At 40.5% G+C, this 1,135,407-nt stretch overlaps 5 protein-coding genes and 2 pseudogenes across 10 annotated transcripts; 4 read left to right on the plus strand and 3 right to left on the minus strand.

Moving 5' to 3' along the window:
* Positions 1-62,143: 62,143 nt before the first annotated feature.
* On the minus strand, positions 62,144-277,060 carry JAKMIP1 (janus kinase and microtubule interacting protein 1). 2 transcript variants are annotated; one of them, XM_036764632.1, is made up of 15 exons: positions 276,666-277,040; positions 226,703-226,799; positions 148,405-148,467; positions 138,940-139,212; positions 120,148-120,642; positions 109,192-109,401; positions 107,303-107,422; positions 96,863-97,009; positions 95,393-95,533; positions 92,905-92,961; positions 76,717-76,845; positions 74,454-74,582; positions 70,667-70,750; positions 65,892-65,954; positions 62,144-62,512 (listed from the first exon to the last, which is right to left on the minus strand). In XM_036764632.1, exons 4-15 carry the CDS (start codon positions 139,066-139,068, stop codon positions 62,339-62,341), a joined length of 1,878 nt encoding a protein of 625 aa, XP_036620527.1. In that variant the 5' UTR covers positions 139,069-139,212; positions 148,405-148,467; positions 226,703-226,799; positions 276,666-277,040; the 3' UTR covers positions 62,144-62,338. The 2 variants fall into 2 exon arrangements, with proteins under 2 accessions (XP_036620527.1, XP_036620528.1); XM_036764633.1 differs by lacking the exon at positions 148,405-148,467 and having other exon boundaries at positions 276,666-277,060.
* Positions 277,061-298,714: 21,654 nt separating this feature from the next.
* On the minus strand, positions 298,715-307,371 carry LOC118854887 (annotated as a pseudogene).
* Positions 307,372-358,207: 50,836 nt separating this feature from the next.
* Positions 358,208-413,705, plus strand: WFS1 (wolframin ER transmembrane glycoprotein). 3 transcript variants are annotated; one of them, XM_036764521.1, is made up of 9 exons: positions 376,350-376,354; positions 388,130-388,136; positions 388,678-388,679; positions 395,847-395,929; positions 400,219-400,363; positions 400,738-400,908; positions 402,539-402,619; positions 408,413-408,558; positions 411,075-413,705. In XM_036764521.1, exons 4-9 carry the CDS (start codon positions 395,852-395,854, stop codon positions 412,878-412,880), a joined length of 2,427 nt encoding a protein of 808 aa, XP_036620416.1. In that variant the 5' UTR covers positions 376,350-376,354; positions 388,130-388,136; positions 388,678-388,679; positions 395,847-395,851; the 3' UTR covers positions 412,881-413,705. The 3 variants fall into 3 exon arrangements, with proteins under 3 accessions (XP_036620413.1, XP_036620414.1, XP_036620416.1); XM_036764518.1 differs by lacking the exons at positions 376,350-376,354; positions 388,130-388,136; positions 388,678-388,679 and adding exons at positions 358,208-358,541; positions 366,995-367,207; XM_036764519.1 differs by lacking the exons at positions 376,350-376,354; positions 388,130-388,136; positions 388,678-388,679 and adding exons at positions 358,374-358,541; positions 366,999-367,207.
* Positions 413,706-433,800: 20,095 nt separating this feature from the next.
* Positions 433,801-827,516, minus strand: PPP2R2C (protein phosphatase 2 regulatory subunit Bgamma). Of its 3 annotated transcripts, XM_036763511.1 has the most exons (11): positions 827,189-827,516; positions 826,894-826,974; positions 612,427-612,578; positions 532,511-532,608; positions 526,455-526,620; positions 524,454-524,566; positions 519,566-519,743; positions 479,131-479,295; positions 456,682-456,851; positions 450,208-450,299; positions 433,801-436,988 (listed from the first exon to the last, which is right to left on the minus strand). In XM_036763511.1, exons 3-11 carry the CDS (start codon positions 612,473-612,475, stop codon positions 436,697-436,699), a joined length of 1,323 nt encoding a protein of 440 aa, XP_036619406.1. In that variant the 5' UTR covers positions 612,476-612,578; positions 826,894-826,974; positions 827,189-827,516; the 3' UTR covers positions 433,801-436,696. The 3 variants fall into 3 exon arrangements, with proteins under 3 accessions (XP_036619406.1, XP_036619404.1, XP_036619405.1); XM_036763509.1 differs by lacking the exon at positions 612,427-612,578 and having other exon boundaries at positions 827,189-827,338; XM_036763510.1 differs by lacking the exons at positions 826,894-826,974; positions 827,189-827,516 and adding an exon at positions 686,087-686,854.
* On the plus strand, positions 767,049-767,922 carry LOC118853425 (annotated as a pseudogene).
* Positions 827,517-843,153: 15,637 nt separating the features above from the next.
* MAN2B2 (mannosidase alpha class 2B member 2) lies at positions 843,154-927,842 on the plus strand. The gene is made up of 19 exons (XM_036762848.1): positions 843,154-843,557; positions 857,678-857,824; positions 860,932-861,037; positions 871,372-871,544; positions 873,500-873,615; positions 884,259-884,436; positions 888,500-888,698; positions 894,041-894,231; positions 898,618-898,804; positions 901,413-901,543; positions 905,325-905,596; positions 911,342-911,533; positions 913,155-913,407; positions 915,930-916,040; positions 916,132-916,324; positions 918,320-918,457; positions 920,934-921,046; positions 926,150-926,267; positions 927,597-927,842. Exons 1-19 carry the CDS (start codon positions 843,399-843,401, stop codon positions 927,692-927,694), a joined length of 3,075 nt encoding a protein of 1,024 aa, XP_036618743.1. The 5' UTR covers positions 843,154-843,398; the 3' UTR covers positions 927,695-927,842.
* Positions 927,843-972,865: 45,023 nt separating this feature from the next.
* LOC118854057 (S100 calcium binding protein P) lies at positions 972,866-979,425 on the plus strand. Its single transcript, XM_036764364.1, has 2 exons — positions 972,866-973,030; positions 979,194-979,425. Exons 1-2 carry the CDS (start codon positions 972,893-972,895, stop codon positions 979,341-979,343), a joined length of 288 nt encoding a protein of 95 aa, XP_036620259.1. The 5' UTR covers positions 972,866-972,892; the 3' UTR covers positions 979,344-979,425.
* The last annotated feature ends 155,982 nt before the right edge of the window (positions 979,426-1,135,407 follow it).

A 1,135,407-nucleotide genomic window follows, 5' to 3' on the forward strand; every position in this document is an offset into this window, starting at 1 on the left:
TAAGCTCTAGGACTTCCTTCTCTGCTGAAACCAATAAGTTCTCCACATTGTCCAAGATATGTTTTTAATAGGCTCATCCCCCACCCAAAGGCACTCTTTTGTCTCCTTTGGGCACACTGTAAATGTCTAATAAATTCGTGTTGAATTAAGTTGTTGAATTAAACCATAGATTTAGAGTTGTAGGTATCCAAAACGTAACTATTCTGGCATAGCCAAGAAACTCTGATTTTATTTCAAAATATGGACAGGGAGGAATTAAAGGAAAACCATTCAAACTTTTAAGAAATAGCAGGAGTTAGATGCATGTTGTCTTTGCTTTTTTGCCAAATATTTCTTCAAGTGAGAATGAGAACCCTATGAGTCTGGTAGTATAATTATTATCCCCATTTTACAGATAGAGAAGTTGAGTCACAAGGTGGTTCAGTGACTCGGGCACTAATTTTCACTACTAAGTGATGTTGGCTCTCTAGGGTAAAATCTCATGATTTTTCTTCTAATGAAATCAGGAGAAAGGTCCCCTACAGAGATATCTTCATTTTCTACAGCAAGGCTCACCTTTGGGTGCAACAAATAGCTGCTTCTTACTTGCAAGGATTTGAGAGGCATGGGGCTGGATGGCTATCCCCAAAATTCTGTCATTTGTTTTTCCATCTCTTTTGACCTCTTTTCTGTATGTCATGGGTCATAGATTTAGAACAAGAAGGGACCTTAGTGGTCATTAGTTCAACCCCATTGTTTTACAGGTGAGAACAATGAGGCCCACAGAGATGTGGGTGTTGTACCCAATATAAGATAGGTAGTAAGTGGCAGAGTGGGATCATAAAGGCTCCTCTGCTGTCAAAGTCTTTCCAAATACAAATAGTCCTGAGAAAGAGGGTACCTCTTCAGGCTGTGATCATAAGATTTAGGGCTGTATAGGACCTGATAAAAAGGAAGTAGGCTACACATAATAGATCCTCTCCAATATATCTTCAAGTACCCAAAATAACAAAAGAGGATGCAATTCATTGAAAGAATCTCTAGGAAATCAGAATGTCATGGGCCCTTGTGTCTAATTTTGAGATTTGTCTCATGTAGCTTAAAGTTAGAAAGGGGGAGAAAAAAGGAAAGCTAAGGTGCATTAAAAAGGGTCAAAAATAAGAAAAGTGAGGCTGCCAGAGTGATGGAAAAAATAGAAATAGACATGCAATATGTGGGCTGCAGCTAGAATAGCGATACAGCAGAGGGAGGCCACAGAATGGATAGCCATAGCATCTCTGATCCCCAGAATATCATAAAAATCATAATCATGCTAGAGCCAGACTGAGAGGGTTTCACAGATTCTATAATGCCATGTGAGGTTAGCAGACCCATTCTTCCCTGAAGGTCTCCCACAGAATTCCACAAAGCAGACACCACTGGGGTTATGAGTACTGAATGCTGGGAGGGTTATCAGGAAGCAGTGTGGACTTAATGCTGTCATCTCCCTCGAGCCAAGACAGGGTTTCATCTACTTGTACGTGGGTGGCAGAAATGACTCTACAAATGCATTCCGTCTTTTGTTTACCTTACTTTTATGCTCTAATTGGCTTCTCTTATTGGATTGCTGCCCCTTACATGGTTTGTAATAGAGAATATTGCAGAGGAGATGAGTTCCAGCCACGATTGGAATAAGTAATTAGACAAAATGGCCACAGCAAACCTCAGAAAAGAGGCAAGTGGATCCCAAGCCAATGTTGTCAATTTTCAGGGTCCCACTTGCTACACTTATAATCCAGACCATATTACTTAGACATGGAAGAGAATTTAAAATATAAGATTCCCAAGTTGGAAGGAAACTTTGAGGTGATCCAGATGCGGAAATTGAGATGAGGAGAAATGAATTGTCCAAAGAGTTAGTAAATAGCAGTGTCAAATTTGGAGCCTGGGTCCCCCAATTCTACAGTCAGTGCTCTTTTAGTAGAGATGCAAGGGTGGAAAGCTAAGAAACCCAGATGGGAATCAAAATGACCACCTAGAGTTTTGTTCATGTCAGGGATGGAGCCTTCTTCATCCTTCTTCCCTTCCCTCATCTCTATTTTCCTCTCCATAAGGTGGGAGAGGCTCGGGATAAAGCCCAGGAGGAGGTAAATGTGTATGCCAGGGCAAGTGGGAGGGCAAAAACAGTGCCTCATCTACTCCACAAATCTGTCCAGGGCTAGCCTAAGCTCTCAGTTTGGGATTGGGGTACCTATCCAAATGGGTTAGAACATAGTTCTAAAAGTTGGAGCAGTTCTCACATAAAAACCAACATGCAGTCACATGACTCACCCAAACCAGACTACTTCCTATCCCTACATGTGTCCTGAATTCTTCTGCCTTCTTACCTCTGGTCTGAGTTTTCCGTGCCTGCACTGTTCCTCCACTCACATTCATCCTCCAACCATCCTACCCATCCTTCAAGGCCTACCTCAAATACCGTTTCCCCCATGAAGCTTTTCTGAATTATTCAAAACCAGAAAAGATCAATTCCTCTTCTGACCTTTCTACCCCTTTAATGTACTTTATATATTTTGTTAAAGTAAGGATTACATTCACATATGGGTTGGACTAAATGACTGCAGAGGTCATTTACAACTCTCAAATTCTGTGATTCCAGTTACTGTTTTTATCTGTATATGTCACCCAATTTCCTAATCATGTTGTAAACTGTGTAAGTCCAGAAGCCCTTTCTTTTTATATATCTTTTTCTCTCCTTTGGCACTTGGCATACAGTAAATTGCACACAGAAGGTGCTTAAACAACGTTGGTCAGGTACATGAATCAGAGACATTATTGGTCAAGTCATGCTCTCCTTGTCTATATGTAAATAGTACAGGATTATACACATAACATAATACTAATTATAACACGTTTTATGGTAGTAATGAGTTAGAAACAAAGTATGTGCCCATCAACTGGGGAATGGCTAAAGAAATTGCACATAAATGTCATGGAGTGTCATTGAATCACAAAAAATAACAAATATAAATTGAGAAACAGGAGGATTTTCATATGAACTGATGTAGAATGAAGTAAGAACAATCAGAAAACCAATATAAACAATGATCACAACCATGAAAAGGGAAAGAACAATGGTTGAGGTGAGAAAATGCTTCTCAAAACCCATGTTCAGGTCCCATATTTGATGCTTACTACATGGTGACAAGTGATGACCTCCCTGCAGCTCAGTTTTCTAATATTTAAAGCAAGGGTATTCGTCTAAATGACATCTGAAGCCTTTTCCATCTCTAGATTGGTGAACTACAATCTCTTCATTATATAGGTGGGGAATTAGTGGTGCAGAATAATTCATGTACTGTCAGACTTGGTCAACGTGTTGTCTGGTTTTGCTAAGCTATGTGGGTTTTTTTTCCATTTTTAAATTCTTTGTTTTAAGATATTAGTTGCTGAGTAAAGGAAATGGAAGGAATATACTCAGGAAATGAATGTAACATTAAAAATAAAAGGCAGCAATAAAAATGTAACAACAGCAAGAATAGTGCAGGGTTAGTCATGTTGCCACAGCAAAGTACTAAACACCATTTATTGCCTACTGGGTACAGACCACTAGGCTCACTGCTGAAGAAAGAGAGAATGGGGAAGGGAGGAAGAGGGTACAGAGTTCAAATAAGAAAGGGTCTCAGCTCTCAAGGAGCTCACAGTATAACAGGAGGATGAACTATGAAGAAGACAACTTTAATGAATATACATTTTGGCATTTCTCCAATACTTCTAGTGTCTAGTTCTTTGCCAATTTGGAATTTTTTCATATTGCATTGGTTTGATTATGTCATCCAAGCATGTGGGCTGTTGTACCCTGAAAAGAAGATCTCTCTGGAAGTAGAAATGTGTATACATTGAATAATAATTACACAATATTAACATGTAAATGGAAGTGTGTTCACTGAGGAAAATATTTTTAAAAATTGTTTAGTATGATGTTTTGTTCATTTTTGTCTTCGTTCCCTTCTTTGCTATAGCTGTTTTCCTCTACAACACATCTTCTTTGTACCAACACTACACTTACTTCTGACTATTTGTCTTTGGCAGCAAGACTGATAACTGCTATTTACAAAGGCATATCTTCATTGACTCTCAACCCCTGACTGAGAGAATTGGGCTCCTTGACTGTTTTTCACCAATATGGTTACACGTATGCTTCCAATCTAAAAATCAGAGCCAAACTTTGGACTTGTCTCACAATGCACAATCATCAGGCACCTGGAGATACCTCTGGGCAGAGCAGGGCATCCTGCCAGGAAAACTCCGGATGTTCCACACAGCTTCTGATATGTCATCATAAATCACACGCTTGACCTGTATTCTCAGCTCTTCAAACACCCCTAAACCTTCTATTTCTCAGGCTTAACAGCCCCAGTTCAGATTCTTGAGCCATTATACTCCACGCTGAGGTTTTGTACAAAACTTGATTTGGGAAGGAAGAGGTTCTATATTCTAATTAATATATTGATCTTTTTAAGACTGAGTTCCAAGAGTAGTAAATTAGGGGACTACTGTAACTACAGTTTTTTTATGTTTTAGCAAAGTATTTTTCAAAGTCTCTTGTGCTATTCTTATGGTTAATGTGGAGAGGCATGGGCTACAAGACAGTACAGCTAGGTGGCTTTGGAACAGACTGAATAGCCACAGTCACAGAAAAATCCCTAATGGTTCAAACATAGAAGAAAAGCTATAGTTGCAAGCCTCGTGGATCTACCCTTGACTTTGACTTAATGTGACCTGGATAAAGGCATAGACGGCATGCTAATCAAATTTACAGATTATCCAGAACAGAAAGGGAGAATTAATGCATTGAATGATAGCATAGGGACATGAAAAGACAAGTTAAAATATTGAGATTAATTTAATAGGATGAAATTTTAATCTAATAGTAATACATGTAAACTCTTAGATGAGTTTTTTAAAAAAACTGAACTTCACAAGTTCAAAATATGAGAGATGTGTCTAGACAGCAGTACATATTAAAAAAAAATCTGAGGGATCTTAACCAACTGTATGCTCAACATGAGCCAGCAGTGTAGTATGACAGCCAGAAAAAGTTAATACAACCTTAGGCTTCATTAAGAAAGGTATAATATCTAGATGAGAGGAACTGATTATCCCATGGTGTTCTTCCCCAGATGGATGACCTGAAAGTTATACTTCTTCCCTAGAAAAGGTAAAAAGTCCCAGAAAGCACATCTAGCTTGTCGAATGGTTTTTTTGTGATGCTCCAGGGAAGAATTGGTACAAAAACACATTGATAAGAATTTAGAATGGGTGGAGATCTGCATTGCTGGGGAGAATGCCCACATCAAGGAGAATAGCAATCCTTTGAAATATTTAAGTGTAAGAAATATCACTTATTTATAGTCAAAATAATTTGGAACTTGGAGAATTTATGTGGGATATTGGGTCATGCACCTATGATTTCACCAATACTCACTCCGAGGAAACTCCTTTTGCTAATTCAGGTTGGTATTTTCCTACAACTTATGAACTTAGGGAATTGCCTAAAGCACCCAGAGGTTAAATGCCTTTTCAGGTTTTAGGTAGTCTTAAATGCCTTTACCTAGGATCACACAGCCAGTATGTTTTAGAATGGGTCTTCCTAGCTCAGAGGCCAATTTTTCTATCCACTGTGCTCCACATGCCTCCTTAAATATTCATGTAACTTTAAAATTATTTCTTATCTTAGAGTTGGAAGAGACCTTAGAGTTTAACTGAAACCACCATTTTCAGGGGAAGAAATTCTGGCCCAAAGGAGGGAATTCAGCTGCTCCAAATTCACCAGTCATTAGGAGCATAAAGATGACTAAATCTGGGATCACTACTACTAGCTCGTTGCTTTTTTCTGCATCACTGCACAATTTTCTCAGCAAATAATTTATTAAAAATATACCTACTTAATTTTCTAATGATAACCCCAAATCATAACAAAATTAATAATTTGTATTACCCATTATTTAATAATACTAACTAATAAAGTCTCAAAAACACAGCAGCAGCAGTTTTTCAGTTCTCTTTCTCACTGCATTTTGTCCCATAGCAGTACTTGAACCATCATTCATGTGAGACTCAGTTGGGTCTTTTTTATAGCTCACTCTAGGTACCATTAGTATCTGTGTATGCTGAAGGTCAGGCTGCTATACTCTGTAGAGACTAAGGACAAGTTAAACTCTCCAGATTACTATCACATTGGAAGGTGAAAACAGAAATTTCTCATGTAAAAGGAGAATTGACTTGACATGAGTTCAGCACACTGTACTTTCATTCCATCCCCTGAACAAGCACACCATCAGATGGAATTAAGCAATTCTGGCTAATTCACCTAAGGTCTCAGATTGCAAGGAAGCTTCTAGTTGCACTAGAAAAACCTAAGCGTATGAAGAAAAGTTCAATTTAAACTTCTGACATTGTGCATTATATATTTTAGCAAATGTGTGAACATATAATATGCACAGATACATAAAATGAAGCTTCTGGTACATGCATTGCTTTTCTGCTTAATTGCTCCTCTCTCAAACCTAAAGAGTAAAGTTCAAATTTGCTTAGTAGGGCGTTAAGGCCCTCCCTTATCTGCCTCTGCCACCTGACAACCCCTCCCCATTGCTCTTCTGTGTTACCCTCTTCTCCTCTAGACATGGCAGTTGTCTACTCCCTGTTCCCACTATTCCATATACACATATACACATGTATGTACACACATATGTATGAATATGTGTGTGTTATATGTATATATACACGTGTACATATTTAATATAAGATCAAGTAGAGAAAACTGACCTGAGGCCTAAAATTTAGGAGCAAATTCGAAGGGTTAGTGGGGTCATATCTCACCTAAACTCAGCATCCCCCCACCCCCTGCACTGAACAAGTACAATGTGCTATCTGCCATAGGCACACTTAAATGCTTAATGAGTGAATAATGAACAATGAGAGAGGAAAAAAATGGGTCAGGAGCATAAAGGCCAGTCACCAAGGCCTCGAAAGTCAAGAGTTTAGACTTGATCTAGTAAAATGTAAAGAATCATCATCCATACCTATAAAAAAGGCCAGATTTGCATGCCTTAAATCCGCTTGCTATTAGGAAGAACAAAAGAAGGATGATTACAAACCTGCTTCCTGTTTTCTGCCTTTTTTCCCCCAGGAGGTCATCATGCACACTGATAGTGCATGTATGGTGTTGAGATATTAAGAGAAAATCAGTTTCTGTGTACAATAATTGTGCTTTTTTTCTCCCCTAAGGTTTACTGACAAGAGTTTGAATCAATAAAGCCCTTTTGATACCCCAGCTTCTGAAATACACAGTCAAAGTTTATTTTCTCTCACTGCTCTTCCCAGTATTTCTTTCAGGCTTCATGGGTCTGATTTTCCAACAAAGACATTGGTTTTCCCCAGTTTCCCTACTGAGGTCTGTGATTAAAAAGTGCACTTATGTTGGGATTTGTGTGTATTTGTGTATGTGTGTATGTATGACCTTTACTTTCATAAAAACATTTACTTAGAAATCACTAAAGTATTTCATTGCCTAGTCTTTTTTCAACCCTTTCCCATCTGGATACTGTCGATGCTTCTGTGAGACTGAATTATAAGTTTTTAATAATCGTTGGTTTTTTCTTTCTTTGACTCTTTATAGTACAAATATTGGCCTCCTGACATCTTCCACAAAGCTGTTTTTCATGCGAGATCACATTCTTTACCTTTGACGATTTCTGTATTGCTTTCTCCCTTATGATCACAAACCTTCCAACATCACTAGTTTTTGCCTTGAGCTTTTTCCTTTTCCCCCAAGCATTTAAAGGATTGTGGAGATCATCTTGTGTTCTTCCACCAACAGCATTTTATAGAAGAGGAAGCTGAAGCCCAGAAAGGTGAAGTGATGTGCCCAATATTGCACAAAACAGAGCCAAGGTCCAAAATGTGATTGATCTCCATCAGAGACTGGTCCCTGAACCTGATAACATCTGACTCTTCACTAACTCTTTGCTGGAAAAAATGTTTCCCATTGTTTCATGTGTTTCCTTTGCTATCACTGCCTTGCCCACCCTCGCCAGTAGTGCTAGAAGAATAATGTTCTCTTCTCTGCGAATGCTTTCCTGCACTTGTCTTATATTCATCAACAACACAATCCTTCTTCTGAAGCTTCCGACTACTTTAAGACATCCAAATGCATTCGTAGTATGTCTTGGGGCTACTTTCTAGCCTTCAATGAGCAACATGAGGGTTAATTTTTAGATATTTGTCATCTACTTCCTCTTAACCCCTAAGTGTATTCTTTAAAGTTTTGTCCTTGGCCTTCATCTCTTCTTTTTCTATATTTGACACCATGTACATATCATATCCACACTACTGGACCGTAAGCTCCTTGAGGACAGGAATGGTTTCATTTTTCATGCTTGTATGTCCATTTCCTTGATTAATAGGTATTTTATTGAATTGAGTTTAATTACGATAGAATGAATTGCACTGCAGCCAAAATGTTGTTTTTTTCATAAACATTTAGTTAAATATTTAATTCTTTGCCCCATCTCCTCACCTGACCCTTTATTCTGTAGCTCAACCTCTGATGCAACTCTCCACCCTTCCCCCTTCAAATCTGACTTGAGTCCTGTGGGAGGCATAGATGTTATAGAATATTTTTACATATTGTCTCCTTTCCACCTCCTCTATTACAATGCTCCAATGATGCCTTCTTGGACATTTTCCCTGGCTCTGAAGAGACTTTCCTTTGAATCACTGACATAGCCCTTGCATAGTCATGTTAAACTCTGATTGACAACTCTTATGAAGGCCAGGGGATCCAAGGTCTTTCTCTGTGACTGGCTGCTCCTGAAAGCAGCAAAGACCAACCTGCTTACCACCATCTCTGTTTCTACCAGAGTCTTGCCTTATCTTTCCAGGAACTCAATCCAGAGGCACCTGCGTGATTGCAAATTTGTTAACTGGGGGTTGTGAAATGTGAATTTCATTTTTGATTCCTGGAGTCCTCTTCAAAGAATTCCTCTAGACTTCAGTGTTAACATTTAGCTAGTCAATGATAAATATATACAGATCTCAGAGAGTTTGTATCCAGTGGTAAAACTGCAAACCACATTGGTCGGAAGCATGCAGGATGGAAACCAATGCAGGGACTTCTCTTGGTAGACCATTGCTCATTCCCTTCATCCCTTATAATTGCACTTAATTTTTCTTTATTCAGTCCATTGTTTTTTTTAATGTTTATGAAGGGTGTGTCCTTATCTGAAACATGATGTAGTCTGGTATAAAAATGTTGCTTATCATTATAAAATCCCCACTTGCAATTTCCATCTTATAGTTTGAAAAGCGGCATGTACTGTTTCATCATCAAAATTCATCACTTTAAAGCTGTGTCCAGTCAACATTCATTCACTGCTTGAAGGGGTTGACTTTGAAGGGCTTTGTCTTTGGATGAGGGGGTTGAGCTGCAGTAACACTTAGGCGTTCACTCCACAAGCTCTTTTTCGATTCTGTGGGATAAAGAGAACAATGTTGAATTCCTATAACAATTCAGGGCTAATAAACATGGATCAGGTTCATTTGTGATATTAACTGGCAGAAATATCAAAAGAGTGCTGTTTTCTACTAGTGGCAATAGCAGGAATGGAAAGGCACCTCCATTGGGCGGCCATGAGCTGAATCACATTAAAATTACACAGAAGTGATATAAAGGATATCATCGGAGAATGACACATATGATCAGAAAGGAAAATCGAATCTGACACATAGCAAGAATGATTGCTAACTAGTGGAAAACCTTCATGTTCCACTGATATCCACACAATATCAAGATATCTAGAACATGGTGCCCCATGATACATTTTTGAGAGGACATGACCAGGAGCTTCACAGGATGGAATGGACCAAGTCTTACCATTGTGGCAAAGAAAATAATACACTTGACAAAACATTAAATTTTGAGATTGAAATGTAGTATCAGACATGCCAGGTCAACAAAATTTACCATTTTTGCTTTAAATGATCTTTTGACCATCACAATTTAGATGGAGAAATTCCCCTGTCATCTCAGGATATATCTACCCCAACCTCCCTATAATTCTACCTTACATGATATAGTCACCTTCTTAGTAAAAGTAACTAGAAATAGGAAAATACAATATGAATTTTTAAAAGGCCTTTAAAAAAGATTTTCCACAAATGGAAGAGAATACCAACCCAATTTCTTGGCTCACTGGAGTCATCAAGGCCACAGAATGAATGCTAGAGAGAAAAACAAAAAAAGGAACAAAAACTATAAAATAAGATCAAAAGAAAATGAGAGAAAAAAAGAAAAGAAAAATGTAAGAGATGTAACATGGAATTCAATGACATCATCATAAAAGATTTGTGACATTGAAACTGATTTCCACAAAAAGAAAAGAGTTAGATTTTCAGATCTCATCTCACAAGGCAACAAGCTTTTGTTAGATATCTACTGTGTGCCAGGCGGAGAATCTTATAAATGAAACAGACTGACCACACATAATTACAAAAGCGTCATTATTGATAATAATATTATCCATAATATTTTAATAAAAAACACATTTAGTGTTTTAAGGTTTACAAAGAGTTTCTTCACAGCAAGCTTATAGATAAGGCTCTTTGGGGTTTTTTATTCGTTTGTTTTCCTTTGCTTTGTTTGTACCAGAGTGATTCCATAGGTGTAGGAAAAACCCAGGAAAGAAAACTCACTCTACAATAGATCAGCACCTGCTCTGAAACTTATAGAAAGTTTCCAGGAACACTGAGATAGTGTGACTTACCCCAGATTATGTAGAAGGTATATGTAAGAGTTAAGACTTGAACCCAGGCCTTATAGACTCAAGAATACAACTGCAACTGACATACAACTGCAAAAATTGTCGGCACCGGTTTATTAATAAATCTGAGGCTCAATGAGTTGCCCAGGGTGAGCTAGTCATAGCTAGCAAGTGTCAGGGCTAGGACTGGAGCCAAGTCTCCTAAATCTAACTTTTCCCCTGTTATATCATACAAGTTAATTCAACTACTTCAGTCAAGAGTTCAGATCACCCAAATGCTTTCCATTAGAGTACGCAAAACAAGTGAAATTTTTACTAGGCTGTCCCACTGTTTGTACATTGCAGAGATATCATCACAATGAATGTATCACAAGACTTAAAATCAGGGTTTCTTTTACTTTAACTGGGAACAAAATTTTGATCACAATGCTAAAATGGAAGAGGTATTTCTTGCTAATACATTAAGAGATTTGAACAACGCAAATGTTAGCCTAACAAGGACATATTCCCTGATGTCACCTTTTACTGTGTTTTCATTTTGTTAATGAACATTTACTATGTGCCAACTGTGAATGAAGCACTGTATTGGTACTTGGAGAAATAGAAAGATAAGAATGCTTTCCCTCATGAAGCTTATAGTCTAGTGAGTAGATTAAACATGAACTCAGAGGTGACAAATACACTAAAGAGCTAGAAAGTAGTTCTTTGAGGTCCAAGGGGAAAGACTTAGTCATAAAAAAGTCTTCAAAAAGTAGATGGCATTGAGTTTGTCTTCAAAATACTAGCAAGAATTAAAAAGCCAAAAAGAAAGGGGAATATTACACTCATACAGGAGACTAAGAGCAAAAACTAGGAGGCAGGATTTATTTGGAGGGCAAAGAGTAATCTATTTTGACTGAAACATAGAGTTGATGAAAGATAAGGCTGGAAATGCAGAGAAGAGTCAGGCCAGGGAGCAGCTTAAATTTTGCTTCAATGACCAGATTTGATCCACAAGGCAATAGGAAGCCACTGAGGATTTCTGAGGGAAGAAGTGGCATGACCACTTCTGTAAATTCAACAAACATTTATGCCCTAAGATTAATTTAACATTGTTATGAAGAGTGAAACAGGAAGGGAAGACATTAGAGGCAAGAAGACCTATCTATTGAAGTAATTCTGGGCAAATGGTGATGTAACCTTAAACTATACGTCATCCTGGTATCGTCAAAAGAGCACCTGCTTTTTAGTCAGAGTCTCAGGGTTCAAAGCCTTTTTTTGATGCTCACTATCTGTGTCATCCTGGCCAAGTCACTGAACCTCCTTGGATATTCCATTATCTCTAAAATGGTAGGAGAGAATTGGACAAGATGGTCTCTGAGGTACCTTCTACCTCTAAGCTGATGATCCTAGAATTCTATGGTAGTAGCAGTGGGGCTAGAGACTTGGGGACAGACATAATATCCCATTGGAGCTGAGTACATAGAATTCAACAAATACCAATACCTGCAATATAGGATGTTTCCCATAGCTGAAAGTATATATGATATAGTCCAATACCCTTAATTTATATATAGTGGAAATGAGGTTTAGCAAAATTAAGAGAATTATCCAAGATCACAAAACTAGTATGACACCACAGCTAGTGACACAGACAGGAACCTATGACCTAAGTCTCTTGGTTCCCCATTCTGTTCTCTCTCCCTTGCAACTTGTTAAGGCTCCATTCTGTCAAAACCGGAAGGTTTACTAAAGTAGTTTAGAGCACAGGGCAGTGGAAGCTACTTTGGTTATTCGCAGAGTCCATCGTCATAGAACTGGGGTGCAGGGTGGGGTGAAGATGGGAAGTTGAGGAAAGGAGAAATTTCCTCCTAAATAATAAGGTATTTACGTACCTAGAATTTATATAAAATTTTAAGGTTAGCAAATTATTTGACATGTGTTAATTTCATTTATCATCACAACAACCCTGTAAGTGCTATCATGATCAATATTTTAAAAATAAGGAAAATGAGGCTGAAAGCTTGAGTAAATGACTTGCCTAGCTCACACAGCTAGGAAGAGTCTGGGACAGGAATAGAAAGCAAGGCGGCTTCCTACTTCCAGATCCCGCCCCACTCTCCTGCCTAAAACAATGCTGAAAACCCTCTGATATAAATCAGAGGGTTCCCCCACAGATCAAGGACTTGTTTCCTATGTAGGATCTAGAAAAAAGGAACAGAGCTGGGATCTTTTAGGCATGTAAACTCTTCCCTCACATGCTTGATTTACTCAGAGATCCATGGTCATTTTGGAGAAGCAGTGTTAGTATTTCAAGAGCAATAGTGCCTCATCCAAAAATAAGTGCTGTGAGTGACAATATTTGATATTGCATGAGCTACATATTTCTAACTGTGCATCTGTAAGCCTGTGCAGGCATGTCAGCCAGGTTGAAACCTTATCCTTTCATATCCATCCTCCTTCCTGGAAATCTTCCCCATACACCTCCAATCTGAGACCTTTATTTTGACATTCAGCCAAATCTACAGCTGGCCAACATCACCTGGGTGAAATGAAGAGCAGGTGATTTGTGTCAGTTGCTGGAAGCCTTTGTCACAAGAGCCCCTGGCATAGTTGGCTGTACCAGACTCAGATACAGGGAAGATGATGAGAAGGATAACAGCTGATGTTTACATGTAGAGTGACTCAGGGTTTATGAAACCCTTTACAAATGTGCTTTTATTTGAATGTCACAACAATTCTGGGAAATAGGAACTGTGATTATACCCATTTTACAAATAAGTAAATTGAGGATCAGAGTGGTGAAGTTATTTGCCTATGACGATGTGGCTAGTAAGTTTCAGAGTCAGGATGTCAGACCAGGTCTTTTGACTCTAACAGCGACACTCTATCCACTTAAGCCATGATACCTCTCAGTCCTGCCAGATGAGAAAACAAAGGTTCATGGGGTGAAGTCATTTGCCCATGACTACACAGCTAGTGGCAGGATTTGAACTAAGGTCTTCTTGACTCTAAGACTAACACTCGAAATGCTCAAGTCAGGCTACCTCTTAGTTTTGTTTTTACAAGCTTAACTAGCCATCAAAATGGTCATGTTGTATTTGAAGTGTATGATGTAACGGACTTTGACTCAGATGATCTGAATTCAGGCAGTAGTCTTTGACTCATTAGCTATGTGACCTCGGGCAAGTTACTTCATCTCTCATACCTCAGTTTCCTCCTCTGTAGAATGGGAATAAAATATTTCGCACTACTTATCTCATAGGGTTCATGTACGCTAAGTGCTAGTTAAACATGAAAACTGTCATAATTATTTATTATTATTATTCAATCATTAAGATGAAAACACATTGCTACAGCATAATAAGGAGGAATCTTGCTTTATTTACTTTTTCCTATTTTACAAATATTCAATTTTCACCACAAACTATATAAAAATTAAAAAAAAATTACCAATTAGAGAAGGATTTGGGGTAAAGGCGAAGTTGCCTTACAGGTTCTAAAGTAATATGTCTTCAGGGTCAGCGTGGTTGTACCTACGCTTTTTCTCTCTGCTATAACTTTATTTCAGGTGAGGTATTTTTAAAAAATATTTTCTAAATGTGCTGGCAACATTGGCAGAGGACTGTTTCTGTTTTCATTTTGGAAAAATGTTCTACTGTGAAAGCCAGCAGGCTGTTGGCACACAAGCTGGAACGGGAGGTAGTGTGAGATAATGGAAAGGTAATGTGGGGCCATATTTCGAAGGGTCTTGAATGCCAAGATAAGGAGCTCATTACTTATTCAATAGGCAATGAGGAGCCACCTCAGGTGCCTAAAGCCAGAGGTGTCAAACTCCCCTACAAAACCAAATTAAAATGTAATTGGGAAATATTTAATGAAATAGTTAAAAATACGATGCAGACAATGCTGGTTTCCGGTTTTCTAAAAATTTGCAGGGGTAGGGATCCATTTCTGTTTGAGTTAACAACGCTGCCTAAGACCATACAGCTGACAAATTGGAACCCTTTGCTGAGATAAATAAATAGGTTGTTGATAAAAATCAGCCACGTGCCAACAGGTATAGCTTTCTGTATAGCTCTATTCAGATTCTTATTGAAGACATCTTCTAGATTCAAGATCATTCCCCATACTTTAAAAATAAAGGAGGTTATTACTTGGCTCACAGTCTTCCACTTTACCTCAATTCTTGCCTTCAACTTTGGGGACTTCAATATTCATACGAATGTCTTTTCAAGCACTTTGGTCATGAAGTTCATAATTTTATGTCTCCACCATACCTCAGTCATCACAGGGTTATCATCCCTTTGAGTTCACACTCACCTAAGACTCTTCTGCTTACATGTACATAAGCTCTGAAATGCCTCACTTTGATCATAATCTGTCTTTCCATCATCCTAAACCTATTCTTCATCTTCATCTGAAAATCTAGTTCTTCCATTCTTCTCCGTTCTCCCCATCCATCATCCCTACTCTGCTTTTACCTTCCTCTCTTCCTCTTATTACTAACCATTTCAACTCTACACTATTCTCTAACCTCAAACCCCTTGGCTCTTCTTCCTTTCCCTTCCAGTCCCTATCTCTTTCCCATCCTGTAATGTTAAACACAACAGGTACAAAGGGGAATTCTTTGTCTTTCATCCTCAGCATCACCTTCTCTGAACTACCCTGTTTCTATTGAGGATGCCAATTTTTGGCCCAGTCATTGAGGTTAAGAACCACAGGTTCATCCCTGACTCCTTCTAATCTACTGCCATCCCCTTATTCTGATAATTAATCAGTTGCTGAGGTTTCTTGATTTAATTTCCTTAAAAATTTAAGATTAAGTCTCCCCAACTCATCCAGGCTGGAACGCTATGGCTGTAACTCATGGGTCCAAAACCAGTACTAATTGGCATGGGAGCTTTGACCTGCTCTCTTTCCAACTAGATCCAGTTTGTCCCTTCTTAGGCAACTTGGAGGGACCACCAGCATCATCACCACTAACTCTTGAGACCTCACCATATTAATACTTAACAGTACCAAGTAATAGTACCAACACCCCATCAGCACAGTCCATTGTAATTCAAGAGTTCCACCAGGCTCAGTCTCTTGATGATTGGAGTTACAGGCATGCACCATTCTCAGCTTGTCTCAATCTCTACAACATTTGTCTTTTCTCTACTTACAATCCAGCTACCACAGGTCAGGCCCTCATCTCTTTTCTATGAACTATAGTAAAGCTCTCCAAATTAGTCTCCCTGCTTCTCTTTTTGTCTCTGATAGCTGCCAAAATAATCTCTATGGCACAGGTGTTCACTTGCTTAAAGTGCTTCAGTCCTTGGCCTAGCATTTTAGGCCCTTCACAGTCTGGCTCCCGTTTATCTTTCCAACCTTATCTCATATTACTTTCCTTCCAAGACTCTATGTTCCAGTTGACCTCGACTATTTGAGGTTCCCACATCTCAACATTCCATCTCCCATCTATAAGTATTCACACTGGGTGTCTAACTTGCCTGAAATATCCTTCCTCATCTTCAGTTTCTGATCCCTGTATTCCTACAAGGCTCATTCAATGCCACCTTCTCCAAGAAGCCTTCCTTAATCTCTCTGGTTATTAATGCTCTCTCTCCTTTCAAATTTGTTGTTGTTGTTATGTAGTTGTGTTGTTGTTTGGTCGTTTCAGTCATCTCCAGCTCTTTGTGACCCCATTTAGGGTTTTCTTGGTAAAGATACTGGAACGGTTTGCCATTTCCTTCTCCAGCATATTTTACAGATGAGGAACCTGAGGATAACTGAGGGTTAAGTTACTTGCCAAGGGTGACACAGCTAGTAAGTGTCTGAGGCCAGATTTGAACTCAGGAAGATGACCCTTCTGACTCCAGGCCTGATGCTGTATCCCTTGAGTCAGCTAGCTGTCTTGGGGTCAGGAAGACATGAGTTCGAATTGAGCCTCAGACACTTGCTAGCTGTGTGACTCTGGCCTGACTCATTTAAACTCTCCTGGCTTCCTCAATTGTAAATGTGGACAATAATAGTATTTACCTTCCTGGCTTGTTGTGAGGCTCAAATGAAATAATACTGGCAAAATGCTTGGGACAGTTCCTGGCACATAATAGGAACTCTATAGATGCTTATTCCATTCCTTCTTTTTACTGTGTTAACAGTCCCCATCAAATGCTAATAGCCTCTCCAGCTAGAGTTCTTGACCTCTTGTGCACTGTGGATCCCTGTGGCAGTCTGGGGAAACCTGTGGACCCCTTCTCAGAATAAAGTGTTTAAACACATGAACTAAATTTCAGAGAATTACTAAAGAAACATTATATGGAAATAATTAACAAAAATTTTAAGTTCAGAGATACCAAGTTAAGAACACTTGCTCCAGAATTTATATGCTCAGTAAACATACCATTGGGATGGGACTAGAGAGTCAACAGGGACACGATTTGTGCTGTCCTTGGTGGCTCCCAGCACCATGACCTTCAAAGCCAAATGGACAGATCTTTGGTATAACATCTGGTTCTGACTGTGACCTACGTTTGTTGTTGAAAGTCATGCAACTTGCCTGCAAGTGACAGCAAGGGATTTGCCACAAAGTCTTTTTTGGTGTTGTTTGTTTTATCCTATAGATGTGCAGACTGATTGGAATGAAAGCTGCATGTTTTTTCATCTCCCGCCTGCTCTGACTGAAGCCTTTCACTGGCCACTGACACCGGTTGAGTGTAACCTGGGAACAATATTCACAAAAAACCAGCCCCACACAGTGACCACATGTTGATGGCTGATAAAAAATGGCAGCCCACCAGTGGCTTCTATATGGTACCACTTGTCGATGACCTGCCCCTTGACAAAAGTTATGAAAGCCAAAATAAAAATGACAGAATTATGAAGAAGAAACTAGTGGTCATCATGCTTACCTTTTCCTCTATTTCTTTCAGTTGTCGTTTCTGAAGTTCTATTTTATCCTCCAGGTCCCGAATCCTCTGAAACATAAAACATATTTATCAATAGGTGAATGAATAAATAACAATTAATGTTCATATACTTCCTTGACATTTGCAAAGCACTTTACATATATTATCTTATTTTATTCTCACAATAACCCTGGAAGGTAGGTGCTGTTATTATCCCCATTTTATAGATAAAGAAACTGAGGCAGACAGAGGTTAAATGACTTGCCGAGGGTCACACAGCTAGTAAGTGTCTGAATCTGGATTTGAACTCAGGTCTTCCTGACTAGGCTCCATGTTCTATCTGCTATGCCACCTACATTTTCTCCTCTACAAAATGGAAGCAACCTTTGCCTTATTCTGCCAACCTCACAGCCAGGTTGGGAGGATCCAGCGAACCCAGGCTCCAGAAAATCACAAAATCACAGAAACTCAGGGTTGGAAGAGAACTCAACCACCATCTAGTCCAACCCATGCATCCAAAGAATCCTCTCTACATCATACTCATGATACCAAATCCCTGCTAGTCTTTAAAAAAGCTGTATTTGCCTCCTATTTCCTTTTTTATGCATAGGGTAGTAGCTTATTTTAAAACCAAGCATCTCTTTCCTACTTTATGGTCTACTAAGTACTTTACATGTACTCTCTCTCATGGACCACCCAATTGCCTAGAGGATAAGATGACAATAGGGAATATGATCCCCATTTTACAGATAAAGAAGCTGAGGCTTCAAGGGATTAAGTGACATGGATGTGATTAACCAGCTATTAAGTGTCAGAGGAAGAACATGAAGATATGAGACTCTATCCACTATACCATACTTCCTTCCAGAACTCCAAATGCCACAAATTAAATTTCAAAACCCGTTTAACACATCTCATTGACTTGACTTGAATAATCCTAAAATTATAAGTGATCTTTGAGTTCAACTATTACAATCCCTTGGTTAAAGTGGGAATCTCCCCTAAAATATTCCCAATATATGCACAATCTAATTACTGCTTAAACACCTCCAGTGAAGGAAAAACACATTACCTCAAAAGGCATCCCATTCCACTGCCAAGTAACTGTAGGGACATTTTTTCTCATGTTGAGTGGAAATCTATCCTTTGTGACTCTCACTTGCTACTGTTCCATCCCTTTACAGTTACTACCACTACTACTAATAACTAATATATGTATATATGATTATTTCCATTTTTCAGATGAGAAAAGGTTAAACGATTTGCCCAGGGTCACACAACTCTGACAGTAAGTGTCAGAGGTTGGATTTGTAAGTCTTCCTGACTCTGGTCCTGCCCTCTATCCACCATACCAGAACAAGACTAATCCCTCTCCAAATAATTTATTCTTTCAACAAACATTTATTAAGTTACTATTGCATACAGAACACTAGGCTAAGTACAGATTCAACATATAAAGTTTCAATAAGATACAATCTTATTATTATGCCTTCATTAAGTATAAGCTTGGATGCTGACTCCTGGTTGATTCCCATGTGCCAGTCTTTCTGATGAAGAAAGATTGGATTCATAACTTACAGGGTTCAAACTCAGTATGGTGAAGCATTCACATTCTATGTGTGAGATATGAGGTAGGCCACGGATACACAGAGACAAAAACAAAACAGTTCCCACCCTCAAGGAGCTTACATTCACCTGGGAGGCTATACAACATATACACCCAAAAATAAATATTTCATGAGATAATTTGGGGAAGAAAACACTAGGAACTTAGAGAGAAGGGGATCCCTTCATGGAGGAGGGGATAAACGAGTTGCACCTTGAAGGGAGACAAGACTGATGAAGATTGTGACAGACAAAGATAAAGAGGAAGTATAATACAGGACTGGGGGAAGCCTATTATAATGAATAGAAATGGGAAATGGAACACAGTTCAGAGGAACAGTTGATAATGCCATCTGGCTGCTATGTAAAGTACACAAAAGGGAATAATGGAAAGTAAATGCTAAATTGTGGAAATCCTTAAATGTCAGGTTTGGGGTAGGGTGAGTGGGGGGGGGCTCAGTCTATTAATCTTAGAGGCAATAGGGAATAACCACAGGTTTTTGAGAAAAAGACTAACTGATCTATGTCTTAAAGGGCTATAGGGTGGAGGAGGAAGGGATGGGCATATAACATGGATGCAAACAACCTAAGAGAGAATGTGATAGGAATAAAGAAAGGATCCAGTGAAAGTGCTCCAAGAAAACTAGAGGGAGAGGGATCCAGGAAGAGAATCATAGAGGAAGTCATGAATGAGCATGACTCTGAAGGATGAGGATTTCAGTGTTTCACCATTGCCTAATGGTTCACTTTTGATAAGTCTTTTATCCACTTCCAGATTGAAAACGACCTGAGGACAAGGACCTTGGCTTCATTTTTAGGAGATGAGAGGGTAACACAAAAGAAAGCACATAATATAGCAGTCAGAGATGGGGAACCAGCATCCTCAAGGCCACATGTAGCCCTCTAGGTCCTCAAGTGTGGTCATTTGGTTGAATCCAGTTTGGATTCAAAGGGCCACACTTGAGGACCCAGAGGACCCCATGTGGCCTTGATGTCATAGGTTCCCCACCCCTGCCTTTAGATACTAATATTTTATATAGCATGTCACATGTAGCACACAGTCAGTCAATTTTTAGTTCCTCTCATGGTCAGATGTTAGAATGTTTGTATGAATGCCAGTCAGGCTATATGAAATAAAATAAATAAGATCAGAGTGTAGAAATTTCTAATCCTAGATGCTTAGCTAATGGTTTAGACCTTTAGAGCATAACTCTAGAGCTGAAAGGAACCATGTAGTACACCTCCTTCTTTTTATAGATGAGGCTGTGAAGGTTAAATGACTTCTCCAAGGCCACATGGGTTGTACCTGCAAAGGGAGAATCTGAACCCACATCCCCTGGTGTTGTTTTGAACTGAATCATCCCAAGCAAAAGATTCTTCTAAAATGATTATAACTTCAGTATGCATTATTCATTTCTTGCATGGTTCAACAGAACTAATAACTCATATGCTATATAAAATATAGCATGTATGGCACTTTGTAGTTTAAGGGATGCTTTCACATATATTATTTCATATGACAATGGCAACAATCCTGTAGTTTGGAAGGGTAGAGATTATTGTCTTTATTCTACAGATAAGGGTATTGAGGCATAGATAAGGGAAACAGCTTGCTGACAATTATACCCAGTGAGAAAATATCCTGTACCCTTTCCTCTACATCCTGTTTCTTTTCTTTAAAAAATATGTATGGTGACAAGGGGGGTGGAGCCAAGATGGCGGCTGGAAAGCAGGGACTAGCGTGAGCTCCCCGCGAAGTCCTTCAAAAAAACCTATTAAAAAATGGCTCTGAACCAATTCTAGAACTGCAGAACCCACAAAACAGTAGTGGGGAGCAGGGCTCCAGCCCAGGACAGCCTGGATGGTCTCTGGGTGAGGTCTATCCCTCACGGAGTTGGGAGCAGAGCAGAGCCCAGCATGAGTGGCGTGGACCAACTAGACCAGGAGCCAGGAGGAGCATGCCCTAGCACCCTGAATCAGTGAGCTGCAGCAGTTACCAGTCTTGTCAACCCACAAACACCAAAGACAACAGAGAAGGTTAGTGGGAAAAGCTGTGGGAGTGGAAGGAGGTCAGAGTTCGGCTACCACCTCAGGGGCAGCGGAGGTGGGGCAGCTACAAAAGTACAGCTGCAGTTGCTTCTGGCCCCAGGCCCACCTGGTGGGAGGAATTAAGTGGTGGATCAGAGCAGGAGTGAAGAGCCTGCTGAAGATCTAAGTCCAGTCCGGGTTGGGGGTTCTTGGGAAAGGAGGAGTGCTGGTGTGGCAGAGCTGGCGCATCCCCCCAAGTGTGGAACATAGTTCTCTTAACTCCACAAGCAGTCATACCCCGCTGAAAAACTCAAGGGTCAAGTTAGTTGACTGGGAATGTGGCCAGGCAGCGAAAATGCACCCAGATTCAGTCTCAGACTTTGGATTCTTTCTTTGGTGACAAAGAAGACCAAAACATACAGACAGAAGAAGTTAACAAAGTCAAAGAGCCTACAACAAAAGCCTCCAAGAAAAACATGAACTGGTCTCAGGCCATGGAAGAGCTCAAAAAGGATTTGGAAAAGCAAGTTAGAGAAGTAGAGGAAAAATTGGGAAGAAAAATGAGAAGGATGCAAGAAAACCATGAAAAACAAGTCAATGACTTGCTAAAGGAGGCCCAAAAAACAATGAAAAATATGCTGAAGAAAACAACACCTTAAAAAATAGACTAACTCAAATGGTAAAAGAGCTCCAAAAAGCCAATGAGGAGAAGAATGTCTTGAAAGGCAGAATTAGCCAAATGGAAAAGGAGTTCCAAAAGACCACTGAAGAAAATACTACCTTAAAAATTAGATTGGAGCAAGTGAAAGCTAGTGACTTCATGAGAAATCAAGATATTATAAAACAGAAGCAAAGGAATGAAAAAATAGAAGACAATGTGAAATATCTCATTGGAAAAACCACTGACCTAGAAAATAGATCCAGGAGAGATAATTTAAAAACATATTGGACTACCTGAAAGCCATGATCAAAAAAAGAGCCTAGATATTATCTTTCAAGAATTTATCAAGGAGAACTGCCCTGATATTCTAGAGCCACAGGGCAAAATAGAAGTTGAAAGAATCCATCGATCGCCTCCTCAAATAGATCCCAAAAAGAAAACTCCTAGGAATATTGTCGCCAAATTCCAGAGCTCCCAGATCAAGGAGAAAATACTTCAAGCAGCCAGAAAGAAACAATTTGAGTATTGTGGAAACACAATCAGAATAACCAAAGATCTGGCAGCTTCTACATTAAGAGATCAAAGGGCTAGGAATACGATATTCCGGAGGTCAATGGAGCTAGGATTAAACCCAAGAATCACCTACCCAGCAAAACTGAGTATCATGCTCCAAGGCAAAATATGGATTTTCAATAAAATAGAGGACTTTCAAGCTTTCTCAGTGAAAAGACCAGAGCTGAATAGAAAATTTGACTTTCAAACACAAGAATCAAGAGAAGCATGAAAAGGTAATCAAGAAAAAGAACAAGAAAAAGAAATTGCAAGGGACTTACTAAAGTTGAACTGTTTTGTTTACATTCCTACACGGAAAGATGATGTGTATGATTCATGAGACCTCAGTATTAGGGTAGCTGAAGGGAATATGCATATATATATACACATATATATATATATATATATACACACACACATATAATATATATATGTTTATGTGTATATATATATAAGTGAATGTGTATGTATGTATATATGTATGTGTATGTATATATAGATATAGATATAGATAGATAGAGAGAGAGAGAGAGAGAGAGGACACAGGGTGAGTTGAAGATGAAGGGAAGATATCTAAAAGAAATAAAATCAAATTAAGGGATGAGAGAGGAATATATTGAGAGAGGGAGATAGGGAGAGATAGAATGGGGTGGATTATCTCGCATAAAGGTGGCAAGAGGAAGCAGTTCTGTGGGAGGAGGGGAGAGGGCAGGTGAGGGTGGAATGAGTGAATCTTGCTCTCATCAGATTTTGCCTGAGGAGGAAGTACCATACATACCCAATTGGGTATCTTACCGCACAGGAAAGAAGAGGGAAGAAGATAAAAAAGGGGGGATGATGGAGGGGAGGACAGATGGGGGTGGAGGTAATCAAAAACAAACACTTTCAAAAGGGGACAGGGTCAAGGGAGAAAACTGGATAAAGGGGGATGGGTTGGGAAGGGGCAAAATATAGTTAGTCTTTCACAACATGAGTATTGTGGAAGGGTTATACATAATGATACACATGTGGCCTATGTTGAATTGTTTGACTTCTTAGGGAGGATGTGTGGGAAGGGAAGAGGGAATTGAATTTGGAACTCAAAGTTTTAAATATGGATGTTCAAAAACAAAAAAAAAAGAGTTTTTGCATGCAACTAGAAAATAAGATACACAGGCAAGGGGGCGTAGAAATTTATCTAGCCCTACAAGAAAGGAAGGGAAAAGGGGATGGGAGGGGAGTCGGGTAGCAGAAGGGAGGGCTGACTGGGGAAAAGGGCAACCAGAATATACGCCATCTTGCAGTGGGGAGGAGGGTAGAAATGGGGAGAAAATTTGTAATTCAAACTCTTGTGAAAATCAATGCTGAAAACTAAATATATTAAATAAATAATTTTTTTAAAAAAAGATATGCGTATAGTGATAGTCAATCAGAGAATTTAGAAGAAATAATTATCTATAAAATATAAATTACTATGATAGACATGACAGTAAATTAATAATTTATATAGATAACTCTAAGAGGAAGAAATGACAAGGTTTTTAAAATTACCCAGGAAAAAACACCCACACAACATTTCTTATAGTTTTGTTTGAGACTGCCTTCACACCTCCATTTATTGTAATTACAAGATGACGACCATCCCTCAGTCTCCTTTGCTGGCTCTTCATCCATATCATGCTCTCCTACTGAGAGTTTTCCCCAAGATTCTCTTCCAGGTACCCCACTTTTCTGTCTCCATAGTCTCTCTATTCGTGACCGATCAGAACCTGTGGATAATTATCTCTATAGAAGTGACTCAGATCTACATAATCGGCGTAAGTCTCTCCCTTGAACTTCAATGCCAGTTGCTTATTGGACATTTCAAACCAGATATCCTGGAGACATCTCAAATTCAACATGCCCAAAACAGAACTCACTGTCTTTCTCCCTACTCCTTGTGAAGACAAAACAAAACAAACAAACAAAATCCCACTTACTCCTATTCCATATAATTCCTATTTCTGTTAAAGGCATCACCATCCTTTCAGTTTCTCAAGTCCATGAGCTTGCTATTATTCTTAGTTATCCTGACTTTCCATCTCCCTGTACATCCAATCAGTTGCCAAATCTTGTTATTTCTACCACAACACCTCTCACTTCAGACCCTTTATATCTGCTCACCTGCTCACTTCATCTTAGTTCACGTCCTCCTCACCTCCCACTTGGACTATTTCATAATCTTCCCATTGGTGCCTAGCCTTAAATCTCTCCCTACTTCAGTCCATCCTACTAACAAAATGGGTGTCCTTAAAAGCAGATATGACCATGTGACTTCCCTGATTCACTCATCTCCTCCAGTGGTTCCCCATCACCTCTAGAATAAATACAATCTTGTTTTTAGCTTTAAAATTCCCTCACAACCTTTCTCCAATCATCACCGGACACTATTATTACCCCTTCTACAATCTGCAATGCGGCCAAATTTGGCTCTCTCTATACCTTAACTGTAAGCATATTTCTTAATTCATTTAATTTTTGTGCTCTTAAAAACATGTTCTATGCACAAGTATAATAGTAGCCTTTACAGTAATGATATGTTCACAAGGATGCCATCTCTGACTGCCAAAAGCTCCCACACAGTGAAGCCCTTATTGCCATCTCTATGATTCTGTCATTGAGTTATGTGAATCACAAGCATCCTAGAACCACACATCAAATCTCTACCCTGTGCTCTTATCATTCTACTGATATCAGGTCATGACTCTATATGCGTTACAACCAATGGACCTTAAAATTTTAAATGCTTTCTCTTAAACGCTTCTCATTGGGTCACTTCACTCACCCAAACTGCATGTAGCTTTACAGACCCTTGGTGTAACTTCTTCCTCATTATTATGTCTCATGAAAACTAATTACAAAGGAATTCCAAGTCAAGCTATACCATGAACACACAGTATCTAAGTAACTTTACCACAAACTAGTGCTCGCTGGCTACTAACCAAACTGGTCAACCTAGAATTTATCCCTACAATTGATTTACTAGAAATTATGCTCATCCTCCTATCCTTCTTACGAACAAATTTCTCTCCTACAATTCTAATCATTGTTAATGCCATCATTGCAGTCTTATACTCTCTGCATATGCAAAATGGAGGAAAATCAATATGCTATATTATCCTAATTCTATCATGTACATGGGAACGTATATAAATTATCCTCCATATATTGCCTTATAGTTTCAACAAATTCAAAATACAGGTTAGGCAAATTATGTTGCTACTGTTGTGTTATTGTTTCATGTCTGACTCTTTGTGACCCCATTTGGGGTTTTCTTGGCAAAGATACTTGAGTGGTTTGCCATTTCCTTCTCCAGCTCATTTTACAGATGAAGAAACTGAGGCAAACAGCATTAAATGACTTGCCCAGTGTCACGCGGCTAATAAGATTCAAACTCATAAAGAGGAGTCTTCCTGATTTTAAGCCCAATGTTCTACCCCCTGAGCCACCTGGCTGTCCCTAGGCAAATTACAAATATAGTTTAAATAAAATATTGGATTGTGAGTCTAAACCAAGAAGCCTAAACCTTTTTCTATGCTGGGAGAGATAACAAAACCTGCTAATTTCTATAATTATTGCAGTATATTGAATAGTGGGGTGACATAGTCAGACCTATACTTTAGGAATATCATTTTGGCAGTTGTGTGGAAGACAAAGAAGAAGGAAGAAACTTGAGACGCATCAATTAGGAGGCTGTTGCCACAGTCCAGGCAAGAGGTGATGAATCCATAAACTATAGTAGTGGCTACTAGCCTAGTAGAGGAAAGAAGGAAGGGATGGAGGGAAGGAAAAAAGAACAATGGAAGAAAGGGAAGGAGGGAGGAGGAAAGGAAAAATTATTAAGTGCCTACTGTGTTCCAGGCACTGTGCTAAGTCCTTTAGAAACATTTTTTCATTTAATCTTCACAACAACCCTGGGGGATAGGGGCCATTATTATCTCCAATTTACATTAAAGAAATTAAAGCAGACAGAGATTAAGTGACTTGCTCACGTTCACACAGTTAGTAAGTGTCTATTTTGCACTCAGGTCTTCCTGGATCCCAGACCCAGTTTCATGCACTACACCACCCAGCTACCTCTGGATGCACATGTAAGAAATGTTATGGAATTAGAAACAAGAAAATGCAGCAATTGATTGGAAATGCAAGCTGAGGGAAAGTGAGGAGGCTAACAGATAACTTTTCATCCTCTGCAAACATGGAGCCACTTATCCAGGGTATCCTGAATGAGTTAGTTCAGTTTTAAGCTCTTATAGCTTAAGCTCAGATGGCTAATGCTTATATAGTTTTTTCCTCTTCTCCAGCCATCACTGAATCAGCAGTATTGAAAGTGATTTGTCAACATTTTAAAAAATGAGACTTTAAAAATGGCCCCATTTGTTTTTCAATAAGTCATTACTTCCAGGTGTGATGGAAAAGGCCAAAATGACAATGATTGATTCCTTCTCAAAATATTTATCTCAGAGGAAAAGATCCACAGCCGGGTGTATTATAGACTAAAACAGATGAGCGCAGAATGAAACAGCAAAAAGTCCTTTACTGGCAACCAGAGCTGGGCCCTGAGGATGGGGAAGAGGCACAGACCGCAGATGAGTTAGAATAAGGAGAAACAAACTCCAGGTCTCATCACTGACCGCAGATAGCTATGGACTTGTCTTATGTCCTGGAACAGACAATCGCAGAATCCCAGAGATGGAAGGCATACCAAGGGCCAGGGACTAATCCAGGGAACAACTTATCTCTGGACAAAAATAATTTCTTCTCCATAAGATCCCGAGTGAGTAGTCATGCAACCACTGCTTGGAGACTTTGGGTGAAAAGGAAAAATTACGGGGAAGTCCATTTCACTTTGGAACTGCTCTAATTATTAAGTGTGAGTTTCTTAGAGCAAGAACTATATTATTTTATGATTTTGTATCCCCGGTGTCTAGCCTGGCACATGATAGACATAATAAATGCCTAATAATACATTGATTAGAAAGTCCAATTCAATTCAAAATGCCTTACTAAATACTTTCTAAATGCAAAGTACTATGGTTGATACGAAGCTGAAGATGCAATCCCTGTTCAGAAGAAGTTTAGAATAGAAGGACAATAGCAAGAGATGAGGCTGAAAATGCAATAAGGTAAGTTAGAACCATACACTAGAGGGCCTCTAGTGCCAGCTTCTCCATTTCCTCTCCGTACTTCTCTCTTCTTTCTCTCTCCTTCTCTCCCCTCCTTTTCTTTTTTTAAATTTTTTATTGTGCATTTATTTATTCACTTATCTATCTATATATCTGTCTATTAACCTATTTTTGGGAGGGGGGAGGGCCAGGCAACTGGGGTTAAGTGACTTGCCCAAGGTTACGTGGCTAGTAAGTGTGTCAAGTGTCCGAGGCCGGATTTGAACTCAGGTCCTTCTGACTCCAGACCCAGTGCTTTACTCACTGTTCCACCTAGCTGCCCCTCTCCCCTCCTTTTCATCCCATTCTCTCCTCTGTGCATGTCCCCTACAGAATTGTTGTTGTTATTTGTCCTTCATTCTTGAAGAAGACCATGACATCAGGAAGATGATGCCATGACTTGCTGTGAGGAAGGGAGGGCTGTGTAATGTCACCAGCCTCAGTTTCTCCTCCAGAGTCACCTGGGTTCAATGGCAAGATATAGATCAGGATATCTGGAGATGCCCCACATAGCATTAACTATAACTAAATAACCATGTCCCCTACAGAATTAACTATAGCTGAATAATACTACCATGTTTCCTTTAAAGTTTGCAAATGTGTTGGCATCCAGGTGGTACAGTAGCATAGCACTTGGCATCACAATGACCCAAATTCAAATCCTGCCATATACATTCCCTAGCTGTGTGATCCTGGCCAAGTCATTTAAATTCTCTCAAATTCAGTTTTCTCATCTGTAAAATGGGGATAATAATAGCACCTCCTTCACAGGATTATCGTGAGGACGAAATGAGATACAATTTGCAAAATGCTTTGCAAACCTGGAGGCTCTCTGCAAATGCTAGCTATCGTCATCATCATTGTCGTCATCATCGTAGTCATTCACACCAATACTGAGGTAGATGGTGCTGGCATTATTATCTCATTTTATATACAAGGAGAATTATGTCTAGAAATGTTAAGTCCCTTGTCTAACATCATACAAATAAAGCTGAAGAACCAGGATTTGAGCAAAGGTCTTTTGGGTTCCAAATCGAGACCACTTTCCCCTAGGGTGGTAGAAAGTAATTTGCCCAGGGCTATGCAAAAAGCAAGCACCAGAGTCAAGATTCTTTTCTACATCTCATGTGGTCTTAAGCTGGTATTGAACTGTTCATGCCCATATGCCCATTCACTACTCCAAGTATATTGCTCGCTCCTCATGTTTCATACTCTACTTGTAGTGCCTAATACAGGGCTGGGTACACAGGAGGGACTCAAGGAAAGCTTGCTGATTGACTTACATTTCTGGACCACAAGAGTAACTTTAGACTCAGAAACTCCCCTGGGACTGCCTAGGCACCTGAAGCCTAGAGAGTTTCAAGCTTATGACCTAGAAAGCAATTTCAGGAGAAGCAAGAGGAGGATGAGGAAGAAGAGGAAGTGAAGCCAACAACAAAGAAGGCTCTTTCTCTTTGTGTTGTTGTCAGTCTTATCTGACTCTCATAACACCATTTGGGGTTTTCTTGGTAAAGATACTGGAGTGGTTGGCCATTTCCTTTCCAAGTTCATTTTACAGTTGAGGAACTAAAGCAGATGAGGTTAAGTGACTTGCCTAGGGTCACACAGCTACTAAGTATCTGAAGCTGGATTCGAAGTCAGGAAGATGAGTCTTCTTGCTTCCAAGCCCAGCGCTCTATCCTCTCTGCCACCTAGCCACCTTCCTTTTTCTACCTTTACTCCACATCTCCCTATACTGATATCACCACAATATCAGAGGAATGTAATGAAGGCCTCAGGTTTGTTGGGTGGATGCCCTGTGAGAAATTCATGGGAGATCAGATAAGAGTTCACACAAACTGGGCAGGCACGAAGAGGGTGGCACTGTGGATAGTGGTGGAGTTGCAATCAAGAAGACTGGAGTCCAAATTTGGCCTGAGACACTTACAAGCTGTATGACCCTGGGGAAGTCATATAACCTCTGTTTGTCTCAGTTTCCATAACTGTAAAATGGGGATAAAAACAGCACTTACCTCTCACAGCTGTGAGAATTAAATGAGATAATATTCGTAAAGCACTTAGCACAGTGCCTGGCACATAGTAGGTACTTAAATGCTTTTCTTCTTTCTATCCTTCCTTCCTGGCTTCCTTCCTTTCTTTCCTCCCTCCTTTCCTTTCTTCTTTCATTCCTTCTTACATAACTGGAGGGAACAATGCCATCAGTGAAGTCATAGATCCATCCTAAAAGAGGCCTGGCAAATATCAACATTTCACTCCTTTCATCAAATCTGAGTTTGAATTTGAAGAAAGTCCTAGATTTTCCTACAATTAAATATAAAAAGTAGAGCTACTTAGAAACTAAATAAAACACATTCTAAGGCATACAATATTTTATATACAACTATGATCACAATTAAGAATATTTTCAGGGGGAAAAGCAGGCAAAATGTCTTCCCACTCTAAAGGGACAGGAGTCCTTCATAAACAAACAAAAAATAAACAAAACTATTCCTGTGTCTATAGCATCAATTAGTCAGTCAGTTAACATTCATTAAGTGCCTGCTATATGCCAGGCACTGTGCTAAGCACTGGGGATACAAAGAAAATACTCTCTGCTCTCAATGGACTCACCATTTAATGAGACAACAAGCAAACAATCTGTGGACAAGCAAGATATATACGTTGGATAAGCAGAAGATGATCTCAAAGAGAAAGCACTAAGATTAAGAAGGACTGGCAAAGGCTTCCTGAAGGGCTTTCCTTACAGCATGCTTATAAAGGAGGTGGGGCCCGCCATATGTATATAATAGCTATAAATAAATGGATTAATATAGCATGATGATAGAACAGAACATAGCACAATATAATATGATATATGCAATACAGATTTAGCTGAACCTGAGATTCCATCAGCATAGGGAGCCCTTGATTTCTCTAGCAATGCAGATCAGCAGCCATTTTTATCATTTATAGAGAGTCATCCCAGGTGCCGTGAGGTATAGGGACTTGCTTGCCCAGGATTGCAGATGCAGCATCTGTCAGCCACGGGACTAAAACCAAGTTCTTCCTGACTTAGTTTTCAATACACCATTATGTCATGCTGAAGACAAATACTATTGTCCTAATTTTACAGATGGAGAAACTGAGGCTCAGGGAGTTGAAATGACTTAGCCACGGTTCCATGGGTCTTAAGTCCTAATCTTCTGATTTCCAATGTTCTTTTAACTTCTGCCTTGCAACTTGGCAGTTGCGGGGCATGGGGTAGGGGTGGACAGAGTACACATGCATACATACATATATACACATGCTCACACCAAATAAAACACTGCTACTGTTTAAGTCCCCAGTATTCCCAGAAGATGTCTCCTCAGGTCAATTTGTGTGGGGAACTGTCAGCATAATCAATTGAAATGCTATTGATTGGAGAGGAATATGAAGAATGAGATTTGCTTAAAGGGTTTAACCTTTAGGCTTCACAGGGGTACACCTTTTGTAATTGTGGAGAATCATTCATCTGTGACAGATTTCATTCCCTAATTAAATTTTTTTCACATTCTTTTTTGTTCACCATCTGATGCTTCATTTTATCTTTATAGCAGATGATTCTCTATTGAATTAATATAAAGATTGGGGTCAAAAAATGGATGTGAGTCAGTACAATAGAATCTGCTCATTTGAAAACTGGCCCATCCATCTACTAATGGACAGACTGGATCTGATCTAATATGTAGAAAACTTTGATTCCAGATTTACTAGCGAACAATTCTTTTTATGGTCTAAGTCAAATTTCTCTACACTTGAATAACCTCTGTCTGCTAATTTGTTGATAGACTGATCCGGGTGCAAGTAGGTTCATTTTTGCCTAATGCAGTACATATTTTCCCCGATGCTTTAGTATTGAGTCTTTATAAAGAGATCTGGAGTAAAATAACAAAACGAGTGTTCCCTAAAGCTGTATTCTTGAATTACTGACTCTTCAGACCCTGCTGAGATTCAGCAAAGAGAAACAGCAAACCTTTGAGATGCAGAGGCAGGCATAAGCAAAATTTAGGTGGGGTGACTGGGTTTTTGTCAGAGGGCACTGAACTTAGTATCCAATTAATAAGAATAATTCGTTAAAATAGGAAGCCACAAAATAGCTCACTTCTACCTTTTCCCCTAAGATAATCTCTTCCTCAGCTCTCCTCTCTTTCTTCCCTCTCCTGCCTTCACCCCCATCCTCTCTAGTTGTCTCAGTGGATCGAACAGTGGACTTGAAGTTATGAAAACCTGAATTCAAATTCTGCCTCAGACATTGAGTAGTTGTATGATCCTGGGCAAGTCACTTAAAGTTGTGTGCCTCAGTTTCCTTATTATGCAAAATGGGGATAATAACAGCAGCTACTTCACAGGGTTGTTGTTAGTGACAAATGAAATATTTGTAAAATGCTCTGCAAACCATTAATACTAGGTAAAAGCTAGCTATTTCTTGTTATTACTGTAGTTATCATCATCATCACCATCATCATCATCATTATCATCATCATTAGCCTTGTGATGTCCTGGGACTCTCCCATAAGGAGTTTTATACCCCCATTTTCTGAAAAAAGAAAAGCCAACAACTGAATGTCTTCAAAAGTTGACTTGTAGGAGAATTTCATGCATCTGGCTGGAGGTGCATTGTGAAGCTTGCCAAAGTTGCTGTTTCTAGATCTTGTATAAAGTATTTATTTAATTCCTTAGATTGATTCTCACTTTGGTACTCTTCCTACCTAACTGCACCTTTTCCATCTCCTTTCCTGATTCACCATCCATCTCATGCCCTCTAACTGGGGTTGTTTTTCTAAACTAGGACTCCTACTTTCTTTACTCTCCCTCATCATCATCATCATAGTTGTCGTCATCATCATCCAGGAGTTCATTTATTAGTATTCTAGCCCTTACTCTTGGATCTACATTATTCAGCCTGAACTTTAGCCTTCCATTGCAAAGTGCCTTTTGTGCATCTCAAATTAGATGTCCGGTAGACATTTGAAACTGGATCTAACAAAAACAGAACTTTTGATATTTCTCCCTAAACTTCCCCCTCTTCCAAACTCCTCTTATCCTGTCAAAGACACTCCTGTCCTAATCTCCTAGGTTCATAACCTTCACGTTATTCTTGACTCCTTAACCCACATATCCAATGAGTTGACAAATCTTGCCATTTCTCTCACATCTCACCCCTTTTCTCCCCCACACAGCTGCCATTTTGGTTCAGGCCTTCATCACCTCTTTCCTGGATCTCTGCAGCAGCCTTACGATTTTTGTCCTTCCCCCAAATCTCTTCCTACTCCAATCTGTCCTCCACACTGCTACTCCTTAGGAGCCTATCTGACCATGTCACTCTCCTCCTCAATCAAGTTCAGTGAGACCCCATTCCCTCTAAATACAAAATATAAACTTCCCTTGTTAGATTTTAGAGCCCTTTATGACCTGGCCCTAATCTACCTTTCCAGTATCATTGCACATTACGCTCAGTGGTATGCTCTTCACTATTCCTGGAAAACGAAGAGATTGGAGTGGAATAAGATAAGGCTGGAAAAGTGGTCCTGGATTAGAAAGGACCTTGATTTCTAGGCAAAGAAGTTTGACCCTTTTTTGGATGGCAATAGGGAGCTATTGAAGATTTTTGAATACAGATGTGACTAGCCAGATATATGGTAAGAAAGATTATCTTGGAAGAAGAATCTGTAGTCAATAGATGGGACAATTCTTATTTCATTTTGTAAGATTTTAAACTATAGGTATCAATTTTAACTAGGAGACATTTAGGAACTCAGTGATTCCAAAGTATGGACTATGTCTTATTCATCCCTCTATGCTCCATAAATGCTTATTAAATTAACGTTTGTTAGGTGAAAACAATAGACTTATTTTTCAATACAAACTTTGCATTATCCTAATTGACATTGTCAACTGGGCACATTTTGGCTATCTGGCATACAATATTCAGGGTTTGTCTCTATTTCATTCTACATCATATCTTGTTCAGATCAAAAGGAACAGTTTCTTGCTTATACTCGACTACTTCTAAGTCAAGCCTGCCAACACATGTATCACAGTTACCTTTGTGATGAATAAACTTAGGGGGTTTGGAGGAATAAAGAAAACCTATCAATCCTAACAAAGTGACCACCTAAGACAACTAGAGATTGCTTCCCAAGAAGCTACTATGAGGCTATGATTCAGTTTAATGTCATATAGGCTTCCTCTTCTTTGGAGCAAGGCAATGCTAGAGGCCTTTTGGAGAGTAGAAGAATCATTGGTCTCAAGGTTAGAGAACTAAGTTAGAATTCTAATTTCAATTTTTAAATAGCTCTGTGACGCTTGTAAAGTTATTTTAGTTTTATTGGCCTCATTTTTCTTATCTGTAAAATGGGATGGGGTGTCATGAAGCCGACCTGTAATCCCTGCTACCAAGAAGGTGAAGGCTAGTGTGTCACTTAAACTCATAAATTGTGGGTTATAGTGAGATAAGTCAATTGTTCGAACCCACTAAACCTGGTTCCAACATAATGAACCCCTAAAAGCAGGGACCATTAGGCTGCTTAAGAAGGAGTGAACTGACATAGGATGGAAACAGAGCAGGCCAAAACTCCCCCTGATGATCAGCCATGGCATTGAGCCCATGAAAGGCCATTGTGTTTCCAGCCTAAGCAAGACAGGAAGACCCAATCTCACAATACAATAAAGTAAAATAAAATGTAGATAATAACATTTATACCATCCACTTCATAAAGATGTTGAGAGTAAAGGACTTTGTAAACTATGAGCAACATAACCCAAGTCATTTGGCTGAAGGGTAAAGAAGGCTGAGAAAGACTGGGGTTGATATCACATCTCTAGAACTTATTAGATTGTGATCACGAACATTACCTCTCTGAGCTTCAATTTTCTCATGTATCACATGGAAATAAGGATCTTTCTACTATTCATGGGCCTTGTAGGATTGTTGTGAGAAAGTGCATCATAAACCTTAAAGTACTGTATAAATCAAAGTACTTATAATTAAATTATTGTATAAATTAAAGTACTGTATAAATTCAAGCTGTCATTCAAGAGGCAGCATGGTGGCACAGTAGGTACAGTGACAGACTTGTAATCAGGAAGTGATGAGTTCCATACCTGCTTCAAAAGTTTACTTGGCTGTATGGCCCTGGGCAACTCATCTAATCTCTTAGCCTCAGTTTCCTCATTTGCAAAATAGTGATAATGGCTGTTGTGAGGATCAGAGGATACAACATTTATAAGGTGCCTTGCAAGCCTGTATGAATATCAGCTGTTATATAAATATGAATTGTTATGAGTATGTGTTTGGCCAATGTAGTTTATCTTATTAACCAGATCGAAGCTTTCTTTCATTTGATCATTACTTCTGTAAAGAAACTTCCTAAGATAACTGAATATTAGGGTTCAGCAAGCATCTTGTCCAACTCACGCACCTTATGGTTGAGAAAACTAAGGCCTGGAGAAATCTGGTGACTTTCCCATGATCGTGCAGCTAATGTTAGAGGTAAGATCAGATCTGAGATTAAGTCCTAATCCATGATGCTCATGTCCACTGATATTTCAACTGGAACTTAATTATGAAAATTTAGATTTTAGATGTTGAAGGCTTTTGCATTTATTTTTAATTTTCAAAAACAGGTCAGTTAGTTCCATAACTAGTAAATACACCATTAGTAGTCTATGTAATTTTTCAACCAGTGTGAATGAGTGTTTTTGTCAAGAAGCAATTTAGTGAAATTGTAACTTTTTCAATAGTTATGGGGGAAGTGTTAGCCAGTATTCAAGATAATTACATGTTTCCCTGAGTTTATTTACCACTCTACATAAAACTAAACAAAACACAGTTTAGCTCCAGAGTAATTTTGCTTTTAAATATTTCATGGATTTGTCCTCAAACCAGTCAGCAACATTTTAGCAACAGACATCAACTCGAACTCATTTTAAAGAGCTGGGGACATTTAGCCTTGAGGAATGCAGACCCAGGGGTGACATGGCAGGTGTCTGAAGGGTTGCCATGTGAAGGGAGGCATTGGACTTGTGCTTTGTGGCCCCAAGAGGGCAGACCCAGAAGCAATGGGGTGTAAATTACAAAGAGGCACATTCAGGCTATGTGCTAGGAAAAATATCCTAACCATTATGGCTGTCCAAAAGTGAAATGAGGTGATAGGTTATCCCTCCTTGGCTGACAGCTTGTTGGGTCTGTTACAATGGGGTTTCCTTTATAGGTATAAGTTGAGCTCCTCTCCAAGTTGGAATTTCTTGCTTCACATTTGCACAGCACTTTAAGGTTTCCAAAGGATTAACCACCACAACTCAATGAGGGAGATTGTCAAAGCAGTACTATCACCATTTTACAGATGAGTAAACTGAGGGCTCAAAGAAGTGATACAACTTGACCATGGTAACATGGACAGAAAATGTTGGAGTCAGGATATGACTTCAGCTCTTTTGACTCAAAGTCCAGTGCTCTTGTCACTTCACCAAGAAGCCTCTCCACTCTTACGGCTCAAGAAATGCCTGTATTGGGGACATTTGCCTTGTGGTGATCCTATTCCTTGGATTACTCAAATAGTTTCTAAGGGATTTCTAATTTCTGTATCTCACCATCTGTTTGATGGGTCACTCTGATCCCAGGCTGTTGCCTGCCACCAGTACCCATTTTTTAAACATCATTAGTCTCTGGGCAATACAATAAGACCCCAAATCATGGACCAATACACTCTCAAAAGAATGTCAACTGAAGGTGATACAGAAGCCTACTTGCTAATCCTAGCAGGTAACACTCCATATTCCAACTCCGTGTCTTTTTACTGCCTGTCCCTTCTCATCTCAGCCTCCTGGCTTCCTTGGCTTCTTTAAGACTCGGTACAAAGCCAACTTTTGAAAAGGCATTCCCCCCTAACCCCAAAACTTTCTTCTGAGATTACCTCCCAACTTATATGTCCATAGTTGTTTTCATGTTGTCACACCCCACCATTCGAATATGAGCTTTTTGAGGGTAGAGATCATTATTTTACCTTTCTTTGTATCCCTAATGCTCAGTAGAGTGCCTGGCATATAGTAAATGCTTAATAAACATAGTTTAACTGACTGACTAATACATGATGACAGGTGTAAGTAGGTTGTAACATATTAACCAATGATAAATTGTCCATCAGAAGTAGCATAAAAGACATTATCAAGTACTTGTCTGATTGGAAGAGGAGGTGGGCAAGCCATAGAGAAAGAATGAGGGGGGTGGAGAAAGAACTGGTGGAGTCTGAATACAGAATAAAGCATACTTTTTTTTTACTTTCTTGATTTTTCCTGAGTTTTTTTGGGGGGTCTATGTTTTCTTTTACAACACGACTAATGTAGAAATATATTGTAACTGACTACACATGTATAATATATATCAAATTGTTTGCCATCTCAATGAGGCGAGTGGGGAGGGAGGGAGAAAATCTGGAACCCAAAATTTTTAAAATGAAGATTAAAAATTCTTTTTACATGTAACTGGGGAAAAATAAAATACTAGATAAAACTTAAGCTTTTTAAAAAAAAGAATGAGGGGTAACAGAGCCTAAAAGCAATGCTGAGATTTGAGAATTATCCAGAGCAGAGGAAAACAAGAAGACCATTATGTAACTCCTCAATGAAGACTACGTAAAAAACAAGGACAAGAAATACTATGGAGAGGTAGAAGGAATATCCCCTCTGATAAGCTCACAAATCCACTAAAATGCTGGAATAGGGAATAGGCCAGTGACTTCATGGAGGAACTCTTTGATGAGGATGCTTCCTCTACAATGTAGGTCAGCACCTTCTTTACTACTTATAGTTTAGAGAGTTACCTTGGGCATCAAGAAGTTAGAGGACTTGCCCAGAGTCACACAACAGTCTCCATCAGAGGGAGGACTTAATCTTAGATTTTCTTGGCTCCAAGCAAGGCTTTTCTCCATTACACCATGCTGCCTCTCAAAGTGTATATTTTTCAATCAACATACAATTGATTCATCAATAGCTTTTTGTTTTGCTCTTTGAAATTTAATATGAGCACTGTAAATCAAGACAGTCAAATCTGATTTTTCTTATGTGGTCACAGTTCATCTAAAGGCAGAGAAATGCAATTTTTGCAATTAGCTCCTAATAGGAAGTAGCATTATGTAAATCCTCATACATTCATATGGAATTAGATCCTTCTAGGTACTACCATAAAATCATGCCAACTGCTTGTCCATTTTATCTCCATTTCTACATCACTGTTATTTCAAAACAATTCTTCAGGAAACTATCTTTCATCCAGAAAAAAAGACTTATTCTAAATTCCCAAATTCAAGACAATGAGGGCCACCCCAAACGTTCTTTCACCAAATTAGTACATAATGATACAGCCTCATTATTGAGTGTAGCAATTTACAGTTTCCAAGATATCAGAAGTGGGAGGAAATTTAGTATTCATCCTTCAAAAGACATAGGAACCAAAGAAGCAAACTGCTATTCTGGATCTAATTGCTGACAGCATGGAGAAACTGGTTTCTGGGATAGTGACAATGAGAACTTTGAAGAAAAGTTTTGCACTATTTCTGGATGTGATAGATAAGAAAGGAAAAACCAGGTACAGTGTGACATGAATGCTAGATTTTGGAAGAGCAAAATACAAAAGGTTCAGAGAAAAAAGAAAAGATAAGTAGGCTCGCATAGACTAAAATACTATAGAAGAAGTCAATTCTGGTAAGACAGGAAGCTCTCAAGAATGAAATTCTGAAGACACAAAGAAAACCTATTTCAGTAAAGAGGAAAAAGAAGAGATACCTAAGCAATTGACGTGAATGCACAGGGAACTAATTCATCAACCAACTCTTATTTTAAAAAGACATGTATAGATTGTGGCAACAAGGACAGGTGATAAGAGACTGAATGTGAATGTGTCACAGTCCTATCCAAGTTCACAGACCCCCTGAAATCTAGCTATGGATCCCATGGTGAATCTCTGAACCTACCCAGGTTCTTAACCTCTGGTATAGAGGATCCATGATCTATATTAAAGGAAGCAGCCATTCTGATGATTCTATAGATCTTTAAATATTGAAGTATATGAATACAATAATGAGTAAAAATGAATCTGCTAACATTAGGAAGCCATGATGGTCACCACTACTCCTTTCTTCTTACAAGTTGTATTTTTCTTAACATCCCCTTTCTCTGCAGTCAGCACAGTGTAGCTTACCTCATAAAGAGCCTACCCCAAAACCAGAAAGACCCAGGTTCAAGTTCTGCCTTTGATATAATAGCAGCTGTAGAATACTAGACAAGTCTCTTGTAACCTCTCAGGACTCCAAGTCTATAAATTGCCAAGAAGGTACCAACCTCCAATGATAGGATTTTTCTCAACAGGGATTTTCTTAAATCAGAGAAATCCCAGGGTTTGGTCCCTATCATTATGATTTTATTTCCAAGTTCAAGTGAATATCTGTAGACTATGCCCACGAAGGGAGAAACCACTTGATGCTCCTGGCTTAGTGGACTAATTTTGGAGGAGGCTCCGAGTGGTAACATCTAGTTTATTTTTGTTTCTGCCCTGCTCTGTGAAAGTGTTCTTGGGAATACCTAGGTATCATTCACTCAAGATCAATGCCAAAAGAGGGACCCCAAGTGATTGCCTGAAATAAATATGTAACATAGCTTTGTCGTGGGTTACTGCAACTATAGTTAGGTCAGACCCTACGGATTAATCTATATGGTACTGAAGCAGTCTGATGCTACCATTTACAAACATACCCCAGAAATGGGACAGAATTTCACTCTAACCCTATAAACTTGCAATCATTATTATCCTGCATTTATACTTTGCTTATAGACCTTGACTTTGGCCAAGAGCAACAAGGCCCACCCTTCATGCACAAGTCTTTATCCATACATGGTAACATCTGAGAGTATGCATTTATAACAGCTAAAATCCAAGGTTTAAGCGGTTCTTCAGAATGACTCAAGGGGAAATGGTAGAAAATAGTGGAAATGAAGGCCCTTTGCCAAAAGATAGGGATTCCATTTACTCTATAGGTTGTAATCTCTCTAGGCTATGAAGTGTCCTCTAATCCCCCCTAGTTAGTAATAAGCTTTCTGTATTAAGGCCTCATGTGGCCTGGGCAAATCTCACTTACTCTAGCTCCCTTACTTCAAAAATGAGGCACTGGACTAGATAATCATTGCCATCCTTTACAATGCTGACTTTGGATTGGTTATATTTCTTCTACAGCACATTATTTTAGAGCCCAGTTCTTGCTCCTCTCTCCACTTTCACATTTTCATTTGTACTTTGGTTTTCACTGTATTGTCTTATCTGATGACTATCCTGTAACTCCAGAGGCACAGAGACTTTTATCTCCTTTGGCTAGACCAAAATCTTTGCCTATTAAATGCCAAATCACATTGAAATTAATTATTGCCTCAATGGAGAGAGTGAATCACATCAATGCAATCATGTCTGCCAAAGGACCAAAAGTACCAAGAGCCTTGGAGTCTGTGTGAAAATAGTTTCTTTTTTAAAAAACAACAGCAAACTCTACCTAATAGAAGTCCAATTTCTTATAAAAATAGTCCTCCTTGTTCCCTATGCATCACAACATTTGTATTTGCTGATGATTGTCAGATTCACAATAAAATGACACGAATAACAATGCCAAGGTTAAAATAGTGAGCATTTGTGTAGCATTTGAAGGTTTGCAAAGCACTTTACATGTTACTTCATTTACTCTTCACACCAACCCTGGAAGGTAGGTGCTATCATTATTTCTGTACACAGAGGAAACAGGGTTTGGTCGACATTGAATGACTTGCCCAGAGTCATATGACTAGTAAGTGTCTCAGAGGCAGAATTGGAACTCAGATCATCGTGAGTCCAAGTACAGTGAGTGCTCTATTCTCTGCATCACTATTAAAAAAAATGAGGACTGGTTTAGTGGAAGTATTGACAGTATCTCCGGTCCCACCAACAAGACAATTGCCTCTCTTCAAACTCTGGTTTCTCACTTTGCTTTTATAATCAAATCCTTCTACCCAGAACATGCCTTTTTATCAAATTAAAGTTTCCCCTTTTGTTACCTGTCCATGCCCATTTAATTTTAATGAACATTTATTAGGTGCCTACTATATGCAAAGCACTGGGCTTAGGATAGACAAGTTATTATTTTCATTATAAGTAATAACAGAAGCTGGCATTTACATAGCATTTTAAGGTTTTCAAGATGCTTTAACATGCACTTTTTTTCTTTGATAACTAACACCACTAGAACTTACCATCTAAAAGAGGGGAAAGATAATTAGGATAGAAGGGACTGTGAGATAAGTGTAATACCACTCTTACAAATTGTAAAGTAGAAGAAAAGGCAGACAGCATGAGCCTACACAATTAGCCAATATCATCAAAAAAATGGACCTCCAAGCTCAGAGGTAGTTTCCAAGTGACCTTGGCTAATGCCTTAAAAAATAGTTGCAAGCAAGGCATGGAGACAGAGTTGGGGAAAAAAAAGGTAGTTGGGCCTGGACTTAGAAATACATTTTTTAGAAAGATTTTCAGGAGATCATTATGATCTCCTTCTGGTCACACTCTTGGCCTTTAGGTACAAAGGGAATTTGATGACTTGACTTATGCTGCTGGCAGGAGATGAGAATGTTCTAAAGACTGATCACTCAACATCACACAGGATCACAGAATTTCCAAGATGGTGGGGGAGGCTCACAGGCCATGTAGGCCAACTTGTACCCAAGTAGAAATTCCCTCCCAAACCATCTCCAACATTGCACAGTTCAATCTCTGCTGAAAGGTCTCTCATGTGAACAATCCAAAGAAGATTCTCCATTCCTGACTCTCTTCACTTCAGATCAGTGTTTTAACCTAAGCAAGCACAGATTATTTGATTTTATGACTACAGGTGTAAGCCCACTTAAAGGAATAAGAGCAAAGATCATTCTCATTTCTAGGATACTTTAAGGTCTGCAAAGGATTTCCCAAAAACAGTCCTGTTAGACAGATAATACAAGTCCTAATGCCTTCCTCTCTAAGATTGACCGGAGTTCCAAAAACTTTGGTGGTTTTTTTTTTTTACCTATTAAAGCTTTAAAATGTACTAAGACTTCTGGGACACTGTGTATCTTGACTGTCCCTAGTTCTTTGTATATTATCTCCTCCACAAGAATCTAAGGTCCTATGGACTATTTTTGCCTTTCTTTGCCTCCTCAGAGATTAGCACATAGAAAGCACTAGATAAATGCTTTTGATAAACTAAATATCATCTCTACCTTTCAAAAGAGAAAATTGAAACCCAGAGGGATGAAGTGACTTGCTAAGGGTTAAATAAATATCTGAATCAAGATTTGAACCCAGGACTCCTCATTCTAAGTCCCATACTGTTTGTACTACCCTTCCCAATTTGTAAAAATCTGTTTATGTAAATGATTCTTTTAAAACTGTTGGCAGCTTAAAAATGCAAGCTTGTGGTTCATAAGCTTCTCAGGTTCAAAATTATTTTTAAAAAACTTCAATAGTGCACGATATCAAGCAAACACCTTTTAATATGTGAATTGCTTAAACAAAGGCAATAGTAAAAGTATTTTAATTAGCCTTGCTCATATTCTAAAATTTAAAAAAATTAAAACTAACATTTTCTTATTAGATGAGAATTTTTTTAAAAAATTAAATTCTTTTCAAAAAGAGAATTTTAAATCCATATTTTGGATAAAGGAAGAACTGTGGAATAGACTCTCCTAGGTAGATTCAAGTTCTAAAGAGGGCTTGAGTTTTTAAATATTTTGAGCATTTTAACATATTTCCAGGCTATTACTATTTTCCTTTAAACAGATGATGTAAAGAAAAGTTTGCTGCATGAGTTTTATCACATCAAGATTGTAGTCCCACTTCTTCCCCGCTTTTTTTTCTTCCAACCCTCTGGAAACATATCCTTCTTTTTATAAGGAAGGCAATAGGGAAATATGACTTGATTCCTAGTAATCTGCTTAACAGATAATTCGTCAAGAAGGCGTCGATTCCACAAAGTGAGGTACACCTGTATTCTAATCAAATCTCTAGTTAAGCATCAGTGGCGAGGCAGATTACTGAGCAGGCTGTGGAGTGTGGCATGATAAGAGCAATGACCGTGGTAATTTGAGGGGTAACCCATCAGGTGTGCGCACCAAGGGACGTCCCCTCGCCTATTACCTGCTGGGCCTGCTGCAGCAGCTCCATCCTCTCATGCAAGATCTGGCTGTCAAATTCCCGGCTCTGCCTCATGATCTGCCTCCGCACCTTCTCCACGGCCGCACGCAGGTCCTCCCGCTGGGCCTCGCTCAGCGCCTCGCTGGCCCGCCTGCCGGGCTCCTGCTGCAGAGCACTGTACAGTGTGGCTTCCAGGTCCTGGATTTTCTGAGCAACCCAAATCATACAGACAGTTGCACGTTGGAAACAAGTGATGAAGGACCAACCCAGCAGGCCCTGGGGCAGCAAAGCTGAGGGAGTCAGGGAGAGGAGGCAAAGGTGTGTGGGTGGTTAAGCTGAGGAGCAAGCAGCTGTGGGTGGGGTGAGGGGTAGGGGTGGGGATGCAAAATAGACTCTCGTCCCCTAGTGCACGTGAGGTAGGAACCAAGTCACTCCCCCCATGAGGCTCAGGCTTTAGGCAAGAGATGAGTGCTGAGTGCTGGGGGAAGCAGTGCTTGTTCCCTTTGTTAAAAAGGACAAGGGACTGAGCCTACATTAGCAACGTGGAAGAAGAGATGAGCCCCCATCTAGAGACTCCCATGTACAGTATAGAGTCATAAAGCAGTGCCACTGGTTGATTTTTTTAACTCAGGAAATAAATATAGAAATATTGACATCTGATAGAAACTTTAAGAACAAAAAGCAGAAAACCATTTTATTATCTCTATTTTCCTCTGCTCCACCATCCTAACAAAGTCTGGAGACTAAAATACTGCCTGAAATTTCAAGTGAAACTTCCACCAAGTTTGTTTTTAAAGACAGTATCAAAAGAAATTTAGTAACAGAAATAGTGACTCTTGGAATGATTGGACAGTCAACTTTTCAAATCATGCTTTACTTATGAACATGGTATGAAAAAATTCCTAGCAGCCAATGTAAAAACTATAAATTACCCCTGGGACACGACTCTCTCTCTCTCTCTCTCTCTCTCTCTCTCTCTCTCCCTCTCTCTCTCTCTCTCACACACACACACACACACACACACACACACAGAGGTAAGCTTTAAACCTACATCCTTGGATAGCTTCTTATTTACTCACAAATAAATAATAACCCACTGAGGCCCACATGTACTTCATTAAGAAATAGAAGTTATTAAGTTTGCTTTTGTTCCTATGACATTTCCTAGGATTTAAAACTGGAAATGGTAATAAAGATCATCTTCTCTCAGCACCATTATTTTACAAATAAGGCAGTCAACTATGATAGCAGTGACTTTTACAAAGTCACACAGCTAAGGAATAGTAGAGTCAGGATTTGCGTAGAGATTATCTGACTTCAAAATCCTATGTTCTTTGGAGTACACTGCTCCCATACCCCTCTCCTCAGTTTTCTCTCATATGTTAGATAGCTAAGATAAATGAACTAGGAAGGTTACTATCTTATATGGCTCCAACCAGGATCCTGTTTATTTATTCTCCAACCCACAAATTAACTATAGCATTCAATCACTCAACCTTGCATTTCCCTATGCTGAGTAGGGCCTCAGAATGAATTTTTAAATGCTCCTACGAAGACCAAACTCTACACATCAATATAAAGTCACGTCCACCCTTGACACTAGTCTGCTCCAGAAATTTATAGTAGATAAACAAAATGTCTTTTCCACAAATACCTAGGATTTGGTTTCACACCATGATTTCCTGTGCCACATTTTACAAACCATGTAAGAAGTACATTAGAACTGTGGATAGAAAATAGTGGCTAGTCATGATTTCACTGGTCTAAGGAATCTGGGGTGAAGCTCTCTCTACCCATGAAACCTGGCACTTTCTCTTATAGTCCTGAAGAATTGACTAGACCACTAAGTGGTTAAGTAACTTGCCCAGAGACATACAACCAGCATGTGTCAGAGTCAGGACTTTCTCAATTTTGAGGCCAATTCTCTGGCCACTACTTCCTATAGAGAAGTTTGAGGAATAGTCTAAAAGGGTCCAAGAGAGTAAAGTGGTTTTTTACATCTCAAGGACTCAGATTAACCAGCAGGCACTTTAGCTGCCCCCTTGTAGTCATGTAAAATTTTAAATTTGGAGGAGTAAAGTCTAGCATTCCTGATCATCTCTGGAAGGCTCACTTCATCCTCAGAGACACATTTCAAGGCCACCTCTTCCCTGCCTCCTGTTTCATAGCCTTAAGAGCTGGACAACACTATGAAAGCACAGAGCAAGATGGAAATTGAGAAAGTTATCAAATTAATTACACAACTTTTGCCAAATACAAGCCTATACCAGTTTTCTGTTTTCTTCCTGTCCTGATTGAGATTGTCCTTAAACATTTGTTTTTTTTTAATAACTGATGCTTTTACTTCTAAGAGGTATCAAAATGGGTCACAGAAAGTTCTACATTCATTTAAAAATAAATAGAGAGTTTAAGATATACAAATATATGTTTTTTTCTTTTAGTTCAATCATTGAATTCCTTGGTTATCAAATATCATAATTTCCATCAGAATATTGCCAATTTATAGATGTATTAAAAAGGCAAAACTCACTTTGAGTCCTTCAGAAACTCATATTTGGAACAAAAATAAAAGAAAAATATTTCTTTTCATTGTCTAATCTTTAACTAGGAATCATAACAATGCTAATCTGTAAAGACAGTTGCATGGAATAGTTATCTTCATAACCAAACCCTAACCTAAAGCAACAATAACATTGTGTACTAGGTAAAGAATAAGAAGTACTGAGGATGCTTTTTACGTTACCAGGTAAGCTTGATCCAAGGCTTGTTTCCTATAGTCCAGTTCTTCTTCTAGGTAACCCTTCTGCTTACTGAAGAGGTCCTGGAAAAAGTAAAAATGAAGAGTAATTCAGGAATGAAAACAAATAATAATCTTTAAAAACCACAGTATTTTGGAGAATTGGTTCTCATGTTTAAGTCACAATGCTTCCCTGTGATGAAAATAAACCAATAAGTATTTGTTAATTACACGTAAATAGTATCACTTACTATGTATACCGTGATAAGCACGGATTTAATAAAGAAGAGTAATAATGATCATTACCTTCAAGAAGCTTACATTCTAATGGGGGAGGCTAATGCTAACAACCCTCCACTAAATGATTCCTTCAGTGCGTCATCTAGATGCAAATATGGATCCTGTTCTCATCGTAAATGGAAAAGCAGATCACAAGCTCTGGTAATTTCAACCAAGCTAAGAGAGGCTTTGAAAACAGGCCTTCCAATGAACTGTGTATCCACCACATAAAGATTAGCGTAGCTAAGTGTTGAGGGCCTCATTGGCAGAAGGCTTACCCTCAGGAGTTGAATATTTCAGACCCAGAAACTTGGGGAAGACCATTTGAAAAGGGGAAAGGAAGTAGAAGATCCCATCAATGGATGAAATTTGCACATCTTTTAAAGTTGTGACACAACCTTAATAATTAGAATGAGGAAGATAACTAGTGGCTTATATTTGAATAATACTTCAAAGTTTATAAAGTCCTGTACTCATACCATCACAGTGAGGGAAGTGGTGCAAGTATTATCATCTGCTTTTTACACATATGGGGACTATCTAAACGATCATTCACTCCGTAGCTGCCATATTCAAGGCACTATCTAGGTGCTGGGGGTACAGCATGGCAAAACAATCCTAGCCTTCAAAGAGCTTACATTCTTTTAGGCTATGGAGATATAACCTATTAATAAGTAAGCAACTGCAAAGCTTATATAAAGAGATTTGAAAAAAGATAAGATACTAGTAAGTTTGAGAAAGGGGCAGTGAGAAGGAAACTCTGTAAAATGTGGTACCTGAGCTGTACTTGTAAAGAAGCTAGTGATTATTGGGGGTGGAGGTGAGAGGGAGAAGGAACGATAAAAGAAAGGATAGAATCTGCCTAGGGTGTATGGAATTATGATGATAGACTTCAGAGAGTTAACATTCTGCTAATGTTTCTTAATGGAAACATTAATTAAGTAATTGAACCTGGCTAAGTCCCTTAAATTCTACTAGCCTATTTCCTCATGTGTAAAATGGAGTTGGACTAGATTACCTCTCAGGTCCATTCCAGCTCTAAATCTATGATACTATGAAGGCTGAAAACTGTCTTTCAGTGCACAGCTGGTTTTCTATAAGCATAAACCTACTTTGAGCCCTGAGAATAAGCTCTCTTCATGCCTCATTTACACAAAGGATGAGGATCATTATCATTCTTAATTTCCCTGAAATTTCCATGTGAAAAAGGATATTTTTAAAAATTAAATATGTTAGTCAAGAATAATCTGGACTTGTAAAGACTCACTTTCGTGAATTAATGGACAACCTTTAAAATCAAAGATTCATTGCTCAAATTGAATGGTCAACACATTAAACAAAGTTCCAGTTCTGAAGCACAGAACTGGAAATCTCCTTAGGGCCATTAAACCCCTCATTTTCTAAACAAGGAAAATAAAGCCTAGCTGGGGGAAATAATTTGTCCAGGATCACATAAGCTAATAGTTCTGGTAGGAACTGATCCTGGGTTTCCTAATTGTCAGAACACATGGAGTTACAGTTCTTAGATGCCAATGCCCAAAGCTTTCTTACTCCACTCAAAAAGTACACTACACGTTCATATTTGCTAGATGGCTCCTTATTTAAAGGGGCACTGAATTCAGAAGACCCATGATCATCCTCAGCTTCCCCTTTGCTAATTTTTTGATGTTGGGAAAACCACTTCCTCTCGCTATTCCGTTTTGTCTTCTATAAAACTGGGATAACAATAGTTTCGCTTCCCACTTTACAGGGTTGCTATATTTTTTTAAAAAAAGGACTATAAAGTACTATAGATATTTGAGCTAATGTTCTTGTTATTCATTTTATTCAGAATTGTGCAAGTGCATTAATTAATTATTGCAAAGACACTAATTAATATCTAAATAACATACTTATTAATTAATTATCATATATTTTAGTAAAAGCACAAAGACCATCGCTAATGAAATAACTAAGTTTCAAAATATATTAAAAGACTTTCCTTAGAAATGAATTATGTCTTTAAAAGTCACCTCCAGAATTTTAGGTTCTTTACCTTTTCATTCTCCAGATCTATCATCTTCTGTGTTAGTGCTGCTTCTGTTCCTTCAATTTGTTTCAACCACTGGAAAGCACCAGGAAAAAATAAAAGGGACATCGCAAGATGAAGAGAGGCAATGATAAGAAGAATTTCAGCCAAATGTATATAACAGTGATTTGTCTGCAGAAGATCCAACAGAAGAAAAACACTCATGGACATCAACTGAGTTCAAAGGAATCCAAACATCTTATAGCTTACAAATGGGAGCCTAATTTTATATTCCACAATTATTTACACATTAAAAATTATGACATCAGGCTCAATAAATATTGGCTGGTTGATGAAGTTCTTCTCTCACACACAGGCATTTATATTCTTGGGATATTAGAGTTGGAATGAATCTTTAAGAATGGAACATAAAAGGATAGAACTGATACGGAATATTGGTTCTAGAAAACACCTTAAATCACCTTAGAAGTCAACACTTTCATTTTATAGATGAGGAAAATGGAGACAAGTGATGTCATATGACATGCTCAAAGCCACATAAGTTAGTAGCAGAATGCTTTCCAACACTGTAAATTGTTGTGTATGCATAAGGAGCATAAAGAAAGTGCAACATACTACTCTTGGTGCATTGCAAACTCAATATGAATCAGCACTCTGATGTGGTAGCAAAATAAGCTAATGTGGCTATATTAAGAAAATCATGGTAGACAATAATTTAATAAACATTTATTATGTACCTACTATGTGCCAGGCACTGCTAAGAACTGGGGATATAAAGAAAGGCAGAAGATAGTCCCTGCTCTCAAGGAGTTCACACTCTAGTAGGAGGAGACAAAATGGAAGTAACTATGAATTTAAAAAAAAAAAGATATACAAGATGAATTGGATAAATCAACAGAAGGAAGTATTAAGGGAGAGCAGAAAACACTTATAGAAAATGGGGTTTTAGCTGAGGTTTGAAGGAAGCAAGGGAAGCCAGGAGGTAGACACGAGGAGGCAGAGAATTCCAGGCATGGGGATTGGATAGGAAAATTGATAGATGATTATTGTGGGAAGAACAACAAGGATGCCTGTGTTACCGCATCATAGAGTACATGGAAGTATGGAATAAGAAAACTGAGAAGGTAGTATGGGGCCATGTTATGAAGGGCTTTGAAAACCAAATAGAGGGTTTTATATCTGATCCTGGAGGTGACAGAGAGCCACTGGAGTTTAATGAATGGAAATCCAGTGTGGAAATGGTATGGTCTGATCTTTGCTTTAGGAAGTTTGATTTGCCAGCCAAGTGAAGGAATATCTAGAATAGGCAGGGAGACCAACCAGAAAGCTACAGAAATGGTACAGGCACAAGGTGATCGGGGAGTGCACCAGGGGGATAGCAGTCTCAGATGAAAGAGATGCTATAAAGGTAAAAGTCATAGGACTTGGCAACAGATTGGATATGGGAAGTGAGAGAGTATGAGGAGTTAAGGATGACACCTAAGACGTGAACCCAAGGATGGTGGTACTTTCAAAGGCATTAGGTAAGTTCTGAAGAGGGAAAAGTTTGAAGAGAAAAATTATGAGCTCAGTTTTGAACATGTTGACTTTGAGATGCATTTGAATAATCTAGTTTAAAATAAGAGACTGGAGGTCAGGACAAGTTAGGGCTCGATAAGTAGATGTGAAAATCATTAGCATAGGGATAAAAATTTAATTAACAAAGAATTAATGAGATCAATAAATGAAATAGTATAGATAAGAATTCTCAAAGTGTGGTTCCAGGACCCTGATAGTTCCCAAGACCTTTTCATGGGGTCTGCAAAGTCAAAACTATTTTGTTAATCATTATGTTTTGATACTTAATATGATAAACATCAATAGATATGACCCATAGAAACAAAAGATCTTTGGGGGTACTCAATAATTTTAAAGTATAATCGGGTTTTGAAACCAAAAACTTTGAGAATAGTATACAGGGAGAAAAGAGGAGGGCCCAGGACTGAGCCTTGAGGGACAGCCATTGAGCATGATGAAGGAGATTGTACTTCTGTCTTCTCTGGATATGGTCACTTTAGACTATATCCAGAATATTTTTCTCATCATTCTGGGTGCCACATTTAATTTTTTGTAAATAGTATCTTATTTTTCCAATTAAATGTAAAGATATTTTCAACATCCATTTTTATAAGATTTTGAATTCCAAATTTTTCTCCCTTCCTCCCTTCTCCCCTCCCCAAGACAATAAGCCATCTGATATAGGTTATACATGTGCAGTCATGTTAAACATATTTCCACATATTGTGAAAGGAGAATCAAAATCAAATAGAAAAATCACAAGAAAGGAAAAAGTGAAAATAGTATGCTTCGATGTGCATTCAGATTGCATAGTTCTTTCTCTCGATGTAGACAGCATTTTCCATCATGAGTCTTTTGGAATCGACTTGAATCATTGTGTATTGCTGAGAAGAGATAAGTCTGTCATAGTGGATCATCACACAATCTTGCTATTGCTGTGTACAATGTTCTCCTGGTTCTGCTCCCTTCTGGATGCCATATTTTAAAGAAGACAGAAGACCACTTCATACAAAGAATGATTGAATAAACTGGGGCTATTTAGCTTGAAGAATACAAGACTTACAGGAGACACGACAGCTCTCTCCAAGTATTTAAAGGGCTGCCATGGTTAGTAAAGCTTGTTCTGTTTAGCCCCAGAGTAAAGAACTGGGAACAGTGGGTGCATGTTGCAGAGTGGCAAGCTTGGGTACCATGTAAGGATAAGCACTTGTAAGGAATATTGTAGAGAGAATTTCTGTTCAGGCATAGGTAGGGTATACTAGTGAATATTTAATAGCATCCATACAGGATATGACACACATTTAAGTGGAATCTTCAAAATTGACATTTATACTCCATCATTTCTTAAGTCTAGAAATCAACGCAACAATAAGTTAAGCTCTGATTTGTAGAGCTTTCCAATTTCAGAGGTGTAAATTTGACAACTGGTTCTCTGAAGCTGGATCCAGCACACCCCTGGGTACTGCTGGGCTCAATAACTTCTGAAGTCTCTTTTTGTCTTCATTAAACAATCAGCGATGCCCCAAAGTAGAATGGCCTCGAGACATAGTAAATTCCTATCACTGGCAATCTTCTAGTGGAAGATGGATGATGACATGTCAGGAATGTTGTATAGGAAATTTCTGTTCAGATAGAACTTACCCTACATTTTTCTGAGGGAATTCTCAGCTTGGGCATGCAGCGACACCAAAGACTAATATGTATAGTTGACTTTTATTTATATTTAAATATAATTTGGCTCACAGGAGAGTGTGAATCAATTTGTCATACGAATGATTTCATCTTTTTAAAGGTGGAGAAAAAGTAGTGAATAAATGAATAGATAAGTGAATGAGAACGTGTATGTTAAAGATTTGCTGTGTGCCAGGATAAATGCTGGTGATGTGGATAAAACCAGGCAAAACAGTTCTTTACCTCAAGATGTTTGCATTCTAATGAATATACAAAGGTGAGCTGTAAAGCTTCAGGGGGTAGGGAGAGAACATGCATGGCAATATGGTTTGGAAATGACCAGGAATTGAAATGGAGGCCTGATTCTAGACAAGATAAGGCAAAAGCTCACCAAGAGTTAGGGTCTTGAGACGGAGTTTAAGTTTTCAGTGGGAAGTAGATGGGGAAGTTGGCCAAAATGTAGCTGTAATGGTTTAGAAATGGCCAGAAATGAGGGCAACAATTATCCTGGGCATGACTCTGATCAATAAGGAGAGACGAGCATTTGAGGTAGAAATGGTGGGAACCTTTGAAGAAAATCATCTTAGATTTCAAAGAGCTCAGAGGAAGGGTGGAAAGGATGCAAAAGCATAAGATTGTATGAGGCAAAGTTAATAACTTTGAGATGGATGGGATGATATCAGGAATAAAAATCTAATGATATAGACAAATTATTCTAATAAAGAGAAACAGGGGGAATGACTTAAGCAAATCGAGGTGACTAGACAAGGACCAACTCACAAAGGACATGTTAGAGATGGAAGAAAGAGAACTAAAGATGAATAAAAACAAATAGAGAAATTTAGCTTGATCCCATCAGAACAATGTCTAAAGTCTAAATGAGCTAAAATTGGTGTTTAATGCTACAAGGGTGGCAAAGAGATGAAAGAAGAGTTAGGGCTAGTGTATAGGGTGGAGGGGATGATGATCACAGGTAATAGAGAGAAGGCAAAAATATGCACCTTCTTTTTTTTCCTTCTGTTTCCTCTGCCAAGGTATTATGAAGTATCTTTTAAGAGGCACTGTGCTAGTTGCTTGGGGTATAAAGGCGGAAATAGAAAACAATCCCTATACTGAAGGAACTTATACCGTAAAGAGGGGATACAACATGCAAACAGAGAAGTAAATAGAATATAATTTAAGAAAAGAGAACACACTAACCACAATGAGAATGAGGTAAGGCTTTGCATAAGGCACAGTGTATGATCGCTGAGTGTTCTGGTAGAAAATGAATGATAATAATTCAGGAGGATGATGATGATTTCTAATGCCTTAAGTTTTGCAAAGCACTTTACAAATATTATCCCATTTAATCTTCGTAATCCTAGGAGGTAGGGGCTATTATTATCTCTAGTTTGTAGATAACGAAACGGAAGCAGACAGAGATGAAGTAACTTTCCCAGGGTCACACAACTGGTAAGTATCTGAGTCAGCATGTGAATTCAAGTCTTCCTGATTGTTCGATGCTCTATTCACTGCACTACCTAACTTCTCTTAAGGGGAAAAGGTGAGGAAGGTAAGCATTGCAGGGATGGGAGATGCAACATAGAATTAAAGAGACGGGTGATGACATACTGAGCTAAAGGAAGAGCAAGTCAGCTGGTTTGGCTGGCACCCTCAGACTTAAGTAGGAGGTTTAATATAATGGATACAGGAACAGGTAGGTGGGGCCAAGTCAGCTGACATGTTTGTATTATATCTGTGAAGCAAGAAAGTTCTTATACAGAAGAGTAGTAGCTCTTGGTAGCAGTGGACAGATTTCATGTTCTATGCACATCACCTTCCAGAACCCACTGTCAACTCCGTGACATGATGAGGCCTTAAAGGAAACTTTTGGTACAGAACTGGTAAATACATAAAGAGAAAAAGATCCTATTTTGAGATGCAGCATATTTAGTGCCAGTGACTGGCTACTTTTCCACTTTAGTCTCTTTATAAAGTGCTTAAAAATAAATCCTTCTCAAGTCATTTCTGTTCACAATAGTAGATGTGTAAGCCTAAGTTGCTTTTTATGTTCTAAACCAACAGAAGATAAAAATGTCAGTCCACCACTCTAATTTAATGAAACATAATATAGCTCTTCTGTTTAGAATTGTTCTCTGGACATTCAAAAACCATCTCCATTATCCATCAGAGGATGACAGTATTCACTTAAACTGAACGTGACCTTGGCTGTGGCTAGATACTTGTAGGGGAAAAGTGACTTGTAATAGTTTGTATACATAAACCCCTTGTTTGGCTGTGAGGTGACCAAAGCTTCACTACCATCAGTGGGTGAGTATGACAATAATATTTGATATTTTAAATAGCATTTTAAGGTTTCCAAAGCATTTCATGTAAATTACATCCTTATCACAAGAGGTAAATTGGTAGTGAAAAGATATTTTTTTTCCATTTTACAGGTAAGGAAACAGAAGGCCTGAACAGTTAAGTGACTTCTCCAATGACACCCAGTTGGGAAATGGAAGAATTGATACTGAGATCAGGAGGGCTTCTTACATCAAAACCAGACAGAATGATATCATAGGAAAATCTCTAGATTTGAAGTCAGAAAACCTACACTTGATCATAAAGGTCTTTGTAAAGTGAAAAGTGCTATGTAAATGCTAGCTACCATCATCATCATCATCATCGTTGTCATGCTGAATTCTACCCACTTCCTATCTGCTTAACCCTGGTAAGTCAAACCACCTTTCTGTAGGTGCAGAATGAGGGCAACAGTCCTTTATCTGCCTGTTTTAGAGGGCTTTTGTGAGGAAAATGCTTTGTAAGCCTAAAAGCCATATAATCAGGCATTATCATCATCATTACTATATTGTTGCTGCCTTCCTTGGAGCAGCGGAGTCAGGCAAGCCAAAGTCAGCAAGGGCACGACAGTCTAGGAAGAACCAGTCTGTGACCTCATTATTTTATTTTATTTTATTTTATTTTGAGAGGGGAAGGCAGGACAATTGGAGTTAAGTGACTTGCCCAAGGTCACACAGCTAGTAAGTGTGTCAAGTATCTGAGGTCAGATTTGAACTCAATTCCTCCTGACTTCAGCGTCAGTGCTCTGCTCACGGCGCCACCTAGCTGCCCCTACCTCATTATTTTAAAGACACATTTTGTATGTTTCACCAAAAATAAATCCATGGATTTATTTTTAAATTTATATGGATTGTAAGATAGATACTTCTTTGGAAAGACAGTAAGTCAAGAACTTATGAAACATTAGGTAAAGGTAAAGTTTAAACTTTAACTCTTTTAACCATTTAATTCTTTCAGTTTCAATTGTTTAATGTAGGAGTTCTTAAGGTAGGGTTCTTGAATTTCTTAAAAAATATTTTGATAACTGTCATTTCAATGTAATTTATGTCCTTTGTAGTACTATATATTTTGTTTTATTCATTTAAAAACACTCCTTCTGAGGAGGGGTCCATAGGCTTCATCAAACTGCCAAAGGAGTCACGACACAAAAACATTTATGAGCCCCTAGCTTAGAAGATCCATTATTGCGTTGGTTGTGGGCATTCTCTACACTTTCCCAGTCCATGAGTTCACAAAAAAAATCATCATAGGGCTTAGAGCTGGAGAGAACCATATCATCACCTTGTCCAATTTCCTCTTTTGCAGAAGAAGAGTCTCAGACCCAGAGAGAGGTGGCACGTCCAAATTCATATAAGTATGTGGCAGAGTCAGAATTTGAACTTAGGTTTTCTGTCTCCAAATCTAATAGTTTTTCAACAATACTATACTACCTCTTCCTGGTGGCCCATTTTCCGGTGAGGAACCTCTTTACACTTAGCTATGCTGGCCCTGTGATAAGCAGATAAATTATGTGACCCCTCTTCTACTCACAGTCTTCCCAGCTTAATAAGGCCCGGCAAAAAATGATACTTCACTGACATGGACTTCAGGAGCCCAGGATCACCTCCACAGTCCAATGAGGCATGAGGAAGCCTTAGTGAAGGCATTGCCTCAATCTCTCTCACACTGTTTTGTTTTCCAAGCAGAACTCTGTTAAAAATTGAATTGTCACCTCTCACCTAGTAGTGACTTCAAGTAAAAAGCCCTTACAATTAAAACAAGATGAAGCTGATTTAAATAATGTATTTGCCAACAGTATTTTCTGAAATATTTGCCAAAGGAAGTAAAGGAATTTTAAAAGTATTTTTTTAGAACCATTCATTGCTTTGTACATATAAAGACAATCAATCAACAATCATTTATTAAGCCCTTACTATGCCCTAAGCACTGCATTGGGAGCATGGGATAGGAAAGCAGAAATAAAATGATCCTTCCCTCATAGTGAACACATGCTATCCCACTCATTAAAAGTTATGCATGCTGACAAATTGGTAAGAACTATCATTCCCATTTCCCATAAATTTACAGTTCACAAAGTACTTTCCTTATAACAACCCATTGAGGGAGGCAATTCAAGTATTATTTTCATCATCACACTGTCTTTCAACATAATTATAAACAATAAGATGTCATTTTTCAAAAGAGAGAAGTAATAAAGATCTATAATTGAACATTTACATAAAATGCTTTGTAACCATATGGATCTCTCCATATGTGACATAATTAAACCTGTATTTTCCTTACTAAAATAAGGTTTACAGGAAGACAAAGACACATGACACATGGGACAGGCAGGTTGGGATGGGTTTTGATGAGCATCACTGGTAGGGGTCACCACATCAGTGAGATCCTGGACCTAGAGCGGTATTTCCATATTATGGCATATTAGATGGAGGGGCAAAATGTAGGTATCCATAAAAAATACAGATGATACCTTTTTAAAGAATAGTTATCTTTTAATTCAATTCAGCAACCATTTACTTAACACCTACTATGCGCAAGGTACTAACACTGTTTCACATAGTTTCCATTTTTCAGATCACTCTGAACACTCTGGAAAGAATCCTGTGGCATTATGATCAGGACCTGAAATAATACAGTTAGAAGCTAAATACCATTGAAGTCAAGAAAGAAAATGAGCACATGCACATGCCCATATAGATAGACCAACAGCAGAAATGCATGCTGCCACAACAAACAAACAACAAACACAAACTCAATGTACAGTTTCTTGTATGGTACTGTGAAAATTTGATGGATAGATGGACAAAAATTTGATTGAATTCTACCTTTTCACACAGAGAAAGGACAGTTCCAGCTTGGATTATTGCAACCTGTTCTTCATTTCTCAAATTCTAAAACACAAAAATGGGCAATCACATTTTACACTGGATTCCAGATCCATACGCACATAGTTATTGTCAGACAAGCACAAAAAGTTCTCATCAGGCTGCATCATGAAGCAACTTTCTCTAAATATTTTTAAAAATTAAAAAAAAACTAATTTGGGGCAAATTGCTGAAATATTACTGTCCCAAAGTTTAGAACACTTTACTTTGTGCTTATCAAGACTTATACACAATGAAGCCTCTATCAAGGCAAATATATGTACATATATTTAAAAGTGCAAAGCAGCAAACATCTTATATGTCAGTAAAAGATATAATATATTTATTGGGACAGATAGGGAAGCACAGAAGTTCTACTCTATTCCTGGGTATTCATTTTTGTCTCTAGTTTTCCTATTTCTTTTAAAAACAAAAGGATGGTAAGAGCAAGGCCTATCCTTTATGTCTTTAAGAATAAATGTTGACGTAGCATGCTATCCAGGAAAATGGCCATACAAAAGTCTTACATTGTATCTATTCAACTAGCTCTAATAGGAAAATAAACCACAGCAGACACCCCATTTAAAACAAGAATACAAAACCAAAAACAGATTGTTCATAGTTACCCCATTATCTCCAAGGATATCTAATTTCTTCATAAGATCAGAAATATTCACATCCTAAAAAAGATTTCCAACATACATATTTTGTGAGCTACATGGTATATAACAAACTCATTTATGAGCCATATTCTTCCACTTTTCAGTAGAACGGCCAAAGACAAAAAAAAGTCAATTAAATTTTTATACATGTTATAATGCTTTAGAGATGCCTGGTTTGTGGAAAACTTGATATTCGCTTTTTTCCCCACCAACATCTATTCCTTTTAATTGCATGTCATAGCTTAGAAGTCCCAATTATAGTCTGAATAAGGCGCATGATGAAAAGCTCACAGGGTCATATATTAAGAGCCAAAAGGGAACTTTGCAGTCACCTCATTTTCACAAATAAAAAAATGTAGATGCAAAGAGGTGAAGGGGTTTCTTCAAGATCACAGAGGTAGAAAGTGATAGAGATAGGAAATGAAGCCAGGTCCTCTGTCTCTAAACCCTGTTTTCTTGGACCTAACATTGTACCATGCTGCTTCTGCAGAATGTAGGGCTAATCATATCTGGGAACAACCAATGTTTCCCAGTTATTTCTTTCTCCCTTTCAGACTTGTGATGATGTCAGTGTGGACAACACCCCACTCCACTGTGAAGGAAAATCTCCCTACCAATGCAAACTGGCCACTGTTCTGCAATTTATAGACTTAGATACTTGCTTGGGGGTACTGCAAAAGTTAGTCGACTTGCCCAGGGTAACCCAGCAAGTATGTGCCAAAGGCAGAATTTAAACATAGGGTATCCAGACTCTGAGGCTATCTCTCTATCCATGTTGCCTTTCTACCTAGTGAATATATAGAAGAAAACATGCTAAGTTAATAAATTATTTCTAAAACATATGGAGAAAGCCAGATATATCTCTCTCCTTAAAAAATGAAATGCTATCATCCCATCTTTTCAAGAGACTAAGAATCAATAGTCAACCCTATTCTTAGGACAAAATTTAGTATCCCATAGCAATGGGGGACAAACACTAGATATAGTATGAGGACAAAAAGACCCATACACGGTCACTGAGACTTTACTTGCAAAGGTAGGCAACCACGAATGATACGACGAGTATGCCACTGGCCTACCCAGATTGAAATGGCATCAAATAAGAGGTTCATAGGATTTATCACTGGAGGAGACCTTAGAGACGAGGCAAAGAGAGTTTGAGACTTGCCTAAACATACACAGGTTATAAGTAGGAGAGGCAGGTTCTCTAACTCCAAATCCACTGCTCTTTCCACTACGCCAAATAGTTGGATTGTAAAAGTGAGATACAGACACATATGGAAAAAAAAATGATACAATTAACTTCTGATAAAATCCATGGGGACCGTTATGGGGATCATAGGCCTACAATATAGTCTCTTTCTGAGAAGCTGAATATATTATGACTATTCCAGCATATGAACATGCCCTTCAGGTGATACTAAGTCAGCTAAGTGCATTCTGTTCACGTAGGTACCTGCATTACAAAGGAAGCATGTAATATTGATAACAGCAATAATGATAGCTAGCATCGTATAGCACTTTAAGGATTGCAAAGCACTTTACACCTGGTATCTCATCTGAGCCTCACAACAACCCTATGAGATAGGTGCTATTATCCTCATTTTACAGATGGGGAAACTGAGGGGGAAAAAGATTAAATGGCCTGCCCAAGGTCATATAGTATCTAAGACAGGATTTGAATTCAGGGCTTCTTGACTCTAAGCCCTATGTTCTATCCCACTGTGCCAACTAGCTGCCTGTAAAGTATAATTATATTATCCACTCGTTTATCAACTTGGTATTCATCAATAGTTAAATTCCTATTAAAGTAACCAGAAGCATTTTCAATAAAGGCAACCTACTAGCCATAAAAATAATAGTAATGAATCCTATTTCTTGATCACATTATGGCTTACCAAGTGCTTGCCTCACAGAAACCCAGTGAAGTAGGGAGTATAACTACTGTTACTGTCCCATTGTACAGATAACTTAATCAAGGTGGCCAAAGAAGGTCAAGTAGTTTGGCCAGGCTCCCGTAGCTGCTTAAGTTCAGAAGCTGTGAATGAACCTCAGGTTTTCTGACCCTGCTCCTTTCGCTAATCCTTCTTCTTCTCACATGCACCAAGGATTCTCATGTCACACTTCATAGAAGACAGTTTGTAGGGCTGAACTTCTTTGGAAAACCACTACGCTGACATTAGAATCATGGTGTCACCAAATACCATAGCCTTGGAGAAATGGAAAGTCTTAGGGTTGGGAGCTCTAACTGTACCTTTCTTTTCCCAGAAAGGAAACTCAGAAGATTTAGAATAGGAAGGAAAGTTAGAGGTCATCAAATCTAACCCTCTCATGTTACAAAGGATGAAACTGAGACCCAGAGAGGGGAAGTGACTTAATTGTGACCACATTGGGAAAATTGAGGGAGACGAGATTTGAATCCAGCACTTTTCACCCTTTCTGCTATATCCTGAAATATGATTTAAGTACTGTGACTTCTCCCATAAAAATATTCCTAGGATTTGCTCTTTGCTCTACCCCACACCCCACAGTGGAACTTGACATTTGGACCATTCTCATTGCCATCAAGCCATCAGGAGCCAACAAAGGCGCATCTACCTTTATTCCTTCTTGGTGACAGAACAGCTGAAGGGCACTTCCGTTGTTTTCCGGGAAGGTGGTTATGTGAAGATTAAATGCCGGGGACCTTCGTTCTCTCTCCTGAGAAAAAGATTTTGTTTAAAAACAACTTTATTTGATTATGGATTGTTTTCCTTTTTTGACATACATTCAAAATAAAAGCCATGAATTCTAGTCAGTGAAGAGCTTACTAAAAGCAAACACATTCATACTGTTGTATTCTTGCCCTTCAAAAAACCATGGTGTTTTCATGCCTCTCCAATCCATTAAATGTTCTTTTCAAAATTTATTGACATCTCAAGTGCCTCCAGTTTCACCCATTTAACTAGGAAGGAACAGTAATCATAGATTAAACATTGCTCATTGACACTTTAAAATTTGCTGAGTTATACTATTTTAATGTAAGCTCCTTATGGTAAGGGACTGTGTCTTATTTATCTTTGTACCTCATCCAGTGCCTGGTTCATTGCTCAGTACACAGTAAGTGCTTAATAAATGGTTGATGAATGAATGGATGGATGATGAAAACATCAGGAACTACTAATAAATTAAATTTCAATAAATTTTTCCACTAACATTTTCAAACACACTGCCATAAATAAACTTGTTGCGAACAATACAATGAAAGCAAACGCACCTTTTGTTAAGTTTACAAATTCAGAACTTATTCCCCAAGAAGTGTTTTTCAATCCTACATACAAGTGGTGGAAGGTAAAAAACCAAAAACAAGCAAACAAAAGGCAGGATCAGATTAAAGCATGAGTTATGGAGGTTAAATTATGCTATCTGATCCCCTCGGGAAAGATACTTGGCACTTTGTATGATTTGCATTTGATATCGCCATCTTAGACAGATCTGAGGAAGGTGATGTTGAGGTCAGCATCGACAAAGACAAGTTCTTAAAACTGCCTTGAAAACAAGTATTGATTAACAGAAGAATAATATTCTAATGTTAAAATTATTGTTTTTGTCCTCTCCAATTAAATCAAGCCAAGAAATCAGTGGAACGCTTCAGAAATCTGTCAAATGAACAAATTTATCCAAAACAAATCCTACATTTGGAGGTCAAGTTCAAAACCTGCAATAGCTTGAAAGGAAGCATCATGATTTCATTTTATAGAAGCCCAAAATGGACTAATCTGAATTTGAACATCTAACTGAGGGAGGGGGGGAATGTCCCTATTACCACGAAGAACAAAGATTTTTGACTCTTCCATTCTCATCTGACATCCCACTGAAATGATCAGCTATAGAGGAAAACAGCATGATAAAAGAATGAACACATTTTGTACAAATAAACTTTAAAAAATAATTTGGACTGATTTCTAAAAACTTTAAAAGACAGTAGGGAAAGATAAAAACCTCGATACCGGTAGGTTTTACAATCATAGTTACCTAAGTGTATTTTTTTTAAAAACTTGGGGAAAAATCTCCAAGCATAGGAGGTACCTTTTTTAAGAATAGGTTCTTAGCAAATTCTACAAGTAGTAAGTGTTATCCTGTTTTTATTTTCAATGGAGGTTTTCTTAATTAAATTAAGTGCATAATTTAATCTGTGTCCAAAGTAGCCAAGTGACACATTAAAATTTAATAGTCAACAATAAGATCGGGACACATTCCATGACAGCGTAAAATAAAAGATGTTAAAGGATGGAAAAACCATAATTGTGACAGGAATCAAGGCTACAGAGTGGAAGCAGGAAGAATGACAGATGGTATCCACTAATATAGTAGACAATAGATGGAAAAGAAAGGTTTGATTGAAAGACATTAGAGAAAGGTCTATGGGACAGCATCACTATGAGTATTTTAGAAAATATGCAAACATATATAGAGATGGTACTAGAGGTGATAATGATGTTTTCAGAGAGAAAGGGGCATCATTCCAGCGAATCTGCATGAGCATCAACAGTAGCTGGTGAACATGAATGTGCCAATGTAGCACAAAGCAACACAGCCTGAGGGAACATCCAAATATAATTCAACAGAAAGACCACTTATCGCACTGGATAAAACAAACATTGTTTCTCAAGGCTGTTGGGAAAGTCTAGGAGAAACAGGGCTTCCATGCTTGAGTATTCTGCACATTGCATCCCCTCTCCACTTGTATGAGCACATCGTAGCTTTACGTGTTACTGACAATTTCGGATCCATCAAGGTCTCTATTCGCTTGACTAAAGCAGCAGCAGTTTGGAAGAGCTACTGCACAAATCAGCCCTTTATAAAGCATCTCTACTTACCTTGCATTAGTGAAGACAAATAGAAAACTGGCTGTAATTGACACTAAACACAGTACAGATTCAGGTGCTGGCTGGTGTCATAGCCTAACACTGCAAAATGTGATATTCGCTGCATGCAAGATCACTTCCAAAAGTGTGTTATTAATTGAAAAAGTGCTACTCTCCGAGTCTGTAGTTGGCATACCAGGTGATCATACATGCAGGAAAGGAGTAGTTATGGAAATGAAACACAAATAAAAAAGGCAAAATATTGCAAAAACAAATTATTTTATTAAGTGCAAAACAAGCTATACGCAATAAATAGATTAGCTCTTTTACATCCTCGGATACTTCTATGAGCATTCTCTCCAAAACATATTAAGGCAGTGAAATTATTCTGAACATACAGAGGAAAGAAAAAAAAGGATAACATTTCCCCTTTACACATGCTTTAGATAGCAGAGAACTTTACATGAATTTCAGTTTGGGTTCAAACAGAATTTCTGCTCCGTTTGAGAGTTTACAACAGATAGAATCTCTTACTTCCAGTTCTAGTACTCTGAATTCTAACAGCTCATTCTGGTCTTTTGCATCCTGCATCTCATTCTTCAGCTGACTCGTCTCCATTTCCATCCTGTAAATCTGAAGGAAAATACGAGACATTAGTCTTAATGAGCATTATGATCAGTGAAGGCCACTGGACATTTTCTCCTTTGAGAGATGATGAAAGCCCAAGGGGTAAAAATAATTGCCGATAAAATGGGCTCAGGCCACAGATGGGAAGCATTAGCTAGTTCACTACCTCTGTTAAGTTGGGGAATAGAGATCTAGGGAATCAAATAAGCCAGAAGACGCAAGTCGACTTGACTCAGATAGAAGGCTCCAGCAAATACAGCAGGGATTCAGGGAGGGGAATTATGACCACTAAGTAACCTTGCAGAGGCTTCTGACTAATTCACGGAAAATAAATACTGGTGCGTGGGCACAGGAAGAATGGGTAGTATATAGGTAGAGTAACTCACATGGGATGGATCAGAGAATTTAGACCTGTAAGGAACTTCAGTGTGAAGAATATTGAATTTAGAGAATGGTGACTTGGATTCAAATACTAGCTATTCCATTGCTATCTATGTTGGGTTTTTTGGGGAGAGCATAGTTTCCTCATCTGTGAAATGATGAGGTTGGACTATATAACTTTGCAGATCCAAAAACCTATGATCCTACAGCCATCTAAATCAACTCCCTCATTATACAGTGGAAGGAAGAGAATAAACATTCATAAAATACCTACTATGCCCCAGGCACTGCAATAAGCACTTCATAAGTAACATCTCCTCTGATCCTCACAACAACCTTGGGAGATGGGAGCGATCAATATCCCCATTTTGCAGATGATGAAACTGAGGCAGATGGAGGCTATGACTTATCCAAGGCCACATAGGTACTAAGTGGCTGGATTTGAGCTAAGGTCTACTTGACTCCAGCCCCACAGCTCTGTCCACTGGGCTGTCTACTGGGCCCAAGAAGCTAAGGCCTTGAAAAGAAAATGAATAGGTGACTCGTTGAAATGAAGATGAATAGTTGGTAAAGCCCATTACTGAAATAGATTCTCCCCCTCATAGTTTTGAGTAGAGAGTGTTCAAAACTATACACTCAAAAAGCAACTTACTAAATTCCTGCAAGAGCTTTCCCTCTTCCTTTTACTTAAAATTTATGATTCTATAAACTAGAATTAAAAAGATAAACATACCACTATAAATATAAAAGATAAACAAAGAAGTCCATTATCCAAGGACTTGCCAAAGCATAGAGAGACTCATCATCAGAGGGTTGGATATTAAGTGATGACTTTTTTGGCTATGACTTAAAAAATGCTGTCTAATCGAGGCCCAGAGGGTCTGAGAACAGTGGCAGTGAAGGGACACAAGAAAAATGTAACCTCAGTTCTTGTGAAGCACTAAAATAGGTGTGTACACACACACACTCACACACACACACACACACACACACACAAACATAGGAAGATTTGATGTTAATCCTTCATCCTCAGTGAAAACTGCCTTTAAAAAACTTATTAAATTCCTACATCTCATTTTCTGGGTCCTTTAAGGAATTCTAGTCAAGTTAGTTATAGCTCAAAAAAGCATCCTGGTTTATTTATGACCTAAAACCCCACTCTGTAAAAAGTTGCAATGCCATGTTATTTCATATGTGGCCCAAAGATTGAAGCCTTCATTTCCAAGGCCTGACTGATTATCCAAGAATAAGTTATCACCTATAGAAAGCCCATGCTTCTTTAAGGACATTATCGACCTGTATTAAATGAGATTCCTATCACCTAAAAGGCTAATATATCACTATGATTCTTAGTTCATGTATTTCCTGAGAAAGTGGAATTTACCACTCACAGAAAATGGTTCTTCCATCAATTTAAAGGAGGAAGAAAGTAAATTGCCAGATGAGTGTATTGTTATGTGTTTAAATCACCGAGTTTCTGATACGACATGATCCTAGTGTGTTTTTTTTTATTCCTCTGGTTGGAGCTTGCACTTTCATTGTTCAGCAACCTAAGGCCTAAGTGAGGCCAAGATTAGAGCTTTTGATCTGATCTCAGCCTTTGTGGAAGAGAGCTGGGGATGGGCAAGGGAGAAGGGGAAGGTAAGCAAGATATGCCACTGTTGGGAAATCTTTTCATTTAAAGCCTTGAAGCTATTAACCCAAGTTATCCAGGGTTGTACAGTAAAAGAATATTGGATTTGAACTCAGCAGATTTTGGTATGAATCCTGGTTCAGTCACCTATATATAAATTCCTTCTAGGTCTCAGTTTTCTCCTATGGAGAATGACAGGGTTGAACTGGAGATTTAAGGAAATCCACATCTATCTCTAAATCCTATCTCTTGCTGGCCTTGATTTCACCCCTGCTTCTTCTAGGATCATAGAACCACAGACCCTCAGAGGCTCACTAAAAAAGAAGTGTCTGAACAAAAACCTCTTGTACATTATCGTTCACAAGTGGCCATGCAGTCTATCAGTCTGTAGCAGCCTTTGATCACCTTCAGTTAATGACTATCGATCATTGAAGACCTTCAGTTATGGGGAGCTCACTCTCTCACTCACTCACTCTCTCCCAAGCTGATGCCTTTCAGTTTGGGATACTTCTAATTATTAGGAAATTTTTTTTTCTTTTCCTAAATCTTCCTTTCTGTAACTTTCACTCATAGCATCTAGGTCTGTTCTCTGGAGCCAAGTAGCACAAGCCTGAACTTTCTTCTGTGTAATAATCCTTCAAATGCTTTAAGACTGAACTATTGTGTTCCCTGACTCTTCTCTTCCCTAGGCTAAGCATTTCTGTGCTCCTCCAACTGACTGACATATGTGCGGTTTTCAGTCCCACCCCTCACCTGTCTGGTTGCACTACTTTGGAAGTATTCCAGCTCATCAGCAGCTTAAATATAATCAAAGGAGAGATTATTCCTATGGGATGCACTGACATAACTGAGATCAGCACCCTGTAGCACTTAGCATGGTGCCTGGCAGATAGTAGGTGTTTGGTAAATGTGAGTTGAATGGTAGTAGAAATAGCAGCAATTTGCCAAGAACAAGAACAAAAAGGGTATAAAGCAATCGAGGTGATCTTTGCAAAGGAAGACAAGCACAGTAAATTTATAAACCTATAGAATTCAGATCTGGAAAGGACCATCCAGGTCACCTATCTCAATCCATTATTTTACAAATGAGGAAACTGAGTCCCCTGGAGAGGAGGTGACTTACCTACAAAGAGTAAGGAGCAGAGGCAGAGAACAGAAGAGAGGGCTTCCAGATTTCAGCCCAGTACTCCTTCATTCTCATCTGGAGAAGCTGCTGTCCCTGACTTCTTCCAGTTTCTGCTCAACGATTCCTCCCCTCCCTTGAATTTCTCTGTACATGGCTTTCTGTGTTTCCTTAGTTACTACAGATCAGAGTAAACCCTTTATAAATAATAGAGCTGATTCAATGGATGTAGGATTCTGAAAACATACCTTTTCTAACAGATCTTGGTTTGTCCTAATTAGCAGCTGCTTCTCTTCAACCCATTTTGAGTCCTAAGGGGGAAAAAGATTAAATATGCTCACCCTTGTTTAAACAAACTATTCAAATGTCATTATAATTTACATAAAAAACAGTAAGACAATAAGACATAACAGACCCAGATTTAGCCTCAGCATCGGGGAGAGCAAAGTTCTCTAACATACTGGTTATGTGACTGACCAAAGTCATTTAAACTCTCAGTGCCTCAGGAACACTTGGCAGAACCACAGCTGACTTGCCTTAGTAAAGGGAGTTTCCTCTCTAGGGGATCCTTTCAGTGGTGAAATCAAATGTGTGAAAAAATTATAAACATAGTAGCAGCTACATGGGGTTCAAGTCCCAAAAACCTTTTATAAAAGAGAGTCATTTGCTGGGCTTTCCTTCCGGTCTTTGCTCAGCTCTTAACTTTGACATATCCATGATTCTAACAATGTAGGCACTCTCTCTCATGATGCAAATTGACACATATCCATACCTACTGTCTTATGAGATTCTGATCTGTAGCTTTCCACAAATACTCCACTGAAGAACTACCCAATGTATCTGGAGGCCTTATGGCTCATTCAGTATTTAATGTGTATGAAGACAGCACTCAAGCTGTCCTTCCTTCATCCCTCATTCTTGCTTCATGACTGGCCCACTGCCTGTTACCCTGTTACCCTCTTTTGGTTTGGTTATTCAACCAGTTTGGATTCCCCCCAACTGTCTGGTTGTCTACTCTTCCATCTTGTCCTTAGAACATTATGAGAGACTTTTTTCAAATGCCTTGTTTTAAATTATTACACTGCACAATACCTGTACCACTGCTGACCTACACTCCTCCTATGCTTCCTCTAGGATGACTTAGAAAGGGGAAAAGTTGCAGACTATAGTAAAGTTGAGCAGAGATTTGAGATTGGAAGGTAAATTATGGAAGTGTGGAAGATGGAATATGGTTGGAAGATGACAAATTCGGATAAAGGATGAATTTGAGTTTTTGATCACCCATCAGCTGTCACAGACGACCAGCACCTTCTTCTTGCTCCCTGGCTGCTTAGGGATCTTCACACCAAAACCTTTTGCCTGCTAACTGGCATGGAACCTCCTTTGATTCCATGGAAACTCCCTTGATTCTTTCCACACCCCTGAAATAATATTTCTTTCTTTTCCTCGGAAGGTGTTCATGGCACTTATGTCATCCTACTTTGATAGCAGAATTATTTGTGTAGGTCTTTGCTCACCCTCTCCCTCCTAGATTGTAAATGACCTGAAACACAGGTATTCCATCTTAAGCATCTTTGTATCTCACATATCTAGGACATTACATATCATTTTATTCACGTTCACAATTCATTTTATTCTCATAGTAGCCCTAGGAAGTAGATGCTTATGTCTATTGTACAGCAGAGGAAAATGAGTGACATAAAGTGACTTGCCCAGGGTCAAACAGCTAAGAGATATTTGAGGCAGGATTTAAACAGAGGTCATATCTTGACTCTTGAGTCCAACACCAACCACCGGGTCACCTAACTACCTCAGACACAGCACATATTATTTGATGAGGAATTAATATTTTTCCTTTCAAATCTAAATTTAAAATATTTGATCACTGCCTTTCTTGTGAGAAGGTCTTATATGTTTATCCAATTGGTAAATAAAGGAAAATGATAATGGAATACTATAAAAAATTAAAAACAAATTATATGCAAAGAGAGCTACATGCTTTCAACTAGACCTGATATGAGTTTTGTGTATATATATATATATATATATATATATATATATATATATATATATATATATTTATAGATAGATAGATATAGTTATAGATATAGATATAGATAGATAGATGGATAGAGATATATAGATAGATAGATAGATATAGATGGATGGATAGATAGAGATAGATAGATAGATAGATAGATAGATAGTGCAGAATCACAGAACATCAGAGCCAGAAGGAATCTTAGCAACTACCCAATTCATTTTACAGTTGAGGAACCTGAAACCCAGAGGAGGGAAAGAATTTGCCCAAGATGACAACAAGATTCTTCTTAGCCATGAGAGTGCTTCATCCATTGGTAGATACAACCATTTGTGCCTTCTCATCTGGTACAGTGAAAAAGAATGCTGGTTCTAAAGTCAAAAGACCTGGATTCAAGTTATGCTTCTGAAACTTAATGCCTGTGTGATACTAGACAATAATTTTATCACCTTGAGAATCAGTTTCTACATACATAAAATGAGGGGTTGTAATAGATGGTACACGTGAGGTACTTTCTCACTCTAAATCTGGTTCTATGATTCTCTGGTGAAATACTTAATGGGAAATTATCTAGCTCTCACTAACAAGTAGGAACTAGTTGGTTTTGTGGAAATGATGCGGGTCTTCAGGGAAGATCCCAACTCCAAATGTAGGCATTACATGCATCCTGGATTCTGGGACAGCAAATTTCAAAGGATTCAAAGGAAAGATAGGCAAGATTCCATGGACTAAAATGATTCAGGAGAAGTCAACTGAGGAGGGGAGAGAGATTATCAGGAAGGAAATTTTATAGACACAAAGAAAACAATTCTAGTGAGGAAGAAAAATGGCATTTGTCTGAAGAGAGCAACGCAAAGGCACAGAGAACACAAAAACCAACTTAGATTTTAAAAAATGTACAGTTGATGGAAGCAAGATTGTGTAACAGAATATTAAACAAAGAGAAAAGTAGAAAAAAGAAGTAGCATTGAGAATGCTAAATCTCAGGATGAGCTAAGGCAGGTGAGGGAAGCCAAGGAAAACAAAAAAAAAATACTTATATTGGGAAAAGAGGAAGTTCAAAGAACCAACAGACCCTTTGCTTGATGCAGATGGGATGATAAAAGAAGGAAGAAATACTTAATCTTTATTTATTTTGTTTTCTCTGCAAAGAACAACTACCTTCAAGTTGAAAAAAAAGAACAAAAATGACTAACATAGAGTTTATTCTGAAGTAAAGAAGCAGTAAGAAAACACATAGCTGCTCCTAATGAACACACATTTTCTGGCTCATCTGAACTACTTACTCACGTCTTGAAAGAATGAACAGATGGGATTGTCTAGCCAGTGTTAGTGATATTTAATAGACCCTGAAGACAAAATAAACCTACAAGATTGGAAAAGGTAAATGTGTCCCAATGCTCAAAAATGGGAAAGAAGAGAATCTATTAACTACAAAGCCAGTGGACTTGACTTAAATTACTGCAAAAATTCTAGAAAGAATCATTAATTAATCAATCAATAAATATTTATTAATCATCTACTATGTGCTACACACTATGCTAAGTGTTGGTGATGACTGGTGAATATATAGAAAGGGAAACAGTGATTACAATGAGCTAGCATGGCTTCATCAAATCATACTAAACTAACCTCCCTCCCTCACCATTTTCTGACAGGATAAATATAGTACATAAGAGAATTGCTATGGATGTGGTTGACCTAGATTTTAGCAAGGCTTTTGACAAAACACCTCCTAAGAGTTCTTGTGGAAAAAATGAAGAAATATGGATAAGATGATAATACAATTAAATGGACACAGAACCGTGTGGATGGCTAAACTCAAAGAGTAATTCTTAATGTCCTAGAATTAATGCAACAGGAGGTCCAGTGGAGTACCCCATGAATCTTTACTTGCTTAACATTTTTATCAGTGACTTGGATAAAAGGCATAGATGGTATGTTCCTACAATAAGCAAATGACACAAAAGTGGGAAACAGAGCTAACCCACTAGATTTAAGTCAGGAGCCAAAAAGATCTTGACAGCCTTAAACACTGACTAAAACCTTTTAAGATTAAATTCATAGGGATAAATGTGAAGTCTTAAACTCAAGTACCAAAAGAAAATCAACATCATAGGTATAATATGGGGAAGGCTTTAGAACACTTGTTCTAAAAAGATTTTGGAATTTTAATGGACTGCAATCAGAGTCAGCAGTGTGATGTGGCAGCCAAAAAAGCAAATGCCATCTTGGGCTTCACTAAAAGTGGCACAGGTTCCAGGAATAGGGAGGTGAGAGTTCCACTGCAATATGCTCCTGTCACTCCTTCTCTGGAGTATTGTGTTTAGTGCCGGACACCAGAGTTTAAGAAGGGCGTAGATAAGTTGGAGAGTGGGAAGAAGGGATGGTGAAGGGCCTTGAGTCAATGCAAATTAGGGATATTAATCTGAGGAAGAGAAGATTCAGGAGGGACATTATAACTGTGTTCAAGAAATGATCATCATCATGAAAAGAATTCATATTGGTCTTTAAGATTCTGCAAAGGAACTGAAGGGCTGTCACATGTAGGAAGAATTTTGTTAGTTCTGTTTGGCTCCCGAGGACAAAGCCAAAAGCAATGGGTAGAAATCACCAAAAAAGGCCAATTTGGTGTTGACATCATGGAAAAAAAATCCTAAAAATTAGAGCTGTCTAAAAGTGGAATGGGCAGCCTTGAGTGATCGTGGGCTTCCGGTCCACAGAGGTCTCTGAGCAGAGACTAGATGACCGCTTATTGTGTACAGTATAATAAGATTCTTTTTTGTATTGAGTTGGACCAGATAACTACTGTGGTTGGTTCCAACTCTTTGATTCTGTGAATCTGCATATTAAATCAATATTAAACCACATCAGTAATACCATTCTACCAGGTAGCTATGAGTACTTTTGAAATATGAGGAAAATACAAAACACAGAGAAACACACACACACACACACACACACACACACACAACATTTTACCTGTCCTTTCTCAATTAGGGACTTCTCCAAATCTTCAATTTTGGCCTGACACCTGATTAGATCAGCTTGTAGCTGCTCACGAGTCTGGAATAACAAAACAGAACATGAGTAGTCCCATTAACATGACGCAAATCAGGGAAGGAACAATGTATATAAAAGCAAGAGTGCTGATATGTTTTTTTTTAAATGTAGGCATAGTATTAAAATAGGGTTGCAAATTGGTTCATTTACAAGCTAAATTTATATCAGCTTTACTAGTATTTAATATTCCCTTCTGTCCTCCATTATGAGTAACCCCATTAAAAAAGATAAGATTCTTATCTTAGGGCACAAAAAGAATCAAAATCGATCTAATGAATGAGTGTTAGACTTTTTCATTTCTGCAACAATGATTAAAGTTCAAATGGTGTTCTATTATGCCCCCTGAACCTTTTTCTGCCCTACTCATTATATAGATAAATATTCATCCTCTCACATTTGTAAGATTGCTTTGTTTTATATTTTTAATAGTCTCCCACCTCTCATTTGAATGGTAAGATGTCATTCTTACCTTGATAGGGCTCAGGCCTACGCCGCAGTTCCTAGCATGGCAACCCTCACCACATCATATCCCTACCCACAAAAATAAGTACCCTCTCCCTTCCCATCTTTGTTCAACTCCCTTTTATGTGTTTTCTCTGTTAGAATGTAATCTCTTCAAGCACAGGGACAATCTTGCTTGCTTGTATTTACCTCCCTGGTACTTAGCACTTGAAAAATGCTCACTCTGTCTATCTATCTATCTATCTATCTATCTATCTATCTATCTATCTATGTCTCTCTCTCTTTATACTTCCCTCTAGGGGTTAATAGGTGTGCAGGATGGTAGCGACTAATGAACATGGCATATACTAAATCTAGACAACCATCTGATGAAAACACCTCTTTAATGCAGTCATCATGGAACACTGTACATTAGAGATATCTGTGTTAGTGTCTTATCCCCCTGCTAGGCTATAAGCTCTATGAGGGCAGGGACTGCATCTGAGCTAAATTTATTAGGAATGTTGTAAAAGGGATTTCTATTTTGATAGAAGCTAGTCTAGATGATGTGGGAGGTCTCTTTTCTATGAAAATATTCACATATACTTGACTGACTGAAGCTCGGATTTTCAAGTCATATTAACAAAGCCCTTCTTATAGGACCGTATGGTAAAGGAGAGAACCAAAAACAAAGCAGATCTATCTCAAACTCCATTAGAGGAGATGTAGTTACTGAGCGAACAAAACACTAAATACATAAGGGAGTATCACAGCAAAGATCACTAGCAAAAGGCTTCCAGGTACCTTCAATATGGTTAAAGAACAAATGGCATTAAGCAGAAAGAAAATTTCCTGCCAGCCCATAGATGATCCTTTCTGATTTTTGTCAGTTCCAAATGCTTTTTTGCTTTTTAGTTTGAACACATGTGAGTACAGTGTCATGAACATGGGACTTAGAGCTAAGAGACCTCAATCCCAGTCCTGACTCTGCAGCTTATTAGCTACATGATCTTGAGCACACTGCAAACTCTCTAACCTTCAGTTATATCCCTTAGAAAATGGAGATGATCCCTGCAATATCTATGTAACAGACATTTTGAGAAATGTGCTTTGTAAAAAGTAAAGCACTACTCTAAGCATCCTGGAGCCTTCATGAAGGTAAGTAATTAATTATTGGATAATAAATTCCATCAGGAAAGGGGCTGTCTCAGTGCTCAAGTTGGAGTCAGGAATGCTGCAGCAAGAAAATTATTAGTAGTGGGACTATATGACACTCCCATTCCCTAAAAGTCACTTGACCTCTCTGAATCTGTATACACATACACACACACACACACACACACACACACATATATATATATAATATATATAATATGTATTTTTGTATACATATACATATAAATGGGAAGAATAATAAACATTCATGTTGTGTTTTAAGTTTTGCAAAGCATATTTTGTATATACATATACATGTGTGTATGTATGTGTTCATTGTCTGACTTTCATCAGAGCTGTGAGAGTGAGATGGGATAATGTGTGTAAAGTGACTTGCAAACCTTAAAGCATTATAAAATGCCAGATATTACTATTACTATTACAGTCTTCATTATTATTAATCTTATTATTTCCAATTCTTTACAAAGTCGGTAAATAATAATAACTAACATTTACTATGTGCCGTACACTGTGCTAAGCACTTTATAGATATCTCATTTAAATCAGGGAGACGGGTACTATTATTATGCCCATTTTCAAGTTCAGAAAATTGAGTCAAACAGGAGTTAAATGACTTTTCCAGGTCATATAGCTAGTAAGCAGCTGAGGCAGGATTTGAATTCAGGTCTTCATGCATTTTAAGCACTGTGGATCAACGAACTTGGATTGGAAAAAAAATACATCTACATTTTTACTAACCTCTAACTGAAATTCAGCATTTTCTTCAATTATTTCAAAACATTATTATGAGAAGGGCTCCATTGGCTTCACTAGACAGTCAAAGGGGTCTATGACACACCAAAGGTCGAAGAATCCCTGGTCTGGGTGATCTCTTTATCTCAGACAACATGCTGAATGCACATTTGGAAAGCCAAGTAACTATGGGCCCCATATTAAAATGGATGTTGATAAATTGGAATCTATGCAGGTAAGGGATACCAGGATGGTAAGTAATATGAAAAACAGGGCATACAAGGAATTAAGACAATTGGCCCTAAAAGGAAAAATAGTGTTCAGGGACACATGATGGGACAAGAGATATTCTAGGGACTATTGGAGGGAGTAGACTTGATTTTGGTTGCTCTTGTGTGGAGAACTGGGATCAACGGGTAGAAGTTACATGAAGGCTAAGTGGACATCAATATAACAAAGACCTTAAAGCAATTGAAGTTGACAGTTATTGAAACGAAATGAATTGTTGAATAATGGAACATGATGTGTAGCAAACAGCCCAAGACTGGTGATATTCAATCAGAGGGTCGAGAACCCTCTTTCAGGAATGCTGTAGAAAGCATTGCGGATAGGAGTTTGAACTAGATGTGACATAATGTCCCTTTCAATGCTAAGATTGCATTATATTTCACACGATTTTTTTCAATTATGTAATTTTTTTAACAAATAAACATGTAGGATTCACACATTTATGATGTAGTAGGCGTTTAAATGATCAATTATGTGCCAGTTATGTACACATAAGATTATCATGTTACTCTCTATGTTGGGGAAATTTTTTAATCAGTTCTGTATATTCTAAATTATTTCTATGTTAAGTATCAGTAATGCTTTAAGGTTTACAAATCACTTTAGATGTATTAGAGATTAAAGGCCATCTCGTGATATGAGTCTTCTGGTAGAAGGAACTCTAGCTCTGGAGACTGAAGACCTAACTTTGAATCCAGCATCAATTGTCTATGTCATCTGTTGGAAGTCATTTCTCTCTGGATTTTAATTTCCTCATCTATGAAACCGGATGCTCTTTAAAGGGTCCCAGATTTAGAATACTAAAATCTTTTCATGTCCTCTTTATAACCACCATCAACACACTCAGGATAATGAAGGTATTAGAATTCAATTTCCATCGGAACTGGATGAATAACATTACCGCCACCCACAAAACAACATGGGGCTCTGCACATGGTAAGTGTTTTTCATTGCTTGTTGGATGAATGCTGATAGCCACTAGTGGGAGGATATCCCACTCACCTGAAAATTCCGATTTTCCCTCATGGTCATCCATGATCCAACTGTTACAAAACACTTCCCCACTTACCCTGGCTTCTCTCTCTGCATCCAGGGTTCCGCCCACTTGTTCCTGAAGCAAAGCATAGGCTCTCTGCAAAGCCTGGTATTCTCTAGTCAGCTGACAAAATCTTAAGTCTGCCTCTTCTCTGGTTGTGGTCTTAAAATAACAAAGAGGAAAAGGGGGAGAAAGTGTTACTTAGTACTAACAATTTCAATGGGTCTTAGTTTCCTCATCTATAAAACGGGATGAATAAATAAAAAAAAAACATGAAAAAAAAGAAAAAATGATAATTAAATGGGATGGAGGTTATCCTGGAGAACCTATGAATTATTTTCCAATTATATGAACCTATCATTTAGTCTGGCTGCAGATGTCAGTATTTGCTTAAGATATAAGTAAAATTCTAATCACATTTACCTACCTTTTGGCACTTCCCTTTAAGAAGCCTTGCAGAGACACTGGTAGATTTGTTCCCTTTCTGTATGTATAGGGGGCTTAAAGCCCCATGCAATGAGGAAAATCCACCACTTTAAGTGGGAGAGACTTCGTTTAATAAACTACTTGTGAGCAGATCAAAACTTGGATGCTACAGCGTTAGTTAATATTCTAGAACGTGGTGCAATGGAGACAGTATTGTACTTTCAAGTCAGGAGACCTGAGTGGGAACCCCTGATCCCTGCTAGCCATGCAATGTTGAGCAATGCGCTTCATTTCTCTGCATCTCAGTTTCCTCCATTAAAGTAAAATGAAGGTGCTGCTACTTGTGCTATATTCTTCACAGAGTTACTCTGGGAAACATCCTCTGAGAGGCCTGCTGACATAGTGGAGGTACCCTGGACCTGTGGTCAGGAGGCACAGTTTGGAATGCTGGCTCCAATATTTACCAGCTGTGCAACCCTGGGCAAAACCCTAAAACACTGTTTGCCTCAGTTTCTTCAACAATAAAATGTGGGTAACAACTGGATCGATCTCCTAGAATTTTGAGGATTGAATATTTCTAAAGCTCTTTGCAAACATTTAATAAATGCTAGATATCATTACTGTTGGGGGCAGCTAAATGGCACAGTAGCTAGAACGCTGCAAAGATCTGAGTTCAAATCCAGCCTCAGACACTTACTAGCTGTTTGACCCTGGTCAAGTCATTTATCCCCAACTTGCCTCAGTTACTCATCTGTAAAAAGGGAACATACTGGAGAAAGAAAGGGCAAACCACTTCAATATCTTTGCCAAGAAAACCCCATGGAAAGTCCACAGGGTCATGTGGAATTAGACATGAATGAACAACAACTACCATCAATACTATTACCATTGTTAAGCCCATAACTCTCTTTTGGAGAATGGACTCTTCGATTTTAAAGCTCCGGAGAATGGTGAGTTATCATCGTTTCTCAACAACTGTGGTTTAAGTATCAGACGTGGGAAGGAGATCTGTAGTTTAATGTTAAATGCCAAGGCAAAAGTGAAAACTGAAACCAAATAGGTAAATCTCATTTTATCTACCGTAGCTTCTATAGGTCTTGGAAATACATGCTAACTCACAGATAATAAACTGAAGATACCTCCACCACCAACACCACCCCAAAATAAGGAGAAGATTGAGTCTCCCTTTCTCCCCCAGGCTGGAAATAAAGCTGCCCCTCATGGGGTCCAATCCTGCTGCTGATCAGAGTGGAAGCTTTAACCTGTTCTGTTCTTCTGACCTGGACTGGTTTGCCTCACCTTAGGCAACCAGGTGGCCCTCCACTCCCAGAGCCTCTCCATAAATTAATCCTAGGCTTAGTGTGGATTGCATCCCAGACTCTCAAACTAACAGCCTTAGCCTCCTCGGCAGTAGATGGTGTAGGCACAGGCAGCCACACCAAGCTACGTATTCTCCACTCTTGAAACATTGCCCTCACTGTACAAACAATCTGGGTTATTTAATAATCCACAAAATGGAAATGCTTTATTTTAAAGTATTAAGCACTCGATTATAAAAATAAATAAAACCCCTCAATGAGCAGTGAGGATTTTTCAATATAGTAAATTGGTAGCTAGCTGTTGTGTATTTAAATCTTTTAGCAGGAGAAGAGAAACTTTTTTAATGGCAACAATAAGAAATAGGAATGAGTCATTCCCTTGACTGATCTCATGGATAAGGAGAGGGGGGGCAGGGAGGAAGGAAGAGAGTGAGAGAGGGAGAGAGAGAGAGAGAGAGAGAGACAGAAACAGAGACAGACAGAGAGACAGAGAGAGAGAGAGAGAGAGAGAGAGAGAGAGAGAGAGAGAGAGAGAGAGAGAGACTACTTACATCATCCAGGTCTTCCTCTGGAGTTGCTGGTGTCCTGTCTGTTCTGTCTGTATTATAGGAGGTTTCAGATAACGTTTCTGAGTCAACAGATTCTTCATCAAATCCAAAAAATGTCTCCACAACATGCTTCTGCAAAATTAAAATCGCATTTTCTTATTAACAAAGCACTGCCCACAAGAGAGGTAGTAAAGTTGAGGGTGCTGGTTTTAGAACCAGAAGGCACGGGTTCAACTGTCACCTCAGACATGGATAAGCTGTAGGTTTGTGGGCAAATCCTTTACTTTCTAGGTGCATTAAGTCCCACTTCTGCAAAACATGAATAAGAATGTGTATACTATTCACCTCATAAGTGCATGGCAAGGAAGGGCCTTTGGCAAACCTTAAAGTGCTATGTAAAAGTGTCCTGTGCTGGCATAGATGATAGAGAGTTGGCCTGGAGGCCCAGAAGATCTGTGTTCAAGTCCTACCCTAACACATGTTGGCTTGATCCAGAACAAGTCAATTGAGCCCCCCGTGCTTCCACACAATTCTCTAAGATTAAAAATAGCAGAGAAGGTACTGACTTTCTCCATGTTCCCTCCCCAGAAACTCACTAATACTAATAAAGTCACAGGCCCAAAGCCTCTTTCTATTATTATAATAAAAGGCCACCTAGCACTATCATCAGACTTCACTGTATGAACTAAGGTTTTGATCTCGAACATTTTAAAAAACTGGGTAGGCTCCCTCTTATTTGGAGCATTATCTCACTTGATCTTCACAATCCCCCTGAGAGGTAAGTGCTATTATTGTCCTCCCTGTTTAACAAATGAGGAAACTGAGGCAGACAGAGGACAAATGACTTCCTGGCATATAACAATTAGTAATTGTCTGAAGCTAGATTTGAACTCAGATCTTCCTCATTGACTAGCTGTGTGACCCTGGGCAAGTCACTTTGCCTCAGTTTCCTCATTTGTAAAATGAGCTGGAGAATGAAATAGGAAACCACTCTAGTATCTCTGCCAAGAAAACCCCAAAATGGAGGTCACAGAGAGTTGGACAGGACTGAAGCGATTCGACAACAAGAACAACAACTTCTGACCCTAGGCCCATGCTTGGTCCACTCTACCACCCAGCTAGCGGGGTATAAATATCTTTATTCTAGCTTCAGACAGGAAACAAGCATCAGACAGATTTCTCATGTTGAAAAATAAAGTTATTTTTGTTTGCTGAACATGTCCCACCTGCCCTGTTTCCCCAGTCTGTCTCCTAACATGTCACTGATCATTCCAGGTCCTGCTGTGCCTCTGCTAAGCTTCTTGAGAGCCCTTGGCTGCACTGACGTTAGGTACAGAGCCAGAAAGACCCGAGTTCAATATCTGCCCCAGACGCTTGTGAGCTAGGCAAGCCACGTCATCTCTCTGAGTCTCAGTGTCCTCGTCAGTAAAATGGAGTTAAGAGCAATGACCTCAAAGAGGTTTAGTAAGGATCAAACAAGGTAACGTGAAATGCACTTTGCAAAACTTAAAGCGCCATACAAATACTAGTGAGTATTATTATGAAAACACTTTTGAGTCCTTTTGTTGCAGTCTATGGATCTATGATCCTTACACTTCTCAATCACTGTATATGTTAGTAGATGCCCTTCGTGGCTTGCTGGATCCAAAGAAAACCACTTGGTGTCCAAACATCTAATGATGAGCTTCCCCCATGCCCCCAAAAGTGCATTTCATAAGTGTTAGTGACCAGTTTTATTAGTCTAGTTTGCAGACAGCTAAGACATAAGGGATTTAAGTGACTTCCTCAAAATCTAAAAAATCCAGAAAGCCTGAGATAAAGATCATTTCAGGTAGCTTCTAAATTACTAAAGATTATTTTCTTCTGTCTCTAGCTCCATTTAAACCCTCGATGATTCAAGTACAAGCTAGAGAAAGATAAATACATCTGATCAATAACATTAACAAAGTTATAGAATATGAATTGGAAGAGACCTATAATGGAACATGATGTGCCCTATAATAGCCCAGACAGTGACTTCTGGGAGCCAAGATGGCAGATTGAGCAGTAAATTGCTGTAATTCTCCCATATTCACCCCCAAACAACCATAAAATAGCATCCAAAAACAAATCCTGAAACAGCAGAACTAGCAAAGAAGAAGCCCAAGAAAAATCGGCAGAAAAGGTCTTTCTCACTTGGGTAAAAGGGAAGTACAGTACAGGACAGGGAAGCATCCCAGCAAACCAGCAGCAATCCCCACCTCAGCAAACCACTGGGAGATCTTCAGCCCCAGTGTGGTGCAGTAGGCAAACACCAATATCAGGACCCCCCCCCACCCCATATGCCTCAACATAGGCAGGGGAATGGGCAGACTCCAGCTACAAGAACTGCCACATGCTTCAATGTAGCTCCAGGCAAACAGGCAACCTCCAGAGGCCAGACATCTTTCAAGAAATTATCAAGGAAAAATGCCCTGATATCCTAGAACCAGAGAGCAAAACAGACATTGATCTATGTCGGTGAATTCCACCGATCACTTCAGGAAAGAGATCCCAAAATAAAAACACTACAATGATCATTACAGTCAGAAATATCAGGACAAGGGGAAAATACTGTGAGCAGCCAAAAAGAAACAATTCAAATACTGTGGAGCCACAATCAGTATTACACAGGACTTAGCAGCTGGAATATTAAAGGACTGGAGGTCATGGAACATGATATTCCAGAAGGCAAAGGAGCTGGGACTACAACCAAGAATCACCTACCCAGTGAAATTAAGCATAATACTTCAAGGGGGAAAATGGTCATTCAACAAAATGGGAGGATTTTAAGCTTTCATAAAGAGAAGATCAGAACTAAACAAAAATTTGATCTCCAATACCAAGAACCAAAAGAAACCTGAAAAGGTAAAAAGGTGAAAGAAAATATTAGGGATTCAATGGAGCTTAACTGTTTACATCCCTATATGGGAAGAAGGTACATAGAACTCTTAAAAATCGTGCCACTGATCATGTGCCTAGAAGGAATATGCATAGACAGAGAGTACAAGTATAAGGCAAATTTGAGAGAATGGCATAAAACATTAAGGGATAAGAAAGAGGAGTACACTGGGTGCAGAAGGAAGGGAGAGGTAGAATGGGGTAAATTATTTCACATGAAGAAAGGCAAAAAAATTCTATTACAGTGGAGAGAAAGATAGGAGGGTGGGCAATGGCATTGCTTGAACTTCACTCTCATTAGTACTAGCTCAGGGAGGGAATAATATACACAACCAGTTGAATATCTATTTTACTGGACAGGAAAGTAGGAAGGGAGGAGATCAAGTAAAGGGGGGAAGGGGACTGACAGAAGAGAGGGCAGACTGGGAGAGGCAGCAGACAGAAGCAAAACATTGTCAAGGAGGGAAAAGATGAAAGGAGAGAGAGGACAAACAGGAGTAAAAATAGGATGGAGAAAAATTCACAGTAATCCTAACTGTGAATATGAATGGGAAGAACTCTCCCATAAAACAGAAGCAGATAGCAGACTGCATCAAAAACCAGGATCTTACAATATGTTGTTTACAAGAGACATACTTAAAGCAGAATGACACACAGAGTAAAAGTAAGAGACTGGAGCAGAATTTATTACATTTCAGCTGAAGTAAAATTTAAAAAAAAGCAAGCAGTAGCAATCCGGATCTCAGACAAAGGAAAAGCAAAAACAGACCTAATTAAGAGATAAGGAAGAAAACTGTATCTTGCTAAAAGATAGCACAGACAATGAAGTGATACCAATACCAAACAAATATGCACCAAGTAGTATAGCATTCAAATTCTTAAAGGAGAAGTTAAGTGAGTTACAGGTTCATGACCAAACAAGAGACAGAGAGCATTATGAAGTGTAAAATATATAATTTTGATTATATTAAATTAAAAAGCTTATGCATAAAGAAGACCAATGCAACCAAGATTGGAAGGAAAGCAGAAAGCTGGGAAACAATCTTTACAGCAAGTATCTCTGACAAAGGCCTCATTTCTCAAATAGAGTATTGAGTCAAATTTATAAGAATACAAGCCATTCCCCAGTTGATAAATGGTCAAATGTCACAGGCAACTATCAGATAAAATCAAAGCCATCTATAGGCATGTGAAGAAGTGTTCTTAATCACATTTGATTAGAAAAATGCAAATTAAAACAACTTTGAGGTACTACCTCACACCTATCAGATTGGCTAATATGACAAAAAAGGAAAATGATAAATAGTGGAGATGATGTGGGAAAGTTGAGACACTAATGCACTGTTGGTGGAGTTGTGAACTAATTTAACCATTCTGGAGAGCATTGGAACTATGCCCAAAGGGAAAACAAACTGCGCAAACCCTTTGATCCAGCAATACCCTTACTAGGTCTATATCCCAAAGAAGGCATTAAAAAAGGGAAAAGACCTACATGTGCAAAAATATTTATAGCAACTCTTCTTGTGGTGGCAAAATACTGGAAATTGAGGGGATACCCATCAATTGGGGAATGGCTGAACAAGCTGTGGTATATGTATGTAATGAAATACTATTGTGCAATAAGAAATGATGAACAGGCAGATTTCAGAAAAGTCTGGAAAGACTTGTACACAGAACCACAAAAACATTGTACACAGTACAGCAACATTGTGTGATGATCAACTATGAATGACTCAGCTTTCCTCAGTAACACAATAATCCAAAATAAGTACAAAGGACTCACAAAGGAAAATGCTATACACATCCAGATAAAGAACTGATGGACTCTGAATCTGGATCAAGCATACTTTTTTCACCTACTTTATTCTTTTTCATATTTGTCCCCTTTTATGTTTCTCCTTTCACAACTATGACTAATATGTAAACATGATATACATATATATCCTATATCAAATTGTCTGCTACTTTAGGAAGAGGGGAGGGGAGGAGGGAGGGAGAAAATTTGGAATGCAAAATCTTGTAAAAATGAATGCTAAAAATAGTCTTGACATGTAATTGGGAGAAAATAAAATACTATTATAATACCACAGACACGTAGGCATTCAGCCATTGGGTTCACAGTTCAAATCCTGCTTCTGATGTGACCTGCTTCTACCTGTGTGACCTTGGGCTAATCACTCAACATCCCTGACTGAGCTATAGTTTCCTCATCTGAAAAAGATGAAGGGTTCAGACAAGATCGACTAGTTCCTGATGCATTCATTATTGCTTGTAGCCTTGTCCTATGTTATCATGGTTGGGGATATCCAGGTTGAAGAGTAAGACTTTTTTAAACCATCTCTACCTTTATTTCTTCCCACTCTCAACTTTCTAAGTCCCTCTAGTATATTCTACTATGCTTCTAAACCAATTATCTTTTTTTATCTCCTTCAAAATCCTCTTCACCAGTTTCAATCTTACTCCTTCTTCCAAGAGGCCCATCTTGAACCATCTGAAGTTCCCAAATATGAAGAAATCAAACACTCCTGATCAAGGACTCTCTGTATTTCCAACCTTTGTCTTATGAATTGAGGAATTAGATCTAAAATTAGGTTTCACATGGCACTTAGCATTTGCCTAGAATGGAAATGTATAATAAGTACATGCTAAGACATTTACAATGCTTCTGAAACATGACTGATTATTCCACAACTAAGTGGGTATGCTTCTGTCTTCAAAGAGATAAAAAATATTAGATGGCAACTAAAAAGGTAAAATGGAAAATGCTCTGAATCGGGAGTCAAGAGGCATGGGTTCCCACTCCAGTAATGCTACTATTTCACTGCAAGACCTTATTCAGTCACTGCTCCTCTGAGCCTAATTTCATTCATGTGTAAGATGAGGGTGTCATATCAGATAGCCTCTAATGGCCCTTCCAAAACTATGACTCTGCGTTCCCAGGTCCCTACCAGATCTGCCATTGTATATTCTAAGATCCCTTCTGTCTCTCAAAGACTATGTTACATGATCCTTCTTGGCTTTAACACTCTACATTTCATGTCCCATTCTAACTGCCATATCCCACATTCTATGCTTTGAGGTCACCTCTTCCTCTAACATTCGATGCCCTGAGATTTCTCCCAGTATTAACATTCTAAAATTCTAGTCTAAGATGAACACTATTCTGGGAAACACCAGTTCTCTCTCTTGCCAGGAGAACACCATCTCTATACTCCCTACTCGTAGAATCTTTAAATCTCAGCTCAAGCATCGTCTTCTACACAAAGACTTTCCTACCCCCAACAACTGCTAGAGTCCTCTTTAATTGCCTTGTATTGATTTTGTATCGATAACATATACTTATATGTGAATTTGTTGTCTCCCACAATAGAATGGAAATTCCTTGAAGACAGAGACTTTTTTCCCATTGTTTCCTTTCTATCCCCAGCTCTCAGCACAATGTAATAGGGTCACAGATTTAAAGCCAGAAAGGACCAGGAGACCATCAAGTACAATTCCCTTATTTTATACATGAGGGAGCTGAGGCTTAGTTACATTAGATAACTTGTTCAGAGTCACACAGTTAGTAAGTGCAAACACCTAATTTATTATAAGGCATAATTTGAACATAAGTCTTTCTGATTCCAGAGCAAGTACTTTCTCCATTATTTTATGTGTCTCTTTCAGTATCTACATACCTGATCTTCAATAAATGTGCTAATTGTTGCCTTAAGTTCAAAATTTCCATTCACATTCACTACATGTGAAATACAAGCTCCCTTTTGCCTTCAAACAAACACTGGTACTGTATTTGTGGGGTTGAGAGGGTGGGATTGTCTACTGGAAATGCATCAAACATGACAGTCACAAGTTAAAATAAACTATATGTTTTCCTTTTAATAGGAGAGAAAAATTCACATACAAAAAAAAAACCTATCTGTGGCCATATATCCTGCAGGTAGCAAATCCAATAGCATTCTCTGAAGTAACCCTAGGGAATCAAAGCATTTTAATTTGACTTAAGCTAATGAGTATTCATTCTAGCAAATGTGTCTTCTGCTGATGAGCTTGAGGCAAGTCATTTTTCCAGCCACAAATATTTTAAGGGTTCCCTCCCCACATTCTCAAAATGTAAAGTGTATAACAAAAAAGGGATCTTGTTCATATGGTGAATTATATATTGCCAATTTTTTATCTCTTTAACAATTATAGGAAAAGTATGGATATGTATGTACACATGAAACTCTTTATGAAAATAAAAAAAATCAAATGGGCTTCAAATATATCCAAATCATGAAAATATATGAATTTCATATGTAAAATAGATTTTTAAAATGAGGAACACAATATAACTTATCACTGGTTGCCAAACAACAAAGACACTGCTTTTCTAAGACTTCAACATGCAATAATAAATTGTAATTTACATGAATATAAAATAGTGCTATTCTGTAGAATAAAATTGGTAGTTCAGCAATTGTATGCTAATATAATCAATATTTTTACTGAAAACTGCATAACCTTGGAATACAGCATCTTTTTTTGACACTGAAGTGCTCTGGGTATTTTATTTCTTGTAAACACCACTAATTGCTGTGTCTCAAAGGACCATTTCCCTGTTTGTTGTTCCACTGACTGGTTGTCAGGCTGCAGGAGGATAGCTACATTCATTAATGACAACCTTATGAATCATTGTCAAGGAACACACTTTCCAACCCATTACTGCATGTTGGCTCCCCTCATAACCATCAATTACACCTCTATCAACCATGCTGGGTGTTAAAGGTTAAGTACTCAATTACCAAGAAGTAAAAGCTACTGTTTTTAACTTCTAGGACTAAGACAAGGAGATTTAAATATGTGTGTATATGTATCTATGTACACATATACACACGTGTATATACATATTTTACATGTGCATATAATACATATTTATGTGTATATCTCTCTGTGTACATGATATATATATAAACATGTATGTGTATATGTATATACATATACAATATATATCACTGAGACAGCATAACTATAAAATAAAATGAAACACAATTATGCAACATGGACTCACACATTTTAAAGATCATATTATGTTCATTAAAATAATAGACCTTCAAAGATAAAGTTAAATCCTTAACAAAAATGAACTCACTTTCCAGGTACACTGCAATATTAAATCAATGTATAATATACATACATAAACTCTCAACAAAAGTTACATGTTAATAATCGTTTTCATAAATGAGATTTGGATATTATTATGACATGAATATTTGCAATTCTCTTTTCATATAAGCTGAACACAAAGTCAGCAGAGAGCTCCCCAGTTTCTTTATAGGCTTAGAGGATTAAGAGCTGGGAAGAATCCCCTCATTTTATAGAAAGGGGGACAGGGACAAATCAAACTGAACTGGCAACAAATACTGGTTCATGGAATTTACATCTTGAAGGAATCTAAGGCCCATCTAGTCCAACCTCTTAATTTTACAGATATGGAAAATGAGAATCAGAGAGCCTAAGGAATTTACCTAATGTCACACAGGTATTAAGTTCCAGGGCCAGGATATGAATTCAAGTCTTATGACTCCAAATTCAATGTTCTTCCTACAAAGAAAGCTGAAATATAAACTAAGCAATTTCCTTTGGCCACTCCTATGAATTGAGCATATCACAATGTTCTTCAATGCCCTTCAACTGCAAAGTAACTTTTGCCTCATCTTGATTTTCCAAATAGAAATAACGTACGTTAAAATTTGCAAATGGTGTTTGAAAGTAAAGCTCTCCCCAAAAAATCCTCTTTAAAGGGGCAAACAACTAAGTAATGTTTGAAAGTCCAATTTATACTTACAAATTATTTGAACATTAATCTAATTCTTGGCACATTCAATAAATATTTGTCCTCTGATCTTTGTAAATAGACTACTAGATCTTTCCCACAGTATTAAGAATAATATCATCTGAACCTTAATTTTCTTTAAACATTTCAGGCCATAAATCACTGTCTTGTCCTAGATTTGTTCCCATTTTTAAAAATGAACATTAGTAAAAAAAATTGTAAATGGCTGACAAAGATGTTTTCCCTCACCATCCATGCTTGACATGTATTGATGCAAAAATTCTTAGAACTGTAAGTGGACAAAGAGGCAGGCATACAACACATGAACAATAAAAATTCTTCATTTCTCTTGAGCTCATTTGTGTCCTCTCTTCTCTTGTGCATCCTGTATCAACAAAGTCCGTCTTAATGGGAAAAGCTGCCGCATCAAATTAATACCATTTCACTGAAACACAAAAAGCACACACATACCCCACCCACCAACCCCAACCATCTGCGTAGGGTTCCTTACCTTCGTGTTTATAGGTCATTTCTTGGCAGCCAGAAAAATACAGACACACCAGGGCACACAGACAAAGGAAAAACGAGAAGTACAATACAAATAGGATATATTCCATAGTGCAAAGATGTTTGAGAAGCACTTGTTAATTTAGTGTGTGCTCTTTTCTAAAAGCCACATAATTGGATCAAATCTTCTTTCAATTCTTTCCTGGTCAAGTTAGAAGAAACTAATCCACAAACTCCAGTCTCTCCCCCCAATTCCTTATCATTGTTTCTTTATCATATAATATGCATTCCTTGCAATTTTGCTTGCTTAGTGGTCTGCTCTAAAGTTCTGGGAACTGATGCAAATGGCTGAAGGTATACTTGAATCAGAAAAGATGCTTGCTCATGGAATGTCTGGCATACAGTGAGTTCAGCGTGGCATGCGATTAGCCAATTTGCATGGTCTTGCTGCTGGCCGGATTGTCATAAGGAAGAACACCCAGGCTTATCCCTTGCAAGGGTCTTTTTCTCCGTTAGGTGCCTTTTCACATGGAGGTCTCTGAGCTCCTCCCCAACCTTCATCTCACAAAGACCAGAGCAGGTCGTCAGCAGTAATACTCCATACTCTGAAACCTCCTTATGGGGATTACAGATAGGTGCCACGGGGAGCAGCTCTAGCAACAGTAACCTGCTTAGGGTGTTCTGTCTCCATTAGATACTGAAGGAAAAAATGAGGGGCTTTGTTTGCTTATTTATTTGTGCCAGAGGAGAAGGAGACAAGAGGGGGATGGAGATTTTAAAATATGTGTTTCTCTGTAAACCTTTTCTGTGTCTATGCACCTGACATAACTGGGAATTTTTCATCCTGTTTAACTTTAGGCAGGTCCTTAAGCAAACAAATCTTAGAAGAGAAAATAACTTTTCTTAAAAGTAACCTTAAGAGACAGTGAGAGATAATGAATAGGGAGCTGGCTTTGGAGTCAGGATCATCTGAGTTCAAATGCCATCTTTGGCACATTCTGTATGAGTGACCTTGGGCAAGTCACAGGCTTTCAGAATAATCATTCTGATTATAAATTGAAGAACAAGTGCTGACCTACATTTAAGGAAGCGGTAATCTCTCCAAGGAATACTTTACAACAATAAATCCCAGGTCAACACCAAACCAAACCAAATAAACAAAAGCAATTGCCAAGGGAGCCATTGCTGAACCTTATTAAGAGGAAATAGAGAATTAAGTTGGAAAATACTTTAAGCGTGCTGGAAAGGATCTCAGTGGCCATCCAGTATCACCCCCTAGATGTAAAGGGGACACTGAAGTCTGGAGAGGTAAATGAGTTGTCCAAGGTCATGCAGCTAGCAATTGGCAAGTCTAGGATTCGAACCCAGATCTTTTGATCCCAGAGTCACTCCCTGAGGAGTAGTCATTAGTTTGGGCTGGAACAACTATTACATGAAAAAGTCAATCTCATTTCGGGGTTCGCTCTGATTGGTGGCAAGCTGTTCCCTAGATTGAGTGGCATATTTCTCTTAGTAAATTTGGCTTAGTGGTTCTAAGTTACTACTCACTGTCTACGCAACATTGGGAAACGGCTTTTCTTCTCTGGACCTCAGTTTCTTAATCTGCAAAATGAGGGGATTAGACTCTCCACCTCCAGAGAGAGAACTGATGAACTCTGAGTGAAGATTGAAGAATGTTTTTTAAACTTTTAAAAAAGTTTTCTTGTGTGTGTATTTTCTTTTGTGACATGGCTAACACAGAAATATGTTTTGCATGCCTTCACAGCTTAAGCGACATCATTTTCCTTTGCCTTCTTGAGAGGTGAGGGAGGGTGGGAGGGAAGGAGAGAATTTGGAACTCAAATTTTTAAAGTGAATATTAAAAAATTTTAATGCAATTTGGAAATATTTAATAAAATATATGATGAAATAGTAATTAAGTTAATATATAATTAAATATAAGATTTTTAATTAATAATAAAGTAATGAAATATGTTAAAAAAATCTATGATCCAAGTGAAATATTACTATGTCATAAGGAATGATGAACATGAAAAATTCAGAGAAATGGGGAAGACTAACATAAAGCAATATGGAGTGAACAGAACAAGACTATACACTTTGACCACAGCAATATAATCAAAGCCAACATAGAATGGCAAAAAACCTGGCCAAAGACAATCATCAATGTTAGTACCATACAGCCAAAAGTAAGGAATACACTGCTGCTTTCTGGTAACCATCAGTAAACCATGGAATTTGCTCTCCCCACAACCCCACTGACCCCCAATTATTTTTGGCTTTTTGCATATCCTTTGCATTTATTTATCCCATGTCAGAATACAATTGCTTCTCCTGATCAGGGACCAGCTCACTTTAGTTTCTGTATTCAGAGGCTTAGCATAGTGCCTAGCACATAACAAGTATTAGATAAGTGCCTGTGATTTTATTGATTGATTTGTTGCCTTTCCCTAACATGGTGTCTGACATAAAGATGACAATTAAGAAATGCTTATTGAACTGATTCAAACTGAAATTCAGAGAATGTATCTCTGAATGTATAAATGTATATACAAAAATGTATAAATGGTTTGTTTCAATATTTCTTGGGAATATCTGCCACATCAAAGTGTTTGCTGTAACAAAACAAAATTATCTACTTTGAAAGAATATATGAATACATAAATGAATGGCTTGGAAACAAAATAAAACAAGAACGGTGATGTTTTCATTACAATCTTGCGGGGCTCTGGGGATCTAACTAAATTACGTATGTGCATCACAATTTAAGAAGTGAGTTAGCAGCAGCAGTAAGAGTATTACCATCTTTTCTTATCTTCTAAATTCTTTCAGTTCGGTGGGGATAACTTTTTATATCCTTCAAGATGCCTTGCACAAAGATATGCAGAGTGGAGGGTCAATAAGTAGCTGCTGAATTAAAAGACAAGCATGATTCAGAACCAGATTTCACCTCAGTATCAACAAGGAAGATGCTTGGCTTCATTGCTGAGTTTCCCAGTTACATTCTGGCATGTGGTCTTGGTTTTCTTCAGAGCATCAGAGAGCAATTCTGATTCTGTATGTGCTGGTTTTGCTTTGAAGTTGGGGGGAGGGCTTTTTGCATTTTTTTCTAAGTGGCAAGGATTTCTGGGAGAATTCTACAAGTCTCATATATATAAAAGTGTATAGTAACTCTTTTATGGTAGCAAAAAACATGGAAACTATGGAAGTGTTTATTGGAGCTTAGAACCAGGAAGAAACATAATCATGAGTTAAAATCCAGCCTCAGACACTTACTAACTGTGTCACCCTGGGCAAGTCACTTAACCCTGGATTGCCTCAGATCTTAATTTGTAAAATGTACTGGAGAAGGAAATGGCAAAAAAAAAATTCTCCAAAAAAACACTCTAGTATCTTTGCCAAGAAAACCCCAAATGGGGTCATGAAGACTCAGAAATGACTGAAACAACCAACAACAACAAAAACTGGGTAATGGCTAAACAATTTGTGCTATATGAATGTAATTTAATATTATTGCACCATAAGAAGTGATGAAATAGGTGGTTTCAGAGAAAACAGAGATTTAAATGAACTAAGGAAGAGTGAATTACCAAAACTAGGATAAAACAATTTATTACAATGATATTATAAAGAAAAACAATTTTGAAAGACTCAAGAGTTCCGAACAATAAAATTATAAAACATACTTTCAGAGGGCCTTAGATAAAGCTACTTACCTCCTGATAAAGAAGTGATAGACACATATTTAGAGTAAGGCATATTTTTGGATATGGCTAATGTTAGAATTTGCTTTGCTTGATTATGTATATTTGTCAGAAGAGTCTTCTTTTTTCCTAAATTGGGGGGATTATGGGGAGCTATGTGGGGAATAAATTAAAAACTAAAAAACTATAATAAAAAAGGAATAGTAGAGATCTTTCAATGATCCCTGATACAAATATTTTTTGCAAGTTCAATATTTTGCTAAATGGCTGTCAATCAGAGAATAACACAATTTTTAAAAAAATCAAATTCCTGTGTCATCCAAAGAGAACTGGGGAGACACATAATGGTATAGTGTCCCCTCTGTTCAGTGCTCCCCCCAATACAATGGACAAAAGCTTGTTACAGCATGTTATTAATGTTGAACTATATTCATGAAATGTCCTTCGGGACATTTATGATCAGAAAATGAGGTGGGCTGTTCCTGTAGGAAGTTTGAAGGATAACAGATGTTGATTCCAAGTGTTAGACTAGTCACGAAGTATTCAAAGATGGACAGGAAGGCCTCCAAAACATTGAGCAGATAAATATATTCTGAAGAAGCTTACTGAGGACACAGACAAAAAAAATCTCTCCAGTGTGTAGAATAACCACATGATGGCCTCCCTGTTTCATCAAAGTATCAAATGTAAGTATTCTCAAATGGCAAATAGTAAAGCAAATTCATATTCAAATAAAATGTGTCTGTCCACAATAAGGAAAGCATTATCCTGGGTTCAAGGCTACAAAGATAAAAAGAAATGCAGCCCCTGGCCAAAAGGAGCTTACAGCTTAGGAGTGATGAAAATGGGGTTATGACAGACCACCCCTATGATAGCCGCCATCTTGCTAGGAAACCAGGAGGCTTTCTCATGGCCTGAGAGAGAAGGATTTGAGGGTGGGGCTAGGCTGCTAGGGACTTAAGTGGAAATTTAGAAGACACAACATGAAGAATGTGTCAGAGAGTAAATAAATGATAATGACCATCATTGCTAGGAGCAGCTAGATGGATAGTGCAGTGGATAGAGCACCGGGCTTGGAGTCAGGAAGATTTGAGTTTAAATCCAGTCTCAGACACTAACTAGTTGTGTGACCCCGGGCAAGTCACTTAACCTTGTTTGCCTCAATTTCCTCATCTATCAAAATCTGGAGAAGTAAATGACAAACTACTGCAGTGTCTTTGCTAAGAAAATCCCAAATGGTGCCATGAAGAGTCAGACATGACTGAAAACAACTGGACAACCATTGCTGTGCAGCAGTGAGAGCCTAGTTGAGGTTAAATAACAGAAATTTGTCCTTGATTCAATCCACAATGCCTCTCAATTGATTGTCAAGTCCTTCAGATGATAAACATAGATCAATATATTTCTCATATAGCTAGAAACACTGCCTGACACCAACTTTTTTCCTTGCATCTTAGAATTTATCTTCATAAAATAGATTTTATAAATGATCTAAACACAAGTGTTCTTGACCTTGTGTTATGCATTTTAAAATATTATAAGGTGAAGGGGGCTATCACAAATTGCCAAAGAGACAGAAACAAGATTAAGAATCCCTACTCTTCCAAAAAAAGAATCCCTGCTCTAGAAGAATGTCTATTGGATATCCCAGAAGCATCAACCAAAACCTTCCATAGGCAACCTTGAAGCATCCTATCCAGTCAAAGAGGCTAAAGAAACAGTGTTTAGATGGCTTCTGCTTCTTTGGGAGTCTACACCAGCATCTTGTTAGTTTAGGATCTTCCAAGTACTAACTTCACGCTATCAACAAAGGCCTGTAAGATAAGAGCCTGGCTGGGTAGGCAAAAATGATTTGTATACCCACCCCTCCCAAGGTGTTCTATTAGCTGGGACTTTGTTGCTAAGAGATGAGCTTCAGGAGAATAGAAGGAGGGTATTTTCCAGAAAAATTCTGTCTCCTACTAGATCTATCTCTTCTTCCTTTTCTTTTTCCTCCTCCTCCTCCTCTTCCTCCTCTTCCTCCTCCTTCTTTTTGTCCTTCTCCTCCTCCTCCTCCTCCTCCTCCTCCTCCTCCTCCTCCTCCTCCTACTACTACTACTACTACACACACACACACCTCATTTTTAAGGAATAGTAGGGCTCATTCTGGCCATCCTATTTCATGACATAAAATTGAAGGAATAAAATTTTAATCACTTTAAAATATCACTGATTTAAGTTCTGAATTTAAATTTATATACCCTGAGGCTTAAAGATAGAACATTTAAGTAAGATTTTCATCAGTAGATAACAACTAGGTCACATAACACAACAAAATAATTTGTGTTTATTTCTGACATCTTGAACTGTCCGACAGATGCAGAAATTTGCTTATTAGGCCTTTTCTAAGACTATTTCATTTCTTTCTTAGCATAAAGACATAATAATTTCTATCCATGTTATAAAACTGAAGGCAGAAGGCAAGCCCCAACACGAGACTAACCAAATCACCTCTCTTAGAAACCCCAAAGACTGTGAAGATATCTGTGTCTGTAATATACCCTTAGCACAAAAAGATGGTAAATCTGAATTCAAAAGCTATAAAGTGGGTAGATTGCAATATTTTATCTCTCATGAGAACCTGTGTGTCTGGACCTGTAGCGGTAAAGATAAAGCTGAGTGAGGAGGCAGAGTGGATAGGATTGCCAATGTCAACATGCCATTCTATCAAACCACCTTTCCCCAACCTCCCCCACCCCCATCCCCCCGCAAAAAGCAGCAGTGTCTGATAGAGATTACGTGTCAGGCAAACTATAATCTGAGGACAGTGTGTGCTTCTCTCTCCATGTCTCTTTCCTGAACTTACTCTAGACAGAATGTTCCCTCTCTCTCCCCTCCCCACACTGCCACTGCTCCTCCCTGGCCTCCTCTGCACTCCACGCTGCCAACTTTGGAGCTGCAGCCCTGAGCTTTCTTTTATGGTTCCCTGTATAATCCTTCAGTGTAGATACCTTATTGTAGTGAACGTAGGGGATGTTTGGCCTACTCTTTGGATAACAGATCCAACTACAATCTAAACCTTGTTCCTTGCTTCTTCTTCCTCTCTCCACACCTAGATGTGCCCCTAAACACCAATACCCTATTTATTTTTGCCTCCCTCCACACAGGGCTGAGATGTGAGCACAGCTTCAGCTGGCAGTATACATCCAGGTGGCTGATATTTCAGGATTGACCCCCACTAATGTATGGTCAAGGCATGTCATATCTCACCTTTGGCAGTTTTGACAGTCTTTTGTGTCTCTTCGAGCGCAATAAACGTTCTCTTTCCTAGAAGTAAATAAAATGAATGTCATTTTTTAGCTTGAGTTAAATAATGCAAAAGAAAAATCAAGCTTATTTTGCCTTGAGGCAAATCTGGCCTCAAGATTCTCTAAATGTTTCTCACTTCAGTATCTGACCAGGCACAGTGAAGTGATTCCATTTCTCTCAGAATGGACAACAAAATCATCCTGTGACTTTGCTGCATGTGCTTGTCTAAAATGTTGGTAACTTAACATGTTTTGCATGATTTCACATGTATAATTGAGATCATATTATTTACCTTCTCAGTAGGTAGGGGAATGGGAGAGACAGAGAGAATCTGGTACTCAAAATTTAAGAAGAGAAAAATGTTAAAAATAAATGGCTTTTTTAAAAATTAATAAAAAGGAATAAATAAATACAATTTTGGTACCTAGTAAATTGCCTAATTTTTTTCCATAATCTCTTCAAAATTAATTCATGAAAAAATTCCCCAACCAAATCCTAACCCCTGACAGAGAAACAATAATGTTCTAGTAACATTAGCTTGAGGGTCAACATAGATATGTCTTGAAGACAAATGTTCTCCCTCATGGTCTCAGACTTATTTTATGCAAAGCCAGAGATATGCAGGGCCCTATCTGTGAAACAGCAAAACCAAATAAGATGCTCACATCCACACTAACTCAGTACTATTTATCTTCTGAAGGCAAAAACATCACAAAAACACACACTTGCTTAGTGAATTTTCAATATTCAGCTTGAAAAAAAAAGATTCGAAATCCTTGGTATGAAGTATGAACCTTAAACATTCAAGATTAAAAAGCAATGCAAGGGTCTCAAAAGCACATATGATCTATTTTTCTTTAAAAAGGCAAAATGAAAGAATAATGATGTCTCACATTTCCATTTTAATCATAATAGCTAGCACGTAGATAGAACTTTAAGGTTTGCAAAGAAATTTACAGGTATTAACTCTTTTTATCATCACGAGAAGCCCTGCAAGGTAGGTGCTTTTATTATTATCTCCACTTTACAGATGAGGAAACTGAGGCTAAGAGGCATTGAGCAACTTGCCCAAGATCACATAGTTAGCAAGTGTTGGAGGCAGGATTTGAATTTAGGTCTAAGTTCAGTATGCTAGCTTACTACACAAGACTGCCATCAGTAGCACTAATGAGCTTCAGCTTCACATAGCACTCTGCTTGCAACAATTCTTTGATAAAGATAGCATACATATCCCCATTTTACAATTAATCAAGGCTTAGAAAAATGGAGTGACTTGCCTATATTCTATCAGTGTCCAGTTCCGCATTTGAACTCAGGTCCCTAAATTGATTCTAAATCCAGCTACCTTTCCATTACACCTGATAGCCACCATGATATAGACTCATTTGCAGTTAGAAGAGAGATGCTATTTCAGAAAGAATTATAAGAGAAACATGAAAATAAGTTGTTTTTTTTCCTTCTGTGGCCTAGGTATCGTTAAGTCATAGGGACGTACGATTTCATGATAATGGGAAATGTGAGGTGAAGAAACACCCTCTGCTAATGCAGACCCAGTACAAGTTCTGAAATTTAAAATCCCACATCAGGAGGTTCTAAACCTTTTTGATGTTATAGATCTTTCTGACCATCTGGTGAAACCTATGGACTCAGAATAATGTTTTTGAAGGCATAAAATACGTAAGATTCTCAGAGTAGTATTTTTGAATGCATAAATCAAAATATATCAGATTACAAAGGAAACCAGTTTCATTAAAATATGGTTATAAAAATCTAAAAAGAAAGAAAGAAAAGAAGGAAGAAAGAAAGAAAGAAATACAGAATCCAGGTTAAGAACCTCTGTCTTAGATAATTATCTGGGGCCTTTAGGGGATAAATGACTTGCCTAAGGTCACACATTCAGTAAATGCCAAAGATGGCACTTTAATCCATTACTTTCACATCTTCATAACTTCAAAGCCACATTGCTGCTATCATTTAGTCATAAAATTATGGAAATTACCCATTATCATACTAAATTTAGTGTAACTTTTATGAAAAATCAAAGAACAATGTGCCCTCAAATGTTCTGATTTCATTCGTTCCTAAGAAAAGGATTCTGAGGACAATGAGATTTGTGTTTTATTGTCACTACCCACTAGCACAGCAGTTCTCAAAGTGTAGTTCAGGGTCCCCAGGTCATCCTCAAGACTTTTAGGAAATCCACAAGGACAAAACTATTCTTATGATGATACTGACACACATTTTATTTCCTAATATAGTAACTATTGATGGATATAACCCACATAAACAAAAGCTCCTGCAGTGAGTGGAGGGAAGGTCATCAATAACTTCCAAGAATATAAAAGGTTCCTGAGACCAAAAAGTATAAGAACCCCTCTACTAGCACATTCTCTTCCAAGTTTGAAAGTTTTTGGATCAGTTTACAAAAAAACAGCAATGTGGCCAGTACCATGGAGAGATCATCAATCACTAGCTGTTGTTCCATGACCTGAAGCCTCAAGAATTCAATTTCTTGTTCATCGCGGGTAAGGCTGAGATCATTCAAAGAAGTGTGACGTTTCAAAGAAGCCTGGGCAGACAACTTTTCTTTCTGGAAAAAAAATAAATTATAAGTTGAACCAGATTTAACTTTTGGACATGTTGGTACTACCTTTCATTACACATTTTCATTTCACTACTGCAAGTGCCCGTAGTTGTTGAGGTTCAATAGGTCACTATATTTATGTCCTAAAAAAAAACTGCATTTCTACGTGATGGTCTCCTTAAGCCATCATTGCCTGATGCAGCCATGCAAATTAATGGCAGATAAGGAATGCATAATAGCTTATATTTTGCATACTATAGTAGTCCATATATTAAGAATCCATAATTCTGTTCAAGAATAAATTCTTTTCCTAATGATGAACACAACCTCTCTATAAATTATACTCTTCAGTATATGTGGCATGCTGTGAATTATAAAATGCTGTCCTCATACCTATCCCTTAAAGCAAGTAGTGTTAAACATTATCATCTCCATATGATAGTTGAAGAAATAGTGTCAGAGAAATTAAGCAACATGTACAGTTGCTAATAATTATCAGACTCAGCTCTTGAAGCCAGGTCTCCTAACTCAAACTCCTAAACTCTATAAAACCATATTGACTCGCTATGTTGTTGTTCAGTTGTTTCAGTTGGGTCCAACTTTTCATGACTCCATTTGGGAATTTCTTGGCAAAGATGCTAGGGTGGCTTGACATTTCCTTCTCCAGCTCATTTTACAGATAAAGAAACTGAGGCAAAGAGGGTTAAATGACTTGCCCAGGGTCACACAGCTAGTAAGCGTCTGAGGACAGATTTAAATGCAGGAAGATGAGTCTTCCTAATTCCAAGCCCAGTGCTCTATCCACTGTGCCACCTAGCTGCCTCTCTATAATAATACTAAACTCACCTTTTTAATATTTGTATACCCTAGGAATGGTAGATAGTGTTTTATAATGGAAAAAAGTATTTATTACACATCTTACATGTGTCCAGCATTTATTAAAGCTCTTGTGTGAGCTCAAATCAGAAAAGGGCACAGAGGAGGTAATATGCATGCTTCATACCCTTGAAAATCTTGAAGTTGTATAGGGATAAAAGTGTTACATGTATGAAATGACTAGAGAGCAATACTCAGTCATATAGATCCAATAACTAAATTGTATGGAGAAGGAGATCGCATGTACCACCAGACTTTAGAGAAGGAAGAGGTCCTCATAGGCTAAAAATATTCATGAAAGTCTTCCTGAACAAGGAGGAAGTAGTTTAGGCCCTGAAAGATGTGATATGGGAAGAGAACAAAATAATCCCCACACAGAATGCTTAGCATTCTCAACATAGCAGATACATAAAAAATATGTGCTGAAATGGAACTATATACATGTTTATAAGGACTTACCATTTCTACATTTTCCCTTGTGAGATTTTTAATTTTTTCTTCCATCCTTTGTATACTCTGCAACAAGTCATCATTTTTCTTCATCATTCTCTTATTTTTTTCAACAAGAGGCTTCAATTGAACTTCCGTTTCACGAGAGCGTTTTAACTAGGGTTTTTAAAAAAATAGAGAAAAATGAACAAATGAACTTAAGTCCTAAAAATTTAGACTGACGGGCTTTTAAAAATTTGTAAGAGAGGGGGCAGAGCCAAGATGGCAGCTGGAAAGCAGGGACTTGCTTAAGCTCTCCCCCAGGTCCCTCCAAACATCTATAAAAATGGCTCTGAACAAATTATAGAACTTCAGAACCCACAAAATAGCAGAGGGAAGCAGGGCTCCAGCCCAGGACAGCCTGGATGGTCACTGGGTAAGGTCTATCGCAGGGAACTGGGAGCGGAGTGGAGCAGAGCCCAGCATGAGACACGCCTGGACCAACCAGACCAGAGGCCAGGCAGAACAGGCCCTAGAGCCTTGAATCAGTGGGCTCTGGCAGTTACCAGATTTCTCAACCCACAAACACCAAAGATAACAGAGAAGGTTAGTGGGAAAAGCTGCTGGGACAGAGTGAAAGGATTTTGCAGTTCAGCCTACACCCAGGGGGCAGCGGAGGTGATGCACCTCTGAGGCTGCTTACAGAGCTAAAGCTGCAGTTGCTTCCAGCCCCAGGCCCACCTTGTGGGAGGAATTAAGTGGCAGATCAGAGCAGGAGTGCAGAGCCTGCTTAGATCTGAGTCCAGTCCGGGTTGGTGGTTCTTGGGGGAGGAGTAGCACTGGTGTGGCAGGGCTTGCTGTGTAGAAATAGCTGTGAAAACAAGAGCACAGCCCCTCAAGCTTGGGACAAAGTACTCTATACTCTACAAGCAGTCATACCCCGACGAAAAACTCAAGGGTCAAGTAAGTTGGCTGGGAACGTGGCCAGGCAGCGGAAACACATCCAGATTTAGTCTCAGACTTTGGAATCTTTCTTTGGTGACAAAGAACACCAAAACATACAGCCAGAAGAAGTCAACAAAGTCAAAGAACCTACATCAAAAGCCTCAAACATGAACTGGTCACAGGGCCATGGAAGAGCTCAAAAAGGATTTGGAAAAGCAAGTTAGAGAAGTAGAGGAAAAATTGGGAAGAGAAATGAGAAGGATGAGAGAAAACCATGAAAAACAAGGCAATGACTGGCTAAAGGAGATAAAAATACTGAAAAAAATACCGCCTTAAAAATATACTAACTCAAATGGCAAAAGAGCTCCAAAAAGCCAATGAGGACAAGGATGCCTTGAAAGGCAGAATTAGCCAAATGGAAAAGGAGGTCCAAAAGACCACTGAAGAAATACTACCTTAAACATTAGATTGGAGCAAGTGGAAGCTAGTGACTTTATGAGAAATCAAGATATTATAAAACAGAACCAAAGGAATGAAAAAATGGAAGACAATGTGAAATATCTCATTGGAAAAACCACTGACCTAGAAAATAGATCCAGAAGAGATAATTTAAAAATTTATTGGACTACCTGAAAGCTATGATCAAAAAAAGAGCCTAGATATCATCTTTCAAGAAATTATCAAGGAGAATTGCCCTGATATAGTAGAGCCAGAGGGTAAAATAGAAATTGAAAGAATCCACCAATTGCCTCCTCAAAAACATTCCAAAAAGAAAACTCCTAGGAATATTGTCGCCAAATTCCAGAGCTCCCAGATCAAGGAGAAAATACTGCAAGCAGCCAGAAAGAAACAATTTGAGTATTGTGGAAACACAATCAGAATAACACAAGATCTAGCAGCTTCTACATTAAGGGATAGAGAGGCTTGGAATATGATATTCCAGAGGTCAATGGAGCTAGGATTAAAACCAAGAATCATCTACCCAACCAAACTGAGTATCATGCTCCAAGGCAAAATATGGATTTTCAATAAAATAGAGGACTTTCAAGCTTTCTCAGTGAAAAGACCAGAGCTGAATAGAAAATTTGACTTATAAACACAAGAATCAAGAGAAGCATGAAAAGGTAAATAAGAAAGAGAAATCATAAGAGACCCACTAAAGTGGAATAGTTTTGTTTACATTCGTACACAGAAAGATGATGTGTATAATTCATGAGACCTCAATATTGGGGTATCTGAAGGAAATATACATATATATATATATATATATATACATATATGTATGTATATATATATACATATATATATGTATATATATATATATATAGACAGAGAGAGAGAGAGAGAGAGAGAGAGAGAGAGGAGAGAGGTGGGGCACAGGGTGAGTTGCATATGAAGGGATGATATCTAAAAAAATAAAATCAAATTAAGGGATGAGAGAGGTATATATTGAGAGAAGGAGATAGGGAGAGATAGAATGGGGTAAATTATCTCACATAAAAGTGGCAAGAAAAAGCAGTTCTGTAGGAAGGGAAGAGGGGGCAGGTGAGGGGGAATGAGTGAACCTTGCTCTCATCAGATTTGGCCTGAGGAGGGAATAACATACACACTCAGTAGGCTATCTTACTGTGTTGGCAACCAAAAATGGGCTCCTTAGCACTTAGTCAACAAGTGCCCTTGACTAGTTTGGCTTTTTCCTCTGAACTGGATGCTGTTTGTATATTGGACTGGAGTAAGCTTGTTGGCCCCTTCACCTTGCTTCCCTTGCTTAAGCTGATGGAAAGAACCTGTGCTTTCCCCGGCGTACCTTACACCCCCACAGAAGCCGGATGGTTAAAAACAGCTTCCGTTGGAGCCAGAGGCTGCTATAGCTACAGCCACAGCCGAAGCTGAAGCAGCAGCTGCCAGTAGCAGAGCTGACCTACGGGAGGAAGCTGAACAAGGACTTGAAGCCAGTGGGTAATCTTTTTACCATAGAGGGGGAAGCATGATTTTGTTTTACATCATCATGCTTCTCTGTAGCCTCCTGGTTACTCTTGTAAGGCGTACTTATTGGGCCTGGAAGCTTTTGATCAATATGTCAAAATGGGGATACTAGTTCATGGGTTGGTTACTATGGAGCCTAAATATATGCTTTGATTCTTCTGCCTCCTACTTTGAGAGTTTCTTATATCCGGCGGTTCCGAACCTTTCAGACATATATATGATCCTCTTTGAGATTATAAACTCTGCCCTCCTAATACACTTATCCCACAGGAAAGAAGGAAGAAGGAGATAAAAAGGGGGTACAATAGAAGGGAGGGAAGATAGGGGAGGGGGTAATCAAAAAGAAACACTTTTGAAAAGGGACAGGGTCAAGGAAGAAAACTGAATTAAGGGGGATAGGATAGGAAGGAGCAAAATATAGTTAGTCTTTCACAACATGAGTATTGTGGAAGGGTTTTACATAATGATACATATGTGACCTATGTTGAATTGCTTGCCTTCTTAGGGAGGGTGGGTGGGGAGGGAAGAGGGGAGAGAATTTGGAACTCAAAATTTTAAAAACAGATGTTAAAAAAAAAGTTTTTGCATGCAACTAGGAAATAAGATATACAGGCAATGGGGCATAGAAATTTATCTTGCCCCACATGAAAGTAAGGGAAAAGGGGATGGAGGGGGAGTGAGGTGACAGAAGTGAGGGCTGACTGGGGAATCGGGCAAGCAGAATATATGCCATCTTGGAGAGGGTGGAGGGTAGAAATATGGAGAAAATTTGTAATTCAAACTCTTGTGAAAATCAATGCTGAAAACTAAAAATATTAAATAAATAAATTTTTAAAATGTATTAGAGAAATACTAAGAGAATCATATTATTTGAGATGTAGAAGGAAATTTGGGGATTATCTATGTCTATACACTCATTTGATAGGGAACGAAATAAAGAGACAGTGACTTATCTAACCACCTAGCTAGCTGAGTACTGTGTACAAATCACAATGAACCAAACAGTATACTGAACTTATGACTGGGGCTCAATTGGCACCATGTTCTAGACATTTGAGCAAACCAGTCAAAAATGACCCATCAACATCTGCCATGCATGGAAGAACAAGGTCCATGGGATTTTGCCACACTTAACCCTACTTATATCCTTTGTCTTTTTACTTTTCCTGATCCCACCAGTGAAGGAAATCTGAAAATTTTATTTTGTTTTTCTGAAAGCCTAAGAGTTAATTTTTTGATTACCTTTTTTGGCATGCATGTGTATATATGGCGTGGGCAGGGAGGTGTACTGACTCAAATGTCCACGCTTATTTCATCAATGTCAGGAATTCTCAGTGGAGAAATTCCCTGCTCCTCTGCAGATAAGTAACTCATCTGTAACTTATGATTTTTAAAAAGTTGCGTGGGGAAATTTAAAGTTAAATGACCTGCCCAAACAGCTAGTATGCATCAGAGATGAAACTTGAACTTAGAACATGATTATAAAGGCTGGCCCTTCAGCCACATTATTGCGCCTGCCTCTATCTGATTACTTAGAACAGGGCTTCTTAAACTTTCTACACTCATGACCCCTTTTCACATTTCATCAGAATTCCCTGGCAGGGTACAGCCTGATGGCATGCACAGGACAAAGTCTGCATGCTTTGTGTTCAGAATCAAGGCTGCAGTGAGATCGCCTGATTCAACATGAGCAAGCACTTCCAGAAACACCTCAGATTCATTGCACATTTGATTTTGAATTTTTTTTTCATTGTGCATTCAGAAACCTTTTACTATTGCCAAATTTTTCTCAGCCCCATTTGGGGACATGATACACAGTTTAAGAAGCACTGATTAGAAGACAGAAAGCAACTGAAAATGATGAAATGAAATCAGCTATCGTCCAGTTGTTATCAGAGTACCTATGATTTACTCCAATAATGGTTTGGATTCAGCCATAGAAATGTGTGTGTGCGCGTGCGTGTGTGTGTGGGGAGGGGTGTGTGGCATATGTATATGTGTGTGTATATACTTATATACACACACATATAAATACATATATACACACATACATATACACAGTAAGAGAGGTATATATGTGTATGTGTGTGTATATATATATATGTACATATATATCTCACACATACACACACATACATATATCCTTACCTATGGCATGTTGGTTCTCCAGTTCCATACATCAGAAATTACAGTAACATTTCCACTTCCCTGTACCACCCCACTGATCTTTCATATAATGGTGCTCCTTTTTCTCTGTCTTACTCCTAACTTCCTTAACCTAAGAGTATAGAGGTATTTCACCTTCAAGCCTGTGGAGAAACTGAGGCTATCTTGTAAGTTTCCTGGTCTTCCTCTTTAGAGATCAAAGATGCTTAAACCTCAAACTAGAAAGAAAGACTCAGATTGTCAGGTATGAGCAGGTAAAGGAGAAAGTAATGTTCAGACACTATACATATCTACTTCCCTCTTTCTTTCCCTTAAAGCCTCAGTTCTGCTTAAAGCAGTCTTTCCGTAAAAGCAGCCTTTTAAAAAGCCCCAGGAAGCTCCGATAGAAGAAATGTATAGAGCATAAGATTTAGAAAAAATGGATCAGGAATTGGCAAATGCAAAATCTGGTCCCAGGTCTATCACCTACTAACTTCTACAAACCTAGAAAAAACCTTCTAACTCCCGAGAGCTTCAATTTCCACATCAATTAAAAATAAAAGTAATAATCTCCAACTTCATGGATCTCTTATAATAATCAAATGATCTAACATATGTAAAAATGCTTTGTAATGGCAAAAATCTTCATACACATGGAAAGTATCATTCCATGGTTGAGATAATTGGCATGATATTCTCTAATGACAAATCATATCATAGATTTTGAGCTAGAAGAGAATTAAGAAGTTATCTGCACTAGTTCTGCCTGCTCATTTTACAGATGAGGAAACTGGAATCCAAAGAAGTTTGGTGACTTGGCCAAGTAACACAAGGGAAGTACCAGATTGGATTTGAGTCAGAGTTGTTGGCCTTCACATTCTGTGCCATTTCTTCTACACCAAAATGTTTCTCCTTCCTCTCTATATATAAATATTCTAGGAGAGTACTCCTCATCCTAAAAAATTATCATATCAATTCTTATGGTTCTGTTACTCTCTAGAACTATCATTTCCTCCCTCTCCTCCCCTTCATTGTCCAATTGCTCCAAAAATACTTTTCACTCCCTCCCTTTACCTTCTCACTACCCACTCATCCCTTAGCACCTTCAGTCTTTACCCACCTCATCACTAAAAGAGAATGTGCAGTATCTAGCACATGGATTTAAACACATTAGTTAAAAATAATTATTTGTTTAAGTGATCTCTTACAAAGAAAACTAAATAATAATTTCATTTTTATTTACACCATTTATCGTATCAAATAGCAATATTATATATTCTTCTTAATCACTGTGTGTTGAATAAAGGAATAAATATCCTTCCCATCCTTTCCCCATTATAATATTCCAAACTTCTTGTGAACAGCTCAATTAACATTTTGTTAACACTAAGGCCAAATGATAAATTGTGCACAGTAATCACTTAACAAATATTTGTTGAAATGCATTGAACTGTACGCCCTTCAGTATCCATGACACCTTAATGAAATAACTGAGGCTTTGCAGAGCCCACCATTAAAAAATAACTGACAGAAAGAGAGGAGCTTAGACAAAGAAAGGGATCAGAGAGAAACTGTAAGCTTGACAATGACCTTCTTCTCCTATGGTGATTAAAATACTTTTAACTTGTCTTTTCACCACACAAAAGCTGGCAGCCTACTCATTTTTATTTACAGGTGCTGTAAAGTGGGAGTGTGAGTCCTATTGGTATACACATTGTTTTAAAAAAATTATTTCATTTTCAGTTCTCATTTCCCTTCTCCCCCCCCCGCTTAAGTCTCTGCTCCATCCATTGAGAAGGCAAAAAACACAATGGCCATTATAAATAAGAAGTCATGCAAAATGTATTTCTACTAATTCATTGTTGGTGGAGTTGTGAACTGATGCAGCTATTCTGGAGAGCAACTTAGAACTATGCCCAAAGGGCTACAAAAATGAGCATACCCTTTGACCCAGCAATACCGTTTCTAGGGCTATATCCCAAAGAGATCATAAAAATGGGGAAAAGACCCTACATGTACAAAAATATTTAAAGCAGCTCTTTTTGTGGTGGCCAAGAACTGGAAATTTAGGGGATGTCCATCAATTAGGGAATGGCTAAACAAGTTGTGGTATATGAATGTAATGGAATACTATTGTGCTATAAGAAATGATGAACAGGCAGACTTCAGAAAAACCTGGAAAGACTTATATGAACTGATGCTCAGTGAAGTGAGAAGAACCAGGAGAACATTGTACATAGTTACAGACACAGTGTGTGAAGACCGACTTTGATAGATTCAGCTCTTCTTAGCAATGCAATGACCTAAAACAATTCCAAAAGACTCACGGTGCAAAATGCCATCCACATCCAGAAAAAAAAAATGTGGAGTCTGAATACAGATCAAAGCAAACTATTTTCTTTTTTAATTTTATTTTATATTTTTCTTTCTCATGGTTACTCTTATTCATTCTAATTCTTCTATATGACATGACTAATGTGAAAATATGTTTAATAGGAATGTATGTGTAGAGCCTATATCAGATTGCATGCCATCTTGGGGAGGTGGAGAGGGAGGAAATTTAAAACTTATAGAAGTGAATGCCGAAATCTAAAAACAAATAAATTAACTTATTATTAAAAAAATAAGTTGCATCTCTTGGATCAACCATAAAAAAAGATAATACTGGCTGTTGGTTTTAAATAGATAATATTTATCATTTTAAGAAAGGATTCATTTATTTCTATGCTTCCTAGCATTTTTAACAGGAATAGGTATTGCATTTTTTTTTCAAAACCTTTTTCCCATCTATTGATACAATCAGATGCTTTTAGCTGGTTCTGTTATTACTTTGGTCAATTATACTTATGGTTTTCCTAATCCTGAATCAGCCCTCCATTTGTGGTATAAATCCAGGCTAGTTTGGATTATATGATCTTTGTGATATATTGCTATAATATCCTTGCTAGTATTTTCTTTTAAAATATTCACTAGGGAAATTGGTCTATAGCTTTCTTTTTCTGTTTTTGCTCACCCTGGTCATATTTGTGTTATAGGAGGAATTTCACAGGATCTCTTCTTTACCTATTTTTTTTCTATTAGTGTATATAATAATGGAATTAATAGCTCTTTGAAATAGAATTCATCTAGTAGTCATCTCTAGGGTAGGAGTGGAGGAAAGAAAAAAAGAAATTTACACTATAATTTTGTTGTATAATGAAAGGAATAGCAAATGGTGCATGGTAGATTTTCAGTTTCATGTGCAGTCCTCTTTTATTGTACTATGTCATGAAAATGCTCATTTTATTCCATAAATTAAAAATAAGATAAAATTTACGTGTCGAATTTGCTTCTAAGTCCATCTGGTCCTGGGGATATTTTCTTAGGGAGCTCACTGATGGCTTGTTCAATTCTTTTTTTTCTAAAATTGGATTATTTAAGTGTTCTATTTCTTCTTCTGTTAATCTGAGCAATTTATGTTTTTTGGTAACTATTCATATATTTCCTTTACATTGTCAGTTTTATTTGCATATAGTTGGGCAAAAGAGCTCCTAATAATTGCTTTAGTTAAATCTTCACTGGTTGTACATTCATCCTTTTCATTTTTGATATTAGTAATTTGGTTTTCTTTTTTTAAAAATCAAATTAACCAATTATTTATTTATTTGTCATTGTTTTTCATAAAACCAGCTCCTAGATTTACTTAAAAGTTGATTTTTTTTCACTTCCTTTTTTAAATTTCTCCTTTGATTTTCAGGATTTTTATTTTGGTACTTAATGGTGGATTTTTAATGTGCTGTTTTTTAGGTTTTTTTAGTTATATGCTTAATTTGTCTGCTTTTTCTCTTTTATTGATGTACACATTTAAAGATATACATTTTCCCCTAAGAATTGCTTTGGCTGCATCACAAACATTTTGGTATATTGTCTCATTATTTTCATTGGTGCACACATTTTTTCAATAAAACTGAAATCAACAGCAAAAAACCTTTTTTTAGAAATTAGAATTTTTTAGAATGTCTAAAAATGACATTCTAAAAATGTCATTTTAAGAAGAAAAATATTAAATGTATTTCACTACTCCAAAAAAGAAAGACTATGTTATTTTCATTGGAACATTCAAAATAATCCCTATATTTCTTCTAAATCACGTCAATTCTGGCCAGCCTACTTCTCTCCTGGTTCTGTTGCAGACCCTCTGCACTTTTCCCCCCTCTTTCCCGGTGAATTTTTCACCCTGGTGATGCCTTTGCCCCTCTAGACCCCCTCTTCTGACTGGTGATTCCTACCTTGAACAACCATTTAAAGAAGGCCCAGGCCAGTCATTTTCACTCTTTCTTTTCTCTGCTCTTAAATTCCTAGGCTTTGCCATTTTGTCCGATGTGGGTACCTCTATCTGTGTTTTCTTTCACAGCATGACTTACATGGAAATATGTTTTGCATGACAGCACTTATATAACCTATGTAAAATTGCTTTCCTCCTCAGTGAGGGAAAGGTTGGAGGAAGGGAGGAAGGGAATGTAGAACTCAGAATGTTAAAATTGTTTTTACATGTAATTGGGGGGAATATTAAATTATTAAAAAATAAGTCTATAATTCTTACTAAAACATGTATGCATAACTTCAAACTAACTACAATATATTTAGGGTAAATTTTTTAACCAACTCCCAGTGAAAGATAGAAGAAAACAAACTAAGTCTATAAAATGAGGAAACTAGACTAGGAGTCAGGCATGGGACCTAGGTCCTATTTATTATTACCTATTATTATCCAATTTTGGATTTATTGGATCACTGAACCAATTTCAGCTTTAGCTTCCCATCTCCAAAATAAGGAGAAGTAGATTGGTATTTTAAAACTGGAATCTGTGAAGTTGGTCTTCTTAAAAAAAAGTTTTGCTAACTATATTTCTATATAGTTGGTTTCCTTTGTAATTCTCTATAATTTGTTTTATGCATTTAAAAACATTACTCTGATAAGGAGTCTAAAGGCTTCTGTAGAATACTAAAGCAGTGTATGATATAAAAAATGGTCAAGAATCCCTGGACTAAATGGTATCATTAAAGTCCCTTCCAGTTTTAACATTTTATATTCTATGTTCCTAAGTTCCTTTCAACTGTCACATTCTAGGTCCAATGTTCAAGGAATCATAGGATCTCAGACATGAAAGGGACCTCAGAGGATATCTAAGCGTACCGTGTCCCAGATCAAGACTCTTCTCTACATTATCTTTTGGTGTGGACATTTAATCTTTGCTTGATAATGTTCCCAGGTCACTTACTGTTCTAATAATTCCTAAGATTTACAATAAACATATTTTCATTGAACTATTTTCTGGGAAAAGCTGACTACCACTAAGTGCCCCTAATTTCTGCCCAGTAAAATGCCATCTGTATTGGCAGAAATTGATTTACCAGTTCATTTCTCTCATCTGCTAACAGGGTATTTCTGTCTTCTAGCTTCCGGATTACTGCATTGAGCTCAGCAATTTTTAGTTGAAACCTCCGCACATCTCGTTCATCCATATGCTGCTCCTAGGGAAAAAGAGTAACAGATTTTAAAGAAGAAAAAAAAGTACTGAAAACTCCCCATATTTCAAAGCGATTAAAAAAACCATTATAAATTAGCCTTCAAAATGATTTCCCTATTGGTCCTACCCTAATCTATCCTATACACCACTACCAGAGACATTTTTTACTAAAGCACAACTCCAACTGTGTCACTGTCCTGTTTAAAATTCTTCAACTACACCCTACAGAATAAAATTAAAATTCCTCAGTCTGGCATTCAAGTTCCTTCCACAATCTGGCTCCAAATTTGCCTTTCCAGCCTCTTTTCAGACTTGGCTCCTGCCAAAAAGCACTCTTCTCCATTCCTTGAAATTCTCTCTTAATTTCTCATCTGGGAGCTTTTGGCATCCTCCCCTCTGTCCCTGAAATATTCTTCCCTTCTCTACCTGCTGAAATCTTTACCCCAGCCTTGAAGGTTCAACTCAGAGGACACATTCTCCATGATGCCTTTTTCCTAATGCTCCCAAACAAAAGTAATCTTTACATCCTCAGATCTTTCATGGCACATCGGGCCTCTCCAAGGAAATTATAGTAGTCTAAAATGTCATGGAAAAGGCCTGATTCCACCATTTATTCATTTTGTGACCTTGAACAAGTCATTGCCTCTCAGTAAGTCCTGGTTCTTCATCTGTAAAATAACAGTGATAATTCTTGAGCTGCTTAATTATATATGTATGGTATACAATTATGTATATATTACACCACATAATTACATATATATTTATATATAAATATAAAGGCACTTTAAATTTGGCAAAGTGCCTCACAAGAACCTTATAAGGTGGATGCTATTATTATCCCCACTTTATAGAAGAGACATCTGAGGCTGAAAGAGATTCAGTGACTTCCTCAGTGTCACACACACAGCTAGGAAGTTTTTGAAGGAGGTTTCAAACATGGGTGTTATTGAGTTGCAGGTTACTAGGTGGTGCAATGTATAGAGTGCTTAGCCATGAAGTCCGGAAGGCCTGAGTTCAAATCCAGCCTCAGACACTTACTGTGTGACCCTGGGCAAATCTTCTCATGTTTAACTGCCTCAGTTTTGCTACCTCCCAGGGTTGTTGTGAGGATCAAATGAGGTATTGGTAAAGCACTTAGCACAGGGCCTGGAACACACTAGGCTCTTAATTAAATTCTTGTTTCCTTTCTTTCTAATTTATTGATTCCAACCGAGTCCAACACTCTATCCACTATGCCACCTACCTGTTTCAGAGCAGTTGTAAGACTCAAAAGTTTATTATATAGATGACTTTGTAGCAATAAAGTGCCATATAAACGTGAGTTATTACTACGACTACCATACTATTACTAATCTGTTTTAGTTATTTTTATACCTGTCTTATTTCTCCAAATAAACTGTGTGCTCGTTGAGGGCAGGGGCCATGTCTTCTTCATCTTTGTATCTTCCCCAGCACCTAGTATGGTGCCTTGGACTTATGAGGTGCTCAGTAAATGTTTGTTGGATGAATGCAAGAATGAATGAAATAATTAGAAGACTAACAATAAATGTAATGGGCAGTGCCTGGCAAACAATAAGTGCTACATAAATGCTTGTTCCTTCCCAACTCCCAAAGTCCCCATGACTCGCTAAACACTCATACACATAAATACACACACAGAGACATGCGCACACACACACACATATACACAATACCTTGCACATAACAGATGTTTAATTAAAAAGCTCGGAGGAATGATGAAAGATCAAGTCCTATCAGACCACACAACCTTACCGAGAAGCCCATCAACTCGGAGATGTCTCCAATTCCCGCTGGAAGCTCCTTCTTGGGGCTACTGTGGTAACGCTCAGCTTCTCTCACTTGTACCAGTTGCTCATCTAATGCCTCTTTCTGAAGAAGCAACTTCTGGGTGTGGCCTGCCTGCACACCCAGATCCTTTTCCAAGGCCAGGATCACTCTGTCTTTGCCTTTTATCTCATCCATCTAGGGAAGAAAGAAAACTAGATTAGAGTTGTGATCACAAAGGGGGCATCTTGTGTCTTGGTTGGTGTCTTAGATCTGGGCAAAGGTGACTTACGTGGTGAGCTGAGTACGTTAATGTTCTTCAGCTATTGGAACATGAAACAATGGTGGTTTCACTCCTAGAGTGAAGAACCTGAAGCCTAAAATTAGATACCTAGCTCCACTATTCAACAGTTACATTGTCTTGGAGAAAAGAGAGCTTTAATTATTATAAATATGTGTTTAAGGCAGGTTACATTTAGAAGACATTCTTACCAACAATATTAACTGATATTCATGAAAAGCATAGTAGAGCTGTTTATAAATTCTTTTTCTCTGATCTTTGAGATAATGATGATGATGACAATAATAGCATTTATACAGCATTTTAAGATTTCCATAATGCTTTACAAATATTTTACCCTCAAAATACCCCCTAGGAAGCAGGTGCTATTATTATCTACATTTTACAGATGGGGAAACTGAGGCAAACAGAGTTTGAGTGGCTTCTCCAGGGTCACACAGCTAGTCTCTGAGTCCAGATTTGAACTCATGTCTTCCTGACTCCAGACCCAGCATTCCAGCCACTGTGGAACAACAGTTTATTAGGAGATTACTTATCATCAAGTAAGTCTCCTTCAGTCAACCTGAGAGGTTTTCAGGGCATAGACCTTTCCTGGAAGGGGCACCTCTCATCAAATTGAAAATGCACCCTACCTAAACTCTTGTTGAGAGGACACTGGGAGCTGTTCTGGTTGGGGCCCCATGACTAAAGCTGATATTGATCTCCTGCAGCTCAGGAGAGGAGATTGTTGTTGGAGAAACCACCCTCCCTGTGGTCTACAAGAAAAGCTGAGAGAACGTCAAAGTACTGGCTATTAGTCTAGACATTAGACTTCTGGCAATGAGCCTCATTGCACATAGACTGGTCCTTGAACAAGAGACATGCAGCCATGCCCACAACTGAAGTGTGGCCAGCTTAGCAGAACTGGCAGGATTGCCTTCTGTGAAAGCTATTTTCCAGAACCAAACTCCAAAGAGCCTTCGGAGCTCCCCTTCTGCTCTCACAGTGGTAGTGGTTGAGTGGAACAAAGTGAGTAGGGAATGCTAAAACTTTACAGAACATCAATAACAATGATTTAACTGTCTGCTCTACTAATATGCAGTCTGCCCGATGCATATCTGCCATGTTACAGAAAGAATTTTGGCTTTGGAGTCAAAGAATGTAGGCTTGAATACCTTCTCTTATTTACCACATAAGTGGCCTTGGAAAAGGAACATCACCTTTTCCAAGATGTAGCATGGAGTACTGGTCAGACTTGGAGTCAAGAGACATGAATTCAAATCTCAACTTCACACCACACTCAACCCTGCCACAGTTACAGCTACAAGGGCAAGTGATGTCTAGATGTATGGGCGACTTGCTTTGCCATTGTGCTTTAGTTTTCTCATTTGTGAAATGGACATGATAATACTTTCACTTCCTACTTTACATGGTTGCTGTGAGAAGCCTAAAATGCTACATAAAAGTGAGCTTTTATTATTATAAACACATTCACCTCTCCAGGTCTCAGTGTCCTAGTCTGTGAAATGATGAAGTTGGATGCAATTGCTCTTAATTTCCCTTCCAGCTTTAAAGACCATGATTATATCAACATAAATTGATAAAATGTGGTCCTATGATTGGTGGGGATTTTGTGAACAGATCTACTAAATTTCCTATAATTCCTTTTTAAGAATTTAATATTACTAGAAAGTCTAATATAATCTGCCTTATCTATCCTTTACAGTACACAGTTATTCTTTGCCTAAGAAGCAGTGTGCCATAATGGAGAGAGCGCATGAGTTAACATGTCTTGAAATATATAGTATTTGGGCAAATTGTCTAACTACTTAGTACCCCAGGTGACTCCCTAAGACTATAAAACACAAAGTAAGCACTACATAAATGATAGCTATTTATTGTTGTTGTTGTTGTTGTTATATGGGGCTGTGAGTGGAAATGGCTTCTCTACACCAATGAAATCTCACACACACACACACACACACACACACACACACATGCGCACTCTCTCTCTGTCTCTGTCTCTCTGTCTCTCTTTGTCTCTCTCTGTCTCTGTCTCTCTCTCGTATACTGTACAGAGAATGATACTGACGTGCCATTAACAAAGCATCTACTTGCAATTGAATCTCTGAGTAGAATGGATTTGCATGCTGTCGCCAGCACCCTCTTGTGGTGAACAGCCTACATATAGTAACTACTGCAGTTCATGGCTGCACAATAGCATAAAATTAATTGGCTTATGAAGAGTCTGACCCGGGACCTTGGCTTCTTTAGTACCCTTCCCAAAGAATTTAGGGTTATCTAGGCATGAAGGATCAATTCAACATTTTTCAAAGTTTTGCCTTGAAAGTTCTACTTTATATTTTTAAAAGTCTATATTTTATAGAAGGAAATAACATTTATAATAGCACCTACTAAGTGCAGGAACTGTGAGAAATACTTTGCAAATATTATCTCATTTGATCTTCATAACAGTCCTGGGAGGTAGGTGCTGTTATAATCCCCATTTTGCAGTTAAGAAAATGGAGGCAGACAGAGGTTAAGTAACTTGCCTGAGTCAAACAGCTAGTCTAAGGCCAGATTGGAACTCAAGTCTTCCTGACTCCAGGCTCAGCGCTCTATTCATTGTGCTGCCTAAGTGGACCAATGTGGAGACTGTCCACACGTGAAGTCTGGTTCTGGAGTCAGTGAAAAGATCTCTGGTGTAGGAGTCAGGAGAGTTGAGTTCAAGCAGCACCTCTGTTACTAACTAAATGACCATTGTAGGGAAGGTGAGGCTCAGAGAGACTGTCCAACAACAAACAGGTAGCATCAGAAGAGAAATCTGAACCCCAGTGCCCTGTCTCCCAAACCAGTGGTATTTCCACTGTTCCATACTGCCTCCTTTCAAAGTCAGTTCACAAAATACGGTTTTTTCCAGCTTACCACAGTTTTCACTTTATCATACTTGTTCATTTGTCCTTAAGTAAGATGAACTGAATATGTTAGAGGAAATTTGAACTCCTTCTTGTCTTCCTAATCCAATATAAACAGTCAAAGAAAGAAAAGAGTGGCATAGCAACTGATAATGTACACAGAACCCTGTGTTGCCATGGGCTACTGTCTCATCCTGTTACAAAGGAAACTGGCCTTTATCTAAAGGGAATATAATCAGGAAATAAAATTTCATTTTCTCCAAGGAGCATCATAGGTTTAGGGAATGCTTTCGTTTTAAACATTCATTAGGGAAACTCATATTTAGACTTTTCCCCCCATAGGCATCTTCCATAGGATCTGAATTGAAGCCAAGTCCTTGAAAATGATGAGGGTGAGGGATCATTTCTTTGCTATATCTATTCTATTACCAATTATATGAAAACAAATTACTTCACCTTTCTTAGCCTCAGTTTCTGCTTCTGAAATAAGGAAGAAATTCTTTGTAGTGTGTATTAACTAGTTCATTGTGAGGAAAGACCTTTGCAAAGGGACATTATGATTAAGAGAAAGCACTGTTGTGCTTGGAAGCCCTGGGTTTATGTTCAGGCTCTGACACTTATAAGATTTTTAACAGTGGTTGAATGATTTGCCCTCCAAGCTTCAGCTTGCTTATCTGCTAAATGGGAATAATGTTAAGACAGATGGAAATATATCCAATCCTGAGATCCAGATGTTCTGGTGGATAGCTGGATGAGATTTCTACTTTCTCAGATCACACATCAGAGACTATGATATTAAAATCCCAATATGGAAATTCTACTGTCATTGATTCATTGGTGGTGATATTTAAATGGTAATCTAATATTTCCATTTAACATTTTTAGACATGGCCAATATGAGAATTTGTTTTGCTTGACTATAAATGTTTTTTTTTTAACAAGAGTTTGATTTTTTCTTCTTTTTGTCCATTGGTAGGAGAAAAATGAAAGCTTGGTGATTTAAAAAGTAAATATAATTTAAGTTTATAGAAATTCCACTGAACTTTATATATACATATATATATACACACATATATATACACATATATATATAAAAACTAAAAGGTGAAAAATAATAGGCATTTGATATGAACTTAAGAAGAAGATAAAGGACAGAATGCTGCAGAAAAGTCAACACTGAAATATACTTAGATTGTCCAGTAACAGGAATCTGAAACCTGACCATTAATCTGCCTTTTAAGAGCACTGTACTTTTGGAATGCCCATTAATACATTTCTACTGACTCGCTGTGTCACTTTCGGCAATTTACCTCCTTTCTCTGGGCCGGTTTTCCCTTATGAGTGATCTCTAAAACACTTTCTACATTCACATTCTAGGTTTCCATGGGAAAAGAAGACAGAATTCAATAAAAGCTCACTAGATACTTCTCACATCCTTCTTGATGCAGGAAATCTATGAACCTATCTTGGACTCTCTCCTTACTTATCTTCCAAGTAGCCCAGAGAATACTGACAAAAGGTTTCTATTGTAATTTGGTTATCATCCTTCTTATTATTTGATATTGAGGTCCTTGGATATTTAAATCACTAACTCTCATTTTGACAGAGCTCTGAAATTTATAAAGCTCTCACAAGCAAGAGAGATGTGTAGTCATGCAAGGATCTTTCTCCTCATTTAACAGAGAAGTGAACTACAGCTATGAAAGGTTAAATCACTTGTCTGTGGTCAACCAGATCATATGACTTAAAATCAGGGTTCGAATTCAAGTCTCTTGGCTCAAAATCTAGTGCTCTTTCCACAGTATCATCCTAGAAATCCGTTTTGAAGAGATTACTAGAACTGTTTCAAATCTAATGGTAAAATAATTTTAAAATGAATAATAAACATGAAAATAAGAAAAATTCCAATGATATAAAATGGCATCACTGCAGATCCTCCTTAATTCTATCTATTTTAAGTAATTTTACTAGGAAGCAAATTGATTTCCTTTAGATACATAACGTTGTTAGTTTAGTTAATATTGTTTTATTGCATAATTGATCTATTGCAAAGACAAATAATATCATTGGATTTCAGTTAATTTTTTACTCCAAGATTGGAGCATCATTAAATGAAAAGAAATTTTAAAATATATGAGATGTTATTTTTAAAGGCAGATGAGGCAAACTCTCCCCCTGAGACTAATGAAACTAGGACTACTTAACACATACAACTTCTCATGTTACTTGTTATTATCCCTAAATATGTTAAAACCTAGTGTCATTGCTCAAGAGGCGATTTAATATAGTGAACACAAGGCTATGTTTGGGGTCAGAAAGATCTAGGTTCAAATCTCACCTCTGACACTGTACAGAAGATAACCCTAGCATGTCTGAGTCTTAGGAGACTCCCAGTAATCCATCAACTGAGGCACAAACAGCAATCGCCATTTTGTTAGAATGAGGTTAGGGCTTTGGAAATCATCAATTATCTCCCATCCACAGTCACTACTCTCAAAACTTGCTCAAATCATTCATTAGCCTAAGAATTATTGCATCATTATTTTGTTTGAACCCCAGAACTGTCTTCTAGTGAGGATATTGACTACAATCATAGAAAGAAAGGAATAATCTATTTTTTAAAAACCAACCATACTGATTTCCTAGGAAAATCTGAACAACCCATAATATTTGTTATGCACTTAACGCAGCTCCTGGCACATAGTAGGTGCTTTATGAATGTTTATTCCCTTCCCTTTCCCCCTTTCTATTCATATCAGCTCTGAATTTTCTTCCTCTTAGAATTTATACTTCAATAGTATGTCTGAAATTCCTTGGAAGAAAGCAGTTTCCTGAAGGAGAAAATATAGATTTGAAAGTTGCAAACCACTTCCAATTTGCCATATGTTTTGCTTGTGCAGCAAACTTCCTAATGCAGTATCTTCTAGGAGTTAACTGTCTCAGGAATGAGAATGCTGCATCAGCAAGGATAGAGCCTAACTGGCTCCAGCAGTGTCTACAGAGAGAGATGAAAGCTTGATTCATTTGTCAAGGATTTATACCCTTACCTACTTCCTAAAAAGACTGTAGTTGGCATACAAAACTATAGCGAGCCAATTAAAAATAACAGAACAGAAAGGTTAAAAGGAGCAGAGAAATAGATGTCACTAGGTTCATGGGATGATCTCATCCATGCAGTTAAGCAGTGAATTTGGCATTGAGTGGTGTGGTGGCATCTAAGGCAAAAAGACAAATACTTTAATACATGATTTTTAAAAATTATTTGATAAAAATAAATTCTGATAAAAGGGGAAAGTCCTTTAACATGATTGTTATTCATTCATATATTTCTATTTCATGTTTCTCTAGAGGAAGTTTCTATCCTCCAGTGACATTGGCCTTCATGCTGTCCCTGCCACAAGGCAATCCATCTCTTGACTCCATGCATCTTCACTGGCTTTCTCACATGGCTGGAATGATTGTCTTCCCTATCTCTGGATTCCTGCAAATTTCAGTCAAAATGCCTCCTACAAGAAGCTGTACCCAGTTCCCTTTAATGACAGTTCTTTCTCTTGAAGATCATCCCCAATTTATCCCTTATATAACTTGCTTGTACGTAGTTATTTACATGTTATCTCCCCCATTTGATCACAAACCCCTTGAAGTCAGGGTTTGTTTTCTACTTCTTTGTATCCCCAGAACATATCAGTGTCAGCGCATAGTAGGTGCTTAATAAATACTTGTCGAGTTGACTTGACAAAATGCTTCTAGCACTCCTCAACAGCAAAACTCCTAAAATATTTCCCAATTTTTCTACCCACTTTTTTGACCTATGCAAGGTGTAAGCCTGGTAACTAGGTGGCACAGTAGACAGAGAACTGGTCTTAAAGTCAGGAAGACTTCCCTTCATAAGTTCAAATCTGGCCTCAGATACTTACTAGCCATGTGACCCTGGGCAAGTCACTTCACCCTGTTTGCCTCAGAGGTTCCTCATCTGTAAAATGAGCTGAGGAAAGAAATGGCAAACAACTCTAGTACCTTTTCCTAAGAAAACCCCAAATGGGGTCATGAAGAGTAGGACATGAGTGGAATGACCAAACAGCAAAGTATAAACAACCCATAAGCCATATTCTCTTGAAGTTCTTCCCCTTCAGTGGTTTATATTATTTATATTAACAGGCTTTTGCTTATTAAGTCAGAGATAGGGCCCAGGTATTTATTGACTCCTGGATAGCTTCTTTACTTGTGATATTTTGGGCAAGGGGGCAACTATGTTCTCCATATTATTTTTTAAAAAGCCACACCACAATGCAGGAGTAGAATGCACTTATGGGGAAAGGTAGAATAGGCATTCAACCCATCAAGTCGGAGTGGAGCCTGGAACAACCAGGTGTGGAAGAGCAGAAGACTCCTTTTCAGGAGGATGACTGCTGAGCAGCTGCCCTCTTCCTCCTCCTTCCTAAAGATGAGTTGCTGAATTTCTAATGACTAATCGCTTTGGAGATTGAGAAGTGTATGTTGCCAACCCCTCCAAAAACTTAGGCCCTCTTTTTCCCTCTCCCTCTAGTTCGAACTCCATTTTCTACAGGAGGTCCTTTCTCTCCCTTCTGTCTCCTTCTTAATGACTTCCCTAAGACTGCCTTGTAATATCTTGTATGCACAAATATTTGTATGCTGTCACTATCATTATAATATTAGCTTCTTGAGGGCAGAGACTATGTTTTTGCCTTCTTTGAATCCCTAATGCTTAGTACAGTGCCTGGCACATAGTAAATGGTTAGTCTGTTAGCTAATGGCTCTGTGCAACTTCCTAAAACCATGAGTTGCAGAAAAGGTACTAACCTGCATTGGTGAAAAGTTTCCTCTCCTGGGAGTTCCCTATTCCAATGAAGTCACATGTTGAGTTCCAATACCTACAATGCTCTGGCTTCATAAGTATAATAATAATAATGATACATATGTACTTTAGCATTTATAACTAGAAAAGATGGTACAGTTATTTATTAGTGTAATGAGGCTGAGAAATTCATTCTTTTGGAAGGGGGTGGATTAGATTCTAAGGAATTCTCAGTTCCCTTCTAACTCTGTCTCTCTCTCTTGCCATATATATATATATATGTGTGTGTGTGTGGTGTGTGTGTGTGTATGTATGCATACATATTATATATATGGTGTAATGCATAGTAAGATAATATGGTATTTGCACTGTCATGGAAACCAGCAATTTTTAAATCTTGTCTGTAAGCCTCATTGGGGGTATTTATTTTTCCTTTCTGCTTCCCCTCAATGAGTCAGTAGCCTCAGTAGCCTAGGATAGAAAGACGATTCTCAAACTGCTTTAATCTATGAAATGGGCACTGTGATCCTATAACCTATCTCAAAGACCCCATAGAATCCCTCTATGTGGAACTCATGAATTTGACTTTATTTTGCGATTGTAAATGCAAAGGTCTTAATCAGAATTACGGTTTCTTGAGTGAGGTCTTCTACTTTCTCCTTCACTATTTCTCTCCCACTCTCACTTTTCTTTCTCTGCAAATTGTCTAGTTTAATTTAAAGAGGTTCTTCTGAGGACAAGAGCCCCTGGAAGGGAGGCAAAGCCATTCTAGCATCAACTGTTTCAACACAGCAGGAGGTGCCACATTGGAAACCACAGTCACACACAAGGGTAAAAGGAGTTAATAGTGGATCACCTGGAGAGGTATGGACACAAAGCCATGTTCTGGGCCACTGGGGTAGATCAGAATGGGAAGCAGAGAAAAGTCTTAGAGTTATGATCTCAAACCTACAATGAGCTGCTCAGAATACCAACAGTATAGCTCAGCAGCCTTTTGTTTCCTTATTCAGAGGAATATATAATTGGATTGAAATGTCTTTATACAAATAGTCCAACTAGATGAGTACTAGAAAGCTAAGACAAATAGGAGTTTGAGTATAAGACCACTTAGGTTTATGCAAGTGGAACTCGCTGAAAAGTTGTTTTCCATTCCTGATCAGTTTGGGGAAATAGGTCCGTCTATTTATTAATTAAACAAGGCCCTTTGTGTTTGGTTGACAAGGTGCTGGTGTGGTGTTGTACTTTACTCTCACATCTCAGCTTCCTCTACCGTACCCCCTTCAAAAGGCTATTCCTGAACTGCCCGTAGACCTTGAACTACAAGGGACCTTAATGGTCATTTAGTCCAACTCCCTCATTTTACAAATAAAGGAACTGGGGTCTAGGGAAGCTTGTTAGTTCTCTCACCAAATCATTATATATTCACATGTTTTAGTGTGTATGCACATGTAAATGTATGTGTATATATATATATATATATATTATGTGTGTATATGTTTATGTATATATATATGTGTATATATATATATGCATTTTGTTGTTGTTGTTCATTCATTTCAGTTATGTCTGACTATTTGCGTCCCATTTGGGGTTTTCTTGACAAAGATACTGGAGTGATTTGCCATTTCCTTCCCCAGGTCATTTTACAGATAAGGAAACTGAGGCAAACAGGGTTAAGTGACTTTCCCTGTTCATACAGCTAGTAAGTGTCTGAGGCCAGACTGAACTCATGAAGAACCTTCCCGACTCCAAACCCAGTGATTTATCCACTGTGCCATCTAGCTGCCCCGTGTGTGTGTATATATATATTTATATGTAATTATATTTCATATATATTAAATTATATTAGTACATATATTAATTAGTATGTATATATGTGAATATATATGTATACACATATATACACACTTGATATATAACTTAAGAGGGCAAAGCACACTAACAACTAAGGGTACAAGGAAGGGCTTCCCACAGAGAGTGGCACATAGATTGACTCTTGAATGAAGGGGACAGGTACAGAAGAGGAAGGAATGAGGGTCTTCCAGGCAGAATGGCCATGACTTATGCAAATGCACAGAGCTAGAAGACAGAATGCTGAGTATGGAAAATAGCAAGTAGGACAATGCAAAAGGAATCAGAATGTGGGAAGGGGAATAACATCTAAGACGCCTGGAAAGGGAATGCTGGGGGGAAATCATACAAAGCTTAAAAGTTCAACAGAGCAATTTGGATATTATCCTGGAGGCAGCAATGAGTCACTAAGGTTACTTGGCAGAGGACTGACATGGTCAGACATGTGTTTGAGATGCATTATTTTGGCAGCTATTTGAAGGATTGATCAGAGAATAGGGAGAATTGAAACCAAGACTCCAATTAGGAGAGTTTGTTGATATAGTCCAGACAAGAGGTGATGGGAACATGAACTAGGGACAAAATTTATTTGATTTACTAGAGGAAATGTATCCTGGCTTGAATGGATAATACAGTGGCATGATGTAGGATAAGTTGGTTGGCTGTTTTCAAATATTAAAAAAAGACAATAAAACGCTTTCTTTTGAAGAACAAAAGAAAGCTAAAAATAAGTCATAAGGAAAATAAAACTGACTGATTCCGGGATTTTGAGTTGGAAGGGATCTTAAGGAGAAGTAACTAGTACAATCTCTTGCTTTAGAGATAAAAATTAAGGGTCAGAGGGAACTTACCCCCTAGGTTACACAGACAGTAAAGAAGCAGAGGTAGGATTTGAACTCAGTTTCTCCAACTCCAGATCCAATACTCTTCCACTACATGATGCTACCTCTCTGGAGGTCTTCATTTAACTTAATCTTTTTGGCTACTACAAGTCTTAGAAAAACAAATGGCATTACCATGTTCCTCCCAGACCTGGGATTCAATGAACCTGATACCAACCCAACTGCCACTAACTCACTTACCAGTCTGCGGATATCTCGCTCACATTCCCTTTTTATTCGATTGATCTCATCTTGGTGAGACTGATAAGCCATGCGTAGGTCGGCAGCCTTCATCTTATCCGCTTGCATAAAATTGTTCAAAGCCTCCTCAACCTGCTTCTTCCCAGATTTCAGCTCTAATATTTCCTGTTGCAGTTTTAAGCGTTCCCCATCAAATGATTTCCGGGCTTCTTCTCGGACCTCATTCAATAAGGCGGTTTTCACTTTGTCGGCTGCACCATCTCTCAAAACGTTCACCGTGGTCTGCAGGCGTTGCACCTCCCCATCCTTGATCTTGACCATCCTGGCAACTTCCTGCTCATGCTGCCGGATGAGAGCCTCCCTGAGGGCCTGTAGCTCCTTCATCTTCTCTTCATGCAGTTTTGCCTTCAGCTCAGAGATATAGGCAGTGTGTTTGTGCTGCTCCTGTTCCCTCTCCTGCTTGACTTCTTGGATTTTCTCCCGTAGCTTTCCCACCTGCAGCAACAAAGCACAGCATGGGTTAATGGATAATCATGGTCAATACAATGGCCAAAGTCAAATGCCTGGGATACCAAGAAAAAGTTTCAGAACTGCAACCCTCCCCTCTCCTTTAGCATTACCTGTCAGGCAAAGACAATCTTAAGAGAGGCATCCATTAGATGAGGCTATTTGGAAAGTATTTCCACACATGTAAAAATGTCCTTGTCTTAATATAATAAAACCTATAGTGAATGGATTTCTGTGAGTTGTTAGCCTATAGTTAAGGCCTTAAGAGTCCAAGAAAGGGTTAAGAAACAGGTTTCTGAGCCCTTCACTAAACTCAGAAGTAATCAATAGTCATATCAAGCCTCTCAAACATCCTCTGAAAACTACTCTCTTCTGTGAAACCTACTATGAGTGAGTAGAAGTCAAGTATATTTAAAACTTCATTTCCACTTTCTTTCCAAAGGAGAATGTCTACAAAACCCAACCTACTGCAAATCATAAATCAAAATTTAAAAATTCACATAAATGAGATAACTTTTATTACCTAGATTTTAATCAGTGTGCAATAAGATCACCAACTCAGTTTAAAAGGGTCTTGAGATCATCTAATCTAACCCTATCATTTTACAGAGGAAGAAAGTTAGACTCAGAAGAGTGAAAAAGCTTACCAAAGTTCCAGAACTAATAAGGGATATGGCTGGGACTTAAACTGGGACCCTCTGGGTGCAAATCCAGCACTCTCTCTCCAACAGGATGTTGCTTTTCTACATTTGTTGAGAAGACATATGTGCGTCTGTGTGCCAGAAGCAAGACTTTCTGAAGTGCCTTAAATATAATAAAGATCCATCCCACACATACTAGATGTCCAAAACTATGGTTTAATACTTTAGAGACTAGAAGGAAGTTTAAGCTATAGGTCTTGTCCTCAAGGAGCTTTTCAGGTACCTGGAGAGATTTTGGATGTCATTCAGCGCAGTGGACAGAGCACTGGACTTGGAGTCAGGAAAAAATGGATTCAAATTCCACCTTCAACATTAGTCAAGTAACTCTGGCCAATTCACTTAACCTCTCTGGATCTCAGTTTCATCATTTGAAAAATTAAAAAGTTGAACTCAATGGCCTCTAAATTCCCTTCTAGCACTAAATCTATAAATATATGATAAACATACTTTGGTACTTTAGGGAACTATTATTTCATTGGGGTTGGTCTATCCTCCACTGATATACCTCCTTTAATTCAAGGAGCAGTGTTTGAGAATGGCTGTAACCAAAGATGTTACCATCTTTCAGGCAATCTGGTGATGAGCCACATTGAAATGAGCTAAGAGATAAACTTCAAAGAGATCAAAGAAAAAGGAAAAACATCCAAATGCACATTTAAAACTTTTCTTTTTGTAGAGATGAAAATCTGGAAACTCAGGGACATATCCATAATTTGGGAATGGATGAACAAATTACATTACATGTATGTGAAGGAATTACATTGTGCTGTATGAAATGAAAGGATTAGTTCCTGAGAAATTTGGGAAGAGTTATATGAACTGATACAATCTATACCATAAAAACAAAATGGATAAAAATATGCATATTAGACAGATAATGCCATGCACCTGGACAAGCAGCACATTGGGTTATTCTATTAATATATGTATCTTGGACATGTGCTGCAGATGGATAATGAATTAGGTACAGAACTGAATGAGACTTCAAGTTAAAATAAATTTAGGAAACTTCCTAGCGCTTTTCATACTTCCCATACTTTTGGTAACAGAAGCCCATCTCTTTAACAATAACATTCTCCCAGTGATACTGAGTTGATGTAAATCATGGAACACCACTCTTTCGGAAGAATTAAAATTATAAATTACCCAAAGAACAATGGAAATACACACAGTGAACATAAGGATGTGACAGAGAGCTTCCCATAAGCATTTGTATATGAGAAGTAACATAAATGGCATTATATAAGACCACTAATGGAGGAGGACCCATCATCACATATTAATAATAAAAAATGATAATAGCAACACCCGGCGTTCTGTGTCACTTTAAGGATTCCAAAGCACTTTACGAATATTATATCATTTGATCCTTAGGACAACCCTGATGAGAGGTGCTATTAGACAGACATAACACTAATAGCAGAGTCGGGACTAAGATCCTAGGGCTTGTGACTCCTGTTTACAAGCTCCTTCCATTACCTATTAGGGATAAGAACACAAAACAAAAAAGTCATCGCCCTCAAAGAGCTTATACTCTACGGGGAATGATGCAACATGTCAGCATACAAACAAATATACAATTGTTTAAGGATGGAGTCAACACTGAAATTTAAGGGGATCAGAAGAAGGGCCTTAGAGATTATCCAGGTTAACTCCTTAATTTTTAAGAAGCAGAAACTAAAGCTCAGAAAAGTTCAATGACTTGCCCAGAGCAGACATAACATTAATAGCAGAGTCGGGACTAAGATCCTAGGGCTTGTGACTCCTGTTTACAAGCTCCTTCCATTACCTATATTTTTTCTTTCCATAGCTGGTTCTCGCTGTGCTACTGGTAGTGAGTTCCCTTGTCTTACTGTGAATGAGAAAGTGAGAATAGTTAATTAAAAGTTAATAGGTACCATTGGCCTACCTCTGTATGTATTGAGTGCTGGATAAATGTTAATTCTATCATCATCATCATCATCATCGAGTGAAGTACAGCCTTCACTTACATGCTAAGATGGCCTGTATCAAGAACCAGCCTACACTCCAGGAAGAAGGACCTCTGTGATCCCTGTATGTAGGCTGCCAGGAGAAATGCGTTTGCATTTGCTTGCTCTAAGTAATTAGCTGTCCATAATGCCAGCAATGGTGCTGGTAGCTTTAATGGGGCACTGAGCTTTGGTGGTCAAGTGATCCAACAAATAAATTTCTTTTTGTATCCCCCCGCACTTAGTACAGTGTCTCAAATGTTCATTGATTGAGTGATAGGTGTAAAGTTAGAGAAGTTGGAGCTAGATACCTTACTTTCATATATGTTGGATGTCATTTTTATTGGTGAAGGTCTCCAGTGGGTTTAAGCCAGAAGTGGGAAAAGAGTAGAGCAGAGGTGTCAGACAGACTCCTCACTGGCAGGCTGCAATTCCCCAGTCTTGCCAGAACCATAAAATATAATTAAAATATAAATGTAAAATATAACAAAATAAATAAAAATGCAACACAGATTGTGTCAATTTGAAGCCTTTAGGGATCTATTTCTATTTGAACTTGACAGTCCTAAACTAGAGGACAATTTATTCTATCCCATAGGGCAAAGACCAAGAGATAATAGGCACATTTATTTATATTTTTCTCCAGTATATCCTACATGTATCTCGTTTGTATATAGCTATTTATTCTCATGCTGTCTTGCCATTAGACTGTGTGTTTCCTGAGAACAGGTATGTTTTTGCCCCTTTTTTGTATCTCTAGTGCCCAAAGTTGGTGCTTAATACATGGTCATTGACTGACCAACTGACTGACATTTATTGGAGTTGCTGAAGTTGAGAAGACTTGGATTTATGGCACTGGTAAGTTAGAACTAGCCAACAGCCAATTGTTACATTTTCAGTGTGAGCATTTAAACCTTAGTGATCTACAAATACTGCAAATCAGGGGATGATTTATTGATTTGTTGATTGTCTAGACTTAAGAAAACAATGGGAAAAATGTTAATAATATATATTAAAAATATGCGTGTATATTTGGGTAGGAGTGCAGTGGGATTGGAACCATTTGTTAAACATTTACCAGCACACTACTGGCTTAAGCTATATATGGACTATGACATTAGGAGCAAGTTAATGAAGTTGTTAATCTACATTTATATATTTTTTCTATAAAAATTTCATCAACCAATGAAGTTAGACATTAGAAAAGAGCAACAACAAAAAAGAGCATCGCTGAAAGAGCAGCAATGCCCTAGAAAGCCCTAAAATAGGAATCTCAAGTCACAAGCATTTCATAGTGTGTCTGTGTCAGCCTTTGTCTCTTGTGAGTGTCTGGGTCTCCATACGGATCTCTGTATCTCTCTGTCCAACTCTGTCGATTTCTGTATCATTCCTTATGTCCCCCTCTCTTCTCCTTTTCTTCCCCCTTCTCCTTTCTCCTCTCTGTTTCCCACTTTTAAATGTAAATCTTTTAATTAGTCATACAATTGAGATAAAAGTATATTTTTCTGGTTCTGATTAGTTATAATTTTATTCTTTTTTACATAATCCAGGTTCAAATCTAGAGCATTTGAACAATACTCTCCTCTTTGGAGAGACTGATGAATCTGTGCCCTGGACCTGTGTGAGGGATGGAGTTGGCAGGAGAATTGTGGAGAAGAGAAGCCTTCTTTCTTCCTGCTTAAAGAGGGAAAACACCCAGTTCCAGATTTTGTTCAGAAAGAGACCCAGAGAGAGAGAATAGATTTTGGAAGTACGATTTATAGGAGAAAGCCAGTTCCTCAGCATTTCCCTAATTTCCAGCTTCTCTTCCTAGATACTTCAGGGTATTTCTGCTTGAGGGAGATCCAGGCCTCCCTCTCTCCTGATTAGGCTAAGATATCTCACTCCCAGTGGGACAGTTCATTCACTCTGTATTTATCTGGTATATTTTAATCCATATAACTTGTCTGATTTTTGTTTGTTATCTGCTTAGATAAATGGGTTTATTCTCTGTTCATTACATGTAATGAATGTCTTTTGTATTAATAGCATTTGATGAGCAGGGATCAGCCTTAGGATATAAACATGGTTTATTCTCTCATCTTCAGGGGTTAGCAACTGGTAAATTGGCTTGAAAATGAGGAAAAAAAGAATTCTCCTCAACTAACAATATTTAAGGAAACAGATAAATATAATTCTAGTCCAGCACCCCCTTTCTGAGAAAAACATATTGGTAATCCTTGTGACCCTTTTGTTCCTCTCCAGTCAGGCATCAAAGTCTCCCTTGGAGAGAAGTGGGCATCACTGAAGTATCTATCAAAGTCTCTCATTTAGACAAACCTCTGTCAACATATACATACCTAAATGGGCAATATACACACACAATGTTTATTTTTATGTTATTTACTTGTATATGCACTGATCCTTACATCTTCAATGTCTCCCTCTTTGCTGCCTCCTCCTTTGTATAAAAGATGAGTCAAAAATATTAATTAAAGGCTTACTGTGTTCCAGCCAGCATGCCTCAAGTATTGCAAATATATAGACAAAAAACAATTCCTTTCCCCAAGGAGCTCATGGACTAATGGAGGAGGCAACATGTAAACAACTATGTTCAAACCAGATATATGCAAGATAAACAGACATAATCTCAGAAGGGAGGCACTACAATTAAGGGGAATAGAGAGAGATTTGGTAGATATGTTATGGGAAACACACACAAAGCTTTTTAAATTATATAACCCTCTTCCTTTGATACCACTTCACTATTCCCTTTGACTAATAGTATGAAAAAGCCATTTTCTCTCCATTTTATGACATGTGGCTTGCATAATTCACCAATAATATTAAATATTCCAATCTAATTTCAAATATCAAATCCTGCATCCCTCAATGTATGAACACAATAAAGAAATCATCCATTTTAAAAATTGAACTGAATCTGTGTCCTCAACAGAAAATGCCACTATTAAAATGAAAGAAAATATAGAAGCAAAGTATCTTAAAGCTGTTTTTTTTTAAAGTTACTCTTCTGAAAGCACCAGTCAAATGAATGCAATGAGTTGAACAAGTACTGTCTGAAATTGAACAACTTTGTAATCACCAAGAAATGGTCCTCCCAAATTATATTTGAGGGACTCAGGAAGTGATGTGTTTTGATAAGATAAATGCTACAACAAAAGCCTCCACTTACACCTGAGGCTTCGACTTAGAGTGGGATTCATATCTGAAGTAGGCATGGGCCACATAGTAGATAGGATCCCTCAGGGAACAGCCACTCTACCGATTCATAGGAAAAAAACAGACAGACTATATGCTCGGACCTGTCACTCCTTAAGGCCATCACTGTTTAAAGATAGCCATGATGTTGCTATAGTCAATCAACAATTATTTATTAATTGCCTACTATATTCCAGGAACTGGAGATACAAAAAATAAAAATTAAATAGTCTCTACCCTCAAAGAGCTTACAGCTAATAGAGGAGGCAACGTGCAAACAAATCTATACCAAGAAGCTATATATGTGATAAATAGGAAATAATTAACAGAAGGAAGGCAAATTGTATATAGGAATCTTAAAAATGTTTGTTGACTGTTGCCTAATTAAATTACAGTGGTGGTGGTGGTGATGGTGGTGGTGGTGGTGATGGTGGTGGTGGTGGTACTATGAATGGAGATAAGGGGACAAAGGCAAGGAGTCCTCCAACTTTAAATTTATAATCCTATGATCTGAATGATGATCTGGGAAAGGAGACTGAAGAAATGCCTAAATAACTAGAAGGAGAATCAAGAGATTGTGTCATGAAAAACTAGAGAAGAAAGAATATTCCAGGAGATGTTGGTCAGCAATATCAAGAAGAGGGATCAAGAAGAATGAAAACTGAGGCCATCAGGGTTAGAAATTAAGAAATCATTAGTAACTTTGTAAAGGATCCATTTTAAATGAGTAATGAGGTTCAGCACCAGAATTCTAGGGGTTTAAAAGTGAGAAGTGGAAGGGGGTTAATATGGACAGTTTTTGTCCAGGATTTTGGCTGTGAAAGAGGATAGATAATATATCAGCTTGAGGGGATGTTAGGACCAAGAGAGGGTCTTTAAATGAGTAAAATGTGGGTGTGTTTACATGCTTACAAATACGAGTCATTGAATAGGACGAGACTGACTTTGGCAAGCCATGGGGCCAAATTTTATATATACCTGAGTAAAAGAAGAAAACTTCCTTCCAACCCTAAGATTCCATAAAATTTGACTTATTAAGCTTTCCCTGAGCTACTGAATTACCTTTGCTTCCTAAGAATTCTTACATTTGTTTGTACCTTTTCTATGCACTTATCTTTTATATTGTATGCGATTTTCATAGCTTATCTCCCCACTAGACTATAAGCCCTTTGAGGGCAAAAACGTTATCTTGCAAAGTCATAGTTACAAATCTTTCAGCGCCAAGGACAGAGCACTTAGTAATAGAGTTGCTTAATACATTTTCACAGGACTTTGAGTTGGAAGAGACTTTAGCAATCATATAGTCCAGGGGTTCTTCATCTTTTTTGTGTTATAGGCTCCTCAGAATTGGCGAGTATTTTTCTAATGGAATTATAAATTTACGATTTTTAAATAATGGAAGGGAATGTAAACTTCAGTTAGAGGTTAGTGAAAATAAAGGCGTATTTTTTCCCCATACCAATTCATTGACCCTTTGAAATCCATCCACAGACCTCTTGGGGGTCCATGGGTCCCAAATTAAAAATCTGAGATCTATCCCAACTTCCTTTTTTCTACAGAAGAGAGAAGTTTAAATGACTTGCCCCTTGTAGTACAGAGTCCCTGTCCTGATTTGCACTGGTAGTAAGGGGCAATGCCAGAATTTAAACCTAAATCTTCTGACTACAGAACAAGGGTTCTTTCCACAAATATTTGATTTCACTATTTACTTTCCTTTCTGTCTTTTAATGTATCTTCCTGCTGAGGATCATGTTTTCCAAATGGAATTATCATTACAAACACATGCTGGGAGAAGGCAATTACAACATTACCAGACAAAAGATGCCACAGGCAGACATATAATGTGACTTCATGATCATTATCAATGCAGAAAATAGATTTCAACAAAATGAGGTTTTCATGACTCCAAAGCAACTGGGTGAGTTAATTTTTTCTCTGTTTTTAAATAAGCCAATTCAGTTAAAAATTTAAACTGGCATTATAGATATACCCCATAACTCCAAATGACGATTTTCCTGTTTTGAACAGATTGTATTGGTGTTACTTAAGACAAAATGGACTGGATGGTTTCAAAGTTTCTTAAAGCCCAAAAGTACACCAAAAATAAGCTTTCCTAAAGCTATAAATCAATTCCATTTTAAACACTTAACTTAGGTATTAGGGGAATACAGAGTAAGTAGAAGGCACAATCAGGCCCTTAAGGAACTTACAATCTGCCTGTACACTAAATACTCAGAAAACTTTGATGGGCAATTGATGCTCAAGTGCCCATATGGGTCTGTAGTACATATTAGAATCTAAGTATTTTAAGAGTTCAATGAAGAGTGAAATCAGCAATGTCAAAACAAGAATGGAGTTGCCAGGGCTGCCTCTCAAATGCTGACATTCTGGGGGTTAGTTCTCCTTCTGGACCTATTGCCAGTGCCTCCCTCTTCCAGACCCTAGCCCCAGGGTTCACTGGCTATCCGGCCTCTTGCAGGTGTCTTCCCACCAGGTTACGGTGGGCTTTCCGCTACCTGGCTTGAAGACCCATGAAGAGTGAAACTCCAAGGACCATAGAGGAGAATGTTGCATGGACTGATTTGATTAGCCATCACTCCCTTCCTCCCCACATTTTCCTCTCCTCCATAATAAACTCAGTTCTAGCTTTCCCCAGTCCCTATCCTTCTCTGCCATCTATTAATTCTGTGCACTCTAGCACCCTTCCCTCTTATGGTTTACAACACTGGATTTAAAGTCAGAGGAGCTTGTTGGAATCCAAGCCCTGCTACATACTAGTTGTGTACCCTTAGACAACTCTTGGACAAGTCATTTCACCTTTATATTGGTGGGGGGAAGAGAGGTACAGAGCTTAGTACCAGAGTCGTGTCGAGACTCTCTCCCTACCAATATAGAGGTGAAATGACTTGTCTAAGGGTGTGTCTTTAGTTACTTTGCAGGTACAAAAAATAGGCTTATCACATACAACAAAGCATTACGAAGGGATTTATCACTGAGTCCATAGAGATTTAATTGTGCGTCCTGTTTTGATGAGGTCCACCCTCTCCAGGGACCTCTACAGTAGTTCTAAACCTTCAAGATTGAAACAGGGTCTATATGAGCCCAACTATTCAATAATGAGCCACAGATGAAAATAATGGGCCACAGATGACAATGACCTCTAGCTGTATCTCTGTCACTTTCTCTATCTCTATTTGTCTTGCCTTCTCTGTCTCTCTGTCTCTTTTCTCTCTGTGTCTTTCTCTCCCCCTCATCTTCCAAAGATGAGGGGCATTATAATAATCTGCTGAAAAGAACATTGAGATGGGAGGTGGCATAGAGGATAGCATCTTGGACTTGGAAGCAGGAAGAATCGTGTTTGAATCTCACTTCTGGTACTTATTAGTTGTTTCACTAGGAGCACATAATTTCAACTCTCTGAGCCTGTTCCCTTATCTACGTGGGGGAATGATAACAATACCTATAGTACCTACTTCCCAGGATTTGTGTGAGGCTAAATGTTATAAAGTACATAAAGTGCTTTGCAAACATTAAAGAACTCAATAAATGTCAACTATTATTATTAGATACACACACACACACACACACACACACACACACGTCCAGCCAAACTGGCCTTCTTTCTGTTCCCCATACACAATATTCCACTTCCACCTATATGGTCATGCGCTCTCTTGCAAAAGACGTTAACTCCTTTAGGACAGGACTATTTTGCTTTTATTCTTTGTATCACAAGAGTTCAGCACAGTGCCTGGAACATGGAAGGTGCTTAATAAACGCTTGCTCATTGATTGACTATTGATGGTATTTCAATTGTCTCATCTTTGTTTTTGATGTAGATCAGATTGAAACAATCCCAAAAACAACTTGATATCTTGCTATTATTCTTTTATTTTTGCTTAATATTCAGTGAACCACTTTGTCGACTAATGAAATGATTGATTTATGCAACCAAAATATTGGGGTATAGGCTCCTCCTGGGGACACTCACTGAAAACATCTTAAGGATGACTCAAACAGTAGACAAGTTGACATGGATTGTATGTAATTCATCCTTATTCCACAAGTTTTTGATTTTTATGGCTAGATTTCATGTTTGAGATAAAGATGATATTGATGATAAATGGCTATTCTACCTCTACTTTTCTCACATTCATCCCTTTGCATGTCACAGACTCACCAGACTTACTTAGAATCTCCTCCCTCCCTTGAATAGATGACTGCAAGAGTCAAAATACAGAGATGTACCAGATCCTAGTACCAAGTACTTATTTGTACCAAGTACAAATAAGACACAAATGCTGCCTTCATGTGACAGTCAATCTAGTAAAGAAGACATGGCAAGTACACATTGACCAGAATCCACAATATTGCACGGCAAGTTCACTGAAGGAGTGTAAAACAAAAAGCTATAAGAGGTCCAATGGTAGAAAATGTAACTAATAGCTTAATAGCCATTATTTCTAAGTGTCCTTTGCAAATTGGGGCCAAAAAAAACCTTTAATAACTTTCTCTTGTCAAAGGACCAAGTAAACATTTACAGAAAAATGTTAATAGAATACCTTTACAAGTTTTAAAAGCAGATGCTTAAAAAAAGTTTTAAAAGTTTTTTGCATGTATCTGGGAAATAAGATACATAGGGAATGGGGCGTAGAAATCTATCCTGCCCTACAAGAGAGTAAGGGGAAAGGGGATGGGGGGGGGGAGTGGGGAGACAGAAGGGAGGGCTGACTGGGGAATGAGACAATCAGAATATATGCCATCTTGGAAAGGGGGGAAGGTAGAAATGGGGAGAAAATTTGTAACTCAAAATCTTGTGGAAATCAATGTTGAAAACTAAAATATTAAATAAAATGTATACAGTTAAAAATATATACAGTAAAAAAAATTGACAGAATACCTTCATAACTCAAGAATTATGAAACACGAATAATGTTTGGCACACACTTAAATTCTTTTTTTATTATTTCAAAGGATCCTTCTTGGCAGTCATAAAGTATATGGCCCATGAAGGTAAAGTATTCTTGTTTGTTTCCAAATGGCTTTTTCTGTTTATTGCACAATGACATGTTAAGTAAATTTTATATCAAGATTGTGACAGTGTCACCTGGAGTTGAAATAAATCCTTTCAGTGCATTGCAAACTATTAAATAAAACCATTCAGGGGGTAAAGGGGAATATAGGATTGCTTGCCTCAATTGCTTGTCTCATACTTGATATGAAATAAAAAACCTGGGTTGAAATCGCAGGACTATTACTTAGAACCTATAGGATTTTGGAAAAAAAATCATTTATTTTCCTGAACCTCAGTTCCCTAGCCCATAAAATAATGGAATTAAACTAGATTATCTCTAACCTTCCTTTCCAAATCTCAGTCTTATGCCTATTATATGAATTACAGCTAAAATCCAAACTTGTTTCATGTCCTCATTAGTTAGGAAAATATATTGGACAATAGTAGAAAATCTTGAGACAAAAGAGGAATATGTAAATTCATTGTTAGATTAACACCATAAAAATCAGTCCCTAAATAGTATGGATCAGGGGTAGGGAATCTACAGCCTCATGGCCTTCTAGGTCCTTGGGTACTGCCTTTTGACTGAGTCCAAGTTTTACAAAACAAATCCTTTTATTAAGGGGATTTGTTCTATGAAGTTTGGATTCAGTCAGAGGGCCACACTTGAAGGCCTAGAGGCCCACATGTGCCCTCAAGGCCACAAGTTCCCCACCCCTGGTGTGGATGATTTGTCTCAAAGCCCGGACTGTCAGCAGTGGCCATGTATGCATCAAGTTGATTAAACTAATCAGTGAATATGAAGTAAATTTTTTAATGGGAAAATGTTTTATCAGAGGAATAATGTCACTCAGAGATGGCATTAAGGAAGGTAAGTAAGAGGCTGGCATAGAGCACCGGACTTGGAGTTGGGAATACTTGGGTTCAGATCCTGCCTCTGATATTTATCAGCTTTGTGACCCAGGCAAGTGGTTTAAACTCTTTTTGCTTCAAATTTCTGCAAACGTAAAATAAGGGAGTTGGACTCAGTGGCCCCTAAAGTCTCTTTCAGATCTAAATCTACAACACCATTATGACGTAATAATATAGCAAGGTTTCTCATTACTTTGTATACATAAAAGACAGAAATGCGGGGGAATGTGTGTTAAGTCTAGCATCTACAGGCAAACAAACTTAGATTTGAATCCTGGATCTGCTATTTACCACTTAGGGTATAATCCTCAGCAAGTCATATACCCTCTCTTAGAATCAATTTCCTCACCTGAAAAAAGGAAGACTTATAAAAATGGCCTCTTAAGGGTCTTCCACATTTAAATCTAGCTATGAAAACTACCTTTTTCTTGTATCACTGCTTCTTTATACAAATAGTCTGAAACATGACTGTTGACTAACCAACTATTTTTACTCATATCTTATAACACATTAGTATGATCAAAGAGGCAGTGCTACAATGTATACTGGAAAGATGGGAGAGAGAAAGTTTTTTTTTTTCTAAACCCGGCTCTTAACCACCCTCAAAGGAAGAAATTGATTAAATGAAATAAAATAATGACAAAATAGTAGAAGGAAAATAAATTCTTATAAGACAATCTTCCCCTTCCACCAGATCCTGCTGCATACTTTTTGCCACAAGCTATGCATGATGGTAGTTTCAGGGGCTTCAGAATCAAGAGATAGAACTAGCAGCATATGGGAAAGAAAACAAAACACCAGAAGATTATTCTTGCTCCCAAGTATTTATATGAGCTCTGTGACTGGTGTTCAAAACCTGGGCCTTGTGATTTGGGCTCAGCATGGTAACAGATCAAGACAAGATCAAGTTCAGTGTCAAGAGAATCCAAGGATCATAAATATAGAGCTAGAACAGATGTTAGAGTTCATGGAGTCCAACCCCCAATTTCACAGATGAGGACACTGAGGTGGAGAAAATTTCAGTGACTTGTTCAGTGTCACAAAGTTAGCAAGTCTCAGAAGTGGGATTTGAATCTAGATCTCCCTGACTCCAAATTGAGTGAGTTTGGAACTACTAGAATATGGAATAGATAAACATTAAGAGTCATCAAGAGCCAGCCCTAGCAGAACCTCCCTGTGGTTGGTGATTGAAGGGGTCTTCTACCCCTTTGAAGGAAGCAAATATAGGAGTTAAGCTTCCCTTATAAGGTAGAGAGGGAACTGGAGAGAAATGAAGAAAATTAGCAAGCAAATAAAATCTCCTAATGCTAAGGATAAAGAAAACGGTAGGATAAAATTGCAAGAGTATAATTCAGCAAAAATTACAATTCAAATCCAAAAAAGGAGACTAGATTGGCCATAATAAAGCTCAGATTGACTGAAATGTCTAATTTTGTAAGTGAAGCAATAAAAAGAAAAATTAAAGCATGATAAAATAAGCCTCAAAAGGAAAAAAAATAGAATGAAATAGATTCTAGAAAACAGAATGAAACAGATGCTACATCAATGGATGCCCTAGGGGAAAAGGAGTAGGAAAAATAACTAATAAATTTGTTAATTCAATAAGAAATATAGAAAGAGAATACAAAGAAAGAAAAATAAAAATAGGCAAAAAATCTACTATCAAAAGCAAATTATCTGGGAAAAAAGGTGCAGAGAGATAACTGAATAATCACTGAGCTCCAAAAGGCAAAATAAAAGAAAAATCTTGACTATCTTATTTCAAGAGATCATAAAATTAAATTGCCAAGAAGAACTGAAATCAGAAGACAAAGAGCTGACAAGTCTTTGTCAGCTTTATGGGTAAAGCAAAACCTTAAGTATAAGATAACAAGAAATGTGATTGGTAAACTACAGAACTGCCAAGACAAAGGAAAAGAGTGTGTGTGTGTGTGTGTGTGTGTGTGTGTGTGTGTGCGTGTTCAAAATAGCTGGATCACATAATAAGGAAATACAGGCAGTGCAAGTGAAGGAAAATGTCTTAAACCAAGAAACAGCTTTTTCTACAAAGCTGAAAGTGCTAGATGAAGATAAAAGTGGACTGTTCATGGAATTAATGACATCCAAATATCCCTATGGAGAAAACCTGAACTGGTCAGTCTTTCAAAAACAAATATTGTAGGCAAATCATATTTTCTTGATTATTACTTGGCCCTTTCAACTTATTCAAATGTCGTTGCTTTTCTAAGCAGGAGAACATACCACTATCCCACTGTCTCGAAGAATCAGTAAGGGAATGAAGGGAGGCAAACTATGAGCTTGAGTATTGAAAAAGTTAGGGGGAAAGGAAAGAGAATGAAGATGGAACTTAGTTTTCCTTCTAACTTAAGTGCCACAGGAGATATTCAAATTTAGAAGCAGCCATAAAAGAAATGGAGTGCTCATGAACTTCATATTTATCTGGGCTGGGCAAGATAAGATTTAAATATAAAGATTGAAGTGTTTGGAATGCAATAAATTAGTTAGTAATTGACCTGGGACATGGAGGGGAGGAAGGATAGATTTTGGGAGGAGATCCACAACCAATATAAACTACGGTTCCTGGAGGTTGATGAGGAAAGGGGACAATAAGAAAAGTGTTGGTGATTTGGGTTTGGGCAATGAAAGAAAGCAAAGAAAGTTGGGGTTGGATTGTTCCAAGCTATATAAAAACTATAGGTGCCTAGTGCTGGTTTTATTCTACTCCATTCATTTGGGGGGGGTTGTTGTTCTTTGATGGGAGAAGGTGAAACATAAGCATATTATGACATAATTTAATATAAATGAAATGTTAATTGGATTACCTTTGTTCATAAAAGGAAAAGGGCATCAGAATGGATTAGAAAGCAAAATTCAAAAAGATGTGGTACACAAAGAAAACACTTAAGAGAAAATGTTATAGTTAGCATGAGGAGTTGGAGTAGAATTTATTTATGCCCCAGCTGAATCTAAATAAGTAAGAATGGTAATTAAGAATCTCAGACAAGGTCACACTAGAATTAAATTTGCTTAGAAGAAACAAATATGGAAACTACTACTTAAAAACACCACAGATAATGAAATAATATCAAATTTTACTAAATACATACCAAATAGCATAGTAGCTACTTCACATAAAAGCTAACAGGAGAATTAACATAATAAGACCATAACTGCTAGGGAATTAAATTTGCCTCTTTCAAACTTGAACGAGTCTAAAAGAATGATAAAAATGGAGGAACTAAAAGATCTGAACAAGATATTGGAGGAAAAACCACACAATCAACTTTTGGCAATTAGTGAACAGGAATCTTAAGGAGTTTTTACAGTTTTATTGACTTCCTGGCACCTTTACAAAAATTGGCCACACATTAGGGCACAAAAATAATAAATAAATATAGGAAGTCAGAAATATTAAACATATCACTTACATAGCAGTGGTATAAAATTAAAAGGGTCAATAAAACAGTTTAAAAAGGAACACACATAGGAGAGAATGCAGCAAGACAAGCATACTAATATACTTCTAGTGGAATTGTATAGTCCAAAATATCTAGAAAATAATTTGGAACTCTAGTAATACAGTGACTAAAATGTCTATACCCACAGACCAATATATCCTAATGCTAGTCCTATATCCCAAGGAAGTCAAAGATAAGAAAACGGATCCAATATAAAGAAAAATATTCATAGTAGCCCTCTCTGTGGTCACAAAACAAAAGAAATGGTCATTGAGAATGGCTAATAAACTGTGATACATGACTACAATGGAATATTATTTTATTATAAGAAATTATGAATATGATGAATACAAAGAAATATATAAACACTTATAAACTTACACAGAGTGAAATAAGCAAAACCAGTAAAACAATATAATCACTATAAGAATGGAAAGGGAAAGAACCCCAAAACTCACAACTGAATATTATGTAATTATAGGTGCCAAGTTTAGAGATGAAAAATGTATATCCTTCATTGATTTGTGGGGATGAGGGGAGGTTAAGAAGGGAACTGTAGCTATAGAACATAGGATATACAGTCAGATTTGGTTGATGTGTTGGTTAGTTTTTCTGAACTCCTTTTTTCTCTCTATTTTATTATACTCTGTTATAGGGAAGGCTCACTGGGTAGGAGATGGAATATAAAAACAAAAGATATGAATAAAATGTTCAAAAATTTATTTAAGTAAAACCCACTGGCTCTGGAGTTAGAAGATCTTGTTTCAAATCCTAGCTCTATGTGACTCTCTCTAGCATAGTCTGTTCTTAGCTTCTTACAATATACGTATTCAACCTTGAAGCATTGTAATAACATCTCTGGGAGTGTTCTATTTGCAGTTTCTCTTTGGTAGTGACTTGTTAACATGACTATCTGTTCCATGCCCTCTGGCTTCAATACTTCCTGGCAATTTTCTTTTATGATTTATTTAAACATGAAATTCAAGATTTTGGTTTCTTTGGGGAGTGAAACAATACTTAAATTATCTCTCTGCACCTTATAAAATGAAAATGGCCTAGAAGAAAATTAGTAAGCTATCAATGGGAAACACCAGGTAGATCAGTTGAATAGAACATACATTACTACTTCATAGTTTTCTAACTGAAACACCTTATTATTTTATGGCAAATTCTACCAAACCAGCAGAGGTAGTATTTCTATAGTACCTCTGAAGTATGGCATAGTACAAAGTGGAGCATAGTTTGGTACAAAAAACATTGAATTAACAGTCGGACGACTTATCCCAACTCTTATGCTTACTTCCCATGAGACCTTTGTATGTAACTTCAATTCCCTAAACTTCAGTTAGGATCCTCTTCTATAAAATAAATATTAGATTTCTAATACCTATCTCATAGAGTTCAGATATGGGAAAAAAACTTTACTAAAATGTTTAGTAAACCCAGATGATTGTTATCAGAATAATTTTCTTTGTATTCTTTTGTTAACATCCTGATCTGAAGCCTTTTTTATGACATAGAAGTAGCCCTAAATTACTTTCAAACTCCAATAAACTCTATCAAACTTGAAGGGCTTTGAACATGGCCCAGGGATATTCAAATTTTATGTCTGTTGTCCAAGAATAACCCTTAATGGATTCAGCAGCACAGCAAAAGAGGAGTGCCTATGTAACGATAAATTTTTCTGTCCATGGTGATACATTAAAACTAAGGATCTGCATAAGCTGAGGGCAGATCCATAGTGATGAAATCACTGAGCCTTGATTTTTTTTTTCTTTTTACTGCATAATATGACTGTCTACCATCATATATAAACACACCATAAACTGCAATATATACCTGAAAGCCTCCTTCTCTCCTAATATATTTGAATTTATATTTGTATAAAAACAGAAGGCTACTGCTTGCAAAATCCATTAACTTTCATGATGTACCCCTAAGCCATTTTAAATACAGATAAAATATTTAACTACATTCATTCTTTGGTGCAAGAAAATTCATCCAAGGAACTGGTAATAAAGTGATCGCCATTGCCTTGTGTTTATGAAGTCACCAATCAAACGTGGCAGTCTGAGTTTTATATTAACAAACAATAAAATATTATGAGTCAGACCAACCAGGTATTAAGAAAGTTTTAAGGTGTTAATAGACAAGAGGATGATGAATAAACTATAAGAGGTGGTTATAAAAGTGATACTTGTGTTTTTATTACGGGTTAATAAACATGTCTATTAAATTCACTGGAAATTAGCATTCTCCCACAAGGTCAGGTTTGAACTAAGCATTTCACAAAGTGGTTTCCCTGAGCTACATTCGAAACCTGAACCTGGCTAGAGAATGAAATGCCACTATCTTTCATTCAAAGAAAATGTCCATGTGTTAATAATGGGTCACCAAAAATCTTTAGTTTTGATATTTGTTTGATTTGCGTTCACTCATCCTAGAGAGTATCCAACAGAACTGATTACGGTTTGAGCTTGAGAGGGATAGAATAGACCTAGAATAATGTGGTGTTGAGTACAAGCAGAATAGGACAAAAAAAAGAGAGAATAGGAAAGACAGTATGGTCCAGGGAAAAGATTGCTCAATCTGAAATCATGAGACCTAAGTTCATATGGCCACAGATTTAGAACTACAATGAACTTTAGAGGCCATCTAGTCAAAACCAATCTCTTTCCAGGGTGGATGAGTGAGGCCCACAGAAGTTATTTGCTCAAGACTATCCAGGTAATAAGTGGGAGATTTGAGATTCAAACCCTGATTTTCTGACTCCAAAATACATTGTACTACATTGCCTTTCACAAATTCTAACATGGCTACTATGGACCTTGGGGCAAATCACTTTAGTCTCTCTGGGCCTCAGTTACTTCTCCAAAATGAAGGGTTTGGGCAAATGACCTCTAGGATCTAGACCCAAAGTCCTCTATTCTAGTTGCTACAGCAAGTCTACTCCAGAATTTTCCATTGGCTATTTAAATATCAATAAGGAATTTTTTCCCCTTGAAACCCAAATGTTTAAGTACCATTCGTACCTTACTCTTCTCTTGTTGAAATTCTATCTGAATGTTGGTCAGCTTAGCCCGAAGCTCTTCATTGGCCGCCTGCACCGCTTCTATTTCCATTTCAGGCTTTTCGCCCTTGTTGCGGCTCTTTTTGGACATGTTTCCTGTAATGTTGGTGAAAGAAAGGTCCTAATAGTCTGCACAGCACCGAGAGACACTTTGTGCTTTTTATGCAACATTAACCAAAAAAGCAGTCCTCAGCATCGTCCTCCCGACAACCCCTGACCACCATTGCTTCTGATCCTGGAAGAGAAGAAAAAAGATAAAGGTTAGGATGTGGCATACTTTCAATTCCATTCCATTCAGTTCACCAACATCTATTGGGTAAGGCCCTGTGCAACCATTTGCAAAGCCTTTTACTTGAGAACAGAGAGAAATATCCCATCACAGACACTTGGAGAAGGAAGAAAGAGAGGAAAAGAGAGAAGGGGAGTGAGAGAGCACCTACTATGTTCCAGGCACTGTATTAAGTGCTTTATAAATGTGATCTCATTTGATCCTCACAACAACCCTGGGAGGTAGGTGCTATTAATTATACTTATTTTGCAGCTGAGGAAACTGAGGAAGACAGGGATTAAGTGACTTGTTAGGATCACACAGCTAGCATCTGAAGCTGGATTTGAAGTTATATCTTCCATACTCTACGCCCAGTGCTCTATCCACTATGCCATGCAGCTGCTTCAAAAGAGATTAAATAAAGAGGAAAAGGTGTTTCATATCAAAAAATATTTACAGCACTTCTTTTTTTGGTGGCAAAAAACATGGAAAATAAATGGATTTCTATTGATTGAAGAATGGCTGTATAAGGTGCGGTATAGGGGTGTGATTGAATACTACTGTGCTTTAAGAAATAAAAAATAAATAATTTCAAAAAAGACACAGAAAGACTTATATGAACTGATCTACAATCAAGTAAGCAGAACCAGGAGAACAATTTATACAACAACACTTTAAAAGCAAACAACTTTGAAAGCTGTAAAAACTACTTATGATCAAAACAATGCCCTCATGCTCTGAGAGAACCAAGGCTATACATTGGTCCAAAAGGACCAATGCTATCCAAATATGTTATGCATTAGAGAAAAATAATAGATTTAGGGCATAGAATGAGACATCCACATTTTTGTGTAGAGACATTGGGGGATTTTTTGTCTGATTATGCCTATTTTTACAAGAAATTTATTTTTACTTTCTTTTTTAATTGGAGTGTGTGTGAAAGGGATAGAAAATATATTTCTGCTCAGTTTATTTTTAAATAGGGGGGTGCTACAGTTGTGAGACATTGCATGCATTTTAAGATATTAATTAACTGCTTTACTTTGTTACAAGAGCCCTCTCCAGACATAGTAGTCATCTGCAAATGTTTGCAATGTAAAACAAAACTCATCAATAAAACTTTAAAATTTAATTTTTTCAAAAGTGAATAGAGTAAAATCAGACTAAAAAAGTAGATGGAGGTAGATCATGGATGACCTTGAATGCCATGCTAATAAGTATGTTATTAATAAGTATATTAACCAATAAGCATATTAACCAATCAGCACAAGGGAACTAAAGACCTTTGTACAGGAGAGTGACAAGATCAGGCCAGTGTTTTATGAGTATTTTGGCAGCTACATGAAGAATAACACACATTAATATACTGCTTTAAGCTTTACCGAATGCTTTCCACACAATAATCGTCAAAGATTGATCCCACATCATCATCATCCCCATTTAAAAATGATGAAAAGGATACTCCCCATATGTTAAACTATTTGCCTGGAGTCCTAGGCCAGAGTAGAAAGTCAAGTGTCTCCACTCAAAGTCCAGGTTACTTTGTACTACACCCCATTGCCTCTTGCAAGATGCATTAGCCAAGGGAGAATCTGAACATTGATCAATACAGTAGGCATGGGCAATACTGCTTTTGGTCAAAAACAGTTTCCCAGAAAGCACACTGGGCACAAGAGAGTACAGTCATGGACAGATGCCAATTATCCTTTGATGCTAACAGGAAACCACACACACACACACACACACACACACTCATGCACCACAGCTACTGATATGAATGACCTTGAAACCCTTCCTGCTATAATCTGAAACTTACTGCAATAAATCCCTTTTGTAAGCACTCCTACTCCAAGGTTCTTTCCCAACTTTTCATCATGGCATGAAGGTGACTCTGGGTTTCTGGAATTTTGCCAGGAGAACACAAGTTCTGGAAAGTCCTGTTAAGCTCTAAAGTCTCATAGGCATATAAATTTAGAACTAGAAGGCATCATAGAAGCCATCAAGTCTGACCTCTGCATTTTACATTTGAGGAAACTGAGGCACAGAGAGGTTGATTTCCTCGAGATTCCACTAGTGATAAGTGTCTCCCTAATTCCAAGTTCAGTACACTATATATGGCTCCAGCTGAATTATCCACAGCAGGGCACTGATGAACTGGGGACAACTCTTAAGAATTTTTTCTTGCAGCTACCCATTTCCTTTTACACAAAAATGGTCACCCTAGGCTGATTAAAGGTTCTCTTAATAACATTTAAATTACCACTCTAGCAGATATAGTGAGAGGAACTAGGAGAGCCTTAAGGGAAAAAACGTGAAGGAGGTGAACTTTGTCATCTGTAATATCTCAGCCTTTTCATATTTCCACCCTAACTAAGGCCTGACTTCCAACTTGCCTGGACCATTGCCTCTTAAAAGTCATTTCCTTCCACCCTTTTCCTCTTCCAATGCATCCTCCAAAGTCACTGTCTGAATAACCTTGCTTAGGAAGGCCTGCCTGTGTGGGAAGATGGGCACACTAATGAGCTATTGACTGAGCTTGTGAATTTATCCAACCATTCTGGAAAAAGAACACAGAACTATACAGGAAAAGACACTAAATTGTGGCAATGCCAATACTGGGTACAGAATCTAAAGAGGTCTAAGATCAAGGGAGAGAAATTACATATACAAGAAGTTATTATCACAGCTCTTTTTTGTAAAAGAAAAAAAATGGAAATAAAGTAGATGGCCCCATCATCTAGGAAATGGCTCAAAAACCTGTGGTATATGAATGCAATGGAATATGACTGTTTAATAAAAAATGACTGAGGAATGCAGAAAAATTTGGAAGGATGTTTATAATTCACGATCAACTACTGTAGAACAAATTGAACAGAAGGATCACTTACACGATAATGTCATCAGAACTCTGATCAATACAGGGATCGGTTTTGACTCTGGCAGACTGAGAGCAAAACATGCTTCGTTATCTATGGCAAGTTATAGGTCCAGGATGAGGCATACATTTTCAGATAGAGTCAAAGAACTGGTTTGTTTTATGAAACCATATTTCTTTGATAAGAGGTATTCATTTAGGGGAGGGAAAATTAGGAAGTGACAGTGATGTTTTAAAAAGCACGTAGAATACATTTATGTAAAAAGCAATCTTCCTTATATTCATCAATTTAGTCATTTCATGGCCCTGCTGAGAAATCTTCAGTAGCTCCATGTTCTTCAGCATGTTATATTAATATTCAAATTGTTTCGCCTGGAATTCAAGGCCCTCTACAATTTCGCGGGTCCTATCTTCCTAGCTTTATCTCACATTACTCTCCTTTACATACTCTGCGCTCTAGTCAAACTGGAGCATCCATTCAAGGTGACCTTCGTTCTTCGGCCTCTGTTGGTGATTTTCCCTATGCCTAAAAGGCCCTTCTTTCCCTTTTTCACCCACTTATATCTTCCCCAGGCTTTACAGAATAGCTCAGAATATGTTTCCCCTATGCCTGAGTGCCTCCTATTTCTAAGCCATCCTTTACAAAACTGAAGAAAAGATAAAAGGAAAGAAAAGGAAAAAAACAATAAACATCATTTCCATTCTGTATTCTAGCTTCATGGTTTACATGCTTAATATTTTAAATCAAATCTGTATTGTGACCTAAAAGTAACCTGGAAAATTAGGTTTCAGTCTATAATTTGAGCCTGCTTCAATTACATGATAAATTCTCATTAGAGTAAAGGAAGTAATTAAAATGGGTCAGAGACAGACGATACACACACACACACACACACTCTTGTTGTTTTACAGAGTAGAAATCTTCTCTGAGAGACTAAACCAGATGTCTCAGATACAATAAAATGCCCTAAACAGTGAGACAGTGAGGGGCTCATACTTAGTTCATATTAAGCTTCAGACGCTTTCTATTTGTGTGACTCTGATTATATAATTTCCCTTCTCTCTGCTTTAATTTCCTCATCTGTAATATGAGAGGGTTGGATTTAATGGCCTTTAAGGTCAGGGCAACTACAGTGGATAGACTGTCCTACCTGGAGTCAGGAAGATTCATCTTATTATGTTCAAATCTGGCCTCAGATACTTACTAACTGTGTGACCCTTGGCAAATCAATTAACCATTTTGCCTCAGTTTCTTCATCTGTAAAATGAACTGGAGAAGGAAATGGCAAATCACTCCAGTATCTTTGCCGAGGAAACCCCAAATGGGGTCATGAAGAGTCAGACATGCTTGAAAAATGAATTTCCAAGGTCCTTTTAAGCTCTAAATCCATGATCCTATGATTTTTTTCATAAGTCTTAAAATAGACAATTAGTATTTAAGCACCATCTCTATTCCTAGCATGGTGGCTAGCTGCTATAAAGAATAAAGTAATAGCAGTGGAGTTCTATACTTGCATCCCAGTTTTTGCTCTGCTATTTACTAAGTGGGCCTGGTAAAGTCATTTCATTGTACTTGGCCTCAGTTTCTCCTCATATTTGAAATGGAGAGAAAAGATATTCATATCCTTCTCTTCACAAGGTTCTATGATTTCCAATGCTTTGTAAGGAGTAAGGCAGGTACTAAAAAAATGTGAAGAGACAGCCCCAAGAGCGAAGCACGCAGAGCATGAGACAGAGGACTAGGAGATCTGAGTTCTAGCACCAGTTATGGGTAATATTGGGAAAATCATCACTCCCTTCTGGGCTTTAATGTATAGTAGAAGTTTGTATGGTTTTTTTTTTCTTCTCATGATGTAACTGAAGGCAGCGACTCTTTTCTTTTTAGCTTTGAATCTCTAAAACCTAGTTTGCTTTAAATATAAGTCACATTAAAATTCTTATTGACGGATCAATTAATTAGATAGTCTCTAAGGTTCATTTCTAGCTCTAACGTCCTATAGGCCTATGAATTAGAGACATTCAATCCTTTTATTTGAATTCATTGGAAAATATCATATGACTTATTCCAATTATCCACCCAACATTTATTTGGCACATCCTGTGTTGAAGACATTGTGTTAGGGGTTGAAGATACAGAGGGGAAAAAAGTGTAGGCATGAACTTCTCCATTATATAACCATATCAGTCTTCAAAAATCTTCTGCCTCTAAAACATGTTCTGTGTCAATCTATCAAGTGTGGGCAGAAACAGGGCTTTTTTCACTCCAAGTTAAAATCATAGAGTGAGAGAATTTTAAAACAGGAGAGAAGCTTAGAAATCACTGAGCATATTTACCAATAAGGAAATGGAGGCCCATAAAAAGGAGGAAGTAATCCAAAGTCACTTTAGAGTAAGCAGCAAACCTGGGCCTTCAACTTAGGTCCTTAACTGTGGGTTAGGATTAGGCTCCCTGAATTAAATCCTACATGCTGCCTCTAGAGTTGAGCAACTAAAAAAGCAGCATGGCTCTGCTCCCATTTCAAAAATTCCAGCTCCCTATGAAAATACCTAGGAGTTGTTGAAAGAAACATAGAAATAAAATGAAATATTGAAAGAAATGGATCAAATAATGAGAAATGCTTTGTCTTATGCTTAAAAACATTCTACTTGTAATTAGTTGAAAACAGTAACTGGAAATGCATTACTAGGGAATTTAATTCCATAAGCAGTCCAAGGAAAAGAAAACAGATTTTCCCAAAGGAGGAAGATGTAAGAAGAATTAATATCCTACAGGAATCTTGTATTTTTAAGACACCTGTTCTGTTTTCTTATATTCAACATTGTTGTGGATATGAAGAGGCAATTTTGTGAAGTCAGTATGAACGATCTATCAGATTTCCATGAAGGTGAGAGTATTCACGTCGGTATCAAAAAAAGGACCAGAGCAGTTCAAAATTCAGAAAGTCACAAATTAATAGCTGAACAGGACCTCTGAGTCCATCAAGGTCAGATCCTTCATTTTACAGATGAAGAAAATGAAGCCTAGAAAGATGCATGGATTTGGTCAGTATCATAAGACCAGTGAACTAAAAAGGATTCAAACACAGGTCCTCATAGCATCTGCCACTGAGAGGGGATAAAATGGCTTAACTGTGCAATGCTTTGGTTTGGTTTTTCAGCAACCCAGCATCAAGTGGAATCATATCTGCCACTTTTGTTGCTTTCTTGTCTCTCCCACTAATTGATGAATGCCAGGACTGGAAGAGACCTCAGGTACCATCTAGACCAGCCCGTAATTTAATAGAATTCCCTCTGGCATATCCCTGACAAGTAGATAATTGGCTCCTTAAACTGATCCCTGTAATTTCAACATGTTGGTCCCAGGTTAGCCTTGTAAAGAAACAAAGAATGAATCCTTTCCCTCTACCACATGGTGGCGCTTCAAATATTTGAAGACAGTTTTCAGTCACAGAGAGGATGTAACAATAGCACTAGCTGGCATTTATGTCACGGTTTAAGGCTTTGCAAAACACCATAGGCACATAATTTCATTTGAACATCACAAAAACCCTGTGAGGTAGGAAATATAGGCATTATTTATTTCACATTTTGCAGATGAGGAAACTGAGGCCTCATGAGATTTTAGTCACACAAGCTAAAAAGAGTCACAAGCCAGATTTGAGTTTTTCTGACTCCCAAGTCCAATCCTTTCCTTCTCAAAGCAAAGCCCAGATAAATTTTCCCCTGGAGAATCAATCAGACTAGAATGTTAATGATAGGGGGCAAGGAGAGGAGGGGATTTAGCACTCTCATCAAGTGTTTGCCTAATGAAAAATGATGAAAAAGTCCTAGGAAGCAACTCTGGAGTATAAACTGATTTCCTAGCTCACTGCCATAAATGTTCATATTATACTTTTTTTATTTTTAATGTGGCTCTTCATTCAACAAAAATTAATTAAGTGCTTAATATGTGCAAGCTAGGGGGCAGTTAGATGGCACAGTGGATAGAGCACTGGACTTGGAGTCAGAAAGACTCATCTTTGTGGGTTCAAAGCCAGTCTCAGACACTTACTAGCTGTGTGATCTTGGGCAAGTCACTTAACCCTGTTTGCCTCAGTTTCCTCATCTGTAAAAGGAGCTGGAGAAGGGAATGGCAAACCACTCCAGTATCTTTGCCAAGAAAACCCCAAATGGGGTCATGAAATGTTGGATACATCTGAACTATGTGCAAATGTCAGTGCTGCAGATAAAACAAATAATAAAACCATTCCTGCCTTGTATTTTATTGCCTGTCCTATCATATGACTCATTTGGATGGCATGAAATTTCCCAAACTTATTTTTTTCCCTCACACAAACCATTGTCTAGCTATATCTCCCTTGGCCTTATTTATTCAATTTATAATTAGAACCAGTATAGTCTGGGCCCTTACATTTAACCCAGTCAAATTTTATCTTATTAGATTTGGACAAACACACCAACTTATCCAGATCTTTCAGGATCCTGATTCTATCGTCCAACATGTTATCAGTGATAGCTCTGGGTTTCTAACTTGATCCTGTATCTTTGGCTTTCCTTTGGCTCAACTTGACACTTGGTTCTTTCTTGTCGTAGCCCACATTTATGGGGCTGCCATACATTAAATCAGGTCACTATTTTTTGCTGCCTTGATTAGTATGGTGATTGCATACTCTTCTACTCTGTTTTTGAACTTGGTCTCACTCTGAACACTGCTTTTTGCCTCTCTATCAGTTTACTCAGGAGATGGGACAATGTAAGAGAATGAGTGATGGATTTGCAGTCAGAGAACCTGGATTCGAATCCCACCTCTACCACTTCTAGGCAGTATGACTTTTGATAATTTATTAACCTCTCTATCACTCACTTTCTTCCTCCATAAAATGAAGAAATTGGATTTGATGATCTCTAAAGCCTAATCCATCTCTGAGAAGCCATGTAGTAGATCCCAAAGGTCATTCTACCTCTGATATTCTATTTCTGTTTCATTCATTAATCTGAATATTTAAGTATTCATGATGAGAAAGAATACATCATAACCTTGGTCAATGAGAAGATTGTGAACAGTGAACAGGAAACAAAACAAGTCGATAAAATCTAAAGTCAAAGGGAAAAAAAAGAAATGTTACAAGGAGAAACTGAAACTTTAGAACTGATGGCAGTTATTGGGGAAAGGACAAAAATAAGTCAACCACACTAATATCTAACAATTATAAGAAGAAAGACCCAGGTTGAGGAAGACACTATCAGACCTCAAGGCTCCAAAGGAACCACAGGCCTTAGAGGTAAGTGGGGCAACCAAGCATTTCTCAAAAAGAGAGGTAGCATTGGGCATAGCGGATAGAGAGATGGATTTGGCATCCTGACATCTAGGTATCTTGACTTCAAGTCCAGTCTTCTTTCCACCATACTTCACTGCCTCTAGCTCTACTCATTTTCTTTTCCAAAGCACTAGTTAACCAAATTATCTTGAATTCAGGGGTGGGGACCCTGAAGCCTCCAGGCCACATGTGGCCCTCTAGGTCCTCAGGTGTAGCCCTTTGACTGAACCCAAACTTCACAGAATAAATCCCCTTAACAAAAGGATTTGTTTAGTAAAACTTGAATTCAGTGAAAAAGCTGCACCCAAGGCCCTAGAAGGCCACATGTGGCCTCCAGGGTGCAGGGTTCCCACCCCTGCCTTGATACTGTCATTCACTGATCACCTGTCTTCCTTCACTTATCATCTGTTTTATTGTGCTAAGTTAGGGGGGTTTTTTTCTGATTATATGCTAAAATATTGTTATTCAGCCCAAGGCCAAAGTCAACTTCCTATTATTTAAGCCAACATCTTTTGCAAGGTTTCAGCACTGGGTTTTGTTGTTGTTGTTTTGTTTATTTGCTTTGCCTGATTTGCCTATGCTGGGAATTATCTGTTGCTTTGGATCACTGTTGTCAGGTTTTGCCTATGATGGCCCTGAATAATCAAGATTTAGAGACAAGAGGAGCTTGGTGGCAGGAGCTGCTTCCAAATGCGCAGGGCCAGAATTCATTGAAATGATTTGAGGGCCTCCAATAACTCCTCTTCTATTGTCTCTTGAAAAGGACTGTTGCAGGGTCAGGGGTATAAGCCTTATAAAATGTTTTACTAGTCAGCTTTCACTTAAGTTCCGTTTCTTCATTTCATCTACCCTGATCTAAACTGCTCTATTCAGCCCACCATTTATAGGTCATCCACTATATATAAGGAAGGCATAGTGGCCCTGGTTATTCTCTTCCCCTTCTAAAGCTCCTAGTTTTCCACTTACCAAATCCAGTAACATCCCATTTATTAGGAGTCCAATTCTGCCCTCTGGATCAAGATTGGATAACTAGAAATAAGAAGAAAAAACCTATAAGCAGCAGCTAAAATAGTTTTCTAAGGACTACCTACTAAAACCCAAGTAATTTATCAGATAAGCCCATCAGGACTTCACTCAGAGCCTTACTTTATATAGGATTCTACTAAATTTAGTTATCTGGCTTGCCAGTACAAAAAAAAAGGTAGGGGTTAGGGTGGGGAGGATGGCTAATAATAGTCAGATGTAACAATTGACCATTTATGTTCATCTAGAAATACAGAGATGCCTGCTGTCACGTTAAAAAGCACTCTATACTTTACAGGATGCTTTTATCATTAAAATATTTTCAAAGCAACTGTGCAGAATGGTTAGTCAAATCTTACTTTCCTTCTCTTACATGGAAGAAAATGTAGAATTCTGGTGGTTAACTGACTTGCACATGACCATAAGATTCCAAACTGGAATAGAATTTGGAGGGCATTTGCTCTGAGCCCTTGACTTTACAAAGGAAGGAACTAATGGCAGAAAGCTGGGGCTTCAGCCCTGATTCTAAGTCCAGAGCTCTTTTATTCTTTCCCTAGAAAAAACCTTCCATCCCCAAATGGCCACATCTCAGCCAGTTTGGGAAGCAGAGAGGAAGGTTCCTAAGCCTCACTTATCTCACCAAAACACAGGTATGTGGAAAAAAGCCCATTCCCCAATGAAATCAGAGAAGCAAGAAAAACTCTAGGGCAATCTTCTTCTTTATCTTTCTCATTTCCTTTTCTTCTTAACTTCTGTCTTCCTGCCCTTGACTTTCTAATCCTTACTTCCCTAAAATCTATCTTAAAAGGTCACAGATCTCTCCAGACATTACTGAATAACCTTTGCAAATTCAGGAGCAGGAGCCATTGGGAACTGGAGTTTTTCTAGTTGAATGGAAAGACTGGAGCAGCTTCTTATATCTTAGTAGACCATCATATATTTGTGAATCTTGAATTTATTTCAATTTTCATAGAAGAGACTTATATTTTCAACCTATAGCACTATTTGTTGGGAAAGGGCAAGAATTTTGTAAGTTTTCAAATCCCTGTTCCCCAATTCTTTTTTTCCCATTATCATTATCATCATTTGCATTTATATAGTCTTGTAAGGTTTTTTGCAAATTTCTTGAATATCTTATTTGATCCTCACAACAAAATGTTGATCACACAACAACTGTGAGGTAGGTACTCTTATTCTCCCCACTTTACAGATGAGGAAACTGAGTCTGGAATTGGTTGAATAACTTGTCCAGGGCCACAGAGGTAGTAAGTGTCAGAAAGGGAATTTGAACTCTAAGTCCCAAACTCTATCCACCATTTGCTGCCACTGTGGCAACTGCTTAACTCATCCCCAGTGCCTGGAATAATAATTATTCAAATTTCCATAGCATGTTAAGGGTTACAAAGTGCCTTTCTCACAGCCAGCTTTACCACTGTCCACATACTTGCCAATGGTCACCTAGCTTGGAAATTACAAAGTCAGTACTCAAACCCAGACGTTCTGGCACCGACACCAGTGCTCCTTCCCCATGCCAAAAATTGCCCTCCAACTCCATCATTCACTTGTTGAAATCCTGCCAAGGGATTTCAAGACCTACCTTACCTCAAGGCCTAGTTCAAGTGCCACATACTACAAGAGGCTGCTGTGATTCCTAATAATTAACAATCCTTTCCTACCTCAGACTTCACAAAGCATTTTGTTTAACTTCATCTTTTACGTATTCATCACATATCACAGTTATGAGAGTAAATCTCATGTGTATCCCTCCCTTCCCCACTAGACTGCTGTGGTTGTTCAGTCATTTTCAATCGAGTCTGACTCTTTGTGACCCCATTTAGGGTTTTCTTGGAAAAGATACTGAAGTGGTTTGCCATTTCCTTATCCAGCTCATTTGACAGATGAGGAAACTGAGGCACACAAGGTTATGTGACTTGTCCAGAGTCACATAACTAGTAAGTATCTGATGCTACATTTGAACTCAAGTCTTCCTGACTCCAAGCCTGGCACTCTATCTACTGTACCACCTAGCTGTCCCTGCTAGACTATTAGCTTCATAAAAGGGAGAAACTGTAACTTACCTAAAATGTGTGTGTCCCTAAGTATCTAGCATAAAATTCTACATATAGTAGGGGATTAAAAATTTAATAAAATTTAATAAAGCTTAATAAACTTTGTTGAAGTTAAATCCATGTAAGAAATAGAGATCTCTCCTTTGGAATAGCTGTTTTTTTCAATTATGAGGGTATAGGGCAATATGATACTATGCAGCAGAATTAGACTTCCTACACATCAAAGTTGGCTTGATCTGAAGATTATTATACAGTTTGATATGTATTTACAGAATTCAGTTGTCTGAACCAAAAGTCAGCTGAATGAACTTCCAGTGACATCTCTGTATTTATCGATCCATTTGGACAATGGAATATGTCTGATCAGAGAACTTATCCCCGTATGACTCTGCCCATCTTCCTGAAATAAAAACACATCAGCTTATTTGTAAATGCCAATGTCAGGTCAGAGGAGCCATTGCTATGTTCACCAGAAGCAGGGATGACTAAGCAAACAGACGCAGAACACAGGAATTAATTTTGTCTGCAGGAGACAGGATGTCATTTTCCAAATCTCTCCCCAAAAAATGAATGTACTATTTGCCCTAGAGAATGAAAAAGCTTAAAGTGACTTTGAGAGCTCCTATGGCCAATGTCTTTATGTATGAAGTAAGACCTGTATCACCTTATGTAGATGAGGGCCTCGTGATTTATAAAAACAATAATAGAATCATAGAATGTCAAAGCCGAAAAATATCTTAGAACAGAGAAAACTGGAGCTGAAAGAAGCCTTAGAATATAGCATGTCTGAGCTAAAAAGGACACAGAATGTCACAGTTTTAGGGGACTTTAAGATAGAAAAAGAAAGAATCAGAGCAAGAAGGGACCTTAGAAGATAAACTTCAGAGACAACTAGATGGTAAAATGGATAGAGCACAGGACTTGGAGTTAGGACAGCCAGCACTCATTCTACTATCCCCCAGATGCCCTTCTTCTTCTCCACTCTTTAGCAAATTAAAAATAGCATATTATAAATGGGGAAAAGTATTGTTAAAACTCTACACAGTGATAGGAGAGAGAGAGACAGAGACAGAGAGACAGAAAGAGAGAAAGACAAAGAGACAGAGAGTGACAGAGAGAGAAGGGGTGGAGGGAAGGAGGGAGGGAACAGATACAGTGGAAAGATGAGATTAATGAGCAAGAAACAAAGTCAACAATGTAGGACAGTATAGGACAGGTATGATGCCCACATCACAGCTATGGTACAATGGAAGAAAAGAAATTTGCACAGTCACTTATGAAGGTACTATTTGCTGCAAGTGAAGTATACTGAATTGGTTTTGAAAATTGCAAAGATTCAAATGCAACACAGTTCCAAAGGAAATTGTGAGAGTTAACAGGCAGAATATCTCATCTCATGGAGACTGTAAAGAGACTCAGAGAAGACAGCATGACAGGGAGAGTGAAGAAGAGGTCAGGATCCTGATCCCATCTTCCTCAAAGCTTTGTCTGACCTACATTTTCTGCCACATTTCCAATTATCGCAGTGATGGAGTGCAATAGCAACGAAAACTCAATGAAGTTGATTCTCCTCTAAGAACCACACATTAATCAAAGTCGTGGGAAGCATTTCCTGTATTCCAGGCTCAGGAATCTGTGATTTCTTTGGCACAGGTGATCCCTTCACCAATTCAAATCCCAGCCCCTCTGTAACTTAGGCCATGGTCTTGGAGGTTTGTCTGGCCAATTCATGCCCTACAGCCAAACTGGTGATGAGTCTCTCCAAACTTAGCTAGACTGGTCCTCAGATGATGGACACAGAGTGCATCAATAGGTCCAGAATAACAACAAAAATAAGTGGCCCTTATGTAGTGCTTTAGATTTTGCCAAATGCTTTACATATTTTACATCATTTGGATCTCATAGCAACTCTGTGAAATGGGTATGATTGTTTATTCTCCCCATTTTACAGATGAGGAAACAGGCTCAGAGAGGAGAAATGACTTATCCAACTAGTTCTGAGTCAGCATTCAGACACAGATCTTCCTGAATACAAGTCTAGCACTCTACCCAGCATGCTATGCTGCCTTTATTTGAACCTGGTGTCTAGGTTGGTTGGACCTCCCAGATTGAATATTCTACTGATATAGCCCTTGAGAAGCCAGAGTCACCTCCAGGCCACAAGGAGGAATCAGATGATGACCTTGCTAGAAGTCAGTGGTGAAATGATCCATTTGCTTTTATTAATCCAAACATCTTTATTATTTTAGTTATTTGATGCCATGAATTTGTACGGGATGGATTCCAGTAACTCAGGTTTCCTGCCATTAGTTCTGGCAAATTATGTTTCTTCGGAAGGGAAGCAGGCTGATGCTTCAGTTGAATCCAATAGCCTTTTGTCTTTGGCTGCCCCCTTCAGATCATTTTCCTTCATACACATCAGAAAGCTATCTCTGTTCTTACAGTGTTTGATATGCACAATAACTATCATTTTTCTCTTAACCTGTTTGTTCACAATGTCTACACATGCTGAGTAACATTATAGACCCATCCCGTCTTGCCATGGTAACATTTATGAGATATTCCCCAGAGAACTCTGCCCAGACCATTAAAATCTATAGCATTTCCCTTTTTTGCAGACTCACATATACGCAACCAAAATGACAATGTTGTGTGTGCAAAAGGTACTAGAGATCACATATTGGGCCCTTCTCCTCTTTCATTTTGCCAAGTTAAGATGGTAGTGCTGACTGAAAGGTCATTCACTTTTAATTGTAGTTTGTTCTCCCCTGATAGAGGGACCTATCAAGAAAACCTGGGTTCAAGTCATTCCACTGATAAACCCTGGCTCTGTGAGCCTGGGCAAATCACTTGGCCTCTTAGTGCTCTAGGCAACCTTCTCAAACTATATATATTGAAGAGAAGGTATCAACCTTCATTCATAGAGGGAATTTCCTCACAGGGGAATTCTCTGTAATAATGAGTTCACAGAGTCAGTGCCTATCCCTAGCCTACTTCTTCCCCCTCCTCCTCTCCCCCCAAAAATAGTCCTACAACTTTCTAGGAGCCTCTTGACATTTAAGGCATGTAGAAGAGAAAGGCATTCAAACAACCAACTGTATTTTTAATTGTCTTTTTTCTCACTTATTTTTATGTCACATTCATTTCTGAATACATTTCTAACTCCCCCTGTCCTGAAAGATATTCCATGTAACAAATATTTTTAAAGAGGACAAAAGAATCAGTTTAGTAAAACTAATACAACAATCTGGTCTGACAAGACATGCAATATTCCATACCCATATTCCCCTATATTTCAATAAAGGAAGAAGGATGTATTTTCTCATCTCTTCTTTGGGACCAAACTTAGCCATTATAATTATACAGAGCTCAGTTTCTTTTAATTTTCTTTCCATTCATATTGCTGTTGCCATTATGCATATTATTTTAATCATCTCTATTTTCAAAAACTTTTTTTACTTATGTGGCAATCTATTCACTTTATCCTACGAAAATGTTGGTGCCTCCACACAAATTAATGAGTCTGTTGCTATATGCGGAAAGGATGTTTTTCCTGTCTTCCAACTCTAAATCCTAATAAGTGTCTACTGTGGTGGATTGCCTTTCAACTTCATAAGGAACTTTAAAGACGATTTAGTCCAGGGGTGGGAACCTGTTACCTTAAGGCCACATGTTGCCCTCTAGGTCCTCAAGTGCAGCCCTTTGACTGAATCAAACTTCACAAAACAAATCCTTTTATTGAAGGGATTTGTTCTGTGAAGTTCGGATTCAGGCAAAGACCCACACTTGAGGATGTAAAGGGCCACATGTGGTGGCTTTGAGGCTGCAGGTTCCCCACCCTTGATTTAGTCCATGATTATTCAGCTTCTCCTTTAATAATGCCAATAGTCCCAGGGGTAAGAATGGGGGGTTGACTGCTGCTGAGACAAAGATATGGAACAAATCAATTCCATTCCCTACAAGAAAGTCTTTCAAATATTTGACAATTGTCCATTCTCCTAGTGGTAGTATGTTCTTACTCAACTCATGATATAGATAAGGCTGCAAGGGACTTTAGAAGTCATATAATACAGCACATTCACATTTTAGATGTGGAAACTAAGGCCCAGGGGGTTTGTGATTTTTTTCAAGATCACACAGCTAATAAATATTTGATTCCAAAACTGGGGTTCTTTCTACTGTACCCCAACAAACTTTTTTTTCTTTTCTTTTTCCCCCACTTAATAGTATTTTCTTTTTTCCAATCATATGTAAATACAGTTTTCAATATTCATTTTTGTAAGATTTTGAGTTCCAAAATTTTCTGCCCTCCCTCCCCTCTCCACCCCCTTCGTCAAGATGGCAAACAATCTGATATAGGCTAGAGATGTACAATCATGTTAAACATATTTCCACATTAGTAATGTTGTGAAAAAAAGAATCAGAATAAAAGAGAAAAACCATGAGAAAGAAAAAAACAAAAAAGAGAAAATAGTATGCTTCAATCTGCATTCAGACTCCAAAATTCTTTCTCTGGATATGGATATATGGATAGCATTTTCCATCGTGAGTCTTTTGGAATTGTCTTAGATCATTGTATTTCTGAGAAGAGCCAAGTCTATCAACGTTGGTCGTTGTACAATCCAACAAACTTTTCTTAAGCAACTGCTATGTGAAAAGTATCCCCACCTCAAGGAACTGACCTCTTACTAAATGGATATAACAGATAAATAAATAATACAAGGCAGGGCATAGAGAGAGCAAAGATGGGATGAAACAGCTCTAAGAAAATTTAGGGAGGGGAAACACTCACAACCGTGGTAGCCAGGAAAGTCTTTAAGGAGAATGTACCACTTAAGCTGAGCAACTACAGACATGAAGACTATTTATGTAAATGCATGGAGAATGGCATATCAAACTTGGTAAAAACCTAATAGCATCATTTGGCTGGAACATTGATAGTATAATGGAGAATAATGTAAGGTAAAAGAGGTTAGAGTCAGATTGAAGAAGACCTTAAATTCCAGGTTAAGGAATTTGTATTTTATCTTAAAGCCAACATGTAGTCATTCTAAAGAGGTTTTTGTTTGTTTGTTTGTTTTGTTTTTTTTTTAATTTGAGGTTTTTTTTCTTTTGGTTTTTTGAAAGAGAGTGATGTGGTCAGGCCTGTGGCTTAGGAAGCTCACCTGGGCAACTGTGCACAGAGAAGATTAAGGAGTTAGGATCTGTAGGGAAGAGACCAAACCAAAGACTTTGAATAGTCGAAGAGAAGTGACTTGAATGTCATGACTGTAGAGAAAAGAAGATAGATGCCAGAGATGGTTCAGAGCTATAATCAACAGGGCTGATAAGATGTGAGCTAGAGGGAAACAGAAAAGTCAAAACGATTAATGTGCTGAATCTAGGTAACTAGAGGAAGGGGAGGAGAGGTGGGAATGGTGCTGCTCTCAACAGATACAGGGAAGTGGGAAAGAGAGAAAGATTTGGGGAGAAGAGATGAGTTCAGTTTTGGAAATGTTAATTTTGAGGCACCAACAGGACAATTACTTAGAAAAATCCAGGAAATAGTTGGAGATGCAGGACAAAAATTCAGGAGAATGATTAGGATTTGTTATATAAATTTTGGGAGTCTTGATTTCTCAATAATAACTTCTAGGAGTATATATAATCACCAGTCACTGGAGTGGAGAGATAGAGAAGAGGGCCTGGGAAGGAGGCTTTGGAAGCCATTCATGTAGGCAGGAGATGGATGCTGATATGGCAAAGGAGACCTAAGGAGGGTTGGGAAAAGAGAAAGCAAGTGAACCATGAAAGAACCATAGAGTCCACAGAAGCCAAGAGAACAGCCTTTGAGTCTTTCTAATCTAGAGTTTCTCATTAATGCCCTCTGTGACCTTTAGCAAGTGACTTTCTCTCTATAGCCTCAGAAAATAAAAGACAGAGTTTTATAAAATTAAGAATTTGAGATTTAGAATCCAAAGATCTGGGTTTGAGTCTTGAGTCTAACAATTAATAACCATATGATATTTTGTAGTATCAATCTCCTCATATGTAAAAAAAGGATCATAATATTCAGCATTACATATCTAATTGGGTTACTGTTGGGAAAGTACCAAAATGAAGTGAATCCCAATGACCCCAATATTCCAGGTCCAAAATTCTATGATTTTATGAAGTAATAGCTGGCATCAACAAAGCAAATGAGAAAACAAAAGAAAGCAGATGCAATACATCTAAAAGAATACCAGCCTCGGAATATTTAGACCAGAGATAAAAATAGCCTTCTACCCATGATATCCTTGAGGGTATAAATGCATTACAATCCAGAAGTATACTAACTCTGAGTCATCAAAAACAGGCTAAATCTTATTTAATATGCTCTGTTTTAGAATTATGAAATGTGTAGTACATTTTAGAAAGATCCACAGCCCTAAGAGACTAAAATGAAGTGTTACTGCTTACCAGAGGAAAGCCTCAATTAATAGGATTTAAACTAGTAGGGACTTTGAGATTATCTAATCTAATCCTTTCATTTTACAGATAAGACTTAGAGTGATTGTTGATTCTGTTCCCCGCTATTTTTGCACCCAGAATAATGTAGGACATAAGTGCTAGAGCTGAGATTGAAACTCAAGTTTTCCCACTCCAAAATTTACCTGTTATCAGGAAAATTCATTTGCCTTCTAAAATGAGGAAATCATTTTTTAAATGCCACTTTAATGGAAGAAAATGAGGAAGAAAGAATCAAAAGAGAGAATCCTTAACTAAACTATGGACATAGTCTCATATAGCCAGGGGGAAAGGGCTTTTTGTACGAAGATGTTTCTGCCAATATCTGCTTTCCCTTTACTTTGCTTCCTGGTCATTTGCTGACCCATTCAATGGCTGTGCACAGCTTCCTGGTTCCCATTGCCACAATGCCCATTTCCAAGGACCACTCCCCTCAACATCAACACGGGTGAGAGCAAGATTTGTCCCTCCTTTTGCCTGACTGTCCCTGAGACCACACCTTCCTATATGTACTACTAACTTTTTTTTTTTGCCCTAAAAGAAAAATGCAGATTTTTAGGCCTAGTCATGGCCTAATAACATTGACATATAGAACATTCAGCCTTCAGCAGGAAATCAGTCTGGTTGTTGAACAGGCTACTTCAAGCAGGGGGGAGGAAATGAATGAGTAGATTGTTTGCTTGAACAAATCTCAGAAAAAGGTCAATCATAGTGCCTACACTTGGATAAATCCAGGCTTGTTTTCAATTCCTCAGAGAACACTTTTCCCCTGCAAAATGTTTATCTGAAGTGAATGTTGTATGGCCATTATGTTACTCTGTTAAACAAACAACTGACTGAATTTTGCTCCCATACTTAACTACATATTATCTTTAAACACTATGTAAATGTCAAGACTACCACAAATCTTTGTGCTAAAATGGTTCATTTACACTTGCCTCCTACACTCGTATCTAACTGTCAAAATCCACTCCATCCTTCAAGGCCCAGCTTAAATACCCCTTCCTTCAGGAAGTCTCTGCTGATCTCTTACACATCTAGACAAATTTTCACCCTCTTCAAAACCCCCACCATCGGTTTGTACCTAATTTATGAAGCTGATCACATTCTGCCTCTGATCACAGAGTGTGGCCATAGAAATGGAACCATTCCTATTTGTCCTTTCAGCAATCTATTTTATTTATAGGTAATAAATAGAAGATTGAAGTATACTTTTACTTAGGACTTAGGTAAATTCATCCTTTAATTCTTCACCTTAAACTGGAGATTTCTCATTTTTGAAGACTTGTAGTTAGTTGTTCAATCCTTTTTCAGTTATGTCTTACTCTTCGTGATCCCTTTTGGGGTTTTCTTGGCAGAAATATTGGAATGGTTTGTCACTTTCTTCTCCAGTTTATTTTACAGATGAGGCAAACACGGTTAAATGACTTGCCCAGGGTCACACAGCTAGTCTCAGGTCACATTTGAACTCAGGAGCATGAGCCTTCCTGATTGCCAGCCCAGGGCTCTATGCTCTATGGCGCCACCTAGCTACCCTGCTTGAAGATTACACCTAAAGAACACAATCCGGAAGGGCATGCCAAGCTGGATTGGCTTAGTATGATGAGAAAACACCCACAAAAGTAATGCTCCTTACATATATCTGTGAAGAAACAGGAAAGCCAATGTTTTGAAGTGAAATTAGACATACTGGAAAAAAATCCTAACAACCTCTTTATTTCTTGAAGGTTCCCAGAAGCCCTCTATAGAAACTCTCTAAAATGCTATATTTATCTCCTTGCCTTCTTTGAAATTTGGGGCTCTTGGCCATTTTGCAAGTCAAAGACCGTTCTGGCAGTATGGTGAAGCTTATGGACCCCTTCTCAGAATAATGTTATCGTATGCATAAAATTAAAGGTACAGGATTGCCAAGGGAAACCAATTATATTGAAATACAATTATGAAAATGTTAAAAATTAAGGATAAACAAGATATGGAACCCTCAGTTAAGAACTACTGCTCTAGATAAACATGCTTTCCCTCAAATACTTGCATTCAAGTTAAATAAAAATGTATTTCTTACTCAAAAAAATAAAATTAAAATACTCACAAAATCACTACAATTTAAAAAAAAAAAGGAACGAATAACTAAAAAAGAGTTGCTGCTCTCAAGACCCTCAATGGTCCAGTGACATGCTGACTCTACAGTCAGAGAAACTGAGTTCATATCCAATCTCCAAACTTGCCAACTGTGAGACTTTAGGTAAGTCATTTAACTTCTTTGGGCCTCAGTTTGTGGAAATCCTGGCTTTGCCATTTATTTGCTATCTGACCTTGGTAAAAGCTTTCTGGGCCTCAATTTCTTCAACTGTAAAAAGACAGGTTGAGCTAGATAGCCTCTGAGGCCTCTGCCAGCTCTAGTTCTATCTATGATCTTTATTCATTGTCTAGGAATGGATGATCAGTACATCAAAGTATCACACTCAAAATCAGATTTTCAGGGAGAGAAAACCACTTCTGATAACGGTAAATTACTAAAACAAGTATCTCAAAAGTTGTGTTAACAGGCTTTAGGAACCTAACACCTCAAACAAGTTCAAGTGGGCAGTTAGGTGGCACAGTGGATAGAATGCGGAGCCTAGATCCAGGAAGACTTACTTCCTGAGTTCAAATCTGACCTAATTCACGTCCTAGCTGTGTGACCCTGGGCAAGTCACTTAAGCCTATTTGCCTCAGTTTCCTCATTTGCAGAATGAGCTGGAGAAGGAAATGGAAAATCACTCCAGTTTCTTTGCCAAGAAAACCCAAAATGGGGTCATGAAAAGGTAGACATAACTGAAACAATACCATCAACTAAAGAAAAACCCCAATTAAATTCCTTTTGCCTTAATGTACTCCACAGCCACTTTGCTGACTATGAGAGAATGAAAAGGCAAACGTATGTTCAGCAGAAAGAAAGAGAAACAGTAAAGATAATATGGGATCATCTGCTACTGAATAATTCAGAGCTGCCTGTCCAAAGCTAGACCAATGTCAGATAATTCAAGATTCTATAAGAAGAATTAGAAATCATTTCATTCAAATGCAACGTTTGACAGATGAGGAAACTAAGGCACAGAGAGGCAAGGTGAATTGATTTAGGTCACAGAGCCAATAAGTGACAGAGCCAGGAAATTGAATTCATTTTCCTAAAACCCCAAGTCTAGAGTGTTTTCCCACCACACCACAATTTTGAATTGACTCTCAATCCTGAAATAAAAAAAAGCAAACCACACTTTGTTATCAAGAAGATCCTTGATTTAAAGTCAGTAACAGAACTGACATTACAAAAGATGGAATTTGAAGGATGTGACATCATATTCTAGTATGATCTAAAGGAAAGTAATTTGGCTCAACAAACAAGTGGCTTGCTTCATTCAGGGTGCAGAGCTCAGCAACACTTACACTGAAACGAACAAGAAAAAGAAAAAAAATCATGCTGGAGGGGTTCCCATTCAATGGCTACTCAATTCAACATTTATTAAGTACCTAATATGTGCAAGGTCCCAAATTCTTTGCTTGATATAGAAAGATGAAAAAATGATAGCCCCTGCCCTCAAGAAGGTTCCAATTTAATAAGAAGGATAGAATACATATACAAAAAGCACAATGAAGGAAAAGATACAATAAGTGCAAAGGAAAAATCTGGGGAAATTGTTCTAAAAAAACCTGAGGGAAGGAAAGATTGTCTTCATTTGGTGGGGAGGGGGGATCATGGTAGGTTTGATAGAACAGGCAGCTTTGGAACTAAGACTCGAGAGAGAAGGCTTTCACCGGGCAGAAAAGGAAGAGGGTGTAGTTAGAGTTAAACATAGTTAGAGGCATGGGAGCTGAGGGGCATGAATGCTTGCCTACATGTGAAGTATTTTCAGAATTTGTGTATTGAAATGATGTAGAAATATAGATCACATTTCTTCTTCACTACAAATATAGACGTCATGCCAGAAGAATGGGAAAATAAATTCTCACCCTCCAATTGTAAGCCTTTTAAGTAGGCCAATGATGTGAAAGTTCATTTCTATGTCTGTGTCTGTCTCCCTACCTTTCTCTCTCTCTCTGTCTCTGTCTCTCTCTCTCTTTCTTTCTCTCTCTCTCTCTCTCTCTCTCTCTCTCTCTCTCTCTCTCTCTCTGTCTCCCTTTCTTTCTTTCAATACTCGTTACTTTTTAGTTATATTTGGAAAGATAGAGAAGTATGCAAGATTTGAATGAATTCCTAGGGAAAAATATTTTAAGTATAAAAAATCTCCCACTCTAAGAACAGTGTTACTTCTCTCATACTTCTTGAAATATGCCAATTACTACTCTTGTGACCTTGAACAAGTATTATGTATTATTATTTCCAGGCATATTACATCAATCTACCTCACACACTCTGCCTTTTGATCAAACTGTGCTGTTGCCCATACACAACACCAACATGCCTTGGAACAGACTGCAAACCTCTGAGAATGAAATGCATCCCATTACATATAACTCTTGTGGTGTCTCACTTCCTTTAAGGTATGGCTCAGGTGACATTTCCCATAGTAGGCCTATCCTAATCCCTTCAGGATGATTGATGCTCTCCTATCTTCTCCCTAAATGGAATAATTTTGTATTCATTTGAATATGCTTTATATTGGCTTATCTACATAATTGTGGTATCTCTCCATTAAGCCTCTTGAGGTCAGGCGTTATTTTGCTTTGTTTGCTTATATTCCACTAGACTTCTCTACTTAATAGATACTGTTTAAACTGATTTACTTTGCTATTTTTAGATCACCATAATTTCTCTCCCAGTGTCTTTATTCTTACCCATCCCAAAAGGCCATCCATTTAACAAATAGTATTTTAACTCAAAAGAGAAAGAAAAAAAAAGGCAGGGGGGATGGAGGCGGGTGGGAACCAACATAACTGATCAATATTCTGAATACACCTGAAAATACATGCAATGTACAACTTTTATAGACCTCCCAGCTTGGCAAAAAGTTGGAGGGGATGTTTTTCTCATCGTCTTTCCCTTGTTCTTTATAACTTTGTAACATTCACTCTTGATTTGTGTGTGTGTTTGTTCTTTTGTTTACATTGTTGTACCTTTTGTATACATTGTTTTCTTGGTTCTGCTTACTTCACTCTGCAGGTTAACAATTCACATCTGTTGTCTGCCAATTTACAGGCTGTGGTGTGAAAACTTAGGGCTGTCTTGATTTGCCTTTATCCTACTACAACGAGTGATTTTGAGCATTCTTTCAGTTGGCTGTTGACAGCTTGCACTTCTTTTTATAGCTGTTCATATCCTTCTTTTGGTTTTTGATTACCAGGATGATAGTAAACACAAAGTTCTATTGGTAACTGAAAGGATTCGATTAATTATTTTTTTTAAAAAATTCATCATAGTGAAGTTTTTTGCCGTATTTCTGCTGAGAAGATGAAATCACTACTGTGATTACACGAGAAATAAAAATCCATAATTCACCTACACAGAATGAAGCTTCTAAGCCAGAAGAGACTTTAGAGGTCTTCTACTCCTTGCTATGCCTTTCACTCTCAATGGGATCCTGAAGAAGTTGCTTTTCCTCTCTGACTCTCAGTTGACTTATATAGTATTTATTCCCCCTACCTGACAAGGTTACTGTGAGGATCAAGTAAGATTAAGGCTCAAAAGTGTTTAAAGTCCTAGGTAGTCCCCAATTGAGAAATGGTCAAAGGATATGAACAGGCAGTTTTCAGAGGAAGAAATTAAAGCTATCTACAGGCATATGGAAAAATGCTCTGGATCGCTGCTGATTAGAGAAATGCAAATCAAAACAACTCTTAGATACCACATCTCTCCTGTCAGATTGGCTAAAATAACAAATCAGGAGAATGATAAATGCTGGAAAGGATGTGGGGAAATTGGAACATTGTTGCATTGCTGGTGGAGTTGTGAGCTGATCCAGCCATTTTGGAGGGTGGTTTGGAACTATGCCCAAAGGGCCATAGAAATGTTCATACCCTTTGACCCAGTAATACCACTTCTAGGGTTGTATCCCAAAGAAATCACGCAAGCGGGAAAAGGAAACATATGTACAAGAATATTTATAGCAGCTCTCTTTGTGGTAGCCAAGAATTGGAAATCAAAGGGATGCCCATCAATTGGGGAATGGCTGAACAAGCTGTGGTATACGAAGGTGATGGAATACTATTGTGCCATAAGAAATGGGGATTATGCAGACTTCATAACAACCTGGAAAAACCTACACGACATAATGCTGAGTGAGCGGAGCAGAGCCAGGAGAACGTTGTGCACAGCCACAGATATATGGATTCCGTGAGGACCAACCCTGACATACTGCGCTTTTCTCAGCAACCTAAAGGGCAAGGACAACTCCAGGGGACTCACGATGGAGAATGCTATCTTCATCGAGACAAAGAAATGCGAAGTTTGAATACAGACTGAGGCACACTACATGCTCGCCTTTTCTGCTTCTCTTTTGTTTTTGTTTTTGGGTTTTTTGGGTTTTTTTTGGTTCTGTTTCTTCTTTCTCATGATTCATTCCATTGATCAAAATTCTTCTCCACGACTTGACTAGTGCATAAATTAATTCAATGCGAATTATACATGACAGTTATATGATACTTCATGCCGTCTTGGGGAGGAAGGGGGGAGGGAGGGGAGAAAAACTGGAACTCAAAACTATGTAGAACTGTGTGTGGTAAACTAAAAATAAATAAAGAAATTTATTAAAAAAAAAAGTCCTAGGTAGGCATCAGCTGACTACTGCAATATCTGGTGTGAAAATCTAGAACCTGAGGAAATGCCTAAATCATTTCATTAAGAGGTAGTGGTCTACCACTTCCCCATTCAAAGGGCTTCTCATGGTCATAGGATCATCTAGTTCACCCCTCTCATTTTGCCAGTGAGGAAACTAAGGCCTAGAGACACAGGCATATGCCTAAGTCACCAATGGCCCAAGGACTCACAGGTAGTGATTCTGACCCCAGATGTAGGATTTGAACCCAAGTCCTCTGACTCCAGATCTAGGGCTCTTTCCACTCTACCTTGAAGTCAGATATCAGAGTCATCAGGTATCAGCTGATATCTGATGACTCTACCAGTTTCATCGGATATTAACACTTTTGTCTCACAAAATCTTTTACCTGATGCACTGGCAGCAGACAATCCATGTAAATGGGACCACTTATTGCCCATATGGAATCTCAGTATGATACAGTCAACTAAAAATACCCTGGGATTCCAGTGGATCTATGATCTCATCAATGTATACACTCCTTCCAGTAACATACATCCATAATGTAGACCATAATCCATTCTTTCCCATCTATCCTTTGCGACTTTCTTCCATGCCCTCCCATAAGCCAACCCAATGTACCAGGGACTAGCCTTGCATTTTCTTAGCATCATGTATGAACAAAGCATGTATCATGCAGTTACTATGTGAAAAGCAGTCTTCTAAGCATTGGATATACAAAGAGAAAAGCAAAACCATCCCTACTCTCAAGATGTTTAAATCCTAATGGGAGAGACAACAAATATGGAAAGTTTCAGCTGCAAGTCATTTGGAAAAATCTCATGGTTCTTAGAATTCTGCAGCAAAGCAGATGATCGTGCTTCTCCTTTAATGTCATTTCCACTGATAAAAGTCTATCAGTTTCTGATGTTGAACCACGTGACAAAGCCAAGGGCTTGGGGTGCAAGAACTTTCTTTTCTGTGTCTTCAGTAGCTATGTCTGCAGCATCTGCAGGAGCTGGGGTAGATAGCAATGTAGCACAGAGGCTGTCCGTTTGTTGTCTACTCATCTTTTTCCTAGTCATGCATTTGCATATTTAGTTCCTTTACACTTGTCAAAATATGTGTCACTTGAGGGGGCGGGGCCAAGATGGCGGCTGGTAAGCACGGACTAGAGTGAGCTCCGTACCCGAGTCCCTCCAAAAACCTATAAAAATGGCTCTGAACCAATTCTAGAACGGCAGAACCCACAGAACAGCAGAGGGAAGCAGGGCTCCAGCCCAGGACAGCCCGGATGGTCTCTGGGTGAGCTCTATTCCACACGGAGCTGGGAGCGGGGAGCTGGGAGCTGGGAGCGGGGAGCTGGGAGCTGGGAACGGAGTGGAGCAGAGCCCAGCCTGAGCGGCGTGGACGATCCAGAGCAGAAGCCGGGCGGAGGGGGCCCTAGCGCCCTGAATACGTGAGCAGTTACCAGACCCCTCGACCCACAAACACCAAAGACTGCGGAGAAGGTTAGTGGGAAAAGCTGCAGGAGTGGAAGGAGTTCGCGGTTCGGCTTCCAGCCCCGGGGGCAGCGGAGGTGGGGCAGCTACAGCTGTTGTTACTTCCGGCCCCAGGCCCACCTGGTGGGGGGAATTAAGTGGCGGATCACAGCAGGGGTGCACAGCCTGCCGAAGATCTGAGCCCAGTCTGGACTGGGGGTCCTTGGGGAAGGAGGAGTGCGGCTCTGACAGAGCTGGCACCTCCCCCCCAAACGTAGAACATAGAACTCGTTAGTCTACAAGCAGTCATACCCCACTGAAAAACTCAAGGGTCAAGTTAGTTGGTTGGGAATATGGCCAGGCAGCGAAAACACACCCAGATTCAGTCTCAGACTTTGGATTCTTTCTTTGGTGACAAAGAAGACCAAAACATACAGCCTAAAGAAGACAGCAAAGTCATAGAGCCTACAACCAAAGCCTCCAAGAAAAACATGAACTGGCCCCAGACCATAGAAGAACTCAAAAAGGATTTGGAAAAGCAAGTTAGAGAAGTAGAGGAAAAATTGGGAAGAGAAATAAGAAGGATGCGAGAAAACCATAAAAAACAAGTCAATGACTTGCTAAAGGAGACCCAAAAAAATACTGAAAAATACACTGAAGAAAACAACACCTTACAAAATAGACTAACTCAAATGGCAAAAGAGCTCCAAAAAGCCAATGAGGAGAAGAATTCCTTGAAAGGCAGAATTAGCCAAATGGAAAAGGAGGTCCAAAAGACCACTGAAGAAAATACTACCTTCAAAATTAGATTGGAGCAAGTGGAAGCTAGTGACTTTATGAGAAATCAGGATATTATAAAACAGAACCAGAGGAATGAAAAAATGGAAGACAATGTGAAATATCTCCTTGGAAAAACCACTGACCTGGAAAATAGATCCAGGAGAGATAATTTAAAAATTATTGGAAGACCTGAAAGCCATGATCAAAAAAAGAGCCTAGATACCATCTTTCAGGAAATTATCAAGGAGAACTGCCCTGATATTCTAGAGCCACAGGGCAAAATAGAAATTGAAAGAATCCATCGATCGCCTCCGCAAATAGATCCCAAAAAGAAATCTCCTAGGAATATTGTTGCCAAATTCCAGAGCTCCCAGATCAAGGAGAAAATACTGCAACCAGCCAGAAAGAAACAATTTGAATATTGTGGAAACCCAATCAGAATAACCCAAGACCTGGCAGCTTCTACATTAAGAGATCGAAGGGCTTGGAATGCGATATTCCGGAGGTCAATGGAGCTAGGATTAAAACCTAGAATCACCTACCCAGCAAAACTGAGTATCATGTTCCAAGGCAAAATATGGACTTTCAATAAAATGGAGGACTTTCAAGCTTTCTCAGTGAAAAGACCAGAACTGAATAGAAAATTTGACTTTCAGACACAAGAATCAAGAGAAGCATGAAAAGGTAAACAAGAAAGAGAAATCATAAGGGACTTACTAAAGTTGAACTGTTTTGTTTACATTCCTACATGGAAAGATGATGAGTATGATTCATGAGACCTCAGTATTAGGGTAGTTGAAGGGAATATGCATATATATATATGCATATATATATATGTTTATGTATATATATAAGTGAATGTGTATGTATGCATGTATCTATGTGTATATGTATGTATGTGTATGTATGTGTATATATATATATATATGTAAAAGAAAGAGAGCAGACACAGGGTGAGTTGAGGATGAAGGGAAGATAGCTAAAAGAAATAAAATGAAATTAAGGGATGAGAGAGTAACTTACTGAGAGAGGGAGATAGGGAGAGATAGAATGGGGTGGATTATCTCCCATAAAGGTGGCAAGAGGAAGCAGTTCTAGGAGAGGAGGGGAGTGGGCAGGTGAGGGGGGAATGAGTGAACCTTGCTCTCATCAGATTTGGCCTGAGGGGGAATACCATACATACTCAGTTGGGTATCTTATCCCACAGGAAAGAAGAGGGAGGAAGATAAAAAAAAAAAAAATAAAAGGCAGGGGGATGATGGAGTGGAGGGCAGATGGGGGTGGAGGTAATCAAAACAAACACTTTGGAAAGGGGACAGGGTCAAGGAAGAAAATTCAATAAAGCGGGATGGGTTGGGAAGGAGCAAAATGTAGTTAGCCTTTCACAACATGAATATTGTGGAAGGGTTATACATAATAATACATGTGTGGCCTAGGTGGAATTGCTCAACTTCTTAGGGAGGGTGGGTGGGAAGTGAAGAGGGAAGGGAATTTGGAACTCAAAGTTTTAAAATCAGATGTTCAAAAACAAAAAAACTTTTTGTATGCAACTAAAAAATAAGATACACAGGCAATGGGGCGTAGAAATTTATCTTGCCCTACAAGAAAGGAAGGGAAAAGGGGATGAGAGGGGAGGGGGGTGATAGAGGGGAGGGCTGACTGGGGAACAGGGCAACCAGAATATACGCCATCTTGGAGTGGGGGGGGAGGGCAGAAATGGGGAGAAAATTTGTAATTCAAACTGTTGTGAAAAGCAATGCTGAAAACCAAATATGTTAAATAAACAAATTGCATTAAAAAAAAAAAAAGAATTTCAAAAAAAAAAAAATATGTGTCACTTAAAAAACTTCAGTGAGGATCATCCCTTGACATCCCTGGATATGTTTCATTTTCCTTCTAATAGCCAAGGAACCTCCTCTTGGTCACAAAAGATAAACAGTTTCAATGTTGCAGCCACATAGAAAAGTGGATTGTTGGCGTTACAAAGGACTCATGGTGCTCATAAAGACAAATTGCAATAGAATGTAACAGAATGATGGCATCATAAACATAAATCTAGGAGGGACCTGAGAGCCCAGTCCTATATACTTTTTAATGTTTATTGAAATCTATTGTTTTTATATCACCTTAACTTCTGACTGTAAGTCCCATCCTCTATCCACTTCATGTAACCTTTTTTTTAAAGCAAGAGGGGGGAAAATGTAGCTCACTCCATCTTTGTACAGAAGGGAGGAAGGTGTATTTTTTCACCTCTTTTGTGGGGGGGGGGGGTAACCTTGGTCCTTCCTTGTATACTGAATTCAGTTTCCTTTTTGTTGTTCCATTTCCACCATAGTCATCGTATATTTGGTTTTCCTCTGGATCCCAGGCCCGCGACTCAGAGGAGAGAAAATAGCTTGCCAAAATCACAAAGGTGATAAGTTGCAGAATCAGGATCAAAGTCTCCTGACTCTAAATTTGACTCTTAAAGTTATTTTGCCTGGTTAGAGACAGAAGACATTTGCTCCTCAAAGATGCAGAAAAGAAAGTTCTTGTACCCCAAGTCCTTTGTATTGTCACATGGTTCAACATCAGAGGCTGATAGACTTTTATCAGTGGAAATGACATTAAAGGAGAAGCATCATCATCTGCTTTGCTGCTGAATTCTAAGAACCATGAGATTTTTCCAAATGATTTGCAGCTGAAACTTTCCATATTTGTTGTCTCCCCCATTAGAATTTAAACCTCTTGAGAATCGGGATGGTTTTGCTTTTTTCTTTGTATATCCAATGGTTAGATTTGCACATAGTAAGTGCATAGTACATGCTTCATTCATATATGATGTTAAGAAAATGCAAGGCTAGTGAATGTCTTCTGTCTCTGTCCAACATAAACACCTCCAGTTTTTCCATGAACTGGAAAAGCATCTACAAATTGTGATTATTTACCCCTAGTAGGTATGAAACAATGGTGGGAGGCCTTTATATTTTCTTTTTCAAAAATAGAGATAAGGTAGCCAAAGCCATCTTGTACTGAAAATTGTCATCTAATGCTCACAACTACAGCACAGTCTTCTGTTAGTAATCTGTGCTATACACACGCAAGGAGTTTCCCATTATTTCATTTGATTCCCCCAAATGAAGAAGGGTTGGTACATTTTATCCTCTGTTCTCTTTCCTGGTAGCCATGTACATCCTGCACCTTCTGTCAGACGCAAGGTAACTTAAACCCTTTGCAACAGAAGCTTTTCACATAGCTCTTATTCAGCCTTCATTTGCACCTTGGTTCACTGGGTGACAGCATGCATTCTCCAACTTGCTCAGCTCTTCTGGCCCTCTATGTGTCATAAGTAACCACCCACAAGCACAAAGATACAGTCTTTTTTTCTTGCATCTATTACCCTCCCACCTTTAGTTAGATAAGTTCTTTCTGTTTAAGTCTGCATAATAATTCATTAACATAGGCACATGCCTAAGCACAGAAAAATCCCAAGGTAGGAGGCTGAACTCTCTGGATCTCCCATGTTCCTTCTCTACTACAGATCCTATGGGCATAATACAAACATAACAGTGACCTAGAAAAGTCCATTCCTTTCTTAAAGAATTGTGAATTCATCAAAAAATCATCATGGATTTAGATCTCAAAGGGACCTTGGAGGTTTTGAGGTCCAAGTGTCCAGTTAACAGATGAAGCTACTAGGGCTGAGGGATATACAGCGATTTGCTCAGGGTCACTCCCAACCTCAAACCCTTCCAAAAAATATCTTCCAAACCAACAGTGCACTATCAGTGTCACAAAGGGCCCTATTCTACATATGCTATAGTTTTATCATATGCTTATTACCTTGAACAAGTCACAAACTCCACAAACCTCAGTGTCCCAACTGGTACACACCTAAATTTAATTCCTCCTAGGTGTCTTTGAAAGCATGCTTCCTTGGAAGTATGTAGTTCTCAACCAAAGATGGTGTGCTACCTGGCTATTTACATTGGTTATATATCCATTGCAAACTCATGTGCCCACTGGACCCACCTGATCTTGTCACATGTTAACGTATTAAACATTTCACCCAAGCCTGAAGTGTTTTCATGCTGTTAACTCCGAGTTGGTGCAGAGGATGTTCACTCAAGTTTTTGGACATGAGTCTTAGGCAGAATTGGTAGCACAGCTTCCAAAGAGACACTCTTGGTTACAGGTATTGTTTGGGCAGACTCCAGATGAAATTAAAGACATGGAAGCTATAGAGATAAAGAGAAAGCCCAGTCCTCAACACATCACTGATTTTCAGTTTGTTACCCTAGAGACATGAGAGAGATTACTGTACATGGGATGATATAAGAGTCTTTCTTGAGTCAAGCTCGTATCAGCTCATTCACATCAGAAATGTTATTCATTTTGTGTATTTTCTTGTATATGCCAACCTGCATAAATTATACAATTTCTCTTTGCTGTTTTGCTTGGATATATAGGTTAATTTGCATATTCTCTATTATTGAGTCTGTTTCATCACGTGCATTTGGTAGGAAGTGACCAAGCCAGGAACTTGAAGCTTGGGGCTACCCTTCCCTCTTAAAGGCTACTGACCATCAAAGTGGCTTGTACTGTGAATGTCTAAAAATAATCATATTCTTAAACCTGAAAATTTTGACAGGGGGAACATATAAATGTAATCCCGATTAGGTAGTCTTCTCAAAGACTTGAATAAAAGAGCTCCTGATCTTGTAGTTCTTCTGCAGCTCCTCTCAAGGTAGGAATCATAGACTTTCTTGGTGAATTAGGGGCAATATTCCAGAAATAACTATGAATGCCTTTTGCAAGTTACATTTAAACAACCCTTGTGGGCATTCATACCCACATGAGTAGCACACAATCATATGTGAATAAATATTTTCTACATTTTGCAGATGAGGAAACTGAAAATGACAAGTTAAATAACCCTGCTCAGAGTCACATAGATGGGATTCAAGCACAGGCCTTTTGAATCCAGGTCTAACACTCTTTTCACTACACCACATTGCCCATACTTCCATAATACTTTAAGGTTCACAAAGTATTTTCCTGATAATCAATAGCCCACAGCATTGCATAATACAAGTATCATCTTCCCCATATTACAGATTAAAGCACAAGACATAAGAGGTTGGATGGTTTGGCTAGCAGTTACAAATCTAATAGTCTTATTCTATCTAGTGTTATGACTCCATCTTCAAATTTATAGAGCTGCAGGAATGAGTAAATTTAAGAATTTTTATTTTGACTTTCCAAAGTACAGCTCTGTGAGGTTGCTAGGAGCATATAGCTCTCTCCCACACTAGACTATTCTTAATCAGACTGCTTTTAGGAGGCAGACTATTCATGGCATGAGAAATTAGGTATCACAAATAATTCTAGGCTTTTAAGTTATAGAACATTAACTTCTGCTTTGTACACAATGTCATAATGCCTTTATACATGGCTATTCATTCAACTAACCAAGCAACAAACCTCTAGTAAGCGAAATTATCCATGACTTTCAAGCCCTCTGTGTAATGCTTTCTGACAGGCTCCACAAACTTTCTCACCAGAGGCAGTGAACAGTTTCTAAGGATTTCCTCTTAAATATTAAAAGGAAGATACAAGCAGGGAGGATAAATCAGCTGAGCTGATCGTGGGAGAGGAAAGAACCAAATCTCTTCTTCCATACCATGCTGTCTCTCGCTGTCAAACCCAAGACCAAATGAAGGCCTAGTATATGTGAGTTCAAATGGTTTTCCTGTTTGGTGCCCTCCAGTTTTTTGAAAGAAAAATGTTAGATTGTCCACCATCTTACCTTCCTGCAATCCTTTCTTTTCTTTTGTTGCATTTTTGTACTAAAATACTATACAACTATTGAACTTTACTAACTCAAACATATTTTTAGTACAGTAGGAATGAATTTATGCTAAAGAATGGTTTTTGTTGTTATTTCAGTCATGTTCAACTTATCATGACCTCATTTGGGGGTTTCTTGGCAAAGATACTACCGGGTGTCCCTAAAGTTTGGACCTATAGGCAAAATGCGTATTTTGAAATATTTGGAATATTAACAGACCTTAGGCCCCTTGACTTCTTTTTCTGGGGTGTGCTAAAGGAGAAGGTGTACTCAATGAAAATCACAGATGCAATACACTTGATTGACCACATAAAGAGTGAATGTGCTAAAATTGATGGCAATCTGGAGTTATTGTATCAAGTTCATGTGAATCTCGCAAAGCACATCAACTTTTGCATCACAAATTATGGAAATCATATTGAAGATATTATTTGTTAATATTCCAATTAAATAAAATGTTATTGAACATTTCATTCATTTCTAGAAAATATGCATTTTTGCCTATGTGTCCAGACTTTAGGAACACCTTGTAGAGTGGTTTGCCATTTCCTTCTCTAGATCAGTTTACTGATGAGGAAACTGAGGTAAATAGGGTTAAGTGACTTGCCCAGGGTCACACAACTAGGAAGTGTTTCTGGCTAGTGTTGAACTCAGGAAGATGAATGAGTCTTCTGACTTCAGGCCTGGCACTCTATCCACTGAGCCACCCAGCTGCCCCAAAGAATGGTTTCATAAGACATAAATCATAAAACAACAAGATATTTTCCAGAGGTCCAAGTCATCTTCAGTATGGCTCGACGCTTATTGTCCATGCTCTAAATCTGAATGCATGCACAGACACACACATGCCACTCAGGAAGGACAAAAAAATGTCTCCACACTGTACAGAAAATAATTCCAGCAGCCTTGAAAATAACAACACTGTCCTAGACAAGCATTAATGGGAAAATAGTTCCATTATTTAAAGCCAGGGAGGGATAATTATTAAATGATGTGGGATTCATCTAAAATAGGTACACAGGAATTTTTTATTCACTCTGTACTTTCACATAATCATGTTTTTTTCCTGATCACTAATTTCTTTAATTGTTCTTCAATAGATTTTATTCTTTAGAAAGAACACTTTGTAAATTTGCCATTCTTTTAATGGAAAACAACCTTAGAATAGGTAGCAAGAAACCTTTTCCAATGTGATCCCCCTTAATGCTAGTGCCTTCCTTCCAAGAGCATCTCCAATTAATTCAGCTATATCTTATATGCATTTAGTTATTTGCATGTTGCCCTGCCAGAAGCTGGTTTTGCAATTCGTTAGAACAGGTGTGGGGAACCTGCATCTTTGAGGCCACACGTGGCCTGCCAGGTCTTCAAGTGTGGCCTCGAATCCAAATGGATTCAGTACTTGAGGACTTATAGGGCCACGTGTGGCCTCAAGGCCACAGGTTCCCCACTCCTGCTTTATAACCTCAGTTTTTAGCCTGGCGCAGCGTAAATATTTAATATGCTTCTTCTCTTGACTCTTGTTTGGGAATGATAGAGGTTTTGGAGATTTTCACTTAAAGCATTTTTGTTACCATTTTTACTCTTTTTGGTCTTAAAAAAGGCAGTTGGTAGAAAATGTGTACAGGTGAAACATTCTTTTGTCTATTTCTCTGTTGAACACTTATGGGCATTATTCAGTTTTCCTTCCAGACATTCACCTTCCCGTGCTTTATGTTGGTATTTCTGAATAGCCCCCCAAAAGCTTTCTTTGGAGGTTTGAAAAAAAATGTTAGATGGTCTATCATCCTACTGATTTAACAAAAAAAAACCCAAAAGGTTTTATTTTCATTTTTCCCTTCTAGGCATTTTCTGAGTACTCTTTAACACAGACACAGAACCTCAGAGTCAGAAGGGAATATAAGGCTCAGCTCATAAAATATGCCAGTCTTTCCTTAAGAATATGCAAATAAAGAACCCTGGAAATGAAAATCTCCATTTCCGTTCACCATGTTCCCATATCACTTTAAATCTGTAAACCTCACATGTCTGTTAAGCCAAGTAAGAGTAAACTGGATTGTCTATGTCAACTGTATATCATTTGAGAAAGGTCAAATGCCACTAAGTCTAATTCTCACTCCTTCCCACTTTGGCTACACTAGCAGGCTCTTAGACACATAAATAAAACAAAAACATTAGCCCCAAAAGTTATTTTTTTCTCTACCATGCAATCTTTTATTTCAATGAAGGAAGAAAAAAACCATCTCATTTGTTTCCACCTCAACTCAATCTTTTTTGGGGGAAAATTAATTTAAACCAAAAGGGAACCATAATAGGTTGTTTTGCAAAAGGAACCCCCTTCATTATCAGCCCTTTCTTTTCCAAGTAGGAGCAAAGTAGAACAATTCAGGAATAAATGGTTTCACAGTGGGTGGAGTTACTTTAACTCTTCAATTTCCTTTTCAATTTAATTGAAAACATATCTTACTCAACATAAGTTCCAGAGAGGCAGATTTTAGCAAAGTTCCTGACTGAAATGATATCTGGCCCAAAGTTCAATGGACCAACTAGAGAGGTGATGAGCTCCCTAAGAGCCCACGAAAGTTTGTGGTGGGGAATCCTATCCAGAAAAAGGTGTAAATAGTAGAGGCAGTGGAATGAGTACTGAATTTAGAGTTGGGGGACCTGCCTGGCTTCAGTTCCTAGTTCTTAGACTCTCAGTGACCTGGGGTAAGTCACTTCATCACTCAGCCTCAGTTTCCCTAGCTGTAAAATGCAGGGTGGACTAGAAGATTCTTAAGGTCCTTTCCGGCTTGAAATTCTATGATCCTAAGCTCTTGCCTGCAGCTGCATATCCTACAACTCTGATTTTGGTGAATTCCACTGCTTCCAGGTATCTCCTATCTTCCTTTAATTTCTAACCTTTTAGAAAAAGCAGTTTATACCCTTCCCTTACTTCTCCATCACCTATTTTCTCATATTATAATCAAACTTCCACCCACTCTAATGAAATTTCTCTCTCCAATGTCACCCAAGACCTCCAAATCACCAGCTCTAGTGGCCCTTTTTACAGCCATCATCCTCAATGACCTTCTGCAGTACTTGACACTTTTGATGGCCCCATTCTTGGTATTTTCTCCTGCCTCTGCTTCTAATAAAGCAAACTCCCCCAGCTGATCTTCCTCCTAACTCTTTGCACTGCCTATATTCTTTGCTGATTCCCCTTCCTCCCACAACCTCCTTTAATGTAAGACATTTCCCAGGACTCATTCCTCAACACTCTTCCCTCTTGACACTTTTCTGAGAAATTTCATCCTTCTCCTGGCTTCAACATCAGAGACAAGTCCCAAATCCATGGCTCCTGTCTAAACCTCTCTCTGGGCCCCTAGGCTACTTTGCTAATTGCCTGCATGAAATCTTTGTCTTGATACTTCAGCAGTACCTCAACATCGACATGTTCAGAACTGAACTTACCATCTTTTCCCCAATAGCTGCTCCTCCACATGACTCCCTGATTTCCATTAACTGAATTCCTAGCCACTCAAGCCAAAAATGTTAGTGTGATCTTTGACTGCTTGCCCTTCTCAACACCCAGCCAACAAACATAATCTTATATCCATTCCCTCCTCCCCATTCCCACTATCAGCACCTTACACCAGACCTTCAACTTGGACTCTTACTACTTCCTGTTCTCTGGTCTCCCCAATTCTAGTTTCTCCCCTATTCAATCTCCCTTATACACAATTGGAAGGTTAATCTTTCTAAATCAAATCTCTGAACATGTTGTTCCTGCCCTCTGATACCACCCAATCATGTACTAAATGAAATCTGCAACCTCTTAAACCTAGCACTGAGGATCTTCCACCATCCAGCTCCACTTGACGTCTCTAACCTTATCTCCCACTACTATCAAGGCTCCAAAGATCTGGTCAAACTGGACCACTTGTAATTTACTCATTAATTGATTTCTTTTGTCATGCCATTTCCCCATAATTGGAATTCACTCTCCAGACCCATCATCACCTATTCAAATTCTACTTATCTTCAAGACCCAGCTCAAATGCCACCTCATTCATGAAGACTTTCCTTATCCTCTTGGATAACTGACTTTCTCTTCTTGTGAGCACTCACAGTACCATGCACATCTTTTGTATACATATCTCATTCTAACTTGTATTGTAATTTTTGTGGGCATGTAATATTGTAAGAGCTTTATAAGTGGTCTATCAATCCTTCCATCTCTCCTAATAGATTCTAAGTTTCTTGAAGGCAGAGACTATTTCTTATTCTAAGGCAACTAGGTGGTACAGTAGATGGAATACTGGACCTGGAGCTATGAAGACCTGAGTTCAAATATGGTCTCAGAAATTTATTAGCTGTGTGATCATGGGCTGGTCAATTAACCTCTGTCTGCCTCAGTTTCCTCAACTGTAAAATGGGCATAATTATAGCATCTACCTCAATCAAATGATATAATATTTGTAAAATGTTTACCATAATGCCTGGCACATAGTAGGTACTTAATAAATGGCTGTTTTCTTCCTTTTTTCCTTATTTATCTTTGAGTCTTTGCATATAACAGGTACTTACATATTTGAACTATCTGAATGAATGTACAAATGAATGGCATGATTAAGTAAAAGTTAAAGACAATAAATGCTTCAGGAACTCAGAGAACGGCACAATTTCTAAGCGACAGGAAGATGAGTAAGGTTGCATTGAACAATAATTCGAACTAGGCCTTAAGGCTAGGATAGGAATTAGATAAGCAGGGAAAATGTTGTAAGCAAAGATGAGAAGATGTATAAACCAATGCAATTAAATAAGAGAAATAGAAAATAGACTTCCGGGGGCGGAGCCAAGATGGCGGCTGAAAAGCAGGGACTTCCATGAGCTCCCTGCCAGTTCCCTCCAAAAAACTATAAAAAATGGCTCTGAAAAAATTCTAGAACTGCAGAACCAACAAAATAGTAGAAGGAAGCAGGGATCTAGCCCAGGACAGCCTGGATGGTCACTAGATGAGGTCTATCACGCATGGAGCAAAGGGGAGTGGAGCTCAGTGTGGGCGGCAGCAGGACCAACAAGACCAGCAGTAGGCTGGAATAGGCCCTAGCTCCCTGAATCAATGAGCTGTGGCAGTTACCAGACTTCTTAAACCACAAACACCAAAGACAACAGAGAAGGTTAGTGGGAAAAAACTGCGGGGGACAGAGTTCTTGGTTGGGCCATTGCCCCAAGGGCAGCGGGGGAGGTGCAGCTGCAGAACTACACCTGCAGTTACTTCCGGCCCCAGGCCCATGTGGTGGGAGGAATTAAGTGGTGGATCAGAGCAGGAGTGCAGAGCCAACTGAAGATTTGGTCAGGTCCGGGTTGGTGGTTCTTGAGGAAGGAGGAATGCTGGTGTGGCAGATCTGGCTGTATAGAAATAACTCTGAAATCAATGGCACATCCCCTCAAGCTTGGAACAAAGTACTCTTTGCTCTACAAGCAGTCATACCCCAAAGAAAAACTCAAGGGTCAAGTTAGTTGGCTGGGAACGTGGCCAGGCAGCAAAAACGCACTCAGATTCAGTCTCAGACTTTGGAATCTTTCTTTAGTGACAAAGAAGACCAAAACATACAGACAGAAGAAGTCAACAAAGTCAAAGAGCCTACACCAAAAGCCACCAAGAAAAACATGAATTGGTCTCAGGCCATGGAAGAGCTCAAAAAGGATTTGGAAAAGCAAGTTAGAGAAGTAGGGGAAAAATTGGGAAGAGAAATGAGAAAGATGCAAGAAAACCATGAAAAACAAGTCAATGACTTGCTAAAGGAGACCTAAAAAATACTGAAAAAATATTGAAGAAAACAACACTTTAAAAAATAGACTAACTCAAATGGCAAAAGAGCTCCAAAAAGCCAATGAGGAGAAGAATTCCTTGAAAGGCAGAATTAGCCAAATGGAAAAGGAGGTCCAAAAGACCACTGAAGAAAATACTACCTTCAAAATTAGATTGGAGCAAGTGGAAGCTAGTGATTTGATGAGAAATCAAGATATTATAAAACATAAGCAAAGGAATGAAAAAATGGAAGACAATGTGAAATATCTCATTGGAAAAATCACTGACCTGGAAAATAGATCCAGGAGAGATAATTTAAAAATTACTGGACTACCTGAAAGCCATGATCAAAAAAAGAGCCTAGATATCATCTTTCAAGAAATTATCACGGAGAACTGCCCTGATATTCTAGAGCCAGAGGGTAAAATAGAAATTGAAAGAATCCACCAATCACCTCCCCAAATAGATCCCAAAAAGAAAACCCCTAGGAACATTGTTGCCAAATTCCAGAGCTCCCAGGTCAAGGAGAAAATACTACAAGCAGCCAGAAAGAAACAATTTGTGTACTGTGGAAAAACAATCAAGATAATACGGGATCTGGCAGCTTCCACATTAAGGGACTTAAGGGATTGGAATACAATATTCCGGAGGTCAATGGAGCTAGGATTAAAACCAAGAATCACCTACCCAGCAAAACTGAGTATCATGCTTCAAGGCAAAATATGGATTTTCAATAAAATAGAGGACTTTCAAGTTTTCTCAGTGAAAGGCCAGAGCTGAATAGAAAATTTGACTTTCAAACACAAGAATCAAGAGAAGCATGAAAAGGTAAACAAGAAAGAGAAATCATAAGGGACTTACTAAAGTTGAACTGTTTTGTTTACATTCCTGCGTGGAAAGATGATCTGTATGATTCATGAGACCTCAATATCATAGTAGCTGAAAGGAATATGCATATATATATACATATATATATATATGTATATATATATATGTGTGTGTGGGTGTGGGTGTGGGTGTGGGTGTGTGTGTATATACATATATATACGTGTGTGTCTATGTATGTATATATGTAGGTGTGTGTATATATATGTGTGTATACACGCACACACACACACACACACACAGGGGGTACAGGGTGAGTTGAATATGAAGGGATGATAACTAAAAAAATAAAATCAAATTAAGGGATAAGAGAGGAATATATTGAGAGAGGGAGAAAGGGAGAGATAGAATGGGGTAAATTATCTCACATAAAAGTGGCAAGAAAAAGCGGTTCTCTAGGAAGGGAAGAGGGGGCAGGTGACGAGGAATGAGTAAATCTTGCTCTCATCAGATTTGACCTAAGGAGGGAATACCATACACACTCAATTGGGTATCTTACCCCATAGGAAAGAAGGAGGAAGAAGATAAAAAAGGGGGGATGATAGAAGGGAGGGTAGATGGGGGGAGGAGGCAATAAAAAACAAACACTTTCGAAAAGGGACAGGGTCAAGGGAGAAAACTCAATAAAGGGGGATAGGTTAGGAAGGAGCAAAACATAGTTAATCTTTCAAAACATGAGTATAGTGGAAGGGTTTTACATAATGATACACATGTGGCCTATGTTGAATTGCTTGCCTTCTTAGGCAGGGTGGGTGGGGAGGGAAGAGGGGAGAGAATTTGGAACTCAAAGTTTTAAAAACAGGCATTCAAAAACAACAACAAAGAAAAAAGTTTTTGCATGCAACTAGGAAATAAGATACTCAGGCAATGGGGCATAGAAATTTATCTTGCCCTACAAGAGAAGAAGGGAAAGGGGGATGGGAGGGTAGTGGGGTGACAGATGGGAGGGCTGACTGTGGAATGGCGCAACCAGAATATATGCCATCTTGGAGTCGGCGGGAGGGTAGAAATAGGAAGAAAATTTGTAATTCAAACTCTTGTGAAAATCAATGCTGAAAACTAAACATATTAAATAAATTAAATAAAAAAAGAAATAGAAAATAACAATGAAGAGGGTGATAGGTACTAAAACAAGGTGATACCAATTATTCCAAAACCTAGTGTTTTGTATAAGGAAACAGATCACCTCCTACAAGGCTCGGAGCAATCTTAATCATCAATTTATTAATGAATATGAAGGTTAACAAACAAAATAATCAATCATTGAGCCATTGTAGAAAGAAGAGGAAAGGGCAAAGGACCTCTAGAATGGCTAGCATCAAGAGAATCCATATGGTTTAGTAGAAGAAGGAATGGGCTAGATTTTAAGTCGGAAGACTTGAATTCACATCCTGGCTAGGTGTGTTATCTTGGATATGTCACTCTACCACTTTGAGGCTCAGCCAGTCAATAAACATTTACTATACTCTTCCTATGTGCCTCAATCTCTAAAATGAGGATAGTACCACCATACTATTTGCCACTAAGCATTATTATAAGGAAAGTACTTTGTAAATGTCAAATCACTATACCAAATGTGAGCTATTATTATTATATAGCAGCAAGACATGTATAATCTAATATCCACAGCTCTCCTCAATCTTGCAAGTCTATCTAAACAGACTTTCTGTGGTCTGATGATAGGTACTACGTACTGGAAAATATCTACGCACAGAAGGGAATAAAAACCAGGCCAATTACCAGTAGCCATCTCCTGAAGATTCAAATTACATTATAAAAATGTGACTTTTTGGAAATCATATTCTCTGAAATAAAGGTGGCAAGATTCAAGGCTTAAGCCTACATCCCTTTCTTGTTTTCCATTTTTGTCCCAGTGTGGGAGGGAAGGTAGGAAGGAGGAGGAGAGGGATAGGATTGCAGAAAGAAAAATGAGAGCATCTTTTTTTAACTTATTGAACTAAAGATCCCATGACAATAGGAGAAATTGTTGCCTTTAACATTGGAGCAAGGAAAATTCCACTAGGTCTTAAAAATTCATGAAAGGGCAAGATGGCAAGATCTTCTTTGTGACATGAATGTCCTACCTAGCACTGAGGACCACTAAAAGAGGACTTTTGCTTGTTTACTACTACTATTAGCCCTTTCCAAATGATTAAAGCTTAGAAGAAATCATTCCAAAGTTTTGGGCTTGAAAATGTAGCTGCCACATGTTCATCCACAACATATCATCAAAGAAGTCCAGAGACAACATAACCAATCACCTTTCTTCTTAAGGTTCCCCCTGCCCTTAATTTTTCTATTAGTGTTCAAAGTACCACCTTTCTTGAAGTCATCCAGCTGAGATTCATCTTTGCTTTTTTTTCTGCCTCATCTACTGTAGCTAATGAATTGCTAAGAATAAACAGTGAATATTGCCCACATCTGGTCCCCTCTTCTTCACTCCCACCACAACTACTCTAGTTCAAGCCCATAATTTCTTCTCTGCTTCACTACTATTAGAACCATCTAACCTTCCTGTCTCTCTGCCACACCCAGTTTATTCTTCATATTGTTTTCCAAATTATCTTCCTAAAAATACATCATTATGACCCTACTGATGCACCACTCAAGGGTGGATGGATGGATAGACAGATAGAAAGATGATAGAGGGATGGATAGATAGATAGACAGATAGATGATAGATGAGTGGATGGATAGATAGATAAATATTGGATAGACAGATACTAGATAGATATATAGATAGGCAGACGGACGGAAGAGAAAGAGGGAGGAGGGGAGAGAGAAAGAATGGAAGAAAAAGAGAGAGAAGAGAGGGCAGGGAGGGAGTGAGAAGAAAAGAAAGAAAGAAGGAAATTAGGTGAGACCTCAGAGGATTTTATATTCACTTCTTATTTTGAATAGATATTAAAAAAATCATCTTTGAATGAGATTCTCCCTCCCCCCCCCACTATTATCGTTTCATATCTATTTCTAAAAGGGCTATACTTGAAATCATGCACATGCAAAAAAATGTTTTAATGCTGAGTAAATATCAAGATCTTAGGCTAATGGATGTTCTTGATTAGATTAGCCACTCTAACACTTGAGATTGTTTTGATAAGCTAAGAGATTTAAAAAAAAAAAAAGCACAGATTGCTGCCAGCCTGAAAAAAAAATCCTTCTCTTTAACACCACAGAGGCTTCATGAGCTGTCTTCAAATTTAACCATTATCACAATGGTAAAATTTTATGGCTCTGGTGAATTTACTTCAAATTGATGAGCCACAATTTGATTTTTGGTGTCCTCTAAATGCACTGGGTTGCAGGCGATTGAAGTTCCCTGAGAGATGCAAAATTCATGTAAAGTACCCTTTGTAACAAAAGGCTGCATTATCCTGCAGTAGGAACTGAAACCTATCAGACTTACCCAGGAGAGGTCTCTGCATTTATGTCTTCCTAAGCAGCAAACTATGTTACCTTAGAATCATTCTCTCTCCCTCCCTCCCTCTCTCTCTCTCTCCCTCTCTCCCTCTCTCTCTCTCTCTCTCTCTCTCTCTCTCTCTCTCTCTCTCTCTCTCTCTCTCTCTCCCCCTCTCTCTCTCTCCCTCTTCCTCTCTCCCCCTCTCCCCCTACCCCTACCCCTCCCCCCCCCTCTCCCTCTCTCTCTGTCTCTCTCTCTCTCTCTCTCTCTCTCTCTCTCTCTCTCTCTCTCCCTCTGTCCTCCATTTATAAGACTAAAATATTGGACTAAATGACTTTTTAGTTGTGGATCCTATTGTCTTTAAGATTCGTAGTAATAATCCCTAGGGCCTTTTTACCTTTTCTGTGCCATGGACAACACTTTGCAAATCTTTTAAAGCATATGATACCTTTCTCATAAAAAAAAAAAAATGTTAAATGAACAAATCAAAGTACATTAGATTACAAGGGAACCCAATTGTATTGAAATACATTTATAAAATACATTTATAAAAACAAGCTCACAGACTTCAGATTACAAAACCTCAGCTAAATGTAAAAAAAAAAATTAAAAGACCAGAAACCAAATGTTTTTTAAGGATACAATATTGGTGATTAATTCTGTACTTCCAAGACTGTTTAAAATTATCTCATGCAAATTAAGCTCAGTTTCATAGACTGCCAGAGTTGAAGGGGGACTTAGAAATCATCTTACTTTGTAGATTATGAAGCTGTATCCCAGAGGGGTAAAGTAGCTTCCCCAAGATATCAGTGGCTCATCCAGAATCCCAGTCTCCTAAAGGCCAGTATGGTATTATTTCCATCATACATAACATATTCTATTCCAATCTGCAGAGAAATCAAAAAAGTAAGGATGCTTTTTCACATAACTTCCTTAGATTTGGTCAACTAGAAGGCCTACATAGAGTTAGAGAGTACTAAAGATTTTTAGATCATTTTTACCTAGGAAAAATCCACAATCTCTGAGCTCCTTACTTTATTAGAATGCTCTGTGATATTGCATACTACTTAAAAAGTTTTGTGTTCTAACAGAAGCATTTCTACATGGAAGGCACTAAATAAATGTTTTTGAAAGAATCATGGACTATTTGGGTTCAAAATATAAACTTCACATAAACCACATCATCCATTGGCATCCTCAGGATGTCCAGAGGATGCAAGAAAAAACACTACTATGTTTGGGTGGACCTCCTGTGACTGATTTGGAAGAGAATACAAATAAAAGTTGCAAAGAATAGTCAGAAATGGATGATTTCTTCATCATCACAAGATGGAAACCTCAAGTCTCTAGTGCTCAAAAGTCTATTACTGAACAAAGTGACCAGTCCTCAACATTGTACTACCAGGGTGCCACACTCTGGGAGGTGATCATTATCTAGAAGCCATATTCACTGTGTATCTGTTTTAAAGTCAATTTGATGTCAATGAAAAGGGAAGGCAGCCTCCCCAAAAAGGGTCTGCACATGACAAATATTGTAGAAACAAAGGGAAGTAACAGTAGTCATAATAATCATTTCCCCTTTTGTGTATGCACCATTTCTCCCAAACCATGCTGTAAGTTTTTTGAGAGCAAGGGAATGCCCGTTTTTCTTGTATGTCCCAATATACTTAGAATGGTGCCAGACAGAGATTGATATTTAATAAATTCTTGTTGATTCATTGAAAGAGGGAAGATAGAAGACAGGAGAATTTTTTGGCCAGGATGGGCCCTAAATTCAAAAGGAAACGGGGGGAATACCTGGCATCTTCTACACACATTTAAAATAGAATTTAAAAAAAAACTTGATAGGTAGAATGTTGTTACTAAACCGGAATTCAGAGAAACATGAGACTTATATGAAACAGATGCAAAACAAACAAAATAGAACCAAGAGAAAAATACACATGATTCCATGTTTGTTTAAGGAGACAACACTAAAAAGCAGCTGGACTCACATTAAATGCAATGGTCAACATTGGTTCCAGAGAGCAGATGAAGAGACATACGTACCTCCTTGGTTGGGGGGAGGGATGGGAAGGTAAGGAAGTCAGTATGGATTTCAGATGCCAAATATTGCATACACGGACAGATGAAGTCCCTGTGTCCAGTTTGGTTTTGCTTAATTGCATTTCTTTGTTGTAAGTTTGGGATGGAGGGAGTATACAGGGTGTCCCAAAGGTCTTAGAGCAGTTTAAGCTTGAATAAACTTAAAACTACACTAAAACTTTTGAGACACCCTGCATTCAGAAATGACTGCGGTACAAAATAAAAGGCAACAAAAAGATAATTTTAAAAACCCAGAAGGAAAAGAACAAGAAGACTAGCAGAAAGAACACTGCATTTGAATTCAGAAGATCTGGACTAGAATTCTGACTCCTCTGTTTACTCTCTCTGATCCTTACCAGCTATGTGACCCTGATTATCTCAAGTATATGCTAGACAACTTATTAGCCCTTATATAAACTCAGATTTCTCAGTTGAGAGACAAGAATCCTAATACCCAGAGTGCCTCCCTGCCCATAGTAACACAGCTGATGGATTTCCTAGGTAGGATCTGAACCCAGGTGTTTTCTATTCCAAGTAAAGCACACAATCACCCATTGGTCCTATTTCCTATGTTTGGAGACAGAAATAATAAGTCTACTTCATCTAACAAATGGCAACCTTCCTGATATGTTAATAATCATCGTATCTCCCCTAAATCTTCTCCAGTCTCGGACTTGGTAGAATCTCAGAGTTTGAAGGGATTATTCTAATCTGTACCAGGGCAGGAATTTCATCTACAAAATTCTTGACAAATGACTTCAGGGATGAGGAAACCCACCACCCCATAAAGGAGAAAATTCTACTTTAAGACATCTCTAATGGTCAGGAAGTTTTTATTTCCAATGTGCCATTTCACATCAAAGATTAAAGAATACGTAACTCACTAAAATCTATGTGGTAGTCCATATAAGTATTACAGTAGCTGCATACCCCTTTGGCCTATCCACAGTGGTGGTAGTAAACTAGTCCATAAAGAACCCAAGTCTGGTTGATTACTAGTCAGCAGGAATTTACCCACATTTAACTCCCATTTACAAGGCTTGAGTAAAACCACACCCACCCTCCCCCTCCCTTATTTGATCAGAGATTTGAGAATCCGGAGTTAAAAGCTGTAAGCAGCCTTAGAAATACCTTTTCAATAGAAATCTTCTAGTCTAATCCCCAATATTCCTGTTCCCTTCTTTGTAAAAATGTTATATTAATACCAGTCTGGAGGTAGCTAAGTGGCATAGAAGACAGAACATTGGAATTGGAGTCAGAAAGACTCATGATTAAAACCTGCCTCAGATACTTACTAGCTTTGTAATCATGGCAAAGTCACCTACCTTCTCTAAGCCTCAGTTTCCTCATCTGTAAGATGGAGAAAATAATGGTGCCTTCCATATATAAGGATATTATAATCAAATATGTAAATCATTTTGCAAACCTTAAAGTGGCATATGAATGGTTATTATTAATATTATTATTACTATTACCACCTTCTATCACACAGTAGTGTTATAAGGAAAGAATTTTGTAAATAATAAAGTGTCATACCAAAGATTTCTCTCTCTCCCATAGCTAGGGAAAAAATAGCAACAAGATGGGGGGGCGGAGCCAAGATGGAGGCTGGAAAGCAGGGACTTGCCTAGGGCTCTCCCCCAGGACCCTCCAAACACCCATAAAAATGGCTCTGAACAAATTCTAGAACTGCAGAGCCCACAAAATAGGACATCCTGGATGGTCGCTGGGTAAGGTCCATCACACAGAACTGGGAGCAGAGCAGAGCCCAACGTGGGACCAACCAGATCGGGAGCCAGGTGGAACAGGCCCTAGTTCCCTGAATCAGTGAGCTGTGGCAGTTACCAGACTTCTCAACCCACAAACACCAAAGACAACAGAGAAGGTTAATGGGAAAAGTTGCTGGGACAGAGTAAAAGGAGTTTCAGCCACTGCCCCAGGGGCAGTGGAGGAGGTGCAGCTACAGAACTACAACTGCAGTTGCTTCTGGCCTCAGGCCTACCTGGTGGGAGGAATTAAGTGACAGATCAGAGCAGGAGTGCAGAGCCTGCTTAGATCTGAGTCCAGTCTGAGTTGGCTGTTCTTGTGGGAGGAGGAGCACTGGTGTGGCAGAGCTTGTGTGTAGAAATAGCTCTGAAAACAACAGCACAACCCCTCAAGCTTGGGACAAAGTACTCTCTACTCTACAAGCAGTCATACCCCAAAGAAAAACTCAAGGGTCAAGTTAGTTGGCTGGGAATGCGGCCAGGCAGCAAAAACGCACTCAGATTCAGTCTCAGACTTTGGAATCTTTCTTTAGTGACAAAGAAGACTAAAACATACAGCGTAAAGAAGTCAACAAAGTCAAAGAGCCTACATCAAAAGTCACCAAGAAAAACATGAACTGGTCTCAGGCCATGGAAGAGCTCAAAAAGGATTTGGAAAAGCAAGTTAGAGAAGTAGAGAAAAAACTGGGAAGAGAAATGAGACTGATGCAAGAAAACCATGAAAAACAAGTCAATGACTTGCTAAAGGAGACCCAAAAAAATACTGAAGAAAATAACACCTTAAAAACTAGACTAACTCAAATGGCAAAAGAGCTCCAAAAAGCCAATGAGGAGAAGAATGCCTTGAAAGGCACAATTAGTCAAAAGACCACTGAAGAAAATACTACCTTAAAACTTAGATTGTAGCAAGTGGAAGCTAGTGACTTTATGAGAAATCAAGATATTATAAAACAGAACTAAAGGAATGAAAAAATGGAAGACAATGTGGAATTTCTTATTGGAAAAACCACTGACCTGGAAAATAGATCCAGCAGAGATAATTTAAAAATTATTGGACTACCTGAAAGCCATGATTAAAAAAAGAGCCTAGATATCATTATCGAGGAGAACTGCCCTGATATTCTAGAGCCAGAGGGTAAAATAGAAATTGAAAGAATCCACCGAAAAGATCCCAAAAAGAAAACTCCTAGGAATATTGTTGTCAAACTCTAGAGCTCCCAGGTCAAGGAGAAAATACTGCAAGTGGCCAGAAAGAAACAATTTGAGTATTGTGGAAAAACAGTCAGGATAACACAAGATCTAGCAGCTTCTACATTAAGGAATCGAAGGGCTTGGAATATGATATTCCAGCAGTCAATGGAGCTAGGATTAAAACCAAGAATCACCTACCCAGCAAAACTGAGTATCATGCTCCAAGGCAAAATATTGACTTTCAATAAAATAGAGGACTTTCAAGCTTTCTCAGTGAAAAGACCAGAGCTGAACAGAAAATTTGACTTTCAAACACAAGAATCAAGAGAAGCATGAAAAGTTAAACAAGAAAGAGAAATCACAAGGGCCTTACTAAAGTTGAACTGTTTTGTTTACATTCCTACATGGAAAGATGATGTGTATAATTCATGAGACCTCAGTATTAGGGTAGCTTAAGGGAATGTGTGTATATATATATGTATATGTGTGTGTGTGTATATTATATATATATACACACATACATACATATATGTATACATATATATATAATATATATATAATATATATAGACAGAGGGCACAGGGTGAATTAAATATGAAGGGATGATACCTAAAAAATAAAATCAAATTAAGGGATGAGAGGGGAATATATTGAGAGAGGGAGAAAGTGAGAGATAGAATGGAGTAAATTATCTCACATAAAAGTGGGAAGAAAAAGCAGTTCTGTTGGAAGGGAAGAGGGGGCAGGTGAGGTGGAATGAGTGAATCTTGCTCTCATCAGATTTGACTGACGAGGGAATACCATACACACTCAATTGGGTATCTTACCCCACAGGAAAGAAGGAAGAAGGAGATAAAAATGTGGGAAGGGCAATAGAAGGGAGGAGGAAATCAAAAGCAAACACTTTCAAAAAGGGACAGGGTCAAGGAAGAAAACTGAATAAAGGGGGATAGGATAGGAAGGAGCAAAATATAGTTAGTCTTTCACAACATGAGTATTGTGGAAGGGTTTTACATAATGATACACATGTGGCCTATGTTGAATTGCTTGCCTTCTTAGGCAGGGTGGGTGAGGAGGGAAGAGGGGAGAGAATTTGGAACTCAAAGTTTTAAGAGCAGATGTTCAAAAAGAGTTTTTGCATGCAACTAGGAAATAAGATATACAGGCAATGGGGCATAGAAATCTATCTTGCCCTACAAGAAAGTAAGGGAAAAGGGGTTGGGAGGAGTGGGGTGACAGATGGGAGGGCTGACTGGGGAATGGGGCAATAAGAATATATGCCATCTTGGAGTGGGGGGAGGGTGGAAATGTGGAGAAAATTTGTAATTTAAACTCTTGTGAAAATCAATGCTGAAAACTAAGAATATTAAATAAATAAATAAATAAATAGCAGCAAGATACAAAATACTACTGTTAAGCTGTGACCTGAAAATCAGGGCTTTTTTTTGAATTTTAGTATTTTTTTTCATATTACCATATCACCCTCCAAAATCAACAATACAAAGCAAAGGAAAACACTCACAACAAATATGCAGGGTCAAGCGAAACAAATCCCTGCATTGATTATGTATGAAAATATATTTCTCATTCTACAATTCTGGCCAGAGTTGTAGAGCATGCTTCATCCTTGGTCCTCTGGAATTATGGTTTATTACTGCTCAGTCTTTACATCTTTCGAAGTTTTCTTTATAATGTTGTCACTGTATATATTGTTCTCCTGGTTCTCATTTTATTCTAAATCAATTCAAAGATCTATATGGCTTTTTCTGAAACTGTGCATTTCATCATTTCTTATGGTACAACAAAATTCCATTACATTCATAATGGCTAGGACTATTATCAGTGGGTCAACAGGTATTCACAGTTTGCTTACTTTGGGAGCATAGTTCCAAGTTAGAGAATAGCAGATTTAGACATTCCAGATTTCTAGTATAACAAGGGCAACCAGGAGGTGCCCCTCAGATCTGTTGGGCTGGGGCACTTCTCATGGAGCTGAGCATGTGTTCTGTCCCCTTTCCCTAGACCACAGGCTCTGGGCCTTTGCTGAAAGTGAGCCAACAGCACTTACTAAATGGTCCAACTATGTCCCACTGACTAGAGGTTGTATTGAAGATAAGTGGTGACTGAGCCAGAAAGAGCTATCCTTCAGCAGTCTATAGAAATACCCATAGACAAGCTCCACCTCCTTCTCCAGGGCTGGGCCCAAATGCATATCTCCCTTGAACTACCAAGAGGGATGGAGAGGGAAAACTATGAAGATGATGAGTGGGGGATTTCTCCTCTCTTTTCCTCTCTAGCAGCTACAAAAACTATAAGCAAAAGGCAATGAGGTCATGTGCGTGTCACCTAAGCAAACCTGACATGGAACTTTAAGTCCTTGGCTACCTCTTCTCTTTCATTTCTTTCCTCGAGCTCAGGTCAGTCAGTGGGCCAAATAGATTCAGGAAGCATTTGTTATGTGCCAAGCACTATCACTGATAAGCAATCCAGAGAAACCCATGTTTTCCAACCTGGAGATAACCTTGAGAACCAGAGAAGTCAGGAGTTCTCATATGGATGCCAGTTGCCGAACAAGAGATGACTTTTAAAAAATATCTCTTACAAAAGAAAAGCACCACCTTCAGAAGGATTCTTAATCCAAGAAATTACAACCAGCACCATGTTAAGCTAGCTAATAGATGTGCACCTTGTGAGTCTCTTGGCCTGTGTAGACCTGATATGAATGCGAACAACTATTCAGAAGCCCTGCGAAGTTCTTATCTTCCAGAAGCCAGGCAAAAGACGATGAATTATTGTTCTATGTCTTAAACATTTGCAAATGTATAATTATGAGTTTTTTGTGTTTTAAGCATTTTTTGGGCCAAGGAAATAAATATCTTATACCCAATACTTTGTATACAGAATATTTTTTTTTCTAGAAAGGATCTGTTAAATCACTTTTAGAGGTGATCATATATATAAACCATACCTACGCTTTGTTTTAGATATTTTCCCCCAGAGTTCTAGAGTGGAAATATAGCAAATCATGGGAAATGAACAATTATGATTTCTTATCTTTGGGGTCAGGTTTCCCCATGATTGAATACACGTCTACTTGATGCCAGAGCCCACTGTCAGAGTGGACACACTTTGGGTCACAAGTGACACTAAGGTAGAGCCATAACCTGGGTCTGGCACCATTCTTTATTACAAATCACAATTCTGGGCAGCCAGTAGACACTTAATAGGATTGAGTTTTATAGCAGCTTAACATCTCTGTTGCTAACTATAACTCACAATTAATCTCAATCTATTGGTTAAAAACAGGACCTGGCTTTGCCCATCCATGACCCCAGACATCAGACCTACACCATTTCACAGAGGCAGAGCTCTTTTGATCTAACTTATCTCATAGGTAATAGAGATTCTGTGATACTTCATTAATTTGCTTTCCAGAAATCTGAAAAGTCTGGTCTAAAGCCAAGTCATAGTCTCAGGGATAGAGATCCAACCCAAGCTGGTTACATCAGGCCCCCTTCAAAGACAGCATGCAAGTAGTATAACCCCATAGACAGTGTTTGTTTGAGGTGTGGGGCAGGGAGAGGAAACTAGGATGGAAAATGGTTTAATCTGCAACATTCACTGGCTTTGGAGGAAGGGTCCTCAGAGATTATTTGGTCCACCTAGTCATTTTACAGATGAGAAAACTGAGGCCCAAAGAGGAAAAGAGACTTGCCCAGAGTCAAACAGATGGTAAAGATCAGAGATAAGATTTAAATATCTTTCCTCAATCTACATTCAGTGCTCCTCCCCCCATGGCATGCTGCCTTGGAAACAGTACTAGAATGGGAATGAGAAGATGTCTATTGAAGTCTTGGCTCTGTCACTAGCTGGTTTTCTGACTGCAGGCAAGTAACCTGTGTTTTTGAGCTTCAGACTCCTCACCTGCAAAATGGAGGATTATTAGATGATCTTCAAGCATCTCCTTCCAGTTTTAACAGTCTAACCTCTGTACTCTAATGTTTTTTCCAGCTCTAATGTTGGGTAATTTCAGCCCCGCCAACCCAAATCAGTCTTATTTAGACCAACCCAAAAGCCAGGTTCCAGAGCTAGTCCAGAGCAGCCACATTCATTTAGGCATTCTACTCTATGTCTGCCTTTCATGAAAAGTTCCTCAGTTGCCTTCTAAGGTAGTGAGTTTCCCTCCACTGAAAGTTTCCCGTCAAAGACTAGATGATTACCAACTGTGGACATTGAAGAGCAATATTATGAACTGAACAACATGACCTCTGAGAACCTTCGTAACTCTGAGATTCTAAGTTGTAACTAAACATGTTACAGCTTCTACTTTTCCTGGCTCTTCCTTTAGTTGTAATGAAGATCTGACTCAACATTCTAAAGTACTTGGGTGTTTAGGAAGAGAAAGCCCAAAACCATCTTTAATCACTCCAATCCACACTTTCATTTCCTTTCTCTGAGCTCCTATAGAACATATCTGTTCCAAATAACTGAACACATGATTTTAAACTTCATTGTCCTCTCATTTCTTCAAGTATATGATTCTTGTCTTCTTACACTATAAGCCTCTCAAGAGCAAAGGCTGGGTTCTAGGCATATAGCAAGCAGTCAGTATTTGCTGTCTCACCAAAATGACTGCTCAGCAGAGATGACTCTCCTAATCTTTTCAAATCATCCCTGGAAGCCTGTCTGGCATTGCTAAAAGCCCCTATCCAAAAGAATCCTTATCTTATAGTCTTCAAATGAGATTAATACAAAGCAATATTACAAAAAATCACTGAGAATGGATCACACAAGACATTACATGTAATGTATTTTATATGTGTGTATGTTACATACATGTATGTGTGTATACATATATGGATGTATATGTACATACACCAAGAGAGGAAAGGAAAATAGGTTGTGTTTTAGAAGCAACTGTCCCAATTCTTGCACATTAGGACATTAGATGGCTTTAAATTATTAAAATTATTAAATTATTAAAACCACTATTTTCCCAGAGATGTGATAGGGAGTTGAATCATGGCACACCACTCTGCTCATCTGCACTTACAACAGACCTGAACTTGAATACCACAGTCTCAGAGAATCCGAATTGCAGATGATCTGAAGGGCAATGGAAAGACACGGCATCATGTAGGCAGACTTCACACATTGCCAAAGAAGACTTATCCACGAGAAGTAACCAAAAAAAAAAGATGTCAAAGATAAGTTAACATATGAATGGAAAAGGAGATGGGCCAGTTATAAATCATGAGTCGGGGATACAGATGGGCAGCCCTGGTGTAACGCTTGTATCCACAAAATATTACTTAACTCGCAGAAAGCTCTCCAAAATGGTGGACATATCTTTTGTGGAAGATTTCTAGGACATATGGACAGGAATATCATAAGCTATGAAGGTATGAATGGGTAATAATCTGTACCAGTGGAGGTGATATCCACATCCATAGGATTATAGATCCATCAACATATAAATGAATGGTAATTCTGTCATTTTGTTGCCCAAAACTCCCTCGTTGTTTAGTGAAAGGTGTGTAATATTTTGCCTGCTTTCCCAAAAGGATTGGGAAATTTAGTATTCTCATCATGACAAAAATGAAATCCTAAGATGCTTTCCTTCTGAGCCTTAGTTTCACTATATTTTAAAAAACTTAATAAAAATCTCAAAAGGATTCAGACTTCTCAGGTAACTACTTAGAACTTTTGTTGTTGTCAGGATCTGTGATGTCATCAATGTAGGGAGCACCCTAATGAGGAATTTCAGATTCATTTCAGATCAGCACCTTTTCTGCAACTTAAGGTTCAAGAGTTACCTGAAACTCCTGACCTGAGAGAAGTTGCCTGGTACAGTAAGAGGCTTAGAGCCCACGAGTCATCCAGTCAGTATGTTTCAGATCCAGGTCTTGAATTCAGGCCATCTTGACTTCAAGGATGGCTTTCTATCCCTAATGCCATGCTGCCTCTTTAAAAGCAATGTGCATACCCTGTGACCTAGCAATACCACTTCTAGGGCTGTATCCCAAAAAGATCACACAAGTGGGAAAGGGACTTGTATGTACAAAAATATTTATAGCAGCTCTTTTTGTGGTAGCAAAGAATTGGAAATCAAGGGGATGCCCACCAATTAGGGAATGGCTAAACAAGTTGTGGTATATGAATGTAATGGAATACTATTGTGTTATAAGAAATGGGGAACATAGGGAAAGACCTACATGATATGATGCTGAGTGAGGGGAGCAGAACCGGAAGAACGTTGTACACAACCACAGACATATTGCTTCTGTGATGACTAACTTTGATAGACTTGGCTCTTCTCAGCAATACAAGGTTCAAAGACAACTCCAAAGGACCCATGATGGACAGACCTCTCTACATCTAGAGAAAGAATTACAGAATCTGAATGCAGATTGAGGCAAACTATTTGCTCTTTTTTTCTCTCCTCTTTTTTGGTTTTGTTTCTTCTTTCTCATGATTCATTCCATTGGTCATAATTCTTCTTTACAACTTGACTATTGTGCAAATAATTTTAATACAAAGGTATATGTAGAACATATATCAGCTTCCATGCCATCTTGGGGGGAGGGGGAAGGGAGGGAAGGGAAGAAAATTTGGAACTCAAAAATTTGTGGAACTGAGTGTTGTAAACTAAAAATAAAAAATCTAAAAAAAATTTTAAATAAAATTAAATTTAAAAAAAGCAAGGATTAGATATGGCATTTTCACACATGGCCATTTTTGAATTTTGTTATTTTGTTTTATAATATTCATTTGCTACAGGGAAGAGAATTTTTTGGGAGTGGGAAAACTCATGGAGGAAATATGAAACTTACATGCAGTTTGTGTGTGTTTAAGCATATAAATAATTTAACCTAGAAAAGGGTAGGAATAGTAATATAAAAAAATCAATGAAACATTTAAAATACACGTACAAGAGCAGAAGGAAATACACAAGGGAGAACAGACAAGCAGGGAAATGATGCACTGCCATGTTAAATTTATCATAGGCTTTTTAAAAAAAGCTAAGCTATACATAATAGAAATATACTGTTTTATATACCATCCTCTTTTCTTGTTCAGCTTTGTATATGGAAATGTTCATGCTTGTTTCTATCTTTTTAAGTTAACAATAATATATATTAAGGAATCTAAAATGAAATTGGAATGGGGTGAGGGAAAACAAAGAAAGGCCCTCAACATTTCTTTCCAAAGAATAACAAAGCTAAATGACCATTCTGCTCATTTATGACTGCAATTGACTTGAGCTTGAGCTTGAGCACATAAAGAAACTTCATACAAATACAAAAAATATTATCCCCTGCATGAAATCAAATAGCTGCTGCCCAAAAACAGAATTAAAACAGATACACAATTAAATCTCTATGATTCTGACACTCTATATCCATAAACTCTCATACTTTGGGGATTTTGATGAATAAGAAATTAGAGAATAGAAATGTGTAGAATTTTTAAAATTTCAAAACACTTTCACAATATTACTGCTTACCTCATCTGATACTCAATAATAACCCTGTGAGGAAGGTAATGCAAAATAATTGGCCCCATTTTATAGATGAGTAAAGTGATCCCCAGAGAGGATTCCACCATTTTCCGTTATCACAGAGCTAATATGAAGAACCAATATTTAACTTGGAGTTGAATCAGATCTTCTGATTCCAAATCCACTGTACCTTCCATTACCCTGATAGCTATGTTGAAAGTAAAAATGATGAAAATGGGGCAGCTAGGTGGTGCAATGAGTAGAGCACCAGCCCTGGAGTCAGAAGGACCTGAGTTCAAAACTGGCTTCAGACACTTGACACACTTACTAGTTGTGTGACCTTGGGCAAGTCATTTAACCCCAATTGCCCTGCCTTCCCCCCTCCAAAAAACATGATGAAAATTGAAAAATAGAACTTGTTCTTCATTGTCTTGCCAGAGCTGTCTTCTCTAACCTTTACCCCAATTCCATACAATATTTCACAAACCATCACTTCACATGTCAACAACATGAAGAACAAAAATCTTACATATTTTTTCTAACTTTCAGTCTTTCGACTTTGCTTTAATATTTCTTGTGGACTCATGTAATCGTTGAGGCCTGTTTGTTCCATTCTATTTCTCCCTGAGAGTACTAATTTCATTTTAATTTCATTTCATTATTTCCATCAACTCCCTTGGAAACTTTGTGGTCATTTTTTTCTGCATTCCTACTTGCATTTATTGCATAGTTACTCTATTTTTCTGGGTTTGCTTCTTATCTTAAACCATATTGTTTTATATTGTATTCAGTTTCCTTTTGCTTACTCATGTCTCTACCCTCAGTTTTGTTTTTTTTTAATTGAGAATTTGTGCCAGGTCCATGAATAGTCCCCTTCCTGAATTCTTGGATAGAGTAACCAGGCCTTGGTCTTGTCCCTGCTATATTATAGATGATAGTGCTGCTATCCCACTATAATTGTAGCAGGGTGTGTGGGTCATAGAACACTACCTTGCCTTCTTCAAAAATGGGACTGGGGCTCTTCTTCTCCCTCCACCTCCTGGGTCACATTGTAGGGAGTTAGTGCCGACCCCAGGGCTGCTCGGACCCTAGCACTTGGCCTGTTTCCTGGGTAATACCAGACAGGCTTAGTAGGAGTTGGAATGGTAGGTGCCCGGAGGAAAGACTTCCGTCCCTAGCAGCCCCCCTAACAGCACCCCCCTCTTGCCCTGATAGCCATCCTTTCTCATGCAGGCAGAGTCCATTCACCAAGGACTCACAAGCCCAGTAGGAGGAACATAGCTGGCCACTACCTAATGCTCTTGAACCAGTGCCTAACACAAACATGCTTTAATTAATGGGAACTTCTTGGATACTTTACAAGGGCATCCTGCCCCGTGCCTCACATAGCTCATACAGTATTGATACCAGCTTGTATCCTGCCCGAGCCTTCCCATGCCTCTTCAGATACTGTAGAACAGCACTCCCCTCCTGTTCCCATACTCCTATGGAAACTATCTTACCACAACCCTAGTTTTCCCACATGCTTGTAGGCAACATAATTTACAATAATCCAGATTCTTCCTACCAGATATCGATCTTCCCATGCTCTCATCCACTTACCCCTTGAACACCTGCTTCTGCTTATGTAGTGCACAAACCTATAAATATGGATAATGGCTTCCAATAACTGGGAGTTATAACTATCGTTGCTCCCCCCTCATCATTGCGTACTGAGATAGGGCAACTTGCTGGTCAAGACCCTAACATCACATAATGTAGATTCTGGCCTCAACTCATTTCTATCACCTTACACAATTATCTCTGGGATAATTTTGTATCCTGGTGCAATTCTGACAGCCCCTGAATGGATACTGAAAATTGACAGCTTTAGAGTTTCTGAAGAGCCCTATAACATGTGAAGCCTGGATGTCTCTTCCCAATTTTCATCTACTCTGTCAGTCACCCACTGAGAATCTGCTTTATCCCTTGCTGTGCCTTCAACAGGCCAAGATCTAGATCTCACTGGCTTTAGAACCTGTCTACCAGAAATCATGCTGGGTTTGGAACCCCTTGAAGGGACTCTGACAAGAACGCCCACAGATTTCTGAGAGTTTTATTGTCAGACTTGGACTGAATAGAGAAATTTAATAGGTTTTTTGGTGTGTTTTATTGAATCTTTGTTTCATCTGGTACCTTTTTTCATCTTTCATGGGGTATTTTTCAGATCATGTCTTGCCTGGAGTCTTTCACATTGCCATCTGTGCCAGAAGTCCCATTTTATCAGTAAAAGAACTGAGGTTCAAGGAGACACAATTATTTGCCCATGTGTCATGCAAGGAGTCACAAAGGCAAGATTTCCATCCAAGTGCTCTGACTCTACTGCCAGTTCTCTTTATTGTACCATGTTGCCTCTGAGATTAAGGGTTAAATGTTTGGGAAAAGTCCTATACTAATTGGATAAACATTACCTGCTAGGAACTAAATGCACCTTCCATTACTATCTATTTGCATACAGGCAGAATATGAACTTAAGAACATAGGATTAGCAAAATCCTAGGAAAGAGGCTGCTGTCCAAGTCCTCACCGAGACTCAGAGAGAAGACTGTGTAAGTAGGGAAGACCAATGTAGTGGTGGAAGAGTATTGGCTTGGACTAAACCTCTGCCATGAACTATTTGTAAGACTGCTGAATAATCAGTCAATTTAACATTTGGATGTAGCTCACCCATCTCAAAGACCATGCATGGTATTTGAAGCTGGAAAGGGTTCAACCCTCTTATTTTGCAGATTAGGGAGTTCAGGTCCAGAAAGGCCAAGCACTTGGCTCAAGGCCATCCAGTTAGTAAGTAGGAGTAGGCATATGAGATAAGTTCCTCGAGGACAGATATTATGTTATTTTCCATCTCCACACCCTCAGCCCATTAACTACTTTGAACATGTTGAAATGGATTGAATTAAATCATATACACAGCAATCTGTATGGCTTCTAGCACATGGCAGCACTTCCCTTTTCTGTACCATAAGGAAGACTGGCTGGCACCTGCAAAGCCAGCTTTGAAGAACACCCTGACAGAGCACCGCACGAGTCAAAGTCGTCAATCAGCTGTCAGTCTACCCCCTGCTTAGTTTGCTTTTCCTTGGCTTCCTTAACCCCTTCGCTGCTCCAGGGAATGTCAAACTTGGCTCCTGCTCCTATGTGTTATTGATCCAGTCTGCTTTTTTGATGCTCCAACTACTGCTCCATCTCTTGGCACGATGTCCCTGCTTTCAATCCTTTGTTTCATTGAATTTCAAAATCTTGCCCCTACCATGACTCTGCCTCCTTCTAATATATTTTAGAGGCCCCCTAAATTCCTCAATGTGGAAAATCCTAGTCCAACTCCTTCATTTCAAAGATGAGGAAGCTAAGGCCCAGAAAGGTAAAGAGATTTACCCCAGGTTATGCAGTCAGTTTTTGGTAGTACCAGGATTCAAACCTATATCTTCTGTATTAATCATATGTTCTTTCTACCACACTTTATGCTGCTTCCTAGCTCCATCCCCATGAAAAGTGTCAAACTTCATGGTCATCTCCATTTAACAATTAATAATAAGAATGATAATAATTATAATAGCAGTAAGAGCAGTTCTCATTTCTAATAGCACTTTTTGGTTCACAAATTAATTCACTCACCCCTCCCCCACAAATACACACACTCACTCATATTCAACAGAGATATAATTAGGAGTTCCAGCACCCTGGATAAATTCAGGAAGGGCAGAGGTCAAGCATCTAAGGTATGACTACTCCCATGAGAGAGAAGATAAAATGGAAACAAAACTCATGGGAATTAGGAAGGCTGTGAAATTCAGAAGCCATAGTATTAAAAGGGAGTAGAGGCTGGGGTAGAAAAAAGACTTTAAGCTAGATAATGAACTGACCAGGGAGGAGGGAGAGTGATCAGGAGGGTCATGGATGGCAGCAACAATAATTTGGAAAGGACAAAAGAAATTCTAAAGGAGGAGGGATAATGGCTGAGTGCTGACATCAGAAGGAAGGCCTGAATGTGTCAGTGTGGAACAAGGAGTCCAATTCCTTGTGTTTCAGGGATGTGAAAAAAAAGCAACCAGCCATGGAGAGGATGCCAGGAGATATAATGTTTTCAAGGGAAGACTAGGTTTCCATGAGCAACAGATGATGAAAAGAATGTGAGAAGAAGAGATCTAAGAGGCAGCTGAGTCTTAACAATAGAAGAATATTCCAAAGGTCATAGTCAATAGAGAGTATGGGAAATGGATAGAGAGTGGGGAGGAGCTGAGTTTGTCATGTGAAGGCAATCTACTCTGATAAGAAAGCTGCCCCTGAGAGTCAGCAAACATGAATTCTTAAGCACTTAGTGCTAAGCACTGATACAGGAAAAGGATGAGCTTAGATTAAATAGTAGTGACAACATGTAAATAAATAGTTGTACATACATTACATATAGATCTTGCCCCAGGATAGGGACATGATAACCATAGGATCCTGGAGAAACGGTGAGGTAGCTCCAGGCTAAACCATGGAGTGGTATGATCAAATGGCCAGTCTTCTGAAAGTAGGAGCCAGGGAGGAATACTAAGGTAAAGAAGTTTCCTCTTCCTCCACTGCAACAAGGTAAGTAACAAGTCTAAAACTCTAGGTACAATGTCCTGATGCAATGCAATGCCTAATTACTCCCACATCCTTGTATCTCAGACACAATAAAATCAGTGAATTTAACACCAAAATCATTTCTTGAAAGAATACCAGATATAGACCAGCAAACTCCAGCCTGTGATTCACAACCTTTAGAAAGTCAAGGGCTCATTTCAAAGCACCCATAAATTTGTAAGCATAACATGTATTATCATTCTGATCTTCATTACAGGATTATAGAATCTGAGAGTTGGAGGGAATCTCAGCAACCACTGAGTCAATATATTCATCAAAGGAACCACAACTCTTACACACACACTTGAGAGTAGTCATCTGGCTCAGGGTTTTTTTTTTAACACAATCACTATGTGGATTCGCTTTTTTTGATTATTCTTATTTGTTACAATATGATTATTTTTTCTGCTTTTAGTTAAGTGGGGGAAGGATTGAGTGGATTGAAGGATTAATTTTTTAAAAAGTTAAGAGAGGAGGCTCATTGAATTTTATATTGCCCAGACTGGAAGTGTTGTGGCCAATCACAGGTCTGATCCCAATACTAGTCATAAGCCAGTTCATCCCCTCCTTAAACAGCCTAGTTGGAAACTGGGGGCAGAGCCAAGATGGCAGCTGGACAAAAGGGACTAGCATGAGCTCCCTGCCGATGCCTTCCAAAAACCTATAAAAAATGGCTCTGAACCAATTCCAGAACTGCAGAACCCACAAAACAGCAGAGGGAAGCAGGGCTCCAGCCCAGGACAGCCTGGATGGTCTCTGGGTAAGGTCTATCCCACATGGAGCTGGGAGCTGGGAGCTGGGAGCGGAGCATAGCAGAGCCCAGCATGAGCAGCTCGGACCAACCAGACCAGGAGCTGGGCGGAGCAGGCCCTACCACCCTGAATCAGTGAGCTGAGGCAGTTACCAGAATTCTCAACCCACAAACACCAAAGACAACAGAGAAGGTTAGTGGGAAAAGCTGTGGAAGTAGAAGGACTTCGTGGTTCGGCCACCAACCCCGGGGCAGCAGAGGTGGGGCAGTTACAGCTGCAGTTGCTTCCGGCCCCAGGCCCACCTGGTAGGAGGAACTAAGTGGTGGATCAGAGCAGGAGTGCACAGCCTGCTGAAGATCTAAGCCCAGTCCGGGTTGGGGGTTCTTGGGGAAGTAGGAATGCTGGTGTGGCAGAGCTGGTGCATCCCCCCCAAACGTGGAACATAGAACTCTTTAGTCTACAAGCAGTCATATCCCGCTGAAAACCTCAAGGGTCAAGTTAGTTGGTTGGGAATATTGCTAAACATCAAAAACTCACCCGGATTCTGTCTCAGACTTTGGATTCTTTCTTTGGTGACAAAGAAGACCAAAACATACAGCCTAAAGAAGTCAACAAAGTGCAAGAGCCTACACCAAAAGCCTCCAAGAAAAACATGAACTGGTCCCAGGCCATTGAAGAGCTCAAAAAGGATTTGGAAAAGCAAGTTAGAGAAGTAGAGGAAAAATTGGGAAGAGAAATGAGAAGGATGCGAGGAAACCATGAAAAATGAGTCAATGACTTGCTAAAGGAAACCCAAAAAAATACTGAAAAATACACTGAAGAAAACAACACCTTAAAAAAATAGACTAACTCGAATGGCAAAAGAGCTCCAAAAAGCCAATGAGGAGAAGAATGCCTTGAAAGGCAGAATTAGCCAAATGGAAAAGGAGGTCCAATGGACCACTGAAGAAGATTCTACCTTAAAAATTAGATTGGAGCAAGTGGAAGCTAGTGACTTGATGAGAAATCAAGATATTATAAAACAGAACCAAAGGAATGAAAAAATGGAAGACAATGTGAAATATCTCATTGGAAAAACCACTAACCTGGAAAATAGATCCAGGAGAGATAATTTAAAAATTATTGGACTACCTGAAAGCCATGATCAAAAAAAGAGCCTAGATATCATCTTTCAAGAAATTATTAAGGAGAACTGCCCCGATATTCTAGAGCCACAGGGCAAAATAGAAATTGAAAGAATCCATCGATCACCTCCTCAAATAGATCCCAAAAAGAAATCTCCAAGGAATATTGTTGCCAAATTCCAGAGCTCCCAGATCAAGGAGAAAATACTGCAAGCAGCCAGAAAGAAACAATTTGAGTATTGTGGAAACACAATCAGAATAACCCAAGATCTGGCAGCTTCTACATTAAGAGATCGAAGGACTTGGAATACGATATTCTGGAGGCCAATGGAGCTAGGATTGAAACCAAGAATCACCTACCCAGCAAAACTGAGTATCATGGTCCAAGGCAAAACATGGATTTTCAATAAAATAGAGGACTTTCAAGCTTTCTCAGTGAAAAGACCAGAGCTGAATAGAAAATTTGACTTTCAAACACAAGAATCAAGAGAAGCATGAAAAGGGCAGCTAGGTGGCACGGAGGATAGAGTGTCAGATCTGAAATCAAGAAGAGTCGTCTTCCTAAGTTCACATCTGGCCTTAGACGCTTACTAGCTGTGTAACCCTGGGCAAGTCACTTCACCCGTTTGCCTCAGTTTCCTCATCTGTAAAATGAGCTGGAGAAAAAAATGGCAAAACCACTTCAGTATCTCTGCCAAGAAAACCCCAAATGGGATCACAAGGAGTCAGAGACAACTAAAACAACTCAACAACAACAATTTGGTTCAGGTCAAGGAGTGTTTATTAAATACTAACTATGTACAAATGGGGACAGCTAGGTGGCACCATGGATAGAGTGCCAGGCTTGGAGTTAAGACCTCTCATCTTCCTGAGTTTAAATCTGGTCTCAAACATATACTAGATATATGACCTTTGGCAAGTCACTTCATCCTGTTGGCCTCAGTTTCCTCATCTGTCAAATGAGCTGGAGAAGGAAATGGCAAACCACTCCAGTATCTCTGCCAAGAAAATTCCAAATGCAGTCACAGAGAGTCAGACATGACTGAAATGTCAACAACATGAGCAAATGGAGAGGGAGTGTTTTATATTGGATAGCACAATCTGTCCTTGGAGTCAAGAAGACTTAGGTTGAAATCCCACTCTGACACGTGATAGTCACGTGACTGTGCCAAGTCAGTGATATCTAATTCAAATAGAAACAAGGGCCACCAAACTGTCCCTGAGGATCCCTGTGGGTCTCATGTTGACTTAGAAAACCACATATCTTTATATATTTCTTTCAAAAATTTTTTATTAATACACCGACACATTAAAATCAGATGAGAATTACATTTTAATCTGGTTCAGCCACACTTGGGAGTGTTGAGGGCCGAGTCAGCTCGGTGTCTGACCCCTCTGTCCTGAGCAGATATCTAGCACTATGGGTGTCAGGTGGATGGCCAATCTGCCTCCCCCTTCTTCCCCTCCCCCGCCCCCCCAATGAAATCAAGAGACTGGACAAAAATGAAAGAGCTAGAAAAGATTTTAGGCCTTATTGAGCTCAACACCTTTAGTTTTCACATAAGGAGATCAAGGCACAGAAAAATTAAGTGATTCATTCTCGGATCATATGGGTAATAAAGAATAAAGCAGCAACAGCTTCTTCTTTAATGTCATTACCACTAATAAAAATCATCTGTTTCTGATACTGAACCATTTGATAGAAGCAAGAACTTGGATAGTGAGAACTTTCTTTCCTGTGGCTCCATTCACAGTGCCAGACCATTTGGGGGGCGGGGGTAGGGGTTGAATGATAGCTTCAGAGAACTGGGGGGATCTGAGAGGCTTGCCTTGGTCAGAGATCATCTGGAGGGCATGGGTACCATAGTTTAAGAAAAGCATTCATAAGTTGGATAGTATCCAAAGGAGGGCTTGATTTACATCCTGGAGTCTAAGTCATACCTGGGCCATCTCCAGTTGTCCTGATCTATATCTGGCCACTGGACCCAGACAGCTCCAGAGGAGAAAGTGAGACTGGTGCAGTCCTCCATCACTTAAATCCAATTCATTTGCAAGTCATGAAATCACCTCCCTGATGGCATGGTCCTCTTAGAGAATGAAGGACAAACCACTAAGTCATATGAGGATTGTGGAAGGAACTTGGACTAGGCATCTTCTGCAGAAGTAGCAGACTCAGGCCCAGACACTGCGACTGTCTTCAGGTATGAGAAGGGCTATCTGTTCTATCTGGCTACAGAAGGCAGAACCAGCAACCATAGATTAAAGTTCCAAACAGGGAAATTTAGGCTTGATGTCACTGAAAACTTCCTCTCCAAAAGGGGAATGGGCCGTCTCAAGAGATGGTGGGCTCCTCCTCATTGGATGTCTTCTAGCAGAGGCTGAATGATGCCATGTTGGTTGGGTTAGCCTGAGGATTCTTTTCCCTGGATGGGTTAGACTAGGTGGCTGCTGAGGCCCCTTCCCTCTTTAAGATCTCGTGACTCCGTATAGCAGTGAGTGGTGGACTTGAATAATGGGCAGCTCACTTCAAATAACACCTTGGAAACTTACGAATTGTCTGATCGTGGGCAAACCATGATCACAACCTCAGTGTTCTAATGAGAAATGGGCATAATAGGATTTGTACTACACCAATCCAATACAATTCTGGAGGACTTACGATGAAGGGTCCTGTGGAGCTTGAATGTAGATTGAAGATACTTTTTCTTTACTTTCTTCATTGGGACTTACATGGAAATGTATTTTGCATGGCTACATATGTATAACCTATGTCAAATTGCTTGCCTTCTCAATGGGGGGGGGGGAACGAGGGAGGGAGAGAATTTGGAACTCAAAATTTGAAAAAAAGAATGTTAAAATTGTTTTTATATGCCATTGGGGTAAATAAAAAAAAATATTTGTACTACTTACCCTACAGGGTTATTGGGAATAAAGTTCTTTTTAAACCTTAAAAAAAAGACAGCCTAGTTGGCATCCAAATATGGAGGCTCACCATATTGGTTCTGGACCTAATGCTGACATCCAATAGACTTTCTTCCTACTTCATAGAACTCCCAAACTCAAGTGATCACTGGCTCAGCCTCTGTAGTATCAGGGACTATAGGCATGTTCCACTGCTGCTGGCTTAAAATATTTTTAAAGTGCATAGAGGAATACAGGAGAAAGTTCAGAAGGAAGAACAGACATGGAGGAAAAAACAACCTGAATTTTTATACTTTTTTAAAAGCAGTATGGAATAAAAATTCACAGTTTTATATGATTCTTTTTTGTCCTCTCTATATAGAAGTGCACATTTTGAGGTGTTTCTTCAAAGTTCAAATTTTTAAAAATATTAAATACAAAACACAAGGCCACCTAGACTCACTTGAAACCCTCCAAGAAGAAGAACTCACCACCTTATTTAACTCCAAACACACACACACACACACACACACACATATATAAACATACACATACATACATACGTATAATGAGTACAACAACATGTAGGAGTCTCTGAATTTTTTTTTAAATATTGAAGAGCAGTCCTCATATTTTTTAAATGGAAATCACCAATATAGTTGTTCCATTTTCTTTTTATGCAGAGAGTTAAACAAGCAGAAATTAGATAAAAGAAGAGCTCATCCCATAAAATCTGTTATTCATGCACTAGTGTATATATTTTACAGCCTGTCCTTCCACCATGACAATGAGTATACGTGAATTAAACAATACACTTGTATTTAGCCCTTTAAGGTATTAACTTTAAGGTATTCAACAACAAGCCAGCTGTGAAAACTAAGACACAAAGAAGATCATAAATTTAGTACTGGTAGGCACCTCAGAGATCCTTCAGTACAGTCCCTTTATTTCACAAATGGGGAAACTGAGTCACAGAACTATGAAGTCAGGGTCAAGTCTCAGGACTTCAGATCCAGGTCTCTTTCCACTGCATTATGCTTCCTCCCAAGTCCAATAGGTGGATGACCTGCCTAGAGTTACAAGGCAGGTAAATTAATTACAGCGTGCAGGAAGGAAGCTAGTACCACTGTTGTTTGCTAGTTATGTGACCTTTGGCAAACCACCTCCCTTCTCTAGCCCTCACTTTTCTGTTGTGATCCATGAAGGATCTAGAGCAGATTTCCAATTTGCTTTCTAGATCTGATTCTGTGGTACCTCACAGGGGTACAAATTATCCTCATATAGCCAAGGTAACGCTAATGAGCAAAGACAATTAATACTTGGCTCCGAGAAATCCAGATCAGATGCTGACACAGCTTTAGCAGACTGTTCTACATTCCCTTTCCTGACTGAGACTTACAAAAATCAGCCAAATACTGTCTATTCTAAACATTTGCAGCCCTGGTTATTAAAGCCTTGCTTTTCCTAGTGTAACCAATGTGAAGCTGAATGGATGACTGAGTTACATTTTTAATTTTAGAAACTCTTAACAATGTCAACCTTTCCTTTTCACACAGGATATGTGCACATAACCCCACAGTACACTCAGGCATCCTAAAATATATATATATATATAAAATGATCAATCCAGGGAGAGCAGTGGAATAGGGACAATTCACTGTCAAACATTAGGATTGCTCCAGAAATATAGATAGATACATAGATAGACAGATGGATAAATAGATGGATATGTATATATGTATACATATACATACATATATACATAAATATTTCTCACACTGAAATCTCTTCATTTATATCTAATGTTACATGTACTCATTCAGAACCTCAGTTATTCACTGAATATTTCCTCTAGTCATTGTTCTGTGGATAAAACAAATTTTTATGATGGAAGTATGGGAAAGAAGACTGGACAATCACGTTTGATATATTATAGAGATTCGTGTTATATGTTGTTGCATGGAGGTTGTTGTAGGATTCTATGATGCAGGATTCTTGTTCATCCAAAGCTAAGATTGAGAAATTAGATTTTGTTGAGTCTTTCCTTCTGCAGAAAGCTTTTCCTATCCTCTCATAGTTCTAGTGCCTTCCATCTGTAAATTATTTCTATTCATCCTATATATAACTTGTATGTAGATTTTTTCCTTGTTTTTACCCTTCCCCACATTGGATTGTGAGCTCCTTGAGGGCAGGGACTATCTTTTGCCTCCTTTTATATTCCTAACCCTTAGCATAGTGTCAGGCACATAGTAGGCACTGAATAACTGTTTATTGACTTACTAAGATACCATTTTTTCCCTGACGATATATTATAGTTGATGTTCTTGATAATTCCCATTAATACTCTTTTTACAACTTTATTTAGCTGAGTTCTTTTAATATTAGATTGTAAATTGCTATTAGATTGCAAGCTCCTTGGGAGCAAGGACTGTCTTTTGCCACTTTCTGTATCTCCAGCACTTAGCACAATACTTGGCACATAGTAGGTACTTAAGAAATGTTTATTGAGTTATTGATGCTATGGCTACCAATGTGGATAGTATTTCTTAAGGTTCTGTCCCAGGCTCTCTTCCCTTCTCCCTCTACATACTCTTTACTGAGAGTAATTCACTAGCTCCTGTGGGTTTAATTATCATCACTACATAGAACACACAAGGATTTTTGGGGGGACATCATGTGTGTCCATTTGTGTCTGTGTGTCTATGCTAATCTATGGCCAGTAACTCGCCTTAGCCTCTTCTTCCAAACCTTCCAATTTCTGTCAAAGGTACCACCATTCTTCTAGTCTCCCAGATTCAAAATCTCAGCATTATTCTCAACTCCTTATTCCCTCTCATTTGATATATTCGATCAATTGCCAAATCTCACCATCTTAATCTTCATAATATATCTTGCATCATATCCTTTTCTTTCCATTCATATAGTTGCCACCTAAATTCTGGACCATATTACCTCTTGCCTAAACTATTATATCAGCCTTCATGTCTGTTCCCACTCTAATACTTTCTACACATTGTTGCCAAAGCAAATTTCCTTAAGCACAGAACCGACAATGTGACTCCCTGAGTTGGTTGACTTTAATGGAAAAGAGAAGCCCTTCAATTAAGCTTGTACAAACTAGCTCCGAGGTATCTCACCAGCTATATTGGACTCGACTACTCCTCTTACACTCTATAATCCAATTGGAGTATTTTTTCTCTCTGTCCCTCACACATGATACTCTTAACTCCAATCTCCCTGCCTTTGAACTGCTCATCCATTCATGCCTGAAACACACTTTCTCCTTTTACTATGAAGTTCAAACACCATCTTAGGGATAAAATCTTTCCTGATCTTCCAAATTGCTATTGCCTTCTATCCCAAGATACCTTATACTTAACTGCTTTGTATTTATTCACTTTTATCTATGCTATATATACTTACATATGTACTTATTGTCTCTTCTATTAGAATCTAATCCTAAGCGCCTGGCACAGTTCCTGGCACATAGCTGGTGCTTAATAAATGTTTGTTGATTGTCTATCGATTGTCTTTCATTGTGGCTATGTGAACAGCCCATAATCTTTTCTGGTCAGAGTTGTCTTAGGAGGTGTCCATGATGATTTCTCTACCAATACATAATGTAGCAGAAAGAGTAACCTGACCACTATTCAGTCAATGGAATTGGATGCTTCTTTTGGTTGGAGACTTCAGAGGCTGGACAGCTCCCAAAGAGAAGACCAGACGGAGAAGAGGGAAAGAGCACAGAGCAAGAATGCCAGTGAGGAACCACTGTTTTGGCAAAACCCATAGTAAAGGGTGTGAGTGGTAGAAAAGGACTTCTCAGGAAAGATGAGGTATCAAAGGGGAGATATTTAAGTGTTCCTGATTTGGGGGCTTCCTGCACAACATAGATCTTACATCCTTCTCTTACAGTCTATCAAGTGCCTGACCCAAAGACAATATTCAATATTACTTATCAACTACACTAACCTAGAGTCTTAATTCCACTAACAAAGGGTAAAACTAGTTATCTTCATTTGCACAGGCCAAAATAAGTGAAATATTCTATCAATATATTTTGAAAACACGATATTCAAAATATCTGACGACAAGGGGGTGGTGCTGTTTTAGTGAACTGATGGGTCACTGCAATCAAAGATTTGATACTACATAGAATTTGATGTAGTTGCTGCCAAAAATTCTCAATCAGTTTCTGATTCATCTGGAAGCTCCTTGATGGCTGGGATCATTGTCTTAGACATCTTGTGATATCATCTCCCCATCACTTAACAAAACACCTTACACAAAATAAGTGCTCAGATGGGAGTGGAGGGATGGAGGGGATAAAATTGAGTGGCCCTGAATCAAAAATCTGAAAACAAGTCTGAAAGATTTCAGGTAAGACTATACTAAGAGACCTGGTGGTGGTTTTATCAGACCTGGAGATTATCTCCTACAAACTCCTGCTTCACAATTAATTTCATGCATTCCATTTGTTCTATATCAATTTAAAATCATTTCCTTCAATGATTAAAAATAAGAGACAGCTAACTATTCAGTGATCATGAAATTATACTGTCCAATTCAATTCCTTGGATGGAAGCCTGTAAAACTCCCACTATAAAAAGCAAGCATAATATTATGTAGGTATACTGAGGCTAGAGTACTGGCCTTGGAGCGAGGAAAAGCTAACGTCACATTCTGTCTCTGTCATATACTGGCTACATGACCCCAGGTCTATTATTTAACCTCTTGGTGCTTTAGGCAATATCCTAAAACCATAAGTCTCACAAAAGATGTCACTGTGAATTAGTAAAGGGCATTTCCTAATCCCAGAGTAGACTTTTACTAATGAAATGACAAATCTAGTTCCTATCCCTATCTAAACATATAAATCATATCTATTATTTGGTATATGTAAATTATTTATATGCATCATATAAATGTATATACATATATGCTAATATGTGTGTGAATGTGTATACAAGGAGAGTGTGTTTATCTGTGTGCATGCACAAGTATATATACACAAATGTATATGTGTATATATGCATGTATATATGTTAATGCACACATATGCATGTATACAATGCATATATGTCTATATATAAATATACCCTTTACCTGCACACTTTCACCTGTAGCAAATTTCTGGTATAATTTTGCCAGGTTTGTACTTGAAACCTTTATTGTTAGGAGGAGAATTACAGTGGATGCCATATATGTATGATTTAATATATATGTATATACAGACTGAAGCAAACTATTTTTGACATTCTTTTTTCTTCCTTTTTTTCATTCAAGTCTTCTTATACAAAATGACTAATATGGAAATGTTTTACATGATTGTCTGTGTATAACTATATCAGATTGCTTACCACCTCAGGGATGGAGGAGGGGAGGGAAGAATAGAATTTGGAACTCAAAACTTTTTAAAAAGAACCAACAAATGTTGAAAATTGTTTTTACATGTAATTAGGGGAAATAAACTATTATTTTAATATGTATATAGATATAGATCTCTGGATACACACTGATAATAGTGAATTCTAATCAAATCTGGATATCTAGCTCAGCATTATCTAAAGCAAACAGTAAATAGATAGTTAGCTTGAGAGAAGTAACACTTACTTGTCTGGATGTCATTGAACTGTTGCCAAAGAGCTGCTGGTTAAAAGAAGCATTTGGAAAAAAACATAGTAAGATATGATCTTGAAGAGATCATCTACTAAGGACTTTGCATTCTTCACTTTAAGTGAGTTGCTTCAATTAAAACAACTCTGAGGTACTACCTCAAAGTCGTCAGATTGACTAAGATAACAGAAAACAAAAAAAGATAAATACTGGAGAAAATGTGGTAAAATAGGTACACAAATGCACTGTTGGTGGAACTATGAACTTGTTCAACCATTCTCGATAACAATTTGGAACTTTGCCCAAAGGGCTGTAAAACTGTGCATAACTTTGACCTAACAATACTGCTACTAGGACTATACTCCAAGGATATTAAATGAAAAGGAAATAAAAATCTATATGTGCAAAAATATTTATAGCAAAGAACCAGAGTAATGTCCATGAGTCAGGGAATGATTGAACATATTATGGTATATGGATGTGATAGAATACTATTGTGCTGTAAGAAATGATGAAGGGGATGGTTTCAGAAAAGAAAACAACTGGGAAAATTTATATGAATTGATAGAAAGTGAAGTGAGCAGAACCAGAAGAATAATCTATACAGTAATATCAATATTGTAAAACTACTAGATTGTGAAAGATTTAGCAACTTATCACTACAATGATCTACCACAACTCAGAAGGCTGCAAAATGATGTAAAAATGTTCTCCACCTCCACATAGAGAACTGATGGATTCAGAATGCAGACTGAGGCATATTTTTTGTCTCTTTTTCTTACTTTTTTTTTCCAGAATACAGCTAATCATGAAATATGTGTGGCAAAACTTCATATTATAATGAATATGTTGCGTTTCTTGCCTTCTCAATGGGTGAGAGGCTAGAGAGAGAGAGAATTTGGAACTGAAAATAAAATTTAAAAAATTAGATATTTGTCTCCTCATCATTCCAGGAAAGGAAAGAGCTCTGGGCTGGGGGTTTTAACAGTGTTATAGGTCTGGCACTAAATTCCTGTATGACCTAGCATAAGTCACTTTACTTAACTGGGCCTTTGTTTCTTGCTCAATAAAACTAGGAAATTGGACTAGATTCTCTCAAAAGCTTCTAGCTCTAGAATTCATCCACTCAGCTCCAAAAGCAGTTGTGACATAGCACAAAGAGCTTTTGTAGGTCTTAGTTCTCCTCCTTGATACTTGTGTGATCTTGGTAATTCACTTAATTTTCTGTATCTCAATTTCCTCATCTGTCAAATGCATCTAACAGCACTTTCATTACCTACCCCAGAACTCTGTTGTAAGAATTAAAAAAGATGGGTGTGGAGCCAAGATGGTGGCTGGAAAGCAGGGACTTGCATGAGCTCCCCACTAGGTCCCTCCAAAAACCTATAAAATATGGATCTGAACAAATTCTAGAACTGTAGAACCCACAAAATAGCAGAGGGAAGCAGGGATTCAGCCCAGGACAGCCTGGATGGTTGCTGGATGAGGTCTATCGTGCATGCAGCTGGGAGCAGAGCTCAGCATGGGCAGTGGCAGGACCAACCAGACCAGGAGCCAGGCGGAACAGGCCCTAGCACCCTGAATCAGTGAGCTGCAGCAGTTACCAGACTTCTCAACCCACAAACACCAAAGACAACAGAGAAGGTTAGTGGGAAAAGCTTCAGGGACAGAGTGAAAAGAGTTCGTGGTTCGGCCACCACCCTGGGGGAGCATGGGTGGTGCAGCTACAGAACTACAGCTGCAGTTGCTTCCAGCCTCAGGCCCACCTGGTGGGAGGAATTAAGTGGCAGATCAGAGCAGGAGTGCAGAGCCTGCTGAAGATCTAAGTCCAGTCCGGGCTGGGGGTTCTTGGGGAAGGAGGAGTGCTGGTGTGGCAGAACTGGCTCTGAAATCAACAGTGCATCCCCCCAAGCTTGGAACATAGTACTCTTTACTCTACAAGCAGTCATACCCCGCTGAAAAACTCAAGGCTCAAGTAAGTTGGCTGGGAATATGGCCAGGCAGCAAAAATGCACTAAGATTCAGTCTCAGACTTTGGAATCTTTCTTTGGGGACAAAGAAGACCAAAACATACAGCCTAAAGAAGTCAACAAAGTCAAAGAGCCTACATCAAAAGCCTCCAAGAAAAACATGAACTGGTCTCAGGCCATGGAAGAGCTCAAAAAGGATTTAGAAAAGCAAGTTAGAGAAGTAGAGGAAAAATTGGGAAGAGAAATGAGAAGGATGCAAGAAAACCATGAAAAACAAGTCAATGACTTGCTAAAAGAGACCCAAAAAAATACTGAAAAAAATATTGAAGGAAACAACACCTTAAAAATAGACTAACTCAAATGGCAAAAGAGCTCCAAAAAGCCAATGAGGAGAAGAATGCCTTGAAAGGCAGAATTAGCCAAATGGAAAAGGAGGTCCAAAAGACCACTGAAGAAAATACTACCTTCAAAATTAGATTGGAGCAAGTGGAAGCTAGTGGCTTTATGAGAAATCAAGATATTATAAAATAGAACCAAAGGAATGAAAAAGTGGAAGGCAATGTGAAATATCTCATTGGAAAAACCACTGACCTGGAAAATAGATCCAGGAGAGATAATTTAAAAATTATTGAATTACCTGAAAGCTATGATCAAAAAAGAGCCTAGATATCATCTTTCAAGAAATTATCAAAGAGAACAGCCCTGATATTCTAGAGCCAGAGGGTAAAATAGAAATTGAAAGAATCCACAGATCGCCTCCTCAAAAAGATCCCAAAAAGAAAACTCCTAGGAATACTGTTGCCAAATTCCAGAGCTCCCAGGCCAGGGAGAAATACTGCAAGCAGCCAGAAAGAAATAATTTGAGTATTGTGGAAAAACAATCAGGATAACACAGGATCTGGCAGCTTCTACCTTAAGGGATCGAAAGACTTGGAATACGATATTCCGGAGGTCAGTGGAGCTAGGATTAAAACCAAGAATCACCTAGCCAGCAAAACTGAGTATCATGCAAGGCAAAATATGGATTTTCAATAAAATAGAGGCCTTTCAAGCTTTCTCAGTGAAAAGACCAGAGCTGAATAGAAAATTTAACTTTCAAACACAAGAATCAAGAGAAGCATGAAAAAGTAAACAAGAAAGAGAAATCATAAGGGACTTACTAAAGTTGAACTGTTTTGTTTACATTCCTACATGGAAAGATGATGGGTATGATTCATGAGACCTCAGTAGCAGAGTAGCTGAAAGGAATGTGCATATATATATGTGTGTGTGTGTGTGTGTGTGTGTATGTATGTATATATATATACATATGTGTGTATGTATGTATATATGTATGTGTGTATATACATATGTGTGTATGTATATATGTGTGTGTGTGTGTATATATATATATATAGACAGAGGGCACAGGGTGAGTTGAATATGAAGGGATGATATCTAAAAAAAATAAAATCAAATTAAGGAATGAGAGGAATATATTGAGAGAGGGAGAAATGAAGAGATAGAATGGGGTAAATTATCTTGCATAAAAGCGGCAAGAAAAAGTGGTTCTGTAGGAAGGGAAGAGGGGGGCAGGTGAGGAGGATGAGTAAATCTTGCTCTCATCGGATTTGACCTGAGGAGGGAATACCATACACACTCAATTGGGTATCTTACCCCACAGGAAAGAAGAAGGAAGAAGATAAAAAAAAATTGGGATGAGAGAAGGGAGGGCAGACAGGGGGAGGAGGTAATCAAAAACAAATACTTTCGAAAAGGGACAGGGTCACGGGAGAAAATTCAATAAAGGGGGAGTAGGTTAGGAAAGCGCAAAACATAGTTAGTCTTTTACAACATGAGTATTGTGAAAGGGTTTTACATAATGATACGCATGTGGCCAATGTTGAATTGCTTGCCTTCTTAGGGAGGGTGGGCGGGGAGGGAAGAGGGGAGAGAATTTGGAACTCAAAGTTTTAAAAAGAGATGTTCAAAAGCAAACAAAAAAAGTTTTTGCATGCAACTAGGAAATAAGATTCACAGGCAATGGGGCATAGAAATTTATCTTGCCCTACAAGAGAAGAAGGGAAAGGGGGATAGGAGGGGAGTGGGGTGACAGAAGGGAAGGCTGACTGGGGAACGGGGCAATCAGAATATATGCCATCTTGGAGAGGGCAGGAGGGTAGAAATGGGGAGAAAATTCGTAATTCAAACTAATGTGAAAATCAATGCTGAAAACTAAATACATTAAATAAACTAAAAAAAAAGAATGAAAAAAAGAATTAAAAAAGATAAAGTATATGGGGCACTGTATAAACTGTAAAACTCTATACTAAATAAATAGCAGGCTACTATTCAATCTCTCCTCTCTTTTGATCAAAGATTAGATTAAAGGGAAATAGTTGCCTTCACTGAAGTTTAAGCCAAAAGTAAAGGGGTAGGAGTGGAGGGTGGGGGAACAGAACTGTCCTGAATGAAGAAATAGTACCAGCCCAGAAAAGACACTGAAAATGGTCTTTTTTTAAAAAAATAGGAAAAAAAACATTTTTTTTTGGTAAATCATGCAGAATCATTTAACAGGAATTTATTAAGCACCTACTATTTTAGTGCCATTTTACATAAATAAAATTAATTTTAAAAAACCCTCTACTTATAAGAAGTTGGGATTGAAAGGTGGAAAGGATCTTTTAAGATCACCATAAAAATAGCAATAATTAGGTGTCTACTGTGAACGGAGCACTGTACGAGAATCTACGGAGAAGAAAAATTTACACAAAAGCAAAGTTCTTAACCTAGGTGAAGCTTACAGTCTAAAGAGGGGATAAGGTACCCACCTAGATATCTAAATGTCAAATTGTAGGTTTATTAAAGATATGTGAACAGATAGAAAGTGATTGACATCACAATCTGAGTCTAAAAGGTTTCAGCACAGTCTGGTACATTCTTTGGTCATTAAGTTCCCTTACCTTGTTCCATATCTCATCTTCCCACCACATTGTGCCACATGAAACCTTCCCTGATTACCTTTCTCTTCCTCTCAGGAAACCATGTGTTTTTTTTCCTATGAATTCACATACTTTATTACCAGCAGGAAGTGTGATAAATGAAGTGGAAAGAGAGTTAGATATAACGATGATAATGATGATGATGATGATGATATAATAATAACATTTATATAGCACTTACTACGTGCCAGGCACTGTGCTAAGTACTTTCCAATTATAATCTCATTTATTATGTCCTTGCAACAACCCTGGGAGGTGGGTGCTATTATCATCTCATTTTACAGATGCAGAAACTGAGGCGAATAGGGCTAAGTGAGTTGGCCAGAGTCACACAACTAGTAGGTGTCTGAGATCAGACTCAATTCAGGTCTACCTGTCTCCAAGCCCAGCACTCTATCCACTGCACCTTAGAAGACCAGAGGACCTCAGTGAAAATCCTGGATCTTCTACTTACTAGCTATATTCCCTTGGGCAACTTGCTTTTGTCTTTCTGAGGGACAGTTTCACCTCCATAAAATGAGATTATAATAGCTGACTCTTCAGTTCCCTTCTAGCTCCAAATCTGTGCTCCTATAACCCTTTATTATGCACTTTTCGTGATCTGTTTTGAATTATAGTTGCGTATACCTCTTACCTCTTCTACTAGACTGTAAGCTCCCATAAGGCCAGGGACTGTAACTTGTGTCTCATCATCTCCCTCAGGGCTGAGCTATAATTTGAGCAGAGAAGGCATGGCAATTTGTTGAATGATGATCTCTCTCTCCACATCAGTTAATTAGACGCAGGGAATTTCCTCCTTCTTCTGTTTCTCTGACTCTCACTTCTATAGCATTTTAACATATATAAAGGACTGCATCCCAACAAGCCTGTGAAGTGGGCTATTAGTTCCCTTTTTGACAGATGATGAAACAGAAGCCTCAAGTTAGCAAGTCATCTGCCTGAGGTCACAATGGCCTGCAAAGGTCAGAACTGGGATTTGAACCATGATCTCCAGACTACAAATTCAATTCTCTCTCTACTATACTGCATAGATTCTTAACCGCGCTCTCATGAAATGTCCCTTATGGATACTGTTAAACACTGAATCCTAGGCTGGATGAGCCAGTCTGACATTTAAAATATTCCTAGGACCAAGAAATGATGGGTTTCTTATCCAGCACTACTTTTAAAAGACCTCAATTTCACTTTGTGTCATCGTTACTAACTCATCCATCAACTTCTGACAAGTCTCTGGGAAAATGGTAGAATGTGATTCAGTCGGCATTTTGTCAGATATAAAGGTGATGCCGGCGCAAAAAGGGAGTGCATCTATAAAATGACCATAATGATGCCTGCCTTACATGGCTGTTTGTGAGCAAAGTGCTTCAGAAAGCCTAGAATCTCATCAAAATTGTGGTAATCATCATCATTATGGGTCACAGCAAACAGCTGACAATCATGGGTCATGTAGCAAAACCACTGGGAAAAAATTCTAGAATCTCATTTTTTTCTAAACAGGCTCTTTCAACTTTCTCCTAAAAGGAAATGATTTCTAGTGCCACAAAGCCCACCCAGTCTAATTTGTTTTCAAAGGATCTATGGATATTCAAAAACTTGCAAAGGCCCACCTATAATGTTAAGGGTTCGAAATGCTTCTGAAATTGCTGAATTCTGACATATGCCATTTACAGAATAAAAAAAGAAGCCTCTCAGGATGAGAAATCCACTGTCCGTGAGCTTAAGATCCTCTTAGTTACCAGATTCATCTATTCAGCCTATTATTGCATTTGTTAAAGTATAAAAGAGACATTTTACATGAGAGAACATTTTTAAGTAATCTTTGGGATGATTTTCTACTTTGGGAAATATTGTTCAGGACTATAGACAGAGAAAAAGAATAAAGAATGCTTGCTTATATCCATTGCTCTTCCCCTACCTGTGCATTTTTGCTGGTTTATTTTTCAGGCAATCAACTAAACAAGTATCTATTAAATATTGGTGGAGCACTGAAGAAGGCCATGGAAAGATACAAAAAAAGAATAGAATATCTCTGCCTTCATGTATCTTCCAATATCCTAGGGAGCTATAAACCTGTACTCGAATACCCATTATACAAAATGGAAAGTGATGAATATATAAGCGGGGGACAGTGTTTGATGCAAGATTCAAGGAAGGAAAGATCATTCCCAAATGAGAAAGATCCGAATTTCTGACACTAGAATACAAGTTATGTAAGGAGATTAAAGGAAAACAGATCTGTCATCAATTTTTCGTTCCCTTAAGGGGACAAAACAAAGTCTAGAGAATTCCTTATGTCAAACATATTGCAAAAGTATCCAGAGAGATTTTTTTAAACCAGTTCAGCAGCATCCTTGCCATCAGATATGAAGGTTAAACTTCTATGCCCAGAACTATGGAAAGACATATGAATTGATACAAAGTGAAGTAAGCAGAAGCATGAAAATTACACACAGTGACTATAGCAATGTCAGTGGAGAGATCAACAACAAATCAAACATGAATACTATGAAATTATACTGATCAAGCTTGGTCCCAAAAAAGAGATGGGAGAATCCATCTCCATCCCTTCTTTGGGGACTAAAGTTGTGAAACATCATATTTACTGTCAGACTTAATTGATATGTTGGGTAGTTTTGCTGAACTGTCTTTTTTCCTCTTTTTTAAATTCTTTGTTATAAGGGAAGGTTCTTTGGGAGCGGGAGGAAGAAGAGTAGGAATGTATTGGGAAATTGGGATGCAAAAACAAAGGATAAATAAAAATTTAAGTAAATAAATCACTTTTATACCATTGAAAAGACAAAGTATTTTATTAACTAGGAGCAAATTAAGTAGAACACTTACTGCGTTATGTACAGTCAAAGTCCTGTACTATGTTTTCTATCCTTAACTTGGAGTATAAGAAGTCACGAAAATCTTACATCAGAAATAAAGTAGGGGGGAAAGCTCTGCTTGCATCTCGGAGTCAAGACAGACTTCGCTCTATCTGCTATACCTTCTTCATCTATTCTACAATCAAAGAAGGAGATAATTTATTCAGAAATTATTTTTTTGAGGTACTACCAGATTCTTAGTGATAAATTCAGTTGAGTTCATTAGAATCTATGTCTTAAGGCAGAACTAAAGATAACTTGGAAAAAAACGTTAGCAGCTTGGAAAAGGGTTAACTAGAAAATTCATCAGAACACACCTTCCCCCAATTCTCTGAGTGCTCTAGTTTACATAGTTTGTTTACTGTAATTTCCTGTGTTTATCCATTCAAAGCTACCCTTGGCTATATTATGCACCTTGCCCACTTTCATTTCCAAACTCTTTTAACGATAAGAAATTTACTTTATCCCAAATGCCCCACAAAAGTACTGTAGCTCAAATCTGCTAGTCACTTTGATTAAAATGGAATGCTACTTAGCAAAAGTGAATGGCCAGGTCAAATAAAAAATATTATGTCCTTTAAAGCTGATCAAGATTTCAAAATGGTTTCAGAGTCACAACAAATGTGCTTATTAATAATTGCTGATCTACACTCTTATTAATAATTAATATATTAAATGTTCATTAATCCAAATTGGGGAAAAGTCTTACATCAGAAAATAGGAGGCACCAATGTGTCCTAGAAAGAGCAATGGATTTGAGGTCAGAAGCCATGGCTTCAAATTCCAGCTCTACTACTAATTATTACTTGTATGATATCGGACATCCCTCTCCTCTCTTCCCCTCTCCTCTCCTCCCTCCCAACTGTTTCTCTTCACCTCTGTCCGTCGCCCTCTCTCTCCATTTAATAATAATCCTTCTGTCTTTTCAAATGTCTCCCCTTCTCCCCCATTCCCCTCCATTCTTCTCTCTCTCCTCCTCCTCTTCCCTCCTTCTGCTTCCTCTTCTCTCCCAGTTATAAAATTAAGCGGTAGGACTCAAACTATCTTTAGAGTCCCTCCCACATCCTATACACAATCATATTATCCTGTAGTGTCTTAGATTTGGAAAGGAACTCTGGGGTCATCAAATCCAGCCCTCTCCATATCCACTTCAGGAATCCCTTTCACAACAACATGGATAAGTGGTTATATACTCTCTGTGACAGGGAGCTCATTCCTTCAGAAAGCAGTCAGTGCCACTTTGGGTTAGTTTTCATTGTTAGAATTCTTCCATAGATGGAGCTAAAAATCTTCATCCTTGTAATTTCCATTTGATTTAACAAAAGATCAAATACTTAATGCATAGTACTGTCACTGGTCCTCAGAGACATATAAAGATTGAAGAGGCATGGTTTCTGCCATAGAGCTTGCAATTGATCCTTCTTTTGCCCTCTAAAACAACACAGAATCAGTCTAATCTTAATGGACAGCTGGTGACAAATATCCTATGCCTTTTTTTTACTTAGGCTAACTATATCTAATTGCTTTAGGTGATTGACTTCTGTCATGATTTTGGGCACCTTTGACATCCTAACTGCCCTCCTTTGGATGTGTTCCAATTTATCAATGCCCTTCCTAAAATGTGGCACCCAGAGCTCAACACGGTATTCCAATTATTAGGATCACATAGCTAGAGCTGGAATCTAATACATTCCCTCATTTTAAAGATGAGAAACTTAGCCTTAGGCACATATTAAGCAACTTTATACCAATGCAAGTAATATATGTCAAAGGCAGCATATGAATACCTAGGTCTTCTTACTGTATGACTAGTACTAGTGGTACTACACCACAGGCTGCTAAACTGATGAAGGGAGGGGACAATGGAACTATCACCTCCCTTGTTCTGAACAACCTAAGAATACATTACTACAATTTATAAAGCAAATCTGAAGTAGAAACAAACAAAGTAGAAACAACAATGGACTGCTAAGCACATCTGTTTACCCACTAGAGCTGAGATAACTCTGCATGGGCAAAACAAAACAAAAAATCCCAAACAACCCTCATTCAACCCTTTCTTAATGATTAGATGACTAACAGAAGACAGAAATCTTAGTCAATGGACTAACTCTCAATTTCTTCTATATCTAAGCATAGAAACAATTTCATTCCTCTCTTTGGCCAGTACTGGGTGCTACTTAACACACAGTATTAGGGATATGGAGCAAAATAGCATAGTCTTTGCCCTCTAAGTAATTTATGATACTATTAAGAAATTGAAATGTGAACATGAAGTGACAAGAATGCAAGCTGATTTAGCAAATGTCTTTGTATAGGTATATATTATATGCAAAGGACAAGTTCAATAATTAATGCAAGGTAACGGAGGCTTTGTCTCAGGAAATATAGAGAAGACATACATTTCCTCCCTATTGTGATTGTCATCCCTGTGTCTGATCTCATAGCTTTCCACCATCCTGTAGGGCACTCTACACAGAGTTCCATGGCATTTCTCTTCCAAAGATCCCCTCCTTAACTCCCATGGGGGACAGCGGACTAGGGAACAAACATTTATTAAGTACCCTCTAAGCACACTATGGAATGAGATATCTTCTCTTCAGTCATGCCCATGACCACAGTTAGACTGTCCTCTGTGTATATACTTATGTATATCTGCTGGAAACCACTTTTGTCCCAAGTAAAAGAAATCTGAGTTATATTTCTGCAAAGACATAGTATGAAATTGGTCTGAGTGGATCAAGTGCAAAATCTTAGGGAGAACCAAAGAGGTGATATTGGCAAGTGTAGAGGAGCCAGCTCTTAAAGAGTCTAAAATTTTCAATTTCGGGGTTCAGAGTTGATCAAAGAAAGAAACACTCAGAGTTGTGACATGCTTTCAAACAGAAAGTGCCACCCTGGAGATGGAGTTTCTTTGACGAAGACCACCCCAACTGCTGCATGGAGAGAACAGCTAGAATCTCAACTGGGAGACCTTTGCAGGAATTCAGACTTCTTGATCACAGCCAAATGACCAAAGCTCAAAATTCACTGGTCTCAAATGTCAGATGAGTCATGTCAAACTCAAAAAAGCAGTGGCAGATGCTAATAAATATTGAAAAGCTGCATTAGTTGAAGCACCCACTGGCTGATAGCAAACAGCACCACAGGTGGAGACTGGAAGGGGTGACTTCAAAGGTCCTTCTCAAAGCTCAAAATCTTTGAACAGGAGGCTGACTCATCCCTCATCTCAGCTTTTGCTGCCATTATAATTCTTTATTATATTTTTTTTCTTCTCTTGGCCTTTCTCCCACTTCCCAAACACCATGAAAAATTCTTATAGTCTTACAATCAAGGCTTGTCATAGCTGGACTGGACCTTGACAAGCATGCTAAAATACATTTAAAGTTAGGAGGGATTTTAGAGGTCTGCTAGTCCAGAGGTGTCAAACTTGCAGTCAGATGGCCAAAAGTGGCCAGTAAAACTTCCAAGTGTTGTTGTTGGAACCAGATTAAAATGTAATCAGGAAGTGTTTAACAAGATAAATAAAAATGCAATAAAACTTAGGTAAAGTTAATTTGTGATTTTCTAAGTCAACATGCTCTGCAGGGATCCATTTCTAGATGAGTTTGACACCATGGCCCTAGTCCCACCCAGTCATTGTATAGATGAGAAAACAGAAGCCCTAAGGAAGGTAACTTACTTGCCCAAGGTCAAATAGCAAGTATGTAGAAAAACTAGAATTTGAAAAACTAGAATTTGAACCCAGACTGTCTGACTCCAAACTTAGCCCTTATAGGCTTATTGGATCATAAATCTAGAGTTGAAAGGGATCCGAGAGGCCATCTCTAGACCAACCTCATAGAGGTCCATAGAGGTGGGTTGCCCAAGATCACACTGGTGATAAACTTTAGAGGCAGGATTCGAACCCTTGACTCCAGAGTCAAGGCCCTTTCTATTATTTCGCACTGCCTCAAATTACAGCTTTAAGGGACCTTAGAAATTACCTCTTCTAAGCCTCTAATATTAAAACAAAGAAAAAAGATTCAGGGAAATAAATATCTAAGGCAACAGGGCTAAATGATGTCTGTGAATTGAGTGCATGTTATTTTTTGCTTCTTCCCCCAGCTGCAAAATAAAAAGTACTAGTTATGACTCAGTCTAAATGTTACCCATGAGAAAACTAAACTTCCAATCTCCTAGTACCATTGTGAAGACTGAGTAAGCTAATGATGCCTAGTGTAGAGCTAGCTCTTAGGAACATTTGTTGAACTGAATGAATGTGCAAGTCTTTTGAGAGCTGAGAACTGCTAAATTTAGGTTTTCTTATTAACACTAACTCTCATTAAGGCATCCATGAAGAGTTCATTAGTGCTCTCCTCAGAATACTCAAATAAGATTTAATCATCAGTCCTCAGATCCACTGATGGCTCCAAAGATTGGAGCCAGTGACCCCCCTCCAGGCAGTGTCAGACCACAGTTCTCACCCCTACATGTATACACCTCTTCATCCTGTCGATTTATTGTCCATATCCTTCTGTAAATCTTTTTAAAATCCTTCACCATAAAACTTCAATCATGGTCTCATCTAAAAATCAGAGATATCAAGGGGGGAAAGCTTTATTTTCCATCTGTATGTATATTTTAAAATGCTATCTTTAATTATTCCATTAAATTCCTTTGTTTCAGAGGGGAATAAAATTAAGCTCAGTTAATTTAATCATTAGGCAGCTAGGTGGCACAATGGTGGGCTGGAGTCAGGAAAGACATCTTCTTGAGTTCAAATCTGGACTCAGATACTTACTAGCTGTGTGAGCCTAGGCAATTCATTTAATCCTGTATTCCTCAGTTTCTTCATCTGTAAAATGATCTGGAGAAGGAAATGGCAAACCACTCCAGTATCTTTGCCAAGAAAACCCCAAATGGGGTCATGGAAAGTCAGACATGACTGAATGAAACTTAATCACTAGTTCATCAGAATTAGCAGCATCTGTCCCCTGACATTTCCAAAGACATGAGCATACTTCTAACATCAAGGTAACTTAGAAAGAACATTACCACATTTATCATTTACAAATTCAGAGACAATTTAAATCACGAGTGGTTTCCAGGGAGGCAAAGTCCTGGAATGAAGGGACTCTTATTTTTGTCTTTGTACCTCCAGCACTTAATTCAGTACCTAGCACATAGAATGCACTGAATAAATCCTTACTGGAAGTGTGGAAAGAGCACTAGCTTTGAAGTGAGTAGATTCAAATCCTGCATCTGACACTTACTACCTCTATGGCCTTAGGCAAGTCACTTAACCTTAAAGGGTTAAATTAGATTGCTGCTGAGATACTATCCAGCTTTAGTTCTATTATCCTATGATTTTTTATTAACTAATAAAATCATGATTTTAAATAGTTTTGAAAATTGAGTCACACTTCCAATGTAAATAAATGAATAAAGCAACAAGGTCTGCTATGAGCTCAGCCCTGAGCAAGGTGCTATGTGGAATCATAGAACCACAGAGTGAGAGCTGGAAGGGAATTCTGAGGCCATTTATTTGAACCCTCTCCTTTTACAGATGAGGAGCTGAATCCAAAAGACATTAGTGATTTGCCCAAGGTTGTCCAGGTACTAAGTGAAAGGGACAGGATTCAAACCCATACCTTCTGGTTGAGAGTCTAATGTTCACTCTATCACTACCAGACTAGGAAACAGGAGAAAATGTTCCTGTCCTCAAGGAGATATAATGTAGTTAGATACATGACTAGAAGTCATGAAAACCAGAGTGTAATAAAGAATGACATCTATTCAAATACTGGGCTCAGACATACTTTGAGGGTCACTAATTCAAAGATGCTGAGTTCAAAACTTCCCTCCAATAATGGAGATCACAACCTTTGCCTTCCATCCCATGGTAGAAGGTCTTCATGCTGTGGCTGAAAACTTCTCTCAAATAGTAGTCATACTACACTGGTCCCAGGAAAGGTACACTGTCCTTCCTTCTCCAGGTCAATACTTGTAGTCACTCCCACTTCAGAAGACCTGCCAGAATCTGAACTACCTTGGCATAGCCTGCAAGAACCCAGGGTCACTTTCCTGCCACTGTGAGTCACTCTAGTGGAAGTAGATCCTCTCAGTCCAACACGAGTTCAGAGAAGGAAGGGAGAACTAAGACAAGAACAGACAGGGAAGGCTACAGAGGGAAGGTAGGACTTTGGCGAGGCCTTTAGGTTTTAATCGGTGAACCTGGTGGGGATCGAAAGTGGGTAAACAGACTAAGATTGAACACGATGCCTTGCCTTTGCCCCGCTGTCCTCCATATCTGCAATGCTCTCCCTCCTCACCTCCCCTTTTTAGTTTTCCTGTCTCCCTTCACAACTCAGCTCAAATCCCATCTTCTGCAGGAAGCTCTCCAATCAGCTAGTGCCTGCTTTTCTGAGATTACATTCTCCCTGTTCTGCATATATCTAGTATGTCTCCAGTTATCAAATGGTCTCCCTCCACGAGAATACCAGTTTGTTGATAGCAGGAATCACTTTTTTTTCCTTTCTTTGTATCCCCAGCACTTCACCCATGGCCTAAAACATAATAAATGCTATATTGAGTGGCTGACCTCACTGCTTCCTATCTACTAAAGAGGAAGATGTTTGATGAACTTGTGGAATTATTAAAGGGGCAATGGTCACCAGAATGATACACCATTGTTCAAAAACTTACATTTCACAGTTGGCATTGATAACCTGGTACTGATACCGGATAAAATTCTAACATGGATTTTTTAAAGATTTTTACAGGAACTTTGAAAAGGGAGAAATAATTGATCCTCAGAAATTAACATTGGTTCACAAAGAAGTCATGCCAAACTAAACTGATTTCATTATTTGATAGGGTGGTCAAGCTTGTGGGAGAAGGGCATGCTTTAGCATTATGTATCTGTATTCTTTTGTCAAATCTTCAAAGGTCTTCTGATCTCATCAATTCAGGTATTCCCTTTATCAATAGAGAGTGTAACCCATCCATGCCTTTTCATTTTGGGCAATCCTTGCCAATGTTCACCCATGGAGTGTTCCAAAAGACTGGAGGCCATTTAAATTTCATGGCTACCAGTACATCATTGGATTTTCCACCTAAAAGTCTTTGTCTTACTCTGAACTAATAGCAGCATCTTCACAAACAGAGAAGTACCAGCTTGCTTTTTGTGAATCATTTGCACAGCTTCACCCAACCAGCATATGATAATCTCTCATGCTCAATCTGCCTTTTTAGATTGACATTCTTCTTCCTTGGTGACTACCTCCCCAATTTGCCTAATATCTGTGTTGGGTTGAGTAAATTCTTTCAACTTCCATCATTCCCCTGGCAGCTGGCCCTGAGGTTATGAAAGTTGTTCAAGACCTTCATTTGGAGGAGAATGGGATGGAGTTAGAGACTTCTCTCCAGAATTCCTGCAACTATACTCATAATTAGCCTGGTCCAGACCCCAACCTCTACAAACACACACATATATACACACACACAGTTGTACTTTGTCATCTTTATTACATTCTCTCACATTCCTACATTCTCCTGAAGTCCATCCTCTTCCATTCTCTGACTGCTACCTCCCATCAGCACTCCAGCTTCATCTAGAGCCCTGGGATTCTGGTTGGTATTTACCATAACTATCCTGAACCAGACTCACCAGGCTGGTACTCCCTGGCTACTTCCTAGCATGCTACTACATGTATACGCATCCACCTCCACCTTTCTACCTCTTGCTTTGGCAAGGTAATCAAATCTACACTACCATTCTTGAAAAGGATAAATCAAAGGAGTTCTATGGCTCCATTCACCAGCACTTTGACTTCCCTGACCAAAACACCTCATCCGGGACATGACTGCTCTATAAATTTTGTCTTCTCCCATGAGAGTGTAAGGTCCTCAAATCCAGGAATTACCTTCTTTTTGTATTTGATTCCCAAAATTTAATACAATGCATGGCACATAGCAGAGTTTAATAAATGCTTTTTTATTCATTCCAGTCATTCAGATTAGTGCTCTCCTATAAGAGGCCTATTCAATAGTGAGGCTTTGCCTCACTCAAAGTGAGAACCTGAAAAGGCCTTAGCCTGAAAGGGCCAGGTTCTCCCACTGTATCCTGGACCACCTCCAGTCATTTTGAGACCTTGCACAGCCCTTCCTCACTCAAATAGACATCAACTGCAAGTCATGTCATCATTTTCTTGATGTCATGGGGTCCTCTTCGAAAACAAAGGATGAACACAAAAACAACAACCTTTTATATATCCTAGGCAGAGGGTCAACAGCAAGAACCCTCAGAATACTTCAGCATCTGCAACCATATTAAAAAATAGCCATAAGTGCAAGATGGAGGTATCAATAATTGATAAAAAAAAATCTTCCACAATCTCTTCCCAGGAGAACTGTTGCCAAAGTTGTAAGGTTGCCATGCATTTAGTATTACCTAGTCATTCATCACCAGAAGCTGCATTATGAATACACAGTAAGTCTCCTTGTCAGAAAATTTCCTATCAAACCAAGTAAAAGAACAGGTGCGCTCACACCTGGGAATCATATAATCCTAGAATTTAAGGTTGAAAAGAATCTCAAATGTTACCTAGTTTAACCCTCAACCTAAGTAAAAACCCATTCCTACAAAATCCCTGATAAATGGTTGTCCAGTTCTTAGATAGAAAATTCACTACTTACTGAGGCTGTCTATTCCACTGTGGGACAATTCTATATTACCACCAAGTTTTTTTTCCTTATAATAGAACAAAATTTGTCTCTCTGCCAATGGGTGTCGACCCATATCCTATTACAGCTAGCAGAAAAATTCATCATTATTCTCCACAATAGCCCTTCAAAATTTAAACACTACTCATACCCCTTCTCCTTCCCCTGCCCGGTCTCCATTGCGTTAAGATAAACATCTCAAGGATCTTCAACCAAGCCTAATATACCAGGCTTTAGAGTCCTTTCACTACTCTCTGGCACCTTTCTTAACCAGTTACCAATGAATATGATATGATACACATCACTATATTTCAATATAATTGGTTTCCTTTGCAATCCTGCATATTTAATTTCATGCATTTAACAAAATGATTCCAAGAGGGGATCAATAGGTTTCACCAGCCCACCATAAGGGTCCATGACACAAAAAGGTTAAGAAACCCTGTTCTAAATCCCTTCTATCTCATCAAAGTGATTTCTAAAATGCAGTACCTAGAAGTGGACACCAGATATTCATTCATCCCTTTCTCTACCCATAGCTCAACTACAGAAAAGCCCATTGATTTTACAGGGTTTCCCTGAAGAACCAGGAGTTTACAGAAGACATCCAGTACCATTCCATCACAAACCAGCAACGATTAAAACCAAAAACATATCACTTGGGTTACTTACCTCAATACTCAAAGTTTCCACAATTTCATCAGGGCATGTACTTCTATCAATGCATATTGCAACCATTCCATGCCTTAGTAAATGGTTTGATGAGTCACTGTGGCCAAAAGAAAAAATAAATTACCCGGCGGCTAAGTCTCTGGTCATATGTAAAGCTTCTTTACAACTCAGCTAGTCTGGCCTTCAGCAAGAAACATATAGTCCTTTGCCAAAATCGTGCTTAGGACCTTTTAAACTTGTCATAAACAGACTGAGTTTATGCACCCCTCGAATAGCCTTTAGAGAACCAGGGATACCTCCCTGGTGTGGCAAAGCAACACCGCAGGACTTTCATGAAAAGCCTTTGGTTATATAAAGTAAAAAAAAAATGGAAGAGCTGGAGCACACACTCAAACAAGTTACCCTAGACTCAACTCCATGGACTAGTTTTGACTACAACCTAATACTAAACTAAGGAGAAAGAAATACCATGCTAAGGGGTCAGCAGGCAAACGTAGAGCATGCATAATGAACGTAAGAATCAGAGATTAAGAGCTGGAAGAAACCTAGGAGGCCATCTGGACCAACTTCTTCATTTTACAGATAAGGAAACTGAGGCCCTGAATAATTAAGTGCTTTGCTCAAGCTCATAAGGCTAATAAATGTCTCAAGATAGGATTTGAACCCATCTTCCTGATTATAAGTCCAAAGCCCTATCTACCACACCAAGGAAACTGTCCCATTAAAAAGAGTTTGTATATTGTGAAGAAAGGTCATTGGAGATGTTTTTGTAATGATATGTGGGATAGTGGAAAGATTCGGTATCAGAATATCAGGGTGAAAATTCTTCCACTTACTATCGGTGTAATCTTGCACAAATCACTTCCACTTCTCTAGGTCTCTTTCCTCATCTGTAAAATATGGGTGTAAAATATTAAACGAACTCTGAGGTTCCCTATAGCTATCGACCTATGATTCTATGACCTGGGTTCAAATCTTGCCTCCAACATTTGCTCTCTGTATCCTTGGACACCTCTTTCCCACCTGTAAAAAGGAGGGGTAGGTGGCCTAGGTGACCCCTGTACAGCCCCTTCAAAGTCTAGACCATGCAACTTAGATTAACCTCATACTTAAGGTTTGTTTGTTTTTTAACTCCTGAAGCAATTATACCTCCTCCTCCTCTTTTGACTCCACCTTGGTTGTCTATTACAAAGCACAATTTATCTCCCTCCCCTATCCCTCTTCTTCCAAGTACTTCATGCAGTATGTTGAACATTACAGGCTTTTAATGCTCATCAATTAACAGAGGAATGGCTCCAGCTCTTCCTCTAATTCACTTTGACCTCAGAACACAGGAGATCTGGAGTCAGAAAATGGTTTCACATGCTGGCCCTGCTCCTCACTACCTGTGGGACTATGGGTAAGTCATTTAAATTCTCTGATCCTCACTTTCCTCATCTGTACAATGAGTAAGTTAGAATAATTAATAATAATAATAATAATGGCATTTATATCTCACTTCAAAGTTTGTACCTCATCGATCCTGACAACAACCCCGTGATGAAAGGGTGAGAGAGGTTTACTTGCCCAGGGTCACACCGCTTGCTAGTCAGTTTCTGAGGCAAGAATAGAACACAGGTCTTCCTAACTCCAAGCCTAGCACTCCATCTGCTATGCCACTAAGACCGTCTCTATGTTCCCTTTCAGCTCCAAACTCTATGATTCCATTGGTCCTCAACACAGTAGTTCCCTATCAGAAAAACTCATTGATCAACCAGATTCCCTTCATCTATATCTTTAGAGAATTCTCCTTAGGACAGCCTTCTATGTCAAATGGGATCATATGTGTAAAGCACTTTTCAAATCTCGAAGCACTACATAAAATGTTAGCTGTCAATATTATCATCATCGTCAGCATCGTCATCAATCATCATCATCATCATCATTATCACCACCACTTCTGGTCAATTCAGTCCTAAAATGAAGAGAAAGAGAAGGAGAAAGAGAAAGCAGGGAGGCTTCTTTTGTGGGCAGCACAGACGACTCATTGTTTCCCAAGTCTCTTTAGGAAAAAAAAAAAAGCCTTATTCTCTCCTTAGCTAAGGAACATTTCCAAAAGACAGGGGTATTGAGAGAAAGGCAGAGAACAGTTCAAAGTCTTGACTGCCTGCTGGCAACCACGGCAACAAAAGTAAGAGTGAACCTGACTCTTCCCCCACCCACTCCTTACATAACTACCCTTCCCAGAGAGCAATCTCTTTGTAGTTTCTTTTATTTCTTTGATCAAAACAAAATGAAATCTTTTTTGCATTTGATTTTTTTAAACACCTCTTAAAATGATTTATTTGCTCCAGTAAAAGTTACACCAAATGGCCTCCCCTTGACTCCCCTTCCAACTCAGGAATTCAGTGCAAAGAGCCAAGATCAGTGCAGCATTTTTGATCTCATCAGTAGCAAACTTCCTCCTTTGGAGCTCCCATTGCCCTTTGTTCTCCTTCTCTCTAATGAGCTTAGAAAGTATATCTCACTTAACTAGATGGATTCCGATATTGCCAGACTGTAAGCTCAAAGAGGTCTGGTATTGTTTATCTCTTCCAGGACACAGTGGGTCAAATGAATGGACCTCAGGGTCTGGTCATTTTTAAGTTGCTCCTTCATAACAAGAAAGGTCTACTCTTACAATCACTTACCCCATAAAGCTAGGTCTTCTCATTTAAAGCCAAGAGAATGTTAATGATACAGTACTACCTCATTAGGTAACATCGTCATGGAATCTGACGCTTCACCTGAATAGATTTGCCAGATATATGAAGCTTATTCTTTATTTATGAAGCTCATTCTTTAAGAGTCAATGTCTTATGCAACTATTCATCTCTCCTCGTGAGACCCCATGCTTTCCTTCCTATTATTCCCTCTGCCTTGGAAGACTTTCTCCCTGCTCCTCCAACCCCAAGTTGTTGAATGCATAACCACACCTTAAGGTCCAATCAGAGCCATGAGTAAGATAGTGTGACCAAAGTTTTCTCAGGCATTGATTTAGAAGTGCTACTACTTCATTCTACAGACCACAGCAGCCTGGTGCCTCACATCTCATGATCTACTGGACCGTAGTCTGGGGGAAGGGAGAGAGGCAAGAGGATGAAGTTAGGCAGACCATAGAAGAGGGAAAGGGAGTAACATCATAGGCCAGAAGGGAGTGAGGAGAACAAGCCACCACTTCGACCAGTGCAACTGTACTAATGACGTATAGCACCCCATTATCACTCCATTCCCTGTCATCTTTTGTGCTTGCCACTACACACTTATAATTTGTTTTTCTCATGTGAAAAAGGCATGGTTTCAAGCCTGACCTCTAAGACCCATCCAGGTGCCACCTTGACCATGAAACCTTAGACTCATAGAAACATAGGTTTCCAGAGCTAGAAAGTAACTCAGGAGCCATCTGATCAAAATCCCTCCAAGAAGTACTCATCCAGGTCTTCTTTAAATACTTTCAGGAACAGGAAACTCATCACTTCCCAAGGCAATCCATTCAACTTTTGGACAGCTGTAATGATTTTCCTTCTATGAAGCTCAAATTGGTCTTTCTGTCTCACCCTGATATTCTGTTGATAAATGATCTCTTCTTCCTCTGAACTCCCCTGTTCATATCCATCTTCTGATAAATTCATCACACTCTGCTTTTAATTCTGCCTACTTGTGAATAGGCATACTTAGCGATCTGCTGGTTGAATTAATAAATACATACATGTGACAAAAACTATCTTCAAATATCCTAACCACCCTACTCATGTTCAGAATGGCAGCTGCTTTGACTAGGTACGGAGTCATTCAAAAGACTATCTGCCACCAATCCTTGCCTCAGCCTCCTGGGAGACTTTAGTGATTCTGCCCATGGAGACTAGTGAAGGGAGTCGAGTTACTTGAGTTATTTTTTCAGTAGTGTCTGACTCTCCATGACTCTATTTGGGGTCTTCTTGGCAAAGATATTGAAGTGGTTTGTCATTTCCTTCTCCAGCTCATTTTACACATGAGGAAACTGAGGCAAACAGAGTTGAGTGATTTTTCCAGGGTCACATAACGAGCAAGTGTCTGAGGCCAGATTTGAATTCAGGAGGATGAGTCTTCCTGATTCCATGTCTAGTGCTCTAACCACTGTGCAAACCTAGCTTCCCCTAGTGAAGGGAGTAAATTTAAAAAGTCAGGAATCCCGGTGTTCCAGAATTCATGTTTGAAGCCAATGTAGCACTGATGCCCCAAGAAACATGAAGTGACCTTCACAGCTCTAGCCCAGAGACAAAGACTAATCTTAAAGCAACGCTACTTTTGCACACAGACTTGGTGGGACTGATATTATGTACAAACTAAGTAAAATTGTGCCTACTTTCCTCAGAGATTAAGGTGGTGTAGGGGAGAGACTACTCTCCCCTTCCCAAAGTATTGAGAAAAATATTTATATTTTGTTTTTCTATACCTTTGAAGCAAATACCCCTTTGTAAAAGCTACCTGGTGTTGAGTTTAAATGGACCTGGGGCACTGGTCACTAGTCCTGAATGGTGGGGGTGGGGGACACAGATGCTGGGGACTCAAGCCCATATTATTAGAGAAAAGACACACCCAAACTGCTCAATCTAGAACACTGAAGGGAGATATGTAGCAGCCTGGCTCTAGGAGAGTGGGCCCAGGCACACACACTACACAGAGTTTAAAATGGTTTTACTTAAATGGCATTATTTAAGAAGGAACACAGAATTTGAGGAAAGGTGAGGGAAGACTTCTTGTTGGGCTTCTATGAGTCTATAATTCAAATAAAAGCCTTCAAAAAGAAATAAAGATATATATGTATATATTCTATATAGGGGGGTGTGGGTATGGAAGTGTATTTATGTGTATATATAATATATGTAAATATATACACACCAACACATATATACACATATATGTATGTCTGTATGTACACATGCATTGCATATACATATAAATATACACATACATTTCTAGATATAGACAGATGTCTTGCCGGTGCCAAGCATTAGCTTTCTAGCATAGAATCACTGGCTAACTTTAGAGATCAGTTCTAATGCATGTATTGCTAACAGGTGGAGAGGCCAGATAACTCAGGTCATAGTACTGACCTTAGGCCTTGGATAGGCTACTTCCCATCATAGGTGTGAGAATAAGAAGTCATGGAGATGGTATCAAGGGCCTTTCCTGATTAGAAAAGGGTAAGCTCAAGGATTTAATGCTATGGTACTTTTCTCCTAGGGTACGCAAATTTGAATAAACCATGTCCTTGTGAAAGGGGACAAGAGCCAGGACTTAGTAGTCTGAGAGCTGGGCAATGGTTGGAGCCCACAGCTGTGCCAGGAACAAACTTACTTGTCCAATTTTAGATGAGTGTGTCTGTCACTTGTGTTCTGTCAATGAGTAGAGATCTCAGATGGAAAGCAGCCAGGGGGGCAACAGGGAGGAGAGAGAGCCAAAAGCTCTGGTTACACAGGAACCTTGAACTGGAAGCAGGGGGGTGATAACAGACTGGGGTGGAGGAGAACAGAAGGAGGATCATGAAGGCGCTTCCTATGTGGCCTCTAGAGAGGAGGGAAACCAAAATGCTAGGCTGGGACAGGACAGAGAGCAAACTCCACAAAGGTCAGAGCCTGGCATTACAATATAACTAGAATATTGGTTTTCAAAACCATAAAATATCAGATCTGGAAGGGACCTTAGAATCTAGGACTCAATACATTAGAGCCAGAAGGAATCTGAGAATATGAAACAGAATGTTTGGGCTACAAGAGACCTAATCACATAGACTGAGAACTAGAAAAGGTGGCTTGGTGGTGTAGTGAATAGCAGAATGAACTTAAATTCAAGAAAGCATAGGTTCACCCCTGGCTTCAGACACTTACTAGCTGTGTGACTCTGACCAAGCCATTTAACTTCTATCTGCCTCAGTTTCCTTATCTGAAAATCAGAGGTGATAATAGCATTCCTCTCCCAGGGATATTGTGAGGATCAAGTGATGTAATGTGTGTAGTGCTCTGCAAATACTAAAACACTATAAATCCTAGCTGTTGTTGTCATCATCATCATCATTATTATTTGCTGGATCCTGGGAAACCAAAAACTTATCAAACAAGGATCAAATAAAATATGTGCGAGGCATTTTTCAAACTTCAAAGCACCATAAAATTCATCATCATCATCATCATCATTGTTGAAGTCATTGTAGTTGTTGCTGCTGTTATTAATGGAATGCTCATCAAATTTGTGATTTACCCAAATCTAGATGGCATCGCCAATGTACTCAGTCACAATCAGGATCTGAAAGGATCTTGACAGTCCACCAAGTACTGGAAAACTACAGTTCAAGGGCAAAATCTGGCCCCGTAAAACTTTCTGAATCATTCTTAACTGACATCTATACAAAAACAGACCGCAGTGCAAAAACAGGTAGAGGTCTTTATTTAGCTCACAGGTCATAGTTTGCTGACCCTTGGATTCTAGAGCATTGGGTGAAATCTAATAAAAAGGAGTCTGATAGATATAAAATCTTACAAAACATCAGCTTCAGAAGTACAAAATAGAGGAAAAATGGTTAAACAGCAATCTATTCAAAAAAAGATCTTGGGGTTTTCTTTACTTGAAAACTCAATGTTACTCAGCAGTATGATCTAGGAGATTTCCCCCTCCCCTCCCAAAAAAACCAATATACCTTATATGGCATTTTAAAGTTTGCAAAGCCCTTTACAAATATTATCTCACTTGATCCTCACAATTACCCTAGGAGGTAGGTGCTATTATTATCCCCATTTTACAGATGAGAAAGCTGAGGCAGATAGAGGTTAAATGACTTGCTCAGGGACATTCAGGTAGTAAGTGTCTGAGGCTGAACTTGAACTCAGGTCCTCTTGACTTCAATCCCAGAGTTCTATCCATTGACTTATCCATTTGCCTCTAATATGTTCTTGGTGTGCACTAACAAAATCATAACTTCCTAGAACAAGGAGGTGATTTTCTGTCAGATGACACTTGGAATTTTACATTTAGTTCTAAGAGCCAAAGTTTAGGAAGAAACTAGATAAATTGTTGAAATGTCCTGAGGAGTGCCACCAGGATAGTGAAGGGCCTTGAGTCCGTATCATATGAGGATTCATTGAAGTAGGGATGTTTAGCCTGGAGAAAAGAAGTCAAAGGTAGACATGGCAGCCATCTCCAAGTATTTAAAGGGCTACCATGTCAAAGCAGAATTAGAATTGTTTCATTCGTACCAAAGAACCAGGAGCACTGGTGGAAGTTGCAAAAAGATCAATTTCAGCATGGCATCTGGGTAAATTTCCTAACAATTAGAATTAGCCAAAAGTGGGATGGGCTGTCTCAAGAAGTAGTGGGGTCTCCTGTCCTTGGAAGATGCTCAGTGAACACATGTTGAGTATATTCAAATGGAAACTCATTTGGTTATGAGTGGACTAGCTGTCAGTTAAGCTTCTTTCCAACTCTAAAAATTCTCTGACTATGAAAAGTTTAGGAGACTGGGTCAATATACAGTCAGGACAGAAATGGTCACAGGCAGTTATTTTTTATAACAAGTTTCTGATAGCCACTTGTCCTTTTATCATTTTGTCTCATAAAAGTTGAAGGCACACTATGAAAAAAATGGTTACTTGCTTTCTTGTTGTGTGTAGTTTAATATGTTTAAACATTATTACCTTTGGTTCCATCTCATAACTTAGCTTCTGGTTATTATTCAGGTTTCTTGAAGAGCTCTTATTAAAATATTATTATTTAATTAATATTTTAAATCAATACTTTAATTTATCCTTTTATTTCTATTCATTAAGCTACTTGTAAGCATTCCAAAAGTGGCTCATTTAGCAACATTTTGGCTATTAAGAAGTTCTCAAAATGGGAAAAGGACAGAGTGTGCTGTGTGTATAAATGACAGCCTGATTTCAGCCAAAGATCGCACTGAGGCATTCAGCAGCTTTTCCCACACTGCTTCTGCATGCAAATAAATTCTGCCCGATAACACAACTACAATTCCTGCCCAGACCCCATTTTGGCCACAAGTTATTAACAGCTTAGGGACCAAGCAAACGTATGAGTAAATGGACTATTCAGTTGGTTTTCTTTCATGATAGTAATTAAAACGATTTGCTATCTTTCCCGAAGTGTTTGCAAAAAAAAAAGTATAAATAAAATGTTAGATGTGAATAGAGCTTTAGAACATTGCATGTTAAAACTAGGCAGGGGCTAGATCTGGAAGGGAAATTTCATTCTAATAAACAAATAAGTGTGTATTATGAAGTCAGAGACAAGAATAAGTACATAATTGGGACTGGGATAAGAGAAAGTAGATACGGGGTTTCCATTTCCATACTGAGATATACAAGGGGAAGTAGCCAGCCCAATTCAATTCAACAAATATTCAGCACTAGAGAACACAAAAGCAAAACTGAAACTGGTCCAAGCCTTCAAGAGCATACATGCTACTTTGAGGATGCAATATGGACACAGTAAGGAGGGAGCATTAGAGAGAGAGCTCAATTAGATGGATCTGGCAGGACTTCCTAAAGGAGATGACAACCAAACTAAGCTTTGAAGGTAAAGTTTTCTATGGAGCAGAGCCAAAGAGGGAATCAATTCTAGCTCTGTGGCACAGCCAACAGAAAGACAAAAAGTTTGGAGACAGAAAGTCAAGTTCAGATGACAGTGAGCAGGCCAGTGTAAAGGACTTTATGGAGATTAGGAGAAGAGAGGGAAATATAAAAGGTGTTTATTGGCACAGAGAATATGGCAAGCAAATTACATAGTACACGTAAAATATGCTGTTTGTAAATTTACTGCACATGATGACTATGTTATCTATTATGTCTTTTATGTGAATGGATTTTAGCCCTTTTTATAAGGGCTAAAATACACTGTAAAATATGCCAATATATTATATTTACATTTATAGCCCATGAAGATTTTCCTGCTGAAAACCTGCTTCCCTGTATTTCAGAAAGTGCCACTCCCCTAACATGACAGGTGCAATAAGAACAGTGGAGGTGTCTCCCACATGGGGCCTGGGGGCATGAGGAGAATGCAAACCTTGTTATCACTCATCACCAACACCTGCCAGGTGATCAGCCATAATAAGGAAACTCTAAAGGGATCTTAACTCGTTCCTCGCAGCTGGTAAGCAGACAGGACTGATGAAAAATGTGACAAAGGGAAAGGTAATATAACATCAGAGAGGGTGAAATCTTTTTAAATTAAAAAATAGAAACAAACTTGATCCAAGGTGATACTGATTTCATTGAGCACTGTCAATTAGCCTGATCATTCAAAAGTAGTATTTCCTTGACACTCAGTCCAATTTAAAAAAAAAACAGACTACATCAACCAGATACAGTCCCATTTCCTTCATGAAATCTTTGTGGACTGATCCAAGGCTGAGGGACCCTTTTACCTCCCTCAGTTCCTGTAGTACTTATCTTTTGTTCCATTGAGCATACACTCTTTATCCAGTGCTTCTTAAACTGTGGGTCACAACCCTTTATGGGGTCACAAAAGATTTGTCAATAGTAAAAGGTTTCTGAAGCGCAATGACCAAAAGTTAGTTAAAAATCAAACATGTAATGGATCCGAGGTGTTTCTGGCAGTGCCTGCCTGTGTTGCATGGCTCAATTCACTGCAGTCTTGGTTCTGAACACAAAGCATGCACACTTTGTACTGTGTATGCCCTTGGGCCTCACAAGGAACAATGCCAAAACAGGAGAAGGGCTGCAGGTGGAAAAAGTTTAAGAAGCCCTGCCTATACAACATCAACTCCTTACCTACAGCCACTTCTGGGGAGGGACTGAGTGTTATGAGTCTTTAGTTCCCTGTGGCATTTAAATTATTTTTAAAGTTTGCAAAGCATTTTATAAATACTATCTCATTTGATCCTCACAACATTCCTCAGAAGTAGGTGTTATTATTATGCCAATTTTTTGGATGGGGAAACTGAGGCAGACAGAGGCTAAGTGATTTGTCCAGAGTCACACATCTAGGAAGAGTCTTGAGGCCATATTTGAACCCAGGTTTTACTAACTCAAAGTCCAGTGCTATACACTCTACCACCTAGCCGCCTACACACAGGAGGCATTCAATAAATATTTGTTGATAACAATTATTATTATTTGTTTATTCATTCAGCAAACATATGATGAGTGCCTATTAGGTGCAGGGCACTGGCACTAGCAGAGATAGATATAAGATTCTTACATTCTAGTTGGGAGATACCAACATACAGGTACGAACACCGATTTGCACACCAGGGCCATCCAATCTCTGCCCTGGTCCTATGCAACTGACTTACTAGTCGTGGGAGGATGAGAGTTGGAAGAGTTCTATGTGGAGCCAGCAAAGTAAGGTGCACACCACTGCTAGTCGGGTTACTTGGATAGAGAGGCTAGACTCCCTAACATAGATGGAGTATGCCACAGAAGGTACCAAGTTCTAACAAGGCCTTTAAGAAAGCAGGATGACCTCCACACCACTAGGGGGACTCCCATGGGGTAACTATTGATGCATGTGTTTAAAAAAAAAGTTGTTCTTAAAACCACAACTAGTTCAATAGGAAGCAAATGCTTTGAAGGCAACAATCACAGTTCTTAAACTTAGCAAACAGAAATAAGCAACCATGATTTCCAGTTAATTTGGAGAAATAAGATTTTGCACCCTCCACAAAGATCTTCTCAATACCCCATCCTAATTATGTGGTCACCTGTGCTCTCAAAAGCTAAAGTAGCAGAATATAAGTTTTAGCCCAGAAAGGCTTTGAATACGGCTTCCATTATGGACTGTGTATTGAACACCAACTACTATGGCTAAGTAGAGAAAGATTCACCCTTTCTGTAGAGTAGGCCATAAGAGAATGAACTATTTTGGCCACAGTAACTCAAGAAATTATTTACTAAAGAACAGAGGGGCCACAATCTATATTAAACAAACGAGGGAGCTCTCTCACACTGGCAGAACTACAGATCTTCTGATTTACTTACATGTGTCCATATTGATTCTCCAGATCAAAGGTAAGCTTCTAAAAGGGACTGTTCCATTTTGGTCTTTATTTTAGTGCCTAGCATAGCACCTAGCACAACATCACTTATTCAGCACTTAATAAATGCTTGTTGATGGACTGATTGTTTCTGAAGAATGGAATTAACCAATTAATCCATCAGTAAACACTTCTTAAGTACCTACTATGTGCCAGGCGCAGTGCTACATAATAGACACAAGATTTTGCAAGTAAAACACTCAAGGAATTCATTCAGACCAAACAGAGATTCTCAGTCTTATCAGAAACTGATATAACTTTGTCTGGAGGCCACCTCTGGTAAGCTGAGGCTTGGTTCAGATAAGGGGCTGATATGAAGAAACAGAGATTCAGAATTCTTAAAGCATAAATCCAGAGTCCTAGGATCCTACACCCATTCCTGCTGAGCCAAGCCAAGGTTACCTTCTGAAAAGAGAACATGCAGCATTACAGTGCAGTCTGAAAGGATCCTATGATCTCCCTTAGATGAGGTAATTATATATATATATATAATTATTATTATTATTATTATTATTATACATATATATATTATACACACACACACACACACACACACACACACCATAGAAGGCTCAATCTGACATATCACTAAAGGGGGAGGAGAGAGAGGTGTAGCTCAGTTTAATGATCCAAAACTTGTTAAACTCCTACCACATACAAAGTCCAGTGTGAAAATATACACACATATATATTTACTCACATGGGTGTATACACATGTGTATATGTATAGGTATGTGTATATTTATACATTTATATATGTATATATGTATACACACACATATGATCTTCACATTTCCAAAACTTACAATCTAATTGGAAGGGGTTCCATTTTAATGAGCCAGATCTCTTCCCCCCCACCCCCGAGACTATATGGTTTTTGCATAGCCAACCCAGTAGCTGAGTGACTTCTATGTAATAAGTACTTAACCAACATTTGTTGAATTGAATGACAGAATATAGCTACCCAAAAGATTCACCATCACAAAGCAATCTGTTACATGTCCAACATGACTAACAACTTTCAATTTACAGTTTACAAAATCATTATCCATTAGCTTATCTGAGCCTCACAACAATTTTGTGATGTACAATGTCAGTCCTGGGTTCAAATTCCACCTTGGTCTGTATCTGACCACAGGCAAATCACTTCACCAATGAGCCTCAACTTCTTCATCTCCAAAATGATGATAACATCACCTGTAATAACTACCTGAGAGAATAGAAAGGTTCAAATGAGATAATGTGATGTCAGCTACTTATTATTATCACTAAGTAAGATATTATTAACCCATTTTATATTTGATGAAACCAGGACTCAGAGAGTGATTTGCCCAGGGACAAACAGTAGCAAAGCCAAGACCCAAACCCAGGTTTTCTGGTTCTCTTCGCTCTATCAATATCTTTCTGCACCTTGTTTAATTGGAATATACAGCCATTGTTGATGTGCATGATACAGAAATCAGTCCAAAGAGAAATCTGCCCATCTATTCTCCCCTTTGGTCTATTTTTCAATTAAGGCAATAACTTTTAGCAACTGTGGATGTGAGAGAATCGCAATAGATTACCGCTGAAGGAAGCCTCTGCTCCAGTGAGGTCCCACCCCATGCCACCACCATGGGACTCTCATTCTTTCTTAAATCTTCCCCTAAGTTATGACCAGAACCTGAAAAACTCACAAGGTATACCTACAAAGCTTGTGTCGAAAACCCTAAAAAGCAAAGCGAATCACTCACCCACAGTCTCCCTATTCTTGTCTATGAAAGGGGTGTAAGTAAACTTATTGTTTCCCAAATAAAACAGGGAAGAGAGAACAACCAGGAAACCATAAGATCATGGATTTGGATGCAGGAAAAACTTTAAATATCAACTAGTTCAACCCCTTTATTTTATAGATGGAGAAACTGAAGCCCCTAAAAGAAAAGTCACTTAATTGCTCCAGGGGACACAACTGGGCTCTTTTTAATCCCTCTTTAATTAAAGCAGGGGAGAGAAGGGAAAGATTTCAGCAAATAAGCAAACCAGTATGAATCACTGGTGTGTCACCTTGAGTGCTCAGTCACCGTTGTAGTCTGGAAAAAAAATGGGCTTAGTCTTTCTATATCCAACTCACTGTCTGTGCCTTGGCCACATCTTCTCCTTCTGCTGAGTACCTCTTCTTTCTGCCCGAGCTTCTTCTGAAACCTCTCCCCCGAATTGGATATTCTATGCCCAAACGCTTACAGGCTAAAAACTCCCTGTGTCCTGCATGAATGGAATTTCCCTTCCTATAACCTCGGAGATAGGAAATCAATCAAATATACATAAATGAGTTCCCACTTTAACCTATAAACCCCAGAATTGTCTTGATCTGAGACCTGCCTTTATGTGTGAAATAAAGATGGACCTAGGACTTTCAAGAAAAACAGGGTGTAATGAATGGCCTAATCCTGGGAGGAGTCCCTCACAAGACCAAGGTTATCTCCCTTCCACCACACCTTGAGGACCATAAAGTCTGAGTCTCCATGGCAATTTATTCCTTACCTGCCCTTCCCTGTCCTGCTCTGGAGGTGTGTTTTGTTTTTTCCAAGTGAACCTTTAATCTCTCCTAGGGATGGACAGACTTTGGCAACCTAAGAGTCTTCTAATTTAGAAATGTCAACATCTGCCCCAGTTTACATTGTGGAGGTGGAGAGGGTCATTCAGCAGACTGCCTTGATACCTTGCTTTTTGTTTCTTCTGCCTCCCCTTCCACAAATCCATGGGTGACTCTTAGCAGCCAGATACAGCAGAGAATGTGCTGAATTTGGAGCCAGACCACGTGGGTTCAAATCACAGTTGTGCCATTGAATAGTTGGATGACCAGATGGAGTTATTTAACCTTGATGGGACTCAATTTCCTTATCTGTAAAAATGAGGCCTCTAAGTTCCTTCCAGATCTAAATCCATGATTCTATAATCAGAAAGCATGTGAACTTCCTTCAAAAATAGAAAACCAAAAGATCTGTTGAGGTCAGCATTGATTGACTGACTCATTTGTTTCTTTAAGGATAAGTGACTTGACCATAATCACACAACTGAGAAATAGCGTTGTAGGGTGGATTTGAAGTCAGAGGACTTAACACTCCTGTCTCTGTCACTTAGCTTTGTGACCTTGGGCAAATCCCTTGTCTTCTTTATACCCAATTTCCTCCTCTGTATAAGATGAGGTAGGATTGGACTAGATGACCTCACAAGTCCTTTCCAGTTCTAATTCTAGAATCCTAAGTGGTTGAGGTAGAATTTGAACGGAGGTCTCTCCTAACTCCTAATATAGTCCTCTCCCTCCATTATTTCTCTGGGGCAGAAATGATATGTTGCTTTATCAGAGCAAAAAGCTCATATAGAGAGTAATGAGAGCTAAGATTGAAAATATGGGTCTACCTCTCCCCCACCCCTTTGCAAAGGTGGTGAATCCAGACTGCCAGATTTTTTTAATGCACTGATTGGTTTTGCTGATTTTCAAATTAAAGAACAATTTGTTTTATAGAATGATTTTGGGAGGAGAAAGGAAGGGATACAAGGGAAAATTTAGGCAACACAAAAATAGATCTCAACACAAATTTATTGGGAAAAAAAGAAAAAAGAAGATGTTTGTGTGAATTAGGTTTTTCAGGGCTGAGAACTAAGTTAAGGAATCTAGACTGTGTACTCTAGGATAATGAGTGGGATGGTAGTATGGTGAAAAGAATGTCTTAGAACATCTTAGAAAGATTCATCTGATGGTGAATAGAGCCCAACTTTAACATAAAGTTTCAAATCAAGACATAAAGTGGAAAAGTGAACAAATAACATAAAAAGAATCTGACCATAAAAAGCTACTATAACAACAAGAAAGATCAAGACACAAATAAGACCATGAAGTTGAAAGAGCTAAAACAAAGTCTCAAAGAGTAAACAGAGATTGGACACAATGCACAACAAGAATTCTAGGAAAAGCTTAAAATTTATTTTCAAAATCAAATAAGAGTGATAGAGGAAAAATTAGACAACGAAATTAAAGCAAAAGAAGAATTATGAAAATTATGAAAAAATTATGAAAAGACAATTAACAGTTTGGTAAAAGAGTTACCTCCCAAAATGAAGAAAACATCTTAAAAACAGAATGGGCCAAATGGAAAAAGAGGTACAAAAATTCACTGGTGAAAATAACTCCTTAAAAAAATAAGATTTGGCTAAATAGAAAAAGAGGTACAAAAGTTTACTGAAGAAAATAATTCCTTAGAAATTAGAATTGAGTGAGTGAAAGCTAATGACTCCATGAGACATCAAAAAACAATATAGTCAAAGTCACCTCCTGGAAGAGATTCCAAAATTAATGTTCCTAGGAACATGATAGTGAAATTCCAGAGCTCTCAAGTCAAAGAGAAAATATTGCAATCAGCAAGAAAGAAACCATTCAAATACCATGGAGCCACAACTATAACATTAGAGGAACTTAGGAGGCTTGGAATGTGATATTCTAGAAGGCAAAAAAGTTGAGACTGCAATCAAGAATAACCTACCCAACAAAAACTGAGCATAATTCTTCAAGGGAAAGTGGATATTTAATAAATAGAGGACTTTCAAGCATTTCTGATGAAAAGACCAGAGCTGAATATAAAATTTGACTTTCAAATACAAGACTCAAGAGAAGCATAAAAATAAACGTGAAAGAGAAATCATAAGGAACTCAATAAGTTAAACTGGACACGTTTCTATATGGGAAGATGAAACATGTATCTTCCAAGAATGTAATCATTATTAGGGTAGTTAGAAGGATTCTACATAGAAAGAGAGTGAGGGGATGAGTTGATTTTGTTGGGATGATGTAAAAAAATGGATAGGTGAGAAAGAGAGACGCCCCAGGAGAAGGGAGAAGGGAGAGAAAAAAATGGGTGAAATCTCACGTAAATGAGGCACTAAAGGATGGGTTTTTACAGTGGAGAGGAAAATGGAAGGAAGGATTTATGTTACTAATTGAGTCACTCAATTAGTAACATAAGTTGATCTCACCCAACAGGGAAGTAGGAGGTGAAGGGGGTAAGATTCGAAAAGGGAGGTGACAGAAGGGAGGGCAGATAAAAGAAGGCAATGGTCAGAAGCAAATCAGAGTTTAGAGGAGGGACAGGAAAAAAGAGAAGGATAAACAAAAGAAAATAGGATGGAAAGAGATGCACCATTAGTAATTGTGGCTGTGAATGTGAATGGCATGAACTCTCCCATAAAACAGAAGTAGATAGCAGAATGGATTAGAAACTAGAATCCAATAATATGTTGTTTACAGGAAACACACTTAAAACAGAGGGACACACAGGGTAAAAATAAGGGGCTGGAGAAAAATCTATTATGCTTAGCTGAAGTAAAAAAAGGGAGGAGCAACAATCATGATCTCCCACAAAGCAAAAGTAAAAATAAGCCTAATTAAAAGGGATAAGCATGGAAACTACATTTTATTAAAATGTACCCTAGACAATGAAGTAATATCAATACTAAACATACATGCACCAAGTGGCATAGCACCCAAATTCTTAAAGTAAAAGTTTAATTAATTACAGGAGAAAATAGCAAAACTCTACTAATGGGGTATCTCAAATTTCTCCTCTCAGATCTAGATAAATCAAACCATAAAAAACAGAAAAGAAGATAAGGAGATAAATAAAATTTTAGAAAAGTTAGATATGATAGACCTCTGGAGAAAACTAAATGGGAATAGAAAGGAGCAGACCTTTTTTGTCAGCAGTACATGGCACCTTCACAAAAACTGACCATGTTTTAGGGCATAAAAACCTCACAACCAAATGCAAAAAGCAGAAATATTAAATGCAGCCTCTTGAACATAATGCAATAACAATTACATTCAATAAAAGGCAGTGGAAACGTAGATTAAAAACTAATTATAAACCAAACAATCTAATCCCAAAGAATGAGGGAATTGAAGAACAAATCATAGAAATCACAAATAATTTCATTAAAGAGAATGACAAAAATGAAACAAAATACTACTATTTACGAGATGCAGCCAAAGCAGTACTTAGGAGGAAAATGTGTATCTCTGAATGCTTACACCAATAAAATAGAGAAAAAGCAGATCAATAAATTGGGTGTGCAGCTAAAAAATGAATAAATTCAAAACCCCCAATTATACACCAAAATGAAAATCCTGAAAATCAAAGGAGAGATTAATAAAATTGAAGGTTAAAAAACCCCTTGAACTAATAAATAGAAGCTGGATTTATGAAAAAACCAATTAAATAAATCATTGGCTTAGTTGAGCTAATAAAATAAAGAAGACAAATTATTAGTATCAAAAATGAAAAGGGAGAATATACCACCAATGAAGATGAAATTAAAGCAATTAGTAGGAGTTATTTTGCCCAATTATATGTCAGTAAAACTGACAATGTAAGTGAAATGAGGGGAGTGACTCTTCATGACCCCATTTGGGGTTTTCTTGGCAAAGATACTAAAGTGCTTGCTATTTCCTTCTCCAGCTCATTTTGTAGATGAGGAAACTGACGCAAACAGGGTTAAGTGATTTGTCAAGGGTCACACAACTAATAAGTGTCTGAGGGCAGATTTGTACTCAAGAAGATGAGTCTTCCTGACTCTAGGCCTGACACTTTATCCACTGTACCATCTAACTGCCCAAATGAAATGGGTAAATACTTATAAAAATATAAACTGTCCAGATTAACAGAAAATGAAACAGAATACTTAAATAACTCTTAGAAAAAGAAATTGAACAAACCATCAATGAGTTCCCTAAGAAAAAATCCCCAGAACCAGATGAATTCACAAGTAAATTCTACCAAACATTTAAGAACAATTAGTCCCAACAACAAGTAAACTATTTGAAAAAAATAGGTAAAGAAGGAGTTCTACACAATTCCCTTTAGGACATAAATATGGTTTTGATACCTAAACCAGGGAGGACAAAGACAAAGAAAGACAATTATAGACCAATTGTTTTACTAGATATCAATGCAAAAAAAAATTTAAATAAAAAACTAGCAAGGAAACTACAACAATATCATACAATACGACCAGATGGGATTTATAACAGGAGTAAAGGGCTAGTTCAATATTAGCAAAGCTATCAGCATAATTGACCACATAAATAACAATATATGATTATATCAATAGATGCAGAAAAAGCCTTTGACAAAATACAGCACTCGCTCCTATTAAGAACACTAGAAAACAGGAATCAATTTTGCCTCTTTTAAAATGATAACTTGTATCTAACTAAAACCATCAGCAAGCATTATTTGTAATGGGAATAAGCTAGAAGCCTTTCTGTTAAGATCAGGCATCAAGCAAGGATGTCCATTATCACCACTATTATCCAATATTGTATTAGAAATGCTAGCTACAGCAATAAGCCAAAAAAAACTGAAGAAATTAGAATAGGCAATGAAAAAAGGAAACCATCACTATTTACAGATGACACGTTGGTATACTTAGAGAACCCTACAGAATCAACTTAAAAATTAGGTGAAACAATTAACAATTTCACCAAAGTTGCAGGATGTAAATAAACCCATGGAAATCATCGACCTTTCTGTATACTACCAACAAACCCCAGCAGGAAAACATAGAAAGAGAAATTCCATTTAAAATAACTGCATACAACATAAAATACTTGGGAGTCTACCCGCCTAGACAAACTCAAGGATTATATGACCAATTACAAGATACTTTCCACACAAATAAAGACAGATCTAAACAATTAGAAAAATATTAATTGCTACCAGGTAGGCTGAGCTGATATAATAAAAACAACAATTCTACCTAAGCCAATTGATTTATTCAATGTCATACCAATCAAGCTACCCCAGAATTATTTTATAGAACTAGAAAAAATAGTAACAAAATTCATCTGGAAGAACAAAAGGCAAGGAATATAAGGGGAATTAATGGGAGGGGGGAGTATGAAGGAGGGCAGCCTAGCCATCCCAGATCTCAAATTATATTATAAAGGAGAATCATCAAAACAATCTGGTACTGGCTAAGAAATAGAGTGGTGGATCAATGAAAAGATTAGGTACATAATACACAGAAGTAAGTGACTATAGTCATTTAGTGTTTAGTAAACCCAAAGAATCAAGCTTTTAAGGTAAGAACTCACCATTTGAGAAAAATGCTAGAAAACTGGAAAGCAGTTTGGAAGAAACTAGGCATAGACCAACATTTCGCCTTATATACCAAGATAAGGTCAAAATGGATAAATGATTTAGAGAAATAAAGGGTAATAGAAGTACATTAAATAAATACTAAATAATGAATAATAAGGCAAAATGAGTACATGGAAAAATGTACCTGTCAGTTCTATGGATAAGGGAAAAGTGTATGACCAAAGAAGAAATAGAGAAGATTGGATGAAGATAGATAATTTTGATTACATTAAATTAAAAAGCTTTTGCAAAAACAAAATTTTGCAGCCAAAATTAGAAGGAAAACAGAAAACTGCCAAAAAGTGTTTGCAAAAAGTTTCTCTGATAAAGGTCTCATTTCTTAAACATATAGGGAACTGAGCCAAATTTTTTAAAAATGAGAGCCATTCCCCAGTTGATAAATGATCAAAGGATATGAACAGGCAGTTTCCATAAGAAGAAGACAATAATCACATTTTTAAAATGTTCTAAATCACTACGGATTAGATAAATGCAAATTAAAACAACTCTGGAATACCACCTCATACCTATCAGATTGGCTAAATGAGAGAAAAGGAAAATGACAAATGCTAGAGAGAAGATAGAAAAATTGGGACAATATTGCATTGTTGGTGGAGTTGTGAACTCGACCAACCATTCTGTAGAACAATTTGGAGCTTCCACTTAAGTATAACACCCTTTGACTCAGAAATACCACTACTAGGTCTGAATCCCAAAGAGATCAAAATAAAGAGAAAAGAACCTATTTCTACAAAAATAATTATAGTAGCTCTTTTTTTATAACAAATAATTGGGAATTGAGGGGATTACCATCAACTGGGGAACGGCTGAACAAGCTGTGGTACATAATTGTGACGGAATGCTACAATGTTATAAGAAATGATGAGCAAACCCTGGGAAGTTTTATATGAATTGATGCAAAGTGAAAAGAGCAGAACCAGAAGAACATTGTACATAGTAACAGCAATATTTTTAGGATGACCAACTGTGAAAGACTTAGCTACTCTGATCAAGACAATGATTCAAGACAATTCCAAAAGACCCATGATGAAAAATGCTGTCCACCTCCACAGAGAGAACTAATGAATTCTGAATGAAGAATGAAGCATACTTTCTTTATTTTTACTATCTTATTTTGTTTGTGGGGTGTTTATTTTGCCTGACTTTACATGTATGGTCCAAATCAAAATGCTTGCCTTCTTAAAGAGGATGGGGAGGGGAGAGAAAGGAAGAGAACTTGGAACTCAAAAGTTTAAAAAATTATTGTTAAACATTTTTACATGTAATTGGGAATTATTTTTTCTATTTATTTAGTATCTAATTTTCCCCAGTTACATATAAACAACAATTTTTAACATTTGTTTTTAAAACTTTGAATTCCACATTTTCTCCCTGGCTTCTTCCCATCCTCCCTCATTGAGAAGGCAAGCAATTCCATATAGGCTATATATATGTAGTCATGTAAAACATATCTATAATAGTCATGTTGTGAAAGAAAACACAGGCAAAATAACTCAAGAAAAATAAAGAAAGTAAAAAAAAAACCCTAATCTGTATTCAGATACCATCAGTTCTTTGGGGATGGATAACATTTTTCATCCTAAGTCCTTTAGCGTTGTCATGGATCGTTGTATTGCTGAGAATAACTAAGTCATTCACAGCTGATCATCCTACAATATTGCTGTTACTTTGTACCCATAATTGGGAATTATTTAATGAAATAAAAAATATATGTGGAGAGAGGGGGGGAGGGGAGGGGCAAAAAGTGGCAGCAACCATGATACTAAAGAGTCATAAGTGGTTCCAAAGCTTCAAGCCTGGGTAACTGGGAAAATTTAAGGCATCAAACATGTATCACGCTCCTACTATTTATGAGAGACTGTGCTAATGCTGAATCGTTGATTTTGCTTGATGCTGGGGAAAAAAAGCAGTCCTCCCTTCCACCAAAACTGTAATGAACTCTGGATACAATATACTTATTTCAACTCAAGGTCAGGCTTTAAAACCCAGACACAAATGTAGCTAAAACTAGGGAGCCAGGGTGAGGAAAGAACACTGAACTGGGAATGTGGAAATCTAGCTTCTAGTCCTGGATGTGTTCATAATTCAGTTCAATTTTTTACAAAAAAAAATGTTAATAGCCCACTAGGCAAAGCACTGTGCTAGTCAAGTGTGTGTTCTTGGCTGGGTAAATCATTTTAGTAGTCTGGTCTTCAGCCTCCTCATCCGTAAAATAGAGGACAGAGGGCAGCTAGGAGATGCAGTGGATTGAGTGCTGGGTCTGGAGTCAGACTCATCTTTCTGAGTTTAAATCCAGCCTCAGACACTTTTAGTTGTGCAACCCTGGGCAAGTCACTTACACCTGTTTGCTTCAGCTTCCTCACCTATAAAATGAGCTGGAGGAGGACATGGTAAACCACTCCAGTATCTTTGCCAAGAAAACCCCAAAAGGGGTCATGGAGAGTTGGACACAACTGAAAAATAATTGACAACCACAAAACAGGGGAGAGCATTGGATTCAGGGATTCACCCCTGGATTAGATAACGATTAAGGACCCTTATAGCTCTGAAACTGCACAAATCTGTGATTCTAGCAGTCCTAGTGAAAGGGGTGGAAAGAGTCTATTTAAATTGAACTAAAGAAGGGAAGACAGAATTTTAACATTTATGAATGGCAAAAGACACACATGGAAGTACAGAAAAAGCAAAGAGTAACCACTGGCATTTTTGGAGCCAAAGAATGATGCGATGAAGACAATGAATACCAGGATAATAAAATGAAGTTCACTTCCATTGAATGAGCACCTACCTGGTACAAGATACTGTTCTATGCACCAAGGATACAAAAAAAATTTATATATATATATATATATATATATATATATATGTATATATACACACACACACATATATATACACACACATATGTGTGTGTGTGTGTGTGTGTGTATGACAGTCTCTCCCCCATCAAAAAGTTTATAATCTATTGGAGGGGAGGAAGGAAACACGATTTCAAATAAGTAAATGTAAAATATACGTATACATATATGTATACATATACATACATATACACATACACATATATACATACACACAAAGTACTTTGGATGGGAGGGAGGAGAGAGCTAACAGTTAGAAAGGATCAGGAAAGGCCATGTAGAGGTGACACTCAAGTTATGGCCTGAAGGGAAAGAGGGATTTCAAGAGACAGAAGTGAGGAAGGAAAGAGTTCCAGGTATGGGTCTGTGCAAAAGCAAAGGTGAGAAATGGAATGGTCTGTACGGCAGGAGCATTTGGCCAGAAGGCCAAGAGAGTGAAGGGCAGTCATTTGAAGTCTAGAAAGGCAGACTGGCTGTGACTTGAAAATAATGAAGAAATGAAAGGATACTAGAAGACGGTTAAGCACTAGCTCTGGCTATATAACAGAAGAACGATCACACTGTTTCTAGGAGATGGCAGTCACCACTCTAGTCCTTCCTGGGAGATGGAGTACTACCAGGCCTTACTATCTTCCTTCCCACTGCTGACTCTCATCTCTTATAAGCAATGTGGTCAATCTCCTATTATACAAGTTGAGTTGGAGCTTCACTTTCTTCCAGTATTCATTCCTTTCTTCCTTCCTTCTTTCCTTCCTTTCCTTCTTTCTTCCTTCCTTCTTTCCTTCCTTCCTTTAGCAGGTTTAGGCCTCACTTTTGTAAAAGGAACATGCAGCCTAGCTTTTCCATCCTCCAGGCCTTCCCATCTGCCCTGCTTCCATGCCCTCCCTACTCTTGGCACTGTCCTCTGACCTGATGGTGCAATGTAAGGTCCTCTGGGCTTTGTCACAAACCTGGCAGCTAAGCCCTTTAGACCCGAGACTTTCCATTCATCCTACAGCCACTTTCTTTTAGGTGTCTTCTCTCCCAATTAAGAGTGTTAGCTCCTTGAGAGCAGGGAATGTCTTTTTCTATTTGTACCCCTTGCACTTAGCACAATGCTTGGCACATAGTAAACACTTGATAATGTTTTTTCATTCATTCCTTAAGAAGAAGAGCAATTAAACAGTTTACCTGGCAAGCTTCCCTCCCCCAGAAGCAGCATGTTGAATTCTACTTCCTGGACCTTGCTTATCAAAGTTATGCAAATGGAGTGTCACAGAAGGCACACTTCCTGAGTCTATTACCAAGCATGAGCAGTAGAAGGGAGGCTAACACACATTGGTTTCGACATTCGGGGACTCTGAAGCATTGCTATTCATCCTTGGCCAGCAGCCTGCTGCACTGTCAGAAACGACTGACAGGCCCATATGTCTGTTTATTGGACTTGGCTCTGGGCTGATTCTGAATGCAGTAGCGTCTGCTCACACATTCCTTTTATGGCCAGTAAAGGACTCGATTCCTTCCAGCCTCCCAGAAATATCAATACTTCTTTTAGGTTCCTTCTCTTCCTGCAATATCCGGTTTAAGTGGCACCTCTTCCACGAAGCAGCCCTGATCCACCCAGCTAGATTCCAGTGGTTTTTATTTCCCTCAAATCTTGACCTACATCTATTTAAACATCTCCTCTGCATGTATTGCTATTTTACCTTATTTTTAACATTATTTTGTATCCAATTACAATCTTTAATACTACACAGTAAGCACCTCAAGGACACAGAACATGTTTTTCACCTGTCTTCTTGCTATGGAGCCTTATTTAATAAATATTTAGGTGAAGAGCTCAAATAAATGTAACTGGTAACTCCATAAAAATGCCTTCGGTTTCTGCTGTTCCCAATTCATCTTCCGTATACTGCCGCACAAGAAATCTTCTTAATTACCATTCTGATGAGGTTACTCTGCTACTCAAACACCTTCTGTGGTCCCCTACTACCTAATTAATAAAGTATCAGCTCCTCATCTGGCATTCAAGGCCTTCTATAATCTGGCTGCAATACTCTATTCTCTGTAGACAGCTAGGTGGTGCAATGGTTAGAGTGTCAGGCCTGGAGTCAGAAGACTCATCTTATTGAGTTCAAATCCGGCCTCAGACACCTACTACCTGCATGACCCTGGGCAAGTCACTTAACCTTGTGTGCTCGGGCTCCTCATCTGTAAAATAAACCAAAGAAGGACATGGCAAACTACTCCAGTAACTTTGCCAAGAAAACTCTAAATGGAGCCACAAAGAATCAGACACAACTAAAAATGACTAACGAACAACAAATATCCTACTCTAGCCTAATATTATTCCTCTTTACCTCAAAAACCAGAATATTCACTATCACATATTCACACTCTGCCCTCTCCCACCTCTTTCTTTGCTCATACTGTCTTACCCCTTACCACCACCACCCCATCCCATACTTGGAATGGATTCCCTGCCATCTAAAACTTTTGAAGCCCCTTCGTTCCTCCAGGCCCCAATTCTTGTGACATTTCCTCCATGAAACCTTGCCTGATATATCCATTACCACTCCCACCCCTTGACCCTCCCACTCATGTAAAATTCACCATTCTCTCCTTAAATATACAATGCCCGCATCTGCTTTTTACACTTTTCACTCTCCTCTGCATTAGAACTATTTATATACATAGGGGAATGCGTGATTCTATATCCTGTCCCTATCACCGCCACCAATTAGCTTGTCAGCTCTTTGAGAGTCTGTATCAGATCTAACCCTTATCCCTGAGCTGCCTTATTTATGCTCAGAAGGTACTAAAGAAATTCCTCTTGCCTAAAAGCATCATCCCCTCAACAGAACATCAAATATGCTCAAAGTTCTTAAAAAGCTTTCAGAAAAAGGCAAAAACAAAAAACAACCACAAAAAATACAAACTAACTACTTTACCACACACCCCCCCGAAAAATAAGATTCCTGATAAAAATTCATTCTTCAAAACACACAGTATTGCTTCCAAAATCTTTTTGTGATATCACCCATATTTTATCACTTTCCAAAGGAACATTGTGAAGTTTTCTAGTAAACATTTTGGTCTGTGAAATTTTCACTCTTTACTCCTGATTATAAAAATTTAGCCAGTAATGAAAGAAAGCCTAACAGATAAAATCCTCTGAACTATAGCTACTGCTCTACTATATCAATGTCTAGAGGGGGCAGCTAGGTGGTGCAGTGAGTAGAGCACCGGCCCTGGAGTCAGAAGGACCTGAGTTCAAATCTGACCTCAGACACTTGACTGACACACTGACTAGCTGTGTGACCTTGGGCAAGTCACTTAACCCCGACTGCCCTGCCAAAAAGCAAAAATAAGAAAATAAAAATAAATTTAAAATGTCTAGAATTTCACTGGATGAGAGATTCAGAGCTTAAAGAGACTTCAGAAACTAGTCCAATCACCTCATTTTACAGATGAGGAAACTGAGGCCCAGAGAGGGAAATGGTTTGCCCAAGGTCACACAAGGAGTAACAAAAGTGATATTTGAACCCTGGTCTTTTAACTCCAAAACTGATTCTCTTGCACTACACCACATTGTCTCTAAAGAGGCAGCATTCTGATGTACCAAACAGTTCACTTCCATTAGAACAAACTGAATATATGCGTGTGTGTACAAAATCTATTTTTCTCTTACCCATACATTTCACATCTCTTCACCTACGTGCACAGACACCCCAGGTTCACATGGAAAGGCCTCCAAATCCTACAGCAGACTGAGTCAGAGGAGTCTATACAGATGAGAACCAGGCCAAGTTGATCACATTGTCTCTTCCTCTCAACCACATCCTTGTTTCATAACTGACTGAGGGGCACACAGTGGTTTCCAGTATGTTCCGGTGTACAGAGACTTAAGGTAATATGACTTTTTTCCCCGTTCCTTCTTTCCATGGACTTTTAAGTGGTAGAAAAGATATTAGGGGGTTGAAGTGTGTTCATATGATCGTCCTTTTACTAAAAAGATACCAAGACTACAGTTATCCCTTGGGCAGAGCTGAATCTAAGAATTGTTGTGCCTAGAGCAAGCAGCGTGAGTCATGGGAGAGGGGGAAATCATCACCCTGAAAGGGAGACAGAGACACTGGTACAGGGCTCCAGCTGAGAGACTGCCAAGTGGGAGGAAGAAACAAGAAACAAACACGGGAGATAATAAATAGCATTTATATCTCATGCTGTCTTACATTTGAAAAAAAAAAAACCTTTACAAATATTACCTTATTTGATCCTCACCACAACCCTGGACTCTAGGTGCTATTTTATATATGGAAATTAAGGCAGACAGAGGTTAAGTAGATTTGTCCACGGTTCATACTTATCGTTTCTGTTGTCCTTGCAATCAAGTTGTTTCTGACTCTTAATGACCCTGTATGGGGTTTTCTTGGCAAAGATACTGGAGTGGTTTGTCATAAACTTCTCCAGTGTATTAAGGCAAATGGAGGTTAAATGACTTACCCAGAGTCACACAGCTAGTGAGTGTCTGCAGTCAGATTTGAACCCAGGTCTTCCTGACTCCAGGTTCAGTGCTCTACCCATTGAGCCACCTAGTTGCCTCCAAGGCAGAGATTAAGTAACTTTCCCAGGATCACCCAGCTAGTAAGTGCCTGAGACCAGATTTGAACTCAGGTCATCCTGATTCTGGGTCTACTTTTCCATCCACTGTACCACCTAGATATCTCTAGACCGAGGTAAAAGTTCACCCAAGTCCACCTCTGGTAGCTTCCTCTTTTAATTAACTAGTCTTGCTAAGTAGGGACAAAGCTTGTTGTTTCTAGACTGCTGATGAACTGCATGCAGATTCTATCATGGTCCCCAAAATTGCATACCTTCTGGGATAGCTCTGGTTTCCCCTACCCTATTTATATTTATTTTTTAAGATTTAATATAGTTAATATTTTATAGTGATATAATATGAATAATATTATATATATAAAATATATATTTAATATTTTATTTTTTTCCCCTAGTACATGTAAAAATAATTTTAACATTCATTTTTGAAAATTCTGAGTTCCATATTCTCTCCCTCTCTCCTTCCCCTCCCCACTCATTGAGAAGGCAAACAATTTAGTATAGGTTATTCATGTGGAGACATGGAAAACATATTTCCATATTAGTCATGTTGCAAATGCTCTTCAGTGAGCTTTTGTATTTCTTTTTCCATTTGGCTAATTCTGCTTCTTAAGGAGTTCTTCTCTTCAGTAGATTTTTGTGCCTCTTTTACCATTTGGCCTATTCTGTTTTTTAAGGTGTTATTTTCTTCAATATTTTTGTGCCTCCTTTACCAAGGTATTGACTTTTGTTCATTATTTTCTTGCATTACTCTCATTTCTTTTCTCTAATTTTTCTCTACCTCTCTTGTTTACTTTCTAAAATCCTCTTTGAGGTCATCTAGAAATACTTTTTTGGGCCCAAGACCAATTCACATTTTTCTTTGAGGCTTTGAATGTAGCAATTTTGACTTTGTTGTCTTCTTCTGAATTTGTTTTGAGCTTTCCTGTAACCATAGTAACTTTCTAAGATCAGGCTATTTTTTGTTTTCTCGTTTTCCCAGCCTATTTCTTGACTTTTAACTTGATGTTTAAGTTGAACTCTATTTACAGGGCAGAAGAGGCACTGTCCCAAGCTTCATATTTTTATGCAGCTGTTTTCAAAGACAGTTCAAGGGGTGGGGGTGAAGGTCCTATAAGTTTTCATTTCTCCCAAGGTGGTATGATCTAAGTTTAGGTGTATTTACTACTCTCTTGGCCTGTGCTCTGGTCTTTGAGCAAGCACAGACACTCTTTTCTGCCCTGGAACTGTGACCGGGGTTCCCACTCCCCTGGGACAACAAACTCTGGTGTGTAAGTATTCCTCCTCACCCTGGGACTGAGACCAAGGACTGCAACCTAGATCCATGTACGGGCAATGCAACAAAGTCCTGCAACCAGTACCAATAAAGGGACCCCTGTAATCTCCTTCTGACCAGTTGTCTGACCCCTTTACCATCTGTGGGCTGAGAGTTCTGGAAGTCGTGCTGTCACTGCTGACTCAGTAGTCCCCAAAGCCTGCTGCTCATTTGCTAAGTCCTGGCCTGCACTAGCACAGCGTGCACTGCCCTGTGCTCCACTCTCACCCCAGTGAGAGAGACCTTTCCTGCTGACCTTACGAGTTGTATTGGGCTGGAAAATTGTTTCACCCCATCCTTATGGGTTCTTCCACTACAGAATTCATTTTGAGAAGTTATTTAAAGTTGTTTTGAGGGGAATTTGGGAGAATTCAGGAGAGTCCCTGCCTTTTCTCTGCCATCTCGCCTTATCAATATTTCTTACAATTACAATCACATATCTCCCTCCCATACCTCACTTTCCTTATCTATAAAAAGGGGATGATGAGAACTATAGTACTTCCCTCACTGGTTTTTGAGGAAAGCATTTGTATAAACTTAAAGCACTATATGAAGGATAGTTATTGTTCCTTCAAATCATTGGCTGGCAAGGTTTGAACATCAATCACTTGGCTATTTGACTGAAGCTGGTCTTAATCAGGCTGATCCACAGTGGACCGTGATCTTGGTAGCTCCTGGTCTACCCCAAACTCTCCCCAGTCCTATGACTGAATGACCCTGAAAGGTTAGGTTCAATCTAGGTAACTGTCCTTTTACCCATACCTACGTAGATGGTTGCTCATGCTTTAAATTCCAGAAACAAAGTTTGCAAACAGCAGTAAGACCCTAGAATAAGCACGTGCAACAGAACTTCCTTTCGTTATTAGCACTAAACCTTCACCAGATGTCATGTACAGGAAACATTATTCATTTCTTATTGTGAATTTTAACTCATTGCCATTTCAACAAGGTTGGGCTCACAATACATAGTTTGAATTAAAAGGTGCCTCAGAGTTTCTCTAGGGCCAATGTTCTTAATCTAGGATCCAAGGATCCCCAAGTAGATTGTAGATAGATTTCAAGATAGTCTGTGAACTTGGCTAGAGAAAAAAAATACACCTTTATTTTCAGTACCTTTCAGTTTTCTTAGTAATTCTTATCTACTGGTTCCTTTCTTACTATCTGCAAAGATGCCCAAGTCTCACTCTTTCCAAACAAATCAGTAGATTCTACCATCCCCTCAAGATATCTTTCTGTATCTTTCCTTCCCTTTGGCAGCCAAACACTTGAAAAAGCTGTCAGCCCTCACTTGCCTCTATTTCTCTTTCTGATTTCATCACTCAACTGAGGATGCTCTCTCCAAAGTCACCAATGATTTCATAATCGACAAATCTGATGGCCTGTTAACATTCCTCACCCTTCTTGACCTATCTGCTACTTTTGACATTGTATATCACCCTCTCCTCTCTGGGTTTTCATGATGTCACTCTTCCCTGTTTTCCTGCTAAGGGTCCAACTGCTCCTTCTCATTCTCCTTTCCTGACTCACCATCCATATCATACTCTTCATGTGGCGGGGTTCTCCAGAGTTCTGTCTTCAGCCTCTTCTCTTTTCCCTCAACACTGTTTCTTCATAGTTTCATTAGCATCTAACTTTCATCTTCATGCAGAGGACTCACTAATAGATAAGCATATGCATATGTAAGACATATGTAGTATGTGTAAGTATATATATATGTGTGTGTGTGTATGTAATCTATCCCATCAGCCTCAATCCTGAAGTTAACTGTTGGAATTTTCAAACTGGATGCAAAACTCAACAGGTCCAAAGAAAAACTCATTGTCTATTCCCCCAAACCCTCCCCTCTTCCACATATCTTTATTTCTGCCAAAGACATTACAAGCCTTCCAGTCACCCAGGCTCATAACTTCTGCCTTATCCTCATCCTTCACTCTCTTCATCCCACACATCTAATCAGTTGCCAAACCTGCCATTTTTACCTTCCCAACATCTCTTACACCCAACCCCTCCTCTCCACTCCCATAACCATCACCTTAGTTCAGGTATTCATCATCACTCTTCTAGATTGTCACAATAGCCTCCTAATTGTTCTGCCTGGCTCCAGGCTCTCACTACCCCAGTATCTGTACACTGTTCCTGAAGTTAATTTTCCTTAAGCACAGATCTGACCAAGTGATTCCCCGACTCAATCCACTCCAGTGGCTTTGGATTGCCTCTAAGATAAAGTATAAACCTTTCTGCTTAGCCTGCAAAAAACCTGCATTATCTGATTTTAACCTATCTTTCCAGATATGACAGACATGATTACTCTCCTTTCTGCATTTTATCTCTTTATATCTTGTTTTATCTCTGTATTCACCCATTCATCTCCCATCTCAGTGTCTTTGCACTGACCCTCACCCACAACTGGAATTTGCTCCCTGCTTACCCACACCTCATAGAGTGATCTCTTCCTTTAAAACACAAGTAAATCATTATTTTACACAGTCATGAACCCTTTCCTGATTCAAATATATCCATATATGTGTAGGTATAAATTATATACACATATGTATTGTAGCCATATATATAATATACACATATGTATTTATATATGTGTGTATGTGTGTACATATATATATATATGATTCAAAGAGAGAGAGGGGAGAGAGAGAGAGAAGACAGAGAGGTATATATATGTGTGTGTGTGTGTGTGTGTGTGTGTGTATGTGTTATTGTCTCCCCCATTAGAATGTAACCTCAGATCATTTCATTCTTTGTACTTGTAGCCACAGTACCTAGCACACTGCCAGCCGCATAACAAGTATTTTAAAAATACTTGTTCATTGATATAAGTGGCACATTAACACTTTTCATTATTCTGGTAAAATGCTAAAGAGACTCCTCTTTTAAAGAAGGCCAGGTTGTATAGGTTTTTAAAAACTATGCAGAAATGGTTTATATTTTATCCTAGAAGCACTAGGAAGTAACTGTAGTTAATTGACTCTCTTAAAGAAATGAAGCAGGTCCTCTTCACTATCATACTATTGGCTTGCTTAGAAAGAACTTGTGAGCAAATATAAACCACAAGCCCAGTGGTAGTGTCACAAATGCAGAATTAGTCAAATCTAAACCAATGTAGTCTATCAGAGCCTTCCTCTGAAGCCCCACTTTGGCCATGAAGTGACCCTAGAGTCCCAAAAGCTCGGCTACTAGAATGCAGGTTCTTGCAGGCCCTACCAAATTGGAAGGGATTTTCGGTATAAATTCAATAGAGTACTATGTATTTTTCACCCAAGGACTAACCAATCTGTGTGTGTGTGTGTGTGTGTGTGTGTGTGTGTGTGTGCGTGCACACACACTCATCACCCAAAGATTGGCTATCAGACAATGTTTTTGGTTTTGGTTTTTGGTCAACCACAACTCATGAAGACTACCGGCTAAGGTGTAGTGGGGCCACGATCTGCAACAGTCAAGAGAATAAGGACACCAACGAAGTCAGGAATCCTTCCTTTTATGTATCTGAAAATAAGTGTAGTTCTCTAGAGAGGGAGAGGTGCAGGTCTTCTTTTGAATTGTGTTGCTGTGGCCTTAAAAGTTTAATATTGGGCATTTTGCATTAGAAAACTCAAAAGAAAAAATGAAAGAAAGTGAAAAATAGCATGCTTCAGTCTGTAATAAAATACTATCAGTCTTTCTCTGGAGGTGAGTAGTATGCTTCATCACTAGTCCTTTGGGATGGTCTTGGGTCATTGCATTCCTGAGAATAGCTGTCATTCACAGTTCTTCATCAAACAATATTGCTGTTACTGTGTACAATGTCCTCCTGGTTCTGTTCATTTCATTATGCATCAGTTCATGCAAGTCTTTCCCAGTTTTTCTGAAATCATCCTGCTTGTCATTTCTTATAGCACCATCGTATTCCATCACAATCATATGCCACCATTTATTCAGCCATTCTCCAATTAATAGTCATCCCCTCAATTTCCAATTCTTTGCCACCACAAAAAGAGCTGCCATAAATATTTTTGCATAAATAGATCCTTTTCCCTTTTTTGAATGTCTTTGAGATTCTTGTACAAAATGACTAATATGGAAATGTTTTACATAATTGCACATGTATAACATATCTAATTGCTTACCATCTCAGGGAGGGAGGGAAGGGATAGAATTTGGAACTCAAAACTTTAAATAAAAATGTTTTTCAAATTGTAAAAAAATTTTTAAAAAAGAAAAATGTTTAATATTGGGAAATTAGAGAGGCTGCAAAATACATAAGCTCCCATAAAAGCTACTAACACCATGGAGCTGGAAGGTTTTAGAAGAAAAAAGTACTTTGTATCAATAATTCTGCATTTCCCTGCAAGGTTTCAATAGATTAGCCAGAGCCCTGAGGTATCTAATACTTTTGTTTAAAAAAAAATAAATAAATAAGGTATCAGGTGTGCTGGAGGAAAATGGGCCAGAGACTGAAAGGCACCAGGGTTTCTCAATGGAAAAAAACAATTACTGTGTGGCTTTGTTACATCCTCATCCACGGCCACCACTCATAATGACCATTCCAAGACTGCTTTTCAAACTCAGCTGATGAACAAATATAAATTAAGCACTTGCTGTATTTCAGTGACTGGGGTAGGCACTGGGTGGCAGGGGCGGGGGGGGGGGGGAGGGGAGTCAAAAATTAAATAAAAGTTAAAATTTAAATTTAAAAGTAATAAATAGTCCCTGTCCTTGAAAAGCTTACATTCTATTGGGGGAAACAACATATACACACATAGATATAGATATAGAAATAAAGGGTGCTTAAGGGAGAGGCCAGAAGGACCAGGAAAGGTCTCATGTAGAAGGAAGCATTGGAACTGAGCTTGGAAGGAAACTTGGGACTTAAGGAGGTAGAAGTAGGGCAAGGGGGCAAGTTAGGCATGGGGAAGGGGCAATGGATTTTTAAAAGTAGAGAAAGCAGTCACTAACATCTTACTATCTCAACAAAGCCTGGAAATAAATTGTAGCAATCTGTGGCCACCAAATGATGAATCTGGAGGCAACGCTGTATCCAGTGAAAAGAGTGTTGGATATGGAGTCAGGACGAGCTAGATTCAGATACAAGCAACAACATTTACTAGCTGTGGGACCTTTGGGTAACCCACTTGGTCCTCATTTTCCTTATATGTAAAATAGACGCTTAATCCATGCACTGCCCACTTCCTGGGGCTTCAGAGATTTTAATACACTTTATAAAAGGGAGTACGTATCATCATCACGACAACTTAGGAAAATGTTTACCACCGCATGAAGTACTTTTTTACATCAGAGGAGAAAGTGCTTATCCTGGGGAAACTAAGGAATTTCTAAGGCACTGGAGGAAGACAATCACTCCACTTAATAAGGAAGCTTAGAGTCCAATTTAACTTTCCTTAAACATTGTTATCAAAGCGCTGTGCTTTTGTTTAGGCGAGAGAGCCCTGGAGGAGAGAATAAAATAGGGGTTGTTACCAGAATGAGGAACTCCTTGTGTAGAAATTCCTTCCATTAAAGCAGATCAACAAGTTTTCAGTAACTTAAACTCTTAGAAGAGTTGCCAGAGGCACTGAGAGGTTAGGTGATTTCCCCAGGGTCACACAGCCAGTAAATGTCAGAGGAAGACTGACTCCCAGGCTGTCTATCTACTATACTATGCTGCCTCTCAGTTATTTCTTTATATTGCTATATTTATACTCAAGGGAGAATGGAAATAGAGTACAAGAGTAGTATTAATGGTTGTTGTTCAGTGGTTCTCAGTCATGTCCAACTCTCCATGACCCCATTTGGGATTTTCTTGGCAAAGATATGGGAGTGGTTTGCCATTTCCTTCTCCAGCTAATTTTACAGATGAGGAAACTGAGGCAAACAGGGTTAAGTGACTTGCCCAAGATCACACAGCTAGGAAGTATCTGAGACCAAATGTAAACTTAGGAAGAGGAGTCTTCCTGACTCTAGGCCTGGAGCTCTGCCCGCTGCACCACCTAACTGCCACAAATATTAATAGAGTACTTTTTTAATCACAGAAACTCCTGACATTCATTATTCCATTTAATCCACACAATATGTGGTCACCAAGTGACAAATTTTTTTTTAAACATTTTATTACGCTCCCCGAGAGAGCGGGTGTAGTGCTCACGGGAACACTCACCACCAAGTGACGGATTTTGAGGCATATCCAGTGAGAAGACTGCTGGATATGGAGTCAGGCCACCCTGAGTTCAGATACAAGCAACAGCATCTACTAGTTATGGAACCTTTGGGCAATTTGAAGTTAAGTAATTTCCACTTCCTGGACCACAGTTTACTCATCTGTAAAAATGTGAATTGGACTACATGATTTCTGAGGGTACTGCCGGCTCTAAATTACTCTGTCCTATTCTCCAAATAACAATTTCCATAAACGGGAGGAGCTCCTATCAATTCAAACTAAGCTTTCAATTCTCCAGCCTAGATCATCCACAGAATATAAAATCAGTAGCTCTTGGAGGTAGAAACCAGGGAAGGGGAGAGCAGAGAACTAGTCTTACTTTTTTTTTCCATGTCTTAATGTTCCCCAGCACTTAGCTTAATTTTGGTGGCATAACCCACTCAAACACATGTCGACTGACCATTACCAGATAGCAACATAATTCTAATTACTGAGTTCATTTAAATCCGTGCCAAGTAACCATTTCTAGGCTTGTTGGAAAAAAATGAAGCCAAGTAAATTCTTCTGTCCTGCTCATCCTTTAAAAGAAGCAACGAAATGTTGGTAGATAGTGGGCCAGCGTTGGAATCGGGAAAAAACTGTGTTCAAGCCCTGCCTTTATCACATTCTAGATGTGTGTCCATAGGCCAGTGACAACTTCTCAGTGCACCAGAGATTTTCCAAGACTATAAATGATAATAATAATAATAATAATAATATAATGATGGTAGTAATAGTAATGATGATTGCATTTGTATGGCACTTTATGGTCTGCGAAACGTTTTATAAGTATTCTTTCATGTGATCCTCATAACAACCCTGGTAGGCAGGTGCTATGATTATCCCCTTTGTATAGCTGAAGAAACTGAGACAGACAGAAGTTAACAGTCTTGCTCAGAGCCATACTGCTAATGAGTGTCTGAGGGCAGATTTGAATGCAGACTCTGGGTCCTATGCTTTATCCATTACTCCACCTAGCTGCCTGATATTGATCTGACTTGATGGAAGGAGTTCCCATCCAGGGAATTCCCTATGCTGATGAAATCACAGCTCCAGAACCCTCAAAGAAAAAGAAAAGCATTTGTTAAATGAAGGTGAAACAAGAATGGAAAAATATCATTGTCCAAATGTCCGCCCTCAGTAACTTTAAAAGTAAACTGCCAATTCCCACTCATCAAAACTAGGACTAAGGTGAGGAAGAAATCCAGTAGCCTCCTCTCCAACAGCAAATAGCTTGTATTTATGTGGTACTTTAAGTTTTACAAAGTGCTTTTGGCCCAAAAGCCCAGTGAGGTAAATAGGGCAAATATTGATTCCATTTTTTACAGAAAAGTACAGAAAAGGGACAGGGCTTGATTATTTACTCACAAGCACACATTTAGGTGACACAAACACAGAACTTCTGACTCCCATGACACAGTTAGCACTGTCTAGTAAAGAAAGAGCTGCTTGGAGAGGTGTCAGTTTGTTTACCCCTCCCTGGAGGTCTTTGAGCAAAGATTCACATAAATGATTTCGATTAGGCTGCTTCTAAGATCGCTTCCAACTCCCAAAGTCTATGATTATGGGAATATATGATTTCTGACCTCCATTCCGCATCTGTGATTCAACAAGATTTTTCCTACTACATTAGGCTGCCCAGCTGATGGCTGAAATATATTTGTGTTAGATAGACTACATTCTGTCTAAGAGGAAAAAAAACAGACACCAAACAGGAAATGGTGGCCTAAAAACAACAAAAACTAATGGGGCCATTATCTGAATAAAGGGGATAGGGATGGGAAGGATAAAGGACCTGAATATATTTATCCGTGACAAATCTATCATTCCCCTTGGTAGACTGAATCATCTTTACTCAGCTATAATTCCAGCTATGTTGCATTTTTTCTAGCAATAAGGAATTCTCATGAGTCTTAATATAGAACCAATAAACCAGTGGTTTATTCCTTTAATTAAAATGGTCTGGGGCTGAAAAAAATGTAGGTTCTTCCATACCCAGGCATCTACAATGCTTCTTGGACAAGAGCCAATCAACTAGAGTTAGTGTATGATAAAAAGAGCATCAAGATGGCACAATTAAAAAGAAACAAAAAGACAGTAATGGCCAATCTAGAAAATGCCAAGTGTGAATCACTTAAATAAGTCAGAAAGTGGAAAAGCAATTGCTTGAGGTTCTTTTTTTTTTTAAAGAAAATAGTGTTGGTGTTGCAAGAAAGATGATAGAGCAAGGTTTTAAGGATTTAAGATCACACAATCACAGAATGTGATAGTTGGAAGAGACCTCAGAGGCCATCTAGCACAAGAAAGGCACAACCTAGGCCACTGTAACACGCCCAGCAAGTGATCCAGCTCCTGCTTGAAGACCTCCAAGGAAGAGGAAACCTACTCCTTCCCAGGCAGCCCATTGCAGTATGGGACAGCTCTCATTGCAAGGATGTCCTTCCTAATATCAAGCTTAAATTGGTCTTGCTGGAACTTTACTCCCTGCTCCTTGGTTCTGCCTTCCCAGACCAAACTGAATAAGCCTCATGTCTCTTCCCTATGAAAAGCCTTCAAATACTTGAACAAAGTATTTGTTCTCCTCTCCAGGCTGAATATGCCCAGCTTTTTTCATTCATAGTCATAAGACAACATAAACTGAAAGCCCTTTACCATTGTGTCTGTCCTACTCTGGACACTCTTCAGTTCAGCAATGTCTTTCTTAAAAGATGGCACTCAGAACGAGATGAAATATTCCATATGAGGTCTGGTGAGGCCAGAGTACAGTGGGAGTGTCACCTCCCCATAACCGGCAGCTGTGTGCCCCTCTTAATGCCACCCAAGATTATATTAGCTTTTTTGATTGCCATGTCACTCTGCTGACGCAGATTGAGCTGGTAGTTCACTAAAACCCCCAGATCTTTTTCAATCCAACTGCTGTCTAACCATACCTCTCCCAACTCCTAAAGCTGAATTTTGTACCCAAGCGCAAGGCTTTACATTTATCCCTATTGGATTTCATCTTATTAGATTCAGCCTAACGCTCTAGCCTGCCAAGATCCTTTTGGCTCCTGATTCTATCATCTGGTATATTAGCTACCCTTCTCAGTTCTATGCCACCTGAAAATTTGATGAGCAGACCATCCATGCCTCTATCCAAGTCACTGATAAAAATGTTCAATAGCATAGGGCCAAGCACAGATCCCAGAGATACTCCACTGAAGACTTCCTGCCATGCTGACAAGGAGCCATTGACCACTATTTATTGTATCCAGTCATCCAACCAGTTCTGAATCCATCTGGCTGTCCCATCCATAATCTCTCCATCTTCTTCCCAAGAATTGTATGCAGTATTTTAGCAAGAGCTTGTCCAACAAACAAACAAACAAAAAACAGCCAGGTAGTTCAGTGGATCTGGAGTCAGGAAGATCTGAATTCAAATATACCCTCAGATACTTTATTAGCAGAGGAATCCTGGGCAATTCACTTAACCTCAATCTGCCTTAACTTCCTCAACTGAAAAATGGGGATAATGACAGCACCTACTTTCCAGGGTTGTTGTGAGGATCAAATGAGATAATATTTGTAAAGTGCTTGACACAGTGCCTGGGACATTATAGGCACTTAATAAATGCGAGTTTCCTTCCTTCCTTCCTTCCTTCCTTCCTTCCTTCCTTCTTTCCTTTCTTCCTTTTTCCTTCCTTCCTTCCTAAAACATAGGTAAACTATACCAACAGCATTCCCCTCACCTACAAATTTAGTTATCTGGTCCAAAAAAAGTAAGTGTCCTATAAAAAAACACCTATACTTATTGAATATTAGAGAAGGAAAGGCTTAACCTAGAACATAGAATATCAGAGCAGGAAGGGAGTCTACAACCTATAACATAGAATGCCCATACAAGAAGGAAACAGACAACCTAAAACAATACGTAGAGTATCAGAGCAGGACCTACAAGGCCCTACAAGCCAGAACATAGAATGTCAGTGCAGGAAAGGACCCTATAGCATAGGACATGCAATCTCAGCCCAGGAAGGAACCTCAAAGATTATTGTTTAACTTCCTTTATCCTACAGGTGAGGAAAATGATGCTAAGAGAAGGAAAATGGCTTGTCCAAGATCATATACTAATTGGCCACAACGTCAATGTCTAATCTCCTCTTTCTGTATTCATTTTCTAAGCCTTTCTCACTTCTAATGGCTGGGAAGGAAAAGAAAGGAAAAAGAAGGAAGGAAGCAAAGGAGGGATGTTATTATATCAAGGAGTTTATGTTTCTATATCACTCTGCAATTACAAAGGATTTTATGTATATTATCTATAGTCCAAGGATTTTTGTCCTCATTTTGCATATGATCACCCATCTCTACAGCAGCTGTTGAGAGACCTGAATCCAGGTTTCCTGACTCAACGTCCTATGTCCTTCCATTATCCCATATGTCTCTTCACCCAAACTCAGCCCTGAGCAATCAGAGTCATCAAGCTTAATCGTACCAAATCAAAATGCAGCACAGGTCAGTAAAGTTTCCAGCAGAGAGCTGGGTCAGTCTTTCTCCTCAAAAAGCAGAGAAATCACTCCAGACAATTAGCACCCTCCTGGCAGTCTCAGCAGAGCCTTGGCTGAACATCAAAACTGTTTTCGTTCCTAAAAGAGTCTTTAGGACAAGTTTAAGGCAGATCATCTAATTTTTGCCCTCCTGATGAATTGAGTTGATATATTTAAAATAAGGGCTTATCCTTGTGACATTTCCTGGCTTTCCAATGGACTCTTTTAATGTCTATCTTGGCATGGAACGGGCCCTAAATTCTTAAAGATGGTGCCAGTAAAGCATGAATTCTGGCAGATCCTCCAACTAAGTTGGAAAGAATTTGAGTACAGGCTTCATGGTGAAACCTTAAGGTACTGGAAGTCACATGTGCAAGGCGAGTCTAATGGAGGTGACTTTAATCCCTAAGTACTATACTACACATTGGGAAATTGTCAGTAGGTCAATGGAAATAATAAAGTAATGATGTAACAAATTATCTAGTCACCTGTACATTAAAAATATCAAGAGAAAAGAACTTACATGGTAAGTTTTCCTTTGGGAAACTGAACAGGTTGTTTTTTTTTAATAATCCCAAATTTCTCCCCAAAACAAAGGCTCCACCTTTTTACAGCAATATTCCTCCAGTATCATCATATTGGCTATGAGTTATAGATCCTAAGATCTCCGAAGAGTTAAGATGGAGGAGCACCCAAAGAACAACTGAGAGGTACACAGACGAATGTATTACAAAATGAGGAAATAGATATGAAAGGATGTCATCACGGAAATATGTTGACCAGAACAAAAGGCCACACTTATAGCAAGAATGAGAGATGAATGGCAGATAGCCCTCTTTGTTCCTTTTCTACCTACACAATATCAAGAAAATATGAGGAAAGTCCCTGTAGCCCCTGGGGAAGATTTGCAGGAGGAGGATATGGACAGGGACAGTGACACAGGACAGACATTCATGAAGAGGTGTCTATCACTCATTAATCAGATCACATATGTACTGGATACACATACATACATAAAATCTATATGGCCAGTAGAATACTAGCTCCCAAGGGCAAGGACTGTGCCTTTTTAAAAATCCATTATCTAGCACATAGTAGGTGTTTAATAAATGTTTGTTGACATAAATTGAATGAGAGGCAGCTCTGCCTAACACAGAGATCCATGAATTTGGAGGTAGAACCTTTCTAGCCCACTTCACTTAATGGCTGTGAGACTGAGCAAATCACTTCATTTATGGCTCAGTTTTCTCATCCATAAAATGGGGGTAACAGTTGCACTCCCAGTTGATAATTTATTTAATACTGTGCTATAGAAATTGGAGGCAGGGTATCAGTAAATAAACAACTTAGGGAAACCTAGGGTCTGGTTCCACTTTTGATGCAGGTGGGCTGTTTAACCCTGGGCAAGCCAACTTCTCATCATCTCAGGCAACTTTCTAAGACTTTCTGTTGCAGAGCAGTAATATGCCTGCATTCAGAGAGGGAGTTTTCGCTCTATTAAAGAAACCAATACTGTCTGTCTGTCTGTATATATGTATGCATGCATGTATACACACCCATTGTGGTTGTTGTTGTTGTAGTGTCTGACTTTTTGTGACCCCATGGACCACACTATACATGGGTTTTTCTTGGGCAAAGGCAATGGAGTAGTTTGACATTTTTTTCTCCACTGGATTAAAGCAAACAGAGATTAAGTGACTTGTCCAGGGTCATACAGCTAGTAAACATCTAAGACTGGATTTGAACTCAGGTCTTCCTGACTCCAAGCCCACTGCTCTATCCATTGAGCCATCCATATACACACACATACAGATATACATATATAGACAAACTATTATTAAGCTATTCTTCCACAGTCTTGTTTTATGCAAACTGTTATCTCATCTCAATATGGATACGATATGATATGAAGTCTGCAGCCAATCCACACTTCAACCTATGTGATTCTTATCCCCATCTTTCCATAAACTCTCTATAGACAACCTGCTCAACCTGCTGAAAGCTTTCTTCCTCTTCCTTTAATATTTCTTGGATACACACGACTAATGTGAAAATATGTTTAATATGAATGCGTATGTAGAGCCTGTATCAGATTGCATGCTGTCTTGGGAGGGGGAGAAAATTTAAAACTCAAAAGTTTATGGCAGTGAATGTCGAAAACTAAAAATTAATTAATTAATAAATTAGATTTAATAAATTTAATTTTATTAATAGAATCAATAAAAAAGATTTCTTAGATACTAGTACAACACTAGAGATGACCATCTGTTGCTCCTCATTCCCCCTATGTGACCAGATTACTTCCTTTTCCAGTCACATATGTCTTGGTTAATATCTTTTCTATTACCTCTCCCATCACTGGTATTGAGTTAACACCTAATTCCACCTACCATGGATGAGCTATTACCTTGCCCTTTGGGATATGTGAAATTTTGATTCTTCTGAGATCATGGGGGCCCATGGTTTGTCTGTATATAGCAGTACCAGGAGACACTGGTATTTTTTTTAAAATTAGCTTCCATAACAGACGACAAGTTGGGATCATTAACAGTATTGCACAGTTGTTATAAGCTCTTCTTATAAGCAGCACAATATACCATTTAGAACAAATACAAACAAACAAAAAAAACCAACTACCTTTATAGTCACTTAAATGTTTACATTGGCAATACTTCTATCAGTTGTTTTCCCTTGCACCATGAAGCCTGCTATCTCTCATTTCCAGAGCTAACCCAGGATCTTTTCACAAATCCAGGCCCCATCTGTTCCACCTGGTTTCTGGCTGGTACTTAGAGGAATAGTGTTAATTACCTCCTTGACAGTAAGCATTTCTACATAGTAAGCACTAATTATTATTCATTTCTTTTCCCCCAAATCATCCTTGGTCTGTCTATCATCCAGATTTTCTTACCCCTTGTGAAGGCTTTCTCTCTGATATATAACTATGAATTTATGATAAGGGATTTATGGTCCTCCTCTCATCAGTAGAGCTAGATCACAACTCATCCACACCTTTGCGTCTTGAGTGACTCCTATCCTTAGCCTTCCACAAATCTTTCATAGAAGATCTATCTACTCAAGGTGCTAGAGGCCTTTCTCCCAGGCTTCTTAATTCTTTGGATATTAGTGTGTCATTAGTGTGTCATTCAGCATCTGTTTGCCCTTACCCTCTATATGAACAGCCCACCTCCTTTTCTAGTGCTACAAGGTCTTCATAGTATCTTTTACACCTCTCCTCATATATGATATGAACTGGGCAATGGAAACTACCTTTTGCAAAATGGCCTCATGATATAGCTTTCAGTCACTTTTCAGTCATGTCTGACTCTCTGTGACCCCATTTGGTTATTTCTCATGAAAGATATTAGAGTGGTTTGCTATTTCCTTCTCTAGTTCATTTTATAGATGAGGAAAATGAGGCAAACAGGGTTAAGTGACTTGCCCAGGGTCACATAGCTAAGAAGTGTATAAGACCAGATTTAAACTCAGGAAGATGAGTCTTCCTGACCCCAGGCCCTACATTCTATCCACTGTGCCACCTAGCTGCCTCATGTGACATCCCTATGGCTTCAAAAGTGGGCAACAGGTGCATGGTGCCAAAAACAGCTCACTAAGGAGAGCCCATTGTTAAATTTTCAGTGCAAGCATTTACACTTCAGAAACTGGCTTAGAATCAAGGCTTGATTCATTGTTTTGTTGATAGTCTAGACTTAATAAAGCGATGGAGGAAATGTCAGTCCTTCACATTAACCTTAAAAGGATGTCATGCATCCTTTTTTTTTCAGGGAGCCAGTTGTTAAACATTTACCAACACACTCCTGATTGGATCTCTCTGAATCTTTGTTGCAATACGTGCCATAGAGTATTACACTAAATCTCCCCGGACCTCAGCATCTGTAAAAGGAAGGGGTTTCACTTGATGCCTTGTGAGGTCTCTTCCAGCCATAGGGCTATGATCCTAATCTCCTTAACTCATGATTCCATTTTACAACCTGGCTTCTTAAAGAGGCCAAACAATCCCTAAAGAGAGAGAAAATACTCTAGGTGAGAAAAAGCATACTCCTGGCCTAGGGGAAGCAATCTGGACTATACTCCTAATTCACTTTGTGACCCTTTTCTGGACCTCAGTTTTTAATATGTTTATAAGAAAGACAATGACCTTGGACAAGTAGCCAACCATAAAATAAAAGGGTTCAATTAGATGATCTCCAAAGTCCCATCCTTCTCTGAAGCCTATGAAACTATGTCAGCCACGTTACTGCTCAGTTTTATGAGTGTGAGAAAGTGCTTTGTAAATAACACTGAGGACCTCCTATTGAAATGCCCTGAACTTCTCCACTTAAGAAAAAAGAAAGCAAACCCTCAAAAATAAAGGCACAGAGGTACTTGTACTTGCCTAGGTACTGTGACTTAGCATTTAAGCTAAGCATGCCAGCTTAATGTTCATTTTTATTTATCTTCTCCCACAACAACCTTTCTGGAATGAATGTTAATTGAATTTGCAGCCACCTGTCATCTTATTTTATTTATGTGCATTGGATGGATTCATCACATTGTACCTTCTGGAGCATTTACAACCACAAAGGAAAAAAATGCCCATGATTCCAGTTTTCCCTCCATGGCACCTGACATAAATTCAAGGCCAGAAAAAACACCCACATCACACATAGGCAGCTGACCACAACTTCCCAACATCCCAGAGTTCTTAAAATCAAGAGTATGTCGCTCATCAGTGGCAGGATGCTAAAGAAAAAAGAGGGGGGAATGGTGTCACACTACCTTTACCACCATGTAGACAAAAACACACAGAAATAAAAGGAGCAAATGTCAGCTCACTTAAGAATGAAATTACCAAAAAAAAAAATTAAAAAAACAAAAAAAACCTAAAAATTAAAAAAATAAAAAAGAATGAAATTAACCATACAGGAAGAACTGTTGGAAAGATATTAATTCTTGCCTGCCCAAAATATAACTTTCCCCTGAATCCTCACAAGGCACTGTGGTTAGTACCTCTCTGATGACCTTATCACAGTGGTTACAGTTATCTGGTTTGGTGCCTCAACCCCTGGCTAGACTGGAAGATCCATGAGGACAGGAAGCGAGTTTTCTTAAGCATCTATATTTTCTTTAAAACATAGCATGGTGTTCAGTACATGTTGCTGTTCAGTTGTTTCAGTTGTGTCCGACTCTCTGTGACCCTATTTGGGGTTTTCTTGGCAAAGATACTGGAGTGGTTTGCCATTTCCTTGTCCAGCTCATTTTATAGATGAGAAAACTGAGGCAAACTGAGTTAAGAGACTTGCCCAGAGTCACACGGCTGGATTTGAACTCAGGTCTTCCTGACTCCAGGCCTAGGATTCTACCCACCGAGCCACCTCAGTGTTATTTCTTTTGGTCCTCACAACAACCCTGCAAGATGTCACCCCCAGTTTTCAGACAAAGAAACTGAGTCCAACAAAAAGCAAATAAATAACTTGGAGGATCATAAATTTGGAGCTACATAAGACCTTAGAGATCATTGAGTCCAACTGCCTTATTTTACAGATGAGAAATGGAAGAATAGCCATGTTAAGTGACTTGTTCAGGGTCGCACAGTTGGTAAGTGTCCAAAGAAGGATTTGAACCCAGTTCCAACAAGTGATCCACTACACCACACTGTCTCTCCTATACCACACAGGATCAGAGAGCCAGTAAATATCAGAGGCAGAATAAGAGCTCTGATCTTCTCAACTCCCAGTCAAAGGGTTCTATCCATTATAGCATATTTCCTTTACAGGGCACTTACACGTTTCAGACAAAGTCTAAAAATTGCATTCCCCGCATGTCGCTGTCTATGGGAGGTTTTGAGCCTTCTCTGCAGCACATGTAATTTGATTTTTCCAAATCAATCTCTACGTGCCAGGGAGAACAGATTTGCTGGCATTCCAAAATGTGCATTTATAAAAAGTCATATCAAAAAAAATCCTTCATTGCAGCCCCTTTAAAGCTATACCCTGGCCTGCTGCTCATCTTGGCTAGGCCTTGTCTTGGCTCTAGTTACAGACAATCCAACAACAGCATTGACAGAGGGGTGCAGGATGGCTGTCGGTTACTGACAAAACTGGATGCAAAGCCCTTGTTTCCTGACTCCTAATCTGGTCCTGTCACAGACAAAACAGTGATCAAGGCATGATAATGAAATACATTTTAAACTCAAAAGATTATATGAGAAAAATAAATATAGCTCCTCTCCACCTTGATGGAGGAATAATGGGGGAGGGATGGAAAAGGTCCTTCTGTTCTTATAGAAACTAAGGAGGATGCAGACAGCTCAGTATGAGAATTGGTTTTGTCCAACAAGGTAAAGCACTGCCTTGGGAGACAGTGGGAGCCCCACCCTTGGAAACATACAAGCAAAGGCTAAATGATCATTTATCAAGGGTGTTGTAAAGAAGATTCCTGCATGAAGTGAGAGTTTGTGCTAGGTGGCCTCTGAAGTCTCTTCTGAGAGATATTCTATTCTACAGACATCTTTCTTTAAAAGGGATATGGCCAGCATGCCAGCAAACCCTGCCACTGGGGAGGCTGAGGTTGATGGATTACTTGACCTCAGGAGTCCAAAGCTGCAGACCAAGCTTGGCACCAATATAATAAGCTCTCTGGAGGGAGGGGAGGCATTAGTCTGCCAAAAAGGGGCAAACCAACCCAGGTCAGAAACAATTGATCAGTCCTACTTTACATCTCTCACATCTGTCCCCTTCTCTCAAGTCCAGGCCCACATCACCTCTCACCTGTACTATTTGAAAGTCTGATTGCTTTCCTTACCTATGGCCTTGTCCCTCTCCAATCTACCCTTCACAAAGCTGTTAAAGTAATATTCCAAAAAGAAGCTCCAATGGATCAAATACAAAATTTTGATAGTCAAAGCCCTTCACCTTCTGTCTCCAGCCTCCTCCACGTCCTCCCCACCTTTATTGGCTCTACCTTCCAGCCATACTGACTTTCTTATTGTCCCTCACATACAACATTCCATCTCCTCTCTCTATGCCCACATGAGGTCTTTCCTGATCCTCTAGTTCCAGTGTTCCTCCACCCCAAATTACCTTGTACCTTTATATCTATTTATATGTGCACATTATCCTCTTCTATAGAATGTAAACCCTTGAGGGCAGACAGATTCTTCTTCTCCTTCTTTTCTTTCTTCTCCTCTTCCGCCTACTCCTCCTCCTTCTTATTCTCTTCCGCTTCTTCCTCCTTTTCCTCCTTCTCCTTCTCCTCCTCCTCCTCTTTAGAACCTACCACGGCACCTGACACATAAAGGCTTATAGATTGGTGTCTAGCACCAACAATAATATTATCTTCACAGGACTACAAAAATGATTTTTTCTACCTCTGAACTCAGGGTTGAAAAACAGAAAAACTCCATATTAAAAACTAGAAACCCAAAACCTATCTTCTGATGATCTTGGTAAAAATACTAATATAAACATATATTCATATATAAAGGTGCTTAATAAGACTTGTGCAATTAATTTGCCTGTCTTATCACCAGAATGGTGACCATTGAGTGCTAATTTTTTTCACCCATTGACTCATGCACAGCATCTATGGAAGCATAGATATGTCATCATTTATGATGGTAGAAGGAATATCCAATTCTAATGAAATTACAAATCTTTTTTGACAAGATAGTAGAAACCTAGTATCTAGATATTTTGATATCTAAATGACAGATATCCACTTATCTTTGCTTCTCAGGATACAATAGATAAGAAGACTATGAAGAAGCATCTTGCCACTTGGCTAGAGAACAAGCCTTGAGTCTAAGAAGACCTGGTTGGAAGTCCAGTCTCTTATATATACTGACTGTGTGATCCCAGGCACGTCATAGACTCCCAATGCTATGGGTTACTCTCTAAATCTATAAATTGCAGCAAAGTTGCTGATTTGCATTAGAAGAAGGACTTTCCTCACCTGAAAGTTCCCTATATGAATGCAATCACAGGTCTAGTTCCAATCCTTATATATGTATACATATATAAAACATATACACATATACATACTTCATGTTTATATAGTTCCCTATTGTTACAAAGCACTTTTGCAATTTGTGTGACTTTGAGCAAATAATTTCTCTTCCCTTGTTGTCAGTTTCCTACTCGACAAAACAAGTAAGCTGGTCTAATTGATCTCTAAGCTTCATTTCAGTCCTAAATGCTATGAACATAACCACACTGTTTCCTTAAAATCACCCTAGGAGGTAGAGAGAACAAGCGCTGTTACTAGGCATATGGAGCTCAGATGCCTACAATACCAACAGTTTACAGAGCACTTTCCTCACAACAACACAGGCGGGGCACGAGCTATGTAGATGTTGTGGTTATCCTCATTTGAGCATTGAGGAAATGGAAGTTTAGAGAGAGAAACTGGTAGAGACTGAATTGACTCCAATCAGATCTTCCAACTCTAATGCTTAATTTAAGAAACAATGGCCTTGAAGTTTTGTTTCTATTGCTCTCTCTCTCTCTCTCTCTCTCTCTTTCTCTCTCTTCCTCGTTCTCTCCTCTTCTCTGTCTCTCTGTCTCTGTCTCTCTCTCCCTCTCTCTGTCTCTGTCTTTCTCTGTCTCTCTCTCTGTCTCTCTCTCTCTCTCTCTTTCTCTCTCTCTCTCTCCTATATAGATAGATATGCATATATATGCATATTAATTTCATTGTTAATTATTCATATTAAGTACTAGTTATTAATTTACGCCACTGGTTCTGCTTTGTTTGGTCTATATCACTTCATATATTTCCTCGTATTTCAATTAAACACTAAATAAGCCCCTACATGCCAAATACTCTGCATACATCCTCATTCATTTCAAAAGTCCATTTTTCACTTCACAGTAACTTCTGTCCATTGGTCTCATAAATATGCATTTTATAGTACTTTCTAATAGACAAGTAACAGGGTTGACCTAAAAATAAAGCTTTTAGGTTAAACGTGGGTTCATATCAGTCATAAGCAGGCAGCCAGCCTTAGTGCAGGTTAACCTTTGCTCTGGGGCTAAGGTCCAAGATCTGCTACCTATAGCCATCCCTTATACAAAGATATGGAGGCAGCTACGTGGAACAGTGGATAGAGTGGCAACTCTTGAGTCAGGAAGATTCATCTTCCTGAATTCAAATCTGGCCTCAGACATTTACTACCTTTGTAACTCTGGGCAAGTCACTTCACCCTGTTTGCCTCAGTTTCCTCATCTGTAAAATGAGCTGGAGAAGGAAATGACAAACCACAATATACAAACATAAAAATAATACATCTAAAAAGATTTTTAAAAGAGCAATTCCCAACCACAGTCATGTAGAAACAGGCCCACCACCAATGCTTCATTAAATTATCTTTACCATGGTACATAATCTGGAAGGAGAAACTCAAGAGGAAAGGGTTCAGGGTAGGGGTGGTGAGCCTGTGGCCTCAAGGCCACATGTGGCCCTCTAGGTCTTCAAGTGCAGCCCTTTGATTGAATCTAAATTTGTTCTGTAAAATTTGGACTCAGTCAAAAAGCCACACCCAAGGACCTAGAAGGCCACATGTGGCCTGGAGGTAGCAGATTCCCCAGCCCTGGGTTAGAGGTTAGGGGCAGGGGGAAGGGGAGGAGAGAGGAGGGGAAGACATGCTTCCTAACAGGATCAGGAGAAGTAGATGTAAAAGGTCCCACTCCATAAAGCAAGTTTAAGCCAGCTGAGATGAATACTCTGCCACTTGCTAGCTGTTTGTCCTTAAGCCAGCCCCTAAGTCTCTTAGTGCCTCAGAACCCGCACCTCAAGCTGGCAAACTAAACATTCCCTAAGGTTCCTGGTGCCTGTGACATTGTATCCTAAGGGCTCTTTTCCAGCTCTAAACGTGTTGTGTTTCTGTAAAAGAAAGCACCGTATTCCAGGTAAGAGGCCTAGGGGAAAGATCACAGCCCTTAAAAATCATTGTGTTTAGTTGGTTTTAAGCCGATAAAACATATTCGCAAAGGAAATGTGGAGCACAGTCTTAACTGAAGGGGGGAGCTTTAATATCCCCTTGTCTCTTTCCTCAAAGAGAAATGCTGAAAATAGAAGAATGAAGGCTAGATTATATAAAAATTCTCTCTCTCTCTCTCTCTCTCTCTCACACACACACACACACACACACACACACACACTCAGCTTCCTCAGCATGTGTGGGCAAAGAGAAGTCCTGGAAAATGGGGGAAGAGGAAGAGAAGGGGGTGGTGAGGGGACAGATTTAGAAATTCGAGCTACGGTGGAGATCGTTTAGTCCAATCATCTACTTTACAGAAGGGGGAAACTGAGGCCCAGAGAAGGAAAGTGACTTGCCCAAGGTCACCCAAGTAGTAAATAGCATAATCCAGGTCTTCAGACTCCACGTTCACTGCTCTTTCCACTACCCATTCATTCTAACTACCCCGAGGGGCTGCAATCCACCCCACCGCCAGGCAGGCAAAAATAGGTCTCTGCAGAGATCGGCCCTCCCAGGGTGGGGACTGAGTCCTCTCCCCTTAGACACTGGTCTCTCGGATTGCTGGGACAGTCGCCTCAGGAACCCCGAGGGCAATCAGGGGAAGGATGCTCAAAACCCCCATGGCCAATGTGGACACCAGTGACACGCCTCCAACCCCGATCCTCCTCCGTCCTTCCTCTGGCCCCGCCTGCCCACGCTAAGTCCCCTTCCCCGCATAGCGCAGTGGAGAAGCCCCAGCCCTTCCGAGGAAAGCAGGGTGGGGTTCCCTTTTCCTCACCTCAGCCTGAGGATGGAGGAGAAAGAAAGAGGCATTACAGCACGACCAAAGGAGGACCTGGGCCAGACCGGCGTGAGGGAGGTGTGGGCATTGAAAAAGCATAACTCCTTTCCTCCAGCCCTTTTCGAAAGGTCCCCCCCCCCCCCGGAATCTAGATTTGAAAGAGACCTTCGCAATCATCTAGTCCGCTCCCCTCCCCCACCTCATTTTACAGAAGACAAAATTGAGGTTCTGCGAGGTAAATGACTCGCCCAAGGTCATCTAGGTAGCAAGTAGCAGAGGAGGGATTCGAACCCAAAGCCTCAGACTAGAAATCCAACTCTGCCTCTGGAGACCGCTCCACCTGCCAACCGGCGAGGGGTGGGATGCACCGTGCGAACTCTCTCTGCTGCCACATTTCTCCCCTCACCCACCGCCCCACGAATCCCAGTCCTTTTCTGGAGGCTGTCAATGTACTTGTTACTCACCAGCCTTACACTTGTGCAATGTCAGGTCTGTAGTCATCTCCACGCCTGCAGCCCAGATCAGCATCCTGCCTCCCGCGCGTTCCCGAAGCCAACAGCTTCTTTTCAGCCACTGTCAACGCAATTCATCCTCCTCCCTAGCCTTATTGGAGCGAAATAAAATTAAACACAGGGTGTGCAAAGGGGTGGGGTGAAAAAGGAAAGAAAGAAAGGCTGAGGGGTGAGCTGCCGCGAAGATCTCAGCAGACTCCCTTTAAAGTTGGCGCAGCAGCGCTTTCCCTGGGAGCCTCGGCACAGCTAGTGCATCACGCCAGCTCCTCTGGCCGGCCGGCCTGCCTGTCGCCCGGGCTCTAGGCTCCCAGGACACCGCCCATTCTCTCCAGCTTTAGATGGGGACCAAAAACCTGGAGATGCGAAGCCTCGCTCCCATTGGTCCGCTCCCCTGCCGGTCACCGGAGGGTAGGCGGTGTCCCCTCCACATCTCCCCACCCGCAACCCAGACTCAGGCACAGAATTGGAAGGGACTTGCAGAAATAAGCCTTGAGCGTGCGCAGTTGCGGCTGCTGGTGACCCAGGTAGGTAGGCTGTCCTTAATGAAAGAAATCCACTTGTCCGGGATTTCTCAGAATCCCCATCCTCCTCTCCCTTTTAAAGGGATTCAGGCTTTTCATAGATTCTCAGCAGGGGAAATTATCAAAAATCCCTTTGAGGTCTTTGAAATTTATTGGGAACACAATCATAATAGCCTCCACACGCAAAGCCTTCAATTTAATTCAATTCAATTAAGCACCTAAACCAGGGCTATAGGGGACAAAGCTCATGGTTCTTGCAATCAAGTTCATGGTCTCTCAATAAGATCTTCATAGAATGTTAGAGCTGCAAGAGACTTTAGAAATTATCCAGGTCAACTCTCTCCTTGTAACAGAAAGGGAAACTGAGGCTCAAGATTAGTTTGCATCAAAACCAAAAATAGAATCCAGAATTTTCAGAGCCAGGTCAAAATTCTTTCTTTAATACATATGCATACATTTGTATGACTCACTTTTTTTTTAAGTTACTGTCACTTCCCAGTGACATCTTTAATGTTAGATCACATCAAAGCCAGGACCAAGATCCAGGTATGGAAAAAATGTTAATTAGGTAGATTTCCATTTTTTATGTAGAAATCCAATAAATTATATCGAAATCCAAGATTTCAGCTCTAGGTCAGTGTTCTTTTAGTAATAATAAATGCCTTTTTCCACTACTCTTTTTCTCTAATGACCCCCCCTCCAAAAACTGTCACCTTTATTTTTTACAAAGAAATACATATTAAAGAATTTAAAACAAATGAACATATCTATCTGTCACATTTTAAAACATATGTTCTACCTGTATCTACAATCTACTGTGTCTCTGCTGAGAGATAATGGAGAAGAAATGCTTATCACTGATCCTTTCAATGTTCTCCCCATACCATCACAGCTTTTGTTAGGGGTGAAAGTACCACAGGACACTAAGAAACAATATACTCTGTGTTCGTAATAAAGTGCTGGAATGCACAGTGTTAGTGCTAGGTCAAGAACAGAGAAATCAATATAGGGCAAAAAAGTTGGGGAAGTGTGGAAGAGGTGGCACTTTAGATGAATTGTAAAAGATGGATAGATGAGGGATGAAGAGGACAGAAGATAGTATTATAGAAAGTGGAAGCAGCATGAATAAAGTAGGAGAAATGGAAATTAGTGTGATGTGGACAAGGGCACCAAGGAAATGGGCAGCTAAATGGAAGGGTTTAGTCTGGGGAGGAAGTCAGAGGAGATGCTCAAGTACCTTGTATTTTTTTTTTCAAAAGGACCATCTAGAGAGAAGTCCTTTGTTGTCTTGCCCAAAGGTAGGAATTTCAGGCCTGGTAAATGAGTACTATAGCAGATTGAATGAAAAAAAGTATAACATGGCTTGGATTACACACACAGAGGCAGTTATAGTCTGGGGTGTAGTAGAAAGAAAATTGTTGATAGACAGAGGGAGCAGCTGCCTGTCAGAGTTAAAGAGTAGCCGTAGCTGCCCAAAGTGGCTGTTAACTCCCTTGGGCTATAAGAGCATAAAGATATTTTCCTCCTGTTGATAATTATGGTGCTATAATTGTGATTGGAAGTTGACCCTGGATGTTTGCGAAGAATGTTAATAGGGTACAAGCAGGGATATGCTAGTAAATGTTTAATAACCAACTCTCCAAGGGAAAAAAAACTTTTAAGTTTAATCTACATAATTTGCATAATTAACATTTTCTCCATACTTTTTTAAAATCCTAGACTAGGGGTGGGGAACCTGCTACAGCAGGTTGTGGTCCAATCTATGAGCTTCAGAGTGAACTGGGTTTAAGGTTTTGTGAAAGAAGGAAAGAAAGAAAGAAAGAAAGAAAGAAAGAAAGAAAGAAAGAAAGAAAGAAAGAAAGAAAGAAAGAAAGAAAGAAAGAAAGAAAGAAAGAAAGAAATAAAGAAAGAAAGAAAGAAAGAAAGAAAGAAAGAAAGAAAGAAAGAAAGAAAGAAAGAAAGGAAGGAAGGAAGGAAGGAAGGAAGGAAGGAAGGAAGGAAGGAAGAAAGAAAGGAAGGAAGGAAGGAAGGAAGGAAGGAAGGAAGGAAGGAAGGAAGGAAGGAAAGAAGGACGAAAAGAAGGAAGGAAGGAAGGAAAGAAGGAAGGAAAGAAGGAAGGAGAAAGAAAGAGAGATCTGATAACAAGCAAAGCCTAGAATGGGGAGGTGTATATAGTCTCAAAAGGATGGCTAATGCAGAGGTCATATAGAGCTACAGCAGGTTCCCCACCCCTGTCCTAGACAATCAACAAAGCAATAAATTAAGCTCTGATTGGTCATGTTTGAGGATGTCCAGGATGTAGATATTCATGTTGAAAAGTTTACAATCAGCTCACCAGAACCAGTTCAAAACAGCCCCTGCACACCCTTAGGTGCAAGTTGATGCTTGTGGAAGCAGTATGTGTCTTCCAGACAACTTAAGGGTGTGTTACATGTGTAAATCCCTGGAGACATGGAGAGGGTGGGTAATGTGCCTAGCTAGAGACCATCTCAAGATTTAATATGTACTGGCTCGCAGTGCCGATTCCCATAATGCAATATTAGCTTCCTAGAGGCTATGATGACAAAGCTACAGTAGATAAGGATATCTGATTGGCATAGATCTGAGTCCCACATGGTTACCACTTATTTGATACTTATGACTATTCTACACTCTAGTTTCTTTCTTATTCTTTTACACTTGTTCCACATCACTCAAATAAACTTACTCATGTTTTCTTGCAAACACACTCAGATTCGATTTCCTATAGATCATATACATGTATAGATTCTATAATCTTGGCTTTATGGCTAGAAGGGACCTTAGATGTTGTCTAGTCCAACTCCTCATTTTACAGATGAGGAAACTGAAACCTAGAGAGATTAAATGAATTTCCTAAGGTCACTTGGCCAGAGTCTTCTGGGTAGGATTTGAAGACATGGCTACCTGATTCTAAATCTAGTGATCTATTTACTACATCACCCTCCATCTTTTTTCTGTTGTTGTTGTTCAGCTGTTTCAGTCATGTCTGATTCTGTGACCCCATCTGGGGTTTTCTTGGCAAAGACACTGGAGGGTTTTGCTGTTTCCTTCTCCAGCTCATTTTACAGATGAAGAAACTGAGACAAACAGGGTTAAGTGACTTGCCCAGGATCACACAGCTAGTGTCTGAGGCCATTTGAACTCAGGAAGATGAGCCCTTCTGATCCCAGGCCCAGCAGTTCTATCCATTGTGTCAACTATCTACTTGTTATAACATACATAGTTCTAGTATATTTTACAATTGAGGAAACTGAGGCTTAGAAAATGAAATTACTTTCCCATAGTTGCACACCTAATAAATATGTAAGGTAAGACTTGAATCTAGGTCTGCTTGTTTGGTTTTTTCCCCATGAAATCATTCAGTGAGATCTTCCTGTAGCCATCTTCCCTAGGAGTATCTTGTTCCTAGTCCCCATTCAACCTGTTCTAAAAATGTTTGCCATCTTTAGAGTTCTGCATTCGGGGTCCCTTTCCCCATACTTGTGACTCTCCCTTGCACTGAGATCTCTGTCTTGAAATGGTGCCATTTGTATAAGCCAAGCATATGTAGGCACCTTTTGCCTTTAGTCCCCTAACAAGGTAGAAGCCTGTGGATCATACTTTTGGCTCTTGCAGATAGCCTTACAAAAGAAATATCTATGCCAATTCTGTATTTAGAGACTCAACATGGCTCAGAGAAAATGCATTGCTCTGGGAGCCAGAACACCTGGGCTCTAGTCCCAGCTCTATCATTGAGAATAAAAGCTCAGATTTTTATGGCACTTTACAGCTTGTGATGTGTTTTGCATATATTATCTTATTTGAGACTTACAGCAGCCATGCCAATAGGTATCCCAAATATTCTCTATCCAATTTGAAAAAAAGTATTAAGTACTTAACATGCACAAGGTACTATTCATTTAAAGATAAAATAATGAATAAGTAAGATATAGTTCTTGTCCTCAAGGAGCTTATAATATTGCATGAGAGACAGGATAAAAATACAAAATACCTATTATATAAATTAGCATAAAGGGCAGCTAGATGGCACAGTAGATAGAGTGGCAGGCCTGGAGTCAGCAAAACCTGAGTTCAAATCCAGCCTCGGACACTTAGTAGCTATGTGACCCTGGGCAAGTCACCTAACCCTATTTGCCTTAGTTTCCTCATCTGTAAAATGGACTGGAAAAGGAAATAGAAAAAGATTGAAGTTTCTTTGCCAAGAAAATCCCAAATGGGGTCATGAAGAGTAGGACATGACTGAACATCAACAAAACAACCAAAAAAATTAGAATATGGTACATTCCAAAAGAAATGCAATATTACTTTGTAAGTAAAGAGCTGGCCTTGAAGTCAGGAAGTTCCAAGTTCAAGTCTTGCCTCTGAAACATACTTGTTGGGTGACTTGTTGGGTTCTGATCTGCACTCATAAAGTTTCCTAGGACACTGAGAGTTCCCTGTACCAGTGAAATCACGGACCTAGAGCAGGAGGAGAGACTGGGAGCCTGAGAATAGGTACAAACTGCTATTAGAGACATGAGATAGGAAAGCTGATTCTGGGCGGGAGAGGGGAAGGACAAAGTTCAGAGAAAGTGACACCTAAAGAAACCTTTAAAGGATTTCAATAATATTGTAATCCCCATTTTCCAGACAGAGAAAATGAGGGTCAGAGTGACTTGACTGGCCAATCCTATGACCTATAAAGTTGAAACGTCTATTTATCTTGTTTCTATGACAAATTCAGAAATGAACTTTATAGGCTAAAAGTTTTATAGAAATTGCTTGAAGTTTGAGATCACTCTCCCAAGATACTGATGTAGTGCAGGGAAGTGTAGTTTGTGTTCTTGCTATATCTTCTCAGTAGATATTCTTTAGTTATCGCTAATCAATGTTAATTGGTTAAATGATAGTGACATAATAATCACTGAAGATTGGTTTGAGAGAGAAAATGTTGGAGTGGGGGCTTGAATCAGTTGCATTGAGAATAATCACTTATAAAGGGAAATCCCAAAGATCCAACAGTTGGCAAGTGGTTGAGGAGAGATTTGCATCTCAGCTCCTGGTCCAATACTCTATTCATTACACCATTCTATATACAAACTCTAAGTAATGACAATTCACTAGATTTGTGACCTTGGACAAGTTACTTGTATCATATGAAGTCCTAAGTAAATATAAAATATTATTCTAAATCACAAGATAGCAAGCTATTGGTGGTACATGCCTTCTGGCCCTTAGGTATGTCTTGCCATCTACTCTCAATACTGTTAACACTGATTCTTGGAGAAGATCCCTGTTTTGTCACTTGCCAATGCCCCTAATGCTACACTATGTTCCTAATGGACATTGGGTGAACTTGAGCTGACAATAAGCATGGACCCCACACACACACACACACACACATGATCCCTTCCTTTGTTAAACTAGGGATAACAATGCATGTACCTCATGGGATTTGTTGAGACTTAAATGAGATCAAAGGAACATAAATTTAGAGCTGGAAGAGATCTTAGATGTCTAGTCTAACCTCCTAATTGTACAGGTGAGAAAACTGAGACCCTATCCGCTTTAAAGGATTAGTTTGAGGACCTACTACTAGTAAGAGGCAGAGCTGGGACTTGAACCCAAGTCATTTTTATCAAGTGTTATTCTGTAAAGTGCTATGTAAATATAATATATTATTATTTTCTAACTTCCCATTAGTACAAGATCCCAGAAGATTTCACTTTTATTTATTTATTTGTTCAGTAAGCTCTGACTTAGTGCCTAGCATGATGCTTTGACCTTCCAGTGCTCATGGAAATAAATTTCATTGTAATAATAATGACTCACATTTATATAGGATATTATAGTTTACCAACTACTTGCAACTCTATAAGGTAAACGGTGCAAGGAGTATTATCTCCATTGAAAAGAGGAGGAAAGCCCAGAGAGATGAAATGATATGCTCATGATTATATAGGTAAGCAGTGTCAACACTGGGACTGAAACCTTTGGAGTCCTATGGTCTTTCCAACACAACCAACGTGGTCAGCACCATATTAGTGTTGACAAACATGACAATGATGATGATTGATTGATTGACTATAATCATGATAGTGATGTAATGATCACTTCTATGTTGAGTTTTAGGTATTCTAGCTGCCCCCACCCCCGCCACCAAAACCTGAAGTTTAAAGCGAAGACATTGAGTCAGTTCTTGCCTACTTTGTTCTTCCTGGATTTCAGTGGTGTTACCCCAAAGTCATAAGTGGGGAAACCAGATGGATGGCCTGACTGTTGCTTGCCTTTTCTATTTGAGCAGATCCTTACCTAAATTGTTATATAGCAGAAAGGCAACTGGTCTTGGAGTCAGATTACCCACCTTCAGTTTGAATTTGGGATTTTTCTATTTAACTAGCTCTTATCTCCTGGACAAATCACATGACCACATTGAACCTGAGTGTTCTCATCTGTAAATACAGAGTTGAAAGTGGCCTTGAAGATCATTCTGGATAATCACAACATATACAGAGAGTCCCAAAAGTCTTGGCACAGTTTTAAGCTTTTAATAATAGAAAAATCACACTAAGACTTTTGGGACTCTCAACGTGTATGTTTCAAGCTGGACGAGACCTTAGGAGTCTAGTCCAATCCCTATATTTCACATATGGAGAAACAGAGATTCAGAAAAATCCACCGTCTTGCTCAGTGTAGTTAAATAGCAAAGGTGAAATTGGTGTTCAGGTCTCCTTGCTCCAAATCTTGTCTGCTCTCACTGTACTTCAGGCTTCCTGAACCGCTATCAAAACAAAAACAAAAATTATACATACACATATATACCTATATGTATACGTGTCTATATCTGTGTATATATACATATACATAGATATGTGTGTATATCTACTATTCTATGCTGTGTCTTAGGCTGTATGTGTGTATATGTGCATGAGTGTGTGTATGTGCATAAGTGTATGCATATCCACATCCTAAGAGACAGCATGGAATAGATGGCTCTGGAGGACAAAGTGAGGCTGGTGACCTTGCACAGACCTCCCTCACTCAAATCAAAGTCAACTGCAAGTCATGTCATCATTTCCCTGATGTCATGGGCCTCTTTGAGCTGAAGGACAAACACAACCTGTGAGTAGCCTCTCCTCTCCTCTCTTCTCCTCTCCTCTGCTCCCGTCCCCTCCCTTCCCCTTCCCTCCCCTCCCCTCTTCTCCCTTTCCCTCCCCTCCCTTCCTCTCCTCTCCTCTCCTCTCCTCTCCTCTCCTCTCCTCTCCTCTCCTCTCCTCTCCTCTCCTCTCCTCTCTTCTCTCTCCTCTCTTCACTTGAGGGTGGTTTGCCCAAAGAAAGTAGATAGCTGAACTCAAGACCAAGAAATCATGGGTTCATTTCCTACCTCTGACACATACTGCAACGTTAGGCAAATTATTTAATCTTTCAATGCCCCTTACCCAGATTTCTAGGACTCTAAATTGCAGGGTTGCTATCTGCGTTGATAGAGAGAATTTCCTCACCTGGAGTCCCTAACTCTACCAATGAAATGTTCCCTACACCAATGAAATCACAGGTCTGCCCCACCCCTATTCCACCAAAAAATTGTCTCTGCATGTTTAGAATGTCAGCTCCCAGAGAGTAGGGATTATGGCATTCTTTACATTGGTAACTCCAGCACCTAGCACACCTGTGTTGTAGGTGCTTAATGAACTAACTGTTTGATCGCTGATTTTGTACAGTGAAATCAGATCCCTGACACTACCTGTGTGTCCTTTTGCACCATATTTAGCCTCTCTCGGTTTCCTCATCTATAAAATGAGGCTGTTGGAGTGAGAAGCATGTCGCTAAGGTCCAATCTAGTTTTTAACATATGATCACATATGTATATATGCATATATGTGCTATGCTTATTCAGAATGTGAGTCTCATTACATCTTAGAAGGAGGGAAGTTTTGTTGTTGTTTTAATAGAAAAATACAAAACAAGAAGCTGGTAAAAAAAAAATAATTATTGTATCTGATTACCAGGCTGCAGTGCCTTACTAATTAATAACTATCACTCTTCAAACCGTCATTGAAGTCAGACTCCATCAGAATAGACTGTGACCCTACAGAGGTGACACCAGCGTCACCAGTGGGGATTCTCTGGATCAACCCCTTACTGGGCCCTTGGGTGAGACGTGATCTAATTATCTCCAGACTATGACTGCAGTCCCGAGGAGCAAGAAAGATCCACAAACCCTTGCAAGGTGGTAATGTTCCAGAGCTATCTTCCTACCCTAATTCTTACTTTTTCTTCCGTCCACCCGCCACTACTAAAACCAGAAGCGCGGAATCTCTCCACGGCCCCTAGGAATTGCTACGCTGCTGAGGCCGGTGACCAAGGCATCGGCCAAGGCAGGGCCAGGTCCCTCTAGCCACCTCTGCCAAAGGAGCATGGGTCCTTCTCCATGCTTCCGAGGCGCACGCAGAGCGTGGGTGTGCGGAGGGGGGGGGGGGGGGCGCGCACATCTGGGGAAGAAGCCCGAGTGGGCGGAGAGCCGCATCTGCTGCAGTGGGCGGGCTGTCGCAGGAAGGAGCCCCCGCAGCCGCCACCGCCACCTCGAGACTTTGCTGGGCCAGTGCAGTAACTATGCAGCATGACTGTGGACAGTGCGTAGGTCAGTGCGTAGAGCTGCTCTGTGTGCCGTCTCCTCTTCTCGTACTGCCCTCGCTTCTCCTGCCGCGGCTGTCCTTTTCCTCTCCCTCTCCCTCTCTGCGTTTTCATACCGCTGACAGGTTCTGGGGCTTGGGCAAAGTGGGAAGGGGAGGGGGCGACGCTGGGACTGCGCGTTGGGGAGGGGGTGGGCTTGGGCTTGGGCTTGGGAAGTGACGTTCTCTTTAGGTAGCCCCAGGCAACCCCCTCAGACATTCCAGTCAGTTTGGGGAGCTTTGAGGTGCCAGGGGGGTGACAGAGAAGGGGAGAAGGGGAGAAGGGGAAGGGGATGGCAGTGTCATCTGCTTTGCATTCGAGTTTAAGGACCAACCTTGTAAATGTCTTGGTGTAAATGTCCAGTCTCCATAAGTGTTACTGGGATTTGACCTTTCCAGCTACTGACTCTAATGACTTGGAGTTATTTTTTAGTGTATGTCTGGGGCTTTGGTTTGCCCTTTTCCTGCTTGTTATGGCCCTTTGGGGCTGTATCTTCTATGTCATGATAAGGATTCCTTCCCATCCTTGCCCTCCTCCAGACAGCATGAATAATGTAGCATCTTTCTCCTATTTGGTTTCTTTTCCTTCTTCTTGGCACACGATAAGGTGATGGAAAGAAAACAAGATCTAGGAATTATGTTTATAGTTACTATGTATGAAAAGAGGCAAGTGTTGGTTGGTACAATTGGAGAAAAACTTAGAGTGGGACTTGAAACCTGGTTGTAAGCAAACCATTTCACCTTCACAGGCCTCAGTTTCCACTTCTGTAATAATGAAAAGCTTCCTAGGAAAGGAATGATAGGGAGTAAAAGGAGAGTTAAATTTTAACATCTCAAAAGGACCTTCCAGCCCTGATGATACAGGAATCTAATGTGATTGGAGAATCATCCTTCTAGGATCATCATAGATTTAGAGCTGAAAGGAACTGAGAGGGTATCTAGTCCAATCCCTCTCATTTTTAGCAATGAAGAAATAAGCCCAGAGTTATTAAGCAATTTGCCCAAGGTCACACAGGTAGTAAGGTCAGTGGTAGAATTCGAACCCAGTCATCTGACGTCATATGCAATGTTCTTCCTGCTGCATTCAGTGGTTTAATAAACACCTTAACATCTTAAATTCAGATACAAAACAACAAGAATCACTGGGTTTTGGTTTTTGCATGTAACTGACTTGTTTAGGAATGGAGGGTCTACCATTCTCTTCATATTTGCACTGAAGACTTTAACCAGTTTGTTTCCTTCTCAGCCAAAGGAAAAGAGACATCTTTACTTCAACTGATAGATTACTTCCTGAGTATGTTCAGCATCATGCCACTTACCATGTTGTCTCTGGTCAGTCAAGATCCAAAAAGATTACAGCAGAATAGATTGATGACAAAAATTTAATAAGATCAAATATAATAGGTGGGAAATGTAAAGTCCTTCATTTGGGTTTTAAAAATTCAGCTGTCTAAGCACATGGGGAGGGAAAGGACAGAAAACACCTTGTGTGGTTAAAAAAATGGTAAGTGCCAGATGAATCAAAGGCATGACGTGGCAGGCAAAATGTTAATTCTCCCCTAAACTGCATTGAGAGGAGTGAACTGTCCATTATTCTGGAATTGGATCACGAACTTAGAGGTGATATAGTCTAACCCCTTGATTTTGTAAAATTCATTCTTTCAATCAAGAAAAATCTATTTTCTCTCCTTCCAGCCTACTCCTGATTAAAAAAAAAAAGAAAAAAATAACAAAAACCTTGTAAGAAACAAGTAGTCAAGTAAAACAAATTCCTGGCTTGTTCATGTCCTAAAATGTATTTTTCATTTGGCCACCTAAATTCATCACTTCCCCATGAGGAAGTAAGGAGCAGGTTTCATCATCAGCCCTCTTATTTTACAGACAAGGACACTTAGACCCAGAGAGCTTAATTGGGAATTCACATAGGTGGTAAGCCAAAGAGCTGAGATGCAAAACCAGGCCTCTTAGCTCCAAATTCAAACCTCTTTTCTTTGTACCCTACTGCTTACTTTCCCTAAACTCATGGGCTCATAATTTAAAGCCAGCAAAAGGCCTTGGAAGTCATTTAGTACTATTCTCTTCATTTTTAAGAGATGAAGAAACTGAGACCCAAAGAATTTAATTGACTTAGCCAAGGTCACAGAGCCAGTAAATGATGCAGCTAGACTTTGAACCAGCTCCTCTACCTCCCAATCCCATGCCCTTTTCACTACAGTCTGCTGCCTGCTTTCCCTTCCCTTCCTCTTCCCTGGTCAGATCGCATTGATTTCGGGGGATTACATTTTAGAAGAGGTGTAGATAGGGAAGAGCACATGAAAAGAAGGATGACCGATGGAGAGATAATTCAAAATCGTCTTAAAATGACATGGGTAAAATGAAAGAATGGGCATGTCTAGCCTGCAGAAGATAAGTCTTGTGGAAAACCTAGTAGCTAGCTTCATGAGTTTGAAGGGGTATTATGTGGAAGAGTCATTAGATTTGACATACTAGATCCTATAGATGAGAACTTGGACATGTTGGCAAAAGTCAAAAAGATAGATTTAATATGAAAAATTTCCTTACTGAATTGAGCTGTCCAAAAGTAGAAAGGGCTGCCTCGGAGTTTGTGGCTCACTGTAAATCTTCGCCTGGAAGCCAAAAGATCATTTGTTGGGGATATAATATTGAGGATGGAATTTCTGTTCCAGAATGGAAAGGACACAGGACTTAGTCAAAAGACCTGGATTTGAATCTTTGATCTGCCACTTACTACTCATGTATATGACCTTGGATAAATCATTTCTCTTTTGTGGGGCTCAGTTTCTTCATCTGTATGATGAGGACATTGGATGAGTTTATGCAATTTAGATCTTGAAGGGATGTTAGGGGTAATTTTTCTCCCATCTCTTTTGTAGCTTAAGAAACTGAGGCTCCCAAGAGTTCAAATGATTTTCTCAAGGTCATAGAAGTGTAAATGGCAGAGGCATGATTTGAACCCAGGACTGCTGATGCCAGATCCAGGGCTCTTTCAAGCACATTGTCTGTTGCCACTTCTGGCTCTAAAGCCTCTGGTTCTTTTATAATAGTTTGCTTCAGTGATGCTAGCATTGTTTTTAATCTTGAATCTATATAAGCTAGCACCAACTGGTAGTTTCATGTTCAGACATATGAAATAAGATTGCTTTGTTGGATTTAAAGCAGCCACAAAAACGGAATAAAATTGAGAAGTAAAATTACCACTGTGTAGTAGCAAAATGAAATTAAGTTATATTTTTATAACTAACAATAATAATGTGGATTCACAAACTCTTTTCATACAAAACCTATTTGGGCGCTCTGTAAAATATGAGTTGCCTTTTCACTTTTCCTTCTATACCTAGAACAGAGTACTAATAAACAGTAACTAGAATTAAACATTCCCCAAGCCAAGACCTTTTTAATGGTGATAACTAGCCTTGGAGAGTGGTGGTATAAATGTATAGGTGGTCTGTATATTGGGAAGTCGGACTTTCCCATCTGCAAATAAATATAATCAAATTTAAAATGAAACTCCTTCCCTTCCACCCCACCCTAGGCTTGGGGAAAGTCTTTGTTGTATAATTGTAAATAGTAAATTTCCTCAAAATGGGCTCTACCAAACACATGGAATATCATCATGGTTTAGTTCATCATTGATCAACATGGTTCCTACTTTTAAAAAAATGTTTATTGAATCTTGACAAATATTATAGCCTGTTTGAGGTTTGGTTTGGTTTTTAAAGCAACTTGATTTCATGTAGGAGATGGAGGTTAGTCTAATGTATTGAAGGCCAGTCTTTGAAGGTTTAAATGTTGCTTCTGACATAGACTCAGCTATGCACAAGTCACTTTCCAAGTCTATGCCTTAGGTCACTCTCTAAGACTGAGTTCCCAAAGAATTGCTGACCTCTTTTATTTTTTTTTGCTGGAGGAAAGGCAGGATTATTGGGGGTAAGTGACTTGCCCAAGGTCACACAGCTAGTAAGTGTGTCAAGTGTCTGAGGTCACATTTGAACTCAGGTCCTCCTAACTCCAGGGCTGGTGCTCTACTCACTGCACCATCTAGCTGCCCCACTGACCTCTTTTAATGGGAGGTATCATGGTACAGTTCTGGAGTCAGAAGCTCTGGGTTTAAATCCTGCTTCCATGCATTACTATCTGTTAGCCTTGGGCAAGTCACTTTAATTTCCCAGGGCCTCAATTTGCTCCATGTTGGGCTAGATAGCTTAAGTCCCTTAGTAGAGCTCTGATTTTTATATGAAATTTCTACAGAGGGAGTTCCCCACCTTGATGAAATCACAGTTCCAGATCAAAATAAACATAAAAACCAAAATATAAAAATAAAAAATGCTTCACCTACAATAATATACGCTGCTACTTCTGCTTTGTTTGTTCTATATCACTTCATTTTTGCCTACATGTCCAGACTTCAGGAACACCCTGTGTAATATTTTGTCTTATGAAAATAGGGTCAAGCATTCTTCTTTTTACGGTTATTATTATTTGTGTCTTTTATGTCACAATTATTTCCCTATATATTCATCCCTTCCATGCCCTTCCCCAAGCCTTCCTTTTAACAAAGAAAAATAATGAAGCAAAATCATAGATCAGACAGACATTTTTAAGTACTTTAGAAGCAACACGTAAGTGGCAGAGTGGATAAAAAACTGGACTTAGAGTTCGAATCCTGCTTCTGACACTTACTAGTTCAACAAATTGCCTTAAGCTCTTTCAGCCTCAGCTCCCCATCAATAAAAATGAGGATAATAATAGTGCTTGACTCATAGGGTTGTCCTGAGAATCTCAGAAGATAATATGTGTAAAGCACTTTGCAAATATGAATGTTCTATACAAATGCTAGCCAATGGTAGTGTTATCTATGATTTCATCTCTGTGGTTATCCTTCCACTGATGGAGATGGCAACCATCCCACACCTAGGTGGACTTTTGTGAGTTGCTGTGGTCAGAAAAATTCATTTCATTGTGGTCAGCCTTCTTGAGTGGAGCCTTTTTACCACTTTGCTAAACTGTCAGGGAATAGACACATACTCAGCTTAGTAGGACCTGCAGACCTTGCAAGATCACTGACTGAGCTTTTAAGAACAGGGGTTGCCTTCACAACACACTAGGACATATAGAGCAAGACTGTAGTGGGGTGGGTTGGAGAATGTGTAACACAATCTTTCTCAAAACATATTAGATCAAGGTGGTGTTTTTCTTTCTTTCTTCTTTTTAACAGATGGTATATTTTTTAAACTGTTCCTTGGGGCAAACATAACCTCACAAAAGGCTGGATTCTATCCATAGGCCATCTAAGCCATTCTTGCCTTATGGGGCACATTGCATTTAAACAAAATGAAACCATCATTCTCTTTTATGCACTTGACATAAATTGTTACTTACTCTCAGGCAAGTAGCTGTTTACAACAGTTTGGGGACAGGAGGGAAGAAATATATTAGGCATATTTTATGGATTGGGGCATTTCATGATAAGTACCTTCATTAGATTATCTCTTCCTGCATCTTAGAAAATGCATAATTTGTCCTCTTAAGTCATCATCTATGTTGCCCTGTATACTACATCACATGCATAGAATTGCATTATGTATGTGTGTGTATACTATATATAATGTGTGTATACATGTGCATTCTATGTAATGTATTTTGTGTGTGTTGGGGGGGAATAGTAAATATAGCTAATTCCACTGAAGTCCTCCCCCGATGCTTCATCATTGAGTGGCAATGACCCTGGATTTTCAAAGGTTATATCATCAAAATGCCACTCTGACCATTCTTAGAAGAGTCTATATGTTTGGGTCTATATATGTACTGTTTGTGTGTGTGTGCCCTGAGAACAGAAACTCATCACCAAAAGGTTGACCACAGATGCTTTTATTTTTAGCCACAGAAATTGATCAAGGCACAGAAGGACTCTGATTTTTCCACTTCTAATGGAAGAAAGATTCATATGGATGAAATCATGGCTCTATCTTATATATTGATAGAAGTGAATCACTAGATACTGAGACAAAAAAGGTTAAGCTTGATTAGGACATTTCCTGTTGTTTTAGCATCGCCCACTCCCTCCCTCCTCCTCATGGCATTAGAGAGTGCACCATGAAAAGTCCAGTCTTTGAGATCACTGTCAGAGACTTGCCATCTATCTATGCATCATGTTGTACTAGAAGAACAATTAGACATGAAGAGACAAGACAGTGAGGTACCAAAGGCAAAACTGAATGTTTATTCAAAATTTTTTGTTACTGATAATAAAGCTGGTCATTATCCTTGAGCTACTGATGATAGCCCCATAGCTCCTCTGAATTCATTTCATCACACTTAGTTTTTGCATGCTAAGAACTGGGGGAAGCTATACACATGGTTATTGGGAAAGCTCCATTGTAAAGAGCCAGAGCACCACAGTGAGAAAGAAACATGTGGATTTGGGTCTGGGCACAGTTGTATCTACTGTAGAGAGACAAACCACTGTGAAAGGTGTGTCAGAATAGTCCTTCCCATGCTGTGGATTTAATCACCAGGTATTTGTTAATGGGGTGAAAATAATTGTGCTAAATATGATACATGAAATTTTGCTTTACAGATTTTTATCAGGAATTCATATCCAGAGCTGCAGCAAAAATACTGGTGTCTGTCAAGCAAGGTTTGAAAATTGTATCTCTTCTGTATTACTGTCTATTGGAGATTCTGAGCCTTCACTGAAACACATGAAAATTGGCTTATTACAAAATCAATCACTGTGTGTCATGGGGAGTCAGAATGTGCATTCATTTTTTGATAAGTCATATTCAAAGGGGTTGTTCCCCACCCCCAACCCCTGCCACATAGGTTCTCATGTTGTTCACTAGACAGCTACCTATCCTTACCCAGCATTGCTGGTCAAAATGGAGAGATGGAGGAGCCAACCTACTGGATGACAGTAACAATGAATTCCAGTTTCCTTCCCTGGCTCCCTACCCCAGGAAAAAAAACCTGCTGGTTTTACTCTTTGTTTTTTCATAAAAGGAAATTAACTAAAATGCCCTACTATTATCTATGTTTTGTTTTCTAGTTAGTAGAGACAATTTTTGCTATTCCCTTTTTTAACTTTTTACAATGCCCTGCCTAGCACCATGTGTGGGCATTTAATAAAACTTATTCTGCTATTTTCAAATACATAGGAAAACTGCTTTAGCAGAGTGGATTTTTACAATTGCAAAACTTCTTAGAGGTCAAAAGCCATTATCGTCTCTTCCTCCCTTCTTCATCATCAACAGCATCATCATTATGCTTGGTGCTTTGGTTCTATTCCTATATGAATAATATAATAATAAGATGCAGCTATTAAAATCCTGTTTTCTCATATGAGGCTTATTACAGTGTATTTTAAGTCATATCCCTGATGGCTCAGGATCTTTATGGATTTTTTTCAATGCTGTCTGAAAGGAGCACCATGTTCTTCTAAAAGGACATTCCTGAAAAAAAAATGTCACTTGTAACTTGTGGGAAACAGCATTAGGACAGCTGAGAATCCTAATTGGGTTGATTTATGAGCAGAAAATTGCCACTCAGCCGGGTTTTCGCCACTCTTTGTGGCTTCCTGCGGTCTTTTGTTGATGTGGATTTTTTTAGGAACTAGTGCACTGTATGGCATGAATAGAAATTTAAGTAGTAATGCTCAGATCCAATTATTAATTCACAGTACAAGTGGATCTATTTAGAGGGCAGTTTGTGCTTTACACAACCTAATGTATCCTCATAAGCTTGAGGAATTCACTGAGAACAAAAAGGTTCAGTGAAAAATGTCCCTGAAGCCTTCTCATCTCCCTTTGTCTCAGTAACTATGGTTTCTGTGCAAGTTAAAAACATACATACAAAATGAGGGTGGAGATTTTTTTTCCTTTTTTAGTTAACAAAGAGACTTATGTAAGACCATCAGAACTGAGGATAACAATACAGTTTATTTATTTTAAATAATAGCTTAAAGACTCTTAGACTAAGACATTTATCTTGGTTTGCAATTCATAATTTAAAAAATTGTTAAAATTTATAAAGAAGAAAAGGTATTGTGTTTTCCTTCTCTACAAAAGAAGGGAATTGGACTAGAAACTATCTAAGGTCCCTTCTAGTTCTAAATCCCATCCATTATCCCCAAATAGTTTGTGCTCCTCCATGCAATGTTTATTATAGTTAGCCTCTATACTATAATATAAGCATTTTTCTCCCTTAGTATACTATAAACTTCATGAGGGGGAGGGCTCAATCTAATCTATATTTTGTATAATCTGAATGTCTAAAATGCTCTGCAAAAAATAGGAGCTTAAATATTTGATGAATGTGATCGAATTATTCCCTTCAGTCCATTCCAAATATTTTTATCGTCTGGGTTTCAGTTGTATTGGAACGGAGAAGATGGGAGAAGGTGGAGCAGGACAAAGCTGTACAGCTAAAGGGTTACCAGCCTTTAGCCACAGCAGACTTTACTTGTCTTTTGCCACATTAGACAATACATGCTCTTCGTTTTGTACTATAATACTTCAGTTTCTTCATTTGTAAAATGATAGGTCCTGACTAGATGATCTCTAATGTTCTTTCCAGCTCAAAATCTTATGAACCTATGAGTTCCTCCAAAGAGAAATTGCCAATTGGGTATGTACTCTGAGTACAAAAGGACTTAGTAGCCCTTAACTTTTGATCAACACAATGGCTTTACCTGGGAACTATCCAGGGTACTGAACACCTTTGACTGAAGTTTTCTCTGATCCACTAAATCAAAACCCTCTGATGTTTTGTCAGACTTTTGTTTCTGCTGGCCTCTAGCTTTATTCACCTGAGGAAGAAACATGATGTAGTGGAAAGAGCAATAGATCAGAAGATTTGGGTTCAGACTATGGCTTTGCTATTTTCTTACTTCTTCTGTGACCTTGGGCAAATCACCTACCTATTCTGGGCCTGATGTTCATTGTCTCTCAAATGATGGAGTAAACAGTCAACTTCTTGCATCCACTGCATTGAGTACCAACAAGGGTTTGACTCAAGATCTTATTGTAGAGATCCTTCATGACAATGAAGCTACCCAAATCTCATGTTGACCCCAAAAGAATCATCAGACACTGATTCTTTCCACTCATGTAAAGGAAAGGAGGAAGAAAAGGGTAAGTATTGGGCAGAGCAGAAGACGTACTATATACCGAATTCAAAGCTACAAAACAGACAGAAACAGAGCATTGGATCTGAGGAATGGAGGGTTAGCTGTAACAGAAAAGGGAATGGAAAGCCAGCTGAAGCTAGTCATTTCTTGATAGGTGTTAAAGGATCTGGGTCCAGCCAACATCCTTGCCCATAATGTAAAGAGGCTAAATTAGTTGCTAATGTCCTATTCGAAGAGTTTTTTCTTTCTAATCATTTGAGAAGTTCTTGCTATTGATCCATGATCTATGGCAAGTCCACAGTATTGTCTTTCATTTGGTTAAATTGATTCATACATTGAATATGCCTTGGTTTTCTTTTTCAAGTTTTACTCTTCTTTTTGTCTGTATGATCCTCTCTCTTGCTTAGTCTGCTAATTGGATGTTTTTTTAAATACAGGTTCTCTATTGGCCTTTCAGCTTTTCTCTTGCATTTCAGGTCACTCATATTTGGGAAGCTACCAAGTAGCCCAGCCTTGGGGAAATCTGTATAGCAGTAGAAGGAGGAACTGGAAATGGTGGAGGATTCCCAAATGTTAATCATGAGGAATTCATCAGAAAAGATGAAATACCATAATATCAAAAGAGAACCTGAGTAAAAACTCAGCCCACAAGCAGATTAACCAACAGAGAGTATCATAAAGGCAAAAGGAAGAATGATTGCAACTTCAAAGAAAAAAAACACATTGAAAAAATAGTATAATATGAAAGAAAAATGAACCAATGTGACCACATGCAAAAGAGAATCCTGTGGACTATCCATTGATCATGAGACAATGCAAGACATTCCAGAATTGTTTTTTTTAGTAAACAAAACTATTAGAAGAAGGAATTGGAAATGATTAGATGTCAGAGTGATCAACACAAAACTTAAAAACACAAATAGCAGAATAGTAAAATTTGAATGTATAATGGAGAATGCTTTCCAAGAAGTAGAAGGTCAGAGAGAGAATAACAGATTTGAAATAGAAAAATACCAAAGTGGAGGAAAATTTGTCAGGAGAGGCAAAAAAACAATAGTCTAAAGATCATGGGTCTCCTAGAGGAATATGACAAATAAAAAAATCTGGATACCATAATTCAGGACATAATACTAGAATATTATCCAGGACTTCTGAATACAAAATATTGATTTTGAGAGTATCCATAAAGCACTACCATTAAAAACAACAACAACATCCTTCAAATTCAAAGGTATATAAGGGTTAAACTTCACTATTTCAGTAACAAATTTTATAAGGAGGAAAGAAAAATACCTTCAAATATAAAGGAAAGGCAATTCAAATCACACAGGATTATTTCACATTCACAAAGAAAAAACCACTGGAGAGAATGGAATAGTATATTCTAAAGGGGGGAGGGATAAGTCCATTTAAAAAAAACACATTTTATGAACCTGATTTTAATCATCAGTTTTTAAAAGATGAGAAATTTGCCAACATAAGCATTTCTACAAAAAAACAAAGATGAGCAGATTTTTTCTTTCCAAATACATTCAACAACAGAAGTATGAGGAAAATAAATGAACATAATTATCAAGAAAAATAAAAACAATTATCTCATGTTTAAATTATTTTCCAAAGGAAAAATTAATCTATGGATTAAAAGAAAGAATAGAAAGGACCATCAAGGCTTAGAAAGGGTGTGAGGGACTAAGAATTTAAAGGGGGAGGGATAGAATCAAGAATAAAGAAGGAGAGAGTTGATATAATCCTCCACAGATTAAATCTCCCCACTTAAGTATCTTTCACGGGAAGGGATAACAGAATGGGAAGTTGTGTGATGGGGATGTGGGAGGTAAAGGATAAAAAATGGAAGGATGATTAATCTCTACTAAATCCATAGGTAAATAGGGAAAGGAAAAAGAATCCCTATAAACTTCAACTAAGTAGGGAAGTGCTATATTAGAATAGGAACAATAAAGGGAAAGGACTGAGACAGTGGGGGCAGAATGGGCTGTCTTATCCCAGTAGGGAGAAGGAAAGTTTTCCACTGCAAAGCATTCCCATGACAGAAGAGGTATAGTCTGCAGTAAGAGACCTTATGATGGATTTCATCAGGGAGAAATTTTTTTCACTGGAAGACTGTGTTCTCTGAGATATTATTATATCTCCCCTCCAGAACATTTTATCCTCAAGGGACAGGATGGTTAAGTTCCCAAGGGTAATAAGCACCAAAAATAGTAGAAAGGGCATAAAACTAGAACAATGGTAAATTACCTTGTGAATGGAGACTAATCATAGGAAAGGCAAAGAGGAAAACTAGGTCTCATTGTTTGGAACACAGAGGGACTTCTACTACACAACACTGCATCCATCTGACGTTGCTTTCCTCATGAGTTGATATTTGCAAGGCTGACATACAAGTGGAAAAAGGGAGAACAGGGTGAGATCTTCGAAGGTAATAATACAAAATTTTCACAGAAGTGGAATTTGCACAGAGGAAACTCAAACTGGTGACTGCAAAAGATTTACTTCCATAAGGAACACAGAATAAAGAAGGAACAAGTAAGAGTACTATAACCTATTATTCAGAAAATAAAATTCAAAATATATTGAAAGAGAAAAATGAAGGAACAAAGCAAAGAAAAACTTCTTGGAAAAAGTATAGTAAAAGGGTTACTAAAAACAAAAGGTTGAAGGGGAGAGAAGCTATTGAACTATTTGCTTAACTTGGCAGACAAAGTGAATAATAAAGGGAAAAGAGAAATAAATAAAAGAAAGAATAAGAGAAAAATTAATTATATAAATGAATTAGGACAATTTGAAATAGGGCAGGCAAATGGGGCAATAGAGAGCCTGTGGAAAATAGATAAGCATCAAAGTAGTGTACATAACAATAATCACGTAATAAATGTAGGAATGGCATACTCTCTTAAAAGAGAAAGGGATAAAAATAAATGAAAAAGAAATAAATGGAAAGGAACACAATCTTAACAATAATAATATTGAACATGAGTAAATTGAATAATTCAATGAAGTGGAAAAGTGACAATAGATAAAAAAGAAAACACAATATATCTAAAGAAATATATCATAATAAACATATCTTTTAAAAAAGATATATACAGAATGGAAATGAGAAATTAGTATGCCAAGTGAATCCCCAAAAGTGGGAATTAAAATCCTAATATTAGACAAATCAAAAATAAAAATTTGCAGTATCAAGAGAGAGGAACATAAAAACTGTATTCTGCTTAATGCAACCACAGACAATGAACCAATAGCAAAACTAAATACATATTTACTAAATGACATAGCATATCAATTCATAAAAGAAAATTTAGCTGAATTGCAAAAACATATGGATAATTGCAAAGTAATTATAGGAAAGTTTAATGTTCTACTCACAGAGTTGGACATACCTAACAGAAAGACAAAACCTATTTATATCTGTGATTAGTGGTTTGGTCTTACATTTCTACAGAAGAGAGAATCATGATTAAGGCAATTAAATGCCCCCAAATTATCTTAGACTTTGGCAGATGATCAAAATCTAATTTTTAACCTAATTTTAAAGAATCAATTCATAGGATTATGGAAATTGGAGCTGGAAGGGACTTCCTTATTTTTTTCTTAGTCCAATAAGTTTATTTTTGAAAATGTACGCAAAAATGTTGAACCATTTTATGCATCTTCAGCAGCTAGAGCATCTCCACCCTTGGTATTCCTGGTATATATCACTTGTGCTCTGTGTTTGGAAACCAGCTTTACTAAGCAGTTCCTGGAGGGCCACTTGGGCTAGAGAATTCTGGATCTTCATTCTCTCTGAGACTACTGCAGGGGTGGTAAGTTTATAGTTGGGGACCTCCTTGCAGAGTTTGTCATAGGTTGCTTTGTCAAACAGAATCTGATTGTTGAACTTGTCTTGAACTTTTCCTTTAGACCACTTCTTCTTCTTAGCTCTGCCCCCAGACTTGTTCACAGGATCTTTGTCCTTCTTGGCCAACTTGCTGGCATCTTTCTTCTTCCTACCATTCTTGGGCGGCGTGGAGAGGCTTCAGGAACTCCTGGTGCTGCCGCCTCCAAGCTAAGATGTCATACAGAAAGGCCAACTCCCTTATTTTTATGGAGGAGGAAATGTAGACCTAAAGAAAGGATGGCCATATGGACTCAAAAACACCCAGAGAGATTGTGATAGAGCTCAGATTTGAACCCCAGTTCTCTGACTCCCAATTCATTAGTATTTCCAGTACTAATCCACGCTACCATATTACCTTTTGAGTGTGTTGAGCCAGAGCTGATTATAATGAGATTTCCCAATATGATGTGGCTTTTGTATACTGAGCTATTGATGTTTATATTTCAGGAAAGGAAAGGTGGATGGCCTCAAGGCAAGAAAAGGAAAACCCTCCAAAGGATTTTTCTGTCCCTTGATCACCTTCAACAGGGTAAAATTAAAATGATGAAGGGCTTTTACATTCATTTCAATTTATTAAGCACCCACTATTTTCAAGTCTAAGTTCTGTGAGTGGACCCAACAATGAACAAGATGGAGTCCCTACCTTAATCAAGTCTAGTGGGGAAGATAAGACATATACACAAATAACATACTTTCAGACTACATTGAATTTTACAGAAGGGAAGGATCACTGTTGACTGGGAAATCAGGGAATCTTAATGGGGGAGGTGGCAGTACAGTAGGCCTTAAAAGTGGCATAGGATTTTAGTAAATGGAAAGGAAGGAGGAATGGGAAATTCAGATGTAGGAAATAATAGCGGTAAAGGCATAGAGAGATTAAGAAAATGAATTGAATTTGTTTTCAAATTCCAAATTAGCTTTCTTTATTATCCATACTCTTGGGTGAAGAAACTACACAGTAACAGAAATATTATAAAGATAATCATCTTTGAAAGTCTTAATAACGCTGACCAATACAATGACATCTCACCATTCCAAAGGACTCATGATGAAACATTCTATCCACCTTCAAGTAAACAGGCAATGTACTCAGAGTGCAGAATGAAGTATATTTCTTTTTCTCTTTCTTTTTCTTTTTAACATGCCTAATGTGGAACTTTGTTTTGCATGACTACATATTTTAATGGATTTTGTTTTTCTTGCCTTCTTGTGGGTTAGAGGAGGAGAATAGGGAAGGGAGAGAATTTGAAACTGAAGAAAAAAAATAATTTTAAAAATTGTACCTGGAGGGGAAAAAACCCCAATGATTCTTATTGGGATTTTTGCCATAAAGTTGATTAATTCTATTTGTTGATTATTTGTTGATCAACTCCTTTTTTATTAAATCAAAGTTAAATTAATTTTCACAATTGCATTTCAGCCACAACAAGTAGGGATAACAATTTATTATTGAAAATCATGATTTTTTAAAATCAGAAGACCTATGCACTGTTTTTTAAATGAGAAAAGGGTTGTTTTAAGGCTAAATACCCTGATTTGTCTTTTACAGAAATTACAAATATTCTGGCTACTCAGCAGCCTCACCTTTCTCAAAAAGAAAAGCAAGTAAGAAATTTCCCTTCCCAAAGATCCTATCTAGTTAGACCTAGAAAGAAGTACAAGATGTAGAATCAGATGGGTGGGACTAGAATCCCAGCTCTGCCAGGAACTTGCTATTTGGCACATGGTAGACACTTAATACAGTTTATCAGCCAACTGAATATTTGAACCTAGATGAGTCATTCACTCTCTTTAGTCCTCATTTTTCTCATCTGAATATGAGGGAAAGGACCAGATACTCTTTCAACTCTAAAAATCTATGAGTTAAGCAAACCCAAATTCCAATTAATTGGACCTTTCCTCCTTCAATCCACAATGAAGAAACAGTCAACTCCTCTATGTACGTATGTGTATTTGTATATATGTGTATATATGTATATATAGTGTGTGTGTAAATACATACATATACTTCATTCTGCACTCTGAGTACATTGCCTGTTTACACATATATGAGGACTTTGGTTTAAAAAAGTTAACTTCCTGGGTTTAGTACATATTATCCAAATCACCAACCCCTTCAGCACCTGTATCCCTGGATGATATGAAAACTGATATTAACAACCACAATGGCCATGCAGTAGCCAAAAAAGTTAAAAGTGACTTTAGGCAACATCAATAGGGACCTTGCTCCAGAACAAAGATGTTGGTAATATCAGCATTCTTTTCTCTGGTCAGATCAAGTTGAGAGTACTGTGAGGAAGTCTAGCAACTATATTTTTACGAAAGAGATTGGCCTGCTGGTTCACAGGCAGAGGGCAGTATCCAGACTGATGAGATGACTGGAGATCATACCAAATAAAAAGTACCATCAAAGCAGCTGGAAGGGTTAACCTGGAGAAATACTCAAAGATTACTATAATGAGGAACTGTGATTAGGCTTGTTCTTTTTGGTCCCAGAAGGTAGAACTAAGCAATGAGTGGATATTAGAGGAAAGTAGATTTTGGCTTGACATGAGAAAAAACTTTCTAAAAATTAGATATATAGCATTCAAATATGCCAAAGGCAGATGTGTTCCCTGTCCCTGGAGATCTTTAGATCATGACTGTATGACTGCTTCTCAGGGATATCATAAAGGATTATCATACTGCAGGTAGGAAGACTAGCTAACCTTGAAGGTTCCTTTCAGCTTTGAGATTCTGAAATGGTACTCACGTTGTGATGGTGGTCACATTGGTTGTGGAATCATTAGATATACCCATAAATCCAACAAAGTAACAACAGTTGAAAGCAACAAGGTCTTCTGCTTAATCTTGACTAGGAAGTTCAGTTAACTAGAATCCTTATTTTCCCAAGTGCTGTGGTTTATTGCAATTTTTTGTGTATGTATGTGTATATGTTCTCATATGTATACATACGTATATTATATGTACAGTAAGTACTCTTACATGGTAAGAATAAAATTGCACCAATGAATCTTCATTCAGTTTAATACATGTATTTATAGCTGTTAGAGCTCCACTAAGACCTTCAGAACACCTTGTGTGTTTCTATATTTATCTATTTATACATACATCTCTATGTATATAGAGATATAATTTCATATATGTAAAGAGATCTATGCATATCTCTTTACACAGAGACAGACAGATACTCAGAGACAGAGGCACCGACAGAATGTCAGAGCTAGACAGAACCTTAGACCATATAACATAGGATGTCAGCACTAGAAGGAGCCTTAGAATATAGAGCATGGAATATCTGTATTGAAAGGAACCTTTAGAGGTCATGAAGTCTAATTCTCTCTCTTCATAGATGAGTAAGTTGAGGCCCAGAGAGAGATAGTGACTCGACCAAAGCCAAACTGCCAGGAAGTGGCAGAGCCAACATTCAAAATGGGATCCTCTATAATGCTTTGCCCAAAGTTATTCAGCCAGTAAATGACAGAACTAAGACTCAAAGCCAGGTCTTCTGTCTCCAGATTTGGTACTTTCTAAATATTAGAGGTTATTGTTATTGTTGTTTTCTTTCAAAGACTCGGAAATTCAATTCTAATTCTTTTCCCTTTCCCTCAAGTCATTGTTCAAAAAGCAAGATTGATTTTTCTTGATCATACAGAGTGGATTAGAAAAAAAGTCTGTCTCTGGCCATCGTTGGCATTTCAGGTATTATCTCCCTTCACATCCCAGTTGTAACCAAATTGACTTATTCTGTATCTTCTTTTCTCATCCTTCCCTCTCCTGACTTCATGTCTTTTTATTATACTATCCTTCATGCTGTGAATCAGCTCCCTTCTTGATCTTTGTCTGCTGAAGATGCCGGTTCCACCACGAAGTTTTCCCTGATAGAAGGACCAGTTTTCATCATATCAGGTGCACCAATTGATAAAAAAAGGTTTTACTTTTACCCTATACTCTACATTTTATCATGATAACTTTGTACATTTTATATCTCCTCTTTTCCCATTAAACCATAAGTTCCTTGAGGACAGGGACTGTGTAATTTTTCATCTTTGTCTTTGTCTCCTTATCTCTATGCCTAGTGATTTCACATAGTAGGCACTTAATAAATGTTTGCTTAAATTGAATTTTTTGTTGAGCTCTCCAAAAACTAAGGTAGTTAATATAGCAAAGTAAAGATAACATTTTAGGGTAGGGTTGGACTAGATGAAACTTTGAAGTCACTTCCTACTCAAGGATTCTTTGGTCTGGGATTCTATGATCAGTGGCTTTGTGGAGGAAGAACGGAATTATTTCTTTCTTTTTTTTTTTTTTTTGCTTTTTGGCAGGGCAATTGGGGTTAAGTGACTAGCCCAAGGTCACACAGCTAGTAAATGTGTCAAGTGTCTGAGGCCGGATTTGAACTCAGGTCCTCCTGACTCCAGGGCCGGTGCTCTACTCACTACGCCACCTAGCTTCCACAGAACGGAATTATTTCTAATAATAAAATAAAATGATTATGCTACTTACAGGTATTTTAGTCAATACAGTTATTATTGTCTTGATTTTTAGAAAGCCTAATGTGTTTTAAAATGTATGTCATAAAAAGGAATTTTTTTCCTTCTGGAAAAAAGGGAGTATAGATTGGGATTTTCCCAACCAGTTCGAACTGTTAATATAAGTCAGTAATAGATGGAGACACCATGGGTATCGGCATCTAAAAGTTAACTTCAAAGTTTCACAAGTAACTTTGGAATCTATAAATTATGTGTGAATTGGAAATAATATGTTCACTTTCCTCTACTATGACCTCCATTAAGAAATAATATCAATTTGATTTTTCCATCAGGAATAGTGTCCTTGGGAAGTGAACTGGAGAGTGAGGCTCTTGATTTTTCAGTGATCAATGTAAGTATTTGGAGAAAATATAGATTTAAAATGAATATTCACCATTTGGGGTAAGAGCATTGTTTCATAATAAACTAAAAAATCTTCTTTGGGGGAAAATTTTGGAATTCTTTACTGGAGTTTACCAGATTTTTCCATCTTAATTAAGAGATTAAGGAACTTTTAATTATGCTTTCATATACACTTAATACATACATATGCTCACACACACATTTTATATATATATATATATAATATATGTACATATTATATATATATATATATATACATACACATGTATATACAGATAAAGATAATCGAGCTAGAGTCAAGCCCTTCACTTGGGTCTCTTATATTTAGGTTATTGATATATGGTTCTGACTGGCCTTCTTTCTTCCTGAATCTTGTCTCACCCCACCTCCCCAGTCCAGATTATATAACTGCCACATTTATCTTCCTAAGATACCATTTTCATTGTGTTATTCTTCTGTTGAAAAATCTTTAGTGACTCCCCATTATTACTAAGTATGCTGCTTATCCTGGCATTCAAGATCTTCTACAATTTTAACCATTAACATCCTTTTTGCCTTTCCTTTCTACTATGTCCTAACCCTCTAATCCAGCTAGTCATCCATTCATTGTACCACCAACATGATAGTCTCATTCTCGCCTCATACCCTTGTTTGTAGTCTTCCCTGAGCCTAGAAATCTGTCTTCCTTATCTACAGTTTTTAAGGCCTAGCTTGAACTCTAACTGCTTCCTAAAATTTCCTCACATGAGCAAGGCCCTTGCTTTTTTAGTGATCCATATGTAAGTATTTGGAGAGAATGTAGATATAAAATGGATAGTCACCATTTGTGGTCATTTGTAAGTTACTTAGGCCTTTCCTTAACTTAAGGGAATATGACTAATCGAAGGAAATGGTATCAGAACTTATATTAGGGAAAATGGGAGAATCTGCTAACAAACTAGGGGGAGATCAGGGAGAGACTATGTCCTAATTGACCTGACCCTGTTCATGTGGGATACAAGGAGCAGATCCTCTGACTTAAGAGCCAGTGATCTTTCTATTCTATGGCACCAGTGAGGCATAAGGAGGAAGCATTTAAGTGGATAAAGATAATTGGGCTTCAAGCCTCAACTCTGTTGCCAATTCACTGTGAAGTGGCCTTGGGGAAAATCACTTAACATTTTTGTACCTTGGTCTCACTTGTAAAATGAAGGAATTTGGAAATCTATTTCTAAATTCTGCAGTCTATGAGCTTCCCTGAAAATGAAGAATCATGGCTCGTGTTTAGAGAATTCTTTGCAGTTTCTTAAGAGTTCTCACATACATTACTTCATGTGATGTCCCCAACAACTTTGGAGGTAGTTGTTATCTCCATTCTATAAATAAGACAGCCAAGAATCAAAGAGTTATTTGCCCAAGGCCTTACAGCAAAAGTGCACAGGCACAAAAATGGGAATGGTAAGATTCAAACCTGGGTCTTCTGACACTGAGATTAATGTTTTTGTCTTCTTCATTCTTTGCTGCATTGTCTTATAAAAACCCTCCATGTTTACTTTTGACTTCCTTTAGAAACTTGTAGAGGATTTTAAAAGGGGTTAATAATGTAGAAGTATACTAATTAATAACCAGCTTTCTTATTCCCTTTCCAAATGGATAAATAATTTAAATACTCCCTTTGCCTTGACATCAGTCAATAAGCACATATTAAGCACCGACTATGTGCTAGCATTGTGCTAGGTGCTGGTGACACAAATTCAAAATCGAGGCAGTCTCTGACCTCAAAGAACTTCCTTTTTACTGGGAAGTCATATTCTATAGCTCTTTATTTTTTTCCTATTTGGAAAAGTTCAAATTAGACCAGGATAAGGATTTTGTATTTTTATTCTCAAGACAAGAGGGAGCAACTGAAGGCTTTTGTGTTGTGAAGGCACAGAGTTGGACATGGTCTATCAATTTAACAGACATGTGGAAGATAGACTGGAGAGGAGGGAGATTGGACACCAGGAGACCAGTTAGGACATTACTGCAGTAGTTCAGATGAGAGGGCCTAAGGACAACAGGTAGAGTTGATGAGGAAGTAGAATTGACAAAACTTGGCAAGATATGGGGAAGAATGTATTAGAATAAAGAAGTGAGGATGTCTACCAGGTTGGGATCTGGGCAACTGGAAGAATGCTCATCTTTTGACAAAGTTATGGAAGTTAGGAAGACAAATGGGTTTAGAAAATAAATATAATGAGTTCAGTTTTGGACATTGTTTTTGAGATTCCTATGGAACATGCAGGTGGAAGTGTTAAGCAGGCAGTTGTGGTTGTGGATCTGAACTTCCATATTTAGGTATGGAGGTCATCTTCATAGAACTAGTACTTACATCTTTGGTAACTGATGTGTTCACCAAGAGATAGGAAGTATAGAGAAGAGAAATCTTAGAACAGAATTTTGGGAGTGTATCCAAGGCATAGGGGTTGTAGGTACATGGATGATTATCCTGCGAAGGAAATCAGAAAACATTAGGCAGGCAGAAAAACTATGACGGGGTAGGGTCATGAAAACTCTAAAAGAAGACAATATACAGAAGGAGGGGCTGGTCAACAATATCAAATGCTACATAGAGTTTTAGAAAGATAAGAAAGTATGGTGGCAAAGAACTAGAAATTTAGGGGATGCCTGTCAATTGGGGAATGGCTAAAAAAGTTGTGGTCTATGATTATGATGGAATATTGCTGCACTATAAAAAAATGACGAGCTGGCTGATTTTAGAAAAACATGGAACGACTTGCATGAAATAATGAAAGGTGAAATGAGCAGAACCAAGAGAACACTGTATATAGTAACAGCAATATTGTTCTGAGAATAACTTTGAGTAAATGAGTCATTTTGAATATTACAAATACTCAAATCAACTACAAGGGACCTATGAAGGAAGATGCTATCTACATCCAGGGAAAGAACTAATAAATGAAAGAACTTAAAACAAAGTTTTTGGCTTCTGTCTAGAGTCTTCCCAAAACAGGAAGTAGAAAGCTACTAAATATACAGATTATGTAGAGGACTGCTGTTTATTTCCTCTACACACAAAAAAAAATACCTAACACACACAAGACCCCTCCTGTTGATGGAGAATTTAATAAAGAGGCTATAGTAACATGACTACTATTATCCTCTTCTGGGAGGCTGATACTTAAAGCATTAGACAAGACACAGTTTTCAGGCCCATGAAATTTTCATTTTACATTTCACTTCAGGTCTGCACTACCCAAGTTCCTCTAGGTCCATGACTTCTGGCAAGCCAGGCTAAGACTTGGATTTGCCCTCTGGCTGGTGGGCATCCCCTCCTCCAAGAAGCACCATAGTAGACAGAGAGAGGGCATCTTTTGTGGAGCTGCTGACGTCAAGATCTTTTGAACTCTTGACTGCCTCAAAAGATGGACATGTCCATCTTGGAATTAATATTCTATCACCTACAATCCATAAAGAAACAAACAAAAAAGGAAGCTGGAGGCCCAGTCTCAAACTTACCTAGCTAGGCCTCCTTCTCTGGCTGCCATGTTGGAACAAGGGATGCTGCTCCTCTATCACCCCTTTGGGTAAAATGTAGGGAGGCATAGAGACTTGGCACACTCATGAGGTAAAGAAACAGAGAGACAGAGGGCAAAGCAGTTCTGGTTTTAAGCCCACTCAGTGGGCTTAGCAGCCAATTCTACCTGATGAAGTTTTGACACAGCCTACTCCCAGCTCCTCTGCAGCCATGACAGAATAGGGGACCAAAAGACTACCAGGGTCTGCTGTGTCATCCCAACATGAATGCAACCTCCATTACATCCTCAACAAGTATCCATAAAGAACTGCCCAGAGCACTGACTACAAAGCTAAGTGACTCAGCCAAGGTCTCACAGCCAAAACGTGTCAGAGATGGGACTTGAACCCAATCTTTCTGACTCTGAAGCCAGGTCACTACCAATTATGCCATACTTCCAGAATGTTAATATTAAAGAAGACAGGTTTTATAGCAGGCAGCAATTTGGTGTCACTGAAAGCCCAACTGTATAATCTCCAAAATAAGATCCAATCCCATCTCTTCCTTTTCAACTCTATGCTCTGCTTATTATCTACCTGTGGTACTAATGAAATAACTCCATGGACAGACCACCCAACAGTATGTCATTTAAAAAAAAAAAAGATGAGATATGTTAATTCAAAGTCCATTACAGTGATAAATTTGCTTTCTAAATTTGACCAGGGTTTTAACTTTGTGTTAATCACTTATTTTATTCAGAAAGAAATCAAATATTTTCTCTAGCATGTTATATAAGGAGATTACACAACCATTGAGGCTAAAATGCATTTTGTTAACTGTTAAGGTAAAAATAAATGTGATCGATGTGGGCTTATATAACTTAAAATAGCATAGTGGGCTGGCTTAGAGGGGTTGCCATCTGCTTCAGGCAAGGGGCATCTACACTGACAAAATCATTGATCTTTTGAAACATGGAAGTCCTAGGGTGGAAGGGAGCCTAATTTTCAAAATCTATGACTTCTAGATTGCTCGTTCTGAATGTTTTTGATGACTTGTGAGGGCTATAATTATATGTAATTATAAACCTGTCATCTAAATTCCATTTTTTTAAATGAATTTAAATTTCAGATTTGAAATCTGCAAACATTGCTTTCTCATTGCTTTCTATCTATAATACATTTGATAATATAATCGTATGATCTCAGAGAATGGGAACTTTACATTTGGAAAAGATTTTTGGGCTCATCTCTCCTTACTCAACTCAACACACAGTCATTCTCTTTCCCTGTTATTCCTGATTGGATTTGGGTGTGTGACACCTGTGAACTGGGTACAAAGTGCATCCCGGTTCAATTCGATTCAACATTTATTAAGCACCTTCGGTTGACAGGGTGCTGTGCAGTGTGCTGGACATACAGAGACAAAGACTGTTCTTACCCTCAAGGAGCTTACATTCTATTGCTAAGGGAAGGGAGAGGGGAAGGGGCAGGAGGAGGAGGAGTTAGAGGAAGCTCGGTATATGTCGTTTGTACAAATAGTAAAGCCACGGTAATTTAAGAAGAAAAAGAAGCTCTAACGCAGCATATTCTAAGGTCCCTTCCAGCTCTGACATTCTATGATCTACGTACACAGGATCAAAGGATTCAGAACTGGATAGGATCTTAGGGAGAGCATCCAGTTCAACCCTCTTGTTTTACAGAGGAGAAGACTGAGAAGCAGAGAAGTGAAGGCATCTACCCAAGGTCACACAGGCTAGTAAGTAGCAAATACAGGATTCAAACTCAGAAACTTTGAGTCTCTTTATCTGTTGCTTCTTACATTTTACCACTCTGCCAGGTTCCTTCCAGTTCTGGCCTTTTTCGTTCTGTGTTCTAAAGTTCCCTCCAGCTTTGACCTTCTGATTCAATTCTGTTGTGATTCTAATGATTATTTATATCATAATGGCACTTTTGAGTGCATTTGGGGGCTGCAGATGTGAAGTATTTGATAATGCCATAATCCTTTGTCCACACGCCAATTCTAGTGAACATTGTAGAGAGCTGCAGATGATAAGTAGCAAATGGACAGGCTTGGAAGGCCTGACTCCATAATCTCCAGTGTGGCCGGCATGTATTATGCATACTCAGCTCCTGCAGATCCATCCCAGAGGAAAGGTAAGTCAAGTTTCTCTCAGTCCTTTGCTTCCCCTTAAGGGACCTTGCATAAGACTGTTGCAAAAGAATTCATGAAGGCACACCCACAAATGTGAAAGACTCAGCTACTCTGATCAAGACAATGATCCAAGACAATTCCAAAGGACTTGTGATGGAAAATGCTATCCACCTCCAGAGAGAGAAATGATGAACTCTGAGTGCAAATTGAAGCATACTTTCTAAACCTTCTTTATTTTTCTTGTTTCTGTGTGTGTTTTCTTTTGTAACATGGCTAATACAGAAACTTCACATATAATTAATGTCATGTTGCTTGCCTTCTCAAGGGGAAAGGGAAGGGTGGGAGGCAAGGAATTTGGAACTCAAAATTTTTAAAAACTGTCAAAAAATTTACTTGTAATTTAGAAATAGTGAAACAAATATATATATATATATATATATATATATATATATATATATATATTTTAAATTATTTTCCTATCCAGCCTTCCTTTGAATTATAGAACCCTTTAAAAGAGGAAGGGGAAGTTAGATCAGTTCTACAGTGGGGTTTAACTCTCACTGTACTAACATACACTATATCAGTGGTGCCCAAAGCATTCCTCAGAGGCTCAGGCCTAACTATGTTGAAATGAGTTTCCAAAAATGGCCGGTAGGGCTTGTTGATTTCCACTTGGTTTTGTGGACCCTTCATCAAATATCCCTAGCCTTTTAAGTCTTTCGTGTAAATAAATCTTTTCTAGCAACGTAGAATTCTAATTCAAGTACTGATCAGCTGTTCCATCAGGCAACACAAACGTAAGTCATAGGAAAGTAGATTTTTAAAAAGAAAAATGTGGATGCACTATATATCAATTCTTTAGAAATTTGAAACTGTCAAAAGATAGGTTAGTTGTTTGCCATAGACTTAAGTATAAAAGTGTTATTTGACAAGACATAGTTGGAGCATTTTATCGTGTTTTTTATTTTAGGAAAATTTTAAAAAGATACCGCAGCATCCTCCAAGTACCAATAATCCCAAGAGAAAGAGGAAGATCAAAATTTGAACAAAGAAGAATAAGATGAAGAAACATAATCCCTTGACATCCTTCCGTTAGGGTTTTAAATCTTCAAAAGAATCTTACATTGCTTCACCTCTGGTTTCTTTGGCAAGAATTTATCTTTAACCTGATGAAATGTAAGTAACCAAATGGAAGGACACTCCCAGTAACTTGTTTTCAGTGTTTATGGTTTTTACAAGAGTTCTGTCTTCCGTCATTCTCTTCTCACATCACTCAGATACCTTCTTCCAGTATCTACTCCTTCACCTCTGTCTCACAGAAAGAGGTGATCATGTCCTTACCAAGCCAAACCCCTCTACATTTTTCCCATAAAAATGATCATAATCCTACTTTTCTGTACCCATATTACATTACTCTGAGTACTCAGAAGGGTTCAAATGTTTAGGTGTGATTTCCAGATCCAGCAACGGAAAATAAAAACAGATCTGACAAGATTGAGGGCCTATGAAGGAGGAATACTAGAGAAAGAATTTGAGAGCTTAAACACAGTGCCCATGCTTTTCCACTTTGCTGTGCAGGTGATGAATGCTGGTAAGTTTCCTGTAAGGAGTCTTCTCACTCCTAGTGTTCTGTGAGAATTGTGTTTTGAGCACCCACATGTGATTTTGCTTGTTAAAAACCCAAAGTTACTACTTCCCAAATTGCCATCCAAGTTGCCCAACTGCTTAAAAATAAAGGCATCCCAATTTAGATCATTTCAAAGAGGGAAACCTGGCAAATGAAATTTTCAAGATTAATACTAACTTCTATAAAAGCAAATGAATACATATTCTTATACAAAAGAAACATTTCATCTATTATAAAAATGCTTAATTTCTAAAAAAAAGACCACGAACAGTGGTGAAAAGACGATCCAGTAAATACTAGATTTGTAAAAATTATGCATCATCTTCTTAAATTGTTTATGGAATTCCAATTGCCTTACAGACTTCCTACTGCTTAAGTCTAGACATTTCCCTCTTCTGCTTAAAAAAAATCTTCAATTGTTTCCTTTTTCCTATAGGATCTATGGTAACCCTTCTTAGCCTGGTACTTACAGACCTCAATACACTGGCTTCAACATACCTTTCTAGCCTTATTTCTGACTATGAGACTACTGGTTATTCCCAGTCTTGACTTGCTATCTTTCATCTTGGGATATTCAGGAAGATGAATCCCTATACCCACCAAAAACATGTCACTCTCAGTCATGGAAAATTCATTTCAAACTTCTGGGTGTCTCAGTTTTCTCATCTGGGAAACTAAATCCATAGGACTTGGAGCCGGAAAAAACCTTAACGGTGTTCTAGTCAGAATAACCAGATTTGAGAGTTGGACCTCAACAGCCTGGAATCTTTTCCAACCCATACCACACAGGAATCCTCACTATCGCCTGCCCAGCAAGTGGTCCAATTTGTTCTTGAAAATCTACAAAGGAGAGCGCACCACCTCTCAAGGCAGCCCCTGCCACTTTGACCCAGTTCTAACTGTTGTTTTCCTTGATATCAAATCTAATTATGCCTCTTTACACCTTCTAACCTCTGCTTCACATTCTGACCCCTCAGGCCAAAAAGAACTATTACAAAACAAAAATTACAAAAAACACAATCTCCTTTGTTTTTCCATTTGTAACCGTAACACTTAGTATAATGCCTGACACACTTAATAAATGCATTTTCATACATTGATTTGTTTCACTGCCATGGTAAGGAGATAGGGAAGAATAATTGGTATAGCCCCTTTCCCCATTCCCACCTAGGATCATGGGGGATTATTATGGCAGGTAGCAGGGTTAGAGGAAAAGAAACCTGAAGAAGAGGAGAGGGACCAAGAGATTAAGCATGATGCCTTGTTGGGTCATACCAGGGATCACGAGATAACAGAATGCAAAGAAGCTACCCAGGAGCTGAGAAAGGGTTCTTGGCAACAGTTTGAAGCAAGGAAATCTGGGGGGCAAACTACAAAGGGATAGTATGGGGAAGTATGTTTCACAAAATTTGGCTAGAAGGTGGGGAAAGGGTTGTTTCATTTTTTTTTTAAAACCTAAGCACTATGTATGTCAGCATGAGATTAAGTGATTTATTCTTATTCTGCTCCTAAATTTGACAATAGCTACCTCAGCCTTCAACTTTCATCATTCCTAAAATGGATCAGTTTTCTGTGCATTTACTGCCTTTCTCCTGGGGCTTTATTCCATAGAACGCTGGTCTGGAAGAATAGCCATTTCCCTTAAGGCCACTATCTCCTTTCAGCAAAACTATTGAATTCCTCTGACTTTTGTGGGGTGGGTGTAGGAGACAGACTACTGGGGTCAAGTGAAGTGAGTCCTATAGCTTCAGACATCTTGAATCATCTTTGGTTTAGGGAAAAGCAGTGTGAATGATCATAAAATTAGTTTCACACCCACCCCTCCCCAGCTCAGGTTCTAGTATCTAAACTCTAGTACCTAATCTACTATCTAAACTGAATTAGTATCTAAATCTAGTATCTAGTATCACCCCCAATGTACACATCTGCTCTTAGTTATACCCAGCTGAATACTTCAATGGGTCTATGATTTCCAAGGAATAGATGGAAAGGGAGGAGGGGTGATGACTCCCATCACTCACTGCAGCAGAGGACAACCCCTTCACTCCCCATCTTCTGTGTCTTTAAACAAATCCTTCATAGAAAAACTATCCCCATAGGCTAGAAGCCTGTCTCTTGTTCTTTGAATATTGTATGGCGGTGGAGTTACTATGGTTGTTTATGTTAATGGTAAGTCATTTCAGTCGTATTCAACTCCCCATGACCCCATTTGGGGTTTTCTTGGCAAAGATGCTAGAGCAGTTTATTACTTCCTTCTCCATCTCATTTTACAGATGAGGAAACTGAGGCAAACAGGATTAAGTGACTTGTTCTGAGTCACATAGCTAGTAAGTGTCTGAGGCCAGATTTGAACTCAGGTCTTCCTGTCTCCAGTGGGCACTCTATCCACTGTACCACCTAACTGCCCATTGTGTTGATACCAGGATCAAATACAAATTCCTCTGTTTGGCTTTTGAAAAACAAAAAGTTCTTTAAAACCGGGCCCTTTCCTACCTTTCCAGACTTCCTACACCTTCCTCCTCCCCACGTTCTCTGCAATCCAGTAACAATGACCTCCTTGCTGATCCTCACACATGACACTCCATCTACTATCTTTTCAGTGACCAAATCTATCCCTGGAACTCTATCCCTGGTAGCCTCCTGGCTTCCCAGGCTTCTACCAGGTCTCAGCTAAAATCCCACCTGAAGAAGACTTTGCTGATCCACCTCAATGCTTTGGTCTTCTTGTGCCATTATCTATTCACCCTGTGTATGTCTTCTCTCTGTTTAGATGTCGGCTCCCCCATCAGACTGTGAGCTCCTTGAGAGCAGGGATCCGTTTGTTGTCGTTGGCATCATTGTTCTTGTTTTTCCTTTCTCTTTGTCCACAGCACTTTGCACAGTGCCTGGCATATAGTAGGTGCTTAATAAATACTTGTTGACTTGACAACAAAGATAAAAAATATAGTCAGGACAAAGTAAAATAATAAAAACTTCTTTTTTCTAATTCATCACCATTCTATGTGATCCATGTTGTCTAAAACTAGCTTTTGTTTGGTCAGCTGTGCTACCCTGGGAATGAAGGGCTGGCTATGATCGCTTTTTTTCCTGAATATTTGAAGGAACCCTTGAAGCAACAAACAATATCCCATTTCAGCGGTAAAATAATACCCATGGCATTAATGCACAAAGCTCTGTACCAGATCTGCAAGAGAGAAGTGGCTGAGAGGGCATGATCCCTAAAGGGATAATCTTGACAATGAAAATTGACATTCCAAATGAAATAAATTATAATTTTATTTAGTGAAGAAAATGACATTCATCGTACATTGTGCCCACCTGGTTAAACTAATTTATTACTTGTTTGGGCTGTGGAACAGACCTATGATTTCACAGGTATGGAGAATGTTCAGGTGAGGAATACCTTCCAGTGCTGGCCAGCACTTTTTCTGCCAAAATACCCAGAGCTTTGAGAAATTCAATGACTTGCTCAGAGTCACGGAGTAGGCATCAGAGGTAGGGTTTGCATCCAGGTCTTCCTGGTTTCAGGACAAGTTCTCTAACCACCATGCCATTGTACCTCTCATTACATGTTAAGAAGAGTAAATGTTTAGAGAATCAGAGAATTTCAGACTCAAAAGAACCCAAAAATCCTTCTAGTCCAACCAGTATCTGTTCAGGAATTTCCTCCACAGCATCCTCAACAAATAACCATCTACCTTCCATTTGAAGACCTCCATTTATTAGAACTTATGACTTCCCAAACTAGTATTCCCTTCCACTTTTGGAAAGCTCTTATTTTTAGGAAAATAGACCTAAAATCTGCCTCTGCACCTTCCATCTATTACTCCTTGTTCTGCTTTCTGGGGAAAAACAGAACAAGCGAATTGCTAGTCCAAATGGCATCTCTTTAAGCACTTGAAGACCACTGATCAAATCTTCCTTTAAGTCTAATTTTCTCTAACCTAAATAGCTTCAGTTCCTTAAATTAATTCTGACATGGTATGGCTTCTAGTCTTCTTGTTATCCTGGTTGAATCCTAGAATTATATATGACCTTAGACTAATCTAATCCAAACCAATAACTGAATGAGAATCTCCTTCGAAATATCTCTGACAAATGGTCATCTAGCCTCCACTTATGCACTCCCCAGGAAAGCATTTTACATCTGTATTTTGAAATATAGGTTATGGATTTGAAGGATTTTCTTTGTATTAGTAAATGGGTTCAACATGTGGACACTTTGGTTTTTCCATATCTGTTACAAGTCTAACACAGAGCTGCCAGAAGAGGGCAACATTTCTGCAGAAAACATCTCTGACCTAGTTTTTGTTTTGTTTTGTTTTAATACCATTTGAAGAACAAGACAAGAAAAGATACATCAAAACATTAATTTTTAGGATGGATTATTCTCCATGAAAAAACTGAAAAATGTCCATATTTTATGAAGTATCCAGTTGTGTAGACCAGTGATATCAAACTGATATAGAAACAGGAGTCACAAAACCATACTTAAGGATTCCTGGGGGCCATGTATTGACTCGGAAAATGCGAATTAACATTATCTATATTCCATTGTATTTTTATCTTGTTAAATATTTCCCAATTACACTTTAATCTGATTTTCTCTGCACTTGAATGTAGCCTGTAGGTGGTGTATTTGATAACCTTTGGTGTAGAGGGCCCAGCCTCATTTGCAGAGAAAAGACTGCTCTTAACAATCTATGTTATACAGTGTTGGAGCGTCCAGATTTCTAAATTGATACTTGGTGGCAAAGCTGACCTTTGACAATTCATATTTTTGGATCAAAGGAAAACCATCTAATCTTCTAAATGTGTAAAACGTCATTGTTTTCAATTACCTAGTACTTTTTAAAGCTGTTGAAATCTTGTTGTCTGGTCTGTCCTATCTCTCTTTCTTTTTTTTAGACAGGACATCAACAAACTGGAATACAACCAAAGGAGGGTTACTAGGATGATAAAGGAATGGAAATTATGTGTATGAGACCCCATAAAAGGAAAGGAGGATACTTAGCTGGAAAAAGACATAATGTAAAAGGGACAGAGGTTAAAAAGCTGCAAGGGACCAGACAATCTATCTTCTCCACCTCTCCTACTTATTTTACAAAGAAGGAAACTGGACCTATTATGATGCAGCTGGGTGGCTCAGTGGATAGAGCCTGGAGTCAAGAAGATCTGAATTCAAATGTGACCTCAGACATTTACCAGCTAGGTAACCTGGGGCAAGTCTGCCTCGACTTCCATCTTAACTTAACTTCTGTCTGCCTTAGTTTCTTCAACTGTAAAATGAGAATAATCATAAGCACCCACTTTATGAAGATAAACTGAGATAATACTGGTAAAGCACTTGGCATGATGCCTGGCATGTGGCAAATCTTAATAAATACCTATTTCCTTCCTTCCCATACAGGTAAAGGAACTTGGCCCAAGTTCACGGAGCTAATTAGTAGCAAAGAACCAAATCTGACTCTGGTGCTCTTTCCAACAGACCATGCTGATATTTCATAATAGTTGTCACGTCAAACCAACAAGCGCTTGCTAAATGCTTGCTATGAGCCAGGCACCATGCTAAGTGCTGGAGGTTCAGAGAAAATGGTGTTGATTAGAAGAAGAATTAAACCAATTCTGTGTAGCTCTAGAGGGCAGAACTAGAGTCAATCAGCGAAAGTTACAGGATTTCTGCTTAAGGACAGCTAGAGCCCCCCAGCAATGGCATGAACTAATTTGGTAGGTATGGAGTTTGATAGAAAAACATAGACACTTGATTTGACTGTTAATAAGGGGTTCCTTTATGCAGCCAACCTGCTAACCCCTCCTTGACTCCCATCCCTGTGCCCCTTTAATTTCTCTCCACTGTGAGGTCAGCCCTGGGGGTGGATCTAGCAGTTTACACAGCCCTAGAATCATTCAGTTTGCAACTCCCGTCCAACATGGACTCAGGAACTTCCCCTCTCCCAAATACAGAGCACCACTTTGACTTGGGGGAAGAGATAAAATAATTGGGCCACTGAGAAAAGAGGCGTATTCAGAGCAGAATTTGACTCCACCAAGGAAATCTTTATTAGCAGAGGCCCTGCTCAGCTAGAGAGGAATGATGATGATGGTGATGATGGTGATGATGGTGATGATGATGATGATGGTGATGATGATGGTGGTGGTGATGATGATGATGATGGTGGTGGTGATGATGATGATGGTGATGATGATGATAATGAAGATGATGATGATGATGGTGATGATGATGGTGATGATGATGATGATGATGGTGATGATGGTGGTGATGATGATGATGATGATGATAGCATTTTTATAATGCTTTAAGGTTTCCAAAGTGCCTTACAAATATCTCATTTTGTCCTCACAACAGATGGCAGGTGCTATTATTATCCCCATTTTATAGAGGAGGAAACCAAGGAATAGGAAGGTTAAGTCCCTTGCCCAAAGTCATACTAGTTAGTAAGTATCTGAGTCCAGATTTGAACTCAGGTCTTCCTGACTCCAGGCCCAGGTTCTTTCCACTTTGTCATCTAGCCGCCTCGCTGATTCTGTTAAGTATCTGAATCCAAACCAGAAATACCAAGTGCAAAAAGAAATCTTGGCAGGATCTGGGATGGGGAAACATCTTGGAGCCATTTAAGAAGAGATCATATCACCATTCATCAGGGCTGTTGTGAAGGAGAATTGTACTTCAAATAGATGACCTTGGTTAGGCAACTTGATATAGGAGAAAGAACATTGCATTTGGAATTAGAGGAAGACCCAGTTCTGAATCTCAGCTCTACTCCTTACTGCCTTGTGACTCTCCCCTCTTTGGGCATCCATTTCCTCTTCTATAAAATGAAGACATTGAACCTGATGGCTTCTAAAGGCCCTTCATATCTCTAAATTTATGATTTTAATATCTCTTACTCTAAGATGTTTCGATTTTATTAAGATATGAAAGAAGATAGGATGGGGACAAGGAGACAAAGAAAAATTCAATTATAGGACACAGCAGTTTTCGGTAGGTTAAGGATTTACAGAAATGCTTTCAGAACCAACAGACACCATTTCACAGAGCTGAAGTTAAAGGCTGATAATAGGTATCTGCCACTGGATTAGTTGGATATAACCAAAATTAGTTTACCTCTACATGGAGTCTACAAGATGGCAGGATCCACAGACGTAATCAGAAGGCCCCCCATGAATGAAAGCAAACTGACCTCAACCAACAAAATGTCAATAAAGAAATTTTGAACAACGGCTGCCATGCCAGTTTGGTTATAGAATTAGTATGGATGGTGATTCAAGACTAGATCATCACTGCCATTACAGAAAGGCTACCTTTATAAATATCATATCATTGGCCAATTGCAGATTATTCAAGGAAACAATAGAAGTCATGCAATTATAACAGTGCATGCAACAAAAATTCAGCATCTACCAAGACACAGTCTGGTGGCCAGTGTCATACATCAAAGACTGCCTATATAGATGCTAAATAGAAAATTTATATTTTACTGTCTTTATTTTTCAAATAAGAAAACCAGAGCTCAGAAAAGTTTATAGGACAATAGATGTAGAGCTTGACAGGGCCATGGGGGTGATCTAGCCTAGTGCCCATCGTTTTGTAGATGAAACACTAAGTCCCAGATGGGTTGAATAATTTGACTAAAGTCACACAGTAATGAAGAGGCAGATCCAGGAAATAAAGCCAGTCAGACTCCAGTCAGCATGCTTTCCACTGTGCTACATAATGCCTCTCAAAAGTGAGCTTCCCAGTATCCTAGAGATAGCAAGGATTAGAGCCTGGATTCAAATCCAGACCTTTTGACTCTAAGGTGAATGCATATTTAATCCACATAATATAAGATTCAGATCCAATATGGAGGATGCAAACAATAAGGTTGCCTATCAACAAGTTTGATTCAAGCATTACCCAGACTTTAGGGGAATTTCAACACCTCCAAGGACCCCAGACACTTGTTGGGATAGTAGGGGGCAGAGAATATATCTACTTTACCTATTTTTTCTTTTTTATGAATTACATGCAAAAAAGAAAAAGGAGATGAGTAAGGATTTGCTACCCTATGAAACTGCTCCAGAGCCTGGCATCCTGGGAGACAGATAGGCTTCCTCTCTGGATGCAGTTCAATTTGTATTGCCAGCCTCACCTAACCCATTTCTCCAAGTCCTATGTGCCCCCCTATACTCCCAACCTTTGTCTAGCTATCTCTGGCCACCATGAGTGACGCCAATCTGCCATGGAAAAAATGGCATGGTCTCTAGTTTCTTGGTAATAATAATAATTAGCATTTATATTACACTTACAAATTACAAATTACAATTACAATTACAAATATTTTATTCTCACAACAGCTCTGCAAGGTGGGTGATATTGTGACTCCCATTTTACAAATGAAGAAACTGAGGTTCACAGAGGTTACAGATCAGAAACTGAGATACATGCAACAATAGAGATGATAAGCCGAAATTTGAATCCAGGTCTTCTAACTCCAAATCTAGCACTTCTCTTGAGAACTGTCCTACCAGATGACTTCTGGACATTCCTAATTTTTTTCATGTGGGGACAACTGTTCACTAGGAGTCTAGAAGGTGACAAATTTGACTTTCTAAAGTATTACTAAGATTCAGTAGGATGAAACCAATAACTGAAATTTGGCCAGGAATGGGAATATTTCATTCAAAAGAACCAGAGAAGAAACAAAGATGTAGGGGTAGCAATGTTGGAGAAGCTTCAGAGAAGTTGGAATAGAATTTCAGAGACCTGGTAGGGAGTAGGGCAATAGAGGGTAGACATTATTGTTGTAGGGACAACCTAAAAACCACTTGGGCAGAAACCAGGAATTAGATGACAAGTCTGGGAAAGAAAAAGTCCCAGGTCTGTCAAGGAAGTATAATTGTAGTGATGGAGAACTGCAGATATCCAGCTGTGGCTGCATGGATGGAAGAATCTGGCACAGGCATGGGAGACACTTTGTTGGAGGAGAGGCAGGAAAGCTATACTTTCCTCTACTGAGCCAGAAGCTTTTTGATGATCAGTCATAAATGCATCAATTGTGTGAAGACAGGGCATGAAAATCTTTGGACAAAGATGTCATGTTTGGGTTATTCACAGGTGAATGAATATGTCTAGATGGTCTAAAAAACATGATTCATAGCAGCCTCTGACTCTTTTTTTGCCCTTCTACCCCTACCACAGGTAAAGCCCAGGAAGGGCCAAAGGTCCTTTTGAATTCTGTTTGGATTCATAGGAACACAGATTTAGAGTTGGAAGAGATCCTAGAAGCCATCTGACTCAAGTCACGAATTTAAGGGGTGAAGAAACTGAGTCCTAGAGAGAGAAGAAGTGATTTACCCAAGGCATTAAGCGGAAAAGCTGGAATTTGAACCCAGGCCCCTTGATTCCAACTCCCATGTTCTTCACACTGTATCACATTGCTTCCTTAGTTAATCACCTATTGGTTAACTTAGAGGTGATGGGCCTCTCTCTACTTAGCCAGTCAGTCAATCACCAAACATTTATTAAGCACTTAATATCTACCAGGAGCTGGGCTAAGGGTTAGAAGGTACAAAGAAAGACAAAAGCATGGTGTCTGCTCTACAAGGAGCTTACATTCTAATGAGGAACAGGAGGGAACAATTTGTAAGCAAATATGCATATACAAGATCTATAATAGGTAAATTGGAGTTAATCTCTGAGGGAAGGGACTAGCATGGGAAGGAGGAGGAGGAGGAGGAGGAAAATAAATAAATAAATGGCTTCTGGCAGAAAGTGGAATTTGAACTGGCTCTTGAAGGAAGCAAGAGAAGCCAAGAGGCAGAGGAGGAGGATGTGCATCTCCAGGATGGGGAGAGGCACAGTCAAGAGAAAGAATCCATGTTGTGTTTGAGGAACCACAAGGAGGCCAGAGTTGCTGAATCATCATAAAATATGAGGAAAGTAGTAACATGTACGGAGACTAAAAAGAGAAGAAGGGCCAAGGTGGTGAAGGTCTTTAAAAATCCAAATAGAGGGTTTTATATTTGATCCTGGAGGCAATTGGGAGCCATTGGATTTATTGAGTGGGGGAGTAACATGGTCAGACCTGAACTTTGGGTTCAATCTAGACTTTGGCTAGTTTGTTTCTTGCGCAGACGAATCCAGTCAGTCTCCCAAACCTATCTATCTTGGTAGGACGTTGGTAGAACCCTACCTGAACTTGTGTTCCAATGGTAGTCACCTTTGAAAATCCAGACTTGTCTTTATACCACCTCAAAGTGCCCTACTTTGGATGGCACAGCTGCCCAACATGGCAAAAGAGTATGAGTTTCTCCAAGTCAAGGCTGGCCCTGGCCTTCTAAGTTCTGAACTTTCAACTTTATAATCAGCTTTCAAGCTTTATAATCTCTCTGTTTTATTACAAAAAGAAAAAAAAATCCCCCAAAATACAATAGGGGGAAAATCTTTTTTGTACCTACCAAACAACTTTCCAGGGATGGTCAAAATTTCTCCAGCCAGAGGTTTCATCTCCATCTTACCAAGGATTTTTTAAAAGGCCCAACCTTTATTTTTGCTTGAATGTTATTTTTATTTATGTTATATTTATTTTTTCTGTGAATCCTTTCAAAAACTAAATAAGGTTTTTAAAACAATGCCATATAGTGATTTCTAACCACACAGGCAAATATTTTTATTTTTATATTTCCGCTTTTGAGAAGGTTTGTGGCCACTGCTACCATCATTTTACAGGCACTAAAATTATATCACAAAAGTTGGTTTTTAAATGTAATTATTTTTTAAAAATCTAACCCACAAATAATTTTAAAAGCACATTAAAACAGACTTTTGAAGACTGTGAAAATCAAAATAAACTTTCATTTTTGTACTATATACTATGACATTTTTGTTCCTATTGTTTTGGGCCAAGTTGTACATCTACTGTTTTTTTTCCTCTGTCCAGAAATATATATTAACCATTTACAATGTACCTGCCCCAATTCTAAGAAGGGAGGGGAATACAGAACAGCATGGGGCTCTACATGGGGCTCTACCTACAACCCAACATTCAGTTGAGGAGAAAAGAAGCTCACCCAGTGGGACATAGAGGGAAAAATGCTGGGTTGGAAGTCAAGAGATCAGAATTCTAGTCCTTGGCTTTTCCATGTAAATGATCACATTTAAATGGTGCTTTATGACTACAAGCACTTTCTTCCCACCAACAGCCTTATGGGGTAGATAGTGCAAGGATTCTTATGGTCATTTTTCACAGTAGGAAACTGAGGTTCAAAGAGGAAAATTATTTTTGCCTACATCATTAGTGGCAGAGCCTGAACACAAACCCAGGCCTTTATTGGGCTTTTCACTGCACCAGTCCCTACCTTAATCCTAACTAAATATGTGACCCTGGGTATGAAATACATTCTCTGAACCCTGACATCATTGCCATCACTGGTCTCTCTTAAAATAAGCCCATCAACTGCAGGAGATAAGGAAGAAATCTTCCCACTGAAGGATAAGAGAATCATGATCTCAGATCTCTCTATGTTCAATCCTCCCATTTTAGAGATAAGTAAACTGAAGATTTGGAGAGGTTATGTGACCTGCCCAAGTAGTATACAAGTAGTAAAGGTCAGAGGCAGGCTTCAAACCCAGGTCTTCTAACTCTAGTGTTCTTTCCCCTGTACCACACTCCCACTTCCCTTTGTCCTGCTATCGGCCCTACATCCTCCAAGCACCTGACACTCCAGTGGTCATCCAGCATCTACTTGAAGACCTCTAATGATAGAGAACACATTATCTCCCAAAGTCACCAACCCCATTTTCCTTTCTGTAGCTACCACCCATTGTCCTTAGTTCAGTCCTCTGTGACCAAGCGGAACAAACATAATCCTTCTTCCACATAGATTAGATTGGAGAGAGCAACTGGGTATTTCCTAAGTCTTCTCTTCTCCCTACTGAACAATCTTAGTTCTTCTCACCAGCCTATTCACCTCCTCTAGATGTGTCCCACTTGGTCAATGTCTTTCTGCAAACGTGGCACCTGAAATAGAACATGATATTCCAAATGTGTTCTGACGATGGCAAGGATAACCTTGTTCTGGGAGACACAGCTTCTGTTAATGCAGCGGCCTAAGATTGCATTGGTGATGGGGGACTGCCAAAAAATGGCAGTGACCTCAGACATGAAAGAAAACTTGCCAAAAGAAACCAGTGCAGCACACTTAAGGGAAGCTATCCTGGGAAAATGGGGTGTCAGGTGGTAGGAGTGAGCGTTCAGGTCTTGGAGTCAGAGACTGGCCTGTGCTCAAGTCTCAGAGGTGACACTTCTGGGCTGTGTGACCAGGGGAAAATCATTCAATACATTTTTGTTTCTTAGTTTCCTCACCTTTCAAATGTGGATAAAAAATAATACCCAACTTACTTCCCAAGGTTGTCGAGAAAAGAGAATTTGGTAAACAAATCTTAAAAAGGCATGTCATTGTCACTGTTGTTATCAACAGAGTGGACAGAGCAGGACTGAGAACAACAGAATCCTCTGAACACTGTTCATGGCAATGGGACATTGTGGATAGAAAGCCTAACCTGGAATTGAGAAGATTGGTTCAAAACCTGCCTTAGGCACTTAGTACCTGTGTGCCCTGGGTAAGTCGCTTAACCTGTCTCAGCCTCAGTTTTGTCAGCTATAAAATAGCTTCCTTCACAGGATTGTTGTGAGGATCAAATGATACAATACACTAAGGGCTTTGCAAGCCGTAAGTCAATATAGTTGTTGTTTGTTGTTATCATTATTAGCTTGTGATCCTGAGCAAATCACAACCCCTATGAGCCTCGCTTCCCTCATCTTTAAAATGAGGGGACTGGACTAAATGACCTCTAAGACCCCTTCCAGATGTAAATCTTTGGCCCCATGATTCTCCAGGTCCTTCATACTACAAAGCCCCCAAGCCAATTTCCATCCGAACTGGGGTTCGCATTTTACAAACATGAACTATTCTTGCTGTGTTTGGAATGGCCTCATGCTTATTCAGCAACGAGGAAAGCTTTCAGACTAGAGATTTCTACATGTGGGTTAGTGGGGGAAGCACCAAGCTTAGAGTTGGGAGGACCCAGGTCCTTCTTCTGGTCCTTCCTTTGAACCTAGGCAAGTGTTTCTCTCTCCTGCTCAGGTTCATTCTCTGTAAAATGAAGGGATGGATGAAATGACCTTCAAGGACCCTTCCAGCTCTGACACATACCATCCTTTATTCTAAGGTTCCTTCTAAGTATGACATTCTATGTTCTATGGCCAAAGTACAAACATATTTTCATCCCACCCTATTCAGCTCTGAAACTCAGTGAGAACATGGAGTAGTGAAAAGAATACTATTGGTCTTTGGGTCCGAGTCTGAACACTGATTCTGCTGATCACAAACTACATGACCCTGGGCAAATTACTTCACCTATGTAAGCCTCAGTCTCTTCATTTGTAAAATAGGTATGATGATAATATTTATAACATTTGTCTCATAGTACTACTGTAGGAAAATTGCCTTGTTAATCTTAAGTGTTATAAAATGCGAGTTGTTATGATTTGAGGGCAAAATACTTTTTTTTAGCCGGGTGGCCCAGTGCATAGAGCACTGGATATGAGTCAGGAAGACCTGAAATCAAAATCCAGTCTTAGACATTTAATTAGCTATGTAACCCTGGGCAAGTCACATAACCTGTTTGCCTCAGTTTCCTCAGTTGTAAAATGAGAATGATAATAACATGTTCCTAGGGTTGTTGTGAGGATCGAGTGCTTAGCACAATGGCTAGCACATAGTAGGTGCTTAATAAATGCTTGTTTCTTTCTTTTACTTTTTTCCTCAGAGCTCACTCAGTGTTTTATACATATCTGCTCAACCAACTTTTGACGAGAGCCAAATTTTAGCACATATTTTTATTTACTTTTCATGTTAGTAATATTGTTAGCATTCTGTCCTACTACTAAGATTACTTAGTATGCCCTATTCTTAAGTTATTGCTACTTTGTGGTAGCTCCAAGACTTAAATGACTAGAGAAAAGATTCTGATGGAATCCTATGTGGAGGATTTGCAGAAAGATAAAGACACGAAAGACATAGATGAGAAGGAACGAGTGGGTTATCCCCTGTAGCTGGAAAGAAAGGGTCCGGATTAATGGGAGCATGGATCCATTAGAGGATAAAATATTAAGTTATGAATTTTATTTTCTTTAAAATATAACTTTTCTATAACCATTCCCAACCAAAGTGAACCTCTTTTTGAAATGGGTACAGTAGAATAGGAACTGTATTTGGAACTAGAGAGCCTGAGTTTAAATTCTGGCTCTGCTACTTAACCACCTTTGTAAATTCAGGCCAATGGCTTTAACTCACTGGGCTTCAATTTCTTCATCTATAATAGGTATGGGTTATATTAAATAATGAATAATAAAATTAAGTTAAAATAAATAAATTAAATTAAATAATTAAATTGTTTCTATAGTCCCTTTCAGTTCTCAGTCCTATGATCCTAGAGGCAGCATGGTATAATAGAAAGAATCTTAGACCCAGAGTCACAAAGACCCCAGTTTGAATCCCGGTTCCATAGCCTATTAGCTATGGGCCCCCCATCAAATCTTTTTAATCTCTCTGAGACCCAGTTTCCTCATCTGTTTACTGGGCACCATGATATTTTCACTAACTATCTCACAGTGTTGTTCAATTCATTTCAACAAACAGTTATTAAGCTTCTACTTTGTGTAAGGCACAATTCTATATCCCAGGGACACTAAAACAAAAAATGAGAAAACATCCTGCCTTCCAGTAGCTTCATTCTACTGGGATATACCATATATAAAGTTAAGTAAATATAAGGTAATTTCAAGAGGGAGAGGATACTACTTGCTAGTGGGATCAGAAAAGGCTTTCCCAAGCAAGTGGTACATGAGCAGAGCCTTGAAGGAAATTAAAGATTCCAAAAAGCAATGGTGATGAGGCAGTGCATTCCTGGTTTGTGCAAAGTTATGGAGCTGAGAGAATGCCAAGTTGAGAAATAGCAACGTAGACCAGTTGTAAACTTTAAAACTCTAGAGAAATAATAGTTTTTGTCCTGTCTTTGATTCTTAACCCATGAAAAGATAACCTGTGGAACTGAATGTTGTAAACTAAAAATTTAAAAAAAAAATTTATAAAATAAAAAAAAAAGAAAAGATAATTTAGCCTCCACAGAATTCTCTTCAAGACAAAATCAGGCGCCATCTGGTGGGCACTTTTTTGTGTTCAAATAATTTGAATTGATCAGACTGGCAATTGCTTAGAATGAATGTAGATATTGAGAGAGTATCCGGAAAGAAGGAGCAGTAGCTTGGTGTCTTCTGAAGTGTTACTAAATATCTCCTTACCCATTACAGCCTTCGCTGAAACTGGACACCCAACAGGTGCGGTCATTGCTCTTTGCTGCTGTCTTGGGCAAATAAGCCCAGGCCTTTCTGTGAACATTTAAAAGCTATTGGTTGCTTTTCTCTCTCTCTCCTTTCAGGATGTTTAAAATGACATTTTGGAAAACTTACAAGCAACTCCTCACAGAGAACAAAAGATCCGCAAACAGGTATACTAGGCATACCTTGAATAAGGAATGATGTATTAACTCTTTCAAGTCTTGGCTCAAAGCCTACCTTCTGCAGGAAGCCTTTCCGTCCCTCCCTATCTGCTAGTGCCTTCCCTTCTGAGATTACCTCTCACCTACTCTGTATATATATCTTGCATGTGTTTTGTTATTTACATGTTATTTTCCCCATTACAAAGTTAGTTCCTTAAGGCTGGGGATGGTTTTTGCCTGTCTTTGTAATCCCAGTGCTTAGCAAAGTGGCTGGCATATAATAAGTTTTGGTAGATCAATTGTTGAAGTTTGGTGTACTAAAATGGGTACTGGATTTATAAATGAGGAGATATGGAAAGGGGAGGCGGAGAGAGAGAGAGGATTTATTATGTTGGAGGTGGAGGAGGAGGCAGAGAAGGGCTGTGGAAATCCAGAACTGGGCAAGATAAGGTCAAAGGTGTTCTATCAGACCAAGAATGCTCCAGGGCTCTGGAACAAGAGTCCAATTTTCTGGTGGGGAGGAGGTGGAGCTGATGGTCAGAGTGGAGTGATGGCAGGACAACCCAGAAGAGATGTCCAGAAGGAGTAACAGACTGGACAATATGAAACCCAGCCCTGAGTCAGGACTCCATTTGTAATATTGATCAGTTCAAATGAGGCAGCAAGGTGGATGTAACATGGTGGCCTTGAATTCAGAAAGAAAGACAAGTTTGAGTCCTGCCTTAAACACTTACTAGCTATGGAGCCCTGGGCAAAGTCCCTTACCCTCTGTCAACCTCAACCTTGGTTTTCTCATCTATATTATTTGGTGATAATAATGGCAACTAGTTCACAGGGTGAGGATCAAATGTGAAAAAATATGGAAGGTACTTTGAAAACCTTGAAAATGCTATGGAATGTGAACCACCATTTTCAATTATTAACAATATTAAGCAAATATGAACAATAACTCCCATTTCTACATCATTTTAAGGTTCTCAGAATGTTTTCCTCCAAATACTACTGATGAGATAGATGGTACAAGAATCTTAACTGAGACTTTGGAGAAGCAAAGTGATTGACTTGCCCCACTGCCACATAGACAGGGCCAGAGCTTGAGCCCAGGCACCCAGACTCCAAGTCCAAGGCCTTTTTCAGCATATTGTTCCGAGTACCTGTTACTTGCAAAGCATCGTGACAAATATCAGAGAAGGGCTAACCACTACATCTGTTTGGACCTGTTTCCTCACTGGCAAAATGAGGGCCTTAGACTAGTTATTCTCCAAATTCTCTTCCAGACTAAATTTCAGTGCAAGGTCGATAAATCTGACCAGACTAGGTTTTTAAGATTCTTCAGCACTCCAGAACCATTTGTGACTAGCAGGAGAGTAACCTTTTCCCAGCTTGGAGTCAAGGACTGTACCTGCTATGAAAACTGAATGTGACTATTGCCAAGAGTGCCACTAGATGGAACCATACACAAACTGTTATTTTGAGGATTTGCCAAACATGAATCATCGGATTTAGAACTGGAAGGGGCTTGAGAGACCACATAGTCTGCCCCACTCATTTTACAGAAGAAAAAACTGAGGCACACACTAGCCCAACTAACCTTGCAAAGCTATCAGTAGAGGCATAGAAGGGGAAAATGCTTCTCCTAGATGATCCTGGCAGTCTAGGGTATCCAGGGGCTTCAAGTTAAGAGTAAACTATTAGAACAAGCTAGGCAGTGCAATAGATTGAGTGCCAGGGATCTCAGTCAATCCAGCCTCACGTACCAGCTGTGTGACCTTGGGTAAGTCACCCCTGTTTGCCTCAGTTTCCTTGTCTGTAAAATGAGCTGGAAAAGGAAATGGCAAAGCACTCCACTGTCTGTGCTAAGAAAACCCCAAATGGGGTCACGAAGAGTCGTACATGACTGAAAATGACTCAACAACTGGAATAAAAGTTAGATTTATAAGCATTCAAGAATCCTCTACTAGAAGTTAGGTTTACACGTATCCAAAAATCCTCAACGAAAAAGCAAATAAGGAGTAATGTCTTAATCCAGCATCTCTCCTCTCATCCCTAAAAACCTTAAGTACGTTAGCTAGGATGAACACAGTATTAATTCTCCTTGAAAGGGAGGAAAAGAGGGTAGATGGAGGACTTAGTCTAGCAACAAAGGACCAGTTTCACCTACTTCATAATTCTGCCTAGGGTGCCTATATGCACATCTTCCTCAACTCATGTGGCACACATATAGGGCACAAGTTATGAACTACAGCTATAAATTATTATGTTTTATTCTTTTAATAAAAAAGAAGTTTATATTAATAGTATGAATTCTGCAAGATTCTGCCAAAATGATTTAGATACAGTGAAATTAAAATTCTAAGTAGTTCCATTTTCCCATTGGCAAAAGAAAGAATTATACACAAACCTCCCAAATCAGACTTCTCAGCTAGGCATTTAAAATCCTTGATGAGCTGATAGAAAAACCCAGCAGATATGTTATTGTGTTTATCAGTTACACGGATTGCTGGAAAGAGTACTTTTCTCAGCTTGAAGAAAAGACTGAAGGGTCACTAGAAATGGAAATGAGACAGAAGAGTCAACTAATGTCAGAACTTTGCTGAGAAAGTCAATTGCAAATTGTCATTTGCAAACGGATGGCGCTGCTACCCTGGGCTGACTAAAATTGTGAACAATGGAAGCCTTGCTTGTCCTGTGGATCTGCTCATGAAGTAATCTGTCTGAGCAGAACATGCAGTTTGCCTGAATGTGCCTGCATCTCAGCAGGGAGGGGAATTTAACCACTCTCAACTCCCTACCTCCCACCCCACCCTATCACTGGATAGTGAACAAGTATTGCTTATCCTTGGGAAGTGCTAGGTTTTTTTAAGCTTTGTTTATCTGTAAGTTGTGCTTTTATAATGGATTTTTGTCTCTAGATAAAATGACTGTTAATGTGCTCCAAATAAAGTTTGCAAGAGAAATGGGTCAACACTGTGTCTAGTGGAGATTTTTTTTTTCATAGCGTACCCTAGAAGTGGAGAAGGGGACCAATCTGTATTCGGTAGCTAGGCAAAAGAAAAGATTTATCCTCTAGTCTGAGGGCTGTAAGCTTACTGATTTACATTAATATTTGGCATAAACAACTCCGCAAAATAGCAAGGGGACAGGACAGGTGTGAAACCATGAGACCAATTGTTTGGACCTTAATTTAAAAAACAAATGAGAGCCTGTATTAAACTCTAATGACACAGCCTTGGGGTCAGAAAACCATAAAAGGTCAGTTTTTTCATTTTGCCTGTGTGACCTTGAGAAAGTCATTTCTTTCCTATCTCTGGGCCACAGAATCCTCTTCCATACATTGATGAGTTCAATTAGATCCCGTCAATTCCCTTCCAACTCTAGATTTCCAAGATTCTGTGACCACAGTCCTCTCTGAATTTGGCTCCTCACTCTCTTGGTCTCCAATCTTCCACTCTCCTATGCAGAAGTCAATACCTAATTTGAGCTGTACCTCCTCCATGAAGCCTTGTCTGTCTACTTATTACAGGCCACAGTGATCTCCCCCTCCCATGACTCCTGTAGCTCAGAGTCTGTGATTAGACTGTATACTAATTGTTCTCTCCCTTACCAGGCCATAAACTACTCAAGCCTTAGACTTTTCTCCCTACCATGGAGCCTATCCCTGAGAACTGATCACTCAATAAATATTTGTTTTATTTATTGCATGGCTTTAAAAGTCCTCCCAAGAGAGTTCAAATGACCTGAATAGCTCCCTTCCAAGTTAGTTTATTACAAAAAGGGACAGCTCACTCAGGGCACAGCTGTACTGAGGACATGCTGCAACAGGGGATAAAGAAATACAATTAAGGGCTGAATCTCTGAGTTTAAGGATGGCTGCTGGCACTTTCTGTGGTAGAAAATAATTGGAAACAAAGATTTACAAAATGGCTAAACAAACTGGGGTACACAGATGTTAGGAAATATTACTGTACTATAAACAAATGATGAATTCAGAGAATCTTGGGAAGACATAGAAATTGATGCTTTGCAATAATATTATAATATATAAGAATAAAATATGTAATGTGTATAATATCAGAACCAAGAAAAAATATACAATTGACTATAATAGTATAAATGAAAAAAATTTAAAAAGAAATGAAACTATTTAAATGGATAATGACAAAGTTTGGCCCTGGAGAAGAGTTTTTTAAAATGTACCTCCTTCTCTTTTTTTGGAGAAGTGTGGGCCTATGGTTACAGAATGTTGCATTTACTGTCCAAAATACTTAATACATTCATTGGCTTTACTGAATCCTTTTTTTCTCTTTCTGCTTTATTTTTTGTTACAAGGGAAAGTTCTCTGAGTAGGGAAAGGAGAAGGGAAAATTTGGAAAGAAGGGATAACAGAAAAAAGAAAACTAACAATTTTTTTTTAAATCAACGATGACAGTAGAAGCTATCCCTGGCCTTAATCCTGATCCCCACTCACCTAGAAAGCAATAACAACGTAGGTTTACAGTTTCTCAAGATCAGTTTGCAAAGTTTTTTCCTGCAACAACACTACAAGGTAGGTACTACAGGTATCTTTAGGCCCATTTTATAGATGGGGAAACTGAGGCTCCAGAGGGAAAGTTATTGCTCCCATGGTCACACTGCAGGTGACCTTCTCTGCTAGTAAGTAGAAGAGCCAGAATTCGAACCCAAACTTCCAAACTCCAGTTCCAGCAGGGGACTTCCTTGGGATACCTGCGGTAAAGCTTAAAACTCCAATGTCAATACGAGAATTGCACCAGCATAGGCTTTGTCAGAACAGTCCTATTATCGCAGGTTTAGACCATATTGGAACACAACCCCATTCTGTTAAGACAAATACTGAAGCACAGCCATAGCATACAAACCACCCCCGCCCCAACCCAGGGAAGGAAAAGACGAAAACCAAAAACCCATCTCCCCATTATGGTTTCACTCTAGGGAAAGATACCTGGGAATGTACCTAGGCAGACATTCTTTCATCAGGGGAACTTTCCAGACTGGGGTCATCATTTCCTGAACCCCAAGAGACTACACCCAGACTCATTAGGAACTGGGCAACCATGTCAGTCCTTAACACTCCTGACAGCTAGGCGGCAAAGTAGGTGGAGCACTAAGCCTGGAGGCAAGAAGACATGAGTTCAAATCTAGCCTCAGATGCTTACTAGCTCTATGACCTTGGGCAAGTCACTTAACTTTTATCTGCTTCAGTTTCCTCATCTTCGAAATAGGGAATATAATGGCACCTACCTCCTAGGCCTGCTATGAGGATCAAAAGAGAGAATATTTGTAAAGCACTTAGCGTAGTGCCCTGCATATCATAATTATTACATAAGCGATACCTAATTATAGCTAATGATATTAGGTAACATTTATATAACTACTATATATTATTATTATATAGCTATTATACATATATATTACATAGCTATTATTAGTACACAACTCTTATTACTATTATTCCTGGTATACCCCAGATAATGCTGCCTCTACTTGTTGCAGTTCCTCACAAGGTAATACCAATAATATTTTGCATTTATATAGCTTTTTCTTTTTTTTTTTTTTTTTTTTGGCGCAAGGCAATTGGGGTTGGCCAGGGTCACACAGCTAGTAAGTATCAAGTGTCTGAGCCTGGATTTGAACTCAGGTCCTGCTGACTCCAGGGCCCGTGCTCTCTCCACCACAACACCTAGCTGGCCCTCGTTTACATAGCCTTTTAAAGTTTGCAAAGTACCTTATACACATTTAAGACTTACAACAACCCTTTGAACTGGGTGTTTGTTGTTAACCAGATGAAGAAACTGAGGCTTGAAGGTTTAGTGAATTGCACAGGATCACACAGATGTTAAGGGTACGAGGCAGGATTTGGAGTGGCTTCCTGACATTGTCTAGCTAAGGAGTCTCTAACTTCAATGCTAACAGACCATTCTTTCCACTATGCCTGTCCTATTACAAAGTTTAAAACAGAAGAAGGGAACCGCTGGAGACCATCACTTCCTTTCCTCTCATCCTCTCCCATGAGGTTGGAGAATGAAACCTCCCAGTACCAAAGATATTCAACCTTCTTCATTTCCTGTGACCTGCAGAAGACCTGCGGCTCCGTGGCTTCCTTCTGGCCACACATATGCTTACATTTATGGTCAGTATCTTGGAGTCTCAAGTTTCATCATCCTTCAAAGAAAGCTGTGGTTTCCAGCCGTTGCTCTGTGGAATGGCGCTCTGCCCTGAAGGGCACTAAGTTATCCCTAAACATCCTGTATAAATAGTCACCAGGGCTTGGGGTCTATTTGCTTGTTTTAGGTCAGGGAGAGAGAAGAGAAGCCTACTAGGTGATACTGAACAAAGCAACTGCCTCTGGCAGTTATGACCTGGCCAATTTTCCATCCTGCTCCAGTGGAAATTGACTCATCAACATTTAAACCCCTCTAGACTTGGCTTTCCCTTCTCTTCCTCTTTCTGCTCCTATTGGTCATTATGTGCAAAAATATGGGAGTTCCCTTTTTGAGGGACAAACACACCAATGGGGGAACAGAAAGCACTCAAACTCGGTAAATAAACAAAGTGATGGATCCTGCCCCAAGAGATGGTTTTATGTCGTGGTGGAGAGAGCTTTGGAATTAGAAACCTGGAACACAAAAATTTGGGTAATGAAACTGGCCTGATAATAATCTGGTGGTGTTCCAAGTTCTAAATTCCTCCTGATATTTGCCCCTTTCCCATGATCAGAATTACCATTGGGAGTTAGGGACAATTCAATTCAAATCAATTCATTTCACTCAGGAATTTTTTCTGAGTGCTTCCTGCATACTTAGCTCTGTGGAAGTGGTATGAAAAACAAAAACAGGAACAAAACCCATTCCCTACCCACAAGATGCTTAGATTCCCCTTGAGGAGACAATAATAGTAGTAGTTTATATGTATACATAACTTTAGTGGTAGGAAAACACTTTCATTAAATCATTTGATTCTTAAAACAGTCCTATGAGGCAGAAAACATATTATCCCCATTTGACAAATGAGGAACTTCTAGCTCTATGTCCCTTGTTTTTCTCCTCCCCCCCCTTTTCCACCCCATACCAGCTGCCTCCTTTCAGGCACATACACGTGAAGGAGTGAACTGGATGGGGCATCATCAGAATTTTAGGTAGGAAAGGATCACTTTACCTTTCAAGCTCCTAGTTTCCTCAAGATCCTTTCCAGCACTAACATTGAGCCAACACATTAGATAGAATCAGTACTTTAGAGGACATAGCTGTGCTTGGAGCATCCATAAGCATACTTAGAAAAGATCAGAGAATGCTATGGTAGGATCAGAACTCAGGGGTCATCATCTCCAATAAGAGGTTGGAAACCTTAGCATGAATATCTCCAGGAATTGAAAAACCCCTCATGGGGAAGCCCTTTTCATTTTTAGAATAGTTTGGTTTAAATATTCTTTCAATAGTAAACCAAGATCTGTCTCCCCATAATATCTATCCACTCATCTAAATTCTGCCTTCTGGAATAATATCAAAGTTGTCCCCAAAACCCTACAATGCTCACCATTCTAAACATCCTTCTAGGAGCGAGCTCCAACTTATCAATGAATGTCCTTCCTTAAAGATGGAACCCAGAATCAATACTCAAGATGTGGCCTCACTAGGATAACAAATGATGGGTTTATCATCATGCATGTTCTTGATGCTGGCAAAATGTAAAAGAGCTTAATACACAACTGAATGGAGAATTTTGAGAAGGAGGGAGAAAGGTTTTACATTTGAATGATCACAAAAGATCTTTTTGGATGCTTCATCATGGCGTGGAACTGACCTCGGCCTCTCAAAGGTTCTGTCAGTAGAATAAAAGTGTGGGTAAGTTTTATCAACAGAAAAGGCTTTGAGTATATTTCAAATATCATCTCTGTTTTCTGAAAACAAGCTTAGCTACATATAGAACAACGTAACCACTAGGCTGGCCATTTGGTGGTGAATTCTTTGTTTAAGGCAACTCATAAAACAGGTAAAAATACAAAATGGCCCCAAGTCCAGTACAATTCCTTTTGCTTGCATAGTCATGATGGCAGAGTAGTGGAAAAGCAGACAGAGTTAAGAATCACACAGTTTTTTGAGCACCTTCAAACATTAATCTAACTATGTGTACTCTAAATTCAAGATCTTTGTCCTGCAACTAAAGAATTGATACAGTATTTGAGGAATTCAATCACATCAATATTGGCAGTCTTCCTACAAATGGAATATGTAAATAAAAAAGACATAAAAATGGTTCTTCATGAAGAGTCAACCATTCAATCATTCATTAATTTGACAATCATTTGTCTACTATATGGTAGGTGCTGAGGATAGAGAAATAAAAATGAACAGAACCTTCCCTCAAAAAGCTTATATTCTGATCCAGGGGAGCCAAGATGGCCACATGAAGGCAGCATCTTACCGGAGCTCACTCACAGGGTCTGTCAGATTCCTATAAAAAAGTGAATTTGAGCAGTTTTGAGAGAGTCAGAAACCATGAGCAGGCTGTGTGGGGCAAATTTCCTAGCCGGGAGAGTCTGAAAGGCCGAAGGCACGAATCTGTAGGCTCAGAGAGTGCTTGGCTGCGGAGCTGCTCCAGACCAAAGTGGAAGTGGCCAGCTGGGAAATCCATGTGGGAGACAGGCTGGGAGAAAGCTGGGAGCCCAAAACCAGCGGAGATCCCCAGACCTCCCAACACAGGACAGCAGTCTGTGGAAGCGAGGAAAGGTAGCGCAAGGCCACGGGCCTGGAAAATACCTATCCCTGAGGCTTGCAGCCCAAAGGAATGAAACATGGCTTCTCAAACTTCTGGGAGATATAATGGCCAGGTAAATAGCTCTAATCCCTCCCCCCCTCACCCAGAGAATTCCTCAGGGGAAAAAAAAGAACGCTGGAACAGAGGAGAAAGAAGTGGGGCTTCAGTGGTCAAATAGTAGAAGTTCATTAGTCCCAGAGGGGCAGAGTCGGCAGGGGTCAACACCAGGAGCCCAGACGTAATCTTGCTCCCCCAGGGGAAGTGCCAGAGATCAGCTCAAACAACAAACAGCTGAGACCATTGCTGAAAAGCAACAGTGCTGGAGAGCACCCATAGGGAGTGAGAAGTCAGGGAGCCAGACCCCTCCCCCACACCTCAGGAAACTGAAGGCTATAATTCTAGACTCACAACCCCCAGAATAAGAAAGCTGGGACAGAGAGCCCTGAGCCCCAAAGGCAGAATTTGTTCTAAAGCCAGGAAAAGGCAAACCAATATGAAGAAGAACACAAAAAAACCGAGGACAATAGATTCTTTTTATGGAGACAGGCATGATCAAAAAACCAATTTGGAAGAGGACAGCAGTGACACTATAAATCCATTGGATACCTCAAAAGATAATGTGAACTGATCTCCAGCCCAAAAAGCATTGCTGGAAGAGCTAAAGGAGGACTTTAACAAACAAATTAGGGAGGTAAAAGAAAAAGTGGGAAAAAAATGGAAATCAAGTCCCTAAAGAATAAGATTGGCGAAATGGCCATGGAGATCCAGAATCTAAATAGAGAAAATGACACCCTGAGAGGCAAAATCAACCAACTGGAAAAGGAGACTCAAAAGCAAAATGAAAACACTAACTCATTAAAAGTTAGAGTTGAGCAAGTGGAAGCTAATGAATCTATGAGGCACCAAGAAGTAGTAAAACAAAATGTAAAAAATGAAAAAATAGAAAAAAATGTGAAATATCTGATTGGGAAAACAACTGACCTGGAAAATAGATCCAGGAGAGACAATTTAAGAGTTATTGGTCTACCGGAAATCCACAATGAAAAAAAGAGCCTTTACAGTATCTTCAAAGAAATTATCAAAGACAACTGCCCAGAGGTCCTAGAACCAGAGGGCAAAATAGCCATTGAAAGACTCCACCGATCACCCCCTGAAAGAGATCCCAAACTGAAAACACCAAGAAATATTATAGCCAAATTTCAGAACTATAAACTGAAGGAGAAAATACTGCAAGCAGCCAAAAAGAAGCAATTCAAATATCGTGGAACTACAGTAAGGATCACATAGGATCTCTCAGCTTCCACATTAAAAGACAGGAGAAATTGGAATATGATATTCCGAAGGGCAAAGGAGCTGGGAATACAACCAAGGATCAACTACCCAACAAAACTAAGCATAATTTTTCAGGCAAGGACATTCAACGAAATAAGGGAATTCCAGACCTTCCTGATGAAAAGGCCAGAACTCAATGGAAAATTTGATCTCCAAATACAACACTCAAGAGAGACACAAAAAGGTAACCAGGGGGGAAAACCCCCACAAACCTTATTAACCAATAAGGTCAGGTTGTCTGCATCTTTATGTGGGATTATATCATCATATGTATGTTATATATATATATATATATATATATATATATATATATATATATATATATGTATGTATGTCAGTCTTGAGAATGGTACAGTTATTATGACACTTGAAAGGGATACACACAGATTGTGAATGCCTGTATAAATTAACTGTTGTAAAGATAAAAAACATAAGTAAGAGATGTAAAGGGAGGGCTATGAGAGAAGAGGTAAGGAGGTAGTAGAAAAGGGTAAATTACACCAAATGAAGAGGCACAAAAACATATTATAGTAGAGGGAAAGAAGGGAGGGAGAAGAGCAGTATTTGAGCTTTACTGATATCTGATCTGGTTCAAGAAGGGAATAACATACCCTGATAAGTTTAGAAATCTAACTTGACCTACGGGAAGTAGGAAGGGAAGGGGGGAAAAAGGAGGGGGGTGGTCAGAAGGGAGGGGAGAAGTAGCAAGTGGGAAACGGTAAGATAAGGGAGGGGAATAAAGAGGGATGGTAAACTGAGGAAGGCGGCAGTCAAAAGCAAAACTTTGTTGAGGAGGAGAAGGGGAAAGGGAGAAATAAAAGCATAAACAGGGGGAAATAGGATGGAGAAAAAGACACAGATAGAAATCATAACTCTGAACGTGAAGGGGATGAACACTCTCATAAAACAGAAGTGGATAGCAGAATGGATTAAAAACCATAATCCTACAATATGCTATTTACAAGAAACACATCTGAAACAGGGGGATACACACAGGGTAAAGGTAAAAGGATGGAGTAAAATATATTGTGCCTCAGCTAAAGTAAAAAAAGCAGGTGTAGCAATCCTAATCTCAGACAAAGCAAAAGTAAAGATAGATTTAATTAAAAGAGATAAGGAAGGACATTATATCCTGCTAAAAGGCACCATAAACAATGAAGCAATATCATTGTTTAACATATATGCACCAAGTGGTAAGGCATACAAATTCTTAGAGGAGAGGTTAAGGGAGTTACAGGAAGAAATAGACAGCAAAACCATAATATTGGGAGACCTCAACCTCCCCCTTTCTGAACTTCATAAATCTAACCTCAAAATAAATAAGAAAAAAGTTAAGGAGGTAAACAGAATTTTAGAAAAGGCAGATATGATAGACCTCTGGAGAAAACTGAATGGGGAAAAAAAGTAATATACTTTCTTCTCAGCGGTACATGGCACATACTCAAAAATTGACCATGTACTAGGGCATAAAAACCTCACAATCCAGTGCAGAAAGGCAGAAGTAGTCAAAGCATCCTTTTCAGATCATGATGCAATAAGAATTATTTGTAATTTGTAATAATAAGAATTATTTGGAAAAATAAGCTAAAAACTAATTGGAAACTAAATAATCTAATTCTAAAGAATGAGTGGGCAAAAGAACAAATCAGAGAAACAATTAATAACTTCATTCAAGAGAATGACAATAATGAAACAACATACCAAAACTTATGGGATGCAGCAAAAGCAGTTCTTAGCGGAAATTTTATATCCCTAAATGCTTACATGAATAAAATAGGGAAAAAGGAGATCAATGATCTGGGCACACAGGTGAAAAAGCTGGAAAAAGAGCAAATTGAAAATCCCCAATTAAATACCAAATTAGAAATTCTGAAAATCAAAAGAGAGATTAATAAAATTGAAACCAAGAAAACTATTGAATTAATAAATAAAACAAAGAGCTGGTTTTATGAAAAAACCAATAAAATTGATAAACCTTTGGTCAATTTAATTAAAAAAAAGAAAGAAGAAAATCAAATTACCAGTATCAAAAATGAAAAGGGTGAGTTCACCTCTAATGAAGAGGAAATCAAAACAATAATTAGGAACTATTTTGCCCAACTGTATGCCCATAAATTCGACAATCTTAGAGATATGGATGAATATCTACAAAAACATAAACTGCCCAGGTTAACAGAAAAGGAAGTAAAATTTCTAAATAACCCCATCTCAGAAAAAGAAATTGACCAGGCCATCAATGAACTCCCTAGGAAAAAATCTCCAGGGCCAGATTGTTTTACATGTGAATTCTATCAAACATTTAAAGAACAACTAATTCCAATACTTTGTAGACTATTTGGGAAAATAGGTGAAGAAGGAGTCCTACCAAATTCTTTTTATGACACAAATATGGTACTAATACCCAAACCAGGTAGAGTGAAAACAGAGAAAGAAAATTATAGACCAATTTCCCTAATGAATATTGATGCAAAGATTTTAAATAAAATATTAGCAAAAAGATTGCAGCAAATCATCACGAGAATAATACACTATGACCAGGTAGGATTTATTCCAGGAATGCAAGGCTGGTTCAATATTAGGAAAACTATTAGCATAATTGACCATATCAACAACAAAACTAGCAGAAACCATATGATCATCTCAATAGACGCAGAAAAAGCCTTTGACAAAGTACAACACCCATTCCTATTAAAAACACTAGAAAGCATAGGAATAAATGGAACCTTCCTTAAAATTATAAATAGCATCTACCTAAAGCCATCAACAAGCATTATTTGTAATGGGGATAAGCTAGATGCATTCCCAGTAAGATCAGGGGTGAAACAAGGATGTCCATTATCACCCCTACTATTCAATTTGGTACTAGAAACATTAGCTGTAGCAATAAGAGAAGAAAAAGAAATTGAAGGAATTAGAATACGAAAAGAAGAAACTAAATTATCACTTTTTGCAGATGATATGATAATTTATTTGGAGAATCCTAGAGAATCAAGTAAAAAACTACTTGAAATAAACAACTTCAGCAAAGTTGCAGGATATAAAATAAACCCACATAAATCCTCAGCATTCCTATACATTACTGACAAAGCCCAACAGCAAGAGATAGAAAGAGAAATTTCATTCAAAGTTACTGTAGACACTATAAAATATTTGGGAGTCTATTTGCCAAGACAAACCCAGGGCCTATATGAACATAACTATGAAACACTTTTCACGCGAATAAATTCAGAACTGAATAAATGGAAAAATATCAGTTGCTCATGGTTAGGCCGAGCTAATATAATAAAAATGTCAATTTTACCTAAATTAATCTATCTATTCAGTGCCATACCAATCGAACTACCAAAAAATTATTTTACTGAGCTGGACAAAATTATAACAAAATTCATCTGGAAAAACAAAAGGTCTAGAATATCTAGGGTATTAATGAAAAGAAATGCTAGAGAAGGTGGCCTAGCCATACCAGATATTAAACTGTACTACAGAGCAGCAGTCATCAAAACTACCTGGTACTGGCTAAGAAACAGAGGTGCGGATCAGTGGAATAGGATAGAAATACAAGATAGAGAAGTCAAGAACTATAGCAATCTACTCTTTGATAAACCCGGAGAGGCCAGCTTCTTGGCTAATAATTCACTATTTCACAAAAACTGTTGGGAAAATTGGAAAATGGTAGGGCAGAAACTGGGCATAGACCAATATCTTACACCATATACCAGAATAAAGTCAAAATGGGTTCATGATTTAGGAGTAAAAGCTGATACTATAAGTAATTTGGGAAAGCAAGGAATAGTTTACTTATCAGATTTATGGAAAAGTAAAGAATTCATGACCCAACAAGAGATGGAGAGCATTACAAAATGCAAAATGGATAATTTTGATTATGTCAAATTGAAATGTTTTTGTACAAAAAAAGCCAATGCAACAAAAATTAGGAGGGAAGCAGAAAATTGGGAGAAAATCTTTACAACTAGTATCTCTGATAAAGGCCTTATTTCTAAAATGTACAGGGAACTGAGCCAAATATATAGGAATACAAGCCATTTCCCCAATTGAGAAATGGTCAAAGGATATGAACAGGCAGTTTTCAGAGGAAGAAATTAAAGCTATCTATAGGCATATGAAAAAATGCTCTGGATCACTACTGATTATAGAGAAATGCAAATCAAAACAACTCTTAGATACCACATCTCTCCTGTCAGATTGGCTAAAATAACAAAGCAGGAGGATGATAAATGCTGGAGAAGATGTGGGAAAATTGGAACATTGTTACATTGCTGGTGGAGGTGTGAGATGATCCAGCCATTTTGGAGAATAATTTGGAACTACGCTCAAAGGGCCATAGAAATGTTCATACCCTTTGACCCAGCAATACCACTTCTAGGGTTGTATCCCAAACAAATCACAAAAGAGGGAAAGGGACCCATATGTACAAAAATATTTATAGCAGCTCTTTTTGTGGTAGCCAAGAATTGGAAATCAAAGGGATGCCCATCAATTGGGGAATGGCTGAACAAGCTGTGGTATATGAAGGTAATGGAATACTATTGTGCCATAAGAAATGGGGATGATACGGACGGACTTCATAACAACCTGGAGAAACCTACACGACATAATGCTGAGTGAGCAGAGCAGAGCCAGGAGAACACTGTACACAACCACAGATATATGGATTCCGTGAGGACAAACCCTGACAGACTTCGCTCTTCTCAGCAACACAAGGTGCAGGCACAACTCCAAAGGACTCACGATGGAGAATGCTATCTACATCCAGAGAAAGAACTGTGAAGTATGAATGCAGATTGAGGCATACTTCATGCTTGCCTTTTTCTCTTTTTTGTTTTTGTTTTGGGGGTGTTTTTTTTTTGGTTCTGTTTCTTCTTTCTCATGATTCATTCCATTGGTCATAATTCTTCTCCACAACTTGTCTAGTGTATAAATTAATTCAATGCAAAGTTATACATGGTAGTTATATGAGATTCCATGCCATCTTGGGGAGGGAGGGGGGAGGGAGGGGAGAAAATCTGGAACTCAAAATTATGTAGAACCGTGTGCTGTAAACTAAAAATAAAAAATTTTTAAAAAATTTAAAAAATTTTAAAAAAAGCTTATATTCTACTGGGGAGGGGGATGGAATGGAAAATACTTATATCTGTAAATAAATTGAAAGAAACTTACTCAGTCTCAACATAGTTATATGATTCCTGGGAAACACCAGTAACTGATGATGATCAGGAAAGCCATGTCAAAAGAGATGACGGATGCTCAAAGACCATAAAAAGTACCATTTTGTATGATACATGGTCATCTTACCTTGCAGTGCTCCTGACAACCATAAATAAAAAGACTCATGAAAAGAACTGCAGTTTATATGCTAATTTCTCTTCAAGAGGTTGAGGAGGTAGAGAAATTCTTTAGTCAAGTCTGCTCCAAAGCCATGAAGAAGCATTTTTGTGCCCTATAAAGGTTGGAAAATTATGCCTTCCCTGAGACTTTGCTATAAAACAAGCGACTTGATATAAAACAAAAGAAATCCCTGTAGACCAAGGAGAGTGGGAATTTTCTGGCAATAAGAATATTGACACTTAGTGAAAGTCATGTTTAAAAGTTTAAAAGGAAAGCAATCATGAAAGACTTAAGCTCTGTAATAAACACAATAATTAATCAGGGCTCCAGAAAGCTGATGACAATCCTGCCTTCCATTTATTGGCAGAGAGGTAACAGACTAGAGGTGCCAGATGAGACTTGGCCAAAGTGTGGTTTAATTTTGCTTACCTATACCTTTCCCTTACAAGGGAGGGATTTTATTTTTTGAGAAGTTGGAGTTAGAGTGTAGTGATATCGATAAGAAAGAGAAAGAAAGAGAAGAACATTGATAAATTATTTAAAAAATAAACATAAAGAGCAAAAGGAAATTTAGAAGGGGTACAGATAAGCTGAGCAATGTTGGAAATATTGGATGGATTAAGTTTGAAATAAATCTCCCCTCAAAAATCCAAGTTGTAGCAAATGATTTAGTTACTCACATCAATGCAAGACTCAAAGACAGTTCTGAAGGACTTAGATGAAAAATGCCATCCACCTCCAGAGAAAGAAACTATGGAGTCTGAAAACAGATTGAAGCATACTTTTTCTTTCTTTTTCTTGGGGTCTTTTTTTGGTCTGTGTTTTCTTTCACATGACTAACATGGAAATATGTTTTGCATAACTATACATATATAACTTAGATCAAATTGCTTGCCTTCTCAATGAGAGGGAGAGCAAGGAGAGAGAGAAAGAATTTGGAACTCAAAATTTTTTAAATTAATATTGAAACTGTTTTATATGTGTTGGGGAAAAGCAAAATGTTAAACAAAATGATTCTAGTTATATATGGGAGAGATTCGTGGTGCTAGAGCCAATCTTTCTAAAAAATTATTTTAATGCTACAAAAAAGGACTTTTCCATATACAAAATAGTATAAAAATGATTATATATTAAAACACAAATTTCTATTATGTATAGACTTCATATATATGTATGTGTGTGTATAAATTATATATACATAAATTTAGTGAGTGAATTCAGCATGTCTTGTTTCCTTCTGAACTTCCTTATGTTCTCTTCTATGCATTTTAAAAATGCTTCTTTTCTTTCTTTTCTTCTTTTTTTGGTAACATTATTGCTAGCTTCTCTCTCTTCCTAAGTTCCCCCTCCCCAAACATGAAAAGAGAAAGGAAAGACACAGTCCTTGTAGCAAATAAACATATTCCAGCAAAACAAATCCACGTTTGCCAATTCCAAAATTGTATGTCTCCTTTTGTACACTGGGTCCACTACCCTTCTGTGGAGAGATGAGTAGCACACTTTATCAATGATGCTCTGAAATGGAGTTGGTCATTGCACTCATCAGAGTTCTTGAGTCTTGCAATATTGTTTTTTTGACTCAATGTTGTCATTCATAAATTATTCTCCTGGATCTGTTTACTTTACATTGCATCAATTCAAATTCTCATTTTCTTTTTTTCTTCCTGTTTGTTAATGTTTGCCATGTTCATAAAATAAAAAAATTTTAAAAGAATTTTTAAATGTCCCTTGATGTGATACTCTTGAATAGTGCACCCTAGGTGACCACTTATCTTTTCTACCCTTAGTCTTACCTCTACTCAGTTCTCCCCAATATCACTTATGCAAAGCATCTGTGAAAGAGACTAACTAGCACATTATTTGAGCTAAGGATAGTTTTAGGGTTTTTTTCCTCCTAGGAGAGTTATTTCAACATGCTTTTAAGTTGTCATTTTCATTACACCCAAAGTGCATTATCTAAGATAGATATCTGGGGGAGAATATTCATCTGATTGCTTTAGCAATCTCTGAAAGAAGAAAGAAAAGGAAAAAAAAATATCAAATGAGTTAATCTGCCTAGATTGGATTCAGCCATTATTTTTAAAAGTTGGGGGTGGAGGAGGGGGCCAAACATTTCAAAAGAGAACTTTTTTTGTCCAAACTACTGAGGAAAAGCCCCAAATAGGTACGGATAGCTTCCCAATCACAGCACCCATTATGAGTTCTCATACTGCAAAATGGTACTTGAGTCAACCAATAAATATTCCTCTTATGTGTCAGCCAATGTGAAGCAAGTGCAAAGAATCCTTTCACTTCAATATGCCAGAAGTCCAATTTCACATTACCAACTGCCTCCTAGACATCTTGGTCTGAATTTCCCGCAAACATCCCAAACACATTATGTCTGAAATAGAATTCATGATCTTCCTCTAAAACGTATCCTTTTTCCTAACTTCTTTACTTCAGTAAAGGGCTCTATCATCCGTCCTTTGGGTCACCCAGGTTCACGACCTTGGGACTAATGTTGACTCTTTCCTCTCCTTTCCTCTCCATGCTGAGGTTGTTCTCCATTCTCACTTCTGCCTTGTAGACTCTCTAGCTGCCTTCAGAGCACTGCTCAGTTGTCATCTCTTATAAGTGGCCTTTGCTAATCTCCCTGGGCTCTCCTTCTTTCTGACCCTCAGGAAATCATTTCGTATTTTCTATGTATATATTTAGAATATACTTTAACACTTTAATGGGTCTATGATCTTCAAGATGATAGAGTTTAAACTATATTATTTGAGGAGCTCATATATTGTAGGCTTTAATTCACTGATATCAATAAATATCATAATTTAATTTTTTTTAAATATCATAAAATAATCAATAAAGGAGGACAGGAGCCAGCAGGAATACAATGTTTATAAAGTTAATTTATATGGCTCTGGCACTAGTTGCTATATAGAAATTAAATTTACTCACCCCAACTTAATTATCATGTGAGAATGAGGAACTTTCCAGTCAACAAACATTTATTAAGTACCTGCTATGTGCCAGGTGCTGTGCTCAGGGCACTAAGCATGCACCAAGGGTGGTGGAAGTGGAAAGTACTTGATACCTTTCTGGGAGGCATTTTTTGTTCTAGCTGTGTGTGGCTGTGGGCCTGACTGAAGAGCTGAAAGTTTGTTGATGTGCACAAAAGGAGAAGCCCAAAAGTAGGGATCCTCTCAGTCACCCAAGCTCCCAACCTACATGTCATCCTCCACTCCCCACTCCCTCTTACCCCTCGTATATGATTTGTTGCCAAAGTCTATCCTAGCTCCGTAACATTTCTTGCACATGCCCCCTTCTCTCCTTTTTTTAATGTCTAGCTGCCTGGTACAGGTCCTCGTCACTTCACATTTGGACTATTGCAATAACCTGGTGCTTGGTCTTCCTGTCTCAAATCTCTCCCTACTCCAGTCCATCCTCCACTTATCTGTCAAAGTGATCTTCCTAAAGGGCAGATCTGATCATGTCACTCCCTACACTACACACACACACACACACACACACACACACACACACACACACACACAAACTCAAGAGGCTCGCTATCACCTCTAAGATCAAATATAAAATACCCTATTACTCAAAAGCCATCATAACCTGTCCCTCCCCCACCTTTCCAGTCTTTTTATACTTTTTTAAATGTCTCTTCAATTTTTTATTTATTTAAATTTTTTTATTTATTTTTAGCTTATAACATTCAGTTCCACAAGCTTTTGAGTTCCAAATATTCTTCACTTCCCTCAACACCCCCTCCCCAAGATAGCATGCAATCCGATATAGGCTCTACATATACATTAAACACATTAAACACATTTTCACATTAGTCATGTTGCAAAGAAGAATTATAACCAATGGAATGAACCACTAGAAAGAAGAAACAAAACCAAAAAGAGAGAAAGCAAATAGTCTGCTTTGATCTGCATTCATACTCCATAATTCTTTCTCTGGATGTGGATAGGCTTTTTTGTTTCCATCTTGAATCTTTTGGTGTTGTCTTAGAACCTTGCATTGCTGAGAAGAGCCAAGTCTAGCAAAGTTAGTCATTGCACAATGTGGCTGTAACTGTGTTCTCCTGGTTCTGCTCCCTAGTCTTCTTATACTTTATATTTCATCCCTCCCCCACATACTCTATGATCCAGTGACATTGGCCACCTTGCTGCTCCTCTCTCTCAAGACACAACTCTTGGTGTTTTCACTAGTCTCAAATCTAGAATATGTATATACAAGTGTATACAAGTATAGATATGTATACATATGTATAGATACATATACATATTTATGTGTATAAACATATTGCAGAATTATCCATAAAATATGTATGTATAGGTATATATGCCCGTATATATCCCTTGAAACTCTGTAAGAATGCTAGATTTTTAATGTATTTTTAATGTAATGCATTTAATGTATTTTTAATGTATTTGACCAGTAGGGGACACTGCTGACTAGTTGCCTGATCCTGCTCAGTACTAAGGATCAAACATTAGCAGCGGAATGCTTGCCCTCAGAGGTTAGGTGATCTAATTAACATCAGAAGTAGGTCTCTGACTCTCAGTGAGCTGGGCACCTACCTTACCTGGCTCTGCCACTTTTTGTAGGTGGGTGGCAATGATCATCTAAGGAGTTAGTGTGGATTTCTTTAATCAAGATTCCTGGCTCAACCTTCATTCCTACACAAAGAAAACTTGTCCATTTGCCCAGCCCCTGCGGCATTTCTTCTTTGCCAGCTTGAAACCGTGCTGTACCATTTGCCCCTGCTTTCTTTATCTCCTGCTCCTACATGTTTTATCTTACCCTATAAGAAAAGAGGTTCTTCAGATGGACTTCATAAGAACCTGGAAAGACTTATATGAACTGATGCTGAGTGAGGGGAGCAGAACCAGGAGATCATTATACACGATTACAGACACATGGTATCTGTAAGGACTAAATTTGATAGACTTGACTCCTCTCATCAAAGCAAGGTTCAAAGACAGCTCCAAAAGACTCATGATGGAAAAAGCTACACACACCCAGAGAAAAAATTATGAAATCTGAAACCAGATTGAGACAAATTTTTTGCTCTCTCTCTTTTTTTTCCTTCTATTTTTGGTTTCATTTCTCCTTTCTCATGATTCATTCCATTGGTTATAATTCTTCTTTACACCTGGACTATTATGTAAATAAGTTCAGTGTGAAGGTATATGTAGAATCTACATTGGATAACATGGAGTCTTGCAGGGGAGGGGGAAGGGAGGAGGAGGGGAAGGGAGAGAAAATTTGGAACCCAGAAACTTGTGGAACTGAGTGTTATAAACTAAAAATTAAAAAATTCATATTATTTTAAAAAAAGAAAAGAGGCTCTTAAAGGACAGGGACTGGCTTGCGTGTTTGTATTGGTAACCCCAGCACTTCAAAGAGCACCAGGCACATGGTAAGTGTCTCATAAAGGGTTTTTATTCATTCATTTTAATTGGAGTTTTATAGTGTATCATATGTAATTGAAGCTACATTTGATATATCTTTGGCTGGAAGGATATGTCTGCAGTCATATCCTTCCAGCCAAAGATCAGGCAGGTTTCCTCCTTAGTCTGTAGGCAAGAGAAAACTGGAAAGCTTAGTCCCTCTTCTCAGAAACTCCCACAGAGAACTAGCGTTCATCCTCCCTAGGGTTTTCCCATTGATGGCAAATTCTAAATTTTTGGAGACCAGCCAATGGAGGCGGCTCAGGAACTCAGAGTTCTTCAGTTAGTCTCTCTCTCTCTCTCTCTCTCTCTCTCTCTCTCTCTCTCTCTCTCTCTCTCTGTCTCACCCCTTCCCTCCCTCCTTCAATTTGGAGAAGACAACAATACCCTCCTCCAGGAGACCTTGTGTCTATTTGCTAGATTCTTCAAGCATTTACCACTTGTCTTTTGGCCTGTTTCATGTCCAAAGATCACCTGGCCTTCCTATTTAAGTCTTTTCATAGATTAAAGAGTTATAGGACCAGAATCAGGTTAGCTCTCTGTCAAGAGCCATTTGGTTTCCATCCCCCAATTCACCTTCCTAAGTGGTTGTACCATCCCATTTCACTAACCCTGGGTATCTCTCCATCTAAGCTTGTTCCCTGAAGGCAAATCAGTGAAGGGAATGGAAGAATAACCATACACCCCACTACATCTGAATTTTTAATTAAGGAGTAGTCTTAATATTTTAAAGTTCCTTGTTATTCCCGCAGAAGTTCTATTCTGATCTCTTAGTATTGCATAGAGGTGCCTCTTGGTTATTACAGGCTAAGCTAACAGCTTGCAAGCTCTAGAAGACCCTACCAAACTGCAAAGACTTTGAGTATAGCTATATATCTGCTATCCAAGGACTAGTCAAGCTAAGTTTGGAGATACTCATTGGCAGGTTAGTCAAAGGCAGATGTCCACCATGTTTGTTTGTTTGGGTTTTTTTGGGGGGGGCGGGGTTCTTTCTGGCATCGCTTTAAGACCATCTGTTAAGTTACAGAAAGGCTTCATTCAATCTATGAATTTCTATTCCTTGAAATATTGAAACAAGTCATAGTTTGATATCTAGATTAACCAAAGAATATTTTATTAATGGAGAGTTACTACATATCCCATATACAGATGATCAACTTTCGAGGCCTTAGAATAAAATAGAATATATTCAAATCATTCTGAAGAGAGGCCATGCAGTATATTTAATAGAATGAGCCCTGGGCTGGGAGTCAGGAGATGTGGGTTCTGGTCCTGGTTCTGCCAAATCTTTGCTGTATAGATTTAAGCAAGTCACCTTATTGCTGTGGGTTTCAGTTTCCTTGTTTGTTAAAACAAAAGACTTGACTAAGATGACGTCCACATGTCTCCTCCACTCTAACATGAATGATTCACAGATCTTTCTTTGATGACTCAAAGGGCACTTGGAGGATTTCCACACAATTGTCACTGTCCTGTAACTGAGGGGAAGTGCTATCTAATTAATCATGGATAGGCACCTGGTGTGTGTGGGGGGGGGGGTGGCACGGGTGGGAGGGGAAGGCATTGGATTTGGATTCAGAAGACCTGGGCTAGAATCTTGACTATAATACTTACTGGCTTGGTGCCTCATTTTTTTTCCTCATCATTAAAATGGCGATCATAATATTCTCACAGCCTACATCATATAGCTTTTGTGGAGAAAGTGCTGGGTAAATTTTAAGGTTCTATCTAAATGTGAGGTACTATTATTATTATAGACAAGCCAGATGAATTTTAGCTGTTACTATGAAGATCATAGTAACCAGTCAAAGCTAGAAATGGAAAGGGAAAGAAATGAAAAATTAATAAGAAAGAAAAGAAAACATTAACATGGCAATAAAAGGGATAAAGGCAGAAGCAAGAAGGAATAATTGAGGAAATTCCACACGGACCTCATTACTCATCACCCCCAGAAATATTAGATTATGGAAATAACAGACTATGGTAATCATAGTGCAGCTCATATTTATGTAGCATTTTGCAACAGCCTTGTGAAGGACCTACAGTAAGTATTATTTATTATCACAATGTTATAGTAGAAAAAAATGGAAGCTCAGAGAGGTGAATTATTTATGAAGTAATCAGAAGCTTGGAGGCTTGCCCACAGGAACATGGCTAGTAAACAAGAGCTTGAACTCAAGTCTTTTCGCTCCAGTCCATGGCACTTTCTACCATATTAAAATGCTCTGGCATAGCCAGGTGGCCTTGGAGTCAGGAAGACCTGCCTCAGACATTTACTGGCAATATGATCCTGAGCAAGTCACTTAAATACTCTGTGCCTCGGTTTCCTCATCTGTAAAATAGGGATAATCATAGCAACTACCTTGCAAGGTTGTTGTAACGATCAAAGGAGATATTATAAAGCACTTTGAAAATCTTAGTTTTATATATGTTCTAGCTATTATTATTAATCTAAATGTTCATTTTTAAAAGAAGAAACTAAAACCCAAAGTGGGAACTCATTTGCCCCCATTCATGCAACCATTGAGTTATAGGATGAGGATTACGACCCAAGTCTAATTTTCACTTCTCTATGTCATCCTGGTTTGTAAGGACTCTGTATTTTGTAAGAACAGGTTTTAGCTTGAGTCAAGGAAACACTTCTTAATAATTAGAGTTGTTTTTAAGCGGAATGGGCTGCCTCTGGAGGTCTCCAATCAGAGGCTGGGTAGCTACTTGTTAGAGTCATTGTCAAAAAGATTCTTGGGCTTCCCAGGTTAGATGAGATGGCCTTTCAGGTCCCATCCAACTCTGAGTCTCCGTGCTTACCTGAGTGTTCACTTGATTCTTCTCTGTCATCATTAAATGCAACATCATGGATGCTGTGGAGGAAGCACTGAATTACAAGACCTGCAGTCAAAATCCACCTCTTCCATTTGCTCCTTTCTTGATGGCTCTAGGCAAGGCAATTTCCCCTCTCCAGATCTCATTTTTCTCATCTGTAAAACAGATTAGTTTAACTAGAACAAGAGTTCTTTTTAAAAAAAAAATTCAGTCACAAATTTTCCAGTCATAAATTTTCCCCTTTCTTCCCACCTCCTCCCCCTCTCATTGAGAAGGCAAGAAACATGATACCCATCACACATATTTAGTCATGCTAAACATATTTCTGCGTTAGCCATGTTGTGAAAAATAAACTAAAACAAAGAAGTGAAAAAAATATGCTTCAATCTGAAATTTGAGTCCATCAGTTCTCTATTTGGAGGTGGATAGCATTTTTCATCATGAGTCCTTTGTGGTGGCTCATTGTGTTGATTAGAGTTGCTAAGTCTTTCACAGTTGATTAGCTCTACAATGTTGCTGTTACTACATACGTTGGTATCCTGCTTCTGCTCACTTCACTTTGCATTAGTTCATATAAATCTTCTTAGGTTTTTCTGAAACCATCCTGTTCCTCATTTCTTAGAACACAATAGTATTCCATCACAATCACATACCGTAATTTGTTCAGCTATGTCCCCCAATGGATGGGCATCCTTTCAGTTTCCAATTCTTTACCACCTCAAAAAGAGCTGCAATAAATATTTTTCTACCTATGGGTCCTTCTCCTTTTTCTTTGATTTCTTTAGGGCATAGGCTAAATAACAGTATTGTTGGGTCAAAGGGTTTGCATGGTTTTATAGCCCTTTGGGCATATTTCCAAATTGTTCTCCAGAATGGGTGCACTAATCCACAGCTTCACCAGCAATGTATTTGTGTATGTATTTTTCCACATCCCCTCGAGCATTTGTCATTTTCCTTTTCTGTCACCTAAGCAATCTGGTGGGTATGAAGTGGTACTTCAAATGGTTGAGGCAAGGTGGCTGTTTTAATTTATATTCCTCTAATTATTAGTGATTTAGAATACATCAAGGGTTCTCAATTTTTCAATGTCATGGATTCCTTCAGCAGCCTAATGAAACTTACGGACCCCTTCTCAAAATCATGGTTATTTTTTTAAACAATTGAAGAAAATACTAAATTTCAGCTAAAGGTTAGTGAACATAAAGATGTGATTTTTTTCCTATCCATGTTCACAGACTGCCTGAAATCTAATCTCATGCCTATAGGGATTTGGGAGCTCGTGAACTCCAGGTTAAGAATCCTTGGACTAGAGGCTCTATAAAATCTCTTCCAGCTCAAAGATGCTATGACCCTATACTGATTATCCATCATCTCACTAAACTAAGGTTCCCATATCATTTCCAAAATTGTCTCTTCAGCTGCATTTCACACACACACACACACACACACACACACATACACACACACACACATATACACACACCCACACAAGAAAAAGAGAAGAGAAAAGAAAAGAAAAGGGAAGAGAAGAGAATCTTTTGCACTCCACAAAGAAATTTGAGACTGTAGCTTGACATGTTCAATTGTATCTGAATTTCAGGAAAACAAGTATTCAGCATCACCAATTTAGGCTTTCAGGCTAATTTACATTTCCAGATTGTGTCAAAAAAAAATAGTACCACATTCTTCAGAGTCTAAATTGCACCTAACAAAAATCAGATTGCTTCTGCCAATCTCCAGCAGAAAAACACGGAGTTGTCATTTTCACCTAAGACAAAGGTTATTCAGGAAGTTCGAGGTAGGGTGTTGAATTTGGTAATTTGGCTTCCTCCTGGCTATTTCCAAGTGCTTCACTGAAATAACCAACGTTCGATGCCATTGTCTTTTGCTTAGTTGAACATAAAGTCCTCCTTTCCTCCCCTTATTCTTTTAGTTTTCAAAAGACGTGAGGAACATGTCATTTGAATACACTTCAAAAAAAGCATTAAAACAATTGCAAGCCTGGTAACAAAGAGACTCTACACCCTATGGTTTTCCATAAAACAGGCTTTCAATCATAGGTTCTTATGATTTTCATTAGTTGTTGTCGTTCAGTCAGTTTTCAGTCATGTCTGACTCTCCATGACCTCATTTGGGGTTTTCTTGGCAGAGATACTGAAGTAGTTTTCCATTTTCTTCTCCAGCTCATTTTAAAGATGAGCAAACTAAGGTAAACAGGATTAAGTGACTTGCCTAGGGTCACACAGCTGTTTGAGGCTGTATTTCAGTTCAGGTCTTCCTAACTCCCAAGTTTTATGCTCTATCCACTGTGCTATTAGGGGGCAAATGAAATCCACTTTGAAAATTCTGAAATGTCAGCCTCTTGCATATGCACTTAAAAATGGAATGTCAGGGTTGAAAGGGAAGAAAGAACACAGAATATAGAAGGTGAGAGCTCGAAGAGACCTTAGAACATAAGAACATAAACTGTTAGAAGGGAAGAAACCTGAGAATTTACAGTGTTAGAGCTGGAAGGGCCTTTAGATCATAGAACAAAGGATGTTAGTGCTATAAAGGATCTTGGATCCCAAAATATAGAATGTTAGAACTGGAAGAGACCATAGGGATCATTTAATCCTTACTTTACTGGTGAAGAAGCTGAAACTCAGAGAGGATAGGTGATTTTGCCAAACTCACAAGCAGAGCTGTTGGCAGAATGCAGATTAAAACCCAGGCCTTCAGATTCCTATTCCAGTGCACTTTTCACTACATTGGGCTGATCTTATGTCCTTGGTAAATATTATACCATGTATTCAATTCTCTGATTTGCAAGACACACTTCTTCCGTGAACCCTGTCCACATTAGTCCATGTTGATTTCTCATTCTTTAAACTACTCTAATCTTTATTGTCTCTACTACTATAATATTTTATTTTTCTACTTTTTTTTCTTGTATGTGTCTTCATCTTGACTTCACAACCAGACCACAACATTCCCAATATCTATAGGATATATGGCTTTGGTAATCCCTGTAGTAGTTGCTTCAGTGTTAGGCACATCATAGGTACTCGAATACCTCTTAATAGGAATGTCAAATGACTATTAATTATTTAAAGGTATCATATTACCAATATTTACATGCATCCCAATCCTGAAATGCATGCAAAACCGCTATAGCTAGGTGTTAATTACTGTGGACAGTGAATCCCATGAAGTGGCTGCATTATTCAAATTCACAGTATTTGAAGTACAGTGAATCCCATGAAGTGGCTGCATTATTCAAATTCACAGTATTTGAAGTTATATATGTAAAATCTGGCAAGTGGTTCTGGCCTAGTGGAAACAGGTAGTGTGAATTCAAATAATAAGACCACTTCATGGGATTCATTATTTGCACTAATCAAGACCTAGCTATAACTGGTAATAACTGATGACAGGTTACCCCAAATAGGTTCAGGGTCATGCAGGGGAAAGGGGGAAAAGTGATGCTGACTTTAGGTCCCTATCCCCAAGGCAGGTGCCCCAGCACAGATTGAGATCTTGCCCTAAGGATTATTTAGGGCATGTGCAGTGAATTATCCCTTCTTGAGGGCAGAGCCTCTTTTTGGTATCCCTAGTCTATCCTTAGGTATCCCTAGTATCCCTAGCACAATGCCTGGCACATCATAGATACTTAATAAATATTTATTGATTGACTGCTGTATTTAAGCAGAGGACAGGTGACCACTTCCAGGGCTTATGGCGGGGATGATGCGAGCATCAGAGAAGCCATTGTGGCCCAATAGAAAATCATTCTGGATTCAGGCTAAGGACACCTGGGTTCAAATTCTGTCAGATATTTAGTTATTAACTGTGCAAGCACGAGCAAATCAATCAGCCTTTTAGATCCTCACTGCCCTCATTTGTAAAACAGGAATAATGATATTACCTATTTTACAAGATTGTGGTGAGGACAGAGCTTCACAAACCTTAAATTTGATAGATAGAGAGATAGAGAGACAGACAGACAGACAGATAGATAAGTAGACAGGTGTATAGATAGAGATAGATAAATATAGACATATAGATAATATATAGATAAAAATATAGACATAAATATACAAACGTATAGATGGACAGATAGAAATAAATATATATGCATATATAGTTATATATGATACATACATGTAATATAACATATATGTATATAAATGCAAGGTATTATTCAGGGAAGTACCCAACTACTCAGCTTCTAGCAAGGAGAAGCTAGGAGGTTATGAAAGAATTGGGGTTCTTTGGAGTATCTCCTTTATCCTATAGATGTAGTTGTCCTTCTTCCAGCTCAAAGTTCCATTAGTACAAATTCTTGTGTTTTTTGGGTTTTTTCCCCCAACCGAAAGTACTTAGTGAATCATCTCTCCAGGCAGGTAAATGTCATCGCTCCTGCCTACTCTGATGAGTAAATGAAGACACCCTCACATTATCCAGAAAAAAACAGATTCCAACTGATTTGGGGAAGGACACCTGAAATAGCAGCGAGCCAAGATGATACACAGTCCCATGAGCCGCGACCACTCGTCATACGATCTTTGGTCTCCATAGTTCTACACTAAGTCTATGACTCACCAGCTGTGTGACCTTAACCAAGTTATTTAATTTCTCTGGGTCCTGGTTACCTCATCTGTGAAGTAAGATAATAACCCTTGTACTGCATACCTCACAAGCCTGTGACCATGAAATGATGCCAGCTTTAGGTACTTAGCTAACGTAGGCAAAGGCCTGGGTTTAATTCCAGCCCTGCCTCTAATTGGCTAAACAACTTTAGGCACTTCACTGAACACATAATTCACATTTCTATAACCTCGAGGTTTACAAAGCATTTTCTCACAACAAACCTGGGAAGATGGCTATTGTTAATCCCATTCATGGAACAGGAAGTTGAGGCTCAGACAAATTAAGTAATCTGCCCATGGTCACACAGCTAGTGTCAGAACTGGGATTGGGATTAGAACCCAGATCTCCCAATTCTTCCCAATACAATATGATGCCTCTTTAGGCCTTCACTTCCTCAGCTGAAAAATGAGAGTGATGGGCTGGAAGATCTCTCTTAGGATAACAGTTTCAGAGTCAAAAGGGACTTCAAAAACCATCTAGTCCAACTCATTTTGTAAAGAGAGAAATGAGAGTCCCAAGGAAACTTATCTGTTCACGCAGTGACAGAGGTGGGATTTGAACCCAGGACAACCAATCTTTCAGGCCCCCTACAACTCTAACATTTATGATGATGCTATTATTACCATTCTTATTTTTCCAAGGAGACTGCCTTTCAAATGTTTAATCCAGGGGTGGAGAACCTGTGGCCTTGAGGCCACATGTGGCCTTCTAGGTCCTCGGGTACAACCTTTTGACTGAGTCCAAGTTTTACAGTACAAATCCTTTTATTAAGGGGATTTGTTCTGTGAAGTTTGGATTCAGTCAAAGGGCCGCACTTGAGGCCAAAAGTTCCCCACCCCCTGGTTTAATCAATCAGTCAATGAATCAAAAAGACCCTTATTAAGAACCTGCTACATGAAAGATGGCATTATGGGAAATATAGATAAATACAAAGAATGATGACCTTGGCCTCAGGGAGCTTACAATCTAGTTGAATTTTGAGAATATTCTGAATAAACACTCTAAGAATCCATGATTTTATCATAGCTCCAGTCATTTCCCTACAAGGTCCTACTTTGATTCATCATGCTATGGACATGGGGATAGAGTTCAGAGAACTAGCTGAAGGCTGTAGCGGTGCAATTCAGTCTCCACTATGCTGGAAAGGAGTGAAATACCGCCCTGGCAAAGCACAAAGAATCACACATCACCAGTAGGCTAGTCACTTGGAAAGTAATGATTTGTCTATAGTCACTCCTGAACAAAGAAAATGTATAAAATGGGCTTCAGTCCTATGCGATTTCACTCCCCTAAATGAGAGAAGCAGATTGGTGGGAAAAGGGACAGCGTGTTAATATTCATATTAAAAAAATAAACACGGAGCACTTCTGAAATCCTTGTGCAATGAAGATTAAATAGACATACTATTGAAAGGAGTGAGTTGTATGAATCTTCACATTCTCGCCATGAAACCAGAAGACAAAAGGAATACGCAGCTAAATGTAGGGATGGTTCACAGGTTCTCATTGGAGAGGCAACTAAAGGAACTGACAGAATTAATTTTATCATGCAACCAAACCTGTTTATAAAGTCTAACAGAGAAGGAAGTTGAAGAAAGCTTGAGGAGATACCCAACTAATTAAAGTCAACTCAGGAACATTTAGGGATGAAATTGGAAAGTCAACAAATGGACCAAAAAATGGGAAAGGTCGACAAATACTTTTACAGCAAAAACTTTTCACTATTGAGAACGGTTGACTTGGACTAGGATGTCACAATCCTAGATTCTTCACAGAAATAAATCTAAGGGACACTGAAGAAAACAAAAATGGATAGAGTGATACACGGAAGTGAGGCTACAATCCCATCACCACCATTTGATACCTGAGTAGCTGTGGGCAAGGTCACTTTCCCTTTCTGGGATCCAGTTTTCTCCTCTGTAAATAGAGGATAATAGCTAAACAATCTGTCTCACTCCTTATTGTCATGTGTGTGATTTCTCAGCTTTAAAATTTTGTCGAAATAAAACTTGTTCTGAGTGTTCTAGCCTAGAGGCTAACGGACCAGCAGCTTTTGCTGCAATCTCAGTTCTCTAGTGGCAGGACCAAAATACTGCAGAACTTTGTTTTCCTTAATCACCAGGGACGAAAGGGGAGAGGTGATAAGGAAGGAGACAGTGAGGAGGGGGTGCTGAAGAGAAAATGACAGGGAGGGTGAGGAAGGAACGGGGAGGCAGAGATGGAAAGGATGATGGGGTGGGGAAGAAAGAATGTGAAGAGGAAGGGATGAGAGGGTGAAGTGGGAGTGAGGAGGAAGGGATGGAGTGACTTATGAGGAAGTAAAGAGGAAAAAGGAAAGGAGAGGACAGAACAGAACAATGGCAGAGAGAGAGAGAGAGAGAGAGAGAAACAGAGACAGAGAGAGAGAGAGAGAGAGAGAGAGAGAGAAACAGAGACAGAGAGAGAGAGAGAGAGAGAGAGAGAGACAGAGACAGAGACAGAGACAGAGACAGAGACAGAGACAGAGACAGAGCGAGCGCTAAACGGAGCATTAGGTACAGAACTCCAGAGTTCCAGAGCTGCTGCCACAGACCTGCTGTGTCTGAAGAAGGGGGACATTGCACAGCCATACTGATTAGGATTATGTACTTTTCAGAAGTTTAATAAGAGGGAGCAGGAGAAACTCACAGAAAAGCATAGGATTTAGAGGCATATTTGCAGGGAATACAACAGTACTCTGTGGCTATTAGGAAGCCTTACTCTATTCCCGAGGTTAATTAACTTGTTAGGTTGAATTCAGAATCTAAGAGCAAGTTGCATTAGCAAGGGATCTTAGTGGTCAGCTGGTCAAACCCTCTATTTTACAGAAGAGGAAAACGGAACCCGGAGACTTTCATGGGGCTGAACAAGGTTCCTGGTGGCACACCTGGACTCCACCACCCGCTCGCCCTCTGGGCCTCTGTAAAAGGATGGGGCAGACAAGACGATCTCTAGGGTCCCCTCTGGCTCCAGCTCTCAACCAACCCGAGCCTCTGAAGCAGCGCGGAAGGAGGAGCCACAAGGGAAGCCCGTGGTCGGCGAATCAGAAACTTTTGCCCAACGCTGACTCGAGCTTCCTGAGCAATCTGGCTCCCAGGCCGCTGAGTGGTGGAGGCTGCGGGGGGGGGGGGGGCGGGGCGTAACCTGACGGACGGCCGGATCGGGCCTCTCGGCACGCGGCGCTCTGTTGCAGCGTTCGGAAAGCCGGCTCTGAATGGAACGTTGAGGCAGGGCGGGGCGGGGCGGGGTCTCCAGAGCGCCGGGGTAGATTGTGCCTCTAGGCTGTTCGCCGGCCAGTCTGCGTTCAGTCGCGCTCCGGGTTCCGGCTGCTGCTGCTGCTGCTGCTCCTGCTGCTGCTCCCGCCGGCTCGGGCCGCGGCTGCGTGCGGCCGGGCGCAAGCAAGCACAGCTCAGGCTCCCGAGCCAAACCTCGCGGGAGAGCCGGGCTTCCCTGGGAGGCTGACTCCTCCCGCTGGCCTGGGTAAGTTTCGTCCCGCGGGGAGAGAAGGTAATAATCGTGGAGGGCACCTCGTTGGAAGCACTTGGAGGGGCTAGTCCCCTTACACTTTGGCACCAATTACTTCTACTTCTGTAGCGCTTTCAGGACTACAAAGCTCTTGCCTCTCAGTAGCCCCGTGAGATAAGCGGTGGATTTATGTTTGGCCCCACTTTACAGATGAGTAAACTGAGGCTGAGAGAGGTGATTGTGATCTGCGGGCAGCCACACCGGCACAGTTTACATCAAGCCCGGCCCCCTTTCCGGCATCATAGCATTAAAGCTAGAAGTGACCTTAAAGATCACTTTGTATTTTTAGGACCAAGCCTGGCACTTAATAGGTGCTTAATAGATGCTTGTTGAATTGAACCCCTCCGTTTTGCAGAGGCGTTGCCAAAGATGCCTAAGTCACTCTTTGGCTGTCAGGTCCGGGTTTGGGAATTGCATCTGTCTGTGACTCCCTCCCACTAAGGGCATTTTCTAAGCGGGCAAGTCCGAAGACTGCTTCTGGTTTGTGTCTATGCCGGAGGTATGCATGGCTTTCAGTCGGGGAGGGGGGCAAAGAGGGAGGGAGAGCAGGAATCTCTCCCGGGTCTGTGCACCCCTTCTCTAAAACAGCCTCCGAACTGTCGGAGCTGCTCTAAGCTGTACTCCCTTAAGGTCTCTCTTGTGTTGGAGAGGGGGAGGGGGAGAGAGATTCTCCATCCTTCTATTTCTGTCCCGATGTAAGGATGTAAGTAAGGGCTATGGGTTAGCCTTAAAATTTAGAACAGGTTCTTGCGGACCAAGTTGAAGGGCTTTCGACCATACATACCTCTCCTCTCAGCCATTTGATCCATGACCCGTTTAACTACCCGAGGGAGTGGCAGGAGGGGGTGGCTGCTTTGCTACTTGTCCTGTAAGTAATGGTGGCCTTAGTAAAGGAAGAGTGGAAAACAGAAAGCTAGAAAACTGGTTGCTGTTGTTAGTTGCATTTTGGAGACTGGAAATCATAGGAGCGGGACCCTGGGGTACCCAAAAGAACCATTCTGGGTAGGTTCATCCTCTCCCTGCCCCTTCCCAAACATCCTTGGCAACACCTCTGCAATTCAACAAGCATCCATTAAGCACCTATTAAGTGCCAGGCACTGTGCTTGGTCCTAAAGATACAAAGTGGTCTTCAAGGTCACTTCCAACTCTAAGTTCCTGGGAACTTCGCTGGGAAGGGGGCCAGGCTTGATGTAAACAGTGCCAGTGTGTTTGCCTGCAGATCACAAAGTTCTCAAATTAATTCCAGGGCCTTCCCTTTGTTAATTATATCCTTTTTATCCTGTGTATACCTTGCTTTGTATATTTTTGTTTTGCATGCGTCTGACCCATTAGATTGTAAGCTCCATAAGGGCAGGATCTGTCTTTTGCCTCTTTTTGCATCCCCAGCACTTAGCAAAGTGCCTGGCACAATAGTAGGTGCTTTAAAAAGAAAAGTTTATTCAATTGAATTGATGCTGAATTTCCCAGAATGGAGAGTAATAGAGACACCCTCAGTTTCCCTAACTGTAAAACAAGAGAATTATACCCAGTGGTCTAGAACTTAACTACTTCTGAATCCTATAAACAGTAATTGAGGAGGTTATACTGTATTTTCTCTCCAGTCTCCTTTCTTTTAAGGTATCCCCTCCTCCAGCATTTTAAATTCAACCTAATGAACGTAGTGTTACCAGGACTTTCTCCCTGCTCTGTCTTTGTCTCAGATTTTTCTGAGTGTTTTTTTGAGCAGACGCTAAACTATTTTCTGTTGCTTTCCTGCCCAAACTAACGTATTAGGGCTCAGAACAGAAAACATGCCCAAGTATTGCTTGATTCTATTCCTGCTTTGTCAGTGATGGTTTAGGGTTTCATTGGGTTGACTTTTTCCATGATAAAGCTTCTGCTTTGGTGGGGGAAGGGGAGTGAGAGGGCATCATTATGCAGTGGGAAGCCCTGCTATGGGACTCAAAGCACGTGCTTTCATATCCCATCTCTGCCACTGGCTGCCTAGGTTACCTTGGACCAATCATTTCATTTCCCTGGGCCTCAGTTTCCTAGATGATTCCTACAATCCCTCCTAGCTCTAAATGTATGTTTCTGTGATCAGAAAATCCCTATTTATCAATGCATGCTCTCTTTTGGTCTATACCTGTGATTCATAGGATCATAGACTTTACAGAGGAAAAAACCGAGGCCCTGAGAGATTAAGTACCTCGCTCAAGTCCACAGAGTTACTAAATAGCAGAGGCAGGTTTTGCAGTCAGGTCCTCTGACTGCAAGTCAGTGTTTTCTTTTGTTTCGTTTCATTTTTCCCCCTTCTTCCACACCACCTCTTCCTTATTTCATGTACTTTTACCAAACTAGGGTAGATAGCTTCCTCCTCTGTAAAATGAGGGGATAGGAGTCAATGATCTTGAAAGCTCTTTCCTGTTCTTGAATTCCAAGGGTCTCATTTTTGGTTCCCTGTGAGTGACTTCCATTTGGTTTAACTGTCCTACCCTGTCCCCTGCCTAAGCTCTTCATACTTGAGGGCAAAAATAAGCAACTCGGATCCACCAAGGACATTGTAACCTTTTCTTATAGAGAAACAAGTCAGAGATCAGAGCACAAGTACGGTGTCCTGTTCCTTGGAAGGACCCTCTGAATGTACAAAATAGGCTCTCACAGGGGTTCTTCAAAATGAAGCCTTTTTTCCCTTGACCACTACACAGCGCATTGGTCAGTGAGTGCTCCCTATGTCCTAACGCAGAGAAACTGATGACAGCATGACATCAATTGTTATATACCAAGATACATTATTATATCTTGGGTATGTTATAAATTATGTTATATATATTATATTTATATTATATTAATTACATTAATTACATTATATTATATCATATATTACAGGATATTATCTCCCTAGGGAAGGAGAGACATAAAATCCTAGAGGTAATCTTTGAGAATGTGTCAATTTCCATAGTATCCCGGGGTATGTTATTTTTGATGTTCAGATGACATCACAGTATGCCTGTTGGTTTCCTGGGAAAGACTTTCACCTCTTTGCCTCTCTCACTAGTACCAGCCTGGTTACAGACAGTATTTCTGTCCTCCAGGGCCTAGCCTGGTGAAGCTGCAGAGACTTCTCACTAGCTGGACCTCAAGTTAAGGATGTCTTCCGCCAGGATTTCTGTGGCATCTCAGGTCCATCTGTTAAGACAGGATGGGGGAGAAAAGGATGTGCATTGGTAGAAAGGATACCAGCACGGGCCAAATCACAGCTGCCCCAAATACTCAGCTTCCTCTCTTGCTAGATTAGGTTCAGGAATGCATTAATTGCCCACACCCCAGAACCTGTAGTTAGCCTCACTCATTTATTGTGGTTGTTGTTCCTCTTCCCCATTTAAGACAAGCTAGACACAAGGACATTAGCCACAAACTGGACCTTAAATAAAAATCAAGCTGGCCAGGAAAGGGGGTGTCCATTCACCCCTGTTAGACTGTAGGCTCCTTGAGGGCAGGGACTGCCTCTTGCCTTTTTATGTGTCCCCTGCACTTAGCATAGTACCTGGCACATAGTTGGTGCTTAACAAATGTCTATTCATTGAACCCAGTTTCCTACTCCTCCTGAATTCACATTCCTGAATCAGATGATGATAGCAATAAACAATAATAATATTAATAAAGTTTGCAAAGCTTTTTTTTTCCAGATGATATCTCTCTTGAGGGCGGCTAGGGACTAGGAGGCTCAGTGGGTAGGACCCTAGGCTTGGAGTAGAAAGACTCATCTTTCTGAGTTCAAATCTGGTCTCAGGCACTCATAACTGTGTGACTGGGCAAGTTACTTAACCCTGTTTGCCTCAGTTTCCTCATCTGTAAAAATGAGCTGGAGAAGGAAATGGTAAACCACTCCAGTATCTTTTTCAAGAGAACCCCAAATAGGGGCATGAAGAGTCAGACACCACTGAAAGGACTCCACTACAGATCTTTCTTGGTCCTCACAATAACCCTAAAATGTAGGTGTTATTATCTCCATCTTATAGATAAGGAAGCTCAGTTTGAGAGTTTAAGTGACTTGCTCAAGATCATACACCTAGTGAATGTTTGTTGTGGGATTCAAATTCACGTCTTCTTGACTCTGAATCTAGAACACTATATACTCTGCCACCTAGCCGTCTCCATGTTGGGATTGCATTCTCTGTTCTTAGATGAAATTCTAGAATTGGAAGGAATGTTAGAAATCATGTAGTCCAACCCTGTCTTTTCACAGAGGAGGAAGCTTTGGCCCAGGGAAAGTGACTTGCCAAGGGTCATACAGATGGTCAATGTCAGAGGCAGGATTTGAACCTGGGCCCTCTGACTCCAGTTCACCTTCCTTATTTCTTTCAAGGTTTAACATGGGTGCTATGACCTCTACTTTCCTAGTCCCCTAGATTTTCCTAGAGGAAATGGGCTGGATTTCTTCTTTGTCTTATCATGTTGTACCTTGTAACACACTTAAGGGTATGTGGTATTTTTCTCTACTCACACTCCAAGTCCTTTGTTCTTTCCTCTATGTCACAATGACTCAACGATTTAATTTTTAAAAAATCAAAATCGTAAGTCTATGCCACGGTATTTAAGTCAATGCACTAAGTTTGATGTGAAATAAAAATATAAATAAAACAGAGAATAGGAAGGCCCTGGTAATGCATTCTAGTTCAGGGTTAACACAGACACACTTTTTTTCTGAGTTTGTTGTTTCGGGCAACTCACTTAACCTCTTTTTGCCTCATTTTCCTTATCTGTAAAATGAAGATTATAATAGTGCCTACCTCCCATGGTTGTTGTGAGAATCAAATAAGACAATATTTGCAAAGTTCTTAGCATAGTGCCCGACACAGAGTAAGTGTTGCAGAAATAATGATGATGATGATGCTGGTGATGCTTGTGTTTGTACCATCATTGTTCTCTCCTATCTCTGACTCATCCTTCACATGTTAGATAAGTTGCATCCCCTCTCTAGGACTCAGTTTCCTTATCTGTAAAATATGAGAATTGGATCAAATCGAACCAAATTTCTTAACCATGCCAGAATGGTGTAGATTTGCCAATTTAGGTAGAGTGTGTTAAAGGAAATGAACAGTAAATAAGGTTGGAAAAATAGATTAGAGCCAGATTACAGGGAGGACTAAGGAGTTCACATTTTAGGCATTAGTCATTAAAGGACCATGTGTGGTTTTTTGAGTAGGGTAGTATATTAGTCAGGTTTGGAGATTTGGGGAAACAGCCATTTTTCTGTCTTTTAAAATCCTGTGTGTCTGTGTGAACATGCTCACTAACCACAAGCTTGTGGACACTCCTGCGTTGTAGTGATCCTGAGTCCTTCTTTTGACCTTTGAAGCACACATGGGCATGGGGGATTCTCAGATTTCCCCACAGATGTGGGGTTTTATATTGAGGAATACAAAGCATGAGCAAACCCAAGCCATCTTTGGATGTGGATAGGTCAGATAAGAATAAATACAGGAGTTATTAGGATTCCTTTGGAATCAAAGATTATGGTCATGGATGTTCATTAGTCACTCTCTAGCTGTTACTGTGTGCGATTTGATTCCCTCTACCTTCCTTGAGTGAAGGGTCTGATATAATCAGCCCGCATTAGGGAGCATGGTACTGTTGTTGTTTGGTCATATCCAAGTCATTGTGACCCCATTTGGGATTTTCTTGCAAAGGTACCAGAGAGGTTTGCCATTTCCTTCTGCAGCTCATCTTACAGATGAGGAAACTGAGGCAAACAGGGTCGCACAGGAGCTAGTAAGTGTCCAAGGCAGGATTTGAACTTAGGAAGATGAGTCTTTCTGACTCCAGGCTGGGTGCTCTATGCACCACCTAGATGCCCATGGTACTAGGAAGATTCTATTGGTAAGTAGTTAAGATTGTGGTATTTTAAAGCTGAAAGGGACTAGAGAAGTCATCTAGTGCACAGATTCTTAACCTTTTGTTATGGATTTCTCTTTAGGGCAGTCTAGTAAAGCCTATGAACCCGTTCTCTGTGTTTTTAAATCCATAAAACAAAATGTATAGGAAACGTCCTATGTGCAGTGCATAGTGTTATGTATCAAGGGAGATACAAAGATTGATAAACTGTAGTCCCAGCCTTCATGGGGCATATATTCAGGGAGTGCTCGCTTCTCAGGGCACTTAAAAACCTCAGTTTTTGTCTTTATTTGTGAAATTACCATTCGGATGATCATTTCTGCCTTTTTAGAAAAATAGTTTTTGAGCTGTTTCTCCTGAATGCCATGTACAGTTTAAATTTGTACTAATAGCTCACATTCTAGTCAGATTAGATATTGAACTGTTCCTGGTACTTGAAACACTGTCTCCTCCCTTCATGTTGACACAACCAATCTCCCATCCCCAAGAGACAGTGTGTTTGGGTGGAAAGATTGGCTTCAGAAACAGAGGACTTGGGGGGTCAGTTCCTGGCTCATTCCCAAGGAATTTACACACCCCCATGGCCTTGGAGTTGGCTGGGACACTGATGTAAGGTGGTTTGCCTTAGAGTTACAGATTTGAACACAGGTCTTTCTGCCTCTAAGGCTGATCTTGTACCCATGACACTATGCTAACCTTTCTAATTTATAAAAGAGAGAGGAAGTAAATTATACAAGTTCACAAATTAAGAGTAGAGGACTAGAACCCAAGTCTTCTGATTTCATGTGGAACCATACTATCCATGGTCAATTTTTATTGAACGCAACCAGTTGTCTTTGCCTGGGTAGGCAGTGACAGTACACCACTGCCATGCTTATTTTTATCTTCGAAACAGCTGGGTGCGTGTTTTCTGAAATTATTTGGTTAGTAAATATAGTTTCACATTGATTTCTGTAGAAGTTGCTTCTGCATGTGGCTGACATTCTTCCAGGACTTGAATCCATTTAAAGGTTGCGAATAGCTTCTTCCCTCAGCGTCCAAGTCTGGCCTCCAGGGCCTACATTCCATATGGTCCCTTTAAAAAATATATCATGGTGTACATAGGAGTAATTTTCCACTGTTGTTGTTGTTGGTAGGAGTAGTATTTTCTAAGATTAAGTGAACTTATTTGCATGGTAGTCTCATAAAAGGGGGTAAATTTGGATGGGAGGTGATTTCTATTGGAAATCACAGAGACTCCTATGGAAAACAGGGAATTGAGGACAATTTTCAAGGTTATATATTGTGGTGGAAAGACAACGGGTTAACTCCATTGTGGCAATGTGGTAGAGTGGAAGAATGTGCCATAGACGTAGAACCAGAGGAGCTAGAGTCCAATCCTGTCTCTAGTTCTTGCCTTCTGTGTGACCTTGTATCAAGGTGTGATATAAAGAGTGCTGAATTTAGACCGAGAGGACCTCACTATGATTCTTGGTGCTGATGCTTGTTGCTGTTTGTCCTTCATTCCTCAAAGAGAACCGTGACATCGGGGAGGTGATGCCATGACATGCAAGTGAATTGGATTTAAGTGAGGCAGGACTGTGCAAAGTCATCAGCCTCACTTTCTCCTCTGGAACCATTTGGGTCTAGTGGCAAGACATAGGTCAGGACAACTGGAGACCCTACCCCCACCCCAACACTTACCTGTGTAACCAAAGACAAGTCATTCAACCTCTCTGAGCCTGTTTTCTTCATTATAAAATGAGGCAGTTGAACTAGACGATGTTGGAGGTGCCTTCCAGCTCTACTGAGGTCTATGATCCTGAGTGACCAAAGTGCTCTTCCTAAAGCATAGATGTGAACATGTCACCCCTCCCCACCTCAATAACCTCCAGTGACTCCCTAATTAAATATAAAATCCCCTCTTTGGCTTTTAAAGTCCTTCACAACCTGGCCCATTCCTACCTTTCCAGTCTCTTTACACTTTACCTCTCTTCATGTATTTGACAGTCTAGCAACACTGGCCTTCTGGCATGCATTTCCATCTGGAGAATGCATGCCTTTTTATAGTCTGGCCCGCTTCCCTCCAATATTCTCCCTGCTCCCTTCCACCTCCTAGCTTCCTTCAAGATTCAGCTCAAATCCCACCTTCTGCAAGAAGCCTTTTCTAATCCCCTTCCCATTGCTAGTGTCTTCCCTCTGAGATGACCACCCATTTATATGGTGTATATCTTGTCTGTGTACAGTTGGTTGTTTGTTTCTATTAGAATGTGAGATCCTTGGTCGAAGAATGGTTTTGCCTTTCTATGTATCCCCAGCACGTAACACAGTGCATGGCACATAGTAAATGCCTTGTTGGCTCCTTGGCTTAATCTGAGGTTCTGTGATCTCAAATTCAGCTTTTTTCTGTTTTATAAATGAGTTACTTTGATTGTCATGGATATAATATGTGTATATGGACTTTTTTAAGAAGGGAGAAAAACTCCAAATAGAGTAAGAGAGTTGGGGGACGGTGGTTTTGTCTCACTTAGACTCTTGTTTGTCTGTTTCAGGTAGCATGGAGCCAGACCCGTCTCCACCGAGTCCATCTCACCTCCAGCCACAACATGGGAGGTCCCAGCTCAATGCAGCTGCTTCTTCAGAGCCAAGAGAAGAGGCTAAAGATCAGAGGCCCGGACCTCTGTCAGGAGACAGCCTGTCCTCATCAACCCCGGCTGCTCCAGCTGCTAGGCATCCCACTAACCAGGAGAGAGGAGAGAAAAATGGTAAGAAAACTACTAAGCTGATTTTTGTTTTGTCTTAAGTTTGCTCCCTTACTCTGAAATCTTCCCTTCTAACTTTGAACCCTTCTCTCTGCATTGTAGGATGATAACTGACTAATTTGATAAATTAGCCCATGCCAGTGTCACTGGGTTTGCAACTGAGAGGACTTTAGAAATCATTGTATACAATATCCTGATCTTACATATGGGGAAACTGAGACTCAGAGAGGGATAGTGATTTGTCTCAGGTCACGAAGGTGGCAAATAGCAGTCAGTATTTGGACTCAGGTCTCCTGCTGCCATATTCAATGAGCGTTCTTACAAAGCCACCAAGATAATTTACCTTTATAATGTGAACTTTGACCCCCTAGAAAACCTAACTTTTTAATCCTGAGGAGTAACCCTTTGAGGGGTTAAGTTCAAGGACTGTGGCAGGCTGGCTTGGTATGAATGAAGATGATTTTTAGGGTATAGACCCATCAGATCCTGCTGCCCTACACGTAGAGTCTGCTGTCCTATTGAAGAATAATTGTGATATGTACAGGTTGTCTCAAAAGCCTTAGTGCAGTTTTAACAGCTTGCCATCCTCCTTGTCACCAAGGCAGGCCACTCATTGTCATCCCCTACCGCTCACTTGTGCTCCCCTCACATTTCCAGTCTGCTGTCCAGTCTTGTCATGTCTGTATTCTGTATGTATCTCCTCTTCTTTCTAATCACGCAGCCACCGGCCACCCTGATATAGAGAGACCCTCCTCATCTCACCTTCTGGTTGGTTTTCCTGCCTAAAATCTCTTCTCCACTCTAGTCTGTCTTCCTCCCAGCTACTGAGTCTAAGCTATTAAAGCTTAAAATTGCACTGAGACTTTTGGGACACTCTGAATATTGGTAGAAGTTAAGAAGGGAGCATTGTATGGCCTTAAGATTTCTGAGGCGTGGGTATGATCTGTAAAAATGGAAAGCATGCTGAATTTGGAGTCTGAGCACCCAGGTCTGAATCCCACCTAACCCTGCCAGCTGGGCAACCTTAGGGCAAAACATTTCCCCTTTTACCTGAGGGTGGATTAAATAGGAATGACAGCAATAACCAACAGTTCTGTGAAACTTTGAGGCTTGAAAAATGCCTCAGACGTGATTTCATCTGAGCCTCACGGTTTTGGGAAGTAGGTACGGCAGATCTCCTTGTTCTGTTTTATCCAGAAGCTGAGGCTTAGAAGTTAAGGGGCCTGCCCTTGGTCACACGGTTAAATCCTGAAGGTCTAAATTCTGTGATCTCTCTGTATTATTGTGAGGCTAGACTGAGACAATGTGAAAACAGCTCTCACATCCAACTGCTTTCCACTCACACAGCATCAATTCCTCATTCTTTACCTATTTCCTAGAGTCTTCCAACAGCCTGTGACTGTGGTGTTTCTGCCTCACCTCCTCTCACCACTCCAGGCTCTCCTATACACTGTTGCCAAAATGATTTTCCTGAAATGCGGAATTGACCATGGGACTTCCCTTCTTTACTGACTCTAGTGGCTTCCTTTTTGCCTCTAGAATAAAATATAAAGTCCTATATTTGTGTTTTAAAGTTTTACACAGTCTGACACCAACCTAATTTGCCTATCTTGTTAGACATAACTCCCCTTTCCACACTCTGCATGCCAGCTAGACTTCTCTCTGTTCTTAACATCATACATCTTTTTTAAGTCACTTCGAAGTCTTCGGGACCCTATTTTGGGTTTTCTAGGCAAAGATACTTGAGTGGTTTGCCATTTCCTTCTCCAGCTCATTTTACAGATGAGGAAACTGAAGCAAACAGGTTAAGTGACTTGCCCAGGGTCACACAGCTACTACATATCTGAAGCTGGATTTGAACTCAAGAAGATGACTTCATCTCCTATCCATGTCCTAATTTACCTTCCATGCCTGGAGGACATCTCCAGTTGTCCTGATCTATATCTTTGCCATTGGACCCAGATGGCTTCAGAGGATAAAGTGAATCTGGTGACTTTGCACAGCCCTTCGTCACTTAAATCCAATTCACTTTCATGTCATGGCATCACCTTCCTGATGTCATGGTCCTCTTGGAGAACAAAGGACAAACAACATGCCTGGAATGCCTTCTGTCTTTCCCTCTGCCTCATAGGGTCCTTTTCTTCCTTCTTGATGCAGTTAAGTCCTTATCTTCTTCATGAAGCCTTTCCTCACCCTCCCCACCATCCACCACTACCTCCTGAGCTACCTCATACTAAACTACTCAGTTTATGTTGGTATTTATTCATTTTATATTCACATTGCCTGTATTTTTGTATATACTTGTTGTCTCCCTCATTAGATTAGAATGTAAGCTTCTTACCAGGAAGGATTGTTTTAATCTTTGTACTTGTATCCGTAGCACCTGGAACATGATAGGCACTTCAACCATACTTACTGATTAATGAAAAAAGTTGTGCAAGCATCCTGCAAAAGTAGGGTCATGTTAATTCCCCCTTGTTTGGACCCACTAGCTGTAAGAAGAAATGCTGAGGTTGTAGCACGAAAGTCTTGCCAAAGATGGTTTCTTTGCCTTTGGGATGAATTCAAATTTTCATTTTCATGGAAGGGGATTATCAGATTGATCTTTGGCCACTCTCCTCTCTGTCATATCTTGTTTTTTTAATCATCTGGTTTTCATGAGCTGTTGTCTCAGGATTGTGATGTGGAAAAGAACCTTTTCTTTTTTATTTTGGTAGGAGGAAGCCATATCCTTTGATGCCAAGCCTCTGGTCATGGTGACCTCTTATTGAGTGAGATCAAAATGATACAAGCAAGCATTGGCCAATTGAGTTCAGTTATGCCCTCACACTTAGTCCTGTAGCCAGTCATCATTGTTATAGTTACATAAACAAATCCTCCTCCTCTTAATATTTAGCAGTGTACTATGATCAAGACCAGAGGATTGTGGGATTCAAGGGTCCGAAGGAACCTTGGCAAATATCTTACACCTTTCTCCTTCCTTAGAGAAGACCTCATGGCAGAGTCCTTAATAAGGATTTCTGCCCTGAAGAAAAGAGTACACTGGATGCCTTCCAAGGCCCATTATTAGGCCAGCAATTCTCAATGAATTTTTTATTTCAGTTTCAGGGAAGGGATAGGAAGGCATTACCGAAGATTAGAAATGAGCCTTGGAGAAACATAGTTTTGAACATGGTAAGCAAGTTAGCCCAACTGGATGAGAGAGGTCATTTGGTGGAGAGTCAAAGAAATTAGGATGAGAGACCTTGGAGCTCATCCAGACCAATCCTTTCATTTTATAAATGACAAAAACAAAGTCAGAGAGGTTAATTGACTTGTTATACAGGTTTACACAGGTAATTAAATATCAGGGCTACAATTTGAACTCAGATCTTTTCCTCTTAAATTCATAGCTCCTTTCCCTTCCCCACCCTTTTTCTGTCAGATGACCAGGGTAGACTGATTGTAGATGATGACCAATAAATAAAACACAGCTGACTTGAAATTCATGGTGGTGGGTATAATATTAATTCACGTTTAATTTATGGTTAATAAGCCACATGATTATGGTTAGGCATTATGTTGGGCAATTCCGGGTTCACCACATCACAGTTGGTCCCCTTGACGGTGCTGCCACAACTGCCCAACAAAGTGTATCTAATAATATGACTTTATTGTGTGTAATACACCGGTAATTAATCCTTTAAACTTGATTTTAAAAACACTATTGTACTTTGTAAATATTGTACATACCCTGTGTAGGTGTGTGAGGAAGGAAAGGAAAGGGAGAGAAGGAGTGGGGGTGGGGACAAAGAGAGAGAGAGAGGTGGAAAGGGACAGAGAGATATGGAGAGAGGCAGAGAAATGGGGGAAGGGGGATGAGAGGGACAGAGGGCAAAGAGTGTTGGACTTGAAGATACAAGACACTTAAAATCATTGCTTCAGTACCAACCAGCTGTAACTTACTTTCTGATTGTCACTTTTCTCCTCTCTTATCAAATAGTTTAATAATACTTGCAAGATGGAGAGTGCTTTCTAAATCTTAAAGTGAGAGCTCTTATTACAATGTCTGCCTTCATAGAACTTACTTTAGATGAAATATAAACTCCTTCAGAGTAGGAATTGTTTCTTTTCACTTTTTCCGCTCCCTCTTTCCTTCTCCTCTTCCCTCCTTCCTTTCTTCCTTCCTTTCTCTCTCTTTCTTTCTCTCTTTCTTTCCCTCTACCTTCCCCCTCCCTTTCTTCCCCCCCAGCAAATAATGAGCACCTAATAATGTTTGTTAATTGGCTGTTAAATTGAAATCAAGTAGGTCCCTTTCTCCACTCTGGACCTCAGCTTCCTGCTTGACTATAAGGAGCCTTTGTATGTCAGGAAAAGGAGTTGAAATTTTATTTGGTAATGATAAGGATTGCTAACATTTGTGCAATACCCTAAGCTTTGCAAAACACTTTATCCCCATTGTACAAATGAGGAAACTGAGACTGACAAGTGATTTGCCCAGGGTCACACAGCTAATAAGTGTCTGAGGCAGGGTTTGAACTCAGGTCTTTCTGACCCCAAGTCCAGCACCCTAATAGGGAGCCATGAAAAGGGATTGAGCAGAGAAGTAACACGGCCACTCTTTTGTATTAGAGATTCTCCTGGCAGCGGTGGGGTGCCAGCATGGGGTGGAGGCGGGAAGGCCTGTTAGGACGCTCTTGAAGACATCCAGAGAAGTGACGTAATGAGCACCTGTACCGGGGTGGCAACAGCAGGAAGAGCGAGGAGGGGAAGGAGAAGAAAAATGTTGTGGAGGGGGAAGCAAAGACTGGCTAAGACATCAGATGGGAGGTAGAGTTAGTGTCCGAAGCAATTCCAAAGGTATGGACCTCAGAGACTGGGTGAATCCTGAAGTCACTGACAGAAAGAGGGGAGTCAGAAGCAGGTTCAGGGGGAAAGATAAGAAGGATGATTTGGGACAATTTTTCAGTGCCAGCAGGAAATCCTGGGGCAGATTGCTTGATGGTCCTTGGACAGGGACATCTGGAGCTCAGGAGGATATTCAGGGAAGAGGATTTGGAGGCTTTAAAGAGCACCTTGCCTGTTTGTTGAAGGATAAGAGAAATTCAACTGGTGGAATGGGTATATGGAAGGATGAGAATAGCAATGGAACTGTAGGGAACAGAGCAAGCAGAGGCTTGGAGGAAAGTCACAGTACCTCCAGAGTCTCCCAGTAGTCAAAGAAGGACATAGATGCAAGAGATTTTAGGTTCAAAATTTTTCTCTATTCTGTCTCCTTCTGATAATAAAACTCCTCCTAACCAATGCCTGACACCCTGATCTCAAGAGGAATCCAGTGAAAGCAAACCATTGCCAAGGGAACATCTCTCTTCTGTTTTAAGTGTGAAGTAATAAGACTAGTTTCCTCTGTGGCTTGTGGAAGGAAGTCTTTCATTGTACTGTGGTCAGCCTTATATATTCACATCCTTGGTCTTTCCCTACCTTCTGTACATTTTCCTATCATTTTGTAAAGGAATGGGAAATGGGCCTGTATTTTTCTCAGCAAACTCTGGCTTTCAAACTACATGTTGCCTATTTCTTAGCACCATGTGGAATTTTTACAAAAATTAATCATGTATGGTATTAGGGAGCAGAGATAATTGCAAATAAATGTAAAAAGACAGAAATAGTAAACACAGCTTTCCAAACCATAATGCAATAAAAATAGTCATCTGGGCAGGGAGCACAAACCAAAATCATTAACCGCGCCCCCCACCCCCACCACCAAAAAAAAAATAAAAATAAAGAAAAATATGAGCTAGTTAGATCGAAGTCCTAAAGTGATGCTTTAAATAGGGGGGAATATGAAATTTCCCTTTCATCCCATTTATAAATTTCCTAAGACAGGAACATGGGTGTATATCTCTTCTGCCTTCCCATTTTATTTGCAGCGTCCTTTCCAAGGCATCCAGTCAATCCCTTTGCAGTTCATTCATCAGTGCGTACATGACGGTGATGCTGAGCAAGCTGACAGCCATTATCTACACCTGTCACCAAGGCTGTTTTGTGGAGAACTCTGGCCTCCAAAAGCCTTGTTTCCTCCTGTTGTAATACTACATCTCTGACGAGTCCAGTTACTTATGACCTCCAGCTTAGCATTTCCATGGCATCTTTGACAGCATGAGGCCCTTCGTTTCCTCCTGGTTTAGAACCTTCAGGATCTGGGTGACTCACACACCCCCTTCCATCCACCAGGAATTTTGACTTCCTTGGAACAAACTACATAAACATTCTTCTCTTAATTCCTAAGTAAATAGTCTCTTCTAAGTTGCTTATTAACCTTCTACTTGGGAGATAAGAGCTCAGGTCTTCCTGTCTTCAGGCCCAATGCTGGATCCACTGAGCCACTTAGCTGCCTCCATATTTATAGAAAGATAGATGTAGATAGTTTATACATATATATATATATGATGCATATATAATTTTCATATTTTTCATATGTGTGTATATGTATAGATGTATACACACAAGAAATATATTATGAGAAATCTAAATAATAGATAAATGGATAGATAGATACACACATACACACACATATATGCACACATGTATTTTAAAAATATATACTTATTTGTTTCCTTACTGTGCCTATGGGGCAGGCAGGAAGACATGTGCTAGACTCCATTTTATTAATTGACCAAACAGAAGTAAAGACATCTGTGACCTTGTACCAGCAATAAACTGGTGAACCAAGACCACATGCCAGATTTGCCCTGGGTCAAAGTGCCACACACGTGAGTTGTTCGTTTCGTGCCTCCAACAAGTCGGGTAATGTTGAAAATAGTAATGAAAGTGTTTTGTAAACCCCTAACGGGCTACTCGAGTCGGTAATTCAACGTATTTAATTTAATATAACCGTTAAGGTTTATGAAGCAGTTTTATTATCACCATTATTAACTTGTATTTATTCAGCTCCCACTTGTGCTTTGGCATAGAGGAAGATGTAAAAGACTGAAATTTTCTTTTCTAATTTCCCTCGTGCCTTCTTCACAACCACCCCGTCTGGCAGGTAGTACAAGCATTACTATTTCTGAGGAAAACAAGGGTCAGAGAATTAAAGGAGTTGCCCACAGTCACACAGCTAGTAAGAGCTAGAACTGAGATTTGAACCCAGGTCTTTTGATTCCCAGGCCCACTGGAATAGTCTCTGACAATGAGGAGTTTACATTCCAAGACTCTAGCCACTAAAATGGCCGTCTGTTTGTGTAGAAGTAGGGACTTTGTGTTCAGTGGATCCTTAAGTGCTTGTTGAGTTAGCTTGTCAAATGAACGTATAGCTTCGTTTTCAAGATTAAAGTATAAGTCTTTGATCTTAGCTCTTAAACAGATCACTGTACCTCCTTCCTGACGCCCTGTCTTGCTCATCAGTACAAGGAGAGGGGCTCGTATGAGTGGCCTCTGAGGCCCTGTCCAGTTTGGCTCTACATTTCTTTCTCTGAGCCTCTTACAAAGCAATGTTACAACATGTGCTAAGGTTGGGGGTGGGGGAGGTGGGGGGGGGGGACATGAAGAGAGGTAAAAAGTACTTTCTTAAAAATACAACAGATGGGACTGATACTTCATTGTCTGGTAGCACAACTACTTTAAGGACAGCTTTCTCCAGATGGTGCAGAATAATTAAAAGCAATCCTGGTTGTTCACTTTACCTGGTCAATCTTAACCTTTCCCAGAGCCCCCACAGCGCAGCACTCCATCCAAAAACAGGCCCACGCTACAACAAGATGAGCTGCTTCTGCTGTTACAATTATTATAATTACCACCGCACAGAGCTTCATAGAATGCAGAGTTATTTGCTGTACCTTCTACAAGACAGAGATTTGGACATTGACTGTCTGCATAATCAAGTCCATTTTGCTGAATTCAGTTTGAAAAATAAAAACATTTAAACACCCAAGAGAATTTAGCTAACTGTTCTGTGTGTGTGTGTGTGTGTGTGTGTGTGTCTGTGTGTGTGTGTGAAAGAGAGGGAGAGAAGCAGAGAGAGAGAAAGGGATGGGGGAGAGAGAAGGAGGGAGAAAGGGGCAGTGGGGGGAGAGAGAAGGGGAGGGGGGAGAGGGAGATAGGGAGCAATGGGGAGAGAAAGAAGGAGGGAGGGAGGGAGAGAAAGGGAGAGGGAGGGAAGGAGAGGGAGAGAGAGATGTGGAGGACTGGCCAAATTGACTTGAAATTTTTTTGAACATTTTTTATTTAGACAACATAGGCTTGGTGGTCAGGGACTCATGAGATTGCCCAGATAAATGTTAACTCCTTTCCCTTTGGCGTGGATCCTTCGAGACTCCTAGAACCTCACTTGGAAGGGACAGGTAGATAAACAGACAGGAAGTATTTATTATGACCTTAGTTTCCGTCAGGTACTGTGCTAAGAATCAGGGATACAGTGAAAGGCAAAAACCAGTCCCTGCCTTCAAGGAGGTCATATTCTAAAGGGGCAGTCATGTAAAGAAGTACATATTTATGCACAAGATATATATGCAGAGTAGATGGAAGGTCATGTTGGAGGAGAGGGCACTAGCACCTGGAAGGATATGAAAGGCTTCCTGCCAAAGGTGTTGGAATTCCTCAGGCTGTCTCATCTAGCCCATCCCTAAGCAAGAATCTTTCCTACAGCCTGCCTGAGAAGTGCTCATCCTCCTTTGCTTAAAGAGCTTTAGGGAGGGAGACTCTCCCAGCTCCCAAGGCAGCCTGTTCTCCATGGGGATAACCCTCATTTTCAGAAGCTTTTCCTTTGTTCAGATCGTACCCATTGCTCCTATTTCTGCCCTGTTGAACTGAGAAGAGTAAGTGTAATCCTTATTCCATGTAATAGTCTGTACTATGGGCCAGATAGGCTGCCCTCGCCCTTCCCCAAAGGCTTCAGTTGAGTGTAATATAACCAGCATTGGCACTTATTGAACCCAGACACAGACTGGCATTGAGTGGAGCTCAAAACCAGAGAGACTTGGGTTCAGGTCTCACCTCTGACACTTCCTGGCCCAGTGATCCTGGGCAACTATCTAACACCGTATTTGAGGCGGTAGCACCGTCCCAAATTGATAATTTCTGCACCCAGGAATTCCCTGTGCCAACAAAATTATTGCTGCCTGTACATTTATGTGTTTCCTGTGTTTGTGGCATTGTGTGGGGAGAGAGGAGGTGACATGAGGAGAACAAAAGCGAAGCTGCCCTTGCTCTCCGGAGGTTTACCTTCTGTAGGATATGCAGCCCTCAGGGGGCATGATATCAAGACTCGGCTATTCTCCAAGCTGATGGCTTCCACGGCCAAACGGAGAATTCCAAATAATCTCTGTCCAGCTCTTCCTAGTCCTGGCCACTGGGATCGATATTTAGAGCTGGAGGGGGAATCTTAGAGTTCAGCTATCCAACCTCCGCATTTCACACAAGAGGAAAACTAAGGCCCAGAGACTTGCACAGGATCACAGAGCAAGGGAGTGACAAAGGAAAGAGAGAGCCCCTGGACACCACTTCCCCTTCTGAGCAATACATTGTTTTTTCATTCAGTCTGACTCTTCATAATAACCCCAGGGACTCTAGCACTCCAATATTGTCCATGGGTTTTTTTGGCAAAGATACTGGAGTGGTCTGCCATTTCCTTCTCCAGTGGATTAAGGCAAACAGAGGTTAAGTGATTGGCCCAGGGTCACACAGCTAGTAAGTGTCTCCGAGTCTGGATTTGAACTCAGGTCTTCCTGACTTCAGGCCCAGTGCTCTATCCCCTGAGCCACCTAGCTGCCTCAATACAACTAGTACCCTCTTTGGCAGCCACAGGGCAGACCAGATTACTGAATGACCTAGGAGTTCCAGGGGTGGGGAACCTGTGGCCTCTAAGTCCTCAAATGCAGCCCTTTGACTGAATCCAAACTTCACAGAACAAATCCCCTTAATAAAAGGATTTGGTCTAACCATTAGACCAGAGTCAACCATGCCTTCAAAGAGCCTTTTGTAAGAACTTCAGAGTAAGGAGGGACTTGAGACACCATCAACTCCAGCCCTCTCATTTTAAAGAGGAGGAAACCCAGTTCCGTATAGGATATGACTCGGACGATATCACTTTGAGTTTTCTCTACAGAGCGCACCTTATTCACTCAGGTCTCCTTGATTGCTGGTGCATTGCTCTTCCAAATACACCACCTGTTTCTCCCTGCAAGGCAGCATCCCGGTCTGCTTGGGAGTGTCTCTTTAAAGAACTCAGTTATGAAAATCAGCAGCAGGCTTTGAACCACCATTGTATGTGTTTTCAAAAAGACAGCCCCCTCCCAAGTGGCTTTTAAAATGCTCATTGTGCAGCAGTGAGCACAATGGGGGAAAAAAGTGCAGATTGCTGCCAAAATGCTTGTTTTAAAAATTCCTCCTCCATTCTTTCTTGTGACTTGTAGAAAAATCATTATTAAATAGTTGGGCAATTCCACAAGTCTCATCACACCTACACTGTATGTGACTTAGCCTTGTCTCGTGGTAGGGAGGGAGGAGAGCTGCCAATGGTGGGACTTGATGCACTTAAACCTTATGTGGGCCCAGCAACAGGCAGATTGCCATCTGTAACAAAGCACTGAATAGGACTGAGCCCTTGGGGTTTGCTTAGAATCTGTGCCCCACTGAATGTCAGAGCTGGAAAGGCCCTGAAGAGACAGAAAGTGTAAAGGATGGAACGTAGTCTGATGTTCCTAGAACAGAGAAGATCAGTGATCTTACCCATCCACCTCATTTCACAAAGGGATCAGGACACATAATAGGGGTTTTTTCATTCCTTTTCTCCTTCACTGCTTTACTCTGTGACTTTGTCCAAGTTGCTTCTACTTCCTGGGCTTCACTTTCCTCCTAGTAGGATTTATTTATCACTTTCAGCATTGCAGAGGGCTTTTCATATGTTCTCTCATTTAATCCTCCTTACAGCCCTGTAAGTTAGGTGCTATTAATATCCTTTTTTTACAGATAAGGAAACTGAGGCACCAAGAGGTCAAGTGATTTGCTTAGGGTCACACTTCTAGGACTTGTCTGAAGCAGGATTAGAATTGAGGTCTTCTCCATTCCAAGTCTAACACTCGCCCATTTAGCTACCTCTTGTAAAATGAAGGGGTTGGATTAAATTGGCTCTGAGGTCCCTTTTAGCTATAAGATTTTGGGGGGGGTTCTTTTAAAAAATAATTTTTAACATACATTTTTTAAAATTTTGAGTTCCAAGTTCCCTCCCCTAGCTCCTTCTCCCCACATATTAAGAGGGCAACACTGTAATACCCATTACATGTGTGAAGTCATGCAAAACATATTTCCACATTTGCCATGTTTGCTATAAGATTTCTTAGCTGTGTTTCCATGTGGACCTCTGCTCTCATACCTTAATGCCCTCAGTCAAGCTATATACCTGGAATGCTCCCACACCTACTATGTTCAGAGGGCCCTTCTAAGCCCTCCCATTCCAGTGCTTAGCATAGTGCCTGGCATGTGGGTGTTGCCTGATAGATATTCTTTGCCCTAAGAGCCCTTCTAGCCTACAAAGCTTGGATCTGTTCATGGGATTGATACCAATTTAAGCATGCCACATTACAGCTAGGTCCAGATTATTTCAAATGATGAAACCTCTGAAGTGGTTGCATTATTTGAATTTTCACTGTGTATTTCCATTGGGCTGTGACCATTTACCATAGCTGACATAATTATAACTTCAAACAGTGTGAATGTTAATACCCACAACCATTTTAAGGGCTTCATTGTTCGGACCGATCAAAACTTTGATGTTATGGAACTCAGGAAACTTCTGGAATAAGAGTAGGAGGGCTCCTCTTGGGAGGTTGAAATTGGTTCCTCAGAAAATCAAATGCAAAATAATGCAATCAGATGACATTAAAAGCTATTAGAATGCTATTTCTTTTCTGTTATACAATGAATATAATCAAGGTTTCCTTTTCTTTCTTTCTTTCTTTTCTTTTTTAAAGTACATTAGTGTGGCAGGTCAGGCTGCTCCACAGTAAATGTTGTGAATCAATTCTTAGTAATTCCTCCCTCTTCTTCAGGAGCAAATCTAGTCCCTGATGACTTTGACACTTAGCTTTGTTCTATTTTCTGCCTCCATCCCACTTCCTTCCTCCATTTCCCTCAACTGCTATGAGTTTTATGAAGAGAATGAATTTATTTTTATGTCCTTCTGAGTATATGACCGCTAGTCCTTTCTAGCGCTAACATTCTGTGTCTCCAATGTGTATGAAAAAAATGAGTATATATACCATATCTGGACATGTCTTTCATCTGCTCAAAAATCCTCAATGCTTCCCGATTGCCTCCTGAATAAAATGCAGATTCTAATGCCTGACATTCAGGGCTTTCAGCAACTCAATGCTCCATTGCCTTTCTGGCTTCCTGTAAGACGGGTAAACTAGCATACAGGAAGGCTGCTAGCACAGGTTCACTCTTGATCTGGTCAGACAGGAAGGACAAGAAGACAGCTTCAAAGGGGTTAATAATCTTACTTTATTCTAGTCTAGTCTTCTCAAGAGGGTTTGCTGATAATGGGAGCACCAACTCCTGCGGCATTCCCTAAGCACCCTTCTTGCAGGGGCTAGCAAGAAGAGGGGGCAACTACCCCTAAGTGTCCATGAGACAGGCGCAGCTTGTGTACTCTGCTAAATCCCCTCAAGCCTAAATGGGGGCCAACTGAGGCAAATACAGATTCCCTCCAAGCCTTGATGGGGGCTGATCAAGGCTCAAACAGCATTTCAGCTTGTACATTCAACCCTAAGGGTTCCCCACTCACTGACCAGTGACAACCTGCTTCATAGGGCAACAGACAAAGAAGGCATATTGCCAGCAATAGCCTGGCAATATGTTTACATTATCTCACTGTTATATTTCACAATGCAGTCGCAGTGGATATTTACAATTTAAGCACATGTTTATATTATTTATCATTATATAATGCTGCGTGAGTGTGTTGGAGATGTTTACAAGTCATGAGCCTGGGAAATAGAGATTATTATGGCCATGGATCCTGGGAAATTAAACTCTAAGAAAGGATAACAAAAATCCACCTTACACAGTAATACCTGCCTTACTTACACCTCCTTGCCCATTTCTCCTCTCCATACCCAACTTGCTGCTGGATGGCCAGCTTGGACTGGTCTCTGTTCCCCTGATCACAGCCTCTGCTCTCAGCTTAAGCTGATTCAGTACACCTGGAATGTTTACCTTCTTTGCCTCTTGAATCCCTACACATCCCTTAAAGCCCAACTTAGCATCACCTTCTCTGATCTCCTCCAGGTGACAATGACCTTGCTCCTAAGCCTTCATCCAGCACTTTGTCTTACAGTTTTCTAATGCATTTATCACATAGTATGATCATTCCTAGTTTGTGAGAAGTCTTATCTAATCTGTTGGTCTTTGTGCTGGCCATGGTCCTGACTCTTAGCTAGACTTTGTATCCCCCCAACAGCTAGCATCTCATGATCTTCACTTCCAAATAAACTGTAGGCCTCTTGAGGAAAAAGACCATGTCTTTTCAATCCTTTTTATTACCCTGACACCCCCCAGGGTGCCTAACACAGTGCTTTGTACAAAGTAAGTAACAACATATTTGCCATTTATTGAAAACCAAAAGTACTTCCACCCCTGGAGCTCTTTGTCTTCGGGAACAGAAGCACACGTCTTTCTTGAGCATCCCTATTGGTTCAGGTGACCCCCACTCATCCAAGGTGACCTCTGCCAGCCACCAGCATGACTTCAGTGTGCCATTATTGAAGGAATTCACTGGTGGCTATTGTGCCTGTAGTTTCAATGAAATCTTTAGGTTGTGAACAGGATTTCCTTGGATGTAGCTTGTGGTGTGACCTCTTACAAATCCCTGGACTGGGGTTGTGTCTTAAGAGGCCTCATCAGGATCATTCCACAGAGACCCACTTTGGCCCATCCTTAGTCCCATCACTATGAACAGGATATCTTTCTTCTCAGACTAACATTCACAAAAGTTCAAAATGGCCTCTTCTTCCAGCCAAATATGCATACTGTTTCTCATATAGGATACTCTGTCCCCTGCCATGGTGCTTTTTGTCTCCCATGCCTGGAATGCTATCATCCCTACTTTACCTTTTGGAACTCATTTCTCCCTTCTTCTTGGTTACACTTCTAGGCCTCTTCCTCCAAGAGCCCTTTCCAAATGACCCCAGATGTTGGTTACCACTCCCCCAAATCCTTATGCATTTTTATATAGCCTTATGTTTATCTGTGAACATGTTGCATCCCAGCAGAATTTAAGTTCCATGAAGACATAGGCTGTCCCTTTTCTATTTCTGTCACTAATGCCTACCTTTGCATCCTGAGAGGTTATAGGATTTGCCCAGGATCACAAGGCAGTCTGTGTTATTGTTACTGATACTATTATCATCATAAATATGAAATGCTTAAATATAAAATTAATGTATAAAGTATATAATGTAAAATACTAGGCATTAATAAAAATTGTAATAATAATAATAGCTAGCATATACATAGAACTTTAAGGTTTGCAAAGGACTTTATATGTTAACTCCTAGAGGCATGACTTAAACCCAGGCTTTCCTTGCTCTCAGGCCAACTCCCTATCCACTAACAAGCCACCTTTCCAGGGGGACTTGTATAGGGACTATGTTTTAATACTAGTTCACCATTTCCTGGCACTTTTCAGTTTATACAGGCCTTTCCTCTCAATAGGTCTGGGCCATAAGTAAGGAAATCAGATTTACCCCCATTTTACAGATGAAGAAACTGATACCTGATGAGGGGTTACTATGTCTCCACCAGAAAGGACCATAGACATCATTTGGTTAAACATCCCCATTTTACAGATGAGAAAACCAAGGCCAGGTAAAGTGACTTGCCCAAGGTAAAAGTGGGCGGAGCACTTAACACTAAAATCATCTGACTCCTAGCTAGTGCTATTTCCACTACAATTCAGATGCTAGCCCCTTCTTTAAAAAAAGCCATTCCAGTCAGATTTTATAATGGCCGTTTCCCCACCCACCAACCCAAGCTGATGCATTCGACTAGATTTCTCTTCATTGAAGTTTTTGGTTTTACTTTATCAAGTATGTTCATAAGTCTTTTCCCTTAGCATCTCAGCTTGTCTCTCACTTTCTAATCCCCCCTTTCCTCTCAGCATCTCTTTTTCGTTACCCACATGAAGCAACAGTCGTGATCAGGGAGCATAGACACACCACCCAGGCTCCTAGCAGATCCTTAATATCTGTGGGTGTTCTTTTTCTCTAGTATTGTGCCCTGAAATTTTTCCTGAGTAATCCTCATTTTTGCTCTCACGCTTTTTAAAGACTTGTTTTTTCCTTGATGTTTGAAAACTGAACTAATTTAAAAAGGAGGGGAGAGAGAGGGGGATCATCTTACCTGCAAATAGAAAAAGAAATGCTCCTCCTCTCTAAATACTTAGGGTATTCTTTATCTGTAGCCATCAGTGCTAAATGCGTATGGTTCATTGGCTCTTAGACTCTTAGACGATTGGGCATGACTAAAACCACTGAATAACAATAGCAGATATTTTAATCTGGTTTGGTCCCACCCAGGAATGTTGGGGGCCACGTACGACCAGTGGGCCATGAGTTTGACACCTCTGGTCTAGACAGTAGTGCCAAGTAGGTGGATTTGGAACCAACTGAATGACTAGACCCAAAGATTGTCATTAATGGATCCATATCAACTTGGGAAGAGGTTGCCAGTAGAATACCCCAGGAGTCTGCCTTTGCTGCTGTGACATTCAACATTTTTATCAATGACTTGGACAAAGGCATAAGTAAAGTGTTTATTATATGTGCAGATGATACAAGCACAGCCAGCCCACTGGATGACAGGATCAAAATCTAAAAATGATCTCAACCAGCTAGAATGATGGGCCAAATTTAAGAAGATGAAATCCAATAAAGATAAATATAAAGTCTTGCACTTGATGTTCAGAAAATAAACTTCACAAGTACAAGATGGAGGAGGTGCGGCTAGCAGTTTATGGTTTTGCTTTGTTTTGTTTTTTGAAGACTGCAGGTCCAACATGAGTCAACAGTGTGGATTGACAGCCAATTAAAAAAAAATTGAGATGTTAGGCAGCATTGAGAAACATGGTATCCAGAACCCAGAAGCTCATGGGTTCTGCTGTATTTGGCTTTAATGAGCCAACACCTTGAGTAGAGCGTGGAGCTCTGGGTGCCACATTTTAGAAAGAACATTGACAACTGGATCGTATCCAGAGGGGATTAACAAGGGTGGCAAGAGAAATGGAAACCATGCCTTACAAGGATTGGGTTGTCATCGTGGCAAAGGGATTAAGGTTGTCCTACTTGGCCCACGCAGACAGAAAGAACTACGAACAATCTAAGGCAAGTGCAGAGAAACACACTTTAGCTTAATGTAGGGAATAACTTCAAAAGCATGCAAACAGTCTAGAACTGGAATAGGTAGCCTGAGAGGTGGTGGGTACCTCCCCACTGGAGTACTTCAAGCAAAGGCTGGACAACCGTTTGTCTGCAACCCTGTGGAGGGGATCTCCTTTCAGAAATGAGACTCTATGACCTTAGAAGGCCCTTCTAATTCTGAGATTCTATTCAAAGTTTGCACCACACAATTTGATGGTAGAGTGGAAAATCATTAGGCTTAGAGTTGGAAGCTCTGGGATCAAGTCCTGGCTCTCCTACCTAATAGCCATGTGACCCTGGGCAAATCACTTAACCTGTCTCAACCTCAGTTTTTTCATCTATAAAATGGAGAAAATAATTACACCTCATTGGGTTGTTGTGAGGATCAAGTGAGATCATGTCTGTGAAACATTTTACAATCTTTAAAGGGCTATATAAATGCTATTTGTTATGATTATTATTATATTATTACAGTTCTGACTCTACTACTAAATGTATGACCTAGGGCAAGTCATTTTAACCCCTTCAGGACCTCACTTTTCTCATCGATAAAATGAGGGGCTCAGACGGAATGATCTCTAAGGATTCTTCCAATTTTTAATCTTTTGAAATTTTAGAAGCCCTCTCTTCCCATTGATTCTGGATGGAATGAGTTGTCCCTCTGTGCTCCTATGCTTATCATGATCGGTAGTCTCCACTAGCCCGTGAAAACCGTTCAACTGCTCAGATCAGTGCTTAACCAGATGAATTAGGGAATAATAATAGAACCTCTTTAGTTGTATCAAAATACTCCATTCAACACAAGAACCCATTGCCTGACAGTTATCTGTTGTCTGCTTGAATACTTCCAGTGATAAAGAGTTCACTATTTTGTGAAATAGCTATTTTGTGAAAGAACTATGAACAGTTCTTTAAGTTAGAAAAGACCTCCCTTAGATTGTGCTGAATTCTGCCTCCTTGTAGGCAGAATCTGCTGCCATTTCTGCCCTCTGGGGCCGTATAGGGTTCAGTCCAACATTACGAGAGCCCTTCAAATGCTTGAAGATGTTGACCTGGCCTTCTCTGTCTTCTTTTCTCATGATTGAATATTCCTAGGGGTTGCAACAGATCCCCTTCTGCCATGGTATGCAGATCCTTTGCCACCCCCTCAGTCAAACTCCTTTAAGGGTTACTACTGTTTGTCAGTATCCCTCCTAAAATATGGCCCCAATACATAATACAGTGCTTCATGTGTGCTCTCACAGATGCTCAGATACTTGTTTCTGTATTTCATAGTGTGTATTGGTATAGATGCTTGTAAATGTGTGTGCATAATATATTTGTATGCGTATGTATGTATGATATGTTTTAATATGCTTCAAATTCAGCATGAATCAGATGTGTGATATGGCAGCCAATCTTAGAGTACATTAAGAGAAACATAATGGCAAAGACTAGGAAGGTAGTGGTCTTTCTCTCCTCTGTCCCGGTCAGACTATCTGGAGCACCCTCTTCAGTTCTTTGCTAACATTTTAGGAAGGGCAGTGATAGACCCAGAAAGCATCCCAGAGAAGGCAGCCAAGATGGTGAAAAGTCTTGAGTTCATCATGACAAGTGAGTGTCAGTTGAAGGAACCAAGATGTTTCATCTGGAGAAGAGAAGACTTGCAGGTGGGGGAGAGGACATAATGACCATAGTAGGGAATTAGAAGGGCCTTAATAAGAATGCTTCATTCTGAGAGAAAGGAAGATTTAGGCCCAAGGTAAGCAAAAGCTTCCCAACGTGTAGAACTGTCCTTAAGCAAAGACCTGTTGGGGAAGGTATAGAGGTGATTCTCAGTCGAATTGGACTTACTAGGTGTCTTTATTAGATTCCTTCTGTTATTCTCTGAGTCTGTCAAATTGGGAAATGGGTGTTATCAATCAGAGGGTAATACGGAGTTGGGGGGTGGGGATCCAGGAAAGCTACTTGGACAAAACATGATTTGAGTTGGCCTTTAAAGATGAGCATCAATTCAGGTAAAGAGACTGGGAGGGCAACTACTCTTGGGACAACCCACATTGTCCATTCAATGACTGTGGTCTTAACTCTAACTGATAGCATCTATTTTGTTCTGATAAATTCTGCCATTCATTGATTTTTCTTCAGTAATAAAGAGATAGGATGCTATTTTATGGGTCATTTGAAGAGTCCTATTCAACTGAAATGTACTACAGTTTGTTAGTTTGATAACAGTATCATACAATAAAAATAGTTGACTGTGATCTTCCCTTTGACCTTCTTGGCTTGTAGCAAATCTCTTCTGTCCAGAAAGAGCCATCTACATTTATTGTGTAGATGCTTTCTTGTCACCCACACACTTTTCAATTTCCACCACTTACTGCTTTCCCAGAGGTCACTGCTGACCTCATCACTAACTCCGGTGGACTTTTCCAATCTTCATGCTCAGTCATTCCATTGAACCTGACACTGTTAACCAGTCCCGCCTTAATACTCTGTCCTCCAGTCTTCCATGATACTGCTTGTCTTTTGTCTATGCCCCTACCTCTGTGACCACTTTATCTCTTTCTCTGGGCTGTTCTGGCTTCCCCGTCCACCCAAAGTTTAGTCATCCCAGACCCTGCCATTGGCTTTCTTCTCTCTCCATATTTTCATCTATCCTGATCTAATCTGTTACCCTGGCTTTAGTTATCTCCATGTAGATGATTCTCAGATCTGAACCTTTAGCCCAGATCTTCCCTAAACTGCAGTCTCACCTTTCTAACCACCAGCTTTGATATCTCTACCTGGTTGGCCCAGCACCGTCAAATTCAACATATCAGAAACAGAACTTATCTACTTTGTGGAGGGGACATGGGGACAGGAGGCTGTAGAGGGAGTGGATTCAGTCATTTGTCTAACCCTGTCAATCTGACTTCCAAATATTTCTACAATCCCTTCTCCTCCCCTCCACCTCCACTGTCAGCACCCTACTCCAACCCCTCATTATCTCTTTCTAGGCTACTATTAATCACCTTCTAACTGGTCTTCTTACACCTATCACTTCCCTCTCTATTCTTTCTATGGTTGCTAATGTAGTCTTCTTAATAAATAGGTGTGATTTTCTCATACTCCTGCCAAAAAAAAAAACCCCAAAAAAACTGGCAATGGTTTCTTATTGTCCCACAATAAAATAGAGCCACCTTTGCCTGGTATTCTAGACCCTGGACGGTCTGGTTCCGCCTTACCCAAGCAGCTTGTTTAACTTTGCTTCCCTCATGCACTCTATGGACCACCAAAACTAGATGGGCAGGTAGGTGGCAAAGTGCGTAGAACACTGGATGGTCAGGAAGACCCAAGTTCAAATCCAGCCTCACACACTTACTAGTTGTGTGACCCTTGGGCAAGTCCCTTGATACAAGTTACCTCAGTTTCCTGATCTGTAAAATGAGGATAATAATATCACCTACTTCCCAGGGTTGTGAGGAGCAAGTGAGATAATTCTAAAGAACTTCACACAATGCCTGCTATGTAGTAAGCATTGCATAAATCTTGACTATTATGTTATTATTATGAGAAGCTATTTCCTGATCTCATCCTTACCTTCTTTTTCTCTGCCTTTGCACATTCGTCTGCTTTGATCGGGAATAGACTTCTTCCACTTCTCAGGCATTTGAAGTCCTCTTCCTCCGAGGCCCAGGGAGAAGGTGCCACTTTTTTCATGGTCTTCCCTGGCTTCCTCTTCTCTCTCTCCTCTGCAGGCTGGATATCACATCATTTCTGCCCCCAGATCTCCCCTTGCTGCTTTTTTTTTTTTGTTCCGAATCTACAGTGATACCAGGGTACAATATTCTTGGTGTGGAAATTTCTCCTCCAAAAGAGATCTATAACTAATACAGATAATTCTAGGTTCATAGATTTCTGAGCTACAAGTCTGGTTGGCTTGTGTTGAAGGTGAGGAAACAGACAAAGAGAGGCCACGTGATTTGCCCAGGGTTGCATAGCTAGTAAGTAGCAAAGCCAGGACTCAAACCCAGGTTTTCTGGTTCTCTTAGCTCTATCAACATCTTTATTTATCTTTTTTAATTGGAATATATAGCCCTTGCTGATATGCAAGGAACAAAAAATCAGTCCAAAGAGGAATCTCCCCATCTATTCTCCCCTTTGTTCTGTTTTTCAGTTAAGGCACTAGCTTTTAGCAACTGTGAATGTGGGAGTGTCACAGTAGATTGTCTATGAAGGAAGCCTCTGCTCCAATGAGGTCCCACCCCACACTACCACTGTAAGATTCTCATTCTTTCTAAAATCTCCCCGAAGTTATCACCAGAACCTGAAGAATTCACAGGATACACCTGCAAAGCTTGTATCCAAAACCCTAAGAAACAAAACAGAGTCACTCATCCACAGTACCCCTATGCTTGGCTATGAAAGGCATATAAGTAAATGTAATGTTTCACAAATAAAACAAGGAAACAAAATCAGCCAGGAAATCATAAGATCCTAGATTTGGAGCAGGGAGAAACCTTGATGATCAACCCCTTTATTTTATAGATGGAGAAACAGAGGCCCCTAGAGAAAAAGTCACTCACTTGCCCAAGGGGACACAGCTGGGCTCTGTTTAATCCTTCAATAACTAAAGCAGGGGAGAGAAGGCAGATTTCAGCAAATAAGCAAACATGAATCACAGGTGTGTAGCCTTGATTGCTCAGATTGCTGGGAGGGGGGGAGGGTCTAGTCTTTCTATATCCAACTTGCTATCCATGCCTTGGCCACACCCTCTCCTGCTGGGTGCCTCTTCCTTCTTCAAGACCTGAGTCAGGTGACACCTCTTTCCACTGAAGCTTACCAACTTCACTTGAATCTGTCTCTCTAATACCTCTGCTCAATTATAAGAGCTTTGAGGCCACACAGCAGGGGTGGGAACCTGCGGCCTCAAGGCCACATGTGGCCTCTAGGTCCTCAAGTACAGCCCTCTGACTGAATCCAGAGCAAATATTTGTTCTGTGAAGTTTGGATTCAGTCAAAGGGCTGCACTTGAGGACCTAGAGGGCCACATGTGGCCTCGAGGTTGCAGGTTCCCCATCTCTGCCCCAGTGCATAGCACTGCAGCTAGTGCATCAGTGGTGCTTAATAAAAGCTGAATTTTAATTTACGAGTAAGATTCAGCTGTGGCCTTTTCCCTCTTTTGTTCATATTATACATATGTGAAGGATACCAAAGGATATTATCTTGGGATCTCTGAAGGATGGAGTTAAATGTCTATTTCTGAGAACCCAGCTTGATGAAAGGCTTTTAAGCCAGTCTGTTTACCTAGCTTGGGAGAATCATTATGCCATTCCGGCATGACTCAGGTAATGATTATGACAATTTTAAGTGACGTCTCCGTGGTGAAGGACTTAAACATGCCCTTTGTTCTTTACCTAAAAGTGGTGAAGCTAACTTTAGCAATTTTGCTTCAGGAGTCAACTTAATGAATCTCAGTGTAGAAAAGTACTTCTCGTACTAGCCTGAAAGTAATTGTTATATAGATTTATATAGATTGCTATATTAGAGTCTGGCATCATAGGCGTGTTAGGTGATGACAATATGTGCAAGTCAACAAACTTTTATGGAGCACCTACTATGTGCCAGGTTCAATACTAAGGGCTAGGGATATAAAGAAAGTCAAAAACAGTCCTTGCCCTCAGGGAGCTCACTATGTAATGAGGGAGTAAACATGCAAGAAACAATGTACAAACAGGATAATTATAGGATAAATTGGAGATCATCTCAAAAGGAAGGCTAGCTAAGTAGAATATGGATTGGAATGGGGAGAGACTTGAGGGAGGCCAACCAGCAAGGCATTGCAATAGGCCAGTTGTGAGGTGATGAGGCCTGCACCAAGGTGCAGCGTTAGAGCATAGAAGTGGGCATGTGTGGGAGCTTGACTTGACAGATCTTGACCAAAAATTGGATATGGGGGAGTGAGAGAGTGAGGAGTTGAACAATGCCTGGATTTTGAGTCTGGGTGATGAGGAAGATGGTTGTACCCTTTCAGTATGGGAATAAATAATAGGGATGTTAGGAAGATGGGAGAATTTGGAAAGCATGATAAATAAGTTCAATTTTAGACATGTTGAGTGTAAGGTGTTTTCAGGACATCAAGTTTGAGATTTCCAGTAAGCATTTGGAGATGCAAGACTAGAGGTCAAGAGAGAGGTGGTTGTTGAGCCGCTTCAGTCGTGTCTGACTTTTCATGACCCCATTTGTAGTTTTATTGGCAGAGATACTGCAGTGGTTTGCCATTTCCTTCTCCAGCTCATTTTACAGAGGAGGAAACTGAAGCAAACAGGGTGAAGTGACTTGTCCAGGATCACACAGCTAGTAAGTGTCTGAGGCCAGAATTGAACTCAGGAAGATGAGTCTTCCTGACTCCAGGTCTGGAACTCTATCGACTTCACCCACCTAGTTATCCAAGAGAATGATTAGAGCTGGATAAGTAGATGTGAGAGTTATCTGCATGAGAATGGCAACTAAATCCACTTGATGAGATCACCAAATGAAATATAGAGTGAAAAGAGAAATGGGCACAGCTAGGGTTAGCAGGTACAACCTAAATAAAGACCCAGCACAGGTAATTGAGAAAGAACAGGCAGGAGGATTACAAAGTATTGTGTACTCTACTTGGTCTTTGGAATTACAACCTGATGGAATGATAATGCAAGAAATCAATTGCTTGTTTTATCTCTAGCCTGAATAGGATTGGAGGGCATACCAACAGGTTAGGAGGCTGAGGACCAGAAGCCTAGAGCCCTAGGCTAGCCAGGAGCAGCGGAGCTGCAGCTAGATCTCAGGTCTCCTAACATCTAGTCTTGTACTCTTTCTCCTCCCTTCCTCCTGATGAAATTTGAAAGCGAACGCCCACCATGTATATTTATTAGAACTATAAAATTACATGCTTTTGCTGGAAGCCTTTGGCATGAGCCCAGCCTCACTTTAAGAAATTTAAATGTATTGACAGCAGCAAGAATGTTAATGGGGAAACAGCACAAAAAATATGTCTTACCGTACCCCTGCCATCTGCACTGGGATTTGAATAGTGCGCTAAAGACAGATCAGTGAGAGTGCCACTAGATTAGATTTGGCAGGAAGTGCCAAAGGTGATACCCCTTCAGAAGAGACACCTTGTCTCTTTCTGTATCTGTCTGTCGTCATGGTTTGTAAATCAGAACAGGAACACACTGGTCCATCCCAACAAGGATGCTGTTTAAAGGAGAAAGCTGTTCTATAAAATTATTCTTTGTAACTCCCTTAAAAGAAAATTCATGTCAGCATCATCTTCTGCTGAATTCAGTAGGTGTTCTTGGAGTGTCTGTACAGTGCTTAGCCGTATGCTGTCCTGGGTGCCAAATTTCATTAGGGACATTGACAAGCTAGAAGGCAGCCGGGCTGTTAAGGCGACTCAGAGTTTTGTCCTAGGAAGATTGGTGGAAGGAACTGGGAATATTTAGATTAGAGTAGAGAGGACTTAAAGGGAATGGTAGCCTTTGTGTTCAGCTATCTAGATTGTTGTTGATGGTTCTTGGTTCTTGAAGACCAACAAAATTGGCAGGGTGATGTTTTGACTTGCAAATGAATCAGACTTAAGTGCCTCAGTACTGTGCAAAGTCATCAGCCTTGCTCTCTTCTCCAGAGTCATCAGAGTCCAGTTGCAAGACATAGGTCAGGACAATTGGTGATGGCCCCAGATGCCGTGGGAAACCTCAGCCTTAAGGCATTTCCCAGGTTTCAGTTTGTCTGAGGCAATACCCATTCAGTAGTTAAAGGCTAAGTAACAATTGAGGTAAAAGATGGTCTTTGCCTTCACAAAAGAATCTAATCTAATCGGGGAGGGATGATTGAACCAGCAGTATTGTATATCCACTGGTTAGGAGCTGTTGTAGTGGAGGATTTACATGTGGGATAGAGTGTAGACTAGATGACCTCCCAGGGTTTTTCTAACTCCAAAATTCTGTGAGCATCTATAGGGAATTGTGAAAAGATGGCCAGCCATTTGGATGTGTCTATCCAATAATGCTGTTTACTCCTTCCTCAGCTCTGAGGAAACTTTCTGTCTCAAGAAGGAAGAGATGAAGTTTAAAAAGACATTTAGCTGATCCTTTCCTGACCATCTCCTGCCCCCATCCATGACAGCTGGCCGCCATAGGGATTGAGGTTAGGATTTTTCCTGACCAAAAGCCAACATATTGGCAAATGCCCCAGCTTTGCCTGGACAGCCCTTATTAACCCTTGATTCTGTCATGCTTCCAAGTGTGTTCACTATTCATGCTGTCCTAGCCTTGGCTTCCTTTGCCTAGTTGCTAATGTTGGCATCATTAGCGCTTGTATTTTTCCTGGGCCCCTTCTGGATACTGCTCCAACCCCATAAGACATTCCTGCTCTAAAGTCAGTGAATGCCATGCCGCTGGCTGAGCTTCTAAGCAATCCTTTCCAACCTTTCTGATGTAACATTTTGAAATAAAAACTGTGTAATTGGTTGTCATTTCTTCCAGTAACCTGACTTCTTTTTTCCCCTCCTGTTTAACAACTGACCGTCTTTGGGTCAAGGGTCGAAAGACCTGGCTTCTGATCCTATCCCAGCCACGCTTAATAGCTACATGGCCATGGGCTCAAAATTTTGCCGGTGGGGTGGGGAGAGAAGGGGGTGTCTCAGTTTCCTCAACCTTAATTAAAATGAGAGGGAATGAACCGGATGGCCCCAGAGGGTACTTTCAGCTCTAAATCTGTGACCTCGGAATATCCAAGTTTGCACCCTTATCACTGGACTACCCTGTCTGCAAGTTACTTAGTTACCGCTACTGTGAGAGGAGGAAATTGGGCCCAATAATCTTTAAGATCCTTTCTGCTCTACCATTCTGTGATTCTCATTTCTTGTTTTTGTTGTAAAGCAATCAACACAGACTGGTGTTTCCCCAACTCTTCCTTCAGTGGAAGAGCTGGAACTGATCTCAAATATTAGTTCATCTTTGCTAAAATATTTTGACTTGTCAAATTGAAGCCAAAGTCATTTAAAGTGTTTTGTGTATAGTTTGATTTTTGTCTTTCGTTTTTAACTACACTGTATTAAGGCAATCATGGAAATGCCATGCTATGAATAATTAACTGATAAAAATTAATCATGAACTAGAACCATTGTTTCAGCCAACAGATCTTTCTAAAGAATCATTTTAATGCCCCTGCCCCGGCTTTTTTTAAGACAGGAACCTGAAATCATGTCTGAGGCCAATTATAGCTTACTCTACAGTGTGTAAAGTACTGTACACCTTAACTTATTTGATTCTCACAATAACCCTTTGAGGTAGGCACTTTAAGTACTTATCCCCATTTTACATAGAAGGAAACTGAGACTCAAGCTTGAGACACTTGCCCCTGGGCACAAATAGCTTGGAAGTAGGATTTGAACCTAGGTCTTTCCTGACTCTAGGTTCAGATTCTTTCTATCATACCATGTTGAGTTCATCATCCATGATTCAAGTGAAACTTAGGGTTACAAAATAGAATTCTAGTCTTATCCTTGGCGACCTTGGAAAAGTCCTTTTTTTGATAATAAATTTATTTTTATTTTTAGTTTACAACACTCAGTTCCACAAGTTTTTCAGTTCCAAATTTTCTCTCCCTACCTCTCCTCCCCCTTTCCCCCCAAGACGGCATGTAATCCAATGTAGCTTCTACATATACCTTCACATTGAACTTATTTACATAATTGTCCAGTTGTAAAGAAGAATTATAACCAATGGAATGAATCATGAGAGAGGAGAAACGAAACCGAAAAAGAAGGAAAAAAAAAAAAGAGCAAATAGTTTGCCTCACTCAATCTCCGTTCAGACTCTCTAATTCTTCCTCTGGATGTGAATAGGTTTTTCCATCATGAGTCTTTTGGAGCTGTCTTTGAACCTTATGTTGATGAGAAGAGCCAAGTGTATCAAAGTTAGTCCTTACAGATACCGTGTGTCTGTAATCATGTATAAAGTTCTCCTGGTTCTGCTCCTCTCAGCATCAGATCATATAGGTCTTTCCAGGTTATTATGAAGTCCGTATCTTCCCCATTTCTTATAGCACAATAGTATTCCATTACATTCATATACCACAGTTTGTTTAGCCATTACCCAATCGATGGGCATCCCCTAGATTTCCGATTCTTTGCCACCACAAAAAGAGCTGCTATAAATATTTTTGTACATACCAGTCCCTTTCCCACTTGTGTGATCTCTTTGGGGTACAGCCCTAGAAATGATATTGCTAGGTGAAAGGGTATGAACATTTTTAAAGCCCTTTGGGCATGGTTCCAAATTGCTCTCCAGAATGGCTGGATCAGTTCACAACTCCACCAACAATGTAACAATGTTCCAATTTTCCCGCATCCTCTCCAGCATTTATCATTTTCCTGTTTCGTCATGTTAGCCAATCTGACAGGAGAGATGTGGTGCCTGAGAGTTGATTTGATTTGCTTTTCTCTAATCAATAGTGATTTAGAGCATTTTTTCATATGACTATAGATATCTTTAATTTCTTCCTCTGAAAATTGCCTGTTCATATCCTTTGACCATTTCTCAATTGTGGAATGACTTGTATTCCTATAAATTTGACTCAGTGCCTTGTATATTTGAGATATAAGGCCTTTATCAGAGACACTGGTTATAAAGATTCTTTCCCAGTTTTCTGCTTCCCTCCTGATCTTTGTTACATTGGCTTTGTTTGTCATCTCTGGGCCTCCGTTTCCTCATGTGTAAAATGAAAGTGTTGGACTAAATTCCCTGAGTAAAATATCAGTGTCTTGAGGGTGGGGACTGTGTCATTTTCTTCTCTGTATTTCTAGTACCCACCCTATAGGCTGATAGATTTAGATTTGGAAGCTACCTTCTAGATTGCATGGGCCTTAGGCCCTCTTATTTTACAGGTGAGGAAGCTGAGGCAAGAGAGTTTTTTTTATCTTTCCCAAAATCATACAAGTAGTAAGGAGCAGAGGAGAGATTTGAACCCACATCTTCTAACTCCAAATCCAGCATGCTTTCCACTGTGCCAAACTTATTTTCCATCCTGGACATTTTATTCAGTGTTAACCTTGTAAAACTGACCTTATGGTGGGACAGCTCTAACCTCCCACAGGGTCCCCATCCCGTATTTCCCCTGTCAGAGACAAAATCCTGAACTGGATAGACACAGACCAGACTCCCAAAAGTAATTCCAAGTCCTTCAGACATAGTCCAGTGAAAATGACCTTTACAGACACTAAGGTTCCTCAATCACGGTAACTCATATTTAGGATTCTGTTCATTCCCCTGGCAGGCTTGGGCCCATTGAAGAGAAAGCTTAGTCAAGTGTGAGGCATGATTTCCCAAATCCATATGTGTAGGAGCCCATTTCCAAAGCAAGTGCTGAGAAGGAAAAAAATTATGTATATTTATATGTATACATGTATTCTTTAGCAAAAAAGACATGTCTGTATGTTGTGTATATATACATATTTTATTGTAGAAAATTATATTGTATGTGATATGTATGTATATATTTTATTATATTGTATATATTGATATATGCTACATCTATAAAATATATATTATATATATATTTACCATTATATATACATACAATACAATTATATATACATATATGTGTGTGTGTTCACACACATACATATAAATAAGGTGACTCTCTTTTTACTGTTCCTTGGTGAGTCTGGTTCTTGCCACATTTCATGCAGTAAATCCTACAATTTTTGTAAGAACAGATACAGTGGAAACAAAAAAGTCAGCTTGTCTTCCCCAGGTTGACGTTTTTTGTTTCCATTGTATCTGTTCTTGTAATATCCTGCCTGATATTACAAAGAAAAAGCAGGATTTTTCTCCCACTGGGAAGATACTTTGATCAGCCCTCTATTTGCAGAGATATTTAAAGGTAGTCATACTGAAAGATCACTGAATTTGAGGGTTAAATGGCCAGGGTTCTAATAACTGGTTCTAGCAGCAAAGAAAGGTGGAAAGAGCACTGAATTTGGGGTCAGAGGACCTGAGTTCAAATCCCATCTCTGACTATACTAGATTATATGCTTCTTGGGAGCAAGAATTTATCCTCTTAGTCTTTAAAGCATCCACTCACAGTCCCCAGCCAAAGGGCCTCGAAAGTCCTAATTGTACCATGTAAACAGGACATTCCTTGGTAAATGTTAGTTGAATGAATCAGTGAATGGAAACTGGTTTTACTTTTAAAGTTCTGACCTGTGCTTTGTATCTGTTTTTTTTTTCCTTTTAAAGAGACAATGAAAGAAGAAATAGAAATATCCTTTGAAGACATTCTGGAAAGGGCCAAGGCAGGAGACCCCAAGGCACAGACAGAGGTAAGCCCATTAGATGTCTTGTTTTGATTGTAGTTTCAGCATTTTAATTATTTTTATTATACAAACAAAAAAAGGGTGAATCTTAGAACAGGATCACTTGGCCCTTTCCTTTCTCTCCTCCCAGTTCAAAATACTTAATCCACTGAATGACCACTAGCATCCTCCTGGAATTGCACTTGGGCTCAATGCATTCAGGCCATGGATCAGTCTTCCCTGCGGTCTTGGCCAGGGTGGAGAACTTGCAGCCTCAAAGCCACAAAGCAGAGAAATTAGCACAAAGACCAAGAGACAGGGCTCCAGCTGCCTGAATCGAAGCAGTATTGCTGTACCCTTTACATACACCACTGGGTCGAGGAAGCACAGACATCTGGGTGGTTCTCTAGATCAGATTCGGCCCTTTGACTGAATCCAAACTTCACAGAACATTGGATTCAGTCAAAGGGCTGCACTTGAGGACCTGGAGGGCTGTATGTGACCTCGAGGCTGCAGGTTTCCCACCCTTGGCCAAGACCACTCCCCCTCCCAGTCTTGGTGTTTTTTGAGAACATCAGCCATATTGGCCCTCTTTTTACTGTGTTACTTTGTGAGATCAGTGCTTGCCACACTTCTTGCAGCAAGTCTGACAATTTTACGGACATTTGCCATCTCACCTGGAGTGATATCAGCCCAAAGAGAACTTATCCATTGTTAACCTTGTTGCTTCCTTTTTATAAGTCCATTTTCCCTCCCAAATACTAAATATAGAAGACAATGCCATTATTCTACCATAGTGGGATAAGATAAAAAGCCAGATCTTTGCTATTGCCATTTTGATGAAAGGACAAGGGACTGACCATACCGAAAGACAAGTAAGAATTTGGGAGTCTCAAAGGGAAGGCCGTAAGGGTAGGTGTGTGCTTGTTTGTCATTTTGAGATGCTGTCGTCCCAGTGGGGTAAGACCGGTGTTGATGGCTTCTGACATTGGCTGGCAAAATCACTACCTGTAATACAGTTGAAGCTAAATTACTGTCTAAAGTTTCCTTAGAATTAGGTAAATTACTGTGTTCATACTTTAACTAGGACTATGCCAGAGGGTTCCAAGCTTTACTTAGTTATCGATCATGGTTCAGGTGACTGCCTACCAACTCTTGGGAGCTTTTTCCTTCAATATCATTCATTCATTCACCAAGTATTTATTAAGCACCTACTACATGCAGAGCACTGTACTAGGCTCTGAGGGGATACAGAACTGAAGATACATAGACTTCCAGTAGCTGAAGTCTTTTCTTTGTAAACTGGCTGAATGTTAGTCAACTTCTGTTAGACCAGTATTGTATTTGGAGTACCTTGTTCTTTTTCAATGTTCTCTGAACTTTAAAGACGGTCATATTGAAAGATCACTGAATTTGTGGGTTAAATGGCCAGGGTTCTAATAACTGGTTCTAGCAGCAGAAAAAGGTGGAAAGAGCACTGAGTTTGGGGTCAGAGGACCTGGGTTCAAATCCCATCTCTGACTCATGCTACTTGTGTGTGACCATGGGCAAGTCATTTTAACCCTCTAAGCCTCAATTTCCTTATCCATGAAATGAAAAGGGTGGCATCACTGTCTTGGATCCCATTGCTTATAGTCAATCTCCCTCTTCCCTGATGGAGTACAACTGGAAAAGAACATGGTACTCATGGGAAAACAAACTTGATTGAATTTAAGAGAAAGAATGGGTTGTTCAGAATTCTTTATGGAATGAAATAGAATTTCTGTGATATTCATTCTCTCCATTTTCAGGTAACCAAAAGGCAATCCATTTTTATTTTTGTTTTTATATTTTATTTGCCTAGTGAGGATTTCTAGTAACAAGTTGGAAGGCCTAGCTTGAAAGTCTAACTTGCTACCTTCTGCTCTTGTGGTTTTATACCAGTCTGTTCCCTTGCCTGGGCCTTAGCTATAAAATAAAGAGATAGGATTAGGAAGCTGATCCCTAAGTTCTTCCCAGCTCTAAATCCCATGGTCTGGAGGAGCTTCAAGACAAATTACTGCCATTTAAAACAGTTGGTGCCCTTTACTATACCTTCCCTTCAAAGGTGATGCCAACGTATTTAAAATTGGGCACCTGGTTAGTAAGTGGCCCAAGGCTAGGAAGAAGTGGTGAGAATATTGCAAAACCTTCATTAAAAGCCCTGCTTAGCTCCTTAAAGGCCCAAGAAACACATTTTGAGTAGGCTAACAAGCTGGACTCTGTGAAAGCAGATGGTGGGATTTATCATTTAAAAAAAAATAAGTGAACCTGCTTGTAAAAAAGCATAAATACTTAGAGTATAGCTCCCACACTCTGACTTTCATTAGTCATTTTCACAGGGCACAAGCAGATGTGGCAGAAGGGAGAATGTAAGGTAGTGACTGGGTGGGGGGTGGGGGAGGTGATGAGGAGAAAAGCAAAATTGTGTAGGCCTGGGCTTGCTTTTAGTCTCAGAAGAGGGAATTAAATAGCAAAAGTTCCCGTTTATTGTAAAATATTTGATTGACTCAACAAAGAAAGAATGTGAAATTTTGTTGTACTTACACAGTCCTAAGTTTAGAGCACAAATCATGTGAGGATTTTACCTGAGCATGTATAGTTATATTGTGACAACATCAGGTCATATTTCTATAATAGCACGGCATAGTGGATAGAGATCTGGTCTTATAAGCAAGAAGACTTGGGTTTGAATTCTGCCGCTGACACATAATGACTGTGTGACCTTTGGCAAATCACTTTGACTTCTCTGGACCCCAGTTTCCTCATCTGTAAAGTGAAAGACTTAAAATCATTTCCAAGGTTCTTTTCAGCTTTAATTCTATGATTGTTGATTCTCTGATTCTGTGTCTAGATGTTTTTCATTTATATTGTCTTATTTTTATATTGTCTTAATTTAAAAACTGTAATTTTCCTTATATGTATAAAATTCTCCAAGGATTTTTTTTTTCATTCTGTGATGTTAAGTCTGGTGCCCCAAATGTTTTCAGAAGAACACATCTCCATTTTCATAATGTAAGGCATTGGGAAAATGAGATTTAGCATCAGAAATTTCCTTTGTAGTTTGTGTAGAGAAGAATCTGTTTTTATGAAATTAGACATTTGCCCTTAATGTACATCTTGTGATGCTAAACTCCAAGTTTCCAGAAATTTTTAATTTGGGAATTAACCGTGTTCTAAAGAAATAAGTAGTTCTCCCATGAACTGTGGGACTTTGAGTTGTTCCCTCTTTTCTGTATTTGTTGTTTTTTGTTGTTCTACCATTTCAGTCTGAGTCTTTGTGACCCCATTTGGGGTTTTCTTGCCAAAGACATTGCAGTGATTTGCCATTTCCTTCTCCAGATCATTTTACAGATGAGGAAACTGAGGTAAACAGAGTTAAATTACTTGCCCAGGGTCACACAGCTAGTGAGTGTCTGAGGCTGTAATGTTAATGAAATAGGAAGATCTTCCCCATCCATTAATAGGCTTGCTGCTTTGAGCTCCGGCCCAACTCACAGCTGTGATACATCCTGAGTCACACAGAGACCCCTCCAACCACCCAGATGTCTGTGCTTCCTTGATCCAGTGGTGTATGTAAAGCGTATAGCAATATTGCTTTGATTCAGGCAGCTGGAGCCCTGTCTCTTGGTCGTTGTGCTAATTTCTCTGCTTGTATTTTCTCTGACTGTTCAGGGCACTGACCTTTCCCCCAAACTAGTGAATGTAATTAACAGTAGGATTGTTAACCCCTTTTTGAGAAGTCTTTCCTAGACAAGCAAATCTAAGAACCTAAGCTAGCAGCTATCCTGGGTGTGCCAGTGTGGTTGCTGTTACAGAGGCCAGATTTGGACTCACAAAGATGAGTCTTCCTGACTCCAGGCCCTGCATTCTGTCCACTGTGCCTCCCTAAAATGAAGAGATTTGACTATGTATGGTCTCCAAAGTCCCTTTTACTGTATGAGATTCTCTTCTAACTTTCTCTGACTCTGACTTTGAGGTCCCAGGAGATGGATGAACTGAACTACTTGAATTTTCAGCCAATACAGAGATAGACATTGGGACATAGCAGGATGAAAGCATGACAGGGACATTCAGTGGGTAGATGGAATCCAGGGGGCTGAAAGGAGACTGAGCAGGGACTAGGGGCAGGAGATTAGAATATGTGGAGTAGGAATAGGGACAGGGACTTGGCAGGTGATTGGTCATCAGGGTAAGGTGGTGGGCCAGAAAGCTCATGGAAAATGATGAGCTTGGTGTATAAGCCGAGGATTATGTTAATTTGGGGACTGTGCATCATCTTCTGTTGGGGTTCCTAGGTGGGGAAACACTACCTGAAACTAGCAGATGATGGGGATGAAGAACTCAATAACTGCAGCGCTGTTGATTGGCTAATTCTTGCTGCAAAGCAAGGCCGGAGAGAGGCTGTCAAGCTGCTACGTCGATGCCTAGCAGACAGAAGAGGTGAGTGTGGGGTCACTTTATTTAAGAAGCATCATGTGGACCTGGGGAAAGTTTTTTGTTTAATTTTAGAGAAGAAACTTCAACTAGACGCCCACAATTTATTGAAGTATTTTCCCCAGTGTTTTCTGATAGCTATTGAAACTAAGTAAAAATATGGATGGTCTCTTAGTAAGTGTTCATCTGGTTGGTGGGAGGAGGGGGACGTTTTGGAGTGGGGGGGTAGAGAAGGAGCTTATCTTTGCTCGGAGGCATAAATCACCTTGGCCAAGGACTTTGAAACTAAATGATGGAGTAATAAATTGTCAGCTTTTGTCTAATGACTTCCTGGCAATGTGGGATAATGGTGGTTAATGTTCTTCATTGTCTTTTTCTAGGCATCACTTCGGAAAATGAGCAGGAAGTGAAAAAATTGTCCTCAGAGACCGATTTAGAGAGGGCTGTGCGAAAGGCTGCCTTAGTCATGTACTGGAAACTCAACCCAAAGAAGAAAAAACAGGTGGCAGTTTCCGAGCTTCTGGAGAATGTTGGCCAAGTCAATGAACAAGGTAAATGGGTACCAGGAACGATTTCCTAAGGAAAGCACTGTATACAGTAGTGGCAAAAGAACTGGGTTTCAAGTCAGACCTGGGTTCTAGTCCCAGCTTTGGGACAGTGAGTTCAGTTTTTGATAGCTATTTCCTCATATGTAAAATAGAGGCAGTAGTACCACCTACTTCAGCAGATTGTTCTGAGAGTCAGATACCCATGGGAAAGTGCTTTATAACATGAATGTCAAGGCAGGAAGGATCTTTGAACAAAGAATGTCTTAAGATAGGGTTGGGGTGAGGTGGGGTGGGGAAGTGATCTTAGAACATAGGATGCAGAGATAAGAGTTCTTTAGGCCATAGATTTTGAACTAGGAGGGTCCTTGGAACTAGAATTTCAGAGGTGAGAGAGAACTTTGATCGTAGAAAATTCAGAACTTGAACGTTACTTAGAACATAGAATTTCAGAGCTGGGTGGGTCCTTAGGACATTGAATATCAGAACTGGGAAGGTTCTTAAAACATAGAATTCAGAGTTCAAAGGGTCCTAAGAACATAGAATTTCAGATCACATGGTATTAGAGTTGAGTGGTACCTTAAAACATAATATTGAAACTGAGAAGGTCCTTAGAACATAGAATGTTGGAGCTGGAAAGGTCCTTAAAACATAGAATTCAGAGAAAGAGAACTTAATACACAGAATTTCAGAGTTGGGAGGGACATTAGATCATAGAGTTTTAGAGTTAGGTGGGACTTTGGAACATAGAATGTTGGATATAGGAGGGTCCTTAAGTTGGAATTCAGAGCTCAAAGGGTTCTTAGAACATAGAATTTCAGAGCCAGGGGGAACATTAGAACACGGAGTTAGGTAGAGCCTTAGAACATACAGTGTCAGAGCTAAGAGGGCCCTTAGGATATTGAATGTTGGAGCTGAGAGACTCCTTAAAATATGGATTTCAGAGCTCAAAAGATCCTGAGAACGTAGAATTTCAGAGCTGGAAGAAAACCTCAAAGCATAGAGTTGAGTAGAACCTTAGAACTTAGAATGTCAGTGCTAGTCAGACCCTAGAATTCATTTAATCCTTCCTATCTATATACACATATATACACACAGGTATATATGCATGTATACGTATATATATATATGCATATATGATATATGAAACATCTCTGTAACAGACTGCATAAAATATATACTCAAGAGCCACAATACAAAAGGTTAAACAAGAAGTATTAATCTGTTGTGTTATTAATAATCTCATCACATTACATTTGTCTGATACTTTGCAGTGATAGGGCACCTTCCCTTCTATCATCTCTTTTGGCCCTCACTTTGAAGTAGATAGAATTATCCCCATCTTCAGGGGAGAACAGTAAAGCTCCGAGGTTAACTTTGACTCTCCAAGTGTTAGAGGAGTTCCCCGGAAATCGAAATCAAAGTGAGTAGTCAGGGAAGTCTCCATGGAGAAGGGGAGGAATTTAGCTGGGCCTTGCCGTGAACTGTAGGAATTTTTATGGTAAGTGGAGGTGGGGACCTGGAGGCGCGTTCCTTGTATTTGTGCTTTGTGGAACTGCTTGCAGACCTTCTTGCTCAGGTATTTGTTCACTGGATGACTGATTCTGATTTTCATTAAACTCTTCTTGTCCTGCAGATGGTGGAAAGCAGCCTGGCCCCATTCCAAAATCAATCCAGAAGCAGAGAAGAATGCTGGAGCGGTTAGTCAGCAGTGAATGTAAGCACGGACTTCTTGTTTGCCCTCCCTCTTTTAATTTAAGCACCATTTAGACGCACACACGCACATACGACACTTCTCTGAGGCCTGGTCCCCTTACTTCACCCTCGTCTCTCTTTCTGTAAGGAAGGCCTTGACCTTTCATCCATTCTAATTATTTCCAGAGATGACTGAAGGATTCATAGTATCTTCTGTTTGGAATGATTCAGCTTGTTTGTCTTATCTGGGTCCTTTGAAAAGAGCTAAATTCAAAAGCCCCTTCTAGCTCTGGCCTTTCTTTTGAGGTACATTCCAGCTCTGAAATCCCATGTTCTAAGATTTTTCCCAGCTCAAGCTCAGAAGCAATCAATGCTGTCTACATTATGTCACCCTTTAAAGAGAGATATTCAAAGAATCTAAAGCCCTTTGGAACCAGAGTCACCTTTACATCATTTTAAGAGAAAAATTGTGTTCATGAGTGAAAGCCTGATCTTGTCAAAAAGCTACAGTCTGAAGATACTATGGATTGTTCATAAATAGTAATGACTGATCCTACTTCTATAGCGCCTTAAGAGTTAGAAAGCGCTTTTCCTCATAACAGCCTACTGAGGTGGGTAGGGTAATTATTCCCGTTTTATAGATCAAGAAACTAAGGGCCAGAGACACGAACTTAACTACCCAGAGGCATATAGCTCGTGAATGTTAGAAACAGAATTCCAACCCAAGTATCCTGACGCCCCATACACTTTGGAGGATGTGAGGCTGATAACCTCTGCACAGCTCGGCCTCACTTAGGTCCAGTGCACGAGCAAGTCAAGACATCACCCTCATGATGTCATTGGTCCTCTTGGAGAACAAAGGATGAACACAACAGCAAATGGCAAAGGGCCTCAGGGACCATCTAATCCACTCGATACCTGATCAAGCCATATTCTCTGCAACATACCTGGAAAACCTTTAACGGCTTGAAAGCCTCCATGGAGAGGAGCCCACTAACTCCTAAGTCAGCTCATATTCCACTGCTGATGAGCTTGGATTAGGAAGTGTTTCTCTCTCTTAAGTTTTATCCGTCAATCCTGATTTCTACACAGTGCTCCTTATTGTCGCTGGGGGTAAACAGGGCAGCATAGTGTAATACCGATGGTGGTGATGGTGATGGTGATGATGATGATGGTGGTGGTGGTGATGAAGATGATGATGATGGTGGTGGTGGTGGTGGTGATGATGGTGGTGATGGTGATGGTGGTGGTGATGGTGGTGGTGATGGTGGTGGTGGTGATGGTGGTGGTGATGATGATGATGATGGTGGTGGTGATGGTGGTGATGATGATGATGGTGGTGGTGGTGATGGTGGTGATGGTGGTGGTGATGGTGGTGGTGGTGGTGATGAAGATGATGATGATGGTGGTGGTGGTGGTGGTGATGATGGTGGTGATGATGATGCTTTTACATAGCACTTTAAGGTGTGTAGAGTGCCTTGCAAATATTATCTCATTTGATTCTCACAACAACCCTGGGCAGTAGGTGCTATTTTTATCCCTATTTTATAGATAAGGAAACTGAGGCAGGCAGAAGTTAGGTGATTTGCCCAAAGTTACATAGCAAATAAGCATCTGAGACTGGCTTTGAATTTGGGTCTTCCCAACTCCAGGTCTGTTGCTCTGTCTCCTGAGCTATTGAATGTTGGACTCGGAAGACCAGGGTTCAGATCCTGCCTCTGAGACTTACTAAGCATGTGACTTTCAGCAAGACATTTAACCACCTTTTGCCTCAGTTTCTTCATTTAAAAACATGAGGGGATTGGACTGACCTCTAAGGCCTCATCCAACTCTGAATCTATAATTAATTCTGTGATATGATCTTAACCACATCCCTGTGAAGTTACTGGGCAATAACATTATGTCCATCTTACACATTCAAAAACCACTAGAAAGGGAGACATTGATTTTAATTCAGCACAAAAATGCTAAATTTTATACTTATGATTAATTAGTATGATTAATATACTGATTAACTAGTATGATTCATTTATTCTGGTGATTAATTAGTATTAGTAATGATTAATTAAATTCATATATACTAATGCTCTACTATTTATTGTTTAGTGAAGGGAGACGTGGGAATACCATGGGGGGAGGCCTCAAGCACAGAAAGGAGAGTCTGTGCTGGTTGGAAAGAACCTCGCCGACAGCTTGATGATGTCTCCGGTCCCTTTCAGCTCTGACATTCTCTATAAACTGCAGTTTTCCCCAAGAACCATCCCCACCTTTATCCCCTGGGTGATCCCTCACCAGAGCTTGCGGCTCATGGCCTGGTTGCCTAACGCCTCTCTTGCCGCTATTTTTCCTGCTCTTGGTCACTCCCCCTTGCCCCATAAAAAACCCTTTTCTCAGAAAGAAAGCCATCATGCTCAGCAGATCTCTGCAGCCTTGATTCCTCTGGCCCAGCTTCTTAGGGGACTGTGAGGGAATTTGGCCAGGAATTTTACTGCATGTTTAAGTGACACCTGAAGTAACAGAATAGTGAATGAATCGACACATTCCTGTGGGCATGCATTGGTCCACCCTTTAAAAAATGTGGGGGATGTGGGGGAAAATTTATCATCAAAAAAGTGGGGGGAAAATCTAGAGAATCTCGCAAATTTCAATTTTAAATAAAAAAAAAACCCTTTTTGGTGTCAGGTGCTTAATGGCATTCCGAACAGAAAAGTTTCTGTAAGACACTTAGAGTAGGAGGTTATTAACTCTTCCTGACAAGAGAATTGGAGAGAGACAGTAGAGATTACTGGAAATAATTCCTGCCATTCCATTCAGCTTTGACTTCCAAACGAGATGTGATTTGTATTTTGTTAATGGAGTCTTATAGGCAGCTATTTTCTGGACCTGCTACCAACTAGCTGTGTAACCCTGGGCAAGTCACTTTCCTCCTCCCTAAAGAGAGCTAGATTGCTCAGTGGTTAGAGCACTGACTGGACCCAGAGTCAAGAAGCTCAAATCTGGCCTCAGACACCAGCTGTGCAGCCCTGGGCAGGTCACTTCGCCTCTGCCTCAGTTTCCTCATTTGTAAAATGAACTGGAGACAGAAATGCCCAACCACTGTAGTATCTCTGCTAAGAAAACTGCAAATGGGGTCATGAAGAGTTGGACATGACTGAAAAAATGAAACAACAAACAAAAGATAGATTTTTGCATGTATACACACACACACACATATATACACATATACACACAGACATATTTATATTTTATATATGTTATATATATGTGTTATATTTATGTTATATATTTATTATATATAAAATATTAAATACATATTTATGTATAGACATGTATATACATATGTGGTATGTGTATTACATGGGTACATGTATGTGTATAGTGTGTGTGTCTTTGTATGTGTGTACACATAGATGCATGTGTTCCTGTGTGCTGGCAGCATATACTAATTACTACATGAATGTTACAAATTCTCTGGCTCCAGCCCATCTTTCCAGCCTTACCTCCCTCTACCCTGTTCCTCCGACAGTGCTTGCCCTGTGTGCCAGGCAGTGTGCTAAGTGTTGGGTGTACAAAGAAAGGCAAAAACACCATCATTACCTCCAAGAAGCCTACATTCTAATGGGGAGATATCATATGCAAACACTATGTAAATGGGAAGAAATCTCAGAGGGAAGGTAGCTTGGGTAGAGGGACTGGAAAGGGTCTCCTGCAGAAGGTAAGATTGGAATTGAATCTTTTAGGACACCAGGAGGCAGAGGTGAGGAGGATGGTGTTCCAGGTACAGGGCACAGCCAGTGAAGGCAGAGTTGGCAGATGAATTGCCATGAGCAAAAACAACATTACCGGAGTGTAAAGCACATGGAAAGGAGTTATGTGTAAGAAGACTGAAAGGGTAGGAAGGGGTTAGGTATGAAGGTCCTTAGAAGCCAAACAGAGGATTTGATACTTAACCCTGGAGGTAATAGGGAGCCACTGAAGTTTATTGCAAAGGGAGGTCAGGTCATGGAAGATCTTTAGGAAGACCGCTTGGCAGCTGAGTGGGAGGTAGGCTGAAGTGGAGGAGAGTCTTGAGGCAGGACAGGCACCAGCCTCCAGGTTACTGCAGTAGTCCAGATGTGAGGAGATGAGGGTCTGCATAGAATGACAGCTCATTAGCCCAAAGGTCTCCTTTTAGAAGGAAGTTAATCATTTGTATGTTGTTTGTTCAGTCGTTTCAGTCATGTCTGACTCTTCATGACCCTGTTTGGGATTTTCTTAGCAAAGATACTGGAGTGCTTTGCCATTTCTTTCTCCAGCTCATTTTATAGCTGAAGAAATGGAGGCAAACAGGGTTAAGTGACTTGCCCAGGGTCACATAGCTAGTAAGTGTTGGAGGTCGTATTTGAACTTGGGTCTTCCTGACTCCAGGTCTGGCACTCTCTCCACTGTGCCAGCTAGTTGCCTGGTCATTTGTACACCTCCTGGTAGAGGTACAACTGTTACCACTAGTGGTCAGGGTGTTCTTGCCCTTTCTGTCACTGCATTTTGTAAGGAAATAGATTTAGCTGGTACCCGGGGCTGACGGGCCTCTCCAGTTGCTGCTCACTGCCTTAGACGAGACAGTACTAGGATCTCAAAGCAACTCCCACCACCACATGGCTCGGAGGCAGCCATTAGTGACTCTCCATTTCACCTTCCCGTGTATCATTTTCTTTTCCCTGTCTCTTCTTACAAAACTTTTGCCTCCCACTCTTCTCTGTATGCTTTTCCCAGCCCCTTGTAAAGTTGAGGTTCCAGCAAGCATTTATTAGAATAACTGCATCAGCTGACACAGAGATAAGCTCTTCACATACACTATCTCATTGGATCCCTGTGACAGCCCTCTGTGGTAGGTACTACAGGGATCATTATCCTCCCTATAGGGCGTAGGAAGCAGTCTTAGAGCTAGTAACTGTTGAAGGCAGGATTCGAAGCCAGGGCTCTCTGACTCCAGGTCCGGTTGTCTCCATTCCCCTCCCCAGACGTTGGCTACGATGCTCTGGAAACACATTAGATGGCGATATGGATGGAGTACTGGCCCCTGAGTCAGGAGGACCCGAATTCAAATCCAGCCTCAGATACTACCTGTGTGACTCTGGCAAGTCACTTAACCCTGATTGTTTCCCCCAACCCTTCAAAAAAAAAAAAGAAATTCCCCTCCACACCTGTAGCCTCTCCCTCTGATTGCCTAGTTCTACCCAGAACCTCCATTTTTAGGAGGATGCCCAGTCCAGCCACATCTTCATTTATCTTCAGGCTGCATGCCTTAACCTCTAGCTCTTGCTCTTCATTGTCTCTGCTCTAGTACCTTCATTTCTTACCCTACCCCAAATTTTCAGCTTCCTTTTATGTGTTGTCTTCTTCCATTAGAGTGTAATCTCCTTGAGGGCAGAAGACTTTCTGCTTGTATTTGTTTTACCATGCTTAGCACATAGTAGGTGTTTAATAAATACTTGTCGACTTGGCTTGACTCTGCCAAGGCATCATACTTCATTTAAGTGTTGTTTACAGAGCACTGTTCTAAGCCCTAGGATAGACACAAAGTTTAGGGAGGACCCAGTCCCTGCCTGCATGGAGCTCATAAGCTAGTAGGGAAGATCAACATGGACAGAAATAATAATACAAAAGATCTGCTAAGTGCTAGCTATCGAGAGGTACAGACCAGGTGCTATGACAGGGTCAGGGGCCTTCTTTAGCTTCCCATGTTCCCTTTCTGTTCTGGGGATGGCTTGCCCATGGTGTCTGTAAAGGGAACACTTCGGTTTATTTGCTTGTGTGGTCTTTTCTCCTAACCTAGCTAAGAACTACGTCGCCCTGGACGACTTTGTCGAAATAACCAAGAAGTATGCCAAGGGAATCATCCCCAGCAGTCTTTTTCTGCAGGACGACGATGATGATGAGCTGGCAGGGAAGAGCCCAGAAGACCTCCCCTTGCGCCTGAAGGTCAGTGAGAACTTGGGTCCCCTCCCCACAAGGAAACGTCAGGCACAACAGTCTTCCCCTTTGTAAAAAGAAGACGGTGGTGGTGGATGGGGTGACTATACTGAGGCTCTGGAACTATGACCCTTATTAAAATAACCGGGAGGAAGGAGGATCACTGGGCACATGTGTAACATGGCTGCATGTATGTATTAATAATTCCCCCAATAGTAATGATAACAATGGACCCAGATAGAGAACTTTACAATTGGAAAAGAGTTTTGCATACGTTATCTCATTCGAGCCACAGGACCCTTCAAAGGAAGTACTGTGGATATCATCCCCATTCTGAAGAAGAGGAAACTGAGTCTTAGTGGGGTGAATTGAATTGACCGTGTTCACACACAAGCTGGATTTGAATTTGGATCTTCCTGATACTGGTGTGCTACCTAATAGCATCCACATGGGCTCTGAGCCTTAAAAGCTCCCTTGTGGCTAATGTAGAAAGGGGAGTAATGAATGATGAGGTTGGAAAGATAGATTGGAGCTAAATCGTGAAGGGCTTTAAAAGCCCCAAATCCTCATTTATCCAGCATCTTCCTTAGTGCTGTCTGGAGCCATTAAAACTGAGATGTTTATTGAGGAAGGGAGTGACATGGTGGGATCTACACAAAAAGGAATAACATACTTAAATAGGACTTCCTTTTGCTAGGGAATCAGTCTCTTCCCAGAACTAAGCCAGGGCAACGCTGCCCCTTTGACCTGGGGGTTCCTCTTCGTCTTGTCCAAACCTTGCTAATCTCTGAACTCTAGCTTGAGACACAGGGCTCTAATCTTGGTCCCCAGAACCGGGGTTCCAAGGCTGTCATTTGGTCACTTGTTCCCCATTTCTTTCACCTCCTCCTCTGTCCCTTGGATGCCTGGGGTGCCCTGGCACAAGCACAGCACCATCCTTGGGCTATGGCGGGCACAGTGCTGAGCTTGGCCATCAGAAGCCCGGGTCAGATCCCAGCTCTGTAACTTCATACCCATCCAAGTCACTCAGCATCTGGGAGCTCGGGCCCCATCAGTACAATGGGAATTATAATTCTTAACCTTACCCATTGTATGGGGTTAAAAAGAAGGAACAAGAAGCCTCATGTGTTAGTTACTGGTATTATAGCACTCGGGCTGACTCTACCCAAGTTATTAGATTGGAGCACTAGAGGACTTTGTAAACCTTAAAACACACTATGGAAATGTGGGTCATGGTTATCACTGTTAATAGCAACCTCAAAATTCCAGACTACAAAAATATAGTTTAGTTTAGTCATATAGGGTTTGGTCATAAGGAAAAAGAACATATAACTCAGCAATATACAAGCATCAGGCAATCAGAAGCATGCATCAAACAATTCTGGCCCTTATCCCTCCTAGGGTAACTTCTGACTCTTACTAAGTTATCCTGAAACTTATCTCATTTATCCCAACTCGGTCCTTTGTGCCCTCGATCTCCTCTAAGGCTCTGGCACCTCGTCTTTCCACTTCTCCTCCAAAAGATAAATAGAAATGATAGTAATGATAATTAGCAGTTAGTGCTTTAAAATTTGCCAAGCAATTTACACATATTGTCTCATTTTATCCTCACAGCAGCCCTGAGACAGAGGTACCATAATTACCCCCATTTTGCAGATAGGGAAACTGATGCAGGCAGACATGACTTCTCAAGGGTCATTCAGGTTAGTGACTGAGGCAGGCTCTGAGTTCAGGTGTTCCTAACTCCAAGTCAGCCACTCTATCCATGGCAACAGCTAGCTGCCTCTTTATCCCCTGAACATCTTCCATGTCATTTTGGGATTTGCTTCCCCACCCAGGGTTTCTGGAAAGAATTCATTTGTCCATTCTGCCATTGCAGGCTCATTCTTTGCCTATCAGGAAGGTTTTTGACTATTAGCTGGCTTCTGGTGCTTTAATCACAAAGATTTTATTAAGTGTTTTCTATGTGCCAAGCACTGCACTTGATGCTGAGGATAGAAGGAAAAAGACAGAGAGACTGACAGACAGACATCCTCCTCTCAAGGAGCTCACATTCTAGTAGAGGGAGAAAACATAGAAAGGCCCAAGAATCCTAAAGTATCTAATGGCAGACTGATGAAGAGACCCAGGCATCCTTAAGATGTATCTGTAGGTCAGACAGTAATGCCTGGGGCTCTGGGAAGTGTAAAAGCAGAACAGCCAGTAAGGCCCAGAGGAATCTGTGCCCAGAGGGACCCTAGAAAGAGATTCACTTTTCACAAATGCTCCGTTCAATAGAAGGCTTTGTTTGACTTTCTAGAAAGCTTTGGAAGTACCAACAAAGTGCAGTACAATGGATTGTACTGAATCATTTAAATGTCTGAAAGTGTTTTGTTACGGTTTTTAGAAGCAGAATGGGAGGAAATGGCTCTTACGACATACCATCTCCAACTTGGGTTCATACACATACACACACACACACACACTCTCTCTCTTTCTCTCTGTCTCTCTCTCTCTCTCTGATTTTCATTTTCTTCCTTCCTTAGGTGGTGAAATACCCACTTCATGCCATCATGGAAATCAAAGAGTATCTGATCGACATGGCTTCTAAAGCAGGCATGCACTGGCTCTCCACCATAATCCCAACCCATCACATCAACGCCCTCATCTTTTTCTTCATCATAAGCAACCTGACAATCGATTTTTTTGCATTTTTCATCCCATTAGTCATCTTCTACCTGTCTTTCATTTCCATGGTGATCTGCACTTTGAAGGTTTTTCAAGATAGTAAGGCCTGGGAAAACTTCCGGACCCTCACTGACTTATTGCTGCGCTTTGAGCCCAATTTGGATGTCGAGCAAGCCGAGGTTAACTTTGGCTGGAATCACTTAGAACCCTACGTCCACTTCCTGTTGTCTGTGTTCTTTGTCATTTTCTCTTTCCCCATAGCCAGCAAAGAGTGGATCCCTTGCTCAGAGCTGGCCATCATTTCCATTTTCTTCACCGTGACAAGTTACATGAGTTTGAGTACTTCGGCTGAGCCTTACACCAGAAGAGCATTGGTGGTTGAAGTCACTGCTGGCCTGCTGTCCGTATTGAAGACTTTGCCTGTCGACTGGCACTACCTGAAATTTCTTGGTCAAACGTTTTTTACTGTGCCCATAGGCCACTTTGTCATACTGAATGTGAGTGTCCCGTGTTTCCTATTTATGTATCTCTTTTACCTCTTCTTTAGGATGGCACAGCTGAGGAATTTCAAAGGCACTTATTGCTACTTGGTCCCTTACTTGGTGTGTTTCATGTGGTGTGAACTCTCTGTCGTCATCCTGCTTGAGTCTTCTGGTCTTGGTCTTATCCGCGCATCAATTGGCTATTTTCTCTTCCTCTTTGCCCTCCCAATTCTGGTAGTTGGCATTGCCTTGATGTGCATCGTCCAGTTTTCTAGATGGTTTGTCTCTTTGGAGCTCACCAAAATCATGGTCACTATGGTGCTGTGCAGCATACCCCTGCTCTTACGCTGGTGGACAAAAGCCAACTTCTCTGTGGTTGAGATGGTGAAGTCCTTAACCAAGAGCTCCATCGTCAAGCTTATCCTTGTGTGGATCACAGCCATCGTGCTCTTCTGTTGGTTCTACGTCTACCGATCAGAAGGAATGAAAGTCTACAACTCCACTTTGACCTGGCAACAGTATGGCTTCCTGTGTGGACCCCGGGCCTGGAAGGAAACCAACATGGCACGCACGCAGATTTTGTGCAGCCACCTGGAAGGACACAGGGTCACATGGACAGGGCGGTTCAAATACGTCAGGGTTACCGATATTGATAACAGTGCCGAGTCTGCGATAAACATGCTCCCATTTTTCATTGGAGACTGGATGAGGTGCTTATATGGCGAGGCCTACCCCAACTGCCTTCCTGGAAACATTAGCACCGCAGAAGAAGAGCTCTGTCGTCTCAAGTATCTTGCCAAACATGAGTGTCACATTAAAAAGTTTGATAGGTATAAATTTGAAATAACAGTGGGCATGCCCTACAGCAAAATTGGAAACAAGACCATCGAGGAAGACGACATTACCAAAGATATTGTACTGAGGGCCAGCAGTGAGTTCAAAAACATCTTGCTGAACCTGAGACAGGGCAGTGTTATTGAGTTTAGCACCATTCTAGAAGGTCGGCTTGGCAGCAAGTGGCCAGTCTTTGAATTGAAGGCGATCAGCTGTCTCAACTGCATGGCCCAACTTGCCCCTGCAAAGCGGCATGTGAAGATTGAACATGACTGGAGAAGCACTGTACACAGTGCCATTAAGTTTGCATTTGATTTTTTCTTCTCTCCCTTCTTATCAGCAGCTTGATAGGGTCACAGCCTATCCAATGGGTAGTGTCATTCAATATACCTAGATTACGCTGTTCCCATTACCCTTAAGCTTGACTTCTTCACCGGGCTGGCTGTAACATTACATTTAGAAGTGTGTGTTAATTCAGTGTGTTGATTCTGTACTATACCACTGGTATTTACATAGCCCCAAGCCCTAATGAACTTCATAAAAAAAAAAAAACTAACTTTTTCTGTTTACGAATGCAGACTATCATTGGAAATTGCATGCACACAGGCTTATCTAAAGCTCAACGTTTGCTGTGGTCATTGGAATAAAAAAAAATGCTTGTTATTAAAAGCACTTTATAGGTGACACCACCTCCCCTGTTATATACCTTTGGATTTATTGTTGTTATTATTTAAAAATATGAGCAGAAAGTATCTGGTGTATAAGGGAAGTTATATTAATTTGTATTTATTCAGTTGTTAACACTAGTTTTAACTGTATTTTGAGCATGGTGACATAGAACTAACTGATCTCGGGTGGGTTTAGAACTCATCTCTGGGCTGTTTCACAGGCCAGAGTTTTCAGATGCCGTGGGACACAATGTTGAGAATGTATTCCATGCCAGATTTCAGTGTACATACAGTGTAGTGCCTTGAATGGTTTCAGAATGCTGTATAAAATGACTACTGTGCGTGGGAATGTGCCAAGTCTAATCCATATTGATTTGTGAAATACACCTCAGCGCTGGGCGCTCTGCCCCAAGTATTCACAAAGGTTTGGTGATCTTTAATGCTGTACAGCAGAAAAATCAGGGGCCAGAAGAGGCTGAAATAAAACATTTGTAGTCATATCCTTGGTTGGTGTGATTTGAAAACTTTCTTGCGGCAAACGAGCACAAAGAATAGAAACTGATTTCGCCAGAAATTAGAACACTGTAACAATGTTACTAGCAGCTGCTGTGGAGGTGTAAGACCAACAACACCAGCACAAGGGAGGGCTGCTAGCATAGGTTCTTTGATCTGCTTTTATAAGGAAAGCAACTTTAAGGGGTTTACAAAATTACTTTAATTGAACGTAAATCTATCATTCACTCAGTTCAGGGAGGAAAGTCAGCATCCTGAACTTAAAAGAAAACACAAACAGAAATTACATAAAGCAAATAACACAAATCAGCAGACAGAGCTTATATCCATCTGTCCATACCAATACATACATAATTACCAGAGAAAGAAGCACCAAGATCTGGGTTTTCAAAGCCAGGGGGCTCCTTAACAGCTACCCAGAGTCTTGTCTGGCCAAATCACAGGAACACTTCCAATGAGTGAGCCCCCAAAAGCAAAATGCTCACCTCCGACCATATATACACTTCTTCGTGGTCAGAGGGCATCACAACCATGTGACTCAAACCCATGTGATTTAGGCTTTCCCATAACTTAAGCAGGTCCTCAAAGACTCTTGATTCAATCAAAGACTTTTGAATGAAACAAAGGCAAGACTCAATCAAAGGCACTTGATTGCCTTAGTGCTGAGAAGCACTCCAAAAGAAAAAAACACCCTGCTTGCCACCACAGACACTTGGTTTTAAATATTAACAACTTAAGTAGTTTTGTCCATAAACCCTTTTTGTTCTTGGAAAAAATGAGCACCAAGTTAAAAGTACCCAAAGTTAATCAATGAAACAACAAGCATTCATTAAGCTTTCTATGTACTGGGGATACAAGAAAAGACAAAAACAGCCACGGCCTTCTAGGAGCTTACATCCCAGTAGTGGAAGTAACATATACATATACAGGTATAAATGAGATGCATTCAAATTAAATACAAAGTAATCTTAGAGGGAAGATTATCCTAGTAGCTTGGAGGACCAGGAAATGGCTCTTGGAGAAGGTAACTCTTGAGTTGGGAAAACCAGGAAAAGTAAAAGATGGTGGTGAGTAGGGAAGACACCCTTTTCACCCTGTTATAGACACAGGGATAAGAGAGGGAGAGTCATGCATGAGGAACAGCAAGTACGCCAGGCTGGGTGGTACAGTGTATAGAGGAAGTATTGCACAAGAAAACTAGAAAATTGGAAAGGGACCAGATTGTAAAGAGCTTTATTTATATATGATCCTAGAGGTAATAATGGAAAAGCCCACTGGGCTGTGAGTAATAGGATGACATTCTCATTTAACATATTTTTGGAATATGACCATAGTGGCCTGAAAGAAGTGTGTCATGAGTATACTCTGTGTGTGTATTCAAGTTTAATTTTAACAAACATTTATTAAGTGCCTACTATGATGTACGCACTATGCTGAAATAAAACATCTGAGGAACTTGAGTCTCTCTGACTATAACGCTTAGAAATGAATATAAACAAAGTAATTTCAAAAGGACAAAGCAGGAAAAGCCTTGTGTAGGAGGTGGTGCCAGAGATGTGTTTTAAAGGAAGCTAGGGACTGAGACGGAAATGAGAAAGTACATTCCAGACATGGGGGACCACTTTTGCAATGCCATGAAGGCAGGAGATTAAAAGTTAATGTATTGGGAACTGACATTTGAGACAGAATTTGAAGACAGAAATAAGGGCAGAAAGTTAAGTAGGAAACATCATGGATTTTGGAGATATATATATATATATATATATATATATATATATATATATATATATATATATTTACATAAATATACACATATGCATACATACACATATTTTATGTATGTGTGTATACTCTCCTTCAATATTGTAACCCTTCCTTATCTTAGTAAAGAGTCACTGTAGCTAAAATTCACCACCATGTGGCCAGCATCCCACTCATTAACCACATATGGACAGCTAGGTGGTGCAGTTGATAGAGTGCCAGGCCTGGAGTCAGGAAGGCCAGAGTTTGAATCTGGCCTCAGACACTTACTAGCGGTGTGAACTTGGGCAAGTCACTTAACCCTGTTTGCCTCAGTTTCCTCATCTGTAAAATGAGCTGGAGAAGGAAATGGCAAACCACTTTAATGTCTTTGCCAAGAAAACTCCCAATGGGGTCATGAAGAGTCAGACATGACTGAAACAACTAAACAACAACAAACATAGCCTGGCTCTCAAATGAAAGCCACACCTCTCATTCCTTGGTCCACATGCAAACCTTTTTTCGGCTTAATTAACCTGTCTGTGCTTGCGTTCTGATTGTGTGGACTTCCAAAATCCAGGATCACTAACAGGCCACAAAAATGTCAAGGATATACATGTATACTATGGTTTGCATGCAGATAGCATATAGCTATGCCTTTTTTTAGACCCCTCATGGCATCTAAATTTCATACCTTTAATTCAATGCATTAGAAAACATGGGTGCTTTATCATTTCATCCACAAGTAGAAAGGGATCTTAGAATCTAGTCCAAAGTCCTCATATTACCATATTACCACCTCCTATTCAGTAAACTCCAGTGATTTCCTGTTATCTACAGAATTAAATATAACATCTTCTATTTGGCTTTTAAAGCCCTGCACATCCTGTTCCCTTCCAGTCTCCTTACACCCCTCTTTTCTCCACCGATTATAAGATCCAGAGACTCTGGCCTCCTTGCTGTTCCTCACTCGATACTCTAGCAGTTTCACTGGCTGTCCCTGTGCCCAGAATGCCCTCCCTCTTCATCATTCAAGCCCCAGCTAAAACTCTAGCTTCTGCAAGAAGTCTTCCTTAATCTCGCTTCCTTTCCTCTGTTGATTATCTCCAATTTATCCTGTAAACATCTTGTTTTTATGTAGTTGCTTGCATGTTGTTTCTCCTCATTAGAATGAGAGGTCATTAAACAACAGGAACTATAGTAAATGCTTAAATGCATTAACTGACTGAGGTCGCAAGAATCTAAGTGACTTGTCCAGTCATACAGAACCAAACTTTGAGCCTATGTCCTTGAATTCCCAAATCTTAATCTAATACACTTGGCTTCCTCATGATGAGAAAATGAGACAGCTGCCCTTTGTCTCAGAGCATTTACACTAGTGTTCTCAAGGTCACTGTAGCTCCCAATTTATAATGGCATTGGTAAATTCTGGAATGTGATTAGCATTGTCTCTTTCTCCCCCTTAGTGGCAAACCCACCGACCAATGTGTCCTTCTTTGCACTGCATTTTGCAATAGAGAATTCTTACAGCTGATGAAAATCAAGTCTAAACCAAATTAAAGTCTCCCCACTTGACCTTTTAATCGTGTCCACAGTTCACTATTAGATGTCTCTGTTGTCCCTAACTTTCTAGTTTATCCACAGCCCAGCCTTCTGTTGGTCCACACCTGGGACTTAGCTCTTTCTTTTCCTGTTACAGCCTAAATTGAGGCCCAGTTGTTACAAATACTACATCCCCAAATGCGATATAACCCTTTCATTTCTGAGGAGTGTTTAACATAAAAGAAATGGCTACTTTGCTGGATATTTAGGGACTTCTTCAGACACAGAATAGAAAGTTCTATGGATGTGAGTGGCCCATACCATCTTGCATTTGTTCAGTTATGAGTAGATGTTGGAATGTGACCTTTGAAAACTGTTTTGCTTAGTCTGCTTTTTGTTTCGTGACCCAGCCTCCAAAGTCATAGGATCATAGAAAGCCCTAGAAAGAACCATAGGATCATTTCAGTTCCTAGAAAGGACCATGGGATCATTTCAGTCCCTAGAAAGGACCATGGGATCATTTCAATCAGGAGTTCATAATGTGGGGACTCTTGCTTGGGCAACGTAGATGGGGAAAGTGCATCTTTATTTTCACTAATCTTTAAATGAAATTTACCATTTCCTTCGATTGTCCATGGCATGCGAAAGGCTAAAAATCAAGGATCCAGACTATCTTTGTTTCTCTGCTCCTATTTTATTGATGAGAAGCATTGAGGCTCAAATTGATTAATAAATGCTTTGACTCAAGCCACTTGGGTAGTGACAGAATTTGGAATCCAAGCCCAGGCCTTCCTATTCCAATTCCGTTAATTAGCTTTAACAAATTGCTTCCATTCTCTGAGCCTCAGTTTCCTCACGTGTAAAATTGGGGTGACAATACTTGCCTGCCTCACCGGGTAAGCCTTAAAGAGCTATGAAGCCAACTGTGACCTCTCGTGTTGGGTTATTCAACATAGATGATGCTAGCCTTAGACTCTTGGGTTGTCAGATACCGATAAACCTCAGCATCTTAGCACTAGAAGGGACCTTAGAAGATCTTTTTTTTACCCAACCTCTTTAAAGTGCTAGCTCATGCTTTACACATTTCTGGAGTACTTTCCTCACAACTAGAGTGTTAGGCAGGTAGTTCATCCCCTCCATTTTACAGGTAAAGAAACTGAGGATTCTGTTAACTGACTTGCCCTCAATAATGGGCTGCTCAGCGGTGGAAGAGGAACTCAAAACACAGGCCTCTTGGCTTCAGGGTGAGTGTTCTCTCATTCTGTCTTTTGGCTTCATGGAATAGAGGTATTGATAGGAACCCTAAAAGCTAATATCTTGGTAAGCAGGATTTAAAAAGCCCAACAACAAACCACAGACCCCTCCCTCCAGAAATTTCATCATTTTGTTTTTCTCACATACTGTAACCATGGTCTATGTCCTCTCCCTTCCCCTTCCCCCTACACACACACACACACACACACACACACACACACACACACACGTACACCTTCCCATGATATACATGAGCTTTGCTGGTGTGGCAGTCTGACTCATTTATCATGTGCTCCTGCACAAGGGAGCTTCCTTTCTCCCTCTGTCTTTCTCTCTTCAGCTCACAGCCCAATTTTTCTCTGCCAAAGGGGAAGTTTGGTACTTCTCTGCCTGCATTTGTCCCTGCTCCAAAGAAGACCCCTCTTCTTAGGAAAACCCTCTCACTGATTGCCTCATATTTAAGGGCTGTGGAAGGTCTGTTTTAGGCTCCACTCATTGGCTGGGCAAGGTATAATAAGCCTTGTTCAATAATTCTTCCTACCCAATCATGTCACTAGGGTGGACGTGGCAGATTATTAGCACTGAAAGGCACCTTAGAAGTCATCCAACAATGATCAATCAGTAAGCATTTATTAAGCACCTACTATGTGCCAGGCACTATGCGGTGCCAGAATCTCCTGCACCTGGCCTCCCTCATAGGGCTGTCCAGGCTCCAATTAAACACCCCCACCCCCAGTTTTGAGAAGCTCATTCTCTTATTAAACACCCATTACATTGTTAGTTCTAAGCATATGACATCCTCTCATATATTAAACTGTTTTCCTATAACATCTGTCCACATGAGACTGTGGCATAGGAGTCAGAAAGACCCGGATTCAAGTACCGAGTCTGGTACTAACAATGTAAACATTGACATGTCATAACCTCTCTGCTCCCAGCCAATGAAGACTATCAGGAACAGATCAGTTGGCTTCAATGGGAGTTCCCTTAGCAGATCAAACCACAAGTCCTAAACAAAAGGGGGGGGGCAATCTTCTACCCAGCTCCCCAGAGGGAGAGGCCAGAATTAATATTTGTTGAACTAATGGAAGCCAGGCAGAATAAATCTAATCTCTTTTCCACATGGCAGCCCTCAGATAACTATCATATTCCTCTCAAACTTGTAGTGCTCTAGGCTAAGAGCCTCAATGACTTTATGATTTAAAGGATGATATGGTTTCCTGATCCAAGCATGGTGTCAGAGAGAGAGCATCAGATTGGGAGTCAGATTGCCTAAGGGGCTTGAGTTCAGGGTCCCCCATTCCTAGACTATGTGTGACCTTCTACTCCTCACCTTTAGGGTCCTCATCTGTAAAATGAGGGGTGGTGGCAGAAGGAAGGGTCTGGAATGTTCTTCCCAGCCCTGTTATTAGTCTCTGATCCTGTGGGTCCATCAAACACCAGCGTGGCCTGGAGAGCCTTAGAGGAAAAGAGGTTGACGTGGGAGTGGGAAGATCACCGTGGACATGCTTTATACAGTTTACAACTTGTTTCAGTTCTTGTTCAGTTGTTTTTCAGTCATGTCCAACTCTTTGTGACCCTATTTGGCATTTTCTTGGCAAAGATACTGGAGTGGTTTGCCATTTCCTTTTCCAGCTCATTTACAGATGAGGAAACTGAGGCAAACAAGGTTAAATGACCTCCCCAGGGTCACATAGCTAGTAAGTGTCTGAGGCTAGATTTGAACTCAAGAAGATGAGCCTTCCTAAATCTAGGCCCAGCACTTTACCCACTATGCCATCTAGCTGCCCACAATTTGTACCTGAGGCCTATTGATTTCAGAAAGCTTCAGAAGAAATCCAGAAACTGCAAAAGGTCCTCAGCTTAGGGTCAACTTTAACATTAAAACACTCACATTTCCCCAGCAACTTAAAGTTTACAAAACATTTTTATCACTATTTGATGAGATAAGGAGGGCATGGGTTTTTTGCTTTATTGGATCTGAATTTCCATATATGTCAGGAGTGTCCAGGAAGGAAGTCCTCCTATCAATGCAGACCAGCATCTTCTCTGTAATTTATAGTCTTTTTAAAAATATTTTTGTTTTCCTCCCATTACAAATTTTAACATTCATTTTTTTTAAATGTTCACATTCCAAATCCCATCCCCACCTCCTTCACCTCCCCTCTCCCTGAGATGGTAAGCAATTTGATATAGGTTTTAAATGTTCAATCATGCAAAACATGAGAGAGAGAGAGAGAGAAAGAGAAAAAGAGACATAGACAAGAAAGGGAGAGAGGGAGAGAGAGAAGGAGAGGGAGAAGGAGAAAGAAAGAGAGAGAGAGAGAGAGAGAGAGAGAAGATCCCAAGAACCCTGGGGATACTCACAGTTAGGGGGTGATGCAGGGATGATCCAGACCAGGTGACTGAGAAGGAATGATCCAACAGGCAGGAGGAGAACCAAAGAAGAACAATGTCAGAAACTCACTGAGGTGAGAAGTTTACAGAGGAGAGGATGGTTTACAGTACCACATGCTGCAGAGACATTAGAGAATGTAGACTGATCAAAAGGCCAATGGAATTTGATGTCTTTCTCTTGACTGTCTCTCTCCAACCACTTTCTTAGCCTCAAAGACCAACAATTACTTTTAATTACCTAGAACAGAATTGGACAAAGGTCCAATGAGCTCGCTCCCTTTGGGCCTCTAAAGCCTTTTATCCTATTTTTAGGAGAGCAGAATAATGACCCTCTGCTCCATCAGGTGGCACTCAAAGCCTGCTCTTGGTCTCATTCACAGACATACACAGAGATACCCAAGTCTTAGTATGATGTTGGCGGGGGCCAGTTCAGGATTTCTAGGCATTCAACAGCAGTTAGGTCATTGAAAATAGAGAGCCCTGGTAAGCTTTCCCACTGTGGCCCAGGAAATCTGTTTAGTCCTGTCTATCCAGTGTGTCTGAAAACTGACTGCTTCAGTGAGAATTATTGAAACATAGCTCCCAATTTGGGTCACTATTAGCAAGGTGGTTTATCTGTTCAGGTCTGAACAAAGGCCCTGAGTTCAAAGGGGAAGGAAAAAGGCAATGAGGGCTGCCAGAGCTTTAGAAAAGTGTTCAAGTGGTAGGACTCTGGAACATCCTTAGAACAAAGGGAATAGTACATTACAGTTGGAAAAGCCCTTAAACATAAAATGGCTGACCTGGAAGAGACAACAGAACACAGAATATGTGAGCTGGAAAGGACCTTAGAACACAACATGTCTGAGCTAGAAAAGACCTTAGAACACAGAATATCTGAGCTAGAAGGAACCTTAGAACATAGAATGTCTGATCTAAAAGAGACCTTAGAATAGAATATCTGAATTGGAAGTGACCTTAGAACATAGACTGAGCAAGAATGGGTTTTAGAACATAGAATGTCTAATCTAAAAGAGACCTTAGAACAGAGAATATCTGAACTGGAAGGGCCTTTAGAACATATATTATCTACTGAAACGGACCTTAGAACATAGACTAAGCAAAAATGTGTCTTAGAACATAGAAAGTCTGAGCTAGAAGGGACACAGAATGTCACAGGTGGATGACATCTTGGAATAGACTGTGCTCAATTCAATTATTTTTAAAAGTATATTATATGTTCAGGGGGCCCTATATTATGAGCAGTGGGAAGTACAGAAATAAGCTGTAACTCCTACCCTCAATGGAACTTTTAGACTAGGAGAAATGTAAGTTTTACAAGATTTTACAAGAAATGTACTTCTACAAGATTTGTGTTTTCTTTGGGATAGAGAACTCCCAATGCAGAAACTCCTTCTAACAATCCACACTTTATCAATCAGATCTTATAGTCTATGAGAACTTGCCTAGAGGATTGATAGATTGATGCCTTGCCTAGGGTCACCCTGCCAGTGAGTCAGAGAGCAGACTTGAACCCAGGGCTTCCAGGCTCCAAGGGTAGCATTCTATCTTCTAGTCTAGAGCAAGGTGGCCTGTATCTTTCTAAGAAGTTTCATTTAAAAAGGGTGGTTCATTGAGCCCAACTTTGTTGGTTGCACCCTGAGAGTCTATCTGTCTTGCCAACCCCTACGTAAAGCTCTATTCTGAGCCACTGTAAAGGATTTAGAAAACGGTCTAAGGCTCAACCTAGAGGCCATTATTAGAGAATTCAGGTCTTTATCACCTTTCTCTCTAGGACTATTTCAGCAGCCTCCTAAATTCCCTAATTGGAGTTTTCTTGACTCTGGAATAAAATCTTTATCTCATCATTTTTAATTTTTATTTTGTATGTTTTATATTGTATATAGTTATTAACTGAGTAAACACATGCATAATTTATAAATAAGTAAATTATGCATGAGAGGTTTTGCTCAAGCATCTTTTACTGATCAAAATAGTTTGGAAACTAATGATCTAGAAGCAAGATTAGGACCCTATTAGAAGTGTCATTGGGGTTAATTGTCAATGTCAATAGCAGTTTTGATGTGTAGAGGTTCCAATCATGGCTATGCCACTAACTTATTGTTTAAGCCTTAAAACACTATACAAATCCAGGTTATGGTTACTATAATTTTCTTTTTAAAATTAATTTTATTGGTTTTTTATTAACAATCATTTGTTTCTTCTTCTTCCTACTTCTTCCTCCCTTCCTTTGGAACAAAAGAAGAAAAAAAAAAAGAAAAATGAAACCCTTGTAATAAATATACACAGGTTGGCAAAATAAATTCCCATTTTGCCCAGGTCCGAAAATGTGTCTTCTTCTGCATCAAGTCCATCAGTTTTCTGTTGGGTGTTGGGTAACATATTTTATCATTGGTCCTCTGGAATCATGGTTGGAAGATAATGGAATATTATTGTGCCATAAGATTACTACAATTTAGCTCTGAATGAAGTTCCAGGCAAGCCCGATGATGACTGTCTCATTCCCAGATCCTATTCTGCCCTCTCCTGGCTTGCTCACACCATCCTGTTAGTGATTTGATCTGTCCTTTCTAGTCTCAAGATTATTCTCCAAGGCAGGGAAAACACAAGTAAAAATAAGTCTATTCTTTCTGCCTTCTCTCTCTCATCCAGTCATCCTTTGTTCTCGAAGAGGACCAATGACATCATGAGGGCACACCTTTTCAAAGGGAAGATCTTAGAATATAAAAGATAAAATCCCAAAAGTAGGATCCCATTAGCTGACAATTTATATATAGCCCTTTATATTTTGCAAAGCACCCTTTACCTGTATCGTCTCATGTCTTCTTTGCTCTAAAAGAGAGGTGCTATCATCAATCCCATTTTACAGACAATGGAACTGAAGCCCAGAAAGGTTACACCACTTGCCTAGGGTCACATAGTTAGCTAGTATCAGAGGCAGAATTGAAACCCAGCTTTCAAAAGTCCAGTGCTCCATCCATGATTCCATGATGCCTTTCTAGAAGGGCATCTAGAGTTCATCTTGTTCAACCTGGTCATTTTATAGATGGGCACACAGGCCTGAGAGAAGGGGGGTGACTTCTCTGAAATGATGGGACTGTCAAGCAGCAAAGCTGAACTCCAGCCCAGGCCTTCTGTCTTTGAGGCAAGCACTCTCTCCACTCTACCGCATTTCTTGGCGGCTTGGGCCAAACCTTGTCATTCAGATGACATTGAGACTAAGAAAACTGCTTGGCGAAGATGCTTCCCTTCCTAGGAAAGGGCTGTCACTGTTAGACACGAATCACTGAAGCTTGGCATTCTCCCCCCAGGTTCCAAGAGCTTCTATGGTTGCTAGGAGACAGTTCTGGAAATCTTCCAGAGAAGATTTGTTCACCTGCAAGAAAGTATAACTTCCAAACCTAGAGAAGGTGCAATTAAAACAAAGATTCAGTGGTCTTTCTCCTTTTCTTTTCCAGGGGTGCTCGAGAGAAGTAATTGAGGAAGTACACAGGTGTTCCCACTACATCAAAGTAATTCCATCTTGTTTTCCTTTCACTGATAGACCATTTGCTTTTGATTTAAAAATTTAGCCAGAAGGACCATAACCGTCCCACCTGTCAACAAATGTTTTTCAAAGCTTCCTAGAAACAGAGAATTGGTTCACCACCCAATTTGTTTTCTGCTCGTGGAAGATGTCCTAACATTCCTTCTTGATGGAATCATCCCAGGGAGGGATACCACTCTGCAAAGGCCATTTGTTTTGTCCATTTATTTCTTATCTCTTTGGGCCATGTTGAAGGTATTTGGATCTAGAATCAGAAGATCTGGGTTCAAATTCCGGCATAATTTTAAATGAGTCACTTCAACTTTCTGGGTCTCAGTTTCTTACTCTGTAAAAAAAAAAAAAAAAAGGAGCCAGATTCATGGTCTTTAAGCCTTTTCTAACACAAAAGTATAGCTTTAGCATACAACCCTAAGCAAATTGGCTCCTGGGCTTTGGAGGGGTATTGTCTGGGCAGAATTTGAGAAAGAGGAAGGTGGGGAAACGAAGACCTCTTCTGATCCCTCCCATAATTTTGCCCCCAAAGATAATTTCTCATTCTCCCTTCTTCCCTTTCTCTCCTCCTCCATCTTTAATGATCACCTTCTCTCTCAAACACCTTTAACCTCCTCCTCTCCACTAGCTGGTAACAAACAGTCTGTTTCTCTGTGAACTGTGTGAGGAATGATTCCTATTTGATAACTGAAGGGAAAGTGTTATCACTTTCGTTAGAACCTTCCTGTTTCTTTCCTGGGAGGGGGGCAGTGACTCAGAAAGTTAGTGATTCAAAGGAATGTGTAGGTAGAATGCCAAACACTCTCCCTCCCCTCTTAGAAAATGGAAGGCTTCCTCTTTAGCTGATTTCTAAAAAAACAAGTGACCTCTGTTTTGAGATAGATAGATCCCCAAAACTGGGCTGGCATGGGATGTGTTTGCAAAAAAAAAAAAAAGCCTTCTAGGCTTTGAAAAGAGCTAAGGATGGAAGTGGAAACAGAAAATTATGGGGAGCCATTAGGAGATGAAGGTGGGAATGAGAGACCCAGAAGGATGCCTTGTGCCATGATAAGAGAACTGGAAAATCTCATCTCTGCCAAGTGTGTGAACTTGGGCAATTAATTTTACCTCTGTAGGTCTCAGTTGCCTCATTTGTAAAATGAGAGAATTGGACCAGATAACCTCTAAGGTCTCCAGCTTTAAATCAAAGGATTTAGATTTTCTCATTTGCAAGAAGGAAGAATTACACTACAAGATTTTACAAACAAAAAAATTGAGAGATTAAACAATCTTGCCTAAAGTCAAACAGTGAACAGGTGATAGGATTTGAACCCAGGTCCTCCAGCACCCTTCCACTGTACCACAACCACACTGCTTCCCCCACCCCAAATCTATGAAAATTCTATGACACAGCTGCTCAGCTCCATCTGGGTAAATTTCTTTTACACACTTTAAAATGATGTATTATAAATAAGATTAAACAGTAATAACATTAAACTTGCTTGACAACTATTTATATTTGAATAAATGAATTTCAATATACAGAATGCCTATAACAACTTGTCAGTATCTCTAAGTCTCCTCTGAATTATGCATTCGCCTTCACTGTTCCTTTTACGTGGTTGTCTTGGTCCTACACATACTTCTAATTATCTGTAATCACATGTTGATACTTCTGAAATTACTCTTTTCCTTGTAAATACTTCTTTGGTATTTCACAAATGCCATGATTTAGCAATAATATAAATTAGGCTTCAGAAATACCAACTATAGTCAGGCCGTACTAGGCTCTTTGTCATGACTTCTTCCCCTCTGCCTCCAAATATAGTTAATTCTGCTATCAACACAAGGGTATGCATTCCCAAAAGGCGCTTTGCTATGCAAAATCACACAATAATAAAAAATAATAAAAACCACAAGGTTTATGGGAAAAATTGGGGTAAGAAGGAGCATAAAACTCAAAAACTTTTTCAGTGACACAAAAAAGTAGGGACTGAATTTAAAAAGGTAGCACAGTTTTGTACATGTCTAACTGTTAGGGAATATATACGTATCACAACAAATAGTAGTCTGTGATCTTTTTCCCACGGGCTGGGCGGGCAAAGTCTCAAGGAAAGTGGCCATGGCTCCCACAGCTCCTACTGCTGAAAACTATCCTCCTAGCTTACTGGCACTGTACCTTGACAAAGACCTGAAATTTGCTTATGGTAGGGGGCATCAGAGAAGTAACAGCTTGGGGGTTGTTGTAAAGTGGTGCTGTGTTTTGCATAAAAAGTCAGGCATGAGACAACTTGAAACTTGAGCTCCACTAAAAATGTTCCCTAATGAATTAATCATGTTGAAACAAATTTGTGCTTTTGAAACAAACATAACAGAAGTGACTATGTGTTCAAGTCACCACATCCTTAAAAACTCTTCATTTGGGGCAGCTAGGTGGTGCAGTGAGTAGAGTACTGGCCCTGGAGTCAGGAGGACCTGAGTTCAAATCCAGCCTCAGACACTTGACACACTTACTAGCTGTGTGACCTTGGGCAAGTCACTTAACCCCAACTGCCCTGCCAAAAAAACAAAACAAAACAAAAAAAAACTTCACTTGACCCTATTCTATCCAAAACAAAGCTATAGTTCTTTGACTACTCAGCTTTTCCAAAGGCATCATGGTGGAGTGGAAAGAAGTAGTGGTCTTGGGAGTCTGAAGACCTGGCTCTTTGTAACTATCATAGCTAATATTAAAAGTGCTCTATAAATATTATGCATTTAGTCCTTACAATTGTGAGGTAGGTGCTATTACTACCCCCATGTCACAGATGAGGAAAATGAGGCAGAGGTTAAATGTCTTGCCCAGGGTCACACAGCTGGTCTTCCTGACTTCAGTTCACAGCACCATCCACTGTGGTACCTAACTTCCTCTGGCTAATGCAGGAATACAGCTTTCACATGACAAGCAGAAGCATCGAGAGGTATAGTGGACAGAAGTCCTCCCCCTGACTATTGGCAAGTCACTTAACCTTTTAATATCCAGAAAACTTTCTAAGACTATAAACTGCAGAGAAGTAGCCTAGCTGTTTTAATGGGAGGAAGCAGGGAGGGAACAGAGTATCTAAGTATCTATCAAAGAGAGAGAAATCGTCAGGTCAAAACTCTTCTGGTCTTCTGTAACACACTCAGAGGAACCAGGCTCATTCTTTTGCACCTTGGGAGCTAGCTTTCCTGAGTTGGTCCCACCTCTCCTATCATTCCAAGTGGATAGAGTCTTATCTTTTCTGTTAGGGGTGGTCTGGGAGAGCATCAGACAGGTGGCTTTCTCCTCAGGGTGTTACAAGTTCTAGGTCTGGTAAACCTGACAGATTTGTCCACTGCCACTAAGGGCTGCTCTGAGAAATTTTGTTCTGTCTGAGAAATTATTCTGAGGCTCAAAGCTCCATATCTCAAGGCAGCTCTTGTTGTCTGGGTGAGTAACAGAGAGCCCAGTGAGTGAGAGGGAACAGACCCACAGGGATAGGCACAGCAGATTTATCTGTAGCAGAATTACAAAGCTAGGAGGGTGAGGTCTCCAGGAAACCATACCCTAATCAGGAACTGATATTTGTATGTTAGTTTAAAGAATGTGAAGCACTTGTCCTATATTAACTCATTTGAGCCTCACCACTCTGATATAGGTAATAAGGTTTTATTTCCATTTTAAAGAGGGAGAGATTGAGGCTTGGACAAGCTAAGTGACTTGCCTGTAATCATACAGGTAGTTTGTAAACATCAGAAGCAATATTGGAACCTGGAACTTCCTGGCTTGGCACCCTTTACAACATCATACTTTATTTCACTACAACAGCTCTGATCATACCCAGGGTAGAACTAGCGAGGCATACAGTGTGACCTTGGGCAAGTCTCTTAGCCTCTCTGGGCCTCAGTTTCCCTCACTGGACTAGATGACATCCAGTGTCCCTCACAGCTCTAGCCAAACTGAATTAGGAGCTGTTCCCTGAAGTTCCCTCTATCTCTTGCCTCTGTACATTCTCCTGCCTTTCCCTATGCTTGGAATGGACTCCTTTCACCCTTCTAGGTTTTCCTTCACTTTAACTTATGTGCTACATTCTTCATGAAGCCTCCTGTGCTCCTGTGAACAAAATATATTTTCTCTTGCCTCAGCTTTTCCCAGAGCACTTTGTCTAGGAGTGTAACATATTACCTAGAGTCCCGGACTTGGAGCCTGGAAAACATAGGTTTGAATCCTACCTTAGACATTTACTAGCTACATGACCCTGCATAAGTCACATTATTCCCCTGAGCCTCAGTTTATACATTCATAAAATAGGGAAATATCCATCTCACAGGGTTGTAGGGGGCAGAGATAACGTACATAACAGGATGTGAAAACCTTAAACTTAAATCTATAAACATGAGCTATTACTGATGCAAAATCTACTGTTTATGATACTTATTTTTGTCTATGTCATATCTATATCCCTTTCTCTGCCCTTCCAGACTATAATCTTTCTGGGAATAAAGATTATACCATTTTTCATCTTTGTATCCCCAGTGTCAAATTTGGTGCCTCACACATGAATAATAAATATTTATTATAAATAAATATTGAATATGAATGATGTTAATAAATTAATAATTATATAATAGGCAATGTATACATTCATAGTAATATATAATAAATTATTAACCGTTGTATATTATTATTTAATAATTAGTAGTATTACATAATCATAAATTAATAATATTAATGAATATTTGTTGAATCAAATTTATGCTGGTGCCAGTTGGTAAATAAGTCCTACAAATATAAAGGAAATCCTTTCTGGGGAGAGGAAATTATGGCTCTAATTTCCTCACCATTGAGTGTTTTCCTCATCATAACCCTCTCAAAGCAGGGAGGACAAGTATTATCTGTTGTTAAGGAGTCCCCAGAACTTGTCTTCTTGAGTTGGCATATTTTCCAGAAACACTGGGCCCAGACTGGTATGGAGGAGGCCCTAATAGTGTCAAGGATATAAAGTATTTCCATTTTACAGACCCAGAATTGAGGCTGAGATTGAATGACTTTCCTAGGTCATGCCAATAGTAAGCATCCACAGGATCTGATCTGAGCTTGTCTAGCAAAGTTGGCACGGGAGGGTGGTTGCCCAATGATCATGGAAAGATGATTTAAACAACAACAACACACGGTGAAGTTGAACCTTGGAGCTAAAATGAGCCAACAACGAGATCCCCAGGACGAAGCCTCTAGAGCAGACATGGCTTTGGGAGGGCTATGAAATGTTCAACAGGTTCTCTGAAAATCGTATGCACAATTCACTTGTACATTGAATCAGCATTATGAATATTCTCTCACTCACTTTCTTAAATCTAGACAAACAAAACAATAAGCCAAATCCTAATTTGTAGTGTTTGCGAATTTCCAAGGCATCCATGCTCATGTTTAAAATTTAACAACCAAATCTCCAGCCATTTTGAGCTGACTCCAGCACCTCTCTGGGCCTGGATTACAGTATCGGTGTAAGTTTATTACATACTTAGTTCCAGTTGTTTACCCAGGGAAGAAGACCTTAAGAGATCCGTGTCTGATGGCTCCTGTCACATCTGCTTGCCCTCCTCCTAGCCGATCAATTTAACAGATTTGGTACATAAGGAAATGCCACTTAATCTCTATACTCTCGTTCTCTCATCTGAAAAATGTGGATAATAATGCTTGCATTACACACCCCGCAGGGTTTGTATGAGAAGGAAACATAGAACTGGAAATGACCACCATCATTATTATTATTATTAATATTCAAAGTCTCTGAGGCCACAGAATACACAAGCACCCGATGAAAAGGAGGCTCCCAGTCCCTCCGAATGCTTTACCCCCTGAATTCCCTTTATGAGCACCCCCAAAACGAGCCCCATATTTCTTCCTGTTGTCCAAATGACTTTTTTTTTTCCATTTAAGAAGTCCTAGCACTCATGACTCAGTTCTTTTGAGTGAAGATGATATCAAGTTCAATTATTTTTGAAAATGTCCCTGCCCACAGAATGGGTGGATTGGGTTAAGAGCCACTGACAGTTTCTCAAAGTCTTCTGAAGCTAAGTTAGTTAATGAGATTTCGTGCACATTATCTATGCAGATTCATCATACACCTGGATAAATATTATGTTGATGCTATAATCGCATTTGTCTTCTGATCAAAAACACATGATTAAAGGGATCCAGCAGGAAGATGCACTAAAGCTGAGCATAGAATTAGAGAACGTCACATGGTAAAGAGGCCTTAGAGAATGCTAGAGCTGGGAGGACCCCTTATATCTAGTCCAACTATCTCCATTTTACAGATGAGAAACATGAGACTGGGAAAAAGAAAGTGACACTGCTTCCTTCAAACTATTTAACTTCTCTCATTGAGCAACAATTTTTCCTCCAGGTCGCTCTGGCCAAACCAGCGTGTTCTCAATCATGTAATTAATGAGCAATTTAAAACATCAGAAACTATACAAAAAAAATATTTCACAGAACATAGAGATCTCATTATTTCACAGAAAATGAGCTTTACCCACATGAAACTATCAAGATGAAAAAAAAATTTAAAATAAAATAAAACCTCTGTTCTCATTTTCATCTAGGATGACAGGTGGGATTAACTCTGAAGCCAAATCTATGACCAAACTAGAGATCTTTTTATTCTTCTGATAAGGAGTTCAGAATTTGGTAATCAATTCAGCAAACATTAAACACCTACTGTGTACAGCAATGGAATATGTATAACATGTGGATGAGAGACAGACAGTTTTTGGCTGTATGGAGCTTATAATTTAGTGGAAGATGCTACGGGACAGGGAAAGCTTCCTGGAGAAGGTGGCATTTGAGATTGGCTCTTTATACTCATAAAGGGAAGGGACCTATCTGAGGCCCTGGGGGAAAGGGAGGGGCAGAGCTCATTTTGTACAGTTTCTGATGTTTCTTTCTCTGGGGCACTATTTGTCCTGGTGAAGCCAAAGGACTTACTATCCTGCTCATGCTTGTGAACTTCTAACACACAGGTACGGATCCTCCCTCAAATATCCTACGTTTCCAGTTCATCATCTTACTGATTTCCTATTCTTCCACTTTACCTCAGCTATACTTGGAGATAGTCACACTCTTGATCTTGCCATCACCCATGAGTGGTTCACAACCATGGTCATGAACTTGGAAATGCCTTCGATTATAACCTTTTATACTATCTTTCCCTCTGCCTTACAATTCGCAATCCTGTTCATCTTCACTGAGAACTCCAATCCCTCACCTCCTCAATCCTTTTCCATCACCCCTGTACTGGTTACCCCCTTCTCCCTTCCCCATCTTGACTGCTTAGTGAACCAGTCCAAATCTACACCGAACTCTACCTGGAGTCCCTCATCCTTACCTCATTGATGATCATGCCCTGCCAAGTCCCAACCTTGGGTTGCTCCCCTCTGATCTACAACTGTTGCTTTTGCTCCTGTGTGCCTGCTGTTGAATGGAACTGGAGAAGACTACCAAGTGGGGTTTACTAGGTCCACTACAAATTTATGTTGCCTCACGATGATGGAGAGCAACTTGTAAATCAAAGCTATGCTTAACATAACATATTTATATCTATCAGCTATTGCGCTCATCATTAGGCCATATGGAAGGCAAGGAAATAAGTATTTATTAAGTGTTTGCTGTTGAGAGAATGATTATGAGTAACTAATGATTTGGAGAGATCCAGAGTTCCCCCTATTTCTATTTGTAACACCTCAGTCTCTGAAAGTGGAGTTAACCTTCTCCTTTATCCAACCCCGCCCAACCTTACAAGGACTCTCTAGTCTGAAGTGAATTCCATTCAATCAAGCTTGGGTGGAAACAGACCCTTTTGTCTAAATTGCCCAAGTCTGGGAATGGTCTAGTTATAGATACAGTCTCTGTCCAAGGGTGACATGATGTCACTCTCAGTATGTCATTATAATATTCACTCTTTCATTAATTGTTAACCAATCAGGGTTCATTCCCACCCTAGGGAACACCTACTCTTTGAAGGGTATATAAACTGTGAGCCTGCTGCCATGACTGTCTTTGATCTAAAAGAGACAGTCTAATGACTATCCTTTTATTAACAAATGTGCTGGCATTATTAATAAAATGATTAAATTACCTAGAAATTCTGTCTCTTGAATCTTCTAAAATTGCCACTTTGTATCAGGACTTGGAACAAGAAGTCTTAGAGATCCTTTCATTTTACAGTTAAAGAAATAAAGGTCTGGAAAGGAAGTGTGACTTACCCAAGGTACCACAACTGATAAACGTCAGAGCAGGGATTTGAATCCAAGTCCCCTGATTCCAAATCCAGTGCTTTTCCTACTAAGCCAGAGAATATTTGGTAACCAGAAATCCCTGCACATATGGGAGCCATTTTTATTTTCATCATTATTCATCTAGAACAGGAGGTAAAGTGCATACAGGTGGAAAAACACAAAGCCAATTAAGAGCAACAAAGTCAAAGTGACCTTCCAAATGGTTGGTTACTGACAGGACCGAGTCAGGGTTAGTGATTGGCCACCACTAACACAGCTGCCTCCCATTCTGGATGATTTTCTTCCACGATGGCAACCATTAGAGAAACTGGGTGTCTTCTAATTCTAAACTCACAGGTGCTTTCAGCTGGGTGTAACAAATTAGGGCAAAACCTTGAATGGATACTAGTCTCTGTCCACAGAATAGGCCTTCTCTCTCCCCTCCCCGCCCCTCCCCGCCCCACCCCTCCCTCCCTCCCTTTCTCTCTCTCCCTCCCCCTCCCTCCCCCCCCCCCCCCCTCTCTCTCTCTCTCTCTCTCTCTCTCTCTCTCTCTCTCTCTCTCTCTCTCTCTCTCTCTCTCTCTCTCTCTCTCTCTCTCCCTCTCTCCCTCTCTCTCTCTCTCTCTCTCTCTCTCTCTCTCTCTCTCTCTCTGTCTTTCTCTCTCTCTCTCTCTTCCTCTCCCTCCTCCCTCCCCCTCCCCCCCCTCTCCCTCTCTCTCTCTCTCTCTCACACACACACACACACACACACACAACATAAACCCAGATAGACAGATAGATACATACAGAAAGCCATCCAGGTAACCAGAATTGTCCTCCTCTGCCATAGGTTTAACCAGGCATTGTGGCTCTCCCTCCTAATAACAGTATCAAACTAGCCAAGAAGCCTGGGGTAACTCCCGTCTTTTAGGCATTCTCAGAAAGGAAGAAAGGCTGGTGCCCATGTCAGGATTATTGGCAGCAGTGTTGCTTTTTCAGCAGAAGACATCAGATGCTGACTTCCTGATGGCGGTAACATTGGCCTCCCAGCACAGTAAGGCTTGTTCCGATATACTGGGGACTTGATTCCCAAACTCTTAGGCAATGCCCCTCCCCCCCACCATGGGAAACCTCTCCAGAAAAACCTCTCCAGACAGTAGTATTCATTAATTTGGGTTACTAGGCTAAATCAGACAAATGAACAAAAGCTCTCTGACGACAGGCTCCACTTTTTTTTTTTGGTCTCTGTATCTTTAGTATCTAGTACAGTGCCTAGCATGGAACAGGTACTTAATGCGGGGTGAATAAAACTGAATTGAATCCTTAGCTCTTCCCATAGAGTCTTCAGACAGAAAGAAGAACACTCTAGAGACTTTTGTGTCTGTCATTTTTGTTGTCCTTTTATTGGAAAAAGCTGGTATTAACATATTTATATTTTTATCCAACAACAGTTAGCTAGTTTGTGAAACACAAAGAAAGAATGCAGCCATGAACTACAGCTTTCAAAACAATCAGCTTGACCAACTTTACCACCACTTACTCTACATCACCGAAAGCTTAATCCCCAAAGAAAGTTGTTGTTAAAAAACAAAATGGAAAAAAAAACCAACCAGAAAATAAACAAAAAACCCTCACAATGACAATGTTACCTCTCATACGTTCAAGAAGACCAGAAAACTGAATCACAGTAAGAATGCAAAGTTTATGAATAACATACTGGTCCTTACTTTTTTCTCTAGTTCTTTTCCCTCCTATACTTTCTGCACTTGACTCATGATGAGAGCATGCTTCTGTCTGGAAATTAGGAATTTCCCAGAGTTCCAGAGACACGTTTTCCTTCAAAGAAGAGCTTTTTTTTGTACCTAAATTTTAAAAATGGAATTAAGGTACAAGAAATCCAAATGATAACTGTTGTGTTAAGACCTGCTTTATAATACCTTATCTATAGACTCATACTTTGAAGATGTTGAAAGTTAAGTATATGGTTTGACAGTATTTTTAGTAAATGCAAGTAAGAGCTGTTAGCCATTTGAGCCAAAAGGGGAAATGGGTAAATGGAAAAATGTCCAAATAATTGTGTGAGGCCCTCAAAGCTTTAGTTTAGATCTAACAAGATTTCTATACAATTTACCACATTCTTAAACCTTTTTACAAGGAAAACAAAACCAAAACCAAAACCAACCCCAAACCAACCCTCTGATTGTTAAATTTAATTAGAATAAATATGTACATATAATACTGTCCAAGTCATTTAGAGTATACAGTGATTTATAAACAAACATTCCTCATTCCCTTTGATTCTTTAAAAAAAAATGTAACGTACACATTTCATAGTGTCTGTATAGTATGGCTGGAAGTGGGTGCACATGCGTTTGTGCTTTTAAATACACAAAAATAGTTATTGGTCGAGAAAACTTCAGCTGGACAATATTTCCTGGGTCATGTCAAGACATCATTATAAAAAAAGTTGGATCCTGTTGGTAATCTGTGTAAGCCATGGTCATGTTTCTCTGCTTTCTAAAACAAAATACGAAATGCTGCAGGATCATTTCACTTTCTGTTTGCTGATGGGGGAATGGTGAATGTGGACTTTCTCAAGGGACTGATGAGTTTTGCTTTAAGACACAGATGGGCTCATGAAATCAGTGATCTGTCTCAACCACAGTTTGCAAATGTGTTTGCTGACTTTGGGAGAGTCAGAGCTCTCAACTCCATATGTGCAGTAAAATACCCTTAAAGGAGAAGAAATCTGCCATTTGTTTTCTTGGCCTAGTTGTGTTAATTATTCCCCTCCCCCAAAAATAGATTTTAAATGGGCTTTTTAAAAATTTTTAGAGACAGCTCAATCATCCAAGGACAAGAGCCACTGGGTAATGAGCTGCTTATGCACACAGAGGGCAAAGCTCATAACCCTTAAACATGGCGGAGCAAACTTGGGATCGTAGGCAGCATGGTGTGGGGGCAATGAGTGAGCACTGGCTTCAGAGACAGAGGACCTGAGTGAGAATGCCAGCTCCGCTACTGACTACCTGCATGTGTTACTTTCCTTTTCCGTCCTTGGGCCTTATTTTCTTCATCTGGAAAATGGGAACTAGATAATCCTCCTAAAATCCTATGATCCCATTTACAGAAGGAAGAGACCCTAGGAATCATCATGTCTAACCACATCATTTTGCACATTGGGGAAAGTAAGGCTCATGGAGATGGGATGACTTGCCCAAGATAACATACAACAGAGATAGTATCTAACCCAGGTCATCTCCCTCCCAATCCAGGGTTCTTTCCACTACTCCTTGTATCAGCCATGGAAGACGATGTTTTTAACAGGCTACCTCCTACCTTCTGAGATCTGTATGACATGAGTCAAACTAAATTTGCTTCTGTCTCTCCCAGGATGCATAAAAATGTCCTATAGAGATGAAAAAGTCACCTTAAAGCCAGGTCTCAGGGACTGCTAGCGGTCACATAAGTCACCATTTCTTTTCCTCCAGAAATTGAAATAAACCTGGATTATTTAAGGAGGGGAAAGGAAAACTGAACTTGGCAAATATGTTTGTGGAGTTGCTTTCTGATGTGAGGGAGGCGGGTGGGAGAAAAAGAGAGAATGAATATTAGTCCTGAAACAATGAGACCTAGAAAGGACCTTAGAGATCATTCAGTCAAACTTCCTCTCATGTTACAGAGGAAGAAATTGAGCCCCCCTCCCCCCAAAAAAAGAGAAGTGACTTGCCCAAGGTCACAGAGCAAATAAATAGCAAGGCCAGGCTTTGAACCTGGGTTCTTTCCAGGCTAACCATAAGAGCTGGTCTCAGGTTCACCAGCTGTCTCCAGAGCCATGGTGATGGAGCAACGTCTCTCCACCACTCATGCTAAATCTGTAAAGAAACCAAAGTGCTGAGAGAAGCTTGAAGTGGAAACTTAACTTGTGGATGTAAAAAAGCTCTAATAATGTGGTAAACACTAAAGACCTAGGAAGAGAGTGTGTAATGGACCCTAATTGTTAAAAAACTGACAAGCCTGCCACCTTGCCGGAGTGCCTTTTGCCCCTTAGTTGCAGTGAATTCTGGGTTTCCGCTTTATTAAATGGCCATCATCATCATCATCTTGGGGAATTCTGGGGAGTTGGGAAGGTGAGGTGGCGGTGGCAGCTGGGACAGAGAAGGACAAATTCCACCACCACGGCCACTTTTCTTTTGCTCTGTTTCTCTCTCTGATGGTCACCTCGTACCATCTGCAAAAGGCTGGTTGATAAATACAGAGGATTATTGATAAACCTAGTGCATCTCTGAGTTCACTTTATCCTGGAATATGTAAAGATTGTTTGTCGCTGCGATGGCAATGATGTTCTCGGCGGGATGCCAGGCCGTGTGAAGTATCTTCTTGGTAAAGTCCAAGCTGTCCACGCTGATGTCATCTTTCCGGCGCTTGCCACCCACGCAGACACGGCGCGGCTTGAGGATGGCCCTGGGCTTGCTGCTCTCCCTAGAGGCCTCCAGGGTGACATCACGCTTGGTGTTCCGGTCAAACATTCTGAAGAAATTATTGTAGGCACCGGTCATGATGACACTGTAAAGGGAGAAGGAAAACAGTTTAGTTGGGGGACTGGCCAGAGTCTTGATTGCACATGCTCCTGCTGGCCCTAGGTTTGGTCTTGTCAACATGAGGCTGCTTCCCTGGCCCAATGAAGTGGGGGTCTTTCTCTACCTGTAATCACTATATGTTAAACCCTGCTTCCCTTCAGCTTACCCAGAAACGTAATTTGTTGTTGTTCATTCATTTCATTCATGTCCAAATCTTCATGCTCTCCCCCCTCCCACTTTAGGGCTTTCTTGGAAAAGATATTGGAGTGGCTTGCTATCTCCTCCTCCAGATGAGGAAACTGAGGCAAACAGGGTTAAGTGCCCTGCCCAAGGTCACACAGCTACTAAGTATCTGAGGCTGTACTTAAAATCATGAAGATGAGTCTTCCTGATTCCAAGCCCAATGCTCTATCTGCTGTACCACCATATATAATGAGGATCTTCAAATGACTTTACTAGCAATGTGTATAAAGTATGTAAATGATAGGGAGGCAGAGTGGCATTATAGCTAGAGAACTTAGAGCCCTAGAGCCAGGAAGACCTGGGTTCAAGTCCCTCTTCTGACACAGTCTGGTTATGTGACCCTCAGCCAAGCAACTCAACCTTTCAGTCCTCCAGGCACTTCCCTAAGACTACAACATTGCAAAGAATCTTTTTATTGTCATGGACCCCTTTGGAAGTCTGGTGAAGCCTATAGACCCCTTCTCAGACTAATGTTTTTTACATACATAAAATAAAATGTGGGATTTTACAGAAGAAACCAATATATTGAAATAGTCATCAAAATATTTTAAAACAAAAAGTTCACAGACCCCAGGTTAAGAACTTTGGAGTTAGGCGTTTTCTCACCTGTGAGTTCCATAGCATCAGAGATCCAATCTCTATTCATATATAATTCTATTCTGAAAAAGTCCCTTCTATCTCTGAAAGTCTGTGATTCTGTGAAATACTGGGTTACAGATCTAACGCATGCTCTTCTTGGAATCTCTCACTTCCAAACTGGTCAGAAAATGACCAGTGCAGACAATGGTTAAACCGACCCCTAGCTCCATCTGGGGTTCCCTAGACCCAATGTGGGGTTTAGTGTCTTCCTCTTATGAAGTTTGCCCAATTTGTGACTCTGCCAGTGTGCTAGGCCCTCGAGTCACAATGCTTTCATTTATATGACTTTATTAATATACTTGTCGCTGTTTCCAGAATTCATTCACTTATTCATTCAAGAAATTTACCATATTCCCACTACGTATCAAACTGGAAGATACAACAGGAAATAGTTCCTCATCTATAGGAGCTTAGAATAAATGCAACTGTTAATTAACAATGCATGGGATTAAAAGGACAGTAAATCACAGAGATGATGCCAAGTGTCCTGAAAATCTTAGTGTGGTTTTAAGCCACTAGCTTTGTGGCTTTTAAGCTTTTAAACAACTAATAGCTTAAGACCACCTTAAGACTTTTGTACCACCCTGCATATTCAATGATCCGCACCAGTTAGTGGACTCCCCACCTCTTCAAAGGAGTAGCATTAGGAAAAGGTGCTTCTATACTTTCCTGGCAGAGGTGGAAGGGGATGGGTGTTTGCTGTTATTCAGTCATTCAGTCATGTCTGACTCTACATAACCCCATGGACAAAAGTCCATGGGGTTTTCTTGGCAAAGATGATGACGTCGTTTGCCATTTCCTCCTCTGGTGTGTGCCCGTTTTACAGATGAGGAACTGAGGCAAATAGGGGTTAAGTGACTTGCCCAGGATCCCACAGGTAGTTAAGTGTCTGAAGTCGGATTTGAGCTCCGATCTTCCTGACTCCAAGCCCAATCCTCTACCCGTTGTGCCACCTAGCTGCCCCACTATGGGTATAGAACCCTGCAAATAATGTCAGCCTTTTTCAAAGTGGTCTTAATCTTGCTAAACTGTTTTTCCCCCTTCCATTTGATTCTTTGTCATAAGGGATTGTTACCTGAGAAAGGGAGAGGAGAAATGTAGGTGATATAAAATCAAAAGATATCAATAAAATTTTATTTTAAAATAAATATGAATGCAAAAAAAACCATAGAAAGGCATGCCTAGAAGGTACCCTGGGGCACAGAATATTAGAACTAGAGTGAACATTAGACAATACAGTATCGGACTTTAGAGGTCATCTAGTCCAAGCAGATGCAGGATGTGAGGCCCAGAGAGGTTAAGGGGCTTGCTCAAATTACCTAGTTACTAAGTGGCAGAGTCATGAGCTCCTGATTCTAGTCCAATGATCTTTTCACCTTGCTTTGGCTGCCTGTCTTCTCTTTGCTGATTACCTATTGGCCTACTTTGATCCTTTGGGAGAGCCATGATTTCATGAGAATGGACACTCCCTGCACTGATACAATCTGTGAGAGTTGCCAGGATAGGGCCTAAAAACTCATTCTCTGACACCTTGGATGTCCATGGGGAGAGAGGCCCTAACAACGTAAAGGGAGCTGGAGAAGGACAGGGCAGACCACTGCAGTATCTTTGCCAAGAAAACCCCAAAGAGGGTCACAAAGAGTTGGACACGACCAAAACAACTGAACAATAACACCCACCTCAAATGATGCTCAGTCTCTGGAGGCTTGGTTTGTTTGCTTCTTTAGAAAATGAGGGTGTTAGGACCAGGTGTTCACTAAAGTCCTTTCTAGAACCAATTTTCATCAATTGCCCTTACGATTCAGAGTTAACTGAAGTCTGGTTCTTCATACCTGAGGATTCTTTTTTCATTTGAATCTCTACCTAGGTTTGAAGTTGATTTTCTCTGAGAAGAATGCAGGCGTCATTTTCTTGTTCTGTCATAATCCCTTATGGAAAGTCTAGAATGGCAGTTCAAGCCTATAATCCTGGGAAGGCTGAGGCTGGGGGTTCTAAGCTACAGTAGGGCTAAAGCCAATCTGGTGTCTACAACAAGTCCAGCACCGATATGGTGAGTCCATGGAAGTGGGGGTGGGGAGCCACCAGGCCACCTAAGGAGAGGCAACCCATCCCAGGTTGGAAATACAATGGATAAAACTTTGGTGCCAATGAGCAGTGGGATCAAGCCCATCAGTAATGGCTGCATTGCCAACATGGCTGAGATAAGGAGAAACTAGAGATTTGTGTTCAAGGATGGATTGGATTAGAAATTTTTTTGAAGTTCCTTCCCGTTCTAAGATTAATGTTATTCTGGAAGTGGGGTGGAAAGATGGAAATCACCTGGTTTTTAATTCTGATTATAATGTAAACGACACACAGGTGCAAAAACAAAGCATTTTTTCCCTCTACATATGTACCTAGCTGGGCTTTGGTGGTTCTGTGTGTTGGGGTGACAGTCAGTTGAAACCTGCAGAAAGGCTTTGCTGGGTGCATCCTGCACCCTTCTCTTGTCCAAGTACACAATGATTAATGTGCCCTTTTGCAAATGAGATCAGTTCTGTCTGACAGCATTAGTTCTTGTTCCCTGGAGTTCCCAAGCATCAATCCCGGGCTAATCAGAGCAAGCGCATATTGATTTGCTAGGCAGCCTCTGCAATGGGTCTGGATTAACTCCTTATTGGTGGCCCAAAGCCACCTCGAACAGTGTGACAGCAGTGTCTGGAAATGAATGGATATAAAGGGAGTTTTCACTTTCTACTAGGAGTGAAGTTTCAGGTGGCAAGGGATCACATTAGCCTAATTCATTCATGCTTTTGTAACAAGGACTAACATTCCTCTAGGACTAACTTTCTTCAAAATAACTATATGAGGCAAGGCAATACACGTGTCATTATGCCCATCTGACCGAAGAAGAAATTAAGGCTCCTAGAGGTGAGATGGAGGAAGGCAGCAATGGCACAATGTTAAATAACAATGGATTTGGAATCAGAGGATGTGTCTGGGCCTCAGTTTCCTCATCTGTAAAATGAGGAGTCTGGACTAGATCAAGGGTATCACAAACTCAAATAGAAATAGATCCCTGCAGAATGACTTAGAAAACCACAAATTAGCATTGTCTACTTTCTGTTATATTTTATTTTGTTAAGACATTTCCCAATTACATCTTAATCTGGCTCAGCAGCACTAGAAAATCTGGCCTACTGCTTGGGGCCCACTATGATCCTATGACTTGAGTGAGCAGTTATACAACGTGTAAGCTTTAAAGCTGGGATTTGAACCCAGGCCTCTCCTGACTTTAGATCAAACACTCCTGTCATATCACGCTGAATCTGTTCAATGTCAACAATTTTATATTTATTAAACACTACTGGACATAGAACCTCATATTGGGGTATAAAGTTTATATAAGACAATGTTTATATAAATCCCCTGTTCTTATGGGACTCACATGCCAGTAAGGGAATGAAACACCCAAAGATGGAGACATTGCACATTATTACATGAGTACAGGAGAAAGTTACAAAGAGAGAGATGCCAGATTGCGGTGGGCCTTCAATTCCAGGCCCTGAACTTTAAACTCCACCTGAAAGGCAAAAGGGAAGATTTTTCTCTCTCACTACTCTCTATTCAGCCATAACATTTAATACTGGGACAAAACATTCTCTTAAAGTCCCTTCCAACTACAAGATTCTATGAGCCTGTGTACTTCCTTGTGACTGTTCCTACAAGGTTCCATTAAACTACTGATTAATCATTTTGACCAAGAGTTCATATGACAGGGATGTGGTGATGAATAAATGAGATGATGCATGTAAAAAGGTTTTTATAAATTCTAAGCTCCTACATAAATGTAAGCTATTATTATTTACTACTGCTGCCACTAATATTAAAATGCTTTATAACCTGACGTGCTATAAACATATAATTCTTACCCAATACTTAGAATGGTCTATATCATTTCATTATTTCATATATTCTATCCACTAATGGAGGGCAAAGGCTCTCTGTAGATGACCACTTTTGTCAGGTATATTATAGTATATGGGGTATTCAAGGAGGACTAATACCTCTGGTGTGAGGGCTGCAGGGCCCTTTTCAGGGCTGCTCATCCACCTTGGGTGTCTACCTGATTCACCTAATTCTCACCTGTGGCTCCAAGAAGCTGTAGCATGCACAGTGGCTACACTCCAGTAAACCATCTTGGCAGATGGGCTAAACCATGTTGGAAGTCACCAATGGGCCTCAAACCTGTCGGTGAATGAAGGGGATGTATACCCCAAACATGTGAAGACCTCCCCCAGAAGAATGGGTAGATGAGAACAATTTGTTCCAATGGCCATAAAGGTGGCTGAAGCAGGTGCCATGGAGCACTTAGAGCTTGATAAAACATTGAAGATGCCAACATCATCCACTGCATCCCGGGCCATTGCCAGTCATCTTGACTTTTGTCCTGCCACTGGACTTTGATGAATCAAGAAGAGAGAATGAGGCTGATGACTTTGTGCAACTCTGTCTCACTCAAATCTAATTCATGCTTAAGACATCACCCCATGGTGTCATTGGTCCTCTTCAAAAACGAGGGATAAATAACAAGCGTAGATTTCTTTCATCTATGTATTGGCCTAGATGACTACTGAGGTCCCTTCCAACTCTCAAATGACTCTGAAACAATTCTCAAGAGTTATCATGGCCAACAATAATTTATTGCCTGGTTGGCATTCCTCTGATGATGAGCTGCTCTAAGATTACCTCAAGCTGAGCTCAGTTTAAGCTTAAGCTCAGCTCTAAACTTGGCTAGACTGATATTTCAGATGACCATCTATCACTGGGCCCGACTCAAAGCCTTTCCAGCTATAAAGACCCTGCTGGAGCTAGTACTCTGCCAATGTAGCCTTCTAGAAACTAGGACAAGACATAGAAGGAGAGAGCTTTAGCGCAGCATGTTGGGTATTTTTCTAATGAGATATATGTATGGTATTATCTAATGATAAGAGATGGCATATCAGAGTGGATAGAGAGCTGTTGTTAGAGTCAGGAAGACCAGAGTTCAAATCCTACCTCTTATACATATTGGCTGGTTGACACTGAGCAAGTTATCTAACCCCTTAATGCCCCCAGGCAATTGTTTTGATCTGCATTAGTAAGGGGAACTTCCCCTCTGCAGAGGAAATCACAGATCTGGTCCCTTCCCCTTCCCCATCAAGAAAAAAAAAAGCATCATCATTAAATTTAGACATAGAAAAAGAGCATATCTGATGACCTAGACTTTGCTCCCAGATTTGGAATGCTGAATTAAGAGGCAGCTCTTCTCCTGCCTAATACTCCAGCTATGGCCATACCAAGGGAAGTGAGACTACTTTTAGACCATGACCCACTAGGGGATGGGGCAGCCACAGTCAATCTGGGCCATCAAAAAGCTCAGGAGTGGGAATGAAGGCCCTTGGGTCCAAGGATACTCAGGGTGCAAAATGGATAATAGATAATGCAGAATTGGTAAGACTATCTGGCCAATCACCAAGATTATGCTCCAAGGATAAGAGGTGAAGAAAATATTCAAGTAGACAAATGATGGATGCCCAGGGGGTGGAGTATATATTACAATACACACTTTGCATACTAACCCAATAAGTGATGTTATGACTTCTGTATTTGTTCTGCTCTAGTCAATCCTGATTTATGATGTCACGTGACCTATTACAAGCAACTCTAACTTGGATTTTATGACTTATGTGCCTGTATGGGGCCTGTATATCTCAAATAATTGTTTCTAATCCTATGTACAAATTAATGAATGTATTATGACATGTTCCCAGAGATGGACTTGTATACTCAGTAGGATCTTTAGGGATTGCTAAATTTTTACTGGAGGGAAGGATATAATGAGAAGAGGCATAAATGAGTGGGTCCATGACAGCTGGAACCATACTGAAAGTCTTTCTAACTCAGCAGAACCAGCTGGAGAGATGTTGTAATCCATGATTGCTTCCATGAAGTACAAGAGTTTGACCCTTCAATGCCCTTCATAAAATATGGCATTCAGAACTGAATACAATACTCCAATATTGGTGTAATGAATAAAATACTCCAGATGTGTCCTGATCAAGGCAAAAGCCAGAGACAAGAATGAGATTGTTTCTGCTCACACCAGAAAGTATGCTTCTAATAATACTAAGATCACAAAACCATATCCATGCCACTATATGGCATCAGAGTATAACTTTTGCAGGGAATGTTATGCATTTATCATGACATGTTATGTGTAACAATATGAGGTCCATGTAGCAGGAACAGGGTCATACATACTTTTTCTCCCTTAGTGATGATGAGCATGGTAATTTCCAAATAGTGATTAATGAGTATTATTTTAAAGTAGAATTTCTATTATTTTTATCCAATCAAAAGGGTCTAATAATTAGGTGGTTGCTGTAGTTTGGATTTTAATAGGAAAATAAAAATTTCACTTGGGGCTCACTTTCCCTCTTTAAAAAAAAAAGGCTGGTTGCCTGAGGCTGACCTCAAAAACATAAAGGAAAAATAAGAGAGTTGGAAGGTACTTCAGAGGTCATCACTATGTGATATGATCCTCCCATCCACCAACCCAGGGCTGCTCTAACCCCAGTTAAAAGTGGGTGACAGCCCAACCCATGGGATCAGAGTGAGTAGATGAGGTAGTCACATGGGCAATTCCATTTCTGGCCATTGTGTGAGGCTCTGCCAAAGAATAAAGAGAGACGTTAAAGCAGTAAACTACTCTTGCCTTAATTCAATAAGTATTTATTAAATAACTATCATGTTGCAGGCACTGGCTTAGCTCTGGGAATACACAGAGAAAAATGTAAAATAGTTCCTGCCTTTAAAAGCCTGCATTTTCCAGGGGGAAATAATATGGACACAGATAAATTGATATAAAGCTTATACAAAGTAAACAAAACCTGATTTGGGGAAGGACCAACAACCAACATCTGGTGAGGGGTAATGAAAGACCTCAGTGAGGAGGTAACACTTCAGCTTAGCTTTGAATGAAGCTAAGGATTTGATGATGGAGAGGTGAGTAGGGACTATATTCCAGTTATGGAGGTGAGAGACAGAATATCAGATGCGGAGAATAGCACATAGGAGTGCATGAAGGAGAATGATGCGAAATTAAGTCTGCAAACATAGGTTGGAACAAAACTGGCGAAGGGCTTTCAATGCCACCCAGAGGATTTTGGGTCTTGTCCTGGAGACAATGGGCAGCCACGAAGCTTCTGGAGCAAGGCTGTGACATGGTCAGGCCTATGCTTTGGGAATATTAATTTGGTAGCTGTGTAGAGAAAAGGACAGACTTGAGGTAGGAAGATAGGAGACTACAATTACAGCCTTATGGTTAAGGAACAATGAGATTCTGAACTAGAATGATGGCCAAATGGGTGGAGAGGAGGGACTGATGTTCCTTCTGTGAGGAACAGGACAAGGTACTGAGATGAAAAATGGAATTAGGAATTACGAATATAGCAATCTTCCCAGGAGAATCAGAGGGAGAGGTACCATGCCACGGACTCAAAGGCCATCAAAGTTGAGGGCCACTTTGAGGTTAGGACATTGAAGTAAACAGATAAGAATAGACCTGGGAAAGATACAGAGAACCAAGATTGGGAATGGGGCTGAAAATGCCAGAGAAGGCAGTTAAGGCTATGGTGACTGTGGGTCATCGCTATGTTCTCTGAACAGGGATGACATAGCCAAGTCCTTCCCATTCTGTCACTTAATGGGGCACATCAGCTCCAATTCTTGATGCTGACCCTGTAAGGACACAGTTTGGACAAAATACAATGTCCCCTACTTGAGGTTAAGTTCATTTGGGATTCATAAGAGATAATAATGCTAAAGTATTGGTATGGAGCCTGGGAACTGGGGTTGAGTCCTGCTCAGAGGCTCATTGTGAGACAGCTATAAAATAAGACAGTTGGATTAGATGATCCCACCTGATTACCCATGTGACCTTGGGCAAGTCACTCAACCGTTTTTATTTGTGAGAATGAAGGGGTTGGATTAGATGGATCTTAGGTCCCTTCCAGCTCTACAGCTATGATTGTATGGGCATATCTTTAAGGTCCCTTCCAGTGCTAAATCCTAATAAAGCTATGAGTGGAATAAAAAAAAAGTAAGGCTAAACACAAAGTACTTATTTCATTTCTCTTTTATAGGACATAGTCAAAAGGCAGCAAGTACTATGCTTGGCATTTCATCTTCTTCCATTCTGATATGTTTCCGTGGGAAGTGATGGTTTCTGTCACCATTCCAAAAACAACCTAACCTTGCCTCCTACACTCAGGGAGTGGGATGAATGGAGTGATGTTTTTTTTTTTAAAGGAAATGTTGCAAGCTTAATGGAGACCAGTTGATTTCATACAAAGCTAACTCCTCAGATCTGTCAAGAGGTGATTGGAGCAAGATGATTAAAGTCATTTTAAACCCACACAGTTAATAATCCTTCTATTAAGGCTCAGATATCAAGCTATTTTTCCCACTTACTTCCTGGAGGAAAAAAATCTCACAAAAGACAAGCTATTTGGAGTGGTTTGGGGAGGCTGAGGGTGTTGGGGTCTATCCTGCCATTTAGCACCAAGATCTGAGCTGGGCTAGAGTTAACTAGTTTACAAGTTGATACCAAAGTGGGAGAGTTGGTTTCTTTGCTAGAAGTCCTGTTATGGGTAGGCTGTATGCATTGGAGTTGTCTTAATGATGAGGAAGGTCCCTCACAGGAAAAGAGGCTGATGGAATTTCCCTCGTTCAAATGACCTGAAGATCCGCTTGGAAGGACTTAGGAATACATTGTTTTTTTCTCACTTCTGGCAATTCTAGCTCCCCAGATGTATGACCCTGAGATACAATGAGGATCTTAGGAGGAGAAGTGTAAAGCACTTCAGAAGCTTTCTGATGCACGCTCCTTATTCTATAATAAAGAAAGAGATGTATGGAGAGATTAAGGGTTTTGTCCAAGGTTATTCGATGACAAGGATTCGAACACTGGTCTGGTCTTCTGACTCTAGAGACAATGCTCCCTGCAAATGCTTCCTATCCTTCTAAGCCTCTGTTTTCTCATCTGTAAAATGAGACTAAAACACTTGCATTACGTACCTCATGGTCATCGTAAACCTTAAAAGTGCTATATAAATGTTAATCCTAGCTATTATTAAAGCATTACATAGACATGACTTCCTGATAACCTGTTATTGATAACTTTCAGGAAATATCATCTTCAAAAACCTCCTCGTGGCATGGTTTCTGAGTGACTATGTCAGTGAAGCTCAAACCCTGCCAGGTTGGATGCCCAACTGGAAAATGACAAGGGCTGTCATCCAAGGATTGGTTACATTCATGAAGGTTCTTTACCAGGTTGGTTGCACAGCAAAGAATTTTGGAGCCATGGCAACCCCATGAAGAACACAAACTAAGTTGTAGTGGAGGGAACACTGATCTTGACAAAACTCCCCATCCTTAAAGTAAGAATGAACCCCTTGGACCAACAAAAATAACCACAACATGCTCTATCGGCTTACTCGGTTCTAACGTCTATGGACATAGATGGGGGTCCATGGAATCTTCTATATTCTTGAATGAAGGTATGTTTTCAACTCACTGTGCCTCAAATAATTACATGAAGAGATGTCAGAAGACACCCTCAACCTACACCCCTTGGTAGAGGTGGGAGGTTCACAAGTCTTACACATTGTACGAGTTTTCAGACTTTTTGCACATTATGGATGTGTTGTGCTGACTTTTTTAACTCTCTGTTTGCTCTACTATATTCATTATGGCTCCAAGGGAAGAGGAAAGAGACATGGGATACTATGGCAATGTAAGAAACAGAAAATATCAATGATTTTTTAAAAATCAAATAATCTGGGAGACCAAACTCATCACAGCCTTTTAACTTTCCTTTGACAAGATAAAGACCCTTTTCTGAGGACCTTCAACCCTCCACAGCACATAGAAACAATCAAAGTCCTACAATCTATCGTGTCCACAGGGACACATCTCAACAGACTACAGAAGCAAAGAACAGTAGAGCTGGGGGGGATGATAGAGACCATCTAATTCTGAGACCCAGAGAGGTGTAGATATTTGCCCAAAATGCCAGAGCTGGGTTACATCACAGGTCTCTTGACTTGTTAGACATCTGCACGCCTTGGCGATCCTTCTTGTAGTTCTTGCTCAGTTGTGTCTGACTTCATGACCCATTTGGGGTTTTCTTGGCAAAAATATTAGAATAGTTTGCCTTTTCCCTTCTCCTTTCCATTTTACAGATGTGGAAACTGAGACAAACAAGCTTAAGTGATTTGCCCAGGGTCACAGAGCTAGTAAGTGTCTGAGGCTGGATTTTTAACTCAGGAAGATGAGTCTGACTCCAGGCCTGGCATTCTGTCCAACCATCTAGTTGCCCCTAGCTATCCTTAGCAATATCCCAATTATCAAAGGATATCTAGTTTACCTTACCACTATTTGGAATGGGGGAGCATTAACAATCACCCCTCTTTCACTTGGCTCCATCCAGAGCCATAGTTCTTATGAAATTGGGTCCCAATGAATCATACGACTGGCTTGAGGAGGCAGCTTTCCATTGTTAGGTGAGAGGGGCCTCCTTGATTCAAAAATACCTGATCCCTTGAGAGCTCCCAGATCAGGGTCAAGGACCATAAACTTTCTCCACAGAGAAAGAAGGCTAAGATCACTGATAGGTATGCAGACAGCGTCCTCTGAGTGATGTACTCCTGGCCAGCTACGAACTCCATACAAATAGATCAGAGTATCCACGGTATACAGACAGGTAACACTAAAACCCACATTTCTGTAAAAACTTAAAATTCGAAGGGTGCTTTTTGCATAGCATGCCTGTGCAGTTATTAGGTGCAGATGTTAGTTGTTCGGTTTTTTTTTCTTTTATAAATGAGAAAACAACGGTCTTGGGGACTTCCCCCAAGGCCGCAGAGCTGGGAAGTCAGTAACAAAGCCAAAACTTGTGTTTTTCAAATCTACTGCTCCATTCCCTACATGAAACAACCTCAGCTTGCTAAGGCAGCTGGGAGTCATGAGAAATGATAACCAGCAATGTGTGGGAGCCACCTGCTGGCTACTTGACAAGCTTTTTCCTCCTCCCTAAAGCTCAGCACTAACATATATATATATATATATATATGTATGTATGTATGTATGTATGTATGAATGTATGTGTGTGTGTGTCTATCTGTATGTGTCTGTGTTTGTGCATCTGTGTGTCTATCTGTATATGTGTGTGTGTGTGTGTGTGTGTGTGTGTGTGTGACCCGGGGGGGATCAGGTTCTGGGCAGAGCTGCTTTCGGCATCAGATCAAACATGGGCCTGATGGTGAGTGAACATTCCTGTTTTACTGAATGCTCCCCTAAGTTATACCCACTCGCCAGTCCCTCACCAGACTGGTGATGCAATGAAAGAGATATCCCTCACCAGAACAGTGGCACAATAACCACCACAATTGCCTTAAAGTGAACAGTGAGTATCAGAGTATCACCCACCGGTCCCTCCTTATCCACATACTTATTTCATTGTTCAGTGAACTAAGCAAGCATTATTGGTTTGCTCATCAGTGAAGAATATGTTTCAGTTTTCTCCAGCATGCCTAAAACACACACACACACATGCACATGCACACACATGCACATTCACTTGTGCACACCCTTATCAGTTAGTAATAGGCACTCGGTCAGTCCATCTCACCATGTAACATTTATAATCAGAGGACAGAGTCATACGCAAAGTCGATAAACAAACAGTATTTACAGAACGGCTTAGTGACATGTGTTCTTTTCATCTTGTGGATGTTAGTATGAACAATACTGCCTTCCGCATAGTAAGAACTCAACAGATAATTTATCCATTAGCCCCTGTTTGATCTGCTGTCATACTATCTGACTACCTGATTTGTTGGTGTTGGTGGTTTGTTTGTTTTGTTTGTTTTGAACACACAATGAGAATGATGAATGTCATCACAGACCTCACTTGGTTACTGTTCTAATAGCTTGTTGCAGCATCCACATTGTGTTACTGAGCTCCCGGTTAAGATCATAAGAAACTCAGTCATGACTTAACTCAGGAGTTTGGATTGTGTGATAAGGTCAGTGGGAATAATGGAAGCCTTTGAGGAAAGATCTGGCATCTTAAACTTTCGCTGGAGGTCATGAGCAACAAGAACAGAACCTCTTAAGAGGCAGCTAAAACCTTGGTAATAAAGACTCCCGAGAGGTGGTCTCTGCTGACATAAAGAGGAGGTCCTGCAGTGGGCCAATTCTGGGTCAAACTCATCACAGGATGGAGTCAGAGTTACCTGTCAGATCCATTCCAGGCACATTCAAACTTGTCAAAAATGCAGTCATTTTCATACAGGGAACACAGCTTGCTCCTAAGGTAATCGTGAACCTGTTAAGAGGAAATGAAGCTTATTATTCTCCAGTGGAATGTAGATAACTTGCTATAATTCACCATCCCTAACATCTGTAGAGTGATTTCTTATCCAAGTGTTTTCCTTTACCATGACTGCTGGATAGGTAGCGCAGCTAACATGTCCCCCATTTTACAGATGAGGTAAACTGAGTCAAAGAAGGGTGCCCCAGTTGGAGGGGATTTGTCCCTTTTCAGATTTTTCATAGCTCTGAGTTTGAAGTTCTGGATCTAGAACCAGAGATGGAAGGAGCTTCAGAGGCTTATTTGGCCCAATCCCTCATATTGCAGATAAAGAAACTAAGTCCTATAGAAACTGACTCGTCCACGGTGACACTTCTTTTTTTATTACATTCTAACCTGCATTACAGTTATTTGTATACATGTGCGTACTGATGTCTTTCCATCTGTAAGAGTTCATAGTTTTAAAAGCCTTTGAGTTTAAGATGCTATGATTGAATAATTCTATGATTCTGGCAGGGCTTACTAATAAGCAAGTCTCTCTGACCTCCCTCGAGCTAAATTCAGTTCAATAGAGCGCATCACAATGGAAAGAGCATTGGATTCTAGAGTTTTCTATGACTTTATAAGCCTTTGCTCTGTGATTTTATGGTTCTGAATTTCCAAGATCTTAAGATTTTATAACTCTAAGATTTTTAAACTTTCTATGATTCTAAGATCCCGTGAAGGCAATGGCACCAGTTTATGACAATAGCATCTGGTTCTTGAACTTGACTCCTGTCTCTGTTCACAGAAGACTTACATGAGAAAGGATCATTGTGTTCACTTACACCAAGACCCTAAATGGAAGCCTAGTCTGATAGAAAGGCATTTGCAAATTGATTAATTACAACTCAGCAAATAGATCAGTAGTTAATTAGATATCTAATGAAAATGACCATGGAAATAAATTATATCTTGGTGTCCTATTTCTGTGTGGACGCGCCATTATCCTAAGACACAGTGTATCACACTAGCTTATCCCTCTCCAAAAATACGTGCCCAGGATAACAGAGCTGAGAGCCAAATTACTTGGCATGCATTGGATGCATAGAGGACACCATAGGCAGTGTGGGATAGTGGAAATAACCCAAGATTAAGGGTCATCGTCATAGAATGTTAGACTCAAAGTCCCCCCCAGTGGTCAAGTCCAACTCCATTTTACAGAAGAGAAAATGGAGGATATCATAGGCAGTGTGGGATAGTGGAAATAACCCAAGATTAAGGGTCATGGTCACAGAATGTTAGACCTCAAAGTCCCCCCAGTGGTCAAGTCCAACTCCATTTTACAGAAGAGAAAATGGAGGCTCAAAAGATGGAAAATGACTCGCCCATCACCACATAGTGAGTCAGCAGTAGTACTGCTAGCAGTCTTTTTGACTCTAGTTCTTTCCGTTATGCCAGGCTCTGTGCAACTGAGTTTGAACTTGAGAGAAGTTAAAGGGACTTGCTTAGGAAGCCCTGCCATTGATTAGGGGTGTCATTATAACTTCGCTGAGCCTTAATTTCCTCATCCATAAAATCGGTATGATGATACCTACCCTGTTGACATCATGGTCTGTTTAAAGCATCAGATAAGATAAAATATGTAATAAAAAACACCATTGTAAATGAAAAGTGCTATCAGATAAATGTAAACTGCTGCTACTCCTGTCATTGTTTGGATTCTATGTGCTGTATCTACTGATCTGGAAGGACTTTGAGTATATATATGTGTGTGTGTGTGTGCGTGTGTGCGCGCGCGCGTGTGTGTGTGTGTGTGTGTGTGTGTGTGCGCATATCCAGAGATAGACTGTATACCTAGCATCCCACTACCACTTGTCAAGAATATTAGGGAGGAGTTTTCCTTTCAAGCTGAGGGCAGGAATATTTTATTTTTTTATTTCTTTTATTTTTCTTTTTTGCTTTATATTCTTTTATTTTTATTCTAGCACTGCAGGGCCTTACACACTGCAGGTGTTTAATATATGTTTGCTGACCAAAAGACTCATGATGGAAAATGCTATCCACATCCAGAGAAAGAACTACAAAGTCTGAATGCAGATTGAAGCAGACTATCTGCTCACTCGTGCTCAATCAATCTCTCTCTCTCTCTCTCTCTCTTCCCCTCTCCCTCTCCTTTTTCTGTTTTGTATTGTTTTGTTTCTTCTTTCTCATGGTTCATCCCATCGGTTCGAATTCTTTACAACATGACTAATGTGAAGATACGTTTAATATGAATGTATAGGTAGAGCCTATATCGGATTGTATGCTGTCTTGGGGAGGGGGAGGGGAGGGAGGCAGAGAACATTTAAAACCCAAAAGCTTATGTGAAATGAATGCTGGAAACTAAAAATTAATTAATTAATTAAAAATTTGAAAAAAAAGTGGGACTAGAACCCAAGTAAAATAAATAAATGAATATTTGCTGAATTAAAGGTAAAGTTGGATTGGATGACCTCAGAGGTCACTGCCAACTCTGGGATTCTATGTCAAGCCTAGATAAATTTAGAAGACATATTGAGAATGAGCCTGTAATAGCTAATGCTTATATAGAACTTACTATGTGCCAGGCGCTGTGGTAAGTGCTTTACAATTACTGTTACATTTGATCTTCACAACAACCCTGGGATGTAGGTGCTATTACTTTCCTCATTTTACAGATGAGGAAACTGAGGCAAATAGGGGTTAAGCAAAATGCTCAGGGTCACACACAGATAGTTAAATGTCTGAGGCCAGATTTGAACTCAGGTCTTCTAGACTCCAGACCCAGTGCTCTATCCACTGTGCTAACTTGCTGCCTGTATCCAGGTGGATGTCATTTTTTTTATCCCTAGCTATTCGGAAAACTCCCCCAAGACGAGCCGTGAACTGTATCAACAAGAGAGTACCCACACCAATCCTCAAAATACTGTGGCACTGATATCACCATGATAGCAAAAGGGACTTTTTCAAAAGATGAACACAAAACCATGGTTTATAAGAAGCAATCCCATCTCTGGCCTTCCCTTCAGAAAATCCTGCTTTCTACAGATTCTGTCTCTGGAAAGACTCCTCGTTACTCCCCAATTACAACGGTAAACATCCCTTTCTAGAGAGGACACCTTTACCATCTGAATTTCCTTCTTTATAGAGAATAGGACATCCTTCAAGGACCGGCCAGTCAAGGCACTCTCGCCACTACTTTGAGGGCAGACCCTTGGCGAGGCTGAGAGCTCTCTGCCTTCCCTGATTCCTCCTCCCCTGATGAGGGGTCTCTTTTTCCTTTGAACCCCCAGGGCACTCCTCCCCCCATGCTGCCAGTTTGTTCTATTTACTCCGTATGAGTCTTGTATGTGTCTGTTTATGTACAGGTGCACTCCCCCTCAGAAGCATGTCAAAAGTGAATTTTTTCAGTCCTGCTCCCTGTTGGTCCTGAGGAATGAACAGACTGCTGCCTAATGGATCTAAGGCAGCCAGGAGGCACGGAGCATAGAGGGTTGGACTTGGAGTGAAGAAGACCTAAGTTAAAATCCTGCCTCAGAATTTTATGAGCTATGTGATCCCGGACAAGTCACTTAAGGTCTATCAGCCTCAATTTCTTCATCTTTAAAATGGGGATTTTACATATATAATATATATAAAATATATGGTAATACATTACATATTGTACATAATATATAATAGCATAATATAATATAATGTAATATAATAATATATAATGTAATATAACATAACTATGTTATATTACATTATGTTATATTACGTTCTATTCTATTCTATTCTATTCTATTCTATTCTATTCTATTCTATTCTATTATATATAGTTGTTGTGAAGATCAAATAGGCTAGTACTTTCAAAGCACTCTGGAAACCCTAAAGCATTATATTCATTCTTATTTTCTGAAATGTCAAACTGAAACTTTCAAATCCACAAAGTACATACAATATCTGGGCTATTTCCACGTTTGATCAAGGTTTCTCCATTGCTCAGAACCCTTCGATGGTTCCCCACTGCTTGGCATTCAAGGCCCCTCAAAATCTCGTGACACTCTACTTTTTCAGTTTACTTCCACTTGTGTTCACTGCACCCCAGACAAACTGGACTATGCGCCCTTCACGTCCCTTCCCTATCCTGCCATTTCCTACATCTCTATCTTAGATTGTGCCCTTCCAAGGTAGCTGGGTGGTGCAGTGCAGAGAGTTCTGGGCCTTAAATCAGGGAGATGTGAGTTCAAGCCAGGCATCAGACACTTACTATCTGTGACCCTGAGCATTTGCCTCAGTTACCCCAACTGTGAAGTGGCAGTAACAGCACCAATCTGGCAGTCTTGTTGTGAGGCTCAAATGAGATGATATTTGTAAAACACTAAGCATGGTGCTTGGCGCGTAGTAGGTGCTATATCAATGCTTGGTCCCCTTCCCCTCATTCCTTATGCCTGACATGTACTCAGTCCTCTCCCCACACCATCTCTGCCTGTTAAAATCCCACCCATTCTTCAAGGTCCGGGTCAGATTCTCTGAGATACAGGCCAGAAACAATCATTTCCTCTTCAGACCTCGGTATCTGTTATAGACTCATTATGTTCCATGTTACATGACAGTTATCACATCTGCGCAGACTGTGGACTCCAGGGGCATTTCTCCCAGTTCCTAGGACCATGTAGCCATTTGATGAGGGCTTATTGAACTGAACTGTGGCATCATGTTCCAGCCAAACTGGAATATTCACCATTCTTCATACTTTCTTTCCTCACCTGCTCACTTTCTCAACCTGGAATAACCTTCTTCCCATCTGCACCTGCATCCAAATCCTATCCCATTCCTATGGTCAAGATCTATAAGGGACATTAGAGAACATGCAGCCCAACCTCATTATTTTATGCACGAGGAAACGGAGGCCCAGAAGGAAGAAGGGATTTGTCGTGGCTGACCTGGGGATGGCGACTCAAGCACATAACACTATTAGAATGCCTCCTTTGAAAGCCAAGGACAAATACCACGACATCGTGAAGCCTTCTCCTAAACCAGGGGTGGCCACATGTGGTCCTCTAGGTCCCTCAGGTACCTAGGGCTGCACTTGGGGACCTAGAGGACCACATGTGGCCTCGGGGCTGTTGGTTCCCCACCCCTGCCCTAAATCCTTTAGCCAGAAGTGAATTTTCTTTCTCCTCTGAATTACCAGAGAACTTCCTGGTCCCCTCCTTCCCTGCCCTGTAGTACTTTCCCCTCTAAGGTTACCTCCCATATGCTCTGCATGTGCCTTACATGTACCTATTTATGTCTATAATGTCTCTGCCATCAGAATGAGGACAGGGCTAATTTCACTTTTTTCCCCTATATACCCAGGGATATGTTGGCTCATAGGAAGCCCTTACTAAGTGCTCCTTGATTGATTGCACTTGATACATTTTGCCCCATATCATACTTACCTGTTTCATCTTCCTACTCAACTATGAACTCCTTAAGGTTGAGGGAGTTATTATTTAATTTTATATCCCCCCAAAGTGCCAAACTCAGTGTTCTATATACAGTAGAAGCTTAATAAATGATTGGTGAATTTGAATTACACTGAATGGAGAAGGGGATTCTCTTTCCATGGGGTGATGTTTCTAGGTTTACTGAAGGAGTCCCTCCTGCATCAGTTATCTATAGGAACGAAAGCACCTCCCCAAACTGAGGATCATATGATTTAGAGCTAGAAAGGACTTTTGTTGCTCTTGTTTACTTGTACCTGACTCTTGGGGTTCTTGGCAAAAAGTGGAGTGGTTTGCCCTTTCTTTTTCCAGCTTATTTTACCCATGAGGAAACTGAGGCAAATAACATTAAGTGACTTGCCCAGGGTCACCCAGCTAGTAAGTGCCTAAGGTCAGATTTGAACTCATGAAGATGAGTCTTCCTGACTCCAGCCCTGTGCCACCCTAGCTGCCCTTGGAAGGGACCACAGAAATCACCCAACCTAATCTCCACTTGAAACACGAGTCCTCTCTACCACATCCACAGGATTCTGCCTAAAAGATTCCAGCGATGGGGAGATCACTTCCCAACAATGCAGGCCATTCCATTACAGGTCCATTCTAAAGGATGGGTTCTCATACTGAGCTGAACCCCGACGCTCTATGATTCCCTCTCAGTGGCCCTAGTTCTGTCCATTAGAGTTGTCTGATCCCCTAGGTTCATCACAGCACAGAATTTAAAGCTGGGAGAGCTTAGAGTTAACACCTGGTCTAAGTTTTGCATCTTATAGATGAGGAAACCAAAGCTGAGTGAAGTGAAGGGGACTTGATCAAAGCAGGTTCTCTGCCTCCAGATTCGGAGTTCTTTCTCCTACACCACCACACCTCTGACACCATCTGACACTAGGGGCACCTTTGAAAGGAAGAAATGGCTGCTTCCTACCTACCTGGTATGTTTCTATAGGCTTTGTTTCCATATTCAGATCCCAAACTTTGACTGTGAGGTAATCCCTGGTGAGCATGAACCGGCCGCTGTGGCTGAATTTGACATCTGACACTGAGGAGATGATTTCAGAGAAGAAGGATCTATTACTGGGGTCTTCGGGTTCTTCGAAAACTGCAGAGGCAAAGAAATAAAGAACACATGACCTTAGAAAGTAAGCTCCATGAGGTTGGTAGGGGACAGATTTTATTCAAATATTACCTTCTCCAGGAAGCCTTCCCAGGTCCCTGGAGTCAATGATTTTTCGGTTGTTCTCAGAGTTCACAGAGTGTTATTGAGCTCAGAAGTAAAACGGTAAGCAAAGTTAGGATCTGTCACTCCTCGGATCTGCCGATGTACTCTGCTTTCACTCTTTGCTCAGTTATCATGGAATATTGTCATAGTCGAGATGATTTGGGAGACCCCTGGTTTGTAGGACAGGGGCACCTCTCCTGGAGGGGGTCACGTTTTCTGGCTCCTTGCTGAACGGCATGTGCGTTGCTGGAATGACGTCACAGACCAAACAGGAGTTCCTTGTGTCATCAAGGCAAGGTATATGTGCCTCATCAAAGGACCTAAATGCCCGTTCAGATCTGTAGGAGGTGACCCTGTCCAGCAAATCAGGGGTTCCCCTGATCACCCCTCCATTACACCATACAGTTTAATTATCTTCATTCTATCTATCTTCTATCTATCTATGTATCTACATATCTACATATCTATCTCTGTATCTTTTTAGCTGTCTATCTGTCTATGTATCTATCTATCTGTCTATCTATCTTTCCTATACCCTGTTAGACTGTAACCTCCATGATGGTAAGAACTGTGTTTTCTCTCCAAGCTGTATCTCCCTCAGTGTCTGGCACAGTACCTTGCACACAACAGGGGCTTAATAAATGTATTGAATGGCTAGGCCTAATCCCTATGGTCTTTGTCAGTGACCTAAGGCTTACCATCCTACAAAGGCATCCTAAGAGAGTCGTCCAAAAATGAAATGGACTGACTCCAGGAGTAATAAGTTTCCCATCATTAGAGGTCTTTAACTAGAGGACATTATCTAGATGATATTATCCTCTTGCACATGGTTTATGATTCTCCTAAGAACTGCCTCTTTGGATCCTCTCCTTGAGAAGGAAGGGCAGGTTAACATAGCATCTCAGAGCTAGAAGGGACCTCGGAGGTGATCTAGGCCAATGTCCTCATCTGACAGATGGGGAAAATGTGGGGCTCACATTCAGGGATTCCAAAGTCTAGTTCAGCACTCCTTCCATTACACACATGACATAATCCAGGAACCCGAGGAATGGCAGTGGACTAATTTCCCCCAGACTCTTGACCTTCCTTCCATCTTTGCTCACCATACCCTTCCTCCTGACACTCATCTGGGGAAGCAGTCCTTGTGGAGATAAGACATGACAACTGTCCCTGCAGGTGCTGAGGACCTCCTTGGTAGCCACAGCTACTGAAAGCCTGGAGATGAAAGCTCTTACCACCAAAGTTCTTGGCACCATCAAATGACTCAGCATCAGAAATAGATATGGTGTTATGGATGGAGGTAACACTGTATTCTAATGACCAGGCCATTTTCCAGACTTGTAGATCAAAGCTCCTCTCTGTGTTTGTCTCCCCAGTTAGAATGTGAGCTCCTTTACAGCAGAAACTGGCTTATTTTTCTCCTTACATCTCCAGTCCTTAGCATGGTGCTTTGCACACAGCAAACACTTAATAAATGCTTGTTTCTTTCATTCATTTAAGAGAGGAAACAAAAAAAATTAATTTCCTAGAAGGAATGAAACCTCCTAAATTGATAACTTTTGAGAATACTTTTTATTAAAGCCCAGATAATTTAGATAAGAGCTTCCAGAAAGTATTACATGTAGGATTACATGGGCCAGGAGCTGGAGGAGATATCAAAATGAATAAGACAGAGTTCTAGGCTCATGGAGTACTAAACATGAATGACTTTGACGGTGCTGGATACCTAATAGACATCCAATAAATACTCATAGAATGATGATAACGATAGCTTGTATTTATATAGAGCTTGAAGATTTGCATGGTGTTTTACAAACATCTCTCTTAACCTCACGATAACCCTGGGAGGAAGGTTCCATTACTTTATTTTTTTAATTTTAATTTTTTTTCCTTGTATCAATTTTATGTATATCTAGATGTATGATCATGTTGTCTCTCCCCTCAGCTAGACTGTGGATCCTCGAGGCCAGGGATCATTTCACATTTGTCTTTGCCCCTACACTGGCCCCTACAGATGAGGAAACTGAAAAGGTTAAGTGACTGGTCCAGGGCCACTCAGCCAGAAAATGTCTGAGGCAGGATTTAAACTCAGAGCTTCCCATGTCCAGTCCCGCACTCTACCCACTGCACCACCTAGCCACCTCTAACTACTAATTTGTTGACAAAGGGTGTGTGAATCTATCTTCTTCCATCTTCACTCATCATACCCTTCCTCCTGACACTCATCCAGGGAAGCGGCCCTTGTGGAGATAAGACAGGACAACAAGGCAGGTAGTGGAGGTCTTATTCTCATTTTACAGCTGAAGAAACAAAGGCTCTGAGATAAAGACTCACCCGGTTAATAAGGAAAGAGGGTAGGATTTGAATCCAGGTCTCATGAATCCAACTCCCAAAGTCTTGGAACATGGAGAAGCTAGATAATGACAAGACCATTTGATGCAGATGATAAACATGAAGGAGGCCTAGTGTGGCTGAGCACACCCCGCTAAATATGGCACAGAGGAAAACGAACTACTTCAAAGAGAACAACTTCTCATCTTTTGCCAGACGTTTAAACAAATGCTTTTAAATAGCTCTTTTAAAATTCCCTGAGATGTTCAGCGGGACAGATATCGGGTAATTATCTTGTCAGGTTTTCAATAGGAGACTGATGAGCGCCACGTAATTATCATCTCTCACACCTCTTCCCTTGGATCTGTCCAAACTGTGTATTACAAATGGCAGAAATTCCATCCTCCTAATTATGATGTGAAGGCCCTTTTAAAGGATGGGGAGAAGGACCCGACAAGGTTTTCTTATTTATAGCTATGAAGAGTTTTCGACTCACTTCTGAATTTCAAGGCTGTCAGGGAGTTGGCTTTTTAAATCCATCACAGTTGGCAGATGGAAAACATTTTAGTTCTCCCTTTATAGGGGGGAAAAAACCCTACCATAGCATATGTTCTTAAATCATTTTTCCCTTGAGTCCCAGGTCATAGGCACTTAGGGTGGGAGAGACGGGGGAGGGGGGACTAAGAACTGGAACTTGAAGACCAGGGCTGGGGCTAAGGCGAATGCAAGCAGTTGTAGTGTGGACTGCCATGAACATCACTGGGCAGCCTTGGTTACTTTCCCCCAGGGATGACTGTGACCTTCAGAATTTGTCATTGTTGTTTTGAAACATGAGATGCTTGAAAATAGGCCCTAGGTACAATGAAAAGTACACTGGGCTTAAAGTCAGAGTTCCTGGCCTAGACACTGCCTGGCTGTGTGACTCAGGCAAGCACCTTCCCCTCTCAGGAGCCTCTGTTTCCTTATCTAAAAATGAGGAGAGTTACTTGTATTCCCTCCCTAATTCCAGGATTGGTGTCAGGAAAGTGATTCATAAATCCTAAAGCATTATATAAATGGGATCTATTACATGTGACGATAACTACAAACTCCAAGCTTTTCTAGATTCTCCACCTGATGGTGCCTTCCCCACTAAATGACCTGGTTGCTGTTGGTTATATTTTGCTTTAAACCTGGTTCCATGGCTTTATTTTTTAATTAAATTTTTATTTTTTCCCTTATATCAATTTTGTGCATATCTAGATGTGTGATCTTTTATCTCTCCCCTCAGCTAGATTGTGGATCCTCGAGGCCAAGGATCATTTCACATTTATCTTTGCATCACTGGCCCCTTGAATAATGTTTGGGACACAGTAGATATTGCTTGATAGATTCTAACTCTAAGACTCTTTGACCATCAAAATAGTGAGATTGTTCACAATCCTACAACTCTAGGGTTTGTTTGAAATTCTAGTCAGGTAAGTTCATGATTAATGACAACAACAACACCTAGAATGAGTATAGTGCTTTAAGGTTTATAAAGAACATATCAAAATGATCTCATTTTATCCTCAGAACAACTCTGAGAGGTAAGTTCCATTATATAATCTTTATTTTACGTAAGGGGAAACTGAGGCAGGCAGCAGTTAAGTGACTTTCCCAGGATGACATAACTAACCAGTGTCTAAGGCCAGATCTGAATTCAGGTCTTCCTAACTCCAGGCCCTATGTACTGTGCCACTTGGCCACCTCTAGGTCATCTAGACACCTGACTCCATAGGGTGAGCAATGAACTTTAAAGAATCTCTTAAATCCCAACAGAGAGGGAAAAGAAGGAAGGTTGTACTGTGAGGGTCATCTGTGAGTTAAAATGAGAAAAGAGGAGGTCTTGGGGAAGAGGAAAAGGCTAGAAACTGGCAGGAAACTTCCTTTTACCTGGAGATCTCAGGCTCTGTGGCTTATGGGCTTACTTTGGCTTTTCTCTTTAATGAACCTTGGGGCAAAGGATGATTTAGTTCATAAACACAACAGAGCCAGGCCCGCCTGTGACTGGGAAGCTGACCAGACAAACCACCTCTTGATTCATTAGACTTCTGGACCAGCTCAAGGGCACCACAGGTTACTTCCACCCCCTCTTATTTCCCCCCCATCCCTGTGATACTTAACTCTCAGCTACAGATGAAAAAACCCTGCCCTCCAAACTCTGGTTTTGACTCCCTCATTCCTATCCCCCTCAACCCTCTCCCTCCTCTTAATGCAAAATTTCCGACTCCAGATTTGCCCACCTCCTCCACCGTAGAGCACCTGCTCCATAATTAACAAGCTTGCATTCATATTAAACCTCATCCTTTTTCATTCCTTCCATCTTTCAGTAGGTACTATAGCTATCAGTTCCATTTTGCAGATGAAGAATCTGAGGCTCAGAGAAATTAAGTGATTAGCCCATGGTCACACAACTAGTAAATGTCAAAGGAAAGATTTGAACCTAGATGTCTCCTGTTCCAAAATCAGTAGAGACAATTATTCTTTCTGCTGAACCATCCTGCATTGCTGCATTCTAGAAGCTTATGTCTAGTAAGGACGGAGATAAAACAAATAATGATAAAGATTATGCCAATTAAAATAGAATCAGAGCATAGGAAGAAAAAAAATCTCTTAGACCAGAAGAAGGAGAGGTCCCATTTAGCTTCTGGGAAAAAAGGAATAGAATAAGAAAAAGCATGGTCATTGGTTTCCCTTCATCCTCAAAGCTCTTTTCACACTCTCTCCAGGAAAACCTAGCTCTCTCCAAAGTGAACGCATCACTGGCCACTGTTCCAGTACTGGGTGCACTTCTTTCCTATGTCTCCCCAGACAGGAGTCTAGGATAAAAAACCTGGCATAGCCCTTGCCCCCCACAGCCACTTCTGGACCCTCCATCTGCTGCAATCACCAGCAATCTCTCCTCCTCTGAGGTTCACTCCATCTGTCTGTTTCACCCTGTCCAGATCTGGTAGAAGTTATCTGCCAGCTCCTGCTTCATTCTCACTATTTTCTCGAGGAGTTCAGGACCTAGCTGACAGTCTTTCTTTCCAAGCCAACCCCTACTCTCTTACTTAAGGCCTTCAATAGATATCTCAACGTTCACTCAAATTCTCTGGCCTCTCAACTTATCAACCCACACAACTTCTATAGCTAGCCGTTTCACTCTGTGTCGGCCACCCATAGGGTGGCACACTGCATTTTGTATTAGACTTACTTTATATTATACTTACTAAACTATCTGTTCTTTCTGCCCTTCACCCCCCTGCCCTCCATTAGAGTAGAAGCTCCTTTGAACCAAAGACTTTGCTTTAAACATACACACACATACATATATAGTATATATGTATACATATGCATATTTGCATATGCATGTATATACACATATACATTTACACACACACAGTTTCCATGTTCATTTGTAATTATTTCAAGTCTTTGGCAGTGAACAAAAAAACTTGTTTTGGTTTAGCTTTTTTTCCCCCTACTCAACTTTATCCAAAATGATCTAAATAGGCATGTCTATAGATTTCTGGGACATTTGCAAAAAAAAAAAAAAGCATGGCAGCAATGGGCTTTGGGGAAGCTAGGCAGCACAATGGATTGAGCACCCAGATTGGAGTCCAGGAAGACCTGAGTTCAAATCCAGCCAGACATTTACTAGGGCAAATAAATTCCTTAGCACTTCTTGACTCAGTTTCCTCCTCTGTAAAATGATCAGGAGAAGGTCATGCAAATCATTGCAGTATCTTTGCTAAGAAAACCCCAAATGGAGTCACAAAGAGTTAGACATGACTGAAATAACTGAACCACAACAAAGGCTTCCTTGCCATGAGTTTAGGAAAGCATTTAAACCTCCCCTACTTGTCAAAGGTGACTATGAATCACACAATTGTTTTTCTTTCTAAACCATTAAAGCCATATCTATTTGAGCAGGGCCTACCATCATGCCTTGTATGTGGCAAAATACCCATATCTGTTCAATTTGGACGCCATTGTTCCAAGTCGGGTTCTGCTGGGAATGGGGCATAAAGACCTAGAGCTGGAAGGTCAGCTAGGCCAGGACCTTCAACTTATGGAGATCCACTAGACTGATTAAGTGATTTGGCTATGAACACCAAGGTACTAAGCAGCGAAGCCAAAGATTCAAACCCAGGTCATACTTTATATTGGGAGTGGATGGGCATAAGAGAAAATAAATGCTTGTTAACTGAAAAAATAAAAAAGGAAGAATCCGTAGGCCATGGGAAGAGTCAAATCCATAGCTAAGGATCAACAGAAATATGTCACTAGACTGACTTGTGTTAAAACTGATATATTTGTCTGTGTCAGAATATTTCTTCATTTTAAGGACTGAAAAATCAAATTAAAGGTACCATAGCATCAGAAGATGTGGCCATAGGTTCTTAACCTCTTTTGAGTCAAAGACCCTCCCCCACTTTGGTCATCTGGTGAAAGCTATGGACTCCTCCAAATAATGTTTTTAAATGAGGAAAATAAAATACATAGGATTACAGATGAAGCCAATTACATTGAAACACAGTCATACAGTTATCATAATAGTTGTACATTTAAAACATCAAAATTTTTAGAAAGCAAAGTTCACAGTCCTCAGGTCAAAAAACCCTGGATTGGGTGAAAAAACTGTTAAAGAACATGATAACAATAATCACTGATCTTTATACAGTGCTTTACCAACGTAGTCAACGACATGACACTGCTACACAGACATCGTCTCATCTAGAGTCATTTTTACCAATGAGGAAACTGAGCACCACCAAGGTTAAAGTAACTTGGTCAGGTTCACAAAGCAGCATGGCGCTAGGGCAAGAGGACCTCTGTGGACCAGAGGACCTAGGTTTGAAATCAGTCTCTTCTACTTACTATCTACATGACCTTCCAGAAGTCGCCCAACATCTCTGGTCTTTAGTTTCCTCATACGTAAGGTAAGAGATTTGCAAGCTTGGGGTCAGAGCTAAGATTCCAACCCAGATCTCTTGTTTCCAAGTCTAGTTTTTTTTCTAGGTTGCTTTGTGAAATGGTTATAAAGGGATGTTTAGGGGAACTATATACATATACATATATATATATACATATATATATATATACACGCACACACACACGTGTGTATACATATATATTTACACATACATACGTATATATTTATATTTTATACTATATTTCTGTGAAATGTTTGGTAGAAAAAATTCATTTTCCGAAAGACAATGAAAGAGCATTCTTTTTTGAGCCCCCTAACCCCCTACTCCCCCAGCCTGGCTATTTATAAAAGATAACAAGGTCTCTGCAATAATTGATTAAATAATGAAGAGAATTTTGCAGTAATTATTTGCTGCCAAGAGTTTAAAGAAACACCTTTAAGAATCATATATCATTTGTGACTGATTCAATTGTATGATTTTTCCCTCTAATTATTTGAAAGTTGTTAGGATATGAATCAGCAGGACTCTTCCTCTGATTAAATTTGAATGATTTTTGCATAATTAAGGAGTGCATGACACTCTCTATTTCCTTGGCAACAGTTCCTTGTTCTCATTAGGCATTTTATAGCACCACCATCTCTGAGGGCTGGAGAGCAAGAGTCTTGCTCCACTCCCTGGGTGGGTGTGAAATGGTCCTCATACATCTTTAGCAATGGCTATGATTAAAGAATGGGGGAAAAAAGGGAAGATTATAGGGGGTGGGCTCCAGGGGGTCAGGATGAATTTCTGGATGACTGTAGTTTAAGGTTTCCTCAATCAAGCTCCTACTTCTATTTCCAGCCTCATCTCCCACTACTCCCCGAAGTATAATCTATATTCCAGCTATACTGAGCCCCTGATGTTTTCTGAATGAAATCGCACTAATGGGCCTTTGGCTCTGTATGCCTGTAATGGCCTCCTTCTGCCTCCTTGCCTGTTGAATTCCTTCCCTTTCTTTTGAAGTCCAATATAAATGCCACCTCTTACTGGAAACCTTGCTTTGCTCTCCCTTAATTTATTTATCATACATATAACATTGTGTTTGTTGTCTTATGCTACTAGACTGTATGCTTCATGAGAGCAGAGGTGGTATCATCTATTTCTTTATATCTTGAGTATAGAACCTGGGTTCAAATCCCTGCTTTACTACTGACTGCCTGTGTGTTTACTTCCTAGAACTTAGAACCACCCCCTAAGTAACAATAATTAATTCTGCTCTAGAACAATTGCATTAATTAAATAATAATGACTAAAGTCCTCCCCAACCCCCATGCCTCACCCTCTGGACATCTACTGCCGCTCTCTCAATAGCAACTGTACCTTTTCCCTAGTCCTAGGGTGGCCACCCTTCTGGTGCAACTCCTCAAATGGCCCTAAAACACTTCTGCGATCTATAGCTATGTGTCTCCTTGCCATTACTAGAGGGCAGGCGAGCCCCCACCAGAATTCTTCCATGAAACTTGCCAAGGGACTTTGCAGAGTAGCTCAACTCAGGCCAATGTAGCAGTAGTAGAAGTCATGGCCTCCTCACTTGTCCTTCGAAGACTTCCTACTTACCTTCAAGCTCCTTGGCTCAAGGGTAACCTAGATGAATGAAACCTTTCCTGACCCCTACCTCCTCACACACAAAATCTCATTTCTACTTTGTATAGTCCTATGTAAGTATATGTTATCTCTCTTGATGGGATAAAACCTCCTTGAGGACAGGGAGTGGTTTTGTTTTGTTTTTTTCTCTGTATCCCTAGAGCCTAGAACAACTGACACACAGCACTTAACACATGGACTGATTGATGGAAATAACAGAGCTAGGAGGCATAGGTCACGATTATAGCTGGAAGGAACCTTGGAAATGACCTAGTCCATTTCCATCATCTTATAGACGAGGTTCAGAAATTTGAAGGGATTCGTTCAAGGTCACCGAGCAAAAGAACAAGAATCCAGTGCTTTTGCCACTAGTCTAAGATCCAGGCTCCACATGATCCAAGAAAAATCACTGAATAATCTCTCTGAGTCTCAGTTTTCTCATCCATAACATGGGGCTAATAATACCCACACCACCAATCTTTCAGTGCTTTTATACAGAAAGGGCTCTAAATTGCGACACTAAATCTATTATTATTGTCACTAAGCACACCTCTGGAGGAAGATCACGTGGAAGAGGGACAAGGAGTCATACTTTTTTAATATAACTTTTCCTACCTGCCACCTATTTGTAATGCCAGAAAACCCCACTTTCCCTAACACATAGGAACTTACTTTGTAATAAGTCAAGCCTGAGATAGGATTTAAAGCTGGAAGGCACCTTAGAGATCAAACCCCTTCATTTTATCTATTTTTGTATCTATTTGCGTTTGTTTATTGTTAAAATATTTATTTAACAATACGATTGTTTTGCATGCCTTATTTGCATATATATCTGTTAATACTGTGTGGTTTGGGACTTGAATAAATTTGTCACAATGCTTTTTAAAGTCAGTTCAAATTATATAAAACAAATGTCTCTTGTCAGTTTACACATAAAATAGTTTTCTAAAACCTAATCCATATTGTAAAAAAAAAACATTGCCAATATAAAATTTGTGGGTGAGCACATAAAATTTAATCAATTTTTAAGATCACCTGATTAGTCAGGACAGTTCTTTACCACAAGCGGATAAATGCATTGGCAACCCCTTAATTTTACCTGGTAGTGAAACTGAACCCTGGAGAGGAAAGGAGATTTGCCCAAAGTCACAATGTGACTTAGTATCAGAGCCACTGACTCTACCACTGCAGAAATCAAGACCTTCGGCAGACAGGCCCAGGGGGTGTGCAGGGGTTTTCAGACCTAAATTCACTTCTTTCTGCCTGCCTGCCTTCCAAATGGCCAGCAGCCTGGACACTGACCCTGCACAATGAGGCTGGAGTTTCCTTATCCTTTTTCAGGCTTCTCTGTGTTATCGATCTCCAATATTTACTTCGATATTCTGTTTGTCCGTAGCTGTTTGCACATTGTCTCTCCTATTAGAATGTCAGCTCTTTTTGCCATCCCTTGTACCCTTCCTCCCACACCTCTGCCTGTTGAAATGCTCTTCCTTTAAATCTAGCTCAGATGCCAGCTCAAAGTCTTCTTTGAGCACCCTCATTGTCCAGTTGGCCTGTCTATCCTTGATTTGTATTTTTACTGGAAAACTTTTTATTGTAGGTGAAGTGGGGTACTTGCACACAGTTTAGATGATTCCAATTTTGTTGGCAACATCTAAACCATCATAATCTGGAGCAAGTGGACATGGGCCAGATTAGTATGTTGACCTTGGCCATGTCAATGTCATATAGCTTCTTTACCGCCTGCTTGATCTGATGCTTCCTGACTTTGCTATCCACAATGAAGATTAGGTGTTGTTGTCTTCAGTCTTCTTCATAGCAGACCCAGTGGTCTATGGGGAACTTAATGATGGCATGGTGATCGAGCATGTTTCTCTGAGGGGCACTTTTCCGAGGGTATTTAGGCTGCCTTCAAGGTCTTAGTGTCTTGGGTGGTCGGAAGGTGGGGGATGTTCAGATCTTCTTCTTCTTTTTTGTGGCTATGGACACCCTTCAACACCACCTTCAAGGCCTTGGACTTGGCTTCTGTCTTGAGCAGGACAATGGCTTCCTTCTTCGTCTCCGGCGCCATCTTGGGGGAAAGGCTCTCCTTGATTTTTCTTAAGAGCATTTTTCTTGGCCCTACTATACTCTGTCTAGTGCCATATTTATTATGCACATGTAGCATCTCTCTAGGAGATGGTAAACGCTTTGAGAGAAGAGGCTGTCATTTTTCATCTTTGCATACCTTCCATCAGGGTAGGGTGTCGTACAGAGTAGGTCTTAAATATTTAATTGAATTTCTTGTTCAACGTTATCAAAGACCCTTTGCTAAGTGGAGTTATTCTACGAGTAGCACTGAACTTGAGTTCAGGTCCTACACTCCTTCCCTTATTAGCTGAATGCCACTGGACAAGTCCTTAACTTCTCTTTAGCCTCAGTTTCCCCATCTATAAAATGAAGGAATTAGACCAGATAAAGTTTAGAGTCCACTTGACTCCTAACATTCTATGTTCTAAGGTCCCTTTGAGCTTTAACCTTCAATAGATAAACAGAGCAATTATTAAGCACTTACTATATACAGAGCTCTTTGCTATATGGGCTGAGGAGCAGCTACAAGAAAGCAAAAGTCATTGCCCTCAGGGAGCTTACCTTCTAGTGGAGGAAATGAACAAAGGGGAGCTGGAATGGGGGAGGGGGCAGTGTACTCTAGGTGGCAGGGTTTGCAGCTGGTGACCAGGAAGTGAGGCAGAGACTGATCCCCTATCAGAGCCCAGGGTGGTTTCCCTGTGAGTCAATGATCAAATGAGCCGGTTCCAAATCCCCATTTAATTACAAAAATATCCCTTCTTCACTGTGCCCTTTCTCTCCTACTGCCTTTCCTTCAATTCCAATCTCTTTTGTTCTAGCCACGGAATGAAAACACCTGTGTGAGGATGGAGACAGGAATTCGAGGCAAGATTCTTACATGGAAAGACAAGGTTTCCTTCCTCCTCTGCCACCCCACAATAGCTGTCATTCATACTGAAAGGTCAATATTAATTAGCAAAACCAGCCCAGGACCATCTGTCACAGGCTTTTTTGTGTGTCTGGCAACTCTTTGTTTGAATGGCAGAATAATCTTTATCAGTTACTGAGAGTACAGGACTCTGGCTTGCTCCCTAGGTCCCACGGGAAACAGGCTGGATTGAGACAGGATGACTGGGGAACTACATGTTTTCAGTATGGTGCAAGATTCACCCTGAACTTAGTTCTAGATGCCTAGTTACTGACGAGAGACAGTTTGCTGTGGTGCTCTTTGTACGGATGGAGGCATGGGAATGGTGTCCTAATGAATCCACTACTGTTCAGCCATAACCATCCTTTGGGATGCTGCCTCCACCATTCATAGGATCAGGGGATCATAGATAGAAAGCTGAAGGGATCACAGAAGCCATCTGGTCCTAATTCTTCTTTTTATAGATTAGAGCCCTGAGGTTCTCCTGAAGAGACTCATTCAAGATTGACACAGTTAATAAAGATCAGCTAGACCTTCTCTTCTGGACTATTGTCCCTAATGGTTAAAACTCTTCCCAGATTGCCTTCTACATGACACTGAACTTCCAGGGTTCCTTCTATTATACTAAACTGACTACTTATGGGAAGAGTCTGGTTCTTTAGGAGTACTCACTAATTCTCAAGGTTTTGTTTGTGTTTTTTTTTCCTCAAGTTGAGCTCTAAGAACTCCTATTCATGTTTTTCAAAGAAATATAAAGGTCACCAATGGAGAAAAAGAATACAGATCAATTTTTTTTTCAACAGCCGAGATGACAATTTTTTAAATAGCTACCCTGAGGCAAAACAGCTTTTAGGCACTTGCTGTGAGCATATGGGAGGAATGAGATTTTATTCAAATGCCACCTGTTTAGGGACAATTAAAGGGAAGAGAAAAGTAGGCAATTCCATAGACACAGTAATGTAGTTGCCTTGGTTGTCTGCTCAGATTCACTCCATGCCCACCAAGTGTAAAGTGCTATGCTTGGTATGGAATTAGAACTGGTCCTAGCTCCTGCCTAAATTCAAACAGAATGCCAATGTCTCCTGCATAAGGAACAGACCACATTCCAGGAGCCATCATAGGATCATGGTTTTGAGCTGGAAGGGACCTTGGGTATCAGCTATTCATATTACAGATGACAAAATGGAGGTGGTCATGGGACTTTGGTTCTAGGCTTAGGTAAGCTCAGACGCAGCCTCCTTCCTCTTGCTCTGACCTCCAGGAGAAGGAAAGAGAAAGGAAGGGAGAAAAAGCAGAAGGATTGCTCATGTAAGCAAAGTTTGAGCAGCCCAATTTCAGACAAATAGGATCGTGGCTAAAAGGGACCTTGATATCCATTGAGTCTAACCCTCTTGTTTTACAGTTGAGGAAACTATGGGAGTAGGTTAAGTGACTTGCCTAAGGTCACACAGCTAGTAAGCATCTGAGGCAGGATTTTAATCTAGGTTTTCCTGATGCCAAGCCCAGTGCTGTATCCACTATACAATGTTATCTGGAAGATGATACTCTTTCACCTGTAGAGGTGTGCCTGTAAAATGTATGGAAAATGCATGACTCACAGCATCCCTCCCAGAATGCTCCTCTTCCTCCCAGACTCAGATCAAGTTATCATCTTCCTGACTGTACCCCTCCCCCAATGGCTGGTGCCCTCTTTTATTAACTACTTCATATTTATGCTCTGAATTAATCCTGTGTATATTTATACATTTCTTTGTTGTCTTCTCTCATCAGAAGGCAAACTCCATAGGAGTAAAGATTGTTTCATTCTTTGAACTTGCATCCCCAATGCCCAGCATAGTGTCTGATGCATAGAAGGTACTTAATAAATGTCTGTTGATTGACTTTTGATCCCAGGAGGTGGTACAGGCTTATATCAGAAACAACTCTTTATCTAGCCTTACTAACTAGGGATTGAGGTAACTCTTCAGGAAACCAAAGCATCCTCTTTTAAATACCCTTGGATGGAAGTCCTTAATGTATCAGTACTTCTTCACTATATATCAAGGAACTTATGTAGAATCTTGACATTTTAAAGCTTGGGGTGGGAATGGGGGGTGGTGATTTCAGAGTTTGTCACAACCAACCTTCTAATTTGAGACTTGTCTAAGGTCACATATCATTAATAAATGGTGGCTCTGGCCCAAGAAGCAAAGCATTCCAATTTGCAATCCACTGCTTCAACTCTCAGATCCCTACTGCTTCACCTTTTTTCCCATCCTTTTTCCCTCGCAATTCATAAGTCCACTTTCCTTTTCTCTCTTCTTTCTTCAATTTAATGCAAGTCTTTCTTGCATTAAGATGGATCATTCAGAACAACAACAGTAAAAAGATGGAAAACATTTTCTGCTTAAAGAATAAAGCCCACTTCTGGGGTAATGTAAGTGCCCATGCCACCAGAAGGCAAGTACAGGCTCCCAGACCCATGGTATAGGGCTAACAAGTAAGGAAGCTGAACTGAGTAACCTTCTCCAGGTACCACTACAATCATGTGATTGCTCTATTCCAAAACCTTCAGTGGCTCTCTATTGCTTTTCATCTAGAGGTAAATTTGGTGAGATCAATACTATGTAGGAACTAAGTTATAAACCTAATTCTCCCCGATCTATCCCTACAAAGACTGAGAATGAGGCAGTATGTGTGTATGCCCCAGAGGTGTTGGAAGGATGTTTATACATTTATTTTTGCAATATCTTTGAAGTAAATAGCCCTTTTTAAAAGTGAATTGACGTGGTTAAGTGGAACTTGGGGTACTAGTCACTGTCCCCAAACAAGTCTTGCCACTGGACTCCCATGACTCTGGAGGAGAACACGAGACTTTGCTCTGTCCCATTACCCAATTCATGCACAAGTCAAGACGTCACCCTCATGATGCCATCGGGTCTCTTCAAGAATAAAGGATGGACAACGAATGGGGAAACACAGCTAACGGGGGCTTAAACTGATGGCAGTAGAGAAGAAGAAGCCCCTCAGGCTCTGCTAGAACCCTGAAAGGAAGATGTAATAGCTTGGCTCACATAGAGAGGACCAGAGTGTGTCTGCCCTACAATAGCATTTTATGAAAAAGAAGTGGGGAAATGGCTGTTTTTCAAATACTGTTGACCCAAAGCAATACCCTAAACCACTTCTAGGCATGCTGAAAACATTTCCTAATGGGGAACTGTGCAGTCTCTGTTCAGGTGTCCCTTTGAAAACCACAAGGTCGAGCCAACATGCAACATCCAAGACAGGGTTGATCAATGGCTCTATTAACCCAAACCATTAATTAGTGAGGAGATTGATTCCTCTATTTCTCATCTCCTCAACTGACACTTGACTTTCTTACTTGGACAGTGGCATCCTGTGGGAATTGCCACACTCAATTCTTTTGAAATCTCTGGCTTGGAGGTGACTCTCCCGCCTCTTTATCACCTAGCTTTTCAGCGACTATGCTCTGCCTCCCCCTGATAATTTGCCTCCCCCCTCCACTGATTCAGCATGCTTAGAAGATACTCAATCACCCTAGTGGTGTCTTACCTGCCCCATCCCAAACAGTATTACCATAGGTTTGGAGAGCAAAAGGCATGGCAGGCAATATCAGAAAGCTGAGCTTCTTTAAGACAGTATCAGGAACTGACATAATGAGTCTGAGTTTTTTCAATATATTGGACCACAAGATTTTTTTTATAGTTTGAGATGTTTCCTCTGGAGGTCCACTTGACAGTAAGGCAGACATTGCAAACGATTCAGCATTGAAAGGGCAGATCCTCTTATTTCTGTTCCCTTTTTGCCAGTCTTCCACTCTGAGTGGAGGTGAGAGACAATGTCAACTGGGTCTACCCAAAGGCAACCCAAGGTTGCCAGCAAGGTCCGGAGGAGTTTGGAAGATTTAAAGGCAAACAAATCATCCACAAAGTAATAAGCAAATTGATTCCTGCTATTTTTTGTTTTATCTAAACTGTTCTGGGAAAGACATAGAGAATGCTCAAAGGATGATGATGATGGTGATGATAATGATGATCCAATAAAGAGCACCAATAACACCTTTTTAAGATTTAGAAAGCACCTTATAGATATCATTTGATCTTTACAGCAACAATCACAAGTTAGATGTTACCACTCTCCTCATTTTAAAGATGAAGAAATTGAAGCTGAGAGAGGTTAAAAATTTTCCCTGGTTCACATAGCTAAGAAATGCTCAATTATTCCTAACTCCAAGTCCAGAGTCCTATACATTAAGCTACCTTGCTGCATTGATCAGCAAAACCAAGGAAAGAGTATGTTTTGGGGGGAGACTTTGAGCGTTAATGGCTGGCTGCTCAGTGGGTATGAGTGAAAAGAGAAGTGTAGAAACAAACACTGCCTAAGAAACCAAAGATAAGTATGAGGGAAGGAGAGGCTGTCTATGATTACAGGGAAACCTCCCACCAAAGGGACCTCCTAGTCTAAGAAAGGATAGAACAAATAGGAACATCAGTACCCTTGTCCTTCCAACTAGAGGAAAGACTAAAAATTCCCCTTTTTATATCAGGCATTTTCCAGTTGATAAAATGCTTTGCTCAGGATGTTGGTAATGCAAGTATAATTATTTCTACTTCACAGATAATCTGAGGCCCAAGGAAATGATGGGATTAGCAAAGGGTCATAAAGCTGAAAGTGTCAGAATCCGGAAATGAAATCAAAGTCTTCAGAATCCAAGTTTCTTTCCTCATCACCAAGGTGTTTTAAGAATAGGAAATATGTTTTTAACTTCTATATACTCCTCATAATTCCCTGTATGTTATAGGTGCTTAATATATAGTCACTGACTGATAGAAAATGGTGCTAACCAAGTAGTAACAAAGTACTTTATACTTTTGCCAAAACACTTGCACATCAAAAGTCTCCATCGAGACTCACAACAATCTCATGACATGATCAGGGCAAGTTTCATTACACCCATTTCAGAACAGGAAACTGAGGCTTAGAATGTCACTAGCCTGCAGTCACACAAAAGTCCATTTGCCTTGATTCCAAGTTCATAGAAGAAGGAGGACTTCAGCTATGCCTTGAAGGATAGGGTAGCGTCTGGAGATGTCTGGCTCAAGCCAAAATAAAGAGCTCAACCAGTCGTGGGCTGTATTGCAGTGGTGACACTTTGCGGGGCAAAGTTTAGACCAGATGGCAAGTCAAGTCCTTTGCACCTGAAATTGTGTGGGATCCTGTGACTTCAGAATGGCTTTTCGCTTTTCTTTTTTTTTTTTGCTTACGCTTTATTCATGGTCCCATAGATTCCCTGCTTATCACAGCACATGCCTCTTGGTGGGTTCAGCTGAGCCAGCATGTTCAATCTCTCTCCCTATTATGTCCTCCAGGTTCTATAAACTGACCTTATCAGTGCTTATCGAGCTCAAAGTGCCTGACTCCAGGTCCAAGTAGCCTTGTTACATTAAATGGCTATTTTCTAACTCATGGGTCTGGAAAATGGGGTTTAATCAATATCCATCAGGCCCTGCTTTCCCTCCAGGCATAAAATGCTTTCTCTTCCTTGCAAGAGAGCCAAGAATTTTACCTCCCATCCCCATCAGTTGTGATCAGAGGTTGGCTCTGAGTCAGAGAGAAAAAGGCCTGGCTTTGGAGAAGAGGCAAAGATGTGCAGTGAGAAGAACCACAGTCAAGAATATTCAGTTTTGTTCAATGACAGGAGTTCATGGATCATGGATTTAGAGCTTTAAAGGACCATGGGGTCGTCTAGTCCAACCCCCTCATTTTATATCTGAGGAAGCTGAGATTAAATGACTTGATCAGCCCTTTGACTGAATCCAAACTTCACAGAACAAATCCCCTTAATAAAAGGATTTCTTCTGTAAAACTTGGATTCAGTCAAAAGATCATTGATTCTGGTGCATGCTGTCTATGGGCTCTGGAACCAAAGAGTGATTCTGGACTGGCCTAGATAGGCTCTTGTGCCACAACCATGACACAAGGGGAGAAAGGTATTGAAGTTAAGACTGCAGGCCCAAACCTCAGAGAGTTAGCTGGGCTCTCTGACTTCACTCTACTTCACTACCACACACTGGCAGACTGGCCCATCAGAGTCTGAAAGACCAAAATATAATGGTGAGGCTATAAGCCTAAGGGCATGTGCTGGAGGTAGATTATACCAATTCAACCCACTGATACTGGGAGTTTCAGCACAGTAGAGATATCCCTACACTGTGGAGGGCACCTCAATACCCTGTTGTACCCCATTTCCCTGATTCTACCTCCAATTCAACCCATTGACCCCAACACTGCCAGATGGGGTGGTAATAGTACTAGCATTCCATGAAGTAGGTTGTTTCTGTGATGTGAATGGATGGGTTTTTACACACACGCATACATACCCCAAACTAGAACTTTCCCTCACTGTGCCTGGCTCTCCACAGAAAGAGGTACATATCTCTGTGTCCTGGAGGGCCTGAGGTCTGAGATTCAGTCCAATCCTTTTATTTCTTTAGGCCACTAGAAATTCTGAAGTTTGGGGTTCAACAAGTTAACAGCTTAGGTACCTCCTAAATCTGAAGGTCTATGAATCTGTGAGTGATTGATCAGCAACCACACTCTAACACTTTAGTCGGGAGAAATGCTGAAAAACTAGGATAGGGTGGGGAATCTGCAGCCTTGAAGCCACATGTGGCCTTTTAGGTCCTTGGATGTGGTCTTTTGACTGAACCCAAGTTTTACACAACAAACCCTTTTATTAAGGGGATTTGTTCTGTGAAATTTGGATTCAGTCAAAAGGTTACACTTGAAGACCTAGAGGGCTACATATGGCCTCAAGGCTTCAGGTTCCCCACCCCTGAACTAGGTATCAGAAAACATGCCCCAGGTCCACACAGGCTGTCTTGGGTCCACTTATTGCCCTAATATCTATTTCAGCAGTGATATGATACTTGACTACTTTGCAAAACCTGTAATTTTCTTGGTGTGGATACTCTCTCCATTGATGTGTATTACAATCCTACTACCCACCCCTTCTTCTCCTGTGAGATTCTTTTTCTCCAAAGTACCTCAGCAGGATGAGCTAGAAGGGACCTTAGGAATCACTTCATCCTATCCCTTCTTTTACAACTACAAGGTGGGGAAACCTGAAGCCTAGAGAGAAGTGACTTTGAGGTTGCTCAAGTAATAAGAACTGGGTGTCTAGGTCCCCTAACTCTAAAAATGTCATTCCTGCACTAGACCATGCTGGCCCCTCTAAGCTTTCTTAGTAAAAGATCTTCATAGGGTGCTCTTACAAAACAAATTCATCCATCCCCTCCTGGTGGACAGCCCTCTGGTGAGGTACACCTCTGAACTCCACTTTACTGCACCCGGGGTAGCAAAAAGATCATTTGTCAACTGACTCACACCTTAGTCATAAGGCAGCTAGGTGGCATAGTGGATATAGAGTCAGGAAAACTTGAGTGTAAATTCTACCTCCCATATTCATTGGCTGTGTGATCATGAGCAAATGACTTAATCTCTTTAGGCTTCAGTTTTCATGATGGTGATGGTGATGATGATGGTGATGATGATGATGATATTACCTTCCATCCTTCCATCATAGGGTTGTTGTGAGGACAAAGTGAGGTAATATTGGTAAAGTGCTTTGCAAACACTTACAGTGTAATTTTCTTGCTGTTTAGTCCTTTAGTCATGTCTGACTTGACAAAGATAATAGAATGGTTTGCCATTTCTGTCTCAAGTGTGTCCCCACTTTATAGATGAGGAACTGAGGTAAATAGGGGTTAAATGACTTGCCCAGGGTCACACAGCTAGTAAGCATTTGAGGCCATATTTGAACTCAGATTCTCCTGCCTCTAGGCCTGGCACTCTCTCTGCTGCACCACCTAGCTGCCCAAAGTGCTATCTAAATGCTAGCTACTTTTATTGTTGTTATCTTTGTGGATAGTTCTTCTTGGTAGGACTTTCTAGAGTTTTATACTCTATTGACATGGCTTCTGAAAAACCAAAGCCTCCTTCCATGCCATGATGAGGCTACTGGTAGAAGATTTTAACGAAGGCACACATATCTATTTTACACAGACAAGTGTCCTCTTGAGTAGGACAAGTTGACTGATATACAGATAGCACTTAGATCACCTCTTTCCCAGACACTGATTGAAAACAATTTAAATTTGCATATACCCCCTTCTCTGAACGCTAGTGGGCTGATTGCACTTGACTATATTATCAAACTGTCTCTCTTCATTGTCCTTTCCTGTCCATTTCTTAAACGATGAAGGGTAAGAAACAACAAACAAACAGAAAAAACCCTCAAAATGTTCCACTGCCCCTAAGGTTTCACCCACTGGGGTTCCCCGATTCCTACTTCACAGGGCCTATGCAGAAAAGGAGGCAATTGGGCTGGTGGTGTATAATGATTCCGACAAGCAGAAGGCTAGGAAGGATATGGCTCTTACTAGAGACCAGCTAGTGTTACGGAGGACTTGAAACTCACATAAAGCACTGTATTGATGAGTGGTGTGATCAGTGCCCAAGTTTGACAATCTCATTCCCTGCTCAAAAAATTGCAGCAGTTCCTGATTACCTGATGGATAAAATACCAGCTCCTCTTTTGGTATTTAAAATCCTTCACAATATGATTCCACCCTTTCTTTCTCACCCACCACGTTCCAGTCAATATAGGCAATGCCCCCCTTGATATCATAATAGCTAGCATTTATATAGTGCTTTAAGGTTTCCAAAGCACCTTACAAATATTATCTCACAACAACCCAGCAGGGTAGGTACTATTACTGTATTCATTTTATAGATGAGGAAATGGAGGCAAATAGCAGACAAGTGACTTGCCCAGGGTCACACAGCTAATATATGTCAGGTCTTCCTGCCTCCAAGCCCAGTACTCTATCCACTATACTATCTAAATGCCCTAGCTGTATCAGTATAATAATTATATTACCTACCACAAAGGGTTTGTGCGAAGGAAAGTACTGTACGAGCTATTATAGTCATTAATATAGTATCCTTAGTTATTATGTAACTATTGAAGTATAATATAATTTATTTTTTAATTATTATAATTAATAGCTTATATTTACTCAGAATTGGAGGCATGGTGTGGTAGATAAGATAGCTGGCTTCAAAGCCAGGAAGATCTGGATTCAAGTCCTGCCTCTGACAAAAACTATTGGGTGGCCCCAGGCAAGTCCCCTAACCTCTTCAGTGCCCCAGACAACTCTGTAAGACTATAGGCTAAGGAGAAGGTGATGATCTGCATAAGTAAAGAAAATTTCCCCACTTGGGAGCTCCTTATACCAATGAAATCACAGTCCTATACCTAACTCTATGTGACTGATCTTTCACTTTTAAGATACTATTTATTCATTCATGTAGTATGATGAATCCTTTCTGATATAAACCTTATTTGTTGGGTTATATAAATATTATTATCCCCGTTTTTTAAGACCGGAGCCACGCTTTCATTTGTACAGGGAATACCTGAAGAGGAAACTTCTTCACCCAGTGTAGCTCAGCAATTTGCCACCATCCACTGTGGTAGATACTGTACACTATAGTAGACCTCTTCTCCCACTTTTACAGGCAAGATAAATTGAATCTCAAAGCCCCAGTGAATTGCCCTTCCCCTCTATTCCCCATGTACATCATCTAAATAAAAGTCTAAGCTGGCACCTAAAGCAAAGTTTTCTGAATTGACTTTCATGGGTCTTTCCATTAGATCATTCTGCTGCCCTTATAAATGTGGGTTATTGCTGGTGATGCCACTTTCGTTGTAGTCGTTTCAAGAGCTAGAAGTACCTTGTGGGGGGGGGGAGGGGTCACGCTGCCATTGCTGTGAGCAATGAGGAGAAGCACTAGTTAGTACCGTACCCGCCATCAGGGTTAGGGGACAGGGGAAGGGTCTAGGGTCAGTGATCTCTCAAGTCAGTTTGAGCAGCAACACTCTATGGTTCTTCAGAATGCTAGATAATAAAGACTGTGTGTTTCCATGGATACAAGGTAACTGGCAAAGTCTTGGCCCTACCCATCCTCACAGTACAGACACCTGTGCTACAGCCATGTACTAACATCAAGATCTTGGGGGCAACACAAGGAACAAAGGTGTCTACGAACTCTCCCTTCTGCACACAAGGAAGATCTAATTATGGTTTGGTATCTGTGCTGTAGCTGCGAAGTCTTCCCAGACTAAGATCATGCCATCCCTGGGACCCCTAAGACCCTGGCCGCCATCCCTGCAGGCAAGAGGACAAAGACCACTGGAGCAATGTCGCAAGGGGCAGCCACTTACGCTTGGAGTGCTTGTCACAGAGGGCCGATGCTCTCATGTCGCACAATCTCAGGGATCCTTTACTGCTGCTGTAGACGAAGAGGTTACAGTGGTGGGGATGGAACTCTGAGGCCGTGATCACTTCAGTCAGGTCCTCCATGTTGGCTGGCTTGATGTCAACGATGTCTGGAGAGAAACTGGGTTAAGGGGTAGGCGTACCATCTGGAAGCCAAGGATGACCTTGGGCTATTCTGTAAACCCAGGACCATCAGGAAGGGAGAAAACAGAAAATAAATAGTCCCTGGCATTTGCATAACGCCGTCCAAAAAAGTCTGGTACTTTTCAAAGATTATCAACTTCTGAGGCATTGAAATACCCTCAGATCCTAGAGTTAGAGGGGGAAGGAAACTTAATGTAAGCTATTAATTTGACAGATAAGGGAAGTGGGGGCCTGTGTAGAGGGTCATAGATCCTGCCGCCGTATTTAGAGCTAGATAGCATCTGCTCTTACTACCTCATTTTGTGGATGGGGAAGTGGAGGTTTCCTCACTGGAGGTTTTTAAATATAGGTTAGATGACCACTTTTTGGCCATGTTGTTGCAGGGATGTTTTGGTTTGACTAAATGACTCTTCTCATATTCCTTCTAAATCTAAGATTATGTAGATGAGGAAGTGAAGTGGTTTGTCTGAGATTACACAGCCACTGAGCAGCACTAACTCGAATTTAAACTTATGTTTATGTCATCTAGTTCAGGGTTCTTGGTACTTCTCCATGCTGCCTCCAACAATCTACTCAGGTTCCCATCTTCAGGCATTAGAAAGGAAATATGATATAGCAGAAAGATCTCTGGATGCCTTTGGAGTCAGAGCACCTGAATTCCAGGCCTGGTTTTGCCACTAATAACCTTGGGCAAATCCTTTAATCTCTATTTCTCCATATGTAAAAAGGGAATAATACTGGCTTTGCCCTACAAGGTTATTGTGAGGATCAAATGAGATGATCATAAATATAATATACTTTCTAAATTGGCAAGTAACACATACAACAGATTACCATTATGTTTCATTGAAAGATATTTGATTTTACAGTTCTCAAGAGATATTGGTTCCCTCCACCAATGAAGGATTTATATTTGTGATAAAGATACAAATACTGGATGCTATGGAACTTGATAGTTCTCACTACCAATCCCCTACTCTTTTCACTCATTCAACATATATTCAACAAATATGGAATGAGCACTATGTTCAAATTAGGTCCCACGGCTGTAATGGTAGCTACAACATAAATGAAAGGAAAGATGTATGACCAAATAGCTATGATATAACAGAGAAATAAAACCAAAAGAGATATCTGGGCAAAGCACCATGAGAATCTGGAGAAGAGAGAAATGACATTTACATTAAGGGAGTGAAAGAAGGCTTATGAAAAGGTGGTATCTGATCTAGGCCTTGAAGGAAGAGGCTTCAACAGATGGAAGCTGTAGGTGGGGAGTCCATTCCATGTATGGTGGGAGGTGGGGAAAGGGAAGCATGAGCAAAATTATGGAGATGGAAGAAGGCAGACAATAAATGAGGGGCCAGAAGCACAGGGTATCCCAAAAGCCTCCGGGGCATTTTAAGCTATAGTACTAAAACTTTTGGGATACTCTATATTTGAGTTTGGCTATGTTTTTCTTATACATCATCTCAGTGAATTATCACAGAAATTTCTTGAGATATGCAGTACAATTGGAAATGAACTAACTAAAGCCCAGAAAACTGAAAGGACCTGTATTTTTCTACTAGTGAGATCGTGGTGTGATATGTGTTCAGTTCTAGGTGCTAAGATTTTAGAAGTACATTGACAAATTGGAACATGTTTTGGAGTAGTAGCTACACCAAGCTGCAAGATGTTGATGACCTTCTAAAACAGGCCACATATTAACTTAGAAAACCACAAATTAACATTACATATGTTGTACTATATTTTTATTTATTTTGTTAAACATTTTCTAATTACAATTTAGCCCGATGCTACTTTGGAGTTTTGCAAGCTGTATGTTTGATATCTCTGTTCTAAACTATGTTTATGTAGAAGAAGAAAAGACTTAAGAGAAGATGCAACAGATGTTTTCAAATATCTGAAGATCTGTCATTCAGAAGAGAGATCAGACATGTTCTGTATGACTTGAGCAGGCAGAACTAGAAAGAATGGGTAAATGTTACAGAGAGGCAGACTTCTGTTCAGTAGAAGGATTAGAGCTATGCAAAAAGAGAAACAGATTTCCTTCTCCAGTAGAGAATTCCCTGTTAGGGCAAGTGTTCAAGTAGCTTTCTTGTCCTGTTTTAGCCAAAACTGAGTATCAGTCCAAGCTACATCACTAAATTAAATAAACTAAGTTAAGACTGTCAAAATAATTACTGCAGTGTCCAATCTGTCATCAAACTGAAGATGACTCTTTAGAGAGTTAGGGAGATAACTGGCCTAATGCGTGCTTATAATTCAATGGGTCTCCAGAAGTGTGGTACCCTAACATCAGTCAACATTTAACACTGTGCTCAGTGTCATGCTAGGCACTTTTGAAGATACATACTATATAATACCTTTTTCTCTGAATCTTAGTTTCCATATCTGTAAAATGAGGAAGATGGACCACATGAGGCCTTCATTCCTAAGAGATAAGCGATAATAACTGGTTCTGTGAGTTGTCCTGTAAAAAAAGCAATTCCGTGTTGGGATGTAGTTTCCTAAGGCTGCCACAGCAAGTCTTAATAGATATCATTATCATTATCACCACCACCAAAAGCTCACATTTACCTGAGATGCAGCACTGTGTGTATTTCCATATGTTCAATTATTACTCCGTAATAACTAAATCTTGTTCTCTTGACACCTGTAAAGCCAACTTGGTGCCCTGGGCAGGGCATTGACTATAGAGTGAGAAGACCAGTCTTTGACTCATTTGCTGTCTGTGTGACCCTGGGTGAGTCACTTCCCCTGTATGGACTTCAATTTCTTCCGATGTTACATGAGGGCGGTGTCAATTGTTGAACTAGATGGCCTCTAAGATATGTTTCTGCTATAGGTATTACGATCTCTATATGATACAGTGCAGACTGTTACAAAGTGCTTTACATACATCACAGTGGATTATCACAGAACCTGGGACAATCTGTGAAATGAGGATAATAACATTTATCCTACATATCTCAAAGGATGGACAGATGTTGAAAGTGGTTAGTAATCAGTAAAGTGCCATAAAATAATGAGCTATTGGGGATAGGATTAGGAGAAAAGTCACAGCAGCAGCAGGAGGAGGAGGAAGAGGGGGAGGAGCAGAAGAAGAAGAGAGAAGGAAGAAGAGGAGGAGGGAGGAGGAAGAAGAGGAAGAAGAAGAACAACAACCACCACCACCACCACCTTCTGGTGATGAGCTCTTGGCACTGAGTTAGGCTGGTCCTTGAATAACAGCTACATTCCACTGAGAAGCCTGGACTCAAAGCCTTTCCATCTTGGTAGGGCCTGCCATTTCTCATGCTCTGTTGGCGCTGCTCTCAACAATGGATGGCCAGCTCCAGGCCAGAATGAGTCAATGGAGTAAGGCATTAGTGAAGGAACAGTCTCAACAAAATACCCAAATGACCATACAAGGAATCCTGTGATAAAGACCAAATGAAGAACATAAATGCTAAGTGCCACAAGAGTTCAATAGAGGAACAGATAGTGAACAACCAGAGAAATTGTGGAAAATTTCATGGAGCAGGCGACATTTGAAAAGGGTCTTGAAATCTAGGTTAAGAGTTGGATGAGCAGGAGGGTGGGTCCAGGATGTCCTAGGTTGAGGGTCTAAAGCACTTTGGGTATGAGAGGTTCCCGATTCACATCCTCGATGAGCCCACATTATTTTGTTCCTTCTTGAGAAATATGGTATGGTGGAAAGCACACTGGATTTGGAGTCAGAGAACCTAGTCTGAAATCCTACCTCTGCCATTTGGATAAGTCATTTACTCTTTATGTGCCTCAGTTTCCTCACTTATGAAATGAAAGAGGTGGGCTAGATAACCTCTGAGATCCCTTTCAGCTCTGGATCTATGATCCTATTAGCTAAGGGATGGAGAGAGGAATAAGCAAGGCAAATTTGAGGGTCAGCCCAACTGGTGCCTAGATTTGGGGATCATGGGGATGGATGCCATTTGAACTGTACAATTACAAAAGAGGTGCTGTAAAAAATTTCTTCATAAAGATAATTTCCAAAACCATGCCTGAGCCCCTCCTGGTGTTTGTTTCTTAGCTTTCCTTCCATTTTCCTTTGGAAAGCCATTGCTTTTTGGTGATTCCAGTGGGTTCTGAAGACCCAACAAAATTGGTCACGCTGTCTGCACATTGGGAGAGATGGAGAATTGATCAGACATTAAGTAATGAAGAAGACATCAAATATAAACAGAGCACATGGAACAGTAGGAGAAAATGCCTTCTTTTGTGAGCTGCTGATGACAGGAAGACTTGATGGATTCTCTGGGCTATGGCCAATAAAGAACCATCCCTGATGAATGATCAAATGAGCCAATTAATATTCCATTTCCTAACAGAAATACAAAAAGAGAAAAAAGAAAAGAACTAATTTTTTCAAGGTAATGGCTTGAATTACTTGAGATATGTGAATTTTTGGCCCTCTCTGTAGTGTGCATGTTGCTCCAGCCCAGATCACAGAATCTCAGAGCTGGAAGGGATCTCAAAAGTTATCAGAGATATAACCTTCATCTGATTAGAAAATTCCCCTGCAATATCTCTCACAAATAAACTTCTCTGAAAGACCATCTACTGATGGTGAGCTTAGTAGGCCCAAAGTGGTCCAATTTAGTGTTGGACAACTCTGATCTGGAACTTCCACACAATTCTTTCTCCTCTAAGGACCAAGCAGAACACGTTTAATCCCTTTTCCTTATGAAGGCTGTTTAAACATTTAAAGACAGAGGTATTCTTAGTGTCATAAATCTTAGTGTAGTAAAAACCAGTACTCAACCTGGACCCAGGAAACTTCTGGGTAAAAATATAATCTCCAACATTTATGTGACATTGGTCAAGTTCACTTAACCATTCTAAGCAATCTGTAAAATGTACCACCTAAGTACCAAACTTTATAGAGCTATTTGAGAATCAAATGAGACAATGTGTGGAAAGAACCTTGCAAAATGTGAAGCACTGTAATTGTGTCATTACTATCATCATTATTACTTTCCTAGCTAATCATCTCCAATGCCTTCATTCAGTTCTTTTGTGGAATGGTTTCAAGTATATATCCTACCCTGGCCACACTTCTCTGTATTTCCCCGCCTATCAATTTCCTTTCTAATATGCATAGGCCAAAACTGAAAAACATATTTTAGATGTGGTCTGAGCACCTCTGTTCCCAGTGAGTCTGAATAAAGCCCAATCTCCTTAGCTGAGTATCCAAAGCTTTCCCTGGTCTGGTTCTAACCTTAATTTATCAGTCTTTATTCCTCATACATGTGTGTCCTGCTCTACCCACTGTTCAGCCTCTGAACCCATCCCACACTTTCCTGTCTTCCTAACTTTGTCCATATTATTCATTGTCTCCGGAATGGTCTACCTCATCTGCACCCTCTCTTCAATCAAATCCCTCTCATCTGCCAAAGTTCAGTTTGTGTCGCCTCCTTCAGTAAAATCTTGCTTGATTATTGCACACATTCCCTGAGCTGTTACTCCCAGGCTTTATAACCCTTGGTTTTCTGATCATTTTCAATGTTTGTTTTGACCTTAGCTAGACTACACATGCCTTGAGGGAAGATATAGGTCAAAGAAGAGCAGGATTTGAACTATAAGGGACCCTTCCAGGGCATCCAACCAGTCCGTGTAACTATCTGAGCAGGAAAGTACTCTGCAGTGTCCTTGGCTAGGCGGTCCTTCTGGCACTGCCTGAAGGCTTCTAGTGAGAAGGATTTCACTAGCTCTTGAGGTTACCCATTCCATTTGGGGGTTGTTTTAGCTATTAAGAATTTTTCCTGACTTCTGGGTGTGGAGCCAAGATGGCGGCTGGAAAGCAGGGAATTGAGTGAGCTCCCCACCACATCCCTCCAAAAACCTATAAAAATGGCTTGGAACAAATTCTAGAACTGCAGAACCCACAAAATAACAGAAGGAAGCAGGGATCCAGCCCAGGACAGCCTGGACGGTCGATGGATGAGGTCTATCACGCATGGAGCGGAGGGGAACAGAGCTCAGCGTGGGAGGCAGCAGGACCAACCAGACCAGGAGCCGGGCAGGACAGGCCCTAGCACCCTGAATCAGTGAGCTGTGGCAGTTATCAGACCTCTCAACCCACAAACACCAAAGACAACAGAGAAGGTTAGTGGGAAAAGCTGCGGGGGACAGAGTTTTCGGTTCAGCCACTGCCCCAGGGGCAGCAGGGGAGGTGCAGCTACAGAACTACAGCTGCAGTTACTTCCAGCCCCAGGCCCATGTGGTGGCAGGAATTAAGTGGCGGATCAGAGCAGGAGTGCAGAGCCTGTTAAAGATTTGCGTCAGGTCCAGGCTGGTGGTTCTTGAGGAAGGAGGAGTGCTGGGGTGGCAGAGCTGGCTGTATAGAAATAGCTCTGAAATCAATGGCGTATCCCCTCAAGCCTGGAACAAAGTACTCTTTGCTCTACAAGCAGTCATACCCCGACGAATAACTCAAGGGTCAAGTAAGTTGGCTGGGAACATGGCCAGGCAGTGAAAACACACCCAGATTCATCCTCAGACTTTGGAATCCTTCTTTGGTGCAAAGGAAGACCAAAACATACAGCCTAAAGAAGTCAACAAAGTGCAAGAGCCTACATCAAAAGCCTCCAAGAAAAACATGGAAGAGCTCAAAAAGGAGTTGGAAAAGCAAGTTAGAGAAGTAGAGGAAAAATGGGGACGAGAAATGAGAATGATGCAAGAAAACCATGAAAAACAAGTCAATGACTTGCTAAAGGAGACCCAAAAAAAAAAAACTGAAAAAAATATTGAAGAAAACAACACTTTAAAAAATAGACTAACTCAAATGACAAAAGAGCTCCAAAAAGTCAATGAGGAGAAGAATGCCTTGAAAGGTAGAATTAGCCAAATGGAAAAGGAGGTCCAAAAGACCACTGAAGAAAATACTACCTTAAAAATGATATTGGAGCTAGTAGAAGCTAGTGACTTTATGAGAAATCAAGATATTATAAAACAGAACCAAAGGAATGAAAAAATGGAAGACGATGTCAAATATCTCATTGGAAAAACCACTGACCTGGAAAATAGATTCAGGAGAGATAATTTAAAAATTATTGGACTACCTGAAAGCCATGATCAAAAAAAGAGCCTAGATATCCTCTTTCAAGAAATTATCAAGGAGAATTGCCCTGATATTCTAGAACCAGAGGGTAAAATAGAAAATGAAAGAATCCACAGATCGCCTCCTCAAATAGATCCCAAAAAGAAAACTCCAAGGAACATTGTCACCAAATTCCAGAGCTCCCAGGTCAAGGAGAAAATACCGCAAGCAGCCAGAAAGAAACAATTTGAATATTGTGGAAAAACAATCAGGATAACACAGGATCTGGCAGCTTCCACATTAAGGGATCGAAGGGCTTAGAATACGATATTCCAGAGGTCAATGGAGCTAGGATTAAAACCAAGAATCACCTACCCAGCAAAACTGAGTATCATGCTCCAAGGCAAAATATGGACTTTCAGTAAAACACAGGACTTTCAAGCTTTCTCAGTGAAAAGACCAGAGCTGAACAGAAAATTTGACTTTCAAACACAAAAATCAAGAGAAGCATGAAAAGGTAAACAAGAAAGAGAAATCATAAGGGACTTACTAAAGTTGAACTGTTTTGTTTACATTCCTACATAGAAAGATGATGTGTATTATTCATGAGACCTCAATATCATAGTAGCTGAAAGGAATATGCATATATATATACATATATAATGTGTGTGTGTAAACATATAAATACATATGTGTGTGTCTATGTGTGTAAATGTAGGTATATATACATATATGTGTATACACACACACACACACACACACACACACACACAAAGGGCACAGGGTGAGTTGAATATGAAGGGATGATATCTAAAAAAAATAAAATCAATTTAAGGGATAAGAGAGGAATATATTGAGAAAGGGAGAAAGAGAGAGATAGAATGGGGTAAATTATCTCTCATAAAAGTGGCAAGAAAAAGTGGTTCTGTAGGAAGGGAAGAGGGGGCAGGTGAGGGGGAATGAATAAATCTTGCTCTCATCGGATCTGACCTGAGGAGGGAATACCATACATACTCAATTGGGTATCTTACCCCACAGGAAAGGAGGAGGAAGAAGATAAAAAAGGGGGGGACGATAGAAGGGAGGACAGACAGGGGGAGGAGGTAATAAAAACAAACATTTTCGAAAAGGGACAGGGTCAAGGGAGAAAATTCAATAAAAGAGAATAGGTTAGGAAGGATCAAAATATAGTTAATCTTTCACAACATGAGTATTGTGGAAGGGTTTTACAGAATGATATGCATGTGGCCTATGTTGAATTGCTTGCCTTCTTAGGGAGGGTGGGTGGGGAGGGAAGAGGGGAGAGAATTTGGAACTCAAAGTTTTAAAAACAGACATTCAAAAACAACAACAACAACAAAAATTTTTTTTCATGCAACTAGGAAATAAGATACACAGGCAATGGGGCGTAGAGATTTATCTTGCCCTACAAGAGAAGAAGGGAAAGGGGGATGGGAGGGGAGTGGGGTGACAGATGGGAGGGCTGACTGGGGAATGGGGCAACCAGAATACATGCCATCTTGGAGTGGGGGGAGGGTAGAAATGGGGAAAGAATTTTTAATTCAAACTTGTGAAAATCAATGCTGAAAACTAAATATATATTTAAAAAAAAAGAATTTTTCCTTAAATACGGGGCAGGGAGGAATGGAGCTAGAAGGGTTATCTAGGTTAACTCTTTTACTTAAAAGAGAAGGAGGCTGAATCTCAGAGAAGGGAAATCAATTGCCCCAAATCACGTCCCTTTCTACTTAATCCTGCTTTAATATTTAAGAAGATCTTCCTTATATTTAACCAGCTCTGACCTACTACCTAAGTAACCTTGGGTACTTCATAGTTCTCTGTATGTCCCTTAATAATGATAATAATAATATTCCTTTAATAATCTATAAGAACAGAAGCAAAGTCTTATCTAAATGTTTTATGTTCTCTGGCACAAATCACAATGTTCTGAACACCATATGTCTTTAATGAATACTTATTACCTATCTGAATGATTTGGAAGGAGAAAAGAGTTGATAGCATAGTGTAGGGACAACTAATCCATACATAAGGATCCCTGCAGCCCAAAATTTGACATAGCTTTAAAATGTAATGCTATCTGTGTTTTATTGCATTTTTATTTCTTTTGTTAAATATCTCCCAACTACATTTTAATCTGGTTTGGTCCAAATTTGGGAGAACTGCATGCTGGACACCTCTGGTGTATGGAAATTGGCACTCTGGAAGCCAGAGGAGCTGGCTTCGAATTCTGACTCTGATACTTATAATGTATGTGCCCAATTTCACCTCTATTTACCTGGTTCCTTGTAGGTAAAATGAAGGGGAGGAGGAAGAGGAGGAGGAGGAGGAAGAGGAAGAGGAGGAGGTTTCTTCCACCCCTAAAATTCCATGTTTTAATATCCTTTCCAACTCTAAATCTTAGGGAGTGCCTTTTAAGGTTAATATATTTAGTTCTAATTTCACATGTAACAGGAAGAAGTAAGCAGAGGATGCTGAAGAATTCTGGACCGGCTGGAACAGAGGGTGCATGGAAGGGAAAAGAATAAAAGGCAGTAGGCTTGAAGTGAAGAGGCTCTGGACTGGGGTGGCCAGAGCTCTAGACCAAGACTTAAAAGACCTAAGTTGAATCCCAGCTTTTCTACTTTCTAGTTGTGTGACTGGGGGCAACTTACTTTGCGTCTACAGGCCTCAGTTTCCTCATATCTAAAATAGGGATAATGTATGCTATACTTCACAGGATATTGTGTGGAAGGCATTTTTAACCTTTAAAATGTTACATAAATATAATATTTAACAATTATCATTACCAATACAGTCTACTGAATAAGATCTAATCTTGCATGGATGATAAAGTATTGCTTCTACTTCTGGAAAAAGACAATAAGATATACTAGCAGAGTGTACCTATTGGATTTCAGCATAAAGGCCAAGCTGAGTAGGTCTCACAAGGATTCAAGTCCCTAGTGACATATTGTTATGTGTATAAATATCAAGCACATGTTTTTCAGCCAATTGGCTGTTAAAGTTGTGATTCTGTGAAATGGTTTTTGTTCTCTTAACATTTCACTGAAATAAAAATTGTTGTTCTGTTAAAAACAAAACGAGGCCCTCCACAAGCTGGCTCCCACCTACCTTTCCATCTTGATTTTGTCTCTCTCCTCCCTTCCCTCCCATCCCACTCCTTGACAATCTTTACATTGCAGTCAAACCAGACTAAGGAGGTTTCTGGCAAATTTGGCATTCCATCTCCCCACCTCCATTCACTTGCACGAGCTGGTCCTCATTCCTGATCTTCCCTTCCATCTCATCATTGCCTCTTCAAAACCACATCTTCTTTCGAGTCCAAATGCAGATCCATGAGGCCTTCCCTTATTTCTCCCACCTCAGTTGTTAGTACTCCATGCCACCTAAATATTCCCTTATTTCTTTGTGTCTGTTAAAACTCTTGGTATAAGGAACCTAAGTTCCTTGAAACCAGATACTGTTTTGTCTTGGTTCTAGCATAATAGATAGAGCTCTGGACCTAGAATTAGGAAGACCTGAGATCAAACATGGCCTCAGACAATAATTAGTTATATGACACTGGGTGAGTCATTTACAATTGTATACCTCAGTTTCCTCATCTATAAACTGGGGTAATAATCACGCCTAACCCTCCCACTCCCGAGTTGTTATGAGGATTAAATAGCAGTCTCCTTACGTTTCCAATCTCATTTTACTCACTCAACAGCCTTATGGTAGATGCGACGTTGTCTATTTTATAGATGAAGAGGAAATGAACTTGGAGATACTAAGTGACTTTACCACAGCATATGGTAGAATTTGAGCCCAACTCCTGACTCCACGTCCAAGTGTGTAAAACATTTTCTAACTATAAAGCACAAGACAGATGTCAACTGCTATTATAAGGATTAGTAGATATCACCTTATTTTTATTTTATTTTGGTTTTTTGTTGATGTTGTTTTCCTAAACACAGGAGCACAAGAAAAACAACGGATAAGTCATGCTTTCGATTAATCAGAATGCTATGTTGTTAATCCTTTGCTATGTTAAAAATGGATTCAGAGGATAGGATTACACAGAGAGCCCCTCATAGACACAGGGCAGTATTCAAGCAAAGAGAGGCAGTTTGGTGCAATGGATGGAGTCCTAGACTTGGAATCCAAAGATCTGAGTTTGTGTACTGGTTGGGCATGCCACTTCCCCTCTCTAGTCTCAGTTTCCTCATCTGTAAAATAAGACGGTTGGCCAAGATGATCTGTAAGGCTCCTTCAGACTCTAAAAGTCTATGAGTCAATTAATCCATTCTGAATTCAATGACACGCATGGCATGTCGATGCCATAACGACCTATCTCTCCGAAGTAAGAAGGCAGATAGCCAGATGTTAAGAGTCCAATAAGAGAGCAATTTTCTGCATCTTTTATCTTGGAAGCCTGCTGTTCAAAGGCACTGGTTTGAGAATGGATTATCAATAGGTTAATGGACTTGGCCTTTCGGCTTGATTACAGGGTGTTTCCAGAGGCAAAATGATGGCCTGCCTGTAGGTTTTAACCACTCTCATTGCCATTATGACAATTATGGGCAATTGCTCCATCTTCAACCACTTCGATGGCTGTAAGCACGGGGCAATGCATTCTTCTGGAGACCTAGAGCACCCCAATTATAGCTGCAACCTCTATGAACCCATCTGAAGCCCAGCAGCACAGATAGAGGCAGAAGGCTCATGCTACTCAAGGCCTGGCTACCTCTAATTGCTGCTAATGTGAGGTTGTATTGATCCAGTGCTTCTGATTACAAGTCTGTGGGCCTGGTAATGCAGTGTATTCCCCATTGCCAGCTGACATGGATGGCCTTTGGGACTGCAATTCTTCCACTGGATCAGTACCTAAAATCCCTGGGGCTCTCTCTCCATGAACTGTTTCTTATATCCTAACCCTATCTTTTCAGATGACCTATGATTTCATTGGCAGAGGCAAATTGTAGTGTGCAAACTCTATCCACCTCTGTGCAACTTAAAGAGTTGGAAAGTTGCCTGGGGGGCTCTGAAAGGTTAACTAACTTGCTGAGGGTCATGAAGCCAGCATGTATCAAAAGCACTACTTGAGTCCAAGTCATCTTGACTCTGTTTACTACACCATACTGCCTCTTAAAAATTCTCAAATCGTTCAAAAGATGTGGTCATTTTGTATTTCGAACTTAGGAATAAAACATGGAGATTGGATAATGGGATTGGTATTTTAGCAATCTGACTCAAACAACCATTTCAAGGGGCATCTTTTCTCTTTAAAAGGGGGACATTATTTTTACCAGCATGGAAAGTCAATGTGACCAAAACTGCATTCATCATTTTCCACTGACGACTCTCCACTTTCTCCAGACTTTTCTATTTCTGTTTATTAGCCCCACCTCCATAAAAGTACAATCCTGATGCCTCACTACAGCGTGGGGGTCACTCAGGGTTCCTAAAGGCTATCGCCATGAGTGATAAGCTTTGGCAGGTTCTACCACACTGACAAAGATTCTGACCTTTTCTGCTACCCAAGGTCCAGCTTAGCTCAGGATGAAAAAACTTGTTAATACAAGGCGAGCCATTGGGAGACAAATCCTTTGGCAATGGTGACCTAAGAAAAATGAAAAATAACCTCCAGTCCTGGAGTTTTCAGTCCCCTTCTGCTTCTATCAGGATGCTGATAGAGTAGAGGGGACATAGGCAGGCATAATGTTTAGACTGCCTGTAAACATTAACTATTGGTATTCTAAAGATGACACTCTGGTCCAATGTCCAACAACTCAACACCTTACCAGAGCAACTGATTCATATCTAATTTGAACATTTTTGCTATAAATGAAACCAAAAGATATAAAGATGTTGTAGCTAAGGAGGTAGACATGTCTCTCCATCTTGAGAAACTTTTGAAAAATATCTCAATCACATCCAGATTGTCCATATCTACGGAACAGACATCTTCTAACCTACCAATTTTGGGTTGGGGTAAGTGGGGGAGGTTGGAGAAAGGGGACATGAGGGTTCCAGACCCATTACTTTATCAATATGAACAACTCCTGGTATGAGAACCCTTTCCACTGACATAGACCAGAAACTCCCCTGTGACTTTTAACCTAAGGACTTTGAGAGATTAAACAGTTTGTCCAGGCTTGCACAACTGTTAGAGGTCAGAAGGAGGATTTGAACCTAAGTCTTCCTACCTCCAAGGCTGGTCCTCCGTCCACTAAGCCACACTGCCTTCCCCAGTTTAGGCACTGCCAAAATGAAATCATTCTGAAATGTCTTCTTATTAATGAATCCATGTTATCTCATGACACTACAAGATTGTAGATATAGAATTAAAAGTGAATTTACTTTATAGATGAGGAAATTGAAACCCATGGAGTTTAAGTGACTGGTCTCAAGTCACAATCAGTCATTGGCACAGTCATGATTCACATCCAGATCCTCTGACCACAAATATAGCTCTCCTCCCATTACACCACACTTCCCTCTTTAAGCACTCACCAAGTATCCCTTTAATAAACCACCAGACAAATCATCCAAGAGAAAGTGGTGAGGAATCAAAGATCACAAACTTAGTCGAGAATCCACTTTTTTCACCCTTTCTGGAGATTGGGACCATCTGCCTCTAGCCATGCAGCACCCCCTCCTCTTCCCCAGGATCTTTTGAAAAATCACACACAGCTGGTCAACTCTTGGATATGCAGTTTCTCTCAGTGTCCTGGGATATCCCTCAAGCTGGGAGAATAGAACTCAAATATGGTAGGTAGGTGTTCTTGGTGTGCTAACTTTTATAAAATATCAAGCACATTTTGCTTAAAGAATCAACTGTCGTTTATAAATGTATCCCAGCTGGTTGCAATTAATTATCTTTTCTAATTTACTTAGGGGGAAGTTTAATTACTTCCAAAGACTAATTTCATGCACCACGTTTGGCCCTCGAATACACAACACAGCTCTCGAGGGCTGAAGCAACTATCCCTGGCTCACAGCACATGGAATTAAAGCAACAAAAACGAGGTTTAAAAAGTATTTGGGAATTTCATCTCTAGAGAAAATGATGCTCTTCTCTGTTATATTGGAAACTGATTTGGGAGTTATTAACAACTAGGCAGCTAGGTGGAACAGTGGATAGCGCACCAGCCCTAGAGTCAGGAGGATCTGAGTTCAAGTCCAGCCTCAGACACTTGACTAGTAAGTAGTTGTGTGACCCTGGGCAAGTCACTTGACCCTGATCACCTTGCCAAAAAAAACAACTATGGAGAGAAGGCATTCATACAACGTCTTAAGAAATGGGTGACATGTTGTTCCCCACTTGCACTCCTTCCATTCAAGTATTAATTGAGGATCTCTTAGCTGCAAAGCACTCCATGGAGGAGACAATTATGAGATGGTTGCTGCCCTTAAGAATCTTAGTCTGGCAAGACACTGTACGTATAACTGTAATACATAACAGTCTATGAAAATACAGTAAGAGATACAAAATGTGTGGAAGTTCAGAGTGGGAAGAAATCAGTTCTGGGGTGGGAGGAGGGAAATCAGGGAATGCTTCATGGAGGAGGGGGTAGCTAGGCTGGCCTTTGAAGAATGGCTGAGAATCTCACAAATGGAGGAAACATATTCCTCTTTACAGGTGGAATTTGCTAATTAAATGAAATTTGTAGAAGAAAAAACACAGAGCTGATTTCTAAGTCCCTGCAGCCATCTGCCCACAACAGACTCATTTCACAACACTGTCAAAAAGTCACTGAATATGTGATCGTTTCCCTCCCAGTTCCATAGATCATACTCTAAACTCTAGTTAGTAACATTTTAGTTTATAGGCCCAAGTTATTCCTCCCGCTACCCCCTTTACCTCCTTTTATGTTTGTTGTGATGCATTTAACTCATAAAACTGCACTTTACAAGGCTGATTTTCAGACTGTGATCACTTGGGAATGAGAATTAGACTCATTTAAGAGAATCCCTCCCCCTGGAAAAGCAGACTGAATTATTCATGTACTATTGTTCCATCTATTTGTGCTAACACTGTCCAACAAGCTCTTTCTGTTTAACCTTCAATCATTTTGAAGTCCATAGTCTCCTAGCAGCTTGGATGCATCTCCTCTGTCCACAAAGTTCATAAAACCATTCCAATTCACCACCATTGGGGGTGCTATTGTTATCATCACCACTAATAATAACTGTAGCTGAAATCCAGAGGGCATGTTATAGATTACAAAGCACTCTCGGATACATGTTCTTATTCTTTTATTTCATATTTCCCATTTTACAGATTCAGGAATAGTGTGTCAGAGAGGAAAAGAGTCTTTGCCCGAAGCCACCTGACTAGCAAGAGGTGGAGATGAGATTCGAACCTTCATTTTCTTGACTCTCAGACTCTCCTCATATTCTTCCCTGTGTTAGTAACTGCAGCAGTGATTATCATGGGACTGAAGAGGAAACTAATATAGTACATATCAGACCGGGATTCTTCCTAACTTCAATGAAGCTCTAATATTTGCAGGAGCTGGCTGCTCGCAATGAGTCTGGGTACTTGTGTTTCTGTCCTGGACCCACATTTCTCTTCTTCCTGCACTGTCTCATTTGACAATCTCATCAGCCCGCATGAGTTCAGTTACCATCTATACACAAACGTCTCCCAGATGTCTCTCTATATATCTAGCTCTAGACTTTCCCCTGAGCTCCAGCCTGGCGTAACCTAATTTGCCTTCTGGATATCTCAAACTGGACATCTGTAGGCATCTCAGACTCCACATATTCAAAAACAGAACCTTCCCCTCTTCAGAATTTCCCTATTAGTGTTAGAGAGCTGGGCCTGGAGTCAGGAAGATTCATTTTCCTGAGTTCAAATCTGGCCTCAGATACTTCCCAGTTGTATGACCCTGGGCAAGTCACTTAACCCTGTTTGCCTCAGTTTCCTCATCTGTAAAATGAGCTGGAAAAGGAAATGGCAACCCACTCCAGTATCTCTGCCAAGAAATCCCAAAATGGGGTCATCAAGAGTTGGATACAATTGAAAAACAACTGAATCTGAAATAACTCTCCTGGTCACCCCAAGTTTGCAACTGGTTCCATCCTTGATTCCTCACTCTCCATCACCCCACATATCCAATCCATTCTTAGATCTTATTGTTTCTACCTTCACAACATCTCCTGTACACATCCTGTTGTCTCCATTCATTTGGCCACCACTCCAGTTCTTATCACCTCTTAATAATGTTACTAGCCTCTTAACTGGTCTCCCTTCCTTCCTCAAGGCTCACCCTGATCTAATTCATTCTTCATTTACCTGCCAATGTGATTTTTCCAAAAGGTTGGTCTATATCAGCCCCTTGCTCAGTGAGCTCCAATCATTCCCTAACATCTCCAGGATAAAATATGAAGTCCTATGTTGTTGCTAAGTCGTTTTTCAGCTGTGTCCAACTCTCCATGATCCCATTTGGGGTTCTTGGCAAAGATGCTGGAGTGGTTTGCCATTTCCTTTTCCAGCTCATTTTACAGATGAAGAAACTGAGGCAAACAAGGGTTTAGTGACTTGCCCAGGGTCACACAGCTAGGAAGTGTCTGAGGCTGGATTTGAACTCAGGAAGATGAGTCTTCCTAACTTTGGGCCTGGCACTCTGTCCATTGTACCACATGGCTGCCCAAAAAGCTCTTCATAACCTAGCCCTTTCCTATCTTTAGAGTCTTACACTTTATGGCTGCTTCCCATATTGTATGATCCAACTACACAGCTCTACTTACTCTTCTTCACAAACGTTTCTACATGTTAGCTGGCTGACTGACCATATCCCTGACACATTTTCTGTCTCTTTGTGTGTATACGGGCCATCCTCCCCATGCCTTGAATGCCTCTTAAAGACTCAGCTCAAATACCACTTTCTGCAGGAGGCCTTTCCTGATGCCTCAATTACTAGTGTTTTCTCCTTTCAGATTATATTCCATGTAATCTGCAGATGGCTTGTAGGTATCCAGTTATTTACAAGCTGTCTCCCCACTAAAATGTGTGGTTCTTGAGGGGCAGGGACTAGTTTTTGTCTTTCTTTGTATTTTCAGTGTTTAGCACAGTGCCTAACACATAGTAAATACTTAATAAATTCTTCTTCCCTTCCCCTTCTTGGGCAAGAAAATGCTCTCATGGATTTGATCAAGATTTCCACTAATGAGAGTTAGAAAAAGCAAAAAGAGTATCTTGTTAACCCTAAGTTACAGGGCAAATCAAATTGACCCAAAAGGCCCCTTTTTTAACACTATAGTTGGTCAGTGTTTTACTATTATGGCAGCTAGGTCTATATCAGAATAGTAAAGCAGACAATTCAGTCAATTATGTACTCAGTTAATATGACTTTTTTAGAATCAACAACCTTTGTATTGATTATCTCAGGGGAAAAGTGATTGTTGTCCTGGATAATCTAAGTACGTTCGTGGAACTATTGCATTTGACCTGGAAATGACCTTAGATATGAGCCAATCCAGTGTCTTCATCTTAGACTACTTCCCCTGTCAGAAGACTTTCATATACTCTATATGTACCTTGTACATATATTGTTTAGTCAATTCTGCAGAAATGGCTTTTTAAAGTCAAATTCTATTTCTAAAAGAAATAATCATGTAAAATTTAGAAATCTAAATAGTTACGTGTCTGATTTTCTAAATTTTGGATTACTATTAGATTAATATTATTAATATTAGTATTACATTAGTATTTCTTTTAGGAATGGAATTTTGCTTTTAAAGAGCTGACTAAAACAACTACCTAGGGATATTTCAGCAGTTAAGCATCATGTGAGGTACTGCAAAGAATTTCCCACGTCTGAACAGCCATGACAAAGAAAGAGTGCAGGAGGATTGTAGGCGAATTCCGAGGTTCATGGATGGAATCCTATCATGTTAAAGCCAGAAGGGCCCTTCAAGGTCATGAAGTTCAACCCCGTCATTTTACAAAACAGATACCTGCCCTCAGAGAAGGTCACGATCAAACAATTACAGTGCGAGACTCATTAGGAAAGAAAGGCCCTGAGAGATCGGTTCTTCTCACTTTCTCCTTCATTCATCCATTAATTCACTCATCTACCACACATTTAACGAATGCTTTCTCCATGTGTATCGCTGTGTATGACGCTAGGAGGAAAATCGTGGCCCTCAGATGTTAAGGCCAGGGTGCTTTTCACTACATACGCTGCCCTGCCTCAATTCATCTGGAGTGATGCTATTTCCAGCAATTACTAAGGGAATTCTGGATGATGTTTGCCCTATTGCGAAGCATTGCCATAATGTGGGGCCACCCTCTGCCAGCATCATTATGTCTCTCATATCTTACCTGCTTCACACTCCATTAATTTACTCTAAACCACCATATAGGGGAATGCTTATAGTGCTGAGATTAAATATAACATATACGAGACAAAGATATTGCTAGATTTTTTAAAATGTGCTTCCATAAATAGCAATCATCCCCAGGCAGTTCTGAGCATCATATAGATTTTAAGGTCTCCTGCTACCCTGCAGACCCCGCTCTGTCAGACAGTGTCACAGGCTCACTCGTGGGCAGCTCAATTACAAGCACGTGACCTGATAGAACATGAGGAAGGGGATGTATGAAAAGAATCCCTCCACTGTGTCCCTAGTTCAGGTAGCCTGGGGTTCAATAGGACAATTCAGTGCTTGCTTTGCTCAATCGTGCTTTCAGAAATATCTGCTTCTTGTTAGTCAATTCTGTGCTCTAGTCAGACCATCTAAAACCAGGAAGGTCATGCGCCCAAACTTGGGTTATGGGCCTAGCCCCCTGCTCACTCTGATCCTGCTGAAGCAGCTGGATGTACAAGCAGGAGCTGAGTTGAGGGCAGGGAGGGGAGAACGGAGGCTAATCTCCAGTCTGCCAAGAACTAGCAAGTCACACACATCACCAACACGTCCCTCAGTTTTTTGTTTTTTTTTTTATCGGTCAAGTGGGGATAATGATACCAGCCCTGCTCAGTTCACAGGGTTGTGAGGAATACACGAAATGCGACGTATGTTGACAGACCCCCAAAACTAGCATATACTCTCTGAGTATGAGGAATTATGATTTAACCTTAAGTTAAAGGCAGCCTGGATAAAAAGTTGGTCTCAAGACCAGGGAACCTGAGTTCAAGTGCAGCCTCCAGCACATACAGATATACGACCCTTGGCAAATTGTTGAATATCTCAGTACTTGGGGCCAATGGTGGCAATCTCAGATAGAAATAGATCCCTTTGGCAGCATATTGACTTGGAAAACCACAAATTGACATTACCTATGTTTTATTGTATTTTTATTTATTTTGTTAAACATTTCCCAACGACATTTTAATCTTGGAAGTGGAGGCTACAGCCCCCCAGTGAGTTTGACCCCTTTACTCTAGGTAACCCTATATGACTAAAAATTCAAAGAAAGTGCCAACCTGCATTAGTTGAGGGGAGTTTCCTTACATGGGAGTTCCCTATAATACTATCAGTCAATCGATAAACATTTATTAAATGCCTACTATGTGACAGGCACTATGCTAAGTGCTGTGGATACAAAAAGAAGCACTATTACTACTATCACTACTACCACTACTACTACCACTACTACCTAACATTATATAGTGCTTTAAGGTTTACAAAGCTCTTTACCACCTTTTACTGGAAGCTTATCTCCTTACATCTCCTTTGATTTTAGTTCCTCCCCTTTGTTGATTATCTCCAATTTATCTCGCATATAGCTTGTTTGTATGTAGTTGTTGGCATAGTGTCTCTCTCCCTTGCACTGAGTTCCTCAAGAGAAGAGACTGCCTTTTGTCTTTCTTTGTATCCCTAGCACTTAAGCACATAGTAGGCTGCTAGTAAAAGTTTATCAACTGAACCTATGATTATTATTATACAGATTTTACAGATAAGGAAACTAAAGCTGAGTTAGTAAGGATTTGAGGCAAGATTCAAATTCAGACTTTCTGACTCCAAGCCCAACGCTCTATCCAGTTTTCCCTCCATTCTTCTCCAGCCTTTCATCTCCTGACTTCTTTTTCCATCATTCAGCAACAACTCTTAAAGGTCCTTCTATCTCTGTGGCCCTGGAAGATGCCTCAACCACCATTCCCCAGCAGCTTTCTCACCCTGGAAGATCTCTCTACCTCAGTGGTCTCTTCCTTCTGCTTCATGATCTCCCTCCTCATCTGACTCCTGGATTTCCTGGCTTCCTGAAAGTCTCAGCTCCTTCCACAGGGAGCTCTTTTCCACCCCACCCCCTAATAATGCCTTGCTCTGCTGATTATCTGGAATTTATCCCGTATATAGTTTGTACATGGTTGTTGGGATGTTGTCTCCCCTCTTGGACTATGATTTCCTCCAGAGCAGGGACTGTCTTTGCCTGTCTTTGTATGCCCAGCACTTAGTGCAGTGGCTGACACGTAGTAGGTCCTTAATGTTTGTTGACTGACTAGTAGGACTTAGCAGACCCTTTGTGAAGCAACGGCCACCCTTCTACCATTTTGAGTATCTGAGGAGGACTCAAGAGACTGATTGAAGTTTCGAAAAAAGCTATTGGGTGTGAGTGTGTGTGTGTGTGTGTGTATATCTGTGCATGCATCTCATGCTCCACTGATTGACATTCCTAATTTCATCATTATCCTGGTCTCCCTATTCTCCCTCATCCCACAGATCTGACCAGATGCTAAATTTTGCTCTTTCTACCTTTATAATATCTCTTGCATCTGACTTCTCTCCACTCATACAGCCACCACTGTACATGAGGATCTTATCACCTCTCACTTAGACCTCTTTGGTCTCCCTGCCTCAGGTCTCTTCCCTACTCCAGTCCATTTATATGATCTACTGCCAAAGTGATTTTTCTCAAGCAAACATAGGACTCCTCTCTCAACCAACTCCAGTGGCTTCCTATTGTGTTGAGAAGAAAATAAAGATTCCTCTGTTTAGTTTTAAAAGTCCCATACAATCTGGCCCCAACCTACCATTCCAGTCTCAGTGGACAGCATTCCCCTTTTTCACACTCAGCAAATTGATATTACTCCATCCCATTTCATCTCTATGCCATTGGCTTGGCCATCCCTCGTGCATAGAATGTGCTCCCTGCCAGCTTCTGCCTCACAGTGTCCCTTTCTTCTTAAGATGATGCCATCTTTGGCATGAAAACTTTCTTGATTCCCCCCAACCTCAATTATTCTTCCTCCCATAATGCCTTGTATTTAACTACTTTTATATGTATATATTGTCTCCCTCATTGGACTATGAGTTCCTCAAGAGAAGGGATTGCCTTTTGCCTTTCTTTGTATCCCTAGCACTTAAGGTAATGCCTGGCACATAGTAGGCCCCTAATAAATGTTTATCAACTGAACCTATGATATTACACTCATTTTACAGATAAGGAAACTAAAGTTGGTAATAACCTTGTATTTATTATATATGTATATACACATATGTATGTACATTATATATATAGATATATATAGATATATATATGTAAAATTTATGTTCTCATGCTCTTGTCCAGGCTGGACGTATAGCCATGAGCAAGCCTGTCTTACTCATGGGCCTGAACCCACTGCTGATCAGCATGGAAGCTGTGACACAATCCATTACTGACTGAGCCAGTTCAATCCGTCTTAGGTGGCCTGGTAGCCCCCGGCTCACAGGCGCTCATTGGTGCCAGGCAGTACAGACATATAATTGGCTTTAACCCTACTGCAGTTCAGAGTTCTCAAATTCAAGTGATCCACCAGCCTCAGCCTCCCCTATTAGCCAGGATTACCATGCACAGCCTAAATATGTTTGTATATGTACTTGTCATCTCCTCCTTTAAAATATAAGCTGATTGCACATTGTTTCATTCTTTGTATTTGTAAATATGCCCCGTTAGCATAGTACCTTGGGTGCTTAATAAACATTTGTTGATTGAGGGAATGTGTGTGGTCCAGGAATGATTATTAGGGATGAAACCTCTACAAGGCATTGGCTCACAGACTCTTAGAATTTAAAAGGACCTTACAGAACATTTACTCCAACATCCTTATTTTACAAATGAGGAAACTGAAACCCAGAGGTAATAAGGTACTTGCCCAAGGTCACCCAAGTAGTGAATAGCAAACGGTCCTTTGCCGAAATTCAGTTATCTTCCCATCTCACTGAACAGCGTCTCATCTCTTATGTAAAAATACTTTAGATCTGCACAGATCCTGAGGTCTTATCTGAAATCACAGCTTTTTTACCTAGGGCTCTAAGAAGGTGATTAAAAGTCTAGCTTGAGTTTTTCACAAGTCCTCTATAAAGTAGAGATAATGATACTTAACTACCCATCTCACAGGCTTGTTTTCAGGCAAGTACTTTGTAGAAAATGAAGTGATGCAGAAATGTAGGCCATAATTGTCATTAGCTTTTGCCAGAAGAATAAACAAAATTTTAATGACATTGAGTTCATGTGATATAGTGAAACAATCCTGAGTTTTGAGTTAGAAGACACGGATTTCAATCCTGACTCTCTTCCTCAGTGCCATTGTGACTTCCGGCTAGTCCCTTCCCTTTTCTGGGGCTTGGATTGGATAATCCCTGAGATCTCTTTCCCAGCTCTAAATGCTATGATCCTATGACCCCCCTGCAGGGTATGGAAGTTGATGGAAACAGTAGCACCTACTGCCAAAGATGTAAAATCAGCAAAAGGTACAAGAACCCTGTGTGTTTGCTATAGGCTTAATATCCCTGAATGTCATACAAGAAAAATCCATTTGGGGGTAGGGATTCTTGCTCAACAGTGAGGACCCTGTGGTGGGTAAACACAAGAAAACTAACAATAATCTCAGAGTCCTCTGGGCTATGTCATGCAGTGTGGTTTGGATTTCTTTCTTTCTAGAGAAAATTAATTCCCATTGGACACATAGGCCTAATGATATGGCCACTCACCCCTGGGCTCCAGGTGCTGAGATGCATCAGATTTTTATGGGCACCTGGAGGGATAGACTAATTAGCTTAACTGGATAAGGGCTTTTTAGGGAGGGATGTTTATCAAGGCAGGACAACAGAGCCGAGGCCGGCTGAGTAAGTCAAGATGTATAGCGAGACAGGCACAATCCAGAAAGGAAGATACTGTTACCATAACTACCACAGCTGTCTCTGGAGTGTGCTACCAAGGGAACGCCCAGTGTTGTGAGCTGTGGGCATATCTGATAAGGTCTCATAAAGAAGATTTAGGATTTAGGACTTGTTAAAATGAAGTATGGCAGAAAGAGCACTGGATTTCAAGTCAGAGAACCTGGGTTCAAATCCCAATCCTGCTCTCTATTATCTGTGTGACTCCTTGGGCAAGTCACTTCCACACACTAGGTCTCATTTTCCTTCTCTGTAAAATGAAATGGCCAGTCTCAGTGATGACAATAACACCAAAGTCTAGCATTTATATAGTTCATTAAGGTTTATAGAATGCTTTGTTGTATTATCTCATCCGATCTTCACAATTCTGTGAAGCACTATTATCATCTTCATTTTACCAAAAAAAAATTGAGGCTGAGAACTTGGCTGGGGAAAAAAAATCACATCTTTATTTTTACTAACCTCTATTTGGAATTTTCCCTAATTAAAAATGTAGACAATATACCCCATTCCACAGACTTTGCCAGAGTGCCAAAAAAAATTCGTGATAACCAAAAAAAAATTAAGAACCCCAATCCCAAATCCTCAGTATCCCTAGGGGCAGAAGCATGATACAATGGAAAGAACACTAGACCTGGAGTCAGAACAATGGAAATCAAGCTCCAGCTCTGTTACTTACTGTCATTCCACCACCTTCACCTCAATTTCATCCTCTCTACAATGACATGTTTAGAGGAGCTGATCTCTAAGCTCTATCCCAATGGTAGCCTTCTCTGACCTCGTGATGTGCTATGGATGACTGTCAGTGTGAAGGTAGCTGCTCTATCAGGATAACCCCAGTGACAGTGGCTCTAATGGTCTCTGTAGTTAAAAGTAAACTAGTTTCTTGCTAGCCCTCTCTATCATCTGTCCTTAGAGCGACAATCCTATGTGGCATATAAAGCCCCTCACAATCTAGCTCCAGCCTACATTACCAGGTTTATTTCAATCTCCTCTCTCCTTCTTGCACTCTATGGGCCAGCCAAACTTGGTTACTTGCCGGTCCCTACATACAGCTTTCCATCTCCATTCTCTGTGCCTTTGCCAAGGCCATCCCTCATGCCTGAGATGCTCTCTCTCCTCACCTCCTTGAGTCTATAGCTTCTTCAAAGTTCAGCTTCCAAGGGTCACCTTCTACAAGAAGCCTAAGCTGATTCCCTTAAGTTGTTAGTGCCTTTCTCCTGAAATCCCTATGTGTATACATATTGGTTGATTGATGGGTTATTGTCCTTCATTTCCAAAGAGGACCAAAATGACATTAGTATATCAGAGTCAAGTACACATGCACACAATTTAGTTTGCCTCTAAGTATTCATATTGTTCTCTGCCTCCTACCCCCTACCCTAACCATGGAATGTAGGATTCTTGAGGGCAGTGACTATTTCAAATTTAATCTTTGTACAAGCAGACCTCATTTTATTGTGCTTCACAGCTATTGTGGTTTTTTGTTGTTACTGGGTTTTTTTTTTTCCTTTACAAATTGAAGGTTTGTGGCAACCTTGCATTAAGCAAGTCCACCGGCACTATTTTTCCAACAGCATATGCTTACGTCATGTCTCTGTGTCACATTTCGGTATTTCTCACAATATCTCAAACTTCTTCATTATTATATCTATCATGGTGATCTGCGATCAGTGATCTTTGACGTCGTTATCATAACTGTTTTGGAGTTCCACAAACCATACCCACATAACACATAGAATTCAATCGATAAATGTTGTGTGTGTTCTGACCGCTCCTCCAATTGGTCATTCCCCCATTTCTATCCCTCTCTCCTTGGACCTCCCTATTCCCTGAGACACAATAATATTGAAATTAGGCCAACTGATAACCCTACAATGATCTCTGAGCCTCCAAGTGAAAGGAAAAGTCAATCCATAGGACAAACTCCATTGTTGTCTTATTTTAAGAAACTGCCACAGCCACTCTAGCCTTTGGCAACCACCACCCTGATCAGTCAGCAGCCATCAACATCGAGGCAAGATCCTCCACCAGCAAAAACATTACGATGTGCTTGAGGCTCAGATGATGGTTAGCATTAATTTTTAGCAACAAAGTATTTTTAAATTAAGGTATGTACATTGTTTTTCTAGACATAATACTATCATACACTTAATAGAATACAGTATAGTATAAACATAACTTTTATGTGCACTGAGAAACCAAAAAATTTGTGTGACTCACTTTATTGAGATATTGGCTTTATTGCAGTGGTCAGGGACCAAACCCACAAATATCTCTGAGGTATGCCTATATCTCTAGGATCTAACACAGGGCCTGACACATAGTAAATATTTAAGAAGTACTTTTTGAGTGAATGAATGAATAAAAGACCACCTATAGCCAAAGACGCAATGCCCCTCTTGCATAACCAGCCCAAATCATTAGGTCTTTAAGCACTGGAGGAAAGGTTCTCTGCAGAGGCTGACGAGGGAGCACAGACTAGTTTTCTTTCTCCCTCAGTGACGAACAAAGTCATCAATAGTACATCAATAGAACAAGCTAGTTTATGGGGTTGCTAAAAGACATCAAACAGAGACACTGATTTTTATCTTCCACCTTCTCCTCCCTCTGGAGACTGGGGATGGGGTGGGGGGGAGGGGCGGAGAGAAGAGGAAGTTGTAACCAATGCCTGGTTCACTTGCTAGAAGAAAATCAGTTACTTATGTTAGGGATAAGGACTGACACTGGGACTGACATTGAGAACTCTAGATAAGAAAACACCCCCTACCATCGCAGGATGCGACCCTTCTATAGCTTATAGTCTTAGAAAGTTACCTGAACCTAAAACAACTCCAAAGGACTCATGATGGAAAATGTCATCCACATCCAGAGAAGGAACTATGGAGTCTCAATACAGAGTGAAGCAGACTATTTTCTTTTTTGTTTTGTTTTTCTTTCTCATGGTTTCTCCCATTCATTATGATTCTCCTATGCAATATGACTAATGTGAAAACATAGTTTAATAGGAATGTGTGTCTAGAGCCCATAGCAGATTGCAGGCCATCTTGGGGAGGGAAGGGGAGAAAATTTAAAACTTATGGAAGTGAATGTTGAAAACTAAAAATAAATTAATTAATTTTTAAAAAAGAAAGTTACCTGAGAGGTTAAATTACTAAGCCCAGAGTGACTTTCCCTCTCCAAGCCCCAGTTTCTTTCTTTTTTTTTTTTAAATAAGCAAAGCTGAACTAGATGACTTCTCAGGTCCTTTCTCTAGCTATAAGAGTCATGATATTTGTCCTTCGTTCTCAAAGAAGACCATGACATCAGGGAAATGATGACATGACTTGCAGTTGACTTTGATTTGAGTGCAGGAGGGCTGTGCAAGTGTAATACAACTTTAAAGCACGTTAGTCATGAGGAATTAGAAATTCAAAGTCAGAAACCCAGTTCCACCATTTTATAGCTTATTTTCAAATCCAACATTCCTAAAACTGAATGCATCATCCTCCTTTCTAAGCCTATGTCTCCTGACTTCAATACCACCATCCTTCCAGTCACCCAAGGCGAAACTTGGGGACTCTTCCCTTTCCCTGAGCCCCATGTCCAATCAATTGTTAGGTCTCGTCAATTATACCTCTACACTCTCCAATCTCTCTTGCGCCCCTCTTCTCTAGCTCAGACTGCCTTTGTTTTCTTCCCTGTGCCGCTGTAATCACCTCCATTTTCTCCCCTCTTTAATCCATCCTTCACACTGTTGGACATCTATCTACTTAAACAATGAATTTTCATGAGTAATACTCTCTTTGCATTCTAGTTATTCGGAGGTGTGTACTGTATTTTTTTAAGAAATATGTATGTGAATAAGATTTATTGGGACAAAGTAGCATAAAATATCCTGTGTCTAAAGACTAGATTCCCAGAGTTTTAGATTTAGTGGGGACAAAGAAGCATTGAAACATCCTGTATCTAAAGACTAGATTCCCAGAGTTTTAGGGGACTGGCTCTTAGGAGGACTTGAGATACAATCTTATTAAGAGATGGGCTTTGTCCCCACCTCAAGCAATCCTTTTAACAGCACCCTGCCAAATTAATCTACCTAAAGTTTGGCTTGGATGATTTCACTACTGTATTGAAATATCTTCATTCACTTCCTAGAGTTTACTAAAAATGAAATCAAAACGTCTAGGTGGTGCAGTGAATAGAATGCTGGACTTGGGAATCAGGAAGACCTGAATTCAAATCCTGCCTCAGACACTGGCTGTGTCACCCCAACCAAGTCACTTAAACTCTCTGGGCTTCAGTTTTGTCATTGGCAAAATAAGGGGGTTGAACTTGATGGGCTCTAAGGTCCCTTTCAGCTTTAAATGGAAGATGCTCCCAATGGAACTTTCTAGGCTTTCCTCTCGCTTCTCTCTTCCACTTACTCTATGCTCTGGCCAAACCATAAAATTCCCCAAATACACTTTACAAGCTTCCCTTCTTTCTGTCTAATCACACCATTTCTTAAAACTCAAATGCCTTCACCTGACCCCCAACCACTCTTGTAGAAATCCTATCTATCCTTCCCTGCATGTCCTTCCCTGATTCTCCCAACTCGAAATGATTCCTCCTCAATCCAAGGGCTTACAGAATTTTGCTAATCCTTTTCTTCTCTACTTACCATTTCCCCACTGATATGAGCAATATCTATTTAGATCTTTCGTCCCCCTTCCACTGACCAACTCTCAACAAAAGATTGTAAGCTCCTTGAGAGCAAGAACTATCTTTTTTTTTTAATTTCCCCTTGCACTGAACGTTGAGTTCTGTACTAGGTACTCAATGAATGTTTGCTGAATTTCCATCATATCCTGCTGCCCCCTCTCTTGGAACATTAAGCTTTGCAAAGCAGAAAGGACTTCATCTATACTTCAGCTTCGGCTATAGTTTGGCTTTATATTTTCAGTCTATACTTCAGCTTTCACCATGAGAAATTTTTGATTCGGTATTTTAAGGCTCTATTATTCCACCAAGGCATCCTTTACGGCCACAAGTTATAACTCCTTCAAGCTCTAGTTTTGTTGTCTATAAAGTGAGGGCTGGGCCTCCTGGAAGGTCCTGATATGACTACAAGGAGGATATGCCATATTCTCAATCATGTGTGATTAAACATTTGGAGGGTGGGAAGATGTGTCACGTTCCTCCTTTGCTGAGAGCTTATTTCGAATTCAGTCACACCTATTTACCCGCTCTTAGAATCTAGTATTCCTCCAGCTCCCCTGCTTCCCACTGTTGCTGATCCATTTCCTGACCTCTCTTCTGAGTCAAGTGTTAACTGTGACTCAGGCCTCCAAAAAGCTAAGCAAGTGCCACTGGCAAAATCCACATCCTCCCCCTTCCTCAAAGTATATTTTTAAAAATTTACTGACATGATCAAAAAAGTAGATGTCTTCATTAGGGCACCTAGGTGGTACAGTGGATAGTGCCAGGCTTGGCGTTGGGCATATATGAATTTGAAAACCAGCCTCAGACATTCACTAGCTGTGTGACCCTGGGCAAGTCACTTAACTCTATTTTCCTCAATTTTCTCATCTGTAAAATGTAGATAGTAACAGCACCTACCTCACAGGGTTGTTATGAGGACCAGATCAGATAATGATTATAAAGGGCTTAGCACGGTGCTCGGCACACAGTAAGTGCTACATAAATGTTATCTATTACTATTGGCTATGACTATTACTAGCTGTGTGACCCGAGCAAGTCATTTAGCCTTTTTGCCTCAATTTCTTCATCTGTAAAATGGAGATAATAATAAGCATCTAATTCCCAGAGCTGTTGTGAGGACCAGATGAGATAATAACTGTGAAGGGCTTAGCCTAGTGCCTGGCATGTAGTAAGTGCTGTATTAATGTTAGCTGCTGCTGCTACTACTACCACTACTACCACCACTACTACCACTACCACCACCACCACTACCACTACTACTACCACCACTACTATTACTACTACCACTACCACCACTACCACCACCACCACCACCACCACTACTACCACCACTACTATGACCACTACCACCACCACCACTACTATTACCACTACCACTGCTACTGCTGCTACTACTACTACTACTACTAGCGTGTCACTGTGGCGAAAAAGAATTATACTCATTAGGTGACTATCTTTTGGTATTAACCTAATCCTTGGCTGAGAGGTACCTAGTCTGTCACTAGACTGAAACTTTATATAGCTTAATAAGGCTTGCTAGAGTTTAAACCCTGAGAGTAAAGCCTTCCAGAACCCATGGTGAGTCCTTAGAATATTACTCTAGCAGAGGCTTAATAAATATCTCTTGAATTGAAAGTTATTTTAGAGGAAGAAAAAAACACATTGAATAATCTTTAAATTCTACAGGTAATAAAGATGAACTGAAGGTCAGTGTAGCATGGACTTCTTTGAAATATATGACCTTTAAGATGCCTTGAATTTGTAAGGTTCAGGCATAAATGAGTCTCAAGATGTTGGTGTTTAAACATCTGAAATTTTTGAAAACCATAAAGATGGTTCAGAGAATAAGAGAGACAAAATGATTAAAGAGATCGAAACTGTGTCCTATGAAGGCAGATTGAAAAGCCAAAACCTCGGGGCAGCTAGGTGGCGCAGTGAGTAGAGCACCCGCCCTGGAGTCAGGAGGACCTGACCTGAAAAGCCAAAATCTTTAAACAGAAGAAAAGATCAGTCGTGTAGTGTGGGGGTAGTGGGAGTTTGGAGGGAGGGGATTGCTACCTGTCCTTGGAAGAACTGTCACATGGAAGAGGGATTAAACTTGGTACGCTTGGACCCAGAGCAATAGAGAGACACAAAAGGAAATCAGATTTTTTTTTTATATGATTAAGAGCTACTAAACATTTATATTTGTTTGGAAATGAGGCAGGCCCCCTTGTTAGGTAGTGAGGTTTCCATTACAGGAAGTGTGTCAGAAGGGATTGGCTGATGGTCTTTCAGCGATGATACAGAAGAAGGTTCAGACTTCAGGAAGGTATTGGTCTACACTGGGGGTCCCTTAACTTTTTTGTGTCCTGGACCCCTTTGGCAATCTGATGAAACCTATGGACCCCTTCTCAGGATTATGTTTTAATTAATAATCAAATGAAATGTTAGTGAAAATAAAGATGCAATTTTTTCCCATTCAAGTTTGTGAATCCCCTGAAATCTACCTTTGGGTCCTTTTAAGAGTCTGTAGGCCCCAGGTTAAGAACATCTGGTCCCTTACAGTACTATGAGATTCTTATTCTGATTTTATTTCTTGCAATAAAACCGCTGTCCCCAAGTCACTGAGAGTGGAAAGCTCTGAGTCGTTTCAGATTTCTACCTTTCTCTCACCCCTCCCCTAATGAATCAATCACCGACTGTTTCAGTGACTCTACAAACTGTCTTTCCCATTTCCATTCTCACCCTACCATCCTCGTCCAGGACTTCAGCATCTCTTACACCAGTATAACTGCATCCTGAGTGCTCTCTTGGCCTCATGTCTCTTCCCCTTCCAATATCATCTCTCACAGCACTGCTTGAGTAATCTTGCTAAGATATACTTCTGAAAATCAACGGCTTCCCCAAAGTCCAGATTCCTACAGAACGATCTGATATACCACTCCCTTGATGCACCCTGCGCTCCAGCCAGGCTGTATTGTTCACACAACTAAATATACATTCTCATTCTTGCTTCTTTGTATTTGCTAACATTGCTTCACTCGCCTAAAATGATTACCTTTTGATCATCTTCCTCAGCACTTTTTTTTTTTTTTTGCAATTCTCTAATGAAGCCTATTCAATGTCTTAAGTTTGCTGTTTTTCTGTCTTATCCCTAGAATTACACTGTAATCCCCTTGAGGGCAGGAAGGGGTCTTGTCTTATCTCCACTTCATACCTCACTCAATGCCTGCACATACTATGTGCTTAATAAGTGATTATTGAATTTTTATTATACATAGGATTATAAATTTGGTCTTAGGTGTTATTTACTCCAACCCTTTCATTTTACAGATGAAGAAATTTGGGCTCAGAGAGTCCTCATTTGTCTGAGTTCACACATATAGGAAGGGACAGAAGCAAGATACTAATACAAATCCCCCAACTCCAAATCCAGCATTTCTACACTATATACATGCCAGATTTTTAACAGAAGAATCCCTGGTGGTAGTAGGTGAAGAGGAGAGGTTTTTATTTTTGTTTTGGTTTGTTTTGTGAAACAGACATTCATTTGTAAACTACAGTGCTATACATACACCAGGGATCTGGGGATCTGTTGCTAAGCTGTCACTTCCTTCTATATAAAGCCAGTTACTCCTCTTGAACCTGAAAGCCAATTTCATTTGGCTCACTGGTGCCCTCTTCTGGATCTTATCTGCCACCATGTTCCTCTCTATTCTAGAAAATCCTCTAATCTCATGTACTGGAAGATTCCAGGTTTTTTCCTTTCCCAAGACACCTTAAGACACTCATCTCCAGTCATCCTGATTTATATCTTGCCACTGGACCCAGACGGTTGCGGAGGAAAGTTGGTGACTTTGCACAGCCCTCCTTCACTTAAATCCAATTCACTTGCAAGTCATGGAATCGCCGTCTGGATGCCATGGTCCTCTTTGAAAATGAAGGACAAACAAGAAAAAGACACTCATCTAAAGTATTTTTAAGGGTGAAGTCAATGAGACAAATTAATAAGCATTGATTAGGCACCTACTACGACTACGCTAAATGCCAGGGATACGAAAGAGTAACTTAAAGCACTATAAGGGAAAGAAACAGGGATACAGTAACAAGTAACAGGGTGGAGTCAAAGGGATGGTTAGATCGCTTGGTTAATCATAGCTTTCTAAACATGTAGCAATACTGATAACTAGTTTTTACGTAGTGTGTTATGGTTTGCAAAGCACTTTACCTATGTTATCTCATTTAAGAAGTAATTACAGCTAGCTCTTTTCGTCCCTTACCTTTCCTCTCGTATTTGTTGGACTCCTAATTCTCCTAGATATTATTTCCAGATGGAGCTCCCAGATGTTCATTCAAACATCTTTCTCAAGCCAAGGAATTTGATTTAGCACAGCTAAATCAAATGAAGTACAAGGACTGAACAATATGTAATTGAATTTGACCAAATTTTCAAAGAATAAATCATTTTTATATAATAGAGACTGTCTCTAAGCTTAGAAAATGACAAGTAAGGTACCTAGTTCTCGTTATGAAGCAAATATATGTTATATTAATCCAAGGTGACAAGCATTTATACATCACCTACCATAAACTAGGCACTGTGCTAGATGCCAGAGATACAAAAAAATAAAAATGAAAGTCCCTGCCCTGGAGTTTACGTTCTAATCATTCTCTCTGGAAAATAACCCCTTTGAGGACAGGAACCACACAGCTTGTTCTCTGTATTACCCACAGTGCTAGCACATGTGCTCTAACTTCTGTTTTATTAAATTGAATCTGTGATCTTGAAGAAGAGAACCCTAATGGCCTGGGACATAGTAGATGCTTAATAAATGTTAGCTGACTACCTTTAGATAGTACCAAAACATCTTTGTGAAGAGGAAAAAGTTAAACCATATAATTTTTGCAACTATAGGAGGCCAAACAACCACATACTTATAAAACTCATTATTTTTGCTGAATGTTTACCCACAGATCCTCGGTAGATCAGCAAATTTGTTTTTGAGCTAAAATGTCTCTAAGGTGGTAATAACGGTAGCAATTTTACAGTAAAGGTTAACAAAACCTTTTCTTTATGACAATCCTGTAAGGCTGGTAGTGTAAATGTTATTACCCTTATTGTAACAACAAATTATTTTCTTTCTGTATCATAAATACACTCTCTTGCTGTCAAAAGAGAAATCTGTGTGATATATTGGGCTTGACTTGTCAAGACATACTATTATTAATTGGCAAAAATCCTTGCATTTATAAGACTCCTGTCGTAGAACATGGAGAGCAGCCCTTGTAACAGCTATAACTAAGAACGTGGTTACTGCTGGCAGTCTTAGGGAATAAGTTTCTGGGGAGAGTCTGCAGGGGAGCAGTGATGATGGAGTTCATGCCATGTGAAGATTGGCTGAAGCAACTGAGGCAAAGAAAAAGCTGAGAAGGGTCACAGAGCTTAGATCATGTATTGAAAGGATATCACGTGAAAGACAGATTTGTTCTGCATAGCCCCAGAGGTCTGAACTAGAAGCAAATGTTGCAAAAGGACAGATTTTGGCTTGACAATGAAGGCTGTTCAAGAATAGAATGGGCTGCCTCAGAAGGTGGTGGGTTCCATCTCATGGAGATATTCTAGCAAAAGCTGGATGACCACTGTATTGCAGAGGGGCTCTGTGGGAGGGGAGGGGCAGTGTTAGAGGGGAACTGGGGGTCCTTCTAGGTAAGAAATTTTGTGATACTGGGAAGGCCTCTATCTAGCTCTATGACAAGAATTGTAAAATATTTTGCCTTTCAGTGCAAGTGTCTCTTCTGCCTAAAGCTAATGATTATTGCATCCTGCAGAGCTAGAATGACCTTGTGTCTATTATTTATCTAGATATACTGGTAAATCATCTGGCTGCTGCTATGTTGTTCAGCCTCTTACTGACCTAGAGAGCTCTAGAAATTGGCTTTTTGATTTCCAGCCAGTACAAAGCATCAATCTACTAATCCCTACTGGTGCATATCCTAATCTAATCCAAACAGAGGATTTGCTTTCTTGGAGAGAGGAGGGGACATGGGTGGAGGGGAGGTGGTGTCAGATCTTTGGTTCACAAAAGTTTTGAAATAATGGTGGTTTCATGGGTTTGTTGATTATTAAAGCTAAGAGGGATTGTTCCTAATTCAACCCACTTATTATATAGATTTTTAAAAACCTTTTTTGTGGACAGTTAGGTGGTACCGTGGATAGACTGTCAGGCCTGGAGTCAGGAAGATCTGAGTTCAAATCCAGCCTTAGAGACTTGTTAGCTGTGTGAGCCTAGGCAAGTCACTTAACCTCTGTTTGCCTCAGTTTCCCCACTGCAAAACAGAGGTAATAATAGGACCTACCTCCCAGGGCTGTTCTGAGGCTCTGATAAAATAATAATTGCAAAGCGCTTAGCACATGGTAAGTGCTATTATTAGGTAATCGGCAGCAGTTCCAGGACTCAGATACTGGTCTCTTGAGATCCAATGCTCTCAGTTTGGTGGTCTTTCCATCATAACCTGATGGTTCTCCTATCTAAGTAAACATCCACTAAAAATAGATCTGCAGAAGAAGACCAGGGGAATCTAGAAGACCAGCACAATGAAAAAACTATTAGTTAATTTGCTACTAATTAATAAGGCATGGAGAAAATATGGTATATTAAAAGGAGCTTTGTTGTTGGATCCAGGAGGTCTGGGTTGAGTCTTGGCTCTGACACCTCTTAGCTAGGTGGCTTTGGGCAAGTCATTTTATTTTCCTCAGCTTTTTGCCTCATTTGCAAAATAGGGACTTCTACCGGATTGTTGGGAGGAAAGTCTTAAAGTGCTCTGGAAATAGGATTTATGATTAGCCAGATTTTTTTTTTTAACTAAGCACATTCTTCCTAAAACTTCTAATAAAAAATGCCTACACTGTAATTCTGTATGCCAACAGCCTAACAAGGTCAGACATTTCCCATCATGCCACAGCTTTGCTGAGTCAGCTCAATTACTGAAGCTGATGATAATCTCCCAGGAGCTTTTCCTGCTATTCTTGTCACTGTCCCCAGCTAAATGGTTGTGCTTTGAAAACCAGAAAGCAGAATGCAAGGCTGAGGTCCACAAAAAGGGATGACAATAATTCTCCACAAAGTCACAGGATCATAGATTTTGAGCATAGAAGCCATCTATGTCCAAATTTCTCATTTTACATATGAGGAAACTGAGGCCCATAAAAGTTAAGTGATTTATCTAAAGTCCCTCCCCTATTAATGGGTAGAACTAGGATATGCATTCCAACTCTCTGCATCAAATCCAGGACCCTTTTCACCATTCCATGCTATTTCTCCAAGTCTTCTTTTGTTGTATCATGATGGTGTTGACCCTGAGTTCTCAAAGGCTATACCAGTAGTGACTCACCTATAAGGGAATGGCTAGAGTGCTGGACTTGGAATCAGGAAGATCTACACTCAAATCCCGCTTCAGATCCTTACTGGCTGTATGACCCTGGGTAACTCACTTAACCTCTGTGCGGCAGTTTCTTCATCTATAAAATGAGGTCTTGGAATCCATGGCCTCTATGGTACCTTCAGTTCTAAATCTATGGCACTCTGATCCTATATTCTCTGGAAGGTTCTCCAATGGCAGAAAAGCTTAAAATGGTCAGGAGAAAGGCTAAGTCTGAGGCAAAATATCAACCTAGCTCCAAGTACAGAGATCAGTTATTGTCAGCTCCCTTCCACTTCTTGATTGACTGGTGGAGTGGTAGAAAAAGAGTCTGGGAACCATTTATAAAATTAACTGTTGCTACGCTAAATGTGTGATCTTTGTCCAAGGACCAATGAATCTATGCTCTGCTGGAAGAACTGAACTATACTGATAGTGACATTCTCATGATAAAACTAGAAGACCAAAAGCAGTTGGAGCTAAGATGGATCATAGGTTCTGAGACAGATAAAGGAATTTTTGTTGTTGTTCAGTCCTGTCCAACTCTTTATAACCCCACTTGGTGATTTGCTTAGCAAAGATACTGGAGTGGTTCGCCATTTCCTTCTCTAGCTCATTTTACAGATGAACAAACTGAGACAAAGAGGGTTAAGTGACTTACCTAGGGTCACATAGCCTGTAAGTGTCTGAAGTCAGATTTGAACTCAGGAAAATGAATCTCCTTGACTCTAGGGCCAGCACTCTATCCACACTGTACCAACTAACTGCCCTAATAGAAGAGTTAGTGATGTTGAATTAATTATGTGCCAAAGGTGGTAAGAAACATTATTTTTATGGGACACTGGATCATTTTCTTTCATAGCATTCACAGGGAACATAAGCAAGTAGATTTCCATGAAGATAATTGCAGTTTATGCATTGGTATCTATTACAGAAGATGAAGGCATAGAAAAATGCTGTGAAGAACTGGAAAAGATGCTCCAGACCAAAGCACTATATATTTTGACACTCAGTCACATCAAAGTGAAGATTGCACAGGATAGGATGATGAAAATTATTTTGAATAATATAGCTCAGGTCTAAGAATCAAAAGTGCTCAAAGACTTTTATCCTACTCCTCCTAAGTCCTACAGATACATGTGTGTGCACACACTGAAAGTTCAGCTGATGTAAAGTCACTGGCATTATGAGGAGAGCAAAAGAGACCACGAACTGCCTCATCCAGCAAGCGCAATCTCTTTGGCAAGAGGAGAGGCATAGCAGCTAAGTCTACAATGCAAATACATTTGGAAAACACTGTAGAGAAGGATGGTGGAAGTTGCCTCCCAAAGCAAAAAAAAAGTCATTAAAATGAACATGAGACTATCAGAAGGTTGACATGAGATCAAAATGACTCTTGGTATTCCGAGAGCTTTCATGCTGAAATTTTCAGGAAGGGAAAGGCACATAAAATGGAACAGATCTTGCAACATTTCTATAATGATTTCTTTTCATCAATGCCTGTGGAACTCTGATACTTGGGTCCTAATACTTTAGCCCCTGGTGTGTTATATCTAAGCAAGTAGAAAGAAAATATGCTTGGGAAGAATTGCCGTACATGATCAATTACACAAAGAAGAAATCAGTGCTGGAGGGGACCGAATGTAAAAAGCATGGATGAATCATTTTGTAAGATAACAAATTTTTTTTTCAAAGTCATGGACTCCACTATTAGTACCAAACAGTTGAGAGAACACCTGACCCATATATCTATTTTCTCATCTGTATCAAATCTTTATGAACTTGTAATAAAAACGAGAAAGAAACCAGGAGGCTCTACCAATGATCTTCTACATATTCATAAGTCATACAATTAAATTAAATTGAAAGGTAAAAATAACACAAGTCTCTCAGGAATGTAGAGGAGCAGTTGGCTTTTGGTTTGAAACCAGCTTCTGACACTTAATAGTTATATGACCTTGAGCAAGTCACTTAATCTCAAATGGGGAAAATATTAGCACCTACCCCACAGAGTTGCTGTGAGGTTAGATAACGTATGTAAAGCTCTGTTTAAAAACCTTAAAGTGCTACATAAATGCTGGTTATGATTATTATTATTAATTATTATTATTAACTCATTTTATCATCTTTTTAAATGGAGTTCATATAGAAACAGTCCAGAGGCAGCTAGTTATAGTTGAATGAAAGAATTAGGCAGGAAGCCTATCCTGTGTCAGCTCAATGGAAGTATCCTTGGCACACTGCCAGTGGCCTACTGGACAATGGAAATGGTATGCATTTCATCCTGCTCCCATAAGATTTTAATCTCTTCTGCTTGGTCTCTTCATTTTGAAAGCTTTTCATTCCATATCGTTTGGAGATTAGGGGTATTTGGTATGACCACTTCGACTTAAAAATGCTGTTCTTAATGTATCATTGTTCTGTTTGGGTGATCATGGGAAATGTTAAAGTCCGTGAAAATTCCCTGATTCCAGTATAGTTTCTTCTTGGTTGAACTCTCTGGGGTATTCTGAGGTCTGTATTTGGCTTATGGAATACAGAGAAATATATGACGAGAGAGGTCCCTCTTCTCAAGAAAGAGGCTGATGTATATTAAAACATCACATCTGGAATCATACAACCTGGATTGAATCTGGGCTTCACTACTTTGTACAATTATTGCTCAGGTAAATAACTTTACCTCTCTGAGCCTCAGTTTCCCTACCTATAAAATTGAGGTCAGGGGAGGTTGGAGTCAATTAATTCTAAATTCTCTTCTAATCCTAACATTCTTACATTCTCAGTTCCTATGGAATCTAAGAAATCATACAGTTCAACCTCGCCCTGAACAAGATTCTTCTCAACAATATTCCCAAGTGGTCATCCAACCTGGAAGTGAAACCTCTAGAGATTAAAAAAAACCTTACAATATTCTAGGCTACTCCTAGAACTCGTGGACAGCTTTTATCATTGGTTAGTTTTTCCTCATGTTGAGCCTAAATCTGCCCCCTGTATGTACTTCAAACACCTGAGCATGATGATATTAAGTCTCCTATTAGGTCTTCTCTTCTCTAGGCAAAAAAATCTCCAATTCCTTCAAATGATCTTCAGATGGTATGGTTCCCTGCCTCCTTATTTAGATGGGTTCTAGTTGACCTTAAGAAAGCCTGTGCCCAGAATTGGGTGTTCTATATTTTTTGTTCTAGCTTTTAAAGTCCCTTCTGACTCTAACATCCCTTTTGGTTCTCATATTCTATGTTCTAAGGTCTTTTCCAGTTCTACCATTTGGAAAATGTTTTGTAAACTTTTTAGAGCTACATAAATGTGAATTATTTTTTTCAGTCATATTCTATGTCTCCAGATGCCTTCGAGCCAGGACATTCTATACTCTATGGTTTTACTTCCAAGAAATAAACCAAGCATTGAGGAAAAATTGCTGCTTGGTAATTGGATGGGCTAGAGAGGAGAAGAAGAACCTTGATACAAAAAAAAATCCTCCATTTGTGCAGCATTAACAACCTAGTAACCAAACAGAGCAATCAGCATTTCCCTTCACACAATGACAGGATCTTGTCAGAAAAGGGCCATAAGACTATATTCTCCTGCTTTTGCAGAGAGCAAACTGTTTTCTTAATGAAGCCTATGAAGGTACTTAAACCCATTTTCCCCTCAGAGCCTTCTCACCCCAGAGACTGCTCCTAGGGAGAATTAGAGGTATTTTGACCTACCTTTTACCTTTTAATGTCAAGAGAAATTCAGTTGAAGTCACCTAAATTCTCAAGAGTATTCTTGAAGCCTTGAGCAACCCATACCCTTTGCTGAATTGCACAGAATTAAACCCTCCAGTTCTGGGAAGGTGGTGGTTTTCATTACTTGAAAAATATACAGAGAATTTTGAGAAATAAATCTGCTTTGCATTCTAAGGCAAATTTGTGTGTGAGGATGTAATGCTTGACAAACTGGAGTATGTTCAGAGGCTAAAAACCAGGCTGATGAGAAGGCTCAAAATCATGTCATAAAAGTTATAGTTGGAAAAGTAGGGCTGTTTAGCCTAGAGAAAAGAAGACTTACTGGAGGAAAATAACTGACTTCGTACACTTGGAGACATTTATGTGGAAAAATAAAAGACATAATAGATCATAATTTTAGGATTAGAAGGGACACCAGAGATCATTAAGGCCAGGGGTTCTTAACCTGGGGTCCATGAAATCATTTAAAAAAATTTTGGTAACAGTACTTCCATATAAGTGATTTCCTTTGTAATGCTATGAATTTTGTTTTCCGCATTTAAAAACACAATTCTCACAAAGTGTCCATATGCCTAAGAGGTCTGTGACACAAAAAAAGTTTAAGGAGTTTTGTTCTAGTTCAACCCATATCTAAGTAATAATTCAATATACAGTGGTCATTAGCAAGAGCTCATACAACATCTCCTTGCAGACTTAGTGTCAGCATTGGGCTCTACATACATACAGTAAGTGCTTCATAAATGTGGTGCTGTATTGTTATAACTGATCCTCATTATGGTATGGTTACTAAGCCCCTCACCATGCCCTCCTCTGAATATGCTCCAGGTTACCAATGTCCCTTCTAAAATTGTATATAAATTTTATATTCTTATATGTGTGCATATTGTCTCCCTCCTTTAGAATGTAAGCTTTTTGAGGGCAAAGACTATTTCACATCTGTTACTATGTCTCCGGTGCTTAGCATAGTGGCTGGCAAAGGGCAGGTGCCAAGAAATACTTACTGATTGATTGACTGATAGATAAAATGCTCTGTCCAGAACTGAGGCATGCAAGAGCTTTGAGAGGGCAAGTATTGCTGAATTGGAAGGAGAATATTGGCCATTGAAATCAGCTAGACTTTAAGCGGGTTAAAAGCAAAACCTCCCTCTGTGAGATAAAATGCTTTTTAGCATCAGGGTCAGTGTCCAACTGGTTTTGAGCCTGAATCATTTCACTCATGCTTGTATAGGCAACCATCACAAAGGATACTGAAGCTCCTATCTGTGATTGCTAAGTGCCAGAGGTTAATTCGGAGGTCATCCGCAGACATGTAAGTCTCACAGTCGCTGTTGACAGAAATGGAGTTGATGTGATAGGTATGACCATTGGCAAAGATTCTCCGGGGGCTGACCTCCACCATCAGATCCATGGGCTTCAGCACAGGCACCTGTCCCAGGGAATAAGCACAGAGAAGTGTCAGAGAGAAGGATGCAGTAGGAGGAACTTTGGGCTTGGAGAAAATGAACTGGGTTTGAATCCTGACTCTGGCTCAGAGCCTCTGTTTTCAGAGGGATGAGGAGGAGGGGTGAGTTATTTCTAAAATTCTTAGATCTTATGTTGCTTTACTGAGTACCAGTGAGGCATCAAGCATGGGGACCAATGCTAGCCCTTGACTAAAATGTTAGCCTTCCCTGATCTCCAAGCTGCATGTTTGTACTTCCGTCCCAGTTACCAAAAAAAAAAAAACCAAAAACAGGTTGGAAACTCAATGTAGGAAGGTACCATCTACATTTTATTCATTTAATTATTCCTTTTATTTGTCTCTATCCCTCGGACCTCTGTTTTCTTTGCTAAAGAATTATTCCAGTGTCTCATGGGGGCATGGAAGCTTTCAAGGGGAAACTTTAGTAGGTCCTAGCAAGATGGAAAGACTTTGAGGATAGGAGCAGCCTAGCTGAACTGGGAATCACCAGAAAGTTAGCCACCAAGTGATGAATTTCTTTGGCTGCAGCACCTGGTAGACAGGTCTCCCCACTTAAAATATGCTCCTAGAGGGTGGGAATATTTTCTTATTATGGTATGAAAATGTGAATAGATAATATAGTAGCTAATAACTTTACTGGGGCAGTGTTTGCCACTTTTGACCTAGGATGTACATGGGGGAAACACATTTTTACAGCTACTCTAAAAGCAGCAAGATGGTTTTCAGCCACATGTGAGACTGATGAAATGCTTCACAGGCATGGAAAAGGGAGAAAGTGTGGTGGCACTGTGGATAGAGCAAAGGAGTTCTCATGCAGAGCCTGGACAAGGCCTTTGTGCATATTAGCCAAGGTTTGAAAACTGCCACCTTCTACCCTTTCTGTCAATGTCTGTGGGGACTTTGAGCCTTCTCTGTGATACCATGAGCACTGAAGTACTGTTTTCCACAAACTCAGAAGCCATCTGCTCCATGATGGTCTTCAAGAGTTTCTGTGGCCAAAATATTTATTTCCTGGTGGCCAGTTTCTTGGAGATGGGCTGGTTAGGTAGAAGACAATATTAGATGGTGTTTCACCAAGCTTATAATTACAACTTTTTTATCACATTCAGTAGGCACAGTGTCTGGTGCATAGTAAATGCTTACTTTACTTATTCATATGTTGTTTGGTCTGTGAGAATCCAAGCTCACTTCCAAATTACAACGAGGTGTTGAAGAAGGACAACAATGGAAAACAACTAGATTTATCATAAAATAAATGCTATTTTTCTATGGCGAGAATTTTGGGGGGCATAAAAGGTATCTTTATTTATAAACAGCCCTATTTAGAAGCTTCCTTTATTATGCCTTGCCAAACACCTCTCCCATCTGTGTACTAGCAAACTGTGCTTTATCTTGGACCTCACCTTCACTTAGAACTAATCCAATTCATAGAAATTGAAATCTGCAATTCCTCTTGTTATTGATAGACATAGGGATTGGCCCAGTGATTTCATTCATATAGGGAGCTCACAAGGAAGGAAACTCTACCAACGCAGGCTAGCCCCTTCTCTAGAATTTTTAGTCTTAGAGTTGCTTGGGGCATTGAGAGGTTAAGTGACTTGCCCTGGGTCATAGAGTCATTGTGGATTAGAGGGGAATCTTGAACCCAAGTTTTCATAGTTTAGAGAACAGCTCTTTAACCACAACTCTAGGCTATCTTCTTGTAAGGGTAATTCCTAAAACAGCTAGCCCTTATTTGGCTTTGATTGTTAACTAAAAAGGTTACAGGGACCTTAAACACTGGCGTGTCTTTCTCTATTCCTGCTTTGCTGAAAGGGAGGGGACATGGGTAGAAGATTCCTACTTCAGAAAGGGAAAGGGAAGACATTATTCAGGAAAGGTTGGCTAAGCTTTCAGGTACTTGCTCTCACAAGAAAGGGCTGATGCCAAATCTCTTTCCCTCTCTAATCATTACACACAAGATAATATTTCTAAAGTACTTAGCACAGTACCTGGCACTGGAAGGTGCTTAATAAATGCTTGCTCCCTTTCCCTTCCCTTGAAGCTCAGACTGTGAAATTGTGAAATAAATGAAGTGTCTGTGGTTATGTAGGAGGACTGTTAGGAGGCAGGGAGCTCTGGAGATTGGGGGTGCCACTCCAACAGCCCCAACCCTATACACGATTATCACCGTGGCATTGCATTGGGCTAGTAGGTGCTAAATGATAAAACTTCCAGCGTCTGGGACACCCATTCATGCTGCCCTCAGACTTTTCAAGCTGGCTTCCTGGCCCTACAAACACCCATCTTCCACTTCCCCCGCTCCTTCACTCCTATCAAATTCACTGTCTCTATCACTATGACCTCCAGTCCTTCTACCCTCCCTTCTCTTGTAGTCCATTCACTAGCCTCCTACTGACTCAGCCTGGACCCCCATCACTCCCCCATGACCTTGTCCTTTTACCAAACCTGCCTAATCCTAACTTAAAATGAGTTATGCAACTGTGCCAATTAGTGTCATTATATATTCATGCCATTCATCCCCAGAGAGGTCTCGGACAGCTACTTTTTACTACCTTTTATTCATTTCCAATGGCCTCACTACCAAATTAACCCCAGGAACTAAGTCCTTTTCAAGGCCTAGTTTTACACTTCCCTTGATCAATATTAGCTGGTTACTTTACTGATACATTTCCACTTGTAGATTTAAAAAATCCATGAAAGGAGAGACAAGTCTAATTCTTTATAGACCTTATAATGCCTAGAACTGGGTCTTCCACCAGGGGTTAGGTGACTGTGATTACTCAACTTGTCAAAGGCTGGATTTGAACCCAGATTTTCTCACTCTATGGCCTGTTTTCTAGCCACTAGGCCATCCTGCTATCATGATCATTTGCATTGGTGTACTAGTTTTGTGGGTTATTTTTTCAGCCAACATGCTTAAACATGGATTTCACTTTTCCAAGGACAATATTGAATACAGTTTTATGTTTATGATCACTCATACTTATCCCATCTTAGCCTAAGAATGTGCATAGTCTTAAGACTCAACACAAAAACTGGGCTCCTAATTAGATTATGATTTCTCCATGGAGGATATAAGTGGCATCTCAATGGCCTGCTAAAGTGCTTCTCCACAAAAGAAGTCTGTCAATAAACAGAGATTTAATCTCTGCTTCTCTACAGGGAACAGAACCGGCTCATTAAATCACTCCTCTAGTCTTATATATCATCAAAGCAGAGCAAGTAGTGTTATTTGAGGCACCTCAGCAAACCTTCTGCCATAAATTTCTCTTTTAACACACCTAAGATTCTATCCCTACTCCTACCTTCAGGTAAAGACAATGACCAGTCCTTTTCACGTAAAAGGACACGTAGTCCGTATTGCCTCAGTAAGAAGCAGCTACTAGAACAATTAGCCTGGCAGGCTCCCAAGGTTATGGAGACTGTGTTTTATGGTCAAGAAGGCAGTGTACTGGAATCTAGCCTAGGCTTCACTAGCTATGCGACTTTACTCATCACTTCCTTTCTCTGGTCCTTGGTTTCCTCATCTATAATATAAAGAAACCAGATGGTTTTTCTAAGTTTCCAAGATCTACGTCTGATGAGCTCTGAATGGAATATAGAGAAGGCAAATTTTAATAGGTATAATGATGGGCAGGGAAGGTCCAGAATAGCATGGGGCTAGCTAGGTAAGAGAATTCAAGCAACCTAAAATCATTAAGTATCTTGGAGATGGGAGGAAATTAAGAGGTCCTGAAGACAGACTTTCCTCCTTTGCAACGCAACCTAAAATAAAGCTGATTTAGTTTAGAGAAAAAGGAGTTCAGCACAGCATCTGGAACCTGGGTTTACGGCCTGGCTCTGGCACTCATTAGTGATGTGACCACAGACAAGTTAGATTTTTGTTCTTTATTTGCTTGGTTTTTTTTAATGGAGACTTTTCTGTTCCTTCAATTGCCTATTTACTGATTTAATTCATAATTTTCTAACCTTTTAAAAAAATTTTGAGTCCCAGTTTTTCCCTCCCTCCTTCCTCTCCCCTCTTCTTGAGAAAGCAAGCAATTTGATGTAGATTATACATGTGCAGTCATGCAAAACATATTTCCATATTAGCCATGTTGGCAAGTTAGTTAATTTCTCTAAACCTTGGGGTATTTTTGGTCTATAAATCAGAAAAAAAATATTTATACTGTCAACCTCACAGGGTTATCATGAGGAAAATTCTTTGGAAACCTTAAAATGTCATGAAATGGGAAAGTCCATTGTTGTCATTATATGAATTGTCAAACAAGATGGAGTCTTGCATCTAACTCAGCACTATTAAGATAAAAAGCAGGGCCACATCTGTAAGTGGGGATGGACCATGAGTACAAGAAAACTGCATTTTAATTAAACAACAAAATGAACAGAAGATTACCAGTTATCAAGCTCCTCTATTGGATTCATACTGCATACTCATTGGATAAATTCTAATTTAACTAATTGTGACCTTGGATACGTTACTTCCCTGTTCTTGGCCTTAGTTGCTTGCTGTGGGTAATGAAGGGTTAAGCGTAGCAGGTAATCTTTACAGTCCTTCAAAGCTCTGAATTTCCTACTACATTCCAAGGTCCCTTTCAGCTCTAGCTTTCTAAGAGAGAAGGATGTGGACATCCCTTCTCTCTCCTGGAGTACTTGGGTCCCATACCTTACCTGTAGTGATGTCACTGTAGACAGGTCTTTGAGTTTTCCTTCTTCATCTTTTAAGTTATATCCCTCAGGCCTCTTATCACGTTCAGTAACCTTCCATAATTTGATAGTTTTATCTGAAAAAAAGTCATTAGCCTCAGCATTTAAATATCCATCTTTCACTTCTATTAGATAATCTTTCAACAATTTACGATCATGGATTTAGAGCTAGAGGGACTACAGAGATCACTGAATCTAATGCGCTCAATTTACAGATGAGGAAACAAGGCCACATGAGGTAAATGACACCCCAGGATTGTACAGGTAACATATTAAGGATTCAAAGCTAGGTCCTCTGACTCGAATTCTGGCATCCTTTCCCCAATACAATGATGGGTGTCACTATTTCTCAGTTGGTTTCATGGATGCCTCCAAGCCAATCATATTATTTATTTCATCTATTAAACAGTATCTTACTTTTCAATACATTAAGGATTTGTGACCTTATTTGCCTGAAGGCTCCCTTTAACAATGAAAATCATGATCCTTACCTGTATGTACAAAAATACTTATAGAATCTCTTTTTGTGGTGGCAAAGAATTGGAAATCAAGGGGATGTCCATCAATTGGGGAATGGCTAAACAAATTGTGGTATATGAATGTAATGCAATACTACTGTGCTATAAGAAATGAAGAGCAGACAGACTTCATTACAACCTGGAATGACTTATATGAACTGATGCTGAGTGAGGGGAGCAGAACCAGGAGATCATTATACATGATTACAGACACATGGTATCTGTAAGGACTAACTTTGATCAACTTGACTCCTCTCATCAATGAAAGGTTCAAAGACAGCTCCAAAAGACTCATGATGGAAAAAGCTATGCACATCCAGAGAAAAAATTATGGAGTCTGAGTGCAGACTGAGGCAAACTTTTTGCTCTCTCTCTTTTTCCTTCTTTTTTAGTTTCGTTTTTCCTTTCTCATTATTCATTCCACTGGTTATAATTCTTCCTTACAACTGGACTATTATGTAAACAAGTTTAGGGTGAAGGTATATGTAGAAGCTACATTGGATTACATGCCATCTTAGGGAGGGGAGAGGGGAGAAGAGAGGGAGAGAAAATTTGAAACCCCAAAACTTGTGGAACTGAGTGTTATTAACTAAAAATAAAAATAAATTTATTATTTAAAAAAAGAAAATCATAACCCTTCTATACATTGGTAGGTGATTTCATAAATTTCTGGGGCCCAAACCATTCATCTCCTGATGGCCAAGCTCTTAGGAGATGAGTTTTTCCACTGTCCAGCTAGGCTGTTCCTGGGCCATACTCAAAGTTTTTTCTAGCTTAGAGGGTCTATAGAATTTCCACTGTGCTAGTATATCTTCTGTGAATCCAGAGCCCTACCTCCTATACTCCAAAGAAGCAAAGAAGGACAAATTTCATGGAGGTTACCAAAATCAACTGGCTTTATTCACTTTGCATAGTGTGTTCTCTGTCCTTGCTCTCCAAAATATAATTCAATATTTTCAAATTTTGTATGTCATGATTAATATCCGCACAAGCTATCCCTAGTGATGCCCACAAGAGCTTTGTGTAGGTGTGGCAATGAAGTCTCAACCAGAGGACTCTCCTTCTAGAGTATAGAGAAATATTGCACTGACAGGGTATGATGGCCAGACAAGAGATGATAAGGATAATCCTTCCCCTAATTACACTCCGACCTTCCAGCCACTCTCCCAATACTAAAGTTCTGAAGGTCAAGGATTATTACATTTTTTTTTATCTTCGTATCTGTCTCTACGGTATCACATTATCTCTGACAAATGCAGAAGCATCAACATAGGAAATCATTTATTTACTAATTACTGGTGGATATTAGGGGTATACAGACTACATAACAATCCAAGAACCAGTTTCAAATTAACATTGCCAGCTATGAAGAGTAGCAGTAACATTACAGACTATGAAGAAGTAAGGGAACCAGCTGATAATTTGCATGGCAGTTCCCTGGCCTTACCATTTGTGGACAAGAGAGAATGGGCTGCATTCTGCTGGGGGAGCCATTTAATCTTGTTAATTTTCTCTTCTATCTCCAAGCTCTTCAGATAGTCAAACTCCGGCTCATGGCTCTGGAAAGTGCTGTAAACATTGTACTCGCCCTGGCTGTGAGGTTCATTCTTACTCTGAGAAGAAGGAAACACCAGAAAAATAAAAGGTCTCTGAGGCCATCAGGACAACTAAGCATTTAGGGACATAGGTCCACGAAAAGTTATCATCATGAAGCACATGATATTGTCAAACATGCAATTTGGTGCAGTTTTCCACATGGTGCAATTATACAAATCAGAATTTCAAAAGATTTTTAAAATAGAGCATCACAGCTTTAGCTTCAGAAATGGAGGAGACTTCAAAGATGGTCTAGTCTAACCTCCTTATCTGTAAAATGAGGAATAAGGTACAGAGACCTCAAGTGACTTGCCTGTTAGGATGTAACTTCCTTAGGAGAGTTTTCTTTTTTTCTTTATTTGGTGTTATTCTGGACTCCTCCCTCTCACATTACTCACATACATGACCCTTTGCCACATCTTACTATTCTCATATGTGTTACCTTCTCTCCACTCATGCAGCCACAAGCCTAATTCAAGGCTGTAGCACCTCTCACTCAGACGATGGCAACGGCCTTCTAAATATTCTCCCTGACTCAAATCTCTCCCCTCCCCAATCCATTCTCCATTCACCTGTTGAAATGATTTTCCCAAAGCACAGGTCTGACTGTGTCACTCCCGTGATTAAAGAGCTCTTATTCCTTCTAGGATCAAACCTAAAATCCTCTGTTTGTAATTTAAAGCTGTTCACAACCTGACTGCTTCCTAGGTATCTGGTCTCCTTACACTTCATTTATTCCCTTTCACCCACTCACTCCATGATCCATCTACAACAGCCTATTTGCCATTCCGTGAACACCCCATTTCCCATCCCTTTGCATTATTATCCCCCCTGCCTGTAATGCTCTTGCCCCCTCATCTCTGCCTCTTAGCTTTCCTGACTTCCTTCAAGGCTTAGCTCAGATCCCCCAGACCCCCCAGCCGCTAGTTCCGCCTCCCCCAAAATCACCTTCCTAGATCTGTCTACTCTGTATATATCTTACACATAACTAGTTCTTTACATACTGCCTCCCCACATGAATGTGATGTCTGTGGGGGAAAGGAATAGGTTTGCTTCTCTGTGTTCCCAGCACTTAGCCCAGCATCTGGCATATAGTAAGCACTTAATGCTTGTTCACTGACTGACTGCATCCCCAAAGCTTAGCACACTACATGGCACTTAGTAAGTGCTTAGTAAATACCTCTTGACTGACTGATTGCTCAAGGTCACATTGATCCTAAGCCCAAGGTACTAAGTGACAGAACCAAAATTTGAACCCAGACCCTCTCACTAAATCCAGTACACTTTCCACTACACCAACATTTTAAATTATACTTGTTACACCCGATTATAAGAGCTTCAAAACGAAGCAAAATTTTATGGAACAAACTTCCACATCAGATTTTAAATTGGCAAAGAACCTCAAAGGATCTAATAGCTAGGATAGGAAGTTCTTTCATGAAAGTTTGAAGGCATATGTGGAAACCATCCTATCTATAAATTAGCCCATGGGAGTTACCCCAAATGTACAGATCAATTAAATTTTGGGATAAAAAAACAATTTACTTAATTTTTTTCCTTGAGTTGAAAAATAGTGATTTCAAAAAATTGCTAAATCAATTGAATAGCCTTGAGAGTGTGTATGTAGATCAGATGGAGTGGGTTTTCCTTCCTGTGGCAGAGTAGAATGTGCATGGGGACAAAAGGCAGGAGAACTGATTTCTAGTTCTCACTCAAGAGATGTGCACAACTTTTGGCTAGTCTCTGAACCACTACGAGCTTCCTCTCAAAAATAAGGGGATTGGATTTGGTGACGTTTAAGATATTTTCTAGATTCCATTTTCTATAAGATTTGCAAAGATATAGATTTGTCCCATCTATTTCACCCTGTACTTGAAACTTCATCATAACAGTCAGAGCACATATGGCAAATGATGTCCTTTTGGACTTCAGGATCTAAATTCCCAGGATGAGGGCTAAGGGGGTCCTGTCTCATTTTGTTTTCTCCCTGAATGCAGCATGCATAATTAGCTCTATGGTAAATACTGTTACAGAGATGTTCTAGTGTCATATCAAATATCATCCGCGTCCCAGCCTGTCTTACTTGGCTGACAAGCAATCATGATGACTGGAAAAGAGCAAAATTATCATTATCTTCACTGGGAAATAACTCTCCTTTAGAAAATGCAATCCACATGTGATCTCAGGTAGTTGCAGAAACCATCCTGTCTGTAAATTGACACAGAAGAGCTGTCCTAGAAGAGCTAAAATTAGAATGCAAAGAGGATGGAGCCAATGAATATTAGAGGTGGAAGGAACCTTAGAATATAGAAGGTCAAAACTGGAAGGGATTCAAGGTCATTTCACCCAACATCTTTATTATATAGAAGATGAAGTGAAAGCCCAAGGGAAGGGAAATGACATGCCTACAGGCACCCAAGTAGTTATCAGATCAATGAGGTTTATTCAATCAAATCCATCCATTTAAATGAGTGAGTTAAAAAGAAATTAATGTTTAAACAATAATTGTTTTAAAACTTTTGTTTTCAGTCTTTTCAGTCATATCTGACTCTTCGTGACCCCATCTGGGATTTTCTTGGCAAAGACACGGGAGTGGTTTACCATTTCCTTCTCCAGCTCATTTTACAGATTAGGAAACTGAGGCAAACAGGTTAAGTGACTTGCCCAGGGTCACATAGCTAGGAAGTGTCTAAGGACAGATTTGAATTAGGCAGATAAATCTTCTGACTTCAGGCCCAGCACTCTATCCACCGTGGGAAAAGCACAGGATTCAGAGTTTAAAAACCTGTGTTCAAATTTTTGTTTTCCCCCTTATGTGCGATCCTGGCCAAATCACTTCAAAATTCCAGGCTTCAATTTCCTCATCTGTAAAAAGAGGGGTTGGCACCAGTTGATTTCTAAAGGACCTTCCAGTTTTAATATCATTTGATTCCTTTTTGTAAGTCATCTTTTGTTCTTTTCCTCTGAGATTACCCCCAAGTTATCCTAAATATCTTTCCTGTACATACTTGTTTTCATGTTGTCTGCTACCATTAGATTGTGAGCTCCTTGTGGGCAGGCACTGTATGTAAATTTATTTGCATTCCTAGTAACCACCATAGTGCCTGGCACACGCTAGGCATTTAAAAAATGATTGTTGGCTAGATTCGTTAACTAGCTACACATTTAAGTACACAAGTGTATTCACAGATATATAGATAGGCATATTTGCAAATATATGGAAGATCTGTGATTTTCCAACCACTGACTCAGAATATATCCATCTATGACTTAGTAGATACATCCTAGGGAGTTGTCTGAGGCACCAGGGTCACATAGCTAAGAAGTGTCAGAGGTGGAATCTGAGTTTTAAGAAAAAAAACAAATTAAGAAAATTATATTTAATTTTTTTCTTGACCAGGTCCCATATAACAACCTGCAAGTAGGTAAAGCCATATTAAAATTGTCTCATTTCATGAAAATCCCAGGATACTGAGCTTAAGGGGATTTTAAGGATCACCAATATTGACTCTCTCATTTTACAGATGGAAAAATCGAGGCCTAATGAAGTAAAGTGACTTACTCAAAATCGTATGGTAAGTAGTGCAGGTGGGATTAGCATCCAGGTCCTGTGACTCTAAGTCCAGTGCTCAAGCCATCATGCCATATGTCACCTATTGGGAGGCTTTAACATATATATTAAAGAGGCTCTCCTAAGAATCCAAAGGGTCCTACCCAAAGGGATTGAGGTAGAGAGTAGAAGTCACCTGGTGATTTCCTTGCATACAAAGGAGAAATAATATTGCACAGACCTTGGGGCATGGCGGGGGGTGGAATATTTACCATATGTTGAAGAATACAAGTCAACCATCTGAGATTTTCCAAGTCTTATCCTAAATGGAAGTTGACTGAAATACCAAGCATGTGGGCAGCAGTATTTTCCTGGTTTGCTATTTTAATAGGGGTTGAGGTTAACAACAGCACTAGATTGATACTAGGTCCATTGGCTGAATATTCATTCAGGTAATGATTCAACAATATTTCTCATGCTAGCCACAGGCATACAAAGATAAAAAAAAATTACAGTCTCTGTCATCAAGGAGTTGTGATATAGTTTGTGGAAAAGAAATAGGCCACATTTACAAATATGTATGATTCGATGCAAAACATTATAAGAACAAAGGAGAAGTCTAGTCATAGGTTCCCTAAGTGGGTGATACTACTCCCTGAGGGGCACTGGAAGATTCCAGGGGGGCAGTAGTAGCCTCAAGTGCAATTGGGGGGCACTGAACAAAAATAAGGAGGTGGTAAAAGCATAAGGAAAGAAAAGAAAATTTTGAAAAACTGTTCATACATGTTTCATCTGTTGTGTAAGAGAATTAAAGTTGTAGTGATTACACTATTTTCCAAATAAACACACAAAATGCAAGTTATAACTGATCAGCGGTCAAGTCCACCAACAGGTCTTAACAAGCAAGTGTTGGCAGGGGAAGGTGTAGCGCATTGTTGGGAAGCCCAGCATGCATCTGCACGACTTGTTTACAATACGATACTATACAGTTACATGACACATCAAAATTTCAATGTAGGAAAAACTCATAAACATACAATAAATTATTCAATTTAAGATGCATCATTTAAAAAATGCTTTATAATTTTTTTGAAATGATACAAATTTCAAAGAAATTGTAAAAGGGTTAAAATAGATTTCCAGAAGGCACTGGATAATTTTTTTTGAAAAGGCCATGTAAGTTTGGGAACCTCTGGAGTAGATAAAAAGCTATAGGAAATATGAAGATGAGAAGGTCATGTTTGCCAGAGGGTGTCATTGAAGGCTTCATGAACAGGTGGCATCAGAGATGGGTCTTAAAGGAAGGGAGGATTTCAACAGGCAGAGTAGAAAATTATGGTTGCCGCATCAGGGAAAGCAGTCAGCACCACTCTGTGTGGGTGTAGGAAAGCTCAGACTGTCATTTGTGCCAAGTGGCTGATTCAGCGGTGGAGTGGTAGAGATCAGAAGGGCTATTTTAGTTAGGTTATAGTACACTGCTGTTGTGGTGAGCAGCGTGGGAAGGTGTGATCTGGGAAGTGTAAGCATGAGGAAGGGCTTGGTACCAGGGCCAGTGGATTTAACTATGCTGGCCGAAGGGGTCGGTATTCTGGTAAAGGCTAAATCTGTCATGGACTTGCAGAAATAACTTTGACTCGATTGAGGTTAACAGTGCTGGCACCAAGACTCTGTTCCTTCACCCTAAGGATATGTTTGGGGACCCAGCTGTATTGATCCCACAACAGACAGGGAAACGTATGCCAAGCTCCATTGTCAACCCTTTTGTTTACCAATTTTAACGTTTTTTCACTTTGTTTTTGTTTTATTCTACTAACATCCCAGTGACATAGTGAGGGGCAGGTATTATTATCCTTATTTCAGAGGTTTAAGAAAACTGCGGGTAATTCCGGCAGAGCCAGGACTTCTGACTCAACTACCCCAATCTTGCCTCACCAAAAAAGTAGGAAAGGACAGGTATTAATATCCCTGATTTAGAGTTAGAAAAATTGTGGTGGCAGCTAGGTGGCACAGTGAGTAGAGCACTGGCGCTGGAGTCAGGAGGAACTGAGTTCAAATCTGGCCTCAGACACTTGACACATTTACTAACTGTATGACCTTAGGCAAGTCACTTAACTCCAACTGCCCTGCCTTCCCCCCTAAAAGAAAAGGAAAACTTGTGGCAGAGACGGGGGGAAGGAACTTGACCAAGTCACGGGGGGGTGGGGGTGGAAAGAGGGCTTTAAGAAATGAATATTCTGCAGAAGCCTAAGCATTCCTCTGCATGACAAGAAGAACTGGACTGTATACTTCTTCCACACACTCCCCTTCCAACCCCAATCAAAATCCCCAAATACCTGACTAAGCCCCAAGCTACATACCTCTGGTTCCCTTTGGAATATGACAACCCGGCCCCCCTTGTCTCCAGTAGCCAGCAGTTCTCCCGTGTGGTTGAACTCGACTGTAGAAATAATATCAGCTGTGGACAGAAAAACAAAGAAGAAATTCCTTCATTAAAATAGTGACATGTCAAATTGTCAAAAAATTACTTTTTACAGAGCTAGAAAAAATAATTACAAAATTCATCTGGAAGAACAAAATGTCAAGAATATCAAGGCAATTAATGAAAAAAATGCAAAGGAAGGTAGCCTAGCCATACCTGATCTAAAACTATATTATAAAGCAGCAATCATCAAAACTATGTGGTACTAGCTAAGAAATAGAGTGCTAGGTCAGTGGAATAGGTTAGATACACAAGATACAATAGTCAATGATTATAGTAATCTACTCTTTGATAAACCCAAAGACTTCAGCCTCTGGGATGAGAACTGAGTATGTGACAAAAACTGCTGGGAAAACTGGAAAAGAGTATGGCAGAAACTATGCATAGACCTATATCTCACACCATATACCAAGATAAGATCAAAATGGGTACACAATTTAGACTTTAAGGGTGATACAATAAGCAAATTAGGAGAGCAAGGAGTAGTTTACCTGTCAGATCTATGGAGAGGGGAAAATTTTATGCCAAACAAAAGACAGGGAACATTATGAAATGCAAAATGGATAATTGTGATTACATTAAATTAAAAAGGTTTTACACAAACAAAACTAACACAACCAACATTGGAAAACAGAAAGATAGGAAACAATTTTTACAGCCAATGCTTCTTACAGAGGTCTCACTTCTCAATATATAGAGAGAATGGATTCAAATTTATAAGAATACAAGTCATTACCCAATTGATAAATGGTCAAAAGATATAAACAGGGAGTGTTCAGATGAAGAAATTGAAGCTATCAATAGTCATATGAAAAAATGCTCTAAATAATTATTGATTAAAGAAATGCAAATCAAAACAACCCTGAGGTACCACCTCACACCCATCTGATTGGCTAATATGACAGAAAAGGAAAATGATAAATGTTGGGAAAGATGTGGGAAAATTGGGACATTAATGCACTGTCAGTGGAGTTGTGAACTGATCCAACCATTCTGGAGAGCAATCTGGAACTAGCCCAAAGAGCTATAAAACTCTGCTTATCATTTGATCTAGCAATACCACTACTAGGTCTGTATCCCAAAGAGGTCATAAAAAGGGAAAAGGACCTACATGTACAAAAATATTTATAGCAGTTCTTTTTGTGGTAGCAAAGAACTAGATATTGGAATGCCCATCAACTGGGGAGTGACTGAAGAAGTTGTGGTATATGAATGTAATGGAATACTATTGTGCTATAAGAAATAATGAGCAGGAAGATTGCAGAAAAACCTGGAAAGATTTAATGAACTGATGCTGAGTGAAGCAAGCAGAATCAGGACAACATTGTACACAGTAACAGCAACATTGTGTGCTGATCAACTTTGATAGACTTAGCTCTTCTGAGCAATACAATGATCCAAAACAATTCCAAAAGACTCATGATGGAAAATGCTATCTATATCCAGAGAAAGAACTATGGGGTCTGAATGCAGATCGAAGCACGCTATTTTCACTTTTTTGTGGCTTTTCTCTTTTGTTCTGTTTTACAACGTGACTTTCTATTTGGTACTGACTAAAAAATAGAGTGTTGGATCAGTGGAATAGGTTAGGTACACAAGACCTAGTAAATGATTGTAGTAATCTACTCTTTGATAAACCTAAAGAACCCAGTCTCTGGCACAAGAATTCAGTGTTTGACAAAAACTGCTGGAAAAACTGAAAAATAGTATGGCAGAAACTCGGCATAGACCAACATTCAGCATGACATGACTAATGTGGAAATATGTTTCCATGATTGTATATGTATAACCTATATCAGAATGCATGCAGTCTTGGGGAGGGGAGAGGGGAGGGAAGGAAGGAGAAAAAATTTGAATCTCAACATCTTATAAAAAATCAATGTTGAAAACTATCTTTACATGTAATTGGAAAAAATAAAATACTATTTACCAAAAAAAATAAATGGTGACATGGTACATTAGAGGCTTCCATTTTGTTTTCTTTCTCCCTCCCAAACCATTTTCACACAAGGTTGTGTGTGAGTCTTTGGGCCTGTGCAAATGCTTAGCCCTAAACAGGACCACAGTTTGGCCCTAATAATAAAAGTGCCCATTATTCTAGTGCTCTCATGAGCTACAAAGGGGTCTCCTCACTGTAGCTCTGTGAGAGAGGGCGGTCACAAGCACAGTGTCATTTCCTCCTTCCCCCTTTGCATGTGAGGAACCTGAAGGTCAGAGAGGCAAAATGATCTTCCAAAGCTGAGGGGGAAATCGTGGGGGGGGGCCATGACAGATTAGGCTCCAGATAGGGAAAATTATTCTTTAATATCCACAATATCCTGCAAATTAGAGCTGTCCAAAATGAATTTGCCAGCTTTAGGAGGCAATGGGCTCTTTCTTCTCCCTAGAGTGACCACCGGTTAGGAGTGCAGAGAGATCACCTGTAATAGAAAACTTAGACTCTACAGCCTCTGTGAGCAGTTCCACCTCTAAGATGCTGTGACCTCTAAGGCTCCTTCCACATCTAAATGTCCTTAATTGTTTTATTATAAGATACTCAATTATAAATAGCAACGAAAAAGAACATGAAAATGCCAGAGAGAATAGGTACATCTCGGGCATAAATATGACATGGCGCCTTAAGCCATTATCATGGGACCAAACACATAAGGAAGAGAGACAGTCAATCCCAGTCAATCACCCTTTAACTCAGAACTGATGAAAATTCTATTTCTAGTCTCTAGGTTCCCTGTCTGTGCCTATCAGTTTTCCTCATGGTCTCTAGGTAATTTGGTGTGGAAAGGCCATTAGTCATCCATCTGTCTTTTTTCAGACACAGACACACACAGATCACGAACACCACCAACAGTAAGACCTTTCAATGCAGATGTTAAAAACGCTCATACTTTGCTCAGAGCAGGGAGTCAGAAGGGTCCCAGTCCACAGAGTTGTGATGTCATAGATAAAGTGTTGGAAGAAATCTTTAGAAGTCACCTAGTCCAACCCCCTCACTGTACAGATGAGAAAACTAAGGCCCAGTGAGCTTCCGTGACATTCAAGGTTACACAGTAATAAGTGGCAAAGATAGCTTTTAAATTCAGGTCCTCTGGTCCAAATCCAATTATCTTTCCACTGCAGAAGATTACAGCACTAAATCAAAGATGTTCGTTTTATAGAAAAGTTTTTTATTGCTATACAATCCTGTAATGTGCCAGTGACTCACTATTTAACTTCCCTTCTCTGCTCTACAGCTTCCTCATTTATATACTGAAGGGATTAGAACAAATGATCTCCTGGAGCCCACCCAGCTCTCACATTAAATGATTATACACATATATGCATAATAATAGTAATAGTGACAATAATGATGATAATAACAGCTGGGATTTATGTACTTTAAAGACTGGGACATGTTTTACAAATATCTCATTTGATCTTTGCAACAATTTTAGGAGTTAGGTGCTATTATCCACATTTTACAGAAGGGGAAACTGAGGCAGATTGCGGCTAAGCGACTTGCCCAGGGTCAGGCAGCTAATAACTGAAGCCAAAACTGAACTCAAGTCTTCCTGACTCTACGACCAGTGCTCTATCCACCATGCTCCAGATGCCTATTTAATTCAATTTAATTCAACAAAACATTTACATATTGAGCATCTACTGCTTGATAGTTCCTATGCTAAGTCCACAAAATGCAAAGACGAAAAATGACAGTCCCTGTCCTCAAGGAGCTTTCAGTCCGATGGATAAGGACACAAATAGCACATCAGAGAAAGTGAGAAAGATAAAGAAGAATTTCAAGCAAAATGCCCCATGGAAACCTGGTGACAGAGCAATTTTAGGTGGAGGGGAATCACATATACATAATAAACACACAAGTACATAGACATATCCCTATACACCCATATAGTGACAGCATGGTGGATCCTGGACATGGACTCAGGAAGACCTGACTCTGAAATGTACTAGCTATGGGACCCTAGGCAAGTCATAAAACTCCTCTTGGCCTGTTTCTTCATCTGTAACATGGGGACAGGTGTGAGAATGAGGTGAAATAAAATGTATAAAGTGCTTTGCAAACCTTAAAGCCATATATAAATGTTGGCTATTAAAGCTACCTGCACATATATGCACATATATACCAAATATATAGATATATATACATATATGTGTGTATAGAGAGAGATTCTAGCAAGTGTACACACAATGTAATTACAGCTACACACATTCAACAGAAATTCATCGTACATATTTTAGCATTCTTTTTGTATTTTCTTAAAAAAAAGAAAGCACCTAGGTGACACAGTGGATAGAACACTAGCTGGAGTCCAGAAGACCTGAGTTCAACTTTGACCTGTGAGATTTACTAGTTGTGTGTCTTTGAGCAAGTCACTTTACCTGTCTGCCTCAGTTTTCTCATTTGTCAAATGGGAATAAGGACACCTACCTTCCCGGGTTTTTTTGAGAATAGAATGAGATATTTATAAAAATCCTCTGTAGGTTCTATTTGAAGAGTACCAGACTTTTGTAAATGAGTAAAAACAAAGTACAGACAAAGTTGCTTCCAGAGGGAGAAAGTGCTAACCATCAAGAGCAATTAGGAAAGACCACTTGTAGGAGGTGGCCTTTGGGCTATGCTTTGAAGGGAGTCAGAAACTCTGCAAGATGGGGGTGAAGAGAGAGAGTGCTCTACTGACATTGGCAAACATCGATACAAAAGGCGAGAGATAGATAGAATGTCTTATGTAAAGTACAGCTGATGTGCCGACTTAGATGTTACTCCAGACACTAACAAACCTACATAGATACATAGATTCATTGTTACTTATAGGGGAAGTCAATCTGGGAAAGATTTTATTAGACATTGAACTTTCCAGGAAGGCTACCAAAAAAAGAGTTCAACGATTAAAATGAAGACAAAGATTTTTTTTCAGATAACAAAAACAAAAAGTTAGGGGAGGGATGAGGAAGGACAAGAATCCAAAGCTTGCTCTTTGGCAGCACCTTGCTGTGTAAACATAAATCACGCGGACTTCTCTAGGGAGCCCCTAAGGGGCCCTCTTCAGTGAAGGTTGAGACTTCTGCTCTAGAAATGCAAGCAGTGTGGTAGCCAGGAGAAAGAATAATTAGGCCACATTCAATGGAGACATAATGGGGCCAGAGAATTTGAATCTTACCATGGGTGAACTCTGAGCTGGGAAAAAGTTAGGCACTTGAGAAAACAGTCCCCTCTTCCCTTTTTTTTAGGATATTAATGAGAAGGAAGATAACCACAGAATCTCGGAACTGGAAAGGACTTCAAAGAACATTAAGTCCAACCAAAATGTGAATAAGAAACATAACTACATCATGTCCAGCAAGTGGGCATTTAACCCTTTGCATTAAGACCTCCAGTGAGGGGTACTTCACTACCTAATGATAACTACCATTTATCGAGTATTTTATGGCTAGAATGGATATCTCATTTGGTCCTTATGGAATCCCCAAGAGGTAGACATTTTTACTTCCATTTTATAGATTAGAAAGATGAGGCTCATGGTGACATGTCTTCTGACTGGTAGTCCTTTCCGCCACTCCATGCTGCCTCCATTAGAATACTATTTGGCAAACTACAGTGAGAATTTATCATTTCAAAGGTAGCCTAATATAAAAGGAAAAAAAAAGTCAAAGCACTGGGAACTGGGTTGGAATTCCAGCTCCAAACTCTCCATATCTCCTCATTTTCTTGAATAAGACTTGGGTTTGTGCCTGTAATTTTAGTAGTTCAGGGAAGTCTCAGTGAGGAAATTCCCTCCCCTAGTCTAGCTGGCCACCCACCTACCCTGCAATTTATAATCTAGTCTTAAAGATTCACTTCTTGCTAGGAGTACTAAGAGGTTGAATGACTTGCCCAAGGTCACACAGCTCACATGCATTTGAGGAAAGACTTGAACCCTGAAGCTGAGGGAAGCTCTCTTATAAATTCCAACATTAAATAACTCTCCTTTCTGCTGATGAGTTCTTACTGGAGGAAAAGTAGGTAAGAGTAATGCATCCAGGGTCAGGAAGATCTGAGTTCAAATCTGGCCTCAGACATTTATTAGCGGAATGACCCTGGGCAAGTCACTTCACCTCTGTTTGCCTCAGTTTTTTCAAGTGTAAGATGGGGATAATAATATCAACTGTCTCTCAGGGTTGTTGTGAGGTTAAAATGAGATGCTTGTAAAGTGGTTTGCAAACTTTAAAACACTATATGAATGCTAGCTAAGTGGTCTGCAAACTTTAAAGCTATTATTATTATTATTAATTATTACTGCAGAGCTGGCACCAAAACAGTCCATAAGCATTTAAGTAATGTAGCCTCTCCAAGTTTTGCCTTTTGGGCTCTAGAAATGTTCCTAACCTCCTTCAGATATTTCTAACAGCACATCAATTGAAGACAGCTGTTTCATTTTTTCCTCATTGGATTTAACAGCATCAATGGACAGGGAAAACTCTCCTTCTTCCTCCTCAATCCCATTCCTCCCAGCACTTCTAAGTGGCATGTCTTTTTTATTAATAAATTAATTTATTTTTAGTTTTCAACATTCACTTCCATAAGTTTTAAATTTTCTCCGCCTCCCTCCCCTCCCTCCCCTCATCCCCAAGACAGCATGCAATATGATATAGGCTCTACATATACAATCCTATTAAACATATTTTCACATTAGTCATGTTGTATAGAAGAATTAGAATGAATGGGAGGAACCATGAGAAACAAAACAAAACAAAACAAAAAAAGAAAATAGTCTGCTTTGTTCTGCATTCAGAGTCTATATTTCTTTCTCTGGATGTGGATAGCATTTTTCATCATGAGTCTTTTGGAACTGTTTTAGGTCCTTGAATTGCTGAGAAGAGCTAAATCTATAAAAGGCAGCCATCACACACTGTGGCTATAACTGCACAGTGTTCTTCTGGTTCTGCTCACTTCACTCAGCATCAGCTCATATAAGTCTTTCCAGGTTTTTCTGAAGTCCACCTCTTAATTTCCTATAGCACAATAGTGTTCCATTACATTCACATACCACAACTTGTTCAGCCATTCCCCAATTGATGGGCCATCCCCTTAATTTACAATTCTTGGCCACCACAAAAAGAGCTGCTATAAATATTTTTGTACATGCGGTTGCTTTTTTCTTTTTTATAATCTTTTTGGGATACAAACCTAACAGTGGCATTGCTGGATCAAAGGGTATGTGTAATTTTATAGCTTTTTGGGAGAGTTCAAATTGTTCTCCGGAATGGTTGGATCAGTTCACAACTCTCCCAACAATGCATTAGTGTCCCAATTTTCCCACATTTCCTTCAACGTTTATCATTTTCCTGTTGTGTCATGTTAGCCAATCTGATAGGTGTGATGTGGCACCTCAGAGTTGTTTTGATTTGCATTTATCTAATCAATAGTGATTTAGAATATTTTTTCATATGACTATAGATAGCTTTAATTTCTTCATCTGAAAACTGCCTGTTCACAACTGTTGACCATTTATCAGTTGAGGAATGACTTGTATTCTTTTAGATTTCTACCTTTCTTTGTATCCCTAATATTCAGCACAGTGCTTGGCACATAGTAGGCCCTTAATTATGGACTTTGAATAAGTGAATAAAGGCATGACAGAATGGAAATAATGGTAACTTGGCACATAACAAGCACTTAGTAAATGTTTGTTGACTGACTGTTTAAAATACATTTTCTCATTTGATCCTCACAATGATTCTCAGAAGTAGGTAGGGTCTATAATCTAATAATAATCCAATAATCTATAATCTAATCTTCATTTTACATATGGAAAAAACTGAAACCATAAATGGTCGTAGAGCCTGACAAAGGCCACTAAGCAGAGACTGGAAGTCATATTTGGACTCTTTCTATTCCTTTCACCTGTCTGCCATGGAAGATAATATAAAGTAGATATACTGACAGCACAGGTTATGACTCAGGTTCAAACCAAATTGGAACAAATGTCAGTGCCGTGTCTGGTTCCAAACCCTGCTTTAGTGTGTGTGTCTGGGTCACAGCTACTGCTAGGGGCTCAGCAGAATCCAAACACCAGGAGGTGTGAAGGCCCTGTCCAGTACGTGGCTCCTTCTTCTGACTAGCCCTGGCAACTGAAGCATTCACCCTTTGGGCAGGGGAGGGCTTGGGGAAGGAGCATTTCCCAGCGTTTGGATTTCTGCTGAACCAACGGATAAATGTTGAAATTAGTCTGTTGTTGAATATGAGAAAGGACATATAACACACACACACACACACACACACACAACATTACGGCTTTCAACTCTACTAAAAGTTAGCACCTAATCATTTCTATGGTTTTTGAAAGTGCATCCTAACACATCTTCAATGTAAAAGCATCTGGGGAGGGGAAGGGAAGCCAGAAGACCTGGAATTGAATCGTAATTCTGACACCTTCTAGCTATGTGAATACAAAATTACTTCACTCCTGAACCTCAGTTTAACCATCCACAAAACGGGAATATTTGAATTGCCTATTTTACAGGACTGTTATTAGGAAAGCCTTTTGGAAAATGTTAAGTTCTTTAGAAATGCCATTATTACTATTGTCTATGGGCACTATTTAATAATTATAATTATTTAGCATGAAGAGGTGGATCAGAGTGCTGGGCTTGGAATCAGGAACCTGGGTTTAGGTCTGGCCCTAAGTCAAAGAGGAGTGAGTCAATCTGCTTTAGTGCATAGAAATGACTTCTCCTACTCCGCTCCTAAGCTGATCTACTCAAATGCTTCATCTCGATATGACTTATTTACCAATAAAATGCAGTATTCTAACACATTGATGCAGTATTTCATAATATCCAAAGCATCTTTGCATACATTAGACAATTTCCTCTTCCAAATAACCTGATGAGATAATGTGTTACCTCTATTTTACAGAAGAGGAACCTTGAGGCTGAGCGAGGTCTAATAGCTCACCCAAGGTCACACAATTCTTAAGTGTCAGATTTATGACAAGGATTCTCATAAGGCTCAAAAAATAATAGAAACAGAAGAGATGGACTGCCTCTGCACTTGAGACACATATATACTATATGCATCCTCCGTCACATGAGGTCACCTGCTAGCTTTTCCTTTATTTCTTAAAAACTGGCTTTGTGTTCGGGCCAGCATTGGGCTGGGGAGAGAAATCACTTTTATTGATCCACTGAATAAATGTTGAAATTACTTGCCAATGAAAACCACCAGATGCAACTGGCCGTCAGGCAAACATTAGTCATGTTTTCTTTTATCTGAGCTCTATCATGGAAACCTTTCCCAATTCCTTTGCTGCTAAATAAGCTCTTTTGGAACATTCATCCATTCATCAATGCATCAGGAGCAGAATCTATTGTACTAATGCTCCATGAACCAATCTACTGGGTAATAGGACCCACAACAGGTCATGCCAATGGCCAGGTTTCTAGGTTGAGTCAATTTTTCAGGTCAATGGAGCTCAGTCTGTCGTAATAATGCTTCCAGGAGCAAGGAGCCAGAAACAAGAGAAGCCACTTTCAAAAGACAATGCAATATAAGAAATATCACTAAGTGTGCCAAGCAACATGCAACAAGGTTCTCACAATGCAATGAGGGGGATGGGCTAGAGGCAAGCATCATATCTGCAGTACAGAAATCCAGATGGGTATTGAAGAACCACAAAAGGACCAAAGACAAAATTGAAAAGGGTGATTTAAAGGCCAGGCGAGAATCCAAGGAACTCAGTTTTGAAATGAGTTTGATCCAACCCAAAAACATTTATTAAGCAATCTGTGGGGCAGAGTTAAGTACTCTGTTAGGGTACTAGGTGGCGCAGTAAAAAGAGTGCTGGGCCTGGAGTCACAAAGACTCATCTTCCTGAGTTCAAATATGGCCTCATATACTTACTAGCTATGTGACTCTGAGCAAGTCACTTAACCCTGTTTGCCTCAGTTTCCTCATCTGTAAAATGAGCAAATGGTAAAAATGCAAACTACTTCAGTATCTTTGCCAAGAAAACCCCAAATTGGGTCATGGAAAGTCAGACACAACTGAAAAATGATTGAACAACAAGTGAACTGTGGGGGAAAATCTGGTGCATTGCGCAGGGTGAGACACAAAGTCTGGGACCAGGTGGAAAATCCTCTGGCTTTGTTGTTTAAGGACCTGAGTTTGAATCACAACCTTACTGCTTAGGATTTGTACAAGGTTGGGCAATCCAATTCACTTCTCTGGGTCTCCGTTCATCTGCAAAATAAAGACGTGAGACTGGATAATTGCTCTGGTCTCCCTCATCCCAGGTACCTCCCAGCTGTTGATTCAATGAGTCTAAGTGTCATAATGAGGTTAAGGTGTCATTAATTTAGAGGGAGATTTAAAAAAAATGGGAAGCAGAAGCTTTGTGAAGGAGGTAACATTTGAGGTGGGCTTTAAAGGATAGGAAGAAAATTTACCAGAGGAGAGGATGGAGCTCATCCCAAGCCCCATAGTATGACAAGGCCAGAGAGGCAGGAAAATAGAAGCTTGTTCCAGAGGCAGAGAAGAGAGTCCTTTGGCTAACCTGGAGTTCTTAACCCTGAAGCCCGGGAACTTTTCAAAAAATATTTATTTGGTTGACTATTTTAACATCATTGGTTTTCAAAAGGAAAAGGGGTCCATGACACAAAAAAGTTTAGAGTGCAAAGACAAGAGTCATAGTAGACAAGACAGGACAGAATGTGGAGGACTTTGAATGCCAGGCCATGGAATATGAACTTTATTCCTTAAACCATAGGGATCCAAGGAAGATTGCTAAGCAGAAGAGTAATAGGGCCAGATCACAGATGTACAGCATGAAAAAGATTATTCTGGTAGCAGAAGGAAGCATGTCTTAGAGCGAAGAGAGAGTGCAGATGGGGAGGACATTGAGGAGGCTGGAACAATCCAGACCCAATGGTAGCAGTTGGACTAGAGAGGGAGGAAAGAATGCAAAAGATTCTGCAGAGGAAGCAGCAGAGGGACTTGGTAACTGAGATACACACACACACACACACACACACACACACACACACACACACCCCTATATGCATACACATTTGCATGTATATGTATACAAGTATGTGGATACACACATACATGCATGTAAATATAAATAGATACAGTTATTTTCCACACATAAATATATTTGTATGTTGTGTGTATGTATGTAATACATACTTGCTAGATTGAACTGAGCATCTCAGATTATATGGTCCTCTCTTTTATTCTTTTCCTTTCAATTCAATGAGTATTTATTAAGAACCTACTATGTGAAAGAGACTAGCAATACAGTCCTTAATCTATGGCTGTTAATATGTACACAGATAACTAAATATAAAATATATTCAAGATAATTATCTGGTGCAAGGGAGAGAACTAGTAACTGGAGGAACCCAGAGAGCTGATATGGAGGTGGTAATCAAGCTGAGTCTTTCCTTCTCATTCCAATGGCATACAGTCCAATTAAACAAACTTATTGGGCAGTCATCCCATGCAAGGGCATGGATTACGTCAGTCAATCCATCAACATGCATATATGAAGCCCAGCCTTCAGTATGTCTACATTCTAATGGGGGAGACAACAAAGAAATAAGTAGGCACATATGAGATACATGAGACCTCTAGATGGAAAGTAATCTGAAAGGAAATGTACTTTCCAGCAGCTGGAGGGACCAGGAAAACTCCTGCAGAAGGTGACATTTCAGCTAAGTCTTAAAGCCAGGGAAACTAAAAGTCAGACATGAGGGAGCAGAGCATCCCAGACATGGAGGATTGTCCATGCAAAGAAAGGCATGGCGATAGAAGATGCAGTGTTATGCTTATGGAATTACAAGTAGGTCAGTGTAGCTAAATTGTGGTGAGGCAGAGTACAAGAAAACTCGAAAGTTAGGAAGTGGCCATGTTACTGAGAGCTTTAAATAACAAACAGAAGACTTTAGATTTAATCCTGGAAGTAATAGGGAACTCCTGTAGCACTCGAAGTAGGGAGGGTAAACACGGTCATATCTATACTTTAGAAAAATCCCCTTGAAAGCTGAATGGAGGAAAGACTCAAGTGGGGAGAGAAGAATGGAGTAAGGATTGATTGGAGGCTATTGTAACAGTCCAGGAGAGAGGTGACCTCCATTGCAGATGTATATGGAAGAGAAGGGGACTTATATAAGATATGTTGTAAATGCTATTATCTGGCAGCAACTGATATATATGGGGTGAGCAGGAGAAAGGAATCACCAGGGAGACCACCAGGGTACCAAGGATGTAAATATGAAAAACAATATAAGTTCTGTCCTCAAGCATTATAATCTAATGGGAAGACATAACATGTACCCACAAAAAAGCATGATACAAGACAGAATGTGATAGAGACAAAGGAAAGATTCTAGTTTGCAACGGTGTGTGGCAACATTGAACTATTGGTTTTATAAACAAGCAAAGTAGAATTTATTATGACCCTGACGGAAGCAGTTTTAAAATAAAACACAAAAATAGTCAAAAGTTACCCTGTTCATGAAAAAAATAACAAAGACATTTTGGTGTCTACAACTTTGCAAACAGTTTCACCTCTGGAATGCTGGGACGACTTTTAAATATTATTTTTTAATATAATGGAAACAATTTAGAGCAGGAGTCAACACTAAGAATAAATTATGTAAACATTTCAAATGGGTCTAGTATTGATTATTTTTAAATGCTGAGGGACAAATAATTCAATTATCCAAGCTGCCCTAATAATAGCCACTATGTGAAATTGAATATTGGGGCCTTTGGCCATATGGCTAAAGCAATCCATTTCCTATATGCTAAAGACAATCATAGACAATGACACTGTAATCAGTAATAAAGTCAGCTTCCTTAATATTTCAAAATAGCCATGTTTTCATGCACATGGGGACTCTCTCCACATGTTAAGAGATGGTTTCATGATTTATTCTACACAAGGAATTGAAAGCCTGGTGGCCAGCTCTTTAGTGGTGAGTCTTTTCATCCCAGCCATGCTAGTCCTGGGAGGAAAGACTCATTACTGACTCTATACTCAAAGTCTTTCAAACTTGGCTGGATCTTCTAGAACTCATACTTCATTAGCACAGCCTTCAAAGATCCTGAGTCACCTCTCCACTATGATGAAAAGCTTACCTATAGCCTTTACAAACAGCAGCCAACAAAAATGTACTCCCTAGGATTAATGATCAAATGGATCCGTGGTCACATCAGTTTCTATGTTCCTTCCACTAATAAAGACCACAACCCTTTTTATGCCTGCCCATCTGGTGTAATTCTTGTCCACAACCTCCCATAAGATTGCCATGATGGGGGGAGGGTGGGGTGAGGGAAGTTCATCCAAAATGCTAGAGGCAACCCATGAAATTTAGGAACCATAAGGTAGTTATCTTTCCTACCCTAATAGTTCACATGGCCCCAAAGAAGGTCCTCTACTCAGACATAACTTGAGAGAAATGGAGGACAGAATGAAATAGAAACTTGAACAACTATACCTTTGACCTATATCATGAAGCCAGTTCATTAATACACTACAATCAAATCCTACTGGAACACCATAAAATTGTGCAAGCAAGATGATGGCTGTTTCTTCTGGCTCTTTGTGGACAGCTCCTTCCACTTTCTGATGAACAGTGAGAGGACAAGTAGCTTGCTTGGGACCCTTTAACATTCATGCCAGTCAGAGAATGATTGTTTGCCATATGTGGGATGTTACCTACGCATTAAAAAAGGGCAAATTATATGGGAAGGTATTTCATTCTCTGTTCCACACATGCCCTGCCTTTTTAATGTGATTTTCAGCCTATCTTCAAACATCTGAAGGGCAGTCATTTAAAAGATGAGATCTTATCTGTTCTACTAGTGCAGACATAGTAGCACTTTGTAGACGCTCAATGCTCATATCAAAGAGAAAATGTCAACAACCAAATATGACCAAAAGTGAACATGAGGTAGTGAGTTTCCTATCACTGGAGATTTTCAAGTAGGAGAGGGATATCAGAATCAATGACAATAACTGCCACATACAGTACTTTAAGGATTGAAAAGCACTTTGTGCATATTCTATCCTTTGATTCTTTTTTTTAAATTTAGTTATTTTATTTTGAATTTAAGAAATAAAACAAGCATTTCCATAGCATAGTAGAACAGAAAAAAAAGGTGATTGTATCTGATACTGCAAATCTATTGTGTACAACTTGCTACTCCTTTTAAATATATAATAAATTTATCGGGTAACTTTCTTTTTTTTTTCTTTTATTTTTACTTCCCTCTACTCCCCACTGCCCTAGAGATGACTCTTAAAACCAGTTATGTGTAACTGCCTATCTTCCCTCAGAGATTACCTTCCACTGATTCCAAACACATACTTCATGTACCTAATTATTTCTATGTTGTCTCCCTCATTAAAATGTGAGCTCTTAAGGGCAGGGACTATTTTTGCCTTTATTTTTCCACCTTCACCCCTTAGCACAGTTTCTGGCACATAGTAAGCCTTTAATAAATGTTTATTAACTGATTAAATGTAAGATCAGATAGGAAGTAAGGAGAATTGTGGTTTAGTCCCAGATTTGTCACACACACAATTTGCTGTATGACTTTGTGAGTCACTTTCCAACTCTGGGACTCAGTTTCCTAAGGCGGTGCGGGGGCGGGGGGATGCCATATTTTGAATTAAACAGTCTGAAGTTCAAGTCTAACGTGCTTACCTAGCACAGTGCCTAGAAGACAGTAGTTGCTTGGTAAACGACTGTTGACTTCACTTGACTTTTGGAGTGCCTTCCTGCTCCAAGATTCTGTTTCCTATATTTTAAGATCTCTCCCACCCTTAACACTGCATGGTTCTATACTGCCCCTGAAATTATATCATTCAGTGTCTTTCCTGCTTTCTTTCCCCAACAGGAGGAATATCAGAAAAAAACTAATCGAATTTAAGTTGTCCTTTTCACTATGCTTTTTATCTTTTCCCATCTCCGGATTGGCCGCAGTGCCACTGAGAATGGATGGCTAGCAAGATTCCCAGCAGGCAGGCAGGCAGTGTGCTTGTCATCACTCATTATCTGGCCCATCCGCAGAGGCGCGTGTCCCGCCTGCTGCAGGGCCAGTGGCATATTTATTACCAGAGTTTCCCTGAGAGCACCAAGTGTGACCTGCCTTCAAAGCCATTTCTGTTTAGATTTTCAAATCAGAAAGAGACAGAGACAGAGAGACAGAGATGGAGAGATAGAGAAGAGGAGAAAGAGAGAGAGATGGAGAGGGAAGGAGAGAATAGAAAGAAAAAGAGAAAGTTGAAACATCCCTGGATCTAGAATCTGGAAACTTAGGTAGTTAATCCAGACTGCCTACCACCGTGTGACCTTGAGTAAGTCATCTGCCCCTGTCTAAGCCTCTCCTTCCTCACATGTCAAATAAAAATAGTCCTTGCCTATCCCACAGGGCTGCTAAGGGGGATGCATGTAAAGTGGTTTGAAACCTTAGTGAGCTGTATAAACAGGAACCGTAATAATAAAAAATTATTTTTCCTCCTTTCTTTCTTGAGTGTTTCCAGCAGAGCAAGGCCAGCATGTAAGATCACATATGGGATTTTCTGGCTCTGAAAGAAGCATGATCCCAAGCTGAGCAAGCTCCTAGCCTAGTGTTAACATCTGCCTGCTTGGCGGACTCCCAAGGTGGAGGGAGCTAACACAAATGGATTTGCCTGTGGGTCTGCCATGAAATTATAAGGCTGCTGGCCATGGAGGCAGGGCCCAATTTCCCTCTGGTGAGCAGCACAGAAATTATTACACGGCACTTCCCAATGAAATCTTCCCCACTTTTGTCATGAAGTCATAACACACATGCCCTTTTCTAATTGCCCACATGGAGTGAATGAAATACCTGACTTGGAAGCATGTTTAGGGGCAAACAAGAAACATTTCCTATAGAAAGCAACAACTCTCACAGGTATAAACTTGCTGGTCTGTTCCTGGTAACCTGGACATATTCTATACTTTAATTACTAGGCCTAATAAGATCCTTAATAGTATTTAAATTTTTTCTAATTACATGTAAAGATAGTTTTTGACATTCATCTGTGTAAAATTTTGAGTTCCAAATTTTTCTCCCTCCCTTTCTCTCCCCGCCTCCCTGAGGCAGCAAGCAATCTAAGTTATACATGTACAATCATGTTAAATATATTTCCACATTCGTCATGTTGTGAAAGAAGAATCAGAACAAAAGGGAAAAACTATGAGGAAGAAAAAACAAAAAACAGTGAAAATAGTGTGCTTCCACTGGCATTCAGACTCCGTAGTTCTTTCTCTGGATGTGGTTAGCATTTTCATCACGAGTCTTTTGGAATTGTCCTGGATTGTTGCATTGCTGAAAAGAGCTAAGTCTATCAGAGTTAATCATCACACAACGTTGCTATTGCTACATACAATGTTCTGCTAGTTCTGCTCACTTCACTCAGCATCGGTTCATATAAGTCTTTCCAGGTTTTTCTGAAATCTACCTGCTCATCATTTCTTATAGCCCAACAGTATTCCACTACATATATCACAACTTGTTCAGCCATTCCCCAGTTGATGCCCCAATTGAGGGCATCCCCTCCATTTCCAATTATTTTAGGCCTAATAAGATCAAAGAAAGAAGAAAAGGATCCATATAGACAAAATTATTTATAATAGCTCTTTTCTGTAGTGGCAAAGAACTGGAAATTAAAGGGGTGCCCGCCAATTGGGGAGTGGCTGAACAAATTATCACTATAATGGAATTGTTTTATTTGAGTCATTTCATTCATATCCAACTCTCTGTAACCTCATTTTGGATTCTCTCGGCAAAGATAATAGAATGGTTTGCCATTTCCTTCTCCAGCTCATTTTACAGATGAGGAATTGAGGCAAACAGTGTTAAATGACTTTCCCAGGGTCACATAGCTACTGTGCAATAAGAAATAACAAAAAGGATGGTTTCAGAGAATCCTGGGAAGACTAGGCATAAACTGACTTGGAGAGAAGTGAGCAGAACCAGGAGAACAACTTACACAGTGACAATAACATTATAAAGACAAACAATTTGAAAGAATTAAGAACTGTGATTGATGTTGTGACCAATTACAATTCCAGAAGACTAATGATGTTCTAAGTTACCCATCTCTTGACAAAGTGATGATGGTATTTAAGATGTACAACGATATGTATGTTTTAAAATACAAACAATGCATAAATTTGTATCATTTGACTATGCACAATTGTTAAAAGGGTTTTATTTTTCTTTTTTCCAACTGGAAGGGGATGGGAGAGGAAAAAGTTAAATGTGTGCAAACAGAGAAGTAAAAATTTTTAACATGTCCCATGCTTTCTCTAATCTCTACCTTCACTCCTGCTATTTCTAGCATATGCAGTACTCTGTTCCCTTATCATATCTAGCTGTTGAAATCTTACCCAATCAATCAAGTGCCACTATAATGCCACCTCTCCCAGAAGACCTTCTCTGGGTCTTAGCCAAAAGTAATTTCATCCTCCTCCAAATTCTTATAACAGATACTGTGTGCTAAAGTCAGGCGGGCAATAAGAAGTTAGTGAGCACCTACTATGTTCCTGGCACTGTACCAAGCACTGGTGATACAGATACAAGTACAAAGAGAGGTAGCCACTGCCTTCAATCTTACATTCTAATGGAATACCACATATTAAAGGGGAGCTGAAAACCAGGGTAGGAGGAGAGGAGGTGGTGCACACTGGTGACATAGAGAATGAGGGAGAGCTGGTCTGGGGCCCTTCCCTAAAATGGAGGTTTCTGAGAAGAAATCACCAATGGGAGAAAGGCACCCTACAGGAGCCTAAGCAGGAGGCAGCTGAGGCATGATGGAAAGCACCACATCTGGAGTTAGAGGAACCAAGTTCAAATCTCACCTCTTTCATTGACTACCTAGGAGACCTTAGGCAAATCACCCAGCTTCTTGTACCTTTGTCTCCTGAATTAAAAAATGAGGGAGTTGGATTAGATGGTTTCTAAAGTCCATTCTTTGTGAGTTCAAATATGGCCTCAGACACTGTGTGACCCTGGGCAAGTCACTTAAACTTGCTTGCCTCAGTTTCTTCACCTGCAAAATGAGTTGGAGAAGGAAATGGCAAACCACTCTAGGTTCTTTGCCAAGTAAAACCCAAATCATATCACAAGGAGTCCAAAATGACTGAAAAGTGACTGGGGGCATCTGGGTGGCACAGTAGATAGAGCACTTAGCTTAGAATCAGGAAGACTCATCTTCACGAGTTCAAATCTGGCCCTAGACACTTACTGGTTGTGTGAGTCTGGGCAAGTCACTTAAGCCTTTTTGCCCCAGTTTCTTCATCTGTAAAATGAGCTGAAGAAGGAAATAGCAAACCACATCCAGTATCCAAATGGGTCACAGAGTTGGAAACAACTCAACAACCAAAGATCCATTCTAACTCTGAATCTGTTATTCTATAATTTTGTACCTCTCTTATTCACTTATATTTGATTTTTTATAATAAATAAGTCTTATATTTATTCTATACACACACACACAGACACACACACTCAGACACACACACACACACACACACACACACACACACACACACACACACACACACCCTCGATACAATGTGAGTTTTCTAAGCACACATACCATCTCATCTTTTGTCTTTCTATCTCTAGTGTCAAGCGAATTACCTGGCACATAATAGGGGCTTAATGAATGCTTCTTGACTGCTGATTATTCTGGTACGATCCATTAATTTTTACCTCCAACTACTTCCACCTAATAAAATTTACTAAGAAAGGCTTTGCATAGTAATAAAGATCTATCTGGATTGAAGATGACACAGAAGGAAGGAACAGGAAAAGAAAATTATAGAAATCTGTGACTGCTCCATTAGCAGATGATAGGACCAAGGAAACTGAGGCCAAGTCCCTGGGCCAATATGACTGCATCAAGACAGAAAGCTAAAGGGCAACTCGGACCTTCACTTTTATGGGAGTGTCACCATAGCAAGGAGAGGTGATTTTGTCCTTGTGGGAACTCTCCCCCCTCCCCCAACTAAAGCAACCGAACTATAACTTACTAGATGTCTTAGGCTCTAAGATACCTTCACAGACAAACTTCACAGAACAAATCCCCTTAATAACTTGGACTGAGTCAAAAGACCTAGAAGGCCTCAAGTGGCCTTGAGGCCACAGATTTCCCCACTCCTGTCATAGGGAGTTGCTTAAGGTGAAGGAGACCAAGTGAACTGCCCAGGGTCACACTTTTTTTGGGCAACTGTCAGAGGTGGGATTTGAATTCAGGTTTTCCTGACTCCAAGTTCAAATTTCTTCCCACTATTATGCACTGTCTCTTGGACAGGAGTTTTTAATCTGGGGTCTGTGAACTTGTTTTCACATACACACACGTGCGTGCACACACACGTGTGTGTATGTATTTGTGAACATATGTGTATTACAAAGATGAATATATAGACAATAGATTAGGTACAGACAGATAATACAGATGTATATATAGATATATCTAATACAGATAATATAGAGATAGTTTTTCAATATAATCAATATCCTTTGCAATTCAATGTATTTTTTATACATTTAAAAACATTATTCTGAAAAGAGGCCCAAGGCTTTAGCAGACTTCTAAAGATTAAATGACATAATAGAGAAGCCCTATGGGGACATCATCATAAAAATTCAAGTCATCTCTCTAGATAATATTGTAAGATGCTCGCCTGAGGAATCTGCTGAGTAAGAAGATATGCTGGGTTCTCACTGGTGGGAAAGGTGAGGGTGGTCATCTGAAAGGCAGAGGGGAAAGGCCTCAACCCTTCAGAAGCCAGAGTATTCAAATATTTCATTTCTATCACAGTTATCATCTCTTATGAAATTCTCAGAATCATAAACTATGAGTTAGTGATCTTCACATCCTGGAGGAGATTCAAACCAAGGCTCCATTCTGCCAGGCTCTATCTATGACCTTGATATTTTAAACAGTCATCAAATTTGAGAGAACATTCTAACTATCCCAAGAGGCAGAGTATTATAGTGGATAGAGAATTCCACTTGGATTTCAGCAAGGCCAGGAGGCTGCCTGGTTTGATTTTCCTGATTCACAAATGTACCTGAGTACACCTGGATCTGTCTCTGCTTTGTAAGGCGTGTCTGACTGAGAAAGGTTGTCAGAGTCAAGGGACCCAAAAGAGGGTAAGGGCATCATAATCACTGTCTCTCACAGCAGGCATTGCCTGCCGGCTATTACGTGACCATTCTGGTCAGTGTTTTATCACAGAAGTTGGTTGCTTCTGGCATAGTGGATTCATCACTGAACCTACAGGGAGAGAAAGCCTGGGTGTGAATCCAGCCTCAGACACTTACTTACTAGCTCTGTGACTCCCAACAAGTCACAACCTTTCTCAGACTACATTTCTGCATCTATAATATGGGGATAAGAATAGCATATACTTCTCAGAGTTGTTGTAAGGATCAAATGAAACAATCTATATAAAACACTTGGTACACCTAAAAGTGGAATACAAATTCCAGCTATCATTACTACATTAATATTGTAATCATTGTACTGTTGTTGTTAATATTATCATTACCGTCATCTTCCTTATGCCTTTGGTAACTAAACCCTGACTTTCTTTACAATTTACAGATGAGGAGATTGTGGCCTAGTGAAGGGAAGTCACTTGTCCAAGATGATGCACGTAAAGTAAGTGTCAGATTTAATCTGAGCCCAGGTCAACTAATTCCAAATCCAATGATCAGCATCCTATAATGTTGTTTCTTCTAAGACAAGGGTTCTTAACCTGAGGTTAGTGAACTTAAAAATGTATTTTGTTAACTTTTGCAATCCCCAGAACAGTATTCTGAGGAGGGCTTTCACAAAACTGACAAGTGGGTCTATGACACAAAAATGGTTAAGGACGCCTGATCTAAGGTCACATTTTCACATAAATAATAAATATTACTCAGAGTCAGGGCAGCTCTGGGGCAGTGCTTGTAACAAAGGATGCTGTGGCCGTCTCAGACTCAGGGTCTATTTTAAAGGTAATTGCTGAGTAAGCTTCATCCTTGATAAGAGACGTATCTCACCTTGGCACTGTTCCTGAGGATACAGCAGTCATCTGGTATGACTGAAGCCAGCTTCCTTACAACACAAACAAGGGCAGATGTCAGATCTAAAATAGCAGCCACTAACCTTGGGCTTTGGATCATCTTACATCAATGTGCCCGTTAGACTCCTTGCCCCAGTGTTCCATGGTCAAACTCTTTCTGCATCATGTGGAAGGAAGTATATGTATTATCTGCCCCAAACTACTTTGCAATGTTGCTTAAAACTTCTTGGAACACTGGGATAATACTCCCCCAAATTACAATTTGTTCAGCCCTTCCTTGATACCCACTCAACAACCTTCAACTGACTTCAGTATAATGACTGAATATGGCCCCAAATTAGAGATGATAAAAATGCTCCTCCCTTTTACCTTTGGAAAGGTGGAAGAGTCTGGGTATGGGGCACTTCATACACTGTCAAATTTGACTGATGTATTTTGCTAAACTGATTTTTTCCCTCTTTTAATCTTAGTTACAGGGGATGACTCGCTAGTAGGGGAAACAAAAAAGGATAAATCTTGAAATAAAAGTGATGATAAAACCAAAAGATATCAATAAAAATTGATGAACAGGAAAGCCTAGGGCAGGGACAAGCCATCATCTCACCAAAGCTTACAACAACAGACATTTTTCCTGCCCTTTAGAGCCTCTGCTTCCAAGCTCTATTTCCTACTCCCCACCCTGGTCTTTGGATTTGATGGCCTGTTGAAATATGGTTGAGAGTTATAGAATTTAGAGACAGAAGGGGCCTCAGTGGTCATCTACTCTAACCCCATTCATTTTAGTCCAGTCAATTCAATAAGCCATTTATTGAGGACTTACTATGTGCCAGGCATTGTGCTAAGTGCTGGGAATGTATGCGGAATAAGTGAAAAGATAGTTCTTGCCCTGAAGGGCTTACATTGGAATGGGGGAGAGGGGAGGACAAAGGAGGTTGAACATGATTGGCTCCAAGGGTTCTCCTTAAAATGGAGGTTTGGGGAGGAACTAACCAATCAGAGGAAGATGCTTCAGGGAAGAAGGGTACTTCCAGTAGGAGAAATGAGACCTAGAGAAACGAAGAGACTTGCTACAAATAGGAAAAGTCCCTTGACTTCAGATTCCTTTACATGATGCTGCTGACTTCATCCATCATAGTTTCCAGTTTATGCTCTCTGATCACAACTTGGATCATGTCCTGTGTCCCTAGAAGGGCTCAGTTCCTATTGATTGCCCTAACTTCCCCAGGGTGGTCCTAGAGGACAGGGATTTGATACCCTTAACTCCCCATATGACCTTCAGTATGTCCCTTAAATGTTTTTAGCCACCAGCATTGGCTTAGGAGCATAATAGTAGATACTTGAGAGCAGCCTGGTGTGGAAGAAAGAGGTTTGGATGTCAAGTTAGAAAACTTGCGTTTGAATCCCAGCATTGCTATTTATTACCCATGTGACATTGGCAAAATCACTACCTCTTTTCTGGGCCTCAGTATTATTATCTGTATAATGAGGGAGCTGTAAGTGAATTAAATTTACCTGGCCTCAGTTTTTTCATCTATGAAATCTCTAAATTCATCCATAAAATGGTTAATGTTTGTGTTCCACCTTACAGAGTGGTAGGGAGGACCAAGTAAGATAATGTATGTAGATTGCTTTGCAAAATCCTAAAATGTCACAGAAATGTTAGCTTTATTATCATTAAGCTCACGAAAGGTAGTATTTTTATTATCAGATATGCTATGCAAACTTTAAAGCATTGTATAAATATTGGCCAGTAGTAGTAGTAGCAGTAGTAGTAACAGTAGTAGTAATTTGTTGTCGTTATTATTGTAAGCTCAGGATCTAGAGCAGTGCCTGAACCTTAATAAATGTCTGTTGATTTATTATTATTATTATTATTATTATTATTATTATTATTATTATTATTATTATTATTATTATTATTATTATTCAGCATCCCTTCTAGCTCTGAATCCTCCTGTCCTATGACCCTACTTATCCAACAAGGCCGCCCAGATAGAAAATAAATCAGGTCAACAGTTTCAAATAAAAATAAGACAAGGTGTTCAGCTGCTAGAGGTTGACAGTTATTATCTCCAGGCCCCACATTTATTGGATGTCATCACTGATAGAAAGTGGATTCTGGCTGAGTCTAGGATTGCCATCCAGGTGCTGAAAGCTTGCACCCATCATGTACTAAAACAATCACAGACCTTAGAGTACCAGCTGGGCATAATTATGTACACGTGCCTCTCCCCAACCATCAATCCTGTTTTGTAACACTCTCATCCATAGCTTGCCTATGAGAAACATGGAGAAACCCAAAATCTTTCTGCTTATTTCACACAAGCCCTTCTCCCTGCCTGCTGGGAAGGCTGACTCAGAACAGTGAGTCTGAGCGTTACCATGGTGACCCAGAGCTCCACTGAATATTACCTCTAGGAACCCCTGGATCTCTTCTACAGGTGCCTAGTCTGATTAGAGCCTCCGTGTCTGTCCTGATCTTTTGGGGGGGAGCCCAATTATCTCATGAGCCTTTCGGAAAGTGAATTTGATTTGTGGGGATCCCTTTATCTCTGTTTCTGTGTGGGGTTACGAGGATAGTCAGAAGCATCTTGTGAACAGAAGTGGGATGACCCGGCAGAATCCTTTTTATTAGGGCTCCTTAGCAAAGGCTAGATTTGTACATATTTGTTTGACTGTTACCTCCCTCATTAGACTATGCAAACCTTGAGGGCAGGGGGCTGTCATTTGCTTTTCTTCGCATCCTCGGATCTTAGCATGCAGAGCCCGGTATAGAATAGGCACTTAATAAAGGCCTGTTGACTCACTGACTGGATCCCCATTTGTCAGAGATTCTTATGGAGAAAATTCCTGTACAGGTTGGACCAAGTGTCAAATTCATCCACACATGATGCTACGGCTATCACTCATGCAGCCCTTGGCAACTGAGGAAAGAGGCACGAGCAAGGAGATTTCCCAGAGCAGTTAAAGGAGGAATACTTTACCAAAACATGGGCAGAGACAACAAATTTAAACCAAAAGAACAGCATGACTAGAAGGTCAGTAACAACTCTCTCACAGACCATTTGTAGGGCCTTGGGCAAATCTCGCTGGGCCTCAGTTCCTTCATGCAAAAAATGAGGGCACTGGGACATCTGATCTCTACTATTCCTTTCAGCTCAAACAATCTACTCTTCTATGCACAGTTGTCAATTCCAGCTCCAACACTATTTTTTTAAGGTCCCCAATAATCTGATATCCCATGATTCTGTGGTTCCTCCATATGTTCTCTATGCAATTTTTGCTTCATCGTGGCTGTGTGAGGCAAAAATCACAAAAGGCAAGTGTTGAGAGATGTATCTGCAGTCTCCAAAGCCCCCTGTAAACACATTCCTCTGCTAGCTGCCACCAGTTCCCAGGTCACACACGCGGACCCAGGCCAGCCAAGCTGATAACCAGTTCATCTGGTTTTGAAGTGCATGAGGAGTCAGGTCTTTCACACCTCTATTCTAACTACTAGCCCCCCAAGAGCCGGATTCCTGACTCCCTGCCCACTACCACTCAACTGCTTCTTTATACCTTGCCTTGTCTGCCCATCTCCCCATCTGAATCACCATGCATTAAGAAGGCAGTAAAGGTAAGCAGAAAACAATTACAGCCTTGGTTCATCTGGAACTACAAGGGAGGCAGGCCTAGTCCACCAAGTCCTGTCCTAAGATCCAGAGCATAGCTCTCCAAATATGAAAAAATGTGAAAATCCCTATGCCTGAGCATCAGCCTTTTGGATTGACAGGTTCCATTCCGGCTTTTGCTGACCGTCACTTCATCTCAGCCTGGACTTTTGCCTACTTTCTTGGATCCTGCTGACTCTCTTGCACACTCAGGTCTCGCAACATACGGACTCATTTTTTGCCCTTGACTGGCCTTTGTCCCAAACTTTGACACTTTAGTAAACTGACCTCTTCTAGCCTCCGCTACCTATTCTCCCAATGGGCATTCTATAGACTCAGATTGTATCACACTTCTCCATCCTGTCTTTCCTTGTCTGATCCTAACCCTGATGGTACAGTTCTCTACTAGATCATAGTTGATGCTAAGGAAAAATTTCAGGGTAGCAGCTGATTGTACTAGAAAGAGAACTGGATTTGGAGGAAGAAAACCTGCATTCAAACCCAAACTCCATGACTTTACTACTTGCATGAACTTGGACAAGTCACAAACTCTGTGAACCTCAGTTTCTTCATCTGCAAAATGAGTTGATTGCACTAGATCGGGGGGGAGGAACCTTAGCCTTGAGGCCACATGTGGCCCTTAGGTACTCAAGTGCAGCCCTTTGACTGAATCCAAACTTCACAGAACAAATCCCCTTGTATTTGTTCTGTAAAACTTGTACTCAGTCAAAAGGCCGTACCCAAAGACCTGGAAGGCCACATGTGTTCTCAAGGCCGCAGGTTCCCCACCTCTGGACTAGATGATGTCAAGTGTCCCTTTTAGTTGGACGTATAGGTGTGAGTCTAATGGCCTGGGTGTGACCTCTGAACTGCTGACAGCTAGCAGAGAAATATGATTGTAGATAGGTTCTGAGACAAAGTCCACCCTCCCATCCCCCCTCTATCTCTCTGTGTATATTTGTCTGTGGTCTGTATCCTCCTCCCTTTTCTCTCCCTACCCCAACTCTCTTCTACTCTCTCAACATTTTCTTTTGTGTTTATGCTCCAGAAATACAATGGCAGCTACAATGAACCTGGGCTTCCACTGAAAAGATTTCAAAGGATTATAGAATCATGGAAAGTCTGAACTCTAGATCCTATAATAAGCCTATGATAAGTCTTTAATGTCTACCTTTATCTTGACCTCTAATAAACACAAAAGTCCTTAACCCCCGACTTGCTATACGTCTGGTGTTCTCTAACCTGCTAACCATGACACCAGACTTGGGATTCATTTCTAGAGCTGGGTTTGCTTCTGGGTTATTCAAGAAAAAGAAGATCTATACATAGGGATGCAGGGTATGGTGAGGAAGAGCAGAGGATAATGCTGGCAGGGGTCAGCCTGGCAAAAGCAAGAGAGACAGTCGGTCTTAAAAGTATCCTGGCAAAGAAACAGCACCTGATAGGAAATATTCATTTCAGAGAAATAACCAATAATAATCACTGGGAAGGCCCTATATAGCTGAGAGTTTTCCAAGATTCAAAGTGTATTTGCCATGTGCGCAGGTGATAAAAGAAGAAAAAAAAAAAGCTTAGCATCTAAGAGATGCACTTTAATGGCATAATGACAACAACCTGCCGCAGGAAAGATGAATGGGGTCTCTCCCTAGTCCATCATAAACAGAGAAGCCAAAATAATCTTACTAATGCACACGTCTCACTACTGCTCGAAGAGCAGAGTAGCTCCCTGTTGCCTTTAGGGCAAAACAAAAACTTGGCATTTAGGACCCTTGAACAACCTGTCAACTCCTTTCTCCACCTTATTTCACATTACTTCTCTTAGCAAGCTCTACTTTCCAGCCAAACTGGACTGCGACTATTCCTCAATTCCCCTCTCTCCTTCCTCTGTGTATATGTGCATATAATACATCCTCCATGAATAGAATGCATTCATTCATTGTTTATCTCTCGAGAGCCTCTTATACTCCATCCTTGTACCACCTTCTCCGTGAAATCTTTTCCTGGTCTCTCTCATCCCTCCCTCTCCCCACCCCGAAAACATCCTCTCCAGGGGTGTGCTGGAGGCAGCTTTAACTTGCTCCTAAAAGCTTACTGTTAAATTTTCAGAGTGAACATTTATACCTCAGAAATCAGCGAACACTAAAAATCAGGGTTTGATTTTTTTGTTTCGTTGATTGTCCAGACTTGAGTGATGAAAGGAATGTTAATGATGCAGATGAAACTTAAAAATTTACCAGCGCACATCCTTGATTCTCTCCCTCATGAAGTTTTCCTGATGCCCTTTATCTGTCCCTCTCCTTTACCCCTACCACACTTTATTTTATATCATATCTGTATATATGTCACGCCCCTCCCTGTTTCACCTTTGGACTTCCAATGCCCAGTAGAGGGCCTTCTACAAAGCAGAGGACTGATAAATCTAAGTTGAATGGAGTCATCTTATTGGAGCAGCCCAGAGGTCCCCTTTTTCCTGAAGAATTTTAAACCCTTTGCTTACACGGCTCCCTCCCTTTTATAGGCAATTTCTAAAGTAGGAGAGGTATGGGCATCCTTACAATTGAACATTGGAATGAAAGATGAAGTAAGAATGAATAACTCAAGATGTTGAAAAAATTAATTTTATGTCTCCCAAACCAAATGTAAAATCCAGACGAAACTGAGTGGTAGGGAACAGATGCTTCTTGTCCTGAGCTACGTTTCTTCACCTTGGTTCTAATCCTGGCTCTGCTTTAGTTTTCTCATCTATAAAATGAGGAAGATCAGACTAGATAATAGAGGCCTCCAGTCCTGCATCTCTAAGATCCCTTCAAACTCTAGAGCGTTTTGGTGGAAAGAGTTAAAATACTTGGAAGTCGGGAGAGACCTTCATCTAAATACAGCCTCTGTAACCTAATAGCTGAGCGAGTGCAGGTGAATAGTCTCTTATCCTCAGCTTCCTCATGTGTAAAATGGGCACAAGCAATAATTTGCACTTTCAACCATAAAGGACTGCTGTAAGGAAAGCAAATTATAAGCTTAATGCCCTATGTAAATGTTTCTCATTACTATCATCATCACTATTAGTTAGACAAATGAGTGTACACAAAACTAATCTACAATCAATCAGATTGGCAACATACCAGCAACTTGTTGAGAACATATTCAACTCAAGAAACATTTATCAAACACTTACTATGGGCTAGATGTAATGGGAATACGAAAATAAATCGGAGCCAAGCTCCTAATGGACAAAGCAGAGCTTTTTCTCCTGAAATAATCCAGAGAGATCCTCTCTCCCAAATCTAGCTCCCACTGCCATTGTCTTTGGAGTCACTCAGCTGGAGCCAAATGGGGGAAGCAGGTTCCCTCCCCTGCAATGACCCCATTTCCCCTGCCACTCTGAATACTGCAGCCAGAGGAAACTGGGCCCTCTGCAGAGGAGAGGACAGAATGGTAGCTGAGGCCACAGGCAGTTTGAGAAGAGTGGAGTCCAATTCAGCCTCCACCTCAGACCAATCTGCCATCCTTGGGAGGGCCATGTGGTCTGGCACCTCAGTGGTCTTGACCCCTGGGCTGCGTTCCATAAGTGATGAGCCATAGGAGAAATGGGCCCTTTTGTTCCCCTTAGTCAAGCGCCGAAGTCACGCACTTGGAAAATCCCAGGAAGCTCTTTTTAGCCTTCAAGAAAACATAAGACATTCAAAAATGGCCAAGGGAATTGAAATAAAATATTGATATTAAAACCACTGTGCTTTACAAAAAAAGTAATTATGTCAGGAGAAGTACCCTAGCAGAGTTGGCACAGCATGAAATTTGGAGGCAGGAGACCCAAGTCTGAATCTTGACTCCGACACAGTAGCTGTGTGATTTTGGGCAAGACTTAATGAGTCCAAGCATCATAAATTCTTCCTCTATAAAATGAAGAGGTTGACACTTCTAGGTCTGTATCCCAAAGAGATCATAAAAACGGGAAAAGGATCCACATGTACAAATATATTTATAGCAGTTCTTCTTGTGGTGGCAAAAAATTGGAAATTGAGAGAACTCCCATCAATTAAGTAATGGCTAAACAAGTTATGGTATATGAATGTAATGGAATACTATTGTGCTATGAGAAATGAGAGCAGGCAGACCAGAAAAACCTGGAAAGACTTACATGAACTGATGCTGAGTGAATTAGCAGAACCAGGAGAACATTGTACACAGTAACATTTACATTGTTCGATGACTGTCCTTGATAGACTTAGCTCTTCTCAGCAATGCAAGAATCTAAGACAACTCCAAAAGACTCATGACAGAAAATGCCACCCACATCCAGAGAAAGAACTTTGGAGTCTGAATGCAGATGGAAGCATATTATTTGCTATCCTTTTCTTTTGTTGTTTTGTTTTGTTTTCTTCTTTCTTGTGGTTCCTTCCAGTAGTTCTAATTCTTCTTTACATCATGACTAATGTGAAAATATGTTTAAAATGAATGTATATGTAGAGCCTATATCAGATTGCATGCTGCCTTGGGGAGGGAGGAGCAGAGGGAAGAGGAGAAAATTTAAAACTCAAAATCTTATGGAAGTGAATGTTGAAAACTATAAATAAATTAATTCTTAATGAAAAAAAATGAAGAGGTTGACACAGATGATTTCTCCATTGCTCCTCCCCATCCTGCTGCCAAATCAGACCCAGAAAAGGACCTGCCAGAGGCTGAGTCCGGGAGACTTGTATGACACTGGCCAGAGAGCAAGGAAAGTCCACAACGCAAAGGTTCCTACTCATGGAGGGACTAAATAGGTTTTAACTGGTCCTGAAGAGGAGGAATTGGTTGCTAGGGATTCATGGGATGAGCTGAGGAGACAGTGGAAGAAGGCGGTGCCTAGATCAGAAGCAAGAGGTAGTATCAGTATTCTAACCAATGTGAGGATGGAGCTAAGAGAGGAAGTCTGTGGGACAGACTGAAAGGTTCAACACTGTGATAGGAGAGTTCACAGGCAGAGTTCACATAACACTCAGTTGCTGGTGGACACATATATTCATTTTCCTGTGTGTGTGAGGCCAACCCTGGCTTCCTATATCCTCTAAACTGGGAGTAGCTTGTCAGATCTCACCACCATCATAATATGATTCCCCAAGGAGACTACTGCCTCTAAGAGGAAGTAACCTCCGACCAGTTCCTTTCTACCATGTGATTTTATCATCTGTCTTGCCCTATGGCCTAGATAGAAAGTGTAATACCCAAGACCCACTGGGGTGAGACTCTTTCCTTATGGGTAAAGATCAATGCACTGCACATGCATGAAGGGCAGGGCAGATGGTGAGGGCAAGAGAGAGGAGAGCTTCGGTCTCCTGACTGGTCTATTTAGTTCTCTTTGGTTCTTGGAGGTTCTTTTTTCTCTTCTGGCTTTGTGTACTTCTTCTGGCTTCCAGCTTCAAGTGAAAAGATGGAGGAGGCCAACCCTACTTCAGGCTGTTGAAGGAAAAATGAGACTCTGGGAAGACATGGGAGGAGCTGGCAGCCCCCTTCCATCCCTCTCCCTAGCTTGCCACACAAGAGACTTCATGGAATTTCCCCGTGGGTAAGATCTAGGGCTCTCTTGGTTTTATCATTCCCATTGGGAAAACTCCTTCACTTTGTATTGTCTGGTATAGTCTCCCATGTATACTTTCTCTGATTTCTATCTTGCTATCAACATGGATAAATTTGCTACTTCTTATGTGTGTTCATTGTGGCATTGGTATTTGTCAGGAAGTCAACCCTTGGATATAAAACTTGGGATCTTCCTCCCCCTCCATTAAAAAACAGTCAGCATAGGTGTTGATAAACCTGAAAACCATATTCCCTGGAAAAATAATATTTAAGGGAACAGGTAGATATAATTCTAAGTCAATACTCACTATCGAGAGAGAGAGAGAGAGAGAGAGAGAGAGAGAGAGAGAGAGAGAGGGAGGGAGGGAGGGAGAGGAGTGGTCTCCGGCTCCAACCTCCCTCCTGCATCCCCTCTTGAAAGGGATTAAAATCTCTCTTGGAGAAAGGAAGGAGGCAGAAGAAGCTAAACATGTCTTTTCTGCCTCCCTTTGAGCCACACAAGGACATCCCCATTCCACATACTGGGGATACACCTTGCTACCAAAGTCTTTAAAAATGGATTAAGAAGAAAGGTGAAAACCAACATCGAAGTTACATTTACCAAAAAGAGGAGGCACATAGTACAGCATCTAATCCAAGGGCTGAGGAACTCAGGCCTTCTAACTCCCAGCAAGTGGCCAACCAAATTCTGCTTGAACATCTTTGGGACTTGGAGCCAGGAAGACTGAGTTCAAATTCAGCTGCTCACTACTCATGTGACCCTGGGCAAGTCACTTAACCTTTCTCAACCTCAATTTCCTAGTCTGTAAAGTGGGGATACTAGTTGCCCCTACCTCACAGGGTTGCTGTGAAGATCAGAGATAATGCATGCAAAGTACACTGTAAACCTTAAAGCACTACATAATAGTATCTATTATTGCTAGGCACCTCTAATTTGTTTGGAAATTCCTCCCTATAGTTAGCTGAAATCTGTCTCCCTGTAATTTCACTTATTACATCTCATTCTGCTGTCTTGGGATGATGTTCTCATGGAGCTAAACATCCCCAGTTCCTTTGAATGACTATATTCTTGAATGGAAAAGATTACAGTGGTGATCTTTGGTACTAATAAAGATTACAGGGGTAATCTACAGTGCTAGTCTCATCACCCTGGACACTCTCTTCTGACCATATGATGTGAGACCCCTGATGTAGAGATGATAGATGCCCTCCAACCAGCCTTCCAGATGGATATCTGTGAATTCCATGATAACGCAATTCAACAAACATTTGTTAAGTTCCATCTTCGTGCAAGATTTATTTGTCACTGTGGATACAAGGATAGATGTATCAAAGGCCCTGACTCTCAAGGAGCTTACAACCTAACGAAGAAGAGACACATACAGATGACTCTGATAGAAGCAAGGGCGAGAACAGAGCCAAGCAATGAAGGGTCAAGACAAAATTATGGAAGAAATTTAAGAATTCAATTTAATGACCAGAATTGAACAAAAACAGTTCTCTGGACACAGTCTGATAGGGGTAAAATACAGCAAGAATAGACTCTCTTCTTCCTTGTTTTGGACACTATACTTCCATTAATGCAGCCTAAGGTCTCACAACTTCTTTGGCCAATACATTAGAGGGGGAAGGGATGGGAATAATCGTTTATATTGTGCCTATCATGTACCAGGCACTGTGTTAAGTGCTTTACAAATATTATCTCCTCACAAAAGCCCTGAGAAATGAGTGGTATTATCCAAATTTTACAAAAGAGAAAACAGAGGTTAAGTGACTTGCCCAGGGTCACATAGGTAGCAAGTGTCTGAGGCTAAATTTGAACTTGGGTCTTCCTGACTCTAGGCTCAACACTCTACCTACTGTGCCACCCAGCTGCTTATCACACAGGTAGTAACAGAGCAGGAAAGGAAGTCCAGGTTTTCAGACTCCAGAATTAATTTTTACCCTATACCATTATCCTCATTATAAACCAGGATAAGGGAAGGCTTAAAGGAAGGAGGCGAAATCTGAATTCGCTTTAAAACTTTAATTTTTAAACTGGAGGTCCCAAGAAAGGACTCACAGGCATAAAGAACAGGACAAGCAAAGGGAATCAGGTAAGAAAGTATAACACGTACTTGATGGAAAAGCAAATAGTTTGTGCTCATCCTGACCACAGAGAGCACAGAAGAAAACAAAATGAAATGAGGCTGATAATGATGATTAGAACTAGACCTAAGAGCAACATAAATGCCAATCAAAGGAACCTGAAAATTATTTTGCAGACAATAGGGTTATTACTGTGATGGTAATTCAGTTACCATCACAGTAAGGGAAGATTTGTTATTTTTTAATTAAGGTTTCTCCAGGAGAGTATTCTCCTAAGTAACAACCTCTACCATAGCTACATGCCAACCAGATAACCAACTTTCAGCTATGATTTATGGGGCTATAAGCTTTTGGATCCAAAAAGTACAAATCCATCTCATTGGGGACATATTTTCAGTTATTGTGATGGGCCTAAAAGAGTGAAATTCTAGATAAGAGTTAGGTACAAATGTGCTCAGAAGGAAGCACAGAACCAAAAATTATTTTAAAAATTAAATTCTATATTGATCCTGTCTTAAATCTTATATCTTGTTTTCAGATAAGATATAAGTTTTCTGATCCATCAATTGTTGGATTATTGACATATGTAGAATATGTTATGCTGTATGGAATGATGAATATCCATATATTCTATGTATGCTTACATGTGTATCTGCATATGAGCTCCTAACAAAAAGTGATGATGGCATTCCTCCAGGAGTGCCTAGACAGCATAAGAAGTCACAAAGCTATCGCTAAAAATATCTGCAGTAATTAACTCATGTAGCAAAATATAGAACAGAAGAAATGTCTTATTGTCCCATGAAAGAATTTGCCTTTGCTGAAGGAATAGAGATGGGGTTTCTGAGATGGTGGCTATCCCTTCTGGAAAAATTCTGATAGGGCTAAGGATGGCTTCTGTTGCTTCAAAGTCAAAAGGATAGATATACACATCTATTATTTTGCACAATTTGAGGTATTAGACTACGAATGCCAACACAGAGATAAGTTCACTCCTTTGTTAGGTCATTAAAATGAATGTGTGTTGGGTGCTATTTCATAAAGATCATTGGGCAGAGTTCACTTGAATTCAATTCAGCTAATGTTTATTAATGTTAGTCTTTTTCAAGGCTCTAAGAGAGTTACAAAGATAAATAAGCCACGGGCCCTGTCTACAAGGAGCTTACAATCTAGTGGAGATAATAGATGGCCTCCAGATGAAAATCTATGAATTCCATGGTAATGCCATTCAACAAAGTTCCAACTTTGTGCAGGATACCACATTTATCTGTCACCATGGATATGAATATAGATGTGACAAAGGCCGCAACTCTCAAGAAGCTTACAATCTAATGAGGAAAAGATAACATACGCAGATAACTCTGATACAAAGGAGAATGAGAAAAGAGCAAAGACATGGTCTAGACAAAATGCTGGGAGAATTTTAAGGGAGGAGAGATAGGCTTTACCAAGTGTGGGAAAACTTGGCAGAGTTGGCCCCCAAGTAGGGCACTGAAGTAAGGGAATGGTACATACTGAAAAGCATGTTATCACTCGCTGAAAGTGTGTTATCACAGTGGATAGAGCACTGAGCCTGGAGTCAGGTTCAAATTCAGACTCAGATACTTCCTTAGCTGTATGATCCTGGTGCAAATCTCTTAACCGATATTTGCCTCAGTCTCCTCAACTGTAAAGTAAGGATAATAATAGCACCTACCTCTCAGAATTGTGAGAATCAAACAAGATAGTATGTGTAAGGTACTTTGGTGGAGTGCAATGCCAAGCACGTAACAGGTGCTATATAAATGGTTATTCCCTTCCCTTCCCACAGTGGCAGATAATAGATGCTGAAATCAACACTCGCTCCCTTCCCAGTAAAGTGCTCCATAAAAGGTCCTACTGAAACAGGTAAAAGGTTCCTCATTAATAAGGATATAGAAGCTGAATAATACTACCAAGGGCATTGATACCCCCTTACATTGGAATCCATTTTACTGACCCAGCAAAGTTCGTGAATAAGCATTATGTCATTCCAATGCCATTCAACCAGCATTTACTAAGTGACTACCAGACACAAAGCACCGTGCTTAATGCTTGATCTAAATATTAGATACAATAGGGCCCTTAAACAATTGTGACAGATTGAAGAACACAGATCAACACGACGACAGGTCAGGATTCCAGAAGCCCAGAATGACGAATCGTGCTTTCCATCTCTTGAGAGGTGATGGAGCAGAAGTGCCCAAAAAGACATGTATTTTCTGACCCAGCTGAGGTATGAATCTCTTTTGGTTGATTTGTCGCAAAGCAAGACTGCACTTAATATATTTATTTTGGGGGAAAGTGACAGTGATAGGAAGATAGGAGGAATAGGAATACAGAAAAGATGAAAGAAGAGACAAAAAACAACACATTAGTGAATCATTTAAAAAAAACTAAAGAGAAGAGAGTAGCAGAAAGTTCAGAAGGAGGAAGTACCAAAAGGGCAGTGTTGGAATTATGGTGTTTAATTTGAAATACATATAGAAACTATATAAAGTAGAGATTCAAGCAGATTTATATGAAGTCTCTCTTTTTTGGTTGGTCTTTGTACAGAGAAAAGTTCATATTTGTTGATGTTCGTCATGTTTGTAACAATAAAAACTACTTTTTAAAAAAAAATTCAGTACCTGCCCTCATGGAATATGACACACACAAATAATTATAATACATTTTAAGAACAACAAGGTGGCTGGTAGGTGCAAAATTATATAGAAGCTGCAAGAGGACAGGGAGTTATTAGGTACTGGGAGATCAAGGAGACCCTGACTTTGGATGGCTAATAATTCACAAGGCAGGGTGAAATTTGAGTGAGGTCATTCATGACCCAGCCGTCCCCAGGAAAGCACTGAGATGGGAAAGCATGGAGCACACCTAAATGAGGGAAGCAGAGGAAGCTGGTCTTGACTGAAGATACAATGCATGAAGGAGAGAAATACGATATTAGAGTAGAAAGAAAGGGTAGCGCAAGATTGTGAAGGGTCTTGGATGCTAAACTAAAGCATTTAGGCTTTGTTCAGTAGGCAATATGAAGGCATGAAGGTTTTGGGGGGCAGAAGTATACATGAGGAGATCTACATAAAAGGATTTTTAGTCCAGGCAGTAGTATGAAAAACAGGTTTGTGGGGATGGGCAGAAGCAGGAATACTTGTTGGATAATCTACTGAAACCGTTTAGGAGAGTGGCAATGAAGGCCTGTACCAACAGCAGAGGGAGGAGATGGATGAAAGACGGATGGAGGAAGTAGAATTGGTAAAACATAATAAATTATTTACATGAGAGGCCAGGAAGAGGGAACGGCCAAAGACAGCCCCAAGACTGTGAATATAAAGGATTCTGTCAGGGCAGAACAAGGAGTTAGATTGATTTTATAAATGAGGGAATTGGCTTAGACATTTTAAGGGACCTACCCAAGGTCACAGGGCTGACAGGTAGTGAAGCTGAAATTCGGAGGCTCTTGCCTCCTAGTACAGTGATCATACAAATCCCACTGTTTTACGTCACAACCACCATCATTACTCTTGTCATCAGAGCTCCCATTTCGATAGTTTGAAGGTTTACAAAGTACTTTCTTTGCAACAACTCTGTGAGTTAAGGACTAAGTGGATTAAATGTATTCCCAATTTACAGATGCAGAAACATACTCAGAGACACAAAGTGATTTACTTCAAACCCAGATTTCCTGACTGCAGATCTACTGTTCTGTGTACTACATGTCTCATCATCAGCTTCATCTAACGACAACAAAGTGCTCTGGGTCTTTCATTTCCTCTTGGGATTTTTAAGAAATCAGATCTATAGGACAAGAGAAGAGCTGTTCATTCATATCATAGCAGAGCCAGCTGGATCAACAGCTTTCATGTTATCTCCCAAATCCCCAGCCCCCTTTTCATGCTGCCTTCCTGGCCAAGACATTAGCTCATGTCCTAGTAATTTCCTTCTGTTGTTGCAGAAACCTTCTGCTCACAGGTCTCCTGGCCCACTTCCCCCTCCCTCTTCCAGACCACACAAGCTTTTTCACTCAGGCACCTCTTTATATTAAGATGAGATCCTAGATTCTGCTCACAGATGCTCTATCTAGCAGCCAAGCAAGGACTTACTGAGCACCTACTGTGAGTCTAGCATGGGGCCATGTGTGGTTGATAGTGGGGATGGAAAGCTAAGTGGAGTGGGAGGAACACAGGACTGGAAATCAAGGGACCTGGGGTTTCACTCCTTCCCTGACACTCATTTGCCAGGTGATACAATTTACTTTGTATCCTTGGGCAAATTGATTTCCTTCTTTGAGTTCTCAAAATGGGAAGTCACTTTACTCTCTCTCAGACTCAGTTTCCTCACCTGGAAAATGGGGATAATGAAGGCACCTACTTTACTGGATTGTTGTAGGGAGCAGTGGCACGATATATGTAAACCACTTGGCAAAACTTAAGTATATATATGTATACATATATACACCTTAAATATATATATATATATATATATATATATATATATATATATAATCTTTAGCTATTATCATCAAACCAGGAAAAATAGTATTTATGATACTTCCTACCTCATAGGATATGCCTATACCACTTTCATGTTCTCACCTACTCTAAACATTTTTAAACAGTCAACTAACAGGAAGAAAATGGTACATAATACAGGCTGCTCTCTCCACTGCCAGGGGATAGGTCCCAGAGACGCTCCAGGATAGGCTAATTGGTGAATATTTGTGCAAGCAGTCATGATATGTTTGGGCAGCTGTTCATTGTCTCACCGAAGTTCTCCCCCTTTTGGTGCCCTTTCAATTCCTTTCGCTGTATCTGGCAGAAAGGACCTACTAGGAGCTAAAGATCTTTAACACCTGCTAATCTGAGTGATAGGTTGGACCACATGACACCTGAGGTTGCTCTCAACTCTAAAATTGTGACTTGAATGTCTTTTTCTCAAAGAACATATGCCCTATAATTCAGAGTAATCTGAGCATCGGTAGCAGCAGCCAATCGATGGTAGGGGTCAGAGTTGGAATATCAGCAGGGGCTATAAATTAGATAGAGTTGCCAGTCTACGGACAGACTATGTTCTAAGTCAGTCAGTGAACAAGCATTTATTAGTGGCTCCCTATGTGTCACACCAAAAACTGTGCTGAGCCCAGGGAGATGCAAAGAAAGGGGGAAAACACAGTGCCTGTGTTCACAGGGCTCCCCTTCTTGTGGAGAAGACAATACACAAATAACTATAAAGATACAACATGCATACAAGATGTATGCTAGGCTATCTCAGAGAGAAGGCACTGGGGGTGGGAGGAATGGGGAAGGAGAAGGGGAAATTTAGCAAACTCAAGGCCAAGGCAGAGACCTGGAAAGAAGATGGGAAAGGGAATAAGCATTTTTTTTTGGATGGGGAAGGCAAGGCAATCGGGGTTAAGTGACTTGCCCAAGGTCACATAGCTAGTGTCAAGGCCAGATTTGAACTTAGGTCCTCCTGACTCGAGGGTCCCTGCTTCAGTATCCTCATTAGGAAAGCAGTTAAGTGCTGTGGCAAAGAGAATGCTAGGATTGGAGCCCGGAAGACCTGAGTTTGAATCCTGCCTCAGACACTTAAAATTGTGTAACCCTGTGCAAGACTTTTTAATCTTTCTCAAGCTCAGTTTTTTCATTTTTCAAATGGGGGGGGGCAGGGAATGACAGCACGTACTTTGCAGGATTGTTGTGAAAATCAAGTGGCACGATATATGTGAAACACTTTGCAAACTCTATTGTTATCACTAGAATAGGGAAAGTAACATTTGTGATATACCTAACTCCCAAGGTTGTTTTTAAAAAAGCACATCGTAAAATGTAAAGTGGGCAGCTAGGTAGCCCAATGGATAGAGTGCCAGGCCTGGAGTCAGGAAGATCTGAATTCAAATTTGACCTCAGATACTTCCTAGCTGTGTGACCCTGGGCAAGTCATTTAACCCTGTTTGCCTCAGTTTCCTCAAATGAGCTGGAAAAAGAAACAGCAAACCACTCCAGTATCTTTGCCAAGAAAACCCCCATGTGGAGTCACAAAGAGTCAGATACAACTGAAAAACAACTAAACAACAAAAATGTAAAGTGATTTTGAAATGTGAGTTACTAACATTGAGTCATTTCATTTCTCCGTTCAAAACTCTTCCATGGTTCCATTTTGCCTGATAAAAATTGTTCAAACTCACTATAACCACAATATCTTGTCTGTCTTAACTCAAACTCCTTCCCTTCATATACTAGCCAAAATGGACTCCCCAGTTCCTTCTATATGCATCCCTTACTTGATTCACACACATCCTACTGTAACGTCCCCTGGAGGTGTCTCCATGTAGACTTGATAGACCTGAGAGGAGTACTTGCCTTCTACCTTATTTAACCAGAGTTTACCAACTTCCCAGGGGTGCTTGATTTGGAGAAACTTCCATCTAGGAGAGTTACAAAGGACTACAAACCCCATTGGTCCCCACTGCATTTCTGTCAGAGAACAGGGGAACCTGGGCTACCCCAGAAAAATTCAAGGAATGTTAGTAGAACTGAGTGACGTGATGCAACATAGGTGAAAGTGGGGAAGAGTCACATCCCTGGTCCAATAAAAATGAACTAAAGTGGAAGGTTTACTAGGAATCAGCAGCTATGTGTTTGGCAAAACCCCTAACATCTAGTCCCTAGCCCTTCTGCTTCTCTCTTCCTCAGTGCCAGGAAAACCTTCCTCTCTCTGATCCATCCAGTCCTTAACTCCTTCTTCTCCCTCAGACAGTTAGGTAGGAGGGGTAGAGGGAAGAGATCCAACTTTTCTCAGCTCTTTCTCCAGTCCCAGTATGCTTTTGTATTTAATGCTTATTTATGTTCCTGTTCTACGTAATAGCTATTAAGGAATGCCATTTAAAACAATTCTAGTCCAAGCCAAAAAGTGTGTGGTTCAAGATTGAGAAAGGGGTAGCAAACCCAAAAGGGTGAGATTTCCTTCAGCTCAGGCTGAGATGGGATCAAAGAGTCAATTAGAATACATCTGCAATTTTAGTAAACTGAGATATCCGTAATTTGGATTGCTTTTGAATCTAGAGAAAGATTTAAATAGCAAACAAGCCAATAGCAGTGAGAAATAGAGGCTGGGTATGTTTGTTCACAATAATCCCTTGTGTTTGGATACTGTTTACGATTTACAAAGGACTTTGTGTTACTTATTTGATCCTAAGCGGAGGAGGAACCCCAGTTAGGTCAATAGTGCAGATAGTACACTGTATGCACATCTTTCATGTAACACTCAGATTACACCCCACCTAGTTAAACTGGACTTAGGGCTGGAAGAGCCCTCTGAGATGGTCTAATCCAGGGGTGGGGAATCTGCAGCCTCAAGGCCATATGTGGAACTCTAGGTTCTCAAATGTGGCCCTTTGACTGAATCCTTGAGGCCACATGTGGCCTCGAGGTCACAGGTTCCCCACCCCTGAAATCTAATCCCCTCCTTTCAGAGATGGGGAAACTAAAGTTTGATGTAATTAAATGACTAAATCAGGATCACACAGCCAGTTAAACAGCATAAACTGGATTTCCCCCCAGATCTGCTGGTTATAAATCTAATACTATTTCTACAAAATGGTATTCCCCATATCTAGCATTGTCTCCTAATTTCTCTTGTCTTCATCCATTGAATTCCTACACATTCTTCAATGTACTCAAATGCTACCTCTTCCAAGAAGTCTTCCTTGACTCCATTAGCTAGAGATGAGCTTGCCTTACTCAAACTTCCTGTGCTACTCTGTAAAGAATTTTTATGCTTTTATTTTGTTCAATTTTGTATTTTATTAATCTATGTAAGTTTCATATCTTCCTACTAGAATGTAAGCTCCAGGAGAGTAAAAGCCACATTTTACTTATTTTTTAGTCTCCACCTCATCAGCTAGCCCAGTGCTCTGCACACCATAAATATCTACTAAATATTTATTAAATTGAATTCAATTTAGTAGTATTGAACTAAGAGTCAGGAGACCCAAATTCTATTTCTAGGTCCATCAGAAGCTTGCTGTATGATATTAAACTAATTGTTCCTCCTCTCTGGCTGGGCTTCAATTTCCTCATTGGAAAAAGTAGGAGGTAGAAATAGATGATTTCTATGTTCTTTTCCAATTCTAACATTCCATAATCTCTAAATATTTATGTAGAGCTCATGTTTATGTAGAGCATTACTGTTTCTAAAGCATATTCACATTCATTCATTCAATAAACATTAAGTGCCTATCATGTGTAGAGTTCAGTGTTCTGATCCTAACCAAAACCCTTGTTTGGCCAGAAGTATAAATATAATTATACCCATTGTACATATAGGGAAACTGAGGCTCATAATTATGAAAGTAATACAGCTAGAAATGACAGAAGAGGGACTCTAAGCCAAGTCAGTGTTCCTCCATAAACTCTACCTACCCACTCTCTAATTGGGGAGGAAAAAAAATAAATGTATCACCCATCACCTACCCCAGTTAATATATATTTCTTCGCATTGTTTATTTACTTCCAAATAAATGACTGGTCTGATCACAAAAGGTTTCATGGGTAAGATGACATTTGAAGAGATAATACACAGTTCATTATGGCAAATTCCTATTATCATTATCAAGATTCTCTTATGCTAGCCCCGTGGTGAAAAGAAGTGGTTTTTGAATGATTTTTAAAAGCTATTTGGGACACTGGAAACAGCCAGAGAGAATTAATCTGGAAAGGTGATCAAGTCTGAAAAAGAAAAATGCACCACTGTGGAGTCGGAGAAATATCTGCTGATCCTTCATCAGTCTGGAAGAACTGCCACATTATGGAAGCCAGTGGGTACAGTAATGAAGAAATCGGGGCAGGGACCATCTATGGAGGCTTAGAACAACAGCTCTGGACTAATTAGAAACAATGTGCAGTTTGATGACACTTTATAGACTTCAATTATCATACTCGGCAGGAAGGAGCTTTCAAACATCTGCATGATGATTATATTCTACGGGGATGTCGTTTACAGTGCAAAGTATTAAAAAACAGGGCCAAAAATCAATTATAATTTCTGTTAATGAGCATATCGTTCGTCTGAGGGATCTGAATGTCAATGGTGGATACTGTCTTAAAAAGACTGAGCGTGCGCACTGGGATCTGATTTGGCCATGAAAAATCAGCAGAAAAAAAAAATCTCTTCCCTTTCCTAAAATGTTTTATTGGCTGATTTTTCAAAAAATCTTAAATAATGTTTTGAAGTATGTGCTAGCTCCTCTAGAATATGAAGGGATTGGAATAGATGATCTATAAAAACCCTTTGTGAGGAAGCCAGGTGGCCGAGAGCCAAGAAGACTGTAGTTCAAATTAGGCCTCAGACATTCACTAGCTGTGTGACCCTGTGCAAGTCACTTAGCCTCTGCTTGTCTTAATCCACTGGAGTAGAAAATGGCAAATCACTCTGGTATCTTTGCCAACAAAACCCCAAATGGGTCCAACAAAGAGTTGGACAGGACTGAATAACAGCAAAGCTCTAGTTCTAACATTCTATGTTAAGAGGCAGCTAGGTGGCCCAGTGGATAGAGCTTTGGCCGTGGAATCAGAAAGGCCTGAGTTCAAACATGACTTCAATCACGAACAAGATGTGCGACCCCAGGTAGGTCATTTAAATGCTGTTTGCCTCAGTTTCCTCATCTGTAAAAAGGGAATAGTATTAATAGCATCCTACCTCCTAAGCCAGGGTTGAGGATCAAAGCAGACACTTTTAAAGTGCATAGCACAGTTCCAGGCACATGGTAAGCATTCTACAAATGTTAGTTGTGATGAAGATGCTCTAAGGGCCCTTCCGGGTCTTATAATCTATATTCTAAGGTCCCCTCCAACTCTGACGTTCTTTGTTCTTAGATGCCTCCTTAGTTCTATCAAAAACATATAAATAAAAGTTCATCCTTGTAACAAAAGAAAATAGTCAAGCAAAACAAATCCACATAGCGGCCACATCCAAAAACTGACGTCTCCATTTGGATTATTCTAGCTCTTTTCATTTCATTTGGTATCAGCTCCTACAAGTTTTCCTAGGTTTCTCTGAATCCATACTTTTCAACATTTTCTATGGCACAATAATATTCCCTTAAATTCGTATGTCATGATTTGTTCAGCCATCCTTCAGCTGGGGGGGGTGGGTACCCACTTTGTTTCCAGTTCTGTTCCACCTCTTCTGCTCTTACATGCCCAACGTTTCAAGAATAAGGTATCACTGGAGATATGCTACAGTCTCCTTATTTGCCCCGCCCCCCGCCCTTTGGGTCACTTGCAATTTTGATTCTCTTGAGATTATGGTTTCCTTTATTTGCAGTTATATAGCATCATTTGGAGACAAATGGTACTTGGTGCAGTATCTTTCTGGGAAACAAGTACTGATAAACTAACTCAGTGAGCTGTCCACCTAATTATGTATCATAATCTGGGAAATATACAGGGTGTCCCAAAAGTCTTAAATTTGGGGGACATGCTGTATATCATATAGTTGGTTTTCCTGTGTGGATTATTAAATTAATCTCTTTCTAGTGACCATAAATCTTACTGAGGAGGTTCTGAAGTACTCTGAAGTTTGAAGTATTAAGTACAATATCCCCCATAAACAAGATTATTTAGTAAATTTCACCATCTAAGAAAAAACTATTTTCTATTATGTCTTTCTGAAGGAAAGGTTCTGGTAGAACACCTCTAGCCAGTGTCTCTAGTTTTGTCCTTTGTTTGCTAATTAGAGGCTCACTGAACAAAGATATTTCCATGGACACATCTACCAAGAAATATTATATGATTTTCACATATATATATATACACACATATATATGTACACGTGTGTGAATATAATGTGTGTATATACATACAGATGTATATATGAAAAACCTTGGTGGCAGAGGACTTTTAAGGCTACCTTTTGTTTTTAGTCAAATCTTTTTGAGTAACCAACAAAAAAAATAAAACAAGTGGAATCTTGGATTCTTAACACCTCTAGAATGATATGATTCTCTACATCTCTAACATTCTGTGATTTTGTCATTTTTAGCACAAGATACTTGAAAGGCAATGCCATCATGCAAAATGATTAATTGCACTGTGACTGGCCTTTGGGGAAGGAGATGTTTGAGGGGCATCTCTCAAGCCATACTACTCCACCTCAAGGCACGTCCACCCCTTCTTCTAGAAGGTGCTTCATTCCACTGCCTCAGGAAAACAATTGCTTTTAACCACCTCTTCTTACTGTCACACTTTAGATTGATTCAGAAGGGAAAATGAGGGTCTCGGTCACTTTAAAAGGGTACTTTGGTTGCTATATTACTTTGGTCCTACAATGCTTTTGTCTGATCCTGGTGTCTATAATGTCCTGGGAAAGGGGAAGTAAACTTAGCCAATAAAATCTGAGTTGCACCCTTCCACTGAATCTGGAATATAACTTCAGGATTGCTCACCTCCACCCACTAATCCAACCCTCCCCCCTTTTTATCGTGAAAGGTGAGACAATCACATGCCCTACTGACAACCCAGGAAACATGCATATTCTTTGTACCTACAATCCTATCTTCTTCCTTCCCTCATCCTCCAACCGCCTGCCCCCCACTTTGCTCACTACTGCCTCCCACTCCAAATAGCTGCTTCCATGCATGAAATGTTAGTGGTTCTGCGTAGAGCTAAAGCTCATATTATGCAACAGTGTGGAGGAGTAGGGCTTAGTCCTGTATGTCAAGGTTCAAAAGGATGTCAACATGCTTAAAAGTCACAGCACTAAAAAAGAAAGAAAAAAAGTAAGAATTGGAAGCAAATCTTTGTACACAAGTCAAATTTGTCTAAACAACCTTCAGCCACATTTTCTTGGCTTGGTTCTCCTGGACCCTTTTGCTTATGAATGACCCTCTTTCAGAATAGGAGGATTAAAGAGAAAAGGAGAGGAGGTGGAGGGAAGGAAGGAGACTTACAGGAAAGAGAAGAAGGGAGAGCTCAAGGAAGATTTAACTCCAAATTTCAAAACAAAGCAAAGCACAAACAAATGTTCATTTCTGCCTGGGTACCTTGTAATTCCTATTACCAAATCTCTAACTCCATTAGTAACCTTTGCAACGGGAAGATAAACACTCCCCACCCAAGGCCCAAACCAGTGACAGGGATTCTGAATTTAATTATGGGAATGGTATTCCATGTGTACTTAATTGCTGAGTAGTAACACAACCACTTTCATTACTGTTTATGTCTTTCGATCCCCATTAGCGCAATACCCAAGGTTCCCCATGAATAATTAGATGGGGGGAGGAGGGTTCTGTGCAAACGCAGTCAGCCTGGATGCCTATGAAACAGCACATCTTGAATCCAGATGCTGACATGACAACATCATGAAAACCTAATTTGAAAACCCAAATTAGCACCATCATGATGATCATATAAAAGAAATATGGGCATATAAAAGGAGTTGTGAACAAGCATGACCAAAACAAATGGTATCATGTAAACTCTTATGCAGCAAATAAATAAACGGTTTTGACATTTCAACCTCTTCGGCTACATGTTAATAGACCCCATTCCATATTCATGACATATGGGATCGTGTTCATCCTCATAGACTTTTCTACATTATCAGGACCCTGATCTTCTCAAATACAGGCACATTTGCAGATGTACACCAGTCACAAGGAGAATTCAGTCATTTCATTAGTTCTTCTCTATTCAACAAACATTTATTAACCACCTTTGAGCACTATGTTCAGTACCGGGGATATAAAGATGGATAAACCATAGTCCTAGCTCTCAGCTCAAAATCTAATAGTGAGGAGGGGTAGATTTTACATATATGTATATATATACATATATATATATACACACACACACACACACACATACATACATATATATATGTATATACACAAAAACAAGAAGATGGAAGAGGAAGAGGAGGAGGGGGAAGGGAGGTGAGGGATGAGGAGGAAGGGAAAGGGATAAAGAAGGGAGGAGGGAGGGGGAAAGAGGAAGGGGAGAGGAGAATGGAGGGAGGAGGAGGGAGGAAGAGAGGAAGGGAAGGGAGGGGGAAGAAGAAAGGGAGGGGGAGAGGAGGAGGAGGAAGGAAGGGGAGAGGAAGGGGGAGAGAAGGAGGGAGGGGGAAAGGGGAAGGGGAGAGAAAGAGGAAGGGAAGGGAGAGGGAAGAAGAAAGGGAGGGGGAGAGGAGGAGGAAGGAAAGGGAGAGGAGAAGGAAGGAAGGACAGAGGAAGGGAGAGAGGAGGAGGAAGGGGAAAAGAGGAAAGGGAGAGGGGAATGGAGGGAAGAGGAGGGAGGGGGGAGAGGCAGAAGAAGGGAAGGGAGGGGGAAGGAGGAAGGGAGGGAGACAGAAGGAGGAAGGAAGGGGAGAGGAAGGGGGAGAGGAGGAGGGAGAAGGGAAGGGGAGAGGAGAATGGAGAGAGGAGGAAGGAGGGAGAAAGGAGGAAGGGAAGAGGAAGGGGGAGAGGAAGAGGGATGGGGGAGAGGAGGAGAGATGGAGGGGAGGAGGAAAAGGAACAGGGGAAGGCAGCAGTCTCATGTCTATGGCACTTGGTGTTTTCCTCACAATGACCCTCTAAGGTAGGTAGCATGAGTATTATTACCCCCTTTTACAAATGAGGAAATTCAGGTTTAGACAGGTGAAGTTCTATAGTCCCATACTTGGTATGTGTCAGGGTTACGCCTCAGTCAGATCTCCCAGTTCCAAAGGCAAGCTTTTCCAGTCCAGTAAGCTAGGACAGATATAAAGAAGAGACTGGACAAAGGCTACATGAAAGATCTGAGAAAACAGGGATTCCGAAGAGTGCTCTATGGTAGGAATCTGGGAAGCCTTCTTGGAGGAGAGACCTACAGAACTGATCTTTGGGGAAAAGGAAGGATTCGAACATCTCCTGAGCTGTATGCATCTTCATTTACTCATCCAACAAACATGTAATGAATTTGTACTGTGTGTGTAGGACCCTGTGCTAGCTATTATGGGGAATACAAGGATAAGGCCCAGTCCCTGACCTTAAGGAACATACAACTGAGCCATGGATTTTCATTTCATTTAGTACATAGTGCATATAAACAATGCCACCATCGATATTAAAATTAAACTTTTCTGCTTGGCCATACTATTTAAACAACCCATCACTGCACCCCTTAGTTCATTCAAACAGATAATAACAACCACAACTTATATTTGTATGATGTTTTACAGTTAACATCGGGCTTCCACCAACATCAAGTATACATCGAATACTGATCACATGCTAGAGAGAGCAGGAGTTGGTGTATCATGAGGCCCTTCAGCAGACTGGCAAAGCCTATGGCTTGTTTCTCAGAATAATATTTTTAAATGGATACAATAAAATACATAGGACTACAAAGAAAACCAATCATATTGAAACAAGATAGTTTAAAAGTATTTTAAATTTTAATTAATTCATTTAAAGTTAAATGTAAATTAAAAGTATATTTTAAAAGTTCATGGACCCTAAATTAAGAATCTCTGTGTTAAGCATCAGGGACACAAAAAGGTAAAAGGAAACAATCTATTATTTCCTCAGGGAGTTTCTCGGAGAATTAAGATCATGGAGTTAGTGACAGAGACAGAACTAGAATATATCTTCTAATTCCAAGTATAATGGTCTTCCCTTGACTCCAAGCTATCTCCTGATACTTCCAGTGTTCCCAGTACAATCATCCTTGTCCAGTCACACATCAGCTTTAGTGTTGACCTAGGATTGTTAAATATTCACTCAGTTTTCAATTAAAACCTCAATAGCTAAATCAAAGTGATTATGCAGTTTTCCTGACATATGGTAAAATATCTTCCCTAAAAATCAATGCAGATGTGAGAAAATCTAAGGATTGCTGTCGAGAATGATCCTCATTTACCAGTGGACATGACTTCTTGTCAAACATTTCAGGCTTGAACCAACAGTTCTCAAACTTCTTGGTCTCAGGACCCCTTTACACTGAGGACATGAGCTTTTATTTTTCCTCTGGGTTATATTTATCAATATTTGTCATATTATTTGAATTGATCTCACATTAGCACTGAATAAACTGTTGAGCTGAAAATAAAGAAAACCTAAAAGTAAGTAATAGAAGTAATTCTATATGGCATCTGTTACCTTCAATTTTATTAATAAAAAAATTATATATGGCAGATATCAGACTCAGTAAGAACTTCTGGTCACAGAATTACAGAATGTCAAATTTCGAAGGGACTATTGAATATAAGACACGTAGAAAAAGAATTTTAGGACGTGGAATAAAACATCAAGCTTGAAAGACCCTTAGAACATAAAACAAAGAATGTCACAGATGGAAGGAACTAGGCCAGAGATGGAGGGGGCCAGAGAATAAAACTATACAATGCATAAAATGTCAGGGCAGAAAAATAACCTTGTAGATCACCTAAATCAGAGATGTCAAACACGGGTGGCCACCCCCACTGAAGTAAAATGGAATTGGGAAATATTTAACAAAAGAAATAAAAATACAATAGAATTTAGATAATGTTAATATGTAGTTTTCTAAATCAATACACAGCCTTCAGGGATCCTTATGTACAGTTTAGTGGCCCCGGTTCCTATTTGAGTTTGACACCACCCAGAGCTTCTTAAACTTTTCCACTTACAACTCTGATTTAGAAGAGTTATTTGGCCTGAGGCCATTCAAGTGCAGAGTGCACGTGTTTTGTGTTCAGAACCAAGGCTGCAGTGAAATTGTGAATACAACAGAATATCTCGGATTCATTACGCATTTGATTTTGAATTAATTTTTGGTCACTGAACATTCAGAAAGCTTTTACTGTTGCCAAATTTTTCAAGACCCCATATGGGGTCTCGACCCACAGTTTAAGAAGTGCAAAACCAACTACCTTATTTTATAGATGAGGAAACTGAGACTCCAAAAATTTAAATGACAAGAAGTCAGTGCTATTACTAGGTCTAGGACATGGGTCTCGATTCCTAACTCAGAAATTTTTCTACTACAATCATTGTTTCTATACCTAGAATGGTATCACACAATAACATTTTAAACAAATTTTATTGATGACTACTTAAAAAGAAATAATTTTCATAGTTTATACTTATATAGTTCTTGATAGTTTACAAAGTACTTTCACACATATTATTTTAATCCTCACAAAAATTCTGGGGATGGGGGAGACAGGAGAAGTATTATTATCCCCATTTTTCAGATATGGTTCAATGAGGCAGTGACTTAAGCAGGGTCCTAGGATTTTGACTCAGTTCTTTCTAACTCTAGGTCCAGTGTTATTTCACTATGTCAAGCTATCATTGCAGAAACAGTTTTAAAACCAATCAACAACCCATGAGTATTCAGTAACTATACTGACATGCATTTTATGTCTTTCTCAGGCCTGTCACCATCTAAATGTGATAGGAATCATTGTATTATATTTATTATAAGCTTCATTAAAGAGTTTGCTCTATCAAAAAAAAATTCCCTGGACAAAATGACTTACGGGAAGCATCTGTATGCTCAGATGACTGTGATCAAGCAATTCCAACATCATTTCTGCATTTTAGTAGGGACACATCCATGTCAACCCTAGCAGAAGAAAAGCCCAACTAATGAAACTCTGTGTAAGCTGTAATTACATTGTCTCCATGAATGGCACTTGGGGTATTGTGAACAGATTGTACGCGTTAATTCACGCAGGGCCTAATGAACCATTCCCTGTTCTACAAACTTCATCACTTGATTTAATTAACCCTCATACCTATAGATGCCCAAACCACCAATCATAACAAGAGGGAAAGTCCCCAAGTGCAGCACTTTAGGGATGTTACAATGACAGGGGGAATAGCCCAGTATTCATTGAATGGGACTAGGTCAGTCAATAAACAGCTGGATTGTATATATTTCAGGGAAGTCTAAATGGAGAATATTTGAAAGATGAGGATTTTTTATGCCTATGTTTGTATAAGGGCTTAATGCATAATTATTGCATGCTGTAAAAAGCAACATTGAGTAGTGGTAGAAAGAAAGCAATCACTGGAGTCTGGAAGACTTACCTCTTGACACCCACTGACATTGCAACCGTTGGAAAGTCTCAATTTTTTGTCTCTGCTCCCAGACAACTCTCAGACTATAAATTATAGACATTACATAGGATTGGCTGACCTCCATGCATGGAGGGAGTTCTAACATTGATGAAATCACAGGACCAGATATCTACTGCTTTAAAAAAAAATGCCTCTCCCTGGGTATTGTAGAAACAATGTTGTATTTAGAATCAGAACCCCTACATTCAAACCATCCTTCCTACAAAACACTAGTCACGTGACCTTGGTCAGTTGATTTCTATCTCAGGAACTTAGTTTCTTTATCTTTGGAAAAATAGGTTTGGACTAAATGGTCTCTAAAGGGCCATTTGTTTTTACTGAGGAATGCATTCTGTCCAGTGAAGTGGAAGATGTGCTACACCAGCAGGTACTTGAGAACACAAAACATGAATGTCAGAGACAAAAGGAACCTTAGAATATAAAAAACAAAAAATACACAGAAAATGAGGGGTTGAAAGACCTTTCTATATTATCACCGAAACTATCATTAAACCGAAAGGTTTTTTTTAAACACAATAACAAGCCAAAAGTTGAGAATATAAATGTTTACACAACTATTCGTATATGTATAATATTATAAAGGATCGTAAATGAGGTACTATTTTGAAAAAAAAATCAGGTTTGTAGGCCAAGTTACTGTAATGGAATAAGGGCAGGAAACAGACTTCTAAGCAACCCAGAAACTTTGATGGCAAGTTAAAGAATTTCTCTCCCATTATCTTCCTCTACCACTCCAGGAGTATGGCTGACCCATCTAGTTTCCCATACTGTGAGAAGATGCTACTGTTCAAAGCTTCTCATTAGTTCAAGTCTCCCTTGGAGCCCGGAGTTAGAAGCTTCTATTTGGTGTAGTGCAAAGAACGATGAGCCTGGAATCAGAAGGTCTGGGTTCAAGTCAACATACAGCCTTCATGTCACTACTCACAGAGGGAAGAAGGGGACTCTCAACCTTCGGGGAGGTGGTGAAAGGACCATCTTTCTCACGGTAACACAACATTCTTGAATGGCTTCTTGAGGATGCTGAAGCAGACTTTTGGTTTGACTCAAGGGAAATTCTAATGACAAAGCAAGCTGTCCAAAAATAAAATGGAGAGGTAGTGAGCTCCTGGCACTGGAGGTCTTTAGCAGGGCCTGAATAACTACTTGCTGTGGATATTATTGGGTTGCTTCTTGACCAGGTAGGAATCTGGCTATATGACCTTGGACATCCCCACCAACTCTTAGATTCTCTGTTTCTATGGGATGCTCTTTATGAAGAAAACACTATAAAGTCTGTGAGTTATAGAACTGTGAATCAAAACTACCGATTCCCATCAACTTCAGTTTGGTGTTTTTATAATTAAGAGACAAATTCTGCCCATAACTTTTAAGCTCAAAGCATGCCTGCTCCCCATAAAGCAGCATATAAATAGTGTTAATTTCTCCAATTGATATTTTGGTGTCTCTAGGGATCTAATTTTTTATCAAATAACAGGACAGCATCCTCATTTAGTTTATTAGTACATAAAGGTTAATAAAATACTGAAATTATACATTTACCATAGCAACACTCTCTACCCTTATATGTGATCATTTACTTAAGTGTTTCTCAGAATTTCCCCAGAATAAATAGGAGAGAGCAAATATATACATGGACTAATGGCTTATGCATAATTGCCTATTTATTAAGCCACTGGGTATCAAAAGCAGCTCCTTTATAGAGCAGAAAGCTTAGTTTCAATTTTATCACTCATAAAGTATAATGGGTAAAGCCTGGAAAAACTGATTCAAAAGCCCTAATTAAATTTGCTGGAGAGAATGCTGATTTGCTGAAATATCCCTGAAGGGATTTTTCACTTCTTTGGCCCAATAACATACATGATAGGGTTCAGACCTAGATTAGGAAGCAAAATCATGCCATTGAATACAGCTGGGCTAGATAGAACCCTGTTCCTTCTGATTCTTGTTCTTCTTCCATTTCATTATCATGTTCATATTTTATTCTTATTGTTCTGGCTCTTTATGTTGATTCATTATATTAATTATGTACAAGGAAGAGCCCTCATTAAGCTGGCTCTGCAATTTTGTCATCCAACATTTCAAGTTTGGTAATTTAAGTGAACCATTTGAGCTAGATGGACAAAAATAGATTAAAATAGACTAGGAAAGAAAAACATTACTCCAGAATGTAATTAAAAAGGTTTTTAATAATAAATATTTGCAGGGATAAAAATAACGATGCTGCCAATTATCTCTCCAGATCCTACCTGGTTTTAGAAATGGTTTAAGACCATGGGTTTATTCAATGGGGAAGAAAAAGACCTGACCTTAAAGTATTTATCAAGAAGCTCTCTGAGGGTTTTCCCACCTTGTTGGCTTAGAGGGTGGGTGGACAGGGGTACCCACTGCAGTGCTCAGGTCACCTGAAGTTCATTCTGCAGTTAGTATATTAATATGCACTATCAGAATTCAGGTGGAAACTTAAAAAACAACAAAAAAAAACCTTACAATCTGCATTTCTCTTCAGTCATTGCTAAACACCTAGCCAAGCAGAAAACAATGGATCCAGTCTGGACTTTTTCAGGAACATACTCTATCAGGGTCCCATTAGGCTGTCTGTTCTTGATACCAAGCCTCACCAAAGGTTCTCCTGAGTAGGACTTAAACAGAATCGATAGCCATCTAGTCTAAATCCTACCCAAAAAGGAATCCTCACTGCAACAGTCTTGACAAGTGGATGTCTAGCCTCCATTTGGAAGATCTCCAAGGAGCGGGGTATGATCACCCCACCAAGAGGCAAAGCACTAATTGTCAAGAAGTGTTTCCTTACATCAAGCTGCAGTGGCCTCTTTCTTTGTAACTTCCATCAGTTCCTTTTGGTTCTACCCTCTGGGGCCAGCTAGAACAAGTTTCATCTTTCTCCAACAAAATAGCCCTTCAAATAGTTGAAGACATTTATCATTCTTTACCCCCTCTCCCAGTCCTTTCTTATACTAAATTCCTCTGAACACCTTGATATTAGAGATTGTTTCATTCTCGGTATTTTTATCCCCAGTGCCTGGCACAATGTAGGTAATTAATAAATGTTTATTAATTGATATGTCACAGACTCAACACCACTTTGGAAAGCTAAGGCTACTGGGAAAATAGTCTTGCTTACTAAAATCAGTATTTAAGTCACATCCACAATCATGGTAGGTGATTGTGTAAGTAAGTCATAGTCCTCTTTCGTCTTTTGGAAAGATGTAAGTCACAGCCATGTAGTCTTAGGGGACGCCTCTCTGATGAGTCTGTAAATCATAGCCCTCTTCCTCTCATGTGAGTATGGAAAATGGAAATACCGTTTTTCTGAGTTAATCATGAAAAATCACGTGGACAATCTTCTCACATAGACATGTAAGTCTAGGCCACCTTTCAGGAGGAAATTTCATTCAAGTCTGCTGTTGTTTGTTATTAAACACAGGAAGTTAAAACTTAGCATGGAAATGATGCTCCATGTTCTTAAGCCAATGTTTGGAGTCCATACAAAACCACTGGCATCTGGACTGAAGGTCAAACCTTTTGGCAACTGAAACCATTTACATTTGGCAAGGTACCATTTCCTGTTTCAAATGCAAATTAGGTTTTGTTCAGTCTTTCATTGTTTCTATCATTTTTTAAATGAATAAAATGTGCCCATGTTGGTCCCTGTTGATTGGTGAATGTAACAGGAAATGTGACTGATGTGACTGCCTGAAGCTGTAGAGTCAGACTCACATGAGCTAAGCATTAGACAGGATTTCAAAGGTCACCTTGTGGAGACCCTACATCAAGTAAGAAGGAATGGCCTCTACCAAATCTTTGACAAGTCATTATTTAGCCTCTGACCAAAGGTCTCCAGTGACCAGAAGTCCTTGGCTGCTGAGGCTGCCCATTCCATTTCTGGACAGCTCTGCCATTTAAGAACTGTATTGTTCTATCCAGCTGAAATCTGTCTCTGAAGGTTTCCCCAATTGTCCCTACTTCTGTCCTCTGGGCCAAGTAGAAAAGGTCCAATGCTTTCCATGACAGCCCTTCAAACTCCTCAAATACTTTAAGTTTACCAAATTGAGCTGCTTTTACTGGGGAAACATATGGCATCGTGGAAAGTACTTTGGACCTGGAGTCAGAATGTCTGGGTTTAATTTCTAGCTCTGCTACTAGCTGTGTGACCTTAAGCAAGCCACTTATCCACGGTGTGCCTCAGTTTCCTCTTCTGTAAAACAGGATGGTAATATCTACCCTGCTGACCTCACAGGGCTCTCATCAAACACAATATAATGAAGGTCAGACATATTGTAAACTGTCAAGTGCTATATGAACATTAGCTATTATTACTCAGTAAACAAACATTTATTGAGTGCACACAATATGGAAGGTTCCAAACTAGGCACAATTCAAAGGCTACTTTTTCCATGAAGGCATCTTCGATCTTCCTTATTCTTGCAGTCTTTGTTAGAGATAACACTCAGATCTCGCGTGCCATCTTGTTTTGTACCTTTCCAATGCACCTATCATATAGTACCCCAAAGTAAGGTTTTAGATGTTGGTGGATTATCCACCAACCTTGACCGTAAACTCTCTGAGGGTAGGGCCTTGGTCTTACATGACCTTTGTAATTAATGTCTATTATTCTATTATTGTAACAAGGAATACAAACATAGATAAGATATGCTGTTGTTCTTTAGTCACTTTCAGTAGTGTATGACTCTTTGTGACCCCATTTGGGGTCTCAGCAAAGATACCGGAGTGGTTTGCATTTCCTTTTCTAGCTCATTTTACAGATGAGGAAACTGAGGCAAACACAGTTAAGTAACTTGCCCAGAGTCTCGCAGTTAGTAAGTGTCTGAGGTCATATTTGAACTCAAGAAGAAGAGTCTTCCTGATTCCAGGCCCAGCACTCTATCCACTGTGCCCCCTATCATCCTGATAAGACATAGCCCTTGCTTTAATGGGGTGGAAATATGTAAACTCCCCAAAAATGATGATACTACTGAACACCAATAGCTGATTGATATTGCAGCCTGTGTGCTCTCCTAGCATCCATGCAATGATCAGACATGGGAAAATAAGAACTAACGGGGGTGGGGAACCCAAGGTCTCTAGGCCACATGTGGCCTTCTAGGTCCTTGGGTGCAGCCTTTTGACCGAGTCCAAGTTTCACAAAACAAATCCCTTTATTGAGGGGATTTTTTTCTGTGAAATTTGGATTCAATCAAAGGGCTACACTTAAGGACCCAGAGGGCCACATGTGGCCTCGAGGCAGCAGGGTCCCCACCTCTAGCACTTTGGATGGACCTCCTATGGAGGATTCAGTAGGGGGACTGGATAAGAGTTGCTTAGATTGAGAGGGTGTGGCAAGGTTATTGTTCTCACCAGAGGAGATAATACATGGATGAAATTGCAGATTTGTCAAAGTACCAAACATACCATTTTTGAAGCAGAAAATATAAACAGGAAACATTTATAAAGTACTTCAAGGTTTACAAGCTCTCTGCATACATTATTTTATTGACCCATCCTCTGAGATCAGCACCATATCAGTTGAGTACTACAGGCACTCAATAACTATAGGACAATACAATCAAATTCCCTAATAAGCAGAGAAATGAAAATCAAGACAATCTGAAGATATTTTAGACCCATTAGAATGTCAAGAAAGGAAAGACTGATACAAATCCAATGTTGGTGGGACTATAAGGAAACAGGTACATTGTTGGTGAGAGTGCAGGTTAGTATGAAAACTTTGTCTGGAAATATGCAGTGAGTAACACATTACTGATCATAGCCTTCTGCACAATAAGTCCAGGACTTTATCCTAAAACAATGTTTAAAAGGGAAATGGGACCTATATGTACAAAAATATTTCTAGCTGATCTATTTGAAATATCTGTAATAGCAAAAATAGCAAAACAAAATTCAAAGAATTGAAGAGCGGCAGAATAAATGATGGTATAGCACAGTGCCTGGCACATAGTAAGCACTTAATAAATATTTGTTGACTGATTGATGGAAGGGGAAGGGGAGGAAAGCAGAAGAGAAGAGAGGCAAGGCAGTAGTGTCAGGAACTTCTCAGAGATATAGAAGGAAAACACAATGAGAACATGCTTATACTTCTCTGTTGTTTGTATTTAGCATGGGCTTACCTTGTTAAATGTTGAGATTTTACTGTATATTGAACATGTTTGATAGTATGTTTTTGTTCATTAAATATATAACCATTTTATTAAATGTATATACATACACACATATATACATGTATAGATACATATACATATATGCATACATACACACATATACATGTATAGATATACATACTTATATATGTATATATACATATATGTGTGTATACATGCATATACATACATATACACACATATACATACATATATATATATTATACAGATGATGGGAGAGGGAGGGTGTGAGAGGCCCAGATAAACGCTAGGTGGAATTAAGGAGGGAGGGATCATTGTCACCTGAGAGGTCAGGGAAAACTTCTTGGAAGATGTAGCACCTGAGTTTGACCTTAATGGAAAGGAGGAATTTCAACAGATAGCTTGGGGGGGGGGGGCAGGGATGAGGGGGGATGGAGGTGGGAATAATCGTAAGATCTTTTTAGAGTTGAAAGGACATCAGATCTTAGAAATGGACTAGCTAACCCAGCCTCCTCATTTTATAGATGTGAACAGCTGTTTGTTAATCAGAGTTGTGGGTATTTTCCCCCATTTGGGGGTTTGTGTGTCTGAAAGGGTTAGGACTGGTGGAAATCTGACCAGCAAATAAAAAGCGAAGGTGTCTTCTGGCACTACTGTGAAATGAGAACTACTGCTCTGGACTTAGGATACAAGATTATTTCTACTCACTAATTCATCTGGGGAGTACTTAACTATGTGAAAAACCTTATATTGGGCATTATATGACAAATACCTAGCCCTATCCTCATGGAGCTTCCACTCCAGGAATGGAAATAAGGAAAAGGCATCAGATTCAACAAGTTGATTAATGACCATGGTAATCATGGAGTCCAAGAACAGGAGGAGAGACAGGAAGTTGGAATCCTGGCCCTGATTCCAGCTGTGTGACCTTGGCAAGTCACTTAACCTATGTGAACCGAGCCTCAGTTTCCTTGTCTGTACAATCACGATAATAGCAGAACCTGCTTCACAGGGTCACTGTGAGGACTAAAGGGGTCACGTTTTCCAAATCACTTTTCAGGTTTTAAAATGCCATAGGAACATTAGCTATCAGTAGGAGTAACAGTAATCAAAGTATTAAAAGACAATGTGGCCTCAGCAGGAACCCAAAGCAGTTTCTGCTTTAGCATAACCATTACCCAACTCCACCATCTGTCACTTTCACCTGCCGACATGAAATGGGCCATTGGGATCGCCCCCTAGCAAGGCACAGGGCATATTATCTAAGGTCAGGGTGAGGAGACTCCCATTCATCAAGGGTAATTTAACCCCACTGGACATAGCCTTAACCAGTGGGAGGAGCATGTGTGGTCTGCTCGGGTTCCACTGGGAAAAAAGTCGGTATGAAATCAGCCCATCACAGTTTGGCAGCTCCAATATTTGCTAACTTCGTGACCCTGAGAAAGTCAATTATCTTTTCTGCGTATCAGTCTCCCTCTCTGTAAAATGACAGTGTTTGTTCCCCTTCCCTCATGGGAAGGGATATGTAAAAATCACTATGTAAGCCTCAAAGCACTACAGAAATATGAATTAGCACTATCATTATCACTTACTGCATCACACAAGAGGAGAAAAGACTTGTCCAAAGTCAAACAGCTGGATAGTGGGCACAACCAGGGCAAACCCAAATCTCTGAAACACTCATTAGCCATCTTTTTCCTCTCCTAGAAAATCAGAGGAAGCTTGATTTTTATACCTCAAGTAATAATAATAATAATAATGATTGCTCACATTTATATATGGCTTTATGGTTTTGCAAAGCACTTTATACATATTACCTCATTTGATATGAAAAGGCCCTTAACTCCAATAACAAAACATTAAATGGATTTATGGGTATGACGCTCTAACCAAGGCCCTCAGGCTTACTATTCAAAATATTAAATGCCAAATTGAGTCTGATGGTAATCGGATTAATCACACTGGAGAATGGAAAATGGGGTAGGGAGGGGCACCCTGTTCCTTTCTGCTACCTCTCTTAAGATTAGTTCTCGACCCTGAGACCGAGGGGCAATAACATGGTTGAGGCCTGGATGGCACATCTCCAAGGACACTGGACAATGAAAGACTGAGGAACACAGCTGTTCCCTTCCTCAAGCCTGAACCCTGGCTCACTCACTAGACCTGAAAAAGTATCATTGTTTCTTTATACTAATCCTCAGCTGCTGCTACCACTGACCCAGCCCTAAAGAGACTGGAACTTTCTCCAACACGCTTGGCACCCAACCTGGCTCTGTAGAAAGAGGCTTTGTTTCCAAGATGCTTTATTAATCGAGGGATTGCTACGTCTTTGATGTTCTTTGTACAATTTCTCAGAATCACAGAATGTCAGCGGTAAAAAGGACCTCAGAACACAGAACTTAAAATGTTAGAGCTAGAAAGCACCTTAGGATATAGAGCCTTGAATGATAAAGCTAGAAGGGACACAAAAACTAGAATCTAGATTTTCAAAGCAGGGATGGACCTTCCAAAACAAAACCTAGAAAGTTAGAGCTGGAATGAACCTTTGAACACAGGGTGTAGAGTATTAGAGTTAGAAAAGACCTTGGCTAAAGATCATTAAGGCCAACCTTCTTATTTTATCTATAAAGGTTGGATTGGTTTGGTTTTGTTTTTGTCTCTCTAGCACTCATAACAAATAAACGAATATAATCAGAACTAAAGAAACTCATCTATCTGAGCTCTTACAGTTCATAAGTGGAACAGCCCAAACCCAAATCCAGGTCTCCTAACTCTGAGTTCAGTATATTTTTTTAACCACATCACATTTTCTGTTCAGTCATTTTTCAGTTGTGTCATGACCCATTTGGAATTTTCTTAGCGAAAATATTGGAGTGCTTTGCCATTTCCTTCTCCAGCTCATTTTACAGATGAGGAAACTGAGGCGAACAGGGTTAAGTGACTTGCCCAGGGTCACACAGCTAGTAAGTGTCTGAAGCCAGATTTGAACTAAGGAAGATGAGTCTTTCTGACTCCATGCCCGGCTCTCTATCCACTGTACCACCAGGCTGTTTACATTACACTTAGCCCCTCAGTTTGATGCAATGACCCTCAGCTGGGCTACAATTATCCCGAGAGTAGGTGGCTGCCTACAGCATATGAATTCACAGGCAAGTCCCCTTGATCATAAACATTCCAGATATCACAGTGGCTGAAATTCCACCATTAGAGATTCTTTCTTTTGTTTGACAGATTGCCTTCTCCTTTGCCATTCTTTAAAATGCAAATATTCTGGGGAGGTGGAACATACAAAATCACCAATATCTTAGAGCAAAGTAGAAAAGCTTAAGAACAGAATGAGGAATGTTAGGGGGTAGAACATAGAATGTTAGACCTAGAAAGAGTCTTAGAACATAGACCCTGTTGGTTGGAAAAGAGCTTAGGACAAAGAACAGAATAAGAGAGGAGACAAGGGATGTTAGAACACCAAATACGGGAGCTGGAAGGGCCCTTAGGAAGTAGGACATTGAATAGCAGAAATGACCATATCATAGACACAATACCCCTTCTTACTTCATAGATGAAAACGCTAAGACACAGGGAAGTAAACTGACCTTGGTAAAGTCCCACAGCAAGGACAGACCCCAGATCTCAGACTCCTGATCCAGAGTTCTCCATGATGCCATGTAGACTCTCCTACAGACAACCTTCCTTCAGTGCATCACGAATGAAGTGGGAACTCCAGAAAGGGGGGTACTAAATGATGGGTCAGAGGAAATTGGGCCAAGAAAGAAAACTGGGTGCTCCGATATTTTAGTTCTTGAACAAAGGGAGAGAGGGGGAATGGATAGCACCCTACCCTTTATCAAGTCTCTTCTCTAAATAGAACCTCCCACCCACAAGGGTCATAAACAGTTTAAAAAGACAAACATACTAGAAAATAGGGCCATTTGCATTATTCATTAGTGCACTCTCCCTCCTCAAATTATCCTGCACTCATCTGCATGAATGTAGCTTTGAACCCGTAGAATATAAGCTGCCTGAGGGCAGGAGTTGTTTCATTTTTGTCTGTGTATTCCCACTTCCTAAGGACAGTGCCTTGATCACAGTAGGTACTTAATAAACTATTGAATGGATGGACTAGGTAGGTTACAATCCACATAACGGTGTCCAACAAGTGACTAGCAGTATACACAGGCCAATACAGCTCATGAGGCAGAACCAAACAGCTAGTATTGGGTATTGTGTTTGGAGCTTAATTGATTTTCTTCATGCTGGTCAGAGCCACAAAGTAGCAGCAACTGAGGCAGAAGACCCTTACAAATGGGAGGACCAAGTCTGTACCTCCTCTCTAAACCCTGTTTCTCTATGTTCCAACACAGGCATCGCCTCATCTGGGCTATCTTAAAAACATCCTTCCATTCACCTTGAAAAGCCCTCTGGCTCATGGACTCCCTACCACAACGCACACAAGACCACATACATGCAATAAGTATTAAGATTACTTTCACGGGGCGGAGCCAAGATGGTGGCTGGAAAGCAGGGACTTGCTTAAGCTCTCCACCAAATCCCTCCAAACACCTGTAAAAATGGCTCTGAACAAATTCTAGAGCTGTGGAACCCATGAAATAGCAGAGAGAAGCAGGTCTCCAGCCCTGTATGGTCACTGGGAAGGGTCTATCACATGGTGCTAGGAGCGGAGTGGAGCGCAGCCCAGAGTGGGCTGTGCCAGGACCGACCAGACTGGAAGTCCATCAGAGCAGGCCTGAAGGCCATGAATCATTGAGCTGTGGCAGTTACCAGACTTCTCAACCCACAAACGCCAAAGGCCACAGAGCAGGTTAGTAGGTAAACTGCTGGATGGGGTTAGAGAGCAGTCCAGCCCCAGCCCTAGGGGTGGTAGAGGTGGTACGCAGCTGGAAGCTCCTTTACCTGCTTCCAGATCTCCAAGATCAGCTGCTTCCAGAGGCCCTGGCTTACATAGTGGGAGGAATCAAGCGGAGGACCAGAGTGGGAGTGCAGGGCTTGCTTTGCCCTGCTTGGATCTGGGTTGCAATCCTGGTTGGTGGTTCTTGGGCGAGAAGGAGCACTGCTGTGGCAGAGGTTGTGGTGACAGTGGAATAGAAGTAGCTCTGAAAACAGCAAAACAGCCCCTAAAGCTTGGGACAAAGCACTCTCTACCCTACAAGCAGTCGTAGCCTGACAAAAAACTCTAAGGTCAAGTAGTTGGCTAGGAACATGGCCAGGCAGAGAAAAAGGATGCAGACTCAGACTCAAACTCAGACTCTAGAATATTTTTTTGGTGACAAAGAAGACCAAAACATACAGCCAGAAGAAGTCAACAAAGTCAAAGAGCCTACATCAAAAGCCTCCAAGAAAAACATGAACTGGTCTCAGGCCATGGAAGAGCTCAAAAAGGATTTGGAAAAGCAAGCTAGAGAGTAGAGGAAAAATTGGGAAGAGAAAAGAGAGTGACGCAAGAAAACCATGAAAAACAAGTCAATGACTTGCTAAAGGAGACCCAAAAAAAAATACTGAAGAAAATAACACCTTAAAAAATAGACTAACCCAAATAGCAAAAGAGCTCCAAAAAGCCAATGAGGAGAAGAATGCCTTGAAAGGCAGAATTAGCCAAATGGAAAAGGAGGTCAAAAGACCACTGAAGAAAATACCACCTTAAAAATTAGATTGGAACAAGTGGAAGCTAGTGACTTTATAAGAAATCAAGATATTATACAACAGAACCAAAAGAATGAAAAATGGAAGACAATGTGTTAACTATCTCATTAGAAAATCACTGACCTGGAAAATAGATCCAGGAGAGATAATTTTAAAATTATTGGACTACCTGAAAGCCATGATCAAAATAAGAGCCTAGATATCATCTTTCAAAAAATTATCAAGTAAAACTGCCCTGAAAGAGCCAGAGGGTAAAATAGAAATTGAAAGAATCCACTGATCACCTCTTGAAAAAAATCCCCAAAAGAAACCTCCTAGGAATATTGTCACCAAATTCCAGAGTTCCCAGGTCAAGAAGAAAATACTGCAAGCAGCCAGAAAGAAACAATTTGAGTATGGTGGAAACACAATCAGGATAACACAAGATCTAGCAGCTTCTACATTAAGGGATCAAAGGGCTTGGAATATGATATTCTGGAGGTCAAAGGAGCTAGGATTAAAACCAAGAATCACCCACCCAGCAAAACTGAATATCATGCTCCAAGGCAAAATATGGACTTTCAATAAAATAGAGGACTTTCAAGCTTTCTCAGTGAAAAGACCAGAGCTGAATAGAAAATTTGACTTTCAAACACAAGAATCAAGAGAAGCATGAAGAGGTAAACGAGTAGGAGAAATCATAAGGGACTTACTGAAGTTAAACTATTTTGTTTACATTCCTACATGGAAAGATGATGAGTGTAATTCATGAGACCTTTCTCAGTATTAGGGTAGTTGAAGGGAATATACATATATATAGACAGAGGGCACAGGGTGAGTTGAATATGAAGGGATGACATCTAAAAAATAAAATAAAATTAAGGGATGAGAGAGGAATATATCCAGAGAGGGAGAAAGAGAGAGATGGAATGGGGTAACTTATCTCACATAAAAGTGGCAAGAAAAAGCAGTTCTATAAGAAGGGAAGAGCGGGCAGGTGAGGGGGAATGAGTGAAACTTGCTCTCATCAGATTCAACTTTAGGAGGGAATAGCATACACACTCAATCCGGTATCTTACACCACAGGAAGGTAATAAAAAGGGGGGATGATAGAAGGGAGGGCAGATAGGGGGAGGAGGTAATCAAAAGCAAAAACTTTTGAAAAGGGACACAGTCAAGGGAGAAAGTTGAATAAAGGGAGACAAGACAGGATGGAGGGAAATATAGTCTTTCACAACATGAGTATTGTGGAAGTGTTTTACATAATGATACATGTGTGGCCTATGCTGAATTGCTTGTCTTCTTAGGGAGGGTGAGTGGGAAGGAAAGAGGGGAGAGGATTTGGAACTCAAAGTTTTAAAAGCAGATGCTCAAAAAAAAGTTGTTTTGCATGTAACTGAGAAATCAGATACATAGGGAATGGGGAATAGAAATCTATCCTGCCCTACAAGAGAGTAAGGGGAAAGGGGACAGGGGCAGGGGGCGAATGGGGAGACAGAAGGGAGGGCTGACTGGGGAATGAGGCAATCAGAATATTTGCCATCTTGGAGTGGGGGGGAGGGTAGAAATAGGGAGAAAATTTGTAACATCTTGTGGAAATCAATGTTGAAAACTAAAATATTAAATAATAAAATAATTGTTAAGAGGAAGAAAAAAAGATTACTTTCACATCTTTCTGTTATGTTTAATTTTATTTTTAAGTTAATAAAAATCTATTTTCTCTTTTCTGCCCTCTTCTGTTGGAATACAACAAAAAGGAAAAACAAAACTCTTGTAAGCATCCTCTCTCTGGAACCCAATTTTCCTTCATCTGTTTGCAATAGTTATAAGTCTTCTTCATTACCATTCTTTCCCAAGGTCCTTTTTAATTTGCTTGTCTAGCAGTACTCCCTCCTTTAACTAGGTCAGTCCACCACCATCCCAGATAAGCAGTACTCAATTTCTAGATTTTTGCCACATTCGCTATCAAAGAACTGTTGGAGAGGGAATGGGGAAAAAGTCCATACCGCTTCCCTCAAGCCACTAGCTCTGCTAATGGGCTTTATATATCTTTGAGCCTAAATGATTTTTTGACCAAGCCCTTCTCATAAATTACTAGCCACCGTAATAGGATAGTCAGGGGAAAAGGCTACACTTTGCAAAGGGGAATAATAGATGAGCTTCAAGGAGTCTGCTGGGGAGGGGCAAAGGGGAGGGAGACAAAGCCCTGGCCTTTAGTGGATTCAAAACTGAACTTGGAGGTTAAGATAAGTTACTGAGTGGTCTACAACAAAATAACTTCCATTTACATGGGGTTTAAGGTTCGCAAAACATTTTTTTCATATGAACCCTATGAAGTAAGTAGTCTAAAAAATCACCAAATACATGAAGGATAAGGATCCCCCAAAGTAAAAACTCTCTCCACTGATACACATAGAGATGTATCTAAGAATAAGTAAATCTTAGAGAATAGTCTGGGGCACATAGAGCTGAAATGACTTTCTAAGAGCGGGGTGGGGCATGGCTAATACAAGGCAGAGATGTTGAGGCTATGTTGTCTTAACTGTAGATCTTTCCATTATGCCATATTTGCATACAGACGTGGACCCAACTCACTTTCTATCTGGAGAGAGGAGGCATGAGAAGGAAAGGAGAGAGAGAGAGAGAGAGAGAGAGAGAGAGAGAGAGAGAGAGAGAGAGAGAGAGAGAGAGAGAGAGAGAGAGAGAGAGAGATAAGAAATGGGAAGATAGTAAAGAGTGAAGGAGGAAGATGGAAGGGAAAGGAAGGAAGGGAGGAAAGAGAAGAAGGAGGAGGGAAGAGAAGGAGAGATGGGAGGGAAGAAGGAAGGAAGAAGGGAAGGAAGGAAGGAAGGAAAAGGGATCTGTAGGTTGTCCAGTCAACTGCCCTCAATTTCCAACATCACTATCCCCATTTTAGTGGCCCACTCTAAGTCACAGGTCTACAGAGTGTTGGAGATAGAACTCAAGCTCATCTTTAACTCCAACTTCAGAAGCTCTTTCCCCTTCTATTCTAAACACTTTCCAGTGACTCCTATCCTAATCTCTGGGGAACCAAGACTCTGAGAAAGGAGCTAACAGGATAGCTTACACACCAGTTCCTCAAGGGGCTCCCTTGTTTATGCTCCTTGGACCAGGGCTGATTTACAGGCTCCCTCTGGACTCCCTGGGATCCCAGGAGAACAAGATCTGTTCCACAGTAAACATATTTCTCCCATTGAGGCTGAATAAGAGCCATTCTCCTTCCCCTCCCCCTCCTCCCAGCAGATAATCCTTCAAAGAGGCTGCAAAGCACCTTCCTACCATAGAGCATCCTAGCCAAGAGGAATTCTCATAGTGCCAAGGAAAATATAAGATGCATTCACTCTAGCCCAAAAAATGTCTGATATTTGTCCCAAGCCCGTTATCCTCATGGCTGTAAGATATCAGAACTGGCCATACTTTTTTTTTTAAACTAGAATCACTCTGGTTCACTTGTATACTCATTCTCTCCTCACAATCTCTGTCACACACACACAGGAAAATGCTAACATTTTTGTATGATTTATTAAAGTAGAGTGCTATTGTGATTTTTCCCCCAAACCTGGGATTTCCTTAGTACAGAGAAGTCCCAGAGAGGAAATTCCCTATTCCAAAAGAGCTCTGCAATGGTTTTGCAACTCAGGGTCTGCAAGTGTTACCCGGAGCATAGAGAAGTTGAGTGATTTGACCAGGACCACAGAGAGGTAAGATCTGAACCAGATCATCCTGCTTCCTGGGCCAGCCTTCGTCTGCTCCAGCAGCCTACTTCTTGGTATCACGACAGCACACAGTTAAGCAGTACTTTATGGTCATAAATAGAATCAAGTGTATCTCACTTGATCCTCTAAGTAACTCAGCAGCAGTGGGTAAATCAAGTATAATTATCAAATCACAGAGACGAAGAAACCAAGATTTGGGGAGATGGACAGGACAATGCTTATGTGTATAATCTATGCCCATCAGCACTGGACAACAACAGATGATGTTGCTGCATCCTGCAACATTTTCTCAGATTAGAATTAATGCTGGTAATTAAATTACACTTAAAAGGAAATGCATTAACTGTATAAGGAAAAAGAATATCAGCAGCTCCCAACTCATGTGTTGTAAAGGGAGATTATTGGATTTAGAATCAAGGGATGTGGGTATATAATTGATATACTGCTTGCCTTCTCAAGGATGAAAAAGGAAGGAGAGAATTTGGAACTCAAACTTTTTTTAAAAAAATGTAACTGTAAGTGGGAAATATTTAAAAAATAAATATATCAGAATAAAATATATTAGATATATATTAGACATTATACTATATGTTACATTATATATTATATAATATATATATAAAGATATATTAGAATAAAACAATTAAGGGATATGGGTTTGACTCCCAGCTCCAGGGCAGACAATGTAATATAGCAGAAATATGCCTGACTTTGAATCAGAGGTCCTGGGTTCAAATTATGACTCAAATCATGATTCGGCTACTTATATCTGTGTGACCTTGCGGAACTCATGGTCTCTTTAGGCCTTAATTTTTCAATCTGTAAAAGGAGAGAGTTTGAATAGATGGCCTCAAAACCTCTGATTCACTAATATCATTAGCTGTATGACTTTGGGCATGCTTTCTTTCGCTGGGCTTCAATTTCCTCATTGGTAAAATAAGAGAGTTGGACTAGATTATCCCTCAGGGATATTCCTGCTCTAAAACCTATGATCCTGAGACCTACCAGGATCATTCCTAGGAAGATACATGTGAAATGGAAGTACATTAGGTACAAAGCCAAAATCTGCCTCTCTATAGCATTCTGTTGTTTAATAACTATGAGTTTTGACAAGACATTTCATCTTTCAGGGCCATGTTTTCCTCATTTATGAAATAGAGATGATAATACCTGTACTACTTTCCTCAAAGAGTTATTATAATAGGATCAAATGAGATAATGTAAATAAGGATTATTTGATATATAGAGATTCACTACTATTATTAAATGATTTCCGTAGGTTTGGGCCTCGAGGCTTTGAAACTTAGTGAGATGAAGTGGTACATTCACCAACCTCTGTTCAGAAAGGCATTTGTCATTAGTCAATAAAATCTGACTTCCTTAGGAAATACATCAATGCTTCAATCCATCAGGCTACTCAACCAGGTGTTGGTTTCTGGGTAAACTCCAGGGAAGAGGGCTGGTGGCATGTCATCTCCCTTCAGTGTTCTGCGAAGGTATATGTCCATGGGCATCACTAGCTACTCGGTGCCTCAGTGAATTAGAGACACTAGAACAAATACACAATGTGTTGAGCTGGGCTATCCACATGAATGGCCTTCTCTATGCCCCTCAAGCCACGTATTATTGAGTTAAGTCACCAACCTCATCCCCTTTATTGGTCAATCATTTGAGTATTATCATAGCACACAGGCTCCTAACAAATGTTTGTTGATTGACTGAGTGAATAATCCATCATCACAGAATTAGAACTAGAAGGAAAGTTAGAGATCATACAGTACCATATTCTACCTGACATCATCATTTAGCCTTTACTTCTGGACACCCATGGATGGGGATGTTACTAATACCTGAAGGCACTCTTGGTTCTAATTCTTAGGAACTGTCCACTGCATCAAGTCAAAATGGGCCTCCCTGGAAATTTCACCACTGGCACCAGTTCTGTACTCTACGATTGGCCAGGCAGAACAAATTCAATCCTTCTTCCATATCACAGTGTTCAAATATTTGATGATAATTTCCTTCAAAACTCAGTACAGGCAGGTAAACTTTTTCTGACCATTACCACCATCACCTTAACAGAGTGTAGAGTTTTCCTCTCCCCAAATTATTTTGCATTTATTTTGTACATACTTGGAGATGTATATGCATCTTTCTATTGAATCTAAGTTCCTTGAGAACAGGGACTATTACCTTTTTTAAAATCTCCAATGCCTAGCACATGCCTGGCACTGTTCAGTCATTTTTCAATTGTGTCTGACTCTTCATGACCCCATTTTGACATTTTCTTTACAAAGAGATTGGACTGGTTTACCATTTCCTTCTCCAGCTCATTTATAGGTGAGGAAACTGAAGCAACTAGGGTTAAGTGACTTTCCCAGCGTCACATACCTAGTAAGTATCTGAGGCCAGATTTGCACTCAGGAAGAGGAGTCTTTCTGACTTCAGCCCGGGGCTCTCTATGTACTTTGCCACCTAGCTGCCTCATCATAAGCACTAAATAAATGCTTACTGATTGGTTGAAAATGTCCCCTTGTCTTCTCTTCAGGCTAAACATTCCCAATTTATTTAATGGATCTTTGTATGACAAGATCTCTTATCTTTTCATCATCCTCCTCTTGATTTGCTCCAGCTTGTCAATGTCCCTCCTAAAATACTGCCCCGATAACTGAATAAAATACACCAGACCAGGTGTAAAATACACCAGTTCAACCAGGGTAGCAGCATCACCTCCTTCATTCTAGACACAATATCATCTGCTCTTAATGCAGCCAAGATGACCTTAGATTTTTTTTTGCAGGGGCTAAGGCAGGGCAATTGGGGTTAAGTGACTTGCCCAAGGTCACACAGCTAGTGTGTTAAGTGTCTGAGGCCAGATTTGAACTCAGGTCCTCTTGACTCCAGGGCCGGTGCTCTACTCACTATGTCACCTAGCTGCCCCAACCTTAGATTTTTTTAAGCTATAATTTTACATTTCAGACTCATGTTGAACTTGTAGTCCACTAAAATTTCCAGATTTTTTTCATATGAACTCTTCTTTCTCCCTTTCCTTCTGCATACTTTATTGTGTAATTAATTTTACAAAATTTAGGACTTCACACTCATCCCTATTAAATTAGGCAGCTAGGTTATGCGGTGAAAGAGCTCTGGAAATGGAATCAAATCTAGCCTCAGACTCTTCCTAGCTGTGTGACCCTGGGCAAGTCACTTAACCTCTGTCTGCCTTAGTTTCCTTATCTATAAAGTGAGAATAATAGCGGCACCTACCTCCCAGGAGGATAAATTGAGATGTTTCTAAAGGAATTTGAAAACCTTAAAGTATCATATAAATGCTACCTATTATTGTTAATAATAATATGTATAATAAATGTAATAACAATAAATAAATTTCAGATTAATTTACAAACAGTTTTCTGGAGCTCCTACTGCATAACCTGAGGTGCACAAGAAATACAGACCCATGTTGTAAATTTATAAGACTTCTTTGAAAAACCTAAAAATATTTTAATGATAAACTAATCATAAGTCATAATGAAATGACAGGTTGGTATAAGGCCATCTAAAAGAGGAAGATCCATTAGCACATGTTTTATTGAACAAATGAATCCATTAAAGCACAATACTTTCCCATTTAACGCCATATCAGGTTGCTTTTGTAGTCCAGTTGTGAGATATAAGTTAGATGCTACCAGCTGGTCTTGGGATGTGTGAATTAAACAGGTAAAGCATTTTACCAACCTGGAAGTACTATATAAATATCAGTGATTATTGTCATCAATTATCATCATTGTCATCTAAACTGATTCTTCTCTGGATCCTGGAAATAAAAGCTAGCATATGCTCGGCATGGCTCAAATGTGCGCTCACCTGAAGGGAAGGATGCCCTCAATGACTTTTTTCATGGGCTTTTCCAACCCTTAAGATTTTGCTGGTGAATGTTTTGTCCAGTAGCTTAAGTAATCAAATTACTTCTTGTCATTTCATGATATTGCATATAAACATTACACAATTAGAGAAGTTTATAGTTGGAAAGGATCATTTTTCCCAGCCCCTGGCTTGCTGAAAGAATCTCCACCATGACATTCCTGATAAACAGTCCTTTAACAAGTAATGGGATGTTCACAATTTGTGAAGCAAATCTTTTCCTTTTCAAATAGCTCTAATTGCTAGGAAGTTCTTCCTTGTGCTCGCGTGACACCTGCCTCCCTGAAATGTCACTTCATAAAGGCCAGTTGTTTCCTACGAAGCCAAGCAATGCAAATCTAGTCCCTCTTTCCACATCCTGGAGATTGCACTGGAGTACTCCAAATCTTCAAACATCCACAGAGAAGAGGGGACCAGAAGAAAACTCCAAAAGCCATCTTGTTCATTCCCTTGTTTCTGGGAAAGCTGCTCTAACCACGTTTTATTCCTGAAGTCCATTGTTCTAGTATTTGAAGCATGACTCAGGAAATAAAAAAAAAAAAAGATCCTGCCCCCTTTCTCTGGATCAATGCCAAATGTGATCAAAATGAAATATTGATCATCCCTGGCAAGAACATTAAAAGCTTGCTACAGAAAATTCCCTGAGGGCCTTCCTATCTTAATGTCAGTGTGCACTGAGCAAGAGAAGGCCATACTAACATTAACGGTGCAACGTCAAGTCTGCCTAACATTTTGTGAAAACTTGAAGGTTTAAATGCATCAACATGTTTTCATTTTTTTTTCTTTGTTCTCAAGTATTTATGTTGAAGACAAAGATCCTATCCTCTGTAAACCCGTCATCTCACAAACACGATGCATCCCTCACAATTTCTGCTGAGGCTAACTGGTGCCTGGCATGTAGTTAAATTCTTAATAAATGAACATTGATGATGAACTATCTTTCCTCCTAGTAGATTTTAAGCCCCCAGAAGTCAGGGGGATTCATGGCTAGATCTGATGTGAACTCGCCATCAAGGTAGTCTGAACTAGCTGTCTGACCTTTGAGAGGAGTTACTTAATCTCTCTGGGCCTCACTTACTCATCTATAAAATTAATTTAATGACACCTCTCTCAAGCATCATTCAGAGATTGTTGGAAGGATGAAATGACGTATAAGAAATTAACATACTTTGAGAAGTTACCAGGATGACACACCACCACCATATGAGTCATTATAAAGTGGTTGTAAACTTGGGGAGGTCACTGGGCTTCAATTTTCTCATCTTCAAGTCAAGGATAATAATAATACCGACTTCTTCATAGGGTAGTTATGAAGGACAAACAAGTAAAAGAGTAAAAGTATGTTAAAAAGTTAAAAAAAGGATACAAATATATGGTAAAATTACTATGAATTTATTATAACTCATACAAAAAAGTGTGTATTCATGGTTGCCATGAAATCAAGGGTGACTCAAAACCCTCCACAATTTAACATCACGTTAACCTTTCCAATGCCAGCTAGTCCACATACATGTATTAAGTACCTATTATATGTCAAGTACTGCACTAAGCATGAAGGATCCAAAGAAAGGCAAAAGATAGTCCATGGTCTAACAGGAAGACACCATTGAAACAATTATGAAAACACAAGATACATACAGGATAAATTGGAGATTATCAGCAAAGGAAAGACACCAAATACTTTATTCTCCTGCCAAAGTAGATGACTCTCTGTCCCTACCCTGTACTTTGAGGCATCTGGGCCATCCCATAGATAATTCCTAATACTACTGGAATTCTTTACCAGGCCCTTTGGAATTTCATCCCATATTTTAAAGCTCGATTTTTTCAAAGAAGTCTCCCCAAATCATTCAGTCTAAAACTCACACTATTTACTTGGCTTTCCATCTCTCTGAAATACTTGCTATCACATACTATTTTGTATCACATAACAAACATTTATGAAGCAACCACTGTAGGCAAGGTGCTGGAAAAAACCAAGGTTAAAATGAAACGGTCCTCTCCCTTAAAGATCTTACATATTGCTGAGGGAGACCTCATCTAAATAAAAAGCAAAATCCAAGGTAACCCAGGGGATAATGCACCAGCAGCTGGAGGGACCAGGAAAGGCATCTTGTAGAAGGGGATGCTTGAGCATTTAGGGTAAGTCATGATTGGGGGAAAGCCAGGAAAAAGACACAGAGAAAGGTGAAGGAGTGACATGTTTGAGAAAGAGTTAGCAGGCCATCTTGGCTATATTCAGAAGTGCACAGGGGTAAGAGATTTGTAATAAGGCTGGAAAGGTTGGGGAGACAGTTTCAAGTATGGGGGACAACCAAAGAAAACACTTGGAATCAGGAGATGGAGTTTTATGTGAAGGTCAAGGTGAATGGTTTGCAGAGTATGTGGAGGGGAGAAGGGGCAGAGCAGGTCATAAATGGTTTTGAACACCAGACAGAGAACTTTAATATCTAAACCCAGAAGTAATAGGAAGTCATTAGACTTCATTGAAGGAGTAATATGGTCGGTTAACAGTGTGGTATTACAGAAAAAGCCAAAAGACCTAGGTTCAAATCTAGGCTCTAACACTTGTTAACTGTGGGATTTTGAGCAAATTATGTCATCTTTCTAAGCCTTAGCTCCATTATCCAAAATGGGAGGACTAAGACTATCATACCTTTTGGTTATGAGGAACAAATGAAATTATACAAACCAGATACAAACCAGTCTAAACAAATGAAGTAACTGACAGCTAGAGCAGGAGTTCTGAACTTCTTGTGTCTTCAACCCCTTTGGCAGCTGGTAAAGCCTAGGAACACTTTCTCAGAATGTTTTGGGTTTTTTTTGAAGACTAGGTCCCCCTATTTTGACTAGACTGGAAATTCAGTGATTAATAGTGATTGACACAGAAGCTTTAATCCATTCAGGTTTGGGTTTTGTGGTTTTTTTTTTTTAAAACCTGTACCGGTTCTCCCTTCTTTAGGCAGCTTTCCCTCCTTCAGGGGTTACCATATTGGTCCAGGTCTAGTGTGAACACATGATCAGCTTTAGCCCTACTGTAGCTCAGAATTCCTAAAATCAGTCAGCCTTGCCCAATAGCAGAGATTATAGGAACACACTACTAAGCCCAGCTAATGTTTTTAAATAATTGAAGGAAATTATAAATCTCAGTTAGAAGTTGGTGAAAATGAAAACATAATCTTTTCCCATCTAACCTCAAGGACCTACTGAAATCTATCCATTTCTTGGTGGGGAATGGGAGGGGAGAAATGGGGTCCATGGACCTGAGGTTAAAAACTCCTGGAGAGGGACTAAGTGACTTGTCCAAGATTATCCAAGTAGTAGGTACAGGATCTGAGATTCCAAACCAAATCCTCTGACTGCAAATCCACTGCTCATCGGACCGTACTATCTTGAACTATAGGAATATTAGCTAAATTTATTATTACTATTCATCTTCTATTAGCATCTCCACCTCTCTGCCCTTATGCAAAATGGCAAAGGAGCAGACAACCTGTCCAATCTTTGCACAAAGAGAATGAAGATGACTGCTGCTAGTGGTTCCCACCAGGAAGAAGGCACATGCCCCATGCTACTCTGTTGTGTCCAAAGGAAAGAAGCCTATCTAAAGATGGACAATCACAAAGACAAGTGCTTTGTCTGAAATTCTCGCAAACTCCACTGAGTGGAGCTTTTTTTCTTCTTTTGTATTTATTTTCAAAATATATAAAAAAGTGTAAAAAACCTTAAAGCATTCTATCACTACTAGCTATTATTCTTGTGGATGTTTGGTTTAGAGGGCAGAGGAGCAGTGATGGCAGAGCAGAAGAGATCAATGCTCACACACTGTGGAAAGCTAGAACCATGTAAACACTTGGGAATTCCTAGGATAGCAAGTAGAAGTCACCTCTATCCCACAGGGAATGTAAGGACCATTCAGTCCACCACCACCACCCCTCATTTTATTGAGAAACTGAATCTGAATGAGGAGAAATCACTTACCCACAGTAACAGCAGAAATAGGCAATAAACCCAGGGCTTCAGACTTTCCATCCAAAGTCTTATACACTGTGTTATGTTGCCTACCAAAATTAAGTTATGGAAGAATGAGGTTTCCCTACTAATCAAACATACAAAGCCCTGGCCAGACGCATAAACATGTGGCTATGTTTAATAGATATAATTTTATATTTTCTTTAACACTATCAAAAAAAATCTAAACCTCAGGAAACCTTGGCAACTCTCTAAGATTCCAACTTAAAATGAGCTGCTGAGCTGCATCACTGGAGGCAGTTTCCTGGGTCCCTTACATCAATGAAATCACTTGTCAAGACACCCCCATGCCTCCCCCCAAATGCATAATCATCCTAACAGCTCACCTCTCTGGCATTTTGTAGTCTATAAAGTGCATCCCTCAAAACATCCTTATAAGACAAGTAGAATAACTATCATTATTCTGTTTTTATAGATGAAGAAATGGAGATTCAGATGGGAAATGTGTCTGGTCCAAGGGCAATAGATGGCTCTAAAGTGTCAGAATTTCAAACTGGATCTTCTGACTGAAACTGGAGCTTTATCTGATGCTTTCTCTCAGTGCATATATCAGTAGATATGACCCTCTTCCCTTCCTTGAACTTATCACAGTAGCATCAATCAATCAACAAGAATTTAGTAAGCACTGACTATGTGCCAGGCACTCACAATGGGAAAAACCCTTTAATTCCATTGAATAAAGTTTAATGAAGTACCTACAACTGTGCAAAGCCCTGTGCTCGGGACTACAGATACAAAGCTAAGGATGACACAGGCCCTGGCATCCAGGAGCTTATACTTATACTGGGAGGTTAAGTACATAAATGCCTATGATAAAAGGGGAAGAGAGATCAGTACCCACAAGGTAAAGTGCTATGAGAAACTGGAAGAGGAAAATAATGGCACCCAGAGACTTCTGCAATGACTGGGACTTAATCTCCCTGGAGTGGGAGAGGAAGGAAATGGCATTTATTGAAATGTCAACTAGATAACGATTTCATTTCTAAATGGGCTAATATGTGAGTCCCTTTTCTGGTTTTGTACATGCCTTTTAACAAATGTTGTTCACTCGTCTTTCAGTCTTCTCCGCTTCTTTGTGACCCCACCTGGGATTTTCTTGTCAGAGATTCTGGAATGGTTTGCCATTTCCTTCTCCAGCTCATTTTACAGATGAGGAAACTGAGGCAAACACAGTTAAGTGACTTGAATGTCACACAACTAAGTGTCTGAGGCCAGGTTGAAACTCAGGAAGATGAATCTTCCTAATTCCAGGTCTGGCACTCTATCCACTGTGCCACCTAGCTGTCCCCTTTTAACAAATAGCCTTAAAAACACATATGAGCCATAAGTCTGTGTAAATGGGATTTAGGACTGGAAGGAGTCTTAGCCATCATCTAGTCCAGTCTCTTTCATTTTACAGATGAAAATGAAGAAGAGGAGCTGGCTTTCAGAAGTAATAACAAAGCTGAGACTTGGGCACAAGTCCTCTGGCTCATAATTCAGTGCCTGTTGCACTATCCCATACTGACTACTTTCCAAAAATAAAACCACGCAATCTATGCCTCAATAAAGGAATGAAAGCTTGTCCTCAGAATCTTTTAAGTGAATTCAATGCAGAAGACTTTTCCCTAACACGTCAAGATAAGGCAGGAAGAAACACCATAGAACATGCAGTGATTTAGAGTAAAAGTGACTCAATTTGGATTCTGAGGAAGGTCCATTGTTAGAACTCTGGCTCTGCAACTTAGCAGCTCTGGGCCTCAGTTCCCTCATTTGTAAAATAAGGGGGCTGAGAGGTCCTTTCCAAGGTCCTCTCTAGCTCTAAAGTCTATTATGATGCAAAAATGCATCTTAAAGAGATTTTTCTTTCCTTGGCTCTGATTTGAGCACGAATGTAGCAGCTGCCCAGGAGATGGGTCACAAGTCAGTTGCTATGGCGCCACAAACGCTTGGAGCCAATCAGCTTCCTTCCTCGATGACTCAGCACAAAATACCAACTGAGCCTTCCAGTCAGCAGCACAGCTGTTACTGAAGCAGCACTTTTGATTAGAAGGCCTCTGGTAGTCTTCTAAATACATATTAACTACGCTCAGACAGTTGGGGAAAGTCCCAATACATCCAAATAAGGACTATAGGGTGATTTTTTTGAGGGGGGGTGGAATAGAGGGAGACGGGAAGGCTGGTAGGGAAGTAGTTTCATCATGATTTTTTTTTTTGGGACACTTGAGTAAGGCGCTTTGCAGACTAGCCTCATTACAGACCTGAAGGGTACATCGATTTTCTTGCCCCCTTAAAAGGTTTGGTCTGCATGGTTCCAAATGTGTGAATATTCTCTCACCACAGCAGTATAAAACAACTTCTGTCCGTGCAAGCCCTCTCTCATGAACTCAGAAGCTATCCTAAACAGAGTGAGAAGAGTCATAGCCATTCAGAGGCTGAGAGCTAGAGAGGACCTCAAAGCTTATCTATCCCAACCTCTACACTTTACAGTGGAGAAAACGGTTCCTCAGGGCAGGGAAGGGACTGGTCAGAAGTCAAAGAGTTAGTGGGGAGAAAAGCCGGGACAGCTACTCCTTCCTGGGGCATCTAACATTTCACACAATCACCCTGTGAGGCAGGTAGGACCTGTGTTATTATCACCACTTCACAGATGAGGCAACATAACCAAAGGTCAGTCACTTAATTACAATGGTAGGATTTCGTACCAGGTTTCATGATGCTGAGACTGGTGCTCATATTAACCACAGACTCCTCTAAGTTCAAAAAGATTAGGGGGTATTTCAAGATTCATAATGCTTTTACTTCAAGGGAAAATAATGTGTGCATAAAAAAGAAGGCACTTGACAAAACCCAAGTTAACTAATTCTCTCTCTCTCTGTCTCTCTCTCTCTCTCTCTCACACACACACACACACACACAAACACACATATGAATATAAACATGCATTACATATGTGTGTGTGTATATATGTATATGTATGTATCTCTACCCACGATGATATCAGGAAATTAAAACCAGAGTCTTTATTGAGAGGACCTGTCCTAATCATAGAGATTCAGCCTTTATTCCATCCTATCTGCTGATCCCATCACGGTCCCAAGAACAGGCCTTGCCTGTTTCCTAAAGACCAGACTAGCTAAGTATGGAGGGGTTTTTCACCATTTTGTGCTGAATCATTTGACCACAGCTACTCACGAAACAAAAACAACTGCCTTCTCTCTGTTGATTATTTTCTATGTATTCTGTATTATACTTTGTACATGGTTGTTGGCATGTTGTCTCCTCCGTTAGATGGTGAACTCCTTGAAGGCAGGGATCGTTTTGTCCTTTTCTGAATTCCCAGCATTTATCACAATACATAGCACATACTAGTTGACTAGGTGCTTAATAAATGCTTATTGACTAACTAACTGATAGTTTCTCTGTACTCGCTAGTCATACCCTATCTGGACTACTCTGTTCAGTCCTGGGTACTCCATTTTCCATTGTCCCAGGCTCCCTCATATAGACATACACAAGAAAAGCTCGTGGCTGTTTACAGCAAACTGCCTTTTTCCTGATGCAGAATTATCTAACTGAAGAGAGCGAAATAGAAACCTGCTTTACCAATCACACAAAAACCATCATTTACTCAGCTGGATTCTTCCTCTGGTTTCCTTATTCCTGTCGATTGTACCCCCATCTTCCAAACCTCAGAGATGCACCCTCTATTTTTTTTTACTTTGTTCTCTTCTCCATCTCTCATATTCACTCAGTTACTAAGTTCAGTCATTTCAGCTTTTACAATATTTCTCATCTCCATCCCCTCCTTTTTCCCCCACTGCCATCACCCCAGTGTAGACCTTCACGACTCCTGCTGGAATAGCCTGCTTCTAAGGTCTTTCTACATCTAGCTACCCCCTCTCCACTTCATTCTTCATTCACTCCCCCAAAATCTTGTTATCACACAGATGTGGTCACATTATTCCCCTGCTCAAAAACCTTTGATTGTTTTCTATCTCCTATTCACTCAATAAAGATCAAATTTCTCAGCTGGGCATTCAAGGCCCCTCTATATTCTGATGCCCCATTATCGTCCCTGACTTCGCTCATCTCCAAGAATTCTATGCTCCAGTCAAACTGGACTGTTTGCCTCTGAACATGCCTCTAATGGCCTTCCCCAACCCAATCCCATATGTTGTAATTATATATGTATGTGTATATGAGTATATGTGTGTATTTATATGTGCATATATATATATATATATATATAATAGTAATTATATATTCTTCAAGGCCCAACTCAAATGTCATGTCTTCCAGGAATCTTGCCTTAACTCCCACAATGAGAAACAATCTTTCCTCTCTAAGCCTTCACATAACATTTTGTTTGCACCTTTGTTACATGCGTATCATGCCTCACTTTATACTGCTTATGTCTGTGCATCCCTGATAGACTATAAGCTCCATGAGGGTGATTACTATACCTCATGTAGGGGGATGTTCTAGAGCTACCTCAGACTGACTTCAGAGAGCCAGTTGTTAAACTTTCAGTGTGAGCATTTACACCTTGGAAACTGGCTTGAAATCAAGGCTTGATTTATGTTTTGCTGATTGTCAAGACTTAAGAAAGTGATTGATTAAATTTAAAAGTATGTTGCGCAGCTATATTTTGTTGTGTTTTTTTTTCCTGGAGAACCAGTTGTTCCCTGAATGCTACTGCTTATATCTCTTTGTACTTCTGCTAGCACTCACCACAGTGTTCTGTACATAGCAGATAATGCATATTTATTTAATTAGAGTCATGTATGAATTGAGAGGAACCAAACAAGGGCCCTTGCCCAAAAGCTCTCCAGCCTGCACTGTCTAAAAAGTCCACCATTAAAGCATCATTCCTTTGGGTCTCAAAGACTTTCCAGTCTCCAAAGGTCCCCTGTTAAATGACAGCACCCCTTGGGTAACGCCAAAAGTAGATATTAGCAAATACTTCATCAAGGATTAGTTAAAAATCAGCTGAGAACAAGACCCTGTGAGAAGGGAAGGAGGAAGGATAAGTGCTTAAGAGGGCAGGGGTGCCAGGACTGGGGAAGAAGATACTGGAATGAAGTCAAAAGCCAAACTTCATTTCTCCCCCTTCTCATCCCAACCTTGTCTGGTTCCATACTTAGAACAGTCTTGGGAGGTGGGGGGTTGGAAGAGGAGGCTGGAGCTGTGAATGGCAGGAGGTGATTTATAATCTTCTGCAGCTGCTTTCTGAATCCCCAGAGTGCCTCTCTGCTGTGGGGCTATAGTCAGCTGGCTGCTGTGCCAGGCTCTGTCTCTTCTCCCCGGGACTTCCCTCTAAGTCACAAGGGGAGGGAAGGACTCCAAAAGACACTCTTCAGCAATGGAGCCGGAGATCAGACCTTGCCACCAGCAAATTACCCTTAGTGAGCTCCAAGACCCAAATCAGGTTACCAGTTCTCTTCTGTTACCCACAATTCAATTCAGTTCAGTTCAATACCTGTTAAGTACCTACTAGGTGTAAGACACTGTCTCTGTCTTTCCCTCCGTCTCTGTGAGCATCATATTGTTGCTTTATCTCTGTTTCTTTCCCTTGAATACTAAAAGTGAAGTCCAAACACTCACAATTTACTAGCACCAAAAATAAGTTCTTCAATTTCACTTGCTCTCCTCTTGTGTCAGATGCCTTGGCTCCAACAGAGGGAACCTAAACACATTCTTCATTCTGGCTCTTGCCAAAGAAGTCCCAGTGTCCAGTCCCACTCTGCCTTTACAAAAACAGAAGCTGGCACTTCTGATTTACACAGTACCTCTTGTGACTGGAATACCTGACTCCTGGTCAAGATGAAATATCGACATATTTGTAATCTTTCTGAGTGATTGATAGATTTCAAATGCTTATTTTAATAAATGTCTAAAGCATTCACAAATGGACAGAGAATAAGTAGCTTTCTCCCACCCCCAGCCCCAGCAGTCTCTCCTCTCCTTGATAATGCCCAAGACAGGATATTCCCATCAAAAGAATGTAAGTTCCTGAAGGGGCAGGGCTACTTTGTTTTTGTCTTGATACCTTCAGTGCCTAGAGAGGCAGCCATGGCATAATAGATTGTTAAATGCTTGACCACCTGGGTTTCCACATCCTCTTAATGCCAGACACAGTGCTGTAACAATGTACCGTCCTTGAACAAGACATAAGGACCCACACAAGCAGCATCGTCAAGAAAACAGTAGCTCTGAATATGAAGAAAAAAAAGGACTTCTGGAAACCTCCCAAAGTAATCTGCTACGCATCCTTAAGACAACCGAGAACTAGCACCAGAAAACATTCTGATTGCATGCTGAGAGACTGATGTGAAAAGTAAAGCAAGCACCAGCGTGGAGAAGCTAGCAGGATATCTACCTTGACATGAACCCAGCAGTATCACCAAGGAAAGCATCAACAAAGGGAAAACTACAGAAAGGCTTTGAATGGAGGTGTGAGGATGGGAAGTAGAGCAGGCCAGGGGCAGTGGGGTGGAAATCAAAGTATAATTCAAAATCCATCTTTATTTTAAATACATGATTTGGGATACTTCCACAAAATAACCCATGGATTTAATCACTCACAATCATAATAAGAAACAAGAGAAAAGTCATACTAAAATGCACGGATCATGTGGTTATCAGCATGTGGGTCTGTTCATTGAACACTTTTATTCAATGACTTATATTCTAAGTTAATGAGATACAAGCAGGGCTCTGGCCACCTCTTGTGTACCATTTCCTCCTTTTAAGCTCCAGAGGTTCAGTCTCCACGAAGACTCCCTGAAACCACTCAGCCAAGGGGTGAAAGACAAGTGATAGTCAGGCACCCTTACCTCCAACCCCATCTTCTGAGTCAACTTCATAGATGCTTTCACCTTCCATATTCTCCACGAGAGCCAGGTAAGGTGTGAAATTTCCCGGTGATGACCTGTTCAGGCTCCAGAAGAAAGTTGAATCCACCCACTCTGCATCCAGCAAGTAGTATCTTTCAAACAAAATGTGAAAACAAAGCCATTGGATAATTTCGGCCAAACATGGGAAAAATTCCCGCCACCCCCACCAAAAAGAAGAAAAAATGGTCAAGGAATTTCGTCATTAATCAGTTCTCTATTTGATGACCAATATCTTTGACTGGAGCATCCTTTGATGGTTTCAGGACATGGATGGATACTGGCAACGGAGGAAGAATTCCACTGTGGTTTACGGGCACATTCCATCACCCACTGGCGAAGATTCCGGAATGAATTGTAATAGACAATCAAAGATCACAATGTCTCTAGAACACACAGATAGACAGATGGAAAGATAAAAACAGGGGGAACCTGAGAGAGTAAATCCAGTGTCCCTCTCCAATAACTCTCCTGAATTGAGTGGGACGTGTTCCTATGAGTGTTCTGGGGTGGATCATAAAGGGCAATCCATGTTTGTAACCTCCTCATCCAGTATTTTTGGCTTTGCTTAGTGTTGGGGGTCATTCTCTTGGCATGTAGGCAGTTTTCAGGAGGCCCTGTATTTGAATGAGAAGTTTCCTCACTCAGAGGGAGGAAGAAATCCTGCAGTATATGAAGGTGGCTGGATAAAAGGGACCTTGGGTGAGTTGAAGATCTTCAAGGATGGTTTCATGAAGATATGCATTTGTCTCAAAGGGCCAATGGGATTTTGTAAGGTTTTTTTTTCCTAGACAAAAAATAAGTAATCTGTGATGAATGCAAAAAGACCCCAAAGAGCAGTTCTTTGGCTCTAGAGCTACAATGAACTTTAGAGATTGAGCCCAATCCACTCATTTCACAGAGAAAAACACTGTGGTCCAATAAGGGAAAATGACTTACCCAAGGTCATCATGTAGTAAGTAGGAGACCCTGGATTTGAACCTTAGACCTCCAACTACAGATTCAGTGCTCCCACTATACCACATGACTTCTCACTAAGAAGTCAATACAGTTTCAAAAAACAAAAACACCTTGAGAGAGAGGTCTAGGAAAAATCATTCCACATGAGCAAGTAAAATGTGTCTTTTGACATCATTCCCAGCTGTGTGGGAAAAGATAAATAAGAGAGGGGGGAATGTTTTCAAAGCATTCCCTATTTACTTCTCCTTGATCATCTGGGCATATTTGGTTTGAATTGAGAAAAAAAGGGAACAGAATGTGAGCCTCAGCCCCAGAAACAAAGAGGAGAGGGGAAAGAGAGAGAGAAAAGGGAAGAGGAAGAGAAGTGGGGGGAGGAAGAGACAGAGACAGAGACAAAGAGAGACAGAGAAACAGAGAGGAAGAGACCCCATCAAATGAACGATGTAGGCTCACAGGATCATCCATTTAGAGCTCAAATGGACACCTTAGAGGTGAGCTAGTCCGATCCCTTATTTTACAGTTAGGAAACTAAGGCCCACAAAGTTATGTGACTTGCCCAAGGTCATACAGGAGATAGAGCCAGAATTCTAACGTCACATGCTATGACTCCAAAATCAGTGCTCTTTCTATCTATCATACCAAGCCTGCCTTTCTTAGCTGCCTTCACAGTAGCCCATATGTTATTGTGCCACAAGTTGACTGATTTCCTACTTCCTTTTGTAGAATATCAAATAAGGGCACAATGATTGGCAGTATTGTTCTCCCTCTCAGAGCTATGATAGTAGCAGGGAAATTCTTCTCTTTGTGTTCACCTGAACTTGAGTCAAATCTCAACACTGCACTGCTGTTCACAGGCAAGGGCTGAGGTTATGGCCCAATCTGCCAAGAGTAGCTTATGTGATCCCTCACTTGGGTCAATTTTTCCCAAGTTGTCTCTCTTCTCATAACTGGCTAAACAATATAACACTCCAGTAACTCTGTATTTTTTTTAAGTCCTAAGCCACCCTAGGTAAAAATAAATCAGGTGATTTCTACATCTTCACTGGCTTTAAGTATTCCATCCTGCTCCAATTTGTGTCCACTTTCCTCCAGTTGGCTTGATGCTTTCAACAAAGGAACATACCAAGTATGGATGCTGTTATGGAAAAGTAGTTATGACAATGCAAATTCCCAAGAAATGTTTCTAGGGAGAGCTCTCAAGGGTCTCCTGTACCATGCAGGTACGTGACCCTCACTAGCATTGATCCTTGTACAGAGTAGGAACTGAGTAAATGTCTTTTGAATTGATGTCATCCAAAGGGCACTTTCAATAGGTGCTGGAGTTTTCTGAGCCTTCGGATTCTCTCTGTTTCAATGCTTGAGAACATCCATGGTTTTACTTGGGTGGATGCTTCTTCCGTCCCAGACAGAAAGCCTTCCGTGCCTTAGGAAATGGTTTTCATCAATTGCTGAAGTCAAAAAATGTCACCCAGTGGCCAATTTTTCTGATGAGTCAATGGTGCAATAATATGCTGGATTTTAAGAATGGGAAATGAGTCTTGCGTTAGGTCGCTTCTTTCCATGACCAGTTCTTTGCCTTATTATGCTATTCTGACTACCCTTACATTGATATAAAAACCACCACAAAAATAAGATTCCCCAGTATTTGAGCATAATAGCAACTGAATGAATCTAGCAAAAGTTTCACCAGAGAGTTCAAGGTTAAAAAAAAAGATGTTGATTTCTTTGTCCCTTCTTTTTTTCTACTATTTCTACCTTAGCGTTGTATAAATTAGGTATGTAATTCTACAATTTAGAGTCTTGAAGACCTCCTGTGTCAGGGAACTTATTACTCCCCAAGGCAACTGATTCCACTGTTAGATAGCTAAAATTGTCAGAAAGTTCCTGCTTATATTAAGCTGAAATCTTATCTCTGCAGTTTCTACTGATTTGATTCCTCAACTCCAATCCCAAGCAGACTATTCCTAATTCCTCTCCCTCTTCCTAACAAGCTTTCAAAGCAGTCAAGGAGAGTAACCAGATTCTGTTCCATTCTCTCTGTTCCAGGTCTTTGTGTAACATGATCTTCTGCTTTTACCTAAGAGTCAACCCTAATTTTAAAAGTTAGTTTAGAAAGAGCATACTAATGAATGCTCACATACACAAACAATAGAGGTACCTAATGCATTCGCAGAGAATTTTCTTGCAGATTTCTACCAGTGCCTCTTTGTCTCAAAGTATTAAAATTTTTTCAGACTAATTGTAACATTGATGGAAGACTGATTCCAGAAAACATCAACCATTCACTATCTGACAGATGCATTTACGGATCCGCGTTGTTTTTTTTTTTACTCTGGCTGCTTCCAAAATCAGAGATAAAGGGATAATAAAAACGACAAGGACAATGATGATAGCAGCCCACATTTACATGGTACTTACAACATGCCAGATAGTACGTCACGTGCTTTACAATTATTATTTCCTTTGAGCCTCATAACCACCCTAGGAAATAGGTGCTGTTATTACCCGCATCTTACAGTTGAGGAAACTGAGGCAGATAGAAGTTTAAGTAACTTGTCTAGCTTCTCATAGTTAGTAAATGTCTGAGGTTGGATTCGAACCCAGGTCTTCCTGATTCCAGGCCCAGAGCTCTATCCATTGCACAACTTAGCTGTCCCCGTTGATGATGATGATGCTTATGATGATAAATATGATTGGAACTGCTGACAGGACCTCAAGTGTCATAACGTTGTGAGATTGAGATTTGAAAACCACCTTGGAATAAATCTAGACTAACCTTGCTCATTTCTCAGAGCAGGGAAGTGACTTGTCTGAGGTCACACAGATAGGGAGTGGCAGAGCTGAAACCTGCATCTTCCTCTCCTGACTTCCATCACAACGATCTTTCCACACATATTAGTAGTCAAGTCAAATGTACTGTAATCTAGAAAACTATTAATGTAAGTATTTGTAAAAAGATTCCATGCACAGTCCCGGAAAAGAATAAGGCCACCCTTGGGTGTCTAATTCCCAGTTTGGACCCTAACAGCTGAGCCCTTGGATCTCAGAAAACTCTTTTCTAAAAAGTCACAATATTTGGGCTTATAGTATTGAAAACCCCACTAGACTGGGAAATGCTTTACACTTTGATAGTACAGGTCAGAGATGGTGCCAGGGAATCAGAAGGTCCTAGAGTTACAGCCAGAAGGCACCTCGAGCTTGTCTAATCCAAGCTACTCATTTCACAGATAAGGTAAATGTAAACCAGAGAGGGGAAGTCACTTGCCCAAGGTTGTCACTGAAAACGCAAGAGCCAGGATTGGAACCAGGGTCCTCCACTTTCAAACCCAGCACTCTTTCCACAATAGGATTTTTGTGGACTCTTTGTTACTAGCAAATGCTCATATCGACAGTTTTCTTCAATTGGAGAATAATATGCTTGGTCATTTTTGATGAGCCCTCTGCAGAGTTAAGGGAATAAATCAAATGTTAAGTGTTTAGTGTCAGAAAGATGGCTGACCCCATACTGTGCAAGGTCAGGGCAATTCACAGTGGGCAGTATTGTATGGACAAACTCCTGCTGGGAAACATTTTCTGCTTAGGCTGAGTACAATAGCCTAACAGTGCTACTGCTATCCTGAGAACAAAAGGCCAGGCCATATAATTAATAGTGACAGTAACTCCGGCTTTGTGCTTTACAAAGTACTTTCCTCCAGGTAGTACAAATATTGTTACATCCATTTCACAGATGATGAAACTGTGCTTTGGAGATTTCAAAGTATCCGAGGTCACACAGTCAGTACCTATGCTGGCCGGAAACCATGCCTTCTAGCTCCAAGTGCAATGCTCTTCCTACTAGCCTACAACACATAAAATGAGGGTGACATACCATAGGACCCACCTGCCATTTGCTTCTTAATGTTACAGTGAAAGGCCTCAGTGGCCAGGTGGTCCAGCCCACACCCCAAAGGAACAGCCACCATAACATTAGTGACACAAGTTCATCACCCACCCAACTCCCTCATAACCTTCTGCCCAACTCATCATTTCAATCCTTCTTTTATAGAACAGAGGAGGGAAGAAAGGAGAACCACGGTTCCCTGCGCCCATGAGTGTGCAACTCAAAAAGAGGATGTTTCTGAAGAATGACAAAGGAGGGATAAGGGAAGAGAAACGTGGAGGCAGCAAGACCCAGGGACTTCCTCAGACAGACATCTATTTGGCTCTGCTTTTCCAAAGAGATGTTGGGAATATTTATAAACTCCAATTTGATAGGATCATAGATTTAGAGTCAAAAGGAATGTGAAAGGTCATCTAATCAAAGGAGTATGGATGTATAACTGGATGAAAGTTCAGAGATCATCTGGTCCAACCCTTTCATTTACACAAAAGTGAAGGGACTTGCCCAAGGTTATGCAGATAGTAAGTAGCAAAGCTCCTTGAGTTTAAATGTAGCACCTTTTCCACGGCACCACGCTTAATGTTTCATGTTGTAGTCACAAAAAGCCTTGTAGGCATTATATCCTTTAATCCTACCAGTAATCTTGTGAAACAGGTGAGGTAAGTGTTATCATCCCTACTTTGTAGATGAGAAAACCGAGGCTCAGAAAGGATAAGTCAAAGGTCACAGAACTTATAAGACCGGGACTTAAGCAGCATCTGACTCCAGATCCAGGTTACTTTCCATTACAAAGGGAATGGACACAATATGTAGTCCTCTCTTAACAGCAGCCCAGGACACCATAACATAAAAGTTGGTTTTCTCCTTCTTCTAAGCGCAAAGATGACCAGCAAAATATTGAAGAAAGGGAAGAAGAAATTCATTTACATACATTGATTGGAGAAACACAATGCCTGTACCTGCTTAGACTCAAAAGAAAATGACTCTTCTGTGCTATACTGTGCTTCAGAACACAAGAGCAAAGAATCTGTGCAAGTGTGTATACACACACATATATGTGTATTTTATATGTATGTATATGTGTATGTGTGTGTAGATATAGATATACAATATCTGTGTCCTGATTCTTTGGCAAGGAAATTTGTAGAGCACTACTAAAAGCTCATGGATCACAGGATCAAACGTCTGGAGCAAGAAGAAACTTCAGAGGTCACTAAACCCCTTTGAGACTATGGATAACCTCTTCATTTACAGCTTAGGAAACTGAGGACTAGGGAAGGGAAGTGACTTACCCAAGGTCACACAAGCAATAAATACTAGAGGTAGAATTGGAAACCACACCCTCTGACTTCAGAGTGGGTGTTCTTTATATTATATCAAGATACCTCCTAAGGGTACTTCTTTTGGGAAAAAAAATGTATTTATTTATTATGAACTTAATAAACATCAACATATAAAAAGATTTCAACAAGCACATAAAAACAAACCAAAAAATTGCATATGAAACTGGGAGTTTCTGTTCTGTACAATTTGTCTTTTTACTTCATTATTTATAATTATTTTGTTTTTCCTTATTTGTGTTACCTTCTGAATCCCCTTCTTCTCTCTCCTGTTTCTTAATAATTCATTAATATTTTCTTTTTCTTCTCACTCAACCTGTAACTTCCCTTTCCAATAAATGGAAAAATTCTCCATTGTGACAAATCAGTTTTGGTTATGCAACACAAATCTACACATTGTCTCTGTCTGAAAATATATGTCTGTTTCTGTTGCCTCTAGTTTATTACTTCTCTGCCAGGGAGTGGAAAGCAGGATGCAGTCATCATTTGTCATTGTACTCATCCTTCCTGAGTCATCCAAAGTTGTCTTTATAATGTTGTTGATATTTCATAAATTGTTCTCCTGGTTCTGCTCACTTCACTTTGCCTCAGTTCATACAGCCCTCCCAAGTTTTCTCCAAATTAGTCCCTTTTGTTATTTCTTATGGTGGAATAATATTCCAATACATTTACATGCCATAATTTGTTTAGCCATTCCCCAATTGATGGGCACTGCACCCATCTTGTTTCCAGTTCTTTGCTACATCAAAAATGTGTTGCTTTAATATTTTAGATTGCACGGGTTTTTTTCCTAGAAGCCTAGTAGTGTTATCACTAGGTTTCTATGGTTAAGTAACTTTTGGATATTGTACCAAATTGCTTTCCAAAATGGTTGGACTACTTCACAGCTCTATCTAGAGTACATCAGTGTGCCTGTCTTCCAAAGGCCCCTCCAAAACTTGTCAATCTCCTTTTGAATCATCTTTGCCAATTCACTGGGTATGAGGGTAGAACCTCAAAGTTCTTTCAGTTTGTATTTCTCTTATTATTAGCGATTTGGAGTGGTTTTCAAGGAGCTATTGGCAGCTTGACTTTCTTTTTCTGAAAACTGCCTTTCCATATCCTTTGACCAGTTATCTATCAGAAAACAGCTCCCGTTCTTATAACCTTCAAATCCTAAATCCGACTCTTATTAGCTCTGTGACCCTGGGCAACTCACTTAACCTCTGGCTGCCTCACTTTTCTCATCTGTAAAATGGAGATGCTAATTGTACGTATCTCCCTGGGTTGCTGTGAGAATAAAATGAGATAGATCTGTAAAGTGCTCTGCAAATCTTAGGACATACTATAAATGCTAGTTGTTATTATTATTACCATTATTTGAATCAATCTCCAATTTACTTGGATATCAGGCATTTGTCAGAGAAATATCCACCAAGGTTTTTTCCCCAGTTACCCATTTCCCTTCTAAATCTAATTATAATGCTTTTTTGTTGTTGGGGCTGAAACATTTCACTTGATGTAATGAAAATTGTCCAGTTTAATATCCTGTGATCCTTTCTATCCCTTTTTTAGTCAAGAATTCTTTCCCTTTCCATAGTAATGAAAGGAACCTAGGGTAGTTCTAATAAGCATTTATTCAAAATTGACTCACAGAAGTAGACAACTTGTGGCATAACAAAAATATAAAAATAAGGGGGTATTTCTTATGCCATAAGAGTGTGAATTCTCCTACCACCATGTTCTAGTTACCTAAATTTGCAACCTAAGGGTCATTCTTGCTGTTCCCTTTCCCTCAACCCCCATATCCAGTCAGTTACCAAATCTTGCTGTTTCTACCTCCATAACATCTCTCACATCTAGTGCCTTCTCTCTTTGTCCTAGTTCCAGTCCTAATCACCTCCCCCAGACTTTTGTAAATCTTCTAAATGATCTCCTTGCCTCCATTATGTCCCTTCCCAAATCCATCCTCTACCTTACTGCCAAACTGACATTCCTAAACCACAGATCTGACATGTGAAACTCCCCTATAACAATCTTCAATGGCTCCCTATTACCTTAATGGAAAATATAAATTCCTGTTTGGCATTTAAGGCCCTTCGTAATCTGGTTCCAGCCTACCTTTCAAGCCTAGTTATATGTGACTATTACTCTACCATCCAGATGACAGGCTCTTCTTGCTCTTTCTCATACTCTGTCTCTATCACTGTGCCCTCCTTCTCAGTTGAGAACATGCCTCCTCATCTCTACCTAGAATTCCTAGCTTTCTTTGAAGCCCTGAGCTCAAGCATTCTTTCCAAAACCAAGCTTTTCTAATGCCCATAGTTGCTAGTGACTCACCCACCAAAATTACCTGGCATTTACTTTCTATACACAAAATATTATCCACTTTATATGTACATGTTGTCTTCCTCAATAGAATTTACACTCTTTGAGTGCAGAGTCTAGCCCATTTCTTATCTCTGACTTACTAGCACCTAAACTGTGCCTAGAATACGGTAAGAATGCCACTGATGTTTGCTGACTGACTGATTCACACACTCTTCATTCCAGCCAAGCCAGCTTACTAGCTATTCTCTGTATAAAACATTTCATCTTCTGCCTGTGTATCTAGAACACTCATCCTCTTCACCTCTGCCTTGTCAAATCCCCCACTTCTTTCAAAGCACAGCTCCAGACCCACCTTCTACAGAAAACCATTTCTGGTGCCCCCACTTATTAGCACTCTGCTCCTCCTGAAATTAGTTTTCTTCTTTGTGCCCGTATAGCAGCCTGAAATTGAAAGGAAGCTCCCTGAGGGCAAGGACCAGTTATCTATCAGAAAATAGCTCTTGCTTTTGAAAATAGCTTTTGGTTTTGCCTTTGTATCCCCAGTGGGCATATGCCCTGGTGTAGTTCCTGCCATAAATAAAATTGAATTGAACAAAGATGACTAGCCCACATCAAAAATCAAAAGAATATGACTTCATACACAGCAATTTTGTCATGATTTAAGAATTCCTTCTCTAAAACTGCCCCTGAAATGCCTAAATTCTTCAAGCTCAAAGACTCTCTCTGTAATTTACTCCCAACCTCAGACCACACCTGCTCTTTGTCCTGTAAATCTTTTGATGGCCTTTGGCCAAAACAAATCCAATCTGACCTGATCTATAGCACTTACTGTCTGGACCACTCCTGTGGCAATTACTCAAGTGCTGCTGCCTGGGGATGGCTCATCTGCTGTTGTCTCCAGATCTTATCCCCTCTGTTATTATTTATATTTTCACAGGGTTATATTTTTCCCCCCTTCACCTAGATTATAAACTCCTTGAGAGCCTGGATTCCTTTTTACACCCCACAGCACTTAGCCCAGAGCATCACTTACACTTTAGAGAATCTGAGAATGTTGGAGCTGAAGGACATCTCAGAGATTCTCTAGACCTACCCCCTCATTTTACTGTGGAAGAAACTGAGACCCAGGCAGAGAAACTGACCTACCCAATAAATCAATGAGATAACTCCTAAATACCAGACACTATGCTAAGCAGTAAATATACAAAAACAAATGAAACAGTCCCCACCTTCAAAGAGTTGACATTGAATTGGACAATAAAACATATGCATCTACAAGTATATGCAAAAGGAATCTGAGGTAATTTTGGTGGGGACCACCTTAGTGCCTGAAGAGATCAGGAAAGGCTTCACGTAGAGAGTAGCATGTGAGCCGAGTATTGAAGGGAACTAGGAAGCCTAGGAGGAAGAGGTGAAGAAGGGGTACATTCTGGGAAGGGGGTACAGACAGTGCAAAGACAAGGAGATAGGAGATCGAATATTGTGTGCGAGGACAGGAAAAAAGGCCAGTTTAGCCAGACTACAGAATACAGGAAGGAGAGGAATGTCCAATTGGGCTAGAAAGATGGGTCAGGGCCAGATTGTAAAGAGCTTTCAAAACTAAAGGGAGGATTTTTTTATTTGATTCTAAAGGCAATAGAGAGGCATTGAAATTTCTTGAGTTAAGGAGTGATGCGGTCACATTTGTACTTTAGGAAAATCACTTTGGTACTTAGGGAAAGGATGGATTGGGAAAGACTAGTCGAGGAGACCAATTAGGAAGCTATTGTACTATTTCAGGTGAAAGGTGATGAGCATCTGAATTAAGAGGGTGGTCCTGGGAGGAGAGAGAAAGGGACAAATGCAAGAAATGTTGTGGAGGGAGAAATAGCAAAATCTTGCAACTGACTGGATCTGTGGGGTGAGAGGGAGGGAGGGGTTAAGGATAACTGAGGTTTCAAACCTGAATGCCTGGAACTATGTTGATGCCCTTGACAGAAGCAGGAAGTCACATGAGGTTTGATATAGGTCATCTAGTTGTGTTTTCACATCATATCTTGCTGCTTCTTAGAAGCTCAATAAATATTTGACTGGCTGATCAATCATACAGTGCTATTCTGGGAAGTCACTGATCATTTGTGCAAGGTGAATTAACCTTTCTGGGGCATTACTCTGTATCCTTGAAGGGTTGAATTGCCTCATGTTGCTAAATAAAGACATAAACCCTTCCTAGAACTGGGAAGAATCTTAGAGATCAGCTAGTCCCATTCCCTCACTCTAAAGAGCAGAAAAAAAGGCCCCCGAGAAAGACAATGAGTTGTCCAAGGTAAGCTAATTAGTAGCAGAACGAGGATGAGAACACTTATCTCCTAACTCCTAGGCCAGGCCTTTTATTACAACATCATGATTGAACAGCCAACAATTATAGCTGGAAGAGACCTTGGCCAACTAAGGAAAAATTGGGACACTAATACGTTGCTGGCAGAACTGAAAACTGATCCAATCATTTTGGAAAGAAATCTGGAATTATGCCCAAAGAATTATAAAACTGTATACCCTTTGACCCAGCAATACCACTATGAGATCTGTTTCCCAAGGCGATCAGGAGAAAAGAAAAAGAATCTATATGTTCTAAAATACTGGTAGCAGCTCCCTTCATGGTGGCAAAAGATCAAAGTTCAACTTCCAGTTCTGACTTCTTACAAGCTGTCTGACCTTGTACATGTCCTTGGCCAACTAAGGAAAATAAGGCAGAGTGTAGAGTGTAGTTAGGTGACTTGTCCAAGATCATTCAGACTCAGACGGAGGTGGAACTAGAATGGTCTCAAAGATGATATGAGGGAAGTGCTTGGTAAATCTGGAAGTGCTATATAAAGGTGTTATTATTCTTAGATCATTATTATTTTCATGACCATTTCCCTGCTAAAGGATCAAGTCAAAGCAACTTCTGCCACATGGGAGCCCAACACTTTCATGGATGCTACATGAAACATGCATCTAACATGGAGGCCAGCTAGCCCGGGGTAAAATTATGAAATGGGCAAAATGCATCTTCACTGTCTTCTCATCTCTTTCTATAACCCCCACTTGCCTTTTACTGCTTCTGGCCCTTCTTCAAGCACTGACTACTCTCCTGCTTTTCCCATGTGCCCCAAACCACCCACGGTGGCACGTCATCTTGTCTGGACTGCCCTGTTTGAGGAACACTACAGGCTCCAACAAACCTCTTCCAATTAAAAAACAAATCCCACACTTTCAATGCCAGATTCTTAGGCATCATGGGGAAGAAAGTAAATCTGGGAGAGTTAGATTCTAGCTCTGGCTCTGCCACTAACTAGTTGTCATACTTCGAGGAAGTTCCTTCTCCTTCTTTCCTTGTTTGTCATCTAACAATCAAATGGCAAGGCTGGTATAGATGATTTCCAAGATCTCTTCCTACTCTAAATTCTACAAACTAGCCCACAAGTGGAATATCCTGCTAATTCTACCTCCACGCTCTCCTGCCCCCTGCAGTCCTGACCTCCTTACCGGAAAAAATAAATAGCTGACCTGCCTTGTCTCAAGTTGTCCCGTTGTTTTTCATCTCATCAATGAGAGAAATGGAAAGGAAAGGGATTGTGTGTGTATGAGTCCAATCCTCTGGGTCTGTTTCATCACAAAAGTAGTAGGATGGCTTCTGGACCTGATGAAAAGACATGGGATTATGACTCTGTGGGTTTTAGTTTCTTCCTCTGGGAGAAAAGGAAGGGGGTATGACTAAGGTCCCTTTACTGCTACCATTCTATAATATTTAGCTCCTTTCCTGTCTGCGATTCTACGTCCTGTTTCTAGGAAGCTACCGGCTCTAACGTTCTAGGTCCAAGGAGTTCTGACATTCTATGTTATCTGAATTATGCAGGGCTTTTACCCGCTAGAGCCAAAGACTATGCGGCTACCATAGACACATTTTATTTCCTTCTAACGAAGACACTCTTTCATTCCAAATTAAATACTACAACTTTACATTTCTAAGCTTATTTTTCACAATGATTTGGAGAAAAATTTATTGACAGAATTAAAAAGCACAGTTAACGATCAGTCTGGGCAAGCTGGACCACGGTTGAAAAGTGATAATGGAGAGCAAGATACCTGCTGGAGAAATGGTTTAGGACTATACTGCAGAAAATCCATTTTCTTTGTGTAATGGCCAACTCTAAGAAATAAATTCAGAAATAAGTAAGCAGCCACATAAAATAAAATGAATTTTAGCCTAGCAGATTCAGGATTCCCATCCACTGAACATCATTACAAATAACTTGATATTCCTAGACAGCTTTAACTAGTGTTCTAAATTAAAATCACTGTTCAACATATAGTTCAGATATTGTTTCTCATTTTCTGCGATAATAAAGCTCTGATAGGTGTGGAAAGCCTTATTTATGGGCAGCTTTATCCCTTATAACCAAGTCAATGAAATGTAGTTGTACGTGAAGGCATGGAAATCAATTCTTGATCCAAGAATGAGTTTGCTGTAGCTTAGAGTTAGGTAATAAACAAGCATCTAAATCTCTAACTACAAGAACATCTGAAGTGTCAGGAAGATAAACAACACAGCTGTATGTGTACTCTCAGGTATGTAGGTTCAGATATGACTAGGAGGGCAAACTCTGAAGATCAATAATCAAATGATCAAAAGAGATACGTTTTCTAAAATAATACAGTGCCAGAAACATAGGATACACAACAAATTTGTTTCTTCCTTTTCTTTTCTTTTCCTCTCCTCCCTCCCCATCCAGAACTGAACATCTAGAATGCTTGAGCTAGATAGAACCAAAGAAATAATCCAGTTATGTGGAGAAATTGGGACACTAATACATTGCTGGCAGAACTGAAAACTGATCCAATCATTTTGGAAAGAAATCTGGAATTATGCTCAAAGAATTATAAAACCGTATAGCCTTTGACCCAGCAATACCACTATCGGATCTGTTTCGCAAGGTGATCAGGAGAAAAGAAAAAGAACCTATATGTTCTAAAATATTGGTAGCAGCTCTCTTTGTGGTGGCAAATGATCAAAGTTCAACTTCCAGTTCTGACTTCTTACAAGCTGTCTGACCTTGTATATGTCCTTTCATTTCTCTGATTCTCAGTTATTTTCTCAGCTGTCAAATGGAGACCACAGGAGCTACTACCCCATTTAGTCCCAGAGGTTATTGCACCAATGTGCCCTAATAATCCATTAGTAATCAAAGGATATGAACCATTTTCAAGAGAAGTGCAAACTATAAGCAGCAAGAGAAACATGCTCTAAATCCATAGTAATAAAAAGAGTATAAATTAAGACAGCCCTGAGATTTCATATTATATGTCAAATTGGCAAAGATTTTTTAAAGGGTTAGCGTTGCAGCAATGGGGGGAAAGACGGACATTCAAGAACAACAACCACAAAAACCTGTTGGTGTAGAGCTGTGAACTCCAGTCACTCTGAGAATGGAATGATGCAAAAGAAAAAGAAAAAAAAATCACTAAACTGTCCATGTGCATGGATTCCATTGTTGGGCACAGTACTTCTTTTAGGATGTCAAAGACATTAAAGAAAAAAAAGAGAGGAAGTATATATATATATATATATATATATATATATATATATATATATATATATGTGTGTGTGTGTGTGTGTGTGTGTGTGTGTGTGTGTACACATATACACACATACATACGTTATGTGTATTTATATTATATATATATATATATGTTATGTGTATGTATATATATGAAAGCCCATTGATTACAGGAATGGCTGAATAAACTATGGCTTATACGGCTCATTGAACTATGAGAAACAATGAATGGGATTAATTCAAAGAAACATGAGAAGACTTCCATAAACTGACGCATATTGAAGAAGAAAGATCCAGAAATAAAATATACACCATGATTACAATAGCAGTAACAACAAAAACCATCATTAAAAGGTACCCAAACTAAAATTCATTACAATGATCTCAGAGAACACAGGATTAAACAGCCTTCCCTCCTCTTGTTAGAAAGGGAGTGACTGATGGCGGCGCAATGTTAAATACGCGGTTACATGTGATGGTTTTATTTAGGTCTCTAACTATGTACACCATCCCTAAAATGTCCCCTCTATCCCTGTTTTACTAGTGCAGTTCATGTCCATTACTGAGTACTCAGTGCAAATGCCAACTTTTCCATAAAGTCTTCCCTGGTAGCTCAAAACCATATTGATCTTCTTTCTCCTCACACTTTGTACACAGCACTGAATTTCTACTTGATATTTTAATAATATATCATTTTATGTTATATATCATACAGTATACATCATAGCAAATGCCACGTTGAATTAATTCAGTTAATATTTATTCATTGAACTATACTATATAACTAGATCTAATAGAGAATTCCAGAGGTAATACTATAGAAGAAGCCTGGTCTTTGCTCTTAACAAAATTCATAATCCACTGGTTTGCCAACAGATTAAACTGAAGACAAATACAAATGTGCTACAGGAAAATCACCAACTTTAAAAGCATTATATGCTGGGTAAAACTGCTGCTTTGTGAGGGTACAATACATCCTTAGGCCTGTTCAATGAACAAGGTACACATACATTCAGGAAAGTATTTTTAATTATTTGAAACCATAAGCAAAAATAAAAGAAAAAGCATCAATATTCATCAGTTAAAGAACAACACTGCTCAAAGAAGAGGTCACTGTAATGATAACAATACTCTATTTCAAGGAACCAAAATTTCACCAGTCTGGGAATTCCTTCCACATATTGAGATGGTAGGCTCTCCTTGCCTCAGTAGATGGTTTCATGTTTTATTGTCAGAAAGTATTAATCACTTAGCCAACTTTTTAATGATGAGAGAGCAGGAGAGGATAGGGATGGGAGGAGAGAAAAAGAGAGAGAGAAAGAGACAGAGACAGAGAGACAGAGAGAGAGAAAGAAAGAGATAGAGAGTGAACACAGAGGTAGAACCTGGACCTGTGACTTCATTGGTATAGGAAACCACCCAGGAAGAAGACTGGAAATTGTTCTACAACATACTTGTCTTGGAGATTTTCTTGGGGGCATGGAGATGTTAAATGACTTACCCATGGTCATACAATTAGTGTATCTCAGAGACAGGATTTGAACTCAGGTCTTCCTGACTTTGAAGCTAGCTCTACCTCAACTTCCCCACCATGATTGTGATAAAAATAATTACTATTATGATATTTACATCACACATTAGAGTTTAAGTAATCATTTATAGGTTATGAAACACTTTACTCTTTTTTGGTACATTACCCAACTTGATTTTCACAATAACTCTCTGAGGAGGAATCTGGAAAGTTAGTCAGTCAATAATCAGTCAATGAACATTAAGCACCTAATATGTGCCAAGAACTGTGCAAAACAATTTCTACAATGACATTATAGACAACAACATTATAGAAAAAATAACTCGGAAACACTTCTGAACTCTAGTCAATGCAATAATAAACTACAAATTTGAGAGAAGTAAAGATGATGGACTCACATGCAAGATAAGATATTCCTTTCTGGACATGGCCAGTGAGGGAAATGAGCTTTATCTGATGACAGCTATTTGTAACAAAGGCTTTCTTCTTTGTTGGTATTCAATTGGGTAGGGAAAGTGGTACAGAGATTGAATAATGTTTGTTAATTGAAAAAAATAGTAAGATTAAGTTTTTTTAAAAAACTCAGTAACACTGGGAGGAGAGCAAAACAAGTATTATTGCTACCCCAATTCACAGATGATAAAACTGAGGTTGTCACTTTATCTATAGACCTATACTTTGCCAGTTATGTGACAGGACCAAGACAAGAACCTTGGTCTTCTCATTCCTAGTTCAAGGCTTCTGCCACTATTCCACAGTTGTTTCCTATAGATCATGCACCAATCTGTATAGCCATGCCTATTCGAATAATTCAGGTAAGAATATTTTGTCCAAATTACCTGGGAGGGGAGAGAGCATGGACTCTTAGATGTGAACTAAGCATGACCTCATAACTAAAGTGGTTGGCGGTACAATTAACAGCCTTCTACCTTACTGTGGGGCGTTCTATAGGTGATTTTAAATAACTCCAATCCTTGATATCTCCATCTAGACAATGAAAATAATACAACTGGCTCCATAATGCTACCGGCCCCCATAAGCAGATCCCTTCTTCTTCTGACTGCTCTCCTCCACGTCAGCTCAGCCTCTTCATCCCAGAGTTGGCGTACAGTAATTGGGCAGTGAATGGATTTGACGAAAAACAGAATCCAAGTTTTCCCTTCACCCTGCCTTTAAGTAATGAGTGACTTCAGATTCTTTTTAAACCCCCTCCTCAAAATGTAATGTACTACCAGAGAAACAGAAGGCAGAAAGTGGACTTAAAAATTATCCTATTTAAATCTTCACAATGTGCAAAAGGAATGTGTCTTCCTGCCCCTCACCCCAACCCTACTTAGGCTCTATCCATTGAGGAGAAAGAGCTGAGACCTTAGGGATCTAGTGGAAGCTAGTCATTTTAAAACTGTGAGGCCTCAGAGTATACTTGTACCTGAGGTCACAGGGGAAGTAAGTAGCAAGGCCACAATTTATACTCAGGTCCAATGAATCTAAATTTGGTGCCATTCCCAACCTCACCATCTCTTCCCAGGCAACACATGTGGTTTGAATCAGCTGATCGCACAGTGGATGGAGTGCTGGGTTAATTTTAGGAAATACTGGAAGGTAGATTTCACTTCAGTTTAAATAAAAACTCCTGTATGCTTAGAATTGTTCAAAAGTAGAGTGGGATGCTTTGGTAGATGCTGGGTTATCTGTCACCAGAGGTTCTTGATGACCATTTCTCAGGCATGTTGCAGAGGAGATTCCTTCAGCGGTCCAGGGTGGACTAGACGACCTCTGAAGTCCTATCCAACTCTGCAGATTCTATGATGCTGATAAAATGTTTTGTAAAGTGTGAGCAATCATCGTGACACTGGCATAGGGCAGAAAACACCTCAAATGTCTCTATCAAAGGTCACACATAAAAACAACCATCTGAGAGCAATGCCACTTAACACTGTAGAAAAGAACGAATATGTTAGGTAACATTCAATTCAACAAACATTAATTACTATGCTTGAGACACTATGATAGGTGCTGGTGCTACAAAGATGAAATTTCTTTTATAAAAGTCAGTGGCCTCAAGGAAATGACAATTGAACACGGGACAAGGACATAGACAAGCATGATACCGGGTAGAATGTGATGCATCAGAAGAGAGCTTCACTCTATGGAGAATCACTTTTAGCTAAGGAGATAAAAGACTTCCAAGCAGAGGTGGCACCTAAGCTGAGCCAAGGAAGGGAAGACTTTTAACTGGTGAAAATGAAGAGAACCAGCCTACCTGAATGCAGAGAAGGAAGGAAAAGATCCAGGAAAATTAGAAATCATACTTGGTAGGTTAGGCAGCCATAGAGGGGGTTAGTGGCCTTTTGCTATGTCTGTTAGCTTCAATCCCTCCTGCCCATACAGCTCAGTTGCTTTGCTTTCCTGACAAGAGGAATAAAGGAAAGGATCATTGAGTGTCAAACTTACCATGCTTTCATGACTAGCCAGATGGCTACTTTGGCTCACCTACAAGAGGGAAGAGTTCCAAAAAATGGCCATCCTCTCCTAATGCTACTCTAAGGCAAGTCCCTGAGAAAGTCATTCCTGGATTTCTTAGTAAGAGCTTCTGGACAGCCTTGTTGGCCACCAGCCTGGGTCACTTCTTGGTTATTAGAGCATCACAAGGCTTAGCAAGTACATAGCATCTAGGGTTCAAATGGACCTTCACAATCACTCAGATCCCTAGTTTTCTACGTGAAACATGAGGTCCATAGGTGTTAAATGACATAGAAGTTAGAAAGGTAGTTTGTGTTAGAAAGGTAGTTTGGAGTCAGGTGACAGGAGAGATATGTGATTTTATTAGTATAAGCAACTCACAGATGCAAAAAACCCTCTACCAGTGTGGGTTGTTACCTCCTTAGAGGTACCAACTTAAAGTCAAGTATCTAGACTTTAAGTATCAAGACTCCAAGTATCAAACTTAGAGTATGAAAGAGTTGCCCAGAGCACTGACTGGCTAAGTGACTTGCCCAGGGACACAGTAGGAATATGTCAGGGGGAGGATTTGAACCTAGATCTTCTTGGCCCCAATGCTTTATCCACTATACCAGGCTGCCGGTCACTAGCTAAAAGAGGGCTATAAAGTTCAGGCTAGAGTGTTTGTATTTCACCTAGAGGCACAGGGAACCACAGCATAAGAAACACCTAAACACTTCTTAATTGAACCCTGCATCCCAGAGTACATTTCACCTTCCTCTCACAGAGGCCAAAAGAAGCACATAGGATTTTTTCTTCTTCTCTCAGAAACAGATGGAACAGACCTAGAGTGATGCAGAAAACAGATCTTAAGCAAAGTGTGAAATCATGTTGGATAGATTGGCTTTAAACTGGAGTTGCACAATGGTTCAGTGTGCCCAGATCAGCAGAAATGACTAATTACTCTCATCCAAAGCTTAAAAAGATAAAAAATTAGATTTATTATAAATGCAGGGATGAATGTGCACTCTTGTAGAAATGACTGGCTCTGCAGTTTGTGACACCTAGTGATTTATGGCACCATGTTTATAAGGCATTTTTCATTTGAAGTTTTTAATACACTGAACGAGAAATGGATTTAAAAGTAAATTAGCAATCAGACTTTACGTGACTATAATTATATAAAATACATTCATATTGCACCATTTTGTTTACCAAGTATTAATCTCACAAAAACCCCATAGGTAGAAAATGCAAATGTTATTATCTCCAGTTTACAAATGAAGAAACTGAGGCCAAGAAAGATCAAGTAACTTGGCCTTAGTCACATTGCTAGCAGATAACAAAGTCTGGACTTGATTCAGACTCGGGCCACCTTTGTATAAAAGCACCACTCTCAAATGCCCACCATTTGGGGCAGTAATGTAGCTCTTCACAACCATTACGAACTTCTATGAAGCCATCAAGGCTTGGGGGAAATCTGTGTTTGCCTCAACCGGCCCCCATTGAGGCTTGAGGGGATTTAGGGGAATGCACAAGTTGTGCCTGTCTTGATTGACCCCATCAAGATGTAGGGCTGGTTGCCCCACCTTCTTATCAGCCCCTGAGAGAAGGGTGATTAGGGAATGCTGTAGGAGTTGTGCTTCCATTATCAGTAACCCCTGTGAGAAGACTAGACTAGAACAAAGTAAGATTATTAACCCCTCTGAAGTTGTCTTTCCTGTCTGAGCAGATCAAGAGTGAACCTGTTCTATCAGCCATCCTGTGTGCTAGTGCTGTCTGTCTTACACACACATACACACATATACATATAAATATGTGAAGTATTACATAAGCATGTGCATATTACATATGTATGTACATGTATGTGTGTACCTACATATACAATGCAACTGTAACAAGAGAGGGACCTAAATCTTCCCCTACTGACTGAAACCCCTCTAAAATGGGACTATAGAGCTCAACAATGTGAAAGGTCCAAGACACCTGAAATACATATTCTAGAGCCTAGAATTCCGCACGCTAGTCTTCCAAACACAATCCTCAGGGGATCAGCACAAACCCAACAACTCCAATTGAAAGTACTCTCTCCCAAGTTGAGGCTTGGTAAATATTCTTGACCTTTATTGCATCTATTTTTTCCTCTAGCTATAACCGTCTTTTACCGAGCTAAAAAGCCCTTCTTTCTATTTGGTGTTTACACTCCCGAGATCAAACTGGGTCAATATTTCTGTAACACTGACAAATCAGCTGGAGTGGAGTTCTATTTAGGATGCAGACCTTGAAACCAGGAAGGGCCAAGGTAGTCATTTGTATACAGCGGGTCTGGGAGAATAGTAATAGCTCACATTCCTATAACCCATTCCAGTTTACAATGCAAAGAGGTATGTACCGCAGTTTGGGGAAGGTAATGAAAATATGAGTACCCCTACTTTAAAGACATCAACAATAACTGGGATTTTAACGGCACTTTAGAGTCTCCAAAGTGCTTCGCACAATATCATGTCAGTCTCACAACTACCTGGCAGCTCTTATTAGCCTCATTTTTACAAATGAGTGAAATGAGACTCAGAGGTTACCTTTCACAGGGTTATCATTACTTTCTAGGACTAGAATACTAGTGTTTTGAAAATAATACCAAAGCTATATCATTTTGTCCACGTAAAACTAATGTGAATTTAGTTAACTTAACCAAGAGTCAGTGGTGAGAACACCAGACACAGACTGGATTTCACATCCTGCCCCAGCTGGAGGATTCTGGGCAAGCCACTTAGGCTCTCTCAGCCTTGTTCTGCTTATATGTCAAATGGGGATAATAATTGCACCTACCTCCCAAAGTTGGGAGGATAAGGCACTCTACCTTAACCCTGAAGTGGTATTGAAATGGTAGCTGTCATTAGCTATGATAATTAAAACAGTCTAGATGGGACAAGATTACCATAAAGTTAGGTGCTAAAAGGCATTCCACAATGAGCTGCAGAGCTGGAACTCAGCGTGTTTTTGCCTGGAACAAATACCACAAGCCATGCCTCTTAGAGCAAGTGAAACAAAGCATGCCCTCAGCTGGTGAGGGTGGTACCTCGGGATTGCCAGCCTTCAGCTCTAAAGGAGAGAGAAACTCATTCGAGTCGGCAGTATGGTAGCTTCCTCTTAAGACTAATTACGCTTGCGAACTGGGTACTAAGCTTTGTTGTTTCTATGCCACTGAAGGACCATAAGCACTAGCAGCAATCTCTCAGAAGTTGCCACCATAGAACGAAGGTCCACTTGTCCCATTCCAGTTACAAGTTGGCTAAACTGGTTTAGTGATAAGAAGGGAATGCTCTATAAGACATGTTCAGTCATTTCCATAATGTCTATTTCCTTGTGATCCCACTTGGGGTTTTCTAGGCAAAGATACTGGAGTGGTTTGCCATTTCCTTCTCTATCTCATTTGACACATGAGAAAACTGAGGCACACAGGGTTAAGTGACTTGCCCAGGATCACATAGCTAGCTAGTGTGTGAGGCCAGATTTGAACTCAGGGAGATGAGTCTTCCTGACTCCAGGCCTAGCACTCTATCCACTGTACCACCCAACTGTCCTGGTTTATCCCTAGGTAGCCTTCCTCTCACCCTGCCCCAAGTGTAACCAAGTGAAATGTGCTAGTTGGCTCCTACCTCAGAGGGAAGAGCAAGGCAGATCTTGCCTACTTAAACTTGGCCAGGGTCATAAAAGGAACCCAACTTCTGAAGACACAGAAATCTCCAGCTTTTCAGTTGCTATGACTCATGAACTAGAGATCATGGAAGGAGAAAGCAACAGGACTGGGAACATAAAATGCTTATCCATGAATTGTTAATGCACTTTATCCCATTTGGTCAGCTCAAACAGCAAGTGACCCAAAGGGAAATGGAAAGATGCAAGGTAGGTGTGTAAATGGATGCACCACTTTCAATGATGGCATGTGTGTAAGAAGGGGCTTAAAATATATCATTAAAGACATATCTGGTTGGAAGAGTAGATGGGTAAGCTGTGGAGTGAGAGTGAGGGATACGAAATGGACAGCCTTAGTGTTGTAATTAGCCCCCATGAAATATTAAAAGAAGCAGAGGAAGGAAAGCCTTCAACATTGTGAAAGATTTATGAAAAGACATAGACAAGAATAGCACAGGATATGAAAACATGAATGCACTGGGACTTGCAAAAGGTTTTCTTTTAAAAATTCAACATGGTGGGCATTAACCATGATGGGCCAGCCAACCTCTGGACAAGCAATGTACTTTTCCTTACAACAGTGCCTGCACCAATGAAACCACAGAGCCATGGAAGTATCTCAAATTGCAACAATTAGTTGTAGGCTTCTGTTGGGACATTGCTGCGATTTATAATTTTAGTTTAATTTTGCATAAACTTTCACATCATTGATTCATTCATATGGTTAGATTTTATTTTTTTTTGCAGGGGAGAAGGCAGGGCAATCGGGGTTAAGTGACTTGCCCGAGGTCACACAGCTAGTAAGTGTGTCAAGGGTCTGAGGTTGCATTTGAACTCAGGTCCTCCTGACTCCAGGGCCGGTGCTCTACTCACTGCACCACCTAGGTGGCCCAATTTGGATTTTATTTACATGCTCACTCCTTAGGTCTTAGGAATCCCAAAGACTCAGAAGTAGTTAGCATATTATAACAGATAGCGCAAGTTTCCAACAGAATTTCAGCTTGCAATCCCAACATCTGACTGTTGAGATTAAATACTGACATACTGTGACTGAAGTATCCAGTCCCATCATCTCTAACCAGATTAGAGTCATCTCTGAAAATCTGCCTCCTCAGTTTTCAACCTATTTTACTGGACAGCTCTTAACATTGCAAAGACACTTTCCAATTCACATAAATCATTCTAAACAAATAATGACAATAGCTAGTATTCAAAATAATGCTTTCAGATTTGCAAAGTACTTTACAAGTATTACCTCATTTGATCCTCACAACAACCCTTGGTGATAGGTCATATTATCATACCCATATTACAAATGAGGAAACTGAGGCAAACAGAAGTTAAGTGACTTGCCCACATAATAGTAAGCGTTTTTGAGGCCAGGTCTGAACTCAACTTTTCCTAACTTCAGGTCCAAAATAAACAACTAAAGCTTTCCTAATTGGTCAACCTAGAAATAAAGACTCTATTCGACATCAGCACAGATAAGAGGTGATAACCCAAGGCTTTCACTTTATTTATGTGACTTCTCACATCTAAGGACAATGAGGAGAAAAGTTGGTACATCCTCAGACAGGTCATCTTAAAAGAAATACAGACTCTTGAAGATAGTAGGGGTGCCAGGAGCCATCTAGTCCAACAACACCTTGAATTTCTACAACTTCTCTAACAAGGAGTGATGTAGCCTTTCCTGATGTGCTCAGAAGAAGAGAAAGAAGATGCCCCCAGAGACACTCCATGATACTGGATGTTCCCGTGGTTAGAAAGTTCTTCCTTATATTGAAGGGAAATCTGCCTTCCCACAAGCTCATCCTTTGATTCTGCCTTCTGGAGCCAAGAAAGTAAGTCTAATTCACCTGCTGGACAGCTTCCTAAGTACCTAAAAAAACCTGCCATGTCCTCAAGTCCTTCTTACATCTTTTTTCCCCCAGGCTAAACATCTCCATGTTCTCCAACCAATCCTCACAAGGCATGGTCTCCAATTCTCATTTCATCCTAATCACCATCCTCCACATACCTTCTAGTTTGTCAAAATCCTTCCTAAAATGTGGTGCCTAGAACTTACTTTCAGTAGGGTCTGCCTGGGATAGAGGATGACAGGAGTATCAGTTTACTTATTTTACCCAAAGAGCTTTAGTCTTTCTTTTGTGGTAAATCATCCTAACCCTGTCATTAATCTCAAAAGGTTGATTTTTTCAAGGAAAAATATAATAATTATGTGAAATGGCTCCTGAAAGAAAAGGAACATATATATATAAGTTCTTGGGAAAACCCATTCAGTCCAACCAACAAATGTTATTTGGCCCCTACTACAAGTATGGCACTGTACTAGGCATTGTGGGAGGAAATTCTTTTTAAAAGTTTGAACCCTGGCGAAATTATAATACACAAAATAAAAAAAGATAGTTTATAAGCAAGAACTCATCAATCCTATAGCAAGTCAGAGGGCTAGGGCAATCATAGAAGGTTTCCAGGATATGCGATTTGGTTCACACAATTAGCCAGTATACCTGTATTATGCAGCAAGGAAGGCAGCACGTGTAGCTAAGTCCTAAAATGGACTTCAGCCTCTCTTATTCTGAGATTACCTGAAGGTAGCAGATAAAATAGAAGGGGTGGGGTTGGTAAAGGGAGGAAGGAACAGAATCTCTGGGCTGAAGTTCCTGAATCTTGTCCTTAGGTTGTGACTGTGCTAGATAACCTTGGAAAGAAGTGGAGAAAAAATGGAGAAGTAAGACCTTTTTGAACGGAGTATTGTAGCCCTCAGGGTTGATTAGTCCAGCTCCTGGGATGAGCTTTGTTTTTCTTTGCTCACCTGCAGTATGTGTCCTGAGGAAATCTTGCACATGGGCTATTGTGAACTGTTTGAACTCTTAAAACAGAAAACATAAAGGGGCTAGGCAGTCCTGGCTGTATCACAAGGGTCAGCAATAAATACTGATTATTTGCCCCTGATCCCCCTTTCTATCCTCTAGGTAAGGCTATGTCAGAAGTCTAGACCCTTCACTCCCAGATATGCCACCACCCCAAGACTTGGGCAGAGCTTTCTCTTAGAAATTTTAAGTGGTAGGGGCAACTAGGTGGTGCAGTGTATATACCAGCCCTGGAGTTAGGAGGACCTGAGTTCAAATCCAGCCTCAGATATTAATACTTACTAGCTGTGTGACTCCTGGCAAGTCAATTAACCCCATTGCACCACACACACACACACACATACAAAACCAAAAAAGCCAGAAATTCAAATGGTGGACACTAACCATGATGAACCAGCCAATCTCAGAATAATATGGGGGGGGAAGAGTTTGGATGTTGCCTGGAAATTATGCACGTGTCTTGAGTGGGTCTCCCCTGCTTTCTAATGCACTTTTCTCTGAAACATCCAAGATAGTTGTAGATGTCAAATTGTAGATATGTCAAAACACTCCTGAACTAATAATAATTCAATTCAGCAAAGATTTATCAAGCCCCAGCTCTATGAAGGCACTGTGCTAGGCCCAGTTCTTTGTTACAAGGAAAGAAACAACACAAGCCCTGCCCTCAAATAATTCTCCAGGGATCAAGGAAAAACTCATACATATTAAATTCAGCAGGCATTTATTAAGTACTCAAAGAAGGCAGACTGCCTTAAGCAAGCCTCAGAGTCCAGAAGACCCAGATTCAAGTCCTGCTTCTGACACATAATGGCCCTAGGCAAGTCACTTAAGTCCTCTGTACTCCAAGTAACTATCTAAGATTATAGATCATGGAATAAGGAACCTAAGTACATGATCTGCAACTGGGGAGGGGAGTTCTAACTGACTAAGGGAGAATGCACTGTATTTCCCCATGTATAACATGTACCCTTTTTCAAAAAATTTGGGGATCTAAAAACTGGGTGCATCCTATACAGTGGTTGTAGTTTTTTAATTTGCATTTCATGCTTTTTCACACTTGTTTTTGTGCTCATCGTTATAGGTTACATTTTGCCATGTTCTGCCCAGAAATGGCTTAGAAAAGATTTCATACCGTGCTGAACTCAAGTTAAAAGTGATCCAGTTTGCAAAAGTGAATGGAAATCATCCTGCTGAACGTAGGTTTGGTCCTCCTCCAACTGAGGAAACAATCCGAGACTGGCTATAGGAAGAAGAAACCCTACTGAAAACATCATGGCAGAAGAAGGCCATGAGAGGTAAGTCAGCAAAATGGCCTGATTTAGAGAGAGAATTGAAGATATGGATTGAAGAGCAAAGGGCAATTGGAATTCCTGTGTACACAAAGATGGTTCAGCATGAGGCAAGAAGAATTGCTGATGAAAAGGAAGTTACTGATTTCAAAGGAGGATGCAACTGGTGCTTCAGGTTCATGAAACGAAATGGACTAAGCATGCGTACATGCACCAGACTTCCCCAAAAGATGCCTGAAAGCTATGAGCTGATGAATAAAACTTGAGTTCAATAACTTTATGTAATGCATTTTTTTTTCAAATTTCGGGCCCCAAAATTAAGGCGCGTCTTATCCACGGAGAAATGCGGTAATGAAGACAAAGAAGAGATCTAGACAAATTACTACGAAATTTCCCAAGTTGTTCCAAAATTACAAGACTATTTCTCCCCTATCTTCCCTGTACATCAATTTTACAGTGTGCATTTCCACCTTTCTGAGGCAATTCTATAATGAATTTTCTTTGATATTAACCATTTGGACAGAAGAATGAGTATTTGTAAAAGACAAACACTTCCATATTTTTCTAGTGATTTCTAACTGGAAGAATCAGTTTTTCACTAGGTGGTTTTCAATTTGACATATTTGCAAGTAACTTGGATGTGTTGAAGAAAAGTGCATTAGAGATCAGGGGAGAGCTACTGAAGACATGAGAATAATTTCTGTGACTGCAGGGAAAAACCCACTGATCTATGACATCATAACCCTCTCTCCTGCCCTTTAACTTGCCCAGAAATTGTCTGGCTCACCCAAAGGCAATGGTAAGCTTCCTACTCACACTGGAAAAATGCTAATCTCTTGGTTTCACTACTTAGAATTCCCATAGACCCAAAATAAGCAGAAACAATCTGCACAGATATGTTGAGTATTAAATACTTCATCAGTCTAATACAAAAGAAATCTCAGGAGGTGACCTAGTCATCGATATCAAATGCATTATTTTAAGTGAGTCACTATGTCTGTATCCTGGGGCAGTTAGGTGGCACAGTGGTTAGAGTGCTGGGCCTAAAGTCAGGAAGACTCATCTTCCTGAGTTCAAATGTGGCTTCAGATACTTACTAGCTGTGTGACCTTGGGCAAGTCACTTCACCCTGTTTGCCTTGGTTTCTTCATTTATAAAATGAGCTGGAGAAGGAAATGGCAAACCACTCGAGTATCCTTGCCAAGAAAACCCCAAATGGGATCACAAAGAGTCAGATACAACTGACTGAACAACAAAAATGTCTACATCCCTTTAATATGACATGACAGAAAACAATTAAACAACAACCCACACTCAATGTGAATGAGGGTCTTGTAGAAAAAAATGCAAGTTTGTGATCTAGTTGGCAACAACTCACATTTCTGTTGAGCTATCCTAAATATTTATAAAAGAAATGTGACACAAGATAGAGAGCTGGAGAAGCTGAGAAGATCTGGGTTCAAGACTCACCTCTGATGCCTACTGGCTCAGAGATCTTGGGCAAGGCATTTAACCATGAAATGCTCCAGGTAATTGTCTCATTTACTGCTTAACATATGTAGGTTAATGGAGGCTTTGCAAATTATTTTACATATGCTATCTCATTTGACCTTCACAAAAAACTCTGTGAGTTAAATATCAGAGAGATTGCTATCACCATTTCATGATAAAGAAACTAAGACTTCTAGAGGACAGGGACTTTTTTTGCCCTTCTTGGCATCCCCGGCATTCAGTACAGTACCCGGCACACAGTAAACACTTAATAAATGCCTGTTTGCTGATTGACATCCTCCTCTTCAAATATGGAGCCTGAGGCCCAGAAAGGGTAGGTGACCTGCCCCAAACCCTACAAGTAGTGAGTGGCAGAGCTAGGATTTGAACTTGGGTTCTGGGACTCCAAAGGCAGCACTCTTCTGTTGCCCCACACTGCCTCAGAATGTGAGCAGTTGTTACACTTATACCTTGAGAACAGCTGTTTAAGAAAAACTCCAGCTAGAAAAGATATTGGGAAAAGATCACACCTCTTAGTTTGGAGAAGGGATAATTATCTTAAAATATCCCCCAATTACGTCTCATTCAGCACCTCATCACAATTAGCTTCCTAAAATGATTTCTCACAGCTTCCATCTCCCAGTGTCCTGCCTGGTGAATACCACAGAGCTGAGCTGTGTGTGAATATATATGTGAGTCAAGTAGCTCCCTAGGGAATCCCCTCCATTAAAATGATTTCTAAGGTGAATGAATATGGTAAACAACTCTGCTCTATCTCCTTGGCATAGCCACCCTCCAGGGGGAATATCCTTAAATCAGATCTGCTAATAGGAGCAACAACATTATATTTTTGCAGAATTCAGCCAGCACTTCCATCTGTTTCTTATATCCAGATGTAGCATTGGGTTAGTCTATCAGGACAGATGTATCTTGGTAGGCAAACTAAGCCCCAACTGGAATAAGAGGAGGAAAGTGGGTTGGATTGCATTTGAGAACTTATGCAACACTTTCTATGATCCCAAGCTGTTCCGTGCCTCTGGAGCACATATTTTTAATATCTACCTCCGGCAATGCTACATAGCTATGAATCACGGAAACCACAATCTCAGGAAGAATCAAAACCGCAACTGACCCAAAGGACAATGGAAAAGCTCATGATGGATGTAGGCAACACATCAATGGTTTGCATGTGAAAATTGGCCTAAAAGATAAGAAGGGCATATTTGGTAGGAAAAGAAGAACCGGATCATGGGGTGACAGCAGTGGCTAACAGATGGATAATCCAAGTCTATCTTTGGTATCCCCAAAACATTAGGAAGACTAGAGGAAATGATTCAACATCGTTAGGGGATCCACTATGGAGGGCTTATAGAAAGACTAAGAGTGAAACAGTATGGACCGACTATGAAAAAGAGCAGGAAAACACTGTTGCACAATGTTGGGCTCTTAGCAGGAACTAATTCAGCCAACAATGTTGAGTAATTGAGGTGGCTAAATATATTTTAATCAGGAGGACCTCAGGGAGACCCAGAGATTCTTGGCTTCTCTGGCAGTTCTATACATCTATACAAGGTCCCATAAAGCAATCCGCTGACCACAAAGGCCAGACTTCGCACTTTTCTTACAACTTTTCTGGATAGGATGTCAATTAGTCCTTGCCAAATTCCCAACCACCATTAAATTCACTCCCAGATAAGTTTACATTGACAAGGCCCCTGATGGCTATAAAGCAGTTGATAAACACCACCCCATTGATGGTCATGACAAAATTCTGTTAAGTACAAGTAGAAATGGCCCAATTTTAAATATGAGAAAACTGAAAGGTCAGGGGGAACATGTGAGTAACTCAACCAATGTCATAAGACTGGTAAGTGATGGAGCCTTGTCTCCAGCCTAATTCTTCTAATCCAAAGCATATTATCTTTCCTTAAGACAGCATATGCTAACCTGCTCCTAGACCTCAGTGTCCACAAATTTGGAGTAATTTTTTTAACTCTATTATACCAGCATCTCCTTCCAACCACATAATTAGAATAGAATCATACAATCTTGGAATAAGAAAGGACTTCAGATGTTATCCAGTCACAGACTTACAGAATATCAGAGTTGGAAGAAACTTCAGAGAACATTTAATCCAACTCATGACCAAAGAGGAATTTTCTCTATAATATTCTCAACCAGTAGTTATAGAAATTCTGTCAAAATCATTCTGATAATGGGAAATTCACTGCCACCCTAAGACAGTCCACTTCACTTCTACATAGGTCTAACTTTTATCAAGTAAAAATCAAGAAAATCTAATGACTCAAATCAAGTCAAAATCTACCCCTCTAACCCTTCTCACCAGCTGCTGGCTCCTAGCTCTGCCCCCACTGCCATCACCACCACCCACCACCAAACATGCATCAAAGTTTCTTTTAGCAGATCCTTTTATTTCACTGTGTTCAGTTCTCTCATTCTACTGGGAACCCCGAACAGGATCAGGTCCAACTTGTTCAAGCACTACCTCTTAACATCTCTGACAAGTGGTCATCCAGACTCTCCTTGAAAAACTCCAGCATCAAGGAACTCACTACCTCCTGACCTCAAGCACAACAATAAAATTTCTTCCTGGCTAGCCCTGCACCTTCTTTTAGCAAATGAAGCTTTCTCACTCTGCAAATGCTGTGTGCAGTGCCAGAATATTTGCATATAATACAAAACCAGTGCCCCCACACACCTTTTTCCACTTACCAAGCACACTGGCCAAATTTTTTCCTCTCCCCCTAAGAGCCCAGTTTTTTTAAAAGACCTGAAAAAGAACTGCCCTTTGTATAGGTTTCCATGGGAATCCACTTGAAATAACTACTTAATGGCCTTTTTTTTGCCTGCCCTTTGATGCATGGGAAGGACTTGGGATGAAGATAATAAAACAAAGTGAGAACCATCAGAATACATGTTACACAATGGAAAATTTAGAAAAATACTTCCAACTGCCACCACGCAGACTGGTGAATAAATTAAGAATGCTTCAGGGCAGACTTAACCTTTACTCTATTCATTTAGGGCATGAGCTTACTAGACAATTTACTCAGAAATTCAATAAAGAAAAAGAAAAAAAAAGAGATAAAAAGAAAATTGACAAGAACAACTCTTTAGAGCATCAATAAGGCCCTCGATGAAACCCTTCTTTTCCAGGGATACAGTTGTGTTTGTAGACACACACACACACACACACACACACGGAATCTTAATTTCCAAATGTTAAGAGAGAGTGACATGCAACATTCAACCAGCTTCCAACCTCTTGGCTGATTTCTCATACCACTGACAAAATCATCTTTCTAACACACAGGGTCCACTCAAGGGAAGTTCACAGCTCAAAAAACATTCAGTGGGTCCCTTCTGCCTTGTTATTGTTATTTCTGTTGTTATTTGTCCTTCGTTCTCAAAGAGGACCATGACATCGGCGAGGTGATGCCATGATATGCAAGTGAATTGGATTTAAGTGAAGGAGGGCAGTGCAAAGTCACCAGCCTCATTTTCTCCTCCAGAGCCATGTGGGCCCAGTGGCCTGATATAGATCAGGATGACTGGAGATGGCCCTGGATGCAGTGGGGGACCTTGGCCTTTTAAGCTGAGGTCTTTAACAGGCCCACCTGCCCACTAAAATGCAAACTCATTGGCCTGGACTATTATAAAAAGCCTTCAACAGGTCTCCTGTTTCCAGGTTGCATTCTTGACAATCTCTCTCTCCCATGGCTGCCAAAATGATTTCTCTAATGCATGGATCTTTCCACATGGCTCACCTACACTATGCCTAAAGGACAAAAGTCAGAATCTTCAGCATGGCAGCTACAATCCTCCTCAGAGGCAGCAATATGCAGGCTGCATGTGCTCGCAGCAGCCTAAGTAGGGCCCGAACCAGATTAAAATGTAATTGGGAGACAATTTTAAAAATAAAATGCAATATAACGTAGATAACGTGGTTTTCAAAGTCAATATGGGGGCTGCAGGGAAGCTTGTGTGAATTTTAATGGTCCTATTTCTAACTGAATTTGACACCACTGCTCTAATCCAATCAGTTTACAGATGAGGACTGTAGGAGATGCAGTGATTTAGCTAGGGTCACACAGTTATTTAGCATATGAGGTAGGAACTGAACCCAAGACTTCCCAAGACCAAGTTCAGTCTAGAGGTCTTTTCTTCTTTTCATTCCCTTAGTTCTGGTTTAAGGACTCTTAAGCAGTCTAACATGACATATTGGAGCTACTATTCACAGGAAGTATCATGGTGTAAAATATTTGGTATCAGGAGATCTTGGAATGGATCCTGGCTCCAAACCAGGGTCATGGTCATGGATATTTATATAAATCATTTAAGAGCTCTGAGCCTTAGCTTCTTGGTCTATAGAAGGGAGTCATAATAACTTGCCTGATGTACTTCACATGAAGATTATGAGGAAAGCACTTTGTAAACCTTAAAGAATTATGTAAATGGAGGTTTTACATTAAAAGACAATCCCAATAAAGAGGTTCCTGTGGCCACTGAAACAGGTAAACTATTTTCTTTCTCTCAACAATACTTAATAAACATTTATTAGATGGCTCATCCAAGGGACTATGCTACATTATGTGCTTCACGAAAACTTGAAAATCAAGGGCTTATAGTAACTCCCATTTCTACAGAACCTGAAAGATTATAAAATACTTTCTTTACAACCACCATGTAGGATAGTGAAGATTATAATGACCATTTCACAGGCAGGAAACCGAGGCTCACAGAACTATAGTGATGTTCCCAGTGAGTGAGCTGTTGAGGATAGAAATTGTAAAATTGTAAAATTTGGAGCTGTCTCTAAGTGTGGCAGAATTTGGGAAGAGAACTCAGAATTAACTCTCAGTGGCTTAATAATCAAGGGAATCAGGTATTCTTTATAAGTTAAAGATAATCCTATGTTTGCTAGCCTGGAACTGAGAAAGGGGAAGAGATAGGGCTCATTTTCATTTGGGAAACTATGATGTACTTGCAAGGCTCACAAAGGACTCACTAAGCTGCAAAAGCCCATCTTTTTAACACTGGTATTTTCTTGGAGACACTGCAAAGCTGTGATTTCTGGGATGGCACAGTCACAGAAGACCAAATCTAGAAACCTCTCAAAAAGCAATGGTGAGGTGGAGCAGACCATGGCATGCTTCCTTTGATGGCCAACACATGAAAACTTGTGAAAAAAATACCTTGTGTGATCAGAAAAAGGAGGTTGGCCAGATGTGACAAGAATAAGACAATATATGGACAGCCCAAGTAATATACTGGTCCCCCTGCCAGCAAATCAGGTAGATTCCCTATAGAGGATTTGTGGGAAAATATGGATAAAATCTTTACAGGACCAGAAGGTATAGAGCATAGTAATTCACACAATGAATTATGACAGGCGTCCTTATCCTGAGGAAATCCCCAATCTTTCAAAGCAATAAAGTAACTCTCCTCTGAGTTAATATTCATTCTTGATACATCCTTAAGATTAAGCCAGTCCCTATATCTTCCTCTCTCACTTTCTCCCCCCCGCCTTTTCTCTCCTGTTTTTATCTCTTATTCTCACTGGCTGCTCAGAGAATTTGATTTACTTGCTGAAGGTTCTGGTTTATTCTCTTTGACCAGCAGTATTCCTGGCTGGTCTTGCTGTCTCCTCCTGATTAGTTTTGTTTAATCTGACTATACTCCTCTTCTCTCTGGATACACCCCCCCTTTTCCCCAAAACCTTCTGACCACAACCTACCCCTGTACCTAACATCACTACATCAACAAATCTTTGTTAAGCCCCTATTACGTACAAGAATTCCACCAGTAAGTACACAGGGATTGCACCATTGCAAAACAAGCCACAGATATTAGGGTAGTGCCTTGCATCCAGTATATATTTGCACACATGGCTTATGCCCTGCTAGCTTATAAGATCCTTGGAGGAAAGAATCCAGTCTTTTTGTCTTTGCTGCTCCCCTGGTGCTTGACATCATAAGTGCTCAGTAAATGTTTGTCCAACTGATATCTGACCACTTTCTTTATAATTGCTCATCTTATGTTCTTTTAAACTAAAACAGTTCAGAAAAAGGAGGTGAGGAGGCTTCTGGGATTATTCTGTGAGGTACCTTTCAAAGGTTTCCAGAGTAACCACCCCAGAAAAAAAAAGTGTGAACATATTCTCAAGATACATTTTACAGTGTTAAGCTCCTCTAACAAAGCTGGAAGGGAAAAAAAGCAGAATATGGCTTTCAGCAATCCTTGCTCCCACTTATCTCCCACATTCCACCTGACAGCCTCTTTCCCCACCCCACCAAAAAGGCTTTAATACTAAGTCCACACTAGCAATGAAGATGGGAGGATGGGCTGGATCCACAATATGACTGCTCCAACTCTAATTAGTGGAGACTCATGGGTTTAGGGCTACAGGGAGCCTCCAGTCATGTTGTTCTCCAGTCATCTTACTGAGGCCCAGAGAGGTTAAGTTGCCTCCCCAAGATCACACAGATGATGTAAGTGGCAGAGGCAGGCTTCAGGGTCTCTGGCTCCCAAAACATCAATGGTCCCTATACATCACATCTCAGGCCTGGATCTCACTGTTCCAATTAAGGAAGTGTCTCCCAAACCAATCTGCTATGGAACTCTTTAGGGCTTGAAATAAACATAACTCATGAATGCCTGCCCCAGAAATATGGGAATTTGGAATAAACTAAGGGAAAAGGGAGGTTTTGGAAACCTGGGAAGAAAATAGAAGATTTTGAGCTGCTTTCTTAACTTCTTGGGGCTGAAGTTCTCATCCCACATCCTGGAACTGGCAGGGCCCTCAAAGGCCATCTCTTCCTCCTTTGGCTAAAAAAGAATCCCTTCTATAGACCAGACTAGTGGCATTCCAGTGATGGGAAACTAATTTCCCCTTCTCATGGAACATCCCATGTCACTTTCAGACAGCTGTAATTCATAGGGAGTTTCTCTTGCTATCAAGCAGAAGGCTGAATCTCTACAATTTAAACTGATTGTGCCTGCCTGGTGTTGTCCTCTCCAGCCAAGCAGGCCAAGTCTGATCTCTCTTCCACATGACAGCCCTTCAGATACCTGCTGACATGTCTCATAGTTTCCCATCAGAAGTACTTAGGCATGCAATTTCCTACCTACTAATTCATTTGCAGTTATTTTTTTTCTTGAGAGGAAAATATTACTAGACAATATTCTAGTCAAGGGACTAGAGAGTCTGCTTTGGAGCTAGAATGATCTGGGATCGAGTCCCACCTCCGACACAGATTGGCTGTATGACCCTGAGTGAATCGCTTAACCACTCAGTACTCTAGAAAACTGTCACATTGTAAACTACAGAGAAGGTGCTGACCTGCATTGGTAGAGGGAATTTCCCCACATGGGAGTACTCTATTCCAATGAAGCATAAGTGCAGCTTCAGTCTGAAATTTCTCACAGACCCCCTTTTTTGTCATTCTCAACCCTTTCCCTCAAGAGTTCCATGGGACAGAGTTTGGACAGAGCAGCTTTGGGGCAATTTCAGTAGTATCACCCATTATTTCAAGTGCTTGGGAAAACATCCTATGAAAGATAAACATGTTAAGAATTTTATGCAAGAATCTCACTGGAAAAATACAATCCTCAATAAGAGGTGATTTGTTTGCATGGAGTTTGAGGGGGAGAGGCATCATTTTCCTTTCTCTTAAATATGGCTCATCAAGAGGAAATGGCATCTAATTTGGGTGGCATTTTGTAGTGAAAAGAGAACTGGATTTGGTGTCAAAAGTGTTTGAATCTCAGTTCTGCCATCTGCTACCTGTGTGACATTGTATAAATCAGTTCCCTTCTTCGAGGTTCAGTTTCCAAATTAAGGGACTGGATTAGATAACCTCCAAGAGCTCTTCCAGATCTAAGATACTGCAGCTCTGTGGCTTCCAGTTAACAGGAATTTTGCTGTTCTAGGTGTAGAACTGACACACATTCAGAAAGAAGACATCTACAATGGACAGCTAGCTGAAACTTTGGCTGTGTTTTTTCAAAAATTGCTCTAAAAACTATCAACCTACTCTGAAGAAAGGGCATTGACCAAGAACTTCTAGGGGCTATTCTTTAGAGTTCCTTAGTCACTCAAAAAGTGAATAAATAAACATTTATTAAGCACTTACTATATGCCAGGAACTATGCTAAATACTGGGGATACAAAAAGAGGCAAAAGATAGTCCCTGCCCACAAGGAGTTCACAGTCTAATGGGGGAGACAACAAGCAACCAACTGTGTCCAAGCAAGCTATATACAAGATAAACAGGACATAATTGAGAGGGAAGGAACTAGAATTAAGGGGGATTGGGAAAAAAATTTCCTGTAGAAGATGAAATTTTAGTTGGGAATTCAGTAGGTTGAGATAAAAAAAAGTAGAGCATTTCAGGGATGGGGGACAACCAGAAAGAACACCCAGAGCTATGAGATGGAGTGTCTTGTGTGTACAACAGCCAGGAGGCCTGTGTCACTGTATCAAAGAGTATGTGTTGGGGAGTAAGGTGTAAGACTGGAAAGGTAGAAGGGGGCTAAGTCATAAAAGACTGTGAATGCCAAACAGAGGGTTTCATATTTGAACCTGGAGTTGATAGGGAGACACTGAATTTTATAGAGGAGAGCGGGGGACCTGGTCAGATCTGTGCTTTGGGAAAATGACTTTGTTGACTGAACAGAGGATGGACTGGAGTAGAAAGGGACTTGGGGCAGGCAGACTCAGCGGAAGGTTCCTGCAATAGTCCAGGCTCAAGGTAATGAGTGACCAGAACCAGAATTGTGGCAGTGTCACATATTTGTAGGCATATTTGAAAGATGTTTGAAAGGCAAAATTGACAGGGCTTGGCAACAGATTTGATATGAAGGGTGAGAGACATTGAGGAGTCATGGATGACTCCTAGATTGTGAGCCTGAGGGACTGAGAAGATGATGTTGGCCTTGACAGTAATAGAGAGGGAAGGTAGCAGGGAGAGCACTGAGGGGGAAAGACAATGAGTTTGGTTTTAGACAAGTTGAGTTTAAGATGGACATCCAGTATGAGATATCTGAAAAGTAGCTTGAGCTCAATAGAGAGGTTGGGGGAAGATAGGTAGAGTTGAGAATTGTCAGCATAGAGATAGGAATTAAATCCATGAAAGCTGATGAGCTAACTTCCTTAAAGTTCCCAATGACTCAATCAGTCAGTCAATGAGCATGTAATAAGTGCCTGCTATGCGCCAGGCACTGTGCTAAGCTCTGGGGATACAAAGAAAAGCAAAAGACAGTTCCTGCTATAAAGTAGCACACAGCCTAATGAGGAAGACAACATGAAAATAATTATGTACAAACATTCTTTTATGGGATAAACTGGAGAAAATTAATAAAGTGAAGGCACTAGCACTGAGGGGGATCAGGAAAGTCTTCTCATTCAAAAGAGCAGAAACAGCCATCAGTTCAAAATCATAGTAGTAGCTGACATTCAAGCATTTGATGGTTGGCAAAGTCCTTTCCCATGAAGTAAGTTCTTTGGGAAGCATCAACCCCATTGAAGAGAGAAGGATATATCCTTAGAGAGGACAAGAGACTGTATCACAATCACACAACACAGGAAGATTCAGACAAACCCAAAGAGGTCTCTCTCCCCTTCCTGAGTCTTCCTCTGCCTGCTTGTGACTCTGGGATCGTGTCTTCCACCTGGTGGCCTGGACAAGACAGTTTAGAAAAGTCACCCCGCCCTTGCTCTGACTGCCATCTGCTTGGGCAGCGAGGACCAAGCCGAGATCAATCATGGCTCCAATTTCCATCGCACCACACAGCTCACAGCTCACAACCTGGAACAACTCTCTCTAATGATCTAGTCATGGGAAAATTAATGCCGATCCCTGAAACTGATTAAGTCTGCTATTCAAGGGAGATACATTGTTGCTGTTGTTATTGTTATTAATAATACTAATAGCTAACATTTATAGAGTGCTTAATGGTTTGGAAACACAGTGGCCAAAGCCTAACCGTAAAGACTGCAAACCACTTTGACAACAACCCTTTGAGGGTAGCAGGGCAGCCACCACCATTCCTACTTTCAGGATTACCCCCATTTTACAGAGGAGGAAACTGAGGACTGAGACAGGTTAAGAGACTTGCCTAAGGTCACACAGCTAGGAAGTGTTTGTGGCAAGGTCCAAACCCAAGTCTTTCTGACTCCAAGTCCAAAGCACTTCCACAACAACCATAAAGGACTGGTCACACAAGGCATTATTATCCCCATTTTTTAGAGAAGGAAATTCAGTCCCATTCCTAGTCTCGGAACTACAATGGAACCCAAATTTCCCCCATTCTAACCTTAACTGCTAGTCGAGCACCACCCAGGGGCTTTGAGGGTGAGGAGAAGGGGACTTGAGGGTGATGTGTTTCTTCACTCAATCCTCCAGACCTTCCATCCTCAGCCTGGGCAACTGCTCCCACCGTGCTCCAAGCTGCTCCTTGGCTGAAAGCGACAGCTTCCGCGCAGGGACCCCGATTCATCTCCCCCAGATGGATGCCGAGCTGTCAAAGTAGTTCCCGTCTCTCTGTTCACTCTAATTCATCCTGTCAGTGGCACACATGGCTGGCTCATGTGAAAGACACCCTGCCACCACCCTCGCTCCTTAAAGGCTCACCTCCCTCCTGGACCAAACAATGTGGCTCATGCTAACGTGCAGAGAGAGCAGAAACTTCTGAGTACAAGACTGTAAACCTCCACACCCCGGGCTACTGAGCCCTATGAATCAAACGACACAGAAGGAGAAAAGTGACAATAGCAGCTAGCATTTATGTCCTCGTTTCTCTTATATGAGCCTAAGAGGAGGTATTGTTATTATTCTTATTTTAATTGTTTTATCCTTATTTTATAGATGTGGAAACTGAAGGGCTAGGGAATCTGTGCAAAGTCACACAGATGGCGTCTGGGGCAGGATTCAAACTCGGCAGCTCCATCCAGCTGCCTGAAAGTAACAGTGGCAAACAATGCCTCAAAATGGTGGCTCTGTGGACTTGGAGTCGGTCCCCAATTCTGCCACTGGCTTGCTCTGTGACCTCGGACGAGCCAATTTACTCTTCTAAGACTCAGTTTCCTCTTCTATAAAAAGAAGGGGCTTGATGAGATACCTTACAGCACTGACCATTTAGCTACCTTATCATATGGATTTGTTCTGCATTAACTTGCATTTCTATAGTGCTGTTTCACAATGCTTCTTACCATAGTACCAGGCATATAGTAAGTGCTTAATAAATGCTTGTTGGCTGATTGATTTCTTGGGGTAGAACAAGTATTATTATCTTCACTTAATAAATGAGAAAACAGAAGATCACTCAACTAGAAAGCATCACAGGAAGGCCCTGACTCTTGATCCAGAACTCATTTGAATATGCTCTCCAGCCCCTGAGAATAGATTCTAGGTTTGATTTTCCATATAGTAGTAGTACGGTATGTGATTAAGCAGATGTGAAACATATGGAATGATTGGACTTCATGGTATCACAGAACTTAGAGCTACGAGAGGATGTGGAGATCTCATCTTACCAAGGAGGAAATTGAGGCCCAGATAGGGTAAGCCACTCAACAAAGCAAAGTCAAAGTTCAATCCCAGACCCCTTGACTCCAAATCCAGTACCTCACTTATTTAATTCAATTAATATTTATTAAGTGCCTAGTATGCACTAGACATGTGCTAAGCACTGGGGATACAAAAAGATGCAAAAGACAGTCCCTGTCATCAAGGAGCTTACAGTTTAATGAGGGAGACAACATGTAATTTATTATATACAAGGAAGGCTATATACAGGATAAATGGGAAGTAATTAAAAGAAGGAGCTTGAGAAACTCTGGAAGTAAATTCATCATGGGCCCCCAAATTTACAGGATGCCCTACGTCTTTGAGGTTTGGTGGTAACTGTTTATTTTCTAGGAATACCAACTAGCAGAGGAGGAAATCAGGAAAGGTTTCACAAAGAAGGTGGTGCATAAATGCTGTCTTGAAGGAAGAGAGAGATTCTGTGAGGTGAAGAGGGGAAAAACAAGGTGAGGAAAGAGCATATTCTAGGCAGAGGAGGCAGCCAGGGCAAACATAGAGATGGGGAGATGGAGTAAGTTCAGTTTGGCTGGGCCACAGAGTCCAATAGGGATAGTAACATACAACGAGGTTAAGGTTGTCTGTGGCCAGGTTTTGAAGGACTTTAAAAACTAAACAGCTCCCTAAGGAGAAGAGAATCAGACCAGTTTGAGAATAGAGTAGGACAAGTTCCTGATGAGCGTGGGATCAGGTCCATGAGCATGGATTTGCTTGTATTTGTATCCCCAGCATTTACCACAGTGCCTGGCACATCCTAAGCACTTAATAAATACTTGTTTCCTTCCTTCTATGAGCAGCTGCTGCACTTCCAGCCTGAAAGAGGTAGGGAGACCCAGTCTTTCGATAAATACATAAACGTAGTGATAAATCCATTACACTGTTGGTGAACTGGATTCTAACTTCAGATTCTGTGATGAGCAAAACATGGCTTCCTTAGACAGCCAACTGAACTGTGCCCTTTGGTAAGATAAATAGAATTCAACAACCTATTTCCAGAAACCACTTTCCATCCCTTTTAGAAATTTAGGGTCTGGGGGATGGAGAAAAGATGGAGGCTGGTAAGCAGGAACTAGTGTGAGCTCCATACCGAATCCCTCCAAAAACCTATAAAAAATGGCTCTGAACCAATTCTAGAATGGCAGAACCCACAAAACAGCAGAGGGAAGCAGGGCTCCAGCCCAGGACAGCCTGGATGGTCTCTGGGTGAGGTCTATCATACACGGAGCTGGGAGATGGGAACAGAGTGGAGCAGAGTCCACCGTGGGCTGCGTGGACCAAAGAAACCAGGAGCTGGGTGGAGGGGGCCCTAGCGCCCTGAATCAGTGAGCTGCGGCAGTTACCAGACTCCTTAACCCACAAAACACCAAAGACTGCAGAGAAGGTTAGTGGGAAAAGCTGCGGGAGTAGAAAGAGTTCGCGGTTTGTCTTCCAGCCCCGGGACAGCGGAGGTGGGGCAGCTACAGTTGTTGTTACTTCTGGCTCCAGGCCCACCTGGTGGGAGGAATTAAGTGGCGGATCAGAGCAGGTGTGCACGGCCTGCTGAAGGTCTAAGCCCAGTCCGGGTTGGGGGTTGGGTAAGGAGCAGTGCTGGTGTGGCAGAGCTGGCACCTCCCCCCCAAACGTGGAACATAGAACTCTCTAGTCTACAAGCAGTCATACCCCACTGAAAAACTCAAAGGTCAAGTTAGTTGGCTGGGAATATGGCCAGGCAGCGAAAACGCACCAAGATTCAGTCTCAGACTTTGCATTCTTTCTTTGCTGACAAAGAAGACCAAAACATACAGCCTAAAGAAGTCAATAAAGTACAAGAGCCTACACCAACAGCCTCCAAGAAAAACATGAACTGGTCCCAGGCCATGGAAGAGCTCAAAAAGGATTTGGAAAAGGAAGTTAGAGAAGTAGAGGAAAAATTGGGAAGAGAAATGAGAAGGATGCGAGAAAACCATGAAAAACAAGTCAATGACTTGCTAAAGGAGACCCAAAGAAATACCGAAAAATACACTGAAGAAAACAACACCTTAAAAAACAGACTAACTCAAATGACAAAAGAGCTCCAAAAAGCCAATGAGGAGAAGAATGCCTTGAAAGGCAGAATTAGCCAAATGGAAAAGGAGGTCCAAAAGACCACTGAAGAAAATACTACTTTAAAAATTAGATTGGAGCAAGTGGAAGCTAGTGATTTTATGAGAAATCAAGATATTATAAAACAGAACCAAAGGAATGAAAAAATGGAAGATAATGTGAAATATCTCCTTGGAAAAACCACTGACCTGGAAAATAGATCCAGGAGAGATAATTTAAAAATTATTGGACTACCTGAAAGCCATGATCAAAAAGAGAGCCTAGATATCATCTTTCAAGAAATTATAAAGGAGAACTGCCCTGATATTCTAGAGCCACAGGGCAAAATAGAAATTGAAAGAATCCATCGATCGCCTCCTCAAATAGATCCCAAAAAGAAATCTCCTAGGAATATTGTCGCCAAATTCCAGAGCTCCCAGATCAAGGAGAAAATACTGCAAGCAGCCAGAAAGAAACAATTTGAGTATTGTGGAAACCCAATCAGAATAACCCAAGATCTGGCAGCCTCTACATTAAGAGATCGAAGGGCTTGGAATACGATATTCCGGAGGTCAATGGAGCTAGAATCACCTACCCAGCAAAACTGAGTATCATGCTCCAAGGCAAAATATGGATTTTCAATAAAATAGAGGACTTTCAAGCTTTCTCAGTGAAAAGACCAGAGCTGAATAGAAAATTTGACTTTCAAACACAAGAATCAAGAGAAGCATGAAAAGGGAATCAAGAAACAGAAATTGCAAGGGACTTACTAAAGGTGAACTGTTTTGTTTACATTCTTACATGGAAAGATGATATGTATGATTCATGAGACCTCAGTATTAGGGTAGCTGAAGGGAATATGCATACATATATGTTTATGTATATATATATATATATATATATATATGGGTGAATGTGTATGTATGTATATATCTATGTGTGTATGTATGAGAGAGAGAGAGAGAGAGAGAGAGAGAGAGAGAGAGAGAGGGAGAGAGCAGACACAGGGTGAGTTGAAGATGAAGGGAAGATATCTAAAAGAAATAAAATCAAATTAAGGGATGAGAGAGGAACATACTGAGAGAGGGAGATAAGGAGAGATAGAATGGGATGGATTATCTCCCATAAAGGTGGCAAGAGGAAGCAGTTCTGTGGGAGGAGGGGAGAGGGCGGATGAGGGGGGAATGAGTGAACATTTCTCTCATCAGATTTGGCCTAAGGAGGGAATACCATACATACCCAATTGGGAATCTTACCCCACAGGAAAGAAGAGGGAAGAAGATAAAAAAAAATAGGGGGGATGATGGAGGGGAGGGCAGATGGGGGTGGAGGTAGTCAAAAACAAACACTTTCGAAAGGGGACAGGGTCAAGGGAGAAAATTCAATAAAGGGGGATGGGTTGGGAAGGAGCAAAATATAGTTAGTCTTTCACAACATGAGTATTGTGGAAGGGTTATACATAATGATACACATGTGGCCTATGTTGAATTGCTTGACTTCTTAGGGAGGGTGGGTGGGAAGGGAAGAGGGGAGAGAATTTGGAACTCAAAATTTTAAAAACAGATGTTCAAAAACAAACAAAAATGTTTTTGCATGCAACAAGAAAATAAGATACACAGGCAATGGGGCGTAAAAATTTATCTTGCCCTACAAGAAAGGAAGGGAAAAGGGGATGGTAGGGGAGTGGGGTGACAGAGGGGAGCGCTGACTGGGGAGCAGGGCAACCAGAATATATGCCATCTTGGAGTGGGGGGGAGGGTAGCAATGGGGAGAAAATTTGTAATCCAAACTCTTGTGAAAATCAATGCTGAAAACTAAATATGTTAAATAAATTTTAAAAAAATAAATAAAACAAATAAAACAAATAAAAAAAAATAAAATACCCCAAATGAAAGTTAAAAAAAAAAAGAAAGAAATTTACGGTCTGGTACCACTTCTAGGGCTGTATCCTAAAGACACCACACAAGGAAGACATGTATGTAGAAAAATATTTATAGCAGCTCTTTTTGTGGTAGCAAAGAATTGGATATCAAGGGGATGTCCATCAATTGGGGAATGGCTAAACAAGTTGCGGTATATGAATGTAATAGAATATTATTATGCAATAAGAAATGGGGAAGATATGGACTTCATAATAACCTGGAAAGAACTACATGATATGATGGTAAGTGAGAAGAGCAGAACCAGGAGAACATTGTACACAACCACAGACATAGTGATTCTGTGACAGTTAACTTTGATAGACTTGGCTCTTCTCAGCAATACAAGGTTCAAAGACAGCCCCAAAGGTCTCATGATGGAAAGAGCTATGTACCTCCAGATAAAGAACTATGGAGTATGAATGTGGATTGAAGGAAACTATCTGCTCTTTTTTTCTATATCTTTTTTGTTTTGTTTTGTTTCTTCTTTCTCATGATTTACCCCATTGATCATGGTTCTTCTTTACAACTTGACTATTGTGTAAATATGTTTAATGCGAAGGTATATGCAGAACACATATCGGATTCCATATCGTCTTGGGGGGAGGGAGGAAGAAAATTTGGAACTCAAAAACCTGTGGAACTGAGTGTTGTAAACTAAAACTAATTTTTTTTTTAAATTTAGGGTCTGAACCGAATGAGCTGCCCACGATACAAGGTTTAAAAAGAGCACAAGGAGCATTGAGTACTTTATGAAGGAAAAGAGAATTAAACAAATTAAGCTGATGGTTTGTCCTGATCTTCCTATGGGTTAGAGAATATAAATCAGTCCTTTGAACATACTGCCAAATTGCCTTAGGGAAAAAGGAATGTGAATAATGCATTTGGGCAGCTCCCAATCCACATTCCAGTTATGCTATTAAAATATATACCTATCTGGAAGGAGAAAAGTTCCATTGTAAAATTATTCAAAGTTATAAAATATTCATGAAGTACAGGTATGTATACAATGCCACTCTTGCCAGGAGTTCAGAATATTTCCAGATGGTCAATGCTACAGTCCAGGGAGACGGGTAAAGAGGTCAATTCCACTTCTGCACATGGCCAAGTTTCTGAGTTTCTCCCTGCCTCATTCTCTCCAGCTTGAAGAAGTTGAAAGGGCCCTTAGAAAATAGAATGTTAGAACTACATGGGATTTGCGGTAGTCAATTTCATTCAACTAAATGTAACATAAGGGCCTACGTGACAGGCAATGGGTTAGGCAGTGGACATGCAAAGACAAAAATGAAGCTTTCCACCCTCAAGGAGCTTATAAGGAATTGACTGGGAAGAAGGGGGACAACATATACACCAATAAGGAATACAAAACATCTACAAATAAATACAAGTTAATTTTGTGGGAGGAAAGGAAGAATTAACATCTAGTGAGATCAAGAAAAGCATCAGTATTTGAGCTAAGGCCAGTGGTGGGATTCAGCCGGTTCGCACCGGTTTGGTAGAACCAGTACCTAATTTTATGTTTAGTTCTGCAAACCAGTTGTTAGCAGTGCAGGGCCTGCATGCGCCACAGCAGAGGGGGCGGCACCTCAGCTCAGTTCTGTGGCCTTAGCCAGTGGTGGGATTCAAAGTTGGAAAGGATATGGAACACAGAATGTTTGAGCTAGAAGGAGTCTAACAGAGATCTAAGAGAGCCCCTAGTCTGTTTTGCAGATGAGGAAACTGAGACCCAAAGAGATGAAATGATTTACTTAGGATTATACAGTTAATCATTGGCAGAGCTATAACCAGGACCCATGTCTCCTGTTTCCCTGGGCGGGGTTCTCCCCTAGTCACAGAGAGGAAGAGATAGGGCAAGCCAGGTTAAAATGCTATTTCATGGTTGTGGTTTTTATTCACATTCCCCTCTGCCACTGCAAAATAAACTACTTAATATATTCTTTAAAAAAATGCATTAAACTCTAATATGCCTCTTAAAACCATCAGTGAAAAATGAAAAAGAAAAAAAAGGTGCTACAACAGTGACAGCTTTTGTTTGGGTCTAGTTTAGTTGCCTTGGAGAACAGATTCTCTGGGTTATAAATGCAATTGAATTTTTTTATAGAAAAGGTGTTACAGTGCTGATAGGTTTTTATAGCGCTCCTGTTTACAAAGACAAAATGCAATTAATTTCAAGCCATCTACATCCATACTTTCTCAGGCCTCATTCTCCCCAGAATCATCACTACAAGCAACTTTCTAGGAGGCTGGGGAGAAAGGGGCAGTAAATAATTCCCTTTCCTGTAATCTCCTTTTTTTTCTCTTTTCAGACTCAATTCTGGCAGTACTATATAGTAGATCAAATAGAGATTTGGAGTCAGGAGAGCCAGCTTTGAATCCCAGCTCAGTTCCCAATCAGCTGCCTTAGGCAGCTTGCTGGGGCAAGTCATTTCTCTCCTATATGCCTCAGTTTTACCTTCTGTAAAAACGATAGTATTGGAGTACGTTATAACTTTAGGTCCCTTCTAGGTCTGAATCCTAAGATCCTATGTTCTTCAATGCCATCTTTCTATCCATTGTCCTCTGAAAGCCTTGAAAATCCAAGTCATTGGGAGAAAAGTGGGTCCTGTCCTGGAATAATGGTGACAATAGCTCATTTATAAACTGTGCTATACTCGGTGACTTCTCAGAGCTAGATGGGGAAGCTAAATAGCACAATGAATAGTCTGCTGGATTTGAGGTTAGGAAGACCTGAATTCAAATCCCACCTCAAACATTTACTAGCTGTATGACTCTGAGCAAGTCACTTAACCTCACTCTGCCTCAATGTCCTTAATGTGCCTCATAGGACTGTTCTGAAGATCAAAGGAGGTAACATGTAAAATGCTTTGCAAATCCTTAAAGCACTGTGTAAATGCTGGCCATTACTATCCCCAAAGCCCTGATGATTGATTATTAGAGCAGGGATAGTTGTCCCAGTTTTACAAATGAGCACACTGAGATTCACAAAGGTGAGCTAGTATGTGGCAGAAAAAGGGCTTAGTCAATTGGAATTCATACTTGAGTGGGAATCACAGGATTTCCATTGAGTTCTGCCTTCAATGCTCAGTAGCTGGGTGGTAGTGAACAAGCTGTCCAGTGCCTATGCCTAGGTTTCTTCATCTATACAATCAGGATAATGCCATTTGGAGTACCTCCTGCACAGGTTCTTTGGGGGAGAGCATTTAATAAAACAGGAAGCATTACAGAAACGTGACTAGTCAATAGACCAAATTCAAATTTGACTCATTTGTCTCCAGAACTCCTTCCCCTGCACCACAGTGGCTTCTCTGCATGGAATGGATACTCTATGCATTTAGTTCTTCAGAACAGATAAAGTGCACTACCTTGTGCCTGGTTGGCAGCTGTTTCCCAGTCAGCATTACTGATGATTTCACCTTTATGCCTTCAATTCAATTCACTGATCCTAGTCATGCATCAGAGAGAGGGGGATTCAGGAATAACTAAGTCACTGATAGATGATCCATCTGCCTTTTCAAGAACACCCCTAATAGAAGGCTCACTACCCTACAATGCAGTCAGTTCTATTACCATGTGCCAGGCCTTGTACTGGAGGCAGCTAGGTGATTCAGTGGATAGAGCTCTAGGTCTGGAGTCAGGAAGACTAGACATAGATACTCACTAGCTGTGTGACCCTGGACAAGTCACTTAACTTCTGTTTGCCTCAATCCACTGGAAAAGGAAATGGCACTCCAGTATCTTTGCCAAGAAAACCCCATTGACAGAATCATCCACAGGGTCATAAAGAATCAAACACAAATGAACAACAGGCCCTGTATGGATTGTGCACAATATGAAAATAAAATGATCACCTTCATGGAGCTTTAAATCCCATTAGGCAAAAAGAAAAGCATGGAAGTAATAACATAAATTTGAAAGTTCATACAGTGCTATGATAAATTTGAGGGGTAAAGATTACTTTCCTAATCAAGGAAACGTTCCTTGGCTGCCCCAATTTAAAGTGACCTATCCCTCTAAAATCCTATGGGACTTGGGAACTACATCACACATGCACAGGAAAAGATAAAGAGGAACAGTAAAAACCTTGTCTCCTTAGCTTTGCCTGTACACGTCTCCTGAACATGATTGCGAGTTTCAAAAAAAAATTGGGGACATGTCTTATATCCCTGTATCTCCCACATTACTCATCCTTGTGCCTTGCACATAGTGGATGCACCAAGAAGGGAAGAAATATAAATATAAATATATATATATATATGTATATATATATATATACACACACACATATATATAATATACATACACACACACACACACACACACACACACAGACTAGACACATGAAGTAGCACCAGATTATCAATACTAGGCTAAGAAGTTTGTACTTCATCCTATGGGCATCAAAGAGTCATGGACGTGATCAAATCTGTGCATGAGGAAGTTTAATCTGGGGGTAGCTAGGTGGCACAGTGAATAGAGCACCAGCCCTGGAGTCAGGAGAACCTGAATTCCAATCTGAACTCAGACACTTGACACTAGCTGTGTGACCTTGGGCAAGTCACTTAACCCCAACTGCCTTACCTCCCCCTCCAAAAAAAAAAGGAGGAAGTTTAATCTGGCACTTGTGTGAAGGGTTTATTGATAATAGCTAGCATTTATACAGTCTTTTAAGGTTTGAAAAGTGCTTTCAAAATATTGTTTCATTTTATCCTCACAACAACCCTGAGAGGTAGGTGCTAACGTTATTCCTATTTTACAGGTAAGGAAACTGAGGCAGAGATAATTCAACTTGCACCAGATTGCTTGGCTAGTAAGTATCTGAGGCAGGATTTGAATTCAGGTCTTTCTGAGTCCAGGTTCTGCACTATATCCACTTAGCCACCTTTCTGAACAGAAAGAAGGAGCAATCTCAGAGAGAGGAAGACAAGTTAAAGGGCTATTTTAATAGTCCAGGTAAGAAGTGACTGCGATCTGAATTTAAAAAGTGATAATGTGAGTAGAAAAGAAGGGATAGTTACAAGAGATGTGGTGTAGACAGGATTTGGCAATGACTGACTATAAGCACAAGAGAGAAGGAAGGGTTAAAAATAACTCAGAGGAATAGGGCCCAGGGTCACTGAAACAGTGATGGTGCCATGAATAGGGTTCACAAATTTGGGATGACAATCAGATTTGGGGAAGAAGGGGAGATAATGGGTTGCATTTTGTGCATGTGGAGTTTGAGGCACCAATGGACAACCCGAGGGATGGAGTCATGGCATTAGAGTTGAGGTGACACATCAATGCTGGAGAGATACCTGAGAGTCATGTGCTTCAAGGCGGTCATTAAAGTCATGGGAGTGGATGAGGCTGTCACAAGAACAAATGTAGAAAAGGAAGAAAAGAGGGTTGGGGTCAGAGCTTTGGGAGCCAGCCACACATAGGATATTGGAAGAGAAATACAAATCAAAAAAGAAGGCCCAGAATCATAAGATCATAAACTTAGAGCTCAGAGATACCTTAAACGGCATCAAGTCTAAATTGTCATTTTATACATGAGCAGACCGAGATTTAAAGGTTAAGGGACATGTCCAGGCTCAGACGGTCGGTCAGGATCTGAGGGGAGGATTCCAAACCATTTCTTCTCTGACCACCAAGTTTGGGGCTCCATCCACTACACCATGCTGCCCCTTTAAGAAGTGGTCAAGCAGAACAGAGGAGAACCAGGAGAAACCAGTGTCACTGAAGCCCAGGGAAGAGATAACATCAAGAAGAAGAGGATAGTAAACGAAACAAAATGTTCAAGAAAAGTCTTGAAGAGTGAGGTAAAGGGTCATTGGTTCTGGCAATCATCATTAGGGCCAGAATGGAGAACAGTTTTAGGAGAACCACCATTGGTTCAAAGTAGTTCCCTTCCATTTCTAAATCTGCTTTTCTATGATCCGATCATTGCCAAACGAGGTGCCTCAATCCCAACTGGGGTTCTGACTGTTAAATTGTTCATTTCTCTAGCTTCCATACATAATCCTTCAGTCCCCCAACTATGTAAAATTACAGACCTGGAGAGACAGTGATAGAAAATAACTCTGCTGAAAGAAAAAGGATAGAGAATATAGTAATAGCCACAAGGTGATATTTCCCAGAGCTCTGAGCTACCAATTTTTAAGCACTTTACAGTTACACCATAATCCTTGGAAATACATTTTAATCAAATCAATTCTATATATAGGCATCCATCCCCATCATAAAACTGGGGTGAAGGAGTGGGGGGGGGGGGAAGGCGAGGGTCTGGGGAGCAGTATAGAAAGACTGTCTCTACCAGGTAGCTTCCTCAATTGTTCAAAGTGCCGTAGACTTCCAGAAACATCGTGTACTCTTGTTTAAACATGAGTGTGAAAAATCAGTTGGAAGCCAAATACAAATAAATGGCTTCAGGGCTGTGTGCTATTTGAGATTCTTTTGCTTTGTGTACATACACATAAAAGTGCCTGTGTGAGCATGATGAAATGTTTGGAGTAAGGTGATCTCTGAGGTCCCTTCCAATTCTGACATTCTCTAGTCTACAGCCCCTCCCCTGACATTCTCTGAGCTACGTTCTCAGGAACCTTCCAGTTGTAACATTCTATCTGGGAAGGACTCTTCTGGCTCTGACATTTTTTAATTCCAAATAAAATAAAACTTTAAACAAAAAAATAGACTAGTATTTTCATCCAAAAGAGTACTCTCCATTTCAAAGTCATCCCCTTGGGAGGCTGTGCACTTATTCTGATCATTACTGATCAATTCTAATCATACCAATCATACATGAGATTGGTAACAAATATCCCTTTGCTATGATATAGATAGCAAATCTTACAAGGTTGGTTATCTTTGCTACCGACCTCATAAGATTTGCCACCTATGTCATAGGGCTGTTTTAAGGAAAGTGATTTGTAAATCTTAATATGGTAGAGAAATCAAAGCTATTATTTGCATATTCTTATTGCTTATGACACATCTAGTCTCCTTTTGGGAAATGGCCTGCAGAACTTTTGGCACATTCTTTTTAATCTCCTCAGTGATGGCAAATCTTTGTTGTCTGAGGCCAGACTTGATTTCTGGGAAGCAGCCAGAAGTCATTCAGATAAGTGGTAAGAGGATATAAATAATTCTGAAAAGAAAAATTGCAAACTATAAATAACCATATGAAAGGTTGTTCCAAATCAATCAAAATCCAAATCAGTAATATGAGAAATGCAAATTAAAGCAACTCTAAAGTTTCAGCTTATATCCAAAAAATTGGCAAAGGCATTAAAAGTCTGAAAAAGCCAGTGTTAGGCTGAGGGAAGATAGCCACACCAATAAATAAACTGGTAGAGCCGCGAAGTGATCCAACCTTTTTGGAAAACATTTTGGGATTATGCAAAAAAGTGACCAAACCATCCACATCCTTTGACTCAGATACTCAGATAGATAGATATAGACACAGATATAGAATACATATGTGTGTGTGTGTGTGCGTGCGCACACACACACACACACACAAAATCAAGTACAGAAAGAAAGGCTCTAGGTATCCCCAAAATATTCACAGAAACCCTTATTATGCTTACAAAGAACTGGACACAAAGTGGGCATCCACTGCCTGGAGAATAGCTGAACTAAGTGTAGTACTAAATAAAATGGAATATTATTATACTGTAAAAAATGACCAGTATGGCAAATTCCATAGAACCATGGGAAAACTTGTATGAACTGCTATAGAGTAAAGTAAGCAGAGCTAAAAATAAATAAAATATCCACAATAATAAAAAGGACAACTACACAAACAAAACCTGAACTATGAATAATTATGATGACCACGCTGGTGACAAGAAATAAGGAAGTGCTGTGTGTTCCTTTTATTGGAGAGGTGAGAGACCACTAGTATAAAATACCGTAAAGTACATTGTCAGACTCATTTGATTTTGCTGATTTTTTTTCATTGCTATAAGGGAAACTCCCTGGAGGATGGGGGTATATTTGGAAATGACTGTGCTATATTTTTTAAAAGACATCAATAATAATACTTTAAATTTTAAAAGTCATTTAAAGCCAAGTCCAGTGAATAAAATGGGTGATTCAACTGAGGAATAGCAATTGCTGGCCAAAATAAGATATGAATACAAAGCAGTAAGGTTGATTTTCTTGGATGGTGAGTAATGTGGCTCTGTAGGTCATGCCAAATAGGAGTCCAGACTTTCAGTGTCACCGTCACAAGAGTATATGTTGCCTCCTACTTCAAAGAGGATGGCACTCATGTGCAAGCATAACTTCTGGTAGGCTTTAGGGGAAGGGAAGAATATTTTGAGGAGGGAGAACCAACCTCATAATCTTATAGTCATTTTAAGCATTTCTCCCTTATTCTTACATATGAAACTGTAACGCCACCATCACCAGTCCAATGACTTAGAGAAATCGCCTCTGACCATGTGGCAGGATCCCCTCCCCACAGCCTGAGCAGGGAATAGACAAGGCTGATTCACATGGAAATCAGAGGGCTGGTAACATCAGTCACCTCATCTGCTGCCTCCATACAGCACAGAGGTGATCCTAGGTTCGCAAAGTCCAGACCTGTGGAAGGCAGGTCCTATGCTGCTGAAAAAACTTTCAGTATAGATCTTGCTGAACAATGTGTATTTGATCAAAAGACCCTCCTCCTCCCATTCCAAGATTACCTTGAAGAGCTGTATCACCAGAAGGCCAGCCACCAAGCAATGAGTTTCCTCATCCACAAATGATTGTGATTGGCATCAGGTGGGGAAAAACACTAAGGAAATTGCAAATCCCAGTGATTGTTGGAAATGCAGACTGAATTGAATTGCTGAATTTTGCTAAAATTTACATCATTTTTCCATGAAGACAAAAGGTCTGTGCAAACAGAGATGGTGAAATACCTATCACAGTATTCCCTAAGCATAACCAAATTCTCAGATAAGACAGGAACATGGGAGTCACTAAAACCCTGGCAGGAGTCACGAGTCTGAGCTGAAATCTTTCCTTGGCTGAAAGCGGGGGGAAAAAGACTGTGACAAACTCAGCCATAATTGTCAGATTACTCTAGAGACGTGCTGTACAGGAGAATTATTTTCCAGAGCAATACCGACTGAAATGATTACATTCAGTAAATCACTGTTTCAAGTTAACAGTAAAAGGCACTGGATTTCACATCAAGAAGGCTTGGATTCAAGGCTCGGCTGAAATACTGTGGCACCTTCTGGGAGCCTTGATTTCTTCCCCTATAAGATAGAGACAATAACACTTACCTATCTCGTAGGTACACTGGGAAGATTAACTGAGATAATGATGTGCAACTGTTTCGGGACCATGAAGGGATAGAGATACCTGTAATTTCATCAATATAGGGATTTCTAAGTTGAGGAAAACATATCTACTAATGTAAGTTGGTGCCTTCTTTGCAACTAATAGTCTTAGAGTTACCTAGAGCCCCGAGAGGTTAAGAGACCTGCCTACAATCATCCAGCCTGTTGGAAGAAGAATTTGAACCCAAATCTCTCTGGCTGTAAAGATGGCTCAATATCCATGTTGCCTCAGTAACCATAAAGATACAACATAAATGTAACTTGTTTGTTTTTTTTTTTTAATTTCTAGAACTTCACCTCCTAGGACAGGGTCTTGTACTGTACATGGTCACTGAGTAAATGTTTGCTGATTGAATAACTGATGTCTCATCCGAGAGACACTGAGGTGACCATGGTCTCTCAAAGTCTAGAACAGTCCGAACAATTGTTAGTTATCTTTGTTTGCTTGCTTGTTTAGGCTTAGCACCTAGGACAGGGCTGGGCATAATCAGTGCTCAATTAATACTTGTCAAATGACAAACATGCCATCCCATTTAATTCTTTGACTTTGTCCAACACCAAAAGCTAGCTGTAAATGGACAAGTGACCTCAATTCTCTGAGACTCATATACTCACCTGTAAAATATGGATAATGATACTAAACAGCACTAACCCTATAGGGCTGTTATGAGAAACATACTTGGTAAAGTCTAAAGTTGTATTGACACGTCATTGCTACTATCAATAAAGAGCTCTCCCCCAAGTTCCTGATAGCACCTCATGAACTTACCTCACTGAGAGTATTGTGAGAATGAACCTGCAGCTAAAACCACCACGGACAGGGATCAGCCTGGGTCTAGCGGGCCAAGGTCACAATGATGTCAGATTGTTAGAACACAGTATCGGCAGTGGCCAAATACCAGAACTGTCTCTACCGTGCTCCTCCCATGCCAGAGTTTCAGATTACTGTAATTCCAGTCATGCTGTGAATCTCAGGGCAGTCTTTTCATCTCTCAGAACTTTCCTTTCCACACCCATAAACAGGAATAATAATACCTGTCCAACCTCCCTCAAAGGGCTGTGATAAAATCATGAAGTCATACATGGGAAATCCCTCTGTGAACATAAAGTGACAGAGTGAGGATGAAGTGCAAATATTGTTGTCTTTATTGTACTTTTGGGGGGACAGACCTACAATTTCATTGGCATAGGAAGCTCTCAATGATGAAAGTTTCTCTGCTATTGAAGATGGGCCCTGGCCCTGTAATTTATAGCAGGAGAGAGAAGCCTGGGGCACTCAGAGATGGGGCACACCGGATAAAGATCTTGTCTCAGAATCAGGAAAACTCTGCGTTCAAATCCTCCCTTTGACACATCTTGGCTAGGTGAGCCTAAGCACGTCACTTCAAGTACATTATAACACATCTAGCCTTAAAGCTAAAGGAATATTCAGTGTTATTTTATCATCTTTCCCACCAAGTCCTGATGTCAGTACCACATTCTTCACCCTCTAAATGCTATTGTCATCGCAATCAGTGATGAATTGCTGGAAACAATGAAGATCTAGGGGTTTGCTTGGGAAGCACAATGGAGTAGAAGGCGTGTTTCCCTTTCATGATGATGCATGTGCTGCCTGAACTGTTCCCACAGTGGAGGATGACAACTATTTGGCTCTCACTGTGTTCTCCAATTTTACAATATTTAATGTTACTGGACTGTCAGTTTCAATTAGAAAGGAATCAACCAAGTTCCCCTGGTCAATGTTTAAAACGTGGCTTTTGTCTCATTGGTCAGATAGCCTGTGTGAGCTTGAACATCAAGCGCTTCAAATAATTAATAATTTACCATCGGCCAAAGTAAAGGGTGCTGCTCTTGTCCCTGACAGAGGAATCTGGTAAATTTCTTAGACGATTTGTCATTTAGCATGCTGGGGTGAATAGGCCTTGTGTGAACTGCCCCAAATTCTCCTTTCTTTTTATAGCTTCATGGGGCTAAGAGGTGGAAGGGACCTTAGAGGTCATCTGTTCTAAGGCACACAACTTACATCTAAGGTAAAAGACCCAGGGGGCTGATTTGTCTAAGGCCTTGCAGTCCTAAGAAGCAAAGCTGCTTTAATTCAATCCTCTCAATGTCCCAGCTTGTTCTTTCAACCTTCCCCACCTTCAGTCTCAAAGGAATATCTAGTCTTCTTTGTTGCTAATGTCAATGCTCAACCCTCAATCCCATCCTTTCCTCTCTCTTCCATAACCTTTCTTCATCAATTATCCCCTCTTCCTTATGTATCTCCTTTCAATCTCTTCCTCTAACAGATTCTTCTACTCTGCCTACAAATATGTAAACAGCCTTATCCCAAAAGAAAAAGAACAAGAAACTTTCCCTAGTCCCAGCTGCTCTTTCAAACTATAATCCTATCTCTCCCCTTCATTCAACTACAAAACTCTCAAAAAGTACAATCCACATTGGCTGCCTCCATTTCCTCATCACCTATTCCCTTCACTGTATCTTTCAATGTGCCCTCCATCTCTACCACCATTGGAAGAAGTCATCAAGATCTCTAACGGCCTCTTTATTGGGAAATCCAATTGCCTTTTTCCCATTCTCATTCTCACTGCTATCTTCAGTATATGAGCCACCTCTTTGATACTGTCTCCTTTCACAGTTTGAGACACTTAATTCTTCTCCTACCTCTCCAACCATTCCTTTCTGTCTGTCCTGTTAGATCCTCAACCTCCTATGACTCTTCCAATAAAGGTGTACTTGAAGGTTCTATCCTAATCTTTCTCTCTACCCTTTCTCCCTTAGAAAGCTCACCTACTCCCCAAAGTTTGGATGATTACTTCGATGATGGAAGCATGGTGTAGTGGGTAGAGTGCTGCATTTGGAATCAAAAGACTTGTGTTCAAGTCCTGACTTGTGTGTCTTATTACTTATGTGACTTTTGGCAAGTCACAAACTCTCTGGGCCTTAGGTCCTCATTTGTAAAGTGATTGGGCTAAACCAGAGGTAGGGAACTTGTGGCCTGGAGGCCACATGTGGCCTCCTAGGTCCTTGGGTGTGGCCTTTTGACTAAGTCCAAGTTTTACAAAACAAATCTTTTTATTAAGGGGACTTCTTCTGTGAAGTTTGGATTCAATCAAAGGGAGACCTAGAAGGCCACGAACTATAACAATCCTTTCAGCTCTTAGTCTCTGCCATAACTCCAAATTGTTTCTACCTCCCCAGCTTCTCCCCAGAACTGCTGTGCTTGCAACTGTCTGCTAGACAGCTCCACCTGGTTGCCCTGTCAACTCCTCCAGTCGATTTAAATTTTAACTCACCATCTTTTCCCCAATCCTGTCTCTCCTTCAACTTCTCTGTTTCTATTGATTATACTGTCATCCTTCCCAGGCATCCAGACAAATAAACTTGGAGACCTCTCCCTCACCCCATACATACAATCAGAGGCCAAATTCTGTTCACTTCATGTTACCTTTGTATCCCTCCCTTCCTCTCCACTACAGTTCAAGTCCACATCTCTTCTTATCCAGACTATTGTAATGCCCTCCCAACTCGTCTTCCTTCTTCCAATCTATCCCTTTTCCAATCCACCCTTGACACACAGCGATCTTTCAAAACCATTTAGGGATTCTCCAGTGTCTATCAAATAAAGTTCAAACCCCTGACCCTGGCTTTGGAGCTTGGCTTGAACTTAGCTATCTAAGTTTAGCTTTTTCTAATCTCCTTAACATACTCTACAGGGTGTTCCTAAAGTCTGAACACATAGGCAAAAATGCACATTTTCCAGAAATGAAATGAATGAAATTTTCGACAATATTTTATTTAATTGGAATATTAACAAATAACATCTTCAATATGATTTCCATCATTTGTGATTCAAAGGTTGATGTGCTTTGCAAGATTCACGTGAACTCGATGCAATAACTCCACATTGTCGTCAATTTTAGCACATTCACTCTTTATGCGTTCCATCAAGAACGTTGCATCTGTGATTTTCATTGAGCACACCTCCTTTAGCATACCCCAGAAAAAAAATTCAAGGGGGCTAAAATCTGTTAATATTCCAAATATTTCAAAATATGCATTTTTGCCTATGTGTCCGGACTTTAGGGACACCCTGTACATTCCAATCAAACTAGACTGGATTACCTTTTGTCCCTTGATTCATCCTTTGTTCTTCTATCTCTCTACCTTAGTGCAAATCATCCCCCATGTCTACAATGGATTCCCAACCCTCTACTTATCTTTCTTCAAGGTCTAGATCAGAGGCCACCTTTATGATGAACTGCCCCCTGATCTCCCCAGGTCAAAGGGATCTCTACCTCCTCACATTTTTCTTATAGTTTGCCTGAATCTCTCCTTTTCCTTTATCTTGCCCACCCCTTTAGTACATGTTGTATATGTAATATAATATATAATCACTTTATATATAATATATAATTACACATACTGTATTTATTAGACATTATAGTTATAGTTACTTATGTAATTGGGGTTACCACCAATAGCTTATAAGATGCTTGAGAGAAAAACCAGTGTCATATTCATCTCTGCATCCCCAGAGCCAGGCAGGCACTGTGCCTTCCTCATACTAGGTATTAATAACTATTTGCTGAATGAATTTCCCCCCTGTAAGCCTCAGTTTCCTGTCCTGGAAAAATGAGGGGGTTGGACAAGATGATTTCTAAAGCACCAATCTAACTATAACATTTTAAGATTCTATGAATATGGTAATTTCAGAGACTTCCTCTGTTTATTATTGTTAATGACAACAAAAATAATAGTCCCTATTATATGGTCCTTTAAGGTTATAAAATGCTTTACATACACTAATTATGCCGCTGGATCCTTACAACAACCCTGTTATTATCCCCATTTCACAAATAGATTGCCAAGGCTGAGAAATTCATCACCTAGGGCCTGACCTGCTTGTTTATTGATGAGGAAACAGTCTAGAACAGAGGGAAAGACAGTCACAGGGAGTGAAAAATCAGTTCCAGGTTTCCTGACTCCTAGTCCAGTGTTCTTTGTACAACATCATACTGCATTATTCTTTCTTTAGTCTCCCTTCTTCCCACAGATCACTTTATGCTTTGAGACATATAAATATACTGGGTTTCCCAAAAGCCTCAGTACAGTTTTATGCTTTAATAGCTTAAAATTTAAGCTTTAGCACTTTTACCTACACTGAGATTTTTGAGACACTGTTTATTATGTGTATCAGCTTTAACAGGGTAAAGCTGCACTAAGTCTTTTGGGACAACCTGTATATTATCTGTGTACACTTATACTCCCAGTAGGAAGAAGCTGTTGTCAGCAATACGGTCAAGTCAGCAAAGTATGTCTTGGATGGTTTTAGACTCCCTTTTGGGGGCCCTTCTTTCCTTAAACTTTCCTAGATATGAAATCACCTTCCTGATTTTTTCATTCTCTCTCATATTAAAACATGCAAACCAGGAAGGGTTTAATAAGCTCATTTCTAACTGAGCGTTAGTGACTGAAAATATCTTCAAGGGCTATTGACTCCCTGGAGATTTGCTTTTAAAAGAACTCCTAGAGGAATCAAACTCTATTGGGGGAAATTTAGGCATTAGCTAGGAGGAGAAAAAGGTGGTCAGATGGAAAGTGAAGTCCCTGAGATCAGCCCATGGCCAGAGACTACTCTATCTAAGTGAAAGGAGCCATATGAATAAGCCATCCATTAAAACAAACAAACAAAATCTTCAGTTATCCCTATAAATAGGAGATAATAATGATAACAATAGTTTACATATACTTAACTGATAAGTATCGCACATTCATTACCCGATGTGGTCACCCTCTAACTTAGAGCAGAGAGCATCATTATCTCCCTTTTATAACTGAGAATCAAAGAGCTGAAATAACAAGAAACAGACAGACGGACAGAGACAGAGACAGAGAAATAGAAAAAGAGACAGAGACAGACAATGTTCTCCCTCTTCTGCTTACTGACTTCCCTGGCCTCCTTTAATCCCTAACTAAAATTTCATCTTGTACAGGAAGCCATTTCCAACCCTGCTTAATTCCAGCACCTTCCCTCTCTCAATTATTTCCAATATATCCTGTTTATAACTTGCCTGTACATATTTCTTTCCTTGTTGACTTCCCCATTAGATCATAAACTCCTTCAGGGTAGGGACCATCTTTTGCCTTTTTGTATCTCCAGCACTTGGCATAATGCCTGGCACCTAGTAGATGTTTAATAAATGTTTGTTGGATGGTTATTCACTAAGAATGAGAGCCAGACTGACAGAGGCAGAGCCACTAGTAGAGAGAAGGGATAGGGAGGAAGGAAGAGAGAGGAGGGATCAAGGAGATAACAACACTGTGGCAGTCCAGTAAACTATCTACAGGATTCCCTATGTACCATAGGATCATAGATCTAAAGCTGGAAGGCCCTCTAGTACAAACTCCTGATTTTATCAATAAAGTGAAACCCAGAGTTGTTAAGTGATTTGTCTAAGACGATTACACAGCTAGTATCAGAAGCAGGAGTAGAGGCCATATCTTCTAATTGTTTAGGGGTTGTTTTTGTTTTTATTTCATTTTTAATGGTAGAAAAAACCCAGGACTTTGAATCAGAACATCTAGGTTCTAATCCCATTTGTTGCCATTTACTAAGCTATGCAACCCTGAACAAGTCACTTGTCCTTGCTCGGTTTCCCCATCTGGAAAATGAGAGTGTTAATACCTGTACTACCTATCCAACAAAGCCGTTGTGAAGAAAGCATTTTGTGCTATTGAACTGTGAATTGGTATCATGAAAAACTTCACCAAGAGACCTATGTAGTAACCTGGCCAAAGAAACTAAGACCTAAGACAATGTGACAGCTTTGGTAAAAAGTCTCTACAATCCACAGGCTCCAAACCAACCAAGTCCAAACTCCGCAAGATCCAGTACTCAGGAGATGTGAAAGCCCTTTGTTTTGTCTCAATGGTACCATTCATCTCAGCAACCCAGATGACAATAAAACCCAACAGTCTACAGAAGAATGGGGGAAAGAGCTGTCATACCCAGTGCTGTCGGGAGCAGGGCCTAGGGTCTCAGGTGTCCAGTGTATTTAACAAAGGTCTTACTTCACAGGGCTTTCTCCTACTGTATTTCTGACAACTCCTACCCCAGAACAGCACAAGAAGAAGGAGGGAGTGGACCAAACAGTTAAGCAGAGAATGAGAAACTAGGGATATTAACACCAGAGAAGAGACGTCTTAGATGACAAGACTATTGCCTTTAAATATCAGAAAAATACTTGTGTGGAAGCAAAATTTATCTAGTTCTGCGTGGCTCCCAGCAGGGAGAACTAAGAGCCATGAGTAGAAATTATAAGGAGAAAAAAAATTTAAAATAAAAATTTAAAAATTAAGAAAGAAAGAAATAATGAGGTGGATTTCAGATCAACCTAAGAAACAACTTCCTGAGGCGCCCCAGTTAGTGAACAAGTAAACCTATCCAGTTACTCAAGATGCCCAGAGGCTGTAGGACCAACTGTCAAGGGTATAGTCTGTGAGTTGCTTGAGGGTAAGGACTGTGTTTTGCCTTCCTTTATATTTGCAGTGCTTGGCAGAGTGCCTGGCTTGATAAATGCCCATTGACTTGACAATTTTACAAGATAAGAGTTGGCTTGAAAAATTATCAAGGTTCCTACCAACTCTGGGATTTTGTGATCCTAGGAGAAAGACCAAAGATTCTCTCACCCAGCTGATCCAGATCCGTTGGCAGCCTGGTATCATGGGAACAACTCTGGACTTGAGTCACAAGATCTCTGTTTGAATTCCAGATGTGTTTACTTACTAGCTGTGTGACCCAGAACAAGCCCCTTAAGACCTCTCTGGGTCACAGTCACAGCTCACAAAACTTGCACTGCCAATTGCATAAGATTGTTGTGAGTAAAGTGTTTTTATCAATTTTTAAACCTTAGCTTACTGGGGAACTTAGCACAGTGCCTAATGCATAGTAGGGCTTAATAAATATTTACTATTAGATAAATGTAATTTATTCTTATTGTCTTAAAATATGCTGTCCCTGTCCCATACTCCTTTCTTCTACATATGCTAAGGTATATATGGATTTCCAAAGAGGTGAGAGGAAGAGTGTGGCAGCTTATAGAGGTCACTCTCAGAACCCTGGGAGACCTCAAGGTTGCACTTAGCATAAAGAGAAGTTATAATTTCCACTGGTTCACAGTTCTGTTACAACTCATATTTTTAAAGTGCTTTAGAGATAGAAACCGCCTGGCATATAAGACAGAGTTCTGGCCTTGAAGTCAGCGAGACATGGGTTCCAATCCAATCTCTGACTCTAGTTATGTGCCACTGGGTAAGTCATTTAACCTCGACATACCTTAAGCAACTTTATGTATTAAGTAAAACAGTTATGCAAGTATTCGAGGGTGCATGCACACATGTGTGTGTATGTGTGTGTGTGCGCACGTATATGTGTGTGATGGACCCCTCTGACAGTCTGGTGAAGGTTGTGGATCCCTTCTGAGAATGTTTTTAAATAATGGAAGGAGACACCACATTTCAGTTAAAAGCTCAGTGAAAATACAAATGTAATCTTTTCTCCATTTAAGTTCACAGAACCCTGAAATCAAGATGTGAACTTCTATTGTAGATATTAACTCATTAAAACTAATTCAATTCCCCAGGGGTGAATGAGATGAGGCGGGGGCAACAGGGAACAGGTAATATTTTCCAAAGATTAACAAATCAACAACAGAGGCTAAATAAAATAATATAGCTTTTGAGGCTGGGGGGAATTGCCTATACCAATACAAATGAACACTAGTCTTGGAGACTTGCCTGAGGTACTCTAACATTAATTAAGGTGATTCTCCCAAGGTCGCACTGCCGGTGTGTGCTAGAGACAGGACTTGAACTCATGTTCCCTTGACTCCCAAGAAGGTTCTCTAGTTATGAACTCTCTTTCCACTGGAACATATTGACTCTCTAGTGCAGAGGTTCCTAAACTTACTTCGCCTACCACTGCCTTTTCAAAAAAAGAAAATTACTCAGTCCCCCCCCCAGGAAAATCTACTTTCTTTAACTCTTTAACAATTTTTAAAATTTGCACCATTTCAAAAAAATACAAAATATTTTAAATGATTTTTCTTAAATTTAATAATTTATTGTAAATTTGTGAGATTTTGATGATGCAATATTGCATCATGTAACTGTATAGTATCATATTTTAAACAGGTCATTACATGCACATATTTCTGCCGATGCATGCTGGACTTCCTGACAAGGCATGATGTGCTTGCCTGTTGCTTGTTAAGACTTGTCAGTGGACTTAACCACTGATCGATTATAACTTGCATTTTGTGTGTAATAATGTGGAAAATCATATAATCACTAAAACTTTAACTGTGTTACACAACAGATGAAACATGTATAAATGATTTTCCAAAATTTTCTTATCTTCTTTCCTTTTGCTCCCACCACTCCCTTATTTTTATTCAATGTCTCCAATTGCACCAAAGGCTACTGCCACTGCCCTGGATCATTCTAATGCCCTTCAAGGGGTGGTATCATCCACTTTGGGAACTTATGCATCTTACATCATGTAAAGGACAGCCAGAGACGGCCTTAAAGGCCATTAGGACATAGAATGCCATAGCTGGAAAGCACCTTACAAAACAGAACACAGAACATTAGAACTAGAAGAGTCCTTAGAATGTAGACCACAGCATGTTTGAATTGGAAGATATATTAAAGATCATCTAATCCAATCTTTTCTTGACTAACGGTGCCTGCAAAGTGTCCCATATGGCCTTGGGCATTGATTCTGGTCTGATGCCCTAATCACCCAATGCCATCCTCTTGCTTCCTAAAGTCATCACATTATTTTAGTCAAATTATCTGACTAAAGTATAAAACACGGAGAAGATTTCATCATAAAGCCTTTCTGTCTACATTTTTATCCTAAATATGAATACAAATGGGCTTTGGTTGTTTTTCTTTTCTTCTAAACACAAAAGAGAGGGAATATTATGTCATTGGAACTGAGACTAACTGGCAGAGACATTCGCCTTTAGACTATCAGTTTTATTTTTACAGGCGTTGTGTGGAGTTGTGATGGCAGCAACATTTCCTCTGCAGCTGCAAAATTCTGCTCTGGTGAAAGCCCATCCCGCTGAGGGCTCACAGAGACCTTCAGAGCCACTGCCAAATCTCATTCCCTGCTGGGAAGCATGAGAAGAAACCATGGACTGCAACAACTCAAAGGGAAAAAATCCTCTAGGTTCTTCTAAAGACAAGAAAATTGTTGTTAGTTTGACGAAATCATTAGAACCACAAAAGACTCTGGATAGGATTTGTTTCAATCTCTACACTGTACTGATGAGGAAACTGAGGCCAGCAGATGAGTGTCTTGGCCAAGATGGCATGTATAGTTAGTGGTCAAACCAGAATTTCATCCCAGGTCTCTGATTCTCAGGCCTGGACCCTCTCCACTGTACCACGTGAATTCCAAACTCTACCATATTTGATGAAATGTTATTTTGAGTTTTCCAATGGCTTACACCAACATGTTTTAAGTTCATCTGACTCTGAGAATTTATGGGGTAAAAGTCCAAATCTGTTTCTTGATATCTAAAATGATGATATTGGACTAGATAATCTTAAGACTTTAGAAGTGATCTCTGATCATAAGAAAACTAACAAGAAAAATCCAACCTTGACCAAGTTTCATAGAATTTGCTTCCCACTTTGTAGAATGGAAATGGGACTAAACTATATCATGATGCCACTGACGCTAATCTAGGGCAGCACAGAGTCATAGGATTCCAGAGTTGGAAAGGACCTTAAGGGCCATCTAGTCCAAGCTACACCCAAGAAAGAAAACATTCTACAATGTACCCAACCATGGATCAACCAGATTCAGTTTAAAGAGCTCCCATTGAGAACTCACTATTTGACAAAAACTGCTGGGAAAACAAGAAAATAATATGGCAGAATACATAATAATCACTACATAGTAGTACTACATATAGTAGTACTATATAATCACTAGGCATAGACCTTATACCCTCTCATACCCTATACCAAGACAAGGTTGAAATGGGTACATGATTTAAACATAAGAGATGATACCATAAGCAAATTAGGAGAGCAAGGAATAGTTTGCCTGTCAGATCTATGGAGAAGGGAAGAATTTATGACCAAACGAGAGATAGAGGACATTATGAAATGCAAAATGGATAATTTTGATTACATTAAATTAAAAAGTTTTTATACAAACAAAACTAATGCAACCAAGATTGGAAGGGAAGCAGAAAGCTGGAAAACAATTTTACAATCAGTATTTCTGGTAAAGGTGTCACTTCTAAAATATATCGACAACTGAGTCAAATTTATAAGAGTACAAGTCATTCCCCAATTGATAGATGGCCAAAGGATATGAATGGGCAATTTTTGGATGAAGAAATTAAAGCTATCTATAATCATATGAAAAATGCTCAAAATCACTATTGATTAGAGAAATGCAAATTAAAACATTCTGACATAAGACCTCACACCTATCAGATTGGCTAATATGACAAAATAGGAAAATTATAAATGTTGCAGATGTTGGAAAATTAGAACACTAATGCATTATTGGTGGAACTGTGAACTGATCCAACCATTCTGGAGAGTAATTTGGATTTGTGCCCAAAGGGCTATAAAAATATGCATACCCTTTGATCCAGCAAAACCACTACTAGGTCTGTATCCCAAAGAGATCATAAAAAATGGGAAAGAGCCCACATGCACAAAAATAATTATAGCTGTTCTTTTTATGGTGTCCAAGAATTAGAAATTGAGAGGATGCCCATCAATTGAGGAATGGCTGAACAGGCTGTGCTATATGAATGTAATGGAATACTGTTTTTCCATAAGAAGTGATGAGCAGGCAAATTTCAGAAAAATCTGGAAAGACTTATGTGAACGGATGTTGAATGAAGCGAGCAGAACCGGGAGAACATTGTACATAGCAATACCAACATTGTGCAATGCTTAACTATGATAGACTTAGCTCTTCTGAGCAATACAATGACCCAAGACAATCCCAAAAGATTTGTGATAGAAAATGATAACCACATCCAGAGAAAGAACTACAGAGTCTGAATGCAGATTGAAGCATACTATTTTCCCTTTTTTGTTTTTTCTTTCTTGTGGCTTTTCCTTTTTGTCCTGATTCTTCTTTCACAACATGACTAGTGTAGAACTATGTTTAACATGATTAACCTATATCACATTGTTTGCTGTCTTAGGGAGGGAAGGGATGGAGGGAGAAATTTTTGGAACTCAAAATTTTACAAAAATGAATGTTGAAAACTATCTTTACATGTAATTGGGAAAAAATAAAATGCTATTAAGAAAAAAAAAAGAAAAAAGCTCCCATCGAAGGTGAACTCACTGATTCAAAGGCAGCTCATTACACTTTTGCATAGCTCTAATTATGAAGAAGAAAGAAATTGAGTAACCTCAATTTCAGTTTCCAAAGAAATTGAAATGTAAGACTCATCTAATTCTATGCCTCTTCTCTTCCTTCTCCTTCCCCTACATGGAGAACCTCTGAAAAAAAAGACAACATGTGCATTTGAAATATTCAGAGATAAGTTATAGAAATGAATTTGATAAATGTCACGGCTAGAAAGAGGCTGAAGTACAGAAAGGAATAAGAATTTGTTTCCAGAGAGACTGAAAGAAATGACAGTTTCTACTCTTCTCATCTTCGAGAAACACTGAGGAGACATATCCTCTTAGAACTGAGCTTAACACTTATGCTATGGAGACAGTTTCATAAAAAGAACTTTTGAGAGACCTTGACTGCTCTCTTAAGAGAGCTGAATGGTGGGAATGCATTTCCAGAATTACGCATCCTATGTGGGGTTGGATCAACTGTGTGGTACAACACCCTAGTTGACAACTGTTTTCACTCCTAACTCTGCTGCTACTTGATTGTTTACCTTTTTAATTCTCATGCTGGGCTCTAAGGCAGTTAAGGGGTATGTTCTGAGATTTCCTCATCTCTCTCATTATTCAATTAATTCTAAGTTCAACTTCAACTTAGAGCAATAACTAGAGAAAGATTCCTTTTCTATAAACTTGCTCTTCTCTCTCATTCCCTGAGACTTGGCTTCCTTCAGACAATCTTGCATCTCGACTCATTTTCTCCAGCATTGGACAAAACTTCACTTATCAACCCTCTTGCCAAAACACTGGTCCTGGAGAAAGAATTGAAATACTTCTTGCTGCCCACTGCCACTTTCTGACTCCATTGCCATCAATCAGTAACCTCTCCTCCTCTGAAGTTCACATGATTAAAATTTTCCACTCTATTCTAATGGTAGTTTCTGTGTTACAGACCCCAAATCATTCTTCCTCCTTTCTTGAGGAGCTCACTACTAGGTTCACAGTCTTCCTCTCCTTCCTAACTCCTGCCTTTACACTAGGACACCTCAACGTTCACTTTCTCAAACTTCCTGACCTCCTCAGGAAGTCCTTGGTCTCCTTAAATCCCATGATCTAGGTGGTGTGGTAGATAAGATGCCAGAGATCAGAATCAGTGACAGCTGAATTATAATTCTGCCTCAGACCCTTACTAGGTTTGTGATCCTGACAACTCACTTAATCTCTTAACCTCAATTTCGGCATCTGTAAAACTGAATAGCACAATTTCATAGGGTTGTTGTAAGGATCCAATGAAATAATATATGTAAAGTGCTTTGTCAACCAGAAAGCAATATATAAATGTGAGCTATTATTACTATCAGTGTTACTATTACGACTATCACTGCTCCTACTCTACTACTCCTACTCTTACTACTACTGCTTCATACTACCTCAGCCACACAGAAAGATGGTCACACATTTGTTTTTTTCTTTCTCATAGTTCTTCCCTTTTGTTCTGCTTCTTCTTTCACAACATGACTAATGTAGAAAAATATGTTTAATACGATCATATGTGTATACCCTGTATCAGATTGCATGCTGTTTTGGGGAGGGGGGAATGGAGGGAGGGAGAAAAAATAGAACTCAAAATCTTACAAAAGTGAATGTTGAAAACTAAAAATAATCAATCAAAAAAGACTTTAATGAAAAGGATGATCACATCCTATATCTCAACGTTACCCACAAGTGGTCCGCTTCTTTAATCAAGACCTCTGCATTCATCTGGCTAACAATAGCCTGTTTTTCTCTCTTTCTCCCTATGCTTTACCTTTCCTAAATCTATTCTTTGCCCTCATCAAGATCTCTAATCCTCCACTCTTTAGTTCTTTCTCAGGCTATTCTCTCTGCTCCATCTTCACTTTCCCCCCTTCCCAGTCTCAGCCTTACAGTTAACCAATTCAGCCTTACACTGTTATCTACTCTTGAATCTCTCAAACACCCTTCCATTGTTGTTCATCCCTTGACAAACCTCTTCTCTGGATTAACCCCACCATCCATTGCCTCTGTTCCTTTTCATGCTCTGTTACATGGTGCTGGAGGAATTCGTACAACTGTGCTAACAGTACACAATAAATTTATATATTATCTAACTTCAACTTGACCTCACTAGAGCAAGAAAATCCTCCCATTTCTCCTTAATTGATTTTCTAACTCATTCTCCACAGAGACTATTACAAACCTTCTCTTCTATCCACAACCCTCTCTTATCTTCCCTTTCCTCTCTCTCAGCTAAAGATCTTGCCTCATACCTGACTGAGAAAATGGAGGTCATTCCCTGTGAACTCCTTCTTTTCCCCCTCTCTTCATTGCAAAACCCCTTGACATCATCCCCCACTCTCTCCTCCTTTCCCCTAGTCTCTGACAAAAAGGCTACGTGCCTTTGATCCTATTCTCTTCCAACTTGGAGATCACAACCTCCATTGAATCCCTCCATTCTCTCTTATCTTCAACTTCTCCCTTTCTATTGATTCCTTTCCTACTGCCTTCAGACATGCTCAAGGAATACTTGCCTCTCCATACTCACTTCTACTTCACTCACTTCTCACTTCAGAATCCCCTTTTTTCTTTAACAACAACAAGAAGCACTTACTAAGAGACAGGCACAGTGGCGAGCACCAGGGAAACAAATACAAGAATAAAGATAGTCCCTGCCCTAGAGGAAACTTACATTTTAATGGGAGAAGACTACACATAAAAGAAAGCGTAAGGAGCGAGGGAAGTGATGAGGGTATTCATTTGAGTGGAGAAAGTCCAGAGAGTCAGCAGTAGAGTCTGGTAGAGAAATAAGGACATGCCTAGTCTAGGAACTTTCCTTAAAACAGAGGTTCTGGAAGAAATCCATCAAGCAGAGGAAGGGGCCCAAGGGTACAATGAACTTCCAGGGTAAGAAGAATGCTGTAGCACGATGGAGAGAGTCAGAAATGGATCCTAGAGAGGAATGAGCTTCAATAAGAAGTTTAAGCACCACCTTCTATATGATTTCTTTTCTTATACCATCAATTTCTAATGACCTCATTCCTAAACTATCTTCCATTAAGCTATTTTATATTTATGTGTATTTATTCCTCATATTTACTCTGCACATGTTTTAATACACGTATATACATATATGTGTGAAAATATATGTATGTGTACAGATTTGTTGTCCCTATTAAAATGTCAGCTCCTTATGTGCAGGGATTGTTCCATTCATTGTGTTTATATCACCAGTGCCTAATACTGTGCCTGCAAATAAAAAAAATGTTTGTTGATGGATTGATCTATCAACTCTCCTAGTTTAATAAGCTTAAATCAAACACCAAGGTTAATGATTATTTATTAGCAGTGTAAAAAACCATCCACCAATGTATACCACAATGAAAAAGATCACAGATATAAATACCTCTGATCACTGAATATAAATGATTATTTCTCCTCAGCTCTGGAAATACAGTCCGACCATTCAGCTTTCTCAGGATGACAAAGTTTCTCAAGAATTCTCTAGTTATGAATTTAATATCCTATGGCCTCCACAGCATAAAAGTTAAACTCAAGTATCTCAGGAATGTTTCCCTGGTGAATCCAAAAGATAACAATTGACTCCTTCAGTCTTCCAAGAAAGAAGAACTCAGTCTTTTCTCCTGTTGCTTCACAAAAGTTTCTCTCCAGCCATGACAATTAACAGTCTTAAAATTGACAGTTCAATTGCCTCCCTTCCAATATCATCCCAATATTCCCTACGAAAGATGCAGAAACAGTATACATAGTTACTGTTACTGGGAAGGGCTACTGAAGCTAGGCTTACAAAAGTAAGCTGAGAATTTCAGAAATGGGCACATTACAGGGATACAAGTACTCCTGCCCAAAAGCAAAGGTAAAGTCATAACATTCCCAGGATGGTGTGGTAGAAAAGGGGCAGGGCTGGAAGTCAGAACAGAATTCTAGTCTTCACTTTGCCACTAATTCATTGGGTGACCTCGGGCAAATTACTTCATCTACAAAGATTGTATTTACTTTGTCTAAGAAAAATGTAAGATTCAGGTAAGATTATTTCTAAGGTCCCTTCTGGCTCTAACATTCTTTTTTTCTATGGTTCTACAACAGAGGTTCTCAATCTGAGGACAGATTATTGGCGGGGCAGGGTCTATAAACTTGCATAGGAAAAAAAAGCACATCTTTTTTTTTATTATCCTCTCACAGAAAATCAGCATGTCCTTCAATTAAATGGTTTTTTTTAATCATCATTCTAAGAGGGGTCCATAAGTTTCAACAGACTGCCAAAACAGTCCATTACACACAAAAAAAGCTTAAGAACACATGTTTTGGAAGATTAGAGAATCCTATTACGCTGGAAGAGTTTACCTGTACCCCTATAAACTAGAGCTATGATTGTACAAGTCTACAGAACAAGTCCCAGATTCGACCATCAGCAAGTCACTTCACCTTAATGGACCGTAGTTTTCCAATCTGTAAAATGAGAGTTTGGACCAAATGATCCCTAATGTCCTTTCGAGTTCTGACATTCTGTGTTCTAAATTTTAAGTTCTCTTCCACGTATAAGATTCTATGTTTCAAGGTCCCTTCAAGTTTTAACAATCTAATTCCAAGATGCCTTCTAAATCTATGAAACACAAGATCCCACTGGCTGCAAGTTAGGACTCTAAGAGAAGTCCATGCTTCACCTAGATTACTTCTGGGCATAACAGAACTTCAATTTTTTACATGAAGAAGGCAAAAAGTATAAATTTTCTCAGGGGGAAAGATCAGAAAAGTTTAAACTGGCCTCCTTTGGAGAAGATAGCTTAATTTGATAAAGAGACTTCCCCCCCGCCCCCCACTAAAATCCAGGGCAGAAATTGAGGGAATTTCTTTAGGAGACGTTAAACATAAGTGGAAGGCAAGGAAAGAGAAACAGGTTATAAAGAATCCATTACAAACTGTGTGATGTAGGTCAAGACAATCTCTGCAAACTTTTGTTTCTTCATCTGTCAAAAGGGAATAATAATGCTTACTTTACCTAATCCCAAAGACTTGGGAGAACGAGTTTTTAAAAATCTACAAATTTTTTAACAACAATAATTACATTAGCATTAAGTTGGGTGAAAAGAACTAATTTTTTACATTATTATTTCTTAAAGCCTGGATCTGTGATTTCAGTCTAAGAAATTCACTCTGTCACTGAAAAGTCTTGGAGAGTTGTCTGGGCCACCAAGAGGTTAATCATTTGCTCATGGTCCCATAGTATGAGTTAAGGGTGGAATTTGAACCCAGGTCTTCTACACTCCCAGGTCAAGTCTATATCTCAGTTTCTCATTTATTTTCATCAAGATTTGAGAACAACTTTCTGAAAAAAATCCCTTCTGTTTTTGACCAGATTATATGAGAGTCTAAAAGCTAGGAATTCTTTCCATTTTTTAAAATTATATTAATTATATTTAGTGCAAATTGGGTTCATCCTAAGGGAACTTTCCTCATTTGACCTTTACTTCTTTTATTCCTCACTAAAACCCTGTGGTAATCAGGACAGATTTTTACCGCCAGGAAGGCAGGAGCCCCCTTTCCTCCAAACTTTGTATGCTAACCCCCTCCATGCCCACATTAGCTCCTCCCTCAGCAACGCCTTGTGCTCTACACTCAGGAAACACCTAATAAATAATCGTTGAATGAATGAACAATCCTGTGAGGTAGATAAGATTGACAGTATTGTCCCCATTTTTCAGATGAGAAAATCAGAGCCCAGAATAGCTCTGTGATTTTCCCATAGTTATACAACTAATAAAAGATGGAGGTGGTGCTAGAACCCAGGTCTTCTAACTCCTGGAACAGTATTCTTGCCATTACAACATTTACCCTGAAGAATGATACCAGAAGTTACTGCCTGATGAATTTCAATGAAAGAAATTCAGACAGGTCAGTTTCCTTTAATTTGGCATTTAACCTGAAGTCCACAAAATTTTAAGTGTTTATGGTGCATTTAGGTGGTTCTGTGAATTTGGATGGAAAACAAGTCACATCTTTATCTTCACTAATCTCTAAAATTTAGAATTTCTTTTAACTATGATTTTTTTTTAAATAAGATTTTGAGAAGGGGCCCATAGGCTCTCCAAGATGGCCAAAGGGGTCCATGACATGGTTAAGAACCCTCACCTTGATTCATGCGACCTTCTTCTCAGAGGTAGCTAGGGTAGCTTTGTCACAGGCAATGACCTCTAAAATCTCTCACTGGCAGAATGGCATACGCACAGGTACATATTTATTGCTTGCGGCACTGAAAGAGTAAATGACTGGCCTGAAGTTCCATAACCAGTCTGTGTCAGAGAATGGACTTGAACTCAGCTTCCTGACTGAGTCTAGCTCTCTATCTACACCGCCTCTAGGCTAATACATACCAACAGCAGTTAGCCTCCTATCTGTCTGCTCTACAGTGCATAGATGAAATAACATCTCAAAGAACCAGCATCCCAACTAAACCATGCAACAAAGGCCTGTTGTGGGCTCCGGGAACTAAAGAAAGCCACATGGGAAACTCGTTTCCCAGCTCTAAAGGGCTGCATTCCCCTGCCCCAGGTAAGTAGCTTCTCTTTCCTTTTCCTCTCTCCCTCCTCAGAGCAGAAGCTAAAACCAAAGACGCCAGGGCTGGGTATGAGTCAGCAGTGTCAAGTGGTGCGTAAGGGGACGTTTCCAAGCTTAAGACACTATGGTGACAGTTGAGCCAAATCATTACAGCACTAGAATTTCACCCAGCGGTCATGTTAACGATTAGACTCTGCTCTGCTTGAGTCACGATTGCAGAAAAAGCTGCAAATGGAACATATATTTTAATTGCCAGCATTTACTGGACTGCTGTTGTCACGAGCAGCATCTTGACAAAAGCCTCAGCAGTGTTTTGTTTTTACTTCCTGTGGAGGCTAAAGAAACCTGGATGTTGACATAGCCTATTAGAGTCAACATTTTTTGAGAACTCATATAGATTCTAAGTGTATGTGCGTGTGTATCTGTATGTATCTGCATTTAAGAGGGTTTTTTAATGTATAGGTGTATCTATAGGGAGGGTCACCCGATTTGGAGCTGGAAGTGACCTTGTGGAAGTCATTTACTAATTTAACTGGAGCTGAGCTAAATGAGGGAGGTCTAACTCCCTCATTCTTACAGATGAAGAAACTGAGACCCAGACATACGAAATGATTCCCCTAAGGTCACACAGATCATAAGTAGCCCAGCTGGAATTTTTACCCAGGTCGCAGAATCACAGAATTTTAGAGACCCATGAAGCCATTTAGTCCAACCCATACCCAAAAAAGAATCCCCACTATGACAGACCTAACAAGTGGCCATACAGCCCTCTCACTTCAAATCTTACAACCCACTGTCATACATATATCTATTTATATGTATTTGTGTATATTTGAGTATATATGTATATACATATATCTGCACACATATAGATGAATTGTGTATGAGTGTACATATATGTAAGGGCATGTTTATATGCATTGTATACATGTATGCTTATTTCATTGAACATATTTATTGTGTATGCATACCTATGTGTATATACTATGTATTTATCATAACACCTCTATCTGCAAAGCCCAAGAGTACTTCATTATTAGAAAATTCCTCTAACCTAAGCAACAGCTCTCCATTCAAGACGCTGGTAATATTGCTTTAAAACAACAACAACAAAGAAAAACCACCTTGCAATCTATTTTCAGTATTGCAAAATAATCCCTCCTGAATCTGGGAAACCTACAATCATCAATAAGCAAGAGGCAGTCAAACTGATCCAATTCTAGGTTGCAGCAGGATACTACTCAAGGATTAAACCTTCATCAAATGGCTACCAGGCCTGGAGATTCACTCTCTAATCCCCACATTGAACTTTTGGTTATAAACTGTAAAAGGGCCACCCATAAATCACAGGTGTCACTGCCACTAAGCAAGGTCAAAGCAAACAAATTCTTCGAAGTTGCTGACCTACATAGAGAGGCTGGCTACCCTTGGCATCTGATTCAGCCTACCTCAGGAAGGCCCAGCTCTAGCCACCAACTTTTCAGCTTTCCAACATGGAGCTCAGTTTGAGCATGGGCAGGGACATGTTACTGATTTTCAAGCAACTTGGCTCAGCAGAATCCTGAAGGCCTGGCCCAGTGTCAACTGCCCAGTTTTTCTTGACTCAATACATATTATTAGGCAGCCACAACTAATCAGATACAGTCTTTTTCCTTCCATCAAAAAGCTGATTTCCTTTGAATAAAAATATATAGATATATAGATCCACATACATACATATACACATACACACATAAAGAATGAAGGCACAGAGATCCCTAATGGACAGACCGTGCACTCAGGTTTCTTCTAGGTCCATGTTCCTCTCAGGGGAAGAAGCAACCCAGAAAATTCTCTGCTGCTGGCTCTGAGCTGGCTACCAGAGTGAGATGTAAAACCTTCACATCCAAACCTTCAAGCCAATAACTTTAAAACACATGATTTTTTTCTGCCAAGTTAAGCCTCCGTTTTCCGCATTTAGGACAAATTAAATATGCAAACCCTTGTTCCTGCTTTCCTCACAGGGAAACTGTAACTGCGACCCACCCTAGCGCAATCCAGGCTGCTCTGATCCCACCGTCCCCTGTCCCCTCGCCCTCTTCCCACCCCTCACCCCAGCCTACAGAGTTCAGCATACTATGACAGAATACCCTTGCTCTCTGCAAATCTAGACTGATTCCATCGCATCCATCATACCAGGAAGGGGGTGGGGGGGGTGGGGTGGGGAAAGACACACACACACGCACACACACATTTGATCAATCCAGACAGACCTTCCGAGGGCATCTGGGCATGCCGACACTCCCTGGGCAGGAGGATGGGGAAGGACAACGGGGGTGTTACCTTCGGTCACATAGCTGTGGTCTCGGAGAAAGCTGTGGTTAATTTTCCGCGTGTCCGCGTCCTCGCCCATTGACAGCAGGGCTCCTCAGCATGCCCAGCCGCAGTGGACGGAGAGAATCAGTAGAGGTCGTCGCAAGAGCACCATCCATGCTGCCTAGCAGAGGCGGGGGGCTGCTTGGGCTCCGGAGCACAGCAGCATCCTGAGGGCTTATGGTGCAGCAAAGGCTGGGGTGGGGGTGCAGGTGCGGGGGAGGAAGGTTTAAAAAAAAACGGAGAACAGGGGGAGGGGGGAAACACCGCCAGGGAGAGAGAGACAGACAGCAGCTTCTAGGGGGAATTTTTCTTTTTAAATGCCACACGCCCAGGGTGGGGGAAGGCAGTAGGTGGTCTGCGTGTCTGAAGAGAAAAAAACATATGCACACACACGCACACACACCAGCCCAGCACTTTCCCCAGCAGGCAGTCAGTAGGGAAATGAGCCGGTCGTCAGTCAGGTACTCCCATGCCCAGCGAGCTCCCACGGCAGCCGCTGCTCTGGGAAGAAGCTGCGAGCAAAGCACTCCTCAGGCGACTGCAGCAAAAGAAGCTTGGGGAGGTTGGGCTCTGCTCGGCTCAGTTCTGCAGCTGCTGCTCCTGCTGCTGCTGCCTCCGCCGCTCCTGCCGCCACCAGTGCAGTCACACGCCCGTACTGCATCCGCTCGGGCCCCTCCCAGCAGCCTCCCGCCACCCACCCAACCACGTAGGGGCTGCATGGGCTAAAGTGAAAAATGAGACCGCAGGTAATTATTGGAACTCGCCACTGCTAGGGGGTGGTGGACTGGCAGGAAGGAGGCCATAAAAATTTAAAGGAGGAGGGCGCCGGGAGAGGACGCTTAGGTTGGTATCATGAGCTTGCACAAACTCTAGGATGATGGTGGCATCTGTGCCTCAGTTTCTTCCTCTGCAAAAGAAGGGAGGAGCTAGGGTGGATTAGAGGATGAATCTCCAAGGCGCTTTCAAGTTCTAATCTTCTGCGTTCCAGAGTCCTTCCACATCTGACGTTTTGTGTTCTATGTCCTAAGATCCCCTTTCAGCTCCGACATTCTATGTCCATGGAAGGTTCCTTCCAGCTCTAACGTTGCCCATTCTGAAGCTCCTTCTAGTTCTAACATTTAATAGTCTGCTTTCTCAGGTTCCTTCCAGTTCTGCTCTTCTGCATTCTAAGGTGTCCCCTAGCTCTGATGTGTTCTAAGGTGTTTCCCAGGCATTCTAAAGGCTCTTCCAACTCTCACATTGTGATCCACATGTCTTTCTAGCTTTAAAATGTTATACGTTCATATTTCAATGCTACTTTACAGCTTGCAAGGCATGTCCTTCGCAATATTCGAGGGATCCAATAAGTTACATTATGTCCATTCTACAGATGAGATAATGGAAGCCAAGAAGGATGAACTGAATTTGGGACTGGGACTGGGACTCATCTTTGGGTCTCCTGACTCTAAGTCCAGCATTCTTTCCACAGGAGGGTACTCAGGCAGAGGGCCCTGGAAGGCCTTATTTTCCAAATTGAGGGAAGAGAGATGGCAACAAAATGACAAGAGTTCCTCCATTAGTACCTAGCCCATTATGGGTCAACCATGTGATATGGAAACGAAAAAAAACATATTCTAAGAAAGGTCTCCATAAATGACTAGCTTGATATTTATTACAGATCAATCCTCATTAAAGATGAGGGAGATGGCCCAGGGAGGTCGCTCAACTGTAAGCTCATTTCCTTTCTTGACAGGATTCCTTGACTGGTACGTGAGATTTTAACAAGGCACTGGATAAAATCTCTGGTGAGGGATTTTCCTCCACCACTGAACTCACAATTAAAAAAAAAAAAAAGAGAAGTCTCCAGTAGATCTAAGGTGGGGGTCTGCCTTTGACCCTGATCAGTTTTATCACTGATAAAAATATTAGGAATCTAGATGAAGAAAGGGGGTCATATACTTGTCATTCGCAGATAACACAAAGGAATGAAGAGATAATTTGCTGGATGACATTTAGGAGCCCCCAAATCTCAGCTGGCTAGAATGATGGGGTAAATCTGACCTTTAATAGAGATAAATGCAAAAGTTCTTCTTCCGGGTTCTGAGAGTCAATTGAACAAATATTGGGTCGAAGAGGTGGGCTAGAAAAGGGTTGCCAGGAAGAAGATTTGGGGTTGCGGGGGGCCAGGGGAGGTTCATGAATTCTATACTCATTATGGATCAACAGTGGCACATAGAAACAAAATGCAATACTGCATTAAGAGAAGCTCAAAGTCTTTATTATTAGGGACAGAGCAGGGAGTGGGAGATGGGGAAATCTAGGCAATGTAAAAATAAAAGCTATCAATAAAAATCTATTTTTATCTATTTTTATCTCTTTTTTTTTTAAAAAAGAGAAACTGTCCAGAAGCAGGGAGCTGATAGACCCATTGTACTCTATGCTGGTACTCAGATCACAGGGACAGTACTGCACTAACTTTGGGTACCATATTTTGGGAAAGAAACTGATAAATATCCAGAGGAGGGTTAGCTAGGTCAGAGGATAGGAGATTTAGGGAAGTCAGCAATCATGCTGACTTCGATTAAGAGAAGGGCTGCCATGTGAAAAAAGGGACTTGGTCTACTCTGCTCGGCCCCAAAGGGCAGAAGGAGGAGCATTAGGCAGAAGTTACTGAGAAGCATAATTTAGGCTGGATGTAAGGAACTTAATAAAAATAACTAGCATTTATACAGCACTTTAAAGTTTACAAAGTGCTTTACAAATATTATCTCATTTTATCCTCACATTCTGTGAAGTAGGTGCTAATATTATCCCCATTTTACAGTTGAGGAAACTGAGGCAGATAAACTTTAAGTGACTTGCCCAGGGTGACACAACTAATAAGTTTCTGAGCTGGAATTTGAACTCAGGCATTCCTGACTCTGCTGTCCAGTCCTCTATTCACCACACCACTTAGTGGGAGCAGCAGCCTCTGCAAGTAGTGGGTTCTTCATCACCAGAGGTCTTCTGGTGGAGGCTAAATCACCATTTGTTGAGGATTTAGTTAACGAGAGGGGATGATTGCTTTTGCTGCCTGACTTCACTCTTCTGAGCCTCAATGTCCTCACTTGCAAAATGGAACAACTACTAGTCATACTACCTGCCTCACAGGTTTGTTGTGAGGAAAGTACTTTGTAAATCTTAAATAAGCTGTACTGATATTAATACTGCCTTTCAAAATCTCTGTTGAAAATACTAAATCAAATTTTAATCCCTTTTTACTTATTCATTCCTCTTTCTGTTAAATAAACATTTTTTTCATGCCTACTATGTGCTAAGCACTGGAGTAGTCATTGATTTTTCTCTCCCTATAGATCAGTGGCACTCATTTAGGACCATCAAAATAAAAATCAAATGGTCATAATACTTGAGTTAGAAACAGTTAGCCTCTATGATAAAGTACTAGCTGGTTGGTAACCCTACCCTTGATAGGAAAAAAGGCTTTCTATCACATACCCAGGGAATGTAAGATTGTTGTTTGAAATATTATGATAACCAAGTTACCATGTAATCAATATCCTTTGTGATTTATATGTTGTGCATTTAAAAACACTATCCTGAGAAAGAGAGCACATAGGCTTTCCCAGACTGCCAAAGGGTTCGTGACATCAAAAAGGTTAAGAACTTCCCTGCTTTCAAGGTTTACTTGAAGTAATTATTAGATTTATGAAACATTGGTTGCTAATATTTGTAGGATTTAGAATTACTTGTACTAATAACCCTTCTCTCCATATTACCATTACCATAATTTCCTATTTTTCCACATGTAATTTAAGAAACCAATTTGAATCCCTAGAAACCCTGAATATTTCATAAAGTCACCAACTTTGAAAAGCAGTGGCCAAGATAGAACCTACAGGTTGTAAAAGAGAGAGAGAGAGAGAGAGAGAGAGAGAGAGAGAGAGAGAGAGAGAGAAACTCTTGGGGAGGGAGACTTAAGCACAAAGCATCAATGGAGTTCCACGAATAAGTGTTACAATGCCCAAAGATGCCCTTCAGTTTCATGAGAAAACAGAGTGGAAAGAGCTCCAGACCTGGAGTCAGGAAATTCAGTTTCAAACCCCAGCTGTATCACCCTGTGACCCTCTGTTTCGTCACCTCTAAAACGGGTATACAGGGACCTATTTCATAGCAGGTACTATGAGGTACAAAGTACTTTGTAAACCTTAAAACACCATGGAACTATGTGTTATCATTTCTCAATCTTCTCACTCTTCTTAAAATGATTGTTGTTTGCTACCTGATCAATAAAAACTATGAAGCACTTTCTGAGTTCCACAGAACTTTTGTCCTCTAACTCCTACCTCAGGGGATCAAGCATATTCCTTGGCTCCTCCCTTATTTCTCTGCTCATGATGTCAGAGGGCCGAATGAAAGAAAAGAGGACAGGAACTAAACTCCTCCTGGAGGTTACTGAGGAGGTATCTGTGACACTACATATCATGGTATAGTGAAAAGAGCAATGGGTTAATAGTTAAAGAATCTGGGTTCAAATCCTAACTCAAGCAGCTTCCTGGTATGTGACCTTTGGCAAGTTATCCAACCTTTGGAGGCCACTGTTCCCTCCTCTGCAAAGTAAATAAACTGAACTAGATGATCTCTAAGCCTAGTTCTAAATCCTGTGACCTCTGTAGAGCTCAGTTTCCTCATCCGTAAAAGAGACGATATTATTTGCGCGAAACCCTCCTCCAACACCGTATAAATGGCATGGAAGTGACCCTTAAATCTAGAGGGCTTTGTCAGTGGAGACTAAGCTCTGGCTAGTCCTGCCAAACTGACACAACAGATAGAACACTGAACTCAATCAGGAGGATCTGAGTTCAAATCCAGGCTCAGAGATTTACTAGCTGTGTGACCCCAAGCAAATCACTTATTCTCTATCTGCCTCAGTTTCTTCATTTGTAAAATGAGGACAGGGTTATTGAGAAAAATGACATAGTGTTTATGAGGCGCTTTGCAAATGTAAAGAATTATATAAATGCTGGCAATTATTATTCATAATAGTCACAATAACAATAGAAAGTATCCCTGCTACAGGTCCATCAAGAGACTAGCTTACTACCAGTGGGCTGATAATTTGTTTTGGCGACACCAGTTCATCCCATTCAATGCGATTCGCTACATACATGTAAGTTACTATCATTTGGTCCCTCTAGACAGCTTCTCCTCTTGGATGCCTTAGATTGTTGGAGAGAGCATCTGAAATCAGTTCACTGCAAGGCAAACGCTCTTTCCTCCTGCCATTTTCCTAGAGCATTTTGTTTGAATCCCTGCTTTGTCCCTATCACACAATGCCAAAGTAAATTTCTCAAAGCAAAAGTCAACCCCAGCCCCTACTTAACATATACCAATTATCTCTCGGCTCAAATATGTACTCCTCTCTCTGTCATTTAAAATTTTGCCCTTCCTTCTTTTCCAGATTTCTTATACATTACTCCCCTCCACTCTTTCTATAATCCAGCCTCTCTGGCCTGATTACTGCTCCTCACGTGATGCTCCATCTCTCTCCTCTCAATCTTTGCACTGGCTGTCCTCCATGTGTGGAACACTCTTCCACCTAAATACTATTTCTCAGAACCCCTAGTTTCCTTCAGATTTCATCTCAAGTGCACCCTTCTATTTCCTTGTCCCCCTTCAGCTTCCATGATACCAGCTCCATGAGGTAAGGGGTCATATCTTATCTAAATTTTATATTCTTCACAGTGTCTAGGAGAGTGCACTGCACACAGGAGGTGTGTAACAAAGTTTGCTGAATTGAATTCATGGGCTGAGGTCTTGCTGAACCAACTTTCACCCCAGTCAACCAAGCTAGACCACCCCTCTGCCACTCTCCCCTCCAAGGGAGCACAGTTAGCCCTAAGCTAATTAATTAAAATATGGTACAATAGAAAGCTTTCTGTAGGTATAACTCTTCTTTCTGAGATATACTAATCATTGACCAGCCTCTACTTCACCACCTTCTTGATCATCATTATTTACCAGGCTCTGTCTAGTACATAAGTTCCCACTCATAACACCCACCTAACATACCCCATTTTACTTGCTGTGATAAAGCGTCCCAGCCCTAGACAGACCTGCCCTTCCCCCATCTTCAGCTTTGCCACATCGGGATCTTTATTCATACATGTCATTCCCTATGCATGGAAGTTCGTCCTCTCTATCTTTTCATGTTGACATCAGAGACATCCTTCAAAGTCTAATTCAAATGTCAGCTCCTCCATGAAGCCCTTCTTGACCTTCATCTTTCCTTTCTCAGGTACTTTGTACCTATCTTAAGTTTTCATCATATTCTTGTATGCATTATAATTATCATATAGTTATAGAATCTTCCACTAATATTCTCCGTTGTTGCATTTTGCTTTGAAAGGGACACTGGATGCTCTTACCACTATCCTGGGCTCTCACAAGTTATGCCAATAGATCCCAAGCTCTGTCAAGTTCTGAAAAGCTATAAAGATATCAAAGATGAACCTGGTGACATAGTATATCAGAGGACCAGCCTCAGTAAGAGGAAAGAAGCTCAATGACAAAAAGTAAATTACCAGGTAATTCATGTAACTCAAAAACTAAGGCATGAGGCATGGATTTCATCACTACATTGATGAAATCATGGATCTTTTAAAATATCAGAATGCAATTATAGCATATTTGTATGCATGTCTTATCACCCTTACTAGATTGTGACCTACATGAGGACAAGGACTATCCTATGTATCTCTCTATTACCCAGTACAATACTCAAATGTAGAAAGTACTTAATAAGTGGGTGTTCAATGAATGAAACTGGATCACCTGACCAAGCACTGGTCTAACCACAATCCAAGCAGTCAACATTGATACCAGTGCACAGGAACTCTCATTTATCCATTCCTCTTTTCCCACTTTGCCACTCCTCTAGAAAGGATTCTGGGGTAGGGGAGGGATTATCTGCTCCTCTAGAAAGGATTCCCCTACCCCCCACCCCGGGCAGCTAACCCCATCCTAATCTCATGAGAGTAGATGGCCACCATTTTGTTACTTCAATTGCAAAATAATAGCTCTGTTACAGCAGCTGGTTGAAGAGGATTAAAAGCTAAGGGCAAAGCTCCGAAGGGTCTTCTTGGCCACTAGAAGCCCCTACAGTATTCTTGTGCTCCTAAGCAAGTGTCTGGTCAATTTCCCATATAAATGTGATAGGACCTCAGAGGCACTGGTCTTGGTCTAAAATGAGCTATATATGAAAACGTAGCCAACGCATTTTCTTAATGAAGTGACAATGGATTCCAATGACTTGTGACTAATATTGTTCTCAGTTGTATGAGATCAGATGTGCAACTCTCAGGCTAAATCTGCAAGATACATCATCCCTTCTCACATGTAGATATCTTTTTAGATATACTCTTTCCTGACCATACTGTGGACCACAAAAAACACCTAAAGGGGAGAGACATACTACACAGGCTCCAGACTCCCTTTCTGTAGACATAGCAGGTAGGATTACAGATACCACCAATGAGAGAGATAGGATAAAAAATCAAGACTACACAGCTAAGAATCTACAAACTTCTAGGAATCTTACTTTGACCATTCACCTCCCATTCTTTCATATTTAGCACTATGAATCTTGGAAAATTGGGCTGGTCAGACGATGGTTCACCAGCATCGAAAACAACACAAACTAGCTAAATACATGCTGTTTCTCTAATGGATATGTAGGTGAAGCTCCTGAAGCTTTCCTCTGGAGAGCCCAGGCTGTGCTCCTTTCTCTATGCCCTCTGCAGAGTGCAGGAGAATTTTGTGATCCCTCCAGAAGTCACTCTGTCCCCTCTCTTCCAATAGAAGGTAAGCTTTTTGATGTCAGGGACTGCTTTCATTTCTTGTGTTCAATTCTTATCCGCTGCTTAGTGCAGCTCTAGGCACATGTTTGTTGGATTGAATTGAGTTCCTGGAGACTGTCTGGAACCAGTAGCTAGATAGCCAAAATAACAACCTAACCTTGCATGGCCCACCCAGGAACTAATTGTCACTAGAATTGCTTACAAACCCTCTGGGACAGCTGCCAATATGACTTTGTTGGAGCAGAGCCAGCCTGAGCTTGCCATGGAAGTACCACAATTTCCAGGACCTGTTAATTGCAAAGACTTATTCAAGAAGAAGAGACACAAAGGATGTAGTCTGAGAGATGTTCTGACCAAAAAAAAAAAATGGACTTTCAAGTGGTGAGACTGAGGAATAACTAGTGAACAATCTGTATGCCTTATGGGTGTCAATGGGATGTCAAGGCATCTTCTTCCCATTGAGTGAACCCCATCATGGAGGATTTATGGGAGACCATATTGATAAGAATTTCACAGAATGGGCAGGTGTGGATGGACTGCAATCTGCTTCACTAAGTGACGGAGTCCGGATTTGAACTCAGTCCTCTGCCCCTAAATGCAATGCTCTTTCCACTGATCCACTCGGTTGTTTTGCAAAAACACTGGCAATATGCTAATTCTTTTGAAGAACAATGATATACTTGTTGTGAGTAGTTCCCCCACTGACCTTGATAACAGTTCTTCTAGTCCTTAGCAGACAGTTTCATAAATTGTTATGGCTAAAAAACATTCAACAGCTGGTGGCCAGCCCCCGGGTGAGGAGCCTTCTGAAACTTAACTACACCAATCCTCAGTGACAGGCATTACTGGGTCTTCCTCCAAGTCTTTCCAGACTAGGAGAAACTTGTCAAAGTTTTTCCTCCATGGGCACATCTGGGACTAATAACCCTTACCTCTGGTCCAGAAGTGACTAGATTGGCTCTCACTTAAGTGGCCCCAGTGGCCCAACAAGGGGCTTGCATCTAGTTAATCTGCCTGAGAGAAGACAGTATGGGCCATCAACAGAAAGCTTGACTTAATGTCTTGCCACTGGACTCTGATGACTGGAGGAGAAAGTGAGGCTAATTTTTTCGAAGCTCTTCCTCACATAAACTCAATTTACTCACAAGTCAAGACATCACCCTTTAGTGTCATTGGTCCTGTTCAAGAATGAAGGATGAACAAAAACAACAAACAATTTAAGACAAAGCTGGAAAGGACCTTGGAAGTTTTCTGGCCCACCTCATTCATTTTACAGATGAGGAAACTGAGGCTCAAAGAGTTTAAGTGATTTGACTTACTTCACACAGGTAGTAAGTAGCAAAGTGAGGACCTCTCACACCAAATTCAGTGTTTTTCTACTTTGAGAATTATAAAATCTCAGCATTAAAAGGCTCCTCAGGTATCATTTAGTCCAAAGGTGTCCATCTCAGATCCCTCCCACAAAACTCTGGAGTACCTCCAGAACTGGGACAAAGATGCAATTGAGAAATGTTTAACAAAAGAAATAAAAACGCAATACCAACAGATAGTGTTAATTTGTGGTTTTTAAGTCACTATACAGCATTTCTATTTGAATTTGACACCAGTGATCTAGTCCAACTGCCATCTGAGCAGAAATCCACATACAACAACCCCCAGCAAATGGTTGTCTAATAAAAGAGAACTCATGATTCTCCAAGCCATTCAGTTCTAATTATTGGGGACTTATGTTCTAGACATGGTGTGAGCATTATAAAAATACATCATAATGCCGTCTGACCTAGACAGTGCACTCAGAATTTTCCATGTGGTACTTTCCACAGAGAAAGTGCTTAATGTTTGTTGAATTGAATTTCAATGGCTCATGAAAGATCCCTCTCCAGACTTGTTGGACCAGTGCACAATCAGACATCTCAGTGATATTTTGATTTACAAACTAAGACCCAGCCCTAAATACCATGCATGTTCAGATAGCCCTGTGTTGCCTCTGGCAGGATAAGGTGATAGCCAAGTTAGCACAAGGAGCAAACTTCCACACTGGAGTAGCCTCTATAACTCAGGTTGACAAGTGACAGTCCCAGAGAAGAATTCTTGCAAGTCAAATAATGTTATATTTATTATATCAAATAGTTATTCAGCCACTGTTCTGTTCCAACTGTCCTCCCCCAAATTATATGATCAATTCCTGGACATCAAAGAAGTTATCCACTCAGTGGCCCAAACGCTGAAGATCTCTCACACCTCAAGATCTATTCCTTATTTCAAAGCTCTCTCTCACGCCTCCTCCCCCAAAGCTGGAAATGTCACACCACTACTTCTAATGCTTCCCTTTCAAATTAGTGAAGGAGAATAAGAAGTTTGACATTCAAGTCATAGTGTACTCTTGGCAACTCCAAAAGCTCAAGGAATGGAAAGAACACAGTCCAAAAGACTCCCTCTCTGGCACCCCACCCAGACAAACACACACACACACACACACACACACACTTTAGTCAGCAGATTTTGTGCATCCATTCCCCTAATTAGAGACAGACTTCTGCAACTTTAACACCTGTGTACCAGACCTATCCTCCAGTCATGTTTCTGCATGTCCATTTGAAACACCTGGTGACCCACCCTGTACCCTGGTGGAAATGGTTCCCAGGACACACCCCAGGTAATCCTCACCAACCAAGACACTCACAATACCCGCTTGAAAGAGCTGCCTACCCTGGGCCATAGAATCTAATAATTGTCAGGGACCCTAGAGATCCTCCAGTCCAGGGCCACCTAACCTAAAGGCTTAATCCTGGGAATAGATTTCAGGGGGCCCATGAACTTGGATAGAGAAAAAAAACTACATCTCAATTTCACTAACTTCTAATTGAAATTTAGTATTCCTTTCAATTATTTAAGAACATGATTCTGAGAAGGGGTCCATAGGCGCCACCAAACTCCACCAGAGGCATCTGTGACACACAAAAAGTGAAGTAGACCTGCTCTGGTCTAACCTCCTTCTCTATGCAAGACTCTCATTTTGCAACATACCTAATGGATGACCATACACAGCCTCTTCTCAGCATAATTCTTTTAAATGAATAAAATAAAATATATAGCATCCCAAAAAATATTGATTATAATGGAATACAGTTATCAAAATATTTTTTTCTGAAAAGTTCACATGCCTCAAGTTAAGAACCCATGATCTACATTCTCCCCCCTCACTCCTGCAATAGAATCCTCCCACAGAGAAACACAAGACAGTCTCTGAGCTAGATCTCTTCTGTCTGTATTCCTCAGTGAAGTGTCCTTGAGTTTTCTTCCATGCATGGGGAAATTTAGTGTCTGGGTTTAATTTCATAGTAATGTGTCGAATATAAACCCATAATAGATTTTAAAAAAATAATACGTCGAGGAGATAAATTCAATTGTCTAATGGATTATGAGTTACAGAAACTTGGGTCTGAGCCCCAGGTCTGGCACTGATTAGCCATGTGAACAGGAAGATTTCCACTCTCTGAACTTCCATATCCTCATGTATAAAACGTGGATATCACTTGCACTACTTAACTCACAGGACTCTTGTGAGGAAAGGTACATTATATACCATAAAATTTATTTGTTTGTTGGTTTTTCAAAATGTGAGCTGTCATTATTATTATTGTTAACTTGGTAGTGTTTCTGAGGCACTTTGAGATATCAGGAGCTGGGGGGAAGAGAAAATGCTATTGCTGCAAAGACAGTGTGACACAACAGAAAAAGAACTGAATTGAATGTCAGAAGACCTAAGTTGGTAGAATTCATTAGTGAGCTCCTCATGTGGCAACATCAAGTTCTTTAACTTTGTGCTCCTTATGAGAGTCAATAGTAACTGTATTACCAAAAATTCTTTGCCAGGAGGCCCCCATTTCTCTTAGACTGACACAATGTTTCAAGTCTCAGACCAAGGGAATATACATATACATATATATGTGTGTGTGTGTGTGTGTGTATATATATATACACACACACATAGATATATATATATAAAAATATATATACACATATATATAAAAATATATATACACATACATATATATATAAAAATATATACACACACATATGCATGTGTATGTGTATACATATATGTATGTAAATATATATGTATGTATGCATATATACACATATATATTCATACATATACAGATATATATATATCTCCTGTCTCTGAACCTTTGAAATCCACACTCATTAGACATACTGGATCATACTGGATCATGTCCTGAATGGACCCTTATGAACATTTAAGGCTGTTCTCTGAATGAAACACTAACTACATTGACAGGGTTTCTTCCCTGTGTGGTTCCTCTAGTGACTAGCATGATGAGCCTTCTGGTCAAGTGCTTTTTAGCACCAATCACATTTCTAGGGCTTTTTATGTGTTTTATGATGCATACAAAAATTTGTTTGATGCTTAAATTCTCTATTACACTTATCACATTTATAGGGTTGTCTTTTGTTCAGATATGGGTTGAACTCAATGGCTTTTGATGCATGAAGTCTTGGACTTAGCACCAAAGGTGAGACCAAAGAGCATAAACCATGGTCCCTAAATCCAATTAGTTTCTGGTCTTCCTAAGGAGATAAGCCCCTACTTTTTCACAAGACATCAAAAGTTAAACAAAATAGAAGAGATATAGCAAGATTAGAAATGGCAAAAGGTGGTAAGGGGCCTTGAAAAAAAGTGCTGGATTGGTAGAGAACCAGGCTTCAAGCTCCAGTTCTGTATGACCTTGGCAAAATCACTTAACCTCTCTACGTGTCAGTTGCCACACTTACCAAGTGAGAATATTAGATTAGATGATCTCCGAGGTTCCTTCTAGGTCTCTGTGACCTGGATATAAGCCCTGGTCCTGACCCTTCATGTTAATAATATGGAAGCTGTTGCAGGAGAGGGAAGGACAGGTGAAATGAATAGAAGTAATTTGCTAAACACCAGGGAGCATGTAGGATGGCATTAACACTGGGAAATTTAAGGAAGGGGAATAACAGTAATGGCGGCAGCTAGGTGGAGTGCCAGGCCTGGAGTAAGGAAAATTCACCTTCCTGAGTTCAAATCTGGCTTCAAACACTTACTAGTTGTGTGACCCTGGACAACTCACTTAACCCTGTTTGCCTCGGTTTCTTCATCTGTAAAATGAGCTGGAGAAAGAAATGGCAAACTGCTCTAGTATTTCTTCCCAAGAAAACCACATATGGGGTCACAAAGAGTCAGACACGACTGAAACCAACAAAAAGAACAGTAATAGGCTGTAAGCGTCCAGCCAAATTGTCCTTTTCTCTGTTCCTCATGTCTTGGCATCTCCATGTCTTGGCAATGGATGTCCCCAAAGCCCCTCATCATATCAGCCTCGCTGAATCCTTCTTTTCCTCCAAAACACAGTTCAAGTATCACCTTCTACCTGAAGCCTTTCCTGATTCTCCCAACTATTAGTGTCCTCTCTCCCAAATTATCATGTGTTTAACTAACTTCCATGATTTTTTGCATTCATTCTGTATGTACTTATAAATATATATATGTGTGTGTGTGTGTGTGTATGTATGTACATGGATATACAATATTTCCCCATGTATAGGACACACCTTAATTTTGGGACCTGAAATTTGAAAATAAAAATGTATTACATAAAATTATTGAACTCAAGTTTTATTCATCATAAAATTCATACAATAATACGATTAAATTCAAGGACCTTCTGCTCATAGCTTTCAGGCATCTTTTGGGCAAGTCTGGCACGTGCACGTATGCTTAGTCCATTCTGTTTCATGAACCTGAAGCACCAATTGTATCCTCCTTTGAAATCAGTAACTTCCTTTTCATCAGCAATTCTTGTTGCCTCATGCTGAACCATCTTTGTGGACACAGGAATTCCAGTTGCCCTTTGCTCTTCAATCCATATCTTCAATTCCCTCTCTAAATCAGGCCATTTTGCTGACTTGCCTCTCATGGCCTTCTTCTGCTGTGACGCTTTCAGTAGGGTTTCATCTTCCTGTAGCCAGTCTCGGATTGTTTTCTCAGTTGGAGGAGGACCAAACCTACGTTCAGCAGGTTTGAATTCAGCACTGTATGAAAATCTTTTCTAAGCCATTTCTGGGCAGAACGTGGCAAAACGTAATCTAATATACTGGTAACAAATGCGAAACAATGAGCACAAAAACAACAAGCGCGAAAAAGCGGGAAATGCAAGTAAAAAAATCTACAACAATGAGCGCAAAAACAAGAGTGAAAAGTGGGAAATGCAAGTAAAAAAATCTACAACCACTGTATAAGACGCACCAAGTTTTTAGACCCCAAATTTTTCAAAAAGGGTGTGTCTTATACATGGGGAAATACAGTATATGTGTGTACGTATGTATATGTCTCCTCTGATAGAAAGTAAGCTTCGTGTGTGTGTGTGTGTGTGTGTGTGTGTGTGTGTGTGTGTACATATGTATATGTCTTCTCTGATAGAATGTAAGCTTCTTGAAATAAGGATTGTTTCATTCCTTGGCTTTGTACCCCTCAGTGCCTGGAACAGAGTAACTGGTTAATAGCTCTTGTTAGTTGATTATACCTCCTGAACTTGATGCCTTTAGGTGGTTTGTCCATCTCTCAGTCAGAGTACCTTCTATGTGCCTGGCACTGTGATAAACACCAGAGATACAAAGAAAGAGGAAATAATCCCTGCCCTCAAGAAGCTCCCAGTCTAATGGGAGGGCAGGGAGCAGTGCAGGGCACCAGAGAGGGGGAAGAAAAAACATGCAAACAACTATGTACAAACAAGCCATATATAGAATAAATTGGAAATAATTAATAGGAGGAAGGCACTAGAATTAAGGGAGATTTGGAGAGGCTTCCTATAGAAGGTAAGATTTTAGCAGGGGCTTGAAGGAAACCCAGAGGCAGACATGAAGAGAAAGAAGTGAAGTAAAGCTTAAGTAAAGCTCTGAGGCTCATGAAGGAGATAATTACATAACCTGCAGTTTCTAAGAAGTTTTCTTCTTGCTCTCTTCTGTGCTGCTAAGTGTAAGTCAAATGCTTTGTCTCCGAGTGTCCCTTTCCCAGGCATTCTGTGTCTGACGGTAGTGCCAGAGATTCCCTATTGGCCAGGGAGTCAGATAGCAGATAAAGAAACACTGTGATGATGAGCCTTCAGCAATAACTTGGCTGTGATTAAAATAGCTGCCTGAGATTCTGCCCCATCCTTCAAAAGGTCTAGAGTTACTAGTTATATGACCTTGAAGAAGTGATTTAACCTCTAGGATCCTGTCTCCTCAGCTGAAAATAATTACAGCAATATTTGCGCTATTTAATATCTAGTTGAAGACACAAAATTATACTTAGATTGGTGTTTGTGTGTGTATATATATATATATGTACATGTGTACACCTACACATGTACATATATATAGACTATACAGACAGACATGCAAAGAGAGAAAGATAAAGAATATTATAGTGTATGTAAATGCCAAAGGAGTGATACCAGGAAGGTATCTATTCAGAAGTCCTGTAGGCAGGGATGAGGGGAGAGGAGCTCTTGAGCCTTGAAACAGAATTGAGTTTAGGTGGAGAGAAGAAGAGGGGATGTCACAAGGCAGCAAAAAAGGCACGCCAGAGACACAGGTGTAGAGTGGGCATGTGGGAACCTGGGAATAGGGAAGACTTTTTCTACTCCCCCACACACTGAAATCCAAATAATCAAATGTTTAATTGAGTACCTACTAACTCGTGCTCAGCATTGGGGATACAAAAATTAAAAACAACATCATCAAGGCCTTCAAGGATACCTGCAGTCTAGCAGGGACTATGACATAAACATAAGTAGGTGCAAAACAAAGGAATTTTGCCAAGAAAGGGAGAAGAGACATAGGACAACAGTTCATGCTCCCCACCTCACAAAACTGTTGGGAGTAAAGGGCTTTGTCCACTCTAAAGCATTATATTCATGTAAGCCACTAGCATCATTGACCTTTGGTCCTTCGTGGAGATGTGATTTCATTGGTGGGAATGGCCCCCATGCAAGATTGCAGCCCCCATACAAGGCCTTAGTAGACCTTCATCATGAGTTGCTAGGGCTAAAAACTCATATTTATCCCCTACTGACCAGCTTTCTGGTAGAAGAGACTTCAGAAGCCATAATCCAATCCATTTATTCTACAGGTCACAAGATCACAGAGCTAGGAATGAAAAGGGACCTCAGAGGCCATCTAATCCGACCCCCTTGTTTTACAATTGAGGAAACAGGCCCAAGGAGGTTTGATTTGCTCAAGGTCACAAAGATAGCAAACACAAAGAGGTAGAATTTGAACCCACAGCTTCTGAGTCTAGAGCCAGCACTCTTTCCATTGCACCAAGTTGGCACTGGACTTATAAGCAGGCAGACTTGGGTTTAAATCCTGCTTCAGATACCTACTAGTCTCATCTAATTCAAAATCTAAGATTTACATAGCCTGGTAAATGTAAAGGCACCTAACACAAAAAAAGGTTATATAGCCAATGATCAAAGTCTCTTCGGCTTGGTAAGACTTTTCAGAGCTTGCATTCATTCCACCAGAATGGTCTTTAAGGACCCAAGGTGACCTCCACACTCTGACTGGGCATCAGAGGAGGGCTTCAGTGAAAGCATTCCCATTACAGTGGGCTCTTTAATCAGCATGTGTTAAACTGAACTCAACTGAACACTTGAGGCTGCCTAGATGGTGGGTGTGTTTCTCACTTGGAAGGTTGCATAAGCTCCACGTGGCCTGTGTCCCCACAGATTAATGAAAACTTTGCCCTCCAGGGAAGCAAAGATAAGTCCCCCACCTCAGCCCACATCTGGAACAGTTATATTCAAGAAATATTTAGTTCTGCAAGTCAGATAGAGCCAGAGGTCAAACAAAGCTTTTCCTTCTAAATCCCAGTGACATTTCACTCAGATGGTCTCCGCTCCCAAGACCCGGCAGGCAAGGAGTCTCCAAACACAGCAAAAGCTGCTTCAAAGGCAATTTGAAAGCAAACAAAGTAGCCTGGGAGAGAGAAGCTAATAAAAATTTTATTTATCTTATCCTTAGGTTCTAAAATTGAACAGGTTGGAAGAGGGAGAGGAAATCACTTAATGCCAGTTGACTATTTTAATTCTGTTTGCTCAGTTTCTCTATTTTCAAATCTCCTGCCCACCCCATACCCCCACTGTGGCAGGGATTCTAAATTGCCCAACCTACAAAGACTCACTCAAGCATCCGTTCCAGTGGTCAGTCAACAAGCATTGACTAAGTGCTTACTACGTGCCGGGACTATGTTCATCACTAGGTATATACAAAGAAAGGCAGAAATGCAGGCTCTGTCCTCAAGGATCTCAAATTCTATTTGGTGAGACGACATACAAAATACATACAATGTAAAGGTACTAGCAGTGGCTCCTATGAAATCCGAGGTAAGCCTTAAAGGAAGCCACGGGAGGTAGGAGGCAGAGGAGATGGGGGAGACCATTACATGGTAAACAGCCAGTCAAAAGACAGAGAGACAGAAGATGGACTGTCTTGTTTGAAGAAGATTAAGAAGGCCAGTGTCACTGTGTCTTAGAATTCATAGAGGGGAGGTAAAGTATGTGCAATGTAATTTCTACTATGCCGCAGTATCATCAAATTTAAAATTAAAACTAAGGACCTCCCCTGGTTTAACCTTCTCATTGTACAGATGAGAAAAGTGAGGTCCAAATAGGGGAGGTGATTTACCCAAACTCACATAGGTAGAAGTTCAAATCCTCTACCTCCATCTCTTTTCCCCCACTAGACCAGGACTGTATTCCTGATCACTCCAGGGAAGGAAATTAGGGATTAATGCATATTTCCAAACATTTGCTGATGTAACAATGTCTACAGGATAAAACGAAATCATAAGAACACAGATTTAGATCTGGAAGGGATAGTAGATCATTGAGATCAGATGAGGAAATTGAGGCCCTTAGAGATCAAGGCACTGAACCCAAGAGAGTCAATGATAGATGTGAAATCCAAACTCGGGGCTTCTGAAGTCACACCTAGAACTTTTTTCACCACTCCTTCCCACAAGGGAATTCTGTCTTGCCTTCTCACAGACAGCACCTCTAGTGTGTGCTATCTGTAGGATTCACTTAGCATTTAGCAAGTACCTTTTTTATAGAAGAGTGAGTAATGAAATAGGACCAGCATTAGGTTGGAAACCAGAAGACCCGGGTTAACTCTAAGTCTGACACTTGGTAGCAGTGCGCAAGTGGATTCCCCTCTGTGCCTTAGCTCCCTCAACTATAAAGGCATTGCCAGGGGGTTATGAGAGTCCAGTGAGAGAAAACAGAGTTCACTGAAACCACGAAGTGCTATGTCATTACCACTGTATCATTCCCTGCTTCCTGTGCATATCTTATCTCCCCAACTAAATTATATGTTCCTCTGTGGTAGGAGCCACCTGTTGTTGTTCAGTCCTTTTTGAATCATGTCTAACTCTTCTTGACGCCATTTGGGATTTTCTTGGCAAAGGTACTAGAATGGTTTGAAATTTCCTTTTCCAGCTCATTTTACAGATAAGGAAACTGAGGCAAACAGGTTAAGTGACTTGCCCAAGGTGACACAGCTTGTAAGTATCTGAGGCAAAATTTGAACTCAGGTCTTCCTGCCTCTAGGTCTGGCTCTCTACACACTGTGCCACCTAGTGCCCCTGGGGGCCAGCTGGATCTGTACTTACAAACTAATTTTGTGGCCTTGAACAATTTACTCAGCTTCTCTTTACATTAAAAGAAATTTTCCCAAGAGCACTTAGACCAGTTCAGATAACATAGTAATAATTTCTCTGTGGGACCATCCACTCCCTGAGGAAGTCTGTCTCATTTATCGCTATGCCTAGCACAGTCTTTTATACATAATAGTGTGTGTATGTGTGTATATACATGTATACATATATGGATACACACATATATATATATATACGTATATATAAATGCACCTTTATAATTATTAAGCACCTACCTCACAGGGCTATGGTGAGGGTCATAAGAGAGGGCCACAGTTTACAAAAACAAAAATGCTATACAAATATTAGCCATTATGATTCTTATCATCATCATTATCATTATTTGCTGAGTGAATAAATTAAAGATTCTAACTAAATGTCCCTGCTCAAAAAAAAGTGATAAAAGATTCAGGTACAAGCTCCTGAGCCAGAAATCTTATGTTATGGCTGTTGAGCCTACTTAAATTTGGTCCAACCTGTGATTCCATGATTTTGGGGCCCTCTCTGATGAGGAAGAAATTCCCCTTCCAATGTAAGTAGCTATTCTTTGACTTCTAGTCCCAGAGGGTCACCTGGGGTACCTAGTGATTAAGATTATTTTTAAATAATATTTTATTTTCCCCCAATTACATGTAAAAACAATTTTAACATTCATTTTTTTAAAAAGTTTTGAATTCCAAATTCCTATCCCTCCCTCTGTCTCCGAGATAGTTAGTAATCTGATATAGGTTATACATGTGCAATCATGTAAAACATTTCCATATTAATCATTTTGTGCAAGAAGACCTGAACAAAAAAGAAAGAGAGAAAAGAGAAGGAAGGAAGGAAGGAAGGAAGGAAGGAAGGAAGGAAGGAAGGAAGGAAGGAAGGAAGGAAGGAAGGGAGGGAGGGAGGGAGGGAGGAAGGAAGGAAGGAAGGAAGGAAGGAAGGAAGGAAGGAAGGAAGGAAGGAAGGAAGGAAGGAAGGAAGGAAGGAAGAAAGGAAGGAAGGAAAGAAAATTAGTGTACTTTAGACTGTATCCAGACAATGTTAATTCTTTCTCTGGAGGTGGATAGCATTTTTCATCATGAGTCCTTTGGGACTGTCTTGGATCATTGTATTGCTGAGAATAGGCAAGTCATTCACAGTTCTTCATTGTACAATATTACTGTTACTGTGTACAGTATATTCCTGGTTCTACTCACTTCACTTTACATCAGTTCATGTAAGTCTTTCCAGGTTTTCCTGAAATCTTCCTTGTCATTTCTTATAGCAAGATTATACCCCATCATATACGACAACTTATTCAGCCATTCCCCAGTGATTGGGGGATTTTCCAATTCTTAGCTACCACAACAAGAGCTGCAATAAATATTTGTGTACAAGTAGGCCTTTTCCCTTTTTTAAAACATCTCTTTGGGATACAGACCTAGCAGTGATACTGTTGGATCAAAGGATATATGTGCAGTTTTATAGCGCTTTGGACATAGTTCCAAATTCTGAGTGATTAAGATTAAGTGACTTGCCCAAGGTCTCACAGCTTGGACTTGAACCCAAATTATCCTGTCCTTCTATATTCAGTGAACTAAGTCCCCCTCTTGCAGATGTGTATCTTAAACATTTTTAAAGTAGGATAAAAATCTATGAGAGGAAAAAACTAAAGCTATAGAGTAGAGATTCATGGTTTTGTATACAATCTTTTTCTGCTCTTTATATAGGGAAATATCTGTTATTTTTGTCAAATTCATAATTTTTCAAAAAATTAAAAGATCTGGGAGTTGCTTTGAAGATGAAAACCGGTATTGCCGGTAGAAGCAGGATGGGTAGTGGAAAGAATATTGGGCTTAATCAGGACATCTAGGTTTCTTGGAGTCTCTGCTCTGTTACTTAATAGATATGTGACCTTGGGAAAGTCATTTCTGCTCTCTTAGATCTCAATGTCCTTGTCTGTAAAATCAATAGGGTTAAACTACATGATATCTAGGACACCTTCCCAGAAGACTGGAGCTAGAAAACCTGGTTTAAGTCCTGGTCCTAAGAATCTCTGGATGCATGACCTTGGGTCAGTCACTGCTATTCCAAGAATCTGTTGTTGTTCAGTTGTGTTCAACTCTTCAATGACTGACCCTAATTGGCATTTTCTTGGCAAAGATACTGAAGTGGTGGCCATTTCCTTCTCCAGATTATTTTACAGATGAGGAAACTGAGGCAAACAGGATTAAGTGACTTGCCCAAGGTCACACAGTAAGTATCTGAGGCTGGATTTGAACTCAGGTTTCCTGACTAAAGTTCTGGTGCTCTATCCACTGAGCCAACTAGCTGCCCATTCCATGATTCCATGATGTTGTGAGAGGATAGGAGAAACTAGATGAAAAGGCTAGGAATTATCAACTGTCTGCTAATGCAGGTGTTGGGAAACCCAAAATGGAGAATGTAAGGGTCACACAAAGATCTCCTGAACCATAGTTGGAGAGGAAGAGAAGCAACATAAAAAGAAGTATAGGCTAGGAAGAGAAGAGCTTGTGGGACCCAGAATGTCTGGTATGCAGTGCTTTTATGGGGACAGTCCTCAAAAGTAGTCCAAGAGAGACTAAAGATAAGAGGAATGGAGAACTTATGTGATATTTAGCTAAGGTAGTGGGCCTCTAGCATGACTTAGGGAAAGAAGCCTATGAGTGCCACCACAGACAAACTAGGAGGTGAAGGAATTGAAGATGTTTAGTCTCAAAAACTAAACAATTTGAGGGAACATAAAGCTTAGTTTCAAATATCTAAAGGGATGAGGAAGAGGGCTTGGCTGTGTTCTGACTGGCCTCTCAGGGCAAAAGTGGGAGCAATAAGCAGAAGCATGCTGGGGGGCATGTTGTGGCTGGAGGAGGGATTGCACAGATCTAGTGTGGATACACAGAAAACCTTCCGGACAATTGGAGCTGTCCAAAAAGCGGATGGGCTGCATGAAGAGGTGATGAGCTCCCAAACCACAGAGGACTTTATGTGGAGGCTGGATGACCAATTTCCAGGGATGTCGGAAGGGAGATTCCTTCTCAAATAATAGCCTCAGAAACACATTTTAAAAACAAAGACATACAAAAAATAAAACTGAAGGGATGAAATGTTTTTCTATGCATCAAGAAAATCCAAAAAATGCAGGAGTTGCCATCACACTATCAGACGAAGCAAAAATAAACATTTAAAAAATAAAAAATGGATTTTCAAGTAGATAGCCTCTAAGGTCCTTCCAACTCTGAGATTCAGTGAAAATATCTGGGTGTGTTTTAATTTGTTATTTGGAGCCAGTGTCTTTAGTCTCTGGGTAGATTCATTGCACAAAGCAATGACAGCCCATCTCCAGGCTTCCCTTAACAGAGTCAGTGAAACATGGGAGATGCCTGCCAAAGGGGGTGGGGGAAATGTAGAAGTGGCCTGTGGGAGTTAAAGGAAAGGAGGGGGTGATCAACTGTATGAGAACAGGAAGCTCCAAGCAGAAGGCACAGAAGAGGGATGGCCAAGGTGGGGGAGAAGCGCCTTCTTTGTTTGGGATTCATGTGTTTATTACTGTTCTGGGGAGACACTATGGTCCCAATAATGTCATTACTCTTTACAAAGCCTCCTGTTTGGCAACCCATTATTCACATGCAAAGCAGGGAAAACAGCTGGTGATAGAAATGGGATGTGGCACCTGTACAAGCTGGGGAGACCAATGGGCAGTGCTGCAAACCTCAAAGCCATGTAAAGAATAGGTGCCCCCTCTCATTTAATATAGACAACTCTAGTCTGGTAGACAGAGCATTAGAGCCAGAAAACCTGGGTTTAAGTCTGGACCCTGAAAGTCTCTTGATGATTGACCTTGGGTAAATCACTTAACCTCCATCAATTTCCTTATCTATAAAATAAGAAAATAATAGCTATAAAATGTAACTTCACATTTAAGAAAAATACATTTTAAACCTCTCTGAGTTTTAGTTTCCTCGTTAGTAAAAATAGGGATAATGATACTTGTACCACAAGATTGTTATAAGAAAAAATTCTTCGCAAACCTGAAAAGTGCCAAAGAAATGTGCACTGTGGATACTACCATTATCTCACCATGTGTTGTGAAGATCAAATGAGATAAATGTAAAACCTTTCATAAATTATGCAAATGTGAATAAATATAAGTCATTGTTACTGATATTAAAACGCAATACCATACAAGTAGTGTTTTGTTATTGAGAAGAAAATGTAAAGCCCCCTCTACATAGGAACTCATTACTGATAATAGAAAGGAACACACTGTATAAATATGTGCTATTATTTACAAACAGCTTAAAACAGAGTGGAAGAGATGGGTTCATGGTAGTAATGCTAGAATGCAAAGAAATACTGCCTATATAGGTCTTCAACCATTTTTCTTCATTCTCCATATTCTATACGAGAAAAAAAAAACAACATAGCAATGAAACTATTCCCATGCCTTTGCCCACACCTAGAGCTAGACCTATATCATGATCCTTTGGCCACTTACTATGGCAGTTGCTCAACCACTGACTGCCAGAGTCCTGTGACCTCTAACACAGACTTACCTGAGAGAAAGGGAAGTATTCGGAAGATGTTGTCAAAGATACAGCTTTTGATGAGTTATTATCCCCTAGAGTCCAGAGGTAGGGAACCTGCCACCTTGAGACCACAGTTTCCCCACCCCTGTCCTAGACCTTCCATTGTTCTCCCTGTTTAAGACCTGAAACAGCTGGTAGGGTACCCAAAGTGATGAGACTGTACCCAAGGACATGAACAAGTCAAGGGAACACATAGGTAGGCTCTCAAAGAAAGCCAACAAGATGCTCAGACTCCAAAAAGCCACCCTGAGCTGCTCTGAGAATGTGAAAACATTAGATGTGTTACATCCATGCCATATGATATAAGGTGTAAGATGGAAGCTTCATTAGGGGGCAGTGGGAGAAGTCTCTTCATGGTATCTAGTTTCTAACCTCATCTTCCCCACTCTTCAAACAACCTCTGAGCTCATATTTTCCTTGTCTCCACTATTCTGTGGAAGGAACACATATGTTAAACTTTTGGACCCTTTAAATTCTGTACTTGTGACAAAGTTTTATGGACCTAGACTTAGTTGTGGCCCTGCCTCAGGATAATGAATTTTTCAGTCACGATAAGCCATGAAGGATTGTTTACATAGTCTCTTGATTTTCAGGGGTTTTCTACTATAGCATGCTATCATATGAATTCAGGTAAAGGTAAATCATAAGAGACTAATTGCTTTGAGTACCTGCCCTCAGAGCTTGCAGTCTGGTTGGAAAAATGAGTCAAAGAGATCAGTAAAAGGGGCAGCATTAATATAAACCTCATAGAATTGTAGAGCTGGAAAGGGACCTTAGAATGTAGAATATAACGTGTGTAGTGGAAAGGCACTTAAGGAATAGACTAAGTCAGCTGGAAGTGACCTTAGGACTGTTAGTAGTAAGTAGTCGGCACCTAGACCATTAGTAGTAGTTAGCACCTTAGAGATCACCTTAGAACTGTTAGGAGTAGTAAGTACCTAGACTGTTAGTAGTAATAAGCACCTTAGAGATCATTTAATCCAGAGGTTTCCAAACTTATTTGGCCTGCTGTCCCCTTTTTAAAAAATTACTCAGCCCTACCCTGGAAATCTACTTTCTTTAACCCTTTAACTTTTTTTTTAAATTTGCATCATTTCAAAAAATTAAATTTTTTAAAAATGACGCATCTTAAATTTAATAATTCATTGCAAATTGGTGGGGTTTTTACCTGTATTGAAATTTTGATGAGGCAATATTATGTAATGTAACTGTATGGTGTCATATTGTAACAAGTCATTAGAGAAACATATTCCTGCCAACGCATGCTGGACTTCTTGACAGTGGAAGACATGCTTGCCTGCCAACACTTGCTTGTGAAGACCCATTGGCGGACTTGACCACAGATTGGTTATAACTTGAATTTTGTGTGTTTATTTGGAAAATAATGTAATCATTACAACTTTAACTCTGTTATACAACAGATGAAACATGTACGTATGATTTTTCAAAATTCTCTTCTCTTCTTTTCTTATGCGTCCACAGCCCCCTTATTTTTACTCAATTAACCTGACCTGGCTTCTCTTTTGCTCTCCCATCCTCCCTTTCAAATATCAACACTTCCCGCAAGGAGGGCTATGAATCATCTCTGGCCCCTTTGGGAGAGGGAACCTCAAGAAGAAGTCATTGTGGTGAAGAAGAAAATAAATGGGATTCTTCAACACCATGAGTTAGATTGGACCTCAGAGGTGCGTTCCAATTCTGAAACTTCCACCCAACTGAATTTTTCTTAATTTTGTCTTCTCATGTTATTTTTTTACTTGCTGTGTGATCCTAGGAAGACCCTTAGTTGCTCTAGGCAACTCTCTCAGACTAAAAGGTGAAGAGGAGATACCATCTAACATTGGTAAAAGAGAATGTCCTCATTGGGGAGATCCCTGCACCCATGTCATGGCAATTTCAGCCCCTATCCCACTCCCTGGTATGATTTTCAATTCATGAATTCCAAAGTTGATTCCAGGGTGCATTTCCTGGTGCTTAACCCCCAGCCAGTGAACTTGCTCTGTGTAGAGTTTGGCCACAGGCCTTTCTTAATGCTAAACTGAGGGTACTATAGAGGAAAGAGAGCTGGCCCTCCAGTCAGAGGACCTGGGTTCCCAGCTTGCCTTTGACACTTACCAGGAGTAGGACCCATGGGCAAGTGCTAATCTATAAAAGGAAGAAGTTAGAGCAGATGGTCTCCAAGGTCTCTTTCAGCCATAAATCTATTAGTATCCTATGATAATGAGCCTTTCCCAACTTAGTTGGATTGGTCCTTGAACAACAGGCACCCAGCTCATTAATGAATCCATAATTGAAAACTCCAACTCGGTGGAACTTTTGAGAACTTGTACTCCCCCTAGAAGAATCTTTCAGGGACCAGGTGTCCTACCCCACCCCACCCCCAAGCCAAGATGAGGTATGAGAGGAAGACTTTAGTGAAATCTTTACATCACTGTAAAAAAGTTGGGAGAGGGGTGGTATTTTCAAATTGAGGCTAGCATTCTCCCTGACTATAGGAAGGGTTGGTGTTGTATAATAAATATAGAACTGGCCTCAAAGACACCACCACCACCAGTCACTTAACCTCTATATCCTCTAGGCAACTCTAAGATTATGCCCATCTTTATTGGTAGAGGGAGTTTCCTCACTGCGGAATTCTCTAGATCAATGATATCCCAGGTCTAGTCTCTGTTCATCTCCCTTTGGGGAAGCTAGCAATCCATAAAGCCCTCTTCTGTTTCTGCCTTCATATAAATTCAGGAACCAATCTAAGTAGGCATCTTAAACCTGCGGTCTGTGAACTTATTTTTTAAAAAATATTTTGATAACTATTTCATTATAATTCATTTCCTTAGTAATGCTACATATTTTATTTATTTAAAAACGTTATGATAAAAGAGGATTCACCAGGCTGTCAAAGGGGTCACTGACACCAAAAAAAGAAAACTTTAGAAGTTAAGAACCTCTGAACTGGAGAGTTATACAGTTTGTCCTCACCTCCCTTTCTCCTTGGTCAGTTCTTCATTTCATGGCTTAAAATAGCTAAGTCATCTTCCCACCCATTTTATGAGAAAGATGCAGATAAAGGTTAAGTAAGGGAGAGGACAAGTCTTTACAAGATTTACAAGCCACATAAAATCAGCATCTCCATCTAGGGAGGGACAAACCAGGATTTCTTGGAGTAGAAGGCCAGAGTTTGTAACTAAGCAGTACTTTAGGAGGCAGATGACTGCTGGGTGGGGAGGGGGGTGGCTAGTGGGGAAGTCATCCAGCAACACACAAAGAGCTTTAGCCATCTACCTCGCCTTCACAAGTTACACCCTTATTTTCTTGAGTTTCCAGGTTTACCGCTTCATAAGCCCTCTGCTCCAATAACTCTGGCCGATTTTTCAGTCTTCCTTGTAACCCCCACCCCACCCCTGTCTTCAAGACTTAGCCCACGCTGCTTCCCTTCTGCTTCTTCTAATTCCACTCACCCTTCAAGGAACAGAAGGACTTGAACCCAGGGTTCCTGGCTCCCAGTAAAATGCATTTTATACCACACTATCCTCCTAACCTTATCTCTTTTTTGGGGGGTCTCCCCTCCCAAGGTAAGTTCTTGATATTCTCCTCCCACACACACTAGAGACGCAGAGTAACTTTGACCACTAACAGCACTTGATGGCGACAGAGTGAGTTTTTTATATTACCTGATTTGATCTTAACAACAGGAACAATAGCATAGCTGAGAGACAGACTCAAGTCTGTCCCCAGACACTGACAGGCCGCATAACCCAATCACTTAGGAACTTCTCGGAGCCCCCCTTTCCTTATCTCTTAAATGGGGATAAACAACACTTGTAATTTCTACCTCATTGGACTGTGGGGAGGGCCGAAGGAGAGCATGCCTGTAAAGAAGTTGGCACACTTCAAAGTATATACAAATCAGCAACAGTCCTGTAAAGAAGCATCGTCAGCAACGGGCAAGCGTCGTCAGCACTATTTTGAAGATGACGAAATTAAAGCCAGCTGACCTCTATAAAATGCTCTTCATGTACGGAGTGCTGGTTTCCTAATCAAGAATGCTTGAGATTCAGTCCCACCCCTGGCACGTACCTGCTGTGTGACCCGGGACAAATCACTTAACCTCTCAGTGTTCTAGGCAGCTCTTGAAGCCTATAAGTTATAAAGAAGGTACCACCCTGCATTGGCAGAATGAGTTTCCTCACCTGGGAGTTTCCTATACCAGTGAAATCACAAGTGCTAACTTAATATGACAAGGTTATTGTTTAATCCTGCCCGACTCTTGATGACTCCATTTAGGGTTTTCTTCGCAAAGATACAGGAGTGCTTTGCTACTTCCTTCTCCAGCTCATTTTACAGATGAGGAAACTGAGGCAGAGTTAAATGACTTGCCCAGGGTCACACAGCTTAAGTGTCTGAGGCTGGATTTGAACTCAGGTCTTCCTGACTCCAGGCTTGACACTCTATCCACTGCACCCTATGCACTGCACCATGTTATTATCTCATTTGATTATCACAACTCCAAAGTAGGTATTACAGGTAAACTTATTATAGATGGGGATGAGGAAACTGAGTCCTGAAGAAGTTAAATCATCAAATTCAGCAGAATTCAAACTCAAAAATATGTTTAATATGATCGTACATGTATAACTTATATCCGATTTCTTGACATCTTGGGGAAGTGACAGGAGAAGGAGGGAGGAAGGGAGAAAAAAGTTTGGAACTCAGAATCTTATAAAAGTGAATGTTGAAAACTTTGTTTATATGTAATTGGAAAAAAATAAAATACTATTAAAAAATTCAAACCTATATGTCTCCTAACTCCAGGTCTCGTGTCCTTTTCATCCTACCTCAAGACTATGCCATGCTGTCCTCCTTAGAAAGTCAAAGTCAGCTTTGGAAACATCCATCCCATCCCACCACGGTACATGGGAGCCAGGACAAAGTGGGCACTGTGGGATCATAAAAAGGAGACTGAACTTGGGCTTAGGACCCCTGGGTTCTGAACATGATTCAAACACTTAACCAACTGTGTGACATGAGCAAAACACAACCTCCAGCTTCAGCTTCCCCATCTGGCAAATGGGAACAAGAACATGACAGCGCTTCAAGGATTTAGGCTTAGTAAGAAATCACAAATTTCTCTGAGTAGCAAAATCATGCTCTAATTAATCCCACCCCCCACCATATGCTTCTAGGTAAGGGGTATCTTTTAGAGTTGTTGTTGTTGTAGGGTCTGCTTGGTGTGGTGAAGAATGAAAATTGAGCTGAAGCTTGAGAATCTTGGATTGTTGTCTAAGATTCCAGCCCTTCAAGTCCTTAAATTTGTCCAAAAATGGACAAAACTGCCTGAGGAAGAAGTGGGTTTCCTCTCAGAGAAAGTCAACAACTAGCAGGTGACCCCTCATTGGGGACCCAATCCAGGGTCTTCTTGGTGCTGCATAAGTTAACCTAGATGACCTCTGAGGTTCTTCTCACTATGGCATGCTGTGATTCTTCAAACCATTGCACTACCTGCCTTACAGAATTGCTGAGAGGAAAGTGAGAGTATCCCCATGAACCTGGATACCAGCCACGTCCTGAGCTACTGAAGCAGAGACACAGACCATCCTTTAGACCCGGTTCTGAGCTCCTGAGTACAAAGACCTGGACTCAAGTTTCAATTATAACACTAGCTGAACGTGTGACCTCTGGTGAGTCACTTCATCTCAGCCTCAGGGTCATTACCTGTAAAATACGGATAACGATGACATACTACCTATCTCACAGAACTGCCATAAAGAACATGCTTTGTCAAGTCAACTAGCATTGATGAGATACCTACTATGTGCCAGATACTGTACTAAGCCCTGAGGATATTAAGAAAGGCCAAAAAAATGGGTCTCTGTTGTCAAAGAACCAGTAGCCATTTGGAGGGTGAGGTGGAGAATAACATATAAATAACTATGGACAAACAAGCCATATCCAGGATACCTTGGGGGTGGTCTCAGAGGGAAGGCACTAAGTGACTTTTTAACTGAGAACTGAAACAAGTCAGGGAAGCTAGGAGGCAGAGATGCTGGGGTCAGGGGGTGCATTTTCATCCTGGAAGACAGACAATGAAAATGTTCAGAGTCAGAGATGGAATGGCATGTGCTAGAAACAGCAAGGACAGTGTCAGACGTTTGAAGAGAATGAGAAGAGGAGGAGGGTGGAAGAAACCTAGAAAGGTAGGAAGGGAAAAGGTTTGGAAGGGCTTTAGAGGGCAAATAGAGGATTTTATATTTGATCCTGGAAATAAAAGGGAGTTACTGGAGTTTATTTAATAGGGGAGTGACATAGTCAGACCTGTATTCTAAGAAAATCAATCTGATGGCTGAAAAAAGGAAAGATTGGACGGGGAAAGACTTAAAGGCAGGGAGTTCTTGTTATCCCTAACGTTATATATTCCATATTGTAACGTACATACTACAGCAACAACAAAAACTGATAACATTGCCTGTTGAGTCCATTTATATCTCAGAGTTGCTAAATTGAATCCTGTTATGGAACAGCCTCTAGCTTCCTTCCCACACTTCCTCGTGAAGGGAGCACCTGGTAGACAGAAGGCAAATATATAGGATATGTTTCAGTCGTATGATTTAGAGCTGGAATCGCTGGAAAATATTGTCTTCTTTAGCCCCTTTGCTTTCCATATGAGGAAATTGAAGCTAAAGGAGGGAAAGGGACTCTCCCAAGGTCACCTAAATTTATTCCTTTTCTCCTCTAATCATTCACAGGAAAACAACCCCTTGTGCACTGAACTAGAGTTCAAATCACCCTCTCCTCCCCATTATTTTTCTTTTAAAACTAGATGGATATACTGATTTTTTTTTAAAAAAATCTTTTTAATCTGGAGATTCTCTTAGGGAGAGGCACTTTAAAAAAATCACTTGGCTACAGTGAAACCTGTTACTTAGCAACAGTTATAAATCAACAGAATATGCTGGAATTTTAAAGCTAACACTCCCAGCTCTGAAGGCCCATTTCTGCCTTTTTATCCAAACACATTTATTTGAGCTTCATCACTTGTCTAGGCTGCTTTTACTATTATCTCACTGCTAAAAATGACATTACAGACACAGTCTTAAATGGCCTTCTCTCCCTCCCTTCCTCCCCCTCCTCTCAATCTCTCTCTCTCCCTCCTCTTCTGTTCTGTCTATCTGTGCGTGTGTGTGTGTGTGTGTGTGTGTGTGTGTGTGTGTGTGTGTGTCTCAGGATGAGCCCTTTAAAGTCATATTCATTACTGTTTGCTTTGTGTACAATCTCTTTGCAACTACCAATGTCTGTCTGAAATAATAGGGACAAAGCTCACACTGATGGAAGTGCTCTATCACACTATCTCACTTGATCCTCATACCATCCATGTGAGGAAGGCAGGGCAGGTATAACTATCCCATTTGTCAAATATCCAATGTCAAGTCTGGGCTGAGACTTGAAGGGACTCGTGAAGTCACAGGAGAGCTAAGGCTTGAATCCAGGTTCTGACTCCCCAGGCAGTGCTCTCTCTACCATCCCACACTTGCCCTCCAATAATAAGCATGACAACAGTAAACAATGATGAAACTAGCAGCCTCAGAGTTCAAGTCCCACCTCTGACATATTTTTGATATGACTTTGACTAAGTCACCTAAACTCTCAGTGGTCAAGAAACTCTCTAAGACTAATAGTTTCAAAGGAAGTACCTTTCTGCCTTGGGAAAGAGAGTTTATCCATTGGGACTTCCTTATGTCGATGAAATCACAGATCTAGTCTCAACCAACAATAGTAAACAAACAGGCTCCGTTACCCTAAAGTAGCTATATAAAGATTGACAGTATCGCCTCAAGAAAAAAAAAAGAAGAAGAGGGCTGTTAGATGTTCTGAGAGCATATGATAAAGAGGATAAAAACTTATGGAAATAATTTTGGAACTAACAAACCACTTCTCCAAGCAATAGTAAAGGCTAGTAGTTTATATGCCACTGGATTTGCCTAATGTAACCAAAATTATGATACCTCTGAATGGATCCTGTGATATAGCTAAGATCCAAGAGGAGAATCTAAAGGCTCTCCATCGGTAACATTCACATGAACTCATCTAACAATATGTGGGCAAAGAGGTATGAGACAAATGGAAGTCATGTGGATTTGTTTATAGAAGCAAGGGGTTTATGACAACAGAAATTCAGAATCAGGTTATCACTACCAGAAATTACAGAAAGGATATCTTTAAGGAACCTGGACTAACTGATCAATTCAGATTTTGCAAGGAAATATTAAAAACTGTGCAACATGTCAATGAAGGCTGCTGAAATTTAGCATCTAATAAATTTCAAGAAAGACACAATTGGGTAGCCAGCATTAGACACCAGAAGCTCACTATCCTTCATAAATTAACAAATAAATCCCCATACTGCAAATATCGACCCTCAAACTAACCTTGAGAATTCAACAAACAAATTGTAAGCATGCTTTACAATCCAGCTCAACTGATCTTGCTATCCCTTACCTTCAACATTCTATGGTTTTGCCCTGCCTATCCCAGGACCAGAATTTATTCCCTCTTTACCTTCACCTCTTAGAATTCCATGCTTCATCCAAACTCAGCTCAAGCATCACCTATTACATGATAACGGAGGGGTAGAAGTCTTTCAAAATTCCCCCAACTACTAGTGTTCTCCAACACCAAATACCCTGGGCATTTATTTTGTCTTTCTTCCACGGGTATTTACATGCATTTTTTGTTGTTAGTCATGTTCAACTTTTCATGACCCCATTTGGGGTTTTCTTGGCAAAGATACTGGAGTGGTTTGCCATTTCCTTCTCCAACTCATTTGGACCTGAGTCAAACAGGGTTTAGTGATTTGCCCACGGTCACACAGCTAATAAGTGTCCGAGGCTAGCTTTAAACTCAGTAAGATGAGTCTTTCTGACCCCAGGACTGGTGCTCTATCCACTGCATCACCTAGCTGCCCATATAAATACATACAAACATACATACGTGTATATATGTATGCACACACATATGCATACATGTATACATATAAATAGTATGTACATATACATGCGTGGAGAGTACATATTGTATTCCACAACTGAAATGTAAACTCTCTAACTTAAATTTTATTCGGGCTTTTATATCCTCAGTACTTGGCACATTGCTTGGTATATAATAGGTGCTTAATAAATCCTTACCAGATGATTGATTGGCTATGGATGACTTCATGGAGAAGGCAGTCTTCGAGCTGATCCTTGAAGAACAGAATGCATTTCAGTAGCTTGAGATTAAGACTTAGGGAAGCAGGGGGCAGGGCCAAGATGGCAGCTGGAAAGCAGGGACTTGCGTGAGCTCCCTCCTAGGTCCCTCCAAAAACCTATAAAAAATGGCTCTGAACAAATACTAGAACTGCAGAACCCACAAAATAGCAGAGGGAAGCAGGGTTCCAGCCCAAGACAGCTTGATGGTCACTGGGTAATGTCTATTGCACGGAACTGGGAGCAGAGCAGAGCCCAGCATGGGCTGCGCCCGGACCAACCAGACAGGGAGCCAGGCGGAACAGGCCCTAGTGCCCTGAATCAGTGAACTGTGGCAGTTACCAGACTTCTCAACCCACAAACACCAAAGACAACAGAGAAGGTTAGTGGGAAAAGCTGCAGGGGACAGAGTGAAAGGAGTTTGGGGTTTGGCCACCACCCCGCAAGCAGCGGGGGTGGTGCAGCTACAGAACTACAGCTGCGGTTGCTTCCAGCCCCAGGCCCACCTGGTGGGAGGAATTAAGTGGCAGATAAGAGCAGGAGTGCAGAGCCTGCTTAAGATCTGAGTCCAGTCCAGGTAGGCAGTTCTTGGGGCAGGAGGAGTGCTGGTGTGGCAGACCTTGCTCTGTAGAAATAGCCCTGAAAACAACAGCGCAGGGCCTCAAGCTTGGGACAAAGTACTCTACACTCTACAAACAGTCATACCCCCCAAAAAACTCAAGGGTCAAGTAGTTGGCTGAGGACATGGCCAGGCAGCGAAAACGGATTCAGATTCAGACAGACTTCGGAATCTTTCTTTGGTGACAAAGAAGACCAAAACATACAGCCAGAAGAAGTCAACAAAGTCAAACAGCCTACATCAAAAGTCTCCAAGAAAAACATGAACTGGTCTCAGGCCATGGAAGAGCTCAAAAAGGAGTTGGAAAAGCAAGTTAGAGAAGTAGAGGAAAAATTGGAAAGAGAAATGAGAGTGATGCGAGAAAACCATGAAAAACAAGTCAATGACTTGCTAAAGGAGACCCAAAAAAAATACTGAAGAAAACAACACCTTAAAAAATAGATTAACTCAACTGGCAAAAGAGCTCCAAAAAGCCAATGAGGAGAAGAATGCCTTGAAAGGCAGAATTAGCCAAATGGAAAAGGAGGTCCAAAAGGCCACTGAAGAAAATACTACCTTAAAAATTAGATTGGAGCAAATGGAAGCTAGTGACTTTATGAGAAATCAAGATATTATAAAACAGAACCAAAGGAATGAGAAAGTGGAAGACAATGTGAAATATCTCATTGGAAAAACCACTGACCTGGAAAATAGATCCAGGAGAGATAATTTAAAAATTATTGGACTACCTGAAAGCCATGATCAAAAAAAGAGCCTAGATATCATCTTTCAAGAAATTATCAAGGAGAACTGCCCTGATATTCTAGAGCCAGAGGGTAAAATAGAAATTGAAAGAATCCACCAATCACCTCCTGAAAAAGATCCCAAAAATAAAACTCCTAGGAATATTGTCGCCAAATTCCAGAGCTCCCAGATCAAGGAGAAACTACTGCAAGAAGCCAGAAAGAAATAAGAATCACCTACCCAGCAAACCTGAGTATCATGCTCCAAGGCAAAATATGGATTGTCAATAAAATAGAGGACTTTCAAGCTTTCTCAGTGAAAAGACCAGAGCTGAATAGAAAATTTGACTTTCAAACACAAGAATCAAGAGAAGCATGAAAAGGTAAACAAGAAAGAGAAATCACAAGGATTTGTGTTTTGTTTACATTCCTACATGGAAAGATGATGTGTATGATTCATGAGACCTCAGTATTAGGGTAGCTGAAGGGAATACACACACACACACACACACACACACACACACACACACACACACAGGGCACAGGGTGAGTTGAATATGAAGGGATAATATCTAAAAAAATAAAATCAAATTAAGGGATAAGAGAGGAATATATTGAAAGAGGGAGAAAGGGAGAGATAGAATGGGGTAAATTATCTCGCATAAAAGTGACAAGAAAAAGCAGTTCTGTTGGGAGGGAAGAGGGAGCAGGTGAGGGGGAACGAGTGAATCTTGCTCTCATCGGATTTGACCTGAGGAGGTAATAGCATACACACTCAACTGGGTATCTTACCCCACAGGAAAGGAGGAAGAAGATAAAAAGGGGGGACAATAGAAGGGAGGGCAGATAGGGTAAGGAGGTAATCAAAAACAAACACTTTCAAAAAGGGACAGGGGGATAGGTTAGGAAGGAGCAAAATATAGTTAGTCTTTCACAACATGAGTATTGTGGAAGGGTTTTACATAACGATACGCATGTGGCCTATGTTGAATTGCTTGCCTTCTTAGGGAGGGTGGGTGGGGAGGAAAGAGGAGAGAGAATTTGGAACTCAAAGTTTTAAAAACAGATGCTCAAAAAAAAAGTTTTTGCATGCAACTAGGAAATAAAATACACAAGCCATGGGGCATAGAAATTTATCTTGCCCTACAAGAAAGTAAGGGAAAAGGTGATGGGAGGGGAGTGGGGTGACAGAAGGGAGGGCTGACTGGGGAACGGGGCAACCAGAATATATGCCATATTGGAGTGGGTGGGAAGGTAGAAATGGGGAGAAAATTCGTAATTCAAACTCTTGTGAAAATCAATGCTTAAAACTAAATAAATTAAACAAATAAATTTTAAAAAAAAAGAGTTAGAGAAGCAGAGAAAGAGATGGACATTCCCTAGGGGACCATTGTGAGCAAAGGCATTGAGTCAGAAAAACAGAGGATCTGTTTGGAGGGTGTCATGAAGATGAGATATGGCTGAATAGTTTGGTAAATGAAGAAAAGTAGTAAGGCTACAGATTATGGGTAGAGGGGGTAGCATGTGTCATTAAAACTTATTTCCTTTCCCTCCTTTACAGAAAAAGATTTTTAAAAACATAATAATTGACATTCTTTCATTACTTTAAAGTTTAAAACATGCTTTCTTTGCCTCATAACCCTTCCATGTGGAATTCTTAACCTTACTTTGCAGTTCAGCTCATTCATTTTAAAAAAAAACCATTTATTAAGTATTTGCCATGTGTAATGAATTCAGCTAGAAGAATGTTATAATGATACCAATAACTCATTTATAATACATGTTAAAATTCTCAAAGTACTATTTATAATATTTATATGTAGAATAATTCATTTATAGTGTACTTTAAAGTTTTCAAAATGCTATATGTAAAATTTATACATAGACATATAGATAGATATCACTTGATAATAAAGAATGAAGAACTTCCTAACAATTAGAACTATTCAAAAGTGAAAGGGAAGTAGTGAGTTCCTTTTCATTGGAGTTCTTCTGGTAGAGGATGGGTGACCACTTGTAGAGTACATAATACAGTAGACTCTTGTTCAGGTAAAGGTTAGACAAAATAAGATAATCTGTGAAGTCCTTGCCAGCTGTGGGATTCTGTGAGTGGGGTGATGTCGATGCCCTCAACAAAAACAGAAATTTGTCAGTAGGGAAGGTCTAGGGGGAGAGATGATGAGTTTGAGATTTGGAAGGGGAATCCAGATGGAGATGTCCAACATCTCCATATCCACCATTTTATATGTTCAAACAGAATTCCAAAGAGATATTCAGTTTTGATATATAGATTTGGGGGACATCTGTGCAGAGGCAGTAACTGAACCCAAGGGACAAAAACTGAACTGAAAGGAATAGATAAGATTTCTATGAGAAAGAAAGAAGAGAGCCTGAGATAGAAACCCTCACATGTAGGGAGTGGGAGATGGGTGATGACAGAATGTAAAAAGAACTGTCAGACTTGTAAGAAGAAAACCAGAAGATAGAAGCATCATGGAAGCCAAAGAGAAAGAGCATATTCTGGTAAAGAACGAGGTCTTCATTTTTTAAGATACAGGATGGCCAAAGGAGGATGAGGAAATAAAGGCCATTAGAATTATTAATTATGAAATCACTAGTGATCTTTAAGAGAGCAGTTTCATCAGAGCAATAGGTCCTGAAGCTCAATTGTGAGAGGTGGAGGAGCATAGACAATTTTTCTAGGAACTGAGAAGAGAAAGGCAAGAGTGAAATAGGACAGTAGCTTTAGGGAATGGTAAGGCCAAGTGGAGGAATTGTAAAGAGGCAAAAGATTGGCAAGTGTTTGTAAGGGAGATAGAGAAGAGAGGGAATGACTAGTAGGAGAGTGAGGGGGTCAACAGCACAAGGAGTTTGAATAGGAGAAAGGCCACTTCATCCTTTGAGACTGAATCACTGAAGGAGTTCAAATGTCTTCTCTTCCATGAGGCCATCCATGATCCCTCCAGTTAGTGATGACGTTTTTTTTTTCCCTTCAGACCTGTCCAAGAACACTGCTTAATTTTAATTACCTATCTTTAATTTTAATTTGCCTATCTTATAAGATTCAGTGTTGTAGAGTTTGTGTTTGTCCCCCTACCAGATGTAAAGCTCCACAAGGGCAGAGCCTATGTCTTACTTGCATTTTGTAACTCTTCCAGTACCTAGTATAGGATATCAAAAAATTGTAAGCACTACGTGAATGTGAGTTACAATGATAACACACAATTATACAATATTTTATACTTTGTAAGACCTTATACAACCGCAAATTGACAAGCATGAAAAAGAGAACATCAGTGAAATAGTTTTCAGTTTTCAAAAGAACATGCTGAAGGGACACGCAATTTTGTTATTATATTCTATATGTAGATATGTGTATAAAACAACTATATATGTATAAATATATATAATATATACATACTTATAAAAAGCTATAGGTCATGGAAGTCCAGATTCCTGTTTAATACTTTCCCATCCTTTGAATCTTGAAATGTTTATCTGCTGATAATTAAGTGCATGATAAAAAGAGAAAATTAAAAAATGATAATTAAATAACATATTTATTAAAGTGCTTAGAAGTTTTCAAAGTACTTTTCTAAAAAAAAACCATATGTAGAAGGAAGTGCAACCATCTCCATTTTAAGGATGGGAAAATTGAGGCACACAGGTAAAGTAGCTTAGCTTAGGTCATGAAGGAAGTAAGCATCAATCTGACCCAGGTCTCCTAATTCCAAAGCTGGCATTTCTGTTCCTACAAGGCCTTAAAGTGTTCAAACATAATTCTCAATGGCCTCAGAGTTATGTTCAGGCAATAGGCCTCTAGAATTGGCACTGTTCCAGTTATGCTGCTGATCTCAGTGCTGATGATACCTAAAGAATCCTTCAGGTGACGTGAGCTGTATAACATAGCTGATGCCAAAAGAAGACTACTTCATCTGAATTTTGCTTCTCCTGGCTTTTGCCTGGGATGTAAACAATTGTTTTTCCTGGTAGAAATCGAAAGTGAGGAATGTGAACCCTAGACTGTGTAAACTCTCTAGGTAACCCAAGGTGATAGGTTAATAAACACTGACACCATGACAAATTGCTGTAATTTGAAGAATAATCTGAAATTCTGCTGGGACATGAGTGAGCCAGGAGCCCGATTGTTAATGATAATAAAAGCTGACGCAGCAAAAATGGTAAAACTCAAGACAGCATCCACTACCTCCTCTAATGACAACATACAATAGCAAGGGAGAGCCAAGTGATTAGAAAAAAACGCATGGAGAAACACCAAAACATTTGACTTCCAGCATTAAATGCTGCCTCGTTGTTGCTGAAGCTTACCTTGTGGTGTCTATGACTGAAAGGAAAAATAACCATATATAAGTGGGGGATGGGAGAATTGTTACTAAAATAATAAGCTATAAATTATTGAGCAACTTGGGTTCTATTTTCTGACCAGGTGAAAGCCTATAACCTATACTTTCTCAGTTTCATGCCCAAGATGCCTTCATTTGTGGTTCTCACATATCCAAGCCAGCTGGTATCATAAAATATAAATCGTCTACCTAGGAGAACAGACAAACTCCTAATTACTAATTTTGTATGAATATAAAGAAGCCTAATTTTACAGTACTGAATTGGATGCAGACTGCTTTGGAGCATTAGCCTAAAAAGGGGGGGGGGGGCGGGGAGGGGCTCGGGGAAAAAAACAAACAGAAAACCAACATTGAACAAGTTGGTTCAGATAACAACCTCAGAGCTAGAAAGGACCTGAGAATATAGAATAAACGTTGGCACTAGAAGTTGGCACAAAATGTTTCATTCTAGAGCTAGAAAGGACCTTGGATTACATAGAGCCCAGAATGTCAAGGGACACTTGTACATCGGATGTTGGTACAGAAATGGACCTAGTAGGACCATCTAATAATTAAACTGTAAGCTCCTTGAGGGCAGAAATTATTTTTTTGCCCTTCTTTGTTTCCTCAGCATTTAGCCCAATGCAGGGTACATAGTAAACACTTAATAAGTGCTTGCTGACTGACTAATTCAACCCTCCACTTTACAAAAGTGAGAACGGAGACCCAGAGACTTGCCCAATCCATAGAGCAGCTCATTCTGTTTTCCTAAATATGAGTCACTGGAAAACATGATCTGATCCTCTGGGCTCATACAAGTTTAGTAACTGAAGTAATTGTTGAGGGGCAATCCCTTATTTATTCTGCCCTTTTCAGTCTGAAAACTTCAGCTCACCCTAAGTGTCTGTGATGGATGCTGGCCCCTGTAGGGCAGCTGCCTGTGGCACAATGTCAAGACCAAGGTTAAAAGACCTGCTCTTACTCTCTTATAAGAGATCTTACTCTTCTTCTGTGCCTGTTACTGATAGGTGCCATGTCTAAGGCTCTTTGGCATTACAAAGTGTTTTCACATTATCTCATTCAATCCTCAGAGGCAGCTAGGTGATAGAGTAGATAGAGCTCCAGGCGTGGAGTCAGGAAGACCTGAGTTCAAATCCAGCCTCTGACACTTACTAGCTGTGTGACCCTGAGCAAGTCACTTAACCCTATTTGCCTCGGTTTCCTCATCTGTAAAATGAGCTGGAGAAGGAAAAAGCAAACCACTTGAATATCTCTACCAAGAAAATCCCAAATGGGATCACAAAGAGTCTGAAACAACTGAAACAAGTAAACAACAAAAACCTTACATATTATCTTGTCTGACCCTCTCATCTTACAGATCCAGAAAATTCCTCAGTTTCTCCTTTTGGTTTGGACCAGATGGCGTCTAAGATCTGTTCCAGCTCTGGCTTTCTTTCTATGAGCCAATGTTTGTCTGCATAAAGGGATAACACCTTCTTGTGATATGAAATTTATAGAACAAGTTAATAGCCTGAAACTGAGGTGAAAACTCTTATAAATTCCAACAATGATACAAGTGTGGGTCCTCAAATCAAATTACCTAATTTGCTATGGTCTCCAGACTGCCTATCCCACATCAACAATGAATAAGAAAAATGACAAAGCCATCCCAGGAGCCTGAGCTGCACACCCCAAGGATGCTTTCCATGCAATTCAGCTCTCTAAAACAGAGATAGCTATCACTTCTTACAATGTTCAAATATGGAGAGGGATCACACTATAAAACATTAATACCATTACCCCAGGCCCTCTGCTTAAACCCTCAAACTGCCTCTAATGGCTATGAAACAGAGAGTAGGAAAAGCAGTGGCTTTGCTCGTGAAATTAACCAAATTCTGGGTCCCAACAACAAACAGATCAGCCCTCAATCTGCTAGCACAGAAGGAAGCCTGGGCAGCTGGGGTGCGGGGGCCTGCAAGCACAGCGACAGGAAATGGCCTGAAGCTTTTCGACTCCTCTGGGGCTGACTGCAAACAGTAGATAAAATATGGAAGAGTGAGGGTGCCTGGGCCAGTGTCCCAAGTTGGCCCAACAGCTCTGCTCTTAGAGAAATGGTTCTTTGGGAGGAGAAAGAGCTGGGGGAGATACGGTCATGAAGAACACACATGCACGGCAGAGCAGTGTGATTTCTGTGTTTCTGGGAAGATTTCTCTCTGAATCTTTGCTACCCGGCAGTAGTCTTGTGTGCCATGCCAAGCTGCAAGCTGCCTGAGGTGTTGAGCACAAAAACACGGGAGGCTGCATGCGATGGTAGTTCTCTCTCACATAATATAACCCAAGCCTTTTTAAATTCTTTCGGCAGTGTCTATGAGAGAAATCATAACGTACTGAATCAATCTACAAATTTCCTGTTATTGTCGTTTTATGAGTATTTTGTGGGGGAGAAGGGGGCTTATGAAGTAACTTTATAGAGCTAACTTTCCAGCCTTATTTCATATTACTCCCTTCAACAAACTTAACGCCTCAACCAACCTTGACTATTTTCTGCTCCCTTGACGTATTTTGGGTTTTCCCACCCCTGTGCCTTTGTTCATACTGTTACCTGTGCTTAGAATGTCTTCAGTTACCCTTTTTACTTGGTTTCCTGTTAAGCTCAATCCAAAGGTAGTTTCCCCTATACTCCATAATAGCAGAGGCCATATCTTGCCTAAACTTTGTATTTCCTCAGTTATGTGCAAAGTGCTTTGCAGTAGGGGATTAATTATTGTTTCCTGAATGAATGAACAGGGTCATGAGAAATATGAAAGTTGGGAAAAGGACATATCTATCCAATATGAGGATTAAGCAAAACTCACTAGGGAGGGAGTCAGGGATGTGCTGGTAAATGTTTAACAGCTAGTCTCTTGGGGGAGGGGATGTATGTTCACATAACTTTTAAGTTTAATCTACATCATTAACATTTTTTAAAGCCTAGCTCTAATCTGTAGCAATTGTCATTTTCTGAAGTATAAATGCTCACCCTGAAAACTGAACAGCCATTGCAGCTGGATCCAGCATGCCACTAAGGTGAGGTTTACTAATATGCTGGAAGAAAGAAATGGAATCTAAAAAGAGCTCATTAATCAATCAATAAACAAATACCTATATTGGACCAGACCCACCCTGCATTAGGTCTACAAATGCAAAGAACGAGAGCGTCTCTGCTCTCAAATAACATACTCTAACAAGATGTGCTGAATCTAGTAAGGCAAAATTTAATAGGGCTAAAAGTACCGACCTACATTTGGCTTCAAACTCTCAACTACCAGAATAAAAGATAGAAGGTGATAAATGGTTAGATAAGAATTTATGTAAAGAAAAGATCTGTGGGTTTTGGAGGGCTATGCATTCAGGATAGATGGCAAGACAGCCCAAAGGCCAATGTGATCATGGGTTGCGTTAATAGATGTCAATTATCCAAATAAAAATTGTGCTATTCCATCTGTACTCTACACTATTAAAAGCACATTTGGAGTTCCACTTTCAATTCTGGCTGTTACATTTCGGGAAGAATTCTGAAAAATCGTAGTATGTCCAGAGGGGGACCACTGGTACAGTGAAAGGAATGGGGGCCATGACATTGGAGAATTGCTTGAAGGAATTGGCAACATTTAACCTGTAGAAGAAAAGACTTAAGAAGCACATGATTGCTATCTTTAAATGCTTGAAAGGGTGTCATATGTATGCAACATAGGTTGGACTGTTCTGCTTGGCCCCAGAGGGCAGAGCGAAGGTTTTTGGCTCCATGTAAGGAAAATAGGCAGCTAAGTGGCACAGTGAATAGAATGCAGGCCTGAAGTCATGAAGACTCATCTTCAGGAGTTCAAATGGGCCCTCAGACACCTACTAGCTGTGTGACCCTGGGCAAGTCACTTAACTCCATTTGCCTCGGTTTCCTCATCTGTAAATGAGCTGGAGAAGAAAATGGCAAACCATTATTTCTGCCAAGAAAACCCTAAATGGGGTAATGGAGAGTCAGACACGACCCAAACAATCAAACACATATACACAGAAAACAACTGGAGAACAAGCCAATTTACAATCAGCTACTAAATTGTATAGTTCAGAGAATTAGTGAGATAGACATTCTGTTAATAGCATGAGATAGCAAGCTTGAAAAGATTAATTGACCAATAATTTTTCCTGTTATTTAGCCACAGAGGAATGGAATAACTCAATTATAGCAATGTCAGCACATTCTAAAATGAAACGTCAAATGGATGTAAATTCCTTTGTTCCTTACATATAATTAATTTGGCCCCATTAGAATGTTTCCCCTTTTTTATTCCTAAGCTTCCTAAATATAGGTGGCCTGTATTCATCTGTTCCCATCTGTAGCTGAACATTTTTAGCTTGCTTCAAACTTAGTATTTGGTTAAAATTATTTTTATTAAATTTTTGCAAAAAAAATTTTTTTTTAGCATTAGAGAACCATCATGATACATAACAGACATTGGATTTGGAGTCAAAGGACCTGGGTCCATATTCCAAATATGTCTGTTGATATCCAGGGAACGATGGGAGGATCTCTTAACCTTTTCAGGCCATAGTTTTCTCACTTGAAAAATGAAGGCATTCACCTAAAGGATCTGTAAGCCCCTTCCAACTCTAATTGATTCAGAAAAAACAGTGATGCCCATTATACCATTATCCCTCAGGAGACACACCAACTGCATTGCTAAAACACTGTCTGAGCAGCATTTTTCTGGTTACAAAGAAATGAAAACAAAACGGATACTCATCAGCTGGGAAATGGCTGAACAAACGTGAATATGTGAATATGATGGCCAGTTAGCAAGCCATGAGAAGTAACAAGAGGAAGGGAAGGGGGAAGAAAATAAGCATTTATATAACACCTACTATGTGCCAGGCACAGGGCTTAGTGGTTTACAAATATCATCTTATTTGAGCTTCACAAGAACCCTGAAAGGTAGGTGCTATTATTAACCCCATTTCACAGTTAAGGAAACAGAGGCAGGCAAAGGTTAAGTGACTTGACCAGCATCCCACAGCTAGTAAGTGTCTGAGGCTGGATTTGAACTTAGGTCCTGATTCCAAGACCAGTTCTCCATCCACTGAGTCATCCAACCTATGATGCTTTCATAGAAGCTTGGGAGGAATTGTCAGTCAATGAACATTTATTAAATGCCTACTATGTGCCCGTATGAACTGATACAGAGGAAAGTGATCAGAACAAATACAACTGACACAATAATGCCCAACAAAGTCAGTGATTTCAGAGAAAACAGCAGTGAGAGACATGAAGACTTGTATCGATGCAATGATTTCACTATGCTCGTGGTGAGGCATATGTGGTCAGGTGGAGCAAAGAGGCTGGTTGGGTCAGCTTGGCTGTCCTGACTTGGTGGTGGTGCAGTAGGGAGGGAAAGTCACCAGGATGTGATAGCAGCATCAAAAAAAGTGATAAAAACATTTATTTTCTGTTTTAAAAGTCTACAATGATTCATTCTTTATCTTGAACCCACTGGTTTCCCTTTATACAGAACTTTCTGTCTTATGAAGAGCTTTTCTTACAATGAGAAACAGCATGACAGAGTGAGGAGAGAGCTGGCCTTGGGGCCAGGAAGGTCTGGGTTCCAATCCTGCCTCTGATCCAGATGAGGAACCAGGCTCAGGGCAGTGCCCACTTCTAAAGGGCTGAGCGGGATCCTCAGGTTACTGGGGTCTTGCTGGAATTTCTTACTTGCAGACTGTTAGTTAACAGGGGCAGTATGAGGTCTGCTGGAAATGGTGCAGTCTTTCCCTTATTTTATTAAAAGAAGTCATAGTTGCTTTAACAAGATTGAAGAAATGGGGATGAGATCATTTGGATTTCTGGGCAGATCTACTGAAGACACCATTTCCCTAACTCCAGAGGCTTACCTCACCATGCTCTCATTCTTTCCACTTTTTAATTGATTCCTTTCTTCCTCCTTATTGATTTCTAAGTTTCACAAGACAGCCTCGTGCCATGAAGAGAGCCATGGATTTGGTGTTCAGACCCTTGGCTGTAGTCCTGGCTCTACCCACTTACCACCTGGCTGACCCTGGGCCTCTATGCACTTCGACTTCCTCATCTGGAAAATAAAGTGGTTGGTCTAGATGACCTCTAAAATTTCTTCCACTTCCATATATCATTCTGTATTTTCTCCTTTTCCCCCAAATATCTCAGCTTCTAATGTCCTGACCTACTGTTTTCTACATGCCATGATCTGGGTAATTATGCACAGGACTTAGATCTGGCCTAGTTCAAACTTTCTCCTGTGAGCAAAGCCAACATGCAGCCTCAAAACACAGCCTGTCTTGTCAACTAACAGGGCTTCATATTTGACATTTGTTCCCAGCCATAGGCCAAGTCTCTGTTAAACACAGCAAAGCCTCCCAGAGCCAAGGTTATATTTGGCACAACAGTTAAAATGTAAGAATAGAGGACTCTGGAGCTGAAATCAACCTTAGAGTTTCTCCATCCCAAGCCCCCTCATTTTCAGATAAATAGACAGCACTCAGCATAGGGCCTGATACATAGTAGGCACTTAATAAATGCTTATTGACCGACATGCAGAGGGGTTAACTACCTTATCCAGCATCACATGGGCAATAAAGGAGCCAAGATTTGAATTCAGGTCCTCAGATTCCAAAGTGATATTCTTCTCACTATGTTTGACCCAGTGATACATATCATGCCCTGATGATCCCTTTTATGACATTAAATCTGATAAGTTAAAAAAAGAAAAAGAGTAATAAACACAGTCAGAAAATATGATCTCGATTCTCAACCTCCTACTTGGTAGTTATGTGGTCCTGGACAAGACACTGGGCAAGGGCCAAGCATCAGTGTGCTCATTCGTAAAATGGGGATGATAATACTTGCCTTCCCTTCCTTACAGAGTTGGGGATGAAACGATAATGCACGTATGTATGTATTCATTCATTTCACAAGCCTTTATTAACATCTATCACATCATTTGCCTTGTGCTGGTTGCCAACAGAGACACTGTCTCTGTCTTCACTTTGAATCCCACCTCGGACAGTTTCTGTTAGTGGTGTGACCTTGGGCAAGTCACAACCTCTCTAAGTCTCGTTTATAAATTGGGGCCACTACTAGAACCTATATCTAGGGTAATTGTATGGCTTAAATGAGATAATATAGGTAACATGTTATGTAAACGTTATCAATCATAGTGGCTAATAATTAAGTAGGGATACACATGGGACAGTTGGATGAATTTGAAAGACTTCTATCAACAGAGGGAGGTAGGGTGGTGTTTTGGAAAGAGTAATGACTTTAGAGTTAATGAACCCAAGTTCAAATACTAGCTTTGCCACTTGCTACCCGTGCAACCTGAGGAAAATCGCTTAACCTGGCTAGGGCTGCAATTTCCTCATGCAGAAGAAGAGGGATTCTTTCATTCTTTGTACAGGACAGTGATCGGTAGATGGTAAACACTCAGTATAGACTTGTTGAAAGAATGAGTAATTCTACCCCTAGATCCATGATCTGGGTCCCATTCCTATCTCTGCTGTTCACTACCACTATGACCTTGGGAAAGTCTCTTCATTACTTCTTTTGACCTCAGTTTCCATCTTGGTAAGATGAGATGGGTGTATCAGATGACCCCCAGAGGTCCCTTTGGTCCCTATAGCCTATGATTTCACGATACAAATAGGAGTATGAGAGGAGATCCAGCAGACTGATGAGGAAAGATCGTTCCCAGGTAGGGAGCCCAAGGAAACTTCCATATAGGAAGCAGCCCGTGCAGTCCTCTTCTCTCACTGGTGAGCTCCTATACACACACACACACACACACACACACACACACAGAGTATATATGTCTTTACGTATATATCTATATATACACCTATACATATATGCATATAATATCTACACAATATGATACAAATATATACACAAAATAAACATTTACATATCTTTTATATATTGTGTACAAATAGTATGTTATTTAATATATATATATGTGGGTATATATATATATATATATATATATATATATATATATATATATATATAAATTATGTTCATACTTATTTGCACGTGGTTTCCTCCATTAGTATCTAAGCTCCTTTAAGTCAGGACCGTGGTTTTGTCGTTCTTTACATCTCCTTGTTTAACACAGCACCTAGTACATTATAAGTGCTCAGTAAAGGGTTGTTGACTAAATGTCTTTTGAATAATAATTAATTAGAATAGGAATAATAATACTAGGTAACATTAGGTTTGTAAAGTGTTATCATCTCACCTCATCCTCTGTTTCCACAGTCCGGCTAGCAGCTTCTGTGGGGGGCACCTAGAAAGCTGCCAGCACACTGGGAAAGCACAGGTTCTTTTGATCTGCTTTAATGAGGAAAGCAAGGTTGAAGGGGTGGACAAGTTTACTTTAATCCAGCATAGAGACAGCATTCACTTAGTTCAGGGGAAAAAGCCAGCACCCTAAACTTCAGAACAAAATACAAACAAATTTCAAACATCAACAGACAGACCCAATACAGACTCATAGTTACCAACATCCAGGTTCAGCCCGGGAGCTCAGAACACGGGCTGGCCCAGAGTCACGCACCACCACTGCTGCGCCAAAGAGCTCCAAAGAACAAACAGCCAACCCCTGGTTTTTATATCTTTTTCAGCATCAGGGGTGAGTCACACATGCGACTCACCCACGTGACCTAGAATCGTCACAGAGAGGCAGACTTAAACCCATGTGGTCTAAAAGCCTCTGCTGTCCCAGACATGTAACTAGGCCCTCCCTGGAGTTAGCCCCACCTTGGGCCCCACCTTAGTTGCCAATCCACACCCACTAAGGTTTTACACCTAATAGGGGTTTGGGCCTGGGGCTTAGCACTTAGCACTCAATCAAAGACACTGAATTAATCAAGGAAACAAAGGCCAAACTCTTCAAGGGCACTTGTTGAACTAAGTGCTAAGGAGCCCATTTTGATTACCAATACATCCTCCTAACAACTTTGAGAGGGAGGAGCTATCATTGTTCCCTATTTTAAAGATGAGGAAACTAAGACACGTAGTTATTAAGGGACTTGCCCAGGGTTACGAAGCTAACAAGTGTCCAAGGCAGGATTTGAACTCATGTCTTCCTGACTCCACGTCCAGCACTCAATTCACTGCACCACCTGGTTGCATTATTATTGAGTCGCTAATATTACTCAAATATCATCTATCCTGTGGACTGATATAAATGGTTCCAGTAATTAGAGTGAAATTTTAATTTTAAAATTACAGTTCCCAGTAGACCTGTATAGCACAGGACATGGGTATAAAGCAGCCTGGCACAAAAGAAACACAGTGAGGTTGCAAATGCAGGGCCTGAGTTCCAACCCTGACTCTGCCTGGTTCACTTACTACCTAGGTGACCATGCACAAATTTCTTCACTGCCCCCAGCCTCAGATTGTTCACCTGCAGAATAGGGGGAGGGGCCTAAGTGACCTGTAAAGTCATTTCTGGATCTATGTTCTTGTGAACGAGAGAATGAGATGGATGAAATGAGATCTCTAAGCTGGAGGCCACAGGGCAATGACAGCAAACATATTACAGACACAGGAGAAAAAAAAATCACAATCGTTGAGCTCTTGAGATAACTGGAATTTATTTCTAATTTATTTTTGTCCCCCTTAAGTTTAAGAGATTCAAGAAGCATAGGATTTTACAGTTGGGAAAGACCTTAGAGATCATTTTTGTTAACACACTGGCAGTGACTCAAAGATACTAAAAGCACACAAGTGGATATATTTATAGTTACATGCAAGTTTGGTGTGTGTAAAAAAAAAAAGTTTAAAAGATCTGCTGCAGATGGATTCTCACCTACACCCAGAGCTCCCAGAAATAACCTCACGTGGCATGCTTGGCATCCTTATGCTGCTGAGGCACTGTGGTGTCATGGAGAGAACACTGGATAAAGGGGTGGGAAACCTAAGACCAAGCCCCAATTCCAGCCCTGGCTCTCTTTGAGACGTTGGGCAAGTCACGTTCTGTTTATGAGCCTCATTTTACCCATCTGTAAAATGAAAGAGCTATCTGAGCTGACATCTACGATCCTTTCCAAAACATTCTGTGTTCCATGGCCCTTTCCCAAGCTCACAGCCTTTGTTCTAAGGTCCCTTCTGCCTTTGGAACAAGCATTTATTAAACTCTCACTATATGCCAGGCACTTTGCTGGGTGCTTCACAAATACCATCTCATCTGATCTTTAACATTTGGCTTTGACATTCTTTGTTTGAAGACTCCCTCCAGGTCTAGTATTCTATGTCCTAAGGCCCCTCTCACCTATAACACTCTATTCTGTAAAGTCTCTCCTAACTCTGACATTCTCTCTCTTAAGACCCCTTCCAACCTCATCCTTCAATGTTCTAAGGCCTCTCTCATCTTTAGCATTCAATACTCCAAAGTCCCTTCCGGATCTAACACTGTCTGATCTAAGGCTGCACCCATCTCTAATATTCTATAATCTAATAAGGCCCCTTCCAGCATTCTGTTCTTCATTCTAATGTCTCTCCCAGCTTAAAATGATATGTTCCATGATCCTTTTCAGTGCTAACATTTCTATAATTCTATGCCTAGAGCTAACACCAACTCTTGAAGGATACACTAAAGTTATAAAAGGGAAGCAAACACCGGAATACTTCTTGTCCCTTATGTTTCCTAAGCATTGTGCCTTATGGACATACAGGGGTGAGCCAGGCACATCAAGATGTGCACAAGCAGACAGCATGACAGGGCCTGCAGGGAGCTGGCCACCATAGCAGAAAGGGAGGGAACAGGTGGTGAAGGCCTCCCTGAACCACAGGGGAAGCAGGTGCTCCGCCACAGGAGGTGGCAGAATTTGAGCCCAGTGAGGAAGGCCCAGTCACAGAACACTTTGGTGAATTTCTGTGGGCTGGTTTTTCCTCTTTTTTTCACCCAAATGCTTCTGGTAACTTGAATTTTAGCTCAACCTCATAGACACTATGAATGTTTATAGCTATGAATAAATTAAGGCAAAGACCCTAACCTCTGCTTAAATTTACGTTAGGAATCCAAGCAATAAGGATTGCATTCCTAACTTGTCATCTAAAATACAGTTACCCGTTCCACATTCCCACTTTCTCCATGGAGATTTCCATATATTGTGGATCATCATAAAAAATTAAATGGGAGTTTGGGGGGGAGTTTGGCAGAAGCTGCAAACAACATGCAAAAGCCAGTAGATGACACAGAGGCTATGACCAAATACTTAACCCAAATTTGACAATAAGGTATTGGAAACACCCCATAAAAGGAAAAATTCGGATTTCTTCGCTGGCATGAAGGGCCAAAAAATTTTACACGCATTTTCCAGATCCCAGGATGTTGTGCTCCGAATCCGAGAGATGTGGAAGAGATAACTATAAATTCCCTCGAGGCCCGGAGGAGGAAACCACATAGACCTTAGGGGACATTATATTGTCCTCAAGATTAAAATGAGCTACTTGTTACAAAAGGGTGTTATGGATATGTTAGCTCAGTTGATCCTTGCAATAATCATGAAGCAATTTCTATTATTAACTCCATACTACAGATGAGAAAACTGACAGGGAGAGACATTAAATCATTTGCTCCGGGTAACACAGCTAGTAATTAATTGTCTGAGGCAAGCTACAAACCCAAATCTTCCGGACTCCAAGTCCAACAATTCACTAGGCAACACCGCCCTCCACTTATCATTAGCGGAGTTATTGGATTAGCAAGAGGCCAATCCAGAAAACCTCACCCCTTTTTTTTGTCGTCATTACTATATGCTAAATCTAGTAGTAGGGGCAGCTAGGTGGTGCAGTGGACAAAGCACCAGGCTTAGAATCAAAAAGACTCATCTTCCTGAGTTCAAATCTGGCCTCAGACACTTACCAGCTATCTGTGTGACCCTGGGCTAGTCACTTAACCCTCTGGTTCAGTTTCCTTATCTGTAAAAGGAGCTGGAGAAGGAAATGGCAAACCGCTCCAGTATCTTTGCTAAGAAAACTCCAAATGGGGTCATGAAGAGTCAGAAACAACTGAAAATGACTGAACAACAAAATTTAATTAGAGGGTCAGTCAATAAACATTTATTAAGCACCTACTATGTGTCAGGCACTGTGCTAAGGAGTCAGTGACAAAAAAAAGAAAGCCCCTGCCCTCAAGGAGTTTAAAATCTAACGAGAGAAAAGAAACAAAAAGAAACTACATCACCTGTTATTATTATTGTAATTAGAACTTCATGAATAACAAGAACTCACTTTCACTTTGGTTTCTTTAAGGGAACCAAGGTCTCATCAGTGTGAATACTGCCTTCACCAGGGCTGATCCTAACCCTTTCAGGTCTCATCAGCCTCAGGGAGCCCAGTCTCCCTCCTCACACACTGGATATCTACAACGTTCGCCTGTTTCTGAGAACTTCAAACACACGGTCTCAGTCGATCCTCACAAGCCTGAAGAGGGAACTGACTGGGATACCTTAAGTAAGTTGCTAAAAAGTACTAAGGGAAGGACACTCATGCCCTGCAGCACTCTGTACGCTTTACCACAGCCCTGTGTTTCAACTCTGGCTGCTGAATTTTGGAAATGTGTCCAAATACACTTCCTTGAGTTAATCGATAGACTCTAATAACCGAAAAGTGTCCATTGGATGACTATCAATCTCGTAGAGTGGCACGAACATTTTTAAAAAATAATAACAACTCCACATTCGTGCAGCCAAATATTTGAGTACCTACCTTGTACCCGGCATTGAGGGGGAGGGAGGCATGAAATATATATGAGACGTAATCCCTCCCTCAAGGAGTTTTCAATTTGTGTTATGTGAAGGTTGCTCAGGGTTTAGCGATCACAGAAGCTCAGAGTTGGAAGTTACCCCAAAGGGAATCTGGTCCAATCTTTGTTGTTGTTGTGTTTGTCCTTCATTTTCGAAGAGGACCATGGCACCAGGGAAATGATGACATGACATGACTTGCAGTTGACTTTGGTTTGAGTGAGGGAGGGCTGTGCGAGGTCACCAGCCTCACTTTCTCCTCCAGAGCCATCTGGATCCAGTGACCAGATATTCATCAGGATGACTGGAGATCTACACATAAATAGAATCCTCTCTACAAAATCTTGGACAAGTGATTCTCCCACCCCCATCTGAAGATTTCCTGTGACACAAGCCCTTTATCTCCCGAAGCAGCCATTCTACTTCTGGGCATTGCTAAATGTTTTTTTTTTTCTAACATAGAGGAGAAATCTGCCAGTCTGCAACTTCCTCACAGTAGCCAGGGTTCTATCCTTCCAGGTCAAGGGGAACAAACCTAATCTCTCTTCCACATGAGACCTCTTTAACTTCATGACGACAGCTACCCTGCCCCATCCCAAGTCTTTTATTCACCAGGTTAAACATCCCTGGCTCTTTCAAATGATCCTTGGATGACATGATTTTGAGTCCCTTAACCTAGCTACTCTTCTTTGCAGGTGTTGATAATTTTGGTTTTGTTTTTTATAGGGGACCTTGCATTAAAAAAATAATTTACTATGAACCTAAAATGAAAATTGAGCATTTCCATATACAAAGGAAAGCATTAATCTCTATTCCATACAGTTTACTTATTTTTAAAATATATAACAAATAGAACTCATTACTTGCAAAGCTATCCTGCTTGTCTGAGCTTTTTCTGAGGGTCCTTTATTCTCTGCTGTGCATTTCTTTTAAATGCTTCAATGGCTACTTTTTCTTCTTGTTAGGAGTAAATTCAGTCATTTTTGATTCACGTCCAATGCTTCATGACCCCATTTGGGGTTTTTTTGCAGAGATACTGGAATGATTTGCCATTTCCTTTTCATTTTACAGATGAGGAAACTGAGGCAAAGAGGGTTAAGTGACTTGCCCAGGGTGACAAAGCTAGTAACTATCTGAGGCCTGATTTGAACTCAAAAAGATGAGTCTGCCTGACTCCAAGCCTGGTATTCTATCCACTGCACCACCTAGAGAATCACTATTCCTAGCTCCTCTCCTCCCCCTAATTAACAAGAAGAACAAAAAAAGTTTAAACTCTTGTAACAAATAAGCATAATCAAATGCTTGTCTGACTGGCCATATCCCAGAATGCTTCTGTTCACCCTGAAATCATCACCTCTCTGTCAGGAGGCAGGTACCGCACCTCAAGATGGGTCCTCTGGTGTCATGGTGTGGTCACTGCTTTGATCAGAATTCTTAAGTCTTTGAAAGTTGTTTTTCTTTACAAAGTTTTTTTTTTTTTTTCTCCTTGTTCTGCTCACATTGTCCTGCAACAATCTGTACATCTTCCCATAATTCTCTGAAACTGTCTCCTGCATCATTTCCTATGGCTCAATAATATTCCATTACATTAATATACCATAACTTGTCCAGCCATTCCCCAACTGAAGGATGCCCTTAGTTTCCTATTTTTTTTTTGCTACAACAAAAAAGAGTTGCTATAAATATTTTTGTACATATGGATCCTTTTGCTTGTCCTTTCATCTCTTTTCTTTAATCTCAAGTTGTATGTAATAGATTTGCAGTTTCATGTGCAATCATCTTTTTTTTTAATTATACTATGTTATGGAAATGCTTGTTTCATTCCATAAATTAAAAATAAAATTTCGAGGCAGAAAAAAAGAACGGTGTTGAAGGATTTACTATTGGAACATAGGTTGTACTAGATCAGGGGTATCAATCTCAAATAGAAACAGGGGCCACTAGGCCATTATAAAGATCCCTGTGGGTTGCATTTTGACTTAGAAAACCACAATATGTTTACACATTTCTTTTTAAAATACATCAATACATTAAAATCAGATAGGAACTATATTTTAATCTAGCCTGGGCCATATGTGGGAGTGTTGTAGACTGCATGTTTGACCACTCTGGACTAGATGGACCCTTTCAGGTCTTGGATTCTGTGATTCTGAGAGGCCCAGAGAAGGAAAATGGTTCATTAAATATCGTGCATGTCATCAGTTGCAGAACTAGTACTGAAACCTAGGTCTTCTGACTCACAATGTAGATAGAATTCTTTCCACTACACCCCAGTGCTTCCAAGATGGACTGACAAGAGCAGGTCATCTCCTTTCAGGACTCCGCTTTTATTAAGCAGATCTAGTACTATATTCCCTTTTTCAGCTTTTACATCACAGCCTAGATTCCCATTGAGCTTGGAGCCCTCAAAAACCCCTTCACCTCTTCCATATAAACTCTAGTTTAGATGTTTCTCCTCAATTCTATTTTTGCTCAGTTCATTTCTTCAACCCAAGTATATGGCTTTAAATTTACATCTATTAAATTTCCATCTTATTAGATTTGGCCCATCAGTCTGTCTAATTTGCTGGGTTCTTTTTGATTACTAAGCTATAATCCCATATGTTAGCCATTGCACCTAGCTTTGTGACCTCTGAAAGTTTGATAAGGAAGCCATTAAAAAGTGTTGACCAGTACAGAGCCAAGGGCAAAATCTTTGGTATATGCCAGTAGAGATGCCCTTCCAAGTTGGCATCAACTCATTCATGATTATTCTTTGAGTTGCATTACTTAATTAGTTTACTTTCTGCACTATCTGTACTCTCTCTATTAAGAAAGCATCACCATGACCAAGGTCACATCTCTCTTTCTTGTCCAGCAATATACTCTGATCACATACATGACTTGCTGAAATCTAGCTACACAACATCTATGTAATTATAGTAATTCTATCCAAAAACAGAAAGGAAATTGGGGCTAAAGATATTGGTCTTTACACTTGTCAAATACAAGGTTACTATATTTATTTGCTCCTGTATATCTATTCTGTTCCATTGATCAACCTAAATATTTCTTAGCCAGTACCAGATAATTTTGATAATTACTACCATATAACAAAGTTTAAGATCTGGTACTGCTAACACTCCTTCCTTTACTTTCTTTTTCATTAGTTTCTTTGATATTCTTGACTTTTTGTTCTTCCAAATGACTTTTGTTATTATTTATTCTAATTTAGTAAAAAAAAATGGAATTTAATTGGGATGGTATTGATATATAAATTAGTTTAGGTAAAATTTTCATTTTTATTATATTGGCCTTGTCTAATGGTAGCCATCATTAGGGCTGGAGGAAGCAAGAGGAAAAAAGGAAATTTACGTGATAACTTTATTATTTATTTAAAAGAAGTAGCAAGTTGTACATAAGAGATTTGCAGTTTCATATGCAATCATTTTTATTATATTATGTTATGATATGGAAATGCTTATTTTATTCCATAAATAAAAAATAAAAATATTCTAAAATTAATTAATTTTTATAAGCATATCATTACAGAACCTCCCAGTGGAAGTTTCTTTGACTTTGCTCCCTTCTATAACTCTTATGGTTTGGGCCACAAATCTTTGATTTAACTATGATGTAGCTTTTTTCACTGCTGTTTCAGGTAAGAAGGGACCTTACATATGATCTAACCCAGTCTCTTGCCTAGTACATAATGTCTCCTATAACATCTATGATTAAGAGTTATCTAGCCTTTTCTTGTGCATTTCTAATAACAGGGAGCTCTCTACTTCATAAGCAATTCATTTCATTTTCAGATAATTAATTGTTATATGGATATTTATTAAGTGTCTGCTAAGGGATACAAAGATATACAAGAAACAGTTTCCAACTTTGAGAAGCAAGGGGGCAGCATGCTGCACCAGAAAGAACACTCACTCTGGACCTGGACCCGGGTTGAAATTCAACATATAACACTTGTGTGACCTTGGGCAAGTCACTAACCTCCTTGGGCTTCAATTTCCTCACCCATAAAATGAGAAGGTTGGACTGGATCCCTTCCAGCTTTACATCTATGATTCTATTATCTAGTTAGATTATCTTGATAACTAGTAATGACTTAGTAAAATGGCTGTCCATTGATACAGGCAAGTTTTCTTAGGACCTGTCACTGTCTCCTAAAAGTAAAACATAGAAAAAATAGCTCTGGCTAATTGAGGTGTCCAGTCAGTGTAGATTTTATGATATAGTCAGAGAATCCTGAAGAGACTATAGCCATCTTCTAGGCTAATCCTGTATCTTACAGGTGAAGAAACTTCAGCTCAGAGAGATAAAGGAAATTTGCTGCCACCCCTCCCCCCCAAATCATATAATCAGCCTGCAATAGAGTCAGGATTCAAACTAAGATCCTCTATTCATTCATCTACATCAAGCCTATCTCTCCATGTTTACCATTACACACACACACACACACACACACACACACACACACTCTTGGGGGAAAGGATTTCAAAGAGAGGTAGAGATTCCAGTAAGACCATAAGCCATTCTCAGGCAGAATAAGATGAGAGAATAACTTGACAAGGGGTATCTTGCAGATAGTAGAAGATTAAACATGTTGAACTTTATTTAGAGAAGCTGGGCCCAAAGCCAAATCACAAGGGAGAAATGCGGGACAGGTGAACATGAGTGTTATGGATATATTAGGCTTAAAATCAGGACTGTGGTGTCTCTCTATGGAGAGAAATAAATCACTGGGCAATTAACAATAAGAGATGGCAAAGGAGGGAAATGTATAGCAGAAATGAATAAGAAAGCACCATGGGCCATATGCATAAAGCTTTAGGAGTAGGCAAAGCATTGACCTGGGACATCTGGTTTCTAACCATCACTTAAAAGCTGGTTCATTGTGTGACCCTGGATACCTCACCTTCTCTCCCCATGTTTCAGTTTTCCTGCCTATAAAATGAGGGGGCTGAATCACCATAGTCTTCCCAAATTCAACACTCTACAACCATCCCTTCTAATGCTAGGCAGAAGTATTTGTATTTTTGCCCGGAAGCAGTAGTAAGGAGCCTCAGAAGCTTCCTGAGAAGAGGACAGGCCTAGTCAGACCTTAACTTTAGGAATATTCATTTGCCAGCTGTGTGGAGGATGTGATGGAGAGAAGGTGAGAAGGATAACAGCGAGACCAGTGAGGAAGCTAGCTGTAATGCTATATGGTAGGAGAGGTGATGAAGGGTTAACCTAGGGTGGTGGTTCTGTGAATGGACAGGGGGGAGGTGAGAGAGGGACATGAGAACCGCTGTAGGTAGATGTAGAATTGATAAGACTTGGCTACTGAATGGTTGGGAGAAAGGAAAGGGAGACTTAGGGAGAGCAGAGGATGACTTTGAGGCTACAAACCTGGGTAATTAGAAGGATAGCGATCTCCTTGGCAGAGATAAGAAAGTTAGAAAGGGGGTGGGCTTGGGAGAGAAGATAATTTGGTGGGGGGCAGGGGTGACTTGTACTATAATCAAGTGTGTACTTGTCTCCTAGAGAGGCAGTGTGGAAGAGTGGGTAGTGCCAGCCTCAGGGTCAGGAAGATACAAAAAGGCACATTTAGAGATGATATAAGGGGGGAAAAAGTGGAATGAGCTGTCTCAGGAGAAAGGGAGTTCACCCTCAATGGAAGCCTGCAAGACGAGACTGATGGCCACTTGTCAGATGTTACAACACAATGCCTAGCACACAGAAGGGAGAATAAGATGTAATAAATGTTTGTTAATTCACTGACATAATTCTTTGTTCAGGTATGTCTTGGATTACATGGTGACTGAGTTCCCTTCCTTCACTTAAATTATATGATCCTCTATGTGAGGGAATGAACAAAGAGGAACAGAATGATACACTGGAGAATGTTGCTACTGTAGACCATAGGCTCTCATAGCTGGAAGGGCTATTAAAAACCATCCAGCCCAAAGTCTTAATTTTATCAATGAATCCACTAAGGCTTAGACAGGGGAAGTGACTTAGCCAATGTTACCCAGAAGAGCAGGTCCTAAAACCCAGGTGACCAGTCTGGGTTCAATGTTCTTTCTACTATACCAGCCTCCTTGCTTTTCCTCACACATGACACTCCACTGTCTTCATTCCGTTCCTGTTCCTCCACAGCTTGTACTTTCTCCCTCTAATGCTTGCACTTTCTGAAATAACCTTCCATTTTCACTGAATGGATATGGCATAGATATAGATATAGACATAGACTTAGGTAGAGATAAAAAGATGACAGAGATATAGTAAATAAACATTAAGCACCCATTATGTATGAGGTAGCTAGATGGCACCATGGGAAAAATGCCAGGCATGGAGTCAAGATGACTCATCTTCCTAAATTCAAATCTGGCTTTAAGATACTTACTAGCTGTGTGACCCTGGGCAAATCACTTAGTCCTGTTTGCCTCAGTTTCCTCAGCTGTAAAATGAGCTGAAGAAGGAAATGGCAAACCACTCCAGTATCTTTGCCAAGAAAACAACATAACAGGTCATGAAAAGTCAGATTCAACCAAAATGACGACAAAAATGTACCAGGCACTAGGTACTGGGGATACAAAGAAAGGCAAAGGATGGGCCTGACCTCAAGGAGGTCAGAATCTAATGGGGAAAGACAACACATAAAAGGAAGCTGAAGAGTCAGTAATGCCGGTGGCGGGAAGGAGGGAGGGGAAAGGGAAGCGGAAGGAGCCTGGTGGAACAATGGACACCTTTCTTCAATAGAAGTTCTGGGAGGATCCTCTCCCATGACCATTCTATCCTCTCCATTCAGAAAAGGAAGGTAGGGCAGAGATAAGGTGTGATGAGATCATATATGTACACAGTAATTCACATGTCTTTCCCATTAAAATATGAGCTCCTTAGGGACAGAAAGTATTTTCTTTTTGCCTTTCTTAGTATCTCTGGCACTTTAGCACAGTGCCTGGCATACAGTAAATAATTAATGGTTGTTGACTGACTGGCACAGCTGCATCCACCACGTTCATTCCATTACTTCTGACTTCTTCCTGAGAGGCACATTATCATGAGAGAACTGGCCCAAGGGTGAACCTAAGGGCCAAGAGTTAGAGCAAAGAATGTCAGCTTCAAAACTTTAGGAAAGATTGTCTGACCCAGAAAGGACTTTGGAATAGAGAATACTGAAGCTTAGAGGAACACAACAACACAGACTGGAACATGTCAGCCTCGTCGAAAGGACTTTAGTTTAGAAAGTGAGAGCCAGAAGGGGCAGTGGATCATAGAATGATGCCACTCAAGAGGTAGGAAAGAGCTTCAAACAGTGTTAGATCTGGAAGGAACTTTAGAGGTCGTTTTGTTCAACCCCCTGATTTTACAGATGAAAAAAGACTGTGGAATTACAAGGAAACATGGTAAGGAGGCAGAAGAAATCAATAGGAGAAGAGATTGGATCCAAAGAAAACAAAATGTGTCAATTTTTTAAAATTATCATTTGACAGAATTTTTGACAGAATATCAGATAACACAAGTATAATAAAACCAAGGTCAATTGAGACTAAGTCTCCTTGGGGGGAGTAGCTTGGTCTTTTCAATTAAAAAAAAGTTGCTGGCAGGCTTCCTTACAACTTTCCAGGTATTCGAAGTGGGAGAAAGATGTAGACACACGCTTAGTTTTTTTGGATTGGGTCCCTGGATACTCCAGCTGTTAGGACTTCACACATTACATTACCTGGCGTGTAGCAGATGCTTAATAAATCATTGTTGAATGAACACATAAGAAGGTAGTGCTGGCAGAGTTATAGGAAAACAGGTACACGCTTGTTCACTTCTGGGGGCGGATAGTAAACTTGCAGAAATCTTTTCAGAGTACTGGCTAGCAGTAAAGAGTAAAAGTTACAAAAATAATCATACTCTTTGCCCCAATAACTCCATTGTTGGTAGCATACCCTGAAAGTACTATTTTTTAAAAAAAGATATTAGTTCAAAGATTTTCATAGTAATATTATTTGTAACTGCATAAAACAAAAAGAAAATTGGAAATAACTTAAGTGTCCTATAGTAGGGTATGGTTAAATAAATTGTGCTACATTCTTGTAGTAGAATATTATAACAGAATTAAAACTGATAAATATGAAGAATGTAAAGAAATATGGAAAGATCTTCATGAAATGATGCAAGGAATGCAGAACCAGAATAAAAGTACATATGCTACAACCACACATGAGGAAAAGTGAATAGGAATAAATGCAAAAAGAAGCTCAATGGAGAATTTTAAAAAATATTTATTTACTATTAGTTTTCAACATTCACTTTTATAAGATTTTTAGTTCTAAATTTTTACCCTCTCCCCTCCCCTCTTCCCAAGACAGCATGCAATCTATACACGTACGATCATATTAAATATATTTCCATATTAGTCATGTCGTGAAAGAAGAATCAGAACAAAAGGGAAAAACCATGAGAAAGAAAAAAAAGAGTGAGAGAAAACAGTACACTTTAATCTGCATTCAGACTCCATAGTTCTTTCTCTGGATGTGGACAGCATTTTCCATCATGAGTCTTTTGGAATTGTCTTGGGTCATTGATTGCATTGCTAAGAAGAGTTAAGTCTAACAGAGTCAGTCATTGCACAATGTTGCTGTTGCTGTGTACAGTATTCTCCTGGTTCTGCTCACTTCACTCAGCATCAGTTCATGTAAGTCTTCCCAAGTTTTTCTGAAATCTGCCTGCTCACCATTTCTTATGAAACAATAGTATTCCATTACATTCATATACCACAACTTGTTCAGCCATTCCGCTACTGATGGGCATCCCCTCAATTTCCAATTCTTTGCCACCACAAAAAGAGCTGCTATAATATTTTTATTGTCCCTTTTTTATGATCTCTCTGGGATATAGGCATAGTAGTGGTATTGCTGGATCAAGGGGTATGCACAGTTTTATAGCCCTTTGGGTATAGTTCCAAATTGTTCTCCAGAATGATTGGATCAGATCACAATTCTTGATGGAGATTTTGAAAGAATAACTGAAAAGTTATGATATGTTATGCAATTAAATACATTTATTCAAATGCAAATAGTTGCAAAGAAAGCTTAGTTGATTGCTTTGGTGTTTAATATTTTTATAGTAAGTCATTTTAAGATATTACTGGTGACTTTGAAGAGAAGTGTTAACATTAAATTTGGAGTCAGAGGACTTGGCCTGCCTACTTATTACTTCCATGACCTTGGTTAAGTCACTTAACCTCTATGGACCTCAGTTTCTTTATTTGTAAAATGAGAGAGTCAGATTCAGATGTAAGGTCCTTGAGATGAAGGACTGTTCAATTAGTTTCTTTGAATCATCAGTGTTTCACCTAACTATCTGGTACATCATAGATGCTTTATAAGTCTATATTAAATTTAATTAGATGGTCTCTAAAGTCTTTTCAAGTTCCAAATGATGTGATGCTGAAGAACAGAAATAATGTGCATAAATAAAATCCACAGATAGGCTAAAAAACAGATTTCAGGGTTTTGACGAATGAGAGGGCTGTTATTTGTCTTTCATTCTCAAAAAGGACCATGACATCAGGAAGGAGATGTCATGACTTGCAAGTGAATTGGATTTAACTGGGGCAGGGCTGTGCAAAGTCACGAGCCTCACTCTCTCCTCCAGAGCCATCTGGGTCCACTGGCAAGATATAGATCAGGACGACTAGGGATGGCCCCCAGTGAGTGGGCAGTGAGGAAGTAGAAGCAGCAAAGATAGGCTATTTTTTTCACATAGTTTAGTCTTGCAGAGGAGGAAGGCAGATAGAGGCCAAGAACTGCAGGGTCAAAAGAAGAGAGGGCTGCAATGCATAGATGCTGCCTCAGATGCATGTTGCCTTGCATAGGTGTTGCCTTGAATAGAGGCAATTTCTTACCTCTCTCACCGTCACCTCTTAAAGTTATGCCTCTGTAAATGTCAGTCAGGTAAGGCCACCATCTTAGTTGTCACTCTTCCAAGCCCCACTCCTTCAGCTCTAACACTCAGAAATTTTCCTCCATAAACATGTTTACCCACAAGCTGCCTCCCTGCCCCTCTCACTCAGACTTCTAGGCTACCAGTCCCTTGTGAGAATTGCTCCTGCTTCTGTGAAATATTCCTTCAGGGATAAAGTCAGTCTCTTAGTGTTGTTTTAGGGTCAATAACTTCGGACTGAGAGCCACCAGACTATCATTACACGCCTACTTTGCTGGACGGTATTAAAAGGGGCTGCTCAGATATCAGGGAAGCTTCTTTCTTTTTTGTCTCCCTCAAATGGCAGTGCCCAGCCCTCACACATACCTAGGTCAGGATAAGTCTTTTTTGATTACCTCTTGGTACATTAAGGCCTCTTCCCTCAACAACATCTCCTGCTGCCCCACTCTGAGACTGGGGGTAAATTCACTTGTCTTTATGTGTCCCTTCTTATAATCATCGATGCTCTCCCAAACAACTAGTACCGGGCTCTGAGCAGAGTGGTGATGTGGGCAGAATTTTGCCATCCCTGCTAGTACTATCATCATCTTTGCTATCTAGATTCCCAATCACAATCTCTCCACCAAGCCTCAGCCCCACATTTCCAACTGTCTGTGGGACATCTCCACTTGCTCATCTGCCAGCACCTCTAATTCAATATTTCCAAAACTGAACTCAACATCTTTGCCCCATATTCACCTATCTTCTAATTTCTCTGTTGATGACATGACCATTCTCCCAGTCACTCATGTTTGTGAAACACGGGGGTGTTATTGACTCACACCCACCACATCCAATCAGATGCCAAATTATACTGACTTTTACCTCCATGACCTCTCTTGAATCTGTCCTCTCCTTCGACAGCACTAGTCTAGACCCTCACTATAGCCCATGAGTCATAGATTTAGAGCAAAAAAAATTATCAAGTTCAACACAGTTATTTTATAGATGAGGAAACTGAGGCCCAGTGAGGTTAAGTGATTTGCCAAAGACTACACTGCTAGTCAGTGACAAGTCTGGGTCTTGATCTTAGGTCCTCTTACACTAAATCCTAAACTCTTTCCACTGTGTTCCATTCCTTGGAGTCTTTCCACTGTATACCATTCCTATTAACAGATCTATGTAACTCCAGGTCCTTCTCTGACCCATCCACCACACAATTGCCCAGGCGATCTTCATAAAGCATAGATCTGACCATGTCATTTCCCCCTACTCAAAAATACCAGTTTCTCAATATTGCTTTGGTGGTAAACTATAAGACTTTTAGCCTTTTCCTTAGGCCTTCCACAGTCTGGCTCCAACCTACCTTTTCAGACTTATGACTCCCCTTCATGTCCCTATGTTCCAGCCCAATTGGACTATCAGTAGAGTCTTAATTTTATTACCTCTAGGTGTCTTCTCAGGCCAATCCCTCTATCTGGAGAGCCCTCTCCTCATCTCTGTCTATTGAAATACTTCACTTTCTTCAAAGATTATCTCAGATTCATCCTTCCAATCCACAACATTCCACTCTCCAAGATATTCTCTTCCTCCTCACATTTTCCTAGACTACCTTCTCTCTTTTGTCTCAACCACATCCTACCTTATCATCATGTATCTAAGTACAAGTAGTACAGGAAGCTAGGTGGTACAGGGCCTGGAGTCAGGAAGACTCATCTTCCTGAGTTCAAATCTGGCCTCAGACACTTATAAGCTGTGTGACCCTGGGCAAGTCACTTAACCCTATTTGCCTCAGTTTTCTCATCAACAAAATAAGCTAGAGAAGGAAATGGCAAGCCACCCCAGTATCTTTGCCAAGAAAACTCCAAATAGGGTAACAAAGAATTCAACACAACGGAAATTACTAAATAAAAATGCAGGTAGTATATTCTCTCTGGCCCCATTAAATATAAGCTCCTTGGGGGCAGGGACCATTTTCACAGATTCTTGGAGTTGTAAGGGAACTCAGAGGCTATCTAATTTAACCATAACCTGCACAAGAATCCCTTCCACATCATATCAGACAAGTGGCCCTCCAAGCTTTGTTTAAAGACCTCTGGGGAGAAGAAAACTCCTTCCTTCCTCCGGGGGTATCTCATTTCACTTTTAAATAGCACTAATGGTTAGGAAATTGTTCCTTAAATGAAGCCCAAATTGGCCTCTTTACAATCAGCATTGCTCCTAGTTCTTTTCTCTAGGACCACACAGAATAAGCCTTAACTCCTTTTCTACATTTCAGCCCTCGAAATATGTGAAGAAATCTATCTTGCCTCCTCTAGGTCTTCTCAGCTCTGTGCTAAACATACCATATCGTTAGTGGTTAATACATGTTGTGTTTTCATGTTTTGTGTAATAACAAATAAAACAGTTCCTTGCATACAATAAGTGATTAATCCATGTTTGCTGAATAGCATGAAGTATGGGAGAGGTTTAAGAGAAAGTATGGCCTAGTGAACACAGAACACTGGCTTCAGAGTTACAGAGACCAGACTTTAAGTCCTGCTAAGGACACATAGCAGCTTTGTCAGCTGGAGCAAGTCACTTGACCTTGTGGTGCTTTGGGCAATTCTCTTGTCACTAATGCAGGTAAGTTGTTGACCTGTGTTAGTGAAGGGAGTTTCTATATCAGGAGTTCTCTACATTGAAATCTGATGAAATCACCCATCTGAATTTAAAAAAAAAAAGGAAAAGGAAAGGAGCATAATCTATTTCAGTGGTGTACATATGTGTTGAAGTAATAGCTCAAGGTGTTGACATATTATTATTATTTTCTTTCTTTTCATCTTCTATTCAGTGGATTTCTGATAGAAATGGTCCTGGGACAGTTTGCTATCCTATTATTTTTTGAGTTTAATGTTTTGTTGCACAGATAGAAAAAAAAGATTGCTTTATGTAATTGGATAAAAATATAGGAATGTAAGTTCCTATTCGATAGACTCACTGAAAGGATTTTCAGAACAATTCCAGTGGCAGACAAGATGACGAGGATGATAGATACTTCATTCTGTTCTCATTTGGCTTTGATTTCTTCAGCTAGGTCACTATATTTTTAAAAGAGCTTTCAATTCCACATAGTTTTAAGGTTATGGATATTATTATTGTTGCTAACATACGGCATAAATGTTATTCAATAACTCAAGACCACACTGAAGAATTTTTGTACTGAATATCAAGATAATCTTCCAAACCATATTGGTTAATAAATAGGTTTGAGCCCTGGATTTATGAAATCCAGTATAAGCTCTTTTATGAAGAACTCATCACTATTTACTTCATGGCAGGGGGTGGCGCAGAGAATGTCATCAATATGGGTGCTGCCTTCTGCTCTTCCAAATCACACCCTCCCCATACTTTATATCACTGTCCTCATGAACTGACATGGTAACCACAATAAAAAAAATCATCACCTGGTGGGAAACCTTCTGGATATGGACCTTTCCACATTTAGCAAAGTAAAGTGTATCGCTAATAGAACTGTCCCTAATGTATGTGGTAATGGAGAGTGGATCCAATCTCACTCCTGTGGTATGTCTGCCTCATTATTAGTAGTAGAGTTACAATACAAACAATACCTTATGTTTATAATTACAAAACAAATCAATAATTCAAGTGAAAATAATGTATGTGAAAGGGCATTGCAGGTTCCAAGGGGCTGTCATCTAAATTACTCCTTTTGGCTAGAGCAAGGGTTCTCTACCTTGTTTGTGTCATGAACCCCTTTGGCAGACTGGAAGCCTACGGACCCCTTTTCAGAATTACATATTTTTAAAAAATTCATAATCTGATGAAATACTTAATTTCATTCAGAGGTTAGTGAAAATAAAGATGTAATTTTCCCCCTTCTAAGTTCAGAGTCTCTGAAATCTACCCAAAGAGCCCTTAGGGGTTCACAGATTCCAGGTCTAAAACCTCTGGCTTAAAGCACTGAACATCTCCAGCATTCATCACTCCTGGTCTTTGGCAATGTAACTAAGTTCTCCTGTGATCTTTTCCTCTGTTACCATGAAACTGTTGCAGTTTCCAAATTTCTTTCAGAAAAGTGCATCTCTATACCCAGGATCCTCAGTACCACAATTCTAATTATGACTCGGCACTGATGAGGTGACAAGGCATTCAACCCAATCTGATTTATCGGAAGTGTCTCAGGAATACAAATGTGCCAAATGCAGTATCTTCCCTCAGCTGACAGAAGCTAATGAAATGTGTTCAGACTCCTTCCCACATCAGGCTGTCCCTCAGTGTTATATTTCTTAATCACTCTCTATTATATTGTGAGCTATAAATACTAACATCTGGGCTCAGTGCAAAGAGCACTGGACTGGGAGTCAGGAGGCTTACCTTTTAGTCCTGTTTCTGCCATCATCCATTGTGTGACCCTGAAGCCTTAGTTTCCCCTTCTACAAAAACAGGATGGCATCACTAGATGGTCTCTAAGGTCATGTCCAACTCTACTTTGGTTCGTGCTCCAAGGTCCCTTTTGGTTTTAACATTTTTGGTTCTAAGGGCCCTTCCAGCTCTAACATTCTGAGTTTTATATTCTGAGGTCCCTTCCAGCTTAGACATTCATCATTCTATGTTCTAAGGGTTATTCCAGGTTTAACATTCCTTGATTCTGAACTATGATAAAAGTACTCATGCCTTTTCTTCTATTTAAAATATAGTCTCCTCTTCACCCCCCAAATTCTACTCCATCTCCACCTATAAAAACACTTCTCATCCTTCAAGGACCCCTGTGTTAAATGCTATCTCCTTTATGTGGTCTTCTCTGATCTATCAAGTACCAATGTAGAAGCGCCCCTCTCCTCTAAATCCCTGTTAGTACTCCTTGTATGGCATTTAGAATAAGCAGACTTGTAGTATAATTGTATGCCTATCTTATTGTTCCAACTAGATTTTAAACTCCTTGAGGGCAGGGACTGTGTCTTATGCTTATCTGTAAAAAAAATACTAAATGTAGCGGCTCAAATTGTTATGGCACTTTAGACTTTTTAAAAGTACTTTCTTCTAAATATCCCTGTGAGGTTGGTACAGTAAATATCATTACCCTCATTTTACAGATCAAGAAACTAAGGCTTATAGAGGTGACTTGCACAGTTAGACCACAATGAAGTGGTGGATCCAGGCTTTGAATCCAGGTTTTCTGATGCCATGCTCCACATTTGACCATATGTTTGCTTCCCTGTACCTATGTAGCTGGTATTAACTTCATGGAAACAGAGAATATTAGAGTTGGACTATCTATTGTAACCCTTCTCACTTAACAAGCTAAAGGGAGAGGTGATGGGAGGGGAGGGGAGGAGAGATGAGGAGGGGAGGGGAGATTCAAAGCACATCAATTTCTCCAGCATTCAGAATAATCAGATGGAGGGCTGGACCTGCTTTTATTAAAAGAGTTATTGAAGGCAAGTGGTAGGTGGGATGGTCTGCAGTATGTAAAATAGGGTGAGAGACTTGAACAGACACAATGAGACAGCAGCAAGGGGGGAGGCAGTCTAGAAGTGCTATAATAAGCAAACAAATTTCCGGAAACCAATACTGCTAAATGCTTCTTTGCAGTTGTTTCAAAGAGCCTTCTAAAACACACACTCATTGTGATGAATTCAGAATTAGATACTTGGTGATTATAAATGAGCTTAAGATTTCCACAGGCCACAAGAAGAAATGTGTCAAAAAATGAAATCTTAAATAGAATGGTCTTTCATGTGGCCTCTGCCAACTCCTTTTTTCCCAGTGGTAGGACAGGAAGCAAAATTATTTAATCACTTGACATTTATGTACTGTTTGCTCTGCACCGTGCTAGAAGCAACAGGGATGAGGGTAGGGACACAAATTAAAATACAGTCTGAGCAGTCTTACAATCATATAATTTTTAAGGTAGAAGGGACCTCAGAGATCATCTGGACTAACCTCATTCCTCCACCATTTTATATAAAAGGACATTTTGGGGCAGCTAGGTGGCGCAGTGAGTAGAGCACTGGCCCTGAAGTCAGGAGGACCTGAGTTCAAATCGGACCTCAGACACTTGACACACTTACTAGTTGTGAGACCTCGGGCAAGTCACTTAACCCCAAATGCCCTGACTTCCCCCCTTCAAAAAAAAAAAAAAGAAAAGGACATTTAGGGCCAGAAAGGAAGTGAGGTGTCCAAGGTAACAAGTGTCAGAGCTGGGATTTGAACCCAGCCCTTCAGAATCCAAATCCAGTGTTCTTTACATGACACCACTGATTCACAGAGCCAACAACTGGTACTCATGTAGCTCCTGGAAATTAATAACGTGCAAGGCGTCCCGAAAGTGTTAGTGCAAGTTTAAGCTTTAATAGCTTAAAGCTGCACTAAGACTTTGGGGATATACCCTGTATTTTCCATGCAAAGAAGATTGTACAAGCCCTGACAGGTTCATAGATTTAGACCTGAAAGAAACTTTAGAGATCATCTAAGACTACTGTATTTTACATGTACAGAAATTGATGCTCAGGGAGGCTTAATAACAGGCCCAAGGTCATACAGGTCCAGGCTTTCAACCTAGGTCTTACATCTCCAAATTCTGTACTTTTTTATTGTTTTCCATTTTACAGTTGAGGGAAATCAAGCTTCCAAAAAAGCAAAGATAAGAAACCTCATGTTTATGTGTCATGAATCCTTTCAGAAAACAGTTGGAAAGTATTGGGCATAGCAAGTATGGGGGGTAGGGGAAGGCAAATACACATGCAAACAAAATTTAATATATCATAAGAGACAGGAAATAACAGATTACTTGTGGGAGTTAGATTAGAATGAATAGCCTGTGTGTCATAAGACTATCAAAAAGTTTTTTAAAAAAGCTTAAAACCAACATCAAATTAAAAGAAAAAGTGCTCCAAATAACTAATAATAAGAGAAATGCAAATTAAAACAATTCTGACTTTCTACTTCATTCTCATAAAATTAATTGGCAAAGATGACAAAAAGAGAAATGCCAAGTGTTAGCAGGACTTTGGCAAGTCAGAATGCTAATACATTGTTGGTGTATTAGCCAGCTAGCCACTGTTGGTCCAGCCAGTTCTGGAAAGCCATTTGGAACTACATTTCAAAAGCCTTAAAACTGTCCCTACTCTTTGTCCCAGCCGTATTACTATTAGACTTATAACTCCAAAGTGGGCAGTTAGATGGCTCAGTGGATAGAACTCTAGGCCTGAAACCAGGAAGACCTAAGTTCAAATTTAACCTCAGATACTTACTAGCTGTGTGACCCTGGGCAAGTCACTTAACCCTGTTTGCCTCAGTTTCCTCTTCTACAAAATGAGCCGGAGAAGGAAATGACAAACCCCTCCAGTATCTCTGCCAAGAAAATTCCAAATGCGGTCATGAAGAGTCAGACACGACTGAAAAACAAATACCCCCAAAGAGATCAAAGAAAGACAGAAAAGACCCATAGATCTAAAAACATTTTATAGTAGCACTTCAAAAAGAAACAAAGAAGATCTCCAATAACTAACAAATGACTAGACAAATTATGGTAAGTGAATGTAACGATAATGACAGCTTGCATTTATATAGTGCCTTAAGGCTTGAGAAGTGCTTTAAAAATATTGTCTCATTTTATCATCACAACAACCCTAGGAGGTAGGTGCTATTATCATCCCCATTTCAACGATGAAGATACTGAGGCAAATAGAGGTCCAGTAACTTGTCTAGGTTCACACAGCTAGTAAGTGTCTAAGGCTGGTTTTGAATGCAAGTCCTCCTGACTCTTGAGTCCAGTCTTCTTTCTACCATGAGAAGTATGGAGTCAAAGAATCCAAGGAAGACTTGTATGAATTGATGCAAACAGAATAAAGAGAGTAGAACCAAGTAAGAGAACAATTTATGCAACAATCACAACATTATAAAGGAAAACAACTTTAAAAGGCCTAAGAACATCAATTGATGAAGTCAACAACCACAACCAGAATTCCAGAGAATGCTTCAGTCACCTTTGCTGGTTCACCATTCATATCACAGCTCCCAACTGTGGGTATACTCCAAGGTTCTATTCTAGATCCTTCTTCTATACTCTCTCTTTCTTGGTAACCTCATTAGCTCCCATAGGTTTAATTACCATCTCTATGCAGATGACTCATAAATAGATATGTACAAATATACACATGTATATACACGTATTTATCTATATATGATACGGAGACAAAAATATAGATATACAAAATTTCCAGCCTCAGTCGCTTACCTAAGCTGATTCAGTATCATAAGACAATTGCCCATTGAACATTCCAAACTGGATGTCCCAGTGAGATCTCAACCTCAACTAGGCAAAATAGAAAAAAAAAATCTCTCACTGTCTTTCAAACTTCCCTAATTCCGTTGAAGGTACTTCCATGGCTCCAATTTACCAGGTAATTAGGATGATATCATCCTCAGCTCCTCACATCTGCCTCCCCCAATCGCCACCATCACGATGCCTCTCACATGCAGTGCTTTCTCGTCATTCACGCAGCTCCTTCCTTAGCTCAGGCCCTTATCAAATCTTGCCAAGATGATGGCAACAGCCTCTTAATTGGTCTCCCTACCTCAAGTCTCTCACTATTCAAGTCCATTCTACACTCTGCTGCCAAAGTAATTTTCTTAAGTACAGATCTAATCTCGTAAACTCCTACTCAACCAACTCCAGTGTCTTCTAATTGCCTTTAGGAGGAAGTAGAAACTCCCCTGTTTAGTTTTTAAAGCCCTTTACAAACCCAATCTATCTTTGCAGCTTCAATGAACATTACTACCACTCCCACAGTCTGCTATCCTGCCAAACTTTTTTTCTCTCAGTTCCTCAAACTCAACACTCCACCTCTCATCTCTTTGCCCTTTGCAGTGCCATTCCCCATACCTGGAATCACTCCCTTTTTACCTGTACCTCATCCAGTCCCTCTCTTCCCTTAAGACACACTTTTGGAATTATCTTCTTCATTAAGCCTTTCCTGATCCCTACACCTCCCCCACACCCCTACTGCTGGTGTTCTCCCCCAAAACTACCTAGTATTTAACTATTTTGTACATTTTTAATTTATTCTCCTTATATTTAAGCTGTATAGAGAGGAGAGGAGGGGAGGAAGAGAAAGAAGAAGAAGAGGAGGAGGAGAGAGGAAAGGGAAAGAAGGGGAGGGGGAGAGGGGGAGAGAGAGAGAGCACACACTTAGGACAGTGAACATTACATAGTTGGCAGTTAATAAATGCTTACTGACCAACTGATATAGATGCTTATTGTATCACCCATTAGAATGTAGCCTCCTTACAAGGAGGGAGTGTTTCATTCTTTGTATTTGTATCTCTAGCATGTAGCACAGTGTGTTGCACTTACCAGGTGCCTAACAAATAAATATTGATTAACCGATGAATTATACTTCCCACCTGTTGGCAGAGTAGTGACAGACTAGAGGTGCAGGATGAGACGTGCATTTTCCACTACGGCCAAGGTATGGATCTGCTCTGCTTAACTATATTATTTGTTACAAGGGAGGGTGTTTAGTTTTGTTTTGTTGGGGGTGGGCAGTGTTATGGGGGAAGGTGGACAGTAATAGTGATGCCAAAAAAAAGAGTTAATGAAACATTTACGAAATACACAAAAGGGAGCAGAAGGAGATTCAGAAAGAAACACCAACAAGTAGGATAGTATTAGAACTATAGCATTAAATGTATTATATACTTTAAAATATTTATAATTGAGATTCACAGTTTCAGATGCAATTCTTTGTACATGGAAATGATCATGTTTGTTGATGGCAGTACAAGTCCCTAATAAAATAAATTTGTTGAAAACAAGAAGAAAGGTTAAAGATGAGAAGATACTATGAACAAATATGACAGCTTCAAACAGATCTGTTCAAACGAGCCATCAATTGGAGAGTGGGGGGTAGGAAAAAAGGCAAAGCCATTTACCATATTATCATTTCCCACCAAAGCAGGAAAGCAGTCATGACAACAGGAAGACTAAAGAAGTCTCAAAAGCTGCCTTGGTCAGCAAACAACATATCAGCCAGAGAGAGAACTAGGAAAACTTTGTTTGGGGACAGGGGTTGGAGGGAGGAAGCGCACAGGGTCCAGCTGAGTTTGCTGGGGAAGAGGTGAGGATGTGTATGCCCCAAGTTAGTGTTATTAAAGCCTTCTAAATTTCAGCACCATTAGGCAAAGACTCAGTCACCCAAAATAGATGGTCATCGAGGATAACACTAGTTAGACTCCAATTTCACAAATAAAGTATTACTTGGGGGGAGGGGGTCCATTAAACAAAAATATTAAAAAAAGCAACAAGTCTACAAAAAGATTGCTGTGAATCCTAACTGAGCACTCATAGATGAAACTGGCAGGAAGATAAAGAATACATGCAAAAGGGAATAAATTTGGTAATGCATCTATAATGGTCTATTTTCATCATTAGTAATATAAGAGCCACTCCATTTAGACCCAAGTACTTGAGTTACCAATGTGCTACGTGAAGACGTTGTTGTTCAGTTGTTTCAGTCTGACTTTTTGTGACTCCATGTGGTTTTCTTGGCAAAGATAATGGAGGGGTTTGCTATTTCCTTCTCCAGCTCATTTTACAGATAAGGAAAGTTAGACAAACACGGTTAAGTGACTTGCCCAGGTTCACACGAACTCAGGACGACTCATCTTCCCGACTCCAGGCCCAGAACTCTCTCCATTGAACCACCTAGCTGGTCCATGAGTAAGTATAAATGGCATATAAGTCCAAGTCAGGAAGAAGGACTGGACCAGACAAAAAATCCTTGTAGGAAGTGGAAAAATCCTGCAAGCATAAAGGAATAATTTCATAAGGTATCTTAAGTATGGGAAGACACTGGAAGAATGAAAAAATTCACGGATGATACTGTTACCCAAAAGAAGGTTAAAGACAGAACATCAGCAACTGCCAAATGATATTCCTACTTTCTCATTTTTATAAAATCTTTATGAGAACAGGCAATTTTTCTCAAATTATTCTCCGTAGCAGATCACACTTTTACAATCACGTAAATGACTAAAAAGTACAGCAAACAGATCCTTCTGTGCTTAGGGTTTGTTGTTTTTTTAAAAGGCGTTTTTAAAAATAAGAAGAAAACCCTAAAGTGTGTTCCTCCAAGAAAGAATCTCTCTTGCATACGGTAAGAGCAGCCAAGATTCCTTGATAAATGCAACCAGAGGCAACAGTTGTTCAATAACCCTCCGATTTTCCATAAATAAAGATATAATCATAAATAAAGGCAAGCACGAGACAGGAAATTACATAATCATCATAGGTCTTCTCCACTGTCACATGTGTTGTCCTGCACAAACTTTAAATAGAAGAATGTTTCTCTATAGATGGGGTTCCATTAGCTCCTGATATTATGTTGATTATACATGCCAGGCCTCCTCACGTGGATCTCAAAAAATAGCAATATAACAATATAGACAAACAGGAAATAATATAAAAACAGGAAAAAAAAGGATTAATGGATGAATAGTCCTATTACCAGATTCTTACCTGCTGCTGGATGGCTAGCCCAATAATTTAGCACAATGGTTCAGACATCTGAGATCAGCACTGTGGATGGACAATGAGTTGAGTCCACAACTGAACAAGAGAAAGCAGACTGATTTTTTTTAGGCAATGCAGTGGTTTTAATGATCCCAAGCTATTCAACAGTCTAAAAACTCATCTTTTTTTAAGGTAAATGTTTTTTTTTTTCCTGGCAAAGCTACATGGTTGCATATCTTAGAATACCATATTCTCCAGAGAATCAAAGTTATGGATGACCCACAAAACAATGGAAAAATGAATAGCAATTATAAATAGATTACAGTGTACAAACAATGATGATCCATTTGCAACAAGTTATATGAGGTCTTTGACAGAGAAAATAATTAGAAAAGGAGGATGTCCAATCATAAAGCAAGAATGAGAAATAATAGACTAACAGATCAAAGGTTACACATGAAAGATCAAAAGACCTAGAAAGTGAGTAGAGCACCGGCCCTGGAGTCAGGAGAACCTGAGTTCAAATCCGGCCTCAGACACTTGACACACTGCCTAGCTGTGTGATCTTGGGCAAGACACTTAACCCCAATTGCCCTGCCTTCCCCCTCCAAAAAAAAAAAAAAGACCTAGAAGAAGGTTTCTAGTATGTTAGGTGGATCTTTTATGGAAGATCAATGGCAGAACATGAAAAGAATTACATGGAATAAGAAGGCATGAGTGATATGTTATACGTACCAGTGGAGTAAGAGACTATTTTAGAAGCTGGTCAGAGAAGGAAGGATGGGAAGGAGAAGACTAGGAAGTCATTAAGGAGGGAGAATAGAAAATTTCAAGGAGGAGATGGGACCTGATGTAGGTCTTGAAGGGTAGCTTGGATTTTCAACAGGCATACTGGGCATACTGGAAGTATCCTGGGAATTTTCTTTTCTTGCTTTATATCCTCTCTTTGTGATCTCATCAGCTCCCATGAGTTCAGTTACGATCTCTAAGCAAGACTCCCATATCTAGCCATCGCTAGTCTCTCTCAAGAACTCCAGTACCATGTTATTAACTTACTACTGGACATCTTCAACTGGATGTCTTCTAGGTATATTAAAGTCACCATATCCAAAATAGAACTTGTTATCTTTCCTCAAAAAACCACCCATCTTCCTAACTTTCCTGTTTCTGTTAAGGGCATCACCACCTTTCTAGTTATACAAGGTCTTAAGCTTGGTGTCATCCTCAACTCCTCCCTCTTCCTCATCAGTAAAATCCAATCAGTTGCCAAATCTTGTTGAACTCTCTCTCCCTAACATCCCTTGAATTCATCTCTCTGCTCACATGGCTACCAGAATAATTCAACCCTTATCACTTCTAGCCTGTACCTCTCAATATGCTCTTAATTATTCTTCTTGCCTCCACTCTCTCGCCTCCAACCACCCTCTACACAAGAGAGACAACTCTGCAGGCCACAAGAACCAGGAAAACTCCTAAGCAGCCCAAATCAGATTAAAATGTAACTGAGCAATGTTTAACAAAATAAATAAAAGTACAATACAACATAGCTAATGTTAATTTGTGATTTTCTAGGTCACTCTCTGTTTTGCAGGGATCCCCTTCTGTTTGAGTTTGACGCCTCTTCTGTTACACAGTTGACAAACTGATATTCCTAAAGCATCATTCTGGCCACTTGCCTACCCCAGAAGCTTATTGCCTTTAAGATAAAATACGAGCTCTCTGACATTTAAAGTTCTTCACATTTGGGCTCCAGTCAATCTGTTACTAAACATTTATTAAGCATTTATTATGTGCCAGGCTTTGTGCAAAGTACCAAGGACATAAAAGTCATATCACAGTGCCTGCTCACATTCTAATAAGAGAGACCACATATAAATAACCATATATGTATAAGATATACACAGTGTAAATGGAAGCTAACTTCAGAGGGAAGGTGCTAGCAGTGCAGATAGAAACTGGATAGACCTTTAGAAGAAGTGGAACCAGAGCTGAGTCTTGAAGGAGGCCAAGGAAGCCAGGAGGTGGGGGTGAGGAGGGTAGAGCACTCCAAGCATGAGGGACAACCAGGTAAAAGATAAAGGATCAGTAGATGGTGTGTCATCTTTCCAGAACGATTTCACATTACTCCCCCTCAGGTAGTCTAGATTCAAAATTGAGCTATTTCCTGTTCTTCATGCCACCTCCCACTTCCATGAATTAGCACAGACTGTCTCCCATACCTGGAACGCCCTCCATCTTTGCCTCTGTACCTTAGAATCCAAATAGTAAGTGCTTGCTGAATGTTTATTGAATAAATGAATTCGTGGAAGCAAGAAAGCACAGGCTTGTTTTGTTTGTTTATATATCTAAAAAGGGTTCTGGGGAAAGTTAAATCATCCAATTCAGCAGAAAAATAAGTATATATGAAATAGGAGGGCATGAGATAAGTCTGGAAAAGTCAGCTGAAGCCAGACTGTGAAAGGCCTTGACTGCCAAGTCTTAATTCACTTTTCTGTAATACTTTCAGGTTTACAAAGCATTTTCAAAACAACACTGTGAGATACTCAGTACAAGCAGTATTATCCCCATTTCACAGAGAAAGAAAATGAGGCTGAGGGAGTATTAAGTCACATAGCTGGTAACTGTACAGTGTGCTTTCCAAAAAAAAAAAACCAAAAACTTTTTTACCACCTTTCTGGGCAGTAAAGTAAAAGAACCTAGTACATATCCCTTTCAATTACCTAGATGCATTTGAATCTCAGCACACATGCGTGCACGCAAACACACACACATACACACACACACACACACACACACACGAATGACGTTTTAACTTTGGCTTCTGCAATGCCCTGCAAATACAGAACTCATAGAAGTGTGTCCCCTCTCCTACTCCACCCCAGGATTGCCCCTATGATTACCCAAATGCCCTATCCAACACATGTCTAAATAGATTTTCTTCACACTCCACCCCCTTCTCAGGAAGTCCTCCATCCCACCCCCACCCACCCCCCACCAATTTATCTTTCATCTAAGGAAAAGTCTGAGAAATCTCAGAACAATCCATAATTAGGGCTCATCCCAAATGAACCCAGCTCCAAAAATAGGGTCTTCCCACTGACAAAGCTCTATTTAAAGATTATGGGGGGGAAATTCCTTCCAAAGAGAACATTAAGAGTCAAAATACAAGCTGCCTTTGCTACTTCCTGTAAATTCTCCCTTCAAGATAGATCAAGGGTTCTTTTCTTGCTGCTTCACTCTATCCACAATCCAGTCAAAGAAGCCCACCAGCAACCATTCCCTGACCACCATTTGTGCTCCTCCACCTCCCTGTATGACACAGGCCAAACCTCTTGCCTTGAATAAACACCCTCTATATCTTTTTGTTGAAATCTTTCTCTTCCTTCCCAGCTCAAGTGGCACTTCTGCCATGAAGCCTTCCTTGCCATCCCCTTGGAAGTAAACTCTTCCTCTTCAGAATTTCATACAGTACTTCCTTGGGCTCTTTCCTCTCTTCTAATCCCCAGTCTTTCTGCTGTCTTATGTTTATTGCTGATGTCAAAAAATCACACTTTAGATTAGCCATTCTTAATCCTTTTTGTGTTGTAAACCCCTTTGACAACCTAGTGACAGTCTTCTCAGAATATTGTTTTTAAATTCATCAAGTAAGATACATAGGATTACGAATGAAACCAATTATATATTGAAATTTCTTTATCAAAATAGCACATAAACAAATTCATGGTCCCCAAGTTAAGCAAGGACCCTGCTTTAGAGTCTAAGCCTACTTAAGGCACAGACAATGCTGTTTTCATCCCTATATTCCCCCTTTATCTTGCACATATCAGGTGTTTCATACATCTGCTTGGAAAAGTGAATAGAGCATTGGGTTTGGAGTCCAAAAGACCTGGGTTCAAATTCTGCCTCTGATATTGCCTCATGCAATTCTTTTAAACCTATAAATTACAAATTAGTTGCTCTTTGTGGTATCTGTAGTTGGTAGAAGGAATTATCACACCAATAAAACACAAGTCTTTGACTTTCTAATTCATATTGAGATAACGTTTCCCAAAAATATCTAAAACTCATGCAATGAGCCAAGAAAGGACCATCCCTCTTTCATAAAAAGCTGTGTGCTTATAAAACCATTCAATGTAACCATTCAATGAGCACCAACTCTGGAACATAATTCCTTTGGAATCTGCAGGATTTTCCATTCAGTGGCTTCCCAGAAACTGCCGCCACAAGCTTCCAACACTGCAATTTAGCTTTGGAGTACCCTCCACTCCTTACTATTCCCCATCCTGCCCTGTCCCACCTGCCACTTCCTAAGCCTGGATACCTTTTCCCTTGGATCTCCTTCTTGCCTCTCCTAATCCCACTCAGAGAATTTGGAGCTGGAAGCATCCTTAGAAATCATCTAATCCACTAATTCCCAACATGTATATTGTAAACTCCTAAGGTGTGGGGAAGTGGAGTTTGAAGTGAATGCAAAGGATCTACAGACCCATAAATCAGGCAACATACCTTAAATAGATAAAATATGTCTAGTGCATATGCATATGACCATGTTTAAAATGTTTATAGCTTGGGGAAGGAGTTATCATATTTACACCAAAAAATTGACACAAGAAAAAGGAAAAGGACTCACCCAAGATCATAAGGCTGGTGGGTGGCAGAACCCAGTTTTTATAACTTTCAGTGTCTGCACTATCTTCCCATGTACTAATCATTCAGGACCAAGTTAAAATGGCACCTTCACCATGAAACCTTCCATGATTATTCCTAGCTAGAAATTAACTTTCCTTCCTTGGACCTAACATAGTACTTTATAATTTTCCTATTCATAACTCTTCTTTTCTCTGGTATTGCAGTTATTTTGATCTCTGTGCTGTCTCATGTATCAGATGGTAAGCTCCCTGACAGCATCTTCCCATTTCTGAGAACAAAATATCCCCCTACTTATCCAACTATATACAAGCTACTAAATGGCTTACTGACAGGGAACCATTATTAGCACTGAATATTTTTATCAAAGCTCTGAAAATCCAAGGTTTCACTATAAAATGAGGAGACTGGTTTTCTGTGTGGTTCATAGAAGGAAATGTCTTGTTGGTCTTTACTGGATGCAGCACCACCCACCTCTCCCCATTCTTCCTGTGTCTCCTTACCCTGCTTTACAATGGAGAGAGGTTTGAAAAGAGGCCTGTGAACCCAATGTTTTAAATAATAAATGTTTTAATAATAAATAATAAATAAATAAATAATAAATAAAGTAGAGATGAGATAATGTGATATGGAGGCAGAAGGCCTAGGTTCAAATCCTAAGTCTGCTGCGATTTTATCTTGATGTCTATGGCCTTGGCAAAGCCATTCCTCAGTTTTTCTATGTGTAAGATTAGGGAACTGGCCAAGATGGTCTTGAAGGTTCATTTCAGTTCTAATTATATGATAATACACACGAGCTGCCATTCTTTATCCACATTCAGCACCTTGCTACCTCTGTGTCTTCATCCATATATGTCTCTGCATGAGGAATGCCCTTCTCAAATCCCACCTTCATCTCTACCTGTTAAAATTCTACCACCTTTCAAATGCTCTGCCATGAAGCCTTCCTCAGGCCTCCAGATGGCAGATGATGTCTCTTTCGTTTGAACTCATAGCACTCCAATCTCTTTGTACTTATCATATGTGTTAGCAATTATACATACACACACAAAGACTACAAATCTCATTTCCTTCCATGTATGTGTGTCTGTGTGTATATCTCTGTGCGCATACATACACATATGCACACATGCGCACATATAGATACACACAAAGACTACAAATCTCATTTCCTTCCATATATACATGTCTGTGTGTGTCTACTATGTGTATATATATATACACACACACACATATACAGATACACACAAAGACTACAAATCCCATTTCCTTCTATATATGTCTGTGAGTTGCTATGTGTATATATACATATGTATATACATACACACACACACATGCACATATATATAGATATAGATATACACAAAGACTACAAATCTCATTTCTTTCCATATATATTATATATATATATGTGTCTGTGTGTCTGTGTGTGTGTATATATACACACACACACACATACACACATGCACACATATAGATATAGATATACACAAAGACTACAAATCCCATTTCCTTCCATATATATGTCTGTGAGTGCCTATGTGTGTGTATATATGTATATATATAGACACACATACACATATATATAGATACACACAAAGACTACAAATCCCATTTCCTTCCTATATGGGAAGAAGTAATGGATGAAAAGAGAAAGGAGAGATGGGGAAAGAGAATACAGAATAGGAGGAAAAACAAGAATAAATGGCAATAAATGACTTGATCAGTAGCAAATATACACTAAGACCATACTCAAATCCCTCTACTCATTCTTGCATTTTCTTTCTTTCTTCAAGGACACAGTTGGAAGGGAAAAAAAGTTCCGATTACAAAGAGTGCAGTACGGTCACAACCATGTGCCTACATTTAATAATGCCTAGACAGTGATGGCTTATAGCAAGAAAGCAATGCTCCAGCAGGCACTGCAAACAGCGGTGATTGACAGCACCGTAGAGCATCTGAAGCCACCGACGGGGAACATTATTGTCAACGTGGTCATTCTCCTAGCCCTTGGGAGCTGCCACACTCCCTGTAATTGTATAATTCCAGCCCTGCTCAATATGCATTTTTTCTAGACACCGCATTTCTGACATTGTTCCACACAGGGCAGATTTAATTCCTGTCTGTTTTCAGCCAATGAAATCATCCTGCTGTCAGCGGACAGACAGCCCAATGCTGCCTTCTCAGCTCTTGTCCCTCTCTCAGCCTGTGCGTCAATGCCGCTGGTGGCGTCCAGGTGAGAAGTGATTGATATCTCAACAGAGACACAAACATTTGCTGACATTGACCCCCACTGGAACTTTTCAGGGCGAATGGCTCCAAGCACACTCCCCCGTTCTGGCCCCAGACTCACACTTACAAAGCACTTACACAAGATACTAAGAGCTCATGTTTATGTAGTGCCTTTCCACCAAGCTCTTTTCCTCTCTATGTCCCAATGAGGTAAGTAGGGCACATATCATTAACCCCATTTTACAGAAGGGTAAACTAAGGTTTCAAGGAAGAAAATGATCCAGGACTGAAACCAAGGACTTTTGCCTACAATTCCAATGTTCCTCCCACTGTATCTGGTTTCCTGATAGAGGATCAAGTCTTCCTTCTATCCCTTTGTGTGTGTGTGTGTGTGTGGCAGAGGGCGGGGGTGGGGGGGCATGAAGGAAGACACTTGCTCATGAGAGCCAATTGTTAAATGACACCTTGGAAATCTGCGAATGCTACAGATCTAAACTTGAGTGTTTTGTTGATTGTTTAGACTTAAGAACGTGATGGAGAATATCTTAATAATGTAACATATCGTGCACAATTTTTTTTCAGAGAGCCACTTTGTAATTCTCCTATTCACAACTCTTATTTTCTCTGGTATTGTAGTTATTTTGATCTCTGTGCTGTCTCCTCTATTAGATGCTAAGCTCCCTGACAGCATCTCCCCATTTCTGAGAACAAAATAGCCCCCTACTTATCCAACTATACAAGCTGATAACAAACCAACAGACCCCTTATGATGACACGAATGGAAAGTACACTACATTTGGAATGAAATGACCTGGGTTCGAATCTCATAGCTCTGCTACGCACTAGTTGGTGTGATCTCGAACAAGACACTTCAGATTCTCTGGGTCTCAGTTAACTCATTAATAAAATCCAGGAGTCCAATTAGATTGTCCTCTATGGTCCTTTCCAGCTCAAATCTCCTAAGCGTCTATGTCTTTGCCTCACACTTGAGTCGCAAAACATCCCTGCAGGTGGTACAAGCATTATTACGCCCATTTTTCAGATGGAGAAACTGAGGGCCAGAGAAGAATCACAGAACTAAATTTAAATCTCAAGATGTTGTAGTGATTCAAATTTTAAAATAAATATTACCGAATGTGTAGGCAGTTTTAACTCATTAGGCAGTACTTGGCAACCTTTAGAAACCTGAAATTTTCAGAGATTTCCTTAAAGTCTCCTCTCCTGTGTAGAGTTGTGGGTTTGAAGACTCATTCAACTCTCCAAAGCAATAGATATACTTTATTTCAAAAGGTAAAAAGTCCAATCCAGATTGTTTTCAGGTAAATTGGTTTCCTTTTTTTTCTTTAGATGACACTATTAAAAAGTTATTTATGGTGCATACTTCAACCTCCTCCAAGGCTGAGACCTCCTAGGGACCAAGCAAAGAGACAGCTAGGCAGCCCCTCCAGCCCGCCAGATGCCGGATTCTGCTGCAGACCTTGTGCCTCCTGCCGCCTCCTTGTGTTTTCCTCTATGGTCCCAGGCACGTAGTATGATCAGTTTCCCAACAACTTCCTATGGAAAATCAAGGGAAGTGGGCCATGGTTGCTGTGAGCAACTTTGAACAGTGGGACACCTTCAGAGAAGCTTGATCAAGGTGCCATCATCCTGAGACCCTCCAGATCAGGACTCTGGGCAGAGTTCCTCTATCTCATATTGCTCAATCAGTGGAGGCTATCTTTCCATTTCTCCTCTGCATCCTGGCAAGTAGCAGAAAGCCAGCATTCATCATGGTTGGATTTAAGCCTACAGATGTGCCTTCAACAGCCACCGTAAAGTTCCTCAGGGCTGGCACTGCTGCCTGCATCGCTGACCTCATCACCTTCCCCCTGGACACAGCCAAAGTCTGGCTGCAGATTCAAGGAGAGAGCCAGGGGGCCATCCGAGCTTCCTCTACCAATGCCCAGTATCACCATTCTGACCATGGTGAAGACTGAGGGCCATGGAAGTCTGTACAATGGGCTGGTGGCTGAGTTGCAGCGCCAGATGAGTTTTGCCTCTGTCCGCATTGGCCTCTATGATTCTGTCAAGCAGCTCTACACCAAGGGATCCAAACATGCAGGCATTGGGAGCTGCCTCCTGGCAGGCTGCAGGCCCAGGCTCGTGCAAGTGTCAGCTGGTGATACCAGGATACAGTGGAAGCCCATAAGACTATCCCCGAGAGGAGGGCCTTTGGGGCTTATGGAAAGGAACTTCACCCAATGTTGCCCGCAATGCTATCGTCAACTGTGCTGAGCCGGTGACCTATGATCTCATCAAAGATGCCCTCCTGAAGGCCCATCTCATGACTGATGACCTTCCATGCCACTTCATATCAGCCTTTGGGGCTGGCTTCTGCACTACCATCATTGCTTTCCCCGTGGATATGGTCAAGACAAGATACATGAACTCTGCCGCGGGCCAGTATGCCAGTGCTGGCCACTGTGCCCTCACCATGCTTCAGAAGGAGAGACCCCAAACCTTCTACAAAGGGTTCATGCCTTCCTTCCTCTGCTTGGGCTCCTGGAATGTAGTGATGTTTGTCACCTATGAGCAACTGAAACGGGCCCTGATGGCCTCTCACACTTCTCGGGAAGCTCCTTTCTGAGCCCTCTCCTGCTAGCTTTCTGCCTTGTACCCCGTTTCGAGTCCAGACCCCATCCTGCCTCTCCTCCCCATTTTTTCCCTATTCCTCTCCTCCCCCGCCTTAGCTTTGAAAGAACCCCTTCCACTCCCCCCTCCCCCTTAGTTAGCTCCATTTAAACCTTCTCTAGCCCACTTCTGCCATTACAGCTTCACCCAGTTCTTAAGCTCCTTCTAATAAAGCCAGACCAGAACCCCCCCCCCAATTTATTTATTCTGAACATAGCAGCAATCTTGGAATTACAGAGTTTTTGAGCTAGAAAGAACCTTAGAAATCATTTAGTTCAATCCTCTCATTTGCCGGATGGGGAAACAACCTTAGAAAGGCCGTGTGTCCTTGCCCAAGCTTACCCAGCTAGTTAGTGCAAATGGAACTAGAAATCACAGGAATCCAAACTGGAGGGAATCTATGAGGTCTTGTAGTCCAAAATTAAATTACAGAGAGAGGAAAAAGGATTTCCCTAAGATCACATAATTGTTCAATAGCAAGCCAGAACAAGAAACAAGGTCTCCCAAACCCTAGTCCAGGGTTCTGCCTATGTGCATACTCAAAAATGTAAAAATCATATCAGCCCCATCACAAAAAGATTCATATACTCCTTCCTCTCTAAATAGCCAAATCCACCTATCCTTTGGGATTTAGCTCATCCTCCCTCTTCCATTTAGACTTTCCTGACTACTCTAGTCATCAATGGTCTCTGGCTTCTTTAATTATATTGTATGCATTTTATATATGGATGTAGATATAGATATAGATGCGTGTATGTATATATGCATTCATGTATATATACATACATACATATATATATATATATTAGTACTTAAACTGACTGGTATTGTCATTTATCTTCTCATATGCATTAGGTCTTATGTCCCCTACTAAACTATCCGCTTTGAGGAGACAGAATAGTTATTATGGATAGAGCTGACCTTAGAACCAGGAAGACCTGGGCTCAAGTGTTGCTTCTAACACATACTAGTTTTATGACTCTGGGCAAGTCACTGAAGCTCACAGTGATCCAGGCAACTCCCATACCATGAAGCTTTGGAAAAGTCTGCAGTCTGCACAGATTGAAAGAGTTTTGTCATCTGAAGTTCCCTATTTCGATGAAATCACAGGTCCTGTCCCCATCCTCTACCCCTAGTCTACAAGATCCTTAAGGACACAAGGAAATCTGAATATCTGGACTGCAGCCCCAACTAATTTGATAAGTAATATTGGCAAATTCACTTCCCCTATCTAAACCTCAGTTTCCACACATGTAAAATTCAGGACTTGGACTAGATTATTTGCAAGGTCCCTTCTACCCCTTCCATTCTATATTTATTCTTCCTCTAACATTCTATGTTCTAACTCTTCCCTTCAATGAGTCTAATTTCGTATCCTCTTACTGAGCCCAGAGGGACACACGGCACATAGTCCATGCTCAGTTCATCTTTGGTGACTGAGTGACTCATATCCTCACTTGAACGTACAGGGCTTGAAAAGAGAACCATACTGACATGGCTAGGGAGCCAGGGAGCACGGTGGTCAGAGCACTGGCCCTGATGTCAGGCGGACATATCCCATCTCAGACACTTAACTGGCTGGGTGATGCTAGCCAAGTCACTTAGCCTTTGTCTGTCTCAGTTTGCTCATCTATAAAACAGGGATGATAATAATAGTACTTACTTCCCAGGGTTGTTGGGAAGTTAATGAAATAATATTTGTAAGATTCTTTGCAAACCTTAGCGTGCTATAATTGCTAACTATTAGTACTTATTATCATTATTACTTGATAGAAAGAGTGATTATTTATGGTTGGGGAAGGGGATGTTAGGGAGGATTTCCTAGAAGGTGGTATTTGAGCTATATTTTAAAGGATGGGTAGGCTTCCAATGATCAGTGTGCCAGGAAGGGAAGAGGAGAGGAAAAGCATTCTGAGAATTAAAGAATGCATCAAGCAAATGCTTTCAGCTCACATCAGGGAATTTAATTCTTTCATATGAAAACACCCAGGATAATGACAAAATGGAGGAGTTAAGCTAATGTTTACTCTGGAAACTGAAATATGAAGAGAGAAAGATAATGTCTTCCTGGCTTTTCCCTGTTACAGATATGAGATCTTTAATGTAGTGCTTGTATAGCTATGTATGACTGTTTATATCATTCAGGCTGCAGCCCTTCCATATTTTTATTGTTATTTCATCTCGGAGGCTCTGTTGGGCCTCTTTAAGGGGCTTGCTCGTGCCATCCCTGCTCTGCCTTAAAATCCATTCCAGTCAATTCCTACCTCCTGAAGAGGTCAAACACACTTTGGCTGATCTTTTATGCATTTTGCCCCTGCTGGGTACCACTCATCAGCAAGTCCCTCCTGCCTCTGAGGTCAATGGAAACATCGTTGACCTCTCTCTTCACCCATTCTTCCTAACAGCAGTAAGGGAAGAAAGAAGATGCAGAAAATTGTTGTTCGATGCCAGGCCCATTATTTAAAACGTCCAGGAATGCCAAGTTATTAGTCCTTGATGGATCCAGCTGGTGACCTATAATTTTTTCTGCAGATTAATTTTCTTTGGGATTGTAAATTGATGTCATTTTACTCAGAAAAACTTCACTGACAAAACCATCATCTGTAGTTATTGATTCCTGAGGCTAACAAGTACATAACATGTGAACATTTAAAGATGGATCAATAATTCCTCAGGAAAAGTTACTTTTGACACTCAAATGTATTTGAGTAACTAGTGAACAAGTCACTGCCCTCCAGCTAAGCCTCTATCTCCACCAACTTTTCTTGAAACTCAGAGCTGGAAAGAACCTTAGAACATAAAAATTGGCATCAAGAAGGGAGCTTTAGAAATCAACCTCCTTTCATTTGAATGATGAGAAAACTGAAACTCAGAGAGACAGTGTTGCTCAAGGCAATATAGCTGCTGAATTGTGAAGGTCCAATTTGGACCCCAGTTTCTTGATTCCCTGTCCCTACTATAACAGGATACCTCCCTACCTGAATCCTACCACGAACAGAAGTAGGAGAGAGCGCTAAGGCTGTTTGCACTGGGCACAAAGAATGGTGCTCATGTTTCAGATAATAGAAAAAAGGGGAGAAGATAGAAATTGCTTACCCAAAATTGCTTAGAAGCCACTGTCTTTTTTTGCTTTGGAATAAATATAAAAACCATATGATTTGAATTAACTCATTCAGAGAAGACAATGTTCAAATGACTCCTTTGAGGTATTCATTACAAGTACAAGTAAACTGGATTTTCATATGTTAGTTTGACATTGAATCTACAGCAAAATCCTAGGGAGAAGCTAGGGTTGACTGGAGAAGGTTAGAGCATTCCCCCCAAATAAAAAACTCTAACCTTCACTAGATTGTTTACAGAATCTGAATCTCAGGTTCTCAGAGTTAGAAGGGATCTCAGAGGCCATCCAACACACACCTGAATGGGAATCTGCTCTACAATCCATCCAACAAATGGTCCCCCAGGCTTTGCTTGCAACCCACTGCCTCCTGAGACCTTCATTCCAAGTTGGGATCACTCTAATTGTTTCGCTTGACATCAAGGTTAAATCTACATCTTTGAAACTTCTACTTATTGTTCCTACTTCCTCCTCCTGAGGCCATCATCATTATTCACCATAGCAACCCTTCAAACACTCAAAGACAGCTAATATGTCTCCACTAAGTATTCCTGTCTCCTGGCTCAACATACCTGCTTCCTTCATACCAGTCTTCATTTGGCACCATCTCAAGTCCTTTCATCATTCCAGTTACTGGCCTCTGGATTCTCTCTAGCTTATTAATGTCCTTTCAGAAAACAGATGTGATACCAAGAACAACAGTCCCAATCTGGTGGGAAGATTTATATTATGATTTTGAGACCTGGGTTTTGCTCTGAGCCTAGAGACCTCTAATATCCCTATCGTGACGGAAGGTGGACAGCTCACTCCATAATTCCCATGTCAGTTTGAATAGAGTCAGCAATGTTTCATTTGGACAAAGCAGATGGGGAAAGACAACATGGTGTAGTATAAAGAGTATTAGACTGGGGTACAAAAGGTCCAGGTTTTATTTTTGGCCTGGACAAGTCATTTGATTTTTTTCTTGAGTCTCAAATTTTCATGTTAAAAAAGGTCGATAATAAATTAATAACACTAAAAAAATTAAATTAAATTTTCATGGTTGGAATGGATAGTTGGTCTCTAAGATCTTCTCACCCTCTAGCATTCTATGGTCTTCAAGCTCCAGTAATCTATCATTTTAGGTGTCTTTCAGCTCTAAAATTCCAATTGCATTGGCTACAAACCATCGTCTCCTAGAAACCATCATATTTTTCATGTCTTGCCATAGGGTCTCTTTATTAAGGATTGCACTGGTTGCCCCCTGAAGTCACTTACACAATTGAAGTTCTATGAGTTTACGTGAACTGTGAATTGACTAACTAGGTTTAACAGGAGGATTCCTCCATCAATGTGCAGTATTGTACAAAAAGCAGTTGATATGGAAAGGTCAGTTAGAGCCTGCATATGTCTGACTTTTATTATCTAAATGAGAACTCACATTCTCACAGTCCCAAAACATAAAGGGAAAAAACACATAGCACATGAAGAAATGTACTTCAAATACCCTTTGTTTCAAGAACTCTTATACTCGGGAGTAGATAGAAAATTCAAGCACCTGTGTTCAAATTCGGGGATTGCTACTTCGTACCTATGGGCCTCACTGGACCTTGCTTTTCTTCTCTGTAAATTGAAAGGGTTGGATGGACCTCGTGACTTCCAAGGAGTCTTCCAGCCTAATCCTTTGATCCTGAATTGTACTGCTGTTTGGTAAATATGGTTTGTAACATAAAACCCAAAGACAGGGAGGAAAGCAGGGAGGGAGGGGTAGAAATAGAGAGAGAGAGGGAGAGGGAGAGAGAGAAGGAGAGAGAGAGAGAGAGAGAGAGAGAGAGAGAGAGAGAGAGAGAGAGAGAGAGAGAGAGAGAGAGACCGAGACCTGAGATTTCTACTAGAAGAGGCAGCAGAAGAGGAAACATTTTCCACAGAAGGAACCATAAAGAGATCAGGGCTGCACTGTGGGGAGTGGATTAAAACCTAAGAAATCCCGAGAGCTAAAACTAGCTATATACCCCAAGGCAACCCAGATCAGAGACAGGCAATGAGGAGATAATGCCTCTTTACCATGTAATGACCTGTGTTGTTCTCATCTGCACAGTTTAAGAGGGAAGGAGAAAAGCAAATACTCAGTGACAAAATGAACAATATACATAGAAGAACGAATAAAGCATGAAGTGTTAAATACCACATTGGTAAGAATGTAGGTCACCCCTGAATACAGGCCACCTCCCCTCCACCCTGCTAAAATGTGATGCTTTTGAGAAGAAAAACATCTTAGGTATATATTAGAAATACTTAAGGAAAACTAGCATGTTAAATTCATACTTCCCATATTTTTACACTTCTTGCCATTCCAAAAAACATGTTTTTATTCATTTTTAACACCATTCCTCTCTTATGTTTGTCACTCTCAGTTGTTATTAAATTGTTTCAGTCATGTCTGTCTCTTTGTGACCCCATTTGAGGTTTTCTTGATGAAGATACTGCAATGGTTTGCTATTTTCTTTTCTAGCTCATTTTACAGATGAGGGAATTGAGGCAAACAGGGGTAAGTGACTTACCCAGGGTCGCACAGCTAGCAAGGAGGCCTGTCTCCAGGCCCAGTATTCTATCTACTGCACTATCATTCTCTATTTCCTATCTCCCAACAAGTTATCTTTACTACTTTCCATTACATTAGAAAAGGAATAGGTTTTATAAGACAACAAACATTTATTAAATACCTAATACCTAATACTCTAAGCTCCATTCTGAAGTATAGCTGGGGGAAAACCTATCACAATGGAAAGGGTACTTCCTGGCTTAGGAATGAGAGAACCTGGGTTCAAATCCTAACCCTGTCACTCCCTTACTACCTGTATGATATTGGGCAAATTACCTTCCCTAGGCCTCACTGTCATTTGTGAAATAAAGGGGTTGGCCTTGATAACCTCTAAGGTCACTTCTAGCTGTAAATCTATGATCCTATCATCCTAAGATTCTTGAGAGATTCTTTCTTGAATACATAGAATGTAAATACATATTAATATCTACACAATCAAAACCAACCAAAGCATTTTCTTCAATACCAAGAACACAATTAAAAGAATTAAAGACTGTACTTGGTTTTTATAGAAGCTAAATTGGGGGATGGGGCAGGGAGGAATGGAGTATGACCTATATTTGGACCAATATGGTATATTGAAGATTACAGTCCAAGAGACAATTCTAGAATCTCAAAGTTGAAAGGTACTTCAGAGACCATCCATTTCAACCTCCCCTCAAATTGTGAGTCCCCTGTACAACATAACCAACTTGAGTCATCCATCCTTTGCCTAGACAACTTCAGTAAACAGGGGGATACAAGTGATAGAAAAATTATAAGCAGTATAGTACAGCTGGATCAGAAGCCCTGGATCCAAGTTTCAGCTCTGTAGTAGCTGTATAGCTCTGGGAAAATCACTTTCATTCTGAGAGCAACGAAGCAGACTGGGCAGAATATGTAACTCAGAAGAAGGAAAATAAAGGCATACCTCATTTTATTGTGCATTGCCTTACTACACACTTCACCGATACTGTGTTTTTTGACAAAGTAAAGGTTTGTGGCAACCTTGCATTGAGTAAGTCTATCACCACCATTTCTCCAATAGCGTGTGCTCACATCATGTCCCTGTGTCACATTTTGGAGATTCTTACATTACTCCAAACTTTTTCACTTTTATTACTTGTTATAGTGATCTGTAATTGTTTTGGGAAGCCAAGAACTGCACCCAGACAAGACAGCAAGCTTAACTGATAAATGTTGTATGCGTTTTGAGTGTTCCACCAACTAGCCATTCCCCCATTTCTCTCCCTCTCCTCAGACCTCCCTATTCCCCAAGACACAATTAATATTGAAATTAGGCCACCTAATAACCCTACAATGGCCTCTAAGTGAAAGGAAGAGTTAATCGATGCCACAAACTTCATCGTTGTCTTATTTTAAGAAAGTGCCACTGCCACCTCAACCTTCAGCACCAACACCCTGATCAATTAGCAGCCACCAACACTGAGGCCAGACCCTCCACCAGCAAAAAGATTACAACTCACTGAAGGCTGAGACGATGGTTAGCATTTTTTGGCAATGTTTTTTAATTAAGGATACACATTGGTTTTTTTAGACATAATACTATTGCACACTTGATGGACTACAGCATAATATAAATATGACTTTCATACGCATTGGGAAACAAAAAAATTTGTGTGACTCACTTTATTGCAATATTCGATTTATTGTAGTGGTCTGGCACTGAACCCACAATATCTCCGAGGTATGCCTGTATGGGTTCAAGTCCTGCCTTTGACACTTACTGTCTATGTGACCACGAAAGAACCGCTTCAACTTTGTTAGCCTCAGTTTCCTCATCTGTAAAATGAGACTTATGTGTAAAATTCTTTGAAATGTTTAAAGCTCAATATAAATGTTAATAATTAGGATTATTCTTCTCTGAGACTCAAGTGTGCCATTTTAAATGTAGGTAACAATAAATCCATGCACTAACTGCCTCACAGGGTTGTTATCAGCTTTGCAACTCGTGATGAAACACAACACAAAGTCACATTTTTGTTTCCCTAGCCAGTCCATTTAGGTCGCACAGAGCTCTAATTGTCAGGAGGTTTTTCCTTATGCCTTCCAGAAAGAGGAAGAATTATAGAAAATGTACTCTCCCTGGGATGGTACAAGTTGCCCAGGCATTAAATCTAATCCTAAAATTTAAAGCACAAAATATAAAATATGTAACTGTACTCAAGAGAATTCAGCCCTCATTGTGTTTTCCCTCTCCTAGAAAATTCTGCTGTAGCTGCTGAGGGGCTCTAAGCCTATGGAATTACACAAACTATGTTTATATAATTAAAATATAATTTTTAAGAATATACAGATGAGAGCATAAAGTTCATCTAGCTCAGGGACTCAACTTTTTTAATGCCATGGACCCCTTTGGTCATCTGGAGAAGCCTATGAACTCCTCAGAATAATGTTTTTAGCTGCCTAAAATAAAATAGAAAGGATTACAAATAAACTCGATTATATTGAAATAAAATTATCAAAATTTAAAAAAAAAACAAGTAAGGTGCTCCAGGTTCTAGCACCAACCTTGCCTTTAGTTCCTAGCACTTCCCTCTCTCAGCCTCAGTTTCCCCCAGTGTAAAAAAAAGAAGTCAGATGAGGTGATCACTTCAGTCCTTTCCATGGCTGTCAAAGTCCCCATGCTCCTGGTGATCAATGCAATTGAGAGCCTGCCCAATTTCAGAACCAGAGAGAAAAAAAGAAATCATGCAACGGTATTGAAACATTGACCTTGGTGACTCCAGGCAGGACTGTGCTATGTGGTGACAAGTCCAAGGAGACATGGTGACAAATTTGGCTATAAAAAAACAAAAACAAATAACCATTCTTGATTTTATTACTTGTCAGCTATAACAAGTATTAAAAAAAAAGCCTTTAAGCCTTTCTCCTCTGGGTGCCCTGTGGAGAGCAATTTAACAGGCATTTCAGCATTCCCCAAGCTGAAGATAGAAATGTGGAAGAAGAAAGAAATGGGGAAAGATCTAGTAGCTGCCTTGTGACCACTCGCCCCTGCCAGTGATTCACAATCATTCCCTGTGGAGACTATTGTCTTGGCATCTTGAGCTGATGTGAAGTAAGCAGACACCAGATTTGTAAAAAATCTCTGACAATTTCAAGGTCAAACAATTGTTTTTCATCGATGCTTAAAATCCTTCATTCTAGTTTTGGACAAAGCCACAGATGAGCCGGGCTTCAGAGAATCACATTAATAAATCACAGGCTGTGAATCTAGTCCAAGGTGTCTCTTATTAATGCTCTATGGTCCCTCTAACCTTAGAATCAGTAGACGTGGGTGAATTCTAAAACCAACGTGCCCACACTTGCCATAAAAGCTGATGTTCAATTGTAGGATTTACAGTCTGGAGGGACCATAGGGGTTATTAGAAAAGCAGCAGAATCGAGAAACGAAGGCTGGATTTGAAGTCAGACTGGATTCAAATTATAGCTCTGCCATCTACTCTCTATGGTGCCTGGGGCAAGTCCTCTCTGAACACGTTTCCTCATCTGTAAAAGGAGGGAATTGGCCTAGATGGCCCCAGAATTTGTAATCCTATGATCAAGTTCAACTCCATCATTTTATAGATGATGGAAAGGAAAACCCAGAATGGTCAAGTGACTTACCCAAGGTCACTCAGGCAGTAACTACCAAATATAGCCCTTGAAGCCAGTTCTTCTGACTTCAATTCCAGTTCTCTTTCCACTACACCTTGTATTTGGCTTAAAGGAATTTAAGTCATCAATCCCATTTTTGTTATAGAAGACACTAGTACCCTGTGCTACCACAGTTTTTTATAGCAATCTGTAACTATCTAGTAAGAAATAATACCTTGATCACTTATGTGTTGTGGAGTTTATAGTGTAGTTCTGGTCAACTAGTCAACAAACATTTATTAAATACTTATATACTAAACAGGCACAGTACTAAGCACTGGGAACTCAAGGAAATTACATTCTAGTGGAGGAAGATAACACATAGAAGGAAGCTAAAAGTGGCAGGCTAGGAAATGGCAGGTGAATGTACCCAGCATTGAGCATGGTAGAGAAAATCCAGAGTCAGCATTGAAGTGTAGATAGAGTGAAGAGGAATAAAGACACGGATGGCCAAGGTATCCATCTAAAAATGGAGGTCCCAGGAAGAACCAACCAACCAGAGGGTTAGGACACTTCCAATATGAGAAATGGTCCAGGATGCTTTTTCCACATCATCCCTAAGAGTCTGGCAGGACAAGTATCATGAACCCCTTTTTACGACTAGACAAAACAAAAATCAGTAAGAATAAAAGACTTATCTAATGTCACAAATATAATAAGACTTGAGGCCAAGGCTCCTGGATGGCTGATAGAGGGTTCTTTCCACTTTGCATCCTGATTCCCGGATCCCAGTACTTAACCCGAGCTTCCTTATCCCCTGGGGTGTAACTACATCAACCTCTTAAGTGGTAAGGGTCTGCTCAGGGAAGGCAGGTTCCTGGCACTGGAAAAATTCAACAAGAATGACTGAGAACCAAGCACACAACTCCCTTGTCAGCAATATACTCACCTGGGCACGATTCAGAGCTGTGTGAATCTAGTCATGGGGGGGAAGTATTTGAGTTTGGACCAGCTCCTGTGAGGACAGAGCCATGCAGCTAGAAAAGGACTGGATATTTTGGAGTCAGAGCATCAGAGTTAGAATCCTGACTGTTCTGCTTGCTGCTGCTATGACCTTGCACAAGTTAACTTTATTTCTCTGGGGCTTAATTTCCTCACCTATACTGGGAAAAGTTTGGACAGGGTGGTCCCTGAGGGTCTCTTCTAGCTCTAGAGTCCAGGAGTGGGGAATCTGCAGTGACATGTGGCCTTCTAGGTCCTTTGGTGTGGCCTTTTGACCGAGTCCACATTTTACAGAGCACATCCTTTTATTACAGGGATTTGTTGTGTGAAGTTTGGATTCAGTCAAAGGACCCGCTTGAGGACCTAGGGGGCCACATGTGGCCTCAAGGCTGCAGGTTCCCCACCCCTGCATATAGACCCTGTCATTAATGCAAAAATGAAACAGACTAATATTTGTATAGATAGAACAGGGAGAGGAACTGAACCTGTAATTGCTATTAGAAATCCCCAGGTGAGGAAACTCCCCCTCCCAATGCAGATCAACATCTTCTCTGCAACTTAGAGTCTCATAGAGTTGCCTAGACCACTAAGAGGTAAAATGACTTCTCCAAGGTCATACAGCTAGTATGTTGTCAGAGGTAAGAGTTGAACTCTGGTCTTCCTGGTTCCCTATTCACATTAAACCACCATGCCTCTCTCAAATAGAATAAGAAAAGTATTTTCAAATATCAGCCCCCTTTTTTAAAATGGATCTTTGTTTGGTTCTTATCCCTTTTAGCTAGGATCCAATATCTGTCCCTTCTTTCATTACAAAACTCCTTCAAAGGTCTATACCGAGTATCCTCAACTGGTTCAACCTGACTGACTTGAGAGTAAAGGAATTTTATATTTGGAAGGCACATTGAGTGTGATCTGACCTCAAGAACCCCACATTCCAGGAAGGTGAGCATCTCATCTCTGCTTGACCCCTCAGTGACGAGGAATTCAGCACCTTGTGAGGTAGTCCATTTCACTGTTGGACAGCTTCCAATATTAAGTAGTTATTCTATAGTGAATAAAAATCTGGCTTCCCAGGAACTTCCATCTGAGTCCTTGTCTTGGGCACGAGCTCCACATTTTATTTGGATGTGCACCCAGAGAATTTTCAAGTGAATGTTTATTGGATATTCAATTATAAGAGGCATTTATTTTATTCTTCAAAAAGATAAAAATACCTAAAACAACTAAACTTAAGCATAATACTTATAATTCAATAATCCACATTAAAACAATTTTTTAAGAAGTCATGCAATTAAATTACAATGCAAGGCCACTTTTGAGACTTTGGGGTACACCAGAGCATACCTGGTACACCCCATCTGTATACCTATGGTCCCATTTCTACCTTGCAGAACTACACAGAAAAAGTATGTTCTCTATTCTGCACAACAAAATTTTAGCTATTTGAAGACAGCGATTATGCCTTCCGAAAAGTTAATTTTCCAGGCCAAATATCTCACATACTACATAAAAGATGACTTTTGGACCTTGTAACATTCTGGTGGCTATCCTCTGTTCACACTCTAGCTTTCAGTGACGTTGGCAAAATGCTCCAGGTGTCATCTGGCTAGGGCAGGGAACAATGAGACTGTGCTCTCTCATTCTGAACAGTTCCCTTCTATTACTAAAGCTAAAACTCAAGACATCAGTTTTGTTGACTATTACAATTAAAGTGGATTCATGCTAAAACCCCAGGTCTGTTTCATATAAACTAGGGAAGGAGAGGGTGAAGGAAACAAGCATTTATGAAGTGCCTACTGTGCATCAGTGTCTGAGGCTGGATTTGAACTCAGATATTCCAGACTCCAAACCCAGTGCTCTATCTACTATCCCATCAGCTGATTTTAAGCCAGTACCTCATACAGTTATACTGTTAGGTTTTTATCCTAAGCAAAGAATATCATGTTTATCCTTAATAAATGTCATCTGATTAGACTTAGACCATTATTACCGCTCTTAACAACACTTTTGTCCCCTAGTGGGTGTTCTCCCCGCTTCCCAGCTTCATCACCTGCCAATTTGCTAAGCATATCATCCACATCTTCAGCATCTTCATCTTCATCACTAAATTTTTTAAAAAATCAGTGCATGTAGGGACACATAAAGAATCCAGCTGCCTGCAACTAAAGACCTGCCTGAAGGGTGATGCTGACCTATCGTTCAACACTGTTTGGGCATGGTTGTTCAGTCCATTACAAAGCCATCCATCATGCATCTCATTGACAAGAACATGAGATGCATTTCAAAGACACTTGTTCAAATACATGCTGAAATGCAGATGTCATTATCTCTAGCATTCCTTACACTGACCAGTCTAGTAAATGCAAAAATAAAAAAAAATTAGGTTAATCTTGCAAAACTTATCATTAATAAACCCATGTTGGCTCCTAGTGATCACTGCCCTGCTTTGTAAATGCGCACAATTTATTAGTCTCAAACCAGGCTGTGTGGATCCTCAGGAGCCAAGAGGAAAGGTGGAACTCTGGCAGTAGGGCCAGGGACAGTACAGACCTGACCACTGTGGAAAGTGGGGACACCATCACCTCAGCCTGTTTTACAAAGAAGCTTAGGGCAGGAGGAACAAGGCTGGAGGATGCCTGATGTAAGCAAAAGCCAGGACCAACAAAATAAGGGATAGAAAAGCCAGAATGGAGAGGCAGGGAGGGAGGAGATGGGACTAAAGACAGTCCAGGCTAGGGGAGTGAGGGGAGAAGGCAGGTCAGGGCATGGGGGAATGTGACAGCAAGAGTCAGAGAAGTCAGGCTACAGCAGGAAGGGTGAGGCATGGAGAACACAGAAGTCATGCCAGGTTCAGGATGTGGGAGGAGGTAGTTGGAATGCAGAGACCAGCTCATGCTGGGACAGTGATGACTGAGGTCAGGCCAGGTATGGAAGGAGAGGGCTTATTTAATGGGACTAAGAACAGGAAGTGGCTGAGCAAAGGGGAGCGTGACATGATAAGAAGATCGACAAAAAGTAGAATAGCCAAGCTTGGGCCAAGGGAGTGGTTTGGTTTTGTTTGTGGTAATAGTTTTGTTAAAGGTGTAGGGAAGCTATACTGGGGCAGAGAGGGAAAACAAAGTAAATATACCCAGTAGAGGCCAGGCTGGGAAAGGATAAGTCAAGATTCTGGGTGAGAACCTCACTGAGGCCCAGAAAAGTTAACATGATTTGCCCAAGGTCACACAGATAATAAGAAGTATCTAGGATTTGAACCTCCTTCCAAATCCAGTGTCAGGAATTCCTGTTTGGGTAAGGGTCTAATGAGATGTCTTCTGAGGTCTCCTCAAATTCTGAAATTGTGTGATTCATTTAACAATCCATTTAAAAGTTTTGCCAGAAACTGGAATTCTGTCCTATTCCATCTTTACATGAGGCCTGTGTTTCCCCAGGTATCCTGCTTTGTAGAGGGTCCTTGGCCAATCCCTTCTTTCTTGTCTAACTAATGGACTCTTGGGCCCTACCTTAGACCCAATAATTGGCTTCCTTCTCAATCTGAAGCCTTTCAGGTGAAGTCTTTAGCATCTGGTAGGGATACCTACCACCTCTCTCTGTTGGCCTTAGCTAGCTCCTGGCCATCATCAGTCACATCTTCATCATTGTTCTCCCAGGCCTGGAAGCCCTTAGAAGTGATGAAATTGAGGAACCCTCTGCCCTACAAGCTTAGCAAATTCCAATGTCTTTCACCCTAGAACTCCACAGAATCAGAGAATATTAGATTTGGAAGGGATCTTCCTACTTTCCATTGTAAAGAAATTGAGGCTCAAACGGTTAAAGTGATTTATTGCCCAAGGTCATAGGTCAGACTGTACATTTTTTTGGTTGGAAGAACTTAGAGAACCACGTAGTCCAACATCTGATCTGATTAGCACAGTGCCCGGCACGTGGTAGGTGTCTAATAAATGTTTCTTGCCTTAGGCAATCCTACTGAGGTCATGTGATTTAGTGCCTAGAGTTCTGGACTTAGTATAAAGAAGTCCTGGGTTCAAAGTCTATCCTTGACACCTATATCTTGAGTGACTATGAGTGGCAGAGTACAGCAGAAAGTATGCTCGACTTGGTTGGAGTCAGAGGCCTAAGTTTGAATCCTGGCCCTGCCAAATTTAATAGCTGTGTGACATTAGGCAGTCACTTAACCTCTCTGGGCCTCAGTGTCCTCACCTGTACAATGAGGAAGCTAGACTGGATGGTCTCTATGTCCATCAATAAATCTATGATCCTAATTCACTCTACTACTCTGAATTGAGCTCGGTTTCCCTATTTGGAACATGAAGATAATGATGTCAGGAGTACTTACTTCCCTGTTTCAGTCTACGTTTGATTGAATCTGGCACAAATGGATCACCTGAAGTTGTGGTATTCAAATCAGGTATTCAAATGACAAATCCTGTCATTTCTACCTATGCATCTCTCATTTTTGTCCCATCCTCTCTATCTCTGAATCTTTCCTCAATAGTTAGCACGGTGCTCTGCTCTCAGGCAGTACAAATGAGAGAAAGTATATAAAATGTTCTGTAAGTTCTATGTACAGGTAGATGATATTCTCATCTATTATTAGTAGCAATGATAACTGCGCTTCCTTCCATCTCCCCATCATGGCCTCAGGCTCTGATCATCTTCATCCCAGTGAAAACTAGGGCTCCACTTCTGGTTCTGCCCCTACACACACACACACACACACACACACACACACACACACATACACACACCTTCTCCCCACTCTAACAAGTGAGATTTGGCCTTCTCCTAATGGGAACCTGAATGCTACAACACTTGTGCGGTCTCACAGTCATGCTCCTATTTTCTGACCATCTCCAGCCCATCAGAAAGTAGGACTCTGTTTCTGATGCACCACACACACCTGCCCTCCTCAAGCGCTAATGAATGAGGTTTTGGCCTTCTTCTGGGAACTAGGCCCCAAAATACTTCCTGTAATCTCTTAGCCATGTCCCAACTTCTTGACTATCTCCAACCCAGTGGAAACTAGGACTTCCCTCCTGGTGTTAACATGGCTTTGACAGGTGAGTCCTTTCTCTCATCTAGCTGAAACCAGGCCATGGCACCATTTTCTTGAGCCATACTTTTTCCCCTTTCACTTATCTTGCCACACCCCTTTATGTGCTGTCTTCTCTATAGACAAAATTTTTGAGGGCAGAAATTTTTCTTTGCATTTATACATATATACGTATAGCATGATGCCTAGAACATATAGGCATATAATGTTCCTTTTGTTGTTGTTGTTCAGTCATGTCCAACTCTTCATGATCCCATTTTGGGGTTTGTTTTTTTTTGGCAAAGATACTGTAATGGTTTGCCATTTTCTTCTCCGGCTCATTTTACAGATGTGGAAACTGAGGCAAATAGGGTTAAGCAATTTACCCAAGGTCACACAGCTAATAAGTGTCTGAGGTCAAATTTGAACTCAGGAAGAGGAGTCTTCCTGACTCCAGGACCAGTAGAGACCCACTGTACCACCTACCTCAGAATAAACATTCCTACCAAACAAACTTCATTGAGTATAACAATGAAATGTAACTACAATTAGCAATGATCACAGTTCTTTGAGGGATGGGGAAATCCACCAAAAGAAATTTAGCGTCCAAATATTCAGAAGAAAATTGTAACTTGATAGAAGAAGAATAGCCCATAATTATTATCAATAATTTATCAAGCTTTGACAATGCTTTGTTGCATCTCATTAGAACAACATCATCACATATTCCATTTTTTAAGTATAAAAGTGACTGTTTGAAGAATTGTATGTTTCTAAAAGTTGCCTTGAAAACTGACCTGCACTGCTTACTCACAGGCTAAATTTAGGCCAGGCAATGGCACTATACATTTTCTCCCAACTGCACACCAACATAACATACCTAGGAATTGTTTTGTAAAGAACCTTGGAATGTTGGAGCTGAAAGAGACCATACAATGTCAGGGCTGAAAGGACCTTAAAACAAAGAATGGAAAGAACACAGAATGTCAGAGCTGAAAGGATTTTTGAGATCTTTGTCCAAATTCCTCATTTTACACATAGGAAATTGAGGCCTAGAGTGGCAAAATGTTCATGAGGCTCAGAGGTCATAAAGTTGACAGAGGCAAATCAGAAACTCTAAATCAGGTCTCTTTACTGTCCATCTGTTCAATCAATCAGTAAATATTTATTGAGTACCTATGTCTAGCGCTGTTTCTAGTACATCAGGCTGTTTGTTATTCAAGAGGTACAAGAGAAAACTTAGTGGCTCTAAAGCTGAAGGACCCAAGTTCAAATCTCACTCTTGACCATGGATACCTGTGTGGCCTTGGGAAATTACCTCAGTTTCCCAGACTCTCAGTTCCTTCATCTGTAGAATAGGGAAGGGAATGTAGAGTAGATGGCTCCTAACTCTAGATCTATGAACTTAACAAGTTTACTAACAAGTATACTATGAATAACACTCTGTGTCTCGTGCCATGGGGGATACAAAGAAGAAGGAAAAAAGTCCCTGACCTTGAGGTGCCCACAATTCAGTGAAATGACCAGACAATGACCAGATAACACGACTAGTGCCTGGAATAGAGTAGGTGCTCAACAAATGCTTATTCATTGTTTGATCAATAATGCATGCAAGGGAATGAGAGAGATTAGAGAAAGTTGAAATTACAGGGAAGAAAGGAAAATCCCTTAACACACACTGAGAACCCTGAATGAAATGCTGTGAATCAGGTACTTATGCTACAGAAGCAAGGCTCCCAACGATAATGAGCAAAGGAGTACAGCAATAAGTCTGTATACATATTTTGTGTGTGTGAGTCCAGAATCAAGCCTTTTGCCTTCGTAAAAGATATATCTGGTTAAGAACGCAGAATTCTTGGGTACTTTCAAAATATGCTTCCTCTCTCTCTCTCCTCTTCCCCTTTTATGTTATAAGCAAATCCATAATATGTGTCACTTTAGCCACAAGAGGGAAAAAGATAATTAACAGAATTTAGAGGCAAGACCAGATCTGTCACTTGGTAGTTGTGTGACCTTAACCATACCAAAGTATTCCTTTAGCCTTAGTGTCCTCATCTGTATAATCATGACTGGACCCAATATCTCACAGGCCTGTTGTACAATCAAATGAGAGAAGAAATGCAAAAGCGCTTTGTAACTACAAATCAATATGTAAATCTCAGCTATCAGAGAGAGTGAAAAAGAGAGTTAGAGAGAGACAAATATACAGAGACATATTATCAAGCAATCAACAAGTATTTATTAAGCAGCCAGGCACCATGGCAGGCACTGGGGATTCGAAGACAATAGTAAAATGTTTCTTGCCCCCCAAAGAGCTATCAGGGGAGAAAACATGGATGCACTTAAGTATTTGCCAAATATATATAAGGTAATTTCCATGGGGTGGAAGGGATTACTGATAGTTAGCGGGGTCAGGAGGTGGCATTTGAGCCGATCTTCAAAGAACACTAGGAATTCTAAGAGTAGAGGGTAAGCAAGTAATACATCTTAGGCATGGAGGACAGCCCGGGAACAATTAGTGTGGGAAGAACTTCAAGACAACCAGTTTCCCCAGACTGTAGAGTACATGAAGAGAAGTAATATAGAATAAGCCTGGAAAGGTTGTGGAGCCAGGTTTTGAAAGGCTCTAAGTCTGTATTTGGTTTGTATTTGATCCCAATGGTAATAGGGAGCCACTGATACTTACTGGGCAAGAGAGTGACTTTGGCATCTAGGTCGTTGAAGAATTGGAGAGGAGAAAGACTTGAGACTGGGAGGTCAGTTAATACCTTCCAGATGTTGTGCTTCACTGATAGAGACTGCATGAACCCAGCATCACCTCTGGGCTCCAATAAAGCCTCCAAAGAATTGTAAAGTTCATGAAGATTATACCAGTAACAAAGAACTGAAATCTAAGGGGGTACCTATCAATTATGGAAAGCCTGAACAAATTGTGGTATGAAAATGTAATGGAATATTACTGCACTGTATGAAATGATGAAAGGGGCATTTCAGAGAAACCTGGGAAGACTTGTATGAACTGATGCAGAGTGAAGTGAGCAGAAGATTTTTGAGATCTTCTAGTCCAAATTGATCATTCTACAGATGGGAAATTGAGGACCAGAGTAGCAAAATGTTCATAAGACTCAAAGGTCATTAAGTCAAACTGGTGGTAAATCAGGAACTCTAAGTCAAGTCTCTGGACTATCTATCTGTCCAATCAACTCAATAAACATTTATTAAGTGCCTACTATGTCCAGAGCTATGTCCAGTACATCAGGTTGTTTCTTATTCAAGAGGTACAACGGAAAGTGTGTTGTCTCTAAAGTCAGAGGACTTGGGTTCAAATCTCACTTCTGACTATTGATATCTCTGTGACCTTGGGCAATTAGCTTAACTTCCCAAGGTCTCAGTTTCTTCATCTGCAAAATGGGGAGGGGAATGTAGACTAGAACAATTTTACAATAACACTGTAAAGACAAACAACTCTGAAGACTTAAGAACTTAGTCAATGTAGTGAACAACCATGATTTCAGGGACCCAATGATGAAGCATGCCATCACCTATAAACAGGTGATGGGTTCATGATGCAGCAAAAGACATATGCTTTGGGACATGGTCAATGTGACAATTTGTTTTGCTTGACTATGCATATTTGTTTTAACAAAATAAGGGCTTGGGGTTTACTTTTTTCTCAATGGGGGAGGATGGTGGGTGGGAGAGCAAATAAATGTTTGTTAACTGAAAAAACAAATATATTTAACTTTTCAAAAGATTATGCCAGTAAAACGTAAATTCTGGAAGGTTCTACCACACTGGAATATATTAAAGTATAAAGCCAGTGATCAAGTGTGTACCTGGGGTCCAAGGCCCAGCACCAGAGTCTTACCAGTCAGGTCATGAATTCTCTTGGCTAATGCAACTCATCAAAGTGGCTAAGAAAACAAGAAGGTGTTGTGATCTGCTTTATTGGAGAGAGTGACCATATACCTGGAACCACAGATCTTTCAGAACTGTATGGTGATATCACCACGGACTGGACTTCAGAGTCCTTTTATTAGTTTATGAGGAGGCCACATTTAGATCCTCCCAGCTTTGTGGTTTTAAGCAATAAATATAGACCTAACTATATATTCCCTCTAAGTGCATTCTAAAATTCAATAGAAAAGAATAATAATTTTAAAAAAGAACTCTCTCCAGTGGAAAGTATCATGTTTTAACATGGGCACAGTCTTACCAGGCATAGTTCTCGCCCAGTACTCCGTTATAACTGAAAACAAAATTAGCCAAGTGTGTCAGAGATGTACAGCATGTCCGTGTCCAACAACTCACAGTTACAATTCCCGCTGCAGCTGTAAACTGGCCTTAGGTCCACAGGCAGTGCTGAGAATATCAGAAAATATTATTGCCTTTTACACCATAAATGTATTCTCTTCAAACCCAATTACAGTTGCTGGGACAACTATAACTTTGTGGGTTATGCCTTTATTAGAATGTCAAGTCTTGGTTTGTTTGGTTTTTTAGAATATACCTGTTTTCTTGAGTTCTATATTAGATATTAAAGTCAATGTAAAGATATATTAACAAAGACATAAATATCATATGTAATTTTATGTTTGTGACTTATACAAGTGTGAAGAGAAGCTATGAGGGGCACAACAGATAGAGACTGGCACTGGAGTAAGAAAGACCTGGGTGGAAGTTCTGCCTTACAGACCTACTCACTGTGTGGCCAGAGATAAGTCACTTAACTTCTCAGTGCTGTCTGGTACCTCTAAAGCTATACATTTCATACCATTTGGTGATCCTCATTGATAAAAGGGATCCCTATCATAATCAGTGTGTGTGTATATATGTGCGAGTGTCTGTTTATGTGCAACCTCAAGTGCACGCTCATGTATTTATTAAGCAGCCAGATACCAGGGATACAAAGACAAAAGTATATAAACATATGTTATTATATCTATATATTTTACATACATACATATATTATTTTGTGTATGTATGCACACATGCAGTTAAAGGTATAACTGCTTAAAACCACAAAGCTTGGAGTGTGTAAATATGGCCACCATGATCCTTTTGTAAAATACAATTGCTGTGCCAACTCAAGACCAGGCTGCATGTATAGAGTTTTTCCATAGTCCCTGTCTGATGCTTCATAATGGGCAGGGAGCTGGCCCTAGATTATAGATAGACAGATAGATAGACAGACAGATAGATGGATGGACAAATAGATGGATAGGCTGATAAACAGATAGATAAATAGATATATACAGACACATCAGAGGGTTGAGGTCTTATGGGTGGCAAGTAAGTTAATCAGGCTCTATTGCCCATTTCCTTTACTATTTAACAGCAAATGCTTTCCAAATTGGTAGTTTGGAGTAAGTAACTGACCACAGAAAGATATGAGACAGCCTGTGCACAAAATTCCTATCTGGAGTCAAATTTTTTGGAAATAAATTTTGGGGTTCAGCAACATAGCCATTGTCCTAGCAAAATGAAGGAACACAGTTGCTGGCTGGGGCCCTGGGGACTTCTACTGGGAGCATGTTCTGTCCAGTCTTTGAGGTCTTTGGCTTCCGGTCCACTGCTGATCCTGCTATCCTTAATGTCAACAGCTGCGATGCAGGTCCACAAAGAAAGCAATCACTCAAAGATAGACGCTCTTAGCACTCCCTTATCACCTGAGAAACCTCAGCTTTCCACACAGGTTATGACACTGCTAATAAGTTTTCTTGCTTCCAGGATCTATACCACATGGAGCTCAGGGGAATGTTGGAAATGAAGTTAACCTTAAAGCAACTCCTTCTTTTCATAACCTTTATGTCTTCTGCGACCCTCTTATTTGTATTTTCCCAAAACAAAGTAGCCTACCCCTTTACTATATATGGGCATTATCACAGTTAACAACTCATTGGGAGTTAGGACAAGGGGCCTCATATACAAATGTAGATATACAAAAAGTAGACAAATAGCAAACAAACAAAAAAAATAGCACTGTGTGTCTCTGGCCAAAATGTAGGACTTAACTCTCTTCTGGGTCAATCTTAACACTTTAAGGCAAAGTTTCCCAAACTTATTTGGCCTACTACCCCCCTTTCAAAAAAATTACTTAATGCCTCCCTGGAAATCTATTTTCTTTAACCCTTTAACAGGTTTTTTTTAAATATTTGTGTCATTCCGAAATGTCTTCTGAAACAAAGAGCCAGGTCACCTAGTCTCTGCTACCAACTTGTTAAGAGACTTTGGGTTAGTCATTTACCCTCTCCAAGACTGTTTCTCCATCAGTAAAATGAAGGGGCTGGACTAGATGACATCTAAGACCTCTTTCAGCTTGAAAGTGTTAGGACTGGACGTGGAAGACTAGAGAGAGCACTAGACTTGCTGTGAGTAAGATCTGGGTTCACATCTTGCCTAAGATACTCACTAGCTCTGTGACCTTTGGTAAGTCATTTGACCTCTCTAGGCCTTAGGTTCCTAATCTGTAAAATGAAGGGAAGGGACTTAATGACCTCTGAGTTCTCTGCCTGCTCTTAAACCATGTTGCCACTTGACAGCCCAGACTGAACCACAGCTGGCTTGACATTTGGGCACAAAAGGAGGGATAAAATTAACAATGCCAGGGAGCTGCACCCAAGGCAAACGGCATGACCTAGCCATGCAGAAAGGCAGGCCAAAGAGGGTACCAACAGATACCAGGGACAAAATCAGAGCGGCATTTTCCTAATCCACTGAGTAGGGAATACAAGTCAAAAAGAGAGCATTCAGTTATCTTCAGGAGCCAACAATGATCTTGAAAATAAATCTTCCTATTCCCTTATCCTCAGATTTTACCACAGTCTCTGTAAATCAAGAATCCTATAAGATTAGGTCAACAAAATATCAGGGAATTGAAAAACCAAATCCATATAGCTTTTAAATTCAACTAATGTTGAAGTAAGACAGTCATCCATTACTAGGATTTCTGTGAAAAGCTAATCACAAACACAGGGGACATCTCTAGTAGTCCTGATCTATATCTTGCCACTGGACCCAGATGGCTCCAGAGGAGAAAGTGAGGCTGGAAACTTTGCACAGCTCCCCCCCCCCCCACCACTTAAATCCAATTTACTTGCAAGTCATGGCATCACCTCCCTGATGTCACGGTCCTCTTTGGGAAAGAACAACAAACAACAATAACAATAATTTTACATACACACACACAGAGACAGACAGACAGACAGACAGACAGACACACACACACACGCACATTCTGCTACCAAACTTTGTTTCTGAGAGAAGAATAAAAGGTCCCTACTCTTTCAAATACAAAGCAATCCAAGTGTCCATTAGCCCAATAACTGTGTAGGCAGCTTCTTAAGATGGGGAGTTCTGCACCACAAGAGAAGTTCTAGTAGAAGCTGGATGACCCAGTGTCCTACATCCTGAGACAGTACATTCCAGATCTCTAGGGCTCTAATTCATAGGAATCATTTTCTTCCATTGAGTGAAATCTGCCTCTCTGAAATTCTCACCCCATCCTTCCTAGTTCCTCTAGGTGAGGAGTTGTATTAAAAGACCTGTAAGACCCCCCTCCAACTTGAAGTTTCTATTTTCTCCTGGATTGGGCTATTTCTTACTTCATATCTCCTTAAAAATAAAATAGTCACAAGGAAAAAAAAGGAAGTTCCAATTCTTTTTGCCACATGGTGGGGCTAAGCCAATTTCTAGAAATCTGAGGGTTTTCAGCTCTCCCTCCACCTTAGATCTCAGAAAGCCACAGAATGTCAGAACTGAAAGAGGCTCTGAAACATGGAAGCTTGGAGCTAGTAGAAACCTTAGGTTGCAATTCAATTAAATTCAGTCAGCATGTATTGAACACATACTGTATTCTAACCAATGTGCTAGGTGCTGGGGTTCAGAAAAGAGTTTAGGTAAAACATAGTTCCTATCCTCATCCAGAACTTTAGAACATAGAAAATACAACATTAAAACTGGAATAGATTTTAGAAAATAAAAGGTGAGATCAGATTGGAATCAGAGAGTTTAACTAATCACTGTCACCAAAACTCAATATTAGAATGAGCCTTGGAGAGCATCTAGCAGCTGCTAGGACGTGAACAAGAATCTCCTCCTTATCCCCATCAACTGGTCACCCAGCCCTTCTCTAAAGACCCAGAGACAGGCAATCCATGGTTTCCTGAGGCAGCCCATTCTACATTTGAATAACTCGATTAAGAATTTTCTTTCTTTAGATGTCTTTAGATAGAAGCAAAATCTAACCATCCATTGCTTTTAGTTCTGCCCTCTAGGGCCAAGTCAAATTTGAATCAGTCAGATCCCTCTTCCATATGGATCCCAACAGGCAGCATATTGACTTAAAAGAGCATAAATTAATATTGTTGTTGTTCAGTCGTTTCGGTCACATCCAATTTTTCATGACCCCATCTGGGGTTTTCTTAGTAAAGATAATGGAGTAGTTTGCCATTTCCTTCTCCAACTCATTTTACAGATGAGGAAGCTGAGGTAAACAGAGTTAAGTGACTTGTCCAGGGTCACACAGCTAGTAAGTGTCTGAAACCAGATTGAACTCAGTAAGAATCTTCCTGTCTTCAGGCCTATCCACTGCACTACCTAGCTGCTGCACAAATTAACATTTACCCATGTTACTTTGTATTTTTATTTATTTTGTGAAATGTTTACCAGTTACATTTTAATCTGGTTTGGGCTTCCCTCAGTTTTGTAAGCAACTTGGGTCCTGCTGAACCAGCTTTGACAGGTCTGTTGTAGAGGGATTCATGTTCCTATGTCACTGAGACTAGACAGCCTCTGATACTACTTCTGACCATGAAACCATCCTGACCTCCTCCTCCTCTTCAATTCTACAATGTCCAACAAATAACAACTATCGCCAGAACAGAGCCGGTCAACTCCCAAATTACAAGAACTAAGGTGGTTTGTGTCTTTAAGCTTGAAAGAATTCAACACAAAGATAAATAAAGACAGCGCTCAGTACACAGAGGGATCTTACGGAACTTAGGATCCTGAGTGGTAAGATATTCCGAAGATATAAAAAGACAACATCATCGGCTATACCTCAAGGTCCTTCCCTTCTAGGTTTTATTTTTCTTTGATTCCTCTGGTTACCATTAACCTAAACCCAACCCCTGAGAAAACACTCTCTGGACCAAGTGTGATCTCTCTGCTTCTTTTCCTCTTAGTTTAGCTTTGAAGAGGTTGGAGAAAGAGAAGGTGGTAGAAAAATGTGTAAAATGGCTTCCAACTCTGGCCAGATAACAGCATGGATTGACAATGGACTAGAAATTCAAACAGCACAAATTTTTATTCACCCCCTACTATGTGCCAAGCACTGTACTAAGCAAGAGGGGATGAGAAGTTTTGGTAAGACATGCTCCCCACTTTTCTGGAGTGTGCTCTTGAGTCAAGGCAGAAAGCATCAAAAGAGATCACTGTAATACTCAAAACATGAGAGATGCATTAGAAAGTTGTAAAGAGAAGGACTGTGGGAGGCCCAAGAGAGAAGGTCATTATCACAACGGGGTGAAGAGGGAAGGCTTCTTCTGAGTTAGGCAAAGTGACCTATAATTAGTTTCAGGGCCATCCATCAAGGAGAAGGTGGAAATGAAGATCAGTGCAAAATGTATAATAGTACAGAGCAGCCTGTGGTGATCTCCAAGCATCGGCCTCCTTGACAAAAGGCAGAGGTCAAAAGCACATGGTGAGCCAATATGCCACCCAAAGTAACATGCTCAGGATCTGTGAAGCCCAGTAACAAATGAAGAATCCCAGAAAACGTCATGAGCCACAGATGCTTTAGGGACCACCTATCCCACCAAGACACTGAGGGGATCCCAAAGCAAGGGTGTAAAACAACAGGCAAACCACCTCCCTACCAATGGATAGCACAGGAACACAAAGAGTGTATCCAGAAAAACCAAAACTTGACCAGACAAGTAATGTTCTAACCATTTGGGGCAGAATTTCTAGTGTTTCCTGGATAATAATGACCAATATCATAACAATAAATAACACTCTACAGAGTATTCTAAAATTTGCAAAGCACTTAATGTATACTTTTTCATTTAATCCTAACAACTCTGACAGGGAGGTGTTTTCCCTGTTGTTATCCCCACTTTAGAGATAAGGAAACTGAGGCTGAGAGAAGCTGTGACTTGGCCAGGATCACACAGCTAGCAAGTGTTTGATGCAGGATTCAAGCTCGAGTCTTCCTGACTCCAAGTCCAGAACTTGATCAAATGAACCACGACGATGAGCATTGACAAATGTGAACACAGACCGATGGGAATAATGGCTGTGAGAGTTAAAACACCTGATTATTATTAACAATAATAATAATAGCTAACAATTACAAAGCACTTTGAGGTTTGCAAAGCTCTTTAGACATAATATGTTATTTGATCTTCACGACATCCCTATAAGGTAGGTGCTATTATTATCCTCCTTTAATATAAGAAGAAACTGCAGCTGAGAGAGATTAAGTGACATACCCATGGTCACATAGTCAGTAAGTGTCAAAGGCAGAATTTGTAGTATGATATTCTGTACTCCCAAATTCAACAACCTGTCCATTAGGGGGCCATCTCTAATCATCCTGATCTATATCCGGCCACTTGACCCAGATGGCTCTGGAGGAGAGAGTAAGGCTGGTAACTTTGCACAACACTGCCTCACTTAAATCCAATTCACTTGCAAGTCCTGGCATCATCTTCCTGATGTCATGTTCCTCTTAAAGAATGAAGGACAAACAACAACTATATACTTATCCCACTTGGCTGCCTCTCTGAAACACAACAATATATGGAAGTATAGAACAGTTATAGAGAAACAAAGACATTCTCCAGTCTCTGAGTACTGGGTGGGGGGAGTCTGGTGTCAGCAGGAAAGAGGGAAGAAACAAACTTTCCGGGAAATATATTTGAGGGAGCTCAGCTATGTAGGTAGTTCCCAATGTTCAGCAGCATTGCTTCACAGGTTCAAAAAAAAAAGGTTTAAATAAATGCACAGACCCATTATGGACTTAATAAGGAAAAACTAGGATTTTTGCAATACAGGGCTGAATCTTTACATTGTTCACCACGGAAGGAGATCGAGCTCTTTCATCATTTTGGATTTTAGCTTTCTTTCTGTAAAATGGGTTAGATTAGGAGATCCCCAAGGATCTTTCTAGGCTCTGAATTCTTATGCTCTAAGGCTCTTCTAAGCTTTAACATTCTATGTTCTCTAATCTAACCAAACTCTCTTCTAACTCTGGAATTCTATATCCTATGTTTCTCTGTCCCTTGTTATCTCTATCTGAGATAAAACTGGGCCGGATGGATTATGGGACATACCCAGTCACGTACTCGTGTTCTTAATGCTGTTGATGTTTTTCAATTGCGTCCTACTCTTCATGATCCCTTTTTGGGGTTTTCTTGGCAAAGATACTGGAGTGGTTTGCCATTTCCTCTCCAACTCATTTTACAGATGAGGAAACTGAGGCAAATAGGTTTAAGTTACTCACCCAGGGTCATATGGCTAGTAAATGTCTGAGACGGGATTTGAATTCAGGTCTTCCTGACTCTAGGCTAGGTGCTCTATCCACTTTGCCACTTAGCTGCCCTTGTGTTCTTATAGCCAGTAACATTTAACATGATGCACATCACCTCCATGGTCCTTTTCGTAGACTAGGTCTTGCTATCTCAGCCAGGCTAGAAGTACAGTGGCCACTCACGGGACCAAACCCAATGCCGATCAGCACAGAAGCTTTGACCTACTCCATTTTAGATCCAGACCAGCTCGCAACTCCTTAGGCAACACATTCCCAGGGGCTCACCATATGGTGGCAAACTTAGTGTGGACATCCTATCAACTTTAGCCTTACTACACCTCAGAACTCCCAAACTCAAGCAATCCAGAGCCTCAGAGTCTCATTCTAGCAGGGACTATAGACATGTGCCACCATACATTGTATGATCATACTAACCATCCCTGGTGAACTGACCAGGGTTTTAAAGGGTCACACTGTCAAATCAAAATTTGACCTAAAATTCCTCTAAGCAAATGGAAAAAATCCTATAATATTTTTAATATCCATGCATTAGCTAGCATTCAATTCAAGGGATTTACAGTGTGCACATGAGTACATGGAGGGAGGGGGGTAATGCAGAGAGGGGGAAGGAAACCTATTTCCATTGTATAAAGAATAATGAGACCAGGTTGTGTCATTTTTCAAACCGCAATAACATGGAAAATGAAATTTTAAATTAAAACCTCAGGTCATCCACAGTGTACGCAGATTATTACTTCTGCCTAATATTTCTTCTGCAAGTCCAACCTTGGGGCCCATGCAGAAAACAACATGTTCTATTTACATAAAACACTAGGCCTCAAATCCAGGGTTTTCAAAATCTATTACCTCTATAAGAATCACAGTAGAGTGGATAAGGAGTCATGAATAAGAGAAGGGAGCCATCTGTAGTAAAGGAGAGAAACAGGGCTCCTAAAATATCTCCCACTCCTAGCAACTGTACTGAAAAGCATCTGGGAGGTTCTTAAAGCAAGTGTGTTTGACACGTAGTGGCCAGAGAGAGCCCAGGACTTAGCCCTCAGATGTGGATTCTACTCCCAATTTCCCACTTAAAGGATGGGTGGCATTGGCCACTTGGGCCTCTTCATTTCTCTGAGGCTCAGTTTCTTTATCTGTAGAGTGAGAATGATAACCACTGTCCTACCTGCCTAATCTAGAAGCTGGGAGAATCAAAAGAGATGATGGATTTGCTTTGAAACTATAAAGTACTCACAAATGTGAGTATTTATTGCTGGGACCATTTGCTGGAATCATTTCTCCACTCTGGGCCTCGGTGCACTCATCCATAGAATGACAGGGTTTTGGTGATGGGTTAAATTATTTTCAAGGGCCCTTTCAGGTGCAAAATTCTATGCCCTTCATTCATAATTCCTCCATTTCACTGATAGGAAGAAGATGAAGTCAAAGTATTTTTTTTCTCTTTTGCCACCCCCCCAAAAAGGAATATCTGAACACATTAAAATTCTCAATGAGTTTATTCTAGAAGCTAACAGAATCTCACTAGTGGTAGAATCCTGACCAAAAGAATAATAATAGTAAGTTTGTTTAGCTATAAACAAGACTGTGCTGGAGCCACCTCCATGGTGTGTGAGCCACCTTCATATTCAGTGTGAGCATTGACTCCTCAGAAACTGGCTATGAGGCCACAAATTAGGGCTTGATTAATTGTTTTGTTGATCGTTTAAACTAAAGAAAGTGACAAAGAAAATACTAATAATATGGATTAAACTGAAAAGTGCTTAACCATTTTTGTGTGTGTCATGGATCCCTTTGGAAGTCTGGCCATGTTTTTTCATTGCATAAAATAAAATTCTAGTTATAGAAAAAAAAAGTTTAAGTGTTACAATGGGTACATTTTTCCCCAGAGAGCTGTTTGTTAAACATTTAACAGCACACTACAGGCTGTAATGTTCCTGCTGGTCTGTCCTAAGACCATGCCTCCTTCCAGCAGAGATTTAAAAGCAGACTAAAAATAGAATCATGCTCAAAAGCTCATAGGAACATAGAGTTAAAACCAGAAAGGGCTCAAAGGTCATCCAGGCCAAGCTTCTCATTTTACAGAAAGAGATCTGAGGCCCAGAGGGGTTAAGAACACCTGGCTAGCTGTGCGTCAGAGGTGGGATCTGAACCCAGGTTTTTCGACTCACAAGCCATCAATCTTCCCACTTTATTTTTTCCACTTTTATTTCCACGGAAATAAAATTTCAATCATTCGTTCCTCTGTAATAGAGAGCTGTAATAGTCTCCATAAATTGCCTTTACACATGAAGCCCAAAATGGTTCCATTTACAATAATGGTTCAACATACTTAAAGTTTACATCATCAGCATTGAAACCTTTCCCATGAATTGACAGAGAACGTTAGAGCTGAAAGAAACTTTAGAACACAGAATGTACAGCATTGGAGCTGAAAGCAGTCTTGAAACATCGAACAACATCAAACAGTATAGCGGTTTGTGAACAGAGGGTGTCAGAGCTGTCATGGGCCTTAGGACATAGAAGAAAACCTGGACCGTTACAATGTCAGAACTGGATGATCTTAAAGAGGATCTAGTCCCAAATTCTTATTGCAGATGAGAGAAGTAACAGCCTGAGAGTTCACAGCAAAGCCAATATTAGCACCTTGATGCCTTCCCTCTCAGACTGCTGCTTTCTCTATAATAGTTCAGCTTCTCGATGAACACAGCATCATATCATTGTCCCCACAATGTGTTGCAGAGACCAAGACCAAGGGATTAAGATGTTGTCTTGACCCACTGTAATTGCTGATTAAACCCTTTGCAGATTCCTAACTACATCTTTCAGCTTGACTTGCTATCTGTGGGACTCTGGATCTCAATTTCTGTATCTGTAACATGATGGGAGTTTAAATAAATGGTCCCTCAAATCTCTTCCAGCTCTAAATCCATGACCTCCCAACTCTTAATAATTAAATAATAGCACCAGCTTTGCATTTAACGTTTATAAACAGCTTGATATTTATTATACCCATTTCATTCTCACAATAGGTTAAATAAAAGTATTTATATCCCCCAAATCAAATCCTTCTTCATACAGTCTTTCTTGAAATGAAAATTTATTGTTACATATTTTGAATCCTCTCATGTTCTGCTAAGCACATGACATTATTTTTTTTCTTTCTTACTTTGTATTTAAGTTTGATATGTTTTTGTTTCTTTTCTCTATTCTGTATTTGTGTTCTGGTAAATAATTTTATTTAAAAAAAATTCTTTCCTCAAAGGATATAATTCGTCACAACAAAGGAGATGCAAAAAAGAATATGCCTGAGGCTCTGAAGAACATCACAAAAGAATGGTTCCAGACATGCTACAAGCATTGGCAGCACCAATGGTTTCTTGTTTTGTTTTGAGACTGAAACGCAAACTTTAAACTGTTCCACTTTTCTGGTCTGGGCTGGTCTACCCCTTCTTAGGGAGCCTGTTGGCCCTGTGCTTCTGAGGGCTCACCATATTGGTGTTGGACATCATGTGGACAACTAACTGGCTTTAGCTCTGAAATCTTAAATGATTTACCAGCCAATCCTTGCCAGCAGCAGGGATTATAGTCAGGGCCACCATGCAAACGGGGCAGCACTGAAAGAGCCCAGCCTCTTAAGGTCACAACTTTGATGGTCAACTCTCAGAAGTTGCTAAGTTCTGGACTATCTATTTAAAAATCCATCTCATTATCTACTATTGTTTCACTTAGAAAAACATACATAGAATATCAATCTGGATATCTGCGGTACCACAAAGGGTTACATCTTTGAAACTAGGTATCTTGGAAAGGAAAAATATATTTAGATATATCTTGAAAATCATTATCCCCAAATTACTCTGGTTAGAATATTTCTAGTTGCCTTAATATTAAAAGTCACACCATAAAAAAAATTAGAAGAGAACTACATCAGGTACCGCTCACAGCTATGGCTAGAAGGGGGATTCTTAACAAAGGCTGGAGGTAATTAAAACAATAAAATAGATAATTGTGATTACATGAAATTAAAAACCTTTTGCACTAACATAATCAACACAGCTACAACAAGAAAGGAAGTGGTTGATTTGGGAAAAAAAACTCTTTGCATCAAATGTCTCTGATGAGAGATATCTAATATCTAAGATGTGCAGAGAATTAACAACATAGAAAACCAAAAGCTACTCCTCCATGGACATTTGACTGAAGGGGTCCTTAAAAGAAGTCGGTCAGTCAGGAAACAAGCATTTATGATGCATCATCTATGTTCCAGACACTGAGGTAAGCAATGGAGATCCAAAGAAGGGCAAAATCAAGCCTCGCCCTCAGTGAGCTCACATTCAAAAGACTGTGTGTACATACAAGAATAATTACAAACTGTCAACAACCATAGGAAAAATTGCTCAAAGTCACTGAGAAGAGAAATGCAAATCAAAACAACTCGGATAGTTTACCTTGCACCTAGCAAAGTGTGAAAGAGGGGAATGGTCCAGGCTGGAGGGGTTATAGAAAGACAAGTACACCATTGGTAAGGTTGTGGATTGGCTCTAGCATTCTGGAAAGCAGTTTGAAATTATACCAAAAGAGTAGTTGATATGTCCACATCCTTTGACCCAAAGATCTCATGGCTAAGGAAACACCCCAAAGAGATTCCATACACAATTTATTGTAGCGCTTTTTGTGATAGCAAAGACAGGAAACAATGTAGATGCCTGTCAATTGGGGAATGGCTAAACAGATTGTAGGGCATGAGTGTAATGGAATGTTACTGCCCTCTAAGAAATATAAAGAAAACAGATAATCACAGGAAGACTCCTATGAACTGGTGCAAAGTAAAGTAAGGAGAAGCAGGAAGACATTATACACAATGACTACAATAACGTAAATGGAAACATAATGACAAAAATCTAAACTTAATTCTACGAAATGATACTGACTGAGCTTGGCTCCCAAAAAAGATATTAGAATACGTCTCCCTGCCTTTTTATCCTTCATTATAAGGAATGGCTCTCTAGGAGAGGAAAGAGATACATACTGGGAAATGAAGGCAACAAAATATAAAGATCCAAAAATGTAAATATATGTATACTATACCTAGTGAAGGCTGTTTTTATTTTCACTTCTGCTCAAATAAAAATGTTGTAATAATTTTTATTATCACTGCACTCTTTACCTCTCTTTTTCTCTATCTCCAGAACGCAAGTCATCCTTACTACCACCCACTGCACTGGAAAGGAAGCAGGTTGTGAAGGCATGAATGATAAAATCAGGAACTGTTCTTTCCCACGCAGTTAAGGAAGTTACTGAAGTTGCATGGTTCACAAGATCTCATCTTACATCCTCAAATCTCCATCTATGATACTAAGCCACATGGTAGGTTAGAAAATTAATTTGACCTTGAATTCAGAAGACCTAGGTTACATCATGGCTCTGCCACTTACCAGTTTTGTGACTTTGGACAAATCATTTAACCTCACTGAGTCTCAGTTTCTTCATCTGTAAAATGGATATATTAATGCACTATATACTTCAGAAGAAGGCATTTTATAAACTTTAAAGCACTCTACAAATGTTAGCAATTATCATGATTACTAAAAATATGCTGATATGCCACACTCATGTATTACCTAAACCAGATATGGGACGAAAGTGGCCTATATACAAACAAATATGGTATCCTCAATGAATTCACTCATAATGCCGAGAACATAATAGGAGCTTAACGAATGGCTGTTGACTGATTGATACTGAGGATTCTATCTCAGACAGTCACGTATACACATTGATACAAGAAACCAGTTACATGCTTGAAGAAGAAATGACGGATATTTGCTTATGATTCATCACTGTGACAGTCTAGCTTAAAATCAATAAGTTAATTTCCCTACACTAACAAGCAGCAGGGAACGAGTTAGGTTTTTAATCAAATGCCTGACATATTAAGCCTGGGAGAGCTCAAACCTGTGGTGAGACTAAATATCTAAAATTGGAATGATGATCACAGTGTTTGAGTACTACAAGGGACCTCAGAGATCATTTGGTGCAACTCCATGCCCTTCTCTCCATGTTTTCTTAACAGAAGAGGCAACCAAGCCCCAGAGACATGAAGTGACTTGCCGAAGGTTATATCAACCAATCAACATTTGTCAAGGACGTACTATGTGCCAGACACTGTACTATGGCAAGTAGTCAGGATTGAACATAATTTTGCTGACAGCCTGTGTGGTGTTTCGGTCTTGTGTTTTTAACTACACCAACAATGTCTCTCAAAGTCCTAGAGAGTATCTTGTCCAACCTCCCACCCACCGCATGTCCCCTCTTTTAACATGCTAGACACTCTCCACTCTACTCCTTCCTTCACTCAGCTGCCAAAGTCATCTTCCTAAAGCACAGTTCTGATCACATCATCCCTCTCCTCAACATACTCTGGGGACCTTCTCTCATCTACAGGATCACAAAATCCTCTGGCGTTCAAAGTCCTCCATAACCTGTCCTCCCTACCTTTTTATTCTTTTTATACCTTACACCCACCCTCCCCAACATACACATACTATTCTGCTGATTTGAGGGATGGATCACAATATGTCAGATTTATTGCAAGTGAGCTTCTTTCAGGTATGGATTGGTCTGGTTGACTTCTCAGATCCCTTCCAACTTTGATATTCTGTGATTTTAAATTTGATATTTCATGGCAAAAAATTAGCAAACATTTAGTGTCTAAGACATGTTTCCAAAAGCCTAATTGAAACTAATTTTAAGATTGTGTTGGAATCTTACATTAATCTTAAGAGACTCGAGTATTTAGAGGGTGTGAAGCCATCTATTCTACAAACATGTGTGAAACATCTATTTCAGTGCTACACACAGAGTGATCTAGTGACATTGCCCTCCTTCAATCCAATTCAATCCAATAAACATTTATTAAGTGCCTCTTTTGTACCAGGAATTGTGCTAAGTGCTTGGGGATACAATTAATAAAAAGATAGTCCCCACACTTAAGGAGTTTACTATGTAAAGAAGGAGATAACATACAAAAGGAAGCAGGAAAGGGGAGGGGGCCACCAGAAAGTATCTCATTTCTTCAGGTTGAAACCAAGCAGGGCAATAGACGCAAAGTGTAGTGAGGAGCTGAGAGCCCAGTTCCTACCCTGTATAAACTGGAAGGAATTTGGTCAGTCACCCTCCAGCCCTCTAATCAGAGGAGAAAGGGGGCTGAGGAAGGTGGAGTCAATAACCTTGAGTTAGCAGCAAGGTAGGGAGCTTAGAAGTGATGAGCTTATCCTGGGAGAAACAACTTGTTCTATGGAGTTGAAAACAGGCAGGACAACAGATGTGAAGTCGAAGGAAGAGCTGAGAGTCTAGTTTCTGCCTTCAATAAAGGAAGGCATTGGGAGGAGTCTGGTGCTATTCCTAGTACTAGACACTGTTTCCTAATTCCAAGATTTTCTCTAGCTGTCCTTCATGCCTAGGATTCTCTCTTTCCTCATCCAAACCTCCTGGTTTGCCTCAAGTTCCATCTAAAATCCCACCCTCTACAAGAAATCTTTTCCTGAACCTTCTTATATCTAGTGCCTCCCCTCTGTTGATTATCTCCACTTTTTTCCCACAAATCACTTGTTTGTACATTTTTTCCTATGTTGTCTCTCCCATTAGATTGTGAACTCCTTGAGAGCAGGGATTATCTTTTGCCTTTCCTTGTGTCCCTAGTACTTAGCACAGTAGAGCAGGCACTTAATAAATGCTTATTAACTGAGTAGCCAAGTAATAATCAGCTTCTATTTGAATAGTTCTTTCTATGGAAAACTTATTACCTCATATGGTATTCCATTCCATTCTAATTGTTAGGAAGTTCTATTATTTCTCCACTTATTAGCTGTGTGACCTTCAGGCAAGTGAAGTAATCTCTTTGAATTTCAATTTCCCCATCTACAAAATAGAGATAATCATATTTCACTGGGTTAAGAGGAAAGCTGGTTTTGGGGGTTGGGTTTTTGTTCTTGTTGCTGCTGTTTAATGTTAAAGCATTCTGGAGCCATAAGGAGAAGCAGTGGTAGTACTGGCCTAAGTATGGTATAGTAGAAATAATTGACCTCAAAGCCAGGAAAGTCTCCCTCTGCACATACTAGCTGTGTGACCCTGGACAGGTCACTTAACCTCTAAGCATTCTGTATAAATTACAGAAAAGGTCAGGGCAGCTAGGTGGCACAGTGAGTAGAGCACTGGCCCTGGAGTCAAGAGGACCTGAGCTCAAATCCAGCTTCAGACACTTGACACATGTACTATAGCTGTGTGACCTTGGGCAAGTCACTTAACCCCAATTGCCCTGCCCAAAAAAACAAAACAAAAATTTAAAATAAAATAAAATAAAATAAATTACAGAGAAGATGACCACTTGTATTCATAGAGGGTGTTTTCTTATCCAGGAGTTCCCTATGCCAGTGACATCACAGGACTAGTCCTTATACTTATCTGTACCAGTAATGCTACTAATAATGTTATAGTAGACAAAAATCTGTCTCCCTCCAACTTCTATTAGTGCCTGTTCTTTCCTTTGCATACAAATGAAGTCAAAGGATCTCCTCTAGAGAGCCTGCCCTATCCCCTTTCCTAAAGGGGTATCCTTCCTGAAATGTGGAATATTTTTGGCTTTCCATTTTCTTTTACGTCGACTTTGCCTGTGCAATAATGTTCCTTCCTCTCTCCACCCTACCCCACTTTTAAAAATAAGATGTTCTAGTTTACCAAATGCAAATACATTCAAATTGCAGGAAATTAGCTCTGGATGGGAACAATTCAGGGATCTGAGAGATGTAGAAGTATTCAAAGCTGGATTTTCAACCAAATAAACATATACATTGTTCCTCTCGGAAGCTATTTTCCCCCCAATTAACCCAGCAAACATAAATAAAATGAAATTCTCCTATGGCTTCAGAGAACTCATTAATTCATTAATTCCCATAACTGCCTATGACAGGGGAAGCCTCAGACTAAAGAGGATGCAGGCAGGACAGAGAGGTAGTGGGTAGAGGAAGAGAAAAGAGAGTGTCCCAAAGGCACCCATCATGCAATCACAGAGACTGGAGCTTAGGTCCTTACAAGTCATCAAGCTCTGCCACTTTACAGATGAGGAGACTGAAGACCAGGAAAGGGAGGTGACTAGCCAAGATCAGTGCCATAATAGTATTGTAATAGCAGCAGGAGCAGCAGCAACCAACATTTATATAGCACTTTGGCTTACCAAATTCCTTCCAGTGCTTTCCAAATATCTCACTTTAATCCTCACAATAATACCTTTCCAAATACCTCACATTAATCCTCACAATAACCCTGTGTTGCAGGTGCTGTTATTACCCTTTACAGATAAGGAAACTGAGGCAAATAGGGCTAAATGACTTTCCCAGGGTCACACACAGGTAAGAGTCAGAGATCAGATATGAACTCAAGTCTCCATGACTCCAGATCCAGTGGTCTATCCATTGCACTACCTAGTAATTGATAGCAAGAACACTGGATTTGGGAGTCACAGAACCTAGAATGAATCCTACCTTTGTCACCTTGGGCAAGTAACTTCACCCTTCTGAGACTCAGTTTCCCTATATGTTAAGTGACTGGGGATCAGAGATGACCTCTAAGGTCCGTTCAAAATCTGTGGTCCTGTCACAGAATCAGTGGCTATCAGAGCTGGAAGGGACCTTCAAGATCATCTCATCCAAGACCATTATTTCATAGATGGGAAACTGAGGCCCAGAGAGGAAAAGTAATTTATCCAAAGTCTAGGCTAATTGCTTTCAGAGTCCATGATATCAGAATTACAGGATGCAGAATGGCAGGGCTGGATGGCACCTTTGGGACAGTTTAGAATAGAAGAGAAAGAACTCAGGATTGGCAATCCTCACACCTGGGTTGGATGTTCAACTGTTTTCTTAGGACGGCTCTTGGAGTCCAGCTAGTCCAACCTCCTCCCTTTGCAGATGAGAAAACTTAACCCCAAAGAGTTTAAGTGGCTTATCAAAGGTCACATGGTTCCTAAACATCAGAAGCATCATTTGAACCCAGATCCTCTTACTAGAGAGCTGGTACTCGTTCTGCTATACAACACCACCTCCCTCACTCTTCCATACCTCAGATTCTTCATTGGTAAAGTGATGGGGTGGTTTAAATTATCTCTAGAGTCTCTTCCAGCATGCCCTATGTCCCAAATGACCCAGTATTTCCAAGTTCCCCAGTGCAGTTACAGCCCTGGGCTCCAGCTAGCTCTGACCCCCTGCAGAGTTTTGGAGACTAAGGGATTCCTCTCTGATCTACTCACAACGAAGCTCCTTTCTACACTCCTCCACAATGAATCCTAACCCCAGTCACTGAAAGTTCACAGAGTAGCTCAAAGCTTAGCCAGGAAGAAAAAGGCCGTCGAAATAAGAATATTTGGCTACAGTGGAATGGCGAGAATGCTGGTATCAATTCAAGTCCCTCCTCTGGCACATCATTCTCGCCATCAACATCAACCAGCAGCAGCAGCAGCATGTCTAGCATTTCTCCAATGCTTTAAGGTACACAAGGCATTCTACAGACATCATTTCATTTGAGCTTCACAATAACCCTGTTTGATCGTGGCTATTATTATCCTCATTTTACAGAGGAGGAAAGTGAAGCCAGGACAAGTTAAATGACTTGCCCAAGGTACTAAGTCACTAGGAAAGTCACTTAAAATCTCTGTGTGCCCCACAGGAAACTCTTTAAGGATTCTAAGTTGTCTGTAGAGAAGGTGCTGAGCAGCACTAGTGAGAGATTTTCATTCCTGGGAGTTCTTTATATCAATGAAATTGAAGGGGGGGTGCGGAAAGTAAGCTTGAAAACCTGGTGGTGAAGAGGTCCCAGATTCTGAGAGATCCCTATGGCATAAATCACCTGTGGCCAAACTGAACTATCTAACCTTGTATCATAGTGCCCTCTGGTGGCCAGAATGACACTTTTTTGCTGCCTGGAATGTTAAGGAAGGAAAAACAGATGGATGTGGAAAGAGGGGCAGGGGGAGAGGGAAATACCTTGGGGGCACCAGTCACAGGACCACAAAATTTAGATTTGGCAGGGTGCTTAGAGATCATTCCTCATCTTAACAAGGCAAAACTATAGCCCCAAAAGATAGGGAATGTCAGAACTGTAGGGATTGTAAAGATCTCATTAATTCAATTCTCTCACTTAACATATGGGGAAACCAAGGAACAAAGAGGAAAAATTGTAATAACTTATCAATGTCAGAGCTAGGACCAGAATAATAGAACATGGAATGTTGAGGTTGGGTGGCATCTTGGAACAACCACCAGTTTAGAGCTAGCAGGGAAACAGTTAATTACTGTCAATGTCAGATTACATAGGGATGGTCAAAATAGTCCTGGGATGTGGAGCCAGAAGACCTGGGTTTGAATTCCAGGTCGGCCACTTGGAGCTAATCACCAAACCTCTCTGGGTCTGTTTCCTCATGTGGGAAAAAAAATAGACTCAGAAAGGTCTAACTCTATTATCCTAAGTAGCAGAGTCCAAATCTGAACTCAAGTCCTTTGACTTACGTCCAACACTCATTATTTAATGCCATGTAGCCAAAAGCTGTACATCTGTCATTTCTAGCATCTCTAAATCTTAGCTCTAGAAGGACATATATTTCGTCTCTCCCAAACTTGGAACTAGGCTACACCTTCAGAACATCCTGAGGGCTGTACCCCCATTTCTGCCAATCAACTGATAAAGTATTTATCAAGTACACAGAGACAGTTTAGTGTAGGGACCAGAGCCCTGGCCTTGGCAGTCAGAGTGAAAGATTCAAGGACAAGCTCTGTGACTTACTGTGTAACCTTGGGAAACATTTAATCTCTGTGGGCTTCCACTTGCTCATCTCTAAAATGATTGGTGGTTCCCAAACTTTTTTGATATAAAAGTCCCTTTTTAACATCAAAAAAAATTTCATGGATTCTTGAATGATAGTAGTGATATGATTACTATTCATGAACTGAGAGCATATGTGAGACAGCTAGGTGGCTCAGTGGATAGAGTACTAAACGTGGAGATAGGAAGTCTGGGGTTCAAATCTGACCTCAGACCCTTCCTAGCTGGGTGATCCTGAACAAATCCTTTAACCTCTGCCTCTATTTTCTCCTCTGTAAAATAGGGGTGATAATAATAGCCCCTACTTCCTAGAGTTGGTGTGGGGATAAAATTAGACAATACAGTGATTGTTAAGAGTAAGTAGCCTGCAAAACTTCAGGCTCTCCATTAATGTTAGATATTATCATCATCATCATTATTACGACAAGGTCCTTACCCTCATGGAATTTCCAGTCTAGCACAGGGCTGTCCAAAATGCAGCCTGCGGTATGATTTATGTGGCCCACAGTGTGATTTATGCAGCCTGCCTACAAGCATGGAAATTTACATAAATGCTTTAGTAAACGAAGCCAAGCTACCACAGAGCTCTCACTAAAATGGAAAATCAAAATATATTGTCTATTATTTCAATAAAAACCTAAGGTTGGACAGCCCTGGTCTAGTATAAGAGAGAAAAGATACACACAAATAGTTATGACAACAATAATAGCTCATATCTAGAGTGTCTTCATGTTTCCTGAGTGCCATTTTCACAATAACCCTATGAGGCAGAGAGGACAAGTATTGTGGTCCCCAATTTTACAGAGGCTTAGAAGGCTTATGGGTCAGACTCAAGGCTCAAGGTCAGACATCTTTTAAGTGATGGACTCAGAACTTGACTCCTGGTTCTTTATGCTCTACCATCTTCTTTAGGAGTAAGAAGGTGTAACATTAATGGAATAGGAAGATCTTCCCCATCCATTAATAGGCCTATGTGAAACCACATGTGTTCAATCATGGATGTCTTACTGCTTTGAGCTCCAGCCCAGATGTCACATAGAGCCCATTGGGGGAGGAAGCTAAAGGAGGAGCTTGTTTAGAGGGAGGCTTGCTTGTAGGAAGGCTTTCACACCTTTTGGTACTAAGCTATTTAGGCACTGAGTCATGAAGGTTGTGATGAATTCTGGCTCTGAGCCTATTAGCCAAAAGTGTACATATATTCTGAGGTGAGATTGGGGGTTCGCTCATGAGAAGGACCTTTTGATTTCCTGGTTAAGACTCTGAGTAGCTATTTGTTAAGAGCCCACAAACTCAGATGTCTGTGCTCTCTCGATTTGGGGATGTATGTAAAGTGTAATATTGCTTTGTTCAGACAGTTAGAGCCCTGTCTGTTGATCTTTGTGCTAATTTCTCTACTTGTATTTTCTCTGTTTGTATTTTCTCCACATTCAGGGTGCTGACCTTTCCCCTGAACTAGTGAATGTAATTAAAAGAAGATTATTGACCCTTTTAAAAGTTGTCTTTCCTTTAAGAAAAGCAGATCAAAGAACCTGTGCCAGCAGGCCATTCTGGGTGTGCCAGGGTGCTTGCTAATACAGAAGGGCAAAGGGGGAACGGGAATACCCAGGGCTGGGGAGAGATAAGGAGAACGAAGACTGAGAGTGAATAGGAGGACAGTTTTCCTCCTTGAAAGCATGCATTCTTCTCAAGACTAATGTGCAGCTCAAGGCAGAGGGAAAAGGAGAGGAGTTATCTCATGGCAAAGGTTGCCCCATGACTAAAATGAAGAAGTTGGACCACGTGAGCACTAAGATTCCTTTTGCGCTTTAGATCCAAAGACCTTGTTTGCTGCTAGCCTTCTGCTATCTCATAGTTCCTGCTTCTGGACCTGGAATTTCTGCATACCATCATTCTGTGGTACTACAATATAGTAGGAAGACTGGAGCAGTGTGGGATAGGAGGATGGAGGGGGCCACAAGGGATGCCTTGAGCTCCCCAAAAGAGGTCCAGGCAGGACTTTGGAAATAATTAAGTGCAGCAGGAGTTAACAAGCCTGGCACTTTTCCTGGAGTATTTGGATGAGTCAGATAAAGGAGAAGGGGACATTGATCACTAGACATGGCAGGGGGCAAAATGCATTGTGAAAGGTAAGAGGTTTATTGAGGTCTTGGGTTCCCCACTCTCCCTCCTTGTATACTGACTGTTGACAGCAGGGGTTGATAGCAGGCTCAGTTCGGTCCTTAAAGGAATATCTCAGGGAAGGTACTTGGCACATGACAAATACAGGCAGTGAGTGGTAGAGGACTTTACAGGAGAAGAAGATCCTCATGGATTGGAAGAAGGGGCCAAATGAGGCAAGAAAGACCAGGTCCCCTATTCCATAAAGCCAGGCACACCTACAAATTGCATTTCCAGTACAGGGGCAAAATGGGAAAATGCCCTCCCTACATCTCACCTGGAACATCCCTGCTCCAGGACACAGTGCTAACATCCCTTCGGGAGTACTGTCTCATTGCATCTAGTAGTATGTAAATTGAAAAGACGTGCCCTACAGCAAACTCCAGATATGCCCTTTAAAAATGCTTGGATAGGCAGAAATGCCAAGTAAGCTTTTCTACCACCTGTTTAGATGAGCTAACGACTAATCACAGACACTTATATATGAAACAAACACAGAAGTAAACATACGTTGCCATCCAAGTAGTGCTTATCTGATGTTACCTTTGCCTGTGGGATAGAACTGAGCTATAATAATTCTGATGGGACAGGGAGGAAAATATATGTGTTACATGCTTTGTCTGTGCTCCTTAAAAGGCTGCATGTAGTTCATTGTCAACACCCTTGTCCTTTTAACACTGTGGAAAGGAAACTTGTCCTGATGTAGTCCCCATGACAGATGGACAGAGAGATAGCACACTACCTCAGGGGTCAAAAGCCAGGTGATCAGAAATCACTTGGAGTTGTTATTGCTATACCACTGGCTAAATGGGTAAGGTACTTCGCTACTCTCACAGAAAAATTGGAACCCCATTAAAGAGAAAGGGCTCTAGGTTCCATGAATTGGAGATTTTCTATATCCATTGAGGAGTGAGCTCAGGCAGGAGGCATGGTGGGCTACGTCCCTATGGCTGCCCCATGAGGTATACACATCACTCTCCAACTGCCTCTGGCAGAGAACAAGAAGAAAAGAGACTAGGGATAAAAGAGGGGTTGGTGGAAGGGACTGAAAACATTGAAAAAAAAGGTGTCAGAGCTGAAAGGGACCACAGAACAAGGACTGTCAGATCTCTAAAGGCTATTCAGACAAAGACCCTCAAAGGAACCTTTGGACAGCAACTGAGGGCTCATCCCTCTCTCCCCGCCATCCCCACCCCATAGCCCAGCTGTTTCCAAGTTCTATTGATTTTACCTTCGCAACATCCCTTGCATATATCCCCGTTTCTCCTCCAACACTGCCACCCTGATGAAAGTCCTTAGCACCTCACACCTGGATTGTTTCAATAACCTTTAGGTTGGTCCTTCTCACATCTCTCCCCACTCTCATCCATCCTCCATTTGGCTGTCAAAGTGATTTTCCTAAAGCTCAAGTGTGACCAAGTCATGCTCCTTTTTGATAAACTCCAGTGGCTCCCTATTACTTCTTGGAACAAATAGAAAAATCCTATCTGGTGTTTATAGCCAGCCATAACCTGGACCCTTCCTACCTTTCTAGACTTCTCACACCTTACTTCCACCTACATACTCTGTGCTCCAGAACAGTGGCCTCCCTGCTGTTCCTAATACTAGACCCTCCATCTCCCAACCCTGGGAATTGTCTCTGTGTGTCTCCCATGCCTGGAATTCTCTCCCTCCTCATCTCCACTTCCTGGTGTCCCCAGCTTCCCTCAAGTTCCAGCTAATATCCCACTATATACTCTCTCCCCTCATCTCATCTTGCTAGCAGAATGAAGGAGGTATTTCCAGCTGACTCCTTAAAGAAAAATCTTAGAGAGGAGGAAAGGGTTAGAGACAAAAGAATTGAATAATCCGGCTTGTGAATATTTCCTTTCTAGAGCTTAATTTAGAAGCTTTGGTCCAATTCAATTATTCTTCTTCCATCCTTCTTTTGGATCCCCAAATTCATGCCCCATGGGGAAAAGGAAGAAAAGACAGAATCTAGGCAAACTGCAATGGATAGGGGGTAATAGAAGGTAAGACCAAAAAATGAAGGACCCTCAAATGCCAGGATGAAAACATTATACATGATCCACTAAACAAGAGGAAGTGAGCCTTGTTTTTCAGGAGCTCCAGGAAGGCAAGCAGCACAAGCTTCCTGGTTGTCCTTGGAACACAGCATAGCTCTTGTCATTTTAAGGCAGTCACCTCCAAAGCCCAATCAGACCTAATGGCTGTGAAGAGGACATCACAACTACCACTGAAATGGAAAGACCACTGGATTGGGAGTCATCCAATCATAGATACAGAGGTGGAAGGAGCCTTAGTGATCATCTAATCCAACTCCCTCTTTTTACAGATGAGGAACCTAAGAAACAGAAAGGTTAAGGTACTTGCCCAGTATCATATACATAGTAACAGAGACAAGATACGCACCCAGGTCCTCTCTCTCTCTCTCCAAATCTTAGATGCTTTGCATTGTATGACACTGCCACTCACAGTCCAAAGAGATGGGTTTTAGTTCTGGCCCTGCTATTGACCACTCATGTGACCGCAAGCATCTTTTACTTCCCTTTAGTTTCTTCAGCTATAAAAATGGATATAATAAAATTATTCTTGCCTCTCCCCTAAGAAAGTTCTTAGGATCCAATGAGATACTGGATGCAAAAGCATTTGATAACCATAAAATGCTCTTCGGTCATGACTTACTATCAATATCATTTGTTTCAGAGATTGACTAAAGAATTGAGAGAGCTTCAAATTAGAAGACCTAATGAAACAAATCGTTTTGGTGATGGACTATGACTAATACATAGAATTTCAGGGACTTTACTGGTGTGGGGAACAACCTAGTAAGGCAACTCTTTCCACCAAAGTACATTGGCAACTGTCCTTCAGTCTACAGTCTTAGAGAATTTGCTAAATCACTGTTAAGATAAGTGACTTGCCCCAAGTCCCTCTGCCCATATGCCTCAGAGGCAGAACTTGATCTGAGGTCAGCCTGACTCTGAGACTGATCCTTTCTCTATTACACTGGATTACTACTACTATTACTGCTACTGCTGCTATTACGACTCCTTCTCCTCTTCCTCCTCCTCCTTCCCCTCTTCCTTGCCCTCCTCTCTTCCTCCTCCTCTCCCTCTCCTTCATGGCACTTCCTCTCTTATACACTTATGTTCTATTTCATATCATATTTATTTGTGCATGTGTTTTTATCCTCTCTGATTCTCCCGAATGGTCTTTAACACAGGAGGTGTTTAATAAATATTTGCTGAAGGAACGAAGGAGTGACTGAGTGAGCATGTGAACAAATATACTACAGCAAGGCTAACAGTTCCGCTTTAAATCAATTAACAAGCATTTACTCCTATTCGCCACCAGAGGGCCATAGAAGGAAGACAAAGAGCCACTAACCAAGTGAGACCTTGGTTCAAAATGAAGCACTTTAAAGATCTGAAAGCAACCCTACCAGCCCCACTTCTGATCCCCAGGGGCAATCCTTCCACCCAACATAGTGGCCTCTCTACCCAAGGCTTCAATTAAGAACTCTACTGATGGCCTTAGCCAGGGAAGTCTTTACAATGAGGTTGGGATCCAAAAGGTCCCCACTGAAGACTGTTGACCAGATGAACCCCCTGGGAGCCTATCTTTCCTTAATCATGGAATCTCCTATATAGGAGTTTTCACATTTAGATTCAAAAGCTCAGAAAGCTGCCATATTTTAAATCTTTAAAAGAATTCTAGTTGCTATTGACCTTTCAGGGTACAAAGCATGGAGCGGTAGTTAGAGAGCCCACTTCACAGTCAAGGGGAACAAGGTTCAAGTCTAACTTTCAATACACTGTGTAACCCTGGACAAGTCATTTAACTTTTCAGTTGCCCCATCTGTATACAGTAGAGCAGTGACTGCTGTGCATTGGTAGAGAGAAGCTTCCTCAGTGGGGGTTCCCTATACCAATGAAATTATACATCCAGTCCTCCCCACCTTCAAAGTCTTTAAGAACTATGAAACTTTCCTCACCATCACACTGTGAGTAAGGCAGTATCAGTTAAGGACCTTAGTGTGATGACACTCATGATTACCAATAACAACTCCTGTTTATATTGTATTTTCTCAAGTTTTTTCCCCCAATGACTTTGGAAGGGAAGCAATGCAGGGTATAGACACTTTACAGGTCCTTAAATGGGGAAATTGAGACTCAAGAAAGGTCAAGTAAGTTGACTTCCATAATGTGGCTCCTTCCTACTTTGCTAATCTTTTTGTGTTCCACCCCATACACTCTTCAATCTAGCGATACTGCCTTCCTATTGCTATTCCTAGCAGTAAATACTCTTTCTGCCAACTGGGGCATTCCCCATGGTTGTCTTCCATTCCTGGAATGTGCTCCCTCCTCATTTCCACCTCCTGGTTTCCTTGACTTTCGTCAAGTCCCAGCTAAAGTCTCACCTTCTACAAGAAGCCTTTTCCCTTCCCCCTTAATAATGGTGCCTTCCCTTTGTTGATTATCTCCAATTTAGACTGGATGTAGCTTGTTTGTACATAGTTGTTTGCACGTTTTCTCCCCCATTATACTGTGAGCTCTTTAGACTGTCTTATGTCTGTTCTTTGTCTCTCCAGTGCTTAGCATGGTACCAGACTCATAATATGTGTTTAATAAATGCAAGTTGAATGACTGACCAACAGTCATACTGGCATTAGTGACACAGTCAGCATTTCAAACCCACTTCTTCTAATTCTTTTTTTATCTACACCATACTATCCCTAATCCTCACCAGGATGGAGTGGATAATAGCAGAGCAAATCAGAGAATCTCAAACTTAGAACAGGAAGGGACTTTTCAGATCCAATTTTTGGTACAATTTCTCATTTTACAGAAGAAGAAACAAAGGCTCATAAAGGTTAAAGGACTTGCTGAAGGTCACACAGGTAGTAAGTGGCAAGGCTGGGATTTGAATGCAGGTTGTCTGGTTGGATTCTGTTGAAATCCAGCATTCTTTCCATTGTACCATACTTGGCACATTATACTTGATGCATTTCACAGCTTTGTCCAGGGTAGACTCTATGGGGAGCCACACACACACACACACACACACACACACACACACACACCACCCCCACCCCCCACCCCCACCACCTGCACCAGCACCACCACCACCAATGGAATCATAGAACTTTAAAGCTGGAAGACACTTGGCAAATGACCTAGTTCCAAAATCTCATTTTGCAGAATTGAAAACTGAGGGACCTTAGACATCACCAATTTCAAGTCCTTCATTTAAGACAGGAAGATACTGAAGAGCCTTTGAGACCATCTAGTCACAAACTTTCCTTTTGCCTAGGAAGAAACAGAAGCCCAGAGAAGGGAAATGATCTAAATACATTTAAGAAATGAGAACCTCCTTTTTCCATGCAATGGAAGGGTCAGAAATGATGGCTGACACAGTTGATTATACACATCTCACAAACTTTCACAGCCACATAATTCACTGATTGAGACCCAGCAAAATTCAGCATCTGTCAGCGTGGAACACTACTGATTTATAGAAATCATTATCTGTGAATGCCAGAATGCTTTAGCAAGAAAGGAAGCTCACGCATGTTACCATAGTTTCCCCTAATTTGGGAGCGAAATCATGAGTTCCTTTCTTGCTGCTGCACTATGAATCAAGCAATCTGACACTCAGTGAGTGTTCAACAGATATGCACATATACAACCATAGCAAACACCAGAAAAGAGAGGTCGCCCCTTGTAAGCAACAACGGGCTGCTTACAAGTAAGTTGCCTGGACTGTGACCACCCTGGGACTTTTCATTTCAATTCAGTTGAATTCAGAAACATTATTAAAGGCATACTATCTGCAAGACTCTAAAAGATGCTGGAGATGCAATGATAAAAACAAAACAGTCCCTCCCTTCAAGAAGCTAACAGTTACTAGGGACCTGCATCTAGCTAAGGAATGAAAGGGGAAAGGAGGAATCAGGCTGCGTGCTCTAGAAATATTTGAAGAAGGAAAAGCAGTAATTAGAGGGACCAGGAAAGGTTTCAGGAAACAGATGGCATCTTAGCTGAGCCTTGAAGGAAGATAGGAACACTGTTGTATGTGTATCCTCAGTACCTGACACATAGTAGGTGCTTAAGAAATGCTGGTTGATTGATTCTAAGAGGTGGGGGATGAAAAAGGTTTACATTCCAGACATGGATAAAAAATCCAAACATGGATATGCAAATGCAGAGGTTGGCAACAGAACATCAAGTTCACTAAACTGCTGGCAATTCAATTTGGCCAAAATTTAGGAGTGTTTGAAGGAGGGTAATTTATATAAAGCCGGGAAGGTAGGTGAAAACCAGACTCTATAATGCTTCAAGCAACAATATGAATAATCTACATTTTAAAACTAAAATAGGGAGCCATGGAAGGTTTTAGAAAAGAAGAGTAAGATGGACAGATCCATGGTTTGAGACGATGATCTTGGCAGCTGTGAAATGGACATTAAGAAAGTAGAAATTTGAAAGATAATTAAAAAGCAGTTACAATAGCATAGGGGAATGGTGAAACAGGATAGTGGCTGTGTGAGTGGAGAAAAGGAGTAGATGGGAGAGACTGAAGAGGTAGAAATGACAGGACTTGGAAACGGATTAAATATGCATGAGGGTGAAAGAGGAAAGTGTCAAAGATAAATCTGAAGTTTCCAGCCTGTTTGACCGGAAGCTTTTAAGGCAAATAAGGACATCTGGAAGATGAGCAAGTTTAGAAGGGAAGAGGAACATCCACATAGAGATGTCCAGCAAGTAGCTAGACATTAAAGACTAACACTCAGGAGAAAGACTCACTGTGTATGTAGATTTGGCAGTCATCTCCATAGAGATCACTGAACCGATGGGAGGGAACTGAGGAGATCAAGAAGGGGGAATGTGCAAAGAGAGTAGTGAAGGCAGCCTGGGACTGAACTCTATGGGCCAACCATGCTTAGAGAATGGGAAAGAGATGATGAGCTAGCAAAGAAGAGTGAAGAGGAGTGGTCAGACCAGGAGAAGGACAACCATGGCAGGACAACATCACGGAAAGCGAGAGAAGAGAAAGTGGAGAAAGAGCAGTCAACGCTTTCAAAGTCTTCAGAGAGGTCAAGGAGTAGGAAGACTAAGAAAAAGCCAGACAGTTTTAGTAAAGTGAAGGGCTTTGAAGCCAGACTGCAAGGGGATGAAAAGTGAATAGGTGCTGAGGAAGGGGAGGCAGAAAGTGTTGCCAACTCTTCTAAGAGTTTGGCCATGAAAATGAGGGGAGATATGGAAGTCATGTGAAGGTTTTGGTACAATGGAAAGAGGAGAGAACTGGGACACCCAGGACATGAGGATGAATCCTGACTCTGCCACTTCAATGTTTGTGTGACCCTGGATAAGTCATTTAACCTATCTTGGTCTCGATTATCTCATCTCTAGTCAATCAACATTTATTAAGCATCTACTACGTGTCAGGCATGGTCCTAGCCACTGAGGATACACAGACTACAATTTTCCTATTGTCCTTCAAGGCTCAGCTAAGATGTCAGGTACTCCCTAAAGTCTTTCCTCCATCCCCCAGTTACTGCTTTTCCCTCTTCAAATATTTCTAGAGCACTTGGCCTGATTTCTCCTTTCCCCCTTTACTCGCTGTGTGCAGGTCTCCAGTAGGCTGTAAGCTTCTTGAAGGCAAGGGCTGTTTTCATTGTTGCTTATTCAGCATCTTACAGAGTGCCTTACAGGTGGTATACCTTTAAAGAAATGTTTTTTTTTTTATTAAATTGAAATGAAATATCAGGCACTAAGGATACAAATACAAAGAATGAGACAATATCTACTCACAAGAAGTTACATTCTAAGGTCCTTTCTAGGTATAGACCTATGATTCTATGACCTGAGCATGTTTGTAAGTGATTTATAGGTGAGAATGGGGAAGGGGGATGGTGAGGGAGAGGGAGAGGACTAGAAGGGGGAGAAATAGAAGGAGAAAGAGGGAAAAAAGAGACAGAGGAAGGGATAGAGGCAGAGGGAGGGGGAGAGGGAAAAGGAGGGACAGAGGGAGAGGGAGGGAAAGAGGGAGAGAGACAGAGAGAAAGAGAGAGAGAGAGAGACAAAAAGAGAGGGAGGAAGAAAGACAGAGGGAGGCGAGAGAAAGAGGGAGAGGAGGGGGAGAGATAGAGGAAGAGGGAGGGACAGAGGGAGAGACTGGGCGAGAGGCAGGAGGTGAGACAGAAAGAAAGGGAGGGGAGAGATAGGGGGAAAGGGAGGGGAGGAGACAGTGGGAAGGGGAGGAGGAGAGGGAGGGAGAGAGACAGAGAGAGGAACAGAGGCAGAGAGAGACAGAGGGAGAGACTGAGGGAGAGGGAAAGTTAGAGGGACGGGGAGAGGGAAAAGGAAGGACAGAGGGAAGGAGAAAGGAAAAAGGAGGGAGAGAGATTAACAGGGAAAGTTCCCCATAGGCAACAGGAGAAGATAGGACGAAGACCACAAATAGAGGGGAGAAGTTTTGAGTTGTGATGTAATGAAAATGAAGAAGCTCATGATTGATAGGCACATTTTGTCAGAGGTTGGGGGCTACCCCAACTGGAACTACCCAGGCCCCAGCTAGAAATTCTTTAATCCTTCCCAACCCCAGTTACTTATAAAACAAGGAGGGAGACAATAAACAGTGGTCTGAGGATGTCATCATATCCACCATGGCTCTTTGTTCCTAAATCAGCAGCACACTTCGCACTGTAGCCTGGGACATTCTTAAATTGGATTGGGGACAGAGGGAGGGTAAGAGAGGATTTCTTCTGTAGGTGAGTGCTCAGGTCCAGCCAATCTTGTCAATTATAGTCAGGGTTAGCTCTTTATTTTCTTTTGCCATATCCTGATATAGTGCATCAGCTACAGAAATGTGAGGGTCCAAGCATGGTGGGGGGTGGGGGGGGAGGGGTTCCACTCTCCCGTCCCTGATGAGAACCATTCAACATTCATTTAAAACCACTCCTGAGTGGCCTGATGATAATTGACAGCTCAGTCAATAATTCAGCAGAAATTGGGAGAAGGAAGAGATTGTTTTCTTTTAGGAGACGGTATAAAGAGATTTTAAGTATTTTGGAGGGATGGAGCCTCATTGCAAAATCTGCCAAACAGCCCAGGTTGGTCTTCATAATTTTGCTCATGGTGATTCTATAAATATCATAGCATATGTTGAACAAGAGGCCAATGTCCAACAGCCTAAGAGGTCATCCATCCAATGGAAAATGGAATCACGGACCCTTAGAGCTGAAACAGTCCTCCTAGATGAGTCTGGCCCTTTCAGTTAAAGCCAAAGTCTCATCCCCAGACAAAATGGCAGGTGTAAATAAGCACATCCAAGGCACTTACAATCCTTTTCAATTTAACCCCAATTACTTTTCCACCCTTACTATTAGTCTCTTATTAGTCTCTTCATATATTCTACAGTCCAGGAAAATTTTTCTTCTTGCCGTTTTACACATACGACCCTCTTCTCCTGTCTCCATGATTTTGCACAGGCTCTCCCCCATGCCTGGAATTATCCCAAGCCCCCTTATCTCTGCTTCGTCTCTTCCATACTTTCCTTCAAAATTCAGCTCAAATTTACCTTCTACATGAGGTCTTCCTTTATTTCCCCCATCTGCTAGTGCCTCCCCCTCCAAAAAACAAAAAATTACTGTGTATTTCTCTTTTATATATCTTCTTTCTGCATATACATGGACACGTATTCCTCCCAAATAGAACGCAGCCCTGAAGAGGGCAGGGAATGTTTCATTTTTGTCTTTGACTAGTCTGCACTGCCTAGTCGTATCATATAGTCAACCTTAATAAATGCTTGCTGATCAGATTGACTGAACCATTCTCAGTGTAAAAATGTTACAGTAACAGTTAAGCCAAGCTACAGTCTTGAAATCAATGACCCATTTCCACCTGCTGTGAATTTCTTGGTTTCCACAGAACACTGCAAATCAGCAGTCCCTCAGGCTGCTATGGGATTAACTGACCCCTACCTGTAATATAAACAAATTAAGATAATGGAGAACACAAGTGCTGGTGAATATTAAGTACAAGCTTGTGGAGAGATGTTCTCAGGTATTTTTAAGGAGCATCAAAACAGGGCTGATGACTGTTCCTGCTAATTGGACTGTGACCACATGAAGCATTTTCGTCTATTTTTCACATCTGTACCTTATGCAAGTCAACTGAGACATAGCCGACTCTGTCTCGGAGTGCATGGGACACCAAAGGCACACCAAGGGAAGGAGATTTCAACCTCCCTACTCTCAAAAGTCAAGCTGTAGTGACACCTTCCCCCTCAGCCTGGCGTTTAAAGCCCTCCACACTCTAGCACCCACCCGACCTTTCCAGACTTAGTACATGACTCCCCTTCACACACTCTTCACACACTTAGAGATTCTGCAGAATGTTAGAGATGAAAAGAACCTCCATGATCATCAAGTCCAATCCCTCCACTTGACTGAGATCCAGAGAGAAGTCATTTGACCATCAGTCAACCAGATTGTAAGTGAGTCAGAATCTGAACTTGGAATCATATTCAAGGATAGAAGCTGCAGCCCTCCTGGAGATATTCATGCTGTGATCTGCTTTTGCTTAGGTCAGCCTGTCCTGTCAGGCAGTGTTTCATGTAGACTGCTTTCCCCCAAAGCCCCATCAGAAGAATTAGCTAATTATTCTGAAGGTAAGTGTCAGGATACTTGTTTAGGGCTGTGTGGACGAATAGGAACAACTACTTACATTGTTAAGACAGCTAGGTGGTACCATGGATAGAGCACTGCACTTAGAATCAGGAAGACCTAAGTTTAGATTCTGCCTCAGGCATTTACCTACTAGCTGTGTGACCCTGGGCAAGTCACTTAACTCTGTTTGCCTCAGTTTCCTCATCTGTAAAATGAGCTGGAGAAAGAAATGGCAAACCATTCCAGTATCTTTGCCAAGAAAACCCCAAATGGGGTCACACAGTTGGACACAATTGAACAACAATCATTTATATTGTAGTTATTACATTTCATCTTAATGAGATGAAATGATTTGCTCCTACTAGCCGTTTAATACTTACAACAGGTAGTGCAAACAGTATGCTATTTTACAGAGGAAGAGACTTATATACTGAGGAAAAGATTGATGTGCCCATGGAAACAAGTCCTATATAAATGAAATCAAGAATAGAACCCTAAGAGACTTGGGTTACAGTAAGTTTAGTAAAATAAAACAGATTTTAAAAAACTCTACCTGAAATCCAGAAAATTAGGTTTGATTCATGACACTTAGTAAACGGGCAAGTCACTTCATCTTACTGAGTCTCAGTTTCCGCATCTGTAAAATGGCCAACATCCTCCTCGCCCTATCTCAAACAGCTGCTGTGAGGGAGGCATATCATGAAATGCTTTCAAAACACGAGCGGCTGGTTGTCCTAGTCCCATCTCTGTCACTGACCAGTTTGGTGATATGGGGCAAATCCCTAAAGCAGACCAAGTCTAAAGCTGCTTCTTTCCCAAAATATACAGCACCACTATGAACGTCATTATTGGCCTACTTGAAAAAAGGTTGAGTTAAAGAGAAGTAAAGAGGATCAACAGTGTAGTCAGAAAGAAATGAAAATTGAAGGGATGACCATCAATTGGGGGACAGCTGAACAAGTTGTAGTATATGAATGTAATGGAATACATATGCTATAAGAAATGACAAGCAGGATGATTTCAGAAAAACCTGGGAAGACCTATGTGAACTGATGCAAAGTGAAGTGAGCAGAACCAGGAGAACATTGTACACAGTAACAGCAATGTTGTGCAATGATCAACCATGAATGACTCAGCTATTCTGATCAACACAATTATCCAAGACAATTCCAAAAGACCCTTGATGAAAACATTCTATCCACCTGCAGAGAAAGAACTGAGGACCTCTGAGTACAGATGGAAGCCTACTTTTTTTTACCTTCTTTATATTTCTTGTTTTTTTTAAATTTTTTGGCAACATGACAAATATGGAAATACATTTTGCATTACTTTCCATGCATGACTGATATTATATTGCTTGTCTTCCCAATATGGGAGGAAGGTGGCAGGGAGGGAGAGAATTCAGAAATCAAAAAAATTTCTAAATGTTAAAAATAAATGAATGAATAAACAAATAAATAAATCAGAAAAACAGTGTAGCCAGGCTCACATCTCTTAATTGAGAGCTAATTCCTTTGTTATCATCATTTGCTGGATTATAGAATTCTTCTATCATAGAGGAGGCAGCACTTCCATGTAAAGTACTGTGGAAAGAGAACCTAAACTTTTGCTGCCTTTTCCTGGTTGATACCATTGGCTGGGCTTGAAGAGCTCTGGCATGGGAATCATTTAGGGAAGCTTCACCCACCCTGGCCCACATGTGTAAAATGCATACATACACACACACACATTTTTTACCTGAACTTAATTTATTGTTCAGTCACATCAGTTGTGCCCAACTCTTTGTGACCCCATTAGGGGTTTTCTTGACAAAGATACCAGACTGGTTTGCCATTTCCTCCTCCAGCTCATTTTGCAGATGAGGAAAGTAAGGCAAACAGAGTTAAGTGACTTGCCCAGGGTCACACAGCTAGTAAGTGTCTGAGGCCAGATTTGAACTCAGGAAGAGGAGTCTTGTTGACTCCAGGCCCAGCACTCTATCCACTCCGCCACCTGGCTGCCCCCCTGAACTTAATCATAGGACCTCTGAATTATAGACCTCATACAGTATGTAATCAGTCATTCAGTCAATAAGCAATTTTATTTTGTGGTGCTTGAAGGTTTACAAAGCTCTTTACATATGTCAGATCATCACAACAACCCTGTGAGATAGATGCTTTTATTATTCCCACTTTACAAATGAAGACACTGAGAGTGGGAGCCAAGAAAAGCAAGTATCCAAAGGAGAATTTGAAATCAGGTCTTCCTGATTCCAAGCCCAGCACCCCATCCATATGACCATCTAGCTGCCACATGTCTTACTATGTGCTTAGAACTATACAAAGTACTAGAGAGACAAAGAAAGGCAAAACCAGTCTCTGACCTCAAGGACTTCCCATTCTAATGGGAACACACAAATAACTTGGGGCATACAAGACATATACAGAGTGGGTAGAAGGAAATCTGAGAGGGGAAGGCATTAGAAAGAGGAAGGTCCCCTGGGGGGACCAGGAATGACTTACTGCAGAACAGAGGACTTGAGCTGAGCTTTGATGGATAAGAAAAGTATTCACAAGGATAGCATGCATATTTTAAAGTTTCCAAAGTGTTTTCCATACAACAATCTGATGAAATAGATGGTATAAATATTGTCACCCCCATTATACAGGTAAGAAAACTAAGACTAAGACATGTGGTAATTTGCCCAGTTTCAAAAATTTAGTATCTGAACCTGAAATTCTAGCCCAATTCTAGCCTGATGCCAAATGCGAAGCTCTTTCTGCTATAGCACGTGGTCCTGAGAATCTTAAAATCCTAGAATTTCTCAGCTGGAAAAGACCTCAGAGATCAACTAATCTAATCCTTTCAATGTCTAGAGGAGGACACTGAGGCTCAGAAAGGAAGCAGCAGAAGCAGGGCATGAAAACAGTTTTCTTGACTCGTAAAGAAACTGCCCTATACTATGCCGTAGCCTACTGCTGCTTGGTGGCAGAGAATGTCTCTTACCCCTGTCTAATCAAAGAAACATTTGGAGTCAGAGGACCTGGGTACAAATTCTGCCTTAACCTCAGGCAAGTCACCTGTTATTATTGGGAGGACTGTTGGGAGGACAGACTGAGATAACCTCTATAAAGTGTTCTGCAAGCCTTAAAGAGCTACATAAATGTTAGATATTATTATTATCATTAATATTCGCATTTCCTACCTCCCTGGAGCACCGTAAGGATCATCGGAGATAAGAGATGTGAAAATGTTACAAAATACTAGATAAACATGAGTTGCTGATATAGAAGAGGGAAAGGAGAGTTTCAGATGTAAAAACAGGTGTGTCCCTTAGGAAATTAAGCAGTACTATGGTTCCCAGAAGGAAATGGTGATGTCCCAAGGCCAGGCTGAGTGTGGTGTATCCAGATTTCCACTCATTAGCATTTGTTGCCTTAACAATTGCTGTCAACATGTCTCCTGGGAAGGAATCACAGAGTCAAACCTAAATTTAGAAACCCTGTAAGTGACAAACATTCCAATGTATTCAGGAAACTATTTATGGAAAGTGAATCTGCATTAGAGTTTTTTAGCCCAAAGGCAAAAGATCCCTCCCAATACCCCAAAAAGAGAACAAAATAGGCAGAAAATTTGTCAGAGACTATAAATTTTCAAAATACAATATTCATGACACACAGTCTGCCAGTTATTAGCTGTCCACTGCTTATATTAGCCTTATATTATATAGTGGAGTCATGGACATCACTGCCAGAGTCTGGAGTGGATAAAAACATTAGAATTTCAGAAAAATTGTGCTTTAAAAATAAATAAAATGAGCTCTAAATCTAAAAGATTTCATTACCAGGTAATCATAGCTATCTCATCTGGGGTCCAAGTCATCGTTTGAAAGAGAAAACACGCACATATGCACACAAACAACAAAACCACTATCAAGTTCATTAAAATACAGCATCTCATAGTGTTTGGATAACTACCAACTGAACGTTTGTGAGTCGCCAATATTTACTAAGGCCCATTGCGAAAAAGAAGGCTGTGTGAGCACTTGGGAAGCCACAATGGAAACAGGAGAGCAAGTCTATCCCTCAGGGCATTTGAGGAGTTTATAGTCTAACTATAAAGTTGACAATGACCCCAGGAAGAATAATACTCAGAATTGAGTCTAAGCAAAACCTCTAGAGGGAGGCCCATAGAGAAATCTATTATCTTAATGAGCAAAGCTTTTCATCAGCAAACACTTTCTTGGCACAGATGCAATGTCACAGAATTTCAACATCTCCAAGTTGGAAGGGACCTCTGAAGTTAGCTGGTCCAATGCCCACCTGACCTCTATAACCTTCCCAGCAAGTGATCATTCTGTATCCCCTTGAAGATCTTCAGGAGGGGAACCCACTATCTCTTAAGCCAGACCATTCAATTTTGAGACATCTCTAATGGAGGGTTTGGAACCTAATGGATAACCCCAAGGCCCCTTAGTTTGGGAAAAATAATTCAGATCCACAAAGTGACTAGGGGAAACAAGCATTGGGTATGAAAGGAAACTTTAATTATGGGAAAGCCTATCTGGAGTTAAAAAGTTTGTCTTCAAATGCTGGCTTTGTCACTTTAGTGACAAAACCTCTGTGTTGGTGAACAAGTCATTTCACTGCATTGGGTCTCGGTTTTCTAATCTGTAAAATTAGAGGATTGGACTTCCAACTCTAAATCCTATAAACCTAATTCACTGGCATATCCAGCAAAACGTTGTCCTTGACTAGTATCTTGCAGGATCTCACGTGTCATCTAACCTCATACACCATCTGGTTCAACCAGTTGTTGCCCTAGAATCCTTCTACAACATCCCAAGGTAGTGGTCCTCTAGCCTGCATATGACAACCTTAAATGAGGAAAGAATCCACTGCTAGCCAAGGCAGCTTGTTCCAATTTGCATGCCTCTAATTAAGATCATTTTCCCTTAAATCAAGCTGAAATCTGCTTCTCTGCTCATTCCATCCAATGCTTCTAGTTCTACCGCATGAGGACCAACAGAACAGGTCAAATCGCTCTTGCAGATGCTTGAAAAGAGCTATGATATTCCTAGTTTGTCTCCTTATTTAGGATCCAGAGTCCCAATTCATTCCACTGAGCCATGTATGGGTTAGATTTGGGGTTAAAATACAGTGTTCTTTGCATTACCAAAGACATACTTGTGGTTTTCACCTGGAAAATGAAAGGAACACTAAGGATATTCAGCCTAGAAAAAAAAAAAGACTTGGGGAAGGGACCACGAAAGGTGCCTTAAAGTCTCTTAATGGCTATACATGGGGAAAGGATTAAAATTTCAGCTTGGTGCTGAAGGACAGGAACCATACCAACAGGCTGAAGTTTCAGGGACAAAAACTAGCTTAGTGTAAGGATCACCAGAGGTTTGTGAGTTTCGAACTAGAAAGAGCCTTGGAGATCACTTAGTTCAATTCCTTCTTTTTATAGGTAAAGAAACTACAGCTCAGAGGTTGAGTGACTTGCTGCCCAGAATCCAACAACTAGTCAATGTCAGAATCAGGATTTGAACCTTGGTCTCTCCTGGCTCCAAGTCCAGTTGACTTTTTACTGTACCAGCTAACCCTCTTTTCTAATAATTACATCTGTTCAAAAACAGAAAGCGCTGGGGGTGGGGGAAGAGAAGGGGGGAAAGGGTGACACAAGGGAGGTTCGGGAGAGGTCCCTGTCACAGGAATTCTTCAGGTTAGCTGATGACTTGTCAGCAGCGGTAGAGACAAGCCATGCTCTGCATGGGAGTTAGACTAAATAGGCTCTTCAGTCTTTTCCAACTCAAAAATTCTAGGAGTCTATGACTGAGAGAGAAAACCCTACTTGGAGCTTGCTATGGATGGTCACCTTGTTCCTTCACATGAAAGTTTCTCCTGAGCTGTGTCTAAGATAATGTCGACTTGTAAAACATAACGTTGAAGCCTTCTATCATGAATCCTGATATTATGTCATCATGCTTCATAGAAGTTGGGGAAGGGAGGAGGCATTTCCTATGCAGTCTTAAGAGCAGAACTTGTAAATGTGAGTGAAGTCCACAGAAATAAAATTTTAAACAGATTACATAGCTTTGCAAATAAAAGTTCACTTCAAGGAGGAGAGGGAGGACTCCACACTATTCAACCTGGTTTCATATAGTGTGAAAAGTTACATACATGTCAAGAAACAGTTTTAATTTCCTGCAATAATCTCTCCTCCTCCCTGTTTTAGCTGACAATGCAAAAAAAAAAATGTTTCTCAGTGCCTGGAAACACACTGTTGAATACAGATGGAGTTTCCTTTTAAGACTTTTCAGCATTCAAATGCCTGGAATCATCCTTCCATTTCTAAGGACTGTTCTGTTCTGTCTGACCACACAATCTTGCCCCTATTGGTGTAAGAAATTTCTCAGCAGTTCCTGCCATCTGGAAAACCCTTTTAGTATCTCTGCCTACTGATCCTGCATTCTCTTCCAAATCTCAGCAGAAAACAGATTGTTGGGTTTTTGGTTGTTTTTTTTTTTTAGAGGGGGGTCATGTTATTTTTGTCTACACATATCTCTCAACTGCCCCTCCTTCAGCTACTGCCTCGTTGACTTTGGCCAAGGCACCACCCCTCTCTGGGCCTCAGTTTCCCTCCTCTGTAAAGTGAGGGGTGGGGCAAGGTGGACAAGATGGTCCCAAGTCCCTTTAACCCCTATGATCCTATAGTTCCAAACGTATTTGCTTGGCGTCCATAGGATTTAGCGTTAAAAGGGACCTAGGAGATCGCCTTGTTCAACTCCCTCATTTTACAGAGAAGGAAACTAAGGCATGGAGAAGGATAAGTGACATGTGTAATTCACAGGAAACCAGCCACCCCAAATAAAAATAGCCCACAATTCTAGTCCTATTTGGTAAGTTCTCTCGATCTCTCGATTCCCCAAAGCACTTCGGAAGTATGACCTGGAGTGACTAAAAAAATCATTCACCCAGCTCTCTCTAGTTCCAACTCGGACATAAGAGTAAATGCAGCTGAAATCCTGTTGCCAGTCTCTAATAACTCCTAGAGCAAAGTACTTCTCTTCAGTCACCAACCCAAAATTAACACCTCTCCCAACCACTCCCCATTCTTCCATCCCTCCTCTCCTACCCCTCCCCCCCTTCCTCTTATACACACCTCCATTTGAGCCACTTTGACCAGATGAGGACACCACCAGAAACCTTTCAGGGTTACCAGGAGTTCCAACAGGATTGACACGGTCCATGTAGGCGCGGCCTCCCCGCCTTCCCACCCGCCCCCACTCTCCAACCCAGAGAGAATTCTCGGGGACAACAGCCCAGCCCCAGCTAATCGGGAATAGCCTTCACTATCACCGCGCTGGGTTTGCTGCCCCTTACCTTCGGAGACTTCAAACTCGGCTGTCCCATTGAGCTGATACAAGCACCAGTCAACTTCCTCTTCGCCTGGGGGGCCGCCAACTAGCAAACATCGAAGGGAAAGCTCAGTCAGTAACTTTAGACCCCGGCTAGGAGTCCGCGCCTCTGGCCCCCAGCTGCGGGGGAAGGCTGGCAGGCAGGCTGGGAGGGCTCGAGGGAAGGGTGGGATGGGGAGCATCAGCTGGGAAGAGGGGGTGGGGTAGGGGCGGGGAAGACAAGGCAAAAAAGAGAAGAAAAAAAAGAAGCAGCAGCTAACCCGGCTTCTGTGACATGAGTCTGACGGAGACTCCTGGCAGGAGGGTTGGCCAAGAAGGAGTGAGCTCCGAGGTTGTTACGGTGTCAGAGCCAAGGGCTCCCTGGGGTGGGCGCGCAGGGCGCCAGGCGCAGCTCCTGCTCCCCCTTCTGCTGCCAGCCCTCCCCCTCCTACTGGCAGCCCTCACCCTCCTCCTCCACCACCTCCTCCCGGCTTTGGCCCTCTCCTTCCCACTCCTAGCTTTCCCCCTCTCCTCCGCGTCCTCCTCCCTCCTCTCCTCCCGGCAGAGCTGGGTGGTACAGGCGGGCAACGCAGACCTAAGCAACTGCCCGGGGGAGGAAGCGGAGGAGGGCGGGGAAGGCTGGAGGCAGGGAAGGCGGCTCCACTCCAGCTTGGGCTCCGCCCGGAGGGCGGGGAGGGAGCCTGGGCGCCTGCCTGGGGTCTGCGAGGTTCGCTTGCTCGGTCTCTTAGCTCCGGCCCAGCCCCAACAGGTGGATGGATTGCTGTACCGAGGCGGAGCTCTGAAAAGTCGAGGGGTGGGGAAGCGGAGAGGGGAAAGCGACCCTCCCGTGACTTCTCTCCTGGGAAGAAATAAAACCAGGTGCCCCGAAGACCATCACTCCGCCGCACCGCCGCCCCACCCTTCGCCTGCCAACTTAGAGGGTGGGAAAGGAGTGACAAGTACCGAAAGCTAGCAGGGCATCTTGGGGTCAGGAAGCAAAGGGAGGTAAGAGAACAAACCCTGGCTTTAAAGCCAGAGGACCTGGGTTCGAATCCCGATCTTGGGGAATCAGGTAAAAACGTGGTGAACCTTTCCAGCTCTCAAGTCCCGGGAGATCCCTTTTCTTCCTTGCGTGTGTATTTGGGCGTGAGAAGTTCCGGGGAGATTGCTTAGTGTTAAAAATCTCCTTCACCTGGTTGGCAAGCTTCCGCACAGAAGGGTACCCTACTCCCCTCTGGCCCAAGTTCCTTGGGAAAGAGAGAAACCGAGGCATCTTTCTTCTGGCCTCGGGGTACGTGAGATGCGAGGATTATTACCTCCCATCTGCTACCTAAGGTTATCTAATAAAGGGCCCCTTCTGCTCTCTGTCCCTGACTTGGCGTGTAGGGCTGGCTCACAGAGTTCTGGGGGCAGAGACTGGGGGCAGACGGGTTAGAAATGCCAGGAATGATGTTGGGGTAGGAGAATTTGTTTCATATCCACGTTGGGCTGCTTGCTGAGGAAAGCAGGTATGGTATATACCAAGTTATTCAGAAACACCCAGTGCCTGGAAGAGGGTCAGGCATTGGAAGGAAAGAGAGACCAAGAATCAGAAGGAAGAGAATGCATGAGGGCTTCAGGAAGAAAAAAGGGCAAGGCCCTTGGCCAGATTTGTTTATCAGGACCATGGAATTTTAAGCTGGAAAGGATCACCAAGTCCAAACATTTTAAGATAAGGAACTAAGAGATGTCAAAGTCAAACATGCAGCAAACTCTAGAACCAGGATCCAAGCCCAATTTCCCCTCTGCCTAACTCCAGGGCTATCTCCTTTATCTTAAGTGACTGTAAGGTGACTAAGATGGGGAAAGTATGAACCTGGTATCCCTTCTGCCCCCTGAAAAACCATCCTGCCTCCTAGATGACTAAAATTCCACCAGAATTGTCATTCCATCAGAATTTTTTTTCTTTGAAATGAAGCAGAGCATTTGTCTTCTTTTAAAATGTAACTGTTTTTGAGAAGTCAGTCAGTTATGTCATCTTCACCTCAGTGAAGCTTGGCTTCTTAGAGTCTTTCCAAGGAGAGCTCATTTCTGCAGCCCTTGAGGTGGGTGGGGGAGTAGGTAGGTAGATATAATTGTCCTTATTTTCCAGATGAGGAAACCGAGGCCAGAGGTTGAATGGTTTTTATAGTGTCACAGAGCTAGTGATTGACCGTAGCAGCCTCAAGCTCAGGCCCTCTTCGGACTCTAAAAGTAAGATTTTCCCATTATGTCCCTTTGCCTCACTCAGGCTAGGAATACGTTTTGATAGGGAGAAGGTGAAGAGAACGGAGAGTGAGATGGCACTTAGGTGCCTGAGAGAAGAAGGCGAAGAAACAGACCACTGAGGATCTAAGGAGATAATATAGGAAAGCCAACTATTATTAATTTCTATATTTATTAATTTTTGTTTTCCCAAGGCAGACTCTGATGGAGCCATTTCTTCAAATGGACAAAGGACCTTGGCACTACCTTCTCAAGGCAGTCCTGGGGTAAAGATGGAGGGAAATATTTCCTCTACAAGGTTTACAATCTCTTGTTTTTCATCAGCCAACAACTTAGTCTGAAACTAGGAAGAGGATGGACCTCAGCATAAGCAAATTGGCAATTTAGGCATTAAAGATTTGGGTCACAGTAGCAATCTGGTTTTGTCCAGGCCACTCTATTGTAGAGGCTCTCAAAATTACCTCCTAATTACCAACTTCAGGGTTTTATTGGATCCCAGGCCTTATACTCCTGTACCCATCTTGTGTCTACGTCCCCCACCTACCACTAGTGCCTTCCCCTCTAAGGCTATATTCCATCTACTCTGTATTTATTTGTCTCCTTCATTAGAATATAAGCTTCTTGAGAGTACGGACTATTTTTGCTTTTTTTTGTATCACCCACACTAATATACCAATACGTTTATTATGTGCACATAATAAACTATTAAGAAATGATCGTTTGTTGGTTGATTGATTTGGCATTGTTCTACTTCCCCTTTCTTGAAATTCTTCACTCCCTTGGCTTTTGCTTTCCTGGCTCTCTCAACCTCTTTGGCGAATGGTCCCCTTTTCCACTCCCTGAAGGCAAATTCTCAATGATGCAGCCAACTTTCTCTCTTCCTCTTCCCCTATATCTATCCTATACACTGTTGCCAAAATAATAGCAATCTTCAGGCACCTCTCAGGTCTTCTCATTTTCTGACTCAAAATGACTTCTCACTTCCTATTTGTTAAAATGGTTTACGAGTCTTTGGCCTGGTATGCAAAGCCTTCCCCCAACTATGTTCCAACCTCAAGTTTCCTTTTTCTTGATCTTCGGCTCTAAGCGAACAGCGATGTCCACTGTTCTCCCAAAACTTCCTATTTTCCTCTCCTGCCCTCATGCCTTTGTAAGCCTTATGCTATATCAGGGTAAACTGTTATTATTTTCTTTACTAGATTGTGAAGGCAGCTTGGCATAGTAGCTAACTAGCTTTTGGAACCTAGGAAAACCTGGATAAAAGTCCATCTCCTTTTATTTAGAAGTACTGTGTGATTCTGGGAAGGCCTCAACCTCTCAGTCCCAGGCAACTCTCTAAGACCATGAATTGCAGATCTTAGATAGAGGAAGTTCACTATACAGATAATAATAATTAATCTGGGATTGACTCAGGGTGAATGTAAATAGCAATTGTCTCTGTTTTGGCCAGAAACCCTGAGGCTCTTCCCCTCCCAGATTGATTTTTTTTTTTTTGACTAGGTAAAAGAGACCATTCTCTGCCTCATTTCTTACCTAGCCTTAATCACTGAATGGGTGTTGCCTCAATCAAACTAAGACCTGCTAAAGACCTTAGCTTAAAAAGACCAAGGTCTCCCACTGCATCCTGGGTGATCTCCAGTCATCCCAATCTATATCTTGCCACTGGACCCGGATGGCTGTGGAGAAGAAAGTGAGGCCAGTGACTTTGTACAGCCTGCATGCCATGGCATCACTTCTCTGATATCATGGTCCTTTTCAAGAATGAAGGACAAAGCTACGATAATAATAAAAATAATAGCGACTACCATTTGTATGGCGCCTACTATGTGCTAGGCACTGTGCTAAGCACTTTACAGATACCTCATTTGATCCTCAAACTACCCTGGAAGGTAGGTACTATCAGTATTCCCATTTTACAGAGAAGGAAACCAAGGCAGACAGAAGTCACACAGCTAGTGTCAGAAGCCAGATTTGAACTCACATCTTCTGAATCCAGGCCCTCCCTTCTATGCACTGTACCACCTAGATGCTTCTAATAAGATAAAATCACAGGTTTCAAAATAACAAAAAAAAGCTAGATTGTATATTCAGAAATGTATCTTATTTATCTTTGCATTCCCCAGAGAGCGTGGTAACTGATCTTTTTTCATCAAGGCTATGTTGAGTGGATGAATCTGTAAGCAGCCTGGTGTCGTGGAAACACTGCTGGGTGTAGAAACAACGGTATTGGGTTCATGTCCTAACTCTTACTGGCACCGTCTGCTTGACATTGGCCAAATTACATCACTTCTTTGGGCCTCAGTTTCCTCCTCTGTAAAGTAGGGATAATAATATGTGCACTCCCTGCCATGAAGAACTGTTGTGAGGGAAGCATTTGGTCAACCTTAAGGTGATCTAGAAATGAGATTTCTTATTACTAATAATCCTACTTTCCAAAAAAAAAGTCTCCTAAAATTGGTCTCATTTTCAATGCAGTTAGCATAGAAAGAGGAGGGTGGGAGGGAAAGGGAGCCTAGAGGTGTAAAATGAGTAGAATCCCTGAACTGTTTGAGCTAGGCAGGAAAGAAAGAAAACACTGTGGGTATTTTCTACCCTAATGGGAAGGAGAAGTGGAATGAAAGCTAGGACTTAGGGGTTAAAGCTCTTAATGGGGGCCATGGCTTTTTGAGGGAAATGACAACTGAGTGAGGTTGGTGGGAGGTAGGGGGGAACTACAATAAAGAGAATTTCATTTCTTGCCAGGACTATGTTTTGGCAGTCTCTCTACTAGGATACTATATTAGGTTTTTTTAGCGATGTTACTTAGGTTACTAGTACTGAGTGCTGTCAGAGGGAGACTCGTTGCCAGATTGGCTTTTCTTCCAAATTAAATGCAACACTAATGTTCCCAATTTGAATGAAAATACAAGAAATGCCAAAAGGCTGGTGCTCAGAGACAAAAAGATACGTCCTCATCTCACAGAGTCCGTAGGTTTGGTTTGCTGCCCCGGTTTCTTACTCCAACTTGGGCTGCGCCCGGATAACGCACGTCATGTTCTGTATGTGGGAGAATGTGTCCAATCTGTATCATTTTTGACTGGCCATTTCCCAGCTTAGCAGGTGGGGCTTGGACTGCAGCAGTCAAGCACCAAGGCCAAGGCTCTGCATTTAGGCTGTGTCTGTGATGTCTGTCCTCAAAAAGAGAAGGGATGCTTATTATAATGAGAACAGGTAAACAGGAATCCTTGTCATGGAAAAAAGCACTGGGCTAGCTGGACTAGCGCTGGATTCAGGAAGACTTGAGTTGAAATACAGCCTCTACCACTTCCTAGGTATGTGTCCATGGGCAAGTCACTTCATGTTTTAGCCTCAGGTTCCTCACCTGTAAAATGGGTGTAATGATAATATCCTCTCAGGGTTGTTATAAAGAACAAAAGAGATAATACATGTAAATAGCTTTGCAAGCTTTGAAGCACTATATAAAGTCTGCATTTGTTATTCTTTATTATAATAATAATTAGAGCACCTTGCTCTTATTCTGGCACTGTCTGTATGACCTTGAGTAAGATACTTTCCCGCTCTGGGCCCAGTTTGCAGAATAGGCTGTATAAGATGAGAGGATTGAACTTGATCATCTCCAAGGTGCCCTTCATCTCTGATATTTGATATTTTGAATCTAAGATACAGTTTCTTAACCTGGGAGCTAGGAACTTGTTTTCTTTTTTCCTTTTTCCATTTAATAGTATTTTTTTTTCCAATTACATGTAAAAATCATTTTCAACATTCACTTTTGTAAGATTTTGAATATTTTCTTAATATTATGAAAATTGTATTTTAATATCATTGGTTTCCTTTGTAATCCTATGTATTTTATTTTATGCATTTAAAGACATTCTGAGAAGGGGTATGTAGGTTTCACCAGACTGCCAAAAGGTTCTAGGATATTAAAAAGAGTAAGAATCTCTATTCTATTCTTCTAGCTCTAAAATTCCACATTCAAAGGTCCCTTCCATCTCCAACATTCTATGTTCTAAGCTTTCTTATACATCTCCCATTCTGTGTTCTACATTGTGTTTTCTATATGTCAATCTGGCTCCCACATTCTATGTTCTAAGTGATGTCTCTTCTAGCTTTGATGTTCTATGATTCCAAGCTATTTTGATTGTTTGCCAAGAAAACTAATCTCTTGAGTTGTAAATTAATGTTTCCAAAGACAATTGCTACATGGGGACACTGTAATCAGTCATAGACTGTAATTAGCCTTGGGCTCCCTCTGTGGAGTAGGCCAGGAAACATTTTGCAGTTATAGGGATGGTGCACCTGTAGCAGGCACTCTCAACCTTTTTTTGTGATACGGACCCCCGTAGCAGGCTGATGAAGCCTATGGACTCCTCAGAATCATGTTTTTAAATTCTTAAAGTAAAATACACAGGATTACAAATGAAACCACTTTACAATAGTGAATACAGTTATCAAAATATTGTTAAAAAAAGTTCATGCATCCTAGGTTAGGAACTTCTAAAGAAGTAAATCCTTGAAATGATCAACTCCAATAATAAAATAAAATACACTTTGGGTAGTAGTTTCTAACTCCCTTGGTAAGAAAGTTGAAGTTACAGATAGGTCTTTATTGTTGTTGTTTGTCCTTCATTCTCAAAGAGGACCATGACATCAGGAAGGTGATATCATGACATGCAAGTGAATTGGATTTAAGTGAGGCAGGGCTGTGCCAAGTCACCAGCCTCACTTTCTCCTCCAAAGCTATTGGGGTCCAGTGGCCAGATATAGATCAGAATGACTGGAGATGGTCCCTGATGCAGTGAGAGACCCTGGCCTTTTTAAGCTAAGGTCTTCAACAGGTCTGTTTCAGGTCCTTGTTAGGGCCTGGGAGGAGCCCAGTGAGGAGGCCTTGGGACAGCATGAACCTAGCGGGCACCTAGAGTATAGAGAGGGCACTAGGTGGGCAAGTATGACATAGTGTGATGTAGCAGAAAGAACCCTGGGCTTGGAGACAGGGCACCTGGGTTCAAATCCTAGCTCTGGTGCTTATTAGCTATATGACCTTGGTTAAATTCACCAAGAACTGTGAGTCAAGTCAACTGGAGATTTTCCTCAAAATATAGAAACTTAGAGTCCAGGGACATCATTTGTATTCTTTTTAGCAGGTAGGAAAATGAAACTTAGCACCTAGTTAGGAAGTTAAAATGGAAAGCTACCAGATGGTCTGCTTTCTCCCCAGGTGGCCTGGCCTTACTCTGCTCCCTCTCTCTTTGTTGGCAAGCTTCCCCTGGCCTACCCATTGGAGTTTCTATCCACTGGGGTCTTCTTCCACCCTGTCTTCTCTTCTCCCCACCCCTCCACCACAAACTTTGAGGTCTGAGAGCTCCCCCTTTCCTCTTTTCTTGTTGATTCGAAGGTGGTTTCCATGATGCTTACCCCAAGCCCCGGGATTGCTAGGTATGGCTTCATTTTCCTCATCTATAAAATGAGAATGATACCAATTATGCTACCTACCTCACATGGTGGTTATGATGAAAGGACTTTGTCCATGCCATAGTGTGTTGATAAGCAAAATAGCTTTTGTTTTCTTTGAGTCATTCAGTGAGCCTTACTAGGTGCTAAGCCCCAGGCCCAAACCCCATTAGGTGTTAACCTAATCCATGTGGATGTGAACCTCCAAGGGTCCTAAGGGGAGGGGCCAACTCAAGAACCAATCACCAGAGCCTGATCTCTGGTGATTCAGATGATGTTTCATGATGTCTGAAGCCCTATAAGAAGGGAGGACAGAGCCATTTGCGCAGGGCTCTGGAGATGGTGTTGATGAGGAGACTCCGGGCAGCTATAGCTAAGGAGCCCTCCAGCTTGTAAACCCAGATGTTGAGATTTTGTTGAACTCTGGTAACTATGTGTTGGGATTGAATCAGACAAAGTCTGTTGATGTTTGTAATTTTGTTTTGAAGTTTGCATTTTGTTTTGAAGTTCAGGGTGCTAGCTTTTTCCCCTGAACTAACTGAATGATATTTGAATGCTGAATTGAAAGTAAACTTGTCAACCCCTTTACCTTGCTTTCCTTAATTAAGCAGATCAGAAGAACCCGTGCAGTTGGCAGCTTTCTGGGTGCTGGCTATGGGTGACTCTTATACCCCCACAGAAGCTGCCAGCCGGATTGTTGACACATATGGCGTAGTTGGCAGGATCTGGCTTTAACGAGGAAGCATGGCGTGTTGGGGTACTTGGCTGGTTGAATGTTTCCCAGTTTTTGGATTGCTCTTTGTACTTGGAGTGGCTATGGTTCTGTGCAGGCTCAGGAGCAACAAAGTCCTGAAGGAAAACAGGCTGGTGGAAGTGCTGAGCATGGTTTCCCAGGGGCCCAGAGCAGGAGATAATCCCTTCTTCCCAGGGCTTAAGCTGATAAGCCTGGCCCTGGAGGACTGTGCTGAAAGAGTGAAAGTCTTGAGATTATATTGTATATGGAGTTTTAAAACAGGAGGGGAGAATGGCCTTGGAGACTTGGAGAATGACCTTCCTACAGATTTGGCAGGAGGGGCTGGTGAGGAGAAAGAAGAAGCAGACAGCGGCTGCCAAAATATTGATCCAAGAGACTGCCTGCATGAGAACTTTGGAAAGGTGAGAGCAGTGAGCTGCTTTCCAGCTGACTTTGGTGAGGTGAGCACAAAGATGGGGAACCACCTACATCGAGATTCTAGAAGAAGCCAGGTGAGGCCAGCTGGAGTTGGAACCCAGGAGCCTGAAGTCCAGCCATGGAGCAAGATGAAAACTTTGCAGCAAGGCACTGAGTCTGCCTTTTTGGTCCCTTCAGCTTGGGCTGCTTGGGATCTAGGAGGGAGGCATGGATTTGTTTTTGTTGGGGTGGGGGAAGTGCCTTGGACCCCCGGGGACCCCACCCTGTTGGTTTTATTGCCCAGCGGACCCTCGGGACTTGGAACCGGGGACTGGAACTTAATGAGGAGAACAGACCCTAAAAGAACTTTGTTTGGACTCTTTCTTTGAAATTGGGACTTTGGGTGCCACATGGAAGCCTGCAACGGCAGTTTGGGGAGGAGATATCCCCAAGAGAACTCTATTTGTTTGTTTGTTTGCTTTAGGACTTTACTAACTAAAGCATGCCCGTGCCTCAGGGTACTGGGAAAAAGCCTGCCTATGGCAGTGTGCTGCTGAAGAAGCACTTTATTTGGACACTTTATGAGCTCAAGAGATTAACTTGCTTTGACCTAGGAGTGGACATTTGAATAGTTAACAATTATTTTGGGAATGATTGATTGAAGAGATTATCTTGCTGGGACCTAGGGGTGGGTTACCTTTGAATTGTAAACCAATATTTGGGAATGTCACTGAATGATATGTTTTGCTTTATTATGAATGATATGTTTTAGTTTCCTTTGTAATTGGATCACAATGTATGTTCTAGGATACATGACTGATTAGATTATGTATCCTAGAACAATGGGTGGAGTGTGTTGATAAGCAAAATTGCCTTTGTTTTCTTTGAGTAATTCAGTGAGCCTTACTAGGTGCTAAGCCCCAGGCCCAAACCCCATTAGGTGTTAACCTAATCCATGTGGATGTGAACCTTCCAGGGTCCTAAGGGGATGGGCCAACCCAAGAACCAATCACCAGAGCCTGAGCTCTGGTGATTGGTTCTTTGGTGATTCAAATGATGTTTGATGTCTGAAGCCCTATAAGAAGGGAGGACAGAGCCATTTGTGTGGGGCTCTGGAGATGGTGTTGATGAGGAGATTCTGGGCAGCTGTAGCTAAGGAGCCCTCCAGTTTGTAAACCCGGATGTTGAAACTTTGTTGAACTCTGGTAACTATGTGTTGGGATTTGAATCAGACAAAGTCTGTTGATGTTTGTAATTTGTTTGCATTTTGTTTTGAAGTTCAAGGTGCTGGCTTTTCCCCCTGAACTAACTGAATGATATTTGAATGCTGAATTAAAAGTAAGCTTGTCAACCCCTTTACCTTGCTTTCCTTAATTAAGCAGATCAGAAGAACCTGTGCAGTTGACAGCTTTCTGGGTGCTGGCTATGGGTGAATCTTATACCCCTACAGAAGCTGCTAGCAGGGTTGTTGAAACACATAGAAATGGGAGTTCTTATTATTCCAGTTGCTGAGGACTTCCCATCAACTTCAACCCTGTCACCTTAGGAGGAGTGAAGAAGTAGGGGCTTTAAGGGCTGATGCAATCTCTGATTGCTCCATCAGCAGTTTGATAACTAGGGGCAGCCCCATTGACAACATCTGGAAATGGGCAATGAGGAGAGTCCACTCCCCCACCCACCGCTGCTGGTCCCCTCGTCTGTCATCTTTGGCTTTCACGATTCTTACAAGGCTATTCCACAATTTAATCTTATACTCATGGGTGTGGGTATACACTCAACAAGTGTGATGACAGCCCTTCCATGCCTTCCCAGCCTCAGTAATTCTTTTCCATACCTATAAGTATTCCATAGAGTATCTTACCAAAGACATTAGAAGCCATCCTTTGGTTCCTTTAGTGTTTTATGAATACTTGTTGTGGTGGCATAGTGAGTAGAGTGCTGTACTTGGCAACAGGAAGACCTAAATTCAAATTCTGCCTCAGACATTTACTATCTGGCTAACCCTGGGAAAGTCATTTGGTTTCAGACTCAGTTTTTTCGTCTTTAAAGCTTGGTATAATGAAAGTGCCTACCTCTCAGGTTTGTTGAAAGAATCAAATGAGTTAACATGCAGCGTGTCCCAAAAGTCTTAGTGTAGTTGAAAGCTTCAAATAGTTTGAAACTGAACTAAAACTTTTGGGATACCCTGCTTGCAAAGAGCTTTGCAAACCTTGAAGTTCTATATAAATGTTAGCTATTATTGCTTGTGATCAGTTATTCTAGCTGTTAACACTCCACGGCAATCTTACTCCATGACTAGCCCATCTCATACATATGTATATGTGTATGCATATATATATATATATACATATAGTATATACATACATATACGTGTGTATATATATTATAATAGCTAATGTTAAATAGCTCTAGGCACTGTGCTAAATGCTTTACAATTAATATTTCATTTGATGCTCGCAACAACCCTGGGAAGTTGCTATTATTAACATTATTATTCATTATTAACTGTTAATTAATTGTTAATGTTATTAATAGGTGATATTTTTATCTTCATTTTACAGGTAAGGAAAATTAGGTAAATAAAGGTTAGTGACTTGCCTAGTAAACCAGCTAGTAAATGTCTGAGGCAGAATTTGAACTCAGGTCATACATACACACATGTGTGTGTACATCTATATATAACATACACAACACACACATGCATACATACATATGTATATATACAGACACAGATCTATGTGTCTTTAGTGTCATAGTGAACTAGGAAGAACACCGTATTGCAACTCAGTATACAGTGCATAGATTTTAATCTTGGCTCTACAATTTACTAGTCGTATGACTTGGGTAAGTCACTTAATCTTTATGGATCTCACTTTCCTCACTTATAAAAATAAAAGAGTTGAAATAAATGCCTTCTAGATTTCATTGCATTTCTGGTATTCTACTTCCTAAGGTCCCTGCCTGCTCTAGATGTCATACCTTCGATGCCCCATCTCATACACAAATCATCTTCAGTAATGTGCTACAGTCCACTTTTGCATACCATGCTCTTTTGCCAGTCTTAAAAACAAAAACCAGATTAAAATAAAATTGCTACTCCTTAAAAGATATTTTGAAAACCACCTGACTGAACAGCTCCTTTAAACCCAAAGAAAACAACGCATTAGGGCCAGGGAAATGAATGAAGGGAGAGAATGAATGCAAGTTGACAGGGAAGGCTGAGAGAGCCAAGAGAAGTCTGTTGCCTTTGCTACTAAATGCAGGGAATGAGGGCTTAGTGCTGGTGATTAGGTGTCCTTCCAAGAATTTGTGGCAAGGAGTCAAGGTCACATGTCATCAGAAAGGGCCATCTGTGTAGCTGCCTTGGTAGTAGATGGTAGATACAGGAGATGGCAGTGTTTAAGGGAAAGCTGCAGCATCTTTTACAGTACAAGAAGTGACGTTAAGCTGAAACATTATAGCCAAGTGCAGGTGGGATTCGTTACAGCTAGATATGAAAAGCCAATATGGTATGTGTTTTAAGACATTCAATCAGGAATGGTACTTTTGCAATTCAGAGAAAGGAGGTGTGAGAAACAGTGCTGGAGTTAGGAGACCTGGGTTCATATTTCACCTCAGATATTTGCCATCGTTATGACCCTGGGCAACTCACTTCATATGCCTGAACTTCAGTCTTCTCTTCTGTAGAATGGAGGTAATACTTGCAAAGCCTACTTATCAGGGTTATTATGAGGAAAGTGCTTTCTAAACTTGAAACTGCTGTTTAAATGTGTGGTGTTTTTTTAATCATCATTATCATCTAGTTCATGGAGGTTTATCTCACTTTGTGCAACTGTTGTAAATATTGTTGAAAAATATTTGCATCGACTGTTTCTCTGATCATCCCTGTATTCCTAGTATTTGAAAAGCTGCGTGATGTAGAAGAGCTCTGAACATGGATTCAGGAGAGACCTGGGTTTGATTCCTACCTCTGACACTAGCTGCATGATCATAAGCAAGTTCCTTAACCTCTTGGTTAGCTTTAGTGATCTAGTCTGTGAAATGCCTGTACTACCTGCTTCACATTCTGCCATTGAATACCAATACCTAGTTCTTGCCTAACATGATTGTTAGGAGGATCAAATGAGTTAATGTATAGAAAAGCATTAGACAGCAAGGTGTCACCGAGGACAGAGTGCTGGAGTTGGAGCCACGAACACCTGAGTCTAAATCCTGCCCCAGACACTTATTAGGTGGGTGACCCTGGATAAGTCATATGACCTCTTTAGGCCTCAATTTCCCAATTTATAAAATGGAGATAACAGTAGCTTCTACTTCACCAACTTGTTGTGAAGATCAAATAAAATCTTTTGTACACTGCAAACCTTTGAGCCCTATATAAATGCTAGCTATTGTTATTAAAGTCCTTTATAAAAAGTAGCAAAGCATAAGACACTCCATATATATATATATATATATATGTATATATATATATGTATATATATATATATATACACATACATATACATATATATTATTCCTTTTGGCTATCCTACATTATTATCCCCATTAGACAGATGAGGGGACTGAGTCTCAGGAAGGTAAAATGATATAATGCCCAAGCTCAACAGCTAGTAAATAGCAGAAGTGGGACTAACCAGGTTCTCTAACCTCCAATTCAGTGCTTTGTATCAAACTGTCAGACTCCCCATAGAGCCTCTTCTGAGAATCTATCTATACATAATGAGTACCAAATTAAAATTCCTTTAACATAGCAATAAATGAAATTGGAAATAAGAAACCACAGCCCTGCCCATAGGATAAGGATGCCAGTTTTGGGAAAAGATGCTACATTCTCAAGTGCAAAACCAGAAACTTCTGAAGCCCTATAGCCTTCAAGACAGAGGGTATTCCCCAAAAGACCTAAGATCTGGATGGCCTATACTGCCAACTTTTTCTCATGAGATCTAGTGCTTGATGGAGCCTTAAAGACTATCTAGTCCAACGACCTTATTTTATAGGTGAGGGAACTGAAAGCAAGAGAGGAGATGTAGAAAGGTCAGATGACCTTGTTACAAATCCTCACTCAGCAACTTCAACAAGCATTTAGTAAGTCCTTACTGTGAGTAAAGCACTGTTATGAAATACTAATAGCAAACATCTATATAACACTTTAAGCTTTGCAAAGCACTTCTATAAGAAATGATGTGCAGGCTGGTTTCAGAAAAACTGGGAAAGATTTATATGAACTGATGCAAAGTGAAGTGAGCAGAACCAGATCAACATACACAGTAACAGCAAGATTATAAAGATGATCAACTGTGAAAGACTTAGCTACTCTGATCAAGACAACTCCAAAGGACTCATGATAAAAAATGATATCCTCTTCCTGAGAGAGAATTGATGACCTCTGAATACAGATTGAAGCATAGTTTTTTTTTTACTTTATTTTTCGTGTGTGTGTTTCTTTTGCAACATGGCTAATATGGAAATGTTTTGCATGACTTCCCATACATATTCCCATACATATCATATTGCTTGCTTTTTCAAGGGGCAGGTGGGAGGGAGAGAATTTGGAACTCAAAAATTTTAAAAATGAATATAAAAATAATTTTACATGTAATTGGGAAATATTTAACAAAATAAAAATATGTTAAAAAAGATTTGCAAAGAACTTTATAAACATTATCTTATTTTATCCTCAGAACAACCCTGGGAGGCAAGTGCTATAATTTTCTCCACTTTACAGATGAGGAAATTGAGGCAGACTGAAGTTGTGACTTGCTCAGGATCGCAGTTAGTAAGTATCTGGGGTCAAATTTGAACTCAGGTTTTCCTGATTCCAGGTCCAATACTCTACCCACTGTGCCACCTAGCTTCTTCTTACCAGCTATGTCACCAGGGTCATGCCACTTAAAACTCCCCCTGACTTAGTTTCCTCACCTGTAAAAAGGGAGAGTTGGACTAGATGGGGTATTCTTAACCTGGTGTGTTGGTAACCAAAAATGGGCTCCTTAGCACTTAGTCAACAAGTGCCCTTGAATAGTTTGGCTTTTCCCCCTGAACTAACTGAATGCTGTTTGTATGTTGGATTGGAGTAAGCTTGTCGGCCCCTTCACCTTGCTTCCCTTGCTTAAGCAGATCGAAAGAACCTGTGCTTTCCTGGTCAATCCCTTCACCTTGCTTAAGCAGAACGAAAGAACCTGTGCTTTTCCTGGTGTACCTTACACCCCCGGCAGAAGCCGGATGGTTAAAAACAGCTTCTGTTGGAGCTAGAGGCTGCTACAGCTACAGCCACAGCTGAAGCTGAAGCAGGAGCTGCCGGTAGCAGAGCTCACCTATGAGAGCATTGAGGAGTGCTGAACAAGGACTTGAGGCCAGTGGGTAATCATTTTACCATAGAGGGGAAGCATGTATATGATTTTGCTTTATACCATCATGCTTCTCTGCGGCCTCCTGGTTACTCTTGTGAGGCAGTCTTATTGGGCCTGGAAGCTTTTGATCAAAATATCAAAATGAGGATGCTGGTTTGTGGGTTGGTTACTGTGGAGGCTAAATATATGCTTTGATTCTTCTGCCTCCTACTTTGAAGATACCTTATATCTTGCGGTTCCGAACCTTTCAGACATATGTATGATCCTCTTTGAAATTATAAACTCTGCCCTCATACTACACCTGGGTAGGGTTCACAGAGAGATTTCAGGAGTTTCCAGAACTTGGATGGGGAAAAAACTACAGCTTTATTTTCACTAACCTTTGGTTTCCTTTGCAATCCTCTGTATTTTATTTTGTGCTTAGAAAACACGTGATTCTTAGAAGGGGTGCAGAGGCTTCCCCAAACCGCCACAGCTAAGGCAGCCAGGCGGCTCTGCGGATAGAGAGATGGACCAAGAGTCGGGACCCGCAAAACCCGGGTTAGCTCCAGTATAGATAAGGCGTGTATGCGGCTCTCCCTTCGCGCAGCCTCAGTGCCCTCCTCCTGCGACAAGCCGCGCCGCACTGCGGACCCCGCAGGGCGGTGGCGGTGGCGATCTGCGCAGAACCCGGGATCCTCCCTGCGGCAGAGCGAGGCACGTGCCACAAGCTCGGGCTGCACCTTGAAGTCTCCATGTTAGTGACGCAGCAGGCTCCAGCCCGCTCCGGTTGTCAAAGAAAGGCAGCTCCTCCTCCCCCAACTACAGTCCCTGGAAGACTATTAATTGTAGTTATCTGCACGAGCAAATTATACAGGGCATACACTATTAATTAGACAATTAATGGACTCATCTACCCCATCCCACCCCTACCACCCTCCCCCCAGGGCTGGGGGAGGGGGGCGTGCATGCTGCCTCCTCGGAGCGGCAGGTCCCCTCTGGCTCGCCGTAGCCGTGCTGCCTCTCCCCCCCGCCCCCCAGTGGAGGGGAGGAGTGAGGGGGTGGGAACGGAAGTCGGGGAGCTAGGGCTACGCCTTGGTTGCCGCAGTTGCCTCCGCTGCATCGGTTGCCTCGGTTGCCTCCGCTGCATCGGTTGCCGCCGCTGCATCGGTTGCCGCCGCTGCATCGGTTGCCTCCGCTGCATCGGTTGCCGCCGCTGCATCGGTTGCCGCCGCTGCATCGGTTGCCTCCGCTGCATCGGTTGCCTCGGTTCCCTCGGCTGTCTCGGAGCTGGAGGCACCTTCCCCAGCCAGGATGAGGCTCCTGGCCTGGCCGCAGGCCCTGTGGCTCCTACCCCTATGGCTGCTGTCAGCGCCGGGAGCGAGCGGCCTCCGCGAGCCAGCGCCTGGCGGTCTGAGGGCCTTCGTGGTGCCTCACAGCCACATGGACGTGGGCTGGGTCCACACTGTCCAGGTAGGTAGAAGCGCGCCCCTGCGGGGGCCAGACGTTCCACGGAGGCCTAGCCCAGCATTCCACGAAAGGACCTCAGCCTTCCAAGGGGGCAGCCAGATGTTGCAAGGGGGGCAATTCAGCGTTAGAAGGGGACGAGCAGGTGTCGCCAAGGGGGCAGCTCAGCCTTAGAAGACGACAAGCAGATGTGCAAGGGGGGCAGCTCAGTGTTAGAAGGAACCAGATCTTGCAAGGGGGGCAGCTTAGTGTTTCAAGGGGTCTAGCAGGTGCTGCAAGGGGAGCAGCTCAGCCTTAGAAGGGGCCAAGCAGGTGTTGCGAGGGTGGGGGATGGGGCGGCTCAGCGTTAGAAAGGGACAACCAGAGGTTGCAAGGCGGGCAGCTCAGTGTTAGAAGGAACCAGATCTTGCAAGGGGGGCAGCTTAGTGTTTCAAGGGGTCTAGCAGGTGCTGCAAGGGGTGCAGCTCAGCCTTAGAAGGGGCCAAGCAGGTGTTGCGAGGGTGGGGGATGGGGCGGCTCAGCGTTAGAAAGGGACAACCAGAGGTTGCAAGGAGGGGCAGCTCAGTGTTAGAAGGAACCAGATCTTGCAAGGGGGGCAGCTTAGTGTTTCAAGGGGTCTAGCAGGTGCTGCAAGGGGTGCAGCTCAGCCTTAGAAGGGGCCAAGCAGGTGTTGCGAGGGTGGGGGATGGGGCGGCTCAGCGTTAGAAAGGGACAACCAGAGGTTGCAAGGCGGGCAGCTCAGTGTTAGAAGGAACCAGATCTTGCAAGGGGGGCAGCTTAGTGTTTCAAGGGGTCTAGCAGGTGCTGCAAGGGGTGCAGCTCAGCCTTAGAAGGGGCCAAGCAGGTGTTGCGAGGGTGGGGGATGGGGCGGCTCAGCGTTAGAAAGGGACAACCAGAGGTTGCAAGGCGGGCAGCTCAGTGTTAGAAGGAACCAGATCTTGCAAGGGGGGCAGCTTAGTGTTTCAAGGGGTCTAGCAGGTGCTGCAAGGGGTGCAGCTCAGCCTTAGAAGGGGCCAAGCAGGTGTTGCGAGGGTGGGGGATGGGGCGGCTCAGCGTTAGAAAGGGACAACCAGAGGTTGCAAGGAGGGGCAGCTCAGTGTTAGAAGGAACCAGATCTTGCAAGGGGGGCAGCTTAGTGTTTCAAGGGGTCTAGCAGGTGCTGCAAGGGGTGCAGCTCAGCCTTAGAAGGGGCCAAGCAGGTGTTGCGAGGGTGGGGGATGGGGCGGCTCAGCGTTAGAAAGGGACAACCAGAGGTTGCAAGGCGGGCAGCTCAGTGTTAGAAGGAACCAGATCTTGCAAGGGGGGCAGCTTAGTGTTTCAAGGGGTCTAGCAGGTGCTGCAAGGGGTGCAGCTCAGCCTTAGAAGGGGCCAAGCAGGTGTTGCGAGGGTGGGGGATGGGGCGGCTCAGCGTTAGAAAGGGACAACCAGAGGTTGCAAGGCGGGCAGCTCAGTGTTAAAAGGAACCAGATCTTGCAAGGGGGGCAGCTTAGTGTTTCAAGGGGTCTAGCAGGTGCTGCAAGGGGAGCAGCTCAGCCTTAGAAGGGGCCAAGCAGGTGTTGCGAGGGTGGGGGATGGGGCGGCTCAGCGTTAGAAAGGGACAACCAGAGGTTGCAAGGCGGGCAGCTCAGTGTTAGAAGGAACCAGATCTTGCAAGGGGGGCAGCTTAGTGTTTCAAGGGGTCTAGCAGGTGCTGCAAGGGGAGCAGCTCAGCCTTAGAAGGGGCCAAGCAGGTGTTGCGAGGGTGGGGGATGGGGCGGCTCAGCGTTAGAAAGGGACAACCAGAGGTTGCAAGGAGGGGCAGCTCAGCGTTCCAAGATGACAACCAGAGGTTGCAAGGCGGGCAGCTCAGTGTTAGAAGGAACTAGATCTTGCAAGAGGGGCAGTTCTGTGTTCCAAGAGATCTAGCAGATGTTGCAAAGGGGTCAGATCAACATTCCAAGATGACAACCAGATGTTGCAGGAGAAGCAGTTCAGCGTTCCAAGAGGGGCAGCCCAACATTCCAAAGGCAACCAGACATTCCAGAGGCAGCTCCTCAGCATTCCAAGAGGGCATCCAGTTATTTCAAGGGGAGCAGATCTTACATTCCAGTTGCCCTCATGGTCCCAGGAGAGTGGAGTATGGTGCTCCCTTGAACCTCAGAACTGGGGTGAGTGCCAAAGTTGCACTCTCCACAGTTTCCTTCCCTTTGCCTGCATGAGAAATTTTGGAGCCCACCCCACTCTCAGAACCATCCAGGATTGAAGTCCCTTTGGGGTCTTTTATTCAGGTCCAATCTATAGTACTGAGGGACCAACACACACACACCACCACCACCACCCCTCCTCCCCAAGAAAGTCAAAATGAGAAATCAGGAACTGGCCAGAATATAGTCACACATTGGAGTAGAATGGACAGAGCTCTGGACTTCAGACACGGTTCCACCACTTCTTGGCTGTATGATCTTGGACAATTCTCTTCTCCCTGGGTCTCATTTTCCATCTATGTAGATTAAAGGGATTAGAAAGAGATTATCTCTGAGGCTTCCTCTAGCTCTGAAAGTAGATGGTTGTAGAATGTCCTATGCCTAAAACAAGATATACCCCATCTGACAGTTTGGGTTAGGGTGTTGTGGAAGCTCAAAATGCTCGCTTCCCGGAGGGCACCCAGTCCTTAGCCAAAAGATTGGGAAGTTAAAAGGTCACTGAAGGCCCGTTAAATAGAGTGAATTTTCCAAATTCTACCTAACACACATTCCAGAATGACTCAGTGGGAATTAAGGGGTGGACCCAAACTTGGCTGCTGGTGACCCTGTTAGTTTTAAGGTAGTCCTAGGGTGCAGAGCATGTTTAGCATCTTTGTCTACAATCACCTGAAAGATTTCTGGAGCTTTCAGATTTGTCTGGAAGGATGGAGGAGTCCCACGGAATCAGTCCTAGAGTTGGAAGGGACCCGAGAGGTCATCCAGTCCAAGACCTTTGATGGACAGATGAGGAAAACTGAGGCCCAGAGATGTGAACCCAAGGTCACACAGTGAATTGGGATTCAAACTTGGTCTCCAGACTCCCAGGTGGGATTCTTTCCACTACATTAGGCTGTCTCACTTGCACCTACCTCTTCTGGGAAGTTTTCCTTGACTGCTCATGAATTTCTAGTTGGAACGCATGTTGGAAGTCATCCAGTCCAACTCTCCCATTTTACAAATGAAAAACAAGCCCAGTAAGGTTAAGTTCACCAAGGTCCAGGATTCAAACCCAGTTCCTATGATTCTCATTCTTGACAACATACCACACTGACATTTCCTTTCTCTGTGCTCTTTTACACAATTTAACACTGGATTATATTACCCAGTTTGATTTGTTCTCTACTTGTTTTATGTGTATAAATTTACTTTCCTCAACCGGGAGTTCATTTGCACTGGATATGCCCTGTTTCCTTCCCTGACTTGTGGAGTAGGAGACAGCATGGAAGGAGCACTAGATATCGATTTAAAAGACTATCTTTGCCACTTAATGCCTGCGTGACCCTGGGCAAATGACTTCTTTTTACTGGGGCTTACCTGTAAAGAAAGAAGGTCAACTTGATGATATCTAAAAAACCCTTTGAGCTCCAACATTCTGTGAACCAAGGTCCCTCCCAACTCTAACATCCTGTATTAAGATATCCTTCAGCTCTAAATTCTGTGGGTCCAACTTTACCTCTTACTACCTGTATGATCCTGGGCAAATCACTTCATCTCATTGGACCTCAGTTTCTTCTGCCAAATGGGACTAATAGTACTAACCTCTACTTCATAGGATAGCTGTGCCAGGAAAAATATTAGGTATCATCAACATTATAATTAACACTCTAAGGATCTGTAATTCCGTTTTGTTCAGAAATGCAGATTACATCCTCTCCATGTCTGGCACTTGGTAGGTGTTTAATAAATGCTAGTTGACTGATAGATTGATGAACCTGATGTGTTCCTGTGGCCAAAAACGTCATCACCTGGTGGCCAGACCTTTGGTGATGAACCAAAGGCTGGCCCTTGGAGACCTAGACAAACTAACTCTTACTGGGTCTTCACTTGAAGTCTTCATTTTGGTAGAACTTTCCATGGTTTGTGCTCTGCCAGCATAGCCTTTGAGAGCTCAAGGCCATGTCTGTACTATGCTGAAGCATGACAGAGGATCTCTTGACTCCCTTGGGGTGAATACTCCTTCCATAATGCCTATCACCACCTCTCCAGCCTTCAGTCCTGTGCAATTCTTACATGGCTTTCCATAACCATCCCCCCCCACCCCACCCCCTCTGCATAACAGATGTATCTAAAGACTACCCTGTAAGGGCTTTTAGTATGTTGCTGGTACCAGAATAGGGCAGTTGGTCTTGGGGTCAGGAAGAATCTTCCTTCAAACACTAGTCACTTAAACTCTCTCAGGTCTCAGTTTCCTCATCTGTAAAATTGGAATGCTGCCTCAAATAAGATAGCATGTAAGGTGCTTTGCAAACCTTAAAGTGCTATATAAAAGCCAATTCTTGTTATTACTGTATAGTGAGCCATGACCTTTTACAGGTGGGTTCTCCTAATCAACAGATCCAGGGGCCTTTTCCAGTCCTCATTCTCTTCTGCTTTTGACATGTGACTACATACATTTTCTTCCTGGATTTTCCCTACCCCCTCAGCTTCAGAGGTATTACAACTTCCCCATCCTTCTCCCTAATCACTCCTTCATAGTCTCTAAAAAACTACCACTGGTTTCTCATTCTTTTCTCAACTCCTTAATTCAGTTGTTCCCCTAGTAACTTTCCATAGACCCCTTCTCTTCTATCTACACTTCCTTCCTTGGTAATTGTGTTCACTCCCTGGGTTTTAGCCACCACCTCCATGATGGTCACTCCCAAATCTGTGTCTCTAGGCCTGCCCTCTCCTCCGGGCTCCCAGCTAGCATTTGGAGGCAGTGTGGTGAAGTCAGAACAAGTCAGGATTTGACATCAGAGATCTTGCTTTCAAATCCCAGCTCTGCTCCTGTCAGTGCTGCCTCTGTAACCTTGGGCGAGTCATCCCTAGCTAATAATTCTCAGTTTCTTCCTTTGTGGCAGAATCAGATTGGACTACATTTCTTGAGATTCCTCCCAGCTTTAAATCTATGATCCTGTGATCTCCAGTTGCCTCTAGCATATCAATTCTTGGATATCCAGAACTGAATTTATTATCTTTCTCCTGATACTTGCTTCCACTTCTGGCCTAACAATATGTTTATATATTGATCTAAGGTTTACAAAGTGCTGTATGTGTTATCTCATTAGATCCCCACAACAACCTTTGACTGTTCCTCTCTGTGGCGCCACATTCACCTAGCTTTCCCATGTTTGTAATGCTGGTAAATGTTTGTCTCTTCACCCCTTACATCTAGTAAGTTATCAGGTCCTGTTCATTCCATCTCTAAAAAAATCTCCTGTATCTGATCCCTCCCCTCTGTTCTTGTTGTTACTGCCCCACTTCAGCAGGTGTCTGGCCTTCGGGGCTGTGGCAGTTGCTTCCCTGGAAGTCTTCTGTACTGGTCGCTTTCCATGCTGACAGCAGTCCTTAACACACTGATGGAATCATCCCTTCAGGCATAGAGCTTTGGTCACGTGAGTCCTCTGGCTAATAATCCTTAGTGGCTCCCTGCTGCCCCCCAAGTCGAGCTCACACTCCTTGGCCTAGCTTTCAAGGCCTTCTGCATCCTGATGCCACCCTTCTTTTCCATTCTTATCTCTTATTACTTTCCTTCAGCCAAACTCAAGAACTCTAGGGCCTTCCTCTCGTCTCTTTTATATAGTTTGCTTCCATTCCATGTCACCTCTGCTCAGACTGTTTCTGCTGCCTGAAATGCCTTTCTTCCTTATCTTTACCTGCTGAACTCAGCCATCATTTAAAGCTCCCCTTAAAGACCATGTCCTTCAGAAATCCTTGTCTAATTGATAACCACCTCTGCCCTCATACCTCAAATAGTGCTTTACTTTGTACCCCTCAACTGTACGTACTCATGCTTTGTTGAATTCCCATCTCGCTGATGTGGAAACTTCTTTCAGCAGTGCAGATTGCAACCTACCCATACCCGATTATCTTCTATGACCATCCTGTCCGGCCTCCAGTAAATCTGCCATAAAGAAGCCACCCCCCTTGCTGGGAGCCTTGTTCATCCCTTGAACGCGTTTCACGGTGTCCTTTGGAGCATGCAAACTTTCCATTGTTGCTCCTTCTCACTCTGGATGCCACCCAGCTTCTTTTCAGTTACCTCTCTCTGATGACACCTCTCTTTTACATTCCTTTTCCTGTGAAACGCAAGAATGAATTTAGGATAATAGAAGGATCGTAGTGAGAACTGGAAAGGAGCTGAGAGGCATTTTACTGGTGACAAAACTGAGATGCAGTGATTTACCCAAGTGACTTACAGCTAATAAGTATCAGGGACAGGATTTGAACCCAGACCTTGCTGACTCCAAGTCCAGTTTTTGTCCCTTACTCCATGCTGCCTCTACTGTACTGTAGAGTACTGTAATATTGTGTGTTGTGTTGCTATCTGATCTCTACATAAGTCTGTTAGTTCTGTGACGACAGGTACCCTGACCCATCCAAACTTTTTATCTCTCTCGGTGTCCAGCATCATGCGTCATAAACAGTAGGTGTCTAATAAATGTTTCTTGATTTCATTGACCTTTATGGCAACAGACCAGAATTTATACTTACAAAAAGTTGTCCCCCTCTAAAGTGGTCATTTTGGGAAACCATACTCTTGTTTATTCCAAAGAGACTGTCATAGCTATGGAGGTTTTTAGAGCTCCTCTTTGTAAATTAATAACATATTGTATTTATAGAGAGTTGTATCGTATGGGTATGAAGCACTTTCATTATCTTGTTTGATCGTCCCTGTTCTCCTATGTGTGATACAGGCCTTGTTATCTCCATATTATAGATGGGGAATTTGAGGCACAGTAAGCGTGGCTTTCCCAAGGTTACATCAAATGCCGGTGGGTTGTTCTTGGGCAGGGTGGGGATGTGCCAGGGTCCCATGTTCCAGGCCTCACAAGTGGCCTCGAGGCCATAGGTTCCCCACCACTGTGGGGTGAAGGGAAAAGAGCATCAGATTTGGATTCAGAAAACGTGGGTTCAAATTCTGACTCTGCTTCTTACTCCTTAAATGACCTTGGACAAATCCCTTGCCTCCCCTGGGCTTCAGTTTCATCATCTGTGAAATGATGAAGAAATTGACTTAAATGATCTCTAGTTTCATTTTGCCCTAAATCTTGTCATCGTAGGACTAGAGCCCAGGTCTCCCAGCTCCCAGTCTAGTGTCTTTTTCATGGTAGTATATCCATTTCAACTTCTCATAAGATGGAGGGGGAAAACCAAGCAAGACTAAAGAGATCCCAATAGGGTTTTGTTTTGTTTTTCCTTTTCTGTGTTGTGAAATTTCCGGTTCCCCCCTGGGAAGATAAGGCCTTTCAAACAAGTCCAGCTGGGCCCTGAAAGACGCCCTCCCAGAAACACAATCCCATTTGAACAATAGTGAGCAGCTCTCTGAACTCTGCCTGCCCTGCCTCCCTCAGCGAGGACCCTGTGGAGTTCAAAGTTGGGAGGAATCCTTTTAAGTTGGGGAGACCTGCAGTATGGTCAGCTGGGCAGCTCTTATAATGGCTTTCCCCCTGTGAGGTAGGTGGGGAAGGGATTAGTCTCCTAATAATAATAATGGCTCACATTTACGGAACATTTTAAGGTTTGCGTATGTTATCTGCTCACAACAGCCCTGTGAAGTAGGGGCTGTCATTAACATCCCCATGTTACAGATGGGAAAGCTGTAGCTAAGAGTTTCAGTGACTTGCCCAGGGTTACACGGTTGCTGAGGCAGATTTAGAACTTGCGTCTTCCTGAGTCCAAGCCTAATGCTAGCCACCAAGCCACGTAGCTGCCCCATGTTACAGATGAAGAAACCAAGGTGTAGATGGAATGTGAAGTTAACTTCCTAGGGGCAAAAAGCTAGTAAGTGTTGGACCAGGGACTCAAACTCAGGTTTTTTGACTGTAAGAATGGTACCCTTACGGCAACATTGCACCTGACATTAACTTCCTAAGAATGTTTCTCTTCATGTTACTGTTCCCCTCACATACATTCAGTGGCTCCATTTTACCTGCCAGATGGGGCAGCTAGGTGGCTCAGTAGATAGACCAAGGGGCCTGGAGTCAGGAAGATCTGAGTTCAAATTTGGCCTCAGACACTTACTAGCTGGTTAGCCCTGGGCAAGTCATTTAACTCCTTTGCCTCAGTTTCCTCATCTGTAAAATGGAGATAATAATTGTACCTTTCTCTCAAATGAGACAATAACTGTAAAGCTTAGCACAGTGTCCGGCACATAATAGGTGCTATATAAATGTTAGCTGCTATTATTATCATTTAAAGTATTAATTCTTTTTTAAAATTTTTTTAAATTTATTTAATATATTTAGTTTTCAGCATTGATTTTCACAAGAGTTTGAATTATACATTTTCTCCCCATTTCTACCTTCCCCCCCCCACTCCAAGATGGCATATGTTCTGGTTGCCCTGTTCCCCAGTCAGCCCTCTCTTCTGTCACCCCACTCCCCTCCCATCCCCTTTTTCCTTCCTTTCTTGTAGGGCAAGCTAAATTTCTACCCCCCATTGCCTGTGTATCTTATTTTCTAGTTGCATGCAAGAACTTTTTTTTTTTGTTTTTGAACATCTGTTTTTAAAACTTTGAGTTCCAAATTCTCTCCCCTCTTCCATTCCCACCCACCCTCCCTAAGAAGTCAAGCAATTCAACATAGGCCACATGTGTATCATTATGTATAACCCTTCCACAATACTCATGTTGTAAAAGACTAACTATATTTTGCTCCTTCCTAACCTATCCCCCTTTATTGAATTTTCTCCCTTGACCTTTTGAAAGTTTGTTTTTGATTACCTCCTCCCCCGTCTGCCCTCCCTTCTATCATTTCCCACCCCCCTTTTTTATCTTCTTCCTTCTTCTTTCCTGTGGGGTAAGATACCCAACTGAGTATGTATGGTATTCCCTCCTCAGGTCAAATCTGATGAGAGCAAGATTCACTCATTCCCCCCTCACCTGCCTTCTCTTCTCTTCCTACAGAACTGCTTTTTCTTGTCACTTTTATGCGAGATAATTTACCCCATTCTATCTCTCCCTATCTCCCTCTCTCAATATATTCCTCTCTCATCCCTTAATTTGATTTTATTTCCTTTAGATATCTTCCCTTCATCTTCAACTCACCCTGTGTCCGCTCTCTATATATATGTATATACACATACGTACATATATATATACATACACATTCACATATACATAATATACATAGACATATGTGTGTGTGTGTGTATATATATATACACGTATATATATATATGCATGCATATTCCCTTCAGCTACCCTAATACTGAGGTCTCGTGAATCATACACATCATTTTTCCACGTAGGAATGTAAACAAAAGTTCAACTTTAGTAAGTCCCTTGCGATTTCTTTTTCTTATTCTTTGTCTTGATTACCTTTTCATGCTTCTCTTGATTCTTGTGTTTGAAAGTCAGATTCTCTATTCAACTCTGTTCTTTTCAGTGAGAAAGCTTGAAAGTCCTCTATTTTATTGAAAGTCCATATTTTGCCTTGGAGCATGATACTCAGTTTTGCTGGGTAGGTGATTCTATAGGTTTTAATCCTAGCTCCATCGACCTCCGGAATATTGTATTCCAAGCCCTTCGATCTCTTAATGTAGAAGCTGCCAGATCTTGTGTTATTCTGATTGTGTTTCCACAATACTCAAATTGTTTCTTTCTGGCTGCTCGCCGTATTTTCTCCTTGATCTGGGAGCTCTGGAATTTGGCAACAATATTTGTAGGAGATTTCTTTTTGGGATCTATTTGAGGAGGCGATCGATGGATTCTTTCAATTTCTGTTTTGCCCTGTGGCTCTAGAATATCAGGGCAGTTCTCCTTGATAATTTCTTGAAAGATGATATCTAGGCTCTTTTTTTGATCATGGCTTTCAGGTAGTCCAATAATTTTTAAATTCTCTCTCCTGGATCTGTTTTCCAGGTCAGTGGTTTTTCCAGTGAGATAATTCACATTGTCTTCCATTTTTTCATTCCTTTGGTTCTGTTTTATAATATCTTGATTTCTCATAAAGTCACTAGCTTCCACTTGCTCCAATCTCATTTTTAAGGTAGTATATTCTTCAGTGGTCTTTTGGACCTCTTTTTCCATTTGGCTAATTCTGCCTTTCAAGGCATTTTCTCCTCATTGGCTTGTTTTTCATGGTTTTGTGGCATCCTTCTCATTTCTCTTCCCAATTTTTCTTCTACTTCTCTAACTTGCTTTTCCAAATCCTTTTTGAGCTCTTCCATGGCCTGAAATAAAGTATTAATTCTTAATCCAGGAAATAGAGGTCTTTTACAATCTGATTTCAACTTAACTTCCCCATCTTTATTTCGTACTACTTACTCCTCATCTTGGATTCTTTTTTTCTAGCAAACTGAGCTTTTCTTTATACTCTGTTCTCATGCTTACCTGTCCTAGATACATGCCTTCAACCTGTGTTCCATGCCTGGAATGGATGCCCTCTGCCACCTGCATTTCTTGAATTCTCTCCCTTCAAGGCCCAGCTCAAAGGCACACCCTTCATGCAGCTTTCCTTTCCCCACTTCTTCCATTTCCCCTTCCCACAATTAGCTTGTAAACTCCTTGAGAGTAGGGGCTGGGACTTATCTCTCAATCTCCAGCTCTGACCACAGTACTTTTGAGCACTGTGTGTAAATGAATGTGTGTAGGAGAAAGAACCTGAACTTGGAGGCAGGACACTCAGATTTAATTACCTCTAAATCACTTACCCTCTCACTTTCAATTTCCCCATCTGCAAAATGGGGCAATCAAACTCACATTGCTTATTTCTCAGAGTTAGCGCAAGGAACACTCTTTAAAGGCTACAGAAATGGGAACTGTCCCAATTGTTATCCTTCCTTACCCTCCCTAGAAGCTCTTTCCAGGGACTTGTCTTTTTGTCTTTTGCTGGTCACAGCTCTTTTGCTGTGAAATGGAAAGTGACTTAATTTTTTGAACTATTCTCAGAAGATGGCAGGTATTCTGTGAAGCTAAGACTGAGACTGGTTTCATTTTTTTAATTTAAAAAATTTTTTTTCAATCATCAAGCACTCCTTCCACTGGGAAGAGAGGAAAGGAGGGAGAAAAGGAAGGCAGGAGGGAGGATCCCGTAGTATTTAGCGGTAAGCTTGTCAACTAACAGCTAATCAGTTTGGACTGATTGAGAACTGTTTGTTAAAGAAAAGTAATCTTAGGGATCATGTAATAAGTAGGATTTTCCCAATTGGCTAGAAAACATACTTATGTCAAAATTGAACCTTCAGGCCAGAATCTGAGGAACTGGGGTCTCAGTAGATACTCAGCAGGACAAAGCAGAGAGATGTTATTTCTTTGTACAAGGGGTCAGTGGTAGTGGTGAAGAGATGAGGAGATCATAAGGAAACAAGTTTAGATAAGCTCAGAAACTGTGCAGGGCTCCCAGAAAGGGATTAATAAGCACTTGAGATTCATTGGAATCAGTCTCTCAAATCTTGTACAAAGTCCCCACATCCAGTAATTGGTAGAGCCAAGAATAATTAAAACCAAGGTTTGCTAATTCCCTTGTATAGCAGTCTTTAATCCTACCCCTAATTTTTTCAAATTCTGAATCATCAGGGTCTCACCAAGGTTTTATCTTAATGAGCTGTGGTTTTCAAAAGTTAGGGTTTTTTCTTACACTATTCTAAGTTATAGCAGTTATGATAGTTTCTGGTATATAAACTTGGTCCTTTTTGCTTCTCAGAAAGACCTGCAGGATTAAAAATAAAAAGAATCAGATACCATTTTGTACCTTGTACAGCATCTGAATTCTGAAAGGCTCTCTTGTTCATAGCAGTCATAAGAGCTTATGGTTGTAAAGTACTGCGTGATCATTAATAAGTGAGCACTTTGCATCCATTATCTCATTTCTGCTTCCCAACATCCCCAGCAGTTATGTACACAGCACAAGTATTATTGTCCTTGTTTTGTAGACGAGGAAGCTGAGGTTCAGAGCGGTTATGATTTGCCCAGAGTCACACCACTGGTGAGTGGTAGAATCTTTTCTGGAACACAGGTGTTTTTGACCCAAAGCTCATGAACTTTCTTATAATCATAGAAGGTTAAAGACACCTGGGGAGGTATCATCTGGCCCAGCTCCCATGTGGATCATGAATCTCTTTTATATGTGCATGTATGTGTGCATATGTATACACACATTCACATACTCTGTGTACTTACATGTATACTATGTATGTACATGTGTCCATTATTTATTAATACACATATATTTAGATTATATACATCATCTTATGTATACATACACATGTTTATACCTTCTTTTCACAAATATATATACCAAACTATTGTTTATTATGTTACATGATTTTATGGTATGTGTGTGTGTGTGTGTGTAAAATGTCCTGTTAGATACACATACAACTTCTATTTTAAGATGTTTGGTGGTGAGAAACTCCCTACAAGAATAGGTTTGCTCATAATTAGTTTAATATTGGAATCCAGCCCTCAAGTTTCTGTCTCTCATCTCTTACTCTTGTCTTTTCTCCATATAAATACTTAGAGCTCTGCAGTGTTTTCATATCAAATAAAAGGAGAGGCAGTCTGGCACACTTGAAAGAACATGAAATTTGGAGTCAACAGACCTGGACTTGAACCCTCATTCTGACGTTAATTCACTGAGTGACCTTGGGGAAGTCAAGACTCTCTCTGGGCTTTACTTATCAGAGGAGAGGATTGGGGTAGAAAGTCTCCAAATACCCTTCCAGCTCTGACTTCCTGTGACTTTGTAATATCGGGTAATATTATACTGTTTGCCTTTCCTGAAATCAAGTGAAACAATTTTCTCAGTTCCTTATTAAGTTCATGGAATAGATGTACAAATTCTTCTGTTAAGGTTATGTGAATATTTAAATTCCTTTTGAGATACAGATTGTGCCTGTGAAAAAAGTTCAAGGAGCATTCCAGGTTAAAGCAGTATAATAGGCACGGGAAATTGAGTCAAGAGGCCAGACTTCTGGTCCCAGCTCTCTGTGACTTATCTCAACTTGACGAGTGTTTCCTCATTTGCAAAATGAGATAAAACATGCCTCTAGCCCTTACTGACACTGTTAAGGTAGTGTCTGAGAAGGTTTAGAGTCATGGAATATTGCAGCTGGAAGAGACCCTAGAAATTTTCACATCTAACTCCCTCATTTGACAGCAAAAGAAACTGAGATCCAGAAGGGGGGTGTCACTTCCTCAAGATAACAGTGAATTAATGGCAGAACTAAGATGAGAACCTAGGTCTCCAAACTCCCTCCATATCCATTGTTATTATACTACTCTGTCTCAATTAATCAATAGACACTTATTAAGCACCTACTAGGCACAAGGCATTATCTTCACCACAGCTGAACTGCCCTGAACCCAGAAAGGAATTCTCTACTGAAAACAGTCCTAATGAGGGCACCAGCCTCTCTCTTACCCTGAGGCTGGCTGCAGATAAAAGCAGGGATAGCCTCAGCCACTGGGCTGGTGTTGCCTAGGATAGCCTGGGCCTTTGGGCTGGTGTTGCTATACAGTATTTGTAAAGCTGATTGCGTTGGAGGTAGGGGAAACAAGAGCCCTGTGAGACTTCGGTGGTACAGAACAGGACGGTTCTGTGGAGCCCGTTTCCTCAGTAGCCGTCAATTTTTGAGTTTGCTTGAGGAGGCTCTGTGCGTAAACTGTTTGCCTTGGGCAGAAAGACAACCACCGGGCTGGGTAAGGATGCTTACACGGGTCCAGTGACATTTTTCTCCTTAATAGCAGGCACCATCTTCGCTTTTGCCTAGTCTCTTGGGTATGCCTGTATTAGAACTTGTGGAACTCTAGCAGCTAGTATAGTGGCTAATTGCCTGGTTGGGGGAAAGGGGTCATTTTGTTGCTTTGGCATTGAGCAGACATGCCCACTTTAAAAACCTGTTTGTGTAACTCACAGGCTGTCATTCTCTCCCCGCTGCCCCCCCCCCCACCCGCTCCTGCCTCGCTCTCTCCTTCTGCAGGAGAGCATGCATGCCTATGCAGCCAATGTCTACACTTCTGTCACGAAGGAACTGAAAAGAGGGAAGCAGCGCAAATTTATTGCTGTGGAACAAGAATTCTTCCGGCTCTGGTGGAGCAGAGTGGCCACAGACACCCAGAAACGTCAGGTAATTGTGTTTGATTTATTAATTACTGTGGGGGGAGCTAAAAAAGCTTTCTTAATGGATGTTGCAGCATTCAAAGGAAAAGGAAACCACATTCAATCAAACAACATTGTAAAAAAAATCTCCCATCTGTTGTTAAGGTTGTTTCTTCTTTTGATAAATGTGGTTTGTATTTTCTCTAAAGTGTTTAGAATTCTAATTCTGGCTAGAAGCCTCACCAAGAAATTTTACAATGATTTTTGCACTGACAATGTGGAACAATTGTGCCTTCTGTTCCTCATCAGTGGGGTGAAGTTAAATAACATTATAAAGTTTTTTATTGTTTGTTTGTTTGTTTTTTGTAGGTGAGAGCAGGCCAGGATTTCTTAGAGAACCTGAGAGGCAACGGGGAATTAGTAGATAAAGATAAAGCCGGGACGATCCGGGTTCAAGTCCAGCCTCTAACACATACTGGAAATCTGGATATCTCTAATGATACAAGATACAGAGAAGGGGCCCATGTGCATTGGTAGACAGAGTCTGTCCGACCAGGAGGCCTCAGTGCCAGTCAAATCACAGGCCTAGGCCCTGTCCCTTTTCCTTATGGTAGCTTTCAGAGTTAGAAGAAACATTCATTGTCCTTTTGTTCAACCCACTGATTTAAGGGCTGAAGAAACAAGGCTAAGAAATGGGCAATGATAGCTTCCTAGGTAGAGTATTTTCTCTTCCTAAGACCTTGGAGAAATCCCAGATCTGCCACTTCCTAGCTGTATGATGTTGGCCTGGTCATTTCCCTTTTTTAGAGCATCAGGTTCCTAATCGCCCTGATTCAGGGGTCAACGACATGATCCTTAAGACCTGTCCAACCCCAGCATTTGGGTTCTGGGGCCTGCTTGAAACAGAAGGTTCTGCAAATGGCTGAGAAGGTCAAGAGGTTTCCCTACTACTGTTTATATACCAGTCTGAACTTTTCTTAAGGGCTGATCTGTGCAGAGAGTCAGGTTAGGTGCTGGGGAAGATTAAAGGATCAGTGAGACATAGTCCTCACCCTCTTACAGATGAAAAATCAACTTAAAAAATAAAATAATAATAGCTCACATTTCTGCATCCTTCTATGGTTTGCAAAGCACTCGTCACATAATCACCGTATGAGGTAGGCAATGTAAGGATTCTTATCCTAATTGCAGGGACAGATACCAAGGCTCAGCCAAATGTCTTGCCAGGGAGAGGCTACATAGCCTGAGGAGAGCAGTGTCAGTGAAGTCCCATCCCAACCCAGAGAGTTATTAGCTGTGTGACCCTGTGCAAGTCATTTAACCTCTCTGTACCTCAGTTCCTCATCTGTAAAACAGTGGGGATCAGAATCACTTCTTTCTACTTTGTAAAAACCCCAGGAAACTTAGGGAGGTAGCATAGAAAAAGGTTCTTCAAGAAAGAAAGACCTGTCTTATGGGCCAGAGGCCTGGGCCCTTCCTGCAGTTCTCTCAAAGTAGGAGGGGAGCTGGTGCTCTCCTTAGGTTTCTCTAGACTCTCAGATCAGCACTGCTGCCTCCTCCATTGGGCTGACCACCATTCATTGAAGAGGAGGGCACCTTCCTGCAAAGCCCTGGTTGTGGCTCCGTTGTATGCAGGCAGGTCACAGTCCTGGCACTCAAAACCAGCCCTTGGTTATCTGTGCCACTCCAGGGCAGGAATACCCATGTCATCCTCAAATTCTGTTTAAGCAAATGGCCAGGAGACAGGGGCCAGGAGACTGGCTTTGTGCCTTTGGTACTTCCCCTCCTTGAGACTCAGCTTCCTCTTTTGTAAGGTGGGGAGAATTGTCCCTGCTCTGCTGAGAGAACACATGCTTTGTGTTTTGAAAAGCACTGTATGAAAGATATTCATTGTGACTCTTTTCGTGTTGGCAAAGAACTGGAAACTAAGGAGCATGCCCACCTAGTGGAGAATAATAAGACAAATTATGGTATGTTGATGTAATGGATCATTGTGCCATGAAAAAGGACTAGACAGTGTCAGAAAACTGGAAAGACTAATATGAACTGATGAGAGAAATGAGCAGAACCAGGAGGATAAGGTATACAACAACATTATAAAGAAAAAAAACAACTTTAAAAGGTTTGAGAATTTTCATCAGTGCAGTGACCAACCACAGTTCCAGAGGGCTAAAGATAAAGGCCTATTATTCACTGGCCTCCTGACTGAGAGGAGTAGGATTCAAGATGTACTGGACAAGAACAATGTGCAGATTTCCTCTCTCTCTGTCTCTCACCCTCTTGCTCTCTCACTCTCTTCAATGGAAAGGAAAGAGGAGAGAAAATAAATGCTTATTGATTGGAATAAAGTAATAAAATAATTTTTTAAAAGGAAAAGCAAAAGAAAAGGAAAAGTACTATACTGAGGTCAGATAGTCAATAAGCATTTATTAAGCACCTAACTGTATGTCGGGAACTGTGCTTAAGCTCTCCAGAGACAAGGGATTGCCTCGAATATTTGGTAGCTATTTGAACTTGGCCAAGTATCTTAACCATTGTCTGCCTCGTTTCCATAACTGTAAAATGGAGATGAAGATAGCACCCCCCTCACAGGGCTTTTGTGAGGATCAGATGACATAACATTTGCCAGGTGCTTTGAACAGTGCCTGGCACATAGCATGTACTTAATAAATGTTTGTTTCTTTGCTTCCTTGATTAGGAAACTGAAGTTCAAGCGTATAAGCTACATATACCAGGTCCCAAGGCTAAACCTTTGATTCACGGAATGCAGAGCTGGCAGACCCTAAAGATCCTCTAGTCCAACATGGGCATTTTATAGATGAGAAAAAAACTCAGCCCCCAAGAGGGGCAGCAGCTCCCCACTCAGTGCAGCACAGGGTGAACAGGGAGGGAGCCTCAGCCCCATCTGACCAAGGTGGACAGTGAGCTACTCAAATCACACAGTTTTGAGGCCGTGGAATCAGCACGTGAACCCAGATCTTCTGGCTTACGTCCCACCTGCTGCATCCTGTTCTCGTTCACATGGCTTCAGAGATTAAAACGAAACCCTTAAAACTAGTAGTTGCTGAGTAAATGTGTTCTAGTTAGATTATTGACTAGATTGTTAATGGAATTATCTGTTTCCCATTATCAAAGGTCCGTCATTTAGTAAAAGAAGGACGACTGGAATTCGTTATTGGAGGCCAGGTGATGCATGATGAAGCAGTGACCCACATTGATGATCAGATTTTACAGCTAACAGGTTTGTTTGCTTCACCCGTTCAGTAATGCCATGTGACTCGTTGAATGAATGAATGAAGCATAGATGAAGTACTTACTGTATGCAAAGTGCTCAGCACCTGGGATACAGGGAGAAAAGTAAGACAGTCCGTGCCCTCCAGGAGTTCATATTCTGTGGAGGAAATAATACATATGGGAGGTATCAGCTACAATTCAGGTGGAATTGTATCCTTGATCCTTAGGATACAACCAGAAAGCAGATGGCAATATCTCTTTTTAAATGTCATTTCTACCAATAAAATCTCAGTTTTTCATGTTGCAACATTGAACAGTGCCAAGGACTGTGCTGGCAAAAACTTTCACTTCTGGGTCATCAGTGCCCAGTGGCTGTGGCACCAGCAGGAGCAGTGGCCGGGCTGCATCTCCATAAATATTGCTTCACAGGATGGTGGCTGAGGGTGTTGGGCTGGATGCAGTACTACCCCCTAGGCTCAGGGTCTGAGGGGAGCTGGTGGTTTGACTTGCCTGGCACATGGTGCCTAGCAGTTTCAGCTAAACTGGCTTGTTGGCCCTGTGGTCAGCAGTTGGTGGGGATGGGATGGCTGACCCTTTTTTAGCAGATTTTTTTCTACATGATGGCTGTGAGGACCGGTCTGGAAACAGGACTCAGTGATCTGCGGGATCCAGGCCTCCTGCATCCATCTACCTATTGGTGGCAGTTGTTGCTGGTTATGATGAGGAACGTGGGCCCCTTCTCCACAGTGGTGGCTGTGGGAGCTGAGCTGGAAACAGGTCTGTTGGTTTAGGGGATACTGCTAGTCACAGCCTCAAGGTGCTCAGCCATCTGCATTAGGGTCTGAGAGGACATAGTGACAGAGGTGCTGGAGGTGGTTTGATTTTTCTGGCACTCAATGTCCTATCTCTCCCTCAGGGTGCCTTGCTGCTTCAGCTAGGCAGGCCTGCTTGCTCTGAATTAGAAGAAATAGTGCTGAGCTGTGGAAAGAGCTTTGGCCTGGAAGTCTGGAGACCTTGGCTTAACAGTGGGCTCTGTGACAAACTAGCTGTGTGACTCCAGACAAGGAGTCTCTGGGCATCTGCCACTCGATCTGTGATAGGAGGAGCTTGGACCACGTGCCCTTCAGGTCCCTTCCAGCTTCAGTAGCTTTGTCTTATGTTCCTAATCCAGTTCTGACATCTTGGGATTCTAAGATTTTTCCCAGGTCTGATGTTTTTCCATTCTACGAGGTCTCCCTCCTTAAATTCTGTGCTTTTGTAAATTGCATCTCTGGGATACCAGGAAAGAAAAGAGTCAGCACAGCACCGGTGGAAGAACATTGGGCTGGGCTGACCTCCTCTTCGGGTCTCACTTTCTTTCAACTGTAAAGATGATCTCACTCTTACCCCCTAATTCTTCAAGCCCTCAGGCCATTTTTCACTTCTGCAGCTGAATTTTTTTCAGGTTAATAAATGCCGATGGTGGGTGGTATCCAAGACATAATTCTTTTCCTTTCTTAAAGAACTTTTTCTTCTCTTGCTACCTCCATAAGTTTCTCAGGGGTTTCAGGCTAAACTCCAGTTAATTTTTAACTACATTTGTTGCCAGTGATAGTTATTAAAAACAGAAGCGGGAGAGGAAAAATGGTGGCATTGAGCAGTCCCAAGGAATTTCCAGTATTTGAGGCATTTACAGTATCTGAGACATTTTCTATCATCACAGCATTTCAGCCAGCAGTGCAGTGAGGACCCCAGAGAGCACAGAACTTGATAAGGTATCAGGCAGGTAACACACCTTTTGTAAATATTTGTTGTGTTGATCTCATTGGGATCGAGTCATCCAAACTGACCTCAAATGATGAGGAATTAAGAACTTCTGGAATCTTAAACATGAATGGAAGGTGAGGACAAGTGCTAAAAGGAAAAGAGCAAATAGTAATTGCCAACTCCACAACCAGATGAAAGATTGCTCCAGGTGACAGGACTAGGTGGTGCAGTAGATGGAGCTCTGGACTTGGGGATCAGAAGTTCAAATCTGGCCTGAGATACTGACTAGATGTTTGACACTTGACAAGTCACTTAACTCCTCTCAGCCTCAGTTTCCTCAGTTGCAATATAAAGATAATATAACACCTACCAGGAAGGTATTGATAAGAAAGTCCCTTTATGCCCCAAAAGATTTGTAGCAGCACTTTTTATGATAGCAAAGAATTGGAAACAAAGTAGATGCCTATCAAATGGAGATGGATAAACCAGTTGTGATACATGGATGTGATCATCATCACACTGTAAAGAACAGTGAATATGAAGGATTCAGAGAAGCCCGGGAAGACTTATGTGAACTGATGGAGAGTGAAGTAAGAAGGATTAGGAAAACAATTTAGACATTGACTATAAGGAAGAATGAACAGAATCCCAAAATGTTAAATGAACTTAAAATTTTTAATAATGTCCGAATTTTGTCCCGGAGAAGAATTAAGAAAAGGTACCTCTTACCTTTCATTCCAGAGTTGGGAGACTGTGGGTGTGGAATGTTTCAGATACTCTCAGGCACAGTAGATATATTGATTAGTTTTGCCAAACTGCTATATTTCTCTTTCTAAATCTTTTTTGTAAAGGATTGAGGGAATAGAACAGGCTTGCACAACCTGTGGCGCCACCAAAGGATTTCAGGCAGCCCACAAAAAAAAGAATGTTTTCCTCTGAATTTTTCATGGGCTGCCCAAAATCCTTTGGTGTGCTGCAGGTTGTGCAGGCCTGGAACAGAGTATACTTGGAAATGAATGTGACATAAAGACAAAAGCATCAGCAAAAAACCTTTATTTTTTTAAAATTATTGATGGGAAATAACATCATATATTGGCAGGTACTCCAAGGGAGTACTCAGAGGGCCTAATTCTGGTCCGGCCTCCGCCTGAAGTTCGCACTGTGGTCTTAAGCACACCTCTCACCCTCTCCGGCTCTCATTCTCCCCTTTGTTAAGTCATCTCTAAGATTTTTGTTTGTTTTTTCTTCCCAAGTTCTGGTGATCTGTGATTTGGGACTTGACATTAGGAGACAGGTGTTTATGTCCAAGCTGTGCCACTTTCTAGTTGTGTGACTTTGGACATATAATAGTAAACAACAACAAAAATGAGGATGATGATGACAGCTGTCATTCATAGTCATCTTAAGGTTTCCAAAGTGCTGTGTGTAGGTCACCACAACCCTGCCAGGGAGATATTGTGATCCCCATTTTACAGAGGAGGGAACTGAGACAAACAGGTTCAGGGACTTGCCCAAGTTCACACAGGTAGTAAGTATCTGAGGCAGAGTTCAAACTCAAGTCTTCCCAACTCCACTTCTAACACTCTTACCCACTCTACCTCTCTGGGTCTTGAATTGATCATCTGTAAAATGAGGATAATGAGTACTTGTGCTCTCTAACTTATAGGGAATTTGTGAGGAGAAGTCTCTATACTCTTCCTTCAGCAGCATGGTATAGTGAATGTCAGGACCGAAGGCAGGAGGACTTGGGTTTGAATATAGGCTCAACTGCTTATTGACAGTGTGATCTTGGGGAAGTCATTTTATCTTGACATAAGCTTCTTCATCTGTAAAATAAGGTTGTTGAATTAGGTCATTGCTAAGGCCCCTTCTTGCTTGGAATCCTGTGGAGTCCTCTCCAGTCCTAAATCCTGTGACCTTAAAGCACTATATAAATGTGAAAGTATTAGGCTATGAATGAAGAGACTCAAATATAGTGTATCAGATCGAAGCCTCTCTGTTTAGCTTGTAAAGCACTACCCAGCAACCCCAACCTCTTTCCAGCCTCCATGTACATTACTCCCTCTCAGGAACGTTGTTCTTTTCTTTTTTTTGTATCCACAGCGCTTAGCATTGTGCCTGGCACGTAATAAATTCTTAATCAATGCTCACTGACTGACTCTGCAGTCCAGCCAAACTGGCCTTTCTTTTCTAGGCTCCTCACACAAGAGGCTCCATTTCCCCTCTCAGCCTTTTCACTGGCTGTTCCCGATGTTTAGAATGTCCACCCTCCTCACCTCCACCTTATAGAATACCTCTCTTCGAGTCAAAGCTTTGATATGAAGCCTTTCCTCATTCCCCCAAGTTCTACTGGTTGCCATCCCAATCTACCTTATATTTAACTACTTCGTTTGCTGTTTACTGTATTTCTATTCTATATCTCCTCTCCTCTCCCCTCCCTTTCTCTCCTCTTTCTTCTCTTCTTTCCCCTCTCCTCACCTTCCTTCCCTTCCCCTCCCTTTTCCTCTTCCATTCTGCATACACTTATATTTGTACTTGTTTTCCCCACTAGAATATAAGTTCCTAATGAGTAGGGATCGTCTCCTTCTTTGTACTCATATCACTGTCATGAGATAGTTCCTGGCACATAGTAGGCACTTAATCTTTGTGTGTTGATTGATTGATAATCTGGGCTCTCCATAAAGACCTCAAGACATTTTTAATCTCCTAACAGCATTAGCTGTGGGCAGTCCAAGAGCAGCAGAGCCTCTCACAACTGCTGAGGTCACAGGGAAGCTCACCTCCCTATGGTTCCTTTTTTCCCCATCGATCCTGGCTCCAGTGTGTGCCACTAAGTCCCCAAATCATAATAGATTTGTATAGCTGTGCTGTGGACAGACTGCTTCCATGCTAACAAGCACTGACATTTCAGTAGGGCCTTGTGCCTTATAAAACACACTCATCATCCCATCCGATTCTCCGTGTAGCCCCGTGAGATGAGCCAGTCTGTATTTTTATGGCTTGTGGCTCACATGGCTGAAGTCTGAGGACTTGATCCCTGGCTCTTCCCATCACGTGAGGATCTCTGCTTGTAGCCACTTAGCAAGCCATACCCTTGAACCACCCAGGTATGCCAAAACCAGGGGTGGGGAACCTGCGGCCTCGAGGCCACATGTGGCCCTCTAGGTCCTCAAGTGCAGCCCTTTGAATGAGTCCAAACTTCACAGAACAAATCCCTTTAATAAAAGGGTTTGTTCTGTAAAACTTGGATTCAGTCAAAAGGATGCACTTGAGAACCTAGAGGGCCACATGTGGCCTCGAGACCTCAGGTTCCCCACCCCTGGAAACCATCAGAGCATGGGTAGAATAGGGAGAGCCCTCCCTCTCCAGGGGAGGTGATTATAGATTTAGAACTAGAAGGAACCCCCAAGGCCATCAGCCCCCACATTTTGCAGACCCAGGGAAGTGAACTGACTTGTGCCAGGTCACAAAGGTGGTGACAGTGACTGAGTCCTCTGATTGGAGAGCGCACTCTTGTTGAGTCATCCCATATGGTGAGGAGCGTGGGAGTCCATTGTAGGGATGAGCAATGAGGAGTGCAGGGAAGAAAGAGGGCAAGATGAGAATAGGGGTAACAGAAGGCAGTTCAGTTTGGCTCAAACATACAAGCTGAGAAAGGATGTAAAGTGAAATATATCTAAATGTTAGCCAGCTTTGTGACCGTGGGCCAGGCTTGTCACTTTTCGGTACCTCAATTTCTGCATCCATAAAATGGGTTTGAGGTACAAGAGATACCTAATTTCCTTCCTTGCTATGAAATTCTGTGATTCATCAATTATAATAGCTTACAGAGAAAAATGCTGAGCCTCAGGAAGTTAGAGCACCTTCCCCAGGGAGCGCAAGGGATGCAATCCACCAAGTCCAAGCTGAAGAGTTTTTGATTAGCACAGTGAGTCATGTCTGAGAGCCACTCACTGAATCTTTTTTTTTTTAACAAGACTGTGAGGTCAAGCTCTTAGAACAAGTCATAATAATAGCTCACATTTCTGGAGCATTTGGAAGATTACAGAGGGCTTGCCATCCCAGTGACCTTAACAGGTGAGAAGGCTAAGCATTAATGTCTCCATTTTACAGAAGAGGAGACTGAGTTCAGAGAAATGAAGTCATTTGTCCATGGTCACAAGGCTACTGAGGGGCAGATTGAGGCTTTGTAGCCAAGCCAAATTCCACTTCTTTAGAATCAAAATCTATGGAAATTCACGGACACTTAATAGCGTTTTTTTTCCAATTACATGCAGAGTCAACATTCACTTTTACAAGATTTTGAGTTCCAATTTTTTTTCTCCCTCCCTTCCCAAGATGACGAGCAATCTGATATAGGTTCTACATGTACAATCATATTAAACATATTTCCACATTAGTCATGTTGCAAAAAAAGAATCAGAACAAAAGGGAAAAACCACAAGAAAGAAAAAAGAGAGAAAATAGTACACTTTGATCTGTATTCAGACTCCAGAGTTCTTTCTCTAGATGTGGACAGAATTTTTCAGGTACAGTATCTTAAAGAGATAGGGGCAGTTATGTAACTCACTGCTGGACCTGGAGTCAGGAAGACATGAGTTCAAATGTGAACCTCAGACACCTGCTAGCTGTGTGATCCTGGGCAAGACAGTTAACCTGCGTTTGTCTTGATTGACTTGAGAAGGAAATTGCAAATCACTCCAGTATCTTTGCCAAGAAAACCCCTGGACAGCATTGGCCTGCCATGGTCCACAGGGTCATGATGAGCCAGACATGACTGAATAACGACAAACTTAAGAAATAACATGGACATATATTCTTATCCCTGTTTTATAGATTGAGAAATTGTGCCTCAACTGGTCAAATGAGAAGCAGAGCCAGAACTTGCACCCTGGAATGTTATTGCTGATCAAATGCTTTATGTAAGGAGCTTTGTAAACCAAAAGGCACTTTATTAATGCTAGATGTTAGATGATGATAGTGGTGGTGGTGGTCATGCTGCTGCTGCTGCTGCTTCTTGTGTTGGTGGTGGTGGTTGTGGTGGTGGTGCTAGTGCTGATTGCGCTGGTCGTGGCGCTGTCTTGGCGCTAGTGCTGGTTGTGGTGCTGGTGCTGGTTGTGGCACTGCTGGTGGTGGAAGAGAGCATAGACGTTTTTTCCATCAAGGCTGGAAGTATGTCGCCCTGAGTTGGCTGACCCCTCTTTAAGCAGTCTGGTGGCCCTCCGCTCCCAGGGTCTCATCATATTGGTGCTTGACTTAGTGCAGACACCTGATTGACTTTAGCCACTGTCCTCAGCCTCTCCAGCAGTGGATACTACAGGTTTATTCCCCCATGCCTGGCTAAAACGAGGACTCTGAAAGCTGGAAGGAAACATAGGAATCATCTAATTGCACATCCTCCATCAGTGAATACAAGTTTAAGTTTCTCCCCTAGAGCTTCCAGTTAGTTGTTTTTCTCTCTTCTGGTGATGTATGGTGGCATGGTGATCCCCTTTCCATGCAGGGTACTTCCAGAGGCTGAATGTTGGCTAACTTTGTGCTTCAGGCCATCATTTCCTCTCACTGAACATTAATTCCTGGAAAATGCAGAGTATGTTGATCATTATGGGTTTCAGCCATCCGTTTTTCAGTTGGTGTGGTGCCTAATTGAATCTGGGAACTTTTGATAACCTCAGAAGTCCCTATTTCAACTAACAGTTCAGCACTACTTAACCTGAAAGTGAGGGTTAATAGGTGCAATTTATTATATCTCAGAGTACTGGAATTATTATCTTATAGCATAGTGTTAGAGTCATTGAAACAAGATTTGGCAAGGGTCTGAAAGGTCCTCTAGCCCTCATTTTATTAATGAGTAAACCGAGTCCTGCAGAGAGGTGGTAAGTTAATGACAAAGCCAAGACTAGAACTTGGGTCTCATGACTCCCCGTTTAGTGATTTTTCCATCATCATACTTTAATGTAGGCATTCTTCATATTTTTTGTGTTATGGACTCCTTGGGCAGTCTGGTAAAGCCGGTGAACCCCTTTTCTCAGAATAATGTTTTTAAATGCATAAAATAAAAATCACAGAATTACAAAGGAAACCAATATATTGAAATACAGCTATTAGAATATTTTAAAAACCAAGTTTTCAGACTCCCTGTTAAAAACTCCTGGCATAGACAGAGAAAAGAAAAGAAGAGTCCAGGCTAGAGGCCAGGTGACTCTGAGTTCTTAAAGGTTGTCCTAGCAATACACAGACTGCAGCAAATGCTGCCGGATTGTAAAGGTGTTAAAGTGTAGGCCTACCAGGCATCCAAACATGGCTGTTGTTCCAGAAACATCCTAGCTAAATCAAAAGAGGACCATCATCCATGTTTTGACTACTAGGGGCTTGTCTTTTTTGGCCAGAACCATTCAGAAAACCCTTTTCTAAGACATGAATAGGCTGTGATCTGTATAGGTGGAGGGAGACTCCCCACGCTTCTCAAATCACAGAGCCATGAAGTGTTGAAGTATGTCTCCCTGTGGACATTAAATCATTTAGCATTGGTTTCTCACTACTCTTTAAAGGCCAGGCATAAGGTTGTGGGGGAGGGAGGGATGAAATATTAATTTGTTTTTTCCTGAAAGTTCACTGTTGAAATTTCTTCTCTCTCTGGGAAAATCTCATTGAGCGACCTAGCCTCAGATTCTTTTCTTTTTATAATTGATTTATTTACTTTTAGTTTTCAACAGTCACTTCTATAAGATGTTGAGTTTCAAATTTTCTCCCCCTCCTCCTCCTCCCCCTCCCCAAGAGGGTGTGTAGTCTGGATGTATAAGCTCTGCTTATACATTCATATTCAACATGTTTTCACATTAGTCATGATGTAAAGAAGAATTAGAACCGATGGGGTGAAACACAAGAAAGAAGAAACAAAACAAAACAACAAAAGAAAAGGAGAGCAAATAGTCTGCTTCCATCTGCATTCAGATTCCAAAGTTCTTTTTCTGGATGTGGATAGCATTTTCTGTCATGACCCTTTTGGAGTTGTCCTAGATCCCTGTATTGCTGAAAAGAGCTAAGTCTAACAAAGTCAGTCATCACACAGTGTCAAGCCTCAGATTCTTGCACAAAATACATGTGAAACAACCTTACTGGAATCTTTGAGGACCTAGGAAAGATGACGGGGGGAGAGTTGTAAGAGCCCAAGGCTGCCAGCTTCTATCTGAATCTATCCATCAATCAACAAACATTTACTACATGTCTGCTATGTGGGGGCCACTGGGCAAGATACTGGGAATGCAAAGAAAAAAGTGAAATATCCGTGCTAAACCTTTTACATAATTATTCATTTATGTAACAAATGATTACTGAATATATCTTCTATGGGCAGGGCAGTTAAAGATAAATGGAGCTGGGGCTCCAAAAAAAGGCTGGTTGACTTGTCGGATTTGGGAGAAAATTCTTCCAGGTATAAATTGGATGCCATGCCCTCTGAAGTCCATTCCATTTCTGAGATTCAGCGAATACTGTGAAACCTGGTCTGTGCCATGTCCTCAAAGACCCTGGAGTCCAGTGAGAAAGGAAAGCGTTATAGACTAATACCTGTATAGAAGGTGTTCTAAGTGTTGTGTGTTATAAGGCAAGGAAGAGGGAAAATATGGGGGATTTCTTGGTGTGAGAAGCTCCTGGTGAGAAACCTCTTCTATAGGTCAGCTCCTTCTCTGAAACTTAAAGCCTTGGAGAGTTGTCCAGAGGACCGAAAGGTTAACTATCTTTCTCAGGTTCACACAGCAAATGTGTTGGAAGTAGAACTGAATCCAGTCCAGGTGTTCCTGGCCCTGAGGCCAGCTCTCTGTCCACCACAAAATACTTCCTCTCTGATAAGTGCAATAAAGAAAGGGCTTTAGGAGCTCAGAGGAGGAAGAGCTTCTCTCCATGAGGTGCAGGAAGGAGGAGTACCAAGGAGGGCTTGATGGAAGGGGGTCTGAGCGAGGCATTGAAGAATTGGTAGGATTCTGATGTGCGCAGCTGGTTTTCTGAAGCTAAGTGTAAAACCCTATTAAGTGTCATTTAGTTCCATTCTGCTGCTCTTCCAGCCTGTTTAAGTGGGAGTGATTGATTCTTTATTTCAGATTGAGATTCTCTCTTCTAATATGCAACCTCCCTTACCCAGCATCCTTTTGTCTAAAAATATGATGAGAATGCCCTCTGTGCTTTCATCCAAGACTCTGAGCTTGCGGGATCCTGGTCTAAAAATCCAAAGATCCCACTTTTGCCTTCAGCCACTCGGTTGTTGATTGCTTCCGTGAGTTATCCAGAAATGATAAAGGGAAATGGCTTCGGCCGTCCCTGCTCACACTCCAGAGCAGAAGGCCGTCTCCTTGAGGGTGGTGACTTTTGCTTTTGTCTTCGTATCCCAGTGCTTAGTGCCATAGCTGCCTTGTGTGTTGTAAGCCCTCATTCAGTGCTTTTGTTTATCTGCTTTCTCTCCTTGGATGTGTGGCTGACTGACACAGGTAACCAGAATCCACATCCAACCTGCTTCTCTGGGGCCAACCACGCACACTGAGCAGTTGGAATAAAGTGGACCAGCATGCTTATGTTTTAAACTCTGTCTTACCATTACAGAAGGACACGGGTTTTTATATGAAACTTTTGGGGTGAGACCTCAGTTTTCCTGGCACGTCGATCCCTTTGGAGCATCTGCTGCCACACCAACTTTGTTCGCTCTGGCTGGCTTCAATGCCCACCTCATTTCCCGGATCGACTATGACCTAAAAGAGGACATGCAGGAAGCCAAGGTAACATCACAGGATCCATATGTTCACTCTGCCTCTTCTGTCCTACCTGAGATTCCTGGAATATAAACCTAAGGAGCTAAAAGCTGGTGGAAAGAGCCCCGGACATGGTCTTACAGGAATGGAGACCGAGTCCTGGATCCCCCCATGAAGCTGCTGTGTGACCCTGGGCAAGTCACTGTATCTCTGGGTTTCAATTTCCTCTTCTGTGAGATGGGCATGATGACATGGGCAACACTTATCCATTACTTCTAGGGTCAAGGACAGACTAGCATTTCAGACCCTTCACATCGTGGCTCCATCTTTGGTTTCCAAGCTTATTACTCACTCTATTATATTATTATACATTATTCATGCATTCTGTGGTTCATCCACATGGGCCTTCTTGCTTTTCCTCACACACCATGCTCTGTGTCCCATCTCTGGGCCTTTGCGTTGCTTTCTTGTCCCATCATGCCTCACTCCACCTCTTAAAATCCCTCGTTTCTTTCAAAGCTCACCCAAGTGACTCCCTCTATATGAGGCTTTTCCTTATGCTCCTATCCGCTAGTGCCTTCCCCATCAAAATTACCTTATTTTTATTTTGTGTACGTAGACTATAAAGAATAGACTATAAGCCTCTTGAGGGCAGGGAATATTTTACCTTTGTCTCCCCATCACTTAAGACAGTTCCTGGCACATAGTAGGTACTTAAAAATGCTTGTTGATTGATTGGGTGATCGTAAGCCATAAAGCACCATATAAATATGATTGATTGGGTGATCGTAAACCATAAGCACCATATAAATATGATTAATTGGGTGATCGTAAGCCATAAATTATGCACCATATAAATATGATTGATTGGGTGATTGTAAACCATAAAGCACTATATAAATATATAAAGCTGCTTGAGGGCAGGAGACTGACCGTCTTTTGCCTCTTTTTGTATCCCCAGCTCTCAACACAATGCCTGGCACATAATAGGCATTTAATTAATGTTTATTGAATGAATTATGTGACCATTGACAGGTCCCTTTACCTCTCTGAGTCTCCATTTCCTCATCTGTATAATGGGTATAAAAATGTCTGTACTGTCTGCTCTGTAGTATCGTGAGGCTTCTTATATATAAAGAATATAAAGCGTTTTATAACCTTGAAGTACTATAGAAATATCATCATTATCGTCAGTATTGATGATTATGCAGCTTGGAGAAACATAGCTTTTTTTTGTATGGTGTGGAATTAGATGGCAAAACTCAGGCTGACAATGAGTTTTGTATCTTGAGAATTTTCCTTGTGTTATTTGAAGGGCACCAGACCCGTTTGGGACAGAACCTGAGTGGCATTCTTATCATAATCTTTATCATGAAGCCCCTCATTAGCTGCCTGTTGACGTGGGCTGGTGTGGGTAGCACCTCTGAGCCATTAGGACACGGGTGCTCATTCTCCCCCTAGGATTTCACAGTCAGTGGCCACGTTGAGGTTCAGGTGCCTCTCTGGGAATCGTTGGCTACAACTCTGTAACTTGGTCGTATGACTTTGGGCAGTCGCTTCATTTCCCTGGACATCCGCTCGCTAATCCTCAAAATGGGAATAGTGCTGCCTACTTTATGGGCTTATTCTGAGTCCCAAATAAGATAGTTTATGCATAGCACTTGGTATAGCTTAAAGCCTACTGAAATGACAACTTTTTCAAAAGGGCCTTATCTCCACTGTCACCTCATCTTCATATGATACTTTGTGCTTGGGTAGATAATTGATGCTCTGCTTAGAGCTTCTACTTTCAGGATTTTTCCATAAGACTGGAAACTCCACAGTGCTTCTGGATTTGTCCCTCAGAACCTTCCTCCTCTCCCTTGCCACATAGTGTGTCTGTGGTGCTCTTCCCTCAAAGACACAGGAGTGTGGGGACTGACTACAAAATCTTATTAGGCTTCCGATCTCTCCCTAACCAGTGATCTCATTCTGTGTTGCAGGAGCTCCAGTTTGTGTGGCGAGGGTCTCCATCTCTGGCTGAAAGTCAGGAAATCTTCACTCACGTTATGGATCAGTACAGCTACTGTACCCCATCACACATCCCTTTTTCCAACAGGTAGGTATGTTTCTTCCACCTGGTACCTGTTGGTTATTTTTAGCCTCTGACATGGCAGCCTTCCAGCTATGCTGGGTTGGATCCCACCTCAGAGGCCACCTAGTCTAACTCAGAGCTGAAGGGCAGGCCCCCACCATAGCATGGCCAACTAGTGGTCATCCAGCCTTTGCTCAAAGTCTTCCGCTGAGGTAGAATCCACTGGCTCCCAAGGCAACCCATCTTACTTTTGGATGTCTCTGATCATTAGGATGTTGTTCTTGATATCAAACCCAAATCTGCTTCATTTCTCCTTCCACCTATTTCTTCTGGTTGGAGCCAAGCAGGACAAGTATAATCTTCTAGATGCTAGCCCTTTCAATCTTCTCTTCTCCACTTAGGCATGTCCCTTTCTTTTGACAGTTTCTCTTATGGCCTGAACTTGAAACTCGTCATCTTGATTGTCATCATCTTGATGCTCTCCAGCTCCATCAGTGTCCTTCCTAAACTGGCTTCCAGAATTAAACACAATACTCTCAAAAGAGTCAGAGCAGGGCTGAGCACAGCAGGATTCAGCTCCTCTTTGCTGGAAGCTACACCTCTCTTAATGTAACCTAAGGTCCTTTCTGGCTTTCACATCATATCGTTGGACTCTTGGTGAACTTATAGTCCACTAAGACCCTCTCCCTTCCCGCCCCCCATCTTTTTCAGTCAGTCTGCAAGCATTTAACAAGTGCTTTGTTAAGTGCAAGGATACAAACTAGAGTTTATTAAGCAAGGATGTGACATAATCAGACCTGTTGTTAAACAACATTGCTTTACCAGGCACTGTGCTAAACACTAGGGATAGTCATCTGGCTCTCAGATAATGAGGGTCAGGCTGGTTTAGTAACTAGAAGCCTGGGCCTGGAGTGAGGGGGACTCAGAATCAAATCCCACTTCCAGCCCTGCCAGTTGGATCTTGAGCAAGTCACATGGGTCTTCAGGCAAATCTCTGAAACTCCAAATTATAAACAGATGATTATCTCAAGATGGGGAGAGAGGGAGGGAATGCCCATGCTGAAATCATAGGTCCTTGACTTGTTGAGTTATAGTAGATAACTCTTTCCCTTGTGAGAGGCCTTAGGGTCTGAAGACTAAGGGCTAGAGGGCATGGTAGAGAACATCTGTTCCAACTCCCTCATTCTACAGACTGGGAAATGCAAGCCCAGAGAGTCACAGCTTGTAAGTAGCAGTGTGAGGCTTAAACCCAGATCCTCTGTCTCCAAATCTTTGCCCTCTCTTAAAAATAAAATATCGTTCCACAGCATATGTGTCTTTACATTAATTATGTTACATTAATTTAAAAATATAATGGCATCCTCTTTAAATCTTGTGCACTTTACACATTTTTTTTTCAATGAATACTCTCCATCCATACCAAAAACAGTAAAATCAATAGTAGTCTTATCCAATCAAGGCAGTGCCTTGAAATCTTTTTGTTTGTTTGTTTTCCTTAGTAGCAAGATGATGCAGTGTAATTAATCATTGTTGGCTGTGCAGTTCAGTGCCTGAGTTTTACTTCAGAGCAACCCCATGCACCACAGTAGTACTTATATAGAAATAAATATTGGTTATCATAACATAAATATCCTTTTTCTTTTCCTTTTAAAAAAAATTAATCTGTCCCACTGCCCCATCCCAAATGAGGAAAAGAAAATCCCCCAGAATAAGGCCTTCACTACGTAGTTGTATGCTCTGTCTCTTTGTGTGTCTGAAGTTAACTCCCTCTCTGACAAGAGACTAGTGGGGTGTTTTTTATCCATTTTTTTGGACTCGCTCCCTAGAGCTGCTCTCCCCACTGCCTTCTCTACTGTAGGGGGTTGGGCAGCGAGTGGGCAAACCTAAGTGTGAGCCCCGGCTGCACCTTGTGCAGACTGCCTAGGTCACGTCCTCTCTCTGTGGCTCACCTGAAAAACAGCAGCTGCCTTGTATGTAGTACTTTGTGAGTGCAGCACAATCGTTAAAATAATGGGCTGCATTTCTTTAATCCTACTAACAGCTTTTATTTATAATATTTTAAGGTGGATCAATCAATGAGCCAATAAATAAGCATCTGTTAAGTGTTTTTTATGTGCCAGGTACTGTGTTAAGTGCTGAGGATACAAGGAAAGACAGAAACACTAAAGGAGTACGTGTTTTTAAGGGGAAGAAGATAACATGGACATTATCTCAGGAGAAAATGAGGTCATATTTGTAACCTTGAAGCACTATGTAAATGCTTCTCATTGTTGTTGTTGTTCATTACTGTTACTCCTCCTCCTCCTTCTCCATATAAAATACAGACAAAGTAGATCGAAGGTAGGGCTGCCGGGAGAGGCCTCCCTGCAGAAGGAAGAGTCTCGAAGGAAGCCAGGGCTTGGCAGTGGTACAGTTGAGCCTGGGGAGTAGCTATTGCATTGGCTTTGAGACTGGGCATCATCATAGGGGAGGAACATGGGCCATTCTGACTAGATCACAGAGTAGGTGGAAGGAAGGAAGACTTTGTAAGAAGACTAGAAAGGTAGGAGAAGGGGCCGGGTGGTGAAGAACTTTAAATTTCAGATGAGATTGACAAAGTGCTTTCTTTACAACGGCCCTGGCAGATGGGCAGTTTGAATGATGTTAACCCCATTTCCCATATGAACAAACTGAGGCATAATAATCCCTGTCCTGATGACTTGTCAGAGTTGTTGTGTAGATCAGATGAGCCAATGAATGTGAAACCATAATCATAACCAGAATGTGCCATGCTGGTCTGATGCAATTTGATGATGATAATAAAGCAGCAAGCAATTACTAAGGGCTTATTGTGTCTGTGTGTCAGTAAGTGATGCCATCATAATTGCTGGGAATACAAAGATGACACAGTCCCTTCCTCCCCTCAAGAAGCTTACAGTCAGTAGGGGAAGACACTATACATATACACACACACATATTTGTTTGCACTATGCATGTGTATGTGTGTGTGTGTATATACGCACACATATTTCACTTTTGTATGTTCTGTATTGTAAAAAACATATATATGTATACACACACACACACACACACACACATTTTTTACCTACAGGTAATATGGAGTCATTGAAGTTTATTGAACTAGAAAGTGACGTGATCAGACCTGCCGTTAAACAGGATCACTTTGGCAGCTGTTTGGAGGATGTGTTGGAGATGAGAAGCCTAAGGCAGGGATTCTAATTAGAAAGTTACTCCATAGTGCAAGTAAAACATGGCGAGGGCCTGACATACGATGGACAAGTAGATGAGAAGCCGCCATTTTGGATGTTTCCCTATCCCCTTCTTTCCTCCCCTTCCCTCCTTCCTGTCCTCTTCATTTCCTTTACTCCCTCACTCCCTTTCTTCAGCAAACATTAAGTGGCCCCTCTTTGCAGAGCAATGTGCTGAGTCCTTGGAGAGGGAGGAAAAAGGGGTTACCCACTGTTAATAATTGCAGGACCATGGGTAAGTCACTTCACCTCTTATCAGTTGCCTTACCAGAAAAAATGGAGATAATGAACCCTGCTTCGCCTGCTTCTAGGATCGTTTTGAGGCTCAGACAAGATAGCGTATATGAAAGCACCTTCTGAACTTTCTGAACTGTATTATTCTCTGCTAATGTAATATGGCGTGATGATGATGAGAATGTCATCAGCCTATGAAAGAATGTGAAGAGCTTTCCTGGTGCTATTCTAGAATGTTGCTCTTGATATGCCAGGGAAGAAGACATCTGCTGTTTTAATAGTCCTCCACCCATCGGGTGACCCCTTTTAATTGGATTATGCCTTAGCAACTGACTATTGCCAGCCTCCACCTCTCCCGTTGGACTCCAGCCTGTAGAGCTGCTTGAAAATTGTTTCCTAGAGACTGAGATGGTTTTGAGCAAAGTGTTTCTTCTCCATTAATCCATCTCCTAGAAACCCGGACTTGAGTCTGTCCAAGCCCATCGCTGGGCCAGTTGGCTTGGCTTCATGGCATGTGGGTGGTATTGGAGCTGCTGAGAGTTATTCACAGGCAGTTGGGTTCCCAGCTATGAGGAGGAGGCAACCCTGGACTGGAAAGTGCTGTTTTCGGTCTCTGTTTGTGGTCAAGACTAAATTATGTCCTTCTACAAAAGACTCTGTGCTTTATTGAAATGGATTTAATATTTATGGAGGGCCTGCATGTACTTGGCATCATTCCAAGAACATCTTGCCTTCACATAGGACTTTGGAGTGCATGTAACCTCCGAGAAGTTTTACAGAGATTGTAGAAGACAAGGAGAGATTTTTTTAAATCTTTCAACAATACCAAAGAAATGTGGCTGTAATTATAATTCACATTTCCAATGTGTTAGAAAGTTTATAAAGCACTTTCACCGCAGCCTTATGGGACAGATAATGTAAGAGTCTGGAGCAGTGGATTCAGGTCCTGCACTTAATTGAGTGTGAAAACACTGGCAAGTCACAATGTCTCTGAGTCTCAGTTTCCTTTATTGTGAAATGAGGATAATAACTTTTAGCACCACCTACTTCATGGGGTTGTTCAGACGTGTTTTGTAAACCTTAAAGCATTATGTAAATGGCATTTATTATCATTATCCTGTGGGAGGAGGAGACAGAGGCTTAGAATCACTTAGATACGTAATTTGTCTAAGGCCACTCAGCTAGTAAATGCTAGAAAGAAAATTTAGACTCAAGTTTTCTGATTCCAAATCCAGAATTTTTTCTAGTGCTACCCCAGCTTTCCTCCTTCAGAAAGGTGGCATTAGGTCAGGAAAAAAGAAGCAAAGCCCAGAGATCACGCATTTGTTCATTCAATACGCACTGTCGAATTCCTACTTTGTGCAAAGCACAGCTCTTGTATATTATGCCCCACCCCACCCCCCCAAGCAAAAGGAAAGCTATGGTCATATACAACCCTTGCAAAGAGATACCACAGTCTTCCTGAGGGCCAGTCCTTCGAAATGCTGCTTTGAATGGCGTAAGCCTAGGGTTAGAAGTGACCTCAGAGGTCACCTAGTCCAGTGGTGTCAAACTCAAAAGAAACAGGCCATTGATCTGTTTTAATATAGTATTATTGTATTTGAATCCCATGGCACTGGGGAGTGTTGTGCCTCTGGCGGGCACCTCTGATCTAATCCATCCACTTCATTTTGCATCTTAAGGAACTAGACCCCCAGAAGTTAAATGACTTGCCCAAGGTAACATAAGAGTGGTTGAGCTGGGATTTGAATGTAGGTCCTCTAACTCCAATGCCAGCCTTTGTTCTGCTGCCCCTCACTGTATGCTCCACTTCCCTGGAACTTTTTATTTCAGCTGACTTTTTGTTTTCCATAAATAAACATTTATTCCCTCCCTTCAATAAGTCAGGCATTTATTGAGCATTGACTATGTGCCAGACACTGTGTTAGAAGGTGAGGAAACAGTCCCTGCTCTTAAGGAGTACTCATTCTGTCACAGGAGACAACCCGTGTGAGCAGAGGCAGCCCTGCTTTACCCATCTCCAAGGACTATAGACAGGAAAGCCCTGTGTCAGATTCCTCCAAGCTTCCCCTGGTGTGTCCGTGGTGTTCCGATGGGGTGCTGGAAAGGGGCAGGAGATGCAGTATACCTCAGGGATAGGGCCTGGGCCTGGGATGTCATCGGTAAACTCCTCAGTGAGGAAACACTCTCTACCAGTGCAGGTCAGCACCTTCTGGTATTAGAGAGTTGCCCAGAGCACTCAGAGTTTCAAGAGATTATGTGACTTGCCCAGGGGACATTGCCAGTACGTGTCAGAGGCAGGACTGGAACCCAGGTTTTCTGGGTCCAAGACTGACTCCATTCACTCCACCATGTTTTCTCTGTCACAGTCTTATATCACTCTCTTAATAATAACATCTAACATTTATGGAGCACTTTAAAATTGACAAAACACCTTCCTGCTAACAACCCAGTGGGGGAAGTAGCCTGAAAAGTTATCAGTCCTGTTTTACCAAGGAAACTGAGGTTCAGATGATGAGTGGCTTGTCTGTGGGCATAGAGCTAGTGAGTGGCAGGCTCACATCTTCTAACTCCAGCCCCGGTCTTCTCTGTCCTTATTAGCCACACATATGTGTGTTACAGCACTAAAGAAGTGTGAAGGAGTAGCTGTTATCAGCACTAGAGGCTGCAGGGATGTTCACATTGCCCAGTCCACAAGGAGGGAAAAGGCTAGGCTCCAACCTCTCCAGTGCCGGTTCTGAATGTGTGTTTGTGTGTGTATCTGTACATATATATGTGTATATGTGTGTGTGTATACACACACACACATACGTATGTTTGTGTGTACATATATGTATATTCACATATATGCATGCATTCCTATGTCTTTCCTATGGAAGAAAGTCCAGTGGCTAAAGGCTGCTTTTTATCCCCCCGAGGTGAGAGGAAATGCTGCTACTTTCCATGAAAGGGCTGTGTCTCCCCCCCCCCCCCACTTTTCCCCATTTAGCAACCAGCAATTTGGTCCTTCTTTTATTCCACTCCCCCTGTGGACTGCTGCTCTCTGCTGTAATTCTGCAGTGCCATAGCAGGAGGCAAAGCAGCTCTCTCATAAATGAAGGTTATTTGTTCTCTCTGTTCAGCGCCTCGGGAAGTGAGTTTGGAGGCTTCGTTAAGTAGAATGAATTAAGTTTGGCCAGAGACAGCTTTGCTCTCAGCTGAGTTCTGGTCCCAAATGATAGTTTGCTTTCACTGATGGAAAAGAAAACTTTGCTTTCTGTTTTACCGGTGGCTTTATTTGGTTTTGAATGGAATCTGCCCAGGACCTGTTACTGTAGGAGACCTTGGAAGCACCGAATTTAGAGCTTAGAGACCATCTAGTCCAGCTTCCTAATTTTACGAGGAGGGCTCTGAGGCCCAGCAAGGAGCGACATCAGTCTTAGGATTTATTGCTGGAAAGGGTCTCAGAGATTTTCTAGTAATAATAATAATGATGATAAATAGTATTTACATAGCATTTTAAGGTTTACAAATCACTTTACAAATATCTCGTTTGATCCTCACAACAACCCTGGAAAGTGAGTGCTATCATAATCCTCACTTTACAAAGAAACTGAGGTAGATAGTGATTAAGTGCCTTCCTCAAAGTTATATAGCTAGTGAGTATCCAAAGCTGAATTTGAACTCAGGTCTCCTGACTCCAGGTCCAGCGGTCTATCTGCTGCACAACCTAGATAAAAATGCTAAGACCTTTAGAGGTAGAATGACCTACATGAGGTCACACTGCCTAAGTGTCAGAATCAGAACTCCACCTCAGATACTCTGGCTGTTTTCTTGGAGAATTATTACCATGGAATAGAATCACAGAGTTGGAGGTGACCTCTTCTCTAACCTCCTTATTTTTTGTTGGAGAGATTGAGGAAGTGACCTGTCCATTGGCAAGCACACTGCTAGCAAGTGCCAGAGCCAGGACCTAAACTCAGTGCTTCTGACCCCACATGCATCTTCTTTCTAGAGCAGGTTCTTAATCGGTTTCCTGATCAAGTGGGTTAATGTTTGTGAAGCACTTAGCACAGTGCCTGGTGTGTGTTAGGTGCTAGATAAAGGCTTACTCCCTTCCCTTCCCCTTTGGCAGTCTAGTGAAATCTATGGTCCCCGTCTCAGAATAGTGTTTTTAAATGTTCAGGACAAAATACATAGTATTACAAAGGAAATCAGTTACATTGAAATTCTGATATTTTGAAATATCAAATTACTTCAGAAGCCACATTCATGGACTCCTGTTCTAGAAGATTCTTAGAGCTAGTAGAGTAGGTTGGAGCTCATAGAGTCCAACCTTCTCATTTTATAGTTGGAAAAACACCTAAGTCTCAGAGGGGGAAAGGGACTTAGCCAAAGGCTCCCAGAAAGTTTGTTATGAATCTTAGAGTTGGGAATGACCTCAGAGGTCATGTAGTCCAGCACTCTCAGAAATAGAGATTTAGGACAAGAACTCACTCTTCCTCATTCCCAGTCTACTGCCTTCTCCTCTGGCCGGTTCTGGCTCCCTTGTGTGTCTAAAAGAAGGCAGAAAGTAAGGGTAGCATGCTCTCCAGTAAATGAAACTTGATCATTTGAAGAGAAATAGCAGTCTCAATACTGACTCCCGTTCCCCTTGATTAAAAACTAATGGACCAGCTTAATGTCCTATAGAAGCATCATGGGAAAATCCTCCTGGGCATTCCAGGGCTGTTGCTATGCTTAAGGTCTGATAGAGATCATTAACCTCTGTTTCCATACCCTGATTTTTAAAACAATAACCACTTATGTTTATAAAGTGCTTAATGCTGCTCAAAACATTTTCCTAACCATTACATCTCGTTCGGGGCTCACAATGACCTGGGCTGCCTTTATACAAGGGCAGGGCCAGGAGCAGCACAGGCTGCAGGGGTACAGTCTGAGTTCGAGTTATATTCTCCATTGGGCAGACTGGAACATTAAATGTCAGAGAAGTTAAGCCAGTAACCCAAGGTCATTCAGCTAGTGAGTGTCAGAGCTGAGACTAGAACCTGGGACTTCTACTGGGAGAAGTAAAAACCTACGTCTCTGCCCTTCTCCTTCCCCCTCCCCTTCCCCCAAACATAAATGAAAAGAACAATGATAGACCCAAAAAGACCAAAGTAAATTAAACAGTTACGAAGGTTGAACAGGACTTGAATGAAAAGTTATGAGAAGGCATCCCCAACCGACCCCTTCCTGGAGGTGGGCGGTTCATAGCTGTTAGACATTACACGTTTTTGGACTTTTTCAATCCATTGATCTGTTGTGCTGACTTTTTCCCTTTCTAAAAAATATTATTCGTCATACGAGGTGCCTCTTTCTGGCAGAGGGAATGAGAGGGATACATGGGATAGCTGTGGTGATGTAAGAAACAGAAAATAGCAATTAAAAACTTCAAAAAATAAGAAAGATTCCTGGAGTCAGTGAGCTGAATATGTTAGCAACAGCAACAGCCAGACTCAGCCTGGCATTCAGAAGCCTCTACAGCCAGGCCCCCAGCTTCGCCTTCATTCCTGGTGTCTTATTTACATGATATACATAAAACACTTTGCAAACCTTAAAGTGCAATATACAGATCCATCTTTATCGTCATCATCAGCATTGTCACCATACCCTTTCTGCTATTCTGATCAGACTATTCTACTTACCACCCTCCCCGCCCCACCCCCTACCAGTATACCTTTCACAGACTCTCTGTCTCTCAATCTCTGTGTCTCTCATACACAGACCCTGTATTGCATTTGTTCAGGCTGTTTCACTGATGCCCTCCATCTTTCTGGGTCCCGCTCAAATGTCATCTCTTTGATGGTACCACTCAACCCCAAGGAAATACCCCGAGTCTTCAGGATGATCATGTAGCAAGTGGCAGAGCTAAGATTCAAACCAAGTCATTGGAGTCCAGACAACACTCTTTTGCTTCACTAAGTTGGTTCTTTATAGATTAACTTGTGTTGTTATTTATCTCTTTTCATATTCCTTGTTAGTAGCAATAATAATTAACATAACAGCTCACATTTGTACCATTTATAAAGTGTTTTCATCACAATACTGCTTTGGGGTAGGTGGAGCAAATCTTGCATTTTATAGATGAATAAGCTGAGTCCCAGAGAACTCAAATGACTTGCCCAAGTTTGCACAGCTAGAGAAGGGCAGAATTGGGATTTAAACCCAGGATTTCAGACTAGAAATCCAGTACTGTTTCCCAGAACTGTTCAAACCTCATGGTGGAAGCAGTAGTGCCTTCATTTTCCCTGCCTCTTGAGTTCTCAGTCGATAGCACACTTTTTGACCAGCCAGAGTACCTGAGCCTCGATGGCCACTCCTAGTCCTTGGGCTAGAATGGGGCAGAGAGGCAGTATAGCCCAGTGCTTAGAGTGCTGGGCTGGGCTTTTGGGAATCCACCCTTCAAAGCCTGCCTGAATCACTTCACTCAGATAGCCTTGGTTAAGGGTCATCGAGGTACCAAAGACCGTGCCAAGCCTGGGAGATCAAAAGAGCCGGGTGACCCTGGGACCTCAAAGGCATATAAGAACATCTACCTCCCCTGGCTTGTGTAGGGACCAAATGAGAGTGTGCATGTAAAGAACTCTGTGGACTTCATAAATCACTCAGTCATTAGTCAGTCCATTAACATTATTAACTGCCCACGATGCGCAGAGCACCTTACATAGCTGCTGCTGTATGTAGCTGTGTGGCTCAGCGGATAGAGCACTGGGCCTAGAATCTGGAAGACGCTTACCAGCAGGGTGACCCTGGGCAAATCACTTAACCTCCACTTGCCTTTGTTTCCTCATCGGTAAAATGGGGGTAACAATACTACCTACCTCCCAGGGTGGTTACGAGGGTCTGTAATGAGACAGTGTTTGTGAAGTGCTCAGTGCAGCGCCTGGCACAGAGGAGGTGCTAAATACACGTGAGCTGTTATTCATTATTATGTGCTGTGCTCTGCGCTAAGCATTGGGAGGCAGTGTGGCCAAGTGGAAAGAAAGTGCACCGAGAGTCAGAAGAGCCAGGTGTGAGCGGTGGCGGCTCTGTAAACTGCAGTAATAATAATTAACCTGCCCTCCCTTCCTCCGAGGTCCCTTGTGCAGGAAGAGCCGCTGCCACCACGGAGACGTGAGTTGTCATCCTCAGGGTTAAAGAACCACAACTGTGTTTCCTCCCCAGGTCGGGCTTTTATTGGAATGGAATTGCGCTTTTCCCCCACCCTCCAGAAGACGGGGTGTACCCCAACATGAGCGAGCCGGTGACAGTGGGCAGCGTCAGCCTCTACGCACAGACCATGGTGGCCAACATCAAGGAGAGGGCAGCCTGGTTCAAGACCCGGGATGTGCTCTGGCCGTGGGTAAGGGGGTGACAGTCTCAATCTCGGGAGCCCAGTGCTCACATTGGTAACTGCAGAGGCAACATGATGTGGTGGAAAACAGCTCTGGGCTTAGAATAGAAAGATCCACCTGTCTTCAAGCCTTTTTTAGCTGTTTAATCTTGGGTCACTTACTTGATCTCTGTTTTTTCATCCGTCCAATGGGGATGATTATATTTGTACTCCCTACTCTGTGGGATTGCTGTAACGATCAAGTGAGATCAAGTTGTCCTTACTTCCTAACCTTCTTTCTTTCCTTCCTCTCTTCCACCTCCTTTCCTTTCCCCTTCCCTCCTCTTCTCCCTTCCCTCTCCCTTCTTTCCTTCCTTCCTTTCTCCTTTCTCCCTTCCTTCTTCCCTCTTCCTTTCCCTCTTTCCTTTCCTCCTCCTCTCTTTTCTTTCCTTCCCTTTCCTTTCCTTCATTAATAAAATACTCGTTAAGTACCTACTATGTGCCAGTTGCTTTGCTAGGCTCTGGGGATATGAAGACAAAAATAAAGCAGCCCCTGCCCTCAAGGAGGTTCCATTCTGTTGGGGAGAGAGATAACTATGTAACGTAAACATATATAAATATATACAAAATAAATCCAAGGCGGGGTGGGGGGAAGAGATGCTGGGGGGAATCAAGAAAAGCCTTATGCAGGATTTGGTGTTTGAGTTGAGCTTTGAAGAAAACTGGATATTCTGAGAGGTGAGAGTACGTTCCTGGCATGCAGGACTGCCTGTGCAAAGGTACAGAGATGGGAAATAGAATGTCAAAGGTGAGAATGGCAGGAAGGGTGCTGTGGTTGGGCAGTTCTTTGAACGCCAAAACAGAGGATTTTGTATTTGGTGGTGGAGGTACAGGTTACATTTGTTTTGTGTTTTATGGTTACGTGGCTCTTTACAGATACTATCCTAATGAACTCCCTATTCACTTTTTTAAAAAACTACTTTAAGTTTTACAGAACACTTGCCTCACAAAAGCTCTCTGAGTTCGGGATTATAAGGATCATTATTCCCCACTTCATCAATGAAGGATCTCAGGCCCAGAAAGATAAAATGACTAAGGTTGCAGAACTAGAATTCATATCCAGGTCTCCTGGTGCTTTTTGCATCCTGGCAGACACATTGGATAGAATGCACCTTAGGACGATGTAATTTGGCTTCAAGGAGGGGAAACATTACATTCATTGACGGGCACAGGGAGCTGGGTAGGCACTTGTTTTGGGGGATCTTAAGAATTCATTAACCAAGAAGGTCATAAAGGGCTATATTCTGAGTGGTCTGACCAATCACTGGAAACTTCCGTATTCCTCTTGAAGGAACATTGGAATCATCTCATGAGTAGTGGTGGGTTATGGTTTGGTGGTTGCCCATCCATTTGGAAAAATGATACCTGGCAGGTGCCAGGAGTTTTTTACTTTTTTAAATGCAATTTTGTTTACAACTTTGTTTATAACAGCCCAGGGGGATGGGGGGATGTTGTGGGGCAGGTGATATTGTCTGCAATTCACAGATGGGAGGAAGCAGATGAAACAAATGACTCATCTAGAATTGCTCAGCTGGTGAGTGGCAGGGCTTGGGCTAGAATCCAGATCTCCCAGACCAGGCTCTTTTGGCCTCATTATGTTTACCGAAGCTAGTATGATACATTCAGAGGTGGCCCTTCACCCCAGAGATGGTACATTTCCATGGGACTTTGGACTAAAAATAATGATCCTTATGGTCCCTTCCAGCTCTAACATTCTGTATTCTAAGGCCTCTTCCAGCCCTAATGCTTGTGTTCTAAGGCCCTTCTGGTGTAACATTCTGTGTTCTAAGGCCCCTCTGCTGTAACATTCTGTATCTAAGGTCTCTCTGCTAGAACATTCTGCGTTCTAAGGCCCCTCTGCTAGAACATTCTGTGTTCTAAACTTCCAGTTCTTAACCTTCTGTGTTCTAAGGTCCCTGCTGGCTCTAATGCTCTCAGGCCCTCTCCAGTTCCACCATTCTGTGTTTTCTGTTCTGAAGTCCCTTCTAGCTCTGATGTTTTGTGTTTTATATTCTAAGGTCACTTCCAGCTCTAATGTTCTGTTTTCTATATTTTAGCTCCCCCTCAGCTCTAAAATTCTACATTTTGTGTTTTAAAGTTCCTTTCATCTCTAATAATCTGTTATCCAAATGAGTTAAGGGAAAGAAGAAAAAAAGTGCCCTATAGGAACACATTAGCAGAGTGCTTGATAACAAACACTCATCTCAACACTAAAGGGTCCACTCCATCCATTCATTTTCAATGACCGTAAGCAACCTGCTTTCACTGTCACTTCCATCGTTTAAAATGGTATTAATGAGAATACTTCACACTTAGAAGATTGTACTTTGCAGGTAACAAAGCGCTTTCACATACATGATCTCCTTCAGGCCTCACAACAGCCCTGTAAAGTAGGTAAAGCAGCTGTTATTATCCTCATTTGGCCATGAAGGACATTGAGGTCCAGAGGAGGGGAAGCATCTACCCAGAGGTGCACAGCTCATCAGGAGGAGAGCCAGGATTAGAATGCAGGTTGTCAGACTCCCTAAATGCAGAGATCTTTCTGCTCTCATGCATCACTTCCTGAATGTCATCAGCAATGTCACTCATGCTACACCATGGGCTTGTGGGAAATGATGGCCAGTGGTGATTGGGTGCACCTGACTTACCTACAGTGCTGGGGGAAGGCTGTGCAGCCATCCAGTCCTAAACGTGGTGTCTCAGGGTCACCTCTGGACATTGTGGGCTCCACGCAAGCCAAGCAGATCACCCCATGTTTGTGTATACTGTACATTCCAACCGAAATGATCTTCTGGATCTTCGGAGAACTTGCTGTTCCATTATCTCTTGTCCTTCTACCATGTCTGGAATATGCCACCTCATCACCATCTCTTAGAATTTTTAGCCTCCTTCAAGAGCTCAGCTTGCGTGCTGCCTCTTACAGGAGGAGAAAGTCTTTCCTGACTCTTCTCTCTCCTCTCCACCAAGTTGTTAGGGCTTTCTCCTTCCCCAGATTATCTGAAGTTTGCTTACATGTCTGTGTACATGTTCTGTTTCAGGCCAAGGCAAAGCATTTATAATAATGACTGACATTTATATGGACCTTTAATATGTACGGAGTTACACATACACATTATCTTATTCTAACTTCACAACTCTAGGAGGTAGGTGCTGTAAGTAAAATCTCCTTTTTCCAGGTAAGAAAACTGAAGCTCGTGGAAGTTAAGTGATTTGTCCATGGTCCCACAGCTAATAATTGTGGAAGGCAGGATTTGAACCCAGGTCTTCCTGACTGCCTCATCTAGCACTCTGTGCTCACCACTGCCCCACACAACAATTCTTGTCTTCAAGGAGCAGTTAACGGGACTGTTTTGTTTTGTCTTCGTCCATCCATTACCTAGTATAGTAGTATGGTGATTTATACATTGTATGTGCTTAATAAATGGTTGTTGGATGAATTAATAATTTATTAATTAATAAGTTAATAAAAGGTTAAAAACATGGAGACCTAATCCCATGTCATTTCTTATTCTTGAGCAAGTTAAATCTACCCCCAGTTTGGTTTCACAAATTCACAGATTACTGGAGCTGGGATGAACTGTAGAACAGAAAACACAGAATGTTAGAGCTGGAACAAACCTTAGAAATTATTTTATTTAACCCTCTCATTTTATATAAGGGGAGGTTGAGGCTCAGAGAGGTGAAGGCCTAAGGTCACAGGACTATTTAGTAGCCAAGGAAGAACTTAGGACCCAGATCATCTGGCTCATCTCCCAAACCTGGGCCTTTCTACTACATTGAGATACTATCAGTGCTTCCGGTTTGGACTGAAATCATGACTACCTTGTGGTAGATTTGAGGGGCTCAAAACTGCCTGTAGAGATGATGATGTGATCACAAACAGACCTTTCATAGGTCTTCACAACCCTTAGGGAGAGGTGCCACTGGACAGATAAAATGGAGATGTAGGTGCATTACCCATTTGGAGCTCTGACAAGAGTCCAGATCTCCTTGCTCTTGGTGCCATGGTATCCTTTTTGTTTGTGAATTGCAGGGTTGTGACAAGCAGTTCTTTAACTCATCTGTCCAGTTTGCCAACATGGATCCATTGCTAGCCTACATTAATGACCATTCTGAGGAGTTTGGGGTCACTGTGGAATATGCTACCGTGGGTGATTACTTCCGTGCCATTCATGATCAAAATGTCACCTGGAGCATCCGCAACCAACAGGACTTTCTTCCATATTCAACAGGTACTTACATTGCCTGCTTTCCCCCTCATTTTGCGTTACCCTAGAAATACTTGGAGTTTGTGTGTGTGTTACCAGTGTTACCAGTTACCAGGCTACTCAGACTTTACCAGAGGCTTCACTGTTTTTAGGTTTCAAAAAAGTACAATTAAGTAAGCCTTCATTAATTGCCTACTGTGTGCAGGACCCTGGGGATACCAAGTGAAAAACAACAGTGCCCCACCCTCAAGATACTTTCCCTATGAAATTTATAATAAAAACAAAAAATTCAGGTCTATGATTAAATTCTGATTTTTTTTTTCTCTCAGAGAACATTCAGAATGTTCCAAAAGAGACCTTGGAACAGACTATAAATCACCAGGGCAGAGAAGGACCTTGGGGATCACACAGTCAGAATCACATAATCTGAATTGTAAAGGCCTAAAGGGGCCACCCATGTCTACACAAGAATCTGTTCTGTGTTATGTCTGAGAGTCATCTAGCCTTTGCTTGAAGGCCTCCAGTGACGCAGGAACTACTGCATCCCAAGACAGTCCATCCCATTTCTGGACAACTTTCATTATTAAAATGTTTTCCCTTAGATCAAGCCTAAATTTGCCTTTCTGTAGTTTTTGCTCATTGTCCCTCTGGAACCCACCCCCTCCTTCATGTGACGGTCTTTTGTGACCTTGAGGACGTTTAGCATGTCCCCACTAAATCTTATCTTCTCTAAGCTAAATATCCTACATCCTTGAACCCTATCCTTAGCCATCATGAACTCAAGGCCTTTCTGTGGAGTCTTTCCAGCTTATCAACATCCTTCCCAAGAGTTCAATCCCTGCCCCCTCCTCATTCTACAGATAAGAAAACTAAGGGCAGAAAAGGGAAATGACTTGGCCCAGGTTGTAGAGCTTAAGCAATGATGGAGCTGGGTTTAGAACTCAGCTCTCCTAGCCTAGTGTTCTTGGGACAGCATTGTGTTGCCTCATAAGGGAACAAAAGGAGAAGTCCAGTGTTTTTTGGAAGGAGACTCAGTTTAGATACCACCTTCTTCAAGAGACCTTTCCAGGTCCCTTCTTCCCACCTGATGTCTTCTCATCTCGAGTTGCCTGGTGTTTACTTTGTATGTGGCTTGTATATCCTTTAACATGAACACGGTGACTTCTCCAGTACGCTAGAAGTTCCCTGAGGGCAGGAACTGTGTCACGTTTGCCTTTGTATCCCCAGTAACTAACACAGTGAATGACACATAGCAGGTGTTTAATAAATGCTTGTTCTTACTTGATTGTTTCTGGGAGCCCCACTTGTAGATTTTAGTTGCTTATGAGGGAAACTCATAAATAACTCAAGCTAATTTCCTAAAAATTTTATTGATATCTTTTGGTTTTGAATCATTTTTGTATACAAATAAGTGCCTCTCTCCAGCAAGCCATCCCTTGTATTTTTTTCAAAACAAATAATCAAAACCAACCAACACATCAATTCAGACTCATGATATATGAAATATTCTACACCCATAATCAACCCCACACCTCTGCAAAGAATGGATGGAAGTGCATTTTCTCAAATGTTGGCCTCAGTCAAGCTTGGCCATTATAATTCCATAACATCAACTGAGGCTAATTTACAAGATTTCTGAACGGTCCAGCTTCAAGACAGTCACTTGAAAAGGGTTATATTTTCAGTAGCCCTGCTGACAGGTGAATAAGAAAAAAGGAATCTCACCCGTTCTGATCTTTTCTGAAAGTTAAAGAAGTTTAGACAATAAGCCTTAATTCTAAAATGGTCATGAGAGGTGCTTTGTTCCCCACCACTCACGGTAGCCACCCAAGTGGAGGTGAGAAGTACCTTCCCAGCCCTGGCCACTGGACCACCATGCCATGTCTGAAAGGGCCTCTCACCTTCCTCCCTGCAGACACTAGAGGTCACGCACACAATGGCATGTCCCAGACTTCAGAGTAGCGCATCCCCTTTCAGAGGGGTCCTCAGAAATGATCGTCTTCCTGCTTCTCCACTTAAAGGTATGATGGAGGAGTCCAAGCAGCAGAGATGGACTGTATCTCTCAGGGGGGTTGTTTCCCATTTGCCTCCCTGAGGTCGTGTAGTGAAGCTGGAACAGCTCATCCCAGAAACCAAAAGACCTTAAGTTTTAGCTTGATCTCTGTCACTGTATAGTAAGTCATCCACTTGTCTAGTCCTCAGTTTCCTTCTCTGTCAAAAGAGCTTGTGAGACTAAGTAAATGCTGAGGTCCCTCCTCTAGATCTGGCATCTGTATTCTGAGCCCCAATCTGTTCTAGTCTGTCGTGTCCATTCTGGTGCTTGCATTCTTTGTTCTGTGTTCTTTAGGAAGGTTTCCTACAGCTCTGATGTTCTCTGATGTTCTGAAGTCACTTTCGGCAGTAAGATTCCATAGCTCTCTTAATCACAATTTACCGTCTGGTAAAACCATCGCTATCCCTTGCCAAACTTCTTTAGCCTTTTGCCTTTTTCTGGAATGAGCTTTGTTTAGGCTGCTACCTTTTCTGGGAATGACTTCCTTTGCCCTGCCTGCCTCTTGAAGTCTTTTCTGTCTGTTAAAAGCTGGCTCAAATGCCGCCTCCTATTGGAAGCCTTCCCTGATTGCTTCCCTGTTGTGTGCCCTTTTCTAAAATAGAAATAATATTTCAGACGCTGCCTACTCACAGGTCGCTTGTGAGGGTCAAACAAGACAGTTTTCACAAACCACTTTGCCAATTTTAAAGCGCTACATAAATGTCAATTATTCTTGTTTCCGTTGCTGTTAGTTTTGTTATTACTACCGGCTGTACTTCTCTCATTTCCCCTACTAGTTTAAGCTCTTTAAGAACAGGGACCATGACTTTTTATGCCCTAATAAATCATGCATAATACGTATTCAGTAAATATTTATTTATTCATTTATTCAAACAGCCAAAAGAAGTCATGTTGGTTCATCAAACCCCCTTTAATTTACAGAAGAGGAAACTGAGGCCCAAAGTGGTCGTGACAGAGTTGGTGCTAGGACCTCAGTGTTCCTGACCCCCAGAACAGTGCTCCAGGAGAGTGCAAGCCACTTAACTGCCATTTACCTCAGTTTCCCTCAGCTGTAAAATGGGGATAATAGCACCTACCTCCCAGGATTTTGTGAAAAATCAAGTGAGATAATAATTACAAAAGTACTTAGCACAGGACCTGGCACACAGTAGGCACTATAGAAATGCTTATTCTCTTCCCTTCCCTTCCTTTTCCCTTCTGTAACATCACTCTTGGGTGGCAACTTAGGTTAAGAATTTTAATAAGGGGGCAGCTAGGTGGTGCAGTGAGTAGAGCACCGGCCCTGGAGTCAGGAGGACCTGAGTTCAAATCTGGCCTCAGACACTTGACACACTTATAGCTGTGTGACCTTGGGCAAGTCACTTAGCCCCAATTGCCCTGCCTTCCCCCCTCAAAAAAAATGAATTTTAATAAGAATCTTCAGGGCAAAAATTGAAGTCCTTATAATAATAGTAATAATAATTATAGCTGATATTTCAGTAGTGCCTTAGGATTTCCAAAGCACTTTGCATATGTTATCTCATTTGGTCCTCACAACAACTCTCAAGAGTAGGCACCAGCATTTCCCCCACTTTGCAGATGTGTAAATAATCCCTGGGAGGTTGACTTGCCCCAGGGTCACACAGCTAGCAAGTCTCTGAGTCTAGATTACAACTCAGGCCTTCCTGACATTTTCTAGCTATGTTACCAAGGGAAGCTCACTGAACCTCAATTTTCTGCTCTGTAAAATGGACATAGAAGCCCATGCATTGCCCGCCCTTCTGGGTTGTTGTGTTGCCGAGTTATTTCTCAGTTGTGCCCAACTCTTCATGACCCCATTTTGGGGTTTTCTTGGTAAAGATACTGGAGTGGTTTGCCATTTCCTTCTCCAGCTCATTTTGTAGATGAGGAAACTGAGGCAAACAGGGTTAAGTGACTTGCCCAGGGTCACACAGCTAGTGAATGTCTGAGGTCAAATTTGAACTCAGGAAAGAGTCTTCTTCAGTCCAGGTCCAGCACTCTATGCACTATGGCGCCACCTAGCTGTCATTACAGTATTATTAAAAAAAAAAAAAACTGTGAGCTGGCCTTGTGGGCTGCAGCAGACTTACAGAATCATAGACTTGGAGCAGGAAAGAAGCCCAAAAGTCCAGCCCCTTTATTTTACAGATGAGGACTCTGCGGACCAGAGAGGTAAAGTGACCTTCCCAGAGTTCCACAGCTAGAGAGAGTAGAGGTCGGATCTGAACGCAGGTGGTCCGGACTCCCAAGTTCGGTGAAAATGGAGAGTTAGAAGAGGCCTTGTTGGCCATTTCGTCCGGCCCACGCACCTGGCAGGTGATCATCCAGCCTCTGCTGGGAGGGGGAGCCCCCCACCTCTCACAGAAACCCGTTCCCTTTAGACAGCCCCAGTTGTTGGGGGGTTTTCTGCCCTTGAGCCTAACTTTGCCTCTTCACAACTTACACCCATTCCTCCTGGTTCTCTCCTTTCTCTCTGTGACAACTTTTGAGTGCTTGAAGATGGTCTTCTCTAGGCTAATCACGTCCACTTCTTTGATCCTCATAGACATGGACTCCTGGCCTTCTTCCATCCTAGTTGATTTCCTCTTGATGCTCTAACTTATCTCTGTCCTCCTTAAACTGTGGCAGCTCCTAGAGAGCTTGTATTCTGTGCCGTGACTATGAACATCCCTGGCTAATGCCTGGTTACTACAGTGCCGAGTATCAGGGGGTGGACCACCACCAGTCCAGGAGAAGGAAGTGAGCATAGGGGATGTCCTGTGCAGCCCTGGGGACCAGCTTCCTCCATCACTGGCCCCCCAGCACGATAAGCAGTTCATTGGCCTGACCTTTCCACTGGGGTGTCTGGGCATATCATAATAGAGAACCTGCTGGTGAGGTGAGGTTGTAAATGCTGAGATCCACCATTATTTGGAGATGAGAAAGTGTGCTGTGGAGGGAGCATTCAGTCACAGGCAGAAGAGAGACAGATAAAGGTTTGGAGGCATGGGTTGGTGTTTGAGCTGGGGTCCTTTTTCCTTGTGCTGTCACTGTGGTGTGTGGGGGCCTTGGACTGTCATTGAAGTGAGCAGGGAGGGGAATTTACAGGTGATCTAGGTCCAGGTTCATGACTTCTTTGGAACTTATTCCCAGGATGGGGGGTCAAATGATGGTGAAGCTGTGAAGTCAGGTCCAGGGCCTACCCTTAGGGTGTAGTTCCTGCTTTGAGTCAGTAGACTTGGGTGCTCAGATCCCTGGGCCACACATCATTAGCAATGTAAGAGGGCCATCCTTACCTTTAGTACTTGACTGTTTCTCTAACCTTCTTTCATAGAGCCATTTCAAAGCTGGACTGGATTTTATACTTCCTGTAGCTCGCTGAAAGGACTTGTCCGGAGAGCGAGCGCCCGTCTTTATGCCGGAGAGTCCATGTTCACCCAGTATGTTCGGAAGAACCCCCAAGGTCCCCTGTCTAACCCTGAGTCCTTGGAGCAGCTGCAGCAGCTTCGGTGGGCCGTTTCAGAGGTAAAATGACATCTTCGAACACACATGACATTCACATTCCTTCTTCAGCTAAGGGTAGGACTCTTGATAGCTTTCATCATCCACAGGACCACTAACAAGCATCACCGCGAAAGCAGTCCTCACCCAAGTCCCGTTCTAGTATCTTATCTTGGTGTCAGGGTGACCCTGGCTTCTCAAAGACTTCCAGCAGAAGGCACCCTGGCAGGTTCCACCATGCTGGAGAAGCTTTGAGTACAAGCCCAGGGATAAACAGCAAGTCTGTTATCAGAAGACTAGCCTTGTTAAGTGCAGAGGCACATGCATGAGTTGGATGTTGGAGATGAATGTTTTGTTCACAGAGTATAGTGAAGACACTTGCTGCACCAAGGAGAGAGATGAATGTTTTGTTCACAGAGTATAGTGAAGACACTTGCTGCACCAAGGAGATCATAACCTTTTTAAAGTGGTGAAGACCTGCTCATAGGATCACAAATGTAGAGTTGAAACAGACATTAGAGCTCCCTAGTCCAAACCCCTGATGTTAGAGAGGAGAAAACCAAGGACCAGCAAAGTTGGGTGTTTTGCCCGAGGTCTTACTGACAGTAAGTGGCAGAACCAGGATTTGAATTTGGGTCCCCTGATGCCATCCTGCTCCCTTTCCCCTGCATCGCCTTTCAGGGATCTGGGATGTCACAGGTATGGGTCTCTCTTCCCCCAGTAATAATGATAATAGCCGATATATTTTTAGTGCTTCAAGGTCTGCAAAACCCTTTCCATGCTGTCTTCCATTTGAGCCTCCCAGCAGCCCTCTGAAGCAGGAGGCAGATGAAATTATTATTGACATTTTATGAATGGTGAGACTGAGAGAGGTTAAGTGACTTGCCCAGTCACACAGACAGTATATGTCAGAGAGAGAATTTGAACCCAGATTTTCCCAACCCCAAACCTGCCACACTGCTACTGAGCATCAAGCCATCTCCTATACCCTCTGCTACCTTAGTAATAGGTGCTTTAATGAGTTGTTGTAGCCAAAACAATTTCTCATCTAGTGGCCAACTTGGAGAAATATTATCTGTAAAGTAGGAATAATAGCTCTTTCCCTGCTTGAAGGTAGGGTGTCAGGATGGACAGGATGATCTCTCCAGGTCCCTTCTGCTCCTAAGATGTCTAATTAGAGCTGAGTAGTAGCTTAATGGCCAATGATGGCCTAATTTGTTCCGCTTGGAGGTATTTGAACAGATGGTTTTGAGGCAGAGTAGCTTCCCAAACCACAACTCCAAATACTCCCGTGGCTTCATATAGTGTTTGGTGGCTATTTCACAATACCTTTGTTGTCTGTTTGTATGGATAATTAGGGTTCTAGATCAGGATTCTTTTTTTATTTAGTTTTCAACATTTGCTTTTATAAGATTTTGAGTTCTAAATTTTCCCCCCTTCCTAAGATGGCATGCAATCTGATATAGACTATACATGTGTGATTTTATTAAACATATTTCCTTCCACATTAGTCATGTTGTGAAAGGAGAATCAGAACAAAAGGGAAAAACCATGAGAAAGAAAAAGACAAAAACAGCAAAAGAAAGAGAAAATAGTCTGCTTCGATCTGCATTCAGACTCCATAGTTCTTTCTCTGGATGTGGATAACATTTTCCATCATGAGTCTTTTGGAATTGTCTTAGACTAGATTAAGATTCTCAACACCCTTTTTTTCTAGCAAGATTTAATTTATTTTTAGTTTTCAACATTCATTTCCACAAGCTTTTGAGTTATAAATTTTCTCCCCATTTCTACCCTCCCCCCACTCTAAGATGGCATAAATTCTGGTTGCTCCTTTCCCCAGTCTGCCCTCCCTTCTATCGCTTCACTCCACACACACCCCCCTCATCCCTTTTCCCCTTACTTTCTTGTAGGGCAGGATAGATTTCTATGCCCCATTGCCTGTATATCTGTATAATTTTTTTAAACATTTGTTTTTAGAACTTTGAGTTCCAAATTCTCTCCCTTCTTCCCTCCCTACCCACCCTCCTTGAGAAGGCAAGCAATTCAATATTGGTTATACATATATCGTTATGCAAAACACTTCTATAACAGTCATGTTGTGAAAAACTATATTTCCCTCCATTCTATCCTGTCCTGCTTTATTCAGTTTTCTGCCTTGACCCTGTCTGTTTTCAAAAGTGTTTGCTTTTGACTACCTCCTCCCCCAATCTGCCCTCCCTTCTGTCATCCCCCTGTTGTCGCCTTCCCCCCTACTTTCCTGTAGGGTAAGATACCCACTTTTTTTTAGTATCATGAGAACTTTTAGAAATATGGTAAGGCCTATGGACCTATTCACAGAAGAATATTTTTAAACGCATAAAATAAAATGCATAGAATTACAAAGGTAACCAATTATATTCAAATACAGTTAACAAAATATTGCCAGACTAAGGCAGTGTTTTCCCCCATCCACAGGAGATCACCATATTGGTAATGGACTTAGTAGGGACACCTAATCAGCCTTCAGCTCAGAACTCTCAGTTTAAGCGATCCACCAGCCTCAGCCTCCTCTTTAGCGGGAGTAACAAGCATGATCCACTATGCCCTCTCCCTAGGATGCAGCTGCATGATATTGTTCAGACAAATCAGAGTGAATATCCAAGGGCGTCTCAGTTGTGCTTACGATCTAGAACAATTGCCCTGTCTTTGGGATGGTGTAGATAAGAATTTCCCAACTACCAGTCCACACCAAATATTTATTGATCTTTGAAACTTTTATTTCCAATACTCCTTACTTCTTAAAATCTATCAACCCAAGAAGCAGCATGGTATCACGGTGTAGAGAGCTGACCTCAGAGTCAAGACAGCCTGAATTTAAGGGCTGACTCTCACACATATTGGCCGAGTGACACTGAGTAAGTCTCTAAACCTCCCAGTGTCCCAAGTAACCCTCAAGTTACAAAGCAGCTGCCATTCTGTGTTGGTCAAGGGATTTTTCTTATCGAGGAGTCCCCTATAGCAATGAAATCATAGGTTCTGTATTAAAAAACAACCCTATAGGACTTAAAAACTGGCTCCATCTCTGAATATTGTTCCTCCCTTGTAAATCCTCACCTGTTCTTCCTTCATCCTTCTCCCTTGCACTGACTTCTATCCACTGAGGGCAGAATGGTCAGCAGTAAAGAAAGCAGATTACCAGCCCACATTATTCTTCAGGTTTGGGGAACACTGGTCTAAAGGTCACCTGGGATCATATTGAAAGTTTATAGTTAACATGAAATTGGCAGGATCTTTAGACTCCACAATCTTTCTATAATAATGCCCTTTATGATATACTCTAGAATCTAGAAAAATTCTTCAAACACTTGAGCTGGAGGGACCTTAGTGACCAGTTAGGCCAGCCCAGCCATTTTACAGGGGAGCAGCCGTTTCTGGTAGGGACTACAAACCCAACCTCAGCGCTTCTCTAGTGGGTCAATCAAACATTTACTAAGCACCTTCTTTGTATCAGGCACAGGACAGTGTCTTTGAGGCCCTGGGACACTCCCAGTCAAATGGGGGAAGCATCAGGTAAGAGCCAAAGTCTAGTCGTGGGTAGGCTGCTTCACTTCTCAAGCCTTCCTTCAGTCTCACCATCTATAAAGTGAGGCTGGTAATATTTGCACTGCCTTTTTTATGTGGGTTGTTGTAAGACTCAGATGCTTTAATTGACATACTAACATTTTTATAACCATCAAACTCTACTGATAAGATTACTGCTGCTGGGGGAGATGGCATAGTCACCATCCCCATGTGGGAGAGGTAAGCACTTCTACTCTGTGGGCCTCAGTTCACTTCTCTGGTCTCTAAGGTCCCTCTAGGCCTTGCCATTGTTGATTCCTGACTTTAAAGTGGAGCTCTTTTTTCTTTGGGGGCAATGGGGTTGAGACTGGGGAGCACCATGTTTAAAGTTTATTTTTTTTAATTAAAATGTTTAAAAACAAATTAGTAGGAAAAGGTTTAACCAGCTTTGTTTCAATGGTGAGCTCCTCTTGTTGAATTTAAATTCTATTTTGCATCATATAGGAGGTCTTAGAATTTTAGAGCTGGGAGCGTGCTAGAATATAGACTGTTTGAGCTTCATGTGACCTGGGATACTATCAAGTCCATTCCCTCTTCTGACATTTGAGGAAATTGAGTGACTTTCTCAAAGTCACAAAGCGAGTTTGGTCAAGTCGGGTCCAGAGCCCCAGTTTGCTTACTCCTCTCATGGTGATCTTTCCACCACACCACAGCTGTCCATAGCATCAAAATAAAGTTGTAGGTCAACTCCAGGAACACCTATAATGCACGAAGCAAGCATGCCAGCGTTTAATATTGGCTAGTTCGGGAAAAATCAGCTGCCCTGTTTGCTTAAATGCATCTTTTAATAACTGTATTTTTTTAAAGGTTCAACACCATGATGGCATAACAGGGACAGCGTCCCCCGAAGTGAGAGATATGTACACGAACAACCTAATGGAAGGAATGTTTGCTGTAGAGAAGCTAATGATCTCCCTCATCCTTGACATATTCCGGCCAGAGAAGAAAGAAGAGCTACAAGCTAGCGTCTCCCATAGAGATTCAGGCAAACAAGGTGTCTGTTCCAGAGAGCTGTCCCACTCAAGAGACCACAGGCTTGTAGTGGGAGGAGGGGGGAACCAACTGAGCAGTATGGGGTGGTGAGTGCAAAACCAGAAGACTAGGGTTTGAGTTCCATCTCTACGCTGGGGAGTTAATTCACTTTTTGGAGCTTCATTATCCTTGCTTATGTAATGGGGACAGATAATACCTGCCCTGCTTACATGGCATACTGGGAAGAACTCTGGATTTGGAGTCAGTAGACTTTGTCACTTCTGTGACCTTGGGCACATAGCTTTCCCTCTCTGGGCCACTGTTTGTTTATCTCAGCCAACAAGTATTTACCAGGCATCTCCTGTGTGGCAGCTATGGGGTCAGGCCCTGGGACACAAAGATTAAGTGAAAAAGCTCTTACCTTTTAGCACTTACAGTCTATCAGGGAAGATAATAAATAAATACAGGTAGATACCAAAGTGACACAGGGTGATTGGGGGAGGGAGGAGCAGGAGGTCACTAGTACCTGGGGGATCAGAAAGATTCCCCATACAAGGTGAGTCTTGAAGGAGATCTAGGAGGCAGAGATCAGGGGGACTGCCTACATCCCAGACATGCAGAACAGTCCATGCAGAGGTACAGGAATAGTGATCAGGAATTAGAAGAAGGCCTGGTGTAACTAGATCATAGAGTCCGTGAAGGGGCATAATCGAGTGAGGCAGAAACTTCAGGTTGGGGCCAATCTGGAAGGACTTGGAGTGGGGGCGGAGTTTATATCTGGTACTGGAGGTAATAATAGACACTGGGGTTGAAGAGGAGGCAGACCTGAGCTTTAAGAAGATCACCTTGGCAGCTTTGTAGAGGCTGGATGGGAGTGAGGAGAGACTCGAGGCAGTCACACCAACCAGAAAGCCATTGAATTAATCCAGATGAGATGAAGAGGGTGGGTGAAGGGTAAGATGTTGTAGAGGTAAAACCGGCAAGATCTGGCAATCATTGGTATGTGATGTGAGAGTAAGGAACCAAAGATGGCACCACAGTTGCAGGCTTGGGTGACTAGAAGCATGTTGGTTTCCTCAGCAGAAGTAGAGAAGTCTGGAGGAGGAAAAGATGAGTTCTGTTTTGGATGCATTGAGTTTGAGATGCTTAAAGGACATCCAGATCAAAATGTCTAATGGGCAGTTGGTATTGCAGGCTTGGAGCTTATGACCAAGATTAGGGCTGTATATACAGATCTGAGAATAATTTTCATGGAGATAATAATAAATCCATGAAAGCCGATGAGGTCACTGAGTGAGAATGGATACAGACAGAAGGAAAGCATTCCCAGGACAAAGCCTTTAGGTAGACCCACACTAGAGGATTTGCTGTGCATGGTGATCTAGCAGAGGAGAGATCAGTCAGATGGGTTAAGAGGAGATTCAGGAGAGCCATGTCCCAACATCCCAAGGAGGAAGAGTATCCAAGAGAAGATGGTGATTCATAGCGTCAGAGGCTGCAGAGAAGTATAGAAGGATGAGAATTAGAAAAAGCCCTTCAGGTTTGTCAATTAAAAGATTGTTGATAACTTGGTAGAGAGCAGTTTCACTCAAGCGATGGAGTCAGAAGGCACTTTGCAAAGGCTTGAGAGGGAGTGGTAAGAGGAAGCAAAAAGTCACAACTGAAGTGATAGCTTTTCTTCAGTGTGACTGAGAAAGGGAGGAGAAATACGAGGCGGTGCCTGGAGGGGATAGCAAAAGAGTGGACGGGCTATAAAACTCTACTTCCTTCTGACTATAGGAGCTAAGATCCGATAAGTGGGTCTTCAGGAAGAAGTATAAAACTGTTACCTGTGTAGCCCCTGCCTGTTGGCTCCCATGTTTAATCTACACAGCAAGTTCAGTGACATCGCCGGGGGAGATAGTATTCTCTCTGGTTTACATGTGAGGAAACTGAGGCTTGGGCATAGAAATTTGATTGCCCAAGCTCCCACAGCCAGTGTTCCAAGAATTTGTTCTTAGAATTCTTAGTGTTCTTAGAATTCTGCATCCAGTGTCATTCTCATTAGAAAGCTGGGGTTGGGGCGTCGAAGTATTCCAGCAACTCAAATGCGTCAGACAGAGGCCCCAATTTGGGAAGGCTGACATTGCTGCTTTAAGCAAAGCTCGTGGAGCACTTTAAATGCACACGTGCGTATGTATCTCTGCACACACATATATGGTGTACTATATATAATAGTAACAATGGGTTTATAAAGCACATTACACGTGTTCTCTCATGCGATGCTGGCTTGTGAGGTAGATACTTTATTACCTCCGTTTTACAGTTGAGGACACTGAGCCTGATCAGGGTCTGAGGGAGGATGGGAACACAGGTCTTCCATACTCCCAAGTCCAGCGCTCTATACACTTTACCACTGGTGACCTCCGTGTATATGTGTGTGTTACATATGTACGTTATGCAATAGCGTTGTACGTACTGTACCAGCGTACGCGCACATTTGTATATCTGTGAGCACTTTGCCTTGGTTCCATTGGTTTCCACAGACAGCAGGCCTGTGTAAGCGTCGTATTACCCTTCTGCTTTGGGTGGCTTTGCTGTTGTTTTGGCTGTTAACAATTGCTGCATTTGATTTTGTCTTTTCTGGAAAGGCTGTGAGGTGGACCGATGTGCTGTGGTCTATAACCCCCTGGCCTGGACCATCACCACCTTTGTTACTGTTACCGTCCGTTCTCCAGGAGTCGTGGTCTTAGATGAATTTGGACATCCTGTGCCTGCCCAGGTACCATTATTCATGTTCCCTCCTCTGTGCTGTGGTTTGCTGTAAGCTTGCTGCCCCCAGTGCTGAAGAAGACCTCGAGTCCTAGGTCATGGACCACAGGATTCAGAGCTGAGGGTGCTACCCCATACTGCCCATACTGAACAAAGGACCCCCTAGCCACCCTGTAAAGTATGTAGTACCACTAGAATTATTCCCATCTTACAAGTGACAAAGTCAAAGAAATAAACGATTTGCCAGAGGTCACAGTTAGTAGCAGAATTCTTGTTCAAACCTAAGTCTGCCGGCTCTGAGTTAGCTGTTCTTTGTGCTGAGGGCTCTGACCACTCTGTCTGCTGCCTCACCGAGTATTGGATCTGAAAGAGCCCGGAGAATACAAGTGGTCGAACCCTGGCCCTGGTGCCCTGGGGGCTGAGATGGAGTCCTTGCTCTGACTCTTACTAACTGCATGACCCCAGGCCTGCCTTTAAACTGGGAGCCAAGTCTCCTCCCCCTAGTCATTGTGTACTTTGTGGGGCTTTGGTGAGGACGTGCTGTGTGCATTCTAGGCCATGTGGAGAAGGAGAGAGCCCTGAACTGGAGTTAAGGCTTCCAACTCCACCTCTGACATTTATTGGCTTGGCTTCCTTGGGCAGCTCACTCACCTCTGTGCCTCGGTTTCTTCACCTGTAAATGAGGCGCTGGCCAAAGGTCTCTTCCACATTAAATCTGATCCTGTGATCCTGGAAGAAAATAGCTCTGTAGAGTGCCATAGAACTATTTCAGTAGAGCGTAGGCAGGGAGACGGTGTGACATGGGGGGTAGAGCACTGGAATGGAGTGAGGAAGCCTAGGGTGCAGGCCTGCCTCAGGCACTTAGTAGCTGTGAGACCCTGGACAAGTCAGTGATCCCATTGTTTAGCACAGTGCTTGGCACATAGTAGGCATTTCATGTTCATTGACTGGCTGACTTAACCTCTTTGTGCCTCAGTTTCCTCGTGTGTCAATTGAAAGGATTGGAGCCAATAGCTTTTAAAGTCTCTAAATCTATAATCCTGTCATTCTGTAAGGAAAAACAAAACCTTTAATGTGCCATATAAATGTGAATGACTATTGTCATAGAACATAGAATATCCAGAGCTGGCAAAGGACCTTTGTGATCAGCTGGGTCTTCCTGCTCGTTTTACAAGTGAAAATGATGTTAGGGTGGGAAAATGGCTTCCCCAGTCTCAGCACAATCAAAGATTCAGTCCCAAGGAGAGCCGGCCTTAGGTGACATTGTAGAGTGACGGTCTTTTCCTCCCACCTTCCTTCCTTATTCCTTGAACTTCTTAATCCTTTCCCTGGCTCACTGTCCTGTGTCCTCTTTTCATTTATAACCAGGAAGTTCATGATCAGTTATTGCATTTCAATAGGGAACTTGTGAAGACGGAACGCCTTCAGGCTTCAGAAAGTGAAGCAGTCATGGAGACAGGACTGGCATTTGGTTCAGCTCCCCCAAATCAGTCAGACAAACATTCACTGAATCCCTCCTTTGGAGGATTCAGGAGAAAAAGACGTGGTCCTTCCATTCGAGAACCTTAGAAACCATTTGGAAAGTGGAGCATAAACACAAAAAAGCAGCCAAGAATACCAGGCAGTCTGGCTCCCCAAGATCGGGTGGGGTGGGTAGGGTGGATGAGGAGGATAAGCATTTACATGGCTCCTACCATGTACCAAGCACTGGGCTAAGGACATTACCATAATTATCTCATTTGATCTTTACCACAACTCTGGTAGGTAGGCGCTATTATCATCCCCATCCTACAGATGAGGGAAGTGAGGCACATAGATATTAAGTGATGTTCCCAGGGTCACACATCTAGTAAGCGTCTGAAGTGAGCTCAGATCTTCCTGACTCCAGGCCCAGCACTCCATCCTCTATGCCACCAGACATCAAACTCTGGCCTAAACTGCAATGTGTATTGTCTTTAAAGAATCTAAGAGTGAGTTGAAAGAGGCCTAGGAGTGAAGGTAGGACCCCTGGATTCACATAGGGGCTGTGCTGCTGCGTTTGGAGCTCCCAGACATAGCTGCACGAGAGGCCTGGCATGGTATAGCAGAGGGGGTGCTAGACTTATAGTCAGGAGGATGTGGGTTGACATCCTGCCTCTAACATAGGACCCTGGACAAGTCACTTCACCTCTAAGCACCACAGCATCCTCACTTGTAAAAAGGATAATAATAACCCCCACCTCATAGAGCTGTTGTGAGGCTCAGAGGACATGAGTTTAGATAGTTCTTTGCAAATTGTAAAGGACCACATAAGTTTTAGCTCAAGGCAACAAGCTCTTTTGAGTTTCTGTGTGAATCACTATTCTTTGGGTCTGGTCTTCAACCAGTTCCCAAATCCAGCCACTTATGCCGTCATCTATTCCATATCTCCATCTTGGCCCACAGGGAGCTCATGAGAGACTTTATTAATTGTCTCACCAAAATCCAGATAATCCATGTCTGTTAGTTATCACCCCAGTCTACAAATCTAATGCCCCATTCAAAATAGAAAATGAAGCTAGTCTGGTGCAATCTGTTCTTTTTTTTTTCTTTTTATTTATTTATTTTGTTAAATATTTCCCAATTACATGTAAAAAATTAACATTCATTTTTGAAAATTTAGAAAATTTTCAAATTCTCTCTATTCCTTCCCCTCTCTCATCCATTGAGAATGCAAGCAATATGATATCAGTTATACATGTGAAGTCGCACAGAACATATTTCCGTATTATCCATGTTGCAAAAAGAAAACACGCAAAAAGCCCTAAGAAAAATAAAGTATGCCTCAATCTGCATTCAGAGTTCATTTGTTCTCTCTCTGGAAGTGTGTAGCATTTTTCATCATGAGTCCTTTGGAACTGTCTTAGGTCATTTTATTGATTAGCACAGCTATGTCTTTCACATCTGATTATCCTTACAGTATTGCTGTTACTGTGTACAGTGGCCTCCTGGTTCTTCTCACTTCACTTCACGGTTCGTGTAAGTCTTCCCAGTGGTGCAGCCTGTTATTAATGGACCGCTTCTCATTCTCAAAAATCACAGCTGCACTTTCTAAATGTTCACAAAACATTCCTTTAATGATACATTCTAGAACTTATCCAGCAGTCAGTTGAGCTTCCTTTTGTATAGTCTGAAAACACAGTCGTCATCATTTTTTGGAAGGTCACAGTCACATTTGCCCAACTCGGGTAATGCCTTCTCAAGTCAACAGTCATTTATTGTGCCTACTGTGTGCCAGTAGTCACTGCGCTAAAGGCTGGGGATACAAAGAGAGGCAAAAGACAGTCTGTTCTCACAAGGAGTTCATAGTCTAATGGGAAAGAGAACATGCAAAGTGTGTAAAACAAGATAGATAGAGTATAAATTGGGGATAATCAGCAAAGAGAAGGTGTGCTAGAGTTGGACAGATGTGGCCTTGATCTTTCAAAAAACGAAGAAGTTAAATGGAGTCTTCCAACCCCAGGCCAGTGAGCTTCACTGAGTCTGGGCAGAGTTATTCTGTATATATCTTGTCTCTACATAGCTGTTTGTGTGTTATCTGCCCCATTAGACCATGAGCGCCTTTAAAGTGGGAATTTCTTTGCCTTTCTTTGTTCCTCTAGTGCTTAGCCCTGTGCCTAACACTTAGTAAACACTTACTTAATAAATGTTTGCTGTCTTGACTTGTAGCACCTATCCCATTCGACAATACTTATCAAATCTCACTGAAAGATTCAGCAGTATTGGACAGACTAAGACTAAATTATCTAGCTGATCTAACTCTTTCTTTGCAGATCCAGAACTCAACTGGCTATCAGTCCACCTATGACTTGCACATTCTGACCACCATAAATGGTCTCAGTTACCGGCGTTACCAAATCAAGGCGATTGACAAATTTGAAGAAGCTCACCAGGAGTCAACCTCAACTGCAAGAGTCTTCCAGTTTGATAGGAAATCTAAGAATTCCTCATACTATGCCGGCAAGAGACTGTTTCCTGTGACGAACGATTGTTATTCTATTCTTATGGACCAAGACACCAATTTAATGCACAGCATCACTGACAGGTAAGCCACCCGGCTTGTCTGGGCTTGTTGCTGGCATCTCTTGGCCTTAGGATAGTAAGGAGGTGGTTTTCCTCTTAGAGATGGCTGGTCCTCAGGCAAAAAAGAATCTTCATTTAGTTTTTATTTCTTGGAGAAATACGTAGTATGAAACACAAGCCTTTGTTATAATCACAGCTCAACATCTGTGGTGCCTTTTAAGTTTTACAAAGTTTATTCACAACAGTTCCATGAGGGAAGTGGTGAAAATGTTAGTATGTATTACAAGTGAGGAAACTGGGGGTCTGAGGGGTGGAGGTTCAAGTATCATTGAGGGGTAACTTACCTGTGGTCAGCAGTGTCAGAGCCACAACTTAAACCAGGTCTGTTGACAGTAAGTACCATGAATAGTCTTTCTACTATATGGTACCAGCATAAGTACATTTTTTAAAACGGGCTTGTGATTTCAGTGGTGTAGGAAAAACCCAGTGGAGAAACTCCTTCTACCGATGCAGAATGGCACCTCTTTGCATCTTAGTCTTAGAGAGTTGCCAGGGCACAGGGAGACATTAAGTATGTGGAAAACTAGTGTAGTGGATGGAGAACTGGTCTATTAGTCAGGAAGACTAGGTTTCAGTTTCCACCTGTGACCCACACTGACTGTAACCCCAAGACAAGTCATAAGTACATTAAGTACAACAAATGGTTAAAAAAAGATTTTCAGACTGTTGAACTCATCAGGCTTTTATTAAAAGTCTGTTCATTTGACACAGATTTATTAAGTGCCTGTTATGTGCCCGGCACTGTGCTAAACTGTCTATTCAGAGACAAAAACATAACTGGCTTTGCCCTCAAGAAGGGTTCATTCCATTGCCTATCAGTGGCATAATTATTGTTTCCATCCCCAAGTTGAAAATCTTGGCATCATTCCTGTTTTTATTCACTATTGTGAATAAACCTTGTAAAACTTAAAAGGCACTATAGAAATGTTGAATTGTGATTATAATAAAGGTTTGTGTTTCTTTTTAATTTAAAAAGCCTGTGACTTACATAGTATATATTTCTTCAAGAAATAAAAACCAAATGAAGTTTCTTTTTGCCTGAGGACCAGTGGTCTCTAAGAGGAAAACCACCTCCTTACCATCCTAAGCAGAAATTATCCTGTATCCAATTTCTTACCAGGTTCTGGCCTTTTTTTTTTTTTTTAAAGAGACCTTTAACCACTGTAAAATTATCATCACCACTAGGAGGCCGAAAGAATCTAAAAACTGCCTCAGCCAACATTTTGTCACTGCTAAATAGACTTCTTAGCTAGGCATTGGGGAATATTAAAATTTAAATATGACACTATCTTGGTCCTCGTGGGACTTAAGGCCTTTTTATCTGGTAAGGAAACATAACACATACAAAGAAACTTCTAGAAGGAAAATGAAATATCCAAGATCTCACAACTAGTAGGTGCCAAAAGAGATTCAAATCTAGATCTTTGGATCTTGAAAACCCAGTATTTCTAGCTGGAACAATCTGTCCCCAGCCCTGACTATGGTGCTGTATTTAGGCCTGCCCAATCCAGATAGTACCTAGATTTTTGATACCTCTTTTCTTTCCCCTGGAAAAAAAAAAACTTAACCCCTGTATATTCCCTGCCCTGAAGGAAAGTGTCTGATGAACTCTTCTCCATTAATGTATAAACACTTGTTCAGAATGAATGCATTAAACCTTTTAAGTGTAATTGTGTTTTACCATTCCTTAATGCAAAGGTAGAATTTCAGTATCATTGAGAAGAGAGCACAGAGAAATATTTTGGGGCAGAGAGGTCTTTAAAAGATATCTGCCATTATTAGCCAGTTATTTCTTAATTCAAACTATTTAGAAGGATAGAAACATAAAATGTCAGGCTTAGACAGGTCCTCAGAGATCCAGTCATTCGTTCAGCAAACATTTATTTATTTATTTGCTTATTTTTCAACAAATATTTATCAAGCACCTGCTTTCTTTGGAGTACTAAGATAAGCACTTGAGAGGTATAAGGTTAAATAAAGCCACTTCAGTCCTCCAAAAGCTCTCAGTCTAGCAGAAGAAATTAAACACTTATACAATACTGTTTGATAATTCTGATGTAGAATGGACCAAGAGAGATTTTTCTAGACCAGAGGTGTCAAAACATGTGAGCCACAAGATACTCTTGATTGCAGCCTAGATTGCAGAACTAGATTAAATGTAATTTGAGAAATATTTAATAAAATAAAATATAATAAAGCATAGATAATGTTAATATGTGGTTTTCTAAGTCAGTATGCAGCCCACAGGGATCCTTAGGTACAATTTAGTGGCCCCTCTTTTTATTTGAGGAGCAGCTAGGTGGCGTTGTGGACACAGTGCTACCTCAGCAGTCAGGAAGACCATCTTCCTAAGTTAAAATCCAGCCTCAGACACTTAACTAGCTGTGCAACCCTGGGCAAGTCACTTAACCCTGTTTGCCTCAGTTTCCTCATCTGGAAAATGAGCCAGAGAAGAAATCCAGTATCTTTTCCAATAAAACCCCCAAAAGGGTCACAAAGAGTCAGCCACGAGTGAAAAATGATCAAACGACAACATTTCTGTTTGAGTTTGATACCACTTTTCTAGACCAACCCTCCTACTTGGATGGAGAGAATCCCGAGGCTCAGAGGGAGGAGTGCCTCGCCCAGGATTATCCATCTTAGTCCAATAAGCAGCTCAGACCAGAGACCAAACATCTAATTCCATTCCAGCATTCCTTCTACTATGCTTTACCGAGGCGTTTTGTATTCAGTCCCCTGAATACAACACAAGGTGATTGGGAGTACTAGCAAGAATGAGAACTCGAAAAGTCCCCAAACCTTCATCTCCCACCCTCTTCCATGCGTGGGATCAGTGGTGGGAGGAGCTTCCCTGTCAGCAGGACAAGTGAGATGACAACAGTAACAAGAACTTGGTGTTTCTCTCCTGCTTTAAGGCTTACAGAGTCCCAAGCTCACAAAGCCCATGAAGTAAGTTGTGCCAAGAGGATCATCCCTATTTTGTAGATGAGGAAGCAGGCTGAGAAGTGATGGGAATTGTCCCATAGCTCCTGACTTACAGAGTTCCATGCTTTTCCCCTTTACCACACAGAGTCAGACCGACTGGTCTTCAAGGAGGCCTCCATGTGAAGGGCCTCAACATGGACTTCTCGGTGTTGACAAAGTAGGAGGGAGCAGTGAGGGAAGGGAGAGAAAAGGGGAGAGCAGGGGTTTGGGGCCAGGCCAGCAATTCAGGTTAGGGGCCTAAAATGCAATAAAGACCAATAATGTCGGATTCACATGGAAGCATCCCTGCAGGCTGTATATTGACTTTAAAAACTACAAATTAGCATTATCTGTGTTGTACTATATTTTCGTTTATTTTTGTTAAACATTTCCTAATTAAATTTTAATCTGTGACACCTCTGCTTTAGACCATAAAATGCAATAAAAGCCACTTTACTGATTAAAGATCTTAAGATCATAAATTCAAAACTAAAAAGAATTTTTAAAAAACAGGATAGTGCTTTAAAAAACCCACTAGTTTGATACTTAGGAGACCTAGGTTGATGTTATCTCAGGAGACTAAGTGTAAATAGTTTACTTAATTTCTCTGAGCCTCACTTTCCTGACACAATATGGGGCGATAATACATATGCTCCCCACCTTATAGGTTTGGAGTGTGAAAAAGCCCTTTATGTCTGGGCAGGGTGGCACATACTCGTACTCTCTGCTACTGGGGAGGCGGAAGCTGGTAGATCTTTGAGCTCAGAAGCTCTGAGCTGCAGTGAGCTAAGCTGAGCAGGTATTCTTGCTAAGTTCAGCATTCATATGATGAGCCTGTGGGAAAAGGGGGCGAGGAGTCACCAGGTTGCCTAAGGAAAGGTGAACTGGCCAGAGTCCAGAAACAGAACAGGTCAAAGCTCTGGTGCTAATCAGAGTGGGACCAGACCCATGGATAGTTCCTGCACTTCTAGCCTGGGAGACTACGTCTTTTTGAGGGCCCTTTTTATAAAACTTCAAATACTAGAGCTATTATTATTAGGGTATGAGCACTAGTCTGATTTGACCCTCAAGGATGGAGGGAAAGAGGCACTGAGCAGAGCCCAAGGCATTGAGCTGTTCACCCTGCAGGCAGGAACCAGGCTTTTCTGCAAACAACCTCCTCAGTTCAGTTCACTAATGGCTCTAGGCTACCCAGTATATGCTGGGGAGGTTTGGAGGGACAGTTTTCTAAGAAGTCTTGTAGCATTTGCCTGTACACATGCTATCAAAACAATCCAGTTCATCAGTTCACCCAGCATGTGGTTAGATACCACCAGGCTAACCATCAGTTCACACAGACACACACGTGTGGTTCTGCTGAGGTCAGAAAACCGTCCATTTCTGAGTTGCACATTTCACACCTCCTGAACAGCCTGTGAGAGCTCCTGGGGTAGGACATGAACAGAAAGATGCTTGGGGCTGACTATAGACTGTAATTAATTACGTTCCTACTGTGGCTAAGCTACAAGATGGTGTCTTGTATCCTCGCAGTATGGTGTAGTGTCTCCCCAGTAGCCATTCAGTAAATGTGTATTGGAGAAAGAATGCCAGATTGGGAGTCAGGAGAATCAGGTCCTTGTCCCAATAGGTAAGTGACTTGGTACAAGTCACAGCCTGTTTTCTCAACGGTAAAATGAGCCTTTTGGATGAAATCATCTGTAAGTGCTGAAACTCTAAGTTCTGTGTTCTGTGAGAGGCATCATGGCACAAAGAATAGTGTCAGACTTGGAATCAAGAAGACCTAGTTTAGAATCCTGGTTCTAGCTCACTAGCTGTGCAGCTGTGGGAGAACCTCTTACTCTGGGAGACTCAGTCTCTTCCTTTATAAAATAGAAACCTCTGCCCCTGGTACCTCACTGGATTGTTGTGGAGTTCAAATGAGCCTTCAAAACTCTAAACTTATGAGCACTGTACCAGCTACTAATGTTCTAAGATTTCTTCTCCAGCTCTCGCATTCCCGAGTCTTTTCTGACGCCCTGGCATCTTACAGATTCGCAGAGTGAATTCATGATTAAAACTTGACTGCCTCTGTGCCTAAAGACTGGCCCCATTCCATCCCCAGCCTTGTGAGGTTGGCAGGGCAAGTGTTATCCCCGTTTTACAGATGAGGAAGCAGACTCCCGTTTGTTGGACTTGCTTAAGGTCTCATAGCATGGGAGGCAGAGCGACCCCTCCAGACCTTTGGACTAGAATTCCAGGACTCACTGTACCATGTTGTGCCGCCTGCCTTTGTTTACTGAGTAACTTATTTGTTGAGTGACTTTCTTGCTCTTCTTCACACGTGATTTTCCTTGCATTTTCTGGGCTCCCACACACACACCTGAAATGCCTCTGAGAATCCTTGCCTTGGTGCCAGTTCTTACAGTATTCTCACGCATGATTCCCTGTATACCTCCCCAACCCCCATGCCTCTCCCTGCAAAAATTACTTTCCATTATTTTGTTTATGGTTTGCGTAGACTTTGTACTTGCATATTTTGTTCCCTCCAATAGAATGTAAGCTCCTTAAGGGCAGGGATCATTTCATTTTCATCTTTGTATCCCCAGCACCTAGCAACACCCCGGCACAAAGTCATCACCTAATAAACACTTGCTCTGGCTCTAAGTCTGGTGGTGTTTGCACAGCAGATGACTCCATATCTTGCTCCATATCTTTCTGTGAAAATGAATGAGCAAGAAATATTTAATCTCTTGTATCTTTACAGGGAGAGTGGCCAGACAGTACAAGTCACCCAGCAGTTCCTGGAGTATGAAGTGAATGCCGATTTGGAACATGGACCGATTTCAGACAACTATTTGTTTACCCCAGATGGATCAGCAGTTGAAGCATCAGATGAGGTGGCGTTGGAAATTCTGTCTGGGAAACTAATGACAGAGATCCGGCAGTATTTTTACAGGTAAAGTATTAGGCTGTGGATTGTACCGTTATCACTTTCTGCTTGTGAGCAGTCTTTTCAGTCTAAAAGGCTGCTTAAGCTGAAGAGACAACTTAGCCTTTCTGTCTGAATATTCAAACAGTCTTTTCTCTTTAATGAGTTAATATTTGTGAAATTGAAATCAGAGACCAGTTTGCGTAAATAAGGATTTGCCCAGAGTCCACAAGACCTTGTAGATCAAGTATAGTACCGCAAATCAGAACCCCTCTTCCCCGCCGCCCCCAGGTCCAAATCCTATGTCAGGAGCTGATTATCTGAGTGACCATGGATGTATCACTTAACCTCATAGGGCCCTGGTTTCTTCATCTGTAAATTGCAAGTTTTGAAAATCTTGAAGTACTCTAGGAATGTAAGTTCCTATTTGCTTGAGTTTTTCATGCTACTAATGGAAGCAGCTCAGGTTTATGTAGCTCCTTGCAGTTCCAAAGGACTTACTATATAGATTAACTCATTTGTTGTTTGTCAAAACTCAGTGAGGTGGGCAGGGAGAATAAATGTAAAAGTTACAACAGTGACTCAGTGATTGATCTGGGCCAAGTCATTTCCCCTGCTAGGCTTCAGTTTTCTCTTCTGTAAAATGAGTAGGTTAAACTAGATCATATCTAAGATTCCTTCCAGTTTTAAAATCCTATAATATACCTTGATCTTTATAAAGTGCTAGGGGAAGGTAGTACAAGCATAAATCATACCCATTTTACGGTGAAGGAAACTGAGACTCAAATTAACTAAGTCAGACACCAATAAATAATGGAGAAGGAACTCAGACCTCAAGTGTCTTAATTCTAAGTCCTCTCAATTCAGTAAACATTTATTAAGTACCTGCCCTATATAAGAAATTGTGCTGGACACCAGAGTTATAAATGAGCGATAGTCCCTGCATTCAGGGACCTTCTGTGTTGCTCTTTCCCCTGACATATTCTAGAGCAGGGCTGTCCCACCTTAGTTTTTTATTGAAGCAATAAACAATATATTTTGATTTGCCATTTTAGCGAGAGCTCTGCTGTGACTGTAGCTCGGCTTCATTTACTAAAGCATTTCTGTAAATTTCTATGCTTGTAAGCGGGCCAAATGCAGCCCTGTTCTAGATGTGTAACTGTATCATCAGATAAAATTTTCTTTGTGTGTTGAATATGTCAGCTAAGCTACAGAAGGGAAACAGTGAAACTGTGGAAATGATCGAGGGGTAGGCAATGTGGAGGAAACCTTCTTCCAATCACTTTGCGGAATCTGGTGTGCCTTCATTTCCTTGGGTTCGCTGCTTTTGTAGAGGAAGAATTCACAGAATGCCAGAGCCAGAAGCGGGGTTTATAGAGTTTATAGAGTGCACCAAAAGATGTTAGAACTGGAAGGCATCTTTAAAAATCCCCTAGGCCAGAGCTTCTTAAACTTTTTTTTCACTCGTAATCCTTCAGGACTTCTTAAACTGTGGGTCTAATTTATTTTATTCCTACATTTTCCCACAAAAAGAACCAAAAACTTACTTCCACAGAAGGATCGTGGTGGTTCCCCACAATCCCCAACCTCACTTTTTCACTTATTTCTCATTTATTCATCCCACAATACCTACTCTTTTTTTAAATAGAAATTCCACAGTAAAGGATTTTATCTATGCCGCCTCTTCTCGGATCTACAATATCCCGGAGGGTTATGAAGGGAAACTGCTCTGTCACAGGATAGAACAAGAGTACAGGGTGGGACCCCTGGAGCTGAACCGCGAGGCAGTCCTGAGGACAAGCACGGATCTGAACAATCACCAAGTCCTTTATACAGACAACAATGGTTATCAGATGCAGAGAAGGACTTACAAAGACTATGTGAATAACACCGTGGCTCGGGTAAGCGTTGTCGAAGTTCCTGAAAGCCAGAGACCTCAGGGATCCTCAGGATCCGCTCTGTACAGAGGTGCCTCATCAGCTGGCACTAGTGAGGCATGAGTTGGTCCACATGTGTGAGGTTGCATAACTAAACTCACAGCTCTAAGCATTAGACCTTCCTTGTCTTGGTGTGAACTTTTAATTTTTTAATATGTTACTGGCACTTCCCAGAGACTTTCCTCTCATTTCCTCCTTCCCCTTCCCACCTCCCTGCACCCAAGAAGTATTGTTGAGCAAAACACTCAACACCACGATCTTCTTTGGAGATGTGGGCCTCTTTCCATCCTGGGATTCCTCCACTGTCATGCTCCACTCTCAGCCAATTAACAGTCAGTCAACAAGTATTGATGACGCCCAAGCACCGTGCTAAACCCAGGGAATAAAAAGAAAGTCAAAAGACAGAACCTGCCCTCAAGGAGTTCACAATCTAATGGAAGAGACAACACACAAAACAGCTATGTACAAACAAAATATAGGCAGGATACACTGCAGATAATCTTAGAGGGAAGGCATTAGCATTAAGGGGGAGGGGTGGTTAAGACTTCTTGCAGAAGGTGGGATTTTAGCTGAAACTTGGTTTCTGTCAGTCCTCTGAAATCACCTTAGGTCACTCCGTGGACCACAGTTAATATACTCATTTCGCACAGAAAGTTTTCCAAACTGTATTGTCCATACATGTACCTGCCTTTTTTTTAAAAAAAGTGAAATTTTATTAATGTATTTTAATTTTATACCACAAACATTTCTAGTTCCCAGCCTCACAACTAAATTCTCCCTTGTAACAGGGAGAGCCAGTAAAACCAAGGGACCCAGTAGACACAGTGACCCTATCTGATAATGCATACTCTGCTCAGCATCAACCATCTCTTCACAGAGAATTCATGACTTTGTCATTACCAATTCTCTGAGACCAAGAGTGAGCATTCTATGAGTTCTGCTACCTTTTAGTGTTATTTTTGGTATGTTATTGTAGTCTTCCTCTGTGTTGCTTTCCTTATTCCGCATACTTCTATATCAGTTAATCCAGATTTTCCCATGCTTTTCTGAATTCCTTATAATCATTGTTTTTCATAACTGAATTGTATTCCATTATATTTACATGTCACAATTCGTTCAGCAATTCCCCAGTTTTTTTCTGTGATTATATACATATATCAAAATAGTCATTACATATAAACATCTGTATATGTGCTTGTGCACTGTATTTATCTCTCTGTACACACACGCACACACACACACGCGCACACACACGCACGCGCACGCACACACACACTTCCTTGAGGTATGTGCCTAGTATTTATTTGGATCCTTAAGTCAGAGGATATGAACACTTTTGTGACTCTTCTCACATAATACCAAATTATTTTCCAGGAAAAAAATGGATCATTTTACAACTTTGCCATCAGCTTGCCTTCTTAAAATCATTTGAACGGAATTTATTCTTTCCTTAATGATTTAGCATTATAATTAGAGCTTGAGTTATTACACTGTGCTTTAAGACCGTAATGGCCCTAAGGTCTGTTGATATGTTTAGGTCTTTCCATTCATTCAGCACACATTTGCCTACTGTATACAGAGGACAGTTGCAGACTCTAGAGTCAGATAAAAAGTTTAAATCTAGAGTCCCTGTCCACATGGAGCTCTGCAGCCTAATAGTTGGATACGAGAAGCCATGCTCCTCAAGAATACGTTAGTGCAGAAGGAAGATGCAAAACATACTTATATATGAGGGCTGAGGGGGAATGGTATTGGTGACCCATGGCATCAGGAACCATTTCATGGAGGAGGTAGCACTGGAATTGGGCTTTGAAGGCAGTAGGCAAAGAAAGACATTCCAGAGATAGGGACTCGTGTGAGCTAAGGTTTGTGCTAAGCAGGCACAGAGTGTAGAGTGTGTGGAGAGGGAGTTATAAGATAAGGCTGGAAAGGTAGCCTGGTGCCATACTATGGAGGGCCTTGCAAATCAAGCTAAAGAGTTATTTCTCTTGGAGGTAATAGGGAGCCACTGAAGATTTTTTGAACAGAAGAATGATATGACCAAATTTATGCATAAGGACTGTATACCCTGCTGCTAAATGATCCAAGGTGCCAGGCTTGTCAGATTCTTACAGTTTTTCTCTTTCCTCTATCACTGTCAACTCTTACTGAACACTGCTGTCGGTGTTCCTGCATCTTTTAGAGTTCTCTGGCCCTCTTTGTAATCTGCTGATTATAACCACACACCCAGACTTGTTAAAATTTTATAGAAGAGTAAATAGACTCCAAATAAAGGTCTAAGGACAGCTTCCATATATTAAAATACATGAGTTTCATAAAAACTCATTAAGAAGCCTTGGGTCTTATTAACAGTTTCCTTCTGGGTTTGTGCCACCTTGGGGTATGTGAGGTTGTCAGACGTCTATCAGATTTCCATATAGGTTTGGGGTATTGCTATATTCTGCCCAAAGTTACTCACTTCCTCTCTTGGTCTTTTATGTCTACAGAATTACTATCCCATGGTGCAGACTGCTTTCATTGAGGATAACAAAACTAGGCTTGTCGTGCTATCTGAAAGATCACATGGTGTCTCTAGTCAAGGAAATGGGCAGATAGAGGTAAAAGGAGGAAAGACCTTTTTCCTTGGGTGCTCATTAATAGGGAGAGTGGAAGAAGTGATCACCCGGATGATGACTTTTTTTTTAATAGGTGATGCTACATAGGAGACTGTGGAGTAACTTTGAGTGGGACCTCAATTATCACCTCACTTTGAACGATACGTCAGTGGTTCAGCCATCTTTCTGGCTCCTCCTGGGACCCAAGCCCGTCACTACCGCTCTGTATCAGATGAGTAAAATGGCTTTGGAACACAAACCACTTGTCATATTTGGAAAATTACCCAGTAAGTAGGTGTCCATTTTCAAAACGCCTAGTAGCCTATATTTGGAAAATAGATCATACAGTCACTGCCAAGTATTTCCTAATGTGATATAGGAGAAAGAGTGTAAGATTTAAAGACAACATGTGAGTTCAAATCCTGTCCCTGCTGTTCACCCACTGTATGACTGAGCAAATGTGTTACTATCTCTGGGCCTCAATTTCCCTCTTTTTAAAACGTGGGAACTGAGCTGAATTATTTCAAAGTTCCTTTGTAGTAATAAGTCCTGTGTTCAGCCAGATGCCCAAACTGGATCCTCCTGTTAGCTCATTAGGTCAATACAGAAATAAGTAAAAATTGCACACCTTTAAAGAAGTTCTTAAAGTTGTTCTTCAGAACAACCTGGACAAGCAAGTATTCCAAGCATTATGATGGTCACTTTACAGAAGATGAAACTGAGGCTCCAGTACTTCATCAAGGTCAGATATCAAGTGTTTGAACTATCAGGTTCAAAGCATTGGTGCAAACACAGCAGCTACTTCACCAGGTACCTAATAGTGGGTCTTTTCTCAGAGGCTGAAGTACAAGGAGAATATTTTGCCTGAAATTCAAGTGGGACTGTCCACTTAAGCTCCCTCCAATTAGTAACCATGAATTTTTCACATTTATTTTTTAAAAATAGGCAGCTAGGTGGCACAGGGGATAGAGCCCTGGACCTGGACTCAGGAAGACCTGAATTCAAATCCAGCCTCAGATAGTTAGGAGTTATGTGACCAAGTCACTTAACCTCTGCTTGCCTGTTTCCTCGTCCATGAAATGGGGGTGGTAGTAGTACCTTTCTCATAGGGTTGCTGTGACAATCACATGAAAGAATAATTGTAAAGGACTTAGCTCAGTGCCTGGCACATAGTACCCACTATATAAATGTTAGCTGCTGTCATCATCATCATCATCGATAACATATGTAAAGTGCTTTGCAAGCCTCAAAGCACTATAGAAATGCTAGCTATTCTTATTATTACTGTTAAAATATACATCTTTACTGTTTCCTAAGTATAGTTCTCCCAAGAAACTAATTTGTTATTACAAAGCAATTTTTAAAGAAATAAGAAGCTAGTTACAATTTGGTACCTTTATCAGTGATCTATGAAATATCAATTATTTTGACCCTACTCTCCTACATAGACTTGAATTATAACTTGCTGTCATAGCTAAAGTTTATGTAGAGAAGAATTAATGTGAAACTCTGTCGATCTTTTCAATTCTTCATCTCTCGCTGTCTTCCTAATTTCGTCCTTAAGTGCCCTCAGGGTGATTTTGCTGAGTTGGATATTTGACCAAGCTTTCTGAGAACTGGGTTTTTCCTGAACTGTTTCTCACTGCTTTCATCAGTCAGGCTATTGCTTCTCCATTGTACCTTTTAACCAGTATCATACTGGAGAGTACTATTGCCCTTGGCTGTCACATGTCTTCACTCAGCAAGGATGTCCAGGTTTACTGGTTAGGTCGTTTTCCAATATCTTTTGATTTCTTTCCATGGCAGTTAATTTACATCAGTTTAGCTTTATTAGGAAATGCCAATAATTTGTGATGATATCTGTTCTTTAATCCATTTTTAGTTTTGGGTGCATTGGTTTTTTTTTTTGACATTAGCTTAAATTGGACAGATAGGGGTTTCTTCAACTACATAGCATATCTTCTCATTTTTATTCTTTCTCCTAGTTCGATATTGATTTGGATCTTTGCCCTAAAGAATCTGTCATACGATTATGCATAGACAGTCAATACAGAAATTACTGGTTTGGAAAGTTTAGAGCAGGCCCTAGACACGGTGGGCAGTAAGAACCCACATCAGAGGTAGGGAAGTGGGGCGAGAACAGCACTGAAAAAGCTATGTCAGAAGGCAATAAATTGTTGGTTCACAGTTTCGCTGAGTGCCGACACTATTACTGGGTCTTGGCTTTCCTTCTGTGTTCTTCACAAATCATGGAAATACCTTGTTTTTGGTTCATCTTGCAGTTAATAACAAGATGCCACCAGGATACGTCCAGAAAGATGCTCCAGCCCTCCCCTCCAATCTTCACCTCCAGATTCTCAGCATCCCTGGGTGGCAGTACAGCTCTAACCACACAGAGCATCTTCAGAGTCTGCAGAAAGGTGAGGCAGGCTTTCCTGGGAAGATGGGGGGAACAATGGCTCTTACTAGACTACTATCCTACCTCAGGTCCCCAAGACATTACTCATGCCTGTGATGACTGAATGACCAACTTGGTCACCCTGGTTACCAGTCCAAATCTCTGTAATACTTCAAAACCTAGCCTAAGAACTCCGTCTTCCAAAAAAAACCTCCCGTTACTACGACTCAAGCTTATAGTGACCTCCATGTTCTCTGAAATCCTTGAGAAATCTTTGTCAGTATGTATACTCATTCTGAAGTCTTCACAGACTTCCTTCTGTGGGGTAATAATAGCTGATGTTTGTAAGGAGAAGTGTGACTTGCTTGTTTATTCTTACAAATGACAAGTAATGTTTAAACGGTTATAAAGAATAAAGAACACCTCCCAGGGTTGTTATGAGGATCGAATGGGAGGGTGCATGCTTTGCACACCTTAAAGTGCTATATAAGCGATCACCACTCTTACAGTTATCATTAATATTATTTTCCCCCCTAGAAAACAGAACAAGATAAGTTTGTAACATCAGTGCCTAAGAACTTAAGTGCTGTATGCCCAGCCCAGTGCTGGTTCGTGAGAATAAAAGACAGGTGACTGTATTCATTGTAATGATAGCTCATATTTCTGGAGTGCCATAAGGTTTTCAGAGATATGACTTGGTTTAAAGGTTTTCTTTTTGTTTTGTTTGGGTTTTTTTTTTGTTTACTCACTGTTACTCATGAACAAGTAATTTAATCTGAAAATTCTTCATTCATTTATAGCGAGTTAGAAAGAAATCCCCCCAGGTACCATATTCAACACACTAAAAGGCAATGGTACTCTGGAAGTGGAGAAAGCTGTATTTTTTTTCTAATATTTTATTTTTCTCTAGTTACATGTAAGAACAATTTTTAACTTTCATTTTTAAAACTTTGAGTTCCAAATTCTCTCCCTTCCTCTCTCCCCTTCCCCTATTGCCATTGAGAAGGCAAGCAATTCAATATAGGCTATACATGTGTAGTCAAGCAAAACATACCCATTATAGTCATGTTGTGAAAGAAAATGTAAACAAACAACAACAAAAGAAGCCTCAAGAAAAATAAAGGAAAAAAAAAGTATGCTTCCATCTGTATTCAGACACCATCAGTTCTTTCTCCGGGGATAGATAGCATTTTTCATCATAAGCCCTTCAGAGTTGTTCAGGATCGTTGTATTGCTGAGAAAAGCTAAATCATTAACAGTTATCTTACAATATTGCTGTTACTTTGCACACGTACCTTACAATATCTTACAATATCGCTGTTACTTTGCACATGTACCTTACAATATCGCTGTTACTTTGCACACATATCTTACAATATCTTACAAAAGATACCTTACAGTATCTTGCTGTTACTTTGTACCCAGTACATTTCACTTTGCATGCAGGTCTTCCCAGGTTTTTATGGGAGTTCCCTGCACATCATTTCTTATAGTACTCTTAGAACATTCTATCATAATCGTATGCCACCATTTGTTCAGCCATTCCCCAATTGATAGGCATCCCCTCAATTTCTAATTTTTTTTTGGTGGAGTGGGGAGGCAGGGCAATTGGGGCTAAGTGACTTGCCCAAGGTCACACAGCTAGTAAGTGTGTCAAGTTTCCAAGGCCAGATTTGAATTCAGGTCCTCCTGACTGCAGGGCTGGTGCTCTACTCACCGTGTCACCTAACTGCCCCACAATTTCTAATTCTTTGCACCAGAAAAGAGCTGCTAGGTAGTATAGGTTTTCTTAGGACCATTTAAAAGACAAGGAAAGCGAGGCCCAGAGAGAGAAGCGACGTGCCCAGGGTCACCCACGGAACAAGCCGTAGCTGATATCTGACGTTGTCTGCTGTCCGGGCCAGGCTGCTTTCCATCCTCCTGCAGCAGTTCCTATTCTCGGGATACTCACTGAAGCACTAAATTATGTGTCAGACCGTGAAGTATCTCAAGAGCTGAGGGAAGGGAGGGCTCGCGGAGGGCTAGTGTATTCAGTGAGGGTTCCTGGAAGAGGTAGCACATGAGCTGTGCCCTGAAAAAAGGATGAGGTCACTGTAGATTGCCTCTCATGCTGGCCAGCTCTTTGTTCAAAGTTGCCCTCGGATTCTTCCTCTGAGCAAGAAGCAAGATGGAGCAGCACAAAGAATACTTTCTAGATTTAAATCCAAAGACCTGGGTTCAGATTCTAGCTTTGCTGCTTTACTACTGGACAAGTTGCTTGGCCTCTGCACCTCAGCTGCTTCTGATTAAGTGAACTCTGTGGTCCCTTCCAACTCTCGATGTGATGGGACGTCTGAATAGAAGCTCTTTGAGGGCAAGGATCATGTTTTCGCTTTCTTTGTACCCCTCCTGTTTAGCCCAGTACTGAGCACATACGAAATGCTTAATAAACCCTTGTTTGATTGAATATCTGATGCTCTGGTTGATCATCTGCTCCCTGCTTTGTTCTATTTCTCAAGGTTACCGGAAGAAGAGTGATCCTGACCTCAACCGGGTCTTACTGCGGATCTGCCATTTATACGAAGCGGGAGAAGACCCAGATCTTTCCCAACCAGTGACTGTGAACCTGAAGGTAACACCTACCTCCTTCTCCTTTCACCTTGTTGCTATCTCACCATGAGCAGGGGATGAGAAGGGCTGCCTGAAGCAAACCTCACACACAAGAGACCCAGCCTCACAAAACCTGGTCAAATAGAGGAAGCCTGGCCTAGTGGGTAGAGGAGCAGCCTTGAAGCCAGAAAGACTCAGGTTCAAGTGCTGCCTCTGAAACTGCTTGTTTAATTGGTCAGCATCACATAATTTCCCCGTCTTCCAAAGCTTCACTGATAATCCTGGAGGGAAAGTCTTGCCACACTAAGGAGTTCTCCAACTAAGAAGTCACAGAACTGGACCAGAAAGCTCCGGAGATTTAGAGTCAAACCCGGAGTTCACCCCAGTGCATGGCTGTGTTAAGCCTCTTGTGTCTCCTAAATCTATTTCCTCTTTCCAGCCAGGTGATCTGTAGCATATTTCAATGACAAATCACTTTCTCCTCCATCAACTTTCACCCAAATACTCGTTCTCATTTTTCTCCTCTCTAGTTCCTAGGTTGCCTCCCATAAATGTACCTTCCTAAGATACAAAGCCACCCAGCTACTTTTTGACTTTACCTGTGTCTTTTGAATAAGGTATATCCCTCCAAAGACACGGCCTTTTCATGGTTTCATGCCCCAAGTCTCAGCAATACAATCATCATGCCCAAACCTTTCCAGCCTGGTAGAAAAAAAATAACAGTTACCAAAATGCCTTCTTAAAGTTTATAAAGCGTTTTTATTTTGCTAGCACAAGTTATTATCATCATGATTTTATAGAAGAGCAAAATTCCAAGAAACGTGATTTTCCCAGGTCGAAGCACAAATGGAAACACCCAGAAAACCCTATGACAAGTTAGATATTCAACAAGCAGTTGTAAGCACTTAGAGGGTGCTGGGTATTGTGTTCAACAAGGGGAAGCACAGACAAGAAAAAAGAAAGTCCCTGCCCTCAAGGAGTTTACGCTCAAACATTCAAATGATAAAATGCTGTCATTTCCCATTGTCTTCCCATCCTCTCCCCCAAAAGCTCTCTCTCATAATGAAGAACCACAATCAAGCAGAACAAACTTAACCATGTCTGAGTCCCCATGCCTTGTGCCTTGCCACAGCCTAGAGCTCTCTGCTATCTTCATTCTTCTCTGTTCCTTCAGTCCTGTGGGATCCAGACTGATCATTGCATAGGTCTGAGATCCGGCGGCTTCAGCCTCATTTCCTTTCCATCATGCTGAGGTCCTTGTGTATGGTGTTCTCTGGGTGCTACTTTCTCGACTGAATTACTTCATACAAGCTCCTCACTTTCCCTCCACTTTTTTTCCCTTCCCCCATGTTTATGAGGCCCCAACAGGAAGCACATGGTCCTCTTCAAGGGCCCTCCACTGTGGTAGCACATATTCTGGTGGCAGAATCTTCTTGGTTAAATGACACACCACTTCCTTTCCTTGGCTCATGAGAGCTGGGCCTGACAGTACTTAGGTTTCTTCTCTCTGGACTCTTTCTTTCCACATCTCTGAGATCAGACCACCCACTTCCTTCCCTGCTAATAGAGGTTTTCTTTAGGTCTCCTCCTGTTAGCTTTAGACCTTAGCTGTATTCCATCCCTGCCGACAGCCTGGAGAGAAAGCACTAATGCTCTATAACCCAGGTGCATTGGACACGCCTATTTTTGACTACAAAAATCTCATTTCAGGGCAGAATGGAAACAGCTGAGAGATATACTAGGTCCTAGAGCAGGAGGGAACCTTGAAAATCATCTTCATCCAGCTCATTCTGCAGATGTCCAAAGACACAGTCTCAGCATTTGAGAGGCAGCATGGCCTAGGGCCAGGCCAGGGAGACCTGGCTGCGTGACCCTGGACAGGTCACTTTATGTTATCTTTGTAAGACTGACCTGCATTGGTAGAGGTTTTCTCATCCAGAGATTTCCTTCTCTAAATCTTTGATCCTACAGCCATCTGTCAGGGATGTTATTAATTCACTTCCATAAACATTTATTAATCACCTAATGTGTACACAGTACTTAATAATTTAGGTACTATTAATCACCTAATGTGTACACAGTACTTAATACTATTATTTAGATAAGAAATTATTCTGGTCTTTGTGGAGTTTACTGTCTAGAATGGGGATATGACTTTTTTAAAAATCAGACTTATGGCTTCATTAGTGTAGGGAACTTCCAGTATGGAAATTCTTCTATCAGTGCAGATTGGCACCTGCTTAGCAACTTGAAGTCTTAGGAAATGCCTCGAGTTTACAGACCAAGGGATCGGGGAGGGCTTCATGGAGGAGGTGGCCTTTGAGTTAGGATTGAAAGGATGAGTAGGCATTTAGCAGGTGAAGAGAGGGAGGCACGCCTCCTAGAAAGATTTATGAAGGTGATTCCATATGGGTTGGTGGGTTGATTGAATCACAAATGGAAAAGGATTGATTCAGTTACCCAGTGTCTGTGAGAAAAGGGTAAGTGCCAGTAAAATTAGAACCACCAAACAGGAAGTGTTTACCCATGCCTAGTACACAGGAAATAACTGATTCCCACCTATAAATGTGATCATCACAGGAAGCTCAGCAGCAAGAACCACTTCAAAGGGCTCTTCTCAGGGTCGGCCTCTCCCTTAGCTGAGGAACCTCTCAGAATTGTAGTGTTGAGGTACAGAGAGATCTTTCTAAGGAAGGAGACTGAGTCTCAGACAAGGAAAGTGACTCAGATCTGAGGTCAGATAGCGAGTGAGTGGCTGGACCAGCCCCAGCACGGAAGCCACCTTGGAGCTTGGTGTTGTCTCCACCCTCCCAGGCTGACCTTTCTCTGCATGAGTGTTAAGGCTGCAGCTGAGGTTTCCATCAGCAGGGAGGGCCTGTGAAGGGGAAGGGGGAAATGTGGTACTGCTGATGCTCAAAGTCCACCACCCGTAGGCCTTTCCTCCTCCATAACATGGAGCAATTCATGTTTTTATAGCAACTGTCGGGCAATGGAACGGGTTTTCTCTCAGCAGCCCTTATGTATCCTCACCTGCATTTTATAGATTAGGGAGCTGAGGGCCAGGCAGGTAGCTGATTTGCCCAGCACCATGTAGGTAGTAAATGTCAAAACTGGTGTTTGAGCCTCACCGAGGCAGATGCCCGGAGCCGTAGGGTGGGCCAAATGCAGAGAATATTTCACCAGGACAAGAGTGGTCTGCCAATTGTTCCTTTATTTTAAAATAACTGTTCATTCTAAACTTAACACTTGCAAAAACTCCAAGTAAAAAAACTATGAAACTGAACCCTAACAATCCTGTAAAATCAGAACAATTAATGTTATGTTAAGAAAGAAAAATAGGAATAACGTGATATAAATTCTTTTAAAAGGACACTTCATTTGCTGAGTCTCCTGCCTCTTTTTTTCCGTCTGTGCCTTTATAGAGTTTTTGGCCATTGTGTGTGTTGCTCTTTCAGTTCTTCTTGCCTCATTTTGTATCGCTTCACATAAGTTTCTGCATACTGCTTTGTTTGGAATGATGAGATTGGAAGGACCTTAAAGGTCATCCGGTCCAACTCCCTTATTTTTCAGATGAGGATGCCAAGCACCCTGGAGGTAAAGTGGCTCACACGGGATATATGTGGATTTGACCCAAGGTCTTCTGACCCCAATTCCATTGGTCTTGTCATTATAAACGTTCAAGTTAATTAATGAGACATTTTATTCAGCCATTCCCATCATTGAACATATGGGTTGACTCCAGTTTTTTAGCACTATAAATAGGTGGCGCAGCACATAGAGTGCTGAGCCTGGGGCCAGGAAAATCTGAGTTCAAATCCAGCCTAAGATACTTCCTATCTGTGTGACCGTGAGCGAGTCACTTAATCTTTTTGTTTCCCGGTTTTCTCATCTGTGAAAATGAGGGGGCTGGCGGCCTCTGAGATGCCTTCTTACTCTAAATCTACGATCCTTTATAGGTATCAGTTTCTTCATGCGTAAAATGAAGAGGTTGAATTTGATGACCTTAAGATTCCAGGTCTAACATCCTGTGTTTTAAGGTCCCTTTTCCTCTCCTTGGAGCGCAGCAACCTTTACTGTTTTTTCTCCATGTTTCCACATCTTACTCTCATTTTCAGATTATGAAGGCAGGGACCATACCTCATCCATCACGATGTCCCCCGCAGCACCTAGCATGATTCTAGGCACAAGTTTTGAATCATTGGTTGATTACCATCTTTATAATTGTCCCAGATAAGAAAACACTGGAACTGTCTCTAATCTGTGCCTTTCGTGTGAATGTTCTTCATTGGTACCATAGTTAACTTTCAGTTAGCTGTGTTTGCTGGGAGAAGCCATGCTATGTGAGGACCTCAGAAACACCCTCGAGGGTCACATGTTTGGACTCCCCAGCTCAGCGATCTACCTCAGGTAGTGTTGGTTTGGAAGCATAATTCTGATCATCATAAACTATGACTAAGTCAGAGCAGGAGTCTCAGGCCCAAGTTGTGTGCTTAAAGTTTATGCCCCACATCTGTTTGCACCACTCTGAATTTTACTAAGGTCTTTTGATTTTCTGTTGCCTAAATCTCCTCCTATAATCCTCCCTCTTCCACTGAGCCATCCTATATGACAAAAAAAAAATTAAGAAAAAGGAAGAAGAAAAAAACAATCAGCAAAACCAACCAATATATTTTTAAAGTTGTGAAAATATAAGCAGTGTTCCACACTTGTGGACCTCCACCTCTGAAAGCAGTAGGTGGGGACATCTTCCCATTTCTTCTTTGGGACTATGCATGTTCTTCATGATTTCACAACATTCCTTTTCAGATGTTTGGTGGTGGTCATTTTTCCATTTATAATGTTGTGGGCATCATTGTTTTCTTGGTGGAGCCCATTCTGTTTTGGTGGGGGGAAGGCAGAGCAGTTGGGGTTCAGTGACTTGCCTAGAGTCACACAGCTAGTCAGTGGGTCAAGCGTCTGAGGTCGGATTTCAACTCAGGTCCTCCTGACTCCAGGGTCGGCGCTCTACTCACTGCACCACCTAGCTGCCCCAGAGCCCACTTTATTTTAAACAGACTTTTCAAAGAAGTGGTTTCCTATAGGTCCTGCAAATAACTCAACGGCTGATGTCTTTGTTTCTTAACAGTCTCTGCTCCGGAATCTGGGGACAGTGGCTTCGGTGGAGGAGCGCTCCCTCACAGGGACCTGGGATGTGAAGGACCTGAATCGCTGGAAGTGGCAAACAGCCAGATTTGAAGGCCAAGGTTTGAGAAATCATAGGTTCATCCCCTTCCTGTCTGTATCCCCTCAGGCCTTCCAGGACTTTGGGCACCTACTTTGCTTCTAGGCAGCCCATTTACTATTCTCTGGGTCTCACATCATCCGGCCTGGGACCTCCTTGGGAACTCTGACCTCTGCTCTTGGAATGGCCCTCAGCACAGTTTGAAGCAGGCCTGGTTTCCTTGGCCTTTCAGCCTCCTTTTTCTGTGTCTTTGTCTTCTCCCTCTGAATAGCATGCTGTTCCCCTCAGGTCCCAGAGCCCTTAGCATTATAACCAGGTTCAAAGCTTTCAAGAAGGGTCAAATATCAAGCTATGGCCAGTTGTGGTGGGAGAGCTTTGGGGAGTATTGAATCCTTCTCCGGAAATCTTCTTTCTTGGTACCCTTCAGAAAGCAATCCATCAGTTCAGATTAGAGTAGCCAAACAACACTTCCTTACAAGTTCAGGGCCAGAGTCTCAAAGACTCTGGGATATACCAGAAGCAACCTGCCAGGGCCTTTGACTGAAAACAGGAGCTTAGGAATGCTGGAACTGGAAGAGACCAAACCATGTAGAATGTAAACTCCTTACAAGATCCTTCGTATCCCCAGTGCCTGGCACATAGTATGTGCCTGACAAATGTTTGTTGATTGATTGACTGTCAACTGGAACGGACCTTAGAGAACACCAAGTCCAAACCTCTCATTTTAGATGAGAGGAAACCAAGTCCCAGGAAAGTGACTTGCCCAAATCCACACAGCTAATTGATTAGTGAAAGTGTTCTCCTCGCTCAGTCTGGTCTTTTTTCTATTAAGACCCACAAGAATGAGGCTTTTTATAGCTCCTCACATAACTGTTGCCAAACCTGACAGAGATCTGGTGTTTATTTGGGTGTGGGGTAATTTCCTTTCCCTCCAGCTGGCTTCTTGCCTCTCTGCTCTGCATCTTGGGTTCCTATCTAAGGGAATGAGCAAAGGAAGAAGGAGGACATTGTTAAAGGCCCACCTGGATTTTCTTGGTTCTTAGCTTATTATCTTCATGTATAGACTGAGGAAGCAGAACTAGAATGTGCCCTGACATCCTTCCAGCTCCAGATACTCTGTGCTAAGGCCCCTCCAACTGCGACATTCACTATTTTCCAATTCTAAGTCTGTGTCCTAAGTTTCCCATCTGCTCTCACGGTCTCTGGTCCAGGCTGACGAGCTGGACTGAAAGGGAGGGGGGAACAGGGCACTTAGGAGGGATGAGGGAAATTAGCCAAGCCCGGCACATTAAGAACTAGTGACTAGAACATTCGAGCTGAGGTCAGAACTAACACTTCTGTCCTTTTCCAGACTTCCCCAGGCCTTCCGGGATGCCTCTGGGAAACTCCACCTTCATCCTGCACCCGAAGGAAATAAAGACCTTTTTTATCTACTTTGAAGAGCAATGAAATGCTTAGGGACTATCCCTGCAGCTCTTCTGAATGTCTTTGAAGCCTTGTGCATGCTCTGACAGAGGGATATTTAAGGCCAGTGTGAACTTATAGAGGAAGATGCATGTATATATTTGAATAAACATTAAGTTATGATGACAAATAACTATCCGTGGCTCTTTCTTATCATGGACATAAAAAGTGCAGCCCTGTTTGCCCTGAGCCCCTTCCCTAATCCCAGCTGCCTCCTTCATGAATATGACAAACACAGGACCTAGGAAGAACCGGGGAAAGCCAAGGGAGATGACAGGAGGGAGCTCCCATTTCTAGGTCTTTGAGGCTTACTGAGTGCTTTCCTCCTTACAGCTCTGTGAGGTACGTTGCACAGGTCCTGGTTTTCTCCATTACATAGATGAGACTCAGAGAAGAGTGAGCTGTCCAAGGTCACCAGGCTATTAAGCATCAGAGCAAGGCAGCATTAAATGCCTACTGTGTGAAAGAAAGGTGCCAGCCTGAGCCCTGGTGATAATCGTTGCACTTCAGGGTTTGCAAAACAGTGTCTCATTTTATCCTTCTGGGAGGTCGGTGCTATTATCACCCTCACGCTATAGATGAGGAAACAGAGACAGGCAAAAGTTAAGTGACTTGCTGAGGATCATAGCCAGTAACTGAGTCCAGGCTTGAACTCAAGTCTTCCTGACTACAGATCCATTTCTCTGTCCACCAAGCCAACTAACTGCTCTGTGAAGATAAAAATGAAGCAGGCCCCATGCTCAAGGAGGTTACATCTCTCCAGATTCCAGCCTGAATCTTCTAACTCCAAATGCAGTCCTTTGTCTGCCACGGCAGCAGTGTCGAACTCAAAGAGAATTGAATCCCTACTTAGAAAACTGCAAATTAACATTATCTACATTGTATTGTATTTTTGTTTATTATGTTAAACATTTCCCAATTACAGTTTAATCTGGTTGGGGCACTCAGGAGTTATGCCAGCTGACTAGCAGTGAGTTTAGCGCATCTTTAACTACACTGTGATGTCTAAAGGACGAGGTGGGAGGTGAACCCAGAAATAGAATTAATGAGGAAAAAGGGCAGCTACTCAGCCAGTAGGAAAGGTAGGTTGTCAATAGGTGCTGTGGCCTTTTGAAACAAAGAAGGGAAGAAAAGCTGTAGAAATTTGCACTCAGTAAATATTTGGTTGAGTATTAAGTCAAACCAGCTTCCATTAAAGTCCTCAGGTAACTAACCCTTGGTTTTCAAATATCTGCCATGGAAATGCAAATTCTGCCGGATTTCCCAGGGTGGAAGGGCTTCTTGGGAACATAGATCTAGAGCTAGAAAGAACCTCAAAGGCCATCTAGTACAACCCTCTCCCTTTATAAAAGAGGAAACAGACCCAGAGACATGGCGACTTGCCTCAGGTCACACAGGTAGTAAGTGGCTATGGTGGGATTTGAACCAAGAGAATCAAGGAGACTTCAGTGTCTCCAGTAGTAGTCCATATTCTCATCTCCTTTGCTCATGCTGTACCCCTGTGCTTAAAACAAAAGGCCTGGCTAAAGTGTCACCTCCGCAGGACCCCGTAGTTTAACATGGACTCATCCTTCACATATCATTTTGTGTACTTCTCATCTCTCCCCAACTGACTTATGAATTCCTTGAGAGAGGGCAGAGCAGGTGTTCCATGTTCCTTTTTCCCCATACTATTCAGGTCAAGCCTAGGGTAGATGCTCAGTTAATACTTGGAGAACCATTAAGATGAGGGGTTTGACAAAACTGAGGGACTAAAACCCTTTTGGCCCTCCTTCCCCTCAAGGCCCAGTTCAGATGCTACCTCCATGGAACCTCCTGGGGGGAAACTGATCTTCCCTTCCTCTAATTTCTTGTGGCACTTTGTCTAGACATCTTCAAATTGACTTCATTTTGTCGTATCATTTTTTTATATGTTTGTCCTCTCCCCTTCTATTTCAGACCCCCAAATCAAAGCATTAGCTCCTGGGCCTGTATTGTATCACTCTTTGTATCCACAATGCCTGAAAGAGGGCCTTGCACATAGTAGGACCTTCGTAAGGGTCAAATGGAATTGAAATGGTACTTGTGAGACAGTAGGTGACCTTGTATAGTATCTCTATATCCTTGCGTAGTAATCTCCACTATTCATTCAACGCACATTTACGAAGCCCCTACCATGTACAAAATGCACAAACTGAGGCTGCTCAAAGTAGGAAGAGGGGTGGTAGAACTGGGACCAGGCATTTGTGTAACCCACGCAAACAGTCATGATGCATGCAGGAAATGTAACAAATACATCCTTGTGGATTAAGGAGAGTAGGCTTTTCTGGCATTAAAAATATGCATGTGTGTATAAAATCACTTCAAAATGACTCATATCCAGTGACATATATATATGTGTGTGTGTGTGTGTACATATATACACACATATCATATGTGTTTTAAATATAATGTTATTTACATATAATAATATAATTTAAGGTTTGATCTGTAAAACTTTATAAAATATCAGTTTTTATTATCACTACCCCCTCTAACTCATTGTGCTTTCTGAAGCTTCCTACTTTGCCTGCCCCTAGTATTAGCTCTGGAGAAAAAAGACCCTTGCCTGCATTCTGGATTTTGTGGGGGAGCAAAGGCTGCCATTGAGACCATTAGCCCGCTTAGTGTGTGACCGATATGGGTACATGCAAGCGGTTCCCTTGCCAAGACTATTCCTTTGTGTCAGTGTGAAATGTTACCCCCTTACCCCAAAAAATGTGCTAAGTAGTGCTTAGGACTTGCTGTATCCCCTTGAGTAAATCGCTCCCTCTGTGGGCCTCAGTTTTCCTCATCCATTAAAAAAAAAGTAGGGATTAGACTAAGGTTCCTTCTGGTCTTAACATTCTGTGATCCAAGGCCCTTTCGACTCTAATGTTCCACATTCTAAGGTCCCTCCTAATTCTAACATTTACATTCTAAGGAGCCTTCTAGTTCTGACATCTAATATCAGTGGTATTAAACTCCAGTAGAAGAAATGGGAGCCACCAAACTATACAATACTTCAGACTGTGTATTGACTTAGAAAACTGTATTATTGCATTTTTATTTATTTTGTTAAATATTTCCCAGTTTCATTTTAATCTGGCTTGAGCCACACTTGGGAGTGAGTTATTGTGAGCCAAGGGCCACATGTTTGACACCCTCTGCTCCACATTATAAGGTTCGTTCTGTCTCTGACATTCTACAAAGGTCCATTTCCGGCTTTGCCATGCTGTGTTCTAATGTTCTTTCTGGCCCTGACATTCTCCATTCTAAGGTTCCTCCCACCATTCACATTCTGGGACTACATAGTAAAGATAATCATGCCAGAAAGGGGAGAGGTGGGTGGGGGACTTGGCGAGAGAAGCAGTGAGTGAGGTCTTTTCTGTGTTAATTTTGACCATGATGGTTTGTTTATTATTTGATGAGGCATTTCAGAGGAAGCACTGAAAATGACCTTTATCATTCAGTGCCCATCAGTCTCCCCCTCCATGATGTGAAAGGTTTTCGTTTGTCAAAGTTTCTGCTTTTAACAACTGAGTTCAATTCAGTAGCCTTGGTTTTTGTTTGATTTTTTTAAGCCCCTGCCTTATGTATGGGCACACTGCTAAATATCTGTCCTCTTAGAGAATGTCAAACCCTTCGTGACAAAGGAATTAGACCCCATCCTCACCTTTGAGTTGATGAATAGAAATTATGCACCCACCAGCATTCAGGAACCTTTAAAAGAAGATTCCTGTTTTTAGTCTCTTGCATAATCATGCATTTTTCTGCACGTAGGTTTGAATGCTGAGTGGGAGGTAGAGTCAGGAGACCTGGGCCCAAGTCTGCCACTATAAGCCTGGATAATTCAACCAGCATTTCCTCATATGTAAATGATCAGACTAGGTGATCTTTAAGGCCCTTTCCAAACACAATAGCCTATAAATCTAATTCTCACATCCTATGATTCTAGTTTCAAGAAAAGGAGAAAGTATAGGATGAAGATGAGAGCCCTGAACTGGAATCAATAAATGTGAGTTTGGTCCAGGCATGACTACTTTTGTGTAACAAAGAGCATTGGACTAGGAATCGGGTCCTGCCTCTGGCACTTAACCCCAATAACAGTTATTGATTTGTTACCAATAGATAACAACCTTTCTGAAACTCCTGTTTCCTCATCCCTAAAGTAAGGATAATCACTGGACTGGTATGAGAAAAGTGATTTATCAGCCTTAAAGATCTGTGTGAATGTGAATTATGACCTTGGGAAAGTTAATCAATTTCTCTGAGCCTCAGTTTCCACATGTCAGTTGACCTTGGTTTTCTCAGGAAAGTAGACAGCAAGATTTTTTCCTGATAGGGAAGGGGCAGAAAGTGACTTCTCCCAGCAGAGGACCTCCCCTCCGACTTCATGAAGCAGACTGAAGATATTCCCCCTTAATTCCCTCACATCCCCTTCACCGTACCTCAGGACCTCTCTCCATCTTCACCTAACCGCTCCTCATTTGATTCAGTCTCACACAAGGGATGATGCAGCCCTTGTCCTTTCCAAGGCCAATGCCTTCCATTGTGTCCTTGGTCCCAGAGCCACGTGGCCCTTCAGAAGCCTGGCCTACAGATCATTCCCACCTTCTTCCTCTTCAGTCTCTCTTTCCTGGGCTCTTTCTCCCTTGCCTACAGACATGCCCTGGTCTCCACTATCCCTCTCACCCTACGTCAAACTATTTCTCTTTCTCTCTCTCTCTCCCTCTCTCTCTCTCTCTCCCCACCCTCTCACTTTATAAGAAAGAGTACTGCTTCTTTCCTTATCATGCACTCACTCTTAAATCCCTTGCAGTCTAGCTTCAGACCTTACCATTCCACAGAACCTGTTTTCTTAGAGAACCCCAGTGACCGATGCTTACTACTCGTGTGATCTTGGGCAAGTAATTTAACAGCTTCCCTGAGCCTCCGTTTCCTCATCTGTAAAATGAAGAGATTAGACTAAATTACCTCTGTCAGTCCTTCTAAGTCTATGATCTGATGAATCTGATAGCCTTTTCTCAGTTCTCATCCTTCCTGATTTTTTTTTTTGCAATACCCAGCATTTTTGACAATTCCTTCCTCCTTCAGGGGTTCTTAACCTGGGGTCCATGGGTCTTTTTTTAATTAATAGTTAGATAACTATATCTTAAAATAATTACTGCACTTACAAGCCTGTATATTTTATGCATTTAAAAATAATCCAAGAATGGGTGGATAGGTTTCACTAGAGATACCTCTCCTCCCTTGGCTTCTGGGACACCATTTCTCCAGGTTTTCCTTTTACTAGCTTGACTGTTCTTTCTAGGTTTCATTTCCTGAGTCATTTACCCAGAGCTGTATCCTGGGTCCCCTCCTCTCTTCATACCCTCTCCTTTGGTGATCTCATCTGTTCCCATGGATTGACTTTGTCCAGATCACTTCCAAATTTATATATTTTATCTCCCTCCTAAGCTCCAGTCTTGCAATTATCTGTTGGATATCTTCAGCTGAATGTCCCCTCAAGTCCCAAAAATCACTCTGTCAAAAACAGACCTCCTCATCTTCCTAAGGAAACCACCCAGCCTCTTCCACTTCTCTATGTTTATTAATGGCATCAGCATTTTTCTAATAACAATGATACCTCGCATTCATATAATGCTTTAAGGTTTAGAGTGCTTTACATATGTTAACTCAATCGATCCTCACAACAACCCTGAGAGGTCGGTGCCGCATTTTACAAATAAGGAAACTGAGGCACCAAGAGGTTAAATGACTTGCCCAGAGTCCCAAATCTAGTCTTTCTGATTCCACATCCCTCACTCCATCCATTGTGCCATCCAGCTATCTCTGAATCAATGCTTTGTGGTCTTCCTTCAGCTTTCTCTTCCCTGTTACCCCAATGTTCATCCATTTGCCAAGTTCTGTCAGTCCTATTTCCACAATGTCTTTTGCCTCTGAACCTTTCCATTCTCACAGCCACCGCCCTGAGACACTGCGTGACCCTGGAGAAATCACTTAACCTCTGCCTCAGTTTCCTCAGAATGGGGATAATAGTTACACCTGCCTCCCAGGGTTATTGTGGAGATCAAAGGAGAGAATAATGTGAAGAGCTTGAGCATTAATTAATGCTTGTTCTCTTCCCCTTCCTCACCCTAGTTTAGATCCTCATCACCCCTCACCTAGACTATCAATAGACTGGCATTTTAAGTGCCTGCTATGTGCCAACATTGTGCTAGGCACTAGGGATGAAAGACAATAAATGAAATGATACATACTCTCAAAGAGCCTCCATCTTCCCTTTCTCCTTTCTCTCCCCTCTCCAATCCATTCTTCTCAGAGCCACCAAACTAATCTTGCTAAAGCATATCCCATCTTATCAGTTCCTGCTTAAAAACCGTGAAGCTTCCTATTACCTTACAATAAAACCCAAGCTCTTTGTCCTGACCTAGAAGGCCGTTCACCCCAGCTTACCTCTTCTGGTGGCCTCTTTTACATTCCTTCCCTTCACATACTCTATGTTCTGGTCAAACAACATCTGGCACTTTCCCAAACTCAGCTGCCATCTCCATGCCACCTCCAGGTATCTGTCATGCCTGCAATATACTCCCTTCTCATCTCATTTCAGACTCCTTCCTCATCAAGGACTTTCCCTTATCCTCCCACCAAAAGGCATTTCTTTCTTCCTCTAAGTTTTTTACTCTCTATCTGGATCTCTTCTCTCCTCTCCTTCCCCATCATGTATTGCCTTGCATTATGCTTATCAGCATAAATGCCGCATACCCACCTCCCCAAAGAACTTTTTGTAGGCAGGAACTATATTTCCAATCCTCTTACTCTCAATGCCTTGCACATAGTAGGCTCTTAATAAATATTTGTTGAATTCAGTTAAATGGAATAGAACTACAGTGTGGTATCAAGAAAAAAGCACTGCTTTTGAAACCAAAGGACATGGGTTCAGATCCTGGCTCAGCTACCTGTGGGACATTAGGTAAATGAGAGGCAAGCTAGTGGTACAGTGGATAGAGCACCAGGCCTAGAGTCAGGAAGACCTAAGTTCAAATCTGACCTCAGACGCTTACTAGCCATGTGACTGCTTCGTCTGTCCCAGTTTCCTCATCTGGAAAACAGGGATAATAATAGTACCTACCTCATAAGATTTTTGTGTGGATCAAATGAGATAATTGTAAGCATTATACAAATGTTAGTTATTATTTTATTATATAACTTCACCTCTCTGGGACTTCTTCCTTTATAAAATGGAAGACTAAAATTGGACTAATTATGTCCAAGGTCCTTTCTAGCTCTAAATCTATGATACTATGCGGCTCTCATCATGTCTGGAACCCCCCCCCCTTGATCTATAGAATGTTTCTAAGCTAGAAAATGCCCAACTCCTTTGACCCCCAAGATCCCATTATCCCCAGGCATATACCCCAAGAAGGTCTTTGATAAAAATAAGGGTTCCCTATACACCAAAATATTTCCAGCATCACTTTTTGTGGGAGCAAAAAACTGGAAACAAAGTAGATGGTTATCAGTTGAGGAGTGGCTAAAAAAACTTGTGCTATATCAACAGAAAAGTGTTACTCTGTGGCAACAAATTAGAAACATACAGAGGCACATGAAAAGAACTCCATGAACTGATGCAAAGTGAAGGGAGCAGAGCCAAAGAAATAATATATATGACTGCTACAATGTAGCTGAAAATAACAGCCACAACTAAATGATTGAAAACGAATGTTATAAAGTTAGCAGATACAAGCGTGGCCTCCTCTGCCTACTCCTCTGCAGAAAAGGGGGTCTTTGGGTCTGGAACACCGACAGATTTTTTTCGATGTATTGATTGTTTTGCTGATTTTTTACCTGCTCTTTTCTCTTAAAAAAATTCTCCCTTATAAGAAATGGCTCTCTGGGAGGGTTATGGGAGAGACATACAGGAGGGAATGTAGATGATGTTAAAACAAAAGGCATCAGTAAACTTATTTTTTTTAAAAAGTTTATGAGCCAGGAATTTCAGAGGTTACAAGTATAGTGCCTCAACAAAACTTCAGGTTAGAACATCCCACTTTGTAACGTCAACTCTGCTGCCTTTCCTTTTGTGGAAAACTGAATCATTCTAATGTTCTGTGACTGAAAAGGTCAACTCTGTGTGGGCTGGACTTTTTTTTTCTAACCGATATAAGTAGATTGTCTATTACTGAAAAGTAAACCAGAGCCTGCACATGTTTCAGGATGTCGTCTCCTTTTTAAAGAAGTCCGTGACAAATTATTCAGTGGGAACAACTGAATTCTACTATTCCTCCTCCTTACCCCTTCTCAACTCATGTGCACAAAAAATACAGATTTCACTATCGCCAAGATCCCATCAAAATAAGCCTAGTAATTTCAGCAGTGGGAGGAAGGGCCAGCACAGAACAAGGGTGGGTTAGTGGAAGGCCTCCAGGTTTGGCGTAGAAGGATCTGTCTTTGAGCTTCAATTTGAGTACTTACATGCTTTGCAATCCTGATCACACTTACCTTCAGAGCCTGTTTCCTCATCTGTGAATCGAGAGTGGTTATGTTGCAGTACATACCCAGTAAGGTTACTGTGAGGGTGAAACAAGATTGTGTTGTCTAGTGCTTTGAAAAGTACGATGATGACGATGATGATGATAACAAAAATAATAATAATAGCTGGGTTTAGTAACACTTTATGGTTTGCAAAACACTTTACAAATTTTACATCATTCCTCCCCCCCCCCCACACACACACAAAGTAGGTGCAAAATGCTAGAGTGCACCGCAGATAGAGCTCTGGGCCTGGAGTCAGGAAATCTGAGTTCAAATCCAGCCTCAGATGCTTACTAGCTGTGTGTCCCTGGGCAAGTCACTTGACCTAGGCCTCTGTTTCCTTGACTAGGGTTGTTGCAAGGATCAAATGAGATAATATTTGTAAAGTGCTTAGCACAGTACCTGGCTTACTAAATCTAGTATTTAATAAGTACTTTTTTTCCTTCTGACCAGGACATAATAGGATAATATCACAGGTATTCCTGCACGTGTGGGCAGTCTCATATAAGGCAAAGAATCACAGGTATCATAGATTTCGAACCAAAAGGAATCTCCAACTCCTTCATTTTACAGATGGAAATAATTGAGGCCAATAAAACTATCAGTATCCCTGGGAACTGTACCTTTCTTAGTGCAGACCACAATTTCAGCAACTGTTTTGGCCATCGTCATCTACTTTTGACTGTCATTGACCTTGCAGTCCACTAAAAACCCCAGATCTTCTTCAGACAAACTGTGGTTTACTCATGCCTCCCCCATCTTGTTGGAATGGAAGAGAGAGAGGAAGAAAGGTAAGCCATGAGTCCTGAGGATAAGATCTTAGATTCATGTATTCATGGTGGGGAGGGGAGGATTAAAATGACAGCATGAGGGAGAGAGGGAGAAAGCAAAGAGGAAGGAAGAGAAGGAGGGAAGGATAGGGGGAGGGAGAGAGGCAAAGAGGAAGCAAGGGAGAGAAGGGAAGGGAAGAAGAGAGAAGGGAGGAAAAGAGGGAGAGAAAGAAAAATAGGGAGAGAGAGGAAGGGAGGAAATGGAGAGAGAGGTGGTGGGGAGAAGGAGGAAGTGGAGAGAGAAAGAGGAAGGGAGTTGATTTTCTGAACCCATGTCAGCCTCTAACTACTTTTATCCCTATTAAATGTCACCTTATGACAAATGTCAGTAGGAGTAGAAACCTCCAGGCATGTTAATAGAGACAGTTGGCTGTGCACCCTTTAGATTGCCAGCACCAAGCCAGCACTGAAGAGAGGGCCATGGCAGTCTTCTTACTAACCATGACACCAGCCACAGAATGACAAAGATAGAAGGGAGCTTGGAACACCAAATGCTGAGGTGATATGGATGTTTTGAGGCCTAGGCCAACCCTATCTAGGATTTACTTGAAGTCAACTTTTGGTTCAAATAAACTTGGAAATCATTTGGACTGAAAGCTGCCTGCTGCAACATGAGGTTGTGTCTGATGGTAGAAAGGATATGGAAGGCAGATAACCTGGGTTTAAATCCTTGCTTTGGGTTTAAACTTTTGGGTTTAATCTCAGATAAGTCAGATAAGTCCTTACTGGTCCTCAGTTTCGTCATCTGAAAAAGCAATTGTGTGACCTACACACTCAAAGCTACTTACAACAAAATAACTTTGTAAACTAAAGATGCTATAGAAATATAAGTTGTTATTATTTTGCACAGTGAAATGTTCAATTTGTTCCCTGGACTTAGGTCTTCCCTACCCCTCAAAGATTGTGGGCCCACTTGTCCATAAGATGAGGTAGGTGGAGCCCCTAGTGCCTCCGCATTAATGTGTTGTTGTCAGGAGTCTTTTATAGTCTCTGGGGTTTTGAGTTCCTGTCCCTGTGGTGTGGTCTTAAGATGTTCTCCTCCCAGCAGTGAGCACAGACACAGACTTCACAAGAGGATCACCAGAGATAAACAGAGCTACTATCCATCTCTGTGCAAAGAAAAATGTAGCCAGCCATTGAGGAAGTCACTGAGGCTGGAGCTGATGGTGGGGCCTGCCTGACATGGCCTGGGTGCTGGAATTGATTCTTCTGATGGCTCCCTATAGTTTCCTAGGTAAGAGCCTCTCTTCCATCATATATCCTCTCTCTCTCTCTCTCTCTTTCTCTCTCTCTCTCTCTCTCTCTCTCTCTGTCCTCCCTCTTTCCTGCTCTTCGTTCTCCCTTTCTTTCTCCCTGTCTCTTTTCCTTTCTTCCCTTTCTCTTATCTCTCTCCTTTTCCTCCCTTCCTCTCCACTTTCCCCCTCTCCCTGTTTTTCTTTCTCTCTCTCTTTTCCTCCCTCTCTTCTTCTTTCTCTCCCTTGCTTCCTCCTTCCCTCTCTCCATCCCACTATCCTTCCCTCCTTCTCTTCCTTCCTCTTTGCTTTCTCCCCTTCTCCCTCATGCTGTCATTTTAATCCACTCCCCCCCCACCCATATGAATACATGAATCTAAGATCTTATCCTTAGAATCCCCAGCTTACCTTAAATCACACCTTAAGAAAGTGAATTCACTTTTAAAAGATCATATTTATGTAATGCTGTCTTCACAAACTCTGTGAGGTAGAGAATACAGGTCCCCATTTTACACATATAGGATATTGACACTCAGAGATTGCCCCAAAATCATCCAGCAAGCTGGTAACAACTAGGATCATCTGATTTAGAGTGGGAAGGAATAGAAAACAAGCCCTTATTAAGTACCTACTGTATGCCAGGAGCTAGGCTAAGTGCTTTACAAATATGATCTCATTTGCTCCTTATAATGAGCCTGGGAGGTAGGAAGGGACCTGATAAATGATCTAGTCGTAGTCTGTCATTACAGATGAGGAAACTGAGGCCTAGAGAGGTCATGTGACTTGCCCAAGGTCACAAAAGTAGTACATGGCAAAACCAGAACTCAAACCTAGGTTTCCTAACACTCAAGTCTAGAACCCTCATCATTAGACCATGCTCTCTAGGTGCACATGTATTCTAAATCCTTGCCTACAGTTTTATAAAGCTTTCAAAATCTGTACATCTATAGAATATTTTAAAAGTCTGTTTCTAATGGTAGCCATCTCTAAGGGTAGGGAAGGGGAAGGAAGAAAAAAAGGAAAAAAGAAATTTACATGATAATGTTATTACATATTTAAAAGGAGGAGCACATTGCACATAATAGATTTGCAGTTTCATATGCAATCATCTTTTTGTTATATTATGATATGGAAATGCTTGTTTTAGTCCATAAATTAAAATATTTTTTTAACTATTTATTTATCCATTTATTTTTTTAAATTTAAATTTATTTATTTAACATATTTGGTTTTCAGCATTGATTTTCACAACAGTTTGAATTACAAATTTTCTCCCCATTTCTACCCTCCCCCCCACTCCAAGATGGCATATATTCTGGTTGCCCTGTTCCCCAGTCAGCCCTCCCCTCTATCACCCTCCTCCCCTCTCATCCCCTTTTCCCATCCTTTCTTGTAGGGCAAGATAAATTTCTATGCCCCATTGCCTGTGTATCTTATTTTTTAGTTGCATGCAAAAACTTTTTTTTTTGTTTTTGAACATCTGTTTTTAAAACTTTGAGTTCCAAATTCTCTCCCCTCTTCCCTTCCCACCCACCCTCCCTAAGAAGTCGAGCACTTCAACCTAGGCCATGCATGTGTCATTATGTATAACCCTTCCACAATACTCATGTTGTGAAAGGCTAACTACATTTTGCTCCTTCCCGACCCATCCCGCTTTATTGAATTTTCTCCCTTGACCCTGTCCCCTTTCCAAAGTGTTTGTTTTGACTACCTCCACCCCCATCTGCCCTCCCCTCCATCATTCCCCCCCCTTTTATTTTTTTTTTATCTTCCTCCCTCTTCTTTCCTGTGGGGTAAGATACCCAACTGAGTATGTATGGTATTCCCCCTCAGGCCAAATCTGATGAGAGCAAGGTTCACTCATTCCCCCCCTCACCTGCCCTCTCCCCTCCTCCCACAGAACTGCTTCCTCTTGCCACCTTTATGCGAGATAATCCACCCCATTCTATCTCTCCCCATCTCCCTCTCTCAGTATGTTGCTCTCTCATCCCTTAATTTCATTTTATTTCTTTTAGATATCTTCCCTTCATCTTCAACTCACCCTGTGTCTGCTCTCTCTCTTTTACATATATATACATATATATATGTATATATACATATAAAAACACACACATATATATATACATACATACATACACATGCATACATATACACATAGATACATACATACATACACATTCACTTATATACATACCTAAACATATATATATGCATATTCCCTTCAACTACCCTAATACTGAGGTCTCATGAATCATACACATCATCTTTCCATGTAGGAATGTAAACAAAACAGTTCAACTTTAGTAAGTCCCTTGCAATTTCCGTTTCTTGATTACCTTTTCATGCTTCTCTTGATTCTTGTGTTTGAAAGTCAAATTTTCTATTCAGTTCTGGTCTTTTCACTGAGAAAGCTTGAAAGTCCTCTATTTTATTGAAAATCCATATTTTGCCTTGGAACATGATACTCAGTTTTGCTGGGTAGGTGGTTCTAGGTTTTAATCCTAGCTCCATTGACCTCCGGAATATCGCATTCCAAGCCCTTCGATCTCTTAATGTAGAAGCTGCCAGATCTTGGGTTATTCTGATTGTGTTTCCACAATACTCAAATTGTTTCTTTCTGGCTGCTTGCCGTATTTTCTCCTTGATCTGGGAGCTCTGGAATTTGGCAACAATATTCCTAGGAGATTTCTTTTTGGGATCTATTTGAGGAGGTGATCGATGGATTCTTTCAATTTCTATTTTGCCCTGTGGCTCTAGAATATCAGGGCAGTTCTCCTTAATAATTTCTTGAAAGATGGTATCTAGGCTCTTTTTTTGATCATGGCTTTCAGGTAGTCCAATAATTTTTAAATTATCTCTCCTGGATCTATTTTCCAGGTCAGTGGTTTTTCCAAGGAGATATTTCACATTGTCTTCCATTTTTTCATTCCTTTGGTTCTGTTTTATAATATCCTAATTTCTCATAAAGTCACTGGCTTCCACTTGTTCCAATCTAATTTTTAAAGTAGTATTTTCTTCAGTGGTCTTTTGGACCTTCTTTTCCATTTGGCTAATTCTGCCTTTCAAGGCATTCTTCTCCTCATTGGCTTTTTGGAGCTCTTTTGCCATTTGAGTTAGTCTGTTTTTTAAGGTGTTGTTCTCCTCAGTGTATTTTTCAGTATTTTTTGGGGTCTCCTTTAGCAAGTCATTGACTTGTTTTTCATGGTTTTCTCGCATCCTTCTCATTTCTCTTCCCAATTTTTCCTCTACTTCTCTAACTTGCTTTTCCAACTCCTTTTTGAGCTCTTCCATGGCCTGGGACCAGTTCCTGTTTTTCTTGGAGGTTTCTGTTGTAGGCTCTTTGACTTTATTAATTTCTTCTGTCTGTATGTTTTGGTCTTCTTTGTCAGCAAAGAAAGAATGCAAAGTCTGAGACTGAATCTGGGTGCGTTTTCGCTGCCTGGCCATATTCCCAGCCAACTAACTTGACCCTTGAGTTTTTCAGTGGGGTATGACTGCTTGTAGATTACAGAGTTCTATGTTCCACGTTTCGGGGGGAGGTGCCAGCTCTGCCACACCAGCACTGCTCCTTCCCCAACCCCCAACCCGAACTGGGCTTAGATCTTTGGCAGGCTGTGCACCCCTGCTCTGATCCGCCACTTAATTCCTCCCACCAGGTGGGCCTGGAGCCGGAAGTAACAACAGCTGTAGCTGCCCCACCTCCGCTGCCCCCCCCCCCCCCCCCCCCCCCCCCCCCCCCCGGGCTGGAAGCCGAACTGCGAACTCCTTCCACTCCCGCAGCTTTTCCCACTAACCTTCTCAGCAGTCTTTGGTGTTTGTGGGTTGAGAAGTCTCGTAACTGCAGCAGCTCACTGAATCAGGGCGCTAGGGCCCCCTCCGCCCAGCTTCTGGTCTGGATGGTCCACGCCGCTCAGGCTGGGCTCTGCTCCACTCTGTTCCCAGCTCCCAGCTCCGAGCTCCGAGCTCCGTGTGGGATAGACCTCACCCAGAGACCCTCCAGGCTGTCCTGGGCTGGAGCCCTGCTTCCCTCTGCTGTTTTGTGGGTTCTGCCGTTCTAGAATTGGTTCAGAGCTATTTTTTATAAGTTTTTGGAGGGTCTCCCTACGGAGCTCACACTATTCCCTGCTTACCAGCCGCCATCTGGTCTATTCCAATGGATCCCAGTATCATAGACTTAGAGGCCATCTAGTCCTACTCCTTCATTTTACAGATAAGGAAACTGAGGACCAAAGAGGTGAAGTGATTTGCCAAAGGTCACACAGTCAGTAAGTGAGAGCCCCAGGATTTGAACGCATGCATGTCCTCTGACTCCCTATCCCAGGCTCTTTCCATTAGCACCCAATGTGGGACCTCATAAGCTTGATTATTGAATCTTGAATGAAGATAATATAAACAATTGGAAGGTAGGCTCATGGAACTTTTCCAAGCCCATGTTTTTCTCTAGAAAATGACCATGAAAGTGTTACGCTTTATTGACTGCTAAAAGGGTTGAACTGATTCCTAAAATGGTCAGCAAATTCTACTAAATAAAGTCCTTGAGTTTCACTTCCTTGTAAGAACTGGTTTTTAGAATTAAATGTGTTTACAAAAACAACTTTGTGAGTATAGAAACAGGGACAAACTACTCCTAAGTTGGGCAATCATAGGTCCCTAAGTTCCTTACTAGTTTTCAAGTTTCTGTTGGAGAGGTAAGAAAAGAAGGAAACAAGCAATTATTAAGCACCTACTGTTTGCCAGGCTCTTTACAAATATCATCTCATTTGATTTTTCCCAACTTACGGGGGAGGGAGGTGCTATAATTGTCCTCATTTTACACTTAAAGAAACTGAGGCAGGCAGAGATTAAGTACCTTGCCCAACATCATACAGCTAGTAAGAATTTAAGATGGATTTGAACTCAGGTCTTCCTCACTCCAAGTCCAGATCTCTTTTGGTCCCTCTTAGCTGCCTCTGGGACTATGCTGTATACCTCTGAAGCTGTAGATGACAGGCAGCCCAGCATAGTGGGCAGATAAATGAGGAAGATACAGTTATAGTGTTATCCATAACACAGTCTGGCTGTGTGACCCTGAGCTAGTTATTTAACCTCTCTGAGCCTCAGGCAACTCTCTAAGACCATTAAGTTATAGAAAGAGGCTGATCTCATCTGTGGAGGGAGTTTGCATACTAGGAGTTCCCTACAGTGACAGAGATGGCCTAGAACAAAAAAATTCCTAACAACTAGTTCAATGCGCTTCTTGATAAGTACTCAATGTTTAGTGAACAAATGAATGAAGAGCTTTCAAGTTCAGCTTGTTAGACTGCTCCCAGCAGGTTCCCCACATGGCTCAGGACCGGGAGTCTGCAGCCTGCATGGAGGCCTCATGTGGCCTTCTAGGTCCTTGGGTGTGGCCTTTTGACTGAGTTCAAGTTTTACCGAACAAATCCTTTTATTAAGGGCATTTGTTCTGTGAAGTTTGGATTTGATCAAAGAGTCACACTTGAGGACCTAGAGGGCCACATGTGGCCTCGGGCCTTAGGTTTCCCACCCCTGCATGAAGTCAGCCTGGCCCTCTGAGTCTATTCAGTCAATTACCCTTTTGCCTAGTTTCCTGAAAAAAAAAAAACCCAAACTAACAAACTCAACAATGATATTCTCTCCCTATCTCCCAATCTAAACCTGTTCTACCTCAGTTCCCTCCCTTTTGTGTGCTCATTCTCGAGCAAAACTAAAAACTGTTTCCTCTTCTCCTTGGTCCCCAGTGCCTGGAGCTAATTTGTATTTCTTTGTCACTCAATTTCTTTGTAGCTTTGTGATCTGGCAGAGGCAGGCACACGAAGGGGAACCCTTCCCTGTGTATCCAGAGCCAGCCATATTTGATTAGCCCTCAGGGCTAATTGACTGTAGCCCTAACTTGCTGTGTGACTTTGGGCAGATCCTCTGTTTGTTTTTGCTTTTGAGGGGGGAAGGCAGGGCAATTGGGGTTAAGTGACTTGCCCAAGATTACACAGCTAGTAAGTGTGTCAAGCATCTGAGGCTGGATTTGAACTCAGGTCCTCCTGATTCCAGGGCTGGTGCTGTACTCACTGTGCCACCTAGCTGCGCCAAGGGCAAATCCTCTCTGCATATCATTTTCTTTCTCTGCATAATAGAAGGGCTGGACCAGCCTGTAGCTACAGAGTAAGAAGGGACCCCAGAGGCCATTAAATCCAACCCTTTCCTTTTACAGATGCGGAAACTAAGGCTCAGAAAGGTTAAATAACTTGACCAGATATAAGATTCTAAGACTATTCCTCTTTTATTAACATTTTTAAATGGATTTTTAGTTGCAAAGAGTAGCTTGGGATCATCAAAAGCATTACATTTCCCAAACACAACCCAGCCCATCTTCATCCTCTTATCTAATTATATTTAGACCATGACAAATGCCATCAATGAATGGGTAACCAGCTGGAAATTTTTCTAACTGGTTCTTCTTATCTTTGGATTAAGGGTGGGTTACCCCTAAAAAGCCTAGATCAGGCCTGCACAACATATGACCCGCAGGCCACTTTCGGCCCACCAAAGGATTTCAAGAAAAATGTAGAAGATGTAAAAGAAAGTAAAGATGTAATGAATGTTTTGTCCATGCCCCGCTTAACCCACCCTCCATTAGTCACTATTATGCCCATCATGTAACTTGGCAGGTGGGTTGCCATTGCGCACTCTTTCCTATTTGCCACATGACTCATGGCAACCAACCATCGCCAGTCTGTCTGTAGTCTGAGAGGAGCAAGAGTTGTATCTTTTTGCTGTGTTTTCAATTGCTATTAAATGTAAACAGTAAGAAAACCTGAAAAATGTATTAAAACTTGTACAGCTTAGCAAAATAATTTTTAACATTAATGTGATTTCATGATAAATAAAAATCTTAAGTAATAAATGTAATTAATTGATATTAATTGAAATTTCCCTTTTTTAAAAATATGTTTTATTTGCAAAAGAGTTTAATCATTAATTACACCTTTACTTAGAAAGTGAGCCACTAAAAACTTATCTGAGGCCTAAAGAAGTTTAGCCTATTTTAATTTTGGCCCCTACCTACTGCCAAGTTGTGCAGGTCTGGCCTAGGTCATGAGAACTTGTAGGGAGCTCAGCAGTCACAAAATCCAAACCCCTTCATTTTACAAATGAGCAAACTAAAGCTTACCAAAGTTGGGTAGCTTACCCACAGTCATACAAATAGTCCCTCTGCTTGGGGTAGGACCAGCCTTATACTTCCAGGCCTGTGGCATTTCCACTGAACATAGCCAACAAGTATACTTTCTTCAGTGAAATAGGTTGTCCTTCACTAACACATCCTCCAGTGCCTCCTCTATAAAATAAGGGGGTTGGACTAGAAGAGATCTCAGGTGGAGGTGACTCTGGATTCTTTAAGGCTATGACTGAAGAACACAGGCCCTCCCAAAGTGGGACAGATCACAGATTTAAGGCTGGAAGAACCTACAGATTACAAAAGACCAACCCCCTCACTTTACAAATCAGCTAACTGAACTTCAGAAGGGTTAAATAATTCACCCTAGGTCACACAGATGGTAGATGAGAAGAAGGGTTGGAATTTGAACTCAGATCCTTTCCTTCTTCCCAACTTCCCTTTGACCATCAAGTAATCCTCCCGGGCACCCAAGCTCAAAACCTAGGTGTCTTCCTTGACTCCTCACTTTCTCTAATCACCAATATCCAATCTGTTGTTAAGTAAGTCCCACCATTAATGCTCTCCTCTCCTCTGATACTGCCACCACCCAGGCCCAGCCCTCATCACCTCACTTGTGAACTATCCCAGTAGCCTTTGGTTGGTCTCCCTGCCTTGAGTCTCTCCTTGGCAGCCTCCTGTTACCTCCAAGATCAAATTTACCATCCTGTTTGGCTTTCAAAACCCTTCATAAACTAGCCCCTTCCTATCTTTCCAGTCTTCTCACACATTCCTCTCTTTCATATACTGTACAGCCCAGTGATACTGGCCTCCTTGTTCTGACAGAAGACACTCCATCTTCCAGCTTGGGGAATTTTCATTGGCTGTTCCTTGAGCCTGGAATTTTCTCCCGCCTCATGTCCACCATCTTGTTTCCCTGGCTTTTTTTAAAATCTCAGCTAAAATCCTACCTTCTGCAAGAAAACTTTCATAGCTAGTGCCTTCCTTCTTTTGATTATCATATACACATACACACGCATTCACGTGCATACATACACACATATATGTATGTATACACATATATGCATATGTGTATATATGCACTGTATATTTGTATAAAATCTTGTTTGTACATAGTTGGTTTTATGTCATCTCCCCCTTTAGACTGTGAGCTCCTTGTAAGCAAGGAATTTCTCTGCTCTACTTACTTCTTATTAGCTGTGTGATCTTGAACATGACACAGCCTCTCTGGGCATCGTGAGTTCTGATCATCTCTAAAATGAGAAAGTTGAGATAGTTAGCCTCTAAGGTCTTTGCCAGCTCTAAATCCAAAATTATGGATAATCTACTTCTTTATTTTCCAGATGAAGAAAGTAAGGCCCACAGAGTTCTGTGAGACCCTAAAAAGGGTTTGGGATGTCCATTCTGGGGATATTTTGGTTTTTCTCTTTAGTAGTTAATATGGTGATAATTCTTTTTTTGCTAAAAGTGCTGACATTGGTGGATAACTTGACAATCACTCAGAGCCCTTCTGAGCTGCAGCTACTGGTGGGACAGTCTGTCGAAATAATCTGCTCCTGGAATGTGTGTTCCGAGGTGGAACAGTTTCGCGTTGAATGGAAAAAAGTCAGCCATGTCCAAGACAAAGTTGCCCATCCAACAGACACCCCCAAAGATAATCCTGCTCCCATTAAGAAGAATTTGTACAACAGGCCCAATTTTGCCTCAGGGACCAGGAAGGAACCCCTGGAACTGAAAAACCTGACAATAAATGACTCTGGACTTTATTTATGTAAAATAACAGTTGAAATACCCATATATAAGCAAGCACAAGGTCGTGGAACTCTTCTTATAGTGAAAGGTAAGGCACTAGAGATGCTTGCCTCTTGTGTTTTCTCTTAACCCATCCCTTAGACTATAGGACTAGAAGGAACCTTAGTGATCTCATCCAACCCCAGCATTTTATGAAGAAGGATAGTGGGGCCAAGGAGGTCAGGTTACTTCCCCAAGTTCATATCGAGTTCATCAGGGACAGGATTTAAACCCAGATCCTCTGCTGCAGAACCATTTCTTTTTCCACTGTACCTCACTGTGCCCCCTGTATGTACTGTGTCCGCCTCACTGTAGATATCAAAATAGATGGTGGGAAGCATAGGAATTTGCCCATTTTTAATTTTTCAAAGAGTAGAAACACTGGTGATCATAGGATTTGGGGATGTAAAGAACTTTTAAGGTCCTTTATTTAGTTCAACCCCCTCAGTTTATATGCTGAGAAAACAGAGGTCCAGAGAGGGTCAGTAATTTTCCCAAAGCTAGTAAATAGCAAACAGAGCTGGGACTCAAACTCAGGACCTCAGACTTCACATCTTCTGTTCTTCCTATTAAACACACTACCGAGAACTTCATGTAAATTTCTTTCCTTTTAAAATGAAGAGTTGGAATAGATGATTTCTAAGGTCCACTCCTGTAAATCAATCTGATGTAATTTTACATTATTTTATTTATTTATTGTTAACATTTTGTATTCTTTTATTTATACAGAAGTATGCTGGTAGATATTTAACAACCAACCCTCTGGAGGGAAAAAAAAAACCATACCCATGACACACTTTTAAGTTTAATCTACATTATCAGCATTTCTCTATCACTTTCTTAAGTCTAGAAACCAACCAAACAATAAATCAAGCCCCGATTTGTACCTTTGCTGATTTCTGAGGTATAAACACTCACACTGAAAATGTAAGTCAGCTCTCAGGAACCAGTTTGAGCTGGCTCTAGCACACTCCCGAAGGTCTTTGCATACCTTTGTGTGTGTGTGTGTGTGTGTGTGTGTGTGTGTATGTGTGTCTGTATGTATACATATATGTATGCATGTATATGTGTATGTCTATATATTCTCTCATTTGATCATCACAACAACCTTGTGAGGTCAATGGTATTTTTATGCCCATTTTACAGAGGAGGAAATTGAAGCTAGGCACGGTTGAGTGACTTGTCCATGGTTACACAACTGTGTCGGAGGCAGTCTTAAATTATTCTTGTGCTTGATTCCCCTCCCTAAATCTTCCTGTGTGTATACACGCGCGCACACACACACACACACACACACACCATCATCATCATCACCACCACCATAATAACCAGCATAACATTGAGTAAACACTTGATAACAGCTTATTGAATGCATGAAAAATCATTGGTCATTAATAATCCCAGCTGAGCTATTAGATGTAGGTCAACTCAGTACCGTCTTTGACACCTTCAGCCCATGTGTGTCTTCCTTCCCTGCTTCCTGTTCCTCTTATGGAATGAAAGCATCCACTGATAGAAAACACTCAATAATGAACCACATCTGGAGGCAGGGGAAATTGACATTTTTTTCCCATGGCCATTGCCTGATCGTTGAAACTGTCATTTACCCTACTCACACGGTCACTTGACCAGTGTTCATTTGATCAAACACAAGTTTTTATTTATTCAACAAATATGTATTAAGCGCCTGCTATGTCTAGTGCCACCATGCTTAGGGCTAGGAGAAATGCAGGCAGGTTCCCTGCCTCCTAGGAGCTTACAGTCTTATCAGACAATTAGGTCATAAATGCACTAAAATTAAACTAACAGAAGAATTAAATAAACAACCAACAAAAATAGCTAACAGCTAAGTAAAGAGTATCAATTATAAATATTAATTATTAAATAAAGAGCTAACAGAAATATCAATAGCATCAATAAAAACATTAATTATTTTTAATAGCTTTTAAAAGTAATAAAAACACTAGTGGATCTGCCCAATGTTCTTGTAAACTGAGGCTCAGAGAAGAAGGGGTTTGCTCAGATTCACATAGGTCATCAGTAAGTAGCAGACCCCAAGTCTTGAACACAAGGTATTCACAGGCCAGGGTTCTTTCTACTGCAGAATTCCTTCTATAAGGCAGGGGAAATCCAAGGGCTAAATGAAGTGTACGGACCCAACAGCAGCAACTTTCCGTGATGGATTCATCGTCACCAATACTGACTGAGCATCCACTTGGACAGTACATTAGATTTGTTTAGTCTTAATTCACTTCCATAAATATTTATCCAGTGTGACATAGCAACCAAAGAAAGTGAATGCCATCTTAGTCTGTGTTAAGAGAAGCATAGGGTCTGAAATTAGGGAGGGATGTGCTCACTATATTCTGTTCTAGTCAGACTACATTTGGAATATTGGGCTCAGTTCTAGGCATCACATTTTAGGAAGTAAATTGATAAACTTTATAGTGTCCAGACAAGGGCTATCAGGACAGTCAAGGCAAGGGTCTTTAGTTCATGCTGTATGAGAATTGATTGAAGGGCTGGGAATGTTTAGCCTGGAGATGACAAGACTTAGCAGTGTGCAGTGGAGATGATGGCTATCTTGGAAGTATTTGAAGGACTGTCCTGGGGAAAAGGGATTTGACTTACTCTGCCTAGCCCTAGGGGGAAGGGCCAGGATCAATGCCGGAAGTTGTTGTAAAGAGCATATTTAAGCTTGATATAAGCAAATCTTCTTAACCATTAGAATTATCCCAAAGCAGAAGCAACGAGTTACTTTGGGACATAGTGTGCGCCTTCTTTATTGGAGGTCCCTTCCAACATCACTTTTCTGTGCCTCAGCTTTCTCATAAGGAAAATGAGGTGGTTGAATTTAATGATCTCTAACATTCTTTCCAGCTCTGAAATGGTTTTCTTACACTAATGTTAACCCATAAAAATACATATTGTTACCACTTATTAACTATGTGACAGCTCAACCTTTCTGAGAGTTTTCTCACATTCAAAATATGAATAATAATCCTTGCCCTGCCTGCATCTTAGGATTTTCGTGCGGTGCAGATGTATGTAGAATACTATATAACGTCAACAATTATTTTTATAAACATTCTCTATGGGTTCTGTGGACATACCCCTAAAATTCCCCCAGGAAACAGGGGAATTAAAATTTCATAGTGATATAACTAAACCATTTGGGGAATTCATTTCGATGTCTTTCATGCTTTAAAGTAACAAAAATAGCTGACTTTTATCCATATTCTTTGCAGAAAAGAATAAAGAAAACCAATGGCCCTGGTGGACTTTGGCCATTTTTCTTCTCCTAACGTTAAGTACCGGCTTGAGCTATTATTGCAAGAAGCGATGGAATTCAAAAAGAATTGGTAAGAATTGTTTCAAGTATTCTAAAAATGTACGTTATTGCAGGGGAGGGGAACAGGCATTTAGTAAGTGCCTTCTTTGGGCCAGGCAGGCCAAGACCCTCACAACAATCCTGGAAATTATTATACCCATTTTACAGCTGAAGAAACAGAGGCAGGCAGAGATGAAGTGACTTGCCCAGGGTTATATAGCTACAAAGTATCTGGAACTGAATTTGAACTCAGGTCTTCCTGACCCCATGACTAGCACTCTATCTACTATGAGTATTCTTATTGTTATTAGTACTACTATCATTTGTAACTAGTAATTATTGCTAACAGCCAGTAATAATTTCAGTATTAATAACCCTTTAAATAAACTTTGCTTTACGTATAATCTAAACTTGCCATGTAACAATATGTCATTTTCCTCTTCTTCTATCATCATTAGGGATAGGGACTAGACCTGGGATTTCATTGACATAGATAAATTCATTAAGGGTTATCATTGCTTCATCAGCTCTAAAGCAGGGAGGAGCAGATTTGCCCCAGGAGAGTGGTGAGGACTGGAAGGTGAGGAGGTATCAGAGGAACAGCTTCATGTGGTGTAAACTACTCTTGAAGTGACTGAGGATACCAGGGCCTGTAGTCCGAAGTTCTAAATTGCCCCAAGAATGTAGGCTTCCCCATAAAAACCTACTAGGTTTCTATACATATGTGTCTATTCTCCCCCACAGATAACGCATACACTGATGGGAAGGCATGACCAGATTGTAGGAATAGACTATGATATTTTGACTATTCCTATATTTATCTTCCATTGAGTAATCTTGATGTCAAAATTATTATCGCCTTTGCATTATGCTTTGATGTTTTATGTTTGAGCCAATGGCATCATGTTGACTGGTTTCATGTGACTAGCGAGTACACCACTGAAGGACCATGAGCTACAGGGATGAGTGGTAGGAATGTTTATCCCCCTACAATAAGGTTACCCCTAAGAGGCTGAGAGAGCATGAGTTATAGCAGCATGATGGCCTCTGACCTGCAAATGTGAGAACTAACTATGCTTCATTCAATTCCTAGAGCCAGACGGAACTGACCAGGAGGAAAAAGAAGAGACTGAGTATATTGAAATGAACAAAAAGTCTAAGGAAGACGAAACAACCCCATCTGATACAACAGAATGGGTAAGTTTAATCACTGCCGATGCGCTAGGATATCTGGAGGTGCACTAATTCATTACTGGTTTGCCAGAGATTTCAGTTTTGAGTGGCTGTTCAGCTCAGTGACAGCTGAATAGAATAATAAATCTCAAAGGGGATTTTGGGATCCTTAGAGGATCCTGAAAGTCTCAGAGTCCAACTTATACTCTTCTCCAGCATCCTCAACAAGCTGTTCATCTCAAAGAAGACCTTGAAAGAAGGTGAACATTCTACCCCCACCCCCAAATGGTCCACTTAATTTCTGAATAGCTCTAATCATTAAGAAGTTTTTCCTTACATTAAATTGAAACCTGCCACTCTGTACCTACCACCCATTACTCTAATTTTCCCCTCTGAAACCAAGCAGAGCAAATGCTCTAATTTTTCTACATGCCAGCCTTTTGAATATTTGAAAATAATGATGAAGTCCTTCCCCACACCCCCAAGCCTTCTCTTCTTCAAGCGAACCATCACCAGTTTCTTCAACTGGTATTAGGGCATGGTCTCAGTTGCCCTACCATCCTCTGGACATAGTCCAACTTTCACTGTCTGGCCTTCCTAAAATGTGGTGCTTGGACCTGAGGTTCCAGATGGGGTCTGAGCAGAGCAGGCAAGAAAAGCTACTCTGTTGCTCTTAATGCAGCCTCAGACCACATTTGCTTACTTGTTGAACTAAATTGAATGACTGCATTTGTACAAAAGGAAGACTAAATCCTCTGCACACTTCTCCCCACTCCAAATTTTACTTGAAAATCTAGGTTTTCCTTAGGCTGTCATAGTTAAAAGGGTCCTCCAAGGCTATCTGGCCCAATCCATAGTTGAGTAAATTTCCCACTACAATTTCTCAGGACAAAGGAGCATGGAGCTTCTGCCTGAAGACAAGTTACCATCATCATCATCAAGTTAGTAGAAGCCTACTAATTTGCAAGCCAATCCATTATACTTTTGGATAGCTCTACCTAGAAGTTTTTCTTTATATCCTGCTTAAATTTGTCTCTCTACAGTTTCTGCCCATTTCTCCTAATTTTGCCCTTGAGGACCCCACAGAACAGGATTGAGCCCTATTCTACATAATATCTCTTCAAATAACTACGACAGAGATCATGTTCCCCCTTAAGTCCCAGCATCTCCATTTCCTTCACCTGTCCCTCATATGACTTGATCTCAAGACTCTTCACTCACCTAGTTGCCCTTCTAACGATAGTGTCCAATAAAGTTGTCTAAAATGCGGCACCTAGACCTGTATGTAATACTCCAGGACAGCCTAAGCAGGGCATGGTATAGCCCAGGGCTCTGTCCAGCATGTGGAGATCTTTTGATGTTGCTATCTGGGCTAATTATTCCTCCCAGCTTTGTGCTTGATATAGATTTGATAAATGTGCTTTCTGTTCTGTTGTCCAAGTCTTTGATAGGAGATTGGGACCGAGTCTGTGATTTAATCGATATAGGGAACTCTCTGATGAATCAATTCCCTCTACCAGTGTAGGCTGGAATCTTCTCTGAAACTTATAGCTCTAGACAGCTTCCCAGAGCACTGAGAAGTTAAAATGACTTACCCAGGGTCATACAGTTTGTCAGAGGCAGGACTCGAATCCAAGTCTCCTAGCTTTGAATTCAGCCATCCTTTCAGTGACAATTAGTGATTGCTTGTAGTGATTCTTGAAGATGCTCTCTATTAGCAAATATAAACAGTCAGTGAAAACTAATAGCCAGTTTTTCACATCACCTCTCAAATAAGTGAACATCTCTCCTACTGCTGGCCTTCAGCTATAATATCTACATTACAAAGGGAAATTTGAACTGATCTAGTTCAATCCCCCTATTTTGTAAATAGGGAAACTGAGACTCAGAGGGGGCAGTGACTTTTTTAAGATCACCCCACTCATTGGTGGCAGAGCTTAAACCTGACTCCCAGCAAACACATCAGTCTGCCAGTCAACATATATTTATTAAATGCATCCCGTGTGCCTGGGCTTGTGCTCAGCACTGTGTGACTCCACCACATCTCCAGAGCTCTTTACTTCTTTCTCACACCAGGCAGCCTTGTGAGTTTTCAGAGCCTGAGACCTAGGGCAAATATTTGATAAGCTGTAGGGTTGGTCTTCTCACCCAACAGTAGGAAATTATTTGCCTCACTGCCATTTCAGAGTTGTCGCAGTTAAATGGAGATAAAGGGGCACTAACCAAAAATTCCCAAAACACATAGACAAAATGCAAACACGGGAGCTGACTACCTTTGGTATTAGAAAATCTTGAAATGTCAGAGCTGAAAGAGGCCTTAGAACATAGAACATAAAATTTTAGAACTCCAAGAAATCTTAAAACACAGAATATCAGAACTGGAAAGGGCCTTGGGACATAGAACATTGGTGTTATAAAAAAATCTCAGAACATAAAATATCAGAGATGGAAGGGACTGTAGAATGCAGAATATTCGTGCCAAAAAAGACCTTAGAATGTAGAGTGCCAGAAATGTAAGGGCCTTGGCAAATAGACAGTACTATAAAAGACTTTGGAACACAGAATGTCTGAGCTGGAAGAGACCTGGTGGGCTGGGGAGGTTGGGAGGGAGTGAGTGAGAGAGAGAGAGAGAGAGAGAGAGAGAGAGAGAGAAGGAAGGAGGGAGGAGGAAGAGGAGAGAGAGAGACAGAGTTAGAGGGAGGGAGGGGATGAGGGAGGGAAGGAGAGGGGGAAGAAAGAGGGAGGGAGGGAGAGAGAGAGAAAGAGAGAGACAGACAGACAGACAGACAGACAGAGAGAGAGAGAGACACAGAGAGAGGAAGTAGGTGGCCTAAGTGGATCCAACCCAGAACTATTGGGAAGTGAGTCATAGGAGCAAGGATCAGAGCGGAGGAAGAGCTCTGTGTTCCTTGCAGCAGTGGGCAGGTGGGAGTATTAGTGTCCAGCCAGAAGGGAGAAAAAGGAAAGGGCATTAGCAAGAAAGTTAGGAAGAAGTATTCCCCATAAGTGCTCCATGAGGCCCTCCAGTGCTTGGTAGCTCTGGGCAGTAGGCAGAATGAGAAAGCCTAGGAAGAGGACTTTCCATGGTGCCTGTTGCTGTTGAGAGCCCAAAAAAGAATAAAGGAAACCCACTGCTATCAGTTATGGCTACTTGTTAGTCTCACTGAAAAAAGGTTTGTTAAGATAGATGTTGCAATTGATTGTTTTTGTTAGTAATTGAAATTATCAAAATCTTGATAACAGAAAGTATTGATTAGCCTCTCCCAAGATTTCAGTTACCTAAGCCAATCCTGCTTTTATGACAAGAATCAGAGGATCACAGAGCTGACTTTAGAGGTAGAATCCCTACCAGACAATTCAGTCTCGCTTTTAGTCTAACAGATGGTGGCCATCTAAGCTCTACTTGAACACTTCCGTAATGGGGAACTCCCTATTTTATGAGGCAACTCCTTTCATAACAGATTATGGAAAGTAAAGATTCAGCTACTCACCTTACAATCCTCTTGATTCCAATTCATGGTTCTTTAGAATTCTGTCAAATGATTAACAGTAGCTTCATTCCTCTGAATTGTTCATACTCATTTTTCTGGGTCTTCATACAGATTAACTGGAGCCAAAGTCAACAGGATCTGGGATGGGGAGTTTGATACCTAGAGCAAATATTTACTTGATAAAGGCAGGGATGGTCCGTCTTCTGATTCAGATTGAGAAATGTAGGAGTCATAAGGATTTCTTTTCCCTTACCACTATTTCAATGTTACTGTAGTTATCTGGAGATTAAGGGACATTCTCCAGGAAAAAAGGAGACCCAGCAAAGTTTGGACAACATGTTAAAATTGGGATTAGCCCCCTTTGGGATCATAGAAACATCAACTGCCAAAGCTACAGTAAATTAATTTCAGGGTCATAGTCAATAGTTAAATTAATATAGAAGTAAAAAAAATGTGGTTTTTAGAACTCTGACCACTCTTTTTTACGACTGTCACTATAGAAGTGGAAGAGGGTCCTCAGAGGACTGTGGATCATTCTGTATTTTTCTTTGATTCATTAGTTGTCATAACCAAAGAATTCATCACATTGGGGCCCGTTTACTGGGAATGAGCCAAATGATCAATAGAAATGTTTATAATAGGTGCAAGTAGAATACAGCATATTACCAACAAAGTTGTTCAGGAGAGAAAACATGCCCAATACTATTAGAGCCAATATTATTATTGATTACCTCCAATGTCCTTTCCAGCTCTAAATCTATGATACTATGATCCCGGAAAAGTAGGTGGTCCTGTCATGTATCTAGAGAGAGGATTAACTATTAGCTAAACACATGCTCCACTGAGAGCCTTGCAAAGTTGAGAGAGCTAGAGCAAGGCCCCCAGCATGAGGATTTATTGGAGAGCATAGAGAAGAATTACACAAGATGCCGAAGAATGGATGGCTTGCAATCTATACCGCTGGAGGAAATACCAATGTCAATGAGACCATGGAGCCATCCAGACATGAATGACAGCTGATTCAGGCCAGGAGCAAGGCATCTGGCAGAGTGTAAGGCCCACTCTTTCTAGAGCCCAAAGGGATATACAAGGAGGTGACAAAACATGCGGGTTGTTGTGTAATTCCCAAAAGCACAAGTCAGCAAGGGTCAGAGTCTTTGACCAGGCCACATTTTAGCCTTACAGAGTAATCCAGTCATAGACAACAGGTTGTCCCAGTGGAGTTTCTCAGTTAAGAGCAGGCTCTTTGCAGTTATGTTTTTTTTAAAAAAAATCCAGAGTATAAAGTTCAATAATCCAAGTACATTATTATAAATCATATTATAGAATTTGTCAATCACAACTGAAGCCATATAAATACAATCTGTCTTACCTAAACAGAAGAACAAAAAGTGCTATTCCAGGGGGGAAAAGTAGGACATAGTTAATAATAATAACTATTTTTTATGTTATTCTAATATCATAGGTAGTTAGCTCCCAGGTTATATTAGATTATCATTATTATTGTTATCACTGCTAACATTTATATAATACCTGCTACGTGCCATGCATCGTACTAAGGGCTCACAACAAACCTGAAAGGTACATGCTCTTGATATCCCCACTTTATACTTGAAGAAACTGAGGTAGGCAGAGGTAACAACTTGCCCAGGGTCACACAGTTAGTAAGTGACTGAGGCTGGATTTGAAGTCAGGTCTTTTAGACTCTAGGCCTAACTCAATACCAACTGTGCCACCTACTTGCCAAAGCACAAGAACAATTCTGATCAAAAGAGCAGGTCCCTGCGAATGGGTATGATGGGGTATATCAGAGCATGTCAGAGCAACGAAACAGACAACACATTGAAAGGAAGTCCCATAGGCGTTTGTAGTCTGTGTTAGTCTGTCACATAAGTCCTTAGGATGCCACTTTAGAATGGTTTGCCTTCCATGGGTGGATGACCTGTGACCCTTGCATGAGGAAGAGAATGAATGGTGTGGGGAATCTCACCACCACATGTGGCCCTCTAGGTCCTCAAGTACAGCCCTTTGACTGAATCCAAATTTCACAGTTCTTTACATGTGGCCTCGAGGCCGCAGGTTCCCCATCCCTGGTAACCTACCAGAATATTCAAAGATGCAGAAGCTGTACTCTAACATTAGAACTGAGCTTTCAGAAGATATTCAGCAAGAACACCACTAATACCACTCAATTGTTATGTGCTTTGGGGGTATGCGGTACTATGAGAGGTTCAGGGGACCTAGAAGTTTGGATTCTGTCCAGACTTTGTCCTCATAGAATTTAGAGCCTAACAGAGACATCTAAAACATGTTCAGATATCTACAATACACAATACTACATGGTAAGTACAGGAGAGAGGAGCAGATCCCAAGGACATAAGTGGCAGAGGAGAAAGGTGGGATATAATCTTGAGATCTAGAGAATCATATCACCACCCTTGGCCTACCAAGCAAAGTTCTTTCTACTGGACAAGTCATAGAGGAAGGGAAGAAGATAAGGAAACTCCCAACAGATATGCCTTGCCTGATGCTGAGATATTTTAGGGTTTATCATATTTTTTGATACCAATTATGATGCCACCACCTTCTCCCCAAGATGATTCAATATGGCATCTCCCAAATTCCAGGCCCCTTCCTATCCTAGGCCACATCATACCCCAAGCTTGGTTTTTATAATTTCTCATCATTTAGTTGCTGTTATTCTGTTGTGATTGTTCTTTCATTTACATTGTACTGGAAGCTATTCTACTCAGGTAGGATCTAAAAGCATCTCAGATTGTCTCGGGTGTTGGATTACCTACACCTGAGCTATTCCAGGTGGTCCTGAGAGAAGCCAAGAACATGAGCCCTCTGTGAGTCACAGGATTGGGTGTGTGATTTACCTTGGAATCATTCAGTCCCCTGTTCTCCTTCTAGCTCTGGTAAAAAAAAGCACAGCCAACAGGTCCATGAGGGTGAGTTCTAATGAGACTGGATGGGGATAAAATGGAAGGAAGGTTTTCCAGATGTGTGACCCTGGCCAAGTCACTTAACTTCTCTGAGACTCAGTTCCTTTCCTTTAAAAAGGAGAGTCTAAAAGTCATCTAGTCCATTCCTCCCTCCATTTTATAGTGAGAAAAATGAGGCCCAGAGAGAAGGGACACTTGTCCTCCCTCCTCTGAGGGCAAGGAATATCTGCTTTTTTGTCTCCTCAGCACTCAGCACTGCACCTGACACAGACTGGGTACTTTAAAAAGGGCTTTTTCCTTCATTCATTTATTCCTTTATTCCCACACTAAAGTAATGTGAGCTGTTTTATTATAATTGCAGTTATTATTCTGTATTCTGACTAACCAGAGGTCTGATAGCAATTGCGGTGTTCCTGGCCTTAAAGGGAACAATCCCGAATAGATTTAAAGGTCTCTTTTCTGAAATGAAAGGCTTTCAGGAGAGGTTTGGTTGGAGGTGGGAGGAGTGGGCTGAGATAATAAAATTCTACTAATCAGATTAGAGTTTTTGAAAGACTTAATAGCTCAAGTGTTTATTAATCTTTGACAAGAACACAAGAAATTGTCTTGAAAATGAGAATAGATAGAGCCTGATCTGAACAAATGAATCAGCACCTAGGCATTCATTTGAGACATTTGGACTCGACTAAGAAGACCAGGCAGGGTGCAAAGTGAAAGAGAGAAATGGATCAGGGTTTGAACCCCAGCTCTGCTACTTATAAACCATACGACTTTGAGCAAGTCACTCCTTCCTGGGTCTTGGTTTCTTCTTCTTTAAAATGCAAGTATTGGACTGAATAATCTCTGGGGTCCCTTCAGATTGTAAATCTGTGACCCAATAATTACCCAAGGCTGAATGGAGGGAATCTAGGTTTGGTGGTATTGTTTTAATTAGAAAGCTATTAGCCACAGTGGCCTATAATCAAGAAGGTGACATCTTTTTCTTGTCTGCTCTTATTGGCAACTGTCCTAGGGATTTGAGAGTCAAGACCGAGCTTCAGGAACTGACTTCCATAAATTATTCATGATTCTCTGTGCTGGTTGGCTTTTCAGATTAGGAGAGCCTCAAAACAAATCCCTCACACCTGAACTTTGCATTTCCCTCCCAATTATGCCCAGAGGAATCCTGCCTGGTCCTTGCTCCCTTATAAAATGCCCCCCACTCTTCCTAATTCTAAGAAACTGTCACAATACAGAGTAAAGGAAATCATAGAATCTTAGTGTTGGGAAAGACAGGAGGATGCAGAGCTCTTAACTGAGGTAAATGACAGTGTCTTTGCCCCAGGGCACTAGCGTAGCTGGGGTTGGGTGAAGCTTCTTCTCTACCACTTGCTTGGAGACTATTCGCCCAGTTTCCTGCCCCGGTAGCATCTGTCTCATTTCCTCACCTGTTCTAGGGGTTGCCATCCCCTCTCTGTGCTTTTCAAAATGGCTGCTGGGCTCCTCCTACCCCCATCACTGTGTGACTCTTCTGGAACCTGCCTTCCCTTACCCTGACCCAAGTAAAGGCACCAATTAGACTCTTGAGAATGAGCCACCCCCTCTTTTTTAATTATTTTTTTTTTGGTTAACAAGTATTGATTTTCTTTCCTTACTACTTCCCCCACCCACTGGGAGAAGAAAAAGAAAACCCATATTACAAATATGCATGGTCAAGCAAAACAGATTCCCACATTGGCCACATCCAAATATGTGTGCCTCATTCTGTTTCTTGAGTCCGTCACCTTTGTGCCAGGAAGTGGGTAGCATTCTTCATCATCAGCCCTCCGGAGTTATGGTTGGGCGCTGTATTGATCAGAGTTCTTAAGTTTTTCAAAAATGTTCATTTTTGTGGCATTGTTATAGTATAAATTGTTCTCCTGGCTCTGTTCACATTAAGGCTTCCCTGGTTTCTTTGAAAACTCTCCCTTCATAATTTTTTACAATGTGATAGCACTCCATGAAATTCACAAATACAGTTTGTTCAGACATTCCTCAATTGATAGCAACCCCCTTAGTTTCCACTTCTTCGTCACAATAAAAAGAGTGACTATAAATCTTTTTGTACCAATGGGTCCTTTTCCTCTTTCTTTGATCTCTTTGGCGTTTCTAGGTCTAATAGTGGTATTGCTGGGTCAAAGGATATACACAGTTTAGTAACTTTGGGGGGCATAGTTCCAAATTGTTTTTCGAATAGCTGTTTGGCCACCCCCTCTTCCAACATGACTGTACCCACACCCAATCTGCATTCTGCATCACCGTCCCCTATCTCGCCAGTGCCACTTGACCAACTGTTTTGCCCCATTTTAAAAAGAATCGCTACTTGCATTTTGGGGACCTGACATGAACCTACCATGGTTAGTCATCTTGTATGTGAAGGACTGCCATGTGAAAGAAAGATTTGAACTTTTTCTGCTTAGCCTCAGAAATCAGAACCAATAAGGCAAGGAGGCAGACTTTGGCTCAGCACGTGGAAAAAAAACTGTGGACCATTAAGGCTGAAAATGGAATAAGCTGCACTGGGGTGGGGGTATAAGCACCCCACCTTCAAGCGCAAGCTGAGTGACCACTTACTGATGTACATAGAGTTCATATTTGGGATAGAGGTTGAGTTAGACCTTAAAAGAAAGAACTTCTTAAAAGTCCATTCCAGGCATTGGAAAGGTCAGTATTTGACTGTGCAGTATAATGGCTAGAGTGTTGAGCTTGGGTTCAGATCCTCCCTCTAACAGTTATTAGCTCTGTGACCATGGGCAAGGTCACTTAATCTCCTGAGCCTCAGTTTCCTCATCTCTGAAATGGGAATAATGAAGCTTATGGTACCTAACTCAGAGGGCTGTTGTGAGACTCAGACAAGTCACTGTATATTAAGTGCTTTGCTACCTCTCAAGTGCTATGGAAATGCAAATTATTATTAGAGGGGTTTTGCAGCCAGGTACAATTTGGCCTACAGTGTGCAGTATGCTAGACCCTGAAGACACACAAAGCTGAAAAAAGACAGGATCCTAGCCCTTAAGGAGGACAGCTAGGTGGTACAGTGGATGAAGTTCTGGGCCTGGAGGCAGGTAAAGCTGAGTTCAAATTTGGCCTCAGATATTTCCTAGCTGTGTGACCCTGGGCAAGTCACTTAACTTCTGTCTGCCTCTGTCTTCTTATCTGTAAAATGAGGATAATAAGAACACCTACCTCCAAAGGTTGTTGGGAATATCAAATAGGATAGTGGCTGTAAAGAACTTAGTACACTGCAGTGCCTGGCACATAGTAAGCACTTAACAGATGCTCATTTAGCAAAACAGGGAACATGCACACACACACACACACACACACACACACACACACACCGGTTAGACCCTCCACACACTTCAACCTTTTCATAGGGAACACACACACACACACACACACCCCACAATGGTTAGACCCTCCACACACCTCAAACTTTTCAAAGATTGCCAAGGGCTTCCCTAGAGCTTTCTTCATTAGAACATGATGAGCCTGGAGTCTCCTAATAAACTGGGGGTCTGGAGAGTGTGCAGCCCTTCAGCGATCACATTTTTCCATGTCATCCCTTCTTCTCAACCATAACTGAAACTCCAGTGGTGAGTATTTGATTTAGGATGACCAAAGATGCAATTAAGAGAGGAAAGAGCATTATCTGTTGAAGGAAACCTTCCCTCTCTCCCCCCACCCCATTTAGTGCATGGCATCTCAGGGGTTCGCAATGCCTGGAAAAATGATTCAAACCTTTCAAATCAAATCGCTATTTGTTTTCCTCATGCGTATTTTTTTTTTGACTGATTGAAGTCACGTTGCCTTGCCCAACAGGAGCTGTCATATTAGCAGGAGAGGAAAGCAGCCAGAAGAATAAGACTCGGGTTTCTTTTGCCTTTTAGAAATTGTGTGACAAGGCTCAGCTTCCCAAAACTGCAAATTATCCGTCATTTCATCTTTTGGGGGAGTCTTTTTAAAAAATCATTTTTATAAGTCAAAATTCTAGAAAAAAAACACCCTTAGATTTAGCTTAGGAAAAAAGGCACATGAGCTTGAAAAGGTAGCTGAGAGATTGCATTCATTTCTGCCAGACGGTTGAGCATTTGTCTCATGTCTGGTGCTTGACTAGGCACTCTGTGGGATAATGGTATGCACTGCTGCTATGTATTTACCTATAGGTAAACATTGTGTCTTTCTTTAATAGGATGTAAAGCTCCCTAAGGGCAGGGACTGTTGGTATCCTTGTGCCTGGTACATAGTAGGTGCTTAACAAATTAAAGACTTGTTGGTTGAAAGCAGTTGAAATGTTATCACAGGGAATGATTACTAGATGGTCTGACTATAACAGGGGTTCTTAACATTTTAGTATCATGGGCCCCTTTAGCAGTGTGGTTATGCTTATGGACACCTCAGAAAACTTTTTAAATGCGTAAAATAAAATATATAGAGTTACAACAAAAACCAACTATACTGAAATACAATTGACAAAATATTAAAAAAAAAACAAGTACATACATTTCAGATTAAGAACCCCTGGTCTATAAGAAAATTATAGAGGGCATTCAAAATCTAAAACTAGAAAGAGGCTTAAAAATAAATAATAAAAGGGTACTGGGTTTGGAGTCAGAAGACCTAGGCTCAGATCTTACCTTTGTCATTTCCTTGCTGAGACTTTGGGCAATATTCCTTTAGCCTCTCTTGGTTTGTTTTCTCTTCTGTATAATAAGTAGGTTGGACTAGATGACTTCTAAAGTTCCTTCCAGCTCTTAATCCTGCGATCTCATCTAACCCCCTCATTTTACAGATGAAGAAATGGAAGCACAGAGAGGTTAAATAAGTTACCCTAAGGTATATAAGCAGTAAGTGGCAGGAGCATGGGTGTATGGGGTATCCAGGGAGGACTAGCACCAAGCTTTTTCAGGGCTGCTCATCCACCTTTGGTGTCCACCTGTCACCCAACTCTCATCCATGGCTCCCAGAAGCTGTAGATTGTGTGGCAGACACACTCCAGTAAACGGTCTTGGCAGATGGGCTAAACCAGGCTGAGAGTAACCGACAGGCCTCAAATATATCAGTGAGTTAGGGGGTGTGTACCCCAAATATATGAAGACCAACCCTGGTGGAATAGGCAGATAAAAGCAATTTACTTGCCTGTGAAGGTGGCTGAAGCAGGCTTGGTGGGGCACTTAGAGTTTGTCAGACCTCAAAGATGCCAAGGTCGTCTTGACTTTTGTCTTGCCACTGGACTTCAGTGATTCTGGAAGAGAGAGTGAGGCTGATGACTGTGCAGCTCTGCCTCATTTAAATCCAATTTACAAGCAAGTCAAGACATAGCCCCATGTTTCAGCAATTCAGCTAGCAGGTGCTATGGGGGTGTAAAACTAACAACAACCAGGTCACAGAATGCTGCAAGCCTAGGTTCTTTTGATCTGCTTTACTAAGGAAAGCAACATTAAGGGGTTAACAATCTTGCTTTAATCCAGCATACAAACACTTAGCTCAGGGGAAAAAACCAGCACCCTGAACTTCAGAGCAAATACAATCAAATTACAAACAGATCCAATACAATTCATAGTTACCAAGGAAACCATCAACTTCTGAGTTCAGCCAGAATGCCCTTAGAGTGGCTGCCCAGAGTCCCAGGCCTCCAGGAGTGAGAGCCGTCAGCAAATAGCTCTCTGTCTTCCCTTTTTATGCACTCTTTAGCCATCATCAAACGTCATCTGAGTGACCAGAACTTAAGCTCTTACTATTGGCTCTGGAGTTAGCACCTCCCTTTATTGGCCCCACCTGGAGCCCCACCTTAGTTACCAATTCATGCTCACATAGGCTTAGCACCTAGTAGACAGGGATTTGGGGCATAGCACCTAGTAAGACTCAATCAAAGACACTGAATTAATCAAAGGAAACAAAGGCCAAACTCTTCAAGAATCCCCAAAACACCCCATGATGTCATCGATCCTCCAAAAATGAAGGGTGAGCAACGGCAGGAGCAGAAATGCATCTGCCTTTAAATCTAGTGATCTTTTTACTAGACAGAGTTTCTTCCTTTCATCAGGCTGCTGATTGGTCCGGATGACCTCTGACACCCTTTCAAGTTGTAAGAATCTGTGATTCTAAGGAGCCAGTAGACATGTTACAGTCCTGGATAATTGAGTGTCTACATTTTGACAGTAAGTGCTTTTGTGGCCCAGGAGAGAAAAAGATCTTGTTGTTGTCCAGTGGGATTTCTCTCTGAAAGATCTCACATTTGAATCACAGAAATCATGGATTCTGAGATTTGGAAGGCATCTTAGAAGTCACCTAGTCTCACCTCTCAGCTATGGCAGAAATCCCTCTACAGTGTCCTTGGCAGATGTGTTCCAGCAAAGGCTGGGTGATACTCTAAGTAATAAAGAACTCACTGCCTCGTGAGAGAGCGTTGAATGGGCTAGCTCATTGAAATGGCCTTCAAAAGATCGATAGGGTTTTGGATAGGGATGGGCAAATACCAATTGAGGACAGCCAACTTTATTTCTTTTCTCAGCCCCTACATTCTTTCTTTCCCAGTAGCTTCTCATGACTACTCGAGCCATGTGAGTGTTTCCATAGAATCTCATTCCAGATACTTTTATTAAATGATTCCTGGAGGCGTAGTATGATCAAATAAATCCAATGGTCCAAATAAGGTAAAAAAAAAATACCTCTTCTTTTTCTGAAAGTTTACACAGCTCCTGGCTAATTGTTAAGGCTAATCAGCTGTGACTGGAAAGTTAAAACCAGTGATGAGGGCAGTTTTTTTTCTATCTACTATTCACACCAAGTTCTGTAGCTCATTAATTACAGTTATTTGTAAAAATGCAATAATCATCTGCTAGCTTCTCCCATTAGTGCCCCATAATGGCAATGAATTTGCAGAGGTTACCTAGTAAAACAATCTGGGAAGGCTCCATGTACATGTCCCATGGTGGAGCCTATGTCTATCGTCTGAGGTCCAGCCTAGCCACGTCCATATGGTATGTGGCCAGGCCAGCTGCTGGGTGATAATCTCGAAGACCAACTCCCAGGCCCAGAAGGACTATGTTCTGTATCCGTATAGGACGTACCCAAACCTACGAAATCACAGACGTTTGCAGGGTAGCTCACTGACATAGGGCTTCATGGCTACAAAACGCTTTAAGTTATTTCATTTAATCCTCACAAACAACTCTGTGTGGAAGCCTTGGAAAATGTTTTTATTCCCCATTTCTCAGAGGAGATAATTGAGACTCATGGGTAGGCAACTTGCTCAAGGTAACGGAGCCGACTTGAACTCAGATCTCCCGGTGTCAACTCTAGTGACTGTCTCATGCTGTTTTCAAAAAATATTGATTAAAACTCTTAGATTGGGGGATGGAGATTTAATTACATCTAGAAACCCTGTTAAAATGGAATTAGATTGCAGTAGGCTCACAGATTTAGATCTGAAAAGAGCCTTACTTCAGTCTTCTTAGTTTGTAAAGTAGCAAATTGAAGCCAGAAGAAAAGAGGTGAATTAATTAAGGGTAAGTATCAGAATTGGGATTTGAACTCAAAATCCAGTGTTCTGCTGCTGCATCACAGCTGTCTGCCCTGAAATGCAGTCATCAAATCTAAACAGGACTTAATTTTGTTTTCCAGGCTATTTCTGTCCTTTATGAATCCATGACCACTTTTGCTAAAAAGCCAAGTGAACAGAGAGATGATGAAATCTACACTTGTCTCTGCTCAGAGTCACTACCAGTACTGAGCCCAGGGCTGTCAGCCATCACACCCTCAACCAGTACTGGTGCTCCAGAAACTTCCAGTGAGGGAAGAAACCTAGATTTTGGATACAGACAGAGTGAGTTCTCTTCAGAAGGTACCAGCTTGACCCAACCCACCACCAAAACAAGGCATGAGCAAACTGGTCTCAGAGGAAATGAAGATTCTGAAGAACTAGGATATCACCTAATTAGTCCAACCACTCCATTTTGCAAATAAGAAAACTGAGATGTAGACAGAGAAAATGACTTCTTTCAGGTCCCAGTGGAGTCAAGATCAGGACCCAAATCCCCTTTCAAAAGCTGTGAATTCTGACTTGAATAGGTATTAGATTTTGTCCTTCCCTTGGTGGACTAAAGCATTTGGGGGAATCCTTTGGACCTTCAGGTGCCCCTCAGGAGTGGTCAGAGCCCACAGCCACTTCACCTTCAGCTGAGCTGGGGATGGAGACAAAGCCATGGGTAGAGACTAAACCTGTTATTTTATCCTACAGAGAAACCCCTGGTGAGGAAACTCCCTGTACTAATGCAGGTGGGCATCTTCTCTGAACCTCATGTCAGCCAGTTGCCTAGAGCACTGAGACTTGCCCAGGGGTCACAAACCAGTATGTGCAAGAGGCAGAATTTGGACTCAGGGTCTTCCTAGCTTTCTATCCTCTATGCTATGGATATTCCCCATTAAAAGATGCCTCCTTGGTTGATTCTTGATCATGCTTCAGTTTTGTCCTCTTTGGCTCTTGAGCCAAAGCTTTTTAAGGCCTACCATTGAATTCCGGCTTGACCCATAGGCTATTATTGCCTTGCTTGGTTTGACTTTCTGCCTTTGGACATTGGCCAGTTTTCTGATTTTACTGTGTGGGCTCCTAGGAGCTCTCGTTCCGGGACAGGTCTCCACCCTGGGCAGGTCCTCCACCCTCTATTGTTCACCTGCTGACTGCTGACCAGCCAGTGATCTGATACAGCTGCTACCTCTAACCTCCAGTTAATATACCTAATTACTACAGTTAGTATATAAATAGTATGGGAAAGGTCACCAGACTCATAGAATTTCAAAACCAGAGGAATCCTTAGAGGTCAGCAAGATCCACCTGTATCCGAATAGGCAATCCCTTTATGACATCTTAAATAAATGGTCATCCAGGCTTTGCTGGAGGACCTCCTGCAATGGGGAGTTCATTACCTCCTTAAAGAAGTGGAGAAGAGGAAAGATCCAGAGTAACACATTTAAAATGCTTCAGTATTTCAAAAGACCCATGATTTCATTTGTATAAGTACTTACTCCATAAATCACAGCCCCTCTACCCTAGAGAAGAAGATCTTTATTATTTCTGGTTGGACCAGAAATCTTCATTAGCCGGTAGCCACCCTTTGGGTGGTGAGTCTTTCAGCTGTTAGCTAAGGGCTCCCCCATCCTTGTCCCCAGCCCCTAGTAGAAATAGCATAGATTCTTATGAGCTTCACCTGCTCTTTTTGGAGCATTTAGGTGGAACAGTGCTGGATATAAGACTGGCCCTGGAATCAAGAAAGCCTGAATTCAACTCTAGCCTCAGTACATTTTAGCTGTATGACCCTGGACAAGTCACTTAACCTCTATTGGCTTCAGTTTTCATAAGAAGCTAATAGAACCTATTATAATACAATATATTATATATTATAGTGTATAAGGATAATAACACCTATTATAATATATATGGTATACAATTTATATGGGGATAATAACACATATCATATATATGTATATCTCATATGTGATATAAAAAATAGTTCCCAGGATTGTAATAAAGATCAAATGAGATAATATTTATAATGTCCTTAGCACTTTCTATAAATTTGTCTATCATTAGTAATAGTCATAAAAATGGCAGGTTAGTAGAAGCCCTCTTGGGTCTCTTCTAGCTGTACCATTTTCTATTCTACTCCTAGTTCTGCCATTAGCCAGCTCTCTCTGGGTCTCAGTTCTGTAAAATGAGGGTGTTAGACTAGATGGACATAGATGATCTCTAAGGGCCCTTCCAGCTCCAGAATTCTAGGATTCTGTGATTCTAACCCTATAGAGCTAGCCCTGGTTCCTGTACCCCACTAAGAACAACCATATTGATGAACCTTTTGGTCAGAATTGAAATCAGGGTGGAGCAACTGCACCTTTGTCCTAGGGCAGAAAATTTAGGGGATACCAAAAGTACTTGCTGGAGGGGGCTCTTTCAGTCCCTGCTCTACCCCGACAGAGACAGAGACTGTAGCCCAGTCCCAGCAGTGCTTCCTTCCTTCAGCAGCCTAGAAATCTATTAGATTTCTGAAATTCAAAAAATAACATCATAGGAAGCTTGTGTTTGGTTTCCTTCTAATTCCTTTAAGGGTCCTCAGTAGATGGATGGATGGATAGGTAGATAGATAGATGATAGGTGGATAGATAAGATAGATACAAACAGACAGAGAGAGCATTTATTAAGCTCTTACTATGTGCCAGACACTACTAAGCATTAGACAAGCCAGAAGAGGAGTGGTACATGGGAGTATGCTGTGGAAATAGCCAGGAAGTAGATGTGCCTTTCTATCTATTCTCTCTTTTAATTTTGGGGTAGTCCACCCATACCCACATGATATACCCCAGGTAAGATTCCCCAATTTCACCCTACCTCTGTCCCAGGTGCAGAAATTATTAGCCCTGGTTCCATGTTTGTTCCAGACATTCTAGTGGCTTCCTTGAGCCCACCTCTTGCTAGATAGTGCAGGGGGGTGTTGCTTCATCATAGTAATCTAGCAATACCCGTGTGGATGGTGAGTAAATGTGTCACTGCCCTTCTGCCTGGCTCTATGGAAAGAGAAACATACTATAATAGAGGGTGGGCAGCGTGACCAGGGCAGTTGTTAAGTCACTAGTCATAGTCTGGCAGGTCAGCACAGACTGCTGGAACTGATAAATCCCATGAGAGGTTCCCAAAGAAAATAACTCTGTGGCATTTAACTGTGTATGCCCTGTCACCGAGTACAATGTCGTACACTGGAAAGAGCAATGAGCAGAGAGGAGACCTAGGTTCAAGGCCTGGCTCAGCAGGTAACGAGCTTCACAATCTTGGGCCAAGCATGACTTTCCCTGGATGTCAGTTTCTCACCCTATAAAATGAGGGAATGGATCCTTTCTCTCCTATCACTCAGAGATTCCATAAAAGCACCAATAATATTCTCAATAGTTAAGCTAACCTCTGCTCTCCTTCCAGTAAACAAGAGATTTATCATAAATTTAGAGCTGGGAAAGACTTGCGGAAGTCATCTCGACTAACTCCCTCATTAGACTGATGGGGGAAATGAGGCCCAAAGAAATTAATTGATTTCCCTAAAATTAAATAGGTAATAGAGGCAGGATTTGAACTGGGGTCCTCTGATCTAAACTTAACACGCAAAAAAAAAAAAAACAAAATAAATTTTCTTGACATCATTTGTTTTTACATAATCTAAATCCCCTCCTTTAGCCCTCTCCTATCTCAGAGAAAACTCCTTAAAACAAAGAAATTTTTTAAAACTATAAACAAAGAAAAAGAGGAAGAAAATAAGAATTCAGTAAGACTGATCAATTGAAGCCAATACACAATATTGAAAAAAATCTATGCAATGTTCCACACCCTTGAACACTCCACCCCCACTTCAGCAAAAAAGTGGGGGTTTCTTTAGAACTATGATTTGGTTTTTTTGTAATTTTGCAATATTCATTTTTAACATTCACTTTAAAAAATAAATTATATTGATATATTTTGTTTTTAACATCACCAAATATCTTTCTCATTCTTCCTCCCAGAGAACTATCCCAAATAACAATATTTTTTAGGAAAAAAAATGGAAAAAATCAGCACAGCTGATCAATACATTGAAAAAATCTGAAAATATGTGCAATGTATCCCTGCAGGCACCTCCTCCTTTTTCCAAGAAGTATATGTGTGTGGGGGGGCATGTCTTCTCATATCTCTTTGTAATTTTGAAATATTCATTTTTTATTACTTTAAGGTTGTTCTTTCTATTTACATTGTTGTACCTACTGTATATATTGTCTTCTTGGCTCTGCTTGCTTTACTCTGCATCAGTTCATAGAGATCTTTCAATGCTTCTCTGTATTCATCCCACTCACCATTTCTTACAACATAGTAATATTACACCACATTCATGTGCCACAATTTGTTTAGCCATTCTCCAATTGACGTGCATCTACTTTGTTTCCAGTTCTTTGGGAACAAAAAAAGTACTGCTTTGAACACTTTTCTGCTTATCACAAAAAGTACTGTTTTAAACATTTTATTGCATATGGAGCCCTTCTTCATATTACCAGAGATGTTAGGAAGATAGAAACGAGTCTTGGCCATTGACTCCTTCAATTTCTTGAAATTCAGAAATTTAGAAATTGTTGAGGAAAATCTCCAGGGGCACTTGAGTACTAATAAAAAATCAGTGAATGCAGTGGGAGATAAGGAAATGAAATGACTAGCTGGGTGACCCTGGGCAAGTCACTTAACCCCAGTTGCCTTGGGGGGAACAAAAAGAAAAGAAATGAAATGAAAGGGTTAGTAAGCCTTTTCCAGTTCTACCATTTTCTGCTCTCTCTGAAGGTCTCTTTCCTTACTCCTGCACAATTCTGTCTCTAAATAGAGAAGAATCATAGGATTTAAAACTGAAAGGTCTCTTAGCCCCCACAACATGGAATGTCAGAGCTTGAAGTGACCTTGGAAGTCATCTAGTGCAACCATTTCATTTTACAGATGAACACCATCAGTCCCAGAAAACTAAAGTGATTTCTCCAGCAAATTAAGGGCATAGTAGGGACCAGACCTGGGGTCTCATTACTCCACCTTCTTTCCACTATAACTTACAAACTAGGATCATGGAATATTAGAACTGGAAGGATACCTAGTGATCACCTCTTTCAACCTTCTCATCTTATAGAGAAGCATATGGAGTCTAGCCCAGAAAAAGGAAGTGACTTTCCCAAGGTAACACTGATAGTAACAGAACCCAGATTCAAAGATAGGTTTTCTGACTCCAATTAAAAGTGATCTTTTGCTATATCCTAGTAATTAACTACCCAAATAAAATGAACTTGTGAAGAAAAGCCCAAGTCAGGAAAACATCTACTTCCCAAACATCTCCCACATACTTTTGAGGTTAGTGGGAGTGAACACTAGATTAGGTTCTTTTAAGTGCTTAAGAGATCCAGGGTGTCGTTATGTGTAGACTGAAGTGACACAGTAGGTGCTTAATAAATGCTTGTTGATTGAATCAGCCTCTGATTCAAGATTATTTTTTTAATTAAAGCATACATTTTACTCATGCTTTTAATTTTTTAATATTCACTGTCATTTACAGGCATGAAAGCTAACACCTATGTGAACACAACATGAAGACTGTTCTTTAACAAATACCCTACTCTCCAATACCCTATTCTAACAGTACGTACAACTTTGTGTACCTACATCCCTCCCTCCACCTACTGCTCCGTTGAGCAGTTTTTCATTATCTATTTGCTTGGGTGTTTATTGGTCAATATGATTATTCTGAGTTAACTTCCTTTAGAATTCAGTGGTGTCCTCCTGGTTCTCTTTGCTTCACGAACCTCTATCACTCTTCTCATGTTTCCCTGAGTTCCTCATAGTGACCATTTCTTACTGCATAATAACATTCCAGTGGAGAGGCAGCATGGGTGATGATAGAAAGCTGGCTTTCAGAGCCTGGAAAACCTGGGTCCTGACTGACATACAGATTGTCTAACTCTCACCAAGTGACTTAATCTCAGTATTCCAGACAACTCTTAGACCCTAGGATGAACTATTGCCTGTTTGCATTGGTAGAGGGAATTTCCTCACCAGGACTTCCCTACCCTGAAGAAATTAAGGTCCAGGTCAAAAAATAAAACTACACTCCATTTCAAATGTTTTACATGATGGCATATGTACACAGATTGCTTACTGTCTCAGGGAGGAATTGAGGAGGGGGGAAGGATAGAATTTGTAACTCAAAACAAAAAAAACAAATGTTAAAAATTGTTTTTATATGTAATTGGGAAAAATAAAATATGATTTTAAAATATATGCACATATATTTCATTTCATTAATGCACTAGTTTGTTTAGCCATTCCACAATCAATGAGCACCCACTTTATCTCCAATTCTTTGCTACCACCAAAGTACTGCTTTCTTTTTTTTTCCTGTGAGCATTGAAAGTCCCTTTTTTAAGTCTTCTTTTACTTATGTAAAGATCAATTTGAAGTTTATTTACTTAAGTCCCAAGTGTGTCTTGGTAGACTTAGTTTCTAGATATTACATACCTTTTGCAATTATTTTTGAATGGAATTTCTTTTTCTATGATTTCTTCCTAATCTTTTTTAGTAGTAAATGAAATACTAATGATGTTGGTGAATATATTTTCTATCCTTCTAATTTACTGAATTTTTAATCATCTAAATTGGTGTTTTTGCTGATTCTCTGGGGTGCTACTTTACATGTTCTCAAAAGTGGTACTGAAATATGTAGGAAGCATAAACTGTATAAGTTTGTAAAAATGGCTACAGTAGAAATGGACTGATCTAGCACCTGCAAAGAAATTTTATTCTGTAAGCTAGGTTGGTTCTATAAGGGAGAAAAGAAATAGGTCTTTTGAAGTTGCTAAGCTAAATGTGGAAATATGTTCTCCATGACTTCATATACATAATGGGTGTCATAATCTTGCCTTTTCAATGAGTATGAGGGTAGGGGAAAGGAGGAAGAGAATTTGAACCTGAAAATTTAAAAAACAAATTACTAAGCCAACTAATAACCACCCACATTGTCAATATTGAGTCTTGCCCTATAAAAGACAACGCTAGTCTCCCAGCTTGGACACATCATCAACCAAGCCTGTTTCTGCAAAGAAAGGAGGTCAAGAGCATAGATAAGATGTCAGAACTGGAAACAGCTATGGGAATGCTCATTGATGTCTTTGACCGGTATGCAGGAACTGATAGCAATAAGGAGACTCTGACTAAAGAAGAACTAAAGACACTCTTGGAAAAAGAGTTCCCAAACTTTGTTAAGGTAAGAGTTTATTACTGAGCTCGCATGGAGTAAGTAGACTGGCAGTCAGGAGAGCTGGTTTCTAATCTCAGGTTTGCCCTTAATTATTTGTATAATATATCAGCTTCTCTGGGCCTCAGCTTCTTCATCAGTAAAATGGGTTGGGGAAGGGAGATTGAGGGGAGGAGTGATGGAGGGTGAGAAATAAGCTTCTAACTTCCCTTCCATCTCTATGTCTCTGATTCTGTGAAGTTCTATCAAATTGATAATTCCTGACCAGGGAAGGATATGCTTCTAGAATTTTATTAGCTACATCTCTCATTTTTCAAAAATGTTTAATGATTTACAAAGCCTCTTCTCCATAACAATAAGACAATAGTATCACTTTGAGTGAGCTTGAAAGTGCTTTATAAATGCAAGGTTCCTATTGTTACTGCTAGGGTTAGTCATATTATTATCCCCATTTTACACATGAGGAAACTGAAGAGCAATCAAATTGAGACATTTCTTAGGTCCCATTGCTAATAAGTGGCAGAGCCAGACTTAGAACCTACATCTTTCTGACTACAAGTAAAAAGCTCCGCAGGCATTCTCCGATTTAAACAAAATGTTGGCTCTTTCGAATAGCATAGAAAAGGGTACATTGAAGAAAAATGACCCATCTAGTATACCTGGCCATCTGAATGAAACACATAGTGGAGCTGATCCATATTGCCAAAATAAATCATCAAGATAACCCCAAACCAGCCTGTTTTAATGAACTCTGTACATCTTGTTAAAATGTGGTCAGTAATATAGAAATATGTTTTTATGATTACACATGTATAACCTACATCAAATTGCTTAGATCTCAGGGAGGGGTATTGGGAGGAAGGGAAAGAATCTGGAAGTCAAATTTTTTAAAAAATGAATGCTAGAAATTGTTTTTATCTGTAATTGGGAATAAAAAATAAAATATTATTTTTTAAAATGTAGTCAGGACAAAATGACCCTACTTAGAGATTCTTTAGTCCACTCCCCTCGTTTTACAAAGCAGGAGATTGAGAGCCAGAGTGATAAAGTCATTTTTTCAAGGTTATACAGACAGCAGTTGAGATGGGCGAGTAACCAAAGTCTCCTGATTCTGAGTCCAGCTTTACCCTATACTATTCTGTCTAAAAGGAAATTAGAAGTACACTGTGGACTTTCAAGTATGATATAAATGTAAGCTCTTATATTTAATGACAATAATACATAGAATCAAAGAACGTTAGAGCTTAAAAGGAGCTTGGAGCTCACAAAGTCAGAGCAGAAAGGTCCTTAGGACATTGAATGTCAGAGCCAAATAGATTTGTTAAAATGGCTACAGTAGAAATGGCCTGATTCAGTGCCTAGAATAGAATTTTATTCTGTACTCTAAGAAGTCTTACATTGAATGTCAGAACTGAAGGGATCCTAGAACACAGAATGTCAGAGCTCAGAGGAACCTTGGACATGAGTGGGGTGGGGAACTGTGGCCTTGAGGCCACATCAAGGCCACAGGTTTCCCACCCCCAATCTAGGCTGAACTCCTCAATTTACAGACGAAACAATTTACAATTCCTCAATTTACAGAGGAACCAAGACCCCCCTACAGGAAGTGACTTTTTCCCAAGCAAGCTAGTTGGCAGAGCTGTGCCTTAAACCCTGGTCTTCTGATGTCACTGAACCTTCTACAATACTCATTTTTTTAAACTTTTTTTCCACTTTGAAAGCTACCCAGCATGTCCATTTTAACTTCATCTTTCCTGGATACAAATACTATGGAAGAAAGGGAGTCCCCAGCATGGTCTGCCCCAATCTGTCCTCCTTCCACTCCCCATGGGAAGAGTTGCTCTGATCTCACAATGCCTTGGAACAGGCCCGTTGTCTCTGGTAACATATTCAAGCATCCTGAAGGCATTCTTTCTTTCCTGTGTTCCTCTCTGGCTGCTTTAGCCCTGGGAGCTATTAGTCACCCTGGCTGGCCACTTCGATTTGGTGACTGCCATGGCTCCAACGAGCTTTCATTTTCATATGTCCCTGGGGATTGTATCCAGAGGTAACAACATAATATAATATTATCTCCATACCCTGGGAGACACTTACGGATTCACATCTACATCATGCTAAGTACCCTTACTAAAAACCCTACTCCAGTCTCCATTTGCATTTACTCTATTGTTTCCAGGTTAGCTTTTGGATAATTTTCACCTACTTTGGCATTTTTGTTCTATCTGGTGCACATTCCTCACTATATTCCCATGAGTGGCCAAGGTCATCTGATCATAGATTTGGAGCTGGAAGGGGCCTTAAAGGTCATCTAATGCAATCTCCTCAATTTACAAAAAAGGAAACTAAGACCTGGTGATAGCAGAACCAGTGATAGAGGCAATCCATGTATTATCTCAATTTTATAGCTGGGGAAACTGAGGTTCAAATTGGTGACTTAATTTGTCAAAGGTCACATAGCTAGGAAGGGCAGCACTACCATTTGAACCATCTCCTGACTCCAAGTCCAGTGCTTTCCCCACTGAGCCATGCTAAGAAGATAGCATCAAAAGAGGATTTTAAAGCCAGAAGGAAGTTTAGAGTTCATTGAATTATAGGATTTAGTGCTGGAATAAATTTTTTGAGATCATCTAGTCCCACCCTTTCATTTTAAAGATGAAAAGACTGAGAATCAGAAAGCTGAAGAGACTGGCATACAGTTATTGACAACTCAGGTCTCCCAACTGAGTAATAATAATAACTCCTTTTTTAGTTATAGAGACAACCTGCAATTTTATTGATATAGGGAAGTCCCTCTGATATAGGTAAAGCAACACCTTTCCTGCAATTTGTAGTCTTAGAGAGTTGCCTAGAGCACTGAGAGAAGGACTTGCCACAGACAATCCAATAAATCCAATCCAATAAGTATTGATTTATTTTGCCTACTACGTGCCAGGCACTGTGCTAAGCTGGCATGAGTCAAAGGCAAGACCTAAACCCACATCTCCCTGAATCTAAGGTCTCTTGGAATCTTCTACACCATGCTGCCTCTTGACATTTATATAACATTTCAATTTAATAAATCTTTATTGAGAGCCTACCACGTGCTCGTCACTGTGATAGGTAATGAGGAGACAAAGACCAAAATGAAACAGTCTCTGACCTCACATATCTTACTTCTACCACAAGGAAATAACATGTGTACAAACAAGTGAATGCAAAGTTTAGACATTGTTATTGTAAGGTTGTGGGGAGGAAGGGAAGAGAGCACTAAGAACAGGGTGGGTGTCTGGGAAAGCTTCATTTAGGAGATAAAGTCTGAGCTGTGTTGTGAAGGGATTTAGGGACTCCAAGAGGTAATGAGGGAGTGCATTCCAGGCACAGGGAACCACCAGTTCAAAGGCAAGGAAACAGGAGATGGAATACCATTTATAGAAAACGGCTAGCAGGCCAACTGGACCAGAACGTTGAAAGTATGAAGGGAAGAAATATGAAAAACTAGACAGGCAGATTGGAGAATTTTGAATGCCAGGCTGGAGCCTTAGATGCCAGGCTTTAAGGTTTGCCAAGAGATAGATAGATCATCTGAACTTTACAACAACCCTGTGAGGTAGGTCCTACTGGTACATACCTTATCTTACAGATAAGGAGAGAGAGATAAAAAAGTCAATGTGACTTGCCCAGTTAATAAATGACAGAGCCAAGGCTTGAAGGCACTCAGATGACCATGGGTTATATTTCCTAATACAGCCTTAGTCCTAGAAGTTCCTGGGATTTTTGTGTAGTTTTTGGTAGAGCCATCTCTAGCTCCAAGCAGAGGTCCTGCCTCCAGGCTCCTCTTCAGGTCTTCCCCTCATCAAAGATATGATCAAAGATGTCTTTGGTTTTTTCTCTTGCTTTTTGTGTTCCTTGTCTGTATCTAATTCTACTTATCCAAGTCAAGCCTTGTTTTCATTGTTCTACATTAAAGGAACCTTCCATCAAAGTTTTTTTTAGTGTCTTTATTCCTCTTCAGGCTGCACTCCTGACTATGTTTTCAGTGACCTCTCTCTGAGGACTCTCAGTCCCTCCACCCTTTCTAACTTTCTTTTATATGTTGTCTTTACCCTTTAGAAGGTAAGCTCCATGAAGGTAGAGACTATCTTTCTCTCTACTTGTATCTGGATTTCCACCACTTAACACAGTGCCAGGTGCATAGTTAACGTTAAATAAATACTTGTTGATTTGACTTAACTTTTCATGTCTCAACTTGGGGTGAAGGAGACTCTGTGTTCCTGGTGCCTATGAGGGAGAGGAATAAGTTTTGGGAGGTCCTACCAAGTTGGAAACTCTTTCTTTGAGGACCAGACTTAGGCAAATGCAGAGACTCATCACCAGACTGGCTGCAGGAAAATGAATTTTTGTTTGTTTTTTACCTTTAATCCTCAAAGAACATCTGCTATGCCTGAAACAGGTTATAGCTCATGCTGGTGGAGGTAGACACCACATGGATAAAATTACAGATCTTTGAAATTTTGAAGTCAGGATGGATCCAGATCCTGCCTCAGTGGAGCTCAGGCTTCTCATTTCAGAATATTCTCTTTTTTCTCCAAAATGCAGCTATGATATTTTTAAATATCTATCTATATCTATAGATATAGATATAGATATAGATATAGATATAGATATAGATATAGATATAACAAACCAAGCAAGCATTTCTCAGCTTTCACCTTCAGGGGTGGGAATGTGTCTTTCAATTTACTTCATAAAAATTATCAAATATTTCCATCCATTTTTTCCCCAGGTAGGTCCCAGGCCACTGACATAATCAGTACTTGTTATATATATCGTTTGTGCCATCTGCTGGTGATTTGCAAAATAGCTTCTTTGAATTTTCTGGATGTGGGCAGGGATCACATGTCCACTGCCGTATTGCAGTATTCTCAGACCGAATTTTAGAATGCTAGCATTGAAAGGGACCTTAGGATATAAGATGTCCAAACTGAAAGAGGACTTAGACTATTAGAACTGAAAGGGGCTTTAGAACAAAGACTCTTAGGGTTGGTAGGGGCCTTATCAATCAATGAATCAAGCATGTATTAAGCTCCCACTGTATACCAGGCACTGTGCCAGGCTCTATGGATACACATACAATACTGAGGCAATCCCTGCCCTCAAGCCCCTTCAGTTCTTAAACTTAAAATATAGAACATAGATCATGAGAGTCAGAAGAGAGCAAAGCACATAGAACATAGAATGTTAGAACTGAAAGAGACCTTGGATATCACATAGTTCCCCTGGAGAAACCGAGGAACAGATAAGTTTATATCAAGATTCAAATGCCTAGAAAGAAAGGAAAAAAAGTAAGAGTCAAATAGCTATGCTTAGTAGCCAGTGTTTTATTTTTAGTAGCCAGGTATTATTTTTCTCATTGTTTTTGAGCTTTATTCAGACGATGGCACCAGGGAAGGCTCCTTCCTTTGGCCCTGTGGGATGAGATGTTATCCAACAGTGTGTAAGTTTCCACACCAACAGAGACTTATGAAGGTGGTATACCAGGTGTGAATGACCTCTAGCCTTGTGAATCCCTGGGGGACTTTGCTACCTGTCCCCACCCATGTGGCCCTTAGAATATGCTCCCTTCTATGGTTGTGGTTCTCTTTATGTGCTCTTCCTGTCTCCTTAACTAGAGCGAAGCTGTGTGACCTTGGAAAAGTCATCTTACCTCCAGTCCTTAGCTTCTTCTCAAAAAAGTTGAGGGAATGAGACAATGCAATCTTTAATGTCCCTTCTAACCCTGCAATCACTCGTTCTTGTTCATTCTTCTTTTCTAATAGCAAGAAAACTGGAGCTCAGGAATTCTGGCTGATTGACGATAAGCAAATCACTTTCATTCATAGTTTCCTCATCTGTAAAAGGAAAACATGATATTTACATGACCCGTCTCGCAGGACCATTGAGAGGGAGGTACTTTGTAAATTGAGAAGAACTTTGGAAATAATAATTATTATTCAAATGCATATAGTTTTTCAAGATTGACAGTTCTTCCCACACAACAAGTCTGTTAGGTAGGTGGCACAAAGTGGCAGTCTGCTCTCATTGTGCAGGTGGGGAGAGTACGGAATGTTATTACAGGAATGCCTGGAGGGACACGTCTGCCTATGGTGGCCCTGCTCCGTCATCCTCACATCCACCTCTTCTTTCTCTCTTTCAGAATGGGAAGAATAATGAGGCAATTGATAAACTATTTGAAAACCTGGATAACAACAAGGATGCTCAGGTGGACTTCAACGAGTTCATGATCTTCACTGCTGCCCTGACTGTTACCTGTCATAAGTACTGTCACCAGAAGGGACCTAAGTGATTCTAGACAGGCCAACCACAGATGACAGAATCTTGCTGATTGGAATAATGTGCTGTGTAGAATTAAAAGGCTTGTTGATAACAACCCCCATCTTCCTTGTTTTCTGTGTTTCCATTCTGTTGAATAACAGTTCCATGTTTTTGGTCTCAAATAAGCACGTTCATATTAATTCAGCCTTAGATTCAGTTTGTTTGTTTTTAAATGTCATTTAATGCAAGTTCTTTCCCAGGAAGGGACTTTAGAATGTGATCAAAAACAAAAAAGCCATCGGAGATTTTTTTTATAAAGTGGCAAAAACCATTAATAATATTAGTGATGATAAGCTAAAGAGTGTAGAAAGTGGGTTTTTTTTTCTCATCTCTATCAAATTGGTATAAAAGTTCCTGCTTAAGATGGTACACTAACTTGCTGAGTGACCTTAGACCAGTTACTCAACTTCAGTTTCCTCCTCTATAAAAAAAAAAACAAAACAAAGATTGAACTAGATCTGGGATTTTCTTTTTTGTTGTTGTTGAGGTTCAAAAAGTTTATTTTTAGTTATTATTATTTTTTTTTGAGGGACGAAGGCCAGGCAATTGGGGTTAAGTGACTTGCCCAAGGCCACACAGCTAGTAAGTGTATTAAGTGTCTGAGATCAAATTTGAGCTCAGGTCTTCCTGACTCCAGGGCCAATGCTCTACTCGCTGTGCCACCTAGCTGCTCCTTAGTTATTATTTTTAACATTCTTTTCTTTTTAAATTTTGAGTTCCAAATTCTCTCCCTCTATCCCATCCCCTCCACTATCCACTGAGAAGTCAAACAATAGGATGTCAATTATAAATGTAAAAGAAATCATGCAAAACATATTTCCAGATTAGTTATATTTTTTAAAAAAAAGCAAAAAAAAAGAGAAAATTATATTTCCACATGCACTCAGATTTCATCAGTTCTCTCTCTGGAGGTAGATAGCATTTTTCATCATGAATCCTTTGGAATTGTCTTGGATCATTATATTGACCAGAGTAGCCAAGTCTTTCACAGTTGATCATCATTACAGTGTCGCTGTTGCTGTGCACAATCAGATCCAGGAATAACTCTGTGTGCGTGTGTGTGTGTGTGTGTGTGTGCATATCTGTATATTATATATGTGTGTGAATATTCTTTATATTTCTTTTATATATTTTTAATAATATTTTTTCCAATTACATGTAAAGACAATTTTTAACATTTATTTTTTAAAAAATTTGAGTTTCAAATTTTCCCCCTCCCTTCCTCGCCTCCTCCTCTCTAAAACAGTAAGCAATTTGTAGATCCAAGATTCTTAACCTGGGGTTTGTTACCTTGTTTTTTAAATTATTGTGGTAATAGTATTTCACTATAATTAGTTTCCTTTGTTACAATGTGTGTTTTGTTTTATGCATTTAAGAATATTATTCCGAGAAGGGTCCCATAGGCTTCATCAGACTTCCAAAGAGGTCCATGACACAAACAAAGTAAGAACCTTTGGCCTGGTTAGATCATATACTGGTAAATGTTTAACAATCAGCTCTCCAAGAAAAAATGTGCCATGACACACTTTTAAGTTTAATCTGAATTATTAAAATTTTCTTACCACTTTCTTAAGTCTAGACAATTAACAAAATAAATCAAGCCCCATTTGTAGTTTGCTGATTTCAGAGGGGTAAATGCTCACACTAAAAGTTTAACAAGTAACTCTCTGGGGCCAATCTAAGCTGCCTCCAGCACACTCCTGGATTAGGTGCTCTCTACTTTAAACTTCAGTTAATAAGATCATATAACCATAGTACATATGTTTAATGGTGATATAATCTTTTTCCACCAGGGGGTGATATGGCTGTGGGATGAGGTGGTTTTCTCTCTGACACGGTAAACAGCTGTTCCCTGTGGCTTGTAAACTTCTATGTGAGTACAACTTTTCACCTGTGGCTCAACCTTAGAAACAAGCAAGACTTTCATTGAAGAAGACACTTTCTCTTTCCCTGACTGTCTCTTACTTCCTAAGAGAGCTCAACTCACTCTCTCATTGTTGTTCTCTGGGTGGTTGCTGTTGTTTTTGATCCTTCTGTTCTCTGGGGACTTAAAGCCAGAAGGGATCTTAGAGATAACCCACCTCAACACTCTTATTTTATAGAAAATAAAGTCACACAAGTATTCAATGGCCGAATTAAAATAAGAAGGTCCCTTCCAGCTCTGGATCTGTGATCTCGTGGCTTAAGGAAACTAGGGCTGCTGACTCTCAAGCTAGTACAATTGACACCCCAGGGATGTGCTGGAGAGGACTCATACGTCTGGGTGACTGGTTGTTAAATTTTCAGTATGAGCATTTACTCCTCGGAAATCAGCAAATGCTACAAATCAGGGCTTGATTTATTGTTCTGTGGATTGTCTAGACTTAAGAAAGTGATGGATAAAATGCTGTTAATGCAGATTAAACTAAAAAAGTGTGCCATGGGTACTTTATTATTATTTTTTTTTGGAGAGCTAGGTATTGAACATTTATCAGCACACCCCACTGATACACCTCTCTGCAGCTGTTAACAAATTCCCCCTTCCCAGACTGATTCTTTTGAGTAGGCAAACTAGGCCATCTTTTGTCTCAATTCTTACCTAGCCTTAAATCACTGAATGGGTGTTGCCTCAGACAAACTGAGACCTGGGAAAGACATTATTAGCTTATAAAGGCCAAGTCTTCCACTGCATCCTGGGCCATTGTCAGTCCTTCTGACCCATGTCATGCCACTGGACTCAGATGACTCTGGAGGAGAGAGAGCGAGGCTGATGACTTTGGCAATCCTGCTTCAGTTAAATCCAATTCACTTGCAAGTCAAGGCATTACCTCCTGATGTCATTGGTTCTCTTTGAGAATGAAAGAGGAACAACAAACAACAAATTCGCCAGTCATTGCTCATCTTCAACTCAGGAAGATTATTATTAACAAAAAAATATAAAGTAGCTCTATGTTTGACTGTGGGAAAGTGGACTATGAGTTTGGTAAACCACTCATAAACCTTATATGGAGGCATTGTATCTCAGCGATGCACAACTTCAGTGATCTGGCCATGGGCTGGGACATCTCGCTAACTCTTCTAACAAACCAGTAGCTGATTAATTCTGGACTTGATTTAATGGTCATTTTATTTTTTCAAAGATGGAGGAGGTTGAACATCAAGGCTACTTACTATTCAGGGCCTGATCTTGAAACAAGAAACTTAGGAGAAATTGACCATGAAATTTCAGAGTTTTTGATAAAAACAAAACAAAACAAAACAAACTCCTCCATAGATGAAATGTGGGTGTAAAGTGATACAAATTTTAAATTTGGGGTAAATCAATTTTTAAGGGCTCAGAGAAAAAATTCCCTAGGGCCCCATGGCCTAAAAACCTATAGCATAAGTTATCCAGAGAGGAATATAGGACACCCTCAAGAATGAAATTCTGAGGACACAACACAAGCCACTCCTGTGAGTAAGTAAAAGGAGGCTCTATCTAAAGAGACCAATGTGGCCTCATCTGTTGGGCCTTTCAAGTCCTTCCCAATCCAGCTTCTAGCCTATCTTTCTAGGCTAGTTGCATATTATTCCCTTTCAGACGTTATTTCCAGCCTAAAGCCTTTTTACCATCCACCCTTTTCTTTTTCCCATCTCTGTGCCTTTGCAGGCTGTCCCCCATCTCCTTGAATCTCTACCTTCCTTCAAACCTTGGTTTGTTGGCTACCTCCTCTAGGAAGCTTCTCTTGATCCCCCTACTTCATAGTGTCCTTCCCACCATGAATGAGGCTGTATATATTTTCTATTTAACTCAGTTTATTAAATCTGTTGTTTGTTCCTAATAGAACATAAGATCCTTGAGAGCAAGGACTTTTTTTCCTACCTTTATATCCCAAGCATCAAGCACAGGACCTGGAACATACATGGTATTTAAGAAATACTTGCTGAATTGAATGTATAGGAACTAGATTAATCAAGTTGGATTTTAAAAAGACAAGTACAAGAGATGGAGACAAGGGTGGATAATTTAGTACAGGTACAATAAAGTGTCATGGTTCTGTGAAAATAATTTTTGGAGTACTAAATAAAGCATGAAGGGCTGAGAATTCTGATGAAGGCTAAGGGCAACAAAAGGGGCTTTAAAAATTATATTAAAGGAAAGAGATAAAAGATGAGGCAGAACTACTTAACTCCAAGTTTGCTATTGTGTTCCTAACAAGGAGAAAGAGCCTCACACTTGGAAGTACACAGGAAATATGTTTATCGGGGGAAATAAAACCTAAGATAAATGCAGAGATTGTAACTCAATGAGTTAAAAGTCAGATAAACTGCATCCCAGAATACTGAAAAACCTGATGAATGTAATTGCTAAGCTGCTATTATTCAGTCATTAATTCATTCATTCATTCACTCATTCATTCATTTATTAGCACTTGGAGGACCCCTTGTAAATGAGCTCTCAGGTTACCTCATATTTGAAGCACTTTATGGGTCACTATCTACTCAAAATACCATATCCCATGAGCTCCCACTGATGTGTTTCTTTTAGTAGACTAACCAGAGAACCTATTAGTTCAAAGCAAAAGGCATTAAATCTATCATCATAGCAAAGTAAGTCAACAGGCATTTATTAAGTGTCTGCTATGTGCAGCTATTGTACTAAGCACTGGAAATGCAACAAGAAAGATCCCTCTTACAAACAAGGGTACACTTTCCCACCAGTTTTCGCTTAGAGTAACTATGAGCTATTAAAGAACTCTCGTGGAGGAGCACATATTGTGAGAAACAAAAGAAGGAATTCTATTTCCACAGGATCAAAAGTACTCCCAGCTTTTAGTGATAACAGAATGTAAGTCAGAGGTGACTGGTTCTAATCAGAGCTGTGACCTAGCAGAACCAAGCTGCTGACCAGGTAAAAGGGCAGAAGCTTTTACGCATGCATAATGAAGGGGAATGTATCAAGTAAGAGAACATGAAGTGGGCAGTTCAGGAGGCTGCATCTAGCCAATAGAGAGCAAGAGGGGAAACTGGAATTGGGAACAGCATAAAAAGCATTGCATTTGTCTGAGCAAGTAACGTAAAATAAATGTAAAATAAAATGAGAACTTTCCTGTCCTAACAATGAGTATTGTTCTTTTTAGAGTGAGCGTGCTTCTCATTGTATGGAAGGAACGCATGACCAGGGAACATGTGTGAAGGAGCACACATGTAGAAAACATGCACAGCCAGGGAATACATATGGAAGGACAACTCATGCCTCTAATGTTACAGAGCCAGCAGATGTCACCTGCGGATGTTATACTGCTTTCTGTCAGGCAACTTTGTTGTATACCCAGCATCTCACTTAAGCTGCTGTTGCTACCTGCTACCATAGTCAGTTAATAAGCAGGTAATACAGCTTCTTTGCTAAGCTACTAATTATAATAGCTAATAATAGCTAACATTTATATAGTGCTTCCTGTGTGGCTGGCAGGTACTGTGTTAAGTGCTTTATAAATATTATCTTATTTGATCTTTACAACAACTCTGGGAAGGGGGCTATTATCCCCATTTTATAGTTGAGGATACCAAGGCAAAAAGGAGTTAAGTGACTTACTCAGGATCACACAGCTACTAGGTGTCTAAGGTTGAATTTTACCTCAGGTCTTCCTGACTCCGGGTCTGGGGCTCTAGCCACTGTACCGCCTAGCTGATGGTGTATGTAATGTGGCTTTCCCCCCCCTACAAGAGAGAGTCTTCCAGTCCTTTATCTTATTACATAGTGTGAGTTCTTTTGTGCTGAATTCTCCATCTAGAAACACTTATTCGTTTTAAGTCTGTCTTTTTAAATTGTTCTTTTCCCTGTTGCCACTCAAAAGCTCACCATGTCAACTCTATGTGAAGTCTGAAAAGTTTTAAAGTCATGATGACTCAGGCAACTAGCCTGAATCCACTTCAAATTAAGCAGGGTCCCTTTCAAGGTGAGAGGGAAGGGACTCAGACTGGAAGGATTACATTTAGCTGTACTACCAAGGACTTTGGTGGAGCTGCATTAAGAAGATTCTTTCAAACCCAATCATTCCCCTGGTGCCAGGCAAATATGACATCTGAAGCAGTGCTGAAAAGAGGTGGGTGGAGCTGGTGAATATAGTGACCTTTGCTCTATTTTCCTGTGATACCCCATGACACTCAATTACAATTTTAACCTTAATAACCATCAGCAAATACAGACATTCAAATACACAAATACGAATTCAATTAAATTTAACAAATACTTTTTAATTGCCTATTACATGTAAGGCACTGGTGGGGGTGGGGAGGAAGAGGGAGAATCAAGGAGTAGGATGTAGTGACTCCTGGCCTTGGCATATCCATCAATTCCGAAGAACCCTAACTCTATGTAGGCAGTCCTCTTTTAGGCGCAGAAAGACAAATCAATGGGATCTGCAGCCCCCAAGAAACCACATGGATAGGAGGGTGGCTAACCAAGTATTAGAAGCAGCTTCCTTGCCTTTTAGGGGAAAAATAGTCTAACCCATATTGGGGAGTTGAAGTATATAAATAGATATTGATTCAATTGTCTATTCCTTTAGAATGTAAGGTCTTCGAGGGAAGAGACAGTATATACATTTTCTTTATTTTTTTTTAGCACTCAGCATAGTTCCTGTCACATGATTAACACTTAATAAATGTATTTTTGGTTGACTATTTGATTCTATGTATTTTTCTGAGTTTTACTAAGGTTATTTGCCTAGTTGAAGTAAATTTATATATTGTTGTTTTAGTTTTGGTTTCTATACTCAGCATCACTTAAAAGTCTTCCCATATTCCTTTGGGTTCTTCATCTTTGTCATTTCTTACAATGCAATAGTATTCTTATATTTACATACCTCAAATCGTTTAGTCACTCTCTATACATTAGATATACCCTGTTTCTCATATGTTAATATTACAAGAAATGCTGCTAGGAATATTTTCATACAAATAGGACTTTCCCCCCTGTTAAAAACAATCTTTGTGGGGCAGTTAGGTGGTGCAGTGAGTATAGCACCAGCACTGGTGTCAGGAGGACCTGAGTTCAAATTGGGCCTCAGACACTTGACATACTAGCTGTGTGACCTTGGGCAAGTCACTTAACCCCAATTGCCTTGCCTCCCCCCCTCCAAAAATAAATAAATAAACAGTCTTTGTGGTATAACCCTATAAGTAAGATCACTGGGTCACAATTTGATAGCTTTTATTTGTATTTATTTCTATATCACTCACCGAAAAGATTACTATAATATACAACTCCACCAGCTACATAAAAGTGTGCCTATTAATCCACAAATTCATCAGCTCTGAATTTTATGGCTTTTTAATGATCTTTGCTAATTTAATGGGTAGAAGGTAGTATCTCATAGTTATTTTAATTTGCATTTATCTGATTTTTAAAGAATGTGAATACTCAGGACAATATTGATAATTTATATTTCTAATTATAAGACCTGCTGAGATATACATAATCACTTACCTATGAGGGATTGGATCTTACTCTTGAAATTTGTTCTAATTCCTTGGAAATTGTGCATTATAGACTTTTACCAGAAATGTTTGTGACAATTTTCCTATACTGTTATTTGAAGAACTATGGAAAAAAGAAAAGGTATTCCTTGTGGGAGGCATCAACCCTTGGTCCTGATTTTCTAAAAGAAGAAAGTAGATTCTTCAAACTATAGACTGTTGAGTTTGATTTTGATTTCTGGTCAAATTCTAGAACATATTATTAAAGTGATGTTTGTGAACATTTAGGAAAAGGAAGTCATCACTAAAAATTAGTATGGCTTAATTAAGAAAAAGGGAGCTAGATGGCACAGAGGATAGAGTGCCAGGCCTGAAGTCAGGAAGACTCATCTTCATGAGTTCAAATCTGGCCTCAGAGACTTAGGAGCTAGGTGACCATGACTCAGTTCCTCATCTGTAACAGGAACAGGAGAAGGAAATGGCAAACCACTCCAGTATCTTTGCCAAGGAAAACCCAAATGGGGTCAGGAAGAGTTGAAATGACTCAATAACATTAAGAAAATGTTGCTCTAAACTAACCTCAATTCCTTTTTTGACAGGATCGTTAGACGTAAATGCAATAGATCTTGTATACTTGGATTTCAGCCAAGTATTCGAGAAAATTCCTCAAGACATCTTTGTTCTGCAAGATGAGGAAATGTGAGCTGGATAATAGCAAATTTAAATGGAATTGAGAATGGTTAAATGTTGGACCCAGAAAGTGGTAATAAACACTTGGATGAGTTATCTTTCTGATAGAGTTCCCCAGGATTCAGTCTTCAGCTTTGTTCTATTCAAAATTGTGATCAGTGAGTTAGATGGAGGAGGGGGGGAGGATATAAGCATTTTAAAAGCACCTACTATGAGTCAAGCACTATGCTAAGTGCTTTACAATTATCTCATTGGATCCTCACTAGAACCCGGTGAAGTAGGTTGTTCTTATTCCCATTTAGCAGTTAAGGAAATTGAGGCACACAAAGGTTAAGTGACTTACTCAGAGTCACCCAGCTAGCGTCTAGGTTTGGGATGCTTACCACATATGTAAATAGTACAAAACTGGGTGGTATACCTAAAAGGCAAGAATCTCAAAAGACCCTGTCATCATTAAACAATGAACTGAAACTACTAAGATGCAATTTTGTAAAGTTTTAAACATTTGGCTTTATAAAATCAGTTACACTAGGATGAAATTGGAGTTACTTCGCTAGACAACAATTCATATATAAAAAGACCTGAGTATCTGATGGACCAAAAACACAGTATGAATCAACAGTGTAATATAGCAGGGGGAAAAAACCTAAATGTTACCTTATTCTGTATGTATGTATACACACACACACACACACACCACACATATACACACCCACAATATAGCAAGCTAAAATGTATTACAAATGAGAAACTACATGGGAGAAGCAAAGTAAATGAGAGCATTAGAGGAATGAATAAACAGAAAACAAGACAGTTGTGAAATTGAGAGATGACTAAAGGTTAACTATTGGTATCTCCATTGACATCAGCACAATCAGTGTAGAAAAAGTGAAAGCCATGTTGGGTGCCCCTCCAACCCCACAAACCCTACCCCCATTCACCCCCCTCCCCCATGACAGATTTACAGAAGGAAATTGACAAAGGTTACACAAGATAGGCAGGTATGGCTGGGTTGCAATCTGCATTTTGGAGGGAGTTAATTGAGGAGACAATAGATCTCTTGAAATATCGAAACATTGAGTAGAGCATGGCAGTTGAAAATCCTGCTGTACTGTGCCCTGGCCAATCCACCTCTGGAGTATTGAGTTCAATTTTAGGAGACAGGAGAAACTAGAAGGTTGAGAGGAATCAAAACCACGCCTGGTGAAGATTGATTATATATGTCCAGCCTGGAGAAAAGAAGATCGAGGAAGTACATGATCGCTATCTTCAAGGATCTGAAGGGCTGTCAAGGAGAAGAAGAAGAATATTTCTTTTGTTAAGCCCAGAGGGCAGAGCTGGGAGTAAAGAGAGGAAGTTACAAGAAGGACCAATTTCAGCTTAATGTAAGGAATGCATACTTGCCAAAAGATTAATGGCTTGCCTTAGGAAAAAGTGAATTCCCTACCCACCTCCCTCACAGGAGGGCTGCAGGCAGAGTCTGGGTGGTTCCTTGTCAGATATATTATGGAGGAGGTTTCTGCTAATGTAGGGGTTGGACTGAATGACCTCTGAGGTTCCTTCCAGCTCTCAGATTCAAATATCTCAGATGATATTTTAGGAACAACCTGAAGCAGCCAGAGCCATAGAATTGGAACCTTTACTGTACGGACATAGTGCTAAAATTAAGAAACTTTTCTCAGGTTTTAGGCAGGGGTGAGATGGGTCAGCTCAAGTAAAGAAGAAGTATGATACTCTGCTGCCAGCAGGCCGTGGGGCCAGGTTACCAGAGAGAAAAAGGATGCCGCAGAGAGTGAAAAGAATACATGGGCCAGGTGGAAGAGTACGGCACAGCTCTGTTTATTAAGCTGAGGGAAAGAGCTTATATACTTTTTAGGCAAGCCGATCAACAAGTTCTTGTGCAAAGCATTTGTTACATTGCGTGACTTCCTCGTGCTTTGTTCCCTTTTTGCCGTAACAATATCACGTTAACAACCCACAGGTGGTGTTTAGCACGTGTGTGCCAAGGGGTTTGGAGAGCCAACATCCTGAGTTGTCAGCCCAAGGGTAGGAACAGGCTTCAGGGAAAACCTGGCCTGTATCTTATCCCAGAATGGACTTTCTCAGAGCTGGCCCTCTACAATGCTCTCCAAAATTAATATGGGCCCTTCACTCCGTGGGAATCTTGGACACAAGGAATATGTGTTATAATAATTTATTTTTTTAATTACATATATTAATTATTGTCATACTGTATTAATTTTAACAGCTTAAAAAACTGTTGCTATTGTATGCACAGAAAGGATGTGTGGTTAAATTGAAATGACATTGTCCTGGGTGGGCATCAGGAGACCTGGGCCCTCATCCCAGACTTGCTAGCAAATGGCTTAGATTTTCTGGCCTCAGTTTCTAAATGTGTAAAGTGAATGGCTTACTTAGGAGATCTCTAAAGTCTCTTCCAACTCTAACATTAAATAATTATTTAAGTTATGCTTAAGCAGGATTATGTTAATACTGGAATTCATCTATTCTTTGCAGGCCTGTAGACTCACAGGTTACGTTATGACTATGTGACATTGGGACTAAGAACCGTGGGCTACCAACCCAACTCTACCAGCAGCTCCCTTTATGACACTGGGCACATCACCTCCTTCTTCCATATCTGTTTCCTCTTCTAGCTTAATTGGGTAAGTTTTTTTTACAAACCTTTTCTTCAATTTCATAGATAGCCTATATAATAATAACTACTATTACTGGGAAATTGATATGAAGAGCTCAAGAGTTATGGAGTCTCCATGTTTAACAGAATCAGGGCATCTCTGAGGTGGAAAGGACCATGGAGGCCAGCCATTCCAACCTCCCTCCTGAGCAAGCATCCACTCTCCCTGAGAATTGGTTGTCTACCCTCTGATGAGGTTTGGGAGTGGGGGGGGGATTCAGGGACCCCACAAGGACTGGAGTATTGGAGAGGGTTGTCTGCAATGAATTCACAGACTCAAGCATTCTTTAAGTCAAGGTGGCAAGGGTTTATTGTAATGCCAACATAGACAGCAGAGTTCCTTAGGGAACTTGCATTCCTTAAGGAACTTGCAACTTAACGGAATGATGCTAAAGCTTATATAGGAAAAGTAGTGGATTATCTGGCAGATATGCTAATTAGGTGATAACATACCACCTTGGTCACTGGCATCATTCACTACTGGAAACCTGGGGAAGGAGCTTCTCAGGGGTGTATTTTTAGTCTGTTCCATCTGTAGCAAGATAGCTTTGAGAGCTAATGAGTATACCTGGACCTCTGGATTGAACATGATAACTTTGGGAATCAATACATGATAATTCTGCGGTTACAAGATAGTTTTGTTTTTGCAAGAGAAATTCTTCAGAGGTCAACTTGTTCTTGAGATGGGGAAAGATAGCTTATTTTACTGGGGCTCACTCATGAGTATTTGCGGGTAAGGTAGTTTGTCTTACTGGGGCCCACTAATGAGTTATTGCTAGGCGTACTGTCCTCCGGCCGGGGAGAAAACTGTCAGGGATAGTGTTTTGAAGCTAGGGAGAAATGTGATTTTTAAAACTGGGGTCCAAGCACAAGCACCCAAGCACCCCATCACCTCTGCTTCAATAATTTCAGTCAGGGTATTCACCACCCACCACGCTGATCTGTTCTATTTTAGGACATCTCTCATCATCAGGAACATCATACTTTCCCTGAGACAAAAATGTGCCTCCATTTAACCTCAGCCCATTGCTCTACCCCCTGGGGCCAAAGAGAGCACATCTAACTCCTTTTCCATGAGATGGCCCTTCAGATATCTAAAAACAATGATTAAGTTAATGATTAAGTTAATGACTAAGTCCTCTGTTCTCCAGGTTAAAAGTCTCAGATTCCCTCAGAATAGACTTCCCCCCAGAAAGGCGGGACACTTTGTCCTAGCTAAATTCTATATCTCTCCCAAGATCTAGCATGGGGCTCAGAACACAGTATTTTTTGTTATGGTTGAGTTGTTTTAGTTAGACTCTTCATGACTCCATTTGGGGTTTTCTTGGCAGAGATACTAGAGTGGTTTGCCATTTCCTTCTCCAGTTTATTTTATTGATGAGGAAACTGAGGCAAACAGGGCTAAGTGACTTTCCCAGGGTCACACAACTAATAAGTGTCTGAGGCCAGATTTGAATTTAGGAAGAAGAGTCTTCCTGACTTTGGCCACCTAGCACTCAATAAATGTTTGCTGCTTTGAATTGAATGGAATTGAACTGAACTGAAATGAAATAAAGTGAATCCATCTTTGTGTGTGGCATACCATCCTGGTCAGCTTCCCCTGGACTCAAAGACTCATAATCATAGGAATAAAGTTGGAAGAGACTTTAGAGATCACCATAAATACATAAAATAAAATGCATAGAATTATAAAGAAAACCAATTATATTGAAATTGTTATCAAAAAGTTTTGTAGGAAAAAAAGTCCAGGGACCCCAGATGAAGAACACCTTATTTAATAGAAAAGCTAAGCCTCACAGAAGTCCAGTGACTTGCTAAATGTCACCAAGTTTTAAGGAGCAGAATTGGGATTCAAATCCAGGTTCTCTGACTGTTCAAGGCTCTCTTAATCCAAATTAGCACTACCACTCCTTAATGGAAATGCTCCGAATTGAATACGTACAATATTCCAAATGTGGCCTGTCCAGGCAGGGGACAGTGAAATTTCTTGGAACTTCTGACAGCATTAGCTTCCATCCCCCTCATTCTCCCTTGCTCTGCTGCCCCCCACCCCCGGGGGTGGGGTGGAGTCTAAAGTGAATCCAGCCCCTCAGACCCAACGGAGTCGAGCTCCACTGTAAAGGATAGACCTTTTGGTCAACAACTGAAAACAAAGCCTTGTGGCTCCCGGATCTCCCTCTTCTGGCCAAGTATTAGCAAATACTACACATTCTAGTCTCCTGCCAGTGTTTCGTCTCGCTCCACCGGCTCTCCAGGACACAGTGTGCTCCAGGCACGTAGCCGAAAAAGAGGCAGGCAAGTCACAGATTTATGGCCCAAGTACATAATTCTTTCTAAAACTGAAAGGACGTCCTTTCCTTTTCTTTTTTTTTTTCAAAGGCTTGTCATATTAAAGTTCTGCCTATACATAGACGTGCAGAGACATTCACTGTTTTCCATCTCTTGACTTCGTCAACATTTCCAGACGTTTAAGTACATAGCATGCTCCCTGGGGTCCCCGACACGGCAGCAGGGCGTAGAGATGTGGGGACCCTGACTCCGTGGGGACGACGCCCGCCACCCAACAGCGGCGGCCCAAGGGAGGGAACCGCGCGGACACTCGGTCCTCTTCGAGAACCAAGGCCAAACACAACCTGTGCGTGCGAGTATTCCGTGCTGCCTGAATGGGGACCCAGCCAGCTGGGAAACTCAGCTCGTCCTCTCCCTCTTCCTCTTCCTTTCCCTCTCCTTTTCTCCAATGGAAGGTAAATTTTGATGGCGGAAAGCTGCCCAGTTAATTTGGAGTTTGCTGGCTAGACCTTCCTCCCTCCCTTCCTCCCTTCCTCCTTCTCTCCCTTCCTTCCTCCCTCCCTCCCTACTTCCCTCCCTCCCTACTTCCCTCCCTCCCTCCCTTCCTTCCTTCCTTCTTTCCTTCCTCCTTCCCTCCCTTCCTTCTTTCCTTCCTCCCTCCCTTCCTCTCTTTCTCACTTTCTTCCTTTCTTTCTTTCATTCTTTCTCTTTCTTCAAAGACCAAACCTTAAACCCATTTCACTCTGGAGCTCATAGATTGCACCACAATAGCTCCCTGGCCAAGCTCTGCTTAATGGCTATATTTTGGGTCCCCCTGCCTCAGAGTGAATGTCAATGGTAACTGTTTCTCTTTTGACCAGCAACCCTGAAGGTATTCCCCTTCCTCTTTTTTAAATTAAAAGGGCCATCCCTTGACTCACTTCTTATAGAGACCTATTCACTGAATGGGTGTTACCTCACTCTAAGTGAGTACATGAAAAGACCTTAGCCTGAAAGGGCCAGGGTGTCCCAATGCATCCTGGACCATCTCCAGTTGTCCTGATGAATATCAGGTCACTGGACCCACATGGCTCTGGAGAAGAAAGTGAGGCTAGTGACTTTGCACAGCCCTCCCTCAGTCAAATCAAAGGCAGCTGCGAGTCATGTCATCATTTCCTTGATGCCATGCTCCTCTTGCTCCTCTTCGAGAATGAAGGACAAACACAACAACAAGTTTTCCCCTAGATAAAACTTTTTTTTTAATTTTTATTTTTTGCAGGGGGGAAGGCAGGCCAATTGGGGTTAAGTGACTTGCCCAAGGTCACACAGCTAGTAAGTATGTCAAGTGTCTGAGGTCGAATTTGAACTCAGGTCCTCCTGACTTCAGGGCCAGTGCTCTACTCACTGCGCCACCTAGCTGTCCCTAGATAAAACTTTTTCCTTCTGATTGAGGTCCTCACACCCTGGGCTACAGATGGAAGAACAATGTACCCTTATTTTGAAAGTACTTGAGACAAGGAAGGAGACTTCTGTTAAGTCCCATCTCTACCCTTTACTAGCCAGGTGAACTTGGGCAAATCACTTTATTTATCTGGGTCTCAGTTTCTTCATCTATAAAATAGGGAGAATTATATTTATACTACCTGCCTTATCGAGCTATTATGAAGATCAAATGAGTCAGTGTATGAGAGAGTGCTTTGTATGATGAGTAAGGCATACAGATATGAGGCAGCTAGATAGTGAAAGTAGACAGGGCTCAAGGTCTGGGATCAGGAAGACCTAAGTTCAAATCCAATGTCAGACACTTACTAGCTGTGCGAACCTGGGCAAGTCACTTAATCTTTTCATCTCTGTTTCCCCATCTGTAAAATGGGGATAAAATAGCTCCTACCTCCCAGGGTTGTTGATCAAATGAAATAATATTTACATAGTACCTAGCACATAGTAATCAATTGATAAAGCATTTATCAAGTACCTACTGTGTGCCAGGCACTGTGGGGATACAAGAAGAGGCAAAAGGCAATCCCTGCCCTCACAGGCTTAGAATCAAATGGGGGAGACAACATGTAAACAAATATATTCAAAGCCATCTAGGCTAAAACTTGAAAGTATGGTTAAATAAAATTCTTGCTTGAGCAAGTACAAACATTAAGACTCCATGAATGTGGGTGAGGGAGTAAATTTATTCTGGGTAAGGAAGTACGACAAAGTCAGTCACCAGCACTACCCAGTTCCTCCTCAGTCTTGCTTCCAAAGAGGAAGGTGGTGAGATTTTCAATGACCACAACTGGCATCGTGGGAGTGAGCAGCAATTTAAAGGCATTTTCTTATTTGAAGTCAAAGAATGAATGGGAAAGTGGAGAAAGGGATAGAAAGCTGGCCTCAGAGTCAAAAAGCCCTTGAGGAATTCAAGATGAACTATAACTCTTGTTCTTGTTGTGGATCCTGATTCTCTCACGTTCTGTGTTAATTATTCCTTCCAGCTTTGTCTCATTTGTAAACTTGATGAATATGCAATCTATTCTTTTATCTAAGTCATTGACAAAGTGCTAAACAGCAGAAGGCCAGTCCAGACCCCTGGGATATGCTCCTAGAGACCTCCTGCCATGCTGATATTGAACCATTAACTCTTTCATCCTTTAACCATTAACATTTAAACCATTGAACATTCCTCTTTGATATTGGCAGTCCAACCAGTTCTGATTATAGTTAATCCGTATCTCCATCCTCTTTACAAGTTATGAAATATTTTATTGAAAGCTTTGCTAAAAGCTAGGAAATGCTAAAATTCATAGCCTTGTTCCCCATATCTACTAATTTAGTAATCCTGTTAAAAAAAAATGAGATTAGTCTGGTGGTCAGTTCTTGATGAAGTCATAGTGACTTTTCTAGTTATCCTACATGCTAGAATTCCCTGTTGTTGTAGTCTCCTTCTCATTGGTACGGTCCTTAAGGGCTTGAAAGTGGTAGAATGCGTAACAAAAGGAAAGGTTTGGAATAATTGCTAAGGGCAATGCAATAAAAAGTCCATCTAGGAGGAATAAGAGGGCTGCTTTGCTACAGGACGGCATGAATTTGTAGCACACTCAGTTAACACACTTACACAACTATCTCCAGAGACATTTAGTGGTACCAGAGGATAAACGGAGAAGGCAGATTGTGGCAGTGACCCAGGGTTGATTGTCAGGGAGTGAATAGTGGCAACACAAAGGATTAACATATTCTGGGGTAGAAGAGAGTATATAATTGAAGTGATTGACAATATGGTTAAGACTGAAGAGAGGAGACTGAGGCCAGAGCAGGGAGGAGTTACTAAAGACTGGAGGAAAGACTTTATGGCACCCAAGATGAGCCATGAAGAAAAGAATTTGGATGGGTGGGGATGAGGAGGGAATACATTTCAGGCATATTACTGACTCTGATTTATGAGATTATGGTTAGGACACTGTAGAGAGGAGTCAGACTGGCTGGGGGCTTATAGTGTAATGAAAGAGAACCAGAGGAGCTCTCTCCTGACGTGCCCCAGGGAATTGCACTTGGCCCTATGCTCTTTAACATTTTATCAATGACCTGAATCAAGGCATAAATGGGAATTAAAATAAAGGCCTATATTGCATGCTTATCACATTTTCAGATTTAGTAAGAGGAGGCAGCATGATGTAGCATATAAAATGTAGGACCTGGAGCCTGAGAGGCTTACATACCAGCCCTGACACTTGCCAGCTCTGTGAGTGACCTTCAGCAAGTTTGTTACCAAACTAATAGATGAGGAGAATGCAATGAATTTTAGCAGTCTGAGTAACCTTCCTCAGTCTCAGTTTCCTCATCTGTAAGATAGGGATACTTGGAATACCTACACTCACAAGGTTGTTGTGAGGATCAGAAGAAATGTTTGGTCATTTTGGGTCATGTTCAGATTTGAACTCAAGAAGATGAATTTTCCTGACTCCAGGCTCAGCACTCTATCCACTGTGCCCCCAGCTTCCCCATCAGAAGAAGTAGATTTTTTAAATAATAAGATGATACATAACTGGGAGGGATAGCTGACATGCGAGATCACAGGCTCAAGAGCCAGAAAGAGCTCAAAAGACTAGAAGACCATTTGGCCAAATTTAAGAAAGTAAGATTTAATAGGGACAAGTGTAAAAATCTTATGCTTTGGCTAAAAAAAGTAATCAACTTCCAAGCTGGAAAGAGGCTAGGGAGGGCAGAAGACAGAAATGATGAGGGAGAACATCTCAGAGACAATAGTGTTCCACCATGTACCATAACTTGTTCAAGCATTCAGCCATTGATGGGCATTCATTCCCTCAGTTTCTAATTCACAAAAAGAGCTCCTTTAAATATTTTTGTACCTGTGGGTTCCTTTCTCTTCGGGGTATAAACCTAGTAGCAGTATTGCTGGGTCAAGGAGTATGAACAGTCTCATAGCCTTTTGGGCATAGTTCCAAATTATTCTCCAGAATGGTTGGACCAGTTCACAGCTCTGCCAGCAGGGCAATATGTACCTATTTTCTCACACCCCTCCAGCATTTTAAATTTTCCTTTTCTTTCATCTTAGTTTATCTGATGGGTGTGAGATGATCCCTTAGAGTTGTTTTAATTTGTATTTCTCTAATCTTTAGTGATTTAGAGCATTTTTTCATGTGCCTATTGGTAGCTTTGATTTCATCTTCTGAAAATTTCCCATTCTTTGGCCATTTATCAATTGAGGAATCTCTCTTATTTTTATAAATTTCACTCAGTTCCTTGTATATTGTCTCACTTATCTTCGAACTCTCTATGTCTATTAACTGTTTCTCTACTGCCTACAAACATGCTCGTGTCTCCCCCATCCTCCAAAAAACCCTAACTCGATCCTTCCGTCCCCTCTAACCATTGTCCTATATCTCTTCTGCTCTTTATGGCAAACTCCTTGAGAAGGCTACCTACAATAATTACCTCCACTTCCTCTCCTCTCACTCTGGTATCCAACCTCATCACTGAGCGAAACTACTCTCCCTAAAGTTACCAATGGTCTCCTCGTTGTCAAATCCAAAAGCCTTTTCTCCTCTTCTCCTTAATACTCTCTTCTGTCCAGGTTTTTAGGACACCACTCTCTCCTAGTTCTCTTCCTACCTCTCTGACCACTCTTTGTCATTCTTCTTTGCTGGATCTTTACCCAAGTCACTGCCACGACAGGTGTCTCACAGGGCTCTATGCTGGACCTTCTTTTCTCCCTCTATACTACTTCACTTGGTGATCTCCTCAACTCCCAGGCATTTAATTATCATCTCTATGCTGATGATTCTTAAATCTACCTATCCAGCCCTAACTTCTCTTCTGACCTCTATTTTCACATCTTCAGCTGCCTTTCAGAACCTGAACTAGGTGTCCAGTGGACAGCTCAAACTCACTATGTCCAAAACTGAACTCATCATCTTTTTTTTCAACCTTTTTGTATTCCCTATTATTCTTGAAGGTACCACCATCCTTCCAATTCCTCAGACTTACAACCTAAGTGTCATTTTCAACCCCTCCCTATCTCTTACCCTCCTCTTCCTCCCCACCATATCCAATCTTTTGCCAAGGCCTTTCAATTTCATCTTTGCAACATCTCTAGAATACCCTCCCTTCTCTCGTTTGACACTGCCACCACTCTGGTCCTTTACCTCATCACCTTATTACAATAGCCTGCTGGTGGGTCTGCATCGACAAATCTTTCTCCACTTCAATCTATTTTCATTTGGCTGCCAAAGGGATTTTTCTATAACACAGTTCTGACCGCATCACTCCCATGTCAATAAAATCCGGTAGCTCCCTATCACCTTCAGGATCAAATAGAGGTAATACTGACCACCCTGGCCTTGCACTGCCTGAAGGCCAGGTGTATTAGATTTCATAGCGCCAAGGGTTCTCTGGTAACCTTCAGGAAATTGGGGAGTGTCTAGGCTCTCTGCCAATGTCTCCAGGTCGCACCAATGCTGTTCCTCAATTGTAGAGAGGGGTCTGCTACATCTCAGTTCTCTTTAGTCTTATTAGCTTTCACAAAAGAATATTTCCTTCCAAAGATATAATCACAAATGTACAAACTTATTCCCTTGACATAAAGGAGAGTAATCCCTCTCATCCCCTTGTATGGTCTCTGTCTCTGGAGAGGGCTTCCTTCCTTTCTTCTGGGGAGCCCTCTGGGCTTCCATGTCTGGTCTCCGATTGTTAGAGGACAGGTTTGGCAGCTGACGAAGAAGGCGAAGGGATATGAGGACAATTCCAAAACCAGAAGGGCTCCTTCGCTTAGCCGTGTCACTTTGATGGGCTTTTTGGTATCCCCAGAGTTGTTTGCAGTTTGACTAAAGAAATGCATCCAGCCTCGAGTGTTGTACCATCCTGCCTGGAATCTTGGCTCCAAGGTTACCATGGCTCTAACTCCCCAGGCTGATAGAGATCACTGCTGACACCTGAAAATAAGGAGGACAAAGGTTACAGGCACAAGACAGAAACAAACACCCTCAGGCTCATTTTTTTCGGAGCCATGGGGTAAAAGAAAAGAGGAGCAGAAGGAAGTCCTTCCACTCTACTGTTCAGTTCACAGCACTCATGCTGTCCATGACCTCTCTGGACAAAGCAGGAAAGAGTAGCAGAAAAAAAAGCAACCTGCTAAGTCTTATCGGTTTTAAAGGCACAGGCAGCCAATCAAAGGAGGCTACTCTCCCTCACGTGGTTGAGGTCTCAGGGGCCTCCATGTTAGGCCATCTGGCCAAAGGTTCCTCAGGGACCTCCGTGTTAGGTGAGTTGGGCATGCCTAGACAAGTTCAGGTCACATATAAAATCCTCTGTTTGGCATTCATAACCTACCTCCCCCGCCCCCATACTTTTCCAATCGCCCTTTAGCTTGCTCCCTCTTCAATGCCCCCTCACTTTTGCACAAATAAGACACTCCACCTCTCCACTCTGGCATTTTTTCCAGCTGTCCCTCATACCTGAAATGATTCCTTCCTCATCTCTGCCTCCTGGTTTCCCTGGCTTCCTTCAAGTCTCAGCTAAATCCCACCTTCTACAGAAAGCCTTCCCCAAGTTCTCTTAAATTCTGATGCCTTCCCTCTGTTAATTGTTTCCTACTTACCCTGCATATTGTTTGCATGTCCATGTTTGCTGTTTGTTTCCCTCCATTAGTCTGTAAGCTTCTCAAGGTCAAAAACTCTTTTGTCTCTTTGTATCCACAGAACTTAGCACCATGCCTGGCATATAGTAGGCGCTTAATAAATGCTTATTGACTGTTAACAGTGAGAGCTTCAAGTGTAGAGTATCGTGGTGAGTCCTGAGCACCACATTTTGGAAGGACATTGATGAGCTAGAGAATGTCCAGAGGAGGGAGGCCAACATGGTAAAGGGCCTCAAGTTCGTGCCATATGAAAATGCATTGAAGAAACTGGGGCTCTTTCAACTGGGATAAACACTTAGGGGAGGACATATTAGTTGTCCTGTAAAATGGGGTTCGTAAGATTGAGTTTGGTTTATTTAAAGTTCTGCAATGTAAGAAACTGATTCTACTAGTCCCAGAGAGCAGAACTAGGAGCAATGAATACAAGTTGTACAGAAGCAAATTTAGGCTTGACCTAAAGAAGAGCTCTAACAGTAAGAGCTATCCAAAGGTAGAATGGGATGCCTTGGTTGGTAGAGCACTCTTCATCACTGCAACCTTTGAGCAGGTGATCTCGTATTGGATATGTCAGGGGGCATTCTTACTCAGGTAGAGGTTGGACTAGCTGGCCTCTGAGATCCCTTTCAAATCAGGGATTTTGTGGTTCTGTAATCCTGACCTGGCTCTTTGGGTGGAACTTTTTGAATTCCTCCATTAACAAGCTGTAGGACCAATCAAGATGAGAGAGAGAGACAGAGAAAATGGAGAGAAGGGATTGAGAGAGAGAGGGAGGGAGAGAGAGAGAGAGAGAGGGAGAGAGAGAGAGAGAGAGAGAGAGAGAGAGAGAGAGAGAGAGAGAGAGAGAGAGAGAGACACGGGGGTGGGGAGAGAGAGACAGAGAAAATGGCAAGAGAATGGAGAGAGAGGATTGAGAAGGAGAGAAGGGAGTGAGAGAGAGAGTGAGCGCTATCCCTTGATTTTCTTGCCTAGAACTCAGTTTCCCAAAGAATGTCTGTGACAATTTTGTGCATCATGAAGAAATGTGTCATCGCATCAGTTTCTTCACTGTGATTTGGCAGCTTTTGCCCAGCAGGGTAAAAAAAGTGGAGGACAGAAGTGGAGTTTGCTGTAGTGGAGGGTGGAGGGAAACTAATTGCCCTGGGCCCATCAATCAGTCAATAAGAATTCATGTGCTCCCAGGGAGGGCGGAAGGGAGAAAGGGAAGAAGGGATAGAATTTGCAACTCATGACTTAAGAAAACATTAAAAATTGTTTGGGGGAAAATATTATTTAAAAAAAAAAGAATTTATGTGCTAAGCACTGGGGATACAAATAACACACAAATAATACACAAAAGGAAGCTGAAAGGGGGAGGTGGGGCTGAGGGTGTACAGTAGAGGGGTCTTTATGTTTGTGGAGTCAAAACCAAGCAGAACAACTAATAGAAATGAAGTGTTTAGCTGGAAAATTCTGCAGCCTCTATAAAAGAAGGCTTTGGGAGGAGTTGACTGCTCTACCCTCCAGCCCTCCAATCAGAGGCGACTAAGGGTGCTAAGAAGGTGTTGGGTATCAAAGTAGGATCGACCTCCAGGATGATGAGATTTCAGGTGAAGAGTTTATTTGGGGGAGACATGATACTTATTACTTGTGTTTCTATAGACAAGTCATAACCTCCCTGGGCTTTAGTTTCCCCACGTGTTGAAATGAGAGGCTTGGATTTGATGGCTCCTGGGGTGTGTTTTAAATCTATGATCTTCTGAAGGTAAATGTGGAGAGGCTTATCATCTCTTTGGCCACTGGGGTATTCATTATTTTTTTTTATGCCACAGCAATTCACTCCTAGAGAAGAGGAGAAAAGATTCCTGTCAGTGTAGAAGAAATCCCAAAGCCTCAAAGTACTGGAAAAATATAATATTATCCTCTGATGTTCCTGAAATAAGTTTCTAGCTCCCCCTCCCTGACTATATTCCTCTGCTTCTGTTTATTTCAAAGCTATCCACCTGCTAGCCTTATCTTAACTGCATTTTATTATTATTATTATTACCTGCAGTATCTGTCCTGATCTCTTCTCCTGGAGGGGAGTTTATTTTCTCATGAGATTCTTGCACTCAGCCATTCCCCTTCTGTCTCTAGTCCAGTGGTTCTTAACCTGTTTTGTGTCATAGGCCTCTTCAGCAAGCTAATGAAGCCCAATGGACCCTTTCTCAGAATATTGTTGTTAAATGCATAAAATAAAATGCATAGGATTACAAAGGAAACCAATTATATTGAAATACAGTTGTCGACATATTAAAGAAAAAGCTCATAGATTTATGCCCTACCCAAGTTTACAAGCTAACCCATGTTTCAAGACAACCCCTTTCTTATTGCTTATCTTCAGTAAAACCTTCCTCAGGAAGTTTTCCCTGACTAACCCCAAGCTAACCAGGAGACTGTAGACCCAGATATATTGGTCAAATGAGGTATTGGTAATAAAATAACTGAAAAAACTGCAAAGAATTGTACAAATTTATGGGTTATTAATATTAATATTGGGGCAGCTAGGTGGTGCAGTGGATAGAGCACTGGGCTTGGAATCAAGAGATCTTATGAGTTTAAATTTGGTTTCAGATACTAGCTGTGTGACCCTAGACAAGTCACTTAACCCTGTTTACCTCAGTTTCCTTATCTGTAAAATGAAGTGGAGGAAGAAAAGGCAAACCACTCTAGTATCTTTGCCAAGAAAACCCAAATGGGGTCATGAAGAGTTGAACATGATCGAAAAGTGATGCAACAACCCCGAATATTAATATTGATTATGTGTTTCTCTATATTGCCTGCCCTAATAAAACGCTGGTTCCTTGAGGGGAAAGTCCATGCCTTTTCTATAATATGATCTCCCAAGAGCTTGGTGTAATATAATTCATTTTCTAGACCCTTAATAAATACTTACAGTACCTTGGTTCTATATTACAGAAGTATAATGATAGCAGTGATAATAGCAATCATTCATTTTTCATGGTACATTTAGGTTTACAAAGGTCTTTTCTCTCAACTGTCCTGTGAGATAGGTAGTTCAAATCTTTCTAGCTCCATTTTACAGATGAGGAAACAGAGGGTCAGAGAAGTAAAGGAACTTGACGGCCACAAGGCTCATGCGGTTCTCTCTGAAATCTTGGGGCATGGGAAATCAAATACCAAATGCTTTCCTGAATGTGGATCAAAGAATCTCAAGCTGCAAAGAATGCTAGAGATCATCAAGATTGTCAGAGCTGAATTTCTAGGAAGCTGAGACTGGTCTTTTTCATAACTAGGAATATCATAAAAAAGCCATCGTTTTGGATTGAGCTTCTCAGCTGTGTGGGAAGTGAATTAGCCTGTTTTGCCTGTTCCTTAGCCAGTCCAGTTGATCTGGGTAGTGGATTTGTTTTCATAAAGTCCATAAATGCATCTAGAGGCCATTTGGCAAAGGGCCTATTTCTGAAGTGGCTCATGTAAATAATTAGAGTAAGGAAGGAGTCAGGCACTGGCTGGCACACGTTCCTAAGCATTTTCATGAATAGATCCTTTCAGTGAATGACAAGCGTGTCCCAGGACAGAAGAATGAGTTCTACAAAAATGCAGCATCAGTTCTATAAAATAAAGATGAGGAGGGGTCTATCGTAAGTAGGGGGCTTTGGGTTGTAGTCTTCCTGGTTCCCACACTTATGGGAGACACTCAGCCTTGGTCCATTGCAGGTCCATCCTTGGCCTTATCCTTGAGCAGGACCAGAATTAGTCCTGGGAAGTTCTCAGCTCCTCTGAAACAAAACATTCCAATGTAGAAAAGGTAGGAGGGACTCTTTCCCACCAGATATGTTCCCTTCTCTACTTATTCAAACCCTACCCATTCTTCAAGGATCCCTTTCTAAAATAGCTTCTCTCATCTCTCTACCTAGCCAATCTCACCCACCTTATAGCCCCAGAAGCATGAAGTCTCAGAGCTGGAAGGAACTGCAGAGATTGTCTAGCCCGATTCTCTCATTTTACAGATGAGAAAACTGAAAGAGGAAAAACCCCAAAGAGAAAACTGAAGCCATGGTCACACAGTAGAAGAGCAGAGCATCAAACCCAGGTCCTCTGACTCAACATACAGCACTCTTTCCTCTACACCAACCTAGTTGATGTATGGTTATTGGGAAGCAAGGCAAGGGGAGAGAGAAGGAAAGAAACCTTGTTTATTTCCCTTTCAGATATCTTAGTAAGGTCATTTTATGTTTTCTTTCCACTGGGTTTTCCTTTATTCCCTAACATCTAAGTGGGGATGCTGGGGTAACCTGTCCTGGGTCTTCAGGTCAAGACCTTGTGGTACCAGGCCATCTTTTAAGGCTTATCGCTTCCACTGTCTTTAGTGACTCCAGCCCAAGTTGATCTCCCCCTAGAGATGGTCCATCACACTTATTCATTTATTTGTATCAATTTAGTCCTTTCTCAGATTATAATTAAACAGCTATCATATACTAGGCATTGTAGGGGATGTAAAATTATACATCAGTCAACAAACATGCTAGGCACTGTGCTAAGACCTGTGTATACAAAAAAAGGCAAAAGACAGTCCCTGTTCTCAAGGAACTCACAGTCCAATGGAGAAGATGAGATGGAAACAACTATGTACAAATGAGCTATATGCCAGATAAATTGGAAATAATCAAAAGAGGGCACACACTAGAACTAAAAGAATTGGGAAAGCTTCATGTAGAAGGTGGGATTTTAGATGGAATATACATGACATGGTTTCTGCCCTCAAATCGAGTATGGTATGGTCAGGTAGCTAATATATACATACATGAAAAGATAAGTATGTGATAAGTGCCAATTGGAAGGTACAGTGATGAGTTCTGTTGACTCAGATGACCAAGGAAGGCTTCATGGAAGAGATGCAATATGAGCATAATCCAGTGTGTTTGTACCTCAAGACCCTCAAGGTACCAGTTCTTAGGGTAGAGGATATTTGGCTTTCAGTCTTCCAGGAGAATTTAGATAGACCTACCACACATAAGAGATAGCCTTCATTTAAATAAATAAGAAAACATTTTTACTTAATTCAAATTATTCATTGGTGCATGCCTATATAGAGGGCTCTCAGTATTCTTCTGGAAGTAACAAGGAGGCACAGAGGGTTTTGATTAGGGATAGGTATGTATGTGGAAAAGGTGGAGAGATGCAAGGGGCTACAATGAACTGTTTGAAAGTGGAATGGCCAGCTATTTCCATTTGAAAGGTAATGGATTCTTTCTCATAAGAGATACTGAATGTTTTCACCTAAAGACTGACTGTGTCAGGGATGTTAAAAAGGGAATTCCTACATCAGGTTGGACCTAGACAACCTCTAAGCTCAGGGATTCTATGAACCTATGAGAAAATCCTCTTCAAAGCTCCAGGGGCAAAGTCTCCTTTCACTATGTCCACCAACCTCCCCAGGCACCCCAAAGGAGATAATGTAGGTGTGATTTTGTGTACCATATAGAGGAAATGATGCCACACCCTAAAAAATCCTAGGACAAAGAAAACCTCCACTGCTGACTTCAATCCACCTATGGTCAAGAAATGCTTTTCTAAGAAAAACTGTACAGTTTGTGTTATCATAAACACTCCAAAGCCTGCCATTTTGGGAAATATTCTGGGAGACAAAGGGCCAGGGTTTGGAAGGGTTAGGATTTGGTCTAGAAGTGTGTAACCATAGGTATATAATGTACCTTCTATTGTTTCATCATCATAGATCCTATGCTCTGCGTCACTAGAGAATGGATATCACTAGAAGCACTCAATTTAATTCAATTCATGAGCCTTTTGGAATTCATGAGTTGAGATGGCCTGATAAGGCATGGAGGCATGGTAACCTGCTTCTTTAGAGGAAATACCCAAACCAAAGAAATCATAGGTCTTTTGAAGTACTGAAGCAAACACAGGATAGTTGAGCTGAGAGGAACCTTAGAACTTGGAATAGAGGATGTTAGATTCAACTCAAAGAGACCTAGAAAGTTATGTGAACCAGCCATCTCATTTTACAGAAGAACAAACTGAAACCCAGAGACAGGAAATGATTTGCCTAGAGTCACTTAGTGGCAGAGCCAGGACTAGAACCCAGATCTCTTAAATCCTTAGTCTAGCTCTTCCTCCCTCCCCCCACCCATATCTTATATATTGATAGGTGTGTATATAATATATGTAATATGTAACATGTATACATATACATAATATAATATAGAGAATATATATGTTTATAATATACTGTGCAAGGTCCTAGGTCTGGGGTGGGGTGAATCAGTCAATGGGTCTGTCAACCAGTCAGTCAGTCAATAAACAGGTACTATGCTAAGCCCCAGGGATACAAAAAGAGCAAAATACAGTCCCTGACTTCAAGGAGCTCACAATCTAATTTGGAAAACAACAAGCAAACCAATGTGCAAAAAAGCCGTGTGCAGGAGAAATATGAAATAATTAAGAAGGGGAAGGTATTTGAATTAAGAGGGGCTGTGAAAGGCTTCCTATAGAAGATGGGATTTTAGTTGGGATGTAAAGGAAGCCTGGGAAGGCAATAGGTGGAGATGAGAAGGGAGAGCATTCCAAGCATGAGAGGGAGCCAGACAAAATGCTTGGAGCTGAGAGGTGCAGTGTCTTGTTAGTGGAACAGTTAGAGTTACTGGATTGAAGAGTATGTGATGAGGAATAAGGTATAAGAAGACTGGAAAAGTAGGGGAGGCTAGGTTATGAAAGGCTCTGAACACAAAAGCATTTTGCATCTGATCCTAGAGGCCATTGGGAGCCACTAGAGTTTATTGATATGGGAGTGACATAGTTGGACCCATGCTTTAGGGAAATCACTTTAGTGAATGAATGGAGTTTGGGTTGGAGTGGGGTAAACTTGAGGCAGGAAGACCCATCAGCAGCCTATTACAATAGTGCAAATGGGGGGGTGATGAGGTCCTGCATCAGTGGTGGCAGTGTTAGAGGAGAGAAGGGATCATATTTAAGAGAAGTTGCAAAGGTGAAATTGACAGAAATAATGTATCATAGGGCACTCTTCCCATCCTCAAGAAGCTCCCAGGGATCTGGAGGATCCAGATCCACATGATGCAGGCAGCTAAGTGGTACAATTGATAGACAGCTAGACCTGGAAGACCTGAATTCAAATATGGCTTCACTTACTAGCTGCATAACCCTGGGCAAGAAACTTAACTGCACTCAGCCTTAATTTCTATATCAGTAAAATGAAGATGATAATTATGAGGATATGAGACAATATTTGTGAAATGCTTTGTGAACCTTAAAGTGCTATATAAATGTGAACTATTATTAGGATAGAAATGTGTAGTAGCAGGTTGGAGGTAATCAAGAACCAAACCATGTATTGGAAGAGGAACTATGGCCAAATGGATAGAGTCTTGGACTTGGAGTCAAGGGTTGGAATTCCAGCTCTGATGCTTCCTAGCCTGGATATGGCATTTCTTTGAGCTCCTTTTTTTCCGGTAAGCATTTACTTACTATATGCCAAGCATTGTGCTAAGTTCTGGGAACACAAATGCAAGGAGAAAGAAAGATAGTCCCTGCCCTCAAGGAGCTGATATTCTAATAGAGGAAGACCATAGAGCAAAGGAATCTGGAAAAGGCAGAGAGGTAGGGGGATGAAGGTATCTGGGATATAGCAGAGAAAATCCAGAGATTCAGTACTATAGCCAGCAGGGAAATAAGACATAGCTGACCTGGGCATCCTCCTTAAAATGAAGGTTCTGGCAGGAACTAGCCAATTGGAGGGAGACGTGACAGGGACAAAGGTACTTCCAATGTGAGAAGTAGTCTAGGGGTGGAGTGAGCTTCCAGGGTGAAGGAATTTCTGAGGCATGGTAGCAAAAGTACCAGCATAGAGTCAGGAATGCACCCTCTCTAATACATGCTAATTTAGGAAACATTTAAGTACCTACTATGCATACCATCTATATCATGGAGTTATTATAAGAAGAGTGTTTTGTAAACTTTAAATAATAATAAAATAGCTCATGCTCATACAGGGTTTTAAAGTGAATGCAATGTTTACCCATATTATCTCCCTTGATCATCACAAAAATTCTGAAAGATAGTTGCTATCACTGCCCCCATTTTATGGAAGAGGAACCTGAGCCTGGAAGAGTGTAAGTGACAATGTCCAGGGTCATTTAGCTTCTCTGAGGCAGGATTTGAAACCACATCTCCTTGACTTCAAGTCTAGCACTCTATCCCTTTACTTAAAGAGTTTCAGAAACATGAGATGTTTTTGTTTTTAAATTCTCTTCTGCCTGAAGGTTCTCACCTGGTCTGGGAACACAACTACCCACTTTGCTCTGTTTCCCACGGAGCTCAAAGTGGGAAAAGGTCATAAAAGGAGAGAAAGGGGATTAGCTCAAAGTGAGATATGGTGGCTTTTTTATGTCACAGATATTCTGATCCGATTAGGATCCTTGTTTAGGCTGGTCAAGTTTCGGGCCAGCAGAGCTATTCTCTGAAGAATCCATTGATTTGGGGCAAGATTAAACTCTCCAAGAAAGATTTTCACTATTATTATTCTGGACATGCAGTTTATTGAGAATAGTAATGACTATTCTTTGGAGCAAACAGCTTCTCTCAATTTACCAGAAGTTAGAAAATTTAAACACTAGCTTCCTAGTGCATCTCCCATGTGGCTTCCAACTCTGTTTTTGTGCAGTAGTAGTAGTAGTAATTCATAGAAGTAGTATGGAAAAGTTTCAAGTAGGGACCCTACTAATAGATTATTATCTATTTTCTGAAGACCACCCAAACCAAGTACAAAGAGGCTTTTCACACAGAAAGTTGGCCACCAGGTGGTGAATATTTTAGCCCTGACATCTCATGAAGAATACCTACTTAGACACTGGGAGATGAGATCGATGTTGGTAGAAGGTGTAGCCACATTAATTAAATCATAGCTCTTTGAGGTGTAGGGAAAGTGTCCTTATTATAAATAATGATAGACTATGTGGTCTTGGTGATAGATCATCTGCTGTCCAAGGAGGACCTACCTAGCTAAGTCTGGAAAGATTCAGCAGCAGCAGACTGATCATTAGAAGATAGATATCACTAGAGGCAGTCAATTTAATTCAATTCATAGAACATTTGGAATTCACAAGCTAAGATGGTCTGACAAGTCATGGGTGTGTCATGTTCATTGAAGCATCAAAGATTACTCAGAAATTGTCCATCTGAATGACCACATAGTAAAGGAAATTTACCTAAGCCAGGAAGTAGGAGAACAAGATCAGAGCAGGGTCACAGAAACCAAGGGCAGAGGGAGTGTCCAAGAGAAAGAAGTAGTGAGTGGTGTCAAAAGAAGCTGAGAGGTCAAGAAAGATGAAGACTGAGAACAAGCAGTGGGATTTAGCAGTTAAATGGTGGTTGGTAACCTTGGAGAAAAAAAGTTTTGGTGAGAGTGGTAAGGAAGCCAAATGACAAGGAGTATAAAAGTGAATAGGAGTTACTTGGCCTGCACTCCAAAGAGATCAATGAAAGAGAAAAAAGCCGTATATGTACAAAAGTATAAATAGCAGCTCTTTTTGTAGTATTAAAGTTTTGGAAGCTAAGAAGATTCCCATCAATTGGGGAATGGCTGAACAAGTTATAGTATATGAATATAATGCAATATTGTTGCCTTGTAAGAAACAAGGAAAGGAACAGTCTCAGAGAAACCTGGGAAGATTTGTATGAACTGATACAAAGTGAAGTGAGTAGGACAAGGAGAACAATTTATAACATAACAATGACATTGTAAAAATGAACAATTTTGAAAGACTTAAGAACTTTAATCAATGCAGTGATACACCAGAATTTCAGAGAATAGAAGATGGAGTATTGTATCTTATAGTTTTGGACCATGGCTAGTATAGGAATTCATTTTGCTTGACTTTGCATATTTATTGCAATGATTTGGGGTTTTTTTTCCTTTTCTAGTCTTTTTTTGGGGGGGAGGGAGGAGGAATAAAAAGGAGAAAAAATAAATGCTTAATAATTTAAAAAGTAACTTTAAAAAAGAAGTGAGTGGGAGATGAAGTAGAGGCAATAAATACAGCATATATGGTTTTCCAGCTCAGTAGAACCTGCCAGAATTTGCACTTCACTGCCATTGGCATTTTCCCTATCTGTCTCTCATGCCTGGCATGCTCTCCCTCCTCTGCTCTATCTACCTCCTTAGCTTCCTTGAAGTCCCAAATAAATCTCTTCTTTTATAGGGAGCCTTCCTCAATCCCTCTTAATACCAGTGCCTCCCCTCTCTTAAGTACTTCCTATTTATCCTGTATATGGCTTGTTTGTATATATTTGTTTGCATGTTTGTTCCCTCTTGTAAGGCAGACAACAGTAGCATACAGGAGGGCTGCCAGCACAGGTTTACTCTTGATCTGGTTAGACAGGAAAGAGAGCTCCAGAGGGATTAATAATCTTACTTTATTCTAGTCTAGTCTTCTTATAGAGGTTGCTGATAAGCACAAACTCCTGCAGCATTCCCTAATCACCCTTCTCACAGGGGCCAGTGAAAGGGGGGCAACCACCCTTATATATAGATGGGGTCAATCAAGACAGGCACAACTTGTGCATCCCCTAAATCCCCTCAAGCCTCAGTGGGGGCCAATTGAGGCAAATACAGATTCCATCCTCCTAAGCCTTGATTGCGGTCAGTCAAGGCACACAGTATTCCAGCTTGTGCATTCAACCCTAGAGGGTTCCCCATTCACTGACCAATGCCCACGTGCTTTATAGGGCAACAGACGAAGAAGGCATATTGCCAGCAATAGCCTCACAAGTTTATATCACCTCATCCCTATATCTCACTGCATAGTTGCAGTGGATGTTTACAATTTTAGCACACATGTTTATATTATTTATCATTATATAATGCTGCACAAGCATAGTGAAGATGTTTTGAACCATAAGCCTGGGAAACAGATTGTTATGGCTGTGGATCCTGGGAAACTGAACTCTTAAGAAACAATAACCAAAACCCACTTTACACACACTAAAATTCCCATTACTGACACCGCTTTAGATTGGGACCTCCTTGAGGGCAGAGACTATCTTTTGCTGCTTTTTGTATCCTCAGTGCATAGAACAGTGCTTGGCACATAGATGCTTAGTAAATGTTTATTGACTGATTGGCTTTGAAAAGCAAAGGTCACCTCCATGCCATCAAAGAAGCACTGAGAAAGCTGCTAGTGAAGGACATCTTATTCAGATCAACAAATTTCAAAAGATATAATAAAAGATGCAGCAAAACTAAGATGCCACTAAACAGAATTTAATTCTCTCTGATGGGCCATAAAGCACTATAGGTTCTTTCAGGGCTTCAGTGTAATAGAATAATAGACTGTCCGTGTAGGAAGGAACTTTAGAACACACAACCCAGAATATTTGAGTGAGAAGGATTCTTCTAATATAGATCACAGAATGTCCAAGCCAGAAGGTGCATTAGAACATTAGAGCTGGAAAGGACCTTGGCAGTTCAAAAATAGAAATCGAATCTAACTCCCTCATTTCACAGATTGAAAAACTGAGTCACAAGGAGTGGATAAGTAACTTGCCAAGGTCACACAGCTAGGAAGTGGCAAAATCAGAACTTGAATCCAGATCTTCCGACTCCAAAGTTTAGTGCCTTTCTGTCAGGCTGCTTCTACTTGTAATGGGTATCGGTTCTCATCCTATAGATGTGCACAAGCATGGTTAATTGAGAATGCTGATTGAGACAGTGTCAGATAAAAGAGCTGTCACTAGCAAAATGCCATCCTGTACAACAGTCTGAACAGCACTGGGAATTTCAGGACACAAATTCCTCATTTTCCTGTATTTCAACTAAGTGGTATTAGAGATCCTCTTGACACTGAGTAAGTCATACATACTACCTTTTTCAGGTCAGCTACTATAATGGAGACAACTACTAGTCATCATTCCTGGCTTATTTTTCCTTCACCTAGAAGGCAGGGATTAAATGTATTCTTCTTGGCCCAAAAAGACAGAATTAGGACCAACTTGTGAAAGTTGCAAAGAAGTTGATTTCAGCTCAGTAGAGGAAAGAACTCTCTAATAATTAGAACTGTCCAAAATTTGAATGGGCTATCCCCATAGGAGTGAATTTCCTGACATGATCGCTGTCATGGTCTCATACTTTAAAAAGCCTTTACTTGAACCTGCCATCCCATCATGCTATCATCCCATTGCTCTCCTCCTTTTCACAGCCAGACGCCTAGAAAAAGCCATCTATATTTGTCGCCTCCACTTCCTCACCTCCCACTTGCTTCTAAGTTCCTTACAATCTGGCTTCCAACCCCAACACTCTACTGAAATGGCTCTCTCCAGTGATCTCTTCATTGCTAAACCTAATGGCTTTTGACTGAGTTCTCATCCTTCTTTGCAGCTTTTGAGGATCCCTTTCTTCTGCATACTCTCTCCTTCCTCAGCTTTCATGGCACAACTCTTCTTTGGTTCTTATCCTATTGGTCTTACTACTTTGTTGTTGTTCTTATTGGGTTGTTTCAATTGTGTCTTACTCTTCCTGACCCCATCCGGGGTTTTCTTGGCAAAGATGCTGGAGCGGTTTGCCATTTACTTTTCCAGCTCATTTGACAGATGAGGAAACTAAGGCAAACAGGGTTAAGTGACTTGCCCAGGGTCACACAGCCAGTAAGTATCAGAGGCCAGATTTGAACTCAGGAAGACTCATCTTCCTGACTCTATCCAATGTACCACTTAACTGCCCCAGTATACTCCTCCACTGGATCATTCTCTTCCTCTCACTCACTAAAAGTGAATGTCTCCCAAAGTTTTGCCCTGGTTCCTCTTCTATTCTTTTTCCTACATGATTTCCCTTGAATATCTCATCAGTTCCAGGAGGTTCGATGATCACTTTTACAGGAATGGCTTCAAAACTTAATCTCTTTCCTGAATTCTAGTGCCTTATCCCTAGGGATAGCTAGGTGGCACAGTGGATAAAGTGTTAGACCTGGAGTTAGAAAGACTTGGGTTCAAATTCAGCCTCAAGCACTTAATAGTTGTGTGACCTTGGACAAATCACTTAATCCTGCCTCAGTTTCTTCATATGTAAAATTAGGATAATAATAGCACCTACTTCCTGGGGTTGCTGTGAGGATCAAATGAGATAATATTTGTAAGGTGTTGTACAAACTTTAAGGCACTATATAAATGCTATTATTATTAATTGCCTGTTGGATATATCCTGTTGGATGTTCTATAGGCACCTCAAGATCCATACATAAAAAACAAAGTTTATTATCTTTGTTATCTTTCTCCTTGCTTCCCCGGCCTCTGACCTAACCCTCCTCCAAGCTTTCCTATTTCTGTGGAGGGTACTACTAGCCTTCCAGTCATTTAAATTCTCAACTTTGAATCTGTCATCTACTTTTCTCTCTCCTTCACTGCTCACACACACACACACACACACACACACACACACACATTCACATTCTCCTTCACCACTCACACACACACATACACACACACACACACACACACACAAACACACAGTCATTTGCCAAGTCTTATCAATTCTACTTCCAGAGTAACTCTCAAAACTGCCCCTTTCTCTGCACTCCAGAGGCACTACCCTAGTTCAGGCTTTCATCGCCTCTTGTCCAGACTATTGTAATGCCCTCCTATTTGATCTCTTGATTTCCATCTTCCCCAGCTCTGTGCACAGCCACTAGAATAATCTTCCTAAAGCACAGGTCTGACTATGTCACTGCTCTGCTTGAGAATCTTTAGTACTTCTCTATTGCACACAGCTGCATAAAGATCATGATTAAAAGCTCTTCACCATTTTGGTTCCAGCCTACCTTCTTTTATAATATTCTCTCTCTCTCTCTCTCTCTCTCTCTCTCTCTCTCTCTCTCTCTCTCTCTCTCTCTCTCTCTCCCTCTCTCACTCTCTCTATCTCTCACTCTCTCACTCTATCTCTCACTCTCTCCTCTCTCCCTCCCTCTCTCCCTCTCTCTCTCTCTCTCTCTCTCTCTGTTAAGTAACTTGCCCAGGGTCACACAGTATGTATCTGAGGCCAGATTTGAACTCAGGTCCTCCTGACTCCAGGGTAGTGGTCTATCCACTGAGCCACCTAGCTGTCCCTATAAGTATCCTTTTTTATACACCCTATATTTCAGTCAAACTGGCTGACCTGCTGTTCCCCAATGCAATGAGGCTTCATTAGTAACAAAGGGTAGGGAGGACTAGGTTTAGTTCCCATAGCTTACACTGATCTGGGTGTCGATTTCTTTAAAGAAGGAGGACATTAGACTGCTCAACCCTGCCTTTACTCCAACAGGGAGCAGAGATACAAGTAGGACACCAGGGAATCTGCCCTGTAGGGTATTAGATTGGGGAGCACAGTTTGAGTGGTTTTGCATAGTGAGGAGGGGAACAAGGAATCCAGGTGGCATGGCATGGCATGGCCTCATGATTCCTCTCTTTGTGATCCTCCTGGGTTTTTGTAATATTAGGCTCATGGGATTTATGACTGGGCTCTATACTAAGTCACTCTCTCTGGTCTTTATTCTTCTCTTCTACCTTAGGCCAATTTTAAAAGAGGGGTCCAGGGACACTAGGTGGTGTAGTGAGTAGAGCACTGGCCCTGGAGTCAGGAAGACCTGAGTTCAAATTTGGCCTCAGGCACTTGACACATTTACTAGCTGTGTGACCTTGGGCAAGTCACTTAACCCCAATTGCCTTGCCTTCCCCCCTCCAAAAAAAGAAAGCTTTAAAAGAGGGGGCCCTCTTAGCCAGCTTGGGACTGGTTCTCCTGGATTACTCAATGCTTCCCCAGATGCTTAGCCCCAGGAGGTATCTCCCCCAAAGAGCTTCCAGAAGTGTTGTTCTTTATTATTGCTTATTTTTCAAAACAAACACCTTACAAGATGGTTAATGTGCTAAAGCAGTTTGATATGTGTGTGTATATACATATATATGTATATATGGAGAGAGAGAGAATATCTATATCGATACATATACACATGTATATAATATATATATGTATATATATATATATATATATATATATATATATATAATATAGAGAGAGAGGGAGAGAAGGAGAATAATCACTTGGGGGCAAGAGTTGATCAGCACAGACATCTAAACATGTGAGCCAGATGCCAGACGCTTTCTGACTGCAAGAAGCAGGAGGGGCTCCTGTTCCTGTGCTGGAGCAGGAAGAGGTAGGGGTATCAACAATCAGTACCTTTTCCTCCCTCTGGCAGTCAAGGCTAGGGAAGGGATAAGGTCTGTGAAGGGCTATCTCCCTTGACTGGATATATTTGGAGATAAAGCATCCACACCCAGCAGCAGCATCTTTGTAGTCAACAGTTCTCACAATTCCTCTGGATGCAGCCATGGGGGGGACATTTCAGCCTTAGTGATGCAGCCCACATATCAAGATGAAAGTCCACCTGACATTGGAACTCTATGCTTCTCTTTTCTCCATCTTCCTTTTTTCTCTTCTGAAACCTCTATGAGCTGATCATTAAACACGGGCACAGTCTCCAGAGTTTTCCTCCCAAAATCTGGTGCTATGGATTCCAGGAATCTGATCCATCCAAAACAGGGGCTATACTAAATTTAGCATTCCATCCCCTGCCTCTTTACACAAGAACATACTTTTTCTTCATTTCTGCCTCTTAGATTGCTTAGCTTCATTCCAGGCTCAGGTCATGTGGCACCTCCTACAGGAAGTCTTTCCTGATCCCTTTGGTTTTTAGCACTCGTTCCCTCCATAAATTACCTTTTATTTAATTATTGGTATATATGTTATAGCCCCCCAGTAGAATATAAGCGTCTGGAAGCTGGAGAATATTTTTCCTTTTTGTCTTTGTATAGCACCTTGGACAGTGTCCTGCATGGAGTAGGCACTAAATAAATGATGAATTGAACTGCAGTTTGAATTGGATTGATATGGCAGAAGGAATTCTTACTTTGAGTAGGATTCAGAGCTCTTAAGTTCCTTCCAGCTCTAATATTCTCTGCTCTCTATTCTAAGATCTTGTCTAACTCCAGGATCCTATGAAATTTTGTCAGGATTTAAGGTAAGAAATGGTCAGGGGTGGACTGTAGGGGAGTGGGGGAGGGAGGGAGAGATAATCCAATCCAACAAAACTTTATTAAGTGACTACAATGTTCAAGGCAATATATTTGGTGCTAAGGATGCCAAAAGACCTTGCCCTCAAGGAAAGTACATTCTAGTAGGGAGATAAGTGGGGTATGTAGTATATAAACAGATAAATATGCACATGCCAATTTGAGGAAAGATAAGAGGGTTACCAACAACTGGGAGAATTAGGAAAGGTTTCCCACAAGCTATCTCAAAGGAAGCTAGAGATTCTAAGAGGTAGAGGTGAGGAGAGAGTGCATTCCAGGTAGGGGGGGACAGCCTGAATGAAGGCACAGAATCAGGATATAGAATTCTGCATTTGAGGAATAGCAAGCCAGGATGGCTATAATACACAGTATGTGAGGGGGAGGAATGTACACTAAGCCTAGAAAGATAGGCTTCAGATGGAGAATGAAAGTTTTTAAATGACAATATGAGAAATTTATGTTCTGTCTTGGCAATAAAAAGGGAGCCATTGATGGTTCTTGAGCAGGAAATTGCCATGGTCTGACTTGGTCTTTAAGCATTTATTTATATAACACCTACCTAGACTTAGTACTTTTTATAAATATTATCTCATTTGATCCTCACAATAACCTTGTGCAGTAGATGTCATTGTTCCCATTTTGCCATTTAAGAAAGTGGGGCTGACAGAGTCTCCCTGAGGTCCAGGGTCACTCAGTTAGTGTTTATAGTCAGATTTGAACTCAGATCTTGTTGAATCCAGGCCCAGCACTCTATCCACTGAGCCCACCAGCTGCCTCAAGAATGTGTTAACAGCTGTGTGGAGGATCTACTGGAGAGTAGAGACTAGAAGCTGGGAATCTAAGTAGGATACTGTTGTCATTATCTACGAGATAGGAACCAGTATGGTGGCTATGAGAATAGAGAGGCAGAAACAGAGGAAAGGGGTTTTATGGGGGTAGAAGTGACTAAATTTGGCAACTGACAGGTGATAAGAGAGGGAGGAGAGTTGAAGATGCCTCTTGGTGATAGGGAATAGAATCCCAGGAGAGAAACCAGGGCTATTACAAAGATCTGGGAATCAGCTGCATAAAGAGCATGATTTGAATCCATAGCAGCAGATGAGATTGCTGAATGAGAGTATACGTAGCAGACCTGAGGCAGAGTTTGGGAGGACTCACACATTCAGAGAGTGGGAGAGAGAGGATGACTGAGCAAAGGAGACTATAAAGGAGGTGTGGTTAAACAAGTAGAAGGGAAACTAACAGAAGACTGCTCTGAAAACCTAGGAAGTTGAGGATACGCATGATGAGGAAGTGGTCCACTGTGCCAAATGCTCAGAGAGGAAGGATGACAATTGAGAAAAGCCCATGGGATTTAGCACTTAAGAAAGAGAAAGCAATTGCAAAACCCTGGGTGAGAGATACACCCTTCACAATTTCCTGAGGGGCAGGAAATTCAAGTCAATCCTAGTTTCTCTTTGAAATCATCCCAGATTGGCAGAAAGCCAGCTAAACCCAATCTGCAAAATACTGTACAAGGTGCAGTTGATAGACTTTTTCAGGAAGCTTTGCCTTGGACAGTCTCCCATGAAATCTAGGAACTGTTGAGTGTGTTATGGTATTCAAATAAAAGACAAGCAAGTCCTCCGATTGAGAACCATACTTAGGAGACATCAACTGGAGACAATGGGACACTTCAGGAAACACTGACTATAATCCTTGAGCCATACTGTCTCCCTTACCATTGGCTCATGCCCATCTGTCCAGAAACATGAAGAGGTCTCTAAAAAAAATTTTAAAGCCTTCCCTTGACCTTTCTGTGTCATCCTATTCCATTTCTCTTCACCACTAAACTTGAAAAAATTGTCCATACAAATACCTCCAATTCACTGGCAATAGGTACTCTGTCCCTACTGCTTTATAGAAACTCCTCTGTTTAAAATCACCACTGACTTCCTAATCACTGAACCCACTGATTTTTTCAGTTCTCAGCCTCATCCTCTTTGACCTCCTTGTAACTATGACATTGATGGAATCCTAATAAAGCTGCTCCCAGCCCCAATATCCTAACTTCCTTATAGGCCCCACTGAACAGCAGGCCCACTGCCCCTACCTAGACTCCCCCCCAATATCCCAACTTATCCATATATGCCTCACTGCTCACTAGAACAACAGCTGTGTCCATGCCATGTGATGGGATCCCAGACACTGCTAACCACTGCCCTCAGATCCAGTTCACATATTTGAGCAGGTGTGTTCTTGTACTCAATCACAATCACATCATCCATTTAGCCCAAGATAGGACCACAATACCTGTCTATCTTGACCCGACAGGACCACAATAGCTAGCCAATTGGAGGGCAGCACGACCAGAATATTTAACCACCCAACCATAGAAGGGATCCCTCTCCTATTACCTAATCCCTTAACAAACCCTTCCTTTTACCCCTTTTTAATATTCATAATTTCTGTTATGTAATTGCATCTTTAATCTATAAAAATCCATCTTGCTTTCTCTGAAGTCTCTGGTTCGTCTTGGAACTTAGCCTACTTCATGAGAGGCGTCAATCTCAATAAACATTTATACTTGGATTAGAGGTGATCTGACTCTGAATTATTTGAGATTGTTCCACCATAACACATCAACACTTAACTACCCCCTCCTACCTCTTCCATATCCTCTCTTCTCTTTAGCACAGATGCCACACACATTCTGTTGGTTCTCCTGGCCCTCCCTCATTCCTCTGTTTCATCCATTCTCTATTCTCGAAATTTGTTGTTGATTAGTCCAGTCATGTCCAACTCTTTGTGGCCTTGTAAATCATACTGTCCATGGGATATTCTTGGCAAAGATGCTAGAATGGTTTGCCATTTCCTTCTCCAATAGACTAAGGCAAACAGAAGTTAAATGATTTGCTCAGGGTCACACAGCAAGTAAATGTCTGAGTCCAGATTCAAACTCAAGTGTTCCTGACTCCAGGCCCAGCTCTCTATCTAACAAGCCACTTAGATGTCTCCTTTCTCTACCCTACCTCTTAACAAGATTGTCTTCCAAATGTCTTTTCTTGAACTTCTCTTCTCTTTCTGTCCTCTCTCCTTTGGTACTTTCCTCTGTTTCTAGGGCTTCAGCTATCACCTCCGTGCAGGTGATTCCCAAATTTATATCTCCAATCATGACCTGTCTTCTGAGCTCTAGACCTACAACTACAACTATCTACAGAACTTCTCCACCTGGATAAGTCACCGACCCTTCATGCAAACTGAGGTCATTCTGTTTCCTTTAAACCTACACCTCCTCCTAACTTCACTATTTCTATTTGTGCTACCATTGTTCACCCAATCTACCATATAAATTACTTTGGGTTTATCTTTGTCTATTCCTATTCCTTCACCAGCTCCTATCAATTTAATCTTCAGAATATCTCAGAAATATATCCCTTTCTCTCTACTGCCACTTGCCACTGTATTAACAGGTTTTTCTTACCACCTACCTAAGCTATTGTATTAGCTTATAAACAGATCTCCCCTCACCTACTCTTTCCTCCCTTATTTCCCACCCCTTTCCTGACTTCCATCTTACCACCGTAACAATCATTTGCAAGGATAGAGTCTTGTCGTTCCTCTGCTCACAATTTTTCAGTGGCTCCTTATTGCCTTCCGGAATAAAGGTCAGGTTCTTTTTAGCATGGTAGGCATTTTATAACCTGGCACCACCCTACCTTTCCAATTTTATCACATATTAACACACACACACACACACACACACACACACACACACACACACACGTTCCTTGAAGCCAGGGACCAGGCATGATTTAAACTTTGTCCTTCCTAACTACACAGTGCTCTTATTACTAAATGTTTATTGGTGCCTCTGTACCACCTTCAGAAGGCTAGCCTAAATGTCAGCTTTGGATGGTGATTTACAGCGTATACAATAGGACTGATTCTCTGCTAGGACCCTGGGTGATTTCATTCCCTTCCATTCAACAAATATTTATTAAAGGCCTCTTATGTGTTAGGCCCCATGGTTTGCACTGAGGATGCAAAGATAAACAAAAAGAATGGAGTCACTGTCCTCAGGGAGCGTATACTCTAGTGGGAGGGAGGTGGAATGTGATACGTACAGAAATAAGTATGGTACAAAATAGAATGTAAGAGGGGCAAGAAATACAGGCAAAGTGGTCTTAAGAAAATTAATATGGAATAGAAAGCTTTCAGCCAAAAGGTCCAGGGAGAAGTCATTTCTCTTTTCTAGCCCTCAGTTTCTCCCTCTATAAAAGAAGTGGGTTACATCAGCAGATTTAGAAGGGCCCTTCTAGCTCTGACATTCTGTGAATCGGTGACTTGCTCTCTTAAGTTTTACAGTGCGTGTGTATGTCTGTGCTTAGCCATTGTTGGGGCTTGAGAACTAACACATCATGATAATCTAGTCTCTAGTCACATCTTTTACCCAAAGAACTACCTAAAGGGTTAAGCACTGTTCTTTGGGGCTACTGTCAGGCCACAAAGAAGCCATAAAGAAAGGAGGAGGGAATTATAAAGGGAACCACATCCTGTTTGACTTAGCATCATACCACATACCTAGTTAAGTGTCAAATGTATTTTAAAATCATAACAATGATATTTATATAATACTTTGTCACTATGGTTCTATCTGTAGCTTTCTTTGGTTCAACATTCTTAGTAATTATTTGGATCAGTGGTTCTTAAAGTATGGTTTGTTGGCCACTGGGGGTCCCTGATACCCTTTCAGAGGGTCCACAAAATCAAAACTACTTTCATAACAATACTAAGAAGTTCTCATTTCTAATGTGGTAAATATTGATAAGTATAACCTGCACAGAGAAAAGCTTTTTGAGGGGTCCTCGAGAATTTTTAAGAGTGTAAAATGGTCCTAAAGCCAAAAATTTTGAGAACTACTGATTGAGATGAAGACGTTGATGGCAGGGTTGTCAAACTCACAGATGTCCTACAGGTGAAAGGAATACTACTTCCCCCATTTGTAAATGAGAAGATTAGACTTCATTCATTTTCAATTCGACGGATATTTTTTAAATGCCTATTAGGCACAAGGCACTAAGCTAGGAATTGGGGATGTGAATATGAAAAAACTCAAACCCTCCTGTACAGTCCCATCTATAAGGAGCTTATAGACTAACAGAGGGGATAAGACTCATGTGCAAATAAATATACTACCAGGTGGATGTGAAAAGGGCAAAAGAGCAATCCAGCCAAATGGCTATAAGAAAGTTTGAGAAGGGAGAGAAAGCTTTCAGCTAAGGTGGATCAGGGATGGCTTCATGGAGGAGACACCTGGCCTGAATCTTGAAGGAAGGCAAAGCCATGAAGAGAATGGGCTCCAGGAACAATGGACAGCCTGAACAAACTGGGGGAGGACTGGATTTAGTCAGAAGTCCTTAGATTCAATTCAGGCTCTTCCTCCTGATAGTTACTGAGACAAGTGATTATTTCTCTGGGCCTCAGCTTCCTCATCTGTAAAACAAGACAATTGCACTGGGTTGCCTCCAAATTTCTTTCGAGGGCTAAATCTATGATGCTATTGCCCTAAGGCTGGAGGGTGGCTGAAACATAAAACACAAAATGATGGGATGCAGTATGTGGACAGTGTGGCCCAACATGTTGCAAGGCCCACATGTGGTGAGGACTGACCCCATATACATTAGGGAGTGTTGTTGTATAGCTCGAATGGAGGCAGAATAGACATCCCTAGCCTCTTCTTACCTTACTCTTCTCTAAGGGAGGCTTTAAATTCCTAACAAGAGGGGAAGTAGGGGGTTGAGGCCAAAGGCAACTCCATTCTCCTTAGAGAGAAAGGGTACCAGGCTAGAATTATATGTACTTGCTTCCTTAGATATGGTTGGTCTGGGGGATATGATCAGGTTCAAGCTAACTTCTGATTTCTTTGTAATTGTAGAGGCAAGGAGGAAGACCCCAAGCTTTATATCTAAGGCTTAGTACCCTTCCTAGCAAATACCAATTCCAGAATGAACACACATTGTGAATAAGCAAAGATACCTGTTCATTCAAATTGGTAGCAAAACAGAAATCAGAGAAGGTATACGTAGGAGAATATATATCAGACAATTCAGAATGAAGGACTTTCCTCTTTGGGAGAGAGGCAACTTACTCCACTGAGATAGTGCTCAGCCTCACCTAAGGGGAAACTCTCCAAAGCCTCTAGTATAACAAGCTGGAGCTAGGGACATCATAGAGACTGCCAGCTCCTCTCATGTCTTCCTGGAATGTTTTCCTTCAGCAACTTTGAAGTGAGGTTGGCCTCTTCTAGCTTCCTCCTTAAAACTGAAAGTCAGAAGCATCTGAAGCAACTCAATGCTTGAAGAATTCCAGGGATTAGATAAGAATTGAGGCTCTCTAGCCCTTTCTGGTTCCACGCTGGCCCTCACACAGGGCAGCACATTCATTTCCACCAATAAGGAGAGATTCCCCCACCAATGGGATCTGGCACAGGGGTTACATCTGAAATCGGATGGGGGAGATAGGTTGGTAGTGGAGCTTAAATGCCAGGCTAAGGAGTTTGTAAGGAGCCACTGAGGAGTTTTTGGAGCCAAAGAGTGACCTATGTATTAGACCAGGGGTTCTAAACCTGGGATCCTTGAGCTTCTTTTCTAATTAACCAATCGATCAATGAATCAATAAAACAAAAAAAGGAATAATTGTATTTCAATATAATTGGTTTCTTTTTGTAATCCTCTATATTTCGTTCATTTAGAAACACAATTCTGTGAAGGCATTCACCAGAAGCATCCAGGACACAAGCAAGGTCAAGAACCCCTGCCTTAGACTAAGGGGTAGGGAACCTGTAGCCTTAAGGCCACATGTGGCATTCTAGGTCCTTGGGTGTGGCCCTTTGAGACTGAGTCCAAGTTTTACAGAATAAATACTTTTATTAAGGGGATTTGTTCTACGTAGTTTGGATTCAGTCAGAGGGCCACACTTGAGGGCCACATGTGACCTTGAGCCCACAGGTTCCCCATCCCTGGTTCTAAGCAGTCTCTACAGCCTCTTCCAAGGTTCAGTCTGTGAATCTGCAGTGGATGTCAGAATCAAAATCTAAATAGGGCTTAGTAGGGTAGAGTGATGGGCTGGATAGAACAAAGTTCCATTTACCAGGGATAAATGGAATGAATGTCCTCCACTGAGCTTCAAAAATCAGCTGCAATGATAAAAAAAAAAAGCTGGAAGATCTGTTTTATTGAGTTAATGGGGGGGGGGGCGGGGAGAAACCCTGCAGTTTTTGTGAACTGCAGGCTCTGAATGAGTCAGCAGTGGGATGCAGCAGCCAAAAGAGCTAAGGCAATCTTGGGCTGCAGTAATAGAAGTCTAGCCTGCAGGAGAAGAAAGGGAGCCCATGGCCTTCCTGTCTTGGGCCTGGATCCGACCACATCTGGAAAACTGTATTCATTCCTAAGCACTGCGTTCAAAAGGAATGTTGACAAACCTGAGTGTCCGGAGAAGAGGATTGGGGTCCGGCAGTTCCATTCAACAACAATGTTTCAGCAGCATTTATCATGTACCTTGTCTCTACCTCTTTCAGAAACTATGGTCTGAGTGGTCTCACTTCAGCAGAGCACTCTGGACTGACAAAGTTGCACAGATGGAAACAACCAGGTCCCCTTTTGAGAAGAACTTATAGTCTAGTGCAGGTTCCCCACCCCTGATCTAGTGGGTGAGATAAGACATACATAAGTTAATAACAAGAATAAGAACCGAGCAGCCAGGTGGTCCCATGGTGAACAGAGCACTGGGCTTGGAGTCAGGAAGACATTGAGTTCAAATCCAATCTCAGACAGTTATTAGCTGTATAATCCAGGGCAAGTCATTCAACCTCTGTCTGCCTCAGTTTCCCCATCTGTACAATGGGGCTAACAACAGCACCTATCTCCCAGGGTTGTGATGAGGATCAAATGAGATAATATTTATAAAGTGCTTAGCACAGAGCCTGGCACATGTTGTTCTGTCATTTCAGTTGTGTCTGACTCTTCATGACCCCATCTGGGATTTTCTTGGCAAAAATACTGGAGTGGTTCGCCATTTCCTTCTCCAGCTCATTTTACAGATGAGGCCACTGAGGCAAACAGGGTTAAGTGACTTTCCCAGGGTCACACAGCTAGTGACTGTCTGAAGCTGGATTTGGTCTTCCTGACTCCAGACCTGGCACTCTATCCAGTGTGCCACCCAGTTGCCCCTGGCACATAGTAGATGCTATATAAATATTATTGGCTAGCTTTTTATATAGCACTTTGTTTTATAAAGCACTTTACGTATATCAACTCATTTATTAATACAATATCAAATAACAATAATTCATATTAATAATGTCCTGCATTATGTCTTTTAAGGTTACAAAGTGAGAAAGATGGGCTCATTCAACAAACATTTATCAAGCACCTACTATGTATAAAGCACTATGCTAGGCCCTGGGGATATAAGAAAAAAAATGAAAAGTAGTCTCTGCCTTCAAAGAACTTACAGTTGGCTAGGTTGAACACTGCCTGAATGCTGCCCTGTTATTTGTAAAAATATCCAAATAACTTGAGAAAGATTTCCAATGCATTGAGGCTGAAAGATAAGGACAAAAGACGGTGTGGCATAAGAGATAGAGAGCTAGCTCAGAGTCAGAAAGACCTGGATTCAAGTCCTGCCTTTAGCACATACTGGCTTGGTGACTGTGCAAGTTACTTCAACTTTCAGTATTTCAGGTAGATCTCTATGATAAGTTGCTGAGAAGGAGCCTGTCCACATTAGCAGAAAGAATTCCTCATCTGGAGTTCTATGTTCTATTGAAATCACAGATCTGGTCCAACAAAAATGGACAAAATAAAATACAATAAGAAAGTATGCATAGGAAACAACCTGGAAAAAACCCACATTAGTATAGCACTTTAAGATCTATAAAGACCTTCCTTTTTTTCAATGATAACCGTATGAGGAAGATAGGAACAATGTAATTCCCATTTAACAGAGGAGGAAATTGAGGTTCATAAAAGTGGACTGGCTAGCTCGTATTCTAAATTCTCCTGACTCCATGTCTAACATGGGTTCTACACTGCTTCTGCTTAAAATAAAGTGTGATAAATGTATGAGATACATTTATATTAATTGTCATTATTTTCATTAATAAATTATTAATTTATATTAAGCATAATTAATAATTATATAAAATGTGATAAATGTATGAAAGGGCTACACAGTGCTGTGAGACAACCAGAGGATCTGGAAACTGTGCACAATGAGAAATGATTTAATGAACTAGAGATGTTGACTGGGAGGCAATCCCAACCTTCAGATTTGAAGAGGGGCCATGGGACTGAATCAGAGCATCTCAGTTTTTAATGTCTTCCCCTCCACTCAGTTTCTACCATTCTTTGAAGTCCTATCTCCTCCAGTAAGTCTTCCCTAAACCCAGCCCAAAGCAATCCCTCCCACACAGAACTTCTGACACAGTACAATGGAAAGAGTCTAGTTGGAGGACCAGGATTTACAACCCACCTCTGATGCTTATGCCTTGTGTGACCTCCTTGTTGTTGTTGAGTTGTTCAGTCTAGTCTAATTCTTCCTGACTCCATGTACCGTAGCACACCAGACCATGGGGTTTTCTTGGCAAAGATACTGGCATGGTTTGCCATTTCCTTCTCCAGCTGATTACCTTTTGTCAGAACGCCACTGCACAGGGTGACACTGCACAGGGTAATTCATAATTTAATTGAGCTACATAAGCCCCTCCACCAGAACAAACCAGTGATCCAGTGTAACCTTGAGCAAGCTAATTAACCTCTCTGGGCCCCAGTTTCCTCATTTGTAAAAACGAGAGGGTTGAATGCTCTGGCCTCTGAGGTTCCTTCTTATTCTAAATGTATGATTTTATGCTATCTTTTGTGTACACCGATCAAAGAAACACTGAATGTTAAAACCAACAAATCTCCCAACTCCCTCTTTTTGCAAGTGAAGAAAAAATGTCCAGATGGGTATAATGACTTTCCTAGAGGACATACAGGTTGTGAGCAGCAGAGGCAGATTTCAACCTAGACTACAAATCTAGTAGTCTTTCTATTAGAACAACCTGGAGTGATTTGCCAGGTTCAAGTTGACCACTTATTTCATCAGTTTCCTCTTTGTCCACCTTGATCAACGCTACTAGACTGGTTGATCAAGGAAATACTAAACACATGTATCTAGGTTCCAGTGAGGCATTTGACAAAGTTTAACCCGGTCAGGCCTGGGATTCAGATCCTGCACTCAGTCTCTTCCCATTAAGATGGTGATAAACGAGCTCCCTACATGTCAACAACTTTGGATTATATCAACCCCATTTTTATGAGTCTATTCAGACTGTTCAGGTCTGGCCTTCCTGGCTGTTTTGACCTATCAAATTCCTATTCGTCATTTAAGGGCAACTAGGTGGTGAATTGGATAGAACCCCAGACCTGGAGTCAGGAAGACCAATCGTCCTGCATTCAAATCTGACCTCATGCTTATTAGTTGTGTGACCACAGGCAAGTCACTTAACCCTGTTTACCTCAGTTTCTTCATCTGTAAAATGAGCTGGAGAAGGAAATGGCAAACCACTCCAGAAACTGTGCCAAGAAAATCCCAAATGGGGTCATGAAGGGTCAGACACAACCAAACAACTGCAACAACATCATTTAAAGCCCATTTTAAATTCCACCTCCTTCTCTGATCTTCCCCTCCCCCACCATCAGGTAACCATGTGACCCTTCAGACCTCTCAATGCATTTGGTTTTTCCTTCTTTAATGTATTTATTAATAACAATGTATTACATCATGATTATAATGCATTTAATGTATTTATGTATTATTAGTAGTAGTATTTATAAAATATTTATTATTATTATTTTTAATTCCATTCTTTAATGTATTTAATGTACATTGTTTATAATAACTACCTATTGGTAAGTCTTGCTTCCCCTCTGCCCCCATTGAAAGCACCTTAAGAGTAGATCTTGTATCTTACTCTAGGACAGTGAGCCACACACAGGAAGCATTTAATAAATGTTTGTTGTACAGAGTATCTTTACGCAGAGAATCACAGCTAGAAGAGATCTTAAAGGTTATGGAGTTCATCCTCTTCATTTTACAAATGAGGAAACTGAGACCCAGAAAAGTTGAGCAACTTGCCCAAGGTCACCTAATTAGTAAATGTCAGAGAGGGGAGATTTGAACCCAAGGCCTCTGAGTCCTAGTCCCATGCCCTTCTCCCTTTGGAGACCCTTTGTATTTGTTAGCCACGATAGTGATTTCAAAGTGTCCCTGAAATTAAATCAGCCATACAGTGGTCTCAGCAAGATCCTGGGATCACAGATTTAGAGTTCGTGATCAGTGGTGTTCTGGTAAGTGTTTAAGAACAGCTCTCTGAAAACGCAAGACATACTTTTAAATTTAATGCACATTTTAATATTTTCTTCATCTCTTCTTCAATCTAGAAGATCAAGAGAACAATAAATCAAGCCTTGATTTTGTAGTATTTACTAGTTTTCAAGGTGTAAATGTTCACACTGAAATTTTAACAGTCAGCCCTGGGGAGCAGTAGGAGCTGGCTCCAACACATCTTTGATTGGGAGGAAACTTTATGGCCACCTTCCCCTCATTTTATAGTTGAGGCATAGAGACTTGCTCAAGACAGAAGCCATCTGAAGCAAGATTTGAACTCAGATCTTCTTGATCTCAATTGCAGTGCTCTTTCTACTGTGCCACCTAGCAGTATGACATAGTGCCAAGTATATTGCATCTGGAGTCAAATAACCCAATTTCAAATCCTAGCTCCCTCCTCTTACTTGCTTCCTGCATTACTTTGGGGAAGTTACCATCAAGTGGGAAGTGTGTGTTAAATAATCTCTAAGGTCTTTCTGTAAATCATATGACTGTATTTTGAGCAGGAAGATCTCCCCTCACAGCAGGCAAGGGAGGGAAGACCTTTAGACCGCTGTAGTCAAGGAGTGCCTAGGTCTGGAGTCAGGAAGACCTGAGTTCAAATTCAACCTCAGAAACTTATTGGCTGTATGACCCTGGGCAAGTCACTTAATTTCTTAAGGAAATGGCAAACCATTCTAGTCTCTTTATCAATAAAACCCCACAGACAATATTGCCATACTATGGTCCATAGGGTCATAAAGAGTCAGACACTACTGATCAACCCAGAGGATGCTGTTAATCAATCCAATTTCAGGACCACTTAAGAAAGTTTGTTCTTAAAAACCATCCAACAGGCACCAAGGTCAATAAGCTGAGAGGTTCTGCTTTCTGGTCTCTTACCTGCTCCTAGAAAAAGCCACTTCTACCCTGTCTTCTCAAAGATCTGTTGATTAAAAAACACACTTAAGAGCCTTGGGGACCTTGGAGCCAAAAGATCTGAGTTGTTTTGCTTTTTCCTAAGCATGTGCCCAGCTCCAGAGTACTGCAGAGCTGGAGAGAGATTCAGAGAGGAGGAAGGGAGGGAGGACTTCCTGCACTACGGGTTCTTAATGACTCAAGGCTAGAAGAGGTCACCAAAAACAATTGTGGAATTGCTTCTCCAAAAGGCTTTTTTTTTAAAAAGTATGTTTCTTGTCAGCTGTTTCTAGTCTGTACGGGGATTTTTTTTCTTCTAATTCACTTCAACAAATACCAGTTAAACTTCTGTGTGGAGAAGAATACTGAGCTACTACTCATTGAGGAGATAAAAAGCTTAGATGAGTGGGCCTCTTCCTGACCTCATGGAGGTTACATTCTGGTAAGGGGCAGGACCCTCGGCTGTGTGACCTTGGGTAAATCACACAACTTTTCTGATCTTAAGTTACGTCATTTGTAGAACAATGAGGTTGGACTCCATGACCTCCTAAGGACCCTTCCAGGGGTCAGGCAATTAGGTGGCAAAATGATTAGAGCACTGTGCCTAGAGTCAGGAAGACCTGAGTTCAAATGTGACCTCAGACATTTAGTAGCTGTGTGATCCTGGGCAAGGGGTGGGGAACCTATGGCCTCAAGGCCAATGTGGCCCCGTAGGTCCTCAAGTGTGGCCCTTTGACTATATTCCATCAAAGGGCCGCACTTGAGGACCTAGAAGACCACATGTAGCCTCAAAGTTGCAGGTTCCCCACCCATGGGCAAGACAAAGGGGACTGGGTTGACTTTGCTGTTATTGTTGTGTCTGGAGGTCTTCTAGGAAAGAGAAGGAATAAGCATTTATATGTTTATTATATGTTTTAAATCTATCTATCTACATATTATATAGTGTGTGTGCCACACACTATTCTAACTGGTTTAAAAAATTTCCTCATTTGATCCTCACCATGACCCTAGGAGGTAGGTACTATTACGATCTATATTTTATTATCTATGTTTTACACATAAGGAAACTGAGGCAGCCAGGCATTAAGTGACTTGCCCAGGATTACACAGCTAATAAATGTCTGAGGCCACATTTGAACTCAGGTCTTCCTGACTCTAGGTACAGTGCTCTAACCATTTTGCCACCTAGCTGATTGCCTGCTGGAAGGGTCCTTAAGAGGTCATGGAGTCCAATCTCATTGTTTTACAAATGAGGAAACCAAAGCTCAGAAAAGTTGCATGACTTACCCAAGTTCACACAGCCAGTAAGAGCTGGGATTTGAACCCAGGTCCTCTGACTCCCACTCCCATCCCCTTCCACTGTGTCTTGCTGCTGAAAAAGCACTTGACAAGTGCTTTTGAAAAGAATAGTGTCTATTCCTTTCCAGGATGGGTTGGATTGGATGGCTCATTTCTGAAGTCTTTTCCAATTCTCAGAATTCTTTGGTATCAGCACAGATAGCAGACCAACTTTAGAGCTAAAAGGGTGTTTGGTCCAACTCTCTCATTTTATAAATAGATGTAGCCCACCCAGATGGATTAATTTTCAAGAGATCCTACAACTAGTGAGTAGTGGAAGCAGGATTTGAACCCATGTCTTCTGACTCCAAATCCAGTATTCTTTCTATTATGCAACCCTAGACTACAGATAGTTATAACAAACAGAGAAATGCATTTTTGTGTGCTTCTTGTGGGTCATGACCCTATATGGGGTTGGGAAAAATTTGGCAACGGTAAAAGGTTTCTGAATGTACAACCAAAAATTAATTAAAAATAAAACACTTATTGAATCCAAGGTTTTTCTGGCAGCTCTTGCCCATATTGCATCTCCAAACTTCACTGCAGCCTTGGTTCTGAACACAGAGCATGTGCACTTTGCAGCACACATGCCCTTAGGTCATGCAAGGCCAACAAATGCTGCCTAACTGTGCAAAAGGGTCCCAAGTGGAAAAAGTTTAAGAAGCCTTGCATTACAGCAGGAGAAGAGCCAAATGACCCTGGTATGAAAGGATTTCAGGAGGCTGGGAAGAGTACCCACTATAGAAGGCGAAACCTTGTATCCTCAGGGAGTGGAGTTAAAAATCACATCCTTTTGGGGGAGAAATCAGAGACGTTTAACAACCTCCATATACTTTGATCTATCTGTTCAGATCCTAATACCTCTAGGCCTTTTCAATTTATGGGATTCACATACCTGGAAGCCACAGAGAAGGTAACCAGGATAGTGAGGAGTCTCACGATCCTGCCCTCCCTTTAAGGATCTACTGAAGGAACTTAAGCAGTCATTTATTAAGCACCTACTGTATGCCAGGCACTAGAGGAGAAAACATTTGTACATAAAAGTGTAAAATTCTAAACAAAGTAATTGATGAGGGAGCAACAGTAGCTTGGGATATTTAGCCTCAACTCTTTTGTGTGTCTGGAGCCCCTTTAGCAGGCTGGTAAAACCCATAGACATCTTCCCTGAAAAAATGCTGCATAAAATACGTAGCATTATAAAAGAAACCAATTATATTGAAAAATATCAAAATCATCAAATTGTCAAATATAAAAAATTTGTCAAAATATTTTTTTAAAACGAGTTCACTGCTGACTTAGAGGGTATCTGATAGTTCTCTTCAACTCTTTGTAGGACAGTCACAGAGAAGGATTTGCCTTTTTCTGCCAGGCCCCAGAGGGCAGAACTAGGAGCAATAATGGGTGGAAGTTAAGAGAAGCAGCTTTAGGCTAGATGTAAATTCCCTCTCCCTTGTCTTTGACAGAGGTGCACATGCAGGGGAGTAAGTTGGGGAGAAGTATTTTATTTTCTCCTCAGTAACTAAAGAGGACTTTTCTCACTTTCCTCCCTCTAACAAGAAAATGAAGATTTAATGCCAGTCTTTGTTGGGGGTTTTTAAACTCAAGGAGGGAAAGGAGAGACTAGCCAGGCCAGCAGCCTGGAGAGTGGAAATGATGAGTATTGCCCAAGGCATGACAAGCTGGGAGCTGCATTGCAATCCCAGGGGGCCCAGCCTGAGACCAGAAGGGGAATAGCAGATCCTGGGAGGAAAGGTCCCAGTCTGTCAACACTGTAGCTTCCCATCTCTCTCTTCCCTCTTCCCCCTCTCTCCTCATCTCTCTCTGTCTTTCTCTGTTTCTCTCTGTCCCTGTCTCTCTCTCTGTGTCTCTGTCTCTCTCTGTCTCTGTGTCTCTGTCTCTCTCTGTCTCTTTGTGTCTGTCCCTCTCTGTCTCTCTGTCTCTCTCTGTCTCTCTGTCTCTGTCTCTCTCTCTGTCTCTCTCTCTCTCTCTCTCTCTCTCTCTCTCTCTCTCTCTCTCTCCAGTTGCAAAGAGACAATGCAAGTATATATACCTAGTCTTGTGGTAACTGAGTTTTTTGGAGGAGTTTGTTTCCCAAAATATTATGGAAGGAATGGGAATTAAATTCTATTCATTAGATAATATGGCCAATCATCCTTCCTGTTGCTTTACTGATCCTTTTGGTCCTGATTATGTCTTACAATTTTTTGCCTGGGTCTGTGAGCACAGTGAGCAAAAGAATATTTGAGCCAGAGTTAACTTCCAAACTTTCGGCTTCTGGAGTCTAGTTGGGCAAGGGAGCCAAAAGAGGCTAATTGGGGTTGGTGTTTGGTAAGCCTTAAACATAATAGAGTTCGTAGTTGTTAGTACAGGAAGTGTGGTGCAAGGGGATACTCACCAGACCTGGAGTCGGGAAGACTTGGGTCCAAATTTTACCTCAGATATTTGCGTACTAGCTGTGTGACCTTGGGCAAGTCACTTAACCTCAATTTCCTCATCTCTGAAGTGAGGAGATTAGATTCCCTTGCTTACCTAAATCTATGATCCTAGGACCTTGGGCAAACCAGAAAACCCTGTGGGCTTTAGTTATCTCCTTTGACAAATCAGGGGATCTTTGAAGTCCCATCCAAGGTTAAGTTCTGTGATTCTTTCATTTTGAAAGACAAAAAAGGAGGGGAAGTGGGCAGGCTCCAATGAGCAAAGGTTGATTGTGATCGGAATCATCATCATCAATAAACATTTGCCCAGGCTTCATTACCTTCCTAAGCCTGCCCTCCCTGTTTGATAAACCTCAGGCACAGAGACTGACGTCAGAAATGCACCAAAGCCCAGGGTGCTAGTAGGTAACAGCCAATTCTGTGGCAGGCTGGGAAAGCAGAAAAAGTCCTGAGACTTGAACATAATGTCACCATCCTGGCTGGTGCCTGCCACTGGGCACCTCTCCCTTTGGCCTGGGAGATCTCGAAAACTGCACTGGGAAGATCAGATTAGTATTTTGAGTCTGGACTGGGAACACAGCTTCATTTTCATTCAGCTCCTCCCATTCAAGAATATGATGCATCTAAGGTTCAGAAGATACATGAACGACACAGGCCATGACCCACACAGCCCCCGGGAATTGTCCCACACTCACCACAAGGAAAGCACAAGCCTAGAAAATTTGTACATTCTGGACTCACTACTGTATATAGGCTGGTCTAATCAAAGATACACCAGCCCTACTCCCCTGAAGTATCCTGGCCAACTGCAATCTCTGTCAGAATTGCTGATACAGTCAACTTCCAAATCCACCCATCTGCTTGCTGTAGCCTGAGCAGTGAAGCCAAAACAAACCCAAGATTTAGCATCACCACATGACTTAGAAGGCCCCCTTCAGCATCCTAGTCTAATCCATGCCCAGAAGGAATCCCTTCCATGATATCTCTGACCTGTGGTCATCCGCCCTCTCTTTGAAGGCTTCTGCTGAGGCAGAGCCCACCACTTACTAAAGTAGTCCATCCCCTTTTTGGCTAGCTTTGATTCAGGGGTTCTTAACTTACCAATGAGTTTGTTCTTCAGAAGAGATTTTGATAACTTTATTTCAACATCATTGGCTTCCTTTGCAATCCTACGTATTTTATTTTATACATTCCAAAGCATAATTCTGAAACTGGGGTCCATGGGCTTCATCGGGATTGCCAAAGGCATCCGTGGCACAACAGGAAAAGTGAAGAAACCCTGGTGTAAGTGTTCAAAGATTTTCTAACTGTATGTCATAGTGAATAAAGCGCTGACCTTGGAGTCGGGAAGACCTGAGTTTCAGTCCTGTCTTGTATAATTAGCTATGTGGCCCTGAGCAAGTCATAAGGGCCTTGCCTCTGAGCCTTAGTTTCTTCATCTTTAAAATGGAAATAATAATAGAAGCTATCTCTCTGGATTGTTGCAGGGATCAAATGAGATAATATTTGTAATGCACTTTGTAATCTTTAAAGTACTATATACATTTTGTTATTAATTATTTTCCCATCACATTCTACTTTGCATTGTAATTTTTTGGGTACATGCCCTATCTCCCCATTAGATTGTGAAACCCACTACCCAGATCAGACTACATCTGGAGTGTTGAAGGGAGAAGCTCATTAAAGTGGATGTCTGCATCATTTTTTTTAATCCTAGTGTCCCCATCCCTGAGGACAAGATCTTGCTTAGACGGACACAAAGAAAGGGGGATGAGTCAGTTACAGAACTGAAAAAGCAAATAGCTGACTAGATTGCCTTTTGGAAATTAGACAATTCTTCTAAGGACTCCAAGCTTCTCCCTTTGATAAAAGCCCATCCTTTTTTTTTAATGACGGTAACTTTCAAGTATTGTTGAATTTGATTCATTGTAATTCAATAAATGATTATTAAGCACAACAGGTTCTATCACTGTTCCCATTTTACAGATGAAGAAACTAAGACTCAGAGGCAAGTCGCTTATGACTTCCCAGGGCCACATAGCTGGTAATTACATGAGGCAGGATTGGAACTCAGGTGAGGCCCTAGGCTGAGAGCTGAGTATATGACAAAGGAAGAGTTCCTACCCTCAAGGAACTTATATTCTAAAGGGGGAGGGGGGACAACATGTACACAGAGAAGTAAAAATAAAATGTATCCCAAGTAAATAAGAAGTGGTTTCAAAGGTCTAATACTCTAACTTTTGCCAAGAGTAACAGATTGGCATTGAGGATCATCAAAAGGACAACAAGAGGCACATGGTGGCCTTCGGCAAGCACCAGTGCATTTAACAAATGGAGAATTATACATGAAAAGCAGTATAAGGGATGTCATCAGAGAAATACATAACTGGGGGAGAAAAGATCTAGGCCTATACTTCAAAGAGAACAAAGAAAAGGACCCATATATGCAAAAATATTAATGGCAGCTTTTTGTATAGTGGCAAAAAAAACTAAAAATAAGAGGAAGAGGTTTCCCATCAGTTGGAGAATGGATGAACAAACTATGGTAATACGAATGTGATGGAATAAATATGAGTGCACCATAAGAACTAATGAAAGAGGTTTCTCAGTGAAATCTGAGAAGACTTGTATGAACTGATGAAGACTGAAGTGAGCAGAACCCAGAGAACAATTTATACAAGAACAACAACAGTGTAAAGACAAGCAACTTTGAGAGATCTAAGAACACTGATCAATGCAATGATCTACCACAATGCCAAGATACTGATGATAAAGCATGCTGCCCCCACTTCTTAAGGAAGAGGTGATATACTCAAGATATTCCACATACAGGTTTGGATGTGGGCAACATGAGAACTTGTTTCCCTTGACTATGTATATATGCTTCAAAAGTTTTTTTTTCTTTTTCAAATGAAGGAGTGAGGTTGAGAGGAAGGAGGGTATAGTGAGAGGGTGCCTCCTCCCCACCACCCCCCCAAAAAAAAGAAAGAAAAGAGGGTCATTTAAAGCATTTTTTAAAAAATCCACAGAAGAGACCAGAAGGAAAGCCAGAAGGAAACACAGACAAGCACAACAGCTTTGAAAATTACATGTCAGATTTGCTATATACTTTGAAAGATAAAGCAAGCTGTAGACGTTCAATTTTGTATGTGATGCTCTTTTTTCTTCTATATGCAAATGCTTGTGTTAGTTGATGTTTATTCATTTCAAATTTGAAAATTTTTTTTAAAACATGTAGGACTGGAATACTATTGTGTTACAAGAAATGATGAGCAGGAGGATTTCAGAAAAACCTGGAAAGACTTACATGAACTGATGCTGAGTGAAATAAACAGAACCAGGAGAACACTGTACATAGTAACAGCAACATTGTGTAATGATCAACTATAATAGACTTAGCTCTGCTCAGCAATACAATGATCTAAGACAATTCCAAAAGACTTATGATGGAAAATGCTATCCATCTCCAGAGAAAGAACTGATGGAATCTGAATATAGATCAAAACATACTATTTTCACTTTTTAAAAATTTCTTCTTTCTCCTGGTTTTTCTCTTTTGTTCTGATTCTTCTTTCACAACATGACTAACATGGAGATATGTTTGATATGATTGTACATGTATAGCCTGTATCAGATTGCTTGCTGTTTTAGGGAATAAGGGAGAGAAAAAAATTTGGAGCTCAAAATCTTATAAGAATGAATGTTGAAAACTATCTTTACATGTAATTGGAAAAAAATACTATTAAGTGGGGAAAAATGATGGCAGACTGGAGCTCAAGAAGGAGGCGAAAGTGGATATGTACATTTGGGAATCAGCCACCTGAATCTATGACATCATTTATGTAACCTTAGCACCTAGCACAGCACTTTTTTTTAAAAGCCAAATTACACCTGTGGTTTCATTGGTATCACAAACTCCCAAAGAGGAAACTCCATCTACCAATGCAACCTGCTCTGAAGTGAGAGGTTAAATGACTTGCCCAGAGTCACACAGCCAGTTTTGGTCAGAGGAGAGACTTCAATCCAGGTCTTTCTGACTCTGAGGCCAGTTCTCTATCTCCTATACCACTCTGCCCCTCACCTCATAGGTCAGGCCCAAGTTCTTGGAGGGATAGAAAGTTGAAATGTGACTATAGTGGCAATTACCAAAATGGCATCATGATCACAAAAGAGCCTTGGCATATAATAGGTGCTTAATAAATGTTTGTCGATGGATCAATTACAGTCCCACTACCCTGGTCAGACCATATGTGAGATATTGTGCTAAGTTGTTCTGAGCATCACAGTTTAGGATGATCTTTGATCTTCTGGAATGCAAACTCAGGAGGATAACCAGGATGATGGGTTGAGACAGTGCCATAGGAGGCTCTGTTGAAGGACCTGTGGCAGTTTATTTTGAAGAAGAGAAGGCTTAGGAGGAGCAGAGTAGTCATCTTCAAGTATGTGAAGGGTTGTTCTATGGAGGAAAAAAATTAGACTTTTTTTTGGCTTGGCCCTAGAGGACTGAACGAGGATCAAAGAGGGGGAATTTCAGAGAGGCAGATAGTTGTCAACTCAGTAGAAGTGAAACTTCCTAAGCCTGAGAGATGACCAAAAGTAGAAGGGGGCAGGTAATGCATTCCCCTAAATGGCCTGTAGTGGTTAGAGAAATTTTGTCCCTCTGGGAGACTAATGCCTGCTCCTAAAACTCAGTAATCCTTGATCTCTTAGAACTCTAGAACTCGGGAGTTCTTAGACTCAAGGCCAGCCACAAGGTAACTTTCCAAGTCTGGAAATAGCCACCTCTAGATCACTGTTCTTTGACATGTACTCAGAAAAGAGAACGGGACAAAACAGTTACAACTGGATGCTTGATGATCAAACTTTGCCCCAAAGAAGAGATATGAGAAGAGGGCTTCAACCCTTCTTTGAATAGGTAGGCAACTATGGGTATGGAAGAGGACATATCATGTCAGCCTTTTTCAGCATGTTCTTACTTTTGCTGAACTGCTTTTTCTCTCTTTTTAATTTATTATAGATGATGGCATTTTGGGAGGTGGAGAAATAGAATAGGAGGCTATATTGGGAAATGTAGGTTATATAAAAGCAAAATAAACCAATATTTTTTAAAGGAAATGAAATAGAAAGGCAGAAGAAGGCCACTAATAATTTGAGGTCCAGGAACTCATTACTCAGGCTTACGTTGGCAAGCACAGGTCATTCACCATGTGCTTCTCCAGTAAGTATCCATTTCCTGCTCTTGGTGGAAGCCAGGGACACTATATAACTTTGCCCAGATCATCGCACCTTAGGTTCTATCTCCATAAAAAGAGGGGACTCATACTCAATAATCTCCCAGGTCCCTTCTAGCTCTGAAGTTCTCTATTCTAAGGTTCCTTCTAGTTCCAACACCCTAGGTTCTAAGGCACTGTCCAGCTCTAATGTTGTCTGTCTGGAGGGAAGAACATACATTCTCTGATTCTCTGACTACTGAGCCTCATCCTTTCCTTCTGCACAGCTCTCTGACCTGCCTGCCAGCTGAGCTCAAAGCAGGACACACAAAGGGAGTGATTATCTGGAGCACATTTCATTCTGAGGAGAAAACTGAAAATAAAGATGAGATCTCTCCTTGCTTCAAACAGACAAGTATTGTTGAACTCAGAAAGGAAAGCCCTGGCAGAATGAAAGCTGGGGGGATGCCCGAGTCTGGAGCTATTCTGAAGCATTCTCTCCACCAAAACAGATTGTAACCCATCTATACCATAGTGGATCAGTCCTTGTCCCAGATGGGTTAAGTAACTTGCCCATGACTGCACAGCAACTATCAGAGGCAAGATTGCTTGCCTTGGAGTCAGCTTCCTGACTCCAAGTTTGGTACTCTGTCTTCCATATCACACCGCCTTCCAATGATATCACCTCCCTGATGTCACGGACCTCTTCAAGAACGAAGGACAAACAGCAGCAGTAATATGAATAATATAATCATAGGATCACAGACACATTCTCAGTGTATGTGCCAAAGACCCTTCCAGCTCTAACATTCTATAATCCACTGACAACATGCATTGCCTACATACAAGTAGTGGTGACAGTACTAAAAGCCTCCACTAATGTCCTCCAAAGCTTCATCATGATGCAGGGGATGGGCACACCTAGGTTCCTTAAGAACTCTTCCAAGTTTCTCCAAGCTGGAAAGGCCTCAAGCACAGGCCTAACAACAACTCATGTATGTGTTTGTCATTCATCTTTAAGCCATCCTAGGTCAGATCAGAAAGTTTTAGCAGTGGAAGACTGGCCACTAAGTAATGAAACGTTCCTTGGTTACATCAGTTCATGAAGACTACAGAGGCATGGAGGAGCTCGGTCTGCCTTAGGGGGCACAGTGACTACACTGGTGAAACTAAAGACCCTATAAAGTACTGAAGCCAGTCTAGTATGGAAAGAAGTACATTGTTGGACAACCTCCGTCACTTGTTGCTTGTGTGGTCTTAAACAAGTGACTTCGTTGCTATGGGTCTTGTATCCTCATCTGTAAAATGAAGGAATTGGACTCATAACCTCTGAGGTCCCTTCCAAACTCAAAATCTTAACACAGGCTCAGATATTTAGAGCTAGAAGGAATCTCAGAGGCCATCTAACTCCTGAAAGAAAGATAATACACTTCTCCAGCCTAGTTAGTTAAACAACCACAAAGAAGACACAAAGATCTCAGGATTGTTCACCACTGTGTTGGTGTTCTGGGAGCATGGGCTCATAGATTTAGAGCTGAAGGGACTTTAGACATTGTAAAATCCAGCCCTTCATTTTATAGGTGGGGAATCTGAGGCAAGGAGAAGTTAAGTGATAGATCCAGAATCAACAAGCTAGTAAGTCTCTCAGGTAGAATTTGAATCCAAGTCTTTCTGCTTTCAGGTCCAGCTACCACGTTATCCTCCCTCTCAAATCTGAGAACCCACTTATCTTTTCAAGTTGGAGTATTTATGTCATCTTATGAAGTCAGTCTAGTAACTTGTGAAAATTGTCTCAATGCTTATTCTTGGCCTATTTGGAAATGCATTGGCCCATCTGCAATTTGGCAGGTATGATTTCCTGGGTACAGAAAAAAAAGCCTAATGCTGGTTAAAAAAAATTTTTTAACTTTCAGTAAGTTAATCATAAAAGCAGGGGGTTGGGAAGGGAGAGGTCACTGATCCTCTTGGGACAGAGTCCATCTGGATCACGTGAGAGAAGGGAAGAATGAAGGATTGGGAATTCTAGTAGACTCCATGCGCATTAGTGAGCTCCAGTCACCATGTTAATGTCACACAATTCCTTCTTAGTTCACCAGAAGTAATTTAGGCAGTTTCAGGATGAGAATGAAGCCAAAGTCTCACCCCACAATTTATGAGCTGAACTAGAGTTCAGAACCATGGGTGAAGCATGGAAGGTCATTTCCCATTTGGGGTCATTAGACCCTCGAAGAGGAGACAGCCACATGCCCCTGCCTGGTGACTAAGGTCACAAAGGAGACCTGCATCAGCTACCTGCAGATGCTTCAGGGTTGTTTGGGTGTTTCTGGAGAAGCAGCAAATGATCCTGTAAAGACTTATCTTTAGGTCTAAAAATCAATTTCTTAAATACAAGAAGGAGCAATTCATTGAAAAAAGATGTCAGTTTTTAGTGGACTAGAAACTCAAAATGAATTTAACTACTTCTTGGTCTTTTGTCTAAAATCCAGCACATCGAGCTAACCATGTCTTAGGTTGCATTGAGAGAAAGTAGCACTGAGACTAGGGAGGATGTAGACTGACTGTATCCTATCCTGATCAGACCACATCCAGAGTACTAGGTTCCATCCTGGTGTCCGTAAGGACACAGATAAACTGGGAGATTCTGTAATGGGGAAACCCACATGGTAGGGTGTTCAAGATGGTGACATTCAGATTGGTTGAAGGAGCTGGGGATGTTTTGTCCTGAGAAGAGAAGATTGGGGGAGAGAACATGACCTCTGTCTTCAAATATTTGAAGGGCTTCAAGGTAGAAGAAGAATTTGGTTATTACTGCTAATCCTCAAAAGGTGGAATTGGAGGAATGAGTAGAAATTGTTGAGACTGATTTGAGCTTGACTTAATGAAACACTTTGTTTTTGAATTTTTAAAAAATTCTGAACTTGAGAAACAGTGATTAAAACAGACATTTCTACATGCATTGTAGAATAAAAGGAAAGGCTCATTCACAAATCTGAATATCTAGTATGTAATGTTTGTGTTTCTTTTTAAATATATCAAGTAAATTTAAATATTATTATATTGTAATATAACAAGTATAATGAACCCAACATGTAACTTTCAAAGCTTTCTTACTTGTCTACGATTCCCTCTGGCCTTACTTGTATTTTCTTCACATAGAAGGGTGGTGGAACCTTATTCCTACTCCACCCCAATCAAATGGTTAAGCCAAATAAATTCCCACATAGGCCATGTACAAAAGTGAATGTCTCATTCTACATTTAGGTCCATCTCCTCTATGTCAAGCAATGGGTAGGATGCTTAATCCTTGGTCCTCTGTATTCATTGATGGTCATTACATTAGTTGATTGATTAGTTGGCATTTATATAGAGCTTCAAGGTTTAGAAAACATTTCATATAAGGTAACTGATTTAAAACTCACAATAATCCTGTGAGGTAGCTACTATTATTATCTCCCTTTTAAAGATAAGGAAACTGAGATACTGAGAGGCCAAGTGACTTGCCCAGGGTAACATAGCTAATAAATGTCTGAGTCTGGATTTGAAATCTTGTCTTCTTCACTCCCAAGTCCAGCATTGATTAGAGTTCTTAAATTTTTCGAGGCTTTTTTTTCCTCTTTACATTATTGTTGTTATTGTAAAATTTGTTCTCCTGATTCTCCTTCCTCCACTTTGCATCAGTTCATATAAAACTCCCCAGGTTTCTCCAAAGCCACCCCTTTCATTATTTCTTACAGTGCATTAATGTTCCATTACATTCATGTCATTGTATGTTCAGCTGTTCTAATTAATGGGACCACCCTTAGTACTGTCAACCATTTACCAAGGTTTGGTCCAAAGAAACAAACTCTCCCTTAAGCAAAGGTTTGTTTTAAGAACAACTAGAATGGGGTCCCCCTCTTAACCAAAGGTTTGTTCAAGAACAAACAGAATGGGGTTCACCTTACCAAAGGTTTGACCAAGGAACAAACAAAATCAGGTTGTACATGTTCTGTAACGTGCTTATTTATTCTCATTAAGCCAGAGAATCATGCATGCATGGAGTCAGAAAATAATTCTGAACTCAGAGGTAAACAAGCTGAAGGAGACCCTTTTACACTTAGAGCAATCCCAACTCAGGATGCCCATGTCAACCAAAGTTATAGTCTCCATATGTGTTAGCCATAATACGAGAAAGGAATTTCTTAATAGGATAGATTGTAAATACAATAAGATAAGACAAGTGTCAAAGTGTCAATTGAAATTATAGATCCAGGATGTCTATGTTTCTTCTATCATTAACACGACATAATATAACACAGTTGGTTGTTGTCCTTTGTTCCTGAAGAAGACCAAAATGACATCACTATGCTTGAGTCAAGATTCAATGTGTCCAACTGTGGCTGATCAGGCCAGTTCAAGCTCAGGATGCTCTGCCGCAGGTCAGCGCAAACAATCTGTGTGAACATTTGGGGTGAATACTCCAAACTTGCACGTCCTGCATCTCCTTTGAGCTGATTCAATTCTGCTTTGCTCATAGAGCATAGTACCTTTCTCTGATGTGGGAACGCCATACTGAGTGGTCCTGTGCCAGTGTCTCTCATGTCACACAATTCCAAAGTTCTTGAGAGAGACCTTGAGAGTATCCTTGTATCACTTCTTCTGACCACCATGTGAACGCTTGCCCTGTGTGAGCTCTCCATAAAATAGTCTTTTTGGCAAGCATACATTTTGCATTTGAACAACGTGGCCAGCCCATCAGAGTTGCGTTCTCTGAAGCAGAGTTTGAATGCCTGGCAGTTTAGTTTGAGTAAGGACCTCAGTGTCTGGTACCTTATCCTGCCAGGTGATTTCAGAATCTTCCTAAGATAATTCAAATGGAAGCAATTCAAAGCAATTATGTAAATAACATAAGAAAACACAAGAAAAGTCCCATTATTCAAGATAGTGTTCAGTTCAAGGCCCTGGACAGTCACAAACAGAAGAATGCTCCTGATCAGCTTCATCCGGCCTTGTAGTTATTGATACAGGAAGGGGCATTTTGGGTTCACTCAGAGAGCAAAGCAAAGCATGCCTGTTATGCCAGAGCATGCAAGGCATTATGGTAGGTTAAGCTCAGAGTGGGCCAAAAATGCCTTTCTCCTGATTGACCAATCCAGGTTTTAGGCCTTTCTCAGGTGATAGGAGGCTTAAAATGGTTCACAGTATCCAGTTCTTTGCCACTACAAAAGGAGCTGCCATAAATATTTTTGTACCTAGGATTCCTTTTCTTCTTGGATTTTGTAGGTCTAATGGTGGTATTGCTTTAGGAGAGACTTTTTAACTGTTACAATTCACAAAAAATGGAAGGGCTACCTAGGCACAGAAGAGGGATCCTCCCTTACTAGAGGTCTTCAAGCATTCTGCAGGACCCCTCATTAAGGATGTGGTAGAGTTAATTATTGTTTAGAGATAGATTGGCTCTGAGGTCCCTTCCAACTCTCGCATTCTACGATTGTGTGATGCCAGGAACGTTGAACTCACAGTTATTCAATATTCTGAGCTTGCTGATTCATGCACTTCTCAAGTCCGTTTCTTGCCAGGTAAACAGAGAGCAATGAAGAACAAAGTAAATATTTGGCCAATTCCCTCTCCTTTAATGGAGACTTCCCTTGAAGGTAAAAGGCCAAATTCCCAAATGAGTTTCACGAAAGGAGGGATGAGTGGGGGAGACAGAGGAAAACAAAAGAGCCAGAGGGATGGCTAAAGGGAGAAGTAGAGTGGTATTAAATTCATTTATGATTGCTAGATGCCAAAGTCATAAAAGCATTTACTGTGAAATTTGGGAAATAACAGCTAAAATGTATATAGTGTTTTAAGGTTTGCAAAATGCTTCCCACAGATTATTTCAGCTGGTCCTTACAGCAATTTAGAAGTGAGATAAGCACTAGAGATATCATTAGCGTTTTCCAGATGAGGAAACAGAGGCCTGAGAGGCTGAATAACATCTCCTAGCATCACACAGCTAGTGTCAGAGGCAGGATTTGAACCCAAGCCTCCAGATCTAATACTTTTTTCACCATGCCATAGTATTTTACTGATGTCTTAGGATTGTGCCCATTGACTAGTCAGAGGTATCTTTGGGCTCTTTCTGTTGCTGACTCCAAGGAATCTTCTTTAGGGGATGTGGAAGGGGGGAGTGAATATAGAGTTGTGACATCTCACAGTAGGAAGACATCTCAAAGGACATTTAGTTTTAAGTCCAGTGTAAAGCAAAATCCACTTTACAAGATTCCCAACAAGTGGTCATCCATTCTTTGCTTTAAGACCTCCAGTAACTAGGAATTCACTACCTCTTAAGGTAGTCTATTGTTGGGCAGGTAAGCTCTTCTGCTGAAATTTGCCTTCCTGGAATTTCCACTGACTACTCCTGGTTCAGCCCTCTAGGATCAAGTAGAAAAATCTAATCTCTCTCCTTCATAACATTCCTTCAGACACTTGAAGAGAACTACTGTGCTTCCTGTAAGTATTCTACTTACAATCCCTAGTTCCTTCAACTGATGCCAGTTGGACTCAACTTCAGTCTTCCTTCCATCTTGCTTGCCCTTTTCTGGAATTTCTCATGTACATCAGTGTCCATTGCCATTGTTATATGACACTGAATACTGAACAAATGACTCGAGATCTGAATTGCAAAGAGCAGTGGGATTCTCACTTCCTTTCTTTATTTTCTAGGGTGGTCATCTTTGATGGAAAGAGACATTTGCAGGAGCTAATATGCAATAGTGGAAAAAGAACTGGCTCTTAAGTCAGAGGACCTAGACTCAAATCCTGCTCATCTGAAACCTGCTAGTTTTGTGATCTCAGATGAGTTACTTAACTTCCCTGGGCCTTGGTTTCCTCATCTATAAAAAGAGAGGGTTGAGCATATGATCTCTGAGCTCCCTTCCAGCTCTAAATCTGCGATCCTACGATATAAACAGGACAAATAGAAGCTATCAGTGAAGAACATGAAAATGTCAAAAATCAACTGAAATGTTTCATTTTTAAACTGAGGTCTGCTTCTTGTTTAGCCCCTTGAGGATCATCCTATCCAGCCTCTTCATTTCACTGGTGTGGAAACTGAGAAGCTGGGAAGGAAAGAAATTTGCCCACGGTTGTACAAAGTCATACCACTTGTAAGCCAGGACACGGTAGATGATGATCTGCTGTGTTTTCTACCCTACAACACTAGTCCTAGGTCAGAGAGCTAGTGTGTGGAGCAGAGTCAGAACTAGCAACCCAGTCTCCTTCAACCAAATCTAAGTGCTTTCCCCGTAACATGTTGGTGGAAGATGTCAACCACTGTCCTCCTATTGGTCAACTGGAAATCTATCTTAGGTGATTTCATCTACTAGCCAATTGCCAGTGACTTTATTTTGTTAACCTGAACCAACTCACAGTCTTTTTATTCTTTCTTTTCTTTTTCTTTCTTTTTTTTGGCACACACTCCCAGTTGAAGTAGTAAGCCAAATTAGGTGATCTCTCAATTACTCTAGCCCTGCTTGAGATCTAATATACAAAGAGATTAGTGATCAGCTGGGATTTCACTACTATTTCTACTTAGCTTTCTGGGCCTCTGGGAAGACTGAGCAAAGCTATTTATCCTGAAGGGGCAGATTAAACTGATTTCTCTTGTGAAACATCTGTTGCTAAGGCGCTTCCAAAATTATTAAGAGAGGAACCAAAAATGAACACAGCAGACTGTTATTTTGTGGTGAGTCTCTTAAGGGCCAGCTTAGTATATGAAAGATCACAGAGTCTCAGAGCTGAAAGGGCCTTGGAAGCCTTATAGTCTAATGTTTACCTGATAAGAATCCCTGTCCCCCCTCACAAGATCCCCCCAAAAAGTGGCCATCTTGCCATTGTTTGAAAGCCTCCAGGGAGGAAGAATCCATTGCCTCCTAAGGAAGCCCATCACACTTTCAGACAACTCCAAAATCAGGACATTTTCTCCTATATCAAGCCTAAACTTATTCTTGGCAAGGAGGAAAGAAGGAAGGAAGGAAGGAAGGAAGGAAGGAAGGAAGGAAGGAAGGAAGGAAGGAAGGAAGGAAGGAAGGAAGGAAGGAAGGAAGCTTTTGCTTCTAAAGGCAATCACAATGATGGCTACCTACTTTAATACTTCAAGGAACTTTCAGCTTCTTCATCTATTAAATGAAGATTTTGGCCTAAACAACCTCCAAGATCCCATTTAGCTATAATCCCTATGACCTGAATATACCCTGCTGGTCTTAGAACGGACCTGAATGTAAATCTTGAATCTGACACTTACCAACTCTGTGGCCTTGGGCGAGTAACCTCACTTCTCTGGGCCTCAGTTTCCTCATTTGTAAAATGAGGGGGTTGAACCAGATGATCTCTGAGGCCCCTTCCAGACAAGCCTATGGCCCTATGATACACATCATCAGCCCAGCCAGTGATACTTTTAATGGGTCGCTATGAGTTGATTCTTGGCACCTTCTTGAGAAGGCAAAGGGCAGGCTTTGATCTACACTGATGTCCACATCACTGACATCTCTAATCTGCTAGAGAATCATCGTTGTAAGTGAATGGCTGCAGTGATATAAAGTGACAAATCAAGCAGCCACTGAGACAGGATCCAGGACATAAAGTGACAGAGGATACAAAGTGTACAAATGCAGCAACAACCTGATGCTTCACACAGCTTCCTCCTGTCTCCCTTCCTTGCCAATAACAAGGGGGAGGGATGTTGCTAATGCCCAGTGTCCCCAAATAGGGTAATGTCCCTAAATGCCCTGGTAGCTCCTTTACAATCCTTGGAATCATATAATTCTCGGGCTGTAACACTTTCAAAATGGGAATCTATCCGTCTGCCTATCCCTCCCTCCATCCATCTATTCATTAAGCAAAACCATAGAGTAGAAAGATTTGGAGTAAGGACACCCAGGCTACTCACTAAATGTGTCACCTTAAACAAGTCACTTTGCTGATCTAGGCCTCAGTTTTCTTCTCTATAAATTAAGGGGGTTGCACTAAATGATCTCTCCAGCCCCTTTCATTTGAGATTCTGTTAATGGGAGAGTATCAGATAGCCTGGGAAACAGAAGGGCTAACACCAGCTCCATACCATTGGCTGGATTGCAATCCTGGCTCAGTCACTAACTAGCTATAGGGGTGGGGGGACTTGTGTGTCCACTCAAGTCACCTGACTTCAGTTTTCTCATTTCTTATTTATTGCAGTTAGTGAAGGACTAACCAGGTCATGGTGAAGTGATAAGAACATTGTATAGGACCTGCGTTTTAGCCCTAACTGTGCTCATAAATTATTGTGCAGCCCTCTATTTAGTGATCTTTTCCCCCCTATTAGTCTTAGCTTTCTCACCTGTAAAACAAAAGCATTGGGCTAGATGATCTCTGAATTCTAACTTCCCATGATTTCAAAGCACCAATGATTTCTAGTGAAGGTCTCGACTGAGACAAGAACTGTTCATAGCAGAAACTAGCTGACCGCCTACTACAGATGCTGTAAAAAGAGGTGACCGCACCAGGGAAGAAATTGGATTGATTTAGTGGAAAGAGTGATGGATTTAGGACCCAAAGATTTGAGACTGTGGATTGTGATTAACTCTTACTACCTGTGTGATCATTTCATCTTTCTGAGTCAATTTCCTCATCACAAAAATAAGGATATTGGACCAGGATTATAAATTTAGGGTTAGAAGGGGCCTTAGAGAGTGTCTAGTTCACAGCCTGGTGTAATGATGTAGTTCAGGGGTGGAGAACCCGCAGCCTCCAGGTCACATTTAGCCCCTTAGGTCCTCAGTCAAAGGGCTGCACTTGAGGACCTAGAGAGCCTTGAGGCTGCAGGTTCCCCACCCCGATGTAGTTCTTAAGCTTTTTGGCCTTAAGACCTTTTTGAACTCTTAAAAATTATTAAGGACCCCAACCCCACAATAGCTTCTGCTTATATGGGTTATAGCTATCAATATTTACCACATGAGAAGTTAAAACACATTCTTACAAAAATAGCTTTGACGCCACAGACTCCCTGAAAAGGTCTTGAAGTCCCTGGAACATGCTTTGAAATTTGCTGAAATAATGTCTGGAGAGTTAGATTTGAAGTTTTAAAATTTATTTTGAACTTAAATACAAAACAAGAAAAAAATTGCCATGTACACAGCAGAATCAGAGGATTCAATATAAAGCAATAGATTTCCATTTCAAGAAAACCTATATAATAAATACTACACATTATTTTCAAGGCTGTCTATGTTTTCTTTGCTTCTTTGTGGATTTTCTTTTGTTCTCTGTTGCACACTGGAGTTTTATGTTTTGCAGATGAGGAAACCGAGGCCCAGAATAGGTCAGGTGATTCAGTAAGGGTTACTGAGATATTGAGTGTCAGAGGGTAGATTCAAACTCCCGTTGCCTGAGCCCAAATCCAGACCTCTTTTTCCTGTGTCAAACTGTGATGTCAAAGGTCCCTTTTAGCTCTCTCATATTCAGTGAGGAAACTCCAAGGCTTCTCCCAAATATGGTTCTGTGGTTCCATGAATTCCCACACTTGGGGAAAATAGGGAAACCTGGTGGGTAAAGATAAGTAAAACCCATAATACCTGGAGAATAAGCTTTTCCAAGCCTGAGGCAGAGCTAGATGGCCTTCAATAGAACTGCTTAACAAACAGGAGCAGATAATTACCTGGGTTAAGGTTTTTACAATCTTCATTAGCATGAGGGAACCTGTTCTCCAAAAATCGGAATGGCTTCCCAGGGGTTTTATAACCAGAGCAAAAGCAGCTCACAGACCTTGAGGCAGCCAGTGGGGAGAAAAAAATCTTTTCTCTTTTGAAAATCTGATCCATTAAAAAAAATTATCCAATCCTACAGCCTTTGTCCTCACTGATCAGACTTCTAGATGGCCCCGGTACCTCAGTTTTCTCTATAGGTAAGTCCTTAGCTATCACAGGATATTACAAACTCCATAGCTCAGAGGATCCAACTGTCTCCTTTTACCTATGAAGAAAATGAACCCAGAAAGAAGTAGTTTTTATTGACTCTAATTCAATTCATTTGGGGGAGGGAGGGATAAACTGGTTATTTCGTTGGTGTAGGGAATGGAAATTCCTTTCATCAATACAGGTCGACAACTGTAAAGCACTGTACTGTCTTGGAAAGATAAGTTAATTGCCCAGTGTCACACAGCCAATATCATGTGGCAGCCGGTATTGAAGAGCAGTATGGTATAATGAGTGAATAGAATACTAAATTTGGATTCCAGAAGTCCCGGGTTCAAATCCTACCCTAGACACTTACTAGTTGAGTGATTCTTGGCAAGTCATTTAAGCTTTCTAGGCTTCAGTTTCCTCATCTATAAAATGAGAGGGTTAAACTCAGTGACCTTTAAAGCCTCTTTCCAGTTATAAATTTTTGATTTAATGATGCCAAAGAAAGGATTTGAAACTAAGCTTTCTTGACTTTGTCATATTCTCTGTTCACTATACCAAGCTATTTCTTGCTAAAATTATAACATAATAATATTATTATTATTTTAACAGTAATGACAACTCTCAATTATTTCACTAAAATAATAGGACATTTAGGTGGCACTGAGCTTAGAGTACTGGGCCTGGTGACAGGAAGACCTGAGTTCAAATGCAGCTTCAGACAATTACTAGCAGTGTGACTGTGGGTAAGAACTCTGTTTGCCTCAGTTTCCTCATCTATAAAATAAGCTGGAGAAGGAAATGGTGAACCACTCCAGTATCTTTGCCAAGAAAACCCCACAAGGCGTCACAAAGGGATGACTGAACAACAATAGTAGGATAATCTCAATTAAAAGGCATTTTCCTTACAGCCACAATCATAACTGACATTTATTATATGCTGACTGTGAAGAACACTCGCTATTTTTGGCATTGGGGGGAGATATAAGGTTTAGGTAAGCCATAGTACCTCCCTTTATGAAGCTTGACACCTAGTAGGAGGATCGGGTTTCAAATTCTTCACCTGGAACTACCTGGATGACCTTGGGAGTGTCATTTAATCTCCCTGGAATTCAGTTTCCACCTATGTAAAATGGGGTGAATGAGGTAGACTATATGGCCTGAGGCTGAGGTCTGGATCTCTGACTTCACGATTGTACATTATATAGCAGAAATTTCTAGAGCTTTAAGATTTGCATAGTGAATTACTTTGTCATGTGATCTAGGATTGGGAGTCTTAGAACCTGGATTTGAATCCTGTCTTCCTTTTTTTTTTTTTTTTTGCTTTTTGGCAGGGCAATTGGGGTTAAGTGACTTGCCCAAGGTCACACAGCTAGTACATGTGTCAAGTGTCTGAGGCTGGATTTGAACTCAGGTCCTCCTGACTCAAGGGCCAGTGCTCTACTCACTGCGCCACCTAGCTGCCCCTCCTGTCTGCTTTTTACTATTTGCGTGACTTTGGGCAAATACTTAACTGGAGGCCTCTTTTAGGCCTTAGCCCCTCACCTTTAAAATGAGGTGGTTGGAAAAAAAATGGCCTTTCTAAGGTCCCTTCCAGCTTTACTTCTATGACTTTCCCAACAACCCTATGAGGTAATCAGATAGCAAAAATAGCATTATCTTCACTTCACAAATGAAGAAATGAAGTGAGAGATGCTAAGTGATTTTCCCATAGCCTCGTAAGTTATAAAAATCTAAGGCAGGACGCAAACCTAAATCTCCTGAACCTAAGTCCATCATTTTTCCAATGCAACCTACTGCTTCTCAGTAGTAGAAGGATAATAATAAAAATAAAATAAAATAGTCATAACATAATAATAACATTTATATAGTGATTTAAGGTTTACAAAATACTTTACATACATTATCTCATTTGGAGAACAGACCCCTAGTCCATTCCTTTGCAGAAGTGGGAGGTTCACAGATGTGGCACATTACATATTTTTCAGATGTTTTCCCAATGTATTGATCAGTTTTGCTGGTTTTTTCCACTTTTTTCATTTTTTTCTTTTAAAAATATAATTTGTTACGTGATATGGTCCTCTGGGAGCCAAAGAGGGAAAGATACTGAGAAAAATTTTGGTTATGTTAAAAAAGATATTAAAAATTTATTTCAAAACAAATAAATGTATTTACTCATTCTGTAAGACAACAATACACTTTTTTGGAAAATGAGTCATTTTAAATGTATTAGGAGAAGTAACTATTAAAAAGAATATTCTCAGGAAGAAGAAATATTCTTCTTTTTGACATTTTTCAAAAACTTGTATCTCCCCCAAGGTTGCGTAGTAGATGTTTGTAGAATTGATTTGAAGTAAACTAAAATGAATTGCATGTATAAAATGAAAACTTATAAACTTAATAACCAACAAAACAGATGAGCAAATAAGCATTAAAAAGCAAGCAAGAAATTCTTACACAAAACCCTTAGCATTTAATGAAATGGAGTCAACCATATTAACAGATGATGAATAAACCAAAAGTGGATTTGTTCTGACTCCTCTGTTACAATGTCCTCTGAAGTCTGGTCACCTCTGGTTTTTAAAAAATACAGTTGTTATCCCTGTGTATTCTGTCCTGGTTTTGATGTTCTTACTTTGCATCATTCCCATAGGTTTTTCATATACCGTTGTATTCTTTCTGTTTATCATTTTTGGAACCACAATATTCAGTTAAAATTCCATAAGTATTCAAGCATTCTTCATTGTTAGGCATAGAATATATTTCCATTTTATTTTATTTTTTTGCCATTAAAAATAGGGCAGCTGTGAATATTTTCGTAGCTGGGCCATTCTTTTCTTTTTTATGATATTTTTAGGATAAAGTCCTAAAATTGAATCGTTGAGTCACAAGGTACGTTCCTATTTCTTGACCCTTATTATACGTTACTTTCCAAAAAATTTGCAAAAGTCTACAATCCCAGCACCAACATGGGGTACCAATTTCCCACCACTGATGCTTTTTTTCTGTTGTTTCTATTTTTGTCATTTTACTAGGTGTAAAGTATTAAGGATGCCTGTATTTGCATTAATCTGATTATTAGGAAATTTGAACATCATCTTATGTGGTAATTAAAGATTTGTACTTCTTCCTTTGAAAATTATTTCAGCATATCCTTTGATTTTTGCTCCACTGAGAAATTTGCCTTTGTCTTGTGTCATTTCCCTATGCATTCTATGTTTCAAAACTTTCTCTTTTTTTGAGGAGTATGTGGTTTATTAGAAATAGTGATCTTTGGGGTCTGAGGGCTTGCTTCTCTGTCCAGCAAAACTTCATAGGCTACATGAAAGTAGGGATGAACGTTTTTGCGCAAATGTTCATCCCTACTTTCATGTTGCCTATGAAGTTTTGCTGGACAGATAACTGCAGGTCCATGACCCCATGCCTCTTAATTTAGTACATATTATATTCCTGTTTCTCTGCTCATCTATTATCTTCCTTGAAAAGTCTATTGTGATCCTTATGAATGCTCTTTGGTATGTTAATTCTTTCTTCTTGTAGTCTGGAATACTTTTTGCTAATTAGAATAGCATTAAAATGTTATTATAATCTGTCTGGAATACTTGAATCTTGCATACTTGGTTGTTATGGTCCTGTGGGATCTTCCTATTTATATATTTTCATTTGACTGTTATTTTTGGGAGGGTTTTGGGGGCAATATTCTGGAGTCTCTTGTTCAGGTTCTTTGAAGGTGGCTATGGGGTGGGGTGGGGGGCGGGGAGCATGTGCAACAGTGCAAGACATCTTGAGAGTTATCCGCAAATGAATGTTTTTCACTTAGATCTGCATGATTCCCGCTTTTTACCGTGATTTTGTGATTTTTCTGAACCTGCCTTTTCATTAATTTGCATTGTTGTAATTCTGCTTTCTGCTACAGTAAGCATGTGGTTGATTACTTCTCTTGACTTTTTGTTGTTGTTATTGAGGTTTTCTATTATAGTCTCCATATTTAGGTGACTTTAAAAAATGGTTTCCCTTGATTTTTTTTTTTAGTATCTTTTATTTCTAGCTTCATTTCTTCCTGTTTTGTTGTTGTTTGCTTCCTATAAGCTCTTCTTTTACTTATTCCAGTGAATTTTCTTTTCCTAATGTTAATTCTTACTTAATTTATTTAAACATATTGATCCATTTGAAGAGGTCTCTCAGGATATCTCTCATGGTCTCTTTTTCCATCTTCATGACTTCTGGTATTTTAACTATTTTTGCTACTCAATATTTTTTATTGTATTGGCATTTTGTCTTGTTTAGTTCATTTCCCATTTTTCATGATTTTGAAATTTCTTAGTGTTTTGGATACTTTTTGTCTCTTTGGTGTTTCTCTTTGTTATTTATTAAGGAGTGAGTTAGGTACTCACTGTTTGGCAAGTCTAGATTTTACTCACTATAGAGAGATTTATTCCATAAACCACACTGAAAATTCCTCTTCTTATTTTATGGCCAACCCTCCCAAGTTCAAGAGTGTGAATACTGGCCTCCTAGAGGAAAATTTATCCAAAAGAATGTTTCTGGGAAAAGGAAGATCTCCAACATGGCCCCAGCAAGTGAAAGGTGGGAACTACGTCATTGGGGTGAAGGGCAGTGTATGTGGACCTTGTGTTGGCAACCCTCCCTGTGATTGCTTGGAAAGTGTAGGACCAATGTGAAGGAAGTTGCTTGTAAAACGTATATACCTGGTTGAGGATAGAGGGGAATCTAATAGGTTATTTTAGTAATTTGTATATTCCTGTCTATTCATAGGCTCCTGTGAGTCATTGGCATCTTGTGAATTTTTCGTGGGGTGAAATAATTCATTTAGGATCTTGAGTGCCTATGTGGGAGTTGGGTCTAAAGGATGTGTTGTCTAGGGCAGAGGTGGGGAACCTGCAACCTCTATGAAGTTTGGATTCAGCCAAAGGGCCACACTTGAGGGTTCTCCGTCCCTTGTGCTTGCCCATGTAGGTTATGCCCATGTTCCCACATGGGTCTGTCTAGATGGCTATATGGGAAAACCTAGACACAAGCTTTTTCTTTTTAAAATTTTATTTTTTAAATCTTATTTTATTCTGAACTTCCCAAACATTAAACAAAAGGACAGAAGAAGAGATTATATGCAAAATTGCAGATCTCTATTACATGCAGTTTTTTTTAAAGTAGTCAATAAACTCCACATGTTACTTTCAAAGCTGTCCTGTTTGTGTTTCCTTCTGGAGTTTATTCTGTGTATTCAATTTTTTAAATGCTTCAATGAACCTCTTCTTTCTTCCTTCTTTCCTTCCTTTCTTTTTTTTTTAAAATAAAATGGCTGTTAGCTTCCTTCTCTGTCCAATCCTGCCTCCAGTGAAAAAACACAGGATCCTCAAAACAAATAGTCATATTTAATCCAGATGATTCCATACATTTGCCAGGTCCAAAAATATACATTTCATGCTGTACTTTGAGGCTATTGGGCTTCTGTTAGGAGGTGAGTAGAATGCCTCATCATTAGTTCTCTGGAATAGAAGTTGTTTATTGAATTGATCACTGAGAATCAGAAGTATGTTTCAAGTGAACCACTCTAGTGGGGCCAACACGCCAAACATAAAACTATCCTCTTGTGGTCAAAGCTGTAGGATTGGATGGAGACCAGGTGAGCCCAGAGCCTTGGAGAGGCCATGGGCCAGTGATTACAACTCTAAATACCCATAGTCCCTTCCCATCAAAGATGGAAGGTTTATAGTTCAGTCCTAGTCTTGCCCCCATTTATCTGTCAGGTACCTACTCTAAAGGAACAAGATACACAAGAGTAATCACTTAACCCTCAGCCGGCTATGTAAGGTACACTTTGCCAGGTTCTGATGCCTGAGTCACCATTGCTGCTGTCCACAGGGAAGCTGAGCCCTCAGGAATCTGTCACTGTGGCCAATCCCTGTGCAGATGGGACAGTCTCCAAAGATTCACAGGATTTACCTGCCCTGAATCCCAAAGTCTGGCATCAGCAAGCATGGGGGAAATACTCAATCATTGCTCTTTCGATGATCAAAAGTCTGACATCCCTGGAAAGGGAACATCTCAAAGCCTGCAAACATTGGTATGAGGGGTGGGCAGGCAGCTCCCTAGCCCAAGAGTTATTTTGTCATTCCCCTTCTTCCTCCTCCTCCCTAGTTTCCACTATTCTCCCACCCCAAGGCTTCTTTCCAAAATGGCTACCTCAGAGGCATCCCTATGTTGTGTGGCCACACGTATCTTCTTGGGACAGGCAGAGTCTTGGATCCCAAATTCTTATGGGAAGAAAGTGGACCTCCAGGGATGCTCTCCATACACAAAGGTGAAGAAAATAGAGCCCTCAGCCTCAAGGAGCTTATGGTATGACAGGATTTGAGACAAGTACACAAATGCTATAATGTATTTGTGATCATTATTATAATGAAATGTGTAATTAAGTACCACCAGGAGAATACACAACAAGTATCATAGATTTATAAAATGTCACAACTCAGAAGGAATCTGAGACCACTGAACATAGAACATTAGACCTGGAAGAGAATTTAGAGATTATCAAGTTCAACCTGTTCATTTTACAGATGAGGAAACTGAGGCTCAGAGAGGTGAAGTGACTTGCCCAAAGTCAAATAATAAGAGGCAGGAAGTAGAACTAATGCATCCTGATTTCTAGCTTAGAGTTCGTGGCTGCCTCCCTTCTGTCATATACCAATTGCATCAGTAGGCAGCAGATCCCTTAATAACAACACCTTCACATTCTTATATCCATTTACATTTGCAAAATATTTATTTACATTCTCTCATTTGATCTTCAAGATAATGGTTGTGAAGTTAGTAGAGCCAACATTATCACTCCCATTTTAGAGATGTGGAAACTGAGAGAAGGGAAATGACTTCCCAGGGTCAACAAGCTAGTGGGTAGCAAAGTGGGGATTTAGATGCAGATCTTTGGGCTTCCAAATCCATTGCTCTTTTCACTACCTCTTACTTGGCTGGTATATCCCATAGCCTTCAGGGGACCCAACTTGCTCAGGGAAGACACTCTCCTGCCATTAATTGAAAGCCACCAGATAGATAGATAGATAGATATAGATAAACAGACAGATAGACAGACAGACAGATAGATATATACCTATATAGATAGAAGCCCAAAGATCTGCATCTAAATCCCCACCTTTCTACCCTCTAGCTTGTTGACCCTGGGAAGTCATTTCCCTTCTCTCAGTTTCCCTCTAGCATGTGGAACTTTGGCTGATGGTCAGTCTATTGTTAGGCTAGATCTAGTGGTATCTCCTCTCAACTTCAGGTGCTAATGGTTCTTCTAACCTTTTGAAGCTCACAAGGTCCTAACCTGGTTAATTCTACATGTGGATACTCATTCACCTAAGATAAGAAAAAAAATAAACACAAAAGAGACAAAAGAAACAGAAGTGCCATGTATTCATAGACATATAGGCAGGTGGGAAGATGAGGCAGACACTGCCCATCCCCTCACCTGGCAGCTCAGTGTTCCTCCTGACACCAAAGGCACCAGGGAAGTGAGTAAGAGAACTATCCCCCTTAAACCTTTTGTACATACACTCAGTTCCATTTCATCTATTTTTGACTCCCCAGTCCTTCTGGTTCCAAAATCAAGTAGAAGCCTTTTCATCATCACATAGTACTTACCCTGAGTCATCATAGCCCAAACCCAGCTCTCCAAAGTTCCAGGTGATGGATTGGAACCGGGCAATGAACATTTGTGCACATTCTGTATTACCCACCAGGAAGAACTTCCTTAACACCAGTTATTCTTGATTCTTCCCATAATCCATTCCTACTTGTACAGTTTGCAAACATATGATTACAGATGGAGAAATACTTGCAAACTTACAAGTGACCTAATATGAAATTGGAGCCAAGACTGGAATTCGTTTTACCTGTTCTCCAGCAAGGTAGAAATTGGAACCACTTTAAGAGTTCTTTCTGCCACTGAAAAGACCTTCACTTACAATGAAAGCCTACATCATTAAGTCCCATAGAAGTCATGGGCATGATTTAGGAATCCAGACAGATGGTTTGACATGGGATCAGACTTCTCTGTCATTCTTTCTTTTTTCTCTTCTCTCCATAATCCATCTTTTCTCTCTCTTTTGCTAGCTTCATTGCTCTCATCACCTTGTCCAAATCACTCCATGCTTCAAGAATCTCAATATTCTCATCTATCAAATAAGAAGGTTGGCCTAGATCATCCATAAGGTCCATTCCAGATGTGACATTTTTCTGTGCTGTATTCTAAGGTTTCTCCGAGTTCTGACTTTCTGTACTCTGAGGTTCCTTCCAGCTCACGTTCTAGAGTTAAGATTCCTTAAGCAGAACCTTTGCCTCCCATTCTCACTTCAAAATCACTCCTCTACCTTCATTCCTCAACTGACTCTCCTCTTTTGAAGCCTTATCCTACTTGTTGCTATCATGTGTTGACCTTAAGATTAGTCTTTGAAACTTTTCAATGATTCTTCCTTTTACACAATCAGAGAATTTGAGATGTGGGAGGGCTCTCAGCAGCCTTCTAGTCCAATCCCTACACACACAGAAAATTCTCACTATGATATACCCAAAGATTGGTTGTCCATTCTCTGCTTGAAGACATATTGAATCTATTTTGGTATTATTTCTTTTATCCACCAGATCTTTTTCTTAGTTCCCACTGCAGTCGGTTTAGTTCAGCCCTTTTTACTTCTGGTGTGGATTTTTGCAATAACCTCCTAAATGGTCTTCCTGCCTGCTGTCTCTCCCCTCTCAGATCCATCCTTCAACTCATACTCATGCCTAAATAATCTTCCTAAGGCACAGGTCTGACCATGTTACTCATCTAATCAAAAACACTTGCCACGTCCTCATTGACTACTGAGTAAAGTATAAATTGCTTATCTTGACATTCAAAGTCCCCTACAATCTGCCTTTAACCTACCTTTCCAATCCTACCTCATACCATTCCTCTTTATCGTCTTTCTGTTTCCACATTCTAGACAAATTGGACTCTTCTCTGCACTCTACCCACACCCCATTGTCATCCTGCCCTCTCTTATTCTCTATACTTTTACTGATGACGTCCTAATGCTTAAGAAAAATTCCCACCAGTCACCAATGTCTATTAAAGTCTTTTCTTTCTGTCAAGGTCCATTTCAAGTGCCACCTCTTCCGGGATGTCTTCCCTGATCACCAGTACCCCACACAAACATGGTCTCTTCCTCTTCAGATTTCTCCTATCACTCCACCTTTGCCTATCCTTTTTATTTATTTATATCACTAATGTTTGTATATCTCTCTCTCCTTCCCATTAAATCATAAGCTCCCAGATTTCTGTGTTTGGTATTTATTATTGTATCCCCAGCGCTATGGTGCTTTGTGCATAGTAGAGCTTAATAAACATTTGTTGAACTGGGCAGAGCTAAACTCTAGGACTCTACAATGGAATGAGCTGTTCCAGTCTGTTGCATGATACATATTTCTCTACTAGCGTATATATGCAACTCATTTTCTTTTCAGTTAACACATCTAAATGAAGAAGTTATGTGTCATGGGTGGGGGGGAAGAAAATTTATTCATTTGCTAAGGAAAGTTTTTCCTATGTACTATAAATTTAGAGATGGCTTTTTATATCGAAAGGGGTGGGTGGCTTTTCAAAACAGAATACTATGCTATGCATTGACTCTCCTCCCAATCTAAATCTTAGTACAGTTTATTTTCCCAAGTAAAAGGCTGGGTATGTAAATATCGGACAGAACCATCCCTTAACTTAAAGAAAGATCTGTTTCTTTCCTTTCATGCTTTTGGGTTGTGCATCTCCCAGCTCAAAGCACTATTATTAGACTCAGAACTACCACAGCTCAGAACACACACTCTGATTCTCTTTGTAAATGACCATCCTCTGAAAGGACCATAATCTAGCTTCTGTTTTTCAATCTACACAGAGCCTGGAGGGTCTTTATGCTGTTGTTTGGATAGAAACATTACCCATCAATGGCTTTTATTCTTTGTTTATTTCCAAATATGAGGATGTGTGTGTGTGTGTGTGTGTGTGTGTGACATCAAAACCTTTTGGTTCAACTGATGTATTCATCCTGGGATGAAATGTGAACACAGTGATGTGAGGAATGCAGTATATTGGAAACAGGAGAGAATCTGGAGTCAAAAGCCTGGGGTTCAAGTCCTGACATTGCTACTGAGTACTCAAGAAACCTTAGGCAAATCACTTAACCCCTCTGGGACTCAGTTTACTCATCTGTGTGATGAGAAGGATAGAACAGATGCTCTCTAAAATCCCTTCCAGCCTTGAAATCTATGGATAATTTCCCTGACTATTGCACCCATTTCACTAATAAAGGTCACAACTTCTTTGTGCTTTGTCCTTATACGTGGTTGTGGTTCTCATACGTGTCCCATCATACATTCTCCATAAAGGATTTGGTCAACAGCAGTAGAGGCCTTCATCTGAGTTTTTAATTCTTCATGGATACCAGGATAGCACTTGAAATGAACTTGTGGTATCTATCCCTCGCAGGAAAAAAAACTGGAAATAAAGTGGTGACTCATTGATTGAGGAATGGATGAACAAACTGTGATATATAAATAAAATGGAGCATTACTGAGAGGTAAGAACATGACTGATATGGGGAAATCAGAGAAGCATGGGAGGATCTGAATATAGTGATGCAGTACAATGCCTAGGACATAGCAGGAGCCTAATAAATTTTGATTGATTTTTTAATTGACCTAAGCAGAGTTAGGAGAGTGACATACACAACGGCTAGAACAACGTAAATAAAAAACAAAACTAAAAGGCTACCCAACTCAGATAGATTATAAAGCCCAGCTATGACCCTGGAAAACAGATGATGAAACACCCTTTCTTTCTTTTGATAGGAAGAGGTGGAGGACTACTGATACTGAATGGTGAATATGCTCCCAGAAAGGTTAGCTACAGTGTTTGGTTGTACTTTGCTATTTTGATATGTTTCAAGGGAGAATGGAATGAGGGAGCCAGAGGTAGGGATCTGAGTCCAGGGGATATTGGAAACAAAAGGTAACAATAACACTTTTGAAAAAAGAAATTTTAAATAAAAATTAAAATACAGACTTGGACAGAAGGAAAACCAAGTTGCTCCAGAACACAACTCATATCTAAAAACTAGCCTAACTGTCAACATTTCTAATCGAGCATGTAGTTTTTAGTGTAATAATAATTCTCATTTCTGAAAGCATCTTTAAGCTGATAGGCTTGCCTGACTCCAAATTCAACATTCTTTCCACTACACCACACCTTCTCTCTACAGACATGCTAGTTTATCTTCCCCATCCAAATGGATAAAATTCTACCATTAAAGATTCATTCTTTTGGGTTGAACATTGCCTTCTCTAGGCACCTTTTCTCAAAGGGCTTCCTCCCTGACTGGGAGTGGGAGGGGGAAATGCATTGAGTCACTAAGAGTTTGATGTGAATAAGTTTGTGAGATCTCTTTGATAAGTGAAACCAGGGGCCAATGAGAGCCCCTGGTACCTAGTTGTGGAAAGGGAGCTGAAAAGAGAGAAGGGCAGAAAAGGGCAACATGAGATAAAAATACAACAAGCCTGTCTTCTTTTACAATTTTCCCTAAGACCAGTCCTGGCTATAACAGGAGGATACATGCTCTATAAAAATTAGGTAATAATGATAGTAACTGACATTTCTATAGTGATTTTAGAGTCACAAAGCACTGTCCTCAAACAACTCTGTTTGATAGTATTGTGAGAGAAATATCTCCCTTCTGAATTCATGCTGTAGGTAGCTGTCGAAATTGATCTATCACAACGTAGAAATTACAGAGGTAAGAAAAACCTAGGTCTTACTATTATGCCTAAACATAAGTCCAGATCTCAGGTAAAAAATAAATCTGAATAATCATTAAGATTCTAACAAGGCCTCTTAGAGGAAAAATTACATCACAATGACAGGGAAATAATTCTTTTATATATTCAATCTTGTACATTCCTCTCAGGCCATAAAAGTTTTAAAAAAGACAGATTTACAATCCCATGCTTCCCTCAATGTTATAAAAGTTGAATAAACTTTGTTAAACAGAGTCATAATCTCAAAAGTAACAAACCTAGTTAAACAGACTCTATAGGTAAACTAGGTCAGGTTATAGATTAAACTACATTCAGAGGGTTCACAAATAGGCTGATGGGAGTGTGGTGGGATTTACATGTCACCAAGTATTTAGGGACAGTCTAGATTCTTCCTCTGGCTTCTTATCTAAGGAATGTTTAAGTCCTTAAGTAAATTTTTACATCTCATAGGACAGGTGGTTAGGGGAGGTAAATATTAACAGAAGACAGGCTTTCGGTTAGCAAAAAGTTGCAGAAGGAATGGTCCTGAACTCCAAATAATAAAAAATTTGTAAGTGGAAATAAAATATTAAAAAATTCTCTTACATTAGATAACACACAGAGAGACTGAGCTGATGCTTACATTGCTGAAGTGAATTTGGAAGCATTTGAGTCCCAGACTTTTCTGGAGAGAGAAGAAGAAGACTGTCGTATTCATTCCAGAATGTGGTTGATAGCTTTTGATAGTCAGTCAATAAGGATTTATTAAGCACCTACACTTTCAGGCACTGGGGAAAAAAGGCAAAAAGATAGTCTCTGCTCTCAAGCATCTCATAGTCTAATTGGGGGAAGACAACATGAAACAACCATAAACAAGCTATATACAGGATAAATTGGAAGTAATCAACAGAGGCAAGGCACTAGCAGAAAAGGCTTCTTTTAGAACGTGGGATTTTAGCTGAGACTTGGAGCCAGGGAAGCCACAAGGCAGAGATAAGGAGGAAGAACATTCCAAGCATGATACTTTAATATTCATTTCTGTCTTGATTAAATGTTTATTATTTCAGTGAGGTTCCTAACCTAGGTCTGTTAGCATGGTGAGCAACTGAAGGTCTATATCCAAGCTAATTTCAAATGCTCCAAGTTTTCATACTGGGCTAGGAAGGTCCTTGCTTTATATTATATTCAAAAGATTGACTGTCTTCCAAGATATTAACAGTGGGCATCAGGAAGAAAGCCTAATAAGAAAGCCCAGAGAAGTCAAGTGATTTGCTCAAGTCAAATAGTAGTAAATAGTAAGTAGTAAAGGCAAGCCTCAAAATTCAGATCTTTCTAATCCAAATTCATTCCTCTTTTCTCTTCATGAACCTAAAGGTAGCAGAAATTCCAGAGATAGAAACAAGAAGAGTTAACAATTCTCAGCTCTTAGGAATATTTTTTTGAGATCTAAAAAACTGGAGATTTTCTAGGGAAGCATCATCTTTCCCCCTCTTCTTCCCCTCTTCCCTCTTTCCCACTTTATCCCTTCCCTTTGTATTCTTTCTCTCCCTTCTCCTTCCCTCCTTTTTCTTCTTCTTCCTTTTTTTCTCTTCTGCCTTCTCTTTTCCTCTCTACTCTTTATATTCTCTTTCTTTTCTCTCTTCTCTCCTATCTTTCTCCTCCGTTAGTTTTATTGCCAACTGTTAATAGAGTAGGTACTTTATAAATGCTTCTTGACTCACTTATTGACTCATAAGGAGCCAGGAAATGAGTAGAAGAAGAAGATATGATAGTGTTAATAATGGTAAACAAAAAGCATGCTAACAATGGGTATAGGGCAGACAAGTTTAGGTGGAGCTGTTCACTTGAGATGAACATCAGGGGTTGTAACCCTACCCAGTAGGACAGGAGCAGAGGTTTAAACAAGCCTTGGACTGCCTTCAGAGCCAGTGTACACTCATTCAACCCTTGTGGGTGGTTAGAAGAGTTGGGAAGCAGATGGCAGATCAGTCTGAGAAGCAATCTTTGAAATATAGTACAAGGCAATGTCATGGGAATTTTTTTATTCTTGATGTACTGATTTCACCAGATTAAAACCTTACTCATGGAATAATAATGTTAAGGTAAGGTGAGAGATATTTCTCCTACTTGAGAGATTGTGGAGTTGGCCAAAGACTGTCCCATGGGAGGTAAAAATTTAATTAAAGCCTTAAATATTCCTTAAATAAGAAGTCAAAGAAAGGGTCCCTGGCCCCTTGGCAACATAAAAATCTTGCTCTTCAATCATTCTATTTGCAAATCCTCTAAACATAATCTGTAACCTGACTTAGTTTACCTAAAAAGTTTATTTGACCAAGTTTATTCCCTTAGGAGATGTATGAGTTTACAATTGTTTAATTAAATTTGTTCAACTTTTATAACATTGAAGGAAGCATTAGGATTATGGATTTGTTTTTTCTTTAACTTGTATGGCCTAAGAGGAATGTATAAGGTTGCAATATATGAGAATTATTTGTGTCATTCTCATGTAATTTTGCCTATAGGAGGGCCTGTTAGACTTTTAATGAGAGTCCAGGTTTTCTCTGAAACCTAAAACTATGCTTGAGCATAATAATAAAAGTTAGGTTTTTACCTCTATAATTTCTGCACTGTGGTAAATATACTTTGGTAGCAGTTAATTACCACATGTATTCAAAGAAGAAATAGTTCTCCCATAACAGCAAGGATAATACCATATAGTTCCTGGGTCCCTTCTCTTTTGTAAGGAGAATGAAATCCCTGTGGATCTTTGGAACTTGATTTTAAACAATGGAGGTTTTTAATCTTTTAGTGGTAATATACCCATCCTGACTCATGACTCATTTGCCTCATGTACCAGCAGTTCATTTGTGAAGGCTTGGATCTTTTCTCACCCTCTCTTCCTTGATGGTATTGCATGTGGCCCTCACTACTGTGCCTGTGAGAAGGATAGATAGAAGCTTGTGTGCTTGTCTGTGCTTCCTTGGCTTGAGCCATGGTTGGATTCTATGCTGTTCCAGAGCTAGGATGTAAGGTATATCCAAGTGATATTTCAAGCGGTGATGAAATGTCCTATTGATTGAGTCTCCGAGCTACATGTCTGATCTTTCACATCTGTGCTCACTCCTCTGTTACCAGAAGCACATTACTCAGTGGAGGTCATCTTCAGAGTGGATTGGGATGGAAAGAAGACAAAGAAAACAAAAGGTCTTTTAGAGTCCCAAAATAAGAAGGAACAAATAAGTCAGCAGCTGGCTAGTGAGTCCAAAGAAGTTACTGTAGTAGGGAGAATGGAGCAATTACAGACAAAAATTGCCGGGGATACTTCCTTGGTGCCAGGACTTCTGGGAACATCTTATTCCAGTGGTGGCTGATTGCAATGGCTCTACTGCCTTGAAAATATCTAAGGAGACAGAGTGTAGGAAGGAGCCTGGTGTCTCTGGGTTTGAACTGACCTATACATGGTGGAAAGAAAGAGTTTGGTAACAGTGGGTATGATGAGGGAAAGGAAATCACTGGCTTAAATTAGGAGGAGGGTACAGGGGCTGGATCTCCTCCCCTTGTGTCAACTTTGTGGTTTTGTGGGAGTGTTTGCAAATGCCAAAGCTGATCCACGGTCACTGTTCATACTGCTCCTGAGCCAACCTATAGTATGTGCCAGAATCAGAGAAAGAGAAAATGAAAGTTGTGCTGGGAGTGGCTGATCTAAATAGTACTTGTTGTGATCACCCCAATCTCCCATCCCTATAGAAAGGCAGCTTGGTGTAGTGCCCAGACATTAAACTCACAGCCCACAGGCCTCATGTGGCCCTCAGATGAAGCAGATTAAAATGTAATTATGAAATGTTTAACAAAATAAATAAAAATATTATACAACAGATAATGTTAATTTGTGTTTTCCTAAGTATATATGCAGCCTGTTTCTGAACAGCACTGGCCTATTGGATAGAAAGGAGGTTTTAGAGCAGGTTCCCCACCCCTGTTTCAGAGTCAGGAAAACCCGGGTTCCTGTCCTGTCTCTGACACATCATGACTGTGATCCTGGACAAGTCTCCTAACATTTCAATATCTCCAGACAACTCTAAAATCATAAGCTTCAAACCATTGGAGATCTGTACTAGTGGAGGGAATTTTCTCTTGGGAAGTCCCTCCATAAATTAAATTCAGAACTAGCACAAAAGAAAGAAGGAAAGTGACTAGTCATGGACATTGAGCACATAACAAACTATGTCAGACAGTCATTGGTAGGAGCATCTCTACAAGAGCCTCCCAGAGACACCTCAGCTCTGCTCCCCTGCTTCTTAAGAGCATCAGAGTCCATTCTGATCTACAGCTCGGGGAGCTTCTGACAACTCGCCTAAATGTATCCTGTAAATGCCACTGCATGTGATTCGATTCAACAAACCTTAGTTAAGGATCCAGTGTGTGAAGACCGCTCTGCCAAGCAACAGAGGCAGCTGGGTAGCAGAGTGGATAGAGCCCAGGGCCAGGAGTCAGTTTAAATTCTACACTTACTAGCCATGTGACTCCATGTAAGTCACTTAACCACTTTTCCTCATCTCTAAAATGGGGATGATAACAGCATCTACCTCACAGGGTTGTCGTGAGGATCAAATAAGATAATAATTGTAAAGAGCTTAGCATAGAGCCAGGCACATGATAAGACTATATAAATATTACCTATTAATTATTATTAGAGTCAGGGCCTCACCAAGGGCAAATTCAACCTGCTGCCTGTTTTTGTATAGCCAGAGATAAGAATGGTTTTTACATTTCAAAATATTCAAAATAATGTTGGGACCCCTGAACTAGAGGGTTCCAAAGAAGCAGTTTATTGCAGATGGAAGTCAGAGCACCTGGGATTGAATCCTGACTCTGACCTTTACTCTCTGTGTGACTTTAGGCAAATCTCTTAACTTCTCTGGGCCTCCATTTTCTCAGATCTAAAATCAGGGTATTGGAACAGATGGCCTCAGAGCACAATCCTTGCCCTCACAGAGTTCAGAATCTAGTAGAACAAAATGATACAAATGTACCATGCCAAAATTACGTAAGAGAGATGCTGTGTTAAGTCTGGGAGGTTTTAAAGTCTAAAAGGATCTAAAAGTTAAGTCAGAATTGACTGGGGGATGATGGAAAGCTTCCTAGACAAAGTGATGTTTGAATTTGACTTTAAGAGATAGGTAAGAATTCAACATGTGAAGAGGTTTCAGCTGCATCTAATGTGGAGGGAAGTGCCAGAAGGCCTAGGCTAATAAGAAGTAGTCCAGTTGGAGCCAGGGCACAAAGGAGGTGGGTAGAAGCAGGATGAAGAAGACTGGAAAGGCAAGGTGGTAACAGACAACCACAGAATCATCCATATAGTCACAGAGCCAGAAAGGGCTGGTTTCCTCATCTCTAAATGGAAGGGGTTGAGTTGGATGGCCTCTGTGGTCCTCCAGATTGATGATCATACGACCTTAAAGATTATCCGGTTCCACTCTTTGATTGTGCAGTTGAGGAAGCTGAAGCCCTCAAAGGACAAATGACTTGCATGAGTTCTGAATGAGTTAGGGGCTGAGCTGAAGATTCGCCCTAAGTATACCATGTTCTTTCCTCTACTTGATAGAACCTCAGCCTTTGAAGAAACCTCAGAGGACATTTAGTCTGTGGGAATGGGAATCCCGTCTATAGCATCCCTGCTGAGCAACTGTTCAGCCTCCTTTTAAAAAGACCTTGAGAGAGAAAAATTCCCCTGTCTCCAGAGGCATCTCACTTTGCTTTTGGCCAGCTCTAATTGTTAGGAATTTTTTTCCTTATGTAGAGTCAAAATCTACTTCTCTGCCATATCCACATGTTAACCCTAGTTTTACCCTCTGAGGCCAAGCAGAACAAGTTTAATCCCTTTTTCATACTTCAAATACTGGAAGACATCTGACCTGTTTTATTTTCCCTAAAATGGAAGTTATTGTCCCAAAGTTTTCCCTTTCCCAGGCTAAGCACTGTCATTTCCCATAACTTATCCTTGTATGGTATGGCCTACACTTCTTTCTGGCAGTTGTCCTCTTTGGGATAATGGTTGTAAATGCTCAACAGTGTCTTAATTTGGCTTGACAGGCTAAGTAGAAGATCTCTTGTTGAGTGGTAGGTGCTGATCAAAAAGTAATTGACAAGTTTTATGGCTAGGTGTGGGAATTTGTTTTGTTTGGCCAGGCATATGTGTTTCACAGTCTGTCAGTCCTCACCTCCCCCACCCCCTCCCTGTTTTTCAAGGTATTTTGGGAGGAGACAGAAGGAAGAAAGGACCTATGGATTGCGTTGGCCTCCTGGTACAGTAGAAATTAAGGTAGACTGAGGCACAGATTATGAGTATTATCAATTTATTAGTTAGGCTAGCAGTAACCAATAAATTGGGTCAACGACCTCTCTCAATGACCAAAGATCTTGGCTGTTGTTCAGTTCTTTCAGATTCTCCATGAATCCATTTGGGGTTTTCTTGACAAAGATACTGGAGAAGCTTGCTATTTCCTTCTCCATTTCGTTTTATAGATGAGGAAACTAGTGACTTGCCCAGCGTCATGCAGCTAGTAAGTGTCTGAGGTCAGATTTGAACTCAAGAAGGTAAGTCTTCTTAACTCCAGGCTCAGCACTCTACCCACTGTGCCATCTACCTGCCCTCTAGCACCTAGTTGTGCTCATTCCCTTCCTTTCCTCTCCCCATGTGGTTCTTCCCTCCACCAATGTGGATTAAAATGAATCACCGCATGCTAATTGTGTGTGATGCTTGACCACATCCTCTCAAAAATCCTCCATAAAGAATCCATCCAACAATTTGTCCTATAGGCCTTCCCCTGGGTCTTCTAAAATTTTACAAATACCAGTGCATCACCTGAGCTGCCTATCTCTTATCCATTACTCTTGCTATGTGACCTCTTTTTCCTGTTATGGAAGCCCTTGATGTTATCTTTTACACTACTTATCACACCCAATTGCTTGGTAATAATATATTCCAGCCTACTTCTACCCACTATGCATTTTCCCATAGCCTTTTGGGTGTCCTGTAATTTTGATTCTTCCATGATTCATAACCATAGAGCATCATGGGAATAATATCAGTGTTGAAAAGATAGGGTTTAAGCCCAGCTTTGTGCCACATGCCCATAGTCTCTGCTACCAGGAAGCTGAGGTTGATGGACAGCTTGAGTTTGGTAGTTGTGAACTGAAATAGGGCTAAACTGTATCAGGTGGCACCAATATTTTGAGCCCTTTGGAGATGAGGGCCACTAGGCTGCCTAAGGAGGATGGAACTGGCCCTGGCTAGAAAAACAGAGCAGGTTTCCATGGCAACTAGTATTGGTATGTAGTCTGGGATTCTGTACTTCCAGTGTTTGTGAAATAGGGAGACAGAGAAGAAAGAGGAAGGAAGGAAGGAAGGAAGGAAGGAAGGAAGGAAAGAGGGAAGGAGGAAGAAGGGAGGGAGAGAGGAAAGAAAGGAAGAAAGAGAGGGGGAGGAAGAAAGAGAGAGGAAGAAAGATAGGAAGGAAGGAAGATAGGAAGGAAGGAAAGAAAGAAAGAATTAAGGAAGGAAGGAAAGAGGGAGGGAGGAAAGAAAGGAAGAAAGAGAGGGGGAGGAAGAAAGAGAGAGGAAGGAAGAAGTTTCCTTATCTGTAAAATGAGGGGGCAGCCATAACAAATCTGACATTCTATGTCCTAAGATCCCTTCAGGTTCAGACATTCTATTTTAAGAGATCTTTCACAATTCTAACGCTGTTTTTTCCATGGAGAGTTTGCTCTAAAGCCTTGGGTAAAGCCATTCATTTCCAGAGGATACATATTCTAAGTTTGTTTCAAGAGCAAGTAGCTTGCCTGCCCACTTTAGTTTTTTATTCTGAAATTAATAAAAACAATTATCATCAGCAAGGTTGTATTAAACATATAATATGTGCTAATCACCGGGTTAAACACTGGCGAGAGAAAGAAACACCAGCAACCTAGTGTCTGGTCTCGAGGAGCTCTCCTTCTAATGGATAAGAGAACAAAGAAAATAAGTATTTCCATATACAAGGAAAACCAGAGAAAGAAGAGTGGATATGAAACCTTGACTCTTTTTCCTTCAAGCACACAGTTATCTCAACATGTGACTGCTGAAGCTGTCCTCTCTGCCTAGGACTGCCTCTGACCTTCCCTCCCTTCTCCTCTGCAGCCTGCCCACTTTAAAAATAAATTGTGGAAAGGCGATTTGTTTGTATTCCGCTTAATCTGTAAATTGAAAGACTCTGCTTATGACCCTGTTAAATAGAGCTGCATTTGGTCTGTGTATTAGCATATTTTTAAAAGTTCCATATGCTAGAGGACCTTAACTACATGTGTAGGGAATTTTCATTATTTTATTTAATCAGCTGTAAAGAAATTCATTATTTTTAAATTAAACATTTTATTAAAATTTTAACATGGAACATCAAAATAATGCAATAAACTTGCTTTCTAAACTTTCAGCTTCTAGTGCAACTGGGTGCCCTTTGGCAAACATCCCTCAATGAATCAGACCCAAGGGATCTCAGAGGTCTTGTAATCGATCTCCTGCCAATGTACCATCCTTGAAAGTCCAACTTCCTAATCATAGAGAAAAATATTGGGACCAATGCTACATAGGAACTCAGCTAATTTTTGAGCCTACTCCACCAGAGATCAAGGTGGTATGCAGAGTCCTGGAGGTACTGGGGGAAACGTTTGTACATTTGCTCCTGTACCGTCTTTGAAGTGAGTATCTTTTTGTAAAAGCTACTTGGTATTAAGTGGCCAAATAGAACCACAGTGCTAACTGCTGGCCCCCAACAAATGGGTAGAACAGAGCCAAGGGGAGCCCAAGCCAATGGCAATAGAGAAGAAACACCTCAACTCCCAGGGTTCCTGGAAACCCTGAGAGAAGATGGAGCTTGTCTGTCCCTGAGAAAGAGTGACGCCAGAGTATACATAGGTATGGAAACATTCTCTAAGAGAGATGAAATAACTTGCTCAAGGTCACACAGGTGATAAATTGTAGAAGCATAAACTGATTTCAGGTCCTTTGACTTCAAAATTAACACTCTTTCCACTATGCCATGATCCTCTCTAAGGTTCCTTCCAAAAGTAACATCCTACAAAGCACTAAATAATTTAAATATGTTCTCATTTTACCTTCAAATCAACCCTGTGAGTTAGGAAGTGCAAGTGTTATCTTGATTTTATAGCCAAGGAAACTGAGACTTTGAAAAAAAAAAGCAGTGATTTACCCAATGTTACTCAGCTAGAAAGTGGAAGTAGAGCCTGACTTTTAACCCAGGTCTCCTGACTCCAGCAGAATGTAAAGTCATTGAAGGCAGGGACAGTTTTCTCGACTGTAAAAGGAAAAGGCTAAACTAGATGGTTTCTGAGGTCTCTTCAATTTATGATTATTTTTCATTTTTTTGTCTTCAAAAATTTGACATTGAAACATCACTTAGCATTTAGTTGACACTTAATAAACGCTTATCAAATTTAATCAAATTCTGACCTCATATCCAGGACTCTTTACTGTATAGCACAAAAGCACTTGGCATCGGGAAGAACAGCATCTCTAAGTTTGGCTCTATTACAATGGGCACAGACACTTATCTTTGGGAAGTCGCGATGAAGCCTCCCTCTGTGGGGTTGCAGAGTTGCTTCAAGCACTTCTGTCGAAGCCAGATAACTAGACTACAGATAACTCTCCAACACAGAACTTGCTTTTGAATTTGCTTTCCAAAAAAAGCAACCTCTTTTGTGCTCTGGGAAAAGTGCAAAGGCTTAGGAATTGTTTGATGTGTGTATTTAAAATTGCACACTTGAAGATTAAGCAAAACTCCAGATCCAGGTCATTTCATATGGCTTTTTTTTTATTTTTTTTTCTTCCAAAAGTCACCATGTCCATGTTAAGAAGAAGATTTGAAGGCAAGAAAAGGTCTTAGTGATCATCTGATCTAGCTCTCTCATTGTATGAGGTCTAGAGAAGGGAAATCACTTATCCAAGGGCAAACAGCTATAGTGTATAGCAGAGAGGGAATCTGATCCCAGATCATCTTATTACAAGTCCAGTGTTCTTGTATACCAGGCTGACTCCTCTATGCTATAATAGGGGATGGGCCAGATGACAAATCTTGTTACTTAAGCTAAAATAGTCATTAGGCTATCAGCAGCTTCATCTGCCCTTACAAGATCCATTCACCATCTCTTAGGAGCCAATTATTTTCTGGCCACAAATTGCCTCCTAAATAGAATGTCCAAGAGGGCAATGAAAGCAAAGAAAAAAAAACAATTCTAGAATCTAAAACTGCAAATGGCATTAGGGATTTTCTGGTCTACCTCTCTCATTTTAGCCAATGAAGAAAATGAAGCCTAGAGAGGAGTAGTGAGTTGCCCAGAGTTTCACAAGTCACAAATAGCAAAGCCAGAATTAAACCCCAGGCCCCTCTAATTTTGGAGATAGTGCTTTTTGTACTGCCCCACAGTTGGTTTTTTCTCCTGCTCTTCTATTTATATGTGGACTCCATCAGTGGTCTGCAGGAAGAGGAGGGGGGTGGCAAACTCTGAAATTAAACTTGGTGTCCTGCTCTCAGCTCAAAGGAAATGCTTCAACATTTCCCCTGAGTTATAAGGACTGCATGAGCTTCTCTGGTTACAAGCAGGGCATGTTGTTTTCCAGGCTCCTTGGTGACTCAGCAGAAAACAAGTGGCACATTCGGATGGATTTTTACTCTTCTTAAGTCCTGTTCTGTCCTTCTCGGTCCATGGCCAGATGCCAAGAGAGAAAGAAAGGAGGGCCCACATCGAGCTGGGAATTCTGATCCAAGCTAAGAGCCAGGTTAAGGTATAAAGGAATTGCTTTTGTATCTCCTCATTAATTACTGTTTTTCTTTCCCATTTTCCAACCTATAGTTCTAAAAGCCAGGCATAATAAACCTGATGGGCCTTTGCTAGTCTACTACCATTACTGTGAAGATGGAGGTAGATTTCAGTTCAGGATAGAGGAAGACTTTCTAATTCAAGCCATCTGAAAGTGGAACGGGCAGCCTTGTGAGGTAGTGAGTTTCCCATCAGTATCTTCAGAGACCAGATGACCACTTGTCAGGGCACAACTAGGCTACTAGTTGTTCCTTGGTTTAAATGTGCTGATGGATTCTGAAGCAGCAGCAGCTGTACCTCTGGAAGTAGAAGAGGGCTGGCAGCCAGAAGGAGCTCACAGTAATTGATGACCCCTAGTCTATAAGATAGCAGCAAGATATTCTCACTCAGAGAGTAGGTGTGGATGGAAGACCAGCTCTGAGTATTTGTAGCAAGAGAGTTGAGAGTCATGGAGCACAGATTGTGGAGAACAAAATGTGGATGGTATAAAAATTCTTGAGCTTGGTATGACTAATGATATGATTAGTGAGAGAGAATGAATCATTAATAATACAACTTATATGGAAGCTAAGAGAGGATGAATCCAGGTGTGTGTTATTAGATGTCCAGGTATAAATTTCTGATAGTGTTGGTTTGTAGTTCAAAAAGTTTAGAGGATCCTCACCAACTTCGGGGGAGGGGGGTTCTCAGTGTGGATCCCTGGAGGGGTCTGGGGATGTGGAACAGGTAGGTAACATAGAGACTGCCAAGAGAGTAAATGTGTGCTAGGTCCCTGAACAATTCCTGCATTTGTGATGACAAGTCTCTGGCAGATACAGAATATCTGATTGGTCCAGTTCTGGAGACTCATTAGTCTCTACATGGGAGAGAATACCCACAATGGAGTAAGGAGGAAAGAGGGTGCAAGCGGACTCAGAGCCTAAGCATAATATTGAGGAAGCTGTTCCTCATACACAAGATTTCATCTCCTTTGTTCATATCTTTGTACCTACTCTTCCCCATGTCTGAAATGCTCCCATCCCATCCCCTGCCTCTTAGTTTCACTGTCCTTTTCTTGAGAGGAGGAAGAACTACAAGCCTCTATGTGAGGAGAAGGGTGGCTGATTCCTTCTTCTCCCCACATGGCCATGAATACATAGCACTTCCGTTTCTCTGCCTCCTTGAGTCATTCTTTCTCATTCTTAGGTGAATGAGACAGAATGCCCTTATAACCTTCAAAGAAGCCATCAGAGGTCCATTGGCTGAGCCTGGAGGAGGAGTCAGTCCTGAGGAGTGACCTGCTTGACCAACTTCGTAACTGATCGACCCAGCATCAGGAGATGCCATGTCCCGAAAGCAAGGGAGTGACTTGTCCATTGGCCCAGGAAGTGAACCTCGGGTGGGAAGAATGCTCAGGACTGAGGTATAGAAAGGAGAGTGTGCCCTGGTTCCTGGAGATGTTTTTGTACTTTGGTTCTTGCTGTACAAATTAATTGACATTAATTGCATGTCAGTGATATCTTGGTCTTGTTTCATTTGCCTTTTCAATTCTAGGTATAGGGAGTGGAGTCTCAAACCTGGGAGCTTGAGCTATGGGGATACTGGAGTCAGGATTTCAGGTTGGATGTTGCCTCTGGTCCAAAAGGAAAGCCCTGAGAAGCCAGGATTGCTGGATGCAAGTTCATGAGAGCTTTGGACTTGGAACCTAGTAGGGCTGGTGCTATGTAGGAACCAACCCAACCTGTGAATCTAATCCACCTTCCCTTCCTAAGGACTAAGGGGACATGGTGGGGGCGGGGATTATATCCCTGATGTGTTAGGGAGAAACGTTTGCAAGTTTGATCTTGCTTTACCCTTTGAAGTAAACATTCCTGTGTGAAAACGAATCTGACTGTTAAGTGGTTAAATGGATGCGTGGACCCCTAAAAATGGGTTAACGCAATCAGTGGGAGCTCAAGCCAGTGGCGGAGAGACCTTCCAACACTCTAAGGTTAGTAGGGACCCCTGGAGGATGGAAAGGAAATGTAACTCACCTGGCCTTTAGGCAGTGAGGGCCAGAGGAATCAATGCTACAATAAGTAAATACTGAAAATATGCAAAATCAGTATGAGGTAGTTTGGGAAGGGAGAGCACTAGAAGGCAGGGGGATCAGGAAAGGCTTCATGGAAGCTAAGCTTCATCTGATTCTTGCAGGAAGTAAGGGATTCTAAGAGAGAGAGGGAAAGAGGGAATAGGTACGAGGGATGGCCAATGCTAAGGCATAGACTGGGGAGATGAAGCATCACATGTGAGGGATAGTAGTAAATGGGACAATTTGGCTAGACAATAGAGTGCAAGAAAGGGAATAATGTATAATGAATCTGGAAAGGCAAGTTGGGACTAAGTTATGAAGGACTTTAAATGCCAAGCATCAGGAGGAGGAAAATTAATCCAAAAAATATATCTTTTAATTTACTTAATTGACACAGTAGCTCTTTCCAATCACTTTCAGACCATCAGACTATCATTGGTTGATCCTCACAAAATCTCTGTTAGAATCATAGAATTATAGATCGCCATAGATAGACAGGGACCTTACACTATAGAATGTCAGAGATGGAAGGAAAACACTTCCTTATCACCAGCAACAATAATTATCGTATCATTATTATTAATATTCTAGCTCCCATTTATATGACTTGCAAAGGGTTGTCCTCATGTCTTAGATTACCTAACATAAAACAGAAATTCTAGAGCATAAAGGGACCTCAAAGGTCACCTAGTCAAAACCTGCCATTGTGCAGATGGGCAAGCCAAAAGTCAGAGAAGTAAAGTGATTTGCTCGAGGTCACACCAAGGTCATATGGTGTGGAGTGCAAAGGGCACTGGATTCAGAGTCAGACGACCAGGGTGCAAATCCTAGTTCTGCTATTTATTACCCATCTGACTTTAGATACGTCATTTAACTGCTCTGAGCCTCTGCAAAATAAGCAGGTTGAACTAGATTATCTCTGAGGTCCCTCCTTGCTCTGAATTGGATGATTTTTATAAGTAACAGAGTTTGGACTCAACCTTGATTTCTAGACTCCCCTGTCCTTTGATCTTTGCATAACACTGTGGGTGCTTTCTGAGGCCTATGTTGTGGTTGGTATTATTATTATTATTATTAATTATTACTACAACCCATTTTATAGATTGGGAAACTGAGCTTTAGAGATTTTGCCTAAGCTGAGTCATACAGTGAGTTGTTGGCCCAGTTGTTGGCGCATGGCTCTCCTGCCTCCTGGCTCAGTACACTTCCCTGTAATATTACCCTGACACACCAGTGGAACGATTGGCAATATCAGGACCCAATTTTCAATTCTTATCAGACTCAGTGCTCTGTAGAAATAGGGTGAAAATGGTGGTTGAGTTACAGCATTGGGCAATTGAAATTACTGGCAAAGATCAGATTAGATTCAACCGCGAGCGCATTAACTACGTCTTTCTTAACTTTTGTATTATTTTTAGTCGTCATTAAGCCTTCCTAGCACGCTGTACAGAACATGGAATTAGTCCTGATTCTTTGTCAATGGGTTGATCATTTATGTAAGGATTGCGGCACCTACACTCTGGGGGAGGCATCCTATTATAGCATCATACCATTTAAGAACTGGAAAAGATTGTAGAGATCACCCGGAGTCATTTTAGACTGTAGAGATCACACCCTCATTGTGTAAGTCTTATTAACTCCATTTTATAAATGAGGAAGCAGAGGCCTAGTAGAGTGGCTTGCCAAACCCAGCCGGCGTCAAAGCCAGAGCTGGACATCAGTCACGTTGCTAAGCACCTATTAAATTTACATCTATCAGAGCCCTATGCTAGCCCCTAAAGAAAATACTGTTTAGCTAAGAGACTGTCCCTTCCCCCATGGAGATCAGAGTCTAATAGGAGGAGGATGACCTAAGCATAGATGAATATGATGCACAGAACCACATTTTAGAGTTGCTAGTACCCTTAGAAATCACCTGGGCCAACCCCTTCAAATTATGAAGAGGGAATTGAGGTTTCTGGAAGCCTAAGTGACTTGTCCCAGGTTATGAAGGAAGTAAACTGAGTTTAGAATCCAGGTCCTTTGCCCTGTCTATTATATTACTGCCAGAAGTGTTAAACATGACACCATGTGAGGTCTGCAGGGCCAGGTTAACATCCCCAGTCTAGCTGTTTCCTCATCTATAAAATGATGGGATTGGAGTAGGCAGCTTTTGAGGGCCCTTCCAGTCCTTGATCTATGATCTTACATCCCTAAATAAGGAGAAGCTCATCCACTGAGTCACAGAGGAGTTGTGCTCGGCTTCTGTGGACAGCATGTTCCAATGAAGTCATAGATACTCAAAGTATTTCAACAATACTCCACTACTTGTTATTCTCTGAGATAGTGCATCGAGGACTTTCTTGACAAAACTTTCCCAAGGTTATCTTCTACCATAGGCTTCTTAGGATCCTGAATTGTAACATGGGCCTCTTTCCCCAAGGATTCATACCTTATTGTCATTCCTGGTTTCAGGCAGCCAGGTAGAAACTTGGGGTTGAAGTGAGTGAGAGAGAGAGAGAGAGAGAGAGAGAGAAAGAGAGAGAGAGAGAGGAGAGAGAGAGAGAGAAAGTGCATGTATGCGTGTGTGTGTGTGTGTGTGTGTGTGTGTGTGTGTGTGTGATCACACAGCCACATGTAGCATTGCTGAGGGACTGCCACTGGGAGATGAAGAAGAGTACCCTAATTGGCTGCTGAGCCAGAGGAGCTGATGGCTAAGGAAAACTAGCTATCAATCCTCTGCAAAAGACCCTTTTCTGTTAACATAATATTCACTTTGAGAGATAAACCAAATCTTATTCTCACTCTATCAAGTCATGCACTACCCTTAGTAACCATCGAAAGAACATAAACTAACAGCTGCTGTCAACTTGGCAACATTCACCATTAAGTTAAATGTGCCTCCTTCCCAGGGAGGGTGGTGTGGTTTTTCAACAGGCATTGAGTTAAGGGTTTGAGATAGAGTAGGCCAGGGGGTGCACATGGTTTTTGAATAACCCACAGAAAGGGCCAAAACTATATTTAGGTATTTGGCACATTCACTCATTTAGATATTCCCAGGTTCCACCCGGAAAGTTCTATCACCTCTTCCGGTTACTCAAAACTCAGTGCAGTGGATAGAGCAACAGGCCTGGAGTCAGAAAGATCCATCTTCCTGAACTCAAATCCAGCCTCAGACACTTACTAGCTATATGACCCTGGGCAAGTCACTTAACCCTGTTTGCCTCAGTTTCCTTATCTGTCAGATGAGCTGGAGAAGGAAATGGCAAACTATTCTAGTGTCTTTGCCAAGAAAACCCAAAATGGGGTCACGAAGAGTCAGATATAACTAAAAAAATGACTAAACAACAAAATTTATACAAAATGTTTCTGCTTACAACCCTACCAGATGAAATCTGGCCTACCCCTGGGCATTCTTGAGTTTAAGAGATCTGTAGAATATATGAGCACTAAAGGAATTTCAGACATACAATTTTAGAACTTGAAGGAACATAAGAACATACTAGAAAAAAAAGTCAGAACTGGAAGAGACTTTAGAACATAATATTAATGCTGTCAAAACATGAAGCACGGACTATGAGAGCTAGAAAGGGTGTTAGCTCATAGAGTGTAGGACTTTAGCATTTGAAGAAACCTTAGACCACAGAATGTTACATCTGAAAGGGACCTTAGAAATCATCTACTCCAATCATCCATTTGTTGATTAGGTGAAGAAATTAAAACTGAGGTAAGAAAAATGACTCCTGGGAGACCAAAGTGGTTTAGAAACTATCCTGCAAATCAGAAATGCTGGAGGGCAAATCCAGGGACCCTGAAGAATTACAAGGTCTCTGAGACATGTCTAGCACATTAGACAAACAACCAGGGCAGCCTCAGAACACAACATCAGATGTCTCCCTGTTCATTCCCCTTTCTGGCACCTTGGTGATGCCAATCATCATTCCAAGCTAATGAGACATAGTAATTATCATTTATGTCTCCATCTCCTGCATGCAGCATCTTCTCATACGAGCATCTCCAAGCACTTTGTCTTCCTAAACATTTTAATTAAGGCTCCCATAAAGCAGAGAAATAATAGACCCATTTTATAGATTCAGAAAGACCTGATCACAGAGAACACAGGACAGCAACTCAGGCCCCTTCTAACCTCTCCCATCCATTAGCTCAGCTGAGAAGGCAGAGTAAAAACACTTGCTATTTGCCAGGAAGTCAAAAAATGATAATGAAGACTGTTTGGCCTCTCCCTTCACTTCTCAGGGAGGTATGATTTTTGAAGAATGAATCAAAGAGGCACCATTCTTCAGCAGGTGGAGTTGGATGGGAGAGTGGAAGTGTGTCACCCATCTGCAAGTAGATCTGGCTTTTCCTGTAAAGTCTGGCTGTTTGCTTGACATACATAACATCATTTTCCGTGTGTGTGTGTGTGTGTGTGTGTGTGTGTGTGTGTGTATGTGTGTGAGAGAGAGAGAATAAGTAGGAAAAGCAAAAAAGAAGAGGAAGAACTAGAGAAAAAAGGAAGGAGTATCAAGGAAAGAAAATGAATGAATAAAAAAGAGGAGATGGTAAAAGGAAAGACAGAAGGGATAAGAGAAAGGGAGAGAGAGCGAAGGAAAGAGGGAAAGAAAAGAAAGAGGAATAGAGCAAAGGGAGAATGAAAGAAGAAGAATAAAAGGTGGAACTGAGAGAAAAGGGGGGTGATGATAGAGAAAAGCTCTCCTTTTCTTGAATCGTGTAGTAAGAATGGAAAACAGCTTTTGAGGTTGAAGCTTATTAACTCTTGGCAAGATGAGCCTTCCCATTTCTCCTTAGCATTCAGAGCTTGTCCCCAGCCAAAGCTCACAGACGACTTCTCGTTGGTGGTGTTGCTGCTGCTGAGTATTGATGGAATGCTGCCAAGTCTATCCTCAACATTGAGAAGACAAGGTCCCTGCTTCCAACAGTCAATCAATCAATACACAAGCAATGACTGAGCACCAACTATGCGCAAATACACCTCCTAGGGGTTCATAATAAAAAATCCTAGTTCACCTTTACATAATCCTTTACAATTTACAAAATGCTTTTCCCCAACCGCTCTATGAAGTGGTCAGTGCGTTCTCCTGATGTACTAGATCAGAGGTTCTTAATCTGGGGTTGGTAAACTTCTTTTTTAATATTTTAATATAATTTGTTTCCTTTGTGATCCTTGGTATTTTGTTTTATGCATTTAAAAACATTATTCCAAGAAAGGATCCATAAATTTGACCACATTGCCCAAGGGCTTCATGACACAAAGAAGAATAAGAATCTTTCTACTATATTATCTCTAGCATCTTTTCCAGCTCTAAATTCTAGGACCCTATGATCATCACTATTTTACAAAGAGACTCATTGAGAAGTCATGGGACCATAGATTGAGAGTTGGAAGGCTACTTAGAAAGTCATCTGCCTAGTCCACTCCCTTGTTTTTACAAATGAGGAAACTGAGTCCCAGAGAGGTTTAAGTGATTTACCCAAGGTCACACAGGTGGCAGAGATCACATTCTAACCCAAATTTTCTAACTTCTACTCAGTCAGTTAGCTTTCTACCACACTATGCTGGAAAGTTATTTTCTTTTATTCTGGAATAAAGTGGCCCCATCTGAAACTTTTCACTGAGGACCCTGAACTTCAATGTGTACCATCAGAGTACAAAGCATCCTTACCCCTGCCAGCACCCCACCCCAGTGATGTGACTTCCTCTAAGCCACCAAAGAAATCGGAATGAAGAAGAAATTGAAACTCAGTGATTTAGTCCCCCAACCCTTACATTCTCTTTCTGAGATGTAAAGATAGGACATTGGCTACTCTCTTACAGATTGAATTAAAGTAACTCATGATATACTGGCTGTTCATCTTTTTCTTTATTAACTGTATGTTTAAATAGCTGCTTCCATATTTTAGTGTCCCACAACTACATTTAAAAAAGATGGTACCAATATCATTATCCCCATTTTACAGAAACAGAGGCTCATCAAGACAAAGTGACTTGCAAGCATACAGTTAGTGATAGGATAAAGATCTGAAGTCAGCTTTCCCAAGTCCCAATCCAATAATAGTTCTTTTTACTATATGAGGCTTCCTTTCTATAATCCTTAAAAATGAAAGATGTGCTAAGCAAAACGTGTTTAAGTTTAGCTCAAATTTTTCATGTGTGAAATAATAATTCACATTTTTATAGCACCCTAGAGTTCATAAAAGACTTTCTTCCCAACAACCCTGTGAAGTACATAGAGGAGTTATTATTACTATTTTACAGACAAAGAGATTGAGGCTTAAGTTAAATGACTTTCCCAAGGTCACCCAGTTAGTAAATGTCACAGCCAGGATTTGAACCTGGGGGTCTCTGGCCCTAGCTCCAGTGTTCTTTGTAAGTGAAAGACAGCTTTTAAAATTTGGGGGGAAAACCAGGGACAGATGGTAACATCCATTCTTCTGTCTGTTTTGACTTAGCTTAGTTTTAATTTCAAATGACAACCATAATGGAAAAAGGTTTTATGAAGCTTTTTGAAGGAATTGGGATTATTAAGCATGAGAAAGAGAGACTGGGGGGGCACATGAGAGTGGTCTTCAATAATTGAAGGACTGTAACGGGAAAAAGAAATGATTTATTCTGCTTGGACCCAAAGGACAGAAGTAGGAGCAATGGTGGGAACTTACAGAGAAGCAGAACAATATAAGGAAGTTCCTAAAAGTTGGAGCTATCTCCCAATGGAATTGGCAGTGTCTTGACATAGTGGACCTCCTATCACCTAAGCAAAAGTTCAAGCCCAAGACGACTGATGAAAGATACTGTAGAAAAGGCTAATACTTCAAGGAGAAGTTGTATTTGGTGACCCCCTGAGGTACTGTCCAGCTCAAGGAGTCTGATTTTCTCCTGTTCTTTCTTCAATACTCAGTTCAGCTACCACCTTCTGCATTACTCCAATACCTCAGTTCAAAATAACTCTCCCTCCTCAAATTTTCCCAAAATTTATCTAAATATTTATCATCTAAACAGAAAATAAACTGTCTAAATATTTCCTCTGCCTCTATCACTCACCACTTTGTATTATATGCATTTGTAAACATTCCATATTACACACACACACACACGCACACACACACACACACACATTAGATTTTAAGCTCCTTGATGGTGGGAATATGTTATTTTTTTATATTTGTTTCCTTGGTCAAGCAGGGTGACAAATAGAAAAGGAACTTAATTAATATTTGTTAGATTGAATTCAATATATAGATGCAAAAGATTATTTATCTGAAATAATTTCTAAATTTTCTACATTCTACACTTGGAATTGTGTGAGGTAAATAAAATGTGAAGACTTCACAGGGAAGATATGCATAAATATATACATATAAATATATGTATACTAAGAAATGTTTAAAAATCAAGAAATGGGAAGTAGAAAAATTCTGAGGCTATGAGAATCTGATGGCTCAGCCTCTGGGAAAGTTTACCCTGAAACTTTTTGTTCTTTCTTCTGGTTCTGGTTTAAAGATTTACTCAGTAAGAACAGGGTCATAATGACCTGTTTTTCTCTACTGTGAAGAATGGAGAGGGTCTCCCCCTCACCTTATCCTATTCTCCTTCTTTAGATTTATAGATGTCACCTCAGTTGTAATCATTAACTAAGGGAATGGGAATTAGAGTTTCTGTGCCTCAATTTCCCAGTTCCTTGTCTAGCTTTCAAGCTCGGATTATAAGCCCACCTCCCAGCCAATGGTGAGAAAGGTCAGAGGTGGGCAGGAATTCTCTTGTGTTAGGTATAATTATGGGTGCTTTGCCCCTTGTAAAGTGCCTCCTTTGCTGATTCTGCTCTGTGCTAGCAGGGGATGCCCAATTCTCAAGAATTGAATAAAATTTATTTCTGTTTCCACCCCGAGATGGCTCCTTATTATAAATTTAATTGGTGAGGGTCTTTCATCCCACCTAGAATGGAATAGATATTTTCTGCCTTTGACTATTTTTACATGTTTGCTTTTTCTTTGTGCTGAAAAGCACTGATTATTCAACTGAATTTAAAATAGATTTATTAAGTACACACTAGACACAATGTTCTGTGGACTTACAGAGGCAAATAAAGCATAGTCATTGCCCTCAAGGAATTCCCAGCTAAATAATAGCGTGAAGAGTTATTACCAGTGTATAGGCTTGTCACACTTGATCCCAAAGGATAATATCATTCCCCCTGGAGCCCACAAGGAACCTATTTCCAAGTGACATGGGGCAATGGTGCCAGTGATTTTTGAGTGAGCTTATCTCTACGTAGATCAGACTAGTTGTATAGGTCTTGTAGCAGGAATTCTACACCGACAGACTTTTCCCCATAAACCAGGCCAACCAGTGATCCAGCTCACATTTCATCTTTACTATTCAGCTATGGAAAGGTACAAAGAGCGGAAATGTCATTTCCTCCTTCCCTTCATTCCCCAAACATACACACACAGCTCCTGGGAGAGGGAGATTACTCATCTGTCATTTGCAATTAGTCCATTTCTGTAAATCACTCATCCTTCTCCTCCCCTGCCTCAAGGCTAATTCTGAAGCCAAGACAAAGCATCAGGCTAGGGCCAGGCTTGCTTTGGCTTCCACTTAATTCATTGGCAGCCATTTCTATGGGTTTAGTCTTCAATGCAAGTCACTTTGTTGGCCAAAAGGAAGGTGTTGATAGGGTCAGATTCAGCCAGAAAAGAACTCAATTTAATCAACGAACGTTTATTAAATTACTACTATATGCAAAGACCCTAGGTAAAGTGCTGAGAAAGCAATAGATGTGAACAAGGACACAGTCCCCAGTTCCAAGGTTCTTACAGTCTAGTAGAAGAGGTGAGAATGTTAATTTCAATTCAAATCAAGGAACACCTATTAAGCACCTGCTATTTGCGTGATTGCTGGATAAGTGCTGGATATACAAAAAAAATTTTAAAATGGAGTATTTCCTATCCTCAAGGAGCTTATGTTCTACTGAGAAGAAAGGGTTACAAAATTTAAACATATAAGTAATTGGAAAAGGGAGAGACCATTAGTAACTGGGGAGAATCAGAGAAGGCTTCATTTAGGAAGTGACACCTGAGATAATCACTGAGGGAACACAAGAATTCTGAGAGTCAGAAATAAGAAAGGAATATATTCTAGGTGTGGGAGACAACTTCTGCAAATGTGCAGAAGGAGGAGATGAATATTGGGTTCAGTAGAGAGAGTTCATCAACGGAAGTCATATGAAACATAGGCAGGTAGGTTGGAGCTAAAGTTGAGAAGTTCTTAAATGTCAAACCGAAGAATTTGTGTTTTATCTTAAAAGCAAATAGAGAATTGAGGAAGGCACCAATGGAGGTAATGATTTGACAAGACTTATACCTTTGGAAGATCCCTTTGGCAGTGGTGAGAAGGATGAATGGCAAAAGGCAGGCACTAGAAGTGAAATTGGGATTGTAATAATGCTGGTGAGAGGTGATAAGGGTACCAACTAGGGAAAAGTCAGATGAGTACCAAGAAAGGAGAGGGACAGGTGCAAGAAAGGCTATGGAGGTAGAATGAACAGAAATTGGTAACTGATTGAAGGGGGTGGTGAGAGAGGGAGAGAGAAGATTCAAGGATGGCCAAGGTTTGGAACTCTGTGCAGAAAATAGAAACTTTGGAGGAGAACTGAGTTGGAAGAAAAATGGTTACTTCCATATTGGACATGTGTTTGGTTTACTTATCTTTAGGTACTCCATCCTCTAGTGCAGACAACAGTTCTTCCACTCCTTTTCATCTTATGAGATTATTTTCCATATTTGTTCATAAATCTTGCACAGAGAGGCCATCCATTGTACCAAAGACTGGTTCTCTTAGCATTTAGTGGTATCAATGAAGTACTCAGGCCATCCATCTGCTATTCTCCACTCTTACCACATGACCAGTCTACCTTCTTTTCCAATTATTCCTATCCTTGATAATATCTTTTACCTGTTGCTGATGAGTAAACTGTCATTGGCGAGAGGCAGCAGCCAACTTGAATCCAGTAGGAGTCCTGCCATTACTCTTTCAGTTACCTTCCATTTTGATTCTTCTGAGCTCGTGCTGTACCATAATTCACTGCCATATAACATCGCCGGGAGAACACTGATTTTAAACATATGGGCTTTTTTGGCAGCAAGCCATTTGGGATTATTGAAAGCACCTTACATTGTCCCAAATACAGCCAAGACACCTCTTTCTATTCAGCCCTATATCATTGTCCATCTGAAATGCCATTCCAAAACATATATACTGATAGACTAAAGGCTGCTCATCAAGGTTTTCATGTACTTTTTTTTTTAGCAGAGTAGGTGGTTAGACTTTTCTCTATCAACACAGTATGGATATCATTTGAGGAGGTTTGATAGCACTCCAGGGAGAAATGTAATTAGCACAATGTCATCTGAAAATAACATTTGGAGAATCTTGACTTCAGTGGTATATCATTTTTCAGTTTGAACTCTCTGTCAAACATTTATAGTCAGCAATGGGGTGTGGTAACCAAACAAGCTGATGAATTCTTGGGCTGCAAGACAGGAAAAGCTTCTAGGAATAGGGAGGGGATTGTTCCACTGTACTCTGCTCTCATCAGACCTCATTTGGAGTGTTGTGTTCACCTACTTTTAAGCACATTAATAAACTAGAGGGTATCCAAAACAGAACAAACAAGAATGGCATTGAGTCCATAATATATAAGTCAGTTGAAGGAAATGGAAATGTTTAGCCTGGAGAGAAGAATGGAGGACACAAGAAGGAAGACATGACAGCTGTCTTCAAGTATTTAAGGGTTGTCATATTGAAGAGGCATTAGAAGTGCTCTGTTTGGCCTCAGAAGGCAGAATCAGAAGCAAAGAGGCCACATTTGGAAAAACTTCCTGACAATTAGAGCAGTGCAAAAAAAAATAAATGGGTTGCCTTCAGAGTAGTAGGTTTCCCCTCCCTGAAGGTCCTCAAGAGAATGCTAGATGACTATTTGTCAGGTATATTGTAGCAGAGATTCCGTTCATGTATGGCCTGGACTTAAATAGTTGTTGAGGTCCCTTCTGACTCTCAAATTCTGTGACTCAGCCCTGGCAAATAGCTCAGATAAGATGATATATCCTTATTTTATACTTTGTTTGGTGATGACCCACAGCAAATTATTGAGCAAAGTTATCTCCATAATACAGACTTGTATAATGTTAACATATGTACAAGAGATACTTTTTTGGAAGAGAGTCTTTAAAAATGTTACATTCTATGGAGTCAAATGTTTTGAAATCAGACACAGAAGACTTCTTATAATATCTGTACCTCCTGGTCACTTGGTGACTACAAAGCTATGGTCTACTATTGAGCCAATCCATAAAAGTCTGTCAATCGCCTTCTTATGTTTTCATCAATGCTACCTTTACACATGTGTGTGGACCACTCTCATAAATATTTTATAGAGATTTTTTAAAAAGCATATAGTTGGTATTGGCTGATAATTTCTCAGATGCTCCCCTTTAGAGCTAGATCAAGCCATGTGTTTTAAGACGAAATCTATACTGAAATCGACAAAACACTGAAGGAACTAAAGGATACATTTTTAATATGCCTTAAATAGGGAGAGCAGTTGATAGAGTGAGGAAAATTACAAATCATTCTATCGACAAGAAGCACTCCCAAAGTCATAAACAAGTATAGACTCATAAATCTATTTTCTCACCTTTATAAAATCTCTATAAGAATGATTTATTCACATGTCAAGATTATTCTTAAAGAAAACATGAGAAGGAAATGGGCAGGCTTTTGTAGATTACAGCTTTAGTAATGTAAATGACTAAAACATGTAGCAAATGCAGGATACCATTCTCTGTGTTTAGTGCTTGCTGATTACAAATAAGTTTGACTCAGTAGAGCAAAACATAGCTTTAAATGCTATCTTTCCTCCAACAAGATCCTCCCATCTACATATTAGGGTTATGTCAAGTTTCTCGACAGATGCAATCAGAGATATAACTTTGTGCTTCTTAAATAAGTATCATACAGAAAATAAATAACACAAAAAGATTTTCTTTGTTTGTAGAAGCACTGTGATATAGTTTTTAAAAATCACTGGATTGGAAACTAGAAAACGTGTTTCTAGTCTTAGCCCTGACACTTACGAGTTTTGTGACTTTGTGAAAGTCACCCTTACCTCTCTGAGCCTTAGCTTCCTCATCTGAGAAATGGAGACATTAATACCTGGAAAGGACCATTATGAAGATTAAATTTAATAATTAATATATTATAATATGTTATATCATGTGATATATAATATTTAATAACAAATTAAATAATATTTGGAAATTCCTTTAGTAACTCTAAAGCATTATAAAAATATAAATTAACATTTAATATTGACTTTTCCTTATTGTTGTAGCTATTGGCATCTTTAGGCTTTATTCAAATAAAATCTTGCTCAATTTTCTTCCTCTGGGCTATTCTGTCCCAACTAAGTTGGTCATCATTCAACAGATGTTTCCTTGTTTTAATCACTTGACCTAACGAAGGTATCCCCAACCTTTTCAAAGGAGCATCTACTTTTCAGCTTAAGATCATGCAAGACCATCTCCTGGGACAACTTCAGCTGAGGATGAAGTAGCATTGAAGGGCAGATGACAGTCCAATTGTAGGGAGCATGCCATTGAATGGAGGCATTCCATTCCCCAGGGGACCTCCTCACCCCCTATGCCTCAAGAAAATAACAGAAAAGGTACCAGGATGGAGCCATAGGGAGAAAACATGGAGGCACACTTCCTCCACTTCCCCAAGATGTCAGAATTTGGGGGTGCAAAGCACAATTTACCCTCTGATAATTATTTTTCTAAGTTTAGAGCAAGCACTTCGATAGGCAAACATACACCTCACTTTCTCCTTTCTTCTTTTACCTTCCTCTGTAATCCTATTAAATAAAAATGGCCAAGGTCTTAAGGGCATGCTTCCCCTCTTCATCTCCTGCCCTCCATATTCTCCTTCAAATAGTGCTTACTAATCTCAGACCCTTGAATAGAAAATTATTTGCTTTAGCAGAAAGGGTAAAGAAATTGTGTCACATTAATGTCATGTAATGCTCATAAGACTAATAAATATGAGGAATACAAAAGACTCTAGAAAGACTTTTAGGAATTAATGCAAATGTTAAAAAAAACAAGCAGAAGGGAGTGAAACCACAAACATATAAGCACGAAAGTGAAAGAGAATAAACTGACAAAGAATCCAGACAGATTTTAGAGGGAATAACTGAAAAAACTGTTGCCATACTTTCTGTGTTTAATTAATTTAAATGTACATAGTTACTAATCATGTTTATTAGGTTGGATAGATATCCAATATTAAGTTTTTAATAACACATTTAATAAATCAATGAATTAATGGATAAAAACCTACTGTTATTGTTCAGTCATGTCCAAGGCTTTATAACCCCATATGGGGCTTTCTTGGCAAAGATACTGGAGCGGCTTGCCATTTCCTTCTCCAGTAGAGTAAGGCAAACAAAGGTCAAGTCTCTTGCCCAGGTTCACACAGCTACTGAATGTCTGAGACAGGACTTGAGCTCAGGTCTCACTGACTCCAGGCCCAGTGCTCTATCCACTGAGCCTCCACCTGCCCACAAATGAATACTTCTCCTAGCCAAAAATCATCCCATACAAAATTCACAAGATTTGTACTTGTTTCTCTAGACCATTCATCACTTATTAGAATTGTGGGTGTTTGTGTCTCATTCACCTATTAGGCTGTGAGCTCTTGGGGGGAGGTTAGGTGTTGTATCTTTTCTAAACCTGGTGCTTCCCCCAGTGCCAAGTATAGTGCTCTGAACATAGTAAATGTTTAGCAAACATTTGTTCAATTAAATTTAATTAAATTGAAGGTCTCTAAAGAACTTTCAGGTCACCCTGCCCTGCCCTCCTCAACCACAAATTGAAAGAAGTTTTCAACTCCCCAAATGCATTTTTGCGTAAAATTATTGTATTATAGCTGTCTGTGTTGTAAATTCTGAAAGGGCAAGGGCTGCATCTTATCTGAGCTTTGTATCTCTGCCAGAGCCTAGCATAGGGCTTTGCATACAGTAGGTGTTCAAAAAAAATAATTATAGAATTGAACTCAAGTTGACTGAACTAGGAAGCAACACTATGTAGTAAGTGGATAGGACACGGGACCAAGAGTCAGAAAAACCTAAAGCAAGTCACTCAACCCCTCTGTGTCTCAGTTCCTTTATCTGAAAAAGGTGGTGGGGAGTGAAACTCAATGGCCTCCAAGGTCCCTTCCAGCTCATAAGCTTATGAACTGAACTGAATTGGTAGATACTACAGAGTCAGTTATAGTCCAAAGCTAGGACCAGACTCAAAATCTTTCCAACTTTCATTCCATGGACACAGCTCTTCTGATAAGAAGAAAATTCCCATATACATGAAAGTATTTATTGCAGCACTTTTTGCGATAACAAAGAATTGGAAGCAAAAGATGCCGAACAATTGGGAAATGGCTAAACAAATGGTGGTACATGACTGTAATTTAATATTATTGTACTATAAGAAATGATGGATTTGATGAAGCATGGAAAGATCTGCAGGAACTGATGCATAGTGAAGGAAGCAGAGCCAAGAAAACAATATGCACAATGACTAAAAAGAATGAGCACGCGCGCGCGCACACACACACACACACACACACACACACACCCCAAAAGTGAATGTTGCAAAAGTATAAAGAACAGGCACGACTTGAAAGAAGAGACATGAGAAGACACTCCCATGCCACTCCTTTGCAGGTCTACAAGTACTGCACTTTACATATATTTTCAGACTTTCAGTGTATTGATCAGTTATGATGGTTTTTTCCTCTTTTTTTTTTTCTTTTTTGGTCCTTAAAAGTACTATTTGTTATATGGGATGATTCTCTAGGAGGGAAGAGGGAAGGATATTGGAGGAAACTATGGCAATATGAAAACAACATTAATAAAAACTTATTTTAAAATCCATGGAGTCCTGAAATATCTTCATGGAATCACAGAGAGCTACATGGGACATTGGAGGTCATCTAAGATCTGAGGTCCAGTGCATTTAAGTGAGTTGCCCAAGGTTACACAAGTAATGAGTCACAGAGATAATATTTGAACCCAATTCCTGGGGCTCCAAAGCCAGTGATCTTTTCCATTACACTACACTGCCTCTTGAGAATGATTTTAGCATAGGATTTCTAGTCTTTAGATATCCACCTCAAAATCACAGAGAATTTCTTCAGTTCACAGCAGATGCCATCTGACTTTCTTTTCCATCTGCTTGGGCAAATAGAGAGCTAGTCTCAGATGGAGATCTTTGTTTATTATTTCTTGCTGGGCCACATTTTACAAACTGACCGTTCTCTGCCACCAGTCCAACTCATTTAGCAGAACTGCCCCGCCTCCCACCCCACCCCTTTTGCCACCCTCCAACCCCAAGGGACTGACCCAGGATTTTCAGCCAAGGCATATTGATTTTTTCATGTACCTCCACCATGACTCCATCAGGGATTGCAGACAAATACAGCCCACTGCCTGGCTCTGACTCCCCTGGGGTATGAGACCTTGGGTCAGTCACCTGCTCCCCTTCTGGACCGACTTGCTCTGCCTTTCTGAAGCTCACCCGATTCAGCCAGTATTTTCAATGTTCTCTGCCACGGCCTGCCCTGGCTCCTCCTAAAGCTCTTCCTCTCTCTCCAAACCAGTATCTCTGCTATTCATTCCTTAACTGTCCAGAACAATGTAATCATCCTTCTCTAGCACATGCCTTCTTGCTCTCTCTGTTGCCCAAATACAACTAATCAGGAATCCCCCAGAGAGGCCCTTTAAGAATTTTCCAAACACCTTGCAAAGATTCTTGCAGCAGCAGCACATGTTGTATCCGTAGCGATGGGGACGGCTTGCGACAGCCAGGACAATTCTGCTGCAATCCTCTTCTGCTGAGTCACTCCGCAGTCCTTTTTGCACACCAGGAAATAATAAAGGAAGCCTCCTCAAACACCAGGGTCAGAGAGCCAGGTTGTCCAGTACATTTGGTAGTACCAGGCAAAAATACTGAGGGCTGAGAGAGAGAGAGGAATTATTTCCAAGAATCTTGAACTGACTAGAGCCAATCTGAAGAACTAGGGAAAGAAGTGTGACGTTACCTATTTTATTTTATCATCAGAACAAGGTCTTAGGGATGGAAGGACCCTTAAGGATAGTCTTCTAACCCCTTCAGTTTACACATAAAGAAGCTGAGGCCCAAGTAGATAAATAACATCCCCAAGGTCATATAGCTAGGTAATGATTGGAATGAACTCGTGTTTTCAAATGCTTGTACATCTGGTAGGGTGCATGAAGTATTCAGGAAGGACTAGCACCTCTGGTGTGAGGGCCTTCCAAGCTGTTTTTAGGGCTGTTGGTACATCTTTGCACCCAATTCTTACCTGTGGTTCCAAGAAGCTGTTGCATGTACAGCAGCCACACCCCAGTAAAACTGTCTGGGCACATAGGCTAACCCAGGTCAAAGGTAACCAGCAGACCTCAAAACCATCAGGGAGTTAGGGTGAAGACTTCCCCTGGTAGAATAGGTGGATAAGAACAATTTGCTCCAATGGCTGTGAAGGCAGCTGAAGCAGGTTCTGTGGAGTGCTTAGAGCCTGGTCAGGCCAACATCATCCATTGTATCCTGGGCCATCCTCAGTTGTCCTGACTTTTGTCTTGCCATTGGACTTCAATGACTCTGGAAGAGAATGTGAGGCTAATGACTGCACATGATGTCATTGGTCCTCTTCAAAAACAAAGGACAAACAACAACAACAGGTTTGGGGCTATATTCAACCCCCTTGAATTTAGTTGGTGGCTTTTTTACAGATTATTAGCATTGAAAGAGACCTTAGAACAAGGAATGTGCTGAAAATGACCCTAGAATACTGAATGTTATAGCTGGAAGGCACCCAGAACAAAGAATTAAACATTAGAGCGAAAAGGGACCTTCTAGAATAGAATATAGAAAGTCAGAGCTGGAAGAAACCTGAGAAGACAAAACATCGAATTCGGGTGCAGAACAGACCTTTACAAACCCAGAACATCAAATGTCAGCAATGGAAGGAACCTTAGAACAAAGAATGTGAAAACTCGAAGAGACTTTAGAAGATATTCTCTATTCATAGAATCAGAAGAAACTTTTGTTGTTCAGTCATTTTCAGTCATGTCTAACTCTTTCTGACTCAATTTGGGGTTTTCTTGGCGAAGACACGGGAGTGGTTTGCCATTTCCTTCTTCAGCTCATTTTACAGATGACAAAACTGAGGTAAACAGGGTTAAGTGACTTGCCCAGGGTCACACAGCTAGTAGGAGTCTGAAGCCCAGTTTGAACTCAGGAAGAGGAGTCTTCCTAACTTCTGGCCTGGTTCTCTATGCACTATGGCGCCACCTAACTTAGAAGCTATCTGGTCCAGACCCCCTGCCTAGTAGTTGAAAGCCAACTACAATATAGGATAATAGATTTAGATCTAGAAGAAATCTTAGAGGTCATTGAGTCTAATCCCCTTATTTTCACCAACAAAGAAACTGAGGCCACAGAGGCTAAGTGACTTGTCTAAGGTCACTCAGCTAGTTTCAGGAGTGGGATTTGAACCCAATATTCTAAGATTCTATATCCAGTCCAGCACTATACCAGGCTGCCTCTTAGACAAGTAATCACCTGATCACTGACAATTAACTCATTATTTCATAAGGACAACCCATTTCTAGACAGTGGTAATAGTGGGGAATGTTATATCTTCCTCCTATAAGAAGAGTGGTTAAGAAAGCCATAGATTAATTTAATGAGCTTCCCCCAATCAACCTGAAGGGATTCTAGTTCTTGGACCCTGATCTTAAGGTCTTGGTAAAGCTATAATTAAATGTACTCCAGCACCTTACTTAAGTAATATGTGGAACTCCTCTGGGGGGTGCAGTGGATAGAGTCCTAGGCTTAGAATCAGGAAAACTTATCTTCATGAGTTCAGATCTGGCCTCAGACACTTACTATGGGACCCTGGGCAATTTACTTAATGCTGCTTGCCTCAGTTTCCTCTCTATAAAATGAGCTGGAGAAGGAAATGACAAACTACTCCAGCATCTCTGCCAAGAATATGACCCCAAGAGTCAGACGGGACTAAAACAACTCAACCGCAGCAGCAGGAACTCCTCTAATTGGTCCCCTTCGACTTCCATTGCCTCCAAGATAATTGCTACTGGAAGGGGGCAGGGTGGGACAAGCTCTTGTCAGAAGAACTACCCTCTCTCCATAGTCTTTACGATCAGGCTGGGAAATAGTTCAGCCTTCCTTTTCCTGTGTTTTAGCCTTTTAGAACAGAGTGCTATTGGAAAGGTAGAAAGGAAAGAATTCCTCCCTCTCCCCCTCCCTCCCCACCCATAAGTAGTGACAACAACTTGTAATAGATCTACTTGGTAAACCAGAGAGGGGACTCCCTGAACCTCTGGTTCCCAGCTGGCTTCCTCGACCTTTCTGTTTCCTTTTCTGAGCACTGTTCAGAGAGTACAGCTCCCGAGAATGGATTTTCTATGCAAGTTTGAAGGTTCTCAAGAGATTAAGATTTCCTAAATTAAATTTTTAGGGCTGGGCTTCTTCTAATAACAGTCACAATGAATTAATTTTCCTTCCTGGAGGGAGAAGATTCCTCAACATCGTGTATCTTGAAGAATGAAAATATCCTCAAAGTAGCATGGCTCTACAACTGAAAGATTAAAGGGGGTGAGAGTGGGTGAGGAGGGGACAGGTTTAAAAGAGAGCTGTGGCTTGCCAACCTCACCATTGCTGAGAGTGGCTCAGATGATTCAGGTCTGAGGTGAACGGAAAGTATTAATTCAGCAGTCTCTAAAATAGTCTCTACCTTTTCGGGGGAGTCTTGGGGACTATTTGAGTGCTTTCTATTTCTGTATTTGTTCATGGGCTCCTGTGAGTCCTTTGTGTCTTGGGAATTTTCTGGAGCTGTCCCATTGCTGATTCTCATAGTGTGTATAGTGCCTGGGTGGACATCCTATTATCCATTTTGGGGGAAGCCTATTCATGAGGTACTTCGTCTTATTTTGAAGATTTCTCCAGAGTAAAACTCTGGAATGAGGGCACATCTCAAAGAAAGAAACTGAACCTCTTGGTTCACTTTTTAGGATCAAACCTGGTCCATATAAATACAGAGTCATTTGAGACATGGTGGTGGGTAACATTTAAATTGAACTGAAGTCTAACTTCTGCCCAACCCCCCTCATTTCACAGATAAAGAAACTGAGGCCAGAGCCAGGAACAAAGGCAGAGAGCCAGTCCTGGAAACCAGGTCTTCTTGGCTCCCATCCCAATGGTCTTTCCATTAGACCACTCATCTTGAACATTTGCTGGGGCAAAGCAGGATATTAAAAGTCAGGATAGTAACTAAATTTGTGCAGCATCTTATATTTTTACTCAGGAGAAACCCAAAGTTCTTCGAAAGCTTTTTACAGCTATGCAGCAGAGAACCATCTGTAACTGCAAGAAAGACTGAGTGATGTGTTACAAATTGTTAAACTGTCTAATTAGTAAGAATCCCAATAACACAACTCGAGGCACAGCCTCAAACCAGCAGACTTTGTAGGAAAACAAGAAACTTGAATAAGGAATCAGTAATCTGCCTATATCAAGAATGTTGGACTGTGGTTTGCTTATAATTGGCCAGAACCATGAGTACTTTGATTAAATCAGTTCCTGACAACTGGGATCATCTGTGGTTCTTGTTCACTTATTATTGAAAAATTTTGGAGGTTGGGGTTTATATCACATAGGCTTGTACCAGGTAAGCAAACTGAGTCTCTGAGAATTGTCAGTGGACACTGGAGCCAGGTCTCCTTGTCTTGAGATTCAGCGCTTCTTCCTCTTCACATCTGCTAACTATCATAGGTACTTCCATGGGACTATTTAGAGGAGTCAGGTAATCAGAAAGGGGTTGTTGTATGCAGAGACCAGCCTGTATTGGTGTGGAGTGTGGTAGTAAGTAAATCTTATGATAGGAGTCAGTAGAGATAGGGTGGAGGAGACATAGTTGAAACTGAGAAACATGAAACCCAGACATAGTGCCCCTAATATCTAGGCTTGATCCATTATTATAGTGAGTGGGGCTATTCACAACTGTATATGTTACTCTGGGAGTCATGACTCATGCTGCTCCAGATTCTATACACAGAGTGCACCAGAATTATAAGAGTAAATGATAATTGATAGACTCAAAGGGAAGACAGCTGTGCATCCAAATTGAAGAGGGCATGCAGCTGTTCATAGTTGTTAATTACCCTTTGGGCTATAAAGGAACGTCTGGAGAGTCTCTAGATGCTGGTAATGGGGGTAGGGGAGTAGGTGTGACTAGGAAACTGGCCCCTGGAGGTTTAGAATGGAATATAGAGTAAATAGTGAATGGAGAGTTAGTATGTTAGTTTAATGGCAGCTAGGTGACCCAACAGAAACAGTGCTTGGCCTCAGGAAGACTCATCTTCCTGAATTCAAATATGTCACCCCTCTCCTCAGAATTGGAATGGCTTCATGAGAAAGGTGGTAACAGCCCTGTTTATTCAATCTAGATAGTCTATTCAATCTAGACAGATGTATAGACTGGAGCCACATGCCTCCATACGCTATCTTAAACATAGCCCTTCTTATTCTCAAGTTACACTTCTTAACTCTAGGTTCGCGTTAGATAAGTGACCTAACCCTCCAAGTGAATATGCCTGAACACTCATATAAACTGCTGAGGATATGTCATTTAACAAACATGCCTCCCCCTTCACAATAATATATTTTCTCTTTCATTCTAACATACCCCTACTCACTGTATCAGCTTAATAACTTAAACTTAACTTCGTTGTTATTGTTCAGTCATGTCCAACTTTTCACGACCCCATTTGGGTTTTCTTGGCAAAGATGCTAGGGTGGATTGCCATTTACTTCACTAGCCCATTTTACAGATGAGGAAACTGAGGCAAACAGGGTTAAGTGACTTGTCCAGGGTCACACAGCTAGTAAGTGCCTGAGGCTAGATTTGAACTCAGGAAGATTAGTCAAGAAAATAGCAAGGGAATAAAGTGACAGAGCCCCGAAAGATGTTTATCTGAATAACATTGGTTGTTCTGAAGTTCCAGGACCCTTCACCAAGGTAAAAAGAACACCCAGAAAACCAGTGAGAGAATGGACTTGGATTCTGGACATCTACAACAAAGCAGCTCAGCTAAGTGGCAGCTTGTGGAGAGGGATAGCGATAGCAGTGTGACTTGGATACCTTTCTTATCAATACTTTGACCCAATTTTATCCTAAACCCTTCACAGATGTTGTTCATTAGGTAGCGATCCAACCCTCTATTTTGCCTCTAAGTTTCTCTCTTAGGGCACTGGTTGCTTGCTGGTTGGTGTGATCAGTGCCTCTGTGTAACAAGGACTTAATCCTTACTTCCTCATTTGTACACAATCAGCCAGCACAGTTTAGGCTACATGATCAAAAGTTCATGCCTTCTTCCTGTGGTTTAGCAGATTGGAACCAGCTACAGAAGAACTAAGCACATTCCAAATCATGCCTCTTTGGAAAGGGCTCCCTGGCCTCTTCCATGTATGGATTCCGTCCACAGTCAATCACTCAACCAATGAATAAATATTTATTAAGTGCCTCCTATGTGCTGGGGATATTAAGGCAAAAGACACTTCCTGCCCTCCAGGAGTTTACAATTGAATTACTATCTAATGAGTATGCTGTGCATGCTCACCAGACCCCTTTATGCTTAAAAGAAAACAGGCTTAGCTTCCTTGTTTTGAAGGGAATTGTCTAAGTTTATATAACGGTCATCCTAGGTCTCCTGGCTCAAAAGCCAGTGTTCTTTCTGCTAAAAGTGTCAGAGCTGATCATGACTCCAACTCCAACATTCTTTCACTATTCTTCCCATCCTACTTATCAAATTTTCTACTTGTATGTCACATAGTAGAGAGAAATTTCGCTGGATTGGGAGTAAGGAGATGTTCTTATCCTGACTCTGCTAAACACTAGCTATGTGACCCTGAGTGAGTCACTTAACTTCTCTGGGCCTTAATTCTCTTCTCTTTAATGTGAAAGGATTAGATCTGCTGAGACCACTCCCGTCTTTAACATGCCATGGATCAATACTTCAGGCTTACTATAGGCTTAGTTGTTACTGTATTTCATGAAAACTAAGCTTGTTTTAGGGCACCTCGGTGTCACAATGGATAGAATACTCGGCTTAGAATCAGGAAGACTCAACTTTCTGAGTTCAAATCCAGCCTCAGACACTAGCTATGTGACCCTAGGCAAGTCACTTAACCTTGTTTGTTTCAGTTCCTCATCTGTAAATTGAGCTGGAAAAGGCAAATGACTCCAGTATCTTTGCCAAGAAAACCCCTAAAAGGGGTCACAAAGAGACTGAAATGACACACAACAAAAACGTGCTTTTTTCCCTCTTCCACTTGCTATCCTCACCATATCCATTTAAAAAAAAATTTGTTTGCTTTAAAAATGCACATTACTGTTAAAATATCTACTATACTTCTTTTGCTTCTGTCTCTCACCCCAAGAACACAACCCAGTTCTCAAGACTAGCCAAGTCATAATGGCAATATGTTATGAGCCATCATCTGGAGATCTCTTTTAAATGTTACCATCTGGAGTAGAAAATGCCTAATAAGAACACTCTGGGAGCAAAGACATTTAACATAGAAAGGAGAGCATTTTAAATGTCATTATTAAACTTCAAATCATCAAGAGCAGAGAATTGTGTTGCTATAAATATGACAAACCAGGAATAACATTTTACAGGTTTTTTTTTAAACATGCTGTGTCATATTTGAATTTGGAGGCAGTGTTATATCATAGGGAATTGACTTGGTATTCAGGAAGACATTCAATATATAAGTAGGATAATGACTTGTTCCAGGACCATTTCTGAAAAAGATGAGAGAACCCAACCAATAAATCATACTTAAACCTGTTGTCCACAATTGCTCAGATAGAAAACCAGTGCATAAAAACTTGAGAACAATGCTTTAATAGATGTCACCATTCTAAATACTCATAATCTCCAAGCTACATGGAACAAAAAGCTTTCAAAATATAGAGACTTGCAAGAGAAATCAGTCAAAATCATGTGACAATAAGGTACAGTACAGATCATCCCCATCATCCTGCCTGCTACTAGAATTGTATTGGATGCCTTCTGTGAGCCTACAGAAGATGAGCTTACATCATAATCTTTTAATTTAACTACAGAAAGCAGTAATTTTATCCAAATGTGCAATAGTTCGTACAGAATGGTAAACATAAAAGAAACTAGTAGGATAGCAATTTTTCCCAGGACCATTTCTATCTAAACTCCATCAAAGAAGGTGAGAACAAGATGGTGATGATGGCTTATGTTTAAGTAGCACACTACAATTTATAAATATTTAACTCCCAACGGCCCTGTGAAGTTGGTAGTGGAAGTATTCTTATGCCTTTAAGGGAAGCTAGCTGCATACATAAACACGTACATACATGCACATGTGCTTGCATGTACACATGCAGATTTGCATACACACATATGGATCTATCTATAAAAACCAGGACTGAGGCAAGGGAAGACAATGACTTTATGCTCCAATTTAGCATTTGTTCCTGTGCCCTTTCCCTTCCTACCTATTTGCTTGGGACAGCATAAGAATTTCGGGGGAAGGGTAAATGTGGGATCCCCAAACCCTTAGAGCTCTTGGCAATTTTTTATAAGGGTAGTCTCAAAATGGATGCCAACTGGGTATTTAATCTGCCAATTGAATATAAATCAAGGATCCACAAGGAATGTCCCACTTTAAGTCAGGGTCAGGTCTCTGACAGCGATGTGGCCATTAGAGACCAGGAAATTATTTTTATTTTGGACTAGACCAATGTTTCCATTGGTACAACAAAATCCTAATGGGCAAACTCTACCACTTCAGGTCTGCCACTGCTAGTCTTACTTGCCTGGGGCACTGAGAGGTTACATGAATTATCCAAGGTCACAAACATGCTGAACTTGAATCCAGAGCTTCTTGATTCTGAGTCTGGCTCTCTACCTACTCCTCCATTCTGCTTCCTGGCCAAGAAAAAGATGTGAAAAGCAAACTTAAACCTGAGGGCATAGTTAGCCTGGCAGCTCAAACTTTGAGTTCCACAGAACTTGGTGCCTGAGGCAAGGAATCTACTAAAGAGAAAGCATCTATTTTAGCCAAGGCTCAGAAAAAACTAACAGTCTTCGTAAGAAAGGAAAAATCACTAAATTTTTTTTCTTATTCTGGTGAGTGGGTGTATTAGGACCTTTGCCTTTCTAAAAGAGCTGTTCCAGAAAAGTCTTGGGGCTTTACACAGAAAAGCAACGACAAAGCGCCCTTCTAAGAGACAGTGGCAGGGAGCAGCCAACCAGCAAGTACTTCCTATGTAACAGGTCTGGTGCTAAGTGCTTCGGAGACAAAGAAAGGCAAATAGTGCCTGCCTCCAGGGAGCTCACTTTGGAGTGGGAAAGGCAGCTTTAGAACTAGGTACATTCAGGATATACACAGAGAAGACGCACAGTGATATCCAAGGAAAAGGCACCAGCAGCAGACAGACCAGGGAAGTCCTCCTGTAGAAGATGGAATTTCAGCTGCATCTTAGAAGGACCCAGAGAAATGAAGAGGCAAAGGTGAGGAAGGAGAAAATGCTAGGTATGGGGGAAAAAATCAGTGCAAAGACAAGAGATGGAAGAGCAAAAGTGAGAAACAGCAAGCAATCCAGGGTAGCACACACACATGCACATATATAATTCCATACATATGTGTGTATACATATAATTTTCATGGAGATGATAACTGAACCTGAAGAGATCAATAGCTGAGAAAGTATAAAGATGAAAGAGAGAATGGCCCAGGATGGGACCTTAGGGGACACTGAGAATTAAGGAGCTGATATAGATGAAGATCTAGCAAAGGAGCCATCAGACTGATAGGAAGAGAACCCAGAGAGACCAAAGCCACAAAAACAAAACAAAACAAACAAACAAAACCAACAACCCCTAAATGAAATGAAATAAATGAAATGAAATTAAGAAGAATGTATCCAGAAGAGGGTGGTCAACCGTCAAAGTCAGCAGAGAAATCTGAAAGGATGTGGATTGAGAAAATACAATTAGATTTGGAAAATAAGAGATCATTGGTAGCTTTGGAGAGGGAAGTTTCAGCTGAATAATGAAGTCCAAAGCTAGACCGTAGAAGTTAAGAGTGAGAGGATAACAAGAGGAAGCAACTACAGGGGTGGGGAACCACCTACCTGGGGGGATGACATATGGCCTCCAGGCTGCAGCTAGCATAAATGACTTTCTCATAGAGTTTAGCCAAAAAGAGGAGGAGCTAATATCGCGACAGCTAGCTGGGATCAAGAGAGTGGTTTTTAGGAATGAGGGAGAGATGAGTTTGTAGGCCCCAGAGAAGGGGTCAGTAGATGAGAAAAAACTTAAAATAAGACAGAGATTGAAGGTGATAGAGACAGCAATTTGCTGGACAAATGGGAAAGGATGAGTGCTTATATTGGGGTTGACCATGGCAAGGAGAAGGGCTGCTTCTTCATCTAAGAAAAAAATTTAAATGGGGAGCGATGTCTGAGTGATGTGAGATGAGAACTAGGGGAGGAGAGAGAACCTTTGGTGAATGACCTCAAATTTATTTTTTCTCAAGTGTGAAGTAGGACCCTCAGTTGAAAGAGGATATCAAGGAGGAGAAGGAAAGGTTTGGAAGAACCACTGTGGAGAAGGAAATAGAAAGGAGCAGGATTGCTTTGCTATAGGGAGGGCCTAAATGAAATTAGATAATATTTACAACATGATTTTCTGATCTTCTTCAGTTCCATTCAGTATCACATGAATAGGAATATGGGAGTTGGATGGTGGGAGTAAGCCAGGACGGGGGTTTAGTAAGGTATGATTAACAATATGATAAGGGGACAAGGGATTTAATAGTATGAAATTGAACGGGTTTACCAAAGAATAGAGGTAGGGAAGGGAAGAGAGAGTAGAAAGATTTTCACTGAAGCCAGAAACTAAGATGAGAGAAAAGTTCTACATATCTTGTGCTTAGTGAAGCCTCACCTGGAAGCAACCGTTGAGACCAGAGCAGCAGCAATTAGCAGCCATGCAAAACCAGTAGAGAACAATGAACACAACCGGCCCTGTCGCATCAGAGCTGTGAGTTACTTCATCCGCACTTGTGATTTGGTTTCCCTCTATGCACATGCCCTGGCCATCTGTGTTCTCTTCATGCGTGACACCCTACATGCATGCCTCTCTATGTTTGCTTCTGATGGGTGTCCACTCTTACTACTAATGGTGTGTATATTTGTGCAGGACCCAGGTTTATTGGGAATGTGTTTTATTACTATGTTATTTCATTAAATGCCATTGATTTGCATTAATTGTGTCATTTGGCTAACTAGAAATGTGGACTGATAGAGTACCTTGAACCTGAGGTTATTTTGTCTGGAGAATCCACTTGTGAGTTTGCAGGAGTGGGGTCATGGGGAGAGGAAGCAGATGTTACACAGGCAGATGAAGAAATTGTAATGGGGGGGAGGGAAGTTTAAATGACTTGCCCAAAGACACGTACCTAATAAGTGTCAGAGCTGGACTCCACTCCCACTAAAGTCAGTGTACTTTGTAACATACCAAGCTGTCTCTCCAGATCCCAGAAGATCAAAACATTTTTTTCCATTAGAATTACGGGAAAATAACATCGCTTTGTGTACTTCGTGTCAAAATGTGAAGGAGAAAAAGTTTATTCCCTGGTCCTGTTTGTCATTCTTGTGTCAGGGTCCCCAAAACTGATACAGACATAACCTAAGTGAGAAGGAAAAGGCCTTAGAAATTTTGACTCAGGCACAAAGTAAGGTTGAAGCTAGTACTCTCAGCTCATCCCTATTGGTATTTCACCAACAGCCTACAAATGCAGCTGAAGACATGAGAAATATCAAAGGAACACTGGATAAAAACAGAAATTCCTACATGAGCACAAGAATGTACGCACAGGCCAAAGATCCTTGGGGAGCCCACACCACTGCAGCCATGCTGATTCCCTTGCCAGGAAGTCTCACTTGATTCAGCTCTCATACCTTTCCCCTGTCTCTCTCACTGGGAAACAAATTTTAAGAACTGATCTTACTATCCATACCTGCCATGCTGGCTGTTTGAATGAGTTATGGCACATACCTTCAGTCTGTGCTTGAGAAAATGCCACTTTTTTTTCCGCTCCGCAAGATCCCATCTCCTTGATGCCTCAGAGGATGCTAACACCTTCCTAGAACCCTTTCCCTCCATTAGGGGTCTCCAGTTTCCCAGTATTCTTATGATATGGCAGTCTTATTGATAGGAAATAAATGACTGATGAGTTATTAACACCTTAATGTGGATAAATTTAATTACTCTTATTCCTCCCAGAAGTATTTGACTTTTATAAGAAGACTGAAGAACCCAAAGGAATACTTTTCCAGTGATGAAATTATAATATATTGTGGCACATAAAGGGAGGAGAGTAGCAAAAAGAAAACTGGGTTCGGGGTAAGAAGACTTGGGTCTGAATCTGGCTCTGATAACGAGCTATATGACATCGAGCAAATCACTTGACTTGGGCCTCAGTTTCTTCTTCTGTAAAAAGAAGGGATCAGAACTGATAAGCTCTAATGTCTCTCTAACTCCAAATTCTAGGACTAGAAGATTTCTAAGGATATTTCCAGTGCTAAAATAATATGATTCCAGGTGATTGTAAAGGGTGTGGTGAGCCAAGATCACCTTGCCCATGAAGGAAAGGACCTTTGCTACTTACTGTATTCAAAGTCCATCGAACTGGAACCAGAAAGGTTCTAGGTTGGACCTCTAGTCCAAGCCTCTCATTTTATAGGTGAGGAAGCTGCAGCCAAGGTGGTATTAAGTGCCTTATATCAAGTCGGCCAGCTGGTAAATGTCAGAATTAGAATTTGAACCCAGATCCTCTGATTCCAGAGTCGTTATTATAGAAGAACCAGAAAATCATCTAGAGTAAGGATTCCATCCAGTTGGAGAGACTGAGTAAATATTCCACTACAGGAGAAAAGCTACAATTAATTCTCTGTGTACTGCTTTAATTGGTTTCAGTCCCACTACATCGGAATTGTTTTGTTAACCTTAAGATTCATATCCCTTTCATACCATATTAATGCTGAAAGGCTGTTTCATGGAGCATTATGTGCCAGGTCTCTGTCGTTTAGAGGCCGGTTTTCCTTTTGTTGTATTGTTTTCATTAGGTTGTACAAAGTTTCCATTCTGCTGATTTTCAGTGTTTCTTGGATGTGTATCCAGCCTTTGCACAGCTGTTCAGTGTGTGCTCCTGAGGGCTAGATTTTTGGTGGTTTACTTTAAACTTCAGTCTCAAATAGATGTCATAGAAATCCAGAAACATAGACCATAGAATGTCAGAGCTTGAAGAAACTTTATTGTTGTTCAGTCATTTCAGTCATGTCCGACTCTTTTTGACCCCATTTGGGATTTTCTTGGCAAAGCTACTGTAGTGGCTTGCCATTTCCTTCTCCTGCTCGTTTTATAGATGAGGAACTGAAGCAAACAGGCTTAAGTGACTTGCCCAGGGTCACATAGCCAGTAAGTATCTGAGGCTGGATCTGAACTCAGGTCCTCCTGACTCCAGGCCTGGTATTCTGTAGACACCTCCTACTCTAACTGCCTCATTTTACAGATGAGGGATCTGAGGCTCATGTTGGTTAAATGACTTTCCCAAGGCCATACAAATAGTAAATAATAAAACCAGAATTTGAAGCCAGGTCCTCTGATGTCAACTCCAATGTTTTTTTCCTTTCCTTTCAATATTTATATTTAGAATTTAAATATCCTGAGTTGTAAAGGGACTAAGAAACTAATGCTATCCCAGATAACTATCTGCTCCAGTTCTTTCCTAAAAGTTGAGATGGCTGTACCTTAGATTAGAACAAACAGAAGTCCAATATTGGCACCAACAACAACGGTTCTGATTTCTACAGCATCTTGAGGTTTCTAGAGCATTTTCCCCATAACAAGCCTATTAGTAGTTATTATTTTTTTATTCCCATTTTACAGACAAAAAACTGAGATATGAAGAAGTAAAAGACTTCCTTTCCCTCTGAATCATCACCTACAGGGTTATAAAAGGTGGGTATTTACTAATCTAACATTAAGAAACTAATCTAGCCAAGTGTCTAGCTGCTGGGTTACTACAGAGACTGTGGCCACTCCCTGTCCTATACCCAGGCATGCAGTCAGACCAGGCTAAGCCCTGAGGAACCAGCCTCTAATTATAGGGGGTCAAGCTTCCTCTTCTCATACTCATTGGCTCATTAAGCCTCCACCCCAGTGCTCCCCAAAAGGGGGGAATTAAAAAATAGTCAATGTACAATCATGTCTGGGACAGCTAATTCATTCCTGCACACAAAACACATTAAACATCAAATATTCACAAGAACACATTTGAACAACGACAACAAACCCCACCCCAAACTTCAATAAGATTCAGTCACTTAATTTGTAATTATTGTTACAATCTGCTGGGAAGATAATACTTAACATTCATCAGGACACAAAGCAGCATCAGGTCAGCCAACTGCCCCCAACACAATACCTCCAACCACCTGTGCTATATTAGAATTGGGAAGGTGATAAGTTTCACCAGATTTTGAACTGAAAAGGGCCTTAGAAATCATCTACTTAAGTAAACTGAGGCCAAGAGAGGAAAATAGTAGTGGTGGTAGTAGTAGTAGTAGTAGTAACTAGCAGTAGTGGTAACTAGCAGCAGCAGCAGTAGTAGTAACTAGCAGTTCTACAATTCCTACTATATACTAGGCACTGTGCTAAATGTCTTATTTATATTATCTCATTTGATCTTCACAATAACCCTGGAAAGTAGAAGCCATTATTATCCCTTTCTTCATTGTCATTCAGTCATGTCGGACTCTCTATCATCCCATTTGGGATTTTCTTGGCAAAGCTACTGGAGTAGTTTGCCATTTCCTTCTCCAACTCATTTTATGGATGAGGAAACTGAGGCAAACAGGTTTAAGGGACTTGCCCAGAGTCATACAACTAGTAGGTATCTGAGTCCATATTTGAATTCAGGTCCTCCTGACTCCAGGGATCTATCCACTTCACCTAGCTGCCCCATTCCTTTCTTATAGAAAGAAAAGTGAGGCAAGCAGAGGTTAAGTGACTTGCATAGGGTTGCTCAGCCTAGTTCAAAGCCTAGCTTTGAACTCAGATTTCCTGACTCCAAACCCTTCACTCAATCCACTGAACCACCTAGCTGAAAGGTCCATTTTAAGAACAATAATGGGGCAGCTAGGTGGTACAGTGGATAGAGCACTGGGCCTAGAGTCAGGAAGACCTGAGTTAAAATCAAGCTTCAGATACTTACTGGCTGTGTGACCCTGGGCAAGTCACTTAACCCCATCGCCTCCAAAAACTAAAAAAGAAGCATGCTGACACAGGCAGTGATGCAGAGTGAATAGATTTAGTCTCAAAGCCCAGAAGTCTTGGGTTTAAGACCCACCTCTGACACATATACCTCTGTCACTTACCCCTTTAGTTGGTAGGCAAGTTTTAAATTTTTTAATTTTCAGAGAAGGTGCCAATTTGTTTTAGTAAAGGAAATTTCCTCCTCCTGGAGTTCCCTCTACAAATGAAATCATAGGTCCTGTCCCAATACCCTACGGCTCCTGGAGAACATCCAGGTGCAGTGAATAGGATGGTCAGAGTATTAGAGACTATCTCATACAATAATTGCTTGAAGGAATTGAGGAATTTTAGCCTGGAGAAGATAAATTTGAGGCACATATAGAGACCTGTGAGTTTGCAAAGTAAATATTATCATTCTTTTTTATAAATAAATTAATTATTTTCAACATTCAATTCCATAAGTTTTAAATTTCCTTCCCCTCCCTCTACTTCCCCCTCCCCAAGACAGCATGCAATCTGACATAGGCTCTACATACACATTCACATTAAACATTTTCACATTAGTCATGTTTTATAGAAGAATTAGAACGAATGGGAGGAGCCACGAGAAAGCAAAAACATAATAAAACAAAAAAAGAGAGCAAACAGTATGCTTTGATCTACATTCAGACTCCATATTTCTTTCTCTGGATGTGGATGGCATTTTCCATCATGAGCCTTTTGGAACTGTTTAGGTTTTTGCATTGCTGAGAAGAGCTAAGTCTATCAAAGTCAGTCATCACACGGTGTGGCTGTTACTATGAATGATGTTTTCCTGGTTCGGCTCAGGTCACTCAGCATCAGTTTATATAAGTCTTTCCAGGTTTTTCTGAAGTCCCCCCGTTCATCATTTCTTATAGCACAGTAGTATTCCATTACGTTGTGGTACATTCATGTACCACAACTTGTTCTGCTATTCCCCAATTGATAGGCATCCCCACAATTTCTAGTTCTTAGCCACCACAAAAAGAGCTGCTATAAATATTTTTGTACATGTGGGTCCTTTTCCAATTTTTATAATCTCTTTGGGATACAGTCCTAGAAGTGGTATTGCTGGGTCAAAGGGTATGAACATTTTTATAGCCCTTTGGGCATTGTTCCAAATTTCTCTCCAGAATGGATACATAGTATCCCTAAAGTCTGGACACACAGAAAAATTGACAGCAACATGGAGTTATTGCATCGAGTTTACGTAAAACTTGCAAAGTTAATTAGCCTTTGCATCACAAATGATGGAAACGATATTGAAGATGTTATTTGTTAACATTCCAATTAAATAAAATGTTGTTGAAAAATTCATTCATTTCATTTCTTGAAAATATGCATTTTTGTCTATGTGTCCAGACTTTAGGAACACCCCGTAGAACTGTTCACAACTCCACCAACAATGAATTAGTGTTCCAATTTCCCCACATCTTCTCCAACATTTATCATTTTCCTGTTTTTTCATGTTAGCCAAACTGAAAGGTGTGATGTGTTACCTTGGAGTTGTTTTGATTTGTGTTTCTCTAATCAATAATACAGATGAGGGACCAAGACTCCACAAGGTTAAGTGACTTCTGCATGGTCACACAATCATTAAATGTTGCAACCAGCATTCAAACCCAAGTCTTCTGACTTTAAATACAGTGTAACCTATGTCTCAGAATCACAATCTTGGGCTTATACAAACCAGGCTTGATATTGAAGACTTCTCAACAATAATTCTATAGCTTCTGCCTCACCCACCTAGGGCTGCCCTAGGAGCATCAAAACTTGGGTCATTTCTAGGTCTCCACAAAGTGGAAGAGGGCTCTTGGCTCTCTTGCAAGCAGTTTGACAATGAATTGAATGCAAGACTGGTTGCATTTAATATTACAAAACAGTGAAGAAAATAGTTAGATCTAATGATAGGATCCTAGATTTCTCACGGAAAGGGACCTTAGAGATCATTTAATTCAACCCCTCCTTTTACGAAGAAACTGAGGCCAAGGAAGGTGAAATGATTTGTTGAAAGTCACACAGGTAGTATATGACTGAGGCAGGATTTGAAAACAACAATAGGAAAGGAAAACCTTATTTCTCTAGGGAATCTATAGCTTCTCTGTGTCTTATAGTACTAATCCAGGCCTTGGCTCCTTCTTTCCTGGAGGGCCATGTGAATGGATAAATTTCTCTCTAGGGAAATGAATCTGTCTTGCACCTGAGCTTCCTAACATCTCATCCTGGCTTTGTTCTTCCAGTCCTACTGGATGGGTCTGTGTCTGTTCCATGAAAGAGAATCTAAGTCTGAGTCTGGACCTGCTCCCTGTAGTATCTCTGCTCTCTCACTGTTCATCCCTTAGGGCAGTAGGGTTCATGAAAATTGTTTTTCTTTTTAATAGCCCAATAACTGTATTTTAATATAATTGCATTTGTAATCCTGCGTACTTTATTTAAAAGCATTATCTGTCAATGAAGTCCATGATGCAAAAAAAAAGCTTAAGAACCCTTGCTCCAGGGAATAGTCTTTCTCTCTTCTGGTAAGTGCTCCCACTTTTAGATTTTAAGGATACCCAAGGACCAGTTCAGGTGTATGAATTTCACCTCTGTCCAGATGGTATTAATTCACAGTATCTCCAGATGCTACAATGTCACTCTAAAGCTGGACTAGGGCTAAAACAAAAGACCATCAGTGGTCTAATAAACTCACATAAAATGAGTTTACATCTTGTGAGAGAATTCGCCTGACCCCAGGTCCTCACACCCTGTTTTTTAGGACATTGTAGAAGGTCTTTCCCAATTTCTTATGGATAGTCCTGCTATACCTGTTTTCTTTCCATGATCCTGAACAGCCCTATAAAAATAGCACATATTTATATAAAAATTTTACAAAGTGCTTTCCCACAACCCTGAGGGATAATATTAATTATCACTCATATTAGAGATAAAAAATAAGGGCCAGAAGCAAGATTTAACTGTGGTCTCCCCTATTTAAGTACAGCATGCTATTCACTAAGCCAAGCCACCCCTCGGTACAATTTATTCTCTTGTTGGACAGCTCTAATTAATTGTTAAGAAGTTCTTTATACTGAGCTGAACTCTGCCTCTCTTTAACTTCCACCCACTGATCCTAAAATAGTGTGTCAGCACTTCAGAACCTAGTCAGTCTTTCTGACTGTCCTTTTTCTTTCTTCCTCTTCTACTTTCTTCCACACTCTCTTTCTCTCTCTGCTTCTATGTGTATATATCTTTTCCTTTCTTTTTTCTCTCCATCCCCTTCTCTCTCTCATTGTCCCCCTTCTCCTCTGTATTTTTATTCCTCACACCCTCCACCTCTTTTCTCTTCCATTCTCTCTCTTCCTTCCTCCCTCCCTTTCTCCTTCCTTCCTTTCTCTCTCCCTACCTTCCCTTTTTCTTCCCTTCCTCCTTTGCTCTGCCCCTCCCTCCCTCCCTTCCTTCCTTTTCTTTCTCCCTTCCTACCTACCTCCCTTTCCCCTTCTTTCCTCTCTTCCTTCCTACTTTCTTCCTTTCTCCCTTCCCTCCTTTCCTCCCTTCTTCCCTTCCACTCTTCCTCTTTCCCTTTTTTCTTTCTTCTTTTCCCTTCCTCCCTCCTTCCCTTCCTTCCTCCTTTTTCTCTGTTTCTCTGTGTCTGTGCCTGTGTGTCTGCCTCTGTCTCTCTACGTTTCTCTGTCTCTATCCCTCTGTCTCTGTCTGCCTCTGTGTGTCTCTCTGTCTGCCTCTGTCTCTTTGTGTCTGTGTCTGTCTGTCTGTCTCTCTATCTGTCTCTCTCTCCTAGAAAGGAAAATAGAAAAAGCATTGAATCACAATTCAGAAGATGCTGATTTCTGACCTAGCTGTCCTACTTGCAGATTTTTCATCTCAGACCATTTCACCTTCCTGTACCTCAATTTCCTTATCTACATAATGAAGGGGGTAAGCTAGATGAGCAGACAGCTAGATGTCAAAGGGGACAGAGCACCAAGCCTGGAGTCAGATAGTTCAAATCCAGCCTCAGAGTTGAGTGGCACTTTTTAATCTATCTCCAAAAAAAATTACAGCACAAATGAAATTAAGCTGCCTTTCCTTAAATTTTTTCCTGTGGGAAGTGATCCTGAATAGGGAAAAAAAATTCCCACTTTTCTCTTGATAAATTGTTAATAATACTAATTACTCTACAAACTGCCTTGTGGACAGGTTAGCTTTGCTATTAAAACACAGCACAACTTATCATATACCCCAGTTTGTCCTTTGAGTCCTTAATCCCTAGCTAAGATGTTCCATAGGCTACTTTATCATCAGGTCATGGAGAACCCTCCTAGCCAAATTGGGATGTCTGGTCACCATCCTCTGCTTTACACCGCAGAGCAAAAGCTGGGCTAGGAAAGTCAATGAACCCTTGGGCTATGATAATATAACTAGGAATTATTGCAGCTGACAGCAGAACAAAAATCTGCCTAGCCTTTACTTCCAGCTTGGGAAGAGGTTTTTCTTTTTCTGGTTGACCTCAGGGGAGGAGCTTCAAGGATCTGACTTGATATATTACACCAACAATAGTTTATTGTGCTACAGTCTGGAGAACAATTCCTCTTCATCTTCACCCCAGTCATTTTGCACCCTGCTGGGCCTATGCTCCCCTCCAAGGCAGTGTCAAATGCAGCTAAGGGATAAAGAAAAATGAGGATGGGGCAGGAAATAAGGCCATCATATTTGGCAACTAAGAGATCATTGCTAATGGTGAATGGAGCCATTTCAAGAGAATGAGAAATAAAGGATAATTGTAAGCCTGAGGAGCCGGGAGACTAGAAGGAGTATGGTCTCCTAGATGGAAATCTGGAAATCAAATCAGGAGGTTTGGAAAAGGGATGGATTTGGGAAAAAATAATATATTCTCAACCCATCCCTTGCCTTCTTATGCTGTGCTACTTGTTCTCTCACCAACAATGAAAAGAAGCTTGGGTCATTCATCAGATACTAGACTAGAGCACGAAGCCAGCGATTCTAGTGATCGAAGACAGTTTGTGGATGCTCTGGGGGTGGGGCTGGGGCAAGACATGGAATTTTGCCTGTGTAGCTGCTGTGGGTTCCTGGATAGATAAATTTATAATCTTCCTGTAGGGTTCATAGCCAGGCCTTCCATACAGAAGTCCAACAGTAGAAGGGGGCAGAATAGGGGAGGATTGAAGCAAATTGTATCGGAGACAAGTGCAGGATTGGTTATGTGTTTGTATAGTGGGAGAGTAAGGGAAGTGTGACTTGGAACCCATCTTCCAATCCTGAGATTGGTTTATCACATACCCTTTGAGTTCAAACTACAGCTATCTAGTCCTCCCCACACCCCACTCCCCACCAATGTCCCACTTTGGAAACCACTGGTCCATGGGCTAAAATCTGAAATCCTCAGCCTAGCACTTGAGGTCCTTGATCTAGCTCCCACCTACCCTTCCCCCCTGATCTCACTGCTCACATTCACTTACTCCAGACAAACTCACCTCCCCACTCCCTATCGGCATTTACCCTCTCTTCCTGCGGTCAGAATATTTCAAAGCTCATTTCAGAAGCTACCTCCGTCAAGAAACTTTCTTTGATCCCTGATTTGTTGACATTCCTTCCCCTCTCAATTTTCCTTATATCATATTTATATGGTCATACCTCCAGTACAATGTAAGCACCTTGAGGAATGGAGGACTGTTTGCAGGTGCTGCCAAAATGATCCATGTTATATGTTAAATGAGGTGACAACTAGAAGGAATTTCTAAAAATACTAACATAGAACAGTGGAGAAACAGTGCCCCGGAGTCAAAATTGTCTAGGAGTTAGAGAGGGCCCATGTTCAATCCCAGCTCTGCTGCTTACTTGGCTGTGACTTTGGCTACCTTCTACCCTACTCTGATTTCCTCATATATAAGATGAGGAGGTTGGGCCACGTGATTTCTAACATCTCCGAATGTATAAGTCTGTGATCCCATGACAGGGATGACCAGCAAAAGAGGTGAGTGAATCAGGGATAACAGATGAACATTCCAAATGCTCCACTGGTATTGAAAAAAAATATCACAAGAGTCCTTTAATCCATTCAGACATAGCTGCCTAAGGAATCTTCCTAATACATAGGTCATCATCCCATCATGAGATCTGGATCTGCAAAGGACCTCAGAGGTTATATAATCCAAACCTCTCATTTTATAGGTGAGGAAACTGAGGATGACAGAAATTAGGTGACTTGCCCAGAGTCACACAACTACTACATATCAATTTCCTCATCTATAAAATAAGGATAATAATAGTGTTTACATCCCAGGGTTGTCGAGGATAAAATGAGATAGTACTTGTAACATGCTTGGCAGACATTAAAATGCTATGTAAATGCTAGCTACTATTCCTGGAACAATAGCTCCTGGAAAGCAGGGACTGTTTGTGCCTTTCTTTGCATCCCTAGTGCTTAGCACAATGCCTAGCACATGATAGGTGTTTAATAAATGCTTGCTGACTGACTTACCTTAGTAGAGAGAGGACCCACACAGATGAGACTCTAGGTCCATTGTAATAGTAGTAGTAGTAGTAGTAGTAGTAGTAGTAGTAGTAGTAGTAGTAGTAGTAGTAGTGGTAGTAGTAGAAGTAGTAGTAGTAGTAGTAGTAGTAAAATAATGTGAGACCCTGGGCAAGTCACTTAACCCTGTTTGCCTCAGTTTTCTTGTCTGTAAAATGAGCTAGAGAAGGAAATGGCAAACCACTCCAGTATCCCTGCCAAACCTCAAAGGGGGTCAGGAAGAGTCGGACACAATTGAAATGCTTCAACAACAAGTAAAATACTAATAATTACTAGCTTTTATGTAGCGCTTTAAAGTTTGGAAAGTGTTTTATGTGTTAATTCATTTGATCTAAAGTATCCAAAGTAACAAGTGGAAAAACCTGAGCCCCAGAGAAGAAATTTACCCCAGGTCACATAGCTAGTGTCAGCTATATTTAGTACCTAAATCCAACTGATTCTAAGTCTGGGGCACTTTCAATACTTACAGTGACTGTACTCCTGACTACACCACTATCTCCCAAGTGTGAACAGTGGGAAAAGGAAGGAGGAAGCAAAGGAATACTCAGCTTCTCAACCACGTGGGGAACAAATTCACAACCTGTTTTTGGCATGGGTTCAAAACCATGCCCTAGGCTAATCTAGAGCCACCCTTTTCTAGGAAGATGAGTATGGTGCTGATAACTCTCTGTACATCTGGCACCAGTTCAAAAAATTGGAAAGTACCCTGCTTTCCTAGTAATCAGCTTATTTGGTTTAGCTCTGAGTGCCTCTTATCCCAAGGAAGATAGAAAATAAAATTAAATGGACTTAGCTGTCTTTTTCTGTTTCATACCCTTATCATCTCCATGCTGAACTATTACAGTAATTTCCTAAGTAACTAAGTAAACATAATCCAGAAAATATCATATGTTTAATAAATTATAATTCATAAATATTATATATAATACATACATTTTGTATATTATGTGTACACATGTATACACACATACATACACACAGACATGTGTTGTTGCTCCTATTAGACTGTAAGCTCCTCAGGGAGTTTATGGTTTAGTAGAGGAATATGAAACATACTCAAATCTTGGAATCATAGGATCAGAGATAAATCATCTAGTCCTCTAGTCTATCTCCTCAATTTCACAGATAAAGAAACTGAGGTCTACTGAGGTGAAGGGATTTCCCCAAGAACCCACAGGTGATAAGTGGTGAAGCCAAGTTAGATAACTCTATTTCACAAAATCATTCTTAGAATGCCCACCTCACAGGATGGTTGGAAGGATCAAAATAGAGAGCAAAAGCAAAGGATGAGATAAATGTGAGCTGATAATGTTTTTCTTATGACTATTAAGCCACAGGATCTTATACTGAACATTTCATTCATGAGGCTGTGTTTTTAACTGATTACCTATTTCATAAAGTGACTGCTAGAAATTCTCATGGAAATTCCTGTTTCAATGATTTCTTGTAGGCTTTGAAGTTCTTACTCCACTGAGTAGAATAAGTTGCAGAAGGGGGAATATTCACTCTTTCTCTCTGCCTGTGGCTTTTGTTTAACTAAGACAGTGGAGGCATTCTGGAGGATTTTTTTCTATCTGAGAAAAAAAAATCAAGGACCTCCCAGAAGCAGCCTTGTTCTCCACCCCCAACACTCCCTGGGATATCACAGAGTCAATGGAGTGGAACATAGTAGGCAATTCCAATTGAACGGCTCAGAAACACATCTTTTCACTTGGCCTAATAATGTCTTATATTCATATGGTGCCTCCAGCACACTAGAGACTTTCCAAATCATGTGGGCTTTAATGGTTTTTTAATTTTTTATTTTTCTGAACAGAAGTTCAAATCAGTGAGAACCTGAAGTCTGAAATGTACACAGACAGAGCTAGCCTTAGGAATAGATACAACAGACCAGTGCTTACTTCTGTGTAGCTTATGCAGCTATTCAGGAAGACCCTTGGCTCCTGAAATAATTGGCATTTTGTCTAGTATTTTATGATTATAAAAACATATTTGGTCTCACTTGATCCTTACACAATGGGGACTTTGGGGCATGCTCCAAAAGCCCCCCTTATACTTGCAGTCACTTTCTGAGGTAGGTCAGGGCAGTTAGGTGGCACAGTGGATAGAGTGCCAGGCATGGAGTCAGGAAGATTCACCTTCCTGAGTTCAAATCCAGCCTCAGACACATTAGCTGGGTGACCCTGGGCAAGTCACTTAACCTTGTTTGCCTCAGTTCCTCATCTGTAAAATGAGCTGGAGAAGGAAATGGCAAACCACTCCAGTATCTTTGCCAAGAAAACCCCAAATGGGGCCATAAAGAGTCAGACACAACTGAACAACAACATCTGAGGTAGGTCAACAAGTATGTGGCCATTTTACAGATTAGAAACTGAAATTCAGAGAGAAATGATTTGCCCAGAGTCACACTGCTCATGGGTGGCAGAGCCTGAACTTGAAGACAAATCTTGTCTCAGAGTTGTGTGTTCTTCCCACTACAATATGCTGCTTTCTACCAAGAATAGCTTATAGAGAGAGCTAAATATACTTGTCTACTATTTTATATTAAGTAATATTTATAAGCTTGTAAACAGGGTATTTAGTGTCTACAAAACACTTTATTATCTCATTGCATCCACTCAACAATCCTGTGAGGTAGGTAGTACAGGTATTATTATCCACAATTCACAAATAAGGGAACTTAGAGTAGTGACTTAATCACAGGACTAAGATGGGGTGGAGCTAGAATTCAAACCCAGCACCCTGTCCCTTATAGCAATTTGCCACTCATCTGCCCCAGCAGCTGGTTGGTGCCCCAGTTCATTCTACCCTTAGATCTCTTGCCTTAAGGCTTTGCACTTTATTTTGGGGAGAGAGAACCCCTTAATTGAGACTTATCAGTCATTTAAATTTTAATGTATATGAATTTCTGATCCAGATAGTAGATTTGAATAGGGATAAGGAGGAGAGGGCATAAGGACACTAAAGTCCGTCATAGAATTTTAGGACTGGGAGAGACCAACCCTAGACACCACCTAGTCCACCCTACTTATTTTATAGATAAGGAAAGGGAAGCCCAGAGAGAGGAAGTGCTTTGCCCATCCAGAGGGACAGAGTTGAGACGACAACTTCAGTCTCCTGCCTTCTATCCCAGTGCTTTTTCTACTGTACCATGCTATGAGGGAAGCCTGATGGGAGTGAATAAGAGTAACTCATAAGCTATCACCTTTTAGAACAAACAAAAAAGAGTACCAAGAGCCCCGGTTTTGAGGCTAAAGGACCTGGGTTCATATGCTTCCTCTCGATGCTTACTGCCTGTATGTCCTTGGTAACGCCCCTTAGCCTCACTGGGCACTCTAGAACAAGGAAGCTGGCCTCTGAGGTCCCTCCCAGCTTTAGAAGTAGGATCCTATAAGCCGGTGATCACAAAGCGCTGTCCAGCAGCAATGCTGTGAGCTGGTTGGTGCTGAGGGCATTAGCCCCCTTTGGCTGATGAAGAAGCTAAGGCTTCAACAGGCTAAGTGACTGAGGCAGCCAGTGAGTGCCAGAGCTAGGATGCAAACGCAGATGCTCAGATTCCAATTTCAGCATTCTATTAAAGACAGCATGTTGTTTCTGAAGAGAAATTTGGCCAGCTTCACAACTTTTTCTCAGGCCTAGTCCTGGTTTTAGTTGTTAAATATGAATTAATATTAATCTGCAATAGTGCTAGAACTAGAATAGTAACGAAGATAGCCCAATGAATCAAGCAGCAGATTTGGTGTCAGGAAGAACTAGGTTTAAATCCAGATTCAGACATTTATTAGCTGTGTGATCCTGGGCAAGTCACCTAACCTCTGCCTGCCTCAGTTTCCTTACCTGTAAAATGAGATTGTTGTGAGGATAAAATGAGATATGGAATTATAAAATGCTTTGCAAACCTTAAGGTACTGTATAAATGCTAGCTATTATTGCAGGGAGGGACTAAGGCTTAGCTCCAAGGCACTCACATGGGAGGACCATAATAACTCCCTGCAATGAGGATGCTTTCTGAGGGAGGCCTGCCTTCTCTCCTAACTCAATTGATTGTCAGTGGAAGATATTCTCACCCAAATGAAATTATAGCTCTTGATGGATTGAAGCGTCTTTGAGTCTCCAGAAGATTTTAGCTCCATGTAATGAAGAACTCCCTAACAATGAAAGCTGTCTGAAAATGGCAAGAGCTGCTTTGTGATGTGGTGAATCCTCCATCACTAGAGTTATTCAAGGAGAGGTAGAAAACCCACTATCATATCAGCAATTCAGGATTTAGATAGAAAGTCGGACTAGTTTATCTTTAAGGTCCCTTTGACCTCGAAAGTTTTTCTTAGAAGGTAACACCCTTGTAAGGACAAAATCGATAATACATTTTAATAATGTGCTTTCCCCACAGAAACTTTTTGGGCAAGACTGTACAAGTATTGTCATCTCCCATTTTAGAGAGGAAGAAATAAAGACTCTGAGAGGCCCAATAATTCCCCACAGTTAAACAGGTAGTAAGCTGAGATTTAATCTTGAGCCTCCTGACCCCAAGTTCAGCATTTTCTTCAGTACACTCTCCCAAAACATAGTTGTCCCAAACTTAGGTCATTAATGCTCTTTTGGGGATTACTTTGTCAACAAGATGGAGTGGAAAGAACCCTGACTGGGTTCAAATCCTGAATCTACCAACTGTTACCTGTGCCAACTCATAGCAAGCAGGAGAGGACATAATCATAGTATTCTAGACCAGAAGACCTAGGGTGAAATCCCAGCTCTTCCAGGAAGTCACTTCACATCTCTGGGGTTCTATGTCCTCATCTTTAAAATGAGGTGTTTGATTAGACAAGATTATTTTTAAGGTTCCTCCAGCCCTCAATCTATGATCCCATGATATTATTAAAATATAATTATTTGAAAAATAGCTTCCTCTCCCCTTTGTCCTTTAATTCTCATTAAGTGAAGGGTCCCAATATTGTTTCCTTGAAAACCAAAGAAGAAAGGCCCCAAAGGAGAAAGACTAAGGATAGAAAAGGTTTTTTTTAATATGGGTGAGGGAACTGGATAGAGAAAGAAAGGGTAGATTCATAAGGGAAGAAGGGAAGGATGTTGCTTAGGGAAACTGGTCCAGTTAGGGTTATGAGATGGAGTGGGGAGTAAAGGAGCAGGGATGGACATGAGGATGCAAAATATTTTGAACTATCTGAAGTCAGGAAAAGAGCGCAGAAAGTGGACATAGAAAGGATCCAAGGGTGGAATGAGGCACGAGAACTATGACATGGTTAATGTGTCCTTAAAAAAAGCTTTTTTCTTCTTATAAGAGTTCTATGAGAGAGAGAGGTGAGGTGAAGGGGTGAATTATTGGAGACGATAACATATATTTAAAAATCAAAAAGAAAGGACCCAGACAATGCTTTACTTTGCTCCCTGCTCCCTAGGCTCACCATCAAGCTTCCTGCTGGACCAAAACACTTGCCCTTTCTGTATTAACCCTGTTCATCTCTGGAGCTTCTTCTCTGAGACTCACTGTCCTTATCATTGGTTGTCTCATCTGGCCCAACATTTTAGGCCAACTCCAGCCACACTTCACAATACTCCCCAATCTCCAGTTCAAAAACCATGATGAAATCTACTGGACCATTGTTATTGGAAAGCACAAACCAGCCTATTCCGCTATAGTACCACTAACCATTCCTATAACTTCCTAGGCCAAAACGCCCCACTCTGGCCACTGTACCCCATTTGTGATGCCTCTTTCCTGTTAGGATGTATACTCCTTGAAGGCAGGAACTACCTTTGCTTCTGTGTCCATGTCTCCATTTCTATGTTTGGTACATAAGAAGGCCTTATTAAATGTTTTTTCATTCATTCATTTACTCATTCATTCATGTATAGAATACCCATCCAAGCAATAATAATTTTTACTAAGCATCTACTATGTACAAGGAATTGTGCTAAGCAATAGGGATATGAAGACAAAACAAAGAACAGTCCCTGTCCTCAGAGAAGCTATTTATATAACCCATGTGAGCTCTAAGGCATCCTTAGCCATCCCAACATCCACTTGTTCCAACCAAATTTGCTCCAATCTCTGGAATCTTCTCATCCCAGTTACCTTCATACAGGACCCAGGGGGCACCATGACATCTCCCAGGCAATTAGAATGGACTTCTTTTCTAGCCATTTCATGTCATCAAACACTTTCAAGGACTTTTCGTACAATCCAAGGCTTATGACTGAAATAGATTAAGAAGTTTCCCATTCACTACTGTTGGGTTTAGGGTGGAGTACACCAAATACTCCATTCTTAAACTTTGGGAGACTGCACAACTAAGGAGATCAAGAAAGGCTTTCGCGTGATCTGAGCCTGAAGGAAGTTGGAGGAGGAAGTGTTTTCTCGGCTTGGGAATAGCCTCTATGAAGGCATGGAGGCAGGAGAGAGAATTCTGACATCAAGAAACATCAAGTTGGACTGGAATGAAGAGTGTATAAGCAGGAGAAATATACTGGAAAGGTAAACTGGAGGCAAATGGCAAAGGACTTTAAATAGCCTTCAAGTGAAATTTGTGTTTTATTCTAAAGACAACACAGGCAATAAAGATTTTTGAGCAGGGTCGTATAATATGTCAGATGTGCTTGAGGAAAAATATTTTGGATTGGAGAGGGAGGAACTGGAAGCAGTCAGGAGTCAGTTATCCAGGTAAGAGGTGATACAGTTCTGAATGGAGACAAGGGCATGGGTGAGAAATGTTGTAGAGGCAAAATAGACAGGAAGTCCAGCTTCAGCTCAGGAAAAGACCTTAGGGAACAACTTCATCTGACAGATAAGGCAACTAAGGCCTAAAGGGGAGAAGTAAAGAGAAGTTAAAAAAGGCTAGTAGGTAGCATTTGTCTTCTTCCTAATATTGTCTAGGGCCAGCCCCTACTTTTTATAAGATGCCTTGCCTCAAGAGATCTTATAGAATCCAGAAGAGGGCAAAGAGATGGAAAACTTGAAATCCACTTCACTGAATACTAATATTTGTGCGAAATGGAAGAGATGGTGCTGGTAGTATCAACAAAAAGACATTGCCAGCTCCCTGTGTGGGATGTACATGCATTCAGTTTCACAATATTATTATTATCATTGGTATTGTTATTATTATTTAAAATTGATATCATGCCAGACATTCAGGAGACTAAACCATATAGGCTGCAGCCAAAAATAAATAGAAGGTTTGCATTTGATTTTAGAAGCTCTTTGCAAATGTTTTCTGATATGTGTGTGTTTATGTTTTTCAGTATGGTTTGCAAACCGGCTCAGCCAGCCTAGCTATGTTTGAGGGTTGGAGGAGGATGGGTGGATACAGGGGTTGGGAGGGGAACTGATGTAATACAGGTTGATTGCTGGGTTAAGGCCTGCCATTCATGCTTTTCCAATGAGTAGGGCTCAGCTGTTAGAAAGGATTGAGGGCAGGGAAGAAATTTATTCTAAAGGTAAGTCAAGTATCCCAAATAAGTAAAAACACAAAGTTAAGGGAGGAATAGCATGTTTATAGGATTTTGAGCTAGAAGAGACCTTAGAAGTCATCTAAATGTAGCCCAAACCCCTCTTTTTATAGAAGCTTAGAGAAATTAAATTACTTTCCCAAGGTCATATAGGTACCAAGAGGCAGGGGCAGGATTTAAAGTCAGTCCTTAGAATCCAAAATCAGTCCTCAGAATCCAAATCCAAGGCTCCTTCTACTAAGAGTAGTAGTAGTAGTAGCAGTAGTAGTAGTAGCAGTAGTAGCAGCAGCAGCAGCAACAGTAGTAGTAGTAGTAGTAGTAGTAGTAGTAGTGGTAGTGGTAGTAGTAGTAGTAGTAGTAGTAGTGGTAGTAGTAGTAGTAGTAGTAGTAGTAGTAGTGGTAGCAGTAGTAGCAGTGGTAGTAGTAGTAGCAGTAGTAGTAGTAGTAATAGCTGACAGGTATATAGCACTTTGATGTTTGCAAAGTTACAGTCAAACTACATCAGGAATTTCAACACCTGTTCTCTCTAATGATGCAATTACAATTCCAGATGAATTAATAAAAATTTACAAAACACTTTATAGCCTTTATGGTCCCTTCCAGCCTTAAATCTATCATCCTATCATCATATAGTTCCACCTGAAGTTCAAAGCCATCCTGGGAGGACATGCACGGTTATCTCTACATCTTTGCCTTTTTTGAAGAATGGAGGTGCTGAACTTATGCCCCCATTGGAACACTCAGACCCTTCCACTATTCCCCCCAATAAAAATGCCTTCATCTTTTCCTCCATTATCCGGTCATCCCAGGCCCAAGGCAGCTCTCTTGTCCTGAATTATCCAGAGCATATTTTCCATTCCCAGCTCCACTTCATTTAGGGTGACAGGTTTCCCCATATGGGATAGTGCCATTACTGAAAACTGCCTTGATTCTCCTGGTTGCACGAGAGAAGAATACCTTTGCCTCAAAACCAAAAAGAATCTCAATGTTTGTGCAAGCCACAGTGGTAATTGAACAAAATGGTTTCAAGGCAGAAATGATTTTAATCCCTGGGATGCTATAAATTATGACATAATATAGAGCAGGGTGTGATCATTTTATGACAATTACTCCCTCCTGGCTTTGCCTTAATGAAATTCCATTCAGTTGCTTTTTTCCTCCCTGCTATTTTCAAAATAAATTAGATTATGGATTTTGATTTAGGCCCTTAACTGATTTCATGTAAATAGGGAAATTACTTTTTAACATTAAATTAAATGTATTCCCTTTGAATATTGCTTAATATTCCTCTTGATCATGTTAATGAGACAGAATGTGTTTTTCTGGCATTTCCTTAAAAGATTTATGAAATGTGAATATCAGCCTGATTCCTAATGGCTGTTTTGGTTTTTGATTTTTTAAAAGATGGCTAGAAGTGAACTCTTTTGTTGAGAAGCAGTCAAGAATCAGAACTATAGATTCTGTGAGTGCCTTTTCATACCTCTTCTTCCTGGAGCAGTTGGGAATGCTCCCCACTCCTGCCTGAGTGATTTCACTGGCATGCCAACCCCTGCATCGGTGCCAATCAGAGTCCCTTCCCACTTTCTTATCCCATGTGGTACTTGTCCATCCATGTCCTTTTCTGGAGGTTTTTGCTCTGGATTTTAATGAGTTTTGCCATTCTTCAGTAGGTAGTTTAATAGAAACCAAAGGGATTACTAGTAAAGAATATTAACACTGTTTGGAATAATAAAATGATATTGCTAGATAAAAGGTGGCAATAATTATGATACAAGGTAGAACAAGATCTAGGCAAAGGAGAAATCCTAACTACATTAAGTGGTCCAGTAAGATTAGAGAAAAATTCTTGCTTATAGTAAGCATTTAATATGTTTACTGTATTGAATTAGATCAGTTTGGATTGGATTAAACTAAAGGAGCATAGGGCACTGTTAGAGTAGTTGGAGATTAGGTTGAAGATAACAGGCCCACAAAAGGCCTTGAATGATAGGCGAGGGAATTTTTTACTACCTTGCTGCACATAGCTAGGTGTTCATTAAATGTTAGTTGAATGAATGCTCTATTTCCTATGATACAGTTATCATATATGTAAATACACTCTACTTCTTTCTATATATCACTTTTAAATGAATGATACTTGCTCATTCAATGCAAGATACATACATGTATACATACATACCACATACACATACACACATATATGTACATTTGTATTAGGTGACCTCTAAGGTCTCTATGCATATATATGTATATATTTATGTGTGTTTTAATATATTATATATTTTCTATATTGTATGTTTTATATATGTATATTAAATACTTGTATTTTAATGGATCATTTGGTATAGTGAGAGAAATATATATTATATGCATGCGTGTATATATGTGTGTGTCCCAAAAGTCTCCGTGCAATTAAATCTTAAGCTATACTGAGCCTTTTGGGATACCCTCTATTTCTATTTCCCTTTTGGTACAATCATTTTGTAATTTTGTATACTACAGCTTTGACCAAGATTGTCTATTGTGGGCTTTTGTTTTCTCTAGAAGGGTAGGGAATGAGAAGGGACTGAACCCATGTTTTCATCAGTTTAGGAAACTCCCAGTGTGGAACTCCCTCCAGTAATGCAAATAAGCAGCTCACCAGAATTTTAGGGAATTGTTGGGGAATTGAGAGGTTATGTGACTGCTGGTGTGTCAGAGTTAGCACTTGAATCCAGGTCTTTCCAGCTCCAAGGCTGGCCATCTATCCACTATGACTAGAATATTAATAGCCAACATAATTTTTTAAAGAGGTTCTGGGCAACCAGTCCAGTCCCTTTACTTTTTTTGTATATGACTATGAAATATGCATATAGGTATGTATGCATATATGCACATGGACACAAGCACATTGACATGTGCATATGGATATGTGCACATATTTGTATTGGGTATGTATGTACACTAATTTGCATTATTTATATTATGCATTATATACATTTTGGTGTGTATGTACACATTCTCCACTAAAATCCTAGTCTAAAGCTTTATCGTGGCATGGATGGCTATGCCAAAGGAGTGAAAGTTTCTATGAAGCAGAGAATTCGATAAGTTCTGGCAAGCATGTTGGAGTCCAAGGATTAGTGTAATTAAGTTTAAAGAAGATCGTCATCAAGAAATTGATTGCTAAGTCATGCATTTGGAGGAGCTGAAGAAAATTGAGTTTAGGATTCTGGTCTTAAAGAAGTTGGTTGAAGTTATCAAAAATCAAAGGCAATTCAAGGGGCTACATCTTGAGAAAGACTGCCTCTTTGGAGGTGGTACTTCTGAATTAAATCACAAATCTTTGACAGCAGTGAGGTGCCTTAGTGGTTAGAGTGATGGACTTGGAATCAGGAAGACCTAAATTCAACTCTTGCCTCAGACACATACTGGCTGTATAACCATGGGCACATCACTTAACCTTCCTGTCTCAGTTTCCTCATCAGTAAAATAGGGATAGGGCAGATAGGTAGTGAAGTGCATAGAGAGCTGAGCCTGGAATCAGAAAGACTCATCTTCCTGAGTTCCAGTCCAGCCTCAGACACTTACTAGCTAAGTGACCCTAAGCAAGCCATTTAACCCTGTTTGCCTCAGTTTCCTCATCTGTAAAATAAGCTGGAGAAGGAAATGGCAAACCAGTCCAATATCATTACCAAGAAAAGCCCAAATGGGGTGACAAAGAGTTGGACACAACTGAAACAGCTGATCATCATCAACAACAAAACATAGATAGGACCTACCTCCTAGGGTTGTTGTGACAGATCAAATGAAATAATATATGTAACACACTTTGCAACTTTAAAGCATGATGTAAATATGTGTGATTATTATTCCCCCATTAGATCATGAATTCCTTGAGAGCAAAGGCTTTTTTTGCCCTTTTTTTGTAACCTCAACAGTTAGCACAGTGCCTAGGACAAAGTAAGTGCTTAATAAACACTTGTTGCTTAATTTAGAGCACAAAATCTTACAAAAGCAAATGCTGAAAATGAAAAATTAATTAATTAATTGAAAATAAATAAATACTTGTTGGTTGACTGATCTTTTAAGTACTGAAATGTGTATGTATATGTAATTAATGCTTGTAAAATACTCAGTGAACAATAAAGCATTACATATACATCGACTGTTGTTATTGCTCTTATCATGTGAACGTAGCACTAGGCATTTTAAAGGAATGATGCATTCAGAGTCAGGGGTCCTGGTTGGAGATCTACCATTGCCACTTACTACTGCCTGTGTGGTATTGGCAAATCTGTTCACCTCAGTGAGATTAACTATGAAATGAAAGGGGTTGGGCAAGATGTCCTCCAAGTTCCCTTCTACTCGTAAATTTATGATCTTTTGAAGAATATCCATAGGTGGACACGTATATTATTTGTTATCCTAGAACAATAAAGGTGGAAGCTTAGAAGATGTTTAGCAACCCCCTCCCCTTTCCAGTTGACAAATAATTTAATATATTCTTGCTATTATTTAGCAGATAGAAAATTAGGCCCAGAGCTTTAAGTGACTTCCTCAAGGCAATAAGCAATGAAGCTTTCCAAGGAGGGTCTACATTCTAGACACAAAGATATTGCAACATTTTTGCTTGAATGAACTTAAAAAAAATCCAACAACCCACCAACTTGAGCATATGTGAAGTTTTGTGCCCCTAATTGAAAGATCAAAGACAAATCATATAACCTCATTATTACTGACTTTCTTTATCTGCAAAATTCAAGTAGCAACACAGTCTTTACCTCCCTCATAAGTAAATTTTTCAGTCTATCATCAGCAGTTGAGTGTTCGTTGTGTGAGCTGAGGATAAATTGGATACTATAAATACCTTGAACTTTTTAGAAAAAGAAGTGGTATTACATTTAATCCAATATAGTGAATTTTGGATTATCTTGGGGTGGTTTGTAGATTTCTGGCTCCTTCACTTCTCCTCTTTCTCCTCACTTTCCTTTCAATTCAATTCAATACATATTAAGCACCTAGCAGGTAGGAGCAAAGAACTAAGCTAGGGACTGGGGGAGAAAAAAACCAATAAGAAACATTCCCAGTCTGCTAGAAAGTTACAGTCTCCTTAGGGAATGCAACATGCACACAGAAAAATAGATAAAATATATATAAAGTAATTTCAAGGGGAAAGGAGTGTTAATCATTAGAGGGATCAGAAAATAACTTGTACATGAAGGAGGTGGCACCTGAGCTGTGTTTTGAAATGTGCGGGGGACTAGATTTTTCAGGTGGAAAGTGAGGAGGGAGCATATTCCCAATTGGCAGACCACTTGTACAGAGGAGGCAGGGAAGCCTCTCATTACCTATTCTTTGGCCACTTGTCCAGTGGATAAAAATTGAGGAAGAATTCCATTTAATCCAACAAATACTTATTGGGCTCTTACTAGGTATCAGTGCTAGATACTGGGGATGGAAAGACAGAAATAAAGGTTAAACAGTGACATTTATATACACGCTTACGTGTGTATTTGGAGGAGAGAGAGACCGAGAGAGAGGACAGGAAGAGGGAGGGAAAGAGAGATTTGTCAAGACTGACTGAGGAGGAATCTTCTCTAAAGAGGAGTAAGTAAGCTTGTTTAATGTAGCAAAGATCTACTGAGAGAATTATTGTAAAATTATGCAAATAAATAATTATCATTACAACTGTCAGTATTCATAGTAACAATAGTAATGCAATTCTACCATTTTGATAATCTGACATCTCTAAACCCTGCCATGGTCACATTTAAATGTGTCAGAATTATAATTAATCAAAATGTCCATATTATTATATATTATATATGACTTTGTTGTTCAGTCATTAAGTTGTGTCTGTTTCTTCTTGACCCCATGGACCACAGAATGCCAATACTGTCCACTGATTTTCTTGGCAAAGATACTGGAGTGGTTTGTCATTTCCTTCTCTGGTGGATTAAGGCAAACAGAGATTAAATGATTTACCCAGGGGAGCTAATAAGTATCTGAGGTCAAATTTGAACTCAGGTCTTTCTGACTCCAGGCCCAGAACTCTATCCACTGAGCCATCTAGCTGACTCAATAACATGACTATTCCATCCATTTTGCAGGGACAAACTGAGACAAGAAAAGGGCAAATGATAGCTCTGCTCACAACTATCGCACATTGTTTATTTGTTATGGACTTCAGTCTTAGAAGAAGCTTCAAACAAAAATGACAGTGTAGAATAGCTTAACCCTGAATCACACATTTCTCTGCGCTTACATTACATAAGGCCTTTTATTGCCTTACCCACTCAGTGACTAGATTCAATCTAATTTCTTGTTCTAGACATAACTGTGTTTCTTTTTTCTTAGCCTGGTGGAGAGTTCCTATAACCTCTCCCTCCAAAGAAGCCTGCTTTGAGAGAAGCAACATGTTTAATTTTTAACCTTGAACAGTGGGACTTTAATGTAAAAGGATGCTACTTTTAAATGTTGAAAATTGTTCCTGCTTTTTCTCCTGCTCTTTCCTGTACCACCTCCCATACCCCCATTTGCAGCTGAGGGTGTCCTTTTCAGAAGATGAAAGGTTGACTTCTTTCAAATCTACCCACTCATCTTCTTTAAATAGTTCCTGGATATAACATCATTTCCAGCATTGACTTGCCTGTTGACAAGCCTCTGATGGACAAGTCAAGTTCGTATTTTAAATTTAAGTCCCATGAAGAAACTTAAAAAAACAACAAAAAAATTACCTTAAAAAATTCTGATGAAATGGACAGCTCCAATATTAAGGTATCACATTTACGAATGATAGGGAGATGAACAAGAGTGAAAATAATAAATCACTATTATTTGCAGTTTACAAAGTATTTTTAGAGGACTGATGACATCAGGGAGGGATGTCTTGACTTGCATATGAATTAGATTTAAGTGAGACAAGAGATACAGAAAGTTGTCAGCCTCACTCTCTCTTCCAGAGTCATTGAAGTCCAATAGCAAGACAAAAGTCAACATGACTGGTGATGGCCCAGGATGCAGTGGATGACCTTGGTATCTTCAATGTCTGCCAAGCTCTAAGTCCCCCACAGCACCTGCTTGAGCCTCCTTCATGGTCATTGGAACAAGTTCTTCTCATCCACTTACTCTGCTGAAGAAAGTCTTCACATGCCTGGGATAGACATCCCCCTAACTCACCGATGGTTTTGAGGCCAGTTGGTTACCCAATCTTGTTTAGCTCATCTGTTGAGACGGGTTTGAATGCAATACTTGCTACAGTTTCTTGGAGTCACAGATGAGAGCTGGATGAGAGATGGACACCAAAGGTCAATGAGCAGCCCTGAAAAGGGCTTGTCAAGTCCTCATACCAGAGATGCCAGTGCTCCCTGAACACCACATATACCCCATCCTGGGAGGTGGGCAATGCACACATCATCGTCCTCATGTTGCAGGTGAGAAAATGGAAGTTCACAGAAACTGTATTTCACCAATGTCCATGTTTAAATGCAGGTCTTTTGGCTCAAAGCCCAGTACTAACTTTATCTGAAGCTATTTTATGATAATAACTCATAATTATCTGTCATTTTATGAACTGAGGCAGTGGGACATAGTAGATAGAGAGCTGACCTCAAAGTCAGAGAGACTTAGTTTCAGTTCCCACCATAATGGTCATGTGGTAGGTTATTTAACCCTCCCTGCTTTGGGATGTTCTACAGGATTATCAGTTGCAGAGAAGGTGCTGACTTGAACCAGTAGAGAAAGTTTCCTGAACCAAGGAAACCACAAGTCTATTTGCTATCTGTTTATGACCACCAGTGAGGGAGATGGCACAAATGCCATCATCCTCATTTTTAAGATGACTAAATGGAGATCAGAGAGGTTAAATGTCTTGTATGTTACAGCTAGTAAGTGATGGCCAGACTCATAATTCAGGCCTTCTGATGTCTATTTCACTGTTCTTTCATTATTCCGTGTTGTTTCTCAACAGAAAACAAATGGCTCATCTTTCAATTATAATGCAATAAAAAGAAATCCAATGGTTTTTCATCAAAGACTCTTAAAGTTAGATCAGAAGATCATGTATCCAGAGCTGGCAGGGATGTTAAGAGTCATTTAGTCTAATCCAAAACAAGGATTTCACAGACAAGAAAACTGAGGCCCAAAGATGTTAACTGATTTGCCAAAGGTGACACCAATTTTAAGTGGAAGAGTTGGTGACATTAGAACTCACCTCAGGTCCTATGACTCCAGGATCAACTCAAAGCTCTTTCCATTTGATTACAGTACCTCAGAGGCCATCTAGTTCAAATTATACCTGCAGAAGTACCCTGAAAACAGAATGACTGACAAATAGTCATCTAGCTCCTGCTTGAAGACCATCTGAAGGAGCCCATTCACTTTGGGATAACTGTGATATTTCAAGTCTTTCCTTACATTAAGTCAAAACACGCCTCTCCACAACATCCCCCCAGTGCTCCCCATTCTATCCTCTGGGGTCAAGCATAAGTCCAATCTTTCTCCTTCAAATGCTTGAGTAGTTATGATGTCACTTCTTTTCTCCCACCAGCTAAACATTCCTAGTTCCTTCAATTAGCTCTACTTTAATAGGAGATCCATTTCCTTCACTATAAAGGTCACTTACCTCTTGGTGCGCTCCACTTTACCAAATGTCCTTCCTAAAATATGGTGTCCCAAACTGAGCCCAAAGGCTCTAGATGTGGTCTGGTCAGGCCAGAGTTTCTGACAGGACTCTCATCTCCCTCTTTCTGGGCACTGAACTTCTCTTAAAATAGTCAAAAATTGTATTTGATTTTTGGTCACCATGTCCCCCTCTTGACTTATATTGAACTTGCATTCCAGTAATATTCGTAGTTATTTTTTTCACCTGCATTCTTATCTAGCTATACCTTCCTGATTCTGTACTTGTGGAGTTGATTCTTTGATCACAAATGTAGGATTTTGCATTTACCCCAATTAAAGTTGTCTCCTTCACATTTTACCCATATTTTTAGGCCATAGTTTTACACTGCCAAGATCTTTTTAGTAAAATATAACAATTGACTTGTTTTGTTCATAAGAATGTTGTTTTCTAAGAAATATTAACCACAGAACTATCATATTGTCATGACTCTGTAATAGGGTGAGTTCCTCTTTCTAGGAACTACACAAGGACTAAATATTCTCAATGGACTCATTTTGCCATGATCCCAGTGGAAATTTCTCAGTTCCTCCTACATCCAGTGTGCTGTTAACCAACCCTCTCAACCCATTGCCCAATAGACAAGTAAGTGGTCAAAGGATATGAAAAGCCATTCCTCAAAAGATGAAATAGAAACTGTCAGCATCAATATGAAAGAATACTTCCAATTGCTAATTGGAATCATTAATTATAATAATAATCAAATCCAATCACTAATAATAATGAAATGCAAATTAAAATAATTTTAAGGTCTTTACCTCCCTCCCATCACATTGGCAAAGATGACAAAAAAAAAATAAAACAGTAAATGTTGAAGATGGGGAACACTGATGTACCATGAATTGGTTGACCCCTCTGGAAAATAGTTTGGAACTATATTAGAAATGTGTCTTAGCTATATAGATTCCTCAATCCAACTTATATACCAAGGAAGTAAAAGACAGAGGGAAAGATTTCATACATGCAAAAAAATTTATAGCAACACTTTCATGGTAGAAAAACAAAAGCTGGAAATACAGTGGGTAGTTTGGTATGTTGGAAAGATTGCTGGATTTGGATAAAGAGAATATAGGTTTGAATCCAAGCTTTGTAACTTATATACCAGTCACTTAAGGTCTCAGGTCCCTCAACTGTAAAACGTGGAGAATGGAGTAGATAACTAGACCCTTCCAACTCTAAATCTATGATGCTGGAAACCTATAGATGCCCATTAACAGGGGAATGTCTGAACAAATTGTGGAGTATGAATGTAATAGAATACAAATATGGACAATTTGGAGAAACTTAAAATGAATGGACACAGAGTGAAATAAGCTGAACCAAGAAAAAACTTAGGCAATGAATAACCACTAATAATTAAAGGAAAGGAAAATAAGATGCAGACTTCAGAACTCTAATCAGATTCAATAACCAAGCCAGATGTTGGAGGTTTAACAGTGAATCATATTTTTCTCTTTTTGGCAGAGAACTGGTAGGCTACAAGTCGGAAATGGGGCACGTGTAGTAAAACAAAGTCAATGCATTCATTTATTTTGCTGAACACATTTTGTTACAAGAAGGAGTTCTGTGGATAGCAATAGGGGTAGGGAAGTGGTCATTGGGAAGCAACAGTGATTCAAAAAAAATCAAACACTTAATTTTTAAAAAAAAAATTATCTTGAAGCCAAGTAGTATATTCCTGTAGTCTCTGCTCCTCGAGAGGCTGATGTTCGGTAGATCACTTGATTTCAGGAGTTCTGAGCTGCAAGAGAGCTAAAGCCAATGGGGTGTCCACACTAAGTCCTGCACCAATATAGCAAGGTCCTGGGTGCTGAGGGCTACCAGGCTGCTTAAGGAGGGGCAGACCAGTCCACGTTGGAAAAACAGAGCAAGTTAAAGCTTTCAGGTGATCAGTACTGGGACTAGGTTATAGGTAGCCACTGTATTTCCAGACAAGGAAAGATAGCAAGATAGTCTTGTTTTTTTAAAAATCTTTTTGACCTCTTACTATGACGGTGAAATCAAATAGCTTTTGTTCAAGCTTGGTAATAGCAGCAGTAGCAATCACAGCAGCAGCAATTGGTCCAAGTCTAATTCCCCAACCCCTAGGAAAGTCAGCTTTCTCTGCTCACTCACTTTAGTTTCTGAGCTGTAGAAAAAGAAATTAGGAAATTCATTGACAATACAAATCTCCCACCTCCTGATGCCACAGGGGCAAGGGATGATTTCTGGCACTCTACAGGGAAACAAGCAGCCACTATCAGAAGTACAACGGGCTTGGCTCTATGTGAAGGCTTCCTAATCACACAACCCCTAGTACCCATCCTCCCACACTACCTTGTATTGAACTACTTTGTATTTCTTTATATTTATTCTCTTCTTATCTATTCAAAGCTAATTTTTATAGCTTAAAACTGCACTGATTTTTGAGACATGTTGTATATTTACTCTTTGTCTCCCTCACTAGAGCATAAGCATCTTGACAGAAAGTATTGTTTCATAGTTTGTATTTGTCTCCCCTAGTGCTTGGCATAATGCCTAGCACCGAGTAGGTGTTTAATAACTTCTTGAATATTGGATGATTGATTTATTGGACCTCTTTGCTAGGGCTGAGTCACCTCAATAGGAGGAGTAAATAGAAAATAGGTATAAAGTGCTTACTATGTGCTAAACATTGTGCTAAGTGCTGGGGATTACCAACACGGGCACACCTCAGAGTTATTGTAGGTTCAGTTCCAGACCACCACAATAAAGTCAATATTGCAATAAAGTGAGTCACACAAAATTTTTCCCAGTTTCCTGGTGCATATAAAACTTATGTTGATACTACTCTGTTGTCTATTAAGTGTGCAGTCATATTATATCTAAAAACAATTATATTGTATTATGTCTAAAAATGCACATGCTTTAATTAAAAACACTTTATTGCTAAAAAGTGCTAACCAGCATTTGTGCTTTAAACAAGTTGTTATCTTTTTGCTGGCGGAGGGTCTTGCCTTAGTGTTGATGACTGCTGACTGATCATGGTGGTAGTTGTTGAAGGTTGGGGTGGCTGTGGCAATTTCTTAAATAAGACAATGAAGTTTGCCCTATCGATTAACTCTTCCTTTCACTTGAAGACTTGGAGGCTATTGTAGGGTTATTAATTAGCCTCATTTCCATATTATTGTGTCTCAGGGAGACACAGACAAACCAATGCATTGACTTTGTTTTACTACATGTGCCCCATTCCCCATTCCATACTTGTAGGCCACCAATTCTCTGGGAAAGGCTAGTAGGCAGAACAGTCAGAACACAAACATTGATCAATTAAGTTCTACATCTTCTATGGACACAGCTCATGGTGCTCCAACACAGCTACAATAGTAACATCAAAGATCACCGATCATAGAATACCATAATAGATATTACAGTAGTTAAAAAGTTTGAAACATTGTAAGAATTACCAAGATGTGACACAGAGACACAAGTGAGCACATGTTTTTAGAAAAAATGGTGCTGATACTTTATTGATACAAGGTTGCCACAAACCTTCAATCTGTAAAAAATGAAATATCTGCAGTGCAATAAAGTACAATAAAATGAAGTATGCTCATACAAAAGTGAAGGCGGTCCTTGACCTCGAGGAATTTATATTCTAATTGAAGGAGACAAAAACAGAAAGGGGAATGATCAGCGAAGAGTGTTTTGCTCTGGCAAGTCACTGGGATGGTGAGGGAAACGATAGGGGTTCTTTCACAGAAGCAGTAGGAGAATATGAAAAGCAGGATCTAAGGTCCAGATTTGAGCTAAGCTCAGAAGAAAATGGTCAGGGCACACATCGGAGGCATAAGGATCTCAGAAACTCTTTCCTGGACAAATTGAATCATCCTCATGGTTTCATGGCACTGTCAGTGTGCAAGAAAGGGAGGGGAGGACATCCAGAGCTTAAAAAAAGAATCCAGAGCAGGCATGCCCAAGAGTCTCCCTATTTTGTGACCCTCTGTTCAAATGCTCTTCAACATTTGGTTCCTAACCAAACCTTGCCACTTTTCATGGGTTCCTGAAACCTGTGTCCCGTGCCCCTCAGTTAGTCCTTCCAATTGGAGTCCACATTAGAAATTGCTTTGCTTCGTTCAGAGTTAGCAGTGTCCCACTAAAACAGCTATTGGGGAAGTAACCAGCCAGAAATTTCAGGGCCACACACAAATCACCAGACATACTACAACTGGAATGCCTCCTCCACTGTTCATTTAGAAATCTACTACACTTACATAAATCTTTAATGTTTTTGATCATATAGTTCTGGTTAAAGGATTTCAATTAATACTGATTTCATGTTATTCTGTAACACTCTTGATACTGAGCAGAATATATTCTAAGGTAGATCCCCGTCAGCTTGATCCAAATAATAATGACAAAGATGATGATTACATCCTTTCTTTTAAAAAATGGATCATGTGATTTTATTGGTATAAGAAATTCTCTTTGTCGATGCAGACTGGCAACTGTTCTGCAATTTATAATTTTAGAGAGTTAAGTGACTTGTCAAGGGTCATAAAACCAATATTTTTCAGATGTGAGATAAATTCAGGCTCTCCTTTCTCTGAGGTTATCAAGCTATTAACTGCACTGCACTGCCTACCTCTCAGCCTGTGCTTTTTCCACAAGAAAAAGTCTAATGGTAATAGATCAGGTGACTGAGGTGACCAAGAAAAGGGACTTCCTTTCCCAATCCATGAGTCTGAGAATTCAGAAATTGTCATATACACAATGAAAAATGACAGGGTGCCTCACCTTGTCAAAATTAAAAATTTATTATTCAAAATTCACAAAACTAAGTATAAAGGAAATTTAGAAAAACTTTCAAATGATGCTTTTATAAGTTTGTAGCATTTTATTTCTGAAATAATTAAACTTCACTAAGACTTTTGGGACACTATGTATCTAGTATATTTTATGTGTGCATAGGCTTCTGTGTGTGTATTTATGCATGTGTGTATATGTCTCTGTGTGTATATATTCTAAAAAAACTTCTCTGGTTATCTTATAACAAGCTTTCTCTTATGTAGCCAAATAGTAGTAACTTTGATCAATGACTTTTGATTATTAATATCAAAGCATTAGAACTAGGAGTCACCAAAGGTGTTTGCCACTGTCATCATGGAGACTGTCCAGTATAGAATACAAATGGAAGAAGGATTTCCTGTAAATAAGAGCTCCTCTAGATATATCAAGTACCAGAACACTGTAGAGCCTCTTAAATGAGATCCATAATCACTCAAAAGAGTTGAACTTAACTATCCAAATAGGAAAAACCAAGTGGATGAAGAATGTCAATTGTCTAGAGCTATGATATGCAGTGAACCGAATAGCTCAGTTCATTAAGCTAATCTATTAGTACATAAATATCTTGGACAAATGTTGCTAGTGGACAAAGAGGTTGTTTACCCTGCATGTTTTACCTCCCCTTTTTTGTGTTTATCTCTGAAAAACATAATATGTATTGAGTTATAAGGTACTTAAAGTCCTGGGCACAGATTATACCATGACTTCATGCAACAAAACAGAAAAAGAAGGTGGGAAAAGGTCAATGCCAGTTGGGTCTTTAACAGCACTTCTTCGCCCTTCCTCATTCTTTTTTTTTGGGGGGGGGAAGCATTCTTGTTACATAGGTCCTGCAACCACAATGGCTATTGATAGTGACACCCTGACACAAGGGAATTCACTTCAACTTGGAGCTGAATATTAAGTATAGCAAAACTTCCATGAATTTTTTGGATTATCATTATGCAATTATGAAATGCTGTTTATTTATGATTCTGTTCTGGGTATAAAGGTTAAGTTGATACAACCATAATACTTTTTCCCTGAAGCACCTTACCATCTAAAATAAGACAAATATGTAAAATGACATGGACAACGGGCAGCTAGACAAATACTGTCAAACCAATTATACAAAGTATTTACATTATGTACTAATGTTGAGTGCAAATGTTTTATATCAATATTGATTGAAAGATGAACCTGATGCTTGTCATTTGGGGAAAGTGTGGGAGAATAATAATAAATTTACATAACACTTAAAGCATTTTCCCATAAATCATATCATTGGATTTGATCTCCATTACCATTTTGTGTGGTAGCTGATGCAAGGATTCTTAACCCTATTTTATAGATGTAAGAATTAAGGCCAGATTGATTGAATAACTTAAACAAGGCCATATAACTGGTGAGTGGCAGGTTTGGGGTTCAAACTCAGGATAATGCCAACTCCAGTCCATGTTCTACTACCCTTAGCAAAAGAAGAAAAAGGCACAGAACAGGAGAGTAGTGTTCCTTTGGATGGCTGAGAGCAATCCAAGTGGCTAGGACGTAGAATGAATGGAGGGAAATTATAACAACAACATCAACGAACGCTAAGGAATAGATGAAATAGAAATAGAAATTGGAAATAGAGAGTTTGTTCATGACATGTAATGTAATGGTGTCCATGACAGGGTCTTGAGGGAGGGTTGATATGAGTTAAATGGTAGTAACAGCTAGTAGCAACTTATATAACACAATGCATCTTAATGTTTTACATGAGTGTTGTTTTTTTAAGGGCCATTCTGGGTATTCGTATGTTCCTTTCTCTGCAAGTATATAGGTTTATACAGCCTAGGCAGCTACAGTTGAAAGTTTGGTTTTATAATTGTCCGTTTGCATCTTGTCTGTGCCATGAATTCAGGCTGTTTGCCACAATGGGGTGGGATAGGATAGCTGGGAAGCTTGACAGGTCACAGCATAATTTTATACCATGGGCCATAGGATATAGAATTGTAGAGCTGGAAGAGACCTTAGCAACCTCATCCAGTCCTTTCATTTTCCAGGTGAGTAAACCAAGGCAAAGAAAATTTAAGTGATTTCCCCAATATCACATAGCTAGTTAATGGCAAAGCTAGGATAGTATCTTAGAGGCAATGAGATTTAATGAATGAACAAAGCATTTACTAACCTCTTACTATGTGCAATGACTGTGCTAAGCCCTGAAGATGAGAGCCTTTGCTCTTAAGGCACTCATATTCTAATGGAATGCAGTGGCAAAGCAAAAGGTAATATCTATCCTTTAATATCATTGCCACTGATAAATTCATATCAGTTTCTAATGTCGAACCATTTAATTCAACAAGGGCCTGGAAGGATTGCTATTCCAAAGGCTCTTGGATTCAGAGCTTGGCTGTCTCTTCGGCTGTCTCCATCAGAGTCTGAAAAGATATGGTGGTCAAAGTGGCGGTTTGATTCATTCTGGCACATGCAGCAGCCTACTGTTTCTCCCTCATTGTGTCTTGCTGCTTCAGGTAGGCTGGCTTATATTATCTGCTACATGGCAGTTGGTGGGGATGTCTGGCCCCTTGTCCGTAAGAGTTGCTTCCCTGGACAGTGGTTGTAAGGGTTGGGACAGAAGCAAGACTGGTGGTCTGGGTGGTGCTGCTGTTCCCAGGGTTCCTGCACTTATCCATTCATGGTTGGTGTTTGACCAGCACCTATTGCTGGTGGTGATGAGGAAGCACAATGATTTCTCCTCTCAGTGATGGCTTCCTCATCACCACCAGCAATAGGTGCTGGTCTAGCCCGGTGTGTGTGTGTGTGTTTCAGAAGGGGGAGAGAGACACTATTATTTCCAAGGTGTTTGGGCTCAAGGTCCCAGGCCGGCGGTGGAGAACTTGCTGCCTCAAGGCCACATGTGTCCCTCTGGGTCCTCAGGTGTGGCCCTTTGACTGAATCCAAACTTCACCAAACAAATCCCCTTAATAAAAGGATTTGTTCAGTATAACTTGGACTCAGTCAAAAGGCTGTACCCAAGGACCTTGAAGGCCATATGTGGCTTTGAGGCTAAAGGTTCCCCACCCCTGTCCCAGATTGTCTCCATCAGGGTCTGAGAGGGGATGGTGTTTAAGGTGGTGGTGGTGATTTGACTGGCCTGGCACATGCTGTCTCCTATCTCACCCTCAGGGTACCTTGCTGCTTTAACTAGGCTGGCTTGCTTTTGCCTGGGTTCAAATCCAGTCTTTATCATTAACTAGCTCTGTGATCCTAGGCAAGCCATTTAATTTCTCTGAAACTCAGTTTCCTCATCTGTAAAATGAAATAAATTAGATCTCTAAGTTTTCTTCTGTCTCTGGGATTTATGAGTTCTGAATCACAATCAGAAATCACAGAATATGTCAGTCCAGTGTTATTTTCACTATACAGCAACAGCAGCAGCATAATGTAATCCCCGTCCCAAAGCTCATTGGTAAGGGACTCTCTCCTTATCGGTGGTGATGAATACCCTACCTTGCATAAAGGACTTTAGGACAGGGATAATAATAATAATATGGAGGAGGAGGAGGAGAAGGAAGAGGAAGAGGATGAAGAGGAGGAGAAAAAGGAGGAGGAGGAGGAGAAAGAGGAGGAGGAATAAGAGAAGGAGAAGGAGGAAGAGGAGGAGGAAGAGAAGAAACATTTATATAGCAGCTACTATGGGCCAGGTACTGTGTTAAACACTTTACCTTATTTGAACCACAGAACAACCCTGGGGGTAAGTGCTGTTATTGTCCTCATTTTACATTTGAGGAAACTGAGGCTGACAGAAGTTAGGTGAATGGCTCAGGGCCACACAGCTAGTAAGTGTCTGAGGCTGAATTTGAACTCAGACCTTCCTGACTCAATTTATGGACCATTTCTATGACTAAAACTACTAAAATTGCTTTTAGTTGCTAAAACTCTCCAGGTGGGCGATCACTGCACTGACATCAAAGCTGCCATGCTTCTCTTACTTTTATCTGTTTGGCTTAAAAGGCTGTCTATCTATGTATCTATCTATCTATCCACACATATGTGTATAGGATATATGTGTGTATACCATGCCATCTTTTCTTTTGCGATAATCTGACCAGAGAAGGTGAATTATTCTCTATAGATAGGGCTCCTAAGGACTATTAAATTCTGGTTTTATTAGAATTTTTCTCCCAAACCAGTTGTACTCTGTGAAACTACTCTGACATCTCAGATCCTTCTAGTTGCTTGGCTTCAGCTGTGTACCCCAGGAATCTTAAATACCAGGAGCAAGAAAGCTATCATAATCCTTATTTTCAAAGGGAAGGGTAATTAACTATGAACTTTTAGGAGAGCTTTGGGAAAAGACAATACCTTCAAAATGCCACAGCTTTATAGCTTCATAACTTCTTCGTCTTCACATGCTTGAAAGCTTCTTTGTTTCTTCCCTCAGTTTCCACTCTCCCTCAAAACTGCTTTACAGTAGCAAAGTGCTTTGGGCCAGTCAGGTATCTTCAGGAAAAACAAACAGAGGACTACAAACCAGGTCTCTGTGTTATCTTTTAACAAATTTAATAAGCTTATGTAAGTTTAAAAAAAAATTAAGATTAACGAAATGAACACTGGAGAGATATGACGCTGTGGAATTGATTTGTTGCTGTTATTACTGTCAGGCCTGTAGTTTCGGGGTGACCATGAATAGGTCCTTTTCCTTCCCTGGGCCTCTGGTTTCCACTCTATAAAGCCAAGGGGGTTGGATCGGTGACTTCCACGGTCCCTT

Source organism: Trichosurus vulpecula, chromosome 6 (genome assembly GCF_011100635.1).
Source record: "Trichosurus vulpecula isolate mTriVul1 chromosome 6, mTriVul1.pri, whole genome shotgun sequence".
Lineage (NCBI taxonomy): Eukaryota > Metazoa > Chordata > Mammalia > Diprotodontia > Phalangeridae > Trichosurus > Trichosurus vulpecula.

Bases quoted from the DNA above. Each gene is read 5' to 3' on its own strand.
- JAKMIP1 (XM_036764633.1), bottom strand. From the start codon at position 139,068: ATGTCCAAAAAGAGCCGCAACAAGGGCGAAAAGCCTGAAATGGAAATA. The intron at 107,423-109,191 runs GTAAGGTTGTGT...CTTTTTCCCTAG, and splicing joins CCGAGTTGATGGGCTTCTCG to GAGCAGCATATGGATGAACG. The intron at 92,962-95,392 runs GTACTGGCCACA...ATTTACTTCTAG, and splicing joins TGATTGATGATCTCTCCATG to GAAAGAGAACGTTTATTGCG.
- WFS1 (XM_036764518.1), top strand. From the start codon at position 367,000: ATGGAGCCAGACCCGTCTCCACCGAGTCCATCTCACCTCCAGCCACAA. The intron at 395,930-400,218 runs GTAAGCCCATTA...TGGGGTTCCTAG, and splicing joins ACCCCAAGGCACAGACAGAG to GTGGGGAAACACTACCTGAA. The intron at 400,364-400,737 runs GTGAGTGTGGGG...GTCTTTTTCTAG, and splicing joins ATGCCTAGCAGACAGAAGAG to GCATCACTTCGGAAAATGAG.
- PPP2R2C (XM_036763509.1), bottom strand. The intron at 479,296-519,565 runs GTATCCTTTGTG...GTTTCTCTCCAG, and splicing joins AATCACAGATAGGAGCTTCA to ACATCGTTGACATCAAGCCA. The intron at 436,989-450,207 runs GTAACTCTGACT...CTCCCTTTACAG, and splicing joins GCCTGGAATGGATCTGACAG to TGTCATCATGACCGGTGCCT.
- MAN2B2 (XM_036762848.1), top strand. From the start codon at position 843,399: ATGAGGCTCCTGGCCTGGCCGCAGGCCCTGTGGCTCCTACCCCTATGG. The intron at 898,805-901,412 runs GTGTCTGTTCCA...TTTTCTGGAAAG, and splicing joins TAGAGATTCAGGCAAACAAG to GCTGTGAGGTGGACCGATGT. The intron at 905,597-911,341 runs GTAAGCCACCCG...GTATCTTTACAG, and splicing joins ATGCACAGCATCACTGACAG to GGAGAGTGGCCAGACAGTAC.
- LOC118854057 (XM_036764364.1), top strand. From the start codon at position 972,893: ATGTCAGAACTGGAAACAGCTATGGGAATGCTCATTGATGTCTTTGAC. The intron at 973,031-979,193 runs GTAAGAGTTTAT...TCTCTCTTTCAG, and splicing joins AGTTCCCAAACTTTGTTAAG to AATGGGAAGAATAATGAGGC.